Source organism: Carcharhinus amblyrhynchos, chromosome 20 (genome assembly GCF_965287045.1).
Source record: "Carcharhinus amblyrhynchos chromosome 20, sCarAmb.v2.hapA, whole genome shotgun sequence".
Lineage (NCBI taxonomy): Eukaryota > Metazoa > Chordata > Chondrichthyes > Carcharhiniformes > Carcharhinidae > Carcharhinus > Carcharhinus amblyrhynchos.
The window spans coordinates 18,993,139-20,089,093 of record NC_137343.1 but is presented as its reverse complement, the minus strand read 5'-3'; the positions used below and the strand labels follow the sequence as shown (position 1 = coordinate 20,089,093).

Genomic DNA, 1,095,955 nt, shown 5'->3' with positions numbered 1-1,095,955 from the left:
GAATATTTTACACAATGATTTGCTTCCGAGCTGCACTCACCCGCGCCCCCCGCCCCTCCACCCCCCGCGCCCAAGTTGACAATATTTTTGTTTTCCATATGTGGTGGCGGGGGGTTGGCGAAGGAAGTTTAAATATTGCTCCGAGAAAGCGAAGAAGAAAAAAAAAGACGTCTCCTTTAGGCTGATGATTATCGTTAACAGGTTCATTTATACAGATTCAAACACACACACACAGAACCCCAGAAATTATGTTTTGTCCCGCGGAGTTATAAAACAGTGAATTAAATCACATCGGGATGCATTAATATTGTAGAAGTTTTCGCGAGGAATTAATAAGGGATGTGTTCTCTGAGAGAGATAGTGAGGGAGATGGCTATCTATTCTGTTCTAGTCTATTTACTATCTTTACTCCCGCCATTTGGTTTAAGTTATACCAAGCACCCCCCCCCCAACCCCGTCCCCGATCTTTTCCACGTTTCATTCCCATAGCTGTTCTGGAAGCAAAACCAAAAACCCAAAAGGTTTAAAGGCTACGGCGAAGCGGCTGGAGGCGCCGTCCATACCTCCTTAAACAAGCCAATTAGTCTTCTGGGGCTAACGAATGTAATTCTGTTGTGATGCTAAAATAAATAGTGCAATTTAATATCTCCCCTTCACTTTATGAAATATTTATGCCAATAATCTCTAGTTAAAATGTTTAAACCTTTATGTGATCTGGGCGCGGAGTGGCGAGGGTTGAAATGCATCCTGCAATTAGACACAAGAAAAAGGACTCTTCAGCCTAGCCGGGAACCCGATCCTCCTCAGAGACAGTGAGAGAGAGAGAGAGAGGGAGGGAAGGAGAGAGAAGAGGGGGAGAGAGAGAGAGGGTAGGGGAGGGGAGGAGAGAGAGGAGGGTGAGAGAGAGAGAGAAAGACAGTGAGAGGAAGAGAGAAAGACGGTAGGGGAGAGAGGGAGAGACACTAAGAGAGAAAGACAGTGAGAGAGAGGGAGAGAAAGAGAGAGGGAAGAGGGAGAGAGGGGAAGAGGGAGGGAGAAGAGGGAGGAAGAGAGGGAAAGAGAGAGTGGGACGCAGAGGGAGGGAGAAAAAGGGGAAGGGAGAGAGAGACAATGAGAGGGGAGAGAGAAGGGAGGGACAGAGGCAGAGAGAACTGCTTCACTGGGAATATGGGAACGCGCGCACACACACACACACAGAGGATATCAAGGCGAAAATATAATCGACTGCTAATGAATAATTCTAACTACTAATGTAATAACAGCCATGATTTTAAAATACTTCCAGGTCTGTTCTGTTTGGAGGTCTCTTTTTTTTACACACAATTAATTCGTGTTCATTTCAAGTCAGTTTCACCGTTCGCTGTAAAAGAAAAGCGATTATTTGGCGGGGGGGGGGTAAAGTTTAGAAAACGGGAGTCCAAACGTGTGAAAGTGTCCGAGTGCGGGAAGGATGGGACAGGGTCGGGGGGGGGGGTGGAATTAATGTATTGCAGTAATTTTTTCTTTTAAAAAAAGAATCTGTGCTCGGGCTGTTATGGAATCCAAGGAGCTGGAGCTGGTGATTAAATATTGATTCTGTGTAATTAGTTTTCATGTGAGCCATCCGCGTGGTGATGTTTTTAGGTATTGAGTAACAGCGCCGAAATGAACTTCGACACTGAAATTATTAGTTAGGATGTGACAGGCTGGGAGAGATTTGAACGAATTTGCATTGTGATCTCGGGGAGAGAGAAATAGACAGAGAATGAATTTTTTTCCCAAGGAGACGGGAATGAATCATATTCCCCCACACATATACATATAGTGCTTAAAGTTTAATAACGTGTACCACGGCTTTAAAATATTCTTCCGAGGCTGAAGTTGAAGAAATATGTGTTATCGGACAGTATTTTGTAAGATGAATATGTTATCAAAACAGGACAAAAATGAATTGTCAGGCTGCGTATGTCTGTATCACAGATTAACCCAGACACCAAGCGTACTTTGCAACACTAAAGTGCTGTATGTGTTTTATAAAAGCGTCAAACATGACCCTCCCCAGTTTGAGAAGTTTAACTGCAATCACTTCCCCTCCATCAAAGTTCTTGATTTCTCGTTCATCCTAAATTGCTGCAAATTACCTGAAGTCTTGCTGCCTGTTTTCAAATATGCGCCCAGGCTATAGGCAGGTTAAAATGTCATGCACATTAATAAACACGTGTATATTTCTGTGTGCCTTTAGCCGGGAAATAATTATAGAACATAATAGATATCTCGGTCCCTGAGTCCAAACGCTGTTTTCTGTCTCTCTCTCTCTCTCCCTCTTCTTTCCCCCCACTCTCTCTCTCACACACACACATACACGCACACAAAGCGCTTGTTCTTTGTGGGTTGGACAAGGATTATGAAGACTTGCACACGTGGACATTGCCATCTCGTGGCGTTGGTTGGAACCTCCGGAGTGCTCTCGAAGACTTTTTTTTCCATGGATATTTGTGCAGGCGAAAGAGAGAGATCCAGGAGAGCACCAAGAAGTTCATGTTTCAACATCTTTATTTCCACCAGTTGAAGGTGTCGATCCGGGAGCTCCTTTTTTTTGCAAATTTGCGCTGTCCTTGCAGCGAACAGCATGCATCCCAGGGATATGTTAAAGAGAATATTACCTTGCTGCTGGGCGGGGAATATTAGTAGTCCAGATTCCCGATACTCTGATCCAAATGTGCCTGATCTAAGATAATTCCTTTTCCCCTTTCCGTTGGACGGATATATCGCCATTGGGTTCATAAACCAGGCTAAGTAGGGTAAAACAAACAGTCCAGCGGAGACAGATCTTATTTATCCCAGAGTACCGAGAAATTGGAGGGGAGAGATATGTAAGGCACTGCCATCCATTATGGTACAATCACTGAACACGGAGCAGAGGTCACAGAGACTAGGAGACTGTAAACAGGTTAACGTGGCACCTAAATCCACAAAACTCTGGTAATCAGCATTCAAATTCTTCGACTGCATGTAAAATTATTAAATCGGTTATTTGAAGTATTTTGGGGTCATTTGTACAGTAAGAACCCAATCAAGAGCATTCAGCGCATTCTATCCTCCCTGTTAATCATAAACTCAAACCTGTGGAGATTTGAGGTTATTCGAGTCTCTGTCAGAGTTGGTTAGTACTGAACTTCACTATTGGACTGGATTCAGAATCTGGTCAAATTTGCAGGTGATGGAATCGTTACAGTGCAGTGGGAGGCCATTCAGTTCCGAAAGACCATCCAACCCAGGCCCGCCCTACTCCTGTAACTCCGTGCATTTGCCATGGTTGATCTACCTAACATATATCTTTGGACACTATGGGGAAATTTAACGTGGCCAATCCACCTAACCGGCACATCTTTGGATTGTGGGAGGGAACAGGAGCGCCTGGAGGAAACCCGCGTAGACACAGGGAGAACGTGCAAACTCCACACAGGCGGCCAGCTGAGGAATTGAACTATGAGGCAGCAGTGCTAACCACTGTGTCACCATGTCGCCCCAAAAACCAGCAGGGGCAAAGGAATCAGGAGAGGCAGCTCAGAAACTTCAGGACGAGTTGGATAGGAAGTACATGGGAAGAACAGTGCCAGAGTAAATTTATCACAGTAAGTTTAACATGTAAAGTGCTGCATGAAGAAACTAGATCCACAAATGTGTTGAACCAGCTAAGGATGAATTTGTCAGAGTGTTGGGAGATTTGGCATTCAACACAAAACATGTCCAACCAGAGTAACAATCAGCAAAACCAATGGGATTTTGAACCATATCATTAACACAGTGCAATATAAGTCAGAGCAGGTAATGATGATAAGTTTTATAATCACCAAGTTCAACTCACTGAGAAATAAAGATGTGCCAACACCTAGAAGCACTGCTGATAAGTTGCAAGCCTGGTTTCTGGTGTCAGCAGAAGACTGGAGAAACGTCAACTTTTTCTATCCAGAATGCAGGAATCTGACTGTTGTTCTGTACGACCTGACTGAGGTTGTATAGAAAGTTAACCCAGAATATTACATTAAATTGAATGACTGAAGAATGCAGGTCACACTCTCAAACCGGTGAAATGTCATAAAGGCAAAATACGGTGGCGGATGCTGCACATCCGAAATAAAAACAGAAAATGCTGGAAATGCTCAGCAAGTCTGGCAGCATCTGTGGAGCGAGAAAGACAGAGTTAACATTCCGTATGGCTCTTCAGGGCTGAAGAGATGTGGAGAGGTAGAATGTTGTGTGAGGACTGGTATCATAAACTCTTCCTCACACAAGAGAGTTCCTCCACCTTTCCATCCAGATATCCATTCCAATGACAGAATAGTGGAGGCAAATGTGGAATCAGGCAACATTTAGAATGTGAAAAATGGGCCACGGTTCTCCTGAAAGTGTTAAATTAGCAGGAAAAATGTTCTGGATCCTTACTGTTTTGTCAGTTCAGCTTCTCACTTGAATCTCCCCACTCTGTGCACTGCAGAGGTCCCAATCGTGAATCTCATTAAAAATCCAGGAGATGGGACCTATCCGTGCCAGAGCCTGACGGCTCCGGAACTCTGCACAAACAGTTTTGGTGAGTGGATCAGTGTGGGATTCTACACCTTGTTTCCCTGTATAGTGATTTCTCAAATGTAACCATGGCCAGAATTTTACCGCCCTGGGAATTGGAGAGGGTGAAGGGCGGGCAATGGGAAGACCTCAGGCAGGACTTTATGGTTTCGGGACAAGCGAGACTATAAAATCCTGTTCCATATTAGAGATATAACTACGGTCTATTTCATTCATGCACACAAAGTAAGTTTAAAGTTAGTGTCACAAATAGGCTTATATTAACACTGCAATAAAGTTACTGTGAAAATCCCCTAGTCAACCCACTCCAGCATCTGTACGGGTACACTGAAGAAAAATTTAGCATGGCCAATGCACCAAACCAGCATATCTTTCAGGCTGTGGGAGGAAACCTCATACAAACACAGGGAGAACATGCAGACTCCTCACAGACAGTGACCCAAGTCAGGAATCGAACCCAGTCCCCCAGTATTGTGAGGCAGTAGTGCTAACCATGATGCCACCATGCTGCCCTGTTCTCTATTAACAAAAAGATGGAGGTAAATTTTGTTGGGATTAATCCCTGTTTGGTAGGTGCTATTTCTATTATTATATGCTATTCAACAATGGGGTGCATCACATTTGAACCAAATTCTGTCCTTTGCCAACTGAAGTCATGGAATGGTAACCGGGTAAAGGAGCACAGGTTACTTTTATTTCCTCCCTCCCCAGCCAAAGATACTTGAGGGATAATTCTTTACTTTCTTGGCTGAGGCCAGCTAACTCAGAAGGGTGTGAGAATGAAAGCTGGAATCATCCTGGCCTGTGGCACTCAGTAACTCATTGGATACACTCACACTATCAGGTGAGACATTTGACTGAAACTTTTCTGTTTCTGCGATTGCTTAGTTCCAGATGTCAAGAGAAAGTCACAGTCTCAACAGAAAGGTAAGTAACTCAATGTGCTATTATTAAATTATAATATTAAGTTATGATTTTTAGATTCCCTGCAGTGACTTACGCTCCTGAATGCTCAGATCCCAGTAATAATGAATAAATTACTACCCAGTGTGCCCCCCCACCACCACCCAGATCCCACTGTGTCCTCTCCACAATGCGTCTGTCTGTATTTCAAAAGAAGCAAAGTAACACAACAGACGATGAATTCTTAAAACAGAGAGTTTGCAGTGGTGACATTGAATCACTACTGTCCTTGTGAGAGGGGACCACACACATCACTCACCCTGCCATCCTCGTGAATGCGCTGCCTTTCACATTTATCACAGAGAAGTGGCAAGATCGACACCAACACCTTAGATTGCGGCAGAATGCCCGGCAAGTCAGAGACAGCCAGTTTCATGCCATTTCCACTGCTCTTCATTTCTTTCCCTGGGAGAAACAACTGGGAAAATAGCAATAAATTGAAGTCATCCAGAACAGTTCCTCAAAAATCATCAGGCAGTAAAACAAAATCCCAATAGTGCAAGGAATTTGAGACATGAGCCAGGGCTTTGAGCAAGTGTCATGCAATGCCAGGTGTCTGACGTCATTCTATCTCTCTTAAAGCAGATGTCATTCATTGCTCCAGCCAGCCCATTTCCAAATTACTCCTCAGCAAGTCCACTGGTTTATGACTTTCACAGATAAATGGACAGAATCAACACACTCAAATCAGCCAAATCACCAGTAAAAAATTGCAAAACCTATTGCAATCAAAATGTAGTTTGAATAACTGGGTCACTGTAAATCAATTGCCCCAATCCCTTGACCTCAGAGTTAATCCTGGATTTTCTTTTATGGTGTTTTGGTGTAAGTAAGAATAGGTAAATAATGGGGGTGAAGCATTGAGCTGGACTTCAATCTCCTGAACCCTGAGGCTCAAATCCAAATTCATTTGCAAATTGCCTGGGATTCTAATACTTATTCTGTTTCTGAAGAAGTCATCCCCAAACTCCAATGCCATCCAAGAAACCAGCGCCACATGACATTCAGCGCACTGACTCCACCCATGCAAAGCACCAGTCAAGTACCTTCAGCCTGGGAGGCAGTCAGCTTGAGATGGGCACCATGTAGGGCATGCCTGGCCAGGAGGAGGTGGTGACAGCAGTCAAGGAACTGGCACCAGTAGAACCAGCTTCACCAGCTGCAGATCCCTGGATCCAGTCCACACAGGGCCTGGTGTGAAACAAAACATGTTACCTGAACACAGTGCTTTCTGACAGTGTTAGAGAATTTGTCCAGCACACTGCAAGATCTGAGGGCAACTGTGGAAGAGTTAACTTGTGCAATAGAGGATGACAGCTTATCAGGATTACAGTCCACCGTGGAGGACTTGGCAACTCCAGTCATGATATAAGAGACAGAAATCTTGAGGCCAGTTGTGGCATCTCTTGCGAATGCTCAGAATGCTATAGTGACATTGCATTCCAATCTCCAAAGGCGATGTTGTCAAGTAGCTGGGCAATTCAATGTATCGAGGAATTACTGCAGGGTTTCACAACTCTTGAAGTTTGTGCACAGATTAAGTGAGTGAGGAACTGTCCAGAAATAAAATAAAGATGAGATTGGATACAGAGTGGCTGTTGCATCTGAAGGTGGCATCACATCAGAACTCAGCTACCCTGCTGTGGATGTGCCAGGAGGTGAACGATAGACAGCGTCACAGCACAGACCATCAAATCAGGTGTGGTGTGATCTAATGCAACTATTTAGAGGATCACCTGAATTATACTGGGGAGCAACTGAAAGGAGAAATGGGTTAGATTCACCATACATAGACATCTGAATCTCTGCATGGAAAACATGTCTCATGTGTTCTTCATTATATCATACATATGCAGGATTCATCGCTACATTGGGTAAATGAAGTACTTCATAGAATCATAGAATCCCTACAGTACAGGGGGAGGCCATTTGGCCCATCTAGTCTGCACTGAACACAATCCCACTCAGGCCCAATCCCCGTGACCCCATTTATTTACACAAAGGGGCAATTTAGCATGACCAATCTATCTCAGCCGCACATCTTTGGACTGTGGGAGGAAACTAGAGCTACTTCAAGGCCCTGGCACTTGCTGTCTGCAAAAATACTTCAGGGAGAATCTCTTCTGATTTACAATAACAATGACTCGCATTTATAAAGCATCTTTTAAGTAATGAACCATTGCAAGGCATTTCACAAAAAAGGTTATTAAATTAAATTTGACACCAGGAGATATTGAGTTGCAATTTCCAAGCTCCCCTGCACTGGGAACCATCCAAAAATGGTTCCGCCAAGATTACACCAGTAGTTATTCCAAAAAGTTAGGAGAATTAAAACCTCTTCTAACTTCTGAGTAACAATTGGAAATAGACTGATCCCCCCACAACATTCATGACTCCCCACCCTTCCTTTCCTCCCATGGACTTCTCCCACACCCCAACCCTGTCACCCATCCATGCCCCCTCCTCCCCCATGGAACTAGCCCCGCACTCCTGACCCTCCCCCCCACAAGCTCTCTGCACACTGCTGACTACCCCACCCTATTGTTTTCTCCACGACCCTGAACCTCCAACGATCCCCCCGTGACCTCCCTCTCATCCGACCCGTGAATCCAACTCAGCCTGCAAACCCTGCATGACCCGAACCCCCAACCTGCGGACCTGACCCCAATCCCCCACTCACAGACCCAAATCAACTTCTTGACGCGCCCCCCCCCCCCCCACCCCAACTGGCAGACAAGACCTGAACCTCCCACCCCTTCTGACCCCCTGCCTCAGAGCGCCTCCAAACATGGAACCCAACCCCACCCCCCCAACCCTCATGCTGATTCACAACCTAATCCGCCATACTCTGATCCTGTGACATCCCCCAACTGGACTCCACTGACCTCTGATCCCTGACCTCTGACACCCTCCCCACCCCATATGTCTGCTGAAATCCCATCCACTTACTTTGAACACTTACTTTTCCCCAGGCCTGCCAATTCATTGGACTCTTTAAACTTACCTATTCTAGGGCAGCAAGTGCAGTTTAAAGAAGGAACATAGCCTCTTTGAATGTGCTGGAGCTGGACTGCGTTGGGGTCTGCGGGATCTCTTACGATGCAGCCCCCAAGCAGCTCTGACTACTGGAAGTTTCAGCGCAGTTATTAAGACCAGGTAAGTATGCATTAAATTGTTCTAATAGTCAGACGTTATGGCCCATTCGGATAGATGTCCAAAACCTTGACTAAAGAGTTTGGTTTTGAGGGGCATCTTGAAGGAGAAGGGTGAGGTAGAGAAATGAAGAGCTTCAGGGAAGAAATTCTAGAGTTTGAGGTCTTAGCAACTGATGTCACGGCTGCCAATGGCGCAGCAATTAAAACTGCAAATGCGCAAGTGGCCAGAATTGGAAGAGTGCAGATATCTTCAGAGGGTTGTGGGGCTGCAAGAGTTCACAGCAATAGGGATGGACAAGGTTGTGGAGGGATTTGTAAACAAGGAAAGTGTTAACATCATACCACTGCCCAACCAGGACCTGATGTAGATCTGCAAGCAAAGGGCAATGGGGGAAGTGACATAGGGTGAGGTAGAATACAGGCTGCACAGCTTTGGTTGAGCTCAAGTTTATGTAGCATGGAAAATGTGAAGCTGATCCAGGAGATCACTTCAATGTTCATATCCAAGACTAAGAAGGGCATGGATAAGGGTTCCAACAGCAAGTGAGCTGAAGCAGAAGTGGGGTTGGGCATTGTTAGGGAAGTGGAAATAACGTGTCTGCATCTTGTGCTGTTTCACAGCTGGAGGGGGTCTTTTTCCACCTTGTTTTATCCTGATGCTTCTTTGGATGACAAAGTCGCTGTGCATACAAAACCCTCTGGTGATCTTGAAGACCCTAACCAGACTGTATTTGATTTGATTTGAGTTATTATTGTCACATGTATTGGGATACAGTGAAAAGTATTGTTCCTTGCAGGCTATACAGACAAACCATATCATTCATAAAGTACATAGAGTACATCAGGAAGGAGGCACTGAATATAGTGTTACAGTCACAGATTGGATGTAGAGAAAGGTCAGCTTAATATGAGGTGTGTCCATTCAAAAATCTGATGGCAGCAGGAAAGAAGCTGTTCTTTAATCAGTCAGTATATGTTCTCAGACTTTTGTATCATTTTCCCGACGGAAGAAGGTAGAAGAGAGAATGTCTGAGGTGTGTGGGTCCTTGATTATGCTGGCTGCTTTGCCAAGGCAGTGGGAAGTGTAGACAGAGTTAATGGATGGGAGGCTGGTTTGCGGGATGGACTGGGCTTCGTTCACTACCCTTTGTGCATAGTGAGATGCCCCTAATCTGGTCAGGCTTCAGAAGCATATTTGGCATTGCTCCAGGTGTCTGCATTAATTTCATTATATTTTCACTGAGCTACTGGTTGAAGCTTTCTGAATAGTCTCAAGATATGGTGCCTCGATTTCCTAGAAGCCACGCGGTTTGTCTTTCTTTTTATTCCAAGAATCCTATCACTGAGCGTTGCCTTAGTATGAAATAATCATGATTGTTGCCTGAGCAAACTGCATCTCCCACATAATTCGACCAATTAAGCCAAGGAGTCTAGAGAGTCCAGCAATCCTGAGAAAACTGAAAGTGAAGAAAGTGGCATTATTCATCTGCCTGAAACATCAGTGAGATGCAAACTTACATTATTGATATTTGGAATGGGCCATCTTCAGAGAAGTTCAGGGCAGAGGTGGTCGTAACCATGACTGACAGCACCATCTATGTGGTGGAGGTTGGCTGAACACCTTTAATACCATTTCATTGGTGAACAGAGTCTGACAGGCAGGTTTTTTATGGCTTTCAAAGTAGGGATACATCTTTGGCAGAGTCACATGCAGACAGTCCATTCCTAATGCATTCTGAGCTGCCTTTAGAATGGTAGAATCCGTACAGTGCAAAAGGAGTCCAGTCGGCCCATCGAGTCTGCACTGACCACAACCCCACCCAGCCCCTATCTCCGTAACACCATGCATTTGCCCTGCTAGTCCCCCTAACACTAAGTGGCAATTTAGCATGGCCAATCAACCTAATCTGCACATCTTTGGACTATGGGAGGAAACTGGAGCACCCAGAGAAAGCCCACGCAGTTACGATGAGAATATGCAAACTCCATACAAACAGTGACCCAAGCTGGGATTCAAACCCAGATCCCTGGCGCTATGAGGCAGGAGTGCTAACCACTGTGCCACCGTGCCACCCATAGTCTTCATGTCATTCTCTTCCTTATCTTCTAATTAGCAGAAATTAGTGGGACGCCTAAAGGAATGCTTATTTTCAAAATTATTATTACCAGACCAAAAATGTAGTGTACAAAAGGTTGAAGCAAAGACTTTTCCCCATTGTTCAACAGAGGATTTTGTAATATTTCAATCTGTACCGCTCTTGTTTCCAAACAATGATAGAAAATTGTGGTTTGTACTTGTACTTTGTCACCTCTTCCAGTGTTTTCATCATGATTTGAAAGACTAAAGGCAAGTTTTTGATTTGATTTATTATTGTCACATGTATTGGGATACATTGAAAGGTATTGCTCCTTGCACACGAGACAGACAGAACACACCATTCATAGAGCACATAGTGGATGTAATGCCCAGACCTACCAAATACAACTCATTCACAAACCAGGCTTTGTATCACCACCTTCTTTGCCTCCCTCTATTTAGTTTCCAATAATGTCCCATTTTCATAAATGCCCACCATCCAATTACCCACATGCATCATTTTGATTTGACATCATAATGTATTTAAACTATTCCGATGCTAAATAAAGCGTTTCCACCGACAGTACTGTCGAGCATTGTGTGACCGACTGTCACATCAGTGACTGACACACCAACATCTTTATCAGAGATCAGCTGAGCTTATGTTATGATAAAAGTGGTTTGAGACCATCGTGAGATGAATGGTGGCAGTCAGCTCTGACATGGCTTTGAATGGGATATTGCTGAGTATGAGGTGCTTACACTTGTCACTTTAAATTGCTATCAGCATCTTACTGCCAAATAAGGTAGCAACAAGCAGCCTGAATTTTGGGTGGCATGGGGTGGCACAGTGGTTAGCATGCTGCCTCAGCGTCAGGGACCCAAGTTCGATTCCTGGCTTGGGTCACCGTCTGTGTGGAGTCTGCATGGTCTCTCTGTGTGGGTTTCCTCTGGGTGCTCTGGTTTCCTCCCTCAGTCTAAAAGACGTGCTGGTTAGGTGCATTGGTCATGTAAATTCTCCCTCAGTGTACCCGAAAAGGTGTCGGAGTGTGACGACGAGGGAATTTTCACAGTAACTTCATTGCAGTGTTAATATAAGCCTACTTGGGACTAATAATTAAACTTACCGCTCTAGATTATTCTTATTTTTTGTTGCTTTCTGTTATTTTCATAGAATATCATAGAATCCAAACAGTGCAGGAGGAGGTCATTTGGGCCTCGAGTCTGCACTGACCACAGCCCCATCCAGGCCCTATCCCTGTAACCACACATATTTACCCTGCCAATCTCCATCACACTAAGGGGCTATTTAGCATGCCCAATCAACCTAACCCGCACATCTTTGGTCAAGATCCATATTCAATTGCATACTCTTGGGTAGCAGCCACCTTCAATATCTTTGCCTGAACGGTCATTTTTCATCTGTGGGCCTGGAGAACAAGTGTCAGTGGGCTATCCATTATGAGCTACATCACAGCTGACTCTACCCTCAGCTGAATTGAATTTCCATCAAAATTCATAGGATAATCAAAATCACAAATTCCACCAAATTCCCTCCACCTCCTTGTAGAAGGCAGACACTGTCACATTCAAGATAAAGCCACTTAGCCTGATTTACTTACTGGTTAAATGAAAGCAAGGTGCTGAGCATCACCACATTAAAAAAACTACAATAAGAACACAAGGAGTTAATACCCAATTTATGAAATGCAGGTTCATACAGGATTTAATTTTTTTTAAGTTTATTTATTAGTGTCACAAGTAGGCTGACATTAATACTGCAGTGAAGTTATTGTGAAAATCCCCTCGTCGCCACACTCTGGTGCCTGTTCGGTACAATAAGGGAGAATTTAGCATGGCCAATCCACCTAACCAACACGTTTCTCAGACTGTTGGGAGGAAACCAGAGCACCCAGAGGAGAGCCATGCAGGCAACATGCCAAGTCCTAGGCAGGGGCCCAAGACAGGAATCGAACCCAGGTTCCCAGCACTGTGAGGCAGCAGTGCTCACCATTGTGCCACTATGGGGTTAATCTCTTTCAGGATGAGATGTAGTAATCGGTAACTTGAGTTCCAGTTTGGTAGTTCAATATCTTGACCAGAATTAAAGCCTGATCTTTGACTTGTATCAATGGATGTCTATAAGTTTCAGCTGTTTGTTCTGGAGTAAACAAACAAGCTGGGAGTTTAGCACATCTTAAATGTTGTGGGGTAAGGTATTAATGTCTGGATATTTGCCATCTTCAATATACAATGCCCTTAGATGGAATTTTGCCTCTATAATGGATTACCCTAATGGTTCAGTATTCAAAATGAATAGAGTTGTTCTACTCCATTGTCTGTCAATCTGCATACATTAACATTTCAAATAAACTGTTCCAGCTACCAGAACAACTTTGACTTAATTGGTTTCTCAATAAAGCCACTCGATGTATTTCCATAGACAAAGCGTCATCTGTGGCCCTCCACATTGTATATGGGTGAAAAAGTACATCTTTCATTTTAATTCTTTAAAAAAAGGCTGACATTAAAAAAAAACTCTGCGTGTCACAATCAGGAGCAAGAATTTTGGATAATAATTTCCCTTCCTCAGCCAAGGAACATTGAGGTCAATCATAGCCCCGACTACGATCCCGATGGAGATCTACTCGTTTGGCACAGATAGTGAGTTGAACCTGGAAGCCTTCTGCACTATATAGGTCACTTTTTCATTGTTTCAAAAAAAACGAGACGGTCAAGGGACCTACCTCTTCTATCTCTGTTTTCGTATATTTAAAAATTAACCTATATAATTCGGATATATCAACTCCTAATAAAAATGCTAGCAGCCTCTTTATACATGGTAATGGATCCCATTAACTCTGATCTGTCATTTATAATTAATGCTGTTTAAGTATCATGTGATCTCAGGCCCCGCTCTGGACAGAACTGTTCCATTGACGTGCATTGCAGACAGTTCTTGTGCATGAGGCGACCTGCGAGGATCAGGTTTCCACCTCATTTAAAATGCACGACTGAGACCTTGGCTAACAACAAAACCTCCTTTGTTAACTTTTAAAAAAAAATCCCTGAAGATATGAACAAAGAGCTGGAATTCAAAATGTTAAATGATTTAAATGTTATTTAATGAACATGCCTTAGGTATAGATGTTAAAACACCAGTGATGGAGGAAACTATTTTGACAATTTCTATGCCTGTTGGTCTCACAGTTTGTTTTTCAAGGCTAAATGAAGCAGATGGTTAACTGTGCATTAGTTGCAACTTCGCATTTCATATCCTGTTTCTATCATTGCAGTGCACTTGATCTAACCCCTCCTCTGTGCCTATTGCTAGGTTCTACCAGGGCTGTCAGCTAGGTCACCGATGTGAACAAATCCCTGCCCTCTTTCCCCTCCATCCTCTCACTCTCTCCCACCGACTTATTCTCTGCTATCCTTTGACTTTCTCACCTCATCTATAGTTTCCTTTATGCTCTACATTTCCTGTCCTCATGACTGGAAGTTTTTGCAGGAGGCATTACAAACATGAAGATGCATCAAGCAGCTCCACAGGGCAATGTCGGTGTGATGACAACTTGTTCAACAGCTCACTTTGAGTACAGCACACCCAATCATGGATGAGTTATGGAAGCCTATTGATCATGGACTGGACAGTAGGACTTCTGAACGACTGTCAACAAATGCCTGAAAGAAAACCAGTGACCCAACATTGGTTTTTAAAATGCAGCACCATAGTTTCCCACTTCCATTGATATGGACACTTTGGGAAGATCTTTTAATTTTGCTTTAAGGGCATAATCAGTTTTAGGAGTGTTGTGAATATCCTGGGAATTGATTAGTCAGGAGTTGGGGGTCTGGAGTACTGGGGGGGTTGTTGGTTGTGGGGGGGGAGGTGAGGAGGGGGCGGTGTCTTGTGTGGGGCTTGGTCTGTATGTTTAAGACAGTTTCACTGAAATTAAAAGTGGTTTTATCCCTTCAAACTCTTTCAGAGTAACTATTGAAGAAAAATTGGCGGAACCATCTAATTTGTCACATGGTTCCTAGCATGACACAATTGTCCAGGGGAAAGCAGCACTTGAATGATTGCCAAAACCTTACCTGGAATCTTCCGAGAGGGATTCCCTAGCACATCTTTGGGGTACGCCCCAAATCCAACGCTGGGGAGCCAGAAATGTATGAGCCATTATTTTTAAGCCATTGGTAATTATCCTACACTGTGTCCTCCTGCCAATGCAAAATGGCAGTTGATGCATGAATGGAAATCCACTGACATTATTTCCCCTGTGTCCAGATTGCTAGCATCAATCTGTATGCTCGATCAAGGACTGCAAGGTCACTCCAGGAGAATAGTACATGAACAAATTTCAAAATCTGGCAGTCCCTGAGGAGTGTGTCAGTTTTTTTTGTAACATTTATTCATGGGATGTGGGCGTCACTGGCTGGGCCAGCATTTGTTGCCCATCCCTGAGGGCAGTCAAGAGTCAACCACATTGCTGTGGCTCTGGAGTCACCTGTATCCCAGACCAGGTAAAGACAGCAGATTTCCTTCCCTAATGGACGTTAGTGGACCAGATGGATTTTTATGACAATCGACAATGGTTTTGTGGGCATAAATCCAGGTTTTTTTATTGAATTCAAATTTCACCATCTGCCGTGTCGGGATTCAAACCCAGGTCCCCTGAACATTTCTGGATTAATAGTCCAGCGATAATGCCACTAGGTTATTGCCAGTCCATAAGTGGGCATGGAGAGTGGGTAGGGAGTGTTGGTTATTATTTATGGGGGGCTTCATCTGTTCCTCACCCCCATCCCTTTCCTTCTCTTGTGCAGATACTCCTGGAGATCCCCTGTGCTTGTTAATGAAAGGGCTATTGTGATCACATGCTGCCACTGGGTTCTTCAAGCTTAATAACTGGCAGATAGTGGCACAGTTTTCACAGTGAGACCCAACGATTCATTCATTGCTCCATGGATAACTCTACAATTATTCCTGGCGGGAATGCACTTTTTTTTAACCAAGCTAACTGGCTGTATGTATTCTGGTTACAAGCAGCTGCGATGCATTCCAGCAGGTTGCTGACATGGAGAGTGCAGTGTTTTGCCTTAGATCTTTGTCTTTCACTTATGTATGTTATAACTTAAATAACCCATGCTGGATGAGCACAAGTGATTACAGCTTCACATTTCGTTTCTCCCCAGTGCCCGTGAAAAGGATGCCACTGCCCAGCTGTGATGATTTCAGCAGCACCATCGCTGGTCCTGGGCACCACCTTCTTGACAGCTACAAATGAGGCGACAGAGCAACATGCTGGAACTGCGCATGCGCGAGCATCACTGCGTTAGCAGGAAGCACAACTTTTATCCGATGGCACCATTGGTCATTCTCCCAGCCTTTGAACATGATGGAGAATCACACCAGGCTTGGTTTAATATTTAAATCGTTTAGCTTAGCTTAGTTTAAATTATTAAGCAAAATGGAGAATGAACCAGCTAATAATGGAATGCGGCGCAGTGGCACAGTGGTTAGCACTGCTGCCTCATGGCTCCATGGACCTGGGTTCCATGCCCGGCTTGCGAGATTGTCTGTGTGGAGTTTGCACATTCTCCCTGTGTTTGCATGGGTTTCCTCTGGGTGATCTGGTTTTCTCCCACATTCCAAACATGTGCGGATTAGGTTGATTGGCCATGCTTAAGTTGTCCCTTAGCGTCAGTGGGACCAGCAGGTAAATACATTGGGTTATGGGGATAAAGCCTGGGTGGGATTGTTGTCATTGTAGACTCAATGGGCCGAATGGCATCATTCTGCACTGTCGACTTTCTATGATTCTACATGCACAATAAAAAGTCTATTTCCGAACTATTCAGTAAGAGTCACTCTCTTGTGCTAAGCCATTCTTCTGTAAGTAGCTATTCCGTATATCCAGTCCTTTTCTTTCTTGTAATCCTGTGAATATTTCAATCAGTTTAATCGCTTGAACTCAACTTGTAAATCATATCCTGCCATTTATATAACCATTTCACCACTTGCCATGGTTTGGTTGGATTTTCTTTTACTGACATTTAAAACTCAAAAATAATGGTTCATCATATTTTCAGCTGAATAAATCACAGCCTGTTCTACAGCAAGAAATCAACTAAAACCCAAAACACACTATGAAAAATGAAGGTCTGCCAATTTTCCACTGGAGTTACAGCAGCCAATAGGTTGAACCCCAGCAGAAATCTCCAGTGCAAGTTGCAACCTATTGAGCTAAACTTGCATGTAAATTTGCTTTGCTTCATGAATAAAAAATCAGTGCAGTTATACAATGAGTAGTCTTCGTTTGGGGAGAAAAATAGCAGAATTAAACAATGAGTAACCTTTAACTTGTTGAATAAACCAGACTATACACTGTTACATAATAAGTAAACCTTAAATAAACAGGAACGTTACACAGTGAGTTATGCTTTGTCTGATCATAGAATAGAATCCTGACAGTGCAGAAGGAGTCAACAGTAACTCTCTGACATAGTATTTTACCCAGGCCCTTTCCTCCACTTTATCCCCATAATCCCACACATTTACCACAGCTGATTCCCCCTAACCTATACATCTGGGGACACTAAGGAGCAATTTAGCATGGTTGATACATCTAACTTGCACATCTTTTGGACAGTGGGGGAAAACTGGAGCACCCAGAGGAAACCCACATAGACATGGGGAGAATGTGCAAACTCTGCACAGACAGTTACCCAAGGCCAGCGTTGAATTTGGGTCCATGGGGCTGTGAGGCAGCAGTGCTAACCACTGTACCACCATGTCTTGCTAAATAATCCAGAAATCTGTTGTTGCAACGTAAGTGAACGTTTCCCAGGTGAAAGCATCAACTCTATATAACTGCACAGCAAACAACTCTCACTCTCAGATAAATAGCAACTCTGTATAGTTACACAGAATGAAGCCTTTAATTTGCAAACAAACAGGAAGCCTATATGATGACACCAGGAATCCTGTGATTGGGAGCATAGATATCACATTTTTCTGCCCAGCTTGCTCTCTTCTACCATGGCCCAGGAGATCTCTGCTGTCCTTAATAGATTTGCAACCAAATTGGTTGAAGGTAAAACAAGAACCAGTGATGCCAGGAGTAGTTTTTCACAACTTAAACTGTGTAAATGCCAAAATATAGTAAGAGATTAATCTAATTCTAATGAACCTTAGCATTGCCCATACACTCTTGACTGAGGTCAGCAGGCTTGTCTGTGGTTAGCAGTGCGATATACCATGATAACACAAGGATTTGACAGTTTAGGCTGTTGTATTGAATTGGAATCATTGCATTAGTACCAAACCATGGAAAGCTGAGGAAACACTAAAATAATTTTGTTTATTACCCAATGCCAGATTTTTCAGTGTACAACAAATCTAAGACAAGTCTGCTAAAAATAGCAAAAGGAGTCTTTGTCTGTATAAATGGTTCCAAAAGGGAGATAAACATAGTTTTAATTTTGAAAAGGGAAAGAAAGAAGATGGGAACAGGTGGGAAGCTGGATTTGAGACCAGGGAGAGATTCGGAACAGGCTTGAAGGGCTGAATTTGCCCACTTCAGCCCCTAATTCCCATGTTCCTATGTTCCAAAGCAAGGAAGTTGTGCTAAAATTTTACAGAACACTATTTACATCACACCTGGAATGTCGATGTCTATTTTCAATTCAACACTGGAGGAATGATGTCAAAGCCTTAAAGAAGTTGGAGATTTACCAGACAGTGCAGGGGATAAAAGACTTCATTTGGATGCAAAGACTAGAAATCTGGGGTTGGTCTCCAAAGGGACGATTTGATAGAAATATTCAAAATGACAAAAGGGCTTTGATAGAGTAAGGAAGGAGAAACTATTTCCAGTTGGAGTGTTGGTAACCAAAGGACTCAGACTGAAGGGTTTGTCAAAAAAATGACTGAGGCAGATAGCTCGGGTAGAAAAATTTTCCAACTCGGCAGAGTATGGCACGGTGACACTGCTGCCTCACAGTGCCAGGGACCCGGGTTCAATTCTAGTCTCAGGTGACTGCCTGTGTGGAGTCTGTAGGTTCTCCCCGCATCTGCGTGGGTTTCCTCCCACAGTCCTAAGAGTGCAGGTTAGGTATATTGGCTATGCTAAATTGCCCGTTAAGGTTGGGGGAGTAGCAGGGTAAATGTGTGGGGTTATGGGGATAGGACCTGGGTGGGATTGTGGTCAATGCAGACTTAATGGACCATTTGGCCATATTCTGCACTGTAGGGATTCTATGATTCTATGATCCACCTTGGTTGAATGTGCTCTATTCAGTGCTGGAGGGGTGGGGTGTGTGAGAGGCTCACAGAGTGCACAGCTAGCCTGCATTTCTTAAAGGCAGCCTGCCCTCTTAAAGGGGAGATGTACTCAGGGTACAGTAGCTGCTTCAACAGTCTCAGAAAGGCTTAGACAAAAGGTACAGGACAGCAAGTGGAGCAACTGGCCAGAGAGAGGCCTCCCAGCTTTTCATGAGAGTGAAAAAAAGCAGAGGCTCTACCTTTCCACCGAGGACCACATCTGAGAAGGGAATAGGAGCAGATGTGATCACAGGGGAATTGGAGTACAGTGTATCTGCCCATGGAAAGCACATCCAGCACATAGTCATACTGTGTGCTTCCTCACTCCTCTCTTCTCCTGAGATGTTGCCTAAAGGTCTGGTGGTAAGCACAGCACCCTCAGGTTGGAAAGATTGTGAAGGATTCTGTAGACCAGGATAAATGTGCAGACACCATGGCCCGGGTTCTCCCAAAAAATTCAAAGTCAACAATTCACATGAAAACTAAAGTAACTCCCACTGTTTTATTAGTGGGATTTTCAGAATGGATCTCCTACACCGTGAGCACTGTGGAGTGCCCTGGTGGGATTCACTTTGGAAATCCAGAGTCAGGGCCTATTCCCACCTGAGAGGCTGGCAGCATAGAGCTGAACGGGCCACTGCGCATGCACCAATCCAGCGCATGCATGGTGACTCCGCATTGCCAACCTCCCTGTCATTGGTCAAACCCACAACCCCTCGCTGTTGCCCTTCTGCCCCCCCTGCCCCCCACCCCTGATCGCTGGCCTCGTGGACCTCTCTGGGACAGCCCCAATCTCCCTCCTAACCCGGAAGGCCAGATCCAATCAACTCCTCCCACCCTTTCCCAAAGCTACAAGTGCAGTGTGTGGCAGTTGGACCCCTCCCCACCCCACCCATCGCACTTATAGACCCCGCCCCCTCTGACCCCACCCCTCTGGTCTCACCCCGATAGCCAGTAGGCAGTGCCAAGTTCCCCTCGGGCATTGCCAGTTTAACCCTTAGCAGTGCCAAGGGGGCCAGGCTGCCATTGCCAGGCTGGTACTGCCCAAGGGGGGGCACCCCCTCTTACCTCCAATCTCCTGAAAGGGGGGCTTCCATGGCCTCTGTCCTCTCCAGCAGGGTCAGGCTGCCTGTATCCCATTCATGGGGAGCTGTTGCAAACCCCGCTGGAGGGAACAGCTCAGGGAAGACTTGGGGGAGAACGGGGCCAGAGACCTCAGTCCCAGGTCCACTAATGAAGATTAAATGCCGATTTAAGTATTGAAATCAGCTGGTGCTGAGCTGATTACACGTCTTTGCTGCTGAGACACAGGGAGGCCGTGGCACCCAATGGAGAGCCCGCGAAATGGCCTTCGCTGATGTCTCCTGGTCCATTGCTCTGCTACAGCAGTGCCATTGGCTGGGAGAATCACCACCCTTATGTGGTAAGTGGTGAAGGATTCCTCCCTTGAGCAGTTTAGGCAGAACCTTTGATTCAAAGCACCAATGTCTTGTCCACAACATTCCAGGTGGCTGCATGGTTTACATCACTGGCACACTGTCCTCATGTGACTGAGGGGAGTCACGAATCAGGTACAGACAGGACTTCCTTCTGCAGCCAGCCTCTGGTTCTTCTGGTGGGCTACAGAAGGCGGGCATGACTGACTGGCACAGGATGTATGCATTGCAGCCATTGCCGGGATACTGACCGTTCACTGAGAGGATCTTCTTCTCATGGTCATGCACCAACTGGATGTTAATTCAGTGGTAATGCTTGAGGGTATGGAGCATCTTCCCTTTAACATATGGTGTCTGCAGAACCATGTGTGTTTGTGTGGGTATTCAATTGTACCTTGAACCAATGGGAATCCTGTTAGACTGGCATACAATGCAACTGTCACCTCCCTGAATGATGTTGCTAATGATCTCTCTTCCGCCTGATAATCCACTAGCAAAAATATTCAGGACAATCGTCATGTAGACAACCACAACCAACACTGTCCGTGCAAAAAAAACCTCGATTGCACGTCCTCCGATGATGCCATTTTGCAAATTGGTGCTGCTGATATGTATATCTTCTTTCAAAAAATAATTCACTATCCATGGATTCACCAGGAATCCACCAGAAAGTATTTACTGCACTGATCCTGTATACTATCTATTGTCAAAGTTCTTTCACTGGTATTTGCTTTTTATTTATCCGTGGAACATGGGTGTTGCTGGCTGGCCAGCATTTATTGCCCATTCCCAGTTGCCCTTGTTCAGAGGGCAGTTGAGAATCGATCACACTGCTGTGGCTCTAGAGTCACATGTAGGCCAGACCGAGTAAGGATGGCAGATTTCCTTCCCTTAAGGACGTTAGTGAATCAGATGAGTGTTTCCCACAATCAACAATTGTTTCATGGTCATCAGTAGATTCTTAATTTTTTATTGAATTCAAATTCCACCATCTGCCATGGTGGGATTCAAACTAGGATCATTAGCTGAGTTTCTAGATTAATAATCCAGCGATAATACCATGAGGCCATGCTTCCCCACTTCAGTATGCTTGCCCCCAAGTGAGAACAGTGTGAAGCATGACTATTTTATCATTGAAGCTATCTTTGATATCGTAAAAACAAAACTTTATATTCCAAAACAAAATCTTGATGACACTAGAAATTTGAATTTAAAATGAAAAGTTCTGGAAATTATCAACAGATCAAGCAGCATGTGAGGAGAGAGAGTCAGAGCTAGTGTTTCAAATTGATGATTTGTCATCCGAACTGCCATTTATTTTTTGATTCACTGGATGTGAGCACCGCTGGCAAGGCCAGCATTTATTGCCCTCCCGAATCGGCCTGAAGAAGGTGATTTTGAGCCCCTTCTAAAACTGCTGCAGTCCCTGTGGTGCAGGAACACTCACAGCTTTGTTAAGGAGCGAGTTCCGGGATCCTAACAATGCGAGGTGGAGAGGTGGAGTCCAGGCGTGATGGAGAGAGAGGATAGGGTTCTTAAAGGAAGGGCCGGTGAGAGGCAGAGGGAACAATTGTTTCATGGTTACCTTTACTAAGATTGGCATTTCATTCCAGATTTAAATTTAAATTCCCCAGCTACTCTGTTGGAATTTGAACTCACTTTTAAAATATATTCTTTCATGGGATGCAGATGTTGCTGACGGGGCCAGCGTTTGCTGCCCAGCCCTAATTGCCCTTGGACTGAGTGTCTTGGTAGGCCATTTCAGAGGGCAGTTAAGAATCAACCACACAGCTGTGGGCCTGGAGTCACATGTAGGCCAGACCAGGTAAGGGCAGCAGATTTCCTTCTCGAAAAGGCACTCATGAACCAAATGGGTTTTTACCAAATCGACAGTGGTTTCAAGGTCATCATTGACTAGCTTTTCAATTCCAGATTATTAATTGAATTTAAACTCCACCAGCCACCGTAATGGGATTTGACCCATTGTCCCCTGAGCATTAATCTGGGCCTCTGGAATACTTATTGTAATAAGTCTATGGAGGCGGAAGTCTTTTCACCAAAATCCCTTTAACAATTCCAACAGCAGCACAGAGTGCTATCAGTCAGCAGTCTACCTTCGAGAGTGCCAGAGGAACTGACACTCCTGGTTAAATACAAGGAAAAGACTCCTTGATTGGCCCATCAATTGACTCCTTAATCAGGGAGTTCACATTCCAATAGGCCAACCTCAACGACCTGATTGAAGTCATTACAATTATCCATGTCATTACCATAATGCCGTAGTCAAAACATTGTTTTTCTAAAATTTGTTTCACAATATCTTTTCACCTGACAAAGCAACATCTTGGTCAGAAAGATTAAAGACAAGATTGGAATATAATTAAGACTATTTTTTAGAATAACGAGGTGAAATTTACCTGGAGGATTGTCTTTTGTATATTTGAGTGTGTTTGTTAGGGTATATTCTCAGAGGCCTGAACTCTCTGACAAAGCAAGGCGAAGGTTGATATTGTTCAGAAAGCTATTACCCTGTCAGCTGAAGAGAGGTAACAACTACATCTGTGCTGGCAATTCCCAACATAACCAGAGTCTGACGGTGTGCAATGCGGAGAATCTTCCAGCGTGCATTTTTACGAGTCGCTCAGCTATGCTGTGTAGCAATATGTCTTTTCTCAGGCTGCAGCAGCAATTATTATCTGGTGATCAGGGCACTCGGAGAAACACAAAGCGCAAAGTGAAGGAGCAGGTGGTGGTGGCACGCGAGGCACAGGAAGCAGCTGGCTGGAGGATAAGGTTGCTCCCATCCAAGGCTGATGAGGACAAGATTCTTCTGATCTCCGGAGCCCAACTTTTAAAAATAGCACACTTTCTGAGCACGAGTGATTGTTGGAGTCAAAGGGAATCTTGCCAACCTGCCTTCATCATATTAAAGTTGGTGAAGACAATTCCAGTTACCATGCAGTCCACCTTGGCACGCGTGACAATGTGAGAGATCCCATGGAAGGAACCCTGATGACAGGCTTCTCAATTCCCCTGGATATCCGTGAGTTGCACTGCGTGGACATATTGAGTAAATAAATCATGGAATCATATGCCGGGATTTTATGACCACATCTGCGTCCAATGGAGAATTCTGTTTTGCGAACCTTGCCTGCCCCGTACTTGCCTGCTGGCCAGTAAAGTCCTGGTCATATAATCCCGACAGTGCAGGAAGGGTCCATCTGGCCCATTAAACCTGCACCAATAGCAATCCCACCCAGGTCCTTTCCCCATAACTCCGTGCATTTACCCTGCTAGTCCCCCTGACATTAAGGAGGGAATTTAGCATGGCCAGTCAACCTAACCCACACATCTTTGGACTGTGGGAGGAAACCCACGCAGCCACCTGGAGAACATGCAAACTCCACACAGTCACCCCGAGGCCGGAATTGAACCCAGGTCCCTGACACTGTGAGGCAGAAATGCTAACCACTATGCCACCGTAATGGAAAAAGTTAGTGATAGGAACTTCAAACAATATCCATGTTGCCATGAGGCCTGCTGGTCTGTAAACCAGCCGGTTCCTGATTGCATTATTCCTTGAACAACACCAAGGGTGCTAAATTGGGCAGAAGCAGTGAGAAAACAGAAGCAGAGCAAATCCTGAGCCAGCATTGCATCACCTCAATCACTGACAGTATCCTGCCCAGTTTTCAGCAGAACCCTCCAAGCACAGATGACCCTTAGCAATCATCTACTTACCCAATGGAACACTACCAAACACCACAAGCATTGAACATGATCACCTTTGTCATGAAGGATGAGCGGGAAGAAATGGGGCCAAATCGTGCTTGTTCCTGTTTTCGAAACTACACACTCATTAAAAGGCTGCTAATTTGGGTCCACCCAATGGGACAACTCTGATGGCAAGTGTGCAGGACTTGGAATGAGGCTTGCCTGCGGATGCCTAACAACCATTGGCAGTGCATAGAACAACGAGATTATAATTTCAGTCAGTGTACAATGTTTGATTTGTTGCCAGTACTGCCATTTCCAAATTCTATGCTCCAGCCAATGCCCTGCCTTAACTTCACCCAATTGAACATAATGTTAAATAGAGCGAAGGAACCCCTTCATTCCGTTTAAAGGGATAATAAGCTATGTAAAGTAATTTGCTGGTTATTTATTTTGGCCCCTGTGGTAATTATATGTTTTTGTTGGAGCTTTTCATCACCTGACTAATTATCTTGAAGTTGTCTTTCCATCAAAATCTTATGTTGCAGGAAGATTCTTCAAGACATGCTGAATTTGTTGGAATTCCTTTGAGAATTGAACATGAGACGGATGCTAAGAATTGGGAGAATGAAGCAAGGTTATGTACAGTAGGACAAGACACTGGAAGAGGGAGAAGGAGAAGGATAGGGAAGCCACTAGGTCACCAAGTGTCTTCAGGGAGCAATTCTCTTTGCTCAACTTCTGCAACAGCCAATGCATGGGGCACTTTCACTTAGAAAATAGTTGTGGCTGAAACCTGCCAACTGCTGCAGCCTCAAAATGGTCAAGAACAACATGTGACTGTGACTGACAAGGTTGACTAGCTGCCAATACATGTGAACTCTGAGTATGAGGCTTGCAACAGCTGCCAGTGTGTGAGGCTGAGGTAAAATATAAATTGAAGTGTTGAGTGTTATTTGATAGAGTTTGTCTGTAGGTGGGTGATAGGAGGGTAGTAAAATAAACAATCGATGGTGCTAGTGGTACAGTTAGGACATGGCTCTTCTCTACCCTTCTCCCCTTCCCTTTTCTAGCAGCTCGTCCTACTGTACATGGCCTGGCTTCATTCTCCCAATTCGCAGCATCTATCTTATGTTCAATTCTCAATTTAGGAGGATATGCCAATTGAAGTTTGACTTCTCGACCTTGACAACTCATGTCAGATGGTTAAACTTGTCCATGCACTGAATCCATGCTTTCAGATCGATACTCCTGGCATTGACCTGACCTTCACCACCATTTCTTCTCACTGTGTTCTGATGAAGAGTCATCCAGACTCAAAATGAGATGCTGTCAGACCTGCTGAGATTTTCCAGCATTTTCTGTTTTTGTTCCTGGCACACACATGTTTAGTAAGAAGTCTCACAACACCAGGTTAACCGATTCTCCCAGCTTTTGTCGTGACACTACAGACTTCCTACAGAAACTCAGCACACACGAAGCAGTTGAACTAGGAGCACTCCTTGTCACAATGGATGTCTCAGCACTCCACACCAGCAATGACGATGGCATTGCTGCAACTGCCTCAGTACTCAATGCCAACAACAGCCAGTCACCAGATGCAATTTTACAACTCATCCACTTCATCCTGGACCACAATGTCTTCACCTTCAACAACCAGTTCTTCATCCAGACACACGGAACAGCCATGGGGACCAATTTCTCACCTCAATATGCCAACATCTTCATACACAGGTTCGAACAAGACCTCTTCATGCATAGGACCTTCAACTGATGCTATACACTAGATACATCAATGGCATTTTCTTCCTTTGGACTCATGGTGAACAATCTCTGAAACAACTGTATGATGAAATCAACAAGTTTCATCCCACCATTAGACTCACCATAGACTACTCTCTGGAATCGGTTGCATTTTTGGACACATAAATTTCCATTAAGGACAGTCATCTCAGTGCCTCACTGTACCTCAAGCCCACAGATAACCTCACAATGCTCCACTTCTCCAGCTTCCACCTTAAACACGTTAAAGAAGCCACCCCCTACAGACAAGCCCTCTGTATACACAGGATCTGCTCTGATGAGGAAGATCACATCAGACACCTCCAGATGCTGAAAGATGCCCTCATAAGAACAGGATATGGCGCTCAACTCATTGATCGACAATTCTAACGTGTCACAGCGACAAACCGCACCGACCTCCTCCGAAGACAAACGTGGGACACGGAGGACAGAGTACCCTTCATTGTCCAGTACTTTTCCAGAGCAGAGAAGCGACGGCATCTTCTCCTGAGCTTTCAACATGTCATCGATGAAGAAAAACATCTTGACAAGGTCGGCCCCACACCCCCACCTTCAAACATCTGCACAACTTCAAATAAACCATTGTCTGCAGCAAACTACCCAGCCTTCAGGAGAACAGTGACCACGATACCACAGAACCCTGCCACAGAAACCTCTGCAAGATGTGCCAGATCATCAACATGGATGCCATCATCTCACGTGAGAACACCATCCACCAGGTGCACGGTACATACTCTTGCAACTCAGCCAATGTTGTCTACCTGATACGCTGCAGGAAAGCATGCCCCAAGGAATGGTACATTGGGGAAACCATGCAGATGCTATGACAATTGATGAATGAAAACCACTCGACAATCACCAGGCAAAAGTGTTCCCTTCCTGTTGGGGAACGCCTCAGCGGTCATGAGCATTCGGCCTCTGATCTTCAGGTAAGCATTCTCCAAGGTGGCCTTCACGACACAAGACAACGCAGAGTCACTGAGCAGAGACTGATAGCCTAGTTCTGCACACATGAGGACGGCCTCAACTGGGATGTTGGGCTCATGTCTCATTATTTGTAATCCCCACGATTTGTCTGTGCTCGCAAAATCTCACTGACTGTCCTATCTGGAGACCTACACATCTCCTTAACCTGTACTTAATGCTCTCTCCACTCACATTGCCTGTACCTTTAAGACTTGATTGCCTATAGAGATTTGCATTCCAACCATTATTTTATAAATTGAGTTTATATTTTTATATGCCCTGTTTGTGAACAGAACTCCCACTCACCTGATGAAGGAGCAGTACTCCAAGAGCTAGTGGCTTTTGCTATCAAATAAACTTGTTGGACTTCAACCTGGTTTTGTGAGTCTCCTTACTGTGTTTACCCCAATCCAACTCCAGCTTCGCCATATCATGACACACATGTTTAGCCATTCTTTAAAGTGTCAGAGCACAGATTGTTTTCAAATGAATTCCATCATTTCTTACAGCTGCAATTCACCTCTCCTTTAAGGGGTACAAGCTGCCGTTAGGTGACTCCAGTTACACGTGATATTGGACTCCATGCAGGCAATGACATGGCATGACTTTAAAATGCTGCATGCAATGCAATGGATAAGTGAGTTGTAATCATTGCTGCTGCTGATAAGTTTGTTTAGAAGGTGAACGGCAAGTAGGAGCTCTCTTTCTGGAATATAACCTAGTTTCCTTCAAATCTTCAACACCTTCTACTTCCAAATTATGCAAATAACATTACATTTGAGAGAGACAGCTAGGCGACTTGCACACAAAACTGGTGTAGAGTCTATCGAGTCTGTGCCAGCCTAGCCAAATGCTGTCTCGGGTCTTACTGAAATGCCACTAGTGCAAACCTAGTACACCCCTGCAGCTCACAAAGAACAAGGGACAGTACAACACAGGAACAGGCCCTTCGGCCCACCAAGCCTGTGCTGACACGTGACACCTTTCTAAACTAAAGACCTTCTGCCTCTATGTGGTCTGTATCCCTCCTGGCAATTCATGTATCTGTCAAGATGCCTCTTAAATGGTGCCATCGTATCTGCTTGTACCAGCACTTGGAACTAGTTGATAGTTTGAGTAGAGGGCAGACGTTGGAGAAAGATATCTGAGAGCCTTCAACAGCCTCAGGCTGGAGCCCTGCACCTTTTGGATTGACACTTTACATGGTCCCAAACAGTCCTTTTAAAGATTGTTGGCTATGCCACTCAAGACCTACCACAGCAAGGCCGAGCAAACATGGCACAAGATCCACCCATTTGAACCTGAATCTTGCAGCTAAGGGAATCCTACAACCACTGCATGACCTGATTTGCAGCTAAATCTAAATTGCAGCTATAAGTTCCTGCCTGCCCTTTAGTTAACTTCTCCATGTTAAGATGTGTCAAACAGCTGTTAACAGCCAAATTTATAAGACTAGGATTAGGAAAGAGATGGAAAAAAAGCTGGAACAAAGACACAGAAGTCGTAATAATACCACTTTCAGATTACCACAATGATATGATTCTCACGCCCATTGCCAATCCCGCCTCCAGTCTGAGTAAGGCTCAAAAGGGATGTTGCGGGTCTCTCTCCTATTCTTACCATTCGATAGGAAAATCAGCTCCAGTCAGCACCAACTGTTCAGGATCAATCATTAAATCAGTTTGGCGCATAGGAAATACCATACTTTAATACTTGGCTCATATAACAATTCTTTGTGAAGATAACAATGGAATAGGGACAGAAAATAATAGCATGTTCAAGAAGTGACCAGTTACACATGAAAATTACATTCTGGGACTTTAAAAATAGATATAGGTTTTCTGATTGGATTAATGACCCATTCCCCTCCAGATACAACCCTCTGATTAGAGTCATAGAAGTTTATAGCATGGAAACAGACCCTTTGGCGAACTTGTCCACGCCACCAGGTTTTTACCACTAAGCTAGTCCCAATTGCCTGCATTTGGCCCATTTCCCTCTCTACCCATCTTATCTATGTAACCATAGTAAATGCTTGTTAAAGGACAAAATTGTACCCACCTCTACTACTACCTCTGGCAGCTGGTTCCAGACATTGACCACCCTCTGAAAAAATTTCCCCTCTCGACCTTTTTGTATCTCTCTCCTCTCACCCCATAAACCTATGCCCTCTAGTTTTAGACTCCCTTACCTTTGGGAAAAGATGTTGACTATCTAGCTGACCTATGCCCCACATTATTTTATAGACCTCTATGAGATCACTCTGAAGCCTTCTATGCTCCAGGGAAAAAAAGTCCCAGTCTATCCAGCCTCTCCTTACAACTCAAACATAGGAGAACTCAAATCATTGGAGACAAGAAAATCTCAGACAAGCTGTTTATTCTCGGACGTCTGCTAGCACCTTTTTTTAAGAAAAGTAACAGCGACATTTGAATAAATCAACAGAATCATGAGCAGGCAGGCTGCAAGAAATTCCTATGCTAAACCAAAGAATGTTTTATTCTCCAATAAGTGTTCAGAATACATGGAAATGTGAATATTTGTCTACAAATGACTGGTGTTTAATGCATTCGTATGAATAACTTTGAAAGCAGTTTGTTTTAAGTGGGTAATATTCCTCTTAAAATTGTGTCACATAAACATCTTAAGTTGTTCCATCCTTTTATCCTTCACAGAGTGGTATCGGGGATGTGGCATTGTCAGCATGCTGGAATTCAGGACAAGATCTGGAGACCCATAGCAAACAGTGACAATTAAATATTCATTATGTATTCTAATTTTCAAAGTTTAGAATGCAACCATTCAGTGGGCACATGATGGGGACATTCTCCTAACTATAGGTGACTTAAGTTTGCAATGGGAGGCAATGGAGTAGTGGTATTGTCACTGGACTAATAATCCAAAACCCCAGAGTAGTGCTCTGGGGAACCGGGTTTGAATCCCATGGCAGATAGCGAAATTTGAATGCAGTAAAAATGCGGAATTGAAAGTCTAATGATGGCTATAAAACCATTGATGATTGCCATATAAAATCCTATCTGGTTTCCTAATGCCCTTTAGGGAAGGAAATTCCTACAGTGCAGAAGGAAGCCATTTGGCCCACCGAACCTGCAGCAATAACAATCCCACCCAGGCTCTAGCCCCTGTAACCTGAATTATTTACCCTACTAATCCTCCTGACACTAAGGCACAATTTAACATGGCCAATCAATCTAACCCACACATCTTTGGACTATGGGAGGAAACCGGAGCACCTGGAGGAAACCCATGCAGACACGAGGAGAACGTGCAAACTCCACACAGTCACCTGAGACCAGAATTGAACCTGGATCCCTGGCGCTGTGAGGCAGCAATGCTCACACTGTGCCACCGTATCTTTACTTGGTATGTGATTCCAGAGCCACAGCAATGTGGTTGACTCTGAAATGGAGGGCACTTAGAGATGGGTAGTAAATTCCAGCCCAGCCAGTGATGCCCACATCTCATAGATGAATTGAAAGTAAGTCATTCCGAAACTCTTTTTTTTACGAATGGAATGTACAATGAGTACATTTCTATCTCAATCAGTTCATGAGAAGTCTCTGTCAGAAAATAATTCCTTAGCTCAGGCTGTGAAACAAGGAAAGGAACCGGGAATTTTTCAACATTAACTCCATGTTTCTTTGCCCTATTCAGGCTTTTTATTGACTTGTTACAAGATGTGATTTGTATGTAAGCGCGTTTTTGCAAGGCCTCTCCAACTGCAGTAAGATATTAGTCAGAAAGTGTGAGGAGAGCGGTAGGGGGAAGGAGAGGGGGGGTGCGCTGGGGGGTTGGTTATGGAGTGGAGAGGTCAGCGGTTTCATTTTCCTTAAGTAAAATGCATCAAATTAATCAGTGCTTGCTCCGACAGTACTTGTGAAGACAAGCACTCACATCTCATTTATGTCTCCCACCACAGCCTGGGAGCTCTGAAGCTGACAGGTGGTGTCTTGAGCTTTGAGCAACTTGCAATGATGTAATCTTATCTGAAGGCAAGAGGGCCAAGTGGTACATAAGCCGAGGCGCAAATTAATCGAGAGTTGTCGGCATAGTCCAGAAGCTACTGAGCAGCTCCAGCAAAAACTCACGCTTAACAGACTCTCTCGTTTCTGTGTTCTTCATGTGAGTGGCAACTCAGCAAAAAAAAAAGTGTAAGCCAAAAGCAAAGTACTGCGGAAAAGCTGAAAATGCTGGGAAATCTCAGCAGGTCTGATAGCATCTGTGGAGAGAGAATGGAGCCAACATTTCGCACCTGGATGACCCTTCATCAAAAAGGTGTGTTGTGTTTTGCACCATTATCCAGGGAGGGTTGCAGGCAACCCTGGGGATTCAATGCATTACTTACAACAAAATTATAAAACCTTTTGTGATTAGTGTGCTGATAAAAAGATTTGCTTTGTACTGGAGAGAAGAAATCCTAGCCCCAGAATCATTAACCTTATCAGACATTTCTCAAAAATACTTCACAAGCATTGATGCCAAGTGAGCCTTTGCAAGACAGTTTTGTACTCGAGATCTCACAAATGAAATGATGTTGCTCCCAGAGTGTTCGATTCCCGGTTGTGCTGCTGCATCAAGTGGGTATATGGAGATCGTTCCATTTGGCACTATCCCAGAGGCTTAGCACTGCACCTTCAATCACGTGCATGGATGCCCCATCAGAATTTCATAATCAGTGCATACTCTTGCAATCCGCAATAAAGTTCAAGTTGATGCTTGCTTTTCACATAGAAAATCCGGAACTTGTCACCTCTTGCAAGCAAGATTTTTTTCTTCACTTTCAGTCAACCAATGAAACCTGGTCAGTAGAGGGGAAAATTTGGGTGGGGACCTGTTCCACCACTTGGTCATCAAATATGCCACTTTGCACTGGAATAGGACTCTACCATTTAGCAATTTCACACAAAGATGTGGGCCAGGCATATTAGTCATAAAAGCATAAAGGCAAAGGAGGAGGCCATTCAGCCTATCAAATCCATGCCATTATTCCAAGATGAAAATTATATGATACAATTCAAAATACTTCACGTATTTTGTGCTCTATCATCTATAGGTGCAAGGTGTCCTAACATTAACTGGGATGGGAAAGGAGGAAAGTGATTTTTAAAAGGTTATTGGTAACTAGGGTTGTAAAACCCAACTTACATGAAGGAACTAATCTGACAACCAGGTCCTTGCCATGGGCCACATTCAGAAAACATCACTCACATGCACTGGGGTATTTATTATTTTGTGTGTTTTGCCCATTTTCCGGTTGTAACACAGGCACCATGTATACTGTCTGCTGATGCAAGGTCTTGCATTTAACCAGTGCCAGTGGCATTGTTATTACTATTTTGATAATCACCATTTTTAGGTAACACTGACAGATTTCTGAAATCTGTATTCGGTCAATTTAAATATGCAAAGAACATGTTTCAGGGGCCTTCTCCAAGTATGTGGAAAATTAATGGAACGTGCGGTGTGTAAGCTCCAAATAACTTTTCCCATTTGACAGTACCCTAAACCACATTTCCTGAATGGATTATTAGAGACCGCTGAAGAAATTGTCAGGAAAGGCTTTCCTTGCTTGTCCTGCTGTGGAATGTGGAGGAACAGGATTCTCCTCCCAACACTATACAACCTTATAGAGTCATTGTTTTCCAGATTCATGTATTTGTGATGCTCCCTGAATTCAATGAGCATCCTCAGTCTCGGTCCTCCTTCCTCCACAACATCCAGCCACCCGCCTCCCTATTTCCATCCACCCAAACCACAATCTCTCAACCTACTTTTTACAGTCTGCCTCTTTCCTGCAAACTCTATTCCTGACCTCAAATATCTCTAGGTTTCTTATCGCCCCAAATTCCTGTATCCCAGTCTTTGACTCACCCCATGGGGCATCATCTAACCCCTATATGCCAATCTCCATTCTCTCCTCTCCAAACCTACCCTCCTGACATCCTTTTCTCATTTTTTCTGCCACTCACACACTCTCTACCTGCTCCGAGCCTCAATCTCTTGACTGTTCATTTAAATATGAGTTGTTGCTATTGTTGATTGAACCATGGCATAGTCCATAGCGCACTCACCTCTGAGTCGCAGAATCTGGGACCACGTCTCACTCCAACGCTTGAGCACAAAAATCAAGGCCGACACTCCAGTTCTGTACTGAGGGAGCGCTGCACTGTCAAAGGTGCTGTCTTTCAGGTGAGACCTTAAACCAAAGTTCCATCTGCCAAACAGACTCAGTTGGATGGAAAAGATCTCAGGGCACTATTTCGAAGAAAAGGAATTGTAGAAGCATTGTAACATAGAAGATAGGAGCAGGAAGAGGCCATTTGGCCCTTTGAGCTGCTCTGCCATTCATCACAATCATGGCTGATCGTCAAACTCAAAGGCCTAATCCTGCTTTCTCCCCATAACCTTTGACTCCATTCACCCCAAGTGCTATATCCAGCCGTCTCTTGAAGATATTCAATGTTTTTTCATCAGCTACTTCCTGTGGTAATAAATTCCACAGGCTCACCACTCTTTAGATGAAGAACTGTCTCCACATCTCCGTCCTAAATGGTCTACCCTGAATCCTCAGACTGTGACCCCTGGTCCTGGACTCCCACACCATCAGGAATATCCTTCCTGCATCTACTCTTTCTAATTTTGTTAGAATTTTATAAGTCTCTATGAGATCCCCCTCATTCGTCTGAACTCCAGCGAAAACAATCCTAACCTAGTCAATCTCTCCTCACACATCAGTCCCGCCATCCCCGGAATCGGTCTGGTAATCCTCCGCTAAACTTGTTCGAGACCAAGAACATTCCTTCATGCCTGGTGTCCTGGCCCATATTTATTTTTCAATCACAAAAAAGAGATTATCAGATCATTATCCATATTCATTTTTTGTGAAAGTTTGCTGTGCACAAAATATCCTCTGAGTGCAATCCTATCATCCGCAACAAGCCACATCTCCGTTCACTGCAGCAGGATGGGAAAATTCTGGCTTCTGTGTTTCCGCATTTCAACGCTTCCATAAGAAGTACTTCAATGGCTATGAGATGCTTTGAGACATCCAATGGTCATGAACAGCACTGTGCAAGTCTTTATTTCAATGGCCCCTGAGAACTTCTCCCTAAACCCAATCTCTTGCCAAAGGGGCACCCTCTCCCAGCCAAGACGCACATCTCCATACTGGGCTGTGAGAAATAGATCCCCAAAAACATTCGTGCCCCATTTAGGGACACATACCCAACACCATGTGGGGACACCATGGGCTGGAATAACTATACATTTGACCTGTTTGATCTAGGCTTGAAAAATGCATTAAGAGAGGCCTTGGAGGATGGCTGGTGGAAGGATTCAGCACCTTATGGAAGGAAATTGGTGAGGAGGAAAGATTTTATTAAAGAAAGAAAACAAACAAAAATGTCAATTGATCTGGACAAAGATCCAGCAGCTTGTAAAGGAGTGTAGATTTATTGAACCTCTGCCCGCGTGCAATAACGGTGCAGCAGCTAAAACATTAATAAAATTCTGCCTTTCTGACCTTCATAAAATCAAGCTTTTACTGCAATCCTGCGGCTCTGTGAAGATGGCCATGTGTACAGTATTGCCTTGGATGGATTAGTGGTTTGTGTGGTTGACATTTCTAAATCCTACAAAAGCATAATTGATAGGTCAGCAGTAATTGGGCATTAAAATGGAAACGGCAATCTGTGTTTCACTGACAAACTGCCCCTCATTACATATTTCATTGCTCAGGGTAGGATGCAACTGGGATTGTGCTTAGAAGCCTCCCAGGGAGGGCTTCTGATCTTTAAATAGTTTTCTCATAAATAGCTGGTGAGTGGGTCAGGAAGGGACTAGTTCATGCTGAGAGGAAAGTTGAATGACTGGAGTTGAAAGGGGCAATGGGTTAACTAGGTATTAATATAGATTTTCCTTTCTGTATCATCCTGTTAAACCATCCCAGAGATAGCTTTGAGTTATTTTCTGTGGCTTTTATGAATCTTGTTTTGGGACTCCAATATGGCACTAAGCATCCAGCTGAGAAGTTTCCAGATTATGTTTCTATGTTCAGTTCACTGGTGGGCTTCTCTGCGGGTAGGGTAAAGTCAGTTGACGTGTGTGTGTGCGTGTGCATGTGTGTGGAAGAGTATGTATGCATGTACATGTGTATGGGGGGGTTGTATGGGTGTGTGTCTGTGTGTGTGGAGATGGGTGGGTGCGTGTGTGACTCCATGTGTTTGTATATGTGTGTGTGTGGGGCAATGTGACACGTATGTGCATGAGTCTGCATATGTATATGTGTGTGTGTATGTGTGTGTATATGTATGTGTGTGTATGTATGTAAGTGTGTGTGTGTGTGTGTGTGTACATATGTGTGTGCGTGCGCGTGTATGTTGTGTGTGTGTGTGTGTGTGTGTGTATGTGTGTGGCACAGTGGCCACTTTGTTGCGACACTGAAGTATATTTATAGCCTGCAGAGACTAAGGACACACAAGGATAGATTTTCTACTCAGAAAGGGGTGAGATTCAGTTGTTAAGTACATGCTAATGTTCAAACAATGGAGTGGAGGTTGGTTATTGCTCTATCTCTACCCATTTTACAGAGCATATCCATTTTTGATGATGAGTTTAATGGAGGGGGAAAGGATTGAGGACATTTTCCCATGGTTCTCAGGGCAAGGGCACCTTTGTAGAAATTTAATTTGCAGTGATATTATTTTGAAACGAATGCTTAGGTGAGCATGATGTCAGATGGTGACCCACCATATTTAAAATGAGCATCCAGGTTGTAAAACCACCGGTTGGGAGAGAGCTACAACATAGACCAGTAAAAAAGATTCACTGTAGGGCATCTCTGCAGTTTCTCTTTGCTTCACTATTTTCCCTGAGAATATTCATGGCAATTATGTTATGCTGCCTTTTCCCCCCAACTTTTCCAGCAATCCCACAATTTTTTTTTAACATGGAAATTCCTCCATCTGCACAGAGGAAAAAGAGGATGGCTGAAGCAGAGTTGCTGAGCACGTCAGCCTTCACCGGAAGCACTCTGTACCACATGTAGCCTGACAGCAGAAATACACACATCTCCATTTGTTAGATGTGTCAGTGGTGGTTGCGATTTACAAGGCATACAATGACAGAGACATGCATCACATTTCAGTCATGCCTACAGCGTCCCTGTTGGTCATCAAGATCACAATTACTTTTGCCTTTTGTGATTTAGGATTGAATTTTGGGCTTTCTTTGGTGGAATCAGCAGTCAGCGAATATGTAAAGCAAATAATAGATACCTAAGCAAGCAATTTTATGTCCTTTCTTTTGGACCAACTAACAGCATGGGTGGGCTGTGAACATATTTGCCTTTTGGTTAGCCTTGCACTCAAACCTAAGCGGAGAGTTATAGAATCATAGATGTTTACAGCGTGGAAACAGGCCCTTTGGCCCAACTTGTCTATGCCGCCCAGTTTTTACCATAAGCTAGTCCCAATTGCCTGCATTTGGCCCATATCCCTCTATACCCATCTTATCCATGACATTAAAAGACAAAATTGTACCTGTCTCTATTATTGCCTTTGGCAATTCATTTCAGACACTCACCACCCTCTTAGTGAAAGAAATTGCCCCGCTTGACCCTTTTGTATCTCTCCCCTCTCACCTTAAACCTATGCCCTCTAGTTGTAGATTCCCCTACATTTGGGAAAAGATGTTGACTATCTACCTTATCTATGCCCCTCATTATTCTACAGACCTCTATAAGATCATTCCTAAGCCTCCTATGCTCCAGGGAAAAAATGTCCCAGTCTTTCCAGCTTCTCCTTATAACTCAAGCCATCAAATCCCCATAGCATCCTAGTCTATCTGAAGAAAGTGACTGGGATTTTTCAGCTGTTCAAGCCCCACTGGCACCGCTGCCAGGGAGGACAGAGAATTTGGCACCCAGCCAAATCTCCATTCACTGCAGCGGGACCGGAAAGTCCTGCCGACGTGAGTGGCCAGAAAATTCCCCCCTTTATGTGTGGTCATCAGTCCTCTCCAATTGCTATGACTGCCATCAATGACTGCTTGAGAACCCCTCCCAACCCAATCTCCTGCCATGATACACATCCAGCCAAGATACATATCCCCACATTAGGTGGTCAGAAATAGATTCCCAAGAATATTTGTGCCCCATTTCATGACAGATACCCAACACCATGTGGGGCACCATGGGCTGGATTTGCCATATGGCTTGACATGTCTGATCCAGGCTTGAAGAACGTATAAGGAAAGCCATGGAGGAGAGTTGGATTTAGTACCTTAAGAAAGGAAACTGATGAGGAGAAATTTGAAAAAAAAACAAAAATGTCAATTGACCTGGACAAAGATCCAGCAGCCTTTGAGCACCTACTTGTAAAGGAGTGTAGATTTTTTAAACCTCTGCCCGTATGCAATAACGGCCACCAGTGCCACTCACTACATGGATAACAGCGTCATGTCTTGCAGTGACAGGAATCCTATATTGCCAGGGTCCTGCACTTTCTGGAGTGCGAATAGGTAGCATTTAGCTTTGGCAAATTAACCTGAGTGAAAATAGAAGACATTTCTAACTCCCCCTTCCATCTTAAGGAAGAGCAAACAACTCGCATGATGAGGATGTCCAGTAGGTTTCAAGTTCTATGCCACTTTGGGAGGCAAGTTCTGTGCTGGCTGTAACATCAAGGATACTCTATACATCCACATGATCATCAGCTGTGGATTTACTGGTCACTTTATATTTGTTTAGCACTCATTAGCATTGCTAAGGAGATGCAATTGTGTCTTGGAACTCTGCATGTTCACTTTAATAATCAGCCAAGGGGAAAGGCACACCACAGCTTTTCACTGTGGTGCAATGCTATTTATAAAGTTGGTGCAGACTCATTCTACCAGAGGAAGTGCACAATGCATTCAGTGAGATTAGATACCTTGTTATTTTTGGTTGATTGATGTTTAAGCGTATTTCCTTGTCACTCCATTGTGAACAAGTGTTTCAGTGAAAAGTTTCTGTTCGCTGGTGGCAGGATCAGAAGCACAACAAAGCGACCACGCCACATTGCAGCGTTATTTATTTGCTTAAATTTGACAGGTGTGTTTCAACCTTTGACTTCTCCTGTTTTAATTGCTGCCACTGATAATGTTTCCAAAGCATAATCTCAGCAGACAGACACGTTGCGAGGTGAAAAATCCCAAGGTTGTTAAAATGCTTTTTTTTAAAAAAAAGTTCCTTATTTGAGGTTCAGTCTCCCATTGCTCTGACTAGGATAGAGTAACACAGCACTGAAAAAGACTTGAACTACGGACTTTGGCCCATAAAACTCAGTGACACGTTCCCAAAATAATGCAGCCAAGAGCAGGGAGAGAACTTGAGAACACCCTGCTCTGCATTGTCTAGTGATGATTGTCACATTGTATTACTGAGTCTATTCTCTGGCCAACAATGCTGGCAGTACATGAGGCAGCCATTCAGCCCATCATGTTTGTGCAAGAGTAGCTTAACTAGTCCTCCTCTCACACCTCCGCCTTCCTCACCTTTTCCCCATAGACCTGGAAAATTTACTCATTATTCCACTCCCTTTTAAAAACCATGATTAAATCCACCTCCATCTCATTCTCTCAGGCAGTGCGTTCCAGATTGAGATGTTGGGTAAAAAAGCTCTCCCTCACGTCGCAATTGATTCTTTTATCATTCACCTCGAATTGGGATCCTCCGATTCTCGAGTCCCTCCACACCCCATTAATGGAAACTCTTTCCTCCTCTGCACCCTGTCCAGATCCCTCATGATCGTGGACAGCTCAAACAAATCTCCTCCTCTTCTCCAAAAAGAACAGCCACACCTGTTCCGATCTCTCCACGCAAACTAAAGCCCCCCTTCCCTGGAACCATTCTTGTAAATCCTTTCTGAAATCTTGACCTGCTTTCTAAAGTGTGGTGCCCAGAATTGAACACAATACCCCAGTTGAGGCTGAACCAATATCTTATAAAGATTCACTGTGGGTAGAATTTTACAGACGGCAAGCGATTGACATCCTGGGAGTTGGCACATAATATACTACGTCAACTCTCAGAAGCCCATTATCATTTAACGCCCACTTGAGTGTTAATTGGCAGTGGGACTTCAGGACTTCCTCCCAAGTGCGGATGAACGTCCCGCCCACAACTAAACAGATTGACCGACAGCTCTCCAGCACAGCCAGGCACAGTGCTGCAGCAGCCGGGAGCAGTACTGCAGCATTCTGCTTGGAACCAAGTCCCGAGACTGTTGGAAAGGCAAGGGAATTCCTCAGGAGGGTAGGGCTGACATGAATGAGTAGGGAGGAGCGGGTGGGGTACGACAGCAGCATGGGGGTTAAGCCAATGCCCCAGAAGCCCAGCGCTCCAATGTCCTGGATGGGGGCAGCATTCCAACTCTGAAGGCTCTTCAGATTAAGGCATCTCCCCACTTTCCCACCCAAGGTGGAGAAAAGGTTTTTCTCTGTTTCTCACCCTACCGACATCCCAATCCCACTAGCCTAAAAATTGAAGCTGTGCAGGAAAAGCCCTTTCAGTGGCCATTATGTAGCCATTTAAGGACTTTGATAAGTGAAAAGACAGGTTTCCCATCCAAGGCCCTGCTCACCCAAAATGTGAAATTGCATCTGGATTTGGGTCGGGGAACTCCCGGGGGGCTGGATTCCATCCATCAAATTTACGCTCCATCCCGCCTCTGAACCTGCCTTGTGTGGAGTGTAAAATTCTTCCCCATAACCTCCTCGCTTTTGTACTCTTTGGAAGAAGTCAGATTATAATTGAAACGGTGGGCAGAAGTTTACAGCCTCACTTGAGCAAAACTGAAAATGCCCACCCGAGGTCAATGACATTTCCATCGTCCGCCCTCGCCTGCTCAATTCTGTGGCGGGTCGAGTGGTAGAATTCTGGCGGCTAACCCTGTCTCTCTCTCCCCAGCTGCTGCTGGACCTTTTCCACTGTTTCCTCTTTTTATTTTGGGCTTTCTCACAAGCCTAATAGTGTTTTAATTAATTATTCACAAAATGGCTGCCAATTTCATCCCCTTTCCACTTGGCATTCCTTCACTGTCGCTAGGACAAAATCCTGGAACTCCCTTCCAAACTGCACTGTGGTGCACCTATACCACACGGACTTCAATGGTTTGGGAAGACAGTTCACCACCACCTTCTCAAGGGCAATTAGGGATGGGCAATAAATGCTGTCCTAGCCAGCGATGTCCACATCCCATGAACGAACACTAAAAAATATGAGGTTCAGCTCAGAGTAGCAGGGAGGATAAAGGGGCAGACTAGCCACCTGACCTATTTTACATGCCCCTCTCCCTGTCAAAAACATGTCCAGGGGGACATGTAGAGCAGAATTTTACAGCCTTGTTTGTCCCAAAACCATAAATCCCACCCAACAGACCTTTCCGTCATTCGTTCCTTGCCCGCACTAATTCTCGTGGCGGGCGGGACGGTAAAGTTCTGGCCATAGCATCTAGCCCACGACATGAGAAATTGGTCTAAGCCTGTCTCCGGGCCGAAAATGGGAGCTGCCATCAGAAGCCAAGATATAGAAGCTCGTTTCAGATTGCGCTTATAAAGAACCAAACCATTAAGTGAAGCAGTCTCAGGACCTGCTCCAGTCCTATGCACCAAATTTATGAGAAAGGTAATTAGGCCTCTCATCTGTTCAAGATGCCAGGTACCTGCCCAAGTTTGCGACTGGCATACCTAACAAGGATGCCTATACCAATATGGCAGCAGCTACAACACAAATGCAGATCGGGCGCTGGACATTGTACTCTGAAATTGGTCCTTTCTGTTCCCTGTTTTCTGCCTGGAAATTGAGCCTAACGAGAGACATTTTGTCATCATCCATATTTCAGTATTGCATTTAGTAACTTGCCCATGAGAGGAGCTCTCAACCGTACTCCACTCTTTCCAATCACCAAGGCCTTATTTTTGTGCTGTGGAGATGCCGGCGTTGGACTGGGGTGGGCACACTAAGAAGTCTCACCACACCAGAATAAAGTCAAATAGGTTTATTTGGAATCATGAGCTATCAGAGTGCTGTTCCTTCCTCAGATGAGGAAGGAGCAGCACTCCAAAAGTTTGTGATTCCAAGTAAACCTGCTGGACTTTAACTGGTGTGGTGAGAATTCTTACTGTGCCCTATTCTTGTGTGAAATGGTACAATTGTATCAGACCCCAGAGGGATGCAATCTGACAAAAAAAATCTGTTGACAATCGAACCAGAGCAACACAAAACGCCACCCAATATTTCACCAAACTGAAATAACAGAAATTAAGTGCACTTACCTGGGCCTGGCAGATTGATTGAAGTGATAACTCTTTGCGAACTGCAAGGTACTGTTAGCAGGATTAGTGATTAACAATGAGTAAATAAAGAAATTCAGTGTGGCACGGAAAAAGCCAATTAGGCTTAACATCGTTAGGAGGTGGTTTCAGCTTCACGGTGACAAAGGACGCGTTGTAATCCAGGGGCCTGAAACACATTCTGGGCAGAGCTAGTTTCACACCACTTTAGCATTGCAGTTGTTGCTGTGTTGCTGGCACCAGTATGCTTAGAAAGTTCCTGGGTGGTTTAGAGCTGGGGTCTCAGAACATCTTACTGGATTCTCTTTCAAACTCTCGAACTGAGCCTTCTGCCAACCCTCCACCAACATTAAGAAACATAATTTACTGCCAGCAAGAGTGGTCCTAAACAGGAATGCAGGTACCAGGAAAGAAGGCAGAAAACCACTTTTAAGGCAAAATACTGCGGATACTGGAATCTGAAACAAAAACTGAAAATGCTGGGGATCTCAGCAGACCTGACACCATCTGTGGAGAGAAAATAGAGCCAACACAGTCAGAATGACCCTTCACTGGGGCTGAAGATTAGGAAAATCAGACAAGATTTAAGCTATGAGGTTTAGGGAGGTGGTGGGGTAGAGGTGCTGTAATTGTATGAACCTTTCAGCTAATCCATTGGTTGCTCAATGATAAGGTGTGGATTTTATACCTTCTGTACCATTTGATTTAATCCTCAAACTCTGGTGAAGTAATCTGTGAACCATTATCACTAACAACCTGTTCTGGTTTACCAAATCTTGTCAAAAAAATCATTAAGTTTTTCAACGGTCCGTTCAGCTGTAGTAGATCGCATAATAACAATTTTTTGGCCACTTTGAGTGTGCATCAATTATAACTAAGAGCATGTCACCCTGAAATGGATCAGTAAAATCTCCATGGAATTGTTGTCAAGGCATTCTTAGGTCATTCCCAAGGGTGTAAAGGAGACAACAGTGGTGTAATTCTTATTTATGCATAGGATTAATACTGTCCCACTTTTTCTTCAATCTGAGCATCCCAGACTGGCCACCAAAAAAACTATGCATTCATTTCTTCATCTAGACTATACACGGATGCCCTTCATGTGCAAGAGCTCTTTCATGCAGACTAGGAGGAACGATCATTCGGATTCCCTACAATAAACACCCACCTTGGATGATCAACTCAAGCTTTCTTGACACATTGAGTGGAATTTTATGGCCTGGCTCATCCTGAAACCGAAGAATCCCGCTTGAAGTCAACAGACTCTTCCATGGTCCACTCTTTGCCAGCGCTGATTCCCATGGCTGGTGGGAAGGTAAAATTCCAGCTGTAAGATTTCAAATCAGAAAGAGGGTAGGGTGAGAGGAGGGTGGGGCTGGGGGGATGCGTTCCAGCCATCATACTGTTCAATACCATATACATCACCTTCCCATCATGGGATTATTTCTGGTGTGTCTCTGAACTTGAGAAATGATCACAGGCAAGTGATCGGCTAGTGAAAAATAAAGAACATTAGGAAAACTAATTGGTGGCATCTGTTCAATAGGTAAAGGTAAGCGTGATAATGCATCAACGTTAGCATGGCACTATGATGATACTCTATATCATAGGGGTGTGCAGATAAGATTAGTGACTACCTTTGCGCTCCGTTAGCAGCTAACAATGATATGCTTTTATACAGCCTAAAAATAGTAGTTAAGGATCGATGATCAGTCAATAATGTGAAATGGTGCCCAAATAAATAATGATGCAACTTTCATATGTCAAAATTTATTATCAATGCTTCTTCTTCTGGCTGAGCATAGTTAGATTCAGCACTAATCAGAGTACATGAAGCAAAAGCTACTGGTTGTTCTTCTCCCGAAGGCATAATATGTGAAACTGCTGCCTTTATTCCATAAAGTGAAGCATCACAAACAAGCAGTAATGGTAACTTCAGATTAAAACCAACAATACTTCAGACTTCTGCAAATCATCTTTGACACCCTTGTATGCTTTCTCACATTCTGTTGTCCAGTTCCGTGACTGTTTCGCACATAGTAAATTATGCAACGGCTTCAAAAATGTAGCTAAGTTAGGAACAAATTTGCCATAATAATTTATTAATCTTCGAAAGGCCCTCAACTGCAGCACATTTGTCAGATGTGTTGTTTTTGAAATAGTGTCCATCCTTTAGGTGTTTATGTAGGCCTTTACTATCAACAAATACTGGATTGATTTCTGAAAACGTCACATATTTTCTTTCTTGATATGCAGAGCATATGCCTCCAAATTGTTCATGTGCTCTTGTTCACTGGACCCTGTATTTAGAATACCATCCAGATAATATTGTACATCGGAGAGACCACTTAAAATTTGATCCATTGATCTTTGCATTAGGGCTGGTGCAGACGTTATTCCAAATGGCAATCTTTTATAATAAAAAAGAACTTTACGAGCAACACATGAAAATGTTCTTTTTTAAAATTCTGACTTTTCCATAGCCCTCATCGCAGACGGTGTTCAGTATGCCCTTTGGTGTTAAGCTCGATGAGTCATAGGGAAAGCTGGGAAGTCAATTGACCTTTCTCATCCTTAATTAGTTTTTCATGTATTTCCACCTGCCATGAGAGAGGCAATGAGCATAAGTCAGGAATATCTTCACTTGGATAAAGGGAAATCTGGAATGATAATGTTTCCATAGAACCATAGAACACTACAGCACAGAAACAGGCCTTTTGGCCCTTCTTAGCTGTGCCAAACCATTTTTCTGCCTAGTCCCACTGATCTGCACCTGGATCATTTCCCTCCGCATCCCTCTCATCACCCGTCCAAGTTTTTCTTAAATGTTAAAAGTGAGCCTGCATTTACCACTTCATCTTCCCATTCTCCTAATGTCTATATTTTAGAGCAACGCTGGGGAAGGAGCGTCTTGTCCACGCCCTCTCATTTGGAATTGGTTGTGGACACTGGAGAAGTAAATTAGGAAATTTTTTTAAAGTTTATTTATTAGTGTCACAAGTCGGCTTATATTTACACTACAATGAAGTTACTGTGAAAATCCCCTAGTCTCCGCATTCCAGTGCCTGTTTGTGTACACCGAGGGAGAATTTAGCATGGCCAATGCACCTAACCAACACATCTTTCAGACCTTGGAAGGAAACTGGAGCACCCAGGGGAAACCCACGAAGACATGGGGAGAACATGCAGACTCGCGCAGTGACCCAAGCCAGGAATTGAACCCAACTCTCTGGCACTGAGAGGCAGTAGTGCTAACCACTGGGATGGCCATAGAGGGAATATAAAGATGGTAGCCTTCCTCCTGCTTCTGTCTCCTGTCACAAAATCCACAGAACAGCATTAATGAACAGAATTCCTGCCAGACACTTTGGATAGAAAGACACATGATTGAACAGAATTGTAATTTTTTCCTGACCCTTCTGTCACCAGATTTGATTCAGGCCCGTTTTTGTGATCACCAAGGGTGAAATTGTGCTTGTTTCTCCTTTCGCATCACTCTCCGCCCTAACTGAAAGAGTTGCAATTGAGACCTGTGCCATCTTTATATTCCCTATATGGCCGTCCCAGTTGTTAGCACTACTGCCTCTCAGTGCCAGGGAACTGGGTTCAGTTCCTGGCTTGGGTCATTGTCTGTGCAGAGTCTGTACGTTCTCTGTACGTTTACTTCTCCAGTGTCCCATGACCAGTGCCAAATGAGAGGATATGCTCAAGACCCTCCTCCCACAGTGTTGCTCTAAAATGTAGACATTAGGACAATGGGACCCAGGAGCAGTTCCCTTTATCCGAGTGAAGATATTCCTGACTTATGCTCATTGCCTCTCCCATGGCAGGTGGAAATACATGAAAAACTAATTATGGATAAGAAAGGTCAATTGAGTTCCCAGCTTTCCCTATGACTCATCCAGCTTAACACCAAAGTGCACACTGAACATCCATATCTGTTAAATCATTCTTATGTTTTACACGCTTCCAGTAAAGAATTTATTTCCAATATGCATTTTAAATGAAGTCTTTACTCACTTAAAATGATGTCGTTTGGGCCTGCTGGCCTAAATCCCTGATTCCATTCACAGATCACCTCATCTAAATCACTCAGTGAAAAGCGTTGAAACTCTTACACTTTACTCCACCGCAGATCTGTCTGAAATGAGGAAGACCACACTGTGTTTCATTTCATAATCATAAATCAGCTTGGAGCGCATCATCAGTGGTACAACGCAGTCATCGCAATGTCTTGCTAATATAATCAATGCCACTTCGCTCCTTCTGATGCAGTAAAGTGAACCCACAGCCACCAGATAAAGATCGTCTATTGAACAGTGGGCAGAGGTAGGGTAACTCTGTTCCGAGGGCAGCACCATGACACAGAACAAGCTAGGTCTTACCCTCCATCTGGGACCACCTGAGAGGTGGGAAGATGGTGCAGTGAGGCAGCAGCTGGTATGCAGTGTGTCTGCCAACTGCCAAGCCTTCTCACCAGCGATGGGAAAGGTGATGGACAGTCCACTAGGCCAGTCAAGCCACTTAAGTATCTAATTAAGTCTCCTTCACAACTCTGCTGATATTTTATGAGTGTCAGGAAGCACCTTTCTGGGCGCACTTTGGCCCATGGAGAGGCCCCCTGGTGGTAATGGCCACCCCTATGCCAGTGGTGCCACTTGTCTTCACCAATCTCCCCCCACTTTATTCGACGGTTGGAGCCTGTCTAATTGGCACCAGCACAGCCAGCTCCACTTACCTGTTGTGAGGGCCCATCAGTGTCCACTGCTTCTAGTGGCACTCCTGCGGCTGCAGAGCAGCCGATTCTCTGATTGGACCAGCAACTCTTGAGGGTGTGCAGTTGCCCTTATTCGTGATGTAGGCCAGCAGCAGCGAATGAAAATATGCGGCCCCATATCCCGCTGTTGCCTCCATTTAAATCCAGCCCAGAAAATTTGGTCAGTGAGGCCTACTGCCACCTCACCAACACAATCTGGGTTGTCCTCCACTTGTCAGGAACCACCAAGAGCTGCTTCTTTTCCACTTGCTGCGTGTAACAAGGCACTAGGTTGCGGAGTCCACGTTCCCAGTCGATTTCCCTTTTATCCAATCTACTTACCTCCACTTTGGAAGATCATGTTGAAAGTGGCAGTAGATCATTTGAAAAGGCCAGAGGCACCCTTTTGCCAGGAAAGCATCTTGTCATGGCTTCTTCCGCATTCAGCAGTCCCAGGAACAGTGGGGCTATTCCCAGGTTGCTCCTGTCCCTGTAACTACCATCGCTGCCCTTTCTGGGGCTACAACTTCAATCCCTGTCCCCACCACTCTCTAGACAGTGAGACCCACTCCCTAAGTGCACTAAACCCCAATATAGGAAAACGGGTCAGAGTTGTGGTGGTTGCAGAGGGACAAGTTTAAGTCATGATCCAACGGAATACCATCCTGAAGAGGAGTAAACCTACAGGGAATGTGTACAACAGAAGGAGCCACTATAATACAGAATGGCTACACCTCAAGCACTAAACAATGTCCATCCTGATCGGCAATCATTTACAGTTCTTGTGGTTTTGAGTTCCTCTACACTAACATTGTTATCATTATCATAGAATCCTACAGAGCATAAACAGGCTATTCGGCCCATTGAGTCCATCCCATAACACCATGCATTTACCCTATCTAGCCCCCTTAAAGCTAAGAGGCAATTTAGCATGGCAAATCAACCTAACCGATACATTTTGGGACAATGGGAGAAAACCAGAGGACCTGTAGGAAACCCACGCAGACACAGGGAGAATGTGCAGACTCTGCACAGATAGTGGCCCAAGCTGGGAATCGAACCTGAGTCCCTGGCACTGTGAGGCAGCAATGCTAAGCGCTACGCCACCGTGCTACCCCTTATGAGGCTTATCAGATCATGATGAATTGAGATTGCCTTCAAATTTAGGTTAAAATAAAGGAGCCATGTGGTCACTGTGACAATTTGTCTGGCAACATGTCTGAGTTTTTAAGAAGTTTATTTATTGGTCATGAATAGGCTCACATTAATACTGTAATGAAGTTACTGTGAAAATCCCGTAGTTGCCACACTCTGGCACCTGTTCAGGTACACCGAGGGAGAATTTAGCAAGGTCAATGTACCTAACCAGCATGTCTTTCAGAATGTGGGAGGACATAGGAGCACATGGAGGAAACCCAGACATGGGGAGAGCATGCAGACTCTACACATACAGTGACACAGGAATCGAACCTGGACCCCTGGCACTGTGAGGCAGCTGTGCTAACCACTGCGCCACCATGCCGACCCCATGATGGGGATACTAAATATTAAAGGAAAACCTCAATTATTTTACTGGGAAGAAGGTGCAAGTAATTGACACTTGCAAATAATGGCAAAAGCAGGTGGGATGCAAGAGTGTGAGTCTCCAAGTCCCAGAGAAGTGTTAAGACTATCAGGTTGTAAAAAAGGTATATTGTGAAATGTCCGTTCGATTCCAGGGTAGGATAGAGTTGAGTCTAAAAAAGGGCAGATCAGCATTTCTGTTCAGATACAAGGCCTGTGTGATTAATACTGCTGTGGGAAAGGGTGTTGAGGAAGCCATTGTAAAAGTTGGGTACAGGCTTCCTGAAAACTGTGCAGGAGATCACAGGTGGATGGGTTTGTCTGCCAGAGTCTGGGAAAGAAAGAGAGAGAGAGAGAGAGATAGAAGCCATAAGTTTATCTGATTCCCTGTGCCAGAACGTAGGTGGAAGCTTGCACTCAAATTGAAAAGGTCAAATTCATGAGCAGTTACAACAAAGCTGGAAGATTTGCCTACTTTAAGTTTGAGCGAGATTGTCCAATAATATGCTCACTGCAAAGGACAGTTCTTGAGTTAGATGTTACCAGGTTGAGAAATGCAAAGAAAAAAAAGCATCTCGTGGGGTCTTAAAATCATTTTGGACTGATTTAGGGAGAATTGAATGTCTACTTAAAGGACAGTGCAAAGTATATCTGTGAAGTGCTTTTTTCAGTTGTTTAAAAATAAGAGAGACGGGTATCCACTTCTGTGGTTTATAGTATAACTTTCCCACAAAGATCGTGTTTATTCAATACTGCTTTTAGCCCTTTGTTACAACAAACATCTTAAATGGGTGGCACGGTTGCACAGTGGTTAGCACGGCTGCCTCACAGTGCCAGGGACCAGGGTTCAATTCCTGAGTCACAGCCTGTGTGGAGTTTGTACATTCTCCCCGTGTTGGCATGGGTTTCCTCTGGGTGCTCCGTTTTCCTCCCAGAGTCCAAAAATGTGCAGGTTAGGTGATTTGACCATGCTAAATTCTCTCTCAGTGCACCCAAACAGACACCAGAGTATGGCGACTGGGGGATTCTCACAGTAACTTCATTGCAGCGTGAATGTAAGAATACTTGTGATTAACAAATAAACTTTAACTTTAAAATGTTGAACATTGTTAGGAGATCATTTCAGCTATTAATTGGAAGCTCAATCTTATTTTTAGAAGTCACCAGTCTCCATGGAGATCATAACCATGTTTAATTCTAGTCACACTAAGAAGGATGGGGAGATTCTAATTTGCATCTCAGCCAAAAGGCCGAGATGCCGCTTTAAAAAATTTCTTCAAATGAAGCTAAATTGTAACCTAATGACTTCAACCAAACGCAGCATGTCGATACTACACTTGATCTTAGCCAAAAAGTTCATCCATGGGCACTGCTGACCAGCATTTATTACTCATCCCTAGTTGCCCGAATGTAGCTGAGTGTCAACCACATGACTGTGACTCTGGAATCAGATGTAGGCCAGACCAGGTAAGGACGGCAGATTTCCTTCCCTAAGGTACGTTAGTGAGCCAGGTGGATTTTTCCAACAATCGACAATGGTTTCATGGTCAATTGTTGGAATCTTAATTCCAGGCATTTTTTTTATTGAATTCAAATTCCATCTGCTGTGGGATTTGAGCTCTGGTCCCCGGGACATTAGCTGAGATTCTGGATTAATACTAGCAATAATACCACTAGGTGATCAGCAATCTTTGGTGGTAAAAGCTTTTCATGTGGATCCAGGATCTGGCAGCGCTGGCAAGTGGGGAAGGTGCAGGGAGTAATTTGCATTAAGATAATGTTGACCAGGAATATTAGGAAGAGTGATCACAAAGTCCAAAAACAGGGGAAGCAGGGCTTGGTAATGTTGATGGAAATTGGCATCGTGTAATATTGTAGAGGATCCTGAATTTAGGAGCACTGCAAAGTGGAACAGTGAAGTACTGAGGAGATGAATACAACCCCAATTGGGACAGGACCTGACAGCTGGTTTTCAGTGTAAAGTGCTTAAACGTTTTGGTTACCAACACTACATGCAATGGTTAACATGGCAGTAAATAATCACAGGGCCAGATTTTACCATGTTGATTCTAAGTGCTAAATCTGGGCGTGTTTCAGATCCAACTTTGAGACCCGTTCACTGCACACCCCCCACAATACACATTCTGCCTGAAAAAAAAAGCAGCTATTCTGAATCATGCTGCACAAGCCTGTAGACAGGGGTTATCGTGCCCAAAATCCTGCAGCTCTGATCAGGGCCTTCAACTGTGCATGCGCAGTGAAAAAAATAGAAAAACCCTCCCCTGCCACATTTCTCCCAGTCCAACAATGGCTCCCCACAGCTCCCACAGACATTGCCCCACTCCCCACAACATAACTGTCCCCCTTATCCCCCATCCCCTGCTACCCAGACTGATTACTGGCCCCTCCCCACACCCCCCCACCATTGTTCACACACAGAGTGGCAGCCAAATCCCCCATGCCTCCCCCAGCAGCGAACCATCTGACCCATCTCCCTCCTCCCCCCCATCAGAGAGCCATCTGACCCACACCCCCCAACCAAAGAGTCATCTGACTTGCATTTCTCCCCACCGCAAGCCCCCCCCTACCAACCAGAGTCAGAGAGCCGCTGGAAGATCTGAACTTACCTTTTCAGAAGCTGGAGCACCCGAATTGGGCCTTTGCGAACCATGTCAATTTCGCACTGACTCTGGACGAGCGAATGCGGTAGTAAAGAGAGAAATGCTGGAAAGTTGTTAGTTGACATCGCGCCTGTTTTGGATCGTGCTACTCGTCTCACGCCCGACTTTATCAAGTTTTTGCACCCGAAAATGGGCGCAACTTGACAGCAAAATCAGGCCCACGACGTTTAAAATTGTATGAAACGAGTGATGCAATTTGTTTCTGCAAGTCAAAGGTTGAATAAAAATCGGCACAGATCATGTAGTTAGCCGATTCACCAAAACAATTAAAGGTTCAAAATTTAATCTGTTTGCCTTTTGAGTAAAAACATCCCCAGAAATAAATTTTGGGGATAAGTTGCAAATTCACATTTTCGTAACTACATGAATAAATCTGTCCTTTGATTTTCTCCCTTCTTTACTTCTAGCACCTTTAACTTTCCTGAGTGGAACACAAATGTATTAATAGCTTAAGTGTGTAAAATTAACCTGAATTTCACTATTACAAGTTCTCTCAGAGATTTACAGGACACTTTCTAACACAAAGAAACAGGGATCGGAATTTTATCATCCTGTCCGCCGCGGGAATCGGAGTGGGCGAGGGGTGGATAACGGAAAGGTACGTTGACCTTGCATGGGATTTTACAGTTTTGGGACAAGTGAGGCTGTAAACTCCCACTCAGAATGTCTGCAGGAGAGCGAGCAGATACTGCTTGCAGCTTGAAAATCCAAACAGAAACACAAATTGAAAATGCGATTCTTTCCATTTTCCTTATGGGAAAATATAAACCAGTGAACATAAACCTGTGTATAAAGGCAAATACCGCAGATGCTGAAATCTGAAACAAAAATAAAAAATGCTGGAAAAACTCAGCAGGTCTGACAGCCTCTGTGGAGAGAGAATAGGACCAATGCTTTGAGTTAGAATGACCCATCACCAAAGCCCCGGCTCTGACAAAGGGTCATCCTGACACAAAATGTCGGCTCTATTCTCTCTCCACAGGTGCTGTCAGACCTGCTGAGTTTTCCTAGCCCAGTACACAAGACTATTCTCCATAATCAGGGCTAATGCTTTATGGTGATTGGCATTAGTGTTGTGAAGTCTCAGCACCCAAGTGTGTGAGGTTAACCATCGAATTTGCGACATGCCCACTATTCTGGAGGGCATTTTCCTTTGTTCGGGGGATGTTTTGAGCATCATTCACATATGCTGACTTCTCAAGATAGGCTGCCACCGAGTTGTACCATTCTCCGTAAGAGGAGCTGCAGACAACATCTGGATTTGGAAAACTCTTCCCGGAGAAGTGAAAATTACTGCAGCGTGAAGCTTTTGGGATACTAGACCCTTTCAGTTCCACCCAGTCTGCAGTGCCAGCGTATGACGCAACTGACAAGGGTTATGCATGCAAACAACAACCAACGCAGCAGCTTTCCTCTGGAAAAAGAGCCATCGGCTGGATTGACGTTGCTGCATTCATTGTGTGCAAAGGTTCACTTGAGTGCACAAATTGCACAACTTAGATATGTAGGTACTTTGTGTTAACTCCACTGCCTTCACGGACATAAACAGTTACCATTCAATTATTGTTCAGGTGGCATCTGAACACAGAAACAACATTACGCGGGTCAGTGGCCATAACCCTGGGAATCTACATCACTGCCAAAACTACAATTTACCTTTCATTGCTGAACTGTAACCTTTAAGAGGTACTGCGTTGTTGTTTCGTAAGTCAAGTATGCTACAGGGCAAGACACCTCAGTTTCATTAATAGCATCATAGGATGTTACAGCCTATTGCCCATTTGCCCTACCTTATTTTCCAATTATTCTTTATCTGGGCTGCTTTGTTACTTGTCTCATTGATGCTGGCTTTGCTTTCCAGTCAGGAATTTATAAGGTGGCACAGTGGTTAGCACTGTTGCCTCTCAGGGCCAGTGGCCTGGGTTCAATTCCCGGTTTTGGCCACTGTCAGTGCACGTTCTGCATGGGTTTCCTCTGGGTGTTCCAGTTTCCTCCCACAGTCCGAAAGACATGCTGGTTACGTGCATTGGCCATGCTAAATTCTCTCTCAGTGTACCCGAATGTGGCGACTAGGGAATTTTCAGAGTAACTTCATTGCAGTATTAATGTAAGCCTACTTGTGACTAATAAAAGAAAGGATCTTTACAACAAAAATAAAATACTGCAGATGCTGGAAATCTGAAACAACAACAAAAGAATCACTCAAAATGTTAACTCTGGTTCTCTCTCTACAGCTGCTGCCTGACCTGCTAAGTATTCCCAACATTTTCTGAATTTTACTTGTACCTTTGGCTCTCCTTTACAATTTTTATGTCAAGCTTAATGGTTGCTGTTTATGAGATGCAATTCCCCATTTACATTACTGTGCAGGCATTTAGCACAAAGAACAAAGAAAATTACAGCACAAGATCAGGCCCTTCCGCCCTCCAAGCCTGCATCAACCATGCTACCCGACTGAACTAAAACACCCTACTCTTCCAGAGACCGTATCCCTCCATTCAATTTGCAAGAACTAGCCTATTTCTTAAAGCAAAGGAACACCCATCTGGAAATTATACAGTGCTGGACATCCACTGTTGAAGATCCTCCCCTTCTTCGCCACATGCATTCTACGGTGGAAAAGTTCCCATCCCGTCCACCATGGGAATCGTAGTGGGTGCGGGGACCGTGCAGAGGTCTGTTGATCTTGGGCAAGATTTTCCAGTTTTGGGGTGAGCATGGCCAGAAAATCCCACCCTATGTTTCTATAGATTCCTATGTTTCTCTTGATATAGCGCTTGAGGCAAAGGCGATCAAAAGATATGGGGTAAAGCTGGGATCAGACTATTGATCAGTCATGATCATAATGAATGGTGGAGGAGGTTCAAAGGGCTGAATGGCCTCCTCCTGCTCCGATATTCTATTCCTTTTATTCCACCATATAGTAGCCCACTCACATTAGGTAAAGGAACTCTCATCCTAATATTTGGTGCAGCCTAGGTCCCATGCTAGCAGCCCAGCAATAATCACATGACATATCTGTACAGCCAGGATATTGCTAAGATGACAGAGGTACAGCTAAAAATATAATTCCATTTAATTAGAAACTGGTACATCTTTGTGTGTCTCTTGTTTTGATTAAAGCCAAGAAACTAAAGGAGGTAGTGAACGTAGCCCAGTCCATCATGGAAATCAGGCTCCCATCCATTGACTCTGTCTACATTTCCCACTGCCTCAATAAAGCAGTCAGCATGATCAAGGACTCCACACACACTGGACATACTCTCTTCCACCTTCTTCCATTGGGAAAAAGATACAAAAGCCTGAGATCATGTACCAATGGACTCAAAAACAGCTTCTTCCCTGCTGCCATCAGACTTTTAAATAAACCTTATCATGTATTAAGCTGATCTTTCACTACACCCTAGCTATGACTGTAATACTATATTCTGGACACTCTCCTTTCCTTCTCCTCTATGTACTATATGAACAGTATGTTTTGTCTGTATAGTACGCAAGAAACAATACTTTTCACTGTATCCCAATACTTGTGATAATAATAAATCAAATTAAATCAAAAGGTATGTTGTTTTTCGCATATCTACCCAAACCAGTGGCCTTCTTACATCTCAATCTCTTCGTAGAGCAGCATGGTGGCATAGTTGTTAGCACTGATGTCTCACAGGACCAGACACCTGGGTCCAATTCCTTGGGTGACTGTGTGTGTGAAGTTTGCATGATTCTCCACGTGTCTGTGTGGTTTTTCTCCAGGTGCTCCAGTTTCATCCCACACTCCAAAGATGGGTGGATTGCGCATGCTAAGTTGCCCCTTAAAGTCCCAAAGTGTGTAATTGAGGGGATTAGTTAGGTAAATACGTGGGTGACAGGGATAGGGCCTGGGTAAGATGCTTTGTTGGGGAGTTAGTGCTGACTCGTTAGGTCAAATGGCCTCTTCTGCATTGTATGGATGCAATGATCTATGTATAGAATAGAATGGTTACAGCCCTGAAGGAGGCCATTCAGCCCATGTCGGCTCTTTGCAAGAACAATCCATCTAATCTCAAACTCGCCTTTTTAATTTCCCTATAGCCCTGAAAATATGTTTCCTTCATGCGTTTATTCAATTCTCCTTTGAAAGTTGCAATTGAAGCTGCCTCAACCTACCTGCCTAGCTGTCTGATCCAGACTGGAGTCATTCAATTCTTAAAAAGCTTCCCCTCAGTTTGCCTTTTGCCAATATGTGACCTCTGGTTCGCAATCCTGACTGACAAACCCTGTCGAATCACCTTGTGATTTAGAACACCTCCAACAAATTGCCTCTTGATCTTCTCTTCTCTAGCAGAACAGACCTCAGCTTCCCCAAGCTATCCATCCAATAATATAATTATTGTAATTATTAATCTCATTATTCATTTCATTCCACCATTTATTGAGAAGGCCACAGTGGTTAGCGTTGCTGTATCACAGCATCTGGGATATGGGTTCAATTCCAGCCTCGAGTCGCTCTCTGTGGAGTTTGTACATTCTCCCTGTGTCTGTGTGGGTTTCCTCCGGTTGCTCAGGTTTCCTTCCACAGTCCAAAAATGTGCAGGTTCGGTTGATTGGCTATGCTAAATTGACCCTAGTGTCAGGGGATTAAGGGTAAATATGTGGGGCTACGGAAATTGGGCATAGATGGGATTGTGTTCGGTACTGACTTGATGGGCCGAACGGCCTTCTTCTGTCCCATAGGGATTCTACGATTCTATGATATCAAAAAAAAAGCCCTTGGAAACGTTGAATAATGTAAGGGGAGAAGGCAATGATGACAAAACACAACCTCTAGGAAGAAACTCTGCCTCCTTAAACAGGGGAGAGATTCCGTGACAAGCTTTCCAAACAGGAGGTGGTGAGATCAGTATGCTCTGAGTTGTGAGCCCAGCCCACAAACCGATGCCCACAGGCCAGGCTTTTGTTTAGAAGCTGGGTTAACAAACACTGCAAGTCATTCTTCCTGTTCCACTTTCTGAAGCATGTCCTGTTGTGTTGTGAGCACGATATGCCGCTGGCTGCGATTAGCAGCAAGTGTCACAATGCATTATACCACTCTTAGGTTTGAGCTCAAAGTAGGGATGTGCTGCAGAATAATTTTTTTATATTTAAAGCAAGAGAAAGGCAAAATATGGTTTTACTTTCGAGAAGCTGGATGGGAGATAACTGGCTGAATCATAGTTGATAATGTAATCTCTGTCATCACAGGTTTTCTTGCTCCCACTGGCAGTTATTGTGGCAGGGCAGCTGGTTACTTTTTTGGAATAAACAAGATTTATTATGCACTTTATCAGCTGATTTATTTTTGTCGAAGGATGGGATACCCGTGCTGGAGAATGGAATTTTATTTTTTGCCTTTGATTAATTCAGTGTCAGCACTGAGCACTCTCAAGTTAGCTAAAGCACAAGCTAAAAGTGAAATACCCTACAGTGTCCCAATTTATGCTCCCCAGCCAGATGAGGTACAGGTTAAAAACAGAGCAACATTCCTCTATACATTTCCCAGAAGCATTTTCACATCAGACATCGACGACCCCCGCCACCACCCCGACCCCCTGGGGGCTCCAATTGCCCCCTCTTCATGAATTATCGGGTCCTCCCGATAATTCCCCAAAAGTGTACTGTAGACCCCACTAAATTGAAACACTCTGGCAGGGTGGGAGCAGCTAGTGGTCCCGGAGAATTCAGTCCCGGGTCTGCTAATAGCATTTAAATAACATTAAAATCAGATTAAAATAACTCACCTGCCTCCCTGTTGGTTTCCAGTGCCAGAAGTCCGGGGCTGGGAGATGCTCATGTGGCAGGAATGCATGCGCAAATCCCACGTATGCCTGGATGTGAGATTCTCCCACCCTGCTGCTCTAGAAAACAAGCATGGCCAGGTGGGAAAATCGCCCCCACTGGATTCCACTGAGAACACAGTAAGAAGTCTCACAACACCAGGTTAAAGTCCAACAGGTTTATTTGGTAGTAAAAGCCCCTAACTTTCGGAGCGCTGCTCCTTTGTCAGGTAAGGAGCTATCAAATAAACCTGTTAGACTTTAACCTGGTGTTGTGAGACTTCTTACTGTGTTTACCCCCGTCCAATGCCAGCATCTCCACATCATTTCCGCCAGGAACAGCAGAGGCCTACAGTGAGCAAGTGGATTAGGCTGGCACTGTTCACTGAAACAGGAGGCATTGACCTGGGAACAGCCTCTCATGCCCACATTGCCATGGGTCTGCAATCTTGTCCCACGGATATATGAAAAAATTACAGCTGACAAATTGCATGGACAAGTTGGGCCAAAGAGCCTGTTTCCATGATGTAAACCTCTTTGACTCTATGAATGAGGTTGGTGTGTCCACCTTCTGCGTGTATAGAAGTGTTAGTGATGTACATCAGGCAAAAATGTCTAGTCTCTCCTTGTAACTCAAACCATCAAGTCCCTGTAGCATGCTAGCAAATCTTTTCTGCACTCCTTCTCGGTTAATAATCTCCTTGCTTCAAATATAAAGCTCAGACCCTGACAACATCAATCTTAGTGGGAGGCCCAAACAGTTTCCCCATTATGTCAGACTTGCTGAGGGGAATCATGGCTCAGAAGGAGATGAATTTTATTTCAGGTTTCTTTATGGACCAGTCCTCACATGGGCCTCCTTTACTACAAGCACCTCCTTTACCGGTCACCTTTAACATTTGGCACTTGGCAGGGGCCAATCTCCATGAGTACCAGTCTATGCCTGGTATGTAATATTCCACTAAGGGAGCCAGACCCAGCTGTTACACGCCCTCAGGGACACCGGTCACTCTGAGAATCAAGTAGACCATACACAACCCATATCATTTCCTTTTAAAATTGGGGCCATACCCACAGGCACAACATTAAGCTTCTAATGAGTTGACTGATTTGAGCTTGTGCTTGTATGCAGACAGTGACCCACCTATCAATTCCCACATCAAGTTATAATATCACTACAAAATCAACCATTATAACACAATCACTTTAGAAAGCATCAGTCACTCACCAAATTAAAATATATCACCAGTCTATCTAGCAGCATACAAGCCATGCACACAATCAGAGAGAAAGTAAGTATGCTACAACACACTGCATAGAAATTCCCAGCCTGTTCCAACTCTTTATTCACAAATGTTGCCTCTAGCCAAAGGAAATTGACGCACACTGAAACCCATCATGCAAGCCTTGGAAGCCAGCTGCGTAAAAGGACACCCCTTTCAGTCTAATTTACTGGCCAGTTGTCATGGAGGTAACTGGGTTTGCAATGGTTTATAAAGGAGCGGTTTCTGGTATGTTACAGAATGAACGTTTTAAGCCTATGTTGGCCTGTATCACTAATGTAATAGAGAAACGGAGGGCTGTTTGAGGCATCAGTGTAAAGCACATCATTGAGATAACCAGGGCACTAAGCAGGTTAGCAAGGCTAATGAGCAGATAAAAAATAATTAGTTTTAAAAAGCTCCATTGGACATTCCATTAATAACGCTCAATTTGTGTACTTAATTCTAACTGGATTTTTACTTAAAACAAACATGTATTCTACTGTATAATTGCAGTTTTAACTCAGGTCTGGGATGGGAAGAAATATTCAATTAATGAGCATCAAGTTTCAGCAATAAGCCTGTCTCTTCCTGGTTAGAAGTCTTAAATCTCAGACCAAGAATCATAGAACCCCTACAGTGTAGAAAGAGGCCATTCGGCCCATTAAGCCAGCACCGACAACAATCCCACCCAGGACCTATCACCATAACCCAACATATTTACCATGCTAATCTCCCTGACACAAAGGGGCAATTTAGCATGGCCAATCCACCTAACCTGCATATCTTTGGACTGTGGGAGGGAATCAGAGCACCAAGAGGAAACACATGCAGACATGCAGACGTGGAAGGTGGGGGGGGGGATGTTTTCCATCTCGCCCGCCATGTGGAATTGTAGTGGGTGAGGGAGCAGACCATGCAAAGGTGTGTTGGCATCATCCGTGATTTTCCAGTTTTGTGGCGAGCGTGGCTGGAAAATCCCATCCAGGGAGAACGTGCAAACTCCACACAGTCACCCAAGGCCAGAAAAGAGCCCAGGACCTCAGCACTGTGAGGCAGCAGTGTGCTATGTACCACCTTGCTATCCAAAGACTTGAATACAAAAAGAAATGAGATCTTCCAATGGTTTCAGCTATTTGGGGCACAGAGTAACTAACATCTTCTCTTACTGAAGCATCAGTGCACTTGAAAAATAGTTCTGATCTGTTTGCACTCGGTGTCTGGCATGTACAGTCACCGTGTTTAAAGATTTCCAAGTAAAGTGACTAAGAAATACCGGCACTTAAAAGCTGATTTTAACCCCCAGCGCGATTCAACACAACACAACAATATCTGCAAAACTAGTGCCACACTTCTTGCAGAGATCTCAGATGACCTCAAGAGGACTTAAAGTATTTTACAATCAATAAGTATATTGAAAGTGCAGTCAATCTTGTAATGATGAGTAATGCAGCAGGAGTGCAGCAGCCAATTTGCACGCAGGACAGGAATCACATACAACAATGTGGTTCATAAAGAGATGAAGGAAGGTGGTGGCCTAGTGATATTATCGCAATACTATTAATCCAACAACTCAGCTAATCTTCTGCAGGGATCCCTGTCTCTCTTACTCTCGCTCCCTGTCTCTCTCACTCTCTCTCCCTGTCTCTCTCACTCTCTCTCCCTGTCTCTCCCTGTCACAGCAGATAGTGGAATTTGAATTCAATAAAAAAAAATCTGGAATTAAAAATGTGCTGTTTATCATGAATCGATTGTCAGAAAAACCCACCTGGTTCACTAATGTCCTGTTGGGAAGGAAATCTGCTGTCCTTACCTGGTCTGGCCTACATGTGACTCCAGAGCCACAGCAACTCTCAACTGCCCTCTAAACAAGGGCAACGAGGAATGGACAATAAATGCTGCCCAGCCAGCGATGTCTATGTCCTATGAATGAATAAAAGAAAGATGAATTGTTCGAATGATAAATTTTGGCCAGAACACATATAGAACTCTCCAGATCAGGAGAGTTTCGAATGGAATCTTATATTTCTGTCTGCTAGGGTTTTAGGCTTTAATGTCAGATTGGATCTGATCATAATCTTACTTTTGTGTACCGCTATTGCAGTGAATTCTACTTGTGTTTTTAACATTTTGGGCACATGTAAGTGTTCCCAGCATTGTAGCATAGTGGTCAGCACTGCTGCCTCACAGCGCCTGGTGCTTGTCTGTTTGGAGACTGCACGTTCTCGTTGTGTCTACATGCATTTCCAGTTTCCTCCCACAGTCCAAAAGATATGCATTGGCCATGCTAAATTCTCCTTCAGTGTACCCGAATAGGCGTCACAGTGTGGTGACCAGGGGGTTTTCACAGTAACTTCATTGAGGTGTTAGTGTAAGCCTACTTATGACACTAATAAATAAAGTCTAAAATACTCATAAATGGTGTGCACCCATTTCTGATGTTTCCAATATAAATTTCCAAAGATGTCACTTCTGGCAGTGCAGCACTCCCTCGCTTCTTCACTGAAGTGTCATCCTGGATAAAATGCTCAGGTTTTTGAAGCGTGATTCAAACCCACCAGTTCTGACTCAGAGATGCTACCACAGAGTTAAGTCAAGCCCTTACGGTGTCATTCATCATTACACTCTGAAAATCTTAAAAAGGAAAGGGTACAGTGAGCAATCTTGCCTCAGATCTGTTCTGAAATAGATAGGTTTGAACTAGACATCCAAATGACTTTACATGGATCTGGAGTGCAGACGCCAGGTAAAATCTAAGATTTGATCCTGAACTTCCATTACTTCCCAGAGGACCGTGTGAGGGACAAGGTCAGAGGTGCTTTATCAGACCCCTGGCTCTTCCATTTGTGTAAAACTGTCCTATTAAAATGCATTTATTTTATTTTAAAAGCTGCAGACGCGCTGAGATTTATCCACTTAAAATCCAGAGTTTTATTCTGATGGGTTTATTCATTTGCAGTTTTTCTCCCCTGAGGAAAGGGGGTTAATGGGATACAAATCCTGAAGCATGGTGTGCATAGAGATGCAATCCAATTCAATTCAATTAACTAACATGATCAGCAGTCAAATAAAACCATTAAAGATTATTTCTTCCACACAGAATATTTCAATTTACAAAAATGCTTCAATTACCAGGGAAGTAATGTGGTGCAATGTAGGTTAAAAACATTAGAATATTATCCTGCAATGTGCCAAGAAATCAATGGGCCGGTCAAAGGAGCAAAGAGCTCTGTCACACTTTGCTAGAGAGAGATGGGATGTAGCTTTTACTCAAATGATCCCGAGGATGCAGGGAACTCAGCTGAGCTGAGCTGGGTGTGAGGAGAGCTTCTACACCTCAATGTGCATGACACAGAGCTTGATGATACGGCGATGAAAATCTCCAAGACCCAATGTTTCTTCCAATAACAGGTGGGAACGTTACAACAGCGAGAGCAATGGCCAAAACTGGAAATCAGTGTAAGGTCGGCAACACTTGAGACACAAAGCAGAAACCGGCAAGGTGGCGCAGTGGTTAGCACTGCTGCCTCACAGTCCCGGGGAGCTAGGTTCAATTCCCAGCTTTGGTCGCTGTCTGTGCGGAGAGTACAAATTCTCGTCATGCCTGCGTGGGTTTCCTCCAGGCGCACCGGTTTCCTCCCACAGTTTGAAAGATGTGCTGGTTAGCTGCATTGGCCATGCTAAATTCTACCTCAGTGTACCCAAACAAGTGTCGGAGTGTGGTGACTAGGGGATTTTTACAGAAACTTCATTACAGTGTTAACGTAAGTCTACTTGTGGCACTAATAAATGAAACTTAAAAAACAGAGATTTATGATTCCCTGGAAGAGAGTTGGGAAGTAGATTAACAGACAAGAAAAAGGCCAAAAACACTTGGGGTTTTGCAAGTTAGGACATAGAGAACAAGAATAAAGAACTATTGATAACATTGTCATTGGCCATGGTTATAGAACACTGTTAGATATCAGTGAATGGAAAACCACCATCCTAAAGGCATCTGGTGCAAATAAGTTGATTAAAATTCAGCTTGGTTGATGTGGAGGTTGTGGATTGTAAACGCCCACTCCAAAACATGAACCAAACATGAACAGACTGAGCGTGAGTTCTCCACATAAGCCCAGCTCTACCCAGTCACAACTTTTTCTGTCAATCAACCCAATAAAATCTTACTCTGCAAAACCCCAGGGGAAATCACTAAAATAACAGAACAGCATTAGTCCAGATTAAACCAATGTTCTGGCAATTAGGAGCAATTATGCTACTGTAGTACTGATACAGCATGCTGGTTACAAACCCAAAAGCACCAGTTAGAACAGACTGTTAGAAAAATAATCCTGCGAAAGATACATGACTCAAATATGTTTCTTAAAGGCACAGTATCGTCACACAGGCCCACATGACCTCAGACATTACTTAAAACATTTTTTCTATATGAGCTCCAAATCATTAAGTGTTATAACTGAAGAAAGAACCATGTTGACTGTGTGCCCAATGATTCCTGCATGTTATGCTTATACTCGTCAGGTGCTGTTGTCTAAGCTCACTACCTATAACCTTTGGGTTAAGTCTAGCTGTGTATGTTCTTACAACAATTGGAGAGAATGTCAACAGAGGTGCTGGCGATCTGTTTGCTCAGGCCTAGAAACACAATAAAGGAATACATTATAGTGCTGGAAGCAAAAGCTATCTTCGTATACTGGTTGCTTTGTAATATATTGCTCAGGCAATATCCATTGCTGAGGATATAAAAAGGTCAACTTTCTGCCTCTCAGTCTCAAATACTAATGGGCTCCAAGTGCGACTCTGGGAAAAAGCATGTCCCTTCTCAGTTAGCTCTCCGACAGGGGGACCAGCTGTACACTGGTAAAATAGAAAGGCAATCCAAGAGCATTAAACATCTTCCTTGAGCACAGTTCTTCTTGTGACAGCAGGAAAATATCTTTCAACCTCCAGGGAAAGATCCATCCCCAAACAGCACAATCAGGTAAATGACAGGAAATCTCAATTCCCCGAACTAAAGCCTGAAAAATCTGTTTCTCAACCCAACCCTGCCTCCAATAAGCCCATTTCCACTTTAGCTGAGATGGACAGGGAGCCAATCCAGTTGAAGTTTTTTTAAATTATATCTTATTTATTTACTATTGTCACAAGCAGGCTTACATTAACATTGCAACAAAGTTACTGTGAAAGTCTTCTAGTCTCCACACTCCGGCGTCTGTTCGGGTACACTGAGGGAGAATTTATCATGGCCAATGCATCTAACCTACACATCTTTCAGGCTGTGGAAGGAAACCGGAGCACCCAGGTGAAATCCACACAGACACGGGGGGGAACGTGCAGGCTCTTCACAGACAGTGACCCAGGCTGGGAACCGAACCTGGGTTTAGCCACTGTGCCACCTTGTCACCGAGATGTCACCCAAAGAAGACAGTGCAGTCAAATAAACCCAGAAAAGAAATATGGAAAAGTGGTTCTGTTCATAGAAGTTGAGAGTGATGAGCAGAAAAGACAAAGGTGCAGAAAGCAAACAGAAACCAGGTATCTAAGGTGACCAGAAGGTTGGTCAATCTTTACTAGGAAACAGCAATCTTTACTTTGAAACAGCGGTGTTCTCTTGGCACAGCTCAATACAAAGAGATTATGAGAAGATGGCAGCCCACCATTGACTTGTGGCAGGATCTTGTAGTCCCACCACTGCCCTGCACCCTCCACCAGCAGGTAATAAGCCACAGGGGAGTCACCATCAGGAGGACCAGAAGATCACGCTGGCAGGAAGGCTCAGAAAACTTCAGCATAAATGTTCAAAACGCTGAATTAAACCCCTGCAGTCACAGTAATTGAAAGCATTCTCTCCCAGAGCTTGCATGAAACATTCCAGTGAGAGAACAGTCATGTGTTGAACAGAAAATGCAAAAGGCACAGAACTCACCCTGCATTAACCATAACTTGTTCAACCGAACTGATGGAGTAAAAACGGCATAAAATTTGAAGGCAGAAGTTCATGAGTGCCAGGATTATAAATATTGAAGAGTTTACTGTTTATGTGTTTGAAAAAAAAATCCACTGTCACTATCCTGAAACTTTTCCATTCCATAGTCAGAAGTCTTCCCTAAGCAAGTGTAGGTGAGTGAAAAGAATGCTGACTCCATTGTGGCAGCTATTTTACAATCATAAACAAACAAAGTCATTTTAGAGAGAACTAATTACACTCTTTTTAGAGGAGAAACCAAAAGGGAAGATGCTGGAAAATCTCAGCAGATCCGACAGTATCTGTAAGGAGGGAAAAGAGCTGACATTTTGAGTCCAGATGACCCTTTGTCAAATTCTGTTTCTATAGATTGATAAAACCTGCCCACTTTTTCATTGTATCTACACAACGTTTAATTACACTGTCTTCTTCAAGGTCTTTCTCTGTAAATTATTCCACAACTATTATTCTTTGGGTGGAAGTCTGACTTCCCTTCTTCACAATGTTTTATGAAAGGGGAATCCTGTTTTTTGAGGATGTATTTAATTAGGTAGATGAAAGAGAACCAGTAGATGTAGCTGACTTGGATTTCTGAAAGGCATTCAAGAAGGTACCACACAAAAGGTTATTACAGGAGATAAGATCCCATGGAGTTGGGAATGATTTGGTTATGGGCAGCGTGATGGCATGGTGGCACAATGGTTAGCACTGCTGCGTCACAGCACCAAGGACCCGGGTTCGATTCCCGGCTTGGATCACTGTCTGTGCAGAGTTTGAATGTTCTCCTCGTGTCTGTGTGGGTTTCCTCCGGGAGTTCCGGTTTCCTGCCACAGTCCAAAGATGTGTGCGTTAGGTGCACTGGCCATGCTCAGTTGTCTCTTAGTGTCCCGGGATGGATAGGTTAGAGGGATTAGCAGAGTAAATATGTGGGGTTACAAGGATAAGGCCTAGCTAGGATTGTTGTCAGTGCAGACTTGATGGGCAGAATGGCCTCCTTCTGCACTGTAGCGTCTGAGCCCACGCCCCATGAATGAAATGTTTGATCTCTCAGGGAATCAAGGGCAGAAAAGTGCAGTTGAAGGGCAAGATCATATTGAATGGTTGCCGAACAGGTTCGATGGATCATCTGACCATCTCCCGCTCCTATTTCATAATTTCTATAAGATAATATTGACTGTTGCTGCTAGTGTTCAATGAAAATTGGGACCTACGCCACCAGGAGCAACCTGTCTGGATCTGTCTTCATATAGAGCCTTGTACAGACAAATCAGATCGTCTGTGAATCTTTGCAAAAGAAAACAATCCAAAGACTTTAACCTTTTCTTAATGGAATTTATTTTATTAAACTCTTATGTGTAATATTTGATTGCGATTTGGCCCAAGGAAATCTGGAGTGGCAACAGGTTTAGCGAGCACATCACAGGAGTACAATATTAAAGCAATGCTGTGAAGCCTAGGTTATTGCAATCCAAACTTAAAACCAAATTGCGCTGACATTTACGTCTTCAGTCGAAAATAACCGTTCTTTCAGTTTGAACTTCAGAGACACAAAATACTCATCCAAAACTTTGCCGCATGTCAATATAATTAATTGATTCCTGGCTGGCCAAGGTGAGGGCAGCTAAGAGAAAACAAACAACAGATCAAACATAATCATTCAATTTCTCTCCAATATACCAAATGGAAACATTTACCAGTAAAAATTATCTTGCTGTAAATTCTGGGAACTATTAAAAAATTCCAAATTGACCCCCACATGAAAGTACCCGACACCCTTGATTATTAGAGACCACCAAACCCCCCTCTCCTATACCCATCCCTTGCTGCCCCCAACAACCCCACCCACAAGCCCAATTCCCATCCCTGACTCAACTTCCCAACCTTTCTGACGAAGGGTCATCCAGATTCGAAACGTGCCTGTATTCACTGGAGTTTAGGAGAATGAAAGGGGATCTAATTGAAATGTGCAAAATTCTGACAGTACTGGACCGACTGGACGCAGGGATGTTGTTTCCTCATGTTCAGGGGTCTAGAACAAGGGGTCATGGCCTCAAGAAATGGGATCAGCTATTTAGTACTGAGAAACATAGCAACATTGAAAATAGGGGGCAGGAGTAGGCCATCGGCCCTCCCAGCTTGCTCCACCATTCAATGTGATCATGGTTGATCCTCTATCTCAACACCATACTCCTACACTCTCCTATATCCCTTGATGTCTTCAGAGTCTAGAAATCCATCTATTTCCTTCTTAAATATATTCAATGACTTGCACCAGAATTCTCCCGCCCCGTCTGCCATGGATTCAGAGTTTGTGGGGGCAGACGATGGAAATGTCCATTGACCTTGAATTGGGATTTTCTGGTTTTGCTCAAGCGAGGCCATAAAATCCTGCCCTTGTTCTCCATCTGTGAAAGAGAATTCCATAGGCTCACCACCTTCTGAATCCCAAAGTTTCTCCTCCTCTCAGCCTTAAATGTTGTGGTGGACATTCCAAACTCCACTGACTGCAATCCATTTCTGACCCATCCACTTTTGGAACAAACAGGCGGGTTGAGGGGATAGGCAAATAATCCACTCTCAAGGGGATGTAGTAGAAAGATCTGGTAGGTAAAGGGTTGACCAATAAAGGCCAGGTTCCTGGGGTCAGGAAATTGTGACAGGTAATAGAAGGCAAGAAACGCAAGTATGTTTTCAGGACTGCTCGTGAGCCAAGAGGTGCAAGGATGTTTCCTCCAGGCTCAAGAAGCTTACCACTTTGAGATTAGACCTGATTGTTATCTCCGACTTCCCCAAATACACCACGATATCCGAGTGCTCACCACCCATCTGTCACTCTCTCCTGCAACCTTTGACTAACCTCCTTCCTCCCACGGCTTTCCCAGTTTCCGGCTCGCTTCCCCCACAAGCTCAAATGCCTCCCCTCTCACAATTGGCCCACTGACCCCTATGATCAACACGCCTGTCATCTGGCTCTTGGCCGATTTCCCACCCAACATGTTGCCAGCCTACCACAGCATCAGGGACCCGGGGTTGATTCCTGGTTTGGGTCACTGTCTGTGCAGAGTCTGCATGTCCTCCTCATCTCTGCGTGGGTTTCCTCTGGGTGCTCCAATTTCCTCCCACAGTCTGAAAGATGTGCTGGTTAGGTGCATTGGCCATGCTGAATTCTCCCTCTGTGTGCCTGAACAGGCGCCTGAGTGTAGTGACTAGGGGATTTTCACAGTAACTTCATTGCGGTGTTCATGTAAGCCCATTTGTGACTAATAAATAAACTTTAACTGTACTTTGCCAATTAGATGGGTAACTGTCTGAAAATATTTAAGGCATCCTGTTGTTAATTTCAGCAGAATGTTCGGCTACTTCCGAATTTACTGTCCAGCAAGCCATCCCAAACTTTTCACAGCCTTGAGCAAATATTGAGGCCTTTGTTTCCAATTCAGACGACCCTCCATTCCTCACACCTCCAAAACAGAAGCACAATTCACAACATAGCAAGAATCCGCTGCTTCTGTGCCAATGCAACTCTTCAATTGCAGCTATCCAACTTCATTTCCTCAACACTTCCTTCGGATCCTTTTTAAAAATCTTTTCAAATACTGATTTAGTTCAATGTTAAAAAGCTACCGCTGACTCAACTCCTATTTCTGGTAAAGTATTTCGTGTTCTCATAACCATCTGTCCAAAACAAAAGGAGTTATTTTAACTTCCTGAAATGCAAAATTCAGCAGATGCTAGGCATTTGAAATTAAAACCAGAAAAAAAATAGGAAAAGCTCAAAGTCAGGCAGCATGGGATCCCCGTCCCAGCACTATCACAGAATTATTCCAGAGCAGGAGGAGGCCATTTGGCCCATCATGTCTGCACTGGCTCTCCAGAAGGAAGTCTCACAACACCACATTAAGGTTGAGGGTCATTCCCCTGTCTTTTCCCTGAATCCCTACAGTGCAGGAGGAGGACATTCAGCCCATCGAGTCTGCACCGACCACAATCCCATTCAAGCCCTATTCCCATAACCTCACATAATTTACCCTGCTAGTCCCCCTAACACTAAGGGGCAATTTAGCACGGCCAATCAACCTAACCTGCACATTTTCAGACTACAGGAGGAAACCAGAGCACCTGGAGGAAACCAACGCAGACACTGGGAGAACGTGCAAACTCAAAATGGCATCTCACGTGGAAAGGTCTGCACATTGGTTTGATTCAAATAATCATCCAATGGCCTTTTGAATGCCTGGATTGAACTTGCCTCCGTCACACTTCCAGGCAGCGAACTCCAGATCCTCAACCACCAGGCAAAATTATTTCTCACCAGCCCACAATTTCCTTCAGTACCAGAACTGGGGTCTTATGCACCCAAAAATTTGTTTGTTTTCAAACAGGTCAGCAATAATCTTTCACATCTTATCCTCTTCGATATCTTTATCATTTTAGAAAGCTCACATTTTGCCCTCACATCCCCCTTAACCTCTTTCATTCCAAAGGAAGAAACTTTAATAATCCATTTTCCTTCCCAACTCCCAAGCTAGACTTCTGTTATCACCATAGTGAATCTTGGATGTTCCCTTCCAGGGGTTTTTGGATCCTTCCTGTACTGGGGTTTCCAGAATTGTGTAAAATTCTACATTTCAGGTGTCATATCCAGAATGTAATTGACTTTTTTCACAGACCTTTCCACGTGCGATGCTATCTTGAGTTTGCATGTTCCCCCTGTGTCTGCGTGGGTTTCCTCTGGGTGCTCCGGTTTCCTCCCACGGTCCAAAGATGTGCAGGTTAGGTTGATTGACCATGCTAAATTGCGCCTTGGTGTCAGCGGGATTAGCAGGGTAAAAACGTGAGGTTATGGGAATAGGGCCCCGAGTAGGATTGTGGTCGTGGAGATTCGATGGGCTGAATGTCCTCCTTCTGCAGCGTAGGGATTCTATGAAAGATCTAAGTTACCAAGACCATTGTTCCTTCATGCTTCAAAAAAATATATATAATCACTGTATAATTTCACCGTCACTTGCCCCAAAATGTATTCTGTTCCTTTCTCTGAGCTTCATTAACCAATGCCTTGCCACAATCTGCAGCGTTCAGTTTGTTGATGTCAGATCATGGGCGTGGCAAACAAATAAAATGTCCAAATCAATTACATGAATGAGAAACAAAAAGAAAATTCTTCACAGACCCTGGGGCACAAGACTGCCCACATCCGACCAGTCCAAAACAGCACCAGAATTCAGAAGTGGGCACTGCTGGGTCTATTTGCCCCTACATGTGTTCTATATAAAACACAGCAATTTTCTCAAAGAATGAAGTTAGCCAAACACAACATATCCTTGACAAATTCAGATTATCTGGCTGATTTGTCCGTGCCTTTATGCGATCTCATGCTGAATTAGAGACTTGAGAAGTTTATACACAATCGAGGCAAAACTAATTGGCCTGTAATTTCCTGGCTCATCCTTTTCCTCCTTCTTGAGCAGGAGTGCAACATTTGTCACCGTCCACTTCTTTGGCACTGTGCCAAAGACCTTTTTTTTCCCTGAAAATTACTTCAGTGCCTTTACTATGTCTTTCCCCAAACCTCCTTCAGTATTCTAGGATGCATTTCATCTGTGACATCTCTATTCAAGGACGCCGTATTAAGAAAGTTAATGGGGCTAAAAATACTTATCTCCAGTGACTTTTCCACATCTACCTCATGCATTCTACATTGCTACATTCATCATCCTTTGAAACACAGACGTAAAATACTTCAACCACGCTGCCATTCCCTCAAAGATGGTCTGATGTGTCTCCAAGTGGTTTTACTCCTTCCCTTCACTATCCCTCCAGGTTTCTAAAAGCATTCATCCTTCCTTTATGCTCATTTTGTACTCCCCTCAGTTTTCTTCTATATTCTTTTGGAATTAATTGTGCTTCTTTTTCAAAGATTCCTTGGGGTGGATTTTGTGAGGCTTAGGGGGAGGGGAGTCGGGGGAGGAACGGACATAATGCTCACTTCACCGCGCCCACCCCTCCTCTGGGGAGATAGGTTTGTTAAACCAACCAACTTTAAATAACCTGCTTCTCTTGGGGAACACTTCAGCGGTCACGGGCATTCAGCCTCTGATCTTCGGGTAAGCGTTCTCCAAGGCAGCCTTCACGACACGCGACAACGCAGAGTCGCTGAGCAGATAGCCAAGTTCCGCACACATGAGGACGACCTCAGCCGGGTTCTTGGGTTCATGTCAGACTATTTGTAACACCCACAGCTTGTCTGGGTCTGCAAAATCTCACTAACTGCCTTGGCTGGAGACAATACACATCTCTTTAACCTGCGTTTAACCCTCTCTCCACTCACATTGTCTGTATCTTTAAGACTTGATTACCTGTAAAGTCTCGCATTCCAACCATTATTTTGTAAATTGACTTTGTGTCTTTATATGCCCTGTTTGTGAACAGAACTCCCATTTACCCGATGAAGGAGCAACACTCCAAAAGCTAGTGACTTTTTCTATCAAATAAATCTGTTGGACTTTAACCTGGTGTTGTGAGGCTTCTTACTGTGTTTACCCGAGTCCAACCCGGCATCTCCACATTAATGGAGGGCTGCCAGTCAGTCTGATTCGGCTGGCAGCTCTCACAGTCCCCGCAGTGTCAGAAGTCTGTAGCAGACACCACTGGCTCTGCAAGCAAGCCCTGGGATGAAGAAGGCATGGCCATGGAGAGCACGAATAAGTTAGTTATTCTGGGATTTTGGACAGGGAGGTGTTGGAGAGTTGGGGACAGTTGGGGGTCGTGGGAGGGTTGGAACAGCAAGCTTTGGAGACCACAAAGAGCAAAGTTGGGGGTAGCACCTTGGGCAGGGTTGCACCCGTTGCATACAAGTTACACACTCTCCAGGAATTTTGCCCCCCTCCCCCACCCCCACCCAGCCCACCTTATGAATGAAACTGTTTAAAAGATAGCCTTCTGACACCTGCCCGTTTATCACTGCCCAACATTTTATGGCAGTGGAGGTGAATTGAGGGCGCTAAGTGAGCAATAATTGGCCAGTGAATGCCTTCAAAAGGCCTAAAGACTGGCGTGCCAGTGGGCACCATACCCACCCACTCCTTATAATAACGGGATCCGGTTGAGGGTGGGCGAGAAGGTTGTGGACTAGCCACTCAACGTAACTTACACCCTCAGTCCCTGCCAAAAAGATGCCAGGTGTAAGGCAGCGGGGGAATCAGTAAATCCTGCCCTATGTTTTTCTCTACCCCCGGAAAAGAAACTATTCTTAAACAATGCTCCCTGTACTGCTTGAACTACCTGTACTACTCCCCGTACACTGCTCAACAAATACCAGGCAGGAGTTATCTCTTCATGTTGGGGTACACTTCAACAGTCACACGCATTCAGCCTCTGATCTTCGGGTAAGTGTTCTCTAAGGTGGTCTTCACAGCAACGCAGAATTGCTCAGCAAAGACTGACAGCCAAGTCCTGCACACGCGAGGACTGCCTTAACAGGGATCTTGGGTTCATGTCACACTATCTGTAACCCCCTGTAATGTAGGTCACTACATTACCTTGCTGCTTCCTTGCTGGAGAAATCAGAAGTAAATTTCATTGTGCTCCCCACAGACTTTTTCATCATTTGTTTCAAGGTGTTTGTCTACTCTTTGCTCAACGTGGAAATGCTTTCTCCACTTAAACATTGGATAAAATAATGACTAGTTTCTCTCCTCACTGTTAGTGACAAGTGGTCAAGCTAAACTTAGTAAGAAGTCTCACAACACCAGGTTAAAGTCCAACAGTTTTATTTGGAAACACAAGTTTTCGGAACATTGTTCCTTCATTACCTGACAGAGGAGCAACACTCCAAAAGCTCGTGATTCCAAATAAACCTATCGGACTTTAATCTGGTGTTGTGAGACTTCTAACTATGTCCACCCCAGTCCAACGCCGGCATCTTCACTTCAAGCTAAGTTTAATCAGCAACTCCCAAACCAGTTCAGCAAAAGCCTTGCTATTGATTTCTTCCTCGCTCTCAGCAGGTTTCTTCAAGATCCTGGACTTTCCTTCCAACTCCTAGGTGCAGCTTTGCTAGGGGGTCTGTATTGCTGTGCACTCTATGGAGAAAATGCTAGGCTTGCAAAAAGAAAAATCATATTTTCCGTCCCTCAGTTTCAGATGCCAACATTTATTCCATAATTTAGTGCAGACAGATGAGTTACTTTTACTCAATGTCACTTCTGCTTGCTATCTTTTGTTTCAAATTACCAGCAATTCCCATGCAAAGCATATTGGAGAGCACAGAGGCAGAAAGAGATGGAGTTGGGAAAGAACAGGATCACAGTAACTGACCCACAGCTTTAGAGGGTGACGCATTTGGGGAATTCAAATGTCTGCTGATTTTTTGCCAGCAAACACAGATATTGGGCACAAAACAGTGAGGGAATGCTCACTGTTTTCAACACTATGTATGAATTTGCTTGGGCCACAATGCCAAAAAATATATATCCTAACCCAATACATTGCAAACATTTGGATAAAACTTTACATTTACAATGGGCAGAATTTTGATAGAATCATAGAATCTTACATGCAGAAAGAGACCATTCGGCCCATCAAGTCTTCACCAACCACAATTCCACCCAAGCTCTATTCGCATACATTTACCGTAGCAAGTGTCCCTGATACTGGGGGGCAATTTAACATGGCCAATCCACCTAACCTAAACATCTTTTGGACTGTGGGAGGACATCAGAAGACCTGGAGGAAACCCATGCAGACACAAGGAGAATGTGCAAACTCCACACAGTCACTTGAGGCCAGAATTGAAGCCGGGTCCCTGGTGCTATGAACCCCAACTCATTCCACAGTTTCAAAACAGATCTGGACTGCTACATAGCTGCTCTTTTTGGCACTTGGTTTTCTGTATCTCGCTCAGGTGATCACAGGTTGAAGGTTGGCGGAAGTACGGGAGAGGTGGGAGTGTAGGAAATGGCTAATTCTGAAGCTCAAGCTGTCGTAAGTGTGGGCCCAGCCTGACGGGCCAACCAGTCTTTCCTGTCTGCCTTTTTCTCTACCTTCAGCAGTAAAGATTGCAGAAGAATCCTGCCATTAGATTTTGTGTCGCCAAGTTCTAGAGGGAGCGATAGAGAATTTTTTGGATCTTAAATTTCGGTTTATTTCTGGTCAAGATTCCTTCTGTTTTACAAGTTCTACAACTAAGGAAGTTACACTCGGAGACAGATTTTATCATTAGCTGCAGTTGCCTTGCCAGGGAGTGTGTAGCACTCATTCGGAAATATCAGACACTCTGCAGTTAGTCAGATGGAACTAAACAGGGGATTGAGTTGCTGCCAAACGCAATTCACCCACCCTGTGCTTGCAGGCACTTCCATGCAGCAATCACAATGTGTCTGCAATTAACGTGATCTAAAACTGGGGATAAGCAGAAGGAACAAGTTGGGAGAAATTACTGCTCCCCCACACTCCGGATCCACCTCCATCAGCCCAATCCTTCCACCACACAGCACCTCTCCAAACCCGGTTATATTTTCAGATCAGCTGGCAAACAGAGCAAGAAAATAATGACCCGGATTCCAAGAATAATAGACAGTAATTTCATTCATAATCAGTTTTATGCAAATAAAATTAGTCCACATTATGTACAATAACTACATAAAGTACAAAGCAAATTCAGCAGGTTTTAAATGACAGGTGAGTCATTCATTGGTGATGGATTAAATGCACAAACTCAGGTGGTTCCCTGATTCATGATGAAGATTCGGATTTTAGTTTCAATATGCAACCAGAGTTGTATAAAATAAGGATTAGTAGGTTTGAAAAAATTTACGTACTCAACACCCTAGTTCATTTTCTTGGATTTACACTGATGTTTGGATCCTCCACCATATTTTAGGGAGAGTCACTGAGTACATTGTTATACCAGCTCTCTGTACCCAATATCTCAAAACATGAACCCCAAAATCTCTGGATGAGTTTGACAACTAGTTGCAGGCAATAGTGTATTGCATTGAAATTTTGGTAAATTGTTCGTCAGGGCTACATCAGCCACTCATACTCTTTTTTCTCTTTACATCCACCTTCAACATAAAAAGTCACATGTTTTCCTTCAAGCTCTTGGTTTAGGGGTAAATGCTCCTGTCTCTACCCAAAGGGGCGGAATTTTTAATTATGGAAAATAAGGCTAGAATTTTACCGGCACACCCACCCCGATTCCGGGTGTGGGCGAGGCTGGGAGAATGACATTCTCCATTGTCCTTGGGCGGGATTGTATGAAACTTGGGCGGACATGCCGATAAAATTCCGTGCTGTGTCTGGTGATGGGCAGGATAGTCAGTCTGAATCCCACTGGGCAGTGGAGTGGGTGAACAGGCACAATCTTCACTTTTGAGCTCATTCATTATGCACCCACGTGGAGCCCAATAATTTTGTGGCTGGACAGGCAGGAAGCCGCCCGTATCACTGTTACCTCATGGGGTAAAAGACCCTGGCACCATCATTAAATGGGACCCTGACTTGCATTTATTCAATGCAGGCCAGGAGATCCATACTACTCCTCCAGAATACTTACAGCCACAGCTCATAACTGGAGAAGCTGGCAGATGTGAACAATGACATCTCAGGACATGCAAGTGCACCTCCAATGTTGCCTTTTGCTCATCTGTGAACTCTAGGTATGGTTCTTGATTACTCATTATGCTCTAGTATTTATTTAACATTAACCTTTACAGCATCTAAACAGGTTACAGAGTAAGCATGTTGCACTTTGGTGTGATGCTCCTACCCATCTCTCAGAGAGTCTAACACATGGCTGACTGATATCAGTGATATATCATCATTTACATCTTACAGTAGCATATCCACAATTTTAACCCTATGCTATACTACATACATCCACATACTATAAATACACATTTAAGCTTGTTATGGTTCAGGTCAGAAACTCCAAAGTGTTTTATGAAGCCCACCAAAACCACAAGTTTTGCACCTTGAATTTAGCTGGGATAAGCATGAGATGTTTCACTTCAGGTACAATTCAAGAGATCCACTAGGGATGTTTTTTCAAACAAAGTTGATTTAAGAATACAGTGAACATGTATAGGAAGAAAATTATCAACAAGTTTTATCAATTACAAACAAGAAACGAAACAACTACTAAAATGTATAACCCTTAACCAACATACACATATAAAAACATGTTCCAATCAAAACCTTCTGCACTATAGGATTCTATATTTATATCTATATCTCTTATATCATTAACATCCAATAAACAAAACCCTTTAAACAGATTTATCACTGCACAGGCTGAAGCTCACATAATACTACGAAAGTTTCCTGGTTGAATGCTGATTTCAAATGATCTTGAAAACTCAGAGCAGCTTGTAGACATCAGCTCCCCAAAGCACAGATTCTTTACTGCAGGATGGCAATCAAAATGTGCTTTCAGCTAAGTGGTAAAACTTGCAAAATGAAAACAGAGAGGGGGATTTCTTGCGGCTATGCTTCAATCCCTACAGCCAGAACAAAGCTCAAAACAAAGCTCAAAACAACCCTTGTCACCTGACCAACACACATTTCTTTTTTCTCCTCCCAACAATGACATCACCTAAGGTCATGAGCTGAGAAACAGTGACTGTGAGAGCGGCAGAGATCATGATTTTTAAAAAAATCTATTAAAGGGACACCAATGTCACACCTGCTTACACAGAGGATTGGATAAAGCTAAAGTAATTCTGACTTTTACATGCTTAGTTCTGTTGTTCATCACATAAGAACATAAGAAATAGGAGCAGGAGTAGGCCATCTAGCCCTTCGAGCCTGCCCCGCCATTCAATAAGATCATGGCTGATCTGTCATGGCTCAGTTCCACATTCCCGCCCTCTCCCCATAACCCTTAATCCCCTCTCTTATCAAAAACCCATCAACCTGCGTCTTAAAAATATTTAGCGAGGTAGCCTCCACCACTTCAACGGGCAGAGAATGCCAGAGATTCACCACCCTTTGAGTGAAGAAGTTCTTCCTCAACTCCATTCTAAACCGCCCCCCCTTTATCTTGAGGCTGTGCCCCCTAGTCCTACTGTCCTTTCTAAGCGGGAAAAGTCTCTCCACCTCTATCCTATCCATCCCATTCATCATCTTATATGTCTCAATGAGATCTCCCCTCATTCTTCTAAACTCTAACGAGTACAAGCCTAGTTTATTCAGCCTCTCCTCATAGCTCAACCCCCTCAACTCCAGCATCAGCCTAGTAAACCTCCTCTGCACTCCCTCCAAGGCCAAAATATCCTTGCATAAGTACGGCGCCCAAAACTGCACACAGTACTCCAGCTGCGGCCTCACCAATGCCCTATACAGCCGCAGCAAGACCTCCCTACTTTTATATTCAATCCCCCTCGCTATGAAGGCCAGCATCCCATTCGCCTTCCTGACCACCTGCTGCACCTGCAAGCTGGGTTTTTGCGACTCATGCACAAGGACCCCGAGGTCCCTCTGCACCGTCGCCTGCTGCAGTTTTTCGCCACATAAGTAATAATCCTTCCTACCATTATTCCTACCAAAGTGGACCACCTCGCCAGTTCCTGGCCCATTCGCCCAGCCTATCTAGATCCTTCTGTAGACTCTCCACACCCTCCGCGCAATTTGCCGTTCCACCAATCTTGGTGTCATCAGCAAATTTCGACACCATACACTCGGTTCCCTCCTCCAGATCATCTATATAAATGGTGAATAGCTGAGGCCCCAGCACCGACCCCTGGGGCACTCCACTAGTCACCAACCGCCAATCCGAATAGCACCCATTAACCCCCATTTTCTGCCTCCTATTTGACAACCAATCCTCTATCCACGCTAACACCCTACCCCCAACTCCATGTCCCCTGACCTTCTGCAATAACCTCTTGTGAGGTACCTTGTCAAACGCCTTCTGAAAATCAAGAAAGACCACAACCACCGGCTCTCCTCTATCCACCGCCCTAGACACATCCTCATAGAACTCCAGTAAGTTTGTCAGACACGACTTCCCCTTAACGAAACCGTGCTGCGTCTGCTCTATCAAGCAGTTCCCTTCAAGATGCCTCGCTATTTCCTCCTTGATGACGGATTCTAACATTTTACCTACAACAGACGTTAAACTAACCGGCCTATAATTCCCTGCCTTTTGCCTGGCACCCTTCTTAAACAACGGCATAACATTAGCCGTTTTCCAATCTTCCGGCACTTCCCCGGAATCCAGCGACGTCTGGAAAATAACCACCAAGGCATCCACTATCACCTCCGCCATTTCTTTCAGAACCCTCGGATGCATTCCATCCGGTCCTGGGGACTGATCAGTTAATCTTTGTATAGCTCCTTGAACGTACTATAATGACCCAAGGCCCCTTTGCATGATCATTATAAAACAAAGTAGGACACTAAGCCACATAGGGAGATTTTGGATCATGTGCCCAAAAGCTTAGTTGAAGAGGTAGGATGGAAAGAGTGTCCTAATGGAGGAAGGTGAAGTGGTAAGGTACAGAGCTTAGGGAGGGACTTGCAGAGTTGGGGAAAGGGGGACAAGGCAATTGAAGGCACTGTCACCAATGGTGCAACAATCAAAATTGGGATGCAAAAGAGGCCAGAATTTGAGAAGTGCAAATATCTCAGAGGTTTCTGGGGTAGAGATAGAGAGGCCAGGAAGGAATTTCAAAACAGAACTTTATCATCTGAACATTGATGAGAATGGAATATCTCATGAAACCTGAGGGCATGGAATGATGTATATTGATCTAAAGAACAACATTCAAGTCATCAATACTGCACAGTACTTTAAGGAAAACTGCCACACTGAAGAATTGACCTGTCGATTAAGGTCAAAGACAGTCACTACTTCCAAAATCTATATCACAAGAGGGTGGGCAAAACAACAAGGAAAACTTCTGGAAGTGTAGCACTCCTCTGCATTCATTCTGGAAAAAGAAGAGAGTTGTAAACCCACAGGGAAGAAAAACATACCACGACCATAGACATCCCAACAAATTCTACACTAGAATCTCAGAAACTGAAATGGAAACAGCACAGTTAAATTACTTCCTCATGTGATTCGCAAATCTAACATTATTTCTTCGGATGGGGGTGAGAGGAGAAAACTCACACATACTTAATTTATAAAATCATTGTTGTCACAAATCGTCACTGCTTACATCTCTCCGTTCTAAAGACATTCATTAACTAAGCAGAGAAACAGTGTCAAATAGAAAAGTTCAAATTGAAAGGACGAATTGGTTTAATAAATATACGTGGGATCCTGGATTGTATAAATGGGGGATCGAGCAAGCAATGAAATCACGTGATACTTAAGACACAAATGGTGCCCAGTTTTGAATACGCTACTTGAGGAAGGATGTCAAAAAACGTGGAGAAAATTTAAATGTGATTTAAATATCACCAGGAATAAAGCATTTGGTTATCAGAAAATTTATAATGAAGATATTAAGAGCAGATATGATGGAGTTATTCAAACTAACGAGCGCTGCAAGCTTTCAACTGCAAAATGGATGGCATTAGAGGCGGGACATATGGGGTGGTGGAGTGGGGAGGGGGGAACATGGCGTGATCATAAAATCATGTGGGGTGTCAGGACTGATCTCCAACATCATCACACTTACTCACTTAACTCACCACATAAACACAATGGCTACAAGAGCAGGTCAGAAGCTAGGAATACTATGGTGAGTAACTCACCTCCTGGCTCCCAAAGCCTATCCAGCATCTTCAGGGTATGGGTCAGGAGTGTGATGGAATATTTCCCATTTGCCTGGATTGTTGCAGCTCCAGCAACACTCAAGAAGCTTGACACCATCCAGGATGCTTGATTGGCACCATACCCACAACCATCCACTCCCTCCACCACCAACGCTCAATAGCAGCAGTGTGTACTGTCTACAAGATGCGCTGCAACAATTCACCAAAGATCCTTAAACAGCATCTTCCAAACCCACGATCACTTCCATCTAGAAGAACAAAGATAGCAGATACATGAGAAGGAACACCGCCACCTGCAAGTCACTCACCATCCTGACTTGGAAATATATCGCCGTTCCTTCACGGTCGCTGGGTCAAATTCCTGGAATTTCCTCCCAAATGGCATTGTGGGTCAACCCACAGCACGTGAACTGCAGTGATTCAAGAAGGCAGCTCACTACCACCTTCCCAAAGACAACTAGGGATCTGTAATAAATGTCGACCAGCCAGCGATGCCCATGTCCCACGAATGAATAAACAGCACCGTGGCAGCATTTAACCAGCTACCCGGCAACAGTATTTCTTTTTCAAAAGGGCAATTGACCACTCCGCCTCTTGTGCTGCATCTGCACCATCCCTTAATCCTATCCCACCAACCGCACGCCCACCTTCCCTCTCTGGCAGGTTGTGTAACATTCCAAACAAGTTTTGCCAAAGCAAATAGAGAAAGATTACTGTATTTTCCTTAGTAAGCCAGTTGGTAAGAACATAAGAAATAGGAGCAGGAGTAGACCATCTAGCCCTTCGAGCCTGCTCCACCATTCAATAAGATCATGGCTGATCTGAAGTGGATCAGTTCCACTTTCCCGCTTTCTCCCCATAACCCTTAATTCCCCTGTCTATCAAAAACCTATTTACCTGTGACTTAAATATATTTAGCGAGGTAGCCTCCACCACTTCAACGGGCAGAGAATTCCAGAGATTCACCACCCTTTGAGTGAAGAAGTTCCTCCTCAACTCTGATCTAAACTGTCCCCCCTTATCTTGAGGCTGTGCCCTCTAGTCCTGCTATCCTTTCTAAGTGGGAAGAATCTCTCTACCTCTACCCTATCCATCCCCTTCATTATCTTATACATCTCTATAAGATGTCCCCTCATCCTTCCAAACTCCAACGAGTACAGACCTAGTCTATTTAGTCTCTCTTCATAGTCCAACCCCCTCATCTCCGGTTTCAGCCTAGTGAACCTTTATGAACCTAGTGAACCAAAGGACACCAAACAAATGCAAGTAGGAATTAGAAGATACACTTTTAAAACAAAGACTATTGTGAGTAGACAAATGTACTATCAGAAGTAGTGGCGGATACAGAATTTGTAATTATTTTAAAAAGGGAAGTGGATAAATATTTGAAAAACAAATATACATAAGGGTATGAGAATCATTGGATAATAAAAAGCAGGTCTGATGAGCCAACAGGCCTTTTGAATTCTAAATTTCCATGGTAAATATTGGTTCAAACTTCACTAATCTGCCGAGAACTAATATTCAAATGGCAAATCTAATCAGAAGTTCTCTTAAATGCCAACAAGGAAGTAGTTGGGGATCCATGCATTAAAAACATTCCAATTGACTTCATCTGGAAATGTTATACCAGGACCTAAAAACATCTTGGAGCAGAAATTATAAACATACATTCAAACGGCCCATGTGCTTCAGAAGAATGATGAACCAAATGATGAAAGAAAATGCTGTTTCATGCGCCATATCCGAGACAGGATTAAAATACGTCTTTCAGTTAAAAAAACAACACACACACAGCCCAAATCCACTCAACAACTGTTCAACTATAGTCTAGCAATGCACATATTACACATGCACCCCATCACTGGACCCACCACATCTGCACACATCACGAAACACTATTTTAGAAGGACATTTGTATGTATATTAGCCAGTTCTGAATACTGATTTCTGTATTTCTGTTTGTGAATCTTTAAAGCTAGATTGCGGCAGCTTTCACTATTTGGTGCCCTTTTGTTTGAAGTGCAAAATAGACATAAAAATCACTGTGGATTTGAACTGGACCTGCTCTTTCATTCCCAGCCCTCAAGAAACAAAAGCTTCATTGCATAAGGGAAGACATCAGAACCATCCAGCATTTATAATATTCAGATTGCTGGAAGGCATTCACAAAATCCATTGGATGTTTTGCCATACAAGAGGGTCTTTTGTACACAACATCTGATCCTACACTCACCCACTTTTCAGATGGAATCATAGAATTCCTGCAGTGCAGCCGCAGGCCATTCAGCCCATCGAGTCTGCACCGACTCTCTGACAGAGGATCTTATCCAGACCCAGATCCTGCCTTATCCCCACAACCCCTCATATTTATCCCACTAACCCCCCTAACCTACATATCTTTGAACAATAGGTCAACTTAGTGTGACTAATCAACCTAGCCTGCACATCTTTGGACTATGGGAGGAAGCCAGAGCACCTGGAAGAAACCCACGCAGACACAGGGGGAATGTACAACTTTCACAGTAACCCAAGGCCAGAATCAAAATCGAGTCACTGGCACTGTGAGGCAGCAGTGTTAACCACTGCGCCACCATGCCACCTACAATGCTTTATTTTAACAACTAACAGGAATTAATCCCTATTTTATCAAACAGTTACATAATGTTGCACTCAGAAACCCCCAATCATCGAAGTTCAAACAGTGATTTTAGTGCATTGCTGGTGTTTGTTAAGCCATGTTGTATCCTTTTTCATCACTCTCTGCAGCACCCTAAATATTTCCCTTTCTACATAGCATGTGTTTTGTGACTGTATTGCAGCTAGACTCACAATGCGCTGATCATTAATCCACAACCACACAATAAGGGATTTTTGGAAACGTTTAGAAACAGAGCAAAACTTTTCAAACAAAGGAAAACATTCTCAAGTGATCAAAGTTTCAGTAACATCAAAAAGGTCAAAGGGAATAGGCAGAATGTGTCAGACGTAATTAAAAACAAAGCATTTACCCTGAAAAATGTGAAAGCCCCCACACTACTGTACATGTTAACATTTACCATATTCCAAGCCTCATAAATGCATAATTGAAGCCTGCCAAGAAACGTTATGCTTCAATCAATGCTCCTTTAAACTGAAGTTAAACACTATCTAATTTGTAACTTTCTCCATTTAATCACACTGCATTGCAGCATAAATATAGGAAGTCCTGAACAAAGGCATGCCAGAAAAAATTTGGACAGCCAAACCACTTTTGGGGCCAGGAAAGGTTGCATAGATGGCATGAGTAAGAGGGGTTCTCATGTCCATGTGGAAAGTAAGCAAGGCAATGAGGACAGAATTAAACTAGTTGCTGCATTTAGGTGGGTTCCATCCACAATAGGTTCACAACTGTGGGAAAAGGACAAGCACGTCATAGACAGTAATGGGGAAATCATCCAAATCAGAGTTCTGGGAACAAGTGCATGTGAAATGAGGAGAAAAACATGCAAGGTCAAAGCACAAATCTTCAGCTTAAACGGTGTGATATTGTAGCCATGAAGAGACCTCGCTACAAGGTGGCAATAATTGGGAATTGAATATTCAAGAGTTTAGGATCTTTGGAAAGGACAACAAAATTCAGCAAGGATGGAAAGTAACAATTTGATTAAAAAAAACACAATTACAGCCATAAAATGAGAGGATTATAAGTAATATGATAAGATAGTTAACAAACTATGGGGAGAATTGAGGAATAACAAAGGCACTTGTAGGTGTAATATAAATCCTAATGGAAATTATTGTCTACAGACATTTTTTTACTTGAGAGTAATGAGTGGGGTTGGTGAGGGTGATGTCGGTTGATGCGGGTGGAGGGGGGATATGATCCATTAACATGGAGATCAAGGAAGCACGTATCAAAATCAATGTGATGATAATAGGTGATTTTAATTTTCACACACTGGAAGAAACAATGCTATTTTACTGTTCAGGTAATAAAACATTTTCCAACCTGCCCACAGCGGGTTTCGGGTCAGGTGGGATTGGAGGATCTAATGGCAAAAAGTCAAAATCCGCAGGCACGAAGACAGTGTGCAATTCTCCTGATGGTAGGTTAATTGTAAGTTGGTTATCCCGCTGTCTCGTGGCAGGAATGCTATTCGTATTCATCAATATCTTATGAACGCTCATTAAAACAGCAGCTCGCTGGAATCTCATCACGCTTTCCAATCTTGTGTCACGGCAGCAGGGAATCATGTCAGCCTCAAACCCATTTGAAAAAGACTGGCATGCATGAGTCAGCCCTCAGTTTGCTCTTGAGTTCGAGGTGAGTGCAACGATACATAGCCCACCTACAACAGCGCTGTGCCATTCTGTTTGTGATGAAGCTACACCAAAGCATTGATTATGTTCTTTGTTGGCATTCTCCACAAGGACTGTACTGTGTTGCTGTACCCATGATGTGGATGTGCCGGCGTTGGACTGGGGTAAACACAGTAAAAAGTCTGACAACACCAGGTTTTAGTCCAACCAATTTATTTGATAGTAAACTCACAAGCTTTCGAGGGGATTCCCTCTTCGTCAGGTGACGAATTCACATGATAAAAGACAGAGGGACAAAGAGGTGGGGGAGGAGAAGGAACAATGGAAGGCAAGGGTGAACCAAAGGGTAGGATGTTGGAGCCTGACAAGGGTACATGAAACGCTGACAAACAAGGGAAGTTTGGACACAGATTGTGGAATAAGAGTGGGAGACACCAGTAATGCGAACCTCATAATTAGAATTCAGAGGTAAGAAACAGTCCAGAGTTGCAGTGGGTATGTGTCAAAAGCAATTATTTGGTGCATGGTGTACTGCAACTTGAAGAGCAAGGGCAGTGTACTTCAGAGAAAGAAGACACAGCTTTATATGTGCAGGGCTGTCTGCAAATGGTATGGTGGCTTGCATTGCAAGAGCACTTGAGTACAGGAGCAAAGATGTCTCACTGCAACTTTACAGGGCATTGGTGAGACCACATGTGGAGTATTAAGTGCAGTTTCATACTCCTTGCAGGGGAATCTCTGCTCTCATTTTTTGGGGGTAAACACAGTGAGAAGTCTCACAACACCAGGTTAAAGTCCAACAAGTTTATTTGATAGTAAAATCCACTAGCTTTCGGAGCGCTGCTCCTTTGTCAGGTGAGCGGGAGTTGGGTTCACAAACGGGGCATATAAAGACATAGGCTCATTTTACAAAATAATGATTGGAATGCGAGTCTTTACAGCTAATCAAGTCTTAAAGGTACAGACAATGTGAGCGGAGAGAGCGTTAAGCACAGGTTAAAGAGATGTGTATTGTCTCCAGACAGGCGAACTCCTTGGAGAACGTAGCCTTTACGACACAGGACAGTGCAGAGTAGCTGAGCAGAAACTGATAACCAAGTTCCGCACACATGAGGACAGCCTGAACCAGAATCTTGGGTTCATGTCACACTATCTATAACCCCCGTAACGACTTGTCTAGACTTGCGACATCTCACTAACTGTCCTGTCTGGAGACAATATATATCTCTTTAACCTGTGTTTAACGGTCTCTCCACTCACATTGTCTGTATCTTTAAGACTTGATTAGCTGTAAAGACTCGCATTCCAATCACTATTTTGTAAATTGAGTTTGTGTCTTTATATGCCCCATTTGTGAATTGAACTCCCACTCACCTTACAAAGGGGCAGCGCTCCGAAAGCTAGTGAATTTTGCTAACAAATAAAACTGTTGAATTTTAATCTAGTGTTGTGAAACTTCTTACTGTGTTTACCTCAGTCCAACGCCAGCATTTCCACACCATATTCTGGGGACAGGGTTTGGCAACAGGAGCAGGAAATCCCATGGGAGTCCCAAAATGCAGTTCATGCCAGCAGGATTTCCTGTTCTGACTGTCCCCGGCCTCGCCATGCACATAACCAAAATCTTGATGTTGAATGTCTCTCCACCCCTGTTAGATTGTTCATTCATATCTGAGTGCCCTCACGCCAACGTGAATCACGATGGGTCCCCCATGATGTGTACCTGGCAAGCAGACCTTCCGGAGGCATGGAGATAAGTAAATTCCCAAGTTGGTTGGGGGAGGGCGGGAGCTCATGTCCAGTGACTGCATCAATGCTGCCCCCAGGAGGCAGTGCCAGGGGACAGCGCCAAGGATTGATTATTCTGTGTGGGAGGGGGCTTTGGGAAGTGTTCTGTGGGGCGAGGGGAGCTTCTGCGAGAGAGATGTTTTGTGGTGGAGGATCTATATTGGAAGGGGGATGTTGTGTGGGTGGGTTTCATGGAGGGGGGGAGCAGGAGCAGGAGTGGATTTTATTTTTAAGTTTCTAAATCAGATGCCTTTTGTACTCTTGAGCTTGTCCTACCAGCCTGACATTGTGGGACCTGTCCCTCAACTTATTTTTCTGAATAACCCTAAAAATACAACAGAGGAAATTGGAACCACTGCTTCCACTCGGTTTTCCGGCTCACTCTGCCACTCTGCCTAAAATGACAAAATTCTGCCCGTAGCATAAGAGAGAATTTACTTGTAAGAATGATGTTTCCTCTGGCTGGGGGTGGAGGGTGTGTTTGAGAACATGGGTTCAAACGCTCAGGGTATGGGATAGGCCATTTAAGACTGAGATGAGGCGAAACTTCTGGTGTTGGTGCGTTACCCTCAAATCTGAGCTGAGGAACAGTACAACACTGCTCACAGCTCCACATGCTCCCTATCAGGCAGACTGTTGGGCATCTGAAGGTGTGCTTCAGGTGCCAGCCAGCTCAGGTGGCTCTTGGCAATACACACAGAAGAAAGTTTCCCTCATCATCGCAGTGTCTTCACAATCTGGCTCTGCAAAGAGGTGATCTCTTGTCAGGGAGTGAACTGGAGGTGGATGAGATCTCATCAGAGGATGGAGATCCGGAGCACGAGGAAGCTCAAAGGCTGCTGAGGGTCAGTGTAAGCATAATGGTGCCAAGGAGTAATGAAGAAGTGGGAGATATGCCCTTGATATTTTAATCTCTGCTGAGAGATTTCAGGAAGAGTTAAGTTAATTGAGATTATATCGCCACATTTCTCCTAGCCCTTGATAGAATCATAGAATCTCTACAGTGCAGAAGGAGGTCATTCAGCCCATTGAGCCTGCACCGACAACAATTCTACCCAGGCCCTATCCTCGTAACCCCATGTACTTACTCCACTATTCCCCATGACACTAAGGGGCCAATTCAGCATGGCCCTTGATGCCGCTCCCTTTTGCTTCAGGGGAACCAATCCAAATGACAGCGAGTCCTGCATTCACACTTTGCGTGTTCTGGCCTCGAGAATCACCAATCCATGATTTCTGTAAATGTGCTTGCCCTGAGAACTGAGTGCCACTAAGGAGCAAGAACAATATGAGAGAATACTTGAAGCTTTCGCCGCCATCCAATGATATAAACAGTGCTGCAACTGAGATGAAGACATGGCTAGGAATCTCCTCTTCATGTGACTGTCTTGTGTTCTGTCATTACCACTGAGGAGACACTAATACCACTAGAATATCAATGTTGATGCACTGTCCTAACTCAATTGTGTTCTTTGAGGAAGCATATTAATATAATGGAGAAAACACCATGGACTTATACACAAAAATATTAGAATTTAAAAAGAGCTGAGTTTTATATTTCAAAACGGACACAGACCCTGAAGATAGCTGAGAATGTACAGTTAGCTGTTAACAGGAATAGCTCCAGGGTGTTTCTGTAAGTGACAGTGGAACCCCTCCTTGTGTTTCCAGAGAAGGTACCACGAAAAGAATCTAAAGACTGATTACCATCCCTGGTAAAGACAAAGGAACATAATTGTTATCCCATTGCAAAGACTATGGGTTGGGGCAGCACAATGGTGAGCAGTGCTGTCTCACAGCGCCACGGACCTGGGTTCAATTACAGCCTTGGGTCGCTATCTATGTGGAGTTTGTACATTCTCCCTGTACCTGCGTGGGTTTTCTCCAGTTTCCTCCCACAGTCCAAAGATATGTAAGTTAAGTTGATTGGCCATAATAAATTAACCTTAGTGTGATGGGGCTTAGCAGGGTAAATAAGAGGGGTAAGGGGAATAGACCCTGGTGGGATTGTAGTTGGTGCAGATCTGATGGACCAAATGGCCTCTTTCTGCATTGTAGGGAATTCTATGATTATTGTCCAGGTTGGTTAGCGCATTCCAGTTTCCTCTTGGAATATACAAAGTAGGGGGTTAAAAGCTACCTGCAAGAGCTGTCCAGGGCATGTGCATGCATGCGTGCATGTGGAAGCCAACCAGCCAACAAAAAGGATTACAGCTGAAAAAAAGAAAGGAAGTATCTGTACTGAACCACAGGACACCTGAATTGAAGAACAACACTATACTGGAATCAAATTGTAATGGCCACAACACTTCATCCTCTGCTCCTCACAAATCAAGGACTGTTCGTATAACTTTTTTATTTATACTTAACATTTACTATTGGACTCAGTACTTATTTATAATCTGTGCAAATGTAGGTACATGTACTTTACCATTTCTCCTTACCTTTTTAGTAGTCAGTCCACTTACTGTAACTTAACTCAAGAAAGCCTGGTTAAATTGGTCCTTTTTAAACATAACTGTTAGATCTGGAAAAGATATCCAAGGGAAAGGGAACCTTGTTAGATTAAGGGAATTCCAATGTGGAAATTCACAATGTTTTCAGCTGATCAAACCATTCACATAATCATCAAATGTATTCACAAAAGTGCATTTACTTTAGAGTGAGCATACCTGTGACTCAAAAGTTATATCAACATTCCTTCACTTTCCTAACCCCATCCCTGCTATGTCTGGGTGCAATCCCAACATCCGTGGCAGAGGTAGAAGCAGTCTGATGTCTGAGACAATCTTGATGGACATCCGCTGATGGTCCAAGGTCTGGAGGGTCCTGGTTTGTTAAGGTTCTCCCACTCAGGAGTATATCTCATTGAATGTTTTTAAGGCAAGGATAAATAAATTTTTGAACGGTAGAGGAATTAAGGGTTGTGGTGAGCAGGTCAGGAACTGAACAATCTTATTGAATGGCAGAGCAGGCTTGAGGGGCTAGGTGGCCAGCTCCTGTTCCTAGTTCTTATGTTCTTGTGTTGTTCCACTGTTAAGTGCCCTTGCAGTCTGGGCTGCTGCGGTAGATGCAGTCACAGGCAGAGGGGTGGATGGGTGGCTGCACACCCTTAGAGTTTTCTGCAAGGAAGCCCCAGGAATAGTCTGGTTGATGCCCATCCTCTCTGTGGGTGCCTGAGGACTCCGCCCTGAGTCCTATATGATATGACACACCTGATGGGAGGTCAGGTTGCCTCGTCCTCCTGTTGCCCTATGTCTTGATGGTGCCCATCAGGACGTGTGGCTACGGAGTGCAGGGCTGAGCGCAAATACGGCAATATCTCCTGGACCAAGGTCTCCATGGTGGCTGCCAAACTTCCCATGGTGACCTTGAGGTGCTCGCATGTCGGAGCCATGACATCAGACAGAACTTGGACAGACTCTTCCATCGTTTGCTGAGTGACTGTCAAATCTCTACCTGATGTTCTGTCGCTGCCTGTCATTGTAACTCCTGCATTGAATTGGTAGCTGTTTCCAGAGGCTCATGCTCTGAGATGGCTGAATAGATGACTGGTTGACTGGTTGCCAGCTGTTCTGACTTGCTCTATGAGGGCCTCCCAGGCTGCAGGACAAGCCTACGCTCCTGCGCTCTGATCAACATCTCAAGGATACAAAGGGTGATGGAGGGATCGTATTGTCTCCTTTTTGAGGCTTCACGACCTGTCCTTCTAGTTGCCAAATCTCTATGACAGCCTCCTGGAGACAGGTAGGCTGGAGAGAGTGAAATGCATGTGTTGAACTAACATTTAAAGATGGCACCTGGACCTTTGAGCCCACCCGCTGACAGCAGACAGACGAATCAGTTCCCAACCTGACAGGAGATTTGACCTGATATTCATCTATGCATAATTAATGAGCTTCCAAGGGAAGAATTGGGCATGAGTTACCATCGTTCCATGCCAGTGGGGTGGGCACCACCAAAACCACCTGCCAACAAACCTCGTCTCCTAAATGGTGAACTGCACCCAATGATTTTGTAGAAATGTTTTGAAATAATCCCAAAATTAGAGCTAGGCATTTCAGGAGTGAAATCACAGAGCATTTTTTCACACAAATGCTCATAGATATCTGGAAATCTTTCACCCAAAAGACTGTGGATACTGGGTCAGTTAGTATTTTGAAGACTGAGTTTGATGGTTTGTTATTTGGTAATGGTGATTTGTTTGATGGTTTGTTATTTGGTGATCTAGATCCTCTTGTATCCTGCATGTCAATGCCTCAGAAAATCAGCGTCATCTTGTCAAACAATTAGAACTCTTTTTTCTTGTCGTATATTGTTGCAACCATTTGAAATTTGGCATTCTTGTATTTAGCCTGATGAGTATGAGATGAAAATCTTCAGCAACATGTCTCTCCCTCTGAACAACACAAAACCAGCACTGTACATACACACCACCTGTATAGTCAAGCAACAATAATCAGCAATTGAGTAGGGGAGATAGCATCGAGTGAAAGAAAGCCTTGCACAAATGAAAAAATTAGAAATGCAGCAGCCTTTCAGACTTATAAAGAGGGATGCAAATAAATTGGTGCAAAGAAAGGAAATGTGAAAGGTAACAGCAAAAGGTTATCAAGATACATTAAGAAAAGGAGTGGTGAATAGGAATAAGGCAGCATAGTGGCACAGTGGCCAGAACTGCTGCCTCACAGCTCCAGAGACCCAGGTTCAATTCCAGCTTTGGGTCACTACCTGTGTGGAGTTTGTGTGTTCTCCCCGTGGGTGTCCTCTGGTTGCTTCAGTTTCTTTCTACAGTCCAAAGATTGCGGATTAGATTGATTGGCAATGCTAAATTGCCCCATAGTGTCAGGGAGATTAACAGGATAAATACTTGGTGTTATGGGGATAGGGCCTTGGTGGGTTGTTGTCAGTGCAGGCTTGATGAGCTGAATGGCCTCTTTCTGCACTGTTGAGATTCTATGGTACCACGTATGTGAACCCATTATAACATATGCAGAAGTGACTGCACTTGGCAATAAGGAAATTTCCTGCTAAACCCGAACTTTGTATCGCAGTTGAGAGAGAGAACAAAACGCCAGCCATTGGAAGGAACTGAAAATAAACTCGGTATGGGGAGCGGGGGGGAGTAGTGGTGCACTTAACATAATTTCTTAAAATTGCAATGGGCAAAATAATGTAAATCCAGATCGACAAATATCCAGGACTTGATGGGTACCACCCCAGAGTATTAGAAGAAATAGGAGAGAAAATTGCAGATGCATTAGTCATAAATTTCCTAAGCTCCCTAGAGACAGGAATTACGTCTGCTGATTGAAAAATTGCAAATGTCACTTTATCACATAAGGGAGATAGCAGATAACGACAGACTCTGCAGTTTAACAGCAGCAGCAACGCAACTTAATCAACAGCCAAAGTGACTGAAAATGTAGACAAGTATCGTCTCATCAACGGGAAACACCACTGATTTTTTTTTAAAGGATAGATCAAGCCTCAACAGTACTGATGATTTTTTTGAGATCGCTAGATACAGAGGGTTTCTGGGTGTTACCTATAACGACTTTCAGAAGGCATTTTCCTCATTCATTCACAGGATCTGGCTGTCACTGGCTCAGCCGATTTATTGTTTACCCCCTGTTAACCCTCTCAGGAGCCATTGGGGATAAGCTATAAATGTTGACCTGGCCAGTGAAGCCACATGCCATGAACAAATAAAAATAATTTAATAAGATTCCACGTCGGAGATTATCAAAAAAAATTAAGTTTAATCAAGCATGGAGTTAAACTGGGTTATTAATCATTAGGAGCTGTGTCACAGAGTAAGGATGCAGCAAGCATTTTCTGATTGATGGGATTAATAAGTGGTGCTCCCCAGGGGCCTGTCCTGGGACCTCAGTTTTCCACAGTATCTATTAATGACCTGGATGAAAGAATAGAGCTATATAACCAAGTATGCAGATGACACAAAGAGTTGCATCTGGGGTCATGTGTTGCATTTGGGGCAGCACGGTGACACAGTGGTCAGCACTGCTGCCTCACAACACCAGAGATCTAGATTCAATTCCGTCCTTGGTTGACTGTGCGGAGTTTGCACATTCTCCCTGTGTCTGCGTGGATTTCCTCAGGTGCTCTGGTTTCCTCCCAAACTCCAGATATGTGAAAGTTAGGTGGGTTGGCTATGCTGAATTGCCCCTTAGTGTCCAATGATGAGAGGGTTAGGAGATAAGGCGGGGTGGGGGCTGGGGAGGACACGGGTGGGCCTGCGTCAAGATGCTCTGTTGGACAGTCAGTGCATAGTCAATGGGCCCAATAACTTCCTTCTGCGCTGTAGGGAATCTATGATTCTATGAATTGACAAAGAGATTTAGAATAAGAGTGGGCAAAGCAAGAATGAAATTCAATCTGGAGATATACTTTGGATCCAGGGAAGGCAAAACAGGATATTGCCTTCGTGGAATGAAATGAAGAGCAGTGGGGAAACATTGGGTGCAAGTAAACAAATGACTCAGAGGTAACCTACCCACCAAGAACCATTTCAAAAGGATAATGGAATGTTGGCTTTTATACTGAGATTGTTGGATCACAAAACTGAAGAAATGATGGGTGGGATTTTCCAGCTGTGTTCATTCCAAGGTCGGAAATTCACTCCCGAGGTCAAAGGACCTTTGTGTGATTTGCCCCCGCCCACAACAATTCCTGGGGGGGGCACAGGAAAATTCCATTGTACAGGATTGTGGGCAGACCCCATCTCAAGCACTGTGGCAGTTTTGGGCATTGTACATGAGAATATGATACGGAGGCAGTGTTGATTCATCAGGATGATTCCAGATTGTAAAGGGCTAAGTTATGAAGGCTCATTGCAACAACCCGGTTTGTATCGTTTTGAGTTTTAACGATGGGGAAGATCAAGGAATTATTTCCTTTGTTGAGGAATACAAATCGGAAATGATCTTAAAATGAGAAGTAGAACATAGAACATAGAACATTACAGCGCAGAACAGGCCCTTCGGCCCACGATGTTGCGCCGACCAGCTTTTAAAAAAAAAACAACACTAACCCACTAATCTAAACCAATAAGTAGGTCAGTTTGGGAGTGAAATCAGAAAGCACTCCTCTAAGAGATTGTAGCTACTACATCAATTGACATTGTCAAGGTAGTTCAGTAGAAAAGAGTATCAAGAGATATGGAGCAAAGGCAGAAAACTGGATTTGGCATACAGATCATGCATGACTGGACAGAATGATGGAACTAGGTTCGAGGGGCTGAATGATAACTGGATTACTTCCATCTGCGTCAGAAATATGGCTGGAATTTTACAGCCCCTCATGTTGGTGGGATCTTCCAGTCCTGCTGAACTCAATGAACATTTGAATTGCTTGCTGCATCATCCACAAGGAAACCTGCCAGAGCAGGGCTGGAAGGTTCTGGCCATTGACAGGACTTTCTGCTGCCAAAACCCACTGCAAGACACAAATTGGCACATCCATTGTGTTGGAGGCACATCCTTTGATTTGATCTGCCTGTTCTAATTGTTTAGAAGGATGCTAAACAACCTTCTGTATGACTTCGAGAGGACCAGCCAACATCCCTTCTCCAACTAATACCATTGGAAAGTAAATCAACTAATTTATTTATCTCATTACCGTTGTTACAAAGTTTTGTCTGTTTATATGCATAGTAGTTACTTGATATTGAAATAATCCATTGTAAAGCACAGACAAGTTGGAATCAAGAAGGCATCACGCTACTTTACATCAAATGGTGAACTCTTTATAGTTGGCCGGGTACAGATTTATCTTATATCATTGACAATTTACTAACCTTGCCAACAAAATCAGTTTAATCCCATTGTGCCCCTACAAAGTCTCATCTTTGATTCATCAAATGTCCATGGTCAGGTTAACTAACATCTCAATCCAACAGAAAAGCTGACAGTCTCCTTTCCATTCTGAAAATAAATCCAAAATATCCATCATCATAAAAACAGAAGGGCTCTCCTCTGGGCACCAGAGAGCACAGGGAAAAACACATTGGAAGGTTAGGATGATGATTACTGAAGCTAATATTGTTCCGATGCTGTCTTCACCTGTTAACTGGGAGCAAATTAGTTTTGGGCAGTCATGTAAAACAAGCAATTGCAAGTCAGCTGCCTGTTTTCCAACAGCTCATCATCTTTCCCACTGAAATAAATGGAAAGGAAAATCAGGAGTGATGAAAACAGGCTACCATTCACTAACATCCATTTTTTTGCTAGTGCAACTCTTAAGTGAGGTACAGCGTTGATTAGATCTGAACTAAAGCTTCACTGAAATGGAAAACAATGTTTCAACTGAGCCTCAGAACAGAAACCCCTTGTGCGATCGTGTAATTTTTCTATTTTCCACACCAGCTCCCCAGAGGGTTATTAAGTTAAACACCAATTGGAGACTTTTGTTCAACAGAAATTGCATTGGACCAGGAGTGCACCATTCAGCTCTTGTATCTGTTCCACCATTCATATGAACTGTGGAAGATTCTAGGTTTCGTTCGAAAGAAACTTTCAGAGGGCCTTTTGAGGAGAGAATTCCAGATTTTTACCACCCTTCTTACGAAGAACATGGTCGCGAATCGCAGTTTTATAGTTATGGCCCCTTCTGGACTTCCTTACCAGAAGAGCTAATTTCTCGTCGATATCAATTCTTTTGGCAGCATGGTGGCACAGTGGTTAGCACTGCTGTCTCACAGCGCCAGGGACACGGGTTCAATGATGGATTCAGGTCACTGTCTGCGTGGAGTTTGCACATTCTCCCCATGTCAGTGTGAGTTTCCTCCCACAGTCTAAAGACGTGTGGGTTAGGTCGACTGACCATTCTAAATTGATCCTTAGTGTCAAGAGGATTAGCACGGTAAATACAGCCTGGGCTTACAGGGATAGGGCTTGGCTGGGACCATTATTAGTCCAGGTTCGATCGGCCAAATGACCCCTTTCTCCACCATAGGGATTCTATGATTCTAATCATCTGAAATCTCTCAGTTTGATCACCCATTAATCTTCTAGATTGATGAGTGATCAAACAGAAGCAGCCCTGTAAATGAATCACAAAAGGTTATTACACAGGCAGAGCAATTAGGAAAGCTAATAGAATGTGATAACATTTATTGTAGGGAGTCTCTGTTTAAAAAATAAGGGGTTGCCCATTTAAAACGGAGATGAGGTGAAGTTTTTCTCTCAGGAGGTCATGAGTCTTTGGAACTTTGGTGGAAACAGAATCTTTGTTTTTTTAAGACAGAGTTGGATAGGTTTGCTGGCAAGGGACTGATAGCTTCTCCATAAATAACCTTCTTTACTTCACCTGTGCCAACTCAGTGTTCCTGCAACTTCTCAATTTTCCAAGGTCTCCCACTCCTTCAAGGTGTTCCCCCAAACTGTACATCGGATATGGAGGCAGCCTGCTACGTTCCATGTCCTGTAGCCTGTCAAGCCCTTGGCAGGCTGCCTCGAGAGGGCCAGGACCTGAGGGGGTACAGCTGATTTTTGGGTGCTGCTGGTGACACCGTGTCATTATGTTCTTTCCATATCCCAGTAGGTGCGCCAGCATCAGGAAGGAGGGATTTGGAAGGGCGAGAATATGCTAGGAGCTCCCTGATGGAAAGCCCTGGACTGTGCTCCATCACTTCCTCCTCCCTTGGGGTGCCCAGTAACCCCTTCGGTCATTCCATAGGAAAGAGGGGGTGACTGGAGTGAGATTCAGCTATAATCTGAGGCAATGCCAGTCCTGGCATAATCTGAGCAATGTGGGCAATGCCCTCAGCTATGGTCCTTTGTGACTGGGCCAAGCTCTTGAGTGCCTATGCAATATCCACTCAGGCCTTTGACATGCCCATAAGAATACTGGACATGGTGTCTTGGCCCTCAGCAATGGACAGCACAGAGACAGCCATGTCTTAGACATCATGGGTCATTGTTCAGACCTCTTGCCCAGTCTCTCCATTGTGGCTGCCACCCTTGCAGTGTTGGCCTAGGTTGCATGCATTGCCTGTACCATCTCCTGAGACAGAAGCCTGGTGGACTCCTCCAGATGGACTTGTAATTGCAGGAGGTTCTGGAAACCCCCACTGATAGGCATGGCTTTGGTTCTGCATCTGTACAGTTTGGGATAAGCTTGCCCAGAGGATCAACATCTGCCTTTGGGACAACTGGTTACTGGGAGCCGGCAGTCCTTCGAATAGGAAGTTCCTATTTCCACCCGATGTGCAACAGCAGTATGTTGTGCTGACCAGACAGTGCCCCAGAAGCCTGACTGCTAACATTTCCCACTGAGATGAGTGTATCTGCACTGATAAATGTTGCATGTGACAGCAGTGCCAAGAATTCGGTGTCACCTCTGGAGCTGTGGTCCAGGGTGCTCTGAGTGTTTGGTGGAGAGAGGAATTCTGAAGCTGTACTCCAGGGTGCTCTGAGGGGTTGGATAAGGGGGTGAGACCCCAGATGATGTTGCCTCATCAGATGGTGATCTTGGAAAAGAAAGGACATGGGTTAGCTTTTAAGAATCGCAATGGTATTGAGAATGTTAAACTTACTTGAGATAAGGATGAATGTGAATCCTAGATTCCCTATAGTGCAGAAGGAAGTTGTTCAGCGTATTAAGCCTACACCAACAGCAATCCAGCCCAGGCCCTATGCCCATAACCTTACGTATTTATCCTGCTAAGCCCCCTGATACTAAGGCTCTCACTTGCCCAGGAAGTCCTGACCCCGCTGACCGCCCCGGCAATTTCCAAGACCCTTTATCCAAAGGGGGTGAGGGTCCTCACCTGTCTTCCCTCTCTCACTCCTGTTCTGTGCTGTCTTATCCTTTGAGGAGAGAAACAGGAGATTTTGAGAGGGTGGCCAGGTGGGTTTGGGGACATAACATCAGCGCCATGTGTGGATTCTGGAGCAGGCCTGTGAGGGATCTGGATGGGTGTCAGGGGGAGGAGATGAGACTGATGGGGGGTGGGGAAGCGTGAAGGAGGGGGCTCTGAGAGAGGTGCTGGTAAGCCAGCTGGTTAAAGGCTGAAAGTGTTGATATTGTCATATAGCTGCAGGTAGGATTGGGAATGGTGACAGAGGAGGACAAGTGGCTATTCATTCTTGCAGCTCTCAGGAGGTTGTTAATCTTTTTCCTGCACTAAATGTCTATCCTCCAGGTACAACTGCTGTTGGCAGCCTGAGCCACTGCCTCCCAGGCTGCTACATTAGCAGGTAGTCTCCTGCCCACTCTGGGGAACAGGCTGGCCATCCTCCATTCGATGGTGTCCAACACTCCGTCAATATTCGCATTCAGGAGGCTGGTGTCCTTCCGGCCATTTTCCCCGGTGATGTGGCTGTGTGGAGGGTAGGGAATACTGTTAAACTATGGAGGTGATTCCAACTCCAGTAAATCAGCTGCCGCAGGAGTCGGAGAAACCGTGTGTTTCACCTGGGGGCCGGGATAGCCCATTAGAATGGGTAGGCTGGCTTTCTGAACAGTGTTGCCAGTGGAAACGCAAATCATTCCTGCTTTCCCACCAGCAGGAGTACTTGGTATCAAAACGGGGCATTTGTGTCTTCTTCACAACCTGTTTTGTATCTTTACATCAACAGTAAGTTTGGCTGCAATTGGTCCCTTCACTCAAATCATGAACCAGTTGAGACCCCAGAACTGATTCCTGTGGCACTCTGCGCATTACAGTTTGCCAACCTGAAGATGACCCATTTCTCCAGGCCCTTTGGGCAGCATTGCCCTGCCAGTGGATTCAATGATGGGCAATGCGGGGAAGGGGGCGGGTAAGAGAAGGGGGGCGGGGGGAGTCCAAAACTCGGTTTCACCTTGTTGCGAATTTCCCTCAGGATCTTCCATTAGTGCCCACCGTGGCGGATCGGAAACCTGCTGGAAGTCAGTGTGAAACTGATTTACATCACACAAACTTACACCCGTGCCCGATTCTCCACAACACCAGTAAGAAAACACACCAGTCTAGAACATGTCTGGAACAAGGTGGCGTGCAGAAGTCGGGTCTCATCTGAATAAGGTGAGGGCACAGTGGTGTTCACCACACTAGTAATCCAGAGCTTTTGGAATCTGTTTCCAATCCCACTACAGCAAATGGCAAAATTTCCCAGATTCTGTGTCAGTGAGGAAGTCCATTGCCTTTTTCAGGAGGTCCGAGCTCTTTCTTCAATCAGTGATGTTGGGCGCCTTTCCAATACATCACCCAACTATTAGGATGGACTCGCACCATCATTCCTACCTCACAATCGAATACAACGCTAAATCCCAGGTATATAATTAATGAAGTTGGAGCTGGAAGATATGGTGTGGTTTCCCTCCCCAGCCTCAGCATGTTCCTGTCTCCACCATTGGACTTAGTCCCAGATGGGAGAATTCCAGCCTTTGTTTCTGTTAGTTAGTCAATCCTCTATCCATGCTAATATGTTACCCAAATGTTCTGAGTAACCTTGTGTGTGGCAACTTATTAAGATTAAGTTTATTTATTAGTGTTACAAGTATGCTTACCATGCAATGAAGTTACTGTGAAAATCCCCTGGTCACCACACTCCGGCGCCTGTTCGGGCACACTGAGGTACATGGCCAATGCACCTAATCAGCTTGTCTTTTTGACAGTGGGAGGAAATAGGAGCACATGGAGGAAACCTCCGGGGACATGGGGAGAACATATAAATTTCATACAGACAGTGACCCAAGCTGGAAATCGAACCCGGGTCCCTGGCGCTGTGATGCAGCAGTGCTAACTGCTATGCCACTGTGCCATCCACCAAATGCCTTCTGGAAATGCAAATACACTACATTTACTGGTCCCCCTTTATCCATCCTGCTTGTTATATCCTCAAAAAACGCCAATAAATTTGTCAAACGTTAATTCTCTTTCATAAAAGGCTGCTTGATTATATTTTAGTTTTCTAAATGTCCGACTACTACTTATTTTTAAAAACAGAGTCCAGTATTTTGACAATGATAGATGTTAGGTTAATCAGCCTACAGTTTGCTGCTTTCTTTCTCCCTCCTTTCTTGATGCAAGAGTGTGACCAACCAAGACACTGAGTTGACACTGTGGAGGAGGCCAGCAATTGATTAATTGCCCAATTTAGGAATATACATTCTCAAAATTTAAGCAATACATTGTGAACAAAATCTTGCAATTTGTTCTGCAAGTTGAATGATTGTAATTATATGGTTACCACTTTGTGAACATACATCAAGTGATTTTCAGAGTCACTGGCCAGGTCCTTCTGTTCCTGAAAAAAAAATAAAAGAAAGTGAACGAAGGTCAAACATACCAACACCAGAAAAAAAATAGTTATAGTATAGTATTTGAAGGAAAAAAATCCACATTTGTTGGATTACCTGGCCACTTGCAGACCCACCATTCACATAAGGACAGCAGGCAGGATCCTGAGTTTGCCAGTCTCTGGAGACTCAGCAGTGTCACGTGGAGAGGTGGATGGTGATGCCAAGGCAGGGCAAAAGGCCTTACTGATTGGTCGCCTCTGCTTGGCTGAGACATTGGAATAGAGAAAGACATAGCAGCTTGGCCAATCAGAGTCAGCTTGGCAACCAGTCGGCACCCTCTTCTCCTGCACTAAGTATTGTTGCGATCATCAGAAATTTGGCATTCTTGCATTTGTCCCGATGAGTGCAAGTTTCAGCAACATATCAATGATATTGACCTAAATTTTCTACTCCTGGCCACCTCGGGAATTTTCACAGGCAGGTTAGGAGATTTGACAGAGCAGCGAATGTCTGTTGGCGTTGGGCAGGAATTGCTGCGGATTGAAAATTCCGCCCATTGTCAGAAACAAGATGGACCGAGTGCTGATCAGGTTCCTTGGTGTCATTTTAATGGTATCCAAATGAGAGGGTTTCCCGCTGTCATTAGCAAATTCTGTAAAATGTAAATGACATCATCTCAGGAAAGCTGCCAGCTAGTCCCTTTCAAAACGGCACGCTGACACCCGCACTCAGAGACAGGCCCCCCCGCACCTCCGCAACAAATGAAATGGTGACCCCCCCCACCCCCCTGCTGACCAGGAGAGCTCCACCAACCCCTCAGCAAAGAGGGGCACCTCACCCTCACCATTCGAATAACAGGTCATTCCACCCACCCACCCCCAACACCATAAAGGCATGAGTGTGACCTGACTCAATTCTCCCTCAACCCTTGACTCTGCCCCCCCCTTCTCCCCTCAGTCATCCTCCACTCTCAGACCCCTCATTCAGCCCCCTCCCCCACAGACTTCCATTTAAGACCCCCTCCTTCTTCAGACCCCAACTCATCCCTGCCTCCCCCACCCCCTGGACCCAGCTCAGCCCCTGTCCTTCCTCAGACCTGTTCTCAGCCTTCCCCCTTCCCCCAGTCAGCCCCTCTCCTCCCGACCCCCACTCAGGAGGACAACCTTCAGGCCACACATTTTGGCTGTGCCAATGTTGCACTGCGACTGCCACTAATACCCTGACCTGGCACCTTGGACCCCAAGGGGGTCAAGGAGATACGTCCGGTGGCCAATTGCCCCTCTGCCACTGTCAGACTGCAGAGAAAGGGTGACTCAGGGGTCCTGGATGTTGGGTGGACTCAGGCTGGGGGCAAAGTGTCGACCTCACCACTCTCCCCCGGGATCGGGATTGTGTGGTTGGACTGCCCCCTTTAGCTCTGGCAGACCTGAAGATCATCCCTGGCGTGGTGATTCCAGGCAGCTTTGTGATCAACATCTGCATTCCTGCCTGTCAGCTGTGAATATTATGAAGTGGTCAGAAAACTCTAACCTCAATGCCCCTCAGTCACCTGCTAGCCTTCATAGGTTCAGCCTGGCCTGAGTGGGAACCTAACTGGGGCCAGCGGATAGCCCTCACACCAGGCAGGAATCCCGATTTTAGTCCCGTTGCCTGATTTAGCAGGCAATCGGGATTCCTGCCATCAGGGAACGGGACTAGTGAATCCACTCCCTGGTCTAGAAACTGAGCTGAGATACACACTGGTTTTTAGCCAGGGACTGACACTTGTGACACATGGTGGGAAGATTCTGCTCAGTTCTAATGAAGAAATCATGGAATCCCCACAGTGCAGAATGAGGCCATTCAGCCCATCGAGTCTGCACCGGGCACAATCCCACTCAGGCCCTAACTCCACAACCTCACACACTTTTACCCTGCTAATCCCCTGACTCTAGGATCAATTTAACATGGCCAATCAACCTAATCCACACATCTTTGGAGTGCGGGAAGAAATCAGAGCACCTGGAGGAAACTCATGCAGACACGGGGAGAATGTGCTAACTCCACACAGACGGGGACCCGAGGCCCAAATCGAACCCAGGTCCTTTGCACTGTGAGGCATCCGTGCTACCCACTGTGCTGCCCCTTTCAAAAAACAATTTAAACTCTTGAACACTATAAACCAATAACTGTTGAACTGTGGTCATTAACAGGTATAACCAACAACGAATTGTTCCAAAGAATTTTGGTGTTGGATTAAAACAATATTTCCTTCCCTATCAGTGCACCTCCATCTCCTGTGGATGTCCTTTCTAGGTGACTGGACACAGCAGTTAGGTGGCTAGTAAATTTTCACTTCTGATATCAATTTTCAGCTCCAGCATAACCAACCACCCGTTTGATTGCAATTCAATTCACTCCAACAACTCCCTCACCTGAAATCAAAAAATAACTTGAGTACCTGAAAAAAAAATGACTTCACAAGCACGTTTGAATTCTGCAAAATCAGACGATTATTTGGCATTCCTTCGAAGCGTCTCTTCGGCCAAACCTGGAATGCTGTGAGCAGTGCTGTGTGCCACACCTTCAGAAGAATATATTGGCCTTGGAAAGCAAATTTAGCAGATGGAAAGCCAGGTTCCAAATTACAAGGATGGATACAAAAACTAGGATTGTGTTCCCTGGCAGTTAAGGGCGACTTTATAGATATTTTCAAGATTTTAAGGTGAAAGGATAGGTTCACTTGAGAGAAACAATTCCTGTTCGCTCGGGAATCATAGAGTCAAAGAATCATCAAGGTTTACAGTATGGAAACAGGCCCTTCAGCCCAACTTGTCCATGCCACCCAGTTTTTACCACTGAGCTGGTCCCAATTGCCCACATTTGGTCCATATCCCTCTATTCTCATCTTACCCATGTAATTGTGGATACTTTTTAAAAGACAAAATTGTACCCACCTGGTCTGGTCTAGAAGTCAGGCCTGCCACTCCCAGAATGAGTATGGATGTTTGCCAGGGGCGGTGGTGAGCTGGGTGCAAGGCCCTGCCTCTGTGCTCCGGTATTGTGTTGACGTTGTTTAAAACATGATTAAAACAAATAACAACTCACCAGCCTTCATCCCTCCACACACTTTCTATGGTGCATCCACGCTAACATATGCCACCTCATGCCCCCACCCATGCACCATGGATGCTCATATCCCCATGCCACCCTGTGCTCCTCTACCTGTGGCCCCTCATACCTTCTATGTAACGATATATACCTCAACGCCTCTGTGGCCCTCTTATGTCCTCCATGCCACCATATACCCATCTCCCCACCCCCATAGCCCCTCACACCCTTAACGTTAACCCATGCCACCCTCCACTCATCAAAATGGCCCTTTACGATCTCTATGTCAACTTAATGCCAACTCAATTCTACTAATGCCTCCCCTCTGCCCACCACCCTTTTGCCCTTACCCACTTCGATGGAAATTCACCTGGTTTCTACCATGGTAAAACCTCAACAGCCATGCTGACATAAAAGTAAGTGATATATCTCTTGGTGATGTCACTATTAAAAAACATTGAATACGCTGAAATTTCGTTAAATAAACTCAAAAACAAACCTTTCACTTGAGCACTTAATCTATTGTGAAAAGAAACACTTCTATTCGATAACCACTTGGAGTTGTCAGTCAAACTGCTCACTTAACACATACCCCACTGTGATAATGCTGAGTTGAAAAATCAATCATGCAGCACAAATTCTATAATGTTAACTCTCAGGCTTATGTCAACACACAAATTGAAATAGTAGACCTTAAAAAAACACCACACATTGTGTTTTCTTTTATATTCAAAGGCCAGGGAGTTAAACATCTTGATAGCTTTGACCGTTCCAATGAATTTTGACAGTTCTTTGACAGCTGGTTAACAACTTGACAATTACTTGACAGTTCCAGTGTGTCTTTGTACATTTTGTACACAAATATATCTACATTTAAAAATCCCAAAGGGCTCCTGACCTGTCCTAAAGGTTACCTATTCCCACCTCTATTCCCACCAGGCATAAGGCAGTGCAAGTATGCAGGGCTTCATGGGGACAGGGCCGAATGGGGGCAAATAGTGGGGGTGGGGTTCCCACTGCCACTCTGCACTCAGGTTGAGTGATAGAGAGAGGCAGGCCTGCAACTGGAGCAAGAGGGGGGGGGGGGGGGGGGGGGTGGTCAGCCTGATGTGGGGATTGGGGCTGCCGGGAGGGGTCGGGACTGTGGCAAGCAGTGGAGGGTGGGGGAATTGGGAGTGGTGGGGAGGGGGGGGGGGAGTGTGAATCAGGTGATGAGGGTTGCGGGGTGGGGGGTCATCAGGGCAGGCTGGGAGAGGGCAGTCAAGGCTGGCCTGGACATGCTTAGAGGGCTAGCGATCGGGCTGATGGTGGAGAGGGGGGGGGACATCAGGGTGGATCAGAGGAGGGCGGCCGAGGCTGACCTAGGCATGCTCAGGGGGCCAGTGTTCTGTGTGGGGGGAGGGCTGAAGGCTGACGACGCAGGGGTCGGCTAGTGATCAAGCTGCCCAGCGATCGGGAGACTGGCACTGCGGGGTCACTGTGCATGCGCTATTCTCAGGGCTGATAGATCAGTGCGTGCACAGAGGCTCGTTCAGCGCTATGCTGCCAGCCTCTCCAGTGGGAATAGGCCCTGCCCAGTGATTCTGCGCATGATGTATGCTAGTGCGCTCTGCAGAGTGTGGGAGATTCATTTCGAAACTCCCGCAGAAAATAACCAGCAGGGTTTACTCCAGTTTTTACGCAAATTCGACACTTAGAATTTTTTTTTGGGAGAATCGCCCCCATATAATTTTCAGTGGGTCTTAAACATTGAGCTATTTCTGCTGAGTGCTTTTCAATTAACCTCCATTGGCATGGGTTCCTTATGAGGCAAAAGGCACTAAATGTGGGTAGTGATGAAGGAGTCTGTTTTTCTATAAGGCAAGGTCTCGGAGGAATCAGTGCAAAAGGAAAACCAATTGAAGTGTCATCCCCAAGTATCACAAACTCCAGGGGCTACACATTAAGATGATAGGAAATACAATTTGCCCTTGAGCGGTCTCGCCTAACAGAGCTCCATGGCCATTTTCCAACCCAACAAACAAGCACAGTAATTTGGACATGAAATATTCCGGTCTAGCCTTTAAACTAAATATACAGCCAAACATTCTCAGCTGCCCACCTCTCTAATGCACTCCAGGAGCAGCAAGGAAGAAGTCAAATCCTGACAGACATCTGATTCATTGTACTAACCATGTTATCGAGGCGTACGCTTCTGTTGACATTTCTAAAAAATATTTAGTATTCCAACTGAAAGTGATAAAAAAAAAGAAAGGTTTGCGCAGCATAATCTGTAAATGTGTCAGATCACGAGCGGCTGCAAATACATGACCAGCATTCCAGGTCTTGTTCACACTGTTGAGAGGATTAAACAACTCCTGGGCGCTTAGCCACACATACAAAACATTGAAAAAAAAAGACCATCACCCACAGATCACCCTTGTGCACCACTCAATAACGGATTAAATGGTCTTTTTATCTCATTATTGCTTCTAAGACGCTGCCGCCTACTAAAATGTTTCAGGGTTTACCAACCTACCAGCCACTATACTTAAGAAGCCATTCACTGAGCATGAGACCCAGGGACATTCGAGGGCTATAATAAGGTGCTATTGAACCACAGGCGAGCCTCTCTCAGCATTGGTCCAGATCCGGGAATGATTACCTTCCCGTCCATCTTCTGCTGAGAATCTTTCCCAGGTCCAGTGAAAGCTGGGAAAAAGTAAATATAAATCACAAGTGATTCAAACTTCATTTGATACGATTGTGAATGAAGCCAAAAGTAAGAGGTCCAATTGATGGTCAGTCATGATTTATGACCCATCACCTGAAAATGCATGGTTAACAAGTGAGAGTGCACATCTTCCAAGAGTCAACTCGATCAGCCTTTTCAATCCAGCTCAACATAGAGTCCTACAAGGCAGGAAAGGCCCTTTGGCCCATCGAGTCTGCACTGGCAACAACCACCACTGAACTCGTATTAACCCCGTTCGATTTGATTTGATTTATTATTGTCACATGTATTGACATACAATTGTTTCTTGTGCACTATACAGACAAAACATACCGTTCATAGAGAAAGAAACTAAAGAGTGCAGAATGTAGTGTTACAGTCATAGCAACGGTGTAGAGAAAGATAATTGAATTAAAGCATTGTTAGAGAGTTTAAACGAGTTAGAATGAAGTTATCAAAGCAAAGAACGAGAGCAAAAGATAGAATTAGAAGGTATGCTGGGCACAGCTTGCAAGAAGTCACCTCACTCCGGCACCATCTGGGAATTTTCCAGCACTTGCCCCATATCCCTGAACGTTATGATGCTCACCCAAATACATTCTACAGGTTGTAATGTTTCCGGCCTCCTCTACCTTCCCAGCAGTTCATTCCAGATTCCCAGCACCCTCCAAATGATTTTTTTTCTCAAATCCTCTCTGAATCTCCTGCCCCTTATCCTGAAACTCTGCTCCTTCGTGACTGGTCTCTCAACCAAGGGGAAAAGCTACTCACCCTGTCCTAACCCCTCATTATCTTACACACCTCTCTCATACTCATCCCTCCCCTCAGAGCTTTCTCTGCACTAGAGAAAACAATCCAAGCCTATCCAGTCTCTCCTTATAGCTCAAAAGATCCGTCCCAGGCAAGATGCTGGCGAATCTCCCCTGTACCCTCTCCAGAGTTATTGCATCCTTCCGATAGTGAGGTGTAAGTGCAGAACATATGCTAGCTGTATCACAGGAACCTGTCTGTGTAAGCTTGCCAAAAGCAACAAACCAACGCAAATTCCATAAAGGGAAAATACTTGGGACGAGATTTTATGGCCTCGCTCGTCCCAAAACCCAAAAATCCCACCCAAGGTCAACAGACATTTCCATGGTCCACCCCACCACTCACTCCGATTTCTGTGGTGGGTGGGACAATAAAATTCCAGCCATGGTGTACAATCCACACAACATCCTGTCCTGACTGCAATCTCATATCCACACCATACATTCAGCCAACAAGTGTCAGAGGCAGTGGCATAGTGGCATTGTCACTGGACTAGTAATCCTGAGACTCAGAGTAATGCTTTGGGGACCTGGACTCGAATCCCACCACAGCACATGGTGAAACTGAATTCAATAAAATTCTGGAATGTAAAGTCTAATGGTGAACATGAAACAACTGCCGATTGTTATAAAACCTGCTGCCCTTACCTGGTCTGGCCTACATGTGACTCCAGATCCCCAGGAGCGCGGTTGACTCTTCAAAATGGCCCTGTGAAATGACCTAGCCAGTTCAAGGGCAATTAGAGATGGATAATAAATACTGGCCCAGTCAGCGACTCCCATGAACAAATAATAAAAACAGAAAAGCACAACAAAATACAAGCAGTTCCCATTGCTCCAGGCAGAAATACTTAATTATCTTGTGGGAAAAAAAACACACAGGATCACGGAGCAGGTTTTGCTCAACGGCAAGGTATTTTTCAGACAAAAGACTATTAAATGATCTGAACTGAGACACCCACTACCTGCGCAGGTAACGTCCACCGGTGATATTTGTGACAATGATGATTTCTAAGCTAAAACTGGCAACCGAGGCAGGTGCTAAACATTTTCTCATCTCTGAAAAACTGTTCACATCCACAGGGGGCCCCAAAGTGCTTCACAGTCAATGAATTATTTTTGAAGTGTAATCACTACTGTTGTGGAGGCAAACACAGCAGCTAATTGGCATGTAACAAGATCGTACAAATAAAATAAAGAACCTGCGTTTAGAAAGCACCCACTGCTGTGTGTGTGTTTGTGTGTGTGTGTGTGTGTGTGTGTGTGTGTGTGTGTGTGTGTGTGTGTGTTGCATTGACACAAAGGCATCAATCACTTATAACGGATGTTGCAAACACCTTGTACGCTCATTTATTAAGAACAGGCACATGTGAACAGATATACATGAATAGAAAGCTTGATGGTACCAGGAGCAGAGCTGTGTGCGCTGTGTTCTGCTCCAGGCCAAAATGAAACAGAGTAGGGAGGGTCACATGACACAATTCCCCTAAAATGAAGGCACGATGCTATCTCTTAAAGGCATATACAACACCTATCACAACCTCAGGATATCTCACACTGCTTTATGATCAATCTGAAGTGCAGTTGCTCTTGGCATGAAGTAAATACAGCAGTCAATTTGTGTACAGCGGGGTCCCGCAGATAGAAAAATGATAAGGTAATCTGTTTCGTGATGGTAATTAAAGCATTGATATTGACTAAGGCACTGGAGAGAACGCCCCTGTTCATAGTGTCATGGGATCTTTTATGTGATCCAAAGATGTGCAGGTTAGGTTGATTAACCATGATAAATTCCCCCCAAGTATCTGGGGTAATATGTGGGGTCACAGGGACAGGAACTGCATGGGATTGTTATTGGTGCAGGTTCCATGGACCGAATGGCCTTCTTCTGCACTGTCAAGATTCTGTGGAAATAGCAGATATGACCTAACGGTTACAAAAACAAAAAATGCTGGAGAAACTCAGCAGGTCTGACAGCATCTGTGGAGAGAGAATAGAGGCAACGTTTCGAATCTGGATGACCCTTTGTCAGAACTCTGGTGAAGGGTCATGCTGACTCAAAACATTAGCTCTATTCTCTCTCCACAGACACTGCCAGACCTGCTGAGTTTCTCCAGCATTTTTGAATAAGATTCCAGCATCCACAGTATTTTGCCTTTAGCTTATGGTCTAAAGGTTTCACGGTTGATCTGAAAGGCCACCCCTTGTACAGTGCAGTGTTCCTTCAGTATTGCGATGAAGTATCAGGCTAAATGGTGCTCTCATTGTGGAATGTGATTCAAGTTCACAACTTCCTGCCTCTGCGGCACAAGTACTCTCCTGCGACCAATACTGGGAACAGGCACGCTCAGCAACAGTGTAGTATCTGAGATGGTTTTTGTATTGTGGCAATAGTGCTCTAGCACCAGTCTGGGAAGTTAGATGCGCCAGATTGAAACTGAAATCAAATACCCAAGAAATATCAAACTTAAAATCTGAAAATGGATGGAAGAAATGGTTTAAACGGTGTCTGCTCAGTGTGGAAAAGCAGCACGTTTCCCTCTGAATCAGAAGATTCAGAGTTCAAACACACTCCAGTGCACTAGTGAGGAGAGCCTCTCTTGAGGATGACACACTAAACCAAGGCCCTGTCTACAGTCTCAGCTGGATGTTTGGTTTTGTAGAGCCAGTCTCCTGGCCAAACATATCCCTCAAACAAAAAATAATAGTTTATTTGGCCATTGTCACATTGCTGTTTGTAGGAGTTCTCTGTGCACAAATTGGCTTCCACGCTTCCTACATTATAGCAGTGACTACACTTCAAAATTACTTCTTTGGATGTAAAGTGTCGTGAAAGGTGCAATACGCAGGTACTGGGCCCCTTAGCCATGTCCCAAAATCTGGAAGGAGCCAAAAATCAGCTAGTCTTGAAGTTGGAGCCCTAGGTACTCATCTGAATAAAACATTTTTATTCTTTATTTTTCATACTTTATTTTACATCTTCTAAGTACATGGTAGGCCGAGGTCCCAAATCCTGTGAAATCCCCAAATCTAGCACATATCCAGTCCTGAGCTTCCCCAATACAGAGTCCAGTATCTGTAGTGTTATAGAGTCAAAGAACAACACAGCACAGAAACAGGCCCTTCAGCCCAACCAGTCCATGCTGACCAGGTGCCATTCCAGCTAGTCCCAATTGCCCATATCCCTCTATTCCTTTCCCATCCATTCACTTATCCAAATGCTTTTTAAATGTTGCTGTTGTATCTGCCTCACCAACTTTCTCTGGCAGCTCATTCCATATACTCACCACCCTCTGCATGAAGAAGTTGGCCTTTCCCCCCTCAGGTCCGTTTTAAATCTTTCCCCTCTCTCCTTAAATCCATGCCCTCTAGTTTTCAGTTCCTCTGCCCTGGAAAAATACAATGGGCAGGAATTTACCACCTCACTCGACCAGAAGATCCCACCCAAGGTCAATGTAGTGTCCCACTGCCTGCCCCTCGCCTGCTCTGATTCCTGTGGTGGACGGAGCGGTAGAATTCCGGTGTATGTACATTCATCCTATCTATACCCCTTATCATTTTATACACCTCAATAAGGTCACCACTCATTCCCCAATGTTCTAAGGAATGAAGTCTTAGACTGGCTGACTTCTCCCTGTAACTCAGGCCCAATTGTCCTGCCAACATCCTCATAAATCTTCTTCGCACTTTCCACTCCATCAATGTCTTTTTTAGAACAGGGTGACCAAAACTGGACGTGGTAAATGTATGTCTTTCCTTTTTTATCTCTTTTAAAACGTCACAATGGCCACAGTCAACAAATATATAGTACAGCTCTGTTTGAATGGACCTCTGGCAGATTCAATGACCCTGTGTAAACATGAGTCTATTGTGAAGTACAGGGGAACGCATTATGTGGCAACAAATGAATTCTACCACAACGACATTGTGTCCACACTAAATAGGATCTGGGTGAATTGTTAAGGCAAATTTCCTTTGCACGGGTTTCAAGGTAATTATAGCAGCAATGATAGAGATTACAGGGATGATGGAGGACCAGACAAAGCCCTCACGGCAATTCAACATTCCCAAACTGAAAGCCAGCTCAGTTTTCGAATATAAGTGCACTTCCTGGTCTTATGGCCCAGTCAGAGGGCAAAGTGCCCCTAAAAGGGTTACACCTCCACTCTGTAATCAGATTGTTTCCTGCTCTTTCATGCCTCTCACTTTCACCTGGAATTCAAAGAAGTGGTTCATGTTTTGATTTTACAGCAGGGATCAAGTTGCTTCGAATAATATGAAAGTGAGCCTCAAGCAAAGGAATAGACTTTCTGACAATGGCAAAAGAGGAATAAAAAGTCAGCCTGTCGTACAAGCGAGACAAACCATCCCCAGTCTTACCATATTATATTCAGTTCAGGTATTCTGTCTACTAGGGGACTAGGCTCCCTTTCCTAGTTCTTGATCAGTGTCTTTGGGTGGAATTCTCCAGCTGCGCTGCTCTAAAAGCCAGAAATTCCCACTCGACTGTCAATGGGCCTTCACATCATCCACAACCCGCCTGCCTCAATTGCAGTGGCGGGCAGAGGGGAGAATTCCAGCTCTGGTCTACATATTCAGAATCTGGATTGACTCCATCCTTCTCACTATTTCTCAGTTAATTTTACATCTCTGAGGAAACTCTCCAGGGCTGACCACGTTTCTTTGAAGCCAGATGCCAGGCTGATTTGTACACTTGTCATGTGGAAGATCCCCTGCCCTCCCTTGAAAAAGGCGAGGCAAGCGTTCGACTCCATGCTGCACCAGGGACTGCCATGTCTTGGGTGCTCCAGCCTGATATCTCTCCCCAAGTCTAACAGCTCACTTTGCATTTGTGCGGATCTCACACATTTGAACAAGGCCGTAGAGAAAGGAGTCCACCCCATGGCAACTGTCACTGAAAGCTTGACGGAGCTGGCCAGGAGCTCAGTTTTCAGTGAAGTTGATGCCAATTGTGGCTTCCGGCAGCTCCCCATTTGATGAAGAGTCAAAATTGTTAACTACAATTATTAAGCTCTTCAGCCAGCACTGTTTTAACTGCCTATAATTCGGAATTGCCTCAGTGGCTGAGATTTTTTAACGCACCATGACTGGCATTCTGAAAGGGCTGGATGGAGCTATCAGCCATGTGGGCAAAGCTCCATCCATGTGGACAATATTCTCATTCGTGGATCCATTACTGGGAAGCATGATGTCAGGATAAGAACTGTGTTACAATGTTTGCATGACAAACTTCTGGCGTTGCGTGTGTTTCCTCATCTCACCTTCCAGTTTCCCCCACACACCATCACCAACATTCCCCTCTCCCCACTGCTAACTTCATAGCTTGCTCTAGCTGAACAATTTGAGGGGTGGGTGAGTGAGAGGAGGGGTTGCAAAAGCTATAAACTGCATCTTTAGGGCCTGGCAATTGTTGGAACACAGACAGGGGTCCCTGAAAGTACCTGCACGTGCTGGTTTGTCATCTTCAGACTGTCACTTATGGCACAGTGGTTAGCACTGCGGCCTCACAAAGCCAGGGATATAGGTTTGATTCCCAGCTTGGATCACTGTCTGCGTGGAGTTTGCACATTCTCCCCGTGTCTGCATGGGTTTCCCCTGGATGCTCCGGTCTCCTCCCGCAGTCCAAAAGACGTGCTGGTTAGGTGCATTGGCCATGCTAAATTCTCCCTCAGTGTGCCCGAACAGGCGCCAGAGGGTGGCAACTTTCACAGTAACTTCATTACTGAATGTAAGCCTACCTGTGACGAATAAATAAGCTTCTTAACATTTCTGACACCAGCTATTTTGGGGAGAGGATCTAAAGGCTCAAGAAGATTACTCAACCCCACAAGGTGGGTATGCATTTGGGTTCAATTAATTGTCCTGTTTAGTGCAGGAGTCTGACTGGGATCTTTGACGGACAGAGATCAACTGCATGGAAACGGGCCACAGGAGGTCAGGTTTGCAAGCGCACAAGCCCTCTCTGCCTACCGGGATGAAGGTACAGCTAAAGACTACCCCCCCCACCCCCACCCCCAAGAGGGGATGCTCCTCAGCAATGGCGGCCTGACTGCATTTTCAAGTGTCTTTTTCAAAACTGGCAGACAGGACACTTTTTGGTTGAAGCGCCCTCCCAACCTTTGGCAGCAGCCGGGTGCTTCACTAAAGCTGCAAGGCTCTGAATAGCCCTCCAGCTTTGAGAGTCCGCTGTCTGCCCTTAATTGGACAGGAAGCTCATCTCGTTGCCAATTAAAGGTTTACTCACATGAAAATCTTCACTCTAAACAACTTGCCCCCGGAGGGGTTTTTCTGACCTGGAAGCAGAGCTGACTTCTGATTCCCACCTTGGTGCAAGAATTCAAACCCAACCATGTGTGCAAACGTGACAAGTAAAATACCACTGTGCTTTTGTTTGGTAAATAGCTTTAAAATCTAACTGCTTTTTTGCCTTCAAAAAGTATCAAGTGGATAATAGCAGGGAACATCTGTGAATGTCTTATTAGATTCTGAATGTAATTCAGGCATGTTCTAGACAAAATTTGAGACACTAACTAAAGGCCATGAGATGGTTGGACTGTTACTAATCACTGTACTAGCTCCCTGAACAATGCTTCAATTCCAAGAGACTATTGGATTAGAGCTGGTAAGAACTCCGATAAATTAGAGATATATATCCCAGTTGTCTTGTACTGTAGAAATCCAGTTTGCTGCATTTTATAACCCTGCACAATTTCACAAATAAATTCAATATTTTGTTTTTAGAAAATCCAATTTCTGGTCTGTGGTTGACATTTTGTCCTTCCAGTGAGGAGGTACACTCCAGCAATAGAATCACAAAATCCCTACAATGCAGAAGGAGGCCATTTGGCACATTGAAACTGCACTGACAACAACCCCACCCAGGTGCTATCCCCATAACGCAACATCTTCACCCTGTTAATCCTCCTGGTCAAGTTAGATGGCCAATCCACCTAACCTGCATATCTTTTGGCTACTCAGTCACCATAACAAAATTTGAGATAACCATGGTAATGCTGCCATCTAGATGGAAAAGGGCAGCAGATACATAGGAACACCACCACCTGCAAGTTCCTCTCCAAGCCACCCACCATTCTGACTTGGAAGTATATTTTTGATTTTATTATTATTGTCACATGTATTCACATACAGTGAAAAGTATTGTTTCTTGCGCGCTATACAGACAAAACTTACCGTTCATAGAGAAGGAAATGAGAGAGTACAAAATGTAGTGTTACAGTCATACCTAGGGTGTAGAGAAAGATCAACTTAATGCAAGTCCGTTTAAAAGTCTAACAGCAGCAAGGAAGAAGCTGTTCTTGAGTCAGTTCATGTGTGACCTCAGACTTTTGTATCTTTCTCCTGACGGAAGAAGGTGGAAGAGAAAATGTCCAGGGTGTGAGGGATCCTTAGTTATGCTGGCTGCTTTGCTGAGGTAGCGGGAAGTGTAGACAGAGTCAATGGATGGGCGGCTAGTTTGCATGATGGATTGGGCTATGTTCATGACCTTTTGTAGTTCTTTGTGGTCTTAGGCAGAGCAGGAGCCATATCAAGCTGTGATACAACCAGAGAGAATGCTTTATATTGCTGTTCCTTCACAGTCACAGGATGAAAATCCTAGAATTCCCTCTCTGACGGCATTGTGGGTCAACCCACAGGATGTGGACTGCAACGATTCAAGAAGACAGCTCGCCGCCACCTTCTTAAGGTCAACTAGGGATGGGCAATAAATGCTGGCCAGCCAGCAACGCCCATGTCCCATCAATGAATAAAAAAAATTGCTCAGGGCCACAGACGAAGCAGAAGCAAAAGGTAAGAACAGAAAGCAAAGGGGAAGATTTCTAGATTAAATGAAATCGGAGTCTGTCAGTGGAGACTGTGAGGCTGGTAAAGGAGTAACAGTGCTCAATCTAATCCATAAGTTTCATTGATAGGTGTTGAAAAATTTCACTAAAATGGCTTGAATGTAAGGAATCTAGAAATATAACCTTACTGGCTTTAACACAACTGCATGACAGCAAAAGTGACTCTCCATTGTTGCACTACTATAATCCTCACATAAGGATGTTAGTTACACCCATCACAATCATTCAGCAAACTATAGGTCAAGCAAGTGTCATCTCACACAGCCAGCTAACATTAAGAACAGGTCTGTGCTGGCAGAGAAGCATGTGAGGGTGTGGTGCTCACTGCAACAATTCCCAGCCCTTAGGGTGATGGAGATAATACCCATGCGTATGGAATTCCCAGCCTAGTGAAACTCAATGCTTGTCACTGTCAAAAATTTGCAGAACTAGGTTATTGGAAGTATTTTTTAAAATTAAGTTGCATTATGAAGCGTGATTCATCTGGTTTAGCTAAAATCCTGGTAACTGACTCAACACCTTAAACTCACATCCAATTAATAATTGCTTCCCCAGCTCCTAGGTTAAGCACAGAAGATTTTAAATTATTCACACGCAGACACAAACATAAATATTAATCTATAAGGCCTTATGGCGGCACACAGTGGCACAGTTATTTGCACTACTGCCTCACAGCGATGGGAACCTGGGTTCAATTCCAACCTTGTCTGCGTGGACTTTGCCCATTCTCCCCATGTCTGCATGGGTTTCCTCCAGGTGCTCCCATTTCCTCCCAATGTCCAAAGATTTAAGTTTATTTATTAGTGTCACAGGTTAGGCTTACATTAATAATGCAATGAAGTTACTGTGAAAATCCCCGAATTACCACACTCCGGCGCCTATTCAGGTACAGTAAGGGAGAATTTAGCATGGCCAATGCACCTAACCAGCACGTCTTTCAGACTGGTTAGATGGATTGTCCAAGCAGAATTGCCCTTTAGTGTCCAAAGATGTGTTTGTTAGGTGGATTAGCCATGGTAAAATGCACAGGGTTACAGGGATAGGAATGGGAAGGATAGGCCTGGATAAGATGCTCTTTCAGAAAGTTGGTGCAGACTTGATGAGCCGAATGGCCTCCTTTTGCTCTGTGAAGGATTTTATCATTCTGACAACTCACAGCTTGTTCAAGTTTACTGAGTCTGAATCCTGACTGCTGGGGCAACCGTAAGTGTAGACAATACATTGTAATTTCCGGAGTGAATATTGACACCATTGCATCAGACAATGGACACGGGGCTTGTGGTTTTAATTTAATCTAAGCCATCAAGTAGTGTGTCTGAACCCGTGACTCAAATTGCAGCCAAACAGGGTCTCCTGAGTGCTGCAAGATTACTGCTCCAGCTAAAGGAAATAAGTAGAGGATAGTCAGAACACAAATTATATCTGGAAAATCAATCTTATAGCTGTTTGGGTTCAAGACCTGGTTATCCAATCATCTCTACGCTGCTTGGGCTCAATTTTCCCATCCTGCCTGCCACAGGAATCGTAGCGGGCGAGGCACGGACCATGCCAAGGTTCATTGATCTCGGATGGGATTCTCTAGCCTCACTCTCCCCAGTGCCGGAAAATCCCGCCTGAGGTGTCACTTCGTGCAGCCTCGCCTTTGTAACTATGAGCATTCTTATCTCTGAGTCTGAGAAAGTTGTGGATTCAAGTGACACTGCACTGATTTGAGTGCAGAATTCTAGGTTGGCACCCTTGGCTAGCACTAAGGGAGGACTATCAAAAGAGACTTTGGCCTCTCTGTTCTTGAAGGTAGAGTGAAAGATCTCAAAACAGAATTTTAAAGATGTGTTGTCCCCAGATTCCCATCCGATATTTATCCCTCAGACAAATCGAGTATCTGGTCATTCTTACATTGCCATTTGTCCTTGCTTGCTGTACCCAAACTGACAGCCTCATATCATAGAACATGGAACAGTACAGCACAGGAACAGGCCCTTTGGCCGCGATGTTGTGCCAAACTTGATGCCAAACTAAACTAATACCTTCTGCTTGCTCTTGGCCCAAATCCCTCTATTCCTTGCATATTCACGTGCTTATCCAAAAGCCCCTTAAACACTCCTATCGTAGCTGCCTGCAGCGCGTTCCAAACACCTATCATTCTGTGTGTAAAAAAAACTTGCCCCTCACATCTCCTTTGAACTTTCCCCCTCTCACCTTAGCCGCTTGCCTTTTGGTATTGGGCATTTCACACATTACAACAGAGGCGACGCTTTAAAAGTACTTCAGTAGCTGTAGAGTGCTTCAGGAGATTCTGAGAGTGTGAAAGGCTCCATATAAATACAAGTCTTTCTCTTCTTTTTTTCATTCCTTTCATCTTTACTTGGCACGATCATGCCTCAAAAACCACAACTCCCAGCTAAGAACTAGAGTGAACTCTGTGGTCATTAGGCGTGGGCACTTTGGAATTCCATGATATTTTATGAATCTAACATTTAATATCAGGACAAATGTGATCTTGAGATGCAACTGGGTTTCAGTGTTGGCAAGCCAGCCAATGATTAGGTAAATAAATACCACTAAGATAGATGTACTCAGGCTTCTGAGCAGGGTGTGTGTGTGTGTGTGTGTGTGTGTGTCTGTGTGTGTGTGTGGCCATATGTGGAGGGGGGGTTGGGGCCAGGGAGGAGGTAAGAGACCCAGCAATTAAATGAATCTATCAAAATAAATTCATATCAGGCTTCAGGAGAGCGTGTTGCAACCAAAAAAATCAGTAGTTAACAAAACCCTTCTTCAGACACAAAGTCAGGCTTTGGCAGGGAGGGTGGGGGGGTGTTGAGAAGAAGAAAGAGGCATAAAGGAAAGGCAAGAATAGGCCAGCCAATTAATTAAATATGCTGCGAATAAATGAAAATTGGCCTTTGGGAGTAGTGAGCCAGCCATAAATTAATTAAATGAATGGCCACTGAGTAGATAAAATTGGCTACAGGGATAGCAGTGCAGCCAATTAATTCTCTCACTCCCTATCACCATCGCATTATCTCCCCGCCACTTCCCAATGAAATATTACTTCCTCAGATTTCCATCAACGACATGACATCTGATCATCCAGCATCTATTATACATCAAGAACCTCCCACATTTCCTGGATGTGTCACAATTACTTCCTGGTACATTACACTTTTGCCATCGCACTGTTAATTGGCTCTTCAACATCCAACGCCACCCACCTGGTTCTTTTTTCAAAGGTTATTTGAATTCAACTTCAAAGAGGAATTTGAAACAAAAAATCTTCCTTCATCTGCATTAATTTTTAGCGTGCTTTTTAAAGAACTACAGAATCCCGACAGTGCAGAAGAGGCCATTTGGCCCATCGAGTCTGCACTGATTCTCTGACAGAGTGTCTTTCCCTTTCTCCTCTCCTCTTCCCTATCCCCATAACCCTACACATTTACCATGGTTAATTCATCTCACTGGATTATCTTGGGACACTAAGGGGCAATTTAGCATGGCCAATCTACCTGACCTGCATCTTTGTACTGTTGGAGAAAGAGAAACAGAGACCCAACTCAAAGTAGAGACGCATATGCCTCTGGCCAGTTTGGATTTATGTTTGAATCCCATTTTTCTCAATGGGAAAGTAAAATTCTGTTTGCATACTACAGCATTTTCAGTTTGTGTGTTTAAGTGCCAAGATTCCAACACAGCAGGCTTATGCAAGTGCTTTAAGTTTAAGGTACAGAGTAGGAGGTAACTCAAATAAGTGGAAAAAGAAGCTTTGCAGCAACTTGGATAAAAGAGGGAGGCAGGAAATTGGAGAGTGAGATGACAAAACTGGCGAAGCAGAAAGGATTGTGAGCATAGCCCAATCCATTATGCAAAGCAGCCTCACATCGATTGAATCTGCCTACACTTCCCGCTGCCTCGGAAAAGCAGCCAACATAATCAAGGAGCCCATACACTCTGGACGTTCTCTCTTCCACCTTCTTCTGTCGAGGAAAAGATACAAAATTCTAAGATCATGTACCAACTGACTCAAGAGCAATTTCTTCCCTGCTGCTATCAGTCTTTTGAATGGATGCTACCTTATATTAAGCTGATCTTTTGATACACCCTAGCTATGACTGTAACACTATAATCTGCACACACTCTTTTCCTTCTTCCCTATGTCCTCTATGAATGGTATGTTTTGTTTGTATAGCGCACAAGAATCAATACTTTTCATTGTATCACAATATATGTGACAATAATAAATCAAATCAAATCAAATTGTAAAGGTAGCCTTCCCCCAACGCCACTTCGAAGAATTAAAGTGGGGAGCAAATTTTTAATAGTAGCAACACTCCCTTAAGTGCAAGCACTTGGAGCCAAGTTCAGCAAAGAAAGAAACAAAAACAGAAAATGCTGACAAATTTTAGCAGCTTTGATAGCACCTGTGCAGAAGGAATAGCGCTAACATTCTGAGTCAGGATGACCCATCAGACCTGCTGAGATTTTCCAACATTTTCTGTTTTTGTTTCAGATTCCAGCCTCTGCAGTATTTGCCTTGATCTAAGCAAAGATAGTGTAGCTTAAGCTGGCAGTCAGAGGGTGTGCAAAAATCATGATGCTGGATGTAAGTGTGACAACAGGAAATGTATAAAATCACAAGGCTTCTTATTGATACATACACAGATGTACAATATATGTGCACGTGTTTGCACAGACACACTGCATAATCTTACTTTCTCGGTTTCGATGAAGGGTAGGCACTTCCCAAAGCGTTTGAAAACTAGCAGCATCCACGGAACTGGACTTCAGCACTCAAATGTGTCATAGAATCACTACAGTGCAGAAAGAGGCCATTTAGCCCATCGAGTCTGTGCCGATAACATAGAACATAGAACACTACAGCACAAACAGGCCCTTCAGCCCACAAGTTGCGCCGATCACATCAACACCCACCAATCCATAGACCTATCTATAACCCCCAATCCCATTAAATCCCTTATACTCATCCAGAAGTCTTTTAAAAGACCCCAGCGAGTTCGCCTCCACCACCACTGACGGCAGCCGATTCCATTCACTCACCACCCTCTGAGTGAAAAACTTACCCCTAACATCACCTCTGTACTTGCTTCCCTGCACCTTAAATCTGTGTCCTCTCGTAGCGACCACTTCAACCCGGGGAAATAGCCTCTGAGAATCCACGCTATCTATTCCTCTCAACATTTTATAAACCTCTATCAGGTCGCCTCTCAACCTTCGTCTCTCCAGGGAGAACAGTCCCAGCTCCCTCAACCTATCAGCAATCCCACCCAGGCCCTATCCCCGTAACCCCACGCAATTACCCTGCAAATGTACTTGACACTAAGGGGCAATTTAGCATGGCCAATCAATCTATCTGCACACCTTTGGACTGTGGGAGGAAACCGGAGTACTCGGAGGAAACCCACACAGATATAGGAAAAACATGCAAACTCCACATGGACAGTGACCCAAGGCCGGAATTGAACCCAGGTCTCGAGCACTGTGAGGCAGCAGTGCTAACCATTGTGCCGCCATGCTGCCCTTCAGCGGAGTGCCTTCAAGACCTATCACGTTTCAGTGTGTAATAAAATATATTTTTAAAAATTTAAGAACTAAAAATACATTAAATCCTCTGACGAGCTCATGGTTTCAGAGAAAGAGCCTGATAAACTGACTAAAAGGTTTCAGAATTTTTTTTTTGTAATTGTCTGATTCCCATAGAAATGACTGAAAAATGAAGTCTTGTAAAATATTGTCGGGCCGGTTGCAGAAACATCACCAGCTTGTGAAAGGCATCATTACATGGTACAGAATGAGGAAACTGGGTTTTATAGATACACAAACCTCTGACAGACAGATTTTCACAGCAAAGGGTATTTCAGTTCAACACCTGCTTTTTGCAAGTTTGCCAAAACATATTTCGCATTTAATCCCCTAAAACAGCCTAAAATATCTCTGTGTAATTCTGACATTAATATACCACTTGCTCACCTCCCTCAACTGCAGAAGGCGAGATTAATTAAACATTAAAAATGTTCGGTTTGGATAACTGCCAGGCCTCAAACACTTCATTTCACAAGGACACTGTTTGAAGTTTCGATATATAAAAAAAAATTCCACGCGGTGCAGTAAATTTATCTACAATAGAAAGTAAAAGAAACAGGCTTCAAAAAAAAATCCTCTGCTTCAACGCTGTGACATTTTCATTCAGTGAATGAATATTTCAGTAATTTGAAATATCTCTACCTATTTAAAAAAATGTCTCTGTGTCTTGTAAGATTTTGAAAGGCACATCAGAATCACAACTCGAAGACTAAGGCAATGTCATTTCTTTGGACTTGGAAGTGTTATCTGCTAACAGCCTAGTTCCAGCTGGCAGGATTGAGCCAAATTAGAGTTTAACAGGCAAGGAAGTTTCTCGATGACAGATTTTCTTTTGCTTGGTTTTGGTTCAGGTAGGAACACAAATATGACACCTATCAGATTTCAACTCTTCCGAGATGTCAGACAAGAAGAATTCATTCCCAAACGTGCTTGTAAAACACTGCAGCAGTCGTTAGTGACAATGTGAAATTATTAGTGTGGGTATGGGGACAGAGCTGGGTAGGACAGAGTCATGATGTGGAGATGCCGGTGTTGGACTGGGGTAAACACAGTAAGAAGTCTCACAACACCTGGTTAAAGTCTGACAGGTGACGAAGGGGCAGTGCTCCGAAAGCTAGTGACTTTTGCTACCAAATAAACCTGTTGGACTTTAATCTGGTGTTGTGAGACTTCTTACTAGTACAGAGTCAACCAGAGCGCATGATATTAATGCCGTGTTTTTGTGCCGATACACAGCCGAAGGGCATTGTTTAATTTTTTGATTTTGATTTGATTTATTATTGTCACATATATTAGTATACAATGAAAAGTATTGTTTCTAACATGATATACAGACAAAACAAACCATTCATAGAGAAGGAAATGAGAGCATGCAAAATATAGTATTCCAGTCATAACCAGGGTGTCGAGAAAGATCAACTTAGTGCGAGGTAGATCCATTCAAAAGTCTGATGGCAGCAGGGATGAAACTATTCTTGAGTCGGTTGATATGTGACCTCAGACTTTTGTATCTTCTTCCCGATGGAAGAAGGTGGAAGAGAGTATGACCAGGGCGCACGGGGTCCTTAATTATACTGGCTGCTTTTCCGAGGCAGCAGGAAGTGTAGACAGTCAATGGATGGGAAGTTGGTTTGCATGGTGGACTGGGCTTCATTCACAACCCTTTGTAGCTTCTTGCAGTCTTGGGCAGAGCAGGAGCCATACCAAGCTGTGATACAACCAGAAAGAACGCTTTCTATGGTGCATTTGTAAAAGATTAGATATTTAAGATAGGATTTTACAGCTTCACTCCTCCTGAAACCATAAAATCCTGCTTGAGGTCAACGGACCTTTCCATTATCCACCCTTTGCTTGCTCCAATTAGCGTGGTGGGAGGGGTGGTAAATTGCCAATCTTAGAATACTAATAAAGAGAGACTGTTGAGGCACTGGGTGAGTAGGTAGAAGGTAGACGGTAGACATATACCATGTATTAAGCTAATTTTTCTCCACATCTTAGCTGTCACTGTAACACTACATTCTGCATCCTTGCCTTTCCTTCTACTCTATGAATGGTATGTTTCGTCTGTATAGCACATAAGAAACAATACTTTTCACTGTATCCCAATATGTGACAATAATGAATCAAAACAAATCAAGACATATGCAAAACTGCACTCTGTAAATTAATCACCCATCAAGAAAAGGACTTGTCTGTCATTTCACACTTCATCATCTAGTTTGGAATCCAACTGACACAGAAATGGACCGTGCACAGAAGGGCAAAGCGTGACCCTGTCTTGTCCCCTCAGGATAGGGACACTAAAATATTTATAGGATCAAGAAAAACCAGAGCAGAGGCTGCAGATCTTGAATTCTTTATTTTTGTGATAGGAGAGGAAAAGAACTAGGGAAAGAAAAGGAGAGACCAAGTCCACCCACTTGCTGCTTTTAGATATGGCAACTGATCCCAAATGATAAAGGGAAATATCATAAACTGTGCTGAAAGGGAACAAAGAGAAAAACAATACTTTTACTGGAGTTTCATTCTGATAAATATATCTAACGCTCATTTCTCCTCCCATATTTTCTGAAAGTGAAGGTCGAGAATACCAGCTATTCCAATTATTACACACATCACATCTCCAGCTGAAACTTCTAATTCAGGGAAATCTCATTGAACTTCTGTGCAAAAGAAAGTTAGTCTGATTTGGATTCACCTTTCATAATCTCAGGACATGCCTCGTAACACTTTACAGCCAATTAACCATGTTTAGATGTAATCACTGTTGTATTGTCAGAAACATGGTGGCCGATTTGCACACAGAAAGCTCACGCAAACAGCAACTAACAATTAGGTGTTGATTAATCCAGACAAATACGAGGAGATGTATTTTCGAATACCAAATTCAGGTGCAAATTATAGAGTAAATGGCAGAAGCCTTAAGTGCATTGACACATAGAGGGATCTGGGCTTGTACATCCACGGATCCCTGAAAGTGGCAACACAGGTGGGTAAGCTAGCCAAGAAAACATATAGCATGCTTGCCTTCATCGGCCGGGGCATCAAGTATACAAGTTGGAAAGTTATGTTACAGCTGCATAAACTTTAGCTAGGCCACTTTTGGAATATTGCATGCATGTCTGGTCTCCACACTACCAGAAGTAAGAAGTCTCACAACATCAGGTTAAAGTCCAACAGGTTTATTTGGTAGTACGGGCTTTCGGAGCACTTCTCCTTCATCACCGGAGGAAGGAGCAGCACTCCAAAAGCTCGTGCTATCAAATAAACCTTTTGGACTTTAACCTGGTGTTGTGAGACTTCTTACTGTGCCCACCCAAGTCCAATCCTGGCATCTTCACATCATCACTACCAGAAGGACATGGATGCTTTGGAAAGGGTGCAAAGAAGATTTACCAGAATGTTAAAAGTAAAATACTACGGATGCTGGAATCTGAAACTAAAACCAAAAATGCTGGAAAATCTCAGCTGGCCTGACAGCATCTGTAGCAAGTTTCAAGTCTAGATGAGCCTTCATCAGAACCCAGCTCATCCAGACTCGAGACGTTAGCTCTATTCTCTCCCCACAGATGCTGTCAGATCTGCTGCGATTTTCCAGCATTTTCTGTTTTTGTTTACCAGGATATTGCCTGGTTTGGAAGGTTTTAGGTATGAGGAGAGGTTGGATAAATTAGCGGTGCTTTCACTGGAAAGTAAGAGGCTGATGGGGGGACCTGATAGAAGTCTACAAATTATGAGAGGCATAGATCAGGTAGATAGAGGCTTTTCACAGGGCGGAAGAGCGGATGACAAGAAGGCATAGGTTTAAGGTGAGAGGTTGTCATTTTAGGGAAAAGTTTTTCACAGAGTGTGGTGGGTGTCTGGAATGCACTCCCAGTGGAGGTGATGGAAGCAGGCACATTAGCAATGTTCAAGGTTTATCTTGATAGACAAATGAATGGGAGGTGAAAAGAGGGATAGAAAGCGTGTATTAGTGCAGACTTGGGGGTCCAAAGGGGCTGTTCCTGTGCTTTATTGTTCTTTGTTCTCTTTATTCCTTTGATAAATATTGGTCAGGACACCTGGAGAACTTCCTTGCTCTTTTACTGTAAGGTCTTTTATATCCACCAGACAGGGCAAATTGGGCTTCAATTTTATGTCATGCATACGATGGATCCTGAGACAGTGCAGCACCCCCTCAGTACTGCACTTGGGCGTCAGCCTAGATTATGTGTTCATGTACATGGGAAAAGGGGCTTGAGCCCACAACCTTCTGACTCAGCCAGGAGGGTTACCACTAAGTTATCACCTTATGGACACTTTGTAGATGCCCTCAAACTTCTCAAAACCCCCACAAATTTCAGGAGACACCTGTCAAGTGAGCAGCACTGTAAGTTCTCCTGTATGTCCCTCCTCAATACTTATCCATTTCCATATGCATACCTAGCCTCCACAGATGTCATATTAATTCACTGTTGTGGTCTCTAGAGAAATGAGAGGTAAGAACAAAGTATAGAACGATGGAGCTCTTTCAGTGCAATTCACCCTTCCCAGCACAACACATATAATTGCACCAGCAGATCCTCATGAACCTATTTGATCTTGACAGATGTGACTATCACAGGCAAAACTGCAACAAAATTGAAATTTTTCTCCAACTTCAAAAAGACAAAAAGCTGCAGGATACCAAACATTGTAATGCAGATTATTCAGCTCAGTTACATGTTGCTAATGCATTCCAACCGTCCCAATGTAACAGAAGCTGCACTTGATAAACATCTAGACATACTGTGGTAGCATTTAATTCTTCTCAGAACTAGGTATTTCGTCACAGGACAAAGTGAGAGTGGAACTATCCATCCATTTGCGTGAAAAATGTTCCCTTCTGGACTTTTGATGATTTAAGTTCCAGTTCATGCTTAGCAGTTTAATATGTTCCTCAATTCTTTTCTCCTCTGATGTACTTTTCTAATACTGGCACACACGTATGGAAAAAAACATTCAAATATTTGATGGCATATAAGAGCGGCATTGGAGGCAACTGCATCTAGACCCACAGTGCAACCCATGTTCAACATTGTAAATTACCAGGAAAACTGTTGACCGGCACAATGACCCAGATATCACCATCACCATCCCTGGGTAGAGAGAAATAGCATATATTCAGGAGGTTTAGGGCAGATGTGAGGAAAAATCTTTCTACCCAGAGGGTGGTGACAGTGTGGAGTGCACTGCCTGAGATGGTGGTTGGGACAGGTTGCCTTACACCCTCTACAAAGTAACTGGGCGAGCACTTGGCATGTCATAACATTTAAGGCTATGGGCCAAGTATAAATAGGATCAGGTGGGAGGTCAGGTGTTTCACATGTGTCAGTGCAGACTCGATGGGCCAAAGGGCCTCTTTTAGCAAGGTATGATTCTATACACAAGTTTCAGGGCACTTGGCTCTATTCCTGAAGAGATAAGAGATTGAAGAATTCGAGGTAAAGTCACCAGAGTCCCAGGTAACCATCGGCTGTTCTCCCCTTTGAGGGAGAGAGCTAACCGGGTGGTCACTTAACCTGAGAATCACCACACCTCAAGCGAGGGGAAGGTTGAGAAGGTGGGGCCTCCAAGAATAACATCAGCCTGCACGGGAATTGAACCCCAGCTGTTGCTGGCATCACTCACCAGCTGTCCAGCCAACTGAGCTATAATGACTCCTGAGGAGGTAAGGAATAAGTTAGATTGATGGCAAACACGTTTGGCAATTTGGGATTCACTAATATTTTCCTATTAAAGGAAAACTTTCAAACTAATTTAAAACATCCCAATTCAGCTTCAGGTTAATTCAAGGCGCTGTTTACCTAAATTCTTAAGAATAAGGTTATGCCTCTTGTGATCTGAGAGGACTTGCATTCTTTTACCAGACTGTGACCTTGTTTACCAGTAACTCTGAGGGGGAAAAATGCATTTGTGCAATACTATACAACTGTCACAAGATGCCCTCAGTGTGCTTTATAACTATACCATTGCCTCAAGATTAGCAATACCTTGAGCAGAAATCTAATATCAAGCAAAGTTTTAATTAACTTCAACCTTAACAACTGTATATTTCCCTGAAGAACCAAAATGATTCCAACAGGTGTATAATCTGTACATTATATTCTCAGCGTTGTTCATATTGATGCACATGATGTGGAGATGCCAGCGTTGGTGGAAACATAGCAATTTGTGTAGTGAATTCACTGCAAGAGTTAACATTCCTGCTTCCTAAGTCAGGAACCTACAAGTACTCTGCACATGTCACACCAAGGAATAATTTACAGTGGAGATGGTAAGCTGAGCTGATATTTTTGCACAACCAATCATTTTCATTTGTGAAAAGAGAATAAGGCCAACATTTCAAGTCTGGATGACCCTTTGTCAGAGCTGTGACCTATCTCAGACAAAGAGTCATCCAGACTCGAAATGTTGGCTCTATTTTCTCTCCACAGATTCTGTCAGGCCTGCTGAAATGTTCCGGCATTTTTGTTTTAGATTCCAGCATCTGCAGTATTTTGACTTCTTCATTTTTACTTCCCAGTTTCTTACAACTTGCGCCATTGAGTGCCTGGCAAAAACTGGAAAGAGTTGTCCTAGGCACTGAAGAGGACTTTGCCAAACCTGTGGTACAACCAAGTACCAAGTACACTGCTGCTCGGTCCTTTTTGCATTTGGCCAACTATGTAACAAAAGCTAGCATGGCACAACATGTGGATTGGAGCTTACTGAAAAGCAACCAGCTCAACTACAATTTAATTCCACTATTCACACTTGTCCTGGACCAGAATCGCAAATCACATTGGGAAGTCAGACAAGCCCCTAGCAGTATTTTTCTATTTTGGCATAAATGTGAGGGTAGGAAGCTTCATTCTGGAATTAATTCTACTGACAAATTTGGGATCTTTTATAATAAAACAAACTTTATTTAATGTTTAAGTATAACTCTAACAAAAGGAAGCAGCTTAACTCTTAACTGTTGAACAATAGTAAAAGAAGAAAGGAAACAACTTTAATTTTTTTAACTTATCAATGTTTCTGTTCCAAATATGCAACATTCTTTTACAGATCTAAAATTCCACTCTAAATACAGTTAGCAATCATAAATGTACTTGTTATAAGGGGTATAGACAATTTTGAAGCCATCAAAGAGAGATTTTGAATTTCAGAGCAGCTTGTAGACCCTTATCTTTAAACAAGCCCCAGCTAAAACTGAAAGCTGTTCTTCTCTGTTCCCATCCAAGCTCCTCCAATTAACCAAATTATCACACAACCCTGCCAATCAACCTCAAAAACCCCAGAGGAAATCTTCATCAAAAACAAAAATTCAGTAGCTCATTCTTAAGTGTACATTATATAGCAGAAATGCATAATAATTATCCAGCTCTCCCAGCATCTGAGCTGCATTCCTGCCAGACATACTGACTGAACTTTAAAATAATCTCCTTAAACATAAAAAACAATATGTACATCTATAGCAATAACACACTATCATCACATACCGAACGATGTGAGGTTTCTGCTTTTGGATGCTCCATTAAGTTCCCTGGAATCAGATTTACTTAGCGTTGGTTAACAGTAACAGGTTTGGCATCGAGTCATGACAAGGCAGCTGAGGTATCACAAATGACTGAAAATGCCAATGAATATGTTTGCTACTCTGTTTTATGCTTACATACACCACGTTAACCATCGAAATGAATGCCCATTGAAGCTGTCAAAGCTATCAATGACAAACAGATAGGAAAGATGTTTATTAAAAAGCTGGAATCTACACCAAATATAAGAAAACAAACTGAAGGGAGAATGCAACTGAAGATCTTTGAAAGGCTATAGAGTATCATGTCAGAAAGCTAAAGTAGTTTTAAATGGTTTATGTTTATATTATTGGATGTCAGAAATAAGGTATAGATTTAAGTGAGTGCAATTTAGTGTTTCTGTGTAAAAGAAAGGATAAAACTCTGGTTAGATTCATGATAAACAAAGGTGTTTACATACAAGAGGACCTTTAATCTCAGTTAAATTATACCTAATTCTGCTTAGAGTGTTTACAGTGTGAAAAGTAAACAAGAGTTTATGCCTGTAAAAGGGTGGGACTCGGGAGTGGCTGTTATGCCTGCAGTATGTCTGGGGTACATGGGGTCCTTGATTATGCTGGCTGATTTTCTGAGGCAGCAGGAAGTGTAGACAGTGTCAATGGGTAGAAGGCTTGTTTGAGTGACGGACTGGGCTTCATTCACAGCCCTTTGTAGTTTCTTGTGGCCTTGGGCAGAACAGGAGACATACCAAGCTGTGATACAACCAGAAAGGATGCTTTCCACAGTGCATCTGTAAAAGTTGGTAAAAGATCTCTCTGTCAAGTGGGATAGAAAAAATTGACAGTTTCTACTGTATTTTGGGAGAGGATTGCTATTCAGGAACAAGGATGACACAAACAAAACATCTTGCTGATGTCAAAATTATCTTAAAGTTCTCCTGTATTGTCCACTCTTAAGCTGAGAATGGCTGGACCCTTCTTGGTGTATAGATGTCCTGAAAAATATATCCCAATTTGGTTTCATTGCTGTAGAGGCCAGAAGAAGAAAAGTACGCTCTTCTCTGGGTTACTCATGTCCAGCTGAAAGCAGCTTTGGAGAGGCCTGGATGCAGATGGCCCTCCCTCTCACCAGAAGTAGCACGAGAGCACAGAACAAGCAAATCATTGGGCTGATGGGCTGAGAGGCGGAGAGGATGGGGGAGCGGAATATATGACCAGCAGTGGGAACATTAATGAATCAGTGAACAGCTGAGCCACTCAAGCACCCTTTGAATAACAGCAGGGGCTTCCTGCTCCTGCTGTCATTCAGCCCCAGTCGGGAGGGTTCCATTGTGTATGGCGAGGCCAACATGTAAACACCAAGAGGTGTCCTCTCAGCGGCCTCCGTGTGGCAATGGCCAATCCACGGTTGCGACACCACCACTTGAAGACGACCTCTCACGGTCCCTACGTGCTCATCGCCAGGGCCAGCCTGACTGACCCCATCTCTATAAAACAAGCTGACCAATTCTCCAAGTGTGCCTTGGCATTGAGGTGCCCTTTCCATCATGCTTCACCCTCAGCAATAGCCAACCCAGCAATGAGACAAGGTCTGGACTTCAATTGGACTGTAGCTCTGGCAGCAGCCTGTTAATTGGCCATTGCTGGTAAGATGCCACCCTAGGGTTTCAGCGCTCACCCACCAGTGTAGGAATGGATCCTGTATTTGATGTTGGTGGCAGGGTTTGAACCCCCTTGGAAAATTCAGCCCACTGTTCTTTGACGGATTATACATAGAGGGCAATGTTGACATTTCCAATTCTGATGCCAGATCAAATTTCAGCTCAAAGGAGGCTGTTAATGTCCTAAAGCACTGTTACTAAACAAGAAAACACTACCGCATGCTTGAATGACACATCCGTTGTGTACATGTGTATTAAATACAGTCAAAAAAATTCCCCGCACTTGTCCAGAAGATTAAATCTGCATCACCGACACACAAACTCCTGAAGCCATTGGCCCATATTTAGTCCCCACAAGAGCTGTCTGTATTTATCGACCAAAATCGTACCACAATACCTTCCAGACTGGCCTCGATCTTCCTTTGCCAGTAATTCTGGGACTTCATGAGTTATATAAATCCCTATGATCAAAGAGAATGGGAAGGATCAGAAATGAAAAGCAAAAGAAATGAGGAAAGTCAGGAGGAGTAGCCTGCAATAGTTACTTGTCAGGAACTCTGCTTCACAGATAGCTGTTGAGAAACATACACCTGGAAACAAGTGTCGTGCATTCAGCCGAGAACATAATACTGATGTTTGACAGTTGCAGTAAACAGCGATACACCCAAACTCCCAATTATTACTGCGAATGAGCATCAGCACAGAATAAGGCAGCCTGCTGGCTTCATTAGCACTTATTCTCTGAGAGGGGCCAGGGTCCTGGGTGCCGGCTGCCTGCGGCTCACGGTTCATCATCCCTACCACCAGCTGCAGACATCCCATCTCATTATCCCTCTTGGAGTCGTGGCAGGAGAGACAGCTGCAACATTTCCAACTCCTCAGCCAGCAAGCGCTCAGAGGCTAATGCACTGTGCGCACTCAGTAACCCAGAGCTGAAAAGCAGCTGAGCTTGGTTACAGGACAACTACACGCTTGAAAGATGACTCAAGCTATGGTACAAACTGTATACATTAAGCAGTGCAATCCCAATTTATCAATGGAACAGCAACATTCACTTTTCTTTGTGGCTCTCGTGTTTCAACATTTCATTGTCAAGTTTCTGAACATGACAAATCGCACACACTAATTTGATTTGCCCAGCTTGACGTACATGCTTGAATCTACATTTAGTGAACGGCATGGTGGCACAGTGGTTAGCATTGCTGCTTCACAGCACCAGAGACCCAGATTCGATACCAGCCTCGGGTGACTGTATGAAGTTTGCATGCTCCCCTTGCGTCTGTGTGGGTTTCCTCCAGTTTCCTCCCACAGTCCACTGATATACAGGTGAAGTGAATTGGACATGCTAAATTGTCCCTTAGTGTCGGGGGATTAGCAAGTTAAATGTGTGAGGTTACAGGGGTAGGGTCTGGGTGGGATTGTTGTCAGTGCAGGCTCGATGGGCTGAATGGCCTCCTTCTGAACTATAAGGATGTTATGATTCTATGAAATTGACATAACTCATTATCAGCACATACTGCATTCAATCTGCTTTCATGAAGCTCATCTGCAGTTGACAGGAAGAAAAGTAGTTAATAGTCCAAGTTCCGCAGCAGTTGTTTTGTTAATGCAGTGCTTGGGTCACTCTTGGCAGTGAAGCATGGTTTTCAATGCTGGTTGCTTCCCCATTAGCTCCATGCACAAGAAGTCAGGCACCAGAGTCAATGCTAAGAAGCTTTACAGCAGTGAGCAATATGTGTACTGCATCAAGCAAATCCAACAGGATGAATATATTACACTGCTCCTAGATCAAGGCCATCAGTTCCATAACAAATGGAATTTTGTTATAAGTTGTGCTTTACAATAAACCAAGTAAGCAGGGAGTTGCCAACCCAGATCTGACTATTCTTTGGTTCTGACTTTACAGCAAGATGTAACATTACAAGTCCTACGATTCCGCTTTTGTGGCAATGATTCACAATGATCTGCAGACTCACATATTGGGAGGAATGGTGGAGATACTTCTTATGAAAATCTTTTTACATGAGCTAAGCTATTGGATTGTTCCAGTGTAATTGGAGTCAAGCAAAACAATCCATTGTGGCTCAGGTAGGTCAGTGAGCAATGGGTGGATTGGACTTGGGAAGCGTCAGGATCCAGACAGCAGACAAATTTGGAAGAACTCAGGTTTCTGGAAGGTGGAAGTTGGAGGTCCAGACAGAGCGCCTTGGGATATTTAGGTCTGACGATAACAAAAAAAGAGGGTACCAAGTTGAAAGAGGAGCAGAAACTGTCAATATCTTAGAGATGAGAGAAACTGAAAGGGTATGGGATTGGCATCTCATCTCAAGGCCTTATAGGACGTCATGTTTACAAAGAGTCTGATTCAACTCAAGGCTGAGAAGGAGATGGAATCAGTGGCTTGGAACAAATTACGTGGCAGTGGTTAAAAATAATGGCTTCAATCTTTTTAATGTTTGATTGGGGGGAAATATTCCACCCTCTTCCACATAGCATTTTGTGACATTTCCCTCACTCCCCATCCTGAATTTTCCGCCTTTGTAGCTTTCTTGTTAGTTTATCTGGTTTTTGATTCACACGCCCACAATTTGAGATCATTATTGCTCTGATGAGTTAAAATTTGAGCCAGTTAGGAGGTGTGACATCCCAAATAACTGACGTGAAACACACACATGGAAAATTTCAGAGTCACTTAAGGGATGGATGCAGATTTTTATTTGCAAAACCAAATGCAAGTAACCCATCCCCGATAGAACCCAATCCTCTATACAAAATAGGAAACAGGAGTGGGGTAGATCATTCAGTCCTTCAAGCCTGCTTTACCATTCAATAAGAGTAGGACTGATCTTCTTTCTCAAATCCATTCACATACTATCCCTGTTTCCCCTTAGGTGTCTGAAAATCTACCAATCTCTGACTTGAATATACTCGACAAGGCGCCATGAATGACCATGGGCTCTCTAAGAGAATGAATTCTAAAGATTTACAACCCTTTGAAGAAACCTCTCCTTAATTGAGTGCTTAAAATCTGAACACCATGGGCAGCACAGTGGCACAGCGGTTAGCACTGCTGCCTCACAGCTCCAGGGACCAGGGTTCAATTTCAACCTCAGGTAACTATCTGTGTGGATTTTGCACATTCTCCCCATGTCTGCATGAGTTTCCTTTGGTGCTCCGGTTTCCTCCCACAGTCCAAATATATGTGAGTTGGGTGGATTGGCCATGCTAAATTGTCCCTTTACATCAGGGAGATTAGCAGGGAAAATACATGGGGTTATGGGATAGGGATTGGGTGGGATTGTTGTCGGTGCTGGCATGATGGGCCGGATGGCCTCTTTCTGCACTATAGGGATCCTGTGATTCTAGGCCTCAACACAATCAGTTAAAGCCCAACCCACCTTAACGCAGAGTCAGGGTCACTTGCTCACAACTGATGATTTGAAGCCAGGCAATGTCTATATGACAGATTACCAAGGACAGCATGACCTGCAGTGTCTCTTTGCTCTGAAGAATTATCTTTCCAAGTTTATTCTCTGCTACAATGAGTTTCACAAACCTCTTTGTCAGCTCCCCCAGCAAGGTGTCAGATGGTGTTGGCAGGAACATTATACAGGTGGGTTTAACTACCTCAAACAGGCACTCTCAGCCCCTCAATGCCACAGTACTTTGACGTTCAACCCCTGTACTCCTGGCAGCAGATGCCTTCGAGCACAGACTTGGTGTGGTTTACATCCACAATGGCAGACTAATAGCCTTTGCATCAAAAGGCCCTCACTGACACTGAGATTCATTATGTCCAAACCGTGAAGGAACTTCTTGACCTTGTCTTCACTTGTCAGAAATGTCATGGTTTTCTGTATGGTTGTGCTATAATTGTTGAAACTGATCACTACTGACTCATCACTTCTTCAAAAGCTTCCTCATACTGTGTCTGCACAACCTGCTCACATGAAGCTCAAGCTATAACCTGCATGAGCTACAAATGCAGTAAGACATTGTACAGTGTTGATGCTCATTCCAGACCCTCCACAGGTCAGGCAGATCAAAAGGAGGACATTGACATCATGGCCATGCAGGTCCTCTCATCTCATCAAGTCGAGGAACTTAAGGATGCCTTATAGATGGATCGCACATTCCGACAACCCCACAAAGTGAAAGTGAGAAGGACCAGAGGAGTTTCCCACAAGCTCCGCACATTCTTCTCTCTGCACTAGGAGCTAACTGTATAAGATGGGCTGACACTGCAAAGTCAGCAAATTGCCATCTCTACCTCTTTGCAGAGGTACTCCACACACAGCAACTCCACAAAGGATGCCCAGGGTAGGAAGCAATCATCCCAGGGCAAAGGAATCCCAATACTAGCCATCGATGTATGCGGGCATGGAGAGAGCAATATCCAGGTGTGCACCAGGCAATGCACTCAAGTGTATTAAATTGAGGAACCATTGCACCTACTTGAGTTCCTGATGCAGTGGCACAGTAGTTAGCACTGCTGCCTCACAGTGCCAGGGACCTGGATTGGATGCCAGTCTTGGATGGCTGTCTGTGTGGAGTTTGCATGTTCTCCCATTTCTGTGTGGGTTTCCTCCGGCTGTTTCCTCTAACACTCCAAAGATGTGCAGGTTAGGTGGATTGGCAGACTAAATTGCTCCTCAGTGTCCAAAGATCTGTAGGTTAGGGGATTAGTGGGGTAAATGCGTGCAGGTACAGTAATGGGGCACAGGGTCAGCCTGGGAAAGATGCTCTTTCGGAGAGTGAGTGCAGATTTGATGGGCTACATGGCCTCCTTTTGCACTGTAGGGATTCTATGATCTCCCATGGTCATTCATGGGGGCTGATCTTTTTGAAAGGGGCAGTAGGGCAGCACTTGGTCCTATTCAACTCGTACTCTGCTGGTCTGAAATCGACCGCCTACTAGACATGAAGAGCGATACAATTATAAGCAAGCTCGAGGCGTTTTGGCCACACACAGCATCCCACTGCACAAAATGGCAGACGACACTTGTCAGTTCATTTCTAGAGAGTTAATATGAAAGGTAGTTTGGCAAACAAAACATGTTAGGGAGACAATGGTGCAGTGGGATTGTCGCTGGGCTAGTAATCCAGATGTCCAGGGTAATGGTCTGGGGACCTGGGTTCGAACCACACCAGGTAGACGGTGAACCTTGAATTCAATTTAAAAAAATCTGGAATTAAAACTCTAATGATAACCATGAAACCACTATCAATTATCATATAAACCCATCTGGTTCACTAATGTCCTTTAGAGAAGGAAATCCACTGTCCTTGCACAGTCTGGCCTACAAGTGACTCCAGATCCACAGCAATAACTTAACTCTTAACTGCCCTCTGAAATGGGCAATTAAGGTAGGGCAATAAATGCTGGCAATGCCTGCATCCAATGAAGGAATAAAATAGAATTGAGACACAGGTAAAGCAGAAATAACTTTTTGTGTGATTGGCAAATTTGTGCCATGATTTTCCTGAAAGTCAATGGATGCCAACATTGGACTGGCGAAAACATGACAGCAAAACTATAACAGAACAGCTAACTGCAAGTCACATAAAGATACAAATAAGTGAGAAAATAGGCCGGTGACAGAATATCGGAACAGCCTTTCACTGACAGAGCATCTGGCTTATAAAATCAACTCTAATTGTGCCTCTTAATTAGCACAAGCCATGGAAAAGTCATAAGGAGAGAAAAGACACAGAGGAACAAAATGGGTTTAATATTGACTGGTTTGTTTTGTCTGTTTATTTTTAAATCCAGTATTCCTCCTTAGGTACAGAATGACTGAGTCACAGGCTGCAGGCTCCAGTACTGTACACAACAGCCTTCAACCCACAGGCAAGACATACACTCATTCTGAAAGAGTCTTGGATTCCTTAGTCCGGCATCCACTTCAAATCTCGAAAGTTAAAAGGTCCCCAGTGTGCATCAGAACGGTGCTCGTGCACCCCTGAGTGGTTAAAGGTAGCTGTATATTACGCACATCAAGGAGAGAGACGTGTATTAACAGTCATTGCTATGCTTGGCTTATGCACTGCTGCTCTCACTGCTTCCAGAATGCTATTGGAAGAGTAGACTATTTTTTCCTGTTTCATGTATCAGCCCTCCTCCCCAAGGCTATACATCAGCCAGAAACCAAAACCATCAGCAGGAAATCACCAGCCAGTCACTAGATGGCACACAAACAAACCAGGGGTAAGACTGATTAATAACAAAAACAGAAAATGCCAGGAAAATCTCAGCAGGTCTGACAGCATCTGTGGACAGAGAATAGAGCCAATGTTTCAGGACGGCATGGTGGCACAGTGATTAACACTGCTGCCTCACAGTGCCAGGGATCTGGGTTCAATTCCAGTCTCGAATCACCATTTGTGTGGAGTCTGCACTTTCTCCCTGTGTCTGCGTGGGTTTCCTCCAGGCACTCCGGTTTCTTCCCATAGTTCAAAGATGTATGGGTTAAGTTGATTGGCCATGTTAAATTGACCCTAGTGTCAGGGGGATTAGCAGGGTAAATATGTGGGGTTGCTAGAATAGGGCCTGAGTGGGATTGTGGTCGTTGCAGATTCGATGGGCTGAATGGCTTCTTGCTGCACTGTAGGGATTCTATGAGTCTGGATTATTCTTGGTCAAAACATCTACAATACTTTGCAGATGCTAGTATCTGCAATATTTTGCTTTTAGACAATTTTGATTACTTTACGTTATGCTTTTGTTCAACAGAAAGGTACCACGTCCCTACATGATTTGAACTTATGTTGAGTTCTGACAATATTGATATTGACTTTTGGGTTAGTCGAGAGCTCTGGCAAACTGAAAAATTGTTGTAGTTAGATTTGGTGTGGATGTCGTTCCCATCAGTTTCAATGCCTGCTGCTGCTCCAATGCCTATCTGAGGGCCTTCTTGAGTAGTGGAATAGTTGACAGGGGTGATTTTCTGAAAAAATGGAACATATAAATAAATGTGCATCTTGTGCAGAGATATACATTAGATTGCAAAGTCATCCATCCAGCCCTTTGGCCATGTTCTGTCACTCAGTTACGTCAGCACTGATCTCAACCTTAAGTCCATTTACCCTTTTATGTTCCATGTCCTTTGATTCCTTTATGTAGCAAAAATATGAAGCTCAGTCTTGAATATTTCACTTGATCCATACCTTTTGGAGTAGAGATTTCAGGTATTCTATTAACCCTTCCATGAAAGCATTTCACTTTATTTGATGGTGATTTGATTTGATTTATTATTTTCACTTGTATTGGGATGCAGTGAAAAGTATTGTTTCTTGCATGCCACACAGACAAAACATACTGGTCATAGAGAAGGAAACGAGACAGTGCAGAATGTAATGTTACAATCATAGCTAGGATATAGAGAAAGATCAAATTAGTGCGGGGTAAATCCGTTCAAAAGTCTGATGGCAGCGGGGAAGAAGCTGTTCTTGAGCCAGGTGGTACATGATCTCAGACTTTTATGTTTCTCCCAACAGAAGCAGGTGGAAGACAGAAAATCTGAGGTGTGTGAGGTCCTTGATTATGCTGGCTGCTTTTCTGAGACAGCAAGAAGTGTGGACAGAGTCAATGGATGGAAGGCTGGTTTTCATGATGGACTGGGCTTCCTTCACAACCCTTTGTAGTTTCTTGCCATTTCACTTTGAAATGGTGATGCTCCCATTTCAAGATTAAATCTCCACAGAACATGCATTTTCATAGCAAGCTTTATGCTGCAGGATGTCCCAAAGTGCTTCACAGCCAACTGAGTATTTTTGAAATGTAGCCTCTGTTCAAACACTATGAAATTTTCACTAAGTAGGTTCCTACGAACAATCCAAGTTCATTGACTGAGAATCACTTTTGTGATGTCAGTTGAGGATTAAATGTTGGTTAGGACAAAAGACAGGGAGTTGTTTCAATGTCTCATGCAAGATGAGCCTTTGGTTGTGTAGAATTCCCTGATTGAATTGTCAGGTTTCCAGAGTGGAACTTGAACCTGTTGAGACAAGAATGCTACCAGAGCCAAGGATATCCCAAGGCAGTCTGAACAAGAATGAGAGGGAGAAACAGAGCAAGAATGGAAGTCAGGCTGAGAAGCAGATAAACCATTTGGGTGCACGACACTATATTATTTTTGAATGGAAAGGTCATTGATTAATTGCTTATATAGAAGTGTTTTGATCCAAATTAGGCAGAATGAATCATTCAAAATCTTGCTATACATCCCTCTGGACATGGTTTATCTCATCAGCTTTGTCCCCTGTTTTATTTGATCTTCTAAAACGCTTTAATAAAGGTATGAGTCATATCAATGTCTATTTGTAAAACACTCACATTAGAGCAGGGTTTTTGTCCTTGTTGTAAAAACTGAAGCACAGCAAGATGTGTGTCACCATAACGTGGAGACATAATGGTATTTTTGATGCTCATTTGTCGGTTCAAAATCTGGAGTTCAATGCCCAAAGCACAATTATTTCTGATGTAAACATTTCTAAAATGAACAGCATTCTAAACACCCGTGCAATCATTAAGTACCAGCACTATTTAAATTGCCTTCAGACGTTTGATGCAGTGGAATAATTAAAAAAGGGGAAGAGAGGTCGAGTGGAATTTCTTTTGTCAATCTCACTGAAAAACAATTATATTACTGACCTCTTCCAGGGCAAAGGGGAATAATCTTAAAAATCAATTTAAATGGGATGATTGCAGTGTAGTCAAAGGCTTGATTATTACACTAAGGGAGCTTCCTCTAGCTTTCCTCATACTCCAGAGGAAAACTTGTTTCCCACCATTCCCACATCAGGATCTAACTTTTCCTTTCATAACCTTTTCTGTATCATATTGGTACAGCAAACAGTTTTCTCTTCGGTTCATTTTAGGATCTGGTTAAACGATCCTATGCACTTTTTCACCTCCCTCACAGTGAATACAGCTCATTCTAACTCCTGGGGGGTTGGGGAGCTATTTTCCTGTCCCGCCCGCCAGAGGGATCATAGCGGGTGGAGGGGGGCAGACCATGCAGGACCTGGGGTGGGATTTTCCAGTTTTGGGCTGAGCGTGGCTGGGAAGTCCTGCCCCTGGCTTCCAAAAGCATTGTAAGTGTGGGATTCATCTTCTCTCTGTTTTTCCTCCTGCTGACAATCACACATTTTTGGTCACCCAGTCTCGCCTTGGTTGGAATTCTCTGACCTCGCCAGCACCTGGGGTTCTCTGGTCCTGCTCCAGTGAATGCCAAATTCTCCATTCTCACTGGTACCCTTGTTTTGGCTTACTCCATCCAACCCAACTGATGCTCTAAAATCAAGAGAGAAAGCTTTGTCAGAGAGTCATCTGGACTCGAAATGTCAGCTCTTTTCACTCCTTACAGATGCCGCCAGGCCTGCTGAGATTTTCCAGCGTTTTCTCTTTTGGTTTCAGATTCCAGTGTCCGTAGCAATTTGCTTTTATCCAGCTGATGCTCGAAAGGCTTTTGACTCCACTTGATTTCACAACAAAAGAAAAGTGCAAGAACGAAGCGAAGAAGTCATTCATATGAGTCAGCGCTCTTAAAATGTAAGGGAGGGATTTGGAGTTGAATGGCTTCATCATCATTGAGGGCAGCACAGTGGTTAGCACTGCTGCAGGACCCGGTTCAACTCCGGCCTTGGGTCACTTCTAAATGGAGTTAGCCCATTCTCCCCATGTCTGTGTGGGTTTCCTCCGGGTGCTCCAGTCTCCTCCCATACTCCAAAGATGTGCAGGTTGGTTGATTGGCTACATTCAATTGCCCCTTAGTTTCAGGGAGATTAGCAAGGTAAATGTGAGGATAGGGCCTGAGTGAGATTGTCGTCAGTGTAGGTTTGATGGGCCGAATGGTCTCCTTCTGCACTGTAGGGATTCTATGATTAGGAGGTACATTTTGTCATCGCTAGCAAAAGGATTTTTTTTCCTTTTTACCATCCAGCAAGTCCTCAGGTCAAATTTTCCCAGCATTCCAGAACACATTATTTTTTAATTAATTAATTGGGTCTGGACATCGTTGCCCATGCCCTGGTGAACTGAGTGGTTTGCTAGACCATTTCAGAGGATAGTGAAGAGTTAAACACATTGCTGTGAGTCTGGAATTACATGTAGGCCACACCAGGTAAACATGGCAGATTTCCTTCCTAACAGGACATTAGTGAACAAAATGGGACCTTTAACAACAATCAACAATAGTTTCATGGTCATCATTAGACTTTTAATTCCAGATTTTATCATTTTATTTCCTTTGTGGCGAGTGCGAAGCTTCATGTGATTCAGTAAATTGGACAGTGGCCTCCTCTCCATGAAAACCCTCCAAACTAAGCAAAAGCATGTGAAACTCCACTCCAGCAGCCATTCTGAAATGTTTGGAAAAACCCAGCATAGATACCAAGGGTGTCCAGCAGATGGCCCGGAGTACTTCCAGAGCAGCAACGGTGGACATTTCTCTCAGTTCTACAAATAGAACAATTTTAATCAAACTTGAAAACAAGGAAGCAATCATGAAACACATCCCTTCCAAGAAATGGAAACTCAAGACAACTACAAAACTACAGAGTTCCTCAGGGAACTGAGTAGTCTGCCATATATTGTGACCAATTCCTACCTCAGGCTTTCCACTGTGGTTGCTACCCATGCAGTGTTGGCCTGGGTGCCATACAATGCCCGCATCACCTCCTGCAGCTGAGGGCTATGGGACTCCACTAAGTGGCCTTACAGTTGCTGGTATGTTGCTGTTACTCTCCCCTGCAGTTCTTGACTCTGCCTCTGAATCTCCAGCAGCTTTGGGAGAGCATTTTCCAGCTGTGCAGTATCTGGATGGAGGCCAGCTGTTTGCTGGGATCCAGCAGATCTCCACCTGCCTGATCAATGCATGTTCCTGCCTCCACCCGATGTGCATCAGCAACTGTGTGGTTCTCACCAAAAGGTGACCCTGAGCTGTTGGCACAGTGGAGGGGCGGTGGGGGAGGGTGAGGTGGGCTGACTCAGGTACTGCTCCTGCGTGACAAGACAGATAGTTCAGGAACAAGTATCTGGGCAGCTTGAAACTCACTTGAGAAAGGTTATATGGATGAATGTTCTGTGGATCCTCAATTCTGTGTTGCAGGCCAACCTCACAGGCACTCAGAGCTCGCTCGGGTTCCTTCCCTGAGAGCTCCATCACTCCCTCCTCATAGGGGGCTAGGAGGCTGAAAGGAGATGATAGAAAGCCAGGGGGATGCAGATAGTCAATGTTGGCACCTTGCCTCAACAAGCAAGGATTGTGATTCTTTTAAGACACGGGTTGATGGGTTTTTGATAAGCGAGGGGATTAAGGGTTATGGGGAGAGGGCGGGAATGTGGAACTGAGCCACGACAGATCAGCCATGATCTTATTGAATGGCGGGGCAGGCTCGAAGGGCTAGATGGCCTACTCCTGCTCCTATTTCTTATGTTCTTATGTGATGAGGAGCGCCAAAGGGATTTTGCTGTGGTTTTGGTGCTGGAAAGCCATGGGGTGTCAGGGAATGGATTGATGTGGTCACTCTAGGTGTGACAGATGGGACAGACATCAAAATGTGATAGATGGACACTCACCCTTGCAGCTCAAATCAGGTCATTAATTTTCTTGTGGCATTGGGCACCACTGCTGTGGCCACCACATCCCGGGCCACATTCACTTCCCTGCTCCTGTGCCATTGAGGCTCTTCGGGGTATAGGGGGGCACACCTCTTCTCCACTACATCGAGAAACCTTCCGAGATAATGCTCGATGAAGCATGGAGCTGTTTTCCATGCTGCCATGCTCCTGGTGTGACTTGTTGAGAGGGCAGAGAGAGTGTTTAAATGCAGCTCCCCCTTTGTCAATAGTGCACAACTGCAAGTTGGTTTGGGTGAGTCACATGTCTGCTGACCAGTGTGTTTCATGTGAGTGTCCTTTCAGTACACTAAGTGTGGGACAATCGTGGTCTGGTCCGCACAAATGGCTTTCTTCTGGCTCAGAAACTTGGGAGAATTTCGCCCACAGTCTTCTGACTCGGAAGCTGGAGTCTTAACTCAGTGATGGCTGATCGGAGCATTGAACTACAAAGGAGCTTTTATTCCTTCCAATTTTCTATACTGAAAGTTCATTTATTAGTGTCACGAAAAGGCTTACATTCACACTGCAATGAAGTTACTGTGAAAATTCCCTAGTCACCACACTCCAGTGCCTGTTCGGTACACTGAGGGAGAATTTAGCATTGCCAATGCACCTAAGCAGCATGTCTTTGGACTGTGGGAGGAAACTGGAGCACCCGGAGGAAACCAATGCAGATACAGGGAGAACGTACAGAGACATTGACCCAAGCCAGGAATCAAGCCCAGGTCCCTGGCACCGTGAGGCAGCAGTGCTAACCACTGTGCCACAGTGCATCCTTCTGACCTGAATTTGAAATAAAGAATTTACGGGCAGTTTCCTTCAGATAGACCGCACGCCAGTGAGAGCCGGGTTACCCTTGCCAGAAACACAAAGGTGCAAAGACATCATTTCAATTACATTGATCTGACTTGAAATACAACTTAGCTGAAAAAAAAGTGCACTAACCTACTCCGCCAATTAGGTTGCCACTAAAAAGACCTTGCTGGAACAGGTAACACAATGGTTAGAGCACAGAAGGCCAACAAAATCCAAATCTGTTGCAATTACAAACTCTGGACCACAGGCAATGAAGAAATGTAAGAATTCACACAACCATCTATACTTAGAGGAAAAGAGAGTGAGTGCTTCTTGAAAATTCCAAATGAAAAATACATTCCCCCTAAATGCTGGCGGTACCCAATTATTTTAGGTATTGCATAATTTATTAGCGTGAGGCATATAATTACAATGCCTCAGGCTAAAACTTTACACGCACTACAAAGACTGCAGATGCATTTAAATAGAGCATACCCAGAGTGAGCAGCATAATCTCAGAAGTCACTGGAGATGGATGGCTTAGTAGCTTCTGGTGTGGGGTAGGCTGGTTATACATCACCATGTCAAATAATCCTTTTATGCCTCGTTTAATTACGAGAGTGATACAATATTTATATAGAGACTGGCTTATAGTCACCTACCTTACCTCGGCCAGCACCTCTGCTTTCACAATAACAGTCCCCATTTTCTTCCTCAATCTACCACTGACTTTTCACACCCCTGGTCCATATTCCGACTGCTCAATTTTTTTCACCCCCTGAATCAAACATTGTGTGACACCCTCTACTTAAATTACCCATTAGAAGTCTGGAAGAATAGGGGCGGCACAGTGGTCAGCACTGCTGCCTCACAGTGCCAGGGACCCAGGTTTTATTGCTGGCTTGGGTCACTGTGTGGAGTTTGCACATTCTCCCTGTGTCTGCGTGGGTTTCCTCAGGGTACTCTGGTTTCCTCCCACTGTCCAAACGTGCAGGTTTGGTGCATTGGCCATGCTAAATTCTCCCTCAGTGTACCTGAGCAGGCGCCAGAGTGTGCGATTAGGAGATTTTCACAGTAACTTCATTGCAGCATGAATGTAAACCAACTTGTGACTAATAAATAAACTTTATGCCTTTGATTGCACTCCCTCCTTGACAAGATTAGTGCATACGGGGCCCAAAATTCAGTCTTGCATTAACTGTTTGTTTGCAATCATTAAACATTGCCAGATCAGGACCACCTTTATTTTGATCTTGAAGATATAGTCTACACAAAATAAATCACACCAGTGTTGTCATCATTGCCAGTTGTCCCTTCAGCTGCTGCGACTCCGAGATCTGGAATTCTCTCCCTAAATCACTTTCTTACGTACCCGCTTTAAAATCTATCTGGTTGTCCAAGCTATTGGTTATCTACACGGATCCCACTTGTGCCTCCCTTTGAAATTTGTTCCACAACATTCTGTGTGCAGTTTGCACATTCTCCCTGTGTCTGTGTGGGTTTCCTTCTGGTGCTCCAGTTTCATAGAATCATAAAACCCCAAGAGCCTGCACTGACACAATCCCACCAAGACCTTTTCCCCCATATTTAGTCTGCTAGCCCCAAGGACACTGTGGGGCAATTGATCCTGGCCAATCAACCAAAGACATGTAGGTTAGAAGGATGAATGGGATAAATGCACGGAGTTATGGGAATGGGGTAAGGGGTCTGCCTGGGGAGGAATGGTCTGGTCAAGAGATTCAGTGCAGACTTAGTGGGCCAAATGGCCTCCTTCTTCACCATAGGGGGTCTAGGATTCCTGGGAAGCTCCTTTGGTAAAGCTGCTACATAAATACAAGCCACGATAAAAGATATGAGGACATGGATGGCAAGGTGGCACAATGGTTCGTGCTGCTGCCTCACAGCGCCAGGGATACGTGTTCAATTCTCAGGTGACTGTCTGAGTGGAGTTTGCACATTCTCCCCATGTCTGTGTGGGTTTTCTCTGGGTGCTCCAGTTTCCTCCCACACTCCAAAGATGTGCGATCAGGTTGATTGGCCATGCTAAATTGACCCTTAGTATCAGGGGGACTAACAGTGTAAATATGTGGTGTTACGGGGATAGGGTCTGGGTTGGATCGTAGTTGGTGCAGGCTTAAAGGGCTGAATGGTCTCTTTCTCCACTGGAGGGATTTTATGATTCTACATCAGAGGGATAGTTAAATGTGTCTGTATTAATTGCTTTTCTGGATTGCAAGTGGGTCACCGGCTAAGAATTGAAAGGATCTGAGATCCACAGGCAAGTTTGACCTAAGAGTTTGTCTGCACATCTGGACATTTTTAGTGCAATCTCATTTAAAACTTTTCTGTTGAACTAAATTTTAATTGAAGGTCATATTTCAGGCATTTCTACTGGTTCTGCTCTGGGGCACTGAGGTTTAAAAATAACAAAGATCACTCAAAATAATGAGCAACTTATACTCGGACAGTGAAAGAAGACACAAGAATTAAACAGCTCAATACTCACTTACAATTCATTTTTAGCAAAATCTTAAATAACCCTCACCCTACTCCTTAAAGCATAGGATTGTAATCTGAGACCCTAGAAAGGAATTCTGTGCACCTTGCTCGTCAAACTTCTATCCCTTCCTGTACTTTTTAAACTTATTGACACATGTTACATACATTTACTTTGTAATTGTGATAGAAGTTATCCTGTAGGATGTTGGTGCCAAAATGGGAGCAAACATGTGCAGGCACAGAATTTTCCGATACCCATCAACATTTTGGTTCCCTGCATGGTCCCAATTCCCAGCCATTTTCCTGGATGCAGAATTGGGAAAGGAATGGCAGTGGCCCACCCATGCACAGTGGCCAATTAAAAGGCCAATTGAAGCCATTGATCAGAGGCAAATTTGGCCCTTTGAGCCTGCTCCGCCATTCAATCAGATCATAACTAATTTCTCCCTGGTCTCAAATCTATCTCTCCACCTGTTCCTCACATCCTCTGATCCTTTTTTTAATAGAAATATATCTATCTCCTTCTTGAAACCATTCAATGATTCAGGGTCCATGATGCTATGGGACGGAAGGTTCCACAAATTCCTCCTCATCTCAGTTTTAAATCTGACTACTTCTCAACCTATACCTATGACATCTGGTTCTAGATTGCCCCATAAGAGGAAATATTTGGTCTCTATTTACTTTATCAATCCCTTTTAAAGTTTTATATACCTCGATCAAATCCCCTCTCATCCTTCTGGACTCCAGCGAGCATAAGCCCTAACTGTTTAATTTCTTTGCATAGTTAGTTTATTATGCATTCCTTTATGGTGTAGGAAGGATGGTCTCCCATTGCCTTGGCTTCTCAAACCTTATGCAAAGCTGAGAATAACTATGCCCAGATAGAGGTCAACATCAAAAGAGGACCATAAGCAGCAAAGGCCTCGAAGAATAGACAATGCAAGCCCTCAGCAGAGGCAATGAAATGCCCCAGAAAGAGGGCACTGAAACATCCCAGGAAAAGGATAGTGAAAGACCCGCAAGAAGGGCAATGAGAGAATTGCAGAATGGAAACAAGTCAACACCAAACACTGTTGAGGAAGTTAACGCTTCATATTTCGTTCGGGTGCAGAGAAATCCTCCAATTTCGACATTAGCCCTGGTTAAACTAGCCACCTTGGTTAAAACTAGCTGATGTCAATAGGAAGATGGAAACTCTAGGGGTTTCTGTCAGTGTGAAGATAAAAACTCTAGAGGTTTCTGTCAGTGTGAAGATGGAAACGCTAGAGGTTTCCGTCAGTGTGAAGATGGAAACTCTAGAGGTTTCCATCAGTGTGAAGATAAAAACTCCAGAAGTTTCTGTCAGTGTGAAGATGGAAACGCTAGAGGTTTTCGTCAGTGTGAAGATGGAAACTCTAGAGGTTTCTGTCAATGTGGAAATAAAAGCTCTAGAGGTTTCCGTCAGTGTGAAGATAAAAACTCTCGAGGTTTCTGTCAGTGTGGAAATAAAAGCTCTAGAGGTTTCCGTCAGTGTGAAGATAAAAACTCTAGGGGTTTCCGTCAGTGTGAAGATGGAAACGCTAGAGGTTTCCGTCAGTGTGAAGACGGAAACTCTAGAGGTTTCCATCAGTGTGAAGATAAAAACTCTAGAAGTTTCCGTCAGTGTGAAGATGGAAACGCTAGAGGTTTCTGTCAGTGTGAAGATGGAAACTCTAGAGGTTTCCATCAGTGTGAAGATAAAAACTCTAGAAGTTTCCGTCAGTGTGAAGATGGAAACGCTAGAGGTTTCCGTCAGTGTGAAGATGGAAACTCTAGAGGTTTCTGTCAATGTGGAAATAAAAGCTCTAGAGGTTTCCGTCAGTGTGAAGATAAAAACTCTCGAGGTTTCTGTCAGTGTGGAAATAAAAGCTCTAGAGGTTTCCGTCAGTGTGAAGATAAAAACTCTAGAAGTTTCCATCAGTGTGAAGATGGGAACTCTAGAGGTTTCCGTCAGTGTGAAGATAAAAACTCTAGAAGTTTCCGTCAGTGTGAAGATGGAAACGCTAGAGGTTTCCGTCAGTGTGAAGATAAAAACTCTAGAAGTTTCCATCAGTGTGAAGATAAAAACTCTAGAAGTTTCCGTCAGTGTGAAGATGGAAACGCTAGAGGTTTCCATCAGTGTGAAGATGGAAACTCTAGAGGTTTCCGTCAGTGTGAAGATGGAAACTCTCGAGGTTTCTGTCAGTGTGGAAATAAAAGCTCTAGAGGTTTCCGTCAGTGTGAAGATAAAAACTCTAGAAGTTTCCATCAGTGTGAAGATGGAAACGCTAGAGGTTTCCGTCAGTGTGAAGATAAAAACTCTAGAAGTTTCCGTCAGTGTGAAGATGGAAACGCGAGAGGTTCACCATGAACCATTCTGAAAGCTACACACATCGGATTTCTAGTAATGACTAACTAACTCATTGATCATTATTCATATTGAACTTGTTTTTGGGGACATTCAATTTAAGGGGACAGTAAATGCTATATATATTTGTCCCTTGTGGCTTATCATGAAACCCTGCTGTAATAATGTATGCAAAGTGATGCAATGCGACGTCGAGCAGGAAACATGAGGAATCTGCACATTCTCACCTTGCCTACGTGGGTTTCCTTCGGGTGCTTCAGTTTTCTCCTTCAGTTTCAAAGATCTGTGGGTTAGGTTGATTGGCCATGATAATTTGACCCGAGTGTCAGGAGTTTAGCAGGGTAAATACGTGGGGTTATGGGAATAGGTCTGGTTGGGATTGTGGTCGGTACAGACTCAATGGGCCCAATGGCCTCCTGCAATGTAGGGATTCGATGATTCTAACATGGGTGCACAGATATGAAGTATTACATTCCTAACACACTAAGGACATTAGGACAAGCATTGAAATTCTTGAGATCTGAATTGGATTCCAACTGGTGTCGTTAACAAAACCATAATACAGGAAAGTTGCATCCCAAATAAAAGTATTTTTTGGAATATTAAATATTCCTGGCGTTGTCCTTCAATCTCATTCTGACAGTGGGGTGACATAATGACATTTTTAACAAATTTTGCCCATCAGCAGTTTCAACACAAGTTTCATGAGCCCAAAATTGAACCCGAGGGTAGATTTGGGCAATTTACAAAGGGATGGAGTAAAACTTTTAAAAGTCTGTCAGAATCGAAGAGTATTTGCCAGTAGCATACTTGCATTTTTCAATGCAAACTTTGCTGTCTTTCCCGTCTTTCTGCATTTCCAAATCACAACTCACAATCTTAGATCAACACTAAATTAATCAGGGAAGAAACTTAACCCCCGGGGGGGGGATTTCCGACTGTGCTCACACTAGGCTGGAAAATCCTGCCCGAGGTCAATGGGCCAGTGCATAATCTGTGTCCTGCCCACTACAATTCCCATGATGGGCAGTACGGAAAAATTCTACCCCACCAGTTGGATCACAAAAAGATTGCCCCAAAAAAGGCTTCACAAAGACGTAGGGTAAATTAATTCCAAAGCCACAGCATTAAACTATCCTGAACAGTGGACTACCAGAAATGCCCAAAGTTAGTTCAGGATTCTTTTATCTGATCAGGGAATCAGATGGAACGAGGCAGAATTTTATTTTACAAAGAACACAATGATTGGATTTTTATAAAGTTTACGAATCCAGTTATGAATCAAATCAAATCCTTTATGAAATCAACCTATTAACTGTGCTCAATTCATTTTATGATTATATATTTTGTTTCCTCATTGCTGCTTGCATATGGATTTCCGATGGTTTATTATTGAAATTAGCAGCTTGCATTATAAAACAATGGTCAGAATTCTGCGGCCATTCATGCTCCGCTGCCACTGCAAGTGAGGACAGAGGATTTGATGTTCAGCCAAATCTCCGTTCACTGCAGCGGGACTGGAAAATCCATCGGCATGAATGGCATGAACAAGTATCATTGTATCAAATTTCATTTCCTGATCATAAGACGAGGAGCTGTGTATGAAACCTTCATTGCTAGCTGGATTATCAGTCACTTCACTAACACAAGTGTATGTCTCTGTAAATTATGCTTGGCCAAAGCAGCAAAATTAAATATAAAAATCAGATTAATCAAGATTGTTAATTCTGCCATGCATAAAATGTGCACCTCCTCCAATTCCAAACAGTCTTTTAGTTTACTTCCATTAGCTTCAGTACCTGCTTGCATACAGACTCCATACTCCATAGAAAGCATTCTTTCTGGTTGTATCACAGGTTGGTATAGTCCCTGCTCTGCCCCAGACTGCAAGAAACTACAAAGGGTTATGAATAGAGCGCAGCCCATCATGCAAACCAACCTCTCATCCATTGACACTGTCTAAACCTCCCTCTGCCTCAGAAAAGCAGCCAGCATAATTAAGGACCCCATGCACCCTGGACATTCTCTCTTCCACCTTCTTCCATTGGGAAAAAGATATAATATTCTGAGATCGTGTACCAAGCAACTCATAAACAAATTCTTCCCTGTTGCCATCAGAGTTTTGAATGGACCTACCTTGTATTAAATTGATCTTTCTCTACACCCTAGCTATGACTGTAACGTTACATTTTGCACTCTCTCCTTTCCTTCCCCAGGTATGTTATGCCTTGTCTTTATGGTGAGCAAGAAACAATACTTCTAATTTGATTTGATAATAAATCAAATCAAATCAAATCAACAATTTATTGGTTTTCTCATCGCTGGACAATATGCTGGTTAAAATTTCACCATTTTGTGCAACTTTTCTGAATTAGGGAAGAGAAAGGTGCAGGAATTAAATCATTCATTCATCCAGTTTCTTGGTTTGGATAAAAGATTTCCAATATGTCAGTGCTTTTCTCCTGATAAGCGCAGTTCTCTGTTCTATGTGAAAACGCAGGATTCAAGTTTACTTCTTCTGACTGTTAATCAGATCAGTTTTAATGTCACAAAGTACAATTTGATCAAGGGTAATCTGCAAGCAGATGAGATAGGCATTTCCCAATTGGACGTGACCGTGGCAGCATGGTGGCACAGACATTTCCAACTCAGGTCACTGTATGTGGGGAGTTTGCACATTCTCCCCATGTCTGGATGGGTTTCCTCCAGGTTCTCCAGTTTCCTCCCACAGTCCAAAGATGTGCAGCTTAGGTTAATTGGCCATGCTACATTAATCCTTAGGGGGGAATTTTCTTGTCCCACCCACCAAGGGAACCCATAGCCAGGGTAGGGGCTGGGCTGGGGGGAAGAACATAAGAACATAAGAAATAGGAGCAGGAGTAGGCCAACTAGCCCTTCGAGCCTGCCCCGCCATGCAATAAGATCATGGCTGATCTGTCGTGGCTCGGTTCCACATTCCTGCCCTCTCCCCATAACCCTTAATCCCCTCTCTCATCAAAAACCCATCAACCCGCGTCTTAAAAATATTTAGCGAGGTAGCCTCCACCACTTCAACGGGCAGAGAATTCCAGAGATTCACCACCCTTTGAGTGAAGAAGTTCCTCCTCAACTCCGTTCTAAACCGCCCCCCCTTTATCTTGAGGCTGTGCCCCCTAGTCCTACTGTCCTTTCTGAGCGGGAAGAGTCTCTCCACCTCTATCCTATCCATCCCATTCATCATCTTATACGTCTCAATGAGATCTCCCCTCATTCTTCTAAACTCTAACGAGTACAAGCCTAATTTATTCAGCCTCTCCTCATAGCTCAACCCCCTCAACTCCGGCATCAGCCTAGTAAACCTCCTCTGCACTCCCTCCAAGGCCAAAATATCCTTGCGTAAGTACGGCGCCCAAAACTGCACACAGTACTCCAGCTGCGGCCTCACCAATGCCCTATACAGCCGCAGCAAGACCTCCCTACTTTTATATTCAATCCCCCTCGCGATGCAGGCCAGCATCCCATTCGCCTTCCTGACCACCTGCTGCACCTGCAGGCTGGGTTTTTGCGACTCATGCACAAGGACCCCGAGGTCCCTCTGCACCGTCGCCTGCTGCAGTTTTTCAGGGGGAAATGACCATGCAAAGGTTTGTTGACCTCAGGCTGGATTTTCTGGTTTTGGGGTGAGCATGGTTGGAAAATCCCGCCCCTAGTGTCAGGGGGATTAGCAGGGTAAATACATGGGGTTACGGGGATAGTGTCTGGGATTGTTGTTGGTGCAGGCCTGATGGGCCGAATAGCCTCCCTCTGCACTTTTAGTGACTAATGTTATGGCCAAATCCATTTCTCCTCCTTGTGTCAACTGTGGCTCAGTGAATAGCACCACTGATCTCATCAGAAAATTGTGGAGCACAGAAAGCAGGGCTGACCCTCCAGGGGAGTAACGAGGGAGTGCTGCAGTGTTGTCAGTGCCGCCTATCAGATGAGATGCTCCATCAAGGCTTCGTCCGCCCTCATCAAAGGATGCAAAAGATCCTGGGGCACTACATCAAAGAACAGCGGAGGAGTTATGGCTGATACTTATCCTTGAATTAGCATCGTAAAAACAGATGATCTGGTTATCACAATGATGTTTGTGGTAGCTTACTATGCACAAATTAGTAGCTGCCTTTCCTACATTATAACAGTAACTTACATTTCAAAGTTAGCTGGAAAGCAATTTGAGATGTTCTGTGAAGGGGAAAGCTGCTATACCAATGTAAATATTTTCTTCTCTCTCGTAAACCAGGAGCTCCTGTACAGAAATAAATTCAAAATTAAGCTTTGATGGATTAAGCACAGATTCTAAAATCCTAATTTGAATAATTTCTCCTTGCCCCAGAAACAAACAAGAGAGGACAGATTCAACACACATTCAAAAGCATAACTTTTAAAAATCCAGTTATTTCATATTGTGGAACCTTACCAGAAGGTGGCAACGCAGCAACACATTTTAAGGCAAAAAGAATTAGTCTTGAACAGTACAAGTTGGGCAAGCAAACAAAAACAGTCACACAAAACCGAGCACGAGTCAAAATAGCACAGGTTTAAAATTTGTGGATGGGGTGGATCAGGGGATTCATAGGAGTCACTTGGTTTCAGCAAAGATCGGCTACACTGGGAAACAAATGGTGCCAACTGCAGCTCCGAGAGCACGATCGCCTCAATACTTCAAAAAAACTGCTGATCCAATGGGTTAGAATCCGTACAGTGCAGAAGGCGGCCATTTGGCCCATTGAACCTGCACTGACAACAATCCCACCCAGGCCCAATCCCCGTAACCTCACTTATTTACCTTGCTAATCCCCCTAACACTGAGGATTCTTGGAGACCACTTGAAGAACTGGTTTTTATTTGCATGTTATTATCGTACACTGGTATATGTCGGTGGGATAAAGGAGTCTGCAGGTCAATAATATATATAATCCAACCCATTGAGAGACGTCAACAAGGTTACTGTCTAAACTGTTGAAAAGTGTTTTTATAGCTATGTTATTTTAACCAAAAGCCATCTTTTCTCAATCTCACATTCTCCAGAAGTAAGACCAAACAATCACTAGACCAGGAGAATTGAACAGTCAGCCCTTTCAGCAATGCAATTGTGCTCGTGAAAAAATAATCTAATTGTCCTGTAAACACGTACTATCTGAAAACAGCAAGTTCCTTTTCAATGATGTCGACGTAGGCAATTATGGTTAGAATAAAGAAAAGCACGACCGTATGATACGTGATCCATGAATTTAATTCCTAACATTCATCCAGATTTAGACAGCTCCATCTGTATAAAATGACATCCATTTCATCTATCTTATAGGTTTACACTGTCATCTCATTTCCAGTGGTTCTATGGTTCACAAAATAAACCAGCCAGCGCCTTCTCTTTTGTAAAATTTTACAATACAGATCACAATTCAGAAACGATAAAGAGCAGATTATAATTCAGATGCCTTCTTGTTTTATTTAAATAGGACACTATTGTCCAGCGGTTGTGTTTATATGCGACAGATAGTTAAGCGTCTTCTATGAATATTTTCAAGGCTGTGATATCTGAGTGCTCCCATTAACATTGTGAATCTCTGTGACAAAAGGTGACTAATAGTAACTTATTGTATTTGGGCTAACCTGAGGATTACATAAAATTTACAGCACCAATGTAGGCCATTCGGCCCAGCTGCTCTTTGTCAGCATGTATGTCTCACACAGGCATTACTCTGTTAATCAGCACTCCATGTCAAGCATGATCGCTAGCACTGCTACCTCACAGCGCCAGGGACCTGGGTTTGCTTCTCGGCTTAAGTCACTTTCTGTACGGAATCTGCACATTCTCTGCGTGGGTTTTCTCCGGGTGCTCCAGATCCCTCCCTCAGTCCGAAATATGTGCTGGTTAGGTGCTTTGGCCATGCTAAATTATCCCTCTGTGTAACCGAACAGGCGCTGGACTGTGGCAACGAGAGGATTTTCACAATAGCTTCATTGCAGTGTTAATGTAAGCCTATTTCTTTATACTAAGCCATGCTAAATTCTCTCTCTGTGTACCCAAACAGGCGCCAGTGTGCGGTGACTAGGGGATTTTCACAGTAACTTCATTGCAGTCTTAATGTAACAATATACTTGTGACAATAATAAATAAACTTTAAACAATACCATTCAAGACCTTATGTAGTTCAATCAACTCACCCCACATGCTTCTAAACTCCAGTGGAAACAAGCCCAGTCTGTCCAATCTTTCTTCATAAGACAACCCACTCATTCCAGGTGTCAATCGAGTAAACGTCCTCTGAACCACTTCCAATGCATTTATATCCTTCCTTCATGGTAATAACTCCACTCTGAAAATTCAGATCGAGCACTCAGTTTTTAGTGTAAAGTAAAACGTTTATTTATTAGTGTCACAAATAGGCTTGCACGTCTTTCGGACTGTGTGGGGAAACTGGAACACCCAGACGAAACCCAGCAGACACGGGGAGAACATGCAATCTCCACACAAACAGTGACCCAAATCAGGAATCAAACTCAGGCCCCCAGCGCTGTGAGGCAGCAGCACTAACTGTGTCAGTCACATACCCTTCATCATGTTAAGGAACATTGTTACCTCTTGTGAGCGGGTCCAGAACGAGGGAGCACTGTTTTAAAATTAGAGATCATCTTATAGAAATGTGCTCTGGTTTCTTCCCCAGACAAAGGTGCACAGATTAAGTGGATTGGCCATGTTAAATTGTCCCTTAGTGTCCCAAGTTGTGTAGGTTAAGGGGTTAGCAGGGTAAATATGTGAGGTTACAAGGATAGGACCTGGGTGGAATACTTGTCAGATAGTCAGTACAGACTAGATGGGCCAGATGGCCTCTTTCAGCACTGTAGGGATTCTGTGAGATGAGGAGAAAGCTGTGTGACTTTGGAACTCTCTGCCTCAGAAAGCAGTGGAAGCGGGGTCACCAAACATTTTTAAGCAGAGGTAGATAGATTCTTGTTGGGTGAGGAAATCAAAAATTATCAGAGTAGATGGGAACAAGGAACTCAACAAGAACGGATCAGCCATGATCTTATTGAATGGAGCTGGCTTGAGGGGCTGTATGTCTTATTTCTGCTCCTATTTTGTACGTTTGTACGTAATGCATTAACTTATTGTCTGTTTACTCCCTTTTGCCAAAATAGCCCCAACCTGTTTCACACTGGATCATATCCTCAGTTGGTTACTCATAGCTTTTGGAAATGCTTCTAATCACTCCAATTCATTCTGCCAGGTTGCAGGTTGGATAATCTGGATCCTGTTTGAATTATTGGAAAAGTTTAGATAAACATGATTCGTGGAAGTGAGCATATGACAGTGATGGCCTTAGGTTCTCCCAAGATGTGACCACAATGCAGTTTAATAGACTTGGTGAAAGGCTGACTGATTCCCATTTCAGGATCTAAAAGAAACGACGGCAGCACATAGACACAGTGAGAATGGTAGTCAGTTTCACAAGCACCATCACGACAGACACATACAGCTGATCAGAGTTAACACTTAACACTTTAAGCTATGCAAATAGCCAGTATTTACTAAAATCCAAGTAGCCTGAACGAAAGTCAGACTGAATCTGAAATGAGGTATGCAGTTTTCTTCCTGGGAGTTTGTACATAGTATTGTATCAGATTGACGATATAGGTGTAGCAGACATTGTTGTTAATCACCAGACTTGTACTTAAAAGAACATTTCCTTTCAACAAGTGCCAGTCGAATCTGAATTGCACACACTCAGTTTAACCCATTAAACTATTGTAAACTGTACAGATGTCATGTCTGCAACAAACAGTGGCTGGTGGTGGGGGGTGGGGGTGCTGAGTGAAGGGACATTGTGGGATGGTACACAGTGGTGCAGTGCTTTTTGGCACTGGACTCATAATCCAAAGACCCAGGACAAGATCCAGGGACCTGGGTTCAAATCCCATCACGGCTGATGTGGAAATTTGAGTTCTGTAAAAATCTGGAATTAAAAGTCTGCTGATGACAAAGAAACCATCGTCAATTGTTGTAAAAACCCATCTGGTTCACTAATGTCCTTTTTGGGAAGGAAATCTGCCATCCTTGGCCCGTCTGTCCTTCATGTGACTCCACACCTGAAGCAATGTGCTTGACTCCCAACTGCCCTCTCTAATGGAGGGAGATTAGGGATGATGAATAAATGCTAGCCAGCCAACAATGTTCACACCCCCTAAAATAAATCAAGCAAAACAGCAGTTATTTTGCTCAGATTTTGGAACAACACATCCTCCTCCCAGCCCCCTCAGCCCCAGCGCTCCTGCCCTCCAAACTATTCCCCCCCCATCCCCCGCAACAGGGTTCCACCAACGCCACTGAGTTCCAGGAGCTCGCTGATATCAGGGTGCCTCTCAGGGCCTCCCAAACTCTGGACCACTCCTCTCCTACCCCACCAAACTCTGGACCTCACCCTCGATTCATCTGAATCTCCTGGTCTTTCCCAGCCCACAAGACTGACTCTCCCCGCCCCAACCCCCATTAAAACATCCCCAGCCCTCACCTTGCTCCAATGGGCCTTGTGACTCTCGTATCTGCTTCAAGTTTGCAGCTGGGCTGGTGGGAAACATCACTCCGGGTTTCCTGCAGGGCCTGTAAATGAGAAGATCACATTGGTCAGCATTCGGTCAGTGGTTAACAGTGACTAAATGTCTTCACAAAGTGAGATTAAACTCCTTTGCCTACATGCAAAATCCTCTGAAGAGGAAAGACATCATGGTATTCTAGCTTAAATTAAATCATGCATTCTATGTGAAAAAATTGTGCTTTATCAAGTGCGTTATCTGTACGGAACTCAGTAGCTAAAGAGGAACAACTAGTAAGAGAGCCATCTCTAGATCTGTAGAGTCCTAGGCATTTACCTTCATTAGTATATTTTCAATTGTTCACTGCTATGAGCCATCTACAAGTTTCTTCGGCTGTTAGTAGGTTCTTCAGAAAATTGAGAACTTCAAAATATTCTTCGGAGCCACCTGTCCTCTCCACTCCAATACATATTGGATAAAGCAGAAATTCCAAACATAAAAATCCAGTCTCTGCTGGAAAGGTATTCGAGTACGTTGGAGAGAGGGGTGGGTTTGGAGACAAACTGGAGAGCGAATTAGGAGAAGCGAAAAGACAGAAGAAGAAGAATAAACGGTGACACAATTGGATGGATGCGATAAAAGAAAAAACAAAATAAAATACATGGAAATGGGGTGAAGGTGGAGGGGAGAGTTAATACTCTGAAGTTGTTGAACTCAATGTTCAGTCCAAAAGGCTGTAAAGTGCCCAATTGGAAGATGAAGCACTATTCCTCCAGTTGGCATTGGGGTTTGCTTGCGTTAGGGTTCATTGAAACATTGCAAAAAGCCAAGGATGGACATGTGGACAGACGAGCAGGATGGTGTGTTGAACTGGTAAGCATCAGGAAGGTCTGGTCCTGCTTGCGGATGGACCGAAGGTGTTCAGCATTTGTGTTTGGTCTCTCAGATGTAGAGTGGACTGTATTTAGAGCAGCAAATGCAATAGACCAGATTGAAGGAGGTGCATGTGAAGCTGTAAAGAATGTTTTTGAGCTCTGGGATAGTTAGCAAGGAGGAGGTAAAGGGCAGGTGTTGCACCTTCTATGGGAGGTGCCGTAGGCAGGGGTTGAGGTGTTGGGTGTGATGGAGTATTGAGGATTAACCAGACCATGCACGGTGAGTACTCACGTTACAACAACAATGGCAGGCAACTCTGTCAGCAAGGTTGGAAAAAGCTTATTGTCAAACAAGGCCTCATTGAGGCCTTATGTCAGTTTCATAAACACTGCATTCCTGGCCTTGTCCACAGGATGAAACAAAGACAAGTGATCATGACAAATACCACAAAACAAAATATGTTGACATATTACACTAATGAAGAAGACTGATTTTCATTGGATAAGAAAGGGCAAAAAGCTACGCGATGATTGGTGGACTATCTATGCAAACGAAGGATTAGAAAGTTGCTCATTTCTCATTTTCTGTAATTAATATAACTGCTAATTACCCTGTATGAATCGAGAGAACATCTAGCAGTGTATTGTGCTGCATGTGTGTTCTCCTTGCTAGCAAATAATAAAGCTTGGAAAGATTAATTTCCACAGGAGGAGTGGACCAGGATGTTCCAGAGAGAATGTTCCCTGCGGAATGCTGACAGGAGGAGTGAGGGGAAGATGTGTTGAGTGGTGGCATCATGCTGGTTTTGGCAGAAGTGGTGGCAGATGATCCTTTGAATGTGGAAGCTGGTGGGGTGAAAAGTGAGGAAAAAGGGGATCCTATCCTGGTTCTGGGAGAGGGTGAGAGCAGTGGACCAGGGGATGGATTGGACATGGTTGAGAGCCCTGTCAACCACAGTGGGTGGAAAACCATGACTGAGGAAGAAGGAAGGCATATTGGCAGCTCAACCTAGGAAAATGGTATCATCTGAAAAGATGCAATAATGGTGAACGAACTGAGAGAATGGGGTGGAGTTCTTACAGGATGGGGGGTGTGAAGAGCTGTAGTCAAGGTAATTGTGGGAGTCAATGGATTGTAATCAATTCTCATGGACAGTCTATCATAGAAATGGAGATAGGGAAGTCAAGGAAGGGAAGGTGATAGGTGGAAATTGGAAGTGAAATTGATATTTTTTCAGAGGTCCAGTTGAGACCATGGAGCAGAACAAAAATAGGTGCCTATGTACAACGAAGGAATTGTGAGGGGGTCAGGAATGTTCTACATACCCCATAAAGAGACAGGTGTAACTGGGATCCATGAAGGGGCCCATATCCACAGCCTTTATTTGGAGGAAGTGAGATGAGTGAAAGGAGAAATTGTTGCGTGAAAGAACCAGTTCAGGCAGACGAAGAGTGGTGGTGGATGGGGATTGTTCAAAGCTCTGGTTGAGGAAGAAGCGAGGAGCTTCGAGACCATCCTGTGGAGAATGGAGGTGTAGTGGGATTGGACATCCATGATGAGGAGGAGGTGGTTTGGGCCAAGGAATTGGAAGCCGTTGATGTAGTGTAGGGCATCAGAGGAACCATGGACATAGGTGGGAAGGGACTGGACAAGAGGAGAGAGAATGGAGTCAAAATAGAAAGAAATGAGTTTGGTTGGGTTCAAACAGGCTGAAACGATGGGCCTACCAGGGCAGTCCTGTATTTGGATTTTGGGAAGGATGTAGAAGCGGGCTGTCCAGGATTTGGAGACTATGAGGTTGGAAGCTGTGGAGGGAAAATCTTCAGAGGAGTTGAGATCATTGATAGAGTGCCTTGCTGTTTGGTGGTGGGGTCATGTTCCCAGAGGAGATAGGAGGAAGTGTCTGAGAGTTGGCGCTCAGTCTCTGTGAGGTAGCGGTCCATATGCCAGACAACAATACCACCCTTGGCTGGCAGGTTTGATGACAAGGTCAGGGTTGGACTTGAGCAAAAGTTTAGAAGGAGGCAAATTCGAGTGGTTGAGTGGAACAGAGAAATTGAGACAACCGATGTCACATCAACAATTCTCAATGAAAAGATCACTTTTTATTCTTCTTCTGTTCATCCACTTCTCCTAATTCACTCTCCAGCTTGTCTCCAAATCCCACCCCTCCTCCCTTCAGGGCAACTGTCACTTTCCTCAGCTAATCCCTTAACAATATGTACCTCTGTTCAACCATTCACACATTCCGATCACTTAATGGAAACTGTTAGCACTTTTCTCAGCCTTCTTCATCACTATTTACAATTCCTTTGTCTAATTACAGCCCCACCCTCCCCATCCTCATAGTATAAATTTCGCCTGACATTCTCTGCTCTCAGCTCTGACGAAGGGAATCATTCAGATTCAAAACATTGGCTCTATTCTCTCTCCATGGATGTTCTCAGGCCTGCTGAGATTCTCCAGCATTTTTCTGTTTTTATTTTAGATTCCAGAATCTACAGCGTTTTGCCTTTAACTGTGTGGACAGTAGTGCACTCAGTCCCACATTAACCCTATGTGCACCAGACCCTAAAAATATACTGATGGTGAGAAGACTTCAAATACTTCAGGTCTTATACACCTGCAATAATAAGAACATAAGAACATAAGAAATAGGAGCAGGAGTAGGCCATCTAGCCCTTCGAGCCTGCCCCGCCATTCAATATAATGGTTTGGTTTCTGATCTAATTAACATAGCAGGGGGGCTACTCACTGCACCATTAAACCTCCTGTCTCAACTTTGTTCCAGGTTATTGACCCAGTGACAATGAAAGAGCTGTGATATATTTCCAAGTCAGGATGGTGAGTGACTTTCTTGCACCACTAATATGATGCTTTGGAAATTATGAATACAAAATAGGGTCAATGGAAATCAAGGGTTAATGTGAATAAGAAGAGGCAGGGGTGGGGCATTCCTCTTCTGACCCTTTCTCACAGCTTCTAAGCTTTGTCCCACACATCTTGTCTTATGCAAGATTTAAAAGATTCAATTGAAACTGCAAGTTCAATGACAAAAAGAGGAGTGGGTTTTGATAATTCAGCCTTACACTGCCTGGGTTTATCAATCACACAATTTCCTCATTGAATACAGACCAGAATAAATTGTTCATAATCTGAGATAGATTTGGAGGACATAATGAAGAGTCATTCAAGGGCATTTGCCAATTAAGGAAAATATGATCATGCGACAGGAATGCTCCTAAGGGACAGGTAGAGGTACAACATCAAGAGCTGACATTGCCTGGTTTCCAAGGAAACTTCTCATTCACATAAACATGTTGAAAGAAATCAGGTTCGGTTGTCTGGTCAGCGCAATACAGGAAGGTTTGCTGTCTAGCGCCTTACTGTTCCTATAAACCTGCATGTTTGGCAAGTACAATTCTGGTGGTGAATCAGCCTCTTTGGAAAAAAAGGGAGACTAGAGGTTAGCACTTTAAAAAAGTCTTTCCTTGCTGCATCTTGCCCATCCTCTCCAATCCATGCCCTTGTCACACTGCCACTGTAAATGAGAGAGGAGAAATGTAACTTTTCCATGTCCATGTTTCAGATTTTTCCATGTCCATAGCACTTCTACTCCATTACAATTTTCTACTCACTTTATTGCATTATGCACCTGGTTTGGGATGGTCTGCTCACTTGAACAAAACCTTCAATTAGTTAAATTGCTTAGGTTTTACATTTCATACTCCCATCCATTGACTCTGCCTATACTTCCTGCTGCCTCGGCAAAGCAGCCTGTATAATTAAAGATCCCACATACCCCAACATTCTCTCTTCCATCTTCTTCCGTCGAGAAAAAGATACAAAAGTCTGAAGCCACATACCAATCGTCCCTGCTGCTGTCAGACTTTTGAATGGACTTACCTTGCATTAAGTTGCTCTTTCTCTGCACTCTAGCTATGACTATGACACTACATTCTGCATGCTCTCATTTCCTTCTCTATGAACAGTATGCTTTGTTATATAGCAAGCAAGAAACAATACTTTTCACTGTATGTTAATTCATGTGACAATAATAAATCAAATCAAAGCAAATCAAATATTTTATCTGCTGCTGCTTCCCTGGAGCAACGGCTTAAAAGGTTCATCTATTTAAACAGAACAGATCACAAGAACAGGAGTCTGACTGGCATGGAAATTTGAGTGGCTCGGCATGCAACTCTCTTGTCTCTGAGCCAAAGGGCCTTGGTTCCAAATCCCGCTTCAGGTCTCGTCCATGATAGAACCCTCTCCACTGGCACAGAAAAGCCAATGTGTATTGCTGCAGTTCCCCAACCTGAATAAATGAGGAGGGTTCAGGCCAGGAAGGATATCTTACTGTGAAACTAAATCCAAAAAATGATGGTAGATAAAAAGGTGTGATCAACCAGCATTATGCTTACCCTGTGTAACACGGGGAAAGGGAAAAAAGCATTCCATCTGGCCAGTTGAACCCAGACCAACACTTACACCAGTCAGATAGGCTCTTTTTAAAAATCTGAACCTCTTGTTTTCTCAGTATCTGTTCTCTGTAAAAAGGTAGTGTGCACAGTCATTGGACTGAAGTTGCAGGCGTAAGGAGGAGGTGAGTCTCCGGGAGATTGGTAACTGGGGGCATTGACACTGATGCTGGTCCCGGTTAGTAAGCTGAGACGGAGGAAGGAAATACAACAAGCAAGGTGGAATATAACTGGTGGAATTTTATAAACGTTACAACTTGTAAAGGGTAAAAACTTAGGATATTGGCAAGGAAAACATTGGAATGGTCAATATAAAAGCAGAAAGTGCTGGATAAACTCAGCAGACGTGGCAGCATTAGAAAAGAGAGAAATTGAGTTAGCATTCCTAGTCCACATGACCCTTCTACAAAACAGTTCTGCTTCTATTTCAGATTTCCAACATCTGCAGGATTTTGCTTTTTATTGGGATGGTCAAGGTGACAAAGTCACTGATAAACAGTTCAACAGTGAGCGAAAGAGACAAAGGCAAATAATGTTGGAGTTAAACATAGATGTTGTTATGAGATTTGAGGCTTGGCTCTCTGTTCAACAGTACAAAGAGGGTAAGATTATCAGGTTAACGTGGGATTGTTCTAAACTGATGGATCTTGAACATTGTCTGATTGCCAAACTGACATCTTTGTTCCAACTGCAGCAAACAAAAGGATCATGTATAGCTGCCAGTATGTACAAACTGTGAGCGTGAGGCTTGCAATTGTCCGCTGTTTGTTTGAGTAATGCAACTCAAATAAGTAGTAGGTTGGAGCCTGATTGATAGAGATTGTTGGTAAGTGAATCTTGAAATGTAATGAATGAGTGCAATGAATAGGGATTTTCACAGTAATTTCATTGCAGTGTTAATGTAAGCCTACCTGTGACACTAATAAATAATCTTTATCAGAGAGCTGCCAGAAATGGGAAATATCTTACATGTAAGGTGCAGAATTTTACAGATTTAACACCTTTGGGTCTGCCAAGTTAATTAAAAGGAGATATTTGCTTATCTCATACTGGATTATTTCTAAATAGTTGAAGGGAACAGTAGTGATCGAGAGGGTCAAGAATTGTGGCAGAATGGTAAATTTGGCTGAAGCCTTCTTCTTAAAACTAACTGCCTGCCGGAGTGTGAAGTTAAGTATACCTTTAAGAAAGCTTTTTTAAAAAAAATCATAATCTCTGCATCTCTCACAGTTTCATTGTTTCTCAGCTCATAGCCTTCCTTAGTTGATGTCATTATGGCACCGGCATGAGTGGAGATGTCTTTCTATAGCTGCTTAAACAGAGTTTTGTTGATTTTTATTGGGATGTTTATGACTTTACATTGTTAGGGAGAAAAAAAACTGGTTGGCAGGTCAGGTGACAAGAGTGAAACACAATTGGTGAAACACAAGATGTTGACTGCATGGAATGAGTCATACAGACCAGAAACGAAAAGGGGGTTCCAGATACGTCTTTCTACGAAAGTCAGACTTCAAGGAACTAAGGGGAACAACTGCTCCTTATCCACTCTGTTCACGTTTCTCATAATCTTGTATACCACAATCGGTTCACCTCCTCAATCTTCTCTGCTCCAACAAAAACACCCCAAGCCTAGCCACCATCTCTTCAAATGCTATCTTCTACCCACTGCACCACTTGCCTCTTTCTCAACTGAGCTTAAGTTTAGTTATTCGTGTCATAAGTAGGCTTACATTAACACTGCAATGAAGTTACTGTGAAAATCCCCTGTTCATTGCACTCATTCATTACATTCCATCGTTCACTTACCAACGATCTCATCAATCAGGGCTCCAGTCTACTTCTCATTTGAGTTGTATTATGCTCACAAACAGGGGACTATTGCAAGCTTCACACCCACATTTGTACGCGCTGGCAGCTATACACCATCCTTTCATTTGCTGCACACGCGAGCTGCAGTTGGAACAAAGTTGTCAGTTTGGCAATCAGACAATGTTTAAGATCCATCAGTTTTGAACAATCCCACGTTAACCTGATAATCCAAAGGGCTAAATTCTGCGGCCCACTGGAACTGGATCAAACAGCCTTTCACAGACAGGGTCCACCTGACACTGAAATGCATCCTAGATACCCAGCATAAAAGCTCTCTCAATGAACACATGATGTAACTCCTCTTCAGAATGCACTCAACCCTGAACAGCAAGGACTTCACGGATCATGTATTTAGAATGTAGACAGGGTGGGTGCTCATATGATAGATTTTGAGGCGCATGAGCAGAGTATTTCTATTATTCACCAAGGGACATTTCCCAGATGAGAGGCGACAGCTGTGTGCAACCTTTAATAGTTTGGCTCTTAGAACATTACAGCACAGGAACAGGCCCTTTGGCTCAGTGTTGTGCCAGACATGACGCCAAATTAAACTAATCCTTCTACCTGCCCTTGGTCCACATCCCTCCATTTCTTGCAGAGTAATGTGCTTACCCTTAAAAAAGCCCTTAAAATGCCCCTATCGTTATCTGCCCCCACCACTACCTCTGGCAGCATGTTCCAGGCACCTACTATTCTGTATAAAAATAACTTGCTCCTCACATCTCCTTTGAACATCCCCCCTCGTGTCAGACATTTCAGCAATGCCAGTGGGACCCACAATGAGGTATCATAGTGTTTTTTTTGTTGCATAAGCAATACTCAGGCACTGTCTTAACCCGGGTGGACATACATGTATTAAATCTAAAACAGCTGTTTTGCATATTCTATCAAAAGACACGTTTTAGTTAACAAGGAATCCATACCAGTTTATTAGTATTCATGCTGTGTACTCATTTATGGGTACACACTATATAGGGCATTATATTAGTCACTGAGCAAAAAAAAGTAAATGTTGATTTAGAACATGTGTTGCCAGTAATGTGAATGACTCTTACCCTAGCTTAAACAGAAAAGCATACATAGTGGGGGTAAGGCAGACAATACATGCACAGTTCATGCTCCAAGATAGCAAAGGGGATATAGAAGTAATGGAGAAAATGAAAAGAACTGGAACAACTCGCACATAAAGATTTTAAAATGTTTACCACTTCGAAGGAAGCTGGTTGAAGGATAAACTCAAAGGTTAAATTCTGATCAATTTAGAATAAAATAGGCAGGATAATAGGACAAGGGATCACAAATATTAGCAACAGAATGACAATAGTTTTCGGAAGTGATTTCAGGTAAAGGGTATGTTGGCAGAAGTGAAACCATATGGAGCTCCAACAAAAACGACTTTATTCAATATGCATGAGGGAGAGCAGTATTTGGAGCTGTAATTCCAGCTTGTTTCTGAGCTATTCTGCTAATCATAGGTTCTTACACATTCTTATACTTGTTCACATTGCAGTGTGTTACATGTGAGATTTCGAATAGGTCATCCTCTTGTTACCTTAAACTTGTTAAAAGTTCTGTTTTTATCCCATTGTGCTGCTCCATTGTCCTGTGTGCTTTTATCTTTAATCATTATTTTCCACATATCCTTTCTACCTGGTTGTAATCTCAAAGCTCTGCAGCTTCCTTCTAGAATGCAAATTTCCACTGTGCATGTCAGTTGTCACCATTGCCCCAGTACTTGATTAGTTTTCCAGAGGCACAATGGATCTTCTATCTCTTTTCTAGACATTGTGGGATCTTGATAAGTAATATTGACTCTTTATTGTTGCTGAAGGTTATCACCTGTGGTGTGGCTGTCTAGTGCAGTCTAGGAGGTAGTTATTTGTAATTTGTCATTTATCTACCTGCAGTGAGTTTTAATACTACAGCCAGGCTGCCTGTTTGACCCTTCCTTCCGCAACTGGAGTACTGTGTGCATTTTTGGGCGCCGCACCTGCGCAAAGATATTTTGGCCTTGGAGGGAGTGCAGAGGAGGTTTACTAGGCTGATGCCGGAGTTGAGGGGGTTGAGCTATGAGGAGAGGCTGAATAAACTGGGCTTGTACTCGTTAGAGTTTAGAAGAATGAGGGGAGATCTCATTGAGACGTATAAGATGATGAATGGGATGGATAGGATAGAGGTGGAAAGACTCTTCCCGCTCAAAAAAGACAATAGGACTAGGGGGCACAGCCTCAAGATAAAAGGGGGGCGGTTTAGAACGGAGTTGAGGAGGAACTTCTTCACTCAAAGGGTGGTGAATCTCTGGAATTCTCTGCCCGTTGAAGTGGTGGAGGCTGCCTCGCTAAATATTTTTAAGACGCGGGTTGATGGGTTTTTGATAGGAGAGGGGATTAAGGGTTATGGGGAGAGGGCGGGAAAGTGGAACTGAGCAGCGACAGATCAGCCATGATCTTATTGAATGGCGGGACAGGCTCGAAGGGCTGGATGGCCTACTCCTGCTCCTATTTCTTATGTTCTTATGTTCCTGCTCTTTCCTATCTTGCTGCAGCCCAAGATCCCTGAGAGCCCTACTACAGGGTGACAACCACTTTTCTTTGTGGCTCATACTTTCACATTTCAAAGTACATTTCTGAACATGGCAAGTCGTGCACACTGATTCAATTTTCTCAGCGTGACGTAATGCTTAGGTTTATATTTAATGGTTGGCACGGTGGCACAGTGGTTAGCACTGCTGCCTCACAGCGCTAGGGACCTGGGTTCAATTCCAGCCTCAGGTGATGGTCTACGTGCAGATTGTACCTTCTCCCTGTGTCTAGGTGGGTTTCCTCCAGGTGCTCCAGCGTCCTCCCACAGTCCAAAGATGTGCGGCTTAGGTGGCTTGGCTATGCTAAATTACCCCTTAATGTCAGGGAGATTAGCAGGGTAAGTACATGGTAGTTGGGGTGTTTTTTTCAGAGACTGGATATTGCCAAATCTCAGCTAATACAAAGACTCATAAAATCGGTATCGTGTTAAAGACTTACCTTTATTTGACCAATGATCGCTGGGAGAGATAGCATTAATGTAGAGATGCCAGCGTTGGACTGGGGTAAACACAGTAAGAAGTCTCACAACACCAGGTTAGAGTCCAACCAGTTTATTTGATAGTAATTTGATAGTTTATTTGATAGTAATGACCTATTACTATCAAATAAACAGGTTGGACTCTAACTTGGTGTTGTGAGACTTCTTACAGAGATAGCATTAGACAGCCCAACACTTCTCCAATACCATTCTGAAGTTACAATACATCAGACAGGACAATTATACATTTTCAAGTTTGCTTTTCCAGTCTTCCAATTAGTTATGAATCAGTTATCATTCGTACAAATCATTGTTAACAGTTATCATATACCTTAGCCAATTACATTCTACCCTCTGACATCATGGGATTTCATTGATCCATTGAATTTGGATGCTTCTTTCTTCTGTCACTTAGCAACCCCTGACGCTTAACTATAGCGTTCAAAAGTACAATTCTCACCAACTCTCAATTACGTCAGTGGTTCAGTCAGGCAGTTGATATTCCCATATCTGAGAAGCATTGTCTCATCAGTTCAAATCGAACAGCTCTATACATACTCTGGCTTTGGGAAGCTATACTTAGGCTGATAAGAATGTACACATTGAGGTTTCATCGTTCTAATGAATGCGGTTCATCTAAGTCTTCATGCCATCATCTTGCCTTTGGAGCAGCCAAAGTGTACTGATTACTTTAAAAATACATTGTAAAATCCAAAACACGTGCTCCTTTCCTGGGCATGAAGCTGATCACATTGGTTTCACAGTGCTGGTAGTATGGCGAGAAACTAGGCATAAAGCCAGTTTTTTGCCTCTCTTGCGATCTTACTAGCTTGCCACGCCTACCAACTGGCGGGACAAGCCAGTAAGATTGTCAGTTTCCCCTCCCCCCCACCCCATTGCACAAACAACAACCTACAAGAAAGAATCCAGAGAAACTTCCATGACAACCTGTCATAAGTTTCATTGATCCAGTGAATTCCGAGTTCTTGTAGAACAACTCAACTCCAATCCAAGTTAGTCTGGAAATGATAAATCAGGCTGGGTCGAGGCAAAAGGTGAACTCATCAACCCAGGATCTGGGTCATCCTCACTAGTTGCTGTATTCTCTGTCACTGCCACAACTGGGGTGCTCTGATTTCACGTCCACAACTGGGATCCCCATTCGCAATCCAGCCAAATCTCCCTGTAGTGTTGGTGTCACCTGCTGATTCCTTGTCTCAGGTACCACGCCTCCTCAAGTGATCCACACGCTTCTTGATATGACGTCAAGAAGCGTGATGTTTTTTTTTAAAAATCTGGTCAGCGCAACATCGTGGGCCGAAGGGCCTGTTCTGCGCTGTAATGTTCTATGTTTTATGTTCTTGTACCTCTACAACGTAAGAGAGCAGATCTGTCTTTTCCTTGATTTTCCCAACCGCCTGTGCATGTTCAGGGCCTAAGACAAGGGGTGGGGCTTAACCATTTTGCAAAATTTTTGGCATTGAAATGCAGTAATACGTTGAGCTTTTAAAGGTTATTTGTGTCAAAAGTAGGCTTACCTTAACACTGCGATGAAGTTACCATGAAAATCTCTGAGTCACCTCACTCTGATGCCTGTTGGGCTACACTGAGGGAGGATTTAACATTACCAATGCATCAAACCAGCACATCTTTCAGACTGTGGGTGGAAACCAGAGCATCCGGAGGAAACCCACGCAGACACGGGGCAAACGTGCAGACTCCACACAGACAGTAACCAAAGCCAGGAATTGAACCCGGGTCCCTGGCACTGAGAGGCAGCAGTGCTAACCACACCTGGGTGCTCTGGTTTCACATCCACAACTGGGATTCCCACTCCCAGTCCAGTCAGATCTCCCTGTAGTGTTGGTGTATCGGCTGATCCCTTGTCTCAGGTACCACTCTCTTCCTCAAGTAATCCATGTGCTTCTTGATTGATGCCGTTGTACCTCTACAATGCCACCATGCTGCCCATTTACTTTTGAAGTAAAATGTCTGTGTGAGGAATAATTTACTGTATAAAAATGTGATTAAAATGATCTTCCAGTCTCCAAATTGTCAGTGACCAGACATACCCTGCAAGATGTGCTTGGGGCCTCACAGATTCCCAATGCACTGACACCGTAGAATTTCATTGTCCGGTAATTCTGAACTTCCAGCGGGCTAGTTTCTCTGTTCCCCTTGACAATCTGGAAAAGTCGCTGTCTCTGAGTTAGTGTTGGAGATTTTGGATAGTTCCGACTTACTTACCACAATACTTACTCAGGAAATGTTAGAAAAAGAAATCGTAATGTAACTCCTGGGCAACTGTACAACTGACGCTACCACCACCCCCCTCCCACCCATCCCTACACACACACACACACACACACACACACACACACACACACACACGCAAGCACAAATACACACACACACGCAAGCACAAATACACACACACACGCAAGCACAAATACACACACACACGCACACACACGCAAGCACAAATACACACACACACGCAAGCACAAATACACACACACACACACACACGCAAGCACAAATACACACACACACACACACACGCAAGCACAAATACACACACACACACACACACACACACGCAAGCACAAATACACACACACACACACACACACACACACGCAAGCACAAATACACACACACACACACACACGCAAGCACAAATACACACACACACACACACACGCAAGCACAAATACACACACACACACACACACACACACACACGCAAGCACAAATACACACACACGCAAGCACAAATACACACACACACACACACACACACACGCAAGCACAAATACACACACACACACACACACACACACGCAAGCACAAATACACACACACACGCAAGCACAAATACACACACACACACACACACACACACGCAAGCACAAATACACACACACACGCAAGCACAAATACACACACACACACACACACGCAAGCACAAATACACACACACACGCAAGCACAAATACACACACACACACACACACACACGCAAGCACAAATACACACACACACGCAAGCACAAATACACACACACACACACACACACGCAAGCACAAATACACACACACACGCAAGCACAAATACACACACACACACACGCAAGCACAAATACACACACACACACACACACACACGCAAGCACAAATACACACACACACACACACACACACACAAAATCATTCACACAGATTCTACCCCACTCCCCCTCGACCTCTTGACCCACCCAACCCATCACAGTGTATTCTGGATGGGGCATTTCAATGTCCACCACCAAGAGTGGCTCAACAGCAGCACTACTGATCGAGCTGGTCGGATTCTGAAGGATATAACTGCTAGACCGAGTCTGCAGCAGGTGGTAAAAGAACAAACAGAGTAAATAACATACTTGACCTCATCCTTACCAATCTGCGGCTGCAGATGCATCTGCCCATGATAGTATTGGTACAAGTGGCCACCACACAGTCCTTATGGAGCTGAAATCCTCCTTCAAATTGAGAATAACCTCCATCGTGTTGTGTGACACTATCACCGTGCTAAATGGGACAGACGTTGAACTGGTCTAGCAGCTCAAGACTAGGCATCCATGAAGCGCTGTGGGCCATCAATAGCAGCGGAACTGTACTCCAGCACAATCTGCAACCTCATGGCCTGGCTTATTCCCCACTCAACCATTACCATCAAGCCAGGGGATCAACCCGGGTTCAATGGAGAGTGCAGGAGGGCATGTCAGGAACAGCACCAGGCATGTCTAAAAATGAGGCAGCTACCAAACCTGACTACTTGCATGCAAAATGGCAAAAACAGCAAATGATAGACAGAGCTCAGCGATCTCACAACCAACAGATCAGATTTAAGCTCTGCAGTGCTTCACATTCAGTCGAGAATGGTAGTGGACAATTAAACAACTCACTGGAGGAGGAGGCTCCACAAATATCCCCATCCTCAAAGATGAAGGAGCCCAGCACTTCAGTGTAAAAGATAAGGCTGAAGCATTCACTGCAATCTTCAGCCAGAAGTGCCGAGTGGATCATCCATCTCAGCCTCCTCCAGTGGTCCCCAGCATCTCAGATGCCAGTTTCTAGCCAATTCAATTCACTCCACGTGGTATCAAGAAACAGTTGGAGGCACTGGATACTGCAAATGCAATAGTCCTGAAGACTTGTGCTCCAGAGCTTACCGCTCCCCTGGCCAAGCTCTTCCAGTGCAGTTACAACACTGGCATCTACCCAACAATGTGGAAAATTGCCCAGGTACGTCCTCTACACAAAAAGCAGGACAAATCCAACCCAGCCAATTACCGCCCAGTCTACTCGCAATCATCAGTAAAGCGATGGAAGGGGTCATTAACAGTGCAAGCAAGCAGTGCCTGCTCAGCAATAACCTGCTCAGTTTCATTCAGTTTCTGACCTCATTATAGCCTTTGTTCAAACATGGACAAAAGAGCTGAATCGCAGAGGTGAGGTGAGGGTGACAGCCCTTCACATCAAGGCCACATTCTACTGAGTGTGGCACCAAGGAGCCCAAGCAAAACTGGATTTAATGAGTATCGGGGGCAAACTCTCTGCTGGTTGGAATCATACCTGGCACATAGAAGATGGTTGCAGGGGGTCAGTCATCTCAGCTCCAGGACATCTCTGCAGGAGTCCCTCAGGGTAGTGTCGTCGGCTCAACAATATTCAGTTGCTTCATCAATGACCTTCCCTCCATCACAAGGTCAGAAGTAGGGATATTCGCCGATGATTGCACAATGTTCAGCACCATTCACGACTCCTCAGATACTGAAGCAGTTCACATTCAAACGCAACAAGATCTGGACAATATTGAGGCTTGAGCTGACAAGTGACAAATAACATTCACGCCACACAAATGCCAGGCAATGACCATCACCAATAAGAGACCCTACCTACCACCACTTAACATTCAATGGTGTAGCCATCACTAAACCTCCCCACTGTCAACATACCATTGACCAGAAACTCAACTGGACTCACTACATAAACACAGTGGTTACAGAAGCAGGTCAGAGGCTAGGAATACTGCAGGGAGTAACTCACCTCCTGACTCCCACCATCTACAAGGCCCAAGTCAGGAGTGTGATGGAATACTCCCTACTTGCCTGGACGGGTGCAGCTCCAACAACACTCAAGAAGCTTGACACCATCCAGGACAAAGCAGCCCACTTGATTGGCACCACATCTACAAACATTCAATCCCTCCACCACCGTCACTCAGTAGCAGCAGTGTGTACTATCTGCAAGATGCACTGCAGCAATTCACCAAAGACCCTTAGACAGCACCTCCCAAACAACCACTTCCGTCTAGAAGGACAAGGGCAGCAGATACATGGGAACACCACCACCTGCAAGTTCCCCTCCAAACCATTCACCAACCTGACTTGGAAATATATCACCATTCCTTCGCAGTCGCTGGGTCAAAATCCTGGAATTCCCTCCCTAATGGCATTGTGGGTCAACCCACAGAACACGGACTGCAGCGATTCATGAAGGCAGCTCATCACCACTTTCTCAAGGGCAACTAGGGATGGGCAATAAATGCTGGTCAGCCAGTGACGCCCATGTCCCATGAATGAATTAAAAAAAAACCATGTATCTCACTGATCTACCCACTTACATACCTACACAATTACCCATTCACTCCCACATTCACTCATTTGCTGAGAAGCCTGAATACCTCAAAAAACTTACCAGAAAATGGAAGCTCGTGTGGTAAACGGAGAGTATGGCTACTGCACAGTTTCTCTCCGCTGCTCTCTCGTGAATTCCTGCGCTGAAGGAGTTCTTCTGCATCAGAAGTCGGAGACTTTTCAAGAGGTAAGTAGGTAGTTTGACCCTTGGCAGAGTGTGTGAGTTTCAAACAAGGGGACATAGCTACAAGATAAAAGGCTGGTCATTTAAAACTGAGGTGCGTAGAAATTTTGTCTGGCAGAGGTGGTGAATCGGTGGAATTCTCTACCCCAAAGGGTGGTGGAGGCTGGATCATTAGAAGTATTTAAAGAGGAGGTGGATAAATATTTGATAGATCGAGGAATGGAAGGATTTGGGAGAAAAGGAGTTGAGGCCGGCATAGATCAGCCGTGATTGTATAGAATGACGGGGCAGGCTTGAAGGGCCTGGTGGCCTACACCTGCTTCTGTTTCTTGTGTGTTTCTGTGACAAGGTGTTCTGACCTCGATCTGAAGTTTTGAGCCATCAATGACTTTGACATTAAAATTGTTTTCTCAAACACCAATAAGCAATTTGTCAATCTGCCTCATTGATCAATAAACATCATATGCCCACAAAACTGATGTATCTTTAGTCCTCCTGGCAGGATGAGCCGACATTTGGTCTCTCCCTTGGCTGTGAATGCAAGGAGATAACAAAGGACAGAGATATGCACACTGCCAGGTTTAGAACAATCAAATTGCCAGCGCCAGGCCTTCCCAGCAATTCAGGTAAGGATAAGGATAGAAGTTTCTGTTATAAAATCGTGCAAGTCAAACCCTAGTATTGCCAGAATACAATAACATTAGATTGGAAAGTTGCAATGAATGGTCCTCTTTCTAGGCAGGTTACAGCAATAATAAGATGCTTCAAGCACATCTACCATTGATTATTGGTGCCCTTACACAGTTTTGTGCTAGCAATCTCAAAGAGCAAAGTACAGTACAAGAACAGGCCCTTCAGCCCGATAATCCCTATCATGATGCCCTAACTAAACTGAAAAAAAGCCTTCTGCCCTTACTTGAATCATATCCCTCTATTCCCTCCCTAATTGTGCACCACCATCTGGTCTTCCAGGACCCACCACTCTCTGAGTGAAAAACTTCCCCTGCACATCTCCCTTAAACTTGTCCCCTCTCACCTTGAAACTGTATCTCCTTGTAATTGACACTTCCACCCCGGGAAAAAGCCTCTGATTATCCACCTTGTTTACACCTCTCATAATTTTGTAGACCTCTGTCAGGTCTCATAGAATACTAGAAGCCCTACAGTGCACAAGGAAGCCACTGGACAAATTGAGACTGCACCAGCCACAATCCCACACAGGCCCTATCCCCCTAACCCCATGCATTTATCCTAGCAAGTCCCCCCTGACACTAAGGGGCAATTTAGCATGGCCAATCCACAAATCTGCACATTTTTGGGCTGTGGGAGGAAACGGAGCACCTGGAGAAAACCCACGCAGACACGGGGAAAATGTGCAAATGCCGCACAGACCACGCCGCAAGCAAGCATAGAACCCGGGTCCCTGCTGCTGTGAGGCAGCAGTGCTAACCATTGTACCACCATGCCACCTTCAGCCTCCGTCTTTCCAGTGAAAACAATCCTCATAGCCAGTGCCCTTGAGGTGAGGCAACATTTAGTTGAACCTTCTTTGCACTCTCTCCAGAGCTTCCACATCCTTCTGGTAGTGTGGTGACCAGAACTGCATGCAATACTCCAAATGCATCCTAACCAAGGTTTTATATAGCTGCAAAATGATTTCCCACATCTTGTATTCCTCCCAAACTTGAAAATGAGTGCAAGGACTTTGGCAATTGGATGAAATTCTGGGCCACATTGACTTGCATGGAAATGCAGGAATAGAGACGGAAGGACGGGTCTTTAAAGCTAGTTCTGAAAGCAGTCTTCAAAACTTGTTTGACATCATCACACATTTGTAGATCTGCACTTCAAGGCATGCTTGGAGTTTGCAAATCCATATTCTGCACCAACCTTCAGGAATAAAACCTCAAGGGTGCACTCTTGGACAGTGGCAGAATCTCCAGTCATATGGAAACAGGAAGCATACGAGTAGGGGTTACGGTTTTGCACTGTCCGCTTTCATCATTCTGAAAATGGAACTGATATCAATTGCACTAACAGGCAGACATGTTCCTCCCCCGTAGCTTATGTTTGTGGCATTGGCCATATTCAAGATAACAGTCATGAAATATACACTCTCAAAGAGCCAGTTTCAATGTGTTTATTTAGTAATAACTTTGTATTCCAAATTCTATTTCTGTAACATTTTTAATTGCATATTATAATTTATACTGTATACTGCATTACAAGAAAGGGCGTTGTGTCAGCACGGTTAAGTCCGCCTTGCATAAAGTGTCTTGATCACCTTTGTCTGATCTTTTTAAAATTCTTCCTAGGCAGTTTGTCAGTTGTGAAGGAAATCAAAAGGTACCCATTAAAATGCATCTGCTGTAAAAAATACTGAGATATGTACATATAAATAAACCATAAAAAGGAAGATAATGGGTTTTCGACAACCAGTTCATTCAAATAAAATCAGATATATACAAGTTTACAGCTTTCTTTTTTTTATTATCTACAGTCTAGAGCTCCATAGCTAGCATTGCAGTTCTGTCCAGCATTGCTTAGCAGGAGATGGCCTGGGCTTTTATTTTCTGTTGGAAGTAATAAAGAAACTCAAAAAAAAAGACAAAATAAATCGCCAAAGTGTCAAATGGGTACATTGTTTTGGATCGGGTGTTTCGTTTGCTTGGGTTTCTGAGTTGTCTGGAGGAACAGACTTTTAAACGGGATCAGGAGGTGGCCCACTGCCCCCCTCCCCTGCCTGCTGCAAATTACTTCCTGCAGTTAGAGGAAAGATTTGAAAGGTTGGAATGGTTGAGCAGATGTGTGCCAGTAAAGATTGGAGAGACACCGCTATATTAGGTCAATAATTATTCATTGACCCTGCCAACCCAGAGGCCTGAACCCTAAAATGCCAACAGCAACCCGGGGCCCACTGTATTGAACATTTTGTCACAAGCTGAAACGTCGACTCATCCGTCCTCTCTTGCTGCATATTTTCAGCATCTTCCCTTGTTACTCGGGTCATGAGCATTTACAGTTGTATCCTGCCAAGGGCGAGGGAGGGCTATTGTTTGTCAGTGGTGAATCCCCATTGGACCTGCACTAGCAATCCTGGCTAATAAACCAGGTTTGCAAATAATGCTGGCCTCATCAACAAGTTACTGTTGCTGATACGGTCAAGGTGTGGTTAGGGGGAGTGTTGACTGTGGCGCACTCCCAAGAAGACGATGAGCGTGTAATATCCCAGCTTTCAATGAGCTTTTACTTTCTTTCATCCAACCGAACATGACAGGAGCTCAAATCTGCTCCCCCCACCCCAACCATGGAGGAATCACTGCTTTTAATCGGGTAAGGAAAATCTCTGCTAATGGTCAAAAAAATTATTACAAATACCACAGCCCTGATTTTACTGACACGCCTGCCCTGAAGCTCGCAGAATGGCATTCTCCATTGGCCTCGGAGAAGGTTTAAAGGAGACGTACGAGGCACATTTTTTACATAGAGACTCAAAAACTCTTATGAGCCTCGGGCGGGCGTGCGGGCAAAATTCCGGCCTACAGACGAGATTCTCTGGCCTCCCAGCCACATGTTTCCCGCCAGTGAGAGATGGAGCGTTGTTTCATCACAGCCGGATCCTCCGGTCCCACCACTATCAATGGGAACTCCCACTGATGTCATTCAACGGCAGTGGGAAACCCATGGGCTGAGAATCCCGCCGGCTTGAATGGCCGGAGAACTCCGGCCCACATTTTTATCTGAAAATTTCCCTCACTAAAGAGATGTTGTCAGCTCTGACCATTAATGTGTTGAAAAAACAGGCCTCAACCCACCACTACACGGGTTGGTTGTTTGGTAGACATCTTAGCAGAAAATTACTTTTCAAATCACTCTATCAACTCTTAACATTGTATTTTCCTTTCAGTTCAATCATCTCTTTCATTCAAGACCTCCCCCCCACCTCGCTATCAGAAGTTTTCTGAATTCTCTGTAAAACCTGTCAACTCGATGTCGGGACAGAAATGGAGCGAGACTGCAATCGTGGTGCAGTCACTGATTCAAAGGCAATCGATGGGGTTATGCTGCAGACTGACCTCGGTCTGACTGAGGCAAAGATGCAAAGTCACAGTGGAGCGATCTCTGTAAATGTTTCAAAGCACCACTCACTAGGAAATTGATTTCCGAGGCTAGAACAATTGGTGGACACATCCATTTTATTCCCACGTTATAGAAAATGTATCAAGTGATGCAGCTTTATGCTGATCGGAGGTAAATGAAAGCAGTACGAGCTGACTTCCAGCTTGACTGCAGCCCAGAGTTACTTTGTCATTTAATCTTGGTATTGATGCATAACCCAAAACTGTTTTTCACTGATACCGAGAGCAAGTTTAAATGCACACTAACCAGAGTATGTCTGAAAAAGAGGATCAGTAACTGATACGTTTGTGGCTTATCTGGCCTTTGCACAAATTCCAAAACATTTTTATACGAGGTTGGTTTAGATACATATTTCTAGGACTGTTACTACCATTAGGTACAAATTTAAGTTACAATTGTATTCAATCATGATACACACTGGGAAATGTGACTATTGCCGGAATTCTACCACCTCGCCCATCGCAGAATTGAAGCAGGCAAGGGGCGGACAACGGAAATGTCGGGCAGGAATTTCTGGTCTAGATGAAGTGGGGACATAAAATCCCACCCTACATCGTTTGTTGGCCCCTGGAACCCATTTGCAAATGTTTCCTGATGCTTTAGTGAGGGCAGCATGGGGTACACTTAAGTAGAACTGTGGCTTCAATTTCTAAACCCCAATAGAAATACTTATTATGACTGGCATCTCCCCAGTGATAAAGTGCAACAGCAGGTTTAGACATGAGGAAACTTTGCATTCCTATATTCTGCACAAATAGTATATGGAATGGGATTTTCCAGCCATGCTCGCCCCAAAACCGGAAAATCCTGCCCAAGGTCAACAGACCTTTGCATGATCCAGCCCCTCCGCCCGCTATGATTCCTGTGGTGGACAGGATGGGAAAATTCCCCCTATAGGCTCTTCCCTCTCTTCAATAAGACAAAAGCCAGAAGGAAAGTAAAGCATTGAATAATGCTGCCCTTCAACTACTATCATAACTCTGCAAGAAGAGTGATTCAAGCACAGGTTTGTGACAGAAAAGTGCTCCCTGATTAGAGACGAAATCAAATTGAACTGTTATCAAAAATAAGGGCAGGGCAGGAATTATTCAGTGGGCAGAAATCGTGCATCACCACCTAAACAAATTGTCTCCCAGAGGTTTCCAAACCTGACCCCTGACGTTGTGGAGCAGAACCATAAACATTGACAGGAAGAGAACAATCACTAAGATAGATCCAACTTTAACCTCCTCCACGTAAATCCGAATTGTTATTTGTGGGAGTCGCTCTACTTCACTAAGAATCATAGAATCTCTACAGTGCAGAAGGAGGCCATTCGACCCATCGAGTCTGTACCGACAACAATTCCATCCAGGTCCTAGACCCGTCACCCCACATATTTATCCTGCTAATCCCTCTAACCTCTGTATCCCGGGACATTAAGGGACAATTCAGCATGGTCAATCAACCTAACCCACACATCTCTGGACTGTGGGAGGAAACTGGAGCACCATATGGACAGTAACTAAAGCCAGGAAGGTATTGTGTCTGAGAGCCATTTGCTTTCTACTTCAGTATTACATGCGGATACAGTTTTCTGATAAAGAAATAACCTGCCATCGGTTTAACGTTCATTTAACGAAAGTTTGTTCACAAAGATGGCAGAAAATATGCCTTTAATCGGGTCTAATGTTGACTGGTTTCACAAATTGTCAATGAACATCCCACAGAAATGTTTTCTCAGACATTGGCTTTAAGACATGAGAATGAAATTGAGATTGCGAATGGATTACAGGGGAACATGTACCTAGGATTAAAAGACCATTATGGTCCATCAGCCAGGACCCAAAGTTCGGAAAATGTTAATACATCACACTACCTTTCATATTGGTAAAACTCTTCCTAAGAATCTCACAGCAGGATACCTTGAAAAGGGGTAGCTGCACCTTGGGTTAGGCCACTAAGTCTTTTATTAGGTACAATAACACTCTCCGTCAGTAAAACACACACCCTGTCTTAACACACGTATCATGATTTCAAATGCAATGCCAGGCTCCCCATTGGCACAGGTCCTGATCCAGCTGGAGGGGGGTGGTTCCTGAGCAAGCAGAACTCCTGGTAAGTTGGAGAGTAAAGTGCACAGGCTTCAAGTCTGACGATGAGGTTTGAAGCCTGACTGCAAGGTTTCAGGATCTACTGCGGGGTTCCAGGCCTGTCTGCATGATTCCAGGCCCGACTGTAGGGATCCAGTCCTGACTGCAGGGTTCCATTTCTGATTGTGGGGCTGTAGGCCTGCTGCGGGGTTCCAGGCCTGACCATGAGGTTCCGGGCCTGACCACGGGTTCCAGACCAGAGTGAGTTTCCAGGCCTGACTGCGAGGTTTCAAGCCTGACTGCACAGTAAGGTTCTACAGTTGCATGGAGACCACACATCCGACTATAGTGACAGGTTCCCTGAGTGCACAAGGCTCCGGATTTCATCACAATTCCAACCTGTCTAAGTTCGACTGGTTCTGGATCTGGCTGCAGTCTCAGCTATCCATTTACATCTGGCTCTAGATCTGACTGCTGAAGCTGGCTCCAACAAAGGCAGTCGGAATATATGCTGAAGCCATGAATTTGAGAAGCAACAATTGCTGCATCAATTGACCCAAGTACGTGGTCATTGGACTTTCCACTGAAAGTCTCGAATGTGGTATGTACATACAAGCTCTTATCGTGGGACAGGCAAAATATAACTAGAACAACAGAGGCATCATGCTCACGGTCAAAGCATTCCAACTGAACATGGACCAAAGACACTGACAAAAGAGAAAGGGAAAGGGCTAACAATGTAAAGTTAACATCAAACAATTCATGCCTGCACTAAAACACTTAATCATGCAGTGTTTTATTTAAATACAGTTCTCTATTTATTTAAGCACAAAAAAACCCCAAAAGGCTGTGAGGAGAAGTGATCATGGCCAGGAACAGCATTAGCCAACAAAGCTGATGAATTACCCGTCAGATCTTTGTTGCTACATAGGTAAACGAGGCAGCCAATGTGTGCACAGCAAGATCTCATAAACAACTGAGGGTTAAGGTGTTGCTCAGAACACAGAAGAATTTGCATAATATCTTTCGCCTTCCCATGAACAAAGTGACATGGGATCATAGAATCCCTACAGTGCAGAAGGAGGCCATTTGGCCCATCGAGCCTGCACTGACCACAATCCCACCCAGGCCCTATTCCCGTAACCCCACATATTTACCCTCTAATCCTCCTGACACTCGGGTCAATTTAGCATGGCCAATCAACCCACACATCTTTGGACTGTGGGAGGAAACCGGAGCACCCGGAGGAAAACCACGCAGACATGGAGAGAATGTGCAAACTCCACACAGTGACCCGAGGCCGGAATTGAACCCGGGTCCCAGCGCTGTGAGGCCGAAATGCTAACCACTGTGCCACTATGCCATCCCATAAACTACACCCTATGCTGGGATTGAACCAGCGACCTTGGCATCATTCTGCACTCCAAGCCAACCAGTTACGCAACTGAGCCAAGCCGACCCCTCGACGACCTGATGAAAGATCATCAGCCCAAAACGTTAACTCTGTATTCCACTTCACAAAGGTGCAGCCAGAGCTGCGGAGTGCTCCCCCCATTCCCTGTTTTCAATTTCAGACTTCCAGCAGCTGCGGAATTTTGCTTTCAACCCAGGGCTCGGTTTAGGTGGCCGGCAACACAGCAAGCCCGCAGAGCCCAGCACACATGGCCTTGAACACAAAAACACCCTCTCGACACGGAGGCAAGAAGGCTACCACAAGCTGGCAAACGTACGTTAAAGTAAGCAGTGGGCAGTTCAAATGGGCAAAAGCAGCGACATTCCCAGGGCAGTTGTTGGGAGCTGAAGATGGGCAAGTTTGTCCTTTCAATTCTAAAGTCAAAAGCTGTCCTGTAACCTGAGAGCAGCTGACAATATGATCTATTTCTCATGTGTGCCGTGCTTTGAAATGGTCATATACTTGCTGTAGTTTCTCCTCCCACATTGTAAACCCGCTAATATGTGGTCACCATGCTGACACCACAAATTGGACTTTTGTCCATTGTATCTAACCAATCAGCCTGGGAAAAGCAGAAGTACTTGGAAACTAGGAGATGGGAACAAGTGTTGAATGTGAATGTGTAAAAGAAGTGAGAAAACAGGAGGTGGTGTCACATGTACAATGCTCTCACACTGAATACAATCTTCAAACGAAAAAGTCAAAAGATGCATTTACATTCAGTTTCAGTGCAGTTTGGGCTCTGGGAGAGTAATGTCCGAGTGACCTTCTAGCTACTGCTCCCCTGCAAACCAACTGGATCCACAGATGAAGGAGTTTCAATGGGAAATTCTTGAACAAATGGTTTCCACCGTCACTGGAAAAGGAAGCTCAGCCGGTTTATATTGACGAATAACACCAACACAATACATTACAATAATATAAAAACACTGAGGAGAACTGTTGTATCAGCAATTATGGTTTAAAAAATCCCCCAAGTAATAAAAGCGATTCACATTAAGATAGCACCTTTAACGTACTGAGACGCTCCAAGGCACTTCAGAAAGGACAGGAGGAAGGGCAGAGATGGACACCCGGGGGGGGGGGGGGGGGGGGGGGGGGGGGCGGTGTCAGAGTTCAGGTGGTGACCAAAGTCATGGTCAAAGAGGTAGATTTTCAAGGGTCTTCTATGAGAGGAGTAGGAGATCCAGGAAGGTAGAATAGCTTAATAAAAGCAGCTTAATATTTTGACACTCATAGTGGAGGAGAGGAAGGAATGTGTGGAAGAGCAATGTGTAAAGTCCAAGAGTTAGTGTGTTTGGGGGATTGGTAGGGGTAATTGGGATGTTGTGCCATATTCTGCATCTGTAAACAAGTATTTTGGAAAATGAGAAGCCAATGGATATCACCAAGGATGAAGGCAGCAGCAATGCGATGACAATAGGTGACTGGGATTAAGTACGGAAGAGGATGTAGGTCCCAGAACTTTTAACCAGTTTAATTGTGTTCAGGGTAAACCTCCGGGGAACAATGGAGTCTAGGGGCATGGATGTGAGTTCCAGAGGACATTGGTGTAAGGTTAGGCAGGGACAAGCAGTATTATGGAGCTGGAACTTGACAATTGATGTGGTTTTGTATCTGAAACTCAGCTCCGGGTCAAAAGGACCTCCTTGAGGTTGTGCATATAAAACTTTCATAGGATATAAACGTGTGTGTCTCAAGGAAATTGTACAAAAATCAAAAAGTGAAAACATCATTAACATTGCAAGACACTGGAACAACCTGCAGTAATCGATCTCACTGATGTTAAATCCTTATCAAGAATAGCACCAGGTGATAGTGGATTGGTACTGGAGTGATGGGACAGGATGACAAAGGTACTGTAATGCTGCCCCCTGGTGTATACTGCACAAGATCCACTTGCACCAAGAGGCTCTGCTAATATTGAACACACAGTGAAATGATAAAACAGGGAATAAGCAGAGCAGTAACATTGTGGTTGCTGTCCCCCACCCCCCCCATCACCCTTTTTCTTTTGTTGCTTACATTGGAAACTGTACTATGACTTATTCTTTCCCATGAATTTGATGTAATAACCATAAGGAGTAAATTTAACCGACACACTTAACAGTTTTAGGCTTGAAAGTTTTAGGTAGCTTGGCCCTTTTGTCCCTTCCTGATAGGGAGGCACATGCACACACCACACACACACACACACCACACACAGACAATCATTTAAGCTTCCCCTGGCAGATTTCCCCACGCAGTCAGTGACTGCAGCAACCTGGAGTTACAAAAAGAGAGCTGCAATTTTGCTTTTTAATGTCAGGTTCGAAAATAACTGGAAGGACAGAGGGTCCGAGAAGGGAACAGGATTGTGGATGGGGTTCCAAGGATTGTTTATGACCGTTCTTTTTTTTATTTATTAGTGTTACAAGTAGGCTCACATTAACACTGCAATGAAGTTACTGTGAAAATCCCCTAGTTGTCACACTCTGGCGCCTGAGGGAGAATTTAGCACAGCCAATCCACCTAACCAGCTCGCCTTTCAGACTGTGGGAGAAAACCGGAGCACCTGGATGAAACGCATACAGAACGTGCACACTGCACCCAGACCGTGACCCGAGCCGGGAATCGAACCCAGGTGCCTGGTGCTGTGAGGCAGCAGAGCTAACCACTGTGCCACCCTTGCTGCCCATGACGATTTACTGATGACCTTAATCACTGATACCAACGTATATAGGATTTAGAAGTGCATTTCTCGTTTTAAAAATGGACTGGTTGGTCCAAAGCTGGACGGCCCATGACTCCATTTATACATTCATCTCCTCACAAACATCCACGTTAAAGGTTCCATCTTTAAGCCACTGGCCTCCTGAGCAACTGCCTTGACTTGAATCCCGGTCAGACCCGTGCTGCACACGTCTCACTATTTCAGCTGAGGCAGCAAACAACCCCCTCTCGAGCCAGTGGAGTGCATTCTGAAAAGGCCTGTTCGATGCACTGATGTTGAATGTTTAGAAATCTGCACGGCTGGATGGGATTAACGCGGAGTCGTTAAAAGTTGAGGTGCAGAGCAGTGACTGGTGGAAAGTTCTTACAGCCAATAGAATCAAAGAATCTACATTGCAGATGGAGGCCTTTCGAGCTTCCATTGACAACAGTCCCACCCAGGTCCTATCCCCGTAACCCCATATATTTACCCTCCTAATCCTCTGACACTAAGGGGCAATTTAGCATAGCCAATCTACCTAACCTACACACCTTTGGGCTGTGGGAAGAAACCGGAGCACCTGGAGGAAACCCACACAGACACGGGGAGAACGTGCAAACTCCACACAGGCAGTGACCCGAGGCTGGAATTGAACCCGAATCCCTGGCACTGTGAGGCAGCAGTGCTAACCGCTGTGCCACTGCGCCGCCCAATACACGGGAGAAATGTTTCCGAGCAATGATGTGAAGTCCACGGCCAGGCGTATCCCACGCCTGTTTAGGTTTCACCTGGCCTATTCTGTGAAAAGCCCCCTGTTGCCTGAGTCACAGTGTGGTTGCCGATTTGTGGTTAGCAGCCTTCACAGCAAGCTCTCTGATCTGAACGGGGGATTACAGTTATCTTTCCCGTTGTTGCCGCAAAATGACAGCACGCAGGACATCAAAAAATAGTGCTGAACACGGCACTCAGTTTAAAAAAAAATCATGTCCAATAAAAATCGGGTGCAACCTAAAACTGACAAGCCTAGTTTATTTTGTTTTTCCAACAAATGCTTCTGACTGCAGATTGACATTCCAATGTGATTTTTGACATTTATAAATTGTTATCAACCATTAAATGACTAAGAAACAAGGCAAAGTGCCACTTTTTGATTCAATAAAAATATGACATTTTTTACACAGTAGTTTTTTTTTTGCTTTTCTTTTTCCTTTTAACAGTATAAAAATTCTTAGTACTGTTCACGCGACACACACAGGTTCTGTTTACAAATGGTGCATGTCCAACACAGTCGGCTTAGGCATGCTAGTCCCACCGGCTCACATGGGCAATGAAAAATCTCCTGACTGGTCGGGGTCATTTCAGCACTTGGAGGTGGGAAAGAATTTCCTGGGAGACAGGAATTTGTAACCGTTCCCGGACGGGAATCTCAGTGGACGCTGCTCTCTCTGTATGCTGCTCGGTGGCTGGACCATGTCTGTTGACTTGCTGGTCTCCGGGCGGCCACCACACCCGTTCTGGGCTTTCTTGTCTGTGGACGAAAGCTTGGAGAATTCCTTGAGCTCCAGCTTGTCCTCCTTCCCGTCCTTCTTGCTGCGCCTGGCGGGCGAAAGATTCAAATAACCCAGGGCATCGGCTTTGGAGCCCAGGAGAGCGGGGTTGGAGCGCAGAGCTCGCACCGGCCTGGACGAAGGCTGGGTGGCGCTAGTCCAGAAGGTTTTGAGGTTGTGGACAGCCTTGACCTTCTCGTCAATGGCGGTCATCTTCAATCTGCTCAGGTCCGGGACGTCAGCCGGGCTTGAGCGCGCCGAACCTGCCGATGAGTAGGAGAGGGCGGGGGACGGGTTGCTCCCAGCCGGAGACTGGTGGCCGGAGCTCGGAGACCTGGAGATGTGAGCGCTGTAAGGGGAACTGGGATATTTGATCTTAATCGGCGACTGATCGGACAAGGAGCCAGGAGATTGACGCAGGTCCGCCACGGGCGAAGGCGGTGCTGTAGTTTGTCTGCTGTCGCCTCCTGCTGGCTGACCTACCTCGGTAATATCACTGGTAGGCGTGTTGTTTCCTGAGTTCACCTTCTGAAGTGATGAGCTCCGTGTGGGAGGCTTTGGTTTTGTGGTTGATGGAGAAGACTGCTTTCTCTGGCCAGTGCCATTCAGCGGCCTACTGAATGCACTCGTGTCTGAAGATTTAAAAGCTGAAGGGCCGTGATGCCCCGTTAATCCATGGTCAGCGTCAGTAGAACCCGGCTTGCTTGCTGGTCCACTACTTTGATACAGCTTTTCCACGGCGAGCAAGTGACTTTGAGTCTCTTCCAAGATCTTCTGGGCCAACTCCTGAGGATTGAGTTTGGTTACTTTCTCCTCCTGGGATTTCACCGTGCTATCCGTTTCCGTGCTGGACTGATCGGACTCTCCAGTGTCTGAATTCGGAAGTTTATTCCTGGATTCCACCTTCTGGAATGGCGAGTTTGGACTTGGAATGAGAGTTAATTTCACTGGGGAACCGGAAGCACTGGCGTTACCTTTGAATGTGTGCCTGTCTCCGAGATTATGGCAGTGTTCTACCTGTTCTGTAGTCCTCTCCTTGTCTGGTGAGGCAGGCACAGTGGGAGCGTCAGCGTAGACACTTATTGGCTCGCTGCTAATAATGGAGAATCCGTCATATTCTTCCTCGTCTCGGCTGGTGTTATTCGTCTGCGGAGAACTCCGACTTCGCAGCATGGCGGCCTTGTGTGGGTAAATGTTCTTGGGCCTCTCATAGTCCTGTCGCCCCCTCTGGAGCATTCCTTCGCCGGTGATGTCTGCCTTGGAAGCGAAGCTCATGGAGGAGGCAATGGAACTGAGGCTGTAGACAGAGATGGCGTCGGAAGCTACCGAGTCGCCATAAGTGGGAGAAAAGGGTGGGATCAGCTGTCCTGTCGGATTCGAGACAGACTGGGAAGAGGAGAGGGATTCCAGAGATGATGAGCTGTCGAGACTGAGTCGCTTGGGCAGTTCTGTAGAATCTGGAACAGAGTGAAACACTGCGCGTTACTCACGGTGTAAGAAATTGAGATCTTTAAGAAACGGTATTTTTTAGGATTGTGTAAAATGCTAATGGAATTAGCTGGCACAATGTTAATTCTCTCTCTCTCTCTCTCAAACTCAGTCCTTTGAGCAAATGTCTCCCTCTTTGACTCAGCACCCATTTTGTTTCCTTACACCTCTGTGAAGCACTTGGGACATGTTTCCACTTTAGAGGCATTATTTAGGTGCAAATTATTGCTGTTGTTGATTCAGCAGGCAAACAGCTTTCTAGTGCACCAGTTTCGGACACAACAAGGATTAATTACCGTGGGATGGCACACAGTGTAAGGTGAGGAGACTCATGACCTGAGGCTAGGGTCAGTTGTGGGTTGGACAGAGACCTGTGTAGAAGCAAGCATGGAGTTAGCTCATAACCTGGACTATACCCTGGATGAAACATAGCTATATGTTTTCAATAAACACTCTGGGTGCAATCTTACTGGCCATTCACTCCTTGCTCCCGCTGCAGCAAGGACAGAGAATTTGCCGCCATCCAAATCTCCGTTCACTGCAGTGGGACTAGAAAATCCTACCAACGTGAATGGCCATATGATTCCAGCCTTAATGCTCAACAATAAGACTCAGAACTCTTCTTGAGACCTACTCAACATACAACAAACTTCACATAGAGCCACCTGCTGGCCACTAACAACAGCTTGTGAGGACAAAACAATTGTAAAAACCACTGGGTGTCCCAGAAGCTATTTGAAGAGCTTATGCTAATTATTCAGATGATCTGACCCTGTAAAGGTGCATGCAATGCCGTGGGTTCACTTCTCCCCGGCAGTCATCACCAATTCTATTAGGAGCAATGGAACCAAAGTCTGTCTGACTAGGGTGTATGGGTAAATTGGAAAACTTTACTACAGCTTCTGTGGGAATGTACATTCCACAGTATGTACAATTTTCATAGGAATCACAGGATCATTGAAACCCTACAGTGCAGAAGGAGGCCATTCAGCCCATTGAGTCTGAACTGACCACAATCCCACCCAGGCCTTATCCCCGTAATCCCACATATTTACCCTACTAATTCTTCTACCTACCCATCCCAGGACACTAAGGCAATTTAACATGGCCAAAGCACCCAACCTGCACATCTTTGGACTGATGTGTTTTCACTGCTGCAGAGGAGATTTCTCCAGAAGATAATGCTTATTGGGCAAACATGACCATTTAAAATTTGCCTCATGTCGAATGTGAGTCCGAGGAGGGCCAGTGGACAGAATGAGAAATGACAGAACACTTCCACAACCATTAGGCAATGAGGAAGCAGATAATGTCTCTCACTCAGCCTCTGCTACACGTACATACACACACCCATCTGTACGCATGTACACATGCACACACATATATGCACGCACCTGCATGCACACGCACATATGCACACACCTGCATGCATGTACACACGCGCGTGTGCACACACACACACATATATATACATGTACACATGCACACGCACATATGCACACACATATATATGCACCCACATGCATGTACACACGCGTGTGCACACACACACATGCACACACATATATATACACATGTACACATGCACACGCACATATGCGCACACACACACGCACACACTCCTATCACTCAATATCCTGGTACTCTGAGTGAGAGGCAGCAAATGCCAAGAAATCAAATGAAAATAATTGAAAAAAACAAACACAATAATAAACAAATTTACATCAAAACTGTGTTGGTGAAAAATCGATTGCAAGCATCAGGAGCAGCCACACACATTAATAAACAACATGACAAAATAAATTACAATATTTCTGGTGGAAATCCAAGAACACACTTCAAACATAATTCAAAATATTCAATGTCATCCCATCTAATTGCGTAGATACCTTCTTGTTTAATTTATTTAGGAGCTGGTTACTCATCTGTTATCAAATCGAATGAACTGCTCACAACAGAAACCTGCAGTTCACAGAGCACACTGTGCAGCCCACTTTTCACCCCATTTCTGTTCACAGAAATCAGATTATAAATAATTATATAAAATAAATAAATAACATCTTTTCCCTGTGTGAACAGTCTGCCGGAGATTACAATTATGAATCTATTTTGCTGAGTATAATTCCATTAAAACTAATATTGCTTCCGCAAGATAATCGCTGTTAAAAGGTCAAGTGATGCTTAAACAAAAAATTTAAATTATGAATCATGATTTTTTTTTAGCTTTTTGACACCATTAAAGGCTTCTTTGGCTACCCGAACAGATAATCTTACTAAATGCTATTCAGTAAACCTCATCAGCACAATCTCAGTTAATTGAATAAGAAGTATTTAATTTGAGAGCAAGAGGTGGAGCAACACTAATTGAAGTTTTTAACCTGCTGCCTTCCTCTCCCAAAGCTGCTGACTAGTCGTTGGGTTACAGTAATGTTTGCACCAGTCACCCGCCAAAACCTAGCTTCAGTGTCACTTCTTTAAACGCAAGCTGAGGCAGTGAGGCCTGCGTTTTTGTTCCCGAGCCGGGAGGTAGACAGTAAGAAACTATTATTATTAGTGTCGCTGGGAAAGCTTACATTAACACTGCAATGAAGTTAGTGTGAAAATCCTCTAGTCGCCACGCTCTGGCGCCTGTTCGGGTACACTGACAGAGAATTTAAAGTAAAGTTTGCTTATTAGACCATAAGACATAGGAGCAGAATTAGGCCACTCAACCCATCGAGTCTGTTCCGCCATTTAATCATGGTTGATATTTTCCTCATTCCCATTCTGCCTTTTCCCCATAACCCCTGATCCCCTTATTAATCAAGATGTGGCGTTACTGGTGTTGACTGGGATGGGCACAGTAAGTAGTTTCACAACACCAGGTGTAAGTCCAACAGGTTTATTTGGTTTCAATAAGATCCCCCCCTCGTCCTTCCAAACCCCAACAAGTACAGACCCAGAGTCCTCAACATTCCTCATACGATAAGTCACAACACAGCTTACATTAACACTGCAATGAAATTACTGTGAAAAGCCCCTAATCACCACACTCCGATGCCTGTTTGGATGCACTGAGGGAGAATTTAGCATAGTCAATGTATCTAACCAGCAAGTTTTTCAGACTGAGAGGGGAAACTGGAGCACCTGGAGGAAGCCCATGGAGACATGGAGAATGTGCAGACTCTGCACAGACAGTGAGCCAAGCCGAGAATCGAACCCCGGTCCCTGGCGCTGTGAGGTAGCAGTGCTACCCACTGTGCCACCGTGCCACTGTCAGGTAAATTAGTTTAACATCTGTTGTTGGAAAACGGTTGGAATCCATAATTAAGGAAGTAATAACAGGACATTTGGAAAGTTAAAACGCAATCCATCAGAGTCAGCACGCTTTTATGAAGGGTAAACCGTGTCTGACTAATTTGCTAGAGTTCTTCAAAGATGTAACAAGCCAGGTGGAGAATGGGGATCCTGTAGATGTAATATATCTGGACTTCCAGAAGGCATTTGGTAAGGTGCTGCATGGAAGGTTAATACACAAGGTAAGATGACATAAGGTTAGGGGTAATTTATTAGGCTGGATAGAAGACTGGCTAACTGACAGAATAAGAAGTCTCACAACACCAGGTTAAAGTCCAACAGGTTTACTTGGCAGCAAACACCACTAGTTTTCAGAGCGATATTCCTTCGTCAGGTGAGTGGGAGTTTTATTCACAAACAGGGCATATAAAGACACAAACTCAATTTACAGAATAATGATCGGAATGCGAGTTTTTACAGCTGATCAAGTCTTAAAGATACAATGTGTTGAAGACTTGATTAGCTGTAAAGACTTGCATTCCAATCATTATTTTGTAAATTTAGTTTGTGTCTTTATATGCCCCGTTTGTGAATAGAACTCCCACTCACCTGACAAAGAAGCAGCGCTCAGAAAGCTTGTGGCTTGTGCTACCAAATAAACCTGTTGGACTTTAACCTGATGTTGTGAGACTTCTTACTGCGTTTACCCCAATCCAACACCCGCATCGCCATATCACAACTGACGGAAGGCAGACAGTCAGCATAAATGGGTCTTCTTCTGTTGGCCAGAAGTAATTAGTGGGATGCTACAGGTTCAGTCCTCCAGTCCCAATTATTTACAATTCACACAATTTTATATTTTTTTCAAATAAGGAAATCAAAAGTACATATAGTATTCTAGAAGTAGTCTCACAAGACCCTGGACAACTAGAGTACAACTTCCATACTTCTATATTTCATTCCCCTTGCAATAAATGCCACTACTCCATTTGCCTTCCAAATCACTTTGATGTACATGCACACTAACGTTTTGTGATCCATGTACCAAGACACAAAAGGTCATCAACATCACTCAATCCATCACACAAATCAGCCTCCCATCCACTGACTCTGTCTACACTTCCCACTGCCTTGGAAAAGTAGCCAGCATGGTCAAGGACTGCAAGCACCCTGGACATACTCTTTCCCCTTCTTCTGTTGGGGAAAAAGATACAGAAGTCTGAGGTCACATACCTACCGACTCAAGAACAGCTTCTTCCCTGCTGTCAGACTTCTGAATGGACTTACCTCATATTAAGTTGATCTTTCTGTACACCTTAGCTATGACTGTAACACTACATTCTGCACTCTCTTTTTTCCTTCTCTATGAATGGTATGCTTTGTCTATACAACACGTAAGAAACAATACTTTTTCACTTTACATCAATGCATGTGACAATAATAAATTAAATCAAAAATCAAACCTGGATCCCTGTCTACCAGCGAATTCTGAAATCTCTCTCCATTTAAACAGTACACTGCTTTCTATTCTCTCCTGCCGAAGTGGAAAAGTTCACATTTTCCCACATTATTCACCATCTGCCAAATCGTTGTCCACTCATTAACCCTTTGTAGACTCTTTACTTCCTCTTGACAACTTACTTTCCTACCTATTGGTGTCCTTAGCAAATTTAGCTATTATAATATCCTAACTATGTTAGGGTTTGTGGGTTTTAATAGTAAAAGACGACTTGGTTTGCACGCGTAGATTCAAAGTAACACATGCATATCTCAAGTCACTGGTGTGGATTGTAAATTGTTGAGACCCCAGCACTGGTCACTGTGGCACTTCATGAGTAATGGTTTGCCAACACGAAGTAGCCTCCTTCAATTCTGCTGAAATCAGATATGAGCGCACAGTTCATGCTACATTGAAATTGGGCGCTTGGTCTCAAAGTTGTTTGGTTGAGCCAGTTGCACCTCCATATGCAGCTCACCTATATTAAGAAGCTCAATGTCAGGTAAAACCTTGGTGGGGGTTGGTGGTAAATGACAGAAGGGGGCGATTGAGATCATACTTTGTTAGTGGCTGGTGCTTTAGACAGCAGTGAATGGAAGGGTCCACGCACCATAGTTTTACTTGGCTTAAACAGTATTGATCTAGGTAGATAATTAACGGTTCATGGATCTGCCTTCCAAGCATTGTAATTCAGTTCTAACAACACATTTCAAGACTCACCAAACAAAGCCAGAAGAGACTGGAGAGCAAAGTGCATGGTTTTTCTGTTCGCTTGTTTTCCCGTCTTCAGCACCACTTCCTCTTGCCCCACTTCACACAGATCAAAGCCTGGACAACAATTTGCGAAAAAAAAATGTTAGTATGAGTCAGTCTCGCAGCTTTGCTCTCTGTTACCTCTTTGGACTCCACTTGTTCCACATTATATGCTCTCTAGCTGACAATATGAATAAGTGGCATGTTCCATATCCCCTATACATGCTGCTCTGTGATCAGGTAGTAACTGCAGTCACCAGGGGTGAACTCATTTATCCTTGCTACTGCTGGGAAACACTGGCTGGCTCAGATCAACTTGATGCAACTTAACAATGCAATACTGTTACTGTACCAAATATGTATTCTGGCTGAAAGCAATTTTCAATTCCGTTATTAGACTGCCCCATGGGGAATGAGTTGAGGCAAATTTGGTCCTAACTGAGACTTGAGGTCCTCAGTTCTTTGCACAACCTCTAATTCATTTATTATATTAAAACTATATTGTTAAAATGAGGAATATTGCTTAAATTGGAACTAATAGAGATAGGTTAGCAGTTAAGAATTGTATTTTGTCAAGTATTTCAATATTAAAAGTTAACTAATTTAATTGTTATATTAAAACTATATTGTTAAAATAAGGTTTGTTTTGATAAAAGATTCATAGTTTGTCAATCGAATCATACCTGGAATGAAATACTTTATTCTCACACTAATGCCAAAACAGAACAAAATAATTGGGATCTAGGCTTCGAGTGCTTTATTCAATGAGGGCTAAAGTCAGTGTACTTTTGCCTTCAGTTCATTCGCCACTAATAATGGTGATGCAGCAAAGTAAACCAATACCTAAGAGGAAATGATAGGAATACAATGTATTGAGAACCAGATCAGAAGCACCAAAGTCTGGTATGAAGCCCGACTAGATCCCAACTATTTTTTTTGTGTTTTGTTATGGCATTAGTGTGAGTTTAAGGTGTTTTACTCCAAGTTTGATTCGATTGACTAATTATGAATCTTTTAGCAAAACAAACCTTATTTTAACAATATAGTTTTAATACAATTAAATTAGTTAACTTTTAATATTGAAATACATGACAAGATACAATTCTTAACTGCTAACTATCTCTATTAGTTCCAATTTAAGCAATATTCCTCATAGTCTTAAACTCCCCTTCAAAAATCAGTTAGCAAACAACACAGGCTTATGTGGGGGTTGCCAGTCCTCAAGCCTCCAGAACACCTCTGGAGAGAGAGAGAGAGAGAGAGAGAGAGAGAGAGACCTACTTTTCTAGCAGGTCCCAATCGGCAGACTCCAAGAGGGAGACAGAAAAGGAGACTTCCTTGCAGACCCAAGCAGAAATCACCAGCTTTTCTCTGTAAGCTTAGCTCTGCCCAGTCACATGATTACTTCTTGTCAATCAACCTAATTAAACCCTACTCTGAAACCCAGGGGAGAAACTAAAACAAATAATGCATTAGCTCAGATTAAAATAAACAACCCATTATCTAGGATCAATTATTTTTCTGCATTTGCAGCATGTCGGCTGCCTGGAGAAGACAAATTGACACCGTATATAGAACTGAATATTAAATGTATCCTTCATGACACGAATACAATTCTTAAAGGCACATGATCATTATAAATATACAGATCAAAAAGAGATTTAAAGCAAGATAATTCAGGGTGATTAGCTTGTTTCCTCTATTAGTACACGTCTAAAGTTTTATTGGAATATGCCAACTTTTTTACTTGTTGGAAGGGTTGACAAATATATTGACACTGCCAAATTCATTCTGTTACACTTGCAAGTGAATGGTATCAAACAGTGCCTTTTGAGGAAGATTTTTCATGCTTACAGAATCCTACAGTGCAGAAGTAGGCCATTTGGCCCATTGAATCTGCACTGACCCACAATCCCACTCACGCCCTATCCCCCAGAACCCATGCATTTAGCCTAGCTAGTCTCTCTGACACTAAGTGGCAATTTAGCATGGCCAATCCACTTAATCCGCACATTTTAGGACTTGAGAGGAAATGAAAGCACCCGGAGGGAATCCACGCAGACTCCACATAAACAGTGACCCAAGCCGGGAATCGAACCTGGGTCCCTGGTACTGAGGCAGCAGTGCTAACCACTGTGCCACCGTGCTGCTCTGTCACTTTACTATTGGAGGGAAAGGAAGAGGACCAATATTCATTGGTCAGAATATTGCATACAGGAGTTGGAACATCTTGTTTAAGTTGTATAAGATATTGGTAAGGCCACACTGTGTGCAGTTCTGATCATCCTATTATAGAAAGGATATTATTAATCTAGAAAGAGTGCAGAGAAGATTTACTAGGATGCTCACGGGACTTGGTGGTTTGCATTATAAGGAGAGGCTGGATAGATTGGGACTTTTTTCTCTGCAGCGTAGAAGGTTGAGGGCTGATCTTATAGAGGTCTACAAAATAATGAGGGACATAGATCAGCTAGCTAGTCAACATCTTTTCCCAAAGGTAGGGGAGTCTAAAACTCGAGGGCATTGGTTTAAGGTGAGAGGGGAAAGATACAAAAGGGTTCTGAGGAGCAATGCTTTCACACAGAGGGTGGTGAATGTCTGGAACAAGCTGGAACATTTTCATGGTAAGCTGGGTATGGAGGGATATGGGCCAAATGCGGGCAATTGGGAATTGCTTAGGGGTTTAGAAAAAAGAGGGCGGCATGACAAGTTGAGCCAAAGGGCCTGTTTCCATGCTGTAAACCTCTATGACTCTATGAAGGGATCTCAGTTCATAGTCAAAATTCTTCTGAATGGAAATTTGTCTGATTGATATTTGTAACATTCTGGTTAATAGTTTGTGTGGAATGTAGCTCCAGTGCCAAAACTGTAACTAAAATAAGGAACAGAGAATTTCATGGAAATATCATAGCCAATGCTTTATATGAAGAGGCAAGTCCTTTCTGAATGTATCCTAGCTTGGTATCACTCCTGCTCTGACCAAGCACAAAGGGTCATGAATGAAGTCCAGTCCATCACGCAGACCAGCCTCCCATCTGTTGATACCGTCTACACTTCCTGCTGCCTTGGAAAAGCGGCCAGCGTAATTAAAGATTCCACGCACCCTGGACATTCTCTCTTCCACCTTCTTCCATCGGGAAAACAATACAAAAGTCTGAGGTCACATACCAACCGACTCAAGAACAATTTCTTCCCTGCTGCCATCAGACTTTTGAGTGGACCTACTTCATATTAAGTTGATCTTTCTCTGCCCCCTAGCTATGACAATAACACTGCATTCTGCACTCTCTCCTTTCCTTCTCCCCTAAGTTCTCAATGAATGGTATATTTTGTCTGCGCAGTGTGCAAAAAACAATACTTTTCACCATGCTAATATATGTGACAATAATGAATCAAATCAATGGTAAATATGGTAAACTCGCATTATTTGAAAATGAACTATGAAAGTAGGAACAGAGGACAAAATGGAAATTAATGAAGATTAAATTTAAAATACATGTTGTGAAGAACTTCCTTATCAAGGAATGAAAAATGTATAACATGCCAGTAGTGACAACAGAATCAAAAACAAGGTAGATGTTAGAAGTGGTTGTGGATGCTATAAACAGAGCATCAGCATGCTTTAGGGATGAAGAGGCTTTAGGTTTTCACTTTCCTTGAATTTTTCTAAAACACAACATCATATATTGTGGGTCAAGAGACAGATTACAAACAAACTCGTAATGATTGCGATGAAACTTGGTGATGAAAGATGATGGGTGGATGGGCGGGGGGAGGCGATTCTCCCATTCCAGCAGGTTCAAGTGGTGCCCAATCAGCGGGAACCGCATGGGCGTTGTGCCCTGATAGCATCTCCGAGTGCCAGATTTCCGGGCCTGCCAGCCTCTACACTTCCCACCAGGAGTATTTCACTCCAGCAGGGTTGACAATAGCTTCCAACAATCGGGGAGCTGGCAGCCCAACCCCGCTGGAGTGAAAGGGGAGGCAATTGGGCCCCTCACACTATCTCACTACCCCAACCTTCTCCCATGCCACCTTGGCCCTCCCATACCAATCATTACCCTCACTCACCCCCATGTCCCCTCATCCCCACCGCCCCTCGTGTTTCCAAATGGTTCCTCATACCCCTATGCCCCTTCCATAGCCACTTCCAAAGCCACTCACTCAGTATGCACCATGGGTAGACCTCAGGAACCACGTGGAAATGGAAGTGAAAGCCTCTAGCAATTTTTTATATAGTTTTCATTAACGTACCTCTAAGTGAAAAAAACTGTCTTTTATGCAATCCATTCAAAGCTTTAAAATCTCAGGTTCCAATCTCATTAAAAACAAACTTCTATTCAGACTCCAAAGACAGCTAATTTTTAATAGCCTCTATAGACTGTTAATCGATCTGTGAACTCAGAACCCTCTGCTGAAATAATTATAGCTTTTAAAACTCAGCCAAGCATTCATCCTAAAAATAGGCCCTGGTAACACACATTGATGGCTTAAGGCTTTTTTTTCAAGTTTAAAGAAAAGGTTTTTTAAATTTCATATCATGATACTTAAACAGACCTTAACTGAACTTCTACGAGCATTTGTGTTTACTTCATAAAAATGTGACTCCCACACTGTGGGTTAAAGCCCTTGGAACAGCCAAAATGGTGTCTTGTTTGAACTCAACATTAAGTTCAAATGGCCCTTCTGAGTTCACATTCCCTGCCTGTGTGAAACGCTTCTGACAAGAATTGGATGTGCAGAAATGGGGGCAAGAATTCTGCGTCCCACCTGTCATTTTTGAAGCTCTAAGGCCCAAAGCCACTGAATAATGAAAAATATAATCATCATTCAACTCACACTGATTTAATTGCTCTCCCACTAAATGTAAATGAAGCTCAGGTTGCTAACGAGGGACACGAACGTATCATCAACACATTGATCTTTAAATGTACATATAACAGTGAGCTTCACAATAGAAACACAGAAACTAGAAGCAGGAGTAGGCCATTTGGCCCTTCAAGCCTACTCTGCCATTGCATTAAGTTGATCTTTCCCTACACTCTAGCTATGACTGAAACACTATATACTGCACTCTCTCGTTTCCTTCTCTATGAACGGTGTGCTTTGTCTGTATTGCGCGCAAGAAACAATACTTTTCACTGTATGTTAGTACATGTGACAATAATAAATCAAATTAAGTCAAATCAAAATAATCTTGATGATGGATGATCATTGAATTCAACATCCTGATCCCCCCACTTCCTCCCATATCCCTTGATCCCTTTAGTCCCTAGAGCTATATCTAATTTCTTCAAATCACACAACATTTTGGCCTCAACTACATTCTGTAGTAGTGAATTCCACACATTCACCGCCCTCTGGGTGAAGAAATTTCTCCTCATCTCAGTCTTAAAAGGTTTACCCCTTATCCTCAAACTATGACCCCCTGGTTCTGGACTCCCGCACCATCAGGAACATTCCTTCTGAATCTACCCTGTCTAACCCTGTTTCAGAAGTTTCTACGAGATCCCCGATCGCTCTTCTAAACTCCAGTGAATACAATCCTAACCGACTTCATTTATTGCTGTCATGACGTGCGCGGTGCTCAAACCAAAGGCAAGGAGACGCAATTTGGCCCTAATTTAGATTCAGGAGCCCACCCTAGAAAGCTGACGGCTGACTTTGCCTTTGCTTGTGTCACCCGATAAGAGAAAAATGCGACAGCGGAGAAAAGTGACGGATGACAAAAGCAATTTCCCGTCCTGTCAGGAGCGATTCGGGATCTGATAAGTTTATTTAGAAATGATCTATTCAAATAACTTCCTTGTGAATTTGAACCGTTATTTCAATACAATGCGTTCTAAAGCACAGCAAATTAAACAGTGTGAATGTACTGCTCCCAGGAAGGTGACTGCGAGGAAGATAATTTTTTTCAAATTCACTTTAACATAATGGTTCTAATAACTTAGAACAGAAGTGCAATCAACCAGGCCTGACTGCTAGTCACTCGCTCATTTAAAAGGCAATTTTGAAATGGTGGAAGTATTTTCAACTTTCTCATCTTTCTCTGAATTAAAGAGGCTGTGTGTGTCATTTTGATGTCTATTTAAAGCAATTAATTTCATTTTCTTTTTTTTAGAAAAGGAAAAGTTAAAAGTATTCCATTTTAAAACCCCAGACTCGCCTGACATGGCTCGATCATTAGAACAAGCACTGTTGTCATTTCAGGAGTGAAAATGTTTTTTGAAAGTTATTCACTGTACGGCGAGATGGATTAAATTAATGCATCTTCCGTCTAATTTTCTGCTTTGCTGTTCTGCAAGTGTGTTGGCAGGCCATTAAGCTGCGGGAGCATCATTTGCCAAGCCCATAATCGTGCTTCACCACGTTGTTGGAAAACAGATTTTTTTTTTCTCTCCTTAGTTCGAGGCAAAGGGAGGAGAAAAATAAATTAAGAAGAAAAGGTCTGGAAAGATATCACCAGGAATAGGGCCTAAAATTGCTTTTGGATAGATAGTAATTCAGGTCATTTGCAAGAACAAATAATGATTTGCGGCACATTCCTACCCCAACATGTTCTGTGTTTTCCTTCTCTGCTACCTGGGTGGCACAGTGGTTAGCACTGCTATCTCACAGCGCCAGGGACCTGGGTTCAATTCCAGCCCTCGGGTCACCATCTGTGGAGTTTGCACGTTCTCGCTGTCTCTGCGTGGGTTTCCTCCGGGTGCTCCGGTTTCCTCCCACAGTCCAAAGATGTGCGGATTAGGTTGAGGGGCCATGAAAATTTGATCCTGGTGTCAGGGGGATTAGCAGAGTAAACATGTGGGGTTATGGGAATAGGGCCTGGGTAGGATTGTGGATGGCAGACTCGTTGGGTTGAATGGCCTCCTTGTGCACTGTATAAACTGCTTCTGAGAAATTGCAAGTGCTGCTAAACTCTGTAGTCATCTGTGAGAATTTGCATTCCTTTTTATGATGGAGGGGTGGTCGTTGAAATAGTTGAAGATGTTGGTCCTAACACCTGGACCTGAGATGCTTGGCCTCCACTCCAACAATCGCAAACAACTTTCTTTTGTGCTAGTTTTTAAAAAATTGATTTGTACCTCAACTGCTTGCCCTGACTGAGACCACTTAACACAGCACAGGTTGGGGTTTGAACCTTGGAGCTTAAGGGGTCTGAATGGAACAGTATCACATTAGACCAGGTGTTTAACAATGTAACAAAGAACCAAGTACAATACATCAGGGAACAGGCCCTCCGGCCCAAGCCTACGCCAATATGCAGTTTCTATCCCTCTGTTCACCTCCCGTTCACGTGTCTATCAAGATACATCTTGAACATTGCTAATGTGCCTGCTTCCACCACCTCCACTGGCAGTGCGTTCCAAACACAAGCGATGATCAAAAAAGAACAATAAGTTCATTAGCCTAATATAAAAACTTGAACTATGCAACTTTGGGGTGGGAAAGGGAATGATCGTCAAAGCTTCAGATGGCAGGAGGTCATAGAAAGCAGTTGAGAATGTTTGGTAAGCGAGGGAATAAAGTACAGGGCAAAGGTCCACGAAATGGTTAACTACTAAAGGACTCCTTTGCATGAAGTGCATCGTACCTAATGCTGCCAGGAACTCGTGACATCCAGGCAGTCGCCAGAGCTGCACACTTATTGACACCTGAATAGGAGCTGAAGAAAAATCTTGTTCTTTCTCTCCAGTCTGAAGCTGAACAAGGACTTGATGGAGCTGTGCAAATACAAAGAGAGAAAGTTATAAAAATTACATTCTGGAGGACATTGCACAAGATGGTTACAGAGGATAATGCGCTAAATGGAAATAAACATGAGATATTGGAGCCAGAGAGAGCGCGATCTTACCTGCTGTTCACACCACACTCCAACTGCAGTGAGGTCGGAGATTCTGGCAGCCAGCCCAATCTCCGCTCCCTGCAGCGGGATGGGGAAAATCCCACTGGCGTGAACAGCTGTAAGATTCCGGCCTTAATGTTTTGGTGGACAGTTCACCAAGACCTGTAGCACATTCTTCATATGTACAAACACAACAAACAGAATGTTGGAATGCATGAAAAAGAGGTTGTATATATAAATCCAGAGCGGTCATTTTAAAACTCTACTGGGCCTTAATGACATCTCGTCTGGAATATTACCTGCGGTTTTTATTTCTATGGGTGGAATCTTCCAGGGTTGGGGAATTGGGGGGGTGGGGGTGGGTGGTGGTAGTGATGGGAGCCCCAATGTCAATGAGGTTTTTCAGTGGCCAGCACCCTTGCGCAATAAAGCAGACTTCCCCCATGAGATTGCCATGGTGGGACTATCTAGAGCTGCCTAATTAAGGAAGGTTTGGAGGTGGGAGGGTGGGCCTTCCCCACTGCTGGTCCAATCAGAAGGCTTTGCTGCCCCACAAAGAGAGGTGCTCACTGAGGTAAGAAGGGAAAATCTGAGGGTATCTACACTTCGCGGTGCCCTCACAGGGGTGACAAACAGCTGTTTTCTTGTTTCTGGCGGGAATGAGTGTTTCCAACTCTCAGCCTTTCCTCTTTAGAAGGGAGAAAATGGAGAGAAGCATTGAACACTATGAAAGGTCCAAGCAAGTTGAATTCAGGTCAGCTTTTCTGCACTTCACAGGATTTAAGCACAGGGATTCACATTTATAAATTCCAATCGACAATAGAAAATAGGAGGCGAAGAAGGAACTTTTATAAGGTTGGCAGGTTAGTGGCATGGGGAGGGGTGAAGTAAGGAATCTTCCTGGATTTAATGATGGAAGCATGGAAGGTTAATAATGGGATTTGGGGTTATTATAAATGTACCAAGGAACACAATGGATAGACTGACTGACTCTGCTGCTGGACGGGAGATTTTGAAGCTTCCTGTCGTACAGTGGAAGATCCGTATCATCTCAAAAATGATAGGGAATGAATTATTGCCCAACTTCTGTGTCTAGAGTGCCCACCAGAGTCATCGTAGGATCATCGTAGAGTCAGGCTGTGGGCTGTCCTTATATACATTATAGGACTCATCTAGAGGGTGCCCTGCTGCCATTTTGATTGGACCACTTTGAGGAGAGCTGCTGATCAGAGGGAAATGGAAGTTCAGGTAAATATTTAAATCAGGGTTGTCTTACAACACAATTAGGGCCTGACAGTGGTTAATTAATAACTGGAGAAGTGCCGTTCACTGCTTGATCTGCCAGTGAAACCTGACGCAACTGTTGCCCATTTTAACTCTGTGTGAAGGAGTGTGCAACTACAGGTCAGGGCATTATCCGATCTTTTTACTATCTGGCTGTCCAGGGACACTTTGACTTTCCAGATGACTAGTTTACTACTTTTGTGACCTTATCCACCCTAAGTGAGTTTTCTGTGCCTATCATGGGTGCAATAACAGCCAATTTCCTCTGGATGGAAGAAACAGGTGGAGCAAGAGGAGCAGCAGTAGCCACAGTAACAATCATCGCCAACACCAGCTACAGGGAATCAGAAGATGACAAATAGCAGAAAAGGGTGGCATGGTGGCACAGTGGTTAACATTGTTGCCTCACAGCGCCAGGGACCCAGGTTCAATTCTGGCCTTGGGTCACGTTCTCCTCTTGTCTGCGTGGGTTTCCTCCGAGTGCTCTGGTTTCCTCCCATAGCCCGACGATGTGCAGGTTAGGTTGACTGGCCACGCTGAATTAACCCTTAGTGTCAGAGGGACTGGCAGAGTAAATATGTAGCGTTACAGGGAAAGGGCCAGATGGGATTGTGCAGACTTGATGGGCCAATTGGTCTCCTTCTGCACTGCAGGGATTCTATGAACAAGCACTGCTCACAGGAGGTTATCCCCAGCACACGCCATGTAGAAGCCAAGAGTCAGCTTCTTGTAGAATGTCTCCAAAGATTATAAGTTCTAGGCAGCCATTGCAGACCTCTGCAGCAGGCCCTGCTGTCTGTGCGACTGGGCGAGTGGCATTCATTGCCCGTGACTACCAAAGTCACTCAATCCTCTGATTTATTTGCGGTTGGCTCCTTTCAGCCAGTCACCTTCTGAGTTTACAGTCTGAGGCTGCATTAAGCAGGTAACTGACATCCTGTTCATTAAAGCTCAGCTGTACATAATTTTACCATTGATTTGCTCAGATCCTGATGCTAGCAATAGGCTCAAGTTCTGTTTTCAATCGAATTGTCAATGTGCGATGGCCAGGAACAGTGACAGCAATGCCTTCCTTAAAGTGTTCCTCATTTTCAGCTGGATTTCCCTTATTGAGCTAAAGCCACCTAATTGAAACTTTAATGAGTTTAATTCAAATACTAAATAATTTCTCGAAGAGGAAATTTTTTTTTTACAGTCGTTGAACATGAGTGGTGATACAAGATGGGTGGACTTGTATTTTGAGACCATTATAGGGTACTCCTAATATTCAATACTGTTGAAGTAAATGGAACTGAATGCTGTGATGAACATGCAATGGGTAACTCGTGTTTTTGCACTTCCACCCATATCGAATTCCACTTCTGGTGTATGGAAGTTAGATGGTCAAATCAGATATGGAAAATTGCCTTTAGATCTAATTATGCCTTCACACTACCTAACTTGGATAAAGACTTGGAGGGAACTGGAGCATCTGACGGTAAAATCTGGTAGATGTTCATGGCGTGGCACTGTTTAACTTCACCTTTCTCAGAAAGTATCAATTTTCTATACAGCAGCACTGAAGGATTCTGAAAACTGTTCTGTTCCTAGCTGTCTTTACCATGTTTTGAATATATGGAATGTGCTGCTAACATCTAGCAGCAAACATGTATGCTAAATTAGACTTATCTTTTATTATTCTGACATGTGATTTTGATACTGTTCATGCTTTCAACCGGTGTTTAGTCAGAATCTCAATCATTCAGTGAAAGCAGGTGTTAACTTTAACCAAAGCCGAGCAGAAGAGTTTCCATGGAGAGTGGGGGAAGAGGTGGTGTGGATGTAAAGCTGTATGCTCTGAGATGCTGGCTTGGTATATACTCTTCACTGTGAGTTCTATGGAATCTTGTCTGCCCACTGAAACATGTGGCCCAATTCTTTGACAATGTTGTCTCCAAGAGCCAAAACATCTGCCATTTGAATGTTGTGGAAAGGATTGTTATGATGAGCACAGTCTCATGGGCGGCATGCTGGCACAGTGCTTAGCGTGGCTGCCTCATAGCGCCAGAGACCCGGGTTCAATTCCGGCCTTGGGGACTTTCTGTGTGGAGTTTGCACATTCTCCCCGTGGCTGGGTGGGTTTCTTCCTACAGTCTAAGCGCAGGTTGGGTGGATCGGTCATGTTAAATTGCTCCTTAGCGTCCCAAAAGTGTGTAGGTTAGGGGGATTAACGGGAATGGGACGGGAAGCTCTTTTGGAGAGTTGGTGCAGACTCAATGGGCCGAAAAGCCTCTTTCTGCTGTAGGGATTCTATGATTCTCAGCCTCAAGCAACTAGGGTTTGACTGGAGTTGACAGAACCTTTGTCACTTGGCAGCTCCATCTTGAACGGCCATCATGATGAGGAACATGAGGTTAATTTTGCAAAGTTAAAAACTGCAAGTAGCTCCACTGATTTTAGAGGGTAAAAGCACTGATGATGACAGATTCTTTAGACCGGGCAGTTCAGACCTGGCCTTCACTGAGTTCATTTCAGTATCAGTTAATGGCTCTATAATTAACCTCTGTGCCTACGGGCAGGGAGGGAAATAAAAAAAATCACAATTTCTGCTTGTAATCATTATCCAATAAGTTGGGCTGGAAAGTCTATGTGCATGAATGCAGTGTAGCAGATGAGGAGTCATCTACAATAGCCCTAACAGTCCATCAAGGCTATCGGCACAGCGACAGAGTGTTTAGCACTGCCACCTCACAGTGCCAAGGATCCAGGTTTGATTCCCGGCTTGGGTGACTATCGGTGTGGAGTCTGCACATTCTCCCCGTGTCTGCATGGATTTCCTCTGGGTGCGCAGCTTCCTCCCACAGTCCGAAAGATGTGCCGGATAGGTGCATTGGCTATGCTAAATTTTCCCTCAGTGTACCCAAACAGGCGCCAGAGTGTGGCGATGAGGGGATTTTCACAGTAACTTCATGTTAATGTAAGCCTACTTGTGTTACACTAATAAACTTAAAACTATCGAAACTCAGGCAAAGAAGTCTCAGTTGGTCAAGGTATCCATAGAATTTTATCCAAGTGAAAAGCTTAGTGCCTTCCCTCACCAGCAGAGGAAACATTTGGAGGAAACAGTCTTTATAAAAATCCTGAGATCATTCAATTCAGCATTTTATGGAGAAAAGTAGAATTGCCCCAGGCCATATAGGGGGATTAACATAAATGATGAGGAGTCACAATCATCTTTATCATAGCTGTGGTGAATGGCATAAAGGAAAGATCTTGAAAATATATGCGGTTTGACACAAATAAAAACAGGGCTAGGGTGCAAGGGGAATAAATAATTGCTGGATCTCCACCAGAAAGGATCACGTAAATAAAATCCTCATCTGTGAGACAGGGAAGGCATCACTCAAGATAAGTAACAAAAACAAATTTATGGGATGAGATTGTAATTTTTTGAAGGTTTTGTCGACAACAGGATTTGTGCTCCTGGCATTGGAAACTTCTGAAAAAATTAAATAGAAGCTCGATTCCTGAGGGCTCCACTGGTTATTGCGCCGCTCATTTATATTTGTGACCTGTCTGAAATAAACAGATCTCTCATCAGGGCAAACAGGAAATCAATGTGTCAGTTTCACTATACACGGGCTCCCTCTAATGGTACTAACACCGACAGGCGCTGCCAGCCTGCTTATCAGGAATAAACTTTTAAAGTAGTTCAGAGAGGGATGAGGACGAGGATAAGAAGACACAGTGGTAGGTGACAACTGATGAAGTACGATGCAATGTGAGAGTGGCAGGTGGAACAAAACAGCAGAAAATCCCAAAGGAGACAGCGAAGAAAATAGAGGCGGTGGGAAAATATGATCGAGAGAGGAACGAGATAAAGTGAGAAATAGATGAGGTTCGGGAGAGGAAGATAAACTGGGAGACTGATAGGAAGAATGAGCTTTCTTTGTGCGCCCATGTGAGGGAGAAAGATGTCACTAAGTGAGCTCCACTAACTGAGTGTGCGCATGAGAATAAGATTGAAGGGCGGTTAGTTGATCTAAGTGACATCAAAACTCAAGATAATTTTTCGCATTAACTTGTGCAGAGAGGTTAGTTACCTTCAAAGATCACATTTCAGAATTATTATTCAGTTCTGTGCGTCAGAGACTAAAATTTATAGCAGTTCAGAATTGATTTCTTGGTCAAACAATATAGAAAGAACACATTTTTAAAAGATGGCTTTTTATATTATCATTCACAACAGTATAATATCTTTCCTTTAAATCCCCAGAGGTGGCACAGTGCTTAGCACTGCTGCTTCACAGCGCCAGGGACTCAAGTTCAATTCCAGCCTAGGATGACTGTCTGTGTGGGGTTTGCACATTCTCCCCGTGTCCATGTGGGTTTCCTCCGGGTGCTCCAGTTACCTTCCACACTCCAAAGATGTGCAGGTTAGGTGGATTAGCGGGGTAAATACGTGGGGTTGCGGGTACAGGACCTGGGTAAGATACTCTGTTGGAGAGTCAGTGCAGATTCGATGGGCCAAATGGCCTCCTTCTGCACTGTAGGGATTCTATAGTTCTATTTCAGAGGCACACTCTATGGGCAGAAATTAATGACCTCCCTGTGGCAAGTTTGATGATAGGTTGGGAGTTTAATCAGATGGAAGGTTGGCTGATGGGGTGATGCATTCCTGCCTCTCCTCGGATTAAGTTTGGGGCAAGTACACTTGTGGGTGGCCACCCCCTTTCGCTGTCATTTGAAACCTTTCAATAGACAATTAATGCCCACTTAAGGGCCTCAGCATGCCGCCACTAGTATTGATCTAATGGCAACCAGAGGTTGTGCCATGTGGTGACCCTGAATAGCAAACCCTGTCGAAGTTGCTTGTGGGCTCTCTGGGAAGTTCCCTTGCTCTAGGACACTCAGTGCCTGATAGGCATCAGGAAGCACTGGGCCCACCAAGAGTGACCCACCTCACTTTGCTGCCAATCTTGTGTCCGTCCACAATCACTCACCTCTGACCTGAGCCAGTTGATGAGTTTGGGCCTCGGGTGGGTGCGTTCATGGCAGGAGACAATACCTCACCAGGTCTGTTGCTAAGCAATGCACCAGACTCTGATAGGTGAGCAGCTCATTTCTGAAGGCCCACCACTGCCCAGTTAAATGCCTGATGGGCACTTTATGCAACAGGCATTCCTGAAAGTAGGTGACTCAGGGCTCTTGCTGGCCCTCAAGGTGAGACCTCCATCACCTACATTAAATACTGCCCTATGTGTACCTATACAGTGCTGTGATTTATCTATTGCCTGTTTGATGAGAGCGATGTGGTCTACAAGATTTTAATGACTATTTGTGACAAGGTCCCACATCGGGTGCCGCTGGTCAGAAAAGTAAAAGCCCTTGGGGCAAAAAGAGAGCGGCAAATTGGACCCAAAATGGGCTTAGTGGTAGTAAGCAAAGAGAGATGGTTGACAGGTGGTGTTGGAAGGCTGTTACCAAATGTTTCCGTAGGACTCAGTGCTCAGTTCCTCACCTTTCCTGTTTATATTAATGATTAACTACTCAAACGTATGGAACATGACAAAGAAGTTTGCGGACGATGCTAAAATTGGCCACGTGGTTGACATTGAGGAGGAAAGCTTCAGACTGCAGGAAGATATAGTTTGATCAGAAAAATGGAAAACTGAATTTAATTCAGAGAAGTGTGAGGTAATGGAGTCTGGGAGATGCAATATGACAATAAATGGGAGAACACCAAACAGCATGCAGGAGCTGAAAGACTTGGGTGCACATCCACATTTTATTACAGGTAGAAAGTCAGGTCAATAAGATGGCTAAAAAGGCATATGGCATTCCTTCTTTTAACAGCTGAGGCAAGAATATTAGAGTAGGGAGATTATATTAGAACTGTATATGATGTGGAGATGCCAGCTGCTCCTTCATCACTCACCTGATGAAGGAGCAGCGCTCCGAAAGCTTGTGCTACCAAATAAACCCGTTGGACTTTAACCTGGTGCTGTGAGACTTCTTACTAGAACTGTATATGACATTAGTTAGACTATGGCTTAACTAATGCATACATCTTTGAGGAAAACATGACAGGAAAGGTGTGATTACACTGGAGAGGGTGCAGAGGAGATTTGCAAGACTGTTGCCAGGACTGGGAAATTTTAGCTGTGAGAAAATATTGGATAGGGTTGGGCTAGTTTTCCTTGGAACAGAGGAGGTTGAGGGCTAACTTAATTGAGATGTGTCAAATTATGTGCCGCCTAGATAAGAGTTTTTATGTTTTTAACCCGACAGACAGGTCAAAAATCAGGGGCCACGGGTGGAAAGTGGAAGAAGGATTAGAGGCAAGATGAAGGAACATTTTTTCAGCCCGGAAATTAATAGGAATCTGGAAATCCCTGCCTAAAATTCCCACCACATTTTAAATGTCCTTGGACACCTCCTTAAAGACTGTGATCTGCAGAGCTACTGACCAAGTACAGGAAGATGGGTTTAAGTTGGGGCCTAGGTCTCTGGTGAACAACACAGACATGATGGGATGAATAGCTCCTGTGTTGTAAATTTTCTAAGGTTCTATCCATTTGTCGACATCTGATTTGTGCCACAGAGAAATAAATTTTCTATCGCAGGGGGAACAAAAAAGGGAAATTCATAACTCTCAAACAGCACTTCCACTCCCCATAATCTAGCTTACTCATGCACCCTGTTGTTGCCTGCAGCCATCAAGTTCTGATGTTAGGAACAAGGGGTGATATTTAATTCAGGTGACAGGGTCTTGCCCACCAGCTGGAGAGTGGGCTAGTGCACCACAATGCATTGTTTGGTGAAGGCCAAACCTTATTAAGTGTCAGTCAGGCATTAAATTGGCCAAAGGTGAGCTCGTGAGCTGAGACAGCCCAGGGTGTAGAAATACACTCCTCCTTTGCCCACCTCCCCACAGCCAGGTCCTCCCACTGTTGGTGGATCAGGCAGATATCCATTGCAGTCAGCACCAGCAGGAGGGGTGGTCCCTGTCGCCATGCAGAGACCAGCCACCACGCACAGGCCAGGATCAGTGAGGGATTGAAGGCCAGGGCGAGGGTGGGATGGAGGCCATGAGGTGAAAGAGGGCTTGGAAACAGGGGCAGGGAGAAGGCTCTCAGTGGCACACCCTCCCCCATGGGAGGTCAGAGATGGGAAAGTGCCAGGGTCTCCCCACCCAGCATCCTCTTGTCCAGTTGAATGCCATCCCGCACCCAAACCTGTCGCAGAGGAGGGCATTAAATTCTGACAGCTTCATCGATCATTTTGACCCCGTCCCTACCTTGCTCTTTACGGCATTTCTAACCTTTCCCAGTGCTGAAAGAGATCTCCGGCCTGCCTTTGTTCCCCTCCCTACAGCTGCTGCCATGCCTGCTGCATATTCCCAGCCAGCATTTTCCATTCTCCTTTCAATTTTCAGCATCTGCAGTTTGCATTAATAAGCTCAACGGCTAGGGCTTGTACTGGAGCAGTGCTTGTTCATTTAACAGTTAAAAACTATTTGGATTTAGAGCTGTGTCAGGTCGCTCTAACCAAAGGTAGAGCTGTAAAAAAAAAACACAGAAGTTGCTGGAACACTGAGCAGGTCCACCTGCACCCATAAAAATTTGCAAAGAGTTTGTACTTGAAAAATGATCTCCTTGCTGCCAATCGGCAAGGTATTTCCAGCATTTTAACAGATAAAACATAGAAACTAGAAGCAGGGTTAGGCCATTTGGCCCATCATTTATTGTGATCCTGGCTGATCATCAAATTCAAACCCTGATCCTGCCTTTCCCCCATATCTATTGCTGCCTTTAGATCTATATCTAAGTTCTTCTTGAAATCAGACAATGTTTTGGCCTCAACTACATTCTGCAGTAGTGAATTCCACACATTCACTTCCCTCTGGGCGAAGAAATTTCTCCTCACCTTAGTCCTAAAAGGTTTACCCCTCATCCTCAAACTACAACCCCTCGTTCTGGTCTCTTCCACCACTGGAATCATTCTTTCTGAATCAAACCTATCTAACCCCTGTTAGAATTTTATAGGTTTCTATAAGATCCCCTCTCACTCCTCTAAACTCCAGTGTATATAATCCTAATGCAATAACCGGTCACAGAGTCGTTGCAAAGGGCCAGAGAGATGCTGTTTATAACTTCACTGACAGACTGACAGGCATAGTGGCCTGGGGTTGGAGATAACTAAATACTGTGGCAGGATACAGGAGAGGAGAAGAAATTGAAAACAATGATCAAAACCTTTCTGCTTTATATTCCCTCGATATATGGGCCAAATGTGGGCAATTGGGACTAGCTTCGGGATTAGAAAAGGGGTGGCATGAACAAGTTGGGCTGCAGGGCCTATTTCCATGCTGTAAACCTCTATGACTCGATGACATTTGAGCAGCTTAAAGAACATGATTTTCAAAGGGTGCAATGCAAAATCAAGACCACCAGGGAGAAATCTCTACAGATCAAAGAGCTAACACAGTTCACTGCAACATCCAAAGTTTTTGCTAGGTCAATCCAGTTTGATGCACTTACCATTCCAACCATATTTTTTACAGCCTTCAAAGAGGAGATTAGGAGAAAGAAAAACAACAAGCTTTAGATTCATGCATAGGTGATATACAAGTGCAGTAAATTGAATCAGCAGTCACCAAACAGTAAAGCTTAAATAAATATACACAGAAAGAGGCACCAAGCAGGAGAGGTCTGGCATAGGACTGTTAACTTGCATCAAACACACATTTGTTTAACTGGGTTGATTGAGAGTAATGAAGCCAGCTGCATAAAAGAGATATTAAAGGGAAGCAGGCAGTTGAGATTTTCAGGTGCCGGATTTGTGACGGTTTTATTATTTATTTTTTGGCGGGGAAATAATTTTCTTTATTTTATCCCTTGCTATGAAACAGCTGGCAGACCAGCTCCAGCCCCTCATATGCTGCAGCACAGTCAGCTGCTTGATGTGTGAAGGTGACACAGGGCGACTCGCTATCTGATCTCCCCTCACTCCCTCCCATCTCCATTCCACCAGGAAGACTGGTATTTGACCACACTCCGTCTTAACCCCTTTGGAATATCTCAGCACATCCGCTTAACCAGAAGAACGAGGAACAAGGGTGAAAAGCGACAACACAAAAATCGAATTGTGTACTTTTGAAGGGACATAGGAACTTTTAACTATCACTGCCTGGTTCTATTAATTTATACCTGGTGGCAACACTTACAGGTCATTAAATGGCAGTTTGAAAATTACATTTTGGTACATTAGCTTATGAATGGTTATTATATTCATATTAAGCTTTTCTGTCCACTATTTTAATTATTAAAATAACTGGTTAATCTATTTATATCAAATTATTTTACGATAGCTCAAATGTTCGAACAACATTGCACGGCATAATTTCCAGGTATAACTTTCACAACTGTATATTTGCAGGTATTTAGTTCAGCCATTGCATCTTAAATAGTGTCCCTCCATTAGTTTGTTATCTCAACTTTGTTTCCCTTCAGAATCCTGTCTCACAGTGTGGACGGTTTGCTCTTTGGAGATGGAGTGACAAAAATACGGCTTGTTCCCACCTCCACGTGACCCCATGTTCAAGAGCAATCCTCTGAAGCTAGCTCACTGAGATTAGGAATGGTGGCAGAGCGGCGTAGTGGTCCTCATAGCGCCACAGTCCTTGGTTCAATTCCCGGCTTGGGCCACTGTGTGTGTGGAGCTTGTACATTCTCTCCTTGCCTGCATGGGCGTCCTTCAGATGCTCTGGTTTCCTCCCATAGTCCAAAGATATGTGGGTTAGCTAAATTGCCCCTTAGTGTTAGGGGGACGAGCTTGGGTATATGCATGGGGATAGGGCCTGGGTGGAATTGTGGTCAGTGCAACCTCGATGGGCTGAATGGTCTTCTTCTGGACTGTAGGATTCTATGATGTAGGACAGAATTCAGTTGCCTAGACGCACTATTGAATTTCACCAGAACATCAGGGAATGCTTGTGATACAGTCTTGTATGTCATCCATAATTTGTTCCAGTGTCCTTGTAACCCCCTTAATTCCAGGAGCATTATATTATTTCTTAATCCTTCATAGAATAGTCTATGAAGCGTTCACAGCTCCCTGAAGCAATTCAGATTTGCTAAAAATTAATCCCTTACTAATCATTATCCAATAATGTTGGAAGTGTACATGTGTGGATTATAAAGACATGGAAGGGCTGCTTAAAACAGCCTGCTAGTATTCGTTACGCTAGGTTTATGCTTGAAGTAGAGCGAAGCACAGTGCCACCTTGCTGCCCCAAATGCAATCCTTGCCATGAGTAACGTAAAGTTTGCACTCTGTCAACAGCACTTTAAAGTATATTTTATGTACATTTGTTACTATTTAGATGTTAGAACAATTCTATTCTTTTAAAATGAGATCATTTATTGAGTTATATTCTTAATTATTAGTGAGGAGATTTAGCACTGCTGTTGATTTACCGATATCCAATTCTTTGGAATTCTGCAACAGATAGTGTTTCCAAGGAATTCCTGTTTCTGCAAAATCAAGGAACTTGACAAATTTAATGTGTCCAGGATTTCCTCTCACTTTTAGAACCCATTCGTGTAAAATTTGAAGGAGCTTCATGTTATAAATGGCTCTTGACACAGACAGTTCAACTTTCACTGGTGCTCTCTAAAGCTGCCCCATAGATGTGTTCAACTTTGCCCGTCTTTCTTTCATCCTCATCTCTTGAGAACTTCCCAAAAGGTGGGTGTCTGGATAGAGTGTGCCAACTGGAAGCCAACACTCATGAGAGTTGTTGAGGCTGAACTTAATACTGCCCTCACCTCAAGTTCCTCGATGCAGACTTTCATAGACTCATAGAAACCCTACAGTGCAGAAAGAGACCATTCGGCCCATCGAATCTGTACCAACCACAATCCCACCGAGGCTATACCCCCATATCCCTACATATTTACCCACTAATCCCTCTAACCTACACATCTCAGGATACTAAGGGGCAATTTTAGCGAGGCCAATCAACCTAACCTGCAAATCTTTGGACAGTGGGAGGAAACTCGAGCACCCGGACGAAACTCACGCAGATACAGGAGAATGTGCAAACTCCATACTTTTGCTTAGGTCTTACTGGATAGTGATGAGGAAAAGGTTCCTTACTGAATTTTTCTCTCCTTGGTGTCCCATCTAGCTGCCGAGATGGAAACCAGAGATGAAGGTTTCTCACTACCGAGCAAATACTTCAAGTCAGCAGATCTCATCTCAGCAGATCTGCCTCAGGTCTAAAAGGGCTCTGTTAGACCCAATTTTCACTCTTCGGTAAGGGAGTTGGGATAGAGTCAGACTTGCCCACCTGAGGCAGCCACAGGGGCAGACAAATACTGAGGCGGAATGATTAGATGGCTTACTTTAGAAGCTTTTAGGTTCTCTGATCGTCACCCTCTACCCAGTCATTACCCCAGTGGCCCCTCCATAGCCAGTATCCGCCATGTGCAGACTTCAGGAGCATTGTGGAGGTGAAAACAAAATTCTAACACTCTAGATCACAGAATCGAGACCATTTGGCCGACACAAATCCCACCCATGTCCTATCCCAGTAACCCTATGTATTTACCCCACTAATCCCCCTGACATTAAGAGGCAATTTAGCATGACCAATCAACCTAATGCGCATGTGGTTGGACTGTGGGAGGAAACCAGAGCAGTGGAGGAAACCCATACAGACACGGGGAGAATGTGCAAACTTCACACAGTCTCCTGAGGCTGGAATTGAACCCCAGGTCCTGGTGCTGTGAAGCAACAGTGCTAACCACCATGCCACCCAGCTTTCACTTATAGACACTTGATAGTGAAAAAACCCCCAATTAATGAAATCCAATCAAAGTTTATAAATCTCAAGTGCTTAATCACTTATAAAAACAAACTTACATTCAGATTCCACATAAAGGACAGTGAACCTTTAATAGTTTCTTTAAACTGGCAGTCATAGTGTATATTCAGAATCCTGTGCTGAGATAATTGGGTCTTTTGAAATTCAGCCAAACATTCATAATGCCATAATAATAGTCACTGGAAAATTTTCACATAGATTTCTATTGAAACTGCATGATCAAATGGTAATCCTTTTCGTAACCTACACCAGATGACCTGTTAAACAAAGCAGTCCAAAGGGTTTTTCAAAATCTTACTGACAGATTCAGCCTGTATTTTCTATGTTTTAGGAGCACAAGAATTAAAAAAAACTTCAGATCTTGACAATTAAACTGATTTTATCTACACTTCAAGAGTGTCTATGTCTACTTTGTAAATGTATGACTCCCACACCACAGGTTAAGGCGCTTGAATCAGCCAAAATTGAGTCTGTTTGAACTCAACACCAAGTTCAAATGGCCCTATTGAGTTCAGATTTCCCGACCCCACCCTCTGAAAGTAAAAACTGAATCTGTCAGAAATGGGGGCAGGACTTTCACATCCATGGCCCATCTGCACATTTTAAATGTTTCCAAAGTCCGATCCCAAAGTCAAAAAATTGAACATTTCACTCAAACTATGCACTGGATCCTTTGAGTTTCAATTTCATTAAACACATTTTTGAATTTGGACTTAACTACTTTCAGTGCTCAAGAGATTAAATCAGAATTCGAAAAGTATTTGCTGTTGCCGGTAGTTTAAGTAAAAACTCAAGCAAAGTCACCACTCGTACCTTTGGATTCTGCAGCAGACAAAGGTATTTACAACGCTTTCTGCTCCAACAGGATCAGTGAACTTGAATTCAGAGTGTAGCGTGTTCAAGAATGCCTTTTTGCAATCCTTTCATTACATGCAGGGCGGACTTTTATTGGCACGTCTGCCCAAGTTTTGCACGATCCCACCCGAGGCCAACGGAGGATGCCGTTCTCCGAGCCCCACCCGCCCAGGGCGGGCGTGCTGGTAAAATTCTGGCCACAGTGTTGTTCGAGGCTGCCATACCCATCCGACTCTCTAAAGGGGTGGAGCCTCTAATTCAGCCCTTTAAAAATGTGTTGACTATGAGGAGAAGTTGAATAAACCAGGGCTGTTTTCACTGGGAGGGCGGAGGCTGAGGGGAGACCTGATAGAGGTTTACAAAATTATGAGAAGCATTGACAGGGTGGATAGTCAGAGGCTTTTTCCCAGGGTCGAAATGTCAATTACAAGGGAGTACAGATTCAAAATGAGATGCTGTGTACAGTTCTGGTCATCCCATTATAGAAAGCATACTATTAAACTAGGAAGAGTGCAGAAAAGATTTACTAGGATCTACTGGAACTTGATGGTTTAAGTTATGACCTAGCTATGGATAGACTAGGACAGATAGGCTGGGCGAATGGGCCAGGAAATGGCAAATGGAATTTAATGTTGGCAAGTGCGAGGTGGTCCACTTTGGTAGGAATAATGGTAGGAAGGATTATTACTTACGTGGAGAAAAACTGCAGCAGGCGACGGTGCAGAGGGACCTCGGGGTCCTTGTGCATGAGTTGCAAAAACCCAGCTTGCAGGTGCAGCAGGTGGTCAGGAAGGCGAATGGGATGCTGGCCTTCATCGCGAGGGGGATTGAATATAAAAGTAGGGAGGTCTCGCTGCGGCTGTATAGGGCATTGGTGAGGCCGCAGCTGGAGTACTGTGTGCAGTTTTGGGCGCCGTACTTACACAAGGATATTTTAGCCTTGGAGGGAGTGCAGAGGAGGTTTACTAGGCTGATTCCGGAGTTGAGGGGGTTGAGCTATGAGGAGAGGCTGAATAGATTAGGCTTGTACTCGTTAGAGTTTAGAAGAATGAGGGGAGATCTCATTGAGACGTATAAGATGATGAATGGGATGGATAGGATAGAGGTGGAGAGACTCTTCCCGCTCAGAAAGGATAGTAGGACTAGGGGGCATAACCTCAAGATAAAGGGGGGGGCGGTTTAGAACTGAGTTGAGGAGGAACTTCTTCACTCAAAGGGTGGTGAATCTCTGGAATTCTCTGCCCGTTGAAGTGGTGGAGGCTGCCTCGCTAAATATTTTTAAGACGCGGGTTGATGGGTTTTTGATGAGAGAGGGGATTAAGGGTTATGGGGAGAGGGCGGGAATGTGGAACTGAGCCACGACAGATCAGCCATGATCTTATTGAATGGCGGGGCAGGCTCGAAGGGCTAGTTGGCCTACTCCTGCTCCTATTTCTTATGTTCTTATGTTCTTATTAAGTGTAGGAGACTTAGGGGTGACTTTATAGAGGTCTACAAAATAACAAGGGCATAGATCAGTTAGACATTCAACATCTTTTCCCAAAGGTAGGGGAATCTAAAACTAGAGGGCATAGGTTTAAGGTAAGAGGGGAGAGATACAAAAGGGTCCTGAGGGACATTTTTTTCACACAGAGAGTGGTGAGTGTCTGGAACAAGCTGCCAAAGATATTAATAGAGGCGGGTACAATTTTGTCTTTCAAAAAGCATTTGGACAGATACATGGGTAAGATGGGTATAGAGAGATATGGGTCAAATGCGGACAACTGGCACTAGCTTAATGGTTAAAAAAAGGAGCAACATGGACAAGTTGGGCCTGTTTCCATGCTATAAATCTCTATGACTCTATGAAAGGGGGAGAGTTTAAGGGAGATGTGCGGGGAGGTTTCTCATGCAGAAAGTGGTGGGTGCCTGGAATGTGCTGCCAGAGGAGATGGTGGAAGAAGGAATATTAGTAATATTTAAGAGGCATCTGGATGAGCACATGAATGGGGAGGGAATAGGGGGATACGGACTGAGTAAGGGCAGAAGGTTTTTTTTTAGCTTAGTGAGGGCACCGTGAGGGCCAAAGGGCCTGTTCCTGTGCTGCACTTTTCTTTGTTCTTTGTTCTAAAAGCTCAATGTTGTGCATTAGGGCGTTGTTCGTGTAGACTCATTCAGAAAGTGTCAGGAAAAGCCCAATCCTAGAGGTTAACTGAAGCAGATTACTTTGACTGCTGTCCAGCATTCCCACTGTTCCCCATCCTTACAAAGTGTCTTGCAATTAATATTTACAAATAACGATAGCTCTTTGGATCAGACCTTGTGATTTCTAAGTTGGTCCGCGGTGTCCCAAGGTGTAGGTTAGATGCATTAGCCATGGTGAATGTGTGGGATTACAGGAATAGGGAGGGGGTTCGGGCCTATGTAAGATAGCAGACCCGATGGGCCAAATGGCTTCCTTGTGCCCATTAGAGATTCCATGATTACAATTTATTTAAATCAGGCTACTTTGCAAATGAAAGGAAATGATCAGAATTAATAAATCATAGAAATCATAGAACCCTACAGTGCAGGAAGAGGCCCTTCAGCCCACCGAATCTGCACCGACCACAATCCCACCCAGGCCCTACCCCCATATTCCCACATATTATACCCACTAATCCTTCTAACCTACACATCCCTGGACACTAAGGGGCAATTTCTTAGCATGGCCAATCAACCTAACCCGCACATCTTTGGACTGTGGGAGGCAACTGGAGTACCCAGACAAAACCCATGCAGATGCGAGGAGAATGTGCAAACTCCACACAGACAGTGACCTGAGCCAGGACTCTGGAGCTGTGAAGCAGCAGTGCTAACCACTGTGCTGCCGGGCCACCCAAAAAAAGACAACATTTATTTTCATTTATAAAAGGTCATTTTTTATAGTTAAGTTTGGCAAATTTGGAGTCAATTTACTTCTGTTTGCTGCTATTTTGCTTTGGCTGTGAAATCAAGTGTAAGATTTAAGTAAATTAATCATGTGATCTTGGTGGAGGGTAGAGACCCGGTCAGTGTGAGTATCTGCAGAAAGTGGGCCATGCATCATTAAACAGGATTGGCATATTACAGGATTGATCCAACAGTTTACCGACTTAGTGATTTTGCTGTAACAGACTCATCTTGGAGTGTTACATTGTTTAGAGGTCACAGGCACTTTGCTAGGGTGCTTAACAAGCTCTCCAATCTGTCGTCACCTCATTTGAAGGGAAATCTTTCCTGACTTTTCCTGTGTTCTCCTCCTCCAATACATTATATTCCCTTCAGCTGGAAGAGTGCAATGGATTTTTACCTGATGTCGTTTCCTGGTTATTCTACATTGTTCTGGTAGTCTCTTTAATATTTTAAGACACATTCTCCCTTCCCATTACTGTCCTTCCTTCCCCCAACCTCCACCTCTCCCAGTGCCAGTGATGGATCAAGGTTGGTGACACCAATCTGCCTCTGCTGTTCTGAGGCTCCAGAGTCAAAGCTATTGAGGCTGGGAATTGGACCCACATCTCCCAGGGTCATCCAGTATTCTAATATCAAGGTGGGGGCTGGGTGGGAGGATGGGGAATAGTCAGTTAGCTGAATTGGTTGGACAGCTGATTTGTGGTACAGAGCAACGCCAACAGTGCGGGTTCAATTCTCGCACCAGCTGAGGTTATTCATGAAGGCCCCGCCTTCTCAGTCTCACTCTTCACCTGAGGTATCCTCAGGTTAATTCGCCAGCAGTCAGCACTCCCCCCTCAAAGCGGGGAGCAGGCTGGTCATCTGGGACTATAGTAGCTTTTAGCAAAGCTACCAGGCTACTTCTCTGCTCGTAAATCTTCTCACCATGTCCATCATACTCTAATTTTTACTCTTCGATGACAAGTTCCAGATTTATATTATCAAAAGTCAATCTCTTATTCTGAGAATGAAAATAAATCAGATTGATAGCCACTTAATCCCCATCATGTCAGCCGCTTCCCAAACAGCTTATTCATTATGTCCTCTATTTAAGTAGCAGGAAATAATTAGAATTTTTTTTCTTTTTTTTGTGGGACATGAGCATCACTGGCTGGCCAGCATTTATTGTCCACCTCCCGGTTGCCCTTGGAGGGCAGTTGGGCTTCAACCACGTTGTTGTGGCTCTGGAAGCCAGACCGTCTAAGGACGGCAGATTTCCTTCCCTAAAGGGCATTAGTGAACCAGATGGGGTTTTTCCAACAATGACAATGGTCATCAATAGATTCTTAATTCTAAAATTTAAAAAAATTGTATACAAACTCCAGCATCTGCCGTGGCAGGATTCGAACGCAAGTCTCCAGAACATTAGTGAGTTTCTGGATTAATAGTCTAGTGATAATACCACTAGGCTGCTGCCTCCCCCTCCACAGCACAAGTCCAAATTTGTCCAAAAGAGCTGAAATAACATGACATGGAGCGCAGCGTCACAACCTACTTGCTGTACTGAAGAGTAAAATGTGTTCTCACCCGATTAATCAGCTGTTCTCCCGTCTCTGAGGCTGTGATAAGTTTGCAGAGAGCTTGCAATGCAGCATGGGGCAACCCTTTAAAACGAGAAATACAGCGTTACACATAAACATATGAATATCCTGTATCAACACAACAACTTACATTACACAAAGAAAATGGCCAGAATTTTACTGTCCCGCCCACCATGGGAAACAGGCAAGAGGCAAACCTATGGTTTTGGGGTAGCGAGGCTGTAAAAATCCCACCCATTGATTTATGTAAACTCAAGGGCATATTTAAACACCAAAATACATCCAGGCACAGCTACACATATAAACACGTGTGATTATATAACATTATAACACTCAAAACTTGTGTATCTATTCCATAGGTCATATGTCACAATATTTTACGTCACATCAAGGCATTCATTTGCACGAATTGGAAAAATTCTCTCCAGGAACAAGTTTAGCAGAGCCACAGGTCTTCAGATCCTTAACTGACTTTCCTTGAAACAAAACCAGGGTTAAAATCTTCAGTCTTGAGTAGCAATTAACCTCCAAATGAACTCTTCTGTGTTGAAGTAATATTCATTCGATATTATTGTCTTGAAGGAGTATATGCCTATACGTAATAAAACCTTGCATTTTATATGGTAAAATGTTCCTCTCCAGCAATGTCAATGACTTACCACAAGCAGGGGATATGCTAATATCTACCCAGCTGTCATTGTACCACATGTTAACATATTCAAATTTAATGTATAAGCACAGTGACATATGTATACACACATATGCAGAGATCATGTAAATATACAATCATGTATGACCTGATGGGCAGAATTTTCCATTCGGAAGACTATGTGCAGTGGTGGGCAGGAATGTTGACCTGATTCCCACTGGGCAGCAGGGTGGGTGAAGATCCACAATCTTTCGCTTCTTAGATATGTATCTGCAAGTAACTCAGCAACTGTGGGGTGGAGGGAGGGCAGGAAGTCACCCAACTCATCATTACCTCATGTCTCAAAGGTTCTGGCACCATGTTTAAAGGGCATTGAGAAGCACCTTCACACATTGCAGGTCAGGAACATCACATTACTCCACCAGATTCCTTGTGGCCACAGCTCATAGTGGAGAAGCCGGCTGATGTGAACAACCATATCCCGGAACGTACAATGGTGCCACTGGCATTGCCAATTGCATATCTCTGATAAAAGCCTCACTGGAGATACATCCACAAATAAGCAAATACTCACCATTCAATTCACCAGCTTCTTGACCCTATAGTGACCTTTCTGCTCAGGCCCTTGCTCCTCATGGCGAATCTGCGACAGGCCCTCCATCTCCACAATTCAATCAGAGCCATCACCAAAGTAGGGCTGCCTACAGCTTGCATCATCAGTGCCTCAGTGGAGGTGTGAATGAAGTGATCTGATACATTCATGTCCTTGACAGATTTTCCTCCATTTTAAAGCCAGCAGGCCAATACTAAGCCCTTCTATCTAGGCATGGCATTCTCAACCCACCCTTTCAGGTACAGAACATCTTAGATGTCCTTCCTGTTCATACATGAATAAGTATGGACACATCACTCTTTGACAAGAAGGATGAGAGCAAGAAGCCTCACTTGGACACGTTCTTGCTTGTCTCCACCACTGTTGACACTCTAGAAAGAGATCATTGCTTTGGTAGCAGAGAAAGACTAACCGCAAGGTCTCGTCCTGGGAGAAGAGGTCTAGGGTCAGCTGCCCTTCATCAACCATTCCTCCAGGAGGCACCTACCACCCTCTCTCCCTCCTCCCCGCCTCTAAATACATCTGATGGCACAGAATGAACAGCAGTTCCAGACCTTGTTGGGATTTCAATGTTATGAGATACATTTTGGAACAAACCCACTGCATTGCAGGCTTCACCACTGAGAGGAGAGCACAACTGAGCATCTGCAACACCCAGTTGGCTCCTAATTATTAGAGTGACCCTTTTGTTGGCCACTTACGCTAACCTTAGACTCCACCCACCCAAAAAGACCCCTCTCCCATATCAAGGATTCACGTGCTCAGTGCAAGAACAGTCCTGAGAAAATTGTACGCAAACCTTTTCAGGCATGCTGCACAACCTCCCCCGATCATCCACCAACTTTCCACCCACCATAGACCGTGCAGATATCACCATTCCTCTCCTTTCCTCCAACCCTGAACCTCCCACCATTGCCCTGGACCCCATACAGAAAGATAGAAGATAGGAGCAGGAGGAGGCCATTTGGCCCTTCGAGCCTGCTCTCCCATTCATCATGATCATGGCTGATTATTCAACTCAATTGCCTAATCCTGCTTTCTCCCCAGAACCTTTGATCCCATTCATCCCACCTCCACATGCCTTCCATCTCCTTAGATCCGACACCCGTTCCCACCCCCATTTCCATCTTATAGAATCATAGTCATACAGGTTTACAGCATGGAAACAGGCCCTTTGGCCCAACTTGTTCATGCCGCCTTTTTTTTAAAACCCCTAAGCTAATCCCAATTGTCTGCATTTGGCCCATATCCCTCTATACCCATGTAACTACCTAAATGCTTTTTAAAAGATAAAATTGTACCTGACCTGCAATTTTACCTCTGGCAGCTTGTTCCAGATACTCACCACCTCTGTGTGAAAAAACTGCCCCTCAGGACATGTTTGTATCTTTCCCCTCTCATCTTAAACCTATGCCCTCCAGTTTTAGACTCCCCTGTCTTTGGGAAAAGATATTGACTATCGACCTTGTCTATGCCCCTCATTATTTTATAGACCTCTATAATGTCACCCCTCAGCCTCCCATGCTCCAGAGAAAAGTCCCAGTCTATTCAGCATCTCTTTATAACTCAATCCATCAAGTCCCGGTAGCATCCTAGTAAATCTTTTCTGCACTCTTTCCAGTTTAATAATATCCTTTCTAAATAGGGTGATCAGAATTGCACACAGTATTCCAAGGGTGGCCTTACCGATGTCTTGTACAACTTCAACAAGAAGTCCCAACTCCTGTATTCAATGTTCTGAGCCATGAAACCAAGCATGCCAAATGCCTTCTTCATCATTCTGTCCACCTGTGACTCCATTTTCAAGGAGCTATGAACATGTACCCCTAGATCTCTTTGTTCTGTAACTCTCCCCAGTGCCCTACCATTAACTGAATAAGTCCTGCCCTGGGTTCAATCTACCAAAATACATCACCTCGCATTTGTCTAAATTAAACTCCATCTGCCATTCGTCAGCCCACTGGCCCAATTGATTAAGATCCCATTGCAATTGGAGATAACTTTCTACACTGTCCACTATGCCACCAATCTTAGTGTCATATGCAAAGTTACTAACCATGTCCCCTATATTTTCATCCAAATCATTAATATAATTGATAAATAACAGTGGGCCCAGCACTGGTCCCTGAGGTACGCTGTTGGTCACAGGCCTTCAATTTGAAAAGCAACCCTCTAGCTTCTGTCAAGTAGCCAATTTTGCATCCATTTAGATACCTCACCCTGGATCCTGTGAGATTTAACGTTATGCAATAACCTATTATGCATACCTTGTCAAAGTCCACCTAGACAACATCAACTGCACTGCCCTCATCTACCTTCTTCGTTACCCCTTCAAAAAACTCAATTAAATTTGTGAGATGTGATTTTTCACTCACAAAGCTATGCTGACTGTCCCCAGTCAGTCCTTGCATCTCTAAATACCTGTAGATCCTGTCTCTCAAAATACCTTCCAATAATTTACCCACCACAGATGTGAGGCTCACTGGCCTGTAGTTTCCAGGCTTTTCCATGTAGCCCTTTTTAAACAAAGGCACAACATTTCCCACTCTCCAATCTTCAGGCACCTCACCTGTGACGATCGAAGATTCAAATATCACGGTTAGGGGACCCACAGTTTCCTCCCTAACCTCCCACAACGTCCTGGGATATACTTCATCAGGTCCCGGAGATTTATCTCCCTTGATGCGCTTTAAGATTTCTTGACCTTGCCCCAGCCATTATCTGAGCCACCCATCTTGTCCCTGTCTGTAACCCCCCAGGTGAGACCTTCACCTAGCAGACTTCCACCATGGACCTGTCACCCTGCTGCATCCCACTTCCCCCTATGACAGTGACTATTCCCTCCAATCACCGGTACTGGGTCATCCTCTCTGAATTCCACTGTCGATACCACAAACCCTGCCAGCTACGACATTCCCTTCCCTTCCCAGACACTCCCCCACCCCCAGACACTCTCCCCCGCTTCCCCTGTCCAGCCCTGGTGCAGCGTATGATACAAGCACCTGAAATTTTACAGCGCCACTCTTAAAGGTAGGCAAAAGCAGTTTCTTTGTACCTCGACGTGACATTTGTCGGGTACATGTCATTTATACACCGACTGGAAATGGACCATTCTAAAAATCAGCTGGCGGGGAATGAAATTCCAGCGAGTTTGCCCTTTAATGAGCATTCGTGAGATGTAAATATGGTTCGTGCCACAGATCAGTAGGAATCCCCAGCCACCTTTAACCCACAATCAGGAGAATAGAATTCCAAACTAATTTCCTACCGACGGAACAGAGGGCACAATCTTACCAGAGGTTCACATTACGTTCCTGTTGCAGTGAAGTTGGGGAATTCATACCCAGCCAAATCCCCGTTCACTGCAGCAGGATGGGAAAATCCCACTGACATGAACAGCCGTAACATTCTGCCTTCACGCTAAATTTTGGGCCCTGCCTACCATGATTCCTGCTGCTGACAGGCGTGGAAAAGTTTTGTGACATTATTTATAAATACCCATTAAAAATACCTGGATAAACATATGATAATATTGGCTCAGACTATGATGTACTGTTTTAAGATAACAGGAATGCTATATCATGCACTGCGAACTGTATTATTCTGCTAAAGGGCAACTACACCCTTTAAATAGACCACAAAGTTCATTTAGGTAACTAACTGGAGCCTCAGTGCATTCAGAATTTAATTGTTGTTTGGTCAGGGAACATTGAACACTGAAGTGTGCTCATCTGTTACAGACGCTAAACGCCAACAGCATTTCCAAGTTATTTTGCATCTAAACAGAGCTCAGCTTCTCTGTATTCAGATCTGCTGGCTTGCAATTCTTCATGGCATTCCTTACATTGGTTAAGGGAAGCAGGGCTTTGTGAGGTGCAGTATTATGGTGATATATTTCAAATGTCGATGGAAATGGAAGGATTGCTTGCTAAAGTTGAGGAGTAATTGTAATAAATATCAAATTTTGAGATTCAATCTGTGTGGCAGTGAGGAAGGTAGTGCTATAACATTGGTGAATGCCTGTGTATGAGCGTATGTACACATGATGTGGAGATGCCGGCGTTGGACTGGGATAAGCACAGTAAGAAGTCTCACAACACCAGATTGAAGTCCAACAGGTTTATTTGATAGCACAAGCTTTCAACGCACTGTCCCTTCATCAGGTGAATGGGAGTTGTGTTCACAAACAGGACACATATAGACACAAAATCAATTTACAAGGTAATGGTTGGAATACAGGTCGTTACAGGTAATCAAGATTTAAAGGTACAGACAATGTAAGTGGATAGAGGATTAAGCGCAGGTTAAAGAGATGTGTATTGTCTCCATCCGGGACAGTTAGTGAGATATTGCAAGCACAGGCAAGTTGTGGAGGTTACAGATAGTGTGACGTGAAACCCAAGACCCTAGTTGAGGCCGTCCTCATTTGTGCGGAAGTTGGCTATCAGTTTCTGGTCAGCGATTCTTGGAGAACGCTTACTCGAAGGACAGAGGCTGAATATCCGTGGCTACTGAACTGTTCCCGATAGGAAGGGAACACTTCTGCCTGGAGATTGTCGAGCGGTGTTTGTTCATCCATTGTTGTAGCATCTGCATGGTCTCCCCAGTGTACCATGCCTTGGGACATCCTTTCCTGCAGCCTATTAGGTGGATAACATTGACCGAGTTGCAGGAGTATGTACTGTGTACCTGGTGGATGGTGTTCTCTTCCTGCTGGGGAACACTTCAGCAGTCATGGGCGTACAGCCTCTGATCTTTGGATAAGCATTCTCTAAGGCAGCCTTCACGACACACAACTCAGAATCGCTGAGCAGAAACTGATAGCCAAGTCCCGCACACATGAGGATGGCCTTAACCCGGATCTTGGGTTTCATGTCACACTATCTGTTACCCCCACGAATTGCCTGGGCTTGCAAGTCTCACTAACTGTCCTGGCTGGAGATAAACACATCTCTTTAACTTGTGCTTGACCCTCTCTCCATTCAAATTGTCTGTACCTTTAAGACTTGATTACCTGTAAAGACTTGCATTCCAACCATTATCTTGTAAATTGAGTTGTGTCTATATGTGCCCTGTTTGTGAACACATCTCCCACTCACCTGATGAAGGGGAGTGCTCTGAAAGCTTGTGCTATCAAATAAACCTGTTGGACTTTAACTTGATGCTATGAGACTTCTTACTGTATATACACACACACACGTAGACATATATATTTAACCCACATATAAATGATGGGGTAGATAAGAAGGTGACAGTAGATACAAAGCAATTTGTATATAAAGACAGCAACAGAGTTACAGCAACATATAAACATGTGGCACCATACAAGAATGCAACATTATATACAAATATAGTAATAACAACATGGCATTAAGAAAACAGTGCTGTACAGCCGAACAATAACAATCGATAATGTGGTGATGAATACGTATAAGACAAGCTGAAATAAACACTGCAATTTATATAAATGTGGGCATGCCATAAGGCATGCCGATAAGTTAAACACAGCAATGTATATAAGGGCAGCCCAGTTGTTTTTGTCATCCATCTTTTTTGTTACACCAGTTTCCTCTCTTTCTACGTTGAGACGTGGATGAGATATTTCAGTCTTCCAGTCCCATTCGACTATAAAAGTGATAGACTGATTTCCAGATTGTTTGATAACCTGTCAGCCCTGCTACACTGACAGTGCACACTTCTAATACACAATCAGAAATTATATACATATTTCTGCAAAACAATATATTAATAGCAATATATTTTTGCAGACATTCCCAAAGGCATTCATAATGCTGCTTTCTGAGATCTCTACAGACAACTCATTATTACTTGGCACTGTGACCTCCAAGGAATCCTCACTGATGCAAATACAAAGCTGCATTACATATATGTTTCTTTTTAAATTAAAGCACTTTTTAAAAGCAAATGTAATGCAGGGAAGGAATGTCGCAGTATGAGACAGCTCAATGCATTTCTCAACGTGTAATAGCACTGGCAGTGTAATGACTCCACCAACAACCATAGAATCTTAGACTCATAGAATCCTACAGTGCAGAAAGAGGCCCTTCGGCCCATCGACTCTGCACCGACCACAAATCCTACCCAAGTCCAACCCCCATATCCCTACATATTATGCCCACTAATCCCTCTAACTTACACATCCCTGGACACTAAGGGGCAATTTCTTAGCATGGCCAATCAACCTAACCCACACATCTTTGGACTGTGGGAGGTAACCGGAGTACGCGGAGGAAACCCACGCAGACACAAGGAGAATGTGCAAACTCCACACAGACAGTGACCCGAGCCAGGAATCCAACCCAGAACCTTGGAGCTGTGAAGCAGCAGTGCTAACCACTGTACTACCGTGCCACCCCTTAGAACCACAAAGGATAGGATTTATATTAATATATTATAATTAAAATTAAATAATTCTATCAAAGAGCACTTTGGGAAATGCAATGTACTAGGTCAGCCACAAATGCTAGCCTTTCTCATGACTGAGACTCCAGATCCCTTTCCGTTGCCTACAGTTCCACAATTAAGGTCTACAGATGCCCGCTCTCCCCCACCTACCACCTTTCCCATTCCACCCTCACAAGCATAACAATTTGGCTATTTGATTTGAGTCAGATACAGTAATAGAAACATCAGTGCTAGTTCTATATCTGTCAAAGTTATCCACGGAGTTTAAGGAACACAAAATAGAAGAATCCCAGCTTTTGATCATTGGTCCGTACTAAATTTCAACTAGATTTGTGGAACATGCCAATTTATCCTGCCAGGCAAGCATAAATGAAGTTTAAAACAAAATCAGGCTGTTCCAGTCGTCTATTCAGCAACAGCTGTTAGAAAAGACACATCTGTGGACATCGGGCAATGACAAAATCAGCTTTGCCTGTTTAGTCCTCCCCCACTGTTGAATACTGTGCAAACACTAACAGGCCTCAAACCAAAAAACAAGTACTTGGGTAAAGTACCAGAGGGGAAACCTGTGGAACAGCATCCCACCAGGAAGTCAATGAGTTTAAAAAAGGTGGAGTGAAGTGACAAAATTGGTGGAAAAAGGAATCAGTATCCCTACTATGCAGAAGGAGGCCACTTGGCCCATCGAGTCTACATCGACCACAATCCCACCCAGGCCTTATTCCCGTAATCCCGCATATTTATCCTGCTGATCCCCTGACGCTAAGGAGCAATATAGCATGGCCAATCAATCTAATCTGCACATCTTTGGACTGTGAAAGGAAACCGGAGCACTTGGAGGAACCCACGCAGGTACGGGGAGAACTTGCAAACTCCACACAGACAGTGACCCCAGGCTGGAATTGAACCTGGGTCCCTGGCACTGTGAGGCAGAAGTGCTAATCACTGTGCCACCATGCCGCCCCAAGAAAACCCCACTCTCGTTGAACTTTGCAATGCTGTCAGTAATTAGGATTTTGCACAGACGTGAATAAGGGTCTGGCTGGGCTTTGCAATGGTCGTTCCCCTTCCTGATCTGAATAGGTGAGCACGCAGAGAGCTAGGCCTGCACTTCACAGTAAGTTTCTGAATGAGCTGCAGGTTGTCATAAAAAGGGGAGAGCTTATGGTGGCGGCAGAAAAATGGATCCATTTTTCACAATAGTCACTGGGGACAGTTGGGCAATATCACTCTCTGGGGTTCTAAAGATTTGGATGTTCAAAGGAACCTTTTAAATTCTTTCATGGGAAGTGTCGCTAGCAAGGCCAGCCCATCTGTTACCCATCAGTAATTACCCTTGAACTAAATGACTTGCTAGGACATTTGGGTGGCACAGTAGTGGATAGCACTGCTGCCTCACAGCTCCAGAACCCAGGTTCGATTCTCGGCTTGGGTCACTGTCTGTGTGGAGTTTGCACATTCTCCCCATGCCCTGTGTCTGCATGGGTTTCCTCCAGGTGCTCTGATTTCCTCCCACACTAAAAAATGTACAGGTTAGGTGGATTGGCCATGTTAAATTTCCCCTTAGTTCCAGGGGGACTAGCTAGGGTAAATGCATGGGGTTACAGGGACAGGCCCTGTGTGGGATTGTGGTCAGTGCAGACTCAATGGGCCGAATGGCCTCTTTCTGCATTGTAGGGGTTCTATGATTCTATTCTATGATTTATGAGTTAACACATTGCTGTGGGTCTTAAGTCACAAGTCCATACGGACACAGGAGCAGGAGTAGGCCATTCAGCCCACTGGACCCACTTCACCATTCAACTAGATCATGGGTGATCATTTAGCTAAACACCACTTTCCCACACTATTCCCATATCCCTTGGTGTCATTCATATCCAGAAATCTGAACATACAATGACTGAGCTTCCACAGATAGAGAATTCCAAAGATTGATCACCCTCTGAGTGAAGAAGTTGCTCCGCCATGGTCTCTGCCAAGGTGGAGTCCATGTGAAACATGAGCTCTGCGTTGACCATTGGAACCAAGCACACATCCTCCTCCACTGAAAGTGGCAGCTCTCATGAAGACGCAGCTTTGGGAAGAGAATCAGGGGCTCCTGGGTTTGCACTCAGGCCAGAAAACCCTCAGACAGACCATCGCTTCAGGAGGTCACCGTCATTGTGAGGGATGGATGAGGCACCTTGTCTTACTGCTAGGTGCACGTCCATCAGTGATGAGCAGAAAGGTCCAAACATTTCTCACACTTGGTGGGAGAGCCGCCTGTCACCTCTGTGGGTCCTCTCAGGGTCCTCCAGACAAGAGCTCCTTCACCCCTCTACCAGTGACCTTGGCCTCTAGAATCATAGAATCCTACAATGCATTTGGCCCATCGAGTCTGCATCAAGCACACTCACATCCAGGTCCTACCCCCATAACCCCATGCACTTACCCTTGCTAGTCCTCCTGACACTAAGGGGAAATTTGGCATGGCCAATCCACCTAACCCACACATCATCGGGCGAGCTGAGATGATAAGGAGTACCCAACCATGGTGCTGGGCTTCCCTCGCAGGCAATACCTGCTCAGGCCCCACAGGCCAGAGAATAACTGCCAAGGGAGAATACAACAGCAGAGCCAGCAGACTGCCTCCAAAGATACTGCCAGTGAGGGAGGTAGGTGGAGGGGTGGGGAGGGGACCAAGAGCACCCAGAAAAGTAAGTTTAAGGCATCTTGAATGCAACAGGACCTTCACACAAGTGACATTATTCCCTTCAGCATTGTAAACTTTCCTTACTGTGTGAATATTATTATCCCATTCAACATTGTAAACTTTCCTTACAGTGTGAATATCATTATCCCATTCAGCATTGTAAACTTTCCTTATTGTGTGAATATTATTATCCCATTCAACACTGTAAACTTTCCTCATAGTGTGAATATCATTATCCCATTCAGCATTGTAAACTTTCCTTACTGTGTGAATATTATTATTCCCATTCAACACTGTAAACTTTCCTCATAGTGTGAATATCATTATCACATTCAGCATTGTAAACTTTCCTTACTGTGTGAATATTATTATTCCCATTCAACACTGTAAACTTTCCTCATAGTGTGAATATCATTATCACATTCAGCATTGTAAACTTTCCTTACTGTGTGAATATTATTATTCCCATTCAACACTGTAAACTTTCCTCATAGTGTGAATATCATTATCACATTCAGCATTGTAAACTTTCCTCATAGTGTGAATATTAGCACCAAAGTACGTGGGCAGGAGTTTCTGGTCGCACCTGCCCCGAGACCAGAAATTTCCACTGGAGATCAATGGACCTTACACTGGTCTGTTAAATTGTCTGCCCTGCCCGTGAGGATTTCCACAGCGGGTGGAACCGCAAAAATTAACTCATTAATGCTTGCTTTTTGTTACTTTACACAATGAGATAAAGATTGTTTTAATGGTCTGAGTATTCTTAATGCTTACCATAGGTGCAGGGCAAGGCATAGGCTGTGAATGGACTTTGGGGACTTGGGATGGCTCGTCACAAATGTCTGGCTTGTCCCTCTGTCCCTGGCGCCCTAAAGGTTTTCATATCTGCTTCCACATCCTCACTCTGTGCCCGCCCGGGCTCCTCGTCAGATCCATCAGTTGAGTCATCCTCCATAGCATGTGGATCTGTTTTGTCTCCTCACCCTCCAGAGGGTACCCCCTTGCCAAAGCCAGACTGTGCAGAGCGCAGCTCAGAGTAGCCTATAACTAACACCCCAAAGATATTGCAATACTTCCCCTGATCTGAGCCTCAGTTTCAGCAGCCCAGTGGTCCTCTCGACTACCACCGCTGTGGAGGGCATGACGTCTCCTCCATTTCTATCCTTGTGTGCTGGAGTGACATCACAAAGCACCTTTTCCGGGACCTCGGAACCTTCCACCCAGACGGCCTGGTGGCGACAAACTGCCTTGGCCTCTGGGAGTGTCGCAGGATGTAGGCATTGTGAGTTGCCAGGGTAATGGGCACAGAATTATGGAACCTGTGTCTTGTCATCACAGAAGATCTGAACTCAAATATCATTGAGTAGAACCCCTTTCAGTTCAGGAAACAGCTCACCCACAGGCACCTCAACAGCCACACAAGTGCAGATAATGGCACCCTGGGTGCAAGAGAAGCCAATCACCATGAAGCTGTTGCCTATCTCATTTCGTTGTCCGGTGATGAATCAGTGGCGTGACCCGTGTAAACAGAACGTTGAGCTTGAAACAACTGTGGGCAGCTGACCAGGGAATACCACATAAAGGGGGTCTTAGCAGCATCACATCTGTGTTACCCATGACCTGAGAGTGCTTACTGGGGAAATAAGCTGGAAAATTTTCCCTGCTCTAAACTTGTAACTAACTTTGGAGTGTTTGAAAGGGAACATTGCTCCTTTCACGGGCACACTGTGTAATGTAATGAATGCTATGCAGCGTTGATTATTTTTAGATTGTTTTGGAACAACACTATGACTTGTACATTGAGTCATTTCTTTTCTTGCAGAATTGCTGCTCTTCATCTGTCAAGTATTTTTTTATTCCTTCATGGGATGTGGGCATCACTGGCTGGGCCAGCATTTATTGCCCATCCTTCTTTGCCCTTGAATTTGTTAGGCCAATTTAAGGACATTTTAACAGTCAACCACTTTGCTGAGGGTCTGGAGTCACATGTGGGCCAGACCAGGTAAGGACAGTAGATTTCCTTGCCTGAAGGCCATTAATCCTGGGCAGCACTGCTGCCTCACAGCGCCAAGGTCTTGGGTTCAATTCCCAGCCTCAGGTCACTGTCTGTGTGGAGTTTGCACATTCTTCCCATGTCTGCGTGGGTTTCCTCCAAGTGCTCCGGTTTCCTCCCACAGTCCAAAGATGTGCGGGTTAGGTGGATTGGCCATGCTAAATTGCCCCTTAGTGTCAGGCGGATTAGCTAGGATAAATGTATGGGTTATGCGGATGGTGCTTGGGTGGGATTGCGGTCGGTGCAGACTTGGTGGGCTGAATGGCCTCCTTCTGCACTGTAGGATTCAATGATGCAAGTGAACTAGATGGGTTTTTACGACAGTTGACAATGGTTTCATGACTCAATTCCAGATTTCTATGGAATTCAAATTTCATTACCTGCTGTGGTGGGCTTCGAACCTGGGTCCCCAGAGCATTACTCTGGGTCTCTGGATTACCAGTCCAGTGACAATATCACTGTGCTACTGCTTTTAAAAAATACACAGATGCTGCAAATGTGAAATGGAAAGAGCACATTCTGGAAATGCACAGTACAGAAAAATAGGTCGGGTGAAAGGCCAATGCAGTGAGCTATCCTTACCGAGGAGTGACTGGAGTGTCGTGCTGCACTGCTGCAGCCGGTCTCCAGGGTCAGACACTGGAAAGAAGACGGCTGCTGGAAGTCCACTGGCTGGAGGATCAAGCCTGAATCCCACTGCGGTAAGGAGCGACTGCCACCCTGGCACGCCGCCCACTTTGTTCTCCACACTGTGCTGAGAGGTATACATGGAATTCCGTTGGCCATTCTGTATTCGCTGGAGCGACTTCTCCACCTGAGGTAACAGAGCCACAATTGACTTTCCATTTCTCAAACAAGTTCAACTCTATTATTTATTTCTAGAGGATACGTTATCCATATTAAATGGGTTGATTAAAATACGTGAAAATGCCAAATAACGCAAACTCATATAATTATGAAACCTATGGAATCCACCTCCACCACTCTCCCAGGTAGTGCATTTCAAATCCCAACAACTCTGAGTAAAGAAGTTTCTCCTCATCTTCCTGCTAGCTCTCTTGCTGGCCATCTCGACATACCAACTAATAGAAACAGAATATCTTTCTTTACCCGTCAAAAGTGTTCATAATTTCGAACATCACAACAAGATCACTTCTTAATCTTCCTGACTCCAAGGAGACTAAGCCCAATTTCACAAATGTTTTCTTCTATCTAAAATTCCTTATTCTTGGTATCATTCTAGTAAATCTCATTGGCATGCTCTCTCTAGGGTTTTCACATCCTTCCTTAAAAGTGCTGGATACATATTTGGAAGTGATGAATTTAGAGGGTTACAGAGGTAAGGCTGAAGAATATGACTAGCAGGGTAGGTCTTTCTAGAGTTGGTGCAGACACGATGGGCTGAATGGCCTTTTCCAATGCTGTATTTTGGCCCAGCAACTGCGAAGGAGTGGCGATATATTTCAAGCTTCAACCATATTTTGTAACTTCCAAGCATGTAAAGGGAAAGCCGCCATAGTCCCAGATGACCATAGGCTGCTCTCCCTTGAGGGAGAGCTAAATTGTTGTGATTTAACCTGAGGATCACCATACGTCAGGTGAGCGGCAATGTTGAGAAGGCAGGGCCTTCATGAATAACCTCAGCAGGTATGGGAATTGAACCCATGATGTGGTATCGCTCTGCATCATTAACCAGCCATCCAGCCAACTGAGCTAAACACACCCCCATTTTCAGTTTGGTAATAATCTTTCTCTGAGGCTGAAATATTGGAAGATTCAACAGAGAGCAAGGTGCCTCCTCCCTCCTTCCCCCTATCCCCTCATATCTCGAGGTCGCTTATTTCCCAGATACACAACGTACCAAGTGCAGCAGGACACGGAGAGCATCTCTGGCACGGTCTGGATGCTGAAGGATTTCAGACAGAGCCTGGCCAATAAGGGATGAGGGGCTGTTCAACTTGACATCGTTTCCAATGAGTGTGAATCCTGCGAAAGAAGAACAGGCTTTAGACGACAGGATGATTAAATGTTCAGAGATTTCGGTAAATAGAAACTGACATTTGTAACCAGGCTAGAGTAAAAAAAATAGAAAATATCAGTGTGTACGGTGATTGTATCATACAAAACAGCTCTATAAGCCATGCATAATGCATCGTGACTGAAATCCTGAATAATGTATAGTAACTAATGCCTGTATAATGGTGACCTGTAATCTCTGTAATAAACCGTGACTGTAATTTCTGTACAACAGCGACTATATGTCAACTGTAATCACGATAAAATAGTGATTGTAAACTCTGCAGTAATACTGTTAATGCAATAATTTCTACATCATGCATGGTAACTTTAATATCTATACATAATGCAATATGACACTGATCAATATCTAAAAGTGACTCAAATCACAATGTAATATTGGTGATTATATTTTACCAAAATGAGCTTCTGGCCTCATATGCTCTCCAACACACTGCCTGGCTCCACCTGTAACATTACCCATTTACCCCTCTCTCAGCTCATGTATAACTGAAAGTATTATCCTTGCCTCAGTGCAAACACGATGGGCTGAATGGTCACCTTGTGCACTGTAGGGATTCTATGGTTCTATTATCTACATACTGTACTATCCAAATGTTCTTTTTGACTGGTCTCCAGCCTTGCATGGTGCATAACAGAATCATGGAAACCCTACAGTACAGAAAGAGGCCATTCGGTCCATTGAGTCTGCACTGACCACAATCCCACCCAGGCCTTACCCCTATATCCCTACATATTTTACTCACTAATCCCCTCTAATTGATGCATCTCAGGACAATAAGGGGCAATGTTAGCATGGCCAATCAACCTACCCCACACACCTTTCGAGGTATCGAACCATGGTCCCTGGAGCTGTGAAGCAGCAAAGCTAACCACTGTGCTACCGTGCCCCCCCATAAATTTGAGCTAATTCAGAACTTTCCTGCTTGTCACCTGACTCACACAATGTACTGGTCAACCATTATGTGCGTTCACTGATCTTACGAAGGGGCAATTTATCATGGCCAATCAACCTGACCTGCATGTCTTTCGGACTGTGGGAGGAAACCGGGGCACCCGGAGTAAACCCATGCAGACACGGGGAGAACATGCAAACCCCACAATGACAGTGACCCGAGGCCAGGATCAAACCCGGGTCCCTGGCGCTGTGAGGCAGCAGTGCGAACCACTGTGCCACTCTAAATGCAAGCTGTGAAATTAAAAATAAATCTGGTAATTTATCAACAGGGAGAAAACGAGCAGAAAGATTTGGCAGATTGATATTAAAAATCCAACTGTCTCGCTAATGTTCTTCAGGGAACGGAACTTGCCGATCAGATCAGATCTACACAGAATGCCAGCCCCAATGTGAGTGGTTGTTTTTCTCTATTTATTACTGTCACAAGTAGGCTTGCATTAACACTGCAATGAAGTTACTGTGAAAATCGCCTGTTCGGGTACATTGAGGGAGAATTTAGCATTGCCAATGCACCCAACCAGCACGTCTTTCCGACTGTGGGAGGAAATCAGAGGAAACCCGTGCAGACATGGGGAGAACATGCAAGCTCCACACAGAGTGACCCAAACCAGGTATGGAACCTGGGCCCCTGGCGCTGTGAGGCAGCGGCGCCAATCTCTGTGCTGCCCATTTTTATGGTTGAATAATAATTTGGAACGGACTATAAATGCTGCTTTGCTGGTGTCACCCTCGATTAAAGAACATGTTTTCCTTTAGTTCATACTCATACCTAGATTTTAGGAATAGCTCTGCCCCATAATTGTTCAATGGTGCAGAAACCTACATCAATCCAGCTTTTCCTGTGGGTATAATAGACCAAACAGCCAGACATTTCCACGTTCAACTGAATCTAACAGATGTTCCATATCATTCTGGCCAGAAATTTCCACTAGTTAGCGCTGTTTTTTTTAATCATTGCAATTTGCCCAGTCCAGAGCTAAAGTTGGAGGATTTTTGAGTGTAAATTGCATTCTAATCAGTGCAAATCTGGGTTCATTGATCTGGTTTAAAAAGACATGGTGTGAGAATCTGGTTCCGCTTACCAAACTGGCTGCACCCCAAGGTTGAACTGATCACCATTGCAAGTTTTTGTTATTGCACCATGTAGCTTCTTAAAATCGAGCTTTTTTTTAGGATGAGTTTTAAAAGCATTTAAACAATTTTTGAAGATGTGGCCCCTTTGGACAACAATGAATTTGGTAAATGGTTCTGTATTTTTTTTTAAGTCATTTCCAGTCATTTCAAATTGAGTTGTTCACAAATGATGGACAAGGCACTCTAAGTAAAATAATCTTCTATTTTGAGACGAATCCATTATACGCTGCATTAATAAAGCTGCACTAGGTTGCCACTACATTAAGGACTATCTTTCAATTTGATTTTTCTGTTGAAATTGCATTGTAAAATGCTGCATGATTGTGGTGATTCAGGGCAGATTTTGCATTCAATGATATGCAAATAAGTCGAAGCAAAGAAATTGCAAATAAATTCTGCAAAACGAACACAATGGACCGGATTTTACCATTGTCTCATGCCCAAAAACGGGCGCGAAAATGTGATAAAGTCGGGTGTAAGGCCATTAACGCGATCCGCACCTGCGTCTGCACGGATTGTCACTTTACTAAAACCCGGGAATGGCGGCGATTCCATTCACGCCCAAAGTGGGCACAACGGCAATTTAAATACATTTGCGTACATTAAAATTGAATGAATGAACTGCTCACCCAATTTTATCAGCATTTCCCCCTTTACCCCCGCGTTTGCCAATCCGGAACCGCGCCATAATGGACCTGCTAAATAAAAGTCTGAATCGGGCGCTCCAGCTGCTGAAGAGCACGTTCAGAGCTTCCAACAGCTCTCTCTGACTCAGAGCAATGGTGGGAAGGGGAGTCAGATCATTCTCTGGTTGGGGGGGGGGGGGGTGGCTCAGCTCTGTGGGTGAACGGAGTGGGGGAGAGGGGCACGGGTGGTGATTGGTGGGGGTGGGGGTGATAAGGGGGACAGTGATGTGTGTGGATAGTGGGAGGGGTGGACAAGGGGGACAGCGATGTGTGTGTGTGCACCACTGCTCCCGCCTTTTGCTCCCGGGCTGCTTTCTCCGCTTTCTGAGGCTCGGGGGCGATCTGAAACGCGCGCACTTATTCAACTTTTTTTCTAACTGCGCATGCGCGGTTCAGAGCTCCGATCTTTCCAGCTACGCTAAGCCCCACCCTCAGCATGAATAAGACTGGGGATGGCTGCGAGTGTATGGGGCTGCCTGGTAGCAGATTTCTACGTCGGATCTGCATTACGCCCAGATTCAGCATTTAGAATGAAAATGGTAAAATCAGGCCCAGTGTGTGACCCGACTGCGTGACTGATTGCACCCGAAGCAGAAACTCCTGGGGTGGGATTTTCTGGCCACATTCGCTCCAAAACCAGAAAATCCCGCCCGTGTTGACTCCGTACAGACAGTTACCCAAGTCAGAAATCAAACCTGGGTCCATGGCGCTGTTAGGCTGCAGTGCCACCCATTTGTATGGTTGAATAATAATTTGGAACTTGCTTACCGTCATGCCAGTGCCACACGTCTATGTTTCCATATAAGATTCCAATGGGTGACACAGTGTTTTAGCAATGCTGCCTTACAGCGTCAGAGACCCGGGTTCAATTCTGGCCTCAGGTCACTGTCTGTGTGGAGTTTGCACATTCTCCCCATGTGTCCATTGGTTTCCTCCCACAGTCCAAAGATGAGCGGGTTAGGTGGATTGGTCTTGCTAAATTGACTCTTAGTATCAGGGGAACTAAGAGGGTACATTAGTGGGGTTACGGTCGGTGCAGGCTCGATGGACCAAATTGCTTCCTTCTGCACTGTAGGGATTCTATGATCCAGTGGGGGGGTGGGGGTGAAAATTGGACTTCAGCAGATATCTAAAACCATCTCATGGAAAATCAGCAAGCCATTCTAAATCATCGCAATCAATTGTTAAAACGACTACGTCTGGTCTAAAACTAGCTGTCAGTTCACTATCAGCCCATTTTGCACTACAGGCATGAATGAGCTTCATCCCTATTCTTTTTAAGGTACTTTCTGACACGCGCTCATCTCCCTACAGTATGCACCATCAGTAACAGTGATAACCACTTCAGCTTGTTCATTTTATGTCCCTTTTAATTAATTAATTTAGTTAATTAATTTGATTTCCTTGAAACAAAATGCCCTGGTGTGTATTACAGCCTTTCCCCCAGTTCTGTGAAACCTCCAGTATCTGTCATATTGGAAGGAGCACTCACTCCCTCCTTCAGGCAGGTAATAAAAACTGACGGATAATCAAGGCTCCACTGGGACATGGAGCACATTAGTTGGTAGGAGCTGTGGCACAGTGGTTAGCACAGCTGCCTCACAGCGCCAGGGTCCCTGCGTTCGATTCCCAGTTTGGGTCACTGTGTGTGCAGAGTGTGCATGTTCTCCCCATGTCTGCATGGGTTTCCTCCGCGTGCTTTCTCACAGTCTGAACGACATGCTGGTTAGATGCATTGGCCATGCTAAATCCTCCCTCAGTGTAGCCAAACAGGCACTGGAGTGTGGCGACTGGAGAATTTTCACAGTAACCTCACTGCAGTGTTAATGTAAGCCTATTTGTGACTAATGCACAAACTTTGTTTTACTTATTTAAAATCTCCCTAAAACATTTGAAAAGAAATAATGTGTAAGGGAAGACTTGCACAGAGGTTCCCTAATTCCAAAGGACAGCTGATCACTGTACTTGTTCCTCCCATTGCTCCCTACCACGCAGTGTACTAGATCCTTAGAGTGGAATTCTCCTGTCCTGCCCACCACAGGAACTGACAGTGATCTGTTGACCTCGGGCAGGATTTTCCAGCTTTAGGGCAAGTGGCTGGAAAATCCCACTCTTAGAGCCAATGCTTTGAGTCTAGATTGGGTCATCCAGGCTCAAAACGTTGATTCTATTCTCTGTCCAGAAACGCTGTCAGATTTGCTGAGATTTTCCAGCATTTTCTGTTATTTGTTTCAGATTCCAGCATCTGCAGTATTTTGCTTTTATCTTATTGTCCTAGATCCTTGGCTGCCCACAAATACAAGCGAGTATGTGGACAATAGGAGCATGTCAATTGGGTTCAGTGTAGTCATGATGTGGAGATGCTGGTATTGGATTGGGGTGGGCACAGTAAGAAGTCTCACAACACCAGGTGAGGACTCAGCTGATGAAGGGGCAGCGCTCCAAAAGCTCGTGGTTCCAAATACACCTGTTGGACTTTAACCTGGTGTTGTGATACTTCTTACTGACTTCAATGGTGTCAGTGTATTTTTGTTGTTTCCTTGTTTCCGTTCAGTCATCTCAGCCACACCTTCTGTTTACAAAGCGTCTATTAACGTATTCTTGCAAAATCTGGTCTTTTTGACCATCCCAGTCCCAGAACATACCAATATTCAAAAGGCAAGATTCAATTGTAGGTTCATGCAGCCGGGTGGATTTGAACAAACCTGCCCAGTTTGAAGGGTGTGCAAACTGCTTGCTGCTCTGGACAATCTTCATGGCTTCTCCAAGGGCGGCACTGGATTTCATTCCATTCAGCAGGGAGGAGTAGAAGGTGTGCACAAACATCTTAGATGCAGCCACAGGCACCGGCCAAAGGGAAACCAAAACACAGTGTGCCCCAGCAGCGAGGAAAGCCCGCGTCAGCCCAATGATACCGTCCGCTGTCACTTTGTTGTTTGACTCTTGGTAGGAGCCAAGGACTACCAGCTTGACAGGGAGATGCAACTCCAGAATGTCTGCGGCTGTCAATAAGAACTCTTGCAGGGGAGGGCTGTCGGTTATGCTTTCCACGTCACTGGCATCATCTTGCATCCGCAAAGACTCTGGAATCGTGTAGCTGTTTCCCATCGAGCTCTTGCCCGTCAGGCTGCTTCCCTCACTATTTGGCGTGAGGACCAGAGCAGCCAGTTTCCAGGAGATGTGGGTTGCAAAATGGATGCACTCTGCCTGACTCAGCGTGCTCATCACTCTTTCCTTGGTGGCAGCAGTGCTGACCAGGGGCTGGCAGCCCAGGAGCTCCGAAACCATGTAGGCCTCCTCCTCAGCGGAAGGCATGGGACCCCAGAGCCAACGGTCCATCACTCCGGACGGGAGTTTGGGATTACCTATCACAGCTGCCATCGAGGTAGAGGAGTTGCACACGGACGTGCTTTTCCGGAGGTGGGACTGTACAGAAAAAGATACAAACGCAAATATTTAGTTTAAATGTTTCATGCAGTAAGTAAGAGAAATCACCAACATTTAATGTTAGAGTCATAGAGGTTTACAGCATGGAAACTAGCCCTTTGGCCCAACGTGTCCATGCCACCCTTATTTTTTTTTTAAAAAACCCCTAAGCTAATCCCAATTGCCCGCATTTGGCCCTTATCCCTCTATACCCATTGTACCCATGTAATTATCTAAACGCTTTCTAAAAAACGCCTCTACCACTACCTCTGCCAGCTTGTTCCAGACACTCGCCACCCTCTGTGTGAAAAAATTGAATGTTACACTCAAGATGGATAATGGAGCCTTAGTTTTATGCCCTGTTTACAAGCTGGTTATTTTAAATTGACGTTCCTGTGAGGCCGCCTATTTTGTTTTGTGTCTCTTGCTGGGCCCTTATTGATGCTGCTTTACTGTAGGCAATAGGAATTGCACAAGGGCGCTGAGGGTAAACGTTTTCATTCCACCACATTGGTCTACATAAGGACAGGGGCAGGGTTGGATAGGAATCACAGAGTTAAGTTTAACCGAGAGGTAAACAATGGAAAGAGAACATTGCATTCGAGAAATCTAGTAAAATGTAAGAGTTAGGGAAGGGGTTGAGGAAGGTTAATTAGAGGGAGGGTCAAGAGTTGACTGTCCAGTACTATAGGACTGTACCATAGTCCATGTGAAGGCATTCCTGGGAGTTGGCAATCCCTGCAGCACAATACAGATGTGCAGACATGGTCAGTGGATGTTACAGCTGTACAAGATTGGCGAATCCTACAAGAATGGGCAGCATGGTGTCACAGTGGGTAGCAATGTTGCCTCACAGCGCCAGGGACCCAGGTTCGATTCCAGCCTTGGGTGATTGTCTGTGTGCACTCTGCACATTCTTCCTGTGTCTGTGTGGGTTTCCTCTGGGTGCTCCGGTTTCCTCCCACACTCCAAAAATGTGTAGGTTAGATGAACTGGCCATGGGAATTGTATGGGGTTACAGGAATAGAATGAGGGCGACGGCCTGGATAAGATGCTCTGTCACAGAGTCAGTGCAGACTTGATGGGCTGAATGGCCTTTTCTGGGGATTCTATGATTGTATGACTCTATGATAACTCCAGGCCATCATTTGTGGGCGGACAGAATGTGCAATCAATTCTTAGGATATCAATGGTTCATCTTTTATTCATTCACAGGGTTTGGGCGTCATCCCTAATTGCCCTTGAGAAGGTGGTGGTGAGCCACTTTCTTAAACTGCTACAACCAATGGGATGCAGGTACACCCACAGTGCTGTTAGGGAGGGAGCTCTGCTGTTTAGGCAGATCATTAGGGAGTTTGAAGTTTATTTATTTGTGTCACAAGTAGTCTTACATTAACATTGCAATTAAGTTACTGTGAAAATCTCCTCGTCACCACACTCCGGCACCTATTCGCGTACGCGGTGGGAGAATTTAGCATGGCCAACGCACACCTTTCGGACTGTGGGAGAAAACTGGAGCACCCAGAGGAAACCCACGCAGACACCGGGAGAATGTGCAGACTCCGCACAGACAGTGACCTGAGTCGGGGATTGAACCCAGGACACTGGCAATGTGTGGCAGTAATGCTAACCACTGTGCTATCATTGTCCAGGGAGACAAGCAGATCCTGTTGAAGAGCCTGAAGCACAGGTAGAAAGTTATTACCAGAAGGATGGAAGGAAACCAGGCTGTCTGAGCATGAAGATGAGGATTCACGGTGATGGGCAGGAAAGGAATGGGCAATAAATGCTGGCCGGCCAGTGCTGCCCATATCCCACAACTGAGAAAGGGAAGAGAATGGCAGGCTCAGCAATGAAATCCTGTATTGAACAGAATGGAGACGTTGGAGGAACAGATGAAAACTGGGATCTTTGGACAACATCGTTGACAAGCACACAGGGGCTGCAAACTTACACGTAAATAGTGGTTTTAAAACCTATTTGATTGTCCAGTCTTTCTGGAACAAGCTTTTTTGAAATCCCCAGCACGTGAAAAAGAAACAGCACAAAAGGATCCTGAAGAACTCCTACCCTGGGACTTGCTTGAAGGGCTCGGATGGAAGGAACAGCGATGATGCTGAACCGTTCATAGAGATATTCATTTGAGGAGCTTCCCTTCAGTAGAGCAAATGGAATGAGATATAATTCCCCTTCTAGGACCAAAACAAGCTGACGGTGGCGACCAACAGGTCCACTGGAATGCATCAATCCCTGAAGAATCAATGGAAAAAAGATTGTTATCTTTGTCTATATATAAATCTCCATTTCTTTTGTGAAACAGCTATATCAGCAGTTACTATTAACTGCCAGTGTTGGAATCAGACACTCACAATATGTGCGAGCTGAATACATCATGGTTAATAAAAGTTGGCTTTTCCTTCTTTCCGTCTACCATCTTATCAAATCCAACTCTTCGCCAACAGCATAGCCACGGTCTGGCACAACTCACCCCAAACTCGATAAGACCATAAGAACTGAGAGCTCAGTGTAAAACCTATTAGAATCACAGAATCCCTACAGGATGGAATGAGGCTATTTGGCCCATCAAGTCTGTACCGACCACAATCCTGCCTAGGCCCGATTCACATAACCCTTATTTCCCCTGCTAATCCCTCTGACATGAAGGTCAGTTTAGCATGGCCAATCAACCTAACCCACACATCTTTGGACTGTGGGAAGAAACTGGAACACTCGGAGGAAACCCACGCAGACATGGGGAGAATGTGCAAACTGCACACAGCAAGTTACCCGAGACCGGAACTAAATCCGGGTCCCTGGCACTGTGAGGCAGCAGTGCTACCATGCCACCCTATTACCATTGTTGAGTTCAGTTGCTTAGTCTTAGCAGGTGGAAGAATAGCAGCTTCATAGGGCAGAATTATCCCTTCTGGGGTTAAACCCCACGGTGGGACGAGGGCAGGGCAGGGAGTGTTTCCTGTCATGAGTCTGTTGGAGAAACGCGTGGTATTGTGTAATTCTGGTCTCATTAAATATGCAGCCAAGAGTTTCCCAATATTTTGCTTGTAGAGACGGGTTGCATGGGGTGTGTCCCGCTGTCATGCTATATTTACAAGGCAGCTTAGACAGCAACTTACCCTCGTTTGAGAAGGTGGCCCGAAAAGACAGGGACCTCCAGTGCCCAACCTCAGTGACACCTCCCTGGGTGCCCCCCCTTGATCATGTGGAGGTCAGGAAGGTTATCCTCTTTCCAGCAGAGGAGGGGGGCAAGCAAGGAAATGAATCTGGCATGAGAGGAAGCCTTCAGGGCAGACACTGCCCAAGGTGGGCACCACAGGACTGCCCTGCAATGTCACAAGGGAATGGGTACCTCACCCTCTGCACCAGGGTATATGAACCCTCAGCTGCTCACACTCACCTCAATGAATGGACAGAGGACGTGGGCCTCAAGAGGGAGGGTATGAGCTCAGGCGTTGAGGGTACCACAAATGACATGCCTCTCTCAGCCTTATTTTTACATCTGCATGGGCTCACTGTTCTGCAGGGTGCTGGCCCAGAACCCTCTTGGACAAGCAGCAATACATCAGTCAAATGCCACACAATCCAGTGGGCTATCTATAAGACTGGAAGCATAAGGAAGGTATATGGAATTGACATATACAATTAAAAGCCCAATACAATTGCTCTCAAGCCCATCTTCTCTCTTTGAGCAGGGGAAAGTTAAGCCATGGTCACAGAGAGAAACATTTTCTCAGCACTTACCCTGTTAAATTCATAAGAAATGTATTTGTTACAATTAGGTTATCTTCCATTCATCTAAACTCCAGGGGACAGAGGCATGGAGAAGACAGGAAAGAGTTGGCCAGAGTTGAAAGAGCTAACTTTCTTCAAGTAGCGGGCAACACAGCTGGCAGGGGCGCAGCGGGACTGGACCACTGGAGACGGAGAGATTAGCTTGCGACCCCAGTCAAGATCCATGCATGACACTGAAACGTCAGGACAGACCTGGAATACTGTGTGCAGTTTTGGTGTCCTTATCTGAGGAAGGATGTCCTTGCTATAGAGGGAATGCTGCAAAGGTTTACCAGGCTGATTCCTGGGAATGGCAGGTCTGTCATATGAGGGGGTAATTATGTCGGTTAGGATTATATTCACTGTCTGCCCTAGAGGCTTCCACACCAAGACATTCAGGAAAATAATTAGGTGTATAAAGATAAAGAAGTGGGACACCACAGGTTGGATATTCCGGCTTGCGCTTGCCCCTAGGCTGAAAAATCCTGCCCGAGGTCAACAGACATAGAAACGTAGAAACTAGAAGCGGGAGTAGGCCATTTGGCCCTTCGAGCCTGCTCCGCCATTCATTTTGGCAGTGGCTGATCATTCAATATCCTGATTCCCCCTTTCCTCCCGTATGACATGATCCGTTTAACCCCAAGATCTGTATCTAATTGCTTCACCAAATCAGACAGTGAGAGGGGATCTCAGAAACTTATAAAATTCTAACAGGATCAGGCAAGGTAGATTCAGAAATAATATTGCAGGAGTCCAGAATGTAGTTTGAGGATAAGGGTATGTTAGGATGTAACTGGTGACAACTTTGTATTGGATATAATGTGACCAATGGGAACAAGATGTAAGAGTCAGCTGACCCAGTAAACCATGGAACCAATTACAGAGTGATACAATAGTCAGCTGACCAGCTGACTCACTATTAATAAGAATCTATGCAGAATTGTGGAGAGCTTGAAGTGGTCCAGGGTGAGGCTCCAAGTCTGGAGTAACGATGTTTCTTTATTAAACCCTTTCTTTGATTTATAAGTTGGAGTAGCTTTGTTGTATTTTCATTGGCTGCATGTTGAAGAGTTCCTTCTGAAGAAACAGGGTAAACCTTTTAGAACTGAGATGAGAAGAAATTTCTTCACCCAGACGGTGATGAATGTGTGGAATTCATTACCAGAAGGTAGTTGAGGCCAAAACGTTGTCTGATTTGGTGAAGAAATTAGATACAGATCTTGGGGTTAAAGGGATCATGTCATATGGGAGGAAAGGGGGAATCAGGATATTGAATGATCAGCCACAGTCAAAATGAATGGCGGAGCAGGCTCGAAGGGCCAAATGGCCTACTCCCGCTTCTAGTTTCTGTGTTTCTATGTCCGTTGACCTCGGGTGGGATATTTCAGCCTAGGGGCAAGCGCAAGCTGGAATATCCAACCTGTGGTGCCCACCCCTACTTTTTTTTTAATCTTTATACACCTGATTATTTTCCTGACTGTCTTGGTGTGGAAGCATTCAAATAATCAGAGGGGAGCAGGATAGATGAGCACTTGGACAATTTCAAACACGTTCCACGAGAAAGGGATGTACATTTTTCTAAGCTTAATTTACCCGGGTTAGCTGGTCACTGCACTGCCGTAAATCGAGGCTAATTATTGCGGGTTGACATGTTTACAGCCACTGTTACTACACGCAGCTATTATACCGTATTAACACATTGCGAGAATGGAAGAAAGATTACACCAGATGTTTTTTTTTTGCATATGGTTTTCTTCACAAAATGCAAAAACCTGTGTTTATTTCTACTGTTGATCCATCAAAATGACTGGGAAAAACATGCACGATATTACTGCTGCAATGCAAAGGCAAATATCTTGCCTTATTCTCCCCCCACGCCGTTCCTCAAGAAGGATTCTGAATACTCCCACACATCATGTTGCTGTGCTCATTACAGGCTGTGACATGAGGTCATCAGCACTGACAAATACGTGCCCTGGGAGCCCAGCCTCCTGGACGACTCTTCTCCGTCTTGACATATTGTTTACCAAGTACCAACAATTATTCTGGAGGGCTTCTCTCTGCCAGCTGCCCACAGATGCCAGGCTTGTCTGCTGCGCTGCTAAATTTACCATTGCTGGGCGGCCTCAGTTGCCTTCGCAGGCAATGGAGGTGACAAGCAGCAGTACCTCACTGCAGGGCATGCTGTCGTCCAGGAACCAGCTTGTATAATTTCCGTCTACTTTCTGCACCAGCAGCAACATAATGGTGTTTAATCCCTAAAACACACTGACATGTGCCTGCTAGATTTCCACGCACTTTAGATGTCCCCGGAGTTCCACTCTTTCAATGATACTTTAATGTTTATAACCTATAAATAAAATGATACGGGCAATTTCCATTTTGCATGCAGCTTCGAACTACGTGACTTCATCACACTTAAGCTACATACTCTGCTTCGTTCACTAACCATTGCAGAATTAAATAAACAGCATTATTGCCTTCCTGCAACTATTGTACACTTGGCTGGTCTGAGTTATTGAGGAAGCAGCAATTGATTCTGGGCTTTGAAACAATTCTTCTTCCCTAACAAAGCAGTACAGAAAAACAGACGAGAGAGTGGATGACATAGATAAAGATTGATGTTTTGAAGTTTATTTATTAGTGTCATAAGTAAGCTTGCATTAACACTGCGATGAAGTTACTGTGAAAACACTCTATTCGCCAAACCGTTTGGGTACACTGGGGGAGAATTTGGCATGGCCAATGCACCTAACCAGTACATCTTTCAGACTGTGGGAAGGAACTGGAGGACTCAGAGGAAACCCAAGTGCAGACTCTGTACAGACAGTGAAGTCAAGCAGGAAATCGAACTTGGGTCCCTGATGCTGTGAGGCAGCAATGCTAACCATTGCGCCACTGTGTATGAAGGGTTCTGACCTGGTCTATAGGTTAGCACGTGTATTTGTAATATCTCTATGGGCAAACATGAAAACCAGAAATAACCAAAGGCCCCCATTATGTCTGTAATCAATTCTCATCGTAATTATTCATATTTCACTGAAATGTTTTAAAATGTAATTTACATAAATCCAGCTCTCACAAGCACCCATACAGGAGATGGCGTTGAGGAGAAAGTATAGGGTAATGTACTGGCGGTAAGGCGATAGCAATGATGGGTTTTTAATAGACATTGATCTGTTAATGCATTCCTGACTTTCTTACCTCTAGACTTGGCTATTACAACACAGTCCTGGCTGATCTCCCATATTCTGTAAACTTGAGGTCATCCAAATTTCTACTGCCTGTGTCCTAACTCACACCAAAACCCTTTCCCCTATATACTCACTGACCAATATGGGCTCCTGTTCATCTTAATTCTTTTCATTCTTTTTCAAAGTCCCTCCCTTCCCTCTTATTGTAATCTCCTTTGGTACTAAAACTCTCTGGGATATCTCTGCTCATCTAAATCTGGCCTCTTAAGCGTTCCTGATTTTTAATTCCTCCACCCGTTGCTGAGGTGCTGGAATTCACTCTCTAATCCTCCCTACCTCCCTTTCCTCCTTTAAGACATACCTTAAAAACTATGACTCGGACCAAGAGCCGGACCAAGAATATCTCCTTATGTGACTCGGTGTCACGCTTTGTTTTATAATGTTCCTGTGAAGCGTATTGGGATGTTTTAATACATTAATGATGCTGAATCAATATACTGTAGATCATGATGTAGACGTCAATTGTATAAATTCATAGAATGATAGGATCCCTACAGTGCAGAAGAAACCATTCAGCCCATTGGGTCTGCACCAACTCTCTGACACAGCATCTAACCCAGACCCTCCATGTAACCCCACACAATTACATGGCTAATTCCCCTAACCTACACATCTTGGGGCATTAGGGGCAATTTAGCATGGTCAGTCCACTTGACTTGCACACCTGAGGTCACTTAAGACGCTATATAAATGCAATTTCTTTCATTTCTTTTATTGTTAGAGGAGCTGTCTTTCATACAAGACTATACAACAAGGATGAATCTCTGTGGGTGCAAAAGGTGCTGCTGAACTATCCAAAGAAACAGTCCAGTAGCTGATCCTCACCAAGTTTCCTCCTCGTAACCAAATTTACCAAAAACAGATTGATGGTCATTCTTCTCAGTTGTTGTGGGACAGGCTATTTACTAATTGCTGGATGCAATAGCCCATCGAAGTACTTCACTGGTTGGCATACAACATACACAACACACTGGAAGATGGTTGAACTGCAGCAGTAATTCTCTGCATTGAACTCTGTCATTCAGAATAGGGCGACACTGCTGGCATCTGCAGCTGAGATTTCAAGTTGCACAGGCTATAAGCATCTGTTACGATTGCTGTTTTGATGGCTTTTGGATCCAAACATTAAAGCTGGAATTCTCTGACATTGGGATTCTCCAGTCCCGCTGAAATGAATGGAGTTTTGGCTGAGCGCCAAATGCTCCGTGTCTCGTGGCAACGGTGGTGAGGCGAATGAGACTGGAGAATCCCAGCCAAGATGTGGGCATAACTGTTAGCCATGATGGAGGGAATCTCAAGAGTTTGTAATTGTTTACTGTCATACAAATCAACAAATATTCTCACATGTGTACAATAATGCAGCAACAGCTCATGTCAGCTGCAGTTATGGAACATAGGTGCCATTTATGAAAACAACAATCCCATGGTGCCTACATCAAAGTATACCCTCAGTACTAAAGTGGTAGTTCCAGATACTGGTGATGGATTTTCTGTACCCTCTGCAGCTCAACATGTGACTGTGCAGCTCTGTGTAGGCGCTATTCCTCTTTAAGGAGAGCATTTAGCAGTTTTTATAACCTCCAGTATATGTATCACAACATACAACCACTCCTAAGAGGCATTTTCGACAATATTCATCCAGAATGGGAAAAATTGCATGTAGTGTGACATGCCCACAAGAAGTGTCAATATTAAAAGAGAAGGCTCAAGATCCATTATCCATTATCTCTCCCACTGGAAAATATGACTTGACATTTGATGATATTGGCCGTCAATGATTATTGGCCATTTTCAGATCAGCCATGATCTTATTGAATGGCGGGGCAGGCTCAAAGGGCTAGACGGCCTACTCCTGCTCCTATTTCTTATGTTCTTATTAAAATGTCACTTTTACCGATGCATCATAGAAAGCATTTTTTCTGTTTGTATCACAGCTTGGTATGGCTCCTGCTCTGCCCAAGACTGCAAGAAACTACAAAGGGTCATGAACGAAGCCCAATCCATCACACAAACCAGTCTCCCATTCATTGACTCTATCTACACTTCCCGCTGCCTCGGCAAAGCAGCCAGCATAATTAGGGACCCTAAGCAGGCTGGACATTCTCTCTTCCACCTTCTTCCATCGGGAAAAAAAAACAAAAGTCTGAGGTCACGTACCAACTGACTCAGGAACAGCTTCTTCCCTGTTGCCATCAGACTTTTGAATGGACTTACCTTGCATTAAGTTGATCTTTCCCTACACCCTAACTATGACTGTAACACTACATTCTGCACTCTCTCGTTTCCTTCTCTATGACGGTATGTTTTGTCTGTATAACGCGCAAGAGACAATGCTTTTCACTGTGTGTTAATACATGTGACAATAATAAATCAAATCAAATCAAAATCTGAGCTAAAATATTTCACATGGTGAAGGTTTCTGAGTGTTTCCACAGAAGTAAGGAGCGTTCAGGAGTGTTCTGTCTTAGACCAAGGATAGAGCAGGCATTGTTATATAAACTACTGGAGCAGGGGGAAGGAGTTTCAGAGGACACAGGATAGGCCACAAATTGCCAAAAGCTGGTACTCTGGGTAACATGACAATGAGATGAAAATTAAAAATCTCAGCATAACAGGAGCATAAGATTCCCCCGAGCCGCTGCGACTGATGATAAATAGTACAATGTCCAGTACAGATCTTAAATTTACTTATTAATGTCACAAGTAGGCTTACATTAACACTGCAATGAAACTACTGTGAAAATCCCCTAGTTGCTACACTCTGTCGCCTGTTCAGGTACACTGAGGTAGAATTTAGCATAGCCAATGAATCTAACAACACATCTTTTGGACTGTGGGAGGAAACCAGAGCACCCATGAGAAACCCACACAGACAAGGGGAGAACGCACAGACTCTGCACAAACAGTGACCCAAGCCAGGAATCGAACCCGGGTCCCTGGCATTGTGAAGTAGCAGTGCTAGCCACTGTGCCATGTGGCAAAACAGAAATTTCCCGCGAGCATCGTCGAGCAAGATAGCTGAGGTGTGTTGGATTTGAGAAAGAGTCAGCCGTCCAACTGAAGCCACGAAGTAACCCAAGGAAGGTGAATGGATCAAGAGGCACACACCCACGTACCTCAACCTTGTGCAATTTTCAGCACTGACTGAATGGACTTCCCCAAACATTTGAAATTCTTCCTAATTCTTGCTTTACCTGACCTTACAATTAGTCGGCTTCTGGCGTAATTATAAAAAAAAATCTGGTGGTATCAGGGCCACGGAAACGTTTAACTTCATGAAATATTTCAGCAATTAGGGAGAAAAATACCTTTCCACCATCCACCATACCCCTAAAGACAGACAGCTGGTGATCAATTGTCTTCATTTTTCTTCACTTTAATCAGTTCCTGATATGCCTGGTGTCCCTGTTCGGTATTTGTCCTCATTTGAATATTCCTGCAGATGTCTCAATCACCAGTAAATTAGAAGGCAGGCAACGCACTTGCCTGTCCTCTTAATATCAGCGACAGGCATCTTCCTATTTTTAATACAACCAGCCTCATTTGCATTGGAAGTAAGCCATGTCCTATATTCAAACAACTCAATCTGTTTGTATTAATTATAAAGGCAAATTTAAAACCAATATGCTCGACTGACTCAAATTAGTGCATCATTTTGTTAATCGCTTTCATATAAGATGCAGCTTTCCTTGTCTCCTCAAGGAAGAGTAATTTAACTTGCAAATTTCTCACTTGAAAATAGAAGTTAATTCTATCATGGCCTCTCATGCATGATATTGATCAAGCTTGGTTGCATCTCTTCAGGTGACGCCTGGGACTCATCTGTTTTCATTTACTAATAGCACAGCTGGAGATGACACTTCTGAGATTAAGGAACCACAAATCACAGAAATGTATCAGAGTGATTATATATATTTATTACTGAGCTTCATAGAAAAAGTTTCTTGCTTTCCGAAACTAAAATGGAGTTGGAAAACCGCAAGTTGAATTTTGCTGACAACTTAATCTTCATTTTCAAGAATATGCTACAGCCTCCCCTGCTTACATATATGCCACTTAACCACATATACGTAACTGAGACATGTGACCTTGCAAAGGTTCAATCCTTTAAAGTTTATTTATTTGTGTCAAAAGTAGGCTTACATTAATGCTGCAATGAAGTCACTGTGAAAATCCCTTAGTCGCCACACTCCGGTGCCTGTTAGGGTACACTGAGGGAGAACTTAGCATGACCAATGCACCTAACCAGCCCGTCTTTCGGACTGTGGGAAGAACATGGAAAACCAGAGCATCCAGAGGAAATCCACGCAGACATGGGGAGAATGTGCAAACTCCGAACAGACAGTGTCCCAAGCCAGGAGTCGAACCCAGGTCCCTGGCACTGTGAAGCAGCAGTGCTAATCACTGTGTTCTCCCTCGTTTTCCTTCAAAGCCAGCTCAGTTGAGTGTGCACGCATTTTAAAAATAGTACTATTTTTCTTAACAAACACTTAAATATACTAATACTGGAGCCATCCATGATTTTGATATAGTTCATCATAGAATCCTACAGTGCAGCAGGAGGCCATTCCACCCATCCAGTCTGCACCAACCACAAGTCCATCCAGGCCCTATTCCCGTAACCCCACATATTTACCCTCGCTAGTCCCCGTGACACTAAGGGTCAATTCAGCATGGCCAATCAACCTAACCCGCACATCTATGGACGGTGGGAGGAAACCGGAGCACCTGGAGGAAACCCATGCAGACATGGGGAGAATGTGCAAACTCCACTCAGGCAGTGACCCAAGCTGGGATTCGAACCCAGGCCCTTGAGCTCTGAGTCGGCAATGCAAATCACTGTGTCACTATGCCACCCAGATCATCTTGGTGCCTCATTTACCCTGGGGTTACTGAAGACTGGAATGCATCTCTTAACAAGTCCAAGCTGTGAAGCTACTCAACAACAAGCTCACAAGCTAGTTATCGTCAGGCTCATGAGTAGCAATAAAGAGGAAATAAAATATTGTTGGGTGTGTGTGTTACAAGGAAATATTACACTCTGGGGGCTTACTGAAGTACAGCACAAATGGTTTATTATCATTATCTTAACTGAGCACGTCACGGCTGTGGAAACACTTCAAACCCTGTTCATCTGTACTGTTAATTATTTCATATTTTTTTTTCTGTCTGCAATTCTTTCTGCTCCACACAACAGACTGCCCTGAGCTCTCACGAAATGTGTACTGTAAGTGTGGGAACAAATTTGTCGTGACAATTTCTCCAAATCAGTGAGAAACGAGCTCATTCACTGTCCACTGTCCCTCATCACAGGGAATGAAGCATTGGAATTGGCAATAGTCCGGAATATGGAAATGAAAACTGGGACGTTTCTATAGAAGGGTGGCTGCCTCTGCACAAGCTCATTCCAAAGCAGCTCTGTCCTGTGTTCTGATTAAAGGTAATTAGTCTGAAACATTAACTCTTCCTCTGCCAGAGCTGCTGACAGTGTCCAACACTTTTATTTTTAATCTAATGGGAGGGCGCAGTGGTTAGCATTGCTGCCCCACAGCGCCAGGGATCCGGGTTCAATTCCTGGCCTCGGGTGATTGTGTGGAGTTTGCGCATTCTCCCCGTATCTGCGTGGGGTTTCCTCTGGGTGCTCTGGTGTCCTCTCACAGTCCAAAAATGTGTGGATTTTATTAGATTGATTGATTGACTGTCTGACCAAGGTAAATTGCCCCTTAGCGTCACGGGGATTAGTAGGGTAAATATGTGGGGTTACGTGGATAGGATCTGGCTGGGATTGTGCAAGCTTGATGGGCCAAATGGCGTCCTTCTGCACTGTAGATATTCTATGATTCTGAAAAAAGTCTATCAACTGCTTCCTTTATCACAGAACTATAAGAAACTGAGTAAAGGAGGTAGCTATTTAGCCCATCAAGCCTATCCACCAGGATTGATCTTCATTTACCTGCAAACAAAATCCATCAATCTCAGATTTAAAATCAATATTTGAAAAAAAAATTGTCATTTGTGCAAGAGTTTTCCAAACTTCCACCAGCTGTTGTGCACCAACATCTTTCCTAATTTTACCCTGAAAAGTCTAGTTCTAATTCTTAGACTCAACCTTTCAGGATGAGAGAGGCCATTCCATCTGTGCCAGCTCTTTGAAAGAGCGATTCAATTAGTCCCAGGCTGGAAGTTCTTGTCCGTATGGCGCCCGCACTCTGCAAGCACAAGACACACTCCCGGCCGTGGTAATCCCGGAACGTGGGTTCACACTGGCTGGCCAATCAACAGGCAGCCGGTGTGAGACACGCCCTGGTTGAGGCTAAGCGCAACTGGGGAAGGCGAGAACGGGGGCGGGTGCCAAGAACAGGGAGCGTGCGGGCTGGCGCTTCTGCTGTGCTCCTTCAGGGGGACAGCGGCCGTGGGGCAGTCTCAGGGAACCGTAAACAATAAATCCCAATCGGAGACGGTACAAAGAGCATGGAGGCAGCACATTCGAACACAAATCTCAGTCCCCAGACACCTTTTTAAATTTATTTCAGCCCGGACAGTTCATCCCAACCTGGATCGATGTTGCAGTAAAAACATGAAGGCCGGCTTGGCCAATTGGCCCATCTGACAACCATAAAAGCAGAAGGGCCATGGAAAATTGGCTCCTCAATGGGCTAAGTTGCCCACTTGGTTGTTGATGAGTGTGGTTCTGACTCTTGTATATGATCGCCAACCAGGATAAAGGTTCAAGTTTTTAAGTCTAGTTCTTAGTCTCACAAGTAGGCTTACATTAACACTGCAATGAAGTTGCTGTGAAAATCCTCTAGTCGCCACACTCAGGCACCTGTTTGGGTACACTGAGGGAGAACTAGCACGGCCAATGCATCGAACCAGCCCGTCTTTCAGACTGTGGGAGGAAACTGGAGCACCCGGAGGAAACCCACATAGACACAGGGAGAATGTGCAGACTCCGCACAGACAGTGGCACAAGCCGGGAATCAAACCCGGGTCCCTGGTGCTGTGCCACCGTGCCATAATTGTGCAATGACTTCAAGACACGTGCCCAACATCTTTTTGCGGGATTTCACGTGCTTCAGTGCTGGGCACATGCCACCCGAGTAACATAAAATTCTGGCCCCGGTCTTTCCACATAATCCTGCAATTCTTTCCTTGTTAAGCATACATCCAATTTCTCTCTCAGAAGTTCGAAACTACTTCCGCCAGCATTTCCAGCACTGCATCGTAGATTGTAAAGATGCTGCATTGTAAAAAAAAAATTCTCCTCAAGGACTGGAGGGTCACTTATTACTTGGAAGGAGCAAGTCCAGGTGGATTAGAGGAAGTAATGGACCTGGGATTATAAACTATTGTAAAATGTGCCTCTGGTTAGCCAGGCCATGAGAGAAACAAAAAACAAACCAAGATTAGTAAAAAGCAAACCAAGCACTAGGCTATATTTCTGGTGAGATAGAATCGAAAAGCAGCGAAGTTTTACTGAACCTGGATTGAGCCCTAGTTAGGCCACTCTGAAGAGTGCAGTTCTGATTGATTATTTATAAAAGTTAGAAAAAGCATCAGAGAAGATTCAGAAAATATTCACAAGGGTGCAGTAAATGGCAGAACCCTTAAGAATATTGATAGGCAAAGGGATCTGGGTGTACAGGTACACAGGTCACTGAAAACTGGCAACACAGGTGGAGAGGGCAGTCAAGAAGGCACACTGTATGCTTGCCTTCATCAGCCGGGGCACTGAGTTTAAAAACTGGCAAGTCATGTTACAACTTTATGGAACCTTAGTTAGGCTGCACTTGGAATATAATGTTCAATTCTGGTTCCACACTACCAGAAGGATGTAGAGGCTTTGGAGAGGGTACAGAAAAGATTTATCAGGATGCTTTCTTGTTTGGAGGGCATTAGTGATGAGGAGAGGTTGGAGAAACTTGGTTTGCTCTCACTGGAACGCCAGAGGTTGAGGGGCGACCTGCAAGATTATGAGGGGCATGGACAGAGTGGATAGCCAGAAGCTATTTCCCAGAGTGGAAGAGTCAATTACTACAGGGCGCATAGGTTTAAGGTGAGAGAGGCAAGGTTCAAAGGAGGTGTACGAGGCAAGTTTTGTACACAGAGGGTACCTGGAGCTCGCTGCCAGAGGAGGTAGTGGAAGCAGATATGATAGTGACATTTAAGGTACATCTTGACAAATACGTGAATAGGATGGGAATAGAAGGATACGGTCTCCGGAAGGGTAGGGGGTTTTAGTTCAATCGGGCAGGCTTGAAGGGCTGAAGGGCCTGTTACTGTGCTGTAATTTTCTTTGTTCCTTGATGATACCAAGAATGTGCAAAGGATTTGACCAGCCGACTCCCTTTGGCTTGAGGGGTGTCCTGATAGGGATCTTCAAAATTACAAGAGGTATTAAGAGAGTGGGGAACAGCATAACAATAGGCCGTCAATATAAAATAGTAATCAAAAAAAATCAACCGGGAACTCCATACTCAAAGAATGGTGTGAAGTGGAAATTGCCAGCACAGGGAGTGGTTGAAGTGAACAGTATAGATGCACATTAGCAGAAAGTCAGACAAGTGTATGAAGGAGAAGGAAACTGAGGATTACAATGATAGATTTAGAATTATAGAATCCCTAAACTGTAGGAGGATGCCCTTCAGCCCATTGAGTCTGCATTAATTCTTCAACAGAGCAATTACAACCAGGCCCACCCCAAGCCCTATTCCTGTAACCCCACAAATTTATCCCACTAATCCCTCTGACCTGCACATCTTTGGACAATAAGGGCAACTTAGCATGGCCAATCCACCTAACCTGCTCAACTGTGGATCTTTATCTGAGGAAAGATGGCAGTAGGTTCGAATGGTTCACTGATGGGGCCAAACGGCCTATTTCCTGGGTGGCACGGTAGCACAGTGGTTAGCACTGTTGCTTCACAGCCCCAGAGACCTGGGTTCGATTCCTGGCTTGGGTCACTGTCTGTGTGGAGTTTGCACATTCTCCTTGTGTCTGCATGAGTTTCCTCCCACAATCCAAACACGTGCGGGTTAGGTTGATTGGCTATGCTAAAAACGTCCTGAGATGCAGGGATTAGTGGGTAAGTATGTAAGGATATGGAGTAGGGCCTGGGTGGGATCGTGGTCAGTGCAGACTGGATGGGCCAAATGGCCTCTTTCTGTACAGTAGGGTTTCTATGATTCCTCCTCTGGCTCTTTTGCCAATTACTTTAAAACAGTTTTACCAACCCTTCATCAATGGAGACTGTTTCACCCTTATTAATTCAATCAAAATCCTTCATAATTTTGAACACAGCTATTAGTTCACCGCTTAACCTTCTCTACTCTAAAGAGAAAAGTGCTAACTTCTCTAGTCTCTCTACATCACCAAAGTCCCTCATCATTGCTGTAAGTGTCCTCTGTACCCTCTGCAAGGCCTTGACATCCTTCCTAAAGTATGCTGGCCACATTGGGAATGAAACTTCAGCTCAGGCCTAATCAGAGATTTATTGAAGAAAAAAGGTTTATTGCAACTTCTGTGCTTTTACTGTACACTGTAGACTCAACGTACAAATGTATAACCAGGTCTGTGAAGGGAGTAGTGGGGGGGGTGGGGGAGTGGAGATTTCCAGATGGCAGTATGGGTTTCCTGCTGAAATTAGCAGCAGGAGCCACTTTTATTATTTTTCCTGCAGGTTTTCCAGCCTAACAGGCAGACTGATTGACAAGGTGACAGCCTGTTGTGTGGGACAGTAGCCAAAGATGGGTGTGAGCACTCAGAGACTGCAAAGCATGGAGGAAGACAAAGATCATAGGGGAGAGTCACGGGGCTGCGAAGATGTCAGCTTTTTTTGGACCTGGGGGAAACACTCCTCCTGGCTCGCAAGCAGTGCCGTAAATGCACTTTCCTCATAGATCCAGCCCTTCCTGTTTCCTTTCCTGAGCCCCCGGAAACCCAGCCTCCATACAAATTGGACAGTTTGAGCTCAGGATTGAAGTTGAAAAACCTTTGTTTTCCTCGTCTTGTTTACTGTTAAAATTCATCCCCCCACCTCCACCACCCCAAGACTCGATGAAACCCAGAATTCTATACAGTGTTAAAGCTTTCTCAACTCGTTCTGACAGCTTCAACGATTTGTTTGTGTGAATCCCCTGCAAGCTCTTTAAAATCAGCCCATTCTGTTTATATCGCCTCCTCCCATTCTCCAAATGCATCAATCCACATTCTCTGCGTTAAATTTAATTTGCCCTGAGTTTGCCCATTTCACCTGTCTTGGAATCTGCTATGATCCTCCTCACCATATGCTACATTTCAGAGTGTGGTGTCATCTGCCGAGTGAGAGGGAACAGTCAGAGACAATGCCAACTCCCTTGGTTTACATTTAGATTCCAAACCACAGAACTGTTTATATATAAAATTTGTTGATCTGGCTGCACTATTGGAGTGGGAACATTAACTGTTTCCTGTTGACTGATCAAACTCTGAAATGTGTTTTCTTTTTATTATTCATTCGTGGGACATGGGTGTCGCTGGCTGGTCAGCATTTATTGCCCATCCCTAATTGCCATGAACTGAGTGTCTCACTTAACCATTTCTGGGGACAGTTAAGAGTCAACCACATCACTGTGGATCTGGAGTCATATGCAGACCAGTCTGGGTAAGAACAGAAGATTTCTTTCCTTCCCTAAAGGACCAGATGTGTTGTTCCAATAATCAACGATAATTTTATGGCCATCGTTAGACCTTCAATTCCGGATTTTTTTTATTGAATTCAAATTCCACCACCTGCCACAGTGGGATTCGGACCCGGGTCCCCAGAACATTACTCTGAGCCTCTCAGTTACTAGTTCCGTGACAATACCACTAAGCCACTGCCTCCCCTGTGGTAATATGAGGTAGTTACATTTCTTTGAACGCCCGATCGAATTATAAACCACTTTGCCATCAATTTTTTTAAATTTTAAGAACATTATGGATCTCTAATCTCAGGTTAATAACGTCTTCCAAGATAAACACTGGAGAGCAGACGGGCCATTCCAGACAGTTGCTTTTATAAACCTCTTCTTACCCACTTCCTTAGTTACTCAAAAGTGTTGACAGATTTTTGTTTTCAGCTTGACAGCAAAGTGGCTGTTTGTTTATGGAATAATCCAGAGGCAAGAGGGATTGGAGTCTTCATACTTTGTTACATTGCAGCTCCAGGCTTGCAGTTTCCATTTGGTTACTGCTGATTTCTTGCAGAACAGTTAACCCCACACTGGTGTAACTGACGCAAAACCATCAGGCGCAAATTACATTCGACACAATCCGGATTTGCACGATCCTTTAGTTTTAAAAGCTTGTGTTATTAGTGCGCTCTGTCCACAAAACTGAGCAAACCTCCAGAATTAATTATCACCACTGTGAGTTTCTGTGAATTTTTAGGTCTTGAGGAGACTGCAAAAATTAATCTTTTGAGCACAAGGACACTAATGGAATCCTGACAGTGCAGAAGGAGGCCATTCAGCCCATCGAGTCTGCACCAACTCTCCGACAAAGAATTCTATCCAGACCCTATCCTTGTAAACTGATGTGTTTACCCCTCCAATCCCCTAACATACATCACCTTGGGACACTAAGGGGTAATTTATCATGACCAATCCAACTAACCTGCACATCTTCGGACTGTGGAAGAAAACCAGAGCACCAGCAGGAAACCTAAGCAGACATGGGGAGAATGTGTAAGCTCCACACAGTCACCCAAGAGTGGAATTGAACCCACGTCCCTGGAGCTATGAGGCAGCAGAACTAACCACTGTGCCACCATGCTGCCCACTCTAATGGGAACATTTAAAAAACTGTTTTTATTTTTTACTTTACTAAGAAATCTTACTGTATCCTCATATAACTCAGAAATGATTTCCAGCAATTATTTTCTTTGATAAATCCATTTTCAATTGTTCAAAGTGAACCTGATGACCGTTTTTAAATTATACTTGATAAAATATTTTTGAAGCTTTTTTTAAATGCTGTTTAGTGGCATAGTGGTTAGCACTGCTGCCTCACTGCGCCAGGGACCTGGGTTCTATTCCAGCCTCAGGTGATTGTCTGGGTGGAGTTTGCATGTTCTCCCCGTATCAGTGTGGGTTTCCTCCGGGTGCTCTGGTTTCCTCCCACACTCCAAAGGTGTGTGGGTTATGTGGATTGGCCTTGCTAAATTGCCCTTATGTCAGGAGGATTAGCAGGCTAAATACGTGGAGTTACGGGAATAGGGCCTGGGTGGGATTGTGGTCGGTGCAAGCTTGATGGGCTGAATGGCTACCTTCTGCACTGTAGGGATTCTGTGATTATATAAATTGCACTGGCTTGTGGCATGTTTTGCTTTTGGTGATATGCAAATGAACTTGAATAGAAATCTGAGAAATAAAGGAACACTTCTAAAAATGAGGAGCAATTTTGGGTGTAATTTGAGCTCTTTTTGCTGATTGCGTCCAAAGCAGAAAGTCTTCATGGATTTACAGCATTGGTTATGTTACTGGATTAATAGTCCAGAAGCCCAGACTCATTATCCAATTCATTAAACAAAATAAAACAGTCATACCAGTAACGGTGACAATGAAGCTTCCAGATTGTTGTAAGCTTCCATCTGGTTTACTAATGTCCTTTAGGGTGTGAAATCTCCTGTTTTTACCCAGTCTGGCCTACATGTGACTCCAGATACACACTGACTCTTACCTATCCTCTAAGATAGCCGAGTGAGAAACCCAATTATATTCAAGAAGGTGGTTCACCACCACCTTTCCGACAGAAGTTAGGAATGGGCAGTAAATGCTGGCTTTGTTAATGATGGTAAAAAGTCTGACAACACCAGGTTTTAATGATCACAGAATCCCTACAGTCCAGAGGTGGCCATTTGGCCCATCGAGTCTGCACCAACTCTCTGACAGTACATCACACTCAGACCCACCCCTGTTCTATCTCCGCAACCCCACGTATTTACCCCTTTAATCCCCCTAACCTATATATCTTGGGGCACTAAGGGACAATTTAGCACGGCCAATCCACCTAACTTGAGTCCCTTTGGACTGTGGGAGGAAAGCGGAGTATCCAGATGGGGAGAACGTGCAAACTCCACACAAACAGTGATGCAAGGCCAGAATTGAACCTGGAACCCTGACGCTGTGATGCTTACATCCTGTGAATAATAACAGAATGGTTTATATGAGAGAAGTATTTATTTATTTTCCAAGAGAAATCAAATGTGCACAACTTGATGCCTCTTCGGAGGCCTTGCATTAAACTAACTTGAACTATCATAACTGGGCTTCCCTCTCACGGTATCAGATCCACATCTGGACTCAGATCATCAACCTATTGCTGTTGAAAGTGTTGCCAAACCCCAGGCCATGTTGGGATTTTCAAGGCCTAGAACTTCTCACCAGCACCCTGGTCTCCACCTACCCAGTACTGCCAGTCACTGGGGCCAGGGATGCCAAAGGGTGAGGGGGCAGTAGCTGGGGCTTATGCCAAATGTAGGGTTTGAAATTTTGGAGGGAGCTAAATCCCCCCTGATCACAGCCCCTTTTCTATCCATGATCAAAAATGCTGATGAGATCGGGAAAGATGCTTTCCCTTTATGTCCTTTCATTGTTGAAAGAAGAATGCTTCCCTGGCTGTAATGCTCATTGATGCCACCTTTCCCATGATCAATTTAATGTATATCTGGAAAGTGCTGATGTACCCTCAGTGGGCTTTAGCAATGGAAGGCCAGTTGTTTGTCTACGTTGTTTTCCTTGCGATTTTTGTGGTGAACAAGTCAAGAAGAAACTTATCACAGGTAGCACTTTATTATTCAGTGACACATCTGAATTTTCTAGCCATTTTATTTACGTTAGCATGTTTAGAGTACAGAGGCTATTATAATGTAAATAGACCCAGGCCAATATGCGATTCCTGAACAACAAAACTATCTAAAACCCAAAACGTAATCGGGCCCCGAGGGTTTGGATAAAGGATACTTTACCTGTAATATAAACTTAAAAATGTGATCTAAATGCTGGTTTCCCATTGACGGAATTCTGTCTCCAGCTGCGTGCCACCGGACAGATTGGGAAATTACTGCTCTGACATTCCTGGCTTTTCATCGGGAGATAGTGGGTGTGCAGCATGAATAAGGTCTATACTGGATCAAGCTGGCCCTGCTTCACTTGCAGAGCAGGACCAGGGATTCAAATACTTCCAAGCATGGGATTTTCCACCCTGTTAATGGGGGACAGGAAGTGGAATGGTTCCAACTACAGAGAATTCCAGGAGGAGTCCCAAAATGGGTTTTACAACATTCGGATTTCCCCAACTGATTGTCCCCATCTTCTGCCAATGGCATAATGGGTATCCTGACATTCAACATCGCAATCCCCATTTCAATACATTTAAATATCATTATCAGCACTTACGCCTGATAGATTTCCCCCATGTTAACTTGTCCCTTCATGTCAGGGCACGCTGGAGTGAATCACAATAGGTTCTCCACAACAGGCACCCACAGAGCTGAACCTGCCGGTCACGCACAGCTGAGTACAGCCCCCAAGGAGAAAGGATGATGCCCAGGTTGCCTCCTGGGAGCAGTGTCAGGAAAGTGTGGGGAGCAGTGCCGAGCGAGTGTCCCATCCCTAGGCGAGGGATATCTCTGTGATGCTGATGGAGGAGGGCAGAATGCCATGGGGGAGGTGCTGGGAGATAAGGGGAGTTCTGTGGTCGGGTTGGGGGGCTTGGTGGGAGGGAAGCAAGGGAGTTCTATGGTGAGGGGCAGATTCCGTGGTGGGAGTTCCACATTTGGGGGATGGGGGAAGGTCAGTGGTGGGAGAAGGGAGGGAGTTCTGTAGTAGTGAGGTTGGGGGGCAGGAAGTTCTGTGGTTGGGGAGGGGTTTCAAGGTGGAGTATCATCGGAGAGTATCTTTTAAAAACCTATGTTGCCGGCAGGAAGGGTTCAAATGGAACCCACCAGCATTACGTTGTGGGACCCGTCCCTTACATTTTGTTGTCAATAAATTTCAAAATACGATGGGAAAACCCACTAACAATGACGGCAAACTCCCTTTGCCTGAGATGACACTTTGCCAAAAAATGGCCAAATTCTACCCAAGATCAAAATTTGGTGAGACAGTGCAACAGTGATAATGTCACTAAATCATTAAACCTAAAGCCCAAGTTAATGATCTGGGGATATGGGTTCAAATCCCACCACAACAGCTGGTGAAATTTAAATACAATTAATATGTCCAGAATAATAAAAGCTAGACTCAGTAATGGTGACCATGACAACTGCCATTGACTGTTTTAATTAAAAAAAAGTCTGGTTCACTCATGTACTTCAGAGGAGATCTGTCATCCTCACTACGCCTGGCCTGCATGTGACTCCAGACTCACAGCAATGTGGGCCACACGGTGGCACAGTGGTTAGCACTGTTGCCTCACAGCGCCAGGGACCTGGGTTCAATTACCCGCTTGGGTGACTGACTGTGTTGAGTTTGCGCATTCTCCCTGTGTTTGAGAGGGTTTCCTCCCACAGTCCAGAAATATGCGGGTTAGGTTGATTGGCCATGCTAAGCTGCTCCTTAGCGTTAAGGGGATGTCAGGGGGATTAGTAGGGTAAATATGCGAGGTTATGGGGATAGGTCTGAGTGGGATTGACGGGCTAAATGGCCTCCTTTTGCACTATAGATATTCTCTGAATCTATGACTCTTAACTGTTTTCCTATCAAGCCACCAAGGTGAAATACAATTATGGATGGGCAACAAATGTTGGCCTTGTCAGTGACGTACCCAATCCATGAAAGATTAAAGACTTCCAACATGGTACATCTTGTATAACATCTTGCAAGGAATTGTAGCACTGAACTGGTGATTATAAAGATATATGGAGGTGAAGGAATAATCATCAAATTGGCTCATTCACTAAATTCATAAAATAAGGGGCAGAAATTCAATTCTAAGACAATGGATAAAAATCCCAAGATACTATTTGATATAAACTGGAATTTGACTCAGTCAATTGCTGTAAAGAATTGCAGGTTACTCAGTGTATCATTCTGTTCATTTGGTCCTCTGGCTCAACGTGATCAAGGTAATACATTGACACCTTGAGTGAACGCACATTAGCTGGAAGTGTTACACTTACTTCCTGCAACATCGTCTGTTCGGCTTCTTTTTGTCACGTTTTGTTGATTGGCTCTAAGTGCCAGAGCAGCAAATCAGAACAGAAGGGACAGGCAATGGAGAAATGAGATGTGAGGTCAACAGGTACAAACTACCTGTAAATTTCCCACTCATTTTGCTGTCCACTTTTATTCAGTGCCTGAAATTTTAATGTGGAACTCAAGGTTACAAACAAGTAAAAACATCAAAAATTGCCCATTTCTTAAAAGCTTTAAGATGGTCTTTTGTATTGTGTAACGTTTAGTTTAATAGCTGTTTGGTATTGCAGCATTTGAGTAGTGCTGAGAAAAGACATGTTATTGAAGCTTTGTGTCTTGCAGTAGTTAGGACAATTTGCAAGAATACGAAGTGGAAAAGGAACAATGATTTATATTGCATGATAAGAGAGTGTTGCTCGGTTGGCAATTGGACTCTGATTGTCCTGATGAGTGCAACACTAAAAATTTCAACGATACTTTTCTTTTTTCAGTAATGCTTCTGTTTAAGTTACCACTTCAGCTCTGAGCCTCTCTCATAAATCTGGCTTTTCAGTGATATTTGCCCTTGGCTTTCAAACTGTAACTTCAATTTCTTGGGGGCTGCAGTCTGAAAAAAGTACAGATGCACAGATTTTCCCAGTATGCATCAAGATGATTCTCTTCCTTCATGCCAAATTCTCTGATCTTGCACGCCCCGCTACTGTTGCCAATGAGAACATAGAATTTAGTACTCAGCCAAATCTCTGTTCATAGCAGCGGGGTTGGATAATCCCGGCCGTGGGCGAGATTGGAGAATCCCAGCCAGGATGTCGGCAACTCCTTTCTTTTTCCAATGGACTTGAAAATTCACCAAAGAATTTATTCTCAAGTTTATCATCATTAAAGCTCTGCACCTAACCTTTATCAAGTCTTCCAATTTATTTGAGAGAGGTAGGAACCCTGTGTGTCTGCTATTTATATATCCAGTTTCTGCACCGCAGGATGTGACTGTGAAGTCATTTAATTTTCTTCCCTAGCAGAAAATAAAGTCATTACATTTAGGGCTTTCACACTGGAAATATTCTTTAAATGTTGATGATTAATAGCAAAATGCCAGAAACAATTTGAAAATACATTTTCACCAGGAAGGGGTAGGAGAGCAGAATTCCCAATGGTTCTTATCTCTCGTATTTAGAAAATTGTTAACAGTTGCCGCTTACAGAAATGCTTTTGTATTTTTCTGTACAAATGTCAAATTATTCAGTTTAGAACTACTTCAATCCATTTATCATTCTTGGCCTTTGCACATTTGGTATGAGTGTCCATACCATTGTCTCTTCTCCTCGGCTTATTGTTGCGATAGTACTTTGGGGGTGATTTTCCAGCCCCGCCGGACCTAGCGCCATTCGCACCGATACTGGAAAATAAACTGCAGCCTAAAAAACAGATTTTGCACCCAACGGCAAACGGTTTGAAATCGTCCCGGTTCCTTTTCACTGGCTCAAACCGGATCTCAGCCTGGAAGGGTGCGAGGCCAATTAGCATATTAGTAGTAGTATTTAAATATTCCGAGCCTGGTCGATGCTGGGTTCTCCCAGCTCCTGGATGTTCCGACCTTCGGATGCAGTACAAACCTGGCGAGAATCACGACTGATCTCTACTCGGCAAAATGGCAATGCCAGAGGTTTTGGAAGCCACTGAAGCCCCCGGGTGGTCAAGAATATGGCTGGGCAGTGCCCACCTGGCAGTGTGCACGAGCAGCAGTGCAAAGTGGGTGGGGCCTGAGCGATGGGGGGAGTGCCATGATGGAGGATTGTAAAGGGATGGGGGCATGGTGGGGGGGGGGTCATCTTGAGGGTAATGAGCATGTTGGGAGTCATATTGGGTTCCCACTGAATGGGCTCCAATGCCCTGATGCTGGCGTTCTGTGTTGGGGAGGGGGTGGGGAAACATGCCACTGATGAGGGAGGGGGGTTCCGATGTCTGTGGGGGGGGAGGGAGAGGGTCTCCCAGTGCACTGTGAGATTGGGGTTCCCTTTCAAAATGGCGCCCAATCATTTTGCAGCCCTCCCAGAACGTGACTCACCACTCTCCCAAAAGTGAGCAAGCGTGGGATGATTGCAGCCTGATCCACGCCGGAAGGACTCACCCAGATTGCTCAGGTTTTCTTACCATTATTGGCACTAAGTCATATTTTCAATACTTTGGGACAATATCGCCCTTAGTCTTCATTCCGTTCCAACACAACCAAGCTCCTCCTGCAATAGTTTCCACTTCAGATCCCACAATGTCATCTTGGATGGAGCTGGGATTCCATCCTTCCCTGGTGCTTTCCTCATCTAAAGATTGACCCTTGGCAACATCTCTCACAGGTACAGAGTTAGACGTTTGCTAACAGCCTCAGCAACGTTGATTGCATGATCAGTAATTTGCTCTTTGAAGTCTTATCCAAAATTAAATTGTCAAAACTGAGACATTTATTCACTGTAATTTCAGCAAAAACTAAATCCTCCCTATACGTTCTGGGTAAACATCCAAGCCCCTTGTCTCTGCTCACTCACAATGACCCCAAATGGTCTAAAACCTGATACTTCTGACTCATCCTGAATTTTTAAGTGCACATCTGAGCCACAACCAAGGCTACTTATTTAAACCTGGTCTGAATTCCTGCCCTCGCAGGAATTTCATTCCCATCACTGCAAAAATCTTGGTTAACACCTCAGCTAGCTTTGATTTCAACAACTTAAATTTGCCCTCATGGGTTGACTGTGTTTCACTCTCTGGAAACTGGAATCCACCCAAGCATTACCATCCTCACCCTATCTTGTGTCAGGTCCCACTTGCCTATTTACTGAAATCCAAACCATTACAAGACCCTTTATGGTCTGGACCACCCTCCCATCCCCCATATGTGTAGCCAGTATCCAATCTCCTTCACCCGGATTGTGAGCCCATTCTCTGTTCAATATTGAACTAGGCTTATTTTGCATCCATCTTGCTTTTCATCATCACTTTGGTCAAAGTCTACAAGCTTCAAATATTTTGGAGTCCAGATTGCCAACAACCTGTCCTGGTCCCCCATGCTGATGCTATAGTTAAGAAAGCCCACCAACTTTCTCAGAAGACTAAGGAACTCTGGCATGTCTTCTACAACACACACCAACTTTTACAGATGCACCATAGAAAGCATTCTTTCTGGTTATGTCGCAGTTTGGTATGGCTCCTGCTCTGTCCAAGTCCGCAAGGAACTACAAAGGGTTGTGAATGTAGCCCAATCCATCACGCAAACTGGTCTCCCATCTATTGACTCTGTCTACACTTCCCACTGCCTCGGCAAAGCAGCCAGCACAATTAAGGACCCCAAGTACCCCAGACATTCTCTCATCCACTGACTTCCATCGAGAAAAAGATACAAAGGTTTGAAGTCACGTACCAATCGACTCAAGAACAGCTTCTTCCCTGCTGCCGTCAGACTTTTGAATCGACTTACCTTGCATTAAGCTGATCTTTCTCTACACCCCAGCTATGACTGTAACACTACATTTCATACTCTCTTGTTTCCTTCTCTATGAATGGTATGCGTTGCCTGTATAGCATGCAAGAAACAATGCTTCTCACTAAATATTAATACATGTGACAATAATAAATCAAATCAAATCGAAAATTAAATCAAAGCTGCCTTGGCCCAACTCAAAAACTCTGACAGAATCTCAAGGTCTCACTACTTCCCACTTTTCCTCCATAAATCACTTAAAAAGCTGTCCCCAACCCTTTTCCTTTTCTTTTTTGGTGTTTGTACTTGCCTTTGCGACCTGCTTTAAGAGGCTGTTTTATCACTTGAAGTAGCTCTTACATTCTGGGTAGTTTTGTATTGTGGAATTCTCATTCATTAGCAACCAAATTGAGATAGCTCATTAGATGAATTTGATGATCAGCCTCGATCAAAATGAATGGCAGAGCTGTCTTGAAGGGCCAAATGGTCTACCTCTGCATCTATTTTCTATGTTGTTATGTTTCTCTGAAAGTTGAATCGAATCAAGATCATTGAGGTAAATGGACAGTGTGGTAACCTCTGGATCTAGTGGTCAAATTCAACTGGGCAATTTTAAAATATCAGCACCGTTTCCAAAAGGATTTTTAAAAAGCTCATCGTATTGGAGTGGCAGGGTGGCACAATTGTTAGCACTGCTGTCTCATAGTGCCAGGGACCTGGGTTCGATTCCTGGCTTGGGTCACTGCCTGTGCAGAGTCAGCACCTTCTCCCTGTGACTGCGTGAGTTTCCTCCGGGCGCTCCGCTTTCCTCCCACAGTCCGAAAGACATGTTGGTTAGGTGCATTGGCCATGCTAAATTCTCCCTCAGTGTACCTGAACAGGTGGCGACTAGGGGGGTTTTCAGTAACTTCATTGCAGTGTTAATGTAAGCCTAACTGTGACACTAATAAATAAAATAATAAATAATATTGCTCACACATCAACCTGCAATCCAATCCGGTGCAAGGCTGCAGATTGCACAGTTTAGTTCAGGAGCAGTCTTTAAAAGAAGCCAATGGGCAGGATATGACAGCTCACTCAGATGAACTGGAAAATTCCCACCTGAAGTCAATAGAAACTTTTGCTGTCAGACCCTTGTCCGCTTCGGTTCCGTGGCGAGGTGGAAGAGTTCCAGTGAATGGGTGGAGTTTAATGGTGGCGACAGGAATGTGGTCAGTGGCCTGAGGTCCAGTTGGAATCCTGTGTGGTTTCTCCTGAGGAAGGCCTGCCAGAACTGTGTGTCCATTAGGCACTTAGTTGGCCAGTGTTGGGCATTCCCCAGGAATTTAGGGCCTCGAGTGCAGCTCCGCAATCAGAGGCTGGCAGCCCCCTCTGTTGCCTGTCAACACCAGAAGCAGTGGGTGCTGCCAGTAAATCCACCCAGCGTAGGTCAAGAATTGCCAAGGGACAAAGGTCAGAGGTAAACAAGAGCAGAATGACAGTCATGAGGCGGGCGTCGCTGGCTGGGGAGGTAGAGAGGGCTGGAAGAAAGTTGGGGAGGGGACTGGTTCTCAGCAAGCCCTTCTCTTTCTCAATGCCAAGTACCTCGACTGTGGGCTTAAGTTCTTTTACCATGTCCCAGAAGAGGCAGCGGCTCTTGTGGGTTCAGTTAACGTCAGGCAGCAAGGCTGTGTATAGGCCTTTCCACCCTGGACAGAATTGAACTCTCAACAATACAATTAAATGCCCTCTCGGCCTTCAAACCCGTTGCTGGAGAAGGGGAGGAGGCATTAAATTCTACCATTCTGTGTGCTTCTGAAACAATGAAAAGTAACTATCAGCAGGTTAAACTGTTGGAAAGGCCTTTACTGACCTGCTTCCTTCTGCTTGATAGTTGTACTGAATTGTTAAGTTCCGCACCGTGGGCAGAATTTTCCCATCCCAACCACGATGGGAATTGGACCATGCAAAGGTCCTTTGACCTCAGGCTGGGTTTCCCGTGTTGGGGCGAGCGTGGATAGAAAATCCTGCCCCGAATGCTTTAGACCTCAGTTGGCATATTATTCTATTTATCTCAAAGATCTGCCTCTACAATGTCAGTCCAGCTCTGTAAGTGTTTCGCTATCTCCAATTGCATGATTCTGTACAATGTAACACTGCCGTCATTGTGCTGTTCTGGTCCGTCACTTCAATCAAGTGCTTGATTCAAACTCAAATAATGAACACTGCAGGAAACAACTAACTCCAAAACGTCCACCAAAGAACCTTCATCTCAAAATGATTTGTAATTCCAATACTCTGAGAACATTAACCATGTGACTTTCATTCATTGTCTCATTGAAGCAACCGTGCCTGAAGTCTTTTTGATCATTCAGGGGATGTGGATGTCGCTGGCTAGCTCAGTATTCATTGCCCACCCCTAATCGCCCTTGAAAAGGTGGCAGTGAGCTGCATCTTGACCCACTGCAGTTCATGGAATGTAGTATACGCATAATGTTTTTAGAGAGGGGGTTCTAGGATTGACCCAGCAACAGAGAAGTGGCAGCAATAACAAGTAATAAATACACTGAAGCACAGGTTGATAAACCTTATCTCTGTAATACTCATTGAATCTTACAGTGCAGAAGGAGGCCATTCGGCCCATTGACTCTGCACTGACAATGATCCCACCCAGGCTCTATCCCTATAACCCCACCTATTTGCCCTGCTAATCCCCCTAAAGAACAATTTAGCCTGGCCAATCCACCTAACCTGCACATCTGAAAACTGTGGGAGGAAACTGGAGCATCCGGAGGAAACCCATGCAGGCACGGGGAGAATGTGCAAATTCCACACAGTGACCCAAGACTGGAATTGAACCTAGGTCTTTGGTGCTGTGAGGCAGCAGTGCTAACCACTGTATGGTAGATTTTGTGAATGAGCTAAATTTGTTCAGGGTGCTCTGCTAGCCTTTGAATTATGCTCAGCCAAGTATTTGTGTTCCTAGTCCAATATGCCAAGCTCGGCCCCTATACTCACCCCCATGAGGGCATGCTCCCCCCATGCCACGCTACGGCAATTAATTGCCCATTGGTTCTGTACAGTGACCGGAATTTTCCAACTGTTCACACCAGCAGGATGTTCCAATCCCGCAGATAGCACACCCCTGCCATGGGTTGCCTGCTGGCGTGAGATGCAGTCAATGGAAAATCCCATCAATATTGCCAGGACCAGAACATCCCACTGTCAGCGAATGGCTTGCCACCTCCTGCTGTGAGAAACACACCCCGGGGAGGGCAGTAAATCTCCCCAATGTATTGTGGTACATTGGACCCGACAGTCACAGTCAAACGTGTAAAACAAATTTATTCATTTTCACTTTATTAAAAACAAAAATTTTACCATGAGGCATTAAAGGTGTCAATCATTGAGACCCTTTCAAATATCGAGGCAGCACTGTGGCACAGTGGTTAGCACTCCTGCCTCAGAGTGTTAGAGACCAGGGTTCGATTCCCGGCTTGGGTGACTGTCTGTGTGGAGTTTGCACACTCTCCCCGTGTCTAAGTGGGTTTCCTCCGGATGCTCCGATTTCCTCCCACACTCCAAAGATGTGCAGGTCGGCTGATTTGGCCATGTTAAATTGCCCCTTGGTGTCGGGGGGATCAGCAGGGTAAATGCGTGAGGTTTCAGGGATAGGGCCCGGGTGGAATTGTTGTTGGTGCAGACTCAATGGGCCAGAGAGTCTCCTTGTGCACTTCAGGGAATCTGTGATTCTATGAATAATGTAAACTACAAACCCCTGAAGCCCACTTAATGTTGTGTAACTAAACACGATGAAACTGACAAGATCGAGAGTCAGAGTTGTCAATCAAGCAATGTTAGCTGTGGGGCACAGCCCTTTCAACAAGGGTCACGGACATCCAGGCTCTCATCTGAGCCTTGACTGACATGCGGGCATCAGGTGGCATGGGTGGGGCATGTGGGGGGGAGAGGGGTGAGGGCATGAGGGGGGGAGAGGGGTGAGGGCAGGAGGGTTTTAGTGCCTTTAGTTTAACTGGATGAAGTTCCGCAGTGCCCAGATGGACCTTTTGAACAGCACACCACAGCACCCATGGCTGCCTCCATTCCCAGATCAGCTGGCCCAACTCCAGCTCACAGCACCCCCTGGCAATGAAGACGCCAGCTTTGCGGGCCATTTCTCCAGAGAAGGGTCGGCCGAGCTGAAGGCTGAAAATTCAGGCCAAAAAAAAGGCTCTGAATATAGCATACAGCAAGCCAGTACTGTGGTGTTCTGCTGCCCCCTGGAGGTAATGTGCTTATACAGAAGGACACAGCCTCACATCTCGCAATAAAAACCAGCAGGAATCAGAAACTCCAAAGCAAGTTTACGAACATTATACTGAGAGATACCTGTCTCCATCTCTCCCCGCAACAATGGAGAATCAAACACTGCTCCTACAATAATAAGAACATTGCAGCTCAGCCTTCAACACCATTATTCCAACAAAACTCATCTCCAAACTCTGTGGTCTGGGCCTCAGCACCTCCCTCTGCGACTGGATCCTGAACTTCCAAACTCACAGGCCACAATCAGTAAAGATAGGCAGCAACACCTCCTCCACGATCATCCTCAATGCCAGTGCCCCACAAGGCTGTGTTCTCAACCCCCTACTATACACCTTACACACCTATGACTGTGTGGCCAAATTTCCCTCCAATTCGATTTTCAAGTTTGCTGACGACATCACCAGATCTCAAACAATGTCAACACAGAGTATAGGAATGAGACAGAGAATCTGGTGAACTGGTTGGGCAACAATAATCTCTCTCTCAATGTCAACAAAATGAAGAAGACAGTCATCGACTTCTGGAAGCATAAAGGAGAACATGCCCCTGTCTACATCAATGGGGACGAAGTAGAAAGGACCGAGAGCTTCAAGCATTTAGGTGTCCAGATCACCAACAACCTGTCCTGGTCCCCCCATACCGATACTATAGTTAAGAAAGCCCACTAATGCTTCTACTTTCTCAGAAGACTAAGAAAATTTGGCATGTCAGCTACGACTTTCACCAATGTTTACAGATGCACCACAGAAAGCATTCTTTCTGGTTGTATCACAGCTTGGTATGGCTCTTGCTCTGCCCAAGACCACAAGGAACTACAAAAGGTCGTGAATGAAGCCCAATCCATCACGCAAACCAACCTCCCACCCAATGACTCTGTCTACACTTCCCACTGCCTCAGCAAAGCAGCCAACATAATTAAGGATCCCACGCACCCCAACATTCTCTGTTCCATCTTCTTCCTTTGGGAAAAACAAGTCTGAGGTCACGTACCAACCAACTGAATAACAGCTTCTTCTCTGCCGCTGTCAGACTTTTACCCCGCATTAAGTTGATCTTTCTCTACACACTAGCTATGACTGTAACACCACTCTCTCGTTTCCTTCTCTATGAATGGTATGTTTTGTCTGTATAGTGCGCAAGAAACAATACTTTTCACTGTATGTTAATACATGTGACAATAATAAATCCAATCACATCAAATTTCCATGTGTAGACATCTTTTATTCAGACCAACTCTACTTCAGATCCCAGGGAAATAATAATTCCACATATTAGAATAAAAGCAAATTGTTGCTGATGCTGGAATTGGAAACAAATTAAGAAAACTTGTAAAATCACAGTAGGTCTGACAGCATCTGTGGAGAGAGAATAGAGCCAACATTCCCAGTCTGATGAAGCGTTATCCTGACTCGAAATGTTGGCTCTATTCTCTCTCCACAGATGCTGTCAGACCTGCTGAGATTTTCCAGCATTTTGTGCTTTAGAAATAGTAATACTATCCCTCTTTCCAACCCAGTGGTGCACTAAGGCAGACTTCTGTCTGGTTACGTAGCTAGCAATTCCTGGAACAGATCACTAGTCTATCGCCAGGGGCTTATAGTTTGAGGGGCGTCACTCCACACCAAATGTGGCTGACCTGGAGTGTCTCTCACTCTTACCACTAGCCATTGGTGTATTCAGAAGGATTTGCAGATGAACACGCAATCTGTTTGGTTGCATTATGAATGCGCCTTTCTTGGCCATCAAGTCCCAGGTTAGGATTCGAACCTGGAACTTCTGGCTTGAAGGCAGGGACGCTACCCACTCCGCCACAAGATCTCCAGGAAAGAACCCACAAAATGTAACCACATCCCATCTCCACCCTCTGACAGAATGAATGAGGATGTGTACAAGTGAATGAGAGATAAAAGAAAATGAAACGCGGAGTCACAGAACTGTTGAATCTTCAAAATCTTTTGAATTTTTTTAATCTAATGAACAATTCTACAGAAAATGTAACATTGTCCCACTGATGGCAAGAAATAGCTTGAATGTGGACCTCCATTGCCCTCTGCAGGTTTAAACTGGAATTTAAATTTCTTTGTTCTGAATCATATAGAACCATGGGTTAGTTAGGAAAATAAAAGGTCACTCTTCAATGGCATGAATTAATTTTACATTTAACTGCTGACTCACCACAAAATTCAGCAAGGGTGTTTTCATATCTTCTCCTCTCTTTATCAGTGTGAGACAACAGAACGATTCACAGAAAACAGGACACATTAAAAAATGCTATTTCTACAGCCAGAGCCATTACATGCCAATAAGAAAGGTAGGTAGGCTTTATGATGAGTTCTCACAGCCATATAATGAGGGAAGAGGAAACCACCCACATACACCAGATGTGGTAAAGTCATCACAGCCCCAGATGGCCAAAGGCTGTGACCGGTGGTGATTTAACACAAGGTTCACCCCACACCTCAGGTGAGGGGCAAGGTTGAGACGTCGGGCCCTTCATAAATAACCTCAGCCAGTGCGGGAACTGAACCCGCGCTGTTGGCATCACTCTGCGTCAATAACCCGCAGGCCAGCCAACTAAGCTAAACTGAATATATTTCTGTTCTCCAGTGAGTAACTTATATATAATCTGTAGTTGCACAGTGTGCACACTGTGTACAATCCCAATATATATTTGTTGTGCGTTCCATAGTTTTGAGGATAAACAGCAGGAAGCAGCATTTTTTGTGGAATAGGGGATGCGTGTTAGGAGAAAATGCGACATACAAAGAAGGTACAGTGAAAATAGCAGAACACATGTTAGGAGGTGGTTTGTACAGTCCAGGTATCCAGGTCCCAAACCAGAAAATGCTGGAAAATCTCAGCATGTCTGGCAGCATCTGTAAGGACAGAAAAGAGCTGATGTTTCTAGTCCAGATGACCCTTTGACAAAGAATCACCTGGACTTGAAATATCAGCTCTTTTCGCCCCTTACAGATGCTGCCAGACATGCTGAGATTTTCCAGTGTTCTCTCTTTTGGTTTCAGGTTCCAGCATCTGCAGTAATTCGCTTTTACCTAGGCATCCAGGTGTTCTCCAGTGTACATTTTCTGTCAATCGGGATGGTCCACAATGCTGCATCCATTATAGGTTTCATGTTGCATGCTGTGCATACTCTACTCACTCCCTTGCTCATCCTCTACATATCCCACATCCAGATAAGTGAATGTGGAATCATAGAATCCCTACAGTGCCCATTGAGCCTGCCCCAACATCAGTCCCACTCAGGCCCTATCCCCGCATCCCACACATTTATCCTACTAATTCCCCTGACAATAAGGGGCAAGTTAACATGACCAATCCACCTCAGCCGCATATCTTTGGACTGTAGGAGGAAATCAGAGCATGGAAATGGAAATAACGTCATATATGTCTCCTTTTTTGACACATGGATGACTCTTGTTCATTGATGCATCTTACTCGCTATTAAAATTGCACACACAAGAATTGAATTAGAATTTCTGATTCTACAAGGACAGATGAAAGAATATCAACATTAAATGGCATTTCCTATTAGAAAAGAACCCTTTCAATGTACGAGGCACACTTTCAAGAATCCTCCAAGCTACAATCCAATCTGTATACTTCTTGGATTTCCAGTGTATTTTCCATACCTTTTCTACCGTTTCATAGTGGATTTCTTCTATTAGGTCAGAATTCTCCTGCCCATTCACGCTCATGAGATTCTCTGGTCTCGCTGCAGCGAATATCTGGCTGAGCATCAAATTCCCTGTCCTCACTTGCAACGGCAGCGAGGCACAAACGGCGGAGGATTCTGGCTTATATTTTGTTACTTCCCTTTTTGTATCCCACTGTACACATTGACTTTATTTCCTGCTCTCCCATACTGTCAATTACCTGTAACACACTATTCCCCCCCAATCTTTATGATTTATGAATATTTCCTATTCTTTATTCCACATATTAATAATGTTTTGTTCAAAGGTTTCCTCCAAAGGTTGGTTTGTTGCAGTTTATCATTCAGAAGGCCCACTTAGCTCCACATTGTGGGTCACCTTCTGCTTGGATCTCAAGACATATATTTTGTTTCCAAATGTTCTCAAGTGCGCATCTTCCATCGCCTGCAATGGTCTGCTGCCTTTTCTCTACACTGCAGCTGAACATAATTAAAGAGAACAGCTGGCGGTGACATTTTGTCACGGAAAGGCGTTTTTAGTGGTAATCTTCTGACTTTTTACAATAACACGTTATGTGAATGTTCACAAAATGAAAATGGAAAATGCAGTTGGCTTGATTCTTCAGTGACTTACCCCTTCCATGGGTGAGATGAGGAGGTCATAGAGGGCACGAAGAGGTTGCTTACTGACGGAGTTCAGTTTCCGCGGCAAAGAGGATGTGGAATCTTGAAGGCTGGAAGTGTTGCTGCTGAACAGGCTGCTCATACTCTGACAGCTTCTGAAAGGACATAATATAACAATGTGCTCAAAATCAAATCTCCACCTTATTGTTACAAGTAGACTTACATTAACTCTGCAATGAAGTGACTGTGAAATTCTCCTAGCCGCCACACTCAGGCACCTGTTCGGGTACACTGAGGGAGAATTTAGCACGGCCAATTGGCTAAGATCAAGTGTAGCATCAACATGCTTTGCTTGGTTGAAGTCATTAGGTTACATTTTAGCTTCATTTGAAGCAATTTTTAAAAGCGATATCTTAGCCTTAAGATGCAAATGAGATCAAGCCTTGGAGGAGGAGCTACACCTTCTCCAATCAGCTTGGATCAGGTGGATCAAGCCCAAGACAGGAGGTGAGAGCCCTGTCTTGTCAGCTTGGATCGGGAATGTCTCAACTTGTCGAGACTCTGAATTGGACTCGATTTGTTTGAAATGGAATAAAAACAAAAAAAAAAATGCACACCTTTCGGGCTGTGGGAGGAAACCGGAGCACCTGGAGGAAACCCACGCAGACACGGGGAGAAAGTGCAGACTCCGCATAGACAGTGACCCAACGTCAGGAATCGAACCCAGGTCCCTGGCACTATGAGGCAGCAGCACTAACCACTGCGCCACCGTGGTTCTAATCAGAAATGTTTTCTGGACGGCATTGACCAGATTTAACTGTTCAGTCAGAATAATCGTCGGCATTCGCCACTGTTACCTGCTGAAACTAACCACAACTTCAGAATGTTGGGAATGTGCAGCTGAGCGGAGATATCACGAGGCTGTGGCCTCTGACTTAGGGCTCTAGACTGCATTGTAGGCCCCATTACCCATAATACCTCCCCCCGCCCCCCAAACACCCCCCTCCACCTGCACATCAGCAATCATTCAAATAAACTAGAACATCAACATTCCTGCACTCACATCACTATTGGAAGCCTTATATAAAGACACTTTGTTTAACCAGAAGAATCTGAGCTATTAACAGCAAAGTCATTAATAAGATTTGGTAAACAACAAAACAGGCTCTGAAAAATAAGTTTTATATATGTGGAGGATATTTGAAAATCATTATTCTTAAACATTTCAAAGCAATAAAAATCCATCTTTCACTTTCACTCCATTTATGTGTCCCATTTTTTAATTTCCTCTGTAAACATTTCTTTAAAGTGATTTCATTTGACGACTTTTTGTTTCCTAGCTGGGTGCTCCCACTCAGGCCCCACCCTTGGCATTGCCCTGTCAAACTTATAGTGCCCAAATGGACACTGCCAGGGTGCCAGGTGGACACTGCCAGAGTGGCACTATCCAGCCATGCCCTGACCACTCAGGCACTTTAATGGCATCCAATCTTCGCCAGCATGGCCATGGCACCTGGCAGACCAATAGTGATTCTCACCGGCGAGGGCAGAAGCAGCCTTTCCAAACCCGCTAAATGGGTGTAAATATAGGCAGTCCCACGTTTTCACCAGTAAAGAGGGGCTGGGAAGGTAGAATCAGGTTCATGCCTGGATTTGTGGTCTCTGACGCTATCTTTCTGCTCGCCACGCTGATCGGCTGGCACAGGGAGCTGTTAAGATCATGCCCCCATCTCTAAATTTTACCCCATTGTAGAAGACTCCCCCCTCATGGGGGAATAACCTCTCATCATCCATCCTGTCAATCCCCCCCTTAGAAACATATGTTTCAATGAGATCACATCTCAGTCTTCTAAATATCAGTGAGTATAGAGACAATTGACTCAACCCTTCCTCATAAGACAATGGGTGAGATTTTCCTCTCTGTTCCGTCAGGTGGGTTCGCAATGGGAGCAGAAAATATCACACACGAGAACTGCAAAGTCGCAGTTTACGTCAACATAAAGGTGTGACACGATTGTTCCCTCAATGATGGGGCATATGTTGAACATCAGGAAATATGCCCCATCATTGAGGGAACAATCGTGTCACACCTTTATGTGGCGGGGAAAACAGCATTGAAGCCATCAACAGCATGACGGCTTTAAAAAAATTCACCAGGGATCAGGCCCCACGGTGTATCACTGGTGGGGCAGCTTCTGATTCACCCACCAGCACTGCACTCACACCAGCATCCCTGGTGCACGCCTTGGGAGACCAGTCATGATTCACACCACAGCTGGGGGCCTGATAATGATATGACGATGCATACAAATGGTGTTTCTAATGTTGAAATTAGAAACAGAATTTGTATGCATCATCATATCATTATCAGGCCCCCAGCCGTGGTGTGATGACAGAATGGTGTGAATCATGACTGGTCTCCCAAGGCATGCACCAGGGATGCTGGTGTGAGTGCAGTGCTGGCGGGTGAATCAGAAGCTTCCCCACCAGTGATACACCGTGGGGCCCGATCCCTGGTGGGTTTTTTTAAAGCCGTCATGCTGTTGATGGCTTCAATGCTGTTTTCCCCGCCACACATCGGCCTTTGCCCATTTCCAGAACAATCTCGCCCAATTTTTTTCTTCCTGGGGATCAGCTTAATGAACCTCCTTGGAACTGCTTCCAATGCAAGTACATCCCTCCTTAAGCAAGGAATCCAAACCTGTACACAGTGCTCTAGGTTTGGTCTCACCATACTCGAAGCAACACTTTGCTACTTCTATATTCCATCACCCTTGTAATAAAGGCCAAGATTATTTGCTGTACCTACATGCTAACATTTTGTGATTCACGTACAAGGACACCTAGTCCCCTCTGTGCTGCATTTATGTAGCATCTTTAGCACAGTATATGTCCAAGGAACTTCACAAGAACTGTCAAACAGAACTTGACACCGAACCATATCGGGAGATCTAAGAGTAGATAGCCAAGAGGTTCACCAAATAGGCAGATTTTGAGGAGTGTCTAGGAGGAGAAGATGAAGGAAGAGAGGTAGAGAAGTTTAGGGTGGGCTTTCCAGTGGGTTGTAGCAGCTGGTTGTGAATGTAGCCCAATCCATCCCGCAAACCAGCCTCCCATCCATTGACTCTGTCTACACTGCCCGCTGCCTCAGTAAAGCAGCCAGCACAATTAAGGACCCCGTACACCCCGGACATTCTCTCTTCCACCTTCTTCTACTGGGGAAAAGACACAAAAGTCTGAGGTCACGTATCAACCGACTCAAGAACAGCTTCTTCCCTGCTGCTGTCAGACTTTTGAATGGACCTGCCTTGCATTAAGTTGACCTTTCTCTACACCCTAGCTATGATTGTAACACTACATTCTGCACTCTCTCGTTTCCTTCTCTATAAACGGTATGCTTTGTCTGTATAGCGCATACTTTTCACTGTGACAATAATAAATCAAATCAAATCAAAATCAACAGTGGAGCGATTAAAATTGGAGATGTTTTGGGAGCCAGAATTGGAGGAGCACAGAGATGTCAGAGGGCTTTAGGGCCGAAGAAGTTATGAAGATAGAGAGGAGCGATTCAACAACGAGGATGAGAATTTTAAAGCTCGGCATTATTTAAGAAGAAGCCGAGGTAGGTCAGCAAACTCAGGCACTGGGTGAACGGGAATTAACGCAAGACACGGGCAGCAGGGATTTGGGCAACCTCAGTTTACGGATGTGGGAAACCAGCTAGGAGAGCAATAAAACAGTCAAAGTTTAGCGGTAACAAAGCCATCAATGAAGGCTTCAGCAGCTGGTAAATTGAGTTTTTATTTATTAGTGTCACAAGTAGGTTTACATTAACACTGCAATGAAGTTACTGTGAAAATCCCCAAGTCGCCACACTCCGGCGCCTGTTTGGGTACACTGGAGGAGAAATTAGCATATCCAATGCACCTAACCAGCATGTCCTTCAGATTGTGCGAGGAAACCGGAGCACCCAGAGGAAAATCACGGGAAGAACGTGCAGACCCCGCACAGACAGTAGTCTAAACTGGGAATCAAGCCCAGATCCCTGGCGCTGTGAAGCCGCAGTGCTAACCACTGTGTTACTGTATTGCCCATAGTAGAGGTGGGCAATATTAGGAAAGTGGAAAAAGATGCTGCAGAATTACTGAACATGTTGCATACTGGGTCTACTAATATCCCTACATTTCTTCCAAGTTCCCAAATCAATAATTCAGTGTGATTGGATCAATGGATTCCGAGCATTTTGACGACCATTCCCAGTCATTTTTTAAATTTAATTTATTACCGTCACATGTATTAGCATACAATGAAAAGTACTGAATCTTGCGCGCTACACAGACAAAGCATATCATGCATAGAGAGGGAATGGAGAGAGTGCAGAATGTAGTGTTACAGTCATAGCTAGGGTATAGAGAAAGATCAACTTAATCCGAGGTAGGTCCATTCAAAAATCTGACAGCAGCAGGGAAGAAACTGTTTTTGAGTCACTTGGTACATAACCTCAGACTTTTGTATCTTTTCCCGACAGAAGAAGATGGAAGAAAGAATACCTGGGGTGCATGGGGTCCTTAATTATGCTGGCTGCTTTGCCAGCCATGAGATTAACCATGGAACTATTTTTGCCTCCAGTTAACACAAAGGAGAGAATTAATGTTTGGGAACTGCAGCTTCATTCCAGCACTCCTCAGCAAGGTAAAACACAAAACTGTTCTGAAATGAGCAGAAAGAAAGCAGAGTATTCATATCCAGGCCTCAGGGACTTCTCCTGACTGCACCTTTTACAGTCTTTTCTGTGATGTCCTTACGCACTGTGCACCAAGTGCAAATGTTGAAACAGGTCGCTGATTAATGGCAGAAAGTCAAATTATCTGGTGGCAACTCCAACACTACGTAAGCTCAGCCTGTGTCAGTGAAAACAGTCGGGGAATGAATGGAAGTCTTATTATTGCCTGACTGCAAGTGTGGTCATTCCTTCCTCGCCTCCAGGTTAAATACTGCATGAACAATGGAAATTGTAAGTACTCATTTGCCACTAATTGGAAATGGATTAAATTAGCAAAATTCACTAGCTAAATAAATTTAATAATTGAAAACAAAATAGTTTTTCTGCCTCACAGCCGTGATGAAATTCTGATCATTATCAGTCCTTGGTGAAAACAATGCAGTCCACGGAAGACTCAGTGACTGCTCCGGGCTCTGTTATTCCATGAATACTCCAATTCGTTACTGCTTGTTTCATTCCCAATGGGATAATAAAACAGAACATTCCTACTTCCCGGGTTCTTTGATGCTTGGAACAGGGATTGAACCCCGGCCGCTCGGCACCAATCTGGCTGTCCAGCCAGCTGAGCCAACTCTTTAAAAAAAAGTTTATTTATTAGTGTCACAAGTAAGGCTTACATTAACACTGCAATGAAGTTACTGTGAAATTCCCCCAGTCACCACACTCTGGCACCTGTTCGGGTCAATGCACCCAACCAGCACGTCTTTCAGACTGTGGAAGGAAACCGGAGCACCCGGAGGAAACCCGCACAGACACGTGCAGACTCCGCACCGACAGTGACCCAAGCCAGGAATCGAACCCGGGTCCCTGGCGCTGTGAGGCAGCAATGCTAACCACTGTGCCACCAAGCCGCCCTGCCCAAGGAGTCCGAATTGCTCTGGCAATATGGACTTTTACATGCACATTGTACCCGGAGCTACAGATAGTGGTGCTCCAAATCTTTTCCATCACTTGACTGACCAGAAATCCCCCCCTTTCCTATCACTTGTCACTGCCATACATTGGGAGTATTTACAAGGTGATACTCAATCTGTTTGGCCATGTTAGTATTGCACCTTCCTTGGTCATTAAGACCCGGGATGGGAGCTGTTCTGACTCAGAGGCAGGGGTATTACCCACTCCATCACAGTGATGTAACAGTGAAAATCACGGAGACACTCACAGGACAGATTTTGTTCCATTAACATTCTTACACTAGATGGCAGTGAAGATTAAGAAGTGAACCCCCTCTATCCTCCCCTTAAATCACAACAAACAACAAAAATCAGGCTGTCTATTCTCACTAACATATCAAATGAAACACATTCTCAAAGTGTGAGAATTTCAAACATTGATTTTTGATTGTAACCGTGGTAAAATGCTCTCTCCAGTAAATTTAGACAGATGAAGAATATGTTTAAATCTAGATCTAAAGCACATTAACTAATCTTTAGGTAACAGACAGACTGATCCAGCACTGACTGCTGAAGGATACAGCCAAGTTGGGAAGTGTAGCAGTTTGTGCAGTAGTCGTAATGTCCAGATGAGAAGGAGTGAACACGTCCCTCTCTATTCAATCTCCTCGGTTGATCACCACCAAAGTTTAAGTTTCTTTTTCACGAGGATTTGCCTTTCCCAAATTATAATATACTTAAATGTTTAAGCTGTGAGCAATAAGAAGCTAATCAAACAAGGTTTTCTTGAGTCAAACAAAGAGGAAATTTATTATCCACTAAACCCGAGGAAAATATTCAAAATGTAACATCAGGCATTCGACCCTCATGCAGTCATTCACACACACACACACACACACACACACACACACACACACACACACACACACACACACACACACACACACACACACACACACACACACAACACTGCCCACACAGTAGTACACACTACACACAAACAACTATAAATACATCTGCACACAAACACACACACACAACCACTACAATCCCACACACCACTGCATGCACATGTACACAACACAATACACACAGAACTATACACAAATACACACACACACACATACACCACACAAAACAACACAGCATATACCACACACATATATCGGAAATAGGGGCAGTTAGAATCTAATAAAAAGTAAAATAACAAACGGTTAATGTTCTGATTGCCCTTGAGGTAGAGATTTTAAGTTGCTGCAGCCGATTTAGATTAGCTGGTTTCTTGGTCACGGTCAGGGATAGATGATGTTCCCATTATTGGTCGAGTTGGCTTCTCAAACTGGGCAGCCTACTAATTACAAGAGAGAGTGAGGGAGAGAGAACAGTCTTCAACCTACTTCCTCTGCTGAAGACTTTCTCGACACTGTCCGTAACACTTGCAGTCCCTTTCGAGGGCAGACTCTTTTTTGAAATATTTCACCCTTATGAATTTCTAAGAGAGTTTGGTGTGTCTGTCTGTGACAGCCATTGTTTCCTCCAGTACTTTGCAATTATCAATATCCCTGCTTTGGACGGTTACAAGTTTTGTTGATTGGTTTTAGGAAATGTCTCTCTCTTCACACTGAGGATAATTTCTTTGTTTCTCACCTTCACCTTAATTAAGCCTGGATGGATAAACAAACGACTGATAGATTTCAGAGGCCTGTAAATTTATTCTAATGTCTATTCAGGCACAATGGGTGGGATTTAATGGTCTCGCGTCCCAAAACCATAAAATCCCTCCCGAAGTCAATGGACCTTCCCATTGTCCGCCCTTCGCTTGCACCAATTCCCATGGTGGGCAGGGCAGTAGAATTCCGGCTTATGTTATTTTATTTTGCTGTTGTGTAAATAGTTCAAATCTTTATGGGCAAATCTTTAGTGAGAAAAAAAGGGGTTAAGGTATTAAGTCTCAAGATTATATTCAGTTGACATGCAGTGGGAGTCAGGGTCCAATCTCCTACACCAGTGTTTCGCCAATCCTGGCGACGAGGACGGCTCGGTGGCTGACTGGTTAGCACGCTGCCAGGAACCCAGGTTCAATTCCAGCCTCGAGTCACTGTCTATGTGGAGTTTACACATTCTCCTCGTGTCTGTGTGGGTTTCCTCCAGGTGCTCCAGTTTCCTCCCACAGTCCAAAGATGTGCGGGTTAGGTTGACTGGCTGTGCTAAATTGCCCGAGTGTCAGGGGGATTAGCAGGGTAAATATGTGGAGTTACAGGGATAAGACATGGGTAGAATTGTTACTGGTGCAGCCTTGATGGGCCAAATGGCCTCCTTCTGCACTGCACATTCTATGTGACTGATACGTTGACATTGAATAGAGAAAATTGTGACAGAGGGTACAGTCTCTAGTGGGTGGTGAGAATTTTGGGTATTGCAGAGGAACCAGTCTGCAATAAACGATGGCGTGCAACCATACAGAAGCAGGTACAGATTGCATTGAATCAAAAACTCTGTAAATACAGAGAAATGTGCATCCTGTGCTGCACAGCAAGTAGTGGGGCTTAATTTTTGGTCAGTCAGTATTAGGCTCTCACTTATGGGAGTAAGGCAGCCAGTGCAATCAGTATTAGACAACAAGCTGTTTGGGGGCAGCGCAGCGGCACAGTGGTTAGTACGGCTGCCTCATAGCACCAGGGACTCGGGTTCGATTCCCGGCTTGACTTGCTGTCTGTGCAGAGTTTGCACGTTCTTCCTGTGGCTGCGTGGGTTTCCTCCGGGTGCACCAGTTTCCTCCCATAGTTTAAAGATGTACAGGTTAGGTGGATTGGCCATGCTATTTTGACCCTGGTGTCAGGGAGACTAGCAAGGTAAATACGGGGGGTTATGGCAACAGGGCCTGAGTGGGACTGGTGCAGGTTCAATGGGCTGAATGGCCTCCTTCCACACTGTAGGGATTCTATGAATTTTCTATGAAGTAGCAGTTACAAATGGCAGTGAACTTTGAACCATGAGTGTATGTTAGACTGCATAGAAAATCTCAAAATAAAGCATTTTGAGTAGTAAGGTTAAAATACTGAGAAGAAAAACAAAATTAATTTTAATTGGTACAAGACATCTAAAGGGAAAATTGAATCCACGAACAAACATGAAGCAGTAACAAATAAAATTGAGACTGATTCAAGGACAAGATCGGAATAATATGAGCAACAAATCTCCTTTTCCCAGGACAATAACCTTGTAAAACAAAGTAAATTGGAAACTCATTGAATGTAATAAAGATGCTGTGGTTTTTAAATGCTCATGTGTTAAAATGCAATTTTACTACTAATTGCATTGCAGACAGTGCCAATGCGATCGAGTGGCTGACTGATTAGATTAGATTAGGCTAGACTTGTTGAGATAATTTCACCCGTTTTCTTTATAAAACGTTTTGTGGAGAAAATGATCAGGCGCTGTTTGAATGACTGCTCATCCAGATGCGATTTAAATGCTTTGTTGGCTATAAAACTCGGCAAGACATTCTGAGGTTGTGGAAGATGGGCTATGAAGCTAAGTTCTTTCATTATGTGACGTGGTGCTGAGATGAACACACAGATCCCCTGAATTTTACCCAGATGCAGTGAGACTCATCCACTTGGTTTGAGATATGTCACCAGATTAAATGCATCTCACTCCCAAAGATTAGCACAGCTCCTTCCATCTATTTCCAACGATTTGAAATGGGTCTATTTTATTTTGCAAATAAATATATACCACCATCTCAATGAGACAGCTTTGCAAACAAGACAACGTAAGAAGCTAAATTGCCTGCAAATCCAAAGTTAGTGTTTATTTATTGGTGTCACAAGTAGGCTTATATTAACACCGTTATGAAGTTACTGTGAAAATCCCCGGGTTGTCACACTCTGGCACCCACTTGGGTGCACTGAGGGAGAATTCATCACGGCCAATGCACCTAACCAGCACATTTTCCGGACCGTGGGAGGAAACCAGAGGGAAACCCACGCAGACACGGAAAGAACGTGTAGGCTCTGCACAGACAGTGACCCAAGCCGGGTATCGAACCCGGGCTCCTGCTGCTGTGAGGCAGCAGTACTAGCCTCTATGCCACTGTGCCACCCGGAATTTTCCAGCTAGCTGATAACTTATCTGACTCCCTTGCACTGGACTCTAATCAGACTGTGTAACATTAACGATGAACGCACATCAAATTCCTTTGCCCACGATTTGAACATTCCTTAGTAACTATCCCCACAGATGTATGGTATCTTCCGCAAGCCACCCACAACATCTCTGGGTATACAATGCTCACTCCACATGACTGACAATGCCTCAGAATGTACACTACTCTCCTCACATGATCCACAATACTTCAGAAAGTACATTATCCTTTATACATCATTTTCTGCACCTCAATGCACACGCCACTCTTTTCACGAGAGGGTTTACACAATCTTCTCCATCCCACTCCAGTACTTCAGGGTGCACATGGCTCTTTCCAAATATTTTGGACAAAGTACAGCCCCTCTTGCGGTAGCTTGAGTTGTACAGCATCCTTTTCATCCCAATCATGTTATTTCAAAGTACACACTGCGCTGTCCTAAGCCCACCTGCAATAACTAAGATAGCCCATCCTTCTCTCTCTCAGTGCAGAATCTTCCCATCCCACCCACCATGGGTTTCATAGTGGATGGGATGGGATGACCCCGGGTGGGATTTTCCATTCTTTAGTGTGAGCGCAGTCATAAAATCCCATCTATAGTATTTCAGCCCGCAAACTACTGTTCCCCAATTGCCAGACCTACCTTGAAGGTATATGTTACCTTCCCCATTCTGCAATGTTTTCATACAATCCATAGAATTCCTACAGTGCAGGAGGAGGCCATTCGGCCCATTGAGTCTGCACTGACAACAATCTCACCCAGGATCTGTCTCCGTGACTCCACATACCTACCCTGCTAATTCCTTGAACCTACGCATCACAGCTTGGTATGGCGCCTGTTCTGCCCAAGACCGCAAGGAACTACAAAAGGTTGTGAATGTAGCCCAATCCATCATGCAAACCATCCACTGACTCTCTCCACACTTCCTGCTGAATCGGCAAAGCAGCCAGCATAATTAAGGACCCCACACACCCCATACATTCTCTCTTCCACCTTCTCCCTTCGGGAAAAAGATACAGAAGTCTGAGGTCACCTACCAACCAACTCAAGAACAGCTTCTTCCCTGCTGCTGTCAGAATGGACTTACCTTGCATTAAGTTGATCTTTCTCTATACCCTAACTATGACTGTAACACTTCATTCTGCACTCTTTTGTTTCCTTCACTATGAATGGTACGTTCTGTCTGTATAGTGCGCAACAAACAATACATTTCACTACATGTGACGATAATAAATCAAATCAAATCTAAGGGGTAATTTAGCACGGCTGATCAACCTAACCCGCACATTTTTGAAATGTGGGGAGAAACCGGAGCACCTGGAGGAAACCCATGCATACATGGGGAGAATGTGCAAACTCCACAGAGACAGTGACCTAAGCCTGGAATTGAACCCGGGTCCCTGGAGCTGTGAGGCAGCAGTGCTAATCACTGTGCCACCAGTTTTATACTGACTGACGGCACTGTCTTTCATGTAAGCTTAAAGAAGATTAAAGACAAAGAGAAGGAATTTTCAGGTACTCCCTCGTGAGGCTCAACTGTTTCAATCTCTAAGCTGCATGGTAAAGGAGCGTGCTGGATTTCTACAAGGGAAGCGCTCTGCCGTGACTCATTAAAAGAGTAAGAAGTTTGATGATCAGAGTGAAATGCAAACCTCCCCACAGTGCTGACACCACCAACTGTAAATCCTGGAGCAGCCTCACTCTGTCATTTTGTGGTTGGAAATCTAACGTTGATGGGTTATTTCCAATAAACTGCAAAGCCCCCACGATTCATAATCGTGCAGAAACATCCAAGGGATAGAATATCACACGACGCAGAAAAGTTTGTCAGCATAATGCACCCATTCTCTGACAGCAGCCAAACACATCGCAGAACTTGAGAGAGATGTGCGATGAGCTGGCTGACAGAATGACCACAGACCCCCTCATGTCAAGACAACTCAACATCCAGCCTTTGTTATCTGACACCAGTCATTCCTTCCACCGGCAATCTCTTCAGAACAGCCGAGAAATCATTTGGGAGGTGATTAAAAGATGTAGTGCAGCGATTGATGTTAACAGAGCCCCACATGTCCTCCACTCAGCACAGCCCTCAAAAACGTGCAACAACTTTTGTGTTTATGCTCGAGAAAATCTTTCTTGGAACCGGGTCAGCTAAACAAAAAGTAAATGAAACGAGTCTCACATGATAGCTTTAGGGGGTTTAAGGAAAAGAGTGTTTTGCAAAACTTAGCCAAAATATTTAGAGAAATAAATTAGGAATGAATTTTTGAACTGCATCCAACTTGGCACTGATTATTTATTTATCAATTGAAACTATTTGACTGAGAAGAACAGATATGGCCCGGGTTGGCAGAGTAAGGCCAATACAAAGTTGGCAAAGGACAGAGATGCAGATACATTTACAGCTGAATTAACCCCTAGGTGGGGTCAGATCTGTCACAGCACGTTAGCAATTACATTAGATCAGTGCATATTGTTCTTTATTTGTTCATGGGGTGTGGGGCATCACTGGCTGGGCCAGCATTTATTGTCCATCCCTAATTACCCTTGAGAAGGTGGGGGTGTATTGTCTTGCTGCATTATTTACTTAAGTATGTTTTTGATTTGATCTATTATTGTCACATGTATTAGTATACAGTGAAAACTATTGTTTCTTGCACACTATATGGGCAAAGCATACCATTCATAGAGGAGGAGAGGAAAGTAGTGTTATAGTCATAGCTAGGGTGTAGCGAAAGAGCAGCATAATATAAGGTAAGTCCGTTCAAAAGTCTGATGGCAGCAGGGAAGAAGTTGTTCTTGAGTTGGTTGGTACGTGACCTCACAATTTTCTATCTTCTTCCTGACAGAAGAAGGTGGAAGAAAGTATGCCCAGTGTGTGGGGGTCCTTGATTATGGTTAACCACTACACTATCCAATGTGTTTCTTTGAACATCAAATCTAGGCAACTTTATGGTTGCCCTCAACGTCTTGGCGAGCCAATATTGATATTCTTACTCCAACTCACAAAGGGAAAGCGACTAGGGTCACACCATTATGAGTCACTTCCCTCAGGAGAGGAGGGCCTAGAGGAAAAACCTAGGGAAAAGTTGAAGGGAAAAAAGAAGTCCTGCTGAATCAAGATTGTGAAGCCCAGAGAATGAGGAAGAAACGCACTCATTAAACATTATTGGAGGCTAGGAAGGAATGTGGAGATTACACCAGCAGAGGGCACTAAAATATCAAAGAATGGGTTTATCAAAGTTACGGGGAACTGATGCAAGTTCATGTTTCAAAATTGAGGCTAAACTGGGCCAAACATGAGGTTGAAAGATAGAAGTGAGAGACTAGAGGATATAATCAGGCGAGGAAAGAGATAGGAGGAACTTCATTGGATGAAAGAACATCAAATTCCACATACTTTATTGAACAGAGAAAAGATGCCAACAAAAGGCTGAGTCAATGGCCAAACAATGCATTTTATATTTTTTCGCAAATCAAGTTTGGGAATTAAGTGAGTATTTGTCCAATGGGCACCACTTGTCTTCTATTACAGCCCTGTAATTCTCATATAAGAGCGGCACAATGGTTAGCACTGCTGCCTCACAGCGCTAGGGACCCAGGTTCAATTCTGGCCATGGGTGACTTGTCTGTGTGGAGTTTCCCATGTTCTCCCCATGTCTGCGTGGGTTTCCCCCGCGTGCTCCGGTTCCCCCTCACACTCCAAAGATGTGCAGGTTAGGCTGACTGGCCATGCTAAATTGCCCATTAGTGTCAGGGGGACAAGCTGGGCAAACACGGGGATAGGGCCTGGGCGGGATTGTTAATGGCGCAAGCTTGATTGGCCAAATAGCGTCCTACTGCACTGTAGGCACTCTATGAATTCAGTATGGGTCAGCGATAGCAGTGTATAAATTGTGATAGGAAAAACACACCTTTGTCCTTTAAACTCACGTAAAATTATTAACGTGCCTGTAATGCAAGCTTAGAAACATCATTTCAGAAGGTTAATGCCTACTGAAAACTGGTTGAAGGCGGGGGTCCCTTCCTCAAACATTTTGTGGGCGTACTCAACACTGTTTCTGAAACTGGCCTCTGTTTTTTTAGCTGATCAGAGCCCAGGCCTCAGCTCCGTGCCCAGGTTTTTACGTGGCTTACACGGCAAAGCAAACGGCCCATTTGTCAGACTGACGAGCAGAGAATGAGAGGAAATGAATATCCTTGCTTTCCTAACGGGTTGGGGGTGAGAGAGAAGAACGCGAAATAACAGAATGGGAAGTAGCGCTGGAGTGAAGCAATCCCACTCGAGCATGCCTCTCCTCTCTCCCGGCTTTACAACACATCTGGCACGTAACTGACACGGAAAGGGCACGGTGCACTTTATTAACTGAAAGCAATAACAGCCCTCATTTGTGCTCGATGCAAAAAAGGTTTCCCCAGGAACAAAAGCGAGATGCGAGCACTTAATTCATTACCGTTCACCAGCGTTTGCAAAAAACTTTTCACGCGCATTTTGTGCAGCTTTTCTATTTTTAGTCCTGCTCCCATTTGCTCTTTCTCTGCACACTGGGGTGTAGTTCCACGGCATTCCTCTGGTACTCTGCCAATGCAGTCAGTTTTTCACGTGTGATCTTAGCCAGCGTCGGACGGCAATTCAATCACAGAGGTCACGGCAGCCGACCTGATCCTTTCTTCACCGCACCTATACACTTTCCAGAAGGGGTTGCTGAGTAGCAATTAGGTGGAAGATCCCTCTCTGCTGGTTTTCTGTGCCTTTACCCGACTGCAGTGCCCTACCACTACTCTCACAGAGACTGATTAACTAAATACAGACTGTTAATAAAATCTCAGGTGGGTTCCACACACATAAAGCAAGTGCTAATAACCGGCCACTGACACACTGGTTTAGCTCAGTTGGCTGGATGACTGGTTCGTGATGTGGAGAGCAACGCCAATGTTAGCATTCATTTGGAGAGCACTAGAACACAAAAGCAAGAGTGCATTGCTCAGGCTTTATACGGTTCTGGTGAGGCCACATTTAGAATACTGCAAGCCATTTTGAGGCCCCATATCTAAGGAGGGATGTGCTGGCCTTGGAGATGGTCCAGAAAAGGTTCACAAGAATGATCCCGGGAAGGAAAAGCTTGACATACACAGAGTGTCTGAGGACTCTGGGTCTGTACTCGATAAAGTATAGCAGGATGAGGGGGAGCATCTCACTGAAACTTACAGAATAATGAAAGGCCTGGACGAGGGGAAGATGTTTCCATTTGTAGGAGAGACTCGGATCCGAGGGCACAACCTCAGAGACGACCAAGGTACAGCCCTTTAGAACTGAAATGAGGAGGAATTTCTTCAGCCAAAGGGTAGTGAATCTGTGGAATTCATTTCCACGGAAGGCTGTGGAGGCCACGTCATTGAGTGTATTCATGACAGAGATAGATAGATTCTTGATTGATAAAAGGATGAAGGGTTACAGGAAAAAAGCGGGAGAATGGGGTTGAGAAACTTATCAGCCATGATTGAATGGCGGAGCAGATGCGATGGGCTGAATGGCCTAGTTCTGCTTCATTATCCTATGGTCTTAACAGCAAGGGTTCAATTCTCATACTAACTGAGGTTATTCACTTGCCCAAGCCTGAGGTGTGGTGACCCTCAGAGTAAAATCACCAGCAGTCAGCTCTTCCCCTGAACACCAGTTCCATTGCCATGGGTCAATAATTCCATAGGGTCATGCCAAAGAGCGCTCACACGCTGCAACGATGTACACAGAACCATTAGCGCCTTCTAGTAAATGATCATAATGAATGTCCACATGTTGTAAGCAAAGGACAATCATACTCGGGAGGGAAAAAATGATTTTGCCAAGAAATGTCGATAGGCCTGTTAAAAATAGCAAACATTTCTTTCTATATCACAAATAAAGATAAAATCAATCCTATTCTGTGCAATACTAAAGGATCGAGATTGTGTGACTATGACAGTGACCGCATGAGGGAGTCGCTTTAGACCAAGGCACTGAACTGTCTTGTTATGACAAACGGCCAACAAATCAATAAGTTACCTATCACTAATCTGCGATCTAAATGCACTCTGCAAACATAAAGAACACCAAACTGTACAGAGGTGAGCCCTAATAAACACATAAGGACGATGCATAGGTAATGTTCTATTTCCATTAAGATGTGTAGAAGTACACTTACAAGTAATGACTCTGTAAATCTCTGCACCAGAGCGTATTTAGTTTATTTTTATCTTGTTCAGGTATTTCACCACAAGTAAGATTTTTTGAATAAAATCCTCTGTATATAAAAATATAAATTGGACAAATCAGCAGCACTAGAATGGCCCTGTTTAGTGCACTTAGCATTACGGACCACAAGAATTTGTAAACATTATAACACTGCATTTAGAATTGTGCAATTAATGTCCTTGATACTTGCCAAAGAACTGGAAGGAGTTAGTCAAGCAGGATTTTACAGAAGTGATTAACGGCACCAGTGTAAGTGCATTCGTATCGAAGATAACACACACACCCTTTCCATGCAGAAACCCAACTATGGGCTGTCATGTTAGAACATCCCTCCTCAATAACTCTCAGCATTCCCAGAACACAAGCAGGTCGGTCAGCAAAACCTTTTTACACAGTGAAGTACGGGGAATGGGAAGGATGTTGCCTTATTGGGACTGCCACCACAGTCCTGACGCTGACAAGGTTCTGTAGAAGAGTAAAGATGCCAGAGTTTGCTGAGGCTGAAATTGTAACAAAGTGGGATGCAGTGGAGCTGATCACTGGTCCAGGGAAATGATCGGGAAGATCTTACTTGTTATCGAGAATACCAAGAAATATATAGCATGCTGGTTTTTGCTGCCAACAGCACATAGCAAACTACAGACTCATAGATTGGAGTCTTTACCGACTTTGTCCCCGCTGGAACTGTTGGATTATGTGTGCGTCCGAAATCAAAATAGCAAAGGAGTTTGTCGAGGCTCTTTCCCAAAACCAAGTCATTAGCATCCTGTCTCTAGGAAGCCTGAGTAATTCGGGAGGGTGGGACAGGATGATCTGATGATTCCAACCAACGAAGGATTGCTAATTAAAGGGACCACAGCACGGTTTACAATGACTCACCAGCACCTGGATTTTTTGCAGCAATCACAGCAATGGAGAGGAGACCTGGGAATGATGCTCCTCAGGTCTCTCACCCTTATTCGCAAGTCCGGTTGCAGGATCTGTGAGGCTGCACTGAGTTTAGGGAGAGGACAGTCTCTGCGACCAAGCAGGTGTGGGTGGAGGTGGCCGAGGAAGTCTGCAGCACGTGTGTGGGTTTTCCAACTTGGAGATGGTGCAGCAAGAGGGTGTAGGACCTCAGGGGAGGAGGGGAAGGAGGGTGTGTCAGTGGAGCATCATCACAATTCCAGGTGTCAACACAGACACTTGACTTTCCCAGCATTTGCCTGCACACCATTCCTCAGGTGAGGTGAACACAACTTGCAATTCCACTCAGCTCGCTGCAGCCACCTCAAATTCCCATCTGAGCCACCACACCTATACCTATCCTATTGCCCTCTTGCACACATGCCTCACAGTCACCCTCCCATGTGATGTCCTCTCTACACAAGTCACTCCCGACACCCTCATCATTCTGCTTTCCCTCTTTGCAGAAAGGTCTACACAATTTGACGAGAGACCTGAGGAAGTGGCCCCACAAGACAGCTACATTACTGCCCAACATCCTGTCACTGTGCAAAGCAAAGGGTGCATAAAGTAAACACAGTTACCTCAAATTCAGTCCAATAACATGAATAGTCATAGTAAATTTAGAAGTTTATTCATTAGTGTCACAATCAAGATGACATTAACACTGCAATGAAGCTACTGTGAAAATCCCCTAGTTGCCACACACTGAGGGAGAATTTAGCATGGCAAATGCACCTAACCAGCACGTCTTTCGGAGCACTTGGAGGAAACCCATGCAGACACGGGGAGAATATGCAGACTCAGCATTCACCACCACCCAAGCCAGCACTCAAACTGGGGTCCCTGGTGCTGTAAGGCAGCAGTGCTAACCACTGTGCCACTATGTCACCCCACAAAAGAATGCTGGTTGCTAGTTAGAAGATGTCGGCTCTCGAATACAGAAGTCAAGGGCATTACTATAGTGCTAGTTTGTGTAAAGAAAGACAAAAGACGACATTTGTGTGTGATCTAAACTGAAGAACCCGATGTAAACTATTGCCTACACAGGCCTCACATGGATGAAGTCTTTAAGAAATCAAGTACCTGAAGAGTTGAGACTTACAGAAAGCTATTCCTGTGTTTTTAAGCAGAGGGGCCCAGTTCTACCCCATGTGCCGATCATCAGGGCTTTAGAATTTTACGGTCATGCCTTTCAAAATGAAGGATGAATCCTCCACATTCCAGCAGCTGGTGGTTTCTGTTCAGAAAGGGCCCCCGGATTACAGGCTGCCACGCATTGGTGTAATCACTATTTTCGATTGGACATGATATGAAGATCTCAATACACTACATTAAGGTTAAGGCCCAGCAGCACAACATCAGTACAAAGGTAACAATAAAATGCTGGAAATACTCAGCTAGTTAGGCAGCCTCAGTGCGCCGAGTCAGAGTTCTGCTGTAAGGTCATCCCAACCTGAAAGGTTAACTCTGTTTCTCTTTGAATACGCTATATACCCAGTCTCAGCCGGGTGGCACGGTGGTTACCATTGCTGCCTCACAGCACCACGAGTCTGGGTTCAATTCCAACTGTGTGGAGTTTGCATGTTCTCCCCGTGGGTTTCCTCGCACAGTCCAAAAGATGTGTGAATTAGGTTGATTGGCCATGCTAAGTTGCCCCTTAGTGTCAGGCGGAGCTGCAAGGTAAACACGTGGGGTTACAGGGATAGGACCTGGGTGGGATTACTGTTGGTGCAGGCTCGATGGGCAGAATGGCCTCCTTCTGCACCGTAGGGATTCTATGAACATGAGATGGATCAGAAAACTAGCTGGGCAATGATCATAAAATCTATAGAATCCCTACAGTGCAGAAGGAGGCCATTCAGCTCATTGAGTCTAGACCGACCACAATCCCACACAGGCTCTATTCCCCATAACCCCACATACTTACCTCACTAATCCCCCGGACACGAGGGTCAATTTAGCATGGCTAATCAACCTAATGATGTGGAGATGCCAGAGATGCCTCTTCACCTGACGAAGAGGGAAACCTTGACAGCTTGTGAGTTTACTATCAAATAAATCGGTTGGACTTAAACCTGGTGTTGTCAGACTTCTTGCAATCAACCTAACCCACACATCTTTGAACTGTGGGGGGAAACTGGAGCACCAGGAGGAAACCCACACAGACATGGGGAGAACATGCAAACTCCACACATACAGTCACCCGAGGCCGGAGTTGAACTGGCTCCCTGGTGCTGAGAGGCAGCAGTGCTAACTGCTGTGCCAGCCCAGATGGTCAGCTTCATACATCAGGTCCCAGGATAAAGCCTGTGTTTACTGCTTATTATTACTGGACCTAGGACGCTACCCTGACAACCCTGTACAATGGGATCATAATTGGTATGATTATCTCAAGCACAACAACAGAGCATTGGCCTGCAAAAGTAAAGCGACACAGGAGACTGACACAAGATGAAATGGCCAGGATGATAGTGAGCACTAGTGTATTTCTACAATGATGTAAAGGCAGCAATCACTCATAAGAGGTTGCGTAAAAACATTGTGGCTCATTTATTCAAATTAGGCACATGAGAGCGTATATACAAAGGTAGAACGCTTGAGAACATCAGCAGCAGAGCTGTGTGCACTGTGTTCTGCTCACAGGCCAAAGTGAAACCGAGACTGGATCACATGACACATTTTCCTTCTTGTGATGGCATGCTGCCATCCCTTAAAGGCATAGACATGCATGATGGGCTGCCTGTTGTTAAACAACTGTGTGCTGCATGACTGAAGTCTCTTTCAATTAATAGAGATGTAGATTGATGATAAAAAGTACGTAAAACAAGGATCACACAATTAATGGCACGCTGCAGCATGAACAAGCTGGCTAGCTTCACTCTAGCAATATGGAGGGAGGAGTAGGCGTCTGTCACGGTGTAGAGAGCCTCAATGCTCCATACAGTACAGAGCCAGGAGCATAAAAGTGGAAGGTGTTGGTGACCTCGCCAGCCTCAGGAAGTCATGGCTGGAAAAAGTGGCACAGCTCAGTGAAAACCTCATACATTGCTCCTCAGTAAAATGGTGAGAGAAGAGGCGCCCCTTGAAGGGCCTCTATTGATAATCCTTCCTGTTTAGTGCCCTCCTTCTCCTCCCCCATCTTCTGTCAGCTTCTCCCGCACTCTGCCTTCTTCCTTGCTGCACTCCCTCATTCACAAACCCCGACCCTGCCTTTCCACTCCACCCATATCCCAGTCAGACTATTTGTGAGGCAAAGGGCAGTAACAGGGCAAACATGGCAAAACCCTTCTCTCTGCAGGCAAGCTGAATCTTCCAGACTGGTACAATGCAGCAGACGTCAAGAAATGATAGTCAGAAATATTAAACCAGCACCTCACAATTTTAAATTGCAGTGACGGGGTGGGTTCTTCATGCCAGTTACTGCCATGTTTGGCTCTGTGAGGTTAAACAAATGGCCGGATGAAGTGTTAGAGTATCTAGGATGAAACATAGGTCCTGTAAAGAGCACACAGCCCTGACATAATTATTATTTTCCACTGGGAATGTTGCAAATCCTGCCATCATAGAATCTGCAGCATGGAGACAGGCCCTGCAGCTCAAACTGCTCCATGCCAACCAAAAAACCCATCTAAGCTATCCCCATTTGTCCCCATATCCCTCTAAATCTTTCCTAGCCGTGTATCTGTCCAAATACCTTATAAATGTTAACGTCCCGACTTCAACCACTCCCTCCAGCAGCTCATTCCACACACGAACCACCCTCTGTGTAAAAAAAGCTGCTCCTCAGGTTCTCATTAATCTTTTCCCCCTTTAACTTAAAGCTATGCCCTCTGGTTCTCGATTCCCCAAACCTGGAAAAAGACTGATTGCGTGCATTCTATTCTCGTGATCTTATACATCTCCAAAAGATCACCCCTCACTGAATGTTTTTAAGGCAGGGGTAGATAAATTTTTGAACAGTAAAGGAATTAAGGGTTATAGTGAGCGGGTGGATAGGTGGAGCTGAGCCCATAAAAAGATCAGCCATGATCTTACTAAATGGCAGAGCAGACTCGAGGGGCCAGATGGCCTACTCCTGCTCCTATGTAAGTGGATTGGTCATGCTAAATTGCCTCTGAGGCTCCAAAAGATGTATAGGTTAGGTGGATTAGTGCAGGAATGATGGGGAATGGGGGGGGGGTGTGGGTGGTTAGGCCTGGGTGGGTTGCTCTTTTGGAGACTCGGTGCAGACTTGCTAAGCCAAATGATCTCCTTCTGTGCTGCAGGGATCCTATGGAGGGAGTTGGATGAAGGGAGGACAGAATATGTCTCAAGCACGACCACACAGTCCCCACCTCCTGGAAGTGCCTGGTGCATCAGGCATGGAGGGGAATTACTCTTCCTAAAACACAAGATTTCCCAAGCCACAGGAAAAAAAAATGATATACTTAAAAAAAAACTTTGCAAAGTGAACCTGCAGTACTGCATGGCAAACATATGAACACTCCAGCTCTGAGCCAGCATTATGGGATGGATCAGTTGGCTTCCTTCCGTGCTGTAAACTTCTCTGCCTCAAAACACCTGCTATATGAAAATCAGCCCTGCCAAGTCTCTAATCCTGTCCTGTTTAACATACAAAATGGTGTTAACCAATGCAGCACTGGTGTGGGAGATGCAGAGCAAGGCTGGGGGAGTGAGGATTTAGGGAAGACATAGGTAGGAAGTGCACATGCCAACTTGTGCACACAGCAATGGATTTTAAATGAAGGTTCACAGAAACAGCTACTTGCAAGCCAATCTGGCAAGGTGGTGTCTGTTCAATTTGAAGCATGCTGTATACACGGAAGCTGTATATCTGCATGGAACGTTCTATGTGTGTTCAATATATTGATACACTATAACCTCTCCAGTCTGAACACTTGGGGCTAAATCATTGCCCGAAATCTGAATTTTCTGTATTTATAGTGTTCTAATGCCTAACCATAATTATGTGAACTGGAAAACACCACAAATATAATTATTTATTTGAAATTTAAGAATGTGCTTAAAAAAACTAATAAAAATGATCTTACTCATCTAAATATTATGCAATCAATCAGTTCCACCTTTTCCAATATTGAAATCATAACTTGCTTACGTTTTGCTATGTTTTTCTTAGAAGCTTAGGTGGGTGTTTTAAAAAGGACAAACACTACCCTGGGAAGACTCCGAGTTAAAGGAACGCAGGGGAGGGAGAGAGAGAGCTATTGAGATACAGAGAGAAAGATAGTGAGAGAGAGATCGCGAGAGAGATGGAGAAATAAACAGACAGTGATAGACAGCAGAGAGAGACAGAGATCGAGAGAGAGAGATGGAGGAATGGACAGGCAGTGAAAGACTGCGAAAGAGAGACACAGAGATTGAGAGAGAGGGAGATGGAAAAATGGACAGACAGTGAAAGACTGCAAAAGAAAGAGAGACAAAGAAATCGAGGGAGAGAGGTGGAGAAGTGGACAGACAGTGAAAGACAGCAAAAGAGAGAGTGAGAGAGATGGAGAAATAGACAGTGAAAGACAGCAAAAGAGAGAGAAAGAGAAAAAGAGATTGAGAGAGGTAAAGACGGAGAAATGGAGAGATAGTGAGAGACACCAACAGGGGGGGAGAGAGAGAGACATGCAGACAGACAGACAAACAGGGAAAGAGGTAGAGAGAGAGGGAGATTGAGAGGCAGGGACTCAGAGAGACCGTGAAGTGGGCCGACAGTAAGAGATAGAGATAGAGACAGTGTAGAGGGAAATCGAATGGCTCTGTAACCTCGTGGTATACTTCTCACACTGCACAGTCACAATATTCTCCCTATCATCACCATCTTCTACCATCTCGTGAGCACACGCCTTCTCAATTTGTTGCTGCGTCTGAACAGCCGAGTGGCAGGTCTGTGGGTCTGCTTCAAAAATTTCCAAACAACCGGGGGACGATTCTCCCAAAAAAATTCTAAGTGTCGAATTCCTGCTCCCCCACTGAGCCATCAGACACTTGTTCATAAGTTTCGCTGCACCTTTATTACAATCTCTCCCAGCTCTCACTAATAACTGTTCTAGATATTCTAGCCCCTCACGTACAGTGTAGAATCTAACACATTTTCCCCTCACTTCAGTTCTGGGGAAGAGTTGAGCTGACTCAAAACGTTAACTCTAATTTCTCTCCCAATGGATGCTGCCAGACCCGCTGAGATTTTTCAGCTCTCTCTGTTTTTGCTGGGTACAAGCCCCTGATCACATTTGATAAAGGAAAATAAAAACAGTGCAAGCTCTTTACAAAAATTTAACAAAGCAAAACTCGCAATTATTCGGGGACAGAGCATCAAGATAGTATGGAATAATAAAACCAGAGTCCCCAGCTGTGCCTATAATTATTAAGTCATGTAACGTTCTGCTGAATAAACACTGACACTGACATACACGGAACCTATGATATCATAGATATGATCATAGAATCCCGACAGTGTAGAAATAGGCCATTCGGCCTATCAAGCCTGCACAGACAATAATCTGACCCAGGTCCTATCTCTGTACCCTCATTATTTACCCTACTAATCTCCCTTACACTAAGGGGCAATTTAGCATGGCCAACCAACCTAACCCGCATACCTTTGGACTGCCTGAGCAAACCGGAGCACCCAGAGGAAACCCATGCAGGAGAATGTGCCAACTCCACACAGTCACCCAAGACTGGAATTGAACATGGGTCCCTGGTGCTAGCAGCAGGGCTAACTACTATGCCATAGTGCCGCCCGTTTAAAGGATATTAGTTAACCAGATGGGATGTTTACGACAATGGTTTCATGGTCATCATTAGACTTTTAATTCCAGATTTTTACTGAATTCAAATTGTACCATCTGCTGTGGTGGGATTCGAACGTGGGTCCACAGAGCATTATCCGGTGTTTCTCGATTCAAGTCGAGTGATAATACCACTATGCTACTGCCTGCATAATGGAATTAATATCGCGATGTGATTTATTGAAGGAGTATTATGGCATTTTTCTTTTCATAAACACCAAGAAACCGCACTAATGTCACCCCAAAACAGCTTGTATCACAGTGACAGGGTGCCCCCAGGCTCTTGTAGAGTCACATTTCCCTCCAGGGCACAGAGTGATTGATGGAGAAGCACACAGAGAGTTAAACAGCATGGGTAAGGAAGGACCTGCGACGTCTGCCACCCAAGAGCAGTCACCTCTTGCCAGAGGTTTAACAGACTTTGCTGCAATACTCGGGGCGCCATTCCTTCACGGTGTCTGTTTATAAATGAATACTGCTCTGTAAGCAAGGCCTTCTACATGAGTCACTGCGACCATGAAAACACCACACAAGGTCTTGAGCAGTATGAAGAAGGACCATTTATATAGTGCCTTATCACATCCTCAGGACACACTTAGCATCTTCACAACTAATTAATTATTTTTGAAGTGCAGTAATTCATCGTGACAGCCAATTTCCACAAGATAATAAAATGAATTACTCGTTAGTCTGAGCTAATCTGCTTTTGGTAATGTTGATTAGGAGAAGAATATTGAGAAAATTTATTGTCTTTCTATGAATAGTGCCAGGGGACCTGCGCCAACCACTGGACCAGGCAGACAGGGCCTTGCTTTGAGACTTTTACCTAAAGGATGACGGCTCCAACAATGCAGCACACCTGTCTAGATAACATGCTCAAATAGAAGATAGGAGCAGGAGGAGGCCATTCGGCCCTCCGAGTCTGCTCTGCCTTCATCACCATCATGGCTGATCATCAACAGCCTTACCCTGCTTTCTCCCCATAACCTTTGGTCCCATTTGCCCCAAGTGTTGTATCCAGCTGCCTCTTGAATACATTTGGTGATTGTAAATCCTGAACTCAGTATAAACCCACCACCTTCTGATTTCAAAATGAAAGTAATACCAATTGAGAGCAAAATGTTCTCTGTTCTGAATTTTCATACCAGAGGCAATCTGTACCTATTCCACTAAATCCATTTTTCATTTGAAACACCCCCATTGGATTACGCCTGCCCTTCTGAGTCCAAAGGGATGCAGGCAAAGATTGTGCATCCACCCTCATAATAAACCCCTGATGTGATTCTGGCGAATCTTCACTGTACTCCTTCCAAAACCAGTATGTCTTTGCTGAGTTTCGGTCACTGAAATAGGGCACATTTCTCCAGATGGAGTCTAACTCAGACACTGCATATTAGAAGCATTACTCCTTCATTTTTGAATTTTGTTTCCTTTGAGATAAAGGTCGATACCCCATTTGTCTTTTTGATCACTTTCGTACATGTGCATCAGCTTTTAGTGACTTGTCCATATTTACACCTTGATCCCTTTGCTCCTCCACATCTCCTGGTCTCTCAGTTTTAAGGAAATACTTTTTCTTACGTCCAAAGTGGATGACCACGCATTTGCCCCCATTGAATCCGTCTGCTATAAGTTTTCTCCGCTCTCTTAAGTTTTTTAAATCCCCCGAAAGTTCCTGACCCAATCTATACAATTTACTGACTGCCTCCTTAACTTAATTCAGATGAAGAGTTCTTCATCCAATGAATGCTTTCATCAAAGTCATTCATATACATGATGAAAAATGAGGCTCCAGTACAGATCCCTGGGAGAAACTGCTTGTCACATTAGCAAATCAGAGAACAAACCCTTCAGGCCTACCCTCAGCCTCCACCTAGCCTGCCCTAAACTAACTGGAAGGAGGTACAGAGGAGTCCATTTAGCCAATCAAGTTTGAACCAACTCTCTGAAAGAGCATCCTACCCAGGCCCTATCCCCATAATCCCACGTATTTACCCTGCTAATCCCCCAACTTACACACCCTGGGACACTAAGGGGCAATTTACCATGGCCAATCCACCTAACCTGCACATCTTTTGACTGCGGGAGGAAACCAGAGCATCCAGAGGAAACGCACGCTAACACAAGAAAGAAGTACAAACTCCACACAGTCACCAGAGGCCGGAATCATATTCGGGGTCCCTGGTGCTGTGAGGTAGCAGTGCTAACCATTGCACCGTCCATAATTAGTCACCAGAGAAGGTTTACCAGACTAACACCTGGAATAGGCGGGTTGCCCTATGAGGGAAGGACAGATTAGGCTTGTATCTGCTAGAGTTCAGAAGAGTAAGAGATGACTTAATTGTAACATCAGATCCTGAGGGATTTTGATAGGGTAGATGTGGAGAGGATGTTTCCTCTTGTGGGAGAAAATAGAACTGTTTAAAAACAAGGTGTCGCCCATTTAAAACCCAATGACGTGAAACTGTTTTCCTCTTGCGCACCTTTGGAGCTCTCTCCCTGTAAATATAGTGGAAGCAGAGTCTTTCATTTGTCTTAAGGTAGCGGTGGATAGATTCTTGGTAAAGCAATGGGGTGATAGGTTATCGAGATTAGGGGGGACATAGACTTGAAGGTAAGCTATGATCTTAGTGAATGGTGGGGCAGGCTCGAGGGGCCAAATGGCCTACCCCTGTTCGTCATCAGCATGTTTGTATATATGTTTGCGGCATAATTGAAGTGATCACAGATGATGCGATTTGCTCTCAAAACAAGGTTACATCCAAGCCAAACATCTCTAAACAAGTGTGTAAGCTAACAAGCAGGACTAAGCAATTACTGGACTTCATTTATTCAGATGTAGGGCATTAAGTAAAAACAGAGGTTCAATACATTTTGGCAGGCTGCCATTGAAAACCTGGAGCTCATTTAATCTTTGTGTTCTGGTTGGATGTCACATGTTGAAAACAAATCGCAAACACAAGGTGAATCAAACGTACAATATTCACAGAATTTACAATGGGCTAAACAAATATAAACCACAATTCCACTACTGTGCTGAACCAACTGGCTAAAGTAAAGTAGGACCCCATCAAAAAAACTACAAAGTGTTCTGGAAAACGGGTGGGTAAAGCTTAATTTAGATTTATGGGTTGCAAGATTGCGAAATAGGGCATCATATACTGATGTTGGAAATCATTGCGTTAGCATCTGGTGTCCCATTCTCCCTTGTTACACTGGTATTTCAACAATCAATTCCTCATTGTTGCTTTTGTTTTGCAGCACGTTTTAAACGTCTGTTCATTCACGCATGCCACAAGCACGCTACGCCCAAGCTGGTGCGATAATAACAAAAGGACATGGCAAGTATAGAAGGAAAAGTTCACACTTTTGCCCGCTTTGATGCTCTACTTCACTCTAACATACTGAATTCTTGGCACGGGGGGCATGGGGTGGCATTCTGGTGTTTCAAATGATAGCAATGTGTTCACTATTGCCTTAAATGTTAAGGATGGTCTCAAGCTTAAGAAGAGCTACTGACAGCCTTCCCAAAGGGAGACAATTCAATCAACCTGGGGATGTAGCCCTGAAGACAACGGGAAGGCACAAGCTAAAGAGATATCGAACCAATCCAGTAAAGTTAGCGCCCCATTCATGCTTCCTTCCAAACTCAATCATTCTAAGTCAGACAGGCTCTGCATCATTAAAGCATGGCACACAATGGGCAAAGGTGGTATGGATTTGGTGGCAGAGGTGGCACCAAACCAGGCAGAAGAGTGGTTGGAAGCGCCTCTACCATGTTGAATTATGTGGTGGGAAGGTCCATGGAAAGTCTTCCTCCCTACTGCCCCACTGCCAGTTGAGGCAATTAAGTGGACAATTAATGGCTGCTAAAGGGCCACACTCCACCTTTAACTGGGAGGGTGTGTGGGGCGAGGGCTTGCCAAGAAGCTCCACGTGGCGTTGCTTATAGAATCCCTACAGTACAGAAGGAGGCCATTCAGCCCATCGAGCTTGCACCAATAACAATCCTACCAGGCCCTACCCCATAACCCCATGTATTTACCTTGCTGATCCCCTGACACTAAGGAGTTATTTACCATGGTCAATCAACCTAACCTGCACATCTTTGGACTTTGGGAGAAAAACGGAGCATCCAGAGGAAACCCATGCAGATACGAGCAGAATGTGCAAACTCCACACAGACAGTCACCCGAGGCCGGAATCGAACCCAGGTCCCTGATGCTGTGAGGCAGCAATGCTAACCATTGTGCTGCCCTATGGGTTCCTGGGGGAGGGTCCCTCTTCAAAGGCAATCAATGTTTGATTGAGGGACACAACATCTGATCGGTTGGGAGCTCCTGACGGGTGCAACCCCCAGACCCTTGATCCAGGGGAAAGCTCAACATTGTCCAGTGAAGTACCTAAGCGGCACTAAATTCAGGAGATGCTCTCTTTGTCAAAAGGAGGCTCTCTCTGGGGGCAAGACCCTCCAATGTCTCCATTAAATCCAGCCCACTGTCTTTGCACTGGAATTCAGTTCAAAGTCCCCTCATGCCTCATACTCATCCACATTCTTTGTTTATTTTGGAGATCTTAAAGATGATCGGCAGCCAATGGCGATCCCGCCCTCCCCCCTCCGTCAGACTAAATCCGGAACAGGAAGGCTCATCGACAGCCCTCATGTCCAGACACTGATTGAGGCTCATGTGAGTAATTAAGACCCATTGAAGGGAATAATTCCAGCGCTGATATTAATCTACCTCCGGCATCAGAGGTAGGGAGCCTCCAAACCAAACCCCCTTCAAAGACACTGAAGGCCTGATTGAAGATCTCGACATCAGGAAAAGGGTGACATGCTGAAAGCCAATACACTTTCCTTGTTCCTAAACCTCCTCTCCATCCTGTGACCATGAGAATAACTACTCCTCACTGAATTATAGAACATGATTCATTTGTAGTGTTAAGACTTTGCACTTGGACACTGCCCCTACCTATTGAAGAGGTTGTTCCTGCTGACCATCCGGAGGAATCCTGTGGGGTCAGTGATGGAAGTCAGTTTATTGTTCATCTCTTCAAACTGTTGATCGAGAAGATCTCCAGCCTCACTCTCTGTCTCACTGTTCGAACACATCCTGCTGAAACAAAAACACCCAAACCACATCAGCTGGTAACGCTGCAAATGCATACCCAGCTCCTCAAAATAGAAACACATTGATCCGACCTGTATTACTACTATCAATATGAAAAGGTGAATTGTGTTTCCATTCGGTCTTTCCTGCAGGTGTTTTACGAAGATGCAGACCAGCTAAAGGTTATTACTATATTGCAGAATGCACAAATATCTCACTTCATGTGAGATCAAGGTCAGTATCTGGAGCAGCTGGACATGATCATGGAAGTGAATGGAATTGACGGACTGCGATCTTCAGGTTTTGGTTTGAAAGGAATTGTGATCTCTGCAGACTGACCCAGTTACTGAACTTTCCAAGCCATTGCCACATCTCTGTTGTTGTGAACCAACTTCTGAATGGAAGGGTCTTCTGAAGTTTGAGAGAATTTCACATTTCACCTTTTTTTGAAAAGCAGAACTACCGCCCGCTTAAGTTAAAGCTTTTTTTATTCATGTTGCGGGTAGGTTTACATTAACACTGCAATGAAGCTACTGTGAAAATCCCCTAGTCTGCAGCGCCTGTTCGAGTTACCCTGATGGAGAATTCGGCATGGCTAATGCACCTTACCAGAACTTCTTTTAGACTGTGGGAGGAAACCCACGCAGACACGGGGAGAACGTGCAGACTCCGCACAGACAGTGACCCTAGATGGGGATCGAATCCAGGTCCCTGGTGCTGTGAGAGAGCAGTGCTGACTACCATGCCGCCCATTCAGGCACAAGATTAAAAGGTTGTGTGCATGAGATACAAGATAGGCAGATGATAAAGAAGTCTTAGATTTCGACTTATTCAGTGATGGTAATATCTGCTTCCCTAATGGGTAAAAGCAACCCAGAGGAGCTGACTGGCAAAGACTCACTGCCACAAACGCATGCTTAATCCAGATATATTCAATTCAAATTCTTACAACATTAATGTAATCTTGAGAAATGATATACATCCATTAAAAATGTAAATAACCAAGCTCCCTCATTCTCTCAGCAGGATGTTTCCAAGGAGTCTATTGCTTTCAGTGTGAATTCACAAATTGCTTCTATAAATGGATCAGCCATAACAATCAGAAAAATACTCCATCACTGACTCCAAGTTAATTGGCTCAGTTGCATATCACAAATTAGAATAGCAGTTTCTTCACTTCTTAAGAAAGCATTCACATTAACAACGTTCAAAGGAGCATTTCCAGGTGTATGTGATGTTAAACATTCGCAACAAAACAACAATTCAGAATTTTGAATGAGTCAGGGACTGTTGGTTACTTCTGAAACTGCTTTTCCTCTCTTTTGCAGACTTTATTCCATTTATTGAGGTCTGTAAAAACTCAACTGCCATGCCAAGACTGCCTGCGCTGGCTTGTGTTTGCATTTTTCATTAAATGTGTGCAAACGTGTTGGTACATGTTTGTATGCGTGCGTACGTATGTGTCAGCCAATAACTGCTGCGGACAACAGCTGCCATTTCTCTAGTATGTGGACAGAATTCAGCAAACTGTTAGATAAGCGCAAATAAAAGATCAAGTTCACATCTTGAAAAGGCAACGATCCTGAGAACAGGGCACAGTGAAAAATACAAACTTTCAACATGTTCACCCTTTGCTTTCGCTGCCTTTTCTGCTTATTCAAACATCTCGAGTGTCACACCCATAAATGTTCAAAAGGGAAAGGCTTGTGTCATCACTGACTCAACAACAGTGACTCTTATTAAGCATCATTAGTTTAGCTTAAAAGATGGCACAGTGACTGGCACTGCTGCTTCACAGCTCCGTGGACCTGGGATCGATTCCAGCTGTATGGAGTTTGTACATTCTCCCCATGACTGTGTGGGTTCCTCCAGGTGCTCCATTTTTCTCCCACTGTCCAAAGATGTCCAGGTTAAAGTTTATTTATTAGTGTCACAAGTTAGGCTTACATTAACACTACAATGAAGTACTGTGGAAAACCCCCTAGTCGCCACACTCTGACCCCCTGTTCAGATACACTGAGGGAAAATTTAGCATGGCCAGTGCACCTAGCCAGCTGGATTGGCCATGCTAAATTGCCCCTTAGTGTCCCCAGATGTATAGGCTAGATAGGTTAGCCATGGGAAATGTGTGGTGCTCAGGGGATAGGGCCTTGGTAAGACACTCTGTCAGAGAGTCAGTGCAGACTCAATGGACCAAATGGTCTCTTTTGCACTGTAGGGATTCTATGAATCAAATAATAGTCAGGTCACTACAACTTTCTTTTTTACTTTCCTCCTCCTCTCCAAAAGAATGGACGATGGTATTAACATAAGATAAGGTGAGGCGTAGAGGCAGGCACAGTTTCAGAGGTGGAAGTAAGAGGCTTTTGTGATGCGAATGTCGGGTTGCAAATTTAGCTCGTGGTCTTATAGGAGGTTATAGACAGTATGCTTGAGCCTGACAATGGTCAATGAGACAGAGAGAATCAGTAGTCACGGAGTATATGACAAAGGGCTAAAGGTGACGGCTTCAGACTTAGGAGAGGAAATTGCATTTCCATCCAGCTTAAATATTGGATAAGCAGTCTTTATAATAAAAACAGAAAATGCTGGAAATAGTCAGCAGCAAGTCTGGCAGCATCTGTTGCATGTTTTGATAAAGGTTCATGGACCTGAAATGTAACTCTTGTTTTTCTCTCCTTACAGATGCTTCCAGGCCTGCTTCATATTTCCAGCATTTTCTGCTCCTACGGATTTCCAGCATCCACAGAAATTTGTCTTTGTATTACTGGCAACACAAGTTTCCAGTTAGAAAATGAAGAGGTAGAACTCCATCTTGACCCTTTGTCCCTGCCGAGGGGATGGGTTTAGAAGAGGAAGTGACAAGGCCACAGACAGATTCTTGGGGACTCCCAAAGTGACAATGTTGGGGAGGATGGGGAAGCCATTGCTGACTGTGATCCGGTAATTAAGAGTACAATCCCATTGGATTACACAGGAGAGGCATTGGAGGAGAATGACTTGCTTAACCATATCAAGGCTGCAGAGTTCTAGTAGGGATAGCGCATCCTACTCACAGTCATGAAGGATGTTGTTTGTGACTCTGGGCTTTTCAGTACTGTGTTGGGATGGTAACTTCTTTAGGTAGATTGGAGGACAGAGTCGCAGAAAAGTTGCATGGCTTTAGAGGACAACAATACATTCAAGTCTTTGGAGCAGAAATGCAGTTTTGAGTTGCGGCCAGTTTGCAATGACAGAGCAGGATCAAGGCTTGAGAAGGGCATGACTGTGGCAGTTTTGAGGCTAAGGGGACACTAAGGGGACCCGGGTTTGATTCCTGGCTTAGGTCACTGCCTGTGTGGAGTTTGTACATTCTCCCAGTGTCTGTGTGGGTTTCCTCCGGGTGCTCCACAGTTTCCTCCCACATTCTGAAAGACATGCTGGTTAGGTGCATTGACCCGAATAGGGACTGGACTGTGGCGACTAGGGGAATTTCACAGTAACTTCATTGCAGTATTAATGTAAGCCTTACTTGTGACGAACAATTTAACTTTAATTCCTTTTTATAACTTCAGATAACACAGGGCCCAGAAAATGAAGTTGAGTGGTTAGCAATTTAGTCTAAAATAAATCTACCTTCATGTGTTTGAGCTCCTGACTACTTGCATGCAATGGGATTCTCCTGAATATATATTCATGTATTGTCCCTCAGTATCATGGGGTATTCCAATTCAAAAACTATTCTTAAACAATCCATCTTCTCACTGGATTAACTGTATCTCGCCACAGCTGCAGCGCATCAGAGTCAAAATGATGTCTTACATTAGGCAATCCTTAAAAACAAAAAATAAAAAATAAATCTGTGGGACTATCCAACCGCTGTTTATTTATACATTTTACTTTATACAGCTCCACATCTGTTGTACTCTATAAACTGACTCACAGATGAACTTCCAGTGGCCACTTCAGTCTGGTAATTAAGTGCCTGCTGTGACCACTCGGGCCTAACAGCTGCACTAATATCCTTGAAAATCTTAAATTAATCAATTAGTGATTATTTAGGGAGAGGTCAGCTCAAGTTTATTTTATTTAAACACAGATACTTAGCCAGATATTAATGTTTATTTTTTAAAATAAAGAAACCGCTGTCAACCATCGAAGAAAGTTTTCCTTTTATTCTATTCAGTTGAATCAGGCATCATTGGCAATTCAGGCCAACATTTGTAGTCCTTTCCTGATGACCCTCGACAAGGTAATGGTCAGCCACCTTCTTGAATCCCTGCAGTCCATGTGGTGTAGGTACACCCACAGTGCTGTTAGGAAGGGAGCTCCCAGGATTTGGATCATGTGACTGTGAAGAAACAGCGATATATTTCCAACTCAGGATGGTGTATGACTCAGAATCATAGAACCCCTGCAGTACAGGAGGAGGCCATTTGGTATTCAAGTCTGTACTGACCAAGTTCCATCCAGGCCCTATTCCCATAATCCCACATATTTACGTGCTAATCTCCCTGAAGCTAAGGAGCAATTTAGCATAGCCAATCAACCTAACCTGAACATCTTTGGATTATGGGAGGAAACCGGAGCACCCGGAGGAAACCCAGGCAGGCATGGGGGGAACTTGCGAACTCCACACAGACAATGACCCGAGGCTGGAATTGAACCTGGGTCCCTGGCACTGTGAGGCAGCAGTGCTAACCACCGTGCCGCCGACTTGGAGGGGAACATGCAGATAGTGGTCTTTCCATGGATCTGCTGCCCTTGCCCTCCTAGGTGGTAGAGGTCATGGGTTTGGAAGATGCTACCGAAAGAGCTGCAGTGAATTGCTGCAGTGAATTTTGTGGATGGTACATACTGCTGCCTCGTGTGTCAGTAATGGGGCAAGTAAATGTTTAAATTGGTGGATGGGGTAATGATCTGCTTTGTCCCTGATGGTGTTGAGCCACTTCAGTGCTGTTGGAGCTGCACTCATCCAGGCAAGTGAAGGGTATTCCATCACACTCCTGACTTGCACTGAGGACGGACTTTGGGGACACTGAAGGTGAGTTATTCACCCCAGAATTCTCAGTATCTGACCTGCTCTTATAGGCACAGGATCTGTATGATCCATCCAGTTCAGTTTCTGGTCAATGGTAACCTCAACGTTATCGATAGTGCCGGGTTCAACTATGGTAATGCCATTGAATGTCAAGAGGAGATTGTCTCTTGTTGGATATGATCACTGCCTGATACTTGTGTGATGAGAATAATATTTATGATTTATTAGCCCAAGTCTGAACGTTATCCAGGTCTTGCTGCCTATTGACGTACACTGTTTCAGTATCGGAAGAATTGTGCAGCGTACTGTATATTGTACAATCATCAGTGAACATCCACCCACATCTGACCCTATGATGGAGGGAAGGTCATTGATGAAGGTATTGAAGATGGTTGATAGTCACTATCCTGGGGAACTCCTGCAGTGATGCCCTGGAACTAAGACTAAGATCTAACAACTGCACCATCTTCCTTTTTAAGAGATACGGTTCCAAGCACTGAAAAATTGCATTTATGTTCTGGCTTATCTTACTAAACATTCCACCATACAATGAACTATTGTCAAACACAATGGCATCTTTTACTCATTCATGGCATCTGAACATAGGTGGCAAGGCCAACACTTGTCGTCCATCCCTTACTGCTCTTGAGAAGGTGATGGTGACCCAACTACTAATACGTCAATAAATACAGCAGATAATGGCGCCATCCTTTCCTGACCTGGCTCCTTATCAGCCTTCAGACTAAACTAGTAAACAGAATAATCAGTACAGACATAAAAACTTATATCCGTATAGCACCTTGCAAGAAGAGAAACATTCAAGGTTGTTTTTTTTTACAGGAGTGATGGCATTGAAAAGGGAGTGGAAGAAAGTTCAAGGGAAATGCCCAAAGACACAGCAGAAAAGTTCACTTTGAGGAGGCTTTGAATAAGATGACTGATTAGTTAATCTGCCTTCAGTGATATTGATGGATTGCACTTTTGTTTCAGGGGTCCATATATATCGATAATTAAATGCCATGGACCAGCACCAAAAAAAGGAGGCAATGGAATGTTGGCCTTTCCATCTAAAGGCTTAAAATACAAGAGTTTTGAAATTATTCTACAGCCACACAAAATAGAATACGTTTCGAATACTTTATTCAATAAGAGTTAAACTGTGGCTAGGATTGTATTCCCTGGAACTCAGAAGATTAAGGAACGATTTGATTGATAAAAGCAAAATACTATGGACGCTGGAATCTGAAACAAAGACAGAAAACTCTGCAGAATCTCAGCAAGTCTGGTATCACCTGTGGAGAGAGAATAGAGACAACGTTCCGAGTCCGGATGACCCTTCGTCAGAGCTCTGACTATTGGCTCTATTCTCTCTCCACAGATGCTATCAGTGATTTGATTGATTTTTTTCAAAATATTTAGGGGAATTGACAGAACCGTTAGGTAGAAACTATTTCTGCTTGTTGAAGAGTCCACGACTAGTGGGCATAATCTGGATATTTAAGCCAGATCTTAAATTAGGAAGCACTCCTATGCAAAAAAGTTGTGTAAGTTTGGAACTCTCTTCTGCAAACAGTAACTGATGTTTAATCAATTGTTAATTTTAATAGCGGGATTAATAAATTTCTGTAAACGGTGGAACGGGCTGGAGGGTTAAGCGGCCTAGTCGTTTTTCAGTATCCCATACACTGAGAATACTTATCCAATAAAAGTGTTGGCAGGTTCAATTCAATTTAAAATCTACTGATTCATTCTATTCATAAAATGTAAAACATGATGGAAAGTAATTCTTAGGAATGATGAGGAGATGCTGGAAAGAGTTCAAAAGGAGAACAGAAATAGAAATTGTGCATTGTTTCAAGAAATGCAAAATCCTTACTGTGCACTTTATTCCACAGTTCCGCTGAAGTCCAAGCCTAATGTTAAAGGCAGACACGCGTGGGCGCCATCCTTTCCTGACCTGGCTCCTTATAAGCCTTCAGACTAAACTAGTAAACAGAATAATCAGTACAGATATAAAAACTTATATCTGTATAGCACCTTGCAAGAAGAGAAACATTCAAGGTCGTTTTTTTTAAACAGGATTGATGGCATTGAAAAGGGAGTGGAAGAAAGTTCAAGGGAAATGCCCAAAGACACAGCGGAAAAGTTCATTTTGAGGAGGCTTTGAATGGGAATCGGAAAGTAGCAAAAGTATTGTACGGTGGTTAAGAAATGCAGAGAATCACAGAATCCCTTCTTTGCAGAAGGTGGCCATTTGGCCCATTGAGCCTGCACTGACAACAATCCCACCTGGGCGCCATCCCCGTAACCTCACATATTTACCGTGTCAATCCCCCGAACACTAAGGGGCAATTTAGCATGGCCAATCCATCTAACTAGCTCACCTTTGGACTGTGCGAGGAAATCGGAAGACCCGGAGGAAAGATATGGGGAGAACGTGCAAACACCACACAGTCACCCAAAGTCGGAATTGAACCTAGTTCGCTGGCACTGTGAGGCAGCAGTACTAACCACTGTGCCACCATGACATAACTAAAAACCTAAGACCAATTGTAAAGCAGAGAGAGCAAGGAATGCACAGCAGACAAGAGTTGGAAAAGCAAAGATTAGATATTGGAAGTTAGCGCAGATTACAAAGACTTAGTGGAGTGAATCTGTGGAGAGATTTCAAAGATTTTGAAGTTTTTATACTGGGGATGCATTTTAATTGGCAAGGACAAAACTGATAAGTGTCCAGGTCTACCTTTTAGTACACAATTTACATGGCAGAGTTTCGAATGAGTTGGAATTTACATAGAGTGGAACCAAAAGACAAATAGGAGAAGCACTGGCAAAATCCAGCCCAGAGGTGACAAATGTTTCAATGAGATTTTCAGTGGCAGTCAGGATTAGGATGAGACATCAGCAATCAAAGCTTGGAGATGGAACTAGGCAGTCTTTGTGACAGGTGAGTTGTTAGGCTTGTTTGAACAAAGGGCCACCAAAACAGCTGATAAAAGGGAAAAAGTGAAATGAGAGAGCAAAGTGGCCAAGAATACAAAAACAGATTGCAAGAACTTTTACGAGTAAACACAAAGGAAGAGAGTGGCTAAAGCAAATGTTGGTTCCTTAGAATTTTGGAAAATCGTACATCCACTGTTTACTTGCAGCTATTTCTTTTAGAACCAGAAACAGGAGAAATCAAGTGGGAATGTGGAAATGGCAGAGACATTAACAAATATTTAGCGTCTGTCCTCACAATGGAAGGCACAAGTTACATGCTAAAAATAGAAGGTAACCAAGGGGCTAACAGAGGTGAGAAAATTAAGGTCATTGGAATTGGCAGAGAGGGAGTACTCAAACAATTCAACAGAACTAAAATCTGACAAGTCCCCAGCACAGAAGCCATTCAGTTGATTAGATTAGGTTAGGGTGATTGGCCAAGCTAAATTGGCCCTAGTGTCAGAGGATTAGCAGGGTAAGTATGTGGGGTTACGTGAATCAAGCCTGGGTGAGACTGTGGTTGGTGCCAACCCAATAGGCCAAATGACCTCCTTCTGCACTGTAGGGATTCTATGATTCTGGTAGCTTACATCTTAGGGTTTCAGCAGATATAACTGCAAGCAGACAGTGGATACTCCAGCTATGATTTTGCAAAGTTCCCTAGGTTTTAGAATGGTCCCAGCAGCTTGGGAGTAAGCAAATATAACAATGATATTCAGGGAAGGAGAGAGAGAGCGAAAACAGGGAACGACAGACCCATTAGACTGACATCAATCATCCAGAAAGTCATGCAATCTAATGTTAAAGAAGTTTTAACAATGCACTTTACAAAGCTTAATATGATTAGAGCAAGTCAACATGCTGTTAGAGAAATTTATTAGACTTTTTTGAGGATGTACCTAATGGGGTAGATAAAGGATATCCAATAGATATGCTTTGGTTGGGATTTTCCTGCCTTGGGGATCTATTGGACCTGCCGAAATTCAATGGATGTGGGCATTCCATGCTGCAGATCCCAAATAACAGAACTGGAAAATCTCATGGTCTCAGATTTCCAAAAGGTATTTAATACGTGTCACACAAAAAGTTAATACACTAGAAAAGGGCTTATGGAGTTGCGGTTGGTATACTCGCATGGATAACTGTTCAGTTCACTATAAAAGTAAATTTAACATTTTCAAGTCAGCAACTTGTGATTGTGGATTATAGCAAGAATCAGTGTTGGTGCCCCAGCTACTTTAATGACTTAGGCAGAGAGTGAAATATCTAAGTTCACTGATCACATAAAGCTTGGTGGGAATGAAAGCTGTGAGGAGGACACAAGGAGACTGTGAAGAAACATACACAGGTTACATACAGTTCATCACACAAACCAGCTTCTCATCCATTGACTCTGTCTACACTTCCCATTGCCCCAGGAAAGCAGCCAGCATTATCAAGGACCGCACACACCCCAAACATTCTCTCTTCTCCCTTTTTCCAAGATACAAGCGTCTGAAAACACATACCAACAGACTTAAGAACAGCTTCTTCCCTGCTGTCATTGGACTTCTGAATGGTAATACCATATATCAAGTTAATCTTTCCCTTCACCCTACCTGTAACTGCAACACTATATCCTGCACCCGAGGCTTTCCTTCTCCCCTCTGTACTCTATGAATGGTGTATTTTGACTGGATAACTTTCAAGAAACAATATTTTTCACTGTGTACCAGTACACGTGACAGTAATAAATCAAATCAAACAAATTGGTGACAAGGTAGCAGATTAAATATAACGAGGGCAAGTGTGAGGTTATTCACTTTGTAAGGACAGAAATGCAGAATTTTTAAAAAGGAAATTAAGTTTGCAAATGTTGATGTTCTGAGAGACTTGGATATAGTCATACAAAGAAGACAACAAGCTAGCATGCAGGTACAACAAACAATTAAGAAAGCAAAAGGTATGTTGGTTTTTAGTGCAAAGGGATTAGAATACAAGAATAAAGAAGTCTGGTCACAACTATATGAGGCTTTGGTGAGACCACACCTGGAATGCTGTGTGCAGTTTAAATTTTTATATTTAAGGAAGGATATACTTGCATTGAAGGTAGTGCAGTGAACATTCACTAGATTTGTCCCAGTGATAAGAGGGCTGTCCTATAATGAGATGCTGAGTAAATTGGACCTGCATTCTCTTGATGTTTAGAAGAATGAGAAGTTATCTCACTGAAACATTCAAGATTATTCACAATACACATTAATGATGTGGATGAAGGAATTGAATGCAATATCTCCAAATTTGCAAGTGACGCTCAGCTGGGTGGCAGTGTGTACTGTAAGGAGGATGCTAAGAGACTGCAGGGTGAATTGGACAAGCTGGCTGAATGGGCAAATATTTGACAAATGCAACATAATGTAGAGAAATCTGAGGGTATCCACTTCCATGGCAAAAGACAGGAAGGAATGGTGGCAGTTAAGAAATGGTGGCAGTTTAGGAAAAGGGTAAAGTGCAACATGACCTGGGTATCCTGGTGGAACATTTGCTGAATGCTGGCCTGCAGGTACAGCGGGCAGTGAGGAAAGCTAATGGCATGCTGGCTTTCATAGCAAGAGGATTTGAGCACAGGAGTAAGATTGTCTTGTTGCACTTATGATTTGTTGCCTTGGTGATGCCACACCTTAAGTACTGTGTGCAGTTTTGGTCTCCTTGTCTGAGGGAGGACTTTCTTGCTATTGAGGGAGTCCAGCAAAAGCTCACCAGACTTTCAATCCTGGAATGGCAGAACTGACATATAAAGAGAGACTGGGTTGTACCAGAGAAGAATGAGATGGGAGCTCATAGAAACACATGAAATCCTGATGGGACTGGACAGGCTGGATGTGGGAAGAATGTTTCCAATGTTGGAGAAGTCCCGAACTAGGGGGTCACAGTTTAAGAATAAGGGGTAAGCCATTCAGGACTGAGATGAGGAAGAACTTCACTCAGAAAGTTGTGAACCTGTGGAATTCTCTACCACAGAAATCCATTGGGGCCAGTTCATAATGTATGTTCAAGAGGGAGTTGGACATGGCCCTTGTGGCTAAAGTGATCAAGGAGTATGGAGAGACAGGAGGAGTGGGATACTGGAAGTGCATGATCAACCACGATCATTTTGAATGATGGTGTAGGTTCGAAGGGCCGAACGGCCAACTCCTACACCTATTTTGTATGTTTCTATTATGAAGGGTTTGACAGGGTAGCTGCTGAGATGTTGGGACAGGTGCTCCCATTTCATCTATGGCAGCCCTGCTGCAAATGAGAAGAGAATTTAGCGTCCCAGTCAAAATTCCAATCACTTCCAGCAGCTCGGAGAATCCCAGCCACGAATGAGAAAGATGATTGGTTCCCCTGATTGGGGAATCTGGAACTGTAGAGGGGGGAAAGCTTAAGGATATAGGGCTGATCATTTCAGACTGTGATGAGGAGCTTTTTCTTTACTCAAAGGATATCTTTGGAATTCTTTACCCCAGAGGGCTGTGAAGGTGCCATCATCAAAGACTGATTTTTGATCTCTCACAGAATCAAGGGGCGAGGAAAGTGGAGTTGAAATGTAAAATCAGCCACAATCAAATTGAATGGTACAAAGAACAACAAACAAAGAACAGTACAGCACAGGAAACAGGCCCTTCGGCCCTCCAAGCCTGTGCCACTCATTGGTCCAACTAGACCATTCGCTTGTATCCCTCCATTCCCAGTCTGCTCATGTGACTATCCAGGTAATTCTTAAACAATGCCAGCGTGTCCGCCTCCACCACCCTACTTGGCAGTGCATTCCAGGCCCCCACCACCCTCTGTGTAAAAAACATCCCTCTGAGATCTGAAATCCGAATCTAGAGTAGGCTCGATAGGCCATATGGTTGCCACATCCTCCCATTTTGTTATTCTTACATCCTTAAACTACGGAGGCTTCATTAGTGGTGGGGGCAAGTGAGAGAGAGAATGAGACTTTCTCATTGAAGATAACACTTTGGGATATCCTGAGGTTATGGAAAAAACAGGATATAAATGCAATTCTTTCTTCAATCTTTTGGTTGTGTGCAACCGATTTAATGACGTGGCTGTAGAAAGGTAATGGCTCCGAGTCAAAGCACTTTGTTTGAAGACCATATGTTCATATTTTGAAAACATAACCCACTCCCAAGATTCCGCCATTCAAATCTACTCTTTGATGTACTTAGTTTCCCCCGAATCTGTAATTGCAGACGAGGCAGTGCAAGTCTGAAACCAGATCCACTGATCCCTCACTCATTCTTGGAGACACTTCATACAAGCGCACTTTGTGTATATGGTATTTTGTAAGCACATACCTAAAACTTTACAGTGAAGGTGGCCTAAATCAAAAACATACTTCCGTTCATGAAAGGATGTTTTTATATGCTTTGACAGCAAATTGGTTGAGATGTTGGCTAATTGAGGAAATTTGTGAACTATTTCATTTCCCCAAAAATGTATACTCCTGTGGCCAAAGGTGCAATTGGTTGAGCTATATTTTATAAAGATATCAAGGGCTATGGGGACAATGTAAGAAAATGCTATTGAAGTGGAAGATCAGACGTGATCTAGCTGAATGGTGGAGCAGGCTCAAGGGCCAAAGTTTAAGTTTATTTATTAGTGTCACAAGTAGGCTTACATTAACGCTGCATTGAAGTTACTGTGAAAATCCCCTAGTCGCTACACTCCGGCTGAGGGAGAATTTAGTACAGCTAATGTACCTAATCAGCGCGTCTTTTGGACTGCAGGAGGAGAGGGGAGCATCCTCAGACACAGGGAGAACGTGCAGACTCCGCACAGACAGTGACCCAAGCCGAGAATCGAATCCGGTTCCCTGGCACTGTGAGGCAGCATTGCTAACCACTGTGCCACACCATGCCACCCAAACAACCTACTCCTGCTCCTATTTCCTTTGTTTCTATGTACCTATCTGCACTCATTGTGCAAAATTTATTTATAAATGAGTCTGGTGTGTGTATGCAGGCACCCAAATCCCACTGTACATGGAGTACTCTTATATCAATGATCACTGTAGCAATGTGGTCCAGCATGCATTGTAGAAGGTAAAATTAAGCATTTTTCAAAATCTGTGGGAGAAGGGCCTCTTGTGGCTTGCATAAGAACATAAGAACATAAGAAATAGGAGCAGGAGTAGGCCATCTAGCCCTTCGAGCCTGCCCCGCCATTCAATAAGATCATGGCTGATCTGTCGCTGCTCAGTTCCACTTTCCCGCCCTCTCCCCATAACCCTTAATCCCCTCTCTTATCAAAAACCCATCAACCCGCGTCTTAAATATATTTAGCGAGGCAGCCTCCACCACTTCAACGGGCAGAGAATTCCAGAGATTCACCACCCTTTGAGTGAAGAAGTTCCTCCTCAACTCCGTTCTAAACCGCCCCCCTTTAATCTTGAGGCTGTGCCCCCTAGTCCTACTGTCTTTTTTGAGCGGGAAGAGTCTCTCCACCTCTATCCTATCCATCCCATTCATCATCTTATACGTCTCAATGAGATCTCCCCTCATTCTTCTAAACTCTAACGAGTACAAGCCCAGTTTATTCAGCTCTTACCCTTCAGTTTGAAAATGGTTTTCCTCTGAAAGTTACTGGAAGTGTGAGCTGACAACTGTGTATCAGGGACTCAGCGAGTGACCTGATCTTTAGTTTGAGACTAAGTGCAGCAATGGGCGGGTTTCATGGCATGTTCCCTGCTCGCCAGTGTGGTGGGAAATCACGTCCTCACGCTGCAGATGGATGTCAGGGACGCATTTAGACGTAGTGGTAGGCTTAGAAAAATGAAGAAGCTTTGAGATCACTTTTGGGTCCTGGGTGTTCAAAGGCTATTTCCATCATGCATGCTTGTAAATACATTTGCTGTTCACAGGAATGGTCTAGTCATTTGAAAGCATCATGCATCTATGTACCTTCTTATTGTGAACGTAAGCCATGTTCCCACTCAACGTTCACCTCCCTTTATGAAGCTTACATTCCAGTGATGTGTAGCTGAATTGTGATAGTTACCCTACCCTTGTGTTCTGTCAGGGAAATGTGTCAAACTCTTAAACGGAAGTGTCTAAAAATGCATTATGTACCAAGCTCCTTAGAAGACAGCATGTGCTCACTTGTCTTGAAATGGTAACTGCAATTATCTCTCAACGTGAGAAGGCTGCCTTCATTGGCAGTAAGAAGTCTCACAACACCAGGTTCAAGTCCAACAGGTTTATTTGGTAGCAAATGCCACTAACTTTCGGAACTGGCCGTTCCTCGGACCACCCAGATCCGAAAGCTAGTGGCATTCGCTATAAATAAACCTGTTGGACTTTAACCTGGTGTTGTGAGACTTCTTACTGTGTTGAGCTCAGTCCAACGTTGGCATCTCCACATCACTGGCAGTGCCAAAGCACAACAAGACTTACAGCCATGATGGTCTCTCCAACCATGTGAGCATCTTGGTGTCTGATAAAAGTTTCTCATTCAGGTGCTGATGACTGGATCAAGTTCTTTGATACAGCCTCTGTGCTGTGGTGCCAAACTCCACTTCACACATTGTACGGAGACAGGGATCACTGCTGACATTTCCAAAGATTGGGGCCCAGTGAATCATGGGTGTTGAAAGCGCAAGTCCAAATACTGAACCTGCTCTCAGTGGTACTGGTTGCAAAGGGCTATTGGTCCCCTGTAGATTCCTGGAATAGCGTGCAGCCAAAAGAATTGAGTGTGGTGGTCAATTCCAGGACCATTGGCAAGGGACGTACTCCCATTCCATGGGGCATTAGGTCCTCCTGCAGAACATGGCCGATATGACCCACCACATCTTCTGACAAGTGCAAATGTGTGAGGCACTGTCACTCATCTTCAGATAGGGAAGACCCTCCATGGAATGATTTTAACCTCCTCAACCACTGGGTATTGCTGGGGTTCCCCTGACTATGGAGCTGAGGACAGGGCCCCCTTCTGGAAGTCGGGCTAGGCTGCACTGGACCCTTCTCCTCCTCAATTAGATCACCGCTGACAAGACGACAGCATTGAGCACAGTCTGCATCATTCAATCCTTTCTCCCCCTGGAGACTGATTGATAAAAGAGATTAATGAGCACTGGGCAAATATAGTAGACCTCCCACTCACAAACACAAAGACAGTGTCATGCCTACAGTTGCGTATGAGCTACTAGTTTTTTGCTGGTAGCTGAGGCGTATACTCATAGATCTAGGTGACCGCGATGCCAACCTGGCATCTCAATCCCACAGAGGCTGAAGGGGACAAAAATAGAAAATGCTGGAAAATCTCAGCACATCTGACAGCATCTGTGGGGAGAGAATAGAGCCAATGTTTTGGGTCTGGATTACCCTTTGTCAGAGCAGATCTCTCTCCAGGAGCATCGACTGACTCTATCACAAAGCTGTCCTGATTCCCAGTTTCACTTCATTCTTCGTCTCATTTGACGCATTAACAAGAAACATTTTCCCTTCCTTTCAGATGTTAAGATACTCATTGAGCTCTGTCAAACGGTCATCTAGTCTCAAAGCGTTGACTCTATTCTCTCCCCACAGATGCTGTCAGACCTTTTAATCATAGAAACCCCACAGCGCAAAAAGGCACCATTCGGCCCATCAAGTCTGCACCAACCACAATCCCACCCAGGCCCTATCCCCATCTCCCTACATACTTTACCCACGAATCCCTCTAACCAATGCATCTCAGGACACTAAGGGGCAATTTTAACATGGCCAATCAATCTAACCTGCACATATTTGAACTGTGGGAGAAAACCACAGCGTCCGGAGGAAACCCATGCAGAAACAAGGAGAATGTGCATACTCCACACAGTGATCCCAGCTGGGAATCGAACCCAGGTCCCTGGAACAGTGAAGCAGCAGCGATAACCACTGTACTATCATGCCGCCTGTGGAGATTTTCCAGCATTTTCTGTTTTTGTTTCAGATTCCAGCATCCACAGTATTTTGCTTTTATCTAGAGATTGAGAGGGGTTTGGACATGTTGCTGAAATGTGCCACCTTACCAAAGGCACTCCTGCAATCTATGATCCAATACACTATCAAGCTCAGCTTCTGGTCGGGTTTTGATCTGTACCCCATCAGTGGGATGCCAATTACACCGGCCTCCAGCTGGTTTCTTGATCCTCCCATGGCAGGCACCAACAGACAATCCCACAGGAAACTCACCGTGGCATAAAACTGATTTTTGGACTTCCACTAAATTATCCCCCCACCCACCTCTGATGGGGGCATGGGAGGATGCCACCCTATTTGTACAGCCATGAATTAACCTGAAATACTGATCAGGATTAATTTTCCGACTCCACTAAATATCTCCTGAATCTTTGTAAGGCCCACATTCACTTCCATTTAAGTTGAAGAGTGAAGCCCAAACTTATCAACACTTTCCTCATTACGTTTCCATGATGGAAATGATTCATTGAATGTTCGTACACTGCAATGCTTCAAGTGTCTTGAGGGCCATCCCTAACCCTGAAAGTGGCTTGTTTTCCAAAATGGTGAATGAGAGTGGCCGACACACTTCCTTACCAAGAAATTAAAAATGTTTGCTCCCACCCCTTCAATATGCAATTACTGAGAACAGAGGGAAAAAAATGTTTCTCCAGGGTTATTAATCAATGTGGGAGGATTAGTCACAACTAATTGATCATTGTGATTGTGCCACCTCATCTGTCATGTTAGATCAGCCAAGTTACAAGCAAATGACAGAACCTGGATAATAAAACCCCTGTTTTATCAGGTCCGTGAACCAACATTGTAAAATTCAATTTGGAACAATGGAAATTAATGAAATGGAGATTAAAAAATTATAATAAACTTCACACACAGAGTCCCTTGACGGCCATTTTAGGCTGAGGGCTCAAATCCAAGTGATCAGGAGAACCTTCATCTCATACAGAATCATACAAGTGCAGGAGGTGGCCATACAGTGCAGGAGGGGGCCATACAGTGCAGGAGGTGGCCATACAGTGCAGGAGGGGGCCATACAGTGCAGGAGGGGGCCATACAGTGCAGGAGGGGGCCATACAGTGCAGGAGGGGGCCATCAAGTCTGCACCCGACCACAATCCCACCCAGGCCTCATCCCCATGCTAATCCCCGTGACAGTAAGGGGCAATTTACCATGGCCAATCCACCTAACCCAATCACCGTTAGTAGTGGGGCAAATGCACAAAATGATTTCTAAAAGCAAATCTCAGGATCAAAACTATACAAAATAAACTTGTCAGCACCTTTGTAATTGCTGTTCAAGGAAACATGGTGGGTTAGGTCTTAATAAACGTGCCAATTCTCACATACTGGGTGCTAGACTCTGGTATATTAATTTCAGTTTTCTATTAGTTCCATGTTTAACCCAGCACAAAAACAACTTTTGTCTTTCAAAATAGCTGCTGAAAGCTTTTTGGAATTTGACTGTGATCTCTCAAACAATGCTAGGGTGCACATGGTCCCCACAATTCCTTAATGATTTTAAAAATTCATTCCTGGGATGTGCGCGTCGCTGCCTAGGCCAGCTTTTATTGCCCTTCTCTAGTTATCCCTGAGGACTCAGCTCTTAACATTGGCTCTTTTGCAAACATGGTGAGTGGCGGCCTGTGGCTTTCAGCCCACACTGTAGGAATGCAGTTCAACAGTCGAGTGTGCTTTGGTCTCTTCTCTTACCAGCTGCCTCAGGGTACTGTCAGCAGAGTCTTAACTGTGGGTTCTGTGTCTGACCCTGCCGGCCCAACATAGGGGGATGAGATAGGGGAAGAAAAAAAAGTTAAACTGGCTCATTTAATGCTGGCCAAGCCTCTGCAATTCCATACAAGAATGCAGATCCCGTTCTGCAATCCTAATTACCAGCTCATACGTGGGGGTCCCTGTGAAGAGGAGCTGATAGCAGTGATGTGCCACAATCAGGCTGACATTGTTAGCACTGCATCCCAACCAATGAGTTGGAGCTTCCCCAGGACATTTACCATTCAATTAGCTTAACAATCAAAGACATGGGCTAACATATAACATGATTTCTTCAACATAAAATGTTGTATTAGTAGAATGGGTCAACTAATATGACTGATGTCTCTATTCTTGCAGTCATGAAAAATAAGGCACTGTGATTAGCATAGCACCAGGGATCCAGGTTCAATTCTGGCCATGGGTGACTGTATAGAGTTTGCATGCTTTGCCCATGTCTGCGTGGGCTTTCTCCAGATGCTCAGGTTTCCTCCAAGTCTGGGGATGTGCAGGTTAGGTAAACTGGTCGTGTTAAATTGCCCCTTGCTGCCCCAGGATGTGGGGTTGGGGGATTAGCTGGGTAAATATTTGGGGTTACTGGATGGGATGATCTGTCAGAGGCTCAGTGAAGACTCGATGGGCCGAATGGCTTCCTTCTGTACTGTAGGGATTCTATGATTCTTCTATGATCCAAAAGCATTTATGTATGAAGCTCAAATTAAAAAAAAAAGACACCTTATACAGAGATGTTTCATTTTGAACGGATCTGCTTAGCAGATACAATTGTCTCCATAAACACTCAGACAAGGAGTAACAGAGAGCTTATTCAGATAGATAACTGTGTCCACACTGAAAAATTAACCCAGTCTTTACTTCAATCACTTTCATACAAACAATTAAGATCATCAAGCAATCCAAGTGACTTGCTTCAATAATATCATCCTGGTTACTGTCAGGGCCAAGACTGGGACCCAATTGGGTCGACTGATGGTATGTTTTGTCTGCAGAAACGACATTCTTTGAAACATATGATGTATAAAGTGATGTGGGGGGTTTGGTTGGGTCGGTGCTGAGAGGCCTTTTCCCATGGTTCTTTGTTTCCTTTTCACTTCCTGCCAAACAAACTTCTGGAGTTCAGTCTGTGCGACTTTTCCTTTGTGATTCAAAACAAGCAATATCCCAAAGGTTCACCTTTCCCCTCTCCGCCCCCTTTCCTGGACACAAGGGGGAATCATGAGATGAGAAAGGGATTTGAGCAGAAAGTCATTCATTCACTCATTCATAAAGCACAGAAGTGGTCTCTGCGCTAAGGACTTTTAAATATTAGTCCAAAGTAGGGGGAGATCGGGAAAGAGTTACTTGTGTTATGGAAAAATGTATATTTATAAAAACGTCAACTCTCTTATCCTCCAAATAGGTTTAGGCCATTCTAATTGTGTCAATGAGATGACTAGGGGGGCGGGGGGTCTCTCTCTCCAGAGGTAATAGCAGGGACACAGTGTTTGAATGGCCCCGGGAAATCATATTGTCAGCTGGGAGATTTGCATCTCCAGCCAGTCACATGGTTTGCTGTGGTTGAGCAGCTCCTGTGCAGTCTAAATTCACTGTAGAATTGCTCCACAATACAGGGGCTGTCTCTTATTGGTGACACTGTCAGTGCATAAAATTATCAAATGAAACAATGGCCAGTACATCACCTTTCAGTTAGCACAGCTGCCTCACAGCTCCAGGGACCCAGGTTCAATTCCCAGCTTGGGTCACTGTCTGTGTGGAGTCTGCACATTCTCTCTGTGTCTGCGTGGGTTTCCTCTGGGAACTCTGGTCTCCTCCCACAGTCCGAAAGATGTGCTGGTTAGGCGCATTGGTCATGCTAAACTTTAGCTTAATGTACCCAAACAGATGCCTGAGTGTGGCAGCTAGGGGGATTTTCACAGTAACTTTGTTGCAGTGTTAATGTAAGAATATTTGTGACTAATAAATAAATGTTATTTTACTTTTCTTTACCTTTTCTACATGCTTTGATCAAAAACAATAAAACCTCATTCCTCAATTAACACGTTTGCGATGTAGCAATCATACTAAAATACTTCATGGTAGATCTGTGAAAGGAGTCTCTGAGCAAGGGTTTAGGGGCTGCAAGTGAGACAGAAAGCAAATGTAACAAGGTAGGGGCAGAGATTTATTCGTCAAAATCGAGAACAGTCTGCCACCTTGGCAGATTGCATGATCGCATTTTCCAGCTGATACTGGTGTATATTTATTAAGTGTCTTAAGTCTACGGCACAACAGATTTTTTTACATGAGCCTGAATCATATCAATAAACATGACACGGCCGCCAGCTATCAGATTATGCAAAAGGCTCTGTGTATTCTGTACTTTATAATTCATCAGCTCGACTTATATGGGAAAAAAAAGTCTGATTCGCCACTTGCCAAGTGTCTGGCCTTGCAGCACAAAGAAAACGACACTTTCTGCATCTTAAGCTGTATCTGAGGAACCAGGTTGCAAGACTACACCACTGTCGGCAGCAGGTTTCATGCCAACATAGCTGATGGAAAACTGTTCACCTTGAACTTTTAAGCAGCCCAAACATCCCTTGTTCCTTGACTGAATGAGCAGAGAATTGAACCGAAGCCATTAATAAATTTATCCTCTGCGTTAATGCTGTCAAACTCGGACAGACTGACATTCAATCAGAGATGAGTACTTACGGACTGTCAATCATTAAAGCAGGAAGCAGCTCCAAATACAAGACACTATCCATCCATCATTACATTCAACTAACACAGATCAGCAGCAAACAATAACACAGATGCATAAGAGGCAGACAAATAACTACACAAAAGTCTTTACATTTGCCAGGATCCAACGCATGTCTAGACTGGCAGAAGACACAAAGCTAGGTGGAAGGGTGAGCTGTGAGGAGGACGCAGAGATGCTTCAATGTGATTTAAACAAGTTTTTTTTAATGTTTAAAGTTTATTCATTAGTGTCACAAGTGGGCTTATATTAACACTGCAATGAAGTTACTGTGAAAATCCCCTAGTTGCTGCACTTCGCCTGTTCAGGGACACTGAGCAAGAATTTAGCATGGCTAATGCACCTAACCAGCACATCTTTCGGACTGTGGGAGACAAACTGGAGCACTCAGAGGAAATCCACGCAGATACAGGGAGAACGTACAGATTCTGCACAAACAGTGAATCAGACTGGGAATCGAACCTGGGGTCCCTGGCTGTTGTGAGGCAGCAGTGCCACCCACTGTGCTGCCTCATTTGGAGTGAGTGGGCAAATGCATGGCAGATGCAGTATAATGTAGATAGATATGAGGTTATCTACTTTGGTAGCAACGTGGACAACCTCACTTTGGTTGCAATGCGCATTATTAACCGAATGGCCTTGGATTGAGAGGGGGGAACGTGCAATGAGACTTGCTGTCCTCGTACACTAGTTGCTGAAGGTAAGCATGCAAGTGCAGCATGCAGTGAGGAAGCAAATGGTATGTTGGCCTTCATAGCAAGAAGATTTGAGTATAGGGGCAGGAGTGTCCTGCAGTTATGCAAGACTTTTGTGGGACCACGCCTGGAATATTGCAGTTTCAGTCCACTCGTCTGAGGAAGGATCTTCTTGTCACGGATAGAGTGCAGCAAAGATTTACCAGACTGACTCCCGGGATGGTGGGAATAATGGATGAGGAAAGATCGAGTCAAATAGGATTACATTCACAGAAGTTTAGAAGAATGAGGGGGGAATCCCATTGAAAAATATAAAATTCTAACAGGACTAGACTGGTAGGATGTTTCCGATGGTGGGGAGTCCAGGGGTCACAAGCAGAGGATATGGCTTAGACCATTTAGAACTAAGGTGAAAATACATTTCTTCACTCAGAGGTGAGGTGTCCGTGGAATTCTCTACCACAGAAATCAGTTGAGACTAAAACACTGTGCGTGGGATTTTATGGCCTCGTTCGGTCCGAAACTGTAAAATCCGGCCCAAGGTCAACAGACCTTCCCTTTGTCCTCCCCTCGACAGCTCCAATTCCCGTGGTGGGCGGGGCGGTAAAATTCCGGCCTGTATGTTTCCAAAAAGGAGTTAGATATGGTTCTTGGGGTTAAACGAATCAAAGGATATGGGGAGAAAGCGGGAAAAGGTTCTGAGTTGAATGATTAGCCATGATCATGACGAATGGTGAAGCAAGCTCGAAGGGCCGAACGGCCTACCCCTGCTTCTACCTTGAAGCTGAAAATTTACAGAATCTTGCTGCTCACACCAACAACAACTTACTTCAGAATTTACAGCAATTAATCCTGACGGATTTCAAAGGACCAGCTACTGAAACACACCTCCACCTCTGCAGCAGAACAAATATATTGTCTGTTATCAGGTACAGTTCTCCTGTTATTGTTAAACAGTCCATCATTTGATTTACGAGCAGTATCATAAGAGATCCACTGGTATTCTTAATAAAAAAAAAAGAAAGTATGAACAAGAGAAAAGCAATTTAGCCCACACAACCTGCCCCGTAATTTAGGCCTGCATTCAGGACTCAGAACTATTTTCATTCCCCTCCTGCCCTGGGACCATGAATTATGAACCTGTCCGTTCTTGTAATTTAAGTAATTTAAATCTGATACGCACTGACTATTTTGCACATACCTCAAGCATGAAGGCTTTCTACACCTATGAACTTACTCATTTATCCCTAAACATGTCAAGCACTAAGATATTGCACAAGAAACATGCTTTGTCTTCCTTTTCACTTCTGAAATCGTCAGCTTCATTAGCCTGCCACGTAGTTGAAACGAGTGCACATCTTCCCTCAGACTCTCACTCAGGGAATACTTAATTTCTACCAAACACTCATTTGGGGAGTATTTGGTTTCCATCAGGCCCTCACTCGGAGCACTTTGCTTCCAACACGCCCCCATCCTCCCCAGTGCTTGGCTTTGATCAGACCCCCACTCAGTTTCCATCAGAATTGGACACTGAGTTCCGAGCACTCACACACATTCTTAATGCCAAGGGACTAGGAACTGCGGAGGAACAAATAGATTTGTGTGTCCAGGTACACAAATCATTAAAAGCTAATGTACAGGTACAAAAAGTAATCAAAAAGGTTAATGGAATGTTGGCCTCTATCTCAAGGGAGCCAGAATACAAAAGGGAGGAAGCTATGCTTCAGTTGTACAGAGCATTGCTCAGAACCTATCTGGAGTAATGCATTCAATTTTAGGCACTTAACCTCAGGAAGGATATATTGTCCTTGGAAGAAGTGCAGCACAGATTCACCAGACTAATATCAATGCTTAAAAGGTTAAATTATGATGACCGGTTGCGATAAATTTGGCTTGTTTCCATTGCGCGTAGAAGGGCAAGGGATGGTTTAATTGCACTGTTTAAAACAATAAAGCGATTCAATGTGCAGGGAAGTGATTTCCTCTGGTGGTGGGGGATCCAGAACAAAGAAGTGTAATCTTAAATGTAGAATACAACCATTCAAGGACAATATCTGGAAACACTTGTTTAAACAAAGGGATAGAAAAACTCTCTCTCCACCAAAAGGTTAATTGACATCTTTAATGCTCAGATTAATAGATGTTTGTAAGATAAATGTGTGAAAGCGTTTGGATCAAAGGTGGGTAATTTGACTTGAGGTATCAATCAACCATGAAAGAAAAGACTCGAGGAACAGGTTCATGAAGCTAAAAGACGTACTGCTATTCCTCGGTTCAGTACCCAATGAGTGCTTAGGTTGCATCATTTAAACTCTGGTGGCACTCTCACTCACAAGAACACAAGAAATAGAAAGGTAGGCGACCAGAACCTTCCAGCATGCCGCACTACTCAATACAATCATGACTGATCTACGTCTGCCTCAACTCCTTTTCTGTGCCATTTCCCCAAAGCCCTCCATTCCTCGATCTATCAAATATTTAACTACCTTCACTTTAAATACTTCTAATGATCCAGTCTCCATCACCCTTGGAGCAGAGAATTCCAGAAATTCACCACCCACTGAGAGAAGAAATTTCTACGCACCTCAGTTTTAAATGAACAGCCCTTTATCTTGTAGCTATGTCCCCTTGTTCGAGATTCTCCCACGAGTGAAAACATCTCACCATCTACCCTGGCAAGCCCCCTCAGGACCTTAAATGCTTGAATAAGGTTCTTCTAAACTCCAAGGAATACAAACACAAACTATTTAGTCTCTCTCAACAGGACAACCCTCTCATCCCAGGAACTAGCCTTGTGAATCTCCATTGGATGGTCTTCGATGTTACTATGTCCTTTTATAAGCAAGGGGAACAAATCTGGATGCATTCAAGTTAGCAGGTTGTTGCATCAAGTCTCATTCCAGGAGTTGAACGTATAATCTGAATTTGAAGGAGTGCTACTTTTATATATTGAACTTCTGTCAAATTCCCATTAAATTTCCATTCAAAGAATACTTACCGTGCTGAATCCTTCCACCCAGTGTTCTCTGACCCATCGCTGAGTATATCACATCCATAAGACTTCCATTCAATGGGCACTAAGCTTCTAATAGCTTCGTGTTCAGTGAGAAGGCCATTCACTTAGAGCACAAATCAGTGACTATATAGTTCCCATCAGATCTCCGTCCAATGGGTACTTGGCTTACCAGAGCCTTCCATCCCATAAACTTACAAGATGCGACAAAATTTATGGGAAACGGGTTAATTATTTGCTGGATTTGAACGGCTGTGTTTCACATATCCCGACACTACAGTAATGTGACACAGTGAGAGGGAAAGAGAGTTTCAAGATTGGAATATATATGACCTGAAATATCAGTGTACATTAATTCAACTCCGCAACACCCACATACAGCACATTTGGGTATCTTTCAATCCAACTTACTGTAACCCTGTGGGGTGGCGACAGCATAATGGTATTATCCCTGAACTATTAATCCAGCAATTCAGTTAATGTTCTGGGGACCCGGCTTCAAGTCCTGCCACGGCAGACGGTGGAATTTGAATTCAATAGAAAGAATTACGAATCTACTGATGGCCATGGAACCATTGCTGATTGTTGGAAAAACCAATCTGGTTCACTAATGTCCTTTAGGGAAGGAAATCTGCCATCCTTACCTGGTCTGGCCTACATGTGATGCCACAGCTACAGACTCTCAATTGCCCTCCAAGGGGAACTCAATGCTGGCCAGCCAGCGAAGCCCATGTCTCAAGAATGAATAAGAACAACTCTGGAGGTTAAACAATTAAGCTCAGTGGGGAATGATCTTATTAGTTCCACTCTGATTCATTGAAAAAGGATGTTGTCAAGTTTTCAAAAGATCAATTCAATTAGCCAGCATGGAGGCACAGTGGTTAGCATTGCTGCCTCACAGTGCCAGGAACCCAGGTTCGATTCCCAGCTTGCATCACTGTCTGTGCGGAGTCTGTCATTCTCCCCGTATCGGCATGGGTTTCCTCTGAGTGCTCTGCTTTCCTCCCACAGTCCAAAGATGTGCGAGTAAGATGGATTGGCCATGCCAATTAGATGGATTAGCATTGGGGTACTAGCTAAGGTAAATGCATGGGATATGATTATGAGGATAGTGCCTTGGTGGGATTGTGGTTGGTGCAGACTTGATGGGTCGAATGGCCTTCGTCTACACTGCAGGATTCTATGACTGGCCGTGCTAAATTTTCCCTCAGTGTGGCTGAACAGGCACAGGAGTGTGGTAACTAGGGGATTTTCACAGTAACTCCATTGCAATGTTAATGTAAGCTTACTTGTGACAATAATAAATAAACTTTAAACATTAATTGAAATTTTAATATGGTCATGGTTGTCCTTCAAAACAATTTTTTTGGATCTCCCTTAGACACCAGTAACCCATATCTAAAAATCTGATCTCATTCTGCTAAACTAGAGCTCAGTGGCTAAAGTAGATTAAATATCAGTGAATAAATTGAATTGAAACATGGCTGAACTGTGTAATTTCTTTTTTTATTGGTCTCCTGACAATCACAGCTAACAAGTTGGAATACGTGAATAGGTTAGCATGCCCGGGAGGCGAGCCCCGTGTGGATTCAAAATTTACTTATCTCAACTTTTGGTGTGGGTTCTGGCAAGGGATTGATACCTGGAGAACAATGAAACCTCTGCATTCCACACTCGTTCTGTGCTGCTCGCTGCATTCTCTCCTCTGCTTTACCCACACCCCTCCAGCCAGCACGTCTGTATGAGAAACATTCTACTGCAGAAGGATTCCAGAACTAACTGTTAAAAGGGAATCTGATGGGGAAGCTACAATCTTGAGATTGCAGCACTCTTTTTGTGACAGAGTTGCATGGCGATCTTACCAAAAAGATTCTAAGTGACAACCAAGCGTGAAAACGGGAAATAAGATTGCACCCATTTTTTGGGTGAGCTCCCAGACGCAATCATACGGTACTTAGAGAAAGAATCATAATGTGATTCTCGCCAGCAGGGGGAGTGGGCAGAGCCTATTCACACCGGGGAGCCAGCTGCTGAGCCCTAGGGGTATCATTGCGCAGGCACCTCAACCTCCCGGCACACCATGTAGACTAGCAGTGACTGGTAACCTTGGCAGCGACCTGGGAAACAAATTTAATCCCCCTGTTTGCTGAAGCTGTTGATTCACCCAGTCTAAGTTAGATCTCTCGCCTTTTGTGAGTCATCACACTGATATTTTTCACGTAAATAAACTGGCATCAGTTTCTGCCCAGTCACTAAATGAACAAAAGTACTGTCTTGTGCAGCACCAAACCACAGAGAAAAAGAAGATGCAAGGTTCAATTACTTACAGGTCCTGAGTTAGCTGAAATGAGATACAATGGCAAGCGATACACTCCATTAGCAGCCCAGAGTTACAGAGCAAAAGCTTAACAAAGGTTTCTACACCTGATTGCAATGCAATGAATACAAAAGCAAAGGCTATCAACCTGAAACATTGACTCTGCACGATCATCAGTGCTCGCCTGTGTGACGCCTCGGACACCTCCGCATCTGAATTCCCCGCAACAGAATTCACCATGGTGGCACAGTGGTTAGCACTGCTGCCAGGAACCCAGGTTCGATTCCCAGCTTGGGTCACTGTCTGTGTAGAGTCTGCTCGATCTCCCCATTTCTGCATGGGTTTCCTTTGGGTGCTCCAGTTTCACCCAAACATGCGCAGGTTAGGTGGATTGGTCATGCTAAATTGCCCCTTAGTGCCAAGGGGACATAAGCATAATATGGGTTCAACAAATCATCTATAGGCCAGAATTTTCCAGCTGTTCGCCCTGCCGAAATTTTCCGGTGTCGCGGGTTTTCCAACCGTGAGAGGGTAATTCAAAGGGAAATTCAAAGGGAAAGCAACGACAGGCCAATGGTGGGACACCTCCACCCCCGTGAAATCCTACCCATAATACTTCACCATGTTCAGTGCTTAGTTTGCTCACTGTTACTGATGTATCACTGTATTGGAGGATATTCTAAGCAAATGTTCACTGTTTATCCAATTACATTAACACACAATATTTTGTTTTTGGTCTCTTTCCATAAGTTTGCCCTTTCTCTTCTCTCGTTAGGGCATTAGTCCAAGGGTACCAGGCATTCTCTGCTACCTTGCACATTTTTCATGTGATTCTTAGGTTATTCAACTACAGAAGCATCACACCTCATTCCAATCCAACATCCACAGACATGCACTTCAACAGATTCCATAAGATAACAATCAGGACCTGGAACCTTTGACTGATTTTTCTTTCTCCTCATCTTATAAGTGCTTGTACCAATTCAGAGATGCCTAGGCTCTCTTTTCCCCACTACGGATGCACCACTAGGAAGCACAGCTGGGGATTCTCTGAATTAATTTCTTTCTTACCTTTTTATTTGAGAGAAAAGAAATAATTGTAGGTTGCCCTTCTTTTCCCACAAATGCACTTAAATCAATCAGATATGGTGGACATATGTGTGACATCAAACAGTGATGACCATGACAACTTGCAAATGTATAGCTCTTCAATGCAGTAAACCAGGATAAGGCAACTAACAGGTACATAATAAAAACGCTTCCTGAGCCGTGGACATATTGGAGGAGCACCACAGGCACACAATCGTACAGAGGAGAGGAAAGAAGAGTTTAGGAAGAAAATTTCAGAGATTGCACTTCAGGCAGCTCAAGGCACCCCCATAAACCAGACAAAGGGAGAAAGGCATGCACACATATTGAAGTCAAAAGAATGATGAGTATAATAGAGGTTGGGGGTCATCATGTCAATACAACTCACTTTTTTAATGCCCATCCCTAGTTGCCCGAGGGCAGGTGAGAGTCAACCACATTGCTGTGGCTCTGGAGTCACATGTAGGCCAGAACAGGTAAGGATGGCAGATTTCCTTCCCCAAAATGACATTAGTGAACCAGATGGGTTTTTCCAACAATGGTTTCATGAACTGCTAATTCCCGATATTTTTACCGAATTCAAGTTCCACCGTCTGCCAATGCCGGGATTCAAACCTGGGCCTCCAGAACATTAGCTGAGCTTCTGGATTAACAGTCGAACACTAGGTCATCGCAAACCCCCAGGTGCTGAAGTCCCCAAAGTGGGCTTGAACCAATGATTTCCTGGTTCAGAAAGTGTCTTGTTGAGTCCTAAGGCAACTAGGTCTCAAGATTGGGCAGCTTGGTGGGTGAATGAGTCGGTCATCTGGAAGGGGTTTGGACAAACAGGGTATAGTGAACAGACAAAAACACGATACAGTCAGGGCAAAGAGATAAGATAGAAGCACTGAGGATTCGTAGGCTAGTTCCTGAACCAAAAAGTACTTAGAGAAGATGGAATGAGTGCATCTCGAGCTAAACAGGAAAGAAGAACAACGACAATGGAAATACTTGGTAAGTGGGCGGGCTGGCTGGATGCTCTCCAACAAGGAAGGTTGTAAGCACTCCCAAACACAATGCAAACCACATGTAAACAACCAAAAAACATCAACACTATTTTCCTAAGAATTATGAGAGCTAGAAGTAAGAGTAGGCGATTCAGCCCCCCAAGCCTGCTCCGTCATTTAATACTATCATGGCTGACCTCATCACAGCCTCAACTCCACTTTCCTGCCTATTCACCATTGTGTTTCAAAACAATTAAAAATCTATCCACCTCTTCCTTAAATTTACTCAAAATCCCGACACCCAGCACGGTCCAGGGAAGCGAATTCCACAGAGTCACGACCTTTTGAGAGAAGCAACTTCTTCTCATCTTCTTCTTCATTCAAATCTTCCACCCACTTATTCCAAAACTATGACCTCTTGTTCCAGGTTGCCCTATGACAGGAAACATCCTCTCCACATCAACTTTGTCAATCCCCCTCATCATCTTGTCCATCTCAATTACATCTCCTCTCATTTTTCTAAACTCCAGTGAGCGTAGGTCTAAACTGCCCAATCTCTCTTCATAAGACAAGCCCCTCATCTCTGGAAGCAAATTAGTGAATCTCCTCCTTCAGTGCAACTACATCCCTCCTGAGGGGGACCAAAACTGTACACAATATTCTAAGTACAGTGTCAGTAATGTTTTGTACGATAGCAGCAATATTTTACTTTTATACTCTATTCCTTCAGCAATAAATGACAAGATTCCATTTGCCTTCATTGTTACCTGCAGGACTTCCATACTAGCTTTCTATGATTTATTCATGAGAACGCCCAGATCCCTCTGTACTGAAGCACACCAAAGTCTCTCCCCATTTAGATAATAATTTGTCTTTGTATTTTTCCAATCAAAATGGATAACTTCACATTTATCCACGTTAAACTCCATCTGCCAAATTTTGCCCCATTCACTTAATCTATCCATATCCATTTATAAATTTCTTATTTCATTGTTGCGACTGAGTATCTCACCTATAGTGGTGTCATCTGAAAATTTAGCTATGGTACCAATTATCTCCGCATCGAAGTCTTTAAGACAGATTGTAAATAGTTGGGATCCTAGACCAAAACCTGTGGCACCCCACTAGTTATATCATGCCCTCCCGTTTACAATGGGCTAAATAATGTTAATGAGTAGAAACTCTACTTTGTCAATCTCCCTTATCGTCTTGTACACCTCAATTATATCTCCTCTCATTCTTCTAAACTTTTTCATAGTGACTGAACAGATCAAATTTTATTTTATGGAATTACACTAATTTACGATGACTAAATATGTTCAATTCTGTCTTTAGCACAGAAGAGACAAGAATTTTCCGCGTTTTGTACCCAGTATTTTGGAGATTATTTTCCAGAATTTCATTTCTTTCTGCAAAAAATGCAAATTGGTGGCTTTAACTTTAATATATTCAATCAAAATATGACTTTTATTCATTTGATTTAGTTTAAAAGGATCATATTTCAGTGCAGCATAGTAAAGCTCTTAGAAGAACGTAGGAGGAATGGGGAAGGTCAGCAGTGTGAGTACTGCTAATGGACTTGCTGCAGGGTGAGACAGTAAAAAAAAGCAGATTTTCTTTGCACTCCTCCACTCTTCTGCTTTGACTGCACTTTAGTATTTAATGTTTCAAAGGAGAAGTGCAAGCAAACCATTACATATGACTGCAAACTATAAGGACGGGAAAAAGCGCCAGTGTTACAATTCATCACGGCAGTAACTGCAAAGGCCTGTCACTCACTAATTTTAATGATCTCAGACACAATCTCAGCCGATAATAAAACACTTTTTGTGCCTGTCCACAATCTTTAATCTGTCTCTGGAAGACGCAAAGCAAGAATGGCATTTTAAACACAGAGAGGATGTAAAAATCAATCATTTACCCTTTAAAAGAAATGGAAACCTTACCTGGTGTAGTAGGAGTCAACGCCGAGTGCTTCTCGAACATTGGCCACATATTGCTCAAGAGTAGAGAAACTGGATGCCTGCAGGTTGATGCTGCTTGTTTCATTAAAATCATTGCTGTTTTCTGTCAGACCATCACCCAGAAAGCACTCGTGAAACTTCAATATTCCTGCAAGGAGACCAAAAGACAGGGAGACGTGTGCCATGTTAATGTGGGTATCACAAAGCTGGAATCACTAATTACTCTGGCAATGGTACGCAGCCGCAGACTCCTTGATTTCAAGTATTTGTGATGTGATGTTAAGTGCACCTTTAACAGATGTCTTTTTTAAATCATGATCTCTGCAGCTCTCACAGCATCAATGCTTCTCAGCTCACAGATTTAGCTGATGTCATTATCATAGAGGTTTACAGTACAGAAACAAGCCCTTCGGCCCAACTTGTCCATGATGCCCCTTTTTTTTAAATTCCTAAGCTAGTCCCAATTGCCCACGTTTGGCCCATATGCCTCTATACCCATCATACCCATGTAACTGTCTAAACGCTTTTTAAAAGACAAGATTGCACCCGCCTCTACTACTACCTCTGGCAGCTCGTTCCAGACACTCACCACTCTCTGTGTGAAAAGCATTGCCCCTTTGGATTCTTTTGTATCTCTCCTCTCTCACCTTAAACCTATGCCCTCTAGTTTTAGATTCCCCTACCTTTGGGCAAAGATATTGGCTACAGGGTTGATCTATCTATCATGCGTTGGTATCGAACTCATCTCTTCACACATCCTCTTCACCGTCTCACCTTTTTTTCCGATGATGCTAATGGCACCAGCTTTATTGGAGATGTCCTTTTATTGCTGCTTAAACCGGGGTTTGTTTCTTTTTACTAGGATGATTGTATCTCTGCGTTGTTAGAGGGAAAAAACTGGTTGGCAGGTCAGGTGACAGGAGTTTTTTTCATTTTCAATTCGGAGCTGCAGTTTGGGTTTTAGTTTTAGAAGGGGCATCAAGCTGAAAAGAAGTCTCTCTCTTTCCCTGGTTTTGGAAATTCTGCTGGTCATCTGTAAGTAAGGCCTTGTGTTTCTGAAGGGGGGCAGGATCTGCTGTTGGTGTACACTGAGGGAGAATTTAGCATGACCAAGACACCTAATCCGCACATCTTTTAGATTGAGAGAGGAAACCGGAGCACACAGAGGAAACCCATGCAGATTCCCTGCTGTTTTAGGAAGCTGTTCTGACTTCAAATTGTTCTGAATCTATCCAGAGAACTGTAGACTTCATCCAAAGGACTCAATTCCTGATCACATGAGCATTAGTCTATGCTGTAGTAAACCTGCTTGAAGGGTCTTGTTTATGGGATTGGTTTGATTGGAACAGCGCCTACATTTGTTAACCCTTATATATTATCGTGGCTGTTTTGGTATTGTTTATAATTGACAGAAGCGATTGCTAATATTTTTACTATATATTAACTATATTCTTAAATGAACCTTGTTTGATAAAAGCTCCCTAGTCGGTCATTTAAATCGTACCTAAAGTGAAACCAATCATGTTTATCCTAGCTAAATTCAAGTTGCAAAACTTGTGATCCTGGCAGACTCCATAAAACACTTTGGAATTTCTGACCTGAACCATAACAGAGGACATGCACCAATATTCAGGAGAACATCAACACTTGATGGCTATAGTCTTATTTCAGAAAAAGGCCACTTGTTGCTACTTTTTTAAGATAAAAGTTAAAGTTCATTTATTAGTCACAAATGAAGTTACTGTGAAAATCCCCTCGTCGTCACACATCGGCAGGTACACTGAGGGAGAATTTAGCATGACCAACACACCTAATCCGCACATCTTTTGAATTGTGGGGGGGAACCGGAGCACACAGAGGAAACCCATGCAGACACTGGGAGAACGTGCAAACTCCACACAGACAGTGACCAAAAGCCGTGAATTGAACCTGGGTCCCTGGCGCTGGGAGGCAGCAGTATAAATCTACATGACCGACATTATTTCACACATACCTGATTTATTATATCGGGGTTCCACCAACAAGGAGACAAATCTCACCATAATGTTCCCTTCAAAAGAAGGCACCTCACCATCAAGGTTATGTCCAAAAAAGGATCTTTGGAATCTGAACCTGTCCTCCATATGAAGTTAAAATTTCAACTTGTATGTATCTCTGCGTGAAGTAGATGAGCCAACTCCCTCATGGCTGCCTGAACTGATCCATTCCACAAAGCTGTACGCCATTATCACTTTCACTGTCACTGACAGAGCACTTTGGTCAGATTACCATGACTGCAGGTCCTGCTGCGGTCAATACACTTTCACCATTGCCTTTACTGGTACATGGATTCTTCTGATTCACATCTCCTCCCACAGTCCTTAGAATCATAGAGCAATACAGCACAGAAACAGGCCCTTCGGCCCAACTGGTCCATGCCGACCGGCTAGTCCCAATTTACTGCATTTGGCCCATGCCCCCTAATCCTTTCCCATCCATGTACTTATCCCAATGTTTTTTTAAATGGTGCTGTTGTACCTGCCTCAACCACTTCCTCTGGCAGCTCATTCCATATACTCAACACCCTCTGCATGAAGAAGTTACCCCCTCAGCTCTCTTTTAAATCTTTCCCCTTTCAACTTAACCCTATGCTTCTAGTTTTCAATCCCCCTTCCCTGGGAAAAAGACTGCATGCGTTCATCCAATCTATGTCCCTCGTGATTTGACATATCTTAATAAAGCCACGTCTCATTCTCCTGCGTTCCAAGGATTAAAGTCCTCACCTGGCCAACCCCTCCCTATAACTCAGGCCCACTGATCTTATCAACATCCTCGTAAATCTTCTTTGCACTCCTTCCAGTTTGCCAATGTCTTCCCTATAACAGGGTGACCAAAACTATACACAATACTCCAAATGCGGTCTCACGAATGACTTTACAAATGTAACATAACACCCCAATTCCTATACTCGATGCTCTGACTGATGAAAGCCAGTCTTACAGGGCTTCAATCAGTTATATGTTCGAAAAGGACAATGTCACTGAGATTTATCCTGCTTAAAAATATACCGCACCCTCTTTCTCTCTGCGCTCTCCAGTTCCATGATACTGGCTAAAATATTCCAGAGGGAATACCATCTGGCTCTTGAGAGGCTTTTCCTGCATGGCTGAGTGGGATGGGTGGGGGGTGGGGGGAGAAGGGAATGAAGGAGGGGGTATGGAAACCTCTGAGTAGGCTCAAAGAGGAGGTCAGAAACAAGTTCAGCACTGTCGAGGCTCAACGCCAAAAAAAGAGAATTGCTCCAAAAGGCTGTTCCCAACTGCAGTAATTCAAAATTTCAGCAGCCATCAAACTCAAAAACTCCTGACTTCAGCTAGTCTCAGCTGATCCTGAAAACAGCTGTGCCTTATATTTATTTCCCATTCTAACCAACCCCTAGTGCATTGCCAGCATAAATATAGGAAATTCGGGGCTGTAGCAGCAGTGACCCTCATTTTCATACACATTAATGAAATGCACGAGGGTTCAAGAGGTGGACATTTTTTATGTACGTTCCTTTTGGTAAAGAAAACCAACAGAAACAGTTTCTGCCCCAGTTGGGTTTTCTGATTTAAGCACAATGTGGAATTTTGAGCCGATTTGAGTGGAATGCAGGGGGAGGTTCGTGCTCTGAGCCACTCGGCATTCGGTTGAGTCGAGACAAAGTCATCTTGCTTTGGACTCTCACGAGCAATAACTGGAGGAGACTTTCATCTCATCAATCAGAACAGAATTTTAATGCAGATTGTGGGGGGTGGGGAAGAAATCCAGATAGCAGGGATTGGGTAGAAGGGATATCTTTCCTGCTTTCAGAGATTTATTTCCATTAAAAAAAAATCTTAGATCTGGTGCTGCAGTGCGTTGCAGTTTATCGCTGCGGTAAATCTGCAATCTCAGTTTTTCCAACAGATGGAAGCAACAACAAGCGATGCCGGCCTCAACAAGGAAAAGAGGGAAAATTGGAGGAAGAATTAATCTGACGCTTATATAATTCTTACAGAATTAGACAGGGTAGATTCAGAAAGGATGTACCCGATGGCGGGGTAGTCCAGAACCAGGGGTTCTGGTTTGAAGATCTTTTAGGACTGAGGTCGGGAGAAATTTCTTCACCCAGAGAGTGGGGAATGTGTGGAATTCACTGCCACAGAAAGGAGTTGAGGCCAAACATCGTCTGATTCCAAGAAATAATTAGATTATAGCTCTTGGGGCTAAAGGGATCAAGGGATATGGGATCAGGATATTGAATCTGACGACCAGCCATGATCAAAATGAATGGTAGAGCAGGCTCGAAGGGCCCAATGGCCTACTCCTGCTTCTAGTTTCTATGATGTCAGATATGTCTTCTTAGACCAACGCTCGCAGGGGCCCTAATGGATGCTACAGGCAAAAAAAATCAAATCCACAATAAGAAAGAGTGGTTTCTATTACATTCTGAAGAACTATAACTAGATATTAGAGAACAGAATCACTTACAGGAGGCATGTTGCACTGCAAAGGGAATTTGCGGGGAATTGCTCTGATTCTGGTTGAGTTTTGCAAACATAAAATGAATCAAGCTTTAAGAGACTATAATTACTGCAATTTAAATTTTGAAACCCCACGCAATTTTTTTCTTTGCAAAAATCAGTTCATTGTCTGATGCAATGCAGTTTCTAGTGTGAAGTTTTAGGGTAGGACAGATTCCCACATCTTACGGTGAATGTTGCCTAACTTATTTTCTCATTAGGATAGGAATGAAGTGCCTAGACCTCTGCAGTCTCCAGTGGGTAGGAGCAGCAACCACATTTATACTGAATCAGCGTCTGCTCTGCTGCACTGCGATCCATATCATTCTCTGCTGCCCCCAAGTCAAGCCTCTGTATCCCAGTGCAACGTTATGCGCACAGTGTACATACAGCAGACACTGGGTAATACACAGCAGCTCACCCACTTGGCAATGTTAGACTTATCCAGGAAAAATATAGGCGACAAAAAAAGAAGAGGGTAAGTTATACCCATCTGCAGTAATTGCACACAGGTCCTGTGTATAGAAATACATTTTAGGGCGAAGTCTGCGGCAGATTGCTCGAGATTTATCAGCCCGATCACCTCATGAAAGGGGTTACATTTTTAAAAACTCATTCACAAAACTCATTCATCGATGGCTGGGCCAACATTTATTGCCTACCTCTAATGGCCCTTGAACTGAGTGGATTTCAGAGGGGGTTATTACAAGGCAATCACATTGCTGTGGATCTGAAGTCACATGTAGATCAAGGAAGTACAGCAAATTTCCTTCCCTAACGGACTTTAGTGAACCAGATGGGCTTTTACGACAATCGGCAATGGTTTGTGGTCATCATTAGACTTTTAATTTCAGATTCTTTAATTGAATTTCCACCAGGGTTCTCTCATCTGTCACAACAACCTAGGTGGAAATCCTAGTGAACTGGTGGACAAATACATTTGCGCCATTTCTCCCAAGTTTCAACCTGTTTTTGTGATAATGATCCATCGAGCCCTCGTCCACATTCTAACCCCAGTTGTACTAATTCCTTCTCTTTTGAGAAAACCTTCGAATTGTCTACTGAATTTTTATATAATTTATAGGATCTCTAGAAGGAGGCCATACGGCTCACCGAGTCTATGCCGACTCTCCAAAAGAGCATCCCATCCCCGGACCTATCCCTGCAACCCCACGCATCCCCTCCACTAATCTCCCCAACCTACACATCTTTGGGGGATAGCTAATCCAACCAACCTGCACATCTTTGGGGGATAGCTAATCCAACCAACCTGCACATCTTTGGAGTGAGGGAGGAAACCGCAGCACCCAGAGGAATGCCACGCAAACCCATGCAGACTCGGCACAGACAGTGACCCAAGGCCAGAAATGGAGCCGACGAGGGAGCGAGCTATCTTGGATCTGGTGTTATGTAATGAGGCAGGTAGAATTAGGGACCTTGTGGTGAAGGATCCTCTTGGGAAGAGTGATCATTGTATGGTGGAGTTTCTGATGCAGATGGAGGAGGAGAAAGTGGGTTCCCGGACCTGTGTCGTTTGTTTGAACAGAGGGGAGTACGATAGGATGAGAGAGGAATTGGCGAATGTTGATTGGGGGAGCACATTGGAAGGTAGGTCTGCTGAGGAACACTGGAGGATCTTTAAGGAGATCTTTCTTGGTGCTCAGAGAAGTTTATTCCGATAGTTAAAAAGGATCGTAGGAGGAGAGATAATCAGCCGTGGATAACGGAGGTGGTAAAGGAGAGTATTAAGTTAAAAGCGGATGCATTTAGAGTAGCTAAGAGTAGTGGGCGAGAAGAGGATTGGGAGAGGTTTAAATATCAACAAAGAATGATGAAGAAGTTGATAAAGAAGGGTAGGATAAACTATGAAGCTGGGCTAGCGCTAAATATAAAAAAGGATAGTAAGAGCTTTTATAAATATATAAAAAGGAAGAGGCTGACTAGGGTGAACGTTGGACCCTTAGAGGATGAGAGGGGGGACTTAGTGGTAGGGGATGGGGAAATGGCTGAGGCCTTGAATAACTTTTTTGTTTCGGTCTTCACGGAGGAGGACATGAATAATTTGCCGGGTGTTAGCGATGGAAAGATGGTAGGAGTGGAGGGCCTGAATGACATTATTGTTACTAGAGAGGCAGTGCTCGACAGACTGGAGGGACTGATTGTGGACAAGTCCCCAGGACCGGATGGAATGCATCCAAGGGTTCTGAAAGAAATGGCGGAGGTGATAGTGGATGCCTTGATGATTATTTTCCAAACGTCTCTGGATTCCGGGGAAGTGCTGGAAGATTGGAAAACGGCTAATGTTACGCCGTTGTTTAAGAAGGGTGGCAGGCAAAAGGCAGGGAATTATAGGCCGGTTAGTTTAACGTCTGTTGTAGGTAAAATGCTCGAATCTGTAATCAAGGAGAAAATAGCGAGGCATCTTGAGGAGAATTGTTTGATAGAGCAGACGCAGCACGGTTTCGTTAAGGGGAAGCTGTGCCTGACGAATTTATTGGAGTTCTATGAGGATGTGTCTAGGGCGGTGGATAGAGGAGAGCCAGTAGATGTGGTGTTTCTTGATTTTCGGAAGGCGTTTGATAAGGTGCCTCACAAGAGGTTACTGCAGACGGTCAGGGGGCATGGAGTTGGGGGTAGGGTGTTAGCATGGATAGGGGATTGGTTGTCAAATAGGAGGCAGAGAGTGGGGGTCAATGGGTGCTATACAGATTGGCGGTTGGTGACTAGTGGAGTGCCCCAGGGATCGAAGGAGAGCCGGTGGATGTGGTCTTTCTTGATTTTCAGAAGACGTTTGACAAGGTACCTCACAAGAGGTTATTGCAGAAGGTCAGGGGACATGGAGTTGGGGGTAGGGTGTTAGCGTGGATAGAGGATTGGTTGTCAAATAAGAGGCAGACAGTGGGGGTCAATGGGTGCTATTCGGATTGGCGGATGGTGACTAGTGGAGTGCCCCAGGGGTCGGTGCTGGGGCCTCAGCTATTTACCATTTATATAGATGATCTGGAGGAGGGAACCGAGTGTAGGGTGTCGAAATTTGCTGATGATACCAAGATTGGTGGAACGGCAAATTGTGCGGAGGGTGTGGAGAGTCTACAGAAGGATCTAGATAGGCTGGGCGAATGGGCCAGGAAATGGCAAATGGAATTTAATGTTGGCAAGTGCGAGGTGGTCCACTTTGGTAGGAATAATGGTAGGAAGGATTATTACTTACGGGGCGAAAAACTGCAGCAGGCGACGGTGCAGAGCGACCTCGGGGTCCTTGTGCATGAGTCGCAAAAACCCAGCCTGCAGGTGCAGCAGGTGGTCAGGAAGGCAAATGGGATGCTGGCCTTCATAGCGAGGAGGATTGAATATAAAAGTAGGGAGGTCTTGCTGCGGCTGTACAGCGCATTGGTGAGGCCGCAGCTGGAGTACTGTGTGCAGTTTTGGGCACCGTACTTACGCAAGGACATTTTGGCCTTGGAGGGAGTACAGAGGAGGTTTACTAGGCTGATACCGGAGTTGAGGGGGTTGAGCAATGAGGAGAGGCTGAATAAGCTAGGCTTGTACTCGTTAGAGTTTAGAAGAATGAGGGGAGATCTCATTGAGACGTATAAGATGATGAATGGGATGGATAGGATAGAGGTGGAGAGACTCTTCCCGCTCAGAAAGGATAGTAGGACTAGGGGGCACAGCCTCAAGATAAAGGGGGGGCGGTTTAGAACGGAGTTGAGGAGGAACTTCTTCACTCAAAGGGTGGTGAATCTCTGGAATTCTCTGCCCGTTGAAGTGGTGGAGGCTACCTCGCTAAATATTTTTAAGACACGGGTTGACGGGTTTTTGATAAGAGAGGGGATTAAGGGTTATGGGGAGAGGGCGGGAATGTGGAACTGAGCTACGACAGATCAGCCATGATCTTACTGAATGGCGGGGCAGGCTCGAGGGGCTAGATGGCCTACTCCTGCTCCTATTTCTTATGCTCTTGTGATCGGTGCTGGGGCCTCAGCTATTTACCATTTATATAGATGATCTGGAGGAGGGAACCAAGTGTATGGTGTCGAAATTTGCTGATGACACCAAGATTGGTGGAACGGCAAATTGTGCGGAGGGTGTGGAGAGTCTGCAGAAGGATCTAGATAGGCTGGGTGAATGGGCCAGGAACTGGCAAATGGAATTTAATGTTGGCAAGTGTGAAGTTGTCCACTTTGGTAGGAATAGTGGTAGGAAGGACTGTTACTTACATGGCAAAAAACTGCAGCATGCTACGGTGCAGAGGGACCTCGGGGTCCTTGTGCATGAGTCACAAAAACCCAGCTTGCAGGTGCAGCAGGTGGTCAGGAAGGCTAATGGAATGCTGGCCTTCATAGCGAGGGGGATTGAATATAAAAGTAGGGAGGTCTTGCTGCAACTATACAGGACACTGGTGAGGCCGCAGCTGGAGTACTGTGTGCAGTTTTGGGCGCCGCACTTACGCAAGGATATTTTGGCCTTGGAGGGAGTGCAGAGGAGGTTTACTAGGCTGATACCGGAGTTGAGGGGGTTGAACTATGAGGAGAGGCTGAATAAACTAGGCTTGTACTCGTTAGAGTATAGAAGAATGAGGGGAGGTCTCATTGAGACATATAAGATGATGAATGGGATGGATAGGATAGAGGTGGAGAGGCTCTTCCCGCTCAGGAAGGACAGTAGGACTAGGGGGCACAGCCTCAAGATAAAGGGGGGGCGGTTTAGAACGGAGTTGAGGAGGAACTTCTTCACTCAAAGGGTGGTGAATCTCTGGAATTCTCTGCCCGTTGAAATGGTGGAGACTGCCTCGCTGAATATATTTAAGACGCGGGTAGATAGGTTTTTGATAGGCAAGGGGATTAAGGGTTATGGGGAGAGGGCGGGAAAATGGAACTGAGCCACGACAGATCAGCCATGATCTTATTGAATGGCGGGGCAGGCTCGAAGGGCTAGATGGCCTACTCCTGCTCCTATTTCTTATGTTTTTATGTTATTAGAAATGAACCTGGGTCGCTGGCGCTGTGAAGTAGCTGTGCTAACCACTGTGCCATCCATTACTGATACTGTTGTTCTCAACTGGTCTTTTCTGGTGGGTTGTTTCAATTTGGATTACAAAAATTCTGCTAGACTTCCCTTTACTCCACTCTTTGGATACTTAACACAAGATAGAAGACAAATGGTTGAGAAATTTGGCAAATGAGGTTAAATGTGTTTCCCAGCATGGCAGTGTTGTAAAGCATTAGTTACGAGTGCTGGCGAGCGGATTATTAATATTTATCACTTTTGCAAAGAGCTTGATTCTACATCGAAAAGTGAGGGAGAAGGCACTAAAAGAGTGAGTTTTATTAAAGAAAATCAATAGAATCAATGATTGGAATTTTACCACCCCACCCACCACGGAATCAGACTGGGAGACAGGCAGACAAGGGGTAGATCCATTGACCTCAGGCAGGATTTTACAGTTTCAGGACAAGCAACGTTGTAAAGTCCCACCCAAGGGTCCTGCTCATTCTTGCCTATGAGTTATGTTGAAGTTTCATTTTTATGATTTCCAGCAATTCTGTTTTTATTTATTAGTGCCATAAGTAAGGCTTATATTAACACTGCAATGAAGTTACTGCGTCGCCACACTCCGGAGTCTGTTCGGGTACACTGAGGGGGAATTTAGAATGCACTTAACCAGTACGTCTTTGGAGTGTGGGAGGAAACCGGAGCACCCAGGAGGGCATTAGCTATGAGGAGAGGTTGGAGAAACTTGGTTTGTTCTCACCGGAATGACAGACATTGAGGGGCAACCTGATAGAAGTCTACAAGATTATGAGGGGCACGGACAGACTGGACAGTCAGAAGCTTTTCCCCAGAATGGAAGAGTCAATTACTAGGGGGCACAGGTTTAAGGTCTGAGGGGCAAGGTGTAAAGGAGATGTATGAGGCAATTTTTTTTTTACATAGAGGGTGGTGGGTGCCCAGAACTTGCTGCCGGGGGAGGCAGTGGAAGCAGGTATGATAGTAACATTTAAGAGGCATCTTGACAAATACAAGGATAGGACAGGAATAAAAGGATACGGTCCCTGGAAGGGTAGGGGGTTTTAGATCAGTCAGGCAGCATGGTTGGTGCAGGCTTGAAGGGTCTGTTCCTGTGTTGTAATTTTCTTTGTTCACCCAGAGGAACAGGCACGAGGAGAATGTGCAAACTCCACACAGACAGTGGCCCAAGCTGGGAATTGAACCCAGGTCCCTGACGCTGTGAAGCAGCAGTGCTAACCACTGTGCCACTGTGCTACCCCTGCTGTACCTGTTTTCCTAACCAGAGACACAAATATCCCAACAACAACTCTGATTAAATACAATAATGGAACCCCAAACACAACTTTCACACATCCACAGCTGGCACTCATTACATGGCGCGCTAAAGCTGCGTAATAATGCACTGTGAAGGTTCTCTCTCCAGCATGGTTAAAACTCCAATTTACCAATAAATGTTTAGAAGACAGCTTGACGGAGACAGACTTTGAACACATTTTAATAATATTGTTAACCCTTTCATGAAATGAGTCTGAAACTCTTTGAAATGAATTCAGTATCTGTTGCAGAATGTCCACTGAGCTAATCATTACATAGGAAATGAATCACAGAATGAGTTGACCTCATTTCCTGCCTTTGACTGTGCGGTGTAGCATTGTCTAGTAAAACAGTGTAGTGAATGGAAAATTCTGACGTATCTAATTGCCTTTCACGCTTAAACTGCATCACCTTTGGCCCACTTGTTGTTACTCTCCATTTGCACTTTTTTCCCCTCATTCAAACAAAGTAACCTTTCATTGAATCACCTTAAATGTACGGAGGTTAATTGGACACATAAACGTGAATTGAAAGTTAAGTGCTTAAAAGTCTTGGTTACCTTTATGCATGTCGTAAATAATGAAACAAATTGCCACCGGGATTAAAGTAAGGTTGCGTCCACGAAGAAACAATTTTATTTTTTGGCCAGAGCTAAAACAATAACTTTTGCTGCAATTCGATCACAGCTGCAAGGAATTGTTTTCACACATTTGGACATATTTTAACTTACACAAAACCCAGAGTTAAAATCGGACCCAAGATTACACCCAGGTCTGATCCGTATCCCCCAGATTACAGGAGGCGGCAAGACATCAGGCAGTCAGTGGAGTCCCAAGGGCTATCGAGGTCCTTAAGTGGTCAGTTGACACCCATTTAAAGATCTCAATCCACCACTGTTACAATTTTTCAGTCTGTAGAGAAAAGAGGCATGTGGCAGCTTTGAGTGTGTCAGCTGCTGTCGGTCAGAGAGTGGTGGAGGTGGGGGTACCACTGTGCTCATGAGATGTGAAGTCACACAACACCAGGTTATAGTCCAACAGGTTTAATTGAAATCACAAGTTCTAGGAGTGTTGCTCCTTTGTCAGGTGAAGCGGACCAGCGCTCCAAAAGCTTGTGATTTCAAATGAACCTGTTTGGATTTAAACCTGGTGTGGTGTGACCACTCCTCTTGATCACCCCAGTCCAACACTGGCATCTCCACATACAGTCCAAAACAGAAAATGTTGGAAAATCCAAGCAAGTCTGGCAGCATCTATAAGGAGGGAAAACAGCTGAGGTTTTGAGTCAAGATGACCCTTTATCAAAGCTGAAAGGCATAGAAAGTGGGAAATATTTATACTGCAGGGGAAGGGAATGAAAGATGAGTCATAGCCACAGAAACCAAGGGAAAAGTTTACTAAAAGCTGTCTACAGAGAGAATAAAGGGCATGAATGGCCAAACAGGAGGTGGGAGGGGGTTGGAAAATGAATGGGACAGAGGTCAGGTTTAGAAAAGGAGAAGCAAAGGGGGAGAAAAGGTAAGGGGGGAGGATAATTGGGGGGAAGAGTTGGGGGAAGAAAAATGAAGAAAGACAAGGTAGAGAACAGTAAAAAATTAAATAAAATAGAATGAAAACAAAGGAGTTGAGATTTTCCAGCATTTTCTCTTTTGGTTTCAGATTCCAGCATCCGCAGTAATTTGCTTTTATCTAGCGTTCATGAGTGGCAGCTCAAAAGACCCACCACCTCCCCCCCCTCCATGTTCTTCTCTCCCAACCCCCAGTTCTAACCTTACCATTTGGCCATGGCCTCTTAAATCCAAGTTGCTGCAATCTCCCAATCGGGTCCACTCAAAGTCCCCAGGCTTACCTCAAATTTGAGGGACATCTTCTCTTCTTCTTTGGAAGTGCTCATGGTGTCAGCAGTGGCCACTCCTGTCTTCTCTACTGGGGCTATACAGCCACTGGCCAATCAGATTGGCCAGCAGCTCTCTAGCGCAGGCCTTGCTCCCCATTGGCACGTTTGTTCAACTCTGACCCAGGGAAAGTCAATCTCAGTGTAATATCGCTGCAGCACTGTCGGATTTCTGGCCGGCAAGATGCCAACCAACCACCCAAGTTGTGGGACTGAGCAAACAATCTGTCCCTGTAGACCCATTATGATACCAACGGAAGCCACTTGGCCCACTGAGTCCATACTGGATTTCTGTAGAGCTATCCAGTCCCTCCCATTTCCCTGCTCTATCTCTTAGCCCTGCATGTTTATTTCCCTCAGTGCCCATCCATCTCATTTTGAAATCATTAACGTCTCTGCTTCCACCACCTTCATAGGCAGCAAGTTCCTGGTCATTACCAATTGCTGTGTAAAACAGTTCTTCCTCACAAGCCCCATGCATCATTTGCCCAAAACCTTAAATTTGTCTCCACAATCCTTGCAACATTAAAGAATAGAAATACTTTTCTTTGTCTATCTTATCCAAACCTGTCACAATCTTGTGTGCCTCTTTCAAATCCTCCTTCAATCTCATTTGCTTCAAGGAAAACAACTCCCAATTTCTCCAATCCAACCTTGGGGTTTAAGTTCCACCAGCCTGGAACCATGTTGCTAAGTCTTCTCTGTACCCTACCAATAACCCTCACATCCTTCCTCAAGAATGGTGACCAGGACTGGACACAATACTCTAGTTGTGGCCTAACCAGAGCTGTACAAAGGATCATCATAACTTCCTTGTTTCTGCACAGTGTTCTTATTGTGAAGTCCAGTCCACCATTATGTTTTGTTATTGGGAAAGAAAAAAAACTTGCTTTTCCATACTACCTTTCATAATCTCACAACATCCCAAAGAGCTTGCCTGCCAATGAAGCACTTTGTGAACTGCTGTCACTGTTGTAACATAGAAATTACCTGAATATCTTTAGTGTGAGGTTCTCAGATTATACATTACCTTATTAACATTTTAAATTACCCATATCTTATGTTGACTCACTACTTGTGTTACTTTGGGTTATCTCAAAATTGCAACTGTTAATTGCAAATTTGAGTATAGAGTAGCCAAAACAGCAATGTCACTTTCTCTTGTTTTAGTGATGTTTTTCATGGGATATGCTTTTGTCAGGATAGCGAGGGGACTCTCCTGCCTTCTTCAAAAAGTGCAAATGGCTATTTCAACAGTTAGCAGTTACAGATTTAAAATTAGAATAACCAGTCTTGTATGTACATATGGGCAACACATGCCAAACATTTGTCAGACAACACCACAGTGCCAAGAATCAATCACACAATACACATAACAGCGCAATCAACATTACGCTACAAGACAGGCATCAGTGGATTCATCAGCCATTCCAGGTAACAAACTCAGGATTACATTTCTGTCTTGAGACATCAACATGTACCCATACCTGCTCCTGGTGCTAGTAACCAGCTGTAGAGGTATCCAGCTGCCTGGGAATAGTACAGCACCAGGCTACGTTGGTTATTGACGGCCTCCAGAATCTGGTCAATGGTGACTGGAGTCAGTGGATCAGATTCTTGCTGTCCAGTCTGCCTCTCCACTAAGAGATCAGCAAATGCTCTTGTTCTTCCCCTCTCTGCCACTGCCAATGCCTCATCATGCCGACCTAACCAAAAGATTATAGGGGAACAAAATATGTGAGGTAGAGTGGGATGCTTGACTTGCAATTTATTTATGAAATATATATATCGCGTCTAACGTAAAAATATATTGGATTTAATTTTCATATGAAATGGGGGCCATCACACTCAAGTCGTATAAGAATTTTTGTTAAAATAGCTCCATCATTCTCAGTTTGGTACACATGATTATCAATACACCCTACAAAATTAATAAAAAATTGTCAATGCCAAGTACATTTACCACTAAATTACCTGAAAATCTTCAGTGTGAGAATCCCAGATTATATGTTACCTTATGAACATCTTAAATTGTAGGTATCTTATGTTGATTCACCACTTGTGTTACTTTAGGTTATCTCAAAATTGCAACCGTTAATGCAAAATCTATTTATATTTAGAAAAGCAAATACACGGGGGCTCGATCTTACCTGCCGTTCACACCACGCTCCTGCTGCAGCGAGGTCAGAGAATGTGGCAGCCAGGAAAATCTCTGTTCACTGCGGCGGAACGGGAAAATCCCACCGGTGTGAACGGCGGCAAGATTCCGGCCACGGAATGTCGCAAACAATATTTTATTTGCCGAATTCAAAAGCTACACTTGGCAATCAAGGTGATAATGACATTGCATTTTAAACTCAGATATTCTCAGATTAGGTATAGGATGTTAGAGACATAGTTAAGATTCTTGTATTTATCTTAAACTCCAGGGAATCCTGTATTGTCTAAAAATGACAGTTTTCCATTCGTGCACAGCAGCTTGTTTGCCAGTTTAAAAAATAAAACCATCTTGCAATTTACAAAGTGGCTTTCACAAACAGCAGGGTCTCCAAAGTTGTTTGACTGGCTAAAAACAGCATTTGAAGTGTAATCATGTCAGCAATCACAGTGTAAAAATAACAGCCAACCTGCACAATTCAAGTACCCACTATTGAAATGAATGACCAGGTTAATTTAAGTTCTTTTAGTTCCCAGGAATTTCTTAACAAGGATACCAAGGTGGAGCCCTACAGCATCCTTATCACACCACGGTGATACTGAATGATTTGCGGTTTTGCCGGTGCAGATATAATGGGCCAAGTAGCTTCCTTCTGCACCATAATAATTCTGTGATCCTCCTGATCCAGTTTCAGCTGCACTGTTCAGTGCAGATCAATGCTCCCTCAATGGGAGAAAGAGGGAATCTTAGGGAGCGCCTTGCTGAACCCAACAAGGGCAAATGTCAGGCCAAGATCAGTTCCCTTCCCTCGCCCGGCTGCTAACCATTATCTGAGAGGAAAAGAAAAATAGGGGGGAAAAGTCGTCTGGGAGAAAAGAAATGACTTCTGCTGGTGTGTCAGGAATTGACTATACTCAGACCATTGTCCTGCTCTGGAACTCTGCTTACCCAGACTGACCAAAACACGCTGTAAAGCTTGGTAGGAAGATGTCTGAAGGTCAAACAGTGAGAGTTTATAATCAGTGCTATGCTGTGCTTCATGGCGGATATTTTCAAATAAGGCGGAAGCTCTGTAAAGCTGAAATGGAAAGAAAATTTGCTTTAATGAATATTATAAATAACCCTCCATGTGCAATATTTTGTGCTTCAGTGGAATAAACCAGCAAGCTCGTTTCACTAAATAATTATAAACCAACTTGTTCAGCACTGCACAGAGTGACTCTTGGGATTCCCAAAGCCGGATATCTAATGTCTAATGTCTGTATCACCGTGTCTGTTACTGTTTACGGATCATAAAATAGAAGCAATATTTGCTTGCAAGTTATACATTTCACTATTTTGACACAAAAAACTCAATTACACTCCAATGTTTTATTTAATTGCTTTCTTCCCCTCTTTCCGGCCTCCCCTGTGCTAACATTAACTCTCCAGCTAGGTGTAATTTTTCCAAGGCCTCATCCATTGCTGCTCTGTAAGGGACTATTGCAACAGTCAAATCTGAAATGGACCATGCTTTTATTTTCCGTGCAATAGTGGCAGGACTTTGCTCGACATTTCGGTGAGCGTGCTCAATTCATCATGTATTGCACATCAACCCCACAGTACTCTGTGGGGTGGCATGGTGGAACAGTGGTTGCCTCACAGCGCCAGGGACCTGGCTTCGATTCCCGGCTTGGGTCACTGTCTGCGTGGAGTCTGCACATTCTCCCCGTGTCTGCACGGGATTCCTCCGAGTGCTCCGGTTTCTTCCCACATTCTGAAAGACGTGTTGTTTAGGTGCATTGGCCCGAACAGGCGTCGGACTGTGGCAACCAGGGCAATTTCACAGTAACTTCACTGCAGGCTTAATGTAAGCTTTACTTGTGACTATTAAATAAAAAAACTTTTAAAAAAAACTATTGCACAATCTGTGAGCTGCACTTTATTCCACGCAGAGTATTGTACATCCTGTGAGTTGTATGCTGATCTTGTGCCGCGTACGGCACTTTGCAACATCCAGTGCACTGCAATACTAATACATCAACCCACATTCAGGTCTGAAACATTATTGTAAACTGACTTCACCCCTCTCTAAGTACACAGCAATCACTTTGCAGCTGTACACTGTTGCTACTTGAAGCATTTGTATATTCTTTCCAGTGGTATCGCTGGCACAAGCTGATTGCTTCGCACAACTGGGGAGTATCATAAATTATTCCTGAAATTTTTCTACCTTCCTTCAACTGCGCTGTGCCAAAGGAACTATTTACTAAAATCCAAAAGTACGTTCAGGGAATACCAATATGATTCTTAGTTTCAGTTAGTTTTTACTGATTTGGGAATCAGTTTACTGACTTTCACCTGATTTGGTACAATTTCCTGATGGGATGTCTGGTGACGCTGTGGATAGCGCCCCCTGCCTCGGAGCCACAAGCTCTGCATCCAAGCTCCAGCCCAGGAGTTGATGGCTACAGGAGGTACGTTCATAACGCGGTCAAACGCAAAACTCTTCCAACAAAGCGAGAGAGAGATTCATGGTTGACCAAAAGGTGCAAGGGGAGGTGAAGCCTCTGTTATTGGAATTCATAGCTCCAGACAACAATCAGTTAAAGCTTGTGAAAGTGCCTGTTGCCACAGCAACTCAGACTCCCCAAGTGACCTATAATGCACAACCACTAGCCCAATTCTCAAAGGTCTTAAAGATTGTTGTGAGTGTTATGAGATTTGCATGCTGCTTTTACTGCACATGTAACTCATGCCTCATGTTGTCTATAGTGCTTTTGTCCTGTCTCATTGAACAAACAGAACACAGTCTGCATGTACTTTTAAAACCACTTGATCATGAGATATGATTGAGGAATAATTAACGTCTTAAAGTTTATTTATTAGTGTCACAAGTAGGCTTACCTTAACAGTGCAATGAAGTTACTGTGAAAATCCCCTACTCGCCGCACTCCGGCACCTGTTCGGGTACACTGAGGGAGAGTTTAGCATTGGCCAATGCACCTAACCAGCACACCTTTCAGACTGAGAGAGGAAACCGGATCACCCAGAGGAAAGCCACGCAGACACAGCACAGACAGTGACACAAGCTGGGAATTAAACTGGGGTCCCTGGCGCTGTGAGGCAGCAGTGCTAATCACTGTACCTAATAAACAGGCATAAATATTTGCTGAGTTTTGAAGCATTGGATTTCTCCCCACTTACTTTTACACAGTGTAAGATATTATTTTTGATCTAATTTACTCATTTTATTTTAACAAAGTGAGACAAGATAGAGATGAAACGTAATCAGGGACTTCAGAAAATATAACACTCAGATCTCCCACCTAAATGTCATCAACCATCCTTACTCCAAGATGTGGAGATGTTGGCGTTGAACTGGAATGGTGGGCACAGTAAGAAGTCTCACAACACCAGGTTAAAGTCCTACAGATTTATTTGGAATCACAAGTTTTCCGAGCGCTGCTCCTTCACACCTGATGAAGGAGCAGTGCTCCGAAAGTTTGTGATTCCAAATAAACCTGTTGGACCTTAACCTGGCGTTGTGAGACTTCTGACTGTATCCTTGCTCCAAGGCATTTGTTGTATTGGATTGTCTAGGTGTTAGGTACCTGGTGTTGTGCCTCTTCGAGGTTTCGACTGACCCACAGCGAAAGTCCCAATCTATGTCGAATTTTAGCCTCATCTTCTCTGCGGCCAAGCTGTTCTGCCAGCCTTAGTCCTGAGCAGGAAAGGTAAATGGAAAGCACAGATGAGACCGCACCAAGGCACTCGCCCAGGCACTGGCTGAAGCACTCAAAATGCATTAGGAATTGCAAAAGAAAGTAGACTTTAAAAGATGTCACAGTTCCACCAGAGTAAACTCACCCATAAAAGAAAATCAAAGGTTACACTTCCACAACAATATGCAATGACTTGAATTTTACAGCATTATGCTACAAGAAGAACAAGAGGAACCTAAACTGACCCCCATTGAAGGAAATAACACAACTGGCATTTTGAACACAAAGGGAGCCAAAAGAGAAAATGCTGGAAAATCTCAGCAAGTCTGGCAGCATCTGTGAGGAGAGAAAGAGCTGATGTTTTGAATCCAGACAACCCTTCGTCAAAGTTAAAAGGCAGAGGAAGTGGGAGATATTTATACTGTAGAGTGAGGGAATGAAAGATGAGTCAAAGCCACAGAAAGAAGGGGAAAGACTGCTCATGGCAGCCCATAGAGAGAACAGCACAGAAGCTGAAATCAGAGAGTAAACTGTGACAGGTGAAGATATGGGGACGGGGCGGGGGAGATAGGTGAGAGAGAGGTAACATTGAGAAAAAGGGGGAAAAGGGAAGCATGGGGGAGAAAAGGTAAGAAAAGGTTAGAAATTTTGAACAGTTGTTTGGTAGTACTGAATTTGAGGGTTACTGAATACAAGTATTTTGTCAATGCTTTTCATCTTGCACTCATCAGGACAGTATCAATGTCAGGGGATGCCTTCTCAGACAATGTAAAGTAGTTGTTTCCCCTGGCTTTGGGAATCCTGCAAACTTTTCTGTTACATGGAAAAAATGCCTTTTTTTTCAGCAATACTGAAATCTTTTAAATAGTTCTGACATTTGTTGATGAAGTTTTCAGTTTCTACCAGCTGTTAAATTGAGGTTAGTCTGTCTCACTCGAGTTATAACATCACTATTTCCAACATCTCAGAAAATTTATTTTTTCCCCCTTAGAGGGGTCTATAGAAGAGGGAAATGGATCTGGTAAGGGTGGACCTTGCCAAAGGTCATCTGTGGGTTGTCCTAGAGGCAACGATGCCAAAAGGAGCCAGGTCATGGGATCCACAAAGACTAAACCGACCGAGTTGTGAGTTGACAAGCTTGAATTATGTATCAGTAACATACATGATGAGAAGCTTGTGTGAAGGTTTTGTGTGGGAATGTGGAGCTATGCAAATGAAATGCAGAGGGTTTTCATAGATGTATCTCAGGAACAGGACGGACCATCAAGGGAAGTTGTGCATGCTGCTATCTCAGCAATAAAATGGTGCTGATCAGTTAGGTGTAAACGTCCCCACAAATACACTCGGCACTATAGTACTCTCCATAATTGTGCCAAAAGGTCCGAGGAAGTCGAAAGCCAGTGCGGAGGATACTGCATTTAATCTGCACTTTATTTGATGAGCCATTACTTGTTTGGAGGTTGTATGGGAACACTGGGTAATATTCCTGTGACTGAGCCAGAAGTTCTGAGTTTGAGTCTCACCACAGGGCTCGATGGCCAAGGAAGACGCGTTCATCACACAGCCAAACTGTGTCAACCTGCAAACCATTCGAACACACCAGTGCTTGGCAATAAGAAGGGGAGAAACCCCTGATCAGCCACACTTAATGAGCGGAGTGACATCCCTCCAGCTATAACCCACTGGCAGCAGACCAGGAACCTGGTCTGGGAATTACTAACTCTGGAAACAGACAAAGGTCTGATTGCTGCACCACTAGTTGCGGGAAGTGAGTTATATCGGAACATAGGACTTAGGAGCAGAATTAGGCAAATTCAGCTCTTTGAGCCTGCTCCATAATTCAATCAGACCATGGCTGATCGCTCCCTGGTCTCAAATTCACCACCCCACCTATTCCCCGTATCCCTCTTTCCTTCTTTTTCATTAGAAGTACATCTACCTCCCTCTTGAAACCAGTCAACGGAGTTGGACTTGGATTATTTGCTTAGAGAAGAGAGATTGTTTCTTCAATGACAGCAATGTCAAAATTAATGGGTGCTGCATTGGGTCGTATAGTTTATCAGTGTCCTATGTAAAGGAGTGTTAAACAGGAAACATGATAGACCACAGTACATTATTGCAGTGAAGCACATACCTTCCTGTAAATACATGACCGCCTGTGAGTAGTTCTGTAAGGCATGGTGTGTTCTTCCTAAGCTGCTGTATGCAATAGTTTTAGCCACCAAGTCATTCATCTGGGCAGCAATACTCAGATGTTGTTCCTGATACATTACAGCTCGTTCATAATTTCCCAAAGATTCGTAAGTCAATCCCAGGTTACCATAGGCACGACCCTGACACGTAGGGTTATTGGTTTCCTCCGCAATCTCTAAATCGAGCTGATGGTATTGTAGTGAAGTCTCATATTCTGCCATCTGTTGGTAAACACCACCGAGACCACAGGCTGCATCACTCTCCAATATTCGATTCTTCATCTCTCTGGCAATGTTTAGTTGGCGCTCAAGGCAAGAAATTGCCTGTTCATAATTCCCGAGCTGGCTGTGTAAACTGCCAAGCTCCCCATACGCCTGTGCTTTGTTGGACGATTCTCCGAGTTCGTGAGCCACAACCAATCTCTTCTCGAAGCACACCAGTGCTTGCTGCAAGTTTCCCATTGCCCTGTGCAAACAAACACATTCTGTTTACTTCAAGCACAGTGAATGCTTTGCAAACAACATCTGGGATTAGAAAAGAGTTTATACGAAGATATTGCAATCAAATTTTTTTTTGTCATATAGAGCATCCCTTCCAATAGAACAGAATCATAGATTTCCTACAGTACAGAAGGAGACCAATCGGCCCATTGAGTCAACCTGCAAACCATTCAAACACACCAGTGGTTGGCAATAAGAAGGGGATCCCATCTAAGCTCCATTCCCATAACCCCACACATTTACTCTGCTAATCCCACTGATACTAGGGTCAATTTAGCATGGCCAATCGACCAAACCTGCATATCTCTGGAGTGTGGGAGGAAACCAGAGCACCCAGAGGAAACCCACGCAGACATGGAGAGAATGTGCAAACTCTGCACAGACAGTGAGCCAAGGCCAGAATCAAACCCGGGTCCCTGGCGCTGTGAGGCAGCAGTGCTAACCATAGTGCCACCGTGCTGCCCCCAATAGGCTGTGACATTCTGACATTGTCGAATAGGCATAAAGGAGGCACATAAAAACATAAAGGTGTATGAGTGATGTTAAAAAAAACACAGGAGGAATGATAAATATACTTGGGAATGTAATTCATAAAATAATGTCAGAAAATATCTTCTGTTTGCCTCTATTAAATGTTCATGTGTTTGTAGCAAATAAGCTTCTGACTTTGCTACAGCCAGCTTGAATAACGTATCTTCTATATTCCCCACTCATAAAACATGAAGCTGTAAAACAGATATCACACAACAAACTTCCTGCTAACCCGCTGAAATGTTATTTCTGCAGAAATTTAAGAAATAACATCAGTTGCATCTCTAAAGTCCTTCTGCCATAATCACTGCATTCCAAAAGTTGAATAGATTTAATAATCAGGTACTCGGTGCCCCAGACAAATAGCGTTCAAAGAAAAAACACTCCAATTTTTCTCTTGTGACTTACGACTCCATCATATGAAACTTAATGTGAAATGAAAGGCTCGCTATTGGTCAACCATTTTCTAGATATCATAGGGATATGTACAAATGCATCTAATAAATCATAAAATGTTTACGGCACATTACTTCAGGGCCCTGTGAGATTCTTGCTTGCCTCCTCTTTGGTCTATTAAAATGTCCTTGGCACCGACAAACTCCACCACATTCCAGGAACGTATTTATTCCAAAAAGCCATTGCGTAACAATGAAGCAATTCAGACAACAGCAGCACACAGGTGGTTACATGGCCTATCATTATAACTGCATTTGAAAGCACGGTGAGGATTCTGTTTAACATGCATCGTTTTTCAGAATCCCTGAATAGCTTTTCAGGTTCGACAGAATTGCTAAAGCTGAAGGCTGATTATTCAGATAAAAATCAGCCAGGAGTATAAGGTAATGAAAAGTCAGAAGGGCATTTGTGTACGTGAATAATTCACAGACAGGCTGCTACTTTTTTACTCTGAGAATCGGATTCCCTCTTTGAGTTATGTTTCCATCTCTCATTTGCTGGATCCCATTATGTCCCTTCATTCTTGTTTGGAGGGGGGTGGTTTAGTTGATCTTGTGACGATGGAAATCTGCTGCTGTCAGTCGCCACTTGTAGGTTTACACAGCCTTGGTGGTTCTTATGGTCTCAACCACCATTGGCAGGAGTGAAACCACGATCAAGCAGGTGGTTCACCCAGGAGACGGGGCTAGCCCAATGCACTAGGGGATATGCTGATGTCTGAGGTCATAGTTTTCCTAAGCTAGGGTAGAGTAAAGGATAAACGTAGCCAATGAGATTAATCCGAGGCTTTACCTGATACAATTTTTCAAAGCTATCTGGGGCTTTTGGTTAAGTTGAAGCATCAGATTAAGTCCTGGAGTGGGTGCAATGGCTCATCCTGTCAGCTTGGATCTCCTTTAATCCAGCCTAAGATGTGATGCAACATCTTGTCTTGTCAGCTTGGATCTTGTTTGTCCCTCATGTGGGGACCATGATTGGGTTTATTTGGAATTGGCTTTTTTGATTAGAAACAAAATTCCGAAAGATACAAAAAAAATCACCATTTTCATCATACACACCCTGAGACAGCAGCAGACAGAGGCACTGAACCATAAATGATTCCACTGGGGTGTCACAGTGGCATACTGGTTAGCACTGCTGCCTCACAGAGCCAGCAAACCGGGTTCAGTTCCCATCTTGGGTCACTGCATGTGTGGAGTTTGCACATTCTTCTCGTGTCTGTGGGGGTTTCCTCCGCGTGCTCCAATTACCTCCCACAGTCCAAAGATGCGCAGGTTCGGTGGATTGGCCATGCTAAATTGCCCCTTAATGTCAGGGGGACAAGCTAGGGTAAATGCATGGGGTAATGGGGATAGGGCTGGGGATAGAATTGTGGTTGGTGCAGACTCAACGGGCCAAATGGCCTCCTTCTGTACTGTAAGGATTCTATGATTTTATAAACAGTGCTTCCCTTCCGCTAAGCAAGTGAGCTTCTATTCAGTGTCTCCCTCAGACACCTAATTTATATCTTAGCACTCAATGGCATATCTTTGCTAATGCTTGGCATCACCAGGATACGAGTGAACTTAATGTTAATATATTAGTCACATTCACACTGAAATTACTGTGAAAATCCCCTAGTCGCCATACTCTGGCGCCTATCCGGGTACACCGAGGAAGAATTTAGCGTGGCCAATGCACCTAACCAGCATGTCTTTCAGACTGTGGGAGGAAACCCACGCAGATACGGGGAGAGCGTGTAGCCTGCACACAGACAGTGATCCAAGCTGGAAATCGAAGCCAGGTCCCTGGTGCTGTGAGGCAGCAGCGCTAACCACTGTAAATCAAACATCACCCCACAAAAAAAATGTCCGGTCAGGTAGACACTGACTACAATCCATAGAGCACATTACAGCGTGGCTGGAGCAGAATACTTGCTGGTCAGTGCAGTTACTGCTGTGCAGAGCTGATGGTCTGAACTCAATGTGCCAAAATTGGAGCGAGAGTCTGGGAGCTGTTCAGCCTCAGCATGTTTTGCACATCTGGAGGTTATCAGAAGGTTGGGAGAAATGAAAGGGAACTGAGTCCGGATTTCAGCTGGGTAAATTTAGTCTGAGAAGATCACTGCTCTTTGAACTTAATTGAGGATTAGCTCACGGCGAAGCCTTTGATATAAAATTCAATCATTCTACGCCAGCAAGCACGGTCATGAATCATTCTGACCTTTTACTTTCATAACAATTATTCAGTTACAGTTGGATACTCGATACTTTCCTCAAGCGCTGCTTCATTCAGCACTATATCTTAATAATCATTTATAAATGCCAGTCAGCAAAGATTAATTCCTCAGCAGTGACTCAAGTAACTCACTGCACATTAACTGACGTCATGTACGGCAGCTATGTCATTCTTTGATAAAACAATAGAAATTATTTCCTCAATATTAAATGATCACTCTGATAGAACTGTTAACCTGCAGAGAGGGTGAAAACCAACTACACCTGAAAGCTCCTGAATTCCTGACTTAAATTACAGAACTGCATCAATGCCACCAATACAAATAAATAGGTAGGTTTACAATAATAGGATGTGCGAAAGAATGATCCATATCGCGGGGTGTCTGCTGTCGGAGCGTCAGTCAGTCACACTGTGGCAGGCTCGTACTGTCAGTCAATTGATCCTACAGCAATGCAATGGTGTTGTGGTGTCAGTCAGCCACAGGACTGTACTCTCAGGATATCAGTCGGCAAATCACACCATGGGACACTCAGTCATTAGTCAGGGGTCAGGGCGCAGCCGGGGGGTTCAGGGCGCAGTTGGGGAGGTCAGGGCGCAGTCGGGGAGGTCAGGGCGCAGTCAGAGTTCGGGGTTTAGGGTGCAGTTGGGGTTTTAATCGGGGTTCAGGTGTAGTCAGAGGGGGGGATGTAAGTGGGGAAGTTATCGGGGTTTGGATGCTGTAGCTGTTGGTGGGTGGTGTAGTCGGGGGTCAGGAGGGTAGTTGTGTGCTCCAGTGAAGGGGCTCAGATGGGTCATTGTGTGTTCCAGTGGGGGTGGGTCAGGTGGGTAGTCGGGTGTTCCAGTGGGGGTGGGTCAGGTGGGTAGTCGGGTGGTCCAGTGGGGGTGGGTCAGGTGGGTAGTCGGGTGTTCCAGTGGGGGTGGGTCAGGTGGGTAGTCGGGTGGTCCAGTGGGGGTGGGTCAGGTGGGTAGTCGGGTGGTCAGGTGGGTAGTCGGGTGGTCCAGTGGGGGTGGGTCAGGTGGGTAGTCGGGTGGTCCAGTGGGGGTGGGTCAGGTGGGTAGTCGGGTGGTCCAGTGGGGGTGGTCCAGTGGGTAGTCGGGTGGTCCAGTGTGGGTGGGTCAGGTGGATAGTCGGGTGGTCCAGTGGGTAGTCGGGTGGTCCAGTGGGGGTGGGTCAGGTGGATAGTCAGGTGGTCCAGTGGGTAGTCGGGTGGTCCAGTGAAGGTTTTGGCGAGCAGTCAGTCCAGCGGTAATAGGTACTCAAGGGTTCGTACAGGTTTTGATCTTTCGAACCTTTCTTGGATAAATACTTTGCTCAGTGGGTTGAAAGCATCCGAAATCCCTGACTTTATATCAGTTTTCCGGATGGTTCCTGATTCACTGTAATTGGCCAAAGGAAGGTGAAACTTCCTGAGCAATTCCCACGTAGCTAATGCATAGGGAATTCTGTGGTGTCCCCGACGCATCTTCCAGGGACCTCCGGATCTGACCATCCAGAGACAATAAAGTCTGGGCTGATAAATTTCAAATGTTAGTTGTCCAAGTCAATGCATTTGCTGGATCACACTCTACAACAATCCTGCAAAGTACACCTGCTCCACACTCTGAGCTATAGATCAGAGAGTCATACAGTGCAGGAGGGGGCCTTTCGCTCCATCAAGTCTGCACTGACCACAATCCCACCCAGGCCCTATCTCCATAACCCCATACATTTACCCTAGCTAGTCTCCCTGATACTAAGAGGCAATTTAGCATGGCCAATCCACCTAACACACACCTTTTTGGACAGTGGGAGGAAACCGGAACTCCCAGAAGAAACCCATGGGGAGAACGTGCAAAACTCCACACAGACAGTGACCCAAGCCGGGAATCAAACCCAGGTCCCAAGGCGCTGTGAGGCAGCAGTGCTAACCACTGTGCCACCGTATGTCCAGCTGGACTGTGCAGCAATACAACCGTGATTGTTTTACTTCTTCGTGTTGGTTTCACCATTCAGAGTCCTCCCAGTAAAAACGGGCCCAGGTGGGAAACATTACTCAGTAGAATTACAAAATAGCAATGCAATCAAGCTCTTCAAATAATGCCTCACAGCTGGGACCAACTTTGCCCAGAAAATGCTCCCATTATGAATAGTGCTGTGCATGCAGGACTCCCACTCTATCCTCCTTCCTCTCAGTTACATTTCGTTGAATAACACAACTTCATGCTCACATGGGAAGTTTAAGGACAATTAGGTTGCAAATGCACTGGATCTGCAACTACAAGCCTAGCTCCTGATCCCTAGAAATGTCAATTGTTAAAAGGCTCCTGTCTGAAACATTTCAATTAACTTGAATGGGTGGGAATGCATTGACTATAGTTTATTATGAGGTGGTTTTCAGGGAGTGACTGTCACTGCACTGCCCAGTTAACAGCCAAAGCTTTCCTCCTCATTTCTCTTCCGTTAATGAGGCTGCTTTCCTTCGCAGCATCCTGGCCCACATTCTGAAGGATGGAAGATCAGCCAGACTAGCATCAGAATATCTCAGCCTGCCAGTACAACAGCATTGACAATGGTTTCAGAAGCAGGTAAACTGAAGCATGAGCAAGTACAGGCAATGCTATGGAGGTGGAAGTGGTCAAACTTTTGTGCTGATTATATGGGTTCAGAATTTCAAATCAGAGTCAAATCGGACTCCAAAGGTTTTCAATTCTCTGGTACAACCTGAACAGTGACCAGTGAAGGGAACAAAGGTGACATATGACCATACATTCAAAGAAAAGATTGAAAATGACCACATAAAGTAACACAGATCTATCGCTGTCCATTTAATTTCTTCTCCTTTTGCCGAGCTCACTGTCTAACATCCATCATTTTCTTAACAATCAGTTTTAAGTTGTGGACCAAAAGAGAAAACGCTGGAAAATCCCAGCGGGTCAGAGCATCTGTAAGGAGAGAAAAGAGCTGACGTTTCGAGTCCAGATGATCCTTTATCAAAGATAAAAGGTACAGAAAGTGGGAGATATTTATATTGCAGGGGATGGGAATGAAAGATGAGTCATAGCTATAGAAAAAGGGGGAAAAGACTGCTAATAGCTGTCCACAGAGAAATAGAGTGTGAGTAGCAAGTTGCGGACATAGTAGATGCAACTTTATTTTAGGCTCTTCCCTCCATTAATAACTTCTCTCACATTCTCTCACATCCATTTTATAGATCATGTACCTGAGTGAAAAACTTAATCCCTCATGATATTATCTGAGATCTAAAATCCTATTAATAACTAGGAAGCAAATATTCAAGTTTTACGGGTATCCTTTGGGCCACTCCTTTCAATCCTTTTCTTCCTTTTATTTTGAAAGGGCCAACTCTTTCAACAATTACTCATTGCTCTCCAGAATTAGTTCTTCATTCACAAACACAGATAAGAAGTGTTCGCAGTCTGGTTCATCCTGACAAATTTTACAGTCAAGTTAATTTCTCTGCTCATCCAACATACGCAGATTCTCCAGTGTGGGGAATTCAGGAATAGGAAACAAGAGTGATATTTACCTGCCTGGTTCAGGACAAGTCAACTTTTGGGCAAATCGTGTGCCCTCCCTATGGTGAATATAGTGGTGGGAGGATATTTAATTAGGAACCCTCAAACCTTCCTGCTTCCAACCCTCCCCTCAAGGTCTCTCATCAGCCAATTGAGGCCCTTAAGTGGGCAGACAAAGCTCATGCCATATGCACACTACCCACTGTGTGAAAAAGTTGTCCCTCACGTCCCTTTGAAATCTTTCCCCTCACACCTTAAATGTATGCCCTCTAGTTTTGGATTCCCCTACCCTGGGGAAGACATTGGCTATGCCCCTCATGATTTGGGCGGCAAGGTGGTACAGTGGTTAGCACTGCTGCCTCACATGCCAGGGACCCGGGTTTGATTCCCGGCTTGGGTCACTGTCTGTGCGGAGTCTGCACATTTTCCCTGTGTCTGGCTGGGTTTCCTCTGGGTGCTCCAGTTTCCTTCCACAGTCTGAAAGATGAGCTGGTTGCCTGAATTGGCTGTGCTAAATTCTCCCTCAGTGTACCCAAACAGGCACCGGAATGTGGTGACTAGTGGATTTTCCCAGTAACTTCATTGCAGTGATAATGTAAGCCTACTTGTGACTAACAAATAAACTTCTTATAAATCTCTATCAGGTCACCTTTCACTTTCTTACGCTCCAGGGAAAGACATTCCAGACTATCTGACCTTTCCTTATAATTCAAACCTTCTAATCCCGATAACCTCCTTGTAAATCTTGTTTGCACCCTTTCCAGTTTAATAACATCTTTCCTATAAAGCTGAAGTATTCTTCCCTTGCAGTGACTGAAAAGTTGTGACTTATTTAGGTGCACTGGGAAGGGAGGGGGAGACACATATACACAAACACACACAGTGAACTTGCAGTTCAGACACAGATTGTGTTCAACTTCATACTTACCGATGCCCATTCCCCAGTCCCCGATAGGCTCTGGCTTGCTCCTGCATCCGATTTAAACTCTGAGCCACTGACAGATACTGTTCATGATATTTTACAGCTTCCTCGTAATCTCCTAATGCCTCATAGCAGTCTCCCAGGTTTCCATACGCGTGGCCTCTATCCAGAACGGCATCATTGCCGCTCAACTGCTGCAGCGTAGCCAGCTGCTGTTCAAAGTAGCCAATGGCATCTTCCATTACATTCATGTTCATTTTGGTGATTCCCATGTTTCCGTAAACCTGCGCCTCAATGTTGGGATTTTTGAGCTTCTGCCCCAAATCCAGCTGTTCCTCATAACATTTGAAGGCCATGGAGTATTTGCCAAGGGCCATGTAGACTGCTGCAAGGCGGCCGTGTGCTTTACATTCTCCCAGTAAGTCACTCAGTTCCTGATAAACCTCAAGCTCCTGTGTGTGATATCCTAATGCTTTGTCGTATTTCTGTATCAGTCTATATGCAGTGCCCAGAGCCGCGTAAGCGCTGGCTTCAAGCTTCCGGTCCCTCACCTGATGAGCCAAAGCCAACTGCTGTTCGTAGAACTTAACAGCACCATTCACATCTTTCTTGCACACAAAGATATCACCAAGGTTGCCTAAAGCCCGAAATTTGGCTTGTGCGTTGTTTAGGGACTGGGCTAATGATAGAACATATTTCTGACATTCTTCTGCCTTAGCATAGTTACCAAGGGCTTTAAATGCTAGACCCAAGTTGCAGTAGGCTTTCGCCTGACTAAGTTTATCATGCAAGTCCTTGGCTAGAGCTAGATCTTGTTCGTAATATTTCACAGCCTCCTGGAAGTTGCCCAGACAGTAATGGGCATAGCCGAGGTTATGGCACACTTTTCCTTCACCCTCCATATCTTGCAGGTCAGGAGACAAGCGCAGGTACTGCTCATAATATGGGACAGCCTGAACAAACTCCCCTCTTGAACAGTGAAAGTTACCTAGGTTGCTCAGTGCTCGAGCCTCACTTTGTATATCCCGTAGCTCTCGTGCAATGTTGAGATGGTTCTGGTAGTGCTGCAAAGCCCTATCGTGGGCACCCAGAGCCTGGTAGGCAACAGCAAGATTACCATGGGTTGATGCTTGTGAGGCCCGGTCGTTAACTTCCATGGAGATCTGTAGTTCCTGACGATGATATTTCACTGCTTGGTCATACATACCGAGGGCATTATAAGCATTGCCCATATTTCCATAGGCTCTTCCCTGTGCAGCATAGTCGCTGAGCTCCTGAGCAATGGAGAGGTGTGTCTTGTGGAGTTTCAGTGCAGTTTCATAATCTCCTTTCATCTGGTGAATTATGCCTAAGTAATCAAAGCACAAAGAGGATTTGTTAGCTGATAATGAAGTTTAAACAACTCAGATACTTAAATACCCTGAATGAATATGAGGAGAGACTAAGTCGGTTAGGATTATCTTCACTGGAATTTAGAAGAGTGAGAGGGGATCTCATAGAAACTTTTAAAATTCTAACAGGGTTAGACAGGTTAGGTTCAGAAAGAATGTATCCGATGGTGGGGGAGTCCAGGACCAGGGGTCATACAAGGGGCAAACCTTTTAAGACTGAGGTGAGGAGAAATTTCTTCACCCAGAGAGTAGTGAACGTGTGGAATTCACTGCCACAGAAAGTAGTTGAGGCCAAAATGTTGTTTGATTTCTGGAAGGAATTAGATATAGCTCTAGGGGCTAAAGGGATATGAGGAGGGAAGGCAGGATCGGGATATTAAATTTGATGAAAAGCCATGATCAAAATGAATGGTGGAGCAGGCTCAAAGGGCCAAATGGCCTACTCCTGCTTCTATTTTGTGTCTTTCTATGAATACAACACACAGTGCATCATCTAATCTAAGCATGAGGTCTGAACTACTGCTTTTCAATTCACCCGCTCTATAATTGATGACCATCAGTTATGCTTCCTCACATGTGAACCACATTGCTTTTTACAATATCCACTGTAAGCATCATCTATCTACCCTCCTTTTTATACAGTTTATAACATTTACAGATTAGATGGAAGCCATTTTGGTGTTAATACTGATCTATGCTAGTGGCTGATCATTTGTACTGTAGATGGCTGAGATATTATGACTCTGATTATGTATCTTTGCTACATGTGAAAAAGTGAGTTCCTGAACCCGTATCCAATCCATCTCAAGAGCATCTACTTACACTTCCCTAACATTGCCTGTTTCCGTCTATGTTTCAGTTCATCTGCTGCTACAACCCTCCAGGCGTGACTATTCTAATGCTCTCTTCTGATTTCTTCCACCTTTCCGGAAACTTTGTTCAAATTCTCTCGCTGTTCTCTAACCTTTGCCATCACCCTGTGATTGTTGGCCAACGATGATTCCCAGCGCATCTCAGGCCTCAATTTTAAAATACAAAAACTTGCCCCTCTATATCTCTGTAACCTCTTCCACCCTACAACCCTCCTCCCACTCTTGTGGGTGGCACGATGGCACAGTGGTCAGCACTGCTGCCTCGCAGCGCCAGGGACCTGGGTTCAATTCCTGGCTTGGGTGACTGTGCAGAGTCTGCACATTCTCCCTCTGACTGCATGGGTTTCCTCCGGGTGCTCTGGTTTCCTCCTGCAGACGTGCTGGTTAGGTGCACTGGCCATGCTGAATTCTCCCTCAGTGTACACCAGATACTGGAGTGTGATGACCAGGGGATTTTCACAGTAACTTCACCGCGGTGTTAATGTAAGCCTACTCATGACAATAATAAATAACCTCTAAATTTTGAAAGTCATCGCTTTCATCTCTCAGTGTTATAGTCACCCAAAGGATTACCAGGCTGATTCCAGGGATGGTGGGACTGATGTATGAGGACAGATTGATTCGTTAGGGTTGTTTTCGCTGGAGTTCAGACAATAAGGGGGGGATAGAGACTTAAAGAATCTTATAACAAGGAATAATCCGGTAGATGCAGGGAGGATATTCCCGAAGGTGGGGGAGGCCAGAACCAGGAGTCACAGTCTGAGGATTCAGAGTAGACCATTTAGGATGGAGATGAGGAGACATTTCTTTCGCCAAAGCGTAGTGAGCCTGTGGAATTCATTACTACAGGAAGTAGTTGATAGCGAAACATTGAATGTATTCAAGAGGCAGCTGCATATAACACTTGGGGCAACTGTGATCAAAGGTTCAGGGGAGAAAGCAGGATTAGGCTATTGAGTTGGATGATCAGGGCCAAATGGCCTCCTCCTGCTCCTATTTTCTATGTTTCTATGTAACAGAGGATTGGAATTTAACCATCTTTACCAAGTTAGCAATAATCAGCTGAGCCATGAGAGAGTCCCTGACTCCAACTTCAGTATAGCTAGGCCAAAGGCAGAAGAAAGCAAACAGGATTCCCAATCTTGATTATTATCTAATGAGTCCTGTTGGGAGAATGTGGCTGGTAGTTGGGTCAGGACTGTTTTAGACTACTTGTTTAAAAAAAGGACGTAATTGTGTTAGATGCAGTCCATAGAAAACTCAACCCCACCCCCCCCCAACCCCGGACCCCCTCGCCCCACCCCAGAGGCCAAGTCATCTAGTTCCTATGCTTTGGAATTCCCTTTCCGAATCTCCCTCTGCCTCTCCTCTTTATTGAATGCTTTGTCCAAGTTTTTATATCACCCTGCTTCTTTAGTTCAGTGTTACCTTTTGCCTGACTACATTCCTGCTCTTACCTGATTTAACGTCAGCATTTCTCTCAAGGATTTTGTTTTTAAAACTTGCTACTCTGTTTTACTTGTTTTCTAAATTGATAGGTAGACATGCAGCACACTTCTAAGAACATAAGAAATAGGAGCAGGAGTAGGCCATCTAGCCCCTCGAGCCTGCCCCGCCATTCAATAAGATCATGGCTGATCTGTCGTGGCTCAGTTCCACATTCCCGCCCTCTCCCCATAACCCTTAATCCCCTTGCCTATCAAAAACCTATCAACCCACGTCTTAAATATATTTAGCGAGGCAGTCTCCACCACTTCGACGGGCAGAGAATTCCAGAGATTCACCACCCTTTGAGTGAAGAAGTTCCTCCTCAACTCCGTTCTAAACCACCCCCCCCCTTTATCTTGAGGCTGTGCCCTCTAGTCCTACTGTCCTTTCTGAGCGGGAACAGCCTCTCCACCTCTATCCTATCCATCCCATTCATCATCTTATACGTCTCAATGAGATCTCCCCTCATTCTTCTATACTCTAACGAGTACAAGCCTAGTTTATTCAGCCTCTCCTCAGAGTTCAACCCCCTCAACTCCAGTATCAGCCTAGTAAACCTCCTCTGCACTCCCTCCAAGGCCAAAATATCCTTGCGTAAGTGCGGGGACCAAAACTGCACACAGTACTCCAGCTGCGGCCTCACCAATGCCCTGTACAGTTGCAGCAAGACCTCCCTACTTTTATATTCAATCCCCCTCGCTATGAAGGCCAGCATCCCATTTGCCTTCCTGACCACCTGCTGCACCTGCAGGCTGGGTTTTTGCGACTCATGCACAAGGACCCCGAGGTCCCTCTGCACCGTCACATGCTGCAGTTTCTAGAAGCTGAGGGAGCAATACAAGTGGGTGGTATAATTGACACAATTATACAGGACCTTGGTGAGGCCACACCTGGAATATTGTGCATGCAGTTTTGGTGTCCTTATCTGAAGGAGGATGTTCTCGCTATAGATGGTGTGCAGAGAATTACCAGACGGATTCCTGAGATGGCGGGACTGACGCGAGGAGAGATTGAATTGGTTAGGATTGTATTCACTGAAGTTCAGAAGAATGAAGGGTGATCTCATTGAAACCTATTAAATTCTAACAGGATTAGGCAGGGTAGATGTAAAAAGCATGTTCCTGATGGTGGAGGTATCCAGAACCAAGTCTGAGGATAAAGGATGGACCGCTTAGGACAGAGATGAAGAGAAATTTCTTCACCCAGAGAGTTGGGGGTTAGCCTGTGGAATTTGCTACCACAGAAAGTAATTCAGGCCGAAATATTGAATGTTTTCGAGAAGCAATTAGATATCGCACTTTTGTTTGTACTGGAACCAATTTTATTTGCACATTTCCATTGTAAACAGTTTTCTTCAGAGGGACGAACCTGGAGGAGTGAGTGCCACCAATACCAGGTCTTGAGGCAAAGGGGATCGAAGGATATTGGGGGGAGAGGGGGGTAAGTGGGATCAGCCTATTGAGTTGGATAATTAGCCATTATCATAACGAATGGTGGAGCAGGCTCCAAGGGCCTCCTCCTGCTCCTATTTTCTATGTCTATGTTATTATCTTTCCTGACATCCAGTGTAATGACAATAACAACACTGTGTAGTTCTTAGACTTTTCCCAGGAAGTCAGGATTAATTAAAAAACCTGATGCTCCTGAATTTCTGGCTGCAGAGTCAGCGTCTCTTTCTGGACAGTAACTCTAACCTCCTGTAATGATAACCCTCCACCACGAATTCAAGAAATCCCTAGTCCAGGATGTGCAATGTGACAGGAAATTCCAGTCAGCAATGGTCTCACCACAGAGGCTCGAATCTTTCTAGCACAGATTAACTTTCATGTTACTGCAAAAAAACTTTCCCTGAGTTTAAAAAGAAGGTATCTGGGTGTCAAAACAAAACATCAGTTTCAAATTAAATGCCACACATTGACAACAAGATGAAAAGCTGCTGCAATCCAAAGCAGGGTGGCATGGTGGCACAGTGATTAGCATGTTGCCTCACAGTGCCAGGGGCCCAGGTTCGATTCCGGCCTCGGGTGACTGTGTGTGTGGAGTCTTCACACTCTCCCCGTGTCTGCGTGGATTCCCTCTGTGTGCTTTGGTTTCCTCCCACACTCCAAAGAAGTGCAGGTTAGGTTGATTGGCCATGATAAGTTGTCCCTTAGTGTCAGGGGGATCAGGAGGGTAAATGTGTGGGGTTATGGAGATAGGGCTTGGGTGCGATTGCTGTCGGTGTATGCTCGATGGGCCAAATGGCCTCCCTCTGCACTGTAGATTCGATGGTTCTAAACTAAAATGCTCAACAGGTCAACGAGCATGTAAAAAAAAAAATATGCATAATGGAGGCTCACACAAGAAAGAACCTGATTTTCCTTCTGATGTTGGGCAGCCTGCTACACATTTCCAACGACCACAAACCAGCCTCTCCCATGTAGTCAGACTGTTGTTATAAATAATGTGAATGGTGCTTGCCAAATGAAGGATTTTTTTCACATGGAGCTCAGTCAGACCCCGATGACTCAGGCCCAGCTGCTTTCAAAGGGCGACATCACACTATCTGAGCTTCTGTTTACTGCCCCTCTTGAAGATGGTGTTTCAGGTGTCCTCCAGTAACCTGCCCAAGGTGCCTGTTATTCCTGATAGAACCGACACAATGAATGCCTGCTGATCATTCAGCTGTGGTGGTCAACAAATTTCATTGGAGCAGATGGAGGCCATTGAGCCTGCTCTGCTGGTCAATAACTGATGTGATAGCAGTGACAACTTTACTTTGCTCTCTGCACCCGCTAAACTCTTGACTCCATTGTCTATCAAAAATCAACTTAACTCAGTCTTCCGTGATCCAGCCTTCACTTCTTTCTGAGGAAGAGAATTCCACAGACTCTTCAACAGAAAAATAATTCTCCTCATCTCTATCCTCTATTCCCCTCCCACTGCCGCGATTCCCCTGGTGACTGGGATAGAAGAATTCTCCCCACCCCTATGTGTTTCAATAAGATCACCCCTCATTCTTTTAAATGTCAGTGGGTGTAGGCCCAACCTGTTCAACCTCTCTTCATGAGATAAGCCCTTCATTTCAGGAATGAGTCAAGTTTTCTCTGCACTGCTTCTAACCCAATTACATCTTTTTTTTTCAAACAAGCAGACTTAAAAAATGTAGGTGACACAGTGGTTAGCACTGCTGCCTCACAGCGCCAACGACCCAGGTTCAATTCCGGCCTTGGGGTCACTGTCTGTGTGGAGTTTGCATATTCTCCCCGGGCCTGCATGGGTTTCTTCCGGGTGCTCCGGTTTCCTCCCACAGCCCGGTGATGTGCGGGTTAGGTGGTTTGGCCGTGCTAAATTCACACTTAGCGTCAGGGGGACTAGCAGGGTAAATACATGGGGTTATGGGATTAGGACCTGGGTGGGGTTGTGGTCACTGCAGATTCGATGGGCCGGATGGCCTTCTCCTGCACTGTATGATTCTAACAGTCGAATCAAGTCATGTCCTAACCCAACTACCAGACACAGGGGGCAATCTTACCAAAAAAATGCTTAGCCTTGAACAAGCGTGAAAACAGAAATATTTCTTTTTCTGGCACAGGCTATGCTGGAAGCTCTGATACATTTGAGATGTGAAATCCATCCAGGAAGAGCTGCAGGTGCACCTGAGCTCCCCGTGGTTCCTGGAGAGGAAGGGAATCTTAGTGAAAGGAGGTTACAGCTTCCCAGCTGTTCTGCAGCCAGTCTATCAGAGCGAGAAAATTTCAAACTGAATTCCCAGAATAAAGTGCTGTTAAATGATAGAACACAGATCAGTACAATACAAGCCCTCAGAATTCATACTCCACCAAAGAGACTGACAGTCACACTCCTCATCTGTGTTGGCCACTGTCGTACGCACGAGTATAGATTGACACTTTTAAAAGTCAGTGTCGGAGTAAGAACAAAGAACATCAATGTACCTACCACACTGAGAGTTTCCTTTAAATAACCAGGCCCATAATGGAGCACCGTGTAAATAACTGCACACTCCAGCAGGGAGCTTTAAAGATTGTGTCAAGGATTGGAAAATAAATCAGCAAATGACCCTGACTGCTGCTAATGAGTGCTGCAGGCAAAAATGGATAGCATTCATTCAGGTATCTGGCGTAGAACTGTCACTATTTGTCCAGTCCAAGACTGGAAAGGAGTAATCCATTTTCTGAAAAAAAGCACACTGTATACCAGCACAGCAGGTCCTCTGGTAAGACAGCGCAGCGTTTTATTTAGTGTTTGGTTTTTGATTATCTAAATTATTCATGTGGCCAACTCCTGAATCCAGGCTGCTCAGTTCAAACCTAGGTGAGTAGGCATCTTATTGATCTGATTTGATTCGATTTATTGTGTATTAGTATACAGTGATTCTTGTGCACTACACAGACAAAGCATACCATACATAGAAAAGGAAAGGAGAGGGGGCAGAATGTAGAGTTACGGTCATAGCCAGGGTGTGGAGAAAGATCAACTTGACATATGTTTGATGGCAGCAGGGAAGAAACTGTCCTCGAGTCGGTTGGTATGTCACCGCGGGCTTTTGTATCTTTTATCCAATGGAAAAAGGTGGAAGAGGGCACGTCCGGGGTGCGTGGGTTTTTCTTCAATGTGCTAGCTGCTTTGCTGAGACAGCAGCAAGTGTAGATAGAGTCAATGGGTGGGAGGCTGGTTTGCATGATGAACTGGGCTTCATTCACGACCCTTTGTAGATTTGATCCAGAACTTCAAAACTTAGAAACTTTAAGGGGAAGCAGTGGCACAGTTGGATTATCAGTGGACTACCAATCCGTAGACCCAGAGTAATGGGGACACAGGTTCAAATCCCACCAATGGCAGATGATGAAATTTGATTCAATATAAATCTTGAATTAAAGTCATGACCATGAAACTATCGTTGATTGTTGTAAAAAACTCATCTAGTTCACTAATGTCCTTTAGGGAAGGAAATCTGCCCTCCATACCTGGACTGGCCTACACGTGACTCCAGAGCCACAGCAATATGATTGATTCTCAAATACCCTCTGAAATGGATGGGCAATAAGCACTGGGCTTGGACAGCTGCACCCACAACCCGTAAAAATGAATTTAAAAAACTCCCGGGATATGAACATGATGGTTTGAATGATCATTGCGGCACAGTGGCAAGCACTGCTGCTTCACAGTGCCAGGGACCCAGGTTCAATTCCTGACTTGGGTGACTGTCTGCGTGGAGTTTGCTCATTCTCCGTGTGTGTGAGGTGTGCGGATTGGCCATGCTAAGTTGCCCCTTAGTGTCAGTGGATCAGCAGGATAAATACGTGAGGTTATGGGGATAGGATCTGGATGGGACTGTTGTCAGCGCAGGCTCGATGGGCCAAATGGCTTCCGTCTGCACTGTAGGGATTCTATTCTATGAAGTCATAGGCATCATCTTGCAGCACGGTGAAGTGGCCTTTAAACATGCACGGTTCCCTCATCGGCTTCTTGGATTCTGTATATTTATTCAGACTGAGGCCTAAACTGGATTAATCTAATCAGCAACTTAGCTTTCAAGCAAAGGAGGCAAATTACAATATATTTTTTTTGAAAACCCAGAATTTTGGCACGTCTTTTCAAATTTGACCCTGGTTGGATGATTTATAACTGCAATCTCTGCTGCCTGTTATCCGAATTTTGTCTGAGTTGGGGGAGTGGGGGGTTGGGGGAAAGTCGGAGTAAAACCATCTTTTATAGGGATTGTACAGTAGGTATGCGATGGCACATGGGGCCTCCGTAATACAGTCAGCAGTAGACAGCTGCTATTAATTTAGCAGCCTCTTGACCACATTACAGTCCCGTTTCTAAAACCGCTGGAAATCTGAGCCACTCGGCCATGCTGATTTTACTGCTTGGCCTTTAATTTTCCAGGGGTGGGGGGAATGCTGAAAGAAATCCAAGCTTTTTCAGAAAAAGAAACAGAGTAGGAGCAGAGGATCTCTCACCAGGCTCAGGCCCAACGCTACAGCAACAAAAGCTTAAGAAAACCAAGGAAAATCTGGGTGAAAAATGGATATTCATACTACTGCATACTGCAATGCACTTTCCCCAGAAACTACACAAAACAGACAAAAAAGAACCTGCTGGAATCCTTGATTGGCACGCCCTGTAGGAGGCTTCCTGACGTGCAATTAATTGGTACATCACGGATCCCCACGTTGTAGTGTATTTATATGACTATTGTGAGGATAGCTTTGTTAAACATTTATGTTTTAACAGCGATCGGTATGCGTGCAAGGAACCTGCGGGCACTCCCCATTACGCTACAAGTCAAGAGTGGCTCAGAAGCAATTGGCCACCACTGAAAGTAAAAAAAACGCCAGAGGGGCCACTTTTTGCCAAGAACGCAATCTCTTCCACAATGAGTCATGGCACTACTGTGAATATCAAGTTCCACGATTCGACAAATAGAAAGACCAAAAAAAAATCTTTTATCAGTCAATGCAGAAAGTAATCTCGCTACTTCAGTTCCGTATTACCTAGCAGTCTGGCAGTATGAAGGCAAAACTGATTTACTGCAGCAACCAAGGGAGGAGAACGTAATTCAGGAATATAATCACACACAAGCGCGCGCGCGCGCGCACACACACACACACACAGCGGGATGAATTTCACATAACACTGGACTGTAGGTGCATTTTTTCTTTATAGAACATGATTGGTCACTGCTTGTTATAAAGCTCTGACATCTCGGAGAATCATCAGAATTGGAAACAGGGGCAGGCCATTCGGCCCTTTGAGCTGCTCCGCCATTCACTTTGATGCCGGCTGATCATCAAATTCAATATCTTGATCCCTCCCTTCCCTCCCAATATCCCAGTTTGGGTCACTGTCTGTGTGGAGTTTGTATGTTCTCCCCGAGTCTGCGTGGGTTTCCTCTGGGTGCTCCAGTTTCCTCCCACAATCCCAAGATGTGTGGGTTCGGTGCATCGGCCATGCTAAGTTGACCCTTCGTGTCAGGGGGACTGGCTAGGATAAATGCAGGGGTTATAGAGATAGGTCCTGGGTGGGATTGTGGTCAGTGCAGACTTGACGGCCCGACAGCCTCCTTCTGTGCTGTAGGATTCTATGATTCCTTGATCCCTTTAGCCCCAAGAGATACATCTAATTTCTTCTCGAAACTAGACAACATTTTGGCTCCAACTACATTCGGTGGAAGTGAATTCCACACATTCACCACCCTCTGGGTGAAGAAACTTCTCTTCACCTCAGTTCTAAAAGGTTCATCTGTTACCTTCAAACTATGATCACTGGGTGAACGGGATGGATAGGATAGAGGTGGAGAGGCTCTTCCCGCTCAGAAAGGACAGTAGGACTAGGGGGCACAGCCTCAAGATAAAGGGGGGGGGGGGGCGGTTTAGAATGGAGTTGAGGAGGGACTTCTTCACTCAAAGGGTAGTGAATCTCTGGAATTCTCTGCCCGTTGAGATGGTAGAGGCTGCCTCGCTAAATATTTTTAAGACGCGGGTTGATGGGTTTTTGATAAGCGAGGGGATTAAGGGTTATGGGGAGAGGGCGGGAATGTGGAACTGAGACACGACAGATCAGCCATGATCTTATTGAATGGCGGGGCAGGCTCGAAGGGCTGGATGGCCTACTCCTGCTTCTATTTCTTATGTTCTTATGTTCTGAATTCCCCCACCATTAGGAACATTCTTTCTGTATTTACCCTGTCTAACCCTGTTAGAATTTTATAAGTTTCTACAAGATCCCCTCTCACTTTTCTAAACTTCAGTGAATATAATCCAAGCCAATTTAATCTCTTCATATGCCAGACCTGCCATCCCAGGAATCAGCCTGGTAAACCTTTGCTGCACTCCCTCTATAGCAGGGACATCCTTCCTCAGATAAGGACACCAAAACTGCACACGCTGCTCCTGGTGTGGCCTTACCAACATCCTATATAATTGCAGCAAAACATCTGCATCGCCATACTCAAATCCTCTCGCTATGAGGACCAACATACCATTTGTCTTGTTTATTGCGTGTTGTACCTGTGCGCTTACTCTCAGCAACCGATGCATGAGATCGCCAAGGTCTCATTGAGTACCACCCCTCAAGTAATAATACACTCATTCAAGTAATACTCTGTTTTCCTAATCCTTATCTGTCAGCTACATTAGATCATTTTTTTATAATCTTCAACATCTCTATTGATTCATCAATTTCTTTGTTGAATGTAAAGGGTCTATGGTGTTACACTTTTTTTTATTCATTTGTGGGACATGGGCATCGCTGGCTGGCCAACATTTATTGGTGAGCTGCCTTGTTGTGCTACGTGCTGTGGGTTGACCCACAATGACGTTAGGGAAGGAACTCCAGGAATCTGACTCACTGACAGTCAAGGAATGGCGATATATTTCTAAATCAGGATGGCAAGTGGCTTGGAGAGGAATGTGCAAGTAATGGTGTTCCCATCTATCTGCTGCCCTTGTCCTTCTAGATGGAAATGGTTGTGGGTTTGGAAGGTGCTGTCTAAGGATTTTTGGAGAATTTCTGCAGTGCATCTCGTCGATAGTACGCACTGCTGCTACTGAGCATCGGTGGTGGAGAGAGTGGATGTTTGTGAATGTGGTGCCAGTTAAACCCCCTGCTTTGTCCTGGATGGTGTCAAGCTTCTTTGAGTGTTGTTGGAGTTGCACTCATCCAGGCAAGTAGGGAGTATTCCATCATACTCCTGACTTCTGCCTTGTGGATGGTGACAGGCTTTGGGGAGTCAGGAGGTGAGTTACTCGCTGCAGTACTCCCAGCCTCTGATCTGCTCTGGTTGCCACTGTGTTTGTGTGGTAAGTCTCGTGGATTTTATGGTCAATGGTAACCACAAGGACGTTGACCTCAAAAGCTGCCTTCTGTGAACAAGATTTAAGTTGTGTTCTAATATCACGCTGATCAACTGGTAACCACCAGTCAGCACTACATTTAATTCACTGCGTATTTCGGAAATGCCACCAATCAACAACTGCCAATCATCACAAAGTCAACCAATCAAAACTCCACAAGCTGTTTTTAAAGCTGCTTAGTCACCAAAACAAATCGTTCAACTTCCTTTCCATTCTTTAGGCAGCGAAGTGATTTACCTCACATTCCTGATTACTTGTGTGAAGACTACGATTAAAAAACATTAATCATGACACCATTCTCAAAATCAAAGGTAAATAATCACTGGTTGAAGAGCTCTGAGTTTTAAAGGGATGAAAGGAGAAGTGCTCCTGACAGGTTTCAGATCACAAAGTGTATTCTATTACACCGTTCTGTCCCATTGATAATTCACTACTGCTATTTGTTTAATAAATTCGTGAATCATATCACAGGTGTGGGTCTAATCCTCGGCTCATACTCAGCCCCAGTTATTGTTTTGGCAGGAATATGATGTATAGTATGTACAGAGACACGTGTGGGAGAACACCTGATGGAGAGAAATAATCCAAGTCACCCTCGGGTGCTGGACAAAGTAATTGCGGAGAGCATGCTTGTTGAGCTGGGTATAACTTCTTATGGGCTGTTTGTTTCGGCTTGGCTCTCATTGTAAAAGCCCAACTCCAGGGCTTTAGCACAGAATCTGGAATGAGGGAGAGTGACTAAGGGAATGCTGCATGGATGGACTGTCAGTCCTTCAGAAGGATCGAATGGATATTGGAAAGAGCATTCCTCCTGTATCCTGGCCAATATTTTATCCTCGGCTTGCAGAATTAATGTCTCTCATTGATATCTGCACCAGTTTGCTGCATCTGTTATATTCATCAACATCAAAACTATGCTTCAGTAGTGACTATACTTCAGTCTTATATCAAACACCTTGGGATATCCTCGGAGATATAACATGGTGTGAGATAAATGCAGATTCCTGTTTTCTGTCTTTTAGGGCGGCACAGTGGTTAGCATGGCTGCCTCACAGCGTCAGGGGCCCAGAATCAATTCCTGGCTTGGGTCACTGTGCGGAGTCTGCACATTCCTCCCATGTCCACGTGGGTTTCCTCTGGGTATTCCGGTTCCCTCCCACAGTCCAAAAGACGTGCTGGTTAAATACACTGGCCATGCTAAATTCTCCCTTAGTGTCCCCAAACAGGCGCTGGAGTGTGGTGACTAGGGGATTTCCACAGTCACTTCATTTCAGTGTTAATGTAAGCCTACTTGCGACACTAACAAAATAATTTAAACTTCTGCTGTTCAGTCTGATAGGAAGAGAAAATTAGGCCAGGATGCCTACTCTTAGACAACAACCCTGCTGAAAAATGTGCGCATAGATGTCAAAAGAGGGAAGATCAGATTCAGTTCTAATATCCCCCACAGTTACGTAGCCCAGCATAGCCATATTGAGGTGGTATACACGAATGTTGCTAATACTCTTTCACATCCCAGCAAAGAACATCACCATCACGGGGCTTGTTTTTGGCCAGTCAGACATGCGTGAAAGACAGTTACCGAATTAAGTGATTGCAACATCCACACTAGCACTGTTTGTTTTCTCAACATTGTTTTCCCTTTCTCCTTCCCTAAATCTTTAAAGTTTAGTTGTTAGTGTCACAAGTAGGCTTATGTTAACACTGCAACAAAATCACTGTGAAACTCCCCGTTTCGCCACAGTCCAGCATCTATTTGGGTACACTGAGGGAGAATTCAGTATGGCCAGTGCACCTAAGCAGCATGTTTTTCAGACTGTGGAAGGAAACCGGAGCACCCGGAGGAAACCCACGGGGAGAACATGAAAACTCTGCTCAGACAGTGACCCAAGCTGGGAATCGAACCTGGGTCCCTGGCGCTGTGAGACAGCAGTGCTAACCACTGAGCCACCCATATTGACAACTTATGCACTCAATCTCTCATGGAGAACCAGCTTTGGAATATTTCTTTGCTCACTGGGTGAAAGATTTGCAATACTTTTTATGTAGTGTATTTTCAATAACAGATATTGTTACATGTATTTGGAATGAGCTTTTGGGGACACTTTTATTCACACATTACAAAAAGACAGAATTATTGCTGAGTGGTCAAAAAATCTGATCATAAATGTAGCATTGATAGGACTTGATCACAAATGAGAGACAGTAGAGAAAGGATTTCTTTCAATATCATCTTTCACAGAAACTCTGGGAACCATGTGATACTTCCATGTAACAAAGACAGAAAATGCTGGAAAAACTCAGTAGACCTGGCAGATCCGTGAAGAGAAACAGAGTTCACCTTTCGAGTTCCTGTGACTCTTCTTCAGAGCTAAGTGATATCTTGGTGTATTGTGTTCAGTTTTGGGAACAGAACCTCAGGGAAAATACCTTTGTCTTGGAAGATGTATACACAGATTTAGCATCATGATTCTATGACTTAAAAAGGGTGAAACTATGAAATGTGTATTCCCTTGACTTTAGAAGCTTAGAGGTGATCAAGTTGAAGTGTTCAAAATCATTAATTATTGTGCAGGAGAGACAGGGACATGGGCCAGGATTCTCTGATCTTGATCGCCCCGCTACCACTGCTAGTGGAGAATTTGGCACTTAGCCAAAATTCCACCCACTGCAGCGGGACTGGAGAATCCCAGCTGCAGGGGAGGTCAGAGAATTCCAGCCATTATTTCCTTTGTAGGGAATATCCAGAACAAGAGAAAATATTAAAATGAGAGCAAAAACATTCCAGTGTGAAACCAGGAGGTATCCTTTCAGGCAAAAAATGGTGGGTATCTGAAATTCACTCCCGCAAAATGCTGGGTCAATATGAAATTTTTAAATTTTCGCTGGGTAAGGGGTGTGAAGGAATATGGAACAAAGGTAAGTAAATGGTCTCCTGCTCATACTTCTGTTCTCGGTACATGACAATATCCCGGAGAAATCCGATGAAAACTGGAGGAATGACAGCTCAGGTGGGATTTGCCAGCCGTACGTGTCCTGTGAATTTCCCACCCGAGCTCAATGGACCTTTGAATGATCTGCCGAATTTTCCATCTCGAGACAGGAAATAGAGCGAAATGGGAAAGTTTCAGCCGCCATCTTCCAATTAGGTACTTTATGTCCTTCAGGACTCAACACTGAGTTCATCAACTTCAAACCATGAACTTTGACCTCCAGGTTGATTCCTGAATTCCTCCTTCCCCACCCAGGTGCCAATCTGTTTCACATTCTCATGTTTTGTTGTCAGAAAGTGCTGCCTCTTCATCCTGCCGTTAACACATTCATCTCTTGCTTTCTGACAGGACTGACCTTTTTGCCGCTATAAACACTTGCTTTAGTCTTTAATACTATTATTACCACTCCCTTTGTTTTGTGTCCATAACATCTTTGTCATTTAATCTCACTCAATCTCCAAGCTATCCTTGATGTCCTACTTTGCTCCATCTGCTCCAGCCCTTTTCAGCAGCAAACCAAAATCACCAGTTCTGAACAATAGTCAAACCTCCAAAAGTAAGTGCACGGTGACAGCTCTCAAAATCCTGTGCACCAATTTGTTAACTCTCAATTAGCAAATCCATATTATGAAGAGGGGTTGCTTCAAGTGTTGGCTACCAAAGTTCCATGAAGCCTCTTTAATGGGTGCCCGAATGTCATCTGATTCTCAATCTGCCCCTCAACAATTAAGGAGTTGAAACATGTGCCCCACAGCACGTTTCAATCCCTTTACCAAGCTGATGAAGATGAGCCCTACAGTGTAGAAGGAGATCATTCAGCCTATCATGTCTGCACCAAGCACAATCCCACCCAGGCCCGATCCTCATAACCCCATCCATTTACCCTACTAATCCCCCTGATATTAAGGGGAAATTTAGCATGGCCAATCCACCTAATCCACACATCTTTAGACTGTGGGAGGAAACCAGAGCACCCGGAGGAAACCCACGCAGACACAGGGAGAACGTGCAGACTCCACACAGGCAGTGATCCAAGCCAGGAATTGAACCTGGGTCCCTGACACTGTGAGGCAGCAGTGCTAACCACTGTGCCACCTGGCATGAAAAAGCAGAATTTAGATCCCTTCTTGGTCACCTTGGAGGCTGTTTAAAATCTATCATATTGCATTCAGTTTACCCTTCCAGTACCTTTGCTCCGATCTGCACGTTGTGTGAACTCTTAGCTCTGAGCATATCCCGCTATTTTTGATGTTTAACATGCGAGTGATAGACTTAGTCTGAAGATAGTCCAAAAACATGTGGGTTAGATGGATTGGCCATGATAAATTGCTCCTTAATGTGTAAAAGTTTATAAAGTTTAGAGTTTCTTTATTTATTATTATCACAAGTAGGCTTACATTAACACTGTAATTAAGTTATTGTGAAAATCCCCTAGACGCCACACTCCAGTACCTGTTTGGGTGCACTGAGGGAGAAGTTAGCACAGCCAATGCACCTAACCAGCATGTTTTTCAGACTGTGGGACGCAACCGGGGCACCCGGAGGAAATCCACACAGACACATGGAGAAAGGAAGAGGCTGGCTAGGGTGAACGTTGGTCCTTTAGAGGATGAGAAAGGGGAGCTAGTGGTAGGGGATGGGGATATGGCTAAGGTATTGAATAACTTTTTTGTTTCTGTCTTCACGGAGGAGGACGTGAATAATTTGCCGGGTGTTAGCAATGGAAAGGTGGTAGGACTGGAGGGTCTTAATGACATTACTGTTACTAGAGAGGTGGTGCTCGACAGACTGGAGGGGCTGATTGTGGACAAGTCCCCAGGACCGGATGGAATGCATCCGAGGGTTCTGAAAGAAATGGCGGAGGTTATAGTGGATGCCTTGGTGGTTATTTTCCAGACGTCGCTGGATTCCGGGGAAGTGCCGGAAGATTGGAAAACGGCTAATGTTACGCCGTTGTTTAAGAAGGGTGCCAGGCAAAAGGCAGGGAATTATAGGCCGGTTAGTTTAACGTCTGTGGTAGGTAAAATGTTGGAATCCGTCATTAAGGAGGAAATTGCGAGGCATCTTGAAGGGAATTGCTTGATAGGGCAGACGCAACACGGTTTCATTAAAGGGAAGTCGTGTCTGACAAATTTACTGGAGTTCTATGAGGATGTGTCTAGGGCAGTGGATAGAGGAGAGCCGGTGGATGTGGTCTTTCTGGATTTTCAGAAGGCGTTTGACAAGGTACCTCACAAGAGGTTATTGCAGAAGGTCAGGGGACATGGAGTTGGGGGTAGGGTGTTAGCGTGGATAGAGGATTGGTTGTCAAATAGGAGGCAGAGAGTGGGGGTCAATGGGTGCTATTCGGATTGGCGGTTGGTGACTAGTGGGGTGCCCCAGGGGTCGGTGCTGGGGCCTCAGCTATTTACCATATATATAGATGATCTGGAGGAGGGAACCGAGTGCAGGGTGTCGAAATTTGCTGATGACACCAAGATTGGGGGAAAGGCAAATTGTGCGGAGGGTGTGGAGAGTCTGCAGAAGGATCTAGATAGGCTGGGCGAATGGGCCAGGAAATGGCAAATGGAATTTAATGTTGGCAAGTGTGAGGTGGTCCACTTTGGTAGGAAGAATGGTAGGAAGGACTATTACTTACGTGGCGAAAAACTGCAGCAGGCGACGGTGCAGAGGGACCTCGGGGTCCTTGTGCATGAGTCGCAAAAACCCAGCTTGCAGGTGCAGCAGGTGGTCAGGAAGGCGAATGGGATGCTGGCCTTCATAGCGAGGGGGATTGAATATAAAAGTAGGGAGGTCTTGCTGCAGCTGTATAGGGCATTGGTGAGGCCGCAGCTGGAGTACTGTGTGCAGTTTTGGGCGCCGCACCTGCGCAAGGATATTTTGGCCCTGGAGGGAGTGCAGAGGAGGTTTACTAGGCTGATACCGGAGTTGAGGGGATTGAGCTATGAGGAGAGGCTGAATAAACTAGGCTTGTACTCGTTAGAGTTCAGAAGAATGAGGGGAGATCTCATTGAGACGTATAAGATGATGAATGGGATGGATAGGATAGAGGTGGAGAGACTCTTCCCGCTCAAAAAAGACAGTAGGACTAGGGGGCACAGCCTCAAGATAAAGGGGAGGCGGTTTAGAACGGAGTTGAGGAGGAACTTCTTCACTCAAAGGGTGGTGAATCTCTGGAATTCTCTGCCCGTTGAAGTGGTGGAGGCTGCCTCGCTAAATATTTTTAAGAAGCAGGTTGATGGGTTCTTGATAAGAGAGGGGATTAAGGGTTATGGGGAGAGGGCGGGAAAGTGGAACTGAGCCACGACAGATCAGCCATGATCTTATTGAATGGCGGGGCAGGCTCGAAGGGCTAGATGGCCTACTCCTGCTCCTATTTCTTAACTTTCAGACCCGCACAGACAGTGACTCAAGCTGGGAATCGAACCCAGGTCCCTGGCACTGTGAGGCAGCGATGCTAACCACTGTACCACCATGCTGCCCTCACAGGTATTAGCAGGATAAATACATTGGGTTACAGGGATTGTTGCCAGTGCAGGCTCAATGGGCCAAATGGCCTCCTTCTGCACCGTAGGGATTCTGTGATTTAAGAGTGAATTTAATGAGACTAAAGTACATGATGTGCTGCTGTCGATATGCCATTCCACACCCCCACACTAATCCCTCACTTCCTTTAAAAGTCTTGTTTACCATGGAGAGGTATTGATTCATCGGGTAAGGGCAGGAGGGCAAGGTGATCACCAGGAGGTTTACCTGACCTTATTTTTCCTGAATTTCACAAGGTCGTGAGTCGGACTTCCACAGCCAGTTTCACCTGATTGCTTCCAATGTCACATGTAGAGTGACAGCCAGCTCTGACACCCATCCTACTCCCTGCACTGCCTCTGTGTTGTTACACTCTGTCTGGAGTCGGATAAGTCACAATCTTCTCCAACTAAACGGCAGAAAGAACAAAGCCATTTTCTTCGGGCCCCTCCACCCCAACTTAAAACCTGGTACTCCTGCAGCCACGGTACTGCTGCTGAAGCAGCTGATGACAATTATTCCAGACTGGTTCACTGCTGTTTTGCAAAAGGTTGCAGGAGTGTCAAAAAGCAGCCACAATCTTCATTCAGCTGCATTTTGCCAGCTGGCCAACAGGAAATGGCTTAATACTGCATCACTTCATCAGGCGGCCACAGAATCTCTTTCACGCCGTAACACTGGATTTGCCCTGGTTTGCTGGTTTTAACCTGACACAGGCCTTTGGAAATCATTAACAAATATTTTTAGCCACAGTCGCATAATTGTCACAGCGCAGGAGGAGGCCATTCGGCCCAGTGTGTCTGCACTGGCTCTCCAACTAAGCAATTAACTTAGTGCCATTCCCCTGCCCTTCTCTTCATAATCCTGCACGTCCTTCCTTTTCCAATAACAATCTCATTCCCTATGGAATGCTTCGATCAATTGAACCTGATTCCACCAGACTCCCATACCAGACCTTGGAAAGACTTTCCTCAGATCGCTTTTGCTTCTTTTGCCAATCTCTTTAGTCTGTGCTCTCTTGTTCTTTATGCTTTCATGCGTGGAAATGGTTTCTATCTACTCTGTCCAGACCCCTCATGATTTGGAATCAAATTTCCTCTTCACATTCCCTTCTCCAAGAAAAACATTCCGAACTTCTCAATTCCTCTTTATAACTAAAGTTCCTCATCTCTGAAACTATTCTTATGAATCTTGTCTGCACTCTCTCCAATGCCCTCACAACCTTCTTAAGATTTGGAGCCCAGAACTAGATCCAATAGCCCATCTGCAGCTAAATTGGGCAGTTCATTTGGGTGGTACAGTGGTTAGCATTGCTGCTTCACAGTGCCAGGGACTGGGATTCAATTCTGGCCTTGGGTCACTGCTAGATTCTGTCAAATTTTCTGCTCACACATATCCAGTGTGCTGTCTGTAGCTGGTTAATATTTCTTTTTTTATTCATTTACAGGATGTGGGTGTTGTAGCTAAGGCCCACATTTATTTCTCATCCCTAGTTTGCCCTTCAGGAGGTGGTGGTGAACTGACTTCTTAAACTGCTGCAGCCCCTGAGGTGTAGATACACCCACATTGTTAGTGAGGGAATTTCAGGATTTGGACCCAGCAACAGTGACGGAATGGTGATATATTTCCAAGTCAGGATGCTAAGTGACTTGGAAGGTAACTTATAGGTGATGGTGCTCCCAAGTATATGGTGCCCTGGTCCATTAGGTGGTAGTGGGTTTGGAAGGTGCTGTCTAAGAAGCCTTGGTGAGTTCCTGCAGTGCATCTTATAGATGGTACACACGGCTGCCATTGTTCATTGCCAGTGAAGGGATTGAACATTTGCAGAAGAGGTAGCAATCAAGTGAGCTACTTTGTCCTGGATGGGTCTGATCTGCTTGAGCGTTGTTGGAGCTGCGCTTACCCATGCAAGAGGGAAGTATTCTATCATACTCCTGACTTGTGCCTTTTAGATGGTGGACAGGCTTTGGGGAGTTAGGAGGTGAGTTAGTCACCACAGGATTCTTAGCCTTTGACCTGCTCTGGTAGCCACAGTATTTATATACTTAGTCCAGTTCCAATTCTGGTCAATAGTAACTTTCAGGATGTTGATATTGGGGGATTCAGCAATGATAATGCCATTGAATTTCAACTATAGAATCCTTACAGTTCAAGAAGGGGTCATTTGGCCTATCGAGTTCACACCAACTCTCCAAAAGAGCACCTATCTAGGCCCCCAATCTGCCCTATCCCCATAACCCTGAGACCATGGCTAATCCATCTAATATTCACATCACTGAGCACCAAGGGGCAATTTTAGCATGGCCAATCCCTCTAATCTGCACATCTTTGGACTATGAGAGGAAACTGGAGTAGCCGAAGGAAACCCACACAGACATGGGGAAAACATGCAAACTCCACCCAGGGCTGAAATCAAACCCGGATCCTTAACCCTATTGTGCCCCAACGGGCGATAGTTAGATCCTCTCTTGTTGGAGGTGGTCATTGCCTAGTTCTTGCGGTGCAAATGTTGTTTGCTGCTTGTCAGCCCAAGCTTGGAATTGTCCTGGTCTTGCTGTATTTGGACATAGACTGCTTCAGTATCTGAGGAGTCACAAGTGATGTTGAACATTATGCAGTCCTCAGCAAACATCCCCACTTCTGACCTTATGATAAAACGATGAAGCAGCTGAAGAAGTTTGGGCCTGGAACACTACCCTGAGGAACTCCTGCAACGATGCCCTGGAATTGAGATATTCAACTCCAACCACCACAACCATCTTCCCTTGTGCCAGGTATGACTCTAAATAGCGGAAGGTTTTCCCCTGATTCCCAATGGCTCCAGTTCAGCTTGTGCTCCCTATTGCCAAGCTTGGTCAAATGTTGCCTTGATGTCAAGGGTGCTATGCAAAAGGATTGTATTTTGAACATGAAAATGAAGGTACTTTAAAGGGCATGATGTAAGATTCTTGACACTACTTTCATCTCAATCATGTACTACATTGTGATTAAACTGCTAATGCAGTGGGACTCCGTAACCACCCTAGGCTCTTGCAAATTAAGCAATAAGCAAGTCTTTTCATAGTGCGTTATTAAGTAGGAAAAGTTTAATTCTTTTCCTCATTAATAACTTACCAGTCTGTGTTCTGTAAGTATGGTCTCAAATCGCTTAGTGTTTTTGCAGTTGCTCTTGGCAACCAGATAATCTTTGAGTAGGAACATGCCATTCCAGAAATGACGGCCATCCAGCCGTCCCTTAGCATTTAAAAAACTCTGCGCTGTTCTGTTCTTCTGTAAAACAATATAAATATTTAGTCTTGTTACTACCCCGTATTAAGCACCCTTGTAAAAACCATGTTCTCACTCAGTAAACATCAAAACATTTTTTTTGGTTTTTAAATCTCCTCTTCACCACCCCCCTCCCTCCCCCAACCTCCCCAAGTTCTGACAAATGTAGACTGTGCTGCCAAGGCTGAATTGAACAGCGCATATTTGGCAGTGGACTGGTTTATAAATCACTGCTTTATTATTTTTTAATGAGCAGCCTGAGTGTTATTGAAATATCGGATTCAGGGTTTCCATAATGAAGGAATACAGCGAGTAACACCATCCAATAACTTCCCCCCACCAGGATGTGTCAGTTCCCCTCGCGGTGCGTTCCTGTCACTTTTCTCTCCCTCATCAGTTTTCACGACTGTCTGGGATCTTCTGGCAAGACGTCTAAGGTGACCGCCGCATTGTATGACTCAGTACAGAGTGAAACCACCGTGTCACTTTATACCACCCCTCCCCCCCCACTTTCCGAAAAGCAGCTTTCCCTCAGTGCTTTTCAGTCTGGCAATGCTTCAACACTTGCACATTCGAGTGCATTAAAATTAATGAATGGTAAACTTGGGCTTGCAACTCCAGCTACAACAGGAAACACAAATCCCTGACCCCAGGTGATCATACTTTTCTGAGCAAGAACGAGCAGCCCCGAGCACGTGTGCGCAATGGGAACTGCCAACTTTCTGATTGCCGCATAAAAAGGGTCATTAGGTGGGTTAACAACCGGAAGGAATCAATCCATACCCTCGCACCATATAATTCTGTCCACAGAAGGTAGGCTGGGTTTATGAAATGAACTAAATCGCAGGATCACAGAATTATTGTCAAGGGCGGCACGGTGGTTAGCACTGCTGCCTCACAACGCCAGGGGCCTGGGTTCGATTCCCGGCTTGGGTCACTGTCTGTGCGGACTCTGCACGCTCTCCCCCATGTCTGTGTGTGTTTCCTCCAAGTGCTCCGTTTTCCTCCCATAGTCCAAAAGACGTGCTGGTTGGGTGCACTGGCCATGCTAAATTCTCCCTCAGTGTACCCAAACAGGCGCCAGAGTGTGGCAACTAGGGGATTTTCACAGTAACTTCATTGCAGCGTTAATACAAGCCTACCAGTCACACTAATAAAATAAACTTTAAGCTAATGATGGTGCAGACAGAAGCCATTTGGGGCCACTGTGACTGCACCTGCTCTGCAAACAAGCATCTTGGCTTAGAGACATCCCCGTGCCTTTCCCCCATCCTCCATGCATATCATTTCTGTTCAAGTAATCAGTTAATTTCCTCTTGAATGTCTCGATTGAGTCTGTCTCCACACTTTCAGGCCATGCCTTCCAGATCCGAACCACTCATTGCCTCAAAAGATTTTAATCAGATTAGGGCACTTGTCTAAAGATATGCAGACAACATCTGTAGAAAAGTACGCTTAATTGATTGAAAAGATGCCTGAAATACTATACTACCGAACCTCATTACAAAAGAAAACAGTAAGAAAACATTTGGCCTGTCAATAAAACACCTCACACTAATTGTATCGGGTGCTTCTGGGCACGTGACAGAAAATATTTTCCATAGATTCTCATCACGAACAAAGGGAAATTAAACTGTGTCAAAATCACACACAAAGGATTTTAAACAGAGGGTGAAATTTTAAATACAACCCCAGCAAGGCAGTGAACTAAAGGACAGAGAGAAATTTATCATTCAGTTCCTCGAGCATGTTCCGCCATTTAATTAGATCATGGCTGATGGGTACCTCATCTCAATTTACTTAAATGTGAACCATTCCCTTAGCACAAGAAAAAAGTCCACTGAGTTATGACTTGGACACTTCAATCGATCCAGCAGTTACTGCCTTTTGCGGGAGGGGATTTCTTTTTTCCATTATCCTTTGTGTGAAAACTTCTTCCTAATTTTGCTGCTGAGTGGGCTGGCTCAAATATTAAATTTGTACCCCCCCCCACCGCCGCCCTGTTCTGGATTTTCCATCAGAGAAAATATCCTGTCTGTATCCATTTGATTGAATTCTGTTCCGAGTTTAAATTCTGTAATTAGATCACCTTTAAACTCAAGGGAGCATGCGGCACATTTACGCAACCTGTCCTCAGAATTTATCCCTTTCCCTTCTGGTAACATTCCGATGAATCTGCACTCCACTCCCTTCAAGGCCAGTTTATTCTTCATGAGCTCCAGCACCCAGCCAATAAACCTTCACTAGCCAGAGCAACCAAGATGCAAAGTTGCTTTCTTAGCATTGCCTCCTCACAGCACCAGGAACCAAGTTTAATTTCTGGATCTGGGTGACTGTCTATGTGGAGTTTACACATTCTCTTCGTCTGTGTGGGTTTCCTCCAGGTGCTCTGGTTTCCCCCCCCAGTCTAAAGATGTGTGGGTGAGATGGATTAGCCATGCTGAATTGTACCTTAGTGTCCCAAGACATGCAGATCAGAGGCATTGACCATGCTAAAAAATTGCCCTTTTGTGTCCCAAGATGTATAGGTTAGGGGGATTAGTGGGGTAAATATGTGGAATAATGGGGATAGGGAGGGGAGTGAGCCATTCAATAAAAGAAATTGTGCAGTTGCCAATATTTCAATGGATTAGTAAGTAACCTTTAGCAATTATAATCGTGAGAAGTTTTACAGATGCACAAAAATCGTAGACAGAACAGATGACGATTTGGAGCGGCCAAAATATATGCTTCTAAAGGTACAGCTCGGCAGATCTGTGACTGTGGAGGAGCTTGAATGAACAGACTCCAAGAACGTGTCACTGGTTATTGCAACATTTTCAGCTAAGCGGACAGTAATTTTGAAAATTTATGTTCCACACAATGATTAGCTGCCAAAATGCGGAGAGAGCATACAGATTTCAAGAAGTTATTGAACTGAATTTAAAGTGCATCATTACTCGCACTGCGCCAACAAGTTGCAATAACACGTCCCTAATGTAGAATCATAGAAAAACTACAGCACAAACAGGCCCTTCGGCCCACAAGTTGTGCCGATCTTATCTCTACCTACTCGGCTTACCTATAACCCTCAATCTATTAAGTCCCATGTACTCATCCAGAAATCTCTTAAAAGACCCTATTGAATTTGCCTCCACCACCACCACCAACGGCAGCCGATTCCACACACCCACCACCCTCTCAGTGAAAAACTTACCCCTGACATCTCCTCTGTACCTACTCCCCAGCACCTTAAACCTGTGTCCTCTTGTGAAACATCCCAAAATACTTCACAGGAGCATTACAAAAGAAAATTTGACATTGGGCGATGGCAATGGGTATTGGGATAGTGGTCAATATTAAGGACCATTTTCAAAGTAAAAAGAGAGGGAGGGAGAGATGGAGATATTTAGGGACAGAATTCTAGACTTCACCACCTAGATTGGAAGGAAGGTCACTGATGAAGCAGCTGATGATGACTGGGCCTTGGACACTAGCTTGAGGAACAGTGGTGTCCTGGAGCTGAGGTGATTGACCTTCAACCAGCAGACAGCTTCCCCCCAATTCTTATTGATTCGAGTTCTGATTGGGCTCCTTGACATTTGGACTTCCAACTATGATATATCCTTGCCATCAGTAAGATTGCCCATTTCCATCTCTGGAAAATCAACTGACCTCTCTCTCCTGCCTCAGCTGATCTGCTGCAAAAGCCCTTATCCATGCCCTTTCTTTAATTTACTTATTTATTTATTAGTGTCACAGGTGGGCTTACATGAACACTGCATTGAAGTGACCATGAAAATCCACTCGTCGCCACACTCCGGACCTGTTCAGGTATACTGAAGATGAATTTAGCATGGCCAATGCACCTAACCAGCATATCTTTCGGACTGCGGGAGGAAACTAGAAGCTCTGCACCCAGAAGAAACCCACACACACACACACACACACACACAGGGAGAACGTGCAGACTCCGCACAGACAGTGACCCAAGTCGAGAATCGAACGCAGGTCCCTGGCACTGTAGGGGAGCAGCGCTACTCTGAACTGTCTGGTTCAGCTTCACACAACCATCAGGTAGAGGAATGGTGATTCAAGAATAGAGTTTGTGTGGTAGAGTTTGTGATAGTGACTAAAAATAATGACTATGATTTTCCCAATCAAGTTGGAAGAAATTTCTGTTCCTCCAGTGCTGAATGTTGGCCAAGCAGTCTGAAAGTGTAGAGACTATGGAAGATTCAGGATGGGCGGTGATGACATGGAGCTGGGTGTAGCCAGGATTAATGTGGAATTTAATGTTATGTTTGCAGATATTGTCACCAAGGCAAAGCATATAGGTAAGAAATATTCTGTGTTGTACCAAAATGTTGGTACAATATAAAATAAATAAGAGCTTCTTTCTGATATTACTGCCTGTACTATACAGGGCTACAGTCAAAATGCTGGAAAATGGGATTAGAATAGATAGATTCTAGATCAGAATTGTTGACCAGCGCAGACATGATGGACCAAAGGGCCTCTTCCTGTGCTGTAAACGCTATGCCTCTATCAAGACTAACACAAAACATATTGCTCCTAATCTTTTATTAGCAAATACAAGGAAATGAGGTATTTGCACATTGGCTACAAAGGTGGTAGATTTAGCACCTTGTTTATGCTTTTCGTTATAAAACTTGTTTCTCACACACAAAATCGGGAAGACTCTACAGACCTAGTGGATGGCACCTAGAAGCAAAAAGTCCCAACCCCATTCCAGAAAAATCCAATTATTAGCAGCGGAGGAAGTGGGAGGGGTGTGATTCACAGAGATGGGAAAACTGAACTCAGTATAGCCACTTGAACATTGTGCTCAGTCCAAACAGATCCTATTTTGGCTATTCCAAGACCTTTAACCTACACTGTGACAGTCACAAATTAGTATTGCAGACGAAAACACTCTTGAAGGACATGGAATCATCTAATCTTACAGTGCAGAAAAAAGACCATTCAGCCCATCGGGTCTGCACTGACCACAATCCCACTCAGGCTCTATCCCCATACGTTTACTCTAGCTAGTCCCCCGACATGAAGGGGCAATTTAACATGGTCAATTGACCTAACCAGCACATCTTTGGGTTAGGGGAGGAAACCCACACAGACAGTGACCCATGCAAGGAATCAAACTCAGATCCCTGGCACTGTGAGGCAGCAGTTAGCAGAGGATTGACATGAATCATCTATTTAAGTGTGATGATTTGAATACTTACACTGTCAGTAAGAGTTTAAGAAAAATACCATCAGCCAAAATATTTTTATTGACAAGCCATCTGGTATAGGATAGAAAAAAAACTACCTGTATCACAGTTTTATTTGGGATCTTAGTGACATTTCCCTGAGGGCTGTTATTATATTGTTACGAATGCTTGCCTGCATTTCAAAAGCTCTGATTATCTCAGCAGGGGATTCAGAGTTCAGAATTTGAACCACAGTTTAAATAGAATAACAAAGGATTGGCTGTTTGATGTATCTAGTGAAAGGAAGAATGTTTGCTTTTATAACGGATTAACCATCTGAGTAGGTTCAAAAACCTTAAATGGGTTTCATAACCGGGAGTTTTTCTCAAGTATACATGAGATTTGTAGTAGATGGTTTGAAATTTATAGTGCCTGACTGACATTGAGTGAGTGGCTATGAAGGTGACATGAGGGATATAAAAGGGCATAGTGGGGATGGAGAAAATGATTTTGCATGGGATATGAGAGGACATGGGGCTAGAGTAAGGGTGAGGGGTTGTGAGGAGTGAGAGCTAGTGGACTTAACAGCTTCAAAAGCAACTGGCACCAAGTCCCAGTGCACCAAGGCAAAACTTCTAGAAAGCCCTCACCCACAAAACGGATGTCAGTGGCACCTACCCTCATGCATGGCAATCTATGATCTGCTTCCGGGGGTGGCACGGTGGCAACGTGGTTAGCACTGCTTCCTCACACCACCAGGGACCCGGGTTCAATTGCGGCCTCAGGCGACTGTGTGAAGTTTACACATTCCCCCTGTGACTACATGGGTTTTCTCCATGTGCTCTGGCTTCCTCCCACAGTCCAAAGATCTGTGGGTTAGGTTGATTGGACACAATAAAATGCCCCTTAGTGTCAGGGGAAGGTAAGTAAGTGGGGTTATGGGGATAGGATCTGAATGGCATTATGATCGGTGCAGACTTGATGGGCCAAACGGCCTTTTTCTGCACTGTTGGGGCTCTACGGTTCCATGATGGAACCAACTCCATTCCTCTCCATCTTCTCTGGGGGAAACATCTGGCTCTAACAGAGCTCTGTAAATCAAGCTGGGTCTGCCAAGGTGGGAAATTACCCAACTCAAACTATCTTCCTCGATAGTGAAACTATGTACCTGAGTATCATTGCAAAACCAACCCGATTGCCGTAACACTCGCAAACTGAGATGACATGACAATGGGCTGCATGAGGAACACTGACTGTAGAAAGGACAAGAATTGATCACCAGTATGTCAAACTGCATCATGAATGGTTTAATTAGGAGACTAAAAGTACCAGTTTTCATCAATCAGAACAACACAACACTATCACCATTAGTCTTGTTAGCAACACTGCCTTCTACTGATCTTACAAATCATTCTTGATTTTCTAGCCAAAACAAGTTGGATCTGAATCAGTAGCTTGCATTTATCCACAGTGCGTGCCATGTCTTTTTTTCTTCACCTCAAGGCTTTGAGTTTGAAATCCCCGTGCTTTTACGATGAGAGTGTTCATTTTATAGTCCAGCTTTGCTATGTGCTGGTACACTCAGTACTGTAGTAAAGCCCATGTTAATACACACACCTTCCTGTTGATGACCAAGCTTCATTTTCTTCTGGGTTTGAAAAAGAGTCCAGACATTTGCTTCTCCAAAACCTCTGCAACAGAAACTCCCATAATCTCTTTGCTTACGTCTCCCTTTTGTACTGAAGGGAGGATCTGTTGTGTCTTCTCTGCCATGTGCTTTGCACCATCTACTTGGTTACTGATGAAGTGATTGCTATGTTTTCCAGCTCTGATTTGAGATACTTTTGGAAGGTTCACCACATGCTGCTTGATCATGTAACACGGGCCACCGTTTGCAAATGTCACTGCATTTACTTTATAAAGGTCGGGTTCCCAGTCGTCAAGTACCTTGCATCGTGATTTGGCACAAGCAACTGTTTTACACAAAGCTCCAAAAGCCAAGAAGCCATCTGTGAATGAGCAAAGTACACAGACACAAAACGCAGGTGCAAACTACACTGCAAAGAGCAAACTCGACTTTTCTCCCTGAGTACTTCAAAGTGCTTAAGTATGTGGTCCGGGAAATAGTAGATCCATTGGTGGTTATTTTCCAAAACTCTTTGTACTCTGGACTGGTTCCCACAGATTGGAGGGTAGCTAATGTAAGCCCGCTATTCAAAAAGGACGGTAGAGAGAAAATAGGGAACTATAGACCAGTGAGCTTAATGTCAGTACTGGGGAAGTTGCTGGAGTCCATTATCAAGGATTTCATAACTCAGCATTTGGAAGGCAGTGGTATAATCAGACAGTCAGTATGGATTTACAAAAAGGAAATCATGCTTGATGAATCTATTAGAATTCTTTGATGTAACTCAGAACTGACCAAGGAGAACCAATGGATGCAGTTTAGACTTTCTGAAGGCTTTCAACAAGGTTTCACATAACAAACTATTATGTAAAGTTAAAGCACATGGGATTGCAGGCAATGTCTCGAGATGGTTAGAAAGCTGGTTGCAGATAGGAAGCAAAGAGTTGGCATTAATGGGTCTTCTTCTGATTGGTAATCAGTGATTAGAGGGGTTCCACAGAGATCTCTGCTAGGAATCCAATTGTTCACATTATATATTCATGATTTGGAGGAGGGAATTGAATCTATTTTCTCCAAATTTTCAGATGATACAAAGTTGGGTTGGAGGGTGAGCTGTGAGGAGATGCTTCAGCATGTTTTGAATGGGTGTAAATTGAGAGAGGTGGATATTCAGTGAGACATTGATGTCCTTGTGTATCAGTCACTGAAAGTAAGCACTCAGGTACAATAGACAGTAAAGAAGGCAAATTATATGTTGGCCTTCGCAGCGAGATGATTTGAAATAGGGATAGGAATATTTTGCTGCAATTGTACAGGGGTGTTGGTGAGGCCACACTTGTGAGTATGTGTTCAGTTTTGATGTCCTTATCTGAGGAAGGATGTCCTTGCTAAAGAGGGAATACAGCGATGGTTTACTAGGCTAATTCCTGGAATGGCAGGTCTGTCATATGAAGAGAGATTAAGTCAGTTAGGATTATATTCACTGGAGTTTAGAAGAGTGCGAGGGGATCTCATAGAAACTCATAAAATTCTAACAGGGCTAGATAGGGTAGATTCAGAAAAATGTTCCGAGTGGCAGGGGAGTCCAGAACTAGGGATAAGGGATAAACATTTTAGAACTGAGGTGAGGAAGAATTTCTTCACTTAGAGGGTGACTGTGTAGAATTCACTACCACAGAATGTAGCTGAGGCCAAAAACGTTGTCTGGTTTCAAGAGGAAATTAAATATAGTTTTCAGGACTAAAGGGAATCAATGGATATGGGGAGAAGGTGGGGGGGGGAAAAACAGGATATTGAATTTGATGATCAGCCATGATCAAAATGAATGGCGGAACAAGCTCGAAAGGTCAAATGGCCTATCCTGCTTCTCGTTTCTGTGTTTCTATAATTGCTTGAAGCAGTGCTCGGAAGATTCATCTCCCATTCTGGAAGACTCCTGGACAATATTAATCTGAGCCCTAGAGATGATTCCTGTTCACCCCTCAGCACGTGGCCCTCAGATGAAGCCACCTGTCAGTTAACACCACTGATTTATTCCCTTCTGGCAATTTCTTACTCATCTCCTGTTTTCACCTTCACTGTCCACAGTTAACAATTGTCTAAGGATTGCTTTTTAAAGTTTTAAAATTTACTTATTAAGGTCACAAATAGGCTTACATTAACACTGCAACAAAGTTACTGTGAAAATCCCCTCGTCACCACGGTCCGGTTCCTGTTCGGGTACATAGAGTGAGAACTTAGCACCTAACCAGTGTGTCTTTTGGACTGTGGGAGGAACCCGGAGGAAACCCACACAGACACGGGAAACAGCATGCAGACTCCGTACAGACAGTGACCCAATCCAGGAATCAAACCCAGGTCCCTGGCACTGTGAGGCAGCAGTGCTGTGGTTGTGTAAGGAATCACAAGCAAAGTGCTTTAACTGTGAGTTTATTTTGCATTTCTGGATATAGAATGAACTGCCTGAGTTCAGTAAATATTGCCACTTCTCAACAGCACCAAAATCAGCAGCTGCCACTCAGTGTCTCCTTTCTGCTCCCTACACTGAGTGACATATGGTGATAAACCTCTTTTCAAAGGCATCATGTTGGCAGCTAACTTCAACTGATCATCCGGTTCACCAAAGATATTTGCACAAAACCAACTTGCAAATTAAATCAGCAGCTATGAGAAGCAACCAGGTAAGCTCCTGAACTAAATCAGGCAAGGGAGAGACTTTGGGGATGGAAAAGGTGCTAGATAGAAGAAACACAACACAATTGTAACAGACCACCGCCAATATAATCATTTGATTCTCAAGATGAGAAACAAAGCAAGTCAGAGAAAGGGGTGTACACCGGCATGCAAAAGTCCTCGTGTTTAACAGAGGAAAGTTGGCAACCTTGGTGACCACACAGGGAGTTCTGAGTCACACAATCCTGTTCCTGCAATGATGAAAACAAACCTTAACAAAGCAAAAAAACATAAAATGCTGCATATACATCAGTTTTGTATTCCCATATTCAAACAGAATTTGTTTGATGCAAGAACATCACACACATGCTGGCACTGGATTCTAAAGGTGCACCCCTATCAAAAGCTGGATTGGCGAAAGGGTGAGAACATGTTAGAATCATAAACTCCTACAGTGCAGAAGGAGGCCATTCGGACCATCGAGTCTGCACCAACCACAATCCTATCCAGGTCCTATCCCCATCACTTCATGCATTTATCCCAATTCCCCCATGACACTATGGAGCAACTTATCATGGCCAATCCACTTAACCCACACATCTTTGGACTGTGGGGAGAAACCTGAGCACTGGGGAGAACATGCAAACTCCACACAGACAGTGATCCAAGCTGGGAGTCAAGCCTGGATCATCCGGGGCTGTGAGACAACAGTACTAACCACTGTGCCAACATGCAGTCCAATCATACACATAGCAATCCTCTTGCAGATTTATGCTTCGTTTAAAGTGCTGCTCCGTGCACTAAATATTATTGATTCTATCTCATTAAGGGTAAAATAAATAGAAAACAAGGACAAATAAAACAATCCTATCAGCATTCCATAAATGCGTGAAGAACTCCTACCAATTTGCAATTTAAATCTGCCAGGGTTAACTTGAATCTAAAGTTATGTCATGGAATTCTAAAATACCAGCTGTTATTTTAACACAGTTCTTTGCTTTATTGGCTTCATGCCAATCTATCTACTTATTTGGACTCTGATAGCTGGCAATTATATTTGAAAGGATGATGGACAATTGCCAAGAATCAAGGCAAATCCTCTGCATATGATACTGCAGGCAGCTGCACTGTGGCACCGTCTGGCACCACTTCACTCTGCAGAGCGCATGACTAACAGAGGTGAATGAAGCCCTTTAAGGGGACAGAATCTGTTAACAAAATTTGTTGGACTTTGTCAAGCTTTTTTTTCAACGTGGCACACAAATACACTTCCCTTGATGATCATGGTTCGATTGCTGGAAGTAAGAACACCATTTCCAATTGACAAACATTCTCCCATGGCCCAGAAACCTGGAGGAGCCAGGAGCAGGCTTCTCACCTGTTAGAAGGGCAACAGGCAGGGCAGAACCTGGTGAGGACCTGGACACTCGTTCGCCCACCTGATCCAATTTTCAGGCAGACTGGCTAATGAAAACAGAAAATGCTGGACAAACTCAAAGGTTTGGCAGCATCTACGGAGAGAGAAACGGAGTTCGTGGGCAGGATAGTACAGCCTCGGTCATCCCAAAATCATAAAATCCCACCCCACGTCAACAGGCCTTTCCAATGTTCCATCCCTTGTCCACTCCAATTCCTGTGGTAAAATTCCAGCCAACATTTCAAGTCCAATCCGATTCCAAAGTTCCTGTGGAACTGCCCCTAAACTGGACGCCCGGAATTTCCAAGTAAAATGTTCTATTCGCATGTGAGAATTGGGGTCTTATGCCAGCTATTGGAAAGCAAGCAAGTAGGAAGTAAGCAAGCCCAAAGACAGCAGCTCACCACCGAGTCTAGCTGAGTGTGAACTTGGGAATTTGATAAGTGAAGGAACTCGGGCAGTGAGGGAAGAGGGGGACAGGTGGGTCATCGGTTGGTGAGTATTTTTTCAAAACTCACGTCATTAATTGGTAATTGTAATATTTCATTAGTATTGGTAAGGTTTACTAGCAGTAGTAAAGGTCATTGGGAGCAATAAGATTTATTTATTATAAATTAAATAAGAAAATACTTTAATTAGCACATAATAAAGATGGAAGGGCCGGTGATATGTTGAAAGTGCAGGATATAAGAGTTATTGGGCACAAGTGTGATCCAGGGCAAACAGAAGTTTGGAAAATGAGTTCACAGAGTCTGTAGTGATTGTCAGTGGCTTGAGGAGCTTCAACTCAGAGTTTAACTCAGCTGGAGGCTGAGCTGCAGACAGTGAATCGACACTTACTTCCAGGAGGTGGGTACACCTCTTAGATTAGTGATTTGGTCAGTGATTGGGGGTAGGAGGGTGTGATTGCAAGTGAGGCAGGGAAAGGGATCAAGAAGGTAGGAAGAGGTGCCTTGGCCGTTCCAACTGTCCAATAGGTCTGTGGTTCTGGCAGTTTGTATGAACAAAAATGGAGGCTGCAAGGTGGATGAGCAAAATGACTGTGGTAATGAAGTAAAGGAAGCCTTCAAGGGAGTGGGGTAGGTGGGGGGATGGGGGGAGTTAATAGAAATGCGCCAAGAGACAAGGACAGAGATTGCAAAAATTGTTTTAAAAACTTAAGAGTTAAAGGCTCTGTATCTGAATGCATGCAGCATTCATCATAAAACTGATAAATCATTTTGCAAATACAGGAATACATACATATGACCCGGCAGCTATCATAGAGCCATGGTTAGCCAACGAGCAACTGAATATTGAACGGTATTTGACATTTCAAATTGAGAAGGTTGAAAATGATAGTGGGGTACCTGTAATACAACTGTGAGAGATGAACTTAGCTCAAAAGAGCAAGATAAAGAGTCAAGCTGGAAAGAGCTGGGAAACAGGAAAAGAGGTCACCAGTGAGAATAATTCGCAGATCACCTAACAGTCGTTACTGATTGATTTGATTTATTATTGTCACGTATTGGGGGAGCGGCTGACAAACCCTCCCAATGTGTTCAGTGAACGGAGTCTTCTTTAGGTCAACAGAGAATCTTTTCATTACTATCCACCCAGACTGTCATTGTTTATCAGATTAGTGAGAGTTATTGTAATTGCTTTAAATCAGCATTTTGCTTTCTCTCCCCTTTGTGTGTTCCTTTTATACATCACAGGGGTTAAAGCCCAAATTTAATTACTCACAGTCAAAAGCTGCAGAATTATGAAGAACCAACCGGTAATGTACTTGTCTGCTGCAGCATTATCATTGTGCAGCATCTCAATTGTATTTAAGTGAATTGATTTGGTTTGGTATTGTCACATGCACTGGGAAACAATGAAAAATATTGTTTCATGTGCACTAAATGGACAAACCATTTATAGGGTACATAGGGGAGAAGAAAAAGGTAGTGTGCAGAATATAGTGTTGCAGTTACAGATAAGGTGAAGAGAAGGATCGGCTTAATATATGATGGCAACAGGGAAGACGCTGTTCGTGATTCTGTTAGTACGTTTTTAGACTTTTGTATCTTTTCCATGACGGAAGGATGTGGAAAAGAGTATGTCCAGGATATGTGGGGTCCTTGATTATGCTGGCTGCTTTTCCAAGGCAGCGGGAAGTGTAGATGGTGTCAACACATGAGAGGCTGGTTTGCATGATGAAATGGGCTTTGTTCACGACCCTTTATAGTTTCCTGTGGTCTTGGACAGAGCAGGAGCCATACCAAGCTGTGACACAGCCAGAAGGAATGCTTTCTGTGCTGCATCTATAAAAGTTGGAGAGAGTCATAACTGACATGCCAAACTTCCTTAGCCTCCAGGGACCAGGACAGGTTATTGGTGATCTGGTTAACTAGAAACTTGAAACTCTTGACCATTTCTACTTAATTTCCATTGATGTAGACAGGGATGTGTCCTCCACTACATTTCCTGAAGTCAGTGACTATCTCCTCCATTTTGCTGACATTGCGAGAGAAATTATTATCATTGCACCATTTCACCAGATTCTCTATGTCTATCCTGTACTCCATGCAGGAGCACAGCATTGTGGTCTCATTTGCCAAGTTGTGGGTTGGCATGTTTGTGTGGCCATTGCCTCGAATGTTTGGGTCTCCGGTGGAACAGAAGACATGTCAGTGGTACCTTGGCAAGACACTCTTGAGCTTGGCCTGATTGAAGTCCCCGGCCATAATGAATCTGATGCTCACACTAATACCAAAATCAAATGTAAAAGTTGTGGGCTAGGCTAACTTCATAAATTACTGGACAGCACGGTGGCACAGTGGTTTGCACTGCGGCCTCGTAGCATCAAGGTCCCAGGTTCAACTCCCGGCTTGGGTCACTGTCTGTGTGGACCCTGCACATTCTCCCCATGTCTGTTTGGGTATCCTCCAGGTGCTCGGGTTTCCTCCCACAGTCTGAAAGACGTACCGGTTAGGTGCATTGGGCAGGCTAAATTCTCCCTCAGTGTACCCAAACTAGCGTTGGTGCGCGGCGATTTTGGTATTTTCACAGTAACTTCATTGCAGTGTTAATGTAAGCCTTACTTGTGACTCATAAATAAACTTTACTTTTCTTTTTTTTTAACCTTGGAGTTTCTAATTTGTTCTGTAACAGCAAGCACAGACCCACTAAAGGGCCGTAGGTAATGCAGCAGTCCAGGGAGATGAAGCAGCTGCAGCAACAGCAAGACCAGAGCAGCTATGTTAGCAAGAGTGGGGAGGAAGTTCATTTGTGAGTGTGTGAATGAGAAGGAACCCTGAGACAGGCGCCAGAACTCTACCACTGTGCCTGCCACGGAATCAGAGCAGTCAAGGATCCGACAACAGAAATTTCCATTGACCTTGGGTGGAAATTTCCAGTCTCGCTCAAGCGAGACTATAAAATCCTGCTCAGGGAGTGAGCAAGACACACACCAATACACGCACCCACACAGGCTGCTCAGTACAAGGGCAGATAGACATACACCCTCCAGATGTTTGGCCAGAAAAATCCTATCTGGTTAAGTGGTAGTTTTCTGTCTGACCAATTTCGGACATAACACTGATTGAAAGATTTGGGTCGAGATGTAGAACATATGATCTGTGTCATTCCAAACCATAATCTTGAAAACCATTCTCTGCTATACATGTTTCCAGATTAAAACCATTCTCATCAGCAACAAAACAGATCTAAGTTTGCCCTGTTCATCTGCAAGTTATTTGAATCCAATCACTTCACTATAAGGACGGTTATAGCCCGCTGTAAGGGTGGTTATAGCCCACTGTAAGGGCAGTTATAGCCCACTGTAAGGGCAGTTGTAGCCCATTATAAGGGCAGTTATAGCCCACTGTAAGGGCAGTTATAGCCCACGTAAGGGCGGTTATAGCCCACGTAAGGGCGGTTATAGCCCACGTAAGGGTGGTTATAGCCCACATAAGGGTGGTTATAGCCCACGTAAGGGCGGTTATAGCCCGCTGTAAATGCAGTTATAGCCCATTATAAGGGCAGTTATAGCTCATTATAAGGGCAGTTATAGCCCGCTGTAAATGCAGTTATAGCCCATTATAAGGGCGGTTATAGCCCAATGTAAGGGCGGTTATAGACCACTGTAAGGGTGGTTATAGCCCACGTAAGGGTGGTTATAGCCCACAGTAAGGGTGGTTATAGCCCACTGTAAGGGCGGTTATAGCCCACTGTAAGGGCGGTTATAGCCCACTGTAAGGGCAGTTATAGACCGCTGTAAGGGCGGTTATAGCCCGCTGTAAATGCGGTTATAGCCCACTGTAAGGGCGGTTATAGCCCACTGTAAGGGCGGTTATAGCCCACTGTAAGGGCGGTTATAGCCCACTGTAAGGGCGGTTATAGCCCACTGTAAGGGCGGTTATAGCCCACTGTAAGGGCGGTTATAGCCCAATGTAAGGGCGGTTATAGCCCACTGTAAGGGCGGTTATAGCCCACTGTAAGGGCGGTTATAGCCCAATGTAAGGGCGGTTATAGCCCACAGTAAGGACGATTATAGCCCACTGTAAGGGCAGTTATAGCCCAATGTAAGGGCGGTTATAGCCCAATGTAAGGGCGGTTATAGCCCACAGTAAGGGTGGTTATAGCCCAATGTAAGGGTGGTTATAGCCCACAGTAAGGGTGGTTATAGCCCACTGTAAGGGCGGTTATAGCCCAATGTAAGGGTGGTTATAGCCCACTGTAAGGGCGGTTATAGCCCAATGTAAGGGCGGTTATATCCCACTGTAAGGACGGTTATAGCCCAATGTAAGGGCGGTTATAGCCCAATGTAAGGATGGTTATAGCCCACAGTAAGGGCAGTTATAGCCCAATGTAAGGGCGGTTATAGCCCACTGTAAGGGCGGTTATAGCCCAATGTAAGGGCGGTTATAGCCCACTGTAAGGGCGGTTATAGCCCAATGTAAGGGCGGTTATATCCCACTGTAAGGACGGTTATAGCCCAATGTAAGGGCGGTTATAGCCCAATGTAAGGATGGTTATAGCCCACAGTAAGGGCGGTTATAGCCCAACGTAAGGGCGGTTATAGCCCAATGTAAGGGCGGTTATAGCCCAATGTAAGGGCGGTTATAGCCCACAGTAAGGGTGGTTATAGCCCAATGTAAGGGTGGTTATAGCCCACAGTAAGGGTGGTTATAGCCCACTGTAAGGGCGGTTATAGCCCAATGTAAGGGTGGTTATAGCCCACTGTAAGGGTGGTTATAGCCCAATGTAAGGGCGGTTATATCCCACTGTAAGGGTGGTTATAGCCCACTGTAAGGGCGGTTATAGCCCACCGTAAGGGCAGTTATAGCCCACTGTAAGGGTGGTTATAGCCCACAGTAAAGACGGTTATAGCCCACAGTAAGGGCGGTTATAGCCCACAGCAAGGACAGTTATAGCCCAATGTAAGGGCGGTTATAGCCCAATGTAAGGGCGGTTGTAGCCCAATGTAAGGGCGGTCATAGCCGAATGTAAGGGCGGTTATAGCCCACAGTAAATGCAGTTATAGCCCACTGAAATACCTGATTCCCAACCACCATTCCCTTCCTTATAACATTTCTCCTTCTTCCTTTTACCTTGAACCTCACCTAATATTAACTGTTCTTGCATTTCTTGGCAGCGTCAGTGCTGAAATGTTTGTTCCTTCTCTTGTCACCGTGCTGAGCAACTGACCCGAATCACAGCTGCTTGGAGAATTGCTAAGTGGAGACAAGGAATTCCCTTTCCTTTGCACCGCAGAAAAGCTCATTTCTTGAGAGCAAAAGAGAAAAAGACAAATTACATCAGGTCTTAATCCCTGTTACACTGCCCAGACATTTCCTGTGGATCCCTTGAAGGCGTGGGGTTAGGTAGAGAAGTCATGCTCCGAGAAGGCACAGCTATGTAAATGAGGCATGAGGGCCCTCAATCAACTGAACCACATTATGTTATAATTATTACTTATATATGGCTCATGTGCAGTGGGTCAAAGAAATGACAGCCAGAAAGACTTGGAAAAATAAAGAGAGTGATGTGGTAATTAAGCCCCAATTTCAGTGTTTGAATTGGTTAATTCCCTGGGAAACTTTCCTCATCTATATTTCTCAATGATAACATTATTAATTCACATTTAGGCCAATGAGAAACAAAAGTGGGATTAAAATAGACTAAGGAGATTGAGGTTTCTAAAATGATGAAAAATTTAGAATCATTGAATACCTACAGTTCATTCGACCCATCGGGCCTGTGTCCACAACAATCCCACCCACACCCTATCCTGTAACTCTACGTATTTACCCTAACACTAAGGGATAGTTCAGCATGGCCAATCCACCTAACCTGCACATCTTTGGAGTGTGGAAGGAAACCCACACAGCCACAAGAAGAATGTTCAAACTCCACACTGTCCGTCACCCGAGGCCAAAATCGAACCCGGGTCCGTTGGCGTTGAGGCAGCATTACTAACCACTGTGCCACCATACCTTATAAGGAATAGCAATAGTGGCCAATGTGACAGGGCCAGTGAGTCACTGGGCTGGATTCTCCAGTCCCGCTGCAGTAAACAGAGATTTGGCTGAGCGCCAAATTCTCTGTTCCCACTGGAAGGGGCGGCAGGATATGAACAGCCGGGGAAGTCCAGCTGATTAAACCTCTGTCCACATCGGCAGGACTGGAAGATCCCACCGTCATGAATGACTGGAAAATTCCAGCCAATGGGTCACCACTTAAATTTGTCACCAAGAGAATGAGGAAAGGGAAGAGAAGACATTTATTTATGCCAATAATAGTTGTATAATAAGGTTTATTTATTATTCTTGTCACCAATAGGCTTACATTAACACTGCAATTGTTACTGTGAAAATCGCCTAGTTGTACAGACAGTGACCCAAGCCAGGTTTCGAACCCGGGTCCCTGGCATTGTGAGGCAGCAGTCCTAACCACACTGTGCCACCATGTTGCCCAATGGATCTTATTGCAACAAAGAGTGGCTGTGGTAGATCCCATTGGAAATATGTGAAACAGAGGAAGATACAGGGACTATGGATAGAGTGGTGCAGTCAGTGCAGGATTGCTTTAACAAAGAACCCAACAGCCAAATGTTCTTTTATGTTGTGTCTAACTCAACAAATTACAAGATTTTTGTGGACAAAACAGAACATAATTGAAATCCACCTGAGGATGGAAGGAAAGGAAAACTATCTTGGAGAAGAAATCAGCAGACACTGTTGTTAAAGGAGAGTTAGCACGCCTGCAAAAATGCATAGATTAGTCATATTTCATTTGACAACACGTGGGCACAATGGTTTGCACTGCTGCCTCACAGTGCCAGGGATTTGGGTTCTATTCTGACCTTGGGCAACTGTATGTGTGGAGTTTGTACATTCTCTCCATCTGTACATGAGTTTCCTCTGAGTGCTCTGGTTTCCTCCCACAGTCTAAAGATGTGCAGGTTAGATGGATTGGTCATGCTAATTTGCCCCTTAGTGTCAGGGGGATTAGCAGGGTAAATATGTGGTGTTACGGGGATAGGGTCTAGGTGGGATTGTTGTCAGTGCAGGATCGATGAGCCAAATGGCCTCCTTTTTTATTTATTCATGGGACATGGGTGTCGCTAGTTGGCTAGCATTTATTGCCCATCCCTGGCTGGCCTTGGAAGGCAGTTGAGAGTCAGCCACATTGCTGTAGCTCTGGAGTCCTGTGTAGGCCAGAACAGGTAATGACAGCAGATTTCCTTCCCTAAGGGACATTAATGAGTCCGATGGGTTTTTATAACAATTGACATGGTCACCATAGACTCTTAATTCCAGACATTTCTTAATTGAATTCAAATTCCACCATCTGCTGTGGCAGGATTTGAACCCAGAATAATAGCTGAGTTTCTGGATTAATAGACTAGCGATAATACCATGAGGCCATTACCTCCTGCTTTCTTCTGCACTGTGTGGATTCCATGAAATTTAAAATATGTTACAACCATTTAGCAAATCAAAAATGAACTGCCATAATGTTGCTAAATGATACATTAGCCCTGTTAATTGGCAAACAAGTGCCTGAGGTAATGCCTGTTTCTCAACTTTACCTCTCTTCCACCCAACTCTAACCTCCCCCCACATCTTCATCTGTCACAGTTTACCCTCTGATTTCAGCTTCTCTGCTGTTTGGCCATTCACACCCTCTATTCTGTCTATGGGCTGCCATGAGCAGCCTTTCCCCTGGTTTCTGTGGCTGTTACTCATCCTTCATTCCCTTACTCTACAGTATCAATATCTCCCACGTTCTATGCTTTTTAGCTTTGAATAAAGGTCATCTGGGCTTGAAATGTCAGCTCTTTTCTCCCCTTACAGATGCTGCCAGACCGGCTGAGATTTTCCAGCATTTTCTCTTTGGGTTTCAGATTCCAGCATCTGCGGTAATTTGCTTTTCAGCCTGAAGTAAGGCTCAATTCATCAGTTCAGTTGGGGAGTCCGCAAAGTGGAGGAGATAAATTACAGAGAGCCTGTTTCACCAATAAGACCAATTCGATCATTGTGAATTACAAAAGGGAATCTTTAAAAAGTGTCCTCTAAATGATGATGTGCTCTTCCAACCCAAAGAAGAGTCAAGGGGTTCAGGAGGCAATCATGCTGACTTAAGACTTACTTATGGTTGTAGACTTAATTCCTCTGGTCCCATGTGGAAGGTCAAATAAATCTCTCTAACTGGCATTCTTGCAGAAAATGAGGATACTGGCTAATTATCTAACACTGCTAAATATGGGTACAAGTACCAACTGTCTTGCAGTCATAAAAATGCCGAGCTGAAGAGGTTGTAGGTGTCAGCAGCCATGATTTGCTTGAGCAGTTTCAAAAAAGAATATGTTAACCAGGATGTAACTGGTATCTTGCCTGAAGTAAAACATAAGAGAGAGGTAATGAGAATATTTCAGAACTATTCAACGGAGTAGAAAAGGCAGATCTGCTCATTAGCAGCTCAGAAAGATTATTCACTAATTATCAGTGTAAACAGATTGACCTGACTTATGCAAGTGGACTCATTGCTTATCCACCCACAGCTAGCAATATATACCCCGTCACGCCTCTCTGTATGAAACAACAATGGAAGCAGTGGAAATGAGAATAGCCTTCGACAAGCACTGCAGTGACTGGAATTACACTGTCCTAAAACAGCCTTTACTCTCTTTGACCGGAATTCTGTGCGATTGGACGTACTGCTGCTGGGAGGTAAAGGTGGTGCTTCTGCTGGGCTTGCTGCTGTTGCCAAGGTGGAATGGGGCAGGATTCCCGTTGGTGTGGGATGATGCCAATGGGAATTCTGCCGCTGGCAAACACTGTGCCGCTTCCCGCTTGTGGGAAATGCGCAGCTGGGAGGTCAAAGAACCTCAGCCAATAGGTTAGATAGCTGTGCAATGGTTGGAAGAAGTTTGAGATGGTAACAATGCTTCCAGTTTATGGAATGATAGTCAGAGAAATAGCTGCAGTTGCAATTTTCATTTATTTCATATTCTTGATTTGATTTATTATTGTTACATGTATTAGCGTACAGTGAAAAGTATTGTTTCTTGCGTGCTATACAGACAAGGCATACTATACATAGAGAAGGAAAGGAGAGAGTGCAGAATATAGTGTTACAGTCATAGCTAGGGTATAGAGAGAGATCAACTTAATGTGTGTTTGTTCATTTATTAGTGTCACATATAGGCTTACATTAACAATGCAATGCAGTTACTGTGAAAACCCCCGCTCGTCACACTCCGGCACCTGTTAAGGTACACTGAGGGAGAATTTAGCATGGCTAATGCACATAACCAGCACGCCTTTTGGACTGTGGGAGAAAATCGGAGCACCCGGAGGAAACCTACGCCGAATTGGGGAGAACGTGCAAACTCCACAGAGACAGTGGCCCAAGCTGGGAATCGAATCCAGGTCCCTGCTGCTGTGAGGCAGCAGCGCTAACCACTGTGTCATCGTGTCGAGGTAGGTCCATTCAAAAGTCTGATGGCAGCAGGGAAGAAGCTGTTCTTGATTAAATTAAAGCATTGAGAGAGAGTTTAAAAGAGTTAGAATGAAGTTTTTGAAGCATAGAACGAGGGTAAAAGATAGAATTAGAAGGTGTGCAGCTTGGGAGAAGTTGCCTCGCTCCAGCGCCATCTTGGAAGAGATTGAATGTGTTGGCAACAGTGTGCCTGGTTTATGGAATGATAGTCAAAGAAGGAGCAGTGGCGACATTTCATTTTCATCATACTGAAAGCAAGTTATCTTTGACCTTGTTTTAAGTAATAACAACACCGCCTCAAGGGGTAGCCAGTACTGTATTCTTCAATATATTAACCAATCAACTGAAGAAGGTATCAACCAAGTTTGAAACATTTTTGATAAGATTAGTGGGCTTCAGAATAATTTTTGATAAGATTAGTGGGAGTCTCATAAGATACGGTTTATAAATAAAGAAAAACACTGGTGGTATAAATCCGAAAGGACAAAATGTTGCCACTATGGTGTTTGCAATCATACAGATTTACCACAAAACGCAGTATCCTTCCTGAGCATTAACTGAGCAGCATGGCACTTGCCTCTGTAAAGGCACACCTTTACAGACTTCATCCATGAGCACAAAAAGGTATTTGTTAATAAGAAATTGTTCAGCTGCCCGAGTCGCTACGTGTCCCTTGCCTAAGAGGGCTCCATTGTCTGGGGTCATTACCCACTCTGAGACCCAACTGGTCACCCAAGCCAGGTGTCCCTTTTCTACTGTGTTGTCCCCTAAAAGGGACAATTGCCACAGCCTCCTGGCATGAAACACGCCAGATAAGTGAGTTTGTTTACCTCCCCATTGGGCAGTGCCATGTGTCAAGAAGTGTCTGCTGTGTGGCATTAGTGCCATTTGCAGGGTCATCTCAGATTTGCTGGTAGCAAGCGGTTTAGAATGTCTCTCAGACATAAACCTGACGATGATGTTGTAATATTTTAATATCAGATTTACACCTCGATGTGCATTTGAAACGCATACTCACAGGAGTAAGATTGAGCAGAGTGAACAAAGTTACCATCAATTAATGTTCTACATAAATTACTAACCCTAAAAAAGACAAAACAGACCCCACTGAATTACACAAAGATTATATTTCTCTAAGGAAGATAACTGACACATCTTCCCCATACCACAACACTAGGATTTTGTAAATCACCCTCAATCATCCCCTACACCTTAAGATAAAAGCAAAACTGTGTGACATCCAGGCCAAATATTCTCCCAAGTGAAATTTTCTTCCACGGTAACTTAACACACCGGAAAATAGTCCATTCACATCACAGAAGCTGAACAGAAACAGCTCATTCCATCGTTGCCTGCTGGAGCCAGTCACATCTCTTTTGGTTCACTGCCACTGTTTGCCCATAAATTCTCAGTTCCAGCTGCATGCACACTTGTAAATTATACATTGTGTCCTCGGGGGTTTTTGCACAGCGCCGTACAGTTACTTTATTACTTCCATTGTAATATTAAAAGAATTGACATCTGTGAGGTTCCATTTCTTCCTTCCATGCTGTTTTAATTTTCGTTCTACACCTGGCAGCATACATCGAGTGAATGCTAAAAATGGGGCGGAAGTGTGAAATGGAATTCACTTGAATTCTGACCTTCAACAAACAACGATATCGAGGAAGGAGCATTTCAGTTATACAGATATTCTTTTTCCTGGGCACCACACATTTGGACACCTCGTCCTAATGACCTGAACGATGTCAGGACCCATTAGCATAACATCATGAAACAAGCTGGCACTATTGCTTTTATTAAACATGTACACATCAGTCTTCCGTAAAGCACAAGTAGTCACATTATAACTGTTAACAATGCAGTGCACTTTTATAAATCTAGTTGGTGTTAGTTGCCACCTCTTGGTGCAATGCAGTCACAGGTATCTGCCCACACCTTGTTTTAGACAGATGTTGACAGGCAGATGTGTCAGTGCCCAGGGAAAAAAAAATGTTTGGTGGCATCTTGGCAGTTGTGGGGAATCAGGGAACGCTGGTTCTTGATTACCCTGGCATGTGCTCTTTCTTTTAGTACCACATTAAACATCGCGTGCTGTGCTGGCATGTTTCTGAAGAACTGTGCAGGGAAAGAAAAAAACACTCGTCAGCATTCAGAAACCTTCGTGGCGCTCCTGGGGCCTGCTGTTGCTGCTTTGAGAGAGTTAATCCGTGCCTGTAGATGTGTGTGCGCTGACTGGAGGGCACAGAGCATTCAGTCCAAATCATCTGACAACCCACCGCCCTACCCCCACCCCCCTGAGTTCGCTTCCACATATTACACTGAACTTGAATTCAAATTAAATATCACTGAGATTGTGCCACAGAAAATGCAGAGGCAACGATTACATTATCTGCACCTCACATTCTACTTTTACAACAGTAATTACTGGTACATCTCCCACGGCATCGTCACAATATGTCAGAATAAGCACTTTCACATAAAACCTCTGCAAACCTAATGCACCCGTTAAATTTTACTTTGCAGCTCAGATATTTGTCACACTTTAAGTATCTTTAACGCATTGTGACACTCCACATACTTTTGTTCAATGTGTGCCTAAATCAATCTTGGTACTGCAGACGGTGACAAAAAGAAAGCCACTCTACCTGTCCCTGATATGTTTATGTTGCTGTTTCTCTGCTGCACTCTCATTCATTTCAATCTCTTTCTTTTATTGTTGCTTTCTCCCCCATACATCTTTGACTTCTTTCTCTAAGCTTCCCTGTTGCTCTTGCATCCTTTTACATTTCTTTCCTTTGGGGTGGGAGCTAATAGGCAGCACGGAGTGATATGGTGGGGGCGCCAGGTATGATGCAGGCTGCCTTTTGGGGCGGGAGTTACACAGAAAATTGGATCCATTTTCTCCCCTTGTCACTACTGCACCCACTACCCTCACTCCCATCGCATCTCCTAACTTCTCCCTTCCCCAGAGCTCATCCACTTTCTTACCAGCCTCTCATTTGCAACACCCAGTCCACATCATATTCTCTGAACTACTTCCCACATTGCCCTTTGTATTCTTCTCCATCTTGGTCAGCTGTCAGTCAACCTCACTGTTGACCCTTCGTCTATCCCACCAGCCCTGCCCACTCTCACTCACTTCACTTCCCCCTCTGTACCCAGAATGGATGCAAGAAATCTTCTCGCCTGCAACTGATTTCCTTCCATCCTCACTGCTCTCCCTCAACGAACCCTTGCTTGCTTTCAAAATCCAAGGAAAGTAACCAAATTAGAATGTGGACAAAATGGCCTACTTGCCTCTCTCTAAATTATGCTTCTGTAGTTCTTCCTTCCTGCACAAACGAGCCATTACAAGCACCCATATCTCTATGCGTTCTCTCTTTTCATAAGAAGGGAGCAAACAACTCGTGAACAGGATCCAGATGTCGACAGTGACCTGCAACAGGATTCCGAAAGCACGGGGCAGGGGCATTCGCATCGGGAGAGCTGGTGCTTTGCCTGTGTGCTGACTGGAGGGCACAGAGCATTCAGTCAGGATGGTGAGTGGCTTGAATGAGAACTTGCAGGTGATGGCGTTGCCATGTGTCCGCTGACCCTGTCCTTCTAGGTGGTAGAGGTTATGGGTTTGGGAGGTGCTGCCAATGGAACCTTTGCAAGCCACTGCAGTGCATCTTATAGATGGCGCACATTGCTGCCACTGTGTGATGTTAGCGGAGGGAGTGGAATTTAATGTTGGTGGAGGGATGCCAATGAAGCAACTCCAGAATGGAGTTGAGCTTCTGGAGTGTTGTTGGAATTGTATTCATCCAAACATCACACTCCTGATGTGTGACTTGTAGATAGTGGACAGGCTTTGGGTTGCAAATTCTAATTAGTCTAATTTTTCCGACACGCATTAACAACCTCTCACCTGCTCTTGTAGCCACAGTGTTGCCTCAGCACACATAGGTTTTGCTACATTAAAAGTGCTAAATAAATAGAAGTTGTTGCTGGTAAAAGAAAAGATGCTACTTATTCCAATCTTTTATGATGTGTCCGTTTTGCTATGAACCCATATTCCACACAGATGAACCTTCAAATCAATATCTGGTTTCCATTTCTCATGCAAAGATTTACTTACTTACACCAGTGAAAAAAAGTATTCACTTTCAAAGGGTAAAGAAATGTCTTATTGATTTCCAAAGAAACAGTCCAAAGACATTCCCCTCACTGATTTTCAAACACTTTCACCAGAAACGTTCATTTCCCTTTCTCCCTCTCGACATTGTGAGTGACACTATTGGGAGATGAACTAATTACTCAAAAGAATCTCAGATACCATGGCTGATTTCCAATAATATATTCTCATTTCAAGATTTACTTTGTGTTTGCAAACATTTGACTCGGTTGTCATATCGTGTGTGTGATGTGCTGACTTGCTAATGGTTTTGCTATGTAAGACTCAATCCTTTTGATACAATAATAATGATCAATGTGCAGTCTACTGACTATTAACTATGCTAGTTCAAAAGGTTATTAAGACCCCACAGTATTAACTATTACTGTATTGAAGTCCCCTTTCTTCCCTCCAATCCCACCAGAGAAATTGAGTAACTGGCTGTGCATCAAATGATAATTTACACTATCTCGCTATTTGCATAATAGTTGCTACATCCACCTACATAACAACAGTCAATGAACATCAAAAGAAATTAAATGCATGTGAAGTGGTCTGAGGTACTTCAGTGTGATTGAATAATTTTTAAAATATATGGGCGAGGGAAAGGGGTTTGAATCAGAGGTAGTCAGGGTCGGGGGGTTGTGTCTCGTTCATGCTGGTGTGGTCTTGGTCAGGTCATCATGGGGGTTGGGTCAGGGGGATATCGGGAGAGTGGATCAGGTGTGATCAGGTCGAGAGTGTGGTGGGGAGGGGGGGTGAGCATGTCAGGATAGTGGCCAACGCAAGTGGGAAATACTGTTGGGTGTTTGGTTGTGTGTGTGTGGGGAGGGTGGAATGAGGAATCTGGTGTAGTGCTTTTCAAGTCAAGGCTCACTCACGGGAGGGATTTTCCAGTCATGCTCGCCTCAAGAACAGAAAATCTGACCCGAGGTTAACAGTTCCTGTCCCACCCAGCTACGCCTCCCACAGTCGGCGGGATGGGAAAATTTCACCCTGGGTGCTTAAAATAGTTACTCTGAAAGAGTTAGAAAAGAAGCACCCCTAACTTCAGAGTAACTGAGAGGGTGAAATGACAGAACTGTCCAAAGTTACCGATTTATATCGTTTCGTCAGATGGTTCTCAGCCCAGCGCAATTGTTCAGGGGAAGTTAGACTTACTGGATAATTGCCAGGTAAACACTGGGGTAGGAATTTCCAAGAGGGATTCCCCAGTTCATTCTTCCAATATCCCTGACAAAATGTGACACTGGCTAGCCAGAAAGTTATAGCCAATAATATCATAAGTGCATGCTTTGATATTAAGTGTTGTTGGGGACCTTCTTTATCAGGAAAAAAAGTAGTGGATTTTTATCCACTCTCATCATCAGTGAACGCTTCAAAATGAAGGATCATGAGGTCCTTTTCCCTTCAGCAGGAGAATATTTTCACACAATTGTTTGGTGCGACAGAATTTGAACGTTGCTGAAAAGAGAAACTTTTTTCTCATTCGTTCGTGGAACATGGGCATCATTGAGCGGCCAGCATTTATTGCCCATCCCCAGTTGCCCTTGAATTCTGCAGCTTGCTAGGCCATGTCAGAAGGTGGCTGAAAGTCATTGCTGTAGATAGACGAGGTAAGGATGGCAGATTTCCTTCCCTGAAGGACATTAATGAACCAGATGGGTTTTTCCAACAACTGACAACAGTAGATTCTTAATTCCAGATTTTTAAAAATTTAATTCAAATTCCACCATCTGTTGTGGCAGATTCGAACCCGGATCCCCAGAACATTAGCTGAGTTTCTGGATTAACAGTCCAGCAATAAAACCACCAGGCCGTTACAATGCTTTTCATCCCGAGCTCATCAGGACTAATGCAAGGATTCCAAACAATCACAACAAAACTCACTATCTGATTCCTTTATACTTGCTCGAGTCTACACACATTTAAATACAGAAATTTACTCGCTGCAAACAAGGAGAATATGTTCAAGTCTGTGGGGATGATTTTGAGCCCGGGGATTGCCGACACTTTTTTTGAAATTTATTATGATTGTCACAGGTAGACTCACATTAACACGGCAATGATGTTGCCGTGAAAATGTCAGAGTTGCCACACTCTGGCACCTGTTCAGGTACACTGAGGGAGAATTTAGCATGGCCAGCGCACCTACCCAGAACATCTTTCGGCCTGTGGGAGGAAATCGGAGCACCCAGAGGAAATACATGCAGACATGGGGAGAATGCGCAGACTCTGCACAATGACCCAAGCCGGGAATAGAACCCAGGTCCCTAGCGCTGTGAGGCAACAGTGCTAACCACTGTGCCACATGGGTGGAAAATCCAGAGATTCAGTACTGATTGGGGTGCCCTTTAAAGATGGCACCCCGATCTCTGTGGCACTCTGCGTAAATCCCACTCGCTCATTTTTTTCTTTTACTCAGGGAGACTCAAGATCTTGAGTGAAAACTGGTCTGTGCAGCTGGAAAGCTATACATTGCTTTTCAGTCTGAATCTGACACTTTAAAAAACTATGAGATAATTCTGCTCTCTGTGTTTTGTGAATTACCTGGAACATCTCTCTATGGCACCACCTCAGCCCATCAAAGTTGACTTGCCAACCAATCAGTATCTACCTTCTCCTGTGATCTAAAGTGCTGTGGTTATTTGAAATTTGGCATTCTTATATTTGTCCTGATGAACGCAAGACTGATTTCTGCCTCTATGCAGCGCACTTACCTGCTGGATCAATGGGAAAAGGAGATACACATGCACTGCTGTTCCTTGCAGTTTAAAAGACTTAAGGATTTCCTTCAAATAACAATTAATTTCTTCAATATTGATACACTGATTTTTGAAAAAATTCATTCTTAGTTTGCAAGTTTCACTGGACTCTTTCATCACACAGGGTTCCTACTACATAGAAATTAAAACGTTTAGCTGAATAATCGCAGATTTTGAAATCCTATTGTGTAAAATATCTATCATACGGGAAGCAGGTACACAAAATCGATCTGATATTATTTTCAGTAGAGTGAGACCCATTATACATATACTTCAAACCACTAATATCAAAATATTCAACATTACAATGCCTTGTGGTACGATCCCTGTGTAATATACTCTTTGGATTAGCTTGTAAAGTCAATATGCATACTCTATGTACCAAATAAACTACTGAGCCCGACATAAAACCACTCAAAAAAAAAGCAAGAATGAAATTGGGAAAATATTTTAAGAGGAAGAATAAAGTACCCACAGGGAAAGCACAGGAAGTCAGACTGACAAGCCCATTTCTTCAGCTATCTGGTTGAAGTCAGGCTACCTTCATTGCAATTGTTCACAATATTCCACCAGAGAGTTGCACTGGTCTCTCTACTATTCCTTCATGTCAAGTTAAAAATTGGCAATACAAATGAGTCCCCTTTTCCTCTGGTTCTGACATTGAAAGAACCATTATGGGTGTGCAGCCATAGTGTGAGTGGTACCTGGGTTCTGTGCTTAAGGAAAGACCTTCAATTTCACACAGAAGGTACAGACACAGACAAGGTAATGAATTGTTCTATGTGAGCACCTTATTTCCTCGAAGTACAATTTTGACCTGGTGTAGTAAATTCAAGCATTGAAAATACTTACTGATGTAACAATCGGAGAAATACCTGAGAGCAAACACCTTGTTGTATCCATTACATCACATACATTTCTTTGCAAGCTTTAAAAACAGATATCAACTTTGGCTCATTGGTACCATTTGCCTTTGAGTTAGTATATCACAGGGTTCAATGCCCCATTATAGAAACTATGGGGGGAATTATCCCGTCCCACCAGCCATGGGAATCGTAGGGGTGGGGGGTGGGGGCGGTGCAGCGGGGGGAGGTGGGTGGGTGGGTGGTGGTGACCATGCAAAGGTCCATTGGGATTTGCCAGTTTTGGGGCGAGCGCAGCTGGAGAATCCCACCCTATATGTAAGCCTGGTTATAACTGATAATACCAAAGATTTGATACACTATCAGATGGTCTTAATGCTTGTCCTCCTCCCAGCCAAATGTAAAGGATCCAATGTCCAAAAAATCCCATTCAAGGGAGAACATGTGGAATTATCCTGATGTCTTGGCCAACATTTTAACCTCAATTGGCATCGCACAGCTGTTTATTTACTTTTATTGCTATTTGTGGGATCTTACTGCATGCAAATGCCCATATTTGTCTATGGCACAACACTGACTACATCTCAAAAGTAATTTGTTTGCTGAAGTGTTTTGGAAAATCCTGAAGACAGACATGTGACTCAGTTGTATGTGGCTTGTTACCAGCCACACTGATGAATGGAACTTTTTAAGCTCGACCGGTATTGTGGCACAGTGGTTAACACCGCAGCCTCAGGTTTGATTCTGACGCTGGATTACTGTCTGCATGGAGTTTGCACGTTCTTCCCGTGTCTTTCCTCCGGTGCTCTGGTTTCCTCCCACGCTCCAAAGATATGCAGGTTAGGTGGATCGGCAATGCTGAATTTTTCCTTGGTGTTCAAAGATATATAGGTTTGGGGGATTACCTGGAGAACTGTGTGGGATTAAGGGGATAGGGGAGGGCGTGAGTGGGATGCCCCTTTGAAGTTTCAATGCAGTCTCAATGGGCTGGACTGTAGGGAGTTTATGGTTCTACGGTACCATGAATAACAAGATTCAGCATCGAAATTCTCATTCATAGAATCCCTACAGTGCAGAATCCCACCCAGGCCCTATCCTCGTAACCCTACGTGTGTACCTGCTAGTCCTTCTGACAACAAGGGGCAATTTAGCATGGCCAATCCACCAAACCTGAACATCTTTGGAATGTGGGAGGAAACCAGAACACCCGGAGGAAACCCACACAGACACGGGGAGAACATGCAAACTCCACGCAGGCAGTCACAAGAGGCCGGAATCGAACCCGGGTCCCTGGTGCTGTGAGGCAGCAGTGCTAACCATTGTGCCACCTTCATTCCTCCTCTAAGTCACAATGGAGGAATGTGTTGTCGAATGTGTTGATGGAAGCACATGAGGCCTCCTTAAGTTCAAATTCAGGAACTTCTATATTTAAAAACTGCCTAAATTCTTATCGAATAAACCAAACATGGAAAATGATCACACTAGAAAAATACTGTAAGTGTAGCAAACTCAGAACAAAGCCTGCTACATCTCTCTGACAAGGCCGAGTTGTAGTTAAAACCTTATCACTAGCAAACCAAGAGGGCCACAGGTTTATTTCCAGTAAGATTTTATCTCAGTAAAATGTCCTACTTATTTAATGGACCTTGAGTCAGAATCAAGGAGAAAGATGTTTAAAACACAAGGAAGGCTGGAATATTATTATCGTTCATGCCAACGGGATTTTCCCATCCTGCTGCAGTGAATGGAGATTTGGCTAGCTGCCAAATTCTCTGACCTCGCTGAAGAGGCAGCACGGCATGAACGTCAGGTATGATCATACTCAAGGTTTGCAGTAAGAGAACTTGTTATGAAGAAGTCTGACTGCAAGTGCTTTGATTTATAGAAGTCCACACACCACAGTAAAACCTCACTAGAAATCTGGGCTGTGTGCTCTGCTAATCCTCAGAGCTACAGTCTGGATGTTGGCAATGTGTAACATATATATTGAGTGATACCTAAAAGTTCTGAAAAAGATTCTGTCTTACCGAGATTGGAGGAGGCTCGTCCCTCTGCTGCACGATCCTTCAGGTTCTCAGCGATATTCAACTGTTGCTCGTGGTACTGCTTTGCTCTCTCTAAATCCTGCATGCACCGTGCTGCATGACCCAGCCCTGCGTACGCTCTCATCTCAATCGCCTTCTCGTCCAGCTCCTGTGCCAGTTCCAGCACGTGGTTGTGGTAGGACATTGCTTTGTCAAAGTTCCTCCTGTAGTGATAGGCACTGCCAAGGTTACTATAGGCCCGTGCTTCCTCTCGCTTGTTCCCCAGTTCCTTAGCTATTCTCAGGTGCTGCTCGTGGCACTGCACTGCATTCTCAAAGTCGCCCATTGCTATATAAACAGCTCCCATATTGCCGAGTTCTCTGGCTTCCGAGAGTTCGTCTTTGGATTGTTTAGCTAGAAGGACACACTGTTTGTGACTGGCCAGTGCATTGGGGTAGTCTCCGATGGCTGTGTAGACATGACCTAGACTGCTCAATGCTGAAGAGGCTGCCTGAAATGTAGAAAAAAAATTATTTTATAAAAGCTTATGCGTATTCTCAGCAACCGATACATTATTTTTCATTTATTAGTGGCACAAGTAGCTTATATTAACACTGCAATAAAATTACTGTGAAAATCCTGTAGTCGCTACACTCCAGTGCCTATTCGGGTACACTGAGGGTGAATTTCGCACGGCCAATGTGCCTAACCAGCATGTCTTTCAGACTGTGGAAGGAAACCGGAGCACCCGGAGGAAACCCATGCAGATACGGGAAGGACGTGCAGACTCCGCGCAGACAAGGACCCAAGCTATGAATCAAACCCGGGTCCCTGGCGCTGCAAGAGAGCAGTGCGAACCACTGTGCCACATATTAGGAAGCACAAAATGGTAATGCAAAAATGTTTTTAGTAAAACAATCCTATAAAATTTCTCAATTTCTTGCTGCAGGGTTCAAAACTAATTGAAAGAGGAAGTCCAGGGTACATCTATATAAGTTCTAAGTTCATACTTCACAACGCATTCCAAATATTTAAATATACTTTTAAACCCAAGCAAGTGTATATTTTTAAATTTTTTAAAATATACACTTGCTTGGGTTTTGTTGACAGATTGTGGAATGCGCCAAAGTTAGGAAGCAAAAGCATGCTTTTACTTATATATGAAACCTTTTCAAACCAAGAACAACATACCCAAGAGCAGAACGTTTGAATATTTTGACTTCACAGATTCTTTAGCTGTACAGCAAGAAACTTCGTGTCCCACGCATAAAAGTTAAATAAACATTTCCCTTTAATCATGTCCATCTCCAGGTACAGGTATTGACATATCTGATTCAAATTTAATTCGTTTACCAATGAATCAACTGTGCAGATTACAACCCTTTCCAAATCTCCGTTCAGATGTAACAAACCAGGAAATAAGAAATGTGAGTCCAAATCTAGCTACAGGGACATCATGGGTCAGGTTTGAAGGATAAAATGGCCTGTACACAGCAGTTTAGGCACCACTGCCTATGTGTTTTGCAGTTAAACCCAAGCGTCCATGAATTCAACAGTCTGGAGCTGTGTGAATATCCCAGGTTATAATCAGTGTCTATAAAATTTGTATTTCATATTTGCCCTCTTTTCTTAAAAGACAAAGAGTAGGATTGTCCAGCTGCACTCATCCCAAGACCAGAAAATCCCACCCAAGGTCAACAGACCTTTGCATAGTGCTGTCTCGCCCACTATGATTCCCGTGGTGGGCAAGGCGGGAAAATTCTGCTCAAAATCTTTTTAAGTACATTAATTAATCTGTCGCATTCCAACCAAAATATTTTCTGCAATGGCAGAATTGTTTTACTTGGTGTTGACTATCAGGCTGCAAAGTGGCACAGTAGTTAGCACTGTTGCCTCATAGCACCAGGGACCCGGGTTCAATTCCAGCCTCAGATCACTATCTGTGTGGAGTTTGCACATTCTCCCCGTCTCTGCGTGGGTTTCCTCCAAGTGCTCCGGTTTCCTCCCACAGTTCAAAGATGTGTGGGTTAGGTTGATTGGCTGTGCTAAAATCGATCTTATTATCAAGGGATTAGCAGGGTAAAAATGTGAGGTTATGGCTGGGATTATGGTCAGCGCAGACTCGATGGATCGAGTGGCCTCCTTCTGTACTGTTGGATTCTATGATTCCACGACGCTATGAGAAGTTAGGTAGGGGGTATGAAGGGCAATGCCGATACTTGAAATAAAAGAAAATTAAAAGCAGATGATAAGTACAGCTCAGATTGCCTCATGAGCTCAGAGTTATCTTTTGATGTTCTCAATATTGGAATAATTCTGCCTGTTTCTCTTCACAGCTGTTCCATTGATGACCATTTGAAGCAGGGTGTAACTAATTTTAAGTGGAACTGCAAGGTTTTAAGACCTTGATACTATTGTTGCACCTTGTGCAGGATGAGGGAGAACACTCATATTAGCATTTGACCTCTATCATGTGCATGCCAGCTGCTGACCATCAACAAAGCACCAGTTTTTAAGATGTCAACAGTACTAAGATCACCAAGCTAGCCCCACAAACGCAACTGAATCAGTGATAATGGAGCAAGTGAAGAATTTGAATATGTAGGAAAAGCGGTCAAACAATTGTCACATGGAAGACTAAGGACAGAATTGTCCCGTCTCGCCCACCACGGGAATCGTAGCAGGCGGAACACGGACCATGCAAAGGTCTGTTAACCTCGGGTGGAATTTTCCGGTCTCGGGATGAGCGCAGCCGGAAAATCCTGCCCTAACGCTTTTAGCATTGGAGTGGCCGGACAAACATCGTCTGTGTCTAATTTAACTTTGACTTTGGCCACTTTCAAATCGCTCCACCGTCTGGAAACAATGCACAATGCCCACTCTCATGATTCTCCATTCCGTGAATCTGCAAAGTACTCTTTCCTTCATAAATCTTCCTATTTAATAGGATTCCTAGTCCATGCTTAATGATTAAATGTAAAGATCTAGATTCAAGAATAAACACCATCTGATCATATGTTTAAAATATTCAATGCATTGTCAAGCACCCGCAGAGATAGCGGCAAAATTTAGAACCTACATACTCAACGGAGGTTTACATCATCTTTCCTTTTACTTAGGCTTTATTGTTGTATTGTGTCATAAGGAGTCGATCCACCTGCAGTTTACAGAAATGTTGACTCCAAAGTTATTTCTGAGTATATATTTTGTCAAATGGATCTGCTACAAACCTTAAATCGGAGAACAGCAGTTGGTGTTTAAGTGCTGGCAAGTCTAATGGTGCCACAATTACGCTGGTGGTTGTTGTGGATGGGATATTTGATGCAATATGACAGGCCATATGGCAGTACATTGGATTATGACCAATGTGAATATATAACTAGCATGTATAAATGAATTCCTCAAGACATGTATGATCGCGAATGAATGAAACATATTTCTCAGGGATATTTGGAATTCTGTAACTCCTAAATTTCTCAATTTGCATTGGTCTTGTTGTATTTGGCACAGCACGATGGAACTTGAATACATTGTACAGTTTCTGGCAAGGGTAAACATTACCTGGGGGGTGGGGGCTGTGGTAAGCCCTTTAATTACATGATCCATCATACTAAATGAAACCAGGTGAGTCCTGCAGCATACAAATCCCTACCCATGAAATAGATCACTATCCGGGAAACAAATTCTGGCAAATTAGAATTTAACGAAATATTTGAAAACTTCTGTTCGCTTGTTAATATTCCTTTCGCACTTTCTACTCTTTAAAAGGCTACGCTTATGTACAGTTTTACCTGCCCTCCTCCTCCTTCCTGTGTAAGGTCAGTGCACATGCACACACACACACAAACTATACACACACACACACATACACACAAACTATATACACACATATACAAGTATCTTCCTTCCTAGATCAAGGACACTGGTTGTTGTGGTCCTACCATTATCCCAGCTGAAACCATGTAACTTAGCACAGCCAGAGATTGAAACTTCCTGGTCTCTACGCCTCAACAGCATGTTGTTTCGAACACTTAATTATTTAAGCATCACCTACGATCCTTTTTCATTCATGTACAAGTAAGTAAACATCAGCGTGGCTCATCTGGCAGCAGTTCCACCTCTGGATCGAAATGTTAATGGGTTCAAGCCCCATAATATAATCTAGGCTGGCATTTTTGCACGTCCAAGTGAGTAATCGTTGTCGGAGGTGCCGTCTTTCTGACGTTAAACAGAGATCTTCTCTGTCTAGGATACAAAGCTGGATGAGAATGTAAGCTGTGAGAAGGATGCAAAGGAGCTGCTTGGGATATGTGCAAATTCACTGAATGGGCAAGAAGATGGCAGATGGAGTATAACATTGGGAATGTAAAATTATCCACTTCGGTAAAGAAAGAGAAAACTGGAATATCTTTTGAAAGATAACGCAGTGGTAAATGTTGGTACACAGAGCAATGTTTCCTCTAAACTTCATGGGCTGTATGCAATCCAAAAGCTCCCAAAGGGGCTGCATATAAATCCACCTCTTTAAATTAAGATGTCTGCACATCCGCAAAGAAAGACATCCATTTAATATAACCGGTCACACTGCAAAAAGAATTCAAAGGTACGTTGATGCAGAGGGATTTAAGTACCCTCACACACACACCACAATTAGTTAACATACACAGCAAGCAATTAGCAAGGTTAATGTCATTGCAAAGGGGGTTGGAGTACTAGTGTAAGGGAGTGTTATAGTAATCTTTTCGGGTTTTGGGTTAAACCACACCTGAAGTACTGCGCAGTTTTGGTCTTCTGACCAAAGGAGGGATAGATTTGCCTTAGAGGGGAACAACAAAAGATTCACCAGATTGATTCTGTGGATCAAAGAGTTGTGTGAGGTGAGGTTAAGACAATGAGTTTTTCTCTGGAGTTTGGAAGAATTAGAGGTGATTTTATTCAAACATATATTGGGGCAGCATGGTAGCGCAGTGGTTAGCACTGCTGCTTCACAGCTCCAGGGACCTGGGTTTGATTCCCGGCTTGGGTCACTGTCTGTGTGGCGTTTGCACATTCTCCTTATGTCTGTGTGGGTTTCCGCTGGGTGCTCCTGTTTCCTCCTACAGTCCAAAGATGTGCAGGTTAGGCTCATTGGCCATGCAAAAAATTGCCCTGTAGAGTCTTGAGATACATAGGTTAGCGGGATTAGTGGGTAAAATGTGTAGGGATATGGGGGTAGGGCCTGGGTGGGAGTGTCATTGGTGCAGACTCGATGGGCCAAATGGTCCCTTTTTGCACCGTAGAGTTTCTATGATTCTATAAAAATCTAGACCTGATGGGGTAGTTGCTAAAAGGTTGTTCCCTGTGGTTTGAGAACATGGAACCATGGGGGTAAATTTTACCGTCCTGCCCACCACAGGAATCGGAGCAGACAAGGGGTCAATCATGGAAAAGTTCATTGACCTTGGATGGGATTTTCCGGTTTCGGAGCAAACGAGACTGGAATATCCCGCTCATAGTCTCAGGGCAGGGCCTGGGCCATTTTGAAAGAAGTTGAGCAATTTCTTCACTCAGCAGGTGGTGAAACTTTGGAATTATTTATCCCAGGGGCTTGCAGAAGCTAGGTATATTCAACCGAGATCCAGAGATGTTGAAACACTAAGGGAATGAAGAGATATGGGCAGAGGTTGGGAAAAGGAGTTGAGGGAGAAGAACAATGATGATTTGATTAAATGGCAGGATCGAGGGCCTATGGTCTACTCCTGGTCTTATGTCTTATGTTTGTGTGTATTTAGCTTAAGATAAAACAGAGAATTTTAACTTTTCAGAGTTAGTAACTGGATACTTGCATCAAAACAAATGTGTAGGCCATTTGATTAACTTCAGGACCCAATACTTTGAAAAATCACATGTCATCAGACATATAAATGTTAAATTCCCATAAAGAAAATAGTAAATACCAATCTACAAAAAGCAACAACACCCAAAATTAAAAAATGAAGTATATCCACAGGGTAAGACAATCCTTTTCCTTTTCATTTCCATGCTTTACTTTCCAGAGAATTATTGAGCCATACAGCACAGAAGCAGGCCCTTCGGCCCAACCTGTCCATGCCAACCATGGTGCCCTCCCAGTTAGTCCCACTTGCCCACGTTTGGCTCACATCCCTCTAATCCATTCCTATCTGTGGACTTATCCAAATATTTTTTCAATGTTCCTGTTGTGTCTGCCTCAACAACTTCCTCAGGGAGCTCATTCCACATACGCACCAACCTCTGCATGAAGAAGTTGCTCCTCAGGTCCCTTTTAAATCTTTCTCCTAAAACTAGAAAACTGGTCTGTCTTAGCCCCAGCTCTTTAAATTCTCCCAAATCGAGGGCTAATTGATACCAAAATGATTGCTCCAAATCTACAAAAAGCACTTTTCCATTCTGCAGGCCAAGGAAGTTTACAAGATTTCAGCTGAGCTGTTTACTTGCCCTCTACTTTTTATAATGAATCAGAAGTATGAGCGTTGCAAGCCAGAATACAGTCTGAACTAAAATAAATGCAAAATATTTCAGCTGCCTGAAATCTGAAATGAAAATAAAGCATTGGAAAACTCAGTAGATCTGACAGCTTCTGTGAAAAGAGGAATTTAACGTTTCGAGTCCAATATGACTCTTGTTTGGAATCCCCAAAGAGGAGTGGCTTGGTGGCACAGTGGTTAGCACTGCTGTCTCACAGTGCCAGGGACCCAGGTTCAATTCCGGTCTTGGGTTACTGTCTGTGTGGAGTTTGCACATTCTCCCTGTGTCTGCGTGGGTTTCCTCTCACAGCCCAAAGATGTGTGGATTAGATTGATTGGCCATGCTGAATTGACCCTAGGATCTGGGGATCAGCAGGGTAAATAAACAGGGTTACAAGCACAGGATGAGATTATGGTCAGTGTAGGCTACATGGGCCCAATGGTCTCCTTCTACTTTTCAGGGATTCCATGAAGTTCTGAATTTCTTAGAGTACCGAAAGAGAGTCATATTGGACCCAAAATGTTCACTATTTCTCCCTCCACAGCTGCTGCCAGACTTAACGAGTCTTTATATAGTCCACACTGTTAATGATGTATTTTGGAAGGGACATTAACTTGAGGCCCCACATAGCCTGTCAGATGGGCATAAAATATTCCACAACATAATTTTGGAGATATTTCCCCTCCGTGTGTCCTCGCAAATACTTATTCCTCAAAAAGAGGGCAAAGATGATCTGGTCATGTATTCTATTTCTCAGTGTGGAAGCTTGCTTGGCAAAAACAGCCAACTGTGTTTCCTAAATTCTAAAAGCATTTGGCTTGAAAGTACTTTGGGGTGTCCTGAATAGCAAAGCAAGATAAGAACGAGTTAGGTCTTTCTTTACATCTTAGCATTCAAAGCCAATTTCAAACACCATTAAATTCAATTTCTAATAAACCGCAGCTAAAATTGAGATGTGCACTGAATATGAGAGACAAAACTGGCACAGATGGAAGTACTTTGTGGTGTCTCAGATGTGTGATAAGAGCTATATTAATAAAAGTTCTTTGCTTATTTTGTGTCCTTCATTCCCCAATACAATAGTTTGCTAGATTATAAATAACAAACAACAAAATCACACTATCTCTTCTCTCTGTGTCAAGATCACAAGTGGATAGGCAGTTAAATTATTTTCAGGCCTCTGCCAATGACACTCCATCAATGTTTTCATCCCTCGAAACCACACTTGGTAATAAATATTTTGTCATTATCTTTGCATCTACAATAGCAACTCATCCTTATATCTGCAATTTTAACAGGGCCAAACATCCCAATGCATCTCCAAATAGGGTCCAAAGATGAGCAGGTTAGGTTGATTGGCCATGCTAAAAATTGCCCCTTAGAGTCCCAAGATGCGTAGGTTAGAGGAATCAGCGGTAAATATGTAGGGATATGTAGGTAGGGCCTGGGTGGGACTGTGGCCGGTGCAGACTTGATGGGTCAAATGGCCTCTTTCTGCACTGTAGGGTTTTTATGATTCTATGACTTCACAGGAGCATTATCAGGCAATGAGCAAAGGAGGAGTTATTAGGATAGGTAAGCAGGTTTTAAAGATCATCCTGAAGTAGGAGAGAAAGAGAGAGACTTAGAGTTTGAGGGAGGAAATTCCATATCTTTGGGACTACCACAAAGCACTTTACGTTTGTTGCAATTAGAAATATAAACTTTGTAATGAAGCTTGCTGTTGTAACGGTCAATACCCATCTTGTTTGGGTCTTCAAACTGGAGAAAGACCAACTTGTATTTATACAGCAGCAATAGTGTAATAAACCAGCCCAAGGTGCTTCACAGGAAATTTATAAAACAAATTATAACCCTGAACCCATAGGGAGGTATTTGGTCAGATGACTAAAAGCTGGGACAAAAAGGTTGATTTTAAGGAGTATCTTAAAGGAGAGAAGCAAGGTAGCGACATGGAGACTTTAGGGAGGGAATTCCAGAGCTAGGGAACTGAAACAGCCATCAATGATTCGACAATTAAAATCAAGAATGTTCATGATGCCAGAATTAGATGAGCACTGATATTGTGGTACATTACACAGTTAGGAAGGGATGAGGCCATGGAGAGAATTGAAAACGAGTTGAGAACTTTAAATCTAGACGTGCTTGACTGGGAGCCAATGTAGATCTGAGAGCACAGGCGTAATGGGCAAAGAGGGTTTGGTGTGAGTTTGGATACAGGAAGAAGAGTTTTTGGATGACCTCAAGAGGATGGGGTGTGGGAGACCAGCAAACCGACCATTAGACTAGTTAAGTCTAAAAGTAATCAAAATGTAAATGAGGGTCTCAGCAGCAGGTGAGCTGTGACGAGGGAGAATTTAGGCAATGTCGTGGAGGCGGAAAGCAGGCGGTCTGAACAAATATGGGGTCAGAAGCTCACCTCCTGGTTGCATCAAGGTTGCAAAACAATCTCGTTAAATCTCAGACAGCTACCAGGGAGAGGGATAGAGTTGGTAGCTTGGCAGCAGAATCCATTAAGAAGCAGCACACTCTATTCACCCAACTTAGTACCTGATCCAAGACAATGTGGAACACTGCGGGAGCAATAGGCAACTCAAACGGTAACCTTTGGTCCTGATCCAACACGTTGTGTGTATGAATGATAAACAGTTCCTTCTCTTGTCAGTAATTCTAACTGCAAATATGCATTTGATGAATCTATTTTACTGGTATGGTGGCACAGAGGTTAGCACTGCCGTCTCACAGCTCTAGGGACCAAGGTTCAATTCCCGACTGGGTCATTGTGTGGATTTTTTTTATTCATTCTTTTTTAATTCATTCCTGGGACATGGGCATTGCCAGCGTTTATTGCCCATCCCTCGTTGCCCTTGGAGAGTAGTTGAGAGTCAATTGCTGTGGCTCTGGAGTCACATATGGACCAGACCGGTTAAGGACAGCCGATTTCCTTCCCTAAAGGACATTAGTGAACCAAATGATTTTCCCAACAATCGACAATGGTTTCATGCTCATCAGGAGGTTCTTGATTCGAGACCTTTTTTTTTTAAATGGAATTAAAATTCCACCATCTGCCATGGCGGGATTTGAACTTGGGCTCCCCCAGAATATTAGCTGAGTTTCTGGATTAATATCTAGTGGTAATACCACTGGGCCATCGCCTCACCGTGCTTGCGTGGTTTACTCTGTGAGCTCCGGTTTCCTCCCACGGTCCAAAGATGTATGGTGAGGTTGACTGGACATGCTAGTTGAACCCTTAGTGTCCCAGAATGTGATAGGTTAAAGGGATTGGCAGGGTAACTAAGCTGGAATAGAACTTGGTGGGATTGTTGTCGGTGCAGACTCCATGGGCCAAATGGCCTCCTTCTGCACTGTAGGGTTTCTATATTATCACCTTTCCATTGGCTAATGTTACATTCAGCACCCAGGGCGAAATTCCTCCAATTTATTAAATCCCAGATGGGATACCCCCAAATTGTTCTACCCCAGGTGAGGAGGGAAGAACCAGCTCCCGTTCTTTATCGAATCCCCTTGGTTTGTCGCAACAAGATTAATTTAAAAAGAATCCCTTCAGATATGGATACCTTTTCCCTGTCCAATATATTTAAATTTTAAAAGAAGCCAACTTATCCAGAATTTTTTTAGTTAAAGAACAATTAAGCATGAAAAAAAAACATGCATATACATTCATACGGGTTAGAAATGAGAACTGAGTCCAAAAGTAAGTAAAACAAAAAAAAAATCACTTTGACATATCCGTGACTTCATTGAATCACAGATTCCCTACAGTGTAGAAGGAGGCTATTCAACCCATCAAGTCTGCACTGACTCTCCAACAAATTATCTTACCCATGCCCTATCCCAACATATGGCTAATCTAGCTGACCTACACATCTTAGGACATTAAGGGGCAATTTAGCATGGCTATCCACTTAAGCTGCGCATCTTTGGACTATGGGAAGAAACCAGAGCGCCCAGAGGAAACCCACACAGACACAGGGAGAATATGCAAACTCTATACAGTGACCTGAGGCTGGAATTGAACCTGGATCTCTGATGTTGAGAGGCAACAGTCCTAACCACTATGCCACCATGCCGCCCAGCAGGTGAACAGTCGGTTTTTCGATTTTAATGTTTTGTAATTTAGCTGAGAAACTTCCTTTTCAGCTGTGACTTGGTTTGCACCAGCAATCGGAGAGGGCGTTATCTGCAAAAACGTTTGTTGCAGGGGTTCATTGCTGTCTTTCCTCATGTCATATGATGACACATTCAGCACTTGCCGACACTGACCAAGTTCTGCAGCTGGTTTTTATCACAGTCTTTGTATATACCAGGAAGGTAGAAATCCATTAACTGGCCTGGGGCATTGCTCAGAGGAGATAATCCCTGCTAAGATGATATTCAGCTCCTATTATCTCCACATGAGATAGTAGTTGGCTTTTGTGCTTTTGATGTATCCTTGCCTGGAGACAGGGTGTGATTCCATTATCTCTCTTTCTCTTGATATAACCCACCACAACTCCGCCAGTGACGGGATTTTCATCTAAAGCAATCTTTGGCTTGTATGTCCATTTTTAAAACCACAGGTCTTACTTGAAAGTTCAGAATGTCCACATATAATTCAGCCTTATTCCCCCACCATCATAACTCTACATTTGAAAACAAATCTTCACTATTGGGCACTTCTCATTTTTGATCATATTTACTGATTGCTTATAATTTCCACAATTCTGAAGAGACTCATCCGCAATAGGTACAGCACATTCACTGCTCTTCACCTTCCTAACTGCCCCAATTCTTTCCAATCCATCCAGCTGTTTTATTACTACTTTGAACTGACTGAAAGAGCAATTTATCATGGCCAATCTACCTAACCCACACATCTTTAGACTAAGGGAGGAAACCGGAGCACCCGGAGGAAACCCATGCAGATATGGGGAGAATGTGCAAACTCCAGTGGAAACTTCCCTCAGGATACAAGTGGCCTAGACAGTGTCTGCCACTGACCTGCAGAGGAGAAGAGGCAACACCTTGGACAGCCAGCAGCTTCAAAGGACATAAAAATTTGTCAAATGGTCAAAATGTGCAGGATCTGGTGCAAGATCAGCCAGGTCCCAAATCTTTCAGCTTTGAAAAAAGACCCTTTATTTCTGCCCATGTTGAGCCGGATAACTGTGCCCTACAGTACACCATAATGTTCAGTTCAGTCATTTACAAATTAGAAATTGCTTTCTCGCTCCCTACAACCCACTAACAGGCTCTTCAATGAGCTCAATGGGCCCTTAATTGGAGGAAGTAGGTTTTCCATTCCTCCCTCCTACCCTTGCTTTGAAAATAGCACTGCCCACCTCCCAGGGATGGTAGGATCCAGTGCCACCCTCCAGGAAGGCCATTTTAAAATTGCGCCCGCAGCTATTCCTGTCCCCATAACTGAATAAAAATCAAGTCTCAGTAATCTCAACCATGTCTGGCTCCTCCCAATGCGCAATTGCTTCCAGTTCCCCTGATTTATTATGAACACAGTGTGCATTGCTGTACAGATGTTTTTCTACATGTTTAAGAGAAATTCCTTTCACTTCATACTTAACCATCTCGAGACCCCTCCCCTCCCTCGCCTTATTCTTTCCTATGCTCGGTTTTGAATATATTTAGTCTGCTTACATTTTGTGTAGATCCCTGCCACTCCACCAATAGCATAAAGCCACCAGCCAATTTACTCCTACCACTGGGTCACGGGTCTCATTCCGGTTCAGGTAGAATGCTAACCTTAACCCATCAGTACCAACCTCCCTGCCCCAGAATTGGTGCCAACATCCCAGGAAAAGGAATCCCTCTTTCCCACACCAGTGCTTTAGCCATGTATTCACTCCCCCGATCTACCTGCTTCAATCCCATTACCCTCGAGGTCCCGCTTTTGAATCTCGAGCCTAACTCCAGACTCTCTTTAAGCAGGACTTCCTCCCTGTTCCTCTGCATGTCATTAGATCCAACGTGGACTGCAACAACCCCTCCTGAGCCTGTGTTTTCCTCTAAGGTGTGACCGTATTCTAGGTGAAAATGTCCAGAAATTCCTCCCCTTCCCATCTGTGTCTTCCTGGAGTGCCAGCTGTCTGGGTCCTGAAATTGTTGGACAGGGATTCTGAGGGCAATCTTTGGAACCGACAGGGGAAGTGAAGATACCCACCATTGCTGTGTTCATTGACTGCAAGTAATATGGGAAGATTGTGCCATTCAGTTAGGAGTAGGGCGAGATATTTTGGTATGACTTGTAGGCCAAGCCACCTAAACACAATCACTGATTATCCAAAAAGTCAGGACCATCATATACATGTTAGACATCTCATATGATGGGCACCTCTGTTATCATAAAATCCCTACAGTGCAGAAGCAGCCCAGCAAGCCTCCACCGACCACAATCCCACCCAGGTCCCATCCCCATAATCCCATGCATCTACCCTAGCTCATCCCCCAACGCGAAGAGACAATTTAGCATGGCCAATCCAACACACATTGTTGGACTGTGGGAGCACCCAGGGGAAACCCACGCAGACACGGGGAGAATATGCAAACTCCACTCAGACAGTGACCCGAGCCAGGAATCAAACCCAGGTCCTTGGCGCTGAGAGGCAGCAATGCTAACCACTGTGCCACCGTGCCACCCATATATTTTGGGCAAGGCTACATTCCCCTCTAAATAACATTTAAACTGTCAGGCAACAAATTACATAAAATGCTGTCTCTCTTGCTTTTCTTTTTTCCATAAAGTTGCCAGCAAATGTTCCTCAATTATTCGTCACCAATTCACTGATGCACGGTAACCAAAAACTCTCCATATATGGCTAAGCATCAGCTTTTCATTTGCAAAATATAATTTCATAAACCCCGCCGCACCACGACAAAATTATCTTCAGATACTCGGAATTCCTGGATGGATTATTTTTAGTTTCTTTCCCCCACCCAAGCAAAGAACATTTTAACTTGTTTTTGACGAAATCAGTACTCCACAACACACAGCCAAAATAGAATTATTCTGCAACATACAGTCAATATACAATTATTTATAAAGCCATGGATTGACTCCTGCGGTTAGCCATCAAAAATGTCGGTGCATTGCCAGAAACAACCATAAGTAACATCTGATTCAGTACAGAGTCATGGAGTGTGGTGCTTTTTCAGCAGCGTGCATGAACTTTGATGACCAGATAATCGCACAACTGTTGCCAGACAAAGCTGGAGTAAGAATTGGTAAGACATATGTTCATTACACAACCATTGGGCAGAGTAAGAGCACTTAAACTGCAGCCATTTCTACTCTCAAGCTAAACTTCTAAGTCCGTTTGTTCTGTTTTGTCAATTTCCTTAAAGTCTTATTTATCCTGTCTGTTCCTATTTAAAGGAATGATGGCACCGTGGCACAGTGGTTAGCACTGCTGCCACAAAGCGCCAGGGACCCAGCTTCACATCCTGGCTTGGGTCACTGCCTGTGCGGTGTCTGCGTGTTCGCCCCGCGTCTGCACGGGTTTCCTCCCACAGTCTGAAAAACATGCTGGTTAGCTGCATCTACCCTGCTAAATTCTCCCTCAGTGTACCCGAGCAGACAGTGCAGTGCAGCAACTACGGGATTTTCACAGTAACTTCATTGCAGTGTTAATGTAGGCCTACTTGTTACATTAATAAATAAATTTAAAGCTTTAAACAATATAGCATGACAGATATAGGTAAGCAAGCACAAAGTAGTGACAAAGATTGTTGCAGACCTGTGTTGTGGTGTGCGATACATGTCTGCTAATAAAATGCAACCTAAGTTAATGAACATGGCATTTTTGGAACAGCTGTTTTGTTAAAATTAGCACAGAGTGCGTGCCATTGTCATCCAAGTTCCTGACCTGAGGATTTGCCACTCCATAAGACATACACTGAGGATGTAAATAAGATTTCTGACAGATTTGGCGTTCCTTTCTCTAGAAAAGGCAGTCTGAGGCATGACCTGATGTCGAGGTTTTTAAGATTGTGAATGGGTTTCATCGGATAGGCATTGACATGATGTTTCCAACTAGCGGAGGAGACTAGAACCAGGGGCCATAAGTATAAGATAGTCACAAAGAAATCCAAGGAAGCATTCAGGAGAAACCTCTTTATTAACAAGAGATCAGAAATGTTAAATGTTAAATGTAGTACCGCATGGTCGAGGCAACCATTAAGGAGGAATTAGATAAATGCTCGAGAGCAAGAAGATCAGAAGGATGTGCTGACAAGGTTCACTGAAGTGAAGTGAAAAGAGGTTTGTGTGGAGAGGGTCCAGGGGAAGGGAGAGAGCTCATAGATATTCTCAGAATTATCAAAAGACTTCAGGGGGCAAAACGTAAAAGGTTGTTTGTACTGCTTCCATGGGATTCTTTACAAGGAAGCACAAACTCAGACACAAAAACAGAAAATACTGGAAAATCTCACTGGTGGAGAATTCGGCGTGGCCAATGCACCTATCCAGCACATCTTTTGGGGTGTGGGAGGAAACCGAATCTCCTGGAGGAAACCCATTTTGAAAAAAAAGCACTTGAATGTAACTCTTCTATGAAATTCTGACATATATTTTTGGTCGGCCAGAAGTTATTCATGGGCTCCCAATGACAAAATGAGAAATCAACACAAATAGAGTTTTTCTTTGGCTCTTGCTGAATGTTGTCTCACCTCCCCTTTGGGAGGAACCATACTTACATAAATCAAATATGCTCAAGCACAGGTTGGCAATAACTAAGATTACGAAGGAAAAACCTCAAAGCCTTTTGTGAACTTTGATGAGCTGGAACTCTGCAGAACAATGTTGAGTTTTCACTGCTTGTCAAGGTACGGGAAGAATTCCAGCTCAGAGTTGCAATAGCTCCTCAGAGGCCGGTGACCCTTCACCAGATTCCCTTTATTTACAAACTCTATTCCTCTCCTAGAGTGCTTCAGGTAGAAAGTCAGAATCAGGAGCACATACGGACTCCCCATATGTATATAGTGGTGAAGCTCCCTGATTGGGCAGGTAATTATGACCTCAATCAGGGAGCTCATACTCCAAAAGGCCAGCCTCACGGGCCTTGTTGAAGTCATTACAAAAGTTATGGTTCTGCTCCTTCTGGCCCCGTTGAAAAATCCAGCTCACTGGCCAACAACTATCAAGCGTTCTCCAGACTGCCATAATAGCATGTACCTGCTTGGCTCAGAAGTGTAATTACTGAGCCTGCCACAGAGAATTGATTAAGCTCCCAATCTTCCATCAGCAGACGTGTCAAGCAGAAATCAACTTCAAAGAGATGGATGACCTTTCCAACACGTTTATAAAGTAAAACACTGCCACGTTATTTGTCCTTAACGCAATTTGTGTTGCAAAAAAACATACCATTAAAAAAATTCAGAAATGTTGACACAGTCTAACATAAAGACAAAGTTTATTTTCCTTCAAGTGTTTCACTGCCAGTGGAGTTTTCCCTTGCACACTGCCTTGGAAAAGAAAATGAGCACTCTGAATAGAAAAGCCAGGAAATCGTGCCAGGTAAACCATTTAAACATTTTTATGTGCATTCTACACCCTTAATTAGGCTTTCAGCATTACACGTGCACAAGTACTTTCGAGCACAAAATGTAACCAGCCAGAAAATCGTGGACAGAAAGAATTAAATTGAATTGGATCACTGTGCCAATTTGCACCTTAGTTACTGGCGCTGGTTAGAAAATCTGCATTCAATTTGTGTCGAAATGCTGAGAAAGAAATATTCTTGTCAAGGTATAGCCCGGAAACAGCAGCAAGTTAAAAGTATCTGAAGAAACACAAATGCAATGGGTTTGAACAGGACTTCCAAAGCAAAGAACAGATTCACCTCAGATTAGCTGAGTTGGCAGTGCAGGGCACTACATTACAGCAGCATATGTTGGCATTAAATATTAACTGTCAAAAATTGAACTTCCTCCTTAACTTTAAATATGTAATCAGCAGTTGGACATCAAAGGTTGTTCTTTAAGCCCCTGGCACTTCTCTCCTCATTGCGGCGTTCTTTGTGATCTTATTTATGTTTCCCTCACCAGTAAGGAAGTGTTTAAACCAGATTGTTGCACCATAGCTATCTCACTGTAACTATCTCATTTACCTCATGACTGTCACTGTAATCGTATCTGGTCGACACTAACTTACCTGCATAACTCTCTCCAATACTCACTACACTTCCTACTTCACAGGGCCAGGTTGTGACTACCGGGGCAAGTAGTCCCAGTTGGGAGATATCCAGACTTGCCAGACCCACCTTGGTTAAAAAGTACTTCTTCAATCCAGGAGAGTGTTGGTGGGTAACGGGTGACAAGGCAATGTGGGGGCAGGTGCAGTATAGAACATGCTCTACCGACCCTGGAAGCACTGCGTAAGAGTGCCGAAGTGGGCCAGTTAAATGGAATGCCTTGGTCCTCTGAGACTTTGTTCCGATTGTGCAGGGCCCTCTAGACCTCACACTTCACAATCCTACACAAGCCGCTTGATCCCTCAAATCCCTGCATGTCAACTCATGAATCCCTGTACTTTCCATGCCACTACCTAGCCATTCACCTAGTACCCAACATGAGCAGATCACAGGAGCTACGTGGAGATGAAACAAAATCTTCTAACAATCAGATACAGTCCCAATTCTACACTCTCGATAGTGAAAAACACTTCCATTCATAAAACCTATTCAGAGCTTTTCAATCTCAAATGATTAATTGCTTATGTAAGCAAACCTCCATTCAAACCCTACATCAATGACAGCTAATCCTTTAAAAGGCTCACTAAGACTGTCCATCAAACTGAAATCAGAACCCCTGCTAAGATTATTGTAGCTTTTGAAATTCAGCCAAACATTCACAATGACATAATGACAGCCTTTGGGGAAATAAAAGGCTTATTCAAACAGCAGGACCAGATGTCGTTTTTTTAAAAGATTAGTGAACAAGGTGGGTTTTTCCGACAATCAACAATAGTTTCATGGTTATCAGTGGATTCTTAACTGCAGATTTTTTCCATTGAATTCAGATTCCACCATCTGCCGTGGCAGGATTCGAGCCCAGGTCCCCAGAATATTAGTTGAGTTTCTGGATTAATAATTTAGCAATAACACCACTAGGCCATCACCTCACCTTCAATTTCATATCGTCTACAAATTTTAAAATTCTGCCCTGTACAGCAAGGTGTAGATCATGAGCATACATCAGGAAAAGCAAGGGTCCCAACACTGATCCCTCGGGCACTCCATGACAAAAATTTTCTTCCATCCCAAAAATTACTACTTGCTGTTTCCTGTCATTCAGCCAATTCTGTATGCATGTTGAAACTTTTCCCTTTTATTCCAAGAGCTATAACTTTGTTCACTAGTCTGTTTTGCAGCATGGTATCAAATACCTCTCGGAAGTCACTGTACACAACATCAACAACACTACCTTCGTCGACCCTCTCTTATCTCTTCAAGAACAAACTCCAGCTCGTTAGTTAAACATCACTGCCCCTTAAGAAATCCATGCTGGCTTTCTATAACTAATCTGCATTTGTCCATGTGACAATTCATTTTATCCTTAATCATTGTTTCCAGAAATTTCCTCAGCACTGAAAGTAAATTGACTGCGCTGTTGTTGCTGGGCTTATCGCTACAGCCTTTTTTGAACAAGGTTTTAACATTCTTCAGTCCTCTGGCGTCCCCGGAATCCATGGAAGACTGAAAAATGAGGGTCAGCACGTCTGCAATATCCACTTTTACGTTCCTTCAGTGTCCTTCAATGCATCTCACCCTGTCCTGGTTCCTTGTCAACTTTAAGTACAGATTGCCAAACCATACCTGCACCTTATCAATCTTAAGCCATTCTAGTGTCTGAATTGCCTCCTTTTTCACCAGGGCCTGGGTGGCACCTTTGTGAAGACAGATGCAACGTATTCAATTACTAACTTAGCCACGTCCTCTGTCTTCATGAGTAAATTCCTGTTTTGGTCTCTTATTGGCCCTATTCCTCCTTTTACCACCTTTTAGCCATTTAGGTACCTTGTTATGAGGGCACTGCCTCTGGAGAGCTCCATTGCGGGGGTTCTCTTATTCATTGGGGGGGGGTGCGGTTTGCCTTTCTATAGTTGGAGGGGGGAGGGTTCCCCTTATCCATGGGGTGTGGCAGGGTTGTCTTTCTATGCTTGGTGGGAAAGGGGGAGGTGTTCTCCTTATCCGTGGGAACTTGTTGTGATCATGATGTCTGAGAGAGGTGTTTCCCCATGTCTGTGCAGAGTCTATGTGCGGGGGGGGGGGGGGGGGCTGCCTATTAATTAAATCAGAGATTGGGCTGCCCAGGATTCCCTGCATTGCTGGCTTTCTTATGCTCCACCCCTCCAGCTGACCGTGTGAATCTCGCTAAATATTTTTAAGAAGCGGGTTGATGGGTTCTTGATAAGAGAGGGGATTAAGGGTTATGGGGAGAGGGCGGGAATGTGGAACTGAGCCACAACAGATCAGCCATGATCTTATTGAATGGCGGGGCAGGCTCGAAGGGCTAGATGGCCTACTCCTGCTCCTATTTCTTATGTTCTTATGTTCCCCTCTGAAACTGCACAGAGTGCTGTTCAATATGGTGACAAACACAGAAACTTGGCAAATAGAAATGGGAGTGGGTCATCTGGCTCTTCGAGCCTGCTCTACCATTCATTTTGATCACAGCTGATCATCAAAGCTAGCCTTGCCTGAGCTTCATTCACACTGTAACTAAGTTCCGAGATGCGCCATTTACTTGTTGCACCATTATAAGGCCAGCTAGTTACACACAAAAGAACTTTGAGCTAAATAAAATCCACACAGTACAAAACGAGGCCATCGAGTCTGCCAACTACAATCCCATTCAGGCTCTATTCCCATAACCCCACATATTTACCCTGCTAATATGACACTGGGGTCAATTTAACATGGCCAATCAATGTAACCCACACATCTTTGGAGCGTGGAAGGAAATCACAGCATGCGGAGGAAACCCATGCAGACATGGGGAGAATGTGCAAACTCCACACAGACAGTGACCAAGACTGGAATTGAACCCAGGTTCCAGACATTGTGAGGCAGCTGTGCCCAAATGGTGCAGGAAAATGTTTAAATAATGGTGCAAGCCGTTAGAAGTTTGTCTCCAACAAGATTTGAGCCACTATTAGACGTATTCTCACAAAGAACTAATCTTCAAGTAAATTATCCAAATTCTTTGATTAGTCTTCAGCCCATAAGCCACTCCCAGGTATTATGTACTGGAAACAATACTGACTACAAGCAATAATGGGTTAACTGCTGAGCTCTACATTTAAACAAGATGACTCATTCATGATTTTCACTGAACCATCAGTTTTCTTGCTGCCAATATATTACATACAGCTGCCCATAAACAACATGCAAAAGGGCTTTGTTACAAGGGTAACGAGAGGCTATTCACATGAAAGAGGGGCAACCGTGAAGGCATTCATTCCACTTCACTGAAAAAGTTTATAAGTCACTCAACATTATTTTTGATTTTCCTTTGTTGGATATTCTCCTCAACACTTCCGATTTACTGAGAAATAAAGTGAAGACTTTATGCAGTGCCCCTATTTTTGTGTGAACTTTTCTGCTGAATGACTCATGTATGAAGCACTGCCAAAATACCACAGAATCCTTTGCAGGCAACAGATAGGGAAGGGTAAGAATATTGACACGGCACAATACAGAAGCTGTATGTTAATATTTGAAATGGTCCTATCCAAATAAGGATTCCCCTTGTTATAATAACCGTAAATGTTTATTGTAACTAACTTATTCAAGGATTACTAAATGAAAAGTTTAAAATTCTACATTTGTACAAAATATATAGGGTTCTTGTAAATGCACAAGAACGTTATTACCACAACTTATTGGGTGGCTAAATTCAACAAGCCACATTGCTAACCTTGCAGTAAGTGGCAGCTTTCGGCTAGTGCTACTCACAGCAGCACACAGAAAGTACTGGTCCTCAATGTCCAAACCTCTTTACAACTTAAGCAATTATTCAACTAAAAATGATCAAGAAACGTGTACTTAGCACATCATGTCATTACAATAGGTTTCCCCAACAACGGTGACTGGCTTGGCATTTCGTTCTCACTCCCTGCGGAATTCACTTGCACCGAATGTTACTCAACTGCCTGTGCTATTCCTGGGAATTTCCTACTTTGCCTGTACATTGAACTTTGGGAAAGTTAAGACTGGGGGAAATAAATGGCTCGATCTGTTAGCCTTAGAATCACAGGAAGGTTACGGCGGAAAAGGAGGTAATTCACCCCATCGTGTCTGCGCCAGCCAAGAAGGACAGAAGAAAGAAACTAGCCGCTCATTTTAATCCCACTTTCCAGCACTTGGTCCGCAGCTTTGACAAAGGGTCATCTGGACTCAAAATGTCAGCTCTTATCTCTCCTTACAGATGCTGCCAGGCCTGCTGAGATTTTCCAGCATTTTCTCTTTTGGTCCATAGCCTTGCAGTTTACAACGAGTGGAGGTCCAGGTACCTTTTGAATGAGTTGAATGTTTTTGCTTCAACCAGCAAAACAGGTGGTGAATTCTAAACGCCCACCGCCCTGTGGGTGCAAATACTTTTCTTTATGTTCCCATTTCATCTAAAACCTATGCCCCCAGATCTCTCGGCTCAGGGAAACAGGTCTTTCTTGTCCAGACCCCTCGGAATTTTGTACACCTCAGTTATGTCATCCCTCAGCTTAAAGGTAGACAACACCAGCCTTTCCACACATTGCAATTGTCAAGCCCTGATAAGATTCTTGTAAATCTCCTCAGCACTCTCTCCACAGCAACTCCGTCCTTCCTGTTATGAGGTAACTAAAACGATACACAAAACTCCAGCTGCGGTCCACCCAGCGTTTTATAGTTATAGCATTATATCCCTGCTTTTATATTCAATACCTCACCCAAAAAAGGAGAGTATTCCATCTGCTTTCTTTACTACCTTTTCCAACTGACCTGCCACCTTTGGGGATTTGTGGACACGCACTCTGAGACCTCTCACTTACTCTACCCCTCACAATGTCTTCTAATTTATTCATTCCCTTGCTTTGTTTACCCTCTCCAAATGCACACTTTTTTCTTTATTCATTCATGGGACATGGACAGCACTGGCTGGTGAGCATTTATTGCCCATCCGTAGTTGCCCTTGTTCAGAGTCAGTCACATTGCTGTGACACGGAGTCGTATGCAGGTCAGACCAAGTGAGGATGGCAGATTCCCCTTCCCTAAAGGACCCTTGTGAACTAAATGAGTTTTTCCAACAATCGACAAAGGTTTCACGGGCATCAGTAGGTTCTTAATTTCTGATTTTTGTTTTTTACTGAATTGAAATTCTACCATCTGCAGTGATGAGATTCGAACCCAGGTCAAAACATTAGCTGAGTGTCCGAATTAATGGTCTAGAGATAACGCTGCTAAGCCATCGCCTTCCCATGAATTCTATTTGCCACTTGTTCGCGCACTCAACCAAACCATTGATATAATTCTGCAATCAACAGCTTTCCTCTTCAGTCTCAACTACACGGCCAATGTTTGTGTCATCTGCAAATTTCCCAATCATGTGTCTACACTTAAGTCCAACTTATTAATATATTCAACAGCTAGAGCCCCAACACTGAGCCCTGCAGAACACCACTGGAAACCATTCTCAAAAACATCCATCGGATCATGGCCTTTTGTTTCCCATCACTGAGCTAATTTTCGATCCAACTTGCTGCCGTCCCCTGCATCCCACCAGGTTTCACTGCCACTTGTGGAGCGTGGGAGGAAACCGGACCACTGGAGGAAACCCAGGCAAACACGGGGAGAATGTGCAAACAGTCACCCAAGGCGGGACCCTGGCAACAGTGCTAAACACTGTGCCACCATGCCACCTTTAATGTCCATCTGTTTAAAGTTTCTCTTTGTGTGACAAATGTCAAGAAAAAAAAACTTTCATGTCAGAAAATAATAAATTGACATTGTCAAATGTCTGTGGCACAGCACTCGGGAGTGACTAGACTATTCTGTTTAAATGAGCAGCTGGGTTCAGAAAACACCACCCGAATGTTGATAATGCCACAGTTCTTCTGTCATTGCTGCTGTTTATACATTAATCATTTTATTTTTGTTATTTGTTTATGAGGAAAAGGAATGTAGTTGTTGCAAGCATTTAAAAACATTACAAAGTTTAAACAATGTCGAAATGCAAAGGGAAAAGTTTCCTGTGTCACAGACACACACATTTTTAAAAACTGTAAACTTTCAGGAGATGGAAAGCAATGCCTTTTCTTCCCCAGGAAACCTACATTCCAAAAAGTTGAAAAGTTCATGCTTCGCCCTGTTTCACATTTAATACAGAAAGAAATCTGGTTTCTTTCACAGCTCTTAAAAAGTTTCCTTAAGACATTAAGTCCTGGCCCACTCTTTGAATGGCCAGTCTCGCTGCTAATTACATTCTAGGACTTGTAGGTATAGATACAAACTGAGCTGTACTCTCAGCATCTTCAGTGTCCTCAGTCAATATGCTGATAACTCCATGAACTAAAGCCATGGGCCTCTCAGACAGATAAGCACTCTGATCGGAAATGTTACTCAAGAGAATTTAATTACATGATAAGTTTAATTACAGATAAGTTTAATTGTTTTGTCACAGTGTCCTTAATTTCAGAGAGAATCTGAAAATAGATTGTTGTTATTTTCCACCTCCCTCAGTATCGTTCGTGGTTAAGGATTGTACTGCAGAAGCTTTGACCGCCAAATAGATTAAGGACTTTCATTTCCCACCTATTTTTTGTACGAACTTAGAACAGTACAGTCCCCTCGGCCCTCGATGTTGTGCCGAGCTATGTCCAAACCCAAGATCAAGCTACCCCACTCCCTATCATTCTGGTGTGCTCCATGTACCTATTCAATAATCGCTTGAAAGTTCCTAAAGTGTCCGACTCCATTATCACAGCAGGCAGTCCATTCCACACCCCAACCACCGTCTGAGTAAAGAATCTACCTCGGACATCCCTCCTATATCTCCCACCATGAACTTTAAAGTTATGCTCCCTAGTAACAGCTACATCCACCCGAGGAAACAGTCTCTGCACGTCCACTCTATCTACGCCTCTCATCATCTTATAAACTTCTATTAAGTCACCTTTCATCCTCCTCCACTCTAAAAAGAAAAGCTCCCTCAACCCTTCCTACAAACTTGTAGAATGTTATGTAGAACAGGGGGAAGTGATGCTCTCAGTCTGATGTCACACATCAAATGAGTGGCACAGTGGTTAGCACTGCTGCCTCACAGCACCAGGGACCTGGGTTCAATTCCAGCCTTGGGTGACTGGCTGTGTGGAGTTTGCACATTCTCCCTATGTATGCGTGAGTTTCCTCCAGTTTCCCCGCCCCACAGTGCCAAGATGTGCAGGTTAGGTGGCTTGGTCATGATAAATTGCCCCTTATTGTCCAAGGATATGTAAGTTAGGTGGATTAGCCATTGTAAATGCACAGGGTTATGGGGGGGTGGACATTTCAATGCCAGGAAAATATGACTACAGTGTTGTCGACTGTATAAAATACCTACACATTGAGAATTAACTATACGATCCTACTTATTAGAGTCACAAAAGGAAAAACATCCAGCCAAACAGCCTGGTTCTATGCTTACACAACTTTATGCTTTGTCAGTAGTAAGCAAGACGGTAGAAACACGGAAAGAGTTTTTTTTAGTTACATCCAATCAAAGTCCAATTCAAAGTCTCGACCAGTACGTCATCACAGATCCAAGCTGTCAAGGCAGGCTGCTCTTTTCCTGTCTTGGGCTCGATCTACATGACCCAAGCTGAAAGGAGTAGACATTGCTCCCTCTCCAGTGTTTGATCTCATTCGCATCTTAGCCAAAAGCCCTGGATGCTGTTTTAAAAAATTGCTTCAAATGAAGCCTTACTGTAACCTCATTGACTTCTATCAAGTGCAGGATCAAAAACTACACTTGATCCTAGCCAAAAGGCAGAAAGAGTGAGGGCAAACAATCACTGATTCTTTGGCGGGATCTTCCCTGAAGGGAAAAGAACATCACTAGTGCAAAGTGTGTGGTGTATACCTTTAAGATAACCTTGGGTAAAAACAGTGCCGAGAGGAAATGCTGGAGTAGGTAGGAACGCATTCAATGTATCAAAATTGCTTATCCAACAGGAGGTGAAAGATCTCAGGTACCTGGTTGGCTGTGGTGATTTTCTGAACAAAGTAACAGTCAAATAAATCATTATCCCCAATAGAGGTGTCAGCTTTATTCACTGCCGTTGTGCATCTGCGAACAGATCTGCTACGCTCAGCAACCTGGAGGACACTGCTATCATTGTTAGCAGCAACTGCTCATACTGCCCACCCACAGCAGCTCAATCCATTCACACAAGAGTAGTAAAGCAATGTGAAAAAGAAGGGGAGGTGACTACCAGGAAAATGGGAGAGATAAGTAACAGCCCAGTAGGTGATGTCGGTGAGCACAATGCTTAGGATGCTCTTGAGTAGCATCACCTTGGTGCCTCTGTCTAAAGTCACTGAATAACAAAAGATATAAATCTTCCTGGTCAAACTGAGGGTAAATGTTTTTCAACGTTGTCTGAATTAAATAAAAATGCACCCACGCCGCTTCTATGTAAATGCTTAATCATGGAGCAGCTCTCCTCTTGCAAAATTTACTGATAGCATTGATCATGAAAGTACAAGATGCAATGAACGCTGGCACTTTCTTCCCCACTGGGAATAACGATGCCTGGCTAAGTGCTATAAAAAGGTTTTCTTAGGATTGTAACCATTTCTTCTTGCTGATCCATCGGTGTAAATGTGTCCGCTGTGATTTATGACCGTAGTATATTCTTCTTTTCCAGCTCTTTGAGGAAATGTTAGCAAAAACCCGTGTTATCATTTTCGACATGTAACTTCTCAAACCGGACCACCCAATGATGTCGTTGGCCAGCACAACATTTAATCATCACAGGGCTGGAAATAAACTGCTTATAACCAATGACACACAGCCACAGCTTTTATGGATGGAGAGTAGATGTATAAGAATAAAGTCCATAACCAAAAGGAGAGGAAACTCAATAACAAAACAGCCACATGGGAAGGTCAGTCAGTGCATTGTTTTCCGATCTGCTTCCTGCCCGATTCTCTCACACCTGGAAGCGCTGGGCTTCTGCTGGGGTCTGACTGCAGAGCTAGCAGAACGTTAATAGTAGCTAATATAATTTTAAAGAACTGTCACTGTACAAACTATGGTTTATAGCTTTCCTTTCGTACTTAGTGAGTTGAGGTGATCACTGTTGAAGGCTAGCACTGAACAATCAAAGATCACGAAGTAAGAATGCACAGTTATTAGAAATGTATACAAAGTCCCATTACCAATTCTGATTGGCAGTACTCATACCCAGAATAGAGTATAATCAATATCTAAAGTTTGCTGAACAAAAGCTGCATTGAATTTGTGGACTGTATTTAAAAGACAGTTGCTTGACCAAATATGTAGCTCACTACAGTGCAGAGAGAGGCCATTCAGTCCATCGTATCTGTACCGGACAAACAAGAGAAAAGAAACTAGCTATTCATTTTAATCCTTCTGTCTAGCACCTAGGATGTAGCATTGCAGGTTACAGCGCTTCAGTGCAGATCCAGGTTTCTTTTAAATGAGTTGAATCTTTCAGCCTGTACCACCAAGTTAGACAGATGCCCACCACCCTCTGGGTAAAAAGGTTTTTCCTTATGTCCCCTCTAATCCAACTACCAATCACTTTACCCATTCATAACTGAGCCCACAACGAGGGGAAACTAATCTTTCCTATTTACCCTCTCCAGGCCCCCTAATAATTTTATACAACTGAGTAAGGTCATCCTTCAGCTCCCTCTGTTCCAAGTAAAACAACCCGAGCCTATCCAATCTTTCCTCAAGGTTGCAATTTCCAAGGCCTGGCAACATTCTTTTAAATCTCCTCTGCGCTCTCTCCAGAGCAATTATGTCCTTCCTGTAATGTGGTGACCAGAGTTGTGCAGAAAACTCTAGCTGTATCCTAACCAGTGTGTTATAGAGTTCCAGCATTACATCCCTGTTTTTGTATTTAGTACCTTGTTCAATAAAGAAAACCATTCCATCTGCTTTCTTCACCATCTTGTCCACCTGAACTGCCACCTGCAAGGACCTGTGGACATGCATCTCAAGATCTCTCACATCCTCCACCTTTCTTAATGTCTTTACATGTAGTGAGTGCTCTCTGCATTACCGCACTTGTCAGACCTTGGCACCCACCGTCCCATAGAACACATGCACCCCACACACACATACACAAGTGGAACATGGTGGATTTGGTCTTGCATACTTCTTACTGTTATGATATAACATTCAATACAATAAGGAGTTGAACAGACCTCCAGGTTCCACCAAAGGATTTACATGTACTTTGGTGGTTTGGAAGGTCAAAGTGCTGTCTCTGCTTTGCCCTCTTTGGCCCAGATATTGAATCATGCAAAAGACATTTTCAGACAGGAAACAGATACAGAAAAATCCAATATGACATGGAAGGTGCCCACAAATTCTACGCCAGGTAGGTATCATGCTACATGACTTGGGTAGTTCGCCTGGGTAAGGGGAATTTGGAAGCCTACTGGCCATTTCTGCTCCCATTAGGAAACTGATCAATGCCCATTTGCAGCACTCCCTGATCAGTTTTCCCAAATGCGGAACCGCCAAAACAATGTTCTTTGAGGGACTGTTGGAGAACTTGAGACAAAAATAATAACTGTGTGTCGGAAGAAACAGAAGTGCCACAGATGACTCCATATTGACACAGATCAAATTTATGTGTTTTCCCGCTATCTGTGACTAAGTGTTAGTACGTGGGGCATATGTGTTTTCTAACTCTCAGAATGTATGTTGCAAGTTAAACAATTCCAGCAGCAAGCATTTTTCATGAGGTTTAAAATAGGGAGGGTTATTTATTATCCCACATTTGGCTAAGGGGTTTTAAAAAATCATGTTTCACGCACACACACAACTCACTCACACAAAAACTAGATACAGTTGAACAAATAAATATAGCTACAGGGTATAACTGTCTCAGTCTGCAGCATGACAGGCCTGCACTTTCTTAGATGAGTTGATGCTTTGGCTAAAGTGGTCATTGAAGCAGGGGTTTCTCAACAAGATCTGCAATGTAACTGTCGGAAGCTGGAGTCCTCTCCCACTTTCAAGATCTCGTTGTTTATTACCTGGGCAGCTTAATTGATTGCAGCTCGTCAAGTGGTTCGCTCACTCTTTGCATAACTGATTATTCCTATTTTCAAAGCAGGTAACCAACATGGCTGTCTCACCCACAGGATCAAACTTCTTTTCCAAATGAAGTGATGTGTTAAGCTGATAAACATCCCTTGTTTTAGCTTTACATGTTCTGACAGTTTGAGACAGTTAAGATCTTTGGTTTTGGATGAGGGGACACCATATTACAGCAAATGGTGACTAGTGGAGTGCCCCATGGTGACTAGTGGAGTGCCCCAGGGGTCGGTGCTGGGGCCTCAGCTATTTACCATTTATATAGATGATCTGGAGGAGGGAACCGAGTGTAGGGTGTCGAAATTTGCTGATGACACCAAGATTAGTGGAACGGCAAATTGTGCGGAGGGTGTGGAGAGTCTACAGAAGGATCTAGATAGGCTGGGCGAATGGGCCAGGAAATGGCAAATGGAATTTAATGTTGGCAAGTGCGAGGTGGTCCACTTTGGTAGGAATAATGGTAGGAAGGATTATTACTTACGTGGCGAAAAACTGCAGCAGGCGACGGTGCAGAGGGACCGCGGGGTCCTTGCGCATGAGTCACAAAAACCCAGCTTGCAGGTGCAGCAGGTGGTCAGGAAGGCGAATGGGATGCTGGCCTTCATAGCGAGGGGGATTGAATATAAAAGTAGGGAGGTCTTGCTGCAGCTGTATAGGGCATTGGTGAGGCCGCAGCTGGAGTACTGTGTGCAGTTTTGGGCGCTGTACTTACGCAAGGATATTTTGGCCTTGGAGGGAGTGCAGAGGAGGTTTACTAGGCTGATGCCGGAGTTGAGGGGGTTGAGCTATGAGGAGAGGCTGAATAAATTAGGCTTGTACTCGTTAGAGTTTAGAAGAATGAGGGGAGATCTCATTGAGACATATAAGATGATGAATGGGATGGATAGGATAGAGGTGGAGAGACTCTTCCCGCTCAGAAAGGACAGTAGGACTAGGGGGCACAGCCTCAAGATAAAGGGGGGGCGGTTTAGAACGGAGTTGAGGAGGAACTTCTTCACTCAAAGGGTGGTGAATCTCTGGAATTCTCTGCCCGTTGAAGTGGTGGAGGCTACCTCGCTAAATATTTTTAAGACGCGGGTTGATAGGTTTTTGATAAGCAAGGGGATTAAGGGTTATGGGGAGAGGGCGGGAATGTGGAACTGAGCCACGACAGATCAGCCATGATCTTATTGAATGGTGGGGCAGGCTCGAGGGGCTGGATGGCCTACTCCTGCTCCTATTTCTTATGTTCTTATGTTCTTATAAACGGGGGACCCATGTCTAATACCCAAAGAGTTTCATTGTCTCTTTTTTGCTTTAGGAAACATTGAGCCGAAGGTCACAAGTGGCTATCTTAACAGTGTGTGTGTTCATTTTTTTAACATAGCGCTAAAATTTATATTCTCTTCATACCTGTGCCGCGGATGACAATATTAACGCTTATGATGAACGCAGGGTTAGTCTGATGGCAGCATTTCTGCTTCTCAGTGTACGACTTGGGCAGCCCGGTGGCACAGTGGTTAGCACTGCTGGCTCACTGCTCCAGGAACTTGGGTTTGATTCCCGGCTTGGGTCACTGTATGTGAGGAATTTGCACATTCTCCCCATGACCACGTGGGTTTCCTCCAGGGGCACCGGTTTCCTCCCACAGTCCAAAGACGTGCGGCTTAGGTTGGTTGGCCGTGCTGAATTGACCCTTAGTGTACTGGAATGCGTAGATTAGAGGGAGTAATGATTAAAAATGTGGGGTTACAGGGATAGGGCCCGGCTGGGATTGTTGTTGGTGCAGACTCAATGGACCGAATGGCCTCCTTCTGCGCTGTAGGGGTTCTATGATTCTTTGACTGGACATCCCCAGTTTGCTGGTTGATATAAAATGTGATGCCTCTCCGTTGTCTTTAGAAAGCTGAAAAGAAGGTTTGAAAATGTAGCTTAATCCCAGGTAGCAGTGGAAAAAAGGTTCAGATTGTCTAATGGTTTCCCCTGCTGGATACCTGTTCAGTTGGCTGATCTCAGCTATCCCAGCAGTTGGCAGTTTTTAAAAAAATGCCTCAGTGGCAGTGTTAATGCTCGAGGGGAAGGATGGAAAGTACACAGATGTGGACAGGTTCCGACTGGGTCATGGGCAGATAACCTGCCGCTATTCCCCACACAGCATCACATCACTGTAATGAGGTACTACAGACAGCTGCTACATGTGGAGCAAGACTCCAGCCAGAGTCAGCACCATTACATCACTTTTCTTTTATGCGTTAGCCATGTTCAAAGACTGCTAGTCATAAAAAACACACAAGCCCTATTCTATTTCTTACCCTGTTCATCTGTCCACAACCAAAACTGTGGGGAAAGCAATCAAGTTTTAAGCTGGAATTCATTCTGCATTAGGAACAATATGACTGAGCAGAGGATATAGTCCACCCTACTCTACAATGTATTCAAACTGTTGCGTCTAATTTTGCACAAAAACTCTCCTCCCCTTCAAAAACTTCTGGAGTGATATCTTTGTTAAACATGGCCAAATGAATCTTTGTGAAGTCTAAGCCTGGGATTCATAGCTCTGACTTTCACTGGACAGGTTCGACAACCGAGGAAGAAAATCTCATGAGATGTGATTTGCCTGCCATGCCATGCCTGGGCACTAGCCAATCCAAAGGTGTGCGGGTTAGATGCATTGCCCCTGAGCGTTCCAGGAGGTGTGGGTTGGTTGGATCAGCGGGATGGATGTGTATGGTTGTGGGGATAGGGCCTGGGGTGGGATTGTTGTCAGTGCAGACTCGGTGGGCCGAATGGCCTCCTTCTGCACTGTAGGGTTCCTTTGATTTCTATGATGTCCAAATCACGTTTCACGTCACCATAAAAGTGTGAGGCAAATTGTCACCTTCCGCCCACTAATGGGATTCCCAAAATTCAACATCAGAAACATTATTTCCATATATTGGCATCTCATTATCAGACCTCGATACATGAATCAGCCCTCCATCTCCCCACCCATAAAGAAGTCCGTTCACGTTGACACGAGCTCGAGAAATGCGAATCACAACTGGTCCCACAAGGCATGCACCTGGCGAGCAGACTGTTCAAAGGAAATTAGGTGAGTGGATTGCCTGGGGTGGGGTGTGTAGAGGGCCATGGCGAGGGACTACCCAGACATTGCCCTTGTCCCCGCTCCTTGGTTCCAAGCAAACTTATTGCATTGGAGCGGCCTTTAAAAATTACGCTACAATCTTCAACAAAGTTAAGCAGGGAGGGCTCAATCAGATCTTACCCTGCCAGCACGGGACCCACCCACTTAAGTTTTTGACACAAAGTCCAAGTCAAAATGGCAGAGAAATCTGTCATTGTTGCAGGTGGCTTCAACTTCACCTATCCTGCCAATATTTTTTAAGTTTATTATTGTCACAAGTAGGCTTACATTAACGCTGCAATGAAGTTACTGTGAAAATCCCCGTGTTGTCACAATCCGGTGTCTGTTTAGGTACACTGAGGGAGAATTTAGCATGGCCAATGCACCTAACCAGCATTTATTTCAGACTGTGGGAGAAAGCCAGAGCACACGGAGAAAACCCACATAGACACGGGGAGAACATGCAAACTCCACACAGACAGTGATCCAAGCATGTCTGTACTCGTTGGAGTTTAGAAGGATGGGGGGGGATCTTATTGAAACTTACAGGATCCTGCGAGGCCTGGATAGAATGGACGTGGAGTGAATGTTTCTACTAGTAGGAAAAACTTGAGCCAGAGGGCACGACCTCAGGCTAAAGGGACGATCCTTTAAAATAGAGATGAGGAGGAGTTTCTTCAGCCAGAGAGTGGTGGATCTGTAGAACTCTGCCACAGAAGGCTGTGGAGGCCAGGTCATTGAGTGCCTTTGAGATGGAGATAGATAGGTTTTTGATTGATAAGGGGACCAGAGGTTATGGGGAAATGGCAGGAGAATAGGGATGAGAAAAATATCAGCCGTGATTACATGGTGGGGCAGGCTCAATGGGCTGAGTGGCCAAACTCTGCTCCTATGTCTTTTGGTCTTATGAATTGAACCCAGGTCCCTGGCGCTGTGAGACAGCAGTGCTAACCACTGTGCTGACCTGATATTCAGGAAACTTTCACCCGAAGTAGCTGAAACTACGCATCATTTAACTTTATACTTCAAATAATGACAATCTCTTGAAACTGCGTTAAGAACGAAATTGTTCTCCTTGAAAAAAATCTCGAGCAGTATTGCTGCATCTTAATAAGGCCTTGTGGTTGTGAACCGTATTCTAATTAGTTGTGAATAAAGCCCTTGGGTCAACAAAACACTGTCATACTCCACTGCAGTCATGCAATATCGGAGACACAGAGAAATTAGACTGCGCGGAGAAGGTAGTCAGTATGCATTTCATGTTAATACCAAGACAAAGTTGTGCAATTAAAAATTTACATAATTTACAGTTAAAGATTCAGAACTTTTATAAAGCGGACTACAGTCTAGGCATGCTGTCTGCTATAATTTTTCTCTCCTTCCCCCCCCACCCCCACCACCCCCTGAAAAAATAATCCTCAAATTATTCCATCAACCCCCCACCAGCCACAGCATCTGTCAGTGTGGTACCAAATCCAATAATAAAGTAGGCTGGTGACAGAATTCATAGCATCTGGCAGACACTGCTGTATAATATATTCCAGCAGAAGAGAAATGCTTAAAAGTAGGCACCATTGGTAATGAGATATTTTTCAAGGGAGAGCATTCTGTGATTTTTTAAAAAAAATTTAATTCATATCTTACAACGAGGCAACCTGACCTTCAGAGATATATGATTAATGGCTGGAGTGGGAAGGAGAAACAAAGGCCAGTCCAACGCTTCCAGACCGAAGCTACAGTGGTGCACAGTCAGCGATGTGACACCAGAGTGACATTGGAAAGTGCTGTGATTAGCAGTGATTAACACCATACTGTAAGTGCGAGAGACGCACAGATTGTTGGAATCCCAGTGCAGGTTGACTCAGATTTGCATTTGTGATCACTAATCTGCTTAATACACGGACATGTTCCATTTGGAGCCACATTTTGATGGTTTGACAGATGTTAGAACATAGAATAGTACAGCACAGTGCAGGCCCTTCGGCCCTCAATGTTGTGCCAAGATATGTCCAAACCCAAGATCAAGGTATCCCTTTCCCTAATCTCCCTTTTCTATCCTTCTCTGGTTTTGCTTAACCCATTAATATTCCTTCCACAGTTATCATGAACAGTGGAAGCACAATTCCCTCAGAAATCAAATGGCGATTACATTTGAGTGATGATGACAGCACTGCTGCCTCACAGACCCAGGGACCTGGGTTCAATTCTGGCCTTGGGTGCCTGTCTGTATGGAGTTTGCACGTTCTCCCAGTGTCTGCGAGGGTTTCCTCTGGCTGCTCCGGTTTTCTCCCACAGTCCAAAGATGTGCAGGTTAGATGGATTGGCCATGCTCAACTGTCCCTTAGTGTCCAAAGATGAGGTGGATTAGCCAAGATCTCTGAAAAGGAGTCGTCATATGGACTTGAAACATTTGCTGGAATTTTACCGCCCTGCCCGCCACAGAATCGGAGCGGGCAAAGGGTGGACAATGGAAACGTCCGTTGACTTCTCAGGCTGGAATTTCAGGGCTCATTCGAGCAAGGACATAAAATTCCACCATTAACTCTCTTCCTTCATATAGATGCTGCCAGACCTGCTGCGTTTTCCAGCATTGTTTCTTTTTTTCCCTGATTTCCAGTATCCGCAGTATTTGACTTTTAGTTCAAGATCTTGCCTGACTAATATCCAAGGATGTGACACTTTTAGATTTTGGATTCTTTCCGTTAATTCATTAAACTTGCCGGGTAAAGACAGGATGGTTTAAGGAAGTTATCATAACTAATTCACCGGTTTCTGATGAAGATTACAAAAATAAAGTCTTTTATCTGAACTCAAAACGTGACGGGTGGAATTTCATGAAAAATATTCTAAGTACTGAACGAGGGAGAAAATGGGAAAGTTTCAGACTCATGTTTTGGGCGAGTTAAAAAAGCAATCTTATGGCCCTTAGCCATAGTGGTGGGCGCTACCAGGGTGCCAGGCTGGCACTGCCTAGCCCACTTTCAACCACCTGGGGGTGCTTCAATGGCCTCCGGTCCCAACAGTGAGGCCATCAAATCTGGTCCCTGTTTTTGGGGACTGTATGTGATCCCCACCGGTGAGGACCTCAGTCAGTGAAGAGGGATGTTCAAGTGAACCGGAATGATAGTGTCTGGAACTCACAAACTGAAATTTGCTTTGTACCCTTCCTAAGTGTGAAGCTGATTTTGCAGGCAAATCAGTGCCGGTAAAATCACGAGAAGCTAAAAAACAGGCACGATATTGATTTTTCACCTCTCACCCGACCTTACTAGCTTGCCCCACCAATCAACTAGAGGAGGAACTGGTAAGATCACAGCCGATGTTATTATATTTAACAATGCATGGCACTAGACCATTCCTGACCTATCTGGCGTAATCAGTTGTCTCTGTACATTCACAGCCACTGTTATACTCAATAACTGCACCAATGCTCACACCACCAACCACAATTAAAAGTGCACTTGATTGAGATCTTCCTAAAATCCCACACCTCTCAAGTAACCATCAGCAGCTACAACTACAATATCGCTTCCAGACCTGAAAATCAACAGCTGCGACTTGAGCTAAAATGTTCTACTGGCACTTCTACTGCGCTGAGATACAACCCAGGCCTTCTTACAATAACATTACCATTGAGCCTGGTGTCTTAATTAGTTTCAAGTGATACAAACCAAATACTCCCTTTGTGAGATTTAATGTTCCTCTAAATAAAGAGAATCCTATTCAGAATAACCTCGCAACTGCATTACCTCATCACTGGGGGGTATTAGGTTCAACCCAAAATGTGAATTTGCATCCTTACGCCTACTCCAACATAAACCAACTTCGCTCGCAGCTGAAGACAAATTCCAACAATAACAGCTCGGCACTGGTCAGTGTATTTTTAAGAAAGTTTGGTGCACAGATGATGTCACCAGGAAGTCTAAATTCATTTCCTGCAGTTAATCTTATTAACATGGCCATCAAAGTGCTCCCTCCACCTTAAAACACTGAATACTTTGGTACAAGAATGAATTGTTTCTCACTTTGATATTTTCTGAAGCATTAATTTGTGTAACTATTTCTTTCAGGCATGAAGTCTCTGCGCACCTTGTTCAGTTTTCTTCATTGCAAGTAAGTAAGTCGCCATTTCCTGGGTCAGGGCACTTGGACAATCTTGTCCATCATTATGAGAGGCAGAATGGCCATCCCTACCCACCAACACAAGCTGATATAACTCATCAGTATAAGCCCAGTTGCTTAAGAGTTGTTGTCAAACACTACTTTCTCAAGAGGCTAAGGAAATTTGGCATGTCCCCCACAACTCTCACTAACTTCTACAGATGCACCATGGAAGGCATCCTTTCTGGATGTATCACAGCTTGGTATGGTTCCTGCTCTGACCAAGACTGCAAGAAACTACAAAGGGTCGTGAATGAAGCCCAGTCCATCATTCAAGCCAGCCTCCCAACCATTGACACTATCTAATTTCTCGCCGTCTCAGAAAAGGAACCAGTATAATCAAGGACCCCACGCACCATGGACATACTCTTTTCCACCATCTTCCATTGGGAAAAAGGTACAGAAGTCTGAGGTCATGTACTAACTGACTCAGGACAGCTTCTTCCCTGCTGCCATCAGACTTTTGTATGGAACCTACCTTATTCCTCACGATTTTTCTCTACATCCTAACTATGACTGTAACACTACATTCTGTACCCTTTCCTTTCCTTCTCTTCTATGTACTCTACAAACTTTATGCTTTATCTGTATAACATGCAAGAAGCAATATTTTCCACTGTATACTAATACATATGACAATAAAAAAATCAAATCAAATTTAAAAAAAAGGGTAACCTTGATGCGAATTACATTTGCAATAAGGATGCTAAAGTCATATAAACTCTCCATGTATAATCCTACCAGATGGTGTACAGTATCGTGGCACAGTGTGTTAATATTTCATTTACTGAATGATAGCACCGCAATTTATAACCGTGACATTACACATCAGAAGGATTCTAATTTGCTGAGCTCCAATCTGAAGACAGGGTGGTTTGTCAAAGGTGAGGGAGGAAGGGAGGGAGGAGTGAGAAAATTATTGGCCATGGGTCACTCCCACCCAGATTTCTTACAGTTTGTGAATTTAGCAATGAGAGAAGTCTGGGAGTCAACTATCAACTTTCAGGAATCAACGAAACGTGATGACAGCCTGGAAATAAAGTGTGAAGAAAATTCTGCAAGGCAATTATAAATGTACCAGAATATAACATACTACAACCTTAAACATCGCCAGAGGGCAAAATAATTTTCTAATTATGCAAAGTAGTTAAGGAAATAGAAGCCTCACACCTCCACATTCTACCTCCGACTGATCCATTGATTCCCAGTTGTGCGAAAGATGCCACCCCGCTCTGAACTATCACGATGAACAGTCAAAACAGATCAATTGTTACTCCTCTGATGGCACGCATCTTCACAAATCTCACAGACTCACATAACATCAATGCACACTTTTTTTAAATGTCCATTTATTAAGTTCTAACAACAACCATAATGAACAACTGTACAGAAAATTGTAGGATCCCTACGGTGCAGAAGGAGGCCATTCAGCCTATCACGTCTGCACCGACCACAATCCTACCCAACCCCTATCCCCATAACCCCATACATTTAACCTAGCTAGTCCTCCTCACACGAAAGGGCAATTTAACACGAACAATTCACCAAACTCACACATCTTTGGACTGTGGGAGGAAACCGAAGCATCCGGAGGAAACCCATGCAGACAGAAGGAGAACGTGCAAACTCTGCACAGGCAGTGACCCAAGCTGGGAGTCGAACCTGGGTCTGTGAGGCAGCAGTGCTAACCATTGTGCCACCATGCCAGCCCTATAAAATGGCTCACAGTGAAGCAATAATTCAATGCACCCACATTTGGAAGAGAAAAGGAAAGGGGAACAAAAAAGAGAAGCAGGAGGAGAAAGAAAAACTAATAAAGAAAAAAAGATGAAAAATAAATGCCCTCCCCAGCACCCAAAATATAAATAATAAGAAAATCAACAACAAACATACAATGGAAATAAAAACAGACAATGCTGGAAAACCTCAGCAGGTCTGACAGCATCTGTGGCAAGAGAATAGAGCCAACATCTCGAGTCCGGATGACCCTTCATCACAAAAAGTGACCAGGTAAGGACTGCAGGTTTCCTTTCCTGATGGGTTTTTCTGACAATCGACAATGATTTCATGGTCATCAGGAGATTCTTAATTCCAGGTATTTTTATTGAATTCAACTTCCACCATCTGCTGTGCAAGGAATCGAACCTGCGTTCCCAGAACATTAGCTGAGTTTCTGGATTAATAGTCTTGTGATAATACCTTTAGGCCATCACCTCCCCTAAACCTGAGGATCAGTTGAGGGGCAAGGTTGAGAAGATGGGGCCTTCATGAATAACCACAACAGGTATAGGAATTGAACCTGCATTGTTGCCATCACTCTGCATCACTAACCAGCTGTCCAGCCAACTGAGCTAAACCAACTGCCCTCCCTTTAACTACAACCAGCATGAGAGATTCTTCCTGTTGCTCAACTCTTTGAGATTAAGGGAGAACATTGGCTGGAGTGTTGAACTCCAAAGTGAAACCGCTGGGTGCCAAATTGGCATTGCACGCTTATTGATGTCAGGATCTGCCAGCTCTGCATACTCCTGATAGGCAATAGTTGTGTGCTGCTAACGTCCTCACAAAGATGGTGCCCTCTGTAATTCAAGACAGAGGTGCGTACCCATGTTTCGGATGGCATCTTAGTCCCTGAACGGTGCTCATTGTGTCCAAACAATGGATGCTTCTACAAGTGCAGATACAATTCTGCACTTGTAGCTTCCCTATTATTTGTAAATCACCAAACTCCATATTCATTACAGAGGTGAAGATCTATCAAATTATGAAACCTTCCTAAAGTTGGCTGAGAAACATTTCACTCAATGATGGAGAGGAAACTCTTTGGCATACATGAAACAGGTCTTGTGAGTTAGTGAGGTACTTGTATCTAGAGACCAAGGCTTATTTTCTTCTATTGGCATGGTTAGTGGGGAGCCAATAGTGAAGACATCAGCTCGGATATTCATGCAGGCTTAAGGGACCCCAACCAGCACACTTTCATGCCTTCCAAAATGCGTATCTCATCCATGTGTGAGGTTGTCTGGGACTTTTGTCTTTTTGCACAGGGATTGGGTCCACAGTGCATCATGTAAGGCATGATGAAGTACATGAGGAATGTGGGTATGGAGGCGGGCCGGTTTAAAGGCCCATCTCAACTCTCTACCACAGCAGTCCACTTCCAACATCAAGGCCACTTAACCCTCATGCATCATCCTGTTTACTCCTCCCACCCACGCCACTTCCATATCCCCAGTGTGCCTTCCACAGTCAGTCAACCAGCATGTATTATAGGCAGTCCTTAGGAGCTGTGTTTTAACAATGGGAATTATTTTAGGCACTGGGAAGAGAATAAACCTCTAACAAATTAATAAAACCCGGAATTCCAAAACATTATCATTGATCCTTGAAATAAAAACTAGTCTAATGTACAAAATATTGTACTTGTTTAAGTGACAATTAGGATTGGAAACAAACATGAAACCACACCAAAGGAATATTCTATTATTATTTCCATTGTTCTTGGAACATTAATTCACCTGCTGAGCTAAAGTCATTTAAGCTTTTGAAACCCAGCCCAGCATTCACAATTGCTGCAGCTAAAATAATAGGAGTTTCAAGCTACATTGCCTGAAAATTACAGGGCAGAATGGTGTCTTCATTTCCTTTTCATAGTTAAATGCCTGTCAATAAATGGAGGGGAGCTTGTGCAGTGGTATTTTCAACTTTCAAAAGCAAGATTTTTTAAACAAGCCAGAGCTGTCAGTTTAAATTACAGCGCAGAGCATGGCAGCAGAGGCAAACAGGACATTTCTTTTTATATTTTTTGAAGCATTATGGCACTTTGGAAAGATACAGAAATGTATGACAACAATTACACAATACTGGTCGATAAAGGCTCAAATTCCCCTTACAGGACAGATCCCTATGATGAACCACGGCACTGCATTAAAGAATCACTACATTAAGATTGACATTACAATATCATTTTGAATAGTGACATTTGAAGGTGTCATTTTATGCTCATCTTTCAGAATGTTCCCAACACCTCAGCATGAAGTGGTCATTAACTCTCCAAGGAAATGTGTTTCTTTAGGGCTTGCAGCATATAAAAATAGCGTGCAGGAGGAAATACAATTTTACTGTGGTCCTCAAATGGGGACCCCGACCTTGAAAGTGATGCGTGCGCGTTTTGCATTCAAGGTCTTCTTGACATGTCGAAAGATCACTCAAAAATGTGAAGTCGGGAAGCAACAGGAAATCCCGCAAAAAAATTAGCAAAGTTCAGCACTGCGTGACCCAATGGGGTGACAAAAGTCCAGCCCATATTATCAAAACAGATCCCTTCCTGATTGAGAGAACACAACATCGGGTGGCGGCTTCATGCCTTATTGATAGCCACTCACCTGAATCCATGTCCCTTTTCATTAAAGTACTGAAGTGAATTACTCACCTCACGATCTTTTAGCTTCATGGCCAGCACTAGCTGGAGACGGTGGTTGTTTAGGGCCTCTCGGTAGTTGCCGCTGGAGAAGAATGCCGATCCCAGGTTACCATGGGCTCGACACTCGCCCGTATGGTCACCTGAGTAAAGGAAAGCAAGAAAGAAAAAAAAAATCTTAAGCACTAAGCTCAAATATCACATACAGATTGAAGAATTTTATTCATCTTGATCAACAGAGCTCTCAAGCTGCTTGTCTAAGCTGAACTTAAAGTAAATAATTTCAAAGTTAAAAAATACTTCTCCCCCAGTTTTTGATCCTTTTCTTCTGAAAATGTAATACCTTTTTGGACACATTATTTTGCCAAAGTGACAAATTTAACGAATGAGTTTAGGCATTAAGTGCTAATAAGCCATCTGACCATTGAGCCAACTCTTGTCTTTGCCTACTAACTACCAACACACATTTTATCATGGGCCACTGCACAGATAGGGGAAGGAGGAAATGTTGGCTCTGTGTATAGCTACCATCAGCTTAAAACTCTCAACTGAAATCATCCCGCAACCCTCTAATCTGCAGGAAAAAAAGCCAACTTTACATAACCTCTCGTCATAAATTAATCCATGAGCCTCAATGTCAATCCACTGGATCTACATTGAATCTCTTTCAAACCAACATATCCTTCGTCAGGTATGAAGACCAAAAGTGAATGCAACATACCTGATCAAGGCTCTGCACCAATGAAGTGCCCTTCAAACCTGCTCAACTGTTCGTTATGATCATGGCTGGTCATCCACCTCAAGGTAGTTTCTCCCTCTTGGAGAATCTTCCTTTAGTACAAGCTAGGCAAATCTTCCAGTCTCATTTTGACTGATTAATGTGGTCCTTTTGATCTAAGTACAAGCTCTCATTCACATTCCTGTGTGTCAACTATAGAGATTTTCAGCCTTGAGTTGCTCTCTTTCTTTCCTGGACCTTGGAAGACTATTCTTGTCTATGGATTTTCAGGGATAACTTGGAAACCCAATCCCCCTCAAAGCCCATCTATGTGGAAAAGTGAATTACACAATATTCAGATCCAGGGCAGCACAGTGGTTAGCACTGCTGCCTCACAGCGGCAGGGATCCGGGTTCAATTCCAGCCTGGGGTGCCTCTGTGCAAACTGCACATTCTCCCTATGGCTGCATGGGTTCCTCTGGGTGCTCCGTTTCCTCCCACACACTAGGGTGGATTTGCCATTTTAAATTGCCCCTTCGTGTCAGGGAGATTAGCAGGGTAACGTGGGTTACGGAGATATGGGCTTGGTGGGATTGTTGTTGGTGCAGGTTCGATGGGTTGAATGGCCTACTTCTGCACTGTAAGGATTCTGTTAGGTAGAAATGCTGACTAGCCATCTTTTATCTTGGAGGTAAAAAGACAATTTTACAACCTGACATTCTTAACAGTTTTCTGGAACTTTGCAGACTCATAGTCCATCTACTGTAAGCACACAAGCTGCTGCATTGTCTTCAAGTGCAAACACCTGCATCTTCATCCTTGTAAAAAAAAACTGGGCCTCTTTTAATCTCCAACAATCAAACCACCTAGACTTGGTGTCAGATAGACTTCAGAACAGGTCACGTGAACTCATCCCGGCTCCTTCATTTCACCTTAAATCAAAGGCAGTGGCCCGAAACATAACCATCTTCCAAACCTCATAATTGTAACACAACCCATGTCACAGGGGTGACCTCCAATTCCAGGAGGTTTCATTTTTGTTAATAGTTTTTTTGTATTTTGTTCGGTATCTCCTGAAATTCCACAAAGACATTGTGCATTGACATTCCTCTAAGTTATTGACCTCTTTAAAAAAATTCAACTAGATTTTCAGGTCAACTCAATGGCACAGTGATTAGCATGGCTGCTACACAGCACCGTGGACCCAACTTCGAGTCTGGCCTTGGGTAACTGCCCATATGGAGTTTGCACATTCTCCCTGTGTCAGCGTGTGTTTCTTTCGGGTGCTCCAGTTTCCTCCCACAGTCCAAAAATGTGCAGGTTAGGTGGATTGGCCATGCTAAATTGTTGCTTAGTATCCAGAGATGTGTAGGTTACATGGATTAGCCATGGTAAATGCATGGGGTTACGGGCATTGGGGATGAGCTGGGGGTGAACTGACTCTGAGTGGGAAGCTCTTTCAGAAAATCTGTACAGACTCGATGGGCCGAATGGTCTCCTTCTGTAGTGCACGGATTCAATTTACCAGCCATAACCTACCCTTCACAAATCCATGCCGATTCTCTTGGAGCAGGTCATATTTATTTAAGTGCTCACCAAGTCACTGGTGATAAATTCTAATAACTTTGCCACGATTGATATTAAACTGAGTGGTTGGCGGTTCCCTGGTTTCTATCCCCCATCCATTCTTCAATAATGGAGTAGCATTTGCAAATTTTCAATCTAAAGGCACAAATCGTAAAGCTCGAGAGCTTTGGAAAATTATGACCAACAGGTCTGCAATTTCCTTCCCTATTTCCTTTAATACTCCAGGGTGGAAAATATTAGATCCTCAAGATTTTTCTATCCGAAATCCCATCAACTGCCCATTAGTTTTATTATAGACTTCTAGTAAATCTTCTATCCTCCATGCATCAAATTATTTTTAGGTTTTCTGGTGCCACTGGTGTTTTGTTCCTCGCTCTACAATGGAAATTGATACTAAATACATATTTAACAAATCTCTATATTATCCAATATAGTATTACATCCTTGCTCCTTTAATGGACCCACATTCTCTTCACTATTCTCCTTCTCTAAATATAGTCATAAAATCATTTATTGCTAGCTTTGATATCTCCTTCAGGTTTTTTTTTCCCATAACCCCTTCTCAAATCACATGACTTTCCTTGTATTTGTTTTTTTTAATCGTTCCCAGTCTGTTGGATTGCCACTTGTCCAGGCCGATGTATTTTGTACCGTTCCTTAGCACATTCATTGACCATTGAAGCTTAATTGCACAAGTGCAGCCTGGAACTGAACTGGACGTTTTCTGATCCGTGTGGCTAAGTGTTCGTCTGGGGTTGCGCCTTCACCCATCAATCCGCTCGCTGAGGGAGCAGAGATTCTTAATCCGCTAAATTTATGCTGCTGCTCTTGTCAAAGTTAACTCATCTCCCAATTATGTCACTCGCTCGAACACACAGTGCAAATAGCAAGGTGGAGATTCACACCATGAGATCATTACTGCAAAATTCTATTGAGAAGGCGGATTATATTAAGCCAGGCAATAGCGTTCATAAGATTTTTGAATCGCTGAATATTAGAAACACAAAGGATGCTCCTGAATTTAACGGAGGTGAGGCATTTATTTGCCAAGTTGGTCCACAGCACCTTTGGGCAGATTGTTAACTCTCAAGGGTCAGCACTATTTATGATAAGTAATTAACCCTGGATTCCTGCAGACCTATTTAATTACTAGTCTGGTGTCATCCATCATGCGTTTCAAAAGCATCAAACCTCAGGAGTGACACACATCGGGGAGTCACATTGTCAACTCTCCTATGGCTGTAGGATAGGATATAATGGCTGGCTGAAATATGTGCTTACCTGTTATTTTATCAAGTGTCTAATTGACTAAATCCGAGCAAATCAAAACAGCAAGAAGCACCATCAAGGAATAAACGATGGATCATCTCTTTTGTTCGGCCATGCATCAAAAGCTAACAAGTATCGCAAAGCCGGAGATGTGGTTGGGGTAATGTCTTTACTGTTTTCAGCTGCATTTCTCTTCTTCACTTATAATTAAAAATATGTTTCACTGGATCTCTACAACGCAGAAAGAGGCCATTTGGCCCATCGAGCCTACACCAACAACAATCCCACCCAGGCCCCATCGCCATAACCCCAAGTTTTTACCCTGTCAATCCCCCTGACACTGAGGGGCAATTCAGCATGGCCAATAAACCTGACCAGCACATCTTTGGACTATGGGAGGAAATACACACAGACATGGAGAGAACGTGCAAACCCCACACAGGCAGTCAACCGAGGCCGGAATTGAACCCAGCTCCCTGGCACTGTGAGGCAGCAGCGCTAACCACTGTGTTGCCTTGTAATGAACAAATACAAAAATTTGATTATTTAAATATTATAAGTTACTGCAAAGGATTCCATTTGGTAAGAATGAAGGTCATTTAACCATTCTGAAATACCTCACAGTCTTTCTTGAACGCAGTAACCAGTTGTTCATTAATTAATGCCTCTAATGCTCTGTCTGGGAGTCTTCCAAATGGTGATCTTTGTGCACTTAATTTATTAATGGTGATCTGTGTGTGATGGATTTGATTGTTTTACTGGTTCAGCCTTGTATTTCTTTATCCTGCTCTTGTAATTGAAAGTATTTTATCTTTTCCAGATTGTTAATTATTTGGCAGATCTTGAGCAGAGTAATTATCAGAAGGTTCTAGTGCAGGATGAAAAGCCCAGGTTTTGTCCTGTCTTTTATTGCGATGTCCGCACCAGAGATTAGCCCTAAAGTTCTTCTTTGCACTGCATTCTGTGCTGGAAAGCCTCCCTTGTTTCTCAAAATTAAACAATTTCATAGAACCCCTACAGTGCAGAAAGAGACCCTTTGGCCCATTGAGCCTGCAGTGACAATAATCCCACCCAGGCCCTATCCCCATACCGCCACATATTTACCCTGCTAATCTCCCTGACACCAAGGAGTAATTTAGCATTGCCAGTCAATCTAACCCACACATCTTTGGAGGAAACCGGATCACCCAGAGGAGATCCACGCAAACACAGGGAAAATGTGCAAACTCCACACAGACAGTGATCCGAGGCTGGAATTGAACCCGGGCTCCTGGCGCTGTGAGGCAGCTGCGCTAATCACTGTTCCAACCTGCCACCCTTTATCTAATACATGATCTGACAAAAAAGCACAGCACAGGCTACCTCTGATCTGTCTTCAATTGTTTTAGCCGTGTACATCAAGTTACATTGTGAGCATGATGGCACAGAAACTGGCCACATAGCCCGACTCACCAAGCCAGCAACTCCCACTCTACTAACCCTATCAGCAAATCCTGCTATTCCTTTCTCCCTCATAGCCTCTATTTAAATGCATCCATGCTATTTACTTCAAGTGTTCCTGATAGCCCATTAAACATCTTTACTAACCTTGGATTAATGACGTTTCTCCAGAACTCCCTGTTTGAGACAGTAGTGACCTTGATATGTTTATGACCTCTAGTTTTTGTCTCCTTCACATTTGCTTTCTGCAAACCCTGTCAAACCACTTCTGAGGTCACCCCTCAGCCTTCTTTTTACTTGACAGAAGGTCACCATCCTGTTCAACATTTCTTAGTAAGCTCATCAATCCTCTCCATTCTGATATCATCTCTGAATATTTTTGTACCTTTTCCTGGGACTGAATATCCATTGTTATAACATTGATACCCGAATCGTGCAAAATACTCCAAATATGATCAAACCCAAGTTTGACGTAACTTCTCCACTTTTTTTTTATATATTCATCCATTGGACATGGACATCACAGGCTGGCCAACATTTATTGCCCATCCCTTGGAGGGCAGTTGAAAATCAGCCACATTGTTGTGGCTCTGGAGCCACGTGTAGTCATGATGTGGAGATGCTGGCGTTGGACTGGGGTAAACCTGGTGTTGTCAGATTTCTTGCCATGTGTAGGCCAGACCAGGTAAAGATGGCAGATTTCCTTCTCTAAAGGACATTAGATGGGTTTTTTCAACAATCAACAATGGTTTCATGGTCATCAGTAGATGCTTAATTCCAGATTTTGTTTTATTGAATTCAGACTCCACCGTCTGCCGTGGTAGGATTCGGACCAGCGTCCCCAGAACATGAGCTGAGTTTCTGGATTAATAATCTAGCCATGATACCACTGGGCCATCGCCTCTCCTAATTCTACCATGAACTCCATTAAAAAATTATGACTTCAATAACGTGCATCAGCGCTTTTAGTTATGTGCCAGCCCTAAATCTCTTTAGTCTTTTTTCCGTGTCAGTTTCAGGCTGAAAACTGATATGAAGCTCTCCAGCCACATAGCGGAATTTTCTCTCCAGGTTCTCTGGCGTTCTTCACACAGAGAATCTGAGGGCATAGATTCTGCCGTCAGTCTGGCAGGGTGGAGTCGGCAACATCATCGGCTCCACAGGCTTCCCTTTAAAATAAACTTCACCCTGAAGCCCCGTCCCCTTGATGCGGGGATAATTGTACAGATAATCATCATGTTTACACAGGTACTCAATTCCATTAATTTAAACAGAGTAAGGAAAGGCTACTGAATCTGTAGATGCCTACATCTGGCACATCACTCGTTACTGGTCATCGGTGTCTTGCAAATCTCTTCCCTAATGTTTTTCACTTTTCTGGGATAAACACCAACTATCCTGGGAATTCCTGATATTGAAGCCTTTTTCGGGTTCATCTTATTTGGAGGTATATTAAAACTTTTTATCTTTTTGATCTCTTATTTGGGGAGGCATCTTATTCAAGAGTGCATTCAAGAGGCGGCTGGATACAGCAGTTAGGGTGAATGGACTAAAGGCTATGGGGAAAAAGCAGGATTAGGCTACTGAGTTGGGTGATCAGCCATGACCTTAATGAATGGCAGGGCAGACTTGAAGGGCTGAATGGCCTCCTCCTGCTCCTATCGCCTATGTATGTTTCAATGTATTTACATCGTTCCTTTGAATATTTATGAAAAGTAATCTTTCAAAATATGAACCATTTTCAGATTCTTGTATCCTTTACACTCCTTTCTGACAGTCATCTTACTCCTGTTAGAATTTTAGATGAGTCTCTCTCTGCCCTCAACTTTAGAATGTCTTTCTACATTTTTATTGATTAATTTAGGTAAATACATTCCAGCATCTCCTTCTATTTCTCTTTATTTCACCTTTCACTTTGTTATTAATGCCTTTGGTTCACTTTGTTTATCTACAGTGTGCAGTCAGCCTATACATTCAGCATTATACCCTTAAAGATATCCCACTTCCCTTCAATTACATTGTTAGCATTTAATGGCACTTACATTTTTAAACAGGTGACAGGTATTTCTACATCTATGAGTTAGTATATTTTTATTCGACAATTTATTCTTATTTTATCAATTGGTATGCTCATAAGAGTTTACATGAGGATAGCTGAAATAGTGGTAGGGCTGGGTTGACTCAGCACTAAGTCAATAAACTCTCTCTGCAAAGAAAGATTCTGACTTAGTTTTGACTTCACCAACTGGTTAGGATCTGTGTAACACCCTTTATTGAAGTATTGTTGAATTATTTCCAAATTTTACTGTCATATCCCAGACTCCTGGCATTAGGGATTCCTGCCTCACAGCCCCAGGGACCCAGGTTCAATTCCCAGCTTGGGTCACTGTTGGTACAAATTCTACACATTTTCCCTGTGTCCGCGTGGGTTTGGACCGGGTGCTCCGGTTTCCTCCACAGTTCAAAAGTCACACTGGTTAGGTGCATTGGCCATGCTAAATTCTCCCTCAGCATACCCAAACAGGCGCTGGAGTGTGGCAACTGGGAGATTTTCACAGTAACTTCATTGCAATGTAAGCCTATTTGTGACAAATAACTAAAGTTTAAACTTAAATCACTAAAACACCAAATCTGGCTTTCCCAGGTTGATACTTGGTTAATCTCTTGCTCTTATATCTGGCTCTATTCTCTCTCCACAGATGCTGTCAGACCTGCTGAGATTTTCCAGCATTTTTTGCTTTTGAATAACGCAAAGTAAATGTGTGTTAGAGAGATGTGTGATAGAGAGTGCTTTGCCGAAACAGGACCTCGGCAAACATCAGAACCTGCACTCACAGTCCAGAATCAGCTATAAGCAACATGTCATCATGGAATGATATGGCATGGGAGGCAACTAATTGGTCCATTGTTCCAGTGTCAGCTTTTTGAAAGAGATATCCAATTAGTTCTACTCCTTCACGCTTTCCCCATTGCATGACAACATTCTCCACTTCAAATAATTACCCAGCTTTCTGACAGTGAGAATTGAATCTGTTTCCAGTACCTTTCAGACAGTGCATTCCAGACCATCATCACGCAAATGTTCATCTATTTCAAAAGACAATAAGCAGGATGACGTAGTTTGTGATGACTTTGGCCAGGCTAATGAGGTTGGCTTACTAGAGTATGAACTATCTGATGAATCCTACCTGGTTGCACAGAGAGGCGGGTCGGGATAGTGACCTCCTCGTGAACCTGCTCCTGGGCCTGGCGAGGCTTGCCATCAATAGGTCCAGGCAGCAAGCGATCGACGGGGCTGTCCATCCTGACTGTCTGCTGTCTACCATGGGCAGATGTCCCTGGAGAGGCAACATGCAGTGTTCACAGGCGTAGTTGACGCCTTCCGTGCCCGCTGGGCACCGCAGGTGCTGGGGTGTATTATCAACCCCGATAATCACCTTTTGATTTAATGTTTTATGTTTCGTTTTGAACTTGTTTTTTGTTCGGGCTGTTCCCCCTCCTTTTGGGGAGCTGCCCTTTTAATTTGTCCTTAAGTGAATTTGAGTTTGTTTATTTGGCTGGTACCTGAAAGAGATACCTGATGAGTCCTAGTTGATGGTCCAATCAGGAAGCCTCATGCTCCCTATTTAAAGCAGGTGTGTCAGCCTCTCAGCCTGCCACAGCAAGGAGCCACCAAGAGTGCCAGCTCTGTTACAAATAAAGTAGTTTTGGTGATGGGACTTTCACCTCTGTGGAATTATTTCATGGATCAAAGAAAATCCCCTTTTGAACCAGTTCACTTCCCAACATTAGTCTTATGAGTGGTCAGTCTGAAGTTTCATGTCTATATTTCCTTTCCCCAATCATATGGTGCATTTGCATGAGTTTAGCTGGCACTATGGGGATGAAAGGGTGGGGTGAGGAGATTGTTGTTCTTGCGCCATCATTCTTCAGGATGGCAAGGTGGCACTGTGGTTAGCACTGCTGCCTCACAGTGCCAGGGACCTGGGTTCGATTCCTGGCTTTCACTGTGTGCAGAGTCTGTGCATATTCCTCGTGTCTGCTTGGGTTTTCTCCGGGCGCTCCAGTTTCCTCCCCCAGTCCGAAAGACATGCTGGTTGGGTGCATTAGCCATGCTAAATTCTCCCTCAATGTACCTGAACAGGCGCTGAAGGGGGATTTTCACAGTAACTTTATTGCAGTATTAATGTGAACTTGCTTGTTACACTAATACATAAACTTTAAACAAGTAGATTGTACTGAAACTGCTGCTCAAGAAGAACTGCCTTTCAAGGGCTCTACGCTTAGTTTAATGTCCAACGAGTGAGCTCACCTTTATTGCCAAGGAGAATCGAGGATATCTATTTACATTGTGCTGGTTTCAGAAGTAATGCTTCCACACCAGCAAAGTAGCTGAATGGGGCTGATCTGAGGTAAGTAGTTGCTACTCATGTTTCTGCTCCCTCCAGTCTCCAGTGGACGTTGGTGATAACCTGCCAGCTTCTATGAAGCATCTTGGGATGTTTTTTGGAGTTAAATGTAATATATTGTTATAAGTATCTCAACCCATTTTATATTGCTTCCCCAAGCATTCATCAAACTTTCACTTTATCAGAGCCATGAAATTTATTGAATTAAAATGGGAATTCAACCGAGGCCTTCAGGAGTGATACTGCAGTCTGTTGGCGTTTTGTCAAATGTCAGCAACCACTTTCAAGGCCTGGAGTGCGCCACTTTCAGGATTGTTAGCTAAAAGGGTAAAGCAAGTAAAATACGAGTTCTGAATAAATGCCAAATAATTGAAAAGAATCCCAGCAAAATGCTGTGCACTGCAAAAAGCAGTGGTTAGCACTGCTGCCTCACAGCGCCAGGGACCCGGGTTTAATTCTGGTCTCAGGCAACTGTCAGTGTGAAGTTTGCACATTCTCCCCATGTCTACATGGCTTTCCTCTGGGTGCTCAGGTTTCCTCCCACAGTCCAAAGATGTGCGGGTTAGGATGATTGGCCATGCTAAATTGACCCTCGTGTCAGGGGGATCAGCAGGGTAAATACGTGGGGTTATGGGAATAGGGCCTGGGTGGGATTGTGGTTGGTGCAGACTCGATGGACCGAATGATCTTCTTCTGCACTGTAGAGATTCTATGATTCTCAATGAATTCTCTGTTTCTTGTTCTACAATACTATTGCCAGGAGAACTTTTATTGTTTTTTGATTTAATTTTACTAATTTGATTCATCCTCACAGACTTCAATGAATCCAGACTTCAGTGTTTGCTTAACTTTCTATGCTTATTTAATTCTCTCCAACAACGACTGCCAAAACACACTTAATTTTGTTTCAGAGTTAAGGCCCTACACCATATTTTAATGAAATATATACCAACATGGCTACTTTCTAAAATTTTAAAAAGTGGATAAAGGCTTTAAAATGGCTGAAGCTAAACCTGTCTGCAACTCTGAACAAAAGGAACTTTCTGGCACTTAAAGAAGCTGACACCTCGTTATCGTTGAAGAATGCTAATGACCACTCTGGCTGCAGAGATCAAGTTCAAAGGGAATTATACAAAGGATATCTACATTTCCTAAGCCAAGCTTGGCCATTGGAGATAACCAGTCTGCTGAGACAGAAGGCCCTTTATGTTTTTTTCCAAATTCTTAATGGTTGAATATTAACAATCTCAATAATTCAGACAATTTGTCAAATCTAACAAGGGAAAGTGGGAGTCATGTCACATAAGCCCCCTAGCTGAAGAACCCAGTTACCCTATCTTGCTGGACCGCCATTCAGTCTGTCACTTCCCATCGAACAGGTCAGAAAAAGGGCTCCATCCAGGTTTAAATATTTTTCTGCCCACCCCTCCCCCACCCTCCACCTCACTCTCCTTCTATCATTTCCACTGGAACTTCTGTACCAGTGTCCACAAGACTAATTCACCTCTATATGCCTCGCCCATTGTAGAAATCCTCTCTGCTGAAAAAGTGAATTATTCAGCATCTTTACCTGCTGACAAGGATACACGATTGGACTTTGATCCTGGACTCGCATAAAACAACAGAAAGGATTTTCTGCCCTCCCCCCAGCATTGCATTTTCCAGTAGAGGTGGCGGCTCACCATAGGTTGCTGATGGGGTCTTCTGGTTTCGCTTTGTCTCTGGCATTTTGCATGGCTAATGCGTCCCATTGCCAGGCAACCCACCATGGATGGGGCGTGGAAAATGGGGGACGGGCGCTTTTGGCAGGACCCATTAAGTCTTTGCTCTGGAATCTTTGTTTTGTAACTCTTTTTCTCTTTACCCTCCTTTTATTGGATGATTGCACTGGGGGTTATGGAGGAATACTACCTTCCCATATTTTGAACATGTACAATAAAGTTTTCCTCAGAGTTTATCCTACCTCAAGTTTGCAGTGAGATTATTAGAAATTGGATCACACCAAAACTTAAAAGGTTGGAAAATATGCTACTGCTTATAAAGGGGAAAATGACACTGCTGTTTGTGTATGGGTGCTGAGAGCAGGAATTAGAGCTGTTTAAGTTAAATCCCCCTCATATCCATAACAATTTAAAACGTACTTAATAACCTAACAAAGAAAGGAAAACATCATAAGTGAGTACCTGATCAGAATCTTACCAAGTTTGCTCAGGTGGTTTTTAGCGGAGAACCAGCTAATTTTACATGGCACTATTGTTCACAAGCACAATGTTCAGTTGCTAGCCTATCCATTTAGCACCACTGGTATGCAACTCTGGATGAAGTAACTGTTTAAATAGGCACATCCTGAGGTCAATTACCATTACTGCAAAACTATTTTCTAAATGGCAACTATTTATTTGTTCCCATGGGAAAAGGCCAAATTATCTCAATATCACAAAGCCCAGAGGAAACATCTGGCTTTATTTCTCAGAATTCAGTTCAATGAGAATGGTCAGCTGTGATGTATGTCAACTACAACACCAGTAGTTTGATGAGTGTATCTCAAAACACAAGTCATCATTACGAGGGAGGAAGTGTTAGGTGACTTAAAAAGCATTAAGGTAAACAAATCCCCAAAGCCACTTGGCATTTATCCCAGATTATTGAGGGAGATGAGAGATGAAATTGCTAGACCTCTAACAGAAATCTTTGTTTCTTTATTGGCCACTGGTGAGGTTCCAGAGGACTGAAGAATAGCCAATGTTGTCTTGTTATTTAAGAAGTGTAGCAAGGATAAGCCAGGTAATTATAGGCCAGTGAGCTTGACGTTAATGAAAGTGATACTGTTGGAGAAAATTATTAGAAATAGGATCTAGACACATTTGGAGCTGAGTGGTCTTGTTAGCAACAGACAGCATGGTTTTGTACATGGGAGGTCATGTCTTACAAATTTAATTGAGTTTTTTGAGGAGATGACAAAAATGATTGACAAGAGAAGGGCTGTGGATGTTGTCTACAAGGACTTTAGTAAAACATTCGACAGGTTGGCAGACTGGTGCAAAAGATTAAATCTCACGAGATCAGCGGTAAACTAACTAGATGGATTCAGAACTGGCTTGGCCATAGGAGACAGAGGGTAGGGGTGGAAGAGTGTTTTTCTGAATGGAGGTCTGTAACAAGTGCTGTTCCGCAGAGATAGTGTTGGGGCCTCTGCTGTTTGTGATATATATAAATGACTTGGTAGAAAACATAGCTGGCCTGATGAGCAAGTTTGTGAATGATACTAAGATTGGTGGAGTTGCAGTTAGTGATGAAAATTGTCAGGGAGTACAGCAGGATACAGATAGGCTGGAAAATTGGGCGGATAAAAGGCAGATGGGTTTTTCAGAGTAGGATTTGATTGCATTGATTGACAGGAATATCAGGTGACTGGGTGGAGCTAGGCTTACACAAAGAAATCAAGCTTAGAAGCTGCTCAGAGTTATTAAAGAGCAGTGCCTCTCTTTTCCCCTCTCTGAATTTAGAGATTGGAATCTGCTGGCAAGTAAGTCTCTTTCTCTGAGATTCTGCTGTTTGGGATGAATATTTTTCTAAAGATTGCTGTATGAGAAATTAGAAGACAGGTGTCTATCTGGATCTCTGTCCAGAGGTGTTAAAAGGCTGGAAATCTAGCATTTGCTTGAGCATATCAGTTTTTGGTGTGAACTGGTTCTAAAAAGGGAATTTATGTCTTTGGGGCATGTTGCTTAAATTGGAACTATAGAGATTGCTAAGAAGTATGCCTTGTCATAGTTAAGTGTTCCCAATTTGTAAAAGTTATGCTAATTCTTTTTGTACTTTTAACCCTGTTCTTAAATAAAGTTTGTTTTGATAAAAGACTCCCAGTAGGCCATTTGAATCATACCTGGGGCAAAACATCTTATGCTCACCCTAATGCCACAATCAAAAAGAAAAGTTAGGGTCTAGGCTAACTTCATAAAATAACTTGGAGTTTCTGATCTAGTCCCGAACAGACATCACGGCCAGAATTCTCCCATCCTGTCCGCCAGGGATTGGACCATGTAAAGATCCACTGAAGTCGGGCGGGAATCTCTGGTTTTCAGGCAAGTGCGGCCAGAGAATCCTGCCCCTTATGACAGAATTTCATGAATTTGCTCATATTCCATAGTGCTGGGGGTCTCTTGGACAACAGTGGTTAGATACCACCTCAAACGTATTTGCCCCATTGTGGTGAAGAAAACACTTACTCTAACACAGCTTCCATTTTATCCGATTTTAGCCAAATGTGAAACCTTCGTTTGTAATTTCACCAGTCCTCTATGTTGGGGTTGAATTTCCCCCATTGTCCCCAAATGTGCCTTCAGTGTCATTCATTCAATGACACATTGTGCTGTCCCACTGTGTACCTGACTATGATGTGTACACACAGCAATCTTCCAAATTACTCAAACCTCCTCAAAATCAATTTTAGAAATTCCAGAAACGTGCCAAAATGGTCTTCAGTCCTTAATATCTCAAATGAACTATACAAGACAATTCCTTTCCAGCCTCTTTACCCTCTTTCTATTGTGTACTGCATCAAGCAAGATCAACACTTGGACCCATATCAGGCAGCCATTACTGAACCATAACTTGACTTTTACCTGCCTAGAAGCGAGGGCAATAAAACACAAAGCACAGATCTTGAAACATATTGCATTAATGTTTAGATATTGCTTTTGAAAAGATTCCAAAAGCTGCTTTTGAACAGCCTAGCCACAAAATGTCTTTGGCTGGTTCTTGAAAAATATGAGTAGACCATGAAGCTCTTGATGGCCAACACACCTTAGTTACATTACACACATGAGCATTCATAACATTGGTCATTTAATACACTGTAAATCAAACTTCCCTCACTTAGAGAAAGAAAGAAGCTTGCTCCCCGCCCCCTAGATACCACAATTCTACAAATTAATCTCTGAGTGGTCCTTGAAAGGGATTCGTCATTTAACTTTTCTTTAGTTTGCTTTGGCGATTTCATACAGGAGGTTAAAAAAATTGCATTAACTACCACTGTCCAAATAACGGTTTTCGAATTTGAAGTGCTGCAATTTCTCAGTCTTCGCCAATTGCCTGAAGCAGAGGATACCAGAATGAAAAACAGAAAATTTTGAAATGCTCTCTAGATAGCCAATCCCGTACGTGATTTAATAGAAAATCCTGGGGTGTTATGCTATCCACCACCTCCCCACTACCTGCTGTATGTAGCTCCAAAACTTGGTAATGTTCATTATACTCAAAAAAAAGACAACTCAAACTATATTCTGCAAATGGCAGTTCACAAGTTGCTGACATATAGTGGAGAGGGGGATATTCTGGGAGCTTTACAGGGCTTCTTTGTTCGGCTTCTTCATTTAAATAATAATGTGCCCTATGCACCCCAGACGTTCTCATAGAATCATACGGTGCAGAAAGAGGCCCTTCGGTCTATCAAGTCTGCACTGACCACAATCCCACCTAGGCCCTATCCCCATATCCCTACATAGTTTACCCGCTAATCCCTCTAACCTACACATCTCAGGACACTAAGGGGCAATTTTTTTTAGCATAGCCAATCAACCTAACCCGCACATCTTTGGACTGTGGGAGGAAACCAGAGCACCCAGAGGAAACCCACGCAGACACTAGGAGAATGTGCAAACTCCACACAGACAGTGACCCAAGCCAGGAATCAAACCCAGGTCCCTGGAGCTGTGAAACAGCAGTGCTAACCACTGCGCGACCGTGCCACCCTTGAGTGATTAATTCTTCTACCACCTTCCACTGGAAAAAAGATACAGAAGTCTGAGATCGCGTACCAGCTTCATCCCTGCTGCCACCAGACTTTGAATGGACCTACCTCATATTAAGTTAATCTTTCTCTACATCTTAGCTATTGTCAGAGTGTAACCGGTGATAACATTGCAACTGTTGCAATGTGACCAATGGTAACAAGCTGTAAGGTTCAGCTGACCCAGTAAACCATATAAACAATGACAGAATGATGTGATGATCAGCTGACTCAGTATAAATTTGAACATGTTGGGAATTGTGGGGAGCTTGGAATGGCCCAGGGTGAGGCCCCAAGTTTGGAGTGAAGAAGTTTCTTTATTAAACCTTTTCTTTGATTGAGAAGTTGGAGTAAGTTTTTTTTGTCTTTATTTGAAGAGTTCTGGATAAACAGTTATGAGTGTAGCACTACATTCTGCACCCTCTCCATTCCTTCTCCCCTCTGTACTCTATGAACTGTACATTTTGTCTGTATAGTGCGCACGAAGGAATACATTTCACTGTATACATGTGACAATAATAAATCAAATCAAGTTAAATCAAAATGAGAGCTTGGCAGTTCTGGAAAGCAGCAGGAACTCAAACCACAGGGTCCAGAGATAAGGAGAGACAGAGCCCAGAGGCAAAATATTGCCAGAGATATTTCAAAGCTATAAATAGGAGAAACAAATAAAATCATTCACTCGCAAATATTGCGGTTTTTTTCTTCTTAAGTTACAAGCTTTGTGTTCAACAGTGAGTTCACCAGTCAAATGGATTTTCAAAAACATATTTGTAGTGCTTTAATTCTTGCCTCTTTTTTCTTTTATTGGCAAATGTTGCTGACTGCTCAAGCCTGATTCACTGTTTTCATTAGGTCCATAATAGTTCCTCACTGGTAGCTCCAGATTTTGACCTATTTGGTTTATTGATTTGATTTATATTGTTGCTATTTTACTAATGCAAAATTTAGACCAGGCAAGTGCATGTGTGACACAATCATCTTTTCTGTTACACAATATTAAATAGTGATGTGCAAAATATACCCTAAACAGTAGATTTTTGTAGAATATGGAGATGGTTAGATATTGGCTACCTAGAAGTGAATTACAGACTGGAATTGAATTGAGGAGTTCAGACAATTTATATTCATAAGTTCCCTGATAACTAACTACCTGTGACAACATTCCAAATGGGTTCTTGAGGATTTCCCTACACAGCACCGCTGGTGAAATTGGAAATATTTCAAATGTGGTGGTGACAATTTCACTGATAGAGGAAATCTTCACAAATGCATCTCTACTATGGCCAGACAAAATCTTAATAATAGGCTCCAGGCAGTGAGTTACAGACTATAATCAAATCAAAGGAGTCTATCTATAGAACAACAGCACTGAGGAGCTCCACATGGCGGCAACATGGTTAGCACTGCTGCCTCACAGTGCCAGGGACCCAGGTTCAATTCCAGCCTCGGATCACTGTGTGGAGTTTGCATTTTCTCCCCAGGTCAGCGTGGATTTCATCAGCTTGCTCCAGCTTCCTCCCACAGTCAAAAGAAGTGCAGATTAAGTGGATTGGCCATGCTAGACCCCTAAGTGTCCAAAGACAATAGTAGATTAGGTGAATTGGCCATGCTAAATTTTGGATAAAATAAGTTTGGATTGGGGAGAGTGGATTTTAGTAACATAAGACAGGATTTGGCCAAGGTAGACTGGGAACAGCTACTAATGGGAAAATCTACAGAAGAGCAATGGGAGGGAGCATTCAAAAAGGAAATGGGGAGGGTGCAAGCCTAGCATGTTCCCCCTGCGGCGATCGAGTCATAGAGGTTTACAGCATGAAAACAGGCCCTTCAGCCCAAATTGTACATGTTGCCCTTTCTTTTTTAAAACCCCTTAGCTAATCCCATTTGGTCCATATCCCTCTATACCCATCGTACTCATGTAACTATCTAAATGCTTTTTAAAAGACAAAATTGTACCCACCTATATTACTACATCTGGCAGCTTGTTCCAGACACTCACCACCCTCTGTGTGAAAAAATTGCCCCTCTGGACATTTTTATATCTCTCCTCTCTCACCTTAAACCTATGCCCTCTAGTTTTATACTCCCCTACCTTTGGGAAAAGATATTGACTATCTAGCTGATCTGTGCCCCTCATTATGTTAAAGATCACTACAAGATCACCCCTCAACCTCCTACGCTCCAGAGAAAAATGTCCCAGTCTATTCAGCCTCGCCTTATAACTCAATCCATCAAGTCCTGGTAGCACCCTAGTAAACCTTTTCTGCACTCTTTCTATTTTAATAATATCCTTTCTACAATAGGGTGACCAGAATTGCACACAATATTCCAAATGTGGCCTTACCAATGTCTTGAACAACTTCAACAAGACATTCCAACTAATGTATTCAATGTTCTGACTGATGAAACCAAGCATGCTGATTGCTTCCTTCACCACTCTGTCCACCTGTGACTCCACTTTCAAACAGCTATGAACATGTACCCCTAGATCTCTTTGTTCTATAGCTCTCCCCAATGCCCTACCATTAACTGAGTAAGTCCTGCCCTGGTTCAATCTCCCAAAATGCGTTACCTCACATTTGTCTAAAGTAAACTCCATCTGCCATTCTGCCAGTGACAGGTAAGATTAACAAGCTCAGAGAACCACGGATGACCAAAGATATTCAGGATACAATGAAAAGGAGAAGAAAATTGGTCTCAGGTTTTAATATTGCTGGAAGGTAAAGTCAAAGAAATTGAGTCTGTTCCTCTACCACCTTTATCACAATTTAATTAAGCGGGCTGCGGTACTGTTGCATCTCTTGTGTTACATTACAACTGCTCTGAGACACGACAGGAAGCACCTGCTAACAAAAAAGCCTCTCATCTGCCCAAAAATCCCCAAACCTAACAAGTGTAAATTGATGATCTAATCACCAAACCTACAATTTACAGTACATATCGGCAGCTCTACATCTGCAGGCTAAACATGTTCCCCTTTCCTTGTTAATTTGAACTCGATCTTCACCAAATAATACTTTTGTACCTTTCGACATTAATGTAATTAATCACAACTTAAAACTTCGGAATGACTGGATTGGTAATGTGAAATTAACTTTGAAGTCTCACAGCATTCGAACCTTTTAGACTTTGCAATCAATTTATTAGACAGACAATTGCAGTGTTTACCTAAAGTCTTGGCCACATCGAAGTCCTGCTGCATATAGCCAATACTCTTCTCTGTATTCCCTAAGGCCCAGTAAGCACTGCTCAGGGCAGAGAACACTGAGCCACGAAGCTTCAAGCTGCATGTTCCAATTTTCAGGGCAGCCTCCAGAACGACGACAGACGCACCGTGGTGCGCGGCTGTCAGCAGCTCCTGGCCAATGACAGATACGACCACAAAAGGGCTTTTGTCCAACTTCATTTTCTGTAGCTTCTGATAGGTGGGTTCCAGGGACTCTGCAAGCAAATCAGACATTACAATCAATAGGTTTTAGTGAAATAATGCAAAAACCGCAGGTCATTGAATTACACCAGGATTAGAAGTGCGGCCACAGTGGTTAGCAACCGCTACTTCAATTTGGTCACTCATTTCAAGCTCCGTTCATGATGGTGGAAATGGCAGCACAGTGGTTAACACTGCTGCCTCACAGCGCCAGGGACATGGGTTCAATTCGGGCCTCGGGTCACTATGTGTGTGGAGTCTGCACGTTCTCCCCATCTCTGCATGGGTTTCCTTCGAATACTCTGAACGCTCCCACAGTCCAAAGATGTGTAAATTCAGCAGATTAGCTACTCTAAATGTGCAGGGTTACTGGGATAGGGCAGGAGGGGTGGTGGGCCCAGATTAATTTGCTCTTTCAGAGACCAAAAGAGAAAATGATGGAAAATCTCAGCAGTTCTGGCAGTAAGGAGAGAAAAGAGCTGACGTTTCGAGTCCAGATGACCCTTTGTCAAAGCTATAAGGCATAGAAAGTGGGAGATATTTATACTCCAGGGGGAGGGAATGAAAGATGAGTCATAGCCGCAAAAACAAAAGGAAAGGCTCAGAGGTACTAATGGCAGTCCATAGAGAAAATAGAAAGTGTGAATGACCAAATGATAGGGAAGCTGAAATCAGAGGGTAAGCTGTGACCGATGATGAAGATGTGCTCTTTCAGAGAGTTGGTGCAGACTTGATGGACCAAATAGCCTCCTTCTGCACTGTAGTATTCTTGACAGTATTCTGGGCCCAGATTGGCAGAAATAATCACTGGAAATCTCCAACTTTATCCACAGCAGGGATTCTCTGGTGCAACTGCAGTGAAGTATATTTAGCTGGTATTACTAATACATGGTAACCGACCATATCAAGAATGTTACACAGTGGTCCTCATCATGCAGTGAAATATTTAAACACAAATTGTTTTTAACAATCTGTGCTCTGGAGCCAAAAGGAGCCGGGAGAAACCCGATTGCAACAATTCAGATACAGAGCTGCCAAAAAGATAGGCAGATTTTACAGATGCACCACAGAAAGCATTCTTTCTGGTTGTATCACAGCTTGGTGTGGCTCCTACTCTGCCCAAGACCACAAGGAACTACAAAGGGTCGTGAATGAAGCCCAGTCCATCACACAAACCAGCCTGCCATCGTCCCATTCTGTCTACACTTCCCGCTGCCTTGGCAAAGCATCCAGCATAATTAAAGACCCCAGGCACCCCACACATTCTCTCTTCCACCTTCTTCCATCGAGGAAAAAATATAAAAATACGTACAACCGACTCAAGATCAGCTTCTTCCCTGCTGCTATCAGACTTCTGAATGGACCTGCCTCGCAGTAAATTAATCTTTCTCTGTACCCTGGCTGTGACCGTAACACTACGTTCTGCACTCTCTCCTTTCCTACTCAATGAATGGTATGCTTTGTCTGTATAGCGCACAAAAAACAATACTTTTCACTGTATACTAATACACGGGGCAATAATAAATCAAAAAGACATGGATTTGGGCACTACGTCCAAGGCCAATATATCCTTTCGCAAATAAGGGAACCAAAATTCAAGGACGTTGGGGAGGGAAGAAAGGTTGGCGATTAGCTGATTGTTCATAACAATAAAAGGGGTTGTGGGCTTTGATGGGGAGTAGGATAAAGGCAGCAGTTTGGTACCCGAATGGTCAATACCTGTGGGCAGAGAGCCATTTATATCAGCATGCATAGGAGCCAAGAAGGAAAGTCGGATGGTAAGCAGCTCAATGGATGAAAAGGTGGTTCTCGTGGACAAATTGAGTGATACATACTAGGGAGAGACAGAAGTGATACCACAGAGTGAACGAAACAGGATCAGAACTAGGAAAGAGTCAGGGGAGCTGTCTGGCTTGGTGAGCAAGGGGAGGCAGTAGAAATGATTGTCTCAATCCTAGTAGCAAACATGTTTATGAGCTTCTCACATTTATTGTTACAGATGGAGGAAGAGAGTGCAGGGAAGAGGTTGAAAAAGACAATGTAAATGTCTTTACAGCTAAAGTAAATGTTGGACCCTTAGAAGACGAGAAGGGGGATTTAATAATGGGAAACGAGGAAATGGCGGAGGCCTTAAACAAGTTTTTTGTGTCGGTCTTCATGGTAGAGGACACAAATAGCTTACCGAGCATTAACGGTCATGGGACTGTAGGGGTGAGGTCCTTAAAACGATTATTATCACTAAAGAGGTAGTGCTTGGTAGACCAATGGGATTAAAGGTAGACGAGTCCCCGGGCCCGGATGGAATGCATCCCAGGGTACTGAAAGAAATGGCAGCATTAATAGCAGATGCCTTAGTAGTAATTTATCAAAATTCGCTGGACTCTGGGGAAGTGCCGGCTGATTGGAAAACAGCTAATGTTGCGCCGCTGTTTAAAAAAGGAAGTAGACAAAAGGCAGGTAACTACAGGCCAGTTAGCTTAACGTCCGTAGTTGGGAAAATGCTGGAATCCATCATTAAAGAAGAAATAGCAGGACACCTGGAAAAGAATGGTTCGATCAAGCAGCATAGATTCATGAAGGGAAAGTCGTGTTTGACAGATTTACTGGATTTTTATGAAGATGTAATGAGTATGGTTTACAGAGGGGAACCAGTGGATGTGGTGTTTTTAGATTTCCAGAAGGCGTTCAATAAGGTGCCTCACAAAAGTCGCTGCAGAAGATTAAGGTACACGGAATTGGGGGTAAAGTGTTAGCGTGGATTGAGGATTGGCTATCTAACAGGAAGCAGAGAGTTGGAATAAATGGGTGCTTTTCCGGTTGGCAGTTGGTGACAAGTGGCGTGCCGCAGGGATTGGTGCTGGGGCCTCAACTGTTTACCATTTACATAGATGATCTGGAGGAAGGGACTGAGTGTAGAGTAACAAAGTTTGCTGATGACACAAAGATGAGTGGGAAAGCAAATTGTGTGGAGGATGCAGAAAGTCTGCAGAGACATTTGGATAGGCTGAGTGAGTGGATGAGGATCTGGCAGATGGAGTATAACGTTGGCAAGTCTGAGGTTATTCACTTTGGAAGGAATTATAGTAAAATGGACTATTACTTAAATGGTGAAAAATTACAACATGCTACTGTGCAGAGGGACCTGGGGGTCCTTGTGCATGAATCGCAAAAACTCAGTCTGCAGGTGCAGCAGGTGATCAAGAAGGCAAATGGGATGCTGGCCTTTATAGCGAGGGGGATGGAATATAAAAGCAGGGAGGTCTTGCTGCAATTGTACAAGGTACTGGTGAGGCCGCAACTGGAGTACTGTATGCAATTCTGGTCCCCTTATTTGCGAAAGGATATATTGGCCTTGGAGGGAGTACACAGAATGTTCACCAGGCTGATAAAGGAGATGAGGGGGTTAGCTTATGAGGAGAGATTGAGAAGATTGGGCCTGTACTCGTTGGAGTTTAGAAGGCTGAGGGGTGATCTTATAGAGACATATAAGATAATGAAGGGGCTAGCTAGGAGAGAGGTAGAGAGATTCTTTCCACTTAGAAAGTGAATAAGAACTAGAGGACACAGCCTCAAAATAAGAAGGAGTCAGTTTAGAACAGAGTTGAGGAGGAACTTCTTCTCTCAGAGGGTAGTGAATCTCTGGAATTTTCTGCCTATTGGAGCAGTAGAGGCTACCTCGTTAAATATGTTTAAGTCACAGGTAGATAGATTTCTGATCAATAAGGGAATTGAGGGTTATGGGGAGCAGGTGGGTAAGTGGAACTGAACCACTTTCAGATCAGCCATGATCTTATTGAATGGCGGGGCAGGCTCGAAAGGCTAGATGGCCGACTCCTGCTCCTATTTCTTATGTTCTTACATTTTTATGTTCTTATGTGTGGTAGGGCAAAGAAAATGGGGCCTTATTTTTGTACCAGGGGAAGAATCTGAAGAAGTGCACAGTTCTGATAGAGGAGCTCGAAAAGAAAGTATCATTGCTTATTGGCAATCGGTTGGTACATTGTAAGACCCATTTGAATAGCGTTAGAAGTTGAATAAATGCTGCTGTGTATGTAACATATTCCAGTTCTCCAGTCAAGCATTGTCAGAAAATTAAATTTCTCTCACTGCAGACATGATTATAAATTAAGGTGTACATGAATGGTTCACCATGCAAACAGGGCATTTATTGATGGCTCACCAATAGTGGTCTTCTTCTGCAGTGTCAGATTCTATGTCTCTTCTTCACAGGAATCGGCTTCGTGAACCTTCACTGAACAGGATAACTAAACTAGGTATATACCCATGATTTGGCAAAGAATGTGTGTGTGTGTGCGTGTCGATTAGCACATAGGTATATATCCAGGCTTCAGCATAAGGTGGTTCACTGCGGTAAAGTGTGTTTTAGCAACACAAGCTGCAATCTGTTACTGATTTTAGTTGGAGTTGCACCCATTTACTCAGAGAAGTTAATAAACAAACCGCACTCCAATTTGAAGACGGCACTCGCAGGAGAACAAGAAAGACGTACAGAGAGTGGAACAGAAATTCCCATTGAAGATTCTAAGTCAATGTGCGAGAGGATTTGACTGCACCAGGATAGGCTCGTGCAATCCTCCACGTGTCCGATTGGTGATCCAATAATTATTTTCCACAGTATCTTGCGTGACCTTACCTCGCAGTGGAGACTTCATGGCAGCTTCCACCATCCCGACCAGCAGCTGCAAGCTTTTCGGATCTTGGGCCAGCCCGGATGCAAATGCAGCCAGCGCGTCTGCATGGCGGCCGAGATACTGGAGAGCAACACCCTGTCGGAAGTATGCCTGCAAAGGAGGACAGAGACAGCGTTGAGTGACAGCTGTGTGGTTCCTGAGGCTCCATCTATAAAACCACTCACAGTGAGATGAAAGCATCATTTATTCACCAAGAGAAAAACAGATCTTTCTCCTTTGCGCAAACAACCGCTCCCCGCCTCCCCCCAACAGCACATTTAATTATTTTGCCCACCATTTTGTCTGAGTGTGTGGGCAGGATTTGCCACATCTGCTGTGGTGTGTTCCATGGCAGCACAGACGGCATATCAATGGGCAGTGGCAGGATCCTCTACCCCGCCACTGTCAAAGGGGTTTCTCATTGAAAGCATCCCTCCACTCCCTGCACCCCAACCACCAGAAAAGCCACAGTGGGGGTTCGCCGTTGCGGGGACTGGAAGGTCCTGCTGGTGAAAACTGCTGGAAAATTCTGGCCACTGAGTTTGTTGTTTTTTATAATCTTTGCCTAAATCATGTACTATTTCTGGACTGTTACAGTCTTATCGAACTGGCAAATGAAAGGCAAAAACACACTCACTGGCATTCACAGAATCATTATTCATTGAACCCTGGGATGGGATGGGGCAACTTCTATTAAATAAAGTTTAAAGTTAAAGTTTATTTTATTAATCACAGGCAAGCTTACATTGACATCGCAATGAAGTTACTGTGATAATCCCCTAGTCACCACATTGCGGCGCCTGTTTGGGTACACTGAGGGAGAATTTAGCATGGCCAATGCACCCAATCAGCACGTCTTTCGGATGATAGGAGGAAACCGGAGCACATGGAGGAAACCCATGCAGACGTGGGAAGAACATGCAGACTCTGCATAGGCAAACCGGGAATCGAACCCGAGTGCCGGGCACTGAGAGGCAGATGTGCTAACTACTGTGCCAGGGCTGGATTTAGCAGAAATGACACCTCATTTGGGAAAGCCCACTGAATTAAATGCTACTCAGGCACTTAACAGAGTGTTGGCAGAGCCTCCTCGGGATCAAGGATCCTCCTGGTGGTGGACGTCCCGCCCACCGATAGCTGTTCACTAATCAGAGGGTAACAGTTGTATTGAACAGCAGTGCCACCATGGAATTAGTGGTTGCTGCTGGTACTACAACCACTGAGGCTAGTATCAACACTGGATCCCAAGTTACGGGTGAGTGATGGCGGGAGGGGGAGTAATGGGAACGGTGGTTAGCAACAAGGACAATGGATGGCTCTAAGCGGACCTGTCCTTCCTGATGCCGCGTCCGTCGATCAGACACTTGCTGCCTTTGCATGAGCGACACCCAAGCAGCCCAGAAAGAGGCTATTTGGTATACTGAGTCCAGTAATCTGAAGTAACTAAAGTGCTCAGACCAAAGATGATGAATTAGAAAAGTTCCTGCTACCAAGTCCAGGCTGACTACTCCTTATATTTGGGAGATGATCACTGACATCATGTAATACTGAACTATCAAGCATTTACCTCACTCCGTATGTTGGGATTATGTTGTCTGTGCTCATATCTTTTTCTTTTTATGAATGTCAGAATGGCTTGCTCCCATTCAGATGACATTAAGTCCTAATCCAGATCTAGCTTGGAGATCTGTCTGCGTGGAGTTTGCATGTTCTTGCTTTGTCTGCACGGGTTTCCTCCCACAGTTCAAAAGATGTGCTGGTTAGATGCATTGGCCATGCTAAATTCTCCCTCAGTGTGCCTGAACAGGTGCCAGAGTGTGACAACTAGGGGATTTTCACAGTAACTTCATTGCAGTGTTAATGTAAGCCTACTTGTGACCAATAAATAAATAAAACTCTAAAAACTTAAGCTGTACTGCTAAGTGGTGATTTAATTATTTTGTTCAAACAAGTGTGGGGGTCTTGTCAATGTTCTGACCAACATTTCTCTTTATTAGAATCCCTACAGTACAGACGGAGGCCCTTTGGCCCATTGAGTCTGTAGCGACCACAATCCCACCCAGGCCCTATTCCCGTAACCCTCATTTATCCTGCTAATCCTCCTTACACGAGGGTCAATTTAGCACGGCCAATCAATCTAACCTGCACGTCTTTGGAGTGTGGGAGGAAACTGGAGCACCCAGAGGAAACCCACACAGACAGTGACCTGAGACCAGAATTGAACCGGGTATATGGCGTTGTGGGGCAGCAGTGCTAACCACTGTGCCACCATGCCACCCCAACTAACAAGAGCAAAAACAAAATAACTCATTATCGACCTCACTGTTATTTGTGGTCCTCCGGTGTGCAAAATGTACATTAGGTTTACTGGCGTTAAATCTTTGCACATCAATGAAATAAGTTATACACGAGAAGCTTTGAGGCATTTTGAATAGAGCTGACAAGAGGCTATGTAAATCTAAAGTAAATCTTTCTTTGTTCTCCAGTTTTCAAATAGAACTGCTCTTCTTGTCAAGTTCTGAAAAATATTACCAACATTTTTCTCAAGGCTTTTCTGAAGGCTCTGAAAGACACACATACCACACACAAAACTGCCCGTCATGCTATGTCACGTGTGCTCTGCGCAAAGGCAGGTCCTTTCTGCTGATGTATCATCTGGAGTCTGTATGTTCCCAGAAAACACAAAAGGACTGCCAAAGGTTGTGTCGCCTTCTTGAAGGTCCAACTCTATAATTCTACTCAGACTCATCTTATACTCTGACCTGATACAAGAGATAGTTACATCTCATCTGAGGGGCAGTCCTCCAACGGAGCAGCGCTCCCTCAGTACTGCACAGAAGTGTCAACGGAGAGAATGGATTTCTTTTTCTGCCAAGGAGGTTGGATGAGCTGAATCAGCATTTACCTTTATGGTTCGGAGAGCAAACAAAGGAGACCCTTTGACAAACTCGTCAAAACCGTTACCACAGAATATTCTGACTTTCTCAATAAAGACATTGTCAAAAGACTGCAAGGAACTACAAAATGTCATGAATGTCCATCACACAAACCAGCCTCCCATCCATTAACTCTGTCTACACTTCCCGCTGCCTTGGCAAAGCAGCCAACATAATTAAGAACCCCACACATCCTGGACATTCTCTCTTCCACCTTCATCCATTGGGAAAAAGATACAAAAGTCTGAGATCACGTCAAACCGACTTTAGGACAGCTTCTTCCTTGCTGCCATCAGACTTTTGAATGGACGTACCTCATACGAAGTTGATCTTTCTCTACACCCTAACAATGACCACATTCTGTACCCTCTCCTTTCTTTCTATATATACGGTATGCTTTGTCTGCAGAGTGCACAAGAAACAATACTTTTCACTGTATACTAATAATTGACAATAATAAATCAAGTCAAATGAAAATCAAATCATCAAGCTGGACTGTTTGCAGGTTTGTAAATTTATCAGTCACAAACAGGCTTGTAAATAGCATAGTGACCATGTTGCTCAGGAGAAACACTCATCTCTGGGTCACAATCCAGGAACTGGAAAACATTATCAAGGCTGACTTTTCAGTGCGGTGCTGAGGAAGTGCTGCACCATTGCCTTTCAGGCAAGCAATTAAACTGAGGTCTAAGGTGGATGTAAGATCCTGAGACACAAGTCAAAGAAAAATAGTGGAGTTCTCCTAATGTCCTGGCTAAATGTATCCCTGCAACCAACATCTAAAGCAAGTGATCTGATTTATTTTGTTCATTATTTTTTGTGAGAGCATGCTGTGTGCAAATTGGCTGTTGCTTTTCCTATATGGTATCAGTGACAACACTTTAAAAGTACTTGCGTGGTTGCAAAGCACTTTGGAGCATCCTGAGATACCATAAAAAATACAAGTCTTTCTTTTCCTTCTTTATAAGTAACAGTGATGGGGAAAACTGGAAAAAGAAGTAACTCCTGTGATACTATTTCATTATTGTTTCAAACAGGTTATTTGGATGCAGAATATCATCTGAGCTGGGGGTTGGTTTAGCTCAGTTGGCTGGATCGTTCGATCACGATGCAAAGCGACGCCAACAGCATGGGTTCAATTCCCACACCAGCTGAGGAGTGGTGATCCTCAGGTTAAATCACCACCAGCCAGCTCTCCCCTGGGGGAGAGCAGCCTCTGGTCATCGGTGCACTTTGACAACTTTACCTATTATCTGTGCATCACATCAGGAATACAACTAGAGCAGAAATGTCAGTGTAATATAGTGATAATTGCTGGCCCTTGTAACACTGTCACGCAATATAATCTGAGCAATGCAACTGAAAACTAAACATTCAAAGCAAATAGCAAGCTGCAATTGAACCGAAACAAAAGTAACTCTGACCAGTGAAAATCAGAGGATAAGCATACCATTTCAATCAACTTTAATCATTCCATTAGCTTTAGTACAACATTGTTGTTCCCTTGTTGATGTTCACAGTCTGCATTCTCCGCTTAACACACATTCCTCTAAAATATACATCATTACTTCTCTTATGATATATTAAACTGTTCCATAAATTATTTATAAAAAAATTAATTAATGTAAATATGTAGTTAAAAAGGACACATCTTTTGTGTCAATCTTCTGAACATCAGTTATTACGTTATCACAGATCAGCAAATATCCGAAGTTTTTACAAACTCAGTATAAGCAGAAATCATTCATGAAATAGGCAAGGCTCACATTGTGGGACACGACAAAGGCTTAAAGCACTGAGATAGAAGATAAGCCAAAATCAAGACGGAATCTTATTATAGACCATAAGACTTAGAAACAAAATTAGGCCTCTCGGCCCATTACATCTGCTCCACCATTCAATCATCACAGATATTTTTCTCATCCCCATTCTCCTGCCTGTTCTCCATAACCCCTGATCCCCTTATTAATCAAGAACCTATTTATCTCTGTCTTAAAGACACTCAATGACCTGGCCTCCACAATCTTCTGCGGCAAAGAGTTACACAGATTCACCACTCTCTGGCTGAAGAATTTCTCCTCATCTCTGTTTTAAAGTATCATCCCTTTAGCCTGAGGTTGTGCCCTCTGGTTCTAGCTTGTCCTACTAGTGGAAACATCCTCTCCCCATCCACTCAATCCAGGCCTCACAGTAGCCTGTAAGTTTCAATAAGATCCCTCCTCATCCTTCTAAACTCCAACGAGTCCAGACCATTCCTCATGCGACAAGATCTTCATTCCAGGGATCATTCTTGTGAACCTCCTCTGGACCCTTTCCAAGGTCAGCACATCCTTCTTTAGATACGGGGCCCAAAACTGCTCACAATATACTGTGCCCCCTCCCCCCTCCAGTGCCACACTGGAATGTCAGCATTAAGTCTCTGGGGTAGAACTTGAACAGAAAACCTACTGACTCAGAAGCATAAATGCTACCCTTTAGACAAAACCAACTGGAGAGGTAATGTGGAGAACAGAGAGATAAAGGTCAGGATTTTCCATCTGTTCATGCTGGTGGGATTCTCTGGTCCTGTTGCAGCAAACAGAGATTTTGCTGAACGCCAAATTCTCTGTCCTCGCTCGCAGCGGCAGCAAGGCGTGAATGACAAGAAAACTCCCCCCAAGGAGAGCAAGATTAGGAACAGAAGGGAGGGGACGGGAAGGCTAGTGAGAGTGAAGACAAACTGGAGGAAGAGAAACAGTCAGGAGGAAGCGGAGTGGGAGAGAAAGAGGAATAGAAAGATGGAAGGAGAAAGAGAGAGAGGGAAGCTACAAAGGTAAGCAACATTTGTAAAACAGATCTGACTAGCAGAAAGGGTGAGCAGGACTTTGAAACACTGAAGCCACATTTCACTAGTCGGTTGATAGGCTGTGCAGTGGTGCACAGAAATAGGTTTAGCTTTGTACCAATTTAACATTCTCAGTCACACAGCAATGAGCAGCTCCACTCTCCATCACAGGGAAAGAAAGAGGAAATAGAATCTGAGTAGAAGGCACTCCAGGCTGTTTGCCCTATTTTATTTGTACCAACTTCAAAGATGCATTGGCAGATACCGAGGGCCATGTTATTTATATGTCCTGTACATGGTATAAAGAGTGGACTGAAGAGGGAACAGGGGGAAAAAATAATCATTTCATGGTAATTCTGAAAAGTACTGTGGAATACTAAATGATGCTGTCTCACGTTGTTAATTTATTGGAAAGAAAAGGATATACATTTAACAGGAACAGGTTATTTCAATGCCTTTAATGATGCAACAGTATTAGATAGAGGCTGCGATCTTACCCACTGCAGCCAAGTCACACATTTTGGCGACAAGCCAAATTTCCGCTGCAGTGGGATGGGAAAATCCCGCCGACGTGAACGGTTGGAAAATCCCAGCCAGAGTACTGTACAGAGAAGAAGCATGATTAAACCATTACAGCGTCATGCACACCGCTTTAACCAATTCAATCCTTAGTTAATACAACTTAAATTATTCACTCATGCTCATTATACTGAGTACTGTTGAAATTAAACATTGTAGTTATGATTTTTTTAAAACCACTTTACTTCACTATCTGTGGAGATAAATATTCGCATAAGCTTTCAGGCAATTAAGAGATTAAGACAGATTTGTGGCAATATTTTCAAATTGCATAACTGACTTGTAAGATGCTGTTATTGATAACACAAATTTTGGAGCAATTGTATTAAGATATACACATCAGCAATATTGGTTGGGTCAATCATTTTGTTCCTACTACAAACATTAAACTAATTGATCTATAATTTCCAGACTCATGTTTGACTTGTATTTTTAATACTGCGAGTAGCATGTATTAAATTTCTGGTTAGGTGCAGTTTCTGTGCTTAGTAAGAAATGTTAGCCTGACCATTAATTATTTCAGCTTTCCATGCCCCACTGAATACTGTAATTGTATGCAACATGCTGACAAGAATACTGTCACATCTTTGTCAAAGCCTTAAACAACCTAAGCAGATGTAAAGAGACCTCTTGGGTGTTGTGGTAACATGGCCCCTTTAAAGGGAGACACTTTGCGGGCCATGTGGTCAGGCCGGAGCCTGTGGAATGGAAGTGCAGGAAGCCAGGCCAATCGGGAGTAAGGGCGTGCTTCCTGGTGACGGGGAGGAGTTCAGTTGGAGCCAGGGAGGAGGAGAGAGCAGACCTGTGCGATGTTTCTGTCAAATCCTGAGGGGGGAGTTTTCCTTTCCCACAATACACGGGAATCATAGCGGGTGAGGGAGGGGCAGACCACACATTGGTCTGTTGACCTCGGGCGGGACTTTCTGGCCTTGGGACGAGCGCAGCTGAAAAATCCTGCTCTTGAAATGTAAATACTCGTCATAGTTTAATAAACCCTTTTTGTTGCTGGAGTCACATTGAGTTGCCTCCAGTTATTACAGAAGTCATACTGACCTTCCTTAAATGTGGAGTCAGCTGTTAATTACTGATCAATGCCACATTGAATTGAGCAGGGAATACAGGCAGTGGATGGTGTTGGTGGACTATCGCTCACTTTCACGTCCCATCTGTTTAATTTTGTTAGAATTGTTGTGGGGTGTTGGTTTCATCTCAGTAGGTTTGCTGAAGTCTTTGTAATTTTTTATCAGGTTATCTGTAAGCCTTTATTAACTATGAGAACCATTTATAAAAAGTAAGAAGTCTCACAACACCAGATTAAAGTCCAATAGGTTTATTTGGAAACATGAGTTTTCGTCAATGAGTGTTTCCAAATAGGTCTCCACGTGGTTCTGTCTAAAAGCAAAATGGCCCCTCATTCTGCACATGCGCTCTTTGACATCACTGTGTGACTGCTACTGTATTCAGTCCAACATTAATCCTATTGGTATCAGACCTTTATACTACACCACCCCCAGTCCCATTTCTCTTTCAGGAATACTTTCCTTGAAGAAGCACTGCGCTTCTGACGTGATTTCTATTTTTCTCTTTCCAACTATACATTTCTACCTTGCTTCAGTTCTGTAGAAGGATCATTCAGATCTGAAATGTTAACTCTGTTTCTCTGTCCACAGGTGCTGCCAGACCTGCTGAGTTTATCCAGCATCTGGTGTTAGACTAGTTTGTTTCATGTTATTACTACATTCTCAGTATTACTGGGTTATCACAACTACTATATTATCACAACTACTATATTATCACAACTACTATATTATCACAACTACTATATTATCACAACCCATTTCCTCCCTTCAATTCAAAGGCTCCAGATTCCTGAAGGCTTTGAAGGGGATGGACTCTGTCGCTGCAGATTTGGAGGTCGTTCTGGGATCTCAGGATGTTTCCATCCTTTTCTTCCATTCCATTGTTCAGCTGTTCAGTGGTTGTTACCTTAACCCAATTAGACCAAAAGATCATAAGACATAGGAGCAGAATTAGGCCTCTCAGCCCATCACATCTGCCCCACCATTCAATCATGGCTGATATTTTTCTCATCCTCATTGTCCTGCCTTTTCCTCATAACCCCCCATCCCCTTATTAATCAAGAACATATCTATCTTTGTCTTAAAGACACTTAACGACCTGGCCTCCACACCTTTCTGCAGCAAAGCGTTCCGCAGATTCACCACTCTCTGGTTGAAGAAATTCCTCCTCATCTCTGTTTTAAAGGATCGTCCCTTTAGCCTGAGGCTGTGTCCTCTGGTTCTAGTTTTTCTCACAAGTGGAAATATCCTCTCCCTGTCCACTCTATCCAGGCCTCTCAGTAACTTGTGCGGTGGATGAATTCTGTGCTGGTCTCCTTGGCGCTTCTTTCACTTCCTCCATTGCCGTACATGTCATTGTGATAGAAGTTTACGTTTAAAACATGGTACCCGCGTTCTCACTTGTTTCACCACCTTACCCATGTTTTTGAGTACGTTCTTCTTTTCCGCTTGTTGTTTGAGCTCATGACTGTTTTCCTTCAGCTCGCCAATTGCTCTGGTGAGTGAAACTTCCTTTATTTCAGTCTTATCTGTGGAACCCAGTCTGACAGATTCCCCTGGACATTCGGTTCTTTCCAATGTTTCTAGCCTGGTCACTGCTGTTTAGACTCTTCAAATTCATTCGTTAGACCCTTAACGCATTTCTTAGAATTCTCCTTAATTGCTTTCAAAATCTGCTTCAATGCTCTTCGATACTCCACATCTCATCCATCATGCTGTTGGGATTGGATCGGAGTTCAGTTTCGGTTTTCAATTCTGCATTCAAACAACTGTTCCGATTCATCAGCAATTCCTTCTGTTGCTGGCATTGTTTCTGATGTTTGATGCTCATCGGGTATTAACTGAACATTTTACCTTTGTTGAATGTACTTTAATAAGTTCCTTATTTAAGCTTCCAAGTATCTTACTATCTCTGAGCGACAGTCCAGTGTTCTCATCCAATCTCATTTTCCCTTAACGAACTCAAGCTTTTGTGCGTGGGAGTTGATTCTCCAATGACTAGTTTTTCTTTAGCAGAATATAATTTCTCTGCACTATTCCTCAAGCTTATTCTGTAATTTTACCTGTGCCAATTGTTTTTGAGAGACTTCGCACTCTTTCATGAGAAGTTCTACATTTGCTCGTTATTCTAGGTTCTTGATTTTCATTGCTTCATACATTCATATAGTTGTAGTTATGTTTTTCCAGTTATCTTCCAAATGTCCAACCATTTTCTTCAGCGCTGCAGTCTTTCTAGCACCACTTGACCTGGCCCCACCACACCACCCAACCCCACCCCACCCCCCCGCCCCCCACACCCCCCTCCCAGAATATAGAACATTCTTGTGTCTTCTCTGCCAAATGTTTCTTCAGTTCTTTCAGAGTGTCAGTAAATACATTTTGTTTCACTTAATAATTTTCCAGCAGAACAAACTTTGACCTGAGAGAGCTTTGTAGCATGTAAAGGTCATTCCACTTTCTTTGTGCCGCATATTTCTTTTGTCTTTAGTTTTCTTGCAGTCTCGTCAACATTGTTCTGCTGTTCCTCCATTCTGCTGTTCAATGTAGTTTTTACTCCTTCGTTCTGCCAAAAGATTATGTACTGTTTCTGAATTTGATCTTGAAGGATAATCAGCTGTTCTCTCAACTACTGATTTTCTTGTTCAGTTCCTGTCTTCTCACCCTGCACTTCAGTGTATTGCTTTGCCTCTGCTGATAGCTCCAATGCAGCATTATTCAAAGTAGCATTCAACTTTTTTAACTTCCAGATGCATGTATTGGTTCTTCAAAGAGTCTTTCAAGTAACAAGTAGTCTCCATACTTAGATCTGCACTGGCTCTGTCCAACACCAGGATGACCCCTAGGTGTCAGTCATATGTTTTCCTACATCACTGTGTGGCTAGTGGTGTACCCAGTCCCACATTAACCCTATATGTGCCAGATCTGGAGACAATAATAGATTGGTCATTAAAGTAAACATTACAGGTAAAAAGCCTTTGTGTCATCAATTAAATTCTTCCTTTATCATTTGCAATGGAGACTTAAATTTGTTTTGTTCACAATGGTGTTAAATACAAGATTAAAAAAAGGCACGCTGACTGGCCATCATCACAACAGTATTCAGAGTATGGTAGTGATTATCATACAAATAATATGTAGCTATTTCTATTAGTGTCAGAACTGCCAAAATTACAGCAGTCATTTTGAATAACAGAGGAAATTAAGGACTTTCCTGTTTGTGTCGACTATTGTGGTTTGAACATTTCACTGTTGCCCAAGTTAATGTGACCTGTTGCATGATGGGGTTATTTTGCTGCTGTGAGCATCTGGACTGAGAGACTAATAATCCTGGCATTGTCTCTAATTGTCTCGAGTTTTTATTAACTGTTTCAACCATGAGTGATTGCAAATCGCAACGGGCCCAACTGAACTTATTCGACTCAGTTGGATGTGGATCAGATTCCAGAGGGAAAATTTGGAACCTTCTCCTCCACAATAAATGTGATTGCCAATACAAGTGAATCACGTGTTCTCTTGTACTAACCATTACTTAGCACTGTCACTACACGCAATCGAAGTTCAATGGGCCAGGGTCAGATCTGTACCACTGATCATTGCTGTGGTTTATTTCTCAATTCAACAAAGAGGAATCTGTGCAATTAACACTCCTGTCAGTTCATGCATTCCGCATAGAGCAACCTACATTTGACGTAATAGCTTCAATTTTCTTTCCATCCTTTATAATGTTTAATTCTCCGCCTGGATGGAATTTGTGCCCTTGTGCCAATAAAAGATGCAGTCTACTTCCAATTATTGCATGCGACATACACTGAGTAAGTTTCACTTGGCATCAGTTCCATCCCATATCATTTTATACTGCCTAATCATCAAATGAATTACATTAGCAAACCCCTGTTACTTTTCCCTCATGGTGCTTTTGATCTTTGGAGCTAGTTATAGTGTGTGCGAGGTGTTACGCCACATCCCCACTCTCCCGCCAGCTATATTGACACTGGCAGATTAAACTATCTGACACGGCACCATTGATATTTTCCAGAAACTGTGCAGTCCTATCAAGGGAAGTTATGACACATGGAGGCAAACATATATGTATAGAAGGCGCACCAAACCTAAGGGTAAAGGTGCATAAAGAAACCCAGGTGCAAAGATCTTTCCCTCACCGAATACTATAGATATTAAACTTCAAAACATACCAATGCTGAAACCTACTTACTATAAACACTGGAGTACTTGACAGCAAAGCGCCCAGAGACTCATTAAATATACTGAAGACTCAGCCACTCTTGCTGCGGAGACTACCATATCCAGTCTATTTTTAGTTCCACCAGAACAGTCATTCTTTTCTTCTTTCATTCCATCAAATGCTGGCCCTCACAAACTCACAAGATCTTGAAATATGAAAATCCACTTATCTCCGACCAAAGCATTTGAATACAACCAAACCTATCTTCACACTCATTAATGACATTTTTGAGAACAGTCTCTAATTAAAAGGAATATGACTGTAATTAATACTCCACAACATTTCTCATTACGGCTTTCAGGGTCCTTATAAGTAACCCAGCCATGAAAAAACAATACCAACAAAACCCAATGTGTGACACTGAAAATTCATGTACATGAATATTTAATTCTCTTCTTTATGGGGTAATCTTGATTATGAACCTATTGTTAATGAAGTTTATTGCGGATCATTTATTAAAATGAAGGGACTGTACGGACTCGCACTGAATCTCACACAATTTCGTAGCAGAAAACATTATTTAATATTAATTAGATTTTACTGAAATCGGCACCATTAAAGAACAGCAATGATGAATGATCATCACTGTCTTCTGTAAAGGAGTAAACAATCAATTCCTGAATGACTTTGAGAAAGGGTAATTGCAATTTTATCTTTGTAAATTTGAGGTGGAATTTCCACATAATTCACAAGACACAGATATACAAAAATATACAAAGTTTTTTTTATATAAGGAATTCCAGTAATAGCGTAAAACCTTTCTTTTATAAAGGTGCTTCTGATACTTGGATACAATTGACAATATACACTCGTGCATGCCATGCATATCATTTATACATATATGCATGCCATTGGTTAAGGTTACTTAATCACAGGGGCTGAAATGTGGACCTCATTCAGTGACTGCATGTGCCAATCTTACAGGAGAGTTCATTGAACAATGATCAAGATAGGTGACAACTGGAGACAGTTGATGACAGCGGTGACCTCTGGAGGCCAATTCTTTCAAAGGGCACTGGAAAAAGCAAACAGAAATGAACAGCTCAGCCAGCTGAGAGAAGAGAACCCAGAGAAAATAGAGGCCAGTCTCGGGTCACTGTCTGTGTGGAGTTTACATGTTCTCCCCGTGTCTGCGTGGGTTTCCTCCGAGTGCTCCGGTTTCTCCTAGAGTCCAAACAAGTGCGGGTTAGGGGGATTGGCCGTGCTGAATTGCCCCTTAGTGTCAGGGGGTCTAGCAGGGTAAATACATGGGGGTTACAGGGATAGGGCCTGGGTGTGATTGTTGTCAGTGCAGGCTCGATAGCCAAATGACCTCCTTCTGCACTGTAGGGAGTCAATGGTTCTATTCTGTGAAATTGAGAGAACTCGGAAATGTGTGGAGAAAACCACAACAGCAACATGTGAACACTGAAATGCAGAATAGGTCTCACTAAAGGCACAAGATAGAATGGTCTCCCTTCCCTTTCTATTGCCATCAGAATTTTGATCTTTCTGTATACCCTAGCTCTGACTGTACACTAAACTTTGGACCCTCTCCTTTCCTTCTCTCCTATGTGCTCTATTAGCAATATGCTTTGTCTGTATGGCACAAGAAACATACTTTTCACTGTATCCCAATACATGGTGACAATAATAAATCAAGTCAAATCAAATAATGTTAAGATAATGTAGAACCAAAGAATGCACAGCCACAGACCAATATTTGTCTAATTGTATTCATTCTGGAGTGCCAATATAACACATTGGGTTGTATCACTTTAACATGTGATCAAAAGAGCTTCAAGTTGCATTGAGATAGCATGGTAATGCAGAACTTTAAAACAATGCCCAGAATGGCCACACTGATCCCTGTTACCGCTGTGTGAAACTGAGGGCTTGCTTGGGGGCGGAAGGGGAGGGATGTAAAGACAAATGGGCAGTCAGTCTGCCCACAACCCCACCCACACAACATGCTGTCCTCACACATCTCAGGCTGAAATGGAAACTGATCACTTGATCTACAATGTGAAGTGGACAGAGCCACAGCACAATAATGAAGAAAGCACTCAGGGGAAACCAAGGTACAGAAATAAAATATCAGTATAATTTACAGCAAGTGAGCGTTCAATAAATATGTTTGAAATGCAAGACATTTATTGCATTATTGATGGAGTTCATTGATTAATTAGTATCTAGTTAATATTTGATCATCACAAAATTCCAAACATTTAAAGATGAAATACTTTTTTAAAAAAATTGATTCTTTAAAACAAAACACTTTGCAGAAACAGTATTTGCCAAATGGGGAATGAATGCAGTGATGAGAATGGTGTGTTCAAATAACACTGCCCCTTCTATGGTCCCACAATGCTGTACCCATTGCAGTGGGTATCACACTCTGGAGAGAGAGCACATAGGAAGGTAAGCTTACACTGCAGTCAGTGCCTTGGCAAGTTGTTTCAATTCCACCAGTCTCATTGGGAATTGCTTATCCTGGCTCTTAAGTACCAGGTTGGCTCAGACACTAGCACTCTTGCCTCTGAGTAAGAAGGTTGCCGTTTTAAGTCCCCATTCAACACATAATGCAGGTTGACACTTCAGCGTTGTAGCGAGAGAGTTCTCCACTGCTGAAATGAGCTTCCCTTCAGATGAAGCATTAAAGCAACTCCCAAGTGCCTGTTCAATTGAACATAAAAAATCTTATGGTCATATTCAAAGAGAAACAGTGGTTCGATTTTTTTTCCACTTCTACCCACCAGCAAATAAAAAAACCCAGACTGACTCTTAATCATCTCGTTTACAATTTCCAGCACTCGCCACATTGGAGAGTGGCAGTAGCAAACAAAATACGCAAGTCCAAAATAATACATAACTTGTCAAACCCCTATTCTAAAGTTTGTACAGAGGAAATGTCACAAAGTAAGCCACCTGCATAAAGTAGTTATTTACAGTATTGATAAGACCAAAAAGGGGATCAAATGGGAAACACAGCCTTAATCATACTCTGTTCCAGATTTTAAACCCGAGCTTAATCTCTGCTCAACCATTCAAATGACCTGTGTCATGTCAGAAGACTCCAGTTTCATCCTGGAAACTCTTTGTGAATCCTAAGATCCATCTGTTGGTACAAAAACGTTGCTGTGCTATTTAATTTCCTGGAAAGCCCTACAGATTTTATTGTACTTTCTGCAAGTTTTAATTCAAATAAAGAAGCCTTGAACTTTATAGAATCCCTACAGTGCAGCCCATCAATCCGCACTGACTCCACAATCCCACCCAGACACTATCCACACAACCGTACATATTTATTCTACTAATCTCCTAACACTTGGGTCAATTTAGCATGGCCAGTTAACCTAACCCGCACATGTTTGGACTGTGGGAGGAAACCGGAGCACCTGGCGGAAACCCACGCAGACATAGGGAGAACATGCAAACTCTACACAGACAGTGGCCAGAGGCCAGGACCGAACCCAGGTCCCTGGCACTGAGGCAGCAGTGCTAACCACTGTGCCACCATTTCTATAATATTGGAATTTATCATGGAAACCCCTATCCGAGCAAAGACGGGAAGAAAATACATATAAAATAATGGCAGTGGGACAGATATGATGTGGAGATGCCGGCACTGGACTGGGGTAAACACAGTAAGAAGTCTCACAACACCAGGTTGAAGTCCAACAGGTTTATTTGGTAGCAAAAGCCACTAGCTTTCAGAGCACTGCTCCTTCATCAGGTAAGTGGGAGTTCTGTTCACAGACAGGGCATATGAAGACACAAACTCAATTTACGAAATAATGGTTGGAATGTGAGTCTTTACGGGTAATTAGATCTTAACGGTACAGACGATGTGAGTACAGGTTAAAGAGATGTGTATTGTCTCCAGCCAGGATAGTTAGTGAGATTTTGCAAGCCCAGGCAAGTCGTGGGGGTTACAGATAGTGTGACATGAACCCAAGATCCCAGTTGAGGCCGTCCTCATGTGCACGGAACTTGGCTATCAGTCTCTGCTCAGCGACTCTGCGTTATTGTGTGTTGTGAAGGCCGTCGTGGAGAACGTTTATCCGAAGATCAGAGGTTGAATGCCCGTGACCGCTGGGAATTCATGTCACACTATCTGTAACCCTTATGACTTGCCTGGGCTTGCAAAATCTTATTAACTGTTCTAATCTGGAGACAATACACATCTCTTTCGCCTGTGCTTAACACTCTCTCCACTCACATTGTCTGTACCTTTAAGACTTGATTAGCTGTAAAGAATCGCATTCCAATCATTATTTTGTAAACTGAGTTTGTGTCTTTATATGCCCCGTTTGTGAACTGAAATCCCACTTCCTGACAAAGGAGCAGTGCTCCGAAAGCTACTAGCTTTTGCTACCAAATAAACGTGTTGAATTTTAACCTGGTGTTGTGAGACTTCTTCCACTGGGACAGATAGACAGGGGAAGAATAGAAAACATGTCTGTAAGCAGCTCGATATAAAGTTAATACTGCATGACAAGATTTCACTCAGTGCATTACCGCTATCAGGGTCACACAACATACCAATTCAATCTAAAAGCTTTTTGCAGCCTTTTCATTAAGCACACAACGTCAGAGTACAATCAAATGATCTAATTATGAATGCCATTTCCCATGAGTAAAAGGCCAATCATTTACTAGTGATTAAGTCATGAATGAATTATATATGCCTGTCATAGGGAAAGTGTACTCTGGTCAATAAGGCTTTTAAAGTTTTTTTTCCCCTGAGGCATTAATTCTTATTAAAATGGTGATGAACTAACAACGCAAATCACAAAGTCTGCACATGCAGATTATAGCAAGATTTAGTTGGCTGGCATAATCAATTTTAAAAGCATTTTAGTATTACAAATAAGCCTGCTACATCAGATACATTCAGATGGACAAAACAAACTAAAGGTGTCACTTATTACCAAATATCTAGAGATGTCAGTATTGATTCAGGAACAAATCAAATACACGAAAATACTGGATCAGATTTAAGATTCTGATTCTGGTCTCGGCCTCACTTTACCTGAAGCCGTTCTTCACAAATATCCTCAGCGCACTGTGGCACACTTTATACTGGTTTAGATCTGGAAGCAGCAACAATTTGCTGTCTTTAACAAGAGTTAGTTTCGAGAAGTTTGACAAGGAGGAATTGGACACCAGGCAACAACTGGGACAAAAGTGAGAGTAGTAAAAGCCCAGAGGTTCTTATCATTGCAGAGTGACCTACCCTAGAAGATGGATTTAGGAAGAGTTGCTCAATGTATGAAGGAGTGAGGGTTGAAGGCTCTGCAGCAGCACCACTTATTCCTAGTCAACAGGCAGCTCCAGGGAAACACAGCATCATTTTCCTTTTCCCTATTCATTTTTACGGATGCGGCCGAGCATTTATTGCTCATCCCTAACTCTCCTCCATTCCAGGGGGCATTTGAGAATCAACCACATAGCTGTGGATCTGTAGGCCAGACCAGATAAAGATGGCAAATTTCCTTCCCTAAAAGACATTAGTGAACCAGGTGTTTTTTTTAAACAACAATGTTAGATTTTTAATTCCAAATTTTTATTGAACTCAAATTTAAATGCCATCTGCCATGGCGGAATTTGAACCTGGGTCTCTGGGTCTTGTCCCAGATCTCTAGGTTATGAGTCCAGTGATAATATAACTATGCTACTGCCTCCCTATTCCACTATTACAAATCACAATTCATTCATTCCTACTGTATACTTTCCCAATGTATCAAACTCACTCACATAGAATTTTAATGAACCTGACCTTCCAATCTAATTCTTCTCAGTTTCATGATCAAACAAGTTAGTTTTTCTAACCCTATCAAGAGGCAATTTGTTGCAATAAGATGCAACACAAGCTAGATCTGGAAGCAGAAACAACCTCTTTGGAAACATTCACTGCAGCATCCCCACATTAAGCTCTACAGCTGAGCCTCTATCTGCTTTAGGAAGACCGCTTGTCCACGTGTTCTTTTTTGATCTCCAAGATTAAAGTTGGCAGTGTCAGACACCATTGTGTCATTGTGCTCCAGGAGGTGCACTCCTTTGTGTTTAAGTGTCGTGAAGTGCCTTGCTAGACACACTGCTGAGTTTCAACATTGAATTGTGCAGCCGGCTGTGTGCACTTTCATAGACAGACTTCCTCTAGTCTGTCTCGTCTGAAGAAAATCTGCAAGGAGGGGAAAGTAAAGGGGGAAGTGTCTCATAAGGGAATAACAACGTGGTTAATAATATGCAGTTACAATACAGGGAGCTTTATAATATTTTGTCAATGAAGGATTTCATACCGGGACAACAATGATGTCTTCCCGAGAATAGCTTTAAAAAGCTGGGAACCTTCAAAGCTGAATGCAAATATCACACAGAAACTAACTGACTCCAAATGAAACCTACTGGAAAGGTGAAAATGAATAATAGGGGCTGCCTGGCACAGCGACAATTTCCGTAACACAGCAAGGTTCCCATGTGTTCAGAGGAGAAGTGTTAAACAGAATGCAGCTGGTGCCCCAGAGAAATAGGGGACAAAGGGAGGGTAAGTAATGCTGGGACATTCTCGAATGCTGTCTAGCGTCCACAGGGAATAGATGTTCTTGCTAAGAGCTACAGTAAAGGATTGCAGAAAACTGGAATAATTACAGTACTGTAAAACAAAAATACTGATGAGTCTCTTTGTTAACATCACTAGAGAATTCAGGAGTCCTGCTTGCATGCATGCAAGATCATCCAAGCAAAGATTTCTGCAGCTGTCAACTAATTGTACTGTTATTAATTTAAATAACCAACAGGAAAACCTTATTACTGATATATAGAGGTGGAGGTAATATAGAAAGGCTAGTGAGGCAAGAGTGCTTCCCAGGATAAGGCTATTTCACATTACTGCCAATGCTGCAGGAACCAGTTCATAAGGAAAGACCTGCGGTCCCCAGCAATACTGTTCCTTTTTCACATTACATATTTGAACACAGGGTCCCTTTTACATGAGGACTGTGCACCTCACCCATCTCTAGTTCCCAAGCAATAGTGTGAGAAATAATAGGTAATAACGTCATTGAAGCTCTAGCCACCAACTCCAGCCCTCTCCCTGCCAACTATCCATGGTTTAACATTTGCAACTTAGTTGTTCTGTTTTGCCCTAAGCTGATCTTCCAACCACATAGCCATTCTGCACTCTTCTAATTCTGACTTCCTGCACAGCCCCTGGTTTTACGCACTCTAGCACTGGTGACTGTCTGAAAGACATGCTGGTTAGTGCATTGGCCATGCTAAAAAATTTCCCCTCGGTGTTCCCAAACAAGCGCCAGAATGTGGCAACCAGGGGATTTTCACTGTAACTTCATTTCAGTGTTAATGTAAGCCTACTTGTGACACTAATAAATAAACTTAAAACTAAACTTAAACTTCAGCTGCCTGGGTTCAAAGTTCAGGAAATTCCTCCCTATCTCACTTTACCTCTTCCTCTTTCTTTAAGACCCTCCTTAATATCTACCTCCTTGATCAACCTCTTGATCAACTATCCTGATATATTAAGTGGTCCAGTGTAACATTTTATTTGATGAAGTGCTATGGGATATTTTGCAATGTTAAAGGAGCTATATAAATGCCAGTTGTTGTTGTTATTGTTGCTGCTGCTGTCAACACCACAAGAGCAATGTAAAACCACCACCAGGTACCAGTAAATAGCTGCCAGTTACCTAAGTCTCACATGTCTTTGCCTAGAATGAGTTTCAACCATTCTATGTTCGGATTGCTAAACAGAATGGGATGCGACCTTACGACCTTGCCCCACTGGCTGTCCAGCGAGGTGAGGTGGTACGACGATAAGAGGTGAAAAGTCAGAAACGCACCCAGTTTCCCGCCCCTCCGATCTTATTGGCCATGTTTTGCCGGCAGAATTGGCTTCGTCTCCTTTCCGTTTTCAATATTAATGACATGATTTACATGTCATCAGTGAGTCCTCGGTGCTATCGTCCGGGCTCCTTGACTGAATTTGCTCGCTGATTGAGCTTCTCACCAGCGAGAATCACCATCGGCCTCCACCTGGGGGGTGGGAGGAAACTCTGCAGAGCTGGTGATGGGGGAAGGAGGAACTCTGCAGGGGTGATTAGCGAGGGAAGAAAATTATGCAGGTGTGGTGATTGGGAAGGGAAGACTTGTGCCGTGCCCACCCCCCCTCCAACTTCCCCATCTGGCAAGAATCACACTCTGGCTCTTTTTCTCGCACTACGTGTCATAAGATTGTGACTTTCAGCTTGCCAAAAATACCGGCACCGTTCTCTCCTGTTTTCTCGCTTGTTTAGCACTTTGATTATTTTTCTGAGATTGCGCCCAATACCTCGTTACAATAGAAATGTCTCCCATCTTCTCAGTGTAATCCAATTTCACACCATAAGCCACTAATGGAGCAGCAGAGAGTTATGAGGCTGCCTTTGGGTGAGGTACCTCCAAATTGTCATGGTTGCCAGAGAATAAGCCACAAGAACAGAAGGGCTGCTGCAGCGACAGGTCAGCATTCTGTCAAAGTCTGGACAGAACTCCATACATCACTTCCCTTGAACACAGGGCGGCACAGTCATTAGCTGACACAGCACCAGGGACGATTCCCAGCTTGGGTGACTGTTTGTGTGGAACCTGCACCTTCTCCCCGTGTCTGCATGGGTTTCCTCTGCGTGCTCCTGTTATCTCCCACAGTCCAAAAGACTGGTTAGGTGCATTGCCCATGCTAAGTTCTCCCTGAGTGCACCCGAATAGGCACCGGCGTGTGGCGACTAGGGGATTTTCACAGTAACTTCATTGCAGTGTTAATGTAAGTTATTTGTGTCACTAATAAATGAACTTTAAAAAACTGAACAGTGTTACCATTTGGAATTCCTTCATTATACAAGTAAATACAGAAGAAACCATCGTTTGCCAAAGCACGGAATAGGGCATGGGAAACCTGGTTTGTCCATTGCCTGTATATTTTTCCCTGGGTCCTTCTAACCAATAGAATCATGTTTGACAAATGAACGCACTTGTTGTAAATGCATCTGCAGGTTAACTCTGACACAGATGATCTAATAAACCAAATAGAAAAACAGTCCCTTGGGGAGAAAAAAAAAGTGAAGAGAAAACACAGAAGGGAATGGGAGGCAAAATAAAAGTTCTGAGTCTGCTGCTCCAAAAGCCAACACACGCTCACAGTTACATTTCAGAAAAGGGAAACACGGCAACTGTTTTCACTAATCTGGTGACCTATTTTCAAAAGACCCTTTCAAACTCCAACTGGCGCGGCGCACTTCAATCACCCGGTTATCACAGAATTATCCCTGACTGCACGAACTGTCCTGTGGTCAATCGTAACAGCTCCCAGGCAGATCCCCTTTCACCAGAAACACAGGGCAATCTTTCACAATCGCTTTACAAGAACAGAAAATGGAGGGGGGGTGGGAGTGGTGGGAGGAGAAGAAGCTTATTCATGTCACCCTCGCAACCTTCTACGAAAACAGCTGAGGTTCCAGAGATTATCAAATTGGGATGGGGTGGAGTGTGGTGGAATGGTACACTGACTACTATTTGTATCTGGGCAGCAGCTCCCTAATGTTTCCTTGCAACAAAGTACTGCCACTGCTTGACTCTTTAACAGGCAACGATAATTCTCCTTTTCATTTTTGACAAAAGAATACTAGTAGAAAACGGAGTTGATTCCATTTTGTGCAAAGCTAAATGCTTCACTGAGAACCCGGGAGAGGTCAATTAAGTGAGATGTCAAGACCATTTTTGCACTGGGTGACATTGGAACAAGGTTACACGTCTTCCCCCAGTAGTCCTTCTTTTAAACATAGATTGGAGATTACCATGGACACCACAAAGAACTGTTATTAACTGAGTCAGTGATAATGTACTGAGCCTGAATCTCAATGCAAAAAAATTGATACAGCAATGGGATTAGAACCAGTTTCCTCCCACACCCCAAAGATGTGCTAATTAGGTTGACTGCCCACGGTAAATTGCCCCTTCATGTCAGGGTGATTAGTAGGGTAAATATGAGCAGTTATGGGGATAGAGCCAGAATGGGATTGTTGTTGGTGCAGACTTGATGCTCTCTTTTTGCACTGTAGGGATTGTTTGGTTGGAATTTTCCCTCCGTGCTCACCCCAAGACCAGAAAGTCCCACCCAAGGTCAACGGATTTTTGCATGCTCCTGACCCGCCCACTCCAATTCCCGTGGTGGGTGGAATCCACCCTATGATTCTATGTATGACTTCAGGCTTACAGCCAACTCAGCCTAACAGAATGAACGTTGCCTCTCTCTTTCTGTAAGGTCCATCTCTGATTGATAAGCAAGACAGGTTTGAAGGGATATCAATGGAATCCTACTTGAATGCAAAGGCAGAGCGAAAACCTATCTGCTTTTTGAAACTGCATAACTTGGTTTCAGAGATGGCACCTACAAGAGTATTTTTTTTAATCACATTGATAAGAGGAGGTTTGTTTGGGCTGAGATATAATGAAAGGGAGATTTCTTGCATGAATCCCGGCTTGTACCCAACCTGAAAGTGTACACTGCCACTGTCAACCAAAATAAATCATGCTCCATTCTATTGGCTCCAACCGTCTTGGCTTTAACACAACAAATATTTCCATGTCGCTTAAAATATTTCTCACTCATTCAAGTCAAAGAAAACTTAATTTAATTAAAAACATAACAATAAATATATCACCAGCTTATCCATAATAATTGGATTGGCAATGAATCTGTCTCATTTATTTTTAGACAGGGAAGATTGAATAGGGCAGGTTTAAGTTTGAATGGACCAGGGCACAGTAGATTTAAGCCTGGTGTGATTCAACGCCTAATGTTCAGAGAGCACAGTGCTGCTACAGGCATTGTCTTTTTAGCCAAGGTTCTGTCTGCTGACCAGTTCCAAAAGCGAGTAGCGTTTGCTACAAATAAACCTGTCGGACTTTAAACTGGTATTGTGAGACTTCTTACTGTGTTTACCCCAGTCCAACGCCAGCATCTCCACATCATGACTGGTCACACTGACAGTGATGACTCCAAGATACTAACCAGTCCGGACCCACATCTGGAGCTGACGGCAGGGCTTGCCTCATTCTGGGGAAATCCTGGCCCTGGCACCAGTGGTGGGGAAGTTTTTGGAGAAGACACAGAGAGACAGGATATATGCATATTTGGAAGAAAATGGATGAGTTAGTGACAGGCAACATGGTTATGTACCGGGAAGGTCAATTCTCACCAACTTGAGTTTTATGAAGAGGTGACAAGGATAATAACTGTTCTTGATTAAACCATCTTTGACCAATTAGAAATCTGCGCTTTTAAGCAACTATCGAAGAAAGGTCAGAAATAATATTAGTTCCCAAGACAGAGCTTTGTTCCACCACATGATACGAGAGTATTGTGTTCCATTGCCTTCCTCACAACATCTCATTTTTGGTTCTTGATGACTTTCAGAATGGAGACAAGTACATGATGTGACTGGAACAGGATGTAATGATGTTTTTTGTTAAAACTATTTAGTTTATCATGTGGTTGCATTGCTAGAAAGGCAGGATTGTTATGTTATCACCATATATTATGCAAAACAGTCATCATATATCAGAGAAAATTAAACAGTGAGCTGCGTATTGATATAGACCGGACAGGGGACTGCATCATCATTGTACATTCAATAAATCGAGAATCCATCACACATGAAACAATAATGGCAAGGATTTTCTTAAAACAAGGCAAGTCTTGCCGCTGCAACCAGAGCCCACTGAGGTGGCCAGCAGGTCCATGGTGGCAATCCCCCCCCAGTGCTGGTTAATTAAGAGGTTGTCACTGGGACCACTGTCCAATTATCAATGGCAGCATGGCACTCCATGTATTTGGCCCAATCAGACGGCAGCTCTGCAGCTTTGAAGGCACCACGGAGAGTGGCTCTATTTTGAGGCACCCCGGAGGGACAGGTGAGAAATCTACTGCTGTGGTTGGGAGCAGACAGAGAGGCCCAGTGGTCAGAGGGGTAACACTTTCAGGTCTGTTCCTACATCACTCTACAGTTCAACCCAAAAACAAGGTTTACCTCCCAGGAAATTGCTGGGGAGGGAGAGGAGAAGGCTCCTTTGACAGCAGGCTTGTAACAGAGCTACTTCATAATGTAAATTGACCACCCACCTCCAGCTAATGGATGGTCAAGTGCCAGCCATTACTGCCATTGGGAAAATGGCCTAGCGGTGAAACTATGATGGAGAGTCCACCGATACCATTTTCTTAAACACTGACAAAATCCCAACCCATTTCTCTTACATTCGAGAACAGTGCAGTTTGCATTCAATATTAACTTTGTACCATTGTAAGGTGTTGAGCTCTTTTCACACCAGAAGCACAGAGATGTGTTTACCTCTCCATTTAACTGCTTGATATTTCTCATTCACTAAATCATTCCATTTGCCCCAATGCTCCTGTGCATCCTTCGTTAACACAGTAAGAAGTCTCACAACACCAGGTTAAAGTCCAATAGGTTTATTTGGTAGCAAACACCACTAGCTTTCGGGGCTCTGCCCCTTCGTCAGGCGAATGGGGAGTTCTGATCACAAACAGAGCATATAAAGACGCACACTCAGTTTACAGAATACTGACTAGAATGCAAGTCTTTACAGCTAATCAACCCTTGAAGGTGCAGACAATGTGAATGGAGATAGCATTAAGCATAGGTTAAAGAGATGTGTACTACATCATCTTTGCTAAGCCAGGGCTTTTAGCTACTGGATGGAATTGTCCCAACAGGGGCTCAGGGGAGATTCACCGGTTGCGTTCACCACTAACGATAATCTCGATGGATCGCTGAATAGAGCATCAGGACTAAAACAATATTGCCGCCAGGCATCGAAACATTTCCAATGCACCCAACCACAGCAAGTGGGAAACCTGATGATGATGCAGATGTGTTGATTTAAATGTCATTAGCAGGGTTGAAGCTTCATTCACTCCTGTCATTCACCCAACTCCCCAGGAACTGCACCAGATGGGTTTTGGTGCTGGGAATGCCCCTTTCAAGTCCTCTGATTGACAGGAGAGGTCACTTTCACTAGGATAAGTGGGTCCTTTCACCACAGCTGTTCATGCAGCCCCATCTTTTTAACATTTCATCTATACCACATTTCAGAGCCTTCCTAGAAAGCACAAATGCTCGGAAATTCTTTGAAGTCCTTTGCCTTCCTTTAAAAAACTTTGCTTTCATTCAATTTCATAGTGCAGTCTAACAAGATATTCATAGAATACAGAATCATACAATCTCTACGGTGCAGAATTTGGCCCATCAAACCTGCGCCAACGATCCTACCTAGTCTCTATCCCTGTCACCCCTGCTAATGTCCCTGACACTTAAGGGACAATTTAACATGGCCAATCCACCTAACCTGCACATCATTGAACTGTGGGAGGAAACCAGAGCACCTGGAGAAAATCCATACAGACATGAGGAGAATGTGCAAACTCCACAAAGACAGTGACAGAGGCTGGAATTGAACCCGGGTCCCTGGCATTGTGAGGCAGCAGTACTAACCACCGCAGCGCCCATAAAGATGAATGGTTTTTACACAGCATGCACTGTTTATCTTTCCCTTCACCAGTGAACGCATCTTAATTATGCCCCCCTCATGCCAATGTTCCTTATTGCAATGTTTACACAAAGGAGGAACTGAGAGCACTTAGCTGCTTTTGAAGTTGACTGCAGCTGTGAGCCAAAGATGCGTGAAATCATCGTGCCAAGAGTGATGTTCAGTTACCCAGGGCTGGAAGGGGCAGTCTAACTACTAAACCCTCATCCTGGGATAGAGTTCCAAAGGCAATTCCTTTCCCTCAGTCCAAGCCCAGCCAACCCCCAGGGCCACTGGGGGGCCTGGCAGCATCAGAGGGGTACATGGGCCCTGCATTTACCTCCTTGACCCACCCCTCAGAATACAAGATGTCAAGGAGGTCAGGATGTCTGCTAGGGTGCATGGGACAAGTGCAAGGCTAACGCTGGGTGTCCTGAGGAGGGGACAGGAGTCATGAGGAGGAGGCTCCAGAAGGGTTGGACAGTGGTAGGGGGGTAGAGTTAGTCAGGTCATCCACATGCATGCATGCTGTCCAACAGCAAACAAGCTGGGCAAGGCTATTTGTGTCGATTTAATTTCCTAGGCAATCCTTGTAGGAGTACTACAAGTTGTTAATGAGTAGAATATTGCACCTCACTGTAAATGATTAAACTTTATTGATTACATCGTAACACTAAAGGACTCTAAACTGTTGTCAGAAGAACTTTCCTTCCTTAAAGCGTGCATCTGTCGAAAGCACTTCAAAGGCCCATGTCTCGCTCATAGGAAGCTGAAAATTTATGCAGGATGATTCTGCACCATCTGCGTGTTGGTCATCCCAAAGGCAATTGTAGCCAGGGAACATCGCAGCCTCATTCTTTGCTCGCTGTGATAAGAATGATTCACAGATAGCCATGATGTCAGGATTATCACAACTCCAGCTCCTGAGAGTTAAAACAGACTTTTCTCAAGGGTCACAAGTGTCGTGTATTATAATTTTACGATCCTGGACCACAAATAAATTCCAGTTGTCAAAACAAAGAGCAATCCATTTCAGAGATCAGTCCCGAATCTAACAACACGAGAGGGGCTAAGTCAACTCATGCTCGCTCTGCTGCAGTTCCAGAACGCGGAATCTGAACTTGCTGTAGCAATCAAACTGCATCCACACACTGTTTCCCATTCTAACCGTGACTACTTGGAAAAGATTTCCTTTGTTGTTGGCCGGCCTAATGGGCTTGAGGTTGGTGAGTTTCGCATCTCCCCCCCCACCCCCCAAGAGGGGCAAGGCAGCTGGGCTCAGCAAGGAATGTAATGAGGTTCAGGCAGACTACCTGCTTCACCTGCTGTCACATCATAATCACGACACCTACGGTACTGTCACCAACCCTAATGAGAAGGTCTGCGGAACTATTCAAAATGCATATGCAGTGTCCTGCCTTGCTGCATTTAGACAGGAAATATTACATCCCTACACCAATTTATTTTTCTAATAGAACAGAAAACAAAGAAAATTACAGGCAGGAACAGGGTCCTTTGGCTCTCTGAGGCTGCACTGACCATGCTGGCCATCTGAATTAAAACCCCCTACCCTTCTGGGGATCATATCCCTCTATTCCCAACCTATTCAGGTATTTGTCCAGATGCCCCTTAAAAGTCACTATCATATCCGCTTCCACTACCTCCCCCAGCAGCTAGTTCCAGGCACCCACCACCCTCGGTGTACAAAACTTAATACACTGAGGAAGGTGGAAGATGGTTAGAGGTTGGGAGTGGCATTAATATACGGGGCACAGTGGGGACTGGGAGTCCTCGATTTTGGTTGCAGTGCAGAGACTATTTGACAGAGGCGAGACGCAAGGGGGAGTATGTTCCTCAAAAGTTGATATAAGCAGAAGCGGCTTGGCGCTGTGTAATTTTCTTAAATACTAAGTCACAAATGGAAGGAAAACTCACCCAGACTGACCCAGGACCCACACCAACTTAACAGCCCTTTGAAGTGACTTAGCAAATCATTGATTGTATCAAATCTTTTCATGGCATATAGGGATGAGCAATAAATGCCCTCATCACATTAAAAGAGTGATTAAAAATTAATTACTTGCAGACCAGGATCTAAAATGCAACTGATGTGATCAAAATCACATTGCAGCTTTTTTTCCAAAAAAACTCTTCAACTGTGGCAACTGGAAACAAGTTTTCCCGCTCCATCCACCACGAGAATTGTGGTGGTAGGGACACGGACCATGGAAAGGTCTGTTGAATCGGGCGGGATGTTTGGGTCTTGAGGCAGAAAATCCCACTCAAAAATTCAGGTGAAGTGAGAGCAGGAAGGTTAGAGGAACAGGGGCAGGAGTAAGGATAGCATTTGGGGCTTGGACATTGGAAGAGAGAGAGGTCACAGTGGCAGTGCACTGGGAAAAGGGAAGGCTAGAACTGCATTAAATCTGGGGATGGCAGAGGAGGCAGAGAAGCTGGAGGAAGCAAGGATAAAAGCTAGAGCAGAGTTTGGGGGGGGGGGGTTTGAGGATAGGAGAAGATAGAAGATGGTCAGAGATTAGGAGTGGGATTGTTATATGGGTGCACCGATGGGGGAACTCAGATGTCAGCCAAAAAACAGAATATAAATGGTTTGCAAGGCAAGTTTTGAGGGCAGTTAGGAGTCAAGCGTACCACTGGGTCTGGAGATACACATAGGCCAGATCAGGTTGAAAAAACAGATTTTAATCCTTAAAGAACGAGTAAATCAGATAGATTTTTTACCGATGCTATCTAGATGCAGTTAATTTATTTAGCTTAAACTTGCCAGTGGTGAGATTTAAACTGGGTGGTTAGTCCAAGTATATGGATTACTCCTCCATGAACGTAACCACTATACTAATTACCCTATCTTCATATAATTCAGCAAGGGGAATCATAATTCTAACCATTGTTCCCTGAAACCTCATCAACCAACATTGCTGGTGTGTGCCTTCCCCAAGAGCAATTATTATTTAAATGTTCATTGTGATTTAGATATTTATAACATGTTTTTACACAAGACATAATGGGAAGGAATGTTTGGTGAAACAATACCTACAGAAATAATGGTTGCCAAACTTCCCAGTTGTTCAAGTACCTCAGAATAGGAAATGAATCTCCCCGGCGCTGCTGCAAACAGCTAGAAAGAACTACAGCTTTTAAATTTCTTGAGGCAGCAGTACTTCCCCCTCTTCCTTCTGTTGAGACACCTGCCTATGGCTGCCCACCACCACCCGCATCAAGACTCGCAAGCTTGCCAGTCAGTCTTCCCCTGGTACTAGCTGGTGGTCTCTGGCCACCAGGACTTCTACCCCTGCCCACCTGCCATCTGCTGCTTTCAGAGAGTGAGAAGAAGGAAGATGCCAGCAGGAAAGGGACAGATTGAAGGGAAAGCAAGCAGTTGAAATGTGAACTGAAGACAAATTTGTTGGAGAAGTCAGCATGGGAGAAAGGAATACTGCTGTGAAGGGAGCCAGGTAGAGACGAGTGTATGTGTTTGAAATGAGAATGAGGATTGATTTAATAGTGCCTTTCAGATGTATCCAGAGACTGGGAAGTAGGGAAACCCAATTTTTAAATCCAGAATTTTAAGTGGAGAGAAGGATTTTCACAGTAACTTCATTGCAGCATTAATGTAAGCCGATTTGTGACATTAAACTAATTGTTTCTGTCACTAGCAGATCTGTTAAGAAAAAAACAGGAGTATGTCTCTCTGACACATGCAGTTTTTTTAAGGGAATTTAATTTTCTTAGATCATTATTAACAACAAAAGAAGCATACACTTTTTTCATAGATGGAAGAGTTTGGGATCAGCACACCCAGGTTCAATTGAACCTCTAGCTAGCGAATGGGCAATTGTACAACATATCTGCGGCACAGTTGTGTTCTCCCCAGCAGTTGGAATCCAAATAGTGATAAACAGATACCCTGTATATGAAGCTAAAAAGGACAGAGAGAAAAGAAATGGATCATTTGATGTTACGTTTCTATTCTTTTCACACCCAACATCACCATGTAAACGTTTAAACTGCCATATGCATGCCAACTCTTAACACGATGGATAATACACAAACTAGAATTGCCATGAACTTGGTCTGCACCCATCCTTTTAAAAGTCCCAAGTCAAAATCTCTGGGGACCATTTCAAAATTTAAAAGAAAACAGTAAGCATACAGCAGGAAGCCGTGTCTGAGACCTAAACTCACTCAACTTTATAATCTTCGAGGCATAGTGCTCCTTGCCAGCACTTGCTAATAATGGACCTTTTCATGTGTGTGAATAAACTGCATCAGACAACCTTTACAAATGAAACTGGCAAGACCAAAGGAACGTTTATACATGAGGGTTCATAAATTATTATTGCGGGCAATGCAGACAGTATTCTTTCCTGTTGACCATCTGAGTAATAAGTTCAAAATGATTCAATTTAATGTATCTTCTAGTTAATTCCAGCGCCTTGCCAAATAACCTACTGTATGTTTAAATGGTATCCTGCAAAGTTATTATTTTACAGACCTAAAATAAATAGGGTAGCTGAATGCTGCAACAGAGCTGTCATCATCCACGACTGAACTATGTTAAGCTAGTGTAAAATTTATTACAGGCAGACTGCACGGATTTGCCAGTGTTAGATTCCAGTCTCCAGTGTTGTATTTGCTATAGCAAAGGGGTCATGTTCAGTTACAGTATTGTATAAACAGGTACAAGTTGTAAACAATACCACCACAAACTCCACTGATCAAAAAGAACTTACTCAGCTCCACAATGTAGCAAATGTTAGGGTTCAACCCAGAATCATAGCTTCAGGTGAACATTTTATTTGAACCTTAAATAAACTTATTCCAGTTCCAACGTAAAAACGCAATCATTGAATTACTCTGAAGACAAGAGGTTTAGAGTTGGAACTAGAAATACAATAATTTTGTCAAAGTAAAAGATATTAAGCAAAATTCACTATCTAATAATGAAAACTTAAAGATGTACAAACTGGAAACAATGATTTTTCACAAACAAATCAATAAGCTCAACAAAGAGAACTCAGCTTTCCTCTATACCACAGCAATACTGGATCACAGTTCTGTCTTGATACCTTTTGATCCGTAGGTGTGCTGGAATTCTCTGGTGCACACCTACACAGTGGATTGACCATACCACACTACATTCAATAGTTAACAATACAGTCTATCTACTTCACGTTCGGGAATTACTGCAATGTAAATTAAATACTGTTGCACACTAAGAGGAAACAGCAGAGGGACTAAAACGTTGAAGAACAAAGCTCAGTGCAATACATGCACCAACACAAAACTCACTGGCCTGAATATTGCACCCATCAGGCTCGCACACTCAGTGAGGAGGGGGGGAAGGGGCAGAAGGAGGGGGGAAAGGAGGGTGGGGGGAAAGAAGAGAGCAGGAACCAAGAGATGGGACATGCTGGCACTTCTAATGGGCCCACTCACGGCAGACAGCTTCAGCGGAGATGTCTCAGGGAGCTGCAAACCTCTACAAATTAAACATGATGAAGAAGCACAGCAATCTGTGTCTAGTCAGCACATTCAAACATCTGAAAGCGGAACTCAGAAAACCTCAGTCGCCGGGCACCATCTTTTTATTTCTTATTTCATCCCGCCCTGGATCAAGGTTGTAGCCATTGCGTGAAGGTCGCCTGGCCAAATGACCCATCCACCAACCATTAAAGTAAATGGGGCACATGAAATCGCTTCACTCTGACTCTTCAATGGTCCTAGCTGGCAGTGTAATTGTCAGCAGGCACTCTCCTGACTCCCGTGCCCTCTTGCTTGGTGGGCCCTTATTCTACTACAGAGAAACCGCACGGTAGCACAGTGGTTAGCACTGCTGCTTCACAGCTCCAGGGACCTGGGTTCGATTCCCGGCTCGGATTACTGTCTGTGCGGAGTTTGCACATTCTCCCCGTGTCTGCGTTAGTTTCCTCCGGGTGCTCTGGTTTCCTCCCACAGTCCAAAGATGTGTGGGTTAGGTTGAGTGGCCATGCTAAAATTGCCCCTTCATGTCCTGGGATGGGTACCTTAGAGGGATTAGCAGGTAAATGTATAGGGATATAGGGAAAGGGCCTGGGTGGGATTGTTGTTGGTGCAGGCTCAATGAGCCAAAGGGCCTGTTTCTGCACTGTAGCGTTTCTATGATTCTATGAAACCCAAGGTGCAAGCAACCACATTGGTGCACTGATAAATTAATTTAGGTACATTTTTCTGTACCAGGGTCAACTAGCTATTTTCTATTATTAGAGAAATTATATTTTCAAAGTGCTCTCAAACAAAAAAAAGCACAATAAAGTGCCCAAATATCCAAAGATGTATCACATCTCAAGGAGATTTAGAAAATCTTAAAATATGTTAGACATCAGAAATTGGGACCAATAACCATTATAGATCAGAAATAAAAAAAAAGAATGACTTCACGCTTCCTAATCAATAACTAGTAGGCACCAATAATCAAGCAGGAGAGGTCAATGATCCTAAAAATTGATTAAGTGACAACTTCTAAATTATAACCAGCGTCAACCACATCGAGTTAGGTCTTCCAGCTTAAATTCAGATTAGGGCATCAGTCAGCCAGAGATATAGGCCCACACATCTCTCAGCTATCCAACATTATTGATCTTCATACTGACGAACAGAATAGCAGTTTGTGCAAGCTAAGCCAACACATTTCAGAAACAGCAACATCTGCACATTATTCGGGACTGCTAGCTGGTATTGAGTAATTTTTGAATCAGGCTGAGGAACTTTGGTAGATTTTTAACATTTCTTTTAATCTATTTGCAGACTGAAGTTGCTTCTTTTCCCCTCCTTTAGGGTTTTTGACTGACTTTTTTTATTCATTCATGGAGCATGGGCATCGCTGGCTGGCCAGAATTTTGTGCCCAACCCCAGTTGCCCTTGAAGGCAACCACATTGTTATGGCTTTGGAGTCACATGCACAAAGAACAAAGAAAGAAGAAAGAGCAAAGAACAGTTCAGCACAAGAACTTTGGCCCACCAAGTCTGCACCAATCATGTTGTCCTATCCAGACCAATTGCTTGTATTCCTCTATTCCCCGCCTGCTCATGTGTCTATCCCGGTAAGTCCTAAATGTCACTAACATGACCATTTCAACCAACTCACTTGGCAGTGCATTCCAAGCCCCCACGATCCTCTGTGTAAAAAACTTCCCCTGCACATCTTCACTGAACCTTTTCCCCCTTACCTTAAACTTGTTGCTCCTTGTAATTGTCATTTCTGCCCTGGGAAAAAGCTTCCATCTGTGTAGGCCACACCAAGTAAGGACAGCAGATTTCCCTCCCTAAAGGACATTAGTGAACCCGATGGGTTTTTTCGACAACTGGTGATGGTTTCATGGTCATCAGCAGATTTTTAATTCCAGATTTTTTTTTATTGAATTCAAATTCCATTGTCTGCCATGGCAGGATCTGAACCCGGGTCCCCAGAACATTAGCTAAGTTTCTGGATTCATAGTCTAGCAGCAATACCACTAGACCATTGCCTCTCCTCAATGACATCCCCGACAGGAGTTTCCTTCTGTATTCTGGGCTAGCCACATTTTGAATAACTGAGGGTAAAGCATTTTATTTTCTCTTGGTAATATAACCTCTGGGTCGCACTCATGTCAGCAATTTAACATTAACTTCCACACGTTAAAACATGAGAGCTGCTTTTGTGCCTTTGCGATAACAACATTTTTCAAAGCATTGACCACAGCTTCAAACTTTGGTGACCTGGACTTCAGACAGCTTCTCCACCAAGGGAAACCTCACACAAGCTGTAGTTTCAGGTTTACTTCAATTAATGGGATTCTTTGTTCAGACGTTAGGTTCAGAGTTTTTTGTTGCCATTTCTAAGGCCTGTTTTCCTTGTCTTTGATCATATTTGTTCTACCTACTCAATAACACCAAAAGTCACGAAAGTTGGAAATCCCAATAAACATATTACATGTTGCCCAGCATGAGTAGAACAAGCATGAGTAGAAAATGTACACCGTCCCCTGCGTTATTGCCAAAAGCATCTGAGTAGGCGTAAACCGGTTCATATCTTCAACTCCCTCTGCTTCCAAAGTGGGGTCCTCCTGGCAATACCCTGAATGAGATGGATGAGCTTCTTAGCAACAGCAGAATCAACGGAAACCACCTAATTGGAGTGCGTAAAAACGTGTAACAAACCTGCCACCACCACTGGACAAAATTGCAACATTATGCAATTCTGCATTTACATTCATCATTGCCCGTCCGAGCTCTACTGTAATCAGCATATGTAAAGGCACCTTCCTTACTTTATCTTCAGTGAAGCCAGGTTGACGTTTTTTTCCCCCTTTGGCAACGCAATCTGCTGGTTGCAAAATTAATTAGGTTGCTACGCCCAACCACGTAAACTCTAAGAATTGAACTGGGAGAAAAAGAACCATATCCAAGAGTACTGGCTGATAATGGCAGCGAAAAAGGAGTTTATTTGCTGTAAGGTTAGTGTTGAAATTGAGGCAATGCCAGGAAACATTTCCACTGTGACACACTATGCCGAATTCTTCTTGCTGTCACTATGCATCAAGTCACAAGTCTCCAGCACCATAATCCTTCACCTTTATGAACACAGGGAAAAAGGAAAGAATGCCACACAGGAGATGACAAATTGTGTTGTAAAAAGTTCATTCCTGTCAACAATCTTAATGTTTGCTGGCAGGGCTATTTTCATTATTCCCGATTCTAACAGATCCCTCTTCACAGAGCCTTGGCTGTCTAACAAATCTCTTTGCACTGCACGTCTAAAAGTCTCCAGAGGCAACAGCTACAGCAGCGTCACACTCTGTAATGCTAGAATGCTTTCTTTATCATCGGAAGTTTCAACTGTGAAATTACCTTTTTCCCACATTAAGACATCAGAAAGTCAAAGACTGCACGCAAACAGAAAGCATTAGATCAAAAAGAAACACAACACAGTCTGGATAGCCAGACACTGCATACGAGCAGGTTTACACTATAGATACATTACTAGATATCACTGTGCCAGTACTTGTTGGGGAAGGCTGGTCACCAATGATTCATGTGCAATAATCTACTGATCCTGACTCATAGAATGCCAACGATGCAGAAGGAGGCCATTTGGCCCATTCAGTCTGCACAGACTCTTCGAAAGAGCATCTTACACGAGCCCATCCCTGCCCTAATCCAGTAATCACTCATATTTAGCCTGCTAAATCACACTAACCTGCACATCTTGGGATACTTAGGGGCAATTTTAGCATAACCAATCCATCTAACTTGCACATCTTTGGACTGAGAGAGGAAACTGGAGCACCTGGAGGAAATCCACGCAGATATGTGGAGAATGTGCACAAAGACAGTCACCCAAGGCTGGGATCGAACCTGAATCTCTGGTGCTGTGAGGCAGCAGTGCTAACCACTGTGCCACCATGCCTACTCTAAATTAAAGATCTGCTAAATCCTCAAATGCAGATTGTAGACAATAAATCTAACAGTACTGCAATCAACAGAACAGCCACTGAACAAGCAGCTGTTTAGAAAGTTGCAATATAGACAATATGAGTTTATTTGTCATAAAAGCTTCACTCAGGAATACTGAAATGACAAAAAAAGCAAAAGAAACATTAAATTTGTATTTTGCTTCAGTCTTCACAAAGCAAGACATGAATAATGTACCAGAAGTGCTGAGAGAAACATGTTTTAGTGAGGAGCTGAAGGAAATTAGCATTAGTAGAGAAAGGTTTGGGAGAAATTGATGGATTGAAGGTGGATGAATCTCCAGCTCCTGATAATCTTCATCCCAGAGTACTTAAGGAAGTTGCCCTGGAAATAGTAGATCCATTGGTGGTTATTTTCCAAATTCTTTGGACTCTGGAATAGTTCCTACAGATTGGAGGGTAGCTAATGTAAGCCTGCTATTCAAAAAGAGAGGTGGGGTGAAAACAGGGAACTATAGACCAGTGAGCCTATTGATGGTACTGGGGAAGTTGCCGGAGTCCATTATTAAGGATTTCATAACTCGGCATTTGGAAGGCAGTGGTATAAACAGGCAAAGTCAGCATGGATTTACAAAAAGGAAATCATGTTTGACAAATCTATTGGAATTTTTTGAGGATGTAACTAGTAGAGTTGACTCAGGAGAACCAGTGGACATGGTTTATTTAGACTTTCAGAAGGCTTTCGACAAGGTCTCACATAACAGGCATCAATGTGAAGTTAAAGCACAATGGGATTGCAGGTAATGTCTTGAGATGGATAGAAAGTTGGTTAGCAGATCGGAAAAAAAGAGTTTGCATAAATAGGTCTTTTTCTGAATGGCAGTCAATTTCTAATGAGGTTCCACAAGGATCTGTGCTAGGGCCCCAACTGTTCAAATTATATATTAATGATTTGGAAGAGGGAATTGAATGTAGTATCTCCAGATTTACAGATGATACAAAGTTGGATGGGAGGATGAGCTGTGAGGGGGATGCAGAGATGCTTCAGTGTGATTTAGACAGGCTGAGTGTGTGGCATCTGCATGGTAGATGCAGTATAATGTGGATAAATGTGAGGTTATCCACTTTGGTAGCAATAATAGGAAGACCGATTATTACTTGAATTATTACTTGAGAAAGATGAATACTCAATGAGAGCTTGGAATCTTTGTGCATCAGTCACTAAAAGTAAGCACACAAGTACAGCAGGCAGTAAAGTAGGCAAATAGCATGTTGGCCTTTATAGTGAGAAGATTTGAATAGAGGGGTAGGGATGTCTTGCTGCAACTGTATAGGGCGTTGGTGAGGCCACATTTGGAGTAGTGTGTGCAGTTTTGGTATTTTTATCTGAGAAAGGATGTGCTTGCTACAGCAAAGTTTTACCAGGCTGATATAGCAGCTCTGTCACATGAGGAGAGACAAAGTCAGAAACATAGAAACTTATAAAATTCTAACAGGATTAGATAGGATAGAATCAGAAAGAATGTTCCCAATGGTGAAGGAGTCCAGAACGAGGGGTCATAGTTTGAAGTTAAAGAGTAAACGTTTTAGAACGGAGGTGAGGAGAAATTTCTTCACCCAGAGGGTGGCGAATCTGTGGAATTCGCTACCACAGAATGTAGTTGGGGCCAAAACGTTGTTTGATTTCAAGAAAAAAATTAGACATAGCTCATGGGGCTAAAGCGATCAAGAGATCTGGGGAAAAGGGGGATCAGGATATTGAATTCGATGATCAGCCATGATCAAATGGAATGGCAGAGCAGGCTCGAAGGACCAAATGGCCTACTGCTGTTACTAATTTCTACGTTTCTATGTTACACAGGGGAGAAGGAAAGAAGGTGCAGAATGTAGTGTCACAGCCATAGCTTGGGTGTAGAGAAAGATCAACTTAATACAAGGTAGGAAAAGATTGTAATAGTGCATTGTTAAGTGAGTTTGAGAGTTAGAATAAAGTTTTAGATGCATAGAACAACAGTAAAGCATAGAATTAGAAGATATGCAGGACACAGCTTGCAAGAAGTCACCACACTCTGGTGCCATCTTGGATCAGATAACAGTAATAAAGAAAATAATGATACTAAAAAGAGTGACAACTCCCCTATTTCCCTCAACTGCCCCAGATATTTTCAAATCCAAAGTCTTTAAAGGATGTCGTTGAGAATTTCGGCGATATCCTAAATCCAATCATCCAAAATTTTCTCAATTTAGGAACAGATTGGAAGATTGTGCGTATCACTCCATGTTTTAATGAGAGAGTAACCAGGGAATTACCAGTTAGCTGAAAGTTTCTTGTCCAGTAATTCTTATAACAAGGATAATGTGACTGAACACGTTTAAATTTTCCAGCTGATCAGGAAGCCTCAGAATGAATTTGCTGAAGGGTAGATTCTACTTGCTGATCTGGTGTGAAGAGGTGACCTGAAGTGTGTCTATGGATGCGGCTGAATGGGTTTCCAAAAGGCATTTACTTAATCCTCATACAGGACTGTCAGGTAAAGTTAAAGCTCACAGATTGAAGATCCAATTCGTACGATGTGCCGAGTGGCGTTCTGCAAGGATCTGTATTGGACCTCACTCACTATATTTAACAATGAATTAGGTGATGGATTGGGAAACACATATTGAACTTTGCTAGTGACACAGAAGTCAGCAGCATTGCAAGCAGAGCAGATAAAAGCATCAAATTACAAATGAATTTCAATATAGGCCAATATAAGGTCATCCACTTTGGACCTTAAGAAGGATAGAACAGGATACTTTCTAAATGGTTAAAGCTAGGAACATGAACATGTAAAGACAATATTGAGGAGGGGTGGGAGGAGGGAAGCAGTGGATGTTTTAGAACATAAGAACTAGAAGCAGGAGTAGGCCATCTGGCCCCTCCAGCCTGTTCCACCATTCAATAAGATCATAGCTGATCTTTTCATGGACTCGGCTCCACTTATCGCCCGCTCACCATAGCCCTTAATTCTTTTACTGTTCAAAAATTTATCTATGCTTGCCTCAAAAACACTCAATGAGGTAGCTTCAACTGCTTCACTGGGCAGGGAATTCCACAGATTCACAACTCTGTGTGAAGAGGTTCCTCCTCAACTCAGTCCTAAATCTGCTTCCCCTTATTTTGAGGCTATGCCCCTATTTCTAGTTTCACCTGCCAATGGAAACAACTTCCCTGCTTATCTATTCCCTTCGTAATCTTATGTATTTCTCTAAGATCTCCCCTCATTCTTCTGAATTCCAATGAGTATAGCCCCAGTCTACTCAGTTTTGCTACAGTTACATAAAGTCCTGGTTAGACCAACCAGGGATCCTGCCAATACTTTTTGTTTTCATTCATTCATGGGATGTGGGCTTCACTGGCTGGATTTCCCATCCCTCATGGCCCCCCACCCCCAATCGATCTGCGTGCCCTCACACTCTCGCGCGAGTCAACCACATTGTTGTCGGTTGGCAGTCACATGTAGGCAAGACCAGGTAAGGACAGCAGATTTCCCACTCTAAAGGACATTAATGAACCGGGTGGCTTTTTACAGCAATCAACAATGTTTCATGGTCTTCATTAGACTTTTAATTTCAGGTTTTCATTGAATTCAAATTTAACCATCTGCTATGGTGAGATTTGAGCCAAGGGTTCCTTACGCATTACCCTGGGTCTTCGGTTTACTGATCCAGAGACAATACCACTAAGCCACCACCTCCCTCCTCAATAGTTTAAACACAATCTTAGGAAGATTATAGTGGGTCACCGTCTGTGGAATTTGCACGTCCCCCTCTACGTCTGCGTGGGTTTCCTCTGGGTGCTCTGGTTTCCTCCCCCAGTCCAGAGATATGCAGGTTAGGTAGATTGGCCATGTTAAATTGCCCCTTAGCAGCCAAAAATGTGTAGTTTAGATGGATTAGCCGTGGCAAATTTTCAACATTATGGGGATAGGGCAGGGGAGTAGTCTGGGCAAGATGCTCTTCTGGAGAGTTGCTGCAGACTCAATGGGCTGAATGGCCTCATTCTGCACTCTACTCTAGAGATTCTATGGTTCTATATTGGCACTGAACAAATGCAAGATAGATTTATGATGATACTTGGAAGTCAAGGGTTATATTAGAAGAGATGCCGCCCACTTTGATTACATTGCTTGCAATTTCGAAGATTAAAGGGGTCATTTGATGAATGTTTCCAAGATATTAAGGCAAACAGGGAAACTACTTCCACTGCTTGGAGAACTTCTGAATAAGAAGCATCATTTAAAAATCATGGTCAGACCTTCCGAGAAAGGAATTGGGAATCACTGCTACAAACAGTGAGTGGCAGAAGTTTGGAACTCTGTTCCATTGATAATGATGATAAATTAATTGTTAATTTAATAGATTTTTATTTACCAAAGGTATTAGGGATATAGGGCGAAGACAGATATGTGGAGTTAAATCACAGAACATGTCATGATCTCACCAAATGGCATGCAGGTTTGAGTGGCCAAATCCTGTACCCCACATCAAGCTCCTCATTGTTGAGGCACCGTGAGAGAGAGGAAGCAAGCCCTGTCGAGTAACGGTGGATTGTTCACCCAAACTGTTCCTACCATCCTTCTCACTTTTCATCAATAACTAAAGACTACTAGTCAGGAAAAGGCATTACAATACCTCAATTGAACATGATGCATCTTCTTTATTTCTCCTTGGCCATCTCTCAGCGCAGGGAGAATGCTTGCCATGCAGCACAGCTCCTGGCAAGAACCTGTGTGCAGCATCTTTTGACATGGGGAAGATGTTGTGTTGCAGCTGCCACATTGTGATGGCTGACCAGGAGGCTCTCCTTTCATCGCCTGCAGGCCATAGGTGTATCACAAAGGGTTTACTGGTTGACCATCAACTCGTTTGGCTACATTATGAATGCACCATCAAGTCTGGGAGTGGGAATCGAACCCAGAGCTTCTGGCTCAGAGGTAAGAATGTTACCCACTGTACCATAAGATTTTCATCCTATTATTTAGAAAATAATACAAAGCAAATCAGAGAAAACAACTGCAACTTAATAGCCCGACTCAGAGTAAGAATACAATCAACTAAGCCAAACTGGCACTTCAGATGAAAAGGTTGCCCTGAAGGCTAAATATGAGAGCACAGTAACCTGTCTGATACGGAGCCAAGATTCGCAGGATTGTCGCAGGTTCCAATCTGGCCTGTATTGATTTAATCGTGCTACATTTGGCATTCAATGCTTTTGGCCCGGTCCAGAAAATAAATCAACTCTGGTTTCCATTTTTGACTGCTATCTTGTGATGATTGCTGCAATAGATCCATGTGTATCTGCTGAGTGTTTGGATAAAAGAGTCAGACAGCACAATGAGATAAAAACAGAGTGAGGTTTGGCTGTTACTGTCTGCTAAATAATCAAGTGACATTCACAAATACGGTCATTTGCCTGCTTTACCAATTGTACTGGCATCAGTGGCACACAGGGCAGTATGGTGGCACAGTGTTTAGCACTACTGCCTCACAGCGCCAGGGCCAAGGCTTCGATTCCTGGTTTGGGTCACCATCTGTGCAGAGTCTGCACGTTCTCTCTGTGGATTTCCTCCGGGTGCTCCGGTTTTCTCCCGCAGTTTGAAAGGCGTGCTGGATAGATGCATTGGCCATGCTAAATTTTCCCTCAGTGTACCCGAACAGGCTCTGGGGTGTGATGACTCGGGGATTTTCACAGTAACTTCACTGCAGTGTTAATGTACAACTACTTGTGACACTAATAAATAAGCTTAAAAGCATGTAGCATGAGTTAGAATCTTCAAGAAAGAAGTTAGAAAAATTGAAACAGAGACCATGATAACGAGTAATTAAGTATCTGCAGCTCCCTGCATCTTGCTAACAGCAAACAGCTTGATTACGAGACAGTTAATGTAGATAGTAGATGCGAGTATCAATAAATAATAAGGCTGTCATCTCTGAGTTGGTATGTTGCATGTTGAAGTCTGACTCCAGAGAAACTTCCTGAAAGCAGCAGCGATGTTGCACACGGACATGTGGAAAGAATTCTAGGGGCCAGAAGTGCAACAGATGAACAAATTGTCATTGATGGTTGGGTAAAAGGAGAAAGAAGGTGTGCGCAATAGCGTAGAAGGAGACTGTGTGTTAGAGCAAGCGGAGACAAGAAGGGACTGGCTATCCAAACACAGGATCGGTTCACTGAGTGACCAACACATGGGAAACTGCGTCCAACAAAGGAAATGTTGCTAAATATGTGGCCCCAGCACTGTGGTGAGAAGGTAAAAACTTGGCTTACATATTGAATGGATGTAGCTTAGAGTAATTTAAAACAGGTGTTATGTCTCTCTAAATATCTCCTTCATACCATATTAGTTACACTAATGTTTTCATTCAATTGTAGCCTGCACAGATGTACATCACTCGTTAATGATGTGAATCTAAATGGAAACTTAACATTCCATTACACGAGGGCTGAAGTTCCCTTCAGGGTAGTAAATGATTTATTTTGCTCTGAGCCTCCAAAAGAGGAGGAGTCGCATTCATGTACAGATTTTTCTGCTCTCGGCATCCCCACACATTGTAAATGCATATCCGTATCATACTCGACAAATACATCCCCTTGACTATTTTGATCAATGGCCCCTGCTGTAGCTGTATGAATTCTTACATGTACATAGGCCAGGATCTAGTGCGAGCGACAGGGGTTCCCCCACCTGTTGACAAACTGGTGGGAGCCATATTGCTTCTGTGCTGGAGGCCCAAAGCCGTCTAAGTGCCCTCAGGCCAGCATCGGGCCTTCTACACAATTGAGCCCGCAGGGGGAACAGCAATCTCCCACCCGGGAGCTGCCAGTCCATTTGGTTCCTGGGCACAGGTGAGAGAGGTGGTTTGGTGGCAAGGGCCAGGGAGTGATGGGCATAGATCTGCTAGATAGTCAATATCTTTTCCAAAAGGTAGGGGAGTCTAAATCTAAAGGGCATAGGTTTAAGGTGAAAGAGGAGAGATACAAAAGGGTCCAGAAGAGCAATTTTTTCACAAAGAGGGTGGTGAGTGTCTGGAACAAGCTAGTAGTAGTAGACGGGTACAATTTTGTCTTTTAAAAAACATTTAGACAGTTACATGGGTAAGATGGGTATACAGGGATATGAGCCAAACACAGACAATTGGGACTAACTTAGGGATTTCAAAAAATGGGCGGCATGGAGAAGTTGGGCCAAAGGGCCTGTTTCCATGCTGTAAATCTCTATGACTCTGAGAGAGTGAGTGTGTGTGTGTGTGTGTGTGTGTGTGTGTGTGTGTGTGTGTGGGGGGGGGGGGTGTTTTCCGTGAGCACACCCTTCCCAATGCTGACTCCCTCAATCGGGCCTGACAACAAGGGGCCTCCCCTCCCCCTGCCATGAGAACGGAGGACTGGGAAAGTCCTCCCATTAAATAAATCTCTGAGCCATCACTAAATTCCAATGGATCAGTGATAATTGTTCTCAAGAAGCTCATTAATGCATCTAATTATGCATATATAGAAGGAGCCGCCAGAGAAAGTGGTTGGGGCAGGTAGAATAGCAAGATTTAAAAAGTGTTTGGATAAGTGCACGGCTGGGAAAGGATTAGAGGGATATGGGTCAAAAGCAGGCAACTGGGGCTAGCGGGGAGGGCACCTTGGTCAGCATGGACCGGTTGGGCCGAAGGGGACAGTTTCTGTCCTGTATAGCTCTATGACGCTATAATTGACATCCTGCCACCAGAGGGCAGGTCTCCCCTACTCCCAATTTACTTGGGGTCAATTTCCCCAAAGCTGGGAGTTTGACATGGGGAACTCCCACTTGATTCTCCTGCCGCCAGCAAACACACTCCCCCCACCCCCACCACACCACCTCCTCCCCCCGACCTTCCCCTGTTATAGTTAAATAGTTGAAAAAGGAAAACTTCACTCCTTTCTAATACTGACATAAATCTCAGGGTCTGCTCCTGCACGTAGAAGGTACATACAGGACAGGGCAAAACAGATCGCTCATGCCTGGAAGCCAGCCTCATCTCAGATACTGCATACATCTGCTTTAAGTTGGGAATACCGTACGAGGGAAAACACAGTTGCAGGTACGTCAGCGCACGACAAGGGGTGCTGGCAACCAAGGAGCTGGTTTTCATGTGTTTACAGCAGTCCATAAATGGCCAGGATTCCTAGAATACTGCACCACATCAAAACCAATTTCAGTAGCAAGAAAAGTAAATTCCGCAACAGGTCTATCCACTCACATTCAGATCAGTCTTCCAACAAAAATGAGAAACTTAAATATTTACAGAGCCAGAAGAGAAAAATCCACGCTGTTAAAACCTGAACATGGAAGTCAGATAGGTGTCCCATATCCAAGAATCCTACTTGAAACTGTGTCAAAGCCTAGTTAGGCCCCAATCCCTAATTTACACTTCCTGCTTTGTATTGGTGAAAGATGGAGATCACTGCACTGTAAGGCTGTAATGTAAATACAACCTTACAGCAAACAACTAGTAAAATCTGACACAATTCCTCTCAGAATTAGAAGGAACAAAAAAAAACCGTAAACACAAGAGGGCTGATTTTGCAAGGTTTCATTCCTGGCACAGAATCCAACTCTAACTGGATCCAGATGAGAAAGTCGGATGCTGCACAGTCATTAAAGCAAGGCTCTGCTGGCCTGTTCCATTACTTCAGGGGTGCATAAAGATCTCATGGCAGGAAGTTCCTCAGCAGTCCAAATCAATACTCCTTCTTCAGCCAACAATCCCAAAAATAGATTAGCCAGTCATCCATCTTATTGTTGTTCGTGGCACCTGGGTAAACACGAGAATGCTACTGCATTTACCCGTGCTACAGGAACTTGGACATGATTTATTGGACGTGAAAAGTTATGGGGATGTTTCAGAGAGCTTTGATAAAGTACAAGATAGAAATTCTTTCTTTATATATCTGAAGATCTGGCCGCATCACACACTATTCATCCCTATTCATCAGCACTTCAACAGTCAAGATCATTCAGCCTCCGATCTTCGGGTAAGCATTCTCCAAGACGGCCTTCAAGACACAAGGCAACACAGAATCGCTGAGCAGAAACTGATGGCCAAGTTCCACACGCATGAGGACGGCCTCAACAAGGAACTTGGGTTCATGTCACACTACTTGTGACCCCCATCATACTGCCTGGGTTTGCAAAATCCTACTTAACTGCCCTGACTTGAGACAATTCACACCTCTTTAACCTGCACACTGTTCGTACCTGTAAAGACTTGATTATCTGTAAAGATTCGCAGCCCAACCATTCTTCACTTTCCAATCTATAATTATCTTGCAATTGTGTCTTTGCATATATATGTTGTGTTTGTGAACCCACCTCCACTGCCCTGAAGGAGCAGCTCTTCAAATGGCTCGTGATTCCAAATAAACCTGCTGGACTTTAACCTGGTTTTGTGAGACTTGTTCTGCACATAATCAACATTATACACAACCTAACATCTGCAATCTTGCATTAAGTTGATCTTCCTCTACACGCTAGCAATGACTGTAACATGGCGTTCTGCACTCTTTCCTTCTCTATCAATAGTATGCTTTGTCCCTATAGCGTGCAAGAAACAATACTTTTCACTGTGTGTCAATACATGTGACAATAATAAATCAAATCAATTGAGATATAAACAGTTAACTATAAACTTCCATTGTCTGGAGTAAATACTACTGAATACTAATACTAATAATACTGAGCGTATTTCCTAATTACGGATAAAATATAAAATTGAGAGTGTGCTGTCTGTCCGTATCTCAGTAAAACATGCATGGGTCAAAAGTGGCATGTGTGTACAAGAGTGAGATGTGTGTATACCTATGTACATGTGCAGGACAGTGTACCCGAGGGAGAACTCCAAGCTGATGCACCAGTCAGAAATCGATGTCTAAGGGAGGGACTGATGAAGATGCTTGTGCATGACTCAGTCCAAAGATGTGCGGGTTAGGTCGATTGGCCCTGGTAAATTGCCCCTTAGTGTCAGGGAGACGATCAGGGTAATTACATGGGGCCATGGGGATAGGAATGGGTGGGATTGTGGTCAGTGCTGACACGATGGGCTGAATGGTCTCCTTCTGCACTGTAGGGATTCTATGAAAATGTTAGCTGTGGAGCTGAGCTGTTACTAACGTGTGATCTCCTGATGCTTTACGAGATGGTGCCAGAAACGAGATTAAAAACAAGTCAGGGGTGAGCGCGCTGCTGTTCTGGAGGGTTTTATCGCAGGTATTTCATGGCCATTAGGCCCTTAATTGGTTTAAGGTGTGACTTCCTCCCCAGTGTGAGCAGCAAATCCTGCCTCGGAACGCCTCTGGCTAATCAAATGGCCGGCGGTTCCCTGGTTCCAGCAGCACCACCAAGAGCAGTTGCTGCTGCTGGGACTGTAACAGCCCCCAGTGTCAAGCAGCTGGAGTTACAGTGGGTTCAGCTTGCTGGCACCGGGCTGGTGAGGGAAACAAGTGGTGAGTGAGGTGGCTGAAGGGCAGTGGGGTGGGCGAAGGTCAGTGGGCGGGGGGGATACTAGGGCTGGATGACCTGTTTTTGTGCTGTATATCTTATGCAATCCTATGACTAATGGAGAGGCATTAGTCATATACAGTGGAGATAAGAGTGAGCGATGACCAGTTGGACTTTTGTACATTGTCATCTGATTTGGCTACTTTTGAATATAACCTGCAGGTAAGATAATCATAGAAATCCTACAGTGCAAAATGAGGCCATTCAGCCCTTCGAGTCTGCACTGACAACAATCCCACCTAACCCTGTAACTCTATGTATTTACCCTGCTAGTTCCCCTGACACTAAGGGCAATTTAGCATGGCCAATCCACCTAACCCGCACACCTTTGGACCGCGGGAGGAAACCACAGCGCTCGGAGGAGTTCACACAGACATGAGGCTGGAGGGGGGTAGACAGTGACCCAAGACTGGAATTGAACCCGGGTCCTAAGTGCTGTGAAGCAGCAACACTAACCACTGTGCTGTCCATGCATTTTGACACCAACATAATTGTGGGGAATATTGGAGGATATAGCTGTGGGGTGAGTGTGATTTACAGGAGTGTTATGGAAGGTTTGATTTTTGTTGGAAAGTGTTACAGTGAATTGTGTGGGTGTATCAGTGTGTTAGTGAACGGTGTGGGGTATCTCGGAGTGTGTTATATATGTTCCAGGACTGGCTGATGCGTGGAGGATAATTGGGGATTATTGGAGTGTATGAGGATGTCTGGATTAACTCTGCACAGCTGATCGAGTGGAACACCACAGAGTCTGGATGCTGGAAACCAGCAGCCCCTGTTGCTGCTTCTGCACAAATTTCCACTCTTCAAAACCCAACCTCCACTCCAGGAAGATCAAGCTTGCCAGCTGTAATTCCTACTCAGTTTGGTGATTTACATAACCTATGATTTGGGGCTTTGATTTGCAGTAAAGATGGTGTATTTTGTTCCAGGCAGGCTGTGCTGTGTAAGGATTATTGTGGTTGCCGTCGTTCATCGTTCCCAGAGAAACCTCAGCACAGAACCTCAGGATTGTAACATCGCGGCACGTTGGAAGAATGTGCCTCTAGACAGCAGGAAGGAAAAAGTGAGGAGAGAGTGATGTTGCAGCCCTGTGCTGATATAGTACGTCACTGCTTGCAGTGGGTTCTGTGATCCATAGAAATAAGTTCATCTTGGAACTACAGTACAGTATATAAACAGGATCTGTGCAGCATTATAAATAAAAGCATCAAGCTAATATTTTGTGACCATCATCAATTTACAAATAACACCAGTTCAATAATCCAACACTAAGACTGACATGGAGATGGCCAATAGTTTTGAAGTAGGTAAGAGCCTTAAAAGCTTTTAAAGTAGATAAGAATAGTTATTAGAACTCTTTTCCAGCAACATAGAAAATGTAGGCAACACATTGAACCCCACAATGCAGAAAAATGCCACTCAGCTCATCGAGTCTGCACCAACAACAACAATCCCACCCGATTCCTGTAATCCCATGTATTTACCGTGCTAATCCCCCTTACACTAAGGGGAAATTTAGCATGGCCAATCCACCTAACGCGCACATCTTTGGACTGTGGGAGGAACCGCAATACCCGGAGGAAACCTATGCAGACACGGGGAGAATGTGCAAACTCCACAGACAGGGACCTGAGGCCGGAATTGGGTCTCGGGGGGTTTTAAGGCAGCAATGCTGACCACTGTACCACCAGGCCACCCTGAGGCATGACGGTATGAGAAACTAACAATCTCAAAACCTAATAACTTTCACAGGATGGGTGAGCAAAAGTGTGCTAAGAAGCACAGACTAGGCGGATTTGATCACTGACTTGAGTCATCCTCCCAGTAAGGTAACAGGGAAATCTGCAATCTGCTCCTTCAGTGAAATATGATAACCAAGAGGTATAAATATGTTCCGCAGCCTTTGGGTCAGAGAGGCACCCAGAAGAACCAAGCTGCATCTCCCTAGCATGCTTGAATAAAAAGTCTTTGGGCAGAATTCTCCCAATTCTGGCGGGAGCAGGAATGCGGAGTGTTTCCTGTTGCAATGGCTGGCAGGAAAATATGCCAAATCTTCTGGCCCTGCTGTATCCAGTGGGAGGACAGGTCTGGATGGCACTTAGTCTGCCATCATATCTGGGTGCCATACTGTAAAGGTGTCCAACTCACTGATTCGTTATTAAAGAAAGAGGGTGGGCCTCCTGAACATCTGGACAGATCTTGGGGCACGCTCTGAGACTGTAAGGTGGACTTCCTGAGAATGAAGGTGGAGCTCCAGGAACATTCAGACTGGAAAATGGACCCTCTTCGGGACACTGAATCTGGCAGGTCCACCTTTAGATGCTCACCTGCCCACTGCTCTGGTGTTCCAGGGTCCAGTGCTCCATCCTGAACTTTACAGGCAACTCCAGGCATTGTTCAGAGGAGTCTGAACATCATGCTGTATGAATGTGTTCTCCTGCTGGTGTGTTCTCCTGCTGGCACTGCAGGGACTCTGGGGAGAGAGCGGGGCCTTCACCTGTATCCCACTGACGGGATGCAAATAAGGTTTGAGCTATCCTCTAGCGGGTCTTCCGAGCCGCCATGGTGGGCACTAGAGGCAGGTCCTGCTATAGATTCACGCAGGCGTGAAACCAATTTCTGACCCACCCGTCATATTCACCCATTATTCCCACCACCACAACGTTACTGGGGACTCGGGAGAATTCTGCCCTTTGTTACTGTAACTTACAGACCTGAGTGGTTCCATATTTTTTAACCACAACTCTAAGATAACAAGCCCATTTTGAAAGCACCAGAATTACCATTTAACATATGGAACTCCTCCAAAAGGTTTCTGGTAAAACAATCTTGAACGTGACAATTAACCTAGCGTACAATAAACGTCATGCACAATATTCCTGCTTTGTGTTCAAAGCATCTTCGTAAATATAGACTTAGAACAAAGAAAATTATAATACAAAAACAGGCCCTTCGGCCCTCCAAGCCTGCACTGACCGTGCTACCCGACTGAACTAAAACCCCTTACCCTTCCCGGGAACCATATCCCTCTATTTCCACCCTATTCATGTATTTATCAAGACGCCCTTTTAATACCACTATCATATCTGCTTCCACTACCTCGTCCAGCAGTGAGTTCCAGGCACACACCACCCTCTGTGTAAAATCTTGCCTCATACATCTCCTTTAAACCCTTATCACTCACACCTTAAACCTGTGCCCCCTAGTAACTGACTCTTCCATCCTGGGAAAAAGCTTCTGACTATCCACTCTGTCCATGCTCCTCATAATCTTGTAGATTTCTATCTATTGATGATAACGTTCTGGCCAGACAGAGCTGTGTAAAAATAATCTACACTGAGGTTAGATTCACAACACCTGGGTTCTAACAGCGCAAGATCCAACATAAATTATGGATAGTCGGAAAGAAATGTCATGAGGATTCTCCAGTGAACTGACAATTGAACTTGCACTGTTTCCAGAGAGGAAGTAATTTTATATCTGGAGAGCTAATGGCCTCACGGTATTACCACTAGGACTATTCATTCAGAAACTCAGCTGATGTTCTGGGGATCCGGGTTCAAATCCTGCGATGGTAGATAGTGGAATTTGAATTCAATAAAACAAATCTAGAATTATGAATCTGCTGATGACTATGAAACTATTGTCAATTGTTGGAAAAATCACAAATGTCCTTTAGAGAAGGAAATCTGCCGTCCTCATCTGGTCTGGCCTACATGTGACTTCAGAGCCACAGCAATGTGGTTGACTCTCAAGTGCCCTCTGAAACAGCCTGACAAGCCACTCAGTTTCAAGGGCAATTAGGGATGGGCAATAACTGCTGGCCAGCCAGTGACAGCCATATCCCATGAATGAATAAAAGAAACAAATCTGCCTGTACTCCGTCAGTGAAAAACTACTTACGATCTATCAAGTGAATTCAACCTGCTACCAAATCTTCACAAAAACAATTGGCGAGCGTGCGTCAGGAGAAGTTCAAGGAGGAGGCAGCATTCCCCAATTTGCAAAGAAAAATACAGATATATCACACACACACATACACACAAACAGGTGCACATATACACACACACACACACACACACACACACAGGTATAAACAAACACACAAACGTGTGCTCACACACACACACGGACCGGTGCACACATACACACACACCTATATATATATATATATATATATACACATATATTTAAATTCTGCTGTAATGAAGTTTAACTTCCATTGAGGTCATTCTCTACCTGCCACTGCAGTGCTCTTTCAGTATTTAATAGAAACCTGAACACCTATTATTCCACAGAGACAGACCTCACAGCACAGAAGCCTGTGGGGCAAATATAAGAGGAGGACAAATGAAAACTCCCTGTGTTTCCCTGATTCAAGCTGCTCTTTATTAAAGACACCCGCATCCAATTTGATGCCCATCACTGACTGCTGTTTTATTGCCACAAATCACCAAAGCTCACAATTTTGATGGGAAGACAACAACCTCCAATTGATCAATCTTATTGTTTTGTTAATTTGGAAACTTTCTGACAAAAGATATCTGATGAGCAGCCTCAAGAATATTATTCTTTAAAATTCTGTTGTGAGTGGATTAACGGATACCAAGAAATAACGTATAAAGCCTGCAACAATGCAGGATTTGTGTAACTCCATAATCACAAGAGCGGAGGTTTAAGCTGACACAAAAAGATCAGACTGCAATACTGAAGTTTCCTCCTTCACAATTTCTACAGTGCCTAAATACAAGTGTGGACTGTGAGAAAAGAGATCCTGTTTTTCAGAAAGTTTATTCATTAGTGTCACAAGCAGGCTCACTGTAATGATCTAACCAGGCAATTGAGGCAGGCCTGTCAGAATATGAACTTCCTGATTAACAGCCCTCCTCGTGAACCTCCTCCTAGGCCTGGCAAGGCATTCCGTCTACAGGTCCAGGCAGCAAGTGATCGTCTAACCTGACTGTCCACGCCTCTACCACGGCTATACTCACGGCAGGGTGTTCCTGGAAAGGGAGCATGCCGTGTCCGAGGGCACAACTGATGCCCGCTGGGCACCGCAGGGACTGGGGTGTGTTACTGACCCCTTTAATCACATTTTAATTTGATGTTTTAAGTTTCCTTTCCACTTTCATTTTTTGTTCTCGGTGGGTCCCCTCCTTTTAGGGAGCTGCCCTTTTTGAGTTGTCTCTGAGTTATGTTGATTTTGTTTATTTGGTTGGACACATAAAGGGGTCCTTGATTAAGGAGTCAATTGACGGGTCAATCAGGGAGTCTTCTCCTTTATTTAACTGGGAGTGTCGGTACCTTTGGGACTCCTAGTGTAGACTGTGAACTGAAAGCACTCTGTATGCTGTTGTCAGACCTGTGAATAATGGGATTTTGGTGAAGGGACTTCTGTCTCCGAGGACTTACTACACTTACACTAACATTGCTGTGAAGTTACTGTGAAAATCTCCTGGTCTCCGGTGCCTGTTTGGGTCCAACGAAGGAGAATTTGGCATGGCCAATGTACCTAACCAAGCATGTCTTTCGGACTGTGGGAGGAAACTGGAACACCCAGAGGAAACCCACACAGACATGAGGGAGATGTGCAGACTCCGCACAGACTGTGCCTCAAGCCGGGAATCGAAACCGGGTTCCCGGCGCTCTGAAGCAGCGATGCTAACCACTGTGCCACCCAGTGCATCCTGACGCATAATTCAGCACAAACTAGATGTTATTTTCTTCCTGCTGTGTTTCCAACCAACCTGCTATCCAATTCAATTAATTCTAGTCAGCCTCAGAAGCAAAATAAATCCTTTTGTAGTTCAATTATTTTTCCCGATGTTTGGGAGATTGGTCAATCACCGACACTTCAGTCAAAATGTCATCTGACAGCATTCAAGTTAAAAAGGAAGAAAAGGATTCTCGTACCGATAGGAAATTGCTTTCAGGGTAGTGAAAATTCGTGCACAGTAATTTGACATCATGGTTTAGGCCACTCTATTGTATTTAAGCTTTACATTGTTCTATTATTCAGCCACCAGTCGTGGTCGCTGGTTTTGTATTTTGAGAGGGGTAAATTTGTTATTCAATTTTCTGTGTGTAGGCTGTTCAACCATGAGGCCCATCATAACCAAGCCTGATCGTCTTTACCCGTGCATTTACATTCATGCATTCCTATTAGCTGTCACTGCGTGGATCAATCAAGCACAGGAATCCCAGACAATTATTCTTCTCCACTCACCTTGATGGCAGATGCAGCAAGCCCAGCATCTTTCTGGTTAAGAAAAGTAAGTACTTCCATTCATCACCGAGGGATCTCAAAGCCAGGGAGTGGAATAGCCTCCCTGCTTTGTCATCCTGTTAATCATTCTGAAGTCAGTCACAGTGCAGCCAGAGAGAAGGTAAAGCTCCCCACTGCAACGCCTTAATCCCAAGCTCAGGTAAGTACTCTCTCTGTACCAGCAGTTTGTCTCCCAAACCTCCCTTCGCAAGAAAGTCACGCAGACACTGAAGGTAGGAACATACAGAATTCATTTGTGCTAAATGCCAAACAATACTCTCTCCAAATTTTCAAATGACTGTATAAATATCGAAAGTCCCATTAGCAAACATGAGGTGACAGATTCTTTTCCAGTGTTAATCTATAACTCATAAAAGAAGATTCACTACGAATCCCCATTAAGTCCACTTTCAATGGCCCTCAAATACAACATAACACACTCATAAAAATAAAGGGCCCTTAGTACATTTTCCAATTACGTGAGATATCAAATCACTTCAAACCATAAAACAGACAGCAGAAATTTATTATCCATAACTGAACACACTGCTAGTGCTGATTACACAGTTTGTCTTTTAGCCTATCCACAATGTCTATGAAGCATCTTCCAGATTGTGAAAATCATTCCCCATAGTCTGTTTCTTCACATCTTTTAATTGCTGCTCCTGACCCAGTTCATTGCCAACTCTCCAATTTTTTGCTGCATCAATGTGGAAAACTTTCCCTCCACCTTCTTCACACAACACAGTACACAGCCAAGCATTCCTGCTGGAAATACTGCGTGGCTCTTCCCCCTAATATGAAATATAAAATCTGCAAAGCTCTACCATGAAGACAGCATCAACAGAAATGATGTGGTGTTGTTACTCCCAGCTCTTTGATTCATCTCAGACAACCAAGCAACAAATGAACTGCGCCCAAGATGTAATTTTTTCATTCTAGGGAATGCATAAGCACAGCTTTGGGTCTGACTTGCTATCTCCACAGAATTCCTCCATTAAGACCACCTCCCCACCCCCCGCCTTGACCTTCACCTCCCATTTCCAACCAATTTGCTAAGTGAAGTCATAAAATCTCTACAGTGCAGAAGGAGGCCATTTGGCCCATCACGTCTGCACCAATGACAATCCCACCAATCCCTAACCTGAAACCCTATGTATTTACCCTGCTAGTCTTCCTACACTATGCAACAATTTTGCATGGCTAATCAACCTAACTCGCATATCTTTCGAATGTGGGAGGAAACCGGAGCATCTGGAGGAAACCCATGCAGATACAAGGAAAACGTACAAACTCCACACAGAGGCCAGCAATAATACCACTGGGCCATCGCTTCCCCAGTTACATAAGAACATAAGAAATAGGAGCAGGAGTAGGCCATCTAGCCCTTCAAGCCTGCCCCACCATTCAATAAGATTATGGCTGATCTGAAGTGGATCAGTTCCACTTTCCCGCTTTCTCCTCATAACCCTTAATCCCCTTGTCTGTCAAAAACCTATCTACCCGTGACTTAAATATATTTAGCGAGGTAGCCTCCACCACTTCAACGGGCAGAGAATTCCAGAGGTTCACCACCCTTTGAGTGAAGAAGTTCCTCCTCAACTCTGATCTAAACTGCGCCCCCCCCCCCTCTTATCTTGAGGCTGTGCCCTCTAGTCCTGCTATCCTTTCTAAGTGGGAAGAATCTCTCTACCTCTACCCTACCTATCCCCTTCATTATCTTATGTCTCTATAAGATCCCCAGTTCATTAACATTCGTCAAACAGAGGTGGCTTTGTTGCCTCGAGCACACCCACAGGATAGGAGATGGCCACATACCCATGGACTTACTGTATGGTGAGGGAGTCAGAGTCAAACAGCCAGTGGCATTCCCAATGTTTTGCTTCATGGATGTTTGCAAGTGTGACATGAAGGCCCTAAACATCAATTATGGCCTTTAAGCTAAGATCAAGCATCAGATAAAGCCCCAGGTGGGGTGCAACGCTTTATCTTGGAACTTATTTTCTCTCATGTAGCCCCTGAATTGGATTCCACTGAAATGCAAATTTGGTTTTTGGAGCAAGCAAGGAATTGATTAGGGTTTGCCCAGTCCATTATGATCATTGGCTTTGTAACTTTACGAATGGAATAAAAATTTATTTTAAAAAAATCAATTATCGCATCTGGAACTCACTAGCTGACAACAGAGGAAAAAGGTGCACCCGCTGTGGGCGAGCGAGTACCACAAGATGGCCAGTGGCTACAGCAGCTTGGCAACAGTCGCCAACGCCAAAAGCAACAACCCACAAAGACATGTGAGGCTTCAATGTGCGGCACTTATGGCAGCCAACCCTGCCTTTCAAGGATTCACCTCTTCAGCCATCATCAAAAGTGCACCACATAGAGATACCCCATTTGAAATGAACTGTTTGCTGAGAGTCCATCTTCTTCTGATTTGATTTATTATTGTCACATGTATTAGTATACAGTGAAAAGTATTGTTTCTTGCATATTATACAGACAAAGCGTAACATTCAGAGAGAAGGAAAGGAGAGAGTGCAGATTGTAGTGCTACAGTCATAGCTAGGGTGTGCAGAAAGATCAACTTAATGTGAGGTAGGTCCATTCAAAAGTCTGATGGCAGCAGGGAAGAAGCTGTTCCTGCGTTAGTTGGTACGTGACCTCAGTCTTTTGTATCTTTTTCCCGAAGAAAGAAGGTGGAAGAGAGTATGTCCGGGGTGCTTGGGGTCCTTGACCATGCTGGCTGCTTTTCTGAGGCAGCGGGAAGTGTAGACAGAGTTGATGGATGGGAGGCTGGTTTGAGTGATGGACTGGGCTTCATTCACGACTCTTTGTAGTTTCTTGCGGTCTTGGATATAGCCAAAGCCATGCCAGTCTGCGATACAACCATAAAGCTTTTGCAGATAGCAGGTTTCTGCCATTGACGTATATGGAGACCGAGGTCTCTCGGTTCAATTTAATTCCTTAATTTTATCTTCTGTTGACATTTGCTGTTCTGGGAATGTGTATCCAGTCAGACTGTGAAAAATAATGAACTAGAAGAATGTATTTTGTTGCTCAAAAATTATAGCTTTAGCTTTCTGTGGCTTTTCTTCAATCCTGGAACTATTAGAACAATTACGCTGTTTATCACTTAATTCTCATTGGCAGCTGAAAATAAGGTTTTCTTTTGGATCGTTCAGACATAAACCAGTTCCATTCTAAAGCACTGTCTGTTTATTACATTCAGTTATTAGTTTATGTCAAGGGTTCAAAATGAAAATTTGTAAAGCTGATTAAATCTTCAGCCCAGTTCACCACCAGCAGGTAGAGTTAATACAATAATCAACAGGCCTTACACGATTCAGTGGTACTTTACTATCGTAAGGTATTTAATTCCCTCTGTGAGTCGTACAGTAGTATATTGTGACAAATTAAGGGTCTGAAAGAGAGAAAATGAACAGTAGAATAACAATCACAAACATGGCGTGGCAGTCATTACTTGAGGCAATGAATGGTACCTAAGCAACTGGACGTCTAACAACGTCACTTCAGTAGAAAGGGCAATGTCATTAAACCCCTTAATACTGCACAGGATAAATAGCACACAAACAGGCCAGTCAGCGCAGACAGTCGATGCTGGTGTCTATGCTCCAATCAAGCACATATATATGTACACATACTATAACATCATGGCAGCACGATGACACAGTAGTTAGCACTGCTGCCTCGCAGCGCCAGGGACCCGAGTTCGATTCCCGACTTGGGTCACTAGCTGTGTGGAGTCTGCACATTTTCCCCACGTCTGCGTGGGTTTCCTCCCACAGTCTGAAAGATGTGCTAGTTAGGTGCATTGGCCTTGCTAAATTCTCCCTCAGTGTACCTGAACAAGCGACTCAGGGATTTTCACAGTAACTTCATTCTAGTGTTAATGTAAGCCTACTTGTGATATTAATGAATAAATTTTTAAAAAAATATACAACTGCATCATATATATTATTACATTAAGCCAAGATTTCAAATCACCTCTTGTTCTTCGGTCAGCAATATATGTTATGAAATAAATCAATACTTTGGCATTTTATTCCACTGTACCCTTCCTGCCCAAAACTTTGAAAGCACTAGTAACATGAAACAAAAGGACAGGTTTACTGACAATCCACTGCACTAGAAATGCCAGACCAGTCAATGGTGATATCCCACTAGGCGTAGTGTTAGGACTGATACTGTTTACGATTTTCATATTTAGCCATTGTATGAATGCATTTCAATTCTAAACAAATAATCAGACAAACTCAGATCCGCACTATGAGAACTTGCCTCTTACACAAAAGTGGTGGAAATCCAAACAAGCTAAAAAAGTGTTAGGCCCAATAGTTTGATGTCAGTAATAGGGAAGGTATTTGTGAGAATCATCAAGAATGCAACATAGGACTTCTTAGGCAGAAGAGGACATTTAATTCAACGTGGCATAAAAAAAAAGGCCCTGTTTCAATGATTTGATCATGTGTTTTGAAGGCATTGTCAAGATCAGGGATGAGGGGAACCCGGTAGATCAAAAAGCTTTTAAATTGCACCGTTTCTCTACGAGAGCTAAGGCTTCAAACTTTGGCAGAAACAGTTTGGTATTTTTAGTGGAAACTGCTTAAAACAGTTTGAGAACATTCTCAAAGGCCACTGGCAACCAGTATTTGGAAATGCATTCGGATCTGTCTGAAGACCAGTCAATAGTGGTGTTCCACAGGAAGGGATGAGGACTTCTGTTATCTACTATTCTCAGTGATGATTTAAATAAACAATGTATAGGGAATGATATGAAAGTTTGCAGATGATGTCAACATAGGCACGAGAGTCAGTATTTTCAACACAGAATAACTTAATCAAGCCAAGAAAGCATGGCAAAAGGACATGTTTGAGAAAGCACCTCCTACTCAGTGTTCTTATACATTTCGGATCAGGAATATGAACATTATCTGAGGAAGTCCCATTTGACAAATCAAGATTCCCAGGTTGGCGTAGTCACTGTTCAATTAGAGGTTGCTCATTCAGAGTGAAAATTGGTTCATTAGGCACTAAATAATTCACTGCAAAGAATCAATATCTTTGGACAAGTGATAACTATCGGCAGATCGGGGGGTTGAGTTTGTGAGTGGGTAAATTATGTTTAACATTTAAAAAAATGCAGTGTGGAGAAGGTGAATGCTGACCATACGTACAATAATAATAAAACCCATGCAAATAAGACAGAAGTGGGCATTTCAGTGAGTGGATCTTTAAAGATTCATGACGGATGCTCAATAGCAATGACTGCAGTAAATACGGTGCTCGGATGTAACTGCAGGACAACTTGCTATAAGAAAAAGCAGAATATTCTTTCCCTTATCGAAGACCTTTGTTCGCCTCAATGAGAATCCTGTATCAAGTTTTTGTGCCCACACAGTTGTTGTTATTCAGGCTTTGGAGATGTCCACATGAGGGCCTAAGATTATTTCACAGTTTTAGTTCTCCCGAAAGACTCAAAAGCAGGGATTCTGTGCTTCAAGAAAGTAAAGGCTTTGGGGATTAATTCATTAAGGTTTATTACATGATGAACATAGCATCCTTACAGTGCAGAAGGAGGCCATTCAGCTTATTGCACCAACCCTCCGACAGAGCATCTTACCCAGGTCCTATTCCTATAACTCTACATATTTACCCCATTAATCCCCCTGACCTACACATCTTGTACCACTTAGGGGCAATTTAACATGGCCAATCCACCTAACCTGCACATCTTTAGAGTGCGGAAGTAAACCAAAGCCCCCGGGGGAAACCCACGCAGATATGAGGAGAACATTGCACATTACACAGTCAGCAGTTATTACAATTGCTGTATCTATTGTGATGAGACGATTAAAAGCATTGATTCCAGGTTATTTCATATAGTTTCTCATCTACAGAACACAAGTTAGTCACAGCGTCCAACACAGAAACAGGAATAAGTCATTTGGTTTATGAATCTATTCCGCCATTCAACTGGTCCATGGCTGATATGTATCAACTCCAATTACCTGCCTTTATCCTGGGCACATGCCCATTCTGCTCAATAGCTGTTTCTGTGACACAATTAACGTGTAATCACAAAACCTCCCTACTTCTGTGATGAGGAATCAGATTGAAACATAAAATTCTGAGAGACTTTGATAGGTTAAGTATTCTTCTGGCAGCATCGCGAATCGGAGGAACACCGTTTCAGAATAAGGAGTCTTCCCATTCAAGGCAGAGATAGGAAATAATTTTATTCAATGGAGTGTTATCTTTGGAATTCTCTTCCCAGAGAGCAGTGGAGGCTGCGATATTGAATATATTTAAGGCTGAGTTAGATAAATTTTTGATTTACAAGACAGTCAAAGGTTATTTTGTTGGGGGTGGGGGGGGGGGGGGGTGGGGGTGGTGGTGGGGGGGAGGCATGCGAGAAAGTGGAATTCAGGCCAAGATCAAATCATTTATGTTCTTATTGAATGGCAATAAGAGGGCCCAAATGGACTATTCCTGCTCCTATTTCTTAGCTTCTTATATTCTTACAATTTGATCTGGATTTCCTGAGCGGGATTTTACGACCTCACTCGGGTGAGATTATAAAATCCTGCCCGAGACCAATGGAGATTTCCGTTCTGCAAGTCTCGCAGCCCCGGAATTAGGGCAGGTAAGGTGGTAAAATTCCAGCCCATGTTTCTCATATATGCTTTTGCATACACGTGTGCAATATTTCTGGAAGCTGGCTGAAAAATAGTGGGTAAGGGCAAGGCCAGGTACAATCGTTCATTTGCTTCATTTCAGACACTTAACATACAGAGCAATAGGCAAAGCAAATTATACTTAATTTAATTTTAGTTTCTCCTGGAAAACACATGGCAAATAATACCCGCATGCCCTATCCTTTCCGCAAACCAACCTCTTTGCTTTGGGCATTTCTGTTTTTGCGATACAACTTACAACTGGAACTCTGACCTGCAATTTAGTTCCTAGCTTCAGGCTCCCGTGTCCTGTTCTCTCTCTAGTCTCAGTCAAGCAGATGACTGTGGCACCAACTGTCCTCCCTAATGCACTAAGGAGCCTGTATCCTGCTCCCCTGCGGGGCGGGGTAAACATATCCGACTGTTCTCAAAATGAATAGTCTTCCTGGCTAATGGGACTGGGATGAAATAATTGATCTTCACTGCATCAGATCGGAAGAGACTGGAGCTGTGGTTTTTTTTTTATATATAAATACATTTTTCAATTTTGCTACACTTGGCGCAAAGGAAATCTCCTCCTGTGGTTTCCAGAATGCCAGACAAAGCAGTTACAATTACCCAATTAAGGGGAAAGGTGAGAAATGTCCAGTAACTCAATGTGTGGCATTCACTTCAGTCGAACAAGCCGAATATGCTATCACTAGAGAATCCACTTTGAAATATGAAAAGGCATCTCAGTCCATACTTCCAGTTCCCTCCACCTTATATCCACATATGCTTGTTGTTAACACAACAAATGGTTCAACAGTGTTGGCATTCAGTGCTTTAAATGGTGATGCGTTCCAAATTGTCAATATAAATTGACTGTTCGTGCCACAACGCAGTTCCCAGAGGTTGCAGGTCCAAAGCACAAAACTGTCTGTAATCCAACGTAAATTGGCACTAAACTGTCAAGGTTAGTTAGAAAGGGCATAATAATTGGGGTGGGAAATAAAATTGTCGCAATGGAATCATACGGATGGTTTATTTTCTGAGACGAGGGTTACGGCACGTCATTGGGGCAGAATAAAAGGAGTCCAACTATATTTAATGAGTGGTGCGTCTGACCTATCAAGGGTCAATAATGACACTGAGCACAAGAAGTGGAAAGATGTCCCATTCCCCGCGACGACAGGCTTCAGTTTGATGAACAGCATTTCTTTTTAACAAAAAGTATGGGCTGTGCTAACCGACATATTGGAGTGTAATTCCACAAGGAACCCTCAAAAGCAGACAAGCTGAAAATATCATCCGTTAAATACAGACAGCATCAACGTACCACCGCAGCATTATGGAGAAGAGAATGATCTGCATTTTTGAAATCTGTGACACTGTTTTTAATGGCATATTTTACTCAACCTACAGACCTCCACCTGAAATGATGTGCTGAAGAATAACAGATAGAACGAGATGACATGTTTTTGGGAATCGTATAGTATAAGATTGTGACTGCTTGATATGTTTAAAGTACAGATACAGAATCTGCACACTGCAGAAGCAGGCCATTCGACCCCTCAAGTAATACCGACTCTCCAACAAGAGCATCTTACCCAGGCCCTATCCCGGAACCCAACCTACTCACCTTGCTAATCCCCCTAATCTACACATCTTGGGACACTAAGGTGTGATTTAGCATGGCCAATTTCCCATCCCTGCACATCTTTGGACTGTGGGAGGAAACCGGAGCACCCGGAGGAAACCCACGCAGACATGGGGAGAATGTGCAAATTCCACACAGTCACCCGAGGCTGGAATTGAACCTGGGATCCCTGGCGCTGTGAGGCAGCAGTGCTAACCACTGCACTACCGTGCCATGCATGGCAAGATGCCAGCTGCAAATCTAAACTGCTATAATCTCAGCTTAGACACCAAATTACAAGTACCATTTGTGATCAAAAGTTATACCTTCGTTCCACTCACAAGGTAGGATTTTATAATTCTTGCACCAAATGACTAAAAAGAAGCAGAGGGACATTAAAATTTGGCATTAAAAATCCTCTCCTGTGGGGAAAGGCTCACACCACCCTTCATGAAAGTTTACAAAAAAAGAGGCTGTTTAGTCAAATAAGAAAGTGGGGTAACCAAAAGCTTGATCATGGAAATATCGTAACCTGGCCCACCCTATCTCCATGACCCGACATATTTATTCCACTAATCCCCCTAAACTAGACATCTCGGGACACAAAGTGACAATTTAGCATGGCCAATCTACCTAGCCTACATATCTTTGGGCTGTGGAAGGAAACCAGAGCACCCAGAGGAAACCCTTGCAGACATAGGGAGAATGTGCAAAGTCCACACAGATAGTGATCCAAGGATGGAATTGAACCTGGGTCCCTGGAGAAACATGAAGTATTGAGGTGGAGAAGGGAAGTTTAAGACCCAGGCAGCTGAAGGCAAGGCCAGCAATGGCAAGCAATTAAAAGACAACAGTTAAAGTAGTGTAGATATCTCGGAGGGTTGTGATACTGGAAGAAGCTACAAAGAGGTCAAGGACATTAATTGATTGGGAACAAGGATGGGAATTTCATAATCAAGAAGTAATCACTTCCCACTTTGTAAATAAGGGTCAAACTTTCCATTTGTCACTAATTAAGAAAGTTGCAATCGAGGTGGTTCAACAATATTTCTGATGGGCACTTGATTAAAATAATTTGTACCAGTTGCCATGGAAACAGGGCTCCCTCTGTGCGCGCACAGAATCCCATGTAATTCAATTGCTATTCTCGCATCTTGCCACAGTTTTACAGCACCATCTCAATTAGCTGAACACTCCACATCAATCTGCAACACTTAGGAGTCAACAGATAAATATTTCCTGCAGACATTGCACAAATGTTGAAAGCTGCAATGGGAACTCAGTCCCCAGAGGGATTAAATAGCTAAACTGTAAAGTAAGTTCACTCCACCACCATAACATGCACAAAAAATTGAGATTCTACACAGTGTCAGTTAAACCTAAGGAAATTACAGCAAAGAGATATAATAATTTTGAAAAATTCTACAAAGCACTCTATCGTCCCTGGTGCGAGGTTGTGATACATCCATGGGATCGCCAACAAAATATCCTACACCATTTACATTTCCCAGAATAAACAGCATGAAAAGACATTAATGTGGACACATGACCCTCCTATTGTTTGATTTTAATGGATCAATCGAACAGTACTATGTATTTTTCCCTACGGCGAGCCATCTTGTTGACTGGAAGATAAGCCAAATTACGAGTTGTGATCCATGCATCCAATTTCCCCCAGCAGGGGAAAAGAAATGGAATAGAGTGGAGAGGTGGCAAATAGGTAGAGGAGAGGAAAAGGAACGATGGAAGCAAATGAAAGAATATTAAGGCAGGAAGCAAAAGCAGAAGGATGGCAGCGGAGAGGAGAACAGTTGCGGGGCCATGCCAAGCAAACTACTGAACTCAGTAAGAAGTCTCACAACACCAGGTTAAAGTCCAACAGGTTTACTTGTAACAAACGCCACTAGCTGTTCCTTCGTCAGGTGGGTGGGAGTTCTGATCACAAACAGGGCAATATAGAGACACAAACTCAATTTACATGAATAATGATTGGAAAGTGAGTCTTTCCAGCTGATCAAGTCTTAAAGGTACAGACAATGTGAGTAGAGAGAGCATTAAGCACAGGTTGGAAAGATGTGTATTGTTTCCAGACAGGAAAGTTAGTGAGATTTTGCAAGCCCAGGCAAGTTGTGGTGGTTACAGATAGTGTGACATGAGCCCACCCACCTGACGAAGGAACAGCTAGTTCCAAAAGTTAGTGGCATCTGCTACAAATAAACCTGTTGGATTTTAACCTGGTGTTGTGAGACTTCTTAACGTGCTTATTCCAGTCCAACGCCGGCATCTCCACATCAAAACTATTGAACTGACAGAATAATTCCCAATCAACTTCCCCAGTCACCCAATGGTTTGGAACTAGAACAGTAAAGGTAATACACATGCCGCCGCTAATATTTCATTTGAAGCGACATTATCTTATATCATGGCAGAAACCTATCATTGCACCACCTTCAGGCGCATCTGGTACTACAGGTAGATTTGGGCACTTTCAAAATTGATTTTGCCACAGACAGCCTGTGATAGTAGATTTTTGTGCATTTTAAAATGAACATTGCATTTCATTCCTCAATTTTAATTTAACTTATATTTATTATGTCATTGCAGAGAAAACACAATGGGTAGAACTGGAAAATTCTCACTGCGTTGGGACTGCCTGGAATAACATATTGTGCAAAATTTCCGTACAAATCCTGCCTCGTTGACTTTATAGCATCTGTATCTGTCACATGACAGAATGGTGAAGGAAAGGAATGAAATTGAACAAGAGTCAAGGGGAGAAATGAAGAGTTGAAATGTTGTGTTGTGTTTGCTCTGCGCTTGGAACAAGATCACTTTAAGAGTCCGATCATGTGACATATCAATGATGTCATTTAATATTTACGAGGGGATACAGGCCATTTATCTGAACAGCCTGTGGAGTAAACACATTTCTACTAAAGCTCTTGTTTGTTTGTACCTTCAAGGTCTGCAAGCCTATCCTTTGAAAATACCACAAAAGAAAAATGGCATGGTGGCTCAGTGGTTAGCACTGCTGCCTCACTGAGCCAGGTATCCGGGTTCAATTCTGGCCTCAGGTCACTGTCTGTGCAGAGTTTGTACATTCTCCCTGTGTCTGCAGGGGTTTCTTCCAGGTGCTCTGGTTTCCTCCCCCACTCCAAACATGTGTGGGTTAGGTTGCTTGGCTATGCTAAATTGACCCTTCGTGTCAGGGGAATTAACGGGGTAAATGTGTGGAGTTGCGGTAATAAGGCCTGGATGGGACTGTGGACAGTACAGGCTCGATGGGCTGAACGGCCTTCTTCTGTACTGTAGGGATTCTAATGGCAAGGAAGTCGGAACCACACTGGCAAACACACAGAAAAATATTTTAGCAATATAGAAAAGGATTGAGGGGATTTTTAAAAATCGCTGCACCAAATCTGATGATGAAGGGATGCCAAATAACAGTAGCAGCCATCGAAGGAACCAACGTTTAAACAAAGATTTTGGAGTAAACAGCATTGCAAAACAGCTTGCCATGTGCCCAGCTTGGAAAGATCTGCAGTAAGAAGTCTGACAACACTAGGTTTAAGTCCAACCAATTTATTTGATAGTAAACTCACAAGGAAAGATCTGCAATAGTACAAGCAACGTTGTGAGTAAAAAAAAACACTACCCTGCAACATAATTTAGAACTGGGGGTGTTGCAGAACTTGGAAAGAAAATGGCTGAGATCAGGGTGCCTTGCTTCATGGCAAGTTGTGCTGACACAAGCCCTTCTCATAATAAAAATGGTGGGAGTTTTTGTGCATGTGTCTGTATGATGAGAACATTGAGCAGTGGAGCTCATTCACTGAAAGATTTAAATACTTTGTCCAAGTCAACAAAATTGAGGTCGACATAATGGACCCAACTGTACTGGTGATCATGGAGGGGGGAAAGCATTCAACCTCCTGTGAGCTCTGGTGTAGCCAGAATTACCAGGCTCGCAAACCTTTGGTGGAGAAACTGTAGGCCCACTTCTCACCTACATCTTTAGTCATCACTCAAAGATTCAGATTCCATAAATGTAACCACTAAGGTGAATCAATCACATATTTGTAGCTACCTGAAAGAAATTAGATGAACACTGTGAATCTGGAGATGTCTCGAATGACACCATTAGAGACTGACTAGTAAATGTGTCCTAAACCAACTTCGCGAAGGTCATTGTGGGATAATAGGAATGAAGAAGATAGCCCAAAGCTATTTTTGGTGCCCAGGGATCCTGAGCAAAATCAAGGAGAAGGTTGGTACCTGTTCGGCTTGTGCAAAAATTCGAAACATGCTGCCACTAGCACCAGTGGTTAGCACTGCTGCCTCACAGCTCCAGAAACCTGAGTTCAATTCTCAGTTTGGGTCACTGCCTTTGCGGAGTCTGCACATTTTCCCCATGTCTGCATGGGTTTCCTCTGGGTGCTCCGGTTTCCTCCCACAGTCCAAAAGGCACGCTAGTTAGGTGCACCAGCCATGCTAAATTCTCCCTTGGTGTATCCAAACAGGTGGCTGAGTGCAACAACTCAGGGATTTTCACAGTAACTTCACTGCAGCATTAATGTAAGCCTACTTGTGACACTAAAAGTAAATTTTAAAACTCTGAACATTACACCCACCAGATTGGCCAGAAGGACCACAGCAAAAAGTTCATATAGATTATTTAAGTTTAAGTTTATTTATTAGTGTTAGTATTAGTATTGGCACAAACAGGACTGGTCTCCTACACCATTCAAATTTGGGAGCTAGTGTGGAGAAGACACAGCCATCAACCTTTAGCAACTAGAACTAGTTTACCAGAGACAGAGTGAATTAAAAGTCTGCAACAAACTGTGCCAAGTGAAAGCCTAGACATTCCTGAGGACCTGACAATACCAGAAACGACTGTGGAAGACAGTACCTCAGCTGAGGACAGTTCAACACCGAGTCAACCTCCAAATCCTACATCAACTCCAGTTGATTCAGTTATGGGCAACGTCCAAACTAAACCAAAAACATCACAGATTGCATCACTTGAGGCTCGTTGCCAACCTCACAGGAGTCGATGCCCTCCGAAACGTCTAACTTATTGACCGCTGTGTTTATTAGTTCTTCATATTGTAAGTTTTGATTGTTAACATTACATTGTGTTCCACTGCAGGAAGCTCTGATTTAAAGGGACGATGGTTAGTATTGTGTTTTCCTGTTTATTCCTAGTTGGACCATAGTCACTTTAAGAGTCTGATCATATGACATATCAGTGGCATCATTGGCCATTTGCGAGGTTAAATGGGCAGTCTATCCTAACAGCCTGTAGAATAAACACATTTCTAATAAAGATCTTGCTTGTTTGTACCTTTGCTGTCTGCAAGCCTGTCTTTGAAAAAAACCACAAGAGGGGGAAGGTAAAGAGGCAAGACATGTGGGAGGAAGCACGGAAGGGGCAAGATGGAGTGTTTATCAGTACATACTTTAAATAGACCCCTTGGCTTAACATTTACTAGCATAATCGCACCTTCATCTATTAAACTATACACCATTTAATATTGAGAAAATACACATGCAGCAAAGCTAAATGAATTTCACTATAGATTAGAATATTCAAGCAGTGAAAACATTCACTCGTGGGACTACTTTTGAATTGCGCAGGGTAGATAAGAAGCCAGAACATTAGCTCAGATCTGATCCTTCTTCAAGTATTTGTTTAGTTTTCCTGCCGTCTTCTTTAAACTCAGAGGTGTTAGTCTGAGCCCAGTCAAACCGAGTCAGCAGGTCAAACCTTTTCTGACACCTGGCCAGCCAACTGTCCAGGTTTCTAACAAGGTTACCAGCACACTGACAGCCAGTTCACTCCGTCATGTTTGATTAACGCTCAGTAATTGATTTTCATTCCAAACGACCAGATATTGTCAAACCCAATCAAGCTGGACGATGCTTCAACTTTTTTGGAAAGGTTTGCGTGCCATAACAAAAGGAGGTAATTTCGCAACACACAGTCGTGATGTCAGCTGGAGCTGCCCACTTCTCCCTCAGAGACTGAGAGAATAACAGATGGCAGCGAGTCCTGCTGCATCAGCAAAGGCCTGTAGCAGCACAGGCTGCTAAATGATGCATCAAGTACCCAATTATTTATTTATTAGTGTCACAGTAGGCTTACATTAACACTGCAATGAAGTTACTGTGAAAATCCACTAGTCGCCAGATTCTGGTGCCTGTTTGGGTAACACTAAGGGAGAATTTAACACAGCCAACGCACCTCACCACATAAGGTTTTAATTTTTTATTCAAAAAAAGGTCATTTTTGTGAAGATCATTTCAGAATATGATTCATTACTGACCATCACCAGAATATTTTAATGGAAACATAAGCCCCTTTTCCCACCACAAAATTCCAAACATAAATTCAGGGGCAGCAAAGGATGGGGAAACATTCAGTTTTGCCATTTAACTTGGCATTCAAGGCCTAAATTTAAACAAAACAAAATTTGTCATACGTAGCAGTATGGTGCCCCACACATATAATTACCATCTAATGCTTACCCTTTTCCTCTTTCTGCATTATATTTTCTCCCTTGTCCCCGTCACTCACCGTAATGCTCTGTAACTGGCCTCAACACAATATACAAGACTGGAACTAGGGATAATTTTCTCTATTTGCCAGAGGGAAAGTATCAGGACTGTGCTCTAATGACAAAAAAAATTAAAACACAAAACAACAGAGCACTGATTTTCATTGCACCCAAGCAGTAATTTGGTCCAATGAGTAGCAGAGGGGCTAGTGGGTAGAGGTCTGATATATCAGACACAGCCTCCTTCAATAATGCCCTGAACTCAAATATACTGAAACCTGCCCCTTCAATAATTGTGGACCCAGTGATGTTAATAAAGTGGGAGGAGTATTTCCTGTCACCAGGTTTCTAAAAGACGGGTGTCTAAAAAAATAACTGAGGGAGTGTACAAGGTGGAACCCTTTGCAGATCAACCATGAGTTTTCAAGGGAACTTGGAGCGTGCTAAAGTTCAATGGTGGCATAAGGCAAATTGAACATTCCTCCCAATGACCTTTGGGCTTCTGCAGAAACCTATAATGCTACAGCTAAGGGAGATGTAATTGGAGGCCTCTCACATCCTCAATCATGATATAAGGTACTGCCTGCTCAACTTCTGCAGCAGGATCAGAGCATCTCTGCCATTACAACTCTGTTTCTTTCCCAGTGAAGGTCCAGAAACAAAAATCAACCTTATATGTTGAAAAAATCTAATTAGGAAGACTGTTTGAATAACAGGTCAGAATCCCCAAGGTATATTATGAGGCCAGACTAGACTCCAACAATTTTTTATTTAGCATGAATGTGAGGAGATGTTTCATTGCAGGCGCGGTCGTACTGATACATTGGGAAGCTTGATGCTTTGAGAAGATGGCAGTCCCATCTGCAGGAAATGGGAATACAAGTGAACTTCCATCTTGAGGCACCCTCTAAAGAGATTTGTATTCAAATAAATAAATGGTGGTCAGAGCTGAGAGGTCTCCTGTGTGAAGCAGGTTTCAAACAGCAGGGCAACTGTGGGCTGCTCTTGTGGAAGGGTTATAACAGTAACTCTCGCAGGCTGCCCAGACCAGACATCAGCAAGCCCTTTTTCCAGACACCTGCCAGACTTGGCACACAGCAGGGAGAGCCAGTTTGCCACCAGACAATACTGGCAACATCCCAAATTAGCCCACAAGTGGGTATTTGATCATGCAGATTGGCTCTTTGGCACTGCTGGGCAGGCAGCATCTGCAGGAGACCTGCCTCCAGGATCGCCCAAACATGGATCATGTTAGGTTGATGACCCGGTACATCTTTCTCTGAAATTTCTCCTGGTGCCACCTTGAAGGGCAGCACTGCAGGGCACGGGAGATCTTGCCAATCACGCAGTAACTCATAGTTGAATAACCCAAATTAATCCCAGTAATGCCCTATAAGAAAATTGAACAATTGAGTTGATGACCATAAATTAAATTATGACCCTGTAATGTCAAAAATGGAACTACAGGCTTGCTTTCCTTAGTTTCATGTCACAGTACGTCTTTGAAAGGACGTATGTATTCTGACAGGCTAATGTCTTCATTGCAAAGTTATGAAGATTTGTACATGTGTTTTCTGTTGCATTCAAGATAGTCATCCATTATTTGAATTGGTCTGACATCATCTTTTACCTTATTGGATTATTTTGGAGCTAGTATGCTTACTGTAATTGCAAACGTCTTCTTATATTTATCAAAGTTGAAACCGTATTGAGATCAAATTGGATCGAAAGGTTGAGGAGAATGGGAATTGAGTGGAGTGTACAGAATTGAAGGTGGGTCACCAAGGGAGAGATCACCTTGGGGGAGAAATGGGAAAGTTACCGAGGCCTCTAGAGAGCACTTGATTGGAGATAAGAAACTGGCCAGAGATATTTCAGTCTGTAACTGAGATTTCTGAAGTCGAGTTTTCAGGAGATGTTGCAAAGTTGACCGGAAAGCTGTAAGTGAGGGTGGGGGGAGGTTATGTAACAGGCAGAACAAAGTGAAGATAAGCAGGCAGGTAACTCTGAAAAGGGTATGTGGAGTTTCTGTGTAGCTTGAAATCACTGACAATGCATCGTCGATTGGTCGAAAGATGAAAGGAGGATATCTAAAGCGAGGAACCTTGCAAAGGGCTGGGAAGAGTGATAAATAATATTTCATTAAAAAGATTTTAAGTTGGGAAACAGGGAAGACTGTGAGGCATCTGAAAGATATAGAATATCAGAGAAGTAGATGCACGAAGGTGGGATTTGGCAAGGAACACTACTGCACCACTGATGAAGATGCTCAGATAGGCTAAGTAAAGCCCAAGTAAAGTAATGCACTAAATAATGCACTAAATACAGTTCCATGCAGTCAGGCATGGGAGCTCAGGTTATTTCAGCTATTCTTTCTGTATACTTCAAGTGTACATATCATCTATAAACTGGTTTAATGTTCACCCTGGGCACATTATCTTCCAGATTACCTTTGGATAATCTTACATTTCGGTTCCTTGGGGGCTTGAATTTGCCAGTGGAAATGGCCGTCTAGCCAGATACGATAAAAAAAAACTTGTGAGCATTGAATAGTAACAGCTACGTCACATGAGGAAGTTTCCCTAAGATCCGGGTCTTGTTCGAGTAGACCTGGTGAATTTTGTTGTGATGATATCGCCTGAATTTCTTAATCCCAGGATCTGGAATTTGTGAATTGTGGAATTAGGAAATGATCAGTGCTAAAATGAGGTGCTCTACAACTGACCACAGGCTCCCAGGCCTCACAAACCCACGTGTCAAGCTGTTTGAAGATAGCTCACATTGCTGCTGTTACCAAGGGATCTCAAGGACCAGTTCCATTTAACATAACACTCAAATTGAATCCATATGCAAACCTAACTTGCAAAAATATTTACTGCAACCAATTTGTTCTACATTTGATGCACTAAAGTGCGCTAATAAGACATACCTGTAAAATAAATGCTACATGTTGCAATAAGGATTGCTACAAAGCACACCTGTAACATGAATGATCCTGGCATAACTGTTGTGTTTTCCTGTCCGAGCGTATTACGTCCGACAAGCTTTCTTAGACATGTCATATCAATATACATATCAACAGCACATGGCGTTTGCGAGGAAACTCTGCCCGGCACTTCAGAAACTCTCTATTTGACAGATATAAAAGTCACGGTTTAAGTCTGCCTATTGACTGAGTACCTAAAATAATTGTATTTTTATTCTGGTACACTTTCAATGCATGCTTTTTATTAGAAAAATGCGCTGCAGATGTGAAACGTATGGATCATATAAAAATGTTTTGTTCCCCCCCCCCCCCCTTGAAAAAAAGCCAGGGGAAACTGAACTGGAGGTTAATGTCACCCTGAGGATGTGCCTTCAGACCACGCAATTGTTTTGTGTCAGCAAACCAACCAATGTTCGACATCAAAGCAACTTAACCATGTGAACATGTAGTATCTTTAGAATCTGTCACAAATCAGCTAAAAGATCACTGGCGTAGTGCACTTTTTTTGTAAAGTATCTATTTTCAATATTTTACCATTTACACTGATGGAAGGGGCGGTGGATAAGGCTAAAGAAAAGCTTTATTTAACTGATGTCCATCCAGCTCCATAACGCAGTAGCTCCTCCGAGCCAGAATCCGACATTACTGAGTATCTCTCAGGATTTAATACAAATCCCAAGCTCCCCAACTCCTCCAATTTCGATTGTCAACAGGGATTGCTATTAAACCAAAATTACTTCAAAAAAAAAGTAGGCTTACATTAACAACGCAATGAAGTTACTGTGAAAATCCCCTAGTCACCACACTCCGGTGCCTGTACAGGTACACTGAGGGAGAATTTAAAATAAATTTTTATTTATTAGTCACAAGTAGGCTAATATCAACATTGCAATAAAGTGACTGTGAAAGTCCCCTAGTCGCCATACTCCAGTGCCTGTTCAGGTACACTGAGGGAGAATTTAGCATGGCCAATGCACCTAACCAGCACATTTTTCGGACCGTGGGAGGAAACCGGAGGAAACCCCACAAACAGTGGCCCAAACTGGGAATCGAACCCCAGGGGTCACTGGTGCTGTGAGGCAGCAGTGCTAAACCCTGTGCCACCCTATTCAAGAAATGAAGAACAGAAATAACGAAAAGAAAATGAAATTCATAGCTGAATTTCAAATTGGAAACAGGAAGGGGGTGTGATGTTAGCCTCTGAGAAGTTTATACATTTATGGAAGAGATTGCGGAAGTAACTGTGCAATAAATACGATTTCCTAAATAGTTTACACATTGTAACAGAAGAAGTGAACAGTTGTTTTTCACCAATCTTCCAATAAAAGCACAAGTGTGAAATTTTGGTTATTTCCTGACTGTACTTCTGTCAAAATCAGCTGTCAGAATTTACATCAACTTTTATTCATCAAATTACACGGCCTGCTCTGCAATTCCTCGCGTTCACTCTACGCACTGAATTCCATTTCAGAGCTAAACAGGCGTATCTCCCATGAGGCACCAAGAATGGCAACCTCTGACCCCAGCTTGTTCATCTGGCAAACATCTGCAACACAGGGTGAGCAAGACTGTTTGGGCCCAAAAATCAGACAATATCACAGCTCAGCAGAGCAGAATCTAATCTTTCGCCACTGCATTCAGTTTTGCAATCTGCTATGCTTTCTCGTTTTCCACTGGAGCTGGTTCAATAGGGGGTAGAACCACTTTGTAAAACGCCGCAGAGATTTTCAAAAATAACCCAGCAAATATTGAAACAGGGTAGTATTGAGTTCAACTAATTAAAATTCATCCGAGTGTAGAAACTAACAAATCTCATACACGGAAGGGAAATCAACCTGTACATTCTTAAGCATCAATAAACAGAAAAACACAGACACCAAAGCACTTTAAAATCTTTACACTGATTATAGATATGGCAGATTCAATTTGATTCTTCATTAACATTTTCAAATTTTAATGTTCGAATGGATGTAAATCTGGGATTTAAGTGTGATGGATTTATCGGTGATTTTTCATCCCTGAACATTCTCATGATCCTAATTCATTTTTCAAGCACTTTAGCAGCAATTATGAGACAAATTGAATCCTTCAGCAATAAGATCATAATTGGCTAATACAAGTGGACCTCCCAAGATGTCACACAAAGGAAGTCATAACTAAGTCCAATCTTCATGTCAATTAGATTAGAAAGCAATGAGATAATTGGGTCGAACATTGCCTTATGCTAACCAAGTTTGGCACAGTACGCAGTTGGAATAATGAGGCATTTTGACTGTAAACTTCATGTTTATTGAGCAGAGGTGCTGTAGTTTTATGAATTTAGCTGTCATGAGTGTAAATGTGATTTTCAAATGTACAAAATGGAAAAAGAAACTAACTCAAGGTTCAGAAAAAGATATACATCCAGCTTCACAAAATCCACTTGAGGAAGGCTTTAAAATGACCACCTGCTGGAATGCAATGGGAGGCATTTTATGCCTTCCCCCATGGTGAGTTTGGTGGCAGGGCGGACATTCAACTAGGCAGGAGGGTGGGGTGGGTGGTGACCATGCCACCTTCACGCTTAGATCTTGATCAAGTCCGTGGCAGGAAAGGACACAGACAGCCTTCCTGCCCCGCCACCAATTGAAGTGTTTAAGTGGCCAATAGATGTCCGCTTCATCTCACTGTCACTGATGGGCAGCATGGTAGCACAGTGGTTAGCACTGCTGCTTCACAGCTCCAGGGTCCTGGGTTCGATTCCCGGCTCAGGTCACTGTCTGTGTGGAGTTTGCACATTCTCCTCGTGTCTGTGTGGGTTTCCTCTGAGTACTCTGGTTTCCTCCCACAGTCCAAAGATGTGCAGGTTAGGTTGACTGGCCATGCTAAGAAATTGCCCCTTAGAGTCCAGGGATGCATAGGTTAGAGGGATTAGTGGGTGTAATATGTAGGGATATGGGGGTAGGGCCTGAGTGGGATTGTGGTCAGTGCAGACTCGATGGGCCGAAGGGCCTCTTTCTGCACCGTAGGGTTCTATAGCTCTATGGGTGAGTTCACTACATGAGGAAAATGACAAGCCAAATGCTTGTGGGCTTTTGGGAAGGCCCGACATTCAAAAGCATTCAGTGCCAAATTGAGGGACACTGCATTGGGAAAGTTTGGTGGCAGGGTGGACATTCAACCAGGCAAGAGGGTGGGGGTCATGCCACCTTCATGTCTAGATCCTGATCAAGGGGAAGAGATGCCCACTGAGAACCACATGCTGATGCCCTGCACCCCACTGCCCCACACCATGGAACTCCACCTGCCGTCATTTACCTCCGGCCTGGTTCATGCTGCAATCCTGGCCCTCTGGTAGATGTCATTCCAATGGCGACCATTTCCTCACAAAATGCGCTGACAAACAAAATGGCCACCAGCCAATCAGAGGTGGGGGGACTTCCCATCACTGATGTACTTGATCCAGCTGATTCTCCAGCCCATATAAAATCCACCCACCCCCAACTCTCCACACCACCAATAGGTGGGATATACAAAGACATTTATTCCCTACCCCACTGACACACAATGGAAGTAGTGTGTACTATCTGCAAGATGCACTGCAGCAAGTCACCCAGGCTCCTGCAGCAACACCTTCCAAATTTGTGAACTCCACCATCTAGATTAACAAGAGCAACAGATGCATGGGAACACCACCATCCACAAATTCTCCTCCAAGTCACATGTAGGTACTAAGCAGAAGAAGTAATTGTGTGCATGGGACCCAGAATTAAATCAAAAATTATGTCCGGCACCATCTACGACTCCCCAGATACTGAAGCAGTCTATGTCCGTTAGCAAGGTCTGGAGAACCTACAAGCTTGGGCCAATAAGTGTCAAAACATTTACTCCACTATAGTGTCAGCAACAACCATCTCCAACAAGGAGAATCTAACCAACCTGCCTTGATATTCAATGACATCACCATCGTCAATCACCACTACCAACAGTTTGAGATTACTATTGACCAGAAACTGAATTGGACCATCCATATAAATACCGTGGCTACAGGAGCAGGCCAGAGGCTGGGAATTCTGCAGACAGTAACTCTCCACTTGATTCCCCAAAGCTTGTCCACCATCTACTAGATACAAGTCAGGGGTGTGATGGAATACTCTCCATGTTCCTGGATGAGTGCAGCTCCAACGACATTCAAGATGCTCAACATCATTGAAGGAAAAGTAGGCCACTTGACTGGCACCACGTCCACTATCTCTACTCCCTACCCCAGTTACACACAGTGGCAGCAGTGTGTACCATCTACAAGATGCACTGCAGCAACTCACCCATACACTTTCAACAGCACCTTCCAAACTCTCAAACTCCACCACTTACAAGAGCAAGTGCAGTAGATGAATGAGAACACCACCAGCTACAGGTTCTCCTCCCAGTTGCTCACAATCCTGACTTGGGGATATATCACCATTCTTCCCCTGTCACTGGCTCAAAATCATGGAACACCATCCCTAATGTCACTGTGAGTGCACCTAAACCACGTGATGAGGACGAGTAATTGCTTGTGAAATGAGACATAAAGAATTCCTGTTTTATCACCTCTGCTGCATATCCTGCCGATTTGGCTTAAATGGTCCCAAATGTGTGAAGTAGACACTCCCACATACAGAGTCTGATTTCACATACAGCAAACAATACCAGGAGTTGACCAGGCAAATCAGACAGCTTTAAGTTCTAAGTTTATTTATTAGTCACAAGTAAGCATACTTTAGTACTGCAATGAAGTTACTGTGAAAATCCCCTAGTCGCCACACTCTGGCGCCTGTTCAGTACACTGAGGGAGAATTTAGCACGGCCAATGCACCTAACCAGCCGCGGTTCAAGAATTCAGCTTATCACCTTGTCTCCAGCGGCTAGTTTGAAGCGATGACAACTCCTCATCAGTCTGCACACCAACAGTAGATGCAAGCAGAAGATGGCAACATTGCCCAAATAGTGGGAGATTTTGACACTCTTCCCATGCCTGATGGACTCAGTATTATGCATTTTTTTTTATTTTTATCCAATCAAAAACCAAATTGCTCCAATCAAAGTCCCTGCAAGAGAGACATTACAGATCCAAGCTGACAACTCAGGGTCCATTCTTCCTCTTGTGGGCTCAATCAACATGATCCAAGCTGATCGGAGCAACATAACACCCCCTCCAGTGCTTGATCTGAGCTTTATCTTCGTCAAAAGGCCTAGATGGTGTTTTAAAAATTGCTTCAAATGAAGCCTCAGAGTAGCCTCACTGACTTCTATCAAGGGCAGGATCAGAAAACTACACTTGATCTTAGCCAAAATGTTATCTGATTAAGTGAAAATAAAATCCTGCATTCTAACAGTCAAGCGAAAGAGATTTACTGCTATCCCAGTCACTCCATGTCTCCTTCTACAGATCCTTACTATGGCATCGCTGTTTACTCACAGTTTAAATTACAGCCTCAGAACAAAGGTCAGCTTAACCTTAAGGGACCGCCATTACTTCAGGGCAAACATATCTGATTCCTGGATCCACACGTGCCTTACTGAAAGCTTCTATCTTTTTGAACATTACCGATGCAGCAATCCTGTGGTTGGGAATTCATTCCTGAACATAATACTGTTAACGCTGTGTTATCGCCAGCTTTCTCCCAGACAGTAAATATTGGTTAAACCTATCTTAGAATTCTACCATCTTTAATGTATAAATTAATTAAAGAGATACAGGCAATCTGATACGGCAGCAAGTTATAGGAAATAAGAAAAGATCAGGCCAGACAGACGAGAATTCTTTATGTTGACAATTTAAGGTAGGGTGTACATTTTGTAAACTGGATAATTTTCACTTAGGTCTGAAGGGTACCTGAAATATTGGGTCTCAGCTGAAGACATCATACTTGCATAGTAACACAGTAAAAGGTTTCTTTATAGCTGTGAGTATTATCAGCACTTAGTGCTGTGCAGTCATCTGGATGAAGTACAGATGTGGCAGTTCAGAGCCAGTTCGTCATAAAAGTGTAAAACGAACACAAACACACTTACACGTACATTTCTTTTTTAATTACCCTATATACAATTAAATCACACTCTCATCTGGCCATCAAAAGCATTTTGCGACTGTTGATTTTCCAGACAGGAATGACTGCAGAAATTCAATGTGGAGAAAGACAATCGAAGAATTCCTAAGGGGCAGAGCAGCTCACCAGTAATGAAACTAGATGAGAGACTACCATCGCAAAGTGAATTCGTGATTAACAGCACTCTGACAAGAGTCACAGATATCCCCTTTCTTATGCGCCTTGGGTATTCAGACATAATGAGCTGGTATGGATGACTAAAACCTGGAAACAAGAGGATAAAGGGTGCACAGTGGAGATCTGTACATTGAGTTCTGCAGAACAGATACAGCTATTCAGCCCAATAAGTCTATAACATCGTTTCATGCTTCACAAAAGTCTCCCACCCCTTTAACTCATCACATCATATCGTAGGATCACTGAATCCCTACAGTCCAGAAAGAGGCCATTTGGCCCATCAAGCCTGCACCGACAACACCGATATCCTTCTGTTCTTTCTCTCTCATGTATTTATTCTTCTTTTATTGATATTACCCATGTTGATATTGTAAATTCCATTTGTAGTCAGTTTGTTAGTGCTGCCTCATAGCGCCAGGGTTCAATTCCAGCCTCAGGTGACTGTCTGTGTGAAGTTTGCATATTCTCCATGTTCCATTCTCCCTGGGGCAGCATGGTAGCACAGTGGTTAGCACTACTGCTTCACAGCTCCAGGGACCTGGGTTCGATTCCCGGCTTGGGTCACTGTCTGTGTGAAGTTTGCACATTCTCCTCATGTCTGTGTGGGTTTCCTCTGCGTGCTCCGGTTTCCTCCCACAGTCCAAAGATGTGGAGGTTAGGTTGATTGACCATGCTAAATTGCCCCTTAGTGTCCTGAGATGTGTAGGTTAGAGGGATTATTGGGGAAACGTGCAGGGATACTGGAGTAGGGCCTGGGTGGGATTGTGTTTGTGCAGACTCAATGGGCCAGATGGCTTCTTTTTGCACTCTAGGGTTTCTGTGATTCTATGTGTCTGTGTGGGTTTCCTCTGGCTTCCTCTCACATGCCAAAGATGTGCAGGTTAGGTGGACTGGCCGTGTTAAATTGCCTCTTAGTGTCAGGCGGATGAGCAGGGTTAGAGCCTGGGTGGGATTGTTGTTGGTGCAAGGTCAATAGGCCAAATGCCCTCCTTTTGCACTATAGGGACCCTATGATTACTTCTCCAGAATGCATATCAGTCTTCCTCCTCTCAGATGGTTACTTTTCTACCTCTTGTACTGCACTGTCTTCCTCCTGTCAATTCTAAGGGCACTCTTTACAAGGCACTTGGCAATGTACAACATGGAACAGACCTCCCCTCTGTTCCATGAATCTCCCATCCCCGTCTACAAAATATATCAAACTACAATAAAATGCTATAATTGCCAACAAGCTGTATGGATCACCATTTGAAGTGAATAAATGCTCTGTATCCTTCCCGAAATCCAATGTATGGCACAATGCCTGTAAACAGCAATTCCTGACATTAAAGGGACTGGGTTCCTTACTGACTTTTCTGATTGATAAATCTTGATCTTAGTCACTTTTCTTCCAGCACTTGCTCATTGTTTATCTCTCAAGGCAACATTTAAGTAACAGGAATATGGCCAAAAATGTAAAACCAAAAAGCCTATTCCCTTGGTTCCACTGGGACTTCTAAAACACGCAGATAAGTCTACACTTAAACCGTTACATATGCAATAGGCACGAAGAAGGACAAAGAGTGGGAACGTGGAGTCTTTCCCACTGTGCAGGTTGGTCCCAGGGAAATGATCGCATTTTCTTCTGATAAATGCATTTCCATTGTGTTTCTTGTTCAAAATCGCACCCAAATCCATGTGAACATGCGCACCTCTGAGATGCTTTCGCATTCAAAACCCCTCCAAGTAACAGCCAGAAGGTTAACAATTGCTGGCATAAGGGTTACAGCCTGTTTATACCAATTACAGACACCAAATTAGACAGCAATTGCTCTTAATTAAAACTTTACGGGTATCCAAAGCTATCACAAGCTGGGTAAACAGATGAAGCAGCTCAATTACTTCATCCTCTCTGTTTGATCAGTCTGCTGTCGCCGTTAACTGGTGCCCAGTTTTGCTGCTCCTGTGTTAGTGGTGCCGCAACCTGTGTTTTTAAATCACCACCCTTCCTCTGCGTCCCTTGTCTTCCCTGCGCCACCCTCCTGCTTCCTGATCCAAGATCGCAGGCAAGTGACCTACTCCAAGCACCCTACCAATATTAATCTGTGTCCAGTCCGTCGGAAATGTGTGGGAGTTCCTAGTCTATTGATTATCCTTCCGTCTCTCTAAAACTGTCTGGCCTCGGCTCTGCATTCTTCACTTCAACCTCATCTGAGTGACCTGGTCAGATCACAAAACACAGATTAAGGAGGCGATTCTAACTTCTTTTCTAGACAATAATGGGCCCGTTGTAGTTTGATATTGTACGTCAAGACCCCTTCCAGCTTTTCTTTTCATTTCAGAACAGGGAGGGATGGCCACAGTACCAAAAGTGTTACCTCGGTTTACAAACAATGACAAGACAATCACACTCCCCATTAAATTCCACATAGACTACTATTGTCGATCATAGGATCATACAGTGCAGGTGGCCGCCATTTGGCCCATTGGGTCCGCACCAAAAACAATCCCATCCAGGCCTTTTTCCTGTAACCCTATGTATTTACTCTGCCATTCCCCTAACAATAAGGGGAAATTGAGCCTGGCCAATCAAACTGATCTGCACATCTTTGGAGTGCGGGAGGAGACTGGATCACCTGGAGAAAACCCACACAGGAATGGGGAGAACATGCAGACTCCACACAGACAGTCAGCTGAGGCCAGAATCGAACCCGGGTCCCTGTGAAGCAGCAGTGCTAACCACTCTGATACTGTGCCGCCCTTGCTGCTGCTAAACTGCAGAGAACATCACTTTTTTAATTCTTAAAGGTACACTGGCATCACCTTAGTGAAATTAGCAGCAGTGATCCAGAGAACAAATGATGTTATAGCGTTCTATTAGAAACAGAAGTGCTGTGGAACAACTGTTTCATTTATCTCTGAAATTTTCACTGAGTAGCCTCACTGTGTACGTTTTGGTTGAGAATGCTTTAAGAGAAGCACAGAATGAGCAGCATACTCAGAGTCAGAGAAAGAGGCAAACAGAAATTTGGGCATACAGGTTTATAATTTTATTTTGTTTGTTCTTTCATGGAATTGGGTGTCTTTTGTTGCCCATCTCTAACTACCTTTGGGCAGGTGGTGCTGAGCCACCTTCTCAATTCATATTTTTATGCATATATCTTTTACTTTTCTAATTGCTGCTTGCATATGTATTTCCAGTGGTTCACTGTTGAATTTAGCAGCTTGTGTTATAAGACAATGGCCGGAATTTTCAGGCCCTTCACACCCTGCCACTGCAGCAAGCAAGGACAGGGAAGTTGGAACTCAGCCAAGTATTTGTTCATTGCAGCGGGACCGGAAAATCCCACCGACATGAACGGTCGGTAAATTCCAACCAATATTTTGTAATTTAGTTGATTCAGTGATATGGTGCTTGTGATTTAACCGCTCTGCTCTTGACATCAAGGCAGCCTTTGACATGCCAAAATTGAAGTAAATGGGAAGCTAGGGAAAGTTCTTCGCTGGCTGGAGTCATACCTAGCACAGATGAAGATAATTGTGGTTGATGTAGGCAAATCTTTTCAGTCCCGGGCCTCCCTCAGGGTAGTGACCCGGACCAACCATCTGGTCCAGGTACATCCACAGTGTTGTGGTTACTAATAGTGTAAAGAGAAAGATTAACCTAATGGGAGGTAAGTCCATTCAAAAGTCTGGTGGCAGCAGGGAAGAAGCTGTTCTTGAGTTGGTTGGTACGTGAGCTCAAACTTTTGTTTATTTTTCCCAACGGGAGTCGGTGGAAGACAGAATATCTGGGGTGCGGGGGTTCGTTGATTATACTGGCTGTTTTTCCGAGGCAGTTGGAAGTGTAGACGGAGTCAGTGGATAGGAAGCTGGTTTGCGTGATGGACTGGGTTATGTTCACAACCCTTTGTAGTTTCTTGCAATCTTATTCAAAGCAGAAGCCATACCAAGCTGTGATTAATCCAGAAAGGATGCTTTCTGTGGAGCAAGATTGGTGAGAGTTGTAGCAAACATGTTGAATTTCCTGAGCCTCCTGAGAAAGTAGAGGCATCGGTGGGCTCTCTTAACTATAGCATTGGTGTGGAGGGTCGGTGATCTGGACACCTAGAACTTGAAATTCTCTCACCATTTCAACTTCATCCCCGTGATGTAGACATGATCATCTGCCCTTCAAATGTGGGAATGTGACTTATAACATTACTGATGTCAAGTTTGCACTCATTGAGCATTCACAAGAGAGAAGAATTGGGAGGGTGCAGCAATCCTGGAGAATCATAAACTGAGATCTGGTGGAGCAAGGCTGTGACAAGAATCTTAAATTCTTAACTTTGCTGAACTGGCCAGCGTGGGACACTGAACGCAGGTACAATGAGTGAATGGTGTATGTTGCAAGTAAAAGCCAGAGTCTTGATCACAGAACTCTGACCCCAGAATGAACAGAAAAACCACAGGTCCGCAATTTGAATGCCTAAAGTATGGGGTCCAGAAACTGAGCGCTCAAAGAGCTCTATCACTTTAAAGTAAATGAAAATGTAATTTTAATTTCTGGGCATGGTTTTAAATGAATTTTTGAAATTCTGGAGTCTTGGAGCTCTGACAACTGATTCTCCGCTTTGATTGAGATAACTTGGCTGAAGAAGTCAAGTCTAAAAGAAAAATGCTTTATCAGTAAGATTGTGTTTGTAATTCCCAGAGTTTCTTTCAATACTGTATGAGTGAATAGATATTAACAGATGAGATTCATAACTGCGAGTTTTATATGCCATCATTTTGTTAAAGCCATTGGCTGAAAAAAAAATCCCATTTCTACTGGAATAGAAGCATAGTAACAGTGGCTGAAGTGAATTATTGATGGAAAAATTGTGCTGATACAATCTGTAATTACATTTTTAAAATAAAATGTTTTAACGGTTAGCTCAGTTGGCTAGATGGTTCAAGTGTAGTGCAGAATAGTGCGAACAGTGCAGGTTCAATCCGTGTACCAGCTGTCATAGAGTCAGAGATCAACAGCACAGAAAAAGGCCCTTAGGCCCATTGTGTCTGCACTGATCAAAGACAAAATACCCAACTATTCTAATCCCGTTTTCCAGTCCTGAATGCCTTGGCATCGAGAGTGCACTTCTAAATACTTCTTAGATGTTATGAGGGTCACTGCCTCCACCACCCTTTCAGGCAGTGAGTTCCAGACTCCCACCACTCTTTGGGTGAAAAAGTTTTTCTTTATCTGAGACGGCACCGTAGTCAGCACTGCTGCCTCACAGCACCAGCGACCCAGGTTCGATTCCCACCGTGGGTCACTGTGTGTGTGGAGTCTGCACATGCTCCCTGTGTCTGCCTGGGTTTCCTCCCACACTCCAAAGATGTGCAGATTAGTTGGGTTGGCGATGCTAAATTGCCCCTTAGTGTCAGGGAGACTAGCTACAGTAAATGCATGGGGTCGTCGAGATAGGGCCTGTGTGGGATTGTGGTCAGCGCAGATTCGATGGGCTGAATGGCCTCTTTCTGCATCGTAGGATTCTATGATTTTATGACTACGACTATCCCCTCTAAACCTCCTGCCCTGACCTTAAATCTATGCCCGATCCCTCAACGAAGGGGAAAAAATTCTTCCTTTTACTCGATCAATGCTCCTGATAATTTTATACATCTCAATCATGTCCCCCTCAGTCTCCTCTGCTCCAAGGCAAACAACCCCAGTCTATTCAATCTCTCTCTGTAACTAAAACTCTCCAGCCTCGGTAACTACCCAGCCATGGTCGGTCATTGAGGCACGGCTCCCACCTTAGCTCACCTTGATGCACAATGGTGTCTCTCAAAAATACCCATGTTAAATTTATCAGTTAGAGTCATCATTATTTTGCAGGAGAGATTGAAAAGTTAATGGAGATTGTAAACTTCCAAAACAAAAGTTACATTTCTCATCATCAAACTATTAAAAACCGTTTGAAAAGTACATCTAAATGCAGGGGGAACAAAAGTTGTGGACAAAGAAATGAAATATAAATTGGATTGTGGGGTTGCTGGCACAACATGCTGAAGTACTAATGTGCCGTGCCACTACATGCTAAGAACTGAGATCACCACGTGAAATTACTTGTACCCTCTGTGGGTAAGGTCACCACAATGGACCAACTTCCATAATCTTCAATTTACCTTGCAGCACACAATTGCATGTCTTCACCTCACAAACTAAGGCACTCTCATCTCTTCTTCATCTCTTGCATGCCCTCTGAGTCCAAAGGAAATATAAAGCAAATTTTTACCGTGCAATGGAGGTGAGGGGTACTGACTGACATTGTTTTTTTTAAAACCGCGGGAAGGAAGGCGTTTACATGAATGCACACACAAGGGTGTTCATCCACAGCAGAAGTCAATTTCTGTTACTCGCGCTGTGTTGAAACAGACGGCATTGTGTCGAGTCAGTCTGACAGAACTGTCTGCAGTCAGTCAGCCACACGCTGTTAATGTGTCTGTCCAAACATTGCTGAACAGTGGACTATGCGGCCTGTGGTCTGTGGTTTTTTATTATACAATGACTTTATTTTATAGTTGAGCAAAAATCTAACAGGAGAACATAGAAGCTTCTAGATACTGGAAATTAAGTGTTTGTTATTGCTTACGCTGTTACGTAGCTGAAGTCAAATTTCAGACAACGCACACAAATAGAATTCTGCGACTTTCCAGCTGCGCTCACCCCGAATCCGGAAAATCCCCTGCTCAAAGTCAACAGACCTTTCCATGGTCATCGCCCACCATGGGAATCATAGCAGGCCCTACAGGGAAATTTACCCCTCTGTGTTTCAAAGGACTGATATTTACAACAGTTGAGGGTCATCTCTTAAATCAGAAGATAGGGATCTTATCTGAATGTTACACAAACCCTATACAGTAGGTCAGAGAAGAGACTAATGAATAAGATCAGTTCATCAGGGAACAAGAGACAGAATGGATTGCCAGCTGGCTTCAAGCCGATAGAGACTGAGAATGGCAGAAGGTTGGAAATATTGTCCCACCAGGATCAGCGCTGGGACCACGAATGTTCACAATTCATGTTAATGATTTGGATTTCGCACAATTTCTAAATTCACAGATGACACAAATTTTTTTGGCAAGGGGGGGAGGTGTGTGGGGGGAGAATATTCAATTTGAGGGCTGCAGCAAATTACTAGAGGGCATTAATAAACAAGCAGAATAATTGGCCAACTCAAAACAGATAAATGTGAAGCGGTGACTTTTTATGCTATTTTGAAAAATAGTGAGGTCCCTTATCACTTGAAAAACCCAAATCTAGGTGTACAAGAGGAACAAAAGGATGTTGGAGTACAAATACATCAATCATGGGTCATTGGTCAAACCATTAAAAACAGCAAATCAGACACTAGGCTTTATTTCTAGACAGATGGAATTGAAAAGTAGGGTAGCTATGCTAAACCTATCTTGAACCTTGGTTATAAAGCACTTAAGAGTGTTGTGTGCAGTTCTGGTCACCTTATTATGAAAAGAATATAGAGGCTTGGGACAGGATGCAGAGAGGATTTACAGGGATAATAAGAGAAATCAGAAAACCCACCTTTCTCCGAAGAAAAAAGGCTGAGGGATAACCATCAGGTCGATGGCATGGTAGCACAGTGGTGAACACTGCTGCTTCACAGCGTCAGGTACTCGGGTTCAATTCCACCTTTGGGTCTCTGCGTGGGTTTCTTCTGGGTGCTCCAGTTTCTTCCCATAGTCCAAAGATGTGCAAGTTAAGTGGATTGGCCAGACTAAATTGTCCCTTAGTATCTCAAGATGTGTAGGTTAGGGGGATTAGCCACAGGAAGTGCGTGGGGTTAAAGGAATAGAGCCTGTGTAAGATCCTCCATTGGAGAGTCAGAGCAGACTCAATGGGCTGAATGGCCTCCTTCTGCACTGTTAGGGATTCCATGACCTAATAGAGATCTTTATAATTATGAAAGATTTTCTGTGGGGTTACAAGGATAGGATGGGGGAAAGAGGGCCTGGGTAATATATTTGTCAGTGAGTCGATGCAGACTCAATGGGCTGAATGGCCTCCTTCTGCAATATAGGGATTCAATGATTTCTGCACTGAAATACCATCAGTAGAATATAATTCCAAACAGTATACACATAATTTCATATGACATATTTGCAATTCGAATAGGGAAAGTACAACTTACTCCATTGTTACTCTTCGAGGAATTCACCTGCAGTCCTCGAGAAAAAGGGAAAAGCTACTTTCAGGTTTATTTGACAGAGGCATTGTGCATGGTGTAAACATGGCATTGTATTTTGCTCCAGTGAATCTAAGAGGGATTACTGAGGCGCTGACAGAATCCAGATGATGTTATTAATCATTTATTAAATGAACAAGACTTTTGTAGTTAATTACTTTCAAAGGGTAGCTCATTTGTGGGTATACTGTTAATTAACAGTCGTGTACAATGTGGTAACTGTCAGGGCTATGTATTATACACTTTTTATATCAGAAAAACCACACTTTTTCTCACTAATTACAAACTTTAGAATAGGACTAATTATGGTACAGTGGCTATGCTAGCAAATATATGGTTCAACGCCAGGGGATAAAATCTATATATTTCGTATTACTTTGAGAAAACCTTTCATGCTTCAGCGCTCAGTGGTTGGGGAGACACATCTATTTTTGTTTGGATATGTTTTTTCTTTAAATTGTGTTGCTAGCAGTCATTTCCAAAACTATTCAAGTTATTGTAATGGTAGTTGATTTGGAAATGGTTTTCTGTGATCGCTCACAGTGACTTCAGCCAGTGCCCTTCGTCTTGACAAAGCAGAACACTTGAGAACAGAGTGGAGGTCAGCAGTGTGACCGCACAAAGAACACACTGAATAAATAAATCTTCACTGCAAAAACCTGACAAGCCACACCACAGATCGAGGTTTCCTTTTTTGTTACGTTAGCACTTTGCTCAGTCCCCAGATACACACAAAGTCAGTGTGCACCCAATGCTGTTCGTTGGGGGGGGTGAGTTAAAAAGATTTGTTTGACATGCCCAGGTCCATACCCAATGCAGTCATCAATCTTCCAACAATAGGTCCAGGCCCTGGGCAGTTAAGGGGGTCATAGAACTCGACTGTCCACCCCTCCACCATGGCCAAGTTTGTGGCTGAGTGGCCCTGGAGAGGGAGTGAGCGGTGTCCACCAGCACACTTCATGCCTTCCTTGATCAGTCGGCAGTGTGGGTGCGTCACTGCCACCAGAAATGATATTTTGGTTTAATTAGTTAAGTTTCCTTTGTCACTTGAGCGGGATTTTCCAGCTGCGCTCACCCCGAGACTGGAAAATCCCACCAGAGGTCAATGGACCTTGGCATGGTTGGCATCTCCCCCCCCCCCCCCCCCCCCCCCGCCCCCCCAAAACCCCTTACAAATCCTGTGACGGGCAGGACTGGAAAATTCAGCCCTTTGTTTCAGCCACAGTGCCCCACCAAGGGGTGCAACACCCGCTTACTGTTATTTAAATGATTGATTTTGAGTCCACTGCTAGGTTCCCTGAGATCAGGCAACCCTTTATAGTGCATGTTAGGAGCCGGGTGAGTAGATACCCAATGGCCCCAGGACTGCGGGTGCTCCCACAGAACCCCCCCTCCCCCGACTGTTGGGCACACTCTGGCCCTTTGCCTGAGTACACCCACCCACCCTGCTGAGGTGTGGGGTCCAACACGAGAACTTTTCTTTTTTCCCTCTCACTCTCTCCTTTGCTGTCTCTCTTTCTTTTCTCCACTCGCTAGTTTATAGCCTGGGTTGTTTGGGCACTCTATTGGTTCTCCAGTGGCGTTCCTCTGCCCCTTTGTTTTTATATTATTACCATCATTACCGGTGCAATTAGACAGGACTTGGGCAGGGTGGGTGCCGGGGGTACCAGGGGCTGATAGCCTGGCCATGGGGAGCCATGTGCCCAGTCGCATTGGAACATACACACGAACACGGTGTGAATCTGTATATGTTTGTTTGCTATATAAAAATAAGAACATTTTCAATAAACATATCAAAAAAAAGATTGATTTTTGCATTATTCAAGGGTACAATAATAAATCTGATATTCCATTCTACCAGTGAGCAACTGAGAAAGGTAACAGCATTGTCTTAAGTGAAGCATTCGAATGGATGAGGTCTTAAAACTGTTGTCAATTGTACACTGCTACCAACATGAGTTGTTATGGACAGAAATTACAGCTGTGGCTTTGACAATGGATCACATCTGGATGAAGCAACTCAAAATGATCCCTCAGGGCATGCTGGTCTTCCTGCTTAAACCTTCAAGAAGACAGTGCAAAACGAACAAAGCGTAGACAGAATTTACAGAGGCCACTGAATGTGCACTGACTCCCAGACAGTGTAAGTGATCCAGGCCCTCTCCTCTGTCCTATCCCTACAACTGCACATATTTAGCATGGCCAACGCACCTAATCTGCACATCTTTGGACAGTGAGAGGAAATGGGAGCACCCAGAGGAAACCCACAAATACAGAACGTGCAAACTCCACACAAGGTAACCCTAGGCTGGAATTGAACCCGGGACCCTGGAGCAGGAGGCCACAGTGCTGACCACTGTGCTACCCCTTCTGACAATGAAATTCTCCCTCCAAAATTCTCCTTAGCTGGAGCTTTGCTCTTTGCAGCCAGTTAGCTGCTGAAGCAAGGCCACTTAATGAAACAGTTGGCTTCGGGAAAGACCCATCTGGTCTGTTTATACCCAATCTCTCACATCCTCCGCACTTCTGGCAAACAGTAGGAGAAAATTTATGACCTGCTCAGTTATTTTCTATAAACAATTTACAGGTAACCTCAACAAGTATGAAGAAACATTACAATCTGTTCTTTTAAAAATGCTTTTTCAGTCTTTAAGTTTTAAAGAGGCAATATCATCATTTACTAGCATTAGCAAATCTGGCTGGTGACTCAAATGCAGTGTTAAACTGATAGCTGCGCTGTAAATAAAATAGCTATCTTATTCTGATATGGGCTTTGGTAAACCACATACTAAAAATGGCACGCCTTTTTATCTCTTGCATCGCTCACTACTCTAACCCAACAGAAAACCATGAATAAAAAATAAGTTCCCCAGAAGTGACTTAATGTCTGTCGCTGGGTTACATCTGGAAACTGAGTCAAAATAGTGAGTCAATTTGGGCTTATTTGTTATGTGTGCACACAAAGAGAAGTGTTAGAATTACCTCAGCAATGGAGAATAATCAGAGATGTCTTGTGGTTGAAACGTAAGATTGGCAATGGAGGAGGAAAATAATCTGTGCAGGGACAAGGGCAAAGGAATGGAGTGACGGCATGGAAACAGAGTCAAGCAAGCAAAGCAAGGCACAAATCAAGTGACAGTCAGTAGGGGGCTCACAAAAATAACCAGCAACATTTTGTGCACTCAAATGAACAGAAAAATGAGTGCAAACTACTGCAATGGTGAGTGAGGATCCAGTTCCTTCAGACTCATAACAGCATACACAACTGTACGTTTAATTGTAGCTCAATTTACAATAAAGAGGATAATACCAGAGCTATATCAGAAGGTATTTGAATTGCATTTGATGGAGGTAAATACTCATTAAACTTGCTTTCAGGGTTAGCTAATTTTGTTCTTATTTGGGAAGTTAAAAGGTGCATCTTAGTGCATTCTTGCAACAGGAATCAGCTGAGTCAGCTCGCAACTGAACTTGGCTGGTTAATTGTACAACTAGTTCAAACCAGTTCCAGGGCTTAGTAAATTGTGCCTCTAAAAACAGAGGCCAGTAAGTGCTGCTCTGTCTGCAGTGTAAATGCTGCCTGACTGTGAGGAGTGCTTTTGGAATTGGGTGGAAACAGGGAGTTTGGTGAAACAGGCAGCAGAGGCTACAAGAGAGAGTGTTGATTGGTAAGTAAGTGCTACTCTTGATTCTCTGAAACTGATAGTGAGTTCGGACTAAATAAAACTTAGAAGTATCATCACTGGAGGGTTGTGATTTGATTGGCTAACAGGGAGCAGTGCTAAATTTGAAAATCCATTTAAATTACTGGTTAAAAATTGCATTGAGACTAAGGTAATAAGGAGATATAGAACAAATAAAATCAAATAAAAAAATTAAAACCCAAATTAAAAACTAAACAAAATAGAGATGGCGTGCCAGGTGATGTGTTGTTCATGTATGCTGTGGGAGCTGGTGGACCCCACTGTGGTTCCCAATAGGCATGTCTATACTAAGTGTTGGTTGCTTGAGGAACTCCGGCTCAGAGTGGATGAGCTAGATTCTGAACTTCGGACTCTGCGATACATCAGGGAAGGGGAGAGATACCTGGACACTGTGTTCCAGGAGGCAGTAACACCCCATAGATTAAATAGCTTGAATTCAGCCAGTGGTCAGGGACAGGAGGGTGTGGCTGCGAGCGAGGCAGGTAGAGGGATCCAGGAGGTAGCATTGCAGGAGCCTCAGTCCCTGAACTTGTCTAACAGTTTTGAGATTCTTGCTCCCTATGTGGACAGGAATGAGTGTGCAGGGAGGATGAACAAACTGACCACAACACCGAGGTACAGGGAGCTGTTCAAGTGGGGGGGAGAAAAAAAATGTAGTTGTAATTGGGGTAGTACAGTTAGGGACATTCACATTGTTCTCTGTGACCAGGTTTGAGAATCTAGAAGGTTGTGTTGCTTGCCTGATGCTCGGGTTCAGGGTATCTCATCGGGGCTGCAGAGGAACTTGGAGTGGGAGGACAAAGATCCAGTTGTCGTGGTCCGCAGAAGGCTGTAGAGGCCAGGTCATTGAGTGTCTTTAAGACAGAGATAGATAGGTTCTTGATTAATAAGGGGCTCAGGGGTTATGGGAAAAAAGCAAGAGAACGGGGATGAGAAAAATATCAGCCATCATTGAATGGCGGAGCAGACTTGATGGGCCGAGTGGCCTAATTCTGCTCCTATGTCTTGTGGTCTTATTTTGTAATCATAAATCATCATAGGCTTTCGAAACGTGTGTAGGTAGCAAGCGTGGTATCTTAACTTGGTAGTGAGCCACTTACTACATAGATTTGATGTACAGCACCGATTATAATACAATAAAATGGGCAATATTTGCTGTTTTTGACCTTGTCTTAGCAATGTGCATTTCAGACAACGCAAAAAAAAAACAAAATTTCACAATAGTTACAGTGAATAGAACAATAGAAAGGAAATACAGATGAAAACTGTGATAGAGGAACAGAAGATATGGACTTTCGGCAAGTAACATCAATTAATGTTTTCTGGAGGCTGTTTTAGATGATTATTTAATTTGGGAAATCAAGATTTTAAGTCAGATTTATCAATAAACTAAACATTATGCAAGCTCACAAACGCTGGGTTTAAAATGTAGAGAAGTCTGATGTCTCAGAATAGCAAACTCGTGGTTATTAACCAAATTGACCAATTAGCTGATACCTTGTGAGGTAATGTCGAACAGCAGAATACTGCAGATACTAAACGCTATCAATGAAAATAAGTCCCTTGTCCATGTATAATTGCTTCTGACCGACTTAACAAAGATAAAGGGTTTCTGAGATGCCGCACCATGGATTACTTAAAGAAACTATCAAACATTTCTGTCAAAACGTTGCGTGATTTCAAGAAGAAATTAGACATAGCATTGGGGCTTAATGGATCAGGGGATATGGGAGGAAGCAGGGAAGAGTATTGAATTTAGTGATCAGCCATGATCATAATAAATGGTGGAGCAGGCTCGAAAGGCCAAATGGCCTACACCTGCTTCTAGTTTCTAAACCAATGCAGCTTTATTTGCAAGGTGTTGCCTAATTGAATTTCAACATGGAAGACAGATTAAAAACCCGCAACTGCCTCCGGTGATATCACAGCACGCCATGTGACTCATCAACAGAAGGACTGCTCTACAATACATAACAATATCCATGAGGTAAACAGAGATATGAGACAGTCAAGAAGCTGTGTGGTGGTGCTGATCGCAGGGAGGACAGTTCAGGATTTACACCGATTCACCATGAACCAGAACGATTTTGATTGAGATTTCAATAATTTTGACTCATGTTTGTTCATCCAGCAGAAGGAACTCTTCAGCTGTAGGCAATAAATCAAAACAAAACTTACTCCAACTAATAAATCAAAGGAAAAGTTTTCATGAAGAAACTTCATTACTCCAACACTGGAGGCCACACCCTGGGTCTCAAGCTCTAAATTTACAACGACTACTTATTTATACTGAATCAGCTGACCGCCACATCATTTTGTCATTTTTACTGGGTCAGCTGATCCTCACAACATGTTATCATTGGTCACATTATAACAGATCCAAAGTTATCATTGGTTACATTCTAATAATGTTGGTAGACCCACATTAGCATGGAGCGGTCTGTTTTGAGAGAGCGTGAGCTTCTGTCTTGATGGTATTTTAGAATTATGGTAATAGCCGGGGAGCTGGTAAGTTCAGCTGGCCAGATGGATAGCATGTGGCTCAGAATAATGGTAACAGCGCAAAACTGATTCTGTTTCCAACTGAACCAGACTTACAGCCTGCCTCCTCACCTGCTCTGTTGTAAAATCATGGCATAACCCATGATTTGATGACCCTTGAATGAGCAAGAATGCCACCTGAAGATGATGATGATATGCTTGGTTAAACTGCAGTTGGACAGGGAGTATAGGATGAGTGAACAGTATGAAGGGGTTAGCAACATTGCAATGTCACAGTGTAATGTCCCAACTACGTTAGGGCTTGTGGGTTTTAAACAAAAAAAATTCAGCTTGCACGCGTAGATTCAAAATAGCACACAACAGATTTATAGAAACATAAGATATAGAAGCAGGGATAGGCCATTCGGCTCTCTGAGTCTGTTCTGCCATTCATTTTGATCATGGCTGATCATCAAATGCAATATCCTGATCCCGCCTTCCTCCCCATATTCCTTTAGCCTCAAGAGCTATATCTAATTTCTTCTTGAAATCACACAACTACTTTCTGTGATAGTAGTGAATTCCACACATTCACCACTCTCTGGATGAAGAAATTTCTCCTCCCCTTAGCCCTAAAAGGTTTACCACTTTATCCTCAAACTATGATCCCCCCAGTTTATTGAAAAAGACATTCTCTGCTCAAAACAGGAAATAAAACTGAGACAGAAGCCTATGATGCCAAAAACATCATCAAATCGTCTGACTGGCTCAAAGTAACCCTGCAACCACTTAAATATATAACACACACATACTAAGAGAAATTAATACATTAATAAATTCTCAACTTACGAAGAGCAGATCTCGGGCCAGAATGCTAATTAAAACCAATGCTGGCCAAGCATTTTGTCTATCTAGGGGTAGGATGCAGAAGACAATTTAATTGGTTAACAACTATAAAGCAGGTTTCTCAGTGGGGCAAGTTGCCATGGCAAGATATATTTTGATGAATCAAATTTCCCTGAAGTGATTTTATCAATGCACAAGCACAAGCTATTCGACAAGAGAATTAAGCTGCTTCATAAAACTAAAGGATTGAAAACTAGCAGTGCTAATGTTAGCTGATGTTATTGCCAACTGGTCCTTCTTCATTTTCCACAGAAACAAACCATAAGACATAAGTTGCAGAGAAAAATGTATAAACTGCAGATTTGTGTACCGGTCATTATAGCTTTTATAAACATTGATAGGATTATTTATTAGAGTCACAAGACATTAACATTGCAGTGAAGGTACTGTGAAAATCCCCTAATTGCCACATTCCACCTCCTGTTCAGGTGCACTGAGGGAAATTTTAGACAGCCAATGCAACCAACCAGCATGTCTTTCGACTGTGGAAGGAAACCGGAGCACCCAGAAGAAACCCACACAGACACAAGGAGAATATACCAACACCACACAGACAATGACGCAAACCAGGAATTGAATCCGGGTCCCTGGCACTGTGAGGCAGCAGTGCTAACCACTGCGCCAGCGTAGCTGCTGAAGGGGTTAAAATGCCGATAAAAATGCAGCATGATAAAGTGGGGTCTGTCCTATTGTCTTTAAAAAAAACTGCAGGCTTGCTGCTGCATGCTCTGCAATAGACTACTGAGAAGGTGTACTCAGATAGCTAAATAGAGTCTGCAGGAAATAATTGCCAGCTTAAAAATGCTCATCTGTCTCATGTGAAGGTGATTAGAAGCAGCAGCAGGGATTCCGATAGTCAAGTCGGATCCCATTTGATGATGCTTAGCATGTGAGTTTTATGTTTGTGCTTTAAAAGCTGATACTACAAAACGTCTGTACCTTTAATGCATTTAAGGTTGTAGCTATGAGGGCACATGTTTGTGTAAGCAGTTGACCCCTTTTGGAACTGAAGCACTTTTGTTGCTGCACTGTGGATGATTTTTGATGCATCTGTGCCATCAGAAGGTTATCCCACTGGCAGACATTTTAGTGGACAATTAAGCAGGAAATGTGCGAGATGTATTAGGCAAGTACAGATGTCAGTTGCTGATTAAATCCTAATCAACTAATTAGCTTACAATAAAACTTCCAGGTCCTGGAGGAATGTCTATGAAGGTAATATTCGAGATACGGTCCAGGCACATAACTAATGTTTGTTACAAATGACTGACTGATATTCATTGAAAAATATAACGCTCGTCTAAACTGCTGATCTTGTGGAAAAGTAGAAAGTCAAAAATTACCCTGTATCTGCAGCGGCACTGTGTCAAAGTCGGTTGTCTAACCCAGAAATTTACCCAAAAACCAGCCAAACAGCAGCAAGGGATGAACTTTCAAGGCCCCCTTAAAGACAGGAAGGTGGTGGCAGGGGAGAGAATGGGGGGAAACAGCAGTAGGGGTGCCTCGACAAAACCAGTGGCAAGTCAGTTTCACGATGCCAGTGTTGGCGTTTTTAACAACAAGCAGAAGGTGGGGAGTCCCATTCCCCCTCCAATTCAAGACCAATTAAATCTTTCCCCCCTCAACTTAAATCTATGCCCTCAAGCCAAGGGACTGACCAGTGCACCTGCTGTCTCTCTCTCTCTCGCCCCCGCCCCACCACCTTCCTATCTTTAAGGGGGCCTTGAAAGTTCATCCCTTGCTGCTGTTTGACTGGTTTTTGGGTTAAAACTTCTGGGTTAGACAGCAGACTTTAACACAGTGCTGCTGCAGATATAGGGTAATTTTTGGTCAGTTTAAAAGCACATTAAGAGCTTGTAAGGGGATAAAGGTTTAATTTTGGAAGTGGCAGACAGGTTAGCCATGCCTTTAGAAGGCAGTTAGATGGAAGGTTCAAAAAGTCTCCCACTCCCTTTAGCTTTTATTTAATTGTCCACCACCATCCACCAATGGGAAACCCAATCCTTTGGTTGTGGGATTTCTCAGCTTTGTCAATAGCATTCACTTCTGCTGTTTGACATGCATTTAGTGCTCTCTTGCAGCTTCATTCAGTTGATACTTAATTAGTAGGTATGGCTGGCATACGCTCCTAATTGAAATATGGTCAGTCTGCTGGCTTGACAGCCTAGGTTTAAGATGAGGGGGAAAAGATTTAAAAGGTACCTGAGGGACAGTTTCTTCATGCAGAGGGTGGTGTGCATAAGGAATGAGAGAAAGTGGTTAAGGCAGATTCAATAGCATTTGGATAATTGCATGGATGGGAAAGGATTAGAGGGATCTGGGCCAAACATGGGTTACCATGGACCGGTTGGGCTGAAGGGCCTGTTTCCCTGCTATTTTGCTCTGTGACTCCATGATAGTAAAGGTAGAATAGGGAATATCCCAGGCCACATGGTTACAGATTGTGATGGAGTACAACTGTGTTATTATTGGTGGCCCACAACATCACATAAATGCCCAGTTTTAAGTTGCTGGATGTTGTAATGACTTCAACAAAGCACATAACAAGGTTGGCCTCTTAGAGTATGAACTATCTGATTGGGCAGGCAATTATGACCTCAATCAGGGTGGGTTTTTCTTCAGTGCATTGGGCAGTTTTACTTGGAGCTGGTGTACTCGGTCACTGCCTTTGTCCCCTGTGACACGGCATGCTTGGCCAGTTCCCCGGGCAGCAGTAGGCGCATGACGGTCTGGATCTCCCGGGAGCTGATAGTGCTGTGCTTGTTGTAATGCCTGCAATGCACCCGAAGATGTCATTAATGAAAGAGTTCATGATGCTCATGGCTTTGGAGGAAATGCCAATGTCAGGGTGAACTTGCTTCATCACTTTGGAGATGTACAGATTGTAACTCTCCTTCTTGGTCTTCCTCTTCTTCTTACCGCTTTTCCTTTGCAGCTTCTTCTGGGCCTTTTTGGCACCCTTCTTAGAAGCTTGGAATTTCTTTTCTTCAGGCATGGTGTATGCAGACTGCAAACAGTTCAAACTCCAAGAGGCCAACTTCATGAGCTTTGTTGAAGTTATACATCCATTTAGCTGGACGACATTCTCATTACAAGTAAAACAAAGGTAGATCACCTACAGAACCTGGAGAAGTCCTTTCTTATTTTTCAACAGCCAGTGTGCACTGAAAGAGAGAGAAACGCATCTTCATGGTAGCTCAAGTGATCTATCTTGGCTACACAGCTGTGACTAGTTGGGTCTATATCCTTTTGACGACCAGGTACGGACGATTATAGAAACTACAGTGCAGAAGGTGGCCATTTGGCCCATCGAGCCTGAACCAACAATCCCATCCAGGTCCTATTCCCATAATTCACATATTTACCTTCCTAATCTTCCTGACACTAAGAGGCAATTTAGCATCGCCAATTAGCCTAGCCTGGACATCTTTGGAGAGTGGGAGGAAATTGGAGCACCCAGAAGAAACCCACAGAGACACGGAGAACATGCAAACTCCACACAAACAGTGACCCAAGGAATTGAACCTGGGTCCCTGGTGCTGTAAAGCAGCAGTGCCAAGCACCGTGCCACCCTTTATATCTGGGCCCTTAAGGATGCCCTGGCTCCCACCTCTACCTAGGAGTTCATACTCCAAGAGGCCAGCCCCATGTGCCTCGTCAAAGTCATCTCAGATCAATTCCGATTGGATCCCATTTAGCACAGTGGTTGTGCCACACACTAAATGGAGGGTGTCCTCAACATGAAGAGCACAAGAACTTGTGCAATGGTTATTCCAATCAATACTGCATTGGGCAGCCACATCTGTGACAGGTTGATTAGTGAGGATGAGGTGCAGAAGATTTCTCCCTTGTTTACTACACGAATGAATAAGGTGCATTCCGAAATAGAATTTTCTGACCTGCAAACTTGTGGATGTGGCTTTAAACATCAGTGGTTGGTGACCACTGACCTCTGCTTCTTGCTCAGGATTGGATGGTGTGCCTGTCAGACAGCTAACTGGCCAGCGTTAAGCCTCTCCCAGGATTCAGGACCCCGGGGTCAGAAATGCTGCTGACCAAGGGCTGCCAATCCATGTGAGGTTGCCAGCTCTGGACAGAGCCACCGCTAACACAACCAGGTGTGGCCTAGGATGGCCGAGGGACCCAAGCCACACATGAGGCTGAGATGGGGATCCAGGGGTGGGGACAGAGCTGGATTTCAGTGGCAACCCACCTGTGCGCTGCCAGGTTTCTCAATTGGGCACCATTTGCCTTTAGAAGAGGGACCCCTCACCCTCAAGAAGATCTAATCACATATGTTTCCTCCAGGTTCTCCAGTTTCATCCCACAGCCCAAAAGGACGTGCTGGTTATGGTCACTGACCATGCTAAATTCTCCAGTGTACTCAAACAGGCACCAGAGTGTGACTTCACTGCAGTGTTAATGTATGCCTAGATGTGACACTAATAAATAAACTTAAACGCAGATTGATTTAAAAAAGATTCTCACCTCCAGAGTAGCAAAGACAATGATCAGAATTGAAGCTAACATTCAAGATAGCAAATGCAATTCCTAAAATGGTGAGTTTCTAAACTTTATTATTGATATTGAGATGGTGACGGGGACAAATTAGGAAAAAATAGAAATGACCACTGGCTACTCCTGTGTAGTGCAGTCACATTCAGTGTAAGACCAGTCTTGGTGAATTAGTTGGAAACTAGCTGTGTATTTTCTTAGCAATGATATTGGACTATGTAAAAATGAAATCAAAAATTCAAACTTTCCTTATCCAAATTTTGACTTGATTCATTATTCTCATATGTATTAGTATACAATGAAAAATATTGTTTCTTGTGCGCGGTATAGACAGAGCATACCATACATAGAGAAAGAAAGGAGAGAGTACAGAATGTAGTCTTACAGTCATAGCTAGCGGGTAAAGAAAGATCAACTTAATATAAGGTAGGTCCACTCAAAAGTCTGATGGCAACAGAGAAGTAGCTGTTTTTGAGTCGGTTGGTATGTGGCCTCAGACTTTTGTATCTTTTTTCCCTTCGAAAGAATCATACTATGCAGAAAAGGCTCTTTGGCCCATCGAGTCTGCATCGAAACATTAGAAACACTTAGAAGGAGGAAGACAGTATGTCTGGGGAGCGTGGCATCCTTAATAATACTGGCTGTTTTTCCAAGCAGTGGGAAATGTAGACAGAGTCAATGGACCAACAGATGATATTGGAGAAAAGACAAAATTATTTATTACTGCAGATATCAGTAAGTGGTTCATCACCATATTCATTGTCAATTCACAAAATAAACCTTGACTTTGAAAATCCAGTGGCAGTACTTTTTCAGAATTCTGTCACCCCAATCATTAGGAGCTACGCTACTTGCAATACAACACGAAATCCAAAGTTTGAGCAAGTTAACGGAGGTTCTGTTGTGCTGGCTGAAGCTCTGCGAACCAAAACGTATTTTAACTTTTATCGGACTGCATGCTTAACTAAATGTAGGAAGCTGTTTGCATTTTTGAAGTGCAATATCATTAATCATTTCTATTTGCTGAACATTATGTTATACGCTCCCGCAGGGAAAAGAAACATTTGTGATGTATTACTCCGACAAGTTCAAAACAGCAAAGTTCCTCAACTCAACAGTTCAATGTTATTGGACATTCCGCCACATAAGAGAAATCTGAAACGTGGGGCGTCTGTTACAGACGTTGCAATTTCAGTGTAACTGACAGGGAAAGAGGGTATGACGCTATCAACCAAGATCCATAATTACTATTCAAAGAGAGTCCTCAAAAAAAGTAAATTAATTTATTCTGAATTCTTTTCATATTGAATACTATTTGGGGAATTCTTTTGTTTTTTATTGAATTGAAACAATTAACCTGTAAAAACTGTAGTAACTAAGTACAATTCCACTATTTTTGATGAGTGCAGTATTGAATAATAAATTTTAATGCTGCAAGTAATCGAGGTGACACAATTCTGAAAAAGTACCACCTCCGGATTTTCAAAGTCAAGGTTTACTTCAGGAGTCAACTCTGAAACTATTGAAATAGAAAGTGGTTTCATAAAATACTCAGAACTGTAACACCAGCCACAGCATTCTCATGGGATTTCCTCCGAAAACTGGTTAGGACTTCACAGTCACATCCAGACAAAGCACACGCATCCGAGTCAAATACAGAATTCCACTGGGTCAAATTTCTTCTAATTTTCTCTCATTACCTGTATCTAAAAACTGTTGAATAGCACAAGTCTAAGGGTGAATTTGGAGGAGCTGTAAGCTAATCAAGGTGAGGCTTACTGAGTTGGAAGGAAAACAAGTCTTGTCTTTTCGCATCAGGCATTCCTTCCTCAAATACAGGCGAAGTTAGATCCAATGCGGATGTCACAGAAGATAGACTCCTCCCTGAGAATATACACAAAACCTAGTATAGGAAAACCTTATTACTCCCAAGAAGACAGATGGAGTTCAATTTCCTGTTAGCCTTTGACTTTTACTGTCCAAAGTAAATGTCAAGTTAGATAGTTTCCTTGATTGCAGATTTTACTCAGTTGAGAACTAGACCAAAGTCAAACTAATGGGGGGGGGGCAGTGGGTGGATGCTGGGTCCAACTGTGGCAGAGGGGGGGGAGGGGAAGGAGCTAATAATTAGAGGAAAAGTGGCGATGATCGAGGATAAGGGGCTGATGATGGGGGGGGTAAGGAAGGGAGGGGTGGAAAAGGAAGGGAAGGGGGGGGCGAAAGGAAGGGAAGGGGGGGCGAAAGGAAGGGAAGGGGGGGAGAGGAAGGAAAGGGGGGGGGGAAGGAAGGGAAGGGGGGCGAAAGGAAGGGAAGGGGGGCGAAAGGAAGGGAAGGGGGGCGAAAGGAAGGGAAGGGGGGCGAAAGGAAGGGAAGGGGGGCGAAAGGAAGGGAAGGGGGGCGAAAGGAAGGGAAGGGGGGCGAAAGGAAGGGAAGGGGGGCGAAAGGAAGGGAAGGGGGGCGAAAGGAAGGGAAGGGGGGCGAAAGGAAGGGAAGGGGGGCGAAAGGAAGGGAAGGGGGGCGAAAGGAAGGGAAGGGGGGCGAAAGGAAGGGAAGGGGGGCGAAAGGAAGGGAAGGGGGGCGAAAGGAAGGGAAGGGGGGCGAAAGGAAGGGAAGGGGGGCGAAAGGAAGGGAAGGGGGGCGAAAGGAAGGGAAGGGGGGCGAAAGGAAGGGAAGGGGGAGGAAGGAAGGGAAGGGAGGGGAAAGGCTGACTCCATATCGGGGATGTGTAAGGGAGTCCCTGAGGCCTCCGAGGTAGGCTGGGATGGAGATTTATTCCTGGCATGATCAGGGTGCCTTCTGAAGATGGCACCATAAGCTCAACACAGGCAGAGTGTCATAAGATCTGGAGTGACACGTTGGTTGAAGAGAAACATGCCAGTTTTCTCACTGGAAACAACACTATTGCCATTTTCTGGTAAGATTCCCACACCAGCCTAACTCCATTCACTTAATTCTTTTAAATTTTTACTCTGGCTAATTTATCACAATAATGCAGCAGTGAGGCTTATCCCTTTAATTTCCATTTAAATTATGCTGAATGACTAATGGGCTCTGCTACAAACAAGAAGCTTCTTTAATGAAAACATCCAAGTGTGTGTAAATTCCAACAGAACCACAAGCTCATCCAAGCAGATTCTGGCCAAATTAGAAATGTGTAAGAATCCAATTGCATTTAGATCAACAGGCCAAAAGCCGACACAGCAGTCAAACACAGCCTGACCTTCACTGTAAGTCTGAGAGAAAGGTTGACCCTCAGGGCAAGAAGAAAATAAAATCCACATTCTACATCAACTGGAAGGCAGGTGCATTGTTTTCTTGGGCTTTCTGTAGCAAGGAGATTAAAATTAGTTGTCCTGTCATTAGCACAAAGGCCCTGTGCGATCAGACATGAGGATTGTTAGTTGTTGTGGAGGCAATGAGAGGCAGAAATTGTGTGCCATACTGAGATGGTAATAAGGCAAGGAGTACTCAATATGGTTTCATCTCCAAGGAGAGAACAGATTGCTATGGGTTGGATTTTCAATTTGGGGTCAGGAATGTGACACCCAGATCAGTTCATGATCCTCGACACTGTATCATGTCCATGTTGCTAACACAATGTAATTTTAAAAGGAGATCTGTGCAGTGTCCACATCTTCTCCCCGTGTCCACGTGGTTTCCTCCCACAGTCTGAAAGACGTGCAGGTTAGGTGCACTGGCCATGCTAACTTCTCCCTCGGTGTACCTGAACAGGCACCAGAATGTGGGGACTAGGGGATTTTCACAGTAACTTCATTGCAGCATTAACGTAAGCCTACTTGTGACACTAATAAATAAACTTTGAATTTTAAGATCTCCGCGTTGGGCTGGAGGTGAGCGGGTGCCAATTAGTGGTGCTGGGCGCTGTGGAAAGCAGGAATACAGAGTGCAAGGTTCAGAGGGTAGAGGGGAGCCTTGCCAAACACAGCAGGCAGGAGATTAGAGGGTTCAAATCTCTGTGGCACAAACAAGTAGCTAAACAATAAAAGTAGATCCACTTGAAGTGAATAACCCCTTTCTTCCAACAATCATACTTTAACAGAGGTATCACTCCCTGTCACGCTGTATTGTTTCCGATAGCTGGTGCACCAACGTGCATCAGACTGTTCACTCCTCCCTCTCTGCAATTTAAAAATTACCACTGGTTCCCCTCAACCCATTGACACACCACCAGGAGCACAATTTTCAAAGTTCATCCTCACCCCAGAGACAATTCAAAGTCATATCATATGTACATGGTGATATTATGAGTGAATTCTATTACAGACCCCTCTTTAGAATGGAAGATTATAAATCAACGTCTTGTCTGCTAAAGTGAAGGTAAACGGCATTATTTCAAAGGAGAACAGGGATTTATCCCCGTTAGGCTGTGGAATCCCTATAGTGCAGGAGGCCACCATTCCGTCCATCACGTCTGCATCAACTCTCTGATGCAGGCCCTCCTCCCCACCCTAGCCCCATAACCCCACACATTTACCATGGCTAATCCATCTAACCTAGACATCTTGGGACACTAAGGGGCAATTTAGCACAGCCAATTCACCTAACTTGCACATCTTTGGATTGTAGGAGGAAACCGGAGCACCTGGGGGAAACCCATGGAGAACTGGGGAGAATGCACCAAACTCCACACAGTCACATCGAACCAGAATTGAATCCGGTCCCTGAGCACTCACCAACCTGAGAGCTGATGCAAAATGCGCTCCCACTGACTCTCAGAGGCCCACTGCCATTTGACACAACTTAGCATTGATTGACTGTGAATGGGACTTCCCTTATAGGCAAGGAAGTCCCATCATGGAGAGCTGTCAGCCAAACTGACTGGCTTACAGCTCTCCAGCACCTCCAAGCACAATGACCAGGAGTGGTACTGCAGTGTTCTGTCTGAGATTAAACCCCTGGACTGCTCCCAAGGTAAGTTCCGGGGGCCCCAGAGATGGGATCACAGGGGATGTACTGTGGGGGCAGAAGGGGAGTGAACGCAACGTTGGGGGTGGGGGGGTTTGGGAGGGGGGACTGCAGGGAGAACGGCGTGAAGCGAATAAGTATAATAGAATAAGTATCTAAGGAAGGATGTGCTGGAGAGAGTTGAGAGGGGGTTCACAAGAATGATCCCAGGAACAAAAAGCTTGACGTACGAGGAGTGTCTGAGGACTCTGGGACTGTTGCAATTTAGAAGGAGGATCTCATTGAAATTTACAGAACATTGAAAGGCCTAGATAGAGTGGACGGGGGGGGGGAATGTTTCCATTAGAAAAGGAGACTGGGATCCAGGGCACAGCCTCAGAACCAAGATGAGGAAGAATTTCTTCAGCCTGAGGGTGGTGAATCTGTGGAATTCATTGCCACAGAAGATTGTGGAGGTCAAGTCATTGAGTGTATTGAAGACAGAGATAGATAGGTTCTTGATTGGTAAGGGGATCAAAGGTTACAGGAAAAAGGGAGGTAAAATGGGTTGAGAAACTTGTCAGCCACGATTGGATGGCAGAGCACACTCAATAGGCCAAATGGCCTAATTGTGCTCCAATATCTATGGTCTATTGGAAGAGAGAGGGATGGCCAGAGCTCCCAAGTCCCGGAGGAGAGGGCGCCCCAAATCAGCAAGTGGAAAAGTGGAGAATCAGCAAGTGGGGGAAGCTGTAGTAATTTTGCATTTTTTTTAAAATAAAACAAAAATAGCAGCATCATTATTGAGGACCATCCCTAATTTAACCACTGTGCTAAAATAGGAATGTACTATTACACCAAGAAACATGTGTGTGTGTGTGTGTGTGTGTGTGTGTGTTACTGAATGTAAGGGAGGGGACAACAAGTTTAACTTAATTTATTCCCCTCTATGATTAAGCAGATCAAATGTCTGTCACCCTCAGGCCAGCCAGTATAAGATGAAGCAACCAGAGTCCAGCAAGTTCCCACACAGATGACTGAGAGTTGACGCACACAATCCTGAATACTGCTACTATTCAAGAGAAGAATGGGCTGGTGCACCTACACGGTCTATTGCCAGAGCACCACACTCAATAAATCTCTTTCTGCATTAAAATAGACTTACAAAGAACAAAGAACAGTACAGTACAGAGACCGGCCCTCCACCCTCCAAGCCTGCCCCAATCACATTTACCTATCCAGACCAATGCTTATATCCCTCTATTTCCCCGTTTGTTCATATGCCTATCAAGATAAGCCTTAAATGTGGCTAACGTAACTGCCTCAACTACCTCACCTGGCAGTGCATTCCAGGCCCCCACCACCCTCTGTGCAAAAACCTTCCCCTGCACATCTCCACTGAACCTGCCCCCCCACCCCCCTCCCTATCCTGAACCTATGCCCCCTTGTAATTGTTATTTCTGCCCTGGGAAAAAGCTTCCAACTCTTCACCCTATCTATACTCCTCATAACTTTTATCAGGTCATCCCTCAGCCTCAAAGTAGATAAGGGAAAGCATGGCTTTTCAGAACTCTAGCATCATTGTAAATACATGAACTCATAAAAAAAAAGCGGTTGGAATTTATTGGAGCTTGTTGAGTAAGTGGAGAATACACAGCCTTCTGTGGCAATGAATTTTGTGGATTCACCACCCTCGGGCTGAAGAAATTCCTCCTCATCTCAGTTCTAAAGGCTCGTCCCTTTACTCTGAGGCTGTGCCTCAGGTCCTAGTCTCTCCGACTAATGGAAACATCTTCCCCACGTCCACTCTGTCGAGGCCTTTCAATGTTCTGTAAGTTTTAATGAGATCCACCACCCCCAATCCCTCATCCTTTTAAAACTCCATCGAGTGCAGAACCCAGAGTTCTCAAACATACTTCATACATTAAACAAAATGGGTTTTGCACACTGGAGAACAGCAACGAGGCATGAGATTTGTTTATTCTTCCTCTGCACTGGCGAGGGATTCTTTTATAAATTTTAAAATTTATGGAAGGAGCCTTCTTTACCACTTCAAAGTGAAATGCAATTAAATACACAAACGCACAATTTCATTTGTAACATCAATGAAAACTAAATGAGCAGGAAATGTGTAATTTGAAAATCAAAGGCTATGGAGGGTGACATTGACATGTTGTGACACATACAGTAATAGCAGTTAGAAATTAAATGTCAGGATTTAAATGGTCATAACAGCTTCCTCACCATCCATTACTGCAAGTGTATATTGGTCAAGCAAATCGCATCTACTCATTTTATTTCTTGTTTCCCTAAATCGTATATATATATATGTATAAGTCAGACAATAAAATCTTTCATCACAGGTTTTTTGTGTCATGTATTTTATCAGGAGATTTTTGTCACAACATTCTGTGCACATGCGTGTAATTACAGTGTGAAAAACTCCACATTTAGCATTGCATCTGACAGCTAATAAAGCACTCATCAGAGACGGAACAGCTCTTGTATATTCATATTTCTTTCCAAAAATAAAACATCCAGAATTTCACGGCAAAGAGACCATTCAAACCCAGCTTTATAAAGTGATGATCCATCAGTCCGCTCCTTTGCTGCTTTTCAGTCTCATTTTTAAAAGATTTTTCTTTCCCCAAAAAGGTATCCACAATCTTGTAATTTGTGAGCTTTGAAAGGCCAGGACAATCAGTATTTTAATCTTTTATTTTAATTTTCAGGTGAATGTGTCACTGCCCTCACATCAGGCTTGAGAGATACAGTTGACAATTGATCTCTGTGGACACAGGGCAGAATTTTCCAGTCCCACCCGCCACAGGAATCGTAGCGGGTGGGACATGGACCATGCAAAGATCTATTGACTTCGGGTGGGATTTTCCAGTCTTGGGGCGAGCATGGATGGAAACTCCCGCCCACAATGTTCAAACTGGAATCTGTTCACAAGACAACTGGATTTCTTTCTGTGTGGGATTGGGCACACCACATACTGTGAGCTAAAGTTTCACAAGAATCCGGTATTCCCTATATTTTTGCACCTTTAGACATCTGTTGAATCCTCAGAAGTGGATGTCCATTGCTAACTGTGTCTGTGGATTAGATTTAGGAGGAGTTGTACACCTTTCACTTGAGCAACACCGTCATGATAATATCTTGTGGTTCACTCTCAAATGCCCACTGAAATGGAGGGCAGGTAGGGATGAGCATAAATGCTGGCCCCACAAGTGATGCCCATATTCCCCAAGCAAACAATAAAAAACTATCAACACAATGACATGGTAAGTCACCCACTTTTATAACTAAAAAAGGACTTTAAAGGTTCACCATCACTGCCTCGTTATTGTACAGATTCACAGCCAACTTTGTACAGCATCTTTGGCAAGATAACAGTGGTGGGTTCACTGTATTAATGCAATTTCCTCTCCGTTTTGAGTACTCCTCCCCTGCTGGCCCAATCTACAACAGTTCCTACTTCAATCAGGTCCCAACTTCAATGCCCCAAGGCCCTCCCTTCAGTTCCTTTGGGCTGCTGACCAGGCACATTTTGTAATCTGAACACTTCTTTTTCCCTACAAATATTTCATGTTTTCTTCACACTATTTCTTACTGTTTGAATTCCCTCACCTACCCCCTCCACAACAAGATAAATCTTTTCAACTTTTCAAGAAGCATGAATCTGCACGCAATACAAAATATGCCTCAATCCAATTAATTAATAAAAGATCCTTTGGTTCCATTACTAGTTTTAATATTTTACCATCTGACTTGCACAGCCTTGGTTATGACACTCAGTTTTATTAGTAGGATTAGCCAGACTAAGCTAAATCGTAAATTCAATTTTTGGTTTTATTTATCGAAGATCACAATTCATACTACATTGTGTAATTTTGCAAATCAGCACACGTTATACCCAAGTAGGTCTGTCACATGCAAATTACGTGGCAATACTATCAGACTTGGCATGGTGGCATAATGGATAGCACTGCTGCCTCACTGCACCAGGGACTGAGGTTCAATTCCTGGCTTGGGTTACTGTCTGTGGAGTTTGGCCATTCTCCTCGTGTCTGCGTGGGTTTCCAACAGGTGCTCTAGTTTCATCCCACAATCCGAAAGATGTGCTGATTAGATGCATTGGCCATGCTAAATTCTCCCTCAGTGTACCTGAACAGGCACCGGAGTGTGGCGACTGGGGGATTTTCACAGTAACTCCATTGCAGTGTTAATGTAAGCCTAGTTGCGATACTAATAAATAAACTGTAAAAACAACACAAGTAGACAACTAGCTTCACCAGGGCATCAGCTATATAAGGATAAAATTGATCCTCTGACCCACAGGGGATAACGCCATGGGAGTACTAGCAAATTAGTCAAATTGCAATTGTAGTGCTGGTTTTCCTTAACTGTCATTTTATTCGGAGATTAGGATAAGGGAGTTCCTTGAAAGGATAAGGGAGTTTGGCAGGTGTCTCAGGAGTTTATCTATATTGGCAAGGGCTTACACAAACAAAAACATCTGAAAGTTGCTGTAAGAGTTACTAGCTAGGAGTGTGTTATAAGTTGCTATGATTAGATTCTACAGCTCTCTGGTAGAGTAACCGGGATATCCTACTCTTAAGAATTCCTAAAGAAAATGACAAGAACTTGGAAAGTACACTTACTACCACTAACAAACTGTCAAATTAATGTCAGCGCTACTGATTCCGCTAAAACAAAATACACAGAGTATATATTTAATAATGTAGTCATGTTTCTCCTCCTCACTCCAGAAATGTTTAATGCTGCCTTTTACTCAATTCTTGCCAGCAGCACAAACTAAATCTGAAGTATGTTACACTTAAAGCAAAAGAAAATTAATTTCAGAACTATATAAACAAAATACAACTAAATGGACTTTCCCTCTCAAGTGGTGAAGTTAAACAGGTGTCCCAGAGTAATAAAGATCTTTAGATAGATTCACCATGCTTGACACTCTCAAAGAGAGCTTTTAAAAAAATACTCATTCCCAGGGTGAAGGGATCGCTGATAAACATTTAAAAATTCTTGTCCGTCAGATGGTAGCAATGGACCACGTAGTGAAGAAATGTCTGCAATTCAGTTAGGGAATGGGTTCCAGAATTTTGACCCGAGCATTGGACAACACTGCTCAAAATCCTATGCATGTTACTGCAGCAGAGTGAATTTTGGACAATTAAAAGAAAAATTTCTATGGAGTGTAAGCATTGGCTTTGGTGAGAGTGTAATACAGGCAGGAAAAGCTGGCGGGGTGTATAGTAGAAGGCCATTCCATCACCATTCAACTTACAGCCTGGGCAAGCATGAAGGGGGCAATTGGGATGGGGGTGTCCACTGGGAGATCAGGGTGCATGTGCAATAGTGCTCCTACAGCTCAGCAGCTGGCTTCCCAGTATGAATAGGTATAGTCCACTCCCACTACTGGCAAGAATCATATTTTGCCTCTTTTTGTTTTCTAAATGCCATATGATTGCGTCCGGAAGCTGACCCAAAAAAAAGATGCAATTCTCTCCCATTTTCACACTTTTTTGGAGTTGCCTCACAACGCCAGGAACCTGGGTTCAATTCCGGCCTCTATGACAGTCCATGTGGAGTTTGCACATTCTCCTCGTGTCTGCGTGGGTTTCTGCCAGGTGCTTCGGTTTCCTCCCACACTCCAAAGATGTGCAAGTTAGGTTGTTAAGTTCTCCCTCAATGTCAGGGGGACTAGAGGGGTAATGGGAATGGGACTTAGGTGGGATTGTTGTCGGTGCAGGCTTGATGGGCCAAATGGCCTTCTTCTGCACTGTAGGTTCTACAATTCAGTACTTTTTTTTCATAAGATTGCACCTGGAAGTTCTGCCCAATGCATTGGACTATGTTTGATCACTTTCAGGGTGTGAAAGGCCAGTGAAGAAATCCAATTCTCTGACTGATAGAAGCATCCTGGCATTTGGTGGCAACATTCTATGCAGCCAGTCGGGCAGTAAAATAATCTGGGATAGAGAAATCAGAATATCAGTTTCAAGTCAGGCAAGTTGACCCACCAGATGCAGGGTTAATGCAGCCTGCTGTTTATTTCTGTTCAGCTGCACTGAGACAAGTTGTACTGATGTAAAATAAGTGAAACTGGTCATAACTATTATTCTATATATACACATCATCAGGAAACAATGCAGCTTTTCAATTTGCATTAAGTACCCTCTCATCATATATCCATCTTCTGAAAATTTGAAGAAATATTCATGCAAAACGCATAAGTAAAGTTTACTTATTAGTCACAAGTAAGGCTTGCATTGACACTGCAATAAGTTACTGTGAAATTCCCCAAGTTGCCACAGTCCAGCACCTGTTCGGGTTAATGCACTTAACCAGCACATCTTTCAGACTGTAGGAGGAAACTGGAGCATCCGGAGGAAACCCACGCAGACCCGGGGAGAACGTGCAAATTCCGCACAGACAGTAACCCAAGGCGGGAATTGAACCTGGGTCCCTGGCGCTATAAGGCAGCAGTGCGAACCACTGTGCTGCCCATCTAGGGTGAAGTTTTCCAAACACATGACAAAGTGTCAGGTTCGACTAAAGATCAATTTGTTCCCATTCAGAAACACAGCCAAGTTTTCTCATCAGATCTTCTGACACAGTCAAAAAGAAGAATTGGGGGCATTGTTTGCACTGTCACTTTGATGGAGTGGGGTCTGATAGAGCAGGCATGGCTGGCTCTACATAGTAAGAGGTCTCACAACACCAGGTTAAAGCCCAACAGGTCTTTTGGTAGCAAATGCCACTAGCTTTCAGAGCGCTGTTCCTTCATCAGCTAAGTGCCTTCATGACACACGATAGCGCAGAGTGTCCAAGCAGAGACCGACAGCCAAGCTCCGCACACATGAGAATGGCCCCAGGATCCTGGTTGGAAGAAATTGAAGTATTTGACTGCTTTGAATTTGCCTGCAGTTGTCAATCAAAACCAGGACGTTTAGAAACATTGCAGTTAGGAGGATTTAGAAAGATTTCAAGGGATTTAAAAGGTTTTGAGCTTTCTAGGAAGGCTCAGAGATTTGAATAAGAACATAAACATAAGAACATAAGAAATAGGAGCAGGAGTAGGCCATCTAGCCCTTCAAGCCTGCCCCGCCATTCAATAAGATCATGGCTGATGTGAAGTGAATCAGATCCACTTTCCTGCTTTCTCCCCATAACCCTTAATTCCCCTGTCTATCAGAAATCTATCTACCCGTGACTTAAATATATTCAACGAGGTAGCCTCCACCACTTCAATGGGCAGAGAATTCCAGAGATTCACCACCCTCGGAGTGAAGAAGTTCCTCCTCAACTCCGTTCTAAACTGCACCCCCCTACTTATTTTGAGGCTGTGCCCTCTAGTTCTGTTTTCCTTTCTAAGCGGGAAGAATCTCTCTACCTCTACCCTATCTAGCCCTTTCATTATCTTATAAGTGTCTACAAGATCCCCCCCTCAGCCTTCTAAACTCTTAACAATTACAGACCCAGTCTATTCAATCTCTGGGTGGGGGTCCATTAGGGGCTGGAAAATTGCAGCAATAGTTTTCGCTGAGCAAAATCAAATTGTCAGAAATTTTGAAACAAATATTTAACAAGAACAACAAACACAAAAAAAAATTAAGGGGTCCAAATTTCATAATCTATGTCCCTTTCTTCTCAGCTTAGTTGTAAGCATCACTAGTTTGCTAACGCATTTGTTGGTTCTGGATCTCATTCAACCAATACAAGCCGAATCAGATATTTCCATGCTGTTTGGATGGATTCAGAATTCAGGCAATTTCAAATTTCAAGCTCAACTTTTTCAGACTCCTGGGCTTCGAAGATCAGATTCAAACTGCAGGAAGTCTGACCAAATCCAAGGTCTGAACTACATATGGATGATCATTGTCTTTCACTGTTCAGCACGTACATTTCGAAGACAAACTCCCCAGGGAACTGTTCCCAAATCCCTGCCAAATTTTACCCCTGAAATCAGCACCGTGGAAGCATCCAGCCTGACAAACTTCAACAAAGGAAAGGGTCAGATTACATTTGCTAAGATCAGGGAAATGCAAATTATCATTCAATACCTTATATGGTTTACATTAGAATAGCTACATCCATAAATAAGACAGGTCTTCAATTCATGTAAGCCTTCTCTGGTTTATTTTACCTTTTACATGTAATGTTAACTAGAAGTACAAGGTTCCAGAATTAAAATAAATCCTATACCAGCATTAAGTTTTTATTTATTAGTGTCACAAGTAGAAGTGCATTAACGCTGCAATTAAGTCACTGTGAAAATCCCCTAGTCGCCACACTCCGGTGCCTGTTTAGGGACACGAAGGGTGAATTTAGCATGGTCAATGCACCTAACCAGCACGTCTTTCAGACCATGGGAGGAAACCAGAGCACCCGGAGGAAACTCACACAGATGCCTGGAGAACATGCAAACTCTGCACAGTGACACAAGCCAGTCTCTGGCACTGTGAGGCAGCAGTGCTAACCACTGTGCCACCAATAAGTTTCCAAAAGCAGCTTCGATCATCTTTGGTGCAGGGTTTTATAATGAAAACCGATGACTGGAAGATAGACGCATGGCTACATACTCAAACATACTATACACATTGTTCTTTGCATAAACCTTAATCATTCATTTCTATTATGCCTTTCCAGTTCCAAGCCAATAAATTATTCAAAGCGAAATTACTTTTTTCTTTAGAATCATAGAATTCCTTTAGTGCGGAAGGAGCCCATTCGGCCCATCAAGTCATCACCGACCACATTACCACCCAGACCCTATCCCCATAACCCCATACATTTACCCTAGCTAGTCCCCTAAACACCAAGGGGTAATTTAGTAAGGCCAATCCACCTAATCCATACATCTTTTGACTGTGGGAGGAAACTGGAGCCCCCAGTGGAAACCCACGCAGACATGGGGAGAACATGCAAACTCCATCCAGACAGTGACATAAGCCAGGAATTGAACCCTGGTCCCCGGCGCTGTGAGGCAGCAGTGCTAACCACTGTGCCACCGTGCCATATATACGCAATGGCTAGATTGTGCGAAACAAGATCCCAGAACACTAACTGGATAAACCAGCTAATCTGATTTGGTGAGGCTTGGTTAGGATGCAAAGAGAAATGTTCTGCTGCTTGTTTTAATACGTGTGTCTGAATGCTTCATACTTCATCCCAAAGCTGGTACTTCTGACAAGACAGCACTCCATCAGTACTGCATTGAATATTAGTCTACATCACATAGTCCCGACTACACTGGGGTTTGAACCCATGTGAGTCCAAGTTGTAAGTGCTGAGTCACAATGACACCTACACTGATGGAACACATTCATATTTTGTTTCCTGTATGTGTTCAAATACAGTAAGAAGTCTCACAACTTCTCAGTCTTTTGGCTAAGATCAAGTGTAGTATAGGCATGCTGCACTTGGTTGAAGTCATTAGGTTACATTTTAGTTTCATTTGAAGCAATTTTTAAAAGCGACATCTCGGCCTTTTGGCTAAGATGCAAATGAGATCAAGCCTTGGAGGAGGAGCAATGCCTACTCCAATCATGGATCAGGTAGATCAAGCCCAAGACAGGAGGTGAGAGCCCGTCTTGTCAGCTTGCATCAGGAATGTCTCAACTTGTTGAGACTCTGAATTGGACTTGATTTGATTGATTGGATTAAAAAAAAGAACTCTCACAACACCAGGTTAAAATCCAACAGGTTTATTTGGAATCGAGAGCTTTCGGAGCACTGCTCCTCCATTATTCACCTGATGGAGGAGCAGCACTCCAAAAGCTTGTGATACGAAATAAACCTGTTGGACTTTAACCTGGCATTGTGAGGCTTCTTACTGTGCCCACTCAATACAATGCCAGCATCTCCACACCGTGTTCACATATAAACCAAGTCCTCAGTTCATGCAAGTTCATTTGCAGTAATTTTAAATGTTAATTCAAATGAGTTAGCCACTGCACAAGTGAAAACCACATGCCTTTTAATTCAATACCATTTGTATGCAAGGAGTTTTCCTCACTAAACAGCTCTCTTTGGGTAAATGTTACACTGGATAATGTACAGTATCCTCTCCACTGACCTGCAGACGAGAGACAAAGATATTATTTTATTATTCACACAATGTGCTGTTTATCTCTCATCTTTAGCAAAGACTCGGACTGAGCCTTACAATTGAAAAATGAAGCAGTAAATCAGCTCAGCCGACAAGTTTACATTTTGGTAATTTCACACACACACACACACACCCCCCCCCTCTCCCCCACCACCACCTACCCCAACATTTGAGTTCCAACTCAAACTCTCCAAGGAATCTCTGCTTCAAAGCATCAGTATTCCAAGCACCTGTATCAATATACCCGCTTTCTCACATCAATTCATTGAAGAGCCACAGTCAATTGGTTTTGAATTACAGCAAAGAATGTTCTATTCTGCTGCACTTTCTAGAACATTTCACTTAAGCAATGTTTCAGAATTTTTTCACTCCGTCTTTGGCCTGATTGATTCCAGCAGCACCTCGCCGGCGTTCCGAAATGAAACCGCTATAAATTGGAATGCCGATCAAGATTGCTTCTGAATGCAGAAATGTAAACACAAGGATGTTGAAATGTAACAAATTTCAACAACCCTATTCCCTTTAAAACAGAGAACGGCCAGGACGAACAGGACATCAATCAGCACCTCCTGCCGTGTTTCTCCATTATTTTCACTCATCTGTTCATACGAACAAGATAGCATTTCAAGTGGGACCTGAAAATAGCCTGAAATGCTACTCCACCTCTAAACCTCCACACATACTAACTGATCTATCCTGTGCTTTCAGCCATCTTTGGTTGCTTTCAGATCTGAGAGGAGACAATGGTCTAGTGGTATTATCATTAAACTAGTAGTCCAGAAACTCAGCTGATGTTGTGGGGACCCGAGTTCGAATCCTGCCACGGTGGAATTTAATTTCAATTAAAAAATACGAATCCGGGACTAAGAATCTATCGATGATCAGGAAACCATTGTCGATTGTCAGAAAAACCCATCTGGTTCACTAACGTCCTTTAGGGAAAGAAATCCTTATCCGGTCCGGCCTACATGTGACTCCAGAGCCACAGCAATGTGGTTGCCTCCCAACTACCCTCTGCAATGGCCTGACAAGCCAACTAGGGATGGGCAATAAACACTGGCCCAGCCAGCGACACCCATGTCCCACGAATAAATAAAGAAAATACTTGCAGCTTTTTCTTTAAGCCAAATAATGGCACAATTTTCCAAAAATAAGTGCTGTATTTTTATTCTTTCAACATTGCTGACTTCTGCTTTACTTTCTTTGGCCTCACATTGCATTCCCCGGTTAAATGGTGCAAAGTAAATGGACGGTTTCAAGACCTCCCTTTGCTATTTCTTGAGCCAAACTACAAGTGCCAAATAGAAGAAAATGATATTCTTAGATTTCTCTCCTTCACACGGACTCGCACACACAATCCGTCACAATCACAATAGCAATACCTTAAGCCGGATTTAACATGGCCCAGTGCAGTGGGAAAATGGCAGCTGGGTCCACCTAGACATGGGAGAGGCCTTGTGTCAATCACCTACCAATGACAAAATGTTCCCTGATTAAGTCAGATGACATAAGGGCTGATGCCAGGATGTCAATTAGACTCATTAATGAGGCAACAAACACCCATTATTCCCCAGTCCACCACATTCAATATGGCTCAGGGATTAAATGGAGGTATAAGGGCCTCCTGCCTTTAAGGTAAGGTCCCTGTTGGCCTGACAGAATCCCAGCCCTTGTTTTCATTTGGCCATATGTTATTGTAAATCTGACAGGGTGGGTTTGCAGGGGTCATAGAATTAAAACCATAGAATCCTACAGTGCAGGAGGCAGCCATTCAGCCCATCGAGTCTGCAACAACCACAATCCCACCCAGGCCCGATTCCCATAACCTTAAGCATTTACCCTAGCTAGTCCCCTTCAGTAAGGGGCAATTTAGCGTGGCCAATCCATCTTTGGACTGAGCGGGGAAACCGGAGCACCCAAAGGAAACCCACACAAACACAGGGAGAACATGCAGACTCCACACAGACAGTTACCCGAACCAAGAATTGATCCTGGGTCCCTGGCACCGTGAGGCGCCACTACATCAGTTACATTCTGATATTTCAAGAATCAGCTTCCATGAAAACATTTCATCTATATATACATAGGACCAAATAAATAGAACAAAAATCTGTTCAGTTACTCTCCGACTCGGAAAAATCACCTTGGCCTCTGGAAATAAGCCAGCAACTCACTTCCAAAAAGGCAGAGCACCTTCAGTTTCCTTTCTCTTCAGAGAGAAAGCTGGAGAAATGACTGCACACCAAGTGAAATGTTTCCAGGCTGATGGAGCCACTATGATGTGTAGGAATCCTCTGAGCTCATACACAAAACTGTTAGAAACTCCAAGGGAATTTAGCAAAGCACTTCCCATTAGGAGCAGCTACAACTCCCAAAGGTTTCATTCCAAAAGGGTGAATGCTTCAGGATGATTTGATACACAAATTGGCTAAAATTCTGGGTGAAACATATCATCTGCTGTCAAAGATAAAATTTCTGAGATCGCCAATTGAAATCCCACCAGTCTGTGGGATAGCTCTCCCAATTTTGGCATAAGCCGCCATGTTTTAATGAGGAGGACCTTGTAAGGTCAATGGAATGGGTATGTATTTTGTGTCATTTCTGGTGCTTTTTTTCTTTCCTTCTAGACATCATAGAGGTTTGATACAATTGAGTGACAAGCAAGGTTATTTCAGAAGGCAATTGAAATCAACCACATTGCTGCAGGTCTGAAGTCACATGTAGGCCAGACCAGGTAAAGACAGCAAATTTCCTTCTCTAAAGTGTATGTATTACTGTCGCAAGTATGCTTACATTAACTCTGAATGAAGTTACTGTGAAAATTTCCCAATCGACACACTCCAGCGCCTGTTCGGGTACATGGAGGGGGAATTTAGCACGGCAACACACCTAACCAGCACTTCTTTCGGGCTGTGGGAGGAAACCGGAGCATCCGGGGGAAACGCACGCAGACATGGAGAGAACGTGCAAATCCCGCACAGACAATGACATTAGCTGGGAAATAAAGCGCAGTCCCTGATGCTGTGAGGCAGCAGTGCTAACCACTGTGCCACCTGCATAGGATGGGCTCCCTAAGGACATTAATGAACCAGATGTGTTTTTACAACAATTGACAATGGGTGTCATGGTGGCTATAACAGTGACCAGCTTTTAATTTGAGATTTTATTCATTCAATTTAAATTCACCAGCCGCAGTAGTGGGATTTGAACATGTCCCCCCAGAGAATTAGCCTGGGTGTCTGGATTACTAGTCCAGTGACATTATCATGCTACATGGCATTCACTTTGTTTATAAATCTAGCTGCAGTAATGATTTTTATGTCAACATTTAACATTCAAAATCACTATATACATATATATTTGGAATGCAAAAATACTTTCTAAAGGATGTTAAGATTTCCTTCAACACCATGGCCTATTAAAAAGCCAGTAACATAGTTTTGAATGCTTTTCAAATCAAACCTTATGGCTTTTTTTTAATCTCAGTAGCAGAAATTTATAATGCCCATAATAAATTTTATGCAATTTCTTTGACACATTTGTGAATAATATGCTTAAATTTACTTATTTGATTGTCATTTCTGTCTTTTAATATCTTGATTATCTCAGCAGTATGGTGGCACAGTAGTTAGCACTGCTGCCTCACAGCGCCAAGGACCCAGTTTTATTTCAGCCTTGGGTGACTGTGTAAAGTTTGCATGCTCTCCCTGTGTCTACATGGGTTTCCCTTGGGTGATCCAGTTTCCTCCCACACTCCAAAGGTGTGTGGGTTAGGTGCATTGGCCATGCTAATTTGCCCCTTAGAGTCAGGGGGATTAGCAGGGTAAATACATGGGGTTAAGGGCTAGGGTCTGGGTGGAATTGTTGTCAGTGCAGGCTTGATGGGCCGAATGGTTTCCTACTGCACTGTAGGATCCTAGAATTAAGTTTTTCTTTATTTCAGGGCCACAATCTGTTTCAGAAACTTGACTTCCAACTGGATATTGTTTACTGGGAAGTTCGAAAGAGCTCTCCACCGCATTTGTTCATTCTGAGCATCTGTGGGTTACAGAATTTCTCAGCACACTGCAAATAATGGAAAGGGCCGTATCTCCTCATCTTGTAAAGATTTGAGAGTTTTATTGCATTTTGCAAAAAGAAAATTTCAAGCAAATAGGAAATCAAATCCTCAAAGCTTTATTTCAGCCACGTTATGACATCTATTGAGAAATGCAATTTCCTACTATCAAACAGACAGTAGTTGCAAGAGGCACAACCAATGAATAACAGCCCCCATTATTATTGTTTGACACTTACACAAGTAGATATTCCTTACCAAACACAGGGTTGCTGTAGTTGATGTTACAACATCAGTCAAAAATCTCTTTTTGGGAGACATTTTTGCACCAGGAGGTACTATTTTACACATCCTTGGAAACTACGCTCATAATAAACTTAAGAACAGTTTATGAACTAATGTTCGTTTAACTTAAGTAAATTTATGTATCTCAAATGCACACCAATACAGCAAATGTATTTACTAAAACTGCATCAAAGAACAATTTATTGCTGGAGCACATATTGAGAAACTGTGCACCTGCAGCTTGTGAGTTCTCCATTCACTAACCTTATAAAGCTGAAGTCTCAATGCCTTAAGGCAGAGCGTGTGGACAGATTGGGATTGGGTGCGGATGAGCAAAAATACTGTGCGGTTTGGAAATTGAACTGTTTCCAACGCATTTAAGAACAGCAACAGATATGTGGAAAATCAGTCAAGTTTTCAAAAAGAGTTGGCTGTGAGGGAAAGTAATGATAGAACTTGGATGTCACACAAACATTATTTTGTATTATTGCACAAGGGCAAGGGCAACACATTTACTTCAGAAAATAACTGATGTAACCAAGGTTTCGACAAGAGAGCTTAGACGTGGAACATTCTCATTTCCAAAATATATTATTTCATATTAAATTACCATTTTACTACCCTTAACCTCAGACTGTTTATTTTCTATATCCCTGCAGTTTCACTGGCACTTTGCCTTTCCTCCCAGTCCATCATCATCATCAATGAAATGTAACAACCACCCTTCTGCATCAATGTCCTTTTATAAACAGACCACAATTTGTCCCAATACTGATCCCTGTGCCGTCTCTGCCCATGTGCATCTCCCACCAAACCATCATCCCTCCAGCACTCCCATGCACCCTCAGTCATTCCCAAACAATGTACATTCACAGACCACACACAGACAATAGGCATCCGTTTCACTACATCCCAATTCTCTCAACTTGTAGGAGGCCTACCTCTTCTGGTGCATATATTTGGGGGACCTTCCTCCCTACAAATGCTTAATGTTAACTTAAGAATCAGTATATATACTGCAGCATAATTTAACGACACTTACTGAAAGATAGATGAGCTGTATTCAGTTTAACAATCTGTAATAAATAAATAATTGCTTCTTCTTTATGCAACATAAATTTAGCACTGTTCACATTCACCAACATTGACCTTCTGAAATATCTCTGCCCAAGACCGGGCGGAGAAGTGGCAGATGGACTTCAACACAGATAAATGTGTAGTGGTCCATTTTGGCAGGTCCAATGGGATGAAGGAATACAATATCAAGGTTAGGACTCTTAGCAGTGTTGAGGAGCAGAAGGACCTTGGGGTCCGGGCGCACAGGGCTCTTAAATCGGCCTCGCAGGTGGAGGATGTGGTCAAGAAGGCGTATGGTGTGCTACCCTTCAATAATCGAGGGATTGAGTTTAGGAGTCGGGAGGTAACGCTCAACTTTATAAGACCCTTGTCAGACCCCACTCGGAGTACTGTGCACAGTTCTGGTCGCTTCAGAGCTACAAGAAGGATGTGGAAGCTATTGAGAGGGTGCACAGGAGATTTACAAGGATGTTGCCTGGATTGGGAGGCATGCCTTATGAAGATAGGTTGAGGGAGCTAGGTCTCTTCTCCCTGGAGAGACGAAGATTGAGAGGGTACCTGGTAGAGGTTTATAAAATGTTGAGAGGTATAGATAGGGTCGATTCTCAGAGGCTATTTTCCAGGGCTGAAATGGTTGCTACGAGAGGGCACAGGTTTAAGGTGCTGGGGAGCAGGTACAGAAGACATGTCAGGGGTAAGTTTTTCACTCAGAGGGTGGTGAGTGAGTGGAATCGGCTGCCATCGGTGGTGGTGGAGGCGAACTCGCTGGCGTCTTTGAAGAGACTTCTGGATGAGTACATGGGATTTAATGGGATTGAGAGTTATAGTTAGGCCTGGTAGGTATGGATATGATTGGTGCAACTTGTGGGCCGAAGGGCCTGTTTGTGCTGTAGTGTTCTCTGTTCTATCTGTGCATGTTATTCAGAAAGCATGGGTGGAACCATGAGGCGTAAAGACTATTGGTTATTTCAGTGAAATGGGAGAAGGAGTTGACATAGTAGTATTGCCAGTGGACTAGTAATTCAGAGACCCAGGGTAATGTTCAGGGAATGAATCTCATCACAGCAGATGGTGCTGTCTGAATTCAATAAAAATCTGGAATTAAAAGTTCAACAATGACCATGAAATGTTTTTTGCTTGTTGAACAAAAAAACTCATCTGATTCACTGATGGCCTTTAGAGAAGGAAATCTGCCATCCTTACCTGGCCTGGCCTACATGTGACTCCAGATCCACAGAAATGTGGTTGACTCTTAAATGCCCCCCTGAAATGGCCAGGTAAACCCCTGAAAGGCAATTAGGGATGGACAATAACTGCTGGCCCAGCCACCAATGCCCACAATTCCCATTAAAGAATAGAAAAACAAAGAGAGGAGCTCTACTGAAAAAAAAGCTAAGGTAAAAACACTTTGGCCAAAATGCAGTGAAAGCAATATTCCCGAACCTCTGTGCTGCTTAACAAAGAGTCAGGCAACAGGAGCCTAAAAACAGGCATTTGCATTGGAATTCTTTGCAGCATTTAACAAGCATTCCGGTGCATTTAAGAACTAATTTGAGTGGGAACCAAATTTAACTTTTTCCTAAAGAAGGTCCATCAATTCTGAACCGAGAGCAATTAGCCCTTAGACTGCCCTTAATTTTCAATCAAGTGACAAATGCTGTTTCTTTTTGTTATTCTTGGCTCAGTGAGCAAATTACCAGCCATTAATGTACACGGAGAAATATGTCGGAAATCATTTCTGTTTATCTGCTGATGGAATGAAATGCTGGAACATGTGGTGTACAGAACAGCAAAAACACAATAACCCAGGGAGACCAGTCTTTACCCAACTGCATTTAACACATTGCTTGGAATCAGAGTGTGGATGCTATGGGTGACATCATAGCAGAGGGTGCTTGGGCCACTGACTCGTCACATCTGGAATGCTACAGTGCATTTTGTTTCTCAACAAGTACAGGCACGCACGCACACACACATGCAGACACACACACGCACGCACACACACACACACACGCATGCGTACACTGAAGGTGCCATTCAAAAATAACAAGACGGAAGGTAATTCACAAAGTCTTCACAAGCAGCCAGGCATCAGTCTCAAAGGGATATCAGCACAAGAAGGAAGAACACACATTTCATTTGGAGCACACAGTCTACGACAGACACGATGAGGATGAGACAAGACGGTGACAATCGACAAGATTGCGGAAGGTCGATCGAAATTATAGGAGCATAGGAATTAGGAGCAGAAGTAGGCAGGTTCAGCCCTTTGAGTCTGCTCTGCCATTCAAGCAGATCATGGCTGATCGCTCCCTGGTCTCAAATCCACCTCCCCATATCCTTTTTTTTTAGATTAGAAATATATGTCTACAGCTGTCTTGAAACCATTGAACAATTCAGACTCCACCGTGCTATGGGACATCGAGTTCCACAAAGTCACCACCCTCTGCAGAAAGTAGTTTTTCCTCATCTCAGTTTTAAATCTACCGCCTCTCAACTTACACCTGTCATCTCTTGTTCTAGATTGCCCCATAAGAGGAAACATTTGGTCTACATTTACTTTTACTACAATCCCTTTCAAAATTTAATATACCTCGATCAGATCCCTTTTCGTCCTTCTAAACTCCAGCAAGTTTACGATACTACCCTGAGTTGGGGTAACAATAATCCTGGTATCAGAAATAACCAACCCACAAAGATCTGTTCAGAACCTCCAATAGACATTCTGGCCACTTTGATCTTTTCAAGTTACAATTGATTCCAGAGGTTACTGGAAACTCAGTGAAATGTTTTAACAGTTTCTGCAACACCGTATAAGCTGTTTGCTGCAGCAATGCAGCTTCTCTAGTACTCATGTATAATGATTTTATAGGATCAAAGAAACAGCCCCTCAAGCACGTTACACTATGCTATTAGACTGCAGCTGATCAGTGCCTCAGCCATTTACCAGCCTTTCTTCTGTATCGATAGCCTTATGCAATGGGCGACACAGTGGTTAGCACTGCAGCCTCACAGCGCCAGGTTCGATTCCTGACTTGGGTCACTGTCTGTGCGGAGTCTGCGCGTTCTTCCTGTGTCTGTGTGGGTTTCCTCCAGGTGTTCTGGTTTCCTTCCACAGTCTGAAAGATGTGTTGTTTAGGTGCAGTGGCCATGCTAAATTCGCCTTCAGTGTACCTGAACAGGTGCCTGAGTGTGGTGATTAGGGTATTTTGACAGTAACTTCATTGCAGTGTTAACGTAAGCCTTCTTGAGTCACTAATAAATGAACTTAAATTAGAAGTCCCTGAGATCTTAGTCTTGAAAAATGCAAATCATCCAGCATTCACAACCTTTTAGGTGCGTGAACTCTAGATTTTCACTACCAATTATGTGGAAAGACTTTTTCTAATTTCACATACAAGTGGCCTGGTTTTCATTTTTAAATTGTGCACCCTTGTTCTGCACTCCTCCATCAGAGGAAGCAGTTTCAATGCATCCAACCTATGCGATTCCACAATCATTTTGTTAAAAAAATGGCAATCAGATCACCCCTCACCTTCTAAATTCAGAAGAATACAAGCCAGGTTTAAGCTCCCTGTCCTCACAATTTCACTTATAAAGGCCAGATATCATGTTGTTGAACCTTCCAAAGTCAATACATCCTTCCCAAGATTTGGAATCAAAAGTTGAACCCAAGATGGGGTCTGTTTTAGATTCTATAAAACTGAAGCATAATTACCCAGCTTTCAGCTTCCGGTTCCCTTGAGATCAATATGAGGTCAATGTTCCATTAGCCTTTTTGATTGCATTTGGTACCTGCCCACTGGCTTTTAGTGGTTTGTGCACATGGACACAGAAATCTGTAAGCCTCCACAGCTCCTAGTCCCTCGTCATTAAAGAAAATATTTTCAAATGTGTTTCTCAGATCCAAAGCGGAATGACGCTTTCCCCCATTGAACCCCATCTGTCAAGCCCAGAGGTAACCAAGGCATGAATGAGGGGTTCAGTGATCTGAGACAGAGGCCACGGAGGTAGAAATAGATAATCTGAGTGTTGGCACTAATATGAGGTCGAAAGCTCATCTCAGGATCCAGTGTAACCAAGGTTACAAAGAGTCTGGTTTAATCTCAGACCATTGCCAGGAAGAGGGATCGAGTCGATAGCGAGTGAACTTTGGAGCAGGGACGGAAACAACGGCTGAAATTCTCCCATCTCACCCGCCGTGGGAGCTGTAACAGACGAGACAGAAAACTCAGCGGACCATTCTAAAGGTCCGTTGAGCTCAGGCAGTAATTGCCAGTCTTGGGACACGCGTGGTCGGAGGATCCCCTCAACGGCGTCAGTCTTCCCAACATTTAATTGATAAGAACTTCAGCTCATCCGGCACTGGTTGTCAGGTAAGCCATCTGATGATTTGGCAACATTGTAGGAGTCGAGAGAAGTGGTGGTGACGGAGATCTGAAAAGCCCCAAGGAACTGGAAAAGAATACACTGGAGTTTAAGTCTTAAAGCAGCAAAGGGATTTATGTGTTTGTTAGAGTTGGCTCAGCTAAAATGTTGACGGTGTTGTGTGTCAAGAGACCAGGTTCAAAGAACCAAGAAGAGAAGACCCCAGCAAATCCTGGATAAGACAGAGTGATGCGCGATGAACCATGCCATAGCCTAGATCTTTTGAAATGTTAATTGTCATTCATTGTAGCCCAATAAACATTGTAATTTCGCATTCTGAACACATCACGATCCTTTCTCTTAACACGGTTATTCCTCGACAAGCAAATTCCTATTCTGAGGGTCCAAATCGCTACAGTGTGGTCAAATGTGTCAAAGTCTGCAGACAGGTTGGGAAGGCTAAAGAGGAAAAGTTCTCTTTGTCACAGTCCCAGAGAACGTTATCTGTGACTTTGACAAGAGCTGTCCAGTACTGTGGTGGGGCAAAAACCAGATTGGAAAGATACAGACATGGAAAATAGGAATGGGTTTGGGAAATGGAAGACGGAGATGCGACAGTAGTTTGCGAGAATCATGGGTTCAAGATTGGATACCAGGAGAGTTCAAGAGAAGGGGGACAATGGCTGAGAAGTGAGATTACCACATCAGTTAACATGGAAACTACAACAGGAATTTGGGCCATCAGCAATTTTGTGGGAATAGGATCGAGGGAACAGTAAGTGGCTCACATGCACAAGATGAGTTCAGAGAGGCCATGAGGTGAGATAGGAGAGAAACGGAAGAACTTTGCATGTTCGGGTTAGGGCAGGGAGGAGCATTAAAGGAAGTTTAGCCAGATGGCCCGGTGGTTAGCATTGCTACCTCACAGCGCAAGGGACCCAGGTCTGATTCCAGCTTTGGGTGGCTGTCTGTATGGAGTCTGTACGTTCTTCCCATGTCTGCATGGGTTTCCTCTGAGTGTTCCAGTGTCCTCCCACGCTCCAAAGATGTGCAGGTTCGCTGGATTGTCCATATTAAATTTCCCCTCAATGTCAGGGGGATTAGCAGGGTAAATACATTACAGGGATAGGGCTCTGTCTGAGAGTCGGTGCAGACCCGATGGGCCAAATGACCTCCTTCTGCCCAAAAAGGGATGCTATGATTCTCGGTGCACTGGGGCAGGATGTTCCTGAGACAGCTGACTAATAACGTCATTTAATTGTGTGGCACCTTCTGGATGTAGATATGTCCACTGAGCAAGGAACATTATATTACGTGATCTGTAACAAAAGGCGCCGTTAGGATATTTGGAATGCACATATTTGAATGATTGTTATTTCATAGTAGCATGCAATAGCGAGGTTGTATGTACTTAATTGAAACCTGATAGCACCATATTGTGCATACAGCCACCCTGTAGGCAATGGTGCTCTGAATTCCTGAGAAGAATGATAGAATTCTACAGTGCAGAAGGAGGCCATTCAGGTCATTGAGTCTGCACCAAACACAAGTGCACCCAGACCATATCCCCATAACTCCATGCATTTACCCTAGCCAGTCCTCCGACACGAAGGGTCAATTTAGCATGGCCAATCCACCTAACCCGCACATCTTTGGACTGTGGGAGGAAACTGGAGCACCCGGAGGAAACCCACACAGACACAGGGAGAATGTGCAAACAGACAGTGACCCAAGCCAGGAATCGAACCCGAGGTCCCTGGCGCTGTGAGGCAGTAGTGCCAACCACTGTGCCAGACAGCCAGAGGAGCTTGTATGCAGGACAAGCACACCCTTGTTAGCACAACTGATGGATATCCTTAGCCCAAACAACTCGCAGGCACAATAAAAACCATTAATTAGATAGACTTGAGAATTATTTAATTCAATTGGGAGGGCTCAAATAGATAAATCACTCATCAGGTGATTGAAGCAACAAATAGATCTGGGAGGGTTGGAGTGGGTTAATTAACTAGAGGAAGAAGATGGATGGGGAAATCAGACATGAGTGAATATGGGGAGGAGAATGAATGGGGACTTGGGGTACAGGATGTCCAGGAGAGAAATCATGGGAGGGAGGCCAGAGGCAGGAAATGGAAGATGGGTGGGGTTATGTGGAGTGAAAGATGAACAGGGGATGGGTGAGGGTAGTTCCATTAATCTTCTCCTTCCAGCTTTCTAGTTACTGTTTCTCTTTTCAACATTTTGTTCCCCTATCATGGGCTAATCTGCAGACAATAAGCAATTCAGACCACACCAAACTAATACCACCCAGAAAGATGCATTTTCATTGTCCGTTACTCATATCAGGTGTCATGGCTCTGACGAGGGGTTAAACAACCGAGCGCAGAATTCACTCATTCACTTCTTAAAACCTCCTCCAATCAGCATCAAAAAATTCCTTGCAAGATTTTATAAACCCATGTCTCGGCTTTCAACTTTGAAGCTCGGAACCGGACAAATGTTTCCAGTGCTTGAGGGTTGCGGTAGGAAGTGTGCGCCGGGGACAGACAGGTCCAATCTGCACGTACAATACTTTACTGAACACCAGGCACAGCTAAACCTCAGCCGAATGTCAAGTCGTCTAGCCTGTATGCTGCATCAATGCATTAAACTTGTCTGCGGATAGGAACAAGCCACAAGCGTCCCACTTCACTGACTCACCATCTAATTACCTTTTCAATCAAAACAAGAAACACATTTCTGTGGTGTTTGTGCCTTCCAGGTAACATTTTTTTGTTTTAAATGAGGTCAAAATATAATTTTCAAAAATGGCAATTTTCCCCATATAAAGCCCAAAAATGCACTTTTTAAAAAAAAACTCATTTTTTGAGTAATCTGACTCATCCTATAGTCATGGTGCTGCATTCAATGATTACACGCAAAGTTGACATTCAATTTATTACACTGGACCGCTACAAAGGTGCAGGATGGCGCTTGATGAAGCTTCAGCAAAAAAATGAAATGGGAAAATGCAGATGGGAAGATGTAAAATGCCCAGTCAGAAATTAAACTAACAGGATAAGATATACAAAGAGTTCCCAATCTTAAATTTCCACCATGCTGAGACTGAACAAAAGCCAGACCTCTTTCTGAAAGAAGAGACAATCTGGCAAATAGATACAGATAGTGCTGAATTCTCCTGGTAGTGTTTGCGCTGTTAAGCACAAGGGGGGGAAGCTCTGGTTTTTGGCAAGGTTGAATACCAAGTTTGGGGAAAACAACCAGGTGAATGATTGAGACCAGCAGAGGGTCTGAACACAAGAAAGGGAGCAGGAGGTGGACTTTAAAAAAATGATTAAAGCAAATACCGCAATAAGCGTGCAGAATATGGAAGCCAAGTACAGTCAAGTTTATTTTAAGAACAGGGGAAATATTATTGCTAATGTCCTTGGGACAGGGGTTCGAATCCTGCCACAGCAGACGGTGGAATTTGGATTCCATTAAAAAAATCTGAAATTAAGAAACTATTGATGACCACGAAACAATTATCGATTGTTGTAAAAACCCATCTGGTTCGCTAATGTTCTTTAGAGATGGAGATCTGCTGTCCTTTCCCCTCATCAAATAACTTTGTCACCTTTTCAAAACACTCAGTGAAGTTGGTGAGACATAACCTTCCTGGTACAAAACCATGCTGCCTGTCACTAACTAGTCCATTTTCTTTCCAATGTGCATATATCCTGTTCCTCAGTATCTTCTCCAAAAGCTTCCCCACCACTGGTATCAGGCTCACTAGCCTATAATTTCCTGGATTATCCCTGCTTCCTTTCTTAAACAAGGGAACAACATTGGCTATTCTCCAGTCCTCTGGAACCTTGCCTGTGGTCAAACAGGATATGAAGATAGCTGTTAAGGCCCCAGCTATTTCTTTCCTTGCCTCCCATAGTAACCTGGGACAGATCCCATCAGCTCTGGGGATTTGTCTGTCTTGATGCAATTTAGACTACTCAACGCATCCTTCTTCGATATATTGACATCCTCTGGAGCGTTCACACACCTATCCTGACCTCAACATCCATCATGTCCTTCTCCTTGGTGAATACCAATGCCACACACTCATTAAGGATCTCACCCACTTCTGCGGCTCCATGCATAACTTCCCTCCATTGTCCTCGAGTGGGCCTATTCTTCTCTTGCTATCCTCTTGCTCCTAATATACGAATAAAAAGCTTTGGGATTCTCCTCGATCCCGTTTACGAAGGACATTTCATGTCCCCTTTTAGCTCTCCTAATTCCATGTTTAAATTCCTTCCTACTTTCACGATATTCCCCAAGGTTTTGGATGCCTAGACCTATCTAATGCTCCTTTTTCCTTTTAACTTCCCTTGTCATCCATGGTTCCTGAATTCTGCAAGTTTAATCCTTCATTTTTGGAGGGACATGCCTGTCCTGCATTTCAATCAACTGGCCTTTAAAAGTTTCCTACATGCCAGATGTGGATTTGCCCTCGAGTAACCGCTCCCAATTCACATTCCCCAGTTCTTGCCTAATTCGGATGTAATTGGCCATCATCCAATTAAACATTCTCACCTGAGGACCACTCTTGTCCTTATCCATGACTACACAAAATCTTATGGAATTATGGTGTTTCAGTGAAAAATGCTCTTCCACTGAAACACTGGCGGTCACCCATCTATCTGTGGTGTGACTACCACCCTGAAATTAGTGTCTATCACTCTCGCTGCCCCCTGTATGCTCCTCAGTATGTCCAGCTGCTGCTCCAACCGAACCACATAACGTGTGAGGGGCAGTTGGTCACGCTTCCCGCAGACATAGTTATCAGTGACACTAGCAAGCTCCCTGATCTCCCACATCCGGCAGGAGGAGCATTTCACTGCCCTAACTACCATCTCTGCCCTTGTACACTGAAGAAAGATAAAAGAATAAAAATCTTACCTTGCTTTTACTTTGCTTGTGCTCCTCACAGTGCCCTTATTTTGGTTAAAGGAGGAGAGAGGGAGGGAGGGAAACACTAATGTGGAAGATCTCTCTCTCTCTCCAGCAGTATTCAGAAAGTTCTAGGACTGTTAATAAGTATAAACACGTTAGCCTGTGTTGCTTGCTAACTGAGTTTGAAAAGAGGGTTTAAGTCTGTAAGAGGAATATTGCTTGAATTGAAACTCAGACAGGTTAGCAGTTAAACATTGTCTCTTGTCATGTTTAAGGATTGTTAAATGTTAAGCTGATTCATTTGTTATAATTAAACTGTATTGTTAAATAAAGTTTGTTTTGATAAAAGCTTCCCAGTCTGTCAGTAGAATCGAATAAGTGAAACATCTTGTCCTCACAATGATGCCAAAATAGAACATGGCTGGGGTCTAGTCTGGTTTCACAATATACCTTGGGATTTCTGGTCTCGCACCCTAACAAAAGCAATACCATTGCCATAAGTTCCCTTTAGTCTAGACCACAAGATTCCCTGTGCCTGTATCATGGAAGAAATTTTGCTATTGCTATATAATTGGATAAACATTTTTTGGGGAGAAAATATTTTTATAATACGCTGACTGAATAAATTGCGCACCAGAAAGACACAACAGAGTTCATCACGACCAAAAAGGAAGAGAGAAACTGACCAACAGCTCAATGAACACGCTTAGAAAGTAAACAGATTGCCAAGTATAGAGCTGCCTTTTCAGGATTTCTGATTATACCTTCACGGCATGTAATACATGTTAAAAATTCGCCCACTTAGCTTTGTTCTCCAAGGGTCGAATGTTAAGGACAGAGGGACTGGCGCTGGAGCTGGAGAAGCAGCTGTTCAATCAGAAGCAACATGTTGATGATAATGGAAGGTGGTTCAATATTCCGGTGGGTCATTCATCGCTGCTGCAACAACTCTTACTTATTTGAATTTAGACGAGGTCATCACCAAGTTAGATTGGTAGATTCCACTCTTGGATAAGGAGTAATCAGTTTAAATAAAAACTGACACTGTAACTGAGCTGACAGAGGAAATGATAGGGAATTGCAAGGAAAGGAGGTTCTATCCTGGGCTAAAGAGAAAAAGCAAAGGATTCGCTCCTTTCAAGTCATGAACGGTAACTGACTGATGTAAAGGAGCAGAACATGCTCATTACTTCTTTTCTCATTACGCAATGACAAATTGTATTGATTGAGGTAAGTCATAACTGATGCTCTGTGTTGTGAAATAAAACAAGTTAACATTTCACATCAAGCCCCACCTTACCAAGCCTTCACTCAGTCTACATAGATGTACGTGTTCACAATACATGAATATCTGATTCAGGTCACTAGGAGTACATTATTACTAATCCAGCTCATGGAACTCCAATCATCTTCAAAGGAACATTCTCAGGCCAATCATCTTCAACTGTTTCATCAATGACCTCCATTCATTCAAAGCATTAGAAGTGAAGGTGCTTACATGTTCTGTTACTTTTGCAGCTCTTTGAATAATTAAGCAGTTATGCCATTCCACAGAAGGGCCTGGGTAAAGTCCAGGCTTGAGCTGACCTGGTGAACTGGTGCGATGACAATAATCTCTCCCTCAATGTCAATGAAAGCAAGGAGACAGTCATCAACTTCAGGAAGCATAGTGGAGGACATGCCCCTGTCTATATCAATGGGGACAAATTGAAAATAGTCAAGACTTTCCAGTTTCCAGATGTCCAGATCACCAATAATCTATTCTAGTCCCTCCATGCCAACGTTATAGTTAAGAAAGCTCATCAACGCCTCAATTTTCTCTGGAGGCTAAGGAAATTTGGCATGTCTATTACTTTTGGCATGTCTCAACGACTTATACAGACGCACCATAGAAAATATTCTTTCTGGTTGTACCACAACTTGGTATGATTCTGCTCTGTCCAAGACCAAGACCGCAAAGAATCAAAAGGATCGCAAACGAAGCCCAGTCGATCACGCAAACCAGCGTCCCGTTCACTGACTTCATCTACATTTCCCACTGCCACGGAAAAGCAGCCAGCATAACCAAGAACCCCACACACACAGCATGTGTTCTCTTCCACATTCTTCCATAGGGAAGATGATATAAAAGTCTGAGGTGATTTACCAACCGACTCAAGATTCATCCCTGCTGCCATTAGACTTTTGAATGGATCCCCTCATATTAAATTGATCTTTCTCAACACCCTAGCTTTGACTGTAACACTACATTCTGCACTCTCCTCTCCTTTCCTTCTCTATGAATGGTGTGCTTTGTCTGTATAACACACGAGAAACAATACTTCTCACTGTATACCAACACACGACAATAACAAATCAAATCAAATCAAAAAATCAAAGATGGACAAGGAGCATTCCCATCACTTATGTGCCAGGTAATGAATGATAAACCAGATACTTTCCACCACTGTCACCAGGTCCTCCACAATCTCCATCTTGGGAGTCAGGAGAGGCCAGGGATTGAATTGAATCAACCCCATCAACATTATGGTTAAAATAAAAGCCAGGTACATTACAAGTGGCATGTCTTGACCCCATAATAGCTCTCCAGCATGTACAAGTCAAAGTATAGTCATGTACAAGTACGTACCTGAGTGCAGCCATAACAACATTCAAGAAACTCAACATCATCCAGGAGAGTGCGGTATTTGTTTTATTCATTCGTGGAACCTGGGCATCACTGGCTGGCCAGCATTTATTGCCCATCCCAAGTTGCCCTTGGAGGGCAGTTCAGAGTCAACCTGTGGCTCTGGAGTCATATGTAGACCAGATCAGGTAAGGATGGCAGATTTCCTTCCCTAAAGGGCATTAATGAACCAGATGGATTGTTCTGACAATCGACAATGGTCTCATAGTCATCAGTAGATGCTTAACTTCCAATAATTTTTTTACTGGATTCTAATTCCACTCTCTGCCGTGGTGGGATTTGAACCCAGAACATCAGCTGAATTTCTGCGTTAATGGTGTTGCGAAAATACCACTAGCCATCGCCTCCCCCAAGTGTGATTAGCTTCCATGTAAGAGACAAAGTATTTGCCACTTGTGCATAATGGCTGTAGTATGCATTGAAACATTTACTGTAGCTATTCATGAAGGTTGTTTTAATGGTATGTGAGTCACCTGTGATCTTTACTACAGATAAGGATAAGAACAGGAACACAGTGGGACTACTATCACTTCCATGTTCCCCACGTCCCAGGGCACCTTCTCTTGGATATATTTTCTGTACCTTCACCACTGCTTGAACACACTACATTCACAGCATTCTAGCAGCACTATCACAAACCTGAGGCAGGTGAAGTACACAAATTCTCACAACAACTAGGGCACAGAATGGCCTGAGCAGCTGTGTCCAAGCTCAGAGAATGGGTTGAAACATGAAGCAGATATAAAATTTCACAAATCATCTTCTGCAAGAGTGACATGCACAGACCAGCAATGAAAGAGAATGACGTCATTGTATCCACGAAGGTGCCGATGGCAGAGCTGTATTTGTAGCAGTGAGCACTCAAGAAATCAGGTCTAAAACACTGAAAGTTTAAGTCTAAGACACAGAAAAGACTTTACCATTCACTGTGATAATTCAAACACTGTTAATAATATTGTCGGATGTAGTTCCAATAACCTTCCTGAGAGTCTACAGGGGCGATCTTACCAAAGTAATTCTAACGAGCGTGAAAATCGGAGAAAGTCGCACCAATCTTTTAGGCAGGCTCCCAATCATAATTGTATGCCACCTCTGACTCCCAGTGCTCAAAGGACATTAACCAGCCCTGCTCCAGACCACTGAGGTGAACGGGGCTGGTAACATCACAACAGGCACAAAACCAGGAGTGAACCCGATTTTTTGCCTCTCGCCTGATCTTACTGGCTCGCCATACTAATCGAACAGCAGGGTCAGCCAGTAAGATCGCTGCCTACATTTATAAAAATGATTTATTTTGAAGGAGCAAAACCATACGTCAATGTCAACGAAGCGAAGGAGATTGTCATCGACTTCAGGAAGTGTAAAGGAGAACATGCCCCTGTCTACATCAACAGGGACGAAGTAGAAAAGGTCGAGAGCTTCAAGCTTTTAGGTGTCCAGATCATCTAAGTCTGCCCTGGCCCCCCATGCCGACACTACAGTTAAGAAAGCCCACCAACATCTCTACTTTCTCGGAAGACTAAGGAAATTTGGCATGTTAGCTACAGCTCTCACCAACTTTTACAGATGCACCATAGAGAGCATTTTCACTGGTTGGGTCACAGCTTGGTATGGCACCTGCTCTGCCCAAGATCCCAAGGAACTACAAAAGGTCATGAATGTGGCCCAATCCATCACGCAAACCAGCCTCCCATCCATTGACTCTGCCTCGGCAAAACAGCCAACATAATTGAGGACCCCCACGCACCCTGGATATAAGCTCTTCTATCTTCTTCCTTCAGGAAAAAGATGCTCAAGTCTGAAGTTACGTACCAACCTATGCAAGAACAGCTTCTTCCCTACTACTGTCAGGCTTTTGAATGGACCTACCTCATATCAAACTGATCTTTCTCTACACCGTAACTATAACTGTAACACTACATTCTGATCTCTCTCGTTTTCTCCTCTATGTAGGTATGCCCTGTCTGTATAGTGCACAAGAAACAATGCTTTTCAATGTATTAATACATCTGACAATAATAAATCAAACCAAATATTTGTAATGTACGTCATGAATATTTTAATTTTGGTGGTTCAAGTTTTCCAGGTTACTTTGATTACAGAAACTGCAATAAGGTCTTACAATCTCCCCAATAGCTTCCAATAAAAAGAATCTATGACCTGTAGCTAGACGATATAAAATAGTACAGAAACATGAATGGCCTTGCTCCAAAATATCCACAACATCCATCTGTACAGTACTGAGGGTTTTGTAAGTAGGTATGATATAAAACATTTTCTACTTCAATGCCTCTCAGGCTAAAGCTCAATTTGCTTAAATCATCTTGTCATCTGTCTTACTTTCCTGTTCCTTTAAAATCCATATCTTATTTTGTGTCTACTCTTCAACATCTTGAGAAAGTCCTTTTGGAGAAATAGGTGCGAATTGATAGATGAAGAAAAAAGAAAATTATAGCTGTAAAGAAATTTGACTTCAACATTTGGTTTAAATGTATCTACTATCGAGACATCAATTCCACCAGCCTAACTCTACACTGCAAAGTCAAAGGTTAATCTCACTTACCATCAGCCTAACAAGTGGCTTTTGAAATGTTCCTTTTGTGCGTCCATAGCTTCTCTGTTGGATCCAGATATTCAAAAGGCAATGATCCGATTAGACTGGGCTTAAAATCAGACCTGGAAACGTCTGCTGGAGACATTTAGACCAAAAACAACCAAGTTCTTTTTATCAGGGTGCCTTTGCTTATTTGGCGAAGAACTAACGTTTCAAAATACTCAAGAGTTAAATAAACATCCCAAGATTGCAAGGGAGAAGAGCAAGTTGTAACAGAACTCTGGCGAAATGGCTAGCATGTGGATCAAATTAGTGCCGATAGTATGGGGTCCAACCCCCATTCCTGCTGAGTGTGCCTCTTCCCCCTAATAACAGCAAAAATCACAGATTTACAATGGGGCAGAAAAACTAAAAGAAGAGGATGGGTTTGGCTTAAGTGCGTGCTTCTAACAAACATTGTATGATTACCATCCTATCATATTTGAAAAGTTTTCAAAAGTGGTCAACTTCAAGCAGGGACTTTCAAACCCTGCAGCTTCCAGGCATGTTTTCATAATGTCCCAGGTTTTGCAATCAGGAGGGAAGATCGTACCAGCAATCTTGAAAACCATAGACCGCAAAGATTTATTGGACTCTTGTGGCACTGTTTCCCTCCATTAGGTAGTAAATTTCTATGTTGGCATTCTGATCTCCAACCATCCAGAAACAGAGAGCTGGATCTTACAGATTGGTTGGAGGTGGGGTGGATAGACACACATGATCCCAATGGCTGCCCCACAGCAACTTAATGCTTTAAGGCAAAACTTCTGCCCCTTTTCTCAGGGGGCCATCCCTCCGCAAAGGCTGATAAATCCCCTCATCAGCGCCAAAAGAAGTCACTGCTAGGGATCTCCAATGCTAAGGAGCCCAGACTGACAGACAAGTCTGGGGATGGGAAGAGTCACTGGAAAGGGGAGGGGAACCACTGTCATTAAACTGCCTTTGATGTCATTTATTGTCACATGTATTAGTATACAGTGAAAAGTATTGTTTCTTGCATGCCATACAGACAAAGCATTCTGTTCAGAGAAGGAAAGGAGAGAGTGCAGAATGTAGTGGCCACCTCACACTTGCCAACATTAAATTCCATTTGCCATTTCCTGGCCCATTCGCCCAGCCTATCTAGATCCTTCTGCAGACTCTCCACACCCTCCGCACAATTTGCCGTTCCCCCAATCTTGGTGTCATCAGCAAATTTCGACACCCTACACTCGGTTCCCTCCTCCAGATCATCTATATAAATGGTAAAAAGCTGAGGCCCCAGCACCGACCCCTGGGGCACTCCACTAGTCACCATCCGCCAATCCGAATAGCACCCATTGACCCCCACTCTCTGCCTCCTATTTGACAACCAATCCTCTATCCACGCTAACACCCTACCCCCAACTCCATGTCCCTCGACGTTCTGCAATAACCTCTTGTGAGGTACTTTGTCAAACGCCTTCTGAAAATCCAGAAAGACCACATCCACCGGCTCTCCTCTATCCACCACCCTAGACACATCCTCATAGAACTCCAGTAAATTTGTCAGACACGACTTCCCTTTAATGAAACCGTGCTGCGTCTGCTCTATCAAGCAGTTCCCTTCAAGATGTCTCGCAATTTCCTCCTTAATGATGGATTCTAACATTTTACCTACCACAGACATTAAACTAACAGGCCTATAATTCCCCGCCTTTTGCCTGGCACCCTTCTTAAACAACGGCGTAACATTAGCCGTTTTCCAATCCTCCGGCACTTCCCCGGAATCCAGCGACGTCTGGAAAATAACCACCAAGGCATCCACTATCACCTCCGCCATTTTTTTCAGAACCCTCGGATGCATTCCATCCGGTCCTGGGGACTTGTCCACAATCAGCCCCTCCAGTCTGTCGAGCACCGCCTCTCTAGTAACAGTAATGTCATTAAGACCCTCCAGTCCTACCACCTTTCCATTACTAACACCCGGCAAATTATTCACGTCCTCCTCCGTGAAGACAGAAACAAAAAAGTTATTCAATACCTTAGCCATATCCCCATCCCCTACCACTAGGTCCCCTTTCTCATCCTCTAAAGGACCAACGTTCACCCTAGCCAGCCTCTTCCTTTTTATATATTTATAAAAACTCTTGCTATCCTTTTTTATATTAAGCGCTAGCCCAGCTTCATAGTTTCTCCTACCCTTCTTTATCAACTTCTTTGTCAATCTTTGTTGACATTTAAACCTCTCCCAATCCTCTTCTCGCCCACTACTCTTAGCTACTCTAAATTCCTCCGCTTTTAATTTAACACTTTCCTTCACCTCTTTTGTTATCCACGGCTTATTACCTCTCCTCCTACTGTCCTTTTTGACCACTTTGGTAGGAATAATGGTAGGAAGGACTATTAATTACGTGGCGAAAAACTGCAGCAGGCGACGGTGCAGAGGGACCTCGGGGTCCTTGTGCATGAGTCGCAAAAACCCAGCTTGCAGGTGGTCAGGAAGGCGAATGGGATGCTGGCCTTCATAGCGAGGGGGATTGAATATAAAAGTAGGGAGGTCTTGCTGCAGCTGTATAGGGCATTGGTGAGGCCGCAGCTGGAGTACTGTGTGCAGTTTTGGGCGCCGCACCTGCGCAAAGATATTTTGGCCTTGGAGGGAGTGCAGAGGAGGTTTACTAGGCTGATACCGGAGTTGAGGGGGTTGAGCTATGAGGAGAGGCTGAATAGACTAGGCTTGTACTCGTTAGAGTTGAGAAGAATGAGGGGAGATCTCATTGAGATGTATAAGATGATGAATGGGATGGATAGGATAGAGGTGGAGAGACTCTTCCCGCTCAAAAAAGACAGTAGGACTAGGGGGCACAGCCTCAAGATAAAGGGGGGACGGTTTAGAACGGAGTTGAGGAGGAACTTCTTCACTCAAAGGGTGGTGAATCTCTGGAATTCTCTGCCCGTTGAAGTGGTGGAGGCTGCCTCGCTAAATATTTTTAAGACACGGGTTGATGGGTTTTTGATAAGAGAGGGGATTAAGGGTTATGGGGAGAGGGCGGGAAAGTGGAACTGAGCCACGACAGATCAGCCATGATCTTATTGAATGGCGGGGCAGGCTCAAAGGGCTAGATGGCCTACTCCTGCTCCTATTTCTTATGTTCTTATTAGTGTCATAGACACAGCTAGGGTGTAGAGAAAGATCAACTTAGTGCGAGGTAGGTCCATTCAAAAGTCTGACAGAAGCAAGGAAGAAGCTGTTCTTGACTCGGTTAATATGTGACCTCAGACTTTTGTATCTTTTTCCCGATGGAAGAAGGCAAAAGAGATTATGTCCAGGGTGCGTGGGGTCCTTGATTATGCTGACAGCTCTTCCAAGACAACGGGAAGTGTAGACAGAGTCAGTGGATGGGAGGCTGCTTTGCGTGATGGATTGGGCTACATTCACGATCTTTTGTACTTTCTTGCGATCTTGAGCAGGGTAGGAGCCACCAGCCCAGTGAAACTGACAAGCAGGCTAAGCAGCCAATCAGAATAAAGAATTTTCAGGAACAGCACTGGTCATTCACTTATTAATAATTTTATAGAGCATTAAATAAAGATTGGAATGTACACATGGTAGAAACTAAGATATCAAACTTTAATAGGAAAATTCATAATTGCTTATTATTTTAAAGGTTTATGGAATTTTTATTGTAGATTGGAGGGAATGATACTCCAGATTTTTAAAATGGTGTTTTTAAGGTAAAAATATAGTTCAGCAGTAACTATGGCTTAGTACACCATTTAAAAACGCAGTTCCACCTCAATGAGCAAAGCTTAATTACTGAGGTGAGAATAAACATAGAATAGAATCATTTTGGTGCAGAAAGAGGCCATTTGGCCCATCGAGTCTGCACCGACAACAATCCCACCCAACAGTGCAAAGTTCACGTCAAGTTCACAGATTCTGTGCTGATTGCATTTGCAAAGACTGTAAAAGTGCACCCGCGGGTGTACAAGGTATCACAGAAAACAATTTCAGGATTTCTGCACATGTGCAGATGCCTGAAATTGCTGTCAGTTTTTGCACTGCTGATGGTGAATACTGACAGTTTTTCAGTCATCACAACCATAATCATTGGCTCCAAACATGTGGCATGACTTGAACACCAATGGGGATTGCATTGTAGACTTTATAACACTATATTTCCACACTGGGCTGTGAGACTACAGTTAATCCTAGTCAGATGTTATATCACTCTACAATTTATGATTGTAAGTGTTTACTGATCTATGTAGTGAACACCTCCATTTACAATATTGATTCTTTCAGTGGACAAAGCCACCCTATTTATAATCCGGACAGATCATGGCAAAATGCAGCTACAAATGAACACATGCATGACATGGCCATGCAAGTTCTTAATACATCCTTTTTTACACTCCAATAAAAACAGCGACAGAAATTCTTCTCACCAGGAGGAAACAAGATTGAAAACAATACAAGTGCTAGTCATCATACAATAAGGGAACAAAGCAATAATAAGCCTCCAAAGCTCATATCATAATGAGGTACCAAATTATACTTGGGTTAAAATGGATTCTGTAGATTTTTGCATTAAGATCTAACATCAGCCTGTCATGCAATTATTAAATTGTTAGCATCTTATGAGAAAGCTTATAACTGAGACAGTAACAATAAAATATATTACACTTAATCACACAGCTGAGTGGGTACGGTAATAATTATCCAAGATTAACAGCATCAAAGTCTGGTATTAGATATTTACACCGGATGGCTTTGCAGAGCCTGGCAACAAACGTTCTCTCCTTCTCCTACGTTGGGCAGGAAGCAAGAGCAGAGGTAAAAGAGAATCTGCCGTGAATAAACTCAAATCACTCACATACTTCCAAGTGGTCAATTACAAGTGACAATGACAGAGGCTTGAGAACAAATGTACTAATGCAATGCACAGAGGACTGAAAGAGGTCAGGAAAATGTGAATGAGTACTTGCAGCTAATATTAGCATGTAACAACCTATTCTGGCTTCAAATGATGATTGCAAGAGCCTCTTGCACGACAGAGCCAGACTCAAACCACATTAGAAAGAGCACAACTCACAATAAACCGATCACTGTTGCTATTATTCTATCATGTCTAATCTCTTCCTCTAAATGTACTTTCAGAAATGAGCGATTCATCATTACAAGACAATATGACTTTAAAGAAATGTAGGATTTCATCTTAATCCCATTTTAATCGTTTTGGTATTCCAAAAACCAACGTGCAAGACTATAAGAATGCAGTAGCACAATATACAGGAGCAGGAGGAGGTAATCCAGCTTTTTGAACCTGTTTCGTCATTCATGGATACCAAAGCTTTTCTTCCCCCTTCCAGCACAATCCTCATAAAGGGCAGGAATTTCAAACAGTTCACATTGGTGGGATTTTCTGGTCCCACTGCAGTGAAAGGAGATTTGGTTGAGCGCAAATTCTCCGTCCAGTGGTGACAGGGTGTGAACAACCAGAAAATCCCAGCCAAAATCCATTCATCGCTGTCTTGACTATGCCCAAGAAAGGGGCATCCAATGTCCTTTAGAATACAGCATTCCAAAACCTTGCCATCCTTTGAGTGAAGAAATTTCTCCTCATCTCAGTCCTAAATGAGACTGTGACCCCTTGTTTTAGATTTCCGAGTCAGAGCAAACACCCTGCCTGCATCTACTTTGTTAAACTCCATCGGAATATCATGGGTTTCAATGAGACCAAACTCTTATCCTTCTAAACACTATGGAAAATAGGCCTAGTCTTCCCAATCTCTTCGCAAGCTAATCCTCTCATTCCAGGAATCAGTTCAGTAAACCTTTAATGCACTCCATCTAAGGCAAGTAAATCCTTCCATAAATAAGATGGTCAGAACTGTGTACAGTACTCCAGCTGTGATCTTACCGAGGTCAAATATAATTACCGTAAGACTCAATTATAATAAAGGCCCACATACCACTTGCTTGCTGTAACTGCCTGTTATACATAGATACCCTACAGTGCAGAAAGAGGCCCTTCGGCCCACTGAGTCTGTACCAATCACAATCCCACCCAAGCCCTACCCCCATATCCCTACATGTTTTTATCCGCTAATCCCTCTAACCTACACGTCTTAGGACACTAAGGGGCAATTTAGCGTGGCCAATAAACCTAACCCGCACATCTTTGGACTGATGAATCCAATTATCTGTGTTTTGATGAAAGATCATTAACTTGAAACTCGAACACTGTCTCTCTCTCTCTCCACCTCTCTCCACAGATATTGCCTCACCTGCTGAGTGTTACCAGCATTTTCTAGGGTTTTTTTTTGCAATGACATAGGGTCTTTGAGAGAAGAATCCCAAAGTACTATGTCCAGTTGTGGTTTCGTTATTGAAGGAAGGTTAATTTTGCCTTTGCGGAATTGCAATGAAGGGTCACTTCCTGGGAAGGCAAGGTTTGCCTAGGAGGAGATATTAAGTAGACCAGGCCTATATTCCCTTGCACTTCAAAGAATGAAAGATGGTCCCGTTAAGGCATATGAATTCTCAAGGGGCTTGATGGAGTGGATGCAGAGTTTCTCCTGACTAGGGACTCTAAAACTAGAGCAAAGAGAATTTTCTTCAATAAAGAGGTAATAATTCTTTGGAACTCCCTATCCCAGAGAGTCATGGATATTCAGTCACCAAGTACATTCAAGACAGATGAATAGATTTTTGCATTCTAATGGAATTAAAAGATATGATATTATTGGAAGGTAAAGTTGTAGGGAAGGTAAAGTTGTATACGGATGATCAGCCAGGATCTTAGGCATCATCTCATTAAAACCACTTATGCAGACTATAAATAGCTAAAGTTCAAGCACTGAATCTTGTGCATTACAACCCCATGGAGACAGATAATTTTTAAAAAATGAAATTTGAATTTCAAGTTAATAGCTGAATGACATGACAGATTTTCACATTTTATAACATTTACTGTAACAAAAGATGAAATGCTTTATCTGTCAATATGACAGTATCTGTCAATAACTTGTACTTTAAGCTACAGAATTGAATACCCCTTTTTGTTTTAGCACAACCGAAAATAACCTTTCAGATTGGTGTGTAAGTAGTCATTTCAATTCTCCCAAAGTCAATCCAAAGTGATTCTTTGCTCGTGGGTTTACTTCAGATCTTTACCTTTCCTGTCCTGGAAACTTTTAACTCCAGAACTGTCTTTCACTGTGCAAGTTTTCCTGGAGACTTCTCCCTATAGCTAAAGCTAGGCAAATCTTCACCACAAAGTTGGTCTTTCCAATCCAAGTTCGAGTTCTTCCCTGAATTTCTGCTGTGAACCACAGTGTTTTGCTTAGGAGAGTTGATATGCTTTGGGCGATCCACAAAAAAGTACCTAAATGGTTTGACTTTCTGGTATATTAATATTAAAAACATTTGTTTTTCAACTAACATTTAAATATTCTTCTGCTTCCCCATACACTATTTCCCTACTGCCAGGTAGCCCTGCCTATAGTGAGACAAGTGAGGTGGTTTCATATAACTTCTCCTCAATCACAGCCAATGCAAGTCTGACAGGATATGTATAAACCTTCGCACAGCAATTATTCAGGTAGCCTTGACAATTCTCGCATGTGCTGGTTTAAGTAGTGAAAAACTTTGTGTTAAACAACAAGGTGATTCATGTTTTGAATTCAGCTTATGCTAAATTGGCTAATCTTAGCCAAAACAATAAAAGATCGTATTTGGTCTCAACAATCTGAAAGGAATTGTTGATTGTCAGATTACAGAATCATAGAATCCCTATAGTGCAGAAAGAGGCCATTTGGCTCATTGATCCTGCACTGGCAATGATCCCACCCTGGCCCTTGTCCCGCAACCCCACTTATTTACCCTAAGCTTGGCCAATTAACCTAACCTGCACATCTTTAGAGTGTGGGAGGAAGCCAGCATACCCGGAGGAAACCCATGTAGACATGTGGTGAACGTGCAAATTCCACACAGTTACCCAAGATCAGAATTGAACTGGGTCCCTGGCGCTGTGAGAAGCTAACCTTTGTGCCACTGTGTTGCCCACGCTTAATTGTTATCCAACAATCCCTGTTAAAAACACATATGCTTATATCTGGCAGGGACAGAATTGGACTCAACCGTGACGTGCCCCTTTCCCCAGAGTCCAATCATATTTACCAATAGGATTCACAAATGAATAATGGCTGCTTACACAAGCTGAGAGAGGATAATCAATAACAGCGGACAAAAAATGGAGATAACTTTAATTGGGATGAAGTGTTCACCTTGTTCAGTGTGATGGCAACTTGTGTACTTGCAGTTGCACTAATGTGCCACATGGGTACTGTACATAATTTATTCTAGATTGGCCATGATCCATCTGGGTTATATATATTATTTAATGGTTATTGCACTTGAACCAGAAAAATGAACAGAGGATAATTTATTCTAAGCTCAAGGCTAGATTGCCCTGCTGCAGAAAACATACTCTGTCGCTCCTCCACCCTTCCTTTGGTTAAATATTCATGAGTTAATTGGGGGCCATCTTCATACAAAATTGCTTACAAACCATCCTCAGTTATAAACACAGCATCAATCAATGTCATTTGCAAATAACATCATTAGGGCTATATGTAAATTACGCAAAACCCATTGTTGGGCCAAAGTACCTGCATCATATTATACAGAGACCGCTTAATGCTTAATATGAGCAAAAAAAAATTGTGAAATTGATCCATTCACCTGTAACAACACATTGATGAGCGTAACATTTCACCCATATATTTTTGTAAGAAGTGGAGAAAATCTTCAGCTTAAAAGAGTTAACCAAATCTTCCAAATAAAAAAATCTTAATGTCATGCAAACTCGATGTGCAAACTCTATTTCCCTTCCCTATAGGCTTGTTCCCTGCTACATCTCAAAATCCAGCTGTTGCTTGCTAAGTGCTATCAGAAAGTCATGTTCTACAAGGCAATCCCCAAGTTCAGGACCAGAAATAGATTGCGTGCATAATGGAATAGTTAACAGTACAAGCCTCTCCATTTTATTCCGCTTTTTGTTTTGCCAAAGGTAATCACTTTGGAAATGATCGAAAGCTTTCTCAGAACAACCATATTTCAGACATTGTTACAGAGGCAAACACACCTCAGCAAAGTTTTATATAAAAAAGATAAGCTGAGCCACATTGAGTCAGCAATGACTGTCATTCAGGACAACTAACCTGACAGAGCAGTGATTAATGCTGGAGAGAGCATCACTGAACCAGAGTGTTTCCATTTAGCTTGGCTATGTTTTTCATTACTCATACCTTAAGACTGGCGCAAAACACAATTCCAAACCTTAAAACACTTTCCCTAAAGCAAAGTTCCATCGATGTGTAAATTGCAATAATTTCTTTACATAATCAGTAAAGCATTTGAAAAACCAGTAACTTAAGTTGCATTGTATATAGATTGCAAAATATTGTTCAAAACTATTGCCAATTGTAGCACTGATGATAGTTTTTAATCTGCATTTTAAAATGAGTGGTAGAGTGGGCCAGAAATTTTACCTCCTGGTTAACATCTACCCAGAGTGCACCAAGTTCCATTCAACCAAAATGTCCATGCTCATTGACTTATGTGCTCTCTGGTATATGAACACCTCAATTTTTAAAATTCTCAGTCCCATGATCAAACTTCTCCAAGGCCCGCCCCTCCCTATCTTTATAATTCTCTCTAGCTCAATGACTCTCTGAGAACTTTGTTGCGACAACTCTGGCTCCACTGACTTTGCCCCATCTTTGATTGTGATGTCTTCAGTCAGCCAGGCTTTGAGATCTGGAATTCTGTCACCAAACATCTGTCTCTCAACGACTTGTGATATACCTATATAACGTATGTTGGGATTGGGGTGCATACTGCCCCTTTAAGAGAGTGGGTCAGGTGACCCGAGGGATTAGTTCCTCCCAGTATGGGTCCCGGTTATGCAGTCTTAGATCTAGCTATGGAACAGTGCACACCGACAATAAAGAGCTCCCAGTATTCGAGTTACCAAGCCTTCCTCATGGTTCTTTAGGCACAGTAAGTCAATAGGTGCATACATAACATTATTCTGGTCTCTTTTAAGGCATTGCAGAAACCCTACCTCTATGACCAGCCATTTTGTCATCTGTCTTAATGTCTCCTCCTTTTGTTCTGTTAATTTTTGACTGACTGAGCTTCTGTGAAGTTGAGAAGGTGATTGCCTAGTAGTATTATCGACAGACTATTAATCCAGAAATTCTGCTAATGTTCTGGGGACCAGGGTTCAAACCCTGCCAATGGCAGATGGTGGAATTTGAATTCAATAAAAAGTATCTAGAATTAAGAATCTACTGCTGATTGTTGGAAAAGCCTATCTGATTCACTAATGTCCTTTAAAGAAGGAAATAAGAACATAAGAAATAGGAGCAAGAGTAGGCCATCTGGCCCTTCAAGCCTGCCCCGCCATTCAATAAGATCATGGCTGATCTGTCGTGGCTCAGTTCCACATTCCCGCCCTCTCCCCATAACCCTTAATCCCCCCTCTTATCAAAAACCCATCAACCCGCGTCTTAAAAATATTTAGCGAGGTAGCCTCCACCACTTCAACGGGCAGAGAATTCCAGAGATTCACCACCCTTTGAGTGAAGAAGTTCTTCCTCAACTCCGTTCTAAACCGCCCCCCCTTTATCTTGAGGCTGTGTCCCCTAGTCCTACTGTCCTTTCTGAGCAGGAAGAGTCTCTCCACCTCTATCCTATCCATCCCATTCATCATCTTATATGTCTCAATGAGATCTCCCCTCATTCTTCTAAACTCTAACGAGTACAAGCCTAGTTTATTCAGCCTCTCCTCATAGCTCAACCCCCTCAACTCCGGCATCAGCCTAGTAAACCTCCTCTGCGCTCCCTCCAAGGCCAAAATATCCTTGCGTAAGTACGGCGCCCAAAACTGCACACAGTACTCCAGCTGCGGCCTCACCTCTCCTCTGCTCTCCTTACCTGGTCTGGCCTACATGTGACTCAGGAGCCCCAACAATGTGGTTAACTCTCAACAGCCCTCCAAAGGCAACAAGGGATGGACAATAAATGCTGGCCAGCCAGTGACGCTCTTGTCCCATGAATGAATAAAAAAGAAAGTGCATTTGAATGCTTTGCTACTTTAAAGGTGATAATAGTTAGTCTTCTTCTTGACTGATAGAAAATCTTCCCTTTCTGCTGATGAAGGATTTCTACATAAAATAAGTTTGGGAGGCCTCAGGCCAGTTTCAAATGGGCAAAAGGCCAGGACATAAAGCAGCCCATAGTCTGATATCATCCAAATGAGTTATATACGCAATTTATACGACTGTTGAATCTGGAAGGCTAAAAAGATGATTACTGGCTTCTCCTTTACAGAAAATGTGGGTTTATGAATTTAAGAACTCTTATCCTGAAAAGGAAATGGCAGTCCACTGCAAGCAGGCCCCACTTAACAGACGGACACCCTATTGAAATGTCTAAGTGAGATTTACGACAGAATTAGATCTCTGTTCTAGGGTAAGTATATGCAAAAATGACTAAAGAAAAATATTTCTGTGGGGGAAAAAAATGGCAAAATAAAAAGGTGCTATCCTATAAAGCAACAACCAAATCATAAATTCATACAATCCCTACAATGCAAATGAGGCCATTTGGCCCATTAAGTCTGCACCCACTCTTTGACAGAGTATCTTACCTAGGCCCTCTCCTCAGTCCAAACCCCGTTACCCCATACATTTCCCATGGCTAACGAGACACTAAGGGGCAATTTAGCATAGCCAAGCCAACTAAGCCGCACACATCTTTGGACGGGAATGTTCCCAAACAAGAATATTTAATTATTATGGTTTTCAATTCGTGGAAGTTTGAGATGCTAACCATGGGAGCCAAACAATATCAGTCCATTTTTTTTTTTAAACGTTGCTCTGTGTATCCGGTAATGTAAACTTGGCAACGCTTCTTAAAAAAAATTGTTTAAAAATAGTATCCTCACAGATCACAATTAGTACCCTAAAAAGCATAAATTAACAGCTACAACTATCAATTTACATTTCCCAGGCTTGGCATCGCTAATTAAAAACAAGCTGAAGAGGGAGGAAATCTTGTTGTTTTTCCAATTCTCACAAACCTGGTTTTGATCAAATTCTGATGTTCTTTAGGAGATATTTTCAATGTTACATCCGCTCCAGAGAATAATTCTAAACTGAGAAACTCAAGGGAGTAAATTTTAGTTCCTATTGCAAGGACAGGCATTCAAACAAACGACTCGAGACTTTGTGCACCACCTCCCCTCTCTCTAAAGGCTGGTCATGGACCTCAGCAAGCAACAAAGTTAAAAGGTTAAAGTACATTTGTTAGTCACAAGTAAGGCTTACATTAACACTGCAATAAAGTTATTGTGAAATTCCCCTAGTCGCCACAGTCCGGTGCCTGTTTGGGTCAATGCACCTAAACTGCACGTCCTTCAGAATTTGGGAGGAAACCGGAACACCCGGGGGAAACCCATGCAGACATAAAGAGAATGTGCAAATTCCACACATGATGTAGAGATGCCGGCGTTGGACTGGGGTAAACACAGTAAGAAGTCTCACAACACCAGGTTTAAGTCCAACCAGTTTATTCGATAGTAATCTCACAAGCTTTCGGAAACAGTGTTCCTTCGTCAGGTGTGTGGAAGGTTCTGATCAGAGAAAGGCATCCTCTCCTGTCTGGAGACAATACACATCTCTTTAACCTATGCTAATACTATCTCCACTCACATTGTCTGCATCTTTAAGACTTGAATAGCAGGTTAGCTGCAAAGACTTGCATTCTAGTCAATATCTGTAAACCGTGTGAGACTTTATATGCCCTTCTCTGATCAAAACCTTCCACACACCTGACGAAAGAACACCGTTTCCAAAAGCTTGTGGGATTACTATCAAATAAACTGGTTGGCTTCTAACCTGGTGTTGTGCAAATTGCACACAGACAGTGACCCAAACCAGGAATTGGACCTGGTGGTTCCTTGTGCTATTGAGGCAGCAGTGCTAACCACTGTGCTGCCCACAAAGCTGGCCCATTTCAATCCAGTCTCCTGTGAATTAATGTTCAATACATTAAAATTCCTACAATTGAACACAATTGGGCTGCACAGTGGCAAGCACTGCTGCCTCGCAGCGCCAGGGACTTGGATTCGATTCCAGCCTTGGGTGACTGTGTGGAGTTTGCACATTCTCTCCACATCTGTGCGGGTTTCCTCTGGGTGCTCCAGTTTCCTCCCACAGTCTGAAAGGTTATGTTGATTGGCCGTGCTGAATTGCCACTTAGTGACAAGGGGACAATCAGGGTAAATACATCGGGTTACAGGATAAGGATTGCAATTGGTGCAGACTTGATGGGCAAAATGGCCTCCATGTGCACTGTAGGGATTCTTTGATTAATTGAGAAATTTTGCTCCAAGGTTCAAAACAATGTATCGAAACTGAGTAGGTAAAGCAATGAGACAGAGGAAATCACTACATGGTTCAGGTTTGAGGCATAATTATACTTATCCTTCACCTAACCTGCAAATGTACCTGCTCCATAGATGCATGCAGCGAGGTAGCAGCTGGAGGAGTAGAAAGTTGTGCATTCTACAATGCCATCAATCACACACTTAGAAAAACAAATATAATAAAAGCTGTAATCCTTCTTCCCACTTTGCAACACGTACAAAACTGAGAGCTCTATAGATTTAATGTAATTGAAACAAACATCTTTTGATTCATTCTGCTCAGCAGCTGCAAGAATAAGAGGTAACTGCTGCCATCCCCTATCCTGCCTATCAATCCCTGCTACACAAAGCCCTGGAATACTGCAAATTCAGAACTAACGTTTGAACAAAAAGATATGTTCATCTGATTAATCTATCTTACCTTCTGAAACAATCCACTAAGTAATGCAATTGGCAATTAATAAATGTGATGTCACACACAGCTAGGCTTAAACCCATTACATAATTTTAACCAGTCCATTGAATGAACCAAGCAGGAAGAGAATGAACTGAACAAATTAAGTGTCCTGCGCATATTCTGTTTTAATAACTTCTTTCACTGCAAGATATGTAACGCATAATATTTTTGAAAAGTTTGATGTCAGTCTCATTTGCATGTCAATTAATTAGTCAGCAAATGCAACACCCTTGTTCAAGAAAAGGTGCAAGGACAACTACAAGCCAGTCAGTCTAACATCAATGCTGTGTAAAGGTGACAATAAATAGGGGAAATTAGCAGGAACTGGAATGGGCCTGGGTTAATTTAAAGAGAGCCAGCATGGATGTGTTTTAAAAAAATCGTGTTTCACTAATCAAATTGAATCTTTACAAATTAACAGAGAAGGTTGATGTTGTCTCCGTGAATACTCAGAAAGCATTTAACAAAGTACCTGTTCCAAACCCATGAAGGTCCGGGGCAGCAGGTGCACGAAAAGGCTACTACCTGCATATTTCCCTTCAAGTCACACACCATCATGATTTGAAACCAAGGCTGGAATTTTACCGTCCCGGCTGCCACAGGAGGGGGTTTGGTGGACAACAGGAAGGTCTGTTCACCGTGGGTGGAATTTTATGGTTTTGGGACAAGCCAGGCCGTAAAATCCCGCCCTGCACACCATCCCTTAACTGTCACTGGGTCAAAATCCTAGAAGTCCCTCCAGCAACACTGTGGTTCAAGGGTACTTTGGGTGGAAATAAATGCTTTAAGTTTTGGCTGGAAGAGAATAACTGACAGCGATGTTCCCCGATGCTAAAACCTTTTATTTATAAGTGATTAGGATATTGGAATGCAGAGTAAAACTTCCAAGTTTGCTGATGATACCAAACTTGGAGGCATAGCAAGCTTGGAGAATGATCACCATCAGCTGCAACAGGGCAGAGATGGGCTGAAAGACTGGGCAAACAAGGGGCAGGCATAGCGATGCATTTCAGAAGAAGGGATAGGGAGAAGCAGTACAGGATAAAATGGGTGCAGGGAGAGGGGGGCTTGACTGTTCATGTATATTGAACTTTGAAGGTGACAAGACAAAGAAAAATAGCAAAGTTTTGAGATCCTGGGCTTCATAAACAGAGGAACAGAGTACAAAAGCAAGAAGGTTGTGTGGATCCTTTAGAAAGCCAAGGCGAGAACGCAGCTAGACTGTTGTAGTTCTGGACACCACACTTAAGGAAGGTGTGAAGTTCCTTGCACGGATGCAGAAACAATTTACCAGATGGTTCCAGAGCAGAGGGAATTTAATTCCAAGATTAGGGATGGAAGACAGGGCAATCTTCCCAGAACTTGGCAAAGTTTCCGGCTCAGCTAGAGAACTGGCATCTTACTCTCCAAATGTACAGGTCAGTTTTCTCTCCAGATTTCAAGTCTCTTTAAAGAAAGAAAATGAGTGAAGGTAGCGGGGCGGGCCCTCTTAGAGCCAGCAACAGACCCCACTTAGATCAGGGTGCCCTCTTTAAAAGGTGCCTCAATCAGAAATAAAAATGACTTCTCCCACCGCCCCCTCCGCCAAACCCTATGTAGATATCAGGACACTCCTCCTGTGCAATGATAGCTAGCATTCCCTGCAACCCTCCAACAATTATTGTTGCCATTTTCCCAAATCCCCTTACCTCCACACAATGACCGCCGTCCCCACACCCCACCCACCACCGACAATTATTACTGGCATTTCAACCCTTACTTTCATCTTACAGCGTCCAGTCCTAACACTGAACGCTGATGCTTGTTCCATGTCCCTCTCCCCTGGGGGGAGGTTAATCTTACCTCTTCATCCCCTCAACAGGGGCACGTTGGCACAGTGGTTAGCACTGCTGTCTCATAGCGCCAGAGACCGAGGTTCAATTCCTGGCTTGGGTCACTATCTATGCGGAGTCTGCAAACTGTCCCCATGTCTGCATGGGTTTCCCTCCAGTTTCCTCCCACATTCTGAAAGATGTGCCGGTTAGGTACATTGAGGGAGAATTTAGCATGGCCAATGTACCCAAACAGACACCAGAGGGTGGCAACTGGGGGATTTTCACAGTAACTTCATTGCATTATTTATAAGTGTGACGCTAATAAATAAACTTTATTTTTAGGTTTACATTTTAAAAGGCCTTGGCTAATGTAAAGTTACGTCGGTGAGGTATGAATATAGCATTGGGGGGAATCATATGGCGATGGGGCTAGTTAATAATGTTGAAATTTATTAAAATCAGGTTCAAACCCATTATGGCATGAGCCTGATTACATGGCTGGTAGGATTTGCAATTTCTGGTTCTCTCTGGATTTTGCGCCCTCGCCAACCATCAGGGAATCTGGGTTCAAGACGCTGGGTTAGAGAAGCTGGGACTGCATTCCTCTGAGTGAAGGAGCTTGACAGAACACCTGATAGAGATGTGCAAGATTAATAAAACTGATATAGTAGATCAGGGCAGGTGATACAAGCACCAGGGAACAGATTTAGTGTTTTAGAGGTGACGATGGGGGAAGTGTGATTACACAGCAAACAGTAATGACCTGGAACCAGCTGCCTACAAGTGCAGTAGAAGTGGACAGGATCAAAGATTTCAAATGGAAACTGGATAGGCAATCGAAGGAAATAACCATGTTAGGCTGCAATGACAGAGCAGAGTAATGGGCCTGAGTGGATTGCTCTACAGGCGGACTGACTTGCACTTGATGGGACAAAAAGCCTCCCTCTGTGTTGTAATAACTCCATAATTGTAATGATCTCCTTCAGTCTCACAAAAAGGCAGCACCGATTGCTCTGTGCCCTATTTCACATCAGCAATAAGATCATACTAAAAACAGTAAGAGAGCATTGAAGGAGATTTCCTTTCACTTTTAGGCTGTCTTGCCTCAGTTGCTAAATTGGAGCCATTCTTATGTAGAGCAATAATGCTACATTACTTCAAGCCAGCTATTTCCTGTAATAGGACAGAAATTATTGATCCATTTGCTAACTCATCCATAGAGTGGCAGTTGAGGGTCCAAGAATCTTGCAAGAACAGAGCATTGTTCTGAAACTGCCAGATGGAAGGGAAGAGCTTCCATTGCACAAACATTAATTTTCAATATATTCAAAGCAGAATAATGGGCCTGCTATAGTTTACAATGCTTTTGAGTAATATAAAGTTATCTGTGCACACATTAAAAATATTTAATCCCATTCACTCGTCCATGTACTCCCACGAATGTGACATAATTAAGTGGGAATCAGTATTCACCTCAAAATACAAAAGCTATTGCAGGTGAAAGCACTGGTTTTTATATTCAATGGAGTACATAATACCTTCTTCCTAAATACCTACTCCTTTAAAAAGGAACGTAAATGTACTTTAGTTCATTGGCATTTGGTACAACTTCAAATCATCTACAAAGATAAAAGTAGGCTACTTTTCAGGCACATCTACCTGATTTCAAGTGTCCTGCTCCAGCAACTGCGAGCATTTTCAGGTATGGGACCACAAAACAGTCCTGACATAGGAACAGGAGTACACCAATCATCCGTTGAGCTTGCGCCACCATTCAATACAATCATGGTTGATTGGGCATTTCAATGCCTTTTACCCACACTATACCATAACCCTTTATGTTATTGTTAAATCAGAAATCTATCCCTCTCTCCTTTAAACATACTCAACAACTGGACTTCCACAGCCCCCGGCATAGAGAATTCCAAAGATTCACAACACTGTGTAAAGAAATTTCTCCTCATCTCAGTCCTAAGTGACATTCCCCCTTATTTTGAAATTGTGCTTCCCTAGGTTCCAGACTCCTCATCCAAGAGAAACATCTTACTTGCATCCATCCTGTCTATTCTGTTATGTATTTTGACCTCTGTTTCCTGCCCTGGAGGGAATATCCAACCCTCTATCCCAAACCCCAAGAGATATCCATTTAGCTAAATACTACGTAAAGGTTTTGCACTGAATTCCAGAGTTCACCATTTTAACAGAGGCTGGTTGCGTAATGGCACCATCTTGTTTGTGGAGAGCTCGGATTCACTTATAGGTGAATTCATCAATGCTAAAGAGAGTTATGTAAATATATCATTTCATCACGCAAACACAAACATCAAACACAAACCAGTCTACCCTCCATTGACTCAGTCAACACTTCCTGCTGCCTCGAAAAAGCAGCCAGCATAATCAGGGACCCGACGTACCCCAGGCATTCTCTCTTCCATCTTCTTCCATCGGGAAAAATATACAAAAGTCTGAGGTCACATACCAACTGACTCAAGGACAGCTTCTTCTATGCTGCCATCAATCTTTTGAATGGACCTACCTCAGATTAAGTTGATGTTTCTCTACACCTTAGCTATGACTGTAACACTACATTCTGCACTCTCTCATTTGCCTTCTCCCCTATGTGCTCTACAAAAGTATAGCGTGCAAGAAAAAATAGTTTTCACTGTGTCACAATACATGTGACAGTAATAAATCAAATCAAATATATTAGGTATTTAACTAGTTAGTCCCGATAACAAGTTCGGTCAAAATGCCAGCAAAGTTTGATTTGTGAAATGAGATATTTATGAAACTGTATGGTCAATACAACACAAAACATAACCACATCTCAAATACAGGATTTTTCATATTTTAAAAAGCACAAATGAATCAAAGCGTTTTGTCACGCTGCAAAATGATCATCTTCCCCCTCCTCACACATGGTTAACATATCACTTGTACGTTTGAACTGGATAAATTCCACAGTTACCAGGGCTGGACATTCTTAAATACAAAAGATTGAAAAGTCAAGATAGTGATCGGACGTTGAGGTTCCAGTTGCTGCATGACTGTGAAATGTTTAAGTCTGGTAAAAATAACTTTAGACAGACTGATTATCCATGGGCCATTTGTGTTAAATTGTACAAAAATAGAAGTCCAAACTGCACATCAGGCGCACAGCAGAAGCACTGGTACACTGCAAAATGGAGAATAATAGTTGCTTTTATAAACAATCTTATATAAGCCCGAAAAGCAATCATGCCTAAAAATCATAAAAATGTTACAGCACAGAACCGGCTATTCAACCATTACGTCTGGCCAATGTGTGTTTTTCAAAAAGCCAACTAGGTTAATCCCACCCTCCTGTTCACTCCCCAGGTCTTTCAAATGTTCTCTTTCTCAAGTAACCTCCTGATTCCTTTTTTTTAAAGTTTTTACTTACGCATACTGCAATATCAATAAGTCAGAGCAAACAGTTAACTACTTGAACCAACCTCTGATAAAAGGAATTGTTCCACCTTATCCTTCAATTCTTTTGATTGCCTCGCTGACAAGTGGATATAAGTCTTAGTTACCATATCATAAGGCAATTGATATAATGCTTCTTTGCCATTTATTATAGAACATACCTATTGCTGAGTGTTCTAAATGTGCATGGAGTCTCAACAGTCATCTATCATCTAAGTTCAACATTGTATCAAGGCTGCTCGGTGGCATAGTGGTTAGCACTGCTGCCTCACAACGCCAGGGACTTAGGTTCAATTCTGGCCTCAGGTCACTGTCTGTGTGCAGTTTGTACATTCTCCTCGTGCCTGCATGGGTTTCCTCTAGGTGCTCCGGTTTCCTCCCACACTCCAAAGATGTGCAGGTTAGGTTGATTGGCCATGCTAAATTGACCCTTGCATCAAGTGGATTAGCAGAGAAAATGTATGGGGTTACGGGAATAGGGCGTGGGATTGTGGTTGGTGCAAACTCACTGGGCTGAATGGCTTCCTTTTGTACTGTAGGGATTCTATGAAGCAACCTATAGATTTTCTGTTTCAGATTCCAGCACCCGCAGTATTTTGCTTCCATAATATAATGCAAGGTTTGTGGAGGAGCTCCCCAGGCTCAGTGTTGGGACTCTGGGAGATAGTATTTGGTATACAGTAGTGATCCAGGCCTCAGCATAGGGAGCACAATTTCAGAATTTCCAGATGGTGCACAACTCGGAAGCATTGTGAACTGCGAGGAGGATTGTGCAGAACTTCAAAAGCACATGGACAGGTTGGTGAAATGTTTGGACAAGCGGTAGAAGAAATTCAATGCGGAGAAATGTGACATGGTATAAAGTTTATTAGTGTCACAAGTAGGCTTACATTAACACTGCAATGAAGTTACTGTGAAAATCCCCGAGTTGCCACACTCCAGCGCCTATTTGGGTCCACTGAGGGAGAATTTAGCATGGCCAATTCACCTAACCAGCACGCCTTATTTTAGTAAGATAAAACAGAGAGACATTATAAAACAAAGGGTACTATTCTATAGAAAGTGCTGGATCAAGAGAACTGAAAGTACGTGTGCATAAATTATTGAAGACGCCAGTACAGGTTGAAAGCATGGTCAGTAAAGCATTTAGCATTAATAATAGGGGCATAGAGTATAAGAGCAAGGAAATTATGTTAAACTGACGTAGAATAATTGTTGGACCTCAATTCAAGTATTGAATCCAGTTCTGGGTACCATACTTTAGAAAGGATATGGAGGCATTAAGAAGAGTGCGAAAAGGGTTAAAAAGAATGGTCCCAAGATGAGGGGCTTCAGTTACATATACAGATTGAAGAAGATTGAGAAGGGATGGAGGTATTCAAAATTGAGAGTCGTCTGGACAGAGTAGATAGAGAAAATATCTTTCTATTGATGGAAGGATAGAGAATAAGGTGGCACAGATTTCAGGTAACTGGCCAAAGGAGTAATGCCAATATGAGGACGTTTCTCATGCAGCGAGTGGTTAGCATCTGGAAATGCACTGTCTGAAAGGGCAGAAGAGGCAGGTTCAATGGAGGCATTCAGGAGGGGATTTGATTCCATCTTAAGAAGGAAGAATGTGCAAGGCTATGGGAAGAAGATTGAGGGAGGGCTGTGGTATTAGCACATATACTCCTGTGAAGAGCCAGCGCAGACACCATGGACTGAATGGTCTCCTTCTGCGCTGTAACAATTCTGTGGATGTGAAATGGATAAGACATTTTTGTACGATTTAAACATCTCTCAGACACATAGTAAAATTGAGAGAGACCTGCTTCAAAGGGACTCCTGTGTTTTGCATGTACTAATTACTTTTCCTGAGCTAACTGCGTAACCTTCAATTACATTTGCTGTAAATATAATTGAATTAGGCAATTGCCTGTATGAAAAAAAATGAACAATTTGCTCATACTGTGTCAGTACAGTAAATATGGTTGCCCTGTGCTCTGTAATTAGCCTTCTTCCCATGTTTCATGACACAGTCAAACCATTTTCTGAATCAACTTATTAGTTTTGGGTTGTAAAGCTTTCAGTTTGTACTTAAATTTCTGCCAATCCAAACGGAGCGTAGCACTGAGCACAAAATTACAATTAATCCATTCGACAGTGACTTAAATGTTACAATCGTTGGTTCCAAGGATTCATGTAAATCTGCAAAGGCAGAAAGTGATAAACTACAGACTGTGGATCATGGAGAAGTAGAGGTCTAGCCACAAGAACTAAGGTCAAGTAGTTGAACAAGTAACCGCAAAGGTCCCTAAAAACTGTAACGATCTTAACTACAAAAACAATTCCTGGCAGCGGCTTATAATATTTACACTATTTCAAAATCCTGTCATCATGACTAATAGAATCATAGAAACTAGAAGCAGGAATTGGCCAGTCAGCCTTTCGAGCCTGCGCCACCATTCATTTTGACCATGGCTGATCATCAAATTCAATATCCTGATCCTGCCCTTCACCCTATATCTCTTGATCCCTTTAGATCCAACAGCTATATCGAATTTCTTCTTGAAATCACACAATGTTTTGGTCTCAACTACTTTCTATGGGAGTGAATTCCACAGATTCACTACTCTCTGGCTGAAGAAATTTCTCCTCACCTCAGTCCTAAATGGTTTCACCTCATCCTCAAACTATGACCCCAAGTTCTAGACTTCCCCATCATCAGGAGCATTCTTTCTGAATTTACCCCTGTCTAAGCCCATCAGAATTTTATAACTTTCTATGAGATCCCCTCTCGCTCTTCTAAGAGTTGTCACTCAATGGGTCATATCAACAGAAAAGGAAGTTATGCATTGTCTACTACAAATGGTGAATTCTTTTCTTGGGAGACAAAGTATTAGCTGCACCACAAACATTGAAGTTGAGATGATTTCTAGATCCTTACATGTAAACTAACCCTTATTTCAGCCACACCAAATCCGAGTGACTTAGACATACTGAGCTTGAGTTTCCACTTCAGCATACAACAGGCCTGATATCGCCAGTGAAGCTTGAACCATTTCGCTGTTCAGCTCTCTTCTGCACTCGATAGGTGAGCTTTCGACATGTTTCCACTGCCGACAAGCAACTCGTGCTTTTGAAAGAGTGGGGGAAATCTGCGGGACACCCAAAAAGCACGGATTTGTCCGAACACCTCAAAGAGATGGGCTGTGCGGATTGTGATAAATGGTGACAGAGGACGCTAAGAAAGATACCAAGGATTTTGCAAGAGGGAATGGGGAGAGCAGCTGAACTCATCTTTAAGAGACGAAGAGGAAATAATAGAAAATGCTGGAAAATTTCAGGAGGTCTGGCAGCATCTGTGGAGAGAGAATGGAGCCAACATTGTTTTAATGTAACCAGTTATAACAATGGAATCTGTTAGAATGCAACCAATGCTGTGATGGTCAGCTGACCCAGTAGACAATGTAACCAATAGCAAAATGACGTGATGGTCAGCTCACCGTGTATGAGCAGTGAGCAGATGGGGATTGTGGGGAGCTTGTGTGTGGCTCAGGGTGTGGCCCAAGCATTCTGTAATGAAGTTTCTTTATTAAACCTTTTCCTTCCATTTACTTTGTGAGGTTAGTTTATTTATTAGCGTCACAAGTAGGTTTGCACTAACACTGCAATGAAGTTACTGTGAAAATCCCCTCATTCTTTTATTACTTGGAATTGAAGTATCCTTACTGCTGGATGGACAAACACTAAATCCGGATGACCCCTTGCTATCCATTCCCTCTCTACAGATGCCATTGGAGCTGCTGAGATTTTCCTGCATTGTTTCAGATTCCAGCATCAGTGATGATTTGTGTTTATTTAGGAAACAAAACATTCGTACATGCCTACATTTCCACATTGTCAGGACAGCTTCAAGCCAACACTAAGTGATTCCCATCCCAATCATTTTCCTCTCTAACCTACCTCACATGCAGAGTGGGCAGCTTTCTCTGAGTAGAGGGCCAAGTTAATGGTGACCGAGTTAGGCTATAGTCCCAATGACATCAGGGGCCCCCGATTAGGATACATTAACGAGACTCCGGTCTGGTTCAGCAGCAATGCTGGCTGTTGAAATTGAGGGCTGCTCTTCAATTGTGGAGTGCAGCCCGTGTAAAATGTCAGCAGTGCTTTTTAAAATTAATAATAACTTTGTCTGGCTACTGCTCCATTCTTGCTTTAAATAAAGTGTGCCTCTGTGACATAGAATCCCTACAGTGCAAAAGAAGGCCATTCAGCCCATCGAGCCTGCACCCACAACAACAATCCAACTCCCCATAAATACAAATATTTACCCTCCTAGTCTCCCTGACACTGAGGGTCAATTTAGCATGGCCAATCCACCTAACCCGCACATGTTTAGAGTGTGGGAGGAAACTGAAGCACCTGGAGGAAACCCACACAGAGACAGGGATAATGTGCAAACTCCACACAGTCACCCAAGGCTGGAATTGTACCTGGGTCCCTGGCACTGTGAAGCAGTAATGCTAACCACTGTGCCACCATGCCACATTCATTCAGCCCAACCATTCTCTTCAGGTATTTATACTTCACAAACTGTCAGAGGAATGTGATGTAGGTACATTTCCTGAGAAGGTCCCTAGTGCTGTGAGGCAGCAGCACTAACCACTGTACGACCAGACTGCCCATAAATGACATCTAAAATTCACAAATAAATATCTAAGAATGAAAACAAGGGTACAAGAAAATTAATCAATAATAATAAAGGCCAAGAACCTTCAGGGTCAAGAGTCATGAAGCCTGCTAAGCTATCACACTTCAAACTTGCAAGTTGGATATTAATATCAATCGCTATGAAAAATACCCATTTGAGTACCAAATTATGTTTCAGGAAACATTGCTGCATTGATGTGGTTGGAAAAAAGATAAGTCATCTAAAGGGGACACTGGATGAATCCAAGCTCTTGGCAGTAGATCAGACAACTTGAGGAAAACTTGCCAACTAACCAGGGGCAAGCTACTGTATGCAACTAAAACAGGGAGACAGAAAGGATGAAAAACAAAGGAACTCACTAGTTTTCTAACATCTGTGTGATTATCCTTTGTATGTAGGCCTTTAGCTTTGCACTATTTCAGAATAGGTCAGGATATCTTTATCCCTGGGATACATGCATATAACTTCCAGAACACACAGTTTGTAAAGGAGCCTAATTTTTGATCAAAGCTACTTCAAAGTTTAGCAAAACATGCCAAGCTATTCAGAATTTCTTACAGGCAGATGTATTTCAGGAGACCATGTGACACAGTGACGGCGTCCCTATTGCTAGACCAGAAGCTTCGGATTCAAGTCCAATGCCAGGACTTATTGGCCACAGAAGGAGCGTTCAATGGAAGTTCAATAGGTTGATACTAAGCTCGGAAATCCTTCCCCCACTATTCCCCAAAGGCGAAAAACAGAACTATATGGATGTGAAAACACCCGAACAACAACAACAAGGGGCAGATATGAAGGTAGGACTATTGAATTTCATTTGTAAATAATCCATAATTTGACTGAAGAAGGTTTGTAAAAAAAATTTTCTACATTTTAAAACCATTCCTGTTCCAAATGACATACAGGTCACTTGGTCCCTGGTTTCACATAGTCCTGTTAATCAACTGACACATGGAGAGGAGGGACAGTATGACTAGTTCTGATTTTCTGCCTTAGTTAGGGCGAGCTGGATGGATGGGGTCACTTGGGTATTGGTGGGAAGGAAGAAGTGAGGAAGACTGCGAAATGTGGTCAGCAACTAAAATGCCCATCAAACAATTTGCTTAGCTGTAAATTTTCTGTTAATTAATGAGAGTGTATGTTTTATGGAATATCTCTACAATGTACATTCTACGAAGCTTAATCACACTAACCATATCAACACCACGACGGAAAGAGCAGAGGCTGGGTGAGCTGGGCAGCATGGTGGCAGTGGTTAGCACTGCTGCCTCTCAGCACCAGGGACTCGGGTTCAATTCCCCGCTGAGGCCACTGTCTGTATGGAGTTTGCACACTCTCCCCATGTCTGGGTGGGATTCCTCCAGGTGCTCCAGTTTCCTCCCACAGTCCAAAGATGTGAGGGTTAGGTTGATTGACCATGTTAAATTGCCCCTTAATGTCAGGAGATTAGCAGGGTAAAACGTGGGGCTACAGAGATAGTCCGAGATAGGATTGTTGTTGGTACAGGCCCGATGGACTGAATGGCCTCCTTCTGTACTGTAGGGATTCTACAACCAAATGTGCCACATGATAGTCCCCTCAATGTTTCTCCACAGCTGCAAAGCTCAAACCAGGAGTGCAAAAGTATACTTTATCTTGGTTAAGTGGATGCTTAAGCTTTACACCACCCAGGGCAAAGCTTGGGGGAAGGAATATCCCGACCATCGATTTCATTATCAATATCCATCTCCTCCCCAGAGCTGTGTTGTTGCCATATGTACAATCTACAGGATTGAATGCAGCAAGCTTACTCCAAACCCACAGTGTGGCCAGACACCCAATGCTGAGTGAGCAATGGCATGGGAAGCCCATGACTTAGAAATTTCCTTTGAAGTTTCACTTGGACATGTGCCACTGTTGTTTCATCATCACTGGGGAATATTCCTGCATTTCCTACTTGGCGCCACCATAGGAGCATTACAATCAAAAGAACCAAAGCAGTTTATGGAGAAGATTCACCGCTAATTTTCCAGGGTGGCTGGGGATGGACAATAGGTGCAGCCTTGTATGCACCTCTGACATCAACTGCACAATAAAGCGCATTCACCAACTGCAGCATGCTATGTCCAATTCAAAGATTAAGACAGTAATCTTTCCCAGCTCTCGAGGAGCAATCAAAGTGGCTTCACGGTACATGCCGTTCCAGAATAGAGCTTTCCGGTGAAAGTCTCCAAAATGGCATTCCTGCCCCTATCAATTAAGTATTTGTTGGTACATTTAGTCAAAGAAATTGCTGAACAGAATTATACTGCAGGCTTCCAAATTTAATTCTGAGCAACAATTTGGTTTTAATTATGTTTTATTTTACAAGCATGCTTGCTTATTTAACTATTGCTGCAACATACTTTACTCATTTATGCATCCAGACTCCATGGACCTGGTCTCGATTGGAACTGGCTCTCTTGTAAATGGCCAACTCTACATTCCCACTAGACTCAGTTACAGAGTGCTCCAGTTCGCTTTCTGATTCAGTAACAGGTCTGGGATCCGTTACCAAGCTATGTCATTTCCTCTTTCCTTCCCTCAGGCATATTTTCTGAGGGAAAACAGGTCTGGTTACAGTACATCAAATGAACTTAATGGAGGTACTGTATAACTGAATTGACCTCAAAGGCAGTGGGAACGCTTCCAGCCTGGCCCCAAAGCAGCTACAACTCACAACCAGATTAAGTTAGAAAGCAGTTCGAGTGTGTACAGAGAGAACAATTCCCTTTTTAACCCTTTAAGCTTGGTGCATGAAAATAATTTGATTGTTTTTGCATTCACTGCTCAGATTTGGAACGAGGGTAACTGTAAAAATGAATTAATGGCATCTTTCAGAGGAAGTTTATTTTATTTTGCATTGTTGACTTATCAATATTATTTTTGTCTGCCAGTATTCTTGACTTTCCCAGACACCCAAAGTTATTTCTTGTTTTGAAGTTGAGAGTCTAGCACTTTGTGGCGATTAATCTGACACGCAGGAACAAAAACATCATCACTTTCAAAAGACCTATAAGACCCTTCCATAATAAGCATTGGCATTCCTGATGGCACTGATGTCTTCCTTATATTCCTTTCAGATGCAAGTAACAGCCGAGAGAAAAGTAGCTTTATTTACTGGCTGTGCACCAGTTCATTTGGTGAGTTTGAGTTGCACTTTTTAGATGCAGTTTGCTTCTGGAACTATGGATGATGAAGGTAGACAGTCTAAATTTCTTTCCATTGCATAGCTGACCAGGAATCTCTCTCACTCTTAACGCCTTCCATTGGTGTGTGTTGGCAAGATTTGGAGCCCACTTCACTGTGTTGTGAACGCACCTTCCTTGGCCATCAGCTCCTGTGGTGGGGCTCAAACCTGCAACTTCTTGACACAGATGCAGAGGCACTACCTACTGAGCCATAAGGCCTCCATTCATTGAGTAGCCATAATTAAATCATTAAAGAAGCAGGCAACAAATCAAAGAGAAAAGAGGTGACAATCTTCCAATGAGAAACTAACATTATAATACAATAGCAAGTAAGAATACCTAAATATGAATATTGCACCAAATATAAGAACATAAAAATGCAATATACTCCAGAATATTACTGAACTTACCTGGCATTTGAGACAGAAGACTTCCCTTGAGCATTACTACTGAAGATCAGCAAATTATGGAAAGAAATGTTACTTGGAGACAACAATGTCCATACAGCTAAACTCTGAACACACTACAGTGTATGAAGATATACAATGCTTGCATCTGCTCCTAAAAATTACTTTGAAAAGACGCCTTAGTCCATTTCTTAAATGAGTTTCATATCGAACATTATATGGTGCCTGTATAGGGAAGAGCTGGAATAACTCTATGTAGGCATTTGACAGCGAAAGCACAAATTATGCGGGGACATCGTTTTTAATGTAAACGGAGAACCCTAGGATTGCTTTGCTTATTTTATTTGGGTGTACTTCTTCCCCACATTTGCACCCAGACACTCTCCCCCTTCCTTCTCATGAACCACTGTCAAGAATTATTATCAACCTGCTCCTGGGACTCTATAATTATGCCAAGTTAAGACAGCTGCAAGTGGTCTTGGTTGACTTACTTGTCAACTTCCTCGCTGAAGACAGGGAAGCTAACTTCCACTCGACACCTTCCCTGAGCAACATAACAAAATGCAGAAAATGGAAAGGATGTGGAGAATCACACGCGCGGAATTGTGAGCAATTACTCCACATGCAACTGGACCGACTAAAGCTTCCTGTTATTTCACCTTCTGATTGAAGTGCTGAATGAATAATTAACTAAGCTGTGGTTTCAAAGACCACAAACGCACTGTATTTAAAATCTTAAAACCATGAAACAGAAAGTGGTCAAGAACCTATTTGAATTCCTCTGCCGTCCCACCCCGTGTTGGAAGTGTTGTGATTTTTCATTCAGATTTGTCACCATGTAACATCTCGTCACAGGAGTCAAGCTCATGAATTTCAATAGACTGATTATTGGGGGATAGTGAATCAAACCAACCTTGCCAATCATATATTCCTCTCAAATGCTCCCTGATGTATGTATTTAAACACCAATATCATAGAAGATAAATCCTGAACCCATGTGAAAATTTAGATATGATTGCAGTCTTCCGATGACTGTTTGAGGGTGTGGGAAAGAAATCAATATCATCCTTAATAGGCGTTTACTTGATGCCTCAATGGAGACTTAGGCAGCAGGTTCAATCGCTACCATTTATCTCTAGAGGGACTAGGTTTGCGCATCCTCAGGGATAATGGCTCTAAAGATCATTTCTATCAGTTGGTTAAGGGTCACATCTTTGATGAGTTCTGACAGCCTTGGGCCAAGTCCCTGGAGTAGACATGTCCACATCACAATGCTGCTCCAATTAAGCAGTTTTATTTCTAAAACACCTGGGTTAAAAGGACAGGGAATGCAAATGGTGACAGGCACAGGGGAGGGGGGGGGGGGGGGGGTGTGAAAGAAGGTACTTGTTCTATATCAGATTCAACAGCTCACACAGAGTGCACACGGCAGCCAACATTATACCTAATCTGACAGCCGCATGCTGAGAAGGAATGGCTCCTATGCATTGGTGAAAGTTCCACTTGCTGATTAATCAAGAGATTATTGGTAATGTGCTGCCTCAGAAAGATCAGAAGACTTGCCGGCTTGTTTGTCAACATAATAGAATGTGGCACTAATGTACACACTGTAAAAAAACATACTTCAGTCAATACGCCTCAATTTTGACTCTCAATTCTTCTATTAAATTGACTCCATTATCAGTGACTACTCAAAATGTCCAAATTCCATCTGACATACCGTGGGGGGAGTTTTCCAGTCCTGCCTGCCACAGGATCCGTACGGGCAGGGAGCCAACCGTGCAAAGGTCTGTTGACCTCAGGCGGGATTTTCTGGTTTTGGGGCGAGCACAGCCAGAAAATCCAGCCTCGTGTGTGGGACCTGTTTCCAGTGCGATGTCTTTAAAGCTCGCCCAAAAGCTGGGAACCATAAGCTGCACTGAACACAAACTACGCTTAAAACTGCAAATATGATGGGCCGAATGGCTTCCTACTGCACTGTAACATTCTGTGATTCTGCAATTATGGGACCTTTGCGCTGGTTATGCCAATTTTGGCCCAAATGCACCAAACAGCTAAACTCAGAGATTCCAGGTTCACATCTTTTACTCCACGGGGGCGATTCTCCAGGGTCACTAGCCACAGCTGAGATCCACAATGGCCCGTTGAATTGGGCATGAGGACGGAATCCAGATTCTTGTGAGGCAGCAAACGCACTGAAAGTGTCCAGGCCCAGTGTGGCCGGCCGGATAAGGTCCTTTCCCGGAGTGAGCAAGAGTGACACTGCTTTAAATACATATTAGTACAATTAGCGTGCTGGAAGTCTGATTCAGCTGCCTCTGACCCCTCCAAGAAAACAGGTCTACTTTCTAGTACCAATTTTCCATTGTACTGGTGGTTTTATTCCTTGCCTTCAAAGTTTTTCACTGAATCCATAAGCTTCACATTACCACTTTGTTTCTCTTACTGTTTCTTTTTTAACTTTGCCAAGCTTCGAGATTGCACACACTGGGGTTTTTGATCTTTTGAGATTGAAGAGGCTGAGGGAAAGTTTAGTTGAGGTACATAAAATAATGAGGGGGCCTTGAAGAAGTGGACCTATTTCTGAAAGCAGAGGAGTCACCAAGGGGTATAGGTCAAAAGTGATAGGCGGAAGGATTTAAGGGAGGTTGAGGGAAAATATATTTTAACCAGAGAGAGGGAATGGAGGCAGGTGCAGGGGGAAGTAGAGGCAGAAAGCTTCTAATACATGCAGCACATGGTTATCCATTAGAACTATCCAAATTGAGGGAGCTATTGCCCAGAGCTGAAAAGTGAATCTCTTTCAGCCAGCAGATATCTGATGGGCCAAATGGAAACTTGAGGCTTTCTATGAGTTAACGTATATCTCTCTGTCTTATTGTACATAGCTCAAAGCCCTAGTATTCTGTGCCACTCTGATGCTCCTATACTAGGTACAATGTCAAAGTGATACAGTGGCACAGTGATTAGCATTGCTGCTTCATGGCGCCAAGGGCCCGGGTTCAATTCCGGCCTCAGGTGACTGTGTGGCGTTTCCACATTCTCCCCGTGTTTGCGTGCGTTTCCTCCCATAGTCTAAAGACTTGCGGGTTAGGTTGATTGGCCATTCTAAATTGACCCTGGTGTTGGGGGGGTAAATATGTGGGGTTACATGAATAGAGCCTGGGTGGGATTGTAGATGGTGCAGACTCGATGGGCCAAATGGCCTCCTTCTGCACTGTAGGGATTCTATCAATGTCAGAGCTACACTTCATTCAATCATCATGGGCGTGTGTGAAGGATAGAACAGTTGTGATGGGGCTTGATTCAGTTATATCTCATCTTTTAAATGGACATTGCATGGAACAGCTAATTGGCCTTGCGATGAACTGTATTTATGGGGAGCAATGCAGCGACAGGCTTCAATTATTTTTTGTTGGGTTCTTGCCGCAGTAGAGATGATTAGAGGTGAATCCACAGTTTTAACTCAAAAACGTTGGTCTTATAAAAGATCAAACATGAAATGCTTCCTGCGTTAATATGGCACTGGGTTATTCTTCCTTGAGTTATTCTGAAAGCAGGAAGTGTTCTTGGATGTCAGCTGAACAGCTGATTGTTGATTCCGGAGCCTCACATGGCTGGTGCATTTGGCTCAGTGTGACTGACGGTGGGGCGCTTTTTGAGTTTTAAAGTGGTGAAACCCCACCACAGTAGCACTGCCAGTGCCAGCAGGGAACGTACCGATTTTCCCACCAGTGGCAACACTTAGATTTCGTTCAGGAGAATTGCAGCCACATTGCCATGTACTTGGGTACCTGGCAGGGTTCTTTGGGGGCTTTTCTCTCAAAATCAGCTGCTTGACAGTGTAGTCTGTTTCTCTTTATTTACAGTTACCTTGTTCATATTGGGAACTCTGCACGAGGTTGGAACTTCTCTTCCAGACCTCTCATGCTCAGTCATAAGAGCAAAAAATATAGGAGCTGAATAAGGCCATTTGGCCCATCACATCTGCTCTGCCATTCAACCTTGGCTGATATGTTTTTCAAACCCATTCTCCCCCCTTTTCCCTGTAACCTTTGATCCCCTGACCAATCAAGATCCTATCCATCTCCATCTTAAATGCACTCAATGACTTGGCCTTCACAGCCTTCTGTGGCAATGAATTCCACAGATTCACCCCCCTTGGGCTGAAGAAATTCCTCCTCATCTCAGTTCTAACGGTCATTCCTTTACTCTGAGGCTGTGCCCGCAGATCTGAGTCTTTTCTACAAATGGAAACATCTTCTCCATGTCCACTCTACCCAGGCCTGTCAATATTCTGTAAGTTTCAATGAAATCGCCCCTCATCCTTCTAAGCTCCCTTGAGCACAAATGCAGAGTTCTCAAATATCCCTCATGTGATTACAGAGTCATAGAGGTTTATAGTGTACAAACAGGCCCTTCGCCCCAACTTGTCCATGTCGCCCAGTTTTCACCATTAAGCCAGTCCCAATTGCCCATGTTTGGCCCATATCCCTCTACACCTATCTTACATATGTAACAGTCTAAATGCTTTTAAAAGACATAATTGTACCTGCCTATTCTATTACCTCTGGCAACTCATTCCAGACACTCAACATCCTCTGTGTGAAAAAGTTTCCCCTCTGTACCATTTTGTATCTCTCCCCTCTTATGTTAGACCCCCCCCAACAGTTGGAAAAAGATATGACTATCTATGTTATCTGTGCCCCTCATTGTTTTATGGACCTCTAAGATCACCACTAAAAGTTCCAGTCTATCTGGCCTCTCCATATAATTCAAACCAGCAAGTCCGGGTAGCCTCCTAGTAACTCTTTTCTGCACCCTTTCTGGTTTAACAATATCCTTTCCATAATAGGGATATTCAGAACTGTACACAGTATTTCAAGTGTGGCCTTACCAATGTCTTGTACAACTTTAGCAAGATGTCCCAACTCCTGTATTCAATGTTCTGACTAATGAAACAAAGCATGCCAAATGCCTATCCACCTGTGACTCCACTTTCAAGGAGCAATGAACCGGAACTCCTAGATCTCTTTGTTTTACAATTCTGTCCAACGCCCTACCTTTAACTGAGTAAATCCTGCCTTGGTTCAATCTACCAAAATGCATCACCTCACGTTTACCTAAATTAAACTCCATCTGCCATTCATCAGTCCACTGGCCCAATTGATCAAGATCCCATTGCTGTGGCACTGAAGTCATATGCAAGCCAGACCAGGTAAGGATGGCAGATTTTCTTCCCTAAAGGACATTAGTGAACTAGATGAGTTTTTCCAACTTTCAACAATGGTTTCATTATCATCAGTAAATTCTTAATTCCAGATAGATTTTATTGAATTCAAATTCCACCATCTGCCATGGTGGGATTCGAACCCCATCCCCGGAACCTTAGCTGAGTTTCTGGATTAATAGTCTAGTGATGATACCACTAGAACATCACCTCCCCAATTACTTTAGTTTAAAACACAAAAATATTGTTACACTCAATAGCACTGTCTTGCATACAGCACTCCTTATAATTACTGCTTCCCTTATGCCAATGACGAATGAGCATAGTATGTTATCCATTGCTTATAAACTCCATCAGTTTATCAATTCTGATAAAGAGCACGTTAAATTAACACACTTGAGTTAAATTACAATTACCATTTTAATTTTAATAATCCTATTCTGAATGTAGGAATTATGCTATAAAAACACGTATCTGCTTAACAAACCCGGTTCCAAAATATCCAACTTATACAAAAATATGCACCGTAGGACAGAAGCAAAGTGCCATTTTGCTGAATATGATAGTAATAACCCAGCAGGCTACAGCTGTCCAGATGGCTTATGGTCAGACTGTGTCACTGTGTCACAGTTCTGCCTGTCTATCTGCAGCCCCTCCTCCCCACTTATCAGGAACTGGGTCCCTAAACCACCATGTAATTAACTGCAGAGAAAAACCCTGTAAGGTTTGAATCGTGAAAGCGCAGAAAATTAAACACAAAAGTGTCCAGAAAATGACCAACAGCAGCAGCTGCTGCGTGATCTTGCACATTACAGTGCACAGGAGCAGTAGCTTAGGGCTTCATAATGAAGGAGAAACATTAAGCAGTTGCAAAACTCAATACCTGCAACGCCAGTATTAGATCCAAACAATATTGAATGAAAATGGCATACAATAGTCAATAATTTCCTATTGGCTTCTTCTGAAATTCATGACCCAGCCTGTCCTCAAGAGGGAAGAGACAGGAACCTGCAAGCAATTGCAATCTGGAGACATTTCCCTCACCAATACAATTAGCTTCCAAAGCATCTTTTTTAAAAACTGCCAATAGTTTTAAATAATATATGCAATGACGTATTTGGTGTTTCTACATTGTGTCGATGGGTATAATAACAATCCTGTATATAACTTGGTGTTGCCAGATATAATGAGGTAAATTCAGCTGCCTTGACTACAGGGGCAGCAAATGTGCCAGAAGAGAGGTACAATATGCAATCAATCGGAAAAGCCGGCCTTGTACCAAGTTCCCGCTGAGCTTCAATTCAGCCGTCTGTGTTCAGTAAGCTAAATCACTTGGACCATTTCTGGCTCTTAACTTAGCCTCATTAATGTGTAAATGCAATGCAGAAATATTTAAATGACTTATTACTGTTGGTTATATTGTCACTGCCTGTTAAACAGTTAACGGGAGGAATGCAAATTAGGCAGATAGCTGGCCCAGCTAAATTGGATTCAGAAACTTCCAGGCAGAAATGCAGTGAGTAGGCTCTAAAAAGTTGGTTCAGGTACAGTCCTGGTCAGGGGAAAGGAAGGGTGACCAATGTCAGAGCTCGCTGGATAGCTAAAGAGATAAAGAGCAAGAATTCTCCATTTCAGATGGCTGTGGCGGCTCAACTCGTTGAATATGTTCAAGACTGAGGTTGATAGATTTTATTTTTATTCATTAGTGGGACATGGGTGGCGCTGGCTGGCCAGCATTTATTGCCCATCCCTAATTGCCCAAGGGCAGTTGAGAGTCAATCACATTACTGTGACGCTGGAGCCATATGTAGCCCAGATCGGGTAAGGACGGCAGAGTTCCTTCCCTGAAGGACATTAGTACACCAGATGGGTTTTCCCGACAATCGACAATGGTTTCATGGTCATCAGCAGATTCTTCATTCCAGCTTTTTTTAAATTATTGAATTCAAATTCCACCATCTGCCGTGGTGGGATTCGAACCCACAACATTAATTAGTTGAGTTTCTGAATTAATAATCTAGCAATAATACCACTCGGCCATCAACATTAAAGGCATCAAGGGATAGGGGATAGTGAGGGAAAATTATGTAAAGCAGAAGATCAGTCATGATCTAATTGAATGGTGGAGCAGGCTTGAGGAACCAATTGACCCTCTCCTGCGTTCCTCCGTAACTTGACTGAGTTTTTTTGAGAAATAATAGACAGGATCGATAGACAGGGCAGTGGAGTTGATATCAGGTACACGGGCCAAAATCTTCCATCCTTGTTCGCGGTGGGGATATTCTGGGGTCGCTGCAAGTGAATGGAGTTTTGGCTGGAATGCCAAATTCTCCATTCTTACTAGCAGCAAGTCCCACCATGGACGAGACTGGAGAATCCCGCCCACATACTTTAAAAAGGGACATGTGACAAAATACCACAAATTCAGCTTTTAGCTGGGCTGGAAGGTAATGGGTACAAAATTGGGTAAGAGACAGAAAACAGAACTGTGGCAAATGGCTGTTTTTCGCATTGGAGATCTCAACACACTGACCACCGCAATTTTTGACTTACATTCATGACTTGAACTTAGGGTAAAGGAAACAATTTTGCAGTTTGCAAATAACATGCTATTTGTGAACGTGATGAAGTATGAAGAAGATAGTAACAGACTGGAAGAAGGGATAGACAGGTTTTTGGAATGGGTAACACATGGCAGATGACAGGTGATGCATTTAGATAGGAAGGGAGAGGAGAGAATGCTTGCTAACTCGTAGAATTTTAAAGTGGATGCAAGATGAGAGAGACTTGGGAACTCTTTGAAGGTGACTGGACAGACTAACATGTACAAGCTTCATAAACAGAGGCATTGGTGTAAAAAAAATCCAGGAAGTTGAGCTAAATCTGCACAAAACTCTTGTTCATCCCCAGCTGGAGTAGTGTACTCAATTCAGGGCACTACATTTTAACAAAGAATGTAAATGTTTAGGAGGACACAGAGCAAATTTACAACAATGTTTCCAAGGATAAGGGTTTACAGTTACCTGGTAGACTTGAGAAGCCAGGGTTGCTCTCCTTTGAGCAGAAATAGCAAAGGGGGGATTTGATAGAAGCGATAAAAATCATGAAGGGTTTATTTAAATGGAGTAAATAAAGTGAAGCAGAAGGACCAATAAGGAGGGGGCACAGATTTAAGGAGACTGGCAAAAGAACCAGAGGTGACACAAGGAACAACGTATTACACAAGTAGTTAGGATTTGGAGTGCACTACTTAATAGGATACAGATTAAGTAATAGTCTTCAAAAGGGATTTGGGTAAGTACTTGAGAGAGGAAAGAATTACAGGGACATAGGGAAAGAGCAGATAGATGAAACTAACAGAAATGCTCTTTGAAGGAGCAGATGCACTTGGCTTCCTTCTGTTCTATGCGAGTCCACATCTTTAATTCTGATGTTTATGGCTCTTGGCCAGTGCTGCAACCTGAGCTTATATGCAACCTACATCAAGTACGTTCATCTCCTGTTTCACTAAATAGCAATGTTACTACTGCATTGATGCATTTTCCAAAGCATAGTCTCCAAAGGAATGTCCATGTCCTCAACATTAGGCAAAAGTAAGTGAGCAGTTTCAAAAATGTACAAAAATAGCACCATCAAAAGCAAATAACCAGTGATAGAGTTATCATGCTGTGCAGGGGTTTGGAACTGAGTGAGGGGGCAACTCTCTAGCCCTGAAGGTACCATGGAGAGAATTAAGCATTGTTGCCACCTACTATACCAGGCACGATGCATGGTTAGCCTCTAGAATTGGAAGAGATGAATCCATCCCCAACTCCATGCAACATAAATGATTTTTTTAAATTCATGGGACCTGGGCATTGCTGGCTGACCAGCATTTATTTCCCACCCCTAACTGCCTTTGTTCAGAGGGGATTTGAGAGTCATCCACATTGCTGTGGCTCAGGAGTGACATGCAGGCCAGACCAGGTAAGGACGGTAGACTTCTTTCCCTGAAGGATATTAATGAACCAGATGGGCTTTTCTGACAATTGACATTGGTTTCATGGTCAGCAGTAGATTCTTAATTCCAGGTTTTTTTCATTGAATTCAAATTCCACCATCTGTCATAGCTGGATTTGAACCTGGGCCCCAGAATATGAGTTGAGTTTCTGGATTAATAGTCTAGCAATAATACCACAAGGCCAGCACCTCCCCATGTAAAAGAGGCCATTTACCCACAGACTAATTCCGTGCTTTAACATAGAGCCATGTATCCTCTCCATCCAACCCATCATTTCTTATTCTCTCTACCACCATTACAAAAGTTGATTTTTTTTTAAACAAAAGGAACTTGAGCTTTTCATGATGACTCCGAGAATGTTTCTTTTTAAGTGACCACATCCTTTTAGTTTTGAGCTATGGGTTTCCATTCACTTTACTCCCTGTGCAAAGTTCAAGCTGCACAGAATCTGTATGATAATGATATTTGTAAGCTGAGCTGCTCTTCCAGTGTCCAACAAGGCTAGCTATTATTGAGCTAAAGTGTGATGAAAACCCCATGTCATGGCCTTTGTGACAGTTTTGCTTGCAGTGGATTCATAGGTATATTATACAGTACAAGATATTTATACATATGTAATAAATACAGATACATGTGTGTGTACATGGTGTATTTGATTACAGTCACATATTGGTATACAGTGAAAAGTATTGTTTATTGCACACTACAAGACAAAGCATACCATTCATAGAGTACATAGGGGAGAAGGAAATGTGGTGCAGAATAGTATTAGCTTGGGTGTAGAGAATAAATAAGATATGGAGGCAAATTTTCCTGTTCCGCCTGCCACGGGAACCATAGCAGGCGAGGGGTGGACCACAGAAAGTCCATTGGCCTTGGGCAGGATATTCCAGTTCTGGGGCAAGCATGATGGGAAAATCCCACCCATGACGTAGAGAAATAAAAACAGAATTTGCGTTTATAAATTACATACATTTGTGTTGTACCTTTTAGGAAAAAGTATGCTCTTGTATCCAATAAATCCCCAAAGAAGGTTTTCACGATTAGTTCAGGATAATGGTTAAACAGAAAAATAAGTACATGGATATCTACATTAACTTAACTCCATTTAATAAGCTTTCTCTTACCAGCCACCTAATAAACACTACTCTACAAAAGCACCTGCATTTGACATGCAAAAATCAGCCTGTAAAGAACTTGCATTAGTGTTGTCAATTGCTTTCAGCAGGTGCCACAAAAATCAAACAATATTTGATTCTTCAGAACCATTAACAACAAAAGAAGTTCCAAGTTAATGTTCCTAATTATACAGTAACTCGTTCCAAGGTTTCATCAGCCCACCAACCCCAGCTGTCACGATAACTAGCTCAGCAAAATTAGACTACATAAAAACTGCAGGGAATTTGTTGTTCTTGTGTAATTAGGATCACTGAGCTCAAGATATCAGCCAGCATAGCTTCCACATGCAGCATATTTCAATCCATGTAGTTTCATTCTATAAAGCATGTTCAAGATATCACTACATTGGCTGATAGACTTCCTACGGTGTATTCTTTTTTGGCTTTTTCAAGTCCAGCCAACATCATCAGGGTGGTTTACTCTTGGTGACCCAGCCCACATGCCAAACTCCAAAGATTTATTTTGTCAGGGTAACTATGGTTAACGTTCTTGTAAGGTTTCCTTTCTCATTCCTCCCAAACTGTAAAGATATCTTTTTCTATACTCCCCCTCTTTCTTACAGGCCTACTGTGTAGAAATCAAGATTGACTGGATTTTGGAAGCCTGAGTAGCTGACGTAACTTCAAATGAACCTTTCTTCCTTACTTTCTGGCCTTCCTAAGAGTGAAGAACTTGGCTCAATCCCTTTCATGTTCTTTCCAAGTGGTGTTGCTTCTTCCATCAGAAGCAGTCACAGCAAGGGCTGCTGCAATTAGGAATTATCAGTGTGTCAGTCTGGTTTTCAGCAACATTTGGCAGTGTTACATGAAGAACAAGGTGCTGGTCAGATTTGCTTGAAACACACATGGCGTTGAGGTAGAATAAGTTTACACAGCCGTTCTGCCCATCTGCAATGTGCTTTGAAGCATTTTCAGTAACTTGAAATAATGTTTTGACAGTTTTAACTGAACAAAACTCAGCAGGCCAGTTCGAAATAGGTTTTGTGCCAGAAAGTAATACTTGGCCTGTCAATAATATACATGATGAGAGGATTAGTGTGTGCTAGCACTTTGTGCTAACAGACTATGCTGTAAGATAATGATCAATTTCCTTTTATAAAGACACCGTTTATTTTTTTCATTCATAGGGCAGCAGCATTGCCCATCCCCAGTTGCCCTTGAAATATTCATGAAATGCACCGTGCTAATGATTTAATTCAGTCAAGGGTCTTTAGGTAAGTCGTCCGATCTTTAATTTTGAACAAAAATTTATTTAGTTCTGACAAAGGGTCATCTGGACTCGAAACGTCAGCTCTTTTCTCTCTTCATAGATGCTGCCACACTGGCTGAGATTTTCCAGCATTTTCTCTTTTGGTTTATTTAGGTGTGGATGGTGTTCCTGATCTTCAGCGCATTTTAATGGGGAAAGGCTAAACAGCCAAGCAGTCTGCAGCATTTCTTGTGGGGCTGAACTTGGGGTGAACCATTAGCAGCAGTGATACAGCAGACCAGGATGGGTCACGACCTTCAGGACAGGAAGGGAGGAAAGAAAGATGTAAAACTAGTTCCGACGACGGGCCATCTTGACTCAAAACATTGGCTCTATTCTGTCTCTCTCTCACACCACAGAGGCTGTCAGGCCAGCTGAGTTTTTCCAGCATTTTCTGTTTTTGTTTCAGATTCCAGCAGTAATTTGCTCTTATCTGAGATCTAAAAGTGGTCTGCTGCTCTAGGTTGTGACATAAAACAAAGAGGTTCTCTTCCACTGAAAAGCTAAACTGAAGTGCCACACCCACGAGTGGAACATTACTAAGGTTGAAAGGAGTAAAAATGGTGACAGAAATAAAACAGAAAAGTGGTTATTACGCAATGATTTTAATAGCTTTCAGAAGGAAGAGACGATTAAAAGATATGTACAGATATAGCTTTAGACATAGTGAGAGAGAGAGAGAGAGATAAATAAAAACAGAATGTGTGTTTATAAATTATACATATTCATGTCAAGATTCAATTCAAAATTTCCAGGTCCAATTTATACTTTTCAAACATGATCTTGGAAAAGTAGGAATTGAGCCTGGAAATTGTGAATTGAATTTTGACATAAATGTATACAACTGATAAAACGACACAATATTTTTCATTTCAGCCTCCTGCTATGTTTGGTGTTTGGGTGCAAAGCATGGACCTCCAGGGACTGCTGATCCAGAGAACGTAATAGCCATTGCTACACTCCATTAACAAACAGCTTCCCTGCAGCCTAAACCAAGTCAAGATGAATCAAATACTTTCAATTTCCATTTAAAAGCTCTGGCCGCCATGGAAAACTTTGTTCTAAATGCACAAGTGCCAGCAGCAATAAGTCAAACCAGCTTTCAGCAGCCCTCCAGCTGCAGTACTGAACGTGCTGGACCCCCACTCAAAAGATTTGAATTTCACTTCTAAATTCAGGCTGATGTTTGTGCTTGTACTTTGCCAGTACAGGGTGGTAGGAAAGACCACCATGCAACGGAGGGAGAAAACACCGCCAGGGAGAGGATATCGGCGTTTGACAAGGTACCTCACAAGAGGTTATTGCAGAAGGTCAGGGGGCATGGAGTTGGGGGTAGGGTGTTAGCGTGGATAGAGGACTGGTTGTCAAATAGGAGGCAGAGAGTGGGGGTCAACGGGTGCTATTCGGATTGGTGGATGGTGACTAGTGGAGTGCCCCAGGGGTCGGTGCTGGGGCCTCAGCTATTTACCATTTATATAGATGATCTGGAGGAGGGAACCGAATGTAGGGTGTCGAAATTTGCTGATGACACCAAGATTGGAGGAAAGGCAAATTGTGCGGAGGGTGGGGAGAGTCTACAGAAGGATCTAGATAGGCTGGGCGAATGGGCCAGGAAATGGCAAATGGAATTTAATGTTGGCAAGTGCGAGGTGGTCCACTTTGGTAGGAATAATGGTAGGAAGGATTATTACTTACGTGGAGAAAAACTGCAGCAGGCGATGGTGCAGAGGGACCTTGGGGTCCTTGTGCATGAGTCGCAAAAACCCAGCTTGCAGGTGCAGCAGGTGGTCAGGAAGGCGAATGGGATGCTGGCCTTCATCGCGAGGGGGATTGAATATAAAAGTAGGGAGGTCTTGCTGCGGCTGTATAGGGCATTGGTGAGGCTGCAGCTGGAGTACTGTGTGCAGTTTTGGGCGCCGTACTTACGCAAGGGTATTTTGGCCTTGGAGGGAGTGCAGAGGAGGTTTACTAGGCTGATGCTGGAGTTGAGGGGGTTCAGCTATGAGGAGAGGCTGAATAAATTAGGCTTGTACTCGTTAGAGTTTAGAAGAATGAGGGGAGATCTCATTGAGATGTATAAGATGATGAATGGGATGGATAGGATAGAGGTGGAGAGACTCTTCCCGCTCAAAAAAGACAGTAGGACTAGGGGGCACAGCCTCAAGATAAAGGGGGGGCGGTTTAGAACGGAGTTGAGGAGGAACTTCTTCACTCAAAGGGTGGTGAATCTCTGGAATTCTCTGCCTGTTGAAGTGGTGGAGGCTGCCTCGCTAAATATTTTTAAGACGCGGGTTGATGGGTTTTTGATAAGAGAGGGGATTAAGGGTTATGGGGAGAGGGCGGGAATGTGGAACTGAGCCACGACAGATCAGCCATGATCTTATTGAATGGTGGGGCAGGCTCGAAGGGCTAGTTGGCCTACTCCTGCTCCTATTTCTTATGTTCTTATTATGTTCTTATGTTCTTTCTCTTGTGGGGAATCCCAGATGATCCGAAGGCAGAGAACTGAGTGCTAAGTCGGGAATGTGATGCAGAGGATGAAAAAGGTGCTGTTGTTTCCTCCAGTGGTTGGTGCGTGACTCCAAGCTCAGACTATAATTTGCTATCACTTTAGCTAACTAAATTAGTAACTAATTGACTTAAATGAATTGAATGATCAAATTCACAAGGGCCAACAGGTATTAGGTACTTGCCACCAGTGTAGGTTAGAGCTAAGACTTCATGGTGAATGAGCAAACTGGCCATGATGCGTCTCAAGCGGAGACAATAGAACAATGTAACAATGTGGATAAAGACAAGCACAGTGGGTCAGGGGTGTAACAGTAATACTGTATCAGTGAATAAGGTGCATACAGAGGACCGTAGAAAAAAAGTACAATTAAAGGCTCCGCAATAAAATAGATGTGCTAGTGGCATAAATAGAGATAAATGGTTTTGATCCAATTATCAGTAAAATGTGTTGGTCTGGGGTGACCAAGTTTCAGAAATAAATATTCCAGGATACAGATGTTAGAATGGGAGGCAGAGTGGAAAAGGAGCATCCCTGATAGTAAAGGATGACAATAAGACATTAGTGAGAAAGAATCTTGGCTTAGAAGATCAGGATATTGAATCAGTCTGAGTGAAGGTTAAAAATTGCAAGGGCCAGAAAAGGCTGGGGGGAGTAGTTTAGACATAGAAACATACAAAATAGGAGCAGGAATAGGTCATTCATACCTTTGAGCCTGTTCCACCATTCAACACTTGGCCTCCACAACTTTCTATGTACAGAATTCCACAGTATCACCACCTTCTGAGGTTTCTCCTCATCTCGAACTGCCCCATATCCTGAGACTGTGACCTCCTTGTTCTAGAACCCCCAAAAGAAACAGCATCATCCTGTACCCAGTCTATCCAACTCTGTCAGAAATGTATACTCTTCAGTAAGATTCCCTCTTATTATTCTGAACTTCAGTGAATAGAGGCCCAGTCAACCCAATCTGTCCTCATACTGCAATCTTGCCATCCTAGGAATCCGTCTAGTGAACCTTCAGTGCACTCCCTCTAAGACAGATATATCTTTTCTTAGCTGGGGGCTTCTGATGGAGTCCATTTAAGGGCCTTAATTTGAGCAAGTGTGGGTTTCCATCTGAGATCCCATCTGCCCCAGCACCATGTCCAGATCATGGCAGGCAGGATCCCAGAGGGAATTCCATCCATGCAATTTACTCCCGCCAACACTCTCCCAGCCATAACGTGTCAGAATCCAAGGGGAAGGAAGGAAGGATGGAGGTACATAAATGGCCCACAATACAACTGAATTCCAAATTTGAAAGCAACATACTCAAAACACAAACAAGAACTTTAAACTTAAAGCCAATCACACAGATATGAGGGAGACAGCTGGCTATAGTTGATAGAGTAAATCAACACAACATATGGTGGTAAATAAACAGTGCGAAACTCTCAAAGAAACAACTTAAAGTGTTTAGCAAAAATATTTTGAGAATAAAAACTCAAGAAAGAAACCCATCCTTGGCTTACTAAGGATTAAAAGAGGGTCTCAAAATTAGAGAGGCTTGGGAGTGTTTGAGAAACAGCCACCAAAAAGTTGATCAATAAATGAGGCAAAATACAATACAAGAGTAAACTAGCCAAGAATATAAAAAGGATCGTAAAAGCTTTCACAAGTGTATGAAAAGGAGAGTAGCTAAAATAAACATTGGCATCATCGAGACAGAGACAGAAGAATTTATCCGTGTGTGTGTGTGTGTGTGTGTGTGTGTGTGTGTGTGTGTGTGTGCGTGTGTGAGTGTGAGAGAGAGAGAAGAAATGGCAGAATTATTGAACAAACATTTTGTGACTTTTTCACAATAGAAGACACAAGTTACATTCCAGAAATAGAGACCTTTCATCAGTAGAGAGAAGTACTGGGAAAACTTGAGACTAAATCCAACAAATCCTCAGGACCTCATGGTCAGAATGACATAGGGCGCCCTGGTTATGATTCTACAAAATTCCTCTGATTCTAAAATGATCTCAGTGGATTGAAAGTTAGCAAATTTAACACTGCTAATCAAGAAAGGAGGGAGAGAGAAAACAGGGAACAACAGGGCAGTTATCCTGATATCAGTTATCATCAAAACACTGGAGTCGATCATTAAGAAAGTCTAAACACTGTGCTTAGAAAATGACGGTATCATCAAACTAAGTCAATTTGGTTATGTGTTTAAGAATTAAAGAATGTAACAAAAAATTGTGTTGAAGTAAAGATGGCAAATGGCACTTTGGCCTTCATAGCAAGAGTATAGGAATAGGGATGTTTTGCTGCAATTGTTGGTGAGGCCACACCTGGAGCAATGTGCGCACTTTTGGTGTCCTTATCTGAGGAAAGCTGTCCTTGCTATAGAAGTAGTACAGCAAAGGTTTACCAGGCTGATTCCTGGGGTGGTAGATCTATCAAATGAGGTGAGACTAAATCGGTTCAAATTATATTCATTGGCGTTTGGAGGAGTGAGAAGGGATCTCATAGAAACTTATAAAATTCGAAGAGGGTTAGACATGGCAGATTCAGAAAGAATGTTCCCAATGGTTGGGGGTGGGGTGCGATTATAGTTCAAGGATAAGGGGTAAACCTTTTGGGATTTGATTTATTATTGTCATATGTATTAGCATACAGTGAAAAGTATTGTTTCTTGCGCACCTTTAATTGGGAAGGAAATGAGAAAGTGCAGAATGTAGTGTTACAGTCATAGCTAGGGGTGTAGAGAAAGATCAATTTAGTGCAAGGTAAGTCCAATCAGAAGTCTGACAGCAGCAGGGAAGAAGCTGTTCTCAAGTCAGTTGGTACATGACCTCAGACTTTTGTATCTTTTTCCCGACAGAAGAAGGTGGAAGAGAGTACGAGATGAGGACTGAGATGAAGAGAAATTCCTTGACTCAAAGGTTTGTGAATCTTTGGAATTCTAGAGGAGTGTTGATGCTGTTGAATATAGAAAAGGCTGAGATTAACAGATGTTTGGTCTTTCAGGAAATCAGGGGATTGGGAGCAGGCAGGGAAGTGAAGTTGAAGATCAGCCATGATCACACAGAATGGTGAAGCTGTATCGAAGGGCCACATGCTCTACTCCTGCTCCTGTTTCTCTGTATGCTCTCATAGCCTTCAGGTATCTCTGCTTCATCAAGCATTGATGATATATGCAAGGATTAGCAGCCTGAAATGTCAAACTCTCCCAGAACTGTCAAACCCTCCCAACCAAGGATGGTAGCATAAGGCAATTTAAAACTGGGAGTAATGGCACAGAAAAATAAACATTACTTTGTTTTTCCCAAATATAAGCATTAAAATCTACCAACAATGTGTTGCAGCTGGATAATTTGAGGGTGTTGAATAAATGCAATAACTTATCCATTAACTATTCTCTCAAGCTACTTCCTTTAAAGCAGCTTCAGCTGCCAGGAAGTAGTTTAAATACTTGGGGAGGAATGTTGCACCAAACCAATAACATTTAACTTGGATTTTACACTAGGTCACCTTTGGTCTAGAAAAAGGAACATACCAAGTGCTTGGGACACAAGCCTCATTCATGAAATCGGCTCAGATTGTCAATAAAGGTGGCAAAACAGAAGTCTTTTAAACTTTTTAATTATGTACTTTTCAAGTTACATCATCTAGCATGGTGAATAGAGCATTAGATTTTCTCACGAGCAGTAATGTATTGCAATTGCTAGTTTTGTTAAATTGTGAGTTAACAAGATATTATAGAATGGAATGCCTATTTGATACTGATACGTCGATAACAGCTGCAGGGTTAATAACCAGTTTAAGCACACAGACACACAAAGCTGCAATTTCACTCCAATTAGAAAGAGGAAACACTCAGGTTCAATTGCATTCTTAATGTTTTAAGCTCTGCTCCCCCATCACCGCCATCTCTCACAATTAAGCATGATATTTTGCTATAAATACCAATACTTAAATATGCTTATTTAGCTGCACGTCATTTAAACTCTGAGCGCACTTAACATCGAACTGTTTCACCTAGCCAGTTCAGACAGTAACAGAATCCACTGGGACTCTGGCTAAGTCTAGTAAACGGTCTTTAAACATTTTAAAATGCATGATCTTTGTAGCTAAAAATTTGAAATTGTTGGCAGACCAGCCCATTTAAACTATTGTACTGAAATCGAAGTGTTTCCCAATCTAGGACAGATTTACAATGGAATCTTTATCCACGTGCCACAGAAATTTGATTCGGATGAAGTAGGATTCTAGGGGCTATAATTCTGACTCAATTTAAACACATCCAGCGGAATTCTACCGCCTCGCCCGCCATGGAATCACAGCAGGCGAGAGGCGAACAATGGAAATATCCGTTGACCTCACATGGGATTTTTTGGTCTCACTCGAGTGAGGCCCTGAAATCCCGCCATTGGGTGGAATTTTCCGGCTGATCACGCCAGCAGGATTTTCCGGTCCCGCTGCAGTGATCAGAGATTTGACTGGGCGCCAAATTCTCCATCCTCACTGCAGCGGGACGTGAATGGCCTGTAAGATTGCGCCCGTTGGCCAGAATTCTCCAGTCTTGCACGCCCCACCACCAATAACAGCGAGGAGAGAGTCTGGCACTCAGCTAACGGTCCAATCACTGCAGCGGGACCAGAGAATCCTAGCGGTGGGCGAGGTGCGAGAATTCCGGCCTATGTTTGCAAGAAAACCACAAGAGCAGATCATGTTATGAGGTACACTGAGCAGCAACAATTGATGAACGCAGGTTTAATCCTCCCATTCCACTGAGTTCCCATTGTTAGCATTGTTTCTTGTGACTATCACAAGGGAATGGGGAAGCAAGAGTTGAAGCTGGGCAGACTCTGATTCTCTTGTAGGGCCTGAAGTCCACAGTAAGGCAATATTTGTAGATTTGCAGGAGAAAGTTACTGGGATATGCTCTCAGTTTCAGAGGGGAAATAAATTAATTTCACACACTTCAATAAGTACTATTTGCAAACATTTCGCCAAACGCTTGTTTCAAAAGGCATGGGTGAGGAGTTTTACGATGTACTGGACTAGTACAGCACTCGTAAACATTGGTAGGTGAAGTGTTTGATTGGACCAGGGCAAATATAGCACAGAGCTGAGTGATGCAGCTGCTTCTTTTAAATTCATTTAGGGGATGTGGGCATCGCTGGCATTTATTGCCCATTCCTTATTGTCCTCGAGAAGCTGATTGTGAGCTGCCTTTCTGAACCGCTGCAGTCCATGTAATATAAATACAACCACAGTGCTGTTCAGATGGAGTTCCAAGATTGTGACGCAGCGAGTGAAGGAACAGTGATATATTTCCAAGTCAAGATGGTGAGTAGCTTGGGAGGAAAACTTCCAGGTGGTGGTGTTTCCAGGTATCTGCTACCTGTGTCCTTCTAAATGGTAGCAGTCATGGGTTTGGAAGGTGTTGTCTAAGGAGGATTAGTGGGTTCTTGCAGTGCATCTTGTAGATGGTACACACATCTGTCACTGTGCATCAACAGTGGACAGAGTGAATGTTTGTGGAAGGGGTGCCAATCAAGTGGGCTGCGTTGTCCTGGGTGGTGTTGAGTTTCTTGAGTGTTGTTGGAACTTCACTCTTCCAGGTAAATGCAGAGTATTCCATCACACTCCTAACATGCCTTGGAGATGGTGGGCAAGTTTTGGGGAGTCAGGAGGTGAGTTACTTGCACAGGATTCCTAGCTTCTGACCTGCTTTTGTAGCCCAAGTATTTATGTGGCTAGTCCAGTTCAATTTCTGATCATTTGTAACCTCCAGAATGCTGATATTGGGGATTTTAGTGATGATAATGTCATTGAATGTCAAGTGGTGATGATTAGATCCTCTCTTGTTGGAGATGGCCATTGCCTGGCACTTGTATAGTGTAAATATTACTTTCTACTTGTCAGATCAAGCCTGGATATTGTCCAAGTCTTGTTGCATTTGGACATGGACTGCTTCAATACCTGAGGAGTCATAAATGGTGCTAAAAATTGTGCAATCATGAGCGAACATCCCATTTTCTGACCTTATGATGGATGGAAGGAAGGACATTGTTGAAGAAGCTGAAGATGGTTGGGTCTAGGACACTACTATGAAGAAGTCCCATAGCGATGTCCTGGAACTGAGATGATTGATCTCCAATCATTGCAATCATCTTCCTCTGTGCCAGGTATGACTCCAGGTTTTCCCCTAGATTCCCACTGACTCCAGATTCGTTTGGGCTTTTTGGTGTAAATTTTGTCATTCTCATCTCATCTGTTTGCTACAAAGACGAGCAGATGAGGGGATCACACTTAGTGAAGTTAATGGGCCAACAGCAAAGCTTGTAAGGAAGCATGCCTTATGTGAGTTGAGGGCAAGATTTTAGCTTTGGGTGTAGACACAGATATTGGGATCACATGCGGGTCCCGGCCCTACACCATGTTGGCAGCACTTGTCCAATATTTATTTTTGCTGGATTAACCAAAAATTAATGGCCAGGAATCTCATTCAATTAAGGTGGCCCCCCCAGCACTGAAGGAGCTGCATTGTGCTACTGCAGAGAAGGGCAAGAGAGGATGCCTCCCTCTAAATTGAAATTTAAATTGACCACAGTTGCTAAACTGCCATTACAAAAGGGAAAGTCCATTACAGCCATCTGCGGCCACAGTGTGGCTAAGTAGGTATGGCAGTTGTAGGGGGTGCCTCAAAGAGATTGCAAGGCACTGGACCTGGTCTGCTACCATGAAAGCATCTCCTGCTGTTTTCTCAATGCCATAAGAGCCTGGAAAATTCCAGCTGACCTTTGACAAATGGCCTTAATTGGCTTTTTATTGACTTAAGCATAGGAACATAGGAAGAATAGGCCATTCAGCTCCTTGCGCCTGTTCCACCATTCAATATCATGGCTGCTCTGTGGCCCATCTCCAATACCTACTGTTGGCCCATATCCCTCAATTAGCTACTGATCTAGCATCAACTACCTCTTGTGGATGAGCGTTCCAAGCCAAAAGAGGAAAAGACGAGAGAAAGAGAGAGAGGGGAGAGAAAGAATGAGAATGTGTGCGTGTGTGGAAGTGCTTCCTAATATCTCTCCTGAATGGTCTGGCCCAGGTATTTAGACTATGCCCCTTAGATCTAGAATCCCCAACCAGTGGAAATAGTTTATCTTCTTCTTGTCCTGTTAATGTCTTGAAGACTGCGATCAGATCACCCTTTAACCTTCTAAATCCTCAGGAAAACAGCCTAATTTGTGTAGTCTCTTCTCACAGCAACCCACTGTGGGTGGGTAGCTCTTCCCAATCTGATCTCCAGGAAACTGACTTGGGAGACGGGACCATGTCAGGAATCCAGCCTGCTTGCCTGTCTCAATTCTCCAACCCATATCGAGGCACAAATCTTGCTCAACTGAACTTCCTCCAATGCTTCCCTAAGAGAGTTAAAATAAACAGTACAAGTACAGCCTCATGCATGTTTCTGCTTGAATGTAGAAATTCTGTAAATTCAAATTATTTCTCCATGATCCTTCATCATATTTGTTTTTCTCTAGTTCTATGCTGTAATCTACAGCTCTGGGTGTCATTTCTCTCATTGTTTCAGCTATGTGGCAATCCAATCTGATCATGTTCAATTTGTGCGGAGCTGCATGGAACACAGCTCTCAATCTCGATGGCCCCCGAGAGGTCCGCTGCCTGCTGTATGAAAATATGATGGAATGTTTCATAATCTTTACGACAGACCCAAGAAATAAAACGACCCTGTCCTCGGAGGTTGAAAAATGGACTGGTGGTCATCATTTCCTTTCATCGTGTAACAAACGTGGGAAATAAATTTATATTATTTAACACTGACCTGTCTTTCGACATGGAGTATTCATTCGTCTTATCTGTAGCTAATGCATTTGTTTGGGGTTCGGAGTTCATGACCTGATCATTTTAATTAGTAGCAGAGGGTCACTGCAGCCAGTTTTAATTTCTTCCACTAAAGCAACATTAGTCTTTCTGAAATGTCTCACATAGCGTGGTATTTAATCCTATCCTGGTTTCTGTAACATCTTTTCTTAAAACAAACAAATATTCAGTGCTGTGCTAGCTGACACGTTCTATACATTTGCCTTGGCCCTTACCAGAATTTTTTGCTTTGTAAGCGGATTGTCCAGTTTATTAGCTGGAGTTTATGGGGGGGGCCAATTTTTTTTTTAAACACAGCTGAAGAGTGGAGCAGAGAGCACTGAGATGGTCCGAACCAAACCACAAAATTGAAAGGGAGAAAATAAAATGTAAAAAAACGCATTTGATTCAACTCCGCATATTACTGCTATGTCACACGGATGGCAGAACTGTAGCATGTTTTCCCAATAATAAACACTTGGGTGCCTGAACGTTGAATTTGGCACAGGGGCATGAAATCCTTTTCCAATCTATAGGAAGCAGCTATTGATACATTTGCCAGCGCTTTCAACACAAAAGAAATAACAGAAGAACAACGTGAAAAGCCCAGAGACAAGATGGTAAAGAAGAATTTGTTATGGTAGCTTGACGCTTATTAAAACACTTTGCTTCTAGTTGAAATCTGAAGTCAAATATTCTACTTCAGTGGTTAGCACTGCTGCCTCACAGCGCACAGACCTAGGTTCAATTCTGGTCACTTTGTGTGTGTGGAATTTGCACATTCTCTCCATGTCTGCATGTTTTTCCTCTGGGTACTCCAGTTCCCTCCCACACGCCAAAGATGTGCAGGTTAGGTTGATTGGCCATGCTATATTACCTGTAAGTGCCAGTGGGACTAGTAGGATACATACGCGGCATTACGGTGATAGGGCCTGGGTGGGATTGTTGTTGGTGCTGGGCTGAATGGCCTCCTCCTGCACTGTAGGGATTGTATGAAATCTCTGAAATATCTGAATAGATTTTGTGATGCTATCAGTGATCCCCTTCCACGTTCCTTGCAAGGATTGCTCCAATACTAAGACTGGGAGCCAGCAGTGCCCTTTGTATCCTTCTAAATCAGGGGCCAACATCCACAATTTGACTTTCAAACATTTTCCATCCACTGGAGGTAGATTTATCATACTAGGCAAAGAATAAACAAATTTGCTTTTACATAACTAGGGGGCATGGCTTCAAAATAAGGGGGAGCAGATTTAGGACTGAGTTGAAGAGGAACTTCTTCACTCAAAGAGTTGTGAATCTGTGGAATTCCCTGCTGAGTGAAGCAGTTGAGGCTACCTCACTGAATGTTTTTAAGGGACGGACAAATAAATCTTTGAACAGTAAAGGAATTAAGAGTTATAGTGAGCGGGCGGTTAAGTGGAACTGAGTCTGAGAAAAGATCAGCCTTGATCTTACTGAATGGTGGAACAGGCTCGAGGGGCCAGAAGGCCCAGTCCTGCTCCAAGTTCTTTCTTTCTTATGTTATAAAGATGTGATGCAATCTGGACATCCTAACTTGCTGTTTTTGTAATCCTGTCTTGACCAAAATGCTTGCTTTCATTACCTATATAGGAACAGCACATGCCCTCAAACGCTGGGGATATAAAGGCAACATTTCAATGCATCATATTGCACATCAGTAACACATATTGTTCGAAGTTTTGCCAATTTGATTTTATCAGAAGATTGATTAATAGACATGCAATAGAAGTAGGACATCTGCCTTTATTTCAGCTTTACATTTTAAAATGGAACCAAAAATTGTACATCTCTCAAAAATAGCCACTGCAATGTGTGAACCGGATTGAAAATAATTTGGGTCAGTTTAGCTCAGTTGGTTCGAGGGCTGGTTAGTAGTGCAAAGTGATGCCAACAGTGCGGGTTCAATTCTCGCACTGGCAGAGGCCCCGCCTTCTCAACCTTGCCCCTCGCCTGAGATGTGTTGATCCTCAGGTTAAATCACCACCAGTTAACAGTTATACAGTTGTGGTCATCTGGGACTGTGGTGACTTTAATTTGGGAGACTACAAAGGCAGTCACAGCAGTGGATACAGTGATGCAGAGGCACAAATCGCACCCACAATCTACCAGTACACACTGGCAGCGGGAAACGCATGTCTGGTGTGGCTTCAAAAATTTAGGCTAATTGCTCCCTCATCCCATCAATATTCTTCTTTAAAAAGAAATCTCACGTTTACAAATAATCATTTTCATCCTCACCATTTTTTTTCTACAAAAATAATTTTCTTGAAACAATAGTTCATTAAATCAGTGGAAACATATTTGTTAACTTGAGTTCAATCCAGTGGGCATCTAATTTCAATCTAATATTCTCTTGGACTACTTCATATCAAGTTCTGCAGATTGATTTTCCCCATCATGAACACACAAAACATTGCAAATAGGTGTACAAATGTATACATTTTAAATAGTATTAATTCAAGTTCATTCCAATTGATGTTTAACAAGAGATTGGATAACGTTTGCATCATTGATTGAAGATTTAACCTACCTTTGGCTGAGAATTTAATTGTTGACATGACAGGCCACTTGGCAACTATGTCGGATTGAAATAGGTTCTCTTTTGAAACTGATTTTGGAGTGACATTCCTATTACTACATCACAGAATCCATAAAGTACAGCAGGAGGCCATTTGACTCATCAAGTCTACTCTGACGTTTTGACAGAATATCTTACCCAGCGTTGCTCCCCTCCGCTACTCCTGTAACCCCATTTACCATGGCTAATCCCATCTAATCTACACAGTGTGGGACACTAAGGGGCAATTTAAGATGGCCAATCCACCTAACATTCACATCTTTGGGGTGTCTTTCCATGTGCCACCTACATGTCCTCTACTATTGCCAATTTGTGCTGAAATGTAAGTATTTTTAACCTGTGAACGGCTGACCAACAAACTTCACACAAGATTTTTTGAACTAGCTTGCAGCTGCACTTGGTTCCCAGAGTTGGAAGGAAAATGTGCTTTTTCTGACACTTTACACTATTTTTTGTATTCTCATGCTTTTCTAACATACAGACAGCAAAGTGTACAAGAAATCTCATTAGTGGTGAGAAGAAAGCGGTTCGAAGAAATCATTCCATACCACTGAAAAGAAATTCCAAAAACTAGCATTTCCAATAAAACTCCAAAGGTGTGCAGGTTAGGTGGATTGGCTGTGCTAAATTGCCTCTTACTGTTGGAGGGATTAGCAAGGTAAATACATGAGGTTATAGAGATAGGACCAGGGTGGGATTGTTGTTGGTGCAAGCTTGATGGGCCAATTGGCCTGCTTCTGCACTGTAGGACTCTATGATTCTATGAAAATTATGGCTATAGTAAACGACTGTCCTCATCTCACTATCTCACATATAACTTGCGATGCATTAGAAGATTTGGGATCTCCAGGAGCAAACAGGAGAGCCAAGTAACTTATTCTGAATACAGATAGTTGGATTTTACAATACTGCCCAGTAATGAGTCAGCTGGACTGATAATTTGCAGTCGCTCACACTTAATAACAAGAATAACATGTCCATCACTCATGCAACATACAAAGCAGTGCTTAAGAACCACCAATATAAACAAAGGAATTGAATAATTCATCATCCAAAAGTGCTTACTTACAACATTGTACATTTGACAATTGTGGAATAAATGTTGACAGCACTAAGAACAAAATAGCTGTGACATTTGATAGCTCTGACAGATGCACGCAACCTACCTGGCATAAAGCCCCCTCCAGGACACACTGGACCGTTCAATGGCAATCACAGTTCACCAACGCTATTTATTTATCCATTGGGCCCTCTGGCTACAGATTGTCTCTTTTGAACAATAATCCATGAAGTACTTGTACAACTCAGAAAACACATTATGCAAAACACAAGACAGAAGATGCTGGAAAATCTCAGCAGGTCTGGCAGCATCTGTAAGGAGAGAAAACAGCTTTGAGTCCACACGACTCTTTGTCAAAGCTAAAAGGCATACCAAGTGGGAGATATTTATACTGCAGGGTGAGAGAATGAAAGGTGAATCATTTCCACAAATGCAAGGGGAAAGGTTAAGAGGCAGTCCATAGAGAAAATAGAAGGTGTGAATGGACAAATGGCAGAGAAGGTGAAATCAAAGAGAAAGATATGGCATAGGGAAATTTGAGGGGAGAGGGGAGATGGGTAGGACAGAGGTAAAATTCAGAAAAGGGAAGCAAAGGGGGAGGAAAGGTAACAAAAGAGAGGGTAAAATAGGGGAAAAAAGCAGTGGGGGGAATAAAGAAGGACAATAAAGAAATAAAAGGTAGAGAAGGGTAAAAATTAAATAAAATGAATCAAAGGGCTTGAGATGGGGTCGAGCTATTCATCTGAAGTTGTTGAGTTTGATGTTGAGACAGGAGGTTGTAATGTGCCTAACTGGGAGATGAGATGCTGCTCCTCTAGTTTGCATGGAGCTTCACTGGAACATTACAGCTGGCCAAGAACAAACGTGGGCATGGGAGCAGGCACTTGTGTTAAAATGGCAAGAAAAATATTCTCTGAAATAAACTAACAATTATATATCGCCCAAGGTGGTATATAAAATTAATATAATAACCAATCAAAATTGAAATTGCCACTGTGTTATATCTTATTCATTAGTTTGTAAGCACTGCTAGTAATCATTACTGCTCCAATCCTACTTAGCATTTGTTTTACAACTATTAGACTACTTTAAAAGGTATTTAAAGTACCTGACACAGGAAGCCTAACATAGTTTAGAACGAAGCTCGGTACAGCAGAGGAACAAGCCTTTTGGCCCAATAAGCCTGTGCCAACATATGACACCTTCCTAACCTAAAGGCCACTTGCCTCTTCATCGTCCACATCCCTCTATTCCTTGCTTATTCATTTATTTACAGAATGCAAAATTAAACCACTACTATGGTGTACACACACTAGTTCCTGCCAAGGGCCACAATTCAGGCCCAGTGCTGGGCCCCATAGGGACATCAATCAGTGATTCCCCATGGACGTCGTGAAGGTTATCATAGGTACCGAAGCCAAAATTTTCTTTCCTTGAAGAATACTGATGAGCAAGCTAGCCCTTACAATAATTTGGCATCATCAGGACTAATTGATATTAATCCTTGATTTGTCTCTGGCATTCTCTCCCTGACTTCATGGCCAATATTTATCCTTCAGCTAACATGATGCAGATCATCTGGTCAGTATTTCAATGCTGTTTATGGACCTTGTTGGATTCATATTCCCTATGTACTTCACTGACTGTAAAAAGCTATGGCATATCCTGAGGTTGTGAAAAGTGCCATATAATTGTATATAAATTCAAGTACTTTCTTTTACCAACTTCACTGAATTCAATTTCACAACTTGCCTTTGGAGTTCACAATTTCTAGATTCTGCTCCTCTACTATAATCATTATATCACTTCCCTCATGTGTCAGTGTAGATAAATAACATTGCAGCTTTAAATATTGTTGCTTTTGTTTGAACAAAAGAGAAGAGAAAAATTTGGCTAGTTAGCCGGAAAGTAAATCAAAGTAGCCATGAGCCCCAAGATTCACTCACAAAAATACTTTGTACCAAAACTTGAGAAGTAATCTGCATTTCAGACAGGCCAAAGGTTAACATATGTGAGCAATATATCAGCTCGTAATTCAATCATCCTGTTATCCCATCATGTTGAATGTTTCTGAAATTATCATAAAATTATCATTGAATGTTTAACTCAGCAGCTATTTTGTTTGGTTAAACTGAACAAATCAGACTGTGTTTAGTTGTTCTGTGCAATTGACTGAATGCATCTGCCTCCCTGCATCTGAAACCACGGGTTGGATTTTCAACCAAGTCAAGATGCCTTGGGAGCCCTATCAAAATGCAGGGCGGATTCTGATTCCGGGTTTCCTGGCATTCTGATTTTTGGGAGTTCCTATTAAGGGTGCAGGTTGGTCAGGACACAAGCCCACACCCTGCAATCCAGAACTGCATAGCCCCGTTGTAGAGATAGGCATGTCCGAGCCAGCTTTTCAAAGGGTTATGTTTCATGGTAACTCAGGTGTCACAAACACAGGTTTACACGAGGGAACCTTTTGAAATGCAAGTCTGAAAGGTCCTCCTCATGCCTCTGCTCCCATCTCTAGCTATGCCCCCACACGCCAAGCCATGACACTTCCATACCCAGTCACCTACTATTAACCTTTCTGGTGGGAGACTGTGTTCAGTGGGAATAAGAACATAAGAAATAGGAGCAGGAGTAGGCCAACTAGCCCTTCGAGCCTGCCCCACCATTCAATAAGATCATGGCTGATCTGTCTTGGCTCAGTTCCACATTCCCGCCCTCTCCCCATAACCCTTAATCCCCTCTCTTATCAAAAACCCATCAACCCGCGTCTTAAAAATATTTAGCGAGGTAGCCTCCACCATTTCAACGGGCAGAGAATTCCAGAGATTCACCACCCTTTGAGTGAAGAAGTTCCTCCTCAACTCCGTTCTAAACCGCCCCCCCTTTATCTTGAGGCTGTGCCCCCTAGTCCTACTATCCTTTGAGTGGGAAGAGTCTCTCCACCTCTATCCTATCCATCCCATTCATCATCTTATACGTCTCAATGAGATCTCCCCTCATTCTTCTAAACTCTAACGAGTACAAGCCTAATTTATTCAGCCTCTAGAGCCGCAGGCTAATGCTCTGGAGACATGGGTCTAAATCACACCAAGGCAGCTGTAAGTTTGAATTCAATTATTAAAATCTAGAATTGAAAACTAGCCTTAGTAATGGTGACCATGAAACTGGCACCAATTGTTGTAAAAATCAACCTGGATCATTACCGCCCTTTGGGGAAGGAAATCTGCCATCCTTACTTGGTCTGGCCTGCATGTGACATCAGACCCGCAGAATGTGGTCTTCCCTCTGAAATAGCCTAGTGAGCTGTTCAGTTCGAGAGCAATGAGGGATGGGCAACAAATGCTGACCTTGCCAGTGCTATCTATACCCCATGGAAGAATAATAAAAGTAATGAATTCTTTAGTGAAACTAGGACAAGCTTTAATAAACATTAATTGATAAATTTTCATTTTCTTAAAAACTTCTTTTTACTACAGCCCAATAAAAGACTCAATCATCCAGACCAAATAAGTATCAAGAGCTGAAATTGCAGGCACTTGAAACCTCTGTACATTGTGTAAAATCAGTATTGTGAAATTGACATCATGGACCAAACAGCCAAAGCTGCCAACTCTTTTCCCTGGGGCTCAGGTGTTTCAAAAGGCTAATGGATATATGGCTTTCCTGACAAAATACTTAGCCATAGTTACCTTCCTCTTTACTGAGCTCTGTAACTATGGTAAACTGGAATACAGGGAAAATATGGAATCAGAAATGAATTTGATGCTCAGAATGGTCTGAGAGGAAAATTAAAACATAAATTACTTTTATACCTTGGAACTGGAATTTTCAAGGCATTCATTGGCTTTTGAATCCAGGTTTGAAATCATAAGAAAGGTATTTATTTGTCCAATTTTAATTTAGCCCCATGTACAATACTAAATCCATGGATAGCCTCTACAACAACAAATTACCATTTGTCTCAAGAGTATCATGAGTAAAGCAGGGAAAAATGTAGGACTTAAATCCTAAACAAAAGTGCTTTGTCTGACTGTGCCCAGGAGCGGTGGGTTAATCGAGCTGCATGTTTCTGTGTTGGAAAGCAATAGTATCACATAGCAATTTCCCATGCAAAACTAGAAATCCACTTACTGTGACACAATTTTAAACATCTGCAGCAAAAAAAACTGATTCAAATTAATTTCTGTGTTTCAGGGCTTCAATAGTACATTTGACAAATTGCTACAAACAGTCATTTAACTGCTAGACGTTTTCAGAATGGTATATCAGTTTTTTTTCAAGTAATTAAATTTTAGGGTCATTTCCATCCCTACATTTATAGCATGGAAGCTATTTCTAAGTAACAATGGTGCACGCTAACAGATAGGTGCTGCATTTCTGTGGGCCACCACACTCATGGTTTATTCAATAACACTGCAATTGTTAGGGTCATTTCCTATAGTTCTATAAAATGAACTCCACGCTTTTCAGGAGATAGCTATCTGTAAAATTACTTCAATTACAGGATTATATTAAATTATAGCTATCTATAGGATCACTGTAGTTCTATTGTTACAGGGGATACATATGCATTCATTATATTGAGAGCTAGCGGCAACTGAAGTGAGGCCATAATTATAATAGATGCAGAAAATTGATTTCAATTGCAGATTAACCGAGTGGATTTATGGATGAATGTTAATTCTATTGTAAAATGGTCCTTGCTAACACTGAAGATCACATTTAATTCAAATGATAGAATATTACATAGCGACGCCCTCTTGTTTTGATGTACCTTCTGCAAGAGACCACCTACCAAAATATTTCACTGGATTCATGACGGGGAAAAAAACTACCATTCAAAAGTTTCACATGCCTGCAATTAATATTTCACTGAAGTCACCAACAACACAGAGTTATCAAATGAAAGAGAGGATCCTAAGTTGCAGTTCCCCTTGACAGGATCCTTTGATCTAGACAAAATGGTGCACTTAGGAGGACTTTTGTATACAAGAAAAGGAAGGATCAAACAGCCTCAATGGGAGGCTTTTTTTGGTACAAAGAAGCTTCAAAAAGACATGTCCAGTCAAATATCTCTGGGCTGCAAAATACGCATGCAAAACTAAAATAGGAATTCAATAAATTAGAGGAAAAGTTAAGGCTCTTATAAACTCCCCTCCGTTGCCTATTGCACAAATAGAAAAAGAACCTGCAGGCCCAGAACAAGAGCCATCTGAAAATTGACTTGAATGGCCTATGCCCCTTGCCAACCCACCGTAATGAAAGCACCTCTACCCCTCATATCTCAACAGCAGCCGAGACCACCGCCAGAAGCACTGCTCCCCCTCCCCCCACAACAGCCCCCAGGATAAAAATGAAGGGATTCTTATATCCCCTAAGTTACCAATAAGCAGTCAATTAGAGAGAAAAAAAAAACTGTGCCCTTAAGAGAATTACCTTGTGCAGGAGGTTTGAGCCACTTGTGACCACACATGCCCTATGGGCACCAGGAGATTTAATGACCATGACCAAGAACTTCCCGAACATTAGGGAACTCTGAACTACACAACTAAACCATCATCCTAATTGGGCTGATATCAATCAAATCTTGGGAACTGTAGTACCAGAAGAAAGATGATGATGACTTTACGAGGCCACTCACTGCCCCCGTGATGATCCTGGTCAAACTAAAAGAATAGAAGACCAAATAGGTCAGTTGGCTAGATGCAGTTATTCAGATCTGCCCTGCTAAAACGGATTGAACCAAAATAAACAATACTAAATTAGAAAGCAGAGAAAGCCTAGCTGATTCCCTCTTTCCCTGTGGTACCAAACCCTGTTACCATTTTAGTCCATATCCTGGCAAACTCAAAATGGTTTACAGTAGTTAATCTATGTTCAGCTTTTTGTTTTAAGCATACCCATGCAGCAACAAAGTTAGTATTTGGACCAGACTCCCTCAAGGATGCACTGAATCTCCATCCTTCTTCTTGAAAAAGGACCTTGAAGACCTGGAGTTCCCTGCAAACTTTACCCTTATCCAGTATGTATACAATCTACTTTTAGCATCAGATACAAAGAAGCAAATTCAAAGAATGTGTTGTTCTCAAGACGGAGAACCACATGATTGTTCTCAGGTCACTATGTATTCTACCAAACCCAGAATTGACCTCCAAGAGACACCTTTCCCCAATGTGGAAAGCAACATTTCTGTGGATGGGTCAACCTCCCATTCTGACACAGAGAAAATGCAGGTGGGTTACGCAGTCCTTACCACCCCATCATTCAGCACAAATGGCTGAGTCACATGCTCTAGCTAGGGCATGCACCCTCATGGAGGGACAATCTGTTAGTATTTTTACTGACTTCCACTATGCATTCGAAGTCGCTCATGATTATGATACCCTGTGGAAAGTGAGGGCTATTTAACCTCTGCAGGCACTCCTATTAAAGATGGTCCCATGGTTAAAACCCTGCAAGTACTCTCACAAATTGCGATTATAAAATGTCAGGCTTACATGTGTGACTCTGATGATATCTCTAATGGAAATACCTTTGCAAGCCAGGCAGACAAACAGACGCCGTTAACTCCCCCACTATCCATGTGCCCCATAATAACCTCAGCACCTGTTAGTGAGCCCCTAATAGATTTAAAAACATTATCCCTAGTCCAAAATTCAGCTCCAAAACCTGAACAGGCTCAATGGAAAATAGCTGGTTGTACCCCAGACTCTCAAATTGGCGTGCCTCTGATGGTCATCTTCTAGCCACTGCAACTACTCCCAAACATTGCTCACAGTGTTACCCATGTGAGCAAAGGAGGGATGATAAACATTACTGAGAAATATTGGTGAGCACCTGGATTTGCTGCAATGGCTAAAAAATATTGCGCAGGATGCACGACATGTCAAAACGCTAATGTTGGGAAAGCAACAAAGATTACAGATATAGCATTACCACAGGCTGAAGGCCCATTTGTAAATATACAAGCTGATTTTGTACAATTGCCAAAAGTAAATGGATATGTATAAATATTCATAATTGTAGATACATTCTCACGGCAGCACAGTGGTTAGCACTGCTGACTCACAGCACCACGTACCTTGGTTCAATTCCCGGCTTGGGCCACTGTCTGTGTGGAGTTTCCATGTTCTCCCTACGTCTGCATGGGTTTACTCCGGGTGCTCCTGTTTCCTCCCACACTCCAAAGCTATGTGAGTTAGGTTGATTGGCCATTAGTGTCAGGAGTATTAGCAGGGTAAATGTATGGGGTTGCAGGAATAGGGCCTGGGTGGGATTGTGGTCAGTACAGACTCAATGGGCCGAACGGCTTCCCTCTGTACTATAGGGATTCTATGATTCCATGGAGATGGATAGAAGTTTTTGCAACCCAATAAGCGGACGCACTAACAGTTGCTAAAATTTTAATGAGTTATTGGTCGATATGGACTCCCACGATATATAAATAGCAACAGAGGAAACATAGTAAAGGAACTGTATAAAGCATCGGACATCAAATTCACACACAGGTTAAAGAAGCTCAACCCCCACTGAATGACAAACCCTGTCACCAGATAAAACCAGGAGACCGGGTCCTGTCAAAGGTCTTAAGAACAGGACTCCCAACTTGTACACCTGTCATCGTGTCACCTAATGTTTTAAATGCCACCATTATTTTAAAAAATGACGAAGCTTGTTTACCCAAAAGGTGTAACATCAATAAGATCCAAATGGAGCTGGAAAAGACAAGGAACAAAAGGAGGTCGGAAACCATTCCGGGAGGAGTAGGGACAGGAATAGGAGCTATTAATGCAATGGATTTGGAAACCTTACAAAACAAAATACAAAAGGTGGGATTCATAGATAGAAGAATATAGGATTTGATCAAGACTGACAGAAGTACCAAGCTATGCCTCACAGATTGGTACTCGGATCAGATGCAATGGAAACAAATAAAGAAAGCAGGTGAAGGACAGGAAAAAGTTAATGAAAATTCTACTCAAGAATAAAATAACACATTCTGTTGGAGAAAATAAATTGTGCAAGAACTCTCAAGAGCAGTGAAGTGGAGATGTCGGAGTTGGCCTAGCGTGGGCATGGCAAGAAGCCTCACAATGCCAGGTTAAAGTCCAACAGGTTTATTTGGAACCACGAGCTTTCAGAGGTATAGACTGCCACAATGTAAATAGCAACAGAGGAACACAGTTAACTGGAAATATTCTTTCATCAGGTGAACCTGGTGTTGAGATGTCTTAAGAGCAAGACTAGAAAGATATGCTTGTACTGATGCTTCATTTAACTTTACCAATCCTCAAGTACAAATTGAACCAGATTTAAAATACACAAAATGTGATACCTCAGGATGTAATTTTACTATGCAATTTGCGCATGTTACAAAAGCTCACGCATGGTGTGAATTTGTAGATCCAGCTCACTTGTTTGGAGAAACTTTTTGGACTCCTGCGTTTAAAGGAAACTAGACTGATGAGAAAAATAATACTCACATGGGAAAAGTCTGTGTGAAATGGCCTTACTGTATGCTGTGTCCTGTACATTCTCCTGTATATGAACCATGTAGTTTTAATCACTCTGCAGGAAATTGTTTGTGGACTAGGGTAATATACCCCCAGGCCACTCTCTCCATGAAATTGGCCAAAAGAAAGCCTGCATCAGCAGCTCACATGAAGTATACACGGATGGACAAGGATGAATGTTGTGGTGAAATATCTATCACAAAGTGATTCAGATTGAAATGTTATCACCAAAGGTTAACCTAGAAAGACTGCAGACATTTCTGAAGAACAATGCAAAGATCAACACAGCCTTGCAAACAAAAAAGGAAAACAATTAAGTGAAGCCAGAGCTATAATCATCTGCTCACAAAAATGAGCTTATGCGCTTGTCTGACGAAATATCCTCACTGACAGAACATCACTCATGGGACATCGTTTTAAAGGATAGTCCCCAAAGGTCTCCGATACGTTATCCTTGCTTGTACATCCTATTGTACTAATGATGAACGTGACTGGATTATTGCTAATTTCTATCTGAATCTTATGGTGTAAAGTTCGACACCTCTTAAACTCCATTCTGATATTAAGTGGTACTTGTAAAGCACAAAAGGAGGTCTGAGAAAGTCGAATATAAATCATGGGTTAACTCAGAAAATATGGTTTAGCATGACTTCACAGGGATTAAAGACATTAGCAGGACTCAAAAAAGTGAAGGCAGAATGGAACGCTCTAGCAAAGAATCTAAAACAACATAACTGATTTAATTATGGGTGTAATTGTATTCTGGTAAAGGCCAATTGGATAAACAAGGTAGGAAATCCATTGTATTAAGGAATGTGATTAGATCTGTACAAATTGAACATACTAATCTGATTGGATCTGTCTAAAAGATGGCTGTAACAGGACAACTTGGAGCAGATCCTTCCGACCACTCCCAATGGCTGTTGTAAACACAAAACAAAATAATATTGTGTGGATTTGCCACGATGTAGATTGTTCTTTAAAAAATTTCTTCAACAAAACTCCACTCAGCAAGTCACCCGAGGCCAGAATTGAACCCAAGTCCCTGACGCTGAGAGACAGCAGCGCTAACCACTGTGCCACCGTGCCATCCAATATAATCATCAACATTTAACAGGAGTCCAGTACTGTGAAGTAGGACAGAAAAAGCAGAAAAAATACAAGCCAGACGCAGTCAGGCAGACAGAGGGCCTGGTCACAGGAATGGATAATCAATTGGCTGCAAACTGTGGGCAGGGGGGCATAAGTAGCTCTTCAGGGTGAAATATTGAAACAAGAACCATTGTTCAGACCATCGCTGTTCACAATTTATATCAGCAAATTAAATACTAAAATAACAAAACAGAACTGTTTCTAAATTTGCAGATGGCACTAAATCTGGTGGGGACAGTCAATATTGAGCAGGGTCATGTGAACTTACAAATCGACATAATAAACCAACAGAGTGGACATCTAATTGGGAAATTAATTTCAACGTGGATAAGTTATTACTGGAATGTTATGGCCGTTCACGGAATGGGATTTTCCCATTCCACTGCAGTGGATGGAGATTTGGCTGAGCACCAAACTTTCCGACTTTTCTGTAGCAGGACTGTGTCGTAAACGGCTGGTAAGATCATGCCCCTAAAATAAGAATTCACATTCTGCTTGGAAATCACGGGTCTAATTGGGTTACAAGAGCCATGGGATCTGGCAGTGGAAATAGACAAATTACGAAAGCATAAATGCAGGTCGACAGGGCTGCAACAAAAGCAGACGATGTGGCAGGGTTTATTTCTTAAGGGACAGAATTGAAAAGTAAAGTTATGCAAAACTTATATTGAACCTTAGACACACAGAGTGCTGTGTACTGTTCAATTGCCACATTATAAAAAGAATGTAGAGGCACTGAAGGGGATGCCAGAAAGATTTACAAGGATGATACCAGAATTATGGGGCTGTACTTTTCAGGAAAACAACAAATAGGTCTGGTCTCTTCTTTTGAAAAAAACTGAGGGGTCACCCACTAGAAATCTCTAAAATCAGAGAAGGTTTTGATAGATAAGAGGGTAGAATGTAGTCCAATCCATCCCGCAAACCAGCCTCCCATCCATTAACTCTATCTACACTTCCCATTGCCTTGGCAAAGCAGTCAGCATAATTAAGGACCCCGGATATTCCCTCTTCCGCCTTCTTCCATCGGGAAAAGGATACAAAAGTCTGAGGTCACGTACCAACCGACTTCTTCCCTGTGGCCATCAGATTTTTGAATGGCCCTACCTTGCATTAAGGTCATCTTTCTCTACACCCTAGCTATGACTGTAACGCTACATTCTGCACTCTCGCCTTTCCTTCTCTATGAATGGTATGCTTTGTCTGTCTAGCGTGCAAGAAACAGTACTTTTCACTGTATGTTCATGCATGTGACAATAATAAATCAAATCAAAAAAACTTACCAACTTAGTCCTTGGCAGAATGGCAATGGCATTTTTCCAAGTTTTGAACCCAACTCCCTACACAGCTTGCTTGACAAGTGTCCTTTACCAGAATCAACCAATTACTGTCTGTCCCTGGACTTCCAATTCAGGCAACCAATGAGGGAGGGAGGAGACATGGACTTATTTTGTCAAAAGGAGGATTTCTAATTCATGAGATCAGCGCTTAGATTTTTCAGCATGCAGCAACCTCAAGAATGGAAAGACGACGTGGGAAGGCTGCCCCTGGAATCTGAAGGCCCTGTTGCAACACCTGAAGGAGGGGTTGTAGTCTGATGAACTCTCCCAAGGAGGAATAAGACATCAAGCAGGTATGGATAGAAATGGCTGAAGGGTTGGCGTGTCTCTGAATAGCGCACCAAAAGTGTTTGAGCATCTTGGTTGCTGCTCAGTAGACATACGTTCTGCTTCTTCACAAACTACCTTTATTTAATAGAACATTACAGTGCAGTACAGACCCCTCGGCCCTCAATGTTGCACCAACCTGTGAAACCAATCTAAAGCCCGTCTAACCTACACTATTCCAATACCATCTATATGTGTATCCAATGACCATGTAAATGCCCTTAACATTGGCAAATCCACTACTGTTCTTTGATTCAACTCCACATACAATTCTCCACCAACACCCAGTGTCACCTGTGGCCCCTTTATCTATCAGTGACTGTCGATGAATAACTGACATCAAATTAGAACTTAATTGGAAGGTCTGTTAACCCATTCCTAGCAAAAGGATCTAGGACTTCAGGATAGCATGACAGGTGAGTGCCTATTTCAGATACTAAGGACCACACTCTGCCTCCCAGGCATTCTCCAGCATACCTCATCTCAAGGCAGCCCCACTCATTCCTCACCCTCTGCAGGCACTCACATCCCATCTGAAAATCCCACAACAGACACACATTCTTGGCCTCTCACTTTACTCATGTTCCTCCCCCCATCCCCACCCCCCCTCCACACAAGCAAAAACAAGTATTGATTACTTTGCTTTATCTCCTTGCAGAGGAATTTGATGAGAGGCAGAGATCCAGGAGGAGATGGTTCGGGGATGGGATGAGGTCTCCAGTGACAGGCTCGACCAATGACAATGCATGCCTACTTGTCCACTGGGAAAGACATCTTATTAGAGGAGGCTGCTGGTGTCAGCAGTGATCTGCACCAGGACCTGATCCTCCTGAGGCACTCAGACATGCTAGCTGAATCGATCCTCTCTGCCTGCCAACCTGGACGGCCTCCTCCCAGTCCAGCCGGATCTGGCTCTCCATCACAACTGTTACGTGGTGGGCGGTGCAGCTGAGAAGAATGCAGCTGGTTGCACTTGCTGGAGAAGTTGGCACTGGTGTGGGTTCTGCTCCTGGCCCTCAGCAGAGGTGGGTGATGGAGCTGTTTAAGATACTTCCAGTAAAGGCCTGGCAGCAAGGCATTGCAGTTGAAAGTGAGTGCAGTGCTAGATGGGTGAGGTGACATGCTTCCCAAGAAGTTAACAATCGCCTGTTAAGCAGTGAGAGCACTCAGAGAGATGGTGCTTTGAAAAGCAGTCCCTCAATGGCCCAAGGCTCAATCCTCAGCGTAACTGACTAGATGGCCAGTTTTACTGAAGTGGCACCTCCCACCTCATCGACCCAGGTAAGTTACTGATAGGTCAGGAAACAAATGGTATGGCTCAGAAATCCAGGATCCAGGGCCACAGAACCCACCTTCGTGACAATCTCAACAATCGCTTAATCACTCTCCTGACCCTGGCCCAATGTCACTTTCTGGAAACTTCCCACCCCCACTCACTACCAAAGCCATCGCTGAAGGCTGGGGAAAATTCTTCCCTATGAAATGTTTCCACTTGTGGGAAAGAGCAAAACATCAATGGAAGATAGTCACCAAAAATTTCAGTAGATAATTCAGAAAAAAACATATATTTTACATAGCGTGGTGAGAATATGGAACTCACTACTGTTACCATTAGACATAGGTGCAGAAGTAGGCAATTCAGCCCATTGAGTCTGTTCAGCCTTTCAATGAGGTCATGGCTGATCTGATATAATCCCCAACTCCACTTTCCTATCTTATCACCCTAACCCTTAATCAAATACCTGTCAATCTCAGCCTTGAACATACTTAATGGCCCAGCCTCTACAGCCTTCTGTGGTAAAGAACTTCACAGTGGTGGAGGCTGCCTCGCTAAATATTTTTAAGACGCGGGTTGATGGGTTTTTGATAAGAGAGGGGATTAAGGGTTATGGGGAGAGGGCGGGAAAGTGGAACTGAGCAGCGACAGATCAGCCATGATCTTATTGAATGGCGGGGCAGGCTCGAAGGGCTAGATGGCCTACTCCTGCTCCCATTTCTTATGTTCTTATGTTCACTACCCTCAGAAAGAAAAAGTTCCTCCTCATCTCATTCTGAGACCAGGACCACAAGGGGAAACAACCTCTGACCCGACCAAGCCCTCTGAGAATCCTATATGTCTCAATAAGGTCACGTCTCATTCTTTCAAACTCCAGATGAATACATGCCCAACCTACTCAAATCTCCTTGTAAGAAATTCCTTCCTTACCTATCGAATCAACTCAGTGAACCTTCACTGGACTGCCTCCAAGGCCAAAATATCTTTCCTTAGATAAGAGAGCCAAAATTATTCACAGTAGTGTGGTTTAGCTAGTGTCTCGTATAGTATTAGCAAGGCTTCCCTATTTCTATACTCCCAATGTATGGTGTTGGGACTAGTTAGGTAGTCTTAAGGTGTTTTGAATCTTGAGTAGTTCAACAGTGTTTATTAACTTCTTGAAACTATGTAGAAAGGTACAGTAAAGGTTCAAGCTAGGAGTGATCTCCATGCTTGCTTCTACACACAGCTCTGTGCAACACTACACTGATTCTTGAGTGTGGATCATGTGTTCTCTCGCATCACAGTATAGATGATACTATACTCAGTCCCATGCTAACACTATATGAGCCAGACTTTATACTACAGATCCAAAGAAAGTGGTTGACGCAAACGATACGGATGGATAAAGTGGAGGCTGGATAAGCAGAAAAGGAGAAAGAAATAGTGTGTTCTGCTGAGGAGGGGAAGGTTGGGAAGAAGATTAGGTGATGCATAAATGCATTGTGGAACACGTGACCTCTTTCTGTGCTGTATATTCTATTTACCTCAATGTAACTCATACAACAACAATTAGATTTACATAGCATCTTTGAAGTAATGAAACATCCCAAGGCACTTCACAGGAGCAGTGTAAAATGAAGCATGGCACCAAGTCATACAGAGAGAAAATTAGGTCAATGGTAAAGCAATTAAAATTGGAATGCAAAGAAGGATCGATTTTGAGGAGCACAGATATCTGCAAATGGAGCTAGAATAGATAGATATCGGGAATGGTGAGCGCATGGAAGGATCTGAAAATGAGGATGAGAATTTTAAAACCAAGATGTTGCTTGATTGGGGCCAATGAAGGTCAGGGGTGGCTGAGGAAGGGAACTTGTTGTGACATAAGTCACACAAGACACAAAAGCACAGAATTACAGGTGACCTCAAGGTTATGGAGGGTAGATAAGGATGGCAGATATTTTTCCTAATTCATTCACACTGTGGGTATCACTGGCTGGGCCAGCATTCGTCACCCATTCCTATTTGCTCTTGAACTGAGTTTAGGAGGACATTTTAAGAGTCAACCACATTGCTGTGGATCTGGACTCACATACAGACCAGGCTGGAGTGCTGGAAGTGGAGAATTGACAGGTGGGAAACACAAATCAAAATTCACATTGGGAGACCAGTGTGGATTGCATCAGAGCAGTTCAGTATTGAGGTAACTACGGCATTAATGAGGGTTTCAGCAGCAGATGAGTTGAAACAGGTCTGAAGTCAGGCAATGGAACAGAGGTGGAAATAGATGAACTTAGTGATGGCATGAATGAGGTCAGGAGCTCATTTCAGAATCGAATGTGACTTCAGCCCGCTGTGCTGCTCACAAAGCGCCGGGAGACATTAGCAGGGGCCGTCTTGCGGATTCTCGCCGGGCACCACAGCCTCTGCGAGTCTCCAAGGCCAAGATTTCTGCAGAAATCTGCGTGGACCTAATTATAATAGGGAAATCGTGATTTGCATTTCATGAATGTGCTGGGGAGCCAACTGTGTCTCAACTTGACATACAGCAATGGATCCAAAGAAAATATGGTGGAAGGAGTAAATCTTTAGCATTAAAATATTTACATTCACAAAATTATATAGAATCTGTCCCCCAGCTTTTGGCATCAATCGTTCCCAATCACTAATCCTCCAATGTGAACATCACACAGTATGAATGACTGACTGTATTAGTATTGCTTTGGTGATGACTGTCTGTGGAGATGAACACATCCAAAACTGAGTGAAGAAACACACACACACACACACACACACACACACACACACACACGAACAGACATGGTGAAGGAAATAGATCATTGCAACGTTGAAATAATTTTGGAAGTTCAGGTCATTATAACCCATCCCAGCTTTATACTCACGGTTTATGATGTCATCCAAATTCATCAATTACAAATGCTTTCTTCTAATTACTCCCATGTGTCCTTATTTCTCTGTATAAACCATCTGATTAACTTATTCTGTCACTCATTCTCAGGTATGCATTATTTAGCATTAAGCAGGAACTGTACTGTAATAATGTAAGCACTTGGATTACCCACATAAAACTCAACACACCTCCAACATGATATAATTAAATGGCTAGACAATTACTATTGTCAACTCCGATTCAACATACTCATGTGTAAGATAAAGAGATATCACCTCTCAGATAAACTTTTAACTGCAAGGTCACAGGAAAACGTAAAGGGGAAATCTATCCAATTCATCCTATCATCCACGAACAAATATTGCTGCTGGAAGCAATGGAGTTATTAATGGTTCTTCTCCTGCGAATGTAATCTAGGCTAACTTTTTGATGCAGTCCCACGGCTAAGATTTAAAATAAAGCTCCATTTGCCTGTTCTAATCATTCAGTTTAACGTTAGCGATGCCATGGAATTATACAAGGAAAATAAAGAGTTTATGTGGCATCCTGATCAAAGTTCCTGGCCAGGATTTTATTGGCTCGCCCCACCCATTGATGGGCAGAGCGAGCTGGTAAAATCACGCAAGAGCCAAGGAGTCAGGATGCGAGAAATGGGCCAGAGGCTGAGTAATTTAATTAATTGAAATGCTGATTTACATGTGTTTGGCGAGCACGGCACTCAAAGCTCTGGGCTCACTTGCCTTTATGGCCTCTTCGGGAGAGGTTGTCTCTGGCCAGGAAAACTCCTGCTCCCCATGAACGGGGGGAACAGTCGTGTTTGCCTCACCAGTGGAACCAGAGACCATTCAGGCCAGAGACCAGGAGGCCAAGGATTGGGGGGGTGGGGGGAGGGGGGAGGGGGTGACCCTTGGGCAGTGCCAGCCTGACAGTGCCATGATGCCAGGATGGGGGGGGGGGGGGGGAAAGAGTTTGTGAGGCTGCCTGCAACAGCAAGAGCCTGACAGCTCTCTCTCTCTCTCTATCAGACTCCTGTTGTTGAAATTGTGCATGTACAGCATCAGGGATCTGCACATGCACAATAGCTCTCCCTACAGTTGCTACTGCACGTGCGCAGACAGAGATCTGTGCATGTGCAATAGCTCCCTCTACAGGCTGGCTGGCTGAATTTAGCCCTGCTCACTGCCTGCAGCAGCTAGAAATAATCTAACGGTATTTTCTATGACTAAGTGCATCTGATTGGGCATGAATGCTCGCCCAAAAAATGGATTAGGAACTCTCCCATTTTCACAGTAGCTGGACACTTAGAATCAATCTCGTAAAATTCTACCCTCTGTCTCAATCAAAGCCTTCAAAAATGAACACAAGTTAACCAGTCTTTTGTGCATATCCCTTTGGTTTGTAATATAAAAGTCAGTTTACACAATGACTGCATCTTAAAAGTGATATATTGGTTTTAAAGCAATTAGAGATGTGCTGAGGAGTGGAACATCAGTGCAAATATTTCTTTTTGCAATCCTAATGAGTCCCAGGAGCAAAATACAAATACTGCAGCTACAAGAGGAGGTCAGAGGCTGAAAATTCTGCGGTAAATAGTTCACCTCTTGACTCCCCAAAGCCTGTCCAATGACAATGCACAAATATGGCACTTCTTTTAAATTGGGGATGTGAGTGTCTCTGGCTAGGTCAGCATTTATTGCCCATCCCAAATTGTTCTTGATTGAGTAGCTTGCTAGTGCACTTCAGAGACCAGTTAAGAGCCAACCACAATTGTGGATCTAGGGTCTCATGAAGGCCAAACTAGTTAACAGTGACAGATTTCCTTCCCTAAAGAAAATTAATAAACCATACAGGTTTTTATGACAATCACCGATGGTTTAATGGTTACCATTACCAATACTAGCTTTCATTCATTAAATGCAAATTCTACCAGCTGCCTTGGTGAGATTCGAATCCTTGTCCTCAGAGAATTAACTTGGGCCTCTGGATTACTAGTCCAACGACAATCCCACTACCTAACCATCTCTAGTCATTACATGGAATACTCTCTACTTGCTTGGACAATTGCAGCTTCAACAATATCCATGACAAAGCAGCTTATTTGATTGGCTCCATCCACCACCTTAAGCATTTATTTACTTTACTACCGACGCACTGTGGCAGCAATGTGCACTGCCAACATGATTCACCGCAGCAACTCACTAAGCATCCTTCAACAGCACCTTCCAAACCCGCAACTTCTGTCACTTAGAAGGACAAAGGTATCAGACACATGGGAATAGCAGTATCTGAAAGTTCCCCTCCAAGCAACACACTATTCTGACTTGAAACTATAGTGTTATTCCTCCACTGTTGCTGTATCGAAAGCCTAGAACATCACTACCACCAGTGCAGTGGATATACCTAAACAAGATGGACTGCAGCAATTCAAGGCAGCTCACCACCAACTTCTCAGGCGCAATTAGGGGTTGCAACAAATGCTGACGTCACCAGCCACACTCACATCCCATGAAAAGGTGGCACACTGGTTAGCACTGCTGCCTCACAGCACCAGGGACCCTAATTCAATTTTGACTTTGGGTGAGTGTGTGGAGTTTGCATTTTCTCCCTGTGTCTGCTCCGGTTTCCTCCCACACTCCAAACATGTGCGGGTTAGGTGGATCGACCATGCTAAATTGCCCCTTAGTGTCAGGAGGATTAGCAGGGTAAATACGTGCGGTAATGGGGATAGGGCCTGGGTGGGATCGTTGTCAGTATAGGCTCGATGGGCAGAATGGCCCCTTTCTGCACTATAGGGATTATATGATTCTATGAAAGAATAAAGAAAACTGCATCAGGAACATTTGCTAGGTGCATTACAAATATACCGTTTGTTAATTTCAAAGACATTAATGTCGAGACTGTGATAAATAAAATCTCCTGTGACAAATTCAAACTTCAGTGTAAATTATAGGAACATGCAAAACTCTCATTCAAAACTTTGTTGCCAGTCTTATGCCTTCTGTGCTGTAGTGTTCTATGGTTCTACGATTCAAATCTAATTTTTTTTCTGAATTCATTTATAGAATGTGGGCATCACCTAGAATGACTAGGTCAGAATTTATTGCTCACCTCTCACTGTCCTTGGTCACCCTTAACCACCACTGCCTTTTCCGCTGGCTTATACCAGCTCCTGATCAACCACCACCTTCAATTTGAATATTATCCTTATTCTTCAATCTTTATCTGACCTCATCCTCTTTTCAGTGAATCATAGAATCCAACTGTAGAACGGGCCATTTGGTCCATTAGGGTCTGCACTGACCAAAATCCCACCCAGGCCCTACCCCCATAACCCCAGCATTTACCCTAGCTAGTTCCCCCAGATAGTAAGGGGCAATTTAACATGGCCAATCCACCTAACCCACGCATCTTTGGACTGTGGGAGGAAACTGGAGCACCCGGAAGAAACCCACGCAGACACGGGGAGAATATGCAAACTCTAGACAGATGGTCACCCAAGCTGGGAATCGAACGCTGGTCCCTGGTGGTGTAAGGCAGCAGTGCTAACCGCTATGCCACCATGCCTCACGCCTGTCCTCCAAAGCTTTTCATCTGTCTGATGCTGGTCTCTTGTCCATCATCCCTTTTCACTACAACACTGGGAGTTATGCCATTAACTCCCTTCTTGAACCCACACTGTCCAGCTCCCTTTCCTTGATGAAAACTCACCTCTTTTAACAAATCTTTTGGTCTCTCATTCTTTGGTTCTGCACCTGTTTTTTCTATCGCTTATGAAATGCCTGGGGCGATTGTCTACCTTAGAAGCAATTCACCAATGCAACTTGCTGCTTGTTGGCCCAAGATGTGTTTGCAATGCTGAATTGATACACTAACCAAAGACTGTGTGTACATCTTTAAATGGAGATTACAGCACCTTTCCACAGGAAGGAGAGGCATCACCCATCTTTTGTTTTGAAAGCTGAGCAGTCCATTCAAAGTTCTTCATTCTTGCCTGGCTTTTTAATGTGGCATCGTAAATTTGAGCTCAGCACTTCCTTGCTCTCAGGAGCCACTTCTCAATAACATGGTGTGAACTTGAGTTGTTAAGCATTCAGCCATTCCCCACTGAACAATCTCCCCATAGTAAACGTGCCAAACCTTCCTAAACAGCTGATCTCCATTAAATACATCACACTTTAACCTTCTGATCTTCACTTTTGGGGCATGTTTCCTTTTTTTTTAAATAACTACAGCACCAACAGTATTCAGTGGGCAACGTGCCATAGTTACAATGCTTGAAAGCTGCAAATCATGCCAAGAATTTATAAAACCCTTACTACCAAGATCTTTCAATGTTGGGATAAGGGAATTGGAAAGAAGGAGACCAGCAAGTCACTATTAATTGATCGAATGTTTAGGGTGGCACAGTGGTTAGCCTCACAGTACCAGGGACCTGGGTTTGATTCCTGGCTTGGGTCACTGTGTTGAGTTTGCACATTCTCTCACAGTTTCCTCTCACAGTCCAAAGGTGAGCAGGTTAGGTTGATTGGCCATACTAAATTTCCCCTTCGTGTCAGGGAGTTCGGTAAGGGGGGATGGGAATTAGAACCTGCATGGGATTGCGGTCCGTGCAGACTAGATGGGTCGAATGGCCTCCTTCTGCACGGTAGGGATTCGATGATATTGCGTGAAGGACTTGTTCACCCTCTGTCCACTTCTCAGCACATGTTCCACTCACTTCCCTTAAGAACCAGTTTAAATGTTACTCATCTACAATGACACAGAGCAACCCAGGACTCTGACTGTGCCATTTGTTGAAGGCACACGCAATCTGCTTAAACGACGGTTCAGTGAATTGACACACACACAAAAATCCTAATTGGGTAAGGAAACACTTCATTTTCAGAGCACCATTTATTATTTCTGTTAATGTACAGAATTAGTCACGTTGCCATTTTGAGCAATTAACCCCCCACCACCACCACCGCTAATACAAACACAAACTGTGCCCCAGAATCAAACAAACACTGCGGATTATTTCACATCTGTTTTAACAATGGTTGCCAAATTTTTGTTAAGATTTCTATTCCAGGGCATTAACGTGCAGAATTACAGCGCTGCTGCGATGTACTCATAAAAACGTAAGGTGGGACCATCTAGCAGTGTCTCTCCTTTTTAATATCTCTCAATCAATAACATGTAATTAATCTTTTTTTAAGAAAGTATCATTGCACCTATCTACAATTTATATATTTTTAAAAACCGAAAGGTACTTTTGCCGACAAAACTTCATTACGCCCTCCAGTGGGACTCACAATGTATCATTATTTTTTGGAAATGCAACTAACCCCACGGACCGATGTGCAAAATATTCCTGCAAAAAAAAATCTATATCGACGTGCGTTAATTCCTCAAAACACAACACAGATCGTACGGAATGATCCCAGTACACATTCCTACTGGCACCTCGCACAAACCCCTCCTTATCATAAAAATATTCCCAACTGAGAACGCTGGTACCACTTAAAATTGAGAAACTGCACATCAAAAAAACGGGACAGCCCCATTCCGGAGTTTCGGAGACAACATTTCCACACAAGGCAACACTCAGTACAATCCCCCACACACTCACATGTGTGTTTCTGAGGCAGTTTGGCATGCACAGTTTACACGTACTCAGAATGACATCTCCATACAAACATATATAGATCAATGACAAGTCACATCCCACAACAATGACAAAGCCCAGTGCCATCCACTGGCTGTGGGTTATATCTGTGTATGTAGTGTGTGTAGCAGCAGCCTTGTAAATATTGATTACACATGTATTAAACGTGTGAATGGGACAGCAACACAAACCCAGCAATTCCAATGCTGCACACCTGAGTCCTGACAGAAACCCCCACAAAAAAAAGGTAAAGTTGCTTTTCCCTCTTGCCCCAAATCACTTTGAGAGTCAAATCACATCAAATCAGATCAGTTTGAGAGTGACAGATCATCAGGAAATGAAGCGACACAGCACATCCCACTGCTTTAGAGTGGGGGCAAAAGTGACAAGATATTGTTACACGCCCTGGGTAAACTGGAATTTGACATGCTCATCTCTGTCTTTCTCAAAGTCTCTCTCACCTTCTTCCGGGGCTGCCATTTCATCATATTTGTAAAGCAGAAATGTGGAGAGCATCAAGAGGTTGGCTGGGAACCTGGTGTAGATTTACAACAGTGACTGCACATACTGGACAAGGCTGCCTTCTCTTCTGCTTTCACAACTGCAGCATAATTCACAGGAGGAGGCAACAAGCAGAAAAAAAACACACACACACAGATCCCGAAAGCAGTAATATCCCAGGGAAGAGGGGAGGGAAGAATCTGCAGAGGTGTTTCAGCAGCTCCTGGTCCTCAAAGCGACATTGCAGGGGCCGGGGCTGACACACAGCAGCATGTCCTGCAGCGGGCAGCAGGCGCTGGGGCTGCTCCGCTCCGCACTCTTCGCGCTGACTCCACTCAATCCCCACACACACACACACTCCTCCCCCTGGCAGCGCGCCCCCGACATCCCAGCGCGCGTCCCCGGGCCCGCGCCGCGCGCTCCCGCCACCTCTTCCCGGGCCCGCGCAGCGCGCCGACGCTTGGCAGTCCCTTCACATTCCAACAGTGACAGGGGTGAATTAAAGGCAAGATGCTGAGATATTAAAGGTACCAAAGTCCCCCTTTCCCCTCTGCTCCCTCGTCCCCTTCTTCCTCTACACCCCCAACCTCTTCTCCCTCTATACCCATTCCTCCTGTACGACTTTCACCCCCTCCCCTCTGCTACTCCCACCCCTGCATCCTCCACTGCCCCCATTCTCTAATTCCCCCAGTCCCTCCCCTCTACTCTCCCACTCCTTTGCCATTTGTACCCCTTCCCCCTCTACCACCCCACCACTGCACTCTCTACTACACCAGCTCACCCCTCTACTCCCTCACCCCTTAATCCCCACCCTCTACTCCCTCAGCCCTAACTCCCCACCCCCGGCCCTCTACCCCTCCACCTCCATCCCCATCTTCTCCCCACCCCTCTACTTCCCACACTCCACACTTTCTTCCCACCCACCCACCCATCTTCTTCCCACTGCTCTAATCTCCCAACCCCATCTTCTCTCTACTCCCTCCACCTTCCTCCCACCTCCTACTCCACCACCCTTTCCTCTCCTGCTTCCCTACCCTCTTTCAACTCTACTCCCCACCCCATTTCCCTCAACCCCCTTTCCCTCCTATTCCCCCCCCCCCACTTCAATGCACAGCCACCGCTTCCCCTCCTAATGGTCCACCGTCTCCCACATTATTCATCCATCCTTTCTGGTCCCCCACCTTTTTCCTTACTATTCCACCCACTCAACAGAGAACAAATGTCCAGCTTGGTCCAGAATTTTAAATCCCCCTCCCCCAATTTAGACTTTATTTGAGGCAGGAATTTGTTTTATTCAGTTGACCAATCTAAACAATATGTTCTTGGCTGGAGTTACAGAAAAGCTGATCCTTTGGGAAAGATCCTATTGTGAAGTTGGACTCGAATGATCTAGCCAAGAGCCACTACAAATGCAACAGGCTCTTTGGGCTCCTTCTATACTGTAATCTTTTACATTTCTCGATATAGCATCTACTGTACAGAATTAGGCCACTTGGCCCAACTGCTCTATGCTAGCATTGTTCCACACTAGCAACCTCCCCCATCAGCATTTCCTTCTGTTCCTTTCTCGCTTCCCCTTAAATGCATCTATGATCACCTCAACTACTCCTAGTGTATATGAACACACAAATTAGGAGCAGGACAAGACCATTCAGCCCACTGAGTCTGCTCCACCATTTGATAAGATCACAGCTGATCTCTCTGTGGTCTCAATTCCACTTTCCTGTCTGCCCCCTGTAACTTTCGACTCCCTTGTCAATCAAGAATCTATCCAACTCAGCCATAAAACTATTCCTTTGACTGCTCACTGGGGAAGAGCCTTCCACAGACAAATGACCCCCTGAGAAAAAGAATTTCTCCTCATCTTTGTCTTAAATGGGAGACCCCTGATATTTAAACAATGTCCCCGAGCTCTGGTCTCTCCCACAAGGGGAAACATTCTCTCTGTATCCTCTCTGTCAATTCCATTCAGGACGTTCAATAAGATCACCTCTCATTCTTCTAAATTCCAATAGATATAAGCCCAACCTGCCAACCGTTCTTCTAAAGATAGCACTTTCACCCCAGCAATCGGTAAAGTGAGCCCCTGCTCTGAATTTTTTTTTAATCTTTATTCCAATCCAATCAAGTCAAATTAAAGCCAATTCAGAGTCTCAACAAGTTGAGACATTCCCGATCCAAGCTGACAACACAGGGCTCTCAGCTCCTGTCTTGGGCTTGATCTACATGATCCAAACTGATTGGAGTAGGTGTAGCTCCACCTCCAAGGCTTGATCTTATTTGCATCTTAGCCAAAAGGCCAAGATGCCGCTTTAAAAAATTGCTTCAAATGAAGCTGAAATGTAACCTAATGACTTCAACCAAGCGCAGCATGTCGATATTACACTTGATCTTAGCCAAAAGGCTGAGAAGCCCCTGCTCTGAATTATTTAATGCTATTATGTCTTCTATTGAATATGGAGACCATAGCCAACCCAGTATTCTAGGTGTGGGTCACAATTTTCCAGTCACGTCATGTGCAGCATAGATTGGAGTTGGGGCAGAGCGGGGCCACAGAATCATGGGTGAGGGGTTTAGTATGTTCAGTGCTGGTGCCAAACCCCGTGGCGATCTTCCCAGCCACTGCACTCTGACATAACCTGATTCCTACCCTTACTGGGCGGGAACCAGATTCACATATTTAAATGAGTACTCCCGCAGGCGCAGTAGGAACCCAGCAGGAAATACTCCTAAACTCCACAAACAGAGACTAGGATGATGGCCAAGCCAGGGATGGAGGTGTGGAGGAGGGTCGGAGACCACTGAAGCCCCTGGATGGTCGGGGACATGGCTGGGTAGTGCCCAGCTGGCAGTGCCAATGTGGCTAATGAGGGCAATGCCTGGGGGTGGGGCCATGAAGGGGTGAGGCCTGAAGGGAGTAATTAAGAGATGTCAAGTGGAGGAACATGAAGAGGGTCATGAAGGGGAACCCACGGGTAGGGGGGAGCAGGAGGAATGGGGAAGTGCCCCAATGCTGACAATCTTTGTTGGGGAGGGGACAGGGAAACATCTCTTCAAGGAAGGGAGAGGGGAGTGGAGAAAAATTTCCTGATCTTTATATTCCATCCCTCTTGCAATAGATGATAACACCCCATTTAACTTCCTAATTACTTATTGCACCCACCTACCAACCTGATTTGATTCACATACCAGATCCAGCTTGCCTGTCAAGTTTTGCAATCTTCCTCAGAGTCACAGAATATTTAGAATGCAGAAGGGGGCCATTCAACCCATCAAGCCTGCACTGGCTCACTGAAAGAGCATTCTAACGACTCCCACTCCTCATCTCCGTAACCTTGCACATTCTTGCTTTTCAGGTATCAATCCAATTCTCTTTTGAATACCTGGATCAATCCTGCCTCCATCAGCCTCTGGGATGGGGGGTGGGGGGGATCCCCACATCACTTCCACTCCTTTTGCCTATTATTTTGAATTTGTGTCTTCTAGTTCTTGATGTATTCTTGAGAAGGAAGTTTCCCACTATTCTCCACGTAAATAAGGTATAGTTTTTCAATTCTTTTTGCCACCGTGGCCAAATTCATTTTCCTACATTATATTCCATCCATCAATTTATTGCCCATTATTTAAGCTATCTAAATCCCTTCGTAAACTCCTTATATCCTCCTCTGTTACGGTTCAGGTCAGAAACTCCACAATGTTTTATGAATCCCGCCTGCATCATAAGTTTTGCGCCTTGAATTTGGCTGGAATAAGTATGATATGGTTCACCTCAGGTATGATTCAAATGACCCACTAGGGAGCTTCTATCAAAGTTTATTTAAGAATATGGTTAACATGTATGAAAAGAAAATTAGCAATAACTTTTATCAATTACAAACAAAAACAAAACAACCACAATAATGTATAACCCTTAACAAATATATATATATGTTCCAATCAACCCAAAACCTTCCAATGACAAAACCCTTCAAACAGGCTCAACACAGCAAAGTCTAGTGATCATGTGAAACTAGAATTGAGTCCTTTGTTGGAGAATAGTTAAACTCTCAGTTGTATAAGTCCTAATAGTCCTCTTTACATACCCAGAACAGATTGAAGATGTTCTGACTTCATAAAACCCCAGATAGATGTTATTCAAGCTACCAATGGCAGATTTTATGCTCTCAGAAGGCAAAAAACATTACTTTCAGCTAATCAGCAGAACTTCCAAAAACCAGGGAGAGAAAGCAGCTCTGCTTTCAGTCCGATGTCCACTCCCTTCTAAACTAAACAGAAAATGAAACCTTCAATTCCCTAGAAGGGGAAAAAACCCAGCCAGAATCCATGACCTTCCTCCTAACGATGCAGGGCCATAAAATAACCCAGAGTAAAAATAAACAACCCCCATTTAATCCACTTAAGGAGCAATAAAAAGACTCATAGTAGACAGTCCGGCAACAATGGCATCAGCTAAGGCTGTGAGCTACAGAGAACATGTTTATTTTTAACTGTTAAAGGCACACTAACATCATAGCCTCACAACTTACTTTTCTAACTATCTTTGTGTCATTCGCAAACTTAGGAACCGTACTTTTGGCACCTTCATCAAAGTTATTGATATAGATTGTAAATAGTTGAGGACCCAGCACTAATCCTTGTGGCACTCTGTAGTTACAACTTGCCAACCAAAACTGATCAATTTACCCCCACTTTCTGCATCCAGAGAGCTAACCAATCCATTAGCCATAACAATATGTATACCATGAATGCTTGTTAAGTGTTTGATGCGGCACCTTATCAAACACCTTTTGGAAATCCAAAGTACTCCACATTTACAGGTTCTTCCTTGTTACTTCCTCAAAGAACTCAAATAAACATGATTTCCCTTTCACAAAACTACGTTGACTCTGCCTAATTGCATTAAGATTTTCTGAGTGCCCTGCAATAACTTCCTTAATAATAGGTTTTAACATTTCTCCGATAACAACTGTTAGATTAACCTGCCTGCAATTGCCTGCTTTCTATATCCTTCCTTTCTTGAATAGAGGAGTTACATTTTCTTGTTTTCTGATCTGATAGGACTTCTCCAAAATTAAAGAAACTTTGGAAAATTACAAGCAATGCATCTTTTAGGATCTACATGGATCATGACAACTAGATCCTCCCCTCTCCTGCCCCAAACAGATGTCCCAAACACTGGTATTTGATATTCTAAACTAATTTGATATTTTATCCTAAGCCATCTAAACACTCGCTGTCGGTTGCAGAGAATTAGGTCTATCCCCCTGACTAGACTGTCCCCTTCATTACATTCCTATTTACTCCCTCTGCATGAACGGCTTCCTGGTGCCATGGTCAGTACACTCATCCATCCTGTAGCCCCTGATCTCATCAATACATGCTGCAGAAACCTCTGACCTGTTAGACAACTGCTGGGGCTGAGGCTCCTCCACTTTTGCCTTCCAAGTCTCCAGACATGCCTCACTCGCAGTCACATCTTCCTAACACTGAGCATGGACCAATTCAACCTAAGGGGTGTGACTACCTTCTGTGACTGTCCAGGTAACTTTCCCTCTTCCTGGTCCATCATAGTGTCTACAGCTCAACCTCCAACTCCATGACTCAAAGCCAGAGCTCTTCGAGTTATAGTCACCTACTGCAATAAGTTCCATATTCTTACTGTTTTATGGGGCAACAAAATTTTTCCACAATTCCCTACTGGATTTATTGTCGCCTATCTTATATTTAAGACCCCGACACATGCGGCTGTAATTGGGCACATCCTGCACAAGAAATTTAAAAGTGTCCTTTATATTATGTGCAGGACTGCTCGATGCTAAGGGAGCAAAATCTAGGTCTGCCACAGACTCAATTAGGATTCAGCAAAACAAGCAACATAACCAGAACATTACTGGCTGCAGTTACAATTAGGAGATAAGCAAAGACTTATCACAGGTTCTTGAATCACAGAATCCCTACAATGCAAAAAGAGCTCATTTGGTCCATCAGGCTTGCACTGACAACAATCCCACCCAGGCCCTCTCCCCATAACCACATGTATTTAACCTTTCTGGCACTAAGTGGCAATTTAGCATGGTCAAACAACCTAACCCACACATCTCTGGAGTGTGGGAGGAAACTGGAGCACCCGGAGGAAATCCAAGCAAACACAAGGAGAACGTGTAAACTCCACATAACACAGTGACCCAAGGCAGGAATTGAACCCGGGTCCCTGATGCTGTGAGACAGCAGTGCTAACCACTGTGCTACCCTACACATCCTTCACAGCAATATTGTGCAGCAACATTTCTAACATAAATAAGTTGCAGCAAGTGATTCCATGTCCCTTTAACCAGTGACACCTCAAGTCCAAAGCAGTTATCCTAATCTTATCAGGTCATCAATATTTAGAGGAATGTATAAAAGGATATGTAGGTAGGGTGCCATTCAGTAAAGAGAGTAGGAGGAAGGTCATTTGGAGTATCAACACTGGCACTGGTGCGTGGAATGAGTGCTCTAATTCTGTGCTGTAAATTCCATGTAATTCTGTGATTTAGAATTGATGGGAACACGAAAATTCACCAAGTTAATATAACGTTGACGTAAATAGATTCCTCACTCCAGTTTAGTTCGGATCTTGTTTACCGAATCTGTCTAGCTGTGGGACTTGATCCATTGTAGAAGCTCCATGGTGGAAGATGTGGTTATCCTGAAATAGCAGCCAGTTCAACACTTCAAAATCTCTCTTTGTCTTCGACTTCAATCAATATATCAGCACCAGCTGCTGCAACTTCATTTCACTGATACATTGATTGAAAAACAATTGAACTTCTAATTAGTGCCATGATTCTAACCCAGCATTCCAGGCAATAATTCACTCATCAGACACAAACTTGATCTCAAGAAAATGCTGGAAATACTCAGCAGCTCTGGCAGTGCCTGTGGAGAGATAAACAGAGTTAATCAGCGTGATCTTCTTACCTGCCATTCACACCAAACTCCCGCTGCAGCGAGGTTGGAGAATTTGGCGGCCAGCCGAATCTCCATTCACTGCAGCAGAATGGGAAAATCCGGCCGGAGTGAACAGTGATAAGGTTCTGGCCAAAGTTTCCCACAACCTTGCATCGGAACTCATTTAATGGCATTCCGATAAAAGGTCGCAGACCTGAAACGGTTAACTCTGTTTCCCTCTCCATGGATGCTGCCAGACCTGCCGAGTATTTTCAACACTTTGTTTTCATTCCAGATTTCAACAGTATTTTGCTGTTGTATTAACGATTTGATCTCAGTGGCAGCTGAAGCATTGATATGATTACTGTTGTAAACCCTGGGTTGGGGTAGCTGGAATGTTATTTTAAATACAGCTGTCAAGCCAGCTGTTTTTATCATAAAGTTTTTCTTCTTTTCTGCCACAGGTACAAGGCATTCTAGTGTGTTCACTTCTGTTGTTCTTAAGTGTTCTGAAGTTTTACCATAAAACCGAGACTGCTATCACTCAGGGAATAGCACCCCGAGAATATTGCTTCTTGAACACTGAGGTTTTAACTGATTGATAATCCACTATCACTTACGCCTGTAACTCTGATAAATTCAACACAAATTATTCAGTATCCCCAAAAGACATATTTAGACTCATCAGGCAACTACAACTCAAGGAGAACTTATTGCACACTCAAGCTTAGTGAACAACCAAATGACAAATATTAATGTGCATGCACCCAGATAAATAGGCTAGTTTTACACCTTTATCATTCTGTTTAAAAGTACAGACCTTTGAATACTAATGTCATAAAATTTGGCACAGCAACAAAAATGGCATTTGGCTTAACAGTCTCCAGTTTCCCAGAATGACAAGCATCATATAATTTAAACAGCAAATATTAAAAATCAAGAAGTTTGGGCATTTGTGCTTAAAATAAGCCTTCAGCATTTGCCCAATAGCAGGTGGCAAGCATAATGAAGTCCTTTGATGCCAATTCATGTTAGGATCAGGGCCCAAAGTTTAGGCTAATAACAATCCCACTGCATAAATGACAGGTAATGACCATTGCCAAGAAAAGGGCTAACACATCTCCCTTTAGCCAGCAATGGCACCATTCCCATCGTGAACTTCCCCATAAACATCTTGGGAGATATTAGGAAGGTTTCAATTTTTTATTTGTTCCCAGTGTATAAATGATGTGGCAAAGCATCAACTGGCTAAACTGGGACAGCCACATCAACTATTGTGGCCACAAGTACAGAGCAGATTGTGACAAGTAACTCATTCTTCAAAGCCTGGTCACAAGCTACAGGGTTCAACTCAGGAGTGTGATGGAATATTCACCATTCATCCGGCTGGGTCCTGGATCGATTTGGTCAGTGTTCTCACCACTGCACTCAATATCCAGCACCCCTGTTTTCAACTCCTGTGGACAACTAGGAATGGACAAAAAAAAGAGGCTTCACACAATAAGAACAAATAAAAAAAACCTTCATAACATACCAGAATTTTAATCACTCGGAGTCTTAGATATCCTGTCAGGAGGAAAAATGAAAACACCTTATTCAAGCCATTTCTCTTCTGCCGCTTGACAATTCCTACAGGACACACTTGGTTCTCAAACTGCTGCCCACAACTCCACAAGGCACTGGAGAGGTGATCCCTCTGTGCCATAAAGCTATAAGATTTCTTTTTCTCCACATGAGGTGATCTGTTCACTGTCCCCACATTGGATATTGTGACTATATTTCTTGATTTACGAGTATGAGTTTTCATAGAATCCCTCCTGTACAGGAGGCAGCCATTTGGCCCATCGAGCCTGTACTGACTACAATACCACCCAGGCCCTCTCTCCATATTTATCCTGCTAATCCCCCTGAGATTGAGGGACAATTTATCATGCCTATCAACCTAACCCACACAGCTTCTTTCCTGCTGTCATCAGACTTTTGAATGGACCTACATCATATTAAGTTGCTCTTTCGTTATACCTAATTATGACTGTAACACTACATTCTGCACCCTCTCCTTTCCTTCTGTCCATACGATATGCTTTGTCTGTATAGCCTGCAAGAAACAATACTTTTCGCTGTATACCAATACATAACAAATCCAATCAAATCTTTGGAGTGTGGGAAGAAACCGGAGGAAACCCACACAGGCATGGGGAGAGTGTGCAAACTCCACACAGACAGTCACCCAAGGCGGAATTGAACCTGGGTCCCTGGCGCTGTGAGGCAGCAGTGCTACTGTGCCGCCCTCTGTTTTGCTATACATGAATAAAATACTTCCTGTAATTATGATATTGCTTTCCCTTGAATAACTGATTCTCCATTGAAAGTTAGGATAGACCATCCCCAAGGTACATTATAGTTCTATATACTTCTGTTTATTTGTGACTCAGTGGCACATTATTTAGATTAACAAATAGTGCTAAAAGTTGTTGCAAATGGCATCTGCTTTTTGTTGTTGGTACAGTCCTTCAGGGATTATGGTAATAAGTCCTTGAAAATGTGTCACTATTTTCTGGACATCCCTTATCAAAGCTTAACAACTAAAACTTTTGGAGATTAGAGTTGCATGCCACAATTCGTGAGGAGGCCACACATGGTTTTGAGGGAGGCAGAATGAGAAGTAAACACCATTTCTAATGTAGCCGCTCTCTAAATAAAACAGTTCCACTTTGACTGGCGTGTGACTCATAAACATGTAAATAGATTACAGGATCTGATTTGGCAATGCCGTGTACTAATTTCAATTGGCAGCCAAAGCAAACATCGATATGCGTGACAAAAATCAACCTATCATACACCAAAATTACAACTCCCATACACAAGAAGACTGGATCCCAGCTTTCTTGTTGTTTGATGTTCTCGACTTTCTGTCCCCCAGCTTCAGACTGTGCTCTCCACTTCTCAGCATGGTCTTGTTTTCTCAACAATGTTGTCCAGCCTGATCTGCTGCCCCATTATCTGATGCAACTCCATCACTTGATCCAGCCTACCCCATTGCTATCCATTCCCCTTGCAGCCACTTAACCAGTCTGATCTCTGTGGCTGCTTGATCACACACAGTTTGGTGCTTGTTTTCACGTTTCTACGCATGGATGTTTGCCTGCCAAAGGTTCTCAAGGATGTAAAAGCTTTTGAAACCTCGGAAAAAGGTTCCTTCCACATTGGTAAATATTTACTAATGCTAATGGTAGTCTTTTCCATTCCACTTTTCTAGGCCGAGGAAGCTGACCAAAACAAACGGTAGGACAAATTTGGCACGTAAGCATTTAAAAATTATATATTAGTACCAGAGCTTCAAGGATCAGATATATAGGAGCTTATATGCCATGTCTTAGATAGGCTGAATGTGGGGAATGAGATGGTTAAAAAGTGACACTGGAGAGTAGGCTTTAACAGCCTCACTTGTTCTGAAACCATAAAATCCCGCCTGAGGTGAACAGACCTTCCCACTGTCCGCCCCTCACCCAGTCTGATTCCCATGGCAGGTGGTGAGATAAAATTCTGGTCGAGATGTTTCTTTTCGACATCATCCCTCAAAATTAAGAGTCCATTCAAATCTGGAAAGCCCAGAGGTACACAAAATTTAAAATACATCAGTGTTACCTGGACCTAAAGATTCCCAAAACATCTGCAGCATTTTCCTTTAAAAGAATCCAACCATTTGACGATAAAACCTTATTGTAGATTTTGTTCTCGTATTTTCCTTCAATTTGAACATGGTGCTGCAACCTGCTGGCAAAGCTCCAGGAACTCCAAGCCAAGGCTTTGATCAAGTGAGCAAAAGGTTCTGACCATTCCTCTCTCAAAGCTCTGTGTAATCTAACTCGGTCTTACTTTCTGAAATACTCGTACCCTCTGTGCCTACCCCAGCCCAATGCTGGCATCTCCACATTATTTCTGAAATACAGTATAGCTATAGATTGTCAGTAATAATAATTTGCATTTAGGGAGGAGCTTTACCACAGTGAAACATCTCAATGTGCTGCAAGAACTGTTCTCAAACTAAGTTTAAAACTAAAACGTACATGCAGATATTCAGGGCAGATACCAAGATCTTGGGTAAAAACCTATGTTTAAAGGGCGTCTTAAAGGAGTAGAAGAAGTTGAAAGGCAGAAGTACGTTTAGGGAGGGAATTCCAGACCTTAGGGCTTCCGTAGCTAAGGACACAGCCACCAATGGTACAGTGATTAAAGAGGCCGGAATTGGAGGAGAGCAGAGATTTCAAAGAGTGAGACAGTCACAGAGGTTGGGCTGGGCATTACCCTGGAGAGATTTGAAGACAACAGCCACGGCATTCACGTGCATTCAGCCTCTGACCTTCGGGTAAGCTTTCTCCAAGGTGGCCTTCACGACACACGACAGCACAGAGTCGCTGAGCAGAGACTGATAGCCAAGTTCCACACACGAGGACGGTCTCAACAGGGATCTTGGGTTCATGTCGCACTATCTGTAACCCCCATGACTTGCCTGGGTTTGCAAAACCTCACTTACTGTGCTGTCTGGAGACAATACACATCTCTTTAACCTGTGATCAGTACTCCTTCCACACACATTGTCAGCCACTTTAGGACTTGAACAGCAGGTTAGGTGTAAAGATTCGCATTCTAATCAGTAATCTCTAAACTGTTTGTGCTTTATATGCTCTGTCCGAGGCCAGAACTCTCCATTCACCTGACGAAGAGGGAGTCCCCTCGAAAGCTTGTGAGTTTACTATCAAATAAATCAGTTGGACTAAAACCTGGTGTTGTCAGACTTTTTACTGTGTTTACCCCAGTCCAACGCCGGCACATCCACATCATAAAGACATCATGGCACAATCTTGAAGAGCAGAGCAATTATTTTCAACATCCTGGCAAATTCCGATACTCAGTCAACAATACAAAGGCAGATTACCTGGACTTCACCACATTGCTGTTTGAGGGAGCTTGCTGTGCACAAATTAGCTGCCATGTTCCCTACATCACAACTGAGTGTGTTTCAAATGTCCTTACTGGCTGTAAAGCACTTTGCGATGTCCTCTGACACCAAATAATTTGAAGTCTTGTTTATTTGTATTGTTAGAAAACCATGAAAATGCACTTGCAAACAACAAAATAATGTACAATCACACTTCCTAACCCACATCTGTTTTAATCTCCATGGACGATGTTTTAATGTGTCAGCCTGCATTGCAAATTTACAATATGAAGTCTCACAACACCACGTTAAAGTCCAATCAGTTCATTTGACAGTAAACCCACAAGCTTTCGCAAACGCTGTTCCTTCGAAAGCTTGTGGGTTTACTATCAAATAAACTGGTTGGACTTTAACCTGGTGTTATGAGACTTCTTACTGTATTTACCCCAGTTCAACATCACTGCAAATTTACAACTCAGACTAGAAAACTGCCAGGGCCAAAATAAATTCAGCTGACCAGCCAACTTGGTGAATGCAGTAGGTATCATCTCCCCGTCTAAAATTTCATACAAAATGTGTATTATTAAGTATATTCCGGACTGGTCAGAGAGTCTTTAATTGATGTTTTTTTGTGGCTGCAAAATACAATGACGTCAAAGATATGGCAGTAACAAACTCCACAGATCTGTGTACATCTGAACAGGATGTCACACGCCATTAGGCCTGCAAGGTTGTATAAGCCTTAAGAAAATGAAGCCAAACAGTATTTCTGGCTGGATACAAAACTGCCTGTTGGCTGAATAATCTTGGCTGTTGACCTGACAATTATTCAGCTCTTGGGACTAGATGTAGGAAAGAAAACAGCATATTCGACAATCAGATGTTTTTCAACTAATTTCCACTTAACAGGTACTTTGCAAATGAAATTGGAATAAAATACAAAATGACAGTTCAATCAGATGAAGGCTTTTTTTTAATTCATTCATGAGACAAGGGCGTTGCTGGCTGGCCGGCCAGCATTTATTCCCAGACCGACTTGCTCTCTTGAGGGCAGTTGAGAGACAACCACATTGCAGTGGCTCCAGAGTCGCACACAGACCAGACCGGGTAAGGATAGCAGACTTCTTTCAGGAAAGGACATTAGTGAACCAGATGGGTTTTTCCGACAATCGACAAAAGTTTCACGGTCATCAGTAGATTCTTAATTCCAGATTTTTTTTTACTGAGTTCAAATTCCACCATCTGCTGTGGCGGGATTCGAACCCGGGTCCGTAGAACATGAGCTGAGTTTCTGGCTCAATGGGCTAACGATAATACCACTAGACCGTCGCCAACCCTACCATGCTCAAACCTCAGGCAGGAGCACGATTACTGGGTTGAATCCTGATTAATGGTATTCAAGTGATTAAAACTGTTCCAAGGCAAAACAGCTGATCACAGAATCCCTACAGTGTAGAAGAAGGCCACCATCATCATCATCGGGATTGTAATAAAACCAATCCTGCAGCCCATGTGAAAGAAGCTTTACAGTGAGGGGGGGGGGGGGGGGTGTCAAATCTGGGCAACCCAGAATCAAGGTTTAAGGTCCCTGATACATGAAGAATTCCCCAGCACAAGCTAGGTTTATTTGTACAAAAAGTAAGTGAATTATCAATGTGTTAATTAGATAACATGGCAACACTTTCACTTTGGGCATAATCAGCAATCCTGGCATAAATTTTATCCAAAATGATGCCAGTTTTGAGACCATTTTACATCCTCCCCTTTTCAGGTTTCCAATCAAATGTATTTGCATATCACCAAAGTAGCACGATTGGACAGTGTTGAGAATGTACTGGCCCTGAGTTTGCAAATGACCAGTGAAGGGTCAAGGCGAGATTTTCATGTCCTGCCGACCTGAGGAATCTTGGGGATGCCATTTCCATGGATTAGGGTTAGAGTTAGGGTTAGTGTTATGCAAGTTGACCTCGAATGAGATTTTTCAGCTTTTGGCCAAGCGTGACAGGAAAATCTCTGCACAGAGTTCATTGCTGACTGTGAAGAAAGCTGCCCGTAAATATTCAGCAGGTTCTCATTCCACTTCCCCGCTTCTGATGCGATGGTCAATCTGGCACCATCTACAGGTGGCATCCAGGAACTGTGAAGTCAGTAAGTGAACAGCCAATCAGACTAAAGAATTCTCATAGACAGCAAACCTTGAAGTAAAAACACATATCTCATATTTCACTTTTTAATCATTTCACAAAAAGAAAAATAAAGCCTCAAACATAGTCCTGGGATTATGGGAGGAAATTTAACTGAAAAGTATTTTTCATTCTTTGAAAAAGTTATTCCAAGAGTTTGACACTCCACATATGTAAAATTAGTCTTCAGAGACAGATAAGTCTTTGACAGTAATGAAGATATAGTGTGTCATTAAAATTCTCAGTTATATCTCAGTCAACAAGATGTAACATTTTCAATGGCTTTTAAAGCATAAAACATTGAAGTGTATCGCAAATGTATTCAACACAGAATCAGTCATTTAAAAAGTCTGCCATACCGTGTGGAGGTGCAGGATATCATGATCAGCAACTTCTGGATTCCTGCCTTTGACTCCATTTGTGAGTAATGGAAGTTACTGTCAGTTTTGAGCACTAATCACACTGAATGCTGACAGTTTTGCCATTATTACAAATTCCAAACCATTGAAAAAAAATTTGCTTTAAAACATATTCCTTAAGAGTGGTAACCTCGTGTCATCTTGTTAACACAGGCCACTTGACACCAGAATTCAATACATCCTTTGTCTAAACATGGCCAAAAGGATCAAATTCCCGAAGTGGAGAGAGAGTGACTGCCCTTAACACCAGGATAGTATTTGACCAACTGTGGTGTCAAGGAACCCTCGCCAAACAGGTCATTGGGAATCGAGGGAGGGGGAAAACTCACCAACATTTGTACAGTGAGTTTAACCAAAAAACAGTACAGCCTAACTTAAAGCTATTAATTTTTCTTTCATTTTCTTCCTCTTAGATCAGAATCTGCACCTGGCACAGTGGTTAGCATTGCTGCTTCATTGCATCAGGAACTCAGGTTCAATTCAGCTCTTGGGTCACTGTCTGTGTGGAGTTTGCATAATTTCCTGTATCCACGTGGGTTTCCTCTGTGTGCTCTGGTTTTTTTTCCCAATTTCCAAAGATGTGTGGGTTTGGTGGATTAGCTATATTAAAATTGTCCCTAACTGTGAACGTTAGGTGGATTAGCCATGGCAAATGTGCAGGTTACGGGATAGGGCAGAGGGGAGGGATGCTCTTTGAGAGTCAGTGCAGAATTGGTGGCCAAATAGCCTCTTTTCTGCGCTTCAGGGATTTTATGGTCTACGTTCCGTATCAAAGTAATTAAGTGGATCCGGTAGCTGCTGCTATCTCTTGGTTTAAAGTTTGAAGTTTTAAAGTTTATTTATTAGTATCACAAGTAGGTGCACATTAACACTGCAATGAAGTAACTATGAAAATTCCTTAGTCACCACACTCTGGTATCTGTTTGGGTACACAGAGAATTTAGCATAGCCATTGCACCTCACCTTTTTCGGACTGTGGGAGGAAACTGGAGCATCCGGAGGACACAGAGGCATGGGGAGAAGGTGCAAACTCCATATGGACAGTGACCCAAGCCAGGAACCGAACCTGGGTCCCTGGCGCTGTAAGGCAGCAGTGCTAGCTACTGCGCCACCAGGCAACCTCTCTCAGCTTATTCACTAATGGCATGACCTGGGATAAAATGATCATTCTTCACCTCAATGCTGCACTTCCAGAAAGCCATCCATTAATGTCCTTAACAAGCCCCATTGAAGAAATAAATCAACGGCAATCGTTTATTTGTCTGATCCAAATGGTCAGAACGCCACAAAGTATAGACAAACAGCCTGTATTACCAGCCGCCACCACTTCCAAGTAGCTGTACTGACAGTGACAGGCAATCTAGGCAGTCTATCCTAAGGCCATTTGTTTGACTGGAAGCAAAGAACTCCACCACGTGCTATGAGTGAGGCTCGAAAGTCCCTAACATACAATGCCTTCTACATATAGTCCACCAAATTTCATTCAAAATACTTATTTCTAGAATTGGAATTTGGTACCTTTTATTACCCTGTTTTCGGGTGGAAGGAACAATTACTCACAACAAGCAGAACCCATGACTGCTATTTTTAGACAATTTAAAGTAAATATGTCACTAGTATGTACCTGCAAAGATTATTACTTTCTTAAAGTCTTTTAAAAGTCTTTCTTTAAATCAATTCTGTTGGGGGACGGGGAGTTAACTATTCTAGTCAGACATTTTTACAAATCTTCCTTCAGCTGGGGAGGAGGTTCCAGCTTCTCCGCAGCTACCATCAGTGCCACTTGGTGATCGCTTCAAAGTGGGTGCGTTCGTGTTGAATCAAACTGGTGCATCTATCAGCATCAGTGTTGACAGTGACACTCTCTGCCGCGCAGTTGCAGGAAGTGACAGACAGGCCTGGGATTCAGTCCTGAGACCATCTGTTTGGTTGGAAGGAAGGAAGGCAATCCACCATCTGTGCCACCTCACAACTCGAGTACATTCACTTTTGTTTTGGAGTTTTTAAACACTCTAAATCCAAAAAAGACGCCTTTGTTAAGTCACAAAGAAAAGCTTGAAAACCACTGTGCGGCAAAAGTCTTCTCTATGTGAAGTTTAATTGAGGTTAAAAGGGATAATCTCCAAACAAAACACTGATGCATCCATTAGCCTTTGAGATGGTTTTAACTGGCCTTGTGTAATAAGTCCTCACAGGCGGAAGTTCCTTCACCAAAATCTCTTTATTTACAAGTCTGATAAAAGCAAATAAGAGTGCTTTCAGTTCGCAGTCTACACTCGGAGTTCCAGAGGAACTGACACCCCTGGTTAAATACAAAGCCAGAGACTCCCCGATTGGCCCATCAATTTGGCCCCTAACCAGGACTTTCATATTCGAACAAGCCCACCTCAATTACCGGATTAAAGTCATTACAACTTGATAGGCTTTTCAACTAAATCATTGAATTTGAGCCAGACAATACACTCAAAAGTCTTAGGATTTGATTCTTTGTTTATACCAAGTTAGTTATCTTACCTTGGGTTGGAATAAAGGTGGTGAAAGTGTCTTCAGTGATATTTGTTCAGGGTGTAGAGATGCCAGCATTGGATTGGGATGGGCACAGTAAGAAGTCTCACAACACCAGGTTAAAGTCCAACATGTTTATTTGGTAGCACGAGCTTTTGGAGTGCCGTCCCTTCATTAGGTGATTATGACTCCCCGATGAAGGAGCAGCACTTTGAAAGCTCAGTGCTACCAAAAAAAACTTGTAGGACTTTAACCTAATTTGCTCAGGAGAATGAGGAGTGAGTTGGAACATCAAGCCTGAGCTTGTGTCCGATTCCCAAAACTGACTAACACTCACTAGCCGGCCTCACACTACAATAGTAAGCATGTTGCCTGGGAACTGAAGGAGTAATTGTCCTTTGGAAGTGTATTCTAACAAGAAACCATACATTCAGGAGGAGAAGGGGAAAAGATTGAGAAAGTGTAGCCTGCCAATAGCAAATATGTTTTGGTACTTAACATAAAAAGCATGAATGGGAATAACTGTCCCAATGAAAATAAATGAGCGATCTCTCAGTGCTCCCTACATACAAATAATTAAGTGCTAATAAAAATGAAATGCCTTTCCTAAACAATGCTGTTTTTAATCAGGCATCATGTACTTTATTCATTGATTTCAATATTTCTGGAAGTTTTGTAGGTAAATCCAGTTCTTGGGAGAATTATCAAAATTATCCGCAGCAAAATTCCTCTGCACTGACTAGTTAGAGGGAATTTTATTGAAGTTGTATTATTAACAGTGCACACTTACTCCCTTTTTAAAATTTCTGTCTATATTCATTTTTAATAAATTCATGACTGCAAGACATTGTGAGCACTTTTTTTTTCCAAGTTCCTCATTCAGTGGCTGCTATGTGATGATAACATTTCTTCTAAAATATATGATGACAGCTCACTGTTAAATAACCAAATACATTGGTATAAGAGGACAGACAATAGAGGTGTTTAAATGACATGGAGATAATACTGGATAGATTTCACCGAACAATATGCAAACACTATCACTACCTTCGAGAAGAACAGATTTCTGGGAGCAATTACAATACAATAATTTAATAAAGGTGTTTGGATGACATCATCAACCATAAAATCTAAGCTCATATTACTTAAATCTGCCATCTGAACTTCAGGATTAGATAATTGCCTTGAAGTCACTCCAAAGCAGATTTTTCCTTTTTTTTAAAACCCATTTTATGTGGTTATTACAACAGACACCAACAGCTGGTGTACTTTTTGATACGCAATGAATTACGAGACTATTTTTTTCCCTTATTCTTTCACGGGATGGGGGTTTTGCTGGCAAAGTCAGCATTTGTTGGCCTTCCCTCATTGCCCTTAAACATTCCAGAGCACAGTTAAGGGTCAACCACATTACTGTAGATCTGGAGTCACATGTAGGCCAGACCTGGAAAAGATGTCAGATTTCCTTCCCTGAAGGACATCAGTGAGCCAGGTGGGTCTTTATGACAGTTTCATGGTCACCATAACTGAAAGAAAGACCATAAGACGTAGGAGCAGAATTACGCCACTCAGCCCATCGAGTCTGCTCTGTCATTCTAAGATGGCTAATATTTTTCTCAACCCCATTCTCCTGCCTTTTCCCCATAACCCCTGATCCCCCTATCAATCAAGTACCTATCCATCTCTGTCTTAAATACACTCAATGACCTGGCCTCCACAGCCTTCTGTGGCACAGAGTTCCACAGATTCACCACTCTCTGGCTGAAGAAATTCCCCCTCATCTCTGTTTTAAAGGATCATCCCTTTAGCCTGAGGTTGTGCCCTCTGGTTCCAGTTTTTCACACTAGTGGAAACACCATCTCCGTGTCCACTTTATCCAGGCATCACAGTATCCTGTAAATTTCAATACGATCCCCCCCTCATCCTTCTGAATTCCAAGTACAGACCCAGAGTACTCAACCATTCCTCATATGACAAGCTCTTCATTCCAGGGATCATTCTTGTGAACCTCCTCTGGACCCTTTCCAAGGCCAGCATATCCTTCCTTAGATTAAGGACCCAAAACTGCTCACAATACTCCAAATGGGGTTTGACCAGAGCCTTGTACAGCCTCAGAAATACATCCCTGCTCTTGTATTCTAGCCCTCTCGACATGAATGCCAACTTTGCATTTGCCTTCCTTACTGCTAACTGAACCTTCATGTTAATCTTAAGAGAATCTCGACTCCCAAGGACTCCCAAGTCCCTTTGTGCTTCTGATTTCCTAATCATTTCCCCATTTAGAAAATAGTCGATGCCTCCATTCCTCCTTCCAAAGTATATAACCTCACTTTTCCACATTGTACTCCATCTGCCAATTCTTTGCCCACTCTCCTAACCGTCCACGCCCTTCTGCAGCGCCCCCCCCCACCCCCCCACTGCCTCAATACTAGCTGTCCCTCTACATATCTTTGTATCATCTGCAAACTTAGCAACAATGCCTTCAGTTCCTTCTTCCAAATCCTTAATGTATATTGTGAAAAGTTGTGGTCCCAGCACTGATCCCTGAGGCACACCACTAGTCACCGGTTACCATCCTGAAAAAGACCGCTTTATCCCCACTCTCTGCCTTCTGCCAGTCAGCCAATCCTCTATCCATGCCAGGATCTTACTCTTAACACCACAGGCTCTTAACTTATTTAACAGTCTCCTATGCGGCACCTTATCAAAGGTCTTCTGGAAATCTAAATAAATCAGAAAGTAGCTTTATAATGCGTGTCTGCGTGGGTTTCCTCCGGGTGCTCCGCCTTCCTCCCACACTCCAAATGTGTGTGGATTAGGTTGATTGGCCATGATAAATTGCCCCTTCATGTCAGGGGGATTAGTCGGGTAAATAGGTGGAGTAAATACAGGGATAGGGCCTGGGTGGGATTGTTGTCAGTGCAGGCATGGTGGGCCAAACAGCCTCCCTTAGCACTATCGGGATTCAATGATTCTATTCCTGATTTATTCATTGAATTGATCTTCTGCAAGCTGCCATGGTGGGATTTGAACCCATGTACTGCAGTGTCTCTTTAAGGGGCTGCTATCTTAGTTTGGCCTTTAGTTTGCTTAATTATTTCAATCTAAAATAATACTGAACCCATGTACCCAAAGCTTCAGCTTGTACCTGTTGGTTGCTAGTTCAGCAACATTACCACGATGCTCCCAATTCTCTCTATTACAGGAACATTGTAATTTCAGTTTAAAATAGTACTGGTGGAGCATATTGGTGTGCTCGTGTGCAATAAAATGTTAGTAGTCTAATGTTGATCTGCACTCACAATATACCTTTAACATTTATTCTCACCACCACCGATGCACAGTGCAGCAATGTGTACCATCTACAAGATGCACTGCAGCAACTTACCGATGTTCCTTCGGCAGCATCTTCCAAACCTCTGGCCTCCACCACCTGAATGGACAAGGGTAGCCAACACATGGGAACTCCAGCACTTGCAAGTTCCTCTCCAAATGACACACCATCCTGACTTGTAACTCTACATTCCTGGTCAAAATCCTGGAACTCCCTTCAGAGTGGTGCTGTGGTTGGCCCTTCAACACAAGGACTGCAGTGGTTCAAGGTGGCGGCTCACCACTACCTACCTCAAGTCCATAAATGTTGATCCAGTCAGAGATGGCCAAACCCAGTGAACAGAATTTTAAAAACATGCTAATTTCCCAATCTCACCCACATCATTGTGTTGAAGTAATGGGTGGATGCCAGTTTGTTCCCCAAAATGAAAGAGGAAAAACAGCAGGGAAAAGTGAATCATCCTTCACTCCTTTGCCTACATTTCCTAAAAGCTGGCTTCAGGCCAGCACTGGCAAAGACTTTGAAACGAAGTCCGAGGAGCTAATCCTCTACCATTCACAATCATGGATGATACATTGAAACACATGAAAATAACTTTTCTCTTGATTGAAACTTACACCTCAACAAAAACAAATTCTACTCTGACAAGCCTGGAGGCTCAGGAGAAACCTGATGTTTCTGTAGCAGAAAGGAGGGTCTCACATGATTGCACGCTCGGTCTTATCTTATTTCTTTAAAGAAAACAATTAAAAAATACCCTAGTTTTTACTGAGAAAACAATCAGAATAACATTAGCGTATAACCATTTAAACAAATCACCCCAGGGCCATTAACAAATGCATGCAGACTGGGAGAAATCACCATTTCCTCTTGCAGTGATCTGAGGGAAGCAGAGTTATGGATGGAATGCTGGCACTGAGTAAATCTGGCTTGATACAGCACAGCTAAAGCAAAGTCTATCTAGAAAACAACATTTCCCCCAAAGCTATAGACAACTTCCAGAGTTTTCGCAACATGCTTCTTATGGTGCTACCTGAAAGTTTGGTGCATGGTGGCACAATGGTCAGCATTGCTGCCTCACAGCACCGGGTCCCGGGTTCAATTCCGACCTCGATCACCGTCTGTGTGGACTTTGCATGTTCTCCTCATGTCTGCGTGGGTTTCCCCAGAATGCCCCAGTTTCCTCACACAGTCCAAAGATGTGCGGGTTAGGTTGATTGGCCATGCTAAATTGACCCTAGTATCAGGGGGATTAGCAGGGCAAATATGTGAGATTATGTCAATAGAGCCTGGTGGGATGTGGTTGGTACAGCCTTGATGGGCGAAATGGCCTTGTTCTGTACTGCAGGGATTCTATGATTCTTCCCTGCATGCCTTCCATCAACCAATATTAAGAGGACTATTGATATGCTTTCTAACGTAGCAGGAAGAGATCTGAATGGGGGAAGAATCTTCCTCTTCCAAAATGGTGATGGGGAGTACTGTAGCTCCATGTAATCAATTATTCCCTGGGTGAGCATAACACACTTAAATGAACACACCTACTCTCATAACTATTTACTAGCATAAGGTTCTGGCACTCGCATGGGGGCACAGTGGTTAGCCAGGCACCTGGGTTCGAATCCCAGCTTGGGTCACTGTTTGCGCGCAGTCTGCACGTTCTCCCCATGTCTGCACGGGTTTCCTCCGGATGCTCCGGTTTCCTCCCATTGGCCATGCCAAATTCTCCCTCAGCGTACCTGAACAGGCACTGCAGCGTGGCAACTAGGGGATTTTCATAGTAACTTTATTTCAGTGTTAATGTAAACCCACTTGTGACACTAACAAATAAATAAATCTTAAACATTTGGATGATGTTTCAGTTTTTTATTTTAGTGCTTCATCATGATTTGGTCTTCAGCTCTAACCAGCAGAAGTTCTAATTAATCTTGAGAAAAACTGGGGAGTAAGAATTCTTGAATGTAAAATGAACTGTTGCAATGTGCGGACTGTTCACTTCAACATCGTTAGATATAACAATCTGAATTGAAAGAAAAGTATGGATTTTCACTGTAAGACTGCAACATGCATTTTATCCCGTTTATTTCGGCAGAGGTCACTTTATTAAGTGCTCAGTCCTGTCCCAACTTTTGGAAACCAAGGCGAAGCTTTGTAGGCAAAAGTAAATAAAATTAAATAAATCATAAAGTCGTACACAGTGGAAGTCAAGGAGAAAAATGCTAGTGATTTTCTTTGTGCATCTTTGAAAAATTGCAGGTAGTCATGTTTGACCGCAGTACTCTACAGAGCAATCTCCAATTGATTTTGGCAATTTCTGAAAGTCAGTCAGCCGTAAGGATGCACACAGCAGGCCAGATTGGAAGATCAGGGTGTTAGTAATTGTTTAGCGCGTACATCGGTCTTCGCTGTTAAGATTTTCAAGTTGCCGCACTTAATTAAATGACACTTTTGCAGGAACCGGGGAACAAAGATATTGTTAATGGTGAGCTTCAAGTACGAGATGAAGTGGAAAATAACTAATTTTGGTACATTGAAAAATGAAAGTGCATCCTTTTTGCACGCTCCCTTTTAAAGCAAAAATACTCAGGCAAACTTGCTGTTTGACTGTGAAGGCACTACAACCATGCAGATTTCAATCCACCTCTGGTATCTAGCCCTTGATGAGATGAGGCTTGGTTGTAATAACACAGCTCAGTAACGCTCAATGACTAGTTGTGATGCGCTGATTAGAACGCCACATAGTTAAATGGCTTGCTGACACTTGATCTATAATACAATTAATAGCCCAAAGAGGAATCGTTCTGTCAAATCTACAAATTTAGCAAGCTGATGGAATTACAGAAATTATAAAATCTATTCCCACAATGGTTCAGTTCCTAAGTTATTTTTATTCATTCATGGGACATGGGCGTCGCTGGCTGGCCAGCATTTATTGACCATCCCTAGTTGCCCTTGGAGGATAGTTGAGAGTCAACCATATCAATGTGGCTCTGGAGTCACATGTTGGCCAGGCCAGGTAACAACAACAAATTTCCTTCCCTAAAGGACATTAGTGGGTTTTTCCGATAATCGGCAATGGTTTCATGGGCATCAGTACATTCTTAATTCCAGATATTTTTTATTGAGTTTAAATTCCACCATCTGCCGTGGTGAGATTCGAACCTGGGTCCCCAAAACATTAGCTGAGTCTTTGCATTACTGGGTCACTGCCTGAATTTATCTAGTTCTGGTTTCTGTCCAAAGTGAGGTAAACTACAAGTGTGTGAAAAAGTGAACACTCCCAATCAAATCCATTCTATAAAAGAAATTGCCGATACATCAAATTGTGCCATAGGTGTCTGAACTAGTAATAGCAAGCTCATTAAATTTGAGGGCTAATGCATCACTTTGGGTGCTGAAGCATTTGAAACAGCTTCATTGTCAAAATTACAATGTTCTTAGCACCCCCCCACTCCCTTAATGGACTGTACTAATGAAGGAATTGGGTGAATCTCGAACACTGTGCTATGTGCCATCCCTGACAATGGCCAGTGATGATGTGGAGATGCCGGTGTTGGACTGGGGTAAACACAGTAATAACTCTCACAACGTCAGGTTAAAGTCCAACAAGTTTATTTGTAGCAAACGCCACTCGCTTTTGGAACTGATTATTCCTTCGTCAGAACGCACCTGACGAAGGAACGGCCAGTTCCGAAAGCTAGTGGTGTTTGCTACAAATAAACCTGTTGGACTTTAACCTTGTGTTGCGAGACTTCTTACTGCAATGGCCAGTGAAACATAAAATGCCTGAGGGAGAGTGCAACATACTGCTGGCAACAGGGTATAAATTAAGGATTCAGATCTTTAAGCTCTTAAAAATGACTCTGTAGATTCCGGAATGAAATTAAAGTGGAACTTAAATACTCTTATTTTTCATTCAACTCTTAAGCATTCACACTTAAAGCATTGTCTTAATTAAGCAAGGCATTCAAATTGTTTGTTACACTGGAGAATTCCTCAAGTTTATCGAAGTTTCCTATAGGTGGGGCTGCTGTACATGTTGGAGACACTTTGCAAACCTGAGTCCTGGCAGTGTGAATGTTAGCAGATTGGGGGGCTGCTGTTTCTCGCATCTTCTAAGTTGTGCTTTCCCATGCTGACATGGAACATGCAACAATAATTAAGATTGAAGCAAACACAGAGCGAAGCATACACATGTAGCTTCTTTGTGGATAAAATTGCAAGATAACATGATTTTCTCCCCGTTGAATATTTTCAATGGAATGGCAAAATGCTCACAAGTCATTTCTTGCGCTGCAATTTAAAGAAAAATAGAAATTGTATTTCTGCAGCCTGCCAATCCATTGGAAGATAAAACAGGCAGTATATTGAGGAGTCTATGATTTGAAAACATGCACAAATTGTAATGTTCATGGGTCTCAGTCTCAACCCATTTAATCCAAAGAATAAAAGAGAAAGGCATTTGAATTTGGTTGCCTGGTTTAATCTCAGAGCAACACAACATGCACTGCTGAGCATAGTAACACAATATTTCAAAATTACACATTACCATAAACATTCTCTGTATGTTTAAATTCCATTCCCAGGGCTATTTCCAACTGCTATTACTGTCAAAAATTCAACACTCTGGCACGAGAGAATCTATGCTCACACAATATGTGATGAAATGAAAATTTCTCCATCATTCCAAAGGTTAAATATTTATGGATGATAGTGGCTGCAAATAGCATTTTAAGTTCTGTTCCATTTGTAGAAAAATACTTAGGTGGGAAAAGTCAAGAAATTGGCAATTTGTTTGATTTACCCACCATAGGACAGCAGAAGTGTTAGTCTCACCTCAGATCCGGGGTGTCTGTATGGCACCCTCAGTTTAACTGGTTAAACTAAATTGACTGATTGCATGTCCGTCCGTCATCGACTCTGGATTTGTCCACAAAGGTCATAAGTCAACCTTCGTCTTCAAGGGTCATTAATGCTTTAAAGACATTATTTTTGGACGATCAGAGGTAAGCGCGAACAAAGTTTGCACTTCCTTTAATTGAAAAGTTTACATTATTTTGCATCCTCTACGCAGAGGAAGAAGACTAGTGTCAATTGTGTGTCATGTTTTTCTGAAGTTTGAATCGACCACACCAGTACTTTTTACACCTAGCATTACTTATTTCTCTATCCACCAGGGTTGATGTACAGTTCCCTGCAGGATATTCTTCACCGGGGGCATGGTGGCTATTACAGCTCTAACCTTTCGTTTCTGGGAACAGAACGTAAAATCTTTGAAGTTTATTTATTTAAGTTGATTATTTATGTCACAAGTAAGCTTACATTAACACTGCAATTGAGGTACTGCGAAAATCCCCTAGTCAACATCCTGCAGCACTTATTCGGGTACACCGAGGGAGAACTTAACATGGCCAATGCACCAAACCAGTAAGTCTTTCAGACTATGGGAGGAAACCCACACAGACATGGGGAGAATGTGCAAACCCCACACAGGTGGTGACCCAAGCCAGGAATCGAATCCAGGTCCCTGGCGCAGTGAGGCAGTAGTGCTAACCACCATGCTACCGTGCCACCCTTTGGACAGAAATTAGATAAAATACCCCTTTTCCTTTGGCGGCTGGTATTTTTACCCAAGTGTAATGATTTTGGGCAGTCTTAATTCAGCTCCCAGTGGGCACCACAGAATACTGGCATTAATTGATTACAATCTGGAGCACAGCCAGGCCGCAGTGAGGACTATCTTGTTTCCGTCTGCCTAGGTACCTCTTTCTCTCTTTTACTTGTCATTTCTATGCTCCAGTTTATTCTGGTCAGGATCATTTATTTCCTTTGTTGAGGGTGACACCTTTCCTCTAAAATATTTCCCCCTCCTTTTCACTGAATAAGTAGATTATATTCTCTGGTGCTGGCTGCTGATGTGCAGAAATGACATCGCTTCCCTGGAGAAGCATCTGCTCCCTCTAATCAATATGCTGACTTCCAGGCAGTTTTGCATTTTTCAGAAGTTTGCCAACCAATCTCCATTTCCATTTGCACCCATCTGCAACATTCAGAGCCAGAGCTGAAAACTGTTGTTGCAAATATGCAAGCTTTGACAGTGACAAAGTACGATTCAGAGTCTCACTGTGATCAGCACAACAACTTGGTCAAAGCCCCAGACACAGCACAACATCCCCAGATTCTTCACAGGGACCACAACCTCCTCCAGAGCAATCCAGGATGGGAATTAAATGTTGAGTTTGCGAAGCGATGCCTACATCCCACGAATGAAGGACAAAAAAAAGACACAAGATCACTTTAGGTGATAATGTCCTTTAGGGAAGGAAATCTGCCGTTCTTACCTGATCTGGCCTACATGCGACTCCACAGCCCCAACAATGTGGGCGGCACAGTAGTTAGCACTGCTGCCTCACAGCGCCAGGGACCCAGGTTCAATTCCAACCTCAGGTCACTGTCTGTGTGGGGTTTACACATTCCCCTCGTGTCTGCGGGGGTTTCCTCCAGGTCCGCCGGTTTCCTCCCACAATTCAAAAGATGTGCAAGTTAGCTTGATTGGCTGTGCTAAATTCATTCTAGTGCCAGTGGATTAGCAGGGTAAATATATTGGGTTACGGGAATAGGGCCTGGGTGGAATTGTGGTCAGTGTAGACTCAATGGGCCAAATGGCCTCCATCTGTACTTGTAGGGATTATATTCTATTCAAATATGGTTGACTCTCAACTGCCCACTGAAATGGCCTAGCAAGCCATTCAGCTCAAGGGCAATTAGGGATGGGCAATAAATGCTGGCCCAGCCAGTGACACCTACATCCCATGAAGGAATAAAAAAAATGTTAAAAGCTTAGAAGTGAGGACACATAGGTAAAAGAACTGTGGAGTGCCTTAAAGCAAGCAGTCTATTTTAAATAGACTGAAAGGTTTAGGCAGGAATTCCAGAGCAAATCAACTTGAAAAATAGACTAGGAAACATTAAGAACACTTCATGGCTGCGCCTTAATCTCAAAGTCTCTTTTTCTGTCTCAAGCTGTTAAAGTCCCAATACGTCTAAATCACTGACCCAAATGTAACCCCACTCCCTCACATAGCATAAACAAACCCACTGTTATAAAACAGCAGATCCTGTGACTAACATGAGGATAGTGCCACCAGGGATCTGCAATCACTTATTACACATTGAGATGATGCTGGTAGATTTCCCATTGCATGACATAATGTGAGTTGGAATATATGCAGATTCCTTCATCGACGTACTCAATTTGCATTTAATTCTTTTTAATACATACAACAAATAGGTTCAGTACTTGGTTAGTCGCATTGGACAGATCGCATCGAAGGCGGAGCCTGGAGTTTGAAGGCAGTGGAGGGGCGGTCATGTAATTTAGCAGAATTGGAATAGCCATTTTAGTGTTTTCATGGGCATGGACAGACTTGTAACAATGCTACACCATTTGAAACTCAAGACCTTTTTATTTGTTCATGGGATGTGGACGTTGATGGTTGGACCAGCATTTGTTGCCCAACACTGACAGTATTTCGGAGTCAGCCATATTGCTGCGGCTCTGGAGTCACATGTAGGCCAGACCAGGTGAGGACAGCAGACTTCCTTCCCTAAAGGGCATTAGTGAACCAGATGGAGCTTTTACAACAATTGCCAATGGTTTCATGGTCATCACTGTACTTTCAATTCCAAATTTTTTTAATGAAATCACATTTTACTATCTGCCGTGGTGGGATTTGAACGCAGGTCTCCAGAACATTTTCCTGGGTCTCTGGATTACTAGTCCAATGACAATGCCACTGTGCTACCGCATCCCCACTAACCTCCCAAAGCACTTTACAGCTAATGATATAGCTCTGCCGCATAGTTAATGTCATAATATAGGAAACATGGCAGCCAATTTACACACAGCAAGCTCCCACAATCAGTGCTATGATAATGACAGGTAATCAGTTTTAGTAATGTCAATTGGGCAGTACAGTAGCACTATGGTTAGCATTGCTGCCTCACAGCACCAGGGATCTGGGTTCAATTCCTGGCTTGGGTCACTGTGTGTGCATGTGAGGATTTTGTACATTCTCCCCGTATCTGTGTGGGTTTCCTCTGTGTGCTCTGGTTTCCTCCCACAGTCCAAAGATGTGCATTGGCCATGTTAAATTGCTCCTTATGGGGACTAGCTGGGTAAATGCATGGGGATGGGGGGCCTGGGTGGGATTGTGCAAACTCAATGGGCCAAATGGCCTCCTGCTGCATTCTAGAATTCTATGATTCCAATTGAGGGATATTGGCCAGGAAATAAGTCCCTGGCTCCTCTTTGATGTAATGTGATGAGATCTTTTACATCCACTCAATAGGACTTCAGTTTGAACATCTTATTTGAAAGATGGTATCCCTGTCAGTGCAGCAATTCCTTGCGGAGCCTGCCTGTCATCTCATGAGGAAGGCAGCTGAGACTGCGGAAGTCAAAGGTCACACCTTCTTATTTGTGAACATGAAGAGATTTGAACATCAGATTAAAAAGTATCAGATACAACGAAAGCCAGAATGCTTACAAACATACAACATTTACCAGCAGAAACATAAGAAGCTCACACCTGAAAATTAGCCATCAGGTTTGATGAATGATGGTGAAAAGTGGGAACACGGGTGAGCTAGGGGATAAAATAAAGAACAATTGACAGAGCTGGTTATAGAGTAGGAATTGGTTCTGAAAGGAAAGTTAAAAAACAGCTCCAGTAGATAAAACACCTAGTGACATGTGCCCTCAGGTGTTGGAAGCGTCAAAAGAGACCTTGGATTTTCCGGACCTTGTCCCAAAACTGGAAACTCCCACCCAAGGTCAAGGGACCTTTTTGCATGGTCTGCACCTCATCCGCTACAATTCCCATGACGGGGGCGGGGGGAAACAGTAAAATTCCGCCCTCTAAGGACAACCTTCGAAAAAATGTACTTAATCATTTAATTGTGTAGGGGATGGGAAAAAAGTCCATGTAACATCCTTGTTAAACAAAGGAGAACAGGATAAAATGGCAAACTGTGGACCAGTCAATATGTTAGTGTGTATATATTCTACTAAGCCATAATTTGAGATCAAATAAATAAGAAAATAGAATTATTGGTAAAATTGTTAGGGAGGCATACAATTTTACGGCACAAAAAGGAGGTCCTTCAGCCCATCATGACCACACTGGGCATTATAGACTGGAGAATTTCAGATATAAAAGGGTGGCTGGTTCGGCTGGGGTTGTTCTCTTTAGGGCAGGGAAGGCTGAGGGGGGAACATGATCGAGGTGTGCAAAATTATGAGGGATATGGATTGGTGAGGTAGGACAGAACTTTTCCCCTTTGTAGAAGGGTCAATAACCAGCTACTTTTTCAGTTAGCACTGGGTAAATGATCCAGCATAGGCAGGAAAGACTCTGTGTTCGAGACGCAGGATCAGAAGATGGGTTGAATAGTAAGTGGTGGCAAACACAGCCAGCAACAGGAACAGTGGGTGGACAAAAGAATTAACTAGGAGACCATTTCAAAAGTGAAAGCTGAGTCTTCAAATGCTGACAATGTTAAATTAAGACAAAAAGAAACGCCCAGAGATTATAAAAACCACAGGCAGGTGCCCACAGTCTCTCCTCAGGCCTTGAAGATGGTCAACAGTGCCACCTATCCTACAGACCAAGCAGGGACGACTTAGTTGAGGTGAGTAAAGACAAAAGGACTACATTAGCATGCTGGCAGTAACTTGGCAAGAATGTTTTTATTGGAAGTAAACATCACCATTTCAGGAAGTGCAGTAATACTTTTAATTCATATGCTATATTTCGTGGTTTAAGTTTCAAATACTTTCTGGTAAAAATAGAATAAAATTTTCATGACACAATACATTTAAAATTTCCCAACTAAAGCTCCAACTTCATCACCTTTTTGGGGTTACCTCGCAGCATTCTGGCTCACAGGACTCACAGGATTGGGGAACAGTTTCACATTTCCAAAATTAAGCACTGATCCTCATTAAGCTGGTGTTTACCTTAAAGGCTAAATAGTTGAGAAGTTTGCCTGGCGCCATGCATACTGGAGAGGCATGGACAATGGCCCATATTTCCTGATCTGTGCTGGCAATAGACACTGCCAATTACCACAAATAGTTGGAAAATTAGCCTGTCATTGCATTTTTGTCTACGCCAGCACAAAGGCCTCAAGGATGTTCACAGATTAATAGAATCCCACAACGCAGAAGTAGGTCATTCGGCCCATCAAGTCTGCACTGACCACAATCCCACACAAGCCCCATCCCCATAACCACATGCATTTACCCTAGGTAGTCCCCCCAAACACTAAGGATCAATTTAGCATGGCCAATCCACCCAATCTACACATCTTTGGACTGTGGGAGGAAACCCATGCCGATATGGGGAGAATGTGCAAACTCCACACAGACAGTGACTCAAACCAGGAATCGAGCTCAGGTTGCTGGCGCTGTGAGGCAGCAGTGCTCACCACTGTACCACCCCAAAGATGTGCCCTGCTTAAATGGGATGAAACAACACAATACAATATTGGTAACACATACATTATTAGTGTCATTTCAATTTAATGGATCTGTACCTTTTTTAAACAGTAGCCAGAGGAACACCGCTAAATATTCATTATCAACATTGTGGAATGCAGTTTCAATCCAAAAGCATCCACTACATTCCCCTCACTTTTTCCACTTGCGGGTAAGCTCTGGTGGCACTTCAGAGCCAGAATACATTTAAAGACAGCAGCAATTTGCTTCAGATCCACTTAGGCAAGTACTAGATACAGTTATCACAGCTTGCCAGCTCAGTTATAAATTCTGTTTATAAAAATACACTATTGGGAATGAGGAATAAGCTCCTTAGCTCCGAGTTAAATGGATTCCCCCGCCCTCCCCGCATTTTATTGATATTTCAATATGAGCTCATGTCAACTGAATGAAGTGTGGGGTTTTATTTTTTGCCTTAACTGTAAGCGTGTGTATTAGCTGTAGTCAAGATGCACACAAGCAAAAGTCTCAGACAGCTAATTCTATTATCTCTTTCACTGGCCATCTGAAACCGTAAGCATTCGAGTATGCAGAATCTCTAGATTACTCCACTGATTATTCTCGGCTTTAAATGAAGGACGTTCCGCAGTTGTGCACATCTTTGCTTTCAGTGAATAAGAAGAGAGGGTATTAACATACCAGCATAATAATGTGTCCATTCCAATGCAGCATGTTTTGCACAGCAGTCCATAACCATATTAACATATCCTTTATGAGTCCGGACAATGTCATATTGTAATCCAATCTTACACAGTGTTTCCAAGTTTTTTAATGTACTTCATCCAGCCTTTTCTAATCATAGCTTTTGACACCCACAAATTAGATTTGGTAGTTTCACATTTCATTATGCAGGATAGTCATAACTGAGAAAATTAAATTGCGTAAGCTTTAGCAGTTACCAAAACAAGTAGCAACACAATCTGGCCGGGCTTCCCACCACCTCTCTTCCCCCAACCCTGGCCGCCCTGTGACGGGTTTTCCAGTGGGTGAGACAGCAAGAGTCCCGCTGAAGCTAACAGCCACTCGCTTTGACCAGCGGTCATCTGGACTCGAAACGTCAGAATCTTTCTCTCCTTACAGATGCTGTCAGACCTCCTGAGGTTTTCCAGCATTTTCCCTCTTTGGGCTCACTGATCACTGTTTCGACTGTTCCACCCCTTGTAGAGTATAAGTTCCAAAACATTTTCCCTCTCTTCAATTTCTGAAGAAGAATCAAGCGGACTCGAAACGTTAACTCAGTTTTCTCTCCTTACAGATGCTGCCAGACCTGCAGAGATTTTCCAGCAGTTTTTCTCTTGGTTTCAGATTCCTGCATCCGCAGTAATTTGCTTTTAGCCATTTGCTATGCTCGTTGGCTGCAGTGCCAGAGAACCTGCCGTGGAAGATCCCACTGGCGGGAAGGGCTGGAAAACTCCAGCCAGAGTTCATAGAAATCATCACAGAAATCATAGAAACTCCACAGTGCAGACAGAGGCCCTTTGGCCCATTGAGTCTGCACCAAACACAGTCCCACCCAGGCCCCATCCCCATATCCCTACATATTGTACCTACTAATCCCTCTAACCTATGCATCCCTGGACAATAAGGGGCAATTTCTCAGCATGGCCAATCAACCTAACCTGTACATCTTCGGATAAAGTTTTCAATAAGCCAGCACCACAAAGATCTCTCAAAATAAAATATTTTGAATGATCTCCAAGCTAAACAAAAACCATCATCTCGCAATCAATAAAAGTGGTATTTGTCTCAAGAATGGCTTATCTGAGAAATGTTGTCAGATTATAGTCCTATATTCACAAATCAAAAATTACCGTAAAACAAAAAAAGATTTTACCAGGTGTTCGCATTTTAAAACTTATTAAATTCTCAGGGATTAATCAGAATCCTCTAAGCAAATATGCTAATACAAAGATTCCAATAAGTTTCTTACAGATTATCACAGAAGCATAGAAGCCCTACAGTATGGCAGAGATCATTTGGCCCCTGCACCAACCCTCTGAAAAGAACACCCTTAGCTAGGCCAAATGGTCTGCCCTAACCCGATAACCTGCATGTTTTTCATGGCCAATCCAACTAATCTACACATCTTGGACACAAAGAGGCAATTTTAGCATGGCCAATCCACCTAAACTGAACATCTTTGACACCAAGGGGCAATTTAGCATGGTCAATCCACTTAACCTGCATATCTTTGAACTGTGGGAGGAAACTGGAGCACCTGGAGGAAATCCACACAGACAGTCACCCAAGGCTGGAATTGAACCCGGGTTCCTTGCTAACAGCAGTGCTAACCACCGCGCCGCACTAAAAAAAGACTGAAACAGGACTTGAATGTGCAATCTTCAGATTAAATCATGATTCAAAATCAAAAGCCTTATCCATTAGGTCCTGTGAGCAACAATACCTGTTGGTTACAAAAAAAAGAGATGATTATCAAGATGTTTAAGAAAATAAAAGATTTTCTTAAAAATGCACACTGCAAGAATGCAATAAATATGAAAACAAAATTCCATTAACATCCTGCAATTTTAAAGAAGAACAAGCTGCCTGAAATAGTTAAGGATTAAGCTAGAACAAACACTTCAGCCTCTTGGAATCGTTTTCAGTATTTTATGCATTACCTAACCCCAACAAAAGAATTTTTACATCTTCTTTTCAACTCCCATGTGAATGATTGTGGATCTCGTAATAATCCTGTGCAGTTACAAGCGCACAAAGAAAAAACATTGGATTGATATCAGAACAGCAGGCAGTGCAGGATAGCTTCAACTGATTCAATGAGCAAGCTTAAAAAAATTGCTTTTTTTCAGAAAATATATCAGATGTTAGAAACAGAACATGTCTTCGACAGTCAGACTATGTCAAGCCGGACAGCCTTAGATCAGTGGTGGGGAAATTATTGAAAAGAATCTTAGGCACAGGATGTACTCACATCTGGAACAGAATAGTCTTATTAGTGAGAGGCAGCATAGTTTTATATAGAAGAGGTCATGTTTCACAAACTTAATTGAGCTCTTTGAGGGAGTGACAAGAAAAATTGACCAGGACAGGGCAGTGGATGTTGTATATGTGGACTTTAGTAAAGCCTTTGATAAGATTCTTCATGGCAGGCTGACACAGAAGGTGAAGTCATATGGGATCCATGATAAACCAGTAAAATGGATACAAAATTGGCTTGGGCATTGAAAGCTGAGAGTAGTAGTGGAAGGGTACTTTTCCAACTGGAGGTCTGTGACAAGCGGTGTTCCACAAGTATAAGTGTTGGGGCCTCTGTTGTTTGTCATATATATATATAAATGATTTGGAGTAAAATGCAAGTAGTCTGATGAATAAATTTGCAGATGATACAAAAATTGGGGGAGTAGCAGATAGTGAGGATTGTCAGAGGACATTACTGAATATAAATTGGCTGAAGACCTGGGCCAAAAGATAGCAAATAGAATTTAACCTGGACAAATGACAGATGATACGATTTAGAAGGTCTACTGCAGAAGGAAAGTATATAGTAAATGGTAGAGCCCTTAGGAATATTAGCATACACAAGAGTCTAGGAGTGCAGATCCACAGCTCCCTGAAGGTGGCAATTCATGTGGACAAGGTGGTCAAGAAGGTGTATGGCATGCTGGCCTTCATCAGTCAGGGCGTTGAGTACAGGAATTGGAAAATCATGTTGGAGCTGTATAAGACTTTGATTAGGATATATTGGAGTCTTGTGTACAATTCTGGTTGCCACACTACTGGTGTGTTGGAAAGGGTGCTGAAGAGATTTACCAGGATGTTGCCTGGTTAGGAGGATATGGACTATGAAGAAAGGTTGAACAAACTTGGAATCTTTTCATTGGAGCACAGGTAAACCTGATAGAGGTTTACAAGATTATGACAGGCTTGAGTCAGAGTCTTTTTCCCAGGGTTGAAGGGTTAATTACTCGGGGGCATAGGTTGAAAGTGAGAGGGGTAAAATTGAAAAGAGATGTAAACATAGAACATAACAGTGCAGTACAGGCCCTTCAGCCCTCAATGTTGCACCGATCAGTGGAACCAATCTAATGACCCTCTAACCTAAACTATTCCAATGTTATCCATATGCCTATCCACTGACCATCTGAACACCCTTAAAGGGCAAGGTTTTCATATAGAGTGTGGTAAATGCCTAGAATGCACTGCTGGAAGAGGTGGTAGAAGCAGATTCTATAAGAACATTCAAGAGGCATCTGGATAGATAGGCAGGGAATAGACCGAGCAAAAAAGTATTAGATTAGAGGGGCAGCTGTGTCAGAACAGACTTGGTGGGCTGAAAGGCCTGTTCCTATGCTGTACTATTCTTTGATCAGTGGTCTGCTAATGAGTGCATGTACATTCGGCAGACGAGTTTTGTGACAACGTTGTTGACAGAAATCTTCATTGTCTCATCTTGCTGGTTGTCAGAATCTGCCAAGCAATTTCAAATTTGAGTTTGGCTGTAAAGTAATCAAATAGAGGGGTTCATAGCATCATAACAGTGCAGAAGAGGCCATTCTGCCCACTGAGTGTGCACCAACTCTCTGGCAGAGAGAGCATCTTATATTTATCATGGCCAATCCACCTAACTGGCACATCTTTAGACTGTGGGAGGAAACCGGAGCACCTGGAAGAAACCCACGCAGACACAGGGAGAACATGCAAACTCCACACAGACCCAAGCTGAGAATTGAACCCAGGTTCCTGGCGCTGTGAGGCAGCAGTGCTAACCACTGTGCTGCCGTGCCATACATAACAAGTGACAATCTCGTGTGGTTTGTATACTTGCTGAAACAGAAATCAATTGTTTTATTTTTTGTAAAAAGAATTATGAACTTTTATTCGGATCTTTGCTCTCGTGCAGAATTTGACTATCTTTGCCGATGTGGATAGACATTGCTCTCCCTGCTGCTCTTGTATAAAGCACTGAATGGCCATAAATACAACACAATCACTAGAGAGAGAAAATGATTGGAAATGTGATGAGAGTGTCGGGAGCCGCATCAATCAAAAAATGTGTTGAGAACCAACAACGTACATCATGGTCAGCGCACGATTATATTCTTCTCAGTTTTTATATATCCCTTTAGCATGTTTTAAAGCACAAGTGCAAATAACTTCCAGTAATTTTGCGCCTCCAACACTGATTGCCCATTGTGGTGCTCCAGATCACATGCCGATTGCTTTCAATTGGCCTCTTCAACTCGGCAGGTTGTCTCCCAGATTATGTAGAGAAAAAGATATAACAGATACACCAGGGACTGTTTCCCCAGTTTAGGGTTACCCCAGCTCTGCCACACCCCGAGGAGAAGCTCCACACACGCCTTTTTCTTATTATAAAAGAAATGCCGCCTGCGATTCCACCAGGGTTAAACGTGCAACATCAGGGCATCATGTTTGCAATTCAGCTGCTCTGATCTAAATCTAACTGTTATACATTCAAATTATGTGCAGGCATTGGAATGTGCTCTGGCTGCTTGCTAGACTGAATTCCATGAATGGGGAATAAATCAGTTTAGCCACAATGATAAGGCAGTCGGTAATAGTTAATTTTTCAGTTTCATACATACACGAAGCTATTGTTGGGGGCTCTCAGGAAGAGCAATGATAGTGCTGGTGTCTGTACATTATGCATTAGAATGCAAGGTAGAAGCAGACAATGAATTCTGCTGCTGTATGTTTGATGTGCATCTTTTGTGAAACCTGCTATATCCATATGGTGCAAATTGGGTGAAGTGAATATCTTCTAAAGCAAACCAGCTGAGTATTTGAGAACAGACAAGTTGTGTTGCTGGCGAGCCAGTATATGAATTTGTTCAGCATCCCGGATAGGTATTCAGCATTCAAGTCAACAGCACATCTATCCCAGAGAAAGGATGCCATGATTGTTGGACAAATTGAATTATGTAGAATCTACAACACAGAAATAGGCCATTTGGCCTGCATTAAATATGCATTTGGAATATATACCAGGGTCAAATTCTGACGTTTTATTTGCCGTGCTATATTGTTTACAGAAGGATGTAGGTCTTTCTGTGCCGTGTGATCGAAACACCTTCACCATCGCCCAGCACTGCCTCTGGTTCAAGAAGAAAAATTAATTAATTTTAAGGAAGCTCGCTCATGCAGAGAAAAGCTAGTTCCCGGGGCTTTGAACTGAAGCCACTGCTGAAACAAGAGGCAGGGATGGGAAGAAAGGCTGATAGCCTTATCTAGAAAATTCTGCAGCTGACAGCAATGGGCAAGAGAAGAACTGATCTCAGAACACTAATTAGGGAGTTGTACTGCTGCTGGCTTCAAAGAATGACAGAGGGAGCCAGATTAGAGATAACGTAAATACCTAATACATTTGTCATTTACAAAGATTCATCAGATCTAAGAATGTGTGGAAGCCAGTCATACACTGAGGATTATCTCAGGGCTGCAGGTACTTAGCCCTAATTACACAGACTTCCTTTGTACTGCACTTTGATCAAATAGGTTAATACAGGATTAGGGTTAATACATTTTTGTACAAAATAACCCTTTTACTTACAATCATGCTTTGCACAGATTAGAAATGGTTCATATTTTCCAATCACTACAGGGATAATTCCAAAATGTGGCTAATTCCATTTCATAGATTAGGGCACTGTTCTGTCAAGAAACATCCAGCCGGCTTTTAGATGCCGGGTAGTGGGTGACAAATTTTATACTGGCACGCTCAGCTATCGCTGCCTGTGTGAGATATTACCGCAACTCTGTGCAACAGTCTGAGTGCCCAGTCCATCCTGCCTCCATCCGCTGAAGAAGTCTGTGCAGGCAAATAAAAAGAAGGGGGGGGTTGGGTAGTGGGGGGTGAGTGAGTGGGGGGTAGAATAAAAAAAGTCATGTCAAAATAATTGTAGAGGGGGCAGGGAATACATTTCAGTGAATTACAACTCACTAAATCCAATTGAGGGGTTCCTGTGTCATCGTAAATCCCGAGGTGAGCTCCTCTTGAGATTAGATTACTGTCGTCAATTCACTGGAGATGTCCTGTTATAAATTGTACCAATACCACTGGGAGTTATTCTTTACAATTCTTATTCTTACTATTGTGGTGCTGTGTTCCGTGGGCACTCAAGGACACAGGTGGCGAGAGAATATATAGAGCAGAAGCTGGAAGAATATTGAAGTTCTGTCCATGTGGGACTTCCAGTCCCACCATTCACAGGCAAAGCTTAATATTATTATCTTGCAAATCAATACATCTCCCTTATTCATTTTTTCATACATAAATGGATGAAATTGTATTCTATGTGAGCATATGAATACTTAGTGTATCATCTACAATTTATTTGTTATTTTAAAACAAATTATAAACCCGTTTAAGGTATCTATTTCACTGTGCCAGTCTTCCCATTCACAATGATTATATTCTTGGGACGTATTCTGCGTGCTGAGTTTTTTTTCTGTTCCTACGATTACCTCCCAGCCTATACCCATTCCTCTCCTGCCACGTTGCCTTCACATCACCACCTGCTGCTGGGATAACTAAGTGTTCCACCTGGCGTGAGTGACAGTCTGGGATTATTGGGTCAGAGATTGGCACACGATACAAGCTATCCTAAAATCTTTCTTTGCAGTTGATGGTGGCACAGTGGTTAGCACTGCTGCCTCACAGCACCAGGGATCTGGGTTCTATTCCCAGCTTGGGTCACTGTCTGTGTGGAGTCTGCATGTTCTTCCCATGTCTGCGTGGGTTTCCTCTGGGTGCTCCAGTTTCCTCCCACATTCCCAAAGACATGCTGGTTAGGTGTACTGGCCATGTTAAATTTTCCCTCAGTGTACTCGAACAGGCGCCAGGAGTGTAGCAATTAGAGGTTTTTCACAGTAGCTTCACTGCAGGTTAATGTAAGCCTACTTGTGACACCAATAAATACACTTTAAACTTTTGCTAGATATTAAAGTGCTTTTTAACACGCCGCAGAATCCTCAAGTTTCGTATCTGGGCTGGAACGCAATCCTTCTTGCAAAACTAAACTCATCCCATTCAAATGCAATGGACAAAATTTGGGTTTCACTCAGTCCAACATACCGAATTTAAATAATACGACCCTTGAGAAGACATAGACACAACATCCACAAATTAGTCTATCACTGCATACTTATAATTGCATGGCAGTTCAGATTAACTTAAAGCAACATTTATGAAATATAAACTGGCAGGGCTGTGATACTCAATAACAAAACATGAGAAGGCCAACGGGTCATACAGTTTGTTGACTGCATTCCAGTTAAATGTCGCCAACAAATAAGCAGCAGAAAGCAGATTACACCATTTGTTTCTCGCTGACACTTCCCAAACCTTGCTTGGCACGCACGTGGGAGAGGGGAGACAAGGCCAGCCAGCGCATTTTAATTTCTTCTGTCACTCACACTCAAACAACCCAAAATTCTTTAACTCCCTTTCCAACAGATACAATGCTTTTCTTTGTTATTTGAAGCCTGTTCAGTTTGTGTTAAACTGAACCATTCGTGATACTTCAGAACTGGATTACATCTGCACCAGTGAGTGTGGAATGAGAATTGGGCGTAGGGCGACAGTGGTGGAAACTGGACAGCTGACCACATTAAAATTTACTCATAAATTTAGATCCATCTGCAAGAACGAATTGGCTTGGGCAAATGCCGAATATGGAGACTCTACGCACAATGAAGAATACACACTGAAGTGTTCTTCAAGTTAATTAATTGCAACAACCCAATAAAAATAAAGAATAACTTAAGCCTTGACAAATATCTTTTCTAGTTTGCAAATGCTGAGAAGATTGGGGTTCTATGAATTGCAGACAAAATAGACAACACTCTTTGTAACACAGCATATTAAATTATGCATTCAGCAACTCCATCTCCACAAAACCAATACAAAACAATTCAAAGAAACATGTATTTTATTATGTAATAATTAATAGTGCTTTGAAAATGTGCTTGGTGACATTTGGCAGCAGCTGACTGCATTCACTGTGCTCAGCATTACAGCTCATAATTGGAGCACATGTTATGCTTGCATCAGGAATTTTATACGAGTGCTTTGGGTCCATATTTATATTCTTCTGCAATTAAAATAGTTTGGTTCGCTAGAGTTCTACACAATGGAAAATGAATGAGCCAACATTTCTTTGTGCTCTGTGTTGACAAAACCAACATTTTTCTTTTTGGTTGTTGCCAGAACCCACACATCTGGCACAAACTCCACCAACTTTCCACGCTGCCTGACTGGACCAGGCAGTGTGAAACTATTTCTTTCTTAACCCCAAGATGCCTTGCTCATTCCCCCACTTCCCCCTGCCACTGCCCACACCTAAACCCAGCCCCCAATCCGGTCACTTGCCTGAAAGACATTCCTCCAGTACTGGCACATGAGTTCACCGCTTCAAATAAAATGTTTATTTGATAGTCACAGGTAAGGCTTATATTATCACTGCAATGAAGTTGCTGTGAAATTCCCCAAGTCGCCGCACTCAGGGGCCTGTTCAGGTGCACTGAGGGAGAATTTAGCATGTCTAATACACCTAACCAACATGTCTTCGGACTGTGGGAAGAAACCGGAGCATCCGGAGGAACCCCACACAGACGCGAGCAGAACACGCAAACTCCACACAGACACTGACCCAAGCCAGGAATCGAACCCGGGTCCCTGGCGCTGTGAAGCAGCAGTGCTAACCACTGTGATACTATGCCACCCCTTGAGAGTGTAATGGGCAGGTGGAAGCATTTTGCTTTGGATCTTTGCAATCCTCTTATTCCAAGATTCAACCTTCCTTACACTCAGAGTCTTCACTTTGAAGATTAACATTCACATGATGTCAACATCTGTGCCAGATCCTTCAGTACTGTCAAGGTTAATCTTCTTACTTAGAGTGAGAATACCAGGATACCAATAGTCACAGCTAAGGTCAGAACCTAGTAAATCATGAGCTCTTAAGACGGAATGTGAATGCGGGACTCGTCCTCTCAGTGATGGTTCAGCTACTCCCTCAGGAGTCACAGAAAGTCTCGGGCTTGCCTCCCACATCACGGCACTCACATTATCCCTCAGCAATCCCCTGGCTTCTTACATCTCCTCATCTTCATCTTCTGAGGTCCTCTCCTTCTCCAGTTGATCCTCAGTAGGACTTCACTCTCTGCATAGCCAGTGTGTGAAGGGAACAACAACCTGCAATCACGTGGTAAACCATCTCCAGTGAGTATTGCAGAGAGCCACCGAGGCCAGAATTGAATCCGGGGCTGAGAGGCAGCAGTGCTCATTATGGTGCCACCGTGCTGCATGTAAATGAGTTGATCTGATTAAGTTTCCTGGCTGCATAAAAATATCATTAAGATGGGATTTCAGCAACTCATTTACCACTTTGTCATTAACAATGCTCAACGCCACTGGTAATCGAGACTGATCTGCTTTCCCATTCAATGAGTTTGTGCTGGTCATTAATCTGCCTTGTTCTAAAGAATTATCAGCATTAACTTTACAAAGTCACTTCCAGTCAGTGGATGGAAGCTTCCCCTTAGTGCTGGCTGAGGTGAGGAAACAGGCATGCAACTCTCCAGTTGCAGAGTCAGCTTTTCACTCCTGAATTTACTGCACTCTGTGCAAAAAATCATCTGGGGCAGGGGGTGTAGGTTTTTGCGGTCACTGTTGACTGTGTGGTGGGGCCTGATCGAGCCATCTTCACAGAGAAAGCAGTGCCATCTTGAAAGAGCGCCCTAATATGTGAAACAGAAATACCCACACCCCGCCCCTCTGCAAGCATCCGGGGCAACCCACCTGATCACAGGGGCATTGGGACAACTCTCCCCGTACACAATTATTGCCCTCCGTCACCACTCCGTGAGCATTGCGCCATCCACCCCCTCACCCGGACAAAAGCATTGCAATTATCCTCCAACAAATACTGGGGCACAACCCCACCCCCACAGCCATCACACATCAGGGGACCCCATCAATAGAGCTTCCAGAGGGCCTGCCCTTGGCAGTGCCAGGTTGGCACTGCAGGATGCCATGGTGCAAAAGTGCTCTGGGCATGTCCCTACTCCCTTCAAGGGCTATACTTACCTTTGTACCCCCAGTGATTTCCCCTCAACTGCTTCAAGCTTTTCTAGACCTGTTGTGAACCTCACTGATGTCCTGATATGAATATTGAGGGAGGGGATTTTTTGAAACAAGATTCTATCCTTTCTGGGTAGGAACTTCATTACATCATGCGCAAGGGACATAGAAAACCGCTAAAGAAGATCTCACTGGCAAAAATATTGTTTCCCGTGGGATTTCGGGCCCACGTCGCAGTTTATGTGACAGATAACGCAGGCTAAACACCAGCCCCCAGGAATGAGAAAACAGAAATCAGTTATAAATATCAATCTCACAAGCAAAGTGAAATCATTCAACATTTACTGTTGCATTTGAACAACTTGCTTTATTTTCATAGAATCCTGACATTGGAGAAGGAGGCCATTCAGTCCATCTAGTCTGCACTGACTCTCTGACAGAGTGTCTTACCCAGGCCCTCTCCCCCACCCTTTCCCTGTAACCCTGTGCATTTACCCTGGCCAATTCATCCAACCTACACATCTTTGGACACTGAGGAGCAATCTAGCATGGCCAATCCAACTAACTGCACATCATTGGAGCATCAGAGGAAACAGAGGAAACCCATGCAGACAAGGGGAGGACTGCAAACGCCACCCTGTCACCCGAGACTGGAATCGAACCTGGGTCCCTGACGCTGTGCGGTAGCAGTGCTCAGCACTGTGCCACCATGTCGCCATTGTCTTAAATTAGAAATTTAACATTGCTTTTGTTTGCTTTTTAGAGGATGCAATGATATAAAAGGTCTTTTAATATACCCTATGACACATCACACAGATTGCTTCAAAGTGTGTGTTACATTACATTGGAAACTCTCTTACCAACAACTTGGGTAAAAAAAGCTTCCAGCCCTTGTACACACAGGTATAATTCTCTAACCAGTTACTGATTTTAAAATAATTGGCTCCATAAGTCAAGATGAGGGGTTTGTTGTATGAAGAGAGATTGAACAGTTTCGACCTATATTCCCCGGCATTTAGAATGAGGAGAGATCAAATTGAGTTTTACAAGATGATGAAACAGTATGGATAAAGTAGACGTGGAGCGGATGCTTCCTCTTGTGGGGCATTCTAGGGCAAGAGGTCAGAGTCTTAGGATAAAGGGTAGCAAATTCAAAATAGAGTTAAGGAGAAACGACTTCTCCCACAGCGTTGTGAATCTGTGGAATTCACTGGCCCAAAGATTCTGGGACAGTGAGTAAATTTGAGGAGTTAGACAGATTTTTAATTGGTAATGGGTTGAGGGGTTATGGGGAGAAGGCAGGAAAATGGGAATGAGGAGCATATTAGCCGTGATCGAATGCCAAAGCAGATTCGATGGGCCGAATGGCCTAATTGTGCTCTGAAGTATTATGAATTTATAAGTTGATAACCGTTCTAATAATAGCATTTTAAAAGTCACATTTCTCTGGGAGATGTTCCTGTTGTGGCTGGTGACTTAGTTTTTCACATGTCCTTTGGAACAATATTGAAAATACTGAGAAGATTTCTTTCCTCTTTCTTCTTCCGTCATAAGCTTTGAAATGACATAATACATCGTTCATTCATACGCAGCTCCTTTGCTATTTATTCAGTGTTAAATGAGTTCCATAAAGAAAGAATTGAGACCAATTCATTATATACTCATTAAACTCACTTCCATGATTAATTTAGGCCACCCGCTGTTTTTATAATAATTTTAGCTTAAGACTTATTTGATCAGCTCCAACGGTATTTAAAATTTCAATCTTGTTTTTACTGTTACTTTACCAGTAGCTTTTATTCTCCTTTCACATTGGTTGATTTCAGTTGACTCAAGAACATATCTGCTGAAATTAGAATTATAGAATCCCTCCAGTGCAGAAAGAGGCCACTCGGCCCATCGAGTCTGCACCAACAATTCCACCCAGGGTCCATCCCCATAACCCCATCTATTTACCCTGCCAGTCCCCCTAATATAAAGATGCAATTTAGCATGGCCAATCCACCTAATCTACACATCCTGTGACACCAAGGGCAATTTAGCATGAACAATTTACCAAACCTGCACATCTTAGGACTGTGGGATGAAACCAGAGCATCCGGAAGAAACCCACGCAGACATGGGGAGGATGTGCAGACTCCACACAGTGACCTGAGGCCGGAATTGGACCCAGGTCCCTGTCGCCATGAAGCAGCAGTGCTAACCACAGTGCCGCCATTAAAGTACTCACGTATGCAAGTTTCATCCACTCAGTGTTTTGCAATAGATTGTCGCAAATTGAGGAGTTGACAAAAATCGATTAATAATTCGGGGACTTGTATTTCAACTGAGCTCCAGAAGGAATCCTCAGCAAACAGCAAGGAAGAATGAAAGCTTGCAAATTTATATCCCCCAGAACAGGCACATTGGCAAATTCACGCCATCAGTTATGACCAGCTGCACAATTAATTATGTACACTTCTTAATGACCTTTAGAGAAATAATTAGAACCAAAAGGATTGAAAAATATACATTTCCTGTACAAGCCTGTGTTGTGTGCGAGCGTGGCTCAGTTAGAATCTCTCTTGGCCCTGAGAGAGAAGGTTGAGAGTTCAAAACTGACTCCAGCCGGAACTCAAGTATATAATCTAAGATGCCACTTCAGGGCCTCTTTGAGGGATTGCTACATTAATGGAGGTGTCATCCCTTGGATAAGAGGTTAGCCCACGAGATGATTTTAAATTCCACTTTATCAGTTAAAAAACTGACTGGGACAAGTTCCTGGAATTCATCAGTGAAAACCACAAAATCAAAAGGATATTTATGTAAAAAGTTTGAAATTTATTTCGCAGGAGTTTAATTTATAACCTGGGGCTACTTTCCATGATCTGAATAATTACTGCTGTGCAAATTAGATACAGGCCCCTCAGTGATCCCTTAGCACACACAGCATCACAAAAAAACAACTACATAGTGATAAATGTCAGCCATGTATCATCCTAATCTTCCGGACGTGATGTTTAATTAGATATTAAGCTTCGAGCCCCTCTTGATGCCTGGCCACAAGAGCTTTTAAGTAAAGCAACGCCATGTTCAATGAATATTCCATGTCAAAAATGAAATATCACTTTTATAAGTTCAAAAGAGTCAAACAGATGACTCCTGAAGACCTGGAATTGACAAAGGATGATCAGATTGAGCTGAATGACAAATCATTGCCATGTAATCCAAACAAGAAATTGAAAATAAAAAATGCATAATTGCTTCCAACATTATGAGAAACGTTTGCCATTGTTTACGTGGATAACACGGGAAGGTGAGCATTCCACTGTTAGTCTTACTCAGTGATAGAAAGGAGGATGAGAATAGATTCAAGAGAGAGAGATAAATATTTGATCAAAAATGGGATTAAGGGGCTGTGGGGAAAAGGCAGGGAAGTGCAGTTAGGATGAGATAGAGATCAGCCATGATTGTATAGAATGGCAGAACGGGCTTGAAGAACTGAATTGTCCACTTTTGCTCCTAATTCCTATGTTCCTGAGAGGATGGAATATTTTTTATGACATTTTATTTGAGAAATTAAAAACTGAAGAAGATTGTCATGCACTTTTTGGAATTCCTCAAGTTGATTTTGAGGAACTGCACCACCGTCTTTTGCAGACAGGAGGAGTACGTCCATGTAAAACATCTTTTCCAACAAAACTGAAGCTCGGGGACAGCCATTGCCTGGCTCACTTACCATGGAAATGCCTTGAACAATCAGAGACAACCTGCCTGATTTGAATTTCAACAAAAGCTTCCACTTCCAACCCAATCTTCACAAACGCGGGGTGGCACAGTGGTTAGCACTGCTGCCTCACAGTGCCAGGGACACAGGTTCAATTCCTGGCTTGGGTCACTGTCTGTGTTGAGTTTGCATGTTCTCCCAATGCCTGCGTGGGTTTCCTCTGGGTGCTCCGGTTTCCTCCCACAGTCCAAAGATGTGCGGGTTAGGTGGATTGCCCTTGCTAAATTGTCCCTTAGTGTCAGGGAGGTCAGCAGGGTAAATTTGTGGGGTTGCGTGAATAAGGCCTGGTGGGATTGTGGTCAGTGCAGACTCAATGGGCCGAACAGCCTGCTCCTGCACTGTAGGAATTTCATGATTCTATGATACAGTATGAATTGTTGCTCCCGTTACTGTTGCTTTATTTTGTGAGCTTCCTTGATGAATGAAAGATGAAAAACTCCGACGGCACACCTCATTTTTCAGCAATACTTGAATTCTGTCTTATCAAATGATAATATTCCTGTTAAACACGTATTGGTATTAAGGCAAATAACAAATTCTTTTTAACATATAACTCGCACTGTTGGTATCAATCATATTTTGTTCGTGATTACATGAGAAACAAGTAAGCAACTCAACCTGTTAAAGTTCTGATGCCGTGGATGTTAGTCAAATTTCATTCAGAGAATTGATGTGCATGTCGCATTTTACACTTTCATGGTTAAGTGTGGAGGGGTGTGATATATTTTCTTAAAGTTTTAGTTCATTTTAAAGTTTGAAGATTATTTATTAATGTCATAAGTAAGCTTATATTAACACTGCAATGAAGTTACTGTGAAAATCCCCCAGTTGCCACACTCCAGCAACTGTTCAGGTACACTGAGGGTGAATTTAGCATGGCCAAAGCGCCTAATCAGCATGTCTTTCAGACTGTGGGAGGAAATCAGAGGAAACCCACACAGACACAGGAAGAATGTGCGGACTCCACACAGACATTGACCCAAGCCAGGAATCAAACCCAGGTGCCCTGGCCCTGTGAGGCAGCAGTGCTAACCACTGTGCCACCATGCCGTCCAGCAAGATATATTGCAAGATGTGAGCATTTTGTTATATTGCCCTTTGTAGGAGAGGTGTAAATAAAGTTAATTCAATAACGGCTGCCTGTAAGTGTGCATGTGTTGCTCTTACTCAGTGCAATATACAATACTCTTCATGTCCATGAACAGATTCAACAGACAGCCACAATACAAGGCTAGAATGTGATTTCAAGCTACTCTCTTTCATCTCTTTCCAAGGTCTTTACTTTCTCGCTGCGAAGCCAGGAAATAGGATTCAGTGAACAATGCAATATTACTTGGAGGTTGTCACTGCTATTAAAGACAGCCTTGCTGGAGTTTTCAATTTTTCCAAAACGGACATATTTATAGATAACAGCAATTTGAATGCAGATAGTGTCTGGAATGTAGTAAAACATCCCAAGGCACTTTACAGGAGCCTTACCAAACACAACTGAAAGCAGACTCATGTAAGGAGATAGTGTAACAGATTACCAAAAGCTTGGTCAAGCAGATAGGTTTTAAGCAGCACCTGAAAGAAAGAGAGGGACATGGAATGGCAGAGAGGTTTAGGGAGAGAATTCCAGACCCGAGGGTCTAGATGATGGAAAGTTAATGGTGCTGAGCAAATAAAATAGGTTAGTGCAAGCGCCCAGTACTGGAGGAGTGCTGAGTTCTCTGACAATTGGTAACCCTCCATCATCACCTCGACAATTTAGTAAGCTTCCCTTCTGCCCAGCTCAACACTGTCATTTGCTAATGTCCGGTTTTCATGGCACCCTGACTCCTGTCTGGTTTAATTTGGGCATCATGATTGGCACAGGCTTGATGGGCCAAAGGGCCTTTGCCCATGCTGATTTTCCTTTGTTCTGAGTTTTTTCTCATTCCTTTAGATTCTTCTCAACACTTGGGCTCTGTTGAAGAGACACTTCTGGCACAGATCCCATCCAAGAACGCACCATCATGCACTCCACGGCCCTCTAAAAGCATCAGTGCAGTCAATGTCCAACCCGTACAGATTGCTAATGAGTTTGAGGGTGGAACAGCCAGTGTCACTGAGCAGCAGCTGATGATGGAAGGTGGGCAGCTCAGGGGACAGCTCAACCAGCCAGGGAATCCCCTCTGCTGAACAGGCCAGAGGTAAGGACTTCAAGTAATCCTGCAGCAACATCCTAAAATGCACAAACATTCCCCAAAGGAACTTACTGGGCCAGATGGTGCCGCCAAAATGACAAAGAGCTCAACAGTGCTCACCATTACTGTGTAAATCCACCAGCAGCTCACGGTGAGCAAGGGCAACTGTGTACATTGCCAATCAGCACAAGTCACTGAACAGTGCACACTGCTCCACCGTAAAGTCTCAGGAAATTTATAGCTCACCTTCAACCTTCTGTCTTTTTGAGGAATTTCCACATTTATATGCTAACAGTCCATTAAACGGACCTACCACAGAAACACAGCACCGGCACTTAAATAAGGACTGTTTTTTAATGAGGAGGTTTTTGTCTCCAAAGTGACACTCAACCATTCCGGTCAAGAAAGAAACCAATTGAAAATGTGGGATGGGGTGGGGTGGGGTTTTCCAGCCGCACTTGCCCGAAACCGGAAAATCCCACCCAAGGTCTGTCCCTCGCCCACTATGATTCCTGTGGCGTGCAGAATGGGAAAATTCATCCCCTGGAGTCTCATCCCTTAAGGTAATTGTTATTACAGATTTCAAAATTATACATTTTTAAAATTATTTTCTTACGTTTTGTCTCTCTTTCTCTCAGTCCTAATCTAATCTTTCTTTCCAATTCCAGATTCAATGTATCTCAAATTCAATCCATTCTGTGTTAATTATATATTAATTAAATGCATGCAGATATGGGCATTAACTGGGGATTCACTTATACTCCGATAAATGGGAATAGACTGAAATGGCAGTGATGAGGTTTGGGGGGGGGTGCATGTTTTCAATGTGCATCTCTGTTAATAAAGCTTCTGGTGTAAATGTTGGCTCCAGTTTCATTTTTCATCATATGATTTCTAGATCTGAACATTTCCTTCCTCCACCCTCCTCAATGGCTTTCTCAGTCCTTAAATCCCACTGATCTCATGGTTCACCAAGGCCCAGGATGAAAGGAGAAATCTAGCTCCATCTAAACCTGGGCCATTGCCTCAATGTCCTTTAGTACTAACAGCATTTTCAATATTGTTGTAGTCCCTTTAAAGATGGCAATCTTTCCTGGCCAAAATAAATGGACTGTTACATTATTATGTCATAGATAGAATCTCAGCCAACCTCGTACTATCGCCAGTTCGTGACATCACTCAAAGCAAAGACTTGCACTTACGTCTCACTTTTTCCAGGCTTCTAGAACAAGATTTTTAACTTTGAATGAATTGGAAGGAGATGAAATGCAGAAGCAAGAACAAAAACAAAACCAGTTGGCACCATAAGCAAATGAAATCTGTTTTTTTAAACTATACACAGTTGTAGCTTTTAAACAAAGATTAAAACTAGTGCCACCCAATTGCTGACAATATCATTCGCCCATGTCTCCAAGCAGTTTGTACTACCTAATCTCAGCCTTGCCATTCATTTACCCTCTCATGAAATAGATCATTAGTTAAACCAGAGTTGCACATTAGGCCAACATTAGTACTTTGGAGACGACAGCAGAATTAAATTTCCCTCTGTTAACACCTAATGAAACCTGACGCGGTGAATTCTGCCCTTTTGTCCTTTCTCATTTCAGAATTAGAGTCATACAGAGTATAGGGAATGATTAGCACAGATGATATTCTGTAGAAAACATGATTATATTTAAAAGCTACAAGCGTTCGGGGGTTAGGAGAATTCTAATGATTTCAAAAGCCAGTCAAAGTGCCCGTGTAAGCTCAGCTTGAATCACTTCACCTCGTATTAGCTTCTACTCCACTGTGCTGTTGGAATCTTGATCGTGCGAGCAATATCCATGACCTGAATACACGATCCTGTCATCAGACTGTAACCCGTAGAACAATTCTGTTCTTTCCACTTTGTGATCCTTTACTAAAGGTCAAATAACAATTAACCAATGCTTCTTATTCAAAACACTTAAATAATGCATTATTTATCATGCATTATTTATGGTAGAAGCAGGAGTAGGCCATTCGACCCTTTTCTGCCATTCACTGTGATCATGGCTGATCATCAAATTCAATATCCTGATCCTGTCTTCCTCACGCACCCACCCCCCCCCCAAACCTGCTTCTCCAAACAATCTAATTTCTTCTTCAAATCACACAACATTTTGTGGTAGTGAATTCCACACATTCATCACTCGCTGGGTGAAGCTATTTCTCCTTACTTTGTTCCAAAAGGTTTACTCCTTAGCCTCAAACTATGACCACCACCACCAATTTCGCGCACCCCCCGCCCCCCCACCACCAACATACACACAGACAGTTCTGGATTCCCCCACCACGGGGAATATTGCTTCTGAATCTACCTTCTCCAATCCTGTTAGAATTTTGTAAATTTCTAGGAGATCCCCTCTCACTCTTCTAAATGCAGCTGTACGCATCCTAGTTTGTTTTTTTTAAATTAGGCTTGATGAATGGTTTGAAAGACATTCCCGTCTCACTGCCTATCATCTGCATTTTTACTGTATGTTTGTAATACAGGAGTTGTGCGCTTTTCCCTCTTCTTTTTGCATCCATCAGTGCTTCACAGTTTTCCCCACCCTGGGGGGTTGGCTGCCACCTCTGTTTCTGTCAATTCTGCTGTGCACTAAAAGGTAGCATGATCCCCATGATAAATTACACCTCTCCCGACAGGCAGCAAAAGGAAGTTCAGAGACTCCTGGGAAAAAGTAACCATGCTCTGGAATGGAGGGTGTTAGAATGACTTGCATTCTAACAAATCATGTTGAAGAACACTAGTCATCGGGCTCCTTTGTGTATACTTTTAAATAAAGATGTTTATTTAATAGATAATTTGAAACAGATCATAGTGCGGCACAGAGGCAATCCAGCAAACCTTGTATTAGCGGAGGTGTTGCACAAACAAATGGACTTACGGACTCGAATTACATTAAGTTCAAGTTTATTAGTTCCACAAGTAGGCTTACATTAACACGGTAATGAATAACTATACTCATTGGAATTCAGAAGGATGAGGGGAGATCTTATAGAAACATATAAGATTATGAAGGAAACAGACAAGATAGAAGCAGGAAAATGGTTTTCACTAGCGGGTGAAACTGGAACTAGGGGGCATGGCCTCAAAAGAACAGGAAGCAGATTTAGGACTGAGTTGAGGGGCAACTTCTTCACACAAAAGGTTGTGAATCTGTGGAATTCCCTGCCCGGTGAAGCAGTTGAGGCTACCTCAGTGAATGTTTTCAAGGCAAGGATAGATAAATTTTTGAACAGTAAAGGAATTAAGGATTATGGTGAGCGGGTGGGTAAGTGAAGCTGAGTCCACGAAAAGATCAGATATGATCTTATTGAATGGCAGAGCAAGCTCAAGGGGCCAGATGGCCTACTCCTGCTCTTAGTTCTTATTATGAAGTGGCTATGAAAATCCCCTAGTCACTTCACTGTGGCACCTGTCCAGGTACACTGAGGAAGAATTTAGTCTGGCCAACCTAACCAGCACGTCTTTTGGGCCGCGGAAATCAGAGCACCCAAAGGAAACCCGTGCAGACACAGTTGGAATGTGCAAACTCCACACAGACACTGGCCCAAGCTAGGAATCGAACCTAGGTCTGTGTGCTGTGAGGCAGCAGTGCTCACCACAAGGCCTTAATGGGCAGCACAGTGGCAATGTGTCCACTAAGGCCTCACTTATTATAAGCATACTGAGCAGAGAGAGAAACTCAAAAAGCAGCTCAGGGTTGGGATGCCTTTCAAATCCCATAGACAAAAAGAGAAAGAAAAGTTCACTACACTCCAACTCTTCACAGTCTACCAACTTGGAATTACAGTGAGGATAAATCCTGCATCCAACTATCCTGCAAGTTATACTGACATAATCTAAAAAGTAAAATGCAAACCATGCTTAACCACAGAAATATTTTGGCCTTCAAACTGCAAGATTTTTCTACTTTTTTTTGCACGAGATGTTATCAAGGAACAAACAAGGCTCGCAAAATGATGTAACTGTTTACAGCAATCCAGTGCATGAAGGAAAGAAAAAAACTCAGTTTATTTATTAGTGTCACAAATAAGCTAACATTAACAGTGCAATTAAGTTTCTGTAAAAATCCCCTAGTCGCCACACTCCAGCGCCTGTTCGGGTACACTGAGGGAGAACTGAGCATGGCCAATGCACCTAACCAGCACATCATCCAGGCCGTGGGAGGAAACCAGAACACCCAGAGGAAACTCACACAGACACGGGGAGAACGTGCAGACTCCATGCAGACAGTGACCCAAGCCGGGAATCGAACCCAGGTCCCTAGCACTATGAGGCAGCACTGCTAACCGCTGTGCCACTCCAAGCCAATGAAATGCACACCAAATCTGCTGCTTACATTTAACATGCTGTTAGGATGCTGTAGGTTCGAGTCCCACTGCTGAACCTGATGTATTATTTAAAAGGACATCCCAGTACAGTACTGGAGGAGTGCTGTATTGCTGGTCATGCCAGCCTTTAGCAAAGAAATTAAACAAATAGAGGTGCTGCCCACCTGTATAGTTGCTCAGGCGATTATTTGAAGAGCAGTATGGAGCTACCCCAGGGCCCTGGCCAGCATTTTTGCCCAACCAACACCAAGCAAACAGAGTATCCAGTGATTCAACTCGTTATTGGTGGAATCTTGCTGTGCACAAAATGGCTGCTGTGTTTGCATGCATAACTGTTATTGGATTTTCATGTTATTTACTGGATGTGAAGCACCTTAAGGTGTTGCTGAGAGATGTAATAAGGCGCTGTATGAATACAAGTGTTCCTTTATTTCCGTACTCACTAAACATTAAAACATTGAGCAACCGTCAGAGGATGTCTCACCAGGTCTCTTAACATATGCAGTATTTGATATAAGAATCTCAGAAGAAATGTATTATACATACTCAACATAGTGGTTAGCACTCTTGCCTCACAGCGCCAGGGACCCAGGTTCGATTCTGGCCTTGGGTCATCGTCTGTGTGGAGTTCGCATATTCTCCCAGTGAGTGCGTGGGTTTCCTCTGGTTTCCTCCCACAATCCAAAGACGTGCAGGTTAGATGGATTAGCTGTGGTAAATTGCCCCTTAGTGTCCTAAGATGTCTAAGTTCCACAGGTTAGTCATGGTATGTGTGTAGGGATATGAGGGTAGGGTGGAGGAATGAGCCTGGGTAAGATGCACTGTCAGAGCAAGTCAGTGCAGACCTGATAGGCCAAATGACCACCTTCTGCACCGTAGGGATTCTATATATGTAAAACAACTGGGTGCGCACCCAACGGATCGAACCACTTTGTTTCAACATTGGTATTAAGTATTTTAACACCATTCGCATCTTACTGGGTGGATTTACGAGAAGGAGGATTGTAAACGTGATTTTATAATGCAAAAAATATGTTGAATATGCACTCGTGTTGCAAAGAAGAATGGCAGTTCTGAGAGAGTGTCAAACCAATAAAACCAATTGAAAGAAGACTGCAGCTTTAAATGCACATTTCATCCCAACAAGCTGAAAGTTATTTGCCTTATTTCCGACTCAGATGAAGTCAGTCTGTTTATCATACACTTCTACTCATGCGAGTTGACAGATCGAGCATTTTTCGCTGAAAAAAAAAGGAGCCTGACTGGTATTACATTTTTCCATGACTGAACAAGCCAGTGTGCCCACTGAAGCCGAGTTCTCTTTCTTCAAGTGACTCCATTTCTTTCTAAAAGAGAACCATTAATCATTTTTTTTTTCCCTTCCTGAAGGTTTATGAAGGGTGAGCTTAATAAGATTTCTCAACTCAGCTGCTAGAAAAGCCCCATTCAGTCTGCACAGCAGCTCAACATTTTAAACCTCATTCTAATTTTGAGATCACAAAGCAAACATTCCACACGTGTTATGCGCGTCTCTCTCCCTCTCCTTCTTCAACACAGCTAATGGATAAACTATATACATAAATAAATCTCCTACTTAAATAAGATGGGGTCATCCCCTCTGCTATTTAACCATATTACCCTGATTTATTTAGCTATTTTAAACAATTTAGAAAGTGATTGTAGTTAAGCCAGTCAAGGATACAGGCATCTGGCAGATAATAAGCCCGTAACATCCGTTTTATATGTTATTGTTAACTACCCTAATAACAAATATTCTAGCCCACTTACATCAATGTAGGGAACTAAAATGCAGCCAGATATAAAATATGAAGCAGTGGTACATAGCAATAATAGTAAAACATGCTTCCATTGAGTTGTAACATTTGGCCCAACAATTTCATGCTGGCTCTACGTAGTCGGTCACATATTTAATTGATACTCTGCAATAAGACACAATCAATGATTTTATTCCCGGACGTAAACTCTTCCACCTTCTTCCATCAGGAAGGAGCTACAAAAGTTTGAGGACACATACCGAGACACACAACAGCTTCTTTCCTGCTGCCATCAGACTTTTGACTGGACCTACCTTTTATTAAGTTATCTTTCTCTACACCTTATCTTAACTGTAACACTACATGCTGCACCCTGTCCTTTCCTTCTCCCCTATGTATTCTATGAACGGTATGCTTTGTCTGTACAGCGCACTGGAAGCAATATTTTTCACTGTAGCCAATATGTGTAACAATAATAAATCAAATCAAATACATAAACTCTTGATATTGTAGGAAAAAACTGGGAGTTTTAAACATATTACTGCTTTGGAAATGAGGCCCTCTGGTAACTCTTAAGGGCAGAAATCTCCAATCCTTTCCGCTGGCAGGATCTTCCATTCCCAATCAAGTTGACCCCCACCGCATGTTCCCCGACTGCGGCATGGATGAGGAATGTAAATTGCCAAAGATTTCAGCAAGACCAGAAATTTCCGCACCAGGAACCAAGGCTGAGCTGCCTCCGCCACAGGAAAACTCACCACATGGGAGTCTGGAGAATCCTCGCACTAAGTTTCCGACTCCATGTTCCAATCTCCATCCCTCCCCCTTACTGTCAGACGTCACTTTGTCTAATCAAATAGATGTAAAAATGGTTCGCTTTTCACTCTTCTTTCAGCAATGATAGTAATAATTTAATAAATTTTGTTTTGCACCATCTTGCCACCAATTTGCCAATGAAGGCAACATCCATCTCAGCTTTCTGCTCCCAACATGATGCAGGACCAGGACACGCAACTAACCCCATGTTGGGATACCAACCCAAATGCTGCCTTATTTAATGCCCCACCAACATCACGCACTCTCACCTTTTTCCTTCCCATCCCCTCTTTTGGGCACTGCCTCAGCTACAAGTGCATACAGGGCTGGGGTGTGGGGTGGGAAGGGGAGAAGCCAAGGGGTCAGAATCTACTCCCTGGAGGGAATCTTTTCCTGCAAGTCTCCAGGAAGCCCAGCTGATTTTCACATCCAGGCCTCAATGACTTGGCACTGGCTGACTTCCCGAACGGGACGGTTGTGAGATCACCCGGAGAACATTCTTCCACCAACTGGTCAAAAGAAAAAAGATGTACTTTGCTCTAACAGGCTTCCACAGTTGGTGAAAAACTTTCTATCTGCTTCATCCTGGGAGTCACAGCCACTTCCCAGTCAGGTCAACGTCACAATGGCAGTGGGGCCCTGATTATATCACTGAAATCTGACCTGCATATTTAAAGAGGGACTTTGTCAGTGATGGGGTACCTGCAATTTAAAACCACACTGATAGGTTTGAGCAGCCAGCGGGCAAGTCTCCGTCTCCAATTTAACAGTCTGCTCACCCAAATCCAATTTACACCGAATATGGGAATTGCAATCCTCCTCTCCGTGTTAGCTCTCGACTGAGTTTTTGCCCCGCTACTCCTTTCAACACACAGTTTTTGGATTAAAATGTTCTAGAAAAATCCTAAGTATACAGCATTAGACAGGGTAGATCCAGAAAGAGTTTTCCCGATGGTGGGAGAGTCCAGAACTAGGATCACAGTTTGAGGATGAAGGGGTAATCCTTTTAGAACTGAGCTGAGGAGAAATTTCTTCACCCAGAGGATGGTGAATCTGTGGAATTCACTAACACAGAATGTAGTTGAGGCCAAAATGTTGCGTGCTTTCAAGAAGGAATTAGATACAGCTCTTGGAGCTAAAGGGATCAGGGTATTTGATCATCAGCCATGATCATAATGAATGGCGGAGAATGCTCAAGGGGCTGAATGGCCTACTCCTGCTTTTATTTTCTACGTGGTCAAGATGGAATTCAGGTTTTGACGCTTCCTACACACTGTTAACCACAAGGATCTGCTTCACAGATGTGGCTGCACCTACAGACCAAATTTTCACTATATAATGAGCAATGCCAAGAGAAAACCCAAACTCTTATACAAGAGCTACCATAAAAATTTCTCTGGGACATAACATCGCTTCCCCATAAGCTTCCAGCATGAAATATAAATCATACCATCTTTACAGCAGACATTGCTAAAACTGAACAGCCACAAACCCCATTTAAGAGCTCTTGCTTATCTCACACTTCACATTGCTCAATGGGGTTTTGTTAGGAGCTTCTTACACTGGCCATTATCCTCTCCTCTCTCTCCCCTACCCCCCACACAACTATAAACACTGACTGCAGAAACCATTGTTAGAAAATTGCTACTTTTTCTCCTCATGCTGACAAAATTCCTCTGCAGACAACAATTACTTAAATGGCTAAGTGAGTCAAAGAAGCGTTGCACATTCATTTAATCAATTCCCAATTAATTGTACCTGCCTCCTCTGGGAGCTAACAGCACCAGGGCAATGAGCCAGCACATTACAGGCTACCCAACAACAGAGTGCTGTACCGAACAATAACGCACGAGAGCCTTATTATCACACTTCGACAGGTGGGGGGGAAACAGCACAAAAACTGCAAAGTGACATGCTCAGTCATTACAGGTCTACAAACAGCTTCACGTTATGCGCGGCCATACGTGAACTGCACGCACGTCCTACTGAAGGATGCCATTTGTACAGAGGGGCTGCTATGGATTTGTTTCTTTCAAAACACCCATTGTACATATTGTGTAAGCTAATTGTTCATTGTCAATACGGCTTGTAGTGCTCACAGCAGTTAGCTCCACTGCAATATGGGGCATGTAGTCTATGTAGACTAGAGTGTATACATACAAATGTGTCCGCCTCACTGCAACAAGCCACAGGGGGACAGAACTGTTGTATTTTACATACTGGGACTTTCAAGAAATAAGTCAATGTGGAGTGAAAATAAATCCCTCCAAGTGCAATGATCCCTGTAACACACACAACCCCAAAATACCTTTTTTATTCAATCGTGGGACATGGGTATCACTGGCTGGCCAGCATTTATTGCCCATCCCTAGTTGCCTTATGGCAGTTGAGAGTCAACCACATTGCTAATTACATACTACATGTAGCCCAGCGCAAGTAAGAACATTAGATTTTCTTCCTTAAAGGACATTAGTGAACCAAATGGGTTTTTAAGACAATTGACAATAGTTTCATGGTCATCATAGATTCTTAATTCCACATTTTTTTTTACCTGAATTCAAATTCCATCATTTGCTATGGTGGGATTTGAACCCAAGTCCCCAGAACATTAATTAACATCATTTATTGCTGGATTGACCAATGACAACTTCAAATGTCACACTACCAAAAATGGTTAGGTCATCTTACTTGCATTATTAGCAGTTGGGGTCAGTTTAGCTCAGTTGGCTGGACAGGTGGTTAGTGATGCAGAGTGATGCCAATAGCATGGATTCATTTCCCGTACCAGCTGAAGTTATTCATAAAGTCTCATCTTCTCAACCTTGCCCTGAGGTGTGGTTATCCTCAGGTTAAATCCCCATCAGTCAGCCTATGGTCATCTGGGATGATGGTATCTTCACAATTATTAGCAAATAAAAGCAAAGTCCAAAGATATGTGGGTTAGGTTGACTGGCTACACTGAATTGACCCTTCATTAGCGTGGTAAATATGTGGGTTACGGGAACAGGGCCTGGGTGGGATTGTGGTTGGTGCAGACTTGTTGGGCCAAATGGCCTCCTTCTGGACTGTAGGGATTCTATGGTGATTCTATGACAATACAGTTGGTCTGGAAATCTGAAATAAGAACAAAATGCTGGAAAAGTGGTCTGGCAGCATCTGTGGTACGAGAAACAGAGCCTGTTTTGAGTCCAATATGACTCTTCTTTGGAGCTGTATTATTAGAAATCTTCAAAGCCAGAAGGTTTGAGTTAACTAACAGACTGGAGGAAAGTTATTGCCATTTAAAATAGTGGAAAACAATAAAAAAGATGGAGGAAGTGCATCGAAGGATTGGAAATCCCATTAGAGGTTGTACGAGATCAAATACTTCAGATGGTTTATCTCCACTTTCGAACAAAAAGTTCACAGGTATAAGTTGAGAGGCGATAGACTTAAAACTGAGATGAAGAGGAACTACTTCTTGCAGAGGGTGGTGAATTTGTGGAACTCACTGCCCCATAGCGGAGTGGAGCTGGAATCGTCAAATGGTTTCAAGGAGGAAATAGATATATTTCTAATAAAAAAAAGGATAAAGGGATAATGGGGAACAGATAGGGAGACAGTGGTGTAGCGCTATTGTCACTGGGCTAGAATCCAGATACTCCAGGGTAATGTTCTGGGGACCCAGGTTCAAATCCCAACATGGCAGATGTTGAAATTTGAATTCAGTAAAAATCTGGAATTAAAAGTCTACTGATGACCCATGAAACCATTGTCAATTACCATGAAAAACTATCTGGTTCACTGGTATCCTTTAGGGAAGGAAAACTGCTGTCCTTACTTGGTCAGGTCTACATGTGACTCCAAACCACAGCAACGTGGTTGGCTCTCAACTGCCTTCTGAAACGGAGGGCAATTAGGGACGGGCAATAAATGCTGGGCCCAGCCAGCGACGCCCACATCCTGTAAAATGAATAAATAGAAAACAGGGAGTGGAAGAACAACAGGATCTAATCAGATTCTGCCTGTATGTTCACACACCTGCACAAGTTGGTGTGGTTTGCAGGCAGAAATATGGCTGATTTTCCAACCCACTGTACTGGGGTCAGTTAGAGCCCCTTGTCTTGGATGTGCTGAATAACTCAGCCAGATATAGGAATCAAGCCCAGGACCTCCCTGATTTGTGTAACACAGCCCTGTACTGAATAAACCTGTTGAACCTGCAAGGAAATTCAAATATTCTGTTCTTTTCACCGCAATCCTCTCCACATTTAACCTGTGGGAGGAAAGGTATGTGTGCGTGTGCGTGTATATGTGGGCATATGAGTGTGTACATATGCATGTGTGTTACATGCGTGTTACATGTGTAGGCGTGGATACATGTGCATGCACACGCACGTGTGCGAGTGTACATCATGTACACGCTCCCTGAGGATATTTCAATGCCCACACTGATCTCTCTCTCACGTGTTCAGTATTGGTGGGACAGGGGTGACAGGCAGCCTCACTACACACAAACTTCACTCACTGATTTCCTTGGGGAATGTCAGCCCTTTGCCCCCCTTCAGCTGTAAACTTAATATTTTTAAACAAACTAAAAATTAATAAGAGGTTTCCTTTTTTTCCCAAGGTGGAGGCATTACAGCTGAAATTCTAGGATTTACAGTTTTCTGACAGAATCAGCAACCTCTGTGGTGATACAGGCTGTTATCAGTCCCCCTGTGACTCACCGTTAATCAAGAAAGAAACCAGAAAAAAAACCTTGGCTGCTCAATTAATCCCTCGCGACTCAGGTGTCTGCATTAAAAGCTGCTTAAAGTTTGTTAACAGCAACAACAGGAGAATCCCTGAGGTACGTGACTTGAAAGCTATTTCTCGGTTCAAAGTGGCAGGAAAGTGCAAGTTAAAGTATTCGATTTAAGGGTGCTAATTATTCACTCACTCCAACTGCAGATTTCACCCGTGCAAAAATGCACTCAGCCACAGACTCAGAGCAATGTAACCGCTTTGATTTAATTTGATTTATTACTGTCACATATTAGTATACAGCAAAAAGTATTGTTTATGTGCTACCATATCTGCTATACAGAGAGAGAAGGAAATGAGTGATTGCAGAATGTAGTGTTACAGTCATAGCTAGGGTGTAGAGAGAGATCAACTTAATGCAATATAGACCCATTCAAAAAAGTCTGATGGCAGCAGGGAAGAAAGTTGTTCTCGAGTCGGTTGGCATGGGCCCTCAGACTTTTGTATCTTTTGTGTCAATGGGTGAGAGGCTGGTTTCATTGATGGTCTGGACTTCGTTCATGACCCTTTGTTGTTTCTTGTGGTCTTGGACAGAGCAGCAGCTGTGCCAAGCTGTAACACAACCAGAAAGAATGCTTTTTGTGGTGCATCTATAAAAATTGGTGAGAGTCGCAGCAGACATACCAAATTTCCTTAGTCTTCTGAGAAATGATGTGGAGTTGCCAACGTTAGACTGGGGTGGGCACAGTAAATAGTTTCACAATACCAGGTTTATTTGGTAGTACAAGCTTTCAGAGTGCCGCTCCTTCATCAGATGAGTCAAAAAGTCACCTGGTGAAGGAGCGATGTTCCGAAAGCTCATGCTGCCAAATAAACCTGTTGGACTTTAGCCTGGTGTTGTGAGACTACTTACTCTTCTGAAAAAGTAGAGGCATTGGTGGCTTCCTTAATGATAGCGTCAGCATGGAGGGACCAGGACAGGCTGTTGGTAATCTGGACCAAAACTTGAAGCTCTTGACCATTTCTACTTCATCCCCATTGATGTGGACAGGGGCATGTCCTTCACTTCCTGAAGCCAATGACAAATCTCCTTTGTTTTGTTGACATTCAGAAAGAGATTATTGTCATCGCACCAGTTCATCAGGTTCTCTACCTCTTTCCTGTACTCTTGTCTCGCGTTGTTTGAGATCGAACCCACTACACTACTGTCATCAGCAAACTTGAAAATCAAGGTGGAGTGGAATTTGGCTGCTCAAACATAGGTGTATAAGGAGTGTAGTAGGGGGCTGAGAACACAGCCTTGTGGGGCACCGGTGTTGAGGATGATCGTGGAGGAGGTGTTATTGCCTATCCTTATTGTGGGTTAGGAAGTTCAGGATCCAGTCGCAGAGGAAGGAGCCGAGGCCCAGGCCACGAAGTTTGGAGATGAATTTTGTAGGAATAATGGTGTTGAAGGCTGAGTTGTAGTCAATAAATAGGAGTCTGACTTAGGTGCCTTTGTTACCTAGGTGTTTCAGAGTTGAGTGCAGGGCCAGGGGGATGGCATCTGCTGTGGGCCTGTTGCAGCGGTCGGCAAACTGTAGTGGAATTATGCAATCTGGGAGGCCGGAATCGATTCGTGCCATGACTAACCTTTCAAAGCACATCGGAATGATGGATGTTAGAGTTACCAGACGATAGTCATTAAGACACGCTGCTTGGCCTTTCTTTGGTACTGGGATGATGGTCATCTTCTTGAAGAATGTTGTATAAAGAGGTTGAAGATGTCTGTGAATACTCCTGCCAGCTGATCTGCACAGGATCTGAGTGCTCGTCCGGGTACCCCATGCCGGCCAGTCGCTTTCTGTGGGTTGACCTTTGAGACGCTGCTCTGATGTCTACAATGGTGACTTCGGATATAGGTTCATCCAGGGCTTCCAGGGTGGAGGGCGAGCTCTCCCTGATCTCTTGCTCAAAACAGGAATGTATTGAGCTCATCGGGGAGGTGTGCGTTGGGTGCTGGCAATTTTACATGCCTTCATCTTGTTCAGACCTTGCCATAAGTGGCAGGGGTCCATGTGGCTAGCCTGGGATTCTAGCTTGGTCCGTTACTGTCTTTTAGCAACTTTATGGATCTCTTTAGATCATATCCGGTTTTCTTGTATAGGTCAGGGTCATGTGACTTGAACGCCTCAGATCTGGACTTCAGCAGGCAGTGGATATCCCTGTTCATCCATGGTTTCCAATTCGGAAACAAGAGGATTTGCTTCTTTGGCACACATTCTTCTACACACTTATGTTCAGGCTGGTCACAGAGTTTTTAAATACTGACCAGTCCTGTCGGAGATCATCCGATTCCTCCGATCAACAACGCATGGCTTTCTTTGACAAATTCTCCCGCTTCAGTTTTTGCTTGTAAGCCGGGAGCAGGAGCACAGCCTCATGGCCTGATCTGCCAAAGTGTGGGTGGGCAACAGAGCAGTAGACTTGTTTGATACTTGTGTTGCAGGGATCGAGGATGTTTGGGCCTCTGGTGGAGCAGGAGATGTGTTGGTGGTGTCTTGGTAAGGAGCTTTTGAGCTTGGCCTGATTGAAGTCCCTGGCCATAATGCACAAGGCCTCGGGATGTTTCGTCTCAAGGCTATTCGTGGTGTGTATATTTCACGCAGTGAGGGCAGCACATCCACATGGGGTGGGATAACTGCTGTCAGGATAAAACAGGTGAACTCCTGTGGAGGTAGTAGGAGCGGCACTTTAGCGTCAGGTATTGTAGATCCGGGGAGCAGAAACTCGCCATTGTTGCTACATCCAGGCACCACGAGGTGCTGATTAGAAGGCATTCCCCACCCTCCCTAGCCTTGCTTGAAGCCACTGTATGGTCCAATGGATGGACTGAGAAGCCTTCTGGTTGTAGGGTACAGTCCAATGATGCAGGAGTGACCCATGTCTCTGTGAAACAGAGTACACAGCAGTACCTCAGTTCTCTTTGAAAAGTGAATCTGGTTTTAAGTTCGTCTTCTCCTTCTTCAGGCAGCATCCTTGATGATTCCAGGATTGAGGAACACCGGATAGTGCCGGATTTTACTTTGGGGTAGGGTGAAGTCTATCTCAGCCAGAACAGGGACCAAACCCCTTGTTTCGGTGTTATTCTGAAATACACACCAGCTTTCTCCCAAATGAGCCAACCCACCACAACCCCTCTCGAACACCATGCCACACCATTATTTTTCCTCAAACAATACATAATCCAGACACAGCGTGCCCTCAATTTCTGAGGAACGGCAATCACAGTCACAGACTGCTTCTCTTGAGTCACTTCAGTCGGGAGCTGCACATTTTGCATCGTAGTTCCTGATTCCGGTCGCCCCAGAAATGGGCAACTTTGCAGATTGCTGAAGCCTTCCATGCAGGGAGGCAGTGTTGGGGGAAAGTGAAGGCACACCACCTTTTTACAGCACCAGCTGTCTGGGGATTGGTGAGATGGTTGTTAGTGGGGGAGGGAGGGTGGGGGTGGAGCAGTAAGGGGAGGGGTGAAACAGTAGTCAGTTGGTTGGGTGTGGTGGTGGTGTAGTTGGGAGAGTGTAATCAGAGTTTACCATTGGAAGTTTGAACTTCTCAAGCAATTGGCATGCAGTTCTGCATGAAGGCTGCTAGGTCCTCCCACAATGTATCTTCTGGGTATCACCGATCCTAAGGATCAGAAGTTCTGGGCAGTAGTTTCACTGAGAGTCTTACTGAGCGACTTGGCAGCATTTCTTTCACCCTAGCAGGCAGTAAATAGAATATACACCTGTGTGTATACATGGTACTTGCAGCTGTCCCACTATTGTCAATCCTGACATAAGAAATAGGAGCAGGAGTAGGCCATCTAGCCCTTCGAGCCTGCCCTGCCATTCAATAAGATCATGACTGATCTGAAGTGGATCAGTTCCACTTTCCCGCTTTCTCCCCATAACTCTTAATTCCCTTGTCTATCAGAAACCTATCTACCCCTGACAAATATATTCAGCAAGGTAGCCTCCACCATTTCAACGGGCAGAGAATTCCAGAAACTCACCACCCTTTGAGTGAAGAAGTTCCTCCTCAACTCCGATCTAAACTGCCCCTCCCTTATTTTGAGGCTGTGCCCTCTAGTCCTGCTATCCTTTCTAAGCAGGAAGAATCTCTCTACCTCTACCCTATCCATCCCCTTCATTATCTTATATGTCGCTATAAGATCCCCCCTCAGCCTTCTAAACCCCAACGCGTACAGACCCAATCTATTCAATCTCTCCTCATAGTCTTGAGGAAATTAGCCTATCTACATGAATTCAAAATCCAGCAATCAATCCAATGTCAACATTAAGTTGATGACAAATCTCAAAAACCAGAAGTACATCAATAAATGTCAGTTACAAACAGATTTTGTCATTAGTTAAGAAAACACTTTCCAAGGCTTGATGGTCTGATATAAAAACGATTGCTAATTTTAAGTGACAGTCATGCAATTCTCAATGAAATTAAACTTCAAGTTTATTAGTTGCAAGTAGGCTTACATTAACACTGCAATGAAGTTACTGTGAAAATCCCCCAGTCACCACACTAGGTACGTGTTCGGGTACACTGAGGGAGAATTTAGCATGGCCAATGCACCTAACCAGCATGTCTTTTTGGACTGTGGGAGGCAACCGGAGCACCCAGAGGAAACCCACACAGACACAGGGAGAATGTGCAGACAGTCACCCTGGCACTGTGAGGCAGCAGTGCTAACCACTGTGCCGTCCTCTCTTCATCGTTCTGTTATATTTTGCGTGACTTTAGGTGAATATCAGCTCCTGCCAACTGTCCATTGTTTCTGTCACCACAGCGAGCGGCTGCATTATTGCACCATGCCAGTTAGACAGCCGATCTGGATGGATTGCGTTTGTTTATGTGTCAACACCACTGTTCAGAAATATGGCCAAAGTTACTTGCCGGGGATCTGAAAGGTTAATCTCTCGAGTTTAATTGGCCATAATGGAACAGACAAGTTCAATTACTCTGACTGGATAACCATTAGAATAAACAGTCAATAAATAGCCCAACATTAATGTGCATGAGAGCTGATTCCAAAGGTTACTTAAACAATTCATACGTATAAATCACAGGGGCGATTCTCCCAGCCCACTGCACTGCTCCAACAGTACAACAGGCCGGGAGGCATCAGCGGGGGCCATTTAGCGAGCTCCATGCTGGCTGCCATGGCTTCACGCATCTCTAGCTCCCGGTTTTTTTTGGAGGGTTCAGCTCCGGTGCTGAGTTAAATGTTTAAATACCGATTTCCATTTCATTAGCGGGCCCGGGACTGACGTCTCCAGGCCTACTAGCACCTCCTTCCTCTCAGCTGGAAATGGGGCCTGCTCCCTGATCTTCAGAGCGAATCTCGCAAGGGCAGTGCTCAGTGTGCGCAAGATTCATTCTGAAAATTGGCGTGAGTTACTCCAGTTTTCACACGAATTCAGCACTTTGAATTTCTTTTTTTAGGCAGCTCGCCTGTTAGAATGTAACCACGGATAACATTAGATCTGTTGTCGTGTGACCAGTGGTAACATGCTGCAAGGGTCAGCTGACCCAGTAAACTATGTAACCAGTGACAAAATGATGTGGTAGTCAGCTGATCAGCTGAATCAGTATAAAGCAGCAGCTGCTGGGGTTCATGGGAGATTGGAATGGCCCAGGGTGAGGCCTCAAGTGTTGGAGTAATGAAGTTTTGTTACTAAACCTTTTTCTTTGATTTATAAGTTTATACGATGGCGTAAGTTTTGTTTCATTTTATTGCCTGCAACTGAAGAGTTCCTTCTGCTGGATCATCACCAACCCATAAATCTGATTGTTCAGCTTTTGTTCTGTCAGGAGATTCGAACTGAAAAGATTGGAAATTTGATCCATCCAGGTACGACATTGCATAGAATCACAGTATCCCCACAGTGCAGAAGGAGGCCACTCAGCCCTTTGAGTCTTCACTGACCTATCCCCATATATTTACCCTAGTTAGTCCCCCTGACACCAAGGAGTCCCCCTGACACCATGGTCAATCCACCTAATCCATGCATCTTTAGAGTGTGGGAGGAAACCAGAGCACCTGGTGGAAGCCCACGCAGACACAGGGAGAACATGCAAACTCCACACAAACAGTGACCCAAGCTGGAAATCGAACCCAGGTCCCTGGTGCTGTGAGACAGCAATGTTAACCACTGTGCATCGTGAAGACCTTACCAGACATGCTGCTATCCCAAAGTTTTGCCAGTTATCAATCTTTGTATGAAATCTCACTTGTGATATCCCTTGTTATTAGCAAACACATTGCTGTTAGTTTTAACATGAATACTTTGACTTGACGGAATGGCATTTACCTCCTTTTTGGAGTTCAGAGAATGCTTCAATTCAGTAGATCGCTCTTGCACTGCATCTCATAATTAGGAACTGCCTTTTAATGACACAGTACTCTCTCCCACTTCAGACAAATTCTGGTTCAAAGAAGATACAGCGTGCTTAGCCAAATATATTTTTGACATGAACACAAAAATAATTCTCTCAGTGAAAACAGTGGGACTAAAATTGCAGTTTTTACGCTTTTGAATGCTTAATTTTAAGGATGGACACATCAGATGTCAGAACTTATTACATTTGCTGTTAGATCAGGAAGTTGCTTTCATCCTGTTGGAAAGATACAGGCTGATTTTAACTTACCAAAATTAACAATAATTGCCTGGAAACAGCCTCAAAATAGGGTTGGCACACTCACTAAACGCCAACTGTTTTACTGTCAGCATTTTTGCAGGGGCTTAAGGTCTGGGTAGCTGATAATTGCACAGTGTTCACTCAAGTCCATAACTCCTCCAATATTGAAGGGGGCACACTGATGATGCAGCACGACAACATCCTCAGGCCTGGGCTATTCAGTGACAGGTAACATTCAAAGTTAAAGTTTATTTATGTGTCACAAATAGGTTCACGTTAACACTGTAATGAAGTTACTATGAAAATCCCCAATCACCACCCTCTGGCACCTGTTCGGGTACACTGAAGAAGAATTCAGCATGGCCAATGCACCTAACCAGCACGTCTTTCAGACAGCTGGAGGAAACCACAGCACCCGAGGGGAAACCCACGCAGACTTGGGAAGAACGAATCGAACCCGGGTCCCTGGCGCTGTCAGGCAGCAGTGCTAATCACTGTGTCACCTGCACCATGCAAGTGCCAGGCAATGACTGTCTCCAGCAAGAAATAATCTCACCATCTTCCCTTGGTATTGCACTCACCCAGGCAAATGGAGAGCTTTCCTTTCAAACATTTGTTTTGGGCCTTGTAGAGAGTGGACCAGCTTTGGGGAGTCGGGGAACTCTGCGCTGAGTAACTCATCCCCTGACTCTGCAAAGCCACTTCACTATCTACAAGGCACAAGTCAGGCGTTGGAGGGAATGCTCTCCAGTTGCTTAGATCAGTGCAGCTCCAACAGCACTAAGCTGCTCAGCACCATCCAACATTCTTGACACGCCACCCATCTCCTTAAACTCCTTTGCCACTAGCACATGGCACAAAAGTGTGTGCCAACTACAAGTGGCACAGGAGCAACCCACCATGACTCGTTGGACAACGCCTTCCAAATCCACAACCTTGGACCTTAGTCTGCAGTCCCCGCTGTGAACTCTATTCCCTAGCCTCTGATGCCACCACTCTGACTGGCCAGTGACTCAGATGACACTATTGACCACGAGATGAGATTCCAACTACTTAACTGTGCCATTGCTTAGACCATCAGAACATTGCCTTACTTTGCCTCAACTCGTTTGCTGCTGAAACCCTTATCGACATCCTTGTGACTTTGAAAACTGACCATTCCAACACTCTGGCTGGCTTTCCATCTTCCACCCTTCATAGGCCTGAGCTCATCCAAAACTCTGCTGTCGACATACTTATTTGCACCAAGTTCACCCACCGCCACTGTGCCCATTGATCTACACTGACTTCTAATTAAGCAGCGCCATAATTTAACACTTCTCAAAGTTATCATCAATTCCCTATATAGTCACCCATTTCCCTATCTCTGCAACCACACCCAGCTCAACAAACATCCAAGATTCCTGTACCCTAATTCTGGCCTCTTCAGCATCCCAGTTTTAATTGTTGCAGCATTGATGGCCATGCCTTCGGCTGACAAACTCTGAAATTTCCACAATCAACCCATCTACCTCACTTTCCTCCTTTATGACATTCCTTAAAGCCTTCCTCCTTGACTAAGCTTTCGTTCATCCACCCTAATATCTTCTTACGCACCTCAGTGCCAAAGTCTGTCTGCTAACACTCTGGTGAAATGTCTTGGGGAATTTCACAACATTAAGCATGCTACATAAATACAAGTTGTTGGTGCTGCGTAGCGAGTGTAAAGTCCTGTGCGATAGTGCGGATTACATACAATGTTGGTGGAAGTTCAGTCCCGCTACATTTGTTTTCACATCTGTGGGCACAGCATGCTGAAGTTACAAAGTCAGTGTTTCGATCCACGGCAGTGTATGATAATTTCAGCAGTGGTGCTATATTAGGGTGAGTAACCCTTACCTGATGAACAGGAGCTCCACACAGTCACGCAGCAACTAATCTCAACTCTACTGAATATGCAACAACCTTGTTCAAATTAGTTAACGTTTAAGTGTGCGTGGAGTTAAAACACTGAACCCTGAAGAGTTCTCGATGTATCTGAATGCGTCACAGCAAAAGCTACAAAGATTTATTACTTCTGGCTGATTGATCAGCCTCTCTATTAGCAGCTCACCATTTAATAGCTGCCATTTGGTGTTCATGTCCATGAAGAAACCATAAATAAAAAAATGTCTCAACTATAAATTCCTGTGTGTCAGCACCAGGCACGATTGGATTAACTCTTCCCCAGTGGATGTGGGTTGATAAAATAATTTAAAAGTGCAACAAAAGGAATGCTGCTTCAAATCCTCAGGATCCACCTACAGATAGAGTGCTGCTGTGTTGATATGAGACCTGGCTAGCGAGCCTCCTGTGAACTATTTCACCAGATTCAAGTGTAATGAATGGAATACTTCACAGGAGCAATGCACAGTTTAGTGACGAAGGCATTGTGCAAGACTAGAAGTGCACTGGTTTACACAGTCCTTCACAAATCCAATCTTGTCTGCACCATCACACCAAATAAAACTGAAGGTGTAAGCCTGGCAGGTGACCCAGTTCCGTAAGGCTCAGGCCAGGCAGCCAAATAAAATTGCCCTTATTGCCCCTCTCTCTCTCTCTTTTACACTCATGCCTAATGGGGGGGCAATGGCCTCACGGTTAGGGGAAGCGACCTAGTGGCGCTATCGATGGACAATTAATCCAGATACTCTGCTATTGATCTGTGAACTGAGGTTCAAATCCCACCATGGCAGATGGTGGAATTTGAATTCACTAAAAAATATCTTGGAATCAAGAATCTACGTGATGAACGTGAACATAAGAACATAAGAAATAGGAGCAGGAGTAGGCCATCTGGCCCTTCGAGCCTGCCCCGCCATTCAATAAGATCATGGCTGATCTGTCATGGCTCAGTTCCACATTCCCGCCCTCTCCCCATAACCCTTAATCCCCTCTCTTATCAAAAACCCATCAACCCACGTCTTAAAAATATTTAGCGAGGCAGCCTCCACCAGTTCAACGGGCAGAGAATTCCAGAGATTCACCACCCTTTGAGTGAAGAAGGTCTTCCTCAACTCCGTTCTAAACCGCCCCCCCTTTATCTTGAGGCTGTGCCCCCTAGTCCTACTGTCCTTTCTTGTTGATTGTCAGAAAAACCCATCTGGTTCACTAACATCCTGTAGAGAAGGAAACCTGCTGTCCTTACCTGGACCTACATGTGACCCCAGAGTCAAAGCAATGTGGTTGACACTCAACTGCCCTTCAAGGGCAATTAGGGATGAGCAATAAATGCTGGTCAGCCAGCAACGTCCATGTCCCATGAATGAATTAAAAAATGAAAATAATATATACGTATTGTGTTGGAAGAAAATAAAGGAACAGATTCGCCCATCCAATCTACATCAGTTCTTTTCTCAATACTCAATTGGAGTCACAGTCCTCCTTACATCCAGTGCCATTTGATATTGCTCTTTTTCACGCAAACATCTAAGCGTCCTTTAAAAAGAATTCATGGAATCTGTTTCAATATGGTCTATTGCAGAAAGTCCCACAATCTAACCATCCTCCGAACTAAAAAAACAAGTTTCTAAATTTGTGACCTCTCATTACCATGTCACTGACAATGGAGACAATTTATCACCAGTTACCACAGCATAATCCTTGCCAGACTTGTTCCAGTCTCCCTTTGGGAAGTGAAGGGGTGGAGTCAGATTTCACTCCAATATTCCAACACAAATTTCCTTTTCCGGAATTGTGTCAGTTACTTTTTCTTTTGCAACTTTCTAAGATCGTCAGATGTAAACCTCAAATCCTAACAGTGAGAAACTCCGTTAGTCCCAATTTTCTTTGGGTAATAAGTGTTCAAAGGGGCAGCACAGTAGCACTGCTGCCTCACAGTACTGGGGACCCAGGTTCAATTCCGGCTTGGGTGACTATATGTGGAGTTTGCGCATTCTCCCTTTGTCTGCGTGGGTTTCCTTTGGGTGCTCCAGTTTCCTCCCACAATCCAAAGATTTGTGGGTTAGGTGGATTGGCCATGCTAAATTGCTCCTTAGTGTCAGGGAGACTAGCAGAGTATATATGTGGGGTTATGTGGACAGGGCCTGGATGGGATTGTAGTCAGTGCAAACTCGATGGGCCAAATGGCCTCCTTCTGCACTGTCGGGGTCCTACGATTGTGAGCTCCATAATGATCTTTGGTGGTCCTCCAAAATTCACATCCATCTAAAAAACTGAAGCAAAGTAATTATTTATCCCTCGCTCTCCACTATAAGCTTGCCTTATTCATTTCTTACTATCCTATGACTAAATTAGTTAAACTCAATTTCCATACACCTAAATAATGCATTTTTAAATGATATGTTTTGCTAATTTTCTCCCATACGCTCCCTAAATTTAATTTTGTAGATATCTTTTATTATTATTTGTCTAGACTATCTTTTTATTAGCACCCCAGTAATTATGAAGTAATTTTATGCTTTCAAATTTGATTTAATTTTCCTTAATGGAAAATCATGGAAACAATGAAAGCCCAGTTTGAAATACACTCCCTATTTATGCGCAGTATCATTCATTTGAGTTCTGTTCTTTCAATTTCCTATTTCAAAATATAATCCTAGCTTCCCTTCCCCCTGATTCCAATGTGATGAACCCCTTATATTGCTCAGATTAATGTGTCAAATTACATTCTTTCCCCTCTTCCCTCAAAGGCTTTAATCCTTTGCTGGGCTATGGATATCAGTAGCTTGTTTCAGTTTGTCGTTATTTATGGGAAATCCTTTAATAGCGTGTGCTAGCAGTCTAGCACACGATAGATGGCATTGCAGTTAGCCTGATCCTGATCTCAGCCAACGATGGTCAATGCGTTTTCCAGCAAGGCTTCCGAGAAGGGACGGGAGACTGAAACTCAAGGACTTCCCGGTTGCACAGTGAACCACTCATCAGCTAAACCTGCCAAGCTGTTGGTGTGATATTATCACCGGTTCCTAATCTAAGGACCCAACTAAATCAGGACTCATGGGACAGAAAGGATGTGTTAAGCAACATGAAATGCAAAGCACTCCAATCCACTGACACATTGTGAATCGGCACGGAAAGGGTTAACCACTGATTGCTTCGATTTGCATTACTGCTGCGATTTGCTATGAAAATGTGAACCCGTCTTTCATTTATTCTGTAATGCTAACTAATGAGAGCTAATTAACTTATACAAACATATGAATATTGCAAACACGCACACCAGCCCTCTCAAAGGACACTTAAATCCCATCATATTTATAACAACCTCTTTTGGTAATTATTTATTTAAAATTCCTTATTAACATGCAGGGCCATTGCAAAGCAGCTGAGTTGCAGAGAGCTCCAAGATAACAATCTTATGGCGAGTGCAAATTCTGTTCTATTTGATGAACACAGCAATTAAGAAAATGCTCAGGGTAACAGCAGTGCAAGAGCGGGTCTGTAAGGTGCATGCTGTGCGCTTTGCATGGTGACGGGGAGAAATGAAGCCATTGACCCCCAAGAGGTCGCGCTAGCAAGATCTGCTTCTTCCAGCTCACTGCCAGTCGAATCGATCTTCCACTTGTTCATTTCTCTCCTACAGGGGGAAGCAGCACTGCACGAGACCAATGCTGTTCATCATTAAATGAACACAGTGGGTGATATTTTATGTAGAGGTGATGGGGGCCTTGCCCACTGACTGGAAAGCTGGCAAAGAGCCAGGCGTGGTCTCTTTCAGAGAAGACCTGTCATACTAAGTGACATTCAAACACTTAAGCGGACACCTGGTGATCCTGTCCTCTATGAGCTACTGTCCAGAGGCCTGTGGTTCTATTGAATGGCATCACCAGAGTGGTAGTGGCTGCTGCCAGTATGACAATCACCCAAAGCCTAGATTCATCACTGAATCCCGGGCCACAGCATGCGCGTCAGCAGGACTAGGGGTCATTGGGGAGGGACTTCCTTTTTTATTCATTAGTGGGACATGGGCATCGCTGGCTGGCCAGCATTTATTGTCCATCCTTAGTTGCCTTTCATTGATACAACTGAGTGATTTCAGAGGGCATTTGAAAGTCAGCCACATTACTGTGGCTCTGGAGTCACATATAGACCAGACCAGGTGAGGATGGCAGATTTCCTTCCTTCAGAGGATATTAGTGAACCAGATGGGTTTTGCGGACAATCGTCAAAGGTTTCCTGATTGTCAGTAGATTCTTAATTCCAGGCATTTTTTAGTGACTTCAAATTCTACCATTTGCCGTGGTGGGATTTGAACTCGGGTCCCCAGAACATTAGCTGAGTTTCTGGATTAATACCACTCGGGTACCACCTCAGTGCTGCTGCCATCCATCTCCACTTCCCAATGCAAGGTCCCTCAATCAGGGATTTGAGTGCCTTTAAAAGAGGCCATCCCTAAGAGCCTACGAGCAACCCCCCACCTGGTTTGCTTTTTGTGCTCCCCACATGGTGATTTGTCAGCACTGCTAGTGGTGGGAAGATAGTCACCAACTTAAGGGCCTCAACTGGCTGTGGGATGGGTCGGCTGTTTCAGACCTTTCTGCTGGAGAGTTAATCAATCAGTGTGGAGTCAGGAAGGGAGCGGGATGCCCATCCTGCCCCCTCAGCACCAAACTTGCCGTGGGAGAGGGCATTAAATTCCGCCTACTGTGTGCCACCAGAAGATAACTGGATGGCAAGAGGGATCAGCTGGTGACTTATCAGTTCATTAAATACAAATCTTATTAGGCAGTGTTGTGAAGAAGTTAACAAATGAATGGCATCATCATCACAATGAGGCTTTGACTGATGTTTTTGCTGGGCTGCCTGGTTCTCCACGATGAAATCTGGTTGGTTTAATTCCGTATCATCTACATTTCCAAAGAAGTTCCACCACCATGGAACAGTTGCACGGCCTCTCACATCCAGGCCGGAGGAGTTTGATGGGATGGTTTTATAGAATCGCAGAATTCCTACAGTGCGGGAGGAGGCCATTCAGCCCACTGAGTCTGCACTGACTCTCCAACAGAGCATCCTACTCAGGCCTACACAGCTACCCCACTAATCCTCCTAACCTAGACATCCTGAGACAATAAGAAGCAATTTAGCGTGGCCAATCCATCTTTCGGACCGTGGGAGGAAACCTGAGCACCCAGAGGAAATCCACGCAGACACGGGAAGAATGTGCAAGCTCCAAACAGACTATGAAGCAAGGCCGGCATTGAACCTGGATTCCTGGAGCTGTGAGGCAATGCTGTTATGCAATTAATATGCGAGGTTGACTATCAAAGCTAGATTACTAACTTCATAACTCTTGGGGATTTAGAGCTTTCATTCCTGCTAATGCAAAGAAGGGAGGCAAAGAAAAGTGCAGCATAGAAACAAGCCATTCGGCCCTCCAAACCCGTGTGCTGATCATGATGCCCTAGCTAACAAAAAACCTTCTGCCCTTCCTCGGTCCGTATCCCTCTATTCCCTCCCTATTCACGTACCCATCCTGGTGTACTTTTAACAATCACCAACTGCGGGATAAGTGGCCACCCGAAAAGATCCGGTGCCATTTCTGTGTTCACAAGAGTGCTGTAGAGATCACAACTTTATTTTCAAAATGAATGGCCATTTCAAGCTACCCACCTATGAAACGTAGTTGCCAAATTTGAAAAATCATCATCATATTTCAGTTAAAGAAAAAGGACAGCAAATCCAGTGTTTTGCTCCATAATTTAACAATCTTCCCCAGCCAGGGAACAAATAGGTTGCCTAACTAGGCTTTTAATCATCCAAGCTGTTGAGGCACGAATCATATATTTGTGGCCCCGGGGTACCAAACCACTGTCAGCTTCGGCCTCCATCTCACTGAAAAAGGCATATTAATGGTAAGTACTGTTCCTATTAAATATTTTTCAGTGACTAGCTATGCATTTGGATTTCTAACCCGCGCAGCCTTCCAACATCCAGGCCCCAGTAGGGTTCGAGACATAAAAAGATTATTACTTTACGCTGCAGCCTTGGGTATGATTTAAATTACCCAATGCAGCTTTAATAGCAGGAAGCGTTACTGGCAAAGCACTGCTCCAGGAAGCCCATTGCAACGAGCACCAGCTCCAGAAAGCAGCAGCATTTCAGAATTGGCCGGACTGAGCTGCATATGTGCGCAAATTCTCTCTCCCCGAATAATAACAAACATTCACATTGGCTACGAGAGCCTTGTTTTCCATTTTTAGTAGAAAGCAGTCACTTGTTTACGAAGTTGCAGCTGTAACATACTGATAGAAACTCCAGCAAGCTGGACCAGTCGCACGCTGCGGTGGCTCCTTCTTGTGACATTTGTCGAGAGCTTCAAGTTTTTAGGTGTCCAGATCACTAACATCCTGTCCTGGTCCCCCCCATGCCAACATTATAGTTAAGAAAGCCACTACTTTCTCAGGAGGCTAAGGAAATTTGGCATGTCAGCTACAACTCTCACCAACTTTTACAGATGCAACACAGAAAGCCTTCTTTTTGGTTGTATCACAGCTGCTCTTCCCAAAAATTGCAAGAAAGCTCAAAAGGTCGTGAATGTTGCCCAATCCATCACACAAACCAGCCTCCCATCCATTGACTCTATCTACACTTCACGCTGCCTCAACAAAGCAACCGGCATAATTAAGGACCCCACGCATCCTGGACACTCTCTCTTCCACCTTCTTCCATCAGGAAAAAGATACACAAGTCTGGGGTCATATACCAACTGACTCACGAACAGCTTTTTCCCTGCTACCATCAGACTTTTGAATGGACCTACCTTGCATTAAGGTGATCTTTCTCTACACCCTAGCTATGACTGTAATACTACATTCTGCACTCTCTCGTTTCCTTCTCCAAGTTACCGAAAGGCACGATAGCAAATGTCAATAGTTAAAAACCAGAGGTCTGGGAACCTGTTAGTCAGTAGCAATCTTATCGTGAGGATTCCTATGAGGGAACGTATTTTGCAACATAATGAATCGAAGCATTCGCTGACAGACACAAGGATAGATATACACTTGGACACAGGAACACATGTCTATTCAATTTGGCAGTGAGCCAGTGGGATTGTCCACTTTGACCTTACGATAGTGTCTGCCTTTACCAGATAACAGGGAAATAGAGCCAAGAAGGGAGACAGCATCCGGACTTGTTGGACGAATAAGATATCACCATGCTATTAAGTATCATACTGACAAAGACTTGTGTTGATATATGATTACTAAATGAAATTCATTTTAAGCTAGTGAAAGATCAAATTATTGATCAGAAAAAAAACTCTAATTGATATGTATTTGACCATGTATTTTGGATCTTTTGGAAAAGTTCTGTTGCTCTATTCCCAGAGCTACTTAATCATTTGGGAATCTCCAGTCTGCTTATTTTGTTTGTTCTATGTTTTATTTTCAAAATAAATTTGTTACATCTCTGCAGAGCGATTTTGAATTCATTTAGGTCAAGACACAATTGGCTACCTTCAAGTTTCCCCACAATCAGTTCGTATTCAATGAATCCTACTGGGAGGTTAATTAGTGACTGCCCATGTAAGTCATGAAGATTATCATGCATTCTCTCTCCCCCTTGCACTGTACATGAGCCTTTTGGTTCTTACATTCTGTAATTATACAATTATTTTACTTTACAATTGTCTGCTCATCGTTCCAGAAATGTGAGCCACTAAAAAAAAGACGACCCATGTCCAAGACAGCATGGTGTGGCTTGAGACAAACTCAGAGGTGTTAACGTTCACGTGGCATGGCTGCTCCTCATCCTTCTCAGAATGCAATACTCACAGGGATAGAGGTCCAAATGATATGGGGTAGCATGGTGGCAAAGTGGTTAGCACTCTCTCATTTTACAGGACAATAAAAGCGCAACTAGCTAATCATTTTAGAGTATCAATGGCAGAAAAAGCAAGCACTTGTGAGCTCTGGCTGCCTCACAGCACCAGGTACCTGGGTTCAATTCCGGCTTCGGGTCACTATCTGGGTGGAGTTTGTGTGGGTTTCCTCCGAATGCTCCAGTTTCCTCCCACATCTGAAAGATGTGTGGGTTGGGCGCATCAGCCATACTAAATTCTCCCTCAGCATACCCGAATAGACACCGGAGTGTGGCGTCTAGGGGATTTTCAAAGTAACTTCATTGCAGCGTTAATGTAAGCCTAGATGTGACACAATAAAAAGAAGAGATTCTATGATGCTATGAAATAAAGCGTGCTGTCTGGAAGTGTAACCTATAGAATACAATCTACAACCGTAGTTCCTGTTGCTAAGTAGTTTAAGCAGCAAATACTTTCTTCTAGATGGTGCTGAGCTTTGCATGTTGTTATGACTGAACCCATCCAGGAAAGAGGCTCTTCAAGTGTGTCTCATGGATAAGGGAGTAGTTTTGAAGTTTGTGGGGAGAAGTTATGGCATACCCACTCTTTCTTTTTAAACGTGCTTTTGTAGCACCATAACCAGAGCAGGAATTTACTGATAGTGAGAGAAGCAGTGGCTGGAAGTAATCACCGCCCACCACTTGTTTGCCTCCCTAAGTGTTATGCAGGCAAATGTGGCAGCCAAATTCCCACAAGCAGCAATGAAATGACCGACTGGATAATCTGTCTTTCTGTGGTGTTGGCTTGGGGGAGGAATGCTGGCCACCGCACCAAAAGGACTGTCTGCTCTTTTGAGGTTGCAGTTGCACAACCAAAACCCATGTCTCCAACCATTTGATTTGTGGGTCATTTAGACTCCAATTTGCACGATGGCTCCTTCCTGCCTTTTCCACCAAGTTTAATCACAGAGCAGTTTGGCCATTGGCACAAACGTACAAATTGGATTTTTTTTCCTCCCCACGTCTACGCGTTTACATAACGATACACTGCAGGATCTCGGTGCTACTTCAGCTTGTATTTCACTCCTTCCACTCAAGCAGGACATACAACTTCTCTGGCACCAGTGTCTGTGGGGACGTTGAAAATAGATCTCCTACATGGACGGGCGAGCAGTAGAGATTTAATTGCCCTTCCAGCTGCAGGAGTCCTAGGTTCAATCGGAGTCCTTTAACCTCTGAGCGAGAGATTGGCAACATCTAACAGCGCTTCGCCCAGTGACTTATGAAGTTTATATTCAGTCAGGGGTCGAGTCATAGCAGGGCTCCTGCACTGGATTAGTAAATACAGACACCAGGAGTGATAATCCATGGACCACAAGTTCAACCCCTCGCGGCAAACCGAGAATTCAAATGCAGTTTCAAAACATCTGGAAACCAACATGACAATGAAGCTACTGGATTGTTACAAAATGCAACTAGCAAAATACAATGATAATATGCACAAACAGTGCCTTTTCCAACAATTTTTCCCACAACAATGACTACACGTCAATGAAGTACTTTGATGACTCTAATGGTGGTTTTGAAAAGTGATCTATAAATGCAAGTTTTTTTTTAAATATGGTAAAATGATCCAAGTGTTTTGTAGGGGCATTATCAAACACACAGTGGCACAGTGATTAGCACTGCTGCTTCACAGCACCAGGGACCCAGGTTTGATTGGGTCACTGTCACTGTGTGGAGTTTGCACATTCTCCCTCTGTCTGCGTGAGTTTCTTCTGGGTGCTCCAGTTTCCTCCCACAGTCCAAAGATGTGTGGCCGTGGTAAAATTGCCCCTTAGTGTCAGGGGCACTAGGAGGGTAAATGCATGGGATTGTGGTCAGTGCAGACTCAATGAATCAAATGGAATGGAGAGAATGAGGAGACAAGAGACATGAATGGAGGGGTACAGCTTGACATGGAGCATAATGGGAGCGATGGGTATGGGCGAGGGGTATAGACTGGCATGGAGAAATGGGAAGACCTTTCAAACTATCGTTCAATAGGTTCTCTCATCCACTGACATGCCATGAACCATGAATCCTTTAAAAACTGGCCCAACTCAGTGAAAATTGAGGAGGACTCGGACATGCGTATCCTCATTATGGAGCCCTCAGATCAGGAGTGCAGAATGTGGGACTGTGACGTGTAGCAACTTGCACCCTTCACCCACACTGGTGGGTAACAGAAATCCCACCAGTGTCAGGAATTCCAGTATTGGGTCTCTGCCACCATTTTCACAACTCGGAGTCTCCCGAACTCCATGAAAATCCACCAATAATAAAAGCAAAATGCAGCAGATGCTGGAAAGTTGAAATAAGAGCAGAAAATATTAGAAAAACTCAACAGGTCTGGCAGCATCTGAGAAGAGAGAAACAAAGTTAACATTTAACAAAGTTAAATCTAACATCTGCGTTCAGAGCTGGAGAGGGGAGAAATGTGATGTATAAAAGTTGGTGGAACAAAATAAGGTCAGTAGTCGGTGTAAACTAGGAGAAATTGCAATATAGATGTGGAGGGCATGAGGCAGAGAAAGTGTCGATTGCAGAATGAAGGGTTGTGGAAGGTGCTGATAGCGGCATTAAGATAATACAGGGAAGCAACAGGTGGGAGCAAAACTTAAGAACAAGTGACAGGTACCCTCCAGTGACACAGTGGTTAGCACTGCTGCCTCACAGCGCCAAGGATCCGGGTTTGATTCCTGGGTTGGGTCACTGTCTGCAGAGTTTGAATGTTCTCCCGTGTCTGTGTGGGTTTCCTCCGGGTGCTCCAGTTTCCTTCCATAGTCCAAAAGATGTGCTGGTTAGGTGCATTGGCCATGCTAAATTCTCCCTTAGTGTACCTGAACAGACACCGGAGTCTGGCGACTAGGGGATTTTCACAAGCCTGCTTGTGACATTAATAAATAAACTTTAAAATTTAAACTTAAAGAAAAAGTGGGAGGGTTTGTGTTGGGCCAAAAAAAAATTTGGATTAAGAAAAGTGTCAAGACAGAGGAGAAAGTTGAGAGTCTATAGTTGTTGAACTGAATGTTGACTTGAAGATCTTGGACAATTTTAGGTGGTGACCTTTCTCCTCCATCTTGACACTTTATTTTATCGAAAATTTTTTTTGTCCCTCAGCAAACCACACCCCCCCCCAACCCCCCACCCCCCCACCCCCCACCTCCGGCACCCCTCCAACCACAACAATGCCACAAGCAGCAAATAGAAAGTTCACTCTACAAGGTTGGATTCAGGTTCGGATGAGACACTGTCAATGAGCAAAAATCCCTCTGACATCCAAGAAGCATATTTATTTGGCCAAAGTAGCAGACGACAATCAGATCCTGGGAAGCTGGATCCCCAGGAAGCATCTCCAGGAGAGGAACATTACATTCTAAACTTTAAAAACTAATTTAGGGGCAGCACAATTGCTTAGTGGCTAACGCTGCTGCCTCACAGCACCAGGGACCCGGGTTCAGTTCTGGCCTCGGGTCACTGTCTGTGTGGAGTCTGCACATTCTCCCATTGTCTGCCTGAGTTTCCTCCCACAGTCCAAAGATGTGCAGGTTCGCTCGATTGGCCATGTTAAGTTGACCCCTAGTGTCAGGGGAACTAACAGGACAAATACATGGGGGTAGGGGATAGGGCCTGGGTGGGATTGTTGTCGGCACAGGCTCAATGAGCCGCATTTCTTCCTCAATATTATTCTTGATTAGTAGGTTGAAACTTGCAACTTGTTAACTTGACCGGGTAAATGGTGAGACATTTCTTCAGTGGGAGAGTCTCGAACAAGGGGACGTAGCTACAAGATAAAGGGCCTGTCATTTAAAACTGTACGAATATCTTCTCACAGAGGGTGGTGAATCTCTGGAATTCACTGCTCCAAAGAGTGCTAGAGGCTGGATCATTAGAAGTGAAGGTGGATAAACATTTCATAGATCAAGGAATAAAGATCTGTGGGGAAATGGCACAGAGATGGAGTTGAAGCCAGCATAGAGAAGCTACGATCATATTGAAAGGCAGTACAGGCTTGAAGGGCCTGATGACCTCTTCCTGCTTCTATTTTTTGAGGGTAGGCCAAGTATAAAAACCAGTCAATACATTTTTCTGCTCTTGGTAAATCATATAAATATGGGCCACATTTAGGTGCAATAACGCTTCCACATACGGGACAGATTCAATGAAAGAGGCTGGTATGACAGCACTGATTTCTTCACTTGGGTTCGAATATTGCACAGGCAGGGGTAAAGAAAAAGAGAATTCTTTCCTCCCTGGGGTCGGTTATAAAATCATTCATCCACCGGCACAGTCACATTTCTGACACTGTATAGAGCAATTACATTAAAAAATCTGCATTTGAGATGTCTCAGTTTGGAATCTGAACATTAAACATTAATTCAGAATTTTACTGAGCAAACTCATGAGTGGAGCAATTAATTGGAGAAACATGGTAGGGGATCAACCCATGGCATCATCAGTGAAAAAGACATCGCGAATGGAAAACGGAAATATCTGGCAATAAAAAAAAGAATTGCACAGCTGATGATTTTAAACCCTTTAATAGTTTAATTTCAATAAGCAATCCATGACTTCACCTCACCGAGGTTTAACTGTTTGTTATTAGCAATCAGATCAGGGGTTTTTAAGCTCTATTTGAGTAGTAGCTTATCTAAACCCAAAGGTACTGGGGTGTGGGGTGGGGTGGGGTGGGGTGGAGGCGGCATGGTGGGGGTGGGTTGGGGGGGGGGGTCGTGGTGGGTGGGGGGGCACGATGGCACAGTGGTTAGCACTGCTTCCTCTCAGCGCCAGTGGCCTGGATTCAATTGGGGTCTTGGGTGACTGTGGGGAGTTTTCACATTCACCCACTGTGTGGGTTTCCTCTGGCTGCTCTCGTTTCCTTCCACAGTCTAAAAGTGTGCAGACTCGGTGGATTGACCATGGTAAATTTCCCCTTAAATGTCCAAAGACGTGCAGGTTAGGTAGATTGACCAAGTTAAATCGTCCCTTAGTGACCAAAAACGCGTATTGGCGATGCACAGGGTTATTAGGGACCCAAGGGGAGTTACAAAGGAGTGCGCCAGGGTAGGATATTCTTTCAGAGAGTCAGGGCAGAGGGGAATCTATGATTCTAAAGGCCCAGGACAAAACAGGAGCACCCAGGGGAAACTCACACAGACAAGGGAGAATGTGCAAACTCCACACAGTCATCCTAGACTGGAGTCGAACCTGGGTTCCCAGTGCTGTGAGGCAGCGGTGCGAATCATTGTGTCACCCACATAATATATAACTTTATCTAATTTAATGCCAAGGATGGTCTGGAGGAAGACAAGGCAGAGAATGGAAATGTAATGCTGGTACAGCAGGGGAAATCCCTCTGTGCTGGCTTTGATGGGGAGTGGGGTAAGTTGAGCCTAGCCTGAGGCTGATCAGGGTACTGAGACGGAACGCTATTTCGTTCCTTGGTGCTGTCAGCAAAAAGAGCAACAAATTCAGCTGAAAGAAAGCTGTTTTAAAATTTCATTACCTGGAAGGGAAAAAAAGCCCAGTGATTTCTGATCATTTAAAATTCAGCCTGCATAGCTCTCCAAATATGAGTAATATTTCCTAAAGACAGCTTTGAATGAGAAATGGTGCAGTTAGGATTAATGAACTACACAGTATCGTAGGCGTCACTCCCCTGACAGATGCATGGCTTTTAAAATGTCACACTGACACAGGGAGGCAAACAAATTTTTTTTTTAAATTTCTGTGATAAAATATATTCCCTTCACATCGAGGCTTTACCTCCGAGACAGACTTAACAGCACTTCAGCATTTCAGGGCAGTCCACCCCCACGAAAATCCATACTGTTATAAAGAATCAGATCATGTACAAATCACATAACACAGACCGTTATAAAACACCACAAGTCTGAGGCCTTCACCCACATATGTAAGCAGAGGTTCCTTGCACATAAAAAAGGACAACTAGAACCGGGACACAAGTATTTGATCAAGATGGAGGAAGGCCAACCACTGTGCTTTCATTAGAAGTGACATGCTGCCAGGAAGCTAGAGAGTAAATACAGTAAATAAAGCCTTCAGCTTTAACTGCTCACTGAATCAGCAAAGTTCATAGACCTCTTGACCTATGCTTTATGTTCATCCTTTTAAGGATCCAAATAGGCTTTGACTTATTTAATGCAGCTTGCTCAACCATAAAATAGAATCTCTACTGGGCACAAAGAGGCCATTCGGCCCATCAAGTCTGCACTGAGTCTCTGAAAAAGCATCCCCCAGGCCCTCCCCTCCATCCTATCCCTGTAACCCCATGCATTTACCATGCTAATTCCCCTAACCTATATATTTACCATGGTTGATCTACCTAACGTACACCTCTTTGTACACAAAGGGACAATTTAACCTGGCTAATCCATCTAACCTGCACATATTTGGACACAAAAGGGCAATTTAGCCTGGCTAATCCATCTAACCTGCATATATTTGGACACAAAAGGGCAATTTAGCCTAGCTAATCCAATTAATCTGCACATCTTTGCACACTCCTCTGTTCTTAAAATAATATTGAAAAGAAATTCACAAGTTCTGAACAAAAATCAATCAATTCCATCTAGATTAAGAAATCCACACCTAGTTTGCTCTTTCCAGTTAAAGTCAAAATCTGAAAGTAAAATAAAAAAAGTAAAGTAACATAACGCTTATTTGTTAATCACTAGTAAGGCTTATATTAACACTGCAATGAAGTTAACGCGAAAATCCCTTTGTTGCCACACTCCAGTGTCTTTTTCAGTCAATGCACCCAACTAGGACGTCTTTCAGACAGCGGGAGGAAATCAGAACAGCCGGAGGAAACCCACGCTGGCACAGGGAGGGTGTGCGAACTCCACACAGACAGTGACTCGAGCCAGGAATTGAACCCAAGTCCCTGGCACTCTGAGGCAACAGTGCTAACCACTATGCCACCGTGCCACCCCTTAAAAATCACAAGGATGGAACTTTAGGAGTGCAGAGTCCAATAAGAAAAGGCTAAGACTGACACCTTGATCAAAATTGTCCAACCATGTACAGAGCTTCAGGTGAAACTTTTATATTTTACTATCTTACAAAATTTTACAATTTTACGAAAAATATTTTATATTTTACGTCTTTAATTGAATGAATTGTTTTCCTTCATTGTGAGAATTACAGGTTAAATTTGTTCCATGAATAACTGTTCTCATGAGGCTGGACTGGGAACATGTGATGAAGCGAACAATGTAAATTAATGATTATTGAAGGTAGTATTATTACAATGCTTTGCACTCTGTTGCATATGGGTTCTTTAATTGTCTCAATGATGAGACTTTTGAGACTTGCACGTACTTGTAAACATGAACCATTTGTCATTCGTCTTTAACTGTTGACAGGTTCCAGGTTATTGTTGTGCATGGTGTTGCCCCATGAAGGTCGGCTGCTTTCAGAGTGTTCTCTCTGAATCTATTACCACGTATCTCAATATGTCATACAGCGGGTGCTGCTATTCTTCAGTCCCATATTAATCCTTGCTGTGCTAAGCATCTTTACATTACATTGCAATGCAGGTACAGACAATGCAACAGATGCTCTTATCAGTCATTTTAAACAGAAACCAGGAGCACCACTTCACAAAAAACAATGGTATGAAGAAATGTTTAAAAATACATTAAAATTGATTGTTAACGTCACTGACAGCAAGTTAAAGACCAGTCTGTTTCTTTACCTGTGAGCAATTTATCCCAGTTTATCCAGGCTGATTGCGAGTAGGCTAATTCCTAGTCTTTTGCTCGGCTTTGAACCTCAATTTCTACAAACACAAAGCTGATCATCAAGATAAAATTCACACCTGGTAATTTGGCTGCCGAGCACGGTATAGATGTTTTCGTACCGTTTAGAAAGCTCTTTGTTCAACAATACTCTTTTGTGGTAGGTGGCATATCACAAAATAATTTCTAATTGAAAATTACAGTCGAATACAAAAAGAAATCACATAACCTAGATCGATTTCAGTGCTGAATTGTGGAGGTGTGATCCTTGGGATGAGATGTTTAACTAAGGGCTTGACTGCCTATTTTAGTGATCCACTGTGCACGTGCATAGTGAGAAGGGGTCATGAATAGAGCTGAGGCCACCGAGTGAGACAGTGGTTAGCACTGCTGCCTCACAATGCCAGGGTCCCAGGTTCAAGGTTGGGTCACTGTCTGTGTGGAGTCTGCGTGAGTTTCCTCAGAGTGCGCCAGTTTCCTCCCAGTTTGAAAGACGTGCTGGTTGGGTGCATTGGCCATGCTAAATTCTCCCCGAGTGTACCCGAATAGGGACCGAAGTGTGGCGACTAGGAGATTTTCACAGTAACTTCATTGCAATGTTAATATCAGCCTACTTTTGACATTTTTTAATGTCAAATTAATTAAAGAATGAGAAAACGTTGAAATGGTGGGTGTGAAGTGGCAGAGAGGCAAGCAAGACGAAACTTCAAAAGAGAATCACAAAGATCAGTAGATTAATGGATAAGCGTTCCATCAATAATGATACAACAGAATGAGGAGGAAACAGAATAGCCTTACATTCTACTTAATGTATATACCAAACTCAGCTTGTCCCCAATGCTCCTGAATTCATTCATCTTGCGTTTCCCTCATGAATAGTTGCATTTGCTTCAGCACAAATCATCAGTCACAAGTATAATCTGACTCTTTTTATTTTACATTTTGAAAAAGCAGCATACATAATTTAAACCAAGATTCCCGTTGTCAAACTTGTCATTACAATGACCAATAGCTAATGTCACGGCGCTATAGATAGATGGTGCCATTTTCCCACAAAATACAATTTGTTTGTTTTGGTAGATAACTATTCTCTGTTCCAAAGCTCAAGTTCTTGAGCAATTGTTAGCAATTAACTCCCATGACATGTGTCCAAATCAAAGTATCCTACAGCAAGGGAACCTCTCCTCATGCCAGTGGGATCTTCTGGTCCTGCTGAAGACATACTTCTGCTGTTTATTTCCCAGCAGTGTGGGCTGAGATCAGTGAGAAATCCCAATGACCAGTCCATCCCGCCTCTGGCCAACGGCACGCCACCTCTCGCCACCGAGAAAGCGCTGCAGGGAGGACAGAGAATCTTAGCCCACTTGTCTAATCTTTGGCTATCTGCCGCAGCAGCAAACATCCACTTCCAGGCTTGCAGCATCAGCCGGAGCTTACTCCCCTCTGAATTACAAGGTTGCGAGTTCGAGTCCCACTCTAGAATAGGAGCTGAGTGCAACAATCAAGGTTGATGCTTCCGTGCAGCACTGAGCTTTTTTAAAATTTTTTCTCAAAGTTTAAAAGTTTCTTCTTTTATTAGTGTCACAAGTAGGCTTACATTAACACTGCAACAGGGTTATGAAAATCCCCTAGCGCCCGTTTGGGTACATTGAGGGAGAACTTAGCACAGCCAATGCACCGAACCAGCACACCTTTCAGGCTGTGGAAAGAAACCGAAGCACCCAGAGGAAATCCATGCAGACATGGGGAGAACATGTAGACTCCGCACAGTGACCCAAGCCAGGAATTGAACCCAGGTCCCTGGGTGCTGTGAGGCACAGTGCTAACCCCTGTGCCGCCTGTCCCATGGCACTACATCAGAAACGTTTTAGTGAGGCTATCTATGGTGTCCTGGCCAATATTCATCCCTCAATCAACACCACAAAAAAACAAGATTATCTGCTCATTATGTTGTTGTTTGTGGGGGCTTGACTGTGGTATAACAACAGCGATTAACCGTTCAAAGGATTTCCATTGGGTGGAAGGTGCTTGAAGATGTCCGGTGAAAGGCACAATATAAATGAACGTCTTTATCTTTTTACAAGTGTTGCCCAATTGCTGGGGGTCTCTAAAACCATTGATTGTTTCCAGTTCCAGCCCTTGGGACGGCACACACCCAATCCCTGCATTCCATATATTCAATCTCTATCAATATATCAAATGCCTCAGGAGCGCTGGGGAACATCAAGTTGTGGCTTTCAACCTTAAGAGGATAGTATTGCAGATTTGTTGAAAGCTAATCACTTAATGCTGCTCCATGTGCTGTTGATCCGGTCTGACTGCAAGATAATGACAAGTGAAATAATTTGGAACGGGCTGCGTGTAACCTCTGAATGTTCGAATGGAAATGATAATAACATCACTGAGTTAGTATTCCAGAGGCCCAGGCTAATGTTCTGCGGACAAAGGTTCAAATCCCACCATGGAAGCTAGTGGGATTTAAATTTAATTAATAAATCCGGCATTGAAAAGTCATTCTCAGTAACGGTGACCATGAAACCTATCTGATTCACGAACGCCCTTTAGGGAAAGAAATCTGCCATCCTTACCTGGTCTGGCCTATAAGTGAGGCCCGACCATGTGGCTGCCCTCTGAAAAGATGTGGCCAACCACTCAGCTCAAAGGCAGTTAGGGATGGGCAACAAATGTTGCTGGTCTTGTCAGCGACACCCACATCCGATAAAAGAATAAAGTAAACATATTCCAGAAAAAGCAGCATCTTTTTTCAAAATCAGATATAGAAAGAAAATTCAAGGGGATGTTGAAATCGTCAGCGCAGGTATCTGTCACTTTGAACAAAAAATAGAAAATTCAAGACCGACAGAGTACAGGAGAACTACCAAGAACTGTACTGATGAACTGAATCGGCACAGTGATTAACATTGCTGTCTCACAGCGCCAGGGATCCAGGTTCAATTCCAGCCTTCGGTGATTGTCTGGGTGGAGTTTGCACGTTCTACCCGTGTCTGTGTGGGTTTCCTCGGGGTGCCTCCCACACTCTAAAGATGTGCAGGTTAGGTTGATTGGCCATGTTAAATTGCCCCCTTATTGTCAGGGCGATTTGCAGTGTAAATACGTGGTGTTACAGGGAGGGGGGGCCTGGGTGGAATTGTTATTGGTGCAGGCTTGATAGGCCAAATGGCCTCCTTCTGCACCTGTAAGGATTTTATGATTCGAAGATGGTCATCTCTTTCTTCCAATCACAAACCCTTCACTTAACATACGCATTTAAAAATTCAAACTTTATTTATTCTTTTATGGGATGTGGGCATCACTGACAAGGCCAACATTTGTTGCCCATTCCGAATTGCCCTTGAACTGAGTGGTTTGCTAGAGTGCAGTTAAAAATCAACCACATTGCTGTGGGCCTGGAGTCACACGTAGACCAGACCAGGTAAAGATGGCAGTTTTCTTCGCAGAAGGGTATTAGTGAACCAAATATGTTTCAATGACACTTGACAATAGTTTTCAAGGCCACTGAGCCTAGCTTTCAGTTCCAGATTTTATCAATTGAATTTAAATTCCAGCAGCTGTCACGGTGGGATTTAAACTCTTTGTCCCCAGAGTATTAGCTTGGTCCTAGGATTTAAATCCAGTGATACGACCACTACATTACCACCTCCCCCCTCCAAATTGCTTTGTGATGGCGAGAAAAACAAGCACATGGTGGAATTATTAAGATTTCACCTGTTCAGTCACTTTAGCGGTCAATCAATTTAATCTGAATAAAAAGGGAAGGTTGTAAAAAAAACTGGGGACGTTTCCCTTGGCTCAGTACACTGGAGTGTCCTGCAAGTCAGAGTGATTCAGCTGCAAGCATTCTTGCCTCAAATCGAAAGGATACGGGGTTTAAGATGGTTACAAATTTACAGCCTGCATAAAACATTCTCTCAGTTTTTTTTGCGACATTCCTTCTAAATCAGAAACTAACAACACAAACCACACTGTTCCTGGTAGCGAGCTAAATACAACTTTCAGACACGCACCCTCACTGAACCTAGCCAACCCTGTACTTAAGGAGAGAAATTTCTATCTTTAGGTCTGGCTTCTTTACCAGATCTCACAGACTGTCGCGGCTTCACAGCATCTTCATCTTTTCTGAAGGCAGGAATCTGACAGCTTAACCCTTGACTCACCCCTACTCAGAGTTAGGGTTTGATCAGTCCAGCTGCCGATCAAACTGGCTAATGCCCAAAGTGACAATAAACAAGCGACTAACTTAAATGAATGGACCCATCCCAATATTGTATGCACCAGAAAGCTTAAACAAACCTCTAGCTCTGAAGAAGGATCATCCTGACTAGAAACATTGGCTCTATTTCTCTCTCCACAGATGCTGTCAGACCTGCTGAGTTGCTCCAGCATTTTCTATCTTTTGTTTCAACGTGCAGTATTTTGCTTTAATCTAAGCAAACCTCTGTTAGGTCAGAATAAATTAGTATGTCGGGACAGCAAATAATTAAAAGACTATCCATTATTACGAGACGAGTTGAACATTAAGGTATGTTACGCTCCAGTTATACAGGGCATTAGTGAAACCACATCCTACATACAGAACTTGCTAGCTCCCCTATGGCATTGTTTCCAGTGGTGGAGGCTGCTCGCAATTGGCCGCTAGTAGGATCTTCCAATCCTGCCAAAGTCAGTGGCAATTTCATGGTTTGCCTAACCTGCCACCGGGATCCATGGCTGGGTGCAACTTTGGAGGGGCAGAAAACCCCACCAGAAGGAAGGACTGGAAAATCCTGCCCATGGTGTACAGTTTTGATCTCCCTATTTGAGGAATTATGTAAATGCATTGGAGGCAATTCAGAGGAGGTTCCTTGATCGATGCCTGGAATGAGCGGGTTGCTTATGAGGCCAGATTGGACAGACTAGGCTTGATCCCACTGGAGTTTACAAGAGTGAGGGATGACTTGATTGAAGTGTATCACATCATGAACAGTGTGGACTAGGAAAGGGTGTTTCTTCTTGTGGTGAGCCAGAACTAAGGGTAACCCTTTTAGGACAGTGCTGAGAATTTGAAGGTTGTGCAATTTTGGAACTCTCTGCCTCAGGAGGCAGTGGAAGGGATTCCTGAATATTTTTAAGCCGGATAGATTATTGTTAGGCAAAGGAAGCAAAGATTATCCGAGTAGACGGGAATGTGAAATTTGAAATTAATCAGTTATTATCTTATTGAATGGCAGAACAGGGTCAAGGGGCCGAATGGCCTACTCATATACCTATTTCAGACGTTCACATGCAAGTTTGCAGGTCAGTTAGTGGTCAGATAGTAGAAACATAATAGACACTAAAACTCAAGACTTGAACACATAACCCAGACTTCAGTCATCCCTGCACGACATTGCAAGTGCACAGATGCTGTAAGTCTGAGTTACTGAGGGAGCTTTCACAGAGTATTCATGTTGAGGTGGTGGACCCGAGTAAGGTGCTCTGTTGGAGAGTCGATCTGACTCAGCAGGCTGAATGACCTCCTTCTGTACTGCAGGGATTCAATCCTATTGTAAGAAAGCGGTAGAGCTCTTTCTGTGCAGCAATCCTCTGAACAGGCCACCCTTGTGTCCAACATCATCATAGTGCAAACCAAATAGTTCCTCCTCCTGCAAACTCCACTACCAGCGTTTTTGCGACAGGATGCAAACAAACAGCCTTCCCTAAAGTTAGTAAAATCATTAAAATGGCCCAATTAATCCATTTATTGTTGCGTCTTGATGAAATTACATTTTGATCGGTGGATAGTCGGGCTATTGGTGTTCAAAACAACGTTGAAACATCTTTGAACTGTACTGAATAGAAGAAACAATGTGATAGATGAAGCTTAAGTGAAAGCACATGCCCACTCCACACATCACGGTCTGCGAATGATTAATTCAGTGTTAGGGCAATACCGACATTTCCGCTCACTTTTTATTCTGAGGAGCTGAATGTGACCTGGGAACACCAACAGGTAGTGACCTCAAACCCACGAGGGGTAAGTTAGTGGACTTTCAAAGGAGCCTGGACTCTGGCAGATTCAGCTCAGAGGTCACAATTTTGTTATCACTGACTTGGCTGACATGTCCCTTTGAGAAGATGAGTGGAAGTGAATGGATTGCTGTCTCCCACTGCGGATGAGAATGTGTTGGATTTGTGTGGGCACAGGGCCATAATTTCAACATTTGCAAATGATGACATTTAGGAAAGGTAATAAACACTGGGAAAAATAGACTTCATGGCAATATATCCAGGCTGGTGGATACAGAATATGAAATTCAATGCAGAAATTGTGAGTTGATACATCTTAGAAGGAGCAATGAGGAGAGAACATGAGAATACACAAATTATTGAAGGACAGTTTAACAAAGCACGTGGAACCCTGGACTTTATAAGAACAATGAACCAAACAAAAAGTACAGCACAGGAACAGGCCCTTTGGCCTCCAAGCCCATGCCCATCGTGATGCCCTACGTAAACTAAAACAAGCTTTTGGTTCTTAATTGGGGTGTATCTCGTTCTTCCCTCCCGATTCATGTACCATCAGATTCCTCTTAAATGTTGCTAACTTGCAATATGTGAATACTACATGAGGGACAAAATCCAGGAAACTGTGCGCCACCTACCAAATAAAGCACTCATTTGGCCCTAGCTGAAATACAGGGTAAAATCTTGTTGAGGCATTAGGGATCTCACCACCTGGCTGCAGAGCTGGCAAAAGTGTTGTGGTAAGGCCCACTGGAGCAAAGCCGATCAGGCAGCACACCTTTCCCTGGAATAAAGACCCCCCCCCCCCCAGCCAAGGGCTGCCCGCCCTTGTTCTCTGTAACGGCGGGGGGGGGGGGGGAGAAGAAGACGAAGACGAAGACGAAGACGAAGAAGAAGACGAAGAAGAAGAAGAAAAAACTTCTGTTGGAAAGACAAGCACCAGAGTCCCAGGATCCCTGTAATCTAACAAGATAGAAAATTGGAGGGGGGGAGGGAGGTAGATAGATAGATTCATGCAGCAGGGTGGCAGGTAAAGGGTGCAGGAGGATTCACCAATGATCTAACTCCAAAAGCAGAGTCTGACGAACAAACAAGTGTTTTGTTCTTCGAAAGACCACCAGTGTCTGGTGGCAACCTTGGAGGTGGCAAGGGCATTTTATTAGACTGCGCTGGCAGGGTACATGAAACCATTTAACTTATTGCCAGTTGAGCTCTGGGCAGGAAGGACCCACTGTCGACCTTCCTTCTCCACTGCCAGTTGAGACCCTTAAGTAGCCAATTAATGCCACATTAAGAGCCACATCCCACCGCCACTGGTATTAATTCAGCTGCAGGCAGGCTTGTCGCTTTGTGATCTTCACAACAGCTAATACCATGTGGCCAACTTGTCACCTCCTGGTTGGGGAAGGGTTCCTCAATCAAAGGCATTCAGTACCTGATTAAAGGATGTGTGGGCCTGCTGGGAGTTACTTCCCTTGCCCATTGTGGACCATTCTGGCCATTACAAAGATCATGAAGGCTTTGTAGAGGGCATAGAAGAGATTTACTGGAATGATTCCAAGGATAACAGATTACAGTTCCTTGACAGCACAGAGAAGGCCAAATGGAGATTCGATAGACGTGTTTATGGCATGTTAAAAAGGAAAAACTGGGTGGGATTCTCCGGCCACAGTCATCTCAAAACAGAGGATCTCACCTGAGGTCAATGGACTTTTGCATGGTCCACCCCCCCACGCCCCGCCTTCTACAATTCCTGTGGTGTGCGGGACGGGAAAATGATACCCATTGTGTCTAATCGCTGAAGGATCAATGTCCAGAGAATACAGTTTTGGCAAAAGAAGCAGAGATGACAAAAGGAGAAAAGTTTTAATGCAATGAGCGATCAGGATTGAGAACTGCCATTCTAGGGCAGCAATGTGGATTCAACTGCAGCCTCCAACAGGGGGCTGGATAAAATGGTAAAGAGTGGGGCAACATGGGACCCACTGGATTTCTCTGTGAAAGAGTTGGTGCATACTTGATGAACCAAATGGCCTCCTTTTGTGTTGTATTATGTCATCATTCAGCCTGAATTTTGGTAGTGTTACTCATAGATGCCAAACCCCATGTTTGCACAGGCACCCTCAACAGCTTCCCAAAGGTCAACATTAGCACTCCAATGCATACACCGTCCCCCCACCACCCCGGCTGTGCCTTCCGTACTTTTGCCTTGCTTGGAGTTGTGTCAATGCCAGGAACTCCCGCCAGCAGCTGCTTGTTCATGTCTGTAGTTGGCTGAATCAGAGATGGAAGTTTCCCACCATCTGCAACGATGCAGCAACCTCCGGGAGGGCTGCGGGAAAATGTAACTTCCCTGATCTAACTCCAAAAGCAGAGTCTAACGAACAAACAAGTGTTTTGTTCTTCGAAAGACCGTAAAGTATCAAATTTTATTTGCTTCTTTAATTTAAAGAAAACATTTATTCTCTCTCCTCTTTAGTTCCTTCCCACTGCCGCTGCCACAGTTCTGGCAAGATTCCGACTTCAAACAAAGCCAAGGAAACCATAACGTTGGGAGAGGAACCAAAAAAGGTCGGAAATAATTTTTTTTTAAAAACCTGAAGTGATTGTGAGAATTGAATGCACATTGTGCTTCAGTTCTACTACTCTCAATCTGGAAATCACTTCTTTGCTGCGAAATATAAGACAGGCCAAGTTCTGAACATATCCAGTATGACTTCTGCTATTAAGCTATCTCGTGGCAAAATGGGTTTAAAATGCCTGGCACCATAACAGCTTGTAATTGCATCCTCTTATTTTCAGATCTTAACATGGATCCCAGTATCCACACATACAAAGTCACTCTTTACTAGTCAACAACTGAACACACCTCGTGTGGGCAAGGTTCCAGCATGGTTACTTTCACAAACAATGGAGCAATTCATTCATGTTATCCTTGGGCAGCACTTGTGATTTGTCAGATGTAGAATTGTTCAGTTCATCCAAAACTTTGCTTCCCATAAACTCTGCGGCAACAAGTCCCAGGTGCAGGAAAGTGGGATTAGAAAGGGCACCTGGATGTCTTGGGGCTGGCATGGATAAGATGGACCGAATGGCCTCTTTCGTGCTGTAACTTCTCTATGGTTCTACTGCCATCGTCACATCCTCCCCAGTCCGACCTCTACAACCTCTCTGCAGCACAGCCACACTGTCAACTCTCTCTTCCCTGACGTAATATTTGTCATAATCTCAATGGCCTTCAGCTCCCAGGGCTCTGCAATGCTTTCCTTAACACCTCCACCTCCTTACCCCTCTCGTCTCCTTTAACATCCTCTTCATAACCAATCTCTATGATCAAATTTTTGGTCATACCTCCAATGGGCAGCATGGTGCCTCACAGCGCCAGGGACCCAGGTTCAATTCCCAGCTTGGGGGTCACTGGGATCTGTGCAGAGTGTGCACCTTCAACCCGTGTCTGTGTGGGTTTCCTCTGGGTGCTCCACTTTCCTCCCACAGTCCAAAGATGTACAGGATAGGTGCATTGGCCATGCTAAATTGACCCTCAGTGTACATGAACAGGCGCTAGAGTGTGGCAACTAGGAGATTTTCACAGTAACTTCATTGTAGTGTTAATGTGCGTCTACTTGTGTCAATAACAAATAAATTTTTAAAAAACTTTTAATATCTCCTCCTTTAGCTTAGCCTGCAGAACACTTCATACATCATCCTGGAATACCGTTCTACATTAAAAGGGACTGTATAGAAGGAAGTTATTGGCACATTCCAACTACACATGTGAATAATTTTGATCACCATGCTTCACAGGATAATTATTCAGTGAAGAAGGCGCAGAAGAAAGTAACAGCAACAATAATGAAGTTTTGACGAGAATGACTGGAATCTAATGGTGAGCTATAAGGAAAAATTAGATATGGCTTATAACTACCTAATAGTTCTAAAAAGTTAAGGGTGGGCTTCAATGAACAAAGTAAGAATATTCCATTGCATTGATGAGGCGAAGCAAAATTTAACATAGGCTGCCATACTTATAGACCAAAAAGTCCTAAGTTAAAATTAATGAAAAGTAAATTTAAAACAAACAGAAATAAAATATTGCTCAAAGAATGATAAATTTATTTAATGATTAACTAAATAATGGAGCAGAATCAAACATGTTAGATGAGGTTAATTTAAAGTTTATTGTAGCATTAAACATCTTGTCTTTTAAAAATTATCTTTGGCTATTCAGAAGCCCCAAAACTAGGGATAAGCTACAAATATTTGCAATGCCTCAAACTCGGTGCTGAGATAGTTGAGCCCAATCCAATGTAATGAGTGATGAGACTGCTATATTTGGCCTCAGTGCCCTGAGCTTCCAAATTATAGCAATTATCCAGTGTTCTTCCTCCTGATGACTATCAGATTACCTCTACTGGAAAGCATGTGTATTGGCATTGGCTGAGGACCGGGTTTGTTCAGAAAGGCTCCAGTGATGAAACAACATTGTTCTTACTCAATATCTAATTTCACATATCAAAGTGATCACTTGGCTGAGGTATTGCAGGCTGGCCATGGATCTGTGCTCTAGCATCCATCTTCAGCAAGAAAGACAAGAAAGATCACCAGGAAACTGAACAAAAAGGGAGGAGCAGTTTACATTTAGGTATATTTTTTCTAAAGCTGAACCATTTGTTATGAGCTACAGAAGGCTGAATCTAACAGAGACAAATCCTTCGATATTGGACTGGTAAATCCCAAGAAGCCAAGAACATGATAAACTGACCCATTTCATTGAAAACATATTGAAAGAAAGAGGCAAATATAAAAACAGTCAATGAGTCAAAGGTTGCGAATTGAAGCTAATCTCTTCTGCGGTACCTTGACAATAATCAATACTGTTTAATATTGCAGCTTCCAGGCTCTTGACATTGCTCACTCATAGCTGCTGCAATAAGACCAAAATAGGGTTTCTCACAGCTATCAGCTCCATACGACCTTCATTACCTCAAATTGGTAATTTAATTTCCCAGCAGGTTTGTGATTTAAAGCCTGCTCATTCTTCCATGAATCAAGTTCTATTAAATCATTTTTCCCTCTTTTTAAAGAATATAATTAACTTTTCGAAAGGCTGCCTTCATCGACCTGGACTGTTAGACCTCTGAACCCCAACGTTGCTCCGGCAACTGAAGTTTCCGCTCCTTTTACTGACCTTGTTAATTAGAGGACCTCGGACTGGAAGGGAAGAGGACCCCAAGTGGGGCTACGAGCTACAGTACTGAATACACTAGTGGACCAAAGCTGAGTTGCTGCCAGAGACCATGTCCTGCTTTCTTTATTAAAATATATATCTCGGACCCAAAAGCAAAACACTGTGACCTCTGACCTCCATCTACTGCTATCAGGATAGCATCAAGAAATCTTGAGATCGATGCTGATCAAGTTAAAATGTCTATCCGTCTGGGGCTCCTCAAGCAAAGAGTATTACGTTGTGCGCTTTGGACAAAGAAAATAGGGTGAGGGCTATATTGATAAAATCGACGTCAATAGGCCCAAATCAAATTGACTTTGATTGTATAATCCTGCAGCACCAATCAATAGACTAACATTCACAGTAATTCAGGGCAGATTCGGTTAGTATTTAACTCAATTAAATTGGATTTTTCTCCCAAAACATACAAGACAATTTCAGAAACGAAGGGAATTGATAAAACGCCCTCATCGACTGGCTATAAAATAGGGAACTGCAGAGAACCTTATGCAGCCGGACAGGGAAAGAACAGAGAAAAGATCACAGTGGGCCATAGCTACAAAGAACAAAGAAAATTACAGCACAGGAACAGGCCCTTCGGCCCTCCAAGCCTGCACCGACCATTCTGCCTGACTGAACAAAAACCCCCTAAGCCTTCCGGGGACCGTATCCCTCTATTCCCATCCTATTCACGTGTTTGTCAAGACGCCCCTTAAAAGTCACAAGCGTATCTGCTTCCACTACCTCTCCTGGTAACAAGTTCCAGGCACCCACCACCCTCTGTATCAAAAACTTACCTGGTACATTTCCTTTAAATCTTGCCCCTTGCACCTGAAACCTCTGCCCCCCTAATAATTGACTCTTCCACCCTGGGGAAAAGCTTCTGACTATCCACTCTGTCCATACCTCTCATAAATCTTGTAGATTTCTATCAGGTCGCCCCTCAACCTCTGTTGTTCCAGTGAGAACAAACCAAGTTTCTCCAACCTCTCCTCATAGCTAATGCCCTCCTTACCAGACAACATCCTGGTAAATCTTTTCTGTACACTCTCCAATGCTTCCACATCCTTCTGGTAGTGCAGCAACCAGAATTGAACGCTATATTCCTAGTGTGGCCTAATTAAGATTCTATAAAGCTGCAACGTGACTTGCCAATTTTTAAACTAAATGTCCCGGCCAAAATGAAGGCATGTCGTACACCTTCTTGAATCCTTCTCCACCTGCGTTGCCACTTTCAGTGACCTGTGTACCTGTACACCCAAATTCCTCTACAGCATCTCTCTTCACGCATTCTCTGTACCTTTAGCCACTGACTAAAATGCATCCCTCACAGTACGCTGCAATCAATGGAAATGCTGATCAGTTTCTGCCATCGATTTGCTATGGTAGTTGCAACTGGGCCACAAGTCAGAAATCTGCTCCGGTTATTCAAGAAGTGACTGTAACTATAATAAATATGAATTAGTTATACGATTATTCGTCTTTGGTCACAAAGCATCCAGTTAATATTTCAGACACAAAACAAGATCTCGTATGACACTGCACCATTGTTTGAAGACTGGAGTGAAGGCTAACGGAGGCTCAGGTTGCATTCAATAGCTAAAACCAATTATAGACAAGAGTACAGTTCTGGGGCAGATAACTGAAAGCATCAAAGTAAAGTCTAAAAAGAAGAGACTTGGGAGAATTAGTCCGACAGGAGCCAAACACACAAGTCTTTTAAAAAAAACCTTACATTTATATAGCACCTTCAACATAATAGCATAACAGACCCCAGATCATTTGCACCAACATCATCAAACAAAATGTGACTCCAAGCCACATAAAGAGATATTAGGCAAGGTGACCAAGATCTTGAACAAAGATTTAGGCTGTAAGGAGCATCTTAAAAAGGAGAAAAGGTGGGGAGAGCCTTGACATGTGAAGGGAGATAATCGCCAATAGTGGAGACATTAAAAATCAGAAATGCTCAAGAGGCTAGAATCTGCAGAATGCAGACATTTCAATGCAGAGGATATTACAGCCGAGGCCATGAATGTATTTGAGAATTTTAAAATCGAGGCCATGTTTAACCAATGGACAATGCAGCTAAGCAACGAGGAGGGGGAGATGGGTGAGCAGGGTTTGATGAGAGTCAGGGCAGCAGAGCTTTGAATGACTTGAACATGTGGAGGGGAGAACTAGGAAGGCTGAACACAGGACTGCATTGGATAGTCAAGGCCACTAATGAGAATTTTAGCGATATTGTTGAATGGTGACATTGGAATAGGAGGCATGGAGGATGATAGTTCCTGTCTGAGTTACCAGCATAATTTCCCTTAGTTCTAAATTAAGGAAATCTACATGTAGCAGATTACTGTCGCAGACAAGACATATAAGTCTTGTACACCAACAAATGAAAAATAATTCATTTCAAAATTTCAGATGATCTCATGTACGATGGTCAGTGCAGCAAATCTCGAGAAAAAGAATGTAGTTTATAAGACAAAGAAAGGTGCATAAATTAAAACTTCACAAACATGAAGTGTGTGTGAAACTAGGAAAGGAACACCTAAAAGATTTAAAAGAAATCTCTGTCCACTGATTTAACAGAATGTTTATTTCTCTGGGTTAGTGTCTGTTAAAAAGCTGGAAAAGGAATTTCGCACAACTGCATTAAGTGTTCATGCGCTTAAACTGAGCAGTGTAATCTCATCCCATTAGGGCTGAAGGCTTTCAGGCATCCTTAATCCCCATACCAGCCCTGCCAACATCGGGCAAATGTTAGCAACGAGATTTATATGATCAAAAAGGAGAGAGAACACAATTGTAAACCTATTCAAGCGCAGAAGATTAGAAATTATTATCTGCAATATTGGTGCTCGAATGATTAACATTATATGCTAGAGAAGCAGGGGTCTTAACGTCATTTTAAAAGCACCGATATTAAATCAGTGGTTAATGGAATGCCACACAATTTGAGCATTCAACTCATACTATTAGTCTGTTCTGGCTGCGTCTAATTTCATGAGTGCAGCACATTCAACAGTTAACATTTTTAAATCTAAAATTGAGATTTGAGATGTTCACAATGTACTATCTCAACATTTTCACATTTACAGTGGCCACAAGGAGGGCACATCAGTCGGGAAGGGAAGGTGGGGGGGCAGGGTAGAAATAACTTTCGACATGTCTGTACAAGCAGGACCCTAAGGGTTAACACTCAGTCCTTTCCATGTTTGCCCATTAATTACAATGAGACCTACAAGCTCTGGTGGAAGAGCTGCATCAATCAATTGGAAAACAGCTGCTCCGCGCCATCAATTGAAACTATGCAGATAGTGCTTCCCAATCTGCCATTGGCAGATAAAATCAAATGGTTTGCAGGCCAGATTGAATTTCAACAGTGCAGGCAGTTTATGTAAGCAATTCAAATGGAGAAAATTAATTGTCGGAGATTTACTGACAGGGTTGTGTGAACCAGTTTTGCCTTCTCTGAAGCTCAGTTGCTTCCATTTCTATGCACTCAGCGGGACGCATACAGCATGTTACAAAATTAGATTAGTGTCTGTGGCTGACCTCCAGCGCCCGAGACTGGAGCCTGTTTACAAGAAAGACGCACAATGGGTACTCAGTGTTTTCACGACTAGTATTTCTGCACCGGGTTAGAGTCTATCCTCGTCAATTCCTGTTCTAAGCTGAGGGCCGGGAGGGGGACTCTTCTGATGCCAATGTTTAACCAGCTGCTGGGAAAGTGGCCCATGCTGGCCTTGGTATCAAATTTTCCTTCCTCAAGGAAAGCAAGCCAGCAGCTTAAGATCAGGGGTTCAGATCATGTGAAATTTCACAGATAGAAGCTTACATGGACAGCATTATGGCACTTCAGTGTTACATGGGCGGCGCAGTCTATCACTACTGCCTCACAGCGCCAGGGACCCGGGTCCAATTCCTGGCTTGGATCAACGTCTGTGTGGAGTTTGCACATTCTCCCCGTGTCTGTGTGGGTTCCCTCCAGGTGATCCAGTTTCCTCCCACAGTCTGAAAGATGTACTGGTTGGGTGCATTGGCCATGCTAAATTCACCCTCAGTGTGCCCGAACAGGCACCAGTGTGGCGACTAGGGGATTTTCACAGTAACTTCACTGCATAAACCTACTTGTACCACTAATAAATAAACTTAAAAACTCCTATCTACAAAATCTGGGAGTCGATTTAGCTCAGTTAGTTGGACAGCTGGGTAGTGATGCAGAGTGACGCCAACAGTGTGGGTTCAATCCCCGCACTGGCTGAAGTTATTCATGAAGGCCTCAGCTTCTCAACCTTGTCCCTCTCCTGAGATGTAGTGACCCTCAGGTTAAATCACCACCAATGGTCATCTGGTACTGTAATGACTTTACCTTTATATGTGGCACAATACACATTAAGCTGTCAATCTTGCTAGTGACCTTCTCAAGAGGGAGTTTCTCTATCATTAAATTATTGATTCCTATCTCTTTTCTTGAAAAGAAACAGTAGCCACTTTGCAATTATTGCAGTGTCAACATTCAAACTCGAGTGGCCTGGTCGATGTGCAAACCACTTTGCATATGGATGATTCCATTAATGTGCATTTAAGATGTCAGAATCTCAACACTGCACGCTCACCATGGACTGGGACCTAAGCTTATAAATATATTTTAAATGGCACGGTGGCACAATGACTGGCACTGCTGCCTAACAGCGCCAGGGACCAGGGTTCGATTCCCAGCTTGGGTCACTATCAGTGCGGAATCTACACATTCTCCCTGTGTCTGCGTGGGTTTCCTCCCACAATCCAAATGATGTGCTGTTTTGGTGCATTGGCCATGCTAAATTCCCCCTCAGTGTACCCGAACAGGCACCAGGGCGTGGCAACTGGAGGATTTTCACAGTAATGTCATTGCTGTATTAATGTAAGCCTACTTGTGACACTAATAAACAAACTTTTAAACCTCAACCCACTGATGCAGCTTTCCCACCAAAGATGCTGACCCTTAGCGGAGGTCTGATTCCACAAACACCAACAACCCTCTGGTTTCACCCACGTGGCCATTCTTCATGCCTGGATTTAATATCAGCTGGCTATTCAACCATAGCAAACATTGTGCGGACCCGGAATCGGTCTTCATCCAATGTTCATTTTCCGACAGGGATCATTCGAAATCCAGGGATCCTCGGAGATTTCATTTAACCTCCACCCCCTTCCACTCCCGAACTGATGAACACAATTGTATCTCTCACACCATTGACTGGGCTGAGATTTGCAATGTAGTAACATTCAATACCTTTCATTTTGATTAACAACTGTATATTCAGCCTTCCTCAAAACACTCTGTGATCCAAGTCCTGGCTCCTTACATCAGATAGTAATCTATCAGCACAAACAGAGTGCTTCTGTTTATTTACTACATTTACCAGGTTCAGAAAGATTATCACAAGATACTCAACAACACCATCAGAGCTGTTAAGCAATGCTAAACCCTGTTCATTTATTTTTTCCAACCATAGCGGGTGTCAGGCTGATTTATGCTTCCCTTTTAAAAAAAACACATCCTGCACTTTGGTGTGTACAGACGATAAGTCTTATCACTTTCCCAGTCACCAAGATCAAGGATCAGCTTCTGAGAACAAGGTGCACAATGAACCTGCAATAATCATTATCTGACCAAAGCTGATGCTACAAACCTTACTGGGTTCAAAAGATCCATTCCTCGGGCATCAGACTGGGAAATCATTCGCTTCACAAACTGAAACCAATCACAGAATGCCTATAGTGCAGAAGGAGGCCATTCAGCCCATCGAGTCTGCGCCAACAACAATCCAATGGACAAGGGGAATTTCACAGTAACTTCATTGCGGTGTTGATGTCACTTATGACTAATAAATTTAATGAAATTTAGCATGGCCAATCCACCTAACCTGCACATCTTCAGACTATGGGAGGAAACTGGAGCAGACACAGAGAGAACGTGCAGACTCCACTGTGTCCCTCAAGTCTGCATCAACCATAATCCCACTCACACTATCGCTTTAACCCCATCTATTTACCCTGCTAGTCCCCCTGACACTTACGGGTAATTTAGCTCGGCCAATTCAGCTAACCTGCACATTTTCGGAGCGTGGAAGGAAACTGGAGCACCCAGAGGAAACCCCATGCACTCACATGGGAGGATGTGCAGACTCCACGCAGTCACCCCAGGCCAGAATTGAACCCTGGGTGTGAGGCAGCAGTGCTAACCACTGTGCCACAATTACATTTCACAAAAGGGGGTCCAATTTTCTTTCTCAGAAAGCTCAATTGTCACCTCCCAAAAGTGTGGTCTGAAATGATGTCCAAGCCTGAGAGTTGAACTCTGACCGACCCTGTTCAAATGGCTATAAATTTGGTGCAAACCAGGTGAACTGCCTTCGTATATTGATGGAGTCTGAGAAATCTCTTAAATACGCAATTCATTCACTGAGTTGCTCCTGTAGATCATTTTGATTTGAAGGGCCTTCGGCACAATAGCCACAAAACCCCAGGTTTTAAAATTAAAGCAACATAACATGGGTGTGAGTTGTATAGTGTTTAGTTCAATGCTAACTGAGTATTTAACTGCATTCTGGTGCATGGTATTAACGCCTGTTCACTTGCACTCCTGTATCCCAGAGCATGTGGTCTTTTGGTTTGGAAATCTATGCTTGTAAAGTGTATTTCTGCAAATAAAATTCTGTAAAGATTGGGGGGGATGGGGAATGTATCCTTTAAACTAGGCTCTGTCCAGCTATGGCTACAATGTCCTTCTGTTTTTGCCAGGAGGGGCAGGAGAAGGGGACAGGGCCTAAGTTCACCAGAAAGCCGGCCACAGAACACAGAGGTCCATCAGTCACCTTCCCAGCTGGATATTCCCCACCTTCCCTTTCCAAAATTATTGATCAACTATTCCACAAGTTAAATTAGAATGATTCTGTCCAAACAGGAAAATCACAGATTAATGATTTCAGTTAGTTACAAGTTAGTATGACAATCCTGGGAAACAACTTGAGAATAAAGGTGGATGAAGTTGTGACTGTGTTGTGTAACAACAAAGCTAGAAAGCGTGGCCATTATGTAAACTACACTGCTGCTTCAGAACACCAGGGGTCCAGATTCAATTCCAGCCTCGGGTGTCTGTGGAGTTTGCACAATCTCACCAGGGTCCCTCTGGGTGCTCAGGTTTCCTCCCACTGTCCAAAGATGTGCGGGTTAGGTTGATTGGTCATGCTAAGTTGACCCTTAGTTTCAGAGGGATTAGCAGGGAAACTATTTGGGGTTATGGGGATAGGGCCTGGGTGGGATTGTTGTCGATGCAGGATCAATGGGCCAAATGGCCTCCTTCCGCACTGTCAGGATTCTACGATGCACTAAAGCACTTATGAAGAAACTCACAGTAATGATCTTCACTGTTGTATAAAATGTGCTCAACATCAATTTTTTTAAACATCAACCTGATTCGCACACTTGGTGAGTGAGTGAGCGCCATTGTAGTTCTAATGTGTCAGAAATCACCTATAATTTACCCAATTATTCTGTGATTATATCACCTCTTAACATTGTTCAACATTTCCAGAGTCGTTATTCCATACTTCACAGACTCTCAACATATGGATTTAATTTATTCATCCTGGAAGAATAAGCTTCGGCTCACTTTATCTGATCAATGAACCTGCTCGATGTTGTGAATAAGTAGAAGAAGTCTGACTATTACATGCTGGGCACAGGAGACTGGGCCCTGGTGCGGGCAGGGAATCGAGACCAGCTGAAAGGAAAGCTGCTGGAACAAAGACAAACCAAGCAAAGGCGGCCAGAGCTGGACACAGATGGGGCAATGTAAGAGATGCTAATCAACAACCGCTTGCTCCAAGGACAATCCCAAATTCAAACAACACAGTGGTTAGCACTGCTGCCTCACAGTGACAGGGACCCAGGTTAGATTCCTGGCTTGGGTCACTGTCTGTGCAGAGTCTGCACGTTCACCCCATATCTGTGTGGGTTTCCTCCAGATGCTTTGGTTTTCTCCCACAGTCCAAAATTCGTGCTGGTTAGGTGCACTGCTAAATTCTCCCTCTGTGTACCCAAACAGGCACCAGCATGTAGCGACTAGGGGGCTTTCACAGTAACTTCACTGCAGTGTTAATGTAAGCCTACTTCTGCGCTAATAAATAAACTTAAACAAAACTTATTTCAGTCAGTCGCCACAGGCGTTGAGTTCGCCCCCAGATTCCTGCTTTGGATGGCAACATTCACAAAGTGAGATTTCAGGAGAGCAGTGTTAAATGGCCTTTCACTTCATTTGTGAGTTTGCAGAAACACTGTCTGATTGGAATTACAGAAATGATTGGCTGCATCACACAAAGGGTATTGAAGAACTGAAACTTTTTCTGCATGTTACTTAAACTAAGAGAATGGAGTGTTCAGAAAGGACCGCACGGTGTCACACTGGTTCGCACAGCTGCCTCACCGCGCCAGGAACCCTGGTTCAATTCCGACCTCAGGTAACCTTCTGTGTGGAGTTTGCACGTTCTCCCCGTGTCTGCGTGTTTTTCCTCCCGGTGCTCCGGTTTCCTCCCACAGTCCAAAAGATGTGCGCATTAGGTGGATTGGCAATGCTAAATTGCCCCTTAGTGTCAGGGGAATTAACAGGATAAATACCTAGAGTTACAGGGGTAGGGACTGAGTGGGATGGTTGTCGGTGCAGGCTCAATGGGCTGAATGGCCTCCTTCTGCACTGTAGGGATTCTATGATTAGGGGATCTTCTTTCTGGAGAAGCAGACGCCCCACTGGATGTTCTTCCAACTTGTGAAGGCGTTGAGAGAGGGTGGATGCAGAGAGAATATTTCCACTTGTAAACCAGTCCAGAGCAAGGAGACATTAACAAAGGATAGCAGCTAACAAATCTAATGGAGAATTTTCCGTGGGAGGAATTCCTTTGCACAGAGTGATGGTAATATGGAACTGCTGCCACAGAGAGTGGCTGAAAGAAATAGCACTGATGTGATTGTGGAGAGACTCAATGCACACGAGGGAACAGAGGGATGGGCGGAGTGTGCTAAGAAGTAATTAAAGCAGGATGAGACTCACATGGAGTACAAACGCCGGCTTAAACCAGTTGGAATGGCATGTTTCATTGCTGTAGGTTCTCAGCAATTCTCTTGGGATTGGCTATTCCTTTTATAGACTACTTTACAGCACAGAAACCGGTCATTCGGCCAAACAGACCATATGCCTGATATAAGCTTCAAGGAGTCTGCTCTCATCTTATCTCACCAGCATCCGCCCCCCCCCCAACCCCCGCCCCCAATCATTTGCTTCAATGCCTTTATCCTTCCTGCACCTAGGTAACTTCCCCTTAGATGCACTGTTAGACATATAAACAAAGAAACATAGGAGCAGGAGGAGGCCATCTGGCCCCTCGAGCCTGCTCCACCATTACTATGATCATGACTGATCACCCAACTCAGTAGCCTAATCTTGCTTTATCCCCATAACCTTTGATCCCATTCACCCCAAGTGCTATATCCAGCTGCTTCTTGAATACATTCAATGTTTTGGCATTAACTACTTCCTGAATCATCACTCCTTTACTGAAGGCAGGAGCTGTGCTTTAGCTGGACAGATGGTGACATCCATCCAACACTAATATAAGTGCCCACTTTCTGCACGTGAACTTGACTCTGTACATTTGACTGTGGGAAGCATCACAGCCCCATCCTATTTTTAACCAGTTATGCGAATGCCAGCAGGAATCACTGGACAGCAACCAGGAGGAGGAATTCTGATCTTCCTTTCCTAATGCAGGAAGTTAATTCTAACATGGCTGGTCCGACCGAGATCAGCACAGAAAGGGGATCGAGCCTCAGTCCTTCCTGGTGTATTTTGCTCTGCGTCACAGCAGGCAATAAGCTCGAAAATTAATCAGTGAAGTTCACTATCATGCAACAGAAAAAAAACAATATAAAGCAGTGTTCAAAAAATACAAATTCCTCTGTACTAGGCAACTTTTCAGAGACCAGTTTCTGTGATGGAAAGGTCATTCACTTGCATATGTGGGCTGCAGATTGTGCCATGGTGGCACAGTGGTTAGCACTGCTGCCTCATGCCACCAGGGACCCAAGTTCAATTCCAGCCTTGGGTGACACTGTGTGTGGAATTTGCACATTTTCCTCAGGTCTGTATGAGTTTCCTCCAGGTGCTCCAGTTTCTTCCCTAACATGCATATTAGGTGGATTGGGCATGCTAAGTTGCCCCATAGTTTTCTGTGTACGAGTAAGCATAAGTTTGGCTATGCCCGATGTGGCGTAATGTCCCTCAAGCTACGAGCCCCTGGTGACAGACAAGCAACCTTTCTCAGGAATAATTATCTACAGAATCAGAAGAAAGTCCGACTTATATACTGTCAGGGTGTGGAAAGGTTAGAGAGAGAGAGAGAGAGAGAGAGAGAGAGAGAAAATTTGGTTTGATTTGATTTATGATTGTCACGTGTATTAGCATACAGTGAAAAGTTTTGTTTCTTGTGCACTATACAGACAAAGCATGCCGTACATAGAGAAGGAAGGGAGAGAGTGCAGAATGTAGTGATAGAGTCATAGCTAGTGAATAGCAAAAGATCAACTTAATGCAAGGTAGGCCCATTCAGAAAAGTCTGATGGCAGCAACAAGACCAAGAGAGGAAATTGTACCACAGGGGTTAGGAGGTGGCAAAATGGAAGAAGGGAGTTTTCAAATACTCAGAGAAAGGGATAAAAACAATCAGAAACTATAGACTACCGTGGCATGTTGGGAAACAGTACTCTTTTCAGTGTTAAATTTATATCTTCAAAGGAATGAATGCCCTTTTAAGACTGGTGGCAAAACAGCTCATTGTTCCTGTAATAAATCCAGCTGCTTTGATTTATTGACAGTGAAATATTACAGAATGCTTCAAGCAACCACGGTGGTCAGCAACACATGGCAACTCAGCGATTCATGTTGACCAGCGGAAGGTGGAAATAGGATTTGGGGGAAAGGGGTGGGGGCGGTATGAAATAACATCACATCAGTTCTTATAAACAGCAACATATTGGGAAACAGATGGCTATTGCTCACGAGCCGCATCAGATCTGTAAGAAAAAAAATGAAAAGGTTTCAAATTCTGTCTGCCACCTTTTCCCGAAAACATGTTGGAAGAAATGTCTCGAATCTTTGCAAAGGTGGAGACGGAATGATGAAAATTATGCAGCATTAAACATGTCACCAACATCCACCTTAATCAACCCGCTCACTCGTCACGCAAGATTCATAGATGTCCTCGACAGCATTTGCTTAAAATTAAAGGTGAACTTAAAATCTTATACACATTTCATTTTGAAAGGATCCTGGAATTAAACTGGCCTCAATTCCAAACAGAGCAACTTCCTCCTTCAGCCCCAGTCCCATTTTAGTCGCTTGGACTTGCGATCTGGGTCCCCCCTTTTCCTTTAAGAAATCACCTTAATGTGAACGCTCGGTATGGTTGTGATGTCGCCTGTACCTACTGGCTGGTGAGGGTAATGAGTCTTAGTGAACTGCAGCACATCCGTGTAGTGATCCAGCAATGGTTTGGGGGCAGCACTACTGCCTCTCAGCGCCAGGGACCCGGGTTTGGTTCCCGGCTTGGGTCACCGTCTGTGTGGAGATTGCACCTTCTCCCTGTGTCTGCATGGGTTTCCTCCCACACTCCAAAGACGTGCTGGTTGGGTGCATTGGCCATGCTAAATTCTCCCTCAGTGTACCCAAACAGACCATTGAGTGTGGTGACTAGGGGATTTTCACAGTAACCTTATTGCAACATTAATGTAAGCCTATCTGTAACCAATAAACAAACATTAATGTAAGCCTATCTGTAACCAATAAACAAACTTTACTCAGATATGGATTTCCAGGATTTTGTCCCACCAGCAATGAAGGAATGCCATACTGATCTGATTTGAAGTAAAATCTGGAACTAGCCATGTCACTACTCTTGCCCCTTTTGGTAGAGGTCTCAGGATCTCTTGGTGAGATACAACCTGTTGATAATATGGTTATTGCAGCCATTTGGCGCTGGTGATGGAGTGGGTAGATATTGAGTTCAATGACAGATACACCAATGGAACAAACTATTCTGCCCTGGATATTTCTGAGTTGCTTGCATGTTGTTTTGGCTGTACCCATGCCGATTCCTGACTTAAGCTGTGCAGATGGTGGTTAAATACAACGGATTGAGAGATGAGCCACTCTCTACCAAGCCTCTGCCCTGCAAATGTAGCCACGCTGTAGATAAAGCCAGTCCCACTAAACCTTTTGGCCACTGGTCAACCCCAAAGTAATTAGGAGAGGATTTGGCAACGGTGATGTAAGTAAAGATCACAGAGATATGAGCTGGATTTTATCTAGTTTGAGATTGTCAATGCCTGGTACATATTAGCTCAAGCCTAGATACTGTCCAGATGGAGCAATGGGCTGACAGCTTCAAAGAGACTGTGAACAGTGCTGAACAGTGTGGAATCCTCAGCTCACCGTCGCACAAAGTCCGAGTGCTACAATAATTGACTTCGGATCACCCGAACTATTGTCCTCAGTGTCTGCTGTGAATCTAGTGCTGTAAGATTTTGCCCTAATTCATGACTAGCACAGTTTTACTCAGCCCTCTGGATCAAACGCTGCCGCAATCTCATGGACATCTGTCCTCTGACATGAACACCCCTTATATCCATCTCTGGCTCGGGGTTGCGCTGAGGGCTGGAGATGAAAGGTTCCACCAGCACCTGACATGAGTGCCAGTGAGTAAGTTATCGGTGTCACTGGTTGGCACTGTCAAAGACTCCTCCTTTCACTTTGATGGTGATTTGGAAAAGATTGTAATTGGCCAGGTTAGCTTTGTTCTTCGCTATGGGTAGGGCATATTTCAGCAATTTGTTCTGCATTACTGGGCACATGCACAGATGCGATGGAACAGCTTGGCACATCAGAAAACAGTAACAAAACTTTACGGGGAATCACAGGCAAAATCTCCATCTTATCACAGGAGAGCAGTTGTGACAAACAGCAAATATAACAGCTGCTACATCAGACAGCTTATCCAGAACTGGGGAAAACATTGCAATAGTGAAAAATCTGTCATTTCCCTGGATTTCAGTCTCCTTTGGTTTTGTGCGCACCGTGCTTGGGAAGTGAATAAATATCCCTCTATAATGAATACTGTTGGGTTATTTGTTCTGTCAGCTAATACATTTTAAGTGGGTTCTCCACCATCTTTAATTCAATGACGTACATGTGGAATTTGCAGGTTACTTGTCAACATCAAAAATGGCAGACGTGAACGGTGGCTTTTCTATAAAGCTTACGTTTTTAAAAACCATTTGAAACATGAATGAAAAAATGTCAGAGAAGGCAGGAAAATCGTGATGAGGAGCATATCAGCCATCATCGAATGGCGGAGCGGACTCAATGGGCCGAATGGCCTAATTCTGATCCTATACACCAGCCGGCACAGTGGTTAGCACTGCTGCGTCACAGCACCAGGGACCCAGGTTCAATTCCAGCCTCGGTCGCTGCATGGAGTTTGCACATTCGCCACATGTCTGCATGTGTTTCCTCCGGATGCTCCGGTTTCCTCCCACAGTCCAAAGATGTGAGGGTTAGGTTGATTGGCCATGCTAAATTGACTGTACTGTATGGGAGATTAGCAGGGTAAACGTGTGCTGTTACAGGAATAGGGCCTGGATGGGATTTGGTCAGTACAGAGTCGATGGGCCAAATGGCCTCCTTCTGTACAGTCATGATTCTATGATATCTTATGAACTTACAAACAGTGGCCTCACAAACCAGTTGCATCTTAGTGCACAGTGACTTCCTACATTTTAAAATATGGGGACATTTTTAGGAAGGTGTGTAAATGTGTGGGAGTGTTACTTAATAAAATGATCAGTACTTTTCAGAATAAAATCTGTTCTTTCTCACTTATTACCTTAGTGTCTTTTACAAAAAACACCCGCCTCTCTCTCTATCTGGGAGAACCAGATACTTTCCTTCATTGTTGAATTCCCCAATCCCACTATCCTCTACCGGGACTCAGCAGACCTGTTACTTGCTTCACACTAAAACCATTTCACAATCTGTTCACAGCAGTTCCCTAAACAGATGCTGCCCGACACGAGCGCTAGTAGCAACACCTGATGTAATAACTTGCACGTACCCATGTAGGGGGGGCACAGTGGTACAGTGGTTAGGACTGCTGCCTCACAGTGCCAGGGACCTGGGTTCAATTCCTGGCTTGGGTCACTGTCTGTGGAGTTTGCATGTTCTTCCCGTGTCTGCGTGGCTTTCCACCCAGAATCCGAAAGACGCGCTGATTTGATGCATTGACCCGAATGGGCGCCAGGGTGTGGTGACTAGGGGAAATTTCACAGTAACTTCATTGCAGAGTTAATGTAAACCTTATTTGTGACTAATAAATAAGCTTTTAAAAAAAATAAACTTTTACTTTTTTAAAAGATAAGCAACGCCTTGTCCAGAATTCCCCCAAACCATTACTACCTGTGGTCAAAATGCATACCTGCTTCAGCAAATGGAGAAAAACAATGACAATGCAAAGCTTTCCAGTGTACTCTTAACAGATGAACAGTTCTCACATGACTTTGAAGGATTAATGTGACCCACGTGACCTTTGTTAAAATCAAGGTGCTACAGTTCATGATAGAGCCATTCATCAACTAGCAGTTGAATGGACTCTGCAGCATTCAGTCCCTATGCTCCAACACATGGCTGTCCTAATAGTTCTAACAGTCATGATAACACCAGCACGCGAGAACTGGCAAGGCTCTATTTTTTATTGGTTTACTTTTGACACATAGACTCCACAGAGTCTATACAGTCAATCCCCAGAGAAAGGAGCAGTTGGCTATGAATGGTCATTAATGTCCCCTTATATGAAATCCAAGAACATTTAAAGGGACAACTTCCTACTAAGTTTATTTATTGGTGTCAGAAGTAGGCTTACATTAATACCACAATGAAGTTACTGTGAAAATCGTCTAGTCACCACACTCCGGCACCTGTTCGGGTACGCTGAGGGAGAATTTTAGTATGGCCAATGCACATAATCAGTCCATCTTTCCAATGGTGGGAGGAAACCGGATCACCTGGAGGAAACCCATGCAGACACAGGGAGAACATGCAAGCTCCACATAGACAGTGACCCAAGGCTGGAATTGAACCCAGGTCCCTGGCACTGTGAGGCAGCAATGCTAACCACTGTGCCACCGTTTTTATCTTAAATTTCCAACTGTATCTTCTGTCAACTATTTTGAAACATAAGATGCGCAGCTGTAAAGAATTTCACTCGATGGCGTTGTATATTTTCACAGCAAGTTAACATTATGACTTCTTCAGCAGACAGTGCATTGTGGGTAAGATTACATAATCTAACTTCTGCTCATGAACCATTAAGCTTTCCCAGATAGGGTGATTAATAAACGGAACCTCTGCTTCCCCACCTTCCGATCAAATTCACCACGGCACACGGAGGCACTACATCCCACCCATTAACTCTGTTTCTACTCTCCACAAATATTACCCGGCCCACTGAGTGTTTCCAGCATTTTCTGTTTTCATTTCAGATTTTCGCATCAGCGGTATTTTGCTTTTATAACCAAGTTATCCTTCCCAACAAAAAATCTAATTACAATAATCTCTACCCCTTACAAATGACAAAAAAAAATTCCAACCTCAAGACTGCTACATCATTACAGGATCAGTTGAAGAAATAAGAAAAGCTGTAGGTGTTTAGCATCTTGAAATGTCAGAACACTTCATAAGATCAATTTTGGAATGTAGCAACTGCTATTTTGTAGGCAAACCAATCAGATAATTCTTTGTGGGAGGCGTTGGTTTAGTGGCGGCACGATGGCACAGTGGTTAGCACTGCTGCCACACAGCACCAGGGATCTGGGTTCAATTCCTGGCTTGGGTCACTGTCTGTCTGGAGTTTGCAAATTCTCCCCATGTCTGCATGGGTTTCCTCTGGGTGCTCCGGTTTCCTCCCACAGTCCAAAGATGTGCCTGTTAGGTGGATTGGCCATGCTAACTTGCCCCTTAGTGTCAGGGGGACTTGCTAGGGTAAATGCATGGGGTTATGGGGATAGAGCCTGGGTGGGATTGTGGTCAGTGCAGATTCGATGGGCCAAGCAGTCTCCTTCTGCACTGTCGGATTCTGTCATATTATCACTAAGGCTATTAATCCAGAAACTCAGCTCATGATCCGGGGACTTGGGTTTGAATCCCTCCACAGTGGAATTTGAATTCAATGAGAAAAAAAATCTGGAAGTATGAATCTACTGACGTCCATGAAACCATCGTCAATTATCGGAAAAACCCATCTGGTTCACTAATGTCCTTTAGGGAAGGAAATCTGCTGTCCTTACCTGGTCTGGCCTATATGTGACTCAAGAGCCACAGTGATGTAGTTGACTCCCAACTGTCCTCCAAGGGCAAATAAGGATGGGCAATAAATGCTGGCCAGCCAGTGAGGCCCATGCCCAAGAATGAATTAAAAAGCAAGTGCCCCTCAAAGAATGATGAGTTAATCGAGCAGGTCTCTATGATCTTGCCTGAGTGAAAGATGTTGGCTAGGACCATCAGGTTTCCTTCTCTTCACCTTTGTATAACCTGGGGTCATTAGTCCACATCTAAATCAGCAGAACAGTCAGATTCAGTTTAATATCTTTTCTGAAGGACAGGAGGATTTATTTAATATTCGTTCTTGGCACGTGAGCATCACTGGCAAGGCCAACATTTATTAGCCATCCCCTTTTTATTCCTCAGAAAGAATTATTGAGCTGTGTTCTCAAACTGCTGCAGTCCGTGTGGTGTGGGTACACTCTCAGTGCATTCTGCTGTTGCACTTTGATGTGACTGGGTGGTTACTGGTTACTTCAAGAGGCAGCAAAAAGTCAACTGCAGTGCTGTGACTCTGCTGTCACATTTACAATGATAAATTTACTCCCTCAAAGGATATTAACAAACTGTGTGTGTTTTGAAGAAAATCCAGTATTTTCATGATCTTTAATGAGATTTGCATTTTAATCCAGATTTACAGATTAATGGAATTTAAATCCCCCCAGCTGTAAAGCTGGGATTTGAACCCATGACTCCTGATCAGTGGTCCTGGCCCTGGTCCTCTGGAGTACACATCCAGTAGCAACTTCACTGTGTTACCATCCACCATTACAGTGAAGTGCCTCTTCAATGCTGCAGTGAAGTTAGAGCTTATGTTAGGAACTCAGTTCCTGGGACAGAATTCTACATTATGTGGATGCAAACCTCTTCAGGATGCCTTCCCACTGGGTCCTCACCTGCGCCAACCTCTCCGCGATTTACAGGGAGGGCTGAAGCCTTGGCCTGCCCTCACCCAATTGAAGCCCTTAAATCCTTAAAGACCCGATGGGTGATTTTTCAGGCTGGCAGGAGTTCAGGGCTAATGGGGAGCCTGAAAAGTGACCCTCCTCAGGCCTCAGATGAGAAAGGGGTGGAGGTGCCTCCATCAAGAGCTTCTGGAATCATAGAATCTATAGTGCAGAAGGAGGCCCATTGAGTCTGCACCAACAATCCTACCCCAGACCCTATCCCCACGACCCCACACATTTACCCTGTTAATCCCTCTAACCTACACATCTCAAGGCACTAAGGGGCAATTTAGCACAACCAATCAACCTAACCCGCACATCCTTGGACTCTCTTTAACTTTGCACACCCTCCCCTCTCCTACAAATTGTCTGGTTACTGTTTCCTGACCCTGGCCTTTCCACCAACACTCTTACCCCTTCACACATTCCCCTACGCCCTGCACCCCCCCCTTCGCACATTTCACACCCCCCCCCACCCCCACCCCCCCACCCAATCACCTCCCTCTCTGCCCCAAGACCCACAAATCCTGGACTGGGAGCTGCTTCCGGTCCCAATCCTGGCCACTTCTGGCACTGCCAGAGCTAGAGCAGCCGGCCAATCAGGCTGGCCAGTAGCTGGAGGGTTAAATGACTGTGGGAGACAGACTGAATGGGCCAAAAGGCCTTTTCTGCACTGTCTGACTCTATGGCAGGCAGTAACAGTGGCAGCCTGTTCTCTGCCAACTCCTTGGATAGCGAGAAGGGAAATTCTGCCACCTGAAAAATCCTGGCCCTGGTTTGAGGCTTGAACACACAATGTTGTGACTCTCTCCAGAGTCAATCTGACATTCAGATTTGAATTGAAGGATTGCAGACCTGAAATGTTAACCCTGTTTCTCTCTTCACAGATGCTGCCAAATTCAGAGTATTTCCAATGTTTTCTGTTTTTATCTCAAATAATGGAATCCTGTTCAGCATGTGTTGTATTCAAGATGATGCCAGAGCACGGTGACTTTCTGTAAGCTGTTCCCAGTACACCCTCTAATTCGATCTTTTGTTCTTGTTCTGTGCTCTTAAAACTGAACTCTAACTGTTTTAAACTCTCTAATAATGCTCTTTTTAAATCTCTTAACGGACCTACCATACACTGAGTTGATCTCTCTCTACACCCTAGCTGTGACTTCAACACAATAGTCAGCACTCTCTGCTTTCCCTCCCCCCCCATGTACTTTATGAATGGTATGTTTTGTCTGTTACAGTATGGGCTTTGGGGGTCTCGGGGTAGAGAGAGGGGGTGATGCGGGGGTGGGGGAGGGGGGGAAATACGGCGCAGGGGAATTTGCAAAGGGGGCAAGAGTGTTGGTGGAAAGGCCAGGGTCAGAAAACAGTAGCCACACAATTTGTAGGGGAGGGAGGGGTGCACAATGCTAAAGAGTCCAAAGATGTGCGGGTTAGGTTGATTGGCTGTGCTAAATTGCCCCTTAGTGCCTTGAGATGTATAGGTTAGATGGATTAGCAGGGTAAATGTCTGTGGTTGTAGGGATAGGGTCGGGGGTGGGATTGTTGTTGGTGCAGTCTCGATGGGCCTCCTTCTGCACTGTAACATACTGAACAATACTGTCACTGAAACAATACTTTTCACTATATCCCGATACGTGTAACGATAATAGACCAATTCAAATCAGCATTACTTCATAACTTGAGAAACTTGTCAGATTTATCATTATAATCATTTGTAACTGCATCACCTTCAATGAACCACATGTGCAGTGTGAGCCTGAGCTCACACACTATACCCCAGAGTAACATGTCAGAAGGCTGTCTTTTAAGCAGGTTCCATTCCACAACAACAGGAGCATTGGCTGCTGTCTGCCTTAGCATCAGTAATCGGAGTCTACAGAGAAAACCTTTCACTGCTGCCGAACTACAGAAAATAACAAGCGGACAGACTCTATATACAGAGGGAACCATCTTCACTGTACTGACTTGTTAAACAATTCATTCCTCAAGTTTATTTTTCATTGGCATTCTAAGACAACCTATCCTAGAAACTATTAACCTGTATAAGGCATGACCTCACATTAAACAGCAGGAACAAAAACCAACAGAAGATGATGCACCGTAGGCTGTGAGTAAAAATCCAGGATATATTGAAGGATCGTCCAAGAGCGATGGATCGCAACGCAAGAACCAATGTCACGTGAATACGCATGGGTTGCTAAACAATATCTTTTTCTTGTTCAACTTCTTCTTCCACTTCATGTCATCTAACCATCTCCAGCCAGAATCTTAATACCATTCAGACCGGTGGGATTTTCCCATCCTGCTGCAGTGAATGGAGATTTGGCTGGCTGCCAAATTCTCTGACCTTGCTGCAGTGGGAGCATGGTGTGAACAGTGGGTAAGATCACACCCATCATCTTTCATTTCTCACTTCTCTGTTCCTCCTCAATCCCTACCTAACTCACCACGACTCTCAATCAGTCATCGACCGATGAGCCTCCTTTGTCAAAACTGTCCAAAACTCTTGGTCACTTGAGACCAAACATTAGCCCCAGTTTTTGTACGACTATGAACCATCTCCTTAAAATCCTTTCACTGTCCTATTCACTCTCATGTGTAATAATGTAAGGTACACGTCTTGTCACAAAGGGCATCTGTTCAGCTGCTTTTTCTGCCCCATGACTTTCCCCTTGCTCACGATGCCTAACTTGCTCCCGGACCATCCTCAACCTGGCACTGCCTGTCCAATTTCTCTTATATCTCATCTTAACCCAGCTCATCTCACTTCTCCTACAACCTCCACCAGTAGCGAAGAGCCTGGGGGCCACATCTGGCTTCCGAGTACGGCCCATGAGACATTTTGTTGAGCGTTCCCCATGCGCAGGGTTGCCACACTCTGCTGATTTCCATCCGGATTGTTTTTTTTCCTGTCGGTATGACTGAAGTGATTCACACATACAGCAAGAGAAGTGATTACGCACAACATTGACTGTGAGAGCCATGCGCTCCCTCTGTGTCCAAAATGTAAATATTTCTTTTGTTTTTAACCATATAAAGTCGACAATTGTTTTATTAATATGTAAATGATTAAGCATTTTCTACAATTTGTTATGAAATATTTGGAGCTGATTTCATGTCTTTAATCTTATTCATGGGGTCATGGTTAGTGAAGAAGCCCGATTTCAATTCTGTAGCCCACTGAGATGAAGGAGGGCCACTCATGCGGCCCACTCACTAGCCTAGGTTACCCATCACTGCCTGAGACCTATTTCCTCTAAATTCCTGACCATCCAAATTCCTCTCCTGGCCCTGATGTTACTCCACATTGTAAATTCTAGCCTCTTTCAACTGGTACTGTACCCTATCATTCATTATTGTTGTCACAGTAAGTAGTCCAAGGTTAAAGTGCAACAGGTTTATTTGGAATCACAAGCTTTTGGAGCGCTGCTCCTTCGTCATCACTGAAGGGGCAATGCTCCGAAAGCACGTGGTTCCAAATAAACCTGTTGCACTTTAATCTGGCGTTGTGAGACTTCTCACTCTGCCCATCCCAGTCTTAAGCTGGCATCTCCACATCTTAATTGCTGTCATCATCCCCTCAAAAAGCCCATGTAATTTTCTCCTTACAAACTGTCCCATCTCCAACACCCTGGCACGTCTTCTTGGCTCCTAAATCTCTCTTGTCAACACCACTGTCAAAATCTCTGATCAGATTTCTGTCTTTCCCACAGCAGTGCAATGGTGTTAAAACCAGCTGACAACCTTCCACCTTCCTCTGCAGTCTTTTACAATCATTCACTGTGGCTCAGTAGTTGTTCAATGTTGGATTGGGAAATCTAGATGCATGGTTGTTGCAAAAGACATCACCAAGATTAGAGTCGGACAGAAGATGCAAATAAGAAAATAGAGTTCAATGACGTTAGATTCCGTCTCCAAACCCGAGGATTACAGCAGGGTGAAAGATAACAGGAGGGAGGAGTTTCATTGCTTCGCCATTGTGGTTGGAATGGACAAGACTAGGGGAAGCACAGTGGTTAACACTGCTGCCTCACAGCACCAGGCACCTTGGTTCAATTCCAACCTTGGGTTACTGTCTGTGAGAAGTCTGCACATTCTCCCAGTGTCTGCATGGGTTTCCACCGGGTGCTCCAGTTTCCTCCCACAGTCCTAAGATGTGCGGGTTAGGTGGATTGGCCATGCTAAATTGACCGTAGTATCAGGGGGATTAGTAGGGTAATTATGATAGGGCCTGGGTGGGATTGTGGTTGGTGCAGATGCGATAGGCCGAATGGCCTCCTTCTGCACTGCAGGGATTCCATCATTCAACACAATGAAGATGTGGACAGGAGCAGAAATCTCTGACTCCTTATTTGGAGCATTGGAGGAACAAGAGTTCAGGAGGGATTAAAATAGTATTAATATAACATAAAGCATCAGAGGGAGAGAGGTCAGAGGTTATCTGAATGCATTTATTCAAACAAAGTAAAAGTAAAAGCTTTTATGAAATGAAGGTTTCAGGAGAACGACAATTTTAATCTCCTTTTGTTCTTTGAAGGGTTTGATGCTCTGCTGCTTGTATGGAAATATCAGTCTAAGGACTTTGAACATTATTCCTGTTTTAAATTTCACACTGGATGGGGCAGCGCGAGTTTAACAGAGCACTGTAATGAAATCTGTCTGGATGCAGCTTAATGAACCTGTCTGGCATTTCAAAATGGTATTGAATTCTGTTACACAAACTCATGAGCAAAGCAAGGCTGAAGGAAACGGCTGGCCAAATAGAAAGACTGCTAGAGGAGAGGATGGACTTCGACATTTTCTGGCCACTTCTCGCTGCATTTAATTTCTTTCATATCTGCGTACACCTCTCCCTGATGTTCAGTCCAACCAGGCTGTGAGCAACCAGGACAGATGAACGTGCCAAAAAGTGCACTGGCAAAAGAACTGACAGCCCGAACTATAAAAGGCAGGGAGATCGCTGGCTCGATTACTGGTTTGCACTGAGTCAACTGATCGGAGATCGGAGCAACAGTAGGAGGACTGCAATTAGCCCCAGTGCCCCAGGCAGGAGGGGAGGTGGAAAGGAAAATGAAAAAAGGTTTTGAAAAGCACAGCCTGGGTTCCTGTTCTTGATCAAAGCCAGAAAGTGCATGTTGGATGAGAACACAAATAGGCCAGAGAGTGGTGAATCTGTGGACCTCTTTGCTACAGAAGGCTGTGGAGGCCAGGTCATTGAGTGTGTTTAAGACAAAGATAAATAGGTTCTTGATTAATAAAGGGATCAGGGGTTATGGGGAAAAGGCAGAAGAGAGATGAGAGAAATATCAGCCATGATTGAATGACAGAGCAGACTCAATGGGCAGAGTGGCCTAATTCTGCTCCTACGTCTTATGGGCGCATTTGTTGCCCTTAACAATTTAATAGTCACTCCATACCTCAAGGCTGGATTTCCCAGGCATCGTTACTTCAATCATTGATGGTAAGGCCGACACTGATAGCAAAATCTTCACTGTTGAGCTTCCCGCGTGAAAAAAACTTCTAATCCCAGGTACTGCAGCCCAGTGGCCCAGGGAAGCACCCAGGTCAATCTTTCCAACAAAGTAGGGGAGAAAAGAAGACTTGATACAGTGACTGTTGAACAAGATGGATTGCTTTTGTCAGGGTTAATTAGCAACCGTAATTCTAGTGAAGATAATTGATTACTTGTGTAGTTTAATATTGGTTTCAGAAATCATCATGATCCCAGGAGCAGAGGTTAAACGATTCATTAATTAATCGATCACCAGTGAACCAGCACAGCGTTAGATTTCAGCATTTATGATCATTCAAAAAAAAAACTGGTGTCATTTCCCCCGGTGAAGTGTTCATTTGGTGATGCTGCACCTTTCCAGTATCAGTACCAGGTGTCACTCCAACACGTTCTGTCCCCCTTCCTGTATTTGATATCTTTGCACTCCTCACCCTGTTCTCAGTCACTTACTACGTGCACCCAAATAAAAACAGAAAATGCTGGAAAATCTCAGCAGGTCTGACAGCATCTGTGGAGAGAGAATAGAGCCAACATTTCGAGTTTTTGATTTGATTTGATTTATTATGGTCACAAGTACTAGTATGCAGTGAAAAGTAATGTTTCTTGCACGCTATACAGACAAAACACAGCGTACATAGAGAAGGAAAGGAGGGTGCAGAATGTAGTGTTACAGTCATAGCTAGGATGTAGAGAAAAATCAATTTAATGCGAGGTAAGTCCATTCAAAAATCTGACAGCAGCAGGAAGAAGCTGTTCTTGAGTTGGTTGGTGCGTGACCTCAGACTTTTGTATCTTTTACCTGACAGAAAAAGGTGGAAGAGAGAAGATCTGAGGTGCGTTGGGTCCTTAATTATGCTGGCTGCTTTGCTGGGGCAGTGGGAAGTGTAGACAGAGTCAATGGATGGGAGGCTGGATGACCCTTCGTCAGAGCTAAGACTAAGAAAATCAGAAAAGATTTATACCATGAGGGTGGGGAGGCTGTAATAGGGCAAAGGGAATGTAAATGAGGATAAGGAAGGCAGAGAGAGGTGCTAAATGATCAGAACGTTTGACTGACAGAACAGAGGTAGAGATGGTTAAGGCAGTTGGCCCGAAACTCAAACTCTGCCAAGTTTTCACCGATCTCACCTTCACATGGCTCACCCCCAAGAAGTGGCAGAATACAGTGATGTCTATTTGTATCAGAACATACAGGCAGTTGTAAATACTCCCCTGGAACTCTATCAAAGAGCAACAGTGGTCATTCTGGTGTCTTGGCCATTGTTCACTCCTGTTTGTGGGACCTTGCAAATTGACCGCCATCCTTCTCTACAAACCATGCTTCAAAAGTAAGTCATTAGCTGTCAGAAGCTTTGGTACATCCTGAAGCCTGAATGGCATTTCACTTGGATTTTTAACCTGAAGATTGTAATCCTAACAGACAAATAACACGTAATGCGAGGATCCTGGAGGAGTTAGTGAGGAAAGGGGAGGGACTACAATTGAAATGTCAAGAATTGGATGGAACAAGGTGCAAACAACAGAAGCAACACTCCGCAGCCAGAAGTAATAGTCCCAGGATTGAGTTCATACCCTGTCATCAGGTTCTGCCTGCTCCCACTGAAATCGTGGGCCTGGTTACCAGGAGCTCGCACAGTCTCTCTTTTATACACACCAATCCTGAAGGTACTGGGGAAAGGTTCAATGCATTCAATCAACTCTCCATTACTGTGGCCAAGCAGCCATGCTTCTTCTGTGAATAAGCATCAGGTGACATAAAAGGATGGCAACAGGCACAGAGAAGGTTCCAGCAGTTAACCTGAGCGCTTGTAGCTCAAAGCCCAAAGTCCAGCAACCACAAACTGGACCTCAATTCCTCAGGAGTTACAATGGGGAAGGCAGACATGGAGTCGATGCAGATCGAAAAGTCACCTTTCATTGTTCACAATCTCCTTAGTGGTTGATCAGAGAATAAATTAGCCAAGATGCGACAACAGTTTGTGTGACTGTCCTCCCTTTCAGCAGCAAGTGGTGTAAGGTGTGGGTGCGACCTCAGCAAGACAGATTTTCAAAAATTCATTCAGGGGTTGCGTGTTGCTGGCTGGGCCTGCATTTATTACCCATCCCTTACTGTCCTTGAACTGAATGGCTTGCTGGACCATTTCAGTGGGAAGTTTAAGAGTCAACCACATTGCTGTGCGTCTGGATCAGGCATGGATGGCAGGTTTCCTTCCCTAAAGGATATTAGCAAACTAGATGTGTTTTTATGACAATCAACAATGGTTTCATGTCATTTCATAATTAATCCTTTAAATTCCAGAATTTTATTGAATTCAAATCTGCTGTGATGGGTTTCGAACCCAGGTCCCGCTACCCTGCATCTCTGGATTACTGGCCCGACGACAATTCCGCTACGCCTCCACCCTTATAATAAACAAATAGTTTAAATTGGAAAACGAAATATAATTCAGCCAAACAACCTAAAGCAAAACTTATTAATGAGGTGTGTTTTCATGATACTGCCCTGATGAACATGGAGGCATTTTGGAAAATGGGAGACAGTCAACCGAGAGGTCTCCAGTCCCCATGATTGTATATTTAATGATCTCAGGATGGTCACTAGAGGGAGGCATTGAACAGAAGCCAAGGCCATTTGGGGATGGTTAGTGCATTGGAAAATGGAAGCTGGGTGGACCTGGTACTGAACTGCGGGGGAAGGGGACACGGGAGTTACTCAGAAAGATCCTCAATTGTGCCTGTGAAAACCTTTCCCTGAGGCAACTGAAACAGCTGCTGAAACTTTCTGGTGTTCCACTGCGGAGTGACTCACCCTCCTTTCTAATTCTTCCCAGAGGTAGTCTGGCTTCATCTGTAGGCCCACACACACGCACACACACTGCATTCTCATTTCTACTGACTGACTAAATGGCAAGGCAGGTGGTCACAATGTCAGACCAAGCTGCCAAAGGCTGAGGTGCAGGTATTAGGCAGGACAGGGCGGTAGACAATCTCGGTGCATTCATTTTTATTTGATCTTAGCTGCTGCTATTCTTTCTGATCCTTTCTGGTGGGCTCTTGTCATTTTACTTTCCCCCAGCACTGATGAACTCCATCTGCCTCATGTGTTTCTCATTGACTCAGTGCCACATTAAGGAGGACATTCTACAGCAAAGAGATGCAAGCCTATTTATAAACCCAACCACTTACTGACGTATGTTTGTAGTCTTTACGCCACTGGAGAACCAAGCAATTCTTCCTTGTTTTGGTACGTAGCTTTTTAATCTCAGTTAGCCACAGCATATAGGAGGGAAATGACTGGGATGGATTTAAGGCAAATGAGGGGTTTAGCTTTTCAGATTAACCACTTTTATTTTGGGACAAAATATAAATGCCCACTTTGACCGCTGACGTAATCTGGGTTGGAGGAAAGAAAGAAAGAGAGGTCCCCTGGTGGCCTGTACATCAATTCCCTTAATTGTCCTTTCCTCTCACATAGAGGAAATACATAGGAATCCTCAAACACCCGGAATCCCAAATTCTAATCCAATGTTCCATTTCTGGCTGTTCCTTGACCAGAAGGTTTCAAGGAACATGCAGGATTATAAAGGACTATCGCTGTTCCCCCCCACTCTGAGTCACAGAGATATACAGCACAAAAACATGTCCTTCAGCCCAACTCAGCCATGCTGACCAGGTTTCCCTAAATGGAACTAGTCCCATTTGTCTCTTTTTAGCCCATATCCCTCTAAACCTTTCCCATCCATATACCTGTCCAAATGTCTTTTAAATGTTGTCATTGTACCCACCTCTACCGCCTCCTCTGGCAGCTCATTCCATACACACACACCACCCTGTGTGTGAAAAAGTTGCCCCTCAGGTCCTGTGGGATCCTCTGTATGGTTTGCCCCATTAAAAGGCTTAAGGTTGAGATATTTCTGCTGAATGTAACTGGTTGTGCTTTGGGTTCCAGGTGAGACGGGAAAGATTTACCTTTTCAAATCTTTCCCCTCTCACCTTAAACCCATGCCCCCTCCAGCTTTGGACTCTGCTACCCTGGGGATAAGACCTTGGCTATTCACCTTATCGATGCCCCTCATGATTTTACAAACCTCCATAAGATCACTCCTCTATCCCCCACACCCCATCCTGTCAACACCGACGTGGTGGTAGTAATGTCCATGGTCACATCTGCTACCTGGAGGACACAACAAAATGAAGACAATTGCAATGATATCATGCTATTCATGTCCACCAGTCACTCAACACATCTTCTAGCCAATGAGGTACTTTGTTATCGCCTCATGGAATATAGGAACAGTAAGAAGTCTCACACCACCAGGTTAAAGTCCAACAGGTTTATTTGGTAGCAAAAGCCACTAGCTTTCAGAGTGTTGCCCCTTCATCAGGTGAATGGGAGTTCTATTCACAAACAGGGCATATAAAGACACAAACCCCACATCAGGAATATAGGAAAGGCAGCAGTCAATTTGTGCACAGCAAGCTCCCAGAAATAGATGATATTGAGCAGTTTTTTGTGATGTTAGTTGAGGGATAAATGCAAGCCAGGACTCCAGGGGTAGCTCAAACCCCCACACACACATCCCCCCACCACTGCCCACCCCCGCCTCCCCAATAAATAGACAAATCAAAATTTACTGCAAAAATAGGAATGAGGACACAAATCTGAAATAGGAATGCCAGTTATGCACAAGGAACCTGGGTGAAAACCCGGCAGAGTTTTTCTAACATACTGACCTATTCCCTCTCTCTCTTCCACTGCTGATCTGCCAGTTGTTGTATTTCCAACATTTCCTGTTTTGAATTAGGAGTGATTGGAATTTCAAGGAGTCAGGGCACCAAGGAAATATTCAATGCTCACAAACAATAGATCACAGAACCCACTGCAAGCAGTGACGTACTATATCAGCACAGGGCCGCAACATCACTCTCTCCTCACTTTTTCCTTCCTGCTGTCTAGAGGCACATTCTTCCAACGTGCCGCGATGTTACAATCCTGAGGTTCTGTGCTGAGGTTTCTCTGGGAACGATGAACGACGGCAACCACAATAATCCTTACACAGCACAGCCTGCCTGGAACAAAATACACCATCTTTACTGCAAATCAAAGCCCCAAATCATAGGTTATGTAAATCACCAAACTGAGTAGGAATTACAGCTGGCAAGCTTGATCTTCCTGGAGTGGAGGTTGGGTTTTGAAGAGTGGAAATTTGTGCAGAAGCAGCAACAGGGGCTGCTGGTTTCCAGCATCCAGACTCTGTGGTGTTCCACTCGATCAGCTGTGCAGAGTTAATCCAGACATCCTCATACACTCCAATAATCCCCAATTATCCTCCACGCATCAGCCAGTCCTGGAGCGTATATAACACACTCCGAGATACCCCACACCGTTCACTAACACACTCTTACACCCACACAATTTACTATTACACTTCACAGCACTCTCATAACACTCCCATAAATCAAACACACCCCATAGTGATATCCTCCAATATTCCCCACAATATCGGTGTCCAAACACTTGCAGATTATATTCACAAGTAGCCAGATCAGACGACAATAAACAAAAGTCAGGCTGGTCATCAGTCATACTTATCTCCACTCTGTATGATTACCCTCTCCATCAGATATAGGTAAAACAGCACAAGAAAAAAAATGTCTTTCAGCCCCAGTCCCCCTCCCCACTCCGCCACACCTGTCCATCTACCCTAACCTCTCCCCCCACACCATTCCACCTACCCTAACCAACCCCCCATCCACTGCCCTCCAACCCTCACCCATCCCACTCACCACTTGTTTCCCTCACCAGCCCCTTCCAGCCCGGTGCCAGCAAGCTGAACCCACTAACTCCAGCTGCTTGACACTGGGGGCTGTTACAGTCCCAGCAGCAGCAACTGCTCTTGGTGGTGCTGCTGGAACCAGGGAACCGCCGGCCATTTGTTTAGCCAGAGGCGTTCCGAGGCAGGATTTGCTGCTCACACTGGGGAGGAAGTCACACCTTAAACCAATTAAGGGCCTAATGGCCATGAAATACCTGCGATAAAACCCTCCAGAACAGCAGCGCACTCACCCCTGACTTGTTTTTAATCTCGTTTCTGGCACCATCTCGTAAAGCATCAGGAGTTCACACGTTAGTAACAGCTCAGCTCCACAGCTAACATTTTCATAGAATCCCTACAGTGCAGAAGGAGACCATTCAGCCCATTACGTCAGCACCGACCACAATCCCACCCATTCCTATCCCCGTGGCCCCATGTAATTACCCTGATCGTCTCCCTGACACTAAGGGGCAATTTACCAGGGCCAATCGACCTAACCCACACATCTTTGGACTGAGTCATGCACAAGCATCTTCATCAGTCCCTCCCTTAGACGTCGATTTCTGACTGGTGCATCAGCTTGGAGTTCTCCCTCGGGTACACTGTCCTGCACATGTACATAGGTATACACACATCTCACTCTTGTACACACACATGCCACTTTTGACCCATGCATGTTTTACTGAGATACGGACAGACAGCACACTCTCACTCCCAATCCAATCTCTCACATGCACGTATTTCTCTCAAAGATAATCGTGTCTCATGTCTGTCTCACTGGGTTTTGTCTCACATATACATTCAGCATGAAGGGCACATAAGGAGAGACAATGCCCTAGTGGTATTATCATCAGATTATTAATCCAGAGACTCAGCTAATATTTGGAGGATGTGTGTTTGAATCCCGCCATAGCAGATGGTGGAATCTGAATTTAATTTTTAAAAATCCAGAATTAAGAACCTACCATGAAATCATTGATGATTGTCAGAAAAATCCATCTAGTTCACCAATGTAATGTAATTAGGGAAGGAAATCTGCCGTCCTTACCTGATCTGGCCTACATGTGACTCCAGAGCCACAGCAGCAAGGCTGAGTCTCAACTGCCTTCTGAAATAGCCCAGCAAACCATTCAGTTCAAGAGTGATTAGGGATGGATAATAAATGTTAACCAGCCAGTGACACTCATGTCCCATGAATAATGTTTTAAAAAAAACATACTCGAGCTTTCTTCCTTTGGTTCACACCGAGTGGTCCCTGTTACACACACATCACAAGCACTCTGACACACACATAAAAGTTACTCTGGAAATGCCTGGCCATCATGCCCTCCAGCACGTGTGCATGGGACACTCAGACATGTATCCAACTATCTTGCGCACTCATGTATGTATAGCACACGTCACAGTTTTTCACATGTATGTTGATATCTCTCATTCATCGCGACCTCCCATATATTTCTGAGAGTGTGTGTCCTGAATTTCTCTGACACACACGCACACTCGCAGATATTCACCCTCTGAGATCTCTGCAACGTTCCTGCGCGCACAGGCACACAGTCTCCAAACCTGCAGCCACTATGTTGACCATCAGCTGATTCCTGCTGCCTCCCTCCCCCCTCTGGCTCAGTTCAGATGACATGATTATCAATCCAATGTGGGGCTGGCTGACCCCAGGGACGAACTTTCCAATTACAGAACACTTTTCTTTCCTCTCCATTCAATACATACTCATTACAGCATCACAGCTCCTTCTGGAGGTCTTGTTGCGAACAGTATTCTTTGCTAATTATTTTTATTAAACCAACTTCAGCGTGTTTTTTAATCAGAGCATACACCCCCAACATGAACAATCGTCCATGACTACGAGCAATGTGTGTTAGTGTGTAAACTCACTGCACTGGGAGCTAATTAAAATATCCTCACACTTGCAGTACCACAAGTCAGATATTGATCTTGGTTGGTGTATGTCCGATAAAAGACACATTCTCATCTTGAAAAAAGTCAGGCAAATCGAATAAATTTGGATAGATTGCAATCCCTCCCCCGATATGCTAGTCACTACACCAAAGCGCTTGTGTTTCCAGCCTAGAATGAATTTAGTACAAATCTCGAACTATTGCAACAGAATATTCAATGTAATCTGTAGCACAGAATCTAATAAAAAAACATGGGGAGGAGATGGTGCAGTGATTTTGTTACTGGACTATTAATCCGGAAACCCAGTGTGACGCTGTTGGGATCTGGTTTCGAATCCCACCGTGGCAGATGGTGAAGAGCGATTTCAAAACAACAGTTCAAATCATGATCTTGAAACCATTGTCATTTGCTGTAAAAAAAAACCATCTGGTTCACTAATGTCCCCGTCAGGAAAGGTATCTGCTGCCTACATGTGACTCCAAACTCTCAGCAATGTGGTTGACCCTTAACTGCCCTCTGTCAGTTCAGGAGTGACTAGGGATAAGCAATGAATGGTGGCCCAGCCAGCGATGCCCATGTCCCATGAATAAATTAACAATGTCAAAAATGGATAGCACCAGTGGTCACTGAGTGCTAAGTTCTCCATTCTCACTGGCAGTGGTAGAGGGGCATGCAAGATCAGAGAATTCCAACCCTTAGCTTTACCAAAGCTGATTTCCTTACAGTCTCAGAGAAGATCAACGGGGTGATTTTAATGGCACAGTGGGTAGCACTGCTGCCTTGATTCCCGGCTCGGTCACTGTCTGTGTGGAGTTTGCACGTCCTCCGTGTCTGCGTGGGTTTTCTCCAGGTGCTCCAGTTTCCTCCCACGGTCTGAAAGACAAGCTGGTTAGGTGCATCAGCTGTGCTAAATTCTCCCTCAGTGTGGCGACTAGGGAATTTTCACAGTAATTTCATTGCAGTGTTAATGTCAGCATTCTTGTTACTAATCAATAAAACTTTAAATTTAAACTTTAAATGTGAAGACAATTATAAAACAATAAATCACAGAGCCAAACTGTTTGTTCACTGCAAACACAAGAACCAGGAGCATGGGCAGGCCATTCAGCCCTTTGAGCCTGCACCGTTATTCAATCAGATCACAGGTCAGTCTTATTGCGGCCTCAAGTCCACTTTACTGACTGCCCCCCCAGTAACCCTCATCTCTCTTTGCAGGACTTACCACTTGGAACAGATCCCCAGCTACAGTAGCTGATGATGATTCAAGAAAGAAGGAAAAATCCATGCATTTGGATTAACACTTGGTTGGGAGGAGGCATGGAGGTCAAGTGGAGATGGAGAGGGAGAGGATTGAAAGCATGCACAAGAGACAATGGTGTTCACGCAGCAATGAGTAGTGGATCTGTCGGGAAGGACGGAGTTTTCTAAGGATTTTTCTCTCAGGAAATTAATTATATGGAGTCAGCTGTATAGGGCATTGGTGAGGCCGCAGCTGGAGTACTGTGTGCAGTTTTGGGCGCCGCACCTGCGCAAAGATATTTTGGCCTTGGAGGGAGTGCAGAGGAGGTTTACTAGGCTGATACCGGAGTTGAGGGGGTTGAGCTATGAGGAGAGGCTGAATAAACTAGGCTTGTACTCGTTAGCGTTTAGAAGAATGAGGGGAGATCTCATTGAGACGTATAAGATGATGAATGGGATGGATAGGATAGAGGTGGAGAGACTCTTCCCGCTCAAAAAAGACAGTAGGACTAGGGGGCACAGCCTCAAGATAAAGGGGGGGCGGTTTAGAACGGAGTTGAGGAGGAACTTCTTCACTCAAAGGGTGGTGAATCTCTGGAATTCTCTGCCCGTTGAAGTGGTGGAGGCTACCTCGCTAAATATTTTTAAGATGCGGGTTGATGGGTTTTTGATAAGAGAGGGGATTAAGGGTTATGGGGAGAGGGCGGGAATGTGGAACTGAGCCACGACAGATCAGCCATGATCTTATTGAATGGCGGGGCAGGCTCGAAGGGCTAGATGGCCTACTCCTGCTCCTATTTCTTATGTTCTTATGTTCTTAAATTGAGCTTGTCCCTTCTGTCCTCAGTAATCTGCTCCAGTCTATACTCATACCCTTCATATGTAGATTAGATTTCAGTCTCATTCTCCCACCAGATAATTTAGTCTACACGATCACCACACTCCACAGTTGTTGCCTGGTAATTTCTATATATAATGAAAATGATCCTCCAAATATATCTTCTTGCATTCAATCAGATCCTTTTACTCCTCTTCACATCAACTCCCAGTGTCCATTAGTCCCCCTCACTACCACATGTGAAGCGATTAAATAACATAAGTACCACTCATGGTCTGTGAATGGGCTGAACGGCCTTTTGTTATCCACTACTTTAGGTTCAACAGAAATACGATATTCGCTCAGGGAAACACTGTCAAACCTTTCAAACTCCCAAGCTAGATACAATGCAATCACATACACCATTTCCCCAATCATTAATTAAACAATTGCCTGGGACAGACAAAAAAAAAGAACGGCTAATTTAGGAAAAATTCCAGGAATTAATTTCCAATCCTGCGGCGTGTAGCATTAAGGGTTAACTGATGAGGTATGTTAAATGTATGATGTAGATGATGATGCATGATTGGCGGTCAGTCAGCTATCTGTTTGGCTGTAGAGAGAGAGTCCAGACCATCATGCTCAGAAGCAACATGCCTACTCTGTAACCTGTTTAGAAGTTGCACTCATAAGCAAGTGACAGAGTATGTCTCCAGTCTGTCTCGTAACCAAGAACCACATAGAGTCCACAGATAAGAAGGACCACCTCAGAATACGGTAACAGCAGAAAAAAATACATTGTTGTTACTGACAGAACCAGAGAGTGAAAATAAACTTGATAGCAGTTTGTACTCGCAACTCGATGGAAGGTGGTGGCAGACCGGAGACAGGTAATGACAGCTGTGTTCGGTTAGCAGTCCCTACCTCTACCTCATCATCCTGAGGGACCATCACTTCCTTTGGTATCAAGTACGTATTAGGGCTTCAGGCTTAAGAACAGAAGCGGGTTGATGCAGAAGCAGATGACCTCCTCCTGATGCAGGGAGGGGAGCAGTCTATCGCAGATGCGAAGACCATTCTGAAAGCTTTCAATACTGAAGCAAAACTCAGTAATAGAATGAGCATGTTTTAACCAGAGGTCACAATGACCTGGGGAATTGGCTGATTTCTCACTGACCTACACCACCCAGCTAGTTCTCGTGTATATAGGGTGCTTAAGGATTTGTGATCGTGTAGTTGTGGCATCCAAGACAAAAAAAACTCTCTGGTATTTTGCCGACCAAAGATGACCCTACTTTAGTTCAGACCAAGCAGCCTAGTTTACAAGACAGACCAAGCTCAGAGAATTTAACCGAGGGTCCAATGCTGCGACTCAGGGGCTTCACATGACTCCATTGACTGGGTGGGCTCCACAGGCAACAGCCCCACCCGTAAGAAAGCTCACCAAACCAGGCAAAAGGACAGGAAGCTCTGCACCAGCAGCACCAACTTGTGTTGTGGCACAAAGAAACAACGTAAACTCCAGGACTGCCCAGCAGGGGCAGCAGAATGTTTCCAGAACCAACATGGACTCCAGGACTGCCCAGTGGGGGTAGTAGAATGTTTTTAGAACCAACATGGACTCCAGGACTGCCCAGTGGGGGTAGTAGAATGTTTCCAGAACCAACATGGACTCCAGGACTGTCCAGTGGGGGTAGTAGAATGTTTCCAGTGCAACAAAACTAGACATTTAAAGCGTTTCTGCAAATCCAAAAACTCTAATTGAGACAAGAAAATATTCATGCAACAGATCTAAGAAATTGGAAATCAAGATAAAGACTACATTGTACAGTTCCTAAGGAAAGTTAAGTCTTAGTCCAAACTATCGATCAATTACTGTGCAAGTTAAAGGCTCTGATACTCTGTGCTATTGATCCTGTAGCATCAACAACATAACCGCAGGTGATTGTGAGTGGCTTTAGCCAGCACACCTCCATCCATCAAACATCAAGTTATCAGGTCCATGTGACACAGACTTCCAATTATAGATAGGATTTCCACTCCTCTTCACTACTAGAGGCAACAGATCATTGATTCTCTGTGTCCCTTACAGTCAATGTACCTCCTTATGAATGGCAATGTTGGCATGCTTTTAGGAATCCTAGGGGGGAAAAAAAAAACACATGATGCTCATTATGTGAATGACTCATTGTCCTTCAGGCCATCAACCTTTTATTTAGAACAAGTGGAACTTCAGCATCTGAAGAAGTCTATTCGACCAGCAGCAAGTTCCTTTCTTTCACAGGAGATCTCATCCAGCTGACCCCGGGCAGAGATTGAGGTGATAGGGCCTCTCAGCTCTTCATGAACAGAGGCCAGAGTTGGCAGATACAGAAGACACAGCAGTGGACGTTGACCATCTACATGAAGACCCAGCTGGAGCTGAATTGGCTCCTTTAAAGGGAAGCAGTGAGGAACCTTGCAGCACAGAGTGATCTGTTGGAAGATTAGGTTTGAGTGGACCATTTTTCCAGTGAACAGGGGCAACGTAGCAAGTCTCTTTTCCGAGGTGCCCCTGACACAAAGGGGCAATTTAACATGGCCAATCAACCTGCACATCTTTGGACTGTGGGAGGAAACCGGAGCACCCGGAGGAAACTCACACAGACACGGAGAGAACATACAAATGCCACAAAGGCAGTGGCAATTGGTCAGGTTAATTGGCTGTTTTGTGGGAACCTCAATTTTTGCAGTTTTCATGCCAAACCAGTGCAGTCAGGAAGTGACTTCTTATCTGGCAGGAAGTCAATTTGTGCAGGAATTGGGTAGGGGGATGTAAACTACTCATTTGTGTAGATGTGAGCAGGCCTCCTGTTTAACCTTCAGACTTCACTCCTCATTATTCTGTCAGGAAGTCTCCAGTCTGATCTTTTACTGGCAGAGGAAGTTTGGGAATTTTCGAACTTGGCATGTGCCCCAGCAGAGAGACACACACTACTTCCCGAGCCGGAATATTCAGGGGAAGGAAAGCGAACACGATCTCCAATGGCAGCCATCCCTCTTGGCTTGTTTTCCTTTCCTGCGCAAACAGGAACACTGTGATTGTTCCAACAGTGTTTTTCCAGCTGGAGCTGGTGAAAGGGATGTAGCGATAGCACAGTGATAACACAGCCAGCACAGAGCAGGCAAATCAGCTTCAACTGAGCTGGCTTATCACACACAGGATCTGACCCAATACCTGCACACCGGTATCCTGCCCCCAGGCCACAAATAAACCCCCTTCTCCCAATAAAAAGCTGGAAAGCAAACCTATCGGATGTAACATTCCAACTCCCACGTCTTTCCCACCCCTTCTCCTTGCTGTGGACAGTCTCATCAACAAGTAGGGGGGAACATGTAGTGGGGGGGGGCCATCACTGAGTGGTTCTACAATGTACGTGCACCAGGATAGTGAGTGCTGGCACAAGGTGGTGATAGGCATCAGAGTGAAGCAAAACTCTGCCCTTTTCCAACATTCGCTTTATAAATTGGGCAAATACTCAGGAGGAACACTGGATTTCACCCTTCTTGGCCCACGGTGAGGATGGCACTGGAGGATCCAGGTTCGTTATAGGCTGGTCATTAAACCCAACACACATTCTGTTCATTTTCCAACACAACAGAGGTACAACTGGGAAGTTCTTGCTCGATAGCCTGATACTCCATTATCAGCATTTAATCACACATCCGTTTCTTTAAAAATTGTCACCTGAAAATAAGTATTTGCTGGACATTTGTGTCTAAGTGATAAATGGAAACAGTGGAGCAAGACAAGGTAGGAGAGGGTGTGGATGGTGGCAGAGGGAAGAGATCAGTATCTGGACTTCCAAACACATTGTTCCAATCTCGATGGAGACCGACACAAGTTTTAAAGAGATTTTTGCCTTCCAGTTACTGACTGAAAGTATCACAGGGCAAGATCTCAAGTTTCAAGACTTTTACTGTAAGGGACAGGTTAAAAGCAGCATTGACTAAACTACTTAAACCCATCAGGAGAAGCGCAATGTTAGGGGAGTTCTTTAGAAAGTTAGGGTACACTTTTTAAGAGATAGAATACATTTTGTATGTGATCCCAGGACACCTTTGGGGCAAATCAACTGTTCTTTGGGATTATTAAAAGTGGACATAAATATGCATTAAAAGTAGACAAACTCATTGGGACAGTCAAACTTCTTGGAACTGATAAGCGAGTTGTCAAGAGAGCCATTAAGCTATCAATGCATTTAAATTTCTTACCCTTTAAATATTTGGAAAACTATCTGTAGTGTTGGTGCTTGCTATCTCACTGTGTTGACATAGGTCTGAGGGTTATTATAAGATTAGTGCTGCATGGCTGATTTCACAATCTATCATTATCACAGTGGGGTGCCTGGCAGTTCACAATTTGACTGACAGCTTCAGATGCTTACCAAGTCAAGTTTGACTATGAATATAAATGCTTTATGTAAGGGATTAAGTTATTTAAGGAATTTAAATGTAGGGACTGGATTTTTAACCAATAAGCGTTGTTTTATAAAAATAGTGAATTCATCACTGGATGGGTCCTGAGGGATTCTCATGCTGGACACTGGGTAAGTTGGTGTGGAGGGGGTACTGAGTGGGGGACACTAGTTGCCTTGAGTTGGCAGAGGGCTATAAATGGCTGTGGGGTGGTGTGGGTTGGCATAGATGGTGGTGAAGCATGTGGCGGTGAAGGTGTGTAAGGAGGCAATGGTTGTTTTTTGGACGAATTCCAGATCACCGAGACCAGCCTGCCTCTGCGCCTTGCAGCCCACGTCACTCCCAAACTGTTTCTTGGGTCGGCTGGTGTGACTCCCACTACACCTCACCCCTGAAATGAAAATGCAACGATCCCTGGCTGGCTTTCAGGAACCACGTTCTTAGAGCCAGGAATTCTCCTGCTCTGCACTCCGTAAGATACAGGAGCAGAACTAGGCTGTTTGGCCCATCGAGTCGGCTCCACTCCTCAATCATGGCTGATAAGTTTATCAACCCCATTCTCTTGCATTTTTTCCATAACTTTTGATCCCTTTACCAATCAAAAACCTATCTATCTCTACCTTAAGTACACTCAATGACCTGGCCTTCTGTGGCAATGAATTCCCCACCCAGGAGTGAAAGTTCAGGACCAACTGTCTACTCTCAGTCAGCACAGATGTTCTAACATCTTCCTACCTTCTAACAACCAAACTGCTATGAGTTACCACGAGGGCAGAATGCAGAGCCGGTCACATGACTGCGTTCATTCCTCCATTTTACCTCAAAGTTAAAAAGAGAATCCTAGCAATCTCATCAACTTTATAATTGTAACGATGACCACTGTCAAGATTGTGGCCTGATTCTCGACACGCACCAAGCATTAGCGATGAACTTGCTGGAACACCTACAGAGCCGAACCTGAAGCAAGTGAATACAACCAGCCTGGAAACAAATAAATAATAAAAAATGGTACATCTGGGAGTAGGTGTGAAAGCCAGCCTACTGCAATGACCAGTCCAGTATACAACACAGCTGTGGCCTCAACGCCATCAGGAAGGAGAAATGTATCAAAAGCGTGCAGGAGAAGCACTTTGGATCAGCAAAGCTTTGCAAGCTCTTTGGAAATCTAAGACTCAGATCTGAGGCTGATCTGCAGGGATTACCAATGGTGCCTGGAGTGCTACTTGAGTTCAAGTTAACTCTCACACAAATGCAGAGAATGCATGTTAGGCAGCAGCGTGCAACTGAGGAACAGGAGAAGGCCACTGAGCCTTTCGAGCCTACCCCACCTTTCAATAAGACCATGGTTGAAGGAGTAGCAAATTTAATACAGAGTTGAGGAGAAACTGCTTCTCCCAAAAGGGTTGTGAATCTGTGGAATTCACTACCCCAAAGTGCAGTGGACGCTGGGACAGTGCGTAAATTTAAGGAGGAGTTAGACAGATTTTTAATTGATAATAAGCTAAAGGGTTATGGGGAGAAGAATGGGAATGAGGAGCATATCAGCCATGATCGAATGGCAGAGCAGACTCGATGGACCGAATGGCCTTATTCCGCTTCTATATCTTATGAACTTATGGCTGAGATGTGACCAAATTCCATACACTTGCCTTTGCCCCACATTCCTCACGCCTTTCGAGGAACAAAGTTCTATCAGCAGCAGATTTATAACTGACAACCGATCTCACATTGAATGCCATTTGCAGAAATGAGTTCCAAACTTCTTTCACAGGGCGCATGAAGAAGCATTTTCCTAATTTCACTCCTAAAAGCTGTGGCTGTCATATTTAGACTAGGCCCGGCAGTCCCCAGCTCCTGGAGCAGCGGAAATAGTTTCTCTCTATCTATCCGAGTTGTTCTCCTTAACATTTTGAAAGCTGATCGAATCATTGTTTATCCTTCTAAATTCTCGAGAATTCAACCCTAGAATAGCCACACACTGACCTTCTGCCATTTCACCATTCACAGATTTGTCCGGTTGACTCTGTACAGCCTCCATCTCATCCCAGTGAAATCGGCCTTACCGAAACGTGGAGGCACCCTCTTGCATTCCTCCCTTTCACACAGCATCTTGACCTCGATGGTAACATGATCACGATGGTTAGCCACATGCTCACTCACCATCTAGCTGGCTACTTGTTGCTAAGTGTAAATATCATGCCTCCTTGTTGGACCTGCGATACATTGCTGGGGAAAACTACCCCAAACATGTTCAAGAAATTGACTGCCTTTCTGACATGTGTTCACCCGCTTGGCACAATCTATATAAAAGTTTAAAGTCCTCTGTTAAAAACACTCCACCATTATTACATATATGTCTAATCACCACTGGTATCCCACAGTCTCCATTCCTTAAACATCAGCCCAACAACTCCCCACTGGAATTCCTCGAGATGCAGCCACAGCTGTCGTTGTCTGGAATCGTGGAGTTCGTGTCTTTTCCAAACGGATGTCCTTTTGGGAGTTACTTTTGACTAGGGCTCGGAACAGTTTCATCTTTCTTCCTTCCTTCACTTTTATTCCCTCCTTCCCATTCTAGCTCTTGCTCTAAGAAAACTCTCCAGTGGACCTGGATTCACTGTTCCAAAAATCCCCTAGGTCAGCCTTTCATCCTCTGCCCTCTGCAAATGTGAGCCTATGCAAAGTTCTGCTGCCCCCGGTCCCAACTCACAGCGAGCCCCCGGTCCTAACTCACACCGAGCCCCCGGTCCTAACTCACACCGAGCCCCCGGTCCCAACTCACAGCGAGCCCCCGGTCCCAACTCACAGCGAGCCCCCGGTCCCAACTCACAGCGAGCCCCCGGTCCCAACTCACAGCGAGCCCCCGGTCCCAACTCACAGCGAGCCCCCGGTCCCAACTCACAGCGAGCCCCCGGTCCCAACTCACAGCGAGCCCCCGGTCCCAACTCACAGCGAGCCCCCGGTCCCAACTCACACCGAGCCCCCGGTCCCAACTCACACCGAGCCCCCGGTCCCAACTCACACCGAGCCCCCGGTCCCAACTCACACCGAGCCCCCGGTCCCAACTCACACCGAGCCCCCGGTCCCAACTCACACCGAGCCCCCGGCCCCAACTCACAGCGAGCCCCCGGCCCTAACTCACACCGAGCCCCCGGTCCTAACTCACACCGAGCCCCCGGTCCCAACTCACAGCGAGCCCCCGGCCCTAACTCACAGCGAGCCCCCGGTCCCAACTCACACCGAGCCCCCGGCCCCAACTCACAGCGAGCCCCCGGTCCCAACTCACACCGAGCCCCCGGTCCCAACTCACACCGAGCCCCCGGTCCTAACTCACACCGAGCCCCTGGTCCTAACTCACAGCGAGCCCCCGGTCCCAACTCACAGCGAGCCCCCGGTCCCAACTCACAGCGAGCCCCCGGTCCTAACTCACAGCGAGCCCCCGGCCCTAACTCACACCGAGCCCCCGGTCCCAACTCACACCGAGCCCCCGGCCCCAACTCACACCGAGCCCCCGGTCCTAACTCACAGCGAGCCCCCGGCCCTAACTCACACCGAGCCCCCGGTCCCAACTCACAGCGAGCCCCCGGTCCTAACTCACAGCGAGCCCCCGGCCCTAACTCACACCGAGCCCCCGGTCCCAACTCACAGCGAGCCCCCGGCCCTAACTCACAGCGAGCCCCCGGCCCTAACTCACACCGAGCCCCCGGTCCCAACTCACAGCGAGCCCCCGGTCCCAACTCACAGCGAGCCCCCGGTCCCAACTCACACCGAGCCCCCGGCCCTAACTCACACCGAGCCCCCGGCCCTAACTCACACCGAGCCCCCGGCCCTAACTCACACCGAGCCCCCGGTCCCAACTCACACCGAGCCCCCGGTCCTAACTCACACCGAGCCCCCGGTCCTAACTCACACCGAGCCCCCGGTCCCAACTCACACCGAGCCCCCGGCCCTAACTCACACCGAGCCCCCGGCCCTAACTCACACCGAGCCCCCGGCCCTAACTCACACCGAGCCCCCGGTCCTAACTCACAGCGAGCCCCCGGTCCCAACTCACACCGAGCCCCCGGTCCCAACTCACACCGAGCCCCCGGTCCTAACTCACAGCGAGCCCCCGGTCCCAACTCACAGCGAGCCCCCGGTCCCAACTCACAGCGAGCCCCCGGTCCCAACTCACAGCGAGCCCCCGGCCCTAACTCACACCGAGCCCCCGGTCCTAACTCACACCGAGCCCCCGGTCCTAACTCACAGCGAGCCCCCGGTCCCAACTCACAGCGAGCCCCCGGTCCTAACTCACACCGAGCCCCCGGTCCTAACTCACAGCGAGCCCCCGGTCCTAACTCACAGCGAGCCCCCGGCCCCAACTCACAGCGAGCCCCCGGTCCCAACTCACAGCGAGCCCCCGGTCCTAACTCACACCGAGCCCCCGGTCCCAACTCACACCGAGCCCCCGGTCCCAACTCACACCGAGCCCCCGGCCCTAACTCACACCGAGCCCCCGGTCCTAACTCACACCGAGCCCCCGGTCCCAACTCACACCGAGCCCCCGGCCCTAACTCACACCGAGCCCCCGGTCCCAACTCACACCGAGCCCCCGGTCCTAACTCACACCGAGCCCCCGGCCCTAACTCACACCGAGCCCCCGGTCCTAACTCACACCGAGCCCCCGGTCCTAACTCACACCGAGCCCCCGGTCCCAACTCACACCGAGCCCCCGGCCCTAACTCACACCGAGCCCCCGGTCCTAACTCACACCGAGCCCCCGGTCCTAACTCACAGCGAGCCCCCGGTCCTTTATCACCCCTGGCTTATGTTCATCGTCTTTAATGACCTTGGGATTGTTAACAGGATCCAAGATGGTTGGTAAAGCTGAAACCAAGGCACAGAACTTTTCTTTATTGAGAGTTTATTGACTTGTTCTGTCTCACGCTCCCCTCCCACCGAACTCAGTGTCCCAGCTATCCCCATTTATACTCTCTATAAATTATTGAAACAAAATAACCACTTAACTAATAATAATCAAGGGGTGACAGTTCCTAATGGGGCACTAGAACCCATTTATACCTACACACATCCAATTAATACACTCACCAGTTTCTCTTACTGTGAACAATGTAATTCACGAGACATTAACAAGGATATCCCAAAGTCCTTTCTAGTGTATGAAGTTCTAATGGACTGTAACCATAGGAAGCACATGATGCAAATGTTCGTCCAAGGTTAAGGGAGGGGATCTTAATGTAATTAGCGCTCTAAGCCCAATGTAGGAAGAAGGTTCCAAGCTCCATTAGCATCAATGCCTTTAACAGTGTCAATCCCTCAGCAATACCACCTAGCACAGGACAGCAGTCGTAATCTACAAGAGAAAGCACAATCTTACCACGGGGTAGGCTGAGAGAGAAACAAGCAGAAAGAACAACTGAAATGGAGGCAGGGATCAAACAACCATAAAATCCTCCCTCGCTCTCAGGTATAAAATAGGGGCAGTGAGAAAGGGGAATCTAAAACACCCCAGACTCCAGCCTCCCTCATACACTGCAAGTTCTCTCCCTCCTCACACATACACATTCTTCACTGTGCCCCCATATTCAGACACTGCTATTCTCCCTCCAATATAGCCACACGCCCACTCACACAATCCTGATTCTTCACACCACACACACACACACACACACCCACACACACACACCCACTGATGCTCCTGTCTGGGTCCAATTCCTGGGATAACCAATCTTTACCTGAAGGACAGGCACTGAGTTTCATCGTGAATGTCTGATAGCAGTGGTGACTGCTGCTCAGAGATACCTCCTTCAGGCAGAGGACTCCGTCGAGTATTTCTCTCCTTTTCCTTTCCTCCAAGCTGGTCAAGCCTTTTGCTTAATTCTCACCCAGTATCAGAGCTGGCACTTGGCATCTTGTCTTCGGATTTCCCTGCACCCTCTAACTGGGAGTTGCTTCACTGTCTGACTGACAGCAACATCTCTCTTGCTGCCTCACTTGGCATTTCCAGCTGAAGCCAGTGATCCAAAGACACCTGGAAGCAGAGGTGACAATGCTCGGACAGGACAAAGCGATTGGTGGTCCGATGGCATAATTAGAGTGGTGCCTGGGAGGAAGAGAAATTGTACAGCAAATAATGTGGAAAGAGACCCAGTAGACCATTTCTACTTTCAGGTAAGAAGATAGGAGGAGAGTTAAACATACTGAGAAAACTATACTGCCAGAGCGTAAATAGCAAGGTATTTCCCTCAGCCTCACAATAACCGCAGCATTATAGTAGGAAAAAAAAACTGGAAATCTAAACAAGGACATGGTCAAAGCTGCAAATATTATACACTTTAACCCTCTTCAGTCTCCTTCGCTCTCACCTCCTTTCCATCTACCTCATTCTCTCTTCCACATCACCTACTCCCGGCCACACCTCTTGCCACTTTCCCTCTGAACCTCTCTACTTCTCCTCCCCTACCCGTGTTCTGCTTCTCTCTATCCTCCCCTCTATCTCTGTATAAGGTCAAATTCTCACTCCCAGACACACCACCTCCTTTCATTCCTTTCCCAGTCAACACAGGTATTTTTGGGAGAGTGATGAACCCGGCTTCCGAAAGCGCACACCAGGATCTGCTTCCACTATCCAACAGAAATCCCATTTCTACTTTAAAAAAAATCAACCCCACAGAAAATCATGATGCTCGAGTTAAAATGGGAAAATGAGTGGACTCTGGCTCCCTCTGCTGCTAAATAGAGAAAAGGCAGTCACCAATTAGACAGTGATATGAGACTGACTTTTAACACATTGACAGACAATACTGGTGTTTACCTATAGTTACAATCAATCCAACAGTTTAGCTTTCTTTTATCTAGCTAAGTTGGCCAAATGCTTTCATTTTCTAATCGCCAGTATTGTTTTGTACCAGTTTGGCCTTTTTTTTAAAAAAGTTTATTTATGCATCACAAGTAGGGCTTACATTAACACTGCAATGAAGTTACTGTGAAATTCCCCTCATCGCCACATTCCAGCACCTGTTCAGACTGTGGGAGGAAACCAAAGCACCCAGAGGAAAACCACGCAAACAAAAAGAGAACATGAAAACTCCACACAGACAACAACCCAAGCCGGGAATTGAACCCAGGTACCCTGGTGCTGTGAGGCAGCAGTGCGAACCACTGTGCCGCCTCTCTACTAATTTACATTATTTAAACAGGACAGTGAAAGAAAATTCTTTAAAAGTTTTGCGGAACACAGGACAGTTCAGGTCTGTTATTCTGTACTCTCAGCTCCTTCTACTCAGTCAAGAATTAATCTACACTTGGGCCAGAATCTCACCATGCACTAGCATGACTCTGGCAAAACTGGAGTCAAGGGGAATTAGAGGGAAAACTCTCCACTGGCTGGAGTCATATCTGGCACAGTTTGATTTGATTTGATTTATTATTGTCACATATATTAATGTATAGTGAAAAATATTGTTTCTTGTGCGCTATACAGATAAAGCATACCATTCATAGAGAAGGAAAGGAGGCAGTGCAGAATGTAGTGTGACAGTCATAGCTAAGGTGTAGAGAAAGATCAACTTAATGCAGGGTAGGTTCATTCAAAAGTCAGCAGGGAAGAAGCTATTCTTGAATTGGTTGGTACGTGAATTCAGACTTGTATCTTTTTCCCGATAGAAGGACGTGGAAGAGAGAATGTCTGGGGTGCGTGGGGTCCTTAATTATGCTGGCTGCTTTTCCAAGGCAGCGGGAAGTGTAGACAGAGTCAATGGATGGGAGCCTAGTTTGCGTGATGGAAGATAGTTATGGTTATTGAAGGTCAATCATCTCAGCCTCTGGACATCTCTGCAGCAGTTCCTCAGGGTCGGGTCCCAGGCCCCACCATCTTCAGCTGCTTCATTAATGACTTTGTTTTCATCATAAGGTCAGAAGTAGGGACGTTCGTTGATGACTGCACGATGTTAAGCACCATTCGCGAGTCCTCAGATACTGAAGCCATCCATATTCAAATACAGCAAGACCTGGATAATATCTGGGCTTGCGGTGAAAAGTGGCAAATAACATGCGCGCCACACGTGCCAGGCAAGATTATTTGCAACAAGAGACACTCTAACCATCACCACCTGACATTCAAATGGCATTACCATCACTGAAACCCCTGCTATCAACATCCTTGGAGCTACCTTTGACCAGACACTGACCTGGTCTCTCCACATAAATACGACAAGAGCAGGTTAGAGGCACCACAATTCTGTGGTAACTCACCTCCTGACTCCCCAAAGCCTGTCCACCCTCTACAGAGCTCAAGTCAAGAGTGTGATGGAATACTCTCCACTTGCCTGGATGAGTGCAGCTCCAACAGCACTCAAGAAGCTCAAAACCATCCAGGACAAAGCAGCCCACTTGATTGCTATCCCTTCCACTACATTCATTCTCTCTAGCACCAACAAACAGTGATAGCAGTTCTACAAGACGCACTGCAGGAACTCATCAAGGATCTTTGGGCAGCACTTTCCAAACTCAAGATCGCTACCATCTATAAGGTAGAAGGGGAACAAACACATGGGATACACCACCACTTGGAAGTCCTCCTCCAAGTTACTCATCAGCCTGACTTGGAAATATATCGCTGTTCCTTCACCGTCACTGGGTCAAAAACCTGGAACTCCCTCTCTAACAGCACTGTGGTTGTATCTACACTGCGGGAGACTGAAGTGGTTCAAGAAGACAGCTCAACACCACCTTCTCAAGGGCAATTAGGGATGGGCAATATACACTGGCTTAGCCCACAAACCCCACATCCCTTGGATGAAAAAAAGAGGGTCAATTTAGCATGGCCAATCAACCTAACCTGCATATCTTTGGACTATAAAAAGTCTGACAACACCAAGTTTAAGTCCAACCGATTTATTTGATAGTACGCTCACTAGCTTTCGGGGTTAGTCCCTTTGTCAGGTGAATGGAGAGTTCTGGCCTCAGACAGAGCATATAAAGCACATATGGGTTTACCCCCGTCCAACGCCGGCATATCCACATCATATCTTTGGACTGCCATGATGTGGAGATGCCAGTGTTGGACTGGGGTGGGCACAGTAGGTTAAAGTCCGATAGGTTTATTTGGTGTCATGAACTGAAGGAACGGCAATCCGAAAACTCATGATACTAAATAAACCTGTGGGACTTTAACCTAGTGTTGAGAGACTTCTTACTGTGCCCATCTTTGAACTCTGGGAGGAAACCAGAGCACCCAGAGAAAACCCATGCAGACACAGGGAGAACGTGCAAACTCCATACAGTCACCCAAAGCTGGAATCGCACCCAGGTCGCTGGCACTATGAGGCAGCAATGCTAACCACTTTGCTTTTCGGAATTCTATAAGACAGATGGGATAATCGAGCCTTTTTAAGGCTGAACTGGACAGGTTTCTGATCTTCAAAAGAATTAAATGGAGGCAGCCGAGGAAGTGGAGTTAGGGGCACAATCGGAACAGCCTTGATCTTATTGAATGGTGAAAGAGGTTGAAGGGGCTGAGTGATTCAATCCTGGTCCAAATTCTCATGTTCTTACATTACAAGCAGGCCAGCCACCAGAGGGTGAGACTGAGTCAGTGACAGTGCTGACTGAACACAGGGCAGTATTGGGTGCAAGATTTGGGTGGCACTGTGGCACAGTGGTTAGCATTGCAGCTTCACAGCTCCAGGGACCTAGGTTCGATTCCCGGCTTGGGTCACTGTCTGTGGGGAGTTTGCACATTCTCGTGTCTGTGTGGGTTTCATCTGGGTGCTCCGGTTTCCTCCCACAGTCAAAAGATGTGCGGGTTATGTTGACTGGCCTTGATAAAATTGTCCCTTGGTGTCCTGAGATGCGTAGGTTAGAGGGATTAGCAGGTAAAATATATAGGGATATGGGGGTAGGGCCTGGATGGGATTGTGGTCAGTGCAGACTCGATGAGCCGAATGGCCTCTTTTTGTACTGTAGGGTTACTACGATTTGTATGATTTGGGATAATAATTAAAAATATTAAACACTTACACCCTACATTTGGACAGACCATCAACATCTGGCGAGCACCACAATGGTGCAAACAGATTCATATCAGAACAGTGAGCAAATCCGCATCAACCTGTAATATTTCTGTGAATTCTGTAACCTGCCGGTGTCTTTTTGCAAAGGCACCATCTGCTCCAACACCTCAGCAAAAGGATAGTCAATTACTGGGGAGAGATTTGTTTCAGGTGGCTTCAATGAACAGAAGGATGAAATTAAAAATATGCAACACAAAACACAGGGAAATCAGACAGGGTTCCTACTGCTCGTAAATAATCCCTATTACCTCCCTCCCACCAGTTACACAAGCCAAACAACCTTCACTCAAAGCAGCTAGGGCACTAATCACACTGACAAATCTCCTCAAGTCACAGCAGGTAGGCCAGCAGTGGTCTGGGACATTGTTAAGCAGTTGGGAGTATCTGTATCGATGGTTCTGCCTGGTTTATTGATCTCAGTTTAACGTTAAGGCCAGTTAGTTAACTGTTCTGATGAATGAACTATTCAGAAACACTCATTTTCTCTCACTTTCTTGTGTTTATTAATCTGCTGTGCGTTTCCAGGCTTATGTTGGACTCAGATATTTATTTCAATTAAATTTTCCAAAATCATTAGGATTTACTGACTGATCCCTCAGCTTTTATTGGAATTTTAAATGGCATCTGAATCTGCAGTGGTTTTCTCTGTCCAGTTATTTGTAGCCCGATCTCATCCGCAAGAATCCTGAATGAAACAAAGCAAATTGAGATGTCGCAGTCAGTAAACTGGGAATCACTCACAAACACAACAGCAGAGGGTGCTGCAACACAAGTCAGCAAAGCTCAGATTGAAAATAAGGTGTCAGATGTACCAAAGCAGCGAGGGGGTGGGGGGGCACCAGCGCCAGTGCCAGCACCGGGGTCGGGGGGGGGGGGGGGGCGGGGGAATTAACGCAGGAGGCGAGCGCCAATGCGGCACTCCCCTGTTACAAGAGCTGAATGAGTGTTACTGACCAAAATGCAGCACGGTGGGCAGTGCACTGGAGACTCCCAACCACAATTCACCGGCAGGTAAGTCACCAGTCACTCCAACTGAACTGAGAGAATGACCCAAGGAAACAAGGAGTCTTTACTGAGGCAGAGAGCGGGAGATTGGAGTGAGGGAGGGAGCGGACGGACATTAGGGGAGGAGAAGGGTCCTCTTTCACCTCTCTCATCCGTGTCGTAGTAACCAGGAACAGAATTGCACAAGAACAGCCTGATATCAGCTTGTCCACACAGCCAACAGGCAATTGGAGACAAGGGAAAACACTGTTCAAATGCATTCTGGATATATCAGAGTGTGGGCTGTGTGTTTACACGATGTATGATTATAATGGAGATATGTCAGACGTAAGTGTAATCCAAATCCAGTGACGGGTTAATTACTGCTTTGTGTCAGATATCTGATGGCCTCCATTAGATAGTAAAACACCATCAATTTCCATAGCAACCCTACTGCAATATAAACACAATGGTGACTAACTGATGCAAAAGGAAAAACTAATCACCCTCACAGATTCTATATTTGACATTATTTGAAACACAGTCGGTCAAAATGCCTGCTGCCTCTGATGTTAACCGGACTCCTTCGAGGTCAGTGCCTGGTGGTGACTCCCAGACCAGAAAAGATCAGACAATCTCTGAGGAACAAGGTTGTCCGTTGTTGGCTATTAAAACCCGCTGCCCAAATTCATAGACTCCCTACAGTGCAGGAGGCCATGTGGCCCATCAAGTCTGCACTGACTCTCCAACAGAGAATCCCACCCAGGCCCTATCCCTGTAACCCCACATATTTACCCCGCTTACCCCCTTAACCTACACATCTTGTGACACCAAGGGGCATTTTAGCATGGCCAATCCACTTAACTTGCACATCTTTGGAATCCGAATCAAGTTTCAAGTGGTGTTCATCACATGGGCTGCTTCCTTTCCCCTGTCCCCCTCCCTGCCCCTGCTATTTCCTGCTTTTCTCACCACAGCACCCTCTTTCATTCGCCACCCTGTCTCCTCACTGCTCACCCAATTTTGCCACCTCGAGAGATGACAACATACTAATCCAGAGAGCCAGAGTAATGCTCTTGTGGCCCGGGTCTGAATCCCACCACGGCAGATGGTGGGATTTGAATTGAATAAAAATCTGGAATTAAAATTCTAATAAGAACTAGGAGCAGAAGTAGACCACATAGCCCCTCGAGTCTGCTCTGCCATTCAATAAGGACATGGCTGATCTTTTCAAGGACTCAGCTCCACTTACCCACCCACTCACCATATCCCTTAATTCCTTTACTGTTCAAAATTCTATCTATCTTTGCCTTAAAAATGGCTTAATGTTAATAATGAAACCATTGTCGATTGTCGTAAAAACCCATCTGGTTCACTAACGTCCTTTAGGGAAGGAAATCTACTATCCTTACCTGGTCTGGCCTACGTGACTCCAGACCCACAGCAATGTAGTTGACTCTTAAGTGCACTCAGGCAACTAGGGATAGGCAATAAATGCTGGCCCAGCCAGCAACACCCACACCCCATGAAAGAACAGAAACAGGATTTTGTTTTAGAAGAGTGGGAGGTGATGATAGTATGGCAGCCCTCAGTGATAGTGAAAGTTACCTATTCGGGTTACCTGGTTCAAAAGATTCAGTACAGTGATTGCGAAAACACAAGTGGGGTGGGGTGTGGGGGTGCCTTTGTATGGAATTCTCAGAGAAATTCTGGAAATCACCAGCATACAGTAAACAGAAAATTACAATCCTGACTGAGAGGACACAGAATTGCGATATTATGTACGCAATAGCTGCCAGCCAGAAGGGGACAGGGACTGGTCGCCAAGCATTACCATCACCCTTATACCTTGGTACGCAGGACGTCTTGTGGCGCAGTGGGTGGCGTCCCTGACTCTGAGCCAGAAGTTCTGGGTTCAAGTCCCACGCCAGGTCCTGATAGCCAAGATCATAATTTGGCCAACAAGTTGAATGTCAACTTGCAAAATCCTTCCAACGCACAATTTATATAGTTCCAAGCATTCCAATGCTGGAACTATATAAAATGTTGGTTAGGCCACAGATAGAGCATTGTGTACAGTTCTGGAATCCACATGTCAATGTCTTCAATGGATTTGATTTGATTTATTATTGTCACATGTATCAGTATACAGTGAAAAGTATTGTTTAAGAACATAGAACATGGAACACTACAGCACAAACAGGCCCTTCGGCTTACAAGTTGCGCCGATCACATCCATACCTACCAGGCCACAGAACTACCTATAACTCCCAATCCCATTAAATCCCACGTACTCATCCAGAAGTCTTTTAAAAGACCCCAGCGAGTTCACCTCTACCTTTGTCTGTATAGTTTCTTGCGCACTATACAGACAAAACATACCATTCATAGAGAAGGAAAGGAGGGGGTGCAGAATGTAGTCTTACAGTCATAACTAGGAATTAGCAAACGATCAACTTAGTGCCAGGTGGGTCCATTCAAAAGTCTGACAGCAGCAGGGAAGAAGCTGTTCCTGAGTCGGTTGGTACGTGACCTCAGACTTTTGTGTCTTTCTCCCGACGGAAGGTGGTAGAAGAATGTCCAGGGTGTGTGGGGTGATTAATTATGCTGGCTGTTTTGCTGAGACAGCGGGAAGTGTAGACAGAATGGGATTGTTGGTGGAAGCTTAATGGACCAAATGGCCTCCTTCCATACTATAATTCTTTGACACAAAGTGTGGGCTGTTACAGCTGTTGCTGGCGTCTCTCCTGATCTCTTCCTTGTGGTTTCTTTAGAGAGTTTAAAGATGTTTTAATGAAAACCATAAATGTCCTCTTGAAAGATTCTGCACAGCCAGAGAACAATGGCATACATCATCAGTCTCTCACGTACACCACACTCCCAGTGGATACATAGGACAAAGCAATTCTTGGCTAAAACTGGAGGGCTTGAGAGATTGAATTCTGGGATATTTAGGGGGTGGGCTGATTTGAATGATAAACACGCGAGCGTGGTTGCATATTCTGGAGATTTACTGTTCAATATTTAAAGTATACTTTTGAAAGACCTTCCCTCTCCAGGTTTAATGGGTGGAATAGATTCCACTGTGGGGGAATTGAATTAGATAGTTAAATCTTTTTCCCACTTTCTGTGCTTTATGTTCCTGTTTGAAGTTGTGGAGTATCCTCCCTGCACTTCTCCATACCACCAGCAACCCACCTCCCCACTCAGTACAGAGACAGAGGGACCACCAGTCACCCCACACAGCTCAAAACACAACACAGCGAGCAACTTCATGTCAAGGTGCAACATGAATTCTTTGACAAGGTTACAATGGGAAAACTGAGCCAAGGAACTTAAACGTTGTAGAATTCCCAAAAGTGCAGTGAGGCTATTTGGCCCATCGAGCCTGCACCGACAACAATTTCACCCAGACTCTCTCCCTGTAACCCCATGTATTTACCCCGCTAATCCCCCTGACAGGTGGCCAATCCACCTAACCCGCACTTCTTTGGATTGTGGGAAGAAGCTGGCGCACCCAGAGGAAACCAACACAGACACAGAGAGAAGTGTAAACTCCACACAGACAGTTACCCGAGACCGGAATTGAACCCAGGTCCCTGGCACTGTGAGGCAGCAGTGCTAACCACTGTGCCACCCTGCCATCCATGAGCTCATTCCACATTCCCAATCACCTGGTGCCAGACAGTATTGGCCATTTGCGGGAAACATTTTCGCATCCACTTCCTAAATAACCTCCACGGGTGCATTAACAGCATCTCACTGGGGTTGCGGGGGAAGAGCCATCACAAATTGGGACAATCTAATCCCAGTTCTGGGAAACAATGGCAGCCATCAAGTCAAACCTCACCTCTACACTAAGGCTGATTCCAGTGATAACAGCGAGTCAGGTCACTGCTAAAGGCTTTCACAGAATAAAATTTCCACGACTCTTCTTCTGCATAAAACCACCTTCAAACAATCTTCTGAGCACCACAGAACAAGAGCCACCCCAGGCAAACATGGTTTTAGACCTCTACAGGAGGAAACATTGCTCATGTCTCTCTGAGAATCACGAAAGATAAGCATACTTTTGGAGCAATGAATTCTCGCACTGAATTCAACTGAAATCTACCTGTGCCTCTCATTCAATTCACCACTTTGTTTTTGTTCCTATCTCGCCAAGGTCAGCATGGCCACATCAACTGGAGAGGGAACATATAGCCAAACGATAGGGGTCAAAATCCAATCACAACACCAAATCCCAAGCCTGAATAACAATCTTGGAATTACTCCCATGCAGCTTCTGACATGATGTGGAGCGTTGGACTGGGGTAAACACAGTAAGAAGTCTCACAACACCAGGTTAAAGTCCAACAGGTTTATTTGTAGCAAATGCCACTAGCTTTTGGAAAGCTACAAATAAACCTGTTGGACTTTAACCTGGTGTTGAGAGACTTCTTACAGCTTCTGACAGACAGGCCAATTTTTCGGTCAGTCGTGGGTCTGGGGAAAAGGCTGGCAAGTTGGCATAACAGTCACGGAAGAGGATTACAGCTGTTTGCCATGTCTGTACTTTAGATAAATCGCTCGCAGTTAATTAGCGTGAATCTGGCTGTCAGTGTGAGGCCCCCATCACCGACCCTCCCAATCAGCTATCACTCAGGGTGCTAAAAGCCAAGGCATTCCAGAATGGGAAGGAGCCACAATAAGGAGGCTGGGAGGAGAGGAAACAGATCCTACAATGTGTATCCAGACCAGAGGTGACAAGTCCAACGACCTGGCTGAGAGAAAGGGGGAAATGTTGGAGAATTTCAGAGCAAACTGCTGATTGGAGCAAGATACCTGATCAACTGATCTTGGAGGACATTTCAGGAGTGTGTAATCCTTTGAAGTTAAAGAAATTCCTCCTCACAACTCTGCAGGCAGTGGCATGGACATCTGCAAGTCCTGACCACTCGATACCCTGCATCTGAGGCCAACATGGTTTCAAAGCTTTGGGAAAACGCAGACAGAGCCCCTAAATAGGAACTTCAGCATAACAAACTGATTCAAATCTTAGATTTTGTACATTCTAGGCCTTTCTACTTAGACATGGGCAGCATGGTGGCACACAGTGGTCTGCACTCGAGGGAGCGTGCAGTGAAGTGTATGGCACTCTGGGCTTTATCAATACAGACATTTATCAGGAGGGACACGGAGTACAAAAGCAAGGAGCTTACGTTCAACATTTATAGAAAAGTGCTTCGGGCTCACCTGGAATACTGCAGATTCCTGGGCACCATCCCACACTTTGGGAAGCATGCACAGGCATGAGAAAGAGTGTGGAACAGATTCATTTGCATAGTTCAGTTACATAAATAGTTTGGAGAAATTGGGGTTGTTCCCCATGGAGCAGAGAAAGTTGAGGAGGAGATTTTGTGGAAGTATTCAATATCATGGTCGGAATTCTCCAGCCATTTACCTAGCAGCTGCTGCTGCTGCTGCAAGTGAGGATGGTGAACTTGGCATCCGACAAATCTCCAGTCACTGCAGCAGGACGAAAGAATCCCGCTGGCACGAACGCCAGAGAATTCCAGCCCACACGAAGTCTGGACAGAGCAGACAGGGAAAAACTGTTTGCAAATCAGAATGCACAGACATCAAAAGGAATGGTGACATGAGGAAGTCCTTTCTCACACAGCGAGTGGTTAGGATCTGGAATGCACTGCCTGAGAGTATGTGGGGAAGGCAGAGCCAATTGAGGCTCTGTCAAGGGAATTGGGTCATTATCTGAAAGTAAAAAGAATTGCAGGGCCTTGGGGAAAAAGACAAGCGAGTAACAATAGATTAATTGCTCCTTCAGGAGGGCCAGCACCAACACAATGCACTGAATGGCCACCTTCTGCAGTGTAATCATTCTCTGATTTTAATTAGCAATTAGCAGGGAAAGTATCAACCCAATTGGAGAGTTTTAAACAGAGATCCAAGGAGAATAGATACCCAGTTTGAGGGGCATGGTGGCACAATGGTTAGCACTGCTGCCTCACAGCACCAGGGACCCGGGTTTGATTCCCAGCTTGGGTCACTGTGTGCACAGAGTCGGCATTTTCTCTGTGTCTGCGTAGGTTTCCTCCGGGTGCTCCAGTTTCCTCCCACAGTCCGAAAGATGTGCTGGTTAGGTGCATTGGCCATGCTAAATTGTTCCTGAGTGTACCCAAACAGGAGCTGAAGTGTGGTGACTAGGGGATTTTCACAGTAACTTCATTGCAGGGTTAACGTAAGCCTACTTATGACACTAATACATAAACTTCAAGGACCTTGGAGATGAAAGGGAGGTTGGGGGTGTGCCAGGGTTAGCGAGGACAGTGAAAGCTGTGTGAAATTGACACTTACCACATTTAACACTCCATACCCAGGAAAGCTGCACTCTGGACCAATCCTGGCCTGTGCCCACCCAAGATGCTACAATTGGCATCGGTAACGCATGATAACGGGAAGGAAAATTCAACCAGAATTCCTGCTTCCACCTGTTATCCAGTGGTTGGAAAGTCTGCACATTTGGGCAAATTATTTTCAGCTAGTTGAGCGAGGGTGGAAGAGAGACTGAATGAGGGACCAAAAGGAAACTCAGAGCCACAGAGTGGTACCCAGTAAAATCAGCAAGTTTCAGTGGAGAAAGCTAGATATTATCTGATAGGATAACAAAAGTGAGCTCTGTTTCAGCAGCATTCTGCCATTAGAGGGAGAGGTGGTGGAACACCGCCTCCTCAGTGAGAGAGGGCAAAATACCAGGCAGGTCAATTGTCTGTATGTTTCAGGAGCAAAACTATAAATGAGAAAGGCAGACAGAGAGGGAGAAACACACACAAACACACATCATGATTCACACACAAACAGTCAGATGTGTACATACACAGGAGCACACACACACATACAGAGATTCACAGACAGACACAATGTGCACACACACACACACACACACACACTCTCTCAAGCACACAGATGTGCACACACACACACACACACACACACACACACACACACACACACACACACACAGAGATAGATATACATGTACTTAGAGGATGGAATGCTTATTCTGGGAAATGTATGGAAGTTATTACTGAAATAAATAAACGTCAACTGCCAAGATAGGGCGGCTACAGAGTTAGTGATCCCTGATCAGAGCACAAAACACACAACTCAGGAAACAGAAACAATGACAATTTAGGGAATGCCCATCATTCCCTAAACTGGGGAGGTCTCAAGGACTCAATTTACACTTCAGCTATTGGCTAATCGTGAAATCCCAACTCACAAACTAAAGCTAAATTAGACAGAAGGTGACAAGCAGCAGGAACTGTCCTGTCTTTTTATCTGCAGGATGTGGGTTTAAACTCAGCCCAGACTGACGGGATCAGAGCTCCTTCCCCTCGACAAATACAGATTGGACTTAGCCACTTCGTAAAGAATGCAGTTAATATTGCAGGCAGCAGGGCTCCATCTGCTTTTAGTTTCATTCATAGTTCAGTATGCCAAGACTCACCTTCAATAGTGTGCACGCTGGTGGATGGGTCAGAGCCATAGGTTAAAGTCCCATTGCATAAAAAGTTGATCATAAATTGGGGACAAGACAGTCGCAAAGCCTCAGGAGTGGGGTGGTTTGGAAGGGGTGAGCGGGGGAGTGAAGATGGGGAGAGCGGGATGGTTTGGAAGGGACAGGGGTGGGGGGAAATGAAGGTGGGGGGGGGGCGGTGAAGATGGGAGGTGATGGGGTGGTTTGGAAGGGGCAAGGGTGGGGTGGGGGGGGGGTGAAATGAAGATATGGGGGGGGAGGGGTTCACTTTTTTTTAAAATGAATAATGGTTAGTTTTGGCACAAGGCAACCACTCCCGCTCTACTGAGACTGAAACAATTAGACTCACTGCTGGATCCCTGGCCAAGCGACTGGAAGACAGTGTGATTCCACCACTATAGTTCCGACAGGGAACTGCAGCAAAAAAAAAAAACACTCCGGAATGAGCCACTGGGAATACTGCTGCGCAGCAGATGTGGAAAGGCAGCCATTGATCCCTGATAGAAAAGGAAACCCTTTAAACCACAGACAGCCAGTAAACACCGGGGGAAAGGAAAGGATAGGCTTGCACTGGACACCTCTCAGACTGCTCCACACATAAATCAACTTAACCTGAAACGCGGTGACTTGTCATCACAGGCAAACCTGTCTGTGCACAGCAAGATCCCACAAACAGCTGTGTGACAACGACATAAGAAGCAGGAGCAGGACAAAGAATCCCCACAGTGCAGGAGGAGGCCACCTGGCCCACTGACTCCACACTGATCACAATCCTGAATTCCCCTGGCTCCCTGGTCAATTCAGCACAGCCAATCAACCTAACCTGCACATGGCTGATTTTCTACTTCAACTCCCCTTCCCCGTCACTCCCTACATCCCTCGATGCTCCAATCGAAAACAGGATGTTAAACTGAGCCATAACACGCCCCCACCCCACTCGTCACTAACAGACATAAAAAGATTCCTTGGCACTATTGCAGAGAGGAGCGAGAGAGAGAGATATCCCCAGGTCCTGGCCAATATTCAACCCTCATCCACCATCACTAAAACCATTATCTGGATGTAACCACAACGCAGTTTGTGAAACATTGGCTACGAATTTTCACTCCGCCCATGATGGAAAATTTGGCCAACCAGCAAAACATCCACTCACTTTTGGCAGGAATTTCCAAACGTGTATCTCTTCCAGTTTTAAATATACTCAACCATGAAACGTCCATGACCAATCAGGGGCAAAGAATTCCACTGTCCTCCAAGAAGGAATTTCTCCTCATTCTCAGTTTCAAACAGTTAACCCCTTCCACCCAGACTGTTCGCCCTTGCTCTAGTTCCCCAGCCAGATGAAACAGCAGCAGAATTCTCCGATGCCATACATCCATAGACCTGCTGACAACAAGAACACAGAATTTGGCGCTCAGCCAAATCTCCATTCACTGCAGAGGGACTGGAGAAACCCATCCGCGGATGAGGTCGGGGAATCCCGGCCAACATCGAGTCAAAATTGTCCAGCCCTTCACACTGGCGGGATCCTCCAGTCCTGCCGATGTTAATGGAGATTTCAAAGGCGCGTCAGCCCCACTGCAGAGAAACGTGTGTGTGTGTGTGTGTGTGTGTGTGTGTGTGGTGATGCTGGAAAATTCTGGCCTCAGTGTCCACCCTGTCAGCTCCATCCAGAATCTTCCATGTTTCAATCAGATCACTTTTCATTCTTCTAAACTCCAGAGAGCAGAGGACTGATTTATTCAGCCCTTCATCATCAGCCAACCTTCTCCCCTCAGCAATCAAGTTAATGATGAGGTTTTGCTTTTGTGGATTTGAGTCAGGAAAGGATGCTGATCAGGAAAATAGGAGGGAGGTGCCTGCTCTTTGCCAGCCTGAGTGGGAATCATTCGAGCAGTCAGACACAGCCTGAGCCCAACCATTTCTTAAAAACACAATAAATGCAACAATCCACTTTTTTTTTAATTCATGGGTGTCACTGGCTAGTCAGTATTTATTGCCCATTGCTAGTTGCCCAAGGGTCAACCACGTTGCTTGACTCTGGAGTCACATGTAGGCCAGACCAGGTAAGGATGGCAGACCTCCCTCCCCAAAGGACATCAGTGAACCAGATGGGTTTCTCCAACAATTCACGGTGGTATCATGGTTATCAGGAGATTCTTAATTCCAGCTGTTTTTAATGGAATTTGAATTCCATCATCTGCCCTGGTGGGATTTAAACCCAGGTTCCCAGAATATTAGTTGAGTTTCTGGAATAATAGTCCAGCGATAATACCACTGGGCAATCACCTTCCCTTAAAGGCTCAAGCTCTGGAATGGGCTAGAAAGCATAAGATTCTCTCTCAATGACAAGAACAACATCAATAAGGCAATATCAGCATCTTCAATGACTCAAAATGGCTATCAAAATGTTTTTACTTCATAGTTTAACTAGAAGCATTCATTTATATAGCACCTTTCACAATCAGTATAACACCCTTCTCAGCCAATGAATTACCTTTGAAGTGTTCTCACTGTTGCAATGTGGGATATCATCATTTATAATGTATCAAAGGTGATATTCTACTCTAAGTTTCTCTCAGAAAATTCTTGATTATACATGTTTTAAAAGGAGCGGCACTCAGAGACACTGGGTCATGTATTGCAGAGCCTGCTGTACTTGCTTTCCTGTCTCACACTCCACGTCTCTCTCATTCACTCTATATTTCAAGCTGGCTATGCTCATAATCAGATTCTGGGGAAAACATGGAGAGAAAACAGTTACCCCGCGGTGTCTCTGTTGATAAGGACAATGCAGTTCTGCTGTCGACCCTGGACACCTCGGTCCCGAGATCCAGAGACTGTGGATAACAGAGAAACTTGCATTTATGTAGCACCTGTCATAATCTCAGGACAATCCAAATTACATAGCCAAGGAAGTAGTCACCGTTAAAACATCAGAAACATGGCAACCAATCTGCACACAATGGCTGGGATTTGTTGGGTGAGGCCAGAACTTTCCACCGAAAGTCAAAGGACATTTCATTGGGTTGCCAAATTTTCACCGTGGCCAATGTTTCACCAACGGTATTGTGGGTAACGACCTGATAACGCTTTTAGTGGTGGTGGGTGGGGGTTAAATATTGGCCAGGACAGTGGAGCAATTCCCTTGTTCTTCTTTGTAATGGGGATCTTTTAATGTCCATCAGAGAGGAACGGGGAGGGTGGGATGGGGGGTGGAGGGGCTTGGTTTAACATCCCATCTGAAGGATGGCACACCCAAGTGTGCAGCACTTCAAGGCTGCCTTCCTGTGCCAGCCTAGAGTTTTGAGCTCAAGCCTAGAATAGGAAACTTTCTCACATAGAAACATAGAACTCCTACAGTGCAGAAAAAGGCTCATCAAGTCTGCACTGACTCCCCAAAGGAGCATCCCACCCAGCCCCTCCACACTGCCTTATCCCCATAACCCCGCACATTGTGCATGGCTAACCCACTTAAACCACACATCTTTGGGCACTAATGGGCGATTTAGCATGGCCAATCCACTTAAACTACACATCTTTGGAATGTGGGAGGACCCGGAGGAAACCCACACAGATACGGGGAGAACGTGCAAATTCTAGACAGCCAGTGACCCCAAGCCAGAATCAAACCCAGGTCCCTGGCACTGTGAGATAGCAGTGTTAACCACTGTGCCACCCTGACTCAGGGGCAAGAGTGCTATCAACTGGGCCAGGCTGAGGCTAAACATTCCAGGGCTTTGGAAAGAAATTTTTGAGGTGTAATTATCACCCCAGTACCATTAATCGGCAAAAATAAAACTGTCCAATCAGGAACACTTCAGTCACATACGGCACAGGTTAGATCAATTCCTCTGTTGTTATCTAAATGACCTGTCTCAGCTACAGCCCGAGCCTACGATTGTACCAGTGTGATATCATCAACTTAGCATATAAGCCACCCTCTGGCCTGAAAGACAATAGTCAATATTGATGAATTAGGGATTAATTTGTTCCGTGGAGCAGCACAGTCGGGACTGGGACTGAATTTCAATTTAGGTCCCAAATACGGAAAGGTTCAAATGCAAACTGGTTCCTGTTGGTCCAGCGCTTGTGCAGTTTGTTCACCCAATACCTGGGCAGTCAGTCAATGCAGCAACACTACAAGGCACTCCGAGAGAGCACCAATCCACAGCTTGGGATTGGAGCACCTCAGACTACACTGAGGGAGATTCAAACTGGGAGCCGCTCAGTGCATTTGCCTCAAACAGTATTAGGCACTGATACACCATTGGTAACTTTTGCCTCAATCAGGAAACAGAAAGAACAGCCTTAAAATAAAAACTGGGTCATTCTCAAAATAGCATCAAATAACTGCAAAACATCCAGCTGGAATCCGGCTGTTCTAATTTGGTTTAACTTTTTGCCTGACCGTGGGTTCCAGAGGTTATATGGCAGTATTCGAAGTAGGAAGCTCTGGCCAACATTCCTCCCACAACCGTCAGAAACTGAGTGTTAGAGGGCGAAGTGAGAAAACGGGAGTGTTACATTGCTGCAAAATCCGATTTATTTTTCTTCCGAGATGAGACTTGTGCTAATTGCCATTCAGAGCTCGGCTCCACCAGGAATGTAGATATCTAATTGGATTCTTGTGTGCAGTTAGCAGAGCCTGGAAATAACCTTCGTTTAATAACTTTGTCCCCTACAGCGTGCAAGGAGCATGAAAAAAAATGCTGCAGAAGCTCATGGTGGGAGTGAGGGCAGGGAAAGAGATTAAAGAATCAGTTCAGTAAGCTTGGCAAGTCCACAGACCACTGCAACAGTCAATCAAGACAGCATTCTCTCAAACCAGACATTTTCTATTAAAAGAAGAAAATAAATAGTAAACAAGAAGTTATTATTTTGTTTTTGGAAGATTGCACACAGGGCTACATTTCCATCATCTGTGTTCCAGCAGTGAGAAAGCGATCGAATAAACCTCTCGCCGTGAGCTGTCAGCAGCCCAGCCCTCAACCTGAGAGGCTGATCACGCCTGAATGGAGCTGCAGAGACCACCCGCACCTTCCACAGCTTTCCCTTTCGAGTGCACGCCATGCACTGAGGGTCGCCCACAGATTTTATCATATCAACATCGCACCACAGTGCCCGCCCCCCCCCCCCCCCCACCTGTGTCACCTCCAGACTCGACTACTCTTATGGACATAAATTACCCTCCATAAATTTGTGCTTATCCAAAAGTCTGCTCTTTACTCGCACCGAATCCCATTCAACAGGGTGGCACAGCAGTTAGCACTGCTGCCTGACAACGCCAGGGACCTGGGTTTGGGTCACTGTCGGTGTGGAGTTTGCACGTTCTCCTCGTGTCTGCGTGGGTTTCCTCTGGGTGCTCCAGTTTCCTCCCACAATCCGAAAGACACGCTGGTTATGCGCATTGACCGTGCTAAATTCTCCTTCAGTGTATCTGAACAGATGCTGGAGTGTGGCGACGAGGGGATTTTCATGGTAACTTAATTGCAGTTTAATGTAAGGCTACTTAAGACTAATAAATAAACTTTAAAAACTTCACCTACCACCCTTGTGCTTATTGATTTTCATTGGATCCCAAACACCACCATTGATTCCCAAAAACGTCAAAACTTGTTTCCACATCTCTCCGTGGCTTCACTCTCCCCCTTATCTCTGTAATCTCCTCCAGCCCCACAATCATCTTAAGGTATCTGCATTCCTGTAACTCTAATGTCTTGGGCATCCCCGAAGTTAATTGTTCCGCCATTCTGAGGGCACAGCCTCAGGCTAAAGGAACGATCCTTTAAAACAGAGATGAGGAGGTGTGGTGAATCTGACGTACTCTTTGCCACAGGAGGAGGCCAGGTCATTGAGTGACTTTAAGACTGAGATAGACCGGTTCTTAATTAATAAAGGGATCAGGGGTATGGGGAAAAGGCAGGAGAATGAGGATGAGAAAAAAATTCATGATTGAATGGTGGAGCAGACTCGAAGGGCCGAGTGGCCTAATTCTGCTCCTATGTCTTATGGCCATTGGTGACTGTGCCCTCAGACGCCTCAACTCTGTCAATCCTACCCTATTTCTATTTAAAGAGGATGGAAATGAACAGTCTGTCTTAGTGGTAATAAGAGAGATTTTGTTGCAAAGTGTTACTTTGTTTAAAAACTGCCAGTAAATCAAAATAAAATGGATGATTTGATAGAGGAGTTAAATATCAGGAGGGGGCTGGACGGAGTAGAGGGGGAGAAACTGTTCCCGCTCGTAAGAGGATCAAGAACAAGTCAGCACAGGTTTAAAGAGATTTCCCAAAGAGGCAAATGTAATGCGAGAAAAAGCTCCTTCACTCAGTGAGTGGTTGGGGTCTGGAACGCACTGCCTGGAAATGTGGTGGAGGGAGGTTCACTCAAAGCATTCAACAGGACATTAGATGATTATTTGAAGAGTAACCCACGTGCAAGGGTACTGGGAAGAGGCCCTGTGTCATGCTGCTCATTCGGAGGGCCTGCGCAAAAAACAATGGGCCGAATGGCCTCCTTTCTCCTGTAGCAATTCTGTGATTCTGACACGGGTGGAATTTTACAGCCTCGCTCGTCCCAAAAATGTAAAGTGCCGCCGGAGGTCGACAGACCTTTCTGTTGCTTGTCCCTCACCCGCTCCAATTCCAGTGGCAGGCGGGGCTGTAAAATTCTGGATGATGTCCTCCCAGTTTTAAAGTAGAAATTCAAGAAGCTTTGACGCAGGCTTCATTAGATAACACGGGGAGGTGAGGTATCCTCAGGTGGGTGCTGACTGTTAGGGGTCTGTGGGTGAAAAGTGGAACAGCTTTCAGCGAAGCTCCGATTTGCCCATCATCCTTCTCATAAATCTGGTAGCACCTTCACTCCACTGAATTGCTGCAGACCTGTGCAGCGCCAGAAGTTTAAGGGTACAGTATCGCTCAACTTCTTTAAGGTGATAAACATGTTGACATCCAGACGCTGCATAGCAGCGAAGGCGTGGATGGACTTCACAGAACATCTCGGGAAGCGTCACTGAAATGAGATGCAGCTTTTACCCATCTGGACTCCATTCTCTTCCAACTCCAAATATTTGGAATTCCGCTTCAAATACTGGAGTTGAGATCATATAGTAAGTTTGAAGTTTATTTATTAGTATCACAATAGGCTTACATTAACACTGCGATGAAGTTACTTTGAAAATCCCCTGGTTGGTACACTCCAGCGCCTGTTCGGGTACACTGAGGGAGAATTTAGCATGGCCAATGCGTTTAACCAGCACGTCTTTAGGAGTTTGGGAGGAAACCCACGCAGATACGGGGAGAACGTGTAGACTCCGCATAGACAGACGGTGACCCAAGCAGGGAGTTAAATATTTGCACCCACTGCTCCTGATTGGACAGGAAGCCTAGAAGTAACAGTACATTGACATGATGGGCTGAATGGCCTTTCTTTTTTGCACCATAAATATTTTTGATTCAAAGAATGAGGTGGCTGAGTTATAGTGCCAGCATTGGACAGGCTGCTCTAATTCTGAGTTCCACACACTACTGGGCCCAACGGCTCCTGGTGGATCACAGCTACTGACTTCAAAATTCAACTAAAGATTGCAAGGTGTCAAGATCTCAACAAACTTATGATAAGTTACAATTCAGCACTACACAGCTGAGAACTCATATTGCTCTATATTCAAACAGTCCATCACAGCCGCCTGGTACAGACAGCCCTTGTGTATTGTTTATTAATCCCAGCAACAATTGGAGCCTGCACTTTGTCACACGTCAGGATAGAAACGCTGCTGCCTCAATTAATGATTGATAGAACAGTTCTATCTTCAAAATAAAGCTGGCTTTCCGAGCTGGAAGACTGCGGAGAAGGATCACCAGGTTCCCTGGAGAGATTTGGGAGAGTCCCAGAGAAGTGAATTCGATGCAGGAGGAGACCTGGGGAATTACAGCAGCTAGGTTTCTGCTGAAGGAGACGGTGGGATAGGCAGACTGACGGACTTCAGCAATATTGTCCAATGGAGTTATACTATAAATACTCGGTTCTGAAGTTTCATTGTTTAAATTTGTAAATAAACCATCATAATTGCAGCCTACACAAGTCTGGAATGGCAGACAATGTTCAGCTTTCAAACCTCTAGACATGATGGGAACCTTCTGTGAATTACAACTTGCAGCAAGAGGGTGAAATGCGGGATTGACAGTCACAACCCAAGATGTATATTGCCAGGTCACAAGAAGCCTCTCACACAACCAGCTGCAGAGAAGTAGCTTAAAAATCCAAATTGCAACATCTTGCATCAGGCACTTGCTGACGCAGCTGTCAGTCACACACTGATTAACACTGCAATGAAGTTACTGTGAAAATCCCCTGGTTGCCACACTCCGGTGCCTGTTCGGGTACACTGAAGGAGAATTTAGCGTGACCAATGCACCTAACGAGCAAGTCTTTCGGACACAGAGATATACTACAGTGACGCAAAGATAACTCTTTCTGTATGCTTTTCAAGAGACCCATAGATGAGGTAAGGACATGGATCAGCCATAAGCTCGTTGAATGGTACATCAAGGGTGAATGGCCTACTACCTTTTCCTGTTCCTATGGCCTGGGAAATTACACTCCTTGGTTCCAACATGTCCTTTAAATTATCTAAGTAAGTTTTAGTTAGCCCTTGATTAACGTTTCCTAGTCGTGCATCTTTAGCTCTCTCCAACACTTCTCACCATTCCCTCGCTGAGGGAGAGTAACTGTGGTTCTTGGAGGCTGTTCTTGAAGCTGATACTTGGGAGTTTCTTCGTCTGGCAGGTAGCAGATGAGGCAGTGAAAAAAAAGCAAAGAGAAAATCTTTCCACTGCACACTTCGACAAACCACAACACAGGACGCTGCCTTTGAGAAAGAAAGAGGTTAACTATGGCCTCAAACACTGCACCACAGAGGACTTACAGCACATAATGATTTGATTTATTATTGTCACATACACTAGTATACAGTGAAAAGTATTGTTTCTTGTGCTATACAGATAAAACATACCATTCATAGAGAAGGAAACAAGAGAGTGCAGAATGCAGTGTTACAGTCATAGCTTGGGTGTAGAGAAAGATCAACTTAATGCAAGATAGGTCCATTCAAAAGTCTGATGGCAGCAGGGAAGAAGTTGTTCTCAAGTCATTTGGTACATGACCTCAGACTTTTGTATCTTTTTCCTGACAAAGAACGTGGGAGAGAGAACGTCCAGAGTGTGTAGGATCCTTAATAATGCAGGATGCTTTGCCGAGACAGCAAAAGTGTAGACAGAGGCAATGGATGGGAGGCTGGTTTGTGTGATAGATTGGGCTCCATTCACAAACATTTTGTAACATTGCAGTTATCTTATCTAGTGATGGTGAGGGGCATTTGATAAACTATATCCTGAGGGAAGGTATCAAGGTCTTGATGTTCAACTGTTACAAACACCCTGGAGGAATGAGAAAATAATCCACATGAACCACTCAGAAGACGAAACGAAATCTGATGTTGCAGCAAGCAGGAATTGAAATTTAACACAAGCAATTTAACAGGGTTAGCAGAGTCTTGGGGCTGGGTTTAAACTCAGCCTGAAAGACAGAACAAGTTCTTAATCCTACAGGCCAATTACTGCACTCCCAAAAGTGATTTGAAAGGCATTGTGTACAAGCACCAAACATCATAATTTTGGCTTTAGGATCAGACCTGCCAATTTGCAACAGCGAAGGAGAAGTACAAGATTCCTGGTCACTGAGGGAACTGTTCAGTGATCTCTCCTCTCCCACACAGAGGTGACAGAGATATTGCCTTACACGGACCATTATCACTTCCCATCCACAGCACTGACACAACATTTCCTTCCTGCTCACAGCCACTGAACTTCAGGATTATTGAATACACGTCAAGTTCTTTAGAATATTTCAAAGATGTTCAAAGAAGCTCATATAAAAGCAAGTTCACCTGTCTTTCATTGATTACATCCATCATCAACACATTCAAATTCAAATCAGATAAGATTGTTCTCCCTTTACTCGATTCTGGTCACTTCTTCACTATTGAGGAGTCCCTGAATGTTAATGAAGATAAATCTGTCTGTGAAATTCTAGAGTTAAGATTGATCAAGATGGAAGTCTCAGCAATTGCAAAGATGCCACATTCACAGTACAAGAAGATTGTACATTGTCCAAAGTTACCCAGATAAAGCCATACTAATTGGAAAACAGGGCCTCTCTTAGAAAATATTAAAAAATCTCTGAGATGATGTTCAGCTCGTACACAGGGCAAAACATGAGGAATTTTGGCTGCCAGTCCGAGAACTGGTTGTGTTCGACCTAAAAGACCAATCCAAAATTCAGACGAAGATTCAACACTGCATCGGGGCTGTGGTACTGTAGAAGTATACATGGTAGCCATCATATGTCACGTGATAGCATCAAAGAACAAAGAAAACTACAGCACAGGAACAGGCCCTTCAGCCCTCCAAGCCTGCACCAACCATGCTGCCCGACTTAACTAAAACCTCCTTCCCTTCAGGGGACCGTATCCCTCTATTCCCATCGTATTCACGTATTTGTCAAGATGCCTCTTAAAAGTCACTACTGTATCCACTTCCACCATCTCCCCTGGCAGTGCGTCCCAGGCACCCACCACCCTGTGTAAAAAAAAAACATGCTCGTTGACTGGTGTGTAACCATTATGAGGACAGATGAAGCGTCATATTTGCTTGTGAAAGTTACAACTCCGTCTATGCTCTGAGTGCTGAAACTGACCACAAATATCTTTTATGAAATCACCCTGCAATGTGACTATGAGTTTAAAGTTTATTTATTAGTGTCACAAGTAGGCTTACGACAATGCTGGAAGAAGTTACTGTGAATATCCCTTAGTCGCCACACTGTTCGGGTACATGGAGGGAGAGTTTAGCATGGCCAATGCACCTAACTTTCCGACTGTGGGAGGAAACCCATGCAGACACAAGGAGAACGCGCAGACTCCACACAGACAGTGATCCAAGGCTGGAATCGAACCCAGGTCTCTGGCACTGTGAGGCTGCAGTGCTAACCACTGTGACACCATACCACCCACAGAAGAATAATAATGAGTCTATCAGCCTATGACCAAAAGATATCAGACACACCGATTGATGCCAAAGCAATGGTCCAGAATGAAAAAATGTTGAAGCTTATTGTAGTGTACGGTAATCATGTCTGAGAGAACCAGTCCGGGAGATGAGGCTGATCAGAAGTGGAGGTGGCTTTGGAATGCTCGTATAAACTACAATGACAGGTCGTTTAAATGGTAAACCAGGACTCTTCTCCAGGTACATAACTGCATTGGGATTGTGAATATATTAACAGGTGAAACATTTCATAAACAGGAGTAGGATTATAAATTACACCAATTAATATTGCAAAAGATTTATCCTGGATCAAAGAGAAACTTGAAATTAGAATCCATAAAGCCCAAGTGAGTTGTTGATCCAGAACAAACCACATCCTTGTCCATGGAATTGTTCAGCCTGTTTAAATGAAGGAACAAGGCAATCATCAAATTAAATTGATACAAGAAAATTGAAGAAGAAACATTCAGAAATATTCCAAAGATACAGATAAAGACTAGAGTAATATGGATAATTATACACAGATCAGTACTGGTTTCAAGTATGAGTCAATTATAGTTAGGTGCATTGGTCATGCTAAATTCTCCCTCAGTGTACCCAAACAGGCGCCTGAGTGTAGTGACTGGGGGATTTTCACAGTAATTTTTTTGCAGCATTGATGTAAGTCTACTTGTGACGAATAAATAAACTTTCAAACTTTAAAAATATCACAGGGTCCCTAAGAAGGGTCATAATTGAAATTAACTTTTTTTCCATTTTTGGTGAAAGGTCTCTCTCAAAGTAAAAGCACTTAAGCAAGTGTGCAAAGTGTCTGTATAGAATATTTCACAGACAATAAATCCCATTTTCCTACACTTGGACTCAGTTGTGGGTGCTGTGGCATTTCAAGTACTCATCTAAATACTTCTGATATCCACATCATAACAGCAGGTGTGGATGTTTGGATGGTGTAACCATGTAAGTGTACGTTGTTAGTAATTAATTATAATTAGATATATAGAGGCTCTAATTGGGTTGCTGCCTCAGTGCCAGAGACCTGGGTTCGATTCCAGCCTTGGATCACTGTCTGTGTGGAGTCTGCGCGTTCTCCCTGTGTCTGCAAGGGTTTCCTCCCACAGTCAGAAAGTTAGGTGCATTGGCCATGCTAAACTCTCCCTCCATGTACCCGAACGGTGTGGCGACTAGAGGATTTTCACAGTAACTTCTTCCAGCATTACCATAAGCCTACTTGGATATCGATGACTTCAGAACAAATGTATCCTCGCGACTGGTATATAAGAACATAAGAAATAGGAGCAGGAGTAGGCCATCTAGCCCTTCGAGCCTGCCCCACCATTCAATAAGATCATGGCTGATCTGTCGCTGCTCACTTCCACTTTCCCGCCCTCTCCCCATAACCCTTAATCCCCTCTCTTATCAAAAACCCATCAACCCGCGTCTTAAAAATATTTAGCGAGGCAGCCTCCACCACTTCAACGGGCAGAGAATTCCAGAGATTCACCACCCTTTGAGTGAAGAAGTTCCTCCTCAACTCCGTTCTAAACCGCCCCCCCTTTTATCTTGAGGCTGTGCCCCCTAGTCCTACTGTCTTTTTTGAGCGGGAAGAGTCTCTCCACCTCTATCCTATCCATCCCATTCATCATCTTATACGCCTCAATGAGATCTCCCCTCATTCTTCTAAACTCTAACGAGTACAAGCCCAGTTTATTCAGCCTCTCCTCATAGCTCAACCCCCTCAACTCCGGTATCAGCCTAGTAAACCTCCTCTGCACTCCCTCCAAGGCCAAAATATCTTTGCGCAGGTGCGGCGCCCAAAACTGCACACAGTACTCCAGCTGCGGCCTCACCAATGCCCTATACAGCTGCAGCAAGACCTCCCTACTTTTATATTCAATCCCCCTCGCTATGAAGGCCAGCATCCCATTCGCCTTCCTGATCACCTGCTGCACCTGCAAGCTGGGTTTTTGCGACTCATGCACAAGGACCCCGAGGTCCCTCTGCACCGTCGCCTGCTGCAGTTTTTCGCCCCGTAAGTAATAGTCCTTCCTACCATTCTTCCTACCAAAGTGGACCACCTCACACTTGCCAACATTAAATTCCATTTGCCATTTCCTGGCCCATTCGCCCAGCCTATCTGGATCCTTCTGCAGACTCTCCACACCCTCCGCACAATTTGCCGTTCCCCCAATCTTGGTGTCATCAGCAAATTTCGACACCCTACACTCGGTTCCCCCCTCCAGATCATCTATATAAATGGTAAAAAGCTGAGGCCCCAGCACCGACCCCTGGGGCACTCCACTAGTCACCATCCGCCAATCCGAATAGCACCCGTTGACCCCCACTCTCTGCCTCCTATTTGACAACCAATCCTCTATCCACGCTAACACCCTACCCCCAACTCTATGTCCCTCGACCTTCTGCAATAACCTCTTGTGAGGTACTTTGTCAAACGCCTTCTGAAAATCTAGAAAGACCACATCCACCGGCTCTCCTCTATCCACTGCACTAGACACATCCTCATAGAACTCCAGTAAATTTGTCAGACACGACTTCCCTTTAATGAAACCGTGCTGCGTCTGCTCTATCAAGCAATTCCCTTCAAGATGCCTCGCAATTTCCTCCTTAATGACAGATTCTAACATTTTACCTACCACAGACGTTAAACTGACCGGCCTATAATTCCCCACCTATTGCCTGGCACCCTTCTTAAACAACAGCGTAACATTAGCGGTTTTCCAATCATCCGGCACTTCCCCGGAATCCAGCGACGCCTGGAAAATAACCACCAAGGCATCCACTATCACCTCCACCATTTCTTTCAGAACCCTCGGATGCATTCCATCCGGTCCTGGGGACTTGTCCACAATCAGCCCCTCCAGTCTGTCGAGCACCGCCTCTCTAGTAACAGTAATGTCATTAAGACCCTCCAGTCCTACCACCTTTCCATCGCTAACACCCGGCAAATTATTCACGTCCTCCTCCGTGAAGACAGAAACAAAAAAGTTATTCAATACCTTAGCCATATCCCCATCCCCTACCACTAGGTCCCCTTTCTCATCCTCTAAAGGACCAACATTCACCCTAGCCAGCCTCTTCCTTTTTATATATTTATAAAAACTCTTGCTATCCTTATATGTGAATTACTTGTAAGATAAGCAAAGATATAATAATGCATGTCACGTATCACTCGGGAAGTCTGTACGCCACCCTGTGGAGGGCAGACTTCCTCACTGTAGCTTGAATAAAAGGCCAATTTAAAACTCAAAGTCTGGTCTGCTCTATTGAGGGTGTAAAGCCTGTGTTCACTCGATAGCGGTGAAGTTCCATATCAGAAAAGTAGACACAAAATACAGATAGAGGAAACCACATGTTCTACCCAGATCAGCCTTCAATTGAATCCTACACTCCAATCATCACAGCTTCCAAATTGATCCTTCTGCAATTCCAGAACTGTTATCCTGAATTCCCTAACTACACCGTTCCCAGTATTAATGATGCTTTGCATGAAGAAATGCCTTCTGACATTGGTCCTAAACTTGCCTTTTACCTGCTGGTCCTTCTGCAGTGTTTTCATTTGTGCCTTTGCTGAAGATTAACCTATTCTATTGCAAATACTACTCCACTATAAAAATCCCTTATATTTGTCCCCTTTCAGCAGTGAAGAGTCCACATTTTTATAATCTTTCCTCCTAACTCCTCAGCATTAAGCTCACGGGCTGCCTCTACATTACTATCAGCCAGGTCGTTAATGTTTCACTTTTAGGTTCAGCACAGTGACACAGTGGTTAACACTGTTGCCTCATAGTGCCAGGGACCTGGGTTTGATTCCAGCCTTGCGTGACTGTATGTGTGGACTTTGCACCTTCTCCCTGCGTCTGCATGGGTTTCCTCCGGGTGCTCCGGTTTCCTCCCACAGTCCAAAGATGTGCAACTTAGGTGGATTGGTCATGCTAAATTGCCCCTTAGTGTGAGGGGAATCAGCAGGGTAAGTGTGTGGAGTTACAGGAATAGGGCCTGGGTGGGATTGTTGTCAATGCAGACTTGATGGGCCGAATGGCCTCTTTCTGCACTGTAGGATTCTACAATCGTGCACTGTTGATTAAAACTGACCTCGAACCAGCCTGTCCAAAATATTACATAGCTTCAGCCCAAAATCATCGGATTTACACTTCGACAATTTGTTTCAGGGAGAGGTGCAAGGTAAGCACAGGGGAGTATCAGCAGTATCAACATTCCCCACTTGTGTTCTTTTAGTAATTAGGAACCTTGTTTCTAAGACAAATCTTCACTCTGACTTGAGAGAAAGAGAATTCCTTTTGCGGATGGATCAGAACACTAAGGTAAACTTATGCGTCAATCGCAGATTGGCAATCTCTTGGTGGCTCATTTGCATTTTCACAGTTGAGTCTTTGTCTAATCATGTCCAGTGTCCCATAAATTTCACCTCATCATCCATCTTATTACTCCACAGACAAGGTACTAAGTGTGCACAGATGCAATACTTTAAACTGTGAAGACAGCCAAAACTCACAGATCATATATACTATAGGAACAGAATATGCAACAGATGCACAGCATTTATATGAACACTCAAATATCGGAACGATAAAATAAATATAGCAATTGACTGAGTGCACAAGCTGAGCAGACGTAAGCAGGATTGTTAACTTAGGAGGTAAATATTGGGTAAAGATTCAATTCTGCCTCCACGCTCGATGAAACCTGAACAATCAAACTCTCAGGTGCCACAGACCCGCTTCTTCCTGGGAGTTTTAACTCAATTCTTCGTGTCTCACAACTCTGGAATTAAAACTCCCCAAAAGCCTCCACATTTCTGAATCTGCATGCTTAACTGAATTAAACTCAAGTGACGTGCAACAGCGGGTCATTTAAAAGGCATTTTTCAGTCAGAGAATTTACGTTGTCACACTTGGAACTGGTGTTCTTTCCAAACTCCCCTCCCTAAAAAAAAACTATCACACTGGTCCCAGTTAACCATAAGGTATAGGTTTCTGGGAATCAAGTCACAAATTACACAAGAGTGCCAGTTGTTTGCCTGGCCTGATAGATGTATCGTTCGGCACTGCACACATCGAACTTCCTGATTGCTTCCAGCGTTCACGATGTCGTAAGCTTCACCATCAAACATCGTCACCCCACTTGTTTACAGGTCGCACCACAAGTGGTGAATTACATATCGAAGTTACAACACACACTGCGAATGGCACATCATTTATGTTTAGTCATCCACCCACAACTTGACACAAATACAACAGATGAGACAGTATTCAGATCAACAGGCTTTTGTATCATAGTGGGATTGGTCAGCCACACAGTAACGGACTCTGACTAACAGTCGCGTATCGATAGGGACCATGGAGTGTGCCTGCTTCCTTAGTTACAGGACTCCACCTTCTCCAAAAAAAGAATCAATGAAAAGCTGCCCTACCTTTGACCACTTGGGGTTTAAGAGCCGGGCTTTAACTGCATCATCCAGGGCCTTCTCATATTCATTCAGCTTCACCAGAACAGCTGAGCGGTTGCTATACAGGATGCAGTTCTGAGGGTCAGCTGCGATGGCCTCAGTGTAGAGTTGGACGCCTGTTGTGAAATCTCCACTCTGGCAAGCTGCATTGCTCTCTCGGACTTTCTCAATGAAAGCTGCTTTGCTCAGAGTGTGAGCATTGCTGCTTCCAGAGATTCTACGCATCAGGCTCTCTTCGAAGACGGAACTCTGCAATGAAACAAAATGTAACATTTTATTTTTCAATGAGAATGTTTCCTTTCTTCCAGTATCAGCTGTTGCTGCGGTACAATCCTACAGCACGGTGCCACAGTGGTTTCACACTGCAGCCTCAAAGCGCCAGGTACCCGGGTTCAATTCCCAGCTCGAGTCACTGTCAGTGTGGATTCTGCATGCTCTCCCCATGTCTGCGTGGGTTTCTTCCCACTGTCCAATGATATGCATGTTAGGTACATTGGCCATGCTAAATTCTCCCTCAGTGTACCCAAACAGGCACCAGGGTGTGGCAACTAGGGAATTTTCACAGTAACTTCATTGCAGGGTTAACGTATGCCTACTTGTGACATTAATAATTAAACTTTAAACACAGTCACAAGACTGTTGTTCAATAGGTATTTACGAACATAGACAGGGAGTACTGGGGTTATAAGTAACAAGCTCTACCTTATCCACACCCAAACTCCACAAGTGTGGTTCCTAGCAGAGGGTGCAGGACACTGATCAGAAGACAAGCCATTGGTAGGAGAAACTAGGATCCGAGGCCACAGTCTCAGAGCAAAGGGACAACCCTTCAGAACTGAGATGAGGAGGAATTTCTTCAGCCAGAGGGTGGTGAATCTATAGAATTCATTGCCACAGAAGGCTGTGTAGGCCAGGTCACAGTGTATTTAAGACAGAGAGAGAGATAGGTTCTTGATTGGTAAAGGGATCAAAGGTTATGGGGAAAAGGCAGAACGATGGGGTTGAGAAACTTATCATCCACATTTAAATGGCAGTGCAGTCTCAATGGGCTGAATGACCTAATCCTGCTCCTATATCTTATGTTCTTGATGACATTTTTACGTAATGCCTTGGGACATTTTGCAAGGTGCCAAATAAATGAGTTCTTGTTGTTATTTTTCCATTTTTCACAATTCCCACAACCATGACCAGTGATGACCAGATGAGATATGCTAATTTGGCAGATACTAGAAATTGAACAGAGGACATTCCCAGCCCTTAACAGTTCAAGGCCAAACCTAAGCCATGGCTTCACCAACTCCGACACTAAGGCACAATTCTATAAAAATTCACCCCCACACACACACGGGCATTATTTTAATCTGCAAGGAAACCGATAACACTTTTTTTAAAGATTCAAACATCCCATCACTAGATGAAAGAAAGACATGGCGAGTGGTTACATGGCAAAACCTTTACTATAACAAATGGCTAAAAGCATTATTGACTAAAGTCAGGAAGCGAATCAGAAAAGCCAAGGTATATTACGAAGTCAGACTAGACCCCAACAATTTTCTATTTTGGCATTAATGTGAAAGTCGGATGTTTCACTCCAGGCATAATTCTACTGACACACTGGGAACCTTTTATCAAATCAAATTTTATTTAGCAACAGGTTAACTATAACAAATGAATTAGCTTAACTTTTAACAATTGAACAATACTTAAGCAAGACAATATACAGTCCTTAACTGCTAACTATCACTATGAGTTCCAATTCAAGCAATATTCCCCTTATTGACTTAAGCATCCACTTTAATATTAGTCAGCAAAACACAGGATTACTTGCTTAACAGTCCTAGAGCTGTCAGAGAGGTCTATTCAGAAAGTGAGAGTGAACTACTGCTTCCTCCTGGCTGTCCAGGCAGCAAACTACCTGTATTTTTGCAATGAAATGGAAACAGCACATTTTCCCTGCAAGCTTAGCTCCTCCCATGAAGCACATGACTCTGCCCGTCAGCCAACCTAATCAAAACCGCAGTCTGAAACCCCAGGGGGAACCTAAGTAAACACAAATACATAATGCTCAGCTTAAAACTAACCCTCAAGGTACTTACTTATCTCAGCTACCAATTTCAATAATTTCTTAGACAAATTGGCACCTCGTAAACCAGACCAGAATTCTAAACATTCCCCTTACAAGAAACATGATAAACACGTATTCCTTAAAGGCACAGAATCATCATATTAAACACTATTGTCTTTGTCGGAAACTTCTAATTCGAACTACAGAGAGGAACATTCCATTTCACATTCATCAACCATTGCACCCTCCACAGAATTAAAGCCCTTGTAGCAAATAGCCCCAGTTGTTCTCAACTTCAAATGGGTTCCCACAACTCAGCTTTTCTGAGTCACAACTTCAAGGGACTGTCTCCAGGCCTGCTCCTCAGTTTTCGGAGGATTTCTTAAATTCACGATAAGCAGAAACGCATGTTCCAATGACTCCTCTTCCCCCAGCCCTGCCAGGATGTATATCCCAGAATCCATGGAAAGTTGCAGGTATGTATCTTTAACTAGTGACTGTCTCCCTCCTCCTGCATCTGGCCATGGCAGCTAGCAAGTAGGATCTTCTCTTTGCTGACCACACAGGATTGCTGTCTGCCTGTGAGAATCATCAATTTCTAGGGAAGCTTATAACCTGATCTCAATAGGGGCTTCCTCTGCCCTCTTCCCATGGCATCGTGAAACATATTATCCTTGTTGTCAGATAGAAATGCTAATCAGCTCTCCTTGACTCCAACTCCCTTTCAGCTGAGAATAAATGGGCAGTTTACAGCAGAACGACCTGATACCTGGAAGATCCTTCAGGGACTTTGGGAGACTGAGAATCTTCTCATTGGAAACTTAATGCTGCCTTGTCTCCAAGTATAAATAGTTCCACTTTCTTCTTCACCTCAGTAAAACAACCTGAGCCATCCTCTGATCACTAATTATTAAAGCATCCAGGCTCCCTGTCAGGCAGTCTGCAGTGAAGGCCATATAACCCCCTTCATTTACCCGAAACTTAAAGGTACTCTCCCAAAATATGATGTTACATAGCTCATAATTGATCCGCACACGCAGTGTCTCAGCTAAAATGTTCTTCAAATCATCCTTCACCTATGACAAAGGCAGCAGAGATTAATAATGCCTTTTAAATGAGCTAACATACACATTATACATCAGAATAATAAAATGGAAAATGAAATGTAAATATGCCACTTTCAATCCCATATCCGTTTTAATAAAGATCTCCAGCCTGCTGGATTTTAAACTCTTTCACCTCAAATCTTCTAATTCCTCTAGATTTCTGCCAGTGATTGGGGACGGTTGGGTTTCGATGATTATTTGGGTGAATCGTGGAATTAAATATACGTTAGCGCTTTTCATTAAACTGAACAGAATTAAGAATCCACATGAAAACTGAGAATCAATAATAATTTGAGGCTAACTGGATCTTGTGATGTTCCATTGAAAACTACTTCATGTTGTAATTTAAATTCCTTCAGCTCTTCCAAGACTTTTTTTTTAAAAACTTGAAAGGTAGAACTGCATTAGAATTCAAAATTCAAGTAAGTGGGACGAATAAAAATGTGAAAATTTCAAATATTCCACCAGAAGCTTTGAGCATGAAAACTGCCTTCTGAACTCCTTTCCTGTGAGACTCCCACATCCAAGCAGACTCGATGGGGCAAATAGCCTCCTCCTGTAATGTATTCCACTGCTGAAAACAAACCAGAAGCTTTGAGCATAAAAATTGCCTTCTGAGCTCCTTCCCTGCGAGACTCCCACATCCAAAATGCAGAGCAAGCATGTTGCAATGTATTTCTACACATTAAACATGCTTGGGTTCCATGATACTCTGAGGGTAGCCACTTGTTCACCCACATGGACTGATGTTTTCAGGTCATTTTTGTGCAGTCAGTGTTTGGTCAGCTTTAGATGGGTTTTCCAGGTTGGCACATTTGGCTAACTTCATCCAATACAGGGCTTGGCACTCGAGCCAAGCATGTTTAATGTGTAGAAATACATTCCAACATGTTGCTCTGCATTTTGGACGTGGGAGTCTCGCAGGGAAGGAACTCAGAAGGCAATTTTCACGCTCATAGCTTCTGGTTTGTTTTCGGCAGTGGAATACAGAACAGGAGGAGCTATTTGCCCCGTCGAGTCTGCACCGACTACAATCCCATCCAGGCCCCATCCCCATAACCCCACACACATACCCTGCTAATCCCCCTGACACTAGTGGTCAATTTAGCATGACCAATCAGCCTAACCCACACATCTCTGGACTGTGGACAGAAACTGGAGCACCCGGAGGAAACCCATGCAAACATGGGGAGAAGGTGCAAACTCCATACAGTCAGTGTCCCAAGGCTGGGATTTTGTAACACAATTGCTTTTTGTTCCCTTCTGCTCATTCGCTCCTATCCCACATCACACACATCGGGCCAAGTCTGATGGCCTTCTCCAGTGGCCACTTAACCCAACACTGACAACGCAGAGGTGCATCAGCATGATGTGACTTGCCTCACTGCCACTCCCATTTTCTCACAAGTCTTCGACTGCGCTCAGCACACCTCACCAACCGAGAACACGATGTGATATTTTAGAAACATAGAAACTACAAGCAGGAGTAGGCCATTCGGCCCTTTGAGCCTGCTCTGCCATTCATTTTGATCATCGCTGATCATCAAATTCAATGCCCTGATTCTGCCTTACCGCACCCCCCCCCCTCCATATCCCTTAATTCCTTTAGCCCCAAGCACTACATCAGTAGAAAGTTTGTTTTGTCGAACCTTGCCATTCACTGTAAGACACTGTACATCAGTGATGGGTAAGCTAGGATAATGAGTGGGCCACATCAGCTTCTTTTTTCCCTCTTCTGCATCTCAGTGGGCCACAAATTTGAAATCACCTCACTTCACGTCCCTTGTTTTCAATATGTTTTGCTTCAATCATGCCAGTAGGGGGAAAAAAAACTACACGGATGGAAATCAGTGAAATGTGGCAAGCTCGCGTGTCAGCAACAGTCAGTAAAACGTCTTGTGGGCCGCACTCAGAATCCAGGTGGGCCACCACTGCGGCATATGGTTCTTTGCGATTCCAGCCCTTTCTGCTGATGCTAAACAAGCAGCTTGTGTGTTCACTTCAGACACAGCCATGGTGACACGGATCTTCAGAAGGAAGGAAGGAGCTGGCACAAGATCACAATCCACAAGCTATTTTTAGAGATGAGAATTAATGTTTGGCTTTGCAGCTCCGTGTAACCACAAAATCAGACATCTCTGAAACAGTCAGCAACAAGCGCTCAGGAGTGCAGAGCACTTTCGGGCCAGACACAGATAAATTATTCCCCTCACTAACTTAAAAGATGTGCAGCATTACCAATCACATTGTGGAAATGCTATAGCAACCAAATGTCTACACCATAGCAACAAAGGCAAGCTCCCAGCAACAGCAGGTGGTCCCACTCTAAGCTGAGACACAAAACATGCTGGTGTGCCAAAAATCATTGACCTTTCACCCTTTCGGATGTAGCCGTTCCTGTGCTTGGATGCACTCCGTCCTCACCCTCCCGCTCAAGATCAAGATGGCAATCACGTAGAATTATTTCATTTTTACACTGAACTCGATGTCACAGTGCCAAAACTGCATAAATGCACAGCGCTGCAAGCAGCGTGCTTCCAAGTATCCTTTAAAAAACATACGCACAAATCGGACATCATTGAATCCCTACTGTGCAGGAGGTCATTCAGCCCATCAGGTCAGCACCAACCACAATCCCACCCAGGTCCTATTCCCTTAACCCCACACATTTACCCTGTCAATCCCCTGACACTAAGGTCAATTTTAGCATGGCCAACCTAATTCACACATTAAGAGCTCTCACAACACCAGGTTAAAGTCAAACAGGTTTATTTGGAACTGTGGGAGGAAACCAGAGCACCTTGTGGAAACCAATGCAGACACGAGGAGAATGTGCAAACTCCACACAGACAGTGACCCAAGGCCAGAACTGGACCCGGGTCTCTGGCGCTGTAAGACAGCAGTGCTAACCACTGTGCCGCCCCATGTTGAAACACTTCATCTAATTACTGTTCTTTTGAAATGTGGTAGACGGAAACAACCACTACCTTTGCAAGCTGCATCCCAGAGACAGCAATGGTTATTCATGTTTTTACAAATGACCTACTTAACAAGAGGCAATGTAGTTTTCATTTCCATGTAATACTGACATAGTTGTGTCTACATGTGTATGGGATAAAGTTGAGGGTTTATTATCCATAGGACAATGGTTTCAGAATGTTCCTCTTAGGTTCTCTGGTTTTATTTTCTTTCAGAAAACACTGTGTTCCATTAAATTCATGTCAATTTTAAATTCAATTTTAAACAAAACTGGCTTTAGTTTGCTCCCCAGCACTTTGTTCTTTTTTATATGCTGTCTGCCAGCTAATAAAGTGAAAATATCCCCTTCCCCGTAACATATCCATACCACTGGGAGGTAGGCAAGAAGATCCTGCTCCCATCCCCCTTTTACCCTCTCCTGACATCAACCCACAAACAACATCAAACCAGTACAGAGAAAGTTAAGGGAATATTTGATAGAAGGGCTTACTTTAGACAGAGTAAATAAAGTAAAACTGTTTCCAATGAAGGGGCCAATAACCAGAGTGTAATTGCATAAGACCAAAAGGTGACGCTCAGGAAAACAATGAATGGTTAAGTTCTGGAATGCCCTGCTTGAAGGGGTCGTGCTGGAGGAGCATGAGGACTCACGCAAGAGCACACATGAAGATTTACTCCAAATGTCAGTTCTGTTCTCTCTCTCTGCACAGATGCTGTCAGACCTGCTGAGATTTTCTAGCATTTTCTGTTTTTATCTACAGTAAAAGGGATAGCGTGGGAATGATGCAGCACATTTTCCAAACACGTCAATCAGTTTAATTCACCCTGTCAGTCTTTTTTATTTACTATTTATTCTCTATTTGGACTATATCTTTGGGAGGCTAATTATCCCAGCAGCTGTCAGTCCTCCAGTATCTCATTTTGATTTTGATTTGATTTATTAGTTACATATGTTAACATACAATGAAAAGTTTCTTGCATGCTATACAAACAAGGCATACCATTCATAGGGAAGGAAACTAGAAAGTGCAGAATGTAGTGTTACAATCATAGCTCAGTGTAGAGAAAGATCAATTTAGTGGGAGGTAGGTCCATTCAAAAGTGTGATGGCAACAGGGAAGAAGTTGTTCTTGAGTCGGTTGGTACGTGACCTCAGACCTTTGCATCTTTTTCCTGGTGGAAGAAGGTGGCACAGAGAATGTCTGGGGTATGTGGGGTCCTTGATTATGCTAGCTGTTTTGCTGAGGCAGCGGAAAGTGTAGACAGAGTCAATGAATGGGAAGCTGGTTTAAGTGATGGACTGGGTTTCATTCACGACCCTTCATATTTTCTTGCAGTCTTGGGCAGGGTAGGAACCGTACCAAGCTGTGATACAACAAGAAATTATGTTTTCTATGGTGCATCTGTAAAAGTTGGCAAGAATCGTAGTGGGCATGCCAAATTTCCTTAGCCTTCTGAGAAAGTAGAGACACTGGTGGACTTTCTTATCTATTGTGTCAGCAGGGGGACCAGGGTTGGTGATCTGGACACTTAAAAACATGAAGCTCTTGGCCATTTTTACTTCTTCCCATTGATATAGACAGGAACATGCTCCCCACTGCGCTCCCTGATGTCGATGACATTCTCCTTCGTTTTGTCGACATTGAGGGAGAGGTTATTGTTGCCGTACCAGTTCATCAAGTGAGTTATACTTCAACTCTCACATCCTGCTCTGTCCAAGATCACAAGAAACTACAAAGGTTGATGAATAAAGGGTGCCCATTCCATCATGCAAACCAATTTCTCATCCATTGACTCTGTCTACACTTCCTGCTGCCTCAGAAAAGCGACCAGCATAATTAAGGATACCATGCACCCCAGACATTCTCTCTTTCACCTTGTTCTGCCAGGAAAAAGATACAGAAGTCTAAGGTTATGCATCAACTGAAGAACAGCTTCTTCCCTATCTTCAAACTTTTGAATGGACCTACGTTATATTAAGTTGATCTTTCTCTATGCCCTAGCTATGACTGTACCGTTAGTTTGCACCTTCTCCTTTCCTTTTCTATGAACAGTATGCTTTGTCTGTATGTTGCATAAGAAACAATACTTTTTACTGTATTAAAATACATGTGACAATAATAAATCAATTTACCTGAGCTTTACACTTTTAGGCATTATCAGTAGAGTATTAATCCAGAAACACAGCTAATGGTCTGGGGACCAGGGCTCGAATCCTGCCAAGGCTGATGGTGGAATTTGAATTCAGTAAAAAGTCTGGAATTAAGAATCTACTGATGACCATGAAACCATTGTCAATTGTTGGAAAAACCCATCTGGTTCACTCATCTCCCTTAGGGAAGGAAATCTGCCGTCCTTACCCAGTCTGGCCTACATGCAACTCCAGAGCCACAGCAATGTGGTCGACTCAACTGCCCTCGGACAACTAAGGATGGGCAATAAGTACTGGCCAGCCAGTGACATCCATGTCCCAGGAATGAATAAAAAAACCAAAAGCAGAAACTCTGATTGATATTTTCTCCACCCACCAAGTATTTGCTGAAATTAATTATTGACTACTGAACTCACTTAGATTTTCAAAGTACTGGCTTTTCAAACTTTGCATCTGTGGACTTTCAAATTAAATGTGTGTAAGTTATCATTTTCTCTTCAAGTCCCACTTAGAACTTGATGGCCACAAATGGTGTGTTCATAACATGGTCAAAAACATTGAATTTTGTCTCATCTATCAAGTCCCAGGTGGGACGCAGGACCACAGCAACATTCCTCCATTCAGCCCTGTCTCGGCTGCAGTTTGCCCCTCATCCATGAAAGCCCCAAACCTGTAAGTCTGGCTCATCAACATGCCTGATGGCGGATAGTGAGAGTGGGAGTTTCCTGATCAGCCATATTGCAAAGGCAATGGCAAACCACTGCAGCATACGTTCACAGAATCCCTACATTCAGCCCATCAAGCCTGCGCTGATAGCAATCTCACCCAGGCCCCATCCCCATAACCGCACGCATTTACCCTGCTAATCACCCTTACAATAAGGGAATTTAAGATGGCCAATATTTGGACTGCAGGAGAAAACTGCAGCACCCCAAGGAAACCCACGCAGACACAGGGAGAACGTGCAAACTCCACACAGGCAATGATCCTAGGCTGGGATTGAACCCGGGTCCCTGGCGCTGTGAAGCAGCAGCGCTGACTGCTGTGCCGCATAATCATGGGTCAATCCCATGGAAGCCCATGGTCAATAACACTCTCTTGTGGCATTATACACTGAGGAGGAGCAGGAACAATTTTCCCAAGTTATCATTACCAAATATGATTGAAAGAAAATAAACCTTTACATTTGCGGAACACTTTTCATGGCCTCAGGACATCCCAAAGTCTTTTACAATCCACAAGGTATTTTTAAGCCACTGTAGTAAGAGATGCTGTATCACAATTTGCATACAGAAAGCTCCCACAAACAGCTATTAGATAACTGATCAATAACTGATGCTGATTAGAGGATCACTGATGGCCAGAACACAGAGAGCACTCCCCAGCTCCCAGGAGTGATTCTGTGATAGTGCCAGTGGATGTTCAAAGTCCAGAGGATGGGGCCTTGGTTGAGATGCTCAAGCAGCTTCAACAATGCAGCATTCTCTTGGTACTACACCAGAGTGTCAACCTAGCCTGTGTGTTCAAGGCATCTAAGACCATTATTGTCTTTGATGATGTGGTACTGCCATGAGCAGTCTGACAGTGGATGTTCTATTTACTTGTTTAGTTCCACACTTACTGGACTCAATAACTCGATGTGGAGACTCCTGTAAGAACCACTTATTATAAAGAAAACATTCCATTAAATTTCAATTGGCCAAGGTGTCAGCGGCCGATTGCACAGACTGTAGGGTGCTGAGCTTCATTCAGTGTAGCTGCTGCCCAACTTTGCAGAAGGGGTATTAGAAGAAGAGCAGCTTCTGCTTTCACAACAACCCCGTCTCAACACAGGAGCAAAAGCCGTCACTGGATTCTGGGAATTCCATCTGTTTTAAATACTTACAGCTGCACAAAGAAAGCTGCAGTCACTTTGTGCATTCTGCTCACTGACTAATGCAAGCCAGGCTCCACTTATTACTAATAGTCATCTTTGTTTCAGAATTTCTCTCCTACTCGCTTGTCCTGAAGGCACCGATTCTTGCCAGGGTACACTTTCCTAAACGTTGGATGCCCTTCAGTATCTCATCCAAATGGAGATTCTTAGCAACGTCAGCCCCTGCAGTGACTGTCAATGGATTACAGCCATACAGCACAGACTACCCACATTGTCCATGTGATGGTCGGGGAGACAGGGGTGGACAGCCCAAATACTGGCAGGAATGAAACTATGAACAGGCAGGGGATGAGGCTAGCCCATTACACTGGGGGTGTGCTGACACCTGCGATTGTGCTTCCCCTAAGCTAGGATACAGTGAAGGACCAGGGTAGGCAATGAGGTTAAATCAAGACTTTACCCTGATGTAATATTTCAAAGCCATCTTGATCTTCTGGCTAAGATGAAGCATTAGATCAAGCCCGGAAGCTGGTGCAATGCCTCATCCCGTCAGCTTGGATCTCATTTGGTCGAGCCCAAGATGGGACGCAATGTCTCATCTTGTCAGTTCAGATCTTGTTTGTCTCTCATGGGGACCATGATGGGATTTAATTTGAAACAGCTTTTTTGATTAGAATTAAAGTACCAAAAGCTACCAATAAAAAAATTGCCAAGAGCAGTGGAGGCAGGAGTTGAGTGTCCGTAATCTTACTGCCACCAAGTCATTTATTTCAGCAGTGGAGAGGTAGAAATCAGCCTTCCTGCTTGGAGCTATTGAACTGCTTAAATAGCCGATTAATAGTTTCTATTTGCAGCCAAAACGGGAGACAATACTTCAGAACTTCCAGAATTTTTATGGAGGCAGTCAGGATTTTGAAGCCCTCATTAATCACACTTGGTGGAGGAATGAACTATGAAAGAGTGTAATAGGCGAATAAAAATGTGCTGCCTCCTTTAGCGTTCATCATGAAGCCCTACAGCCTGTGCGCTCTGTTTACTGAAGTGAGTGATATAGTGTTGTAAATGGAACTAACTATTAAATTATGCGGTTGCTAGTTGTTACTTGTGACAACTGGCAAGCTTTCAAGTGAAAGAACAGCCTTGGAAAAATGAGAAAGTATTTGGACGCATTAGAATGGATTATCCACTGGACCAAGTGTTCTTCTGCATCGTAAAATATTGACAGGCTAGCCTAGTGTGAGATCTAGAACCATTTGTTTAAACCTTCCCCAGTGCTTTCATTCATTCATTGCATTATCAGCTCATCCATCCGTTTGGCTGTTTGAAAATTTTGACACATGTAAATTTGATGCCTTCAAAAGCACTAACAGATGCTGATACGCAGTTTGTTAATTCCACTGTCCTGTGGAATGACAGCTTGATGGCTTTCACAGATTTATAAGGTTCGAGAGAAGGTAATGGATTTTGAATTGCCAATGATTTCTCAATTGTTTATTGCGACAGATTTGTGAGTATTTTTTAAAACAACTTACAAATATTCTAGGGCTTGTGCATTTGGTACATAAAGTGGATACTGGGTAAATAGGGAGAGTGGATTTACAGGAGATAAGGGGAAAGGACAAGCAGGGGGTGTAGGTCTGTAAGGGGTGGTGAGGTCGTGTAGGAGATTAAAGGGGAGAGGGTGAATGGGGCTTTACATTGACCTGCAGAATTAACTTTACTTGGAGGGGTCACTGAGCAATGAAGAACAGGACAGGTGTTTCTGGAAGAGGAGGTGGGCCTTTAACCTCGTCACTTCCGTTCAAGCCCACTTCCACCTCCATCTCAAGCTTTCAGCTGTTCCCCCCTCAGTCATGAAAGTCCCTGCCTACCAACACCACCAGGACAAAGGTGGGATCACAACTTCGGGATTAATTCCAACTCCTGCTTCCCATCTCCAAAGGGAAAATTCTAGCCCTCATGTCATAACGGAAGGCCATTCAGCCCACCAAATCCATGCTAGCTTTATAGAAAGTAGTCAAGTCAGCCCCCTTCCCCTGCGCCCTCCCCACAGCCCTGCAAATGTATTTTCCTCAAGTGCCCAAGCAATTTCCTGTTGAAATGATTAGTCCTCTCCACTTCCACCGCCCTCAGAGACAGCAAGTTGCAGACCATCACCACTCGCTGCATTAGGAAAGATCCTCCTCACATCTCTTGAGCGAAAACAGGATTCTGTCCTCACACATACTATACTGTGCCAGTGCCTAATGGGAATAGCATTTCCTTATCTGCAACATCTGAACCTGTTAGAATCTTATAAACTTCTAACAACTCTCCCCTCAACCTCCTACACTTGTAGGAGACCAACCTGGAGTGCTCTAACCTAACCTTGTACTGTAGTGGCACGGTGACACAATGGTTAGCACCGTTGCCTCACAGCACCAGGGTCCTGTGTTCGATTTCCAGCTTGGGTCATCGTCTGTATGGAGTCTGCACGTTCTTCCCATGTCTGCACGGGTGTCCTCCGGGTGCTCCAGGTTCCTCCCATAGTCCGAAAGGCAGGCTGGTTGGGTGGATTGGCCATGCTAAATTTTCCCTCAGTGTACCCAGACAGACACTGGAGTGCGGCAGCCAGGGGATTTTCACAGTAACTTCAGTGCAGTAAGTCTACTTGTGACTACAATAAATAAATAAGCTCCCTCATTCCTGGAACCAACCTGCTCAAACATCTGGTGAATTTTGGCCCCCAGAATTCGATAAACATCCTAGTTTTGTCAACTCGTTACCACAGCCCAAGGTGTCACGGTTACATGACGTTGACTCCATAGCACTAGCTCACTGTGTATGCAATTTGGACCTAATTCACTCAGTTCAGGCTGCAACAGACAAGATGACTCTGGCCAAGCGGGAAGGTCTGCATTCCACAGAATGTAGTCTCCTTTCAAAAACAGTTCAAAAGAAGATAATTCTGCAGTCCGGTGGTTTGGAGCACATTCTGCTTTCCAGTCAAATGAGAAGTCTGCAGAAGGATTACAGTGTTTGTACAAATTATAGTGGAAACCAGCATTGCTTTGGAGAAACTCAGATTGCTTTTCTTACCACTGGAATTATTTCCCACTTCTCCCCTGGGCACCAGCTGGTAACATGTGAACCATTCAGTTCAGAGATGGCCCTCCACCTCCACTTCATTTCATTGCCAACCTTCCTCCCTTCGCTCCCAAAAATGCCAATTCTAGCCATGGTACAGATGAACAGACCCCACTCTATTTATGATGGGTGGGGAAGAAGAGGATGGTGGAATTTTGTGGGTTTCCTCCGGGTGCTCCCGTTTCCTCCGACAGTCCAAAGATGCGCAGGTGAGGTTGACTGGCAATGCTAAAATTGCCCTTAGTGTCCTGAGATGCATAGGTTAGTGGGATTAGTGGGTAAATATGTAGGGATATGGGGGTAGGACCTGGGTGGGATCGTGGTCAGTGCAGACTTGACGGACCGAATGGTCTCTTTCTGTACTGTAGGGTTTCTATGATTTCCTATGAATTGCCCATAATATACCTGCGTGGACAGGCTAGACTGTTATGGAATTAAACACAACTGCCTGGCTTTTGCACCGTATACCTTTATTTATAAAGCCCAGGAGTGCAAATGCTTTATTGAATGCTTAACCCGTTCTACTGCCTTCGAAGGTGTATGGATAAGCAGCCCCAGGTCTCTCTCTCTCTCTTTACACCCACTTTACAATTGTATCATCTATCATGCAGTGCCTCTCCTCATTCCTTCCCACTTTTCTAGCACTTCCTCTGCTGTGTCTCCACTCGCCTGTTATGTTCCTCGGAGTCCAGCACCATCCTCCCCGGTGTTCAATACACTTTCCGTTTTCGCACCATCCAAGAATTTCAAAATTGTGCTCTCTACCTCCACCCCATGCTAACACTATCATTAAGAAAGTCCACCAACGTCTCTACTGTCTCAGAAGTCTGAGGGAATTTGGCATGTCAGCTATAACTCTCACCAAATTTTACAGATGCACCATAGAAAGCATTCTTTCTGATTTTATCACAGCTTGGTATGGCTCCTGCTCTGCCCAAGACCACAAGGAACTGCAAAGGATCGTGAACATAGCCCAATCCATTATGCAAACCAGCCTCCCATCCATTGACTCTGTCTACACTTCCTGCTGCCTCGGAAAAGCAGCCAGCATAATTAAGGACCCCCACACACCCTGGACATTCTCTCTTCCACCTTCTTCCGTTGGGAAAAAGATAAAGATACAGAAGTCTGATGTCATGTACCAACCAACTCAAGAACAGCTTCTTCCCTGCTGCCATCAGACTATTGAATGGATCTACCTTGCATTAAGTTGATCTTTCTCTACACCCTAACTATGACTGTAAAACTACATTCTGCATTCTCTCATTTCCTTCTCTATGAATGGTATGTTTTGTCTGTCTAGTGCGCAAGAAATAATACTATTCACTGTTTAATACATGTGACAATAATAAAATCAAATCAAATCCAAGTACAATCAAAAACACCACTGTACACTTCCGTCCAGTTGAGCCGCGCACTACAAATTTCCATTTTGTTATCCATTAACCCAATAGTATCCATGCTGTCACAGCCCATTTAATCCCATAGGTTTCAATTTTGCTAAGCTGCCTAATGTGTGGCATAAAATCCCATTAGGAAGTCCACATGGACAGCATTAACTCCACTAACCCTCACCAATCTCTCTCTGTTACCCCATCAGAAAGTTCAATCAAGTTGGTCAAATTCTATGGATGCGACTTTTCCACCCCACTGCGCTGCTTGTGTAGTATAGCGGGGTCGGAAATATGAGCAAATGGCGTGCACACCCCATATCTCACCTCTCATGATACTGCCGACCTTGTTCTGCCAACGAGATTAGCCTCACACCTAGGAAGGGTGCGAGCTGATTTCAATATTAATGACATTAGCGAGCCTGGGACGCAACAATCCAGGCTCACTTATCTTTCCTTCCTCGCCAGTGGAGGACCTCCAGAGGTGGTGGCCTTGTCGATGGCTGTCGGGGGCAGTGCCAGTATTCTTTCCTGAATATTTTATTCTCAGAAACATCAGGCATCCAGTCCTCCATTCTTCTTTTGGGACACGTCTTGTAAAATTCTTATAGACTTAGAACAGGATTAGACAGGGTAGAATGTTCCCAATGATGGGGGAGTCCAGGACTAGGAGGGTCACAGTTTGAGGATAAGGGATAAACCTTTTAGAACTGAGGTGAGGAGAAATTTCTTCACCCAGAGGGTGGTGAATGTGTGGAATTCACCATTGCAGAAAGTAGTTGAGGCCAAAACATTATCTGATTTCAAGAAAGAGTTAGATATAGCTCTAGGGGCTAAAGGGATTAAGGGATATGGGAGGAAGGGGAGGATCAGGTTATTGAATTTGATGATCAGCCATGATCAAAATAAATGGCGGAGCAGGTTCAAAGGGCCAAATGGCCTACTCCTGCTTCTATGATTCAGTTACCATCACTACATCATATTCCTACCTGGCTATTTGTACCTGTAGCTCATCAGTCTTATTAACCTCATTTTACACATCTACGCACATGTATTCCAAAGCATTAAAGTAAAAAGTTTAAGGTTTATTTATTAGTCACAAGTAGGGCTTACATTAACACTGCAATGAATTTACTATGAAATTCCCTCAGTCGCCACAGTCTGGCACCTGTTCAGGTCAATGCACCTAACCAGCACGTCTTTCAGAATGTGACAGGAAACCAGAGCACCCAGAGGAAACCCACGCAGACATGGGGAGAACATACAAACTTCACACAGACAGTGACCCAAACTGGGAATTGAACCCGGGACCCTGGAGCTGCGGCTACACCAGATGCTAATCACTGTGCTACTGTGCAGTATTAGTCAGTGTAACGGCCAATATGGTTATCTAATGAGCTATGACCAATTTGGTAAATCAGCCAGTGCCTTTCCAAAATATCCAATGTGGGACTGCATGAGCTCAAGGACCGCTGTTGTACAGCTGTAGCCAACAATCCAATCCCTTATCTTAATATGAAATAAAAGACAGAAAATGTTGGCAAAACTCAATAGGCCTGGCAGCATCTGTAGACAGAGGAGCAGGGTTAATGTTGAGTCGAATATAACTCTCCAGTTCCAAAGAAGTGTCACATTGGACTTGAAACACTGGGCAGAATTGTACCAACATGAATGGCCGTTCTCCGAGCCTTGCCCATCGCCAGAATTGGAGTGGGCATGCCAGTCAAATTCCAGCCATTAACCCTGTCCTTCTCTCCACAGATGCTGCTGGACCTTCTGAATTTTGCCAGCTGTAATGACCTCCTCGTCAGGGAGCTCATACTCCAAGAGGCCCAGCTCATGGGCCTCGTTGCTGCCATCACACCAGCATCTTGTTTTGATTTCAGATTTCCAGCAACCGCAGCATTTTGCTTTTATTTTAGGAGCCAATCTCTTACCCGCAATCTTAAGTTCTTGCACACTCAAGAATCCACTTGCTCTCCTACTGGCCTGCGGTTGGGAAGAGATATCCACCCTGAGACTCCAATTCTGTACAACACATAAATCCAGGGATATGCGGAGGCCAGTTACTGTGCTGCAATAATTTAATACTGAATATTTGTTCCTGTTTTAAGACCATGTCATTGGAACAATGGATTCTTTGATGTGCGCAGTAACTGGTGGGGTCTGTGAGACAACCCAACATTCATTTCCAGGCGTTTCTGTTAGTTATGGATGGGAGCCAGGAGTCAAGTGGGAAGAATTTCGCCCAGAGCCCTGACTGTAATTAGGAGGCGCATTTTTCAAAAGGAAAACCGGCATTTATAGTGAGTTTCACTTTAAAAATATTCAAGGACAATAAAAGGGATATTTGGTCAACAAAGCGCGTTATGTTGATTTTCCTGCCATGAGCCTGATGTATATCGGACTTCATTCATGCCACAAACAGGGGGACTTCTAACATGTTTGTTTGATAAGATCTTTGCACAGGAAAAAATATTGTGAATACAAAAATGGATTTTGGTTACTTGTATTTTGAAAACCACCTCTGGTATTTTTGTGTCGAGTGAGTGGAAACAAAACGTTCTGGAGAATATCTAAAGGACTATCTAATCCACCAGTTTCCCGCAGGGATGGTGCTGCACACATTCACAAATTAATTGCTCAAGAAAATCTCTCATGTTTGGAAAATGTTAATGCAACAAGCCTGCAAACCCGTTGAAGAGATTATTTAACAGGCCGCGCTCATGGCAGGAGAGCAGCAGAAACATTTGTTTTTAAAAAAGTCACAGGGCTGAAATTCCACATTAAAGTCGATGTTTAAACACCGCAATCTGTGGTGGAATTTGGGCTGGGGCGCGGCTATACCAGATGCCCACCTCTTTTTCCATCACTCACAATTTCTGCATTTTTGGCAACCGGCGCACAGTACTTCTGCCCACAATTCAGTAGACACTTTCTAAAACCATAGCAATGAAGCAAAGATATCAGCTTACATTTGAGACTCATTAAAATTCTCATGTTAGAGCTTGTAGAACTAGTTTCTGAACTACAATCAATTGACGAGTGATCAACTCACCCGTTCTTAAAAAAACTTTTCTTTAGTTGTTCACGTTTTCCCAATGTCACTTCTTCTGTAGTCAGGGTGTACTGAACTCTCTCCCCCTGCGCCCTTCATCCCTGCAATCTGAGACAGAAACAGAAAATGCTGGAAAATCTCAGCAGGTCTGACAGCATCTGTGGGGAGAGAATAGAGCCAACGTTTCGAGTCTAGATGACCTTTCGTCTGACCCTTCATAAGCTCTGATGAAGGGTCATCTAGACTGGAAACATTGGCTCTATTCTCTCCCCACAGATGCTGTCAGACCTGCTGAGATTTTCCAGCATTTTCTGTTTTTGTTCCAGATTCCAGCATCCGCAGTATTTTGCTTTTACTTCCAAACTGCAACCTGAGTAGTGCCCAAAATTAGAGAAAATTGAAGTTATTAGCCATCGACCATGAGACACTGTCAGCACCTTCCAATACAGGTTATATAGCTTGAGGAGCATCACTCCACATTAAGTATGGGGCAAGGCAAGGGGGCACTGTCTGTGATCGACCTCAGCTGGTACGCAGACTTTTTAGCCACCTAGCCAACTGAGTTAACCAACACCCAAGTGCCCCAGTTGCACAATGATGGCACAGGCATCGACCACATGCTTTAAGTTTGGCAAGTAGATCAAGCTCAAGGGTGCACATAACATGCTGGCATTTAAAGGAAGTGGCAGAGATTCAATTGGAGACAAAATGGCTAGAGTGGCCCAAGAACTGCCATTCATATCCCATCTAATTTTTTTTTAATTCATTTGCAGGACATGGGTGTCACTGGCTGGCCAGCATTTATTGCCCATCTCGAGTTGCCCGAGGGCACTTGAGAGTCAAACATATTGCTGTGGCTCTGGAGTCACATGTAGGCCAGACCAGGTAAGGATGGCAGAATTCCTTCCCTAAAGGGACATTAGTGAACCAGATGGCTTTTTCCAACAATCAACAATGGTTTTATTGTCATCGGTAGATTCTTAATTTTCAATATTTTTTATTGAATTCAAATTCCACACACTGCCGTGGCGGGATTCGAACCCGGGTCCCCAGAACATTAGCTGAGCTTCTGGATTAATAGTCTAATGTTAATGTTACTAGGCCATCGCCTCCCCATAATTAGATATTAGAAAGGATTATTAACAGTCATTTCCCCCATGGGAAACAAGCGTAAAGAATTGTCTTTGAAATCACGGAAGAAATTGAAAAGACACATTTCATGCAAAGTTTCTCACTAAATCTCCAGTTCATGACATCCTTTCAGCAGACAGGGCTTCATGAAATTTGCACCCAGTTTACTCTCATATGTGATTAAACAATTTGCATCTAAACTGCTAAAATCTCAGGCTCTATTATCTTGTTTTGGAGAAGTTTAATGATGGATATCAATTTTTCTGTTTTATTTTCAGTTGTTGTAATTATATTTCTTCTAAATAAATGCCACTGCTACCTTTAGCCTGAACAATGCGGTCTGGTATCTTCCAGCGTGAACAAGAGTGTATACTGGGCAATGAACACTGGGGTCACAGTAACTAACATTGCACCAAGACAGTAATTGTTCGTTTGGTATTAAGCTACTTCCTTCAAGATGTGCATACAGCAGAGAGTAGTCAATCATAGGAGATGTTGACCTGGTTAAAAACAACCCTTTTTTACTTTTTAGTTGAATAAAATGTGTTTGATAATGCCTAAATTGTAACTATATAATCCAGCTGTATTTTGAATTCCTTAATATCTTTCCCTAATATCTTTCTCTCCATTACCCTGGCTGACAGATTACCCCAAACATTTATCGTCCTTGGAATAAAGAGGTTCTTTTGAATCAGTTTTAAATTTCCTTTGCACTAACATAAATTCATTTCCTCTGACCCATTAGCTTGCTTCCTTTGAAATAGTATTTCAACCTAGCTTTACCATTTAACATGTTTTACGCCATGACAAAGTTCTTTTGTCAGTCTTTTTATTAGGGTGCCAGATCAAAAACTCCAAGATAAATTCTGAAGCCAGACTAGACCCCAACAATTTTCCATGTTGGCATCAGTGTGAGGATAGGATGTTGGGAAGCTTTTATCAAAACAAAATTTTATTTAACAATACAGTTTAACTATAACAAATGAATTAGCTTAACTTGTAAGAATTGAATAATCCTTAAACATGGCAAGATAAAATTCTTAACTGTTCCCTTATTGCTATGATTTCCAATCCAGCTAAATTTCTCTTATAGACTTAAACCTCTCCTTAAAATTGGTTAGCAAAATTCAAGCATACTTGCACGGCTTAGGGTAACAGTCCTGGGGTTTTCTTAACACCTCTGGGGAGGGAGGAAACCAGAGGACAGGGGAGTGGAGTGGGGTGCAGGACGGGAGGGGGGAATGACAGAGACACTTACTAGGTAGCAGCCAACCGGTATTTTAAAATTAAACTGAAACACTCTTTCCTGCAAGCTTAGCTCGTCCATTAAGCACATAACTCTGTCAATCAACCTAATTAAAACTCTACTCTGAATCCCCAGGGGAAAACCAAGTAAACACACATGCATTAGCTCTGCTTGAGCAAACACTCCATGTCTAAAATGAGTACCTATCTCATTCTTCCAGCTACTAATTCAAAGCATTTCCAGGACAAACCATCACCCTACAAAAAAACAGAGCTGAATTTTATAATTACCCCTTACAGGAAATATGTAAACATTTATACATATATTTACATTTTTACATAATATATTTCTTGAAGTCACAGTGTCATCACATTTTCTTTAGTCTCAACTCAGCTCATTTACATTTTTATCAACCTTGACTTTCCTGCACGCTCTCTGGTAGTCACCTGGTATTATTGTACTGGGCTGACCAGTAATGAGCATATTAATGTTGGGTGCGTGCAATATCTTTGTCATGCTGTGCCTCTTTCCTTTTGTCGAAGTTGCCAGTGAAATCTTAAGGATGTGTTCTTAGGATATATTTATGATCTTGTGGAAATACATTGCAACTAGAATCCTTATCCTAATATTCTTTGTGATCTGACCCACACGTTGTAAAGTTGCTCATAGAATTCCTACAGTGCAGAAAGAAGCCATTCGGCCCATCGGGAATGCACTGACTCTCTGACAGAATATTTTACCCAGGTCCACCACCCGCCCTATCCTATGGCTAATCCGTCCAATTTATAAATCTTGGAACACTAGGGGGCAATTCAGCATGGCCAATCCACCTAACCCGCACATCTTTGGACTGTGTGAGGACACCGGAACACAGAGGAAACCCACACAGGCACGGGAAGAACATGCAAACTGCACACAGTCACCCAAGGCCAGGATCAAAGCCGGGACCCTGGAACTAGCTACTGTGCCACCCCCATTCTGCTTCATTTATGCTCCTGTACACTTCTGTTCTTCTGGTATCATAATTATTAACCAACACTCCATTCGCTTTCTTACTTACAGCCACGTTTTATCCCACAATAGGCAACAAGTCCACTTTCAAAGTCTAATTTCAATTCCTCCATTGTACACCATTGCTAATAATCTTTTCCCAATTCTCCTGCATGTCAACATTAAATATCAATTTATCTGGACAATAACACGACACGTCCCCTTACGAGAAAATTGCCTCCTTCAGTGTCAGGGAGAAACAAAATCTGAGCAGAATGAGCGAAGTGGAAGCAAAATGAAAGGACAGATTATTGTATGATATGGTAATGAAGATCCGTGTTCCCTTTTTCGATACTTGATTCGGACACTGTCGATAACAAACCAGCCAACCTGATTTATTGATGGGTAGAAATGTCACAGAAGGCTGGGTTTCCTTCTTGGCTCTGAGCAATGCTGTAAGCAATGACCAAACAGATTGGTATTTATGTAGGAATAAGAGTAGACCATTTAGTCTCTCAAGCCTGTTTAATTATATTGTGGAGTTAAGGTGCAGTTTTGCCATCTACCACTAATAGCCTAACAAAAATCTATCAATCTCAAGTTTTGAAATGTTCAATTGACTGACATAGGTCAGGCAGCTGACCACTGCTTAATTGCAGACAGAGCAATTTCAACTTTCTAAACCACTGCAGCATCTTCATGGAGGATGTAAGGAAGTCGATTGTGTCCAATGGGGGAAAAGTATATCTCCTATTTCGGCCAAACAAAAACTCTATTTATGTGGCCTTCTGGTGTTCTGATGATACAGGGTGATATTAAATTTCTTTAATACCTGTGAACCTGACAAGGTTGCAATTGCTTTCACCAATCCAATTTATTTACAATAGAAATGACAGGCATCCATTAGTCCCTTCACCAGGCCTCCTCACTGCCTCCCAATCCAATCCTACAACTCCCAGGAGTAGACTCCATACTGTTTCTTTTTAAAACCTAACCTTTTATTCAGCCCTGTGTTTCACCCTTATCTTCACTTAGACTAGAGGTTATGGGGGGGGGGGGAAGAGAGAGAGAGAGAGAGAGAGAGAGAGAGAGAGAGAGAGAGAGAGGGAGAGAGAGAGAGAGTGAGAGAGTATGTCAAAACGTTTCACTGCCCAAATAAGCTACATCCCGATAAGTTTCAGAATCTATGTGCAATGTTCTCAAAGAAATCTAGCAGATTTATTAAATAGAATCCCACTGCCTCTAAATCCAAGCTAGCTGCTTCAGATTGAACTGTTATACGTGTGCTGCTCCAGCCCACCCCTTACAGCAGATTACATTACTTACCCTGTTATTGATGTTGGCTTGACAGATCTTTCAGTGCCCAGGTCAGATTGTCACTCTTTTTAAACATGGATACTAAAGTTGCCTGTTTCAGCCCTGCAGAACCTCACTAACACTTGATCATTCTTCCATCATGACAGACAGTAACTCACAAACATTCTCCCTGATCCCTACTCCAAGAGAACCATTTGTCTTCAGTTCCGACATTTCTCCTGTCACATTGACTTCAAAAGTGTCCAGCACACTGGGCAGGCTACACAGTTTTGACATTGTTTTCCCAGCTTATGCAAATGCCCTCAGGAAAGAGACAGAAATTTTGCGAGGGATGGGGAAACTTTAAAACCCATCAAGGGTTAGTTGAGTCGTCCACAAATACAGAGTCAAAGCGAGAGATTGAACACATTCACCTATTAACATCTCTTCTCCCTAATAAGTACAGCAGAATAAGTATAGTGTAAGTGACAGAACAGGACTGCTAGAATGCGTAATAAACACTTTGTATTCATTGCAGAATCAGCTGTATTATCTTTTAGTGTCTTAATTGACTCAGCATGGAAATAAGAGATCCAGAAATCAAAATATCTACCCCCAATGTTCCTGGTTCCAAGAATCACTTTGGAATCTCTCTATTTCATTGGTAACCCCGAGGGTGTAAAACTGAATGCAACAGTTCTTTAAGTTATCTAAATAATAAATTATATGCAGTTTGGAAATTAACTTGCCCTCTTTTATATCATTGCTAAAATTCAAAATTAATAGCATTATGTCTACATGATAAATCTAAAATTCACTTACATTAAAAATAATGGCATCATTATTTAGTGTCATTCTGAGTGCAGTGTGTTATCATGAGCCTTTCTCCAATGTAATTGTTTTACTGGTGTCTGATGAGGGTTCTGAGCATGTGCAGAGTTTGGTGGGTTTTCCCATTTGCAAGAGGGTGACCTGAAAGCAAGATCTCTTTCCTAGTGTTCCTGTTCTCAGTTATTATTGTTCTGCTGAGTTACTGTTATTGGTAAACTTTGTTATTTCTTTATATAAAGAAGTTCCTTCTTTGAAACAACACTCAACTACCTTATTTTTGTGATCTCAATTATGTTGATATTATAAGCGCAAACTTTGTCCTGTTTTGAAGTTTAAGTATATGTTGTCCATGTGTGTATTGGTAAGTCAGAACATTTTCAATTAGGTAAATTTTTATTTATAAAAATACACGTTTTATTTATAAAATTAGTAAAGGCACATTATAATATAAATAAACTGTTGCACATGAATTGTGTCATTACAAATCAATTTGGTTAAAGATAGTGACCAGAATTCTCTGGCTATTCACACTGATGGGATGCTCCAGACATGCTGACAGCGCAGCACCGCCCGCAGGCTTCCCACGGGAGTAGGGTGATATCAATGGGAAATCCCATTAACAGCAGCGGGACAGAATCCCGCAGCGAGCAAACAACGCACCCACCTCCCACCGGTGGGAAACACGTAGCTGGGAAGCCGAAGAATCTGGCCTAGGGGTGCCACAGTGGTTAGCACTGCTGCCTCACAGCACTAGCGTCCAGGGTTCGATTCCCGGCTTGGGTCACTGTGTGGCGTTTGCACGTTCTCCTCGTGTCCGTATGGGTTTCCGTCAAGTGCTCCAGTTTCCTCCCACAGTCCAAAAGTGTGTGGGTTAGGTTGATTGGCCTTGCTAAATTGCCCCTTAGTTCCCAGGATGTGTAGATTAGAGGAATTAGTGGGGTGAATGTGTGGGATTGTGGGGATAGGACCTGAGGTGGGATTGTCGTCAGTGCAGACTTGATGGGTCGAATGGCCTCCTTCTGCTTTGTAGGATTTCTATGATTCAGGATATGGCTCACTTCATTTACAAGGAAGGTTGTATCTACATTTAAACATTTTCTGATACATATGGCCCAAAAGGCTCTCACACTGGCTCCAACCCTTCAATGTACTGTAGTGGGAGGGTCCCAAACTGTGACCTTTACCTGATCAGTCTTTGCTGGGGACTATTTTTGCTTCAGACAATAATTTCCACAAAGACTTGATGCTGCATCATTATCTCGCAGTAGACATGCCCATTATCTGAAGTATTACCGATTTAAAAATGGGTGCATCATCACTGCTAACTCAACCAACATCTTCAGCTTGAGGGTCAACACCCTAGGCCCCAGAACCAAATGACAGCACCAGGAAAGATCAGCGATTATTAGTGGCCCTGAACAAATTGGCTAAGCACTTCACGCACTTATTTCAAGATTTTCCAAACTCCCAAAATTTTAAGATCTTGTGTGAGATGTGCTCTTCCTCAACTTAATACTTAATAGCAACTTAAATTAATAGTGCCCAATCAAATTTCATTAGCTCTGGGTGGTGAAGTAAGCACAGTGAGAAGTCTGGCAACACCAGGTTTAAGTCCAAGTTGGACTTAAACCTGGTGTTGCCAGACTGGGGGGGGGGGGGGTAAATAAGACGGAGGAAAAGTGAAAACCTAAAGTTGTTAAACTCAGCGTTGAGGCCTGAGGGCAGCAACGTGCCCAACCAGAAGATGAGATGCCACTTCTCCAACTTGCACCAGGCTTCATTGGAGCACTGCGGCAGGCCCGGGGCAGGCGCGCCCGGCACCGCGGCAGGCCTGGGGTGGGGCATACGCAACACCCCAGCAGGCCCAGGACAGACGTGTGGGCATGAGAGCAAAATGCCAAATTAAAATGACACGCGATAGGAATGTTGCGGTCGTGCTTGCGGACTGAGTGCAGGTGTTCCACAAAAGCAGCTATCCAGTCTGCGTTTAGCCTCTCCAGTGTGGGGGAGATCGCACTGGGAGCGGCAAATACCATAGACAGAAATTCAAGGAAGTGGAAACAAAACACTGCTGAACCCGAAAGGAGGGTTAGGATCTTAAACGATGAGGAGGTAAAGGGGCAGCTGTCACACCTTCTGCAATTGCATTCTTTTTGTGATTGTTCTTGTTTCAGATTCCAGCAGCTGTCAGTATTTCACTCATTTACAAGGCATCTCCTTCAGAAAAGACTGAGGTGGTCCTCATTGGACAAAGTGAGTGTGCAACAAGTTACGATGACTGAAAAAAAAAGAGTTGCTGCTCGTGGGCGGCACAGTGGTTAGCACTGCTCACAGCTCCAGGGTCCCAAGTTCGATTCCGGTGTGGGGTCACTGTCTGTGAGGAGTCTGCACATTTTCCCTGTGTCTGTGTGGGTTTTCTCCGGTTTCTTCCCACAGTCCAAAAACGTGCGGGTTAGGTTGATTGGCCATACTAAAAATTGACCCTAGTGTCAGGGGATTAGTAAGGCAAATGTGTGGGGTTATGGGAATAAGGCCTTGGTGGGATTGTGGTTGGTACAGACTCGGCAGGCCGAGTGGCCTCCTTCTGTACTGTAGGGATTCTATGTTAATGGAGAGAGGAGGATAAGAGTTGGTTCTGAGGATAATAAAACTAAATAAAATAAAAAGAAATTCTACTTATGTGGGACAAAGCTGGGGGATATTTGCAGTAAGTGTAATAAGTTCACGGAGGCAGAAGTCCCTTCATCAAAATCCCTTTACTTACAATCCCAACAGCAGCACACAGGGCGCTATCAGTCAGCAGTCTATCTTCAAGAGCGGCAGAGGAACTCACGCTCCTGGTTATATACAAAGGAAAGTCTCCCTGATTGGCCCACCCATTTTCCCCTTTATCACAGAATAGGACCTAGTCCTACAGTGCTGGAGGCCATTCAGCCCATCGAGTCTGCAGCGACCACAATCTCATCCAGGCCCTATCCCCATATTTACCCTGCTAATCCCCTGACATTAGGGTCAATTTAACATGGCCAATCAAGCCAACCTGCACATCTCTGGACCACGGGAGGAAATCAGAGCGCCCGGAGGAAACCCACGCAGACACAGAGAACATACAAACACCACACAGACAGTGACCCAGGGCTGGAATTGAACCCGTGTCTCTGGGGCTGTCAGGCACTGTGCCACCGTGCTGGCAGGGAGTTCCAATAGGCCAACTTCAATGGCCTGATTAAAGTCAGGGCAGTAAGTGAACCCCATTTTTATATTTTGCCCATTTTAACTCTTTGAATCTTTTTCCAAGCAGAAGAAAAAATCCCAGGAGGTAACATGCTCGCGCCAAGTGAGGAAGTTACTTCTGGCACCATCACAGTGATGTCCAGGTAGGGAGGAATGCCGCATGCCTGAGGAATGTACACAGGGCTCAGGATCAAGCTCCTGTGTCATCCAGAGCATTTTCAAAGCGGTTTCAGAGTTGGTGGCCATGGCAACTGAAGATGGAATGCCGCAAGTCTGCCCGGCTCCAGTTTCATTACCAGATACAAGGCATACTGAATAAAGACCCTCAAGTAAAAATACCACCCATGCTGGAAATCTGAAACAAAAACAGAAAATGCCGGACAAACTCCAGCAGGTCTGGCAGCGTGTGTGGAGAGAAACAGTGTTTCGGATCTAAATGACCCTTCTTCAGAACTAAAGCAAGGTACAGAATTATATAGTTGCAAAAAGGACAGAATAGAAGACCAGGAGCAAAGGAGATAGGGACAAATTTGTCCTGGACATAAGACAAGGGGGAGAGTTAGAGTGCTCATGGTGAGAGAGCAGAATTGGGGATGGAGGTGGCAGAGAGTTAAATTAGAGACAGAAGTTTACTGTCTAAACTTGTTGAACTCTGAGTTGTCCAGAAGGCTGTAACACGCCTAAATTGAAAGATGAGGGCTGGAATTCTCCCAAAAATCTCTCAGTGTTGAATTCATGTGAAAACCAGAGTAATTCACATTGGGTTTTTTTTCCAGAGGGAGTTCAGAAAAGAATTTCTCACACTCTGTGCACTGTGGAGGTCACCAGCTCGAATATTGTTAAAAATCATTGGGCCTATCCCCGCTGGAGAGCTTAGCAGCATAAATCAATCACTGGCCAGCCCCGCAAACCCCACATCGCTGCTGCTCCCCCGCACCCCCCCCACCCCACCCCCGACTATTCCTGGGCCAGCCCCGAACACCCCACCCTGATCTCCAGCCATTCCCCTCCACCCCTTGCCCAATTCCCCATCCCTGCAGCCACTCTGTTCCCTCCCGTCCCCAGCAGACTGAATACCCTTCACCCCACCCTGATCACTGGCCTGTCTCCTTTCCCCACTGATCCCGGTCTGATAGTGGCAATTAGACCTCTTCCCCCTTCAGTTGATCCACCAGGCCCTGCCCCCCCCATCCCCCAGAGGTCCCACTCCCTTGGCACGGCACCATGCTCAATGGGCAGTGCCAAGGTGTCCCCTGGGCATTGGCACTTTGCCTCTTGGATAGTGCCAGGGTCCCAGCCTGGCACTGCCAACATGTCAATGCCTGGGGGCACTGCCTTGCCAGCCAACCCTCTCGGGGGCCACGACTGGCACCCCCCCCCCTCACTCCAGCAAGGTTGGACCGACAGTTCCCCATTAGTGGGGAGCTACTGTAAACCCCGGAGTGAAGTCTCTGGCGGGTGAGGGTGGGGGGTTGGGGGTAGTGGGGGCGGGTGAGCTGGGGAGAGAGATAGTGACTTCAGTCCCACGACCGCTAATCACATGTAGAATATATTAAAAATGACCATTATATGGTCTGGGCCCCTCCCCGCCGATTTCCGGCACGGAGCAGACGCCACCAGGAACCCGGCACAGGGAGATGTTATCGCAGTGGGAACGCCTGCACGAATCCTGCGAATCAGCAAACAAACATGTAAATAAAATTAACGCAGCAGGATGGGAGAAATCGCTCCCCAGGTGTTGTTCTGCCAGTTTGCATTGAGCATCACTGGAGCATTGCAAGGACGGGCATGTGGGCACAAGAACAAGGTGTTGATTTGAAATGGCAAGCAGCAGGGCATGACTGCGAACACAATGAAGGTGTTCACAAAAAGTGGTTTAATCTTCCCAACACTGAGGAGACAATTGTGTTAAATATTGTACATAAAAGGTACATTTATATTTTTTAAATATATTTTTATTGAAGATTTTTCCCATTTTTACTAACAACGCAACAAACGCCCAAGGATTGATATAGAACAACATTATCAACTTTCCACATTATACATACAGAAAGTGACAAGAGAGCACTAATGCTCTCATTACAAACAATGCTTCCAAGACACAAACAATGAAAGGATGTTTCAGAGACTGCAGGCCAACAGGGTAACAAGATAAAGTCATGAGTAAATGGCATAACGGTGTGCGCCAACGTTTACAGGATGCTAGAGACAGAGTCACATAATTTGCATTCCATGATTTTCAAAGTAGCTTCTGCAATTGTGTTTTCAGCCAAGGAAAATGTAGGGTATTGACACAGGTTTAGAAAAGGCTGATAAGCCAAAGATTCTTGCACCACTCTTAGGAGTGCTTCAAAACAGACTTCCCCATCTCCAGCTCTATCAAGGCGTCATTGATACAAAACAATGTCTTGTCCCAGGGTATATGTGTTGTGTCTGGACCTTTACGGGAGTCCGTCAGAGATTCTTTGACACCAAAATAATAAAAAATACAGAAATAAATTACATGATACCAACGAGAGGACTCATTGGGTCACACCCGCAAACTCTACACCAATTCACCCACTCACCTCCCCATAGCGGCACTTCTCATATTAGTCATGACAAGAGTAAAGTGCACACAGTATACACCACTGTTACAAATGCAAAGAATACGAGAAGAAAGAAACGGATATATTTTGCACACCCTAGTGTCATATGACCTACCCAGCATGCTCCCAAACACACTCAAACTCTTTAAGGATGTTAAACCACTAGGATTCAATTTTGACACAGGACTGGAAGCAACACAGGTTCTCTCCCCCCCAACTCCCCAATACTACTTTGCACCCCTGGCATAACAAGGGTATTGTAGGATTGAATCTGCGTCTTAAACTTGACGTAATTAAAGAAACATAGCGATGGATGCATTCCATTATAAACAAACAAAGGTTTTCAAAGGGTCACAGGTGAAATTCGCCCCAGTGCTCACCCTATGATCAATAATCTTTCAAAATCAAAAATGTTGTGTCAGAAGAAGTAAAATTCAGGATTAGCGATAAACTGCAGATTATGACTCCAGATTATTGCCATCCACAGGGTTTAGAGAGGCCAAAGCCTTAGTAAGAGTGTTGACCAGCCTTAAGGATCCATCAGATGTCATGCTCAGGATAAAGCAAACTGCATTCGGATAGCTTTCAGACACATCAAAACCATGAAACTGAAGCTATAAAAACACATGATTACCGGTTGGAAGGTCAGGCCTCAAAAACCAGATAAGATGTGTCCCATCAAGATGAGTATGCCCAGCTTTTGTCTTGAGATTAAGAAAATGTCAAAATATTGATCTAGGAGCTCGCCCTCAGCTCCTTCTGGAAAGCTCCCCCTCCTGCCCCAGATCTCCAGGTCAATCAGGAATATCTGACATACCATTGAGCTAATTTTCCAAGCACTGAAAGCAGGGCCTCAACTGAGGAAGCTGCATTCCTGACAATAAGGATTCTTTCCTCCGCTTTACCAGGCTTCTTTTCTTTTATTCATTCGTGGAACATGGGCGTCGCTGGCTGGCCAGCATTTATTGCCCATCCCTAGTTGCCCTTGGAGGACAGTTGAAACTCAACCACATTGCTGTGGCTCTGGGGTCACACATAGGCCGGATCAGGTAAGGATGGCAGATTTCCTTCCCTAAAGGAACATTAGTGAACCAGATGGTTTTTCTGACAATCAACAATGGTTTCATGGTCATCAGTAGACTCTTAATTCCAGATTTTTTTTATTGAATTCAAATTTCACCACCTGCTGTGGCAGCATTCAAACCTGGGTCCCCAGAACATTACCCAAGTTTCTGGATGAATAGTCTAGTGATAATACCACCAGGATATTGCTTCCTCTGCTTATCCGTACTCTGCAGTTCAGCAATATGAGTGCTGAGATTCTGTGCCAAAATGCCGATTTGTCATCTATAACCTGAATCACATTGGCAGCGACTATCTACAACGCCTCTGAAATCACCAGATCGAGAGCTCACTCACTGACCAAATCATCATATCGAGGGCTCAGCCTCACCCTGGTCAACAGTCAACGAACCTTTGCACGGTCTATCTCCCCACCCACTATGATTCCCGTGGTGGGCGGGATGGAAAAACTCCCCCCTTTGTCTCAAAATTTCACCAGAAATCTTCCAGGGACACTGGTCAGAGTTTTCACCCCCAGGATGAGGTTATGCATCAGGATAAATAAAAAGATGAGTAGGGCCAGAGCTCACAGTAACACAGCCGATACCGCGCTCCCATTACGTGACACTCCTCCTCCTCCTCCTCCTCCCCCTCCTCCCTCCCCCCCCCCCCCCCACACACACACACACACACACACACACACACACACACAAATTTATATTTAATATGTGATATGAAATAAAAACCATGATCTGATTCTCAGGGCTGAATCTTTAAACACTGAAAGGGGGGGCCGAGCAGCGAGCTGGGAGGGTGAAGATCTTCATGCTAGCACCCAGCATGCTGGTTCCCAGGCACCATCCTACCATCTGGCCATTTTACCAAAGACGGGACAAGGGGAGTACATATGTTTACCCGTCACAAGAAGCGGTTCGCCAATTAAGGATGTTTATTACGGCCTATTGTCAAAGGTGGATTGGAATTTTCCAGCTGACATCGAGGCTCCCAAAGGTGTTGGGCAGCAGTCCAGGTGCCTGGAGGAGGCTGCCCATTGACAGACTAGAGGAGCCAACACTCCAGGAAGGCTCAGAGGCCTTCCCTCCCTGGCTACCTGTCTAGCTTCAGCCAGAGCCACAAGCCACCCGTTGAAGAGGATTCCCCTTCACAATGGTGGCCAGTTTGGCTGTTCAGGGCATATCTTAATTTTAAAGTTAAGAGGTTGGATAGAGGATATCCTCTCTCGCTCCTGAAGCAGCTACTGGAGGGCTTCCTATCATCTCTCCAGCCTTGACCTGCTAACTTTTGGCTGGCAACCTGCCCGCTGACCATTAATTGGTCAACAAATCACATCAGTGTGAATGGTGACCCACATTTAACCTTCACATTCAGACCCTGAAGTCCACAGGGAATATTATAGAATGCCTACATGCAGGAGGCCATTCAGCCCATCAGGTCTGCACCAGCTGTCCAACAGAATACCTTATCCAGGCCCACCTCTCTGCTCTATCCCCGTAACCCCCATGCATTTATCTAGCTAATCCCTCTAATTTACACACCTTGTGACATCAAGGAACAATGCAGCATGGCAAATCCACCTAAACTGCATATCTTTGGACTACGGAAGGAAATCGGAGCACCCGGAGGAAATCCACACAGACATGGGGAGAATGTCCAAACTCCACACAGACTGTGACGTGAGGCTGGAGTCAAACCCAGGCGCTGAGAAGCAGCAGTGCCAACCACTGTGCCATCATGCCAGCACCATCCTGCCCTTTGTTTCCTTTCCCAACTTTAATAACCTTGCTCTTGTTAAAAGGAGTGGAGGTTTTGAAGGACTGATGAGGAAATGCCCTCTGCGCGTACAAGAATAATCACAAACCAGGCATCCATTTGCTATCGTGGCACGGTGGCACAGTGGTTGGCACTGCTGCCTCACAGCGCCAGGGACCCAGGTTCGATTCCCCGTCACTGTCTGTGTGGAGTCTGCACGTTCTCCCCGTATCAGCGTGGGTTTCCTTCAAGTGCTCCAGTTTCCTCCTTCGCTCCAATGGTGTGTGGGTTAGGTGGATTGGCCATGCTAAATTGCCCCTTTATGTCAGTCAGGGGGACCAACTAGGATAAATACATAGGGATAGGGCCTGGGTGGGATTGTGGTTGGTGCAGATTTGATGGGCTGAATGGCCTTCTTCTACACTGTAGGATTCTATGATTCTTGGAGCCAGAATCGTCACCTCAGCAAATTATCAGCAATCAGGTTCCTCTCATCCACTTCTCCATTTTATTCCCTGCTTTCACTGCTGATCCTTGTCTGGATAGAGCGCCAAGGGCATCAGCAAACTTCAAACCGCGCCGATTCCTCGCCCTCCACCACCCCTTACACCGAGCTGACTCCTCCTGGATCAGCTGAGAATGAGCATTACTCAGCAGCGGAGAACTTTGGGACTGAGCCCCAACATCCACCCAGCAACACACTGCAGCCAGGGAGCAGAACCTATCGATTTCTCCCCTCAACCTGGTCAGGATGGCGGAAGGAGTCTTTTTAAAAAGCCAATGCTAAGGCCTACTGGACCTTTACTACTGTTTGTGCAAGCGCTGAAGCAGGAGAGCCTATTCAAGGCATGCTTATGCGTGGGCCTTCGCCTGCTGTAAGGCTGAGCCGTACTACAGATCGTATGTTGTTTTGTGAGTCACGAGAGGGGCTTCTTTTTACTGTTGGTTTCTGTCCAGACAAAAAGACTTGAACTAATCCGATTGGAAGCTCTGAGCATCAAGCACCACACTGTCCAAAGAGCACTTGTTGCACTGCCCAAATCTGACAGAGGGAAGCTTTCATACAAACTCTGCTGCCTGCGAGGCATGGCGCAGCCCGCCTAATTAATTAAACATTGATCCAGCAATTTGACTCACTATCAAATGCTTGGCTTCTCACTTTATCCCAGTCGGGGCTGGGTACAATGGCAAAATCATTGTGTGGGCCAACAGAAAGGGATAAAAGCGTAGGGGTGTGTGTGAGAAAAGTCAAGAATGGCAGACAGTTAAAGCCTGCCAAATCAGTCTCCAACCAAGCTGTTCGGAACTAGCTCTTGATCTTAAGTCAAGTCAGAGAAAAGCAGGAGGCTTTCTTTCTAAACCAAAATGCAAAAAATATTTCACCTTTTTTTTTGCTAGTCACCTCCTTCCTGCAAGACATATCATAGCATCCCTACAGTGCAGAAGGAGGCCATTTGGCCCATTGAGTCTGCAATGACCACAGTTCCACCCAGGCCCCCTCCCTGTAACCCCATTTATTTAACTTGCTAGTTCCTGCTGACACCAAGGAGCAATTTAGCATGGCCAGGCAACCTAACCTGCATATCTCTGGAGTGTGAGAGAAAACCGGAGCACCTGTAGGAAACCCACACAGACATGGGGAGAACGTGCAAACTCCACGAAGGCAGTGACCTGGATCCGGAATTGAACCCGGGTCCTTTGTGCTGTGAGGCAGCAGTGCAAACCAATGTGCCACCCTGCATCAAAAGGAACAGTTATGCATTCTGATTTATATGCAAGTGGATTCGCAACCTGGTTTGTGGACCATTAATGTCACTCTTAACAACACACAATATTCCTAACCAAAACAGTGACCTATCCCCATTTGTGTGGGAAGACAAGACTTGTGCTGAAAGGTCATTGACCTGAAAGGTTAACTGGTTCTCTCTCCACAGATGCTGCCTGACCTGCCGAGTACTGCCAGCATTTTCTGCTTTTAAGTTAGACAACATAAATGTGGTATCCAGTGATGTCACTGTAACACCCCCTGTGCATAAGATGAAGGTTTCCATCATATTCTTAGATGAATGTGAGCCTCCTGATGATATACACTCCTTTATGTCCTAAGATGGCACAGTTTACTCAGTTGAGGAACATGTTCATCATTTCAATGTAATTAAAACACAACAAATTGATCATAGAATCAAGTTAATTCCAATGAATTACAGCTTTCTCTTTTCTACGATGTGAAATATCTTACTAGCAGGAACATGGAAACCAAGAACTGATTCACTCTTAGTCCAACTCCTTCAGGTAAAATAATAGTCCAAGCTTTACAACCAAAGCACAAAACTGCCAATGCTCACCATCATTACCCCACTGAAATTAACAGCAACTTCTGGGGTCTACCTATGCGCAGGACAACACAGGAATCCAAAAGTCACTGTCAGTGATTCTACATTCTTCCAGAGGGTGTGCGATTGAGATCACCAGCCCCAGGTTCCAATCTCAAAACAATTAATGAACTAATGAAAGTTGCCACTCTTAGAACATAAGAACATAAGAAATAGGAGCAGGAGTAGGCCAGCTAGGCCTTCGAGCCTGCCCCGCCATTCAATAAGATCATGACTGATCTGTCGTGGCTCAGTTCCACTTTCCCGCCCTCTCCCCATAACCCTTAATCCCCTCTCTCATCAAAAACCCATCAACCCGCGTCTTAAAAATATTTAGCGAGGTAGCCTCCACCACTTCAACGGGCAGAGAATTCCAGAGATTCACCACCCTTTGAGTGAAGAAGTTCCTCCTCAACTCTGTTCTAAACCGCCCCCCCCTTTATCTTGAGGCTGTGCCCCCTAGTCCTACTATCCTTTCTGAGCGGGAAGAGTCTCTCCACCTCTATCCTATCCATCCCATTCATCATCTTATACGTCTCAATGAGATCTCCCCTCATTCTTCTAAACTCTAACGAGTACAAGCCTAATCTATTCAGCCTCTCCTCATAGCTCAACCCCCTCAACTCCGGAATCAGCCTAGTAAACCTCCTCTGCACTCCCTCCAAGGCTAAAATATCCTTGCGTAAGTACGGCGCCCAAAACTGCACACAGTACTCCAGCTGCAGCCTCACCAATGCCCTATACAGCCGCAGCAAGACCTCCCTACTTTTATATTCAATCCCCCTCGCGATGAAAGCCAGCATCCCATTTGCCTTCCTGACCACCTGCTGCACCTGCAAGCTGGGTTTTTGCGACTCATGCACAAGGACCACGAGGTCCCTCTGCACCGTCGCCTGCTGCAGTTTTTCTCCACGTAAGTGATAATCCTTCCTACCATTATTCCTACCAAAGTGGACCACCTCGCACTTACCAACATTAAATTCCATTTGCCATTTCCTGGCCCATTCGCCCAGCCTATCTAGATCCTTCTGTAGACTCTCCACACCCTCCACACAATTTGCCTTTCCACCAATTTTGGTGTCATCAGCAAATTTCGACACCCTACACTCGGTTCCCTCCTCCAGATCATCTATATAAATGGTAAATAGCTGAGGCCCCAGCACCGACCCCTGGGGCACTCCACTAGTCACCATCCGTCAATCCGAATAGCACCCATTGACCCCCACTCTCTGCCTCCTATTTGACAACCAGTCCTCTATCCACGCTAACACCCTACCCCCAACTCCATGCCCCCTGACCTTCTGTAATAACCTCTTGTGAGGTACCTTGTCAAACGCCTTCTGAAAATCCAGGAAGACCACATCCACCGGCTCTCCTCTATCCACCGCCCGAGACACATCCTCATAGAACTCCAGTAAATTTGTCAGACACGACTTCCCTTTAAGGAAACCGTGCTGCGTCTGCTCTATCAAGCAGTTCCCCTCAAGATGCCTCGCTATTTCCTCCTTGATGACAGATTCTAACATTTTACCTACCACAGACGTTAAACTAACAGGCCTATAATTCCCCGCCTTTTGCCTGGCACCCTTCTTAAACAACGGCATAACATTAGCCGTTTTCCAATCATCCGGCACTTCCCCAGAATCCAGCAACATCTGGAAAATAACCACCAAGGCATCCACTATCACCTCCGCCATTTCTTTCAGGACCCTCGGATGCATTCCATCCGGTCCTGGGGACTTGTCCACAATCAGCCCCTTCAGTATGTCGAGCACCACCTCTCTAGTAACAGTAATGTCATCGAGACCCTCCAGTCCTACCACCTTTCCATCTCTAACATCCGGCAAATTATTCACGTCCTCCTCCGTGAAGACTGAAACAAAAAAGTTATTCAAGACCTCCGCCATATCCCCATCCCCTACCACTAAGTCCCCCTTCTCATCCTCTAAGGGACCAACGTTCACCCCAGCCAGCCTCTTCCTTTTAATATATTTATAAAAACTCTTGCTATCCTTTTTTATATTAAGCACTAGCCCAGCTTCATAGTTTCTCCTACCCTCCTTTATCAACAACTTTGTCAATCTTTGTTGACATTTATACCTCTCCCAATCCTCTTCTCGCCCACTACTCTTAGCTACTCTAAACGCCTCCGCTTTTAATTTAACACTTTCCTTCACCTCCTTCGTTATCCACGGCTTATTACCTCTCCTCCTATGGTCCTTTTTGACCATCAGAATAAATTTCCGCTGAGCACCAAGGAAGATCTCCTTAAAGATCCTCCACTGCTCCTCAGCAGACCTACCTTCCAACGCGCTCCCCCAGCCCACATTCGCCAATTCTTCTCTCATCCTACCGTACTCCCCTCTGTTCAAACTCTTCAACTCAATCCCACTGTAAAAATCCTTGAACAGGTTATACCTTGTCAAATAAGGTACAGCTGGGCTTTTAACAGCATACTCACTTCATATTCACTACTAAACACCCTCAGTATCCCAGTATTTTGTAGTTTCGGAATGTGGAATTTATCCGTTAATGACTTTGTTAAAAATTATAATTAAAAAATCATTGATATTTTAACTTCTGAAACAATCATACAATCTTTTATTCTGCTACCTGAAAAATGGAATTTAAAAGTGGAGGACAAAGTACTATTAACTTCCTGGTTTGCTGTCTGTGAGAATACTTCAATGTCATTGGCTGCCTGCTGACTTCACTGCTGTTGCACATACCTGGGGAGTCACTGACTTGACGACAAGGTTAAAAAGCCATTGGGAAAGAGGGGGTGGTCAATGTAACAGACATTTCTGGGCCTTTGTGTACAGCTTTCTTTGAGGTCAGCAGCAAATGCTATTGTTCATCTCTATGATAAAATCTAGCTCAGTATTACATGGATCTTGCTCCCAGCCTTTGATTCCGACTTTAACCTTTCTTCCTCCACTAACATTTTGGATTTCACTCTCACTTTTGAACTCAAATCCTGCAATAACTCCTTTGTTCAAATCACCTCCAAGAAACAGAGTTTCTCTTTCTTACCAAATCCATTATTTCCCCACAACCAAGATAAGAACATAAGAACATAAGAAATAGGAGCAGGAGTAGGCCATCTAGCCCTTCGAGCCTGCCCCGCCATTCAATAAGATCATGGCTGATCTGTCGTGGCTCAGTTCCACTTTCCCGCCCTCTCCCCATAACCCTTAATCCCCTCTCTTATCAAGAACCCATCAACCCGCTTCTTAAAAATATTTAGCGAGGCAGCCTCCACCACTTCAACGGGCAGAGAATTCCAGAGATTCACCACCCTTTGAGTGAAGAAGTTCCTCCTCAACTCCGTTCTAAACCACCTCCCCTTTATCTTGAGGCTGTGCCCCCTAGTCCTACTGTCTTTTTTGAGCGGGAAGAGTCTCTCCACCTCTATCCTATCCATCCCATTCATCATCTTATACGTCTCAATGAGATCTCCCCTCATTCTTCTAAACTCTAACGAGTACAAGCCCAGTTTATTCAGCCTCTCCTCATAGCTCAATCCCCTCAACTCCGGTATCAGCCTAGTAAACCTCCTCTGCACTCCCTCCAGGGCTAAAATATCCTTGCGCAGGTGCGGCGCCCAAAACTGCACACAGTACTCCAGCTGCGGCCTCACCAATGCCCTATACAGCTGCAGCAAGACCTCCCTACTTTTATATTCAATCCCCCTCGCTATGAAGGCCAGCATCCCATTTGCCTTCCTGACCACCTGCTGCACCTGCAAGCTGGGTTTTTGCGACTCATGCACAAGGACCCCGAGGTCCCTCTGCACCGTCGCCTGCTGCAGTTTTTCACCACGTAAGTAATAGTCCTTCCTACCATTCTTCCTACCAAAGTGGACCACCTCACACTTGCCAACATTAAATTCCATTTGCCATTTCCTGGCCCATTCGCCCAGCCTATCTAGATCCTTCTGCAGACTCTCCACACCCTCCGCACAATTTGCCTTTCCCCCAATCTTGGTGTCATCAGCAAATTTCGACACCCTGCACTCGGTTCCCTCCTCCAGATCATCTATATAAACGGTAAATAGCTGAGGCCCCAGCACCGACCCCTGGGGCACCCCACTACTCACCAACCGCCAATCCGAATAGCACCCATTGACCCCCACTCTCTGCCTCCTATTTGACAACCAATCCTCTATCCACGCTAACACCCTACCCCCAACTCCATGTCCCCTGACCTTCTGCAATAACCTCTTGTGAGGTACCTTGTCAAACGCCTTCTGAAAATCCAGAAACACCACATCCACCGGCTCTCCTCTATCCACTGCCCTAGACACATCCTCATAGAACTCCAGTAAATTTGTCAGACACGACTTCCCTTTAACGAAACCGTGTTGCGTCCGCCCTATCAAGCAATTCCCTTCAAGATGCCTCGCAATTTCCTCCTTAATGACGGATTCTAACATTTTACCTACCACAGACGTTAAACTAACCAGCCTATAATTCCCCGCCTTTTGCCTGGCACCCTTCTTAAACAACGGCATAACATTAGCCGTTTTCCAATCTTCCGGCACTTCCCCGGAATCCAGCTCTTTCTATGAAGTTGACATTCATCCAAGTCTGGAATACTCTGTACTTGGGTAACTCATCCATTGCTTCTCCTTGCACTCACAGGTCAGGAAGCTGTAAAGAAATCTCAGCAACTGACAAATAATCCTTTCTTCCCAATTATAGTTGTCTTTCCCTATTTTATCAACTGCATTAGCGTATATAATTCCCTCCCTGACGGCATTGTGGGTCAACCCACAGCACATGAATTGCAGCAATTCAAGAAGGCAGCTCACCACCACTTTTTCAAGGGCAACTGGGGATGGGCAATAAATGCTGGCCAGCCAGTGACGCCCATGAACGAGGAACATAGATAAACACATGAGGGATAAATGAATAGAACGGCATGTTGATGAAGCAGGATAGAAGAGGCTCATGTGGCCTGTTTCTTTGCAATATGAAGTAAATTGCTTCATTATAATCAGATAACTGATGGCCAATGGTTCACAGTCAAACTTTGAATACCAGACCCACAGTTTTCAATAATAAAATGCACACATAGAACATTCCTTCTGCAATGTTCCAAAGCACTTTATAAAAAGCAACTCCAATCAGAAATTGGAAAACTAAGCAGAAAAGACTGAAAGCACGCTGATAACAACAAGGGAATTTTCCTTTCCCGGCTGCCATGGGAATGATAGTGGGCAGGCGCGGACAATGCAAAGGTCCATTGACCTAGAGTGGGATTTTCTGGTTGAGTGCGGCCAGAAAACGTGTTTTATTTTTAGAAAGGGCGATTTTTGAAGTAAAAGGTGAGAGGTTACAAGATGAGGGAGTCATGAGAGAGGGTGCTGAAGATTAGGGGCAGTGGCAGAAAGAAGAGCTCTGATAATAATATAGACGGAGAGGAATGGAGTACGACAACTCCATAAGACATGGGAGCAGGATTAGGCCACTTGGCCCATCGAGTCCGCTCCGCCATTCAATCACAGCTGATATTTTTCTTATCCCCATTCTCCTGCCTTTTCTCCTTAACCCCTGATCCCCTTATCAATCAAGAAACTCGCTTCCCTTCCTCAGAGAGGCTGTGGATATATTTAAAAATGAACAAGACTTCCCCAACTCAATACTCAGGAGGAGGGGGAAAACAAGATGTTTTAATAAGCTAATTAGCGTTCAGTGCAAGCGACTGATTTGGTTCAGAGTTCAGGAATTAGCCAGATGTAGCTGAGCAAAAGCATTGCAATCACAAACTGGAGTTCCCAGATCAACTGAGTATCAGCTGTATCTGCACATTGCAAGCTGCAATTTCAGCTGCTATATCCTGCCACTGTACTACTGGCACCTTAAATGGTAGAACTTATCAAGCAAATCTGGTAGTGATAGCAGATTTTAATTACTTTCCCCAATAGTCTCATTGTGCTAGTTTTCTGCTAGCACGTTTCATACAACCACCGGACTCCTGGGATAAATCAGACAACCCCTAACAATAGCTAGAAGTCCATGCACAAACCAAACAGCTCAAAGCAGCCTACAGCGAACTCCATTGGTCAGTGGTGCTCTGAACATTTTTCTTTTGTTCCTTCTCAGCTTAAAATTCACCATCCTCGCTCCTCAATGTGCTGAAAGCAAGACTTATCACGTAGCTCTCTGCTCAAACCTAGCACCACGGTTTTTTGTCCCTCGTAGAATCTACAGGTTTTTAAGACTGTCACCTAATCACTACTTTGCCTAATCTTCTCCCTTCCTCCTGACAACCTCGGTGGTCGCCTGGCTGCTAAATACGTCTTGGCACTTCACCCAATTCTAGGGATTGTTAACATTTGCCAAACTAAGCAGGGAGTGCAAATGCTCGAAGTATGGATTTCAAATGATGAAACTTTGGCATTCAAATACAGGAGACTGTTACAGCAAAGCAATTAAAAATTATAAGAATCAGTTAAAAAGAAACAAAAATTGGAAGAAAAATCCAAGTGATTTGGCGCCATAACCCTTCACATAATAAACAGAAGGGGAGAATTTATTCAGTCCATCTCGACCATCGATCCAAAGGGACCCCCACTGCAGCATCCATTTAAATTACTATAGTTCTTGTTTCTGATTGCTCTGCAAAGAAGTCCACTCCATTTTTTACATTCAAATAAGTTTGAGCTGAACAGTCTCAAACTTACTTTTAATTAGCTCAAACACATGTCACCTCAATCATCACAATTAAATCAGAAGTAATTTTCCACTTTTTTTTGTATTATTTGCTATTTTATAAACCTCTGCACTGTCACCTCTCAGCTACCTCATTTCAAAACTGAAGAGAGCCTTTTCCATTCCTCAGATCTCTAATACAACAGATTAACTTTGTCAGTCTTCTCTGAACTCCCTTCCTTGTGTCTCAGTGACCTCACCTGTAAACAGAATGATGAGGCCTGACCATAGCATTATCGAGCTTGAACATATACTCTTAGGGCATTGAGTCTTGAGAACTCTGAGTCTGTATTTGATGGAGTTTAGAAGGATGAGGGAGGGATCCCATCAAAACTTGCAGAATATTGAAAGGCCTGGATAGATTGGACGTGGGGAAGATGCTTCCATTAGTAAAAGAGAGTAGGATTCGAGGGTTTTAGCCTCAGAGTAAAAGAACGACCCTTTAGAACCGAGATGAAGAGGAATTTCTTCAACCAGATGATGGTGAAATTTATGGAATTCATTGCCACGGAAGGCTGTGGAGGCCAGGTCATTAAGACAGAGATAGACAGGTTCTTCATTGGTAAGGAGATCAAGGTTAAGGGGGAAAAGGTGGGAGAATGAGGCTGAGAAACAAATCAACCATGATTGAATGGTGGAGCAGACTTGATGGGACAAATGGCCCAATCCTGCTCCTATATCTTATGGTCTTATTGCTCTTTGATTCATCATTGCTCGCTTTGTTCATTGCTGTTTGGTAGAGATTGGATGTGTTGGATAATGAATCTACACTGATCCAGAGATCTTTCAACTTTATATCCCAAACTTTTCCTGTACTTTAAGGGTGCACCTTGCCTATGTGCATTCATGCCAGTTGTCCATGTTTGAGCCTGTCAGCATTCTGGAGGCTCACTCATAAGTCCTGACTAAAACCAAGTAACTCTCCACTCAGTGCTGCTTCTGTATAATCCACTCATTTCCATCTCACCATCACTCTTAACTTGGTTCATAACTTTGGCTTGTTGAAAGCCAAAGTGATTCTCATAGAATAGAATCCATATAGTACAGAAGAGGCCATTCAGCCCAATGAGTCTGCACTGTTGCATGACAGTATCTTATCCCAAGCCATCCCCCTCGCCCTATCCCGCGCATTTTCCATGGCTGATCCATTTAATCTGCACATCTTGGGATGCTAAGGGGCAACGTAGCATGGACAATCCCCCTAACCTGCACAACTTTGGACTATGGGAGGAAACCGGAGCACCTGGAGGAAACACACGCAGACACAGGGAGAATATACAAACACCACACTGTCACCCAAGACCAGGATTTTTTTTATATTCATTCATGGGACATGGGCATCACTGGCTGGCCAGCATTTATTGCCCATCCCTAGTTGTCCTTGAGAAAAAGCGGTGGTGAGCTGCCTTCTTGAATCGCTGCAGTCCGTGTTCTGTGGGTTGACCCACAATGTTGTGAGGGAGGGAATTCCAGGATTTTGACCCAGTGACTGCGAAGGAACGGCAATATATTTCCAAGTCAGGTTGGTGAGTGGCTTGGAGGGGAACTTGCAGGTGGTAGTGTTCCCATTTATCTGCTGCCCTTTTCCTTCCAGATGGAAGTGGTCGTGGGTTTGGAAGGTGCTGTCTAAGAATCTTTGGTGAATTGCTGCAATGCATCTTGTAGACAGTACACACTGCTGCTACTGAGTGTCGGTGGTGGAGGGATTGAATGTTTGTAGATGTGGTGCCAATCAAGCGGGCTGCTTTGTCCTGGATGGTGTCAAGCTTGAGTGCTGTTAGGCAAGTGGGGAGTATTCCTTCACACTCCTGACTTGTGCCTTGCAAATAACAGATAGGTAATGAAGTCAGGAGCTGAGTGATCCGGGCAAAACCCAAACTGGCCATCACTGAGCAGGTTATTGCTGAGTAAGTGCTGCTTGATAGCACTGTTGCTGACCCCTTCCATCACTTTACTGATGATTGAGAGTAGACTGATTGGATGATAATTGGCCACGTTGAATTTGTCCTGCTTTTTGTGTAGAGGACGTACCTGGGCAATTTTCCACATTGCTGGGTAGATGCCAGTGTTGTAACTGTACTGGAAGAGCTTGGCCAGGGGAGTGGCAAGTTCTGCAGCACAAGTCTTCAGGACTATTGCCGGAATGTTATCAGGGCCCATTGCCTTTGCAGTATCCAGTGCCTTCGACAATCCTTTATATCACGTGGAGTGAAGCAAATTAGCTGGAGACTGATATCTGAGATGCTGGGGACCATGGAGGAGGCACTTCTGGCTGAAGATTGCAGTGAATGCTTCAGCCTTATCTTTTGCACTGATGTGCTGGGCTCCTCCATCATTGAGGTTTGGGATATTTGTGGAGCCTCCTCCTCCAGTGAGTTGTTTAATTGTCCGCTACCATTCTCAACTGGCTGTGGAAGGACTACAGCACTTAGATCTGATCTGGTGGCTGTGAGATCACTTAGCTCTGTTTATCTCTTGCTGTTTTTGCCATTTGGCATTCAGCTAGTCCTGTTTGGTAGCTTCACCAGGTTGACACCACATTTTTTTTAGGTGTGCCTGGTGCTACTCCTGGCATGCTCTCCTGTACTCTCCATTGAACCCGGGTCCTTGGAGCTGTGAGGCAGCAGTGCTAACCACTGTGCCACCAATGTGCCATCAGTGGGAATTCTTAGATGAAACATACAAACTGCAGAATTATCCAACATAACTGAGGAAGGAAGAGAGAGAGAGAGAAAAAGATTCAAGCATGGACTAAGGTAATGAGGGAAGTGAGGGTGAGTGGAGACTGGGACAAATGCCAACCTTAACTGACAGAGAGAAAAAGAACCGCATGTCCCGGAGAAGTAGAGAGACCGCAACGTGGACATTTGCAGAGTGGGCAGAGGATGTGAAGAGTGTTAATTTGATCTGAGGAGCAGGGAGGAGTAGGACAATATGCCTCTTGGATTGAGAGGTTGGAGGAAATAAAGTGTCTCTGAACCGGATGTGGTGTCAGGACAGATTGAATGAAGTAAACTTTCAAGAAATAATTGTCAAGCCTTGTTTGGTCTGAAAACTATATAGCTCTTATTTTTCCTATACTTTTTAAACATTTGAAAAAAAATCAATTGTCTGAAATGCAAAGCTTTAAATTATTCACAAAACAGTAATTTTAACACAACATTTTGCAGGAAAACACACGCCAGCCCCTTCCCCCACCCAAGCTGAAGACGCTCAAAAGACATCTACCTTCCAAGAACTTTCAGCAATTCCATCTCGAACACCAACCCAGTCTTCAACAAGTAATTCCACATCCAATACCACCCCAAATCTTCTGCAATTCCATCTCCCGCACCCCCCCCAGTCTTCAGCAATTAATTCTTTCTCCCGCACCATCCCAATCTTCTGCAATTCCATCTCCAGCACCACCCCAATCTTTCCCTCCCCACAAGTTTTGACCTATCTAGATTTCCTGGAAGGCAATCTGAGCACACCACAGTTTATGTTACTGGCTTCTTCCTGAATTGTCAATGTTTTAGGAGATGAGTCAGCATTTTTGAAGCTATTGTTTAGTTTCCCTTTTTTCCAGTATTCATGTTCAGAATTTTACAACTGTCCATGTTAAAATTCTTCTATTATTCTACTCAGTTACAAATTTTATAGCTGGCACACAACATGGTTTTGTGTCACAGAAATTATATTTGATTAATTTATGAGGACAGTGTTTAGCACTGTGCCTCACAGCGTCAGGGACCTGGGTTCGATTCCCAGCTTGGGTCACTGTCTGTGCAGAGTCTGCATGTTCTCCCCATGTCTGTATGGGTTTCCTCAGATGCTCCAGTTTCCTCCCACAGTTTGAAAAACATGCTGGTTAGCTGTATTTGCCATGCTCAATCCCCCCTCAGTGTACCCAAAGAGGCGCCGGAATGTGGCAACTAGGGGATTTTCATAGTAACTTCATTGCAGTGTTAACGTAAGCCAACTTGTGACACTAATAAATAAACTTAAACATTAAACTTTATTAGAGCTCCAAAGGAAGTATCATGGATAAGGGAGACCTGCAGGTGTGGTATATTTGGGGTTTCCAAACTGCATTTTATAAGGTGCCATATCAAATGTTACAATACAAAATAAGTGCTTATGGTGTAAGGGCTAATGCCTTATCATAAACAGAAAGATTGGTTAGCTAACAAGAAACAGAGAATAGGGAGAAATGGGTCTAGTGGAGTGGCACAGGGATCAGTACTGGATCTTCAACTATTTACAATCGCCATCAAAAACACTTGGGGTGAATGGGATCAAAGGCTATTGGGAGAAAGCAGGATTAGGCTATTGAGTTGGACCATCAGCCTTGATAGTGATGAATGGCGGAGCAGGCTCGAAGGGCTAAATGGCCTCCTCCTGCTCCTATCTTCTATGTTTCTGTGATTTGGATAAAGAAACAGAATACACGGGTAGATAAATTTGCTGATGACACCAAAGTAGGTAGGAGATGAAAGGTGTGAAGAGGACATAAGGAGTCTGCAAAGAGATATAAACAGGTTAAGTAAGTGGGTGAAAATTAGGCAGACGAAGGGAGTATCACATAGGAAAATGTGAACTTGTCCACTTTGACAAGAAGAACAAAAGCAGTATATTATTTAGATAGAGACAGACTGCAGAACTCTCGTGGTGAAGACAACCAAGTGTCCTAATACATGAATTGCAAAATGTTAGTTTGCAGGAACAAGTGATTAGAATATTGTGGTTTATTGCAAGGAAAATAAATGCAGGGAAAAAAAAGTTTTGCTACAGAGCTTTGGTGGGAGCACATCAGGAGTAGTGTATCATTTTGGTCTCCTTACCCAAGAAATTTAGCAGTTCAGAGAAGGTTCACTTATCGGATTCCTGGGATGAAGGGCTTATCTTAAGAGGAAAGGCTGGACAGGTTAGGCCTATAGAAAAATGAGAGGTGAACTCACTGAAACAAAAGATCCTGAGGGGACTTCATAAGGCAGATGCTAAAAGAATGTTTCCTTTTTAAGGGAGAAATGAGAACCAGAGGACATGGTTTAAATTAAGCATTCTCCCATTTAATTCAAGGATTAGGGGGTTTATTCCCCATCCCCTCCCCAAGAGGTCTGTATAGTGGAAATCTCTTCCCCTGGCAGTGGTGGAGACAAGGTCACTGAATATTTTAAGACTGAATTTGATAAATTCTCAATTGACAAGGGAGTGAAAGGTTGTAGGGAGTAGACAGGAAAGTAGAGCTGAAGCCACATTCAGATCAGCCACGATCTTATTGCATAGCAGAACTGGCTCGAAGGGCCGAATGGCCTATTCCTGTTCCTAGTTCATGCGTTTATATTGTGTAATTCCAGAGTGACCTCCACAGAATTAACTGCAAATTTGACCAAATTCCATTGTTTCTAAGAGTGCGGAAGAAGCTTACAGAATCAGTCTCGGGGATGCGAAACTTCAGTTCGGAGGATTTGCTGGAGAGAAGGCGGCTAAGGGGAGATTTGATCAAGATGTTCCAAGTCAAGAGTGGACTGGACAGCGTAGATAGGGAGAATCTGGTCCCACTCATTAAAAGGGCAGATTTCAAGTGATTTGCAAAAGAATTTTGCGTGTTGCAAAAAAAAACATTTTTCCACGTGAGTGGTTGGGTCCTGGATTGCACGGTCTGGAAGTGTGGTGGAGGCAGCTTCGATCTGGAACACTCAAGAGGGGAAATGATGAAAGCACTGAGCCATAATGCTCACTTGGAGAACTAGTGCAGGCAGGATGGGCCAAATGGCCTCCTCCTGTGCAGGGCCAATTATGTGAAGTCACTTATTTTTCTTACGGATCGCAAGACAGATTTCTGATATCCCACCCAGGCACAACTTTGCTAACAAGTACCAGCTGCTTTCAGCTCTGCAAGGGACAATTTGTGGCCATTAAATGCATGTTGGCATCTGAAACATCCAGCCAATGGATATAAATCTAGTAGTTAGCTACCGAAAGAGACAGTGTCAATGTCATGTCCTTGGCTCATCACTATGTCTGCGCAGGAGCGCCATCGTGAGCCATAGTGCGGCTTGCTTTCGCGTCTGTCAAGGGCACCGGACTGGTAAATAAGTGTTTTACCAGAAGCAGCAGGTATGTACCTTCAACACAGAACTGCAGTGGTTGCACTGAAAACAAAACCTTAGTACGAATGTACATTAAAATCTCTTCTCGAACCTTAAACAAGCTGTAGATAACTGATTCAGGCTGGGGTGAAAACGCAGGTTTACTGGAAAACTGATAGGAAGCTGCCAGCTACAGCCTGTCGCTCAGGCATGGAAAGGACTTTAAAAGATGGGAAAATCAGGGCCTCAAATTCTCTGTTAAAAAAGGAATGGACTCAGCAACTGAGATAAAGTAAAGTTTATTTATTAGTCACAGGTAGGCTTACATTCACACTGTAATGAAGTTATGTGAAAATCCCCTAGTTGCTACACTCCGGCAACTGTTTGGGTACATTGAGGGAGAATTTAGCATTGTCTACGCACCTAACCTACAATTCTTTGCACTGTGGGAGGAAACCAGAGCACCCAGAGGAAACCCACGCAGACACGGGGAGAATGTACAAACCCCACACAGACAGTGACCCATGCTGGGAATTGAACCCAGGTGCCTGGCACCGTGGGAGCAGTAGTGCTAACCACTGTGCCACCGTGACGTTCCAATCGAACACGGTTTAAAGATTTCAGCTGAAGTCCCACATAAGGTGAGTTCACTCGACAGTTTTAAAATTTAAAACACTGCCGGTGTTTTAAATTTTTAAAAAAAGGTTGCTTGGCCAAAAGACGTACAGTTGGCAACCTTCCCCCTTTAGACCAAGAGCCTGTGCTCTTGTTTAGAGAATAGAATAGGTGCAATTGACAGGGAAACAGAAAAAAAAGCAGAGAAATGAAATATCCAGCCTGGGTGTGCAAGACAGAAAAGTCAAAACAATCCTGAAATCTGGAACTTGGTAAGAGCGGGTGTTTCACTGCCATCTTTCCACGGCATGTGAGCTTCTCATCACATTAAGCATGGAATACTTAACAAATGACTGGCAAATTAGTTAGAGCAATTTTAATAGAAGCTGAATACTGTCCTTTCGCAAGTGCAATTCCGGCATTTCTTCTCTCAGTAGGTTTAATAATATATACTCTTCAATTAGCGCAACACTGCAGGATGTCCTTTCACTTAATTACCATGGAAACACTGAAGCTTTCTATGACTCTTTACTGCTTTCTTATTTTTTTAAAAAAATCTGCTTTTCTACTTATTGAAGGAGTGGGGGAATGGTGGGGGTAGCAGGGAGTGGGGAGGGGGCTGCAGCCTCCCCCTCCTTTGCTTCTTTTCTCTCTCTCTCTTTCTCCCCACCCTCCCACCAACTCCTGCTCCTCTTGGCTCCTTTCCATCTTCCCTTCTCTGTAATAAACCTGTCAAAAAGCATCACATCACACTCCTTTTTGCACAAATCCAGATTATTTCAATACTTTTTCATTTTGATGATCACTTGTGTGCTTATGCTACTTTAATTGCTTACCATTTGGAAGAAAACTAACATCTATGTAATTTAGAGAACACACACTCCGTCATTGACCCTTGTTAATTTTATTCCTCACTATTTAAGTGTTTAAGGGCGCAGTGACAGACCTCAGGCACTCCTGCCACATTAAAGATGGATATGTAATCAGGGTCATCGCTGATGTCTCTCTAGACTCAACTGTCAATTTCCGCTTCCCACCTGGGACCAATGATCTAAAATTATTGTTGCCAATCGTGACTACAACATCTGCACCTGACAGTGAGAAAATTTGATGCTCCGCACTCTACTCAGCCCCTAATTTCAGCAATGTTGTAATGAGGAATGTGGGTACATCGTGATATTAAAGTGCAGAGCTCCACCAGTGCTACTATGCAACAGCTTGTGTAGTTTCTGAGGGCAGCTCGATTGTAAAATTCATATCTTGGTTTACAAATCTCTCCATGCCCCAGTCCCCCTCCTCTCCACAACCTCATCCATCCCCTACAGCGTTCCAAGATCTCTGCACTCCTCCAATTCTGGCATTTTACACATCTCTGGTTTTAAACGCCCCACTATTGGCAGTTATGTCAGCCTTCGGCTTCAGAGTTTCCTCTTTAAACCACTGGCGCAACCTTATCAGCCGATCACGCCACGCTCCTGCTGCAGCGAGGTCGGACAATTTGGCGCCCAGCCAAATCTCCGTTCACTGCAGAGGGATGGGAAAGTCCCAGAGCTAGAGTTCTGACGAAGTGCCATCCAGACTCGAAATGTAGGCTCTATTCTCTCTCCACAGGTGCTGTCATACCTGCTGAGATCTTCCAGCATTTTTTGTTTTTGTATCATGAGGCACCGTTGGAGTAGTTTCTCTTCCACCCTACCTCCCTCACACTTTATTGCCCTTTTTCTCCACTCCTATCCTCTCCTGAATATTCTGACTTTTTAACCTGGGTACAATTCCATGGGCACCCATTGCTTACCTTGTCCTAATAATTACTGTTCATCTGCAAAAAAAAAGACAATGAAAACTGGCAGACTGTGTAATCGGTGAAGACTAGTCCAACAGTGACAGTACATCCATATTTCCACAAGGAAATGGTCATCAGGAATTCTGGTCAATTTTCCCTTTCAGCCAAAGGTGCTGAGGCACATCATTCCACCCTGATGATGGCCCCAGCCGACATTAACCAATTCTTTGCTGATGGGACCAGTCTTTATGCTGTAGCTGCTTCCCCCAAATATGCAGACTAACCTTTGAGCCATCAGGATTGGAGTTATTAAAGAGTTGATGGATGTTAGTTGAACATCAACTTAAAAGTCTCATAAAAAAGGTACATGCTTATCAACCTCAAAGCGCAACACAAGAATATAAAGCATAGGAGTAGACCAATCAGCTTGCTGAGCTTGATCCACCATTCAATGGGATTATGCTAGATCTCCTGCTTCACATTAGTTTCCTATCCCCATATCATTTCAGATATGTCGAAATCTATCCAACTCAGTCTTGAACATACTCAACGACTGAACCTCCACAGCCCTCTGTGCTATAGGATTCAAAAGATTCACCACCCACTGGAGTGAAGAAATTTCTCCTCACCTCAGTCCTAAATGGCCAGTTCCTTATTTGGAGACCGTGTCCCCTGGTTGCACGCGCGCGCACACACACACACACACACACACACACACACAGAGTCAGGGGAATGATCCTTCCTGCATCTGTCCTGCTGAACTCTAAGAATTTTGTACGTTAGCATGAGGTCACCTTTCATTCTTCTAAACTCCAGAGAATAAAGGCTCAGTCAACTTAAACACTCCTCAAAGGGAAACCCTCCCTTCTAGGTGTTAATTTAGTGAGTCTTTGTTGCACTCGCTTTACAGCGAGTATATCTTTTCCTTAGGTAATGCAGCCACAACATGGTGCAAATCTCCAGGTACAATCTCATGAAGGCTCTATATAATTGCAGCCACGGATTTGATAAGGAATAACACATGGCTAATACTGCAGGAGTTGTGTTATTGCCACAAAGTTTAAAAATTGTCAGGCAGATCGTAAAGAAGTGGGATTTGGTTTCCATTGTAATTACAGATTTTCTCGCGCCAAGATAAGGATAATGTAATAGCAACAAAAACAATTGGTCCTTGAGGTGTGGCCAAGTCACAAATGAAGCAATCACTGAACAAGGGATCAGCACAGAGCTGTTTGAGGAAGTGGATGCAGTCCATAACTGTACTCTAATCTATGCCAATGGTGAAAATGGAAAATGTGGGAAAATTATTTAGTTAAAAATAGAATTGAGAGTTCTCAGGTTGATTCCCATCTTGTTCAATTGATAGTCCAACATTATCAATCAATAAAGCGGTTTAAAATTTTAAGTTTGCATTCTGCGACTTCCCTATAAACTGCAAAGAAATGGCAATCCTTGACATATTGCGTGCCAGAAGCGTGTTGAAGGAAGTCTACAATTATCTAAATCCCACCCACCAATGGTTTCTTCACCCCTTCCAAAAATGAAAATGTGAGAAACTAGAGCAAAGAGAAAGGCAACGACAGACCACCCAGAACAGTTAAAAGACAAGGCATCTTCACCCATTTAACTGTGAAATTAACTCCATACACATGGAATAAATTGAATCCCGGAACACACGGACAATCAAAAAGACATTAGTGGTGAAATTTGATTGCACAGTTTTCACATATAGTTCTTAAACATTCTCAATCTAAATCATGCTGTTTGCATGGTGAAGAATGCATTCAGTGGTGGCCCACATAAACAGTCACTGCATTTCATTCTGTAAAAATACTTTGATGCGATAAGATGCCATTTAAACCCCAATAATAATGTCAAATTAGAAAGTAAAGGGCTGAAGCTTTCTTCTCTGCCATCTCATCCCACTGTTCAAAGGTCAAAATGTGAACTCTGACTCCAAGATGTCAGGAAAGAGTTTCTATCACAAGTGACCTCTAAGGACACCAGATTTCTGAGCCTCTCAGCTGCTGCCGACATCACACGCTGCCAATAAAAATGATGAAATGGTTCAAAATCAATCAAAGCTCATTACTGACCACTGTCTGAAAGGTAAACAAATGCCCTTCAAATCACAGGTGGAGACAGAGTGTGCTCTGGTGCCTAAAGCAGAACAGCAGCAATTTAACCTTAACTGCCTCAACTGAAAATGGAGGTTTGTTGTTTAGAAAATATTCTCTATGGTGTACAAAAGTAGACACAAAAATCACCCCATTCAGCCAAAAATAAATGCATTCAATGGAAAGCAGTAATGACATCACATGAGTCTAACATCATAGAATCACAGAACCCCTACAGTGCAGAAGGAGACCATTTGACCCACCAAGTCTGCACCAACCACAATCCCATCCAGGCCCCACTCCCGGAACCCATTAATCCGCTGACACTCGGGTCAATTTAGCATGGTCAATCAACCTAACCTGCACTTCTCTGGACTATGGGAGAAAACCAGACCACCCAGAGGAAACCTACACAGGGAGAACGTGCAAACTCCACATAGACAGTGACCTAAGGCTGGAATTGAACCCACGTCCTTGGCACTGAAGCAGCAGTGCTAATCACTGTGCCACCATGCTGCCCGTTCCTTCAGGGAACATCAACATTCCATTTACTGCAAAAGTTGAAAATCAGCTGGAAAGTTAAAAAAAAGACTACAATTAGACACATAATATACATGGCTGTTTTAGTAAACAACTAAGTGCAGTAAGATCCAGCAAGATCTAACAGGAAAGATCACCTAGAGTCCTCAGTTATAATACAGCCTCTCTTCACAAGTTTATTCAACACATTTAGGAGATATATCTGCATTCACAATTCACAAACTATGCAATTTCAATATGCACAAGCGTTTAAATTGCTTCACAATTCCTGGCACCCCTATACAGTGTGCCCACACTAGACTGCGAGGTAATTGAAGAAAGCTTCATCATCAATGCTTGACATGGCAAGTTTCTGCTTCAGACATCTGCCCTCACCAGCTTATTAGCAACAGAGAGCAGAAAACAGGCCTTCTGCCCAACCTCTCTGTTGGAAGAAGGCAAGTTGAATCAAAATGATTGGCATTTCTGTATTGTGCCTACTTGGATTGTGAATAGCACTAAGCAGTTGAGACTCAGTTAACAAACCTAGTCTGGTGAGTGTATGCTGAGCTGTAAAACATAAGAAAGTAGTGGTTACAGTTCTGTCACTAATGGTTGGAGCAATTTGAGATGATAATTAAGGGCATCAGAAAGACATTAAATTAAATGTTTTTATTAAATTATATTGGCTTAATTAAGTTTTCACCAAATACATCAGTGCCAAAATGCTAAATAATTCTCTGGATAGCATTTGTCAAACACGTTCTGCAGTGGGTCACAGTTGTAAAAAAATCACTATGTTTAGTAAAACAATGTCCAGTGTGGTCAAATGACTTGGCTGACCTGTGAAAGGTCAAGAACCACAGCTTTAAAACAGCACCATAGCAAATATTAGGACTCATGACTGGGTGGGGGGGGGATTGTGTGTGAAAATCAAACTGTACGCTGGGCAAGGTGGGGGAACTTGAGAATCAAACTAGGAGTCCAACACTTTTCCAGAAAATGCACAAGGCACAAATCCAGCCTTTAAACAGATTACATGCTTCATCTGCTTAGACATTGATTCCAACTGATGCAAAGATTTGTTGTATTTTTCCAAGATCCTCAACATCTGGGCAAGATATTTTTTTTATGTATAACACATGATAGCTCAAGTTATTTCCTGCAAACTGTGGTGATTGCATCATTTTTCTTATTGGTAATTTTCCCCCTTCAAGCCAAACGACCCCTATTTTTCCCAGTTGGCCCAGCCTCGACATCATTTACCGTGGAGAGTCGGCGACCTCTTCCCTGAGTTGGACGAACGATGGAAGCTGAGGTGCAGCAGCAGGGCCTGAGCTATGCTCCAACCTCCCTACTGGTTGCACAGCCTGCAGTCTATGTTTGCTCGTCCATACAGTAAAGCTCAGACCATGAAGTGAGCACAGTAAAAGGTCTGAACCTACATCTTCCCTCTCCAGGGCTAGCAATAGTCCACGTCAACTTAATCCTTTACCATCATGTGTTAACCAACTCCATTGAGTGTTAACCACATCAAACATCTTCCAGCACCCATTACAAATAAACAAACACGAAGTAAAACCAATTCTTTAAAAAAAAAGGATAGACAGTAGTGATTTGAGAGGTATAATCTCCTCTTTGAGGTCCAAATAAATCTTAGTGCATAAATGTTTTTAAGCACAGAGAACAGAAATCAGTGCAAATGAGGCCCTTGGATTGTTTGGGCCACTCTTGTTTTTCCTTCCTTTTGTAAAAAACAAAGCAACTTGCGAGGGGAGGGTGTTAGGTGTGAGAAATGCAGAGTAATAAACTATATAAGGTTTTATTGGCCTGATGCTGAGATCTGAATGCCAGGATTTGATTATTTTGTTTTATTTTCCAACCACCCCCCCCCCCCCCCCTTCACTTTTGAAAATGAACATTCCTGCCTTCAAAATAAGAAACCGTTAGAAGGAAAGAAAGCTGGTGATTTCCTTCTGCACCACCCCCCTTACCCCGAAACTCCCTTCCACTGGACTAAGTGAGGAGATTGGGGGACCCTGTTACACACATGGAGTTGCGGGGGGGGGGGGGGATAGTTACCAGCTACAATCATGGGGTTAAAGTTAATGAGTGCAGTAGCTGAATGGCTTGGGGGGGATGTGTTAGATGGGCGATGCCAGAAATCCTGTACTCACTCCACTCTTCCCAGGCCCCACACTCCTTCCAGCTCTCTTACAGCAAGGGGTGGGGGGGACAAAAAAAACTTGGTTCTGTAACAGTAATTAATCCCTACGCGGGTTACACATCAGCCGGACATTAAATGCTCCTTCAGATGCGAAACCTTCATTTAAAAAAAAAGTAGAATCGAGTCGAAATCTTTCTTATTTTTTTTAAAGAAATGCACGTACACCGCACTTTGGAAAGTTTAAACTCGGGACAAAAGTTGAGATTTCCTCGCCCCACCCCTCTGTCAACATTTCTAATGATTCAAATAAAGGGGGAGAGAATAAAGGAGAGAGGGTGAGCCGCTGGGGTTGGTGCAGACAGAGTTAGTGTACTCACCTTCTCTCTCTTGCTGTTTGCTGTCATGGTGCGGGGCTCCTGGACTGCGCTGCTGGTTAGCGGCTCACTGGCCGGTCCCGGCACCGGCAGATCTCGCCATCCACTCGGACAAAAGCTGCAGTGACTGGGCTCAATGAGCCGGCCTCTTCTTCCCCCCGGATTCTCCCTCCCTCTCTCTCTCTGATGCTCCTCTGTGCGTTTATTAAAAGTTCGCCATGTTGTTCCACATACTTTTCCCCTTTGGCAGCAGCAGGATCCGTCCTTCCTTTGCTCAGGCTCTGCGATGTAACGGATATGGCTGCGGGATCCCGTGTTGCAAACGCTCAGCGCTGCTGCCCGACCCCCCCCCGCCCAACACATCCCCAAACCAATCAGCCCCGAGTTCAGCAAATACCCTCAGACTCAACTAAATACCCCCAGACTCAAATACCCCCAACCTCAACTAAATACTCCCCATATCAATACCCCAGCCTCATCTAAATACCCCACATCAATAGTCCCAGACGCAAATAAATACCCCCACATCAGTATCTCCTGACTCAAATGCCCCACATCAACATCCCCACCTCAACTAAGTACCCCACATCAATATCCCAGCCTCAGCTAAATACCCCACATCAATATCCCAGCCTCAATTAAATACCCCTGCATCAATATCCTCAGCCTCAACTAAATACCCCACATCAACATCTACCTCCTCACTAATAAGACCATAAGACATAGGAGCAGAATTAGGCCACTCAGCCCATTGATTCTGCTCTGCCATTCAATCATGGCTGATATTTTTCTCATCTCCATTCTCCTGCCTTTTCCCCATAACCCCTGATCCCCTTATTAATTCCCTTATTTGCAGCCACAACCCCAAGTACTCCACATCAACAGTCCCATTAATTCTCCCAAACACATCATCTAATGCCCCAACGGGCAATCAAATACCCTACACTAACCCGCATGGTCTCATTAAACCACCGACACATAACCTCCCAAATATCCCACAGCAACTCATATAATTCCATAGCCACAACTCCAATGAGTACCCCGCATCTTCCCCCACAACCCATTAACCCTTCCCAATGTAGCCATAACCCACTATCAAATACACCAAACCTCAAGGACATTGTCCTCTGAAGCACTATTTCCCCCTCCCCTGCAATGCAGCCCCAACCCTCAATCATAAACCCCATCACCAAATGAATGTGGCAGTTGCCCTGAAGAGTGGGGAGGGGGCAAGAAGGAGAGCTGGAATAGAAAGTGGAAAATGAAGGTGAGAAAGAAGGATGATAAAATGGATGAATGAGATGAAACAAAATAAATGGGAATGGGGTGAATGTGGAGGAGAGAGTTCATGGTCTGAAGGTCTGGGACTTGATGATCAGTTCATAAGGCAGTAAAGGGCCCAAATGGAAGATGAGGTGCTGTTCCTCCAGTTTGCCTTGGGATTCGCTAGAACAGTGCAAAAGGCCAAGGATGGACATGTGGACAGGAGACCTGGATGGTGTGTTGAAGTGGCAAGCGACAAGAAGGTCTGGGTCCTGCTTGCGGACGGACCGAAGGTGTTCAGCAAAGCGGTCACCCAGTCTATGTTTGGTCTCTCTGATGTAGAGTACACCGTATTGGGAGCAGCAAATGCATTAGACCAGATTGAAGCTGCTTCACCTGAAAGGGGTGTTCAGGACCTCCTGTATATGGTATCACACTCCCCTTAGGCCGCTGCAACTGTTATCAGGTGTTTCTAAATCCCTAGCAAACAATGACACATGCCCATGAGATCCCCAGCAAAAGGTAACACACTCCCCCAGGGTGCCCTGTAAATAATGATAGTCTCTCAAGATGCTATAAATGATGACATCATCCCCTGAACCCCTGCAAACATTTACACGCTCATCAAAAACCCTTGCAAAAGATGGCAGACTCCCCATAGACCTCTCTCGCCAAGGTCCTCTGCTACTGTTGACACTCCTCTGGTATTCATCTTACCTTCTGTATCAGCTAACTAAAAAAAAATTTCCTATCACAGACAATGATTTATATTAGCGTGCACTAACAATCTGCAATTAATTCAGTACAAAATTCTCATGAAGGTAACCAGGGTTTTTGAGACATCCTCTGGGGTCCACAATTTGAATACCCAACAATATCCACAGAATGCCCAAACCTCAAAAACCTCCAGTATTCCATCAAACTCTTTCAACTCCTTTTAAACTATCTCTCAGATTGACAACCTGATACCTGAACTCTCCATCAGACCCCAGATGCTGCACCTCAATCTTTGTTTAATGAAGATTATTTTCACTTCTATTCTGGGAGTTGCAGCACTGTGTGTTCTTACATTTCTTTACATAGTCGAATCCATCACTACAGCTAATTTTCAGTCCCAAAATCTATTTTAAAATTCAATAAATTGCTATTAATGTCAGTGTATATTACCCTCCATCATGAGGTTACCTGTGCAATCCATGTTACAGCCATTTAATTTGGTCAAATTGTACATATTCCCTGCATACTTACCCAGGATACAACTGTCAAGTGTAAAAAGGGTGCATAATGGTGGCAATCTTTTGATATACAGTATTGTGTTTAACACAGAATTCTGCATGTGTTTCTGTTGCTAAATATAACATGACACATCTTTTATAGTGCCATATCAGGTTTGTTGCTCTCAGCCTAGTACACAAGTGACTAGACTGTACAACCTTTTAAGTGCTTTTGAACATCGGAGAATGCCACAGCAAAGAGATCCTGGAGAGTTAGTGATTAATGAAAGTGGACAGGTTTAGAACACGAGGCAGAAAGGATTAGTAGGGAATTTGCAGGAACAGGGACAACAGACACAATCCAGCAAGCCATCTAAAATGGGTGAGGAGATTCATCCCTTTCTTGTGGTGTATTTCAGGCACCCACAAAGGCAAAACATACATAAAGACAATAACAGTTGCCAGTTTGGGGATGGCTCCAGATCCCCAAGGCAAAAATATTCAACTACTGGTAGTTTAAGGGCAAAAAAACCCCTCTACATTCATTCTACAAACAATCAATCAATTAAAAAAATGTCAATAGCTAGATATTTGAAGAAATATCAGCTCATTCTTACATTTACCAAAGGGAGTTTTGCTTGAACGGAGAGAGAAATGGTTAGTGGTTCTAATCTTCGTAATGTTTTTGGCATGGATGAACAGCATATCTTGCTATATGCTTTCAGATATAAGCTTAACTTTTAAAGGGTGAATGGCAAAGTGGGGCAGAATGAGAAGGAATGTTTAATAGGACTCAAGTGCAAGTCAGAGAGGAAAGGAAGAAAGGTAATATCAATGAAAATGAAGATTGAAAAATTCTCATGCTTGACACAAGGACCATCTAGTGACGTACTGCACAGATAAGAACGTTTATTTGCAGGAACTGAAATATTTCTCTATAGCAACCTAATTGGAAAGAATTGAAAATAAAGAATAGGTTCTCTCATCAGAATTTTTTAATGTCATCCTGTAACACAACTTCAGAATAGCAGAATCCCAACGAATAAATATACAGTGGACTTGAAATTGCTGGAATCAATCATTCAGGAGATAACTGGGCATTTGGAAAGACAAAGCTCAATCCACCATTGTCAGCATGGTTTTATGAAGGGAAACTCATGCTTGACAAACTTGCTTGAATTCTTTGTGGGTGCAACAAGGTGGATAGTGGGGAGCCTATGGATTTGGTATACCCAGACTTCAAGAAGGCGTTTGACAAGGTGCTGCATAAAAGACTGATCCAGAAGGTGAGATTGCAGGGGATTGGTGGTGGAGTATGAGGTTGGATTGAGGATTGGCTGACTAACAGAAAGCAGAGGTTCGGAATGAGTGGATCCTTCTCTGGCTGATAAAATGTAACTGGTTGGGTGCAGGGGTCGGTCCTTGGACCTCAACTGTTTACAATCCATATAAATGATCTGCAAGCAGGGACAGAGGGCAACATAGCAAAATTTATGGATGATACAAAAATAGGTGGGAAAGCAGGCAGTGAAAAGGATATAAAGATTCTACAGATGGATATAGATAGGCTAAGAGAATAGGCCAAAATTTGGCAGTTGGAGTTTAATAAGCGTGAGATTATCAATTTTTGCAGAAAAACAATGGAAATGCAAGTTATTGCCTAAATGGAAAACAGATTAAAAATATGTCTGGGCAGAGGGATCTGGCTGTCTGTGTTCATGAATCACAGAAAGTCAGTATGCAGGTGCAGTATGTAATAAATAAGGCAAATGGGATGTTGGCATTTATTGCAAAAGAACTGGAGTATAAAAGTGTTGTTGCAATTGTATTGGGTGTTGGTCAGATCACATCTGGAGTATTGTGTTCAGTTTTGGTCTCTTTATTTGAGGAAGGACGTAGTGGCATTGGAGGCAGTTCAGAGGAAGTTCACCAGATTGATTCCAGGGATGAATGAGTTGACATATGAGGAGAGATTAAAAAGTTTGGGCTTGTATTTGCTAGAGTTTAGAAGGGATCTGATTGAGGTATATAAAATTTTAAAAGGGATTGTTAACGTAAATATAGACCAAATGTTTCCCCTTATGGGGCAATCTAGAACAAAAGGTCACAGGTATAGGTTGCAAGGCAGTAGATTTAAAACAGAGATGAGGAGGAACTGCTTCTCGCAGAGGCTGGTAAATTTGTGGAACTCACTGTCCCATAGCACAATGGAGTCTGAATCGTTGAATGGTTTCGAGAGGGAGATAGATATATTTCTAATAGAGAAAGGAAAAGGGGGATATGTGGTACAGGTGGGGAGGTGGATCAGCCATGATCTGATTGAATGGCTGAGCAGGCTCGAAGGGCTGAATTTGTCTACTTCTGCTCCTAATTCCCATGTTGGCCTCTTATGGAACACCCTAAGGTTCTTCTCAGAATGTTCCTGTTGCTGTCAGTGATTCCCAAGATGTGAACTGATGAACGTTATAATATTGCTGGAGTCACACTGTCCTTAGTGCAACTAATTGTACTGGAGGAACAATAGAGCCAAATAAAACCAGGGACCAGAACCAGGTGCTGCAAGTGGAGCAGAATTTCCAGGCGATATTAAGAATGACATCACTCCAAGATAGCAAATGATAACCATGAATCATAGAAACTGGTAAATAAAACATCAGAACACTTTAGTTTCTGACATATTTTCAACAAATCTATATTCATACTTTAATTTGGACGCAGTGGCTACTAATGATTGGAAAAAGAGCATGTGGAAAAGACTTTGTTGATAATCTTGAATAACCAGTAAATACCAGAGCTGAGTTTATTAAAGAAAGCATGCAAAAGTACCAATGAGAGCATGTAAATTTCCACTGCAGACTTTGATCCTGTATGATTGAATACTGAAATAATTTGTGCTGGAGAAGGGCGAAACTAAAACGTTCTCAATTGTTACGGGACTCTGAACTCAGTTCACCAGCAAAACAACCACAAATTGTTCACACTGAACATTTTATTTGAAAACATTCAAGAAATAATTGTTTTGTCATTACAAGGATGAGTACAACACCTAGAACTAGTGTAAAATCTCGGATGTCATCATTTCTGTTCACTTGCTGTTTAATTTGGCAGTTTTATTCCACTGTCTTCCAACAGTCAAAGTAGACCAGGAGAGCTAAAACCCAGCAATAAGGCATTATCTATTCAACTCCTGGATTCACCCACGCCTTATCTGGATGCCAGGCAGATGAAGGCATATGCCAGTCTGTTGGAAGGAAAACTAAGACTTGAATGAATGGTGTCAGCCAAAGAAAAGTATGCAACATTACTGAACTAAAGAGAAGTATCTGGGGTAAAAACGTAACTGAAGATTTGCATTTTCTGTATAAAACCCACCTCATGATATTATTTTGTTAAGCAGCAAAACAGCTGTTAGTAGAGTTCCAAAGTTGCATCATCAAACAATACTTAGCAAAAGTGAAAATGTTAGAGAATCAGCCAGTACAGGATATTCTGACTACAAACGTTCATTTTCCTGAACAGAAACAAAATCATGTCATATGGAATCTCTCTCTTCACCTTCCAAACTCTTGATATTTGTCTTAATCTTTCTTGTCTCCATTTCAACTGATAACGCTGGTAACATTCTCCTCTAAATGTTCCTCGACACATATTATTCCAAACATTTCTGACCTAACTTTAGAACCGTGGGGGCGATTTTCCCATCTCACCTGGAGACTCGAGCAGAGGCCGTTTTGTGGGCTCCCTACTGGGCTCCATGGTTTCTGCAAGACTCCGGCAGCCGGATTTCCAGCGACATCAGCTCCGCGCCAGAAACCAGTGAGGAAATTACGCCAATCTTGACTGAAATCTCTGGGCCTGCTAGCCTCTCCCCCACCACCCCCCCAAGTCAGGAGTGGCTCACTCCAGCAGGGTTTACTATAGCGCCCTGACCCCGCTGCAGTAATGGAGGGGGCCACTCCCCCAAGGAGGTCGGAGCTGAGGAGGGTAGCCCCAAGGGACAAAGTGCCAATGGCCAGAGGGCACTTTGGCACTGCCCACCAGCCAGTGTCAAGGGGGCTGGACCTACTGGGATAGTGTGTCCCGCTGCCACTCTGCAGGGGATTTTCGTGTAGGGAAGGAACTCAGCTATTGGGACTAGGCACCTGAGGGGGGAGGGGGGATGGAAATCGGGACATCAAGGCCGTGGGGGAGATCGAGGCATGACCGGGGTGGGGGGGGCGTGTTTTGAGGCTGGCCCAAACATGTTCACGGAGCCAGCGATCAAGCTGGTCAGATATCGGGAGGCCAGCAGTGCAGGGCTACTGCGCACGTGCTTATCTCAACGCTGACAGGTTGCGCACGCGCAGTGGCCCACTCAGTGATATGCCGTCAGCTTCTCCAGCAGGAAGGCCCCTGCTAGTGCACTCTGCAGTGCACAGAACCTGGCAGATTCATTTTGAAACTCCTGCTGAAAAGTGGGATTTACCCCAGTTTTTACGCAAATTCGACACTTAGAATTTTTTTGGGAGAATCGTCCCCCAGTATATTTTAAACAAAGTCCCCATGATTCTGTGAAATCAAGGGGAACTCGGGGAAGTTGACAACAACCTCCCATTTTCTACATGGAATGTTTGGAATAGTCTGCACAGTCTCCCTCAACTTGCTTCAGAAACTACAGAAAAAGCGCACTCTGCAAAACCTACAGCCTAGCACATCACATAATCTCCTGAAATATACCAAAAGTGCTGGAGATATACAGGTCAGTCAGCATCTGAAAACGGCAAAAGAGTAGTTAAACTTCCACAAGCATACATTCACTAGAACTGCAAGCATTTTAATACAGTTAGGAAAAATTGAGAGGGGCAGAACTCCAATCACAGAGAAGGAGTTAAGGAATTAAACAATGAGACTATTTAACAAAAAATTGTTAGGTGTTGGAAAATGTCAGACAGGTAATGAAAGGACTTAAAAGGAAGGTGCAAATATTGCAGGCAAAGAGAAAGTCGATGGAAAAAATCTGCAAGTGCACAAGTCAAACAAAAACAGAATCACTATATATGATCACACTCTAAAATCACTATTTCTGACTTATTCTTTCCCAAGACCCATGAGACTCCTTTAATTTAGATTTGCTCTTTCTGAGATACCGTTAGCAAATTTAAATAAAAACCTTGGAATAACGGGGACAGGGGAAGTTCAACATTTTGAACATGTTGCTAAAGTATATTAATAGGGAACAGGAGTGTTTATGACAAAGGCAGTATTTTTTTTAAATGAGTGAATCTGCACATGGTTGTCAACTGGAGAAAATTGTGAATGATAGAGTTAAAGTAAGTTGCTAATGATTTCTGATTGGTTTCCCAAAACCAAAAAGAACATTTTATTATTCTATGGACCAGCTTAAAGTGTGGTTCATGCTATAAACAAGACTTTCAACATACCATTAGAGAAACTTGTACCACTGTTCCTAAGTTGGAGGACAGGTTGTTTTATAATGCTGAGTCCATTATATCATGGCTAGGCATAATTTATTAATTTACTGCTAAAATGGAACAATGTTTATCCTAGCCTCACACCGGCCAGTTGTAGACAAATCTTGAAGCCAATTACAAACTAATTGCATTTGCTGGATAAAGTTAGTAGGTTGGCAGCTATTTGTAAATCTCTTGTTCCTCACCTTGGGGAAATTTTATCTTATTGACGTTAAAGGGAATTAGAGCTTTCCTTGCCCTCAAAGATGCTACTTGATCATTGGTAGGTCTCTACCTGATGAGAGTAGTTGCCGTTTTAGGAATAAGGCTAGTGTGATACTTCAAAGAATGAGCAGTGCCTGAGCTGCAACATTTTTCTTCATGCAGGATTTTACAAATTGTCTATTGGAAATTACATTGTGAGCTGCATTGAATGCTTGATTACTGGTCTGAACTATAAGGGGATTGGAGGATTCTGACCACATTAAAAAGTAGCTTTTGCTCTTCTCTTGACTAGCAGATTTCTTCAGCAGCTGCTGTCAGAATGGAATCTGATGTAGCGTTGATGCTTCTCTAGATGAAGCTGGGAAGGAGAATTGGAGGCAAAATTGTCTATTTCACACAATCAACCAGTTTATTGTAGGTGGATGCTGATCTGGACCATGAACTGTCCACCTACTTGATTTTGTGTCTTGAGTGTAAGGCTTAAAGAAAACAAATATAGAAAAGTAGAACAAGTTTATAGAATCATAGAATCCTACAGTGCAGAAGGAGGCCATTTGGCCCATTGAGTCGACACCGACCACAATCCCACCCAGGCCCTATCCCTGTGTATTTACCCTAGCTCGTCCCCAGGACACTAAAGGGCAATTTAGCATGGCCAATCCAACTAACTCTCACATTTTTGGACTGTGGGAGGAAACCAGAGCACCCGGACGAAATCTACACAGACAGGGGGAGAGTGTGCAAACTCCTCTAATAACAATGAAGACAGCAGCATAGTTACAGGCAGCATGATTCCTGACATGAGGAGACAGTGTTACTCGTCAATGGCATCCTTCACTCCATTGTTTCTAATAACAGCGACTCTGGCTTAATGATCCTTATCTGTTTAACATCTGATAATTTTACTGAGATTAAAACATTGATGTTGATACTGTTATAACACCAAAATCCTGGGTTTATTGTTCATAAATAAAAGATCTTAAAAGAAACAAAAAAATGTTACAGGTTTTAAAAAATACAACAGGTAACAAAGTGGGACTCCCTAAGAAACAAATATTGGAATCAGTCATTGAGTAAGGATTTTGGTTAGGGAATAAGAGTCAAACAGATCTGTGACGATCTCCTCACTGTTAAAGTCTCTTCCTCAGTCACCCCAGCTCTGAATAAACAGGTGAAGTCTTCTTGTGTAACTGGAATGAAGGAACAGGACATAAAGCAGAGAGAAGCACATTGCTGCATCTCCTGTTTGCATGTTACTTAGCCATGTCAATGAGGCTCTGAAGTGATGTTGGCACCCATGTTTTCTCTCCCTGAACAAACACAACCCCTCTGTCAATGTAAATAACTATCCGCCCAAAGGTATAGAGCTGTTTCCCCTCGTGGCGTTTGCCCATCAAAGGCATAAAGACAATATTGTGCTCCTCGGCCTTTGCTTGGATCAGGTCCTTGAAATTCATTGGAATCGAGGCTGAGCTGACGCCAATGCCACGGTGTGCCATGTTCTCAGCCTCACGGCGCTCCTGCATTGCCTCATACTGAAAGTCCCTCCGGCGCTCCGTGTGGGTGAGGTATGCAATGTTCTCCCGAGCTCCTGGCTGCATGTAACCGCCTGTGTAAAAGTAAAAGAAAATCCTTTACTCTACATCCAAGGATTGACAAAATTCCTCTTGGCTAATTGCATAGCATAGTGAAGGTTTTAAATATCCGGGCACACTCATTAAAATTTGGTTAAGTTAGTAAGAGGACAATTTTGTTTTCTGCCCAAAAGCTAACAAAACTTGGGAATAAGTTACCAAGAATTACATTGAAGTGAACAGTCTAAGAATACAGGTTTATTACAACTTAAACAAACTCAAACATTTACCAAATTTTACAAGCATGCTTTGCAAAGCCAAGATCTTTTCACACCAAACTGCACTTCTGAATTCTGCAAGCCATCCTTTACCTTACCTGCAGCAGAGGCCTGTGGATCAGGGAAAAGGTACTGTTGTCAATCCATACGCCTGAGGCTCTCTATATCACCCATAATGTAATCTTGGCTGAAACCAGCTAACACATTCCTGAACGGGGATAAAACCTAGGACTTTCCTGGTCTAATGCCTCCAGAAATTACTGAGCATCAACATCCTGGGGGGTACCATTGACCAGAAACTGAACTGGACTAACCATAAAAATACTGTAGCTACAAGAACAGGTCAGAGGCTGGGAATCCTGCACCAAGTAAGTCACCTCCTGACTCTCCAAAGCCTTGCAGCTCGAGCAACAAAGCTTGACACCACCCAGGACAAAGCAGCTTGTTTGATTGGCACCACTTCAACAAACATTAACTCCCTCCACTATCAATGAATAGTGGTAGCAGTGTGTACCATCTACAAGATGCAGTGCAGGAACTCATCCAGGCTCCTTTGGCAGAGCCTTCTAAACTCACAAGTACTGCCATTTAGAAGCATGAGATTAGCAGCCATATGGGAACACCACCACCTGGAAATTCCCCTTCAACTCACTCGCTATTCTGACTTAGAAATACATTGTCATTTGTTTACAGTCGCTGGGTCAAAATACTGGAACTCCATCCCACCAGCACTGTGGGTAGACCTACGTCACAGGGACTGCAGTGTTTCAAGAAGGCAGCTCGCCAGCACCGTCCAAGGGCAATTAGAGATGGACAATAAATGCTGGCCTGGCCAGCAACGCCCACATCACGTAAATAAATTTTTTAAAAAAATTATTAATGGTTTGTAAGATGTTTTATGTCTATAACATATTAAAATCTTATATCTGTGTACACTTCCTGTTAGATTTTCCATTATAAAATCTCTTAATTTATCATGAAACTATGGAAACTGGTTATGCTGTAATTATATGGTCCTGCTAGTGGGGGTGCAGAGGAAGGTGGGAGGGAAGGTGTTCCAGGATACAGATAGGTTGCTGCTACAGAACACAACTGTATTGGCATAATGGCATGGTGAGATTGGTCTCAAGGTATAAAGCATTGGCAGGGGGTATTGTGCTGGTGGCCTCAATGTCTGTGAATTAGTCAGGAGTGTAATTACAAGGTGTGGGAGCATTGAGTCTGTGGCAGCAGGACCTGATTTTACCAGCCTTGTAGGCTGTTCCCCACCTAGTGCAAGAAACCCCCTTAGGGAATGCCACTTCCACATGAAGAAAGTGGTAACTGAAAATTAATGTTGGGTTGGTTTGATGCTTTTAGAAGTGTTAATTATTCATTTTAAAAGCACCAAAGAGACTTAACCAAGATAATATTTATTCCTGAACGAATATGGAAAAGATAGGTTTGTCAAGTCATATATCCTACTGTTGTTTGTGGGACCTTTCTGTGCACATATTGGTTGCTGCATTTCCAAACATTACAACAAAAATACACTTTAAATGTACTTCACTGGTTGTAAAGCACATTGGGACAAGTCGCAACGACTGCAGTACCCCTTTGAAAGGATTTCAAAATCCTTGCTTTTCCTTTCTTGAACTCTTTGTACATATAAGGCACATTTTTTTCTCTTTCTTACTAGTCATTTTCATGTCTCCATCTTTCTTTCCATTTCCAAATATGTGCTCTTCCCATCCTCATCATCCGGAGAGCATCCAGAAGTACAAAACCAAGAGATGCTTACCTACTGTGGATGTGACAGCCCGATTCATAATGTCCAGGGCTTCATTAAACTTCTCCTTGATCGTTGGGTGAGCCAATACCTGGTCAGAAAACATGGACTTCCAGCCCAAGTACCATTTAGTGACCTCTTCATAATTGGGACTGTTACTGAGCCAAGAACATAGCACCTGGGCAGGAGAAAGGGGGTAAATAGGGGAATTCAAAGGAGAATAAAGGTCACATATTAAAAGTTGTATGTGAAGCTACATGAAGGAATTGCAATGAATTGTATAACCATTTCATGCTTTCCCTCTTTTCATACAATTCTAATAATTCAATCCTTCCAATTTGTTCAATGAACAGTAAACAAAGTACGACTGCCATATGTACCAATGATTGAGACAGAGAAAAGTAGGAAGTTGACATATTGCAGCTCGGTCATCACAAGACTCACCTGCAACCATTTTGGGAAGAAGTTTTTCTCAAGCAATCCTATGAGGCTGGAAGGTGAGATCATGTCCTCCCAGTCCATCACCCAGTGGAAGGTGTCCATGTGTTGTTGGTGAGGATTGATCACAAACTCTGCTAAACACATCCCTGTCAGGGATCAGAAACAAACAACACTGAAACGCATCTCCGTCAGGAGTTAGCAACAGCAACTCAGCGTCAAATTTCAAATTGGCAAAACTCTCTAAAAAGCCATCTTAATTTTTTGTGTTATCAATCTTCTCCTTTTCTTGTAAATGGGGATTTTTCAAGCTAGGAGATTAGTGGTAAGTTTGGACGTTTAGCTACAATGACAGCACTCACACATGCAGCTTTAAACCAAAATGGTCAGCAATTGCAAGGACATGGTAATGCAATGGTTATGTTACTGAACTAGCAACTGAGAGTCCTACAAGAGTAATCCAAAGGATTCTCAAATCCCAATTTGACACTTGAACATCATTTCAATTAAACTTATCAATAAAAAAAATTCTAACAGTAATAGTGACCATGAAGCTGTCAGACTGTTTAAATATCCAACTAATTCACTGATGCTCGTTTAGGGAAGGAAATCTGCCATCCCGTATGTGACAGAAAACTAAAACTTTTTCTTGTTCATTCATGGGACGTTGACATTGCTAGCTGGCCAGCATTTATTGCCCATCCCTAGTTGCCTGAGGGCAGTTGAGAATCAAGCACACAGTTGTGGTTCTGGAGTCACTTGTAGGCCAGATCAGATAAGGACAGCAGATTTCCTTCCCTGAAAGACTTTAGTGAACCAGATGGGTTTTTCTGACAACCAATGGTTTAATGGTCATCAGTAGATTCTTAATTGCAGATATTTTTTACTGAATTCAAATTCCATCATCTGCTGTGGCAGGATTCGAATCCAGGTCCCCAAAATATTAGCTGAGTTTCTGATTACCTGACTTGGTAATACCCCTAGGCCATCATCTCTTCAATTTAAGATTAATTCTTGACTGCCTTCAAAGTGGTCTAGCAAGTCACTCAGTGGAATCGAACTGCTAGAACGCAGTCTGCTACAACATTATCAAGACAATACCCTTAAAAATAATTAAAATAATTCTAGAGTCTCACCAATAAAATTTTTCAAAAAGAAATGAAATAGTTACAAAGAATGCAGTTGAATGGGGGTGGTTTGAAACTTGCTTCCTGTGACAAATTAACAGTGGGACGCGTGCAGATAGTTTCCTAAAGCAGGTTCCTTCAACCCAACAAGGCACATGGGATACTCAAATCAGTCTGAACAAAACAGAAAAAGAGAGAATATTGCCACTGGCAGAAGGGTTGGTAAGTACAGGACACAGATTTAAGATAATTGGCAAAAGAACCAGAGGTGAGAGCAGAATGTTTCCTTTTAAATACAGTTGCTATGATTTTGGTAAGAAACTGGATACATAACAACTTGTATTTGTAAAGCTCCTTTAACATAGTGAAAAGATCTAAGGAACTTCAAAGGAGTGGCTATCAAACAAAAATTTGATGCTAAGCTACATACATAGGTGTCAGGACAGCTTGGTCAAAAAGAGGGCTTTTAACTAATGTTTTACAGGAAGGGAGAAAGGTAGCGATGCCTAGGGAGGAAATTCCAGAGCTTAGGGCCACAAAAGATGGAGCGACATAAATCAGCGATGTACAAGAGGTCAGAATTGGAGCAGCACAGATATCATGCTGAGTTGTAGGGCTGTAGGAGTTACGGGTATAAAATGAGACAGGTCATGAAGGGATTTGAAAACAAGAAAGGCAATTCTAAAGCTGAGACATTGTGGACCAGTGCAAGTCTCGTGGTAAGTTAGGATTTGGACAGTAGAATTTTAGATGAACTCAAAGCTTACTGAGGGTGTTCAGTGGGAGACTGCCCAGGAGAGCATTGGAATAGCCACGTCCAGAGAGAAGAAAGGCATTGGTGGGGCATTCGACAGCAGATGAGCTGAAGCAGGGCAGAGACGGGTGATGTGATAGCAATGGAAGTAGACAGTCAGCAATGGGAGAGGATTATGAAGTTTGGAGGCTCAGCTCAGGATCAGATGGGATGCTATGGTTGCAAACAATCTGGTTTAGCCTCAGACAGTAGCCAGGGAGAGTGACAGTTGGTGTGAGGGAATGGAATCTATGATGGGTATCAAATACAATGGTCATTTTAAGTCTCCAGCAATAACGAAGAATTAAAAAAGAAAAGAAAATTGACCCCATTCTCTGGTTTTAACAGAGGTGCGTTGGGAGCATGAGCAACTAACCTGCGTTCAGGAAGTCGTCCCTAATTTAAATACTTCAATGAAACCGCCTGCTTCCAACTTTCGCTCTCTTACAGTTTAACGCTAGTCAGCTAGATTTCCCCCAGCCTCAGGAAACCCAGCAACTCAAAGGATGTGACAACAGCTGGACAGAAAAATTAAATGTTTTTCCAGCACTGATTTAACTTTCCCACAGACCCAACAAACCAATCATCACCACTCCACACAACCAAGACCCCACAGTTACAACACTCCGTGATGCACGACCCATGATCTCCAACACACACCTTCTGAAAGTTCAGTGATGGCCGATCAAGATAGTATCTACATTGAACTATGATGGCAGACTGGGTAAAACTGGGTTATATTACCTGGACTTTAACGGTTGATCAACATGTTGGAAATGTGAAGGAAATTAATTTAATAGGTAGGCAATTCAGAACAAAGGGCCAATAATGTTAATAGTGAATCAAATAATAACTTCTGTGCAAAAAAAGGACGGTGACAACTTGAAATAACTTCCATAATTGTAAATCAGTGGAAAGTATTTAAAAGAAAGATATGTACTGACTTACACAAAAATATTAAGGAATTATGGGCCAAACTGGTCTGTCCTTATTTACATATTCACACTGCATCCCTAAGGGCAAAAAAACTAGCTTGTGTTCCCACTCAGCTCTCTATCTAATAACTTCTGTTGGTAAGTGCATATTTGCAGATGTCGGGACCGACTGGAAAGTGACCTGGTTGTGATGATCCCTGACAATCAATTAACCTGCTGAAACTCAATCTTGGATCAACATAGATACTAGCAAACATGATTAAGGTGCTGAATGGCAATTGGCAACTAAAGAGTTGTACAATACAAAATGCCAGTACCTTAAAAAGTAGAATTAAACTGTTTAAGTTGCAACATAAATTACATTTATACAGTTTCTTACCTAACTTTGGAACAATGTTTTTCAACATGAAAGCTTCCCAAGATCCTGGTGTGAACACATTCTTCCAGGGCAACAGGATCAGTTTTGCAGAAGAGTCACTGGGATGCCATTTCTGCAATGCATTGGAAAGTTTGTTGCGGATTGGTGAATACAAGGGTTCAAGGCGCATCTGCATCAGTGGAAGCCATGGGTGAATCCAGGCGTGGATTGGGACCGTGTCTGTCAGTGGATTCCAGTTCTCAACCTAAAAAGAACACAGAGGTCTGTGCTGATGAGGGACAGTGGCTGGAGTTACATATCTTTTATTGATTTTTGCCTTTTCTTGATGATGCATGAGGCCTTTCTCAGTAATTATTAGGCTAATTGTTCTTCCTATCCCCAATATTTTCTTCCAACTCTTCTCAGTTCCATTACAACTGCTGGTTATTGAAATAAGGTCATTTCCTTGGCAACCTGATGGAACCAGATAAGGTACCTTAATGAGCCTTTCCCACTTTGCCATGCTCCATTCATGTTCTGACTTTTTCTATCCAATTTCTCCTTGACTCCTATCTGTCCTGATTATCTCTTCCTTTTCCTATTTGCTTCCCATTCTCCAATTTGGATGTTTCTTTTACTCCTTGCAGTTGAAAATTTGTTCTTTAATAAACTCGAACATTTTGAAAGTTGAAATCAATGTTTTTAAAGCTTAATTCATTAGTGTCACAAGTAGGCTTACATTAACACTGCAATGAAGTTACTGTGAAAATCCCCTAGTTGCCACACTCCAGCGCTTGTTCGGGTACATTGAGGGAGAGTTTAGTATGGCCAGTGCACCTAACCAGCACGTCTTTCAGACTGTGGAAGGAAACTGCAGCAGCCAGAGGAAACCCAGGCAGACATGAGGAGAATGTGCAGACTCCGCAGACAGTGACCCAAGTGGGGAATCAAACCTGGGTCCCTGGTGCTATGAGGCAGCAGTGCTAGCCACTGCGTCACCCTGCAAAATATGCAAACATGCCTTGTAACACTAATAAGATAAGGCTCCTACCTCACGCTGTAATTTAGGAAAGATCAATTGTTCAAGAATATTGTCCAGTATCCAGAGAGGGATAGCAGGCATCCAGTTCTCCAAGAAATCTACCATAGGAGCACAATTCCGGGGCAGCCACTGGGATACAACATTACGGACATATGGCATCCATACCTCCCACATCAACCTGAGAATGTGAAAAGAGGGAAAAAAAAGTAACTAGGAATAGTTCACTCAACCCAAAGACGAAGTTTTCCAACACACTGCAAAGCACTCATATTCCAACCCCTCCTCAATTTCTTTCATTTCCTTCCTCCATCTTCATTCTCTTAATATAATGAAACATCTCAGTGTGCTTCACGTGTTCAAACAACAGTTAACACCGAGCCACATAAGGAGATATTAGGCTAACTCTTGCATGATGAAAGCAGTTTTAATCTTGTGTAGAGAAATAATTCTGGATTTTAAGCTGAACAGTTTTGAAACAATTTGAAATACAATGGAAGCTGAGTTCAGGGACCAGTCCTGGTGACTTATCAACTTTAAATAGTGCCAGCCTTTCTAATACCTCCTTTTTATTAATTTTTAGCCAATCCAGCATCTCAACAACCTCATCTGTCTTGAGCAATATAATGATGCCTATTCATGGGCTGGGATCCAAATGTTAATCAAACTGTTGACCATCTGAAGGACAACTGGTATCTGCAGCAGTCTGGAACAGAGAATCAAACCTGGAACATTCTAATGTGCTAATCTGAGGAACTACTCTTCCTTTAATTCTGATCTTCATAAGAGTCTTGACCTGGTTGAAATAAAGTGTGTGTGAAGTCCAGTTTACCTTCATCATCTGAAAGCAATCAACATTTCTAATTATCATTCTAAAAGTTTTGATTATTCTTTCTTACCTGTGATAGGGGTCCAATGACAACGCATCACACCCTCCATGCTGCAGCTGGTCTCGCTCTAGAAGTTTCCTCCACTTGGACATGACGTCTAAGCCATAATTGTTATCCTAATTGAAGGAAAGAAACAATGTGGATTACTCCATCTTTTGTCCACATTGTGCTCAGTTCATCACTATGAGGGATGGATCGCTCTCTTTCTTATTTTCGAGTGAATATATCAGAAAAAAAATCCCAACAGGTCAGGTCTAGTAATGGAGCATCTCCTCTCTGTTGGAAGCTCATTTAACCTGAGGTCTAGAATTAAGTTTTATTATTGCATTACATTACCAAGTGCTCAAGGAGAGGCAAGGCATGGAATGGAATTTAACATATTCAGTCCTACGTTCATTATATTTGGCAAAGTATGGGATCTTTTTGGTGTATGGACTCACAATGAATGGCATTCCTCTGTTGGCTCACTTCATTAACCTTTCTTCACCACGTGAATCTTGACAGTGAACGATGCCACGTTTTTCACCATGCAACTTGTCCTCATTAAACATCAATGTAGACACACCTTTCACCAAGAGATGCTGGACAGCAATCACAAAAGTGTGAAGACTAACTGATTTTAAGTGAATCCCACAATCACAAAATTATTTTGTACGGCTGCGGTTGAGAGTGCTATCCTTTTTGGATATCTGTTCTGGTCGTGTTGTCTTAGGAAAGTAAACTTTTGAAGGGTACAGTATTGAGCCAGGAATGGTATTTCTTGATTAAATCTGTTCTCAAAGAATTTTGACAATTTAGATAGAACTTAATTCTAGACCTCAGATTAAATGAGCCTCCAACAGAGAGGAGATGCTCCATACTAGAGCTGACTTGTTGGAATTTTTTTTCTGATATAGTCACTGTATAAAGTAAGGAAGAGAGCGTTCTGAACAATGAAAATTATCCTTGTCTCATTATTACTGCTGGTTGCGTTCAGGGAAAAGGCTACAGTCCCTCAGATGCAGGACAGATCAGTTCTTGAGCTTGTTTGTGCCTCTTAACATTTAATAGGAGTTTGATGAATGGATGAAGAAATGAACTCAGGGTGGGACTTGCTGATTATTTTAATGTACTAGAATAGATTTTAATACATTTTAATCAGTTAGATCTTCATGGTGGGGTTTTCTTCCTTTGAATGTTATCTTAATTTATAAATAATTTTGTTTTAATGAACGAGCTATGTACTCAAAATGAATTCCTGAATGGACAATAAAGTGAAATTGAATTGACTTCCCTTTCTTGTTAGTCCCATAGGCAATGGGGACTTCAAACCAATGATCATCCTAGCGTGTTGCCCAGGACCATAATGGGTATGATGGGCATGATAATTACTCACTTTTCTAGTGGTAGTCCTTACCTGCAAAGGATTCCAAGTCTTAAAGAATTCTTTCAGCAGTGGAAATACAATGGCAATGGAAAGCTCTGCAAGGTCAAACATTTTGTACTCCTCAAAATATTTCTCCTGCAGCATCTCAAAGATTTTTGCACATTCTTCCAGGGTCAATGGATTGTCACAGTTTGGCTGAAGTCTCTTCTCACAGTCCTCCACAATCTGTAAGATGCTGCTGAGCTTGTCTATGATCTTATCCTCATGGGCGAGGATTTCAGAGAGCTTCTCATTCTCATGGGAGAGGTTGACCACCATGTCCCTCTCATACTGTAGCTGACGGTCATTCTGGATGATCTCTTGCTCAGTCATTTCAATGAGCAGTTGCAGGTTGTGCTCCAGCTCGGGGAGGGAAAAACCTTCTGACTTGGCATCTTTAACAGGGGACTGCGTGTCATCAGGAATATCATGCTTCTGGTTCATCTGACTGTAACTGTAGTAGACTTTCTGTTCCTTTCCCGTCATGTCTATAACCTACACGAAGAATTAGGTAGTTAGAAAGTCACAATGGCTCAATTTTAATTAAAGTCATAACCAACTAATCAGCTGTCAACTAGCTTAGAAACTAGTTTCACTAACTAGACCTCACACAACACACATTTTCTGACACAATTAAACAAGCAGGTGTACTTCATCACTAGTTGTAAGAAGTTGTCCGTTACGTTTCAGTCATCTTAATCTGATTACATGGTAATATTAAGTCAAGATTAGTTAACAAGAGTGTGTATCACTATGTATGTTTTCAGATTTTCAGGGAATTGGTAGCAGATATTGCTGACTGTAAAAAAACATGCATTTTTTCAAAAATCATGGGTTATGGCATCATTGATTGGGCCAACATTTATTGACCATCCTGTTTGCCCTTGAACTGAATGGCTTGCTAGGCCATGATGTGGAGATGCCAGCGTTGGACTGGGGTAAGGCCATTTCAGAGGTATTTAAGAGTCAGCCATATTGCTGAGGATTTGGAGTCACATGTCAGATTACCTTCCCTGACACACATTAGCGAACCAGCTGGGTTTTTACAACAACCAACAATGGTTTCAAGGCCATCAAGAAAGACTTTTAACTACAGATTTTTACTGAATTCAAATTTCACTTACTGTATGGTGGGACTCGAACCTGGGGTCCCAGAGCAGTATCCTGGGTCTCTGGATTACTACTCCAGTGACAATACCACTGCATCATTATATACTGAGTCTTTGTGAAGAAGACTATTAAAAAGGGGAAATCCATTTTTTTTTTAATTCAATCGTGGGACCTGGGCGTCACTGGCTGACCAGCATTTATTGCCCACCCCTAACTGCCCTTGAGAAGGTGGCAGTGAGAATTGAGTGGCTTGCTAGGCCATTTCGGAGGGCAGTTGAGAGTCAACCACATTGTTGTAGCTCTGGAGTCACATGTAGGCCAGACCAGATAAGGACGGCAGAATTCCTTCCCTAAAAGACATTAGCGAACCAGATGGGTTTTCCCTCCAATCAATACCAGTCATCAGTAGATTCTTAATTTCAAATTTTTAAAATTGAATTCAAATTCCATTATCTGCCATGGCGAGATTCAAACCCAATTCCCAGAGTATTAGCGGAGTTTCTGGATTTATAGTGGAGCGACAATACCACTAGGCCATCGCTTCATAATTAGTCCTGATCCTGGAGTAAATTTGCACATGGGCTGACTTCCCTCCCATTACCACACATGAATACCAGTTCAAGGAGTATTCCAGCATGTGAAAAGGAGTAACCCTGGATTTCCACTGTTTTTTTCATACCACATAGCATTCTAACAGGCAAATGGACAAAAACAGGAAGCACCCTCCTGTAACATAAGCCAGCTTACAAATATGACAATGTTGCAGGGGTATTGCTATAACACCCACCTGTTATTTTTCTGCCTTTACACTAGGTGCAAACATTATCTATCAAACAGACAAAGTATTACTGGCCACTGAGTAGTTTATGGCAGAAGGTTTCAAGGGCCAAAAAAAAGATTTATTTAACCATTTTTTAAAAAGTTTTATTTTCTGTTAGCATGTGAACAACTTTGTGCAGTTGTCTTATTTTCTCTCCAGCATTAGCTTATCTTCCAAAGCTCATGCGAGGTGGATGACCGATGAAGCAATTTCAGGCAAGACTTATGACAGCTAGTCTCTGCCAACACTTGCAAATCCACATCTGCAGACAGAGGTTATTGGATCTCTCCTCAGCTGATCCCCAATACATGCAGTGGCTCCAGCTCCGAACGTAAGTTAAATCAACAGGTTCAGGACACTCAGAAGTATGGTCTAACTAATCATCATGCTAGAAATTCACCGAGGGTTCATGTTACAAGACATGAAAAAGGCATGGTTGGATGATATGAATTAAAAGAAAAATCTGGAATTAAGAACCTCCTGATGACTACTGTCAATTGTTCAAAAAGCTCACCAAGTTCATTAATGTCCTTTGGGGATGCAAATCTGCCGTCCTTGCTTGCCAAGTCCAATTATGCAATCTTAGATGCCACCAACCACATTAGTAGGCACCATCACACCTAGTTGATAACGACTGTCTTTGCAACTTCAGAGTCAACAGAAATTCATATGCAGAACTACACCACCTGCTATAAACCTTCAAGTTCCTGAGGGGTATTGATAAGGTGAATGTGGAGAGGACGTTTCCTCTTGTCAGAGAATGTACAACTAGGGACAATTGTTTAAAAATAAGGAGTTACTCATTTAAAGACAGAAATTATGAGATTTGTTTTTCTCTGAGAGTCTTGCGTCTCTGGAAATCTTTGTCTCATAGGCAGTGAAAGCAGAGATTTGAATATTTTTAAGGCAAAGCTAGATAGGTTCTTGATCGACAAGAGGGTATCAATAGGCAGGAATGTGGGGTTGAAGTTACAAGCAGATCAGCCATGATCTTATTGAATGATGGAGCAGACTTGAATGGTTGAGTGGCCTACTTCTGCTCCAAATTCGTATGCATCTTGCAAATATCACAGTGTCAGTTCAGTGCCAGTTAGCTGTAGCCACAGCCTTGATTATAACTCCTGTCAGCTACACTAATACTCAGTTTGTGGGGATGATGCTATGGAACAGCAGAGAGCAAAGCAATAGTACCCAATGTTCACAGGTCTACATCCAGTCAAAAAATTTACATATGGAAATGTCTAAACATTTGCAGATGAGGAGAAAGCCCTTTCCCATGCACCTTGACTTGTGAAAGTTCTGTCTGAGGTGTCGCCATTTTCCTGCCCAGGCTTGTTGCTCCTTTTGCTTTCAGTTCCTCCACAGTTTTGAAGCTGTACTTGGGTTTCTTCTTTCCACCTGTGGGATCCTTCCGCCACTGGCTCATCTCCTTCTGAAACTCCTGCACACAAAGGGTTAATTAGTCACTGGGCACTGACCGCCCTTCGTTATTGACAGACTAGGAAACATCCCCTCAACTGTCATCAATTTCAGAGATTCAGTCACTTGAAGCCCAACTCAATTTACTCTCAAATTTCATCTAGGGTCCAGGTACCAAGCAGTGGCTCATTGTGCGTGAGGCAGACAGTTAAACTGCAGGGGTGGGGTATGTTAACCTGACACTGGCAGAAGCCCAGGTGCAGTCTGCCAGCCAATGCTCTCAGCTGCGCACAAATTGCCCACTGTATTTCCAACATTACAACAGCGACTGCTTCAAAGGTACTTCACCAGCTTTGGACATAGTGAAGTCACGAAAAGTGTTAAATGAATCAAGTTTTCTTTTGGCAAAGGAAAGAAGAGATAATTCCCACCCCCCCCCAAACACTCCCTGCCACCTGCCCCACCCCAAGTAAACAGTACAAGACTTGACACACAGCAGTGCATAATGCTTCTTGAAAAAGGATGCATCAATCTTGATGGGAAAGTAAAACAGTAAAAACAAATCTTCTTATTCAGGATTTCTACTGACACTTTTCACATTTCTGAACATAATTCAACCTATGGCTACTGTAAGCAGTTATGAATGTCAATTAGTAACCAGACAACATAAAATGGGCATTACAGGGAGGCACCACTTCAACTATTTTCCCCATTCAACTAACTGAAGTTATTTTATTGGGAAATGGTTCACTTGTTGTCCAACTCTAAGTATTATTCCAATGCACTCTTGGCCAGCCTCCACATTCACGCTCTCCAAACTTGAAATCATGCAACACTCTGCTGCCCTTACTTAACACTATACAGTGCACACATCAATCATGTGCTCACTGAGCTACATTGTTTCCCAGTTAAGCAACTCAATTTTAAAAGTATCATCTTTATTTTCAAATCTGTCCATGCTCTTGCCCCTTAGCCTTATCCCAGAAACCTCTGAGTTCCCTAACCCTGTCTGCTCGAGATCCCTGATTTTAGTTCCTCCACTATTTTCGATCGTACCCTCAGTTACTGATGTTCTCAACCCTGGAATTCCCTCTCTGATGCTCAAGCCGGAATTTTACCGCTTTTCCTACCCTGATTGTGGGGCGGGTGAGGCTCGCAGAATGGAATTTTCCGTTGGTCTCAGGTGGGATCTCACATGAGCGAGGTCATAAAATCCCACCCTCTAACTTTCTTTACTCTGGCTAAGATTTTGTTCATCTACCCTTATATGTCCTTATGTAGTTCATGTCAAATGCTGCATTATAACACCCTTGTGTAGCACCTTGCAATGTTTTATTATGTTAACAGTGCTATGTAAATACAAATTTTTATTGTTGTGCTGTATCTTACTACAAACTGCCCCTCTATTCACCAGTGCAACACTAAGCATTAAATGTTAAAAGAAGATTGATTTACAGGGATGATTGATGTAGATACACGTACTTGTTCTTTGTACTTTTAGACTGGGGCCAGGGACAGGTGAGGGGGAGAGCGCAGAAAGTAATTATTCAGAGTCTCTCATCTAAATTGCTTTCCATTAACCCATGCTCAGAAACGCATGTGCATGATTGGAGAAAAGATCAAAATTGAACTATCTGGAACAGCTCCTTCAGAAAAAGGGAAAAATTGTGGATTTGATACAAAAAAAATACAGATAACAGGGCAAGAGTTGTATTGTTCCAAACCTCGTCTGCTTCTTCATCAGAGTCAACAATGGGAAAATCCTTTAGTGACTGTTCTGTTCGTTCAGACCCATAAGCTCCAATTGCTCCTTTCCCCTTCCTCATCTTTGCCTCAATTGGTGCCACAATTCCTGCAGAGCAACAGAAACAGCATTACTAATGACATGACTGCACACCTCCTAAATCCACAAACTGGGCAAAAGATGAAATTACATGGTTTGGAGCTGATGAATCCATGGAATGTCACGCTCAGGATGGCAACTTGTTTAGGTTCCACTGTGAAGAATACCAAGTTAGATTGGGTGGTGGGGTGAGATTGTGGCAGTTGCAGAGATGAATTTAACCATTTCTCAGGAAATTAAATGGATGGAAGCATAATAATTGTTCCACACTCCACTGGAGTACTCATCAATATCCATCAGGGGAACAGCACTTTCATCTAGAGACATGTGTGGCAGCCCAGCGGATGGACACAGCTCTTGCCCAACTTTCCCTAATGAACGCAATACATTTTGTGGAATTAGTTACAGATGGAGAATTATCGCTATCGTTACTAATAATTTTCTGTTAACTGTACCTTGTGCATTCTTCCCAAGACCTCTGCCAGGTACGTAACCCATCTTCTGCAGCAGTTTCTGTCCAATCCCTTTGGTGTGTTTTTCCCAGGTGCCAATTTCCTGATTTGTTCGATGTCCTCCAGTGAATCCTTTTGAACTAGATTTGAAAAAGCCACCCTATGGAAAAAAAATTGCTAAGTAAAAACTGAGGACTCTGAACCAAATCTGGGGGATCAATTTGCAACCTAACTTCATGGGGAGGGGCGGGGGGGGGGAGGCTATTGTGAGGTTGGGGAAACATACACATGTCCACTGAAAGAATCTGGAAAGAAGTGTACAAAGATTCTGCCCAGCGAAAGTGACAGTTTTTTGGTGCCTGGACAGTAAGTATTTAATGTTTTATTCAACCACTACAGCTGGATAAATAGCTACTCTGAATGCATGACTATTTCAGTGAACAATACCAGTTACCCAATTGTCTAAAAAACACAAAGCACACATGATGTTACCATTTACCTGATGCAAACAAATAGCTGACAGCTGTTTTCGTGTAAACCTTTGTTTCAAAAACTTCAAATTTACTTGATTTTGGGAAAACAACTTCACATACTACCATATCCTGACTAAATACACTTTTTGACATTTACTGAAAACAATGATTGTTTTTGAATTTATAATAAAAGCAAACAAAGCTCAAGTTCTCTAATCACCCTCAACATTCTGTCTCCTGACTAAAGTCAAAATTGAACAGTTAATAAATTTAGATGTGAAACTTAACAAGAAAGACACAATAATACACAATGCATCACATGATATAACATTCTTGTCCAAATATGGTTACTCCAGGCTGCTGGAAAAGTTGGATATTTACACAGAATGTTCAGGGCAGCAGAAAAATAATCCCACCGACATACCTCAAAGAACTTGCTTAAAATTCAATTCAAAGTTGAGGTGAGATTTTCTTAGCCCTTAAAATATACAGTTCAAAAATGTTTTTTTCTCCAAATATAAATGTTTTGATAACATAAAACCAGTGCTGGAAATAGGATCAATCTGTCTGACTTCATAGAATCTACAGTGTAGAAGGAGACCACCCGGCCCATCGAGTCTGCACTGACAATAATCCCACCCAGGTCCAATCCCCACAACTCCACACATCCACCCTCCTAGTCTCCCTGCCACTAAGGGGCAATATAGTATGGCCAATCAACCTAACCCTGCACATCTTTGGAGTGTGGGAAGAAACCGGAGCACCTAGATGAAACCCATTCAGACACAGGGAGAACGTATATACTCCACACAGATAGTGTCCCAAGGTCAGAATTGAATGCAGGTCCCTGGTGCTGTGAGGCAGCAGTGCTAGCCAAAGTGTCGACTTCCATCATGACTGGAAAAAGCTGCCAGAGGTAGTAGTAGAGGTGGGTACAATTTTGTCTTTTAAAAAACATTTAGACAGTTTTGTGGATAAGAATGGTATAGAGAGATATGGGCCAAATGTGGGCAATTGGGATTAGTTTAGGGGTTTAAAAAAGGGGCAGTATGGAGAAGTTGGGCTGAAGGGCCTGTTTCCATACTGTAAACCTCTATGATTCTATGTCTTTTGATGAATCAACATTCAATCACAGCTATCTAGTGTCATACCCAGGCCCTTGATCGAATACTTACAGTTTTCAGTTTCTTTGGTGCAAAGTCTTTTGGAAAATCTTCTCGCTTAACTTTCTCCTCTTCAGAGTCATCAGAGTCCTTCTCTTCCTCATTTTCTTCGGCTGCAGGTCGACGGATTCCAGCACTGATGAAATTAACTGGAGCAGTGTAATCTTTGGAACTATGGAAACAGTGTAGATATGGCCAAGTTTAGATACAGCAAAAAAGTTATTGTACACTGTATTCAAAAGTCTAACTGCCATTCTTTAAATCCAATGTACAACTACTAGCATCTGAAAGTATGCACACAAGAGAATCAAGATAGGAAACACACAGAAATCTGAACACAAATGTTGCTATGTTCCAAAAAGATAAACCCAATTGAATTTCTGAATAATTAGCTATGCTGCAATTGCACCTATCTAACTGGGCTGCGGAGAACCAGTACTGAACACATCCTAACCGGGTGAATGGACATCTATATACTGACCATTATAGCACGAGTTAAATAATCCAAAATCAATCAGCCATCACAGGTGAATTGCCAAAAGTCTTCCAGGCCTCACCAATGACAAACACAGTAGTTGTCTATTCATACCAAGGCTACAGACATAATTCTTCCATGAACAATCTGTACTGGTCTGGTGACAGTCAGTGCCACAGTGACCAAGCGCAACCCCAGACCCAGACTTAAGTTTAAGTTTAATTATTTATTTGTCACAAGTAGGCTTACATTCACATTGCGATAAAGTTACTGTGAAATTCCCCTAGTTGCCACACTCTGGCACCTGTTCGGGTCAATACACCTAACCAGCACGTCTGTCAGAACGTGAAAGCGGAAACCGGAGCACCAGAAGAAATCCATGCAGTCACGGGGAGAACGTGCAAACTCCGCACAGACAATGACCCAAGCTGGGAATTGCAGCTGGAGTACTGTGTGCAGTTTTGGGCGCCGTACTTACGCAAGGATATTTTGGCCCTGGAGGGAGTGCAAAGGAGGTTTACTAGGCTGATACCGGAGTTGAGGGGATTGAGCTATGAGGAGAGGCTGAATAAACTAGGCTTGTACTCGTTAGAGTTTAGAAGAATGAGGGGAGATCTCATTGAGACGTATAAGATGATGAATGGGATGGATAGGATAGAGGTGGAGAGACTCTTCCCGCTCAAAAAAGACAGTAGGACTAGGGGGCACAGCCTCAAGATAAAGGGGAGGCGGTTTAGAACGGAGTTGAGGAGGAACTTCTTCACTCAAAGGGTGGTGAATCTCTGGAATTCTCTGCCCGTTGAAGTGGTGGAGGCTGCCTCGCTAAATATTTTTAAGAAGCAGGTTGATGGGTTCTTGATAAGAGAGGGGATTAAGGGTTATGGGGAGAGGGCGGGAATGTGGAACTGAGCCACGACAGATCAGCCATGATCTTATTGAATGGCGGGGCAGGCTCGAAGGGCTAGATGGCCTACTCCTGCTCCTATTTCTTATGTTCTTATGTTCTTATGTCCCTGGAACTGAGAAGCAGCAGTGCTAACCACTGTGCTACCGTGCTACCACTTCTCCACTCAACCAACTTTTGATTTTGGTCAGAAAGAGAAATAGTGAAACTTGGTCCCAACAATGACAGTGGCAAAATACTTCCAATGCTTAAAATGGTAGCCAGGATGTTTCAATGCCTCACAGCTACTGGTTACAAAATAGGTTGAAAGGATGTCAGAGTCATATCACCCGGACAGCATCCGTCATCCAACAGTGCAAGAAATGGATAGGGGAGTCCAAGAGGTGACAAATGTCCAAACAAATGAAAAACTGAAAAATGAAATTGGTGAGGCCTGGAAGATATTTTCCCTACTTCTGCCCTAACTAAGTTATCTGATTTAAGCCTAGGCTGAAGCAATTGCATCTGCTTCTTGAGTCTAGCAATGATATTTGGCAAGAAAGTTGAGATGCATAAATAAGTTGTCTGATAAATCAAGGGTTTTAGAACTCTCCAATGGTTCATCTCACTTAGAGAATAATTAAGCCATAAAGTGCAGGAAAGACTGCGATTTTATCATTGATCTACACTTATTGATCACAGGTTTAATCCTTTGCTGCGCTATGGGAAAATTCTCCAACTCGTTTGAATCAATCACAGTCCCAAGACATTGTAACAGGAGTTTTTAAGTGTAGTGTCCCAAGCCCACCCATCTTCATCTGCTTTATCAATGTCTGTCCTTTCATTATATCGTCAGAAGTGGAGATGTTCACTGACAATTGCATAATACAGTAAAAAGTCGGGGCTAACCCCGAAAGCTTGTGAGTATATTATCAAATAAATAGGTTGGACTAAAACCTGGTGTTGTCAGACTTTTTACTGTGTTTACGCCAGTCCAACGCCGGCATACCCACATCACAATTGCATAATATTCAGTACCCTTTGAGACTCCTCAGAAATATCCACGCCATATGCAGCAAAACCCATATTCAGGATTCGGCTGATAAGTGGCAAATAACTGTCGCACAAGTGGCAGGCAATGACCATCTTCAATTAGAAAGAATTTAACCATCTCTTCATGACGTTTAATTATATCACCTTTGCTGAATCTTCCACTATCAATGTCTTGAGGATTACCAATGACCAGAAACTGATCTGAATCAGATATATAAATACTGTAGCTACAAATGTAGGTCAGAGGTGAGGAATTCTGTGGTGAAAAGCTCACCTCCTGATCTCCCAAAGCTTGAAGACAATCTACGAGGCACAAATCAGAAGTGTGATGGAATACTTTCCATTTGCCTGGGTGAGTGCAGCTCCAGCAACACCCCAGAAGCTCGACACCACCCAGGACAAAGCAGCCCACTAGATAGGTGCCTCATCCGCCACCAATGCACAGTGGCAATAATGTACATCATCTACAAGACACAACACACCAAGACTCTTTCAACAGAACCTTCCAAACTTGCGGCCTCTACCAAGAGACGGAGAAAGGTAGCAGATACACCACCTGCAAGGTCCACTCCAAGCCACACACCATCCTGACTTGGAAATCTATCACCTTTCCTTCACTGTCACTCAGTTAAATTCCTCAAACTCCCTCTCAAACAGCACTGTGGGTGTTCCCACAATACATTGACTGCAGCAGTTCAAGAAGGTTGGCTCACCATCACCTTCTCAAGGGCAATTAAGAATGGGCAATAAATAAATGCTGACCTAACCAACATCACATGAATGCATACATATTTTAAAAGTCATGATTTGTTGATAAATAAATGTTCACAGTCAGTGACAGCACCAAGCTGGATTACCGTTTCCCCCCAAAGCTTGGCCTCTCATCATCAGAGTCATTCTCAGCCCACATGCCATAGATTGCATCCTCCTTTGTCTGTCGGTGGCGCACACGGTCTGGGTTGAACTCATTTTCCAAGTCCCAATCTGAAATCTCAAAGCGCTCCATTTCCACCTCATCGTCATCCTGGTCTTTCCCATACAGATGTGACATCGACATTTTTACCTGCCAGATAATAAAACCAACAATAAACATGGTGTTAATCACATTTCGTTACAAGAATCAAATCTATTAACTTTAGCTTAAATATCCCTTTTGCTGCGATATTTAAATCCCAAAATTGATCATTTTTGATCAGTAAAAAAAGGCCCAATATTTCGTAAAACAAATAAAGTACATCATGAGTAATCGGATTCTGAATGAAAACAAAAATTGCTAGAAATGCAACGCTGGTCATTGAGCATATGAGGCACAGAGATGTATTAATACAGTGAAATTTCGATGTGTCAAACTCACATGAGGCAAAATTCCACTTGTGTCAATGTTATTCACCATTCCCACTGGAAGATTAGCAACAGCCATTGAATGATGCCTGTGATTAGCCAAAATACCAGTAGTTGAAATGGTTTAACTGAAACTTTTCCAACAAGGAAAATAATTCCAAATCAAATTACAAAAGGGATGCTTCCCCACAACATGCCAGGCTGACCAGAATGGAGTGTTTGGACCAAGCATGTTCAAATATGAAGTGCTGGACAAGCCTTCATTTCACATCAAAATTTCTCTCTGAAGTGACATGCAAGCATGTAAATGTGGCAAAACCTGTATGAAAGTTAAATGCCCACTTGCTCACCCACCTATTTCCCAGGAGAACCACAGCAAAGGTCTTACAGATGCTTTGGGATTTCAGACTGCAGCACCGAAACATTTAAGACCGGCTGGATTGCACTGATGACATTGCAGATTGTACTGCACAAGTATGAAAATAGCACACGAAGCAATAAACAATAACAGAGTTCTTCCAGTGCTAAATCCAATTCTTTTCCCAGGCTAAACCCCCAGCTTTTTTCAAGGATGATGTAGAACCATGTGAGATCTGCAGCTATCACAAGTTCTGTTTAACTTGAATTTTGGTGTTGAACCATGTAATTTGACTCATCAAAGTTTACTGTAGTTAGCTGATAAGGAGTTTCAATTGAAATCTCATCTTTCTTTCCATTTAAAATGCCAATCAAACTGATGTCTTCCACTTTCTGATATTTATTAACATTATCAGGGGATTTTGCATAGTAACTTAATTGCTGTGTTAATGTAAGCTTATTTCATAGAACCCTGCAGTGCCATAATACGACGAGGCCCTGTCCCCATAACACCATGCATTTACCTAGCCAGTCTCACTGACACTAAGGGGCAATTCAGCACGGCCAAATCACCTAACCCTCACATCTTTGGACTGTGGGAGGAAACCAGAGCACCTAGAGGAAATCCACGCAGACACGGGGAGAATGTGCATATTTCACAGCATACTTGTGACAAAAATAAACAAAAACATTTGCTGATTCTTTTCAATCACAGATGTCACAATAAAAGAAATTTCTTGGCTAGGAGTTGCAAACAGTACCACTGCCAGTCTCTGTTCAGAAATAAATTGAAATAAAGTCTACTCCCAGCTATATCTTTTAATCCCTTTGTTGGAAAAGCCAAGAGAAAAGAACAAAGGGATACATGGACAGTTAGGTTGTTAAACAAGAGAGGGCAAGGTTTGGACCATAAGGTACAAGTAACCTAGAGAGAAAGGCAAAACACCCAACCTACAAAAGAGTAAGGGCGCATGGTATAGCATTTTACCCTACATTTTTAAAATTTATCACGTGTATTAGTATACAGTGAAAAGTATTGTTTCTTGCTTGCTATACAGACAAAGCACATAATATATAGAGAAGCAAAGGAGAGGGTACGGAATGTGATGTTACAGTCATAGCTGGGGTGTAGAGAAAGAAAAAACTTAAAATATAAAGGTAGCTCCATTCAAAAGTGTAATCGCAGCAGGGAAGAAGCTATTCTTGAGTCGGTTTGTTCATGATGTCAGACTTTTATATCTTTTTCCAGACTGAAGAAGAGAGAATGTCTGGGGTGTATGGGATAAGCTGTTGAACTGAAGCATTGTTACTGAACTTGAAAGAGTTAGAGTAGAGTTTTAAAACCATAGGATGAGATTAAAAGACAGAATTAGAAGGTATGCCGGGTACAGTTTGCTAGAAGTCACCATACTCCTTTGCCATCTTGGAGTCAGAGAGATTCTGTTAAGTAAGTGCAATTTGTTATGACCGTTCCCTATAGGTTCACTTGTCAAGTGACACGTGGTTAAAGATTTCTAACTAGCCCTGTCCCACTAAATTTTATCCTGCTTTCAACAAGCTTGGACACAGAAAGATGTCTAACAACACCAGGTTAAATTCCAATAGGTTTATTTGGAATCACAAACTTTCAGAGTGCTACTCCTTCATCAGGTGGTCAACAAGATTGGAGATAGAGCGATGAAATCAGGTTCAGTTCACGAGGGTCTCCAATGTTATGTCATTACGTTAGTATATATTGGGTATGATGACCTCACTCCTAACAATATATAATTTAGTAAGTCTCACAACACCAGGTTAAATTTCAACAGGTTTGTTTGGAATCACGAGCTTTTGGAGTACTGCTCCTTCATCAGTTAAGATCAACAAGATTGGAAATATACATTCGAGAGAGAGTGATGGTATTAGGTTCAGCTCATGAGCGTTTTCAAGCTTATGTCATTACATTAGTATATATTGGAATGACGGCCTCACTCCTCACAATAAGACGTTAAGTAAGAAGTCTCATAACACCAGGGTTAAAGTCCAACAGGTTTGTTTGGAATCACGAGCTTTTGGAGCGCCGTTCCTTCCTCACCTGGTGTGTGAGACTTCTTACCGTGCTCACTCCTGACCATAAGACACTCAGGACATTTACAGGGGTGGCCATCAGCACACGACATGTAAGGTCTCCGCCTGGGGTGGGGGGGAAGCGGGACCCGTGCGGCTCCGACAACCACCCAGCAGAATCCACTGCGAGACTTACCGCACTCCCGCAGCCAGCCCCAGAGCGGCTGCTTTCTCTCCCCTGTTTCGAGTTAAATCGATTTGTTTTTTCTCCTCCCGGGACCCAACGGTGCTAGGGCGCCATCTTGGGATGATGTGCCCGGCGCGAGTCTCCGCTGGTGGGAAACACGGAGCGCGCAACAAAGGTTCCGGCCCGGCATTGGGGACACTGGGAGGGGGGACGATAAACCCTGTGACACCGCGGTTCCTGCGAGCTGAGAGATCACCGACGCTGAGGAGGAGCCAGGCGCCAGGGAATGGAAAGGGAGGGGGGGGCATTTAGTCACAGGTTTAAAGTTTTGTCCTCACAGAGGTTACCTTGCTCCATATCTCCGAGTTTTATTCTACAGATGAAAAGTGTGTGTGTTTGTGTTTTCTTTGCCTTTTTCACAACATCCAAACTGTGACCCATCAGCCCCACACTGCTGCTCCTGACCCTGGGCCAAGGCTCTCAGTACCAGCTCCCTAACACAGAGGATGCAGGATCCACCTGGCCTTCCTTCACCTTTCGATTGAGTGGCCACAGAGAGAGAAAGAGGAATAAAGAGATGTCTGCCTGTCCAGCAGGAGGGGAATGGAAAACCATCAGCAAGAAAAAGGGGATAAAGAAAGGGAGAGAAAACATCAGAGGCATGCCCTGTCCTGAAGTGGAGTTTGTGAGCGTGGCTGAAGGGAAGAGAATCCAACAGAGAATACAGGAAACAGTGTAAGTTGGCATGGATTTGGCCGTCAGAACTCACCGTCCAGTGCTGCCACGGAGTGTCTGGGGAATAATATGGATCTGGAATTTAACCTCTTCATTGTAGGGAATTAGCGACATGGTTCATTTTGGGTGGCACAGTGGCTAGCACTGTTGCCTCACAGCACCAGGGATCTGGGTTCCATTTCACCTTCGGGTCACTGGCCGTGTGGAGTTTGCACATTCTTCCCGTGTCTGCATGTTTCCTTCAGGTGTTCCAGTTTCCTCCCACAGTCCAAAGATGTGCAGGTGAAATAGATTGGCCATGGGAGATTGCTCCTTAGTGTCCCAAGATGTGTAGAGTTAGGAGGATTAGTGGGGTAATGGGGATAGGACCTGGGTGAGATGGTCTGTTGAAGAGTCTGTACAGTCAATTGGGCCATATGGCTTCCTTCTGCACTGTAGAGAGTCTGTGATTCTATCTCAGTCTCTCATTACCACCATGACAGAGATAACATAGAAGGTAGGAGCAGGAAGAGGCCATCTGGCATAGGAAGTCAGCAATATCTGAGGATTGTAGGCATACACATAATATCAACTGATACTGGGCGACAATGAGCAGTGGCAGAGCAGCAAAGTGCAAAATTAATAAAATTTTAACTCTCAGAAATCACTGAAAATGGAAGGAAGTCAATCTGGTTTACTCATGTGGCCAGCCACCTACTGCATGTTGAACTGAACTTGTGTTGACATTTAAGGCTCACTTTTTACGGCCACTATGATCTGTGCATCAGCCAATTCATTTTTCCTAGTCAATAATAACTTCTTTGGTGGTAAAGGGAAGAAGAAAGATTTGTGTTTACATTGGGATCTGATAAGATTATAAGATACAGGGACAAGAGAATATTGGTCTGGTGTGCAGTCCATCTGGCTTATTAAATTCACCTATGTGCTTTGATCGGTTTGTACCTTCTCTTGTCCAGTTCACATCCGTCTGTTCTGTGATTAATTGAAATCTGCTGTTTCATATTTGAATTCTTAGCATTGGCATCCAAATAAGTAATGTGTGGAAGAGACTAAATGGACCTTAAGTTCCAATTAGTTTCCTTTAATTTCCCATTCTTTTCAAAAGAATCACAGAATTGTTACTGTGCAAAAGTAGGCCATTTGGCCCATCATATCTGCATCAGCTCTCTATAAACGAGCATGATTTAGTGTTTCCCCATTCCTCTGTACGTTGTTTCTATTCCAATAATCATTTAATGTTCCCTTGAATGAACCTGCATCTACCACACTTGATAGCAGTGCATTCCAGACCGCAATCACTTGCTGTGTGAAAAAGTTTTTTCTCACATCACATTTGTTTCTTCTGCAAATCACTTTAAATCTGTGCTTTCTTGTTCTTGAACCTTTACAAGCAGGAGTAGTTTCTCCCTTTCTGCTCTGTCCAGACCCCTCATGATTTTGAACACCTCCATGATTTTGCTGCACAAAAGGTTGCTTCAGAAGGTTAGGGGGCATGGAGTTAGAGGCAAGGTGTTAGCGTGAATAGAGGATTGGTTGTCTAATAGAAGGCAGAGAGTTGGTATCAATGGGTGCTATTCTGATTGGTGGTTGGTGACTAGTGGAGTGCTGCAGGGATCGGTGCTGGGGCCTCAGCTATTTACCATTTATATAGATGATCTGGAGGAGGGGGCTGAGTGTCGGGTGACGAAATTTGCTGATGACACAAAGATGAGTGGAAAAGCAAATTGTGCGGAGGGTGTGGAAAGTCTGCAGAGGGATCTGGATAGGTTGAGTGAGTGAGCGAGGACCTGGCAGATGGAGTACAATGTTAGCAAGGGTGAGGTTATCCATTTTGGCAGAAATAATAGTAGGAGGGATTACTATTTAAAGGGTGAAAAGCTGCAGCATGCTACGGTGCAGAGGGACCTGGGGGTCCTTGTGCATGAGTCGCAAAAACCCAGTCTGCAGGTGCAGCAGGTGATCAAGAAGGCGAATGGGATGCTGGCCTTTATAGCGAGGGGGGTAGAACATAAAAGCAGGGAGGTCTTGCTGCAACTGTACAGGGCACTGGTGAGGCTGCAGCTGGAGTACTGTGTGCAGTTTTGGTCGCCGCACTTGCGCAAGGATATTTTGGCCTTGGAGTGCAGAGGAGGTTCACTAGGCTGATACCGGCGATGAGGGGGTTAGACTATGAAGAGAGACTAAATAGACTGGGTCTGTACTCGTTGGAGTTTAGAAGGATGAGGGGGGATCTTATAGAGACGTATAAGATAATGAAAGGGTTGGATAGGGTAGAGGTAGAGAGATTCTTCCCGCTCAGAAAGGACAACAGGACTAGAGGGCACAGCCTCAAGATAAGGAGGGGCAGTTTAGAACGAAGTTGAGGAGGAACTTCTTCACTCAAAGGGTGGTGAATCTCTGGAATTCTCTGCCCGTTGAAGTGGTGGAGGCTACCTCGCTAAATATATTTAAGTCACAGGTAGATAGGTTTCTGATAGACAGGGGAATTAAGGGCTATGGGGAGAAAGCGGGAAAGTGGAACTGAGCCACTTCAGATCAGTCATGATCTTATTGAATGGCGGGGCAGGCTCGAAGGGCTAGATGGCCTACTCCTGCTCCTATTTCTTATGTTCTCTATCAAATCATCTGTTTTGTTCAGATTTACCAGTAATTTTGAAGCAAAATAACACTTTGCAACAAAATCTTCAGTATTGTCATTAAGACAGCCTTTTCATTCCCACATTCTCTCTTTAAACATATGTATTTTCTCTCTGTCTCTTATATAATGTTGCACTGAGGAGATTAAGAAAATAAATGTTAAAAATAGCAAGTTTCTTCTCTGAGCAGCAAACTTAATTTTTGATTTATCAAATCTCATTCTTTGCCTTCTTCACCCCAAAGAGAACAGTGCCAACCTCTCCAATCTATCCTCATAACTGAAATTTCTCATCCCTGGAGCCATTTTTGTTCAAGTCTTCTGTACTCTCTCCAATACGTTCACATCTTTTCTATAGTGTTGCACCCAGAATTGTACACAATATTCCAACTGAGGTCTAACCTGTGTCTTGTATTAGCTCAGCCTTAACTCCTTGCTCTTGTACTCCATGCCCCTATAAATAAAACCCAGAAAAGTGTGTGTTATTAACTGGTTTCCCTAGCATTCCTGCCACTTTTAATAACATAGACACCCAGATCCTTCTGCTCTGGTACCCCATTAAGAATTTTATCCCTTATTTTGTATTTCTCCACATTCTTTCTACCAAACTGTATCACCTCACACTTCTAAATAAGTTAGAGCATTTTGATTCTTGCATCAATACAGCAGACGCAGGGGATGAAGTCATAGCTTGGGTCCACTGGCTCTGTCTCTGTAGATTTAACATGGACAAAACAGCCAAAGCTTCCTATGACTGGAAACTGATCATTGAATTTTGTTACAGAGAGGAACTGCGGAATTCAGAATTCTGGACTGATTGCGATGGTGAGTTGGAAGATTTAAGTATTTGCAATTTATGGGTCTTTCAATCTGTTTTCCCTACATGGTTATTGTGACAATTTGTTTCAGAAACAATTCAAGGAGTTGTGAATATGTATCATACAGCTACGCTAGCATTTCCATCGATATCCTTCCCGAGTGGGGAAGCTCCAGAGTCCCTTGAATACAAAAAGGACAACAAAGACCATTGTCAAACTACGCTTGACGTGGTGTGTTATGGAATTGGAAACTTTTCCAGTTCTGTAACATCTCGCTATCAACTGGCCCTGCTGTTCCTGCTACTAGAGACACTACAGGTAAGCATAGTCAGGTGCCAAGATGGTAAATGCATGGGAGTAAAAGAGACCAATGAGTAATGTCAGCTTCCATTATCCCTGAATGCTTAGAAGCCCCATTTTCTATTTGAGGAAAAAGGTTAAAATTAGCTTGTCAAAAGTTTGTGATCTCGCCCTTAACATCGGGATGAAACATGTTTTTATTTTTTTAATTCATTCATGGGACATGCGTATCGCTGGCTGGCCAGCATTTATTTTGTTGTCCTGGTTGCTCTTGATCAGAGAGTAGTTGAGAGTCAAAAACATTGCTGTGGCTCTGGAGTCACATGTAGGCCAAACCAGGTAAGAATGGCAGATTTCCTTCCCTAAAGGACAGTAGTGAACCAGATGAGTTTTTCCAACAAAGGTTTCATGGTCATCAGTAGATTCTTAATTCCAGATTCTTTTTCATTGGATTCAAATTCCACCATCTGCCGTGGCGGGATTTGAACCTGGTCCCCAGAACATTACCTGAGTTTCTGGATTTATAGTCTAGTGGTAATGTTACTAGGCCATTGCCTAGTTGCTTTTCCATCTTTGACGCCAGTGGTGAATCTGCTTCTCCCATTACTTATTGCATTTTTCATCTGTCATTCTTTTATAGCCTAGTACTTCAAAAGGCTTGTGTGGAACCCAATCAATGCCATGCGGCCATGTTTAGCACATTAATGTTCTATTGCAGTGCTATAAATGGACATCTGCAGCTTGAATGGCTTGTTCAAGATGCAGATTGTCCATCTTGAACAGTCAATACAATATATTAAAAAAAGGCAAAAGTTCTATAACTGTGATTATTAATATATGTACAAATACTGTCTTGGAAATCATTGTTACAAAGCAAGCTCTGGGGGAATATCATTACAAGACCTTATTGGGACAGCTTAGGAGAGGCTTTACTTTGGATCTAACTGACATCATGTTTGACCAAGAAATACTTCATGGCAATCACAAATAAAATAATTTTCATGGTTTTGTGCACAAGTCTTCCATATTTTTGCTGTATGTTGTAGTATTGGGCAGCAGGTGTATGAACGCAGCTGGGAGAGACTTTCTAATCTTCATTTCCATTTCAGAGAATGCAGCTGGCCTTATTTGAACCACCTCTGTGATAGTCAAGGATCAGATCATTAATTCACTACACTCAGCAGGGAGCTGTGGATGGGTAGAAAGAGGCAGTGGCTTGTCTTATACCACTCTGCAGCATCCATGCACAATTTGAACTGAAACAACCAGAAAAATCAACATTTTAATTTCACCAATAATCAGAGTGCTGCACTAAGTTTCCTGCCTTAGTATGTTGTGATTTTAATTTGTGAAAAGTATTAAATTTTACATCATTGAGTCCAACAGATCCCGCGAGATGGCTGTCTTCTCTTTGATCCTCTATTTACAGAATGGGAGAAGAGATTCTTGAAGGATTGTGGGATGGTGGTACTCAAGGACAATGAGGTAAAATACTTGGTCACATACATATTTTGTTTTACTTATTGTGTTCCAGGTAATCTGTCTGACAAAAATGAAGAATTTCTATCTGGTTTTAGCTTTCTAAACGACACCTTTTATTTCGATCCCTGATCAAAACACGTTTTTCTAATGGGGCCACATAATTTCAGTAGCAAACCACACTTGGTGTGATCAGAAAGGTTTCTTTTTGCATCCTTTGATGTTATTGACAATTTCCTTTTTAAAAACTATCAGGAGGGAAAGCGGCCCATCAACAAACCAACGCTCTTCTACATGATTCATTGTGGCAAAGCCCTTTACAATAACCTCCTATGGAAAAACTGGTCATCAGAAAAGCTTGCACAAACCATTCTCATTGGAAACAGTTTTAAAGGGATGGAGGAGAGGTAAGAAAATTCTGTGCTCGTTAATCCTTCACAGTGAAAAAATGTCAGTGGGGGGGGCATGGGGGACAATAGGGAAATGGGAACAAATTATGCTCTGAGGGAGGTTTATGGATCAATAGTACTGTGAGAGGAAAGGGTTCCAGAATTGGGACTTCAAAATTATTGAGTAAGATTTCCTTTGTAAAAAAATTTTGGGATGATCTATTTTGAATTTTTAAAGAGGAATTGATAAATTTTATTCAGACAAGCTGTTCACTATGATGAGGGATTGAGGTGCAAGGAATGAACTTGGTGTAAGAAGGGAAGTCAAGGGAAAAGTTTTCAACTGAATGGTAATAGAGCTGTGGAATAAGATATCAGGGACAGCCATTGGCATGGATGTAACAAATAGATTTATAAGTCACCTAGATATATGTTTCTGAAGGTACTGAAAAAGGTGGTATGAAAGGAGATTTAAGAATATCAAAATAGTTAGGTTTAATGATTTTTTAAAAAATTATATTACAGATTACCAGCCCGCGTACTACAGAGAGACTACACATATATCAATCATGTATCCTTCTCTGATTTCAGTCAATGATTCAAAGATTATTGCAATTGAAACTGGACTAGTAACAACCAACACCAATCATGGTTCCAAAGCTGTACCCCTCAAGAGTCCACACATTGAAGATTGCCTCCTATCTCTATTTTTAGTTTTCACATAGCTGCTCTGTTACAGGGGGCACCCATTGTTAGTCAAACACACAGTTTTTACATTCCCAGTGGGAACATTACCAAAACTCCAACATTAGTACACTCAAAGATGTTGTTAACGAACAAGTTCATGATGCTGATGGCCTTGGAGGAGATGCCAGTGGCGGGGTGAACCTCTTCATCACTTTGTAGATGTAGATGGAGTAACTCTGCTTCCTGGACCTCTTCCTCTTCTTGCTGCCCTTTGGGGTTGTTTTCTTCACGATTTTCTTGGACCCTTTCTTGGGCACTCCTGCTGTTTTGTCTTCACCTTGATAAAATGGTTGCTTTTCATAGTCAACTTGAACTGTGAGTTGTTAAATATTTGACTTTAGGGAGGACCCATCACAGCTCAATCTAATCCGGTTCTCATTTATTGTCCCTTTCTTTCAGCACAATTAATCTGGAGCAGGCACACAGACTAATTTTTATCTATGATAAAAACCCAGTCACAAATACCAAGAGCTTTGAAGCCAAACTGTAGCACTTCACTAGCACCGGTAGGGATGCTGTGTATTGATTCTATACAGAGCTGGGTCATGATGGGGGTAATTTGCCTTGAGCTGTTAACTTATGAGAATCAAACCTAAGAATTGTCAGGAGACACAACCCATTAACTCACTATACACTGAAAAAGTATTTTCTTAAAACCTCCCTCCTCACTAGCTGAGAGGTTTTAAGTTGGTGATTTGCAATCAAAATTAGATATTTTGTTCTTTGCCCATTATAAGCTGAAAAACAGTGACTCGCCATTTCTGCTCCAGTAGAAAATCTTCCAATACGCACGGTGGTTAGCACTACTGCCTCACAGCCCCATGGATCTGGGTTCAATTCCAGCCTTGGGTGACTGTGTGGAGTTTGCACATTTTCCCTCTGTCTGCATGGGTTTGCTGAGTGCTTGGTTTCCTCCTACAGTCCAAAGATGTGCAGATTAGGTAAATTGGCTATGCTAAATCACCTCTTATTGTCCCAAGATGCCTAGGCTAGGGGAATTAGCAGGGTAAATGTTACAGGCTGGGGATGGGCCTGAGTAAAATGCTCTGTTGGAACGTTGGTGCAGATTCAATAGGCTGAATGATTTCCTGCACTGTAGGAGATTCAATGGTAAGATTTTCTTTATGAATTATAGTTTCCCAGCCTGGGTAAAATGACTACAACTCACATCACACATCTAGATACTGGTGCAGGAGGTCTATTAGTGTACAAAACCTGCACATTGTTGCTACCTGTAGATTAAATTAGTGAATGTTACATTATTTGCTTTCAAACTGGACCATATGTCTCAGTACTGACTATCCATATGGGGACCAATCTTTCATTCTGTTTTGCTCTGGGAGATATCACTAGAATATTATATGTATTGTAACATGTGAACTAAAATGATGCAATATCACAATTGAATACACATATGTGACTAGACATTATAAAAAGAACTTAAAAGGGTTGAATCCTAATTGTGGTGCACAGCAAGGAGTGATCTGCGCCACAATCAACGTTGTGGTAACTGTGTGTTGAGAATGCCGTTCAGAGAGTCATCTGATGATGATCAGATGCAACTGGTGCCAATGCCCTTTACTTCAAGGCATTTTGTCATGGTTGGTTCTGAAATAAGATGTTAGTTACACAGAGCTTGTCTATGGTAGCAGCAAAGCCCAATTAGCCTCAGTGCTACCTTTCCCAAGCCCTGATGTTGGAGGCAGGATGACTGTGCCTCGTGGTCTGTACCCACCCTTGCATAGAAATGCCCCAAATCGGTAAAAACATACTGACTTACGATCCTGCTGGTAGCAGTGTCAAGCTCTTCTTAGAGCTGGTCTTTTGCCTCTGTGGCAAAAGTAGACTTGGGATATTGGAAGAATTTCCATACAGCAAAAATGATGGTACAGGTTTTTCCAAATGGAACTATGTCATTTATTTTGATGCGGGAAAATCTTAGCGGTTACTCAGCTACTGTGGAGAAGGGTTAAAAAAAAGATTTGTTATGCAGAGCATTATGAAATTCTACTGTCAAGATGAAGAGAAGTGCATCTTGTTATAACATAATTGGATGAATATTTGGAGCAGATGATGATCCACAACTACTGAGAAGGAGATAGGCAGCAGAATTAGTTTTAGAATGCTCTGGGAAAGAGCCAGAACAACCAACCTCCTTCAGTGTCTCAAACCTTAGTGCTAGGTTGGACACTAAAAGGAAATGCATGCTATACACAGGACTTAAGGATATGTACTATATGTATCTCAAAGCTTTTGAAGACAAAACCAAGACACTTCATATATTGATCCTTAACTTGTATTCATCAGATATTGGCCTTAACTGAAGAGACAGCATTCCCCTGCAGTAGTAGATACACTGATGTATTTAATGACACCGCCATCCACCAGTTTCCTACAAAAAAGCTTATTGCAAAGCCTTCAGAGTTCTGGGAAGGTGCTGCTGAACCCACATACCAAGAGTGTGAGGACTTGGAAATAATCCAGAAGGGCATTAAATGTTTTTCAGTTACATAGCTGGGAGGAAAATAGGAGTGAAACCAGTTTCAAAGCTTGTTAAGGCAGAAATATCTGGCACAGAGGTTACCTATAAGAATCAGCAATTTCACCCCTTTGGGGTGGGGTGAATCTGCAGTCCAAGTCCAGTTGCCTTGGTACAGAAATACTTTCAAGCAGGAGTTTTAACTGCCTGAACCCGTTGGTCACCAGGAATTAAAATCTGGTAGCTTTGTTTGGCTGTAGCAGGGCTACCACGGTTTGTTCCTGTGGCTCAGGAGCCTCATTTATATGCAAATCAGTGTGCATTGAGCCCCCAGTGACATTCTGAGTAGGTCAACTAGCAACCTGTTGAAAGAAATGGGATCTCCCAAAAGATAAGTTTTATACTTAATTGTCCTCTAATGCCCAATCACTCTCTCCCACCTGACGAGCAGGGTGGCACAATGGTTAGCACTGTTGTCTTACAGCTCCAGGGACTCAGGTTCAATTCCAGCCTCAGGCGACTGTGTGGAGTTAGCACAATCTTCTGTGTCTGTATGGGTTTCCTCCCACAAAGAATTGTAGGTTAGGTTGATTGGCCATGCCAAATTGCCATTTAGTGTCCCAGGACATGTCAGTTAGTGGGATTAGTGGGGTAAATACGAGGGATGATGGGGCTAGGGCCTGAACAGGATACTCTGGAGAGTCAATGTTGACATCATAGGCCGAATGTCTCCTGCACAGTAAGGATTCTATGATTCTATTCTACCTCATCAACAAGACTCAGCCAAAGGTCCACCTATGGAACAACTGCTTTCTGGTGCTTGACATCTGGGCTGCCCAATCTTTGCCTGCCTGCAAGCTCTTTATGCCAGTGGGCAGCAAATTAAAGAGAAAGGCAAACCATAAGTGGTGTCCATATTTTATTAGTGAGTGTCTGATCACAGTATTACAATATTCATAAAATCTCAAAATCATCTTGCAAAAAAGAGTTTTTCAGTCATGGTCTAAAATGCATTCATCTGCTTCATGAAATATGGTCCAACAGAAATTAAAGCAAAAATAAAGCCTCCCAATCTATAAACTATGAACAGTGGATTGTCTGATTTCAATCAAAGAATTGTACAGCTCATCAAATAGAAAGAATTGTTTAAACAATGTCAGTATTGGGAAAAGTTAAGAGGACTAAAAATGCAGCAGGAACCTTGTACCTGGAGTTAATGAAATTTGTGAACATATGCAAGCTGCTGGCAGTCCAAACTGGAACTTAAAGGAGGAAGGCTTGGATTTATCTATCTGCTGTGGGTCATTAGAGGTGGTCTTGTGGCACAGTGGGTAGCATCCCTACCTCTGAGCCAGAAGCTCCAGGTTCAAGTCCCATCCTAGGACTTGATGGCCAAGGAAGGTCTGTTTATAACATGGTCAAACTGGTTGCGTGTCAACCTGCAACTCCTTCCAACATTGGCAGTAGAGTGAGAGAGAGACTCCTGGTTAACCAAGCTTGATGTGGAATGTTGACCCTTAAAGCTATACAAGCCTTTGGCAAAACCTGTTTCAAGAATAACTAGCTATGGAAACAGAAAATCTGCCTTGCGCCACTGGGTTCAGGAAGAGAATTAGAATTGGTCAGTATGATGCTGCTGAGGGACCTTGCAGGTATCAAAACTGAGGAACACATCAGAACTGGTCTACTAAACCAGGAATTTACCAAATTAATAATTGAGATCTTGGAAAATTTTTAGAAACAATAGAAAATGAAACATTCAAGTCTAAAGAGAAACACAAAACAATCAAATCAGTTTCGACTGTCACATGGAGGGTTAAAAACTGAAATTTGACCTTCCTCCAGAAACGTAACCAGCTTAATGGTGGTAATTTTGGCAATAATGAGATAATTACCCCACCCAAAACACATATACACACACACATTGCCTTATCATGCTGTGACATTGCAATACAAATAAGACAAAAGCATCATCAAAACCATATGGAGATATATTGAAGAATAATGCAATAACAGGTCTTCAACACATCGGAAAGTGACAGTGGGAGACTTAGCTATATCAGAAATCATAGTTATATTTAGGAATGGGTGGTTCTATATTATTGAATATCAAATTTTCTGATGTTTCACAGCTAAGTTACCCATTTTATAAATTGATCAGTGGTTGGGTAAGGACTCGTCAGCTGTAATGTTGCACAAAACTACATCCAATGAGGAACAACAAAAGTAGTTTGATTTTAATATTATTAAATAAAGCTTTAACATCCAGTAATTTGAGGTTTCCAAATGTAATATAGACAATTATGCAACTTAATTCCAACGTTCTGAACCCTAAATGCCAACCACTGACATAGGGATCTAATTTTACAGTCACCCCCCCTCCAGCCACATCTGAGATTAAATGAGACTGTATGTACTGAGAAGTAGACATTAGTGTCTTCATTACAAATTAGAAAGGAGTTTAATCCATTGCCTTGTCGACTGCTGGTGAACATAGCTGCAGAGAATGCCCTAATGGCACATGGTTAGTCTCTGTTTTACTATTAAGCACTGTTTCATCTTCAGCAAGATTCTCTGCACCATTCACAATTTCACCTGGGGTAGTTCCATTGACAGGTGCCAGACTGTCCATCCCGATATCAGTGAGAGCCTTGGTCAGTCTCTGAGATGCCTGGATTTCTGCCCGAATTAGTTTACGCATTCTATTCGTTGCTTGTTCCAGGGCAGACTTTCTGCAAGGAACAAAGGTAACAATGAGAATGGGTGGCAAAAAGGGTCAGGAAATCATTGCTAGCGTGTACATGGAAGAGAAGCACTGGGTCAGCATCTAGACAATTATAGCAGGTGGCAAATGAAGTGAACCAATTCTGATTGCAGCAAACAAAATTTCACAACAGAATCAAACCAAGTCACAGGCATGTTACTTGGCATCAAGTTTCACAGAACAGAACATCCCACAGCGCTGCCTCGGAAAAGCAGCAGCATTATCAAGGACCCCAAGCACCCTGAACATTCTCTCTTCCACCGGGAAAAAGCTACAAAAGTCAGAGATCATGTACCAACTGACTCGAGAACAGCTTCTTCCCTGTTGCCAGACTTTTGAATGGACCTACCTTGCACTAAGTTGACCTTTACACCTTGGCTAGGACTGTAACACTACATTCTGCACTCTCATTTCCTTTCCTATGCCTTGTCTATGTAGCGTACGAGAAACAATAATTTTCACTGCACACTAATACATGTGACAATAAATCAAAATCAGTGACAATGTGCAGTCTGCAGTCTCTGGTATGGGGAAGATATTCAAGAGTAAAACAAAGCAAAGCCTTTTGAATGTGGGGAAAAGGAGAAGATATTTGTGCACTTCAGCAAATAGAATGGCTCTAATACGTGAGCATCTTGGCCCTGCTAGCATCTAGGCCAAGTGACTTCATGTGTCAGCCTAGAACACTAGAGTGTTTTCAAACTACTTGACAGTGAAAACATCACAGCCGAGATTGTGATCCACTTCAACGTTTGCAGACTTCTGTGATGGTACAGTGCCTTTGAGAAATGTATTACAATCACGTTTCTTTGCAGGCTTTTCAAGCAGTCCCTAGCATTTTATTGTGACACCATTTTGTCTGTAAGCAGTGTCCTTTAATTCCTACTGAAGCAATATAATGGATATCATGTTTATTTTTAATCTGGACTAATACGGTGTTCTGGGGTTTTATGATCCTTTTGGAATTGCTGGGTGGAGCATGACTGATAGGTAAGATGCCTGGGGCTCAGCCTTTTCCACCAAGATCTTAGTTTCATTTTTCTCAGATGCTGTTTGGACTTGAGACAGAAAGAAGTGTCTCGTTTTCCCCTCTCTCTGGAGTTGGAAATTCTGCTGTTTGAGCATTGCTGTCAGTAGCTGGTGGAGGCAGGCAGTGTCTCTCTCTGGAAGCATGCTGAAAGTTTCAGGACTGTGACGCCTCAGAGTTTTAATCCAACATTCAACAGACCAATTCACAGCAGGTGTTTAAAAAGCTGCAAAATCCAGCATCATGTGAGCACATTTACTTTTTGTGCCAAGTCTATAAAAGGGTGTATGTTTGAGAGGTGCTGTTTCACTTGGAACATCGATTGCTAGCTAATAAGGTTTATACTATATCATGTTTGATTCTCGTAATTGGTAAAAGTTATGCTAAATCTTTATGATACTTTAACTTTTGTTCTTAAATAAACTTTATTTGATAAAAGGCTCCTAGTGGGTCACTACATTCTGCACTCTCCTCGATGTACGGTATGCTTTGTCTGTTTTGTGCACAAGAAACAATATTTTTCACTGTATACTAATACGTGACAATAATAAATCAAATCACTTCAATTATACCTGGAGTGAAACACCTTATGCTCACCTGTGCCAAATTCAAATGTAAAAATTTAGGGTCTAGGCTATCTTCATAAAATACTTTGGAGTTTCTGGCTTTGGTTTAACACTTCCATCAAGAGTCCTAGGATACTGACTGAGCAAAAGGAAGGCATGTTTACCTGGGATGCTGAAGCCCACAAGAGTATCCTCACCAGTGCAGGGAGCTCAACTATAACAGTGTCTAACTGTTGCCCACACTGAGAACAGCAAATTCAGCACAGGCTTGGTTAATCTTCTAGTTTATGGGCAGGATTCTCCGGACATGCGCACCTGAAAACTGGCGATTCCCCCCAACTTCAAATGGACTTTTACATGGTCTGACCCCCGCCCGCTGGAATTCTAGTGGCATTGGGGATGGTAGAATTCTGGCCTATAAGTCTCAGCACCAGTCTTGCCAGCAAACCACTAAATGAGCCATCAGGAGCATTATAAACGGCAATGCCACCTGCAGCTGAGACATGACCTTCCATTGAAAATGAAATTTAAGTATTTCCACTCTTTGCTATAATTGTCCACATAAATCTTTCTGCCAGTATTTGTTTGAATATTTTACCAACAAAGTAGTTCAGTTATCAAATAACAATAATTCAAAATAGCGCTATCTCTTGGGGGAAAATATAGCAGTAATTCAGAGAAACAGAATGGAGAACATTACCTGCTATCATTGCGGACAATCCCATTGATCAGGTTAAGATGTTGCAGTATTGTCTTGTTATTCACGGGTGTGGTCTGAAAAAAAAACAGGTGAACCGTTAAGTATTACCACCTCTGCTAACATATCAATTTAAATGTTTTCATTCCTAGCTATTCAACCATAGCCAGAGAATCATCTGCAATAGCTTCCCTTTTCACTCCCACACTGTCACCAGAAATGTCCCCGAGGAATCTAACCCACACTCTCTAGTATTCCAAATCTGCATGCTGCCCCTCAGCGTCATCATCAGACAAAGTATCAGCTTCCACATGTATACCACTGGCATTATTTTTAAACAACCACCAGGACTGCCTGTTTCCACTTTCATAGCATTGCTGGACATAAGAACATAAGAAATAGGAGCAGGAGTAGGTCATCTAGCCTCTCGAGCCTGCCCTGCCATTCAATAAGATTATGGCTGATCTGACAGTGGTTCAGTTCCACTTTACCTGCCTGCTCCCCATCACCCTTAATTCCCTTATTGGTCAGAAATCTACCTACCTGTGACTGAAACACATTTAACGAGGTAGCCTCCACTGCTTCAATGGGTAGAGAATTCCAAAGATTTACTACTCTCTGGGAGAAGAAGTTCCTCCTCAACTCTGTTCTAAATTGACTCCCCCTTATTTTGAGGCAGTGCCCTCTAGTTCTGGTTTCCTTTCTAAGTGGAAATAATCTCTCTGCTTCCACCCTGTCTAGTCCCTTCATTATCTTATATGTCTCTATAAGATCTCCCCTCAGGCTTCTAAACTCCAACGAGTGCAGGCCCAATCTACTCAATCTCTCCCCATAAGCTAACCCCCCCTCATCTCAGAATCAACCTGGTGAACCTTCTCTGTACTCTCTCCAAAGCCAATATATCCTTTTGCAAATAAGGGGACCAAAATTACACACAGTACTCTAGTTGTGGCCTCACCAGTACCTTGTACAATTGCAGCAAGACCTCCCTGCTTTTATATATTCCATCCCCCTCGTGATAAAGGCCAATATTCCATTTGCCTTCTTGATCACCTGCAAACTGGGTTTTTGCGATTCATGCACAAGGACCCCCAGGTCCCTCTGCACAGCAGCATGTTGTAATTCTTCATCATTTAAATAATAGTCCATTTTACTATTATTCCTCCCAAAGTGGATAACCTCACACTTGCCAATGTTATACTCCATCTGCCAAATCCTTGCCCACTCACTCAGCCTCACTTGGACACTGCACTTGCTTCAGAAATCTATCCTTTTATAAACTCCAGGATTTACTCTTGGATGACCTCCCATCTTCTAGAAACTTGCGATCGTTCAAAACTCAGCTACTTGGGTCCCAACTCAGTTAGTTCCATTCAACCATCACCTTGTGCTCAATGACCCATGACAGCTCCCTATTATGCAGTGCCTCAATTTTAAAATTCCACTCCTGTCAAACCCTCCATGGCCTCAACCCTCATCACTCCTGTAATCTTCAACCATCAGTTTTCTGCACTTCGCCAATACTGGCCTCCTGAGCATTTCCTATTTTAATCCCTTCACAATTAGCAGCTGTGCCTTCAGTTGCCAAGACCCTAAGCTCTGGAATTTCCTGAGTAATTGCCACCTCTCTTTTTAGCTTTCCTCCTTAAAACATAACTCTTCTAGATTTAGGCCAGTTGACCCAATACACCCTCATGTGGTTCAGTGTTAGATCTAGATATTGCTGCTTTAAAAAGTTCCTTGGGACATTTACTATATTAAAGACAATAAATAAAATTGTTGTAAGACTGGCAAATGCTAAATAACCAACAAATTAGCAACAACCTACCATTCACTGGATTTCCGCTTTCATGATAGTGGTACATATTACATTGCATGGAATCCCTACAGTGCAGAAGGTGGTCATTTGGCTCATTGAGTCGGCACTGACCACAATCCCACACAGGCCCTATTCCCATAACCCCACACATTTACCCTGCCAATTCCCCTGACAGTAGCATCAATTTAGCAAGGCCAATCAACCTAACCTGCACATCTTTGGACTGTGGAAGGAAACCAGAGCACCAGAGGAAACCCACGCAGACACTGGCAGAATGTACAAACTCCACACCAGTGACCCAAGGCCGGAATTGAACCCAGTTCCTTGGCGCTTTGAGGCAGCAGTGCTAACCACTGTGCCGCCCCTGCTGACAAAGACTGCTTGGTCATCACCAAGATGCTCCTCCCTGGGAATAGATTCTTCACCTACCTGGCAAAATCCATGCTAAAAGAAATGGGAGCAAAGAGGTACTTTTCCCCATTGTAAAAACGTGGTCCTGACCTGCACTGGAGGAAGCTTGACACTTGCTCCATTCTTGTAAATCTCATTCATGGTTCTCTGTAGGTTCACTGCCTGCTGAGTGACGTGCTTCAGGAACTCTGAGCTCGATTTTGTCTTTAGATGAGTCTCCCCAAGCTGAGAGTTAGAAATAAAAGTGCAAGAAAAATACAGTTTTAGTACTGCCACATTCCCCATACAGTTGCTATAAGTAGCTAATATTCTGGAATTTTGCTGAAACCAGCAACATTTTAGGTCCTTCGAGACAATAAATGGTGGAGGAGAATGTTTGTGCAAGGGGAGTGCTTAATGGACCAAAGGGCTTTCCTGTGTTTCAACATTGCATAAAAGTCCTTGTTCCCAGCTTTGGAATCAACATGCAAACAACATTGTCAGCAGATGCTATCATTGCTTCTACCTTGAAGAGATGGCTACTGTAACCATAACATAGGATTCCCATTTAGTTATCGCACTGGAACAAAATCTTACATATATATTCTACAGTACTGAGCTCAGTCATTTAGACAAACCAGATCCATGGCAATATTTATGCTCTACATGAGCATCCTTCCATTCCTCTGCATCTAACGTTATCAATATATACTCCTATTGTGTGCTGTCTGGTGGGAGAAACAAATTACCATGTGAATCTCACTACGACATGTTTAATATTGGAATTGGTTGAGAGGGCAGTGGGTGACGTGCACCATGAGAATTAACCATCATCCTAAATGCACGACATTTTACTGATAGCATTGCAGATTATAATGTTAAACAATTGAGGTAATTTGTTGACGAGTCCCTTGCTCTATCAAAGAGTGGCATTGATGAAAAAACTTTATGTAGCCTTGTACATGGATCCAAGGAACAAGAGTAGCTGGATGAATTAATTGATTAAAAAATGAGTGTTACTTAAATTAGTAGAGATCTTTATTTAACAAGGTAAATATTATTTTCTGTTCAGCTGCCTGACTTGCCATTTATTTTGCACAGCACACAGTTGCCTCGTATTTAAACGAAGTGTGAAGCAGTAAGGTAGCTCTCAAAAGATTCATTAAAGGTTGACTCTACAACATCTGGGAAAACAGCATTGAAATAACTTACCTGAGTCCTGTAAATGGTGTAGGCTTCCTTCTCATGCTGTACAGCAGTTCGGAACTCTGCCTTGCTAGCATTGACTTGGGCCATGAGGTGATAGCTGTACAATTCAAACAAAAAAGTAATTAGTCAGAAGTGTGGTTCAACTCAAGATGATGTCTAAATGTGGATTCTTAAATTTCAGTCCATTTCCTGTAGTGTGACATGTGTACCTTTAAAAGTTTTTTTTTAAAAAAGTTATGTTCTCTGTAGCTCACAGCCTTAGCTGATGTCATTGTTGCGGGGCTGTCTATGATGAGTCCTTTTATTGCTCCTTAAATGGGGGTATTTAATTTTTCTTTGGGCTATTTTATGGTCCTGCATTGTTAGGAGGAGGGTCATGGTTCTGGATAGGTTTTTTCCCCTTCCTAGGAAGTTCAAGGTTTAATTTTGTGTTTTTGGCTGGCAGCAGTGTTTGGAAGGGGGTGGACATCAGACGGAAAGGGAGGAGCGTCTTGGTGATGACCAAGAGGTCTTTGTCAGTAGGGATGGCACTGTGGTTAGCACTGCTGCCTCAAAAGCACCAGGGACATGGGTTCAATTCCAGCCTCAGGTCACTATGAAGTTTGTACATTCTCCCCCTGTCTGCATGGATTTCCTCTGGTTTCCTCCCATGGCCCAAAGTTGTGCAGGTTAGGTTCATTGGCCTTGCTAAATTGATGCTAGTGTCAGGGGAATTGGCAGGGTAAATGTGTGGGGTTAGGGGAATAGAGCCTATGTGGGATTGTGGTCGGTTTTGGAAGTTCTGCTGCTTAGCTGAAAGCAGGTTTCTTGCCTTCCAGGAATAGAAATCTGCTGTTGGTGGCTTGACCACAAAGTCTCCCTGGTCTGGAAAGATGTTCCAACTTCAAACTGTTCTGTCTCTATCAAGAGAACTACAAAAATCGTCCAAAAGGACTCAAGTCCAGTATCACATGAGCATTAGACTTTGAACCTGCTTAAAAGATTTTGTCTAAAAGGAAGTTTGGTTTTAACTGGAACATCTTAGATGTAATTAAGGGTTATAAATTATTGTGGTTGTTTTGTTTGTAATTGATAAAGGTTATTGCTAATCTTCTCTCCACATATGTTAATTATATTCTTAAATACACTTTGTTTGATAAAAGCTTCCTAATGGGTTATTCGAATCAAACCATTATCATGCTTGCCCTAGCCAAATTCGAGGTGCAGAATTTATGATCTAGGTGGGCTTCATAAAACATTGTTTCTGACCCGAACCATAACAGTGGGATGCAAGTGGACTTTGCAATGTGGAACTTCCTTGCAACATACTTTGTAATGGCTCCTGTCGATGAGGTCGCAGGTGGGATTGGCAAGTTTGTTTATTTATTAGACAGAAGTAAGCTTACATTAACACTGCAACAAGTTACAATGAAAATCCCCTAGTTGCCACACTCTGACGCCTGTTCGGGTACACTGAAGGAGAATTTAGCATGGCCAATGCATCTAACCAGCACATCTTTTGGACTGTGGGAGAAAACTGGAGCACCCGGAGGAAACAAATGCAGACACGGTGAGAACTTGCAGACTCCGCACAGACGGTGATCCAAGCTGGGAATTGAACCTGGGTCCCTGGCACTGTGAGGCAGCAGAATTAACTACCGTGCTGCCCATAAAATTCTGGAACCTGAGCTGCAGAAAATCTCCATGAACCTGACAGGATTTGAACACAATCTTCTGATCCAGAGTCAGGAGCGAGACATGGGGGAGGGGTTAGTTCTGGTCAAGTCATGAACTAGTCACATTGTGATGAACCACCCTTTTAAATTTCAAAATCAGACGTGGGCCAGAACTCTGCACCCCCACCACTGCCTGCCCACACAACTGGAGCAGTGAAGGGCAGATAATGGAAGTGCCTGTTGACCTTGGGCAGGATGTTATAGTTTTGGGACGAGAGAGGCCATAAAATGCTGCCCACAGTATGTTTCATATCACTGAATTTTCAGACACATTCACAGCTATTGCCAACTTAAGTGCGTTGTTCAGTGCATTTTTTTGAAACGTTTACTGGAATGATTGCAAAAGGAGCCAAATAAACAAACAAGCTTCAAATAAGATGGAAATGGCCAAAGATATCACAATGAACATTCAACAGCCTAAACACCCAACTGTTTGCTATAATGGTTAAGGCACGTCAATATAATGCCAGATTCTAAGATATATCAGCAATTGGACCACTGCAACTGACAGGGCAATAAGTTTAGTATTTATTTACAATTCTAAAACATGCTTTGAGAATGTTATTATTTTTCCAATCAGAGGAACGTTTGTGGAACACTTTTTACGGCACTTGTAGGGCAGCCCACAAGCCTTACTACTCATTTCTTATGCTCCAGTTTGCCATCTTAGAATTCTTAACACTATTTCCCCGTTGATAAGTAAATCCTAAAACTATGACCTGTCGGAGAAGGAGTTGTGATATTTGCAGATTAATAGTTATTGCAATTTAGTTTATAGTCTGTGAACTCCATATTATGCCCCACAAACAACACAGACATTGCTCTTTTCAGACTTCAGCATCAAGTATTCCCAGATCAGGTAAATTTTAGATGCAAGCTTTTGTTTCCTACTTGCCCTCCATGGCATCATGTCCTTGTCAACATCAATTCCTCAACCAACATCACTAAAAGACAAATCATCTAGTTATTATCCCACGGTGCAAATTGTCTGCCATATTCCCCACATTTTATCAGTGGTTCCAACAGTGGACAGAATCCAACGAGAATTTGGCAGAAAGTAATTTCTAACAAATAAAACAGGTATGGGACTCTCCAGCTCCACTGGCCAGTTTTCACTCCAGACGTTGTGACTTCAATTGCCAAGAAAAGGAGCAGGTGTGATTTGGTGAGGCAGGGACAGTTAGAGCTGGGAACCGGCTCCATTGAGATTGGAAGGACACCTTGGTCACTGAACAAAAATTAATGTCATACAGCACCCGCCCCCATCACTGAGCTATCTGTGCCCCTCCTGGTTACCACTGGTGGCCCCACCTCTGGAGCACTGTGCCCCCAACCCCTGATCATCACCAGCACACCACGCACCCCCCCCCCTCCCATCCCACCCCCACCCCCACCCCTCTCCCTCCCAAACCATCACCAGCATGCTCAGTTGATTTTGGTATCTGCTAGATTATGGGACGCTTTATATCTGTTAATTCTATTCTCAGCCAAGTTTATCAGATACAGGAGGAGCCAAGTACTTTACCTCAGAGCAGTCTCCAAAGCCTGGGGCCCATAATACTTGAGGTTTAATTCCAGAGATTTCTGCAAGAATCGAATTGCGTGGTCACAATCCAGTGCAGCTTGGAGCATTAGGCCAATGTTACTCTGTAGGTAGGGGGAAGCAAAAAAAAAAGTTAAATGTTGCACTGAGAAACTCACCTCTAAAATGGTGAAGCTTCTACTGTTCCCCCATTCCCTCCTGCTACAGGTATGATTAATGGGGACTGTATTCTCTTTCAACTTTTTTCGACAATAAAGATGATATTTAAATACGAGTCCCACTGATTTCCAGTCATGAGGTTGCTACAATGCCTGGGTGACCAATTCAGGTGACCACCATCTTTGATGAGTTTTAGCCCGCAACCCACATCCCCCAACACTACCTGTAATGACTTTAATCAGACCATTGAAGTTGGTCTCTTGGAATATGAACTCCCTAATTAAGGGGTCTTTCATCTACAGGTCCAGCCAGCAGGTGATCGAGGAGGTCATCCAACCTGACTGTCTGCCTTTCTCCAGCAACTATATTCGCAGAAGGGTGTCCCTGGAGAGGGAGCATGCAGTGGTCCAGGTTGATGTAAGTGCCTTACAGTTGATGCCTTCATGCCTGCTGGGCTCCACAGTGACTGGGGCGTATTATTGACCCTTTTAATCACATTTTAATTTGATGTTTTAAGTTTCCTTTCTGCTTTGTTTTTTTTGTTTCAGGCGGTTCCCCTCCTTTTAGGGAGCTGCCCATTTTGAGTTGTCCCTAAGTTAAGTTGATTTTGTTTATTTGGTTGCACACAAAAATATGTCCCCCAACTAACTGATTCAACTGATTGACCTAATTGCACAAATCTGTCTTTTCTGACAATAATAGAAATACAGCATTCCCCCAGAGAAAAAGAGAATTATAGATAATTGATGGACCAATCAGGGAGACTTTACTTTGTATATAACCGGAAGTGTCAAGATCTTTTGCCACCCCTGAAGGTAGACTGCTGACTGACAACAATCTGTTGGAATTCTGAATAAAGGGATTCTGGTGAAGGGAGTTCTGCCTCCGTGAACTTATTACAATACCCCCACCCAAGAAGAAAACACACTAGGAGGATGGTACTTTAGCTCATTCTACCCCAGGGAGAACTGCCATTTACACACTTACATCAAGAACAGCTACTTGTGGGTGGTCTTCCCCACTGACGGTGAGCATCAGGTAGAGGGCGCGATACAGTAGCCTGAGTGCTACTGACACCTGATTGTTAGCAAAACAGTAGAGTCCCAGTAGAGTCTGTGAATGGGAACAGTGGAAGACAATAATGAGTATAACGTTTCACCTCAATCTACACCTCAGCAGGAATTAGTTCTTCAGTTCAAATCCAAAGTAAAGTAATGAACCCCCGTGCTGAAGCATACTGGAGATGCAGCAATGTATTGATCAGATCAGGGATATTACACAGGGTTCAGTCATGGAGTGTATAATAATGAGCTTTGGCCATGACAGTTGGAACAATGGAATTATTGGCGTCTAAGATATTAATTGCTCAATTTTCCAATTATTTACTTTAATTGTTCTTTCACCTTTCAGACCCTCTTTGTTCCAAGTCAGTGATTTGTAGAGGCTGAATTAAGTTGACAAACAGCAAGTAATGAGAAACTGATACTGTTGATAGGATGTCAGCATCTGAATGAACAGCTTATCTGACAGTTTCTTGGAGGGCTCACTGGCATCATGAACATGTCCCTAACAATTTCACTGGGAAAATTGTCTGGATCAATCTTTAGTGACCTCAACTGATCGCCCTAATTGCACAAGTCTGTCTTTTCTGAAAATAATAGAAATACAGCATTCCCCCAGAGAGAGAGAGAATTATAGATAATCACTAACCCAATCACACGTGCTTTGCAACTTCACCAGTAACACTGTTGTGGGGATCAGAAAGGTTCCAGCATCAACTTCCATTCCATTGAGTTGGCTCAGTTCATCAATGTGGTAAGCAAGGGTGTTAGGGTTCGCAGGGGGCAGCTGCCAGGAGTTCCCATTCCCAATCACGATTTAGTTAAAATTGCACACGTGTGGACATGGATATTATCAGGACTGAACTCAGCTGTGATATCATATCATGGTGGAATAGCTTGCCAACACTGATTTGACAAAAAAAAAGGTAGTATGCAAAAGGCACTTGAATATGGAAGCGTCCTCCTGCCCAGGTGGGTGACTTCAAGCTAAAACAGGAGAGGAAAGTGATGGGAAAGGCTGGTGGAAAATACATGTTACTCACATATTCATGGATGGTGTTGGGATGGTCAAAGCCAAGGATCCGCTCACTGATTATTACAGCTTTTTGCTGATTGCTTATAGCCTGTATAAAAACAGGAAAATACATCAGCATGCATCACACAGAGAAGCAGCAGCGTTTTTGCAGGGCGGCAGGGGCAGTGTTGGGGGAATCATCTCCATCTCAAAAGAGTGATCAAAATCTACTGGCTCACTGACACTAACTTGTCACCCTGAAACGTTACTATGTTGAGCTAGTTAGCTCTGGAAGGACACCATGGATGTTGCTTCTGTAGCTGCAACTTGAGGGTCAGATTTGTATTGAATACAAGGTCTTCCAGATTTTGGGCTGCCAGAGATCGGACTTCCCAAAAGGATGCATTACTGGACTCTTGGATGTCCTAAGGCAAGGATTTTGCAGGAATTGCCTGGACAGTTTCAGCTTCAGATGGACAATTCTCCAACTCCCCAGGACCCTCCAAAAATGTCTCCAATTCTTGAGTCAGAGACTGGTGGATTCCAACTCCATTGCCTGGATAGTTGCCAAAGAGATATCAGCCTAAAATAATCCATGTCCAGCTCCTGGACAACTATACAGCTGAATTCCCTGACCCTCCAACCCCCTTCACTCTCTCAATAACCCCCCCTAGCCAAAATCCTCTAGCTCCCCACCCCCAGCATTTTTTGGAAAGCTATCCAGCATGTGAGTCAGAACCCGCTGATATCAACAACTCTAACTTGGAGTTAGAGACTTGGAGGTTCCTAGGAAGAAGGGAAATTGTCCATCAAGTTGAAACTTACCAGGCAATTCCTGAGGAACCCTTGCATTGGCACTTCCAAGGTGTTATGTAGCACCTTCTCCAGGGACCATCCAGTCTCCTACCATCCAGGGACTGGAGGATCTGGGCCATTGTCTCCCAATGTTCAAATTAAAAATAAACTTTTCTTCTCCCACGAATAGCAATGACAAGAGGCTAGCAGAAAATATAACAGTTACTAATAACGCAAAGCTACGGGGGGCTTCAGTTTACCAATTTGTTACTTCCCTCATGAATCATGTGTGTGGGGTGCCTGGACACTTAACCTAGAGTTCAGGTGGCCATAAACGCATGTATATTGTGGAAATGTATGGTGTTGCACGCTGCGTGTGACTTGCAAAATGAGGCAGATTAGAGGTCATCACTCGATGCAACCACCTCATAAACATAATCATGTCCAGGGTAATTTCATGATCAGATCCTCCTCCTGTTAAAAGTTCCACTGGGCACCTCCCTCCATGGATTTAGTAAGATGAGATTCCAACATTCTAGGAAAACAGCCTTATCTTGGCGTGGAATGGTGTCTTCCCACATTCTCCAAAACTGAAACTATTGCTCACCTCAGGCATATTATCCATAATATAATTGACCCGTGCCAGAAGATTCATACAGCCACAGATGTCAGGGTGCAAGGCTCCATACACATTGTTGAATAGGTTTAAAGATTCATTGAGCAATTCAAGACCTTCTTTAAGGTTTCCTGGAAATATAAAAACATTAGCACAAGTCAGAACTGCAAGTGAGAGAAGAGAAGAAAGCAGAAAAAACATATGGGGTAAATTCTCCAGTCCCGCAGGGATCATCCCGGGTGGACAGGAAATTTGACAGACCACGAAAGATCCAGTGACCCTGGACAGGAATTTCCAGTCTCGGGATGGGCAGGACCAGAATATCTCACCCGTAGTTTCTTTCCCTGATTGTTTTTATCATTGGATATCTTCAGAGGCATCACCAGGTGCCCAGGATCCCAAGTCCACTAAAAATTGGTGTCTTTTGGAAAAAGCAGCAGGAACATTGGTGGCCAAGTCGTGTCATGTTGTACTTCCCCCACTTAGATTGTGGCAAACAATTCTCATCAGATTTGAACAAGTTCATACCATAACTCCCTGTTCCCTGTCACCAGGGAGGCTTTTGGTTTTTCTTGATTGTCCAATTGGGAGGAGGGGAAACACTGCAAATTTGAAAACTGATAGGAAAGAAGGAAACATGTAGCTTGGCCCCTTCCTTAGCAGGCAAGAATTCTAAGCAGGAGAAAGCTATTAGTCACATTATGCCAAACCCTTTTGCAGGGATCAATCCCATCTACCCACCTTGTCAGTATATTCCTTACTGAACAGCAACTGTGTCAAGATGCATGGATGATTGGCCATGCCAAATTGTCCCTTAGCATCAGGGGGATGAGCAGCATAAATACTTGGGGTTGTAGGGATAGGACGGGTGGCATAGTTGTCAGTGCAAGCTCAATGAGCCAAATGGCCTTCTTCTGCACTATAGGGATTCTGTGTCCACTGTCACCAAGTCATATATAAAAACAGAAAATGCTGAAAAAACCCAGCAGGTCTGGCAAAATCTGTAGAGAGCGAAACTCGGCTCCAAAGAAGAATTATACTGGAGTCAAACCATTATATTTCTCTCTCCACAGATGCTGGGTTTTCCCAGCACTTTGTTTTTATTTAATTCTTACAATGTTCTACCAACACAGATACTGACCCCTTGCACAACATACCTTTCTGAATTGTAGTCTGTGCATTCTTATAAACTCGATCAGCATCTGTTGCCTTCACAATGATGTGCTTAAAGACAGGGAAAGAGTTGAGAATGTCGTCCTCTGTGAAGGTGGGCTTGTGGCGACTGTCAAAGTTATATTCTCGCAGCAGAATCTGGGGGAAAATATTCAAGAATATAATGAACAAGCTGCAACAAATCAGAAAAAAAAAGAGTTATCACAGGTTCCCACATATAGGGCAATATCATGTTAATCCCTCATTTATGCTGGCTAACTGATTTCAGCCAGGGGAGTTGACTTAAGTGTTGTTGCTGAAACTTTTGTGAATTCTCCTGATTACTATCCTTGCTAGAAAGTACATATTTGTGAACTACAGCCAAGGACATAATCAAAATTAGCCCGACCCTTCAAAGTCACATCAGGATAGCTTGTTCATCCCCATTATCAAGATGAACATTAATAATAGGCAGTTGTTAAAGTGACTGGCAATGTGACATGTCAATGTCTTCAATGGATTTGATTTGGTTTGATTTATTATTGTCACATGTATTAGCATATATTGAAGTGTTGTTTCTTGTGTGCTGTTACAGACAGAGCATACCATTCGTAGAGAAGAAAAGGGGAGGGTGCAGAATGTAATGTTACAATCATAGCTATGGTGCAGAGAAAGATCAACTTAATGCAAGGTAAATCCATTCAAAAGACTGATGGCAGCAGGGAAGAAACTGTTCTTGAGTCAGTTGGTATGTGTCATAAGAACATAACAAATAGGAGCAGGAGTAGGCCAACTAGCCCTTCGAGCCTGCTCCACCATTCAATAAGATCATGGCCGATCTGAAGTGGATCAGTTCCACTTTCCCACTTTCTCCCCATAACCCTTAATTCCCGTCTATCAGAAACCCATCTACCTGTGACTTAAATACATTTAGCGAGGTAGCCTCCACCACTTCAACGGGCAGAGAATTCCAGAGATTCACCACCCTTTGAGTGAAGACGTTCCTCCTCAACTCCGATCTAAATTGCACCCCCCCCTCATCTTGAGGCTGTGCCCTCTAGTCCTGCTATCCTTTCTAAGCAGGAAGAATCTCTCTACCTCTACCCTATCCATCCCTTTCATTATCTTATACATCTCTATAAGATCCCCCCTCATCCTTCTAAACTCCGAGTACAGACCCAGTTTATTTAGTCTTTCTTCATAGTCCAACCCCCTCATCTCTGGTATCAGCCTAGTGAACCTCCTCCGCACTCCCTCCAAGGCCAAAATATCCTTGCGCAAGTGCAGCGACCAAAACTGCACACAGTACTCCAGCTGCGGCCTCACCAGTACCCTGTACAGTTGCAGCAAGACCTCCCTACTTTTATATTCTATCCCCCTTGCTATAAAGGCTAGCATTCCATTCACCTTCTTGATCACCTGCTGCACCTGCAGACTGGGTTTTTGCAACTCATACACAAGGACCCCCAGGTCCCTCTGCACCATAGCATGCTGCAGCTTTTTGCCCTTTAAATAGTAATCCCTCCTACTATTATTTCTGCCAAAAAGTGGATAACCTCACACTTGCTAACATTATACTCCATCTGCCAGGTCCTCGCCCACTCGCTCAGCCTATCCTGATCCCTCTGCAGACTTTCCACACCCTCCACGCAATTTGCTTTACCACTCATCTTCGTGTCCTCAGATTTTTGAATCCTTTCCCCCCGATGGAAGAAGGTGGAAGAGAGAGAATGTCTGGGATGCGTAGGGTCCTCAATTGTGCTGAATGCTTTGCTGAAAAGTCAACAATTGCAACTTCAGTCTAGAGTTCTGGAAGACGCCAGTAGTATCTGAGACTGGTGAAGATATAAGAATTTGTTTCTCCCTCAAGTTCTCATAATTTAAAAAGAACAAATTACACAGAAACAAGAAGCAGGAGTAAGCTACTCAGCCTGCCCCACAATTCAAAGTCAAGGCGTTGGGGAGTTTCCATCCAGCAAGGATGGAAATCAGGAGTGGGAACACTGTTTTATTTCTATCCCACTGCATCTGCAAAACAAGTGTAAACGACGCCTAATTTCTATCCCATGGACACCCGATTTGTGCTGCCAACGTAAGTAGTCTACACCAGCAAGTCAAGACCTAAATGTCAGTCGACTATTCAAGCTGAGCAGCGTCACAACTAGCAAACGTTCGCTTTTACCAAAATATCCCACAGTACATTTTCAAAATCAAGGCAGTGGATAGAGATCTGAAACAGCAATTGACTAGTTTACCCCCATTCTTAACCTCAAGATGCAGAGGCCAATTGCCTCGTCCACCTATACCCTGATTGACATGTGCTAACTTTTTAATTAAGTAACGCTACATTCATAGATTGGGATGATCCAACTGCTCCTTGAGCAGCAGATGGCCTCCCGACTTCACTTGGTGCTAAGTGGCTGATTTGAGAGACTGCAAATTAAAAAAAAAACAAGCCCACTTGTGCAGGACGTGTTCTGTCAAATTTTATGGAATCTCACAGGGCAAAGCAAAAAAAACTTTTAGCTGAAAATAGAACTTAATCACTGGCTGAATCAGCGCTGGCGTGGATTTTTATTCCATTAGTGAAGCACAAACATACATAATTGCAGCTGCTGAAATATTTGAGAATACTCCTGTGAAGCACCGTAAGGTATTTTAGTGCGTTTTGGTGCTATGTAAATTGTTGTTGGACTAAAACTCAGACTCATGGACCCCAATGACCTCTAATCAAATCCAGCCATGGGACAAATCCAAAAATATTTCTAGCTGGTAGCAAGTAATTTTAGATTGTGTAAGCAGGAGTAGTCTGTATGTCAGTATGCAGCTAACCAAATAGCTCCACCTGAGAACACTTTACCTCCATTTATTCTCTCTTTACTTCCTCATGAAGAGTGCAACATGTATTCATCAAATGTAAGGAAGCACAAAAAGGCAAAATGATATATTTGCCTTCATAGCGAGAGGATTTGATTATAGGGATAGGGATGTTTTGCTGCAATTGTACAGGGCATTGGTGAGGCCACATCTGGAGTACTGAGTGCAATTTTGGTGCCTGTATCTGAGGAAGGATGTTCTTGCTATATAGAGGGAGTACAACAAAGGTTTACCAGGCTGATTCCTGGATGGCAGGTCTGTCATATGGGGACAGACTAAGTTGGTTACGATTACATTCGCTGGAGTCTGGAAGATTGAGAGGGAATCTCACAGAAACTTATAAAATTCTAACAGGGTTAGGCAGGGTAGATTCAAAAAGAATGTTCCCAATGGTGCGGGTGACCAGAACTAGGCAGTCACAGTTTGAGGATAAAGGGGTAAGCCTTTTAGAATTGAGGGGAGGAGAAATTTCTTCACCCAGAGAGAGGTGAGCGTGTGGAATTCACTATCACAGAATATAGTTGAGGACAAAACATTGTGCAATTTCAAGAAGCAGTTAGATATCGCTCTAGGTGCTAAAGGGATCAAGGCTTATGGGAGTAATGGGGAAATCAGGATATTGAACTTGATGATCAGCCATGATTAAAATGAATAGTGGAACAGTCTTGAAGGGCCAAATAGCCTAGTCCTGCTTCTAGTTTCTATCTGTTCACTCTAAGAGTTATCTGCAGTAGATGGGGAGATTTAATAACTAGTGCAGAGGAAATCTCTCCTTCCAAACTTGAGTAGCAACAGCCTTCCACATCCAAGGCAGCATTCTTGCTTACAACTGAGTGGCAAGGAATTGACATCCAAGCCTGTTCCTGTCCTCAATCAATGTGCGCGCAGGGACACAGACTACAGGCAGTGCAAATGGGAACAGGTTAATTTTCCCTCATCTCTCCACTTACACTGCAGATGAGACCAAACTGATAGCTTCAGCCATGGCTCAGTTGAAAGCACACTTGACTGAGGTTGTGCATCGAATGTAAAAACATAGACTGGCACTCCACTGCTGCACAGAGCTTGCTGCACTGTTGGAGCTGCAGTTTTACATGAGATGAAATGTTAAACCAAGGATCCATATGTCCTCTCACGTAAAAGAAGCAAGATACTATTTTGAAGATGGGGGCGGGTGTTTAATCACCAGCAAGATAGCCAAAATTTATCCCTCAAATCAACATCACTAATACATATTATCATATTGCTGTTAGTCGGGCCGTGTTCTGTTCAAATTGGCTGTCATAAATCTGACTTGCAATAGTGACTCTATTTCCAAAAGCCTCGTTGGCCGTAAAGTGATTTGGCATTTCCGAGAGTGATAGGAGTATACAAATGCAAGTTTTTTTTTGAGTGAATACAACACAAATCAGAAATCGTATGACTTATCTGATTGCAGCATTCTATTCTAGGACTCAGCCAACTAAGTCATTCAAAATTTGAGTTCTCAAAGCATTAAATCAATTTTCCATCTCTTGTTGGGTTTTACTCAGCAAATTGGATTTGTAAACAAATTAGCTTCACTGCCATTCACTGAAATGCCTGTGTAATGAAGCTTTTCAAGCAAAGCATTGGTACAGCTGAGAGAGTTTCATGTAAATAGAGCAGATATACAGAATGACAGATCACACCATGTGCTGTATAAAGTGGAAGAGTGGCAGTACCTGAATTCCAGCCTTTATGCAGAACTCACGCAGCAGGGACACCTTCTGCAGACCAAACCGCTCCACCACCTGATCAACCCCATCACTAAAACACAATCACACAAACATCAGCTACCAGTGAGAGGAATGTGTCAGGGAAATGTGCTAACAAGTCGAATATGTGGCACTTCAGTCATCTTTTGTACACATCACATTAGTAGCATTCCCCTCATCACACAGAGTGGCAGCACAGTGACATAGTGGTTAGCACTGCTGCCTCACAGTGCCAGGGACCTGGGTTCAAATCTGGCCTCGAGTCACCTTTTTTGTGGAGTTTGCACATTTTCCCAGTGTCTGCTTGAGTTTCCTCTGGATGCTGTGGTTTCCTCCCACAGTCCAAAGATGTGCTGGTTAGGTTGATTGTTCATGCTAAATTGCCCCCTGATGTTAGGGGGAACTAGCAGGGTAAATAACTGAGGTTAAGGGAATAGAGTAAGTGGGATTGTGGTCAGTGCAGAGGCATAATGGCCTCTTCTGAACTGTACTACGATTCCCCTCATCAACTTCCTTTTTAAAAAATTTTCAGAGCGTGGGCGCAGCTGGCTAAGCCAGCATTTTTCTGCCCTTGAGAAAGTGATGGTGAGCCTTGAACCACTGCTGTCCACGTACACCCACAGTGCTATTGGGAAGGAAATTGCTTCTCCCCAAGATCAGTACTTGGCTCCTTGTCCTTTTCAATGGCCTAAACCTGATGATATGATCATCACTATGCCCTTAAAATTCTCCAACTGACATCTGATCTACCTCAAATCTCCAGAGCCACATAACAATGGATGCTCCTATTTTCAATGTTTCTAATGCTTCCTTGCTCTTTGGGCTGGAAACATACCTGATCAACAAAATCTACTGCAATTAAATCAACTACTCCAGGACTTCTCCCCATCAGAATATTACTTGGATGTCCAGCTGGTCAGGAGATCCAACATGGTTTTGTTTGCAACACTGCCCACCTCAAACTGGGTGGCATACTCAACCCACCCTAAAGTGGAAACCTGCACATGTCCATGTGGAGTAGCAAGGTGTCCATGGTCTCCCTGTGTCTGCGTGGGTTTCCTCCCACAGTCCAAAGATATGTAGGTGGGGTGGATTAGCCATGGGAAATGTGTGGGGTTACAGGGATAGGGCAGGGGTGTTGGCCTCAGTGGCATGCACTTTCGGAGATTCAGCACAGACTCGATGGGCCAAATGGCCTCCTTCCGCATTGTAGGGATCCAATGACGATTATATAGCTTGCCTTTTCTTTTTCTATTAGGACCCATGCTGGCCAGTACTCTGCACTTCCCAGAGTGGAGTAGGAGCTTTCACATATTAATGTGTTTGAGAAGACTAGAAACAAGACTCTCTGCAGGAATCTCTTCCACATCGAGAAATAAAAGTGTTCTAAGGTGCCAACAGCCAGTACAATTACCCACCAGGCCAATGTGTAGTCAAAGCTTTCAGCAGCCTCACTGTTGATTTGTTTCCACAGCTCTGCAGGGGTCAGGCTAGCCCATGTGGTGTCATTCCCAGAGATCCGCAACTTCCGCTTGCTCTTTTTCCTGCGTGATACAAGCTCATCTGGAAGCAAATGTGCTACAGGATGGGGGTAGGAGCTCAGCAAGCAGTTCAGGAAGTGACTAATGGCAGATGAGAGCGCTGATATCTCCACACCCTGGAAGAAAAATTTAAAATAAAACATTTGGAGTAGCATCAGAATAAATCAGAACTGAAGAACTGCAGAGACTTAGGAAGCAAGATCAATCCCTTATAAAAGCCAGCAGGCATATGTTCCACATTCTAAACCAGATCTTGAAATTATATTTGTTCAGGTGCATCTTTCACTCTTAAAAGAAGCTGTTCAAGTTGGTAACATTGAGTAGAATGATTGGATTTCAGCCTAGGCTCTAATCACTGGTGTGGCTTAGTGAGAAAGGACACAGCAACATAAACCATACAACAACATTGAAGTTCAACTCCACACGATCAAATGACCCTGCCTTTCACATTTTCCCTTTCTCCCCCCTACGACTGTCCCTACTTTCTTTGTCATCCTTTGGTTCACCAGACATAGCCGAGAAGGTAAAGAGATGCCAAACCTGCCCGACTCAGTTGCATTGTTAGGAAGTTGAATGCACTGAGGAGTGACTACCTGCAGTGTGTCATTTCCATCCTGCGCTTCTCCTGGCTGACACTAAGAATCCAGCCACCCAGATCTATAGCTTGCCACTGGTACTTCAAAGTACTGCAGCTTCTCCTCAAAAGCATTTTAGTAGTGTCATTGCTAAATATCCATTCCACCTCGCTCCTTCCAACCACACCTTGGTAGAGAACACTAATAGCAGACACTGAAAATATGGTTTAAAATTTTTCAGGAAGGTGAGTTCTGTGTGGGTGGGGCTTGCACAAGGTTGGGAATCCCAGAGGCACAGATTTTGCAAATGTCCCACAGAAGGTAACTGTGGTGTTCCTGTACATTGTTTCCGGTGGAATTCCTGCCCACAATCAGGGGAAGTGGTAGTGGACCGACCTAATGATGCAATGAGGAGCAGGCAGACGGGTTGGGAGGTTTACTGGCTAGCTTGTTGAACCTAAAGGGAACAAAATCAGCAATGATCTTATTGAATGGCAGAACAGGTTTGAGAGACCAAATGGCCGATTCCTGCTCCTGATTTGTACTTTTGAATGAAACCTTCAAGTTTTTCCTGGCCCACAAGCAGTGCTGTAAGGCACTTGCCTTATGAATTCAGCCCTTAACTTATTTCAAGCACCAGGTTTCCCCAAGGTTTAGAAATCTCAGTTGCCAATCTTTTTAGGAAATCAAATAAACTGAGGGACAAAGTAAAAGGGACAGTCCTTTAAAAGAGAGACTGCCCAAAACAAAAAAAAAGCATAAAGAAAACTTAGAACATCAAACCTAAATGTGATTAAAAGGGGTCAATAAAACCCTGCGGTACCCAATAAGCATGAAAGGCAGGAAATCCAGCTGCCGATGGTTACAACATGGAATGGCTATTAAAATAAGGCAGGCAGACCCATTATAATAGTTAAATGACCAACCCCAGCTCCCCCCCCACTCCCCCCCCCCCCCCCCCCACCTCTTAAGGGCAGAAGCTGCTGGGATCAGTTCCTGTTTTTTTTTGCATTTTAATCTCCGGAGATGATCAGGTTTTTCAGGAGTTAAGACTCAGCCCAATAATTTTGGGGAAAATATTTTCCTAGAGCAACAAAGGAGATACAGGACTGAAATCATCCACACAATTTCTCTCAAGCTCCACTTCAGTTCATTATATGAACAGAGAGATAATTACACATCTTGCCAATGAAAGGTTACCCAGCAATGAGCAGGATTGGGGAGCAAATGAGGGGAATGGTTGGAATCTCGTCAGAACAGCCAGACACATGATACTTTCATAAATTTCTGTTAGTTATCTTGAATTTCCTTGCCTTCTTCCCCAAAGGTGATGATCCACAAGAAAGCAGTTTGAGTATTTGGAAGGTCACTACGTAATCCCCGATTCTTTCCCCACACATGCACTTTCTAGCACAAGTTTAAAGCATAGCAAGCAGGGGCGGTGATGCTGGCTGCTTTCTTCCCCCTCACCAAGGCCCATTTTAAACGTGACTGCCAAACTGATCAAAACTAGCTAATTTCAGCACTGAACGTGAACTGAACCTCAGACATAAGTCATAGAATCCTTAGAATATAGAAGGAGACCATTCAGCCCATCAAGCCCTGCACTGACAACAATCCCACCCTATCCCTGTAGCCCCACATATTTACTCTGTTAATCCCCCGACACCAAGCGGCAATTTAGCATGGCCAACCAACCTAACCTGCACACTTTGTGTGGGAGGAAACCGGAGCACCTGGAGGAAATCCATGCAAACGTGGCGAGAATGTGCAGACTCCACATTGACAGTGACCCGACGCCAGAATTGAACCCGGATCCCTGGTGCTGTGAGGTAACAGTGCTAACCACTGTGCCACACTGCCACCACAAACAGACATTCCTGCTCTGCTGGAATAGCATTAGAAGACCGCATTACACCCACTCCAAGGCAGAGCTAATGAGTTTGCTCCAGGAACAGAAAGATTACCTGCAGATAGAGGACGATGATGTGCTTTGCTGCCCTGGTGATGATTTCGCTGATGAGTAGTTTCTGCAGAAATACAAACACTCACTCAATCTTACAGTGACCAGCTGTTCAAAGTCTAGGTTTATAATCCAAAAGAGCAAACTCAGCAATTGTATTAAATTTTAACAAACTTTAGTTTTAATTGTCACTCCTGATAACCCTTTTGAGGAGTATGTTTACATTCCAGAGACACAGGAGATTTATTGTTGATTCAATGAAATATGTTACTGCATCAAATGGAAAAAGCTGAGACTGTAGAATTATATTACTGCATGCTTACTACAAAAGATAGCCGTTCTGGGGATAATTATTCGTCCCCTTTCAGATTCTCTTTCTCACCACAATACCATTAGAGACCCACAAGTTTCTGCCTATATCCTCATGAATAAAAAAGTTTATATCCCTTTGATTTGCCCCCGCTACACTTCTGAATGTGCTGTGGTCATTTGGGGCTAAATTTCCCAGCGTGTTGGTGATGGGAGGGTTAGCAAAAAAAAAAATGAAGGGGAGTAGGGGAGGCAGACTGAGGAGTTGTCAGGAGGGGCACCCACCATCTTCTCTCTGCCATGTCAAATTGCCTGTGGTGAGGACAAAGTAGTGGCTCACAGCCAGTTAAGTATCTCTTCCCACCTCCATGGGTATTTTACCCTCACTAAGGAGATCCCACTGCTGCATGGAGAGCTCACTTGGTGAAACGTGGCAGCCTTCCAGCAGGTTCAACATTCTTAATTTATGTTCTTTGGTCACCTTCGCATCAATGGCACCATCGCTGTTCCAAAGAACAAAGCTCCTCTCATCACCCTTGATCATCACTGCTCCAGTAGCCAGGTCCCAGCTTCCTCCCCAGCTCTACCTAATAATTCAGTTTAAAGTTTATTTATTTATTAGTCACAAGTAGCTTACATTAAACACCGCAAATTTAGTCACTGAAGATCTCCTAGTCGCCACACTCTGGCGCCTGTTCAGGTACATTGAGGGGGAAATTTAGCATAACCAATACATCTAACCAGCATGTCTTTCAGATTGTGGGAGGAAACCAAGCACCCAAAGGAAATCCACACAGACAGGGAGAACATGCAGACTCCGCAGACGGTTACCCAAGCTGGGAACTGAACCTGGGTCCCTGGTGCCGTGAGGCAGCAGTGCTAACCACTGTGCATTTCACCATTGAGGAACTTTCAACCTGAAGCTACAGCCTAAACAATGACTAGTGCTGGCACTACTGCTTGGGATGATAGCTCTCGTGGAAGCTAGCCATTCCTAGTTAACTGGCAGCCCCATGAGAGCCATTTAAGTGGCCACATCCAGTAATTAACCACCCCTGGTCTAACAACCTACTGAAACAAGATTTGCTTATACTTTCAGCAGTGCCAGGACCTGCCAATGAGAAACAATATTCAGCTCAGTTTTATAAGTGCCAGCCGCCCTTTCATATAATACCTGAGTGGCTCTTTCTCACATGTATTATCAGTGAGCACTGTATCACAGATGAACCCAGTGCAGTCTGCACACCTACTCTTGCAGGGATACTGAGGCTGATTCTATGTCTCACTGACAGCATGGCCAAGATTAAACAAACTCTGCACACGGTCTCGGGATCAAAGTTGGAAATTCCTGCTCTGTGTGGCTCAGTTCCACACCGTGCAATAAAATTATGAACTGAGCCACCGTGACAGCCCCTCGAGTAGAGAGTCAGGATTATCAGTTACGAGTGGGGAGATTTTAGGGCAATGCCTATGTACACAATTTTCATAATCAGTCCTCCTCCATAAAGGAATTGCTCCTTATCTGAATACGTACAGAGATATGGTCCAGGTACTGTTTGTCTTCTAACTCACTAATCAACTGTGCTATTTTACCAATGTATCGAATATTAATTCCACAGTTGTGCAGACCATTTGTCAGCGTGATACCATCAGCTGGCACAATGACATGATTCACACAGTCTTTGATCTAAAAATGAAAAAGAGGGAAAGAAAGTTCAGTCTTGAATGCCAGACACCATTTAATAGACATTTCCTCCCTGCAGCTATACCTCCTCCGCAACCAGTTAGTGACAAACAACAGCTGTGAAAACATTCCATCGACTCGGACTCATTTGTTTTCACGTTTTGAGAAGTTTAAGGCTTGCAATCAGAACTATCTATTCTACTTCCATTGCCTTGCTCTCTACATGGCTTTTTTTTTTAAATTTTATCCATGCCCTTTAATATGTTTCTTGAAGCGTTTAGCCAAGTCCTCCTTCATTAACATCTTTGAATTGGTTCGGTAACTATTTGTGATAAATCATTCCATGATCATAATAAACAATTGCATTAAAACATTCATTCTAATCTCTCCATTCTGGTATGAGAGAGAGAGATTCTGGTAACAATTCACTAGTCAGTCATCGGGATTTTTTTCCCCTCCAATCAATCCTTTCACAATTTCAAACACTTAAATTAAATTCCCCGTAACCTTTAATGCTCTAAAAACATGCCTTTAGTGTTTTTAGAAATCTGTCAGTGTTAATATTTTCCCATTTCTGATCTCATTCTCGCAAATCTACATTTAATTTTTTCTATAAGAATCACTTACAAAACTGGGAATCTGCACGGTCACTAAGAAAGCTGCAATTTCCTTCATCAATCGCTTCTGAAGTTGGAGAGCACCCTGCTCAGACTCTGGAAATCTTACAGCTGCAACAAAAAAAATTCAATTCTGATTATAAACCATCCACTGCATCTCCGCAGAGATGTATTTTATGATGCACCAAGCAATTAAAAACAACTCCATGCACCGAACATAAAACACACAAAATTTCATGCAATGCATTTGCAATAACCCAACAAACATGAATGTGCTGTGGTAAGCTAAATTATCTGTTACATGCAATGGAATAGCAGACCATTTTAATGGAAATCACTAGGTTTCCCCCATAATGGTGATAAAGTTGAATAATGTCTTCCAATGCTAGCACCAAACTTTCTTTGGTGAAAGTTGCATTTGTCAAAATAAGAGATGCCAGCAATTATCAGCTGTTTTGAATGAAGATGCCACAGGTCTCCATGGTGGCACTCAACTTTCCATCAATACTATCTTTGGCCTCACTTAATACCCCCAAGCAGTCATTTCCCAAAACAATACCTTTCACGATTGACGTCTGCTTCCCTCCTTCATTGTTAACAAATACAATTACATTAAATCATATCAAGCAACAGCTCTTTGGAAGTTCAGATGGCATGAGTGGACAAAATACATTAGAGTATTGTGCGTGAAGATCCCCAAGATGTTAGGAGATCACTTACTCTATGGGATGAATACTACAGCCTCCCTGCACCACTGAATTATTTGAAGGCCAGGGAGTGGGGGCTGGTCCTTACATGTTAACCGTATACTTAAATAAACTTGGTTTGATAAAAGCTCCTTAGTCAGTCAGTTGAATCATATCTGAAGTGAAATATTTCATCTTATCCTAACCAAATACAAAGTGCAAAATGTATGACCCAGGTGGACTTCATAAAACACTTGAGTTTCTGATCCTGAATAATAACAACATAAAAAACAGCAAGATACTGTAAAGTGTGGAGGAGCAGAGAGTTCATGGGCACAACTTTCCAGCCGTGCTCGCCCCAAAACCAGAAAATATGCATGGTCTGCCTCCTGCCCACTACGATTCCCGTAGCAGGCACAATGGGAAAATTCCAACCCTTGTGTTCACAGATCCCTGAGAGAAAGCAAGACAAGTCACTCACTACAGGGAGGATGTGATTGCATGTGGGAGGGTACAGAGCAGATTAACAAGAATGTTGCCGGGAATGGAGAATTTTAGCTGTGAGAAAGGAGTGGATGGGCTTAGGTTGTTTCCTTTTGGAACTGAGGCCAATGGAGATTCAATTGAGTATGAAGTTAAGGGTCCGAGGTGTGTTGGAGAGAAAAGGACCTAAAGGTGGCACAGTGGCAGTGGTTAGCACTGTTGCCATACAGTGCCAGGGATCAGGGTTTGATTCCAGCTTTGGGTGACGGTGTGGAGTTTACACATTTGGGTTTCTCTGGTGCTTCGGTTTCCTATCACAGTCCAAAGATGTGTGGGTTAGGTGGATTAGCTGGGGTAAATGCATAGGTAGGCCTGTGTAAGATACTCTATGGAGAGTCAGTGCAGATCCTATGATTTTACTTAGCAAAAGAGGTCAATAAACTGGACATATTGGTAGTAGGATTAGAGGGGAGTTGAGGATAAATATTTTCCCTGACGGTGCTGGGGTGGAAGCAGCAAAAACCCCCATTACATTTTAACAAGCACTGTACATTACCTGGTGAATAAACGTTTGGATTGAAACGAATGTCAAACATGGTGTCACTGACGGAGGCTAGCTCCTGACATACTGACTTCATTTCTTCAATGTGTTTTGTATAATCTATGGAGAAAAAGAAAAGACTACAATGCAAGTTAAGACACAGTCTCCAGATATATCAGGCACAAACATCATACAAGAGCCTTTAGTATACTTCAAAAAGCTAGAACATTAGACAGTGTCTCATCCTCTATTTTCTGGCACTGTTATCTAATGCTGTAGGATCCAATAAAAGCCGAAAAGAAATATTGCACGTTTGTAGAGAAATGTGCAATTGTGACATCTAGCACAAAGTGTCTCTTTAGCTTGATGATGACCATGTTATTCATTATGTTTGGCAGATAGTTGAGGTCAAACCATCCAGAACACCAATCAGCGAAGACTAAACGTTGTTCAGCATTACACTGGAAGATGTCAGTCACCGTGAATGACCATGAGAGGTCAAGGATCTTATGTTGGCGCAGTGGTTCTTTTGCTCGAAGTAGCTCAAGCGCACTGCACATTGCACATCTGCAGACATCCATCTCCATGTCGGTGTACATGAAGGACAGGATATTGATTCCTTGGTCTTGTATCTGGTTGATTCCAATCCACAGTAGCCTGGTGAAGTTGGTGAGTGTGTTACCTTTGCAGAAGAGCAGGGATGTTGAATTACTGGCTATGCAATATCAAACTGTCCTGTATGGTCAGTTCATCTCTAATGAATGTGCACAGCTCGTGGGGAAGCTCCCTTGAGGACTCTAGCCAGGCCCTCATGATGATATTGTGCACGTAATATCCGCTCGCAAGGCATCTTTGAGTTCTTGGATTCTTTGAAAGGACAGTACCTCTATTGTCATGATGTCTGTCTTCCTCATGACCTGACTGCTCTCAAGTGGGTAACTAGGCCCAGATCTAGCTACTCTCTAGTGGATAAGCAGGCTCTGGGTAGGGCGTCAGCCAAGTACAGCTTCTTACTATGTTTGTAGATATTGAGATGTAGTTTTGCAGCTTTAATAGCATGCAGGTAGCCGTGTAGACTCTATAAAGAAGCTTTTTTAAGGTAGTTATGAGCGGCTGATGATCAGTTTCAACTATTATAGGATGACCATATATGAAGTAATGAAATTCCTGACAGGTGAAGACTAGAATAATGAGTTCTTTTTTGATCTGAGCAGAATGATCTCAGGGCCTGATTTCACCATCACGTTGTGCCCATTTTCAGGTGTGAAAACTTGGTTAAAGTTAGATGTGAAACGAGTAGTGCAATCCGCAGCTGCCTCTGCACCAGTTCCCCCTTTACCAAGGCCTGAAAATAGCCACAATCGGGACCATGCCCAAAATGGGCATGATGGCCATTTAAATTGACTCAATGGGCTGCATGCCCATCCCTCTTTACTACGACGTTCACCCATCTGGAAATGGTGCGAAACAGACATGCTCCAGGTAAGTCCGATTTGGGTGCTCTAGTTAGTGAGGAGGCAAGTACCGATCGTCTGAAGGATCTCTGCTTGAGATCAGTGAGGGGAAGAGAGGTCCACTGCCACTCTGCCTGAGATGGGTGGGAAAGGGAAAGAGGGAGGGAGGGGTCTGTGATCGATCTGGGTGGCAGAAGGGGATAAGGGGGTCAGTAATGTTGTGGGGCTAGGGCAAATGTTTGTGGGGCCAGATGGAGGCATTTTCCAGCCTGGAAGAGATGCAGCATTCTATCTTTTTTTTAAACGCATGCACAGTTGGAGGCTCCAATTGGTGCTGTAGGGCTTCATGTTATTCTGCTGGGTATTAAGCCCAGCCCACAGGCAGACTTACCGATACTATAGCAGGCAGAGTGCGTGGGGGGGGGGTCGTCTCAGAATGGGCCTAAAAGTTGGATCTGAAACGCTCCCAGTTTCAAGTCCGCCCAGCACTTAGAATCAAAATGGTAAAATAGGATCCTCAGTGTCAGTAAGGGCCCTTCAGACAAAGGCTACTGGTCTGCCATTCTGAATGCAGGCTGTGTCATATCCATGCTGGGATGGTCGCCTGATGTACACCCAAATGCTTGAACAAAGTATTGTAGCACCAGTGAGGCTGTGAGAACCTGTTGTAGGCTGCAGTGTGGTGCTCTTGCCAGCACCATTCAAAATCCTGGTGGGGGAGTTGACAAAGAGATCCAGTGACCTCACCATAACACGGAATTAACTTAGAAAAAGATAAATTTGTTATACCAAGGGAGTGCTTATTCACAGGGATGGACATTAATACATTGCCATTGTTTTGTCTGTATCTGGCTTCACACCATCGCTGTAACCATGTAAGGGACCTGGCTGACCCCGAATCTGCATTTCTCAGGATTAAGCTTTAGTAGAATGGTCCAGATTCTGTCGAGGACAAAACGAAATACTACGTATTGTTCCTGCATAACATGATCCCAAAATCAGAGTGTCACTGTCAATGATTTTGCTAGATTGGATTGCAAAGAGTTACTCCATCCACCACTGGAAGGTGTGCTGCCAGCAAAAGCTCCATAAAAGGTAAAAGAAAATAATGTCTGTCTACCAGGGACATAGGTGTGGTTAATTTTGAAGATTTTCATCCAGAACCTGTATTTCACACCCAGGATACTGAAAACCTTGGCATTGGGCATAAATGCTATCACTTGTTCCACTGCTTTCATGGGATGAAGATTGAGCAGTGCCTTGTTCCAAGTGCACTAGGTCAATACAGATCCTGATCATGCCATCTTTCTTCACTGTGTTTCAGTGGCGGTGGTCCCATTCTGTGGCTCTGTCTATGGGAGTTACGATACCTACTGGTATCATCCGATGCAGCTCACTGACTGACTATTTTCTGCATCATGGCTATTGGTACTCTTCACAAACTACTGGAAATACTGAATCATCTATTGCCTCATGGCATATTACTGGTAACTTACCAATGACGTCACAGTTGAAGAGGCCTTTGTACACCATCATTTTAGGGGCCTTGTGTTGTAAAAGAATGCACCTCTAGACTAAGTTGCATGAGATCCAATGTAATGATGCTCAAATACAAACAGTGGCCTCACATTCTGGTCAGCTATATGAGACTTAAAACTGCTGTGTTCAGTGGAGTGGACATCTTCAGTTTGTCCATAGGCTATGAGGTTCCCCCGAATACTGGGTTCCTGTGCTGCATAATGAGTCCAGTTCCCCTAGCAGTCAGCTGGGCAATACGTTACACTTTGCTCCAGTGCCAACCTTCACCTTCAGTTTTACATTGCAGCAGATCATGTTCAGTGTGGTGTGAAGATGTCATCCCTTTCTGTGACAGTGTTGGCACCCTCACAGTAGAGCCTAGTTGAGACTCTGTTTTGGTTGCTTTGGCCAATCTCCGGTTTGTTCACCTTGCTAATGCTCCTAATCTTGGGAGGAATAATCAGCTGCAGTAATGGCTGGTGGCAGAGGAATACTGCTGTAGTTTCAATCTGCAGCATTTTGATTCCACTTGCTAAGTAGAAGCATGCCATTCTGTGACGAGAGTGACGGTCACTGTATTTGGGCAGGACGTGCCTTATACTGCAAAAACCTCTGTTTATCACCTAAAACCTTTGCTGCTTTTTTTGGACAGTTTGTTGAGCATGCAGATGCTACTAGTTGTTTGTAGCATTAAATCATTCTTTCACAGCAGCTCCTTGTGGACAAGATTGCTGTGGTCTCACAGACTATTTAGTCTCTGACTAGCAAATCAGTAAGGGTGCCACATGCACATTTCTTCACTTTGATTTTCAAGATTGCCATTTGGGTCTCATCAATTCATCTGCTCTTTGGCTTGTTGAGTTTAATGCATGCCTGTTCAGTATTATTATATTCTTCACTGGAAGGCAAATCTTCAAGCATTTTTAAGACATACTTCAGGGTCCTCTTTCTCCTCTTCCAGTTGAAGACCTTCTCCCCTGCCTCAAGGCCTGTTAGAAAGGTGTAAACTTGTACCCTTTTTGATTTGTCAGATAATCTGGCACAGTAGAAACATTACTCATTGCAAACAGTTGGGCAAAAAGTTTGAGAAGGTTTTCGTCAACACGACCAAGTTGATGTGGCAAAATCCTTGTGCCATTCTTTCAATTCCTGAGACCATGGAGAAGTGCTGGTTTCCCAAAGACTGACAACTAAGGACTTGTAACAACTAATATTTGATTCACTAGCTGAGCAGCTATGACACGCCTGTACTCTGCCCATGCTCTGGGGAGAACTCCCATACTCCCTGTCAGTTACCCTTTTAGTGACTGTCATCATGTGACCAGTCTACAGCTGCGATGGGTTTCCTGTTCATAGCAGGACCCCTCTTCCACATAGCATCCAGCCTACACACTTGCTTGGGCTTGGAGCCTCCCCCCCCCCCCCCCCAGTTTTGCACCGCCAATTAACAGCTTTCCTGCCAGTCCAACATTCAAACTCACTGTGCTGTGACAATGGGGAAGTGTGGGAGGGAGCGGACCTCAATTTCCATTCCTCAACCCACCTAAACCTGTTAATACCTAGCCCACTGAGTTTAGTTAAGGCTTGATCAGGAATGTAAGCTTCGTTGTAAAGAGAATGGGTGTACAGGAGTCATGGACAGTTTGATTGCTACAGCAAGTCTTTTAAGGTGGCAATTTTTATTCTGCGTGCGTTCCTTTGTTTGTTTCAGCCTCTATTTCTGCACTTTCCAGGCTGCCACAGAACAGTTTTTTTCCCCTCCCATTCTCATATGCTATTCAATTCAAAAAGAAGCAACTTTTAAAAAAAAAGACAAGTCTGGGCATTCATTTGTGGGTTCCAAAAGGTGCTGTTTAAGTTAGTGGAGAAGGGAGAGTTTGTGATGGAGAATCACCAACTCCTTGTCATTCTGGGTTACGCCAATCACTGCCGCAGGATGTGCACTCAAATGCAGAGAACACACATTTTCAGCCTCTTCCATGTCAAAGTTACCGACTCCCAATGATCTGCACACCTCTGAATCAGGGATGCACCTTGTCATTGTAATAAAGAGAACAACAATGAGATTTCTTTGCTGGCCTAGCCTTCCAAAGCATCCACCTACCACAATGGTCTACAGTGCATTAAAAGGAAGGTAGACCCTGCAGTATTAGATGTGATTGAGAAACACTAACTGATCAAAACATAGCCACCAGACAGACAGAGCTTTCTCAGAATCTCACACAATCACCCCTGTAAGCAGCAGAACACTTCATTATATGAGCTCAATGGCATTTAGCCAAGGATAGGGTCTGCATTCAATTAATGTAATCACGGGAATAATATTGTGCACATCAGTAGCCATTACGATAGGACAAGGTGTAGTGCCTTCATCGTATATTTCAGTGTCTTAAAGAAGGCAGCTACAGCTATGGTCTCCAGTGAAAGCTGCTAATGCAGGAGTTCCTCAGTACGGACACCTCAGCATTGCAGTCAAAGAATGGCAAACCAATCTCCTAAAATCAGATAGAATGGCATTGCAGCTTAGGTACAGTAAAAACAGTGCATGCCAGGGGTAATGGTTATGCACATTGCTTAAAAATAGTCCTTTCCAGATTGTGTGGCAGTTACCAGCTTAGGTTCATGATATATTTGCCTTGAAGGATCACAAAGAAATGTGCACACTAGCTTTTGCTATCCCCTTAGAGCCATGGAATCCCTACAGTGCAGGAGGCCATTCAGACCATCAAAGCTGCACCAACAACAATCCCATCCAGGCCCTAATCCCATAACACCACGTATTTACCCTGCTAATCCCCCGACACTAAAGGAATAATTTAGCATGGTCAATCACCTTAACTTGCACATCCTTTGGAGTGTGGAGGAAACTGGAGCAAGAGGAAACCCGCGTAGACACAGGGAGAACATGCAAACTCCAGACAGTCATGCGAGGCTGGAATTGAACCCAGGTCCCTGGCACTGAGGCAGCAGTGCTAACCACCCTGCCACTCTCGTACCAGTCCATTTCTTAAATTAGCAGGCAACTACAAGAGACCTGGATAATTGAAACAGAACCAGAAAATGCTGCAAAATCTCAGCAGGTCTGACAGCATCTGTGGAGAGAGAATAGAGCCGACATTGAGTCTAGATGACTCTTGAGTTGATAATTGCACTGAGTGAGGCAGAGACTTCACTCCACAAAGGAGATACCAGCTGTACTTTAGAGATTAGTCTTCAGCCCCATATACCTTTATCCCCTGCTCCAGGATCTTCAACACTGCAACATCAAAAAGGGAACAGTTTTGCCAGAACCTTCCTGACATCATTATGAACAATTATCCCACTTTTAGTTATTTTGCAAATTGCCCTTTTAAAGGCAAGCAGGCTTGCAAGGTGTTGCAGATTCCAATAGTTACTGTGTGTCACGCTCTCCAGACAAGCTTCTCCCGAATCTAGTAACTTATTGAAAAGAAGGTACATGGCTTACAACTACCCAATTGTACCAGCATCACATGTTATGGTGCTAGTGCACCAGTAACACCTTGAAATTCCATTTCCCTTTACTAAGAACTTGCATTCTTTTGAGATGCAGTCATTTACTTTGTAGGCAAGTACAGCAGCTAATTTGCGCATAACAAGGTCCCATAAGTGGCAAAGGAGATAAACAAGCAGTGAATTCTCTTCAATTGTTTCTGTTCAGGGACCTCGATTTGATGGCATCTTCAGTTCTTCTTCAAATGGCGCTGTGTCAGCTGAGTAGACAAGCCTCGTCTCGAGAACAGAAGCAGCAGTTAAAACACTGTGGCACTCCCTTGCTACTGCACGAACTTGCTGGCTTAGATTATGCGCAAAAAACCTCGAAATAGCAAATTGCTGGTTCGAAGACAAATGTGCACCAATGAGAAACTGATAATTAGCACAAAATTGGGACTATTGTCGCTTTGTTGAATTGACACCACAGTGCTTTCCAGAACACCAATCTCAAGCCATGTAGATTGTAGTGTTTGGAGAAAGGGTTCAATCCTGAGTACACCCACACCTCAGATCAACTCTTACAATGACAGTAATGAGTTAGTCCACAAAACAAACCCTATCATGACCTCAAGCCAATTCAGTTGCAGTTTTAGAACAATTAGCAAGCACTGGACTCCCTTACCATAATTTTCTGTTGCGCTCTCTCCATCCTCCATTAAACTCTTCCTTCTGTCGCTTCTGCGCATTTTCTCCTTCAAGAGTTTTGCGAACTGCGTGTGCCTAAAGTATGAAAAACAGCCGAACATAACGAGCAGAGATGGTAAGTTGGTGGCTAGCAGCAGCACCACTGTCAATATTACAGAGCACAGATTTCTTATCTTACGCTCAAGAAGTTGTTCTCTTAGAAGATAACATTTCAAAAGAAAAGAAATCACAAGTTTGGCGCACTGGCATTGCAAAGCGATGGACTGCGCAGCAACGGGTTCTAAGAATGTATTTGCTTGTGGCACCTCGCCATTTTTACTTGTGCCAGTAGAACATGTCAAGTGGAGGATGGTGCTTTGCACCAGGTGATGGAGGTGAGAACCAGAGGGCAAGTCTTCTGGTCAACACCCGACATCAAGGCTTTGGCAGGAGCCTAATTCCTCCAAGAAACCATTAAAGGACATAAGAGTTCAACCTGTGTGGAAACCAAGCCATCCTCCTCACAAGACGGACAAGCTACAAATCTATCACCATTTTGTGCCATGTACAATACTTGTATATTTATGCCTCATAACATTGTGCATGCAAGAGAAGTTTTAACTGTAGCAGAAAATAAAACAGTTTTCAAAAGGGCTTATAAATTTTAAACTAGCGCCTCCAAGTCTGAGCTCCCATTCAAGCCTGCTTACGTCTATTCAATCCAATCATTCCGAATTGGGGGAAGATTGATCTTGCTACACATCTAGCCAATATCTGTCCTTGTGTTTGCTTAAAAAAATTACCACACAATACAGAACTTTTGTTCCAACAAACATCATCGTTCGATCACCACATTAAAATATGTTGCGCCCACCTGGTGATTTATCCAGGCTACAAATGAAAGCAGTTCACCATATTCAGAGAACATGTATTACATGGGAACACATGGTTTACCATCAACTGACAATAGGTAAAAGCTAGGTTCTGTCCCATGTGGAGGGTGGGGGGGAAGGGAGAGAGAGAGAGAGAGAGAGAGAGAGAGAGAGAGAGAGAGAGAGAGAGAGGGAGAGCACACAAGAACTGTTAAGGATGTGGTATATGCCAAGAGGGGAAAAGCTGAAGCAAAAGAGCATGGGCCTAAATTTTCCACTGCCGCCTATCATGCAAATCATCACAGGCAACCAAAATGCCTTGACCTTGGGTTTGAATTTTCAGACTCTGGGCTGGCAAGACCAGAAGATTTCACATATGCTTATCCATAATGCAAAATGTCAATCGTCTACCATTTTAGTGAAGCAATTCCAATTGCAATTTCTTTTTGGAGTTACCCGACTGTCATCCCAGGTGCCAATAAGGGTGCTACAATTAGTTGAGCATGTCAAGCCCTTAGGGGTGAAGGCAGGGAGGGGAATTAGTCAATATTCCTTAGTTTAATCACTATTCAAATGAGGCCCTGAGGGAGAGTGCATATTAAAAGTTGTCCGGTGACATCAAGGTATGATACACACACGCCCACCCGTCCCCCAACTCCCCACTTGTGTTATACCTGTAGAAATTTACCAACTTATGGTCAGGTATCAAAGGTCAGCTGGTGCCACTGAGGTTAGCCGGAACCACAGCTCGGCATAGAGCAAGAAACAAGACTTTTAAAGAAACAGCAGTAAATAGATTTTCAAAACCAAATTTAGATGGGCCAGGATTTTACAGTCCTGCCAGGGAACATCTCCCTCAGTGGATGTGGCAGCCATTTGAGTTGCTGTTTATTCTGGCTGGACCATAGTGTCCTAGCGGGCAGGAGGGGTCATAAAATCCTGGCTATGGTTTCTCAAAAAACATTCATGGGAAGCCACGTGAAAGATTCATCACCCTCCCAACCGAAAAGCTAGTTTTGTGTCAAATAAAAACGGAACAACTGAGATTGATGGCTTATTGTTAAGCAAGGGCATTAAGGTTTAGTAATTAAGGTTTACCCAAGACAGGTAAATAAAAAGCAAGATGCAGATCAGCCTTGATCTATCGAATGAAAGAACAGATTTGAGAGACCGAATAAGTTATTCCTTCTACTCGTGACAAAAAAAAACGAAACATAGAAACAGGGAAGGTGTGGTCTTCAGGTGACAGACAGTTTGAAGGATAGAAGCAAAGGGTAGAGATGAAAGAAATATTCTCAAACTGGAAAGAGGAACTATGGAGGTGTTCTGCAAGGCTTCAAGTTGAGACTATTATGATGTATTAACTGCATAAATAATTTGGACTTAGATACAGTAAACTGAATATTAATATTGCTGATTATAGCAAAATGGTTTGAGGATTGAGAAAGGTTGGAGGACACCAATAGATTAATATGTAGGCCAGAGTTTAACAATGAATGGTGAGGTTTAAAATAAAGTAAAGGAGCTGGGGAACCTGACAAGATTGATAAATGGTAAATGCAAGTACATTAAAAGTAAAACAAAAAGGCATGGAACTAAATGCAAAATAATTAATAGTTGCTTCAGAAAGAAATATTGAAAGGAAATCAAAATGCAAGCAGTGGACTGGGAGTAAGAAGTCTAGGTGATTTAGGTGGAGGAATACATCAATATGGAGAGGATTGACTGAAAGAATAGATTCTGTGCTGTAATATTCTATGATCTGCCATGCATTATGATAAATTACATTAGATAAAACATTACTTATGTTGGACGAAATTCTCCACTAGCTCTGGTCGAAGGCAACACAGTTTATGCCGATATTCCTTTGGGAATCCTAGTCTTTGACAGTCCTCATGCAACTCTTCACCAACAATTGGCAGGAAGTTCAAATCGGAGGGGAATGTCCGGAACAGATCCAGAAGGTAGCGCCGCCCGTCATTACCGACAATCCCTTTGCAATCCACAGAGGAGCACAACATAATGGGCTGTTCGAATTCATTCAGGACAAGATGCTTCTGAATCCAAAGCGGTTTGGATGTTTTCATCAACAAGTTGATGTACTCATGATTAGAAATGACAGTCTTCCCAAAATCTATCAATCCGTACACCACATTCTGATCCTGCGCCTGTTCCAGAATTCCAGGGATAATAGATTGTGCGATTATTCGATAGCCCCGGTAATCCACTATTACAGTCCCCAACACATGCAGACCCTCCACATCGAGGTTACTATAAGCTTGGATCCCTTTCAAGTCATTGCTGGATGCGACGTAGGCAGCGTGATCCCCCCCGGACTCTTTGTAATTGTCCTGGACGTCGAACCCAAAGCTGAAGAAAATGTTATTCCAGATGAACATCTGCATTTTGGTATAGTCTCCTGGATTGATGGCTGTGATGTTCCCGTCAACAACTGCCATTGCACCACGAATGGCGGCTGCTACAAAATCACTGTTCACCTAGTCAGAAACAAAAAGGGCATCTTAATTGGTGACTCTGTTTGGATGCATGTCCGATCGAGGGATAGTCTTTAATGCAGTAAAAGCCCTAACACTCAGCCCAGATGCAAGTTCCTAGGTCTCCAAAGTGACAGTGTAGGCAACAGAGCAGATCTTATGCAGGCTTATCCGATTGGAAGTTTCCAGGTCAACAAATTGAAACAATTTTTGGAATACCTGTGAAGGAACCATCACAGAATTGTGGTGGGGCTGAAGGAAGCCTTTCTGCAATAGTCTCTCCCACTAAATAATTAACTCACCAAGTGCCATTCCCCTGCCTTCCCCCTGTAACCCCGCACATTCCTCCTTTTCAGGAAACAGTCCAATTCCCCTTTAAATGCTTGAATTGAATCTACCGCCATCACACTCAGACACTACAATCCAAACTCTAACCACTCACTATATGGAAAAGCTTTCATCATCACTTCCTATCTATTCTGTGCAGACTCCTTGGGAGTTTAAATTTCAAATCTCCTCTCAAACTACTTTTCCTCGACAGAAAACAGTCCTAACTTTTCCTATCTATCTTCCTAACTGAAGTTCCTTATCCCTGGACCCATTCTTGTGATTCTTTTCTGAACTCTCCCTAATACCTTCATATCCTTCCCAAAGTACGGCATCTAGAACAGAGCACAATATCCAACCTGAGGCTGAACCAGTGACTTACACAATTCAACATAACCTCCTTGCTCTTGTATTCTGTGTCCCTATCAATAAAATTGTCTCTGTTTGGCCTACCAAAATTAATTATGACATATCTCTGCATTGAGCTTCATATGCCACCTGTCTGCCCATTCCACCAACTTGTCTATGTCTTTTTAAAGTTCTACATAATCCTCTTCACCACTCAATGCTTCCAACTTTTGTAACATTCATAATATTATTTGAAATTCTGCTCTAAACATCAAGGTCTAGATCAGTAAATACATATTAGGAAAAGCAAGGGTCCCAAAACCAATCCTGGAGCACTCCACCACAAACAACACATATTAACCCCTACTCTGTCTCCCGTCATACAGACGATCAAGTAACTGATCAGCTGTCAATCTGAGCACATTTACAGAAATAATTAATTGAGGAAATGAACTGATGTTTGAACATCAGAATATTACATAAAGCAACAGGAGGATGAAACTGTTGAACAAACAGAACAGGTTGAATTCACGTGCGTTATTCTCTTGCCATTGATAAAAACAAATTCATTCTGGAATAAGAGAATAAATGTTCTTCATACAATGTCAACATTGTATCACTATTAATTGTTAAATGAACCATCTGCTACTAAATAAAATGTTCTCGTGATAAATAATAAATGCAGTGGAAGGTCTCAAAAATTATATTTTAAAAATTCTATATTAAATATAGTTCTTGGGGCTAAAGGCATATTACAGGGAAGGGAGAGGATCAGGATATTGAATTCAATGATCACCCATGATCAAAATGAATGGTGGAGCAGGCTTGAATGGCCTATTCCTGCTTCTAATTTCTACACTTATCCTTTCCCTCAGAGATCCACAATTCCCTGTCAATTGTGCCTGCAAACTGTAGCAACATATTAATTCCTTCCACAGGAAAAGGTGATGCAATGCCAGGCCGCTGGAGGAGAATGCGCCAACACATACCAACGGTCACAATGGATTTGAACTCTGACCTGGCAGTTGAAGATGGGGATGACACATTGTGGGCTTGATCAATGTGTGTGTTTTCTTTGATAATTGTATTAGTCGGTTTCTTTGTTAGTTGCCATTTCCTTATTAACCCAACTGCAGAAAGTAGAACGCCACTCAAGCACAACAAAATGAATTCAGATGTTGCAAGATAAAGCAAAGAAGAACAAGTTCTTTCAATTTCCACCAGCCCTGACAATGCTGATAAACACTCAGCTGCCCCGTATCCACTGTTTTCCTTGTGATCAGCAGCTCTGCCACATCCCCTGAGGAACTGACATGTGGGGAGACCCAGAGCACAAGGAAGATGTGGAAGGGAGCTTTGCAGTTGAGCAGAGGCACAAGACCAGTTTGCCACTAGCGGCAGAACAAACATACAATGATCTCCAGGGCCCTCATACAAAGAGAAGGGGTTCTAGTAAAGAGAATCAAATATTCTGCATCCTTCAAGATGTGCAGCTAATGGCCAGGATTTACATTCCGTACCCCAAAATCAGAAATGAATTCAACAAATTGCAGGGTAGCCTGAAGAAAGTGACTGCTGTGGAAGTAACTGCAAAACTTCCCCAGAGGATGATGGATTCAGGAAAATCAAACGATTCAACAGGGAAGTCCTCAATGTAGATCGGCAGTTCCTACACCTGGGGTCAACTTCCACTTGAAAAGCCTCTGGCCAGCATTTAAGGGAGAAACCATGGAGTATTTTGTTCACTCTCCAAGGCATGTACAATATCACTCATTTCAGGAAGTCCACTCCTCCACTCACTGATTGCCAGAATCCTGTTCCCATGACAAAGAGTCAACATGTCCTCCATTTATGCCAGAATGCTAGTACTCTGAGAAGAGGTGAAGACATCTGTATCTGAGACCTGTGCATCTAGGCCTATACAGCATGCTGGCTGGATAAGCTCTGTTCCTGTGCAGCTGGATTTTTTCTGGCTTCACTTAAAGATTCCTCTTATCCAGCATGTAAGTCATGGAAAGTAGGATTCTCCACAGGAGATTCATTGTGTGACCTTCTGATCAGTTCAATATTAAACTGGAAATTAAGAGTGATTTCCTTGGATAGGACTGAACATGAGAGAATGTTTCTTGAGGTTTTTGGGCGTCACCAGCTGGCTGAGCATTTATTGCTCAGCCCCAATTGCCCTTGTTATTTAAGAGTTAACTACACTGAGGAGATTCTGGAGTTACATGAAGGCTAGACCAGGGAAGGAACGCAGATTTCCTTCTCTAACTAGATGCATTCTGAAGGATGTGAAGTGGTGCTTTTATTCCTCACCATCCACTGCACCAGGTCCTGAGAGAGTATCTCCCATGCCATCTGTAAATTCTCATTCCAGGGGCTTTGAGTTGAAGATTGAACTTTTTTTTTTAAATCCAGTCCCTGCAACGAGCCCAAAGTTATGGCCAAGTTTCTGTAAGCAAACTTCAACTGAGTCCTTTAACCAAGTTTTTCCTACCTAGAAAAACAGCTGCTGGAAAACTGTTTTATAAACAGTGGCAGATGTTCACAAGGATGATGGTAAGGGGAGAGTAACGGAAGCAAGTACGAGGGTATGTGGCTGTCACTGGGAGAGTGGGCATAGAATTCCAGAAATGTTTAATCCCCAACATGTAATTGACAACTTAAACCCTCCCCGATCCAATAATAATGCTGCCACTGTTTACTGGTATTTAATTCCTAATACAAGTTCCAGAAAACATTCAACCTTCCAATGCAGCCAGCAAGCCAGTGGTTCAACCCAACGTGTTGTTGTAGATTGAGGCTACTGTTCTTAGCCCCATCACTGTGGAAGCCAACAAGGCCATATGGTTTCCTTAAGGGCCGCTGGGTCTATCTGGATAAGCTATACCTGATGCTGCTCTCAGACAGTAGTTGGGAGTATGTTATATTAATGCTGTGGTGAAATACAACAGAAAACACATGGGAATTATGTGAAGAGATATTTTTATTTCTCACCTTAAAGATGGTCTGCTTCCTCACTATCCGCTGCATCAGGTCCTGACACGGCATCTCCCATGCCATCTGCAACTCCTCGTTCCAGTCCCGGGGCTTTAGAGAAACATGAGGCAGTAAATCATCCAATTAAACAAAAGGCTGAATAATCACCTTATAGGATCAGATACCACTGAAATTTCAGAGTTCTAGTTTATTTAGTTATTACAAGATTTTCACAAAATATTTCTTGGCATGAATTTTCAAATCCTTGCCATCCCACTGCTCAGTGAGTAAATGAGATTGCAGACTAACAATGATGCCAGGTAGAATGAGCAGTGCTTGACTCTGGTACATCCAAACTTTTCAATATGGTGTTGAATTGTAGTCCACGCACATGAAGGAAATCAGGGAAAGGAGCACAGGAAGAAAAATTAGCATCTTGTGAGCGAAGTCTCGAGTTAATATTATTTACTCTGGCGAAAATGTAGGCCTAGAGGGTGTCGAATAAGGGTCTGGCACATACTGGAGGCAGTGGTGTAGTGACATCGTCACTGAACTAGTAATGCAGAGAGCCAGGGGGACATTCTGGGGACCTGGGTTCAAATGCCACCAAAGTAGATGGTGGAGTTTGAATTCAATAAAAATCTGGAATTAAAAGTCTGTGAACATGAAACCATTCCCTATTGTTGTAAAAACCCACCTGGTTCACTAATACCCTTGAGGGAAGAAAACCTGCTGGTCTGGTATGGCATACATGACTCTAGACCCACAGAATGTGGTTGACTTTCAAAGACAATTAAGGATGGGCAATAAATGTGGTCCAGCCAACGATGCTCAAATCGCATGAAAAAAATAGGGTTAACATGACTAAGTACAGTACCACCCATACAGTGATGTTAGACAACATATGACTTGCACCAGGGTTAGTCTAGTGTTGGACAAAGCCACGTGTACCGACAAGCATGGAAACAGCTCTGAGCTTGGACCCTTTACTATATATTTGTAAACAGTTCTAAGAGTCAATAAATGCTTACAGTTAACTCATCTATGACAATGAAGACTTGCTCACACCTAAGGAACTGTAACCAACACTCTACAAGATGGTGGCAGCTTGTGGAAAAACCTGAAGCCTCACAGAAAAGACAGAAAAACTGAAACGTTGCAAGATTGAGAAAAACATTCAGCAAAGCAGTCTGACCAGGAAAAAACGTTCCAGAAGCAGAGGAACAGGGGGAAAAAAATTCAGGAAAGGCAAGCAGAAATTTAAAATTCCTGCTGCAGCAGAGGACTCTATTGAATCTGCTTTGGTAATCCACTTTCTAATCCCAGAATGCAGAGTCAGCAGGTCTAGCAGGGGTGAGCTAAATCTTTTAAAATGCTAGGCTATAGCATGTCCTGAGATACGTTTAAATTATTCAGAATCAGAAGTGCAGTTTGGAAAAACCCAATCTCCAACTCAGCGTCCGGGCTCTCTAAAAGGGAAAATCTAATCTGGGAGAAACGTGACTTCTAAACTCAGCCGCATGAAAGCAAAAGCCAGCCTTTGACAGATTTGCAGCTTTAAGTAAAACACTGAGCAAAGAACTCTGCGGGCAGTTGAACCAGACAGCCACTGTTGAAATAAAACATTTCAACTGAGCATAAATCGCCAGTGCAACCAACAAACTCTCCAAGGGAATGATGATGCCATCTTGAAATTCAGAAAGCTCTTAAAGCAGAACCTCCACTTTTATATTTCACTCAGACTCATTCAGGGGCCAAAACTAATGGAAAATTGGGTGTCCTGGAGAATTACTGGAGTACATCAGGTCCACATAGGAAGTCAAAAGCAGTCCAGACTAATGACTTTTTGTCCTGGATGAAGTAATCCTAATACAACGCATTGATGAATCCTTAATCAGTTTCAATGAAATATTAAAAACCTTTGAATATTTTAATCTTCAAGTTCTGAAGCATACAAAAAACTCAAAATATGGAAATCCCCCAAGCTACAATTGGGAAAAAATTACCTGAGCTAAAATATATGAGAGTTCCAGTGAAGCAACAAATTTTCCACAAGTCCTAAAGCGCTCTCTTTCGAAACCCCAATACATTCTTAGAATCCCTGCAGTGCAGAACATTACCTGACCCGCACGTGCAGGCGGCACTGGGAAGTGAGGAGCTGACTGTGAATGAAGGAAAGCTATCTGATGTAACCAAAAATACACAAACTCTGCTAAAGGAAAATGAAATAAGGTTGGAAAATGTTTACATCAAAGCTGCATTGGAAGATTTGAAACACAAATGTCAAGCTGAGTAAATATCTTTGAAAATACATGACAAAAGTATCCAAAGAAACACTATTTATGATCTGAACAATCAAATTTGGAGACATCAAATACACCAGAAGGATATGTTAAATTGAGTTACATTGTTGGCAACCCAAAGTGAAAGTTGGAAAATTCAACCAGAAATGCGGCCAGACACAACAGTGGGCAGAATACACACTCAAAGAAGTTGCAGCTTTGAAATAACTGAAGAACTAGTTGGCAGAGAAGACCTAGGAATAGTCTACATTCCAGGAGGAAGCCTGGAAGAGATACAAGAAAGATACAGAGCTGAAGAAAATGGTTGGACATTCAGAAGAAAACTTGGGAAAAGTCAATACATTTCAGAAGCTTTAAAAGAGATGAAAATTAAGAACCTAGAATTATTTGATTTATTATTGTCACATGTATTGGGATAGTGAAAAATATTGTTTCTTGTATGCTATACAGAGTATATTGTTCATAGAGTACATAGGGGAGAAGATTAGGAGAGGCTGCAGAATGTAGTGTTACAGTCATAGCTAGGGTGTGTAGAAAGACCAACTTTATATATAGGTAGGTTCATTCAAAAGTCTGATGACAGCAGGGAAGAAGCTGTTCTTGAGTCAGTTGGTACGTGATCTCAGACGTTTATATTGTTTTCCTGATGGAAAGAGGTAGAAGAGAGAATGTCCGGAGTGTATGAGGTCCTTGATTATGCTGGTTGCTTTTCCTAGGCAATGGGAAGTGTAGACAGAGTCAATGGATGGGAGACTGGTTTGTGTGACGGACTGGGCTATGCTCACAACTCTTTGTAGCTTCTTATGGTCTTGGTCAGGGCAATAGCTTCTCATACAAGTGTGCCAGAAGTGTAATTACAGAATGTGAGTTTGAAGGATAGTGCAGAGGAACTATGCTCTGTTAAAGGAAACCCGATCTGTGTAGAGGACCAAATTTCAAGTGCAGAAGACATGTTTGTAAAGGAGCATGAACACTGGGATATCACTCACAGGAAGGACAATACTTGGAACAGGATTCAAAATGCTTAACATGACGAGCTTGTAGAAACACACATTTCTTACTGGGCTTACCCTAGTCCAACGCTGGCATCTCCAAATCATGGCATTACTAATAGCCAGAGTCCCTGGACAATGGAGAAGGCACAGCTAGTAAGTAAAAGAAAAACAAATCTGCCCATATTTCTGCTGGCTAGTAACTACCACCTAAACCTGTGAGCATTAGTTAGGTACAAGATTGGGCTTGTTGTGATTGCAGCAGAGTCAAATAGTCTGCTGATTTGTAGCTCAAACTCCCCATAATGCAGAAGGAGGCCATTCAGCCCATGAAGCTGCACCAACAACAATTCACTTAAGCCCAAACCTCACGTATTTACCGGGACATGAACAGGCAATTTCGCATGGTCAATCAACCTAACCTGCACATCTTTAGAGTGTGGGGGGGGGCGGGTGGTAGTATTTTCCAGAAACGAGAGCACTTGGATTACACCAGAGTAACTATACTGAATGAGCAATAGAACAGGAGAAAAAAGTGAAATTAGTGTTGTACAACCAATTGTTAGAATAGAATTTAAAACTTGCCTTGACATTTTCCAGCCACCCAACTCTTAACAAAGACCCCTGGATCAGAACAGTTGGCCACATCTCACCTGCCCAGTGATTTGCTCCTCATACCCTAATCGGGAGGTATATGCATCCTCCGCCCTCACACAATCAATGGTATGCTGTCTATGTGGGGCGGTCCAACTGTGGGTTTGGAATGGTGTGGCAACCCTCTCCAACGGATGGCAATTCACCCTGGAAATAAAGAACGGAAATCACAAAAAAAACACTACAGCTGCCACATGGCCAGAATGTTTATCATGTTGTACAAAAACTTCTGAAGGATGTCACAACCTGCAGCTGTATTTGCAATATAACAAAAAGCAGTTGACCGAAAATACAGACAGCAGCACATCCCCAAGATCAAGGGAAAATATTTCTGACTCCACTAACCATTAGCATTAAGCCTAAAAACATTTTTTGAAATTCTACTGCAAATTCAAAAGGGACAGTACTGTGCTGGAGTCAGTAAATTCAAAGCACTCTCATGTTTAGAATTAACTGGTTGGTAATCACACTCACTGAGGCACGGTAGCACAGTGGTTAGCACTGCTGCTTCACAGCGCCAAGGACCTGGGTTCAATTCCTGGCTTGGCTCATTGTGTGTGGAGTTTGCACATTCTCCCTGTGTCTGCGTGGGTTTCCTCCAGATGCTCCGTTTCAGAATGTGGGAGGAAAGACGGCTGGTTAGGTGTATTGACTCGAAAAGGCACCAGACTGTGCTGACTAAGGGAATTTCACAGTAGCTTCATTGCAGTGTTAATGTAAGCCTACTTGTGACTAATAAATATACTTCAGAAAAAAAGGTGACCAAAGTGAAAGACAACAGAAAAGTTACCCAACAGGAGGACAGAGCACTGGTAACATTGATCTAAGGGAGAAACTTAATGGGCTGAACTTTCCCATCTCACCCACCATGGGAATTGTAGCAGGCAAGACAAGGACCATGCAAAGGTCTGTTGACCTCAGGCAGGATTTTCCAGGTTTGGGGCAAGCGTGACCAATATCTGATAATGCAGGGATAAAGCAGTGATTGCCATTTGGATGTGGGTTAATACTTTTTGAACAATTCACATAGAATAAACTTCTAATGGGTTTACTTTAGAAAATAAAGTTCATAATGTTCTTACCAAATTAGGGGCATTCCTCAAGATGATCATTTTTTCTTTTTAAGAAAAAGCATTGGTTTAAACTTAAACCAACATTTTGCAGAGTCCATGAACTTTGTCTTTCACCTTAGAGGAACCACGGATAAGCTGGACACTTCCCAGAGGTGGGGGAGGGGTAAATTAAATATTCTTTCAAGTGGCAGCTCAGTGATGTAATTCCCAACACTTTTGAGGCTCCTTAATGCATGGGGTGCGGAGGGGACAATGAGAACAGAGTTCCAGACATTTTAGAAATCGATGAAAAGATTTCCATAATAATGGTGTGACTGGAAATTTATTATCTACCTTAACAGATAATTGTCCATTTGCTCTATTCATACCTTTTCTTCTGCAGCGTTGCAAAATTCTTCTTGAATATCGGGCTAATTTGATTCAGAAGCTCCAACAGCGAGTGGCACAGCAGGCTAGGGCTGCCTGGTTTTGGGTTAAACAAATCCACAGTTGATCTAATTTAAAATAGATAAACAGCTTTCATTTGAAGGTGTTAGAAATATACAGGGTTGTTACTGTTAGTGCAATGTCTTGGATTAAGAAGCTAGGTCTATTAGAGACTAGTTCTAATAGATGGAATACAACAAGATCCATATGATAGACTTTTTTTCTTTTTAGCTCGCACCAAATTTCTTCATTCAGGAAATGCATGTTTATCAGGTTCAATCTGGAGAGAGGTGACACTATCAGCTCCCTTGAGGAAAGTCCCTCAACCTGCAACAGTCAAGTATGCACAAAGATACATAAAAGATGTTCTTAGTCAGCAACATTTCTAGGATGGTAATTAAATATATATTGCTACCTGTTTCAAGTTACTATCCATCCACATTGCCACCAGCTTAATTACCAGGTCCCATTGCCACTTTTGGCAATCCCAGAAGTGTCAATAGGGAAGGTATTGACAGAGGGAGGTTTGCAAAATAACTTTCCCCAATCTCCTGCTCCGTCCCCACAGAGTTACTTGAAGAAAATTTCCCATGGTTAAACAAACTCTGGGGAATAGAATTGCACTATCAAGGGTATGAAATGCATTAGGCAAAAATCTACCTGGAAAAATAAGTTCATGACACATGCAATCATTGAGGCAAAAAAAAAACAAACTGAATATCACAGAATTAATCATGCTTGATCAGTATGACGGAGTTTGTTGTTCAGGTAGCAGACAGTGAGTGAGGGCAGTGCAGTTGAAGTTGTACATATGGATTTCCAGAAGTTTTGTATGCCACTGTAAAGTCAAATGCCTAGGTGGCCTGTTTAGGTTTCATTTGCTGCTCCCCATTGCTGGGCAGCACGGGAGCAGTGGTTAGCACTGCTGCCTCACATGCCAGGACTCAGGTTCAATTCCTGACTTGGGTCACTGTCTGTGTGGAATTTGCACATTCTTGCAGTGTCTGGGTGGGTTTCCTCCGGGTGCTCCAGTTTCCTCCCACAGCCCAAAGATGTGCAGATTAGGTGGAATGGCCGTGGCAAGTTGTCCCCTAGTGTCAGGGGTCTAGCTAAGATAAGTGCATGGGGTTATGGGATAGGGTCTGGGTGAGACTGTGGTTGGTGCAGACTCAAAGGGCTGAAAGGTCTCCTTCTGCATTGTATGATTCTATGAATAGTCTGCTGCTTTCTCGATTTGGTGGGCATACGCACTGACACTTGAAAATTCAACAGGGATGATGACTGTTAATACAGAACTCAAAATGCCAGAAATACTCAGTTAATCTGGCAGCATCTGTGGGGAAAGGAACAGAGATAGCTTTTTAGGCTGATGGTCTTTTGGTGACGATGGGAACTGCAGCTTCCATAAAGAGAATTAGTGTTTTCTGCAAGACAGGCATTAAACAATGCATACAACACCAAACTAAAAAAAATGGATCGAGAGTGAAACAGAGAATACAAGACCTAACAGGTTCTATTTAGTGTACAGCTGCAGAGTTTGGCTGGTCACACCCAGGTAACTACTACTGAAGATTTCCACCCTGTAAATTGTGCTTTCAGATACTTTCTACGTAATCGCAGTAGCCAGGCAACCAGCAATCAGCAGTTTATTTTTAGTGTCAAAAAAAGCCAGTTGGTGATTTTTTTTCTATTAAGCTACTCTGGTGCAGCAAGAAAGGTCCGTTCTTATCTATGATTGATAAAAATGTAATGAGTTTTATGCTTTTTAACCATCTGGAAATGCTTAGTGGCTTCGTGTTACTACCAGAATATGGGACTTAAGGGCCTAATTTGTGAAAGCCTGAATAAAGAGCCTTTTGTGTTACACGTACTTGGTGGAGCAAGCTAGAGGGGGTCATATGGTCTACTTTTGCTCCCATTTCTTACATTCTAAGCCAAATCCAGAGAGAACTACTCAGTGGCTCTGCTTTCCTGAAAATTTACCTCAGGAACCATGTGGTTCTCAGTCTGAACCAGCAGCATGCTGCATCCCAGAGGATGTGCATGTGCTCAGGAGCCAATACTTTGCATGTTTCACAGAATGGTACCACAGTATTGGTCAGTCCAGTTATCATGGTGGGAATCACCATGCTGATGAACATTGTGACAAACAAATGCAGGTTGGGCTTAAAATAGATGACAATGTGCTGATGTTAATCAGTGCCTTTACTGGCCACCATTAGACTGATACCAGGCGCTGAAATCAAAGCGGGGGTGGAGGGAAGACACCCAAGGATTTCCCTTGCTCTTGGTTTTGATTAGCTTGCTGGTTTTGGGAGACATAGTCCAAAATCAATTATTCCAGTTGTCCGTTCGTTGGCTAATGGAAGGGAAAAGGATAGGGGTAGTTAAGAGAGATTTCTCTTCCCACCAATGTCCATTGCCATGAGCATTTCAAATTACACCCTGCACATAAGCATGCCTGGAAAGCTGCTGGCCAATCTCTGCCCAAATAGGAGGGGGCAGAAGCCCTGTCTGCAGCCATTTTGTGCTCATTCAAGTGTGAAATGGTTGCAGGGCACTTGGGAATCGGCAGGAATGATCGAAGGGAGGCCCCCCCCATCATCTGAACTATTCAGGCCATACTTGTTCCACTGTCACAATGTCACTGTGTTTGAAAGGAGATTGACAACTCACACAGATAAGCATTGGATCAAACGTTCACCTAGTAAAAAGCTAAGGTTCACAGAACACCTACAGTGCAGAAGTAGGCTATTCGGCCCATCGAGCCTGCACCAACAACAATCCCTCCCAGTACTTATTGCCATACCTCCACGTAGTTACTCTGCTAGTCCCCTTAATATCCAGGGGAAATTTAGCATCGTCAATCAACCTAACTTGCACACCTTTGGAGGAAATCTAAGCACGCAGAGGAAACCCACCTAGACACAGGGAGAATGTGCAAACTCCACACAGACACAGTGACCCAAGGCTGGAATTGAACCCAGGCCCCTGGTGCTGTGAGGCAGAACTGCTAACCGCTGTGCTGGGTTAGTGCACAAAGAACAGTTTTTCAACTGGAATATATCAGAGATTATAAAATATTCACAGGGTTTTGACTTGTGAACCACAGACACAATACAGCCATGCACAAGCTCCCTGCATCCCAATTTTGTACAATACTCCCCAGTTCACTGATTTCACAAATTGACCCTAGGTGATTAACTTTACTATTTCACATTTGAATACATTTGAGAACATTTTAACAAGTAAATCATCTGAAATCCCAAATGGTCCAGATCCGCCTCACATCTTTTTAAAAAGACCTTTGAGGTTTCCTGCATGAATGTATTTATTAGAAGCATCAAGCACAGGACTTGCACTCACTGGTTGATGTAGAAACCGCGTGTGGATGCAGTGATGCTGACGTGACGATCCTCCATTGTGATGATGTTGAAATACATCAGATCCCCACGTATTTTACGGTTACCAGGAGGAGGGTTCCAACCACTTGCTGTTAGAGACTTCAGACACTGCAGGGGCTACAGAGAAGGTACCCATTAGTGAACTCCACTCCTTATTCCATCCCCAGGGAAAAGACAAGCCAGTTAACAGCAATACATACCTTTGGACGGCACAGTGGTTATCACTGTTCCCTCAGAGCACCAGGGAGCCGGGATCAATTCGGGTCACTGTCTGTGTGGAGTTTGCACGCTCTCCACCCCACCTCCGTCTGCATGGGTTTCCTCCCACAGTCCAAAGATGTGCATGTTAGGTGGATTGTCTGTGCTAAATTGCCCCTTAGGTGTCAGAGGGGGGTTAGCAGGGTAAATTAGTGGGGTTGTGGGGCATGGCCTGGCTGGGATTGCTGTCAGTGAAGGATCAATGGACCAAATGGCCTCCTTCTGCATTGAAGGGATTCTGTGATTCCGGAATCAGATTCCTATCCATTTCTGCAAAAATAATTCCATGCTAGGATACAGACACTACAGTCACCATGATTTTTCAATTGTAGGAAGAATCCAGATGAATTCCAGCTTTCCAATGGCTGGCAGCGGAATCTTCTGGTCCTGTCTCAGTCCTGTGATGGTGATGTGTGTGCGTGTGCGAGACTGTTGGCAGGCCTGAAAAATCCTGCCTCAAAACCTAAGAAACACCAAGACTCTATAACACCCTTCACAGGGCACTTACTGTGAACATTGAACTAGGTTGATAAACAGCCATGTTTCCTGAACATTACAGCATCCTCTAACCATCCCCTATTTTGTCTAACTAGGCATTTCTGCACTATTTCAAATACAAAGGCGGCAGAACGGTTTTGAAGAGAGCAGCTCTTTCTGTTTGAATACACACATATTACTACTATGTGCTTCACAACACACCTTGTTATCTGTGGTTGGAGGCTGTAGGAACGAAAGAGGTCGATCTTTGGATCCTGGCAATATGTATTCTGGGGGAGAGCAATCAATAATCTCAAGTGGTTGATCCGAACAAGAACGTTTTTTCCTCTTTCCAGTTGTCGCTACATCTAGAGAGTAAATATGATATTAATTGAATGTTTACAGTACAGACGCAGCCTACTCAGCCCATCAAGTCAGTGCCAGCTCCTTGCAAAAGCAATATGGGTGCTCCCACTGCCCCACCCTTTCCAGAAAACCCAACAATATTTTTAATCTTCATGTCTTTATCCAATTTTCTTTTGAAAGCCATCACTGAATCTGCCTTCACCACATTCTCAGTCAATGCATTCTGCATCCTAACCACTCACTGTGTAAAATAATATTTCCTCAATTCATCACTGCTTTTTTTTGCAATCATGTTAAATAGACGTTTACTGAATCTGGACTCTACCAATGAAAACAGTTTCTTTCCATCTATTCTGTCTAGACTCCTCACGATTTTGAGCACTTTTATCAAACCCCTCACCATTCTTCAAAAGGAGGAAAAACCCCAGGTGCTCCAGTTCATTTATGTAACTAAAGTCCCTCAGGTCTGAAACCATACTCAATGTCCCTTGCATCATCTCTAAAGGCTCCACTTCTTTCCAATATGCGTGGCCCAGAGTTGAACTCCTGTTGAGACCAAATCAGGTTTAGAATGACTTCCTAGCTTTTGTACTCCATGCCCATTTTTATTAAGCCCTGGATCCTGTATACCTGTTAAGCAATCTCAGGATGCGGGCTAGGCCATTTAGAACTAAGATGAGGAGAAACTTATTCATTCAGAAGTAATGAACTTATGAAATTCTCTTCCACAGGAGGCTGGGGAGGTCAAATCACATTAAGGAGGAAGACGGAAAATTTCTAGCTTTTAAAAGGTGTCAAGGGGTATGGGGAGAGCATGAAAGTATAACATGGAAATAGATGATCAGCCATGATCCTACTGATTGGCCAAGCAGGCTTGAAGGGCCAAATGGCCTACTCCTGCTTCCATTTTCTACACTTCTCAATCTGCCCTGCCACTTTCAAAGGTTTGCGTACATATGCCCATCCCCTAGATCTGTTTCTTCACACACTTTAGATCAAATTGCCTTTTCTCATTCTTCCTGCCAAAATTTGTACCTCTCTGCAGTAAATCTAACTGTCACTTGTTTGCTATTCCACCAGCTTGTCTTTATCTTCTTGAAAAAGTCTATCACTATCCTGTTCATAGTTTACATTGTTTCTAAGTGTTACATCTTTTGCATTCACGTTTCTTCCCCCAAGAGGGGCTGGGTAACACTCATGTGTTTCCTTAAAAGAATGAGAACCTGATGTTGGGCCTCAGGAAGCAAAGCTCATACTGTTTAAAGTTATTACCTAATTTATGCCCAGTTAAAAAGAGCCATATCTTCAGGAGGAAGCCATCAACACTCATTTGTTCTTGCAATGAATGCTGTGGCATGCAGCTTTCAATTTAAGAATATTTGCCAAGTCCCTTGGATGTCTTTCAGTACAAAGAGCTCATTTTAAGACAACACACATAAATCATAACTTCAGCAGCAATCTCCTTGATTGACTGCGATTGCAAATTAATTTTCAAGATGAGGCCAGTTTGTGTTGTGGATATTCCAGATAAGCAAAGGGTATTCCATCACACTCCTGATCTCTACCTTGTAGATGGTGAACAGACTTTGGGGAGTCAGGAGGGGAGTTACTCTCTGCAAAATTCCCAGCCTCCTGATGTGTTCTGATAGCCTAACATCCAGGATCTGTGTTCCTGGGTATTAGTTCGAGACTGCCCAAATCCGTGGAATCATACAATAACAGCACTGAAAGAGGTTATTAGGTGCATTATCATTTTTTCCATTTCGATTCACAGAAATGTATAAATCATACCTCCAATATCTCCCTCAGAGATGCTGGTTAAGAAAGATGGGGAGTTGCACTCAATGCCATTGTAGGCAACAGCAGGATCCAGGCTCTTCAACAGATCCTGGATATGGCGAATGTGAATCTTTACCTCTCGGACAGTGTATGGTTCTGAAACAGAAAGGAAGTCACTTCAATGCTGTGCCAGAGCACAATGTCCGCTCCATTTGATACTATAAAGCTCTGGAAGGTGAAAAGCAATTTAAAAGGCCCAACACAATATGGATGATGGAAATCTGGAACTCCCCCCTCCCCCGCAATAAACAGAGGAGGCTGGTGGTCGATTGCAAAGATAAAAACCAAGATTGATAAATTAAAGGATTATGGAACCAAAGCAAGTTGATAGGAGTTGTGGCACATATCAGCCATGACCTAAACTAATGGTGCAACAGGCTAGAGGGCCTGACTAGTCTACCCTGTCTCCATGTGACAAATTAAAAGCTTGGTTGTAATCCTTGCAGCTTATTCACCAAATTTTTTTAAAAAACATTTTACAGCGTGTGAGCATCACTGGCTTGGCCAACATTCATTGCCCAGCCCTAATTGCCCCTGAGAAGGTGGTGACAGTGAGCCACCTGCCTGAACTGCTGCAGTCCACATGGTGTATGTACACCCACAGTGCTGTTAGAGGGGGGAGTTCCAGGATTTTGACCCAGCAACAGTGAAGGAACAGTGATATTTCCAAGTCATGATGGTGAGTAGCTTGTACTTCCAGGTGGTGGTGTTCCCAGGTACCTGCCGCTCTTTTGCTTTTAGATGGTAGTGGTCATGGATGTGGAAAGTGCTGCCTGAGGATCTTTGAGTTCATGCAGTCCGTCTTATAAATGGGACACACCGCTGCCACTGTTCAGAGTTCGAGGAAGTGCCAATCAAGTGGACTGCTTTGTCCTGGATGATGTTAGACTTCTTGAGTCTTGTTGGACCTGCATTCTTGCAAATTAGTGGAGAGTATTCCATCACACTCCTGATCTCTACCTTGTAGCTGGTAGACAGGCTTTGGGGAGTCAGGAGATTAGTTACTCTCCACAGAATTCCCAGCCTCTGAAGTGTCTGGTAGCCACAGTATTTATATGACTAGTCCTGTTCAGTCTTGAGGCAAATAAGAGTGGATAAATCCCCCAGACTGGACAGGGTATTCCCATGGACCTTGAGGGAGGCTAGTGTTGAACTTGCAGGGGCCCTGGCAGATATATTCAAAATGCCAATATTCACAGGGGAGGTGCCAGATGATTGGAGGGTGGCTCATGTTGTTCTGTTGTTTAAAAATGGTTCCAAAAGAAATCTGGGAAATTACAGACCAGTAAGTTTGATGTTGGTGGTTGGCAAGTTATTGGAAGGTGTGATAAGGGATAGGATCTACAAATATTTGGATAGGCAGAGACTTGTTGGGGAAGAGTCAACATGGCTTTGTGCATGGTAGGTCATGTTTGACCAATTAGAGTTTTGAGGAGGTCACCAGGAAAGTGGATGAAGGGAAGGCAGTGCATTTTGTCTACCTGGATTTCAGCAAGGCCTTTGACAAGGTCCCTCATGGGAGGTTAGTTAGGAAGGTTCAGTCACTAGGTATACATGGGGAGGTTGTAAATTGGATTAGACACTGGCTCAATGGAAGAAGCCAGAGAGTGGTTGTGGAGGATTGCTTCTCTGAGTGGAGGCCTGTGACTAGTGGAGTGCCGCAGGGATTGGTGTTGGGTCCATTGTTGTTTGTCATCTATATCAATGATCTGGATGATAATGTGGTAAATTCGATCAGCAAATTTGCTGATGATACAAAGATTGGAGATGTAGTGAACAGTGAGGAAGGTTTTCAAAGCTTGCGGAGGGATTTGGACCAACTAGAAAAATGGGCTGAAAAATGGCAAATGGAATTTAAATGCAGACAAGTGAGGTATTGCACTTTGGAAGGACAAACCAAAGTAGAATGTACAGCTAAATGGTAGGACTCAGAGTGCAGTTGAACAGAGGGATCTGGGAATACAGGTACAGAATTCCCTAAAAGTGACGTCACAGGTGGATAGGGTCATAGAGTGCTTTTGGTACATTGGCCTTTATAAATTGGAGTATCGAGTATAAAAGTTGGAGTGTTATGGTAAGGTTATATAAGGCATTGGTGAGGCCAAATTTAGAGTATGTGTACAGTTTTGGTCACCTAGTTACAGGAAGGATGTAAATAAGGTTGAAAGAGTGCAGAGAAGGTTCACAAGGATATTGCTGGAACTTGAGAAGCCGAGTTACAGAGAGAGATTGAATAGGTTAGGACTTTATTCCTTGGAGCGTAGAAGAATAAGGGGAGATTTGATAGAGGTGTATAAGATTTTGACGGGTACAGATAGAATGAATGCAAGCAGGCTTTTTCCACTGAGGGCTAGGGGAGAAAAAAACCAGAGGGCATGGGTTAAGAGTGAAAGGAGAAAAGTTTAAAAGGGAATATTAGGGGGGACTTCTTCACGCAGAGAGCGGTGGGAGTGTGGAATGAACTGCCAGATAAAGTGGTAAGTGCGGGGTCACTTTTAACATTTGAGAAAAGCTTGGACGGGTTCATGGATGAGAGGGGTATGGAGGGATATGGTTCAAGTGCAGGTCAGTGGGACTAGGCAAAAATTGGTTCAGCATAGACAAGAAGGGCCAAAAGACCTGTTTCTGAACTGTAATTTTCTATGGTTCTATGGTTTCTGGGTCAATGGTAATCCCCAGGATGTTGATAATGGCATTTCTATTGCCGAATCTCCCACTGAATTTCAAGGGTGATGGTTAGATTCTCTTGTTGAGATGGTCACTGAGGGGCATAAATCTTATTTCCCCACTTGTCAGCCCAAGCTTGGATACTGTTCAGGTCATGCTGCATTTGGACACTGCTACATTTTTCTGATTAACTTTAAAAAAAAATCAAACAAGCATTAATCATCTTCAGAGAGATTTTGTCACAGGAACAGGGAGAGTTACTCAAGTGCAAAGCTTCAACACTGAATTAGGAAACTCAAGGCAGTACTGTCCTTCCACATTAGAAGCACAGGTAAATATAGTAACACATATGGTACAGCACCCTATACACACTAGCAAAGTTACAAGTTCCATGTATCCTGGTCTGTAATGAGGTGATGGTGTTACAAACCCTTTGTAACAAAGTGCATGTAGGTAAAGCAGATGTGACACTCCTCACCACCAACCCCATTTTAACAGTATACCTTGGTCATAAAGCAGAATATTTTTTAAAAGGTTAGAAATGAGGAAGACGTAGAACACAGACGTATCTCGGCTGTACAGGGAGGTAGCTGGTACCAGTGCAGGACTCAGTGTCCAGACATATTTCAACTGAGGCTGAACATTGCAGGCAATAATCTAGAAGGGCTTTAAATGTATTTTTGGTTTCGTAATTGGGAAGGAAATAAGAGTGGAATAAGTTTCAAAGCTTGTTTAGGTGGAGGCTGCCTATAAGTATCAGCAGTTTCACCCCTTTGGGATGGGGATAATCTGCAGTCCAAGTCCAGTTGCCTTGGTACAGAATACTTTCAAGCAGGAGTTTTAACTGCCTGAACCTGTTGGTCACTAGGAATTAAAATCAAGTAGCTTTGTTTGGTTGAAGCAGGGCTACCACTGAGGTTCAGGAGCCTCATTTATATGCAAACCAGTGCAACATGAGCCCCCAGTGGCAACCTATTGAAAGAAATGGGCTCTCCTGGAAGATAAGTTTTCTACTTAATTTGCCGCCCTTCTCATACTCTTCCCTTCAAACACACAAAGTAGGAGAAATAGGCCATTAGGCCCACTGAGCCTGCTCTCCACCATTCAATAAGATCGTGGCTAATCTGTTTGTGTGGAGATCCACATTCCCTCTTGATTCCCTTGCTTAACAAATATCCATCAACATCTATGTCATAAAAATATTCAATCACCCCACTTCCACCACCTTCTGAGATAGAGAGTTCCAAAGTCACACAATCTTGGGAAAAAAATGGCAGGTGGGGGCAGACAACACAAAGGTCCGTTGACCTCGGATGGGATTTTTCGGTTTTGGGGCAAGCATGGGTGGAAAATTCCACCCATTCTCCTCATCTTTGTCCTAAACAGGTAGCCCTTAATTTTAGAACAATGTCCCCTGGTTCCAGACTCACCCACAAGAGGAAACATCCTTTCCACATCCACTTTGTCAAAATTGCAGAATGTGTTGCTCCTCATCACAACTGCTGCCTTCCTCGCACTCAGGTGGACTTTCAATTATATTTGGAAGCCTTGTCTTCACTCAATACTGAGCGAGCGATGATACCCTGCATGCCTGAGCTCGCCCCACAAGCAAACCCACTGACACCCATGTCCAGTGGTCAAGAGCTCCCTAGCAGCCACTCAACCTCTTATTAGCCCAATATGTTTTCCTCTGGGATGGACATGACCAGCTGTCTGTTGTGTTGCTGCTCCACTATCTGACTCAATGCGTAGCTGCAACGTGTAGCTGCACACTCCCACCAGATTTTCAACAGAGCTCTCTACGAGCTTTCAAGTTCTTTCACAATCTTAGCTGGACCTATTTGGGAATCAGGCAGATTTCCAAGACCAGCCTTCAGTTGAAGCTCAATGGGAAACATGGTACCACTTTTTTAAAAAATTGGAAACCCACGTACCCCTCCTCTGCTGGCGGAGAGAATGAGAGAGACTGGACCATGGGGAGAAAAATAGGGAGCCAAATGCAGTTGGGTAACACTGGACTGAAGCGGATTTTTTCCCCTCAAGCCAGATGGTAGTTTCCTAGTGGGATGGAGAGTGGGAGAGGCTAGAATAAAGGAAAGTGGATGGGAAAGAGCAGAAGGGATAGCGGTGGCACATTCCTTCCTGATGGAGAGGGGAACATGATGAAAGAAGAGTTGCACTGGATTAGGTAGAGTATGATATCCACCTCCACGGAGCTGACTTTCTTCAGCTGGGGTAAAGACTTTCTGTTCAACTGTACAGTGGGCTGGGAGGGATGCGGTAGGTGCTCAGTGGAGAGAAGGTCTGAAGTGTGCTCTTAGCAGAGGGGTTGGGATTGGCAGTTACGAAGCTGCAGTCACAATTCATATTTTTAAATTTACAGTTGAGTAACCAAATTCCACTCCAGAAGCTGTCCCATTTGATTGGATGCTTCATCTTCACCTTTCCAAGAACAATGATGTCCATTGGCTATTTATTTGGGGCAGGGGTGGACCTCCCATCCTCAGCTGCTGCTAAGTTTTGTAATTTTCGCCATTTTCATTTTGCATCTCTCATCTTGAATACAAATTTTTTGATTTTCTGGTGAAACTAGGGAATTAGAGGCATAGAGGTTTACAGTTTGGAAACAGCTCCTTTGGCCCAGCTTGCCCATGCCACCCAGTTTTTAAACTGCTAAGCCAGTCCCAATTGCCCACATTTCGCCCAAATTCCTCAATACCCATCTTACACAAGCAACTGTCTAAATGTTTTTTTAAAAGATAAAATTGTGCCCGCCTTTACCACTGCCTCTGGCAGTTCATTCCAGTCACTCATCACCCTACATGGAAAAAATTGCCCCTCTGAATCCTTTTGTATCTCCCCCCTCACATTAAACCTATGCCCTCTAGTTTTAGACTCCCCTATTTTTGGGAAAAATGTTGATTATCTAGCTGATCTATGCCCCTCGTTATTTTATAGGCCTCCAAGATCACCCCTCAGCCTTCTACACGCCAGGGAAAAAAGTCCCAGATTATCCAGCCTCTGTTTATAACTCAAGCCGTCAAATCCTGGTAAATCTTTTCTGCACCATTTCTTAATGGTTCTTGGATATGGTCCTTTCACAACAAATGTTCTAAAAAAAGTTTATTTGCAACTGCAGATATATAGCTCTTGCAAAGCTACCAGCGCTACTTACATTAAGCGAGGAATTAATTGTGATTACTCAGTCTTTAGGGTGGTCATATTTATATCACCACCTATTGGCATCTTGAAATGATTCACCATTTTTAATACATAATGGGATATCAAAATAGAAGTCCAGTCTTGCTTTCAAAATACAACTCATTCTGGCTTTTCAGACTTCACCATCACCCTATAATTTTAATTCTACAGCCAAAATCAGCCCACCATTCCTTCCCCAACTTTTGGATGGTCTCAGTTGAATACCTAAGCAGGTGATCTGTGTTCCTGCTTTCTGCCATTTGCAACTTACATGATAGCGACCAGCCTGACTTCATTCCCTCAGGAAGCCTCCATCCATCTGTTCCTAATGACAGTACAGCCAAGGTTAGGCTATCAACAAGTGAGGGATCATGGGAACAAGCCAATCTGAAATATTGTAACTCCTAACCTTACATTTTTAGAGAATCCTCGTCAATTGTTCAGGCAGCACCTTGGTATCAAGTGAATAAAGCTTGTAGGCAATCTACCCAAAGCACTACGATTCTTCAACAGAATGCCTCGCTATACCTTCTACCACTCGGAGAACCGATCCATCCTTCAGTCCTTCTATACTGGACAATTCCACAAAGTTATCCAGAATGTTGCCATCATGCTGGAGAGAGAAGCAGGTCCGATGGCATGTGTCCTCCCGTTCCATCAGAACCTGGATAATCTCCTGGACCATCTCTTGAGCTGATACCTGGAGAAAGGGCACAAGATGATTTGTGTCAAGTTGCATACAAAGTGTGAACCTTTACCAAATGGTCATAGAGCAAACCGTTTCAAATAACTGGGCATTTATTACAGCAAATGAACACTCCAGGCATATTTTTTGTGTGATAATCTGAACGTTCAGTTCCTTTGAAACCTCCAAAATTAAATTGGCTGTGGGTTCTCCAAAGTGGCCTATTTTGTTGCTGAATCATCATCCATGACTTTACCATGTCTAATCCACTCATCTTCCCCAATCTTGATGAATATCACTTCATCCAAAAGCTGACTGTTCACATCCAACTGTTCACCTAGACGAGCTCCGATATTGGCTGCTAATCTCACACTGCCTCAAATTTAAAATTCTCAAAATCTTTCTGTATCTTTGCCTCTTTCTATCTCTGCCAATTGTCCTTGTACTCTTTTCTCCCAAGCAAATTCTCCATTCTTCTGGCCCTGGCATCATTTGTAGCTCTGTCTTCCCTTCATCTCACTAAAGAGAATGGTGCCTTCGTCATCTGGGCTTCATATTCTGGAAAAAAATTTGCTCCAAACCTCTTCAATCAATCCTTCAGGATCCTTCTAACACTCACCCCTTTCACCAAACTCTGGGTCACCACTTCAAAAATATATCCTCTATTGTTCTGGATTAATTTCTCTTTTGATTAGATCTCCATAAAGCACTTAGAAAAAGTTTTCTACACTCTACTGTAATAAAAGATTGCAGTTGTTGAGAGATGCTGTTAGGAAACCAAAATGCCAAAATGAGAAAACAGCTAATTAACCCACTTGCAAGTCAATGGCGTCACTTCCGGCTGCATGGATCCTGATCTTAAGCGTGTTCAGAGTGGGATCGACCTCTGCAACACCATTTGTATGCACATCAGCAGCAGCAATTGGACTATTCACTGGCAGAGTCCTCTCAGAGCTTTTACCATTGGATAAAGCTTTAGTGCTCTCAGGATCTGCAGAGAATGAAACATAAACTCTAAAGGAACAAAGCTTGAGAATTGTGACCAGTAAATTTTAATGTAAATGACTGCACACCATAACAGAAACCATGAAGCATGAATACGTAATACAAAGCTGCTATTCAGAGACATAAGAACATAAGGAATAGGAGGAGTAGGCCATCTAGCCCTTTGAGCCTGCCCCGCCATTCAATAAGATCATGGCTGATCTGAAGTGGATCAGTTCCACTTTCCCGCTTTCTCCCCATAACCCTTAATTCCCCTGTATCAGAAACCTATCTACCTGTGACTTAAATATATTTAATTGAGGTAGCCTCCACCACTTTGACGGGCACAGAATGCCAGAGATTCACCACCCTTTGAGTGAAGAAGTTCCTCCTCAACTCTGGTCTAAACTGCGCCCGCCCGCCACCACCCCCCCCCCCCCCACCTCGAGGCTGTGTCCTCCAGTCCTGCTATCCTTTCTAAGCAGGAAGAATCTCTCTACCTCTACCCTATCCATCCCCTTCCTTATCTTCAGTCTCTATAAGATCCCCCCTCATCCTTCTAAACTCCAACGAGTACAGACCCAGTCTCTCTTCATAGGCCAACCCCCTCCTCTCTGGTATTAGCCTAGTGAACCTCTCTACACTCCCTCCAAGGCCAATATATCCTTCTGCAAGTGCGGCAAGCAAAACTGCACACAGTACTCCAGCTCTGGCCTCACCAGTGCCCTGTACAGTTGCAGCAAGACCTCCCTACTTTTATATTCCATCCCCCTCGCTGTAAAGGCCAACATTCCATTCGCCTTCTTGATCACCTGCTGCACCTGCAGACTGGGTTTTTGCGACTCGTGCACAAGGACCCCCAGGTCCCTCTGCACCATAGCATGCTGCAGCTTTTCGCCTTTTAAATACTAATCCATCCTACTATTATTTCTGCCAAAGTGGATAACCTCACACTTGCTAACATTATACTCCATCTGCCAGGTCCTCACCCACTTGTTCAGCCTATCCAGATCTCTCTGCAGACTTTCCACACCCTCCACGCAATTTGCTTTTCCACTCATCTTCTCCACTGGGGTTTAGTTTGAATCCAGAGTTGATGGATTATGACCAGAGTTTGTGGGGTTGACATCTGCTTGATCAGTGAGACACCCTACATTGAAATGCCCAATGAACTGATCCTTGGACTAAACGTCAGAATACAGCATCTACTCCGGCTCCGTGCACCAGCGAGTGTGGGCCTGTGCTTACACCATAAGGTATAACTCAGATTGATGGAGGCTGATGTTAGGAATGGAGAGTTTTAGAGAGAGTTCAGGTTGTTTTCTTGGGAACAGAGAAGGTTCAGGGGAGATTTAATTGAGGTGAGATTGAGCGGACTAGAATAACTTCTTTCCCATAAGCAGAGAGGTTAACCACCATGGGACATGGATGTTAAATAATTGGTAGAAAAATTAAGGGGGTGGGAGGGGTGGGTGGGTGAGTGAGCAGTAATTTATTCACCCAGAGGGTGGTGTGGGCCTTGAACTTTCTGCCTGAAAGAGGGTAATGACATAAATCCCCACTGCGTTAAAAAATAATTGGATAGTCACTTGGAGGTGCTGTAATCTTCAAGGCTCCAGTCCCATAGCTGGAACCTGGTATTAAGCTGGACAACCCTTTCTTTCCAGCAGGCATGCAATGGGCTGAACAGACTCTTCCTGTGCCAGATAGGGATTGAGTGGGATTGTTGTTAGTTAAGGTTTGATGGGCCAAATGGCCTCCTTCTGCACTTTAGGAATTCTATGATTGCATGGGAAAAGGTGATTGCCACCATTTGGGACTCTGCGGTTGCTGATCTCCAAGAACAACCAAAAGGTTTTAGTCTTGGAATCACCAAGGTATGAGCCTGTCTCTAGATAAGGAAGGGTTATGAGTCACTTGCTAATTTAAAACACGTACAAAACAGTGTATTATGTACATACAAAAGCATATATTGTGCCAGGTTATTCAGATATGCATACTTCTTGATTCCACAAAAAGCCATAATAATCTCACTTAAAATATCAGTTGAATCTGAGATGGGGGCGGTGTGTGCCTTCCTTATACAAACCTCCCATAGGTTTTCCAAATTCCACACTTAGACTTACCACAAATCAAACTTGTTTCCAACAATGATTAAAAGTGGAAACCAGATAGAGGAGTGCTGGACTTGTCCAAGGTTAGAAGCACATTTGTTGTGCTCACATTACTTTACAACATGGTAAAAGGGTCACTGATCTGAATTGCTAATCCTATTGCTTGTACTAACATCGGCCCATGGCATGCTGACAATGTTTTGTGAAATTTGTGCCAGAAATTAACACAAGTTCTCAGAAGGAGGAGGAGGAGGAAAAGAAAGTTAAAATGCCTTGGCCATACGGACGAACAATGCAGCTTGAAGCATTAAGTGGGAAGACCAGTCTTGTGGTTCCCCAAATTTGCTGCAGCATTCTGACAAACCTGTCTGGTGGGAAGAACTCTGGGTGGATCTGTTAAGCTCAGACTTCAGTAACCCAAAACAATACTTTATAATACAGGCTGCAACACATCTCCATGCAGCTAAACCCTCCAAGGATTCTCCCCCCAACCTTTCATTTCAATTAGTAACTGAGAATTATCACTATTCACACTACTTAAATATTCCTTCCCTGACTTTTTCTTTGCCCTTCAATATCACATGCGCTAGCAGAGCTCAGGGGAGCGTGACAATCTGGATTTCACACCTCTTTCAACTTCATGTTCCATGCAGCAGTGCTAGCAAGTAGCACCTACTCAGCAATAACCTGCTCAGTGACACCCAGTTTAGATTTTGCCAGGGTCACCTCAGCTCCTGACCTCATTGCAGCCTTGGTTCAAACATGGACAAAAGAGCTGAATTCCAGAGGGGAGGTGACAATGACAGTCCAACAGCAAGGCTGCATTCAACCGAATGTGGTATCAAGGAGCCCTCGCAAAACCGGAATCAGTGGGTATCAGGGGCAAACTCTCTGCTGGTTGGAGTCATTCCTGGCACATAGGAAGATGGTTGTGATTGTGGAGGGTCAGTCATCTCAGCTCCAGGACATCTCTGCAGGAGTCCCTCAGGGCAGTGTCGTCGGCTCAACAATCTTCAGCTGCTTCAATGACCTTCCCTCCATCACAAGGTCAGAAGTGAGGAAGTACACCGATGACTGCACAATGTTCAGCACCATTTACGACTCCTCAGATACTGAAGCAGTCCATGTTCAAATGCAACAAAATCTGGACAATATCCAGGCTTGGGCTGACAACTGGCAAATAACATTCATGCCACACAAATGCCAGGCAATAACCATCACCAATAAGAGACACTAACCACTGCCCCTTGACATTCAACGGTGTAACCACCACTGGATCCCCTGCTGTCAATATCCTGGGGTTACTGTTAACCAGAAACTTAATTGGACTTATTACATGAACAGTGGCTACAAGAGCAGATCGGAGGCTAGGAATACTGTGGCGAGTGACTCACTTTCTGACTCCCCAGAGCCTATCCACTGTCTGTAAGGCACAAAGTCAGGAGTGTGATGGTATACTCCCTACTTGCCTGGGTGGGTGCAACTCCAACAACACTCAAGAAGCTTGACACATCCAGGACAAAGCAGCCCACTTGATTAGCACCACATCTACAAACATTCAATCCCTCCACCACCAATGCTCAGTAGCAGCAGTGTGTACTACCTATAAGACACACTGCAGCAATTCACCAAAGATCCTTAGACAGCATCCAAACCCACAACCACTTCTATCTAGAAGGACAAGGGCAGCAGATACATGGGAACACCACCACGTGCAAGTTCCCCTCCATGCCACTCACCATCCTGACTTGGAAATATATCGCCATTCCTTCACAGTCGCTGGGTCAAAATCCTGGAATTCCCTTTCTAATGGCGTTGTGGGTCAACCCACAGAACATAGACTGCGATGATTCAAGAAGGCAGCTCACCACCACCACCTTCAAGGGCAACAAGGGATGGGCAATAACTGCTGACCAACCAGTGATTTCCATATCCCATGGTTGAAAAAAAGTTGTTCTTTGTTAATGCTGATCAGCCCATAAAAAAAATCATGGCTCGATAAATTCAGAAGCGGGTAACCATACCAAAGCTGAGTTAGGTTTTTCATTTAATCTTCCTTAAATCAGGATACCAGCCTGAATGGAGAAATTAATTGGCATGTAGGATCCAAGAATATTAGGAAGCTAGACTAGACCCCAACAAGTTTTTCTATCCTGGCATAAATGTGAGGATAGAATGTTTTGTTCCAGGAGTAATTCCACTGATGCTTTATAGTAAAAAAACTGTATTTAAAAACTGTTTAAATAGGGCTTTGAAGCAGCTTAACTATTAACAGGTTGATATTTAAAAAATGAGGAAACAACTTTAATTTCTAATTCATCACTGTTTCAGTTCCAAATAAGCAACATTTCTCTTAGGCTTAAATGCCATTTTAAATACAGTTAGCAACCATAAATATATTTGCTATAAACAAGTGCAGACAGTTTTGAAGCTTTAAGCGAGAAACATCTGCAAAATCCTTTAACTTCAACCAGGCTTCAGCTACAAGCTAAACTACTTTGTGCAAAAGATTTTTCTCTCTGCTGCAGGTCCAGGACTACACATAAACCACATCACCATATGACCTGTCAGTCAATCAGCCTAATCAGAAATTCCAGTAAAATAAACAAAAGTCCACTGACTTTATGCCACTTTCAAGGCTAAAATGAGGAATTATCCTGCTCACCCAGCATCTGAATTGTACTCCTGCTATACATACTGACTGTCTGTACTATGAAGCTGAATTTTGAAACATTCCCCTTAAACATAAAAAATATATATCAACTTCACAACAATCACCACATTAAGAATTACTTTATTGATTCACTGTGTTCAGTAAGAAATAAGAACAGCTAGACTGAATGGCTTTGTGAAAGCCTGGAGCATATTGTAATTAAATTTTTGTCAGGAAAACTAGGCCAGTGGAGAATCTCCACCCACTCCTGACTCCCATTGACTTTAATTTTACTAGATTGCCCTCTTGTCATACTCCAGTCAAATGCTGCCTGATACTGAGAGCTGTCATCGTCATCCTCACCTCACCTCAGACACTCAGCTCTTTTGTCCATGTCTATCCCAATGTTGTTTGGAGCCAAGTGGTCCAATTGAAACTCAAACTGGTATACCAGGAGCAGGTTATTACTAACTGTGTCTAACTGGCCCCGTCAGCAACACCTTTCTTTACTTTTCTGATAATTGAGAATAGATTGACAGGGTGCTAATTGGCTGGATTAGATTTGTACTGCTTTAATGGACAGGATGTATCTGGCCAATATTTCACATTTCAAATAGATGCCAGTAATAATACTGTATTGGAGCAGCTTGGCTATGGCCATAGCTAGTTCTGGGACAGATGTCTACAGTATTACACACAGGATGTTTATCAGAGTCCAAGGCCTTGTGATGCTTAGTTTGCTCAGCCGTTTTCTATTATCATGTGGATTGAATCAAATTGCCTAAAGACTGGCAAGTGTGATATAGGAGATTTCTCACTGATTTCCTTCTGCTCCCATGTAATACTTCCTTACCCTGCCATCAATTCTGTGGTTGAAGTTAGAAGGCTTTTGCAGGCTTCTGAAACTTTACCTCTCTCTGAAAGCTTCAAGACTGTCTGCACTCATTATAGCAACTATATTTATGGTTGCTAATTGTATTTAAAGTAGTATTTAAGCCTGTAAGAGGAATGTTGTTTATTTGGAACTAAAAGAGTGGCAAGTTAGAAATTAAAGTTGTTTCCTCTCATTCTTAAATATTCAACTGTTAATAATTAGCTGAAGTAGAGACAGCCAAAATACATTCCCCTCCCCCCCCCCAAAGAGGAAAATGGTGAATGTGAAAGCACTCAGGGGAGAGGAAGGTTGTGTTTGGTTGTTGGAGGAGGCAGACATCAGGGTGCTGAAACCTCAGCAAAGGCAGAAAATTCAAAGTAAAGATGGACAGGTGTTCAATGATTTACACGACCTGAAATCAAGTAAGAGGCTGAAAGCAAAGAGAAAGCAACAAAGTCAACTCAAAAACTAAATCAGAATCAGCAGGCAAGATCATCAAGTTGAAACAGGTGTAGGCTTCAACTACTTGAATTTCCCAAACGTGGAAGGATCTGAGCGAGCGTAAATATTTCATTGGTGGTGAGCTGTCTTCCTGAACTACTCTCGTCTATCTGGCACTGACACACCCACAGAGCTACTGGGAAGGGTTTTCAGGAATTTGATCCCCTGACAATAAAGGAAGGTCAATAAGTGAGGATGGCAAGCGGCTTGGAGTGGGAACTTGCAGTGGGGTGGTGTTCCCATGTATCATCTGCCCTTGTCCTTCTAGATGATAGCTATCAATGATTTGGAAAGTTCTGTTGAAAGGGCCTTAATGAATTGCTGTAGTGCACCTTGTAGATGGCACACATTTCTGCCACTGTAAGAAATGCATGTTTAAGGAGGTGAATGGGGGGCAGACCAAATTGCTATTTTGAGTTGTGTTATTAGAGCTGCACTCAGGCAAGTGGAGAATATTCCATTACACTCTTGACTTGTGCCTTGTAGATGGTGGACAGACTTTGAAGTCAGGAAGTGAGATCCTCTCCTCAATACTCAGCCTTCCTACCTGCTCTTGTAGCTATAGTATTTATATGGTGGTCCAGTTCAGTTTCTGATAAGTCCCCAAGTTATAGACAGTGGGTGATTCAGCAATGGGAAGATGGTTGGATTGTCTCTTATTGGAGATGGTCATTGCCTGGTTCTCGTGCAGCACAAGTCTTGCTTACTACTTGCCTGCCCAAGCCTTATTGTACATTAGCATGGACTGCTTTAGTACCCAAGGAGTAGCAAACATTGACAATATGCAATCAGCAAACATTCCTACTTCTTACCTTATGATGGAGGAAAGGTAATTGAAGAGGGTTGGACCTAGGACACTACCTGGAGGAACTCCGACAGCAAATTTCCTGGCACTGAAATGATTAGTCTCTAACAACCATCTTCCTTTCTGGTAGGCAATTGCCATTGACTTCAATTTTGCTAGGGCTCTTTGATGCCACACCCAGGGTGTGGTATCCTGGGTGTGGATACCACACCCTGTGGTATGAGATGGAGTGTAATTGATTACACTCATTGTCCCTAATGCATCCAGATGGTTCATCCGCGTTTGAACCAAGGCTGTAATGTGGTCAGGAACAGAGTGGCCCTCGAATAAATTTTACTTGTGGGATCATTTTTAAGCATTTGGGTTGACGTTCATTTCATGGAATGCAATTTAAAAAAAAATCTAGCTGGCATCTCAGGAGTTCATAAAATAATAAGGTTTTTGATGGTGTTTCTGCTATTTGCCAGTTCCCAAGTTTGGAACTTCAGAAAGAATAAATTAAATGATTTAATTATTCAGTTTTCTGCCATTTATTGCTTATTGGTGTACACTGACTAAAATTAATTGCTTTCAATTCATCTATGTTTATTTGAGTCAATGCTTTCTTCAAAATTAACTTATTTCAGCCACTATTTTTGTTGTTCAAACATCTGAACCTGAAGGTGTTTGCACTTTAAAGTAGATCCCAGTCAGGTTAGATACAAGGTGTGTTTACAGAGAGAGATATTTTGTTTTGAATAGCTGGCTACTTCACCAATTGTGCTCTCTGTTGTGGTATCCTCCTTCAAGAAAAATCACATGATCATAGATCAGGCAAGCATATTTTGAATTCCAACATCTTGGTGGCTGCATGACCCACCCAGAGAAAACTGCAGAGGAAATGCAGTTGTAAATTAGGTGCTTCTGTCAAAGGTATTTGTTTAAAATTGTACAGCACATAAGAACATAGAGAGCAGAAATAGGCCATCTGGCCCCTTGAGCTGCTCCGCCATTCAATAAGATCATGGCTGATCTTTTCGTGGACTCAGCTTCATTTACCCGGCCCACTCACCATAGTCCTAGATTCCTTTACTGTTCAAAAATCCATCCTTGCCTTAAAAACATAGTGAGGTAGCCTCAACTATAAAAAAGTGCAAATGTCCAACAGACGTCACCAGGAAAATGCACAGCCTGAAATGAAAGGCTGTGAATTTAACAGTGCAGTCATTGCAGAACCCTGGGGAGGAGATAGGTGATTGACTGAAACCAATTTGTATATATAATACACATCGCACAGCCTCTCTCCCTTGTTACTGCTACAAGTAGCTTGTCGCGATGCTGTCAATGACAGTGCTGACCTCAGGAGCAGCATATTATAGTACACCATTCACCTCGATAGACCCAGAGGGTCTAAAACACACCAGCTGGTTTCTGCAGGTTGCCATAGGCATTTCCTGCTTTAAAAAGGTGCTTCTGCAAAATGCAAGTACACTCCAGTTGGTGCAGTATATCTTGTTTGTCTAACATTGGTTATACTGAAGAGATTATGAAATGGCCAACTTATCCTTTTCTCTTTGTATTTGTCTTGCCAGATAGAGATGTGAAAAGGTCAGATTAAAAAGCAGACTGTATACTGTCATTTTCCTGAAAGTCCCTGTGTAAAATATCACTAAGGGGCAGCCATATATTCTAAATCAGTATCTATTGGGTAGGGCACTACATCAAATCATAGCATCATTGAATTCCTGCAGTGCAGAAGGAGGCTATTCAGCCCATTGAGTCTGCACCGATAATAGTCTCACCTAAACCTTATCCCTGTAATCCCAGGTATTTACCCTGTTCAACCCCCTAACACTAAGGGTCAATCAACCCAACCTGCATATCTTTGGAGTGTGGGAGGAAACCCACGCAAACACAGGGAGAATGTCTGTGTGGAGTTTGAATAGTCACCCAAATTGAACCTGGGTCCCTGGCACTGAGAGGCAGCAGTGCTAAGCAGTGTGCCATCATGCTGCCCCTAAACCACTGGCTTAAAAATAATTGCACGTGTGATAAACTATTGTAGAAATCATCCAAAACATAGAAACAAAATGATACGAGCTGGATCTGGGGATGGGGCTGGAAGCAAAGTAGGATCCTCCAAACAGCTTCCAGTAGTGTTGTGGTAGGTTGATGGGGTTAGGTAAAGAGTTGGAGGAAGGAACTTAGGAACATAAGAAATAGGAGCAGGAGTAGGCCATCTAGCCCCTCAAGCCTGCTCCGAGAAGGAGGCTTTTGAGGAGCAGAAACACCTGCATGATTGTGTTGGGTCAAATGGGTCTGTGTTGTAAGTTGACCTGCAGAGCCAGAATTTGACTCTTTCTGCATTGAGTCTACAAGCTGATTGCTGGAGAGAGATTGCTGGCTTGCAAAATCTCACTAACTGTCCTGGCTGGAGACAATTCATATCTCTTTAACCTGTGCTTAATCCTCTCTCCACTCACATTGTCTGTATCTATAAAGACTCAATTACCTGTTAAGACTTACATTCCAACCATTATCTTGTAATTGAGACAATGCTCCGCAAGCTCGTGCTACTAAATAAACTTGTTGGACTTTAACTTGGTGTTGTGAGATGACTTACTGTGCCCACCCCAGTCCAACGCCATGGCGAGAATGTATAGGCTGCACAATGTGATTCATCAGCAGCCAGGCCTTTGCAGTGGTCTGCTCTACCCGGTCTTGGCAACAGTCAGCTCTCAGTACTACTGAGGCAGCACACCCAAGTCAATAACTAACTATTAACACAGAAAAGTAGGTGCAGTACTTACTCACTGTTCAAAATCACCACCAACATGCAAAAACAATTAATCTCCTGCGGTAATGTGGTAACTTTCATTCCAAATTTTGTGTAATTGCACTTTACTTGAATACTCCCTGTTCTCTGCTAAAGTCCCTCCCACTCCTCCAATTTGAATGTCAGCATTCAAAAGCACTTCTGATTTAACGTCCCATGCCAATCTCTTACACATTTAAATGAAAAACACCTCAGGCAAATGGAAGTGCTGACGAACAATATTTTTCTCTTCCCAACCACAAACAGACACTAACCAACTCCTGTGATCTATTTCAGATATATTAGCTTCTCTGTTGGGCTAAAATCAATAAGCAGTTCACAAAACAGAAAACGCTGGGAAATCTCAGCAGGCCTGACAGCGTCTGCAGAGTGAGAATAGAGCCATCATTTCGAGTCCAGATGACTCATGCTGTCAGACTTGTAGGGATTTTCCAACATTTTGTTTCAGATTCCAGTATTCATGGTAATTTGCTTCTAAGTGAACTTTTTCAATAAAATAATTCTAACAACCTTCTGAATGCAGCCTCCCACTTTATTTCATGTGGCCTTGTTGTTCTAATCATCACAAAAGGCATCTGCTGAGCATTCACATTAAAAAAAACTACCACACTTCATCCAATAATCTGGGCTAAACTTTAGTGCTGTAGATCAAAGCTTAGATTGAATCTGCCGATTCCAGTGCCAAAACAAGTGACAGAAAGGAAATAAGTGATATTTATTCACTTTGCATTGAAAGAGATGCAGTTGCCAATGCTGCAGGGTAAAAAACTGCACTAGTTATGGCCTGCAGTCTGCCCAGGTGAGTAATGGGCAGCAGGAGAAGGAGGAAACCAGATACACAGGCAGGGCAACCAGAAAAGCCTTTTGATGAATACAGAATTTTGATTTGATTGATTGTCACATGTATTAGTATACAGTGAGAAGTATACATACAAAGCATAGCATACATACAGGAGAGGAGAGAGTACAGAATGTAGCATTAAAGTCATAGCTAGGCTGTAGAGAAAGATCAACTTAATGTGCAGTAGGTCCATTCAAAAGTCTGATGGCAGGAGGTAAGAAGTGATTTTCAGTCGGTTGGTACGTGACCTCAGACTTTTGTATCGTTTTCCCGATTAAAGTAGTTGGGAGAGAATATCCAGGATGTGTGGGGTCATTAAATATGCCGGCTGCTTTGCCGAGGCAGTGGGAAGCGTAGACAATGTTAATGGATGGGAGGCTGTGATGGATTGGGCTTCATTCACAACCCTTTGTAGTTTCTTGCAGTCTTGGATCGAGTAGGAGCTGTACCAAGCTATGATACAACCAGAAAAAAATGTTTTCTATGGTGCACCTGTAGCAATTAGTGTTGGTCGTAACTGGCATGCCAAATTTCCTTAGTCTTCTGAGAAAGTAGAGATCCTGGTGGGCTTCAACTATGGGGTCTGCAATGGGGGGCGGTGCGGGTGGGTGGGGGGAGCCAGGACAGGTTATTGGTGATCATGTTACTAAAAAACTTGAAGCTCGTGACCATTTCTACTTCATCCCCATTGATGTGGACAGGGGCACGTCCTCCATACACTTCCTGAAGTCAATAGCTATCTCTTTCGTTTTATTGACATTGAGGAAGAGAAAGCTCACTTTTTGAGATCAGATCCACAACAGTGGTGCCATCAACAAACTTGAAAATCGAGTTGGAGGCAAATTTGGCCATACAGTCAAAAGACATGTAAGGAGTATAGTAAGGAGCCCCATGGTGCACTGGTGTTGAGGATGATTATACAGGAGATGTTATTGCTTATCCATACTGACTGCATTGTGGGTTAGGAAGTCTAGGATCCAGTTGCAGAGGGAAGAGGCAAGCTCCAAGCCCCAGGACATGAAGTTTGGAGATGAGTCTCGTAGGAATAATGGTGTTGAAGGCTGACCTGTAGTCTATGAATAGGAGTCTGACATAGGTGTCTTTGTTACCTAGGTGTTCCAGAGTTGAGTGCAGAGCCAGAGAGATGGTGTCTGCTGTGGACCTGTTGTGACTATAGGCTAAGTATAGTGGATCCAGGCAATCTGATCGGCAGGAATTGATTTATGTCATGACTAATCTTTCAAAGCACTTCATAATGATGGATGTCAGAGCCACAGGTGATCATTAAGGCACACTGCCTAGCTTTTCCTTGCAACTGGTATGCTGGTCATCTTCTTGAAGCAGGTAGGGACCTCAGGTTGTTGTAAAGAGAAGTTGAAGATGTCTGCGAAAACCCCCACCAGATGGTCCATGCAGGATTGAGTGCTCATCCTGGTATCTCATCTGGGCCAGTTTTTTTTTCCATGGATTGACTTTTGAGAAAGCTGCTCTGAAGTCAGCAGTGGTGAGCTCGGACACAAGTGCGTCCGAAGCTTTCAGGATGGAGGGCATGCTTTCACTGGTCTCTTGCTCAAAACAGGCATAGAACTCATCGGGGAGGGGTGCATTGGAGTTGGCAATTTTCATTTCAGCTGATGCTGTTACACCCAACGTTAATTTGAACCATCTTCTACATGTTGCGAACACCTTGCCTTTCAAAATGAGCTGCTCATTTTTAAAGTGCCTGAACTGCTGGTGCCACAATCATTCGTGTGTTTCAAAAAAAAACCAACAAGATTTAAAGTACTTTAATAAGGGAATTATTCAAATGAGGCAAATGTCAACACTGCGCTATGTAATTTAATGGATTCAGCCTCCAACATGTGCTACCACCTTTTCACACACTTAGCCTCACTTTAGCTTTGGTGACTTTGAATAATCCATCCTTGCAGAGGATTTGCAATGTCTGACACAGTTGCATCATGATGCAACCCAAGATGCCATCCAATGCTAATAGTGGGTGTATCACTTCAGCAATAACTGCTGCCATATAGAGTGAAAGAGAGGTGAAAGATTTTGTGAATAGAGCAGGTTTGTTTTCTCTGTAGTAATTTCTGAGTAGGTGTGTTGCTGTTCCAAGGCAAGGGCGTTACATGATTGAAGTTCAGGATAATGAAGCGCGGCAAGTAGCTGATCTAATAGGAAGTGAGTTAACACCACCAAATTGATCACCGTGAAGACCACAACAAAGAATTTGAAAGGCTACAGAAGGGCACAGATAAGGTAGCAGGAGGTGCAGAGAAATTGTTGCTGCTGTACAGTGTACAGAGGTGTGAAGTAATACACTTTGGAAATAATAATTAGGTAAAAATTCAATAAGATTTTTACTGGAGCGGAGGATCTGTCATGTGTACATGTACAGGTCATTATGCCACAGCGTGACCACAAAGCCATATCACCAAGAGAATTGCCGCCTTGCATTTTGTACCCTGAGAACCAATGTAAGGAATTAATTTTAAACTTGCACAAGATGTCATAAAACCTAAATTGTAAAGCAGCATGTAGAGCTTTGGGCAAATCATTATAGCAAGGAATTGCTATATTGGGCATACATTGGGCACTATATTACCAGTAATAAGTTATAGTTCGGATTTTTAAGTTCGGACGTTTCTCACCAGAGCTGAGAAGGTTAATGGGTAGCCTTATAAAATTGTTTCTAGTGATAAGACAGTGAGGATTATACCAGACAATGAAAAGGAATGTTTAAAGTATTTACACGGCAAGTTGCTAAAATGTCAGTCACAGAAGACAGTTCTTTTTCAAAGAATTTGATAGTTATAAAATAGAATGGGGTGGGGAAGAGAGTTAGCAGAAGTGTTGGCTTAAAGTATCTGGGCTCGTGTGGGTTAAAAGAGAGCGCTGGCAGCAAGTTTGGGTTTTGCACTGTAACATTTGATAATTCAGCTGACTCGAGAGGAATCACAACCAACCCCCAATAGTGATCTCATAGAATACCCTCCACCGCCAGTCCCACACACCCACTCTGCAGGGTGAGTCACTGAATTGAGGCGAGGAGCAGAAACCGTGACTGGCCCTCCCTGCATTTCACCAGGTATGCTGAGGCACATCATTAGGCTGTCTACACCTATAGGCTGTCTCCTAATCAATCGCTCAGTGTTGAATATTTAAGAACCGAAGGGGACTTTTCTGGTCTGCACACACACTTCAGATCTGCATTGCATGGTACAGTATAAACAGCAGCACAACAAAGAAAGTGAACATTGCTAACTCTCCTGTCCTGCCCACAGTGGGTATCCAGAGTCCTGTAAGCAAGATTCCTCTCCACCCTTTCACCCTAGCCTCCATTCCTTCTTTCCCCTTTCGTTTTCTCTGTCTCTCCTTGACTCAAGTTGGTGCACCGCCCTGCTATTAATTATTTTCTGACCGTACTTTACTTCCGCTCACACCCAGTGCTGGCTTGTCGGGGTGTTTCCCGGTGCTGTGCTCTGACTCCGAGCTGCAGGTACATTTCGGATCCGTGCTTCTCACCTGTTGCACTCCCTGGCGGCTCCTTCTTGGGGTGGCTGCTGTTGCTTTCCCCCGCTTCACTGCCCGCAATACTCACCATCCCGCCTCTCTCACTGCCTGCTCTAACACAAACTAGCTCTCTCTCCATGTACAGGTAACTCACGACACCCTTGGATTGGACTAGTTATAGGAAGGAGCAGAGTTACGCCCAATATTCATATATGGTCACATTTCCATGGAGACTAGGCGTGTCAGTGGGTGGGTCGGTCTCCCCAGACTGGGGATAACTTCAACTCCAGAACACTGATAAGGAATTGAAATCCTAGTATGGGCGGATGAGCCCAATCGAAATAAATACAAGATAGTGTTAAGTTTAATCGGAAACAAAGTATTTGCCAAAGAAACAGAGAGCAACCAATATTTGTGTCCGTACAAAGTGCCCCCAGATAATGGAAAATACTCTCTGCTCTTACTACCGAGAAATATAATCGGTAAAGTTCAACCTAAAGGCGTTTCCGTGTGAGTAGTGAGTATTTGCGAGTTAATTACCACTTCTGCGGAGGTCAGCAACAAATATCTGCAACTTCTCATCAAAATCGAAGTTTATTACAGAAGATTATTATATTCTGTATTGTTGAGGTTGGACTTCTCCCCTGCAGCTTAACGGCTGCCTGAATTGGGTGGCATGGTGACACAGTGGTTAGCATTGCTGCCTCACAGCACCAGGGCCCCATGGTTCAATTCCCAGCTTGAGCTTCTGTCTGTGTGGGGTTTGCACGTTCTCCCTGTGTCTGTGTGGGTTTTGTCCAGATGATCTGGTTTCTTCTAAAAGATGTGCTGGTTAGGTGCATTGACCTGAACATGTACCGGAATGTGGTGACTAGGGGATTCTTACAGTAACTTCATTGCAGTGTTAATGTAAGCCTTACTTGTGACTAATAAATTTTTTAAAACTCTCCAATCAATAGACTGCAGTAGGAAAGCATTACATTTAACTTCTACACACGATGATTAAATACAGTGCAAGACTAATAATTTATCCAATTGTAACAAAATGTGTATCAGAGAATAACCCATGACAACACCTAACACTTGCACCTATTGGTGTCTTTCACCAGCGACAATTTCTCTGTGTTTTACAGCCAATGAAGTATTTTGAAGTGTAGTCATAGAATCATAGAATGCCTACAGCGCAGGGGGAGGCTATTCGGCCCATCAAGCCTGCACCTACATCAATCCCACCCAGGCCCTATTCCCATAAGGCCATGCATATACCCTAGCTAGTCCTCCTGACGCTAAAGGGGCGATTTAGCATAGCCAATCCACCTAACCTGCACATCTTTGGACTGTAGGAGTAAACTGGAGTACCTGGAGGAGGCCCACACAGGCATGGGGAGAGCATGCAGACTCAGCACACACAGTCACCTGAGGCTGCAATTGAACTTTGGCACTGAGAGGCAGCGGCGCTAACCACTGTGCCATCCCAACTGTTGTAATGTGGAAAACATCACGGCTAATTTGCACACAGCAAGCTCTCACAAATCATCTGAAAATGACCAAATCATTTTTTAATCTGTTGATTGAGAGATAAGTATTGGCAGGTATACCAGGGCTAACTCCCCTGTTTATCTTCAAAATGGTGCCATGGGATCTTTTGCATCCATCCAAGCAGATATAGTGAGACTTGTTTCCAAGAGACAGAACCTTTGACAGTGCAACACTCCATTCAAAGAATTCCCTAACCTTTAGCAAAGACAACAGTATTGGGACCAAAACAGATTGAATCATGTTTAAAAATGGACAAAAGGGATAGCGAATACTGCATTGAAATTGTACTGCATCTGCATGTGAGGGTGCAGTGAGTGTGGAGAAGCTGTTCCTACTGTCTGGGCAGGCCCACACTCTCCCTTCCCCGCTTTGGACAAAGTGGGACACTAGCGGGACTCATGTTGCACTAGAGTATCAGCCTTGATTTTTGTGCTTCAGCCCTTGTGGTACTTGGTATCTCAGAGGTGAGGGTGTAACCAACTGATCCACAGTTGGTACTAATAATAACCCCAATAGGTACAAAATATTCACTGGAGAATATGAAGGGTACCTGTTATTGATCTGGATGATAGAAAATATCACACACTTTATAAAGGTTATTTCAAATTATTAATAAAGAAACCAGTATTAAAGCAATAGTAGCATTCTTCTGTCTCATAAGAAGATGATTTGCCCCATGGTGATCAGCTCTGTGTTAACCATCACCTGGTGTGGTTCAGAAGTCCTGCTCTGGCATGGTAGTCTCTACCACATTTGCTCCAGAGGAAGGCAGTTGTCTGAGGTTTGGAGAAGGTGCATGATTCACTGACTTCTGTTTTCTCTGTGTCTTCTTCTTCTTGGCCAGCTGAGCTTTTCATTTTTGCTCACCTTGTCCAGGCCTTCCAGGTCTTCAGAAGTCATGGCTGTCAGTAACTGTCTCCATGTTGTCAGTGTCTGCCACCTTCATGTCTTACTTGCAGGTGTTCTCATAGCCAAGTTATTGATGCCAAGAAGGTGGGGATGGAGTGGCCAGTTCACCTGACAGAAGTTAGGTAAATGATTGCCATCCATCCGCTGAACATGACTGAGCCAGCACAGAGATCGTTAGTTTAGCAATGGGTGTAGCTTAGCAACGAGCATGCTCTATCACCCCTTGAGATGGTGATCTTATCCTGCCAAGAAATTCCAGAGAGACAGGTGCCTAGCATGTGATGTCTAGGTCTCCCCAGTGTAGAGGAAGACACAAGTCTTGGTGAATATGCAGTTTGGTGTTCTCAATCAGGATGCTGCTGTTCTCTTACTCAGCTGGGATATAAGTTGCAGATTTTGCAATGTGCATGTTGATACCAGCATTAGTTGTGTATTGCTTCTGATTGTGGATTCTGGATATGTGAAACTATCACATAGCACAGTGCCACATTGTCAATGTAATAGATGGCAGTACAGCAACATCCTGGACCATGATGTTTGTCTTCCTGCTGCTGATGGTCAAACAATACTCTTTATGGGTGAGAAAGTCTATCCATTTGCCAATGGAGGCGTTCCTCGGTATGGAATACGAATGTATCATCTTCTCTGGAGAGCCACTCTTGGCACATCTTTGTCTTGGATCTTAGGCAAGCAAGGCTGAGCAACCTTCTGTCATTTCTGGTGTGTAAGTGGTTCCCTCTGCAGATAATCTGAGGGTAAATGACAGCAGCAAAGAGAAAAATGTGCCAAAGTGTATTGGTAGCTGAACATAACCCTGTTTGATCTCACTGCGGATCTCGAAGTGTTCTGGTGTTGCCCTGTCATAGCTGACTTTACCTATCATGTTGTCAAGGAAAGAGCAGATCATATTGAGCAGCTTCAGCAGGCAGCTAATTTTCAGCTGGATATAGCAGTTGGGGCGATGGGATTAAAGGTAATGAGGAAAAAATAGGATTAGGCTAGTGAGTTGGATGATCAGCCATGTTCGTAATGTATGGCTGAACAGGCTCAAAGGGCCAAATGGCCTCCTCCTGCTCTTATCTTCTATGTTTTTATATTTCTCCAGCAGCTTAAAAAGACTCTGTCTGCTCACATGGTCAAACGCCTTGGTAAGATTGATGAAGATGAGGTTTATTGGTTTCTTTAGTTCATGGCATTTCTCCTGTAGCTGCCAGACTGAGAAGAATAATCCAGTTGTTGATCTTCCAGGTCTGAAACCACATCTGGATTTGGGACAGATGCATTCAGCGAGGATCTACATTCTGACAAGGGTAACACTGGAAAATACCTTCCCTATGATGTTCAGCAGGGAAATGCCTCAAAGTCTCAATAGTTGTTGCAATTGCTGCAGTCATCCTTGTTTTTTTATACAGAATTAGAATCTTTGCATCATGCATATCCTGGGGCACTGTCTCCCCCTCCAACAGAGACAGAGAATTTAAGCCACATGCAGGAATACTGGCTCCCCATATTTGGGGAGTCCAGATGATATAGCATCAGCACTTGGACCTTTGTCCATAGCAAGCAAGTCAACAGGTGGAATTTTATGACTTCATCATGCCCATTTTTTGGCAGAAGAAAGTCATAAAATTGGGAGTGATCCAATTAGCAGGAATGGTGCACGTTTTCAAGCATATTCCTCATGCACCCTGGACATTGTCTCTTCCACCTTCTTTCATCAGGAAAAAGATACAAAAGTCTGAGGTCATGTTCCAACCGACTCAAGAGCATCTTCTTCCCTGCTGCCATCTGGCTTTTGAATGGACCTACCTCACATTAAAGTTGATCTTTCTCTACACCCTAGCTATGACTGTAACACTACATTCTGCACTCCTTCCCTATGTACGGTATGCTTTGTCTGTGTAGCACGTAAGAAACAACATATACTACTATACAAATATACAATATATACTATATACTAATACACATGACAATAATAAATAAAATCAAATTAAACATTCCCACTTTAGCATAAAAGAATCAGCACAATTGGGACCCTGCCCAAAACGAACAAAACATCAATTTACATTTTTTGCATTCATCACAACGCAATTAGTGAGCTTTCCCCAGCTCACCTGCCTTACCCACCTCCCTTCACTGCAGCTGGAACCGGTTAGGAAAACATCTCAAGTATAAACAGTCGGATTCAGGCATTGGAGCAGTGAGGGCGAGCAAGGGGGTAAGTCTCTGCTTTCAAACGGCTCTGTGCTGCTGAGGGGAGGGGAGGGGAGTGTTGTTTTGTGGCAGCCATGTTGCATTTTGGGTTGGGGGTGGCCTCTGAGTGTGTGAGGGGTGGGAGGCTGTTTTTGCTCACGGGGTCCGACATCGGCCTCTCATTTCAGACCCAGGTCTGAGCGCTGACCCTCGAGTCTGAGCACTGATTCTGGTGCTAGTAGCAGCAATCAATGTTGGTGGTGGGGGATGGGCTGGAAACTCTCAGAACTGGCAGTGCTGCAGCCTCAGGACATGTCAAACGGCACTGTCTGGGGCCACTACTGGTTCTGGATGTGTGTGAGTGTGAGGGGGGAGGGGAGGTGCTGAGGAGGGGGAGGTGCTGCGGAGGGGGAGGTGCAGGGGAGGCAGTGCAGCCATTCTGGGGGCCTGCGGGGGGGATTGGAGGGTGTATGTTGCTGGGAGGCTGTGGGGAAATATAGGGAGAGTGTGTTTCTGGGGGGATGTTGGGGGGGAGTGGGAAGTGTGTGTTTCTGGGGGTATGGGGAATTTGTCGTGCTGGGGAGATGTGGGGAGTGTGTGTTGTGGGGGGATATGCAGAGTTTGTGTTGCTGTGGGCTGTATGGGGAGAATAGGGAGTGTGTGTTGTGGGAAAGCTGTGGGGGCGATATGGAGACTGTGTTGCTGGGGGGTTGTGGGGGGATTGTGGGGAGAGTGCATTTCTGGGCTGGAAGTGAGTAGCATTCTCTAACTTTTCCATCTGTCTCTCCCCGCCTCCCCACCCCCACAAAATCCCTCACTCCAGATTGACTAGATGGCTTCTGCAATGCAACCCATTGATCTTGGTTGCTGCTTGAGCTAAGGAGAAGGAGCAGGAGGATGAATTGTGGGCACAGGAGGCCCAGGGCATACCACTCGCAGGATGAGAGGGAGACGGCCACTGGAGGCAGGACGTAGCTGGCATTCGCCCTGAGGCGAGGGAGGGGGCAGGAGGGGAAGGAGCGGAGACTCAGCAGTTCCACACGCGAGTATCCTTTGAGCAACTGTTGGACATCACATGCCGTTGATGGTTCCAAAAGGAGGCAGTGTGACACCTATGCCATTTGTTGGAGGACCTGGTACCTCAGGGCATGGAGGGCACCCACTCCCAGTGGTGTGAAAGTGATGGCTGCCTTAAACTTTTACACCACCAGATCCTTCTGAGCCACCAATGGAGACCTTTGTGACATCTCACAATCATCCATCCACAAGTGTGTGAAGGAGGTCACGAATGCCCTGTATGCCTGAGCTGGCCAGTATATCAAATTTGATCTGGACCAGACCCAGCAGGAAGTCCGGGCTGCAGGATTCGTGGCCATTGTGGGGATGCCAAATGTGCAGGGGTCTACAGACTGCACCCACGTCACCCTCAAGGCCCGGAGGAAAGTCCTGGAAGATGCATGAATGGAGAGAGCTTCTATTCAATCAGCAGCTGGTCACAACTGCACATTATGCATTTCTGCGCCAGGCACCTCAACAACATGCATGACAGCTTTATATTGAGGAGCTCAGATGTTCTAGAGGTCTTTAAGGAGGAGCTCAGGGTGCAAGGATGTCTTGTGGGGGATATGGGCTAGCCACTTTGGACTTGGCTGATGACCCCTGTGCAGAGGCCTGAGACCGAGACCCAATATAATGAGGCCCACTTTGCTGCCAATCAATGGTGGAACGGTGCATGGGGCTCTTCAAAATGCGGTTCAAATGCCTGGACTTCTCTGCGGAAGCCTCCACTATAGCTGCCTGACATCATCCCACATTGTGCTGGTGCACTGAGCCCTGCACAACCTGGCACAGCAGTGACAAAAGTTTTTGGAGGAGAAGGAAGTGGAGGCCAATCAGCTTGGCATCGCTAAGGAGAAGGCCACTCAGCAGGAGGAAGAGGAGGAGGAAGACGATGAGCAACACCACCCAGGCGCTGGAGTGCTGGTGGCAGCAAAGGTTAGGCACACAAGGGCAACAAGGGAGCCCTTAATCACTGCGCATTTTGGTCACTAAGGGCCCGTGTTGCCACACATGGGTTCCATCTCCTACCGCCCCCCACCACACCACCCCCCCAGCCCCCCACCCCCCTCCCTGCACCTTGGAGTCCTACAATCTCCTGCAACATTGTTACACCAGAGTGGTGGACCTTAGTTTGCTGTGTTAGTGAGTTTCTGTGGCAGGCAGGAGGGTGATGACGACTTGCTGTGCACTATTATGATAATGCCCTGGTGCAAACTAGCCTGAGCTCTGCATGCACACTGACACCTGGGCCCACATCTGGTTGGTGGGTAAGGGAGCACGAAACACCCATGCAGGACCTTGGGGATGTGGGGGGAATCTCTCCCAGGTTCTGGGGATGCCATGGCCAATGTTTTAAGTCACTATCAGTGCATGCCACCCACTATAGCCAGTGAATGATTTGAGTGCCTTAATTTTCACAGTAGCAGTACATCTACATGCAGAGTCCCTTCAGCAACCATCAGGGTAAGTACATTACTGTTGGAGGCTGATCAGAGACAAGTTAGTCACAGCTGTGGGATGCAATAACATTTATTGATGCCAATAAAAGTGCCATTAAAATAAATGCTAAAAAAATGTGAAAGTGAAACTTTAAAGTGTCTAAATATTCCATCTATCTAGTGTTCTCCTTCGCCTGTGCCATCTTAATGCCACTACAACTTCTTAACTTTACATGTGTGACCACTACCATAGTCTCGGTATCTGCCAGGACGTACATCGGAAGTGAAGGGGGACAGCTTCCCCGTGGCCTGTGATGCCCTTGGCGATCATCCTCTGGAGGGCCTGGACCTTTAGGGCCCTGGTCAGCTTCCAGGTATCATGGACATATAAGAACATAAGAACATAAGAAATAGGAGCAGGAGTAGGCCATCTAGCCTTTCGAGCCTGCCCCGCCATTCAATAAGATCATGGCTGATCTGTTGTGGCTCAGTTCCACATTCCCGCCCTCTCCCCATAACCCTTAATCCCCTCGCTTATCAAAAACCCATCAACCCGCGTCTTAAAAATATTTAGCGAGGCAGCCTCCACCACTTCAACGGGCAGAGAATTCCAGAGATTCACCACCCTTTGAGTGAAGAAGTTCCTCCTCAACTCCGTTCTAAACTGCCCCCCCTTTATCTTGAGGCTGTGCCCCCTAGTCCTACTGTCCTTTCTGAGCGGGAAGAGTCTCTCCACCTCTATCCTATCCATCCCATTCATCATCTTATACGTCTCAATGAGATCTCCCTTCATTCTGCGAAACTCTAACGAGTACAAGCCTAGTTTATTCAGCCTCTCCTCATAGCTCAATCCCCTCAACTCCGGTATCAGCCTAGTAAACCTCCTCTGCATTCCCTCCAGGGCCAAAATATCCTTGCGCAGGTGCGGCGCCCAAAACTGCACACAGTACTCCAGCTGCGGCCTCACCAATGCCCTATACAGCTGCAGCAAGACCTCCCTACTTTTATATTCAATCCCCCTCGCTATGAAGGCCAGCATCCCATTCGCCTTCCTGACCACCTGCTGCACCTGCAAGCTGGGTTTTTGCGACTCATGCACAAGGACCCCGAGGTCCCTCTGCACCGTCGCCTGCTGCAGTTTTTCACCACGTAAGTAATAGTCCTTCCTACCATTCTTCCTACCATGCACAAGGACCCCGAGGTCCCTCTGCACCGTCGCCTGCTGCAGTTTTTCACCACGTAAGTAATAGTCCTTCCTACCATTCTTCCTACCAAAGTGGACCACCTCACACTTGCCAACATTAAATTCCATTTGCCATTTCCTGGCCCATTCGCCCAGCCTATCTAGATCCTTCTGCAGACTCTCCACACCCTCCGCACAATTTGCCTTTCCCCCAATCTTGGTGTCATCAGCAAATTTCGACACCCTGCACTCGGTTCCCTCCTCCAGATCATCTATATAAATGGTAAATAGCTGAGGCCCCAGCACCGACCCCTGGGGCACCCCACTAGTCACCAACCGCCAATCCGAATAGCACCCATTGACCCCCACTCTCTGCCTCCTATTTGACAACCAATCCTCTATCCACGCTAACACCCTACCCCCAACTCCATGTCCCCTGACCTTCTGCAATAACCTCTTGTGAGGTACCTTGTCAAACGCCTTCTGAAAATCCAGAAAGACCACATCCACCGGCTCTCCTCTATCCACTGCCCTAGACACATCCTCATAGAACTCCAGTAAATTTGTCAGACACGACTTCCCTTTAATGAAACCGTGTTGCGTCCGCCCTATCAAGCAATTCCCTTCAAGATGCCTCGCAATTTCCTGCTTAATCCATTCAAACCTTCTTGAAATTGTCCCTTTGACAAATAAATTGAGCATTTCCTCTTCCTCGTTACAAAGCCATAGGTTCAAAATGTATTTCTTTGGATGGCACAGTGGCTAGCACTACTGCCTCACAGCTCGAAGGACCCGGGTTCAATTCTAGCCTTGGGTGACTGTCAGTGTGGAGTTGCACCCCAAGTCTGGGTGTGTTTCCTGCGGGTGCTCTGGTTTCCTCCCACAGTCCAAAGATGTGCAAGTTAGATTCATTGGCCATGGTAAAATGCCCCTCAGTGTCAGGGAGATTAGCAGAATAAATACATGGGGTAATGGGAATAGTGCCTGGGTGGAATTTTGTCAGTGCAAGCTCAATGAGCCTGGTGGCTGTTTTCTGCATTGTAGGGAGTCTATGATTCTGTGATAAGACATCAGGGAAGGGAACATGTTAGTTCTACCTATCCAACTGTCTGCTACTCACTTTAATAAGGACAAAATATCTCAGTAAGATGATCATTTATTTGAATCTTGTTACAATCGCCATGCAGATCAATAATATAAAAAAAGGAACTTCCCAGATGACTCCAACAGAATAAACCAATGAACAAGATTTCACCTATTAAAATTTTCACTGTAACAATCAAACCAACATAAATTAGACAAATTAATATGCACATTTTATTCAGTAGAAACCATTATTTACACTTTAAATAGCCAAACAATAAGACTGATCTCAACAGCAGTTTCTTCAGCATCAATCTCAGCCACAGAGTCCCCCAAATAGGGGCAGTATGGTGGCACAGTGGTTAGCATTGCTACTTCATAGTGCCAAGGACCCAGGTTCAATTCCCAGCTTGGTCACTGTCTGTGTGGAATTTGCAGGTTCTCCCCATGTCTGCATGGGTTTCCTCTGGGGGCTCTGGTTTCCACCCACAATCAGAAAGATGTGCTGTTTAGGTGCATTAGCCATGCTAAATTCCCCCCATTGTATCCCAACAGGCGCCGGAGTGTGGTAATCAGGGGATTTTCACAGTAACTTCATTGCAGTGTTAATGTAAGCCTACATGTGATACTCATAATTAAAAAAAAAGGTCTTTCCCAAGCAGATCTCAGTTCCTTTATTCATGCAGGAGTTGGGAACAAATACTAATCCAAGAGCAGCCTTACTCACCCAAATTACATGGGTACAATGTCCACCAAAAAACATACCTCCCCGAATCCTGCTCAGCTCTGCTCATGGAGCTTGCCCTTTTTTCACTTCATTACCAACTGTATCACATTTTCTACCTTCGCTGTTTCTGTTGTGCACCACTTCTTCACAGTCAACGTGCCCTTCTGACCACTGGCTGAAATGTTACCTCTCAGCTCTGTGTGCTTTTTCCCCAGTCAAATTCCATTTCCCTAGCTGCCAAAGATACAGCCTTCTAGGCCACAGTATCATGATGTACTGGGAGTGCATGAGCATCAAGAAGCGTGTTGGCTGGCACCATCAGCTAAGACAAATAGTAGAAAGTCACTACTTTCTGATGCATCCTTAGAGTTCCTATTCCAGAAGATATTGACCAAATATCTGCTGCCCTTTATGGGTAAGGCTGTGAAAAGCAGCGCAGGTTTGAATAAATGTGTCAGAAAGCATCAATGCAGCTTCATTTGTCAACCAAATACGGAAGCTACTGTTCTAAATCTTTACAGATCTCTAATAGGATGCCAAGGTAAATGCTGTCCCAGTTTGCTAAATTTAGCAATTGTTGTCTTACCAGATGTGAAGTTCCAACTCAAAGAATGGAATCTGGTACTTAATCTGGTTTAGCCAGGATTCCCGTGAGATTCTCAAATCTAACAACCTACAGGAGAGATAAAATGAATAATGATTCAGTGAGGACTGTGTTTGATGTGTGTGTATCAGCCAGGAGCTTGCACAGCTGAGATTCTCAGGTCACAGGTTTCTTTTGGTTTTGATGTTGTGGCCATTCTACCATTTTGCTTGTAAAAGCAAGGAAGTATTGCACAGGGAACTGTAAGGCCTTACTCAAAGCATTATGTACTGTTTTGATCCTCTTACTTAAAGAGGGATATATTGACATTGAGAGCAGTTCAGAGAAGGTCCACTATACTGATAGCTAGTGTTTTCTTTCACCAAGCTTTTGATTACCTGCCCTCGTGCTGAGCAGGTTAGGCGTATGCTCAAGTTTTTGCTTTTGCTTTACTTGTGAGAGCATGAAAGGTGATCTTACTGATACATAAATGATTCTGAGGGACCTCGCCAGGGTGGATGTTTAGAGGATGTTTTTCCTCATGAGGGAATCTGGAAATATTTCACAGTTTAAATATAAGATGGAAGTGAGGAGGAATTTCTTCTCTCTGAGCATCATGAGCTACAGAGAGCAGTGGAGGTCAGGTTGCTGCATATGTTGAAGGTTGAGTTAAACAGATTTCTGATCTGCAGGGATCACGGATTTTGTGGGAGATGGTGATGGGATGAGGTGGGGTTGCGGGGAGGTGGAAACACGGACTAGAAAGTGGGTTTAAGGACACAGTCAGATCAGCCATGATCTTCCTCTGGCAAAGCAGGCTTGATGAACCATACAGCTTACATCTGCTCCGATTTCAGTAAAGTTTATTTATTTATTAGTCACAAGTAAGGCATACATTAACATTGCAATGAAGTTACTGTGAAGTTCCCTCTGGCGCCTATTCGGGTCAACGTCTTTCAAACTGTGGGAGGAAATTGGAGGAAACCCACGCAGACACAAGGAGAATGTGCAAACTCCACACACACACTGATTTAAGCTGGGAATTGAACCCAGGTCCCTAGCGCTGTGATGCAGCATGCTAATCACTGTGCCACCCATTCATTTCTCATGATCTTTGAGCTTAACCAGTGCTGGCCTCTTGCATATCATCAATTTCAATTGCTCTATCATGTTTCATGCTACCTGGGTCGTTGCTCTGGAATTCCCTCCCCAAACCTCTCTGACTCATTTTAAGGCATTTTACAAGCTTGACCAAGCTTGTGATTACTTGTCTTAGTTTCTCCTTACGCGGCTCAGTATCAGATTGTGTTTGATAATATCCCTGTGATGCGTCCTGGGGTGTTTTACTATGTTAAAAGTTCCATATAAAATCAAGCCATTGTTCTTGTAAGCTGTGACATCAGAAACAAATTGTAAACAGCTGTTTTCTAGTGAAATGGAAAGCATTTATCATAGCTATGGGATCTACTAACAGAAGCATCCCTGTATGAACAGATGCAGCAACAAGAAAGAAGCATGGAGTGAACAAGACTGACAGCCGTTGCTTATAAACTGCGCAATAACAATGAAGAAGATAAAGGCAAAATACTGTGGATGCTGAAACCTGAAACAAAAGCAGAAAATGCTGCAAAATTTCAGCAGGTCTGCTAGCCTCTGTGGAGAGGGAATAGCTCTAATGTTTGGAGTCAGGATGACCCTTTGTCAGAGCTGAAGAAAAGTGGTATTGGGCTCTTCCAAATCTTATTAATGCTATTTCTCCCTCCACAGATTTTCCCAGTACTTTCTGTTTCTATTAGCATTGAAGCTTCACTTTGGTTGGGTTTCCCCTCTTCATCCAGGGAAAAATTAATCAAGTGTATACATTCACAAGTGCGTCCATTCTCTGGATTTTTTTTTAATAATCAAATAGCACAGCACCATTGGCTGTGCAATGTCTAAAATAGCTTGGTTGGAATCTTTACACAATTCTAGCTTTCAGGCACACTCTTACAACTTTCCACTCTTGAGTCCCAGAAAATGCAATAGTTTGGAATTGTGGCCACACATCTGCCATATGTTAACACATCCGTGCTGCAGTGAGCTATGTTACCACTGTGTCGGTCCCTTGTAACTGAGATAGGAACTGTGAGTAACAGCATTGCTGCTTTGATAGAATTGGCACTGACTGTTGTTGCTCTCTGAGTCATGGATACCACACCTGGTTGAATCATACAAAGACTGTGAGGATTATCAAAGCCAAAGTTTCCCAATTGAAAGTCTCTCACAGACATTGCTGACTCCCCATATTCCATCCCTTCTCCACGAAAGGGCAAATGATGAATTAATCCGCACTTGCTGAATCAAAGAAAATCAGTGAGCAAGTTAGGGAGGAAGAAAATACCCCAAGGATGGTTAGAATGTGCAATTCTCTGCGACAGACTATTTTTGAAGCAAAGGCCATAAATTCCTTTAAAGGTCAAAGTTCCCTGAAAAAAGAAAATTGAAGAATTGGTAGCTTATATGATCCATTCCACAGTGATGAAGATACTAAGCACTGACATCATAAAGCCATGGTTTGCTCAGACATGAACCAATAAATTACTTTCTGAATTCATTATGGGGAAAACAGATCATGTGATGAGAATAATTATTTTGAAATAAGAACAGAAAATGATTGAAAAACTCTTGCAGATCCATGGAGAGAGAAACCAAGTTAATGGTGGGATTTGCTGTGCTATCAAAGGTGCCTCCCTAGCTGCCACCACACACACACCCACCCACCTCCCCCCCCCCCCCCCCCCCCCCCAACGCCCCTTCAGCGGGTTTCTCAACAACGGGACATGCAAGCCACACAAAATGTTGTAGACATCAGCAGGACCAGAGGATCCTACTGGTAGCCAATGGCGAGCAGCTTCCATCACCAAAATACAAACACTCTATGGGGACATGGAGAGATGGGGTCAGTAAATCCTGCCCAACGTTACAAATATGACTTCTTTGGAAGAAGACAGAGTCAGAATGAGATGGTATGTTGTTGAATAAAGGAGGAGAGGGAGCTAGAGTAGATCAAAAGATCAGGGATAGGGTAGAGAGCAGCAGAAGTTAAATGATGAAAATGTTGGGGAAGACGGATGAAAACCATGATCCAGATTGGGTGTTAATAACAGAATAATGGACATGACTATCTGAAAATAAATTAACCATTTTGAGGTGTCATTCAATACATTATCCAAGCCACTAAGAAAAGATTCTGAAAGCAATAATACCATCTCTCTTCCCTCCTTCTTAAATTCAAGGCCCTAATGCATTTTGGAAGCCATAACATAAGAACATAAGAACATAAGAAATAGGAGCAGGAGTAGGCCATCTAGCCCTTCGAGCCTGCCCCGCCATTCAATAAGATCATGGCTGATCTGTCGTGGCTCAGTTCCACTTTCCCGCCCTCTCCCCATAACCCTTAATCCCCTCTCTTATCAAGAACCCATCAACCCGCTTCTTAAAAATATTTAGCGAGGCAGCCTCCACCACTTCAACGGGCAGAGAATTCCAGAGATTCACCACCCTTTGAGTGAAGAAGTTCCTCCTCAACTCCATTCTAAACCGCCTCCCCTTTATCTTGAGGCTGTGCCCCCTAGTCCTACTGTCTTTTTTGAGCGGGAAGAGTCTCTCCACCTCTATCCTATCCATCCCATTCATCATCTTATACGTCTCAATGAGATCTCCCCTCATTCTTCTAAACTCTAACGAGTACAAGCCTAGTTTATTCAGCCTCTCCTCATAGCTCAATCCCCTCAACTCCGGTATCAGCCTAGTAAACCTCCTCTGCACTCCCTCCAGGGCCAAAATATCCTTGCGCAGGTGCGGCGCCCAAAACTGCACACAGTACTCCAGCTGCGGCCTCACCAATGCCCTATACAGCTGCAGCAAGACCTCCCTACTTTTATATTCAATCCCCCTCGCTATGAAGGCCAGCATCCCATTCGCCTTCCTGACCACCTGCTGCACCTGCAAGCTGGGTTTTTGCGACTCATGCACAAGGACCCCGAGGTCCCTCTGCACCGTCGCCTGCTGCAGTTTTTCGCCACGTAAGTAATAGTCCTTCCTACCATTCTTCCTACAAATGGAGAAATTCAGTTTAAAAGAATCTAAATTACAATTGCATCGACTTTTGGATAAAACAGATTTTATAGTTTAAAAAAGACTATCTCCAGAAATTACGGTTTACATCAGCCTCATCTCCACTAGAATTTCAAGACCACAATGGAAAAACTCTGCTTCAATAATGATACCAGCAAAGGACTCAACAACAATTAAATTTCTTTTTTGCCTTTTATGAGTGAATTTTAATTTGGCCAAAGAGTAACCTCAGACTGTATAACTTGTAATTTTGCATGCTTGTGCACATGCCTGTATGGTTTTTGTGGGTGTGTTTGTATGTTTGAAGATCAGTACATGGATTAACTTTTTAAAATATCTTTATAGGTTTACCGAGACAGGTTTTCAGCTCAATAAAAACTGATCTCTTTTGTTTAAACTTAAGAAAGCCTGACAGACTGGTTTCTTTGCAAACAGCGTATAAATTGTTAAGCACAGACATTGAACTCATACCTTATAAATTACAAAAAGAACCTTGCTACAATCAATCGAGGACTGGAAAGAAAGGGCAAATCCTGACATGTCTACTCCCTGGTCTTAACATTGATCAAATTTATACTAATTCTGGATGTGTTGCCTCAGTTAACTAATCCAGACTTTGGTATTCTTTTCAGTTTGATATATCTCGACAGTGAATGGATGCCTTCTAATCATACATATATCAGACAGATCGTTTATTTGGGTGCATGGGCAGAGAAATATTATTCTTTTCCTCAAAATGTCTCCTTGCAAGAACTATATCAGGAATTGCTAAGCATTAATTACTCTATGGGTTTGGTTAGTGAGTCAACATCAGTCTCAGAATTTTCTGAATTTTTTTGTTCTTTTTTAGTCAATGTATGCAGAGAGTAATTCTGGCATTTGTCTCATAGAAACAGCTAAAAATTAATAATACAAGAAGGTTGAATGTGAAATCTTATGCGTGAATAATAAAGAAGGATAAAGAATAAGTTACTTGTAAATAAAATCTTAGAATCATAGAATCCCTATTATGCAAAAGGAAGCCATTCGACACATCGAGCCTGTACCAACAATAATCCCACCCCAGGCCCTCTCCCCGTAATCCCACATATTCACCCTACCAATCCCCTGACACTAATGGGCAATTTAGCATGGCCAATCAACCTAACCCGCATGTCTTTGGAGTGTGGGAGGAAACTGGAGCACCCAGAGGAAACCCATGCAGACATGGGGAGAATGTGCAAACTCTACATAGACAGTGACCCACGGCTGGAATTGAACCCAGGTCCCTGCACTGTGAGGCAGCAGTGCTAACCATTGTACCACCATGCAGTGCCAAATACAAGTTACAAACTGTTATGGTAATTTTTAAAATTCTTTCACAGGATGTGGCCACCGCTGCTGAGGATTGCCCATCCCTAATTACTCGCGAAGGTGCTGGTGAGCTGCCTTTTTGAACTGCTGCAGTTCCTGTGCCATAGGATCATCTGCAGCACTGAATGCTAAAACGGTGCAAAGGTAAAACAGCAACTGCAGCTGTACCTTCCTACCATCATCAGATTTCACTCAGGAAAAGTTTGACCCCGTCTACGACTGGGTCAGGATTACTCCCTCCTGTACCTGTCAAGCATCCAGTTGGAAGAGTTCATCTGTCTCTCACAATACATCTTGCCAATGTACTGCTGAAAAATCTCATTTTGCTCACACATACTAAGTCTTCAGATTTGACACTTGCCTTTCAGCTAACGATCCTGGTCAGTTTATAATTACATTCTATTGTAATGCTGTAGCTTTTGGGCTTTCTGGAGTCCAGTTTTTGAATCAGTGACTGTACCCTTACCCTACTTGTGATTTTCAAAACCCCTTTTTCTAATTTTCAAATTATCTCCAAATTATTTTCCGGCAAGTACCAGGATTCAATCTATACGTTGTTGTAAATTGTATCTTCAGTATGTTTGTCAATAACACTTCCATAAATTAGTCATGTGGAACCAACTCTTACTGACATTTATTTAGTCACAAAGTTGTTTGCGAATAAAGGATGTGGATATGAGCATGGACCTGCATTCCATTACTTTAACCATGGTTGCAGTGCAGCAATGGTTAAGTTACAGAAGGATGAGACATGTTTTTAAAGTTTATCTATTTGTGTCATCAGTAGGCTTACATTAACACTGCAATGAAATTATTGTGAAAATCCCGTAGTCGCCTCAGTCCGGCGCCTATTCAGGTACACTGAGGGAGAATTCACCGTGACCAGCATGCTTAACCAGCATGTCTTTCGGGCTGTGGGAGGAAACTGGAGCACCTGGAGGAAACCCATGCAGACACGGGGAGAACCTGCAGACTCCACCATGACAGTGACCCTGGCCAGGAATCAAACCCCGGTCCCTGGTGCTGTGAGGCATTAGTGTTAGTTAGTAGTTCTAACCACTGTGCCACTGTGTTGACTGTCCTCCAAGTTCCCCTTTCCTCAAGGAGTCGGGCAGGTGCCACCATGCACCCAGAGGGAGGAGGAGTGCCAGCCAGGCACCCCAGTGGCTTCATCCCAAGACACTCCAAAGGTGCCCTCCTGTTTCACTTCCCATTTGCCAGTGACCACATTGTGTCTGGCAGGTTAGACTGAGGATGCAGACGTGCAGTCTAGAGCCCTCTAGACATTGGACAACCAGAGGATGGTCACCAAGGTCACCTCAGGCTATTGGTCAGAGACGTCCAGAGGCTGCACCCATAGCAGTTGTGGACGTTAGGGCTCCAGATAGGCATTGTAATAGAAAAGGAAGTTAAAATGGCGTAGGCATCTAATCACTGTGTATATGAAGCACAATTGTAAGTATATGTTCAATTTCATTTTATTTCAAGGCATTGCCCCATTTGGAGAATGTGCCAGTGTGTGACTCCCCGTCAAATTAACCTATGGTGCTGTAGAGATATCACTCACTTGGCCGGTAATCTTATGCAATGAGGGTGTCACAGGCCTGTCTGCCACGTTGCACCATTGCATTGGCATCATCTGCTGCATCCTCACCTTCATCAGCAGTGCCGTCTGCTTCCCATCACAGGAAACATTTGTCTTTTCTGTCTTCCCCTCTGTAAATTCCTCCTGTCTTTGTTGAATGAGGTTGTGCAGTGTGCTGCAGATCACAATAACCCTCTCCCTCTTTCTGAAGAGTACTGTGGTGCTCTGCCAGGCAGTGCAAGCAATAGAAACTTATCTTTAGTGGTCCAGTAGTCTGTTCTGTTGTTCCTCTTACTGGGTACGAGTGGCATTGTGTCCCCTCTCTGCTACATTTTATGAATGCAATCATTAGCCTGGTCTCCTGCGACCATCCCCTGTCACCAAGGAGCCAACCCTGCAGCTGACAAGAGGGAGCAAACATTTGTGACATCTGCAAGTGTAAGTGAAGACATCTAAATGCTGAAATCTCCCTGGGTAGCACGTACACTCCTGAAGAATGGGTTTCTGGTGACCACAGATTAACTGTAATTCAGAGATTACAAACACATTCTGTTGATTAAGGCCACTGGCTGATCCTCGGGAGCTCTCAGTGCCACATTCAATTGCCCCTAGTGCCTGTGGAAAACCAACAATGGCAGCGAATTCCTGGCTCGTTGGGTCTGTCACAAATCAAACAAATTCACTCTCCTACACAGGGAATTGGTGATCTCCCTATGCTGCTTGGCCCTCTGCTGTCCCTTCCTGTTGTTGTTCTGGTCATTACCCTGCCTGACCTGAGGTTATCCTCTTCTAGTTTCTCCACAGCTGCACCAGAGGTGGCACAAGTGCTAAATTGACTTAACCCATTATATCTGCCTGAGGTGATCTGTGGACAAATTGCAGGGAATGATCTGGTCAGTATATCTGTTGAGACCTTTGCTCCTGTCCTGAGCATTTTTGCCCAATGGGAAGCTGTATTTTCAGCAATGGGTACATCTTCAACAAGATCATGGCTACTTCAGATCAGCCATGATCTTATTGAATGGCGGGACAGGCTCGAAGGGCTAGATGGCCTGCTCCTGCTCCTTTTTTATGTTCTTATGTTCTGTGTCCACCCACCCCAGTCTGATCAACACCACCCTGGAGGGTCACAACCCAGAACACCTCTTGTTGGTACCAGCCGCATGGATACCAGAACAATGAAGCTGGAATAGAAAGCATGAACGTATACCCTCCTGCAATCACTATTGAACCCCCCTTCCATCACCCTCAGTTCATCACCCTTGCCTTGCCCTCAGTTAAGTTCCAGCCACCCATCTCAATATCAGCCATGACCAGCTCTCAGGGACCCCAATGCTCATCATCCTCAGCAACTCCTCTATCATCACTGAACTTCCCAAAGTTACCCTCAAATCTGAGGTCTTTGGGAGTAAATTTCTCACTATGACCCTTATTCTCCACTATCATTCCAGACTGACACTCTTCCAATACAACATAAAGCTTTTCTACATGGTCCAGTATCCTCTTTCTATCCCCAATCAAAGATCATAGGGCTGCCAACTCCTTCCCATTGGCCAACAGGAGCTGCTCTTCAATACCTCCTCTTTCTCCTGACCTACCTGGGGTCTCGGTTGACTGAGAGCCATGGAACTGGCAGTAACATTACCTTGTTTGGAGGATGGCCATAAAGATGAGAACATACCTGATTATGGTTCTCATCCCTTCAACTCATGGTCATGAGGATATCATTTTAGTCAGCCATTACCATTAACTCCAATCATCCAAGACTGCAATTTCAGGGCAACTGCCATGAGTAGTTTGAGGAATAGTGTGCATCACATTTTAGATCTGCTTTGCTACCTTCTATCCCTCCCCCATCACCCTTTACCCATTCAATACAACTGTTACAAGGATAAGGAAAGTGGTCTTCATTAGTGTGTTTCACAACAACTCTGAGCACAAGTTCCTCAAGCCCTTACTGCAGACATGTTTTCCATGGATCAAAATGTTACACAGAAGCGCCCACATACTGTAGCCGTGACACATCACCCACGCTACCATCTTAATATTTTAAACAATTACTTAAATTATTTAATTATTGTTAATGCTTTTTTATATATTTTTTTTAACTTCAATACCATGTTGAGTACTGTTTTAAACCTTTGGGATAGAGTAGAACCTACCCACTTATCAGATTCTCACCAAATGACCAGCTTCTTTCGTTTAGTAGAATTAAAACAAGTCATAAAGGGTGAGAAAGAGAGAAAAAATGAAGGGAAATAAACACTTCCTGCTCCCCTCACCGAACTCCCCCACTTACCAAACTCCACTCAGCTTTCTTGCTGCACTGTTATCCATGGGATCCTTGTTCCCTGGCTGCCCGATGTTGTAAAGGAACAGCTTCACTAGTTGAGCGCATATGCTTGCGTTGCGTTGAGTTTTTTAACTCTCACTTTCAGTTTCCAATTGTGGAATTCTGTGTCATTCTTTCCTCCTAGTACCTTTGTGCTATCCCTGAAATTTGTAGGTCAGTTCTCACACAGCATGGTTCATTGAAAACTTCAAATTATCATCTGCTTTCAAAGGTATAGACTCAGCTGGAATCTTGCCTTTCAACTTTTCCAGTTCAACTCTGATGTGAACATTTACCTTTGGCTCATGTATTTAACTGTACTAACATGATTGGCAACTATCTTATGGTTTAATTGAATATTGTCTCTCTCTCTCTCTTTTGTTTCCTCTCTCTGGGGTCTTTTTCTGCCCTTTCCCTGTTGGCATGTTTAGGTTTTAGGCTTGCTCTAGCTGTTGATCCCATCGATAACCTGGAACTCTAGAACTTCTTTCTTGCCAATGCACTGGGCTGTCAGACTAACTTGACCTCTTTATATGAATATCTTGCCATCATATAGCTTTAATCTTTCTTTCGAGGGTTTCATTTTCTGGTCACAATGTTGAGCCATTTCAAATAGATCTGTGAAGGTCATTAAGCTGCAAAATGTATCAGTGATATTTCTTGTTCGCTCAATTTCTCTCCCTCTCTCTGCAGTCTTCATGGAAACATTCACAACCCATTTTGATTTGATTTATTATTGTCACGTATTAGCATACAGTGAAAAGTATTGTTTCTTGCACGCTATACAGACAAAACATACCATTCATAGAGAAGAAAACAAGAGAGTGCAGAATATAGTGTTACAGTCACAGCTAGGTGATGAGAAATTTCAACTTAGTGCAAGGTAGGCCCATTCAAAAGCCTGATGCAGTAGGGAAGAAGCTGTTCTTGAGTTGGTTGGTACATGACCTCAGACTTTTGTATCTTCTTCCTGCTGGAAGAAGGTGGAAGAGAGAATGTCCAGGGTGAGTGGGGTCCTTAATTATGCTGGCTGCTTTTCTGAGGTAGCAGGAAGTGTAGACAGAGTCAATGACTAGGAGGTTGTTTTGAGTGATGGACTGGATGATTCTTTGTAGTTTCTTGCAATCTTGGGCAGAGCAGGAACCATACCAAGCTATGATACAACCAGAAAGAATGCTTTCCATGGTGCATCTTGTCACCTACGGATCTGACTGAACTAATCTGTTGTATTGTGTATAGTTCTTCATCACACTCATCTGCAGTGTCTCTCGTGGCCATCTGAAAAGGCTTTCTTGTTTTCTTTTAGCCAAACACTTGTGTTTAAAATGATATTGCTTCTTGCAGTTAAAACACTTTCCCTATGCCAGCAGTGTTCCTTTCCCTATGTATGCTGCCCCACAAAGTATTTACATCCTGCTCTTTTCTGTGACTACTCTGCTTTTAACTGTCCAAATTGCCATGATTCTACTCACTGTGTTACTGCCATGACTACCATTCAATGGTATAAGATGTTTGATTTATCAGAGCTGAGATTTGTGGCATATGCAATAATTCCCAATTGTAAATCACATCAGGTTCTAGGGATTTAACTATATAGCAAGAAAGAACACTTTAAATGGTGAATTCAGAAAGTGTATTAACCATTAAGAAGGTAACAAGTCAGAAAGATAAATAATTAAGTGTCAATTGACAACAATTAGCAGTAATTTACAATAAAAGGACAAAACTTAACTTTAACAATTGAACAGACTTCTCACCTCCTTCTCAGACCAAGCCATGGTGTGATGACTCTAAAAAACATTGATCACTTGTAACACACAACAGCTCACAACACCTCTCCATGAACATTGTGTTCTCCACCTCTCTCTAACCATACCTTCCTCTCTAGAACATAGAACATTACAGCGCAGTACAGCCCCTTCGGCCCTCGATGTTGCGCCGACCATTGGAACGAATCTAACGACCCTCTAACCTAAACTAATCCAATGTTATCCATATGCCTATCCACTGACCATTTGAACGCCCTTAAAGTTGGCGAGCCCACAACTGCTGCAGACAGGGCATTCCACGCCCTTACTACCCTCTCTGTCAACATTTCTCATGAAATGTTATGAGAGAGAACATTTCTCTCTTTTACTACATCTCTCTCTGTCCTTTCTCCACCTCTCTTTACACTTCCCTGTCCTCCTCTCTCTGCCCTTTCTCCCTCTCTCTCTGCCCTTTCTCCCTCTCTCTGCCCTATCTCTCTCTTTCTTAAATAGCTTCTTGACACCTTTTCCTATACTTTAAAATGTTGAAAGTGCCCACCGGAGCCGATTGTTGTAAAATAGCAAATTGGTCAATGACTTGCCGATAATGAAATAAGAATTAACCCGTTGGTTTTGAGCTAATTACACATATTGGTGGAATTTTGTGAGAAAAATTCTAAGTACCCAGCTAGCGTGAAAATGGGAGAGTTGCAGATCCATTTTTTGGGCTGTTTTTACTCCCAACCTTGTATACCTAATCCATAAAAAAATGGCCTAGACTGTTTCTAGCTATTAGAGGTAGTGGGCGGGCTTAATTCACCAGCTGCAGCAGAGGGAGCTGTTGTGCATACACAGACCTTTGTGGCTGCACATGTTCAAAGTCAACAGCTGACAGAGAGAAAGAGTTGTCAGGCCTCTGCTACTGCAGCCAACCTCAACCAGCCACCACTGAGCCCGGCAATCTGGGGGTCTGCAGCCAGGTGCCAGGCTGGCAGTGCCAAGATGCCAAGCTGGCACCTTACACATTCCCGTTGCCCTTGGCCTCCCTGGGGGCCTCAATGACTCCAGTTCTACTGGCGAGAGCAACAAGACTATTCCCCTTTCCTGGGGGGGTGATGTTTTCACTTACTGTAAAGGCAAGTGAGATTGGATGACTGAGCACTGAGCTCACTGACCAGATTGAAAGTTACATTTAAATAAAATTAAATAAATCATTCAGCCTCTTGCTGGAAGTGGGCGAAAGGCTGACCGTGCTGGATATCTGGCTCTGGTAAGATCATGAGAGCCGAGAAGCCAGTCATGATCCTGCTTTCTCAGCTCTCGCCGAACTGTACCAGCTCGCTCTGCCCATCAATGCGCAGGGCAAACATGGCCATTGCCTCAGCTTTTAAGACAATGCTTTCTCTCAAGCTATATCTCTTATCTCAAGGTCAGTTGTCAACCAATAATTAGTTAATGTAGTTGTCTGTTATTTAAAGTTGATGCCCTTTTCAGCAAGGGTCTATCTATTCCCCTCCAGTAAAGGTAAACAAGTCATGATATCTCTTTTTATTCTGTCAGCCTGAAAAATATACAAGCTTCTTATTCCCACAACATTTTAAGAATCTGTCTTTAAAATTAAGTGTTAATAACTTATTCTTAATTATAAAAGTGATCATTTCCAGCCATTCTAACTTATCTTTTAATGAAATACTTATTCTTTAATTGTTTCACAATTAAGGCTGTCTACTTAATGAACCTGGCGGGTTTCCAATGCTGCTGGTTTAGTTTTTATTAAATAGCTCCCATCAATTTTAGCAGGAAATGCTTAAAGACATTTTAATTCAAACTACAAATGAAAGTCACACAAAAATTAATGATTTTGAAAGTACCAACAACGGTCTAATTTTCACTCTGAACCTCAGTGTTGGGTGCATAACGTTAGTCCTTGGCAAAGAAGCCAGCAAAATCAAGGGACCCATGCACCCCGGGCATTTCTCTCTTCCACCTTCTTCCATTGGGAAAAAGACACAAAAGTCTGAGGTTACATACCAACCGACTCAAGAACAGCTTCTTTCCTGCTGCCATCAGACTTTTGAATGGACCTACCTTTTAAATTGATCTTTCTCTACACCCTAGCTATGACTGTAACACCACATTCTGCACTCTCTCCTTTCCTTCTCTATGAATAGTATACGCCGTCTGTATAGCATGCGAGAAACAATACTTTTCACTTTATGCCAATACATGTGACAATAATAAATCAAATCAAATCAAGGCTTTCACAATCTCTGCCATCTGTTCTCTTTGCTTGTCTGTCTGAATTATGGGGTAGACACTCTGTCGCCCCCCCCTCCCCACCTGCCAATGGTGTTAACAATGTAGCTGCTCTCATCTTTATAGGCTTGTTAATTAAGTTTGTGGCAAAACTATGAGATTGCAAGTGAAAAAACCACCACAGAAAACCATCTAATGTGACTGGAGATGGGATTGGAAAACTTACTGCAGCAATTTTGACTCACTCAATAATGCCCTCTTTGCCACTTTTCCTCTGCAGCCAGTAAATTCAGTTGCAAACCGTGTGTGCTTTTCTTTCATCCTTTTTGCTGCAGCCAGTAATCCTGTTACTCTTGAACCTCACCCCTTTACCCTTGACCCTATAACCAACATCTTCCACATGCCTTCTCTCCCCTCTGAACTGACACCCATTACCATCCTCATGCCCACCCTGCTCCTGACCTCCCTTTATCTGCACCACCTGTTTTGCTCATTTCTGTGAACACCTCTCCCCACCCCCATGAAGCTATCTGATACCTGACCATGACTCCAGCCCGAGGCCCACTGCTCACTCTCACTGTCACTGTTTCCTTCACTGCCCAGTGCCCTCAGATCAATCTTCAGGACCTTAACATATTGACAGTAGCAACACTGTCTTTAGAAGCCACCTATATCTGACCAGCCCTGCCTAGAAACCCCTTCCCCATTACAATATGATGCTAGACTTTTCACTCATCCTCAGATATCTGCATTGTTGTTGTTCCTCCTTATCTCCCTCTGTCAATGCCTCAGTCAGTCATCCTCCCTCCCTCCCTCTCTTACTGCCTTAGACAGTCTTTCCCTGTCACCATCAATTGCAACCTTGCTGTCTCCCTTGGACAGCACTGCCCCATTGCCTTGTGACTGCCACCGCCCAATCTCAATTGTTACCTGTTGTGGCTAACGCTCACCCAGAAAGGAGCACCTACTCGTTCCAACTCCAGAAAGTACACTACCTTGCCTGCTGCATGCCACGTATATGCAGTCAGGAATCTGAAGGCATGTATTTCCTGGTCGCCAATTACCTGAGGGCTTTCTGATGCTTCCCTTCAAACCTCCAAGGATTTAATCCCTTAGTTTCACCCTGCCATCAGGAGACTGACTTTTGGCTTCTTTCCCGAACAGGATCACACTCCTGGGATCATTGCTACCAGTGTACACTTGCTTCCTGGAAGATCACTTGGAGGTGGGCACATGCTGGGGAGTCGATCATGCTCACAACTCTCAGAATTAGCTCCCAGCCTCACCTTCAAACACATTTCCATCCACAGTAATATGGCAAGGTAGCTTGAAGAAAGTTTGTCTCTTTTAGACAGGGTAATTGAACCCAGCTGCAAATTGGCAAAGAACATATATGTACTAAAAGCCTGTGGCAGAATAATTGAGATAAATTACCAAGTTACCTTCTTTAAAAGGTTGCAATGTTTTTACTGAATTATAAAATAAGCTCAAGATGCAGTATTTTTTTATTGATCATTGTAAAACGTTGAAAATTGCAGGTCACCGAGATTTTGTTCACATTGACCATGATTTTCCAGTCCCACTGGCCACAGCACTAGAAATTCCATGCTGAAGTCGACAGACCTTTGGCTGGTCCATCAAGTTTTCCCCAATGATTCCTACTGCGGGCAGGACCAGAAAATCCCAGCCTTTACAGTTGTCTTTCCCGAAGCCTGCGGTACAGCCGGACCATGGACATGTTGAGTGGATTAGCAGATTTTTGGTTTTGGCGGAGTAACACAGGGCAAAGTCACACTTTCCAGAAATGTTCTTATTGCTTTCCTCTCACTGGGATCTGAATTTGCCAGTTCCCTATGAATAGCTTCAGTATCTACGGACTTCAAAACTGAGACAAGGTCATCTTGGGCATTCCCATAGTGCTCACGATAAGTGGTCAGTTTCTTCCTGTTCTCCTGATTTTTGATGTGAGCGTATGTCACAGCTGGAACTATTCCCTTTGGTGGAATGTCTCGGGTTGCATTGCTGCCAAAACGGGCAGTGCTTGACATGAGGACATTGTGCATGCATGGTGAACGGTACTGATCACGGAATTCTGTGATCAATGGATGCGGGATTTTTTTTTTCTGCTCAACTGGTCTGGGAAGGACAGGTTTTGGTGCAGGTGCTTTATTTCCTGCTGTAAATTTCCCCTGATATTCAGTGCAAAAATCCGCACTAAGCATCTGGCGTGTTTCTTTTTCATTAGGGTGTCTGTCCCAGTACACATGAGGAGTGGGCGCCCTTTGGATCTCTTTTCGGTTCAGATGATGCACCAGGAATATTTCTTCAGGCTGGGGATTATTCCTTGGATGTTCATACCAAGCACTCCCTCGGAAAGAAACTGCCTTCTGTGAGGTTTTAGATTTATAATCATGTTGGTACACTGTCTCATATGGATCAGAAGGTGCTGCAGTTACCGGACAATCTGGTATGTTCTCGGATCTGATTTTGGTAGGCCTCCCTTTACCATTCCTCTTGACGTGTTGCATTGTCTTCTTAGATGTGACCCAGGATCTCCATTTCTAAAATTCTGTATCAAATTCAGATGGCATCTTTGAGTTGATAATTGATTTTGTATCGCCCTGATCAATTTCCCAGCGATGGCTGTTGTCTTTTTAGGCAACATTTTAAATAACTGTGGGCTTTATAAATGAACCTAATGATTGTGACATCACAACAATAGTGTTATGTCATGACGACACTGTACCAGAGGCTGATGTCTAACGATGAGTTAAAATAGGTGTTCAAATTCTGAAAATCATTGAGACAGATAGAGGTTAAACTATAATCTTCAGTAGTATCTGTGAAATGTCTGGCCTAAGTTAAAGGTGGTTTTGCCCCCACTACTAATCTCAACAGAGTATTGTCATTAATATTTAGAAGTAAATATATCAGAAATTATCTGATGATTTTGTCATTAATCCAATTTATTACAATGTTCCACTAAAATTAGCAATGACAGGGGTTGAAATTCTCAAACCTCACCCACAGCTGGGATTCTCCAGTCCCGCTCCTGTGAACAGACTTGGCTGAGCACCAAATTCTCTGTTCTCGCTGGCAGTGATGGCATGGCGTGCGAGACTGGAGAATTCTGGTTGAGTTTCTGGTTCAGGTCACCTGAAACTTGACAAAAACATAAACTAATTTCCTTGCTATTTTAAAATTCAGATGCCCTGTCAATAATTGTGTGTGAAACACCAGGTAGTTCACATACAGTGTGCATACAGCCTAGAAATTGTGATTCTAAATATTTTGTTTTGGTAGATCTCCTGTGCCATTGCTCATGGTAAATCAATTGTGAGGCAGTTTTGAGAAGACAGGGTGTGGAATTTTCTGGCCTCGCCCACTGTGGGATCAGAAGGTCCCGCTGACGTCAACGGAATTTGGAATGGCTCTCCACATGTTCCAGCCCCGTCCGTAATGCATAAAATCCCACCTAAGATAGCCAATACAATCATAATATGACAATAACTAACAATCAACCAACAACTGAAAAGAAAAAAACAGATACAACAACCCACCAACACCCCCACCACCACACAACTGGCAGAACAAGAATAGACTTCATCTGAAGGCCAGGACATGTGAAAACAAACAGGGTTAGAAATGTAGGCCCCTACCCTACTTCAGAAAAAGATGCTGCAGAGTGAATGTGGATCTAGTCACATGGAAATTACTTGTAAGATTGGTGAGAGACAATTATTAGAAAATTGGCAAAATCTAAGCACCATTTGTAATATCTAGATTTTATTTGAACTTAAATTCTAATTGTGTTCATTTAAGCGTTTAGGCAACAGAAGATAGTTTGGTGAATAACTGAGGAAATCTTTAATAAATTGTAGATTGTTATCTATTAAAGACAGGGAGGGACTTGACTCACTTACTACAGCTCTTGCTTTCTGGTTCAGCTTTGGACACAGGTTGACCCTCGAGGTGGGAATTTCCAGCTGTGCTCGCCCAGAAACTGGAAAATACCATCCAATGTCAACAGATCTTTCCATGTTCCACTCCTTGCCCATTAGAATTCCTGTGGTGGGCAGAATGAGAAAATTCGCCCTTTGGTCTCTGTTTTCTATCTCTGTAACTTCTGCTTCCCTCTGGACTGCAGTCACTCGCTCTGCAACTTGCTGCGAAAGCTGCTGCTCATTAACTCATTCCAAGCCACAACCCACATAGGCGAGGCTAATTCTTAATAGGCTTAAGGGGTGTGTGACCAATCTGTGGTTGGTCAAGATGGGCATGGTCAGTATCTAACAGGTTTCTTGAGGGTGATGGTCACCTATTGGTTATTTCCCACTGTCCCCTGCTTGGCCCTCTAAGACCTCAATTACTTGTGGGACCATCCTCCTCATTAAAGTTTGTTTTTGTTACTTTACTTCTTGTTAAGATAAAAGAATGTTTCGTCATATCTTCCTTGCCTTTTTTTTAGAAATGCTGTCATGCCCTCATTATTGATATCTTGAGGTCATCGTTTCAAAACCTTATTTAATTGGTATTAAATCAGACGCATATCAATGACTCTATGTTTTGGATAGGTCATTTGAAGGTTACTGTTAATTTTCACTGGTTACTTGGAAAGAATTGATTTACTTTTAAAACAAGGGGTAGAGTTGTAAAGTTGTTTATAATCTTAAATCTAACAAAGAAGATTTGAAAGAATTAATAGGAAAAATGTATAGGATGTAAGTGCGTAAGTATATATTTCATGTGTGCCTTTGCTTGAGATAAGACAGCATGTGATATCTGGGAACATAGATTCATTAGATGTCTAATTGATCTATTGGTAATGTCATTAAAACAATCACTTATTAACAGTGGTGTTTTTGCTGCTTTGCTATAGTTGCTGGAATTTTACCGCCTAGCCTGCCCAAAGCCAATGGAGAATTCCATTCTGTGAGCCTCGTCTGTCCCGATTCTGGGGTCGGTGTGCCGGTAAAATTCCCACAAGTATGTTTTTGTTGTATCTGTCAGTGCTTGGTATAAATCAATTGAACTTAAAATAGTTTTGCAAAACTCAAAAGTTACAGCAATGCCACAAAGCCCATCTAAAATACATTATCAACGCTTGACAGTGACTGATGTGCTAAACACAACACACTATATTCAACTAACAGGTCTTAAAATGTAACAGAACTTTAGAGGTGCGAAAGCTAATTACTGAACTTACTTCAAAACTTACAAAATCAAAAAATGGTCACATAGTGTGAAATAAAGTGACTTTTCTTAAACATCTCAAGTAAAACTGCAATAATTTAATTCACAAGGCCAAATGTTTTTCCTTGTACAATAGGGCTTTGAATTTAGAGAATGGAGCTGTTAATTTTAATTGCGAGGGAGATGGATGTTCAACCTTGACGTCTTGCATCATTGCCTTTCTCCCTTGTCAATTTTGACTGTGTTGTGAAGACCAAATCATGTGATGCGCTTGTATTCCAGAATTCAGCATTAAATCATATTGGCTTAACATACATTAACTTTGTGTAAACTAAACTAAATTGCTCATTAAACAGCATTTTCCCTACATATCAGTGCCAATGATTGGTAGATCACATTACTGGTGTTGCATTTTGTGACATGAAACAATTGGACATTCTGTGCTATTTTTAAGAAGCAGTCCGTATCTCTTCTGGGAGAGATGTGTGCCAGCGATTTGTATTCAATAAACTGTCAGATAGAGGAGAAGCTGCAAGGAGCCCTCTGGTTTTCAGATGCAGGTGTTGATGGAAAGCTTGGGAAGGAGGAGTGATGTTCACTTCTCAAGCGAAAGTGGGAAGGTCTCAACCAAGCTGCTCAACGATAGTGGGCTCAGTGTCAGAAACATGACCCCATGAACTTAGCTGTAATTTGGCCAGGGCTGCTAAGGTAAGAATCTGAAATCAGATATTGCATTAGTCTCTGCTTAATCCTACAAGATCTGTTGCAGTAGCATTCAGGAATCATCATCTCTCCCTGATTAGCACCATTCTCCTTTAATTATCTGCACATTTCATTCCACTACCTTCTGCTCCTAATGGAGGCCTGCACATACTATTCTGCTCAATATTGCTCGCCCTTACCTCCTCACACCTCTTTCCAAACAGCAATATCACCAATCCTATCCTGACATCCACATTCTCACCTAGACGACCACAAGCACTTCCCTTTGCTGCAGGGAACCTCACAAGCAATATCACTGATGAGACAAGGAATAGGGAGTCTCCAATAGCATCCTCTCCTTTGTCAATGTGGCAATCATGGAGATAGTTAAGATATATGGTGGTGCATGACTAGATGTCTGATCACATGACATCTGCACCACCATCAAATGTTATCACATTATTGACCTATCATTTTTAAGATGGCTTGTTTATAAATGATACACACAATTTTACGAAACTTGCACACAGTTTGCTTTTGTTCCTGCTTTCAAAAATTGAGGTATCAATTACACAAAACAGTAAATACATTGGGCAGGATATTATGGCCTCGCTCGGACAAGACCCGAAATTCTTGCCTGAGGTCAACAGAGATTTCCGTTGTCGGACCCTTGCCTGCACCAATTCTGTGGCGAGCAACGTGTTTCAGTGCCAGCCATAAGGTCCAGTGCCTGACACAGTTCTTAGGATCATAGGAATTAGGAGCAGAAGTAGGTAAATTCAGCTCTTCGAGCCTACTCCACGTTCAATCAGGTCATGGCTGATCTCTCCCTGGGTCTCAAATCCACCCCACTACCTGTTCCCCATATCCCTTTATTTATTGGAAATATATCTATCTCCCTTTTGAAACCATTCAACAATTCAGAGTACACTGTGCTATGGGGCGGTGAGTTCCACAAATTCACCACCTTCACCAACTTCACCAAGTTCTCCTTTATCTCAGTTTTAAATCTACCAATTCTCAACCTACACCTGTAACCTCTTGTTCCAGATTGCCTCACAGAGGAAACATTTGGTCTACAAATAATGACATTTTGTCATCAACCAGAAATACTACTCTGTACAGATACTGCCAGACCTGCTGAGTATTTCCAGCATTTTCTGTTTTTATTTCAGCTTTCCAGCATCCACAGTATTTTGTTTTTGTTTACCTGAGACATTGGCCTGGATTTTGCAGTTAGCAGTGATGCAAGGACATTTGCTACTGACCTTGATGAAAGCATCACTACAATTTCTGTGGTGAGGAACTTCCACTCTTGTTGCGATATTAATTGTAATATTTAGCATAAACACCTTGAATTGTTTCCTTACATTTAAAGCATTTAAGTGGTTCACAGGAGATTTCTGGTATTGAACAGCAGTGATGTCAACCAACTGTCAGTCAATCAATTGTAATGGAATCCACTTGCCTGGATGGGTACAGCTCCAACAACACTCAGGAAGCTTGACACCATCCAGGACAAAGCAGCCCATTTGATTGGCACCACATCTACAAACATCCACTCCCTCCACCACTGATGATCAGTAGAAGCCGTGTGTACTATCTACAAAATGCACTGCAGCACTTTACCAGAGATCCTTGGACAACATCTTCCAAATCCATGACCACTTCCATCTAGAAGGACAAAAGCAGCAGATAAATGGGAACACCACAACCTGCAAGTCCCCCTCCAAGGCACTCGCCAGCCTGACTTGGAAATACATCGAAGTTCCTTCGCAGTCGCTGGATCAAAATCCTGGAATTCCTTCCCTAACAGCATTGTGGGTCAACTCACAGCACATGAATTGCAGTGATTCAAGAAGGCAGCTCACCACCACCTTCTCAATATGGGCAATATGGGCACATGTCCAATGAATGAATTTAAAAAATTGTATTAAAGAATTCTCACCAATACCCAACCAGGAAATTATACTCCATAACAAGCTCTGACGCATGCCCAGCATATCACTCACTAAAGTAATCGCCTTTACTCCAGGGGACCAACTCTGTTCAAAGAACAAAGAAAAGTATAACACAGGAACAGGCCCTTGGCCCTTCAAACCCCTGCCAATCATGATGCCCTAACTAAACTAAAAAAAAGCCTTCTGCCCTTACTCGAACCACATCCCTCTATTCCCACTCTATTCATGTTCCCATCCAGATGCCTCTTAAATGTTGTTAATGTGCCTGCTTCCAGCACCTCCACTGGCAGCACGTTCCAGGCACCCAACAATTCCTGCGTGAAAAACTTCTCCCACACATCTCTCTTAAACATTCCCCCTCTCACATTAAGCCCGTGCCCCCTTATAATTGACACCTCCACCCTCGGAAAAAGCCTCTGACTATCCACCCTGCCAATGCCTCTCATAATGTTGTAGACCTCGATCAGGTCTACAATGAGAAGAATAGAAGATATCAGTTGATACCAGAGGCTAAAACTGAGATACCAACCTGGTGGAGTTACAACAAAGGACTACAAACATGCTTAAGCTGTATAAAAGCGAAGCCAAGCGATTTCACAATTAGTCAATCAGATAAGAGTTCTGCAGCTCTGCCACATCTAAGTTGTGAATGGTGGTGGACAATGAAACAACTCATAGGAGGAGAAGGTTACAAAAGCATCTGCATCCTGAAGGACCAGCATGTCAGTGCAAAAGGCAAGGCTGAAGTAGTTGAAACCATCTTTAGATAGAAGTGGATGATACATCTCAGCATCCAGCTGACTTCTCAATACTACTGATGCCAGTGTTCAGTCAACACAATTCACTCCAGGTCTTAGTAAGAAACACAAAGGCTATGAGTCACTAATGTCCTAGCAGCAATGGTGAAGGGTTGTGCCCTAGCATTAGCTGTGCTTCTAGTCAGGCTGTTGCAGTAAAATGTCTTCTACATGACGTTGCATTAAATTTCCCAGCAATATCCTGTTCATGAGAAGCACAATTCCAGATGTGAAATGCGGTATTGTTTGTTATCTGTCTGCTTTTTACTTTGTATGGTTCATTTTAAACATGAAAATAATATTTCTTTGATAGCATAGGTGCTTCCTATCCACTCTGACTAGGCTCTTTATAACTCTCTATACCTAACTTAAATCTGCCTTCAGCCTATATTCCAAAGGAAACAATACAATCAGATCCAATTTGGCCTCATCACTAAAATTTTCCATTCCAAGCAACACCTTGGAAATCTCCTCTGAACGTGCTTTGGTGTGGTTGCATCCTTCCAGCAATGTGGTGACTGGAACTGTACTATAGCTGTAGCTAAACTAAGGTTTCAGACAGTTTTCGATAACTTCCTTGTTTTTATATTTGCTTTTACATTTTATGCTTTGACTAATAAGGAAATGTACCTCAGATTCCTTCTTGACCACCTTTTCTACCAGTCCTGCCATCTTCATTGATCTGAGGACATGAATCCCAAGGTCCCTGATTTCCTCTACACTTCTCACTATCCTACCATTTTTTATGTATTTCTTTGCCTTTTTTGCTCTCCCTAGGGTGAGCAAAAAAGGCAAAGAAATATATAAATAATATATATTGGGTGATATTTTATTCCTTCCATAGTGGTGAGTTTGGAGGTGGGGAGGGCATTTAATCAGGTCGGGACCCCAATGTCTTCCCTCTTCCACACCAGTTCAGTTTGTGGCAGGAAGGCCAATGGATGGATTCTGGACCTGCTGCCTACTGAGACCCTTAAGGGGTCCATAACGGCCTCTTCCTGCTTCTGCTCGTATTAATCCAGTGGCAGATGGGCTATTTGCCATGTGGAGATTAGGACATACAAACCTGGGTGGGGCTGATTGTGATCTACCTGGGAGGGGGGTTCATAATTCAAAAGCACCTGAATGAGGGACCCATCACTGGGGGAGGTGCTAAGGGGTTGTCTGCTGAGAGCCAGCCCCGTGCCCCCACACCATGAAACCTCATTTCATCATAACTTTCCTCTGGCCTGGGTTGCTCCATGATCCTGTTGGCACAGTGGCTACAACTGCAGCCTCACAGCGCCAGGGACCCAGGCTTGGCTTGGGGTCACTGTTTGTGTGGAGTTTGCACCTTCTCCCCATGTCTGCATGGGTTTCCTCCCATAGTCTGAAAGATGTGCTCGTTAAACGCATTGGCCATGCTAAATTCTCCCTCAGTGTACACAAATGGGCACTAGAGTATGGCGACTAGGGAATTTTCACTGTAACTTCATTGCAGTGTTAATGTAAGCCTGCTTATGACTAATTAATAAACTTTAAAAGAAAATTTACACAACTGTGATTGTTTCTTTAACCAATGCTGTGGCCACTCCCCTCTCTTTGCCATTTGAAAGCTCTGTAACTAGGAATATTAAGCTGCCATTCTGCCCTTCTTCAAGCCAACAAGATTGCTGTACTCTTGTTGTGGCTCCTGGCTGCTGGTATATGTGACCTATCTCCCCTAACCAGACTGTAGTCTTACTTGGTATCTGCTTCAAATTAGTGGATTAACATTAGACATAGGACAGATTACAGAGAGGATATGTCTCTCCTGAGCATTGTGTTCTATCTACTTGTTCTCAAGTCTACTACATGACTGCCTGAGGTCATTGATGCGCCAACACCTACACACTCATTAGCGAACTTATTCTATTAACCCATTACGCTATACCTCCCACAAGTATTCTATCAGCTTCTTGAACAGTGGTGAGGTGGCAAATTTTGAGGTGCTTTTTGATTTGTTTGTCATATCATTTCTAAATATACTATTACATTATTTTCCTTTATATTAATCATTTGAGATGCCATAAATCAGGAACCCATGCTTTTTAAGTGAAAAATATAAGTTTCAGTAGGCAGTAGGCATTTTACTTTGAACCGTGTGGTATTTTGAATCGTTAGTCTTTAGCTGGAATTTCATTAAGAAGTGCTTTGCAGACTGAGTATCGGTTATATGAAATCCTTGGGGCTGACTGTATTTCAGATTTCAGACCATTTTGGATACTGCAAAAAGGGATAGGTCCAGTAACATTACGATAGCCTAAGCCTAGGCTGACTAAAGCCAAAAGTTAATAAAATCGCTCATAAAGTGAGGTGCATCGCAGAATAATAAATGCAGTGTGACCAAACGGGCCGCCTAAAATGGTGATATGTAAAGCACTCTGAGAAAATTGGGCAAGAACTAAAATGACAGGCTGCAGCCTAAAATACAAAGATAAACAGGCTGCAACTCAAACAGGTAAATACACAGGATAGTGGTCATCTCCAGGAGAAAAGAGACTTTCTGGTCAAACTGGGTTGTTTATCAGACATAAGGGCACCATAACCCCTTATTTGGGAGGGAGATGTGAACTCTACATGCCCCCAGCACCTGCAGACATGGCCACTGGGGACACACTCAGAGATACGTGTGCTTTATCAATCCAGGTGATCAAGTCCTGATTGACTGATTGGCAATGGCCAAAAGGAGTGCAAAACCCAACAGGGTATAAAGAGTGTTGCGCAATCAAAAATCTCCCTCTCTGACCCTATGGACGAGCTGCACTGCTGACCATTGCCAGCGACGACCAGCATGAGGAGAGCCACCACACCCGAGAAGGAAGGAAGACCAGTGCCAGACCAGACCAAAGTACCAGACTATGCAGAGGACTACTGAGACCAGCGTACAGATAAAGGCCAATATCTGCTTGGGTACTTGCCAGTCACGCAAAGTTAAGTCAAGGTCTTGTATTAGATTTGAATTCTAGTATTTTCTGTAAGATAACTTATTGTTGGTTGAGTCGGTGATTATTGATTGTGTGTCTTAAATAAACATTGATTGAACCAACCAGACGTCCACTCGTAGTTATTTGTCCACTGAATAAGGATTAAAACGGACTGTGCGGCAGGCACAACAATTGATGACTCAGCCAGAACATATACAAGAAATAATTTTCCTACTCCGATATCGAATCCCACAGAATCTATATTAAACGATTATTTAAAACTCAGAGCCAACAGGTGTAAACTCCTTATTGGACAAATAACTGCTTTTGGGAAATTGTTTATTGTGCGTGCATTGTTACTAACAAAGAGGATAGGATAAACTATGTAGATTTACATTAGAATCCAGAGGGATTCGGACCGGAACATGCCCAAAGCTGTACCTGCAGTCCAAACAACTCCCTACCCTTTGTTGTTGAATATAAAATGGCAGGAAACCACACAGAGACAGAGAAGTGTCTCATATAGGAAACAAAAATCAGGGAATTTATTAAGAAGAAAGGGTGACCCCAATGGGCTGAATCTTGTGCCAATACTGAGACGGGACCGGGAATCCTAGGGCAGAAGTATTGGGATGATCTAAGGAAAATTTAGGGAAAACAGGCAGACAAAACTGAGAAAGAAATTGCCATTGTGAGCTGCTTAGGACAGCTGCTAGGGACAGAAAAGGAGTTAAACACAGTTCATAAGGAACTGGAGGAATCAAAGTGGGCACAGGAGGAAAAGGAGGAGGAGATTAAGAAACTAAAGGAACAACAGCAGGAGAGGAAAGAGCAAATAAGAGCCGAAAAGGACTGAAAGGTAGATGAATTAAGGAGAACCAACCAGACAAATTTATGACATCTGGGCAATTTTCAAACTCAGTATGAGAGAGCCTACCAGGATGCCCAGCGCGTTGTCTTGACCAAAGATGAAGCCGAGTGGGCAGTAGCACGATTGGAAGCTAAGTGCTGTGATCTGCAGGAGGCCATAAAAGTGCAACATCAAGCCAGTAAAGAACAGAGGCAGGCAATCACTGACCACTCCAAATGCCAACGAGAAATTTCATGGCTGGAATCCCTATTATCAGTTCAAAACGGATTTATGTACTTTTGGGATAGTAGAGAAAGAGGAGATAGAGAATATAGATTGGGGAGAGTTAAAGGAGAATGCTAGACTTTAGATTACACAGACCGAGGATTGGGGTCTGCCATCATCTGCGCCCCCACATTCACCTCCAGCACCGTTGGGTAGGAGAATCTCAGGGCCCAGCTGTTACATGTACAATCCCGTTTACGGTGGCACAATTGGCCAAAATCGTAAATAAAATCACAACCTTTGTGCCATCAGCTGATCCCCACAGTTTCTTTGAGCATGTGAGGCAGCAGAAGGTAATGCATGGGCTAGATGAAAGGGAAGAGGTGAAACTGATAGTCGTGTGCTTAAGCAAGTCTGTACAGTCTGCCCTGCCAGCCCCTCGAAATGTCGGGGAAGGAACCTTAAACAAAGCTAAGGAAGTGATATTGACCGCAGTAGGGTTTAATAAAGGGGATTCTGTAGATGGGTTAAATAAATGTAGATAGAAGAAAGGGGAACATCTGACTGCCTTTGCCGGTTGTTTGTGGATCCACTTCATGGGAGTACGTGGTGAATTAGATCGGGTTAGATTAAATGAGTCTGATACATCCAAATGGGCTAGGACATTAGTCTTGCACACCACAGAGGAAGGCAAGAAAGCCTGCACTGATTTTGACTCCGCAGAGACCAGAAACAAGAAGCATGGGTTCTCTGACGTTTAGCTCGTGTCTGGGAACAGGAAGTTCAGGGAGCCCCAATGTCATGGTCAGAAAAGGAGGTGAGAATACTTCTGATGAGGGCTAGCCAAGGCCCAGTATGGAGAAATGAGGGTAGAGGGGATCACCAATACCAGAGAGGTACAGCTGCACCTCACAGAGCAGCCCCAGGGAGAGATAGAGGGTCATGTTTTAATTTTTGCTGGAGATTGTAGGAGATTCCTGCCACCACATACACGGTCCCCAGACTATGAGGACCACTGCCTCCACGAGTTAGGGCAACTCTTAGGTACGAGAGAGAACACTGCCCACCACTGATGGAAAGTCCTGGTCACCCCATGCATACCGTAAGCACAAGGCCATCACTGTATCCAACTGTCCCTGCCTACGGAACCCTACATTGACGGTGCCTGCCCTCCCCAACCTGGGTCGGTAGCACCAGGTGGGATAGCGTAGGGAGACCCCTAGTTAACAGCGAGGTAAGAGGCCACCTCGTAGAATTCTTTTGGGATACCAGAGGCTCCTGAACTACCCTGAATGTATCAAAATTAAACACAGACATCCCTTGGCCAACTACGGGTATAATTAGACTCAATGAATTCACAAGACACATGCAAGAGGGATGCATTACAAGCCCTGTCCAGGTCTGCCTAGTTAACATGATGTGTGACCATCCGGTAGTGTTAGTGACCTTCCCCCAAGTGCTGAACACATCTTGGTGTCCGATTCCATGAATAAATGTAATCTTTCATTTGACCCAGCTAATGGATGCATCTGGCAGATGGCTACGATTAGCAGAGCGCTATCAATCATTCCAGTCAGGATGTATGCCAATAGGGTTAGCACAATAGGGGAATTCTTGTTTGGTCCCTTAACAATTAGCAGTGATCCAGCCATCAGGGAGGTGCTTCAAAAAAAACAATGGGGTGTTTGCACAGCATGAACATGATTGTGGCCAGATACCTGGGGAGGTGTTAATTGAAGGGCTGGATCTGAAACCACAGAGACAAGACAGTTTCCCCAGACAGGCAGACGGGCATCCACAAATAATACACCAATATGGCCCATGAAGAAGGCAGATGGATCATGGAGGTTAATGGTTGACTACCAGGAATTAAATAAAGTTACCCCACTCACAGCCCCCACAGTAGCCACAAGCCCTATCACTATGATGAGACAAGGAGCCCAGGCAAAGTTTTTCATGGTACTAGATATTAATGGTAATATTAATGGTGTTGGACTTTAACCTGGTGTTGTGAGACTTCTTACTGTGTTTACCCCACTCCAACACCTGCATCTTCACTTTATGACTAGATATTAATAACAGCTTCTGATCCATCCCCTTCAATTGACCTGGCCAGTACAAGTTTGTCTACCACAGAGTGTAGTATCGACATGCTGCGCTTTGTTGAAGTTATTAGGTTACACTTTAACTTCATTTGAAGCAATTTTTAAAAGCGGCATCTTGGTCGTTTGGCTAAGATGCAAATGAGATCAAGCCTTGGAGGAGGAGCTACTCCAATCAGCATGGATCATGTAGATCAAGCCTAAGACAGGAGGTAAGAGCCCTGTCTTGTCAGCTTGGATCGGGAATGTCTCAACTTGTTGAGACTCTGAATTGGACTTGATTGGATTGAATAGGAATAAAAACAAACAAAAAACCACAGGGTTTCCACAGTTCCCCGTCCATCTTCCACAGGCAACTACCTGTCAGGCTAGAAAAGTGCTTGGTCCAAATGTAAATGATTTATTGTTACAGACAACACCAAAGAGGAGCATATAACATTGCTGGATGAATTACTCGCACCACGCCACTCATTAGGCAACCTGAAAAAGACCCAATTCTGCAGCCCAAGGTTATATACCGAGGTACAGAGATTACCCATGGGAAGAGGGAGATTGAACAGAAAAGGATAGACTCCATAGTGTACCTTCCACTGCCCTGTGATGTGAGTGCCTTCTGATCTTTCCTAGGTCTAGTACAGTACTGTCAGAACCATATAGACGGCTTCGCCACCAAGGCAGCCACGCTTTCTGAATTGCTAAAGAAAAGCGTGACTTGGAAGTGGACTGCGCAGCACACAACTGCTGTAACCGATTTAAAGTGCGCCCTCGCCACAGCGCCAGCCTTACTAGTCCCTGACCCAGATCTACCATACACCTTAAAAGTTGCAGCGACTGATCATGCACTTTCAGCAGTATTATTACAAGAAAGACATGGTAGACCAGGCCCAGTAGCCTATGCCTCACGCGTATTGGACCCAGTTGAACAGGGCTTCTCCTGGTGTGAATGACACCTGCTTGTGGTATTTTGGGCCATGCAGCATTTTGCCTATATCACTGGACTGAACCCAATAACCGTCCTCATTGAACACACCCCAACCCAGCTTCTGCTGAATGGCCACCTTAAAGATTGCTCAGCAAGCCAGGTCCGCACTGCCTGTTGGACACTACTACTGCAGGGTAGGTGTGAACCAAAGTGCCCACATTCCTAGCAGATAATTTAAATTATGGTGGAGATCTGCATGAGTGTAAGGTTATTGCCATAAAGGACCCCACACGTTCATTTATCCTGAAACAACAGGAGAGACGATCCGGGACAAAACAGACAGCCACCCAACCGACAGACTCAGCCATGAGAATTTATGTAGATGGTTCAACCACCATAGAGGATAGGACCAGAATTACAGGATGTGGCATTTATGTAGAAAATCAACAGGGACAGCCACTAATAGAACTCGCCCTCAAACTACCCAGCCATTTGAGCGCTCAAGCTGCCGAACTAGCAGCAGTCACGTAAGTAGCGAGCCACCCAGACCTATTTCCAACCCTGATCAACATACACACTGATAGTATGTACATGTGCAACAGCCTGAGTTCCTACCGTTATGGGAAGCCAGAGGCTTCGTATCTGCGGATGGAAAGCCCCTACTGTCAGCTCCCTTATTAAAATACGTTCTGCAGGCCACCGAAGGGCGGACATAGGGAATTATTAAGGCTAGAAGCCACCATAGTACCTCCTCACCTGGTAACTGTAAGGCTGATACACTAACCAAAGGTGGTCATACAGGACAGTTTTGGCAGCCACCTGGAGGAGAGCGAGTAAACGCTGTAACCATTTGCCAAACTAATATAACTGACCTGGTCTAGGCACAGCGCACTGACAGTTCCCTAAAACAAATTTTAGAAGGAGTCTACCTAGCCCCATATGAGAAATGGAAGGATAAAGTACAGATTCAGGATGGTTTGATGTTAAAGGCAGGCACATATGTAGTCCCTACCCAGGACAGAAATCAGCTCATCTACCAGTACCATGAAGGACAGGGCATAGAGACAACAACTAAGCGATTAAAAGAATGATGTTGGTGGCCCGAACTGCACGATGACGTTGCCCATTATATCGACAATTGTTTAATTTGTGCCTAGAACAACCCCAATAGGTATGTCAGAAAAGCAGAGCTAAGGCACACACGCCCAGTAGAAGGCCCCTGGACAAATCTCCAAATTGATTATATCAGCCCACTACCACCATGTAGGAATGGATTTAATTACATCCTAGTAATAATAGACACTTTCACCAAAGGGGTCAAGGCATTCCCCACTAGATCCAACACAGTTAAGGCCACTGCAAAGATATTAGCCCAGCAGGCGTTTACATGTTGGGGTCTTCCCCACAGCACAGAGTCTGACCAAGGGACATATTTCACCGGGCGGGTGATGCAGAACATTATGGCTATGTTTGGCATCAAGCAGAAATTCCATATTGCCTACCATCCACAATCCAGTGGAATCGTAGAGCGCATGAACCTAACGCTAAAAGGGATCATTAGAAAGACAGTGCAGGAAAACAACACAACATGGGATACAGTACTTCCCTTTGCCCTCATGATAATACGTCACACCGTTTCCAGTTCTTCTGGATTCACCCCCCACATATTAATGACTGGCCCACCTATGAGGGAAGCTGAATATTTATTGGGGTTTGACCTAACTGAGCCTGCTATCAACCATGAGAAAGCCATCCAGCAGATAACCAAAAACATTAAAGCAGCCCAGTTAGCTGCTACTGTCAGATTAGGAGTTAAAAAGAAACAGAGCAGGGCATATTTCGATAAAACAATACACCCAGTAGAATATACAGTTGGCCAGCAGGTGATGATTTCCCTCTACAACCCCAGTTCTTTCTTGTCCCTGAGATATGCACACCATCACTGACAAAATAAGCCCCTCTGTGTATAAAGTCCTAATCGCCAACAGGAAAACTGGTTGGTTCCACATCAATCAACTGAAAGTTTACAGGACTCAGAATGATCACTTCCACCATTTCACATTAAAGATTGGGGAGGATGACACTGGACAACTGGAATGGCCTCACCAAGAAATGTATTCTCCCAGATACCTTCTCATCTACTTTCAGGTTCAGACTATCATCCACACCTGAAGTGCCCCAAGGGGTACTGATCGACCCAGACGTAACAGGACACTTGCGCACCTGAGAAGGCTGGCGCAACTCGCCAGATATTGGCCCTCTCAGCATTATGGGTTCTCCCATAAACATAAATCTTAACAGCCCCAGACCCAACAGTGACACCCTGACTAAATGACACTAGGTTATTTTGATGGGGACACACAATATTGCATTCCCCACATGGATAAGGGACCAAACACATAGATTAGTTAGACTGGGACATGAGGATGAAGGGCCCCAGAACCCTGATTCAAACGCAGACCCCACAGTGCAATCCAACGAACAGACACAGGTATGGAAACCCGGTGAGGAGATAATGATGGAGCCCTATGAGACAAGTGATTCATAAGATGAGTCTCTGTTGGACAATTGGTTAACAAAAATGCAGAATGAAGGAAGCTAAGGTGCCCAAATGATGAAATTCAGCCTAAGGTATAAGAATCTCTGATGGAGGCACCCGCCTGCAAGCAGTTGTTTACTGCTAGTACGATTAACCAGGTTACTTGTACAGTCTGACGCCAGCTCTTCCGCCATTTTTCTCTGGTTAAGACAATTATATACATCTTGGGCAGCTATGCTACATTTTAAAATCTTTGAGGTAGCTATGCTACATTTTAAAATCTTTGAGGCAGATATGCTAAATTTTAACATTTTCAAGACAACTATGCTAAATTTTAACGTCATTGAGGCAACTGTGCTAAATTTTAAAATCTTCAAGGTGACTGAGCTACATTCTCAACAGGAAATGAAATAAAGAAAACTCTTTTAGTGCAAAAGCCTGGTACAATATGCAGCTGCTCTGTGTTCCAGGTGATACTGAGAATTTTATTTCCAGTGTTCTAATGCCAGAAAAACCATCTCTTTACCCCTAATTTAAAGGGACACACTTTCAACTCTTAAGGCATTTGTGCTAAATTTTACATGTGGCCTGCTTTCAAACGCCAACACACTTATGGAACAGACACCTCTTCAGGCCATTACAGACTGATTCCAGTGCTATTCGAATCCCTAGAGTTAATGCTGACTGCTGCTAGACTAAAACCGGCCGGCTTGATTTTGCTGGCCAGTTAAATGAGCTCTTTTCTGACAACCCCACGACTTGTCTATTCATTGATCTGAACATAAAAAAATTGCTCTGTAGCGCTCCAAAATTAGAGTAAAAAATTACGACATGCAAGCCACACTTGAGATACCTGGGTCCTCCTGACCACACCACTCTCAAATAAATGTTAAAAAAAAAGTTGGGACGGGGGTGCATGAACACTTTAAATAAATGTATATACATTAAATATTGAATGCGATAAAAGCAGAACTTATATTGATCTCCTCAGGATAGTGACAGACAACGACAGAGATGCAGCCTACAATTGACCTCGTTGACTCATCCTCGGGATAAGCACGCAGGACACTCCAAGCAAGATGAACTTGTGATATCCCGGTTATTTATGGTTTGCCCTACCTGACACGGGGCAATGTGAGGAGGGTGTGTTATAGGTGCACCCCGAAAAGAGCATAATGTTTGGGTGTAACAACCAGTGGCTGGTATACAAAAAAACCATGGCAAATGGCAGCTCAACTGAATGTTATCTGAGTGTCACCATAGCAGGGGATTGGTGAGGATTTTAAATAATGGCTGCCCTGAAATTGGATGCCTGGCCAACAGCCTAGAAAAAGGATTAGAGCTCAGACAGCAGTGCCCTGGGACACTCATAGAGGGGAACTTTGCATTGTACAAAGTAGGAACTGGGCCGAAGCCAACCCCAGACCCATCCACTCGATTTGAACTGAAGCCACCCCCGGACCACAGAATGGATTGATACTAAAACACACAGGGAAAACCTTGAATGACAACATCCACCATAATTGGTACCTGTGGTGGTGGATATAGCCAGAACCCAAATGCTAGGGTGGTGCTCTCCCCAGCATTGTAAGAGATTATACCTCCACTTAACTCGCAGCCTGTTAGGATGAAAAGTAGGAATGGATGAAAGACAGGAAAAATCCAGGAGGAAGTTAGTCAATAACATAGCCACAGCATACGGGCAGCGGTAGCAACCATCAATGCTCTTGATTTAGCTGACCTGGACAGTAAACTTAGAGTTTTGACCCAACAGGTTAAACAGACACTAAGTTCCATCAATGAGGACAATCACCAAGATGCAGAAGGGTTACTGACCGGGAACACAGCCAGCAGCCACATGGTAGCTGTATTAGAAGGACATGCCAAGACAACCAATCAAATTATCAGGGAAAAATTAAAGGATGATGACCAACAGACCCAGACGTTATGTAGTGCATATGGATAGTGGATGATAGAACAACTAAGGAAAAACTTAGAGCAAGTTCACAGTGGACAGGTTCCGTCTTAGATTAGTGATGAACAGATGGAACACTTGTTTACAGGTAAGAAACACCCTCAGTTATCTGGCTGCCAGATGCGACAGTGACCAAAGTCTGGTTCAATGACAATTGCACAGGGACTCCAGAGAAAGCCCTGGGAATGATCTTAAGGCTCCCCATAATCACTGATGAGTGGGTCAGACTGAAGGTCTTTGAAGTGGAAAATATAGGGATGATCCATGAGGCTGTCTGGATGAGGCATGACGGCACTTTACCATATGCAGTGGAGAAAGAAGGGAGGCTCGCAGGCACTACTCTGGACAGATGTCAGCAAACTGACAAAATAATCGCATGCCAGTACCCAGTTTACTTAAATGAGCATGCACAGTGTGGCTTCAGAACAAACACCAGCCTAAGTTGCTCAGTAGAGGATTGTCGCCTGGACACAGACATAACTCAGGTGGCTTACAAGGGAGCAGAGAGATACTGTCTCAACACTTCCCTGAAACAATATCAGTATGGTGTGACCCACTGTAACATTACTAACGCTATATTCTGTATCAAACCAGACATACCAGCCAGGGTGGGTCTCATTCAACTGATGAGATAGGGCCTGGGTGGGATTGTGGTTGTTGCAGACTCGATGGGCCAAATGGCCTCTTTCTGCACTGTAGGGTTTCAATGATTCTATGATTCTACAATAATAGATATTCATAAGAGGGAGAGGGTAGATTTGAATGCCACTGACGAGCTCCGACAGACTCTAGGGGAGAACCATGAAAAATATGACACAAGCCTAAAACTCCTGCCAGAGGAATTGAACCTGATTCAGGCAAAATTGGCTGTAGCGTACAGAACCTTCACCAAAGTAATAGAGCAGACCCAAGAGGTGAAAGGGAGAATTAAAGAAATTAAAGTCACCTCTTGGTGGGATGATCTTTGGAACTGGGGCTCAAATATTCAAATCCATCCATTTGTTTGCATAATGTCACACCTGGTGGTAGTACTGATTTTGTTCACACTGGTACATCTAATCATCCTCACAATCCAATTCAGCCAATAGAAAAAGATCACTTGGAGGCAGAACGTAGGGTCCGCCCTTGAACCATGGTCCCCTATAATGCAGTAGAGCAACATAAGAACATAAGAAATAGGAGCAGGAGTAGGCCATCTAGCCCTTTGAGCCTGCCCCGCCATTCAATAAGATCATGGCTGATCTGTCGTGGCTCAGTTCCACATTCCCGCCCTCTCCCCATAACCCTTAATCCCCTCTCTTATCAAAAACCCATCAACCCGCGTCTTAAAAATATTTAGCGAGGTAGCCTCCACCACTTCAACGGGCAGAGAATTCCAGAGATTCACCACCCTTTGAGTGAAGAAGTTCCTCCTCAACTCCGTTCTAAACCGCACCCCCTTTATCTTGAGGCTGTGCCCCCTAGTCCTACTATCCTTTCTGAGCGGGAAGAGTCTCTCCACCTCTATCCTATCCATCCCATTCATCATCTTATACGTCTCAATGAGATCTCCCCTCATTCTTCTAAACTCTAACAAGTACAAGCCTAATTTATTCAGCCTCTCCTCATAGCTCAACCCCCTCAACTCCGGCATCAGCCTAGTAAACCTCCTCTGCACTCCCTCCAAGGCCAAAATATCCTTGCGTAAGTATGGTGCCCAAAACTGCACACAGTACTCCAGCTGCGGCCTCACCAATGCCCTATATAGCCGCAGCAAGACCTCCCTACTTTTATATTCAATCCCCCTCGCTATGAGGGCCAGCATCCCATTAGCCTTCCTGACCACTTGCTGCACCTGCAAGCTGGGTTTTTGCGACTCATGCACAAGGACCCCGAGGTCCCTCTGCACCGTCGCCTGCTGCAGTTTTTCGCCATGTAAGTAATAGTCCTTCCTACCATTATTCCTACCAAAGTGGACCACCTCGCACTTGGCAACATTAAATTCCATTTGCCATTTCCTGGCCCATTTGCCCAGCCTATCTAGATCCTTCTGCAGGCTCTCCACACCCTCCGCACAATTTGCCGTTCCACCAATCTTGGTGTCATCAGCAAATTTCGACACCCTACACTCGGTTCCCTCCTCCAGATCATCTATATAAATGGTAAATAGCTGAGGCCCCAGCACCGACCCCTGGGGCACTCCACTAGTCACCATTTACAGGACGTTTACAGGAAGCCTGCCATTTTGCGATTTGTACTAATGGGCCATTGGAAATCCTACCAGCAAAATGTGCCTCAAATCTGCAAATACTTTATTCTAATGTTTATTTGAGTGTTGGTTTACAATTAGCTTATTGTAATAATGGTGTTTGGAATATCTGATTGTCTGTATTTGTGGGTAATTAGCTTATTGTACTAATGGTGTTTAGAATATGCGGTTGTTTGTGTTTGTAGAGGGCTATTGTTTGTAGCTTCTGGAATATATTGAAGGAATGTATTATTACTGTGCATGCCAATGCCTGGGCCTTACTTGATTGTTGAGTGACTGGGCAATTCCTGACAGATACAGGTCCTGAGTTTGTGATCCATCACGCTTCACGTTCAGGATCAAAGGAGGGACTGTGGCCAAACAGGCCATCTAAAATGGTGATTTGTAAAGCACTCTGGGACAATTGGGCACAAAAAAAAATGACAGGCTGCAGCCTAAAAGACAGAGATGAACAGACTGCAACCCAGACAGGTGAATATACAGGATATGGGTCATCTCCAGGACAAAAGAGACTTTCTGGTCAAACTGGGTTACTTGCTAGACATAAAGGCGCCGTAACCCCTTATTTGGGAGGAGGGTGTGAAGTCCCTCCCCCAGCACCTGCAGACACGGTATTGGGGACATACCCAGAAATTGGAGTGGCAGCACCCGATTGGACTTTATCGTTCAGGATGATCGATTGATAGGGAATGGCCAAAAGGATTGCGAAACCCAATGGGGTATAAAGGGTGCTGCACAACCAAGAATCTCTCTCTCTCTCTCTGACCACATGAATGAGCCACAACACCCGGTGACTATCACCAGCGACCATCAGCATGAAGAGAGCCACCACACCCAAGAAGGAAGGTAGACCAGACCCAAAGTGTCAAACCAGACCAAAGGACCAGACCATGCAGAGGACAACCGAAACCAGCGCAACAGATAAAGGCCAATATCTGCTTGGGTATTTGCCAGTCACACAAAGTTAAGTCAAGGTCTTGTATTGCACTTGGATTCTAGTATTTTCTGTAAAATAACTTACTGTTGGTTGGGTGGGTGATTATTGATTCTGTGTCTTAAATGAATATTGATTGAACTAACCAGGCGTCTACCCGCAGTTATTTGTCCACCATATAAGGATTAAAACAGACTGTGCGGCAGGCAAAACAGCAGGGTACTTGTATTAGGTTCCCAGTTGTGGCACCATCCTCTTTGTTTCATAAGTTTGTCTTTATTCTATAGATTGACATTATTTCTCCCTCATGGTGTGCACTTTATGGGACTGAGTGCCCTCCATTGCCTCTACTGATCAGTGGATGTTACTGGAAATAAACTGAAGACTCAATTATTTGATCTTATTTGAGCTGTAGGTAAAGTAAATTATATATATAATGTCTGTAACTTACTCCCATTTTTTTGATAAGACATCACCCTCCTCCCATTTACTGCAGCATCACCTTCTCAAATTTCACTGGCATTTATATATACAGTTCTGTCACTTCATCTACCGTGTGTTTAAATATTATTAAGTCTCTCCCATTGTGCTCTGCTGCCTATAATGTGACTCCTTCATCACTCTTTGCTCCACCTCCACTCCCACTGCTGTTACATTCGCTACTTGCAGTAACTGGTCCCACTCTTGCTGTGCTCAAGCTACTGTGAAGAGTACTGTCTGTCCCTCTTTGATGATGACAATTAAGGCACTTACCCTAATCCCACAAGGCCATCTCACCACAGGTTTTCTACAGGTTTAAAAATTTTTTTAAAATTCATTTATTAGTGTCACAAGCAGGCTTTTATTAATGAAGTTACTGTGAAAATCCCCTAGTCGCCACACTCTGGCGCATGTTTGGGCACACTGAGAGTGAATTTAGCATGGCTAGTGCACCTAACCAACACATTTTTCGGACTGTGGGAAGAAACCAGGGCACACAGAGGAAATCCATGCAGACCCGGGGGGAATGTGCAGACTCCACATAGATAGTGACCAAAGCCAGGATTCGAACCTGAGTCTGTGGCACTGTGAGGCAGCAGTGCTAACTTCTTCTCCTCAGAGTTCAGTCAGGTGCCAACATGCGCCACAACACAGAAAGATGGAGAATTATATAAACAATTGTAAATCATTGTTTACAAAGATTTCAAATAAGGTCAAAATTATGGAACTTTAATTTATCTTGCTTGATGTTATGTCTATCTATAAAGAGCCATCCAGACCATTTTCATCCCCCATTTCCCTCACTGTAAAGTTCACTTTGTTCTACTCTTCACTGATGATGGTTAGATAAAGTATGGTGGAAAAAGGTGTATGTGAACCATAAAAACTGGCACAGAAAGGATGGGCCAAATAGCCTGTTTTGGAGTTTTACATTCTTTGTAATGGCCACAGATTTTTGGGGTCAAGTATTTTCCGGCACTTAAATTGCATATGAGGAACTCTCTCGTCCATTTTTCCACAAATCAGCCAAGGGATAATTTAAACAAAAAAGTTGATTATTGCCCTAACTAAGATCAGTTACTCAGTACTATCATTTCATCCTGTACATTTCTGGTCTATATTCCAAAGCATTACCAAATATTGGCAGGACAGAAATAAGCCAGATAGCTCAGCAGTGTTAATGTTTCAATGGCCTCCTCCCATTAATGTACATTGAACTGCATCAGCATATCCATTGGTTATTTTCTCATCCATGTGTTTACGTGGCTTTCCCTTTCACTTCAGTTTTTTTGAGCAAACTACCCCATGCAATCTTCCCAAACTCTGTCAATTTTCCTGGCAGTGATTTGAGCTGGGGAGCGGAGGGCTGAGCCTATGCACACTGGGAAAGCTGGCTGCACAGTGCTTGGGTGCCATTGCACAGACGTTCTGATCTCCCAGTGCATTGGGAGACCTCCTGCCACCGCCCGCCATGGGCATCGCCTCCCCCCACCCCCCCTCCCCCCCACATCATCAGTGGCAGTGTTAACCACTGCCCCCCATGGCCAACATAGAGTCCCTCACAACGTGTTCCCCCGTCACAACCCCTTCTGCACTCCTCACCCCTTTGGCTTGATTCCCCACCCACTTGCAAATCTCCCCCTGTCTGCCCATCATCCTCAGTTTGCCAATCACCCCCCTCCTGGACACCCCCTGCAAAGTTCCCTCCTTGTATACACCCCCTGCAGAGCCCCCCCCATATACACCCCGTGCAGAACTCCCCCCCTTGCATATACCCCCCACAGAGCTCCCCCCTTGCATATCCACTGTAGAGCTCACCATCTTGTATATCTCCCAAAAGAGCTCTCCCCTTGCAGACCACCCCTGCAAAACTCTGCCCCCCTTGCACATCCACTGCAGAGCTTCCTCCTTGCAGACCTCCTTCTGTTGAGCTCTCTGCCTTGCATGTCCCCCTTTCATATCTGCCCTTCAGAGCTGCACACCTCCTCCTGACACAGTTATGGTGCCAGGTGGGCACTGTCAGAGAGCCAGGTGGGCACTGTCAGGCTAGCAATGCCCGATAGGCACTGCCTGGCCATATCCCCAACCACCCAGGGGCTTTCATGGCCTCTGATCCCTCAAGCATGGCCATGGTGTCTGGTCCCTGTTGGTGGAGGTTATGAGTGATTCTCGGGTGAAGTATCCAGGAGGCTGGAAATGGCCATATCGGCCTCATAAATGTCATGCTTTCGTGCCCAGATCCCACTGGCAAAATAGGGCCGGAGGGCTGGTTTGCACCCGGCATGAACTGGATTTCCAGCCTCGTACGTTACTTCCCTGGCCTGCTGCACCAATCAACTGGCACAGTGGACTGTTAAGTTCTCACCCTTGGGTCTTTCTTGCACCTTTCAGCAGGTTTGTGTAAAATAAATAGATCAGTCTAGGTGAACCCAATGATTTTTACTTGTTCTGAATACACAACATAGATTAACATAAAATAACATAAATAAATTTAACTTTCATGTGTTTTCTTGAAATGTACAAACAGTAGTGACTGCTCAATGACATCATCACAAATAATGGCATCACTAACATTACTGTGAGATCATAACTGAAGATCCTAATGTATTAGTATTTAAAATATGGAAATTACCACAAAGGTGAAATATCAATAGTGCTAGGATGCTCATGTCATGAGTAGTTTCCAGTCAAATGCAGTATTCATATCACAACTGGTGGCTCTCTCCAGCAAATCAGTATTGTGAGCATTGTCCATCAGCTATTTGAGAAGGATAGCTTTGAGTGGAAACATACTCTATTTTCCAAGAATGGCAGTGTTTCAGCTTGGTAGAATGGTCCAAGATCCAATCCTCAATCTCTGGAGGATAGCAATGGGGAACTAAAATGTTCTCAACACATCCAGGGCAAGGAAGGGAAAATACAATGCGCTCTCCTGTACATCTTCACTTTATAGTGACATCTGCTGGAAAATGTGTGCCAGTGGACACATGGGGACAGATTCAGGCTCACTCCAACTTGCCAACAGAAAACCTGGGCCATTTAATTCAATGTCTCATAAACATAACCATTGGCTGGCAGGCAGGAGCGAGGCCAGCAGAGGGAGGAAGTCTTCACAGGACCCTGAGAGGCGATGTCTAGCAATCAGGCAAGTTAATCAGGGTGGCAGGGGAGAGTGGACTCATACCATGGGCTTCGTCATTGGGAAGCTCAAGCTAGGGATAACTGCTAAACCTACCGGAAACCCATAAAATCTTAAAGCCTCACCTTTCCTGCACTCTTCGTGGCTTACTGCTTCTGGACACCCAGGGTGCCTGATATGGCCGTCTTCTGGTGTCAAACATGGAACAAGATGTTAAAAAGTGTTGTGATCTGAATGAGCCTGTGCTGGATCTCAATGAAGCTCTTTTCTGCTTCAGAAGGATATCCTTACACATGGAAACATAGAAGACAGGAGGCCATTTGGCCCTTCGAGCCTGCTCTGCCATTCATCACAATCGTGGCTGATTGTCCAGCTGAAAAACCTAATCCTGCTTTTTCCCCACATGACCAAATAGTGCATGATGCAGAGTCAATGAGAGGATGGTGATTGGAGGCTGCCACATAGTGGGTGCAGAGAGGTGTATTGGTGAGGCGGGGGGGCGGTGTTGTAGTGGAAGTATTGGATTATTCAATATGACCGTAAGCAACAATCATCTTTACTACCCCAGTGGATGAGGTGTTCATGAGATTTTAAGGACTTTTGTCTTGATGGGGCAAATATATGCCAAATAAAACAAAATTAACTTCTAGAAAATCATCAGAACTGCACACCCATGAGATTTAGTTATCAAGTTCGTTAAAAGAGCTCAGTTTGTTTGCTCTGTTGGTATGTTTTCTTCAAAATGCACAAAGCCACAGGTTCATTGTACGTATCATAATTGTGTGGGTACAGAATAAGGACAATTCAAATTATATGCAGAGTTCTATTATCTGAATTAATCTTCAACAAATCAATGGAGACAGGGACAGGTGAATGATGCAATGACATCATTTTGGCATCACTGTCCAGTGATCTGAGTTAAACTAAAAGAGCTATTAATCATTACAACTATACCTATATAATCTGATTCCTTTTTGTTCGGCTCATCCCCAACAAACAGCTCTTGCTGACTGGACGGTGCAGGTGCAGCTGCAAATTTCGACAGCATAAATTGATCAGAAGTTTGCCAGATTTCAGAAGGTGCATGATTTGCTGGCCTGATTTCTCTGTGCCGCAGGCCAGCTGAGCTTTTTGTTTCATTTCACCTTTTTCAATGCCTTTCCAAAGAGACAGCCTCCAGAGGTTGCAGCCATCAGTGTCTGCCTCCCAGGTGTCAATGTCAATGCCCACCATCCTCACACCTCACGTGCAGGTGTACTTGCAGCAGAGATATGGATACCCAGGAAGTTGTGATCTAGCAGCCAATTCTCCATACTGAAGGTCTTTGGGTATATAGCCATCATCCATATGAGGAACATGAAGAAACCTGTGCTTACGTCATTGACTTAGGAATGAGTGGATACTAAAGGAATTACGACGCTCCAGAACCACTGTATTGGTGACCTGGTCCTGCCAAGGGATACTGTAGACATGTCTGAGACGGTGAAGGTAAATAATTCAGCCTTTTCTTCTGCCTAGCATATGTTGTCCAGGTCTGCCCACTGTGATGGAGTGTGCTGGGGTTGCAGGCTTGGTAGACTCTCAGTTTAGTGTTCTCAGATAGGTTGTTGTTGTTCTTATTTGGCTTGAACACAGCAGTTGCAGCTTTTGTCTGTTGACCTCAGTGTTAAGGGATTGCTGGTGATTGTGGAACCAAGAACTGTGAAACTATCAGCAATCCTCAAAACACAAATAGGTCAATCATGATCTCACTGAAGAGTGGAGCAGGCTCAAGGGACCAAGTGGCCTACTTCTGCTCCTGTTGTGTATCTTCATATGTTCATATTGTTAATGCTGATAGATGGCTTTATGGCAATATCCTAGGCCATGACATTTGTCTTCCTAACGCTGATGGTCAAATCAAACTCTATACAGGCGTGGGTGAATTAGTTTATTGGCACTAAGGGTATTCCTCATGATGGAATGTTAGTGTGGCATTGTCAGCATAGAGCAACTCATGTCTGAGGGGAGGATGGTTGAATAGGTTCCGCCTGTTCTGATATGTAAATAGACACCTTCTGTAGATGACCTGAAAACATATAACATCAGCAAAGAGAAAAACATGCCAAAGAGTGTTGGTACTGTTAGCGCGAGTGGGCGAAATGACCACTATGGACTCAGGGTGAAGTTCAATAATGGCACAGCTTTATTTTCTTTTACGTCGAGGGAGAAGCGCAGTCAGGACATACAATCAGAGTGTCCCGAAAGCGCTCTAACGATCCCCCGCAGTGGGCTATAGTTATACCTGAGCTTCGGTGTAGTATGCGATTCAAATGCTAATACTTTATTTACAGTATTCGACCTTAGCCATCCTGTCTCGATGTCTTCAAGTGTTGGGGAGATTGTTTTAAGTGTGTGTTAATCGTTTTTGTCTGGTTGGTTATTAATGGTTTAGAATCTCTGAGGTTTGAACTTTAGGTGTGTCATTGATCTCAAAAGAGGTTTGAGGGGCCAGGGACGTTTCCTTAGCTATGCTAATTTTAGGTGTCTCCATGGGTTGTTTGACTATTTTAGAAGTGCTGATTTTGATGGGGTGGGGATGTGCTTTTTAATTTAGTTCCTGTAGGTGCCATCCTATGCAACTTTCCTTGTGTGCTAGCCCTCATTTGCATTCTAAAAGCATGCTCTTGCCTGCGAGTCTGTGTCTGTTACTTTGTGATTTTTAGTGGAGAGGCTGAGTGTAACTTTAGTCTGCTTCCATATTGTGTGCCCAATTTCATAAAATTTGTTGTCCGATAACAGTGCCATGCCCCACTGTAGATCTCTAAGGGTTCCAATGTTGCCCTGACTTCACCCACCATGTTGTCAAGGAAAGGGGAGGTCACATTGAGCACCTTTGGTGGTGGCCAATTTTCTCCAGTATTTTCAGTAGACTGTCTCTGCTCACGTGGTCAAAAGCCACAGTGAGAATGATGGAAGGCAATCTATAGTCAGCTCCTTTGTTCGTGTCAGCTTTCAGATGATTATGTCAATCATTTGTGGCTCTTCCAGCTTTAAAACCATCTTGGTTTGGGACAGTTGTGTTCAGCGAAATTGGAAGTCTAACACGAGCAACATGAACAAATACTTCTCCACAATTCTCGGCAATAGTGCCTCGATAGTTATTGCAATTGCTGCCATCACCCTTGTTCTTGTACAGGGTCACAAATGTCATAACTTTGCTATATCCATATTAAATGACATCTGCCGCTTATCAGTCAATCTTCCATTTCTCTCTCCAGAATGCTGAAATCTTAAATAACAGAAAAAGTTAAAATATTCAACAGGTTGGGCAGGATCTGTGGAGAGAACTGGAAAAAGAGGGGTTAAGATGGGGAAGAGGAAAGGAAAGGGCAGGGTAAGGAGAAAAGGAGGGTCAGCATAGAAGGGGAGAAGCTCAGGGTACAAGAGGGGGAATTGGGAAGGGGAGGAATGGGAGCAGGGGGGCGGAGCAGAAAAAGGGAGGGGAGAAAAAATGGAGACAGGAGGGGGGCAGGGAGGGTAGAGTGTTAAAGAAGGGGATGGGGCTATAAGAGGGAAAAGTGGGAGAGGAGGGAGACAGGGAGAGTGAGTAAGGTGTTGGTATGCGGATGGGTGCTAGAGAAAAAAGCAGGTTGAGATGATGGGAAGGGAGTGAAAGAGGGCATGGGGAGGGAAACTGGATGGGAAGGGGAGGAGAAAAGGGGAAGCAGGGATTGGGGAGGGGAAAGAAAAAGGGAAATGAGGAGTAAAGGGGAAAGGGGAGGAAAGAACAAATGGAAGAGTCTCTGATAGGATGAAAGGCAGGAGAGATTAAATAACAAAAGGAGCGAAGATGCAAAGTGAAAAAGAATGCTAACTGGACAAGCGCAGATACAAAAAATGGCTCAGAGTAGGAGTAAATGGCAACAATATGATCTTTAAGACAGCTGCCATCTGAAATAAATGGACCAGTGATTATGATCTGCACTTTTTTTCAATTTTGATGAAAAGTCATCACATTGAAATATTTCACCTATCACAGATGCTGCCTAATCTGCTAAGTACTATCAGCACTTCTTTGTTTTGATCTCTGATTATGTAGACTTGAGGCCAACTGCACATAATGGAGAGTATGCAAACTTTATATAGTTTTGTTTCTTCCAATTCAATTATGTACTCAGAAACAATAATACTCAAACCTGAGACATTTAAATTCTCAGTGTGCAATTGAGTCCATTTCCAATTGATAAATTCCCCCAATTTAATGTTTGTTGGCCCTAGGCGCCAATTTTATCTCAAGGTCCATTCTTTATGTGGGAACCTTACCAGGCAGCGGATAAGCTCATTTGGCTGCATAGTCATCACAAGCATGTTTGATCTTGTCGGCACACCCAACTCCCTGTTTTTATCCCCCAGTCTTCACACACAATCCTCTATTGTGGGTTATAAATACTGGCAAGGAATTCCATATTATATTAACCTCTCTAGTTCAGTGAACTTGGTAACAGCTCCAAGTACTGCTCTGAGAACAACACTCAGCACAGACTGAGAATCTGTATTTTGTCAATATGTGATTGAATGATGTGGAGATGCCGGCATTGGACTGGGGTAAGCACAGTAAGAAGTCTCACAATACTGGTGTTTAATCTGATGTTGTGAGACTTCTTACTCTGATTGGAATCCTAATTTTATTGTGCCAAATTAGACAATACACAGAAAATGCTTTGTCTCTAATCTTTACTGCCCACAAAGTACTCCAATTAAACACCTTGTTCCTAATCACATATTACAATGCCAAAATTACTATTGATTCTTTTGCTTTACAATGTTACGTCCTCAAAATATGAAGCCTTAAAGCAGACAATTATTCTCTATGCATTGCTCTTGGTATCTTCTAGGTGTCACGGGTCCTTGTAGGTTGCCAGTACAGACTGCACCCATTTCATCAGTAAAGCTGCCTTGTATCATTTTCACCGAGAGCCTGAAGGTATCTGTCAATTTCTTCGTGTTGCATGGGTTTTACGAAGGGACAGATTTTGATACATGGGTCATCATCAAAATCCAATTGACATGAGGTAAATGAAGATTTGCCTTTCTGACTTTCCATTTGAGAGTTCTTTTCTGAGCAGACTTTGCTATTTGAAAGGCTGTTTGAACACACACACTTTGAAGTGCTGTGCTCAAGCTCCCGTTTGTGGTGTGTGCCGTATTTTTCTTCATAATGATCAAGTCGCACGGTGAAGCTAGGAAGGATGGTTTTTTTGTTGTAGTATTTGGTCTTTTCTAGGTTTGTTTTTTTGGTAGTGCCCTGAAACAGTGTGTGGATCATTTTGCTTACCAATGCATCACAGTAGGGGTTTGCCCAACATGCCTGGCTGTTCAAATGCTCTCTGTTCTCTTCACTACACTCATTCTTGCCATTTAAGTTCCAGTATAAACGAAACCTATTAGTGTTAATGGGCAGCTGTGTTGAATATCCCGGCCAGCACATTTTTGCAGGCCTGCAGGGATATGCACATTCTTTTCTGAAGCTTTCATCTTTCACCTGAAGAGATTTATAGACTGATCCAATGGCTCCATCAATTCCTCCATCGTTGTGTCCCCACAAATCCAGCTTTTTCATTGTTCTTCCAAAACGCGACTGAGCAAACGGAAGGCTGTCTCTGCCTTAGTCACTGTACCTTGATGTTATTTGAACTTTTCAATCACTTTGATGAGGCATTTAATTTGCAGTTCCTCTCGCACTTGCATTCTATAATAGGTTGGATAATTGCAGCATTAACTATTGATGGTTTTACAGCCCAATTCAAGCCTTATTAACTTTTTCCAAGTTCATATAGTATCTACATCATGTCACTGATGCTGAGTACATGGATTATAAGATGTGACATCACACTGATTTTACACCTCACAACACCTTGGTTACTGCCTCATTTGTGGCACTTTGGGACTAGCATTAAATCCTGCTTTGGCCCTTTTATGCTCTGATCCAGGTCTGAAAACGATAAAGGGCATTGATGATTGCCTTTTAACATACAACCCGGGTGTGAGTTACAGATTGGAAATTAATTCAAATGGTTTATATTTATAGAATAATGGATACCTGGTAGTGAATTACAGAGTGGGAATTGAGGTGTCTGGATGGTCTGAATAGATAACAGATATTGAGGACAGAGTTGCAGGTAAGAAAATCATAGGGTTTTTGGATAACTTATGTCATGTATAACAGAACCTTCATTATCTGTTATTATGGCAGATTAAAGTGTATATTGTGCTCCAATGAACAATTTGCTTGAACCAAAATTTAGGTGGACATTATAGACTCTGGCAGTGGCTAGATTAAGTAGTGATATAGTTTAAAAGCGTTATGATTGGATTTTACTTTTATAATTTGAGAGTGTCACCCAAATTCAACAGGCAAGTCATACTGGATAGTTTTATGAACAGGCTTGGTCCTTCCAGCCAGTTATAATTCTCTAAACACTATTAGAATGCAGCACATAGGAGAGGATGAGCCAGTCCCTCGAGTTGTTAGAACTCTCGAGCAGCAAATTCAACAACATTTCTTAATGCCTCCCTCATCCCCAATACACCACCTGCCATCTTAGCTCTTGGACATTGCTTCAGGACTTTGTGAGGTTAGTCGCCTAGGGCCAAACATCTGCAGCTTCAATAACTTTCACTCCAATATAAAATCAGAAGTGGGGATGCATTGTTTCATATCATTTACAACTCTACAGACATTGAAGCAGTCCATGCCCATGAGCAGAAAGGCCTGGACAACACTCAAGTTTGAGCTGATATGTGGCATGCTTTATAAGTGTCAGACAATCATCATCTCCAACAAGAGAGGATCTAATTATCATCCTTTGATGTTCAATTCACTGAATCCTCCACTGTCAATATACTGGGGATTATCAATGACCAGAGACCGAACTAGGCCAATCGTATACTGTAGCTACAAGAGCAGGTCAAAGGCTGGGAATTCTGCAGCGAGTAACTCCCCTCCTGAATTCCCTAAAGCTAGAGACATGGCTGGTTCTGGAGCACAAGTATTCAATCCTGTCAGGATGTTAGGGCCCATACACTTTGCTGCATCTTGTGCCTTCAGTTTCTTGATAACATTGGAGAGGAGAATGAGTAAAGATGGGCATCTGTTATGTTAGGGACTTCAGAAGGATGCTGGGATGGATCACCTCTGAAGCACTTCTAGCAGAAGATGGTTGCAAATGGTTTATCCTTGGCTTTTGCACTGACATGTTAGACCACCCCATCACTGAGAATGGGAATATTTGTAGAGTTGGTGTGTAAGACTCTCTAGGGCTCCTTCTGACTGTGTTCCACACTGTTGCCACTTCTGGTGGCTTTATCCTGCTGATAGAACAGGACAAACCGAGGAATGATGATAAAGGAGTCTGGGACAATGGCTTTAATGTCAGATTCAATTAATATGATTATGTCAGGTTGACCATTTGATTCAACAGCTCTCTCAATTTTGGCACAAACTCGAAACCTGTCATAATGAGAACCTTGTAGGATCAATTGGGCAGGTCTCTATCTCAAACCCATTGAGTGTGTCAGGGTGTGATGATGATCATCAGTATCTTTCTGTTTTTCCATCTCCTTCTCTCCCACCACTGCCTGTCTATAATGCAGTTCTTGGGTACCTGAAATAAGAAAAGGTACAAGGATAGGTTTGTGGTGTGGAGAGAGGAGAAAAGTGAGAGGTTGATACATACATCAATTGCATCTTGTAAATCAGTACAGATGGTGAGTTGGGTTTGGGGCTGAGAGGAAGCAGGTGTGAGAAGGAGGATTAGCTGGGAGCTTACCATCATTAGTGATGGTTTCAGCTCTGCTGTTCAGAATTACTACAGTCAAGATTGACAAGCACTATCTCCTCCATGGGACTAAGGACATGTTGCTATCCCCTGCAGTTAAGTATTGTAAATTTTGGTTATGCACCACCTTGTCTTGGAAGACAGAGGGAAGTGTACCAGTGAGTGCCATGCAATTTATTTGGGTGATGCTGTTGTCATGGTTGAATAGCTGGCTGTATGTGAAACAGTGAGATGTGCAATGTGGACTGCTAAGTGTGTGAGGCTGAGGTGAAGCTATATTAGATATGAGTTCTAATTGAAATAGATTGTTGGTAGAGAGTGATGGATATGGGGGATTGAGCAATATGTAAGGATAGTGGTGCAGCTGATGAGATGAGCCATTTGAAGATACATTCACTGACCTTGATCACTTGTGTGAGGTCATTGAACTTCTTTCTGCAATGTATCTGTTTTCAGATCTAGATGCCCAGCATCAAGTGCCATGGTTATCAGATCCCATTGCTTTCACAAAGTTTGCACAGATAGCCTCTTGTGAATATTTGAGAATTCTCCTAATATCCAACCCTTTCAGCAAAGTCTCCAGCACAGCTTTGGATAATCTCGGAATCCACTATCCACCATGATGTCATCCTTCTTGTGTTTTTCCAATGTTAAAATCACTTTCAGAGTGACTTAATGCTCTAGGTGCCTCCATTTAAAGAGGTATGAATTAGCTTTGAGTAAACCAGGCCAGCTCCAACTCATGTTAGCCTCTCATGATTTTGCATCTCTCCTCAGGCATGCAGCCACTTAACTGTACACTTAGCATTGGCTGCATGCTGTGACCATTTTAATTTGCAGGGACTATAAAGTATGCACTGCACATTGCAATCCTTGTGCCTGTTTTCTGGCCCTGTCCAACCTTGTGGCTGAAATCCCTGTGCAAAACGCATCATAATTTGCTTTATGTGACAATTCGAAAAATCAAATAATATATTTAAACAGTACCAGACTCCCAGAGCTCACTTACACTGATCCTCGAATTAAGTAGACAGAAGATCCAAAAGCTCCTGGTTGAATCATACTAGTGTTCCTAGTCCCCTGCTAGCTAGGCAGAGATTTTAGTTTCAACTTGTTTGAGGTGGGAAAGATTACGTTAACTAGCTTGAATGATTGATTCTTTGACAAAGGCATTAAGTAGTGGAATTCATTTAAAGCCTTAAGCGTCCAGCAGTCTCTGCCTCTATTTTGTGATGCTGTTTACAGCTCTTCTCTTTTGCATCACATTTTTATTCTTGCTGTTGAGGATCATCACTGATTTGTACACAAACCAACATTTTCATTAAAATGATCAAATGGAATCTTAACTCTCTGTTTTAAGATTAGTTTATTTCCTAATTCCTACCTGTTCCTAGCCTTTGTTATTTTGTCAAATGTCTTATTTATTCCAAGCAATGTCATTCTAAAATCCAAATGGAGTGCAAGACAGTCGCTTGGAAGCAACAAAAGCAATTTCTAAAAGAAAACATAAAAAGGTAACTGGAAATGTTGGAAATATGAAATAGCGGAAATGCTGGAAATACATCAGCCCCTCAAGAGGCCAGAACTAGGGATTGGTTAAGATCTGACAAAACAAAGATTCATTTCCTATCACTACTGCTTGCTGTACGCTAATTTTATTGATCGCTGTGTCCACTTTACATATTGTATTCATTTACTGTGCTGGGGAGAAGGGGGCACAAAGTGAGCAATTCATTTTAAGTCAGCCTATGGTGCCACCACAAAGACAAATCTCCCGGCGACACATGGGAATTAAACAAAACCTCTGGGAATCTGCTGTTATTCCAGGGTATCAGTTGAGTACAGGTGCTGTTGCCCTGAAGTGCATGTCACTCAGATTTTGAAGTCTTGCTTCAGGTATTCCAGAGATCATAGAATCCCTACAGTGCAGAAGGAGGCTACTTGGCCCATTGAGCCTGCACCAGCAATAATCCTACTCAGGCCAAATCCCGTAACTCCATTTACCCAGCTAATTCGCCTGATACTAAGGGACAATTTAGCATGCCAATCAACCACACAGTCACCCGAGGCCAGAATTGAACCCATGGCCCTGGTGCTGTGAGGCAGCAGAGCTAACCACCGTGTCCCGGGATGTCCTGCAATTCATCCCAATGAAGATTTCACTGCTTAACATTGCATGCTACATATTGCACAGCTGGAAATGAAACATTAGCATCTGCCTTTCCTCTTTTCACAAGTAATGAAGTCTCTATATCCCAAACATTAACTTTTTTTTTAATGTTTGATGAACCTGCTGCATATTCCCAGCATGATGCTTTTAATTAGGATATGTTCATGAACCTCAATTTAAGATTATGTCTTGGCTCCAAATATTTGTATTAGTGAGGGTAAGATTCAGCACTTACAGGATTAGTTATACACTTTTTTCTTGGCCTGTGACTTGGCTGGTCAGAATATATAATGTGTAAGGAATAATAAATAATAAGCTCTGGATTGCATGTTATCTGCTAAGATGTGGAGATTCCAGCATTGGACTGTGGTGGGAACTGTAAGAAGTCTCACAAGACCAGGTTAAAGTCCAACAGGTTTATTTGGTATCACGAGCTTTCAGAGTGCTGCTCCTTCATCAGAAGTAGCTTCTTCATCAGGTGATACCAAATAAACCTGTTGGACTTTAACCTGGTCTTGTGAGACTTCTTTCTTATCTGCTACCACTTACCACTCTGTAACTTAAAACACAAATGTAAGTTGTTGCTGAAATGAACTTCTGAAGTTGACAGAAATATAATCTCACCTTATCACCACAGGATGTAAGACATCTGGGAGGTTACCAATGCATTCATCATCACAGCTAAAAAGAGGTGACCTGGCTGAAAGGTATTAAATGCAATAAAATTTAACATTCAAAAACCAAGACACTTGAATGTTTTCATTTAAGGTTTTATGCTTCAATGCATTCTTGAATAAAACAAACTCTTAGAAAATCTTGTATTTTGGTGCTGAACTTCTATCTTAGTCCCCAGTGAGTCAAAAAAAAAGCATCAATCACAGATATAGAAGCTGCCAAGAGTAGGGTGTGTTCTGCCACTCCCAAAATTCACAAGTTCCTCACTGCTATCAGTTTTGGCAAAAGTGAAGTAATAGATAATTAACTGTTGGTTGCTGGGCCTTCCAGTTAAGGAGTGTGTATGTACAGCTGCGTAATTGTTACATTGTATTTTAATTTGCGGCAAGACACCATTGAGGTAAACACTGAATGGCGCAAACAATCAGAAAACCTCAACTAACATGTCGCAAATTAGGATTGATAAAGAAAGTGGAAGAATTAAATAATTTATTGTGGAAAAGCGCTAAAAGTAAATGTTATAATTGTAGCAATAGCTTTATGATTTCCAGCGGACTGAGAAGGGAATGGGGTGGGCAAGGGCAATGGTGAGTGAAATGCCTCAACAGCATGCCTGCAGTCAAAGAATTGCAACATTAACATTATTGTCATTGATGTTCACAATTTTCTAATTGAGAATGCCCATTTTTTTATTTGTTCACGGGATGTGGGTGATTGTTGCTGCTCACTCAGGAGTTCCAGAATTGTGTCAGTGAAGGAACAGCAACATATTTCCAAGTTAGAATGCATTGTGATTGGGATGGGAACTTAGAGGTGATGACGTTCCCATGGACACTCACAGGATGATTACAGCACTAAAGTGAGCCATTCTGCCCTTTGCATCTGTACTGGCTCTTTAGAACAGCATCTCAGCAAGTCCCACTTTGCTAGCCTTTGACTGGAGCCCTGCAAATCTTTGCTCTTCATATCTAAAACTCTTTTGAAAGTACAATTGAATGTACCTCTACTACACTTCCAGGCAGCAGATCCTAGAACCGAATCACTCATGTATATCCAATAGAAACCCAACAATACCTTCTCCGAGTTCAAAACAAGCTTTATGGTATCTGCAAATTTTGAAATTATGTCCTGCACATCCAAGTTTAGGTCATTAGTATATATTTGAAAGCAGTGGTCCTAATATTGACTCTTGGGGAATCCCATAATACAGTATCCTATCTGAAAAACAACCATTCACCACTACTATTTTCTGTCACTCAGCCAATTTCTCTTCCATGCTGCCACTGACCCTTTTATTCCACGGGTTTCAACTTCACTGGCAAGCCTTTAATTTTTTACATATGCCTTTTGGAAGTTCGTGTGCTCACATTAACCACATTACCCTTATCAACCCTCTTGTTATCACGTCAAAAAACTCAATCAAATGAGTTAAACACAATTTCCTTTAACAAATCCATGCTTGTTTTCCTTAATTAATCCATATTTGTCCAATTGACTATTAAATTTGTCTTGGATTACCATCTAAAAGCTTTCCCATCATTGACGTTAAACTAACTGACCTGTAGTTGCTGGGCTTATGTTTGCTCTCTTTTTTGATTAAGGGTGAATTATTTGCAGTTTTTCAGCCCCAAACAATTTCAAAACAAGTTCAACATGAACAAAAGTCATGAGTCAGTCACTATAAATAGTCTGGAAGTCATCGTTCTTGGAATAGTTGACAACTAATTGTCTAAGCAAACTGAAAGATTGTCAGTGCCATTTCTTGGGATGTATCGGATCCATCCATGGTGATTTAATAACATTGAAATACAGCCAGTTTTTCTAATGCCCCCTCTTTATGAATATTGTGTTCATCCAGTGCCTCAACTACCTTGTCTTCACCACGACTTTGGCATCATCTTATTCCTTAACAAAGATAGATGCAAAGTACTCATTTAGTGCCTCAGCCATGCTTACTGCTACATAAATTCCTTTTATATCCCGATTCGGCCCTACTCCTCCTTTTACCACCCTTATGAATTATATGCCTTAAAAATGAATTTGGGTTCTCTTTTATGTTGGCTGTCAATCTGTGAATGGATGTGTTGTTGTATGAGGAAAGGTTGGAAGGACATGGTGTCACAGTGGGAGGGGTGGCATGATGGTCCAGTGATTAGCTGGGTTCAATTCCGGCCTCTAGTCACTGTGTGGAGTTTGCACATTCTACCCGTCTCTGGGTGGCTTTCCCCCAGGTGCTCTGGTTTCCTCCCATAGTCCATAGATGTGCGGGTTAGTTGATTGGCCATGATAAATTGACCCTAGTGTCAGGGAGATTAGCAGGGTAAATATGTGAGGTTACGGGAATAGGGCCTGAGTGGGATTGTGGTCAATGGGCAGAATGGCCTCCTTCTGCACTGTAGGGATTCTTTGATCTGATTCTATGAGGTGTCCATTAGTGTTTAGAAAGAAGTGACTTTATCGTAGTTTATTGCAGAAATAATACATTGGTTAAAAATAAATGGAGCTTTATTAATGGTGTGTGATGTTTTCCATGGCTGCTTCTTTTTCATTTCATGTTACATCATTTCCGCTGCACACATTAATACAGCAGAGCTCCAGTGAGCCAAAGTAATAAATACAAATATATAACACTTCCTTCCCCCATCCTTAAATTGAAAGCCCAAACAATTTCAGAACAAGTTCAACATGAACAAAAGTCATAAGTCAGTCACTATAAATAGTCTGGAGGTCATCGCTCTTGGAATAGTTGACAGCGAACATCTGGTGTCTTCCTCTTTACGCTGATGGGAACTTTTGGTGTCATCTTCACAATGACATTAAGTGTGGTTAGTTTAGCCGGTGTTGATGCAGGAACTAGAAGTTGTACGAATAATCCAACAATCCCAGGAGTGTAACTCACTTGTATTGTGAGGTGTAGGTCCCACTGTAATTATGTTATTGTTGGACATTTGTGAAAGCCAATAATGTCATGTGTCCCAATTACTCAATGGAGGATGGGATAAACTCACTTGCCCTTACAGATTCTCAGACCATGGTGTTCCAATCTTTGGAGAGTGCCATCTAAGTTGCGAAGGTGTTACTCTTCATCTGTTCTAGCAACTAGGATGTCATACCCTGCTCAGTCCAATCAGGATCTGACCCATTGCTCTTTGAAACAATGGCAATGTTTGGTACTGGAACAAGCCTTTGTGCGTCACAATTGTCAGAAGTTCCTGTGATTTCTTGTGCACATTTATCTGCAAGTAGGCCTGACCGAGGTGAATTTTTGCTGAAACTTTGGCCAATCCCGCAAACAAGTCTCCAATGCCATGTTATGGATGCTGTTCAGCATATAACACTGGATTTATGGTGACTTTGAAGTCTTTGCAAATCCTTAAGATCCATCTATCTTGATGACTAGAACAGTAGGCATAGGCCATTCACTGATGCTGACAGGACTCCGGTCTTCACCAGTCACTCCAAATCAGCCTCCAACTTTGGCCTAATAGCTTATGGGACAGACCTTGCTTTCAAGCATTTTGCTTGGCTTCCTTCTTTAATTTTCAGTTTGACTAGTAACTTCCATGCTCACTATTTCTCCATTAAAACGTTTGCTTCTTTAAAATCTTCATGAAAGATTGATTCTCCATTGGTCACTTTTGTATAGCATGGACATTTCTCCTTTTTATTTTGCTTAAATGCTATCTAGGTTTGCTCTTGCTTCTTATTTTTATCCTAGTTTACTTTTTCTTACTGCAGGCGTGCTCTGTGTTCTTTTCTTCCCACAGCTTCGACATGCCATAGCCAGGATTCTCCCAAAAAAATTCGAAGTCCGCAATTTGCAGGAAGATGGGTGCAAATCCCGCTAATTTTTTCAGTGTGATTTCTAGGATGAATCTCTGACACTCTGTGCATCATAGAGTGTCCCATGAGGATTCTCTCTGAAAATCAAGGGGATGGGCCTATTCCCACCCGAGAGGTTGGCAGCATAGCGCTGAGTGAGCCACTGTGCATGCGCCGATCTCGCAATGCGGAGATTAGTGTGCGCAATGGCCCCCCCATTGCTGGCCTCCTGATCACTGACTGACCCCGCAACACCCCACTCCCCCTCCCCGGCCTCCTGGAACCCTTGATCTCCCTGATTTTTTGTTTCTCTGTCCCTCACCCGGATAAGTAGCCCGATACTTATGCAGGGACTCCATAGTTAAGGGGACAGATACGAGATTCTGTGGGAACGAGCGAGACTCGCGGTTGGTATGTTACCTCCCAGGTGCCAGAGTCTGTGATGTCTCTGATCGAGTGTTCGAGATCCTTAAAGGGGAGGGGAACCAGCCCCAAGTTGTGGTTCACGTATGCACCCATGCTGTAGGTGGGAAAAGGGATGGGGTGTAAGACAGAAATTCAGGGAGTTAGGGTGGAAGCTTAGGGCTAAAAAAAAACAGAGTTGTTACCTCTGGTTTGTTACCTGTGCTACAAGATAGCGAAGAGAATAGAGAGAGAGAACATTTGAACTCGTGGCTAAAGGGATGGTGCAGGATGGAGGGTTTCAGATACCTGGACAATTAGGGCTCATTCTGGGGTAGGTGGGACCTTTACAAAAGGGACGGTCTGCACCTGAACCAGAGGTGTACCAATATCTTGGGGGGAAAATTTGCCAATGCTATTCGGAGGGGTTTAAACTGATTCAGAAGGGGGATGGGAACCTGAATTGTAGCTCCAATGTAAAGGATGTTGAGAATAGGGAGGTCATGGGTAAGGTTTCAAGGTCGCAGCAGTGTATTGGGAGGTGGGAGGGTGGTTTGAAGTGTCTATACTTTAATGCTAGGAGCACACGGAATAAGGTGGATGAACTTGCAGCCTGGATTGGTACCTGGGACTTCGATGTTGTGGCCATTTTGGAGACATGGATAGAGTAGGCACAGGAATGGTTGTTGCAGGTTCTGGGGTTCAGATGTTTCAGTCAGAGCAGAGAAGGTAGCAGAAGAGGGGGAGGTTTGGCATTGATAGTCAAGGACAGTATTATGGTGGCAGAAAGGACGTTTGATGTGGACTTGTCTATTGAGGTAGTATGGGCTGAGATTAGAAACAGGAAAGGAGAGGTCACCCTGCTGGGAGATTTTTATAGGCCTCCAAAAAGTTCCAGAGATGTAGGGGAAAGGATTGCAAAGATGATCCTGGATAGGAGCGAAAGTAACAGGGCACTTGTTATGGGGGACTTTAACTTTACAAATATTGATTGGAAAAGCTATAGTTCAAGTACGTTAGAGGGGTCAGTTTTTGTCCAATGTGTTCTGGAAGGTTTCGTGACACAGTATGTAGATAGGCCAACAAGAGGTGAGGCTACATTGGATTTGGTACTGGGTAATGAACCAGATCAGGTGTTAGACTTGGAGACAGGTGAGCACTTTGGTGATAGTGACAATTTGGTTAAGTTTACCTTAGTGATGGAAAGGGATAGGTATATACCGAAGGGCAGAAGTTATAGCTGGGGGAAAGGAAATTATGAGGCGATTAGGCGAGATTTAGAACACATAGGTTGGAGTAGGAAACTGCAGAGGCTGGGAACAACTGAAATGTGGAGCTTGTTCAAGGAGCAGCTACTGCGAGTCCTTGATAAATATGTACCTGTCAGGCAGGGAGGAAGTGGTCAAGCGAGGGAACCATGATGTACTAAGGAAGTTGAATCTCTGGTGAAGAGGAAGAAGGAGGCTTATGTAAAGATGAGATGTGAAGGCTCAGGTAGGGCACTGGAGAGTTACAAATTAGCCAGGAAGGAGCTAAAGAGAGAGTTAAGAAGAATTAGAAGAGGACATGAGAAGACTTTGGCAGATAGGATCAAGGAGAACCCTAAAGTTTTCTATAGGTATGTCAGGAATAAAAGATTGATTGGGGCAAGATTAGGGCCAGTCAGGGACAGTAGTGGGAAGTTGTGCGTGGAGCCTGAAGAGATAGAAGATGCACTAAATGAATATTTTTCGTCAGTATTCACGCAGGAAAAAGTCAATGTAGTCAAGGAGAATACTGAGAGGCAGACTTTTAGACTAGACGGGGTTGAGGTACATAAGGAGGAGGTGTTAGCAATTCTTGAGAGTATGAAAATAGGTAAGTCCCCTGGGCCAGATGGGATTTATCCTAGGATTCTCTGGGAGGCTAGGGAGGAGATTGCAGAGCCTTTGGCTTTGATCTTTATGTCATTATTGGCTACAGTATAGTGCCAGAAGACTGGAGGATAGCAAATGTTGTCCCCTTGTTCAACAAGGGGAGTAGGGACCATCCTGGGAATTATAGACGGTGAGCCTTACTTCTGTTGTGGGCAAAGTTTTGGAAAAGATTGTAAGAGATAGGATTTATAATCATCTAGAGAGAAAATAATTTGATTAGGGATAGTCAACACGGTCTTGTGAAGGGTAGGTTGTGCCTCACAAACCTTATTGAGTTCTTTGAGAAGGTGACCAGAGGTGGATAAGGGTAAAGCAGTTGATGTGATGTATATGGATTTTAGCAAAGTATTTGATAAGGTTCCCCATGGTAAACTACTGCAGAAAATACGGATGCATGGGATTGAGGGTGATTTAGCAGTTTGGATCAGAAATTGGCTAGCTGATAGAAGACAGAGGGTGGTGGTTGATGGGAAATATTCAACCTGGAGTTCAGTTACTAGTGGTGTACCGCAGGGACCTGTTTTGGGGCCACTGCTGTTTGTCATTTTTATAAATGACCTAGATGAGGTGTAGAAGGATGGATTAGTAAACTTGCAGATGACACTAAAGTTGGAGGAGTTGTAGACAGTAAGGATGGATGTTACAGTTTGCAGAGGGACATAGATAAGCTGTAGAGCTGGGCTGAGAGGTGGCAAATGGAGTTTAATGCAGAAAAGTGTGAAATGATTCACTTTGGAAAGAGTAACGGGACTACAGAATATAGGGCTAATGGAAGGACTCTTGGTAGTGTCGACGAGCAGAGAGATCTTGGTGTACATGTGCATAGATCCCTGAAAGTTGGCGCCCAGGTTGATAAGGTTTTTAAGAAGGCGTATGGTGTGTTAGCTTTTATTGGTAGAGGGATTAAATTTTGGAGCCGTGAGATCATGTTGCAACTGTACAAAACTCTGGTGCGGCCACACTTGGAGTGTTGCGTACAGTTCTGGTCGTTGCATTATAAGAAAGATGTGGAAGCATTGGAAGAGGTGCAGAGGAGGCTTACCAGGATGTTGCCCGGTACGGTGGGAAGGTCTTATGAGGAAAGGGTGAGGGACTTGAGGTTGTTTTTGTTAGAAAGAAGAAAGTTAAGAGGTGACCTAATTGAGGCATACAAGATGATCAGAGGATTAGATAGGGTGGACAGTGAGAGCCTTTTTCCTCGGATGGTGATGGCCAACACAAGGGGACATAGCTTTAAACTGAAGGGTGATAATTATAGGACAGATATCAGAGGTAGGTTCTTTACTCAGAGGGTAGTAAGGGCGTGGAATGCCCTGCCTGCAGCAGTTGTGGACTCGCCAACTTTAAGGGCATTCAAATGGTCAGCGGATAGGCATATGGATAACATTGGAATAGTTTAGGTTAGAGGGTCATTAGATTCGTTCCACTGGTCGGCGCAACATCAAGGGCTGAAGGACCTGTACTGCACTGTAATGTTCTATGTTCTATCTGCTACTTCTCTGCGCAGTCTTGCATCCTACCTATGTCTCGCTGCAACTTCTGACATCCCTCCAGACTATTCACAACACCACCAACCTTCATGTCATCGGCAAACTTACTAACCCATCCCTCCATGTCCTCATCCAGGTCATTTATGAAAACGACAAACAGCAAGGGTCCTAGAACAGATCCCTGGGGCACTCCACTGGTGACCGACCTCCATGCAGAAAAAGACCCATCCACAACCACTCTCCGGCTTCTGCAGGCAAGCCAGTTCTGGATCCACAAAGCCCCTTGGATCCCATGCCCTCTCATCTTTTCAAGAAGTCTTGCATGGGGGACCTTATCAAACGCCTTGCTGAGATGTACAAGGCAGATTTTTTACACAGTGCGTGGTGGGTGCCAGGAACCTGTTGCCAGGGGAGGTAATGGAAGCAGATACGGTAGTGAGTTTTAAGGGTCATCTTGACAAATACATGAATAGGATAGAAATAGAGAGATATGGTCACCGGAAGGGTAGGGGTTTTAGTTAAGTCGGACAGCATGGTCGGTGCAGGCTTGGAGGGCCGAAGGGCCTGTTCCTGTACTGTAATCTTCTTCTTTGATACCTCTTCCCTCCTTCTGCCTGTTAACCCAATGCACAGTGACAGTGGGATCCTCTGACCCTGACCCTTTGGCACTACCTGGTGGGCACCCCACCTGTACTCCCGGTCTCCTGGGGGGGGGCATCAATAGCCCCTCTTCCTCCAGCAGGTTGTTCCCCGTTAGTGGGGTGCAGTAGTAAACCCAGTTGAAATGAGCCATTCCGAGTATGTTGGGAGTGGGGTTGGGGGGATGGAGGGAGACGCTAACTGGCCCAGAGACCTCAGTCCCGGGCCCACTAATGAAATTAAAATGACGATTTCCATATTGTAATCCGCCCCGCACTGATTTTCGGGTGTAAATTTAGCATGGCCAATGCAACTAACCAGCACATCTTCAGACTGTGGGGGGAAACTGGAGCACTCGAAGAAACCCATGCAGACATGCAGAGAATGCAGACAGTAACTCAAGCCAGGAATCAAACCCAGGTCCCTGCACTGTGAGGTAGCAGTGCTAACCATTGTGCTGCCATCCATCTAGCTGCATTAAACTTCTGAGCAATAAACCAGATCTCCAGCATCCCCCAGCATGCTCAGGAATGTGGGAACCTTAATGTCTTCAGCCATTTTGTTTGCCTACACAAAATAGTCAAACCACTGCTCCACATTTTCATCAAAGGGTGCCATGGCATCAAAAACTCCCACCATTTCCTTTCCAAAAGAAGGATCTCTGTGTGCAGTCTGTAATGTGTTCACAGCAGCTATCTTGCTTTTCTCTTTTAAAACAAGACACAACCTGAGCTTCAGCCTTTCTTTTTAAACAACTCCCCATTCTACACTTATTTCTGAAATTGCTCTTTAATCACCTTGCAGGGCAATCGTTACTCATATCTGAGCCTGTTCAGTTTGAAGAAAGTGAAGAGCTTTTCTTCAAAAGTCCTTTTGCTTGACTTTTCTTTTCCCTCCTCCCCGGTGGCTAGCAAGTGCTATTCTATGTTCTCATAGTTAGTTTGTGTGTTGTGTCTGCAGGATTGACACTAGGGGGTACTGAGACTGACAACGTAAAGGATCTTCATTAATGAGGTGTGTTCAGCAGTTACCAGTGCTAGTGATTGATGACACCACTTCCAGAGATGTCATGCATATATTGCTTTTCAGTGCTTAGGGCAGTTTCAGTGCTGCTTCTCTGAAATCAACAAAATACATAACACACTCCACTTACTTTTCCTGTCCTTATCTTTCTTCCCCAAACACCTTGCATCCAGGAATATTCAGTTCCCAGTCATTCTCTCTTTTTTTACTATAAGCTGCCCTTGTTATTCTAGAAAGCAGGAGTCACAGATTTGGAAGATTCTGTTGAAGAGGAACTAAAGTGTCTTGCCAAGGCATCTTGTAGAATGCATACATAACACCCACAGTGTGCCAGTCATGGAGAGAGTGAAAACTTAAGTTGGTGGATGGGATGCCAATCTGGCAGACTGCTTTGTTCAGGATGCTGTTGATCTTTGTGGTATTGTTAGAACTGCACTCATTCAAACAATTGGAGAACATTCAATCCCACTCCCGACTTGCACATTTTAGATGGTGGAAAGTATTTAGGGAGCCAGGAGGTAATCTTCTCTGAGCAGAGTACCCAGCCCCTGATCGCTGGCCCACAGTAATTATGTAACTGATCCAGTTAAGCCTCTGGTCAACAGTGACTTCCAGATTGTTGATCATGTGCGTTTCTGCAAATAGTAATGAAATTGAATTTCAAGAGATGGTTACACCCTCACTTGTTAGAGATGATCTATGTCTGGCATTTGGCTGGTGTGGAAGTTACTTTCCACCAATCAGCCCAAGCCTGAATCTCTGTAATCACTTCTCACCCACAATCTAAAATATCTGAACAGCCCCATGTGCATTCTCCAACTACTGTTTCTATCAGTGACTGTGCCTTTTGTTATCTGACTGAATATCTCCTTCTGTGGCTCAGTCTTAATTTATTTTATAACGCTCCTGTACCAAAGAGAGTTAAGACACTGTTGGCAACCAGACAAAAAGGAAAGAGCTGGAGGACAGAACAACAGCATGCTTAGGACTGCTGCCGCTGCTTTTTCACTTCCGAATGATTGAATGCTCAAAATTGGGTCATACCATGTGATGTTAAATGCAATTCTGGGTAGATCCATGCTACCACAACCAACAGGAACTGAAATTTAAAATGGTTCTGGAAGCTATCTCAAAGGTTTATGCAGAAACAGTTTATGCAGAAACCACTGCCTATAATGAATCCTTTAAGGAAGTCCTTGAAGGAATGGGACTGGAATTCCGGACTAGCAGGATCCAAGCCTTGAAAAAGATTGTGGCTGAAACTATACAGAATGGACTACTGCAATGTAATTCATAGCCCATACCAACTGTTAATTTACATTTAATTAGCACAAGTCAGAATCATTCTAAAAGTGTAAGTTAGAAGTGAAATCTTGTTCAGTAATTTATTTGGGGACTATTTGGTTATTTTGGTGTATGGTGCCACATGGGAATTGTGACACTGATGCCAGAGTAGACTGACTGATGAGGTGGTAATAGGTTAGCTTACATTTGTCCTTTTTTTTGGATCAAGACATACTTGTACAATTTCCAGGTCCCTTTGTCAAATAGATGCAAGCATTAACTAAAAATACAGGTAGCTTTGGAGCACAAGTCTTCAGCACAGAAACTAAGACGTGGTCAAGGCCCAAAGCCTTTTTTGTGAACTGGTTTGAAGACTTGAATTTCAGGAGGAGATTGAGATGGGCCATCAACTCAACACTTTTGGCTGAAGACCATTACAGCTATTGTAGACAAACAGACATACATTACAGCCACGCATTCAAATCATCTTTCAAAATGATATTTTTTAATATGGAGACATTGCTTTATCTAGATATTTGGATGTTCATCTACAGTTTTACGTCATAAGTTCATTGTGGAACTGTCAACAAACATGCCTTATCCAATAAATCACTTGAACATCATGGTATTTGCAAAGGAAAGATGTTTGTTTTGAATAGCAAGCACATTAATTGATTGAGGGGGGGGAAGTAAAATGCTGATAAAAGGTTAGCGATTTACTGGAAATCAGATGACAGAGAAAAGTGCAAGTTTTGCACCATTGATTTTGAATTCAGTCTTTGAGGAATTTGCAGACGAGCAAGCCTGCCCTAATTGATACTCTCCCTTCCTTGCCTGAAATTTCATGTGTGGTTATCAACCCACAGCTGAGAATTCTCATCTGCATATAACTTGTCTACAAATGGAAACCTAGAAAGCTGAGGAGGAGGATTGATCAAGCTTTATTTTCATCCATGCTGTGGCTCCTTTGGAAAGAACATCTACCAACTACAGTAACCAGCAATCATCCTTCAGACAGAGCACCAGATTAATTGCATCAAAACCGTGTGAACTTTATCCTTTTCTCCAAGTTTTTTTCCCCCCCAATCATTTATTTCTGAAGAAACTCTACTTGCTTGCCTGTGTGCTCACTGGGGAATATTTTAAACGGTCAAGTTATAATTCCAGATTACAAGAGCGTTAACCAGTTCATGGAACTCGTTTTAAAAATGTTCTTTTATCATAGATCAGTCATTCTAAATTTACTGACAGAAGCCTGGTTGAAGTACCTTTTATTCTTGGTCTAATGGTAGCAAAGTTAAACAAATAACAATGTTGGTGAGTGAATTTTAAAGGAATAATGTAACTTATGGAGTAGTGGGGCTAGATGAACTGTGCACGCCTCCTATCCCGATCGTAACTCTGCTGGTGGCATATGCCATAGATGCTACATTTAAGTCAGCAGATCTGCCCAAACCTATTTCATTTAGCCTGGTGGCAGTGCCACATAAGGTGAAAGTTTCCTCAGTGGGAAGATGGGGCTTTGTCTCCATAAACACATGCAGTGGTCACTCCTACCACAACATGGACAGATGAATCAGAAACAAGTAGATTGGTAAATTAGGATGTTTTTCTCGTGTTGCTTCTCACGGACACCAGTGATCCAGTCAATTATCACTAGTGCTATCATGTCATCCTTGGTAATGGATTTTTAAGATCCCTAGAGTACGTACTGTGACCTTACACTCATTGCTTCTTCCAAGTGATCTTCATGAAGGAATACTGTTTCACGAGTTGAGGGAGGATTGCCGTTGCCAATCAGCGTGTGTTTTCTGACCCTAGTCTGATCTAATGCCACATGACTTAGGAAAGCAATGTTGAGGATTCCCAGGATCACTGCCTCCCAACTACATATCAGTATGTTCCCAGCTTTTGTGGGCTAATCCTGCTTGTTGGACAGGACCTACCCAGGAAGAGCTATGAGATATTGGTTTAAAAGGTATAATTCTGGGTATCATTATGCTGCGCTTCTGTTTGACTGGTCTGTGGTAAGTGCTCCCATTGTTGGCACAGGTCCCAACTGAGCTATGTACCATCGTGTCTAGTCCCTATATTGGTACTGGGTGATCAACGTAGTTTTATTTTATTCTGCTTCTTTGCAGCAGTTTGATACAACTGCGTGATTTTGTAGATAAATGCAGGGGGAAATTAAGAACCCACAACATAGTTGTTGGTCTGAAGTGAAACCAAGAGCAGGGAGGGTCAGCAGATTTCCTTCCCTAAAAAGGGCTCAAGTGAAACAGATGGGTTTTACAATAATGCATAGATTGCAGATTTACTTGATCAGCTGAATTTAAGTTTCCCAGGTGTTATAGTAGAAGCACTATTTGAATGAGAATTTAGGCAGTCAAAGCATATTGAGGTCACATACAAACTTCATTTTTGTCCAATTTGCACCAATCTCTTGCTTCACTAAATCGGGCATAGACCAATTAAGTGTATCTCTTAAGGGAGGTGAAAATAGGTGTACATTTTTGTGAAGTAGTTTTGGCCCAAGGCAATCCAGTGAATCTAAAGAATGCCCATCTATCATTACAACTAACACCATTACATCATTTGAACATTTCTAGCTCAAGTATTTGATCAAGTATAAAAGAGAATACAAGGATCAGCTTGCAACAGAACAATGAACATGCATAAACATCAATGATTGGAGCAGGGAAGGTAAAGGAGTTATTTTGCCTCAAGCAAATAAGCAAGTATGGTAAAACTGGTATGTTGGTCACAACAGCTTAAAATTAGACTAAGGATTTTTATTTCCACAAACATTAGCAGCTTGCACATCTGCAATAGCATTGCTGGCTA

At 43.7% G+C, this 1,095,955-nt stretch overlaps 5 protein-coding genes and 1 non-coding gene across 7 annotated transcripts; 2 read left to right on the top strand and 4 right to left on the bottom strand.

The window, feature by feature from the left end:
• Positions 1–178,329: 178,329 nt before the first annotated feature.
• On the bottom strand, positions 178,330–901,936 carry ttc28 (tetratricopeptide repeat domain 28). Of its 2 annotated transcripts, XM_080208201.1 has the most exons (23): positions 901,678–901,936; positions 847,001–847,285; positions 474,265–474,412; positions 469,352–469,624; positions 450,979–451,109; positions 411,473–411,980; positions 358,384–359,725; positions 350,177–350,700; positions 347,932–348,041; positions 345,287–345,416; positions 343,668–343,886; positions 329,420–329,585; positions 298,728–298,871; positions 269,958–270,102; positions 236,744–236,923; positions 233,953–234,673; positions 228,294–228,418; positions 227,015–227,246; positions 213,983–214,059; positions 205,299–205,322; positions 195,241–195,370; positions 187,614–187,721; positions 178,330–182,088 (listed from the first exon to the last, which is right to left on the bottom strand). In XM_080208201.1, exons 1-23 carry the CDS (start codon positions 901,702–901,704, stop codon positions 180,443–180,445), a joined length of 7,395 nt encoding a protein of 2,464 aa, XP_080064327.1. In that variant the 5' UTR covers positions 901,705–901,936; the 3' UTR covers positions 178,330–180,442. The 2 variants fall into 2 exon arrangements, with proteins under 2 accessions (XP_080064327.1, XP_080064328.1); XM_080208202.1 differs by lacking the exons at positions 847,001–847,285; positions 901,678–901,936 and adding an exon at positions 679,586–679,911.
• On the top strand, positions 584,057–584,245 carry LOC145356226 (U2 spliceosomal RNA). Its single transcript, XR_013889092.1, has one exon. It is a non-coding gene; the product is annotated as a U2 spliceosomal RNA (small nuclear RNA).
• Positions 901,937–908,405: 6,469 nt separating the features above from the next.
• Positions 908,406–934,179, bottom strand: tfip11 (tuftelin interacting protein 11). The gene is made up of 13 exons (XM_080208200.1): positions 934,063–934,179; positions 930,980–931,185; positions 927,724–927,883; positions 926,079–926,235; positions 925,505–925,632; positions 923,644–923,802; positions 920,423–920,926; positions 919,036–919,142; positions 918,149–918,317; positions 917,119–917,362; positions 913,891–914,033; positions 913,459–913,624; positions 908,406–911,435 (listed from the first exon to the last, which is right to left on the bottom strand). Exons 2-13 carry the CDS (start codon positions 931,177–931,179, stop codon positions 911,080–911,082), a joined length of 2,493 nt encoding a protein of 830 aa, XP_080064326.1. The 5' UTR covers positions 931,180–931,185; positions 934,063–934,179; the 3' UTR covers positions 908,406–911,079.
• A 102-nt stretch (positions 934,180–934,281) lies between these two features.
• On the top strand, positions 934,282–945,554 carry srrd (SRR1 domain containing). Its single transcript, XM_080208199.1, has 7 exons — positions 934,282–934,788; positions 938,208–938,248; positions 938,333–938,559; positions 939,928–940,026; positions 940,276–940,427; positions 940,935–940,980; positions 943,464–945,554. Exons 1-7 carry the CDS (start codon positions 934,631–934,633, stop codon positions 943,668–943,670), a joined length of 930 nt encoding a protein of 309 aa, XP_080064325.1. The 5' UTR covers positions 934,282–934,630; the 3' UTR covers positions 943,671–945,554.
• LOC145355808 (clustered mitochondria protein homolog) lies at positions 945,547–1,020,909 on the bottom strand. The gene is made up of 26 exons (XM_080208198.1): positions 1,020,766–1,020,909; positions 1,006,466–1,006,641; positions 1,005,494–1,005,665; positions 999,050–999,193; positions 997,115–997,260; positions 996,120–996,274; positions 992,696–992,821; positions 991,254–991,401; positions 987,324–987,416; positions 982,960–983,654; positions 980,283–980,380; positions 973,191–973,295; positions 971,476–971,576; positions 970,699–970,851; positions 968,860–968,922; positions 966,195–966,433; positions 964,744–964,828; positions 960,169–960,322; positions 959,003–959,142; positions 957,629–957,709; positions 956,512–956,637; positions 955,348–955,469; positions 952,111–952,204; positions 951,010–951,144; positions 948,693–948,766; positions 945,547–946,367 (listed from the first exon to the last, which is right to left on the bottom strand). Exons 1-26 carry the CDS (start codon positions 1,020,890–1,020,892, stop codon positions 946,097–946,099), a joined length of 4,023 nt encoding a protein of 1,340 aa, XP_080064324.1. The 5' UTR covers positions 1,020,893–1,020,909; the 3' UTR covers positions 945,547–946,096.
• Positions 1,020,910–1,046,606: 25,697 nt separating this feature from the next.
• Positions 1,046,607–1,047,386, bottom strand: LOC145356185 (testis-expressed protein 26-like). The gene has a single exon (XM_080208796.1). The coding sequence runs from the start codon at positions 1,047,384–1,047,386 to the stop codon at positions 1,046,607–1,046,609; it is 780 nt and encodes a 259-aa protein (XP_080064922.1).
• Between the last annotated feature and the right edge of the window lie 48,569 nt (positions 1,047,387–1,095,955).

Excerpts from the sequence above, each read along its gene's own strand:
- srrd (XM_080208199.1), top strand. The coding sequence starts at position 934,631 with ATGTCTGCCTGTCCAGCAGGAGGGGAATGGAAAACCATCAGCAAGAAA. Across the intron at positions 938,249-938,332 it reads ATTCTGGACTGATTGCGATG|AAACAATTCAAGGAGTTGTG; the intron begins GTGAGTTGGAAG and ends AATTTGTTTCAG. Across the intron at positions 940,981-943,463 it reads ACTACACATATATCAATCAT|ATATTGGCCTTAACTGAAGA; the intron begins GTATCCTTCTCT and ends TGTATTCATCAG.
- tfip11 (XM_080208200.1), bottom strand. The coding sequence starts at position 931,179 with ATGTCGATGTCACATCTGTATGGGAAAGACCAGGATGACGATGAGGTG. Across the intron at positions 927,884-930,979 it reads CCAAGCTTTGGGGGGAAACG|TTCCAAAGATTACACTGCTC; the intron begins GTAATCCAGCTT and ends CTGTTTCCATAG. Across the intron at positions 926,236-927,723 it reads CACCAAAGAAACTGAAAACT|GGTGGCTTTTTCAAATCTAG; the intron begins GTAAGTATTCGA and ends TTTTTTCCATAG.
- LOC145355808 (XM_080208198.1), bottom strand. The coding sequence starts at position 1,020,892 with ATGGAGAGAGAGCTAGTTTGTGTTAGAGCAGGCAGTGAGAGAGGCGGG. Across the intron at positions 956,638-957,628 it reads CCAACACCATCCATGAATAT|ACTCTACTGGGACTCTACTG; the intron begins GTGAGTAACATG and ends TCCCATTCACAG. Across the intron at positions 948,767-951,009 it reads TCAAGCTTCCTCCAGTGCAG|ACCACACCCGTGAATAACAA; the intron begins GTCAGGACCACG and ends TTTTTTTTTCAG.
- LOC145356185 (XM_080208796.1), bottom strand. The coding sequence starts at position 1,047,386 with ATGCAACACGTCAAGAGGAATGGTAAAGGGAGGCCTACCAAAATCAGA.
- ttc28 (XM_080208201.1), bottom strand. The coding sequence starts at position 901,704 with ATGACAGCAAACAGCAAGAGAGAGAAG. Across the intron at positions 345,417-347,931 it reads TCGAAGAGGCACAACACCAG|CTTTACAGAGCTTCCGCCTT; the intron begins GTACCTAACACC and ends TTTCCATTTCAG. Across the intron at positions 227,247-228,293 it reads TCCGTGTCCTGCTGCACTTG|GTGGAGAAGTCGCTCCAGCG; the intron begins GTACGTTGTGTA and ends CTGTTACCTCAG.